Source organism: Maniola hyperantus, chromosome 18, assembly GCF_902806685.2.
Source record: "Maniola hyperantus chromosome 18, iAphHyp1.2, whole genome shotgun sequence".
Lineage (NCBI taxonomy): Eukaryota > Metazoa > Arthropoda > Insecta > Lepidoptera > Nymphalidae > Maniola > Maniola hyperantus.
This window is the reverse complement of record NC_048553.1, coordinates 3,576,454-4,729,886: the sequence shown is the minus strand read 5'-3', so window position 1 is coordinate 4,729,886 and position 1,153,433 is coordinate 3,576,454. Positions and strand designations below refer to the sequence as shown.

The 1,153,433-nt window shown below is 37.8% G+C and overlaps 41 protein-coding genes, 7 long non-coding RNA genes and 1 pseudogene across 61 annotated transcripts in view; 25 read left to right on the top strand and 24 right to left on the bottom strand.

Moving 5' to 3' along the window:
* Positions 1-120,253, top strand: part of LOC117990752 (zinc finger protein 541) — a 305,819-nt gene extending 185,566 nt beyond the window's left edge. The window contains exons 4-20 of one of the 2 annotated variants that reach the window (XM_069504433.1): positions 11,011-11,115; positions 54,163-54,302; positions 74,551-74,669; positions 79,548-79,681; positions 81,030-81,127; positions 83,191-83,328; positions 105,308-105,499; positions 106,460-106,598; positions 106,670-106,905; positions 106,985-107,560; positions 107,652-107,879; positions 107,995-108,199; positions 108,275-108,457; positions 108,569-108,807; positions 108,890-109,003; positions 109,104-109,201; positions 110,167-120,253. In XM_069504433.1, the coding sequence (XP_069360534.1) occupies positions 11,011-11,115; positions 54,163-54,302; positions 74,551-74,669; positions 79,548-79,681; positions 81,030-81,127; positions 83,191-83,328; positions 105,308-105,499; positions 106,460-106,598; positions 106,670-106,905; positions 106,985-107,560; positions 107,652-107,879; positions 107,995-108,199; positions 108,275-108,457; positions 108,569-108,807; positions 108,890-109,003; positions 109,104-109,201; positions 110,167-110,332 (3,110 nt within the window). In that variant the 3' untranslated portion in view covers positions 110,333-120,253. The remainder of the gene's footprint in view (positions 1-11,010; positions 11,116-54,162; positions 54,303-74,550; positions 74,670-79,547; positions 79,682-81,029; positions 81,128-83,190; positions 83,329-105,307; positions 105,500-106,459; positions 106,599-106,669; positions 106,906-106,984; positions 107,561-107,651; positions 107,880-107,994; positions 108,200-108,274; positions 108,458-108,568; positions 108,808-108,889; positions 109,004-109,103; positions 109,202-110,166) is intronic. The other variant, XM_034978242.2, reaches the window with a different exon arrangement.
* On the top strand, positions 39,901-42,314 carry LOC138403526 (uncharacterized). Its single transcript, XR_011237781.1, has 3 exons — positions 39,901-39,966; positions 40,937-41,073; positions 41,163-42,314. It is a non-coding gene; the product is annotated as an uncharacterized lncRNA (long non-coding RNA).
* A 634-nt stretch (positions 120,254-120,887) lies between the features above and the next one.
* On the bottom strand, positions 120,888-142,253 carry Stt3B (catalytic subunit 3B of the oligosaccharyltransferase complex). Of its 3 annotated transcripts, none has more exons than XM_034978246.2 (15): positions 141,951-142,253; positions 141,647-141,865; positions 140,944-141,187; positions 140,414-140,612; positions 138,466-138,637; positions 136,839-137,017; positions 136,004-136,188; positions 134,912-135,102; positions 134,041-134,143; positions 133,168-133,410; positions 132,835-132,932; positions 131,085-131,213; positions 130,266-130,350; positions 129,133-129,168; positions 120,888-126,924 (listed from the first exon to the last, which is right to left on the bottom strand). In XM_034978246.2, the coding sequence occupies exons 1-14, from the start codon at positions 142,130-142,132 to the stop codon at positions 129,139-129,141; spliced, it is 2,259 nt and encodes a 752-aa protein (XP_034834137.1). In that variant the 5' UTR covers positions 142,133-142,253; the 3' UTR covers positions 120,888-126,924; positions 129,133-129,138. The 3 variants fall into 3 exon arrangements, with proteins under 3 accessions (XP_034834137.1, XP_034834134.1, XP_034834135.1); XM_034978243.2 differs by having other exon boundaries at positions 129,145-129,168; XM_034978244.2 differs by lacking the exon at positions 129,133-129,168.
* A 2,694-nt stretch (positions 142,254-144,947) lies between these two features.
* Positions 144,948-150,146, top strand: LOC138403570 (uncharacterized). The gene is made up of 2 exons (XR_011237830.1): positions 144,948-145,073; positions 149,547-150,146. It is a non-coding gene; the product is annotated as an uncharacterized lncRNA (long non-coding RNA).
* Positions 150,147-150,413: 267 nt separating this feature from the next.
* Positions 150,414-162,011, top strand: LOC117990694 (BTB/POZ domain-containing protein KCTD3). Its single transcript, XM_034978169.2, has 13 exons — positions 150,414-150,594; positions 150,747-151,060; positions 151,313-151,469; positions 151,981-152,057; positions 153,421-153,514; positions 154,119-154,336; positions 154,732-154,944; positions 155,430-155,546; positions 156,114-156,253; positions 156,947-157,121; positions 157,694-157,790; positions 158,089-158,297; positions 158,588-162,011. Exons 1-13 carry the CDS (start codon positions 150,548-150,550, stop codon positions 158,725-158,727), a joined length of 1,998 nt encoding a protein of 665 aa, XP_034834060.1. The 5' UTR covers positions 150,414-150,547; the 3' UTR covers positions 158,728-162,011.
* Positions 162,012-165,326: 3,315 nt separating this feature from the next.
* Positions 165,327-169,406, bottom strand: Sras (Ras converting CAAX endopeptidase Sras). The gene is made up of 6 exons (XM_034978170.2): positions 169,148-169,406; positions 168,303-168,547; positions 167,457-167,624; positions 166,989-167,057; positions 166,508-166,570; positions 165,327-165,578 (listed from the first exon to the last, which is right to left on the bottom strand). Exons 1-6 carry the CDS (start codon positions 169,261-169,263, stop codon positions 165,376-165,378), a joined length of 864 nt encoding a protein of 287 aa, XP_034834061.1. The 5' UTR covers positions 169,264-169,406; the 3' UTR covers positions 165,327-165,375.
* Positions 169,407-171,454: 2,048 nt separating this feature from the next.
* Positions 171,455-189,940, top strand: FBXO11 (F-box protein 11). The gene is made up of 14 exons (XM_034978171.2): positions 171,455-171,870; positions 175,454-175,694; positions 176,015-176,182; positions 177,155-177,359; positions 177,615-177,792; positions 178,666-178,890; positions 179,105-179,349; positions 180,475-180,801; positions 181,411-181,605; positions 182,390-182,695; positions 182,947-183,127; positions 183,805-183,952; positions 184,955-185,053; positions 185,479-189,940. The coding sequence occupies exons 1-14, from the start codon at positions 171,774-171,776 to the stop codon at positions 185,606-185,608; spliced, it is 2,745 nt and encodes a 914-aa protein (XP_034834062.1). The 5' UTR covers positions 171,455-171,773; the 3' UTR covers positions 185,609-189,940.
* Positions 189,941-190,876: 936 nt separating this feature from the next.
* On the bottom strand, positions 190,877-197,533 carry LOC117990693 (uncharacterized). Its single transcript, XM_034978168.2, has 8 exons — positions 197,391-197,533; positions 197,128-197,310; positions 195,630-195,860; positions 194,882-195,022; positions 194,125-194,245; positions 193,411-193,555; positions 193,072-193,128; positions 190,877-192,622 (listed from the first exon to the last, which is right to left on the bottom strand). The coding sequence occupies exons 1-8, from the start codon at positions 197,502-197,504 to the stop codon at positions 191,086-191,088; spliced, it is 2,529 nt and encodes an 842-aa protein (XP_034834059.1). The 5' UTR covers positions 197,505-197,533; the 3' UTR covers positions 190,877-191,085.
* LOC117990399 (RRP15-like protein) lies at positions 197,410-205,892 on the bottom strand. 2 transcript variants are annotated; one of them, XM_069504475.1, is made up of 4 exons: positions 205,753-205,892; positions 205,298-205,680; positions 204,443-204,756; positions 197,410-198,432 (listed from the first exon to the last, which is right to left on the bottom strand). In XM_069504475.1, the coding sequence occupies exons 1-4, from the start codon at positions 205,796-205,798 to the stop codon at positions 198,255-198,257; spliced, it is 921 nt and encodes a 306-aa protein (XP_069360576.1). In that variant the 5' UTR covers positions 205,799-205,892; the 3' UTR covers positions 197,410-198,254. The 2 variants fall into 2 exon arrangements, with proteins under 2 accessions (XP_069360576.1, XP_034833723.1); XM_034977832.2 differs by lacking the exon at positions 197,410-198,432 and adding an exon at positions 203,654-203,737.
* On the top strand, positions 198,131-203,644 carry LOC117990398 (RAB6A-GEF complex partner protein 2). The gene is made up of 6 exons (XM_034977831.2): positions 198,131-198,266; positions 198,504-198,709; positions 200,178-200,458; positions 201,103-201,255; positions 201,901-202,087; positions 202,911-203,644. Exons 1-6 carry the CDS (start codon positions 198,145-198,147, stop codon positions 203,117-203,119), a joined length of 1,158 nt encoding a protein of 385 aa, XP_034833722.1. The 5' UTR covers positions 198,131-198,144; the 3' UTR covers positions 203,120-203,644.
* Positions 205,893-206,159: 267 nt separating the features above from the next.
* On the top strand, positions 206,160-221,172 carry LOC117990397 (DDB1- and CUL4-associated factor 5). Its single transcript, XM_034977830.2, has 13 exons — positions 206,160-206,428; positions 207,609-207,766; positions 208,807-208,966; positions 210,540-210,669; positions 211,319-211,605; positions 212,979-213,097; positions 213,519-213,644; positions 214,215-214,428; positions 215,504-215,606; positions 216,251-216,473; positions 216,868-216,967; positions 217,179-217,271; positions 218,104-221,172. The coding sequence occupies exons 1-13, from the start codon at positions 206,239-206,241 to the stop codon at positions 218,757-218,759; spliced, it is 2,559 nt and encodes an 852-aa protein (XP_034833721.1). The 5' UTR covers positions 206,160-206,238; the 3' UTR covers positions 218,760-221,172.
* Positions 221,173-222,565: 1,393 nt separating this feature from the next.
* Positions 222,566-225,171, top strand: TTLL12 (Tubulin tyrosine ligase-like 12). Its single transcript, XM_034978189.2, has one exon. The coding sequence runs from the start codon at positions 222,659-222,661 to the stop codon at positions 224,495-224,497; it is 1,839 nt and encodes a 612-aa protein (XP_034834080.1). The 5' UTR covers positions 222,566-222,658; the 3' UTR covers positions 224,498-225,171.
* LOC117990710 (zinc finger protein-like 1 homolog) lies at positions 224,725-227,330 on the bottom strand. Its single transcript, XM_034978192.2, has 6 exons — positions 227,096-227,330; positions 226,906-227,017; positions 226,525-226,718; positions 226,042-226,276; positions 225,126-225,246; positions 224,725-224,908 (listed from the first exon to the last, which is right to left on the bottom strand). The coding sequence occupies exons 1-6, from the start codon at positions 227,195-227,197 to the stop codon at positions 224,725-224,727; spliced, it is 948 nt and encodes a 315-aa protein (XP_034834083.1). The 5' UTR covers positions 227,198-227,330.
* A 112-nt stretch (positions 227,331-227,442) lies between these two features.
* Positions 227,443-231,850, top strand: mRpS5 (mitochondrial ribosomal protein S5). Its single transcript, XM_034978190.2, has 7 exons — positions 227,443-227,681; positions 227,754-227,973; positions 228,481-228,614; positions 228,777-228,871; positions 229,422-229,557; positions 230,375-230,574; positions 231,422-231,850. Exons 1-7 carry the CDS (start codon positions 227,534-227,536, stop codon positions 231,779-231,781), a joined length of 1,293 nt encoding a protein of 430 aa, XP_034834081.1. The 5' UTR covers positions 227,443-227,533; the 3' UTR covers positions 231,782-231,850.
* Positions 231,851-232,277: 427 nt separating this feature from the next.
* Positions 232,278-261,776, bottom strand: Atg2 (Autophagy-related 2). The gene is made up of 38 exons (XM_034978188.2): positions 261,502-261,776; positions 260,194-260,362; positions 259,537-259,677; positions 257,993-258,095; positions 256,401-256,988; positions 255,935-256,086; positions 255,395-255,553; positions 254,890-254,975; positions 253,939-254,120; positions 253,492-253,667; positions 252,781-252,901; positions 251,738-251,905; positions 250,899-251,073; positions 250,060-250,163; positions 249,569-249,774; positions 248,922-249,045; positions 248,239-248,387; positions 247,682-247,866; positions 247,164-247,314; positions 246,520-246,704; positions 245,997-246,181; positions 245,014-245,278; positions 244,330-244,519; positions 243,752-243,859; positions 243,064-243,326; positions 242,442-242,650; positions 241,551-241,688; positions 240,818-241,007; positions 240,083-240,250; positions 239,004-239,163; positions 238,120-238,287; positions 236,712-236,892; positions 235,965-236,111; positions 235,349-235,476; positions 234,551-234,705; positions 234,112-234,270; positions 233,747-233,948; positions 232,278-233,497 (listed from the first exon to the last, which is right to left on the bottom strand). The coding sequence occupies exons 1-38, from the start codon at positions 261,667-261,669 to the stop codon at positions 233,484-233,486; spliced, it is 6,522 nt and encodes a 2,173-aa protein (XP_034834079.1). The 5' UTR covers positions 261,670-261,776; the 3' UTR covers positions 232,278-233,483.
* Positions 261,777-262,315: 539 nt separating this feature from the next.
* LOC117990816 (uncharacterized) lies at positions 262,316-263,774 on the bottom strand. The gene is made up of 3 exons (XR_011237836.1): positions 263,655-263,774; positions 262,809-262,892; positions 262,316-262,439 (listed from the first exon to the last, which is right to left on the bottom strand). It is a non-coding gene; the product is annotated as an uncharacterized lncRNA (long non-coding RNA).
* A 1,144-nt stretch (positions 263,775-264,918) lies between these two features.
* Positions 264,919-271,229, bottom strand: LOC117990500 (uncharacterized). The gene is made up of 10 exons (XM_034977947.2): positions 270,643-271,229; positions 269,387-269,521; positions 268,510-268,659; positions 267,712-268,421; positions 266,706-266,836; positions 266,330-266,539; positions 266,155-266,251; positions 265,761-266,069; positions 265,397-265,667; positions 264,919-265,223 (listed from the first exon to the last, which is right to left on the bottom strand). Exons 1-10 carry the CDS (start codon positions 270,848-270,850, stop codon positions 264,919-264,921), a joined length of 2,526 nt encoding a protein of 841 aa, XP_034833838.2. The 5' UTR covers positions 270,851-271,229.
* A 2,227-nt stretch (positions 271,230-273,456) lies between these two features.
* mRpL40 (mitochondrial ribosomal protein L40) lies at positions 273,457-276,618 on the top strand. The gene is made up of 5 exons (XM_034977948.2): positions 273,457-273,650; positions 273,718-273,810; positions 274,947-275,117; positions 275,570-275,768; positions 276,426-276,618. The coding sequence occupies exons 1-5, from the start codon at positions 273,616-273,618 to the stop codon at positions 276,543-276,545; spliced, it is 618 nt and encodes a 205-aa protein (XP_034833839.1). The 5' UTR covers positions 273,457-273,615; the 3' UTR covers positions 276,546-276,618.
* A 725-nt stretch (positions 276,619-277,343) lies between these two features.
* Positions 277,344-279,344, top strand: LOC117990498 (DNA-directed RNA polymerase subunit beta''-like). The gene is made up of 2 exons (XM_069504766.1): positions 277,344-277,396; positions 278,654-279,344. The coding sequence occupies exons 1-2, from the start codon at positions 277,344-277,346 to the stop codon at positions 279,342-279,344; spliced, it is 744 nt and encodes a 247-aa protein (XP_069360867.1).
* Positions 279,345-291,137: 11,793 nt separating this feature from the next.
* LOC138403568 (uncharacterized) lies at positions 291,138-291,745 on the top strand. Its single transcript, XR_011237828.1, has 2 exons — positions 291,138-291,378; positions 291,619-291,745. It is a non-coding gene; the product is annotated as an uncharacterized lncRNA (long non-coding RNA).
* An 8,344-nt stretch (positions 291,746-300,089) lies between these two features.
* On the top strand, positions 300,090-730,866 carry LOC117990776 (uncharacterized). Its single transcript, XM_069504461.1, has 26 exons — positions 300,090-300,367; positions 345,679-345,812; positions 548,233-548,593; positions 688,894-689,093; positions 691,592-691,696; positions 696,736-696,818; positions 707,490-707,567; positions 708,148-708,224; positions 708,452-708,516; positions 708,704-708,881; positions 712,027-712,163; positions 712,614-712,818; positions 713,336-713,500; positions 713,685-713,878; positions 714,689-714,785; positions 715,191-715,439; positions 719,774-720,048; positions 720,505-720,647; positions 721,629-721,783; positions 722,124-722,324; positions 722,997-723,141; positions 723,371-723,572; positions 724,408-724,543; positions 724,897-725,023; positions 725,857-725,995; positions 726,429-730,866. Exons 2-26 carry the CDS (start codon positions 345,805-345,807, stop codon positions 727,039-727,041), a joined length of 4,338 nt encoding a protein of 1,445 aa, XP_069360562.1. The 5' UTR covers positions 300,090-300,367; positions 345,679-345,804; the 3' UTR covers positions 727,042-730,866.
* On the top strand, positions 332,524-335,968 carry LOC138403529 (uncharacterized). The gene is made up of 3 exons (XR_011237782.1): positions 332,524-333,786; positions 334,712-334,848; positions 334,938-335,968. It is a non-coding gene; the product is annotated as an uncharacterized lncRNA (long non-coding RNA).
* On the bottom strand, positions 539,750-540,715 carry LOC138403579 (uncharacterized). The gene has a single exon (XM_069504749.1). It carries the CDS (start codon positions 540,713-540,715, stop codon positions 539,816-539,818), a length of 900 nt encoding a protein of 299 aa, XP_069360850.1. The 3' UTR covers positions 539,750-539,815.
* Positions 730,867-731,659: 793 nt separating the features above from the next.
* Positions 731,660-757,444, bottom strand: LOC117990777 (lysM and putative peptidoglycan-binding domain-containing protein 2-like). The gene is made up of 4 exons (XM_034978276.2): positions 757,235-757,444; positions 756,853-757,139; positions 739,190-739,414; positions 731,660-738,576 (listed from the first exon to the last, which is right to left on the bottom strand). Exons 1-3 carry the CDS (start codon positions 757,442-757,444, stop codon positions 739,207-739,209), a joined length of 705 nt encoding a protein of 234 aa, XP_034834167.1. The 3' UTR covers positions 731,660-738,576; positions 739,190-739,206.
* Positions 757,445-757,810: 366 nt separating this feature from the next.
* Positions 757,811-860,166, top strand: Myo81F (Myosin 81F). The gene is made up of 39 exons (XM_034977823.2): positions 757,811-758,040; positions 795,959-796,018; positions 825,163-825,287; positions 826,885-826,947; positions 831,183-831,272; positions 831,758-831,917; positions 832,946-833,136; positions 833,723-833,944; positions 834,184-834,348; positions 834,744-834,986; positions 835,519-835,644; positions 836,440-836,700; positions 837,301-837,434; positions 837,872-838,078; positions 838,573-838,714; positions 838,810-839,042; positions 839,382-839,613; positions 839,868-840,249; positions 840,655-840,817; positions 842,384-842,534; positions 843,123-843,279; positions 843,995-844,149; positions 844,761-844,889; positions 845,030-845,308; positions 845,393-845,628; positions 846,215-846,353; positions 846,742-846,918; positions 847,403-847,550; positions 848,221-848,392; positions 848,878-849,114; positions 849,558-849,726; positions 850,217-850,402; positions 850,695-850,880; positions 851,268-851,475; positions 851,994-852,126; positions 852,349-852,484; positions 853,028-853,270; positions 853,452-853,655; positions 854,106-860,166. The coding sequence occupies exons 3-39, from the start codon at positions 825,168-825,170 to the stop codon at positions 854,196-854,198; spliced, it is 6,672 nt and encodes a 2,223-aa protein (XP_034833714.1). The 5' UTR covers positions 757,811-758,040; positions 795,959-796,018; positions 825,163-825,167; the 3' UTR covers positions 854,199-860,166.
* LOC138403524 (uncharacterized) lies at positions 786,116-789,114 on the bottom strand. The gene is made up of 3 exons (XM_069504431.1): positions 789,085-789,114; positions 788,337-788,422; positions 786,116-787,082 (listed from the first exon to the last, which is right to left on the bottom strand). Exon 3 carries the CDS (start codon positions 786,954-786,956, stop codon positions 786,534-786,536), a length of 423 nt encoding a protein of 140 aa, XP_069360532.1. The 5' UTR covers positions 786,957-787,082; positions 788,337-788,422; positions 789,085-789,114; the 3' UTR covers positions 786,116-786,533.
* Positions 786,299-789,089, top strand: LOC117990390 (uncharacterized). Its single transcript, XR_011237780.1, has 2 exons — positions 786,299-786,422; positions 787,324-789,089. It is a non-coding gene; the product is annotated as an uncharacterized lncRNA (long non-coding RNA).
* A 5-nt stretch (positions 860,167-860,171) lies between the features above and the next one.
* Positions 860,172-863,461, bottom strand: Polr2G (DNA-directed RNA polymerase II subunit Rpb7). The gene is made up of 6 exons (XM_034977834.2): positions 863,325-863,461; positions 863,135-863,244; positions 862,169-862,328; positions 861,471-861,521; positions 860,930-861,067; positions 860,172-860,285 (listed from the first exon to the last, which is right to left on the bottom strand). The coding sequence occupies exons 1-6, from the start codon at positions 863,334-863,336 to the stop codon at positions 860,235-860,237; spliced, it is 522 nt and encodes a 173-aa protein (XP_034833725.1). The 5' UTR covers positions 863,337-863,461; the 3' UTR covers positions 860,172-860,234.
* A 305-nt stretch (positions 863,462-863,766) lies between these two features.
* On the top strand, positions 863,767-869,483 carry Rab8 (RAS oncogene family member Rab8). The gene is made up of 5 exons (XM_034977998.2): positions 863,767-863,967; positions 864,221-864,281; positions 864,372-864,576; positions 864,989-865,129; positions 868,028-869,483. Exons 1-5 carry the CDS (start codon positions 863,844-863,846, stop codon positions 868,130-868,132), a joined length of 636 nt encoding a protein of 211 aa, XP_034833889.1. The 5' UTR covers positions 863,767-863,843; the 3' UTR covers positions 868,133-869,483.
* A 33-nt stretch (positions 869,484-869,516) lies between these two features.
* On the bottom strand, positions 869,517-871,229 carry LOC117990673 (protein C3orf33 homolog). Its single transcript, XM_034978142.2, has 5 exons — positions 871,041-871,229; positions 870,912-870,971; positions 870,660-870,833; positions 870,261-870,404; positions 869,517-870,043 (listed from the first exon to the last, which is right to left on the bottom strand). Exons 1-5 carry the CDS (start codon positions 871,107-871,109, stop codon positions 869,681-869,683), a joined length of 810 nt encoding a protein of 269 aa, XP_034834033.1. The 5' UTR covers positions 871,110-871,229; the 3' UTR covers positions 869,517-869,680.
* A 670-nt stretch (positions 871,230-871,899) lies between these two features.
* Positions 871,900-874,250, top strand: Sec13 (secretory 13). Its single transcript, XM_034978141.2, has 3 exons — positions 871,900-872,558; positions 872,949-873,198; positions 874,035-874,250. Exons 1-3 carry the CDS (start codon positions 871,989-871,991, stop codon positions 874,154-874,156), a joined length of 942 nt encoding a protein of 313 aa, XP_034834032.1. The 5' UTR covers positions 871,900-871,988; the 3' UTR covers positions 874,157-874,250.
* A 964-nt stretch (positions 874,251-875,214) lies between these two features.
* Positions 875,215-910,230, bottom strand: PolE1 (DNA polymerase epsilon catalytic subunit 1). 2 transcript variants are annotated; one of them, XM_034978135.2, is made up of 41 exons: positions 910,073-910,230; positions 909,837-909,960; positions 908,837-909,055; positions 907,632-907,861; positions 906,743-907,063; positions 906,391-906,491; positions 905,896-906,037; positions 901,516-901,648; positions 900,781-900,894; positions 899,983-900,157; positions 899,102-899,369; positions 897,965-898,074; positions 897,480-897,598; positions 896,926-897,065; positions 896,520-896,702; positions 895,982-896,100; positions 895,398-895,516; positions 894,639-894,840; positions 893,910-894,231; positions 892,781-893,012; positions 892,283-892,456; positions 891,447-891,611; positions 890,095-890,301; positions 889,352-889,584; positions 888,666-888,791; positions 888,092-888,185; positions 887,542-887,723; positions 886,830-887,026; positions 886,160-886,310; positions 884,646-884,801; positions 883,966-884,098; positions 883,428-883,500; positions 882,599-882,743; positions 881,334-881,518; positions 880,558-880,682; positions 880,388-880,462; positions 879,827-879,984; positions 878,472-878,634; positions 877,625-877,800; positions 876,204-876,336; positions 875,215-875,433 (listed from the first exon to the last, which is right to left on the bottom strand). In XM_034978135.2, the coding sequence occupies exons 1-41, from the start codon at positions 910,153-910,155 to the stop codon at positions 875,266-875,268; spliced, it is 6,675 nt and encodes a 2,224-aa protein (XP_034834026.1). In that variant the 5' UTR covers positions 910,156-910,230; the 3' UTR covers positions 875,215-875,265. The 2 variants fall into 2 exon arrangements, with proteins under 2 accessions (XP_034834026.1, XP_069360518.1); XM_069504417.1 differs by lacking the exons at positions 875,215-875,433; positions 876,204-876,336; positions 877,625-877,800 and adding an exon at positions 877,186-877,383.
* A 5,571-nt stretch (positions 910,231-915,801) lies between these two features.
* Gle1 (nucleoporin GLE1) lies at positions 915,802-918,351 on the top strand. Its single transcript, XM_034978140.2, has one exon. The coding sequence runs from the start codon at positions 915,982-915,984 to the stop codon at positions 917,902-917,904; it is 1,923 nt and encodes a 640-aa protein (XP_034834031.1). The 5' UTR covers positions 915,802-915,981; the 3' UTR covers positions 917,905-918,351.
* Positions 918,352-918,938: 587 nt separating this feature from the next.
* Positions 918,939-932,887, top strand: LOC117990669 (DDB1- and CUL4-associated factor 10 homolog). Of its 3 annotated transcripts, XR_011237808.1 has the most exons (12): positions 918,940-919,382; positions 921,014-921,127; positions 921,680-922,049; positions 922,555-922,710; positions 923,449-923,508; positions 924,312-924,490; positions 925,548-925,665; positions 926,296-926,378; positions 927,309-927,518; positions 928,311-928,485; positions 928,937-931,758; positions 931,834-932,887. XR_011237808.1 is itself a non-coding variant. In XM_034978138.2 (11 exons), exons 1-11 carry the CDS (start codon positions 919,120-919,122, stop codon positions 929,210-929,212), a joined length of 2,004 nt encoding a protein of 667 aa, XP_034834029.1. In that variant the 5' UTR covers positions 918,940-919,119; the 3' UTR covers positions 929,213-932,887. The 3 variants fall into 3 exon arrangements, 2 of the variants coding, with proteins under 2 accessions (XP_069360737.1, XP_034834029.1); XM_034978138.2 differs by having other exon boundaries at positions 928,937-932,887; XM_069504636.1 differs by lacking the exons at positions 925,548-925,665; positions 926,296-926,378 and having other exon boundaries at positions 918,939-919,382; positions 928,937-932,887.
* Positions 932,888-933,578: 691 nt separating this feature from the next.
* Positions 933,579-938,631, bottom strand: Etfb (Electron transfer flavoprotein beta subunit). The gene is made up of 6 exons (XM_034978143.2): positions 938,471-938,631; positions 937,654-937,812; positions 936,815-936,973; positions 936,055-936,135; positions 935,381-935,521; positions 933,579-934,563 (listed from the first exon to the last, which is right to left on the bottom strand). The coding sequence occupies exons 1-6, from the start codon at positions 938,519-938,521 to the stop codon at positions 934,393-934,395; spliced, it is 762 nt and encodes a 253-aa protein (XP_034834034.1). The 5' UTR covers positions 938,522-938,631; the 3' UTR covers positions 933,579-934,392.
* Positions 938,632-939,053: 422 nt separating this feature from the next.
* Sf3b2 (splicing factor 3b subunit 2) lies at positions 939,054-952,796 on the bottom strand. 2 transcript variants are annotated; one of them, XM_034978136.2, is made up of 13 exons: positions 951,907-952,796; positions 950,984-951,114; positions 949,884-950,050; positions 948,149-948,344; positions 944,284-944,493; positions 943,930-944,132; positions 941,655-941,805; positions 941,043-941,246; positions 940,611-940,686; positions 940,318-940,492; positions 940,120-940,226; positions 939,434-939,630; positions 939,054-939,261 (listed from the first exon to the last, which is right to left on the bottom strand). In XM_034978136.2, the coding sequence occupies exons 1-13, from the start codon at positions 952,655-952,657 to the stop codon at positions 939,193-939,195; spliced, it is 2,637 nt and encodes an 878-aa protein (XP_034834027.1). In that variant the 5' UTR covers positions 952,658-952,796; the 3' UTR covers positions 939,054-939,192. The 2 variants fall into 2 exon arrangements, with proteins under 2 accessions (XP_034834027.1, XP_034834028.1); XM_034978137.2 differs by having other exon boundaries at positions 950,984-951,111.
* A 4,320-nt stretch (positions 952,797-957,116) lies between these two features.
* Positions 957,117-959,026, top strand: LOC117990540 (ubiquitin-conjugating enzyme E2 J1-like). Its single transcript, XM_034977988.2, has one exon. The coding sequence runs from the start codon at positions 957,297-957,299 to the stop codon at positions 958,050-958,052; it is 756 nt and encodes a 251-aa protein (XP_034833879.1). The 5' UTR covers positions 957,117-957,296; the 3' UTR covers positions 958,053-959,026.
* LOC117990537 (eukaryotic initiation factor 4A-III-like) lies at positions 958,199-963,958 on the bottom strand. The gene is given in 6 exon segments (XM_034977984.2): positions 958,199-959,852; positions 960,270-960,524; positions 960,980-961,202; positions 963,125-963,460; positions 963,537-963,657; positions 963,659-963,958. Coding segments are annotated over 6 exon segments (1,218 nt in total). The 5' UTR covers positions 963,689-963,958; the 3' UTR covers positions 958,199-959,599.
* A 2,393-nt stretch (positions 963,959-966,351) lies between these two features.
* LOC117990814 (zinc finger protein ZFP2-like) lies at positions 966,352-972,623 on the bottom strand. Of its 3 annotated transcripts, none has more exons than XM_069504491.1 (7): positions 972,498-972,623; positions 971,350-971,524; positions 970,896-970,988; positions 970,661-970,795; positions 969,588-969,950; positions 968,540-968,631; positions 966,352-967,983 (listed from the first exon to the last, which is right to left on the bottom strand). In XM_069504491.1, exons 3-7 carry the CDS (start codon positions 970,944-970,946, stop codon positions 966,684-966,686), a joined length of 1,941 nt encoding a protein of 646 aa, XP_069360592.1. In that variant the 5' UTR covers positions 970,947-970,988; positions 971,350-971,524; positions 972,498-972,623; the 3' UTR covers positions 966,352-966,683. The 3 variants fall into 3 exon arrangements, with proteins under 3 accessions (XP_069360592.1, XP_069360593.1, XP_069360591.1); XM_069504492.1 differs by lacking the exon at positions 972,498-972,623 and adding an exon at positions 972,249-972,490 and having other exon boundaries at positions 970,896-970,999; XM_069504490.1 differs by lacking the exon at positions 972,498-972,623 and adding an exon at positions 972,249-972,490.
* A 405-nt stretch (positions 972,624-973,028) lies between these two features.
* H (transcriptional corepressor hairless) lies at positions 973,029-989,342 on the top strand. The gene is made up of 3 exons (XM_034977982.2): positions 973,029-973,718; positions 983,535-984,920; positions 986,055-989,342. Exons 1-3 carry the CDS (start codon positions 973,544-973,546, stop codon positions 986,081-986,083), a joined length of 1,590 nt encoding a protein of 529 aa, XP_034833873.1. The 5' UTR covers positions 973,029-973,543; the 3' UTR covers positions 986,084-989,342.
* On the bottom strand, positions 973,993-976,754 carry LOC117990539 (uncharacterized). Its single transcript, XM_034977987.2, has 2 exons — positions 976,506-976,754; positions 973,993-975,440 (listed from the first exon to the last, which is right to left on the bottom strand). Exons 1-2 carry the CDS (start codon positions 976,678-976,680, stop codon positions 974,770-974,772), a joined length of 846 nt encoding a protein of 281 aa, XP_034833878.1. The 5' UTR covers positions 976,681-976,754; the 3' UTR covers positions 973,993-974,769.
* On the bottom strand, positions 973,993-977,017 carry LOC138403559 (uncharacterized). The gene is made up of 2 exons (XR_011237809.1): positions 976,750-977,017; positions 973,993-974,446 (listed from the first exon to the last, which is right to left on the bottom strand). It is a non-coding gene; the product is annotated as an uncharacterized lncRNA (long non-coding RNA).
* LOC117990538 (uncharacterized) lies at positions 974,084-976,135 on the top strand (annotated as a pseudogene).
* Positions 989,343-989,850: 508 nt separating the features above from the next.
* Positions 989,851-1,082,976, bottom strand: MTA1-like (metastasis associated 1-like). 3 transcript variants are annotated; one of them, XM_034978305.2, is made up of 18 exons: positions 1,082,582-1,082,975; positions 1,058,526-1,058,687; positions 1,023,696-1,023,803; positions 1,015,498-1,015,533; positions 1,003,104-1,003,297; positions 999,947-1,000,064; positions 998,485-998,687; positions 997,808-997,996; positions 997,107-997,240; positions 996,444-996,565; positions 995,995-996,095; positions 995,754-995,876; positions 994,845-995,064; positions 994,312-994,530; positions 993,921-994,067; positions 991,509-991,651; positions 990,737-990,843; positions 989,851-990,313 (listed from the first exon to the last, which is right to left on the bottom strand). In XM_034978305.2, exons 1-18 carry the CDS (start codon positions 1,082,607-1,082,609, stop codon positions 990,175-990,177), a joined length of 2,493 nt encoding a protein of 830 aa, XP_034834196.2. In that variant the 5' UTR covers positions 1,082,610-1,082,975; the 3' UTR covers positions 989,851-990,174. The 3 variants fall into 3 exon arrangements, with proteins under 3 accessions (XP_034834196.2, XP_069360520.1, XP_069360521.1); XM_069504419.1 differs by lacking the exon at positions 1,015,498-1,015,533 and having other exon boundaries at positions 1,082,582-1,082,976; XM_069504420.1 differs by lacking the exons at positions 1,003,104-1,003,297; positions 1,015,498-1,015,533; positions 1,023,696-1,023,803; positions 1,058,526-1,058,687; positions 1,082,582-1,082,975 and adding an exon at positions 1,002,836-1,002,882.
* Positions 1,082,977-1,083,430: 454 nt separating this feature from the next.
* On the top strand, positions 1,083,431-1,095,873 carry Sec23 (transport protein Sec23). 2 transcript variants are annotated; one of them, XM_034977978.2, is made up of 14 exons: positions 1,083,431-1,083,591; positions 1,083,672-1,083,959; positions 1,084,502-1,084,757; positions 1,085,509-1,086,082; positions 1,086,438-1,086,580; positions 1,087,117-1,087,256; positions 1,087,671-1,087,789; positions 1,088,312-1,088,465; positions 1,088,905-1,089,056; positions 1,089,598-1,089,772; positions 1,090,115-1,090,270; positions 1,093,991-1,094,056; positions 1,094,317-1,094,337; positions 1,095,237-1,095,873. In XM_034977978.2, exons 2-14 carry the CDS (start codon positions 1,083,681-1,083,683, stop codon positions 1,095,324-1,095,326), a joined length of 2,325 nt encoding a protein of 774 aa, XP_034833869.1. In that variant the 5' UTR covers positions 1,083,431-1,083,591; positions 1,083,672-1,083,680; the 3' UTR covers positions 1,095,327-1,095,873. The 2 variants fall into 2 exon arrangements, with proteins under 2 accessions (XP_034833869.1, XP_034833870.1); XM_034977979.2 differs by lacking the exon at positions 1,094,317-1,094,337.
* LOC138403554 (uncharacterized) lies at positions 1,090,560-1,093,394 on the bottom strand. Its single transcript, XM_069504574.1, has 5 exons — positions 1,093,301-1,093,394; positions 1,093,030-1,093,138; positions 1,092,841-1,092,923; positions 1,091,812-1,092,762; positions 1,090,560-1,091,736 (listed from the first exon to the last, which is right to left on the bottom strand). The coding sequence occupies exons 1-5, from the start codon at positions 1,093,392-1,093,394 to the stop codon at positions 1,090,619-1,090,621; spliced, it is 2,355 nt and encodes a 784-aa protein (XP_069360675.1). The 3' UTR covers positions 1,090,560-1,090,618.
* Positions 1,095,874-1,097,926: 2,053 nt separating the features above from the next.
* Positions 1,097,927-1,103,424, bottom strand: elm (calcineurin like EF-hand protein 1 elm). The gene is made up of 4 exons (XM_069504459.1): positions 1,103,021-1,103,424; positions 1,101,857-1,102,120; positions 1,100,813-1,100,910; positions 1,097,927-1,100,004 (listed from the first exon to the last, which is right to left on the bottom strand). Exons 1-4 carry the CDS (start codon positions 1,103,085-1,103,087, stop codon positions 1,099,864-1,099,866), a joined length of 570 nt encoding a protein of 189 aa, XP_069360560.1. The 5' UTR covers positions 1,103,088-1,103,424; the 3' UTR covers positions 1,097,927-1,099,863.
* Positions 1,103,425-1,105,077: 1,653 nt separating this feature from the next.
* The window catches only part of lobo (lost boys), a 219,845-nt gene continuing 171,489 nt past the window's right edge, over positions 1,105,078-1,153,433 (top strand). Inside the window, exons 1-2 of the mRNA XM_034977977.2 lie at positions 1,105,078-1,105,610; positions 1,107,304-1,107,429. Of these exons, the coding sequence (XP_034833868.1) occupies positions 1,105,185-1,105,610; positions 1,107,304-1,107,429 (552 nt within the window). The 5' untranslated portion in view covers positions 1,105,078-1,105,184. The remainder of the gene's footprint in view (positions 1,105,611-1,107,303; positions 1,107,430-1,153,433) is intronic.
* On the bottom strand, positions 1,107,745-1,112,910 carry dan (protein distal antenna). The gene is made up of 2 exons (XM_034977983.2): positions 1,112,437-1,112,910; positions 1,107,745-1,110,366 (listed from the first exon to the last, which is right to left on the bottom strand). Exon 2 carries the CDS (start codon positions 1,110,348-1,110,350, stop codon positions 1,108,821-1,108,823), a length of 1,530 nt encoding a protein of 509 aa, XP_034833874.1. The 5' UTR covers positions 1,110,351-1,110,366; positions 1,112,437-1,112,910; the 3' UTR covers positions 1,107,745-1,108,820.

Sequence of the window (1,153,433 nt, the reverse complement as noted above, 5' to 3'; positions counted from 1 at the left end):
GTTTTACTGCTGCCTTTTCCTAAGTTTAAATTATGTGTTCAAAACCACCCAAGTAAGAGCGAATCTACTACCTATACCTACTGACAATTAATGTAATTTGACTATAAGAGCTACTTACTTAATCAATCTGTCTATCTATGAATAGGAACTCTTTTTGAAAGAAAATTAACTTTCGCGTTCAAAATATTTTTATAATAAAATATTTTATTTTCAGTCGCCGTATTCTAAAAATCATCATCAACATCACCATCTGCCGCGATTATGAAGCAAAGAGCCGTGATAGCCTAGTGGTTAGGATGTCCGACTCCTGTTCGGGAGGTCGAGGGTTCTATCACGAGCACGCACCTCTAATCCACGCTTGGCCAGTGAGGTGGCCTATGGCCAAACCCTTCTCATACTGAGAGGAGACCCGTGCTCAGTAGTGAGCCAGCGATAGATTATGATGATTACTATCTGAACCCTTCGCCGACCGTCAGCACGAGTAACCCTTCACATTCTAAAATTAATGATCATTAATTTACTTGTTATCTAAAATTATAATATTCTACTAATAACTCACTGGAGCGTCACATTCTCGCTCTAGCACGAACCTGTAGTCCGCGACAGGTCGAGATGGCAATTGGGGTATGAGGCGGAGGGGCACCCCACACACTTGCAGATCACCCGCGCTCGCCTGCACTGCGTTAGCGCGGGGCCTGTGCGGGTGTGCGTGGCGTTTCTTGCCCGATTGCGCTCTCGACCTGTCGCGTACCTACTATACTTAGACTCACACAGACGAGAGTGCATGCCTCTATTCAATTACTGTGGAAATCAGAATTCGAGGCGACGACGACGACGACGTCTTGAGAATTATTAGATGGAAATTCGATTAATCGGATTATGTATAAATTTTAATTAGACGCGAGTTATACATAGTTCTCTTAGATCCCAAGTGTAATGTGGTTTACTGCCGACAATGACTGCTTCTTATCAGAACATGTACTATATACAGCCTGTAATTTGCAGCTTTACCGTAAACTTGTCCAATTAAATCAAGGCAATTGGCCATCAAACAGTTCTTTGTATAGTTATCTAAGATTTAATAGTTACTTTTAAGTACTTAGCAATTTGTTGAATTTTGATACTGTGAGGCTGTGCAGCTTGGCTGCATTACCACGATGGACACATCGTGTTAAAACAGCCAGAATTTTTGGCACCATGCCACGTGCCACGCGGGCATGATCGTACAGTAAGTAGATGGCTAGCTTTAAGTTTTACTTTAAATTTTTCGATAAAAAAAGTACACTATTTGGTACAAAAATGATAAAAATAAATAAATATACTAATATAAACATTCTTCATCTGGTGCAGTCGAGTAAAAACACCCATTCCCAGGGACATATTTTATTAGCGCAGCCGTAAAAAAATATAGTTTTACATGGCCAGTTAAAGTAAATAGCCAATAAGATTAGCGTACGTCGTAATTGGACCCGCATAAATTCGCGAGAGGTTGCTTGTATTAAATTTTACGACAAACACGGACCCTCATATAACTTTGTTATTACGGTTGCGAAATATTGCAACCAGATGCCAGAAACTTCCTATTTTGGGTAAAAGATGATACTGTTGTTCTGTGCTGTTATCTATTCATTCCAAAATCACAGCTTCTCCGTCACAGTTCTGAATTGGTTAGCGAAAAATCCACATAATGGTCTAAGTGAGAGGCTGCAGCTTTTTTTATTGCATGATAAGCCTGCGTTATAGCGCCAATAGAAATACACACTCTGTGACAATTTAAACTCTCTACCTATAACAGTTCATGAGATACATTTAACATATTATAGACGGACGGACAGCGGAGGTTGACAACAGGGTTCTGTTGGCAACCTTCGGGTATGGAACCCTAAAAAGCACTCTGCTATGGCTGCAGATGGAATACCAATTCGGTATTTCTAGCGGGAAATTCTTCCTAACTAGAGCTTCTAAATAAATTAATTTCTAATAAATTAAGTATATTCAAGCTCCAACTTATTTTTTATTTCATGAGAATTAGGTATATTTTGATGAGAATTTGTTTTGATTGTAATCTTAAAGTGACAATCTAGCGACTGTTTAGACCAAAGTATAAAGTCTTTTTTACTGTCGGTTAGTATGACAACTTGTTTGTTAGTTTAAACTAGGATTAAGGCAGTGATTAAGGTATTCATTTTAGTCGTATTGGAAGAGTTAACCACTTGGCCATACGATTACGATAGTATCAAAAGATGACGGTGTAAACATCCTACCAGACTAGAGCAAAGCTAATTTATAAATGATAAATAGACCCAGCCTGGGGAACCTACAGAACTACGTGGAATTCGCTTTGCCAGTGAAGCAAAGGCAAATTAAAAAAGCGGCCAAGTGCGAGTCAGACTCGCGCATCAAAGGTTCCGTACCCGGGTATTATTTTAGATATTTGGCACGATAAATTAAAAACTATCATGCATAAAAATAAATAAAAATCTGTTTTAGATTATACAGGTAAATCCCTATCATATAATACTTCATTTGGTATTATCTTACGTTGAAAATTGAAAATACTAATAACTGGTTCATTAACACATTTTTTGTGATGTAACCACAAATCCATGGTTTTCAGATTTATTCCTTGTGCTATAAGACCTAAATACCTGCCGTTTACCTGTTTTCGTGACAGACACGACAGACTGACAGACAGACGGACAAACGGACAGACAGCCAGACAACAAAGTGATCCTATAAGGGTTCCTTTTTTCCTTTTGAGGTAAGGAACCCTAAAAAATGCAAATACAAAATCTCCGTACTTATTATCTCTTTTCCTAGCGAATTTTAATGAGAGAGATGGAGAAAAAGGATTAAAACTTACTCATTGCTGTGTGAAACAAAATGTTGACGCAACTAAATTAAAAGGCTTTCCCGGTTTCTTTTGCACCATTTCTAGTTTTATTCTCTTATCTTATCTCATGTAGCTTTTCAAATCGTTTGCGTAATTTTCTGTGGGTAATTACAGTAAACATACTCGTAATGAACATTGCCTTTTATGCAAATATTAAATTTTATACTGAGTTAAAAATTTCTTATCCCGGAAGAGCAAAGAGTACCCGTGGGAATTTTTTAAAAACCTATAAATCCACACGGACGGAGTCGTGGGTATCATCTAGTATATAATATATAAGAGAAGTGAATAATTTAATATTCATCATCATCATCATTATCAGCAACCTATAGACGTCCACTGCTGGACATAGGTCTCTTGTAGGGACTTCCACACGCCACGATCTAGGAATCCAGCGGCTCCCTGCGACAAGAGACCTGTGTCCACCAGTCTATCGGTTAAGGATGATGATGATGAACCATTAATTCACGGTTTTCGGATTTTAATCAATAGGAAGTATACCCTATAGGTATAGGTAGGTTTTGAATCCCTAAACGGGTCTTGACAGACACAAAGACAAACAACGAAGTGATCCTACAATGGTTCCTTTTTTTCTCTGCGGAGATACGGAACCTCAATAGATCAATCTAAACAATTATACCCAGGTCATTGACACAAATGTATAACTTTAAACTGACCGCTTTAGCCAAGTATGAGGTGAACATTAATTACAAAGTGAACTCAGCGGTCCAGTTTCGCCAATTCTCTTTGTCGGTTTATTCAGCTTAATTAAATGACACTAAGTAAATAGCGGCCACGAATTCCGAGCACAATTGCACGAGCACTTTCCAAGTTTCAGCATAAGTCGAGTGGGGAGCAATATAACGTCATTTGCAATTTTATCACAGAACATTTTCTGCAGGCTCTTTGACTTTATTGGCCTTTTTAGGGTTCCATAGTAAACCCAAAGATATTACAAAACTTCAGATAGGCATAGCTCATACAATTGTATTTTAAAAATAGAAGACAAATTCGTACATTACGCGGCTGAAAGTAATCTACATCGGCCTTTAGAATGATGTTTCGGCTTTGTAGAGCGTTGTCTCTGTCACTCATACTTATGTGACGTTATCGGTCTCAACGACAGAGGCAGTGCTCTACAAATTTGTCTCCAAAATGTCAAAATCTCCTTCGAAAGGTCGATGTACATTACTTTCGGCCGCGTACTGTACGCTTGTGTGTGTGAACTAACGCGTAACGACATAGGCTACATAGCTATTACCTGGCTTGTGACATCTTTTGACACCTAGGACACCTAGGAGCGTGCTTCAGAAATAGCGACCCATTACCAAAAACTATAAATCCCGTATAGTTTCGTTCAGTCAGTCAGTCTGTCGTTTCGTTTCATTTATTTATATCTTTTGACTGTTCCATATGAAAGATCTCAGATCGTCTCTTCGTTTGTTCATCTATCCATTTATCTAAAAACATGAAAAGCGGGAGTTGGAAAATCAAACTACGGAACCTTAACTTACGCGCGTTCTGACTCGCACTTGGCTAGTTTTTATGAAATATAGTGAATCTACTTGGAATCTACATATTCCTGGAGATAGAGCAGCTAGAATATTCACGCCTCTCGTACACAGGTGCGATATTTTGGCTCACATTTTCGTAATGCGCCATTGCAATATCTTTTCTTGATACTTTTTACAATAAGTACTTATTCCTATTTTCCTATCTTACAAGTGTATAAATAGTCCATTAAAATAGTACAATTTTAATTTTCTGGATCCCTAAGCTAGTAGTAAATGTTGTAGTAACAATCGATCATAGAATTATCAATCAAAAACATAGCTTGACATTTAACATGATTCCCCTTTCCCACGTACCTACTGGCGATATGCTATACGGGTCCAGATTTCTGATTTAAATTTAGCTACCTAATCCATACTAATCAATACTTAATATTATAAATGTGTGTCTGTCATAGGCTACTTTTTATCCCAGAAAATCAAATTGGTATTTCCCACGGGATTTCTAAAAACATAAATCCACGCGGACGAAGTCGCGGGCATCCTCTAGAAATTCATAAAACTCCGGGATGCAAGCTATCGCTGCACCAAATTTCATTAAAATCTGCTAAACTGATAAACCGTGAAATGGTAAAAGACAGACAAACATACTTTCGCATTTTATAATACATATTAGTACTTATGGATTAACAATACGGCCAAATAAATGGCAAAAGGACAGTCGAAACTAATAACATGGTGAGGTCTGCATTCCAAAGCCAACTTTGTACGCTTTACGTATCAGCAGAAATCGAATCGACTGCGAGATTGCCTCATTTGCAATTTTATGACTGAACATTAGCCTCGAATAGTATGTCGCTGGTCTCCAACGAAGCTTTCAATCCTTTCTCCGTTATTATTGATGGTTACAAAGATTATTACGGCTATATATTATATAGACTAGATACCTATACAGTAGACGATATATAGACTAGCAGTGATAGTGTGTTTAGGACGTCGCGGTGGGCCTCTTAAATACAGAGCATCCGGGGTTCGATCCAGGGCACGCACCTCTTTTCGGAGTAATGTGCGTTTAAGGGTCGATTTTTAAATTGACCTTATCGATTTATACGTATATCTCGCCGAAACATAAAAGTCTGTGCTCCTCGAAAAAAGTGCTTTATTACTTCATTTATAACTTTGTTGCCTTTTCATAAGATGATTGAGTTTTAAATTGTAGCTTCGATATTACAATGCAGTATTAGGAATAGCATCCACTGACCACTAGGTTGGAAAACATTGCTACATAAAAATCCGCCTGCTATACATTTTGCGTTTTGAAAATGCGTCGACTAGAGCCGCGCCCAGCGGACGAAGTAGGTACTGAGTATGCAAAAATGCTCGCCGCACCATTCCGGTCCGACCCGTCTCTAATGGACGCGTTCCTTTAGGCTACAGTTCTGACTTTTTTGCTTAGTTTATTATCAGAACTCTGAAGCCACTAAAGGTTGACTTTCGCGGAGTCAATATGTGCATACCTAAGTACACAAGAGATAGCCAAACAAACAGAACGCTGAGAGCTGATAGAAGAATTACTATACTATACTATACTTTTCACATTGACAAAGGCGCTTATTTATCTTCTAACTAGCTGCCCCGGCGAACTTCGTACCGCCTAACAGTCGATTAATTTTTTTTTAATTTTTCTCTCCGTAAGAATCATCCCCGTACTTCAAGGAATATTATGAAAAAAGAATTAGCGAAATCGGTTCAGCTGCTTTCGAGATTTGCGATCAGCAACACATTTCGCGATTCATTTTTAGGGTTCCGTTTTTCAAAAGAAAAAACGGAACCCTTATAGGATCACTTTGTTGTCTGTCTGTCTGTCTGTCTGTCTGTCAAGAAACCTACAGGGTACTTACCGTTGACCTAGAATCATGAAATTTAGCAGGTAGGTAGGTATTATAGCAGACATTTGGGGAAAAATCTGAAAACCGTGAATTTAGGGTTAGATCACACAAAAAAAATTAAATTGTGGTCATGAACTAATAATAGTATTTTTAACTTTCGATGTGAGTGACTATATCAAGTGGGGTATCATATGAAAGGTCTTCACCTGTACATTCTAAAACAGATTTTTATTTATTTGTATGCATCATAGTTTTTGAATTATCATGGAAAATGTCGAAAAAATACGACTGTAGTACGGAACCCTCATTGCGCGAGCCTGACTCGCACTTGGCCGGTTTTTTTATATATAGAGAAGATTACAAATACCATGTATAGAAATAAGTTAGGATCGCACCATCCGAGAGGTGTGTCAACATTTCTAAGTGGACTCTGCGATCCAGCGCCGCCAATTCACTTTGTAGGTTTATTCAGTTTAATTAAATGACTTTAAGCAAATGACGGCCACAAATTCCAAGTAGCTACGAGCACGTAGTCATAGAGGCACTTTCGCAGTTTCTGCGAGCCGAGTGAAGTGCAAATATTAGGGTTCCCACTACACCAACAGATGCCCGCGAGTTTAGTACTAGAAAGTAGTTCACCACACTGATTATATTATAACTACTTATCAAACATACCCGGTGCCCACAATTTCGCCCGTGTGGATTTAGGTCCCGGGAAAAATCATGAGAACTATTTGAGTTTCCGAGATAAAAAGGAGTCTATGTCCGTTTTCAGGATGCAGGCTATATCTGTACATACATGTACAGATATACCGCTACTTCATCCATTTGGAATTAGGTTTTTAATATCCCGTAGAATCTCTTTGATATTTCGGAATCAAAATAGGCCTGCCTTCCGCGGATGTCTCTGTACCTTTCGTTAAAATCTGCTTAACGAACGGGCCGTGAAAAGCTAGCTGACAGACAGACTGACACTCTTGTGTGTTCATGATATTAGTATGGACGACTCGGACTCAGAGATAATGTAGCTGTTTAAATGAAATCACTTTTAGAAGTGGATTATTAGTTCCGGACCCCTGCATATACCTACAGGTGCACTGCATACTACTTAAATTAAAAAGTAACAAATACTTACTATTACTTCTTTATAATATTAGTATAGATTTCTATTGATATGGATAGGAGAGCCTATCCATATCAAAAAAATCTATGATAGAGATCATAGATTTTTTTCTGATTTAGGTCGTCTGTTCACTCATCCGTATTCGGTTCGTATCCGTGATTCTTCGAAGTGGCCATTATACAAATAGCTACGTACATTCGATTCGTATTTTTTGACGGATCTGTGAAATCACGGATGAGTGCGTTAATATTATTAGAGGTTATTAGAGTGCGTTATTATTAGAGGTTGCTATGCTACAGGGAAATAGGAACACCAAAATTATCCAGTTATACGAACTTTTCGTTGAAATAACTGACATAAAATATGCACGTAAATTCAGAAACATTATCCAAGGCGTTTATTCAAGCAGCTTACGTAGGCTATACATTTGAGATGCACTCGAATTAGATCGTATCAGCAGATTTGCTCGCTTATCCGCTTATTTTCCGCATGCATTTATTCGATAAAGTTTGCCAAATAATAGGGTTGCTACACACTATTTTGTAAGCCGATTTACTAGCGTAAACTGACTAATTGTATAAGATTCGCTCATTAGTAAAGGTAGGTAACAATAATTTATCTTTTGATGTTATACTAACAACATACCTACACATTATATTGAGAGATGCCAAAAATACGCGAATACACTCCATCCACGGAATCAAGTTAATATAGCGCTCTCTCTGTTTGGTTCTATCATTTGTATGAGTAAAAGAGAGAGAGCGCTATATTTACTTGATTCCGTGGATGGAGTATACATAAAAATAAATAAAAATCTGTTTTAGAATGCACAAGTGAAGCCCTTTCATATGATACCCCACTTGATATATTTATCTTACTTCGAAAAATGAAAATGCTAATTTTTAGTTCATGACCACAATTTAATTTTTTTGTTTGATATAACCACAAATTCACGGTTTTCAGATTTTTACCCTAATGTCTGCTATAAGACCTACCTACCTGCCAAATTTCATAATTCTAGGTCAACGGGAAGTACCCTGTAGGTTTCTTGACAGACCGACAGACAGACAGACAGACAAACAGACAGACAGACAGACAACAAAGTGATCCTATAAGGGTTCCATTTTTCCTTTTGAGGTATGGAACCCTAAAAATTAACACAAAAATTTAACAATGGCTATAATATCCGCACTCAATTTAATAAAACTGTCCCTTATTTCACTTAAAACGCCATAACATTACCTACCGTTAAAGTGGCGTTTTTGGTCAAAAGGTGCAAAAATGGGAAATTGTGATACCTCGGAGTCGGACCTAATTTCCTTTGCACGAAAACGTTAGCAGAATGATATTAAAATATTTTTATTCTATATACAAACAACTTATTTATTTTAGGCTCATTTATAAAACGTGCTTATTATCCATACGTGAAAAGATAGCGAAGATTTCAATTAAAAAATCTAGTATTAAAAAAATATAACTATACTAGCTGATGCCCGCGACTTCGTCCGCGTGGATTTTCATTTTTCAAAATCCTACGGGAACTCTTTGATTTTCCGGTATAAAAGTAGCCTATATCTTAATCCAGGGTATAATCTATCTCCATTCCAAATTTCATCCAAATCCGTTCAGCCGTTTTTGCGTGATTGAGTAACAAACATCCAAACATCCAAACATCCACACTTTCACATTTATAATAATTATTATTAGGATTAGGATTAGAATCTTCTTGATAGGAACCGTATTTTGAACATTTTGTATTAAATATTGTTAGTAGTTTACTTACTATTTTTAATTTTAGTTGCTGACAGTAAATTATTACTATTAGATATTTCCTTCCGAAACAGTAGAAAATGTAGGTAGTTATCAAAAGAACCCGTGAAAGCCCAAAAATATGATATTAATAGCTCACTTTTTGTGGAGCGTTAACAAATGAATTAATTATAACATGAAAGCTCCCGTAAAGATCAACAGACTAGGCTATTTGAGTCTTACTTAATTATAAAATGGCCGCCGGCGAGACTAAGAAAATATCTCAAATACCATAAATAATTTATAGGAATTTGAAGCTGCTGAAGTTTTGAGAGCCTTGTGATATTTCTAAGAGAATTTGCTCACTTTCTTTCTTTAAACAGACGGTTACCTTTTTTAAAAGAAATATTATGCTGTTAATTGGAATATTCGTAGTAGAAATAATTAAATTAAATGACGTTCCAATGCAATATTACATCTAGCTACCTAGTTTTTAGGATTCCGTATTTAATAAATTATGTAGCCATTGTATGGTTCAAAACTTAATAATTTTTAGTATGTTATAAAAGAAAAAAGTCGTGATAGCCTAGTGGTTACGACATCCGCCTCCTATTCGCGAGGTCGTGGGTTCGATCACGAGAACGCACCTCTAACTTTTCGGAATTACTAAGTATAGGTATGTGCGTTTTAAGAAATTTAATATTATTTTCACGCTTTAACTCCGAATAGTTAGAGGTGCGTGCCCGGGATCGAACTCCCGACCTCCCGATTAAGAGGCGAATGTCTTAATCTATAGGCTAAGCCAGGATTATAATTATACACTACTATAATAATAATAATCTGCTTACGTGATTATTGTGAGCCGCAAAATCTACTTATTACCAAAAAAAGAATAAGTAGTTAGATATGCGCTTCCACAAAACCTCGAACGGAAAATCTTTTTTATTTCCATGCTCATTAAAATGCCATGTATTTGGAAGGCGAGCATTCCCCGAGTGATAATTTTCCGCACTAATGCTAATTTCTGTGTAGACAGCTAAACAAGGGCAATTTCGTTTTTTATATTATTACTAAAAAGCTTCGGAACTTCGAAGCAACGTAGAGTTCTAAATACTTATTCTGTTTTATTTTCCAAAAATATATAAATATAACTTTTGCTTTGACTAATTGAATATTAAAAAAACTATTTGAATAGTAAAAAAAGCTATCTCAGAAAGAGTCACACTTGTCACATTATCTATAGTTCGCAACAGATCGATGGCAATCAGTGGCCCTACCGCGGTTGTTTGACAGCTACAATGTCACAATCGCAATCATCTCTGATTGGTTAATGCTCGCTCACTATTGGCCACAATGCATTGTTGCAACAAGAATCGCACAAATTCAGCCAATCAGAACAATTGAGATTGTAATAATGATTGATGCAGGTTTTAGACAATCGCCCTACGGGTTGGAGAGTGGAGACGCCGCGCACTCCCGCACAGTCTCCGCGCTAACCCGGTGCGGGATAGCACGGGTGGCGTGCAGATGTGCAGGGCGTCCCCCCGCCTCATACCTCATTTGCCATCTCGACCTGTTGCGTACATGTTTACCTATAGTTAAGTAGTATTTTCGAGAAAGTTCGAGGCAGATCTAGGTCGGCTACTTATTACTCGCATTAGAATTTTTCTGACAGAAAACTTTCTGTCGCTGTCGGTCTAAACCTTTTGTCTTACATCCATTTGTCTAGGATTCAACCCCGGACTCCCGAATAAGAGGCTGAAATCTTGATCACTGGGATATCAATAATAAGTAGATTTTACGGTAGCTACTGTAGTCTATTTATTGGTCGTATTTTGTTAACAGACGGTGAGCACCATGGTCTAACAGCATTGCTGGGGTCGTCCTCCCCTGATCTAGCACTCACGTCAGATGCCTCGGACAGCCTGCCACTGCCAGATCTTGACTACGGTAAGGTATCTGTAGTTTGAATTCTGCCCCGTGTGAAGATGGCATCGAGAGTAACACCAGTAAGCCAATACAGGACATTGGAGAATCTAACAATGTATTTTACTTGAACTAAGGTAGCTCAACTTTCGCTTTCACTGGAATGCGCACGTCCTTGCCTGTCTCTACATATTCTCAACGATCCATGTTCTGCAAAGTACCTGCAAGAACATTTAATTTCTTTGGCTCATCAAGCAGCGTTCAGCGTTCTTCAAATAGAAAGAAAAGACGTTTATTTATACAACTGTGCCACACATCACAGCTTAAAGCTAAGAGCTGGTTATTCCAGCGCTTCTTCCACCTGAGAACAATCAAAAGAAGCGCCGGAACAAACTGTCATGTGTGGCACAACCCGAAAAAAGGGTCCCAGCTCAGCATTATGCTGTATGCCTTGTTGCACAAGAACATACAGCGCTGATTTTCAGCTGGTACAAATGCAGATATCCTTGCCTACGTCCCGTTGCACAACTGTCGTACCTACTCCTAGCACAAGCTTTACGCTTAGTTGGAGGGGAAAGGGAATATTAGTCATGATAAACTTGACTAATATTCTTTAAAAAAAGTTTGTAACATTTTTAAATGATCAAAATAATAACTATTACATGTAATATAGCTGAAAACTAAGCGTTCATACTTCATAGGCATCAATACCAGAGTGAATTAGAGTGCGGAACTCTCGGTTTGATCTGATAAAATTCAAAGTCCTGACTGACTGACTGACTGACATATATATCAACGCACAGCCTAAACCGCTCGTCCTAAAGACATGAAATTTGGAGGGTCTATTTTTTGTAAAGAGTAGGTATCCACTAAGAAAGGATTTTTCGAAATTCCACCCCTAAGTGGCTTAAATGGGGGATGGAAGTTTGTATGAAAGTCCGTCATTTTTCAAGTTATTTGCATGAAAATTGGCATTTGGGTTTTCGGTCACTTCGGTCGGTTAGGTGGCAGCTAAGAAACGGCTATGAGAAAATCCCCCCCTAAAGGGATGAAACAGGGGTTGGAAGGTTATATGTGTTATTCGGTGCTGTTCAGGGTGCGCGTCCTGATGTTATAATGTTTGTTTCTGAAAAAAAATGCCATTTGTTTCCTGTAGGCCACGCGGGCGAAGCCGCGAGCAGAAGCTAGTGTCAAATATTAGGCTATGGTGACGTGAAATCAAAGAAAAATAGAGTGAAGTCGAAGCCTCGACGTTTCATTAAAAGTTCCCTAACGGTCGTGAACTGTGCTAACCTAACATGCAGTGTAGCGGAGTGAAATTTACTTCCTACCTCATACCTCTCAGAGAGTTGTTAGGATCAGCTTTGTAACTGTATATGCAAGTGACAAATACACAGTGCCACTCGGGTCTCGAGTCTTGCTGAAGAAGGCTCACGTGTCACTAGTATGTACAGTAACAAACGATTTACTTGGCTTGCAAGTAGAAAATTCTTGGCAACGATATTTTTAAAGCTTGAAATTTATTTAAAGTAATTATTGTGGATATTTTGGAAAGTATGAAGCATGGATCTTAGTTAACATATACTTCCTGATTTATTGAGGATATTTTATGAATGGAGCCACAATAAACCCTGTTGACCAGAGAGACTTCTTCCATGTGCGAGAACTAGAAGAAAGCGAAGGAAAGTCCACATAAACACAAAGTAAATTCATTTAGTATGAACAGACACGTCGTCATTTGACATCTACATACGAAGGCGGATTTACGTCTCGCCAGTGTCACATTTTGTAACATGATTTGCACTGAAGGCACTAGTGTAATATGCCTACCAAAAGCCTACGTTGTTAATGTTTTTTTTGCGTGATAGGCTTGCGCTTGGCGATAATCATGACGTTTAATAACAAGCAATGATGAGGTCCAGGTTAGAGCGCGCTTGCCTAGAAGATGCCTACTCATTTTTGTCTTGAAGGTAGTTTAGATTGTACTAAACTACTACATGGCATGAAACACCGCCGCGCCGGAAGGGCATTTCTACGTATCAGAAAAGTTGAGTTAAAAGGTTTCGTAGAGTAGATTGAATTAAGGGTATCAACGTTCAGAGTTTCTCGCAGTAACATAAAAAGAAGAATAAAATATACAAATAAAACATGCTTTTACTTGCGAATTGCCTGAAATATCTCTATTTACGTTTGAGCATATCTCACGCAATTTCAGTTACAAACTCAAAAGTTCTTCTCCGAAACTGAAGCGACAAACATGGGCGTCGCTGCGTGAAACTCATCAATCTCAAACTTGTGTATGGGTTCAAGGGGAGACAGGGATCCTACAGAGAACCCGACAAATCGTTCCATTTGTCACAACAACTATGACTGTATACAATCCATTACAATAAGGCTGTGGTTCTTCTTTACCCTTATTGTGGACTTATTTCGTAAGTACGATTCGTCGTACGTTGTAATTAGCCTTCAATGTATACAAATTTTGTCGTTTTATGTTCTCATATAGGCATATACAGTCTTTATATAAATTAGAGCTTTTGAATCGTCAAAAGGAATATTTGTAGCTTTAATAGCTATTTTTAGGTATTTAGTTTAGAGATTGTGTACATCAGAATTAGCCACATTATCAGTTGTGCAGAATGTTCCTCCTCCTAAGAAGAACTAGCAAGAAACTCATTATAGAGTTGTATTACTAGAGGTTACAGTCTAGAGTATAACTTTTAAAGTAAAGTATACGTGACACCTACGGGATACGTTACGTTGTTGTTTAAACTAAATAATAATCGCTCATGGAACAGGATATCAAAACATGCCACTAAATAAACGGCTTTGTTTTAGCGTTCATATAATATTGACTGTGCTTCCTTTAACTTATTTTATTAAGAGAAGTTTCCCTAGCGCACTCCCAAACGCTCTCCATACATACATAGTTTGACTCTCATTTGAATATTAATCAATCCGACTTATAGACATGTTCTAGAAACTAATATTTATCTGTGTTTGTGGTTTAAAGATTTGTATATAAGTCCTTGAGCCCATATAACTGAAATTAAGTATTTTAACGGAAATCTGGTAAACCGGTATAGGTATATCAGTTCCTAGAACGTATCAACAAAATTTCATTGAGTTTGATTGGTTACGACCTCCCAGGCGCAGTGGTAAGCGCTGTGGTCCTATTAGTGGGAGGTCCCGGGTTCGAATCCAGGCAGGCGTTTGGCATTTTATAATTTCTAAATTTCTGGTCTGGTCTAATGGGAGGCTTCGGCCGTGGCTCGTTACCACCCTACCGGCAAAGCCGTGCCGCCAAGCGATTTAGCGTCCCGGTACGATGCCGTGTAGAAACCAAAGGAGTATGGGTTTAATAAAAACCGCCATACCCCTTCCAGGTTAGCTCACTACAATCTTAGACTGCATCATCACTTACCACCAGGTGATATTGCAGTCAAGGGGTAACTTGTATCTGAATAAACCATTTAAATAGGAACCATTTATTAATGGTTCGTATTTAAATGAGAGCCAAACTACGATATTTGGAGTGCTCTACGAATAAACTCCTCTTAATTATCGGAAATTAATCATGATCTAATTAATATCTGTTGCTCCAAACTTAATTATTTGCAAATAATTATGACTTTGATTTCAGTCTTTCATGCAGAAAAAATTTAAATTAAAACTTTGTAAAAGTGGAGCCCAGTGCTTTGCATTGGAACTCTGTAATTACTGAATTAAATAAAGTGAAAATTAATATTATAATTCCATATGTACGATGTTATGTATTACAAAAAGAAAGTAAAAGTTTCCATTCAGAAACAAAATGCTTTGCTTTGTCAGGATTCCTTTGCAATAAATTAATGTATAACGTAAACAAATAAAGCAGGGCGATTAACCCCAGCACGCTTTATGGCATTGGTCTCTTAGAAGTGTATGTTTCTTCAGTACTATTTGAGATATTTCCGAGTAGGTACTATTTAAGATATTTGACATAGTTTGCATTTGCTTGCACTAAATCATCTGCAAAAAGGTCCTCTAAATAGTTGAATGGTGTGCTATAGCACACCATTCAACTATTTAGAGGATAGATAGTGTGACAATCGCAATCCTTTTGATTACCCGACACTCTCTCGTTATTGGCTGAAATGCTTTGTTGTATCAAAGTACCATAAATTGAGCCAATCACAACAATTGAGACCGTAGAAATGATTGCTGCAGCTTTTCCGTAATCCACCAGCTGTTTATTTGTCGAGTTAATAAATAAATTTTAAAGTTTATTTTATGGTTTAACGAGTAACGACATAATATAACTTTAATTGTGCGTAGATATATCTTAAAAGTGTGTCATTTACTTCAATAAACTTTCATGAAAATGTCATTTTAACCACTCCATACAAAATGACAGATTTCGCACAGTTAGCTTAATCTTTAAAAAAACGACCAAATGCGAGTCGAACTAGCTCACGAAGGGTTCTGTGCCCTTACAAGAAATAACATTTTTTATTTTTTTTTGTTTTTTACTTTATTTTATTTACTTTTGTTTTTCAAGGTGGCCATTTTGAAATTTTTATTATTTGTTGTCATAGCGGCAACAGAAATACCTACACATTCTGTAAAAAATTTCAACCCTCTACTTTTTACGGTTCACGAGATACAGCTACCTGACAGACATACAGACGGATGGACAGCGGAGGCTTAGTAAAAGGGTCCCGTTGGAACCCTTCGGGCACTGAACCCTAAGAATTACAGTTAACTTTCACATTTCATGTTTCTTTTAGAAATATCAAAAAGTATAAAATGTCGACACATTCCACAAAACCGCGTACAATTGTCTAAAACACTGAAATGTTCGGGTATGAAAAGTGTGCCAACCGTTCTGTCATCCAGGCCGCTGAGCTTTATTCATGTGAGCGGACCGCGCGCCGCAGTTAAGTTGCCAAAAATGAAAGGTTGCCATTAAAAATGTAAGCCCCTAACACCCGAGCGAACGTAACGGTGCATTTTCTGCCTTTACGTGTACTTTTCTGTTTTAGGAAACTATATTTTTACTGTTAGGTATACCTAATATACTAAAACTATTAGCTAACTGTTTCGGTTTATATATACCTACTTACCAATTTCGTATGGAACCTCTAGTGTAAGTTTTCAAGTTGACAAAGGTGATAAATTCACTACGTTATCTTTTCGCATTCACAGAGGTCAAAGCAGACATACGGTTGTTAAGAGGCAAGATGGCTCACTTTTAAGCTATAAAGCTTTAGAAAAATTTAGACAAGATAAAAAATTGTGATTTTTTTGTACCAAAAACGGATTGAACTTTCACTAACTTAGCCTCAGACAGACTGAAAGCAAAAAGCGCTGCAAAAGGTTTGCAAACAACAACAAGAAGTTTTTTTTAATAATTTGGACTATTCTTTAACAAAAGTAATAATTCCTAAAAATAGTTTTAAATTATAATCAAGTTTTTCCCATTTACAGTAAGTCAAAGTGCTCACAGTGATGTATTAATCTGCCCCATCGGTGGGGCAGAATGATACAAATCCTTTTTTTTACTTAAAATTTTATAACTATTTACCTACCTCCTTATTTAACAAAAAAAAAATATTGTAATTACTAGCTGACCCTGCGAACTTCGTTCCGCCTAACAGTCGATTCAAATTTTTTAATTTTTTTTAAAATATCAATTCACTATCAGAAATTCTAAAATCCCCATGATTTAGGACTTAAGTACTTTGCAGCATCAGGATTGAGGAGTTAGGATCCGAAGTTCAATGATGTAGCCTATGCTTGGTACCTAAAATAATTTTGCATCATCCGCAGTTCCTGAAACATTATAGTTTAGGAGTGCTGTACCCTACATCATCAGGGTTGAGGAGTTGAGACTTGAAGTCTGAGAATAAAGTCGTTGCTTGGTACCTACAATATGAATTCACTATGAAAACTTCCTGAATCTTGATAACTCAGGCGGGCAGTAACCCTGCAGCATCAGGATTAAGGAGTTGAATCCAGAATTTTTTATGTGACCACCACGAAAACTTTTTTTGTTGATTTAAAAAAAATATTTGCAAATCGGTCCAGAAACCTCGAAAAAATCGATGTAGAAAAAAGAACCACCTCATTTTTGACAGTCGGTTAAAAACCGATTACCTTGAAATATTTACGGAACAATTTTTAAAATATCCCCTTTCTAACAAAAAAAGAATGAATGAAATCGGACTACGTGTTAATGAATTACAACTCAGTATACATTTTAACTTTCATCCCCTCTCCTACGGGAACCATGCTGAATTTCGGGATAAAAAGTATCCTATATTCTTCCTCATAGTATGACCTCAAATCGTACCAAGTTTCATTGGAATCCATTCAGTAGTTTCAGCGTGATGCGCGGCCGTGATACAGACAGACAGACAGACAGACAGACAGACAGATAGACAGACAGACAGACAAAAATGAAAAAAATTACAGTTTTGTGTTCAGTATCGATTATAGAGTGCCCTCGAAAAAAAATTTTCAAAATATCTTCAATGTACAGAATTTGACCTGTTACAGTTTTATTATAAGTATATATATATATATATATATATATATATATATATGTACAGAATTTGACCTGTTACAGTTTTATTATAAGTATATATATATATATTGATAATATATATAAAATTTGCTTTGCATAGAATAAAACAAAAAACATATAAAATTATATTTAAGCAGAGAAATGTAATTTTTATTTTTTTCTATATTAATCTGCCCCACTTCCCCCATAGATTTATTCGCCTAGATGTTGACTATGTGACACAAGGTACGCTTGCTTGGAAGATTTTAAGCTTATTTTATTTGAAAAAAAAAACACAGCCTACACGCCAACCTATTTTTCATTCGTATCCTATTCGTACCAAACGACCCTTAAACAATATTTATAACCTAGAAATGAAACATGCATGAGTTCGCCGCGGCACCTGTGAGATTTTAAAAGAACTATATGAACACAATCTATGTACAACCTTTGTAGTATAACTGGCACGGCAACTGCATGTCAGGATGTCATATTATTAAATGCAAACGTACACGGGTACGAATTATAATATAAGGAATCCTGTAAAGCACGCTGCAAAGCGAGGCGGAGTAACTGCGTGGCTCACCTGCATTTAATGTGTAAATACCTTTAAGCTTTTTAAATAACGACTTCTAAGAGTCGGGTTAAACGAGCTATCGCCGCGTGCCGCGCTTTTTTAAGATAGACTTTGAGTTACGCGACATGCGACTCTTGGAAAGCGACACTCGTTCTCTGTACAGAAATAAAAGGCAGATGAGTGCCAGCGGCAAGCGACAATTAGCCACAATATTAGTCTGACGCGCTATTCTAATTAGTGTCGCGTGTCGCTGTCGCAACTGGTATGTGGCGGTCGCGTAGTGCAAAGTCTACCTTCACCGTCTTCATTGTGTTTTTTGTGTGTGTTGTGGCTTTTATGAGTCTTAAAATGTAAAAAAACTGAATATTCAAATCGTTTGTAAGTCTCGTGTGTGTTTACACTAAACAAGCCCAAGTCAAGTTACTTGATTTCACATACGCCAAGCAATCTGGTAACATTGTTCCAAACTTCAATCATGACAACTTTTGTGAGTTAACATTTTGCACAGACCCATTACACGGAACTTTGCCGGCGGCAATTTTGGGAACTAGTGTGACAAGCTAGGAAATAAAGTCTAAAATGGCGGCGAAATTGTTAAGCAGAAACAGAGAGATGTTATATTCTAGAGCCTGTGATGTTCCCTAAAACCTCCTGCATGCTATTCCTGACTATAGGTTCAATCGCTTGTTTTTTATCTTTCAGTGAATTAGCTGACCCTCCTTAACTTATAATAAAAACTTACACACAAAACTTCTTTGAAGACCCAGCAGTTTTAACTGTTTACTGATAGGTATGCTCCTTTAATATGTATAGATTTGCTAGTGGGTTTAGTATTTCTTTGGCGCACTTTTTTGATAGCTAATGTATGTGGTTTGCATCTCTATGGTCTATGCTGTATGAACATTGAACAGATGGCAACAAACAAAGCTACCCTTGCCAGCAAAGTTACCCACGCATACGGAACTGATTTAAAGCGTTAGCTACGCTTACAATATTGTGGCGAACGTCTGCTATAAAATTATTCTGCTTTCGATTTTATAATATCGTTGTTGTTTACCATCCCTGAAAGTTATTGTAACAAAGTTGAAACATTATTCTAAATCAGCGTGTTGGGCGGAATATAAAGTTTATATAAACTAAAGTTTACTCAAACTATAGACTTAGGTGCGTGGTTGTATCAAAATAAAATTTGATGTCACAATTTACACAATAATATCATATTACTGGGTCAGTTAATACATCACGGTAGCAGGTCACGATACCTACAGTTAAAAAGCTTGTAGAGAAGATCAAATGCTAGCAAAGGTTTAAGGTTTTTCGAAAAATTGCAGTTTTGTAACTTAAATATTAATAAAAAAATACGCTGAATTAAGGGCAATTTCTTTTTAGAAGTTGGTTAACAAAATCACTAATGCATACTACGAACGCTGGCGCTGTTTCAATTTCTAGGTAGAAAATGGACATCCTAATACAGATATACTAGAAGAAAGAAATAACCATTTAGGATTTATAGTTAAGGCGTCGAAAGTACCAATTACAGAATTTCTATTTCGTTAAATCAAAAAACCGGTCAAGTGCGAGTCAAGCTCGCGCATCTAGGGTATCGTTCCGTAGTCGTATTTTTTTGACATTTTGCACGATAAATCATCATGCACAAATTTATCATGCATAAAAATAAATAAAAATCGGTTTTCGAATGTGCAGGTAAAGCCACGTCATATAATGCCTCACTTGGTACCTATAGTTATCTTACTTTAAAAATTGAAAAAACTAATTATTTGTTCATGTACACAATGTGTTTGTTCATTTTATTTTTTATTTTTTGTGATGTAACCACAAATTTACGGGTTTCCGATTTATTCCTTTACTTGTGCTATAAGACCTACCTACCTACCAAATTGCATGATTCTAGGTCAACAGGAAGTACCCTATAGGTTTTCTTGACAGACAACAAAGTGATACTATTAGGTTTCCTTTTTTCCTTTTGAAGTACAGAACCGTATAGATCACAAGTTGTTGCCATTGACGTGAGCCACACATTTTATAGCGCACACGGTTCTGGGATTATTATTTAATTGTATAGATTATTATTATCTAAGTGCAACTTTGAGCTTCCTGTGAGTCTAATTGCGACCGTGAGCAATCGCCTTATCGCACAAGCATTTTATAATTTATATTTGTCACAGCCTGAACTGTCTCTTGCGTGAGAGACGCTGATAAATGGCACAACAAGAGGCGCTATGACAATCCATTACTTCCATTAGCCTAATGGGGCTTTTTAATACAATGTACCTAAGTGAAAGGCTTAGAGCTTAACCCTCCACCTGCCTCAGGTAGGTATAGAATATTATCCTGAAATAAACTCACAAAGAAAGACTGTTTTTCTTTCACACGTATCTCTTTTGGTTGAGCGGATTATAGCAAAACAAGCTTGTTGTTCCTTGAGTGTCATGGACCTCTAAAAAGTATAAAGCTTATGTCACACTACGGGATATAAATTATATTACAGTCCGTTCTATAGACATTCAAGGTTACAATAATTCGCATAGGGCTACAAATTGGTACGAATGTTGGGAGCACCAGCATATAAATGAATAATTGTGAAAAGTCCCCATCGATTTATATTGATGTTCCCAACATTCATACAATTTTTTAATTTTTATTAATTTGTATCAATCGCGAATTATTGTAAACTTGAATGTCTATTTTTACCAGATTATAATATAGTTGATATCCCGTAGTGTCTACAAAAAAATATTCTGAATCAATGGTGCCATTTGGCAACGACTCTATCACGTGTTTATGCAGATAAAAGTAAATTAAAATGAACTTAAAAGAAAACTAGGCTTTTTATAGTCGCAATATATTCCTACCTACGCGACGGGGTGGAGTGGACCTGAGTAACAGAGTCTTTTTTATTAACTCAGCTTTGATGAAAACAAAACACGAAGGAGATTCAAAGCGCGGCAAAGTGAGGCGCGCCATGCACCCTTTTTTTCTCCTCCAAGTACTATGTGGATATAATTAAAAGTCCTTTTGCTTTATGGATTTTGGTAGTGCATCTTCAGGCTTGAGCCACCGAGTTTTTCAACGATATACCTCTGTATATAAACCGGCTGCTTAGATTGGTGGCTCAAGTCACGGGTAGATATTGTTATTATCATAATATCTATAGGGTTCTATTTAGTGTATGAGCAGAGTATTGAAATTGCAACTATACCTACAATAAACTACTACATTTACAATCGAAGTAAAATTAAAGTTGCTCTATGACTGAAGGAATTGAAATTTTCCTTCCTATTTGGTATAAGTTATATTATATAACTTCCGCTAACTTGTGTTTAGAGAAGTCATCAGGGCATCAATGTGAACATATACTTAATATTGTTTGATGAAACACTGAGACATCAAAGCGAAATATGAACCTAATTAATTATTAAGTACATCCGGAGTTCATGGAAAGGAAGTAGCAAACAAGTAACGTCCCTACAAAGTTAAAGCTGAAATACACATGAAAAGAGCCAGTCTCCTCCATTAGCAAATAAGGCCAACTTAGAAAAGTCCGTGTTACAAAATAGAATCATTTGAACACGTAGACCGTGAATATATGCAAATGTCAGCAGATAAAGTAACTTTTACGGAATTCTCTGTTATTCCAGTAACGATAGACTCTAGGGAATAAACTTGTTCTTTCCATTCAATAGCGATATATTAATTTTACTATATTTTTGTCCAACGCCAACCTCTATGAAAGCAAACAATACCTTTGTAGAACCCCTTTCAGTTCGTGATGACACCACGTAGAGGTTTTGGTCGAAGTGAATTATAATATTTTTTTAAATTTGATTTGAGTCAACCACGGATGCTGCTAATGTTATGTGTTTCTTTCATACTAATATATGAGATCTATCAAAAATAAAAGGAATTTAATAGTAATAACAACAACCTGCGACTTCATCCGCGTGGACTACACATATTCAATCCCCTATTTTACCCCCTTTGAGGCTGAATTATCAAAAATCCTTTCTTAGCAGATGTCTACATCATAATAGCTATCTGCTTGCCAAATTTCAAACCGATCGGTATAGTAGTTTTAGCTGTGCGTTGATAGATCAGTCAGTCAGTCAGTCACCTTTTCATTTTATATATTTATATGAGAAAGTATGTCTGTTTGTCTGTTACTTTTTCACGGCGTATCCGTAACGTTTAACGTTGAAAATTTTGAGGCAGCTTGTATCCCAGCTATTATTTGACCCGGAAAATCAAAAAGTTCCCACAGGTAATTTTTTTAAAACACTTCACGCAGACGAAGTCGCGGGTATGATCTAGTTTTACATACATAAACAAGCTGAAATGATAACATAAAAGGCTGTCCAAGAGTTTAAAAAGTAACGAATCCTTTCCTATGCATGACATAATTCCTCGACTGAGAACTGTACAAAATAGCTAAAAGAACATGCAACTGTTCCTGCATTCATAAATGAAAAAAAACCGGCCAAGTGCGAGTCAGACTCGCGCACCGACGGTTCCATATTTTTCGACATTTTACACGATACTTAAATCAGAAACTATTATGCACAAAAATTAAATAAAAATCTGTTTTAGAATGAACAGTTAAAGTACTGTTATAATAATATGATACCCCATTTGGTATAGTAATCTTACTTTGAATGTTGAAAATACTAATTATTTGTTCATGAACACATTTTAATTTTTTTTGTGTGTAAATTCACGGTTTTCGGATGTTTCCCTTAATGTGTGCTATATCAATAAGACCTACCTTCCTGCCAAATTTCATGATTCTAGGTCAACGGGAAGTACCTTATAGGTTTCTTAACAGACAGACAGACAACGAAGTGATCCTATAAGGGTTCCTTTTTTCCATTTAAGGTACGGAACCCTAAAAATGTTACTTGCAACACGCAATTTATGTGATGCATGCTCGCTCTCAAGAGAAATAAGTCGAATTCCCTTAAGCTTTATACACAAACATAAAGAACTTTCTGAAGGATTCACTAAGCATTTCCATTGCATTCAAATACCAATTCATTGCTTTAATCCTTCAGCTTCTTGAACCGCTTTTCGTGGACGATTAAGCCCGCTTAAGGAGTGTTTAACTTGAGTGTTTATTCGCTCAATTCATTACCATTTTATAATAGGGATTAAGATTAATGTTTAGATATGTTTGTCAAAATAATCTCACTGATCTTGTTAATTCATCAAATATATACAAAACCGATTTATTTCTATCATAAATTTATGGGCGTGTATATTTGAACTGAAATACGGCTGAGGACTTGGTGTGGTGATGCTCTTTGGGAAAGGCATAATAATATGTTTAGTAAGGGACGTCCGCAAGCTAAAAAGATGATGATATTTGAACTAATTCGAAAGGCAGTACACAACGGCAACACGTTGGGCAAATGTCAATCGATGTGCAAGCGCTTTTTTCGAATTGGGCCAAGATCCTTTGATATTTGAATATGTAAATCCACGAAAATCGGAAAGCGGGCCAGCGCTGTTCACTCGTGATAAATTAACATTAAGTGGCCCAGAACACATTCGCCAAGTGCATTAGCCGACGTTGAGCCCATGCGTAAACCGTGAAAAAACTTCTAGTACCTACTCAAAGGACCCATGTGGTACATGTGGACCATGAAGATACATAAGGTAAGTGACATGAAAATAATACTCATGAAACAAGGTTATCAGATTTCTCGTCCAATATAAAGCAGATAACGAAATTTGGTTTAACATGAAACTCAATTAAATTAAATGTACAAACGATTTAGATTCAATTATTCGAGATTTGTACTTAACAAGTAACAACAATTTGTAATCGTTCCAAAAGTTGTTATAAATCTCACGGCAATGGAATACTCCATCCATATTTCATTTCTATATTAATTTTGTGTGTGGGACTTGTTTAGAGAACATTTTACAGCGTCGTATTTTACTTTAAAGACTGTTTTACGCCTATTCTATTTTATGATATGAACCTACCACTTAGAAATTAGAATTAATGTTTATGTACTTACTAGATGATGCCCGCGACTTTGTCCGCGTGGATTTAGGTTTTTAAAAATCCCGTGGGAACTCTTTTATTTTCCGGGATAAAAAGTAGCCTATGTCCTTCCCCGGGATGCAAGCTATATCTGTACCAAATTTCGTCAAAATCGGCTGAGCGGATGAGCCGTGAAAGGCTAGCAGACAGACAGATAGACAGACAGACAGACACACTTTCGCCTTATAATATTAGTATCGATTATTCATAATAACAAGTTTTTATTTAATTTGCCGTGTTAGTAGGTATGTGATCAAATCTTGCAACAGAATTTTACTTACTACCCAATAGACTGGAGGACATTTTGAAAATCGTTTATGACATCTCTCATATTGTATCCTGAATTCCTGTTTATTGCACTTTACGCGAATGTTCAGTGTTTTATCTCTTCAAAGGGAGTATATCGTCATTCAAAATGTCCCTTCAGGCAAGTATAAAGAGCCTGTGTGACGATTTCGCACATATTGTACCTACTAATGGAGAGTCAGACCAACTTTTGCTTATGCTCCCTTCAGTACTGACTACTGTAAAAGTGTAGAGAATATGTCTGACCATATTCCACCCAATTTGAACATACTAACATTCATTTCCTCGGCTCCTTTCTGACATCAATTAGTCCGCGACAGGTTGAGATGGCAATCGGGGTATAAGGCAGAGGGCGGGTGTGCTAGGCGTTTCCTCCCCGATCGCCATTTTAACCTGTCGCCTACTATATACTATACCTATACCTATATATAGGTCTAGTGTCTTTGCATCTAGTTTCAGCTATTTTAGTTTTAATCAAACTTATATAAAGAAAAGTCCTGACTGCACTGACAGACTCATCAACGCCCAGCCCTTGAACCTAGAAAGCTGAAATGTATAATGTAGACATGGAATAAAGTCTAAGTTTTCGAAAAAAAAAAATATAGGAAATATAGAGATTTATATTTACGCCAAGCCTAGCCGCAGGCGGTTGCTAGTGTAATATTAACCTATTGCATCGTAATTGGTACTTAGTATAGTAATTTTTCATATTTTAGAAAATGGAGCTTTGAAGATTTCACTTTATTGCGTCCTCAGTCATTCACAATTTAAAATTTCTTCCGTAATAAAATTTGGAACATTTAAACAGAAATCTTTACCTATTTGAAAAGCGAAATAAACATCGTACAACTTTGTTATGATATTTGATATTACTGTATATGTACTACTACCTAGTATACATCAGTAAATACGAACTACGTCAAAGACCCTTGAGATGTGCTCTAAAACATGATTAAGTAAGCTGAAGGAACGTACACTTTCAAAGGACCAATGACATAAAGTCAGTTCATAAAGTGTACTTGCATAAATATTAGGTATGCATTTCAGTTTGTCTTGCTTAGATATTATTATATCAAAGGAATTCTTGTAAATAAGTTTAGTCAACGTTTGCTTCCTCTACATTAATGGGGAAAACGTTTTACCATGATATGAAAATTCTCTATGAAAATAAAGATGTTTTTTACAGGACTGTACGGACTCATTTTTAGCACAACTGTAGGCCTTTTTTTTGAATTTGCTATTTCAAGTTGCTAAAGAAAAGAAATCATTTTACTCGTAGATTGAAGTCGCTATAAATTTTATGAACCAAGTCGGAACACTAAAGGCGTGCGGTTCCGTGGTTCGCAAACAAAGGACGCTGCGATCTATCAGAGCTGCCAACGTGAGACGGTATCCGCATCATTATCTTTAATGGGTAAATAATGATCACCATTTCGTGTAGGTAGTTTTTTCAGATACAAAGATCCCAAAAAATTTAGAATAAAAAAATAAAAAAAGTTAGCCCTTGACTGCAATATCACCTGGTAGTAAGTAATGATGCAGTCTAAGATGGAAGCGGGCTAGCCTGGAAGAGGTATGGCAGTTTGGTTTATACACGGCATCGTACCGGAACGCTAAATCGCTTGGCAGCACGGCTTTAGTAGGATGGTAACTAGCTACGGCCGAAGCCACATCAGACCAGAAATTTAGAAATTATAAAATTCCAAACCCTTGCCAGGTATGCACTGGGCCTCCCACTAATAAGACCATAATGCTTACCACTGGGCCAGGGAGGTCGTCAATCATTTACCTTACTTACCTATATAATTGTGAGTTCTTGAATCTTAATCTATTTTCCGAACCGATTAGTAGTTATAGTAAGCTCATCATTTCAACCCAATACTTCATCATCATGATCAACCCATCACCGGCTCACTACAGAGCACGGGTCTCCTCTCAGAGTGGGAAGGGTTTTGGCCATAGTCTACCACGCTGCCCATGTGTGGATTGGTAGACTTCACACACCTTTGAGAACATTGAAAAACTCTCAGGCATGCAGGTTTCCTCATGATGTTTTCCTTCACCGTTAAAGCAACTGATATTTAATTAATTAAAACGCACAAAACTCCGAAAAGTTAGAAGTGCGTCCTCGGGGTCGAATCCCCGACCTCCGATTAGAAGGCGGACGTCCTAACCACTAGGCTATCACAGCTTTACCCAATACTTATACTTATATGAATCCTGAAAACGTTATACCTTTTTTTTAGGCAGTGGTTTAAAAAGATTACATGTTATTTTTGTTATAAGGTGTAAACCAGTGGACGTAAGTTGAAAAATGTTCTTTCAACCAGAACATGGCGTCGTTGGAATGAATAATGAAGCGAGTTGTAAAGTTCTTGCCCTTCCTGCGGCCTGCGGTCAAAGGCAGCTAACAAAGGATGCTGTGATCTATTAACCTCGTCCACATTTGTAGGACGACACGGGGCAAGAGTAAACAATGTAACTTAATGCCTAAAACTAACACACAAATACAAAAACGGCTTTGACATCTGACATCAATTTAGATGAAAAGTCTACGCCTCAGGTGTTACATGTAGGTACTTTTAATGTAATGATAAGTCACAGCAGAGATAATAGGTGTTTTTTTTCTACTGATTGGCTCCGACTTTGCACTCAGAGCCCTAAATAACCTTCTCAATAAATTATTATCTACCTCTGTTTAATAGATTTTTGTTTATTCAAAAAAACATACCTACTTAGTGCGCCGGCTGAAGTAACACTAAATGAGCGCAAGAGTCCATTTTGGAAATTATGTCGGTAAAAGGTAAAGGTAAAACTAGTGCAACTTGGTACCTTAACGATGCCTTGGTACCTTAAAAGCTGGCGGCCACAAAATAGATATCCTGTTTGGCAGCCATTTTCGGCAGATAACTTACATCTGTCCGACAAAATCTGAGCTCCTCTCAAGTACAAAAATTTTACTTACAAAATGTTTTCATTTTCTATCTACATCTATTTCAAGGTAACGTTGCATTTAATTAATGAAATCAGAACTATCTGCATTGCTCGTGTCACTTGTACGGAATAACGGGCTAGGGGGTTATTTATCAGTCACGTCACGTGTGCTGCTAAATTTATCGCGTTTTAGTAGAATTTCACCCGCGTCGGGGCTTGACTGTTACACGACGTGAAATGTAGATTATAAAGTACCCAGAAAGTCCGCCAGATTAAATGGGTGACATTTTGTATAATACTTTGTCAGGTATCAAATCTCAGTTTTATTTGAAGCGAAACATTTTACTTTATAAGTGCCACCAAAATAAATAATTATCTAATTCTCATTTTCGAAAACCACTAATATCTTACCTACGAAACGTCGAAAATATGTATTGTATGTATGACTATACCAAGGCAGATTAATGTAACTCTGGTAGGAATCACGATTAGATGGTACTAGTAACTAGTAACTAGGTGGTAGATAAGGTTTTGATGAAACACTCAGGGCCAAGTCCATTACTATAGGACTAGTTTACATAAGAAGAAGCATAAATGTAAATTTGTATTTTTGTATGTTTCACGGAGAAGGAGGATATCAAACATCCCACAAAATGGATTTTTACAAAGTGAACATTGGTTTTATCTTTTACGCCGGAATATAGATATTGGACCTAATCTCTAATTACTTAGTCTACCGTGTATAGTTAGTACCGTGTCATTATACTGATCATAAAAAACAACGAAGATTGCTAGCATCCTGGCGACTTTACGTGATAATTTTTATTTCGAACACACCAAGACATCTCACGGGATTTGTAAAAAACCTAAATCCACGCGTAAGAAGGTAAACAAAAAGCTAGCGTAAAGTAAAAAGTACGTAAGTTAAATATGTTTCAAATTAAAATTTCTCATTTCGATCTATATTATCTTTACACAATTTCAATTTCACTTCAATTTGATTCAAATATCTACACAAACGCATATAAATATTGTTAGAAATGATATAAAAATAAAATAAATCTAACTAAGTAGGTATAAGGTCACTTTGTAGAACAAATTAGTAACTAAATAGCATAGACCTATAATAAATAGGTGGAACAATCTATTCCACCTATTTACTAAGGAGTGGGATAGTTTAAGTTGAAATATCCAAACTTAATTTCCAATTTATCTAACCATCAAATAGTTGTTTAACTAAAATGTTTGAACATCTGAGACCGACTCTAGAAGTTGTTGTAATTATACTTGTGGATTATATAGGTCACTTAGTACAACTAATTAGGACATTAATTTAAGCGTTATCTAAGACATTACCTAGATTGACTATAACTTCATTCAAAGGTGATAAGATCATTAGTATCTTATATAAATATATAATTTTTATTAAGTTCATTACATTAAGTAAGTGGGTATGTCAAAGTTATTAATTTCTTAGTTGGCTCAATAATCCCAAAAGGATCTCTCCTCCGACATTAAACTAGTCTGAGGATAGTGCGTGACAGGTTGAAATGGCAATCGGGGAGGGAACGCCCCGCACACTCGCACAGCCCCAGCGCTAATACCCCGCTTAAGACCCCGATTGCCATCTCAACCTGTCACGGACTATACGTTTTGACCATCCAGTGAAGCGTTGGGCGTTGGGGTCGTTTGGGCCGACCTAGGTATAAGTCCCGCAAATTGCTATTGCGCTGGAACCATGTCAGCCGAAATAAAAATATACTAATATATTTATACCATCAGCTCGAAACTTCAGTCTAGTGCTGACGTCACTAAAATAGCGGCCACGCGCATTAGCAATTTGCGGGACTTATGCGTATGGTCTTCTCAAAGCACCATTCCTTTCCAACACCTCTATAGTTCAAACTAGTGCAGTCGCAACTAAGTATTTAATCTTCTTAAATAGACTAATTAGATTCAAACCAGTCGTCACATTTTCACTACAATGCACAAAACAGTCACTGAAAAGTTTCAAAAGTAAATTGACGTGATACACTCCGCATATCAATTACGGGGTCCAAATGTACAGCCCAAACCCACCCAGTATAATGTAATGTGACAGTATAGAATTGTAATTCTAAACACTTGCAGGAATATCCATTGGTTACGAAATAGATATAAGTTCCCAAGTGCCTTAGGGCGGGAGCGACCCGTATGACGGGACCCGAATATGAATAATTCGCGACCCAAGTTTTAGGTTTCATACACATCGGCAACTTTGTAATATTCTTGAATAGTTTTAATAGTTTCGTAGGTGTCTACCAACGCGAACGATCGACATGTAGGTTTGTTTCTACTCTTGAGGTCGAAATTAATAAATTAATCTATCTGTCGCTTAAGTTACCTACTTACCAACATTGTTATTTATCAAAAACGACAATACAATTTTTGATAAATAATAAAGTTTCTTACTTGTCGATAAATTTCAATTCTATCTGTAATTTTTTATATTTTAAATCATAATGTAAAATAAATCCAAAAAACGCACAACAGACGGAAACGTTTAAGTGCGGAAACCAGCCCAGAACGAAGAAGAAGAAGAAGAAGAAATCCAAGAAAATAACAATAATTTTTGATGCGACAGTTTGTTGTTGGCTTCTTCACAGACCAGGGTGCGTTTGGAACCTTCATGACTATAGTTTAGCTGTTATAAGATATAACCATCGTCTCTCGAGGCACAATATAGAACAGTTTTTTTTGCAATCTACTGACACAATATATGAAAGATCCAAGAGAAATTGTTTAATTTGTTTTTTATTATTATTAGTAAAATAAAGCAAGTGTGTATAAGCTCTAAGCTACAATTGTTTCGTCTGCTCTTTGTTCAGAGACAATTTTATAGGCACAATAAAAAGCCTATTTTTATGCAGCGTTTTGGCCCTCAACCAATAGCCGATTTTGGATTTGAACTTGTGACGTGTGAAATTGAGTTTATATGGTAATTTCCTACTAGATAGTGGAGATTTATTCGCGTTGTGTTTACGGATTTCCAGCGATAGATATCCTTATTTATTTGTATTATTTTATAGCGGTTGTCGTTTGAAAAAAAACATCGAACCAATGTTAGTTCTTATAACCAATATATAAACTATGTATTTTAGTAAAAGAAAAGGAACGACACACCGACATAATTCCTGTTACATGTTAATCAAGGCCTCCAGAAGTCCCCGAGGAGCGTTTTCATTAAGTCATACAAGTTTCGCAGCTCCCTCGTTATATAAATGGAAGGCGAACTGTGGTGTTAGACCGTTATCTACGTCACAATTACTAACGTTGACTCTGGCCTCTAACAATGGTTAATAATTGACAGACAGTATTCCCAACCCTTTTTAGTTCTATGGAAAAAAGTTTGTGAAATATCCATTTTTTATTACGGAAGCTTTGGCATTTGATCGCTGGTTAAGGTTTCGTACCCGAGGGGTGCTAACAGGACTCAGGAAGCTATAACTAAGCCCGTCCGCCTGTCTGTCTGTCTAACAGCGGGCTGTATCTCATGAACCGTAATAGGTAGAGAGTTGAAATTTTCACAGAGTGTGTAGGTATATTTATTGTCGTTATAGCTACAAATTATAAAAAAACAAAATGGCTGACATGCAAATTATAATAAAATTAAGAACTACATAGGGTATATCATGTCCGATCGTACGGAACCCTTTGTGTGTGAGTCCAACTGGCACTTGACCGGTGTTGCTCCAATTTACCGCGTCAACTGTCTACTTGTTTTCGACGACAACTTTACTTTAGTTAACTTTACTTAGTATCTACGATCACACCTGATGGTAAGTGATGGCAGTCGTATAGAAGCGCTGCACTACTGATTTATCTCAACCTTTTAATAATCAATTACCGTGCGATAATATTGTAGTAATCCTTTCATCAGTAAAAAACAACCAGCTACTATCTCCAAGTTACTTACTAATACGGTAATAATGACTTTTGAAGTCCTCACAAACTGTTTTCATTAACTGATAAGTCCCTCATAGCTCCCTCGTTGGTAGTAAAATAAAATTAACGTCCGAATAAACTCAAATAGTCTCTGACAAAGCGTTTTTAATGAAACTATTTTTTAATGAAATTATTTTGTAAGGATAAAATAAGTCTATTCCTCGTCTATGGCTGCTCAGCATATTCAAGTTCATTCGGGCAAATTTGAATTGTGTTTACACGTCGACTATTGCTCTACAATCTACATCACATACCATCTTTTACGGTTGACTACAGCCACGTGGATTTAGAATTAAAAAAAAATGGAAACCTTTTGTTTTCCACATTAAATTTCGTGGCAGCAAATTATAATTACATATCACTTTGATTATTCTACTCTATTCTATAAAATACGATTTTCTACCATAAGTACCTACGTATAAAATATAGTGCGTTTCTTCTTTATTTTTCCTTCTTTACGTCATGCCAAAATAAACTATTACGGCCGACTCCTAACAATATGAGGTTGAATATTGTTTGGCTTTAGCTTTATTTTTGAGTCCCACTAAGAAAGGATATAATACAATACATAGAATAGGATTAGGTACGTATAATTATTATAGATTTTACTTTACAGCTCATTATACAAGACATGATAAGGCAAACGTAGACCATGGCGTAGACGAACATCCTGGCTTAAGAACCTTCGTTAGTCATTCAACATGATTAGGTAAAAGGTCACAACTACAGTTTAGGGCAACGGTGAATAAAATCCAGTTAGCCTTAATGATTGCCAACCTCTGGATGGTACTAGGAGAAGAAGTTAGCTTTTACTAGCTGATCCCCGCGACTTTAAAATCTTTTTGATTTTCCTCGATAAAAAGTAGCCTATGTCACTCTTCAGGTCTTTAACTATAACTCTAATAACTTATACTCGTACAAAAAATTACGTCGATCCGTTGCTCCATTGTGACATGATTGAAAAGCAAACCAACACACAAACACACTTCCTGTGATTAGATTTCTGTGGATAGTGATTATATTCCATTAATAACAAGATAGTATTCATATAATTCAGTCTACCAATCCGCACATTGCCAGCGTGGTAGACTATAGCCAAACCCTTCTCACTCTGAGAGGAGACCCGTGCCCTGCAGTTAGCCGGCGATGGGTTGATCTTGATTATGATGATGATTCATATAATTTGGTCGTAGTTTCACAAAAATGTACCTACTCTACAAAACAATTGAAAAAACATTTGTTATCTTTAATGTACTTGTAGATAAGTAGCTGTAGCAGCAGTCGTCTCAATCCTCGTCACTCGCTAATCCGGGCTTCCTGAAGTCCCTGAGGAGCGTTCTCATTAACTGGTACAAGCTTCGGATCTCCCTCGTTATACGACCTAGAATTTTACCAATACTTTCCGAATATAAGTAGTTTCTGCTTCTCATTCGAAACAATTTTTCATTTTCATCAGAATTTTTTGATTTCGACCCTTGATTTTAACCCATTTAGCACCTATCTGAAGTTCATTCAAACTTTCTTTGCACTGCGCTGGCTCGTGTGCAAATAATTAAGAATGCATTTACGTTTTGCTCCAAATTGCTCATCTGGATAAAAGTTCAAATATTTTCTATTTCCACATGGTTAAAACGTCATTTAATTTTAATTTTCGGTTTATCGTTAGTAAAAATTAGTTCGGTTGGGTACATAAACTTTAGTAAAATATTATTGCCCCTTTGGCTCAGATTTAATCATCCCGTGGAATGCGGAGTGATTGTATTTTATTTTATTACTATAGTCTTAGACTATAGTAATAGTTAATACTATATTACTTTTTATTACTATAGTCTTAGACTATAGTAATAAAATGATGTGATGCTTTGTACAGTGGTAGTTTATAGGGCTACAATTAATTATTATTATGAGAATACCTACTTAATTTTTTAAAAAATATTTTTCGTTATTTTTCACATAGTTAATTATTCACATCACGCTGTACGGAAGGTGCTTAATTACGTCACAAGGCATAAACTACAAATATTTTTCAATTTGTTAACATAAAAAAATATTTTCCCGCAGAAATTACTCTATTTTTATGTTAAAAATTGAAAAAATATTTATCGTTTATGCTGTGTGACATTATTAATCACTTTCCGTACAGCGTGACCTTAATAAATAATTATGTTAAAAATAACGAAAACTCTTTTTTTTAATAATTGTTCTCTTTACAAATGAATTCTAGCCCCATAAACTACCGCCATACAAAACATCACATCATTTTATTACTAAAGTCCAAGACCCTATTGCTTTGCTCTTACTATATTAAATTCTATGCTATTAAGTATTAAGTATACCATCGAAACCGTAGCGGCAAGTCACATAAAAAGATTTCGGTATTCCCTTATTCAGTATTCTCCTAGTCCCTTTTCTATCCTAAGCGTAAAGCTCGACTTCACTAAGTAAAAGTTCAACAATATTTTAGTCCGTCCTTTTACATCGGTCGCTATTGAGGTTTTCTGTACTATGGCTTTATTATGATCTAAAAATATTATTTTGGTTTCGCGTAAACAGGTTTTGATCCCACTTCTATAATTAAAACATATTAAAACTCCATATTAAATGCAATTTTCAGGGAAAATATTAATGAATATGTTGAACCTCTTTGTATTCGAATTCTACCAACTTTAAATTAATATCCAACGTTGAAAATTAAAAGCAGCGTAATAAATTATATTCACGGGTGGTTATCAAATTTGCCCTCAATATCGAAAATATAGTAATCAAATTGCTTTATTTAAATCCAGGCTTAGTTTGGTACAGTCAGCTAAAGAAATAAGTGAACTACAAGAAAGTATAATTGACCTTAAATTATTTATGTATTTAATATTCTTCAGGTATGATATTTTAAATACAGATAAATGACGTTAACTAATCGACACATGTCAAAATTGCATTAGCAGCTTAAGGCAGCTCAGTTCGGTGCTTTCTTCATACAAACGTAGGAGGGAAAATACAACAATATTCGATATTGTACGCACAAAACTAAGAATTATATCGATTTATCTCGTCATTATCTAGGTTCAATGATATCTAAAACATTGAAAAAAATATTGATTTAAAAGTTACGAGCCTCAAAAGATTCCTATTTTAACACTAAATCGATGACAACTTTGGGCGTAAATAAATAAGATTAGGGATATGAAAATTCTAAAACAATTTATCATTACACGTAGTTTATTTATTCATTAGTTGAAATAACTTTACTTTGCAAACCTAAATTCAGTAGTTTTTTCTCAAAAATACTTTTCCCAAACTACTGTTCAACCCTTTTCAAGCGCTAGATTTCGGCTAAAATCATCATGCTTCTCACCCCAAAACATTAGACACCGCGCGGGTGGCGGAGGGAAGGGCCAGCCCAGCGGCGCGCGGCTGCGCGTGTAATATTGTGGTTTCTATGACGACAACTGTTGTTATGTTTTCGAAAACAAAAGTCGTAATGATTTTATAAAATTAATTTTTATTCGATTATTCTTCTTATAAATCAGTGGCTATGCAAATGTGTAGAAGATTGAGCAGAGCAGAGTCAATAAGTCCTTCAATACTTATTGCATTTTGTACATTGACCTCTGGAATTTGAAATTTGGACACCAATTTTATTCATTGGTTTATTGACCTGACTTTGTTGTTGAGGTCCTAGTAGGGATATCTACTCGTGTGGTCCTAGTACAATAGGTAAGTAACTTTGTTTAGTTATTTATTTTATCTAATTTTAAAAAACCGGCCAAGTGCGAGTTGCTCGCGCACCAAGGGTTCCGTACTCAGGTATTTTTTTGACATTTTGCTCCATAAATCAAAAACTATTATGCATAAAAATAAATAAAAATGTGTTTTAGAATACACAAGTAAAGCCCTTTCATATAATACCCCACTTGGTATACTTATTATACATTGAAAATTGAAAATACTAAATATTTTTTCATTAACACACTTTAATTTTTTTTTGTAAGTTGTAATCACAAATCTATGGTTTTCGGATTTATTCCTTTACTTGTGCTCTAAGACCTACGTACCTACTAAATTTCATGATTCTGGGTCAACGGGAAGTATCCTATAGGTTTGTGTGACAGATACGACACAGACGGGAGAGACGGACAGACAGACAGACAACGAAGTGATCCTAAGGGTCCCTTTTTTCCTTATAAAGTACGGAACCCTAAAAAGGTACCTGTATATGTATAATAATATAGGTAGGTAGGTACCTACCTGGTGGTATTTCTTTGTATTTTTAGGGTTCCGTACCTCAGAAGGGAAAAAACGGAACCCTCTGTCGTCCTGTCTGTCGGTCCGTCTGTCCGTCGTCCTTCTGTCCGTCCGTCCGTCCGTCCGTCCGTCCGTCCGTCCGTCCGTCCATCGGTCCGTCTGCCCGTCCGTCTGTCCGTCTGTTCGTCTGTCCGTCTGTCTGTCTGTCCGTCTATCTGTCTGTCTGTCTGTCTGTCCGTCTTACAAATAAAGTACGCAACGCTTCGTACAAATAGTACTTTTTTATTTATTTATTCAGATACAAGTTAGCCCTTGACTGCAATCTCACCTGGTGGTAAGTGACGATACAGTCTTAGTACGGCTATTTCGGATCGGGAATTCTTGGATTCAGATTAAATGCAGTGCAAAAAGAGAGATCATTAGGATTCCGTACCTCAAAAGGAAAAGGGAACCCTTATAGGATCAGTTTGTTGTCTGTCTGTCTGTCTATCTGTCAGTCTGTCAGTGTGTCTGTCAAGAAACCTGTAGGGTACTTCCCACTGACCTAGAATGATAAAATTTGGCAGGTAGGTAGATCTTATAACACACGTAAGGGGAAAAATCTGAAAACAATGAATTTGTGGTTACATCACAAAAAATAAATAAAAATGTGTTCATTAACGAATAGTTAGTATTTTCAACTTTCAAGTAAGATTAGTAAACCAAGTGTGATATCATATAAAAGGACCTTACTTGTACATCAAAAACCGATTTTATTTATTTTTATCCATACTAATATTATAAATGCGAAAGTGTATCTGTCTATCTGTCCGTCTGTCTGTCTGCTAGCTTTTCACAGCTCATCCATTTAACCAATTTTGATGAAATTTGGTACAAAAATAGCTTGCATCCCGGGGAAGGACATAGGCTACTTTTATGATAAATAAGATTTAGTGGATACCGCTATTTTTCTGGAAATAACGTTAGATGCGAAACTTCAATGGGGCTCTCATATAAATAACTTATCGAACAGACAGTTCTGCTGCATATGCGGTAAAAAAGATTCGCCAGTTGACAGACATAGAAACGGCGAGACTAGTATATTTTAGTTACTTTCACAGCATTATGTCATATGGCATATTATTAGAAAAGAAAAAGAAAGAAAAGAAAAAACGTTTATTTTTTAAAGCTGTACCACACATTACCAGTTACCAACTGGTTAGGTTATCCCAGCGCCTTTTATACTTGAGTAATAAAGTCAAAAAACCTCAAGTAGAAGAAGCGCCGGAATAAAGTATGTCATGTGTGGCACAACCCAAAAAAAAAAGGTCCCTACTCAGCATAAATGCATATTGTCTTGCACAAGTACAAAAACATACAGCGCTGGTTTTCAGTAGAAACCCTGATTCAGGTGGCACCACGGAATTATTATGGGGTAATGCTGGCTGCTGATATAAATTCTATTTTTGTGCTGCAGAAAAGGGCTATTCGAGCCATATATAGTATGGGACCACGAGAGTCACTGAGAACTAAATTTAGAGAAGTTAAAATTATGACAGTGCATAATCAATATATTTTTGAAAATTTATTGTACGTATATAAAAATAAATAAATTAAAAAAAAAGTGACTGTCATAAGTTCAAAGTGACTGTCATAAGTTCAAAGTTTTCATAAAACGTAAACTAATTAAAAAATCCTATTACATTGTAAAGGATTATTTAAATGATAAGTAAGCTTGGGAATGAGTTGCTCGGCTTTGTGATAGTTCTAATAAGTTTAATTTATGATTTTGTAAAGTGGTGATAATAAAAAGAATACCCGGCTGAGTTAGCTGTGGGCTCTTCTCAGTCTTGGGCACGTTTGGAACCCTCGTAGCGATTGCGAAATAATTATCAACACTATATTTTACAAATCCAACAACTGACAATCGAAAAGAGTAATTTATTACCTATTTTGAACAAATCATTTGACTTTGACTTTTGATCCCGGAAAATCAAAGTTCCCACGGGATTTTTAAAAAACCTAAATCCACGTGGACGAAGTTGCGGGCATCATCTAGTGCATACTAAATAGTTTTTGATTTATCATGCAAAATGTCAAAAAATACTATTTACCTATTTATTTATTTTTATTTTTCACTAGCTGCCCCGGCGAACTTCGTACCGCCTAACAGTCGATTCTTTTTCAGGAATTTTTTAAAAATTTTCTCTCCGTAAGAACCATATTCGTACTTCAAGGAATATTATAAAAAAAGAATTAGCGAAATCGGTCAGCTGTTCTCGAGATTTGCGATCAGCAACACATTTAGCGATTCATTTTTATATGTACCGAAATTCTAGTTACATAGTAGTAATAAATTAAGTTACATTGTAAATGCTTATCTCTAAACAGAGATTTAGAGATAAACATTTTACTATTGTAGTACGGAAACCTCGGGGCGCGAGTCTGACTCGTACTTGGCCGGTCGGTCTGTCGGTCGGTCGGTCGATTTATTTTAGAATGCATCGTATCGACAGCTGGTGGTAGTAGTTTACATATATCCTACTAATATTATAAACTAGGTGAAGCTATGATAGCCTAGTGGTTAGGACGTCCGCCTTCTAAACGGAGGTCGGGGGGTTCGATCCCGGGCACGCACCTCTAACTTTTCGGAGTTATACGCGTTTTAATTAATTAAATATCACTTGCTTTAACGGTAAAGGAAAACATCGTGAGGAAACCTGCATGCCGAGTTCTCCATAATGTTCTCAAAGGTGTGTGAATTCTACCAATCCGCACATGGCCAGCGTGGTAGACTATGGCTAAAACCCTTCTCACTCTGAGAGGAGACCCCTGCTCTGTAGTGAGCCGGCGATGGGTTGATCATGATGATGATGAGGTGATGCCCGCGACTTCGTACGCGTGGAATTAGATTTTTAAAAATCCCGTGGAAACTCTTTGATTTTCCGGGATAAAAAGTAGCCTATGTCACTCTCCAGGTCAACCATACCCATGCAAAAAATCACTTCGATCCGTTGCTCTGTTGCGACGTGATTGAAGGACAAACCAACGAACCAACAAACAAACACACTTTCACATTTATAATAGGTGTAGTGATGTGTGTGTGTGGATGTTTGGATGTTTGTTACTCAATCACACAAAAACGGCTGAACGGTTTTGGATGAAATTGGGAATGGAGATAGATAAAAGTGTTAATTTAGGGTATACCCTAAATTAACACATAGGCTACTTTTTATCCCGGAAAATCAAAGAGTTCCCACGGGATTTTTAAAAACCTAATTCCACGCGGACGAAGTTGCGGGCATCAACTAGTAATAAAATATAATTTGGACTTATCCGAATTCCGAAAGTCAGGGTTGTCAAATCACACTTATATTATAAAGGCGAAATTTTGTATCTGCGTGTGTGTGTGTATAGGTTTGTTACCCTTTCACGCAAAAAGTACAAGACGGATTTGGCTGAAATTTGAAATAGTGATCGCTTTTGAAAGAGTTCTCGTGGGATTAAAAAACCACTATATCCTCGCGGACGAAGTCGCGTGTATCATCTAGTTACAAATATACGTATGTAGGTCATATTGTGTGCTTAGACAATTTAATTATATACTTGAGTTTTCATGTAACAGAAACAAAAATGGATTGGCGGAAGAGGAAAAAGAAACGGTTTAGACTCGCAAAAGCAAATCCCTTGCAAAGAGGAGATCTATTAAAATTCATCAGAATCTTTCCAAACCATAATATTATCTTGTGATGATAATGCCATTACTTTTTCGGGGTTATTCCCGTGAGTCACACCCGACGTGAGTAACAATGTGACTCGACGGGAATTTTATTTGACTGAATATGTACTTTTCCGGGATGCTGAATTTGATAATGACATTTATTTTCAAATCCAAAATAGCAGACATGCACTTTTCACAAAAAATAGAAATGGGTGTCGTTTTCAGGGTTTCCAGGATGCTGGTTTTGATAATGACATTAATTTTTTAATCTAAGATGGCGGGCCAGCACTTTTTATAAAAAATAGACGCGAGTGTCGTTTTCAAGGTTCTCCAGGATGGTGAATTTGATGATGACATTTATTTATTTTAATAAATACTTATATATTATACTTCTATTTTAGTGGATCACAGGATTTTCTTTGACAAGGAAACGACAAAGCAAAAAATCTAATTGAATTAGATTATGATGCTATCACACCGTACCATTTAGAGCCAGCTTCTGAAAATTTGACACTGTGTTTGTAAGTTGATATTATTTAGATACTAGCTAATGCCCGCGACTTCGTCCGCGTGGATTTCACATTTTTCAAAATCCCGCGGGAACTCTTTGATTTTCCGGGATAAAAAGTAGCCTATGTGTTAATCCAGTTAAGAATTCTAAATTTCATTCAAATCCGTTCAGCCTTTTTTGCGTGATTGAGTAACAAACATCCAAACATCTACACTTTCACATTTATAATTCCACTAGCTGCCCTGGCGAACTTCGTTCCGCCTACGGCCTAACAGTCGATTCAAATTTTTTAAATTTTTCTCTCGGTAAGAACCATCCTCGTACCTACTTCAAGGAATACCTAATTTAAAAAAAGAATTAGCGAAATCGGTTCAGCTGTTCTCGAGATTTGCGATGACATTTAGTGATTCATTTTTATATTATAGACTAGCTTATGCTCGCGACTTCGTCCGCGTGGGCTACACAAAATTTCGAACCCCTATTTCACCCCCTCCAGAGTTGAATTTTCAAAAATCCCTTCTTAGTGGATGCCTGCGTCATAATAGCTATCTGCATGCCAAATTTCAGCACGATCCGTCCGAGTATTTTGAGCTGTGCGTTGATAGATCAGTCAGTCAGTCAGTCAGTCAGTCAGTCAGTCAGTCAGTCAGTCAGTCAGTCAGTCAGTCAGTCAGTCAGTCACCTTTTTCTTTTATATATTTAGATTAGGATTAGGATAATATAATTATTATGTTACTAGCTGCCCCGACGAACTTCGCACCGCCTACAGTCGATTCTTTTTCAGGACATTTTTTAAATTTTTCTCTCCATAAGAACCATCCCCGTACTTCAAGGAATATTATCAAAAAGAATTAGCGAAATCGGTGCAGCTGTTCTCGAGATTTGCGATCAGCAACACATTCAGCGATTCATTTTTATATAATATAGAGATTTACTATTTGTTGTCAGATTTGTCAATGCTGAATTATGTTGTATTTTAGTGACTCAAGACATTCCTTTTAGAAGAAAACAAGGAAAATAAAATGAATGTGCCCAATATACGTACCACTGAAATCCAACATGATGCTGCAACATTCAATTCTGTACTAAATATTGAAAGGTCTACCATACCATACTTGTAAGTTGTTATGCTATGTTTTTTGCATACATTCTATATAGATAATACTCACAATATAATTATGTTGATTGTATGTTTATTAATTCCAGAAATGAAATGGAGAGCTTCAATAGTTCTGCGTCGAATGATACATCTAATGTGACTGTTGAAACAGAAAATGATACATATTGTGTTTATGTGTGTAGTGGGCTTTTAGAGGGAAATTGAATTGTACCTACTTCCTACTTATAAAAATAAAATTTTCATTTTTGAGATCAAAGTGGAATTTATTTTGACTTTTGTATACACAAGTAGATAGTATATATAGTTTTTAGTCGCTACTAATAGATAAGTGTAGGCAACAAAAGTTATTTTCACAGACAAACGAATGTGTAATCATGTGTTCCTAATAGGTAATCCGCCAGCACAGAGAATTCAACTCCTAGAGTACGCATATACAAGGTTTTACATGAAAACAAAATCGTAAAATGTTGGCGGGGGACAGGGGAGAATGCTTTGTTGTGATTGGTGGACTGACTAATCAAAACAATGTGCGGAATGAGGGTACCGAACGGGCGTGGGCGATGATTCATTTAAAATTCCGTGGGATCACCACGATTTAGCAATGCAATTCCTTAGGTACAGCATCAGGGTCGAGAAGTGGGTCTTCGAGTTCAATGATAAAGTCTTTACTTGGTAGATATAGGTACCTACCTCCAATATCAATTTATAACCGACAGTTTCAAAATCCCATAAGTTTTGGTGGTCATGTCCCCTGCAGCATCAGGATTGAGGAGTTGAAATCCTGTGTGTCCTATATAAAATGACATTTTATATAGGACAATGTTGCAAAGTTTCTTTATCAATTAAAAAAAATACGCAAATCGGTTCAGAAATCTCGGAGATTTCTGTGTACATAGGTAGAAAAACACAACTCCTTTTTTAAAAGTCGGTTAAAAAAGTATCCTTTGTTAATCCTCTACTTGTCTGTAAAAGTCCCGTCAAAATAGGTTCTGCCGTTCCGAAGATTACCCCGTTCAAACAGACAGACAGACAGACAGTTTTTAAAAACGTTTGATTCAGCTGTTATGGTACAGTTCAAATAACAATATTATGAGCTTGCGGTAGTTATTTCGAAATTACAGACAGACACTTCATAGAAGTATGGATTTCTATAATATATACGAGTTGTTTATACACGCTGAGGCAGTAGTTACCTAATAGGTATGTATGTAAGTGAGATTTTATAGTATTCATCAAAAGATAAGTAGGTAATCATTATCATTCAAAACAAAATTAAAAAATATTTATTTCAGTAGGTAAAACAATTTCACATAGTGCGTAGTAATTGGGACCATCCCAGTAACTGTTTTAGTATTGCTACGAGTACTCGTGGCAGGCGACCCCGCTCTTCCATAAAATCTTATACAATAATAATTGAAATAAGTAGTTCCTTCATAAATCATATATTTACAAAAATTCATCGGTGACATCTGTCCAACTATCTGTGTGCCATCATCAATATATCCGGACGCTAGTGTGAGCGCATGCACTCGCTACACTGCTCATCACTGAGTCTATCTCTTTCTATCACAATGTTAGGTGAAATAGCATACAGGTTACCCACGTGGGCCGAGCAGTTCGGACGTGCATCCAGCGTCACCTTAATACAATAAAAGGGAGTGAAAAAAATGACATGGGAAGATGATGCTTGAATATACCTACAAACTATGTACTATAAGTTTATAACAAAATTTAATAGAATAAATTTTCAGGATTTTACTTAGTAAATACAACGTAATCAGTCGTTAAAAGTGATTTAAGTATTATTATTATTGACTCAAAAGTCAAAAACAATATCTATTCTAACAACTTCAATAAAGATAATAAGAAAGATTTTGACTTTAAGAGGTAGGTACCTAACAAAATACCTGCATTACCTTATTATCTGCTTTCAGGTTACCATTGGTAAAATCTTTCTATTATACACCTGTAAAGTGAGGCCCACTTTACTTTATACACAATTTATTATAAAAATATTTTGATTTCACATTTTTAATTTCAGAAAAAAACTTCCGCTATTGACGAGGTATTTGCTGCTGCCTGTACATCGTTATGTAATGTTCCATTGTTTCCATTGGAGTCATAGTGGTAATCTCTCTATTTACGGATTTTCGATTTGTTAGCGAATTAACTGTTATTGTCCATGTTCCCATTATCCAATTTGGTATTAACTATGAATTATTCAAATCTATAATTGTAACACTTTCCACTTTGACACGCACGTGATAAACGATAATTACGAATACTTTCTAACAGCACATATTGTCACATGAAAATATACGTTAATTAAAATATATATATAAGTAGATGTATAGTAGATACGCGACAGGTAACGAGATGGCAATCGGGGTGGGGACGCCCGGCACATTCGCGCGTCATCCGCGTTCCCGCACCGGGTTAGCGCGGGGGCTGTGCGGATGTGCGGGGGGGCGTCCCCACCCTGATTGCCATCCTGACCTGTCACAAACTATACTTTATGACAAAACTTATAGCTTACTTGCTTAAAATTCAATTTGTATTAAGTAATTATACTACAATCTGATCGTGTGGATGTTCCCATAACTTTCAAATAAACCGGCATCAACTTCTTTACCTAGGTACTTATTTACTAATATACTCCACTCTGAAACAAAATAAACCGCATTTCCCAATTTCCCAGCGTTAATAGGTGTTGTCATAGGTCACTTTAATTTTTGATTGCCAACGTTGACCAAAAATTCCGTGGGAACTCTTTGATTTTCCGGGATAAAAAGTAGCCTATATCCTTCCCCGGGTTGCAAGCTACATATATCTATACCAAATTTCATCAAAATCGGTTGAACGGATGGGCCGTGAAAGGCTAGCAGACAGACAGACAGACAGACAGACCGACAGATAGACAGATACACTTTCGCATTTATAGTATGGATTTGCACGCAACTTATTACAAAATTTTATAAAATGTTATCTAACAAAAAGTATTGTAACCAAAAAATTTTTACCAGGAACTCAGTAATTCATAGGTACATACATAATAACTTTGCCGAGCATACACCATCGACGGCGTATACAAACTCATATCTCATGAGTTTGTGTGCGATTAATCAGAAATAATTATGGCGGGCGAATATACATGCAAATCTGATAGATAGCGTTCAAGCAGCTCTGAAAGCGATATGCCTGAACGCACAGAGACTGGCTCTGAGCCTCAAAGATATTAGACGGCTTAGAAAGTCATACATAGGCTATGGTATAATAATTTGAGACTAACAGCTTTTGTCATCGCCTTTGGTCGACTTTTATTAAACTCAAAGCAGTTTGAAAAAACTAAATCCATCCGAAAGTGGATCTGTCTGTCTACTAGCTTTACACGACCCATCTGTTTAATCGATTTTGACGAAAGGTACAAAGATAGTTATGCATCCCGGAGATGGACATATGCTACTTTTATCCCGGAAAATCGAAAAGTTCACACAGGATTTTTTAAAAGAGGATGAAGTTAAAAATTATTAGTTATCCTGAAAATCTGTAAACAAAGTAGTAGTTTCTTTACAAATCTTATAAAATTGAAATACCTACATGGTTATGTATTCTGTATTGTTTTCCTGTAATATGTGTATGCAATAAGGATTTCTAAATAAATAATTTAGTTCTTACTTTCCCATCCACACAACCCGATGCGAAACCGTCTCAGTTCACAACTAGCTTTTAAATAATGATAGAAAAGATACATTGAAATCTTCAGTTCCTTATTATCCATTCCATACGTGTATTTACGAAAGCCATTAACTGTAGTATATTTACGGCCGGCACATCATTCCCGTCCGTCCGAAACCAATGACTACTAATGGAATGGACGAAAAATGACATACTATCACATTGGTAGGACCCAGGCAAGCGTTACAGAGTGCCTTTCACTGCCACCGTGATAGATGTGGCCGCGTTGGATCCTTGGAGCCACAAAGAAAAGCAATGCTTTTGATTATTACGAGGAAACTTTTAAGGAAATTGGGGAATGAATTTTTGGGGTAATTTATTTGGTAATACCTAATTGTGAAAAGCTCTTTCATGAGATAAAGAAAAACTAAGCTTTGATCTCACAGTCAGACTCTAACAGTCTTACAAATAAAAAATGTTTAAACCACGTTTATTCAGAGCATAATATACTAGATATTGTTATGCATAGAATATCCTAGTAATAAGCAGGTAATATTTTCTTACAAATAAACTCGGTATAGCTTCGTACTATCTATTCACTGGTTATGCCGTACAAGATGTATACAAACCTATAAAAAAGTAAAATTTTGTCTACGGAATAGGCTAGTTGACACTTTTTTTAAGTAGGTCTTAAATGGTTAATATTTGTCCTATAAGATCAAAAAAATTAACACTATATTTTTTTGCGCCCTAAAAACCGTAAAACTTTAATTTAAAAATATATTTTTCTTAGACTGGTGAAAACACTGTCGGCCATGTTTGGCCGATAGATTATCTGTGCTCTGACGTCATGCATTTGTAAACAACAGCATAACCTCCCAAAGTTTAATAAACATGACTTCTATTATATATATATAAACACATGAAAAATATAGTAATTATCGTTATTGTATCATCCGAGAATGTAAAAAACGCATCGATAAAGACCATAGGAAAGTTGTGGATTAGAGTGCCCAGTGAAATAAATATACGTAACACGCGAAGAGTTGCTTAAAGGGATCTTATATGACTAACAACTTCAACCCAAATTTATTTTTGCAAAGATCACTTTGTTGTAAGTCTTACTTAATAACTTATTCAATTTATAAAGAGAAAACGATAATTTTTTATGTTTACTATGAGTTTTTAGAAATATATAAAAACTAGCTTATGCTCGTGACTTCGCCCGCGTGGACTTCATAAATTTCAAACCCCCATTTAACCCACTCAGGGGTGGAATTTCAAAAAATCCTTTCCTAGTGGATACCTTCTCTTTACCTACAAAGAACACACCCACCAAATTTCATGTATCTAGGACCAGCTGTTTAGATGTTTAGGCTGTGCGTTGATATATAAGTTAGTCAGGACTTTAAATTTTATATACAGGGTTACAGGAAAATAGGACACGATCCCGTTTAGGGGTTATAGTACAGGACATTAGCTATCAAACGACCCCTAAAGTGCTTATGCGAAAGTGTATCGTTTTCGAGTTATTCATTTTATTATTTTTTTCTTGGTAAAAGGGTGTTTGCCACTTTAAAAATTAATAAAAAAAAGGAACAATGTATTTCAGCAGATTTTTTTTTATTTCTTGCTTAATAAACAGTTATAAAACTAAAAAAAACTTCAAGCATTTTAAAATTACAGCCCAAAAACTGTACAAGTTTTCGATTTTTAAATTTAATTCTTTGAATAATTTGCAAATTTTCTGTAAAAATTATTATGGCACTTATCCTGCGGATTATTTTAAAAACATTTACGTTTCGTTAGGTATCCATTGGTACAAAAAAATTACAAAAAAATCATAAAATCAAGAAAACATTACACAACAAAGAGACCAGGTAGAAAATTCTAACCAATGCTATTGCCAAAGAATTAAATCAGAATCAATGTAAAAACGAGTTTAATGCAAAATAGTTAAAGATTATTTTTAATAAGGTCAAAAGGTAACATAAAATCAGTCAAGTGCGAGTCGGGCTCGCACACGAAGGGTTCCGTACCATCGTACAAAAAAGTCTCTACGTATTAGGGTTCACGAGATACAGTCCACTGACAGACAAACGGACGGCCGGACAGACGGACGGACGGACGAACGAAGATGAAATTTTCACAAAATGTGTATTTTTATGGCCGCTATAACAACAAATACTAAAAATTTCAAAATGGCTGCCATAAAAATTAAAAAAACATTAAAAATTGTTATTTCTTGTACGAAGGTACGGAACCCTTTGTGTGCGAGCCCGACTCGCACTTGACTGATTTTATATTACCTTTTTACCTCATTAAAAATAATCTTTAACGATTTTGCATTAAACTCGTTTTTACATAGATTCTGATTTAATTCTTTGGCAATAGCATTTGTTAGAATTTTCTACCTTGTCTCTTTGTTGTGTAATTTTTTCTTGATTTTATGATTTTTTTTTGTAATTTTTTTGTACCAATGGATACCTAACGAAACGTAAATGTTTTTAAAATAATCCGCAGGATAAGTGCCATAGTAATTTTTACAGAAAATTTGCAAGTTATTCAAAGAATTAAATTTAAACATCGAAAACTTGTACAGTTTTTGGGCTGTAATTTTAAAATGCTTGAAGTTTTTTTTAGTTTTATAACTGTTTATTATTAACAAGGATATGTACTAGCAAGAAATAAAAAAAAATCTGCTGAAATACATTGTTCCTTTTTTTATTAATTTTTAAAGTGGCAAACACCCTTTTACCAAGAAAAAAATAAAAAAATGAATAACTCGAAAACGATACACTTTCGCATAAGCACTTGAGGGGTCGTTTGATAGCTAATGTCCTGTACTATAACCCCTTAACGGGATCGTGTCCTCTTTTCCTGTAGCCCTGTATATGGATACTACGTTAGTCCCCGCGTGACATAGGGATGACATTTCTTTGTTTACATATTTAATGACGTCACATCATGGCTGACAGCGTTTTCTGCGTTTCAAATAAAAATAAAAACTGTATTTTTTTAAATTGGATTTATATATCCATCCTGCGTTTTTAATAATTGTTATTGATATATTTCGTTGTCTTAAGCAAAATACTATAATAAATAATTATTTATTGGACGAAATTAGATATGAGTCAAGTAGCCTATTAGTGTTTCTGCCAACAAGCCGTCACTTTGACGCGTAGACTGATGTCTTTGACGTTTATTATTCGTACTTAATTTGATTTTTAACCGACTTCCAATTATTGAGGAGATGGATCTCAATTCGGCCCGTTTATTTATGTACCTATGTACATCGATTTTTTCGAGGTTTCTGGGCCGATTTGCAAAATTTTTTTTAATCAACAGGGGATTTTTTCGTATGGTCCCATAACAATTTCTGGATCAAACTTCTTAATCATGATGCTGCAGGGTTACTGCCTGCTTATGTTATCAAGATTCAGGAAGAGTTCATAGTGAATTAATGTTGTAGGTACCAAGCAACGACTTAATGCTTGCACTCCAAATCCCATCTCCTCAACCCTGATGATGTACATCACTCCTAAACTATAATGATTCAGGAACTGCGGATGATGCAATATTATTTTTTGTGCCAAGCATAGACTACATCATTGAACTTCGGATCCCAACTCCTCAATCCTGATGCTGCAAGGTATTGAACTCCTAAGCCGTGGGGATTCGGGAACTTTTGATGGTAAATTGATATTTTAGGTATGAAGTAACGGCTTCATGATTACACTCCAAGTTTGAATTCCTCAAACCTGATGATGCATGATACAGCACTCCTAAACTATAGAGATTCAGGAGCTGTTCCTGGTGAAATAATATTGTTAATGCCAAGCATAGACTTTATTATTGAATTCCAAGTCCCAACTCTTCAATCCTGATGCTGCAAGGTTCTGAACTCCTAAGCCGTGTGGATTTGGAAAGTTGCTGGTGAATTGATATTTTAGGTACCAAGCAATGACCACTAAAAATCTTAAAATAAAAATTAAAAATTAAAAAACCGACTTCCTAAACCACTACAAAGACTCCGTTGTCCACTGGCGAAAACATTAATGAATTGTAAGGAAAAACACGCAAAAATGGCTAAAAAGGAGCGCTCTATGACCTGGGAAAACTTAAACTTATTAACTTGCTCTATAATTGCTTTTAACGCCATCGTAAATATAAGATTTCAAAACTACAATACAATGCTGGGCCGTAACCAGAGGTAGGTATTTCTAGGTGCTAGTGAATTATTCTATTATTATAGATTTACCTTTTACTATAATAATAAAATATGAAACTAAAAAAACCGTCATAAAATGTTCATATATCATTTACAACTGCAGTAGATACTTTTTAAACCGGGATGCGGAATTCTGAAATGAAGTTAATAACGAATTTTCCGGAGTTTTGCTTAAATATTCCGTTTTATTATGATGAAATTTATGACGAACATTCCATTTGCCGAACTGCATATTTACCAAACAAAATAATGAACGGTATAGGTAAATAATGCATTAATTACTTGCAATTTAATTAGAATACTAATTAAGTCGTAGTGGTCCGATTTGTTTGTTTGAACAGTGAATCGTATCAAATTGTTTTTGTATTTAAAATATTTTGGAAGCGAGCTTTTCATAAATAATTTCCAATAAGATATTTTTATGCAAACAGCTATAAATTTAAATATCAATAACTTGCAAAAGTTCGTTAAGAAACATTGAATCTTTTAAATAAGGCATCCTTCAGATTAGGCACATGATCCTCAAAGAAACTAGTTCTGAAAATTGATAATAGTAATTATTAGTTCATGACCACAATAATTTTTTGTGATGTGACCACAAATTCATGGTTTTCAGATTTTTCCCCTAATGTCTGCTACAAGACCTACCTACCTGCCAAATTTCATGGTTCTAGGTCAACGGGTAGTACCCTGTAGGTTTCTTGACAGACAGACAACAAAGTGATCCTATAAGGGTTCCGTTTTTCCTTTTGAGGTACGGAACCTGTAATAAAACGAGGCTGGTTGACCAACAACTGAATTTATTTTGAGAATACCCTCATGTTCTATAATATAATTACACTACATCTTTCTTTTTCTATACTGAAAAACAATTGATGTTTGTGACATGCATTACAATTCTAATACATTAAATTTCTATTCATCTCCTCATATTACAAAATCCATACCATATAACACATTCCATTAATAATCCGATATAAAATAACAATGCACAATACAAAATAACATTACTAGTAGTACCCACTTAAAATAATTATCATTGCTAAAATTCATCAATAGATAAAATAAAGTAAAAATTATGTACAAGTTACACTACCAATCTACACAACAACAGTACTATTCTGAATTATTTTTATTGTTTAAACGGCAAGCCCTTCTCGTGCGACGAGGCAAGGCACAATCCTGCAGCAAAACAGCGTCTTTCGACGTCATTTTGGCTGGTCCCGTACCCATGAGATTAGTATCTGCAACCGTACCGGACTCACCTGTACTCGCACTAGTTTCAGTTGAACGTGTCTCGCAATCATTGTGCCTTCCCTCGGACGTCTGTTCGCCCTTTCTATTTACCAGATGTCGCCTATTGCGCCTATATATACGCCTGGTTTGGTCTTCTACAAAATAAGACCTAGGTTCCGCAGTCTGCTGAACCACTTTCGCAAGCTTGCGTTCCTTGCCGTCTACTATCACAACCTTATCATTCGTGTGAAGCGGTGGAAGGGGTTTCGCAGACCTATCATAATTTAGTTTTTGTTTTTGTTGATGCTTCAATATAGCACTATAATTTCTTTTACGATCGACTGTTTCATCCAAGAGTTTGTGATATGTAGGCAACCGCGTGTTTAGTCTCCTACCCATAAGAATTTGCGCGGGCGAATCGATATTTTCTCGTGGCGTAGTTCTCAAATTTAACAGCCCTATGTAATAATCTTCGCCCGAGTCGCAACATTTCTTTAGTAAGTTTTTAACAGTACGGACACTCCGTTCACTTTTACCATTACTCTGTGCATATAAGGGAGAAGATGTGACGTGTTTGATATCCCATGCACTAAGGAAGGCCCGAAATTCACTAGATACATACGCAGAAAAATTGTCAGTCACTAATTCGTTTGGTATTCCATGTCTTGCGAATTGTTCTTTCATAGCCTTTATTATAGACTTACTATTTATAAGATTTAATTCTGTAACTTCAACAAAGTTAGAGAAATAATCTACTAAAATGAGATAATACTTCTTCCTATACTCGAATATATCCGAGCCCACTTTGAGCCAGGGTACATCAGGAATAGAGTGCGGCAACATCGGCTCCCGGCCCGGCGCCGGCGCATACCGCTCGCACGTCGCGCACTCGCGCACCGCGCGCTCGATGTCGCGCGACATGCCTACCCAGAACATCACTTGTCGCGCGCGCCGCTTGCACCGGTCCATACCGAGATGCCCCTCGTGAATTCTCTGTAACATATCTCCTCGTAAGGCTCTTGGGATATACAACAAATAATCCTTTAATATTAAACCATCCACATATTGAAAACTTTCACGATAAGACCAAAAAACTCTAAGATTAACTTTTACGTCGTATTTATTTCTAGGCCATCCTTCTATTATATACTTCAGTATTTCTTGGCATTCTTCATCTTTTTCTATATGTTCTTTTATCAGCCTTAGCTTTTGATTGCTGAACTGTAAATTATTAATCATAAAACAAGTCTGAGCCTCCAAACTTTCATTAAATTTTTCATACATATAATCTGATAACGGCGCACGAGATAACGTGTCCGCTATATACATATACTTTCCCGGAGTATAAGTGACCTTAAAATCATATCTTTGAATCCTTAACAACATGCGCTGTAGCCTCGCGGGAACCGAGGAAAGCGATTTTGTAAAAATAGCTTCGAGCGGTTTATGATCACTCTGTACCGTGATGTCACATCTCCCAAATATATACTGGTGAAAACGTTCACACGCAAAGACGATGGCTAACATCTCTTTTTCTATTTGTGCGTACCGTCGCTGCGTGTCGGTGAGCGTGAGCGAGGCGAACTCGACCGGGCGGCCCCCCTGCAGCAGCACCGCGCCCAGCGCCTCCGAGCTCGCGTCCACCGACAGCACCACGGGCAGCTCGCTGGAATACAACGCTAGTACCGGAGCCGTTGCAATTTTATTTTTTAATAAATTCACTGCTTCCGAGTGCACCGAATCCCAGACCCATTCAGAATTTTTCTTTAATAGATATCTAAGGACTGCTACCGACTGTGAATAATTGGGAACAAACTTCGATAAGTAATTAATCATACCTAGAAACCGCTCCAACGATTTTCTATCCCTAGGCTCAGGCATTTCTAAGATAGCTTTCACTTTATTTACGTCCGGTCTCATACCGCGTTCATCGAAAATATGCCCCAAGTACGTTATTTCTTTAACTCCGAATTTACACTTATCCTTATTAAATCTCATGTCTATTTCCCGTGCCCTCTCTAGTAATCGTTTTAGACGTAAATCATGCTCTTCGCGAGTTCTACCCCAAACTACTATATCATCGATAAAGGAATCGACCCCTTCCAAGTCTTCCAGATGTTGTCGCACCCTCGAATGAAATAATTCTGGCGCACAGCTTATTCCATACGGTAACCGCAAGAACTGGTATCTGCCGAAAGGTGTGCTGAAGGTACACAGGTCGGCGCTGGCATCGTCCAGCTGCAGCATCCAAAACCCACAGCGAGCGTCGAGCACGCTAAAGAAACTCGCCCCGCGAAGTCGCGACGCGAGATCGGTCACCGTCGGCAGAGTGAAATGCGCCACCCACCCACCGCTGCCACCATGTAATAAAACGAGGCTGGTTGACCAACAACTGAATTTATTTTGAGAATACCCTCATGTTCTATAATATAATTACACTACAGAACCCTAAAAAGTTTTTGCCTTCTTCTGAACCGGTTGGCGCGGGGGTAGAGTCTTGACGTATCATAAGAGTCATAAGCAGACTACGTGCTACGAATTACGATACTATATTTTAATTTATTGAATAAAGTAAATGGTTTTTCAGACGACATTAATAAGATAAATAATATAAATATGAAATAATATTTTCATCGTTAAAGTTCAAGGCTTACCTACCATTTGTATTTGACAAATAACCTACGTGTTACCTGTTTGCCAGTGCGAAATATTTCGCGTTGATAAATGTTGATGATTTGTTTAAGCTGCCAGTTTAGAGTTCCCTACGTGGGCGGGAGGGCAAAGGACGCTTAATATCGAGGTCGCTTTGGCTTTTATAAAATACGAAAGGTAATTTTCTACTTACAGAATTTAAACATTAATTACTCTTAGAGTGAAGCCACATGATGAGTTGCGTGGCCGTGCGGTGCCTGAACGGTGCCGCTGGTCATCTTACGTAGAAATCACTTTACCATGCCACATGATGCGTACGAGTTACGACGCGTGCGGAGCCGCAACGCACGTGTAATGGACTTCAAACAAGGCGGGGAGAGGTGGTGCATTGCCATACTTTTTGCTGGAGCGGAACTCAGTGCCCGTGTGGCACCCAATACTCAAATTCACAGCTGTGCGGCACCGCAACGCACCAGAAACGGAATGTGTGGCCTCAGTCCTACTAACAAATACTTTTATTATGATTTTAATTTTTTGTCTGTTTTTGGTGATTGTTTAGCATGAACGAAACAGTTGGAACAAATCAAGCCTGTCGAAACCGACCAAAAAAGATAAATTCGTCAAATATCTTGTTGCTGATTTGATTGTCGCGGCCAACTACTTTAGTCTAGTCTAGTCTGTACAGAATGACTCCTCACTTTTAACTCTATGGGTCAACTGTCATGTCAAAAGTACGGTTCACCTTCCAAATTCAAATTTACTTTCCTGTAGTAATACCTACTGTCCAGAAATGAAATTCCATACTTACTTTTCTGGACAGTAGTAATACTGTCCGGGAAGTTTAACTTTCAAACCAATCTACAGGGTATGAATTGTGCACATTTCATATCATTTTTAGGGTTCCATACCTCAAAAGGAAAAACGGAACCCTTATAGGATCACTTTGTTGTCTGTCTGTCTGTCTGTCTGTCTGTCAAGAAACCTACAGGGTACTTCCCGTTGACCTATAGAATCATGAAATTTGGCAGGTAGGTAGATAGCTGACATTTGGGGAAAAATCTGAAATCCGTGAATTTAGGGTTAGATCACACAAAAAAAATTAAATTGTGGTCGTGAACTAATAATTAGTATTTTCAACTTTCGAAGTTAGTGACTATATCAAGTGGGGTATCATATGAAAGGTCTTCATCTGTACATTCTAATACAGATTTTTATTTATTTTTATGCATCATATTTTTTGAATTATCGTGCAAATTGCCGGTTTTATTTAGAAAAGGTTAATTTGTCCACAGATTGCACAACATCATCATCGTCCAGCCTGAGCGGCATCACCAGGGTATCGGTGGCGGTAACGGGCATAGAACGGCCATTGGCAAAGAAGGTTCGACCAAAGCCAGCTTCGCCTAACCGGCAGGGACCTCAGCAATGTCAAGTAAGATGCTTTTTACGAGACCAAACCCCTAAAATTAAAACGCTTCTTAAAATTTACGTAGGCCCCCAATTTCATGGATACGGTCGGCCTCAGAATTCGAGTAGCAATTCCGCAAAACTATTGCATGAAAAAGCAGTCACACTTATGACCTTTTTCTATAAACATGCCACACAGATGTGCGCAGAACCGTGCCGTGCAGTGCAAGACTTTAAGGTGCTAAACGAGTTTAGGCCTTTTACTGTACCCATTTGTTTTTTACAAATTAAGCTAAGTACTTTTAGTCGATAGCCAGTCGCTTCCTCGTCGGCGGTAGGACAACTGCCGGCGGTGAAAGTGGTGTCCGATTTTACTCTATCTAGCAATTTATTACAAGCAGTAAAATATCAATTCCAATATCACTGACGTTTTTCGGACCGACTATAAAACTATCGTTCATCTGCGATAGGCGTCAAACAAACCTAAAATATCCCTCATTTTATTGAGATATAAATAATAGCATAGCTCATGAAAATTAAGAATTCTTCTTCAGAAATACGCCTGGAAAGCAGGATTTTGATATGAACCTAGATATGATTGTTCTAAATAAAATGTCAAAAGTCCCCATCGATCCACATGCCGCTTAAAATTTTATACGGAGGCAGAAGTCACCCAAACGTTCCTTCGTGAATATCTCAGTATTTTTTCCGAAGTTGAGACTGAAAATTGATTTAATTCCTTGGGCTATACAGAATTTGGCCGTAGCTTAGGTAAATAATAGTAATCGATGCTCTTTATACTGACGTCGACTATACATCAAAAATATGCATAGTTACAAGCAAAAAAAACGAGTTAAACGATAATGTTGACGAAGACGAGAAACTATATCAAAAGAAAACATACGATCAGCGAAAGCACGTAATTTATACCTTATTTTAGAGGCTTTAAGATCTTTATTTGTTCGACAACAATAACGGAGAAGCATTATAGGAAAGAAAGTCATAGACATAGTATAGATGTTCCGGTTAGTTTCCGTCCCGTTACGACCGATAGACCATGGCGATTGCTTCTATTTGTCTTGTGACGTTTTGAGCAATACGCACACATGCGTGAAAACCCTTACTCACACAAATACATGTAATAGTTATAGATAATACCCTGAGCATCTATGGGTATCGAGTATCGACCAACCCAAGGGTGGTATTAGACACACTTGTATTAATACCTAGCGACACGCATCAGCTTCACACGGGACATTTTGAACAATTATCGTGGTATTCAAAACAATTAAACTATACGTACAAACCTTCCTCTTGAATCACTTTGTCTATTGCTGAAAAGCGCATTTAAATTAGTTGCGTAGTTCAAAAGATCTGTTGCAAAACAAAATATGGTCTTAGTTATGTACCAAACACATCCGAGGGCGTATACAAAGGACAAATATCTCTACTGAGGATATTCCTTCTAGCAATATAACAGCTTCCAATCAGCTTCAGAAAACTAATCTGAACTACTGACAGCTCCTCCATTTGCAAGTTTACAAGTAGGTAAATATATTAATCGAGTAGCTATTCGGGTTGGAGCCGTCCGAACGAACGTAACCATTATCCATTCTGACGGTACAACGGTAATTACGCGCGAAGATACGGCTGGAAGTGCTTGCTTTTATAGCTATTGATATTACGCTATCAGGTTTAAATTAATTAGTTAGCAGCTATTAACTATATAGGTAGGTATTTGGCAAAATGTGCGTATCGTTCTTATGGTTCCGGTACACTTCACAGGAAAAATACGAAACTTTTTTGTAATTAATATCATGGACTTGGAGCAGCTAGATATGCCGCAAGCACAGATCTCCTGAGGCCGCAACCCATTCCGTCCAGCGTATCCGAAAGAGCCAAACGCCTATTTTATTTTCATTCATCTGTGAATACTACTTATTTTACTCTTTCCTGTCAAGTCTGTTGGCTTTCTGATGCGTGGCGATTGAAACTTGCGGTTGCGCGTTGTGATCATCACTAAATAACTCGTTTGACGTTATCGTAGGTAGGAAAAAATAGGAACAAAGTCAATACGTCTAAGAATGTACAAGAGTCATGGTAGCTCTGTAAAAAGGAAACTGGCTACCTAGAATAAGAAATAAGAATTAATTTAAGAATTCCTGTAGGTGCATACCTATGCACCTACAGGAATTCTTAAAGCTTGTCTGGGAAGGAACGCAGTTTTAGCAATAAGGCTTTCTGCTCCATTACTTTATACGAAAACAGCTGTAGGATCCCGATTCGCATTGGTAGCTTTTTGGAAACTTGTCCGAGAGTCACTTCACGTCTATCCTCGTGTGTACTGTAGGTATCGTCTGTCTTACCCATCACCGTCTCATATAGTCATTGATCTAGTCATTGATGACAACACACTCGACAGAAAAATAACAGAAAGTTGCAGAAAGTAAAATAAAATTATCATAAATTATTTCTAGGGGAAGGAAACTTGCAAATGGGGAAATCGGAAAGTGAGGGCAGATTCGTACACGAGCACAGACAGAAATGGATTAACGCCGGATAGGTACATACTTACTTTTAACATTTCACTCACGCGTACCCCAAGACTTGCGATACGTGTACAGACAAATCGATACATAACATTATTCATATGATATGAAACACTACAAACATCTGGCAGCTAGCACAATAATTGATTTTCACAGTGTTTAACTCTAGTTTCCTAAATAACAACAAAATAAATCGTCGTTATCAACCTATAGACTTCTAAGTAGAAACTGCTGGACATAGGTCAAGATTCTTTTTGGGTCAAGAGGTCAAGTGTGAATAGGCAACTTCTAAGCAAGCGTTCATCTTAGGCTGCATCATTACTAGCCAGCAGGTCAGATTGCAGCCAAGCTTTAGTCTATAAAAAAGGTCTCTTTCAGGACTTCCAAGGTTGCCATTCCAGCATCTTGGAACCCAAACGTCTAGAACGTTTAGAACTTTGTGCCCCGGCCATTACCACATTAGCTTTAGGCGCATAGTTAGCGACCATGTCATGAGTTGTCAAATAATTCGGTATAATTTAGCCGTGCATGATCATTGACAGATTTACAACAACTTCAATGACATGTTTATTGACTACTAACTTACACACCGTATTACATAGCAAAAACTTCGCCATGATTTGACTCAAAAGGTTTATCAAGTGTGTTCAGTCCCTGAAGAAGTAACTGAGAAACTGTGTTTATAGGTCAGTCGAATGCGATCAAAATCTGCTAGGGGGTGCCAAGGGTGACGTCACCCCTTTCGAATCACAGAAATATATCCCGTTACGATTTCCCCCTTATTTTACAGTAATGAGATTGTTTGGAAGGACACGAAATTTGATAGCATTTCAAGGTCCGTAATTCTGTTTGTTAAAAGCAATCAAAGCGAGACGGATAAACAAAACAATCATTTTAACAAAGGTAATCTTGATCTGAGTACTGAGTTTATAATATCTAATTAAGTATTATTTTGTCTTATCACAATTTATGACTACCATTTCTTTCTCTTACATTTGCCAATCCTATGTAGACCTAGTCATTGTTAGTCATAGTTCAAAATATGTTAAAATGCGGCGGCGCCAATCTAATTGATTTTATCATTCAGTGAGACCAGAGTGAAGAGCAAACCCTGTAAACAATAGAATATATAAACTAGTGCAATAAATATCGTCTTTAATCCTATACATATAGGTACTTATCCCAATAGTTCGCGATCCTCATGTTTTATAAGCTCTCATCGTTAAAACCCAAAAGTTGAAATCCAAAGTATTAGCAAACTCCTTAAATCATTAACAAGCAATTCAATACCCCTTTTGTATCCCAAACGTCAATTTTCATTTCATAACTCCAAGCCAAACCAAACTTACAAAGGCCCGTAATATAATTAGATACCAAACTGGCTTTTCTTAGTGATGAACCATACCGATTTTATGCTCGATACATTTCCATTCGATTGTTCAGTTTTATCTCGATTCTCTGGAATGATTTATTGGGAAAGTATCGCGATTTTTGTCACAATTTAAATGATGAGCAAGCTTAGGAATGAGTTGCTTAACGGATTGTGATAGTTCTAATAAGTTTCAATAATTTTGTAAAGTGGTGATAGTAAAAAGAATACCCGGCTGAGTTTGTTGTGGGCTCTTCTCAGACCTGGGCGCGTTTGGAACCCTCGTAGCTTTAGTTTTAAGTTTGCGTAATAATTATCACCACTATATCTTAGAAATCCAACATCTGACCTTCAAAAAGAGTTATTAATTACCTATTTTGAATAAATCATTTGACTTTGACTTTGAAATCAACTACAACTATTACAACATTATTTTAGTAGGCTTAATTACTTACACGGTACACCGTACTTAATTTGACTTTACAGGAACTTTGTTGTTGAGACTAGACTAGAGGACTAGAGTTTAGTTTGAAATAAAAATATAAACCACCACAGATAACAATACCTTGTTTTGATCGAGCTATTTATAAGTACATATCGGAATCGTCCTTTTTATCCCACTAAATAAAAACGTTATTTGTTTTTTTTTTTTGTATTTCTAATATTTCATGTTCTAGTCAAATCGATTAATTTGCAAAACAATTCTGCGAAGTGACTCACTACCACTGTGACAGACACTACCCATCACTAGTTTTTATCGTCGGAGATTCGAACTGATACTGCTAATTGGTGGGCTAATAGCCTTGATGGTCGTTGGCAATTAAAGTTTATTGATGTCGCCGTGGATCTCCGACCCTCGTCTTGTTTGAACCCCATCTTGCTTTCCTAATAATTAATCAGGCAATTATCTGCCGATCGAAAATATTTCTCTTAAATAATACGAAATTAGCATACCTTAGCTCAACGGGTTGCGAAGTTGAAGTGGCAGTGGGTAGTGCACATGGTTCGTAAAACTGATAGACGTTGAGGTCTCAAGATGCTGGAACGGCGACCTCACACCGGAAGACGCAGCGTTGGAAGACCCGCCCCCGCCCCTGCCCCCCGCCCCCCGAGATACTAGATTAATATCCAATTATGTACCTACCTGTAAGGGTATGTGTCTTTTATTAAGGAAAATTATCTTACATAGATTCTTCCTAATATCCCATATAATCAATCGAATTTGCGGATTTCATTTTTTATTCGAGCAAATTATGACTGATTTTTATTTCATTTAACAGTCCGTGAGTTGGTCGCTGAAAGCCTCGGACGCAGATCGAATATCTAATGCAATATTTAACTTTACTTAAAAGGTTTTGCATATTTTTGCGCATCGAAGACTCGACAACTAATAATAAATATATTGAAATAAAGATAATAAAAAACCACAGATAATATTGTTTTTAAAACGTACTTATCTAAAAAATATCATTGAGCTTGATTGGTTAGTATTTCAATGAGGGCCAAACAACAGCACACTCGAAAGTGTGCTGTTGTGTTACTTAAGTTACCTCTGTAGCCTACAAGAAACCTGAAACTAGTTATAAAATAAAAAGTTCTTAAATCACACTTTTTCTAACCTACTTCTTAAATCCTACGTGATTGGCACTACCACTGACACAATTCCCAAAGTTTCTAAGACAGTTAATCTAATGTTGGACAAGTCTTATCGGTTGGCGTACACCCAAGCCTGCGCTCATGCCTGGCTTTGCGTCAGACCACGGCTCAAGGCGGGTAACTTAATACAACCACATATACTACATTACATAGAAAAGTAAGTTTAATGCAGATGCGGTTTTCTACGACGCAAGCATATAGACAACTACATAGTATAGACAATAGGTATTTAGATTGGTAAAGTTTTAGAATACAAGTTTCTCAAGATAAATTAAAACTAGGTAGGTACAAGTAGGTACTACTTATTTGTTAGTTTGTAAACAAATTCTAATACATCCCTATGTCAAGTGAGAATTCAATGATAAAAAGAGTTTGCTCTATCTATCTACCCATTGATAATAAATATTAGGTATATATGATGATATGAATAGCGATATGTATATGTTTTAGAAGCAGTTTAGTAATTATACCATTTAAGTAATTATATTTTATCGTCATCACCCAGTGAAAAATTCCGTAACGATTTGTATCATTATTTTATTTCTACTGCCATTATTTTCTACTTGATTGAAGAGTTAAACATATATTTGTCAAGTTTAATGTACCTATATCAAGTTACCAAATAGTAACAATCAAACTTATTTCCAACTTCTGTAGCAAAAAAAACTAATTTTTATGCCATAAAAGCCTAAAAAATATATTTTATTTTAAAAAGACCATACTTTAAATATTTAAATTTATTTATTTTTATTTTATCCTTTAACTACACGGCGACTTCTCTCGGGTGGAATTTCTAAAAATCGTTATATATAAAACCATGCAACATCTCAAAATTCTACACCTCTCTATTGTGATTGGTCTGATCACTGTTTATTCTATTATGTATTGTGTAGATACTTAGGACGTGCGGCATAACAAATACAAGAACCATTAAAATTGTCATAATAACCTCAGCATTTCAAACTAAATATCAAGCTCCAAAGTTGGGATATAGGCCCACTTCTGTTCGTCGGTAATTACATGGAATGGTTTTGGCTTGCTGCCGACGTCGTTTATTGGACCGTTTTAATATCAACCGAGTAGCATTGGTCACCGCTATGTTAACAGACTTCATGAAACACTTAACCCGATTGGAACGATTTTTCCAATAACCTATTTAACTAGCTTCACGAGTAAGTCCCTTTGGCTATAGTAAGTATTTGCTTTTTCCTTCAACCCTGTGTTAAGCTTATATCAGGTAAATCTAGATACCTACAACAATCCTATCCTCGGACTATTGTCCGAGGATAGGATTTCAGCTTATAACCTTCCGGATTTCAGTTTGCCAGCGTAGACCAGACCTCAGTTTGTTCTTAACTAACATCAACCTAAGTTCTATGGGCTAGGTGATTAAACTACTGGACGGATCGGACTGAAATTTGGCATGCAGATAGCTATTATGACGTAGGCATCCGCTAAGAAGGATTTTCGAAAATTCAACCACTAAGAGGGGTGAAATAGGGGTTTGAAATTTGTGTAGTCCACGTGGACGAAGTCGCGAGTATGAGTAAGTCTTTAATAAAAGCAATGATAAAGTGTAGGTAAAGCGTGCTTGCACTTATTCACTCTTTCTTTGAAGGTTCTATTAATTGCTTCTATAAATAATTTGACACCAGGAGGCTATTCTATATTCTTCTCTCTTATGGTGGAAGAAGCGGAATGGTAATAGTATGGTATTTTCGTAGAATTAGGTGTCTTCTGCATGGCATCAGATTAAAAAATGTTATAAAACAGCAGTCGCCAGTAAGGTAATCAAAATATTTTAAAAATCTGCTTTCTTAATACGACCACGGCCGTTCTCTAGCAATTACCGGAACTGGTGTTGGCTAGCTGCCGACACTATTTATTTGAACGCTTTAATATAAGCTGAGCTACGTTCCATCCCTTTGTTTAAGCTTTGAAGGGAGGTATAGCGTGCAAGTTATTAAAAATGGTGTTTATTTGTATATTAAAACAGTTTCCTTATAAAAAAAATAAGCAATAACATTTATCATCCCATACCTACGTACTACATTTTTTAATTTAAATAAACTAGTGGAGAAAATAACCAAGCTATATATTAAGCACATGACCTTCTCATGTTACTCCCATCTCTAGCGTGAAATGAGCTTGCACCACACGTAAATCGACACTAATCCAGGCCCAGAATTAGGCATCAAATATGTAGAAATATGCCACGTCACACTCAATCCGTTACTGCCTGAAAGAGATGAAATCACCTGTTAACGCGTCAAAGCCTACGCGTGATTGATGAAGGTAAGCTGGAATACATTCTGATAGCAAAGGTATAATAGAACCTTTCTCTTTGAGGTGTTTTATTGTTAAGCTTTACACGAATGGAATTTATCCTCGCAACTCGAACGCACGCACGTGGCGCCGCAGGTCTTAAGCCCCCAATAATCTCGGCCTACCCCCGAGACGCTCCCGTATTCCTAAAAAGGTAAACTTACTCCAATCTACGATGCTTTGGATTATCTTGAAAAACTCGTGTTATATTCTCTCAATTGTCCATGCGACCGTAAAAGAAAAAGGTCAGTTTTTATGACAGGGGAAATGTGTTACGGTTAGTTAAACAACGAGAATGGACGTTTGTTAGAAAAATAATGATACATTTGATGGCACTTCGTGTAAGTGAATTTGACGGACATATTGCTTTGGAATAATAAAATGGATGAGTAGAAATTAAATTACCGAAACTTGTTGTTTTTGAAGCAATATTGATCGTCTAATTTTTATAACAGAGCAGGGAGTGAATATTCGTTTTAAACTTTTTTTAAACTATGGAACAGTGTAAAGTTTGTTATTAGAAGAAGAATAGATCAAAGCACAGGAAGCGACAGGCATAAGCTGTGAATAAAAGGATTGATTAACTCACTCTGCTGCAGTACCGACTACCGAGTTAAAAGACGCCAGAAATATGAAATATTATGAAGCAGATTTCTTTCTTTTGCGACGAATTTAACTATAACGATCAAAAATTTAAGCGCGATAGCCTGGAAGAGATACAATAGTTTTTCCACGTGATATCATTTATAGCATTTTACTCGCAGCTGTATCTATCAATGCGGTGACAGTCTAGTGGTAAAGACGTTGGCCTTCTATTCGGAAGATCAGGGGTGTGATCCCGGGCACGCACTTCTAACTTTTCAGAGTTAGGTGTGTTTTAAACAATTAAATATCAGTTGCTTTAACGGTAAAGGAAAACATCGTGAGGAAACCTGCCGGTCTGAGAATTCTTTGTAGTGTTCTCAAAGGTGTGTGAAATCTCACACGTGTATTAATCTTATACATAGTTTGAGTTTCCCACATTTAAATGTAGCTATTTAAGCCAGCAGCGCGGCGCTGCCACAAAAATGACATAAAAAGATTTTTTAGCCCTGTAATATTCCCGAGCTGTTTTTGTTAGAGGCTTTTGAGCGGCAGCCATTTGTCAGGGCGGGCGCTTTTGTGTCCATTGTCTAGATTTTATCTTTACGATGTGAAGCCTAATTAGTTTTTGATGGTATTTTCTTAAGCTCAAAATACATTTTGAATGTGTAAAGGTAAATGAAAACTTTTTCGTCTATAACATAAAGAATTTACTTCTCGATAAAGATTTGCCATATCGTTTGTGTAATTAACTTTCTGAAACGGTTCTTAAAGAAATAGGGAATATTATCATCGTGACAAAAATGAAAAACATTTAAATTTAAATTTTAAATAGAAGAATTGTAAAAGTTTAAAAGATAAGTTTATTGTTTCTTATTTCCGCAATACAGAAAATAGTAAGCTAACAGCGTCGGCCATAATTTGATAATAAGGTAAAACTCGCGCGACGCGACATTGGTATTTTCTTGGTAGCACAGAAGCGACCACGGCTGAGACCATAGTCGCGGTCCTGGCCCCCCAGTGGGTCTCCACTCTCCAGGCATTAGGTTAAACAAGAAGAATTAATTATCATTTACTTTGCTACACAAAAATCTACGCAGTAAAAAGACAATGGCCGCGACGGGATTGATAAATAGCAGCGCGCCGGTCATGCCGGTGAATAGAAAAGAAAGTTGAAGCAAAACATCTGAGAAAAAATGTGCAACTGAATGTATCTGCATTTTATGCTCGTTTTATATTTTACTAGATGATGCCCGCGACTTCGTCCGCGTGGATTTCGGTTTTCAAAAATCCCGTGGGAACTCTTTGATTTTCCGGGATAAAAAGTTTTGGCTATAAATCGTAAACGGTAAGTTTTACAAAAAAGTTTATAGGAAACAAAAGATGCAAAATTTTATTCTCTACAATAACAGTTTATAATTTTTACCCTAAAGTGGATAGTTTTTGAGATATCGGCCAAAAACTTTCCTTCAAGATTGCGATCGAAGATCCTGGATCTGTCAGCATTTTGTGATTTTATGGTCAGTAAGTGACCCTTGACCTAAAAAAAAAAAGAAATTGGATCGGAAATTTAGTGAAAGGTTGACCAAAAAAAAACGGCTTTATTTACTGTACTATTATATAACTCATGCTAACAAGTGACACAACAAACACAACGATACTTCAATTTCATTGTCAGAAATAAACTTTAAATCAAGTTTAAAATAAAACAAATAAAGTTTAGAAGTAAATTAGAAACTTTTACAAAAACTCATCGATGTAATGTTGAAAAGAATTAAAATAGAATTCACTAAACAAATTGGAATATTACTTCAGTTACAATAGTTTTATCACTAAAACAGAGCCACGGGGGCAAAGGAAAATAATTAACATTAACTTTGAACAACAAAATCCTCGGAGTAAGAAGACAAAGGCCGTGACAGAGGTGACAAATGGCGGGCGTTTAGGAAACAAAAAGGGAGGTGAAATCAGAGCGTAGCAAACTGTCAAGAAATGTGCAACTAAAACAATTGCATTGTTGGGTCTTATTTGTTTTTTTGTTTAAAGTAAGTAATTAATAACGAAACGGGTAAGATACTCATTGTACGTGTCACATAAAATTTTCATAGCATTAATTAACAATGAAAGCATTGGTACATCAAACCCTTAAAACGTTTAAAATGTCATGTAAAACGCGTCGCATTTTTCTGAAAAGTTTCCTTCGGCGTAGCTGTCGCTTACGTCACGCGTATGTGCTACGCTGTACGCAAGTGCTACGCCCGATGGCTACAATAAAGACTACGGAGTTCTTTTTGATTTCGTGATGCAAAAAAAATTGTAATGTGTTTGTCGGTACCATATTACCACATAAAGGTAACGCATAAATGAAAGCGCTCAGAGACATACTGCAATAGCTAATTTTAAAGGATCTTGCATTCATCATTCTTGCATTACACCCATCGCCGGCTCACTATAAGAGCACAAGTCTCCTTGGCCATAGTCTACCACGCTTCGGCCAACTTCGGATTGGCAGACTTCACACACCTTTGAGAACATTAACGGAGAACTCTCAGGCATGCAGATTTCCTCACAATGTTTTTCTTCGCCATTAAAGCAAGTGATATTTTAATTACTTAAAAACGCACTTAACTCAGAAAAGTTATAGGTGCGTGCCCGGGATTGAACCTCCGAATAGGTCCGACCCCCAATAGTGAAAACTAATATTAGAGTAGTTTTCCCTAAAGATTTTTTTCAAAATTGTAGTTAGCAGTTAATTTTTGAATTAACCTTGTCTTTAGTAAACGACAGATAGTTCAATTTAATTTAGACTACTTATGTAGTACAGGTAAATTAATACATTTATTTCTTTTTAATATATGCATAAAAGGAAAGTTCTGACTCATCGATGCCCAGCCCTTGCTTATTGAACCTAGAAATCTGAAATTTCGCACAGAGGTGCATTTATGTATACAAGAAATAAGGCTGATTTTTCGGAATTCCCATGAGATAATAAATATAACAGTATTAAAATTATTGGCTAGCAAAGCCGCGGGCGGTCATTAGTTAAATTTATAAACCTAAAATCACTGATTTGAAATATTCATTTGAGGAAACACAATGGTTCGGTACAATGGACTATTAACACAAAAAGTGGAGCAAAACAATCCTATTCATGATCCCCTACCAAGAGATATCAATAGCTTTTAATTTAACTCGAGGCAACAGAAGGACGGACGCTCGCGTCATCCAATTAACATCGAGCAGAGCCTTAGGTCAGAGCTATGAAACGTGAGCAAAATAAGACGTGCCGAATCAATAACTTTGCTATATGCTCTCTGCAAAGAGCCGGAATATATAACTGAGAATTTGATCAGAAATAGTACACCAAGAAATAAATACTCTTGTAGTTTTTTAAGTAAAACCACCAAAAAAGGCAAACAGTCGTGTCGTTTAACTAACACTAGTCTGAGGAGGCGTTATAGGCATTTATAAGGACTAGGTAGGTATAACATGAATGTAATTTTTCAAAATAACGTTAACTGTGCATTAATCTGCCGAAATATAATATTGAGATGTTACACGACGTTTTCGTCCGTTTCCTGTACATACTGGAGAGACACATAAAGTGACGCCGGATTACGCGTCTTTATGTGGAATTGTCAAATCACGTTTACCTGTCCATACTTATTGACTAGGCTTTAGGGGCTACTAAAATTTGAAAACTTAAACAATGTGACTTCTGTGCTTATGAACGTGAGTCACTAGGTATCCATACAAGCCTGGCTGCAACAATTTTTAGGGTTTCGTACCTCAAAAGGAAAAAGGAACCCTTGTTGGATCACATTGTTGTCTGTCTGTCCGTCGTGTCTATCAAGAAAACCTACGAAATTTGGCAGGTAGGTAGGTAGGTGTATATTGATTACAGGAGGAGAATAGACATACATATTTCATTTATCAACGTACAACTTAAACCGCTAGATCTAGAAACTTGAGATTTTGCACCATCAAGTTACATCCAAGAAAGTATTTGAGAAATTCCAACGGGATCTTTAATAAACTTAAATCACACGCGGAAAAATTTGCCGGCATCTACTAGTTTAGAAAAAATGTTTAATATTGTTTATCAAGTTATCGAATTTGATGAGCTAGACAGATGAGTAATGAAACATTTTTCCCGTCAAAACAGAATCCGTAAACAAAGGCCACTCATCCCATTTTCGATTCAATCCACGAAAGCAGAGACGATGCCGCCGCTATCGGAAAAAACGAAAAGGGAAACTTTTGGTTGCTAGGCTTACGTACTTGGATATTATTTTATTACCAGACTACAAAAGGGTTATGAGCTTAGTAGGCTGTTGGGCGAGTTGTTAGTACCAGACTACAAAAGAGTAACAAGCTTAGTAGGCTATATAAGTGTGTATTTAAATGTTCTTTGCTCCAGCGCATCTTCCAAAGCACTTCTAAAAAAATTAAAGTTTGGTTTCATTTCAAGAAAGGTTTTAAAAGGTAGACTCTGTAAATATATGGACTTTAATATTTTGCATTTGACTAAGATTTTGACATTTTTATACAGCTACTAGCTGATGCCCGCAACTTCGTATGCGTGGATTTAGGTTTTTAAAAATCCCGTGGGAACTCTTTGGATTTTGAGAGATAAAAAGTAGCCTATCTCACTCTCCAGGTCTTGAACTATATCCATGCAAAAATTACTTCGATCTGTTGCCCCATTGCGATACGATAGACGGCCAAACCAATAAACAATCATATATTTTCGCATTTATAATATGGGTAGCGATTGCACAATAAAATAGATATAGAAATTAATAGTAAGTAGAAGTTTAAGCTAAAGTGATATTACTTATCAGCCTACAGGCTAGATGGAACTTAGGTAGAAATAAAGCTGATTGATTGATGAATTGTGTAAGAAAAAAAATTAAAAAGATTTACAATTAAATACATGCTGTAACGTTCGTCGGCAGTATTAGATTCACTCGACGATTCGAAACACTTGTAAACTTGTAAAAGTTTATTGCAATAATAAAAACATTCTATTTCTAGTTTCTACCTCTATTTCGAGAAGTTTTGACTATCAAACTTGAATTTTTTCCAATCTCCCTTGTATGAAGTATAAAACTATTGTGATTTTTATAAACATTTAAGTAGGTAGGTATAACCTTCAAGTATTTTACAAACTATTTATTTAACTTTACTGAAGATATAAAACGCGTTGATTCATTTATGAAATCAGTCATATTGTGAGTGACACATCATTCTCAAAACAGAGGAAATACAGATTTACTACGAAAGATCTACTCTAGGTACATACTTCAATTTGTTGTAATTGAAGCTTTTTGTCAATTATTATTTCTCTTTTTGTTAGTTAAATGCTTATCTATAATATTTATTAAATTAAATAACCCATCCCATACGAGGCGGCGTGAGTAATTCACACTAACCAAAGTGACCATCAAAGCAAAAGCAAAGGCTCTAGGTATGATAAAATATTTTTATTCATCAAAACGGAATCCATAAACAAAAGGCACTCATCCCATTTTCAATTCAATCCACGAAACCACAGCCGCAATCGGAAAAACGAATAGGGAAAATATTGAGAGATTAGGATAAGGACTAGTAATTGGGTTTATCTATTTGGTTAGACATTATTTCGTTTATGACAGTTGCTATCGGGAAATAAGATTGCTGTTCTGTTTTTCCCAGAATGACAAGAATCAGCCAGTCAATAAATATGACGCTATTCGTATTCCCACCAATTTAACTACTAAGTACTGACCTCGTGTGAACGAGTAAATAGAGAAAATGTAATCATATGGTGCCTGCTCTGGTTTTGGATCTGTGATTCGTAGGCTGGTTGCGCATCCGTTTTTATCGATTTTACATGTTTCGCCGTAACAGTGTCTAAACAAAAACTTTAAGCTTCATTAGGGCAACTATGAAATGCTCAAGACGTCATGCTTAGTACCTAGTCAGCCGACTTCTAGCGGTGCCTAATTTTTATATGAATTTTGTAGAGCCACACTAAAGCACGCCATTTAGCAAAGTCAGCTTTTATTAAATTTGTTTCTAGCGGTTAATGTTCAGCCATTTTGTTTCATAAGCTCGACCTAATTCCCGACTCGTGACCCACATTCAAAATGCATGTAAAAATCGCGCCTGTGTTGTGAGTCTTCACGATAATTTTTCACTTGACATTGTTTTCAAATAATGCTTTTCATTTAGAATTTTTTCCATGTCTCGACGCTTCTAATTTGCATTGTACCTACGTGATTTTATAAATTGTTTGCTTCACAATTTCAAAATATATGCAAACTAATAAACGAGCATATAGTTAGCAAGCAAGATAATCATTTAAAATTAGTTCATTTATCAGCTCGGTGAATCAACGCAGAAGTACAGTTTCCTTGGTAGGTAAGATTCTACGCGTAAATATACTTAATTTAGGATTCCCAAAAGAATATTATAAGGAAATAGCAATTCAACGTAAGGTATTTACTACTTTTCGTACTTTTTGATAGAAATTAGCGCTTACGAACAGAGAGTCCCAGCAATTTCTTCTTTATACTATGTAAGTAATAAAGTTACATTTATTATCGCGAGCGTGAGGAGCAGGTGCAAAAGCCATACTATGCGTCACTACAAATAAAGTGCCAGTTTCCATCCCAAGATCCATTTTGACGGGACACAATTTCCGCGGTAACGCGAGTCGGTGAGGGATCATCGTAGCATTCAGGCTAAGGCGGCGAATCGAACAACACTCACGTATAGAGTGTTTTGATGCTTCATGTTGGTCGCACATCACGAATAATCCGCATGCACTGCCCGTGCCGCAAAATCCCTACATATCTGACCTCTTTAAACACTAATAGAGTGGCTCAACCTGTAGAACGATCGCATCAGTTTAGAATCGTAAGCAATTATTTTCAATATTGAAACTTCAACTGACGTCAGTTGCATAATTATGATGTGACATGTGATGAGACATTACATTTGACATATGTAGATAGCCCTTGGAGAATGTGACAATTTCTATATTAAAAATACATTATAGTCCATACAAAATGAGAACTTACTAGCCATTTTAGCTCTATGTGTCAAAAGTACGATTCACCTTTACCGTATTCACTAAAATCGTACTTTTAATATGACAGTTGACACATAAAGTGGCGCATGAGAATTTAAAATGAAATTTAAATTTAGAGTTCATTATACATGCGGTGTATAATGCGGCATTTGCGGCTCGATCTACATGTGCGATCAGTATTTATCTTTGGATTATCTTCTTTTGACTTCATAATCATTGATCAATATTTTGACAATATAGAGGTTCTTTGACGATTTGAGTATGACTTAACAGGGAGTGAAATGATAAACAAATATTGTCTTGCATTTCAGTTGACTGAGCTTGTTTGCATTCTAGTATACAGAAAGCTACAGCGCCTACAGCCACCCACAACTATATCGGCAAAACAAGTAGGTTCCTCGTCTAAGTTATGCCGTAGAAGCCACTAGAACAACTACCTAAGTTATCTAAGTACATATTGCGAGATATCGCTTCCTTATTCGCGGAATTACCTATAGACAAGACTTAGCAGATCATTTTACTCTTCTCTACCACTGAAAAGTATAATAAAATTTGCTATTATTGTTCGTCTATCCATACTAATATTATAAATGCGAAAGTGTGTCTGTCTGTCTGTCTAACTGCTAGCCTTTCACGGTCTATTTGTTTAACCGATTTTGACGAAATTTGGTACAGATATAGCTTGCATCCCGGGGAAGGAAATAGGCTACTTTTTATCCTGGAAAATCAAAGAGTTCCCACGGGATTTTTAAAAACCTAAATCCACGCGGACGAAGTCGCGGGCATCATCTAGTTCATTTATAATTATTTAAAAGTATTTGATCGCAAAATCTATTTCCCCGTACAGAATTTCCTTAGTTATAGGAAGCGGTACGCTATCAGCCAAACATCAGGACTAAGACGGGAAATAGGGCAGCACTTACGCATCGATTTTCGATACTAGGTATCTCTTTGAACTATATTTTAGTTGAACCTATAATATAAAATGTCACATGAACATGTAAATTCACATGTATAATAAATATGGTGATACCCATGATCTCGTCCACGTGGATTTAGGTGTTTGAAAATCTTGAGAAAAATCTTTAATTTTCTGAGATAAAAAGTAGTCCCATACAATCTATCTCTGTACCAATATTCATCAACAACGATGGAGCGAATGGACCTTTAAAATCCTGCGGGTACTCTTTGATTTTTGGAGACAGAAATTAGGCTATGTCCGTTCCCGGGCTGCAAGCTATCTTTATACGAAATGTCGTCAAAATTGGTTAAGTATATGGGCAATGAAAAACTATACACTAAAGATAGACACATCTTCACAAGTCAGGCAAATTTTAAGATGCGTTACAATTTTTTTTTATTTAGTCCACATACCTGGCTAATAATAGGAAATAGGTAGTAAGAATAGGAAGTACTTATTTTACTAGGGGATTTTCTTAGTAACATAGGTTGGTACCTAATGTGCTTAAAAATCTTAAAGTTTTCTACACTTGTCATCAAAGCCTATAAATTTTCACTTTTTCCACAAAAAATACATAGACATAGAAAATCGTATATTATACCTATCTTTCTCCGATTTCTGTCAATCCCAATCTCATCAAAACTGACATTCGTAGTAACAAGTTCCCGTTCCACTTACCTACTTTATTCCCCAATAAAAACATTCTACGATAAACGTAGATTCATCCGTGTGATACGTTAACGGTCCCTGCAATGTTGGGGTGACATCCTTGCATTTGTTATGCAGGACAGCTACTTAAGCGTCCTTTGACTAAATGAAGTCATTATTTTAATAAGTGCTTCCTGGTAGACACGGTAAAATAAAGCGGTAAAGTAAAGTGGGACCTTAGGTTAAGATGTCAGCTTCTTAGTCTGGGGTCCAGGGTTCGATCTAACTTTTTTGAGCTAGACCGTTTTGCATAATTAAATATCCCTTGCTTTAATGCTCTAAGAAAACATTGTGAGGAAATCTGCATGCCTGAGAGTTGCCCTTAGTGTTCTCAAAAACGCATGAAGCCTGCCAATCTGCACTAGACCATCGTGTGGACTGTGGCCAAACCCGTCCTCATTCTGAGAGAAGACTCGCGCTAGGCGTTGCTATGCGGGCCGGTTTGAGTTGATGATGCTAATGACGACTTGTCAAACTCAGTAGTCATTACATGATGAGTTTTCCATGTGATCCTGAAACTTGTTAAAGAGTGACTCGGGCGATAAGAAACACTACAATTATTTTATTTATCTATTACTACAATTATATTAATTTTTAGGCAATAATTTATTAATTTATTATTCGGCAAAAAATAGATTCATAAAAAAACAGATAGTCAAATCGATACATTAAGTGGGTAAATGAAAACGAATCCTATCTGATGGAGCAGACAGGATATTTTGTATGGTTACCGTACTGCGGCGGGAAGCCATTACATATTTTTATATCTCTTTTGTATGGTATGGATATCCATTGAGGATATATTTTAGGGCTAACGCTCGTCCCATTGGAAATATCTATTGTAGTGAAGGACATTATTTTGTTCGGTCGAGATACGGTATAGCAAACCTCGTACTTATACATTTTTCTTATATATGAGTATGACGTAAATGATGTTGTTATTTATAGCTCGTACCTACTTGAAATAGTTAGTTTAAGCTCAATGTCTTCTAAATTACAAGGCCAGGAATTGATTTTAAGAGGATTTTCATCAGGGCAATTTTTTTGTCGCCTTTTCATGAGAAACGTAATTTTTTATACGACCTGACGGACTTCTGGTTGGTTCCTGTCACTAAAGTTAATGGCTTTCAATTTGACAGTAATATAAAAGAATAGTACTAAACAGAGTACAAGCGAGTACGAATTTTTTTGTTTTAGTGCAGAGAAATAATTTTTAAAGCAAAAACGGATACACAGCTTTTGCTAAATTTTGTATAGTAGTAGTAGTCACCCACGCTCGCCCGTACTGGACAGCGCGAAGCCGTGCGGGTGTGCGGGGCGTACCCTTCCCGATTAAAAACGCAACCATAAAAAACGAAGTTTTCTGATGTTTTTTTTTCAATCAAATTTTACTGCTATTTAAGCGAAATGTCGCTTCATGTTTGAGATTTCACGTGGATCTGAATCCAAAAAACATCTTCTTGTCTACGCTACGGTCATGCCCTATCATACCGCACTACCCTCATAAATTATGATAAAGGAATGTAAATAATAAAAACCTTTTCGTAAATATAGCATTAGCGACTAAAAATGCTGCAAAAAAAAAGGGTAACGTGAAAAGATTTATATTTACAATAATAACGTTCTAATACGACGTTTCCGAAAGTCTTATAAATTGATCGCACACTGCCGTAGAGGCATTTTTAGGACTAAAATTAGAACAACTTCAGTAGCACATGTTGAACGCATCAGATAGCGAAATATATTATGTTTTAACTATGTAAAGTGGAAGTTGGATTGGCTGACTTTTACTATGGAATAATTTAGAAAAGCAGTGATATACTTGAAAATATACTTAGTCAAAATCAGTACCCTTATTATAAATGCGAAAGTGTGTTTGTTTGTTGGTTTGTTGGTTTGTTGATTTGTTGATTTGTTGGTTTGTTGGTTTGTCCTTCAATGACGTCGCAACGGTGCAACGGATTGACGTGATTTTTTGCATGGGTATAGATAAAGACCTGGAGAGTGACATAGGCTCCTTTTTATCCCGGAAAATCAAAGAGTTCCCACGGGATTTTAGAAAACCTAGTTCCACGCAGATGAAGTCGCAGGTATCAGCTAGTTGTACATAAATTCGAGATTCGTTTATACCTCGTTCGTACCTACTTACTTTGTACCTAATTCTAAAATTTTTACATGTTCTGTTTAAAATAAAACTGTAATAAAATATTATATCAAGCAAAGGTATTGCTGCTAGCTGTAACAAGCACAATATGACTTACTGTTGCTTGATCTTCGTATTTGATGCTGATTTGATACTTGGCAGAGCTGTCTCCTACATTTTCAACGCGTCCCACAAGGTGATGTTGCACGCAGCATTTCAAGTTCTAAAAGAAACTTACGGCTCTTGCGCTTCTTACGGCCCTTACGTCGTTATATGCGATAAGCTTTATGGTGTAAAATATTCCAATGTCCCCGATAATAATATTGAAGACAAAGGCATCGAGGTCGGAATATCGCGCAATGCTTTGACTCGCATAGACATTTCTATTGTGTTTTTATTCAATCCTCGAATATCATTGTGCTATTCATATAGGCTTTCAGGTTTCTTTTTTTGTGAAATCGTGTTCGATATAACATGCTGTGGAAAATAAAAATCTCTCTGTAAAGAAGAAAAGAAGAAAAAAAAGATCGACTTTGATTTACGTTTGCCTTAAACTACTCTTATGCAACATTTATGCAACGCATTAAGGTTTAGTATGACACAATATGTCGTCTGAATAGTCCCCTAAATAAGCCTCTATCTTGACTATGAATTCCAGTGTTCGTTTACATTATGCTAATATCTTGGAAAAAACAATTTTAATCAGATCAGGTGGTCCAAAAAATTTCATACTTAGGATTACACGTACTTTTTTATATTTAGTCACATATTATTATTTAAGTAGCTAGGACTATAAAAATTCGTTTAAAGATTATGGAACCTTTTATTTAATATAACTAAGGTCTAAAAGTGATTCCAGTAAAGAAAAAAAATGCTAAAAAAGATTATTTTTTTGTTAACAGGTATGCAACAAGGTGTTCGGGAACGCATCCGCACTCGCGAAGCACAAACTGACGCACAGCGACGAGCGGAAATACGTGTGCATCACTTGTGCAAAAGCATTCAAGAGGCAGGACCATCTGTGAGTATAATATACCTACTATTTTATCATTCGGTTTCATAATAAACTAGCTTATTCCCGCGACTTCATCCGCGTGGAATTTCAAATTCCCAACAATCCTTTTTAGCGGTTGTCTACATCATAATAGCTATCTGCATGCATTGAGCTACGCGTTGGTAGCTCAGTCATTCAGTCAGTCAGCCAGTATTATAAATGCAAATATATGTCTTTTTGTCTGTCTCTTACTATTTGGTTCAGAGATAGCTTGCATCTCAAAGACATATGCTACTTTTTATATCGAATAGGATCAAAGAGTTCCCATGGGATATTAAAAAATCTAAATCCACGCGGACGAAGTCGCAGGCATCGTCAGTTTGTTACAAAGTTTAAAATTAAACTTCTTCTTCTTCTTCTTTTCAATCGTTCACTCTTGACAGAGTGGTCGTGGCTATGAATAATTCTTCACTGCTGCTCGTGCGATCTCCCTCCAGCGACTTCTATTGGTGGCATTATGTGCACACACGGAGACAGGTGTAAAATTAAACACGTGGCCCCATATTTTAACCACAACTTAGCTGATTGTACCCGCGACAAAAGCCAATAATACATACCTACCTAGCAACAGAAATACCGAATTCCATGAATGTTACTCATGCAAAACATTGAAGCTGGGGTTTAAATCCAGTGTCACAATGAATTAATAATCGTATGGTTAAGCACATTAAGAGAGTTCCATGAATATGTAATATGTATCCCCCACAATACGACCATGTACGTAAATTCCCGACAACTGCTATTGAGCGTAAAGGCGTATCCACAGTCTGAATGAATGAATGAATGAATATTCTTTTATTGTACGCCACAAAATTAGTACAGAAAAGAAAAACACGTACAAAGCATAACAAAAATATACGCAGGTATAGTCCTGCAGATTGCTAATGCGCGTGGCCGCCTTTTTAGTGACGTCAGCACTAGACTGAAGTTAGGAGCTGATGGTATATTATTACTTGAACCTACGTCAAATGATGTCAAAAGGACGTCATTTCGATTTTAATGAGACATGGTTCCAGCGCAATAGCAATTTGCGGGACTTATACTTTTGTGAAATTTATAATTTTGCTTTTTAAAATTTATAATTTTATCAATTTTTGTAAGTATGTTTATGTTAGTTTGTACTCGTAGTATAGTTAGTGTAATTGGCTTTATGGCCGTTCTAATTAAATAATAAATAAATAAATAAATACTATGCAATGCTGTGATAGCCTAATGGTTAGGACGTCCGCCTCCTAATCGGAGGTCGAAGAATCGATCGCGGGCATGCACCTCTAACGTTATTAAAATATCTCTTGTTTTAACGGTGAAGGAAAACATCTTGAGGAAACCTGCATACCTGAGAGTTCCTAAAATGTTTTCAAATGTCTGTGAAGTCTACCGATCCGCACTTGGCCTTGAAAATATTGAAAAATCATTAAAAAACTCATATCTTCTAAACTACTAAAATTCGCTGAACATACATAGGGGTGATTTATATACCCCTTAATATAAGGTATTTATTTTATTTTATTTATTTAATTAATTTTTCTTTTAGCCGTCACATATCCCACCATCCTGTATAAGTTGCTTAATTCAAAGATATAATTTTTTTACCAAGTAGGTACTTAGTCACTTTAACCACAAGCAACGACTCACGTTTTAGAGATTTAAGTATTTATTTCTAGTATGGCAATAGAAAGTACCACTACTAAACCATACCTATGGCCTACTATCAGTATAGAAATTATCGTCAAAAAACTGTTTTGGGCGTCATTTTTCCAATATGGCGGCGCAAGCTGCAACTATACGAGGTGGCAAAATGGAAATTTGACAAGAGCATTTTCAAAACTTCCAGAAAGCTTTCCTGGTAACCCCCCATTTTGAGCACCAAATGACTGTACTAGAGATATTTACACCTCGGGCATTTCATATTGCAACGGCAGAGAGGTCTTGAAATCAGTTAATAGGTATTAGGTATACGGACTTCATACGGCTCACGAGTCACGTCCATCCTGAAGCTAAGCATAAGTTGCCCCTTAAATGGTGGCAGTTAAAACGCTGTATGAATATTAATGTGATTATGAGACCGACACATTCATATCGCGTGTGTGGACTTGATGTAGAGTGACCGAATTTTACACAGCTTTCCAAATAGACAATTTGTAAAATCTCAGCACGTGCTGTCCGTTTATAAGATAAAAGAAATATATTACATGCATTTTGTGCATGCTTTAATGGAACACTGGATAGAGAGTCGCTTTTTAGCTTAACTACAAAAAAACTTGCTTTAACGGTGAAGGAAAACATCGTGAGGAAACCTACATACCTGAGAGTTCTTCATAATGTTCTCAAAGGTGTGTGAAGTCTACCAATCCGTACTTGGCCAGCGTGGTAGATGGCCAAATTACTAGAAGAAATCTTAGTTTTATGCCTTCTAGTGCTTAAAACAGGACGAATTCAAAAGTATTTCCGTTCGATTAAAGACCTAATTTTTTACGTGCGTCGTAAACTTTGTTTTACGACACTTTTGGTCCTAAAATACGGACCGGGACTTTGCTAGTTTATTGAGCAGAGTTTAAGTTTTTTTTTCTAATATTAGATAGGTACTAGGTAGCTAGATTCCTACTTAAGTATGAAAGATATTTTTTTTAAATAGCTTCAATAACTGGGTACCTGAATTTTAAGTTGTTAGTGAGGAAGCGCTTACGTAAAGTAGAATAAGTAGCCATGGTTTACAAAATGGAAAAATCTATTCAAAAAAAACGGGCCGAATTGAGCACCACCTCCTTTTTGGAAGTCGGTTAAAAACTGACTTCAAATGCAACTAAAAAGTAGGTATAAAATATTTCTTTTTGTAGGTATGCTGAAGTTGATGGTCTGATTCGTATTCTTTTTATTAAATACTAGATGATGCCCGCGACTTCGTCCTCGTGGATTTAGGTTTTTTTAAATCCCATGTGAACTCTTTAATTTTCCGGGATAAAAAGGAGCCTATGTCCTTCCCCGGGATATTAGATAACTCTCTACCAAATTTCATCAAAATCGTTTGTACGGTTGGGCCGTGAAAAGCTAGCAGACAGACAGACAGACACTCTTTCGCATTTATAATATTAAGTATGGACTAGCTTATGCTCGCGACCTCGTCCACGTGGACTACATATTGAAACCCCTATTTCACCCCTTTGGGTATTGAGTTTTAAAAATCCTTTCTTAGCGGATGCCTGCGTCATAATAGCTATCTGCATGCCAAATTTCAGCCAGATCCGTCCAGTAGTTTGAGCTGTGCGTTGATAGATCTGTCAGTCAGTCACCTTTTCCTTTTATATATTTAGAAAAACTTAAAGAGAAATACAAATCACCGCAACGTACGATGCATAAATACAAGGCGCACTAAAATGTCGCCGCGCTTTCTCTCTTATTTCATAAAGTCCACTGCAAAAAGTCCGAAGCTCTCTCCAGGGACGAAAGTTACGAGCGTAAAATTCGAAACAGCCATTAATAAGTTGAATGTACGAGCCTGAATACATTCGCGCTGGTTTTATAGGGTTCTGTGACACAATAATAGAAATACGGAACCCTTATAGTTATACAGTCGTCTTATTGTAAGGCTGGTCCGCGTATCAAACGTTAATGCCCTCTTTCTGAGAACTGTTTGAGGAATAATTAATACTTATCGATTTTTTTTATCCCAAGTTTAATGGAATAAGATCTCGTTCATTCAACGTGACACTGACGATGTGCTTAGTGCTAATTTGACACTACTCAAAGCCAACAAGTAAAGAATAAAATGAAAAAAAATTGAAAAAAAAAGATATGGCTTAAAAATGTACCTACCCGGTCCTGTAAAGGTTTTTTATTTATTTATTTATTCTTTATTGCACACAACACAAAGTAAACATATCAAAAAAACATACTTATGGATCTTAAGCTAATAGCTGTAGCATGCAAAGGCGGCCTTATCGCTAAGGTTGTACACTACAGTCTCAGTGCGCAAGTGCTGCTCGCACTTGGCCGTCCTTTTTTAGCATTCTGTACCCAAAGGGTAAAACGGGACCCTATTGCTAAGACTCCGCTGTCCGTCCGTCTGTCTGTCCGTCTGTCACCAGGCTGTATCTCACGAACCGTGATAGTTAGACAGTTGAAATTTTCACAGATGAAGTATTTCTGTTGCTGCTATAGCAACAAATACTAAAACACAGTAAAATGAATATTTGAGGGGGCTCCCACACAACAAGCTTGACTTTTTTGCCGTTTTTATAGATATTGGTACGGAAATGGAACCCTAATGAAACCCTTCATGCGCGAGTCCGACTCGCACTTGGCCGGGTTTTTTTACTTTGGATAAAACAGACACGTTGAAAGTTCGCTGAGACTTTGTGAGGACGTGCTTGTTAATGAGTGTATGGATCGTTAACAAGTTGGCGGGTTTTGTCGCTTTTTTGTGAATGTCTATGAAATATGTTGAAAAATTCCTTGTTTCACTGTCACTTCATGTACTCTATGTAGCATAATTTTACTAATCATAACAGTATCAAAATAGTCCTATCGAATACTTGTACAAATGCAACATTATTTTATTTTCAACATCATGTTGAAAACTGCATTGAATTAAAAGTATCTATAGTACGCGACAGGTCGAGATGACAATCGGGGATGGAACGCTCCGCCCACCTGTACTCACCCCGCCTCATACTCCGATTGCCATCTCGACCTGTCGAGAACTATCAAGTGGAGTGAATAGGCATCTAGGCAAGCGTGCTCCACTTTCGGCTGCTATATCACTTGCCGGCAGGTCTGATTGCAGCCAAACGCTAGTCTATAAATTTAAAAAAATGTGTGACTTATATTAAAAAATATGTTTTACAGGAATGGGCACATGCTCACGCATCGCAACAAGAAACCGTACGAGTGCAAAGCTGACGGATGCGGAAAGTCGTACTGCGACGCGAGGTCTTTGCGACGGCATACTGAAAACCATCATCAACCCCCGCCTGAAACAAGTACTTATAAGATTCATTCAGCCTCGCATTCACTAGGGGACAAATGTCCTGCCCTAGCGACGTCGCCAGACGTCTTGTCTCGCAACCTTTTTCATCTACATTATTTAATCAATTATTATTTTTACTTGTCGTGCGATGTCGGATAAATTGAGTGACGTAGCTCAACATCTCATTTGTCCACTAGTGAATATGAGGCTTCTAGTATAGATAAAGGTACATATTGTAAGTATGATGTCGAAAAACATTATGCCTTAGTAGCAGAATGTCCTGCGACAATATTATGTCGCTACTGATTCGGGCAACGTTGGGCGATGTAGACTGATGACGCCAGTCATTTTTATGTCTTAACCTGTTTCGTCCACATTAATATTTTTTTTTACTTGTTGAACGATTTCGGGCATAATCGAGTGACGTCACACGATATCTCTAGCGACACGTGTCGCGGGTCATTTGCCCCCTAGTGAAAAAGAGGCTTCCAAATAAACTAAAGTAGATATAGCTAAAGCTATTCTAAGTATGACGTGATGAAACCCTTAATATGACGGACATGAAAATCAAGAATGCAAAAAAAGTGAGACTAGGTTTAGTGTATCAAGTTACAGGACTCATTTTATAGATTTAAAAAATGGCTCTTTTAAGGTAGTGATATTTTTAGTAATATCTAGTCTGGTTTTATAGTTTCTAGTTAAGTTATAATCCCGTATACGTATGTCGTATCACACAAAGTTACAAGTATTGGTTGGTATAAAATAATTGAGTGAATCAACTTTAGAAATATGATTTCAGTTATATGATGGTCGCAACGTGAATGAACTGTTAGTCATAGAGAGTCGATTTAAATTGAAACAGGGAAACAGGCGAACAACTCTGAAACTAACTTTTTATTGAATTTTCTTGTTATGAATACGAAACTACTCAGAAATGGCAATCGATTCTAGTGTTCTGAGTTTGTTAGGAAAAGTTTTACATTCATTACCGAATTCAAAGCTAGTTTAATGAAGCGTAATTGTGCTTTTGAAACGGAATATTGTCTCCGCTTAGCATTTTGCTTTGAGTGTCATTTTATAGAGTTCATTATTTTACGACTATATAGTTCACATTATAATTATGCGACAGTTTGTCCTGAAATCTTTATGACTACCTTATGACGGCGTAACTCTTGAACCGATCTTGGTGAATATTCCTTAAAGGTTGGTAGATTTTTATAGTCATAGCCACTATGTATGATAATAATTATTATTATAACAACGTCGTTGATTTATGGAGGAGACATGTTTCTGCGTCATCTCCGCCACTCGCCACGAATCCTTACTGCTCCTACTCAAATATTTATTATGTTTAACTTCAGAAGCTGCAAGCACAACCGATTCAGCCGACCGAGACACAAGTTCCTCGCGACTCTCTTCACCCACATCACCGTCACGCACCAGTTCCACTAATTCTGATGTAAGTGCACCTTCATACCTACTTTTATTCTAAATAGTTACAACGCTTTATAAAACATTATTAAGTATTAGTATTTTGGCTTCCGGGTAAAAATGAAGAAACATAATTTATGTTTGACGGTTTTTGAAAACACCACTACCTAGGGGTCAAATAAGGGGTCAATATTTCATACGAAACTCCTTTATTTTTCAAATTACAGTTAGTTATATGAAAATTGGTTTTGAATCATGATTAAAAATAAAATAATAAGTAAATAGTACATGTTAGAGGAATTTTGGAATATTTTTACCCCTTGCCAATTTTTATAATTCTAATCAAGTAAACTGGGATGGGTCAGCTAGTACCTGTATAAAATAGTGAAGTAATCTTAATTTTCTTGTTAAAAAAATCTGTATAAAATAGTGTAGGTGATTTTTGCACATAATTAGGTGTTCAATCTCCCATTTTTAATACTGGCAACGCTCCAACTGACCGCATCGCCTGTAAAACTCAGCCCCAGTCGGCCCTATTAATTAACCAATTAGCCCAAATCCGCGTTGTTCTCTTTTAATTTCACACAAACATTACAAGGCTGGGGCGGCGGAAAAAATTTAGAAATAATGACGGTCGTGTTACCCAACAATTAATTTCACAGCGAACAAAGTATATCGGCCAGGCAAATCAACGGGAGATGTTTTGTACCATAGAGATGTTATATTACTAGAGGCAGAGAAGAAATCATTCAAAATGGCCTCAAGTTAACTGTTGTACAAGGGTTGTATGATAAAATCGTGCTTAGACTAGTACAGTATTTGGAACTGAGCTCACATTTACTCGGCTTTTTTTCAATAGTCATCGTCGTCATCATTAACCGATTGACATCCACTGCTGAGCATAAGTCTCCTGTAGCCTGTAGTTTATAGAGACACACGGCAGGGTCTTGAGTCGCCAGTTTTTCAATACTAATGCTATCTAGAGTATAAGACTTTTCCTTGGTCTTTGTATGCTTTGGTGGATTTGGACGCCTGGTGTGATTGTTTCTCCAAGTGTATTTAAACCAGTGGCCACGCAAATCAACGGGGGATGTTTTCTCCCCGAGTTTTAATAAGGGAAAACGATTTAAGTTTTATATTGCTTTGAGTGAAAACGCTCCTTTTGTCGGGCTGAGTACCTTTGGTGATTCGAGCATCTCTCAGCGGTTTCGTTTCGCTAGCTAAGTTACTTCACTTTTAATGAACCGATTTAATGATTTTTCCTTTTGTACATTTTTCTGCTTCTCGTAATCTGAAACGGTATTCGATATTTTGGTATGGTTCATATTATATGCCGCTATGAATTTGCTTGTCTATTATACACTTTGTGTACGTTTTTATACTTCTTCTCTAAGAATAATTGTCTCAATATTGAAAATTACAGCTGTGTTTTTAATTTCTTTACAGAAATAGTTAAACAATTTAAGGTTCACGGTCATTATTGGTTCCAAGTAACAGATATCTATACCGGTTACCGATTCTATTCTATTGAATATTAGCTTTCTTTTATGTAATGATTTATTATAAAATCAATACATTTTTCACATCCTTTTTACTCGTGGAACATGCGTGGGACCTGTTTTTTTAAACTCCTCTCTACAATAGATAAGCGTCAAACATATGTAGATGAAGTCCAAAAGCCAACATCTCGTGCACAATCACTGCAACACATCACACATGTCTGTTGCTACTTTTGCCACGCTTTGACGAAGAAAAAACTGCAAGGATAGCGTTGTCGCTCTGATTGCGCTTGGGCAGCTCATGTGTACGGGCCATGCTGAATTGTGCTCGTGCATTTGTCATTTTAAATGAATGAATGAATAAAATAAGCTTTAATTTATCATTATAAAATAGATAGCATAAGAAAGACATTTAAAAGCAAAAGAACAAAAATAAAAGCACAATGATTGTCATTTGCGTCTATTTTAAATATATAAACAAGATAATCTTCGAAATTACCACGGGATAAAGAACAAAGAGGATGTTCATTTTTGCCGTGCAAAAAATTGCTTGTTTCGTATAATAGTTTTAACCAATAAATTGTTTTTATAGTCGAGCAATGGTTCCGACAAGAGCGGCTCACATTCGGGGGACAACAGCCCGCCCCGTACGCCACCCGCACCGCCCACGCCGCCCGCCCGCCCTAAGCCTAGCAAAGCAAGCAGTAGCAAACCCAAGTCCAACTCTACTGTAAGTGCATTTATATAATACTAGACTAGGTGATGCCCGCAACTTCGTCGGCGTGGATATAGGTTTTTTAAAAATCCCGTAGGAACTCTTTACTTTTCCGGGATAAAAAGTAGCATATGTCCTTCCCCGGGATTTGAGGTAACTCTTTACCAAATTTCATCAAAATCAATTATACTGTTGAGCCATGAAAAGCTAGTAGACAGACAGACAGACAGACTTTCGCATTTTGAATATTAGTATGGATTTTTTCTTAATTCAGCATTGCGACTATGGTTTAATTAATTCTATTTAAATAATCTAATTAACTTTGGGGAGCGAAAGTCTTATTTAATCAATTTTTAAAAATCTGATTAAATTTGGTTTAGACACTAGAGAATCAAGAGAAGTATGAACTAATTTATTTCATTTCTCAATTTTAAATGTACAGATAATAATAACTAAGTTCTACCCATAATTATATTGTTCCTATATTTTAACATGCAACCAGTTAACATACGTCGTTGGTACATAGATGGTAGTTGCATCAACTACCATCTAGTTCCAATGAATTGCTTTTGCAATAGTATAAAATGTGATTAGTAGCATATTACTTATACCTATATATTGTATAAATATAGATTTTATTATGTCAATGTTGTGAAAATATTTATTTACTCATTATGTAGTCATAGTTACTAATTACTATTTCGTAAAAAAGATCTTCATGTTTGAATTACGGTGTTTAAAGAAAATAATGTAAATACGTTTGAGTTTAGATTCCATTATCTGGTCGGAATCAAAACGCTTTCGTATTTAGAAACTACACACAAACAAGCGGCCTTGAGTGTCCACGTTAATCTAGTATTTATACTGCATTAACCACGTTATTTAATGTTACTATACTAAAGACACCACAAAACCTTTGTCGTCTAACCTCATTCCTACATAACATACTGTATGGAATCTTTACTTAAATTGTTATCCCCTTTGTAACTCTGATATCTGTACGGAATTTGCATGCAGTGTTAACTTTTAAATGATTAAACATAGTTGGGCATGATAGAAAAATCTATGTATTTATTATAGTTAGTAAGTTTTATGTTAAAATCGCTAGTAAACCATTCAATAAAAATAAAAAATAAAAATAATAAAATAACATAAAGTGAAATCAGCCAGCCGCATCGGATTGTTTGAATAGGGTAATCACTACTACTTATTTTGTTCAAGTTATCATCAAATATTTCAATATCGCCCGAAAAACATATTATGTTCTTGTATTAATTCCTAAGTCCATACAAATGAAGGGCGAGTCAGATAGTAATGACCACAAAACAGTTCATCTTGGAGTTCCTTTTATAACAAAGATACTTACATAGAAAAATTTAGTGGCTGCATATCCAATCAGAATCTTTGACGAGATGCAAGACATTAATACGTTATTATGAGTAGAAAACAACATAGTAAGCGTAGATCCAATGCTACGTAAGCGCTACGCAAATTGCTACATAGTTTCGTAGCAAATATAACTTGGATGTAACTATAATTCTACGAATTGGGAATACATCGTATTTGCCAGAACTTGCTAAATCGGATAACTACTAAGCTATAACCACGTTTAAGTACAACAAATACCAGACTAAGCAAGACTTTTCCGAAAACTAAACATTCAGAATATACTTACTCATATCTGTAGATCATACTATTTGGGCTACCTATAATATGATACGAGCTCATACGTCGTATTAACCATGGTATTAACCTTCCTTGTGAAATTTTCATAAAGGACACAGACAAAAACGATTTTTTTATTCCATTACAAGTCAGCCCTTGACTGCAACCTTACCTGGTGGTAAGGAATAATGCAGTCTAAGATGGAAGCGACCTAACTTGGAAGGGGTATGGCAGTTTCATAAAAATCCATAACCCTTACTCGATTCGATCCCGAGCACGCATCTTTGACTTTTCGGAGTTATGTGCTTTTGAAGCATTTAAGTATCACTTGCTTTAACAATAAAGGAGAATATTTTACACACAACTAAATAAAAGTAAAAGAGCCTAAATGCAGCAGGTAGATACTTGCATTAACATTTTCAAAAAATCGACTTTGTGAAATTTCAAAGTAGTATTGGTCCCGTTCCAATACTAGAAACCTACGTGCTTTGGACTAAAGCGGGACAGTTAAATTTTATTATTTCTTTTATAAGGCAGCCATTTTCAATCGCAAAGTCCCCACTGCATTGTTTTCACCGGGATAACCGTATTAATAGTGCTATGTTTTGTTAATCGAACTCTGTGCGGTAATAAGCGAGTTATTTCCAATACTGTAAACAAAACTAACACAGCAAACATATCACGTTTTTGGCGTTGTTTTAAAACAAAAACATTTTGTTTTTGTGTTGGACAACGTTTCATTCAAATCAGTTTACAGTGAAATCAAAACATTGATGCTATAAACTTAGCTCAAATAATTATCCTTTGTGGCTTGAAATAAACCTTTATTTATTTATATAACTGCGTATTTGTTTAAAAACGCATATAACTTCGAAAATTTTGATTTACTGTCCCGGAATCAAACCCGAACCCCATGCATTTCAAAAAATGAGACTACTACTAAACTACTACTACTACTACTACATACTACTACTAATAAATAATTTCTTTGCTTCAGAGGCCCTAAATATAATTTTTTTAAACGTGAGACCGCAATCTGCTTTTGTATAGAGATGTCAAATCACGACGTTTACACAGCTTTACGTCCAAGCAGAAGGTAAAATATGCAGGGACTTTTGAATTAATAATTTTTTTAAGGACCCATGTAGAGCAAATACGAGTAAATAAAAACACTTCATTTCAGTAGTCAATTGAGATCAAAGTTAAACATTTTATTTATTCAACAACATATTTTGTTAAATAAAAAAAATAGTGCCAAATTAATAAAAGCAAACACAACGAACTCAATTCTCATTCCCACAGAAGCTAGACCTTATATAAATAGAGTATCAATGGGACAAACCTCTAAGCGGAACACAAAACAAAATCTGATTCATGGGAAAGAGATTCTTATGTAAATTCTGATACATCGAGGCCGCGAGTGCGAATGTCCATTGAATTAGGTCGCTCATAAATCAGTAGGGATTCCCGTAACTCACCTGAGCACCCTAGCTTCGTATCGAGAATGACAGCATACTCTAGCGCCGACTGCAGTTTTAAATTAATGAATCAGATTGATTTGTCCACGCACGTTACTTAATATTCTTGTCGTTTGATAGCTAATGTCCTGTACTATAACCCCTTAACGGAATCGTGTCCTATTTTCCTGTAACCCTGTATATAGGCACTTAATGATTCCCGTAACTTCTTCCGCGTGGTTTTAGTTTTTTAATGCTATGGGATTATTTAATTTTCCTCAAGTAACATATTCAACCCCGGGGTAAAATAGGGGTGTGAAATTTGTCTAGTCCACGCAGACGCAGTCGCGGGAATACGCTAGTACCTATTGGTATAATTGAACAATAATAATTATATTCTGAAGCCGACTGTTGTCACGAAATAGCCCTAAAAATTCGTTAAATTTTTTAAATCTTTTTCAACTGGGTTTACGCAAAACCAGACTGCGTAATATGGGAGCCGTCACCTGTTCGCTGATCACCGCATGTTCGCGTCCCCGACACAACATCGAGGGCCCCTTTGATTGAACTAGCAATAAAAAGACTCTTTAATGAGATATACTCGTAATATTATGCATAGGGACAGATTTGCGCTGATCTATTTCGCGTGAGAAATCTCAGAACCGCACCTGGTGATTATTATGTAAGCTATGTTATAGGTATGTATGACGACCTCTTTGGTGGTGTTTGTTCTTGCTTCATAAATAGAAGAATTCGGGTTCGGTTCCGAATAGATTAACTAAATATTTTAAATTGGTTCAATAACCATCCTACCAGTAAAGTCGTACCGCCAAGTTTACGTTCCAATACCTACGATATCGCGTGAAAATTGATAAAAGGTATCTGGCATACCTACCCTTTCTAAGTTTGTGAGTTTCCTTGGACTGCATCGTTACTTACTATACTATACTATATACTACTACAAGCGAGAGTGATTTTGTAAAAAAGCACAAGTACACTGACTTCAATATTTTTCATAATAATTAGATATTGTAATGCATTACTTACTTAATTTTACCTGCAATACTTTTAATATGCAATCATTATAATTTATGGCATATTTTACATGATACTATCTCGAAGTTTTGAAAAGAACAATCGCCAAGTTTCTTGTCGGTTCTTCTCGGTAGGAAGGGCATTCCGAAACCAGTGTAGTGGTAGAATTCACTAAACGATTTGACAGAACTGTAAAAGTTTATTTGGATATAAAAATTAATTTATAGGTAGTGATTAGTTAGCAAGCATTGGACAGTAACTATTTATATTAAATTAATATTATAGTCAGCGAGCGCACGACAATAACTTATGCACTACACAGGTTTGCACTAGACACAATCTCAACTAAATGATGATGCAGCTTAAATTGAAATTCGATAAATACGAAGAGCTTGCATTCTCTTTAGCTGTGACCTATAGAGAAACGAAGCTCTATTTACCATATATACCTAGTGTTGTTATTGGCTGACATTCTCTCACTATTGGCTGAAATGCATTATTGCAGAAAGAATACCTATTTTCAACCAGCCAACCAGTGGTGAGCGCTGTGGTCTTATTAGTGGGAGGTCCCGGGTTCGATTCCTGGCAGGGGTTTGGAATTTTATAATTTCTAAATTTCTGGTCTGGTCTGGTGGAAGGCTTCGGCCGTGGCTATTTACCACCCTACCGGCAAAGCCGTGCCGCCAAGCGATTTAGCGTTCCGGTACGATGCCGTGTAGAAACCAAAGGGGTATGGGTTTAATAAAAACTGCCATACCCCTTCCAGGTTAGCCCGCTATCATCTTAGACTGCATCTTCACTTACCACCAGGTGAGATTGCAGTCAAGGGCTAACTTGTACCAGAATAAAAAAAAAAAAAAAACCAATCACAACTATTCAGATTTCAGACATGTTTGATCTTGATGATGATGATAGAGGTCATTCGCTTTGATATCTGTCTACCAGCAACCTAGTGGACACAACTCCTATACTCATATTATACTCGTAGTGAAGTTTTGATACTAACCCAGGATTTCAAACTTTTCTTTACATAGAAAATGATCCATTAAATAACTTCTAATTATTCGTCACACTTAGCTCCACGTCACTCCGCTAAAAGATGAAGTCGCATAAGTAACGCATCCTTAATTATGTATTGGAGCGTTCACAGTGAAACTACGCACCTGCGGCCTTGTCGCCCTACATTATAAATGACAGGATCAACCGTGTGCGACCAAAGAATCATGATCTTTATTGAGAGAGCTATAAGAGCTACAAAGTTCTTCAAAATTTGCTGTTTAGTTTGGCGAAAGGAAATTGGGTCGCTTGACGTCACTTGCCACAATCGCCTTACGACTGGTTGAGCTTAATAAAGTGAAAATATAAACATCTACACAAAAAAGTCAAGAAGAAACCTTTTAACACAACCTAAAAACGAAGCAATTTAAGAGTCTAGTCTAGAACATAATGTTTTTGCAGCTTTTGGGTTTTGAAAGTTTCGTATCCTTACAATTTATTTCTGTTTTCACAACGATAGTATTTTTTACGTTAAATATTTTATGTATTTGATTTTCTGGATTAACCTGGCTAACTTTTTATATAGGTATTGACAAGTTTACTTCCACGACTTCGTCTGCGTGGAGTACACAAATTGCAAAGCCTTATTTACCCCTAAGGGTTTCAAAAGTAACTAGCTTTTCAAAAATCCTTTATTAGCGGATGTTTATGTCATAATAGGTATATCTGCATGCCAAATTTTAGCCCGATCCGTCCAGTAGTTTGAGCTGTTGTTGATAGATTAGCCAGTCAGTCAGTCAATCAGTCAGCTTTTCCTTTTAGATATTATAGACTAATTAATGTGAACACATTAATATGTAAACCACATTGAAATCCACTTAAAAGTTATAATGGGGACACAGACAAAGGCAGATTGCAACTTTGTTTCATACTATTTAGGGATAGAGAAAAGATCCTACTATAGTATAAAGTTTAGTGGTTTACACTATAAACCACTAAACTGGTTGGGATGTTATATTCTCAGTTCAAAAGTAAAAGTAGAGTTAAAATACTGCTCTGAATAAAATCCAAATCGTGGTTTTATGAATTTAAATCACCTTGAATTTTACTCGGGTATACCTACTGAAATATAACATCTGCACCTAACTGTATTAAAATAAATAGAATTTTCGAAAGCAATACAATTTAGTGTCTTTGATCATATTTAAGTCTATTCATTGCGCCAGAAATTCATCAAATGCTTTATTTTATTACTTTTACTTGTAACGAAGATTTTCTGGATGATCTTTAATCCCGAACCTTACCGATAAGCTTCTATAAATGTTCCAAGATTTATCTCCAGCTATCAATTTGATCGGAAAAAGTTTAACATATTATCTCTCTGCGGGCAGAAAGTATGACCCCGATAAATATTCAAGCGTTGCTGACAGTTGGAGAATTTGGACGTCAAATAAGTTTTTACCGACGCGACGTCTTCGTATTTGGAAACTTCGTGAGACTCCAATTTTATATACTTGCCTCTACTTTTTGCCCACATTGATTTATTAACTTTGTTTTATTTTTGCTATGATATTATACTAGATGATTCTTTTTTTAAATCCCACGGAAACTTTTTGATTTTCCGGAATAAAAAGTAGTCTATGTCTATCTCCAGGATGCAAGCTATATACCAAATATAATATAAGTAATGCTCGTGACGTTGTGCATGTGGATTTAAAGTCTTTTAAGAATCCCTCGGAAACTTTTTGGTTTTACCACAGGACAAAAAGTATGTCTGTAGTATATATGTATGTATAGCCTATGGCCTATAGAAGGCCTATGCTCTTCCTTGGAGGGCCGTACCCGGCTTGTACAAAGGACAAAAAAGGAAAAACACAGAGATAGCTTGTCAAAAACAGTTAAAGAGATGAACAATGGAAACTAGCAGACAGACAGACACACTTTCTCATTTATAACAATTTTAGTATGGATATTTACACTTATACTATAAAGAGGTAAAGTTAAGTTTGAATGAAGGAGGTAATCTCCAGAGATTAGAGAGAACTAATGATCCGATTCTGAAAATTATTACATTAATAGAAAGCTACAAATACAAAGGCCATAAATTATATCTACTATTTTCTGTCAGCATGGATAACGGCTGAGTCAAGAAACTTGAATTTTTTCATAAATATATGAGTAGAGGTGTACTACGCAGTAGTACATACAATTTGTTTGAGGTAGGTACACTGTAGAAAAACACCATTGTGTTATTTTAGACGAATAGTATTAAAATAATAGGTACTATACGTACCTATTATTTTAATACTATTCGTTCTATTTAATACGTATAACTAAAAGTTTCTATTCAAAACATTGAAAATTGTTCACCTAGAGAAGATTGTATGAGCAAGCTACACTTGATATTATGGCCCCGGCAAGTATCCACAAATTGACTTTTCACCTTTTCACGTGAGGAAACTTTACGATTTTAATACTGTCAGTGAAATTTATAGGCGCTGCAGCGTGCGGAACGTTACCGCCGCAAATAAATTCTAATATTTAAGATGGCGGCAAATGCAATTTGCGGGCGGGAAACAGAAATTGCAATACGGAATACCACATCGTGTTTTTTTGGGTGTGTTTGAGCATTAATTGTATTATGAAGTGAAAGCAGTGCCGTGAAGAGCCATGATAGCCTAGTGGTTAAGATGCCCTCCTTCTATTAGGGAGATAGGATGTTCGATTCCTGGCCCGCGCCTTCAACTTTTCAGATTTATGTGCCTTTTAAGAAATTAAATATTATATGACACTTTCTTTTAAATAATTCTTTAACAGTGAAGGAAAACAAGTAAACCGTAGGTTAACACTGCAAATATGTTCTAATATTTTTCCATTCGAGTCGATTTTGATTTTTGAGACGGCAAATGCAGCTATAGTGCGCGACAAGGCGGGATGGCAATCGGGGTGGGCACGCCCCGCACACCCACACAGCCCTCGCGTTAACCCGGTGCGGGATAGCGCGGGTGACGTGCGGGTGTGCGGGGCATTCCCTTCCCGATTGCCGTCTCGACCTGTCGCGTACCTACTATACCTACCTCATGAATTTGCAATATCACGATATCTACTTATCTAAATAATGCATTATCCTTGACTGACGCGTACCTAAGTGCTATGCGCATCATTATTACATGAGATCAAAGCTAGAATTCAGATGCAGAATATTGTACCTACCGTATAACAATATCTCATGACAAAGCCTTCGGGCGAAACGTCTTGATGTTATTGAAATGGTATTGTATTGATTGTCTTAATTATTACCTAATAACTGATAGCTGATGAAACTCGAGATTCATCAAATTTGATGAGAATTAATTTAATTTGCTTTGTGATAGCTTTGCGAAAGCTGTCTGTAGAAGATAAACTTTTTAAAACAATACTTTACTGAAAATTCTAATGGGTTCTTATTATCTTCTTCATACTTATATTTTTCATTCTGAGGGCCGTGACCTCTTCCCATTGACACAGAAGATATAAAAGTCAGTTACAGAGTTGGGTCAACGATGCTTAACAATCGTAATCGATTGTTGAACATCGTTGATCGAAAAATTTATCGAAAGACGCTATATCACAACTAGGTTACACGTCCCGCAGGGTAGCCTTGTAATAATATAAGCGAAAATATACTTAGAAGAATTTTCACACTATTAAAATCTAAATATATGTATATATATAAAAGGAAAAGGTGACTTACTGACTAGACAACCGCTAAAAAGGATTTTTGAAAATTCAACCCCTAAGGGGGTAAAATAGGGGTTTGAAACTTATATAGTCCATGCGGACGAAGTCGCGAGCTTAAGCTAGTTACGAAAGAAATGTTAAACCATATTCCCAGTAGCTACTTATAAGATTATAATTTAAACGGAGGCGGGCGTTTACTGACACCGTTGCTTGACTTTCTAAGTAGTTGACCTGTGACCTCTGTCTACTGCCACGTGTATCACCCCTTTAAATATTAGATGCGTGGCCCTTGTTCCTCAGTTATGCATTTTTCTCGGTACAATGATTCATATTGTATTTAACATGCTACACTAATTTTAGAGTTATTTTGGGGCCGATTCTCTAGTACACAATCTCTAAACTAAACTAAATTAACAGGTCTAAATCTAGTGCTTTCCTTTTCCGCAAGCAACATTATGAAAGGGATAGCAATAGATTTAGACGTGATATTTTAGTTTAGTTTAGAGATTATGTACAAAGGAATTAGCCACATTATAAACATAATCTGTCACATTGGAGCATAAGGATGATAATAATATAACCCCATTTAAAATAATGTCTGATGCTTACAAAATATATAAAATTGCAAGCGCAAACACAGTAGGTAGAACCACAGATTATAATGGAATAGTACTAACGGCTATCGACTTCGCGCAATTTAGTGATTTTCCATAGAGTAGACATTTTTTCAAGTCAAACGATATTTTTTAATTTGACTTATAAGTATTTAAAAAAGCCCTTCGGTTTCAACATAGGCTACATTTAGAGTTTGCGCACGCGATTTAGAGTCTGTAAAAATCCCGTGAGGAGTCTTTAATTTTCCCAACTAAAAGACTTTGTCCGTCTCCAAGAATAAACCAAGAAAAAAATCTCTATACAAAATTTGCCGATATGCCGTGAAAAGATGGCGGGCAAATAGCTTTCGCTTTAGTATGTGGATAAGGAGAGTTCGCAATCAAGTAAAATACTTATAATAATCATTAAAAAAAGATAATTATTTTTTTTTAAATTCCGTTAGCAAAATACATTATATTTTTTAAATGTTCTACGATTACCTAACAAACAATTTTGTTCGCGTGCAATGGAGACCCGCGACCCCTTTACCACACTCAAGGGGTGCTTCTACGCTTTGATTAAACTCGAAATAATATTACAAAATAGCCTGTTTATTAAGATTTATGCGTAGGGTCAGATTTGCGCTGATCTATTTCGCGTGAGAAATTTTGGACGCCAATACGTGTACCTACGCACCTGCTAATTGTTTGCTGAGCTGTTAAAAAATAGCTTTTGCCCTCGGATTAGCGTGATGAATCAAGCTGTATCTCGAAATTTAATCGCCCCTAATGTATGGTCCCTAAAGGTTTTGTAGTGTTTGTAGGGCAGAAACTTTAAGAACTATTATGATTCTTAAAAGAACCATAATAATTCTTAAGACTTAACTTTGAGAACCATAGTAGTTCTTAAAGTTTTTTCTTTAATAAAAAAATAAACGCGTAGGTGAATGAAACCCTTTATATAGGATTCCAAACCAAAATGATAAGAAAGAATCATTAGGGTAGGTTTCTTTCCAAAGTGTGCAACTCTCGATGAAGTAGTCTGATTTGCATTTAAACGGTTTTAAAGAAATGTCTTCAAAATTTTAGACAATTTTACTGCGCACCTTTTGTTTAGCAAGGTTTAGCAATAAAACTACTGAACTTAATTTATTATAAAGTTTACACTTGAAATATGGCAGACCATAGATGGTACGACGGCGACAGCTTTATTAAAAGCACTCACTTTGATCGCACTGATTCGCTGTCACCTGCAGGAAGTAATAAAGGCCGACACAAACGCTGTTTCATAATAATTACGAACGGGACGGTGTGGTTGGGGTTACCAGACAGCCGAGATATTCCGGACCTGTAGAAGTATGGATTTTGTCAATTTGTCCGGATTTTTTAAAACTACAATGTTAATCGAGAAACTTTTCTATATGATTAACGAAAAAGTTGTACATTACACATTGTAGTTACACATTGTATCACAGTTATATAATATTGATATAATATTTTGAACGAACTTCAAAAAATAAGAAAGACTTACAATTCGATGCGTATTTTTTTTAGGTGCTTGGGTGGTTTTTGCGTGTAGATATTATTTCGTTCTACATGATACGTGACCTACATGCGAAAAAGGTAAGACTTCTTTGGTTTATATTCATATAAGGCTCAGTACCTACCTATTCGGAGAGTATTTTTAAATATTTGCCAGCAGTTTCCTACTTTCTAATAACAAAGGACCCTGGATATCGATTTTGAAAAAATTCAGTGCAATAATATAATAATAGCAGAGTTTCAAGATCACGTTCACTTTTTAAAATTATCAATTTTAAACATACTTACCAACTATATCGATTTCAAAAAAAACCTGAAAGATACTAATAATAATAATACCTCAAGATAAAATTCAACGCGAAATATTGAATGCGGCGCACAGCGGAGTTACCATAACTTCACGTAAGATAATTTTCTTGGAATCATCTCCATGCGGTTATAGTCTTACCTACGCAGATAAAGAAGTTCCCCTTCAAAATTTTAATCTTGGTAACTACGTGTTCACTGAAATATATAACACAGAAAGTTCCCTTCACAAATATATCGATAATAAATGATTTTCACAAGCTGTGATAGCCTAGAGGTTAGGACGTCCACCTTCTAATCGGAGGTCGGGGGTTCGATCCCGGGCACGCACCTCTAACTTTTCGGAGTTATGTGCGTTTTAATTAATTAAATATCACTTGCTTTAACGGTGAAGAAAAACATCGTGAGGAAACCTGCATGCCTGAGAGTTCTCCATAATGTTCTCAAAGGTGTGTGAAGTCTACCAATCCGCACATGGCCATTGTGGTAGACTATGGCCAAAACCCTTCTCACTCCGAGAGGAGACCCGAGCTCTGTAGTGAGCCGGTGATGGGTTGATCATGATGATGATGATGAAATGATTTTCTCAAAAGTTTGGAAATTTTCCAAGTAATCAGACATTTTGTCCGAAATTCTCATATTTGAATTTAGTACCTCTAGGTGCGGCGCAGTTTTGTTCACAACATATTGACAGCGGAATGCCTTTGTACGAAATAAATCCACTTTGAGCCACTTCATTATGGGCCGGGATTGCTGAATTTGCGTACATAATTATGGAATAATTAAATCTTAGCATCAGACATTATTTGATAAAGCTCTCGGGCTTGGGTTTTCCATAAAATCTAATCTTTAAGCTAAAAAATATCTATATATCTATATATGTATGCTTACAATTTGTCGCTTAAATAGTAGAGGTCGTATTTGTATTCATTCGGGATTTTCATTTGAATTCTTCATTTAAAATATTCTACTATTTTTCACTGTACCTATACTTAATATTACGTAGACCTATATTATTCCTTTTTTTTAAAAACTAAGTACCTACAATTAAAAACAGATAACTCCCTTAAGTAAGTAGGTAATAATTTATTATAACAATATTGTGTAGATACAATAAATATTGTAGGTAGGTACTTAGATTAATTATATTTATAGTCCGCGACAGGTCGAGGTGTCAATTGGGGTGGGGACTCCCCGCACACCCTCAAAACCCTCGCACAAACCTGGTGCGCGGGTAGGTACCGTGCCGGTGTGCAGTCCGTCCCCTCGCCTCATACCCCGATTGCCATCTCGACCTGTTGGGTACTATACTTGCATAACAGGGCTTGAATAAAATGATTATTAAAATCAATTTAGTTTCAATAATCTGCCACTATGTGAGTGAATTTACCTACTTACTTACTCCAAAAATAATTTTAGCATAGGGAGGAACGCTCACAGCAACTTGCGCATTAGATACAAATAGTTTCTAATAATAACCCCTAATATAATTAATCTACATAATATACACAATTTAGTAATTTACATAAGTAATTTGACAATTTATCGATACCTAACTCAATATTCCTAAGTCTATAATTCAGTCATAATCACTTGCAAACACAAAGCCTGAGCTTAAATTAGGTAATCACTATCACCAAAGAATTATATTATGGTAAGTAATAGAAATGTCTTTAACAGCATTTTCGCCGATTTTAAGCATAGGTAGCTCTATCTCTCATAGATGATAGATATGTAGACGACAATAAATGAGTATCTCTCATAAATTTTCATACAAAAATAAGTCAAAAGAACATTTTAACTCAAGCATCCAAAGCAACTGTAACGTTACCTATGCAAATAGATACGTTTGTTTTTTTACAATAACGTGTACCTACTGATGTTCCACTACATTTCTCCGCATCAACACTTCGATGTAATATCTATTCTGAATTCCGTGGTAGGTACTAATATATTTCGGATTTCAGCAAATATCCGATACCTAATTGAGATAGCGGATTCATCAGGCTCAATAACACATAATATTCAGTCAAACATTTTCATAACTAAGGCCCACTTGCACTAAACTGTTTAATCTCGTATAGTTCAATACGTAAAATGTACATAACTCGGAAAAGTTAGAAGTGCGTGTCCGGGATAGAACCCCGACTCCCAAATAGGAAGCAGACTTCTTAACTACTAGACTACCACCGCTTTTTCAAAAAGTAATAGAAAAATGGTCGCAATTCAGCTTGTAAAGAAGGTATTATATTCAATAAGAGCAGATTGGCCAGAATCGTGCTGCGGCAGTTCAATTTCAGCTTCACACTCCGCAAATTGCATTGGCCGCCATCTTAAGGTTGTGGCGCGTCGAAAATATTACAATTTATCAATAGTTGTAAATTGTGAAGTTTGCCTTTACGCAGTGGACCTTAAATTTCATAAAGAGTTCCTACATCTCTTCATTCCAAAATCATAAAACTTCATCACTGACAAAAGTGGTTAAAAAGCCTAGTTTAAATTATAATGTGGCGTAGGGACATCAATTTTTTTATAGAAAATAAGTATGTATGTAGTAGATACTAGATAATTATATACCTAGTTACTTTACAAAAAGAGAGAGAGCCCGGGAGGGCCAGACGTTCGTTATTTTATAAAAGTTGAAAGTTTCTCTGCGTATTTCTGTTCCCCAGCACTACACTACACCAAATGTTGAAAAACAGTCACTTAGCATTTGAGACGCTCTTATCTCTTATGAGACGCTAATTATCTTATATTTATATTTAAATTACGATGCAGTATTTTAACATAGTTGAGCATGGTTGGTTGGTATTCATAATACCTCTTGACTAACACATCGTCTTTACTCCTGCACTATTGATGTACCTAGGTATATCCTGCACGCAAAAAGCTCGCTTGAGACCTCACTATTATAATTTTAACATGGTTGAGCTATCAAAATATCCTAATGATTTAACACAAAGACTTGGTCCCTTGACATTCCTGACGTAGGTACTTCGAGTTCGTTTACAGTGTCCACGTTTATCTCTAAATCGCCCGCGGCAGAGCTCTGAGGGACAGATTCGGAATGCGAATCAAAGAAACATTATATAAAACGAAAATGTTAGATTTGAGGCTTCTCTTTGATTGTACGAAATATATTTTAGTATATTTTTATTGTGTGGTAGAGTTTATTTAGTAAATCAATGGGATAAAGCCTCCTACAAATCTTTCCAGAAAGTCTATGACAATAATAGCTTGTAGGTAGATCTTTCCATTGTCTGTCCTTGCTCCGATTTAATGTAGTAATTGTCAACTGTCCATGTTACGAAAAAAAAAACATATTAAGTGCTTAAGAAAAAGGTAAAGGTAGATAAGACAAGCAACACCAACACGCAAATATACCAACTATAATACAATACGCCAATACACACATCAAAAGGAATGGCTGGGTCACTTTACCAATTAATGAACTTGTAGTAGAGTGAACTACTTACTTGTAGTACGGGTAAGTAATCAACTGAATGTCCCATAAACCACACTATCTCGTGAGAATTACTGATCTACCACTAAGCTACCATAAAATCGTGGGTGAAAACCTAAAATTCAATTCGCTGCAGCTGCTAGCCTCGACTGAATATTTCATTGAGGCCTAACTACCTACTTGTCCACGAGCAGAAAATATGTGGAACTTTTTGTGACCAAATCGAAATTCGAAAGATTGAAGGAAATCACGAACCACTTTTAAGGAAAGGTTGTATTTGAAATGAAAAAATAACAAATCAAATGGTTTGAGGGTGGAATAGATATTCAGGGACTGAATAAATAAAAATTGCGTAATTTTTCGGTTTTCGTTCCTGGAAAAAAATAGATACCCTTTAGGAATGTACGATCAAAACTAGATCAAGACTTTTCAGCATGAATAATTTATATGGTAAACGGAAAAAGCTCTACAAAATATAGGCAATATTGACGACTGGCCAGCACAAGCGTAGGTAAATGATATCCACTGTCCAAAATTTTAACCTCAATATACTTACATAATATTGAACCATTGATACAATCGAAAAATGTTTATTCATGACGAACAAAATTTTAAGGTGGCCTTTTCCATCGATGCGGCATCTATTGCCCTTTAAACACGAGTTATTTCATATGGTTGATCCCATCATCAATAATAATATGGGGTGACAAGGCCGCAGGTGCGCGGGGTCTCCGTAAACACCACGTTGCATAATTTAAGACGCGTCGCATGTCTTCGCCTCTAAGGAGTCACGAGGCACTAAGTGAGATGGATGATAAGGAACTGCTACAAGAATAAGATGAAATGGAATTGAGAGTCACCTACTTATTACTACAAAGTTTGTACTGTATTAGCATATTTCTTTCCAGGCTAGTATGTATGTTTTTAACCGCCTTCAATAGAAATAGAAGGGTTTTTAGGGTTCCGTACCTCAAAAGGAAAAACGGAACCCTTATAGGATCACTTTGTTGTCTGTCTGTCTGTCTGTCTGTCTGTCTGTCCGTCTGTCTGTCAAGAAACCTACAGGGTACTTCCCGTTGACCTAGAATCATGAAATTTGGCAGGTAGGTAGATCTTATAGCTGACGTTTGGGCAAAAAATCTGAAAACCGTGAATTTGTGGTTACATCACACAAAAAAAATTAAATAGGCTACTTGACTCATATCTAATTTCGTCCAATAAATGATTATTTATTATAGTATTTTGCTTAAGACAACGAAATATATCAATAACAATTATTAAAAACGCAGGATGGATATATAAATCCAATTTAAAAAAATACAGTTTTTATTTTTATTTGAAACGCAGAAAACGCTGTCAGCCATGATGTGACATTAAATATGTAAACAAAGAAATGTCATCCTATGTCACGCGGGGACTAACGTAGTATCCATATATATAAAATATAGAGTCCTGACTAACTTATATATCAACGCACAGCCTAAACAGCTGGTCCTAGATACATGAAATTTGGTGGGTGTGTTCTTTGTAGGTAAAGAGAAGGTATCCACTAGGAAAGGATTTTTTGAAATTCCACCCCTGAGTGGGTTAAATGGAGGTTTGAAATTTATGAAGTCCACGCGGGCGAAGTCACGTGCATAAGCTAGTTTTTATATATTTCTAAAAACTCATAGTAAACGTAAAAAAATATCGTTTTCTCGTTATAAATTGAATAAGTTATTAAGTAAGACTTACAACAAAGTGATCTTTGCAAAAATAAATTTGGGTTGAAGTCGTTAGTCATATAGGATCCCTTTAAGCAAGTCTTTGCGTGTTACGTATATTTATTTCACTGGGCACTCTAATCCACAACTTTCCTGTGGTCTTTATCGATGCGTTTTTTACTTTCTCGGATGATACAATAACGATAATTACTATATTTTTCATGTAAACTAGTATAGAAGTCATGTTTATTAAACTTTGGGAGGTTATGCTGTTGTTTACAAATGCATGACGTCAGAGCACAGATAATCTATCGGCCAAACATGGCCGACCAGTGTTTTCACCTGTCTAAGAAAAATATATTTTTTAATTAAAGTTTTACGGTTATTAGGGCGCAAAAAAATATAGTGTTAATTTTTTTGATATAATAGGACAAATATTAACCATTTAAGACCAACTTAAAAAAAGTGTCAAGTAGCCTATTGTGGTCATGAACTAATAATTAGTATTTTCAATTTTCTAAGTAAGATAGAGAAGTATAGGGCCGTAGCCGTAATGGCGACCTCAAAGGTCTTGTTGATATCAAGTGGGGTATCATATGAAAGGTCTTCACCTGTGCATTCTAAAACAGATTTTTATTTATTTTTATGTATCATAGTTTTTGAATTATCCTGCAAAATGTCGAAAAAATACGACTGTAGTACGGAACCCTCATTGCGCGAGCCTGACTCGCACTTAGCCGGTTTTTTATTCAAATTAAACTTTTACAGGCGCTTTTGCATCGTCATAAGAATCTACCAGAGCACTGGTTTGGAATGCCTTAGGTACTTACCAAGAAGAACAATAATAAAACTCGGTGAAGGTTTTTTTTTCAAATATGCAATTTACAATAATATTGTAGGTACCTACCAAATTGTTTAAATAATTTGCATGACGGCCATGTTGAAAGTTTTTATATTTTTTGTTAAAATTTGTGAAAAATGTAATGTTATGTGTTAAAATTTCAACCCTCTATTTGTTACGGTTTATGAGATAGCCCGCTGACAGACAAAAGGATGGGCAGACGGACGGACAGTGGAGGTTTAGTAATAGAGCACGGCACAAATTGGCACCCTTCGGGTACGGGACCTTAAAAAGTACGTAGTAATGTAATTAATTTACTATACATAGATAGATAGGTGTAATCAATAATACCTACATCCATCTTTTATTCATATTTTGTCACAGAATCAAAATAAACCTTGCTCCGAAGATTTACATAAAGAGATCAACTTTGACCTTTCACAAGAAATAAAGATGATATTATTTTACTCTAAGAACACGTAAAAATGTATGGTGTCGTATGTATAAATAAAATAAAATAAAATAAAATATGACACCGTACCTACTTACTTGCGCGAGTCGTTTGCCCTTCTGCGCGGTTGACCTGTGACCTCTGACTGCGGTGCTATGGGGTCGATCCAAGGTCAATTTAGTGTCACGAAGTATAAAAGTCAGTGTAATTCTTTGAAAGAAATCTTTTTCAAGCTTATTATGTGATTAGTTATAAAGTTACTCTTGATATATTATTTTGACCTTAACCAATAACTCGTCGCGTCGTGAGGAAACCTGCATGCCTGAGAGTTCTCTACAATGTTCTCAAAGGTGTGTGAAGTCCGCCAATCCGCACTTGGTCAGCGTGGTGAACTATAGCCAAACCATACTGAAAGGAGACCCGTGCTCTGTAGTGAGCCGGCTATGGGTTGATCATGATAATGATGAACCAATAACTACTTAGTACTTACACAACTAATTATTTCGGGTTGGGGCAGCTGACCTGAAAATCGACGATCCAATTATGTGAGTCTGAAATATAGCGCTAATTACATGAAATCTGTGGCTAATTAGTCCCTAGGTATGCCCTATAATGGTACCGAACGAAAGTTGCATGGCGGAGATTGCCAGGATAGAAACTCTGTTACTGAACTCCGAGGATGTACAACCCGTTTACTAAAAGATTGGACCTGGTGTCGATTAAAAATTATAAAAAAACAAAAATTCGTAGTACGTATATGTACTACGAATTTTTGTCTGCCACTTGTTGAGTTTTTAATTTTTATTAATTTTTAATCGACGCCAGGTCCAATCTTTTAGTAAACGGGTTATACCTCCCAGCTACCTATTTTGTATTTTTCAGATTTCAGAAAAAAATTCAGATTTATTGCAGTCCCTGTCTGTCCGTATCTGACTTCAGCCAGTGGCAAAGTGGTCACTGGCTGAAGTGTATAGCTAGAATAGCTATCAAAAAATAGTTCTGCTTTGCTAGGTTTGTTTCAACGTGGGCAACATCTCTTAGGCACAAAATTTTTATTAACGTATTTGTTGCAATGAAATTAATATTCCCTATCTATTCGCATTGTATACACATATGCAAATCAGTCTCACAAGCTGACCATGCATTGTCGTTCGACTGGTCATTTCATCTTACGATTCGCGAGTTCCAAACATCGCAACCGAGGGGTCATCTCTTCGATACCTTTCCCATACATTGTGCTATCATTCTTATTTCGTGGACCGTGAGATAAACACCACATTGCAGAATCGGGCCTGACATTGGCGCCATTTTAATCTTATTGTTTTCTTGCGTGTGTTTAAAAAGTGTTGTGTTAATGGATAACTGGATCACGCAATTGTTTCAAGCACCGAGTTTTCCCAAGCCTAGGGTAAGAATTTTTATAACTTAGCTTAGCACACAGACTAAAGATCTTTTTATATTAATTGCCCCGTGTTAGATTCTTGGGTTTTTCTAAACGCTTAAATTTTACAGACAGTAGCTTTTGTTCCAAAGGTTACCCTCTACGTATAAAAACTCACAAACTAACAAATTTTACCTATTTATAATATTATATTAGTAAAGTTAGAAAATCACAACAAAATTCTTGTAATACTTATCTATATTACTTACTAACTGATGCCCGCGACTTCGTACGCGTGGATTTAGGTTTTTAAAAATCCTGTGGGAACTCTTACATTTTCCGGGACAAAAAGTAGCCTATGTCCTTTCCCGGGTTGCAAGCTACCTCTGTACCAAATGTCGTCAAAATCGGTTGAATTGATACATTACTATAGCGACTTCCCCAAAGGGAAACTCTTGGTACCGGACGTGCATGTTACATACTCTTTACATAAAGTGTGACTGTAGTCTGTACCTGAGCGAGAAGCAAGAATGTACAAGAATGATACATGGCTGAAATAGCAGTGAGCACCGAACATCTGCTCGTGCCGCATTAACCTAACGAGCTGCCCTAATGGCGCAGTTAGGGTTGGGAAAAACCTTTTATAAATTGCTACACTTTCAAACCTTTACGCATTAATCATTCAGAAAATACCGATTTTGTGATCCGCTCTGTGAAGATTTCAAAATTTCTAAGATTTAAAATAGCTACAGAATATTTAAAAAAACATGAATATTTTACTGGATAACACCTGCCTCGCTAGCCACTTACAGAGTTGACAAGAAATACGCTCACTACACTCGCAATAAGTAAATTTTTCTTTTATTATTTTATTCACAACGGTTGCCACTGCAAACATATTTAGAAAAATAATAAATGAAAATAGCTTCAAAAACTTCAAATTATCTTGATGTTTTAGGTTTGAGTAGATCACACCAATTCTGAAACCTCCTCTTCAAACAGCAGGTGACATTGCAGTCAAGATCGATTAGAGAATTAAGATAGGTGTAAAAAGCTCCACCATCCAATATTAAAAGCCCCTTGTAACTCTTTGCAAAAAACATTTAAATTCTAAAAAACATACCCACAACTTTCTGATTGGCAGCATTAACTTAACGAGTCGTCCTAATGACGTGAGTATACACCGCAGTGTTGCCTCGCAAAAAAACTTAAATAAATGACTACCCCACTTTTATGAGTCCCGTACATATTAGTCACCAGTCTTATCTGAGGTTCGGTACATTTAAATGATGTATACCATCACTTATTATGTCAAGCTGTGTATCAGATCAGTTTTACCTAAACGATAATTTTACTCGTATAAATATTATAATCATATAATGTACCGACTTAATCATCAATGTAAATATTTTATTTTGTTCTATGTATTGTTAAATTTGTATGATACATAAATTGTATATTTCGTAGTGATTCATTAATTACTATTAGGTACCAAACTAAAGCCTTATAAAAGATTTCATTCATATCCACCGTTCATATCCTTGACAACAGCCCTACCGAATACTACGGTAGGTTCCCGATATTAATTTTCCACAGGAAAATGTATTTGGAAATGTTATCATATTACGTACGAGTACCTATAAGGTACTGTGAGTTATTAAGAAAGTTGAATATTTTTAGAAAACTATATTATGAGACCACATACATACCTACATGTGCCAAATCTTCGCATTTTACAGAAAAGGGTTCCTGTGAATGTATATTAAACTGCACGATTACCTGTGTGAGTAGGATAGATAGATAAATAGACCTCAGCATCGTTTGGTGGACTGAAAACTTACCCACATAGTAAAATATAAAATAGTAGGTAACTAAATGAGGGAAACACGCTATGATCGTTCTTGAAGTGAAAATAATTAAAACGTAATTATAATTGAAAAATCAAACTTAACCGTGAGTTTGCACTAAAAAATAAAATTATACATACTTAATAATATTATGAATGTTTAAGAGATCATCGCATGTGACGAATCTCATACTTGTTTTGTTGAATTTACTTTCGCACTGTACCTGCGATAAATTGGGTACCTAGGTAAATTATTTGACAGATTTCAAGGTTTCTATGACTTCTATGAATGTTATAAAATGTCAAACAAGTTCTTCAATAAATTATATGACAATTTCTCAAACAGAGTTCTCAACACGTATGTACTTAAGTATTGTTGTAAGTTTCACGTCAGTGCAAACTCCGGTTAGAAGTTAGGACACTAGGACGTCTAAAGTTTAGTGTTTCACATTTGGAAGGGCACTTCATTGACGCATTTTTTCAAAAAAAAATCTGTTATTTATTTATCTTGTAAGTCGGCTAAGGAAAAATAGATTACAGTGCATCAAACACACTATTGTTTAAATATTTTGTTAACTCAAATGCAACTGTAAAGGAAGCGTTCGCGCGGTGACACCGCAGCGATTCCCCCGACCCCGGATGTCCGCAACTAATTAAAATTCTACGTGAATGAATAACTGCACTGCGCTGCCGCTTTGTGGCAAATTATTTGAATAAATATTGTAGAATTTTACTCATTTCCATACAAACTCGATTGAAGTCTCCTTACGAAATTGCCCTCATTCCTCCAACTGTTTTCTGTACGAGATTGACCTATAATTTTACAAGTTCCCTCTTAAACCAACGGAGATTATGGCGAGTCTATCAAAATCCATTAATTAACTTGGAATATTAACGAGCTACTCCAAATCGAAAGTTTATACCTTGAAATTACAAAGTACGTAATAGGTTCAAAAGTCTTTTGAAGTTGTATAAAGCTATCGTGAAACTCACAGACGCAGCAGAGCAGCCCAAAATGTGGGACCGGTGGCAGTGCGAGCGGGTCGAGCAACTCCGCCGCGGCCGGAACGGGGCCGACTCGCGGAAATGACGCGAAGCAAGTTGAGTGCAACTTGTGCCATCGCAAGTTCAAAAACATTCCTGCACTCAACGGTCACATGCGATTACACGGTGGATATTTTAAAAAGGTTAGTGTTTTAGACAACCTCTATATTTATAATGAAACTGTATAGTGCGCGCAAAACAAGTACCTATAGTCCAAACTGAAGTTGTAACATGGCGATTTGCGCCGGTTATAAGTCTAAGGATTAAATACACAAGCCCGGCTGAGATTTCTGTTTTTGTACAATGCGCCTCGTGTTCAGATTTGACTGCTTGTTTTTTGTACACTATAAGTGAACAATTGTTGTATGGTAAATATATTTTGAAAATTTTAATCGGAACAAGCTTTATTATCGATATAGAGGACAAAATAATCTGTATATTTTTAATTTTTGTTTCGCATCTGTTTCGTGCCTATTCGCGCATCACGCCAAAACTACTGAACGAATTTAAATGCCCTTTATATATGCGATATTTTTTATATCGAAAAAAATAACTTCGTCAAATCTAAAGCGATATCAATACTTCTTTTTATTGGAAAGGTTATACATTGGGTTAGTTTTATCCAAGATTGGTGATAATTTGATGAATATTAATGAAGATGGAGGACGAAACTCCTCAACGGATAACAGCAAATCACTCGCATAAGACTTAACTATGCTTAATAAATGCATACATACCACGTGTATGACGGTATTTGGACCACTAGCCTTTATTCATATAATGGGTCCTTAGGTTCTCCTCGGGAAACCCCTATCATTATATGAATGCAGTGGGCATCCATACCCTCCTGCATACGACTCAACTAAGAGTACTATTGCAACTCTTAGGTTTAACGATTTAGTGACGGACACCAAATTCTCCTCCAAACCTCCAAAGTCAGTCACCCATCCGTTTACCGACTTGGGTCAAAATTGTTATAACAAATAAAGATAAGAAAGGATTATTATAAATATAACCCGAGCGAAGTTCAGGCGTGTCAGCTAGTATAAAACAAACTAATAAGAAAAACTTCTTCCTCAAATTAATACGTGTCCACTCATCAGGATTCGGACAGCAAGAAATTAGATAAAAAAGAGTCGACGGGGCCACCATTACAAACAGCGTCCGTATCCGTAAGAGCGTTGATTGAGGAAAAAATTATAAGTCGCCGAGGTGCCACCGTGACTTCATCACCGTCCATAGGTATTTCAGTATTCCTTTTTGTAAAATTTACCTTTAACAGTTTAGAAAATAAATCAAATTTGATTTTTCAGGTACAAATACAGATATTACCGTCACGTCTCGTTCGGGATTTGTTGCACCAGCTCCACCGCCTTTGTCAACTATTAAGAATTCTGGTACAACAGCGACAATAATTTCTCCATCTACCCAATTCGTTTCACCACGAGTACCACCAGTAGTTCCAAACGTTACCGTGACTACATCTGGAGGTGTTGGTGGGCCCAAGGATTCCACGCTAATAGAGTTATTAAAAAAAGGTAGTTCAAAGGTACGTATTTAAAATTTATCTTAAGCATGTTATTTTTTAATATTATTACATATTTAGCTGAATTCTATTTTCATTCAAGGTTGTAAAGCGGTCAGCATCAGACCCAGGTCAAGCTTCACCTCCCCAAGATTTTACATTTAGACCGGAATTATTTGGAGTATCGTTTAATTCTGACGATGGATATTTTTCTCCTGCCTTAAACGAAGAAACGTTCCAATTCACCACAACATCTGACCAACTAGATGAACTAGCATCCTTAGAAGATTATGCAACTGTAGCCGCATCGATACGAGAAAGGTCACCTGTTACATACCCGTCCAGTAGAAGACTCGCTGCCGTATTGAACTCGCCACTTCCGGAGTCTTTGGCTGATTTTGGTGCCTGTCATGGTGGTTCTCCCGTACCATCACCAGGTATCGGATATAGTGAAAGCTCTCCAGGACTTTCCTATACAACAGGGGATTCACCCGGTTTGACATATGCGGCATCGTCACCTAGTGGAAGTTATTCAACACAACCAGTACCATCACCGGGCCTGACTTACCCAACACCACCGGCGTCTCACGATGCCCACTCACCTGCACACACGGTACCGCGTGCATCTTCACCGTTATCAGCTGCCTTTTTTACGGCTACTATGTCAAGTCAAGAAGAGGTACGTACTCTATACTTACTTTTAGTATTTTCAAATAATATATTCTTGAAATAAGTAATATCACTTCATTGATCTATTGTTCAAATAACAGGTTGAAGAGGCATTGGAAGAAGTTCTGCCAGAAGAATGTAGATCACTTGACGCATACATATTAGAACCATCTACTACTACACGAAGAATAATGCTTAATTCGGAAGATCCGTTATTATCAAGCAGTCCTAGAGATTTCCCACATCAGCGTTCAGTCCGTCGACAGCATCGACTATTAGCTCCTATAACAACACCTTTACAACAATGGACTCACGATAACACACTTCAGGTGAATATTTTGTTATACTTATATAATATTGCAGTAGATTACTTACTAGACTTATATCTACTGCAATATTTTACTTTTGGATCATTTATTAATCACAAAATTTCTATTTCATCAGGTTTGTGTAGAAGGTCGTGACACATTGCCAGCAGTATTTCTAAGCCCAAGTAGTGTGCCTGCGTCACCACAACGACGTAAGAGGCGTGCATCTCCAGCGGGTCCTTACCGTTCACGGATGCGTCGAATGGTTAGCCATTATACACCTCAACCAATCCTCCCACCTGATAGAGAAGGCCCCGGTTTAATTATGGAACTGTTAAACGGTATGTTCTAAAGAATAAACTTTAACAGCAATTTCATAAGATTTGTAAAAAATATAACAACCGTGTCAATTTTAGATCTACAAACAGAGGCAGATGTGCTGTCACAATTGGAAGAGCCCCGTCTACCCCAAATTAATATTGGATCAGATCATCAAGCAGATTTACCAGAGCTATGTAATGATCGTATCGATCTTCATCGAGCACCCGAACAGCTTCTTTGGGACCCTGGCATCAACGATGCACTTGATGATAACGAAGGTAATAATAAAATTGTAATCGTAAACTACTAGTTCATTATTGTTCATATCTTATTTCTCATAAATTACAAATCCTTACCGATTCTAATGATGAAAAACTAATTTTCTGCAGTTCGCATGTTCATGGAGCTAGCCATGTGTGCCGCAATGCCAGTCGGAGGGCACACAAGAGAGTTCGCCTTGCAAACTTTGGGCGAATGCGGGGGCGATATTCGAGCTGCCACTTTACGCCTTATGTCCCGTCCTGCTGCGCCTTCACAACATGAGTCTCGTTGGACACCAGACGAAGTAGAAGCCTTCTTGGCAGGCCTCAGTCAGTACGATAAGGACTTCTTTAGAATCTCTCAACTGGTAAATCAAAAAACTGAAATTATATCATGAATAAAAATAGACCTAAGTATTGAATATATATATATTGAATATTGTTCTACAGGTAAGAACAAAGGACTCCAAGCAATGCGTGCAGTTCTATTACTTCTGGAAGAAAGTTACCAAAGACTACAAAACTTTGTACTTACGAAGTTGGCACGACTCACAAGCAAACCAAGTAAGCACGGCTACGAACACTGGCCTACATTTTGTGTTCAGGTTCACAGAATAGTGATAATAAAATAGGTTGTTAACGCGATCGAATTGTTTACACCCAGGGCTCGGTAGGGCAGTACTCATCAACCGTCTCGACAACCTGCTCGTCACCACCGACCCCATACGAAGGAGAAGAGTTTCCCTGCAAGATCTGCGGGAAGTAAGTGCCAAGATCCGGAATACGCAGCATAGCGCTTCCATTTTTCGGCCTCAACAGAAATTATCCGCAAACGCAATTTAACTTGAATAGTTTAAAGTTTACATAATTTTTGTACATCGTTTTATAAAACTATCTAATGTTAATAAAAATATCTTTGACTTAAATTGCGTATGTATAGAAATGATAAGAAAAAATTTAAGTCTATATATTAATTCAGCTTGATAAACTAACGAAAACTTTGCAAACATACCTAATATTATGTTATTTATTAAGTTAACATTGCAGTGGTTTAGGGAGTGTTTGTGCTGTATGCTGTTTATTTTTAATGCCATATTATTATTATTGAATGAATTAAATGTATTTGGTATAATATTATTATTGACAAGGGGTTCTCTGTTCTTAAAGTCGATTGCAAGTGAAGCTAATGTTTTGGTATTCCAACTGGAAATAATAATAACCAGTTATTGGAATACATTGTAAATTATTTAATTAGACATAGAAAGTTTCCTGTGACAATATTTAGTTTGTTATTGAATGCGCAAACGTGACTCAGTTTGATGTAGACGTTTTGTAATGAATACTTAAGGAAGCTCCGTTAAATTTGATTTGCGGTTGTGCGTTCATAAAATTTTCATAAAACTGATATATTTCTACTGTCTCAGGGACCATGCTATGTCAAATATTTTTGTAAATATAAAAGAGAAATAGTTTGAAGTGAATACCTATTATGTCCATTGCAAATGACATTGATGTTATAAGTAAATTTTATTTACTGCACTTGAGGGTTATGAAAATAAATGTGTATTGATGTTGTATGTAAATATTATAGTTTTACAAATCACTAACTATAAATTATAAATGCCTCGCTTAGCTTTTCAGCTTTTTTCATGGTTTAACATTTTGTTTCGCTTTCATTATTTTATCTTCCGTTGCTGTTTCTTAATGTGTACCCTATTATGTTTCAGAGTATTTAACAAAGTAAAAAGTCGTAGCGCGCACATGAAGTCGCACCGGCCACTCGACGCCGAGCCGAAAAGGCCTAAACTCGAAAAGCCTTATGAAAAGGTCGAGAGATCTGACGACAGATCACAAACGACTGCCGAATTCCAATGCAAACCGCCCGCACAGTAACTACTTCTAGCTCACTTATTCCGCTCGCGCGTCGTGCTGTGCTCCTTCCGACTAATCATCGTAATCTGTTAAATGTTGAATCATATTGGCCTAACAATATTTACGAGACAAACGTGTCCGTTCCATCGCAATCGCTTATGGCGTGCGCCGTACTCGCCCGCCTTCACTTGCAATACGCCCAACTTTTTGTAATTAATAACGAATGTCTAGATACAAATTCAAACAAATGCTAACCGTATGAGCATTTATTATGGTTACAAAATAGTTTTATAGAATAAAATGAAAGTGACTTAGAAGAAGCTAACTAGTAAATAGTAGCTAGAGAGATTAGAACTTGGGTAAATAAACGAAATTTTACTAAATAAATAGGTATTTCGAAAATCTCATATAAGGCTAAGCTACATGAGATCGCATAAAAATATTTTGTATAACGATTGATAAATAAATAATAATTAATTGTAGGTAGGTAAGGCCTTCGTAAAGTTTTTATATGACAGACTTCTCAATGTGACTTTGCAAGTGTGATGTTGTAAATAAATCAATAGTTCTTGAAGCTACGGTTCAGATCGGCGGGCAGCTTTTCGAGATAATATTAATCTATATTTCTATTACAACTAGGTACGTGTGATACATTAAACGTAGATCGTGTAGCAACTACACTACCTCTATTGAATTGTTTGTTTTTATTGCGAGCCCAGCTCACTTTATTACATATTAGCTTGTCTGCTCATTCTCTTGTTGTTATTTTGTAGTCAATGTTTTTTGTTTATTTTTATTTTTCTAGTCATACTAGATAAATATATGAGGGGCGTACTTGAAATGCGTGAATGTTTTTTAGATAAATATAATTTAAGAGAACAGAATTCAATTCGTTATCCGTACCGTAAATTAGTCACATATCGACGCAATTTTACAAAAATATTGACAAAAAATATAATATCGATTGCCGCGCGTCTGTGAATGTTTCGTCAAATTTATTTTAGACCTAAGTCATACCTAAGTCTAAAAAACTATTAATTGGGTGCTTAATTACCCATTTAATATTTTTTTATATGCTTCGTTTAACAAGAATGAACAAAGTGCCACATAAAAATAGATTGTTTTTTTTGCAATTTATTTTACCTAAGTAGGTATGCTAACAGAAAGTGCAAATCTCTTAAATGGGGTTTTTTGCTATTAATATTATCATTTGTAAAAAAAATATTTGATCAACATTCACAGAAGCAGACGTATTAAATAAAGGATAATATAACAGTATTTTTTTACACAAATATTCTCAAAATGCTCAAAGTACTTAAATAACTATATTTTATGTTGGTAATTTTATTATATTTTGTAAGTAGTTTCTTGTTGTTGATTGCTCTGCGGTACTTATCTTGTTTATTAATTGATACTTGATGTGTAGTACTGTAGTAAGATGTACTTAGTTAATTTTCCAAAGTACTTACATTACTTATTTTAAATGAATGTAAATTGCTGAATGAATGTAATTGTTGGATGTACTTAACTAATTGTATGCAAAGATTTAAATCCGTGATGCCTTGACACGAATGACTGTTCTGGCAACGCTCGCGCTACTGAAAGATGACTGACATCTTTTTTTCTTCTGTTAAATCTTCATTCTAATAAAATAATCTGATAATTGTGAATAGGTTAATTTTGCACACTTGCAAAGGTGTATTTACGCATTCGCAAAAGAAGAGGCACCGAGTGGCGAACCGGGATACGAGCTATAGTGCGCACAAATCTAAATATATAAAAGGAAAACTGTCTGACTGATCTATGAACGCACAGCTCAAACGTAGGACGGATACGGACGGAAATTTGACATGCAGATAGCTATTGTGACGTAGACATCCGGTAAGAAAGGATTTTTGAAAATTCAATTCCTGAAGAGTTAAGACAGGGGTATGAAATTTGTTTAATCCACGCGGACGAAGTCCTGGGTAAAAGTTAGTTACCTAATAAGTTTCCCAGTCTGAAGTTGCGATTTCACGTTGGACTACAGATTGCGGAGTTCATATATTAAGTATTAAATACACAAGCCAGGCTCAAATCTGTTTGTGTACAATGCGCAATCATAAGCCTCATGCTCAGATTAAACTATTTGTTTTGCGCGCACTATACATATTCACACATTCGTCTCCGGGATCGTCTTATAACCGCGTATTGACAAGATTATGCGCGACCTTGCGCGACACAGCGAGCGTCGAGCGGCGTGAAGCGTTCTGTTGCGAATAAATGTAAATGTAGGGTAATAATAGGCGATAGCGAATCTAACGATTTAAATCTTTGATTGTATGTACGTGTACCTTATACGTGTTGTGATAATATGTACTTAATGTTTATTGTTTTAAATGAATCGGTGTATTATTTAAATGGAATGTACAAATCGGGCAATAAACTGTTGCTCAATTATATACCTAACGAATATTGTGAATCTGCCAGTTATTGGAAATTTCTGCTGCCAATATCGGAACCCATTAAACTTAATAAACGTATTTTGCGGTTGTGAAGTTTCTTAATCAGTAGTTATGTATTAAGAACGCATTAAATGCCAAAAATTGGTAGAAATAGGTTTGTACACCGCCATACTGCCGTGCCAAATGGTGGAATTACACTTGTTCGTTAGCCCGTATGTGGGTTCCCGGATGTCTTCACCCGAATTCGGGCACCCGATACTTTCTTTAGGTACACCGTTAACCCGCTGTATTAAATTATTTTTAGAACTTGTACGACGGTTGGTATAGGTAAGGTAGGTACTTCGATATTGTTAATTTATCCTAAATCGTTACCCCCAATTCAAAAAGGCCGAATGTAATTCCACCAAAATATTATTAAAAAATATTAGTGCCAAATAAAAATCTGTTTACGCGTGCCATAAATGACTAATACGTAATTCCGTGAATATATACCTAGATTATAGACTAGCACCGATTAACCGTTTAAAGTGTGGTTTAAAGTAGGCACCGAACATAGTGCCGTACCAAACTTCTTTGTCTAACCATTGAATAAGAGAAATAACTAATAAGTTCTTTTCAATGCGTAAATAATATTATAACCATTTAAAATTTTCGGGTTAGTAAGTGATTACAAAAGATGCATTTAATTAAACGACTCTTTCATTTGCCTGCCGCGGAATTTTTACTGTAATAATTAATGTTTTTCTTAAAATTCTTAAGAGACCTACCTATGTTTTGCAATAGATACCTAAATGGTTTGGCGCTTAATCCGTTTATACTTACATAACTCTTCAAATTGACTTTCGTCTTCCGATATTATTGCTAACAACTAGATATTTATTTGGACAGTATTCCTAGAAAAAGACATGTTTATAATTTAAATATATATTTAAAATTTTACTGTTTTAAGTTAACCCTTAGGTTAATTGCTTGACTCTAAACAAACGCGTGTGGCACTAAGTAGGTCTAAGAGACGGGACAGAGATTTTTTTAAAAGCACGCAATGATACATATAAGCTGGAGGTATACGTATCTAATAATGTATTTGTTTCCTTCCATCCGTACCTGAATGAAAATCTGCCAAAACGTAATGACACTAAAAATAAAAATGAAATTAATGCTATGGCGATAGTTAGATGATATTGAGGAAAGCTGACTGCTACGTAAGCGGTTGGGATAGGGTGCCTTTCAAGTAAAGCGCAGCGGAGATGTGAATAGTCGAGCAACCAGATTTTTCAGAGATGACGTGATCATCTCATTTCAATCTATTCTGATTGGTCTACTGAAGACAACTCCGTTCCGCTTCGCTTTAGTTGACAAGTACTCTAAGATTAGAGATATTTCTCTTAAGATTAGAGACTCGTCGTGAGTTTTTAATTTTGTCTTGTGTAGGGAACTAACCACCTAGTTATGTAGTCAACCAATTTATAAAACAGCTTACCTCAGTAATACCTAATCTGTGCTTAAGTCCAGTGGTGTCAAATCAACCAAGGTGGCGTCGTGGTACGCTCTAGAATTCTAGTTATATTAGATATATTTTAAGATAAAATCGAAATCTAAATGCTCTATGTATTTGTAAATCACTTGTGTGATTATTTGGTTGTGTTCTATTTTAACATAGACGAGGTTTTATGGTAAACTGTTAATTATTATTAATTTCTCAATCAATGTGCCAAATAATTGCCAAATAAAAAATAAAATAAGAAAGCCATGTTTAGAAAACTACGGAATTAATAAAATAGAATTGATTACGTTAGAGAAACATAGATTAAGATGAGGCATTACCTAAAACTCTTAATGGTTTAGTGAAGTTATACCTACTTAATTAATTAGTGCTTTGAATCTGTTTATATGCCATTCGTTTTAATTATTGTAGAAAAAAAAATCGATTTTAAATTTCATTTTAAGTAAGAAATTATTACTTATAAAGTAAAATGACCATGGTAAATAAACTGTTTATGAACGGTAATATAAAGTGCATAAAGTGTATTAAACTGATATTAGCTGTTATGATTTAATTATTTACAATATTGTCTGAAAATTTGCATAACATTATACTTACTTGTTAATCGTTCAATTATGTAGGTAATTGCTGTTAAATTTTATTTTTGCCATGGTCAATATAATATTGTAGGTATTCTTTTTTGTCGACGTTCAGATCGGAATTATTTTCATATAATAAATAAGTACTTAAATCTTGTTACGTAAATACTAAATATATTTTCAAATTTCGGTACCGGAAATAGGTCTACGTCAATGACATACGATTTATTGAAGACAAGTCCCTCCAGAGATATTTTTAAACAATACCCTTAGCTACTAAGACTGAAAGATACACAAAATTTATTCTGCGAGAAAATAATAATTTTATCTTTTTGAAGTAAGAAAATACGTTACCGTTCTCCCATTCCACGTGCCAAAGCGACGCTAGTCAGGGTGTAACTTTACACATACCCTCATTATCTAACATCCGTTTTATTCTGACGATTCCCTATTGAATGAAGCGCAGTGCCACACAGATATAATACACGAACTTTTATCACATCATATTAATTTCCGAAAATTTGACCACGAGCAACTTGTAACTCTATTGTCTTCAGTGTCTTGGGATGGTCTTTTGGGCTCAACTGATGTACAGTCAGCGACAACTTGTTTCTATAACATCATGTATGATGTTTTTGATTCGTGCATCTCTAAAAAGAGTAGAAAAAAAAGTACTATTAAACGCTATCCAGTTTGGTTTACAAGTAGTATTATACGCGATACAAAATTGAAATTAAAATTGCATACAAGATGGATTAAAACCAAATGTGTTGAAACTTACTCCAGGTTTTCAGAAATTAGGTCAAATTTGAAGGCTTGTATCACAGAAGCATATGATGATTATATAAGGCGTGCTGAAAGAAGCATTAAAACCAATCCTCTATGTTTCTGGGACTATATCAGTAGCTTGCGGTCTAAAGGTGGATTTGAACCTAACGTTACATTTAATGGTTCTATGCATAACGGGGTAGATGCGGCCGAAGCTTTTGCGAATTTCTTTGCAAACGTATTTCTTCCTGATGTACCAAAGTTACGTGTAGTTGAGGCATGTCTAAATGATGGCAAGCTAAATAGTACTATATGCCCCGCCCTAAGTTTACAGTGACGGACATAAAATATGGCATTGATAAACTGAAGGTAAATTGCGCTACTGGACCAGATAACTTACCAGCTGATGTTTTGAAAATGTGTAGTAAATATCTTAGTCTCCCTCTTTGTCATGTACTTAATTTAATCTTAAAGACTGGACAATATCCTTCTCAATGGAAGCTGACCCGAGTTACACCAATACCTAAAAAAACCGGTACGACGTCCGTAGAGGAATTTCGGCCCATAGCTATTCTCTCAACGCCTGCCAAGGTATTTGAAAGAATTGTGCATAGAGAGATAAGCCGGCAAATCAGTAACTTACTATGTGACGAACAGCATGGCTTTAGGATTAAGAAGTCTGTCAACTCCAACTTATTAACAGCTACTGAATACATATCGTCCTGCCTAGATAGAGGCCATCAAGCAGATGCGCTTTATTTTGATTACCGCAAAGCTTTTGATAGAGTTAATAACGATATTCTTCTAAAAAAACTCAGTGCTATTGGTCTTTCTCCTCAGCTCCTACATGTATTATCAGACTACCTCCGTGACCGTCAGCAATTCGTTCGATATGGCATATATGAGTCTAAACCATATCATACGCGATCCGGTGTAAGTCAGGGCTCTATCTTAGGACCTCTATTCTTCCTAATCATGATAAACGATCTTCCGGAATCTATAAAATATGCAAAATGCTTGCTATATGCAGATGACCTAAAACTTATATTCGAAATTACTTCTATCGAAGATTGTCTCAAGTTGCAATGCGATCTTACAGCTGTATATCACTGGAGTAAAGCGAACAAAATGGAGTTCAATCGTGACAAATGTTCAGTTATGACCTTTGGTAAAGTTCGGTATCCTTTGATACATGAATATAAAATGGATGGAATCCCTATTCCCAGAGTACAGAACGTGAAAGACCTAGGTGTAATTTTTGATAAAAAATTGACCTTCCATGACCATATTAACACCGTAGCAGCTGACTCATTTCGAAGATTAGGATTTGTACTACGCAAGTCTCGGGAGTTCCATAGTCCTTTGGTAATACGATTACTATATTACGCCTTAGTCCGAAGCAAGCTCGAAACAAGCACCTGTGTCTGGCATCCGTACGAGGCAAAGTACGGGCTTATATTAGAAAAAGTACAAAAGGCCTTCCTAAGATACCTGTATAAACGTTGCTATGGATATTACCACGATATTACCCTTTCCTATACCCAACCAAATTTTTGTTAGGTTGCTTAGGTTTCAACTCCCTGGAGGTCAGACGCATTTGCGACCAACTGAAAATTATGTGTCAAATTTTGCGAGATGTTAATGCTCCAGAACTTCATGACCAACTGTGTCGCATACGTGTCCCTGAATCCAACAGTAATCTTCGTCCACGAATAAATAAACTTTTCGTGGTCCCACATCATCGCACTGTTGCTAGATCTATGTCACCTATACCCCGTTCATTAGCATCATTCAACGCGCTTTTGGACAATAATGCTCAATGGGACCCATTTAATGATGGGTCTATAATACTGGTTCGGGAGTTACTGAAGTACGCTGAGAGCATTGCATGAATATGTCATTCAATGTTCTCAGCGTACATATTCAAAATTCTTTGATCTTTTATCGTTTTGTATTTTATGTCTTTTTTCTTGTACCTTTATTTGTATTTAAATTTATTATTAATCATCTAGTTAGTGTAAGTGGCACTGCCGTCTAATTAGATATAAAAAAAAAATAAAAAAAATAAAAAAAAAATAACGTCGGTCCTTAACAGCTGAAACTTTAATATCTTCAGTTATGAAAGTGGAGGCCATAATATGTATCTACCTAGTACATACATAATTTATTATATCCAATCTGGCACGTGATCGGAGTAATGTAACGAATGCCTAGTAAATAATATGCAATTAGCTTTGCATTTCACATTACTTATGGCCTGCAATTTGGCGCTGCGCTCCGATTCATTTTCATCATCATCATCATCATTGTCAATCGAAAGACGTTCACTCCTGGACATAGGTCTCTTGTTGGGACTTCCACACGCCACGTTCTTACGCCGCCTGACCTCAGCGGCTCCCTGCGACTCATTTGATGTCGTCTTCCACCACTTCCAGTTCGATTTGCTAGAGCGCGCTTTGATTAGTTTTACCTACCTATTATAACTAAACCGGGCGCTCAGAAGTCTCTCAAAACGTGTCCTCTAGATTTAGTCTATTGTAGTAAAGCTCGAATAATTACTTACGGACTCTAATTAATAAATGAGTGTTAAATGATGAGATCGATCATTGGACATTCTTATTTCAATATAAATATAGAAGTGCCTTACGATTTTATTTTTATACTGTTGTTGTTTTATTATTCGTTTTATTTTTAAATCAGATTCGATGAAGCGCTGGAAATTGCATTTATTTGTGGTTCGCTACGTCCACTCTGAGTGAACAGAGTAGCCGTGCAGTGAATCAGTATTAGTTCAATCGTTGCTAGTAAATTAATTATTTTACGTTATTTTTTAATATAGAGACAGTACGGGCTAACTAACTACAAACAAACTAACAATATTATTGTCGCTTCAACGGATAGGTAAATCAATTACCTACTCTTTTAAAAGAACAATGAAAAAAAACTGTAAAAGAGATTCACACATTAGTATGAAATTAGCCAAATACGTTATTTTAAAACGAGACTAAATTACGTAAAGAGTTTTAAGCGATGATAAATAAATTCTTTTATAAGCCATGCCTACATAGAGTTAAATCGTCATTGATGATTTTACAAAAATGTGCCGGCATAAAATAATACAATAACTACAAGTCAATTTAACGAATGATGTGAAATCTACGAAAGTGTAATACAACTTATGCTGTAGCATACGTTACGCGAAAGCAAAAAGGATTGTAAAGCAACTAAAATAAGCCGTACCTATAATAAATGTTTTGTAAACGTACTTACCCCTATCGTGATGTCACCTGTGGATTTTTTCTCTTTCTATTTTCTTCCGATTATGTGTTACATCCATACAATTGAAATTGTATATATCCTTATTGTATTTGCGTGAAGACAATGTTATATATTATAGTATTATTAATATTATGTAAGACTAAGTGGATAATATATTCTTCTAATTTTGTATGGAATAAAGTGTGTAAGAAGTGGTAGGCGGGAAATCCGACTCTGTCACCTTGACCTGAGGTACTACCACGACATCACTAAGATTTTTAATCCTATTTATATCATTTTGTACGTCACAATTGGATAACATATTAAATACAAACAGTACAACAGTAATAAGTATAGTGCACGCAAAATAAGTAGGCCACTCTGAACTTCTGAAGTTGCAACTAACAGATGTCAGACTAAGGATTAAATGCACAAGCCCGGCAAAGATCTGTTTTTGTAAAATGCAGCAGCCATACGCATCGTGTTCAAATTGGACTACTTGTCTTGCGCGCTTTATACACCGTCAATCGTGCTAATTAGGTTGTATCTAAGTATATCAATGTCTAAACTAAATTGTCTACTAACTAAAATCTAAAAGTACCTAGTGATATCCTTTTCAAGGCGTAACATGGTAAAAGGTAAAAAGAGCCATACCTACCATTTAATTGAAATTTTAGACATCCCATGAATGTGTGACCTACCTTTATTTGCTATCTACTTAATGAGGAAAGTTGATTAATGTTACGATTAATAAATTCTGAGGTAAATAAAATGGATTGGATTGGATTGGAATATAGTGTATTTTTTTAAATTGTAGGTAGGTACCTACCTACTATTAAATTTTGAATTTTTCTATGGATACCGATGAACGTGGTAGTACAAGACGGAAGGTCAAACGTACTTTACTATAATGTAACCGTAGAAGTAATCTGACGCGTGCCAAATGCACGATAATTTGATATTACACTCTGTGTTGTGATTTTGAACGTTCTGTAAATTACAAAAGTCTTTAAATACTTACTATAAAAAAATGTAGACACCTCTTTAGATTAGCACAATTCTTCGCGTAGTCACGTTAGTTCATTAATGGTTGTAAGCATTTAGATTAAACAGTGGATTAGATAATCATTGGAAGATGTAAATGTGTTACTTATAAATTTTAGATTCATTGTTATATTCAATGTGATGATTCGTAAGAACAACGACTATTCTCGAGTCCTGTCCCCGACTCTTCACAACTTCGCATATCCTTGAAACAATAAGTAATAAAATAAAACTATATGTATATTGATAAATTTATTAGGGTAAATAATTTTTTAAGACAATGACTATTACGTGATCTTTTAGATTGTCTTTATTAATAATAAATATATGGTGAAGTTTTTGTCAATTTGTTTTTTCTTTTGTCCCAACGATTGTTTACTTTCAAGTTGTTTTTGATTTAAACACATATTCAGGCCGCGCTCACTTTACATGCGGTTTCGACTTTTGGTACGTGTTCGCACGAAATTTTGTACGAAAGTCGAAACCGCATGATTGAGCGCGGCCTTTGCCTGAACAACCTAAAATTCACGCCTATACCCAAGTGCTACACTTTCAAGTTATTGCTCAGAGATACAAATCTAAGACAAATCTATCGCTACAAGAATCATTAAAATCGGCTTAAGTATTTCGTCTCCAAAACGCCACAATGGAACAAACATATATTTAAATGGATTGACTGTTGATTTTTTTTAGTGACGCGCAGTCGGGAATTTTTTTTTTCAACCATACTTATCTATTTTAAGATGGCATTTGCCATATACCTACTACCTACTGCTAAAATAAATTGCAGTACGCAGCAGAAAGTAATGTACATCGAATGACATTTCGGCTCTGTCACTTATACCTATATAACGTTTTGTCGGTCTCAACGACAGAGGCAATGCTCTACAAATCTGCTATCTCCTTCTAAAGGTCGATGTACATTACTTTCTGCCGTTTACTGTAAATAGATTATTACCTATCAAAATAAAACCACAGAGATCATTTTAGAAGTTTATTTTAAGAACATTGTATACTACAATGAGACCTTACATTTCGATAAAACTCTGTTAGAAAATATGTGAAACAAAATAGTGCTGTGCAACAATAAAATTAAAACACATAACATCTTCACCCATGGGACACTGAACAAAAGACTCAAAAAGACATTGAGAAAACAATTCGCTAACTAATGCACGAGGACGTAGTCTAGATGACACCTACAACTACATGTATATTATACTGCTGGTCAACGCTTGGTGTTATACAAGTCCCATAAATTGGTAATGCGCGTGGCTGCCATTTTAGTGACGTCAGCACTAGACTGAAGTTTCGAACTGATGGTATATTTTTACTTAAATATACGTCAAAATGACGTTATTTCGATGTTAATGAGACATGGTTCCAGCGCAACAGAAATTTTCGGGACTTATAGATAAAATGATTCCATCTTTTTTGTGACTCACATAAGAGCAAAGGCAGCATGGAATATAGAACATCAAGAAGCTACAGTGAACTATAGAAAAACGAAAACATTGTGGTCCAAGATCCCAGGACAGTTATTTATTTTAACAAATGTGTGGGATTGAGTAGTATTAGTGTCATACTTTTAACCTATTTTAGTAACTTTTGTTTCTCAGAAAATATAAATAGCTAAGGTCTGGCGGTCCCGGTATCTTGTTATACAGTAATTGGACCAAATTGGACATAAAATTGAATTACACTTAGAATCGGGACAATTGTGGATTTTGTCTACTCTGCTCGTCAACGAGCTCCGTTGACGTATTTAGAAAGTTCCTAGTTATAATCCATACTAATATTATAAATGCGAAAGTTTCTGTCTGTCTGTCTGCTAGTTTTTCACGGCCCGACCGTTCAACCGATTTTGATGAAATTTGGTACAGAGATAGCTTGCATCCCGGGGAAGGACATATGTTACTTTTTATCCCGGAAAATTAAAGAGTTCCCACGGGATTTTAAAAACTTAAATCCACGCGGACGAAGTTTAGGGCATCATCTAGTTCAATATAATGTCGAATGAAAACATTGATTGTGTTTCTAGAATTACCCAGTTTCGGTGTAAAATTATCTATTTAACTCTGATGCAAATCAATGTGGCATTTAGTTTTTTGTACTATGAATTATAAAGTTCTTGGTGCATGCCATCCAACCACGAATGCCTAAACTGATGCTAATCTGGAACGCTATATTACTATACACTATGTCCTCTACTAATACCCGTACGCTGGTAGCTAACGTACAGAAGTATAAATTGACCAGCACATATTCAAACTTTGGTGTTCACTTTAAAAATTAGTTCAACAATAATATAGTCCCAAAAATATTATTGCATTCTTTGATATAATTAAGCTATGCACTAAACAGTAGTTATACAAATCTTCACGAAAGTCGTAATCTGATAAAAATAATTGTGATAAGTACTGTTGACGTAAGGCGAGTTCTATTATACCAACGGTATTGCCAGATAAACTCCACATGATACTACTTGGTCGAAAATTAAACATTTTTAGTGTTAAACTAGTAATATTAGTGCCTAAGAAGTTCTTAGGTTCTGGTTCTTAGTAAGAACCAGCGCGTGCCAGACTTTCGATAGATCGAAGGCTAAAAGCGATTTATAAAAGCTGTGTTTGGATGTTTGTTTGGATCATGGTGGCTTTGGGAGATAACAGGTAATAAAGGTGTAAAAAATCTTACGTCAAAATACTTTATACTTCGACGTAAATTTTTACACCGTTATTACCTGTTATATCCTAAAGCTACCATGATCCACACAAACGCTTCTCATCATCGAAACATTCAGCTTTTATAAAATAACGCAGGTCTGGCATGCGCTGGCTCTCTCTCTATAACGAAACATTTTTTTTATCATTTAGGTAATTGGCAAAAATGTCTTTACTCTGTCCAATTGTAGAAATGTATTAATATTTATTTCGATTTACCATAACAAACACGGCGCTTTAAAAAGGACAAAATATAATCATTTCTAGTACATTAATCTATTTAAATATACAAATGGACGTAGTAATTACAAACACGATACCCTCTTCGAACAATAGTTTTTAAAAACACCCTTACATGGACAGGAGGCTTCATCTAGAAAATGAGAGCCAATTTCATTAAAAGGTAGTGCAATTTTTATGACCCCTCTGAACATAGCCGCATTTTGATGCGTAGGACGTGAGGCTAAGTAAGTACTACAGTTCTTGCAATTCACGAAGGCTAGTGAACTTTACTTGTGGTAACGTCATGTTGGTCATTGCGTTAGCGTGCGTGCATGTCGGACCAATCAGTCGCGAGCAAGCGCTGTCAAACGCACACATTTTGTGTACCTTACGTATACCAATACGACTTAAACACAAGCATGAGCCAGTTGCCTTCGTGAAATGCAAGAACTATAACTGATTTTAATGTTCGGTTTAACTCGATGCATTGTTTTTTATTTATTCAGATACAAGTTAGCCCTTGACTGCAATCTCACCTGGTGGAAAATTATGGAGCAGTCTAAGACGGAAGCGGGCTAACCTGGAACGGGCATGGAAGTTTTTATTAAAGCCACATCACTTTGAACAGTGCGTGTTGCCAGACATATGGATCTGAGACATGGTCGCTAACTATGGGCCTCATAAGAAAGCTCAGAGTCACTCAGCGGGCGATGAAGAGAGCTATGCTTGGAGTTTCTTTACGTGATCAAATCAGAAATGAGGAGATCCGTAGGAGAACTAGAGTAACCGACATAGCTCAACGGGTTGCGAAGCTAAAGTGGCAATGGGCAGGGCACATAGTTCGTACAACCGATAGACGTTGGGGTGAACGAAGGTGCTAGAATGGCGACCTCGCACCGGAAGACGCAGTGTTGGAAGACCCACCACTAGGTGGACGGACGACATCAGGCGGGTCGCGGGGAGCCGCTGGATCCAGGCGGCACAAGACCGTGGCGTGTGGAAATCCCTACAAGAGGCCTATGTCCGGCAGTGGACGTCTATTGGTTGATGATGATGATGACATCACTTTGGTTCCTACACGGCATCGTACCGGAGCACTAAATCGCTTGGCGGCACGGCTTTGCCGGTACGGTGGTAACTAGCCACGGCCGAAGCCTCCCACCAGACAAAATGTTCAGAGCAATTATAAGGATTGCCGATTACTACACAAGATTAAGATAAGTGTATTTGCTTTATTGCAGTTTGAAAATCCATTAATAACCTACTTAGGGAACAACTTTTAGTGCCTGGATTTCAGGAAGAATGACATGCACATGAGAGGGCCTATGACCAATAAAGAAGAAAGAAGAAATGCCTTCTGTGGTAGTTGACCACCACAGTCCACACAGACACACCACAGGTTGAGAGTCAAAAGAGAGATATTCTTCATATCTTAGCTCATCATAGCTCTGGTGGGAAAAGGTTCTTCAATGAGCTAAACTAGAAAAGCATTAATGAGCTAAGAATTAAGGCAGAGCTAAGGCAGCTTAAAGCTAAGATTTCCTAGCCACGTCGATGAAGCGTATTGTGTAAATGCGTTGTTATTTTGTGGATTATGCCAGTGTCCATGCAAGCATGTGTAAAATAATTTAAATATAACCTTCTAAAATCCAAGAAACACTTCTAACAGACTAAATACATAAAGGATTGGTGTCAGTCATAGATCAAATACTCCGTATCAGTGGTAAGTATGCAGCAGTGTTCCGAATCACTTGGTACGAGTTATCACGATATTTCATATATTGTACAGCGTATATAAGAACATAGTACATAATATTCGGGTATAAATAATTGTACGTAACTTTTCGATTCGATTGACTATTTAGATAAATAATGCCGGTAAATGAACATAATCGTAATAAGTCATAATTATTTGTAACCTAACTTAAGATATATTCATCACTTGAATTTAATGTTTACCAACCGGCATTATTTGCGGTGTATTTTATATTGATACCATTCAGCTGCATATAAGTAACTTCTGCTGCATAGGTTTTATTTTCACAAGGAATTCATTAATTCAAAACTTCAGAAAAGATTAAAAAACGCCTTAAAATATTTCTTCAGATACTCAATTTTTCAAAAAGTTATTATGCATACTATGATATTATAGTTTGAATCAAAATAATGAAACAAATAATAGGAATATTTACTTAAATATACAAATAACATTTATTAAACTAAAATATTAAATTGAATATCTTATTGTATATTTTGTATAATCGGCTTGAAATAAAGACCTAAGTTCAGCCTAACTTGGCGGTTTTATTTCGAACAATAAAAACGTAACAGACAAATCTAATCGTAATAAAGCAATGAAATTAAGCACAACATTCTCACTTGTATTATTATTTTCGTCGGAATTATACTAAACAAAAACCATTGTTATCTATGGTATAGGTTACGCAGAACTTCTATTAGGTCTAACTACACTGGTGCGCTTTCTACTTGCGTTGGGCGGATGGTCTAACTACGTACGCCTGTGCGCATGTCTCATATTCGCGCATGCATCAAACGCTGTGGTGCACGCAATAATGCACGTACACTCTTGCATCCTCTCTTTCGTTTGTGACGCACACGCATCACGCTCAACTTTAATATAAACTAGCTGATGCCCGCGACTTCGTCCGCGTGGATTTACGTTTTTCAAAATCCCGCGGGAACTCTTTGATTTTCCGGGATAAAAAGTAGCCTATGTGTTAATCCAAGGTATAATATCTATCTTCATTCCAAATTTCAGCCCAATCCGTCCAGTAGTTTTGCGTGAAGGAGTAACAAACATACACACACACATACATACACACACACGCGCACACACACACACACACAGACACATACACACACACACATACAAACTTTCGCCTTTATAATATTAGTCGGGATTAATACTATGCGTAGACGCATGCGTTATGACACACGTTGCTTCGGCAATTTACATGACGCATACTATTCAAGTTGAAACAGAAGGGCTGGCTCATTTTTTGCGCAACGGATCAGCCTGGCTGTCCAGCGCGGAAATGCAGCCAGTATTCTTGGCACCATTCCACGCGGGCATGATTTATATAGTAATTAGATAAGGCTAGCTTTAAGTTTTACTGTAATATTTTCATTAAAAAAAAGTTGAAAGCGCACATTTGTAGTTAGAACAATTACTGTCTGAAAACGGGGTAAGTGGCGTGTTATTAGAAAAATTAAAGAATTTTTTGCTTGTATAGCAACAACAATCATTCCATCAACGGTCTATTAATTATTGAGAAACAGGAATGTATGAGATAGTTAATACGACAATTTATTGACCAATAAAAATCCCCACTGGTGTTTTTGTACTCTCATTTGAGAATTTTTGCACGTACTAGTAATACATTACTCTAGGACACAATTAAAAGCCTCGTGGTAGGGGTCGAGAGAGGACAATGTAGTACAAGACGAGACTTTCCATAAGTGAGCCTTTGAAAGTAGTTTCGATAACTGCAAAGTGTCGCTACTAGATGGCATTAACAGTCGCTTCAGTAATGAGTGAACATACATTTCACAAATTTCGTCACTGACAGCAAGCGAACCGTGGCCTAGCGGTCAAGGCGTCGGGCGCGAACCCAGAAGACGTAGGTTCGAATCTTGCCAGCTCGCAATTTTTGATATGTAATTAAAATTATTTAGAAATTTCCATAAGTGTTTGCAGACTGCAACTCGTTTTTACTTACAATTTACTGTCCTGTGTCATACTAATTTAGAGCTTCATAGAACATGATTTTTGATTGAAATAGCTGTTATAGAAGTAAATCAGTACCTATAGCGCTACTAATTTCCTTCAATGTCTAAACGAGTAAACTAAACACCTCAATCATTTGGGATAACAAGATTTTTGGCGCAACCCTATACCATAGACTATAACTAGATAGAAGAAAACTGCATAGTTACCACAGATATGACATATCACTAGGCCGCGCGCTCAACTGCATCACTACAACTTCGTTACTTTCTTCCCCTTCACTAGCGTCGGCTTGTTCTTCAGTACGCCTTTTCTCCTTTTTGACGTCTGTTGAGAAAAAAAAATTATACTATGGGCCGTAGATGGAGTAATAAAGGTAGATGCAGGAACGTTTGCTTTCTCATTCGCACTAAAAAGAGAGCACAGATAAAGTTACTAATGTGATAAACAGAGACGCAGCTATATACCTATTTTTTGTCCCTTATCGTGTAACTGGTTTTTTTCAAGAATACATACAAGAAGTTGCAAAACAAACTTTGAGAATTCGTGGCGTAATTGTATTTCTCATTAGTTATTTACTTGTTTTCATATAAAAAACGTTTAATACAAATATTGACTACTAAACAATGGTAATAATTGTTGTGTTATTCATCGTTACGTCGTGCTATCGCTATCTCATACGCGGTTACACAGTACTTACATCTACCTATTATTCTATCTACGGGCCAATAGAATCAAACAAACGAACTTGCTGTTAACTAGACTCCAGAACATACCTATTCATACTTATAATATTTTAAACGCGAAAATGTGTCTGACTATCTGTCAGTATGTTTGTCTGTAGACCTTTCATAGCCTTATGCCAGCACCGATCTTAACAAAATTAGGCAGGATAGCTCCCGGAGAAAGATAAAAGTAGGCTACTTTTGTCCCGGAGAAAATTTTAGTCCCACGAAAAAACAGGAAAATTTTAAAACCTTCACGCAGAAACGGTTCTCAAAATCAGTGTTTAGAATACTGAAATTTTGATTGTTTAAAGCATGTTCTTTTTTTCTAAATAAAACACTATAATTAAATCAGGATATTTTTTCCCCAGCATCCTAGCACGTTGTCGGCACAAAAGAGCAGGACAAATAAAGCAAATTCTTGAAACAATCGCTTCTGAGGAACTTAAAATACTTCTAACTACTTATATGCATTAAAAACCAGGAACTTAGCAAACTCACACAGTGAATGATTAAACAAGATACATGCACAGATTATGCTTTCAATGTGTCGATTCAAAGTTAGCTGTATTTTATATTACTTAATACTTCTAAGTGGGTTATATAAGGTTAGAAATTGAGTTATAGAGCATGCGCATACGCTAAAATTCTCAATCATTTTAGTATGTCGTCGCTTGACATTTTATATAAAAGTTCTGTATATATATGTATTTTTAATAGGGATAATAGTTGTGTAAATTAATTCGCACTTTACACATTTGTTTTAGACTTAAACTCCAACATCGTAAGACCACGTCAGTCATTTTCTGTTTTGACATTTTGATGCAATTCGCTAGAGAATCGAGAGATGCGTCGCTTCCGCCAATTAGAAACAAGACTTAGAACGAGAAGTAAAAGGCATGTGCTTAAACTGCGGCACCCTCCTAGTAGAACCGCTCATTTCTCCAAAAGTTTTTTTTCCACTGGGCCACTCTTGTATAATCACTTGCCCAAATATATAATTGAGACGCGAGAACTTCCTTTATTTAAGATTAAATTGAAAAAACTATTGTTAGAAAAGACATATTACTCGATTAATGATTACCTTGTAGAGAAATTTTAGTTTTATTTTAATTTTTGACATTTGTAAACATTATCATTTAAATTTGTATTTTTTTGTGACTAAGTATTTAATGTGTTTAATTTTATCAAAACTATGTACACGTTGTTAGGTATATCATAAGTCATAACATATTTCATGCTAATAGGCAGAATTTGGCTGTACCATTTTGTTTTGTAATATCTGCACTGTTTACCCATATTCGCAATAAAGAAATTTGAATTTGAATTTGAATTTGACGAAAATGTCCAATAGTACCTCTTCAAGGACGGTATCTATCAAACACAGAGAATTCAACCTCAAGAGTACGCATATACAGATACGTATATATATAAGGTCTTACATGAAAACAAATTCGTAAATAGTTGGCGGGCGACAGGGCAGAATGCTTTGTTGTTAGCTAGCTAGTTGTTTCGCTCGAGCGAAACAACTAGCTAGCGAACTTCACAGGAGATCTCCTGTAAAGTTGATAATTTTGACTTACGTGGTGTTAGAACTTAAGCGACGATGTATAGAGAGACGAGCAACGACATCATTTTTAATACATAATAAGAATAACTAAGAAATTTTACAATTGTAAGTGTACACAATCAGTTAATTTAAAAAACGTTAATTTAATAAACTAAAGAATAATTAATCTGGTTAACTAAAGGTTAATGAGGACTACGCTATTGAATCACGACATCAATAGTCAATAAAAGTAATATATACTTTGTACTATACCATCGATCCTACACCGTAAGCAAGCTGCAATCAAAACAATGTCTCAGTTCCCTGTATTAATCCAGATATACATGATACACCAGAAAAGATAAATAATTATAGAAAATGAACTCTTAAATCAATTATGTAGAAGAAAAGCGTGGAGATAATAAACTGAAAAAACTTTTCTAGACGCGTCTTTCCCCAAAATCTTACAAAATATACTTAACTTTATTTCAGCTATGTTGATCAAGCGTACGACGTGTCTTTCGTTCTCTCTACACAGTTTTGAGCATTAAGTGGTTGTTATAAGGTTCAGTATACTTTGTAATAATTTATTTAGAATAGATGCGTCACTTTGCTTCGAATTTGCACCAATGTAGCCTTAAGCCTTTTAGATTCCACTTTGTTTTTGCTATGTACCTACCTATTTTCAATGTTCGCTATGTGCCCTTCTCATACAGAGAGGAGATCCGCGGGGTGATTACGTACCTCGCGACAGGCTTGCGACAGGCGTAAATCTCTCGATCGTTGCTGTCAAACGTCCGGCTAGAGAGAGACAACAATAGTCACAAAGCAAAATAAGAAGAAAAAGAGAGACAGCAAATGAACTATCGCATTGCTATTACTGTCGCGTTGCTGTCGCTACTGCAACGTTTTACGTAATCACCCCGCGCTGTAGAGAACAAGCAATAGGTTGATCATGATGATGATATTGTAAGTTAATATAAATAAAAAATAGTACAGTGCAAACTCGATTAACCGTACTATTTGTTGTCGTTAGGTATTCGGATAATCGAAAATCCGGATAATCGAATGTATGAAGAAAAGTGGGTTTTGTGCATATTGTGTAGTTCACTATAATAGTAATTTCAATTTTCAAAGTAAGATAACTATACCAAGTGGGATATTATATGAAAGGGCTTTGCCTGTGCATTCTAAAATTTTATTTATATTTATTTATTTTTATGCATAGCAGTTATCGTCTAAAATGACGGAAAAAATACCCGAGTATGGAACCCTCGGTGTGCAAGTCTGACTCGCACTTGACCGATCAATTTTTGGTGGGTAGTCCGGATAATCGCGAATCCGTATAACTGAGGGCCGGATAATCGAGTTTCTACTATAATATAATTGCATACCTTTTTTGACATACTATTGGTGGTTTGTATCGTCCTTTTCGCCAGCGGCAGACGGGGCCGGTTGAATTCTTCTGGCTTTTTCACTCTGGAAAAAATATTATACTATATTAAGGGTTATGTTTTTTTTGAAAATATGCTGATAAAGTTGCGGAGCTGACGTGTCAGGTCAGTCACGTGTATTTAAAAAAACTAAGTTAAAATAAAAAAATAGGTAGTGATTAAAAGTTCGTAAGTTTCATACGTGCGAAATAATATAGTTTCATAAAAAATTGCAGTTTCATAGATAATTATGTAGTAGTTTCAAGTTTGCTAGTATAAAGTCTCTTAAGAGTTCTAAGAATTCCTATCTCTTTCACTAAGTTCCCTGCGGAAAAGGATACCACTAGATTTGGACCTGTCAATTAGACTATAGTACAACATAATTAGCCACAATGAGAAACCTAATTATTGCTACCCGGTTAACATAACATTTTTTTTTTTTTTTTTTTAACATATATATCTTTATTTGCAAAAAAGGTTTGAGACATAAGACTTTGACCACTGGCTCCCAAAGAAGTATAAACTGTGTCATGGGAGCCAGTGCCTTCCCTGTTACATAAGCTTTTTTTAATTTACAATACAATTATTGAGTATCTAACTATTACTTAATAATAACATCTAAATTAAACAATAAAATAAGATAAATAAGTAAAATAAAATAGAATAAAATAAAACACTAAGACACTATTTTTTAAAAACGTTTTGCCGAGTGAGCCTTCTGTACCTGTGAGGAAGTATTCAAGCAAAATCTGTCGTCTGGACGCCTTTAGTGGTAAATACCTGTATATTCTGACGAGCCAATGCTCGGTGGTGTAAGCCTCCTCAAGGTAAGTAAGCTTGAAGCCGCGGTTGCCGGGCAGAGCGCCGCGCGTGCGGTCGTAGCCTGGCGGACTCCCGCCGCTGTCATATCTGCAAATATAAAACGCATAAAGGGCTTTGAAGATTTTGGCCTACCTTCCAATCCAATCCAATCCATCAGCCTGTTTGCGTCCACTGCTGGACATAGGCCTTTCCAAGAGTAATGGCCTACCTTATTAGGTACTAACTAGCGGACTACTGTCCGCCATTTTACTTTTTTTCAAAATAGCGGCCCCAAATAAAACCTGTATTAATCAATAGCTGGCATCAATACAAACAACTATTGTATGAGACAAAATCTTCCAAAGTGTCAAGTTTCCGAGATAAAGCTATCAAAGTTGTTCTGGTGGAGTCATCAGTACAACAGTCTAGCCACCAGTACAACAAAGCTATTTTGGAAAAAAATAGCAGACATTTAGGCTAGGCTCTTAAATATTCAAAACCCTTTCTGACATACTAATTTTTCAAATGATATCAGATGTTATGATATGACAGAAATATTATAAAGTAACTAACAAAAAAATATTTTTCGACTTTATAACCTACTAATTATACTCTATCCATGGAGAGCAGACAGTATAGGGATCTTCTTCTTCTTCTTAATTTGCTTTAAGGCTTTCAGTAGTGCATCTCTCTGTTACATAATCCCATACAAATGACAAGGACAGAAACGTCAGTGGGCGTTAACCATTTAGAATTACCAACCAAACACAAACGAACCTATGTTTTCCGTAGGTAGGTACTATTCTATTAGAAAATTTATGTTTTCAAAAAAAACATTAGAAATTTAATCTGAAAACATAGTTTCTTTTGTGTAACGGGGTATAGTCGCTAACTTCAGCCTAAAATATAATGTCACAACCATTGACTTATTATTTATAGTAGTATATCATATCACTGGTCACAACAACAAGAGGAAGGAGTTACTCTGATGTTAAGAAATCTAAACTGCTAATAAAGTAGTAACTAGTAGTCATATGTTTTCTGAAATAAATGTTAAAATTGAGATAGTGTTGAGATAGAATCATGATGTATGACTGTAAGACTTGATTTATCAAAAAAAACATTGATTTCTAATACGTTTTTAGTAGGCACTTGCAATAGGCTACTTGACAATTTTTTTAAGTTGGTCTTAAATGGTTAATATTTGTCCTATTATATCAAAAAAATTAACACTATATTTTTTTGCGCCCTAAAAACCGTAAAACTTTAATTTAAAAAAATATTTTTCTTAGACAGGTGAAAACACTGTCGGCCATGTTTGGCCGATAGATTATCTGTGCTCTGACGTCATGCATTTGTAAACAACAGTATAACCCTGTGGTTATACTGTTGTTTACAAATGCATGACGTCAGAGCACAGATAATCTATCGGCCAAACAACAGTATAACCCTGTGGTTATACTGTTGTTTACAAATGCATGACGTCAGAGCACAGATAATCTATCGGCCAAACATGGCCGACAGTGTTTTCACCTGTCTAAGAAAAATATTTTTTTAAATTAAAGTTTTACGGTTTTTAGGGCGCAAAAAAATATAGTGTTAATTTTTTTGATATAATAGGACAAATATTAACCATTTAAGACCAACTTAAAAAAATTGTCAAGTAGCCTATTGTAGGAACCGGTGACCTGTAATTTTGGGTTAGTATTAATGCGGTAGATAGACTCACCTATAGTAGGATAATTTGTACATTAGACAGTTTAACATAGTTTTAGACGCTTCTGAATCTACTCTGTACTCTCCTTTTTCTGTGAAGTAGTCCGCTTCCTGTTTCGAAAAAAAGCAAATATAAAATATAATGAACATTAGGAAGAATATACTAGTTTTTTTGACGCGACCTGTCATGTCATGCAAAACATCGACAATCACTGACCTCTAGAAGTTTTTGATAAGCCTTAGTAAGATGCAAACAAATTTTCTCTATGGTCATAAATTCATAGCTCAAAATCGGCAAAAACTGAAATACAATCTTCTTCCTTACAGATGTGATATGATGACTTACATGAATATCTTTAGGATGCTCTCCCTCAGCGATCCGCACCATCCATATAAACTTGTTGATATCGTCTCCAGAGTAGCCGATAGCACCTCCGAATATAACAAGCACATAATCGACGTCCAACATGGTCATTATATCGTATGCCGCCGTCTCATTACTGGCCATAGCTTTGCCGACCAGGGCTATGTGAGAGTTGTTCCAAGTGTTGTTATCTACTAGAGTCGTTCTGTTGCCCATTCCCGCAATCTAGGAAATGGAATGAAGAATAGTTTAATTCTTCTTCCCGTAAACAATAAGTCCAATAATAGTGAATGTTTTTTTTTTTTTTTTTTGATATTTCAAAGCCATCTGCAATCAGTCATTGGATGGACTTTTATCAGATTTTTATGAGTGCATTCAAGGTGCAATAGTGAATGTGATTATTAAAACTAATATGGTTTTATGGAACTGACACAAAACAAGGATATCAAAATATGATTACCGCCATATTGTTTTTAAAATTTCAAAATCAATCCAAAGCTAAACGACGATAATGCAATCCAATGCTAAATGCGTTACGTTTAACTAAATCTTTAGACTGATGTATAACTAAGTTAAGTGATGTTTTATGTCAATATGCAAAGATGCACACGACTTGTCATCCACGTGGATTTAGGTTTTTGAACTCTTTGATTTTCCGGGCTAAAAAGCCTATGTACGTTTCCAGAATGCAAGCTATTTCTGTACCTAATTTCGTCAAAATCGGTTAAGCGAATAGACCGTGAAGAGGTGGTAGAAAAACATACTTTCGCTTAGGCAGGTAAAAAAGGGGGTGAAATAAATTCTACAATCCTTCTAAATCCTTTAAACAGAGATTTGATAAGTAGTGGATCTTACCTGATAACCATAATCCCACCAAGACATAATTCTGGCATCGTCAGCTGTATTTTGTGACAACCAGCCATAGGCCTCTCTAAAGTCATCCAATATTTTACGCGATCTGAAACAAACAATTGCGTTACTAGAATCAAATAAATCAAGACACAATTTGCCACATGTTGATAAGCAAAATCTTATTACCAGATAGAACAGTCCAGTCTAAATATATAAAATGCAAAGGTGACTGCCTGACTGACTGACTGATCTATCAACGCACAGCTCAAACTACTGGACCGATCGGGCTATTTGGCATGCAGATAGCTATTATGATGTAGACATGAAAGGATTTTTGAAAATTCAACCCCTAAAGGGGTAAAATAGGGGTTTGAAATTTGTGTAGTCCACGCGGACGAAGTCGCGGGCATAGGCTTGTAATATATAGATCTCAGGTTCATTTCTGATAGATATGAATCTGGTAGAGGATAAGTTACTAGTAAGAGGGCTATCAAGCTGTGATAGCCTAGTGGTTAGGACGTCTGCCTTCTAATTGGAGGTTCGATCCCGGGAATGCACCTCTAACTTTTCGGAGTTATGTGCGTTTTAATTAATTAAACATCACTTGCTTTACCGGTGAAGGAAATCATCTTGAGGAAACCTACATGCCTGAGAGTTCTCCATAATGTTCTCAAAGGTGTGTGAAGTCTACCAATCCGCACATGGCCAGCGTGGTAGACTATGGCCAAAACCCTTCTCAGTCCGAGACGAAACCCGTGCTCTGTAGTGAGCCGGCGATGGGTTGATCATGATGATGATAAGGGAGAAGTTCTCATAAAGTTACTGCAGATTTCTGGAAATATGAAAGTGCAAGTGTAAGACGTGTTTAACTCACCCATCATTACCATAACTGGCCAGCACGATACTAGGGCTGGAGTATGCGTTGGAAGTAGCCCAGGTGCAGTGCACAGAGAACAGCATCAGCAAGATCATGAAGGCAATGAGGACGCCCGATCGCACGTTCATTCCGAGACCTGAATCCGCTTGGGTTGTCGGTTCTGGGGCGCGCTTCTTTACTTTACCAGCCTGCGGGAATTGTAGCTTTGAAAACAATGTACGCATTTGCAGCCGTATCTTTGTTGTACTCTGATCGTCGTATTTAGTCTGTTGTCTCATGTCTTGTCATACTGGAATCTCATCTGTCTTGTTGAATATCACCCTCGTCATATATCCATTACAGTATTTACATCACCATTTTGCTTATATAATGTCTGTCACATCGGACAGATCGGGCTGAAACTTGGCATGCAGATTGCTATGGTGAGGTAAACATCCGCTAAGAAAGGATTTTTGTAAATTCAACCCCTAAGGGGGGTAAAATAGGGGTTTCAAATTTGTGGAGTCCACGCGGACGAAGTCCCGGGAATAATCTAGTTTACAAATAAAAACACTTGAAAAGCTTTTCGCCGGCACATATTGCGCACTACATTTTACACTGAGTGAAAACTCGTCACCAATTTACGGGAACATCGATTGGTATAGCTAGTTTGATGTGATCAGAATAAACATGACATAACACAGTGATTGTGTGGAAGAATAGGCTGTTCTGTTCAAACAAGTTAGCAACTTGACTGTAATCTCACCTGGCGGTAAGTGATGTTGCAGTGTAAGATGGAAGCGGGCTAGCCTGGAAGGGGTATGAAAGTTTTTATTAAAACCATGCCCTTTTGGTTTCTACACGGCATCGTACCGGAACACTAAATCGCTTGGCGGCACGGCTTTGCCGGTAGGGTGGTAACTCCCACCAGACCAGACATTAAGAAATTATAAAATTCCAAACCCCCTGCCAGGAATCGAATCCGGAACACCCCACTAATAAGACCACAGCGCTTATCACTGCGCCAGGGACGTCGTCAAAAGGGAGCCTGCTTACAGCTTATGACAATCTCGTTGTTTTCTAAATCTAATTTCTTGTAAGTAATCATACCTTGTCATAGAGATTCTTGTCATTAGGCTCCACAGGCGTGGTGGGCATTTCATCCTCCCGCAGTACGAGATCGAGCAGAATGGAGAAGGCTATGCCGGACAGCACGCACACCACGGGCGTCAGTGTGAGCATGAGACGCACCATCACGCCCGCAAAGTATACTGCACTTAACGCGTATAAGGCCACTGGAAGTAAACCGTGTCGTTATTTTGTGAAAGTTAAATCTAAATTCATACTAATATTATAAATGCGAAAGTGTCTGTCTGTCTGTCTGTCTGTCTGTCAGTCTGTCTGTCTGCTAGCTTTTCACGTCTCAACCGTTCAACAGATTTTGACGAAATTTGGTACAGAGATAGCTTGCATCCCGGGGAAGGACATAGGCTACTTTTTATCCCGGAAAAACAAAGAGTTCCCACGGGATTTTTAAAAATTAAATCCACGCGGACGAAGTCGCGGGCATCCTCTAGTAATATATAAAAGGAAAAGCTGACTGACTGATCTGTAAACGCACAGCTCTAACTACTGGACTGGATAGGGCTGAATTTTAGCGCACCTATTATGACGCGGCAGACATCCGCTAGGAAAGGATACAAATTTCAAATCCCTATTTTACCCCCTTAGAGGTTGATTTTCAAAATTGACCCCAGTTTTGCACGCTATACATTGCGGGCTTGGAAAATACTAAATCACTAAAACTACAAAATGAGGTAAATGGTTATTGGTATTGGATTGTGTTTAGATAGTATAACAATAACGCTAAGTTTTTGCTAGCGGTCTGGTTACACCCTGTATACCGAATTCCAACCATAAATACATAAGGAGTAGGGACACTTACCAAAAACTCTCTCATCGTTAATATTCTTTATGCAGTACCACAGCCCAACAGGGAATGTACACACGAGCACGTGGAGATCAAAGAAGAACGACGACCACGTTGTAGGCTGGTGCTCTGATACTGAGGCGATGATGGGGATATGGATCTTCGCGTATGCTGTGTCCCATAGAGAGTAGAATCTGTGGGTATCAATCTAGATTTTACTTTCCAAACTATTATGAGTGGTTTCAGATTACTATGAGTGGTTGTCATAATTCTCATATTTGAAAACAAAAATTGCATTATCAAAAAATTGGCAGTTCTGAGCTGTAATTCTGCTGAAAAATCAAGTTTAGTAAATTAGAAAAAAAAATCGAGCTAAGTACTAATTAGGTAAGTACTACATACTTATCTATAATTTACATACTACAAAAATCGGTCAAGTCTCTAGCCATACTAAATGTATGAAACCGATATGCTTCTGGCGCGTCACGACACGCCACGACACGTAAATATGTTTCTGCCTTTATTTGTTGTTATAGCGGCAATAGAAATACACATTCTGCGAAAATTTCGACTCTCTTACTGTTTCGATTCACGAGACAGACAGACGGACGGACAGACAGTGAAGGCTTAGTAATATGGTCCCATTGGCACCCTTCAGGTAAGGAACCCTAAAAAGTAAGTATTTAAGAAATAAAAAACATATTAAAAACATATTATCTACAGATAGATCTACTATAATAGACTATACTGTGCTAGTTCTAGCCTCTACAACAAAGTAATTATCATTTCCATAGTAAAATATCAGTGTATCTAATAATATGTAGCACCTATTGAAATGGTTTGCACAGGTGAGGTGTTTTGCAAGTATAATTTTGTAATAATTCAAGGCTTTCATGATAACAAGAAAAAAAAAAAGAATTTCTCTGTTAGTTTTTTCAACTAAATTTTATGTAAATAAGAAAAAACAACTATGATTTCAATAAATCGCAATTAGTCGTAGGTACCGGTCGAATTAATTTTTAGTTATTATCATTAGTTATTATAGTTTATTATTATATATAGTTATTTTTTATTTTATATTAAGAACCTTTTTTTTTAAAGAATATTAACCTTTTATTTAAGAATAGTTAATTATGGTACTAGCGCTCCAAATTTTTCGTAAGTCCGTTTAGTCGCACGGTAGCGCGCTCCAGGTCACCCATACCGCGCACTTTGGCTGCGCTCAAAGCGCTGCTGAAGGAGTCCCCTCGCTGTGACATATTTGCTGACAAATGGGCTGACCTCATGGGTCAGATCTTGCACTTTTGTGAAAATTTATAATTTTGCTTTTTAAAATTTATAATTTTAACAATTTTTGTAAGTATGTTTATGTTAGTTTGTACTCGTAGTTTAATTAGTGTAATTGGCTTTATGGCCGTTCTAATTAAATAATAAATAAATAAATAATAATAATACTAATGATGATTATTATACCCCTTTTCCCACCAAATTAGCGTAAAGATTGTGCTAGGAGTAGGTACGACAATAGTGCAATGGATATGGTTTGGTTGGACCGCCGAGGAACAGTTGAGCTATTGAGGCTGGAGTTGAAGCGGTTCAAATATTCAATCCTATGTCTTGATAAAACTATCGAATAGCTTACCTGCCACTCCATGGAGCAATCACACCCATATACGTAAGCAACACAACCATGAGGAATACTAGCGCTGCAGCTATCAATCCACCAACTATGAGCAGCTGCTTCCATTGTCCTTTTGGATTCAGACTGTGTAAGTACTTCAGAGCACCGACTGCCATCAATAGTGCAAACACCCCTGAAACAAACAAGATGGTGATCTTCTTCTTCTTATACTTTGGGGCTATGTAGGTTCTTCAATACCCTGTATCACGTCAATCTATTTTTGCCTCCACTTCACATTTCCTTGTCAAATCCTGTGGCAGCCAGATACAGCAGCACTTTTTTGACTGGAATTGAGGTAACATCCTCAGGGTATACGAAGTGTTTCCCTATGTGGATACTACGTTTGTGCATTAAAGCAGGGATGGTGATAGATTTTCACAACTTTACTAAATAGGAAAAGAACCAGTTTGTAATAATCCATATTCATACTTATATAATACTAATTAATATAAATACCATAATGTGTCTATTTGTCTATAGTTTCTTCTGATCTTTATGGCTTTCTTATCAAGATGATAACTAACCATGGCCAAAGCTTCCCAAACCTGAGCCAAGTTAGGAATTACAATATAAATTCCCAAATTGACAGAGCTGAGAATCGAACTCATGAAATCCCAATAATTATGATGGTGACGACGCGCACTATTGCACCAGTGAGGTCGTCAAATACGTACAGTATGCGGCAGAAAATAATGAACATCGACCTTTAGAAAGAAAAAGCAGTTTTGTAGAGCGTTGTCTCTATCGTTGAGACAGACAAAACGTCACATAGGTATGAGTAACAAAGCCGAAATTTTAAAGATCGATGTACATTATGTTCTGCCGCATACTGTAATTATATTGTGACGTCATTCATATTCAGTCAAGTCAGGTTAAAATAATACCTTCATAATCAGGTAGAGAAGTACAATAACTATATTTCTATTTGGAATTTTTCTTATTGGAATTCGAAACCTTCCTGTAGTATAAATGTTTACAAACACTCATTGTTTATGTGAAAGATATGCATATGAACAGATATCAGTCCTACATTGTTCAAATTGATAAGGTTAATAAATTAAACCTTATCACCCAATACTCTATCAAAATATTACTGCAAGCCAATTAATACATTGCTAGGTGTATACATAACTATTTCAACTATTATGTAAATATTACATAGCTCTTAAAATGATATAATTACAGTTTAGTTTATTGAATATTGTTAAATATAGAACTAGCAGTTAAGTGAATAAAACCATAAATACTACCTACTAAAAAATATGAAAACAAACACTGTATTTTAATTCTTTCATTTACTATTATAATATTATTATCATTAATATTTCAAAGTTAATAAACACTACTATTATTTAAAAAAAAAACTTTATAACATGAAGCTGGGATGCAACATAATTTACTTATTTGGCCTATTTATTCTTGGGACAGTTGGGTGATTGGAAAGCAGCTCTATAATATGAAAGCTTGGCTTGTATAGTCCGGTATAATAACATTGTAAATTGAAAAATTAAAAAGAGCAACCGCCGAACCAGTGGTAAATTAAAACTACCTGACTATTCATAAGCACTTGTAAAAAGTTTACATGAATAAAAAAACATTCTATTCTATTCTATTCTAAAAGAATATGTAATTTATAAATACTTATTTAATCCATACTTCCATACTAATATTATAAATGCGAAAGTGTCTGTCTGTCTGTCTGCTAGCTTTTCATGGCCGTTCATCCGTACAACTAATTTTAATGAAATTTAATACAGAGGTAGCTTGCATCCTGGAGAGTGACATAGGCTACTTTTTATCCTGGAAAATCAAAGAGTTCCCACAAGATTTCTAAAAACCTAAATCCACACGGACGAAGTTGCAGGCATCATAATATAGTTCTTATTAAAAATCATAAATGTAATATTACCTGATGCAGCCATATGTTCACTGGTGCGGATTGGCTGGAATCCAACAAATGGGATTTGCATGGACAACAGCAGCCCCACAATGTAGAACACACTGTAGCTGACAAACAGCCTCTGAGAGAATCTGCCCATGATCAGCAGCACAAACACATGCAGAGGGATCAAGTTGATGATGAATACATACCCACCCCATGCTGATACCTAAAAAAATGGAAATTTGAAGAGAATAAGACATCCCCCCCACCTCATACCCCGATTGCTATCTCAACCTGTCACTGAGTATAGGTCCCAACTGTTAAAACCAATTTTATACAACATTTTAGATACTTTTAAGAAGTTTTCTATTCCATAAATAGTCGTAAATAAAATATAGGCTTGCAACATATTACTATTTGATAATCTATCGGCGGATCAGCTAGTTATTAATATAAGTAATTTTTTTTACGTTACCTCTATTTTTAAGGAAAATTTAGTTTAATAATAAACAATATGGCTGTGTTACATACAAAAGATTTTCATTATTCTTACTTACCATATAAAAATATGAGAGTGCTGTACATATGGACCAGAAAACTGAACCACTCTTCAAACTCTTCAGCCACAAGAAGTATGTGAATTGTAGAGCAAATATAGCAATTCCCTCATTGTCGTAGCTGCCTGCTACAGACCTGCTGCTGTAGCCGGGCACAATGGCTATGAAACACGCAGCAAACAGGCCAGCTCCACGCGACCATAGCTCAGAGGTCAACAAATATGTAGCTATTGCTGTTAGACCACTAAAAATATACATTAAATTAATGCATTTAGAAACCATGGAGCCAATTTCATTGAACGTTGTGGCTAATTTTATTGTACGCTATCTCTAAACAACTCTACCAAAACTAATCTAACTAAAATGACAGGTCTTAACATAATATTGCTATTGGTATGGTAATTAGTAATTTGATGTGATTCTTTTCCATAAAGATATGTAAGTAAATTTAATTTAGACATTAACCTAGTTTGAATTCAATTACACAGAACTATATTCAATTTCCTGCACATAATTGAATCATGTGCAGGAAAATACATAGGAATATAATTAGAAAAATTCACACATAAAACACTTTACATAAATAATAAATAATAATCAAAGGGATTTTTCTCATACCTACATATCTTTAGAAGATTTGATAAACACACAATCAAGATAAAAGTTACACTATGCTATATCCAATATAAAATATAATAAATACCTGAACACTGGTGCAAGGAACACACAAATATCTCTTATGTGTATTGGTATATTCAGGGCATGAAGTAACCAATGTATTGACCCTGATGTGATCATAAGACCAGGGTAAACAGTACCCCCCACTATGCGTCCAAGGGGGTACCACGCTCGCTCATCGAACCAATTTAGAAAATTATAAAACCCATGCTGCACCATGTACGCTGTAGATCTGTAGTTGAACCTGAAACACGTTTAGAAAAATTATAAAAGAAACGCACAGGGAAGGCATATCGTGACGGTGTCATGGTGAGTGAAAGGTAACTTACCAAGGATCGAACTCGTGAATAATACTTTCGAAACGAATAACAGCGAAAAGCCGGGATGCGAAACCGGCCAACCAAGCCAGAGTCAAAACTGTAACCGTGATCAAAGTACTGAAGCCGGTCATGTTGTTGAATATCCCTTTGTTGCGGCCATTGCCCACTGTCGGCTCCACCGACGTCGTCATCTTGGATAGGGATTCAATTTTCGCCTATTCTAAATAATTAATAATTGAATTCTCATACATAAATCTTAACCATTACGATTTCTATTGAAATTGATTGACTTCTGGCTGACTGACACGTCTCTCTTTCAAAATTGGAGTTGCCAGTTATAAATATATAAAATAATGTGTTCAAGATTTTTAGTTTATTTCAGGATTTAAGCTACTAAGAAATGTACCGTCCACCACTCGAGTCTTTCGTGATGATGTAAATAAAAGAAGTAAAATTCACCTTTATGAACAAATCCTTTTAAAAACCATTTCCCGAGAATGTCTTCTCGGGAAATGATTTATTTCTTCCTACGTTTATTTCGGAAAACTACTCGACCGTGTGCGTGTGCACGACCCTTGGACGATCTAACCTATGGAGTATGGACTTGTAACGCGCCTAATATTACGAATAAAAATTTCTGTCACTTTTGGTGCGGGACGAGGAAACACTACATAGACAACTTGACACCCTCACTTAACAAAGTTTTGTGTCATTATTAACACACACATATCTAAATCTTCAACACTACTACATTTCACGCACACTAATAAGTTATATACATCAACATACAAAGACATTACGAGTGTAAGACAGTCAAATTGATTTGCGATGCTACCGTATCGATATTTTAAAATATATCGATAGTTTTTCAGAAACAAAAGTAGAAGTAAGAATTTATTACTCGTATTTAATTACTTAAAACCAGTGTTTGGTCAGCGTAGCGTATTCTTGCATACATTCACCTCACTTAATAGGTAATTATCCCAAAAACTAATAATGCAACGTAAAAATAAGAAAAATATATATTTAAAAAATATGCACATACTTTTTTACTTATTTTATATCATTTTTAATCTTTTGTATTTTTTTGTGTGATAGTGAAAATGTGCTTATTAATGACCTTGGACGTTCTAATCTAGGTTAGATCGTCCAAGTTAATGACTTATATTATTATATAATACAAAATAAACCTGACCGCGCAAAAGCCTACCAAACATAATTAGTAGGTATATCAATCAATAAAATGTTTTTTTCTTTCCAATCAATCATTTATTTATTGCGCATTGGGTTTACATGGTAATTCCAATATGGTGTACTCTTTGTCCAAAAAAATTTAATGTAAGTTATTAAATATTACACGTATTGCCCTTACAAATTAGCAATGCAAAAATTTTCTCAATAAGCGGCAGGCGCTTTTACCCCACAGCAAAATTCCATAAGACAGATATGATACTATGAAAATAAATTAGTAAACACACACGGTGGCCTCTTCTATTTTTAACACGTCATTATTTACCATTATGTTAATGTTATGTATATTCTTGGCGATTCTCTCTGTAAAAATATCGAAATCTGTAAAAATAAAACGATTATGATAAATTATTACCTAATCCTCATCCTTGAGAAAGGTACACCTTTTAGCTACATATTACCCAGTTCAGAGACACCCTACCCCGTTTCGCGCCTATCACTAAAATTGCGTTGCTTTAATATTTTTTTTAATGTATTAAGTACGTGAAATCACAGAAATCGACTAGTTTTATTACAAGTATAGGTAGCGAAAAAATTGTGGTAATTAATAATAACTATTCTTTACTTGACTTGAAGACGGTAATTTAGTCGTTAATAATAAAGAAAATGTTTTCATCGATATCGATAATCGAACCGCAATCACTATCACATGATTCTTAAAAATCGAACCTTATGTCCTATGCAATTAAATCTAATACTGAAAAATTTTGTAAAAATAACACTATAGTCTCGTGGGGAGTGCGGTATACTATAGACGGAGAGCCAGGACCCAAAATACTGTTTGAATTTACTAAGGCTAATTTTTATATAGTTCATTAGAATGGTTGCGTACACAAACATACTGCGGTCAGTCAAGTGAACCTGAGAACAGTGACTCAGGTGCGCTATCAAAGGTGTCGTACCTGCGAGGTAATAAAATTAATTTACTAAGGCTGAAAATTGTTATATAACTTGTATATTGCATATAAATAAAAGTTGTAATGGTTAGTCAGCAGAATATGGGGACAGAGCTGGTCAGTATGCGCAAAAAATTAGCCTTAGTAAATTCAAACAGTTTTTTGAGCGCTGGCTCTCCGTCTATAGTATACCGCACTTCCCACGAGACTAGTGTTATTTTTACTACTACGTAATTTCATGCTGTTCACGCGTATTCAAATTTTAACCTAATTTGTATAAATCGAGGGTTGCAATTGTTTAGAAAAAACAAAATATAGTCTCGTGAGGAGTGTGACTCGTTTCTACCGAATTATTACGTACTCAATTACTGAATCGGTAAAGTTCTCGATTGTTATTTTATTATAATAATTTATGTAATTTAATTTATAGAAAGCGTTTATTACACCAAAAATACTTACTTATGAAATGAAATTCCATCTTTTTGTAAATTTGATGTGTTTGATTTGTTCTTGCACTCACTAACGGCACAAACAGGCATTTTTCACCCAGCGTGTAAGACGTCGTCACACATCGAAAACGATTCTGACAATGACAAAATCGATTCCGCAAACAGTGTTTATAAACGCAGTGGATTAAAAATCCATTACTATTGACAGAGGGGAATAATCATGCGAGGCGCGTCCTTAGGTTAGATCGTCCAAGGCACGACCGTGTGTAATGTAACCATAGACAATTCCTACGAAAGGAACATAGGAAAGGAACACGGAACAGAGAAAGGAAGCTGTCGACTGACAATTTTGACATTGAAATTGACACATTGGTCTGTGATTGACACTTTCAAAAACAATGCGAATCCAAGGAGCGTTCTTTGGTTGACGCACGTATTAGAGTGATTTCGGTGTTTTTTGGCGTTTTTACTGTGAATTTCACACTATAAATAGTTGTTATTTGGTATTTATGTGAATACTAACCGTATTGGTGCTGGTAAGTAGGAAGATATGTGCTAACTAGCCTGCGAAATGAACATACATCCACCCAGTGAACCTCCCGATCCGGGAGTTTCAAATCCTACATCCCGCAAACGTCAAGGAGAGGATGGACCTGTTCCTTCCGCCTCTAAAAAAACCATAACGGACCCTACACAGACGAACCCTTCTGTCCAAAATTTCTATGTTCACCCCTCCTTCTCCGAAGGCCCCAAGTCGTACTCCATTGATGACAAGGGACCGTTTATCGTCCAAGTCGCGCGTGAAGTTGAAGACCCATCCTCAGGTGCCTCATTGAGGGCCATTACTTTTGGCCAATTCCTACACAAACACAAAATTGGCTCAATAATCCATGATGGCGTTAAAAATATCGGCCGCAATAAGGTTACAGTGGAGTTTTCGACCGCTGCTGCAGCCAATAACTTCTTGACCAATCCCATTCTATCCATGTGCAAATTCAAAGCCCACATACCATCATACAATGTAACCAGAATGGGTTTGGTCAAGGGAGTCCCTGTGGACTGGTCGATGGGCGAGCTCGTTGACTCAATGGAGCTACCCCCAGGCTGTGGGGAAGTAGTAAAAGCCAGACGATTAAATCGAAAAGTACTAACCGATAACACTACGACATGGGTGCCTACTCAATCCGTGGTGTTAACCTTTAGGGGGCAAATGCTGCCCTCTAAAGTTTACTCTTACCACACGTCCCTGCCCGTTGATACTTATAAACTGCCGACGATACAGTGCCTGAACTGCTGTCGGTTTGGGCACACCAAAACTATCTGCAGGTCAAAGCCCAGGTGCTACAAATGCACTCAACCCCACACTGGTGACTCCTGTGAAGCTGACAAAGAGTCAGCCACTTGCCTCTACTGCTCTGGTAAACATTTTTCCACTGATAAAGCCTGCCCGGAATTTTCCAGACAGCAGTCAATAAAAACCGTCATGTCCCAAGACAACATCTCATACATGGAAGCGGCATCCCAGTTCCCTCCTGTCAGACGCTCTTATGCAGAGATGACAAAGGAGATGCTTTCCCCTCCCGCTTTCTCACCCCTCAAGACCCCCTCCCGTCCCTCGCATCAGACTTCAAACAAGTCATACAGGCAAACCATTATCCGCCCCCCTCGTCCCCGAGCTCCTCTAGCAAGGGGATATGACAAACGAGCTCACCAAAATATTGTTGCTGACCCTTCTTCATCCCTTCCTAATGGCAGCGTTATAAACAATACCAACTCTCCTTCTGGAAATCTCCCAATGTTGGAGCAAATCACCTCCCTTCTCTTGACCCTTCTTTCGCCATGTAGTGAAATACCCCTACCGCCCAACGTTGCCAACAACTTATCCCAACTGTTTAAGATCCTCCAAAACGGCCCCAATAATCCTATTGCAATGGAACAGTAAGAGCTTACGTCCCAAAAAACATGAATTATTATCTCTTATCAACCTGCATAATCCTGCCATCGTTGCCATCTCGGAGACATGGTTGTTGCCTGGTTCTCGGTTCCGGGTGCCCGGCTTCACCTGTTTAAGGGATGACAGGAATGATGGGTATGCAGGCAGTGCCGTCTTTGTCCGGCACTCCATCTCCTATTCCCAAATCCCTCTTCCCGCCCACAGCGATCAGATTAATGCTGTCGCTGTCCGTGCACTAAACATCTCTTTTGTATCTCTGTATATTCCTCATCCTTCCCCCTCCATTCTCCCTGAGTTACAGTCTATTCTTTCTTCTGTTCCTAGTCCTATCATTGCCATGGGTGACCTTAACACTCACCACACCATGTGGGGGTGCTACGGCTGTGATGGGTTTGCCTCGCTATTGATTGACATTCTTGATGATGTAGGTCTCTGCATCCTCAATGATGGCTCTCCAACCCGCAGGGTATTCCCTAATCAGAATCCAAAAACTGCCGTGGATCTTTCTCTCTGTTCGCCTAACCTTGCCTCTCAAATTTCTTGGAAAATCCTCCCGTCGACACACGGCAGCGACCACTTTCCCATTGTCCTTTCACTAAACAATAGATCCCTCCCCCAACCTAACCATGACCCTCTTCTAAAATATAACCTTAAAAAAAAGCTAAACTGGGCAGCTTATGCTCAATCCGTGGATTGCATGATAGACTCTCTCCCAGGGTTGGAAGGTGATGAAAGTGCTTTGACTTGCTACAACCTATTTGTAACATCTCTCAAATCTTCGGCCGATTCCCATATTCCTAAAAAACATCCACCCAAAAATCATCTGCTTTCCTCTCCCTGGTGGGATGAGGAATGCAGAGATTTATTTGGACAAAGAACTGCTGCTGAGGAATTATACTCAAACTGCATGACCCAAGACAACTTTTGTAAGTACCAAAGACTTGATGCCAAAGTTAAAAGATTAGTTATTAAAAAGAAAAAATCAAGCTGGATCCGTTTTTGTGAAAATCTTAGCCCTCGTTCCCCTTCCACAATTGTCTGGACAAATGTTAGAAGATTCCGTCGCTCCCTAAACCATTCTGATCCAACTTCTAACAATCCTTCTGATTGGCTCAACAACTTTGCTGACAAACTGGCTCCACCTTATGTTCCCTATGTGGATTCATTTCCAAATTCAGCGCCAGCTCCAATTACAGATGAAATGGATGCCCCCTTTTCTTTTTCTGAGCTTCAAACAGCTCTTAACGGCCTCAGAGATTCAACTCCAGGGGAAGATGGCGTTCCATATTCCTTTTTGACCAACCTAGATGACAAAGCTAAATATTATTTCCTTAACATAATAAATAAATGTTTTGAAATCGGTATTATCCCGGACTCTTGGAAATCCCAAATAGTTATCCCCATCCTAAAACCCGGAAAAAATCCTTTAGATCCAAATTCTTACAGACCCATAGCTTTGTCATCTACTTTGGCAAAAATAGTAGAACATCTCCTTAAAAACCGATTGGAATGGCTAATAGAAAGCAGAAATATTCTTCCCTCCTCCCAATTTGGGTTTCGGAAGGGCTTGAGTACTACAGACAGTCTCAGCATACTGACAACAGACATTCGGTTAGCCTTTACAAAGGGAGAGTACCTCGTGGGTATATTTCTAGATATTGCTTCTGCATATGACAATGTTTTACTTCCGGTGCTCAGGCAAAAATTGCAAAATCTGAGTATCCCTCCGAGGTTAATCCATCTCATATGTAATCTGCTGTTCTGCAGATCCATTCTGGTCAAGCATCAGTCTACCTACCTTCCCCCCAGACTTGTCTGGAAAGGCCTCCCACAAGGCTCAGTCCTCAGCCCTCTGCTATACAGCATATATACCCATGATCTCGAATTGTCGGTCAACAGTTTTTGTAACATCTTACAATATGCTGATGATATTGTCCTCTATCACAGCTCAGGCAGTGTAGAGGAAATATCCTGTCGTATCAACTCTGCTTTGTTTTACCTAGGCCAATGGCTGTCTGGCCATGGCTTGTCTCTGTCTGTGGGCAAATGCCAGGCAGTAGTGTTTTCAAGGAAAAGGTCCCTTCCCACCTTCCACTTTTCATTTGAGGATCAACCAATCTATCTTGCAGACAAATCTAAATTTTTGGGTATTTATCTAGACAACAGACTGACTGGACTTGCCCACTCTGAACACGTGTTGAAAAAATGCGAAAAGGGTATTAACGTTATACGCGCAGTAGCGGGAGTATGGTGGGGTGCCCACCCTTATTCTTTAAAATTATTGTATAACGCTCTAGTACGAAGCCACATGGACTATTGTATGTTTGTTTTAGATCCCTTCAATAAATCAGCTGTGGATAAACTTAATAAAGTCCAATATAAGTGCCTTAGAATTATTCTAGGTGCTATGAAAACTTCCCCTACCAATGCCCTGCAAGTGGAATGTGTTGATCCTCCTCTAACCATTCGTCGCCAATACCTCTGTGACCGCTTTGTCAGCAAGATGTTACAGCTGTCATCTCACCCCCTTTGGCCTCGACTAACCAAACTATCCAAATTTCCTCAATCCCGCAACACTTCTTCATATTTGTTGGACAGCTTTTTAAAATATACCAGCCTTCCCCATCCCATATCAACTTTTCCTATAAATCCATTATTTTCTACCCCCTACAAAGCTCTGGTATTCAACCCTCCCATCATTACAGATATTGGTTTGACTAAAGGGTCTCCAGATACTAATGCCAAACTTCAAACCATTATTCATCAAAATTGGCCAAATCACCTTCTCATCTATACTGATGCATCAAAGCTGTCTCCTAGCGGATGTGTCGGTGCGGCTTGCTGGATCCCTAGATACAAAATAATTTTGAAATTCAAATGTCCCCCCGAAACTTCGGTGTTCACAGGAGAGGCCACTGCTTTATTGGAAGCAATCCTGTATGCACTATCCCATAACATACAACAAACAGTTATTTTGACTGACTCTTTAAGTTGCCTAATGTCTATTAAGGAAAATCCTTTCCGTAGTAAATCAAGATCTTCCATCGTTTTACAGATCAGGGAAGCTCTGTTTTCATGTAATCAAAAAGGATTATCTATCTTGCTGGTCTGGATCCCGGGTCATTCAGGTATCCCTGGAAATGAGACTGCTGACTCTTGTGCAAAAACAGCTATAGAATCTGGTTCTCTGGAACACTTCAAAAATTCGCCACAAGATTTAAGTGCCCTAGCAAAATCCTACATGGATAAATCCTGGAATATGTGTTGGAATAAATCAAAATTAATCAAGGGTAAATTTTATGCATCCATCCAGCCAAACATCCCAAGACGACCGTGGTTTTTTCGCCATAGATATGCGAATCGTTGGATCTCCTCTACTATCTCCCGCTTACGTCTCGGTCACTCTTGTACACCTGTCCACCTGGCTAAACTTCGGATAAGGGATAACTCACTCTGCGAGTGTGGCTTACATGAAGGCACTGTTTCTCACATCCTCTTCAACTGTCCCAAACTCCTCCATCCTCTCTATGATGTCCTCCCTCACAAAGTCCCTCGTCCTATAAATGTTGAATGTTTATTAATGTTTGTGTTTAGTCCATATTGTAGATTTTTATGTAAATATATAGAATATAATAAAATTAAATTGTAAATATTATTGTGTTTGTCTCCAACTAATGTTTTAAATCTAATAGACAACTAATCATTTGTGTTTTTTTTTCTAGGTTAAGGACTAACAAACTAACAAACTACCAAAAAAAAAAAAAATTTTAACTATTTTGTAGATATTCAAAATTTAACTGTACAACAGCTCTCACCGAACAATCTCCTTCGTGCCTTCTCCATAAACGTGACACTGGCGAAACACTCTGTGCCCAGCTGGCACACCTAAAAGCCAATAATTGGGAATTGAATTGAATTGAAAAACAATGCTCCGTGAAGTGTCTTGCGAATTGCGATGAAATCATTGAAATATTTTCGAAAGTCTAAATAAGTTCTCAGTTTATCATTTAACTCGCTTACAAAATCATTATCCAAAAGATCTGGTTTATATTTTAAATGTCTAACTATCAAGAAATTGTAAATTTGAACATAGGTGGTACAAGGTATGCTTAATAAATTCGTATAATTTCCTTTCCTTACGTATTGTTTACCTTTTACTTGCTTTTACTTTGTCTTCAAGGGACTTTCAATTTAACTTTTGTCGATATTAAATTGATCATTCTTCAGACTGGTATAATAGCGTGGTTTTCTGTAGATTTTCGACGTCGTGGCACACTTTAACATGGGTTCCGGACACATTTTTCACGGCCCTTCTGAGCGGTCGCATACCCACGGTGCGGGATGAAACTGGAGCCATATTTATAGACAGGGATCCAAATTTGTTTGGTCTTATACTGAACTTCCTGAGGACAAGGGACATAGACCTTACTAATGTGAATATAAGGGCGCTTAGACATGAATGTGACTATTTTGGCATCACTCCACTGAGCAGGAGACTTGCATTGTGCGATGAAATGAACCATTCATCTTGTGGAGATGTATTGTTCTATGGTTATCTTCCACCACCACGTAAGTAGTTAATTTTAACCTTTATGTTTAATATTTGAATAGATTAATTGAATTAAGTAAATTCAATTAAACTATTAATATATTCTAAGTCGCTCGACTGTTGCATTTATTATTCAGTATGTGCAGCAAGCACAGTAAACAGTTTATTTATACCCTGGTATTCCTTTTGTAAGGTATAAGAATTGATGATAAGTACTTACAATTTTCATAGTATAAAATGAAAATGTAATTGATATTTAAATTGTGTTTCAGTTAATGTAGCAAATACTACTGGAAGAAATGGCAGTAATGTATCAAGGAAAAATTCAACATCCTCAAACACAGATGTGGCAGCTAACAGGACACATTCTAGGAACTCCTCTCTCGACCTACGCACAGTGGGCAGAATACCTTCACAAGACCAATTGAGGTTAGAGTTTCTTTTAATACAAAGATATATTATACTAGCTGATGCCCGCGACTTCGTCTACGTGGAATTAGGTTTTTAAAAATCTCGTGGGAACTCTTTGATTTTCCAGGATAAAAAGTAGCCTATGTCACTCCAGGTCGTTATCTATACCTATGCAAATCATGTCAATCTGTTGCACTGTTACGACGTGATTGAAGGACAAACTGATAAACCAACAAACAAACACACTTTCGCATTTATAATAAGGGTACTGAGCTACTGATAGATAGATTAAAATAGAAACTTAATTCTAGTCAACTCCTTTGCACTTTACTTTCCTTTACACACTCTTGAATAGTTAAATAAAACTGCTACCGGTTAAAAATGTCCTTGGTAATAAGAAGTTTACTATTTTTTATTTAAAGTGAAGGTACCTGAAAAAACTAAAGTAATGATTCCATTACAGGTAGTTTAACCAGTGTTCAAGCTTTTAATTTGTATGTGGTGTGTTTTATATGTGGTGTTGTTTTAGCCGATGTGGACGAGGTCATTCAAGGGCAGCTTCTCTGGGCAATACAGAGAGTCACAAAGGATTGCGTCCACCAGAAAGTATGTTGAGATTGTATAGTCTATGGGCCGGTTGTTTCAAACCATTGGTCTTCGTAAGATACGTTCGTTAAAATTTAACAGACGTAGACGAATTTTAACATCTGTTAATTTAAGAGCGTTGCTTCATTATACAAAAAACTGTTCGTCATTGTTATTCTGGTAACGAAACTAACCCTAAAAATTAACATACTTTTCCGTTTCCTTTTTTATTTCATTTTATATTAAATTATATAGTTATTGACATTGCTACTTCGCATTTTAAACACTTTTTCTTTTTTTAAATTCTCTTTCATCTTCAAAAAAACTACCATTAAAAGCATTGAATTCAATTGATTCCATTATAATTTGTAAATAAAATATTCCGTTTGTAAGAAGTATGAAGTTACGAACTGATTTGACGATCACCAATGGCGCCAGCACTGGTTAACCTAAACGTAACTTTTTAACGAACGTTAGCGCTAATAGATGCTGAATCAACGCTTTTTCTTTTCTTACGTTCGTTAGCGCCATATTTAAAGGTTACGTGTCCGTCAAAATTTGTTGAAACAACCGGCCCTAAATCTTATCATAAAAAATGTGTTTAAAAACAATTTTGAATTTGATTTTAACTATAGTATGCGATAGTTCCAGATAGCAATCAGGGTACGAGGTGGGGAAACGCCCGCACACCTGCGCTCGCCTGCACCGGGCTAGCGCGGGAAATGTGCGGGTGTGCGGGGCGTTCTCACCCTGATTGTCAACTCGACCTGTCGATTATTATACAAGAGTGGCACCTCCTGCTCCCTGATATAGATTTGTATAAGAATTATGGAACAATTGTAAACAATTGAGTTTATGATTTTCTAATTTGCAATTGATCATCACTACAACAAGGGAATCTCTAGTGTCGTCCAACCCATCTGTCTGTGTCAAAGCCATTTTAAAAATAAGCTGTTAGGTTGAGATTTAGTACAATAGAAACATTACCACTACAGAGCTAAAAAAAGTGTAATTCGAAAAAAAAAATTGGTTTACCATACCATATTGGTTTGGTAAATTACTGTGATACCTTGTAAATTAAATAAGTATTTTACAAGTGAAATGTGATTTCCTTGACAGCTTTTGAAGAAACTACTGTTTAAGAAATAACGTTTGCTTGACAATTGATGAACGATTCTAAGGTTTTTATCAACTAACATGGCTACGGTACATACGGTACCTTATACATGTTCAATTACTCACTTGTGCAGTTATCATATACATTTTGTGATTTTAATATTGTTCATAGATTGTACAATGTTATTCTACTGACTATTTCAAAGATTCAACAATGACATTTGCAGAATTATCTTGCAGCTTTTTTCATAGGCCTTTCTTTTTTCAGCCACCACCTGGCAGGAAAATATGAAAGTACAAATAATAAAAGCACATCATAACTGGGTTGCTGTAGCATACACACACTTTGTGACAGGTTACAGGTAAATCAAGTATTTTTATTATTTTTACACAGCTCTAGCTATTATGCTTCAATAAAGGACACATAGAATAAAACCTTTTTCAACTTTTGGTGTCTATGTCAGCCTCATCTCATCAGATGACTTCTGCACATATGACATAATCAACATTCATGGTACATGTAGTATGACCATATTCACTGGTAAAAGGTTATGTAATGTACAAGTAAACAAGTATAATATACACCTTGCTAGTCATTTATCATTTGTAATTGTAGTAAATACTTATACTTGTACCAATACTTTTTGAATAATAAACGATATTATTCATATTATATGTATAGAATTTTATATACCCAGTATATAATTTTCTGATAATGAATAACTTGACTATAGGTACCATACTGCTTGACTGAGTTGGCTTGTGACGTGCGGGAGAATGAAAGTGACGTTAAATTCCTTGATTTTAACTGATTTCAAAAAGGAAGGTTGTAGATTCGACTTATATGTATGTATGTTCGGGATTATCGCGAAAACTAATGAATCATTTTTTTTACGTCATCTGTTTCACTCCCTTAACGAGCGATATCAGTGAAATGGTATACCTATAATGTTTAATTTTTTCCAGATTAACAGACTCATGTGGTTGGTACGTAGTTTTTCAATCGCCAGTCCAAGACTCGGTTATAGAAAGGATAGCTTTAAACGCCAAAACTGGCGGCTCAGCGGCATCTAACGGCAACAACTCTACAGGCACTGACGTCATGCTTGGCATAGCTAGTGGCCCTCTTGTTAGGTTATGGGCCTTCTCTACACATACAGAACCGGTTCGACGAACGTTAATAGGCAAGTTGTTTCTAATATAAATTATTCTCCATAATGATGAAATTTGGTACAGTGTTAGCTTATATCCCTGGGAAGGAAATAATTTTATCCGAAAAAATCGAAGTTACCGCGGGATTTTTAAAAATCTTAATCCACGCAAACAAAGTCACATCATCTAGTAATAATATATTGGTAGACGCATTTGTTGAAACAAAAGTACTTGTAAAAGTTCACTTTATTCAAAAGATGGTTAAAGATTGATAATAAACTATGAGTGCAGTGAATAAACTATGCAATGGTACGAATTTTATTGCAAATCTCTCTCCCCTATCTCCTCCGTTATATATATCTAAGTTTTAATTCTGTCCTTACTAATTAATTTACCACTCTATTATTTCAATTATTTTCTCTTGCAGGCACTTTCAATTTAGGCGTTCGTGTAGAACATCTACTATTCGTAGGTCCACAGTTAGTAGCGCTGAGCGGTGCCGGCAGTCGAAGTAAAGCCGGAGTATGGCACACAAGTACCCAGCACTGGCAAACCCAAGATGTGGCTCATCTCACTACATACGATACAGCAGGCTCATTCCTCTTGCTTGGCACTGCCACAGGCGCTATTAACTATATCGGTAAGTAGTGCTTGGTAGTGCTTTAACCTACCAGTTGAAGCAAAGGCGGAGTATGGCATGCAAGAACCCAGCACTGGCAAACGAAAGATGTGACTCATCTCACCACATACGATACAGCAGGCTCATTCCTCTTGCTTAGGACTGCCACAGGCGCTATATTAACTATATCGGTAAGTAGTGCTTGGTTGTACTTGAACCTATCAGTTCAAGTAAAGCCTGATTATGGCACACAAGTACACAGCACTGGCAAACGCAAGATGTGGCTTATCTCACCACATACGATACAGCGGGCTCATTCCTCTTGCTTGGGAATGCCACGGGCGCTATTAACTATATCGGTAAGTAGTGCTTGGTTGTGATTTAACCTACCGGTTGAAGCAAGGCTGGAGTATGGCACATGAGAACCCAGCACTGGCAAACTTCTCATAATCATTCTAAGTGTTTATTTCGATTATATTGTAAAAGTCATGGTATATTTTTTTTAGATATGCAAAAGTTCCCTCTAAGAATGAAAGACAATGATCTCCTGGTAACGCAGCTATATAAAGATCCTAATCAAGAACCAATCACAGCCATTTCTGTATACCTCACACCAAAAACAAGTAAGTAATGTATATATTTTGTGTTATTTATTTGGCTTCTTATTTTAGAAATCCATACTAATATTATAAATGCGAAAGTGTGTCTGTCTGTCTGCTAGCCTTTCACGGCTCATCCGTTCTACCGATTTTGATGAAATTTGGAACAGAGATAGCTTGCATCCCGGGGAAGGACATAGGCTACTTATTATCCCGGAAAATCAAAGAGTTCCCACAGGAATTTTTAAATCTTAATCCACGCGGACGAAGTAGCGGGCATCATCTAGTAAAAAATGTAAAGAATGTAAAGAGAAAAATAAAGATTTATTAATTTTAAGTAAGCACGCTCCAACCTTGACATTGCTAAGAGTCCCGAAAATTGCTAATGCGCGTGCCCGCCATTTTAATGACGTCAGCACTATAGACTGAAGTTTCGAGCTGATGGTGTATTTTTATTTCGGCTGACGGCAAAATGACGTCATTTCGATGTTAATAAGACATGGTTCCAGCGCTATAGCAATTTGCGGAACTTATAAGCAATGATGTGTTTTTCTTACCTTGCAATATTAAAAAAAAAAAATCTTCCAATAGATCTATGCGGCAACTGGATAGAAATAGCGTACGGCACTAGATATGGCTCGGTACGCGTTATCGTGCAGCATCCAGAAACCGTGGGTCACGGTCCGCAGTTGTTCCAAACGTTCACCGTGCATCAAAGCCCAGTTACTAAGGTGAGATTGATGAAAACGAGCTTTAACAACAAACTACTCGTACATACTAATAAATATCAATCAATCAATCAATCAGCCTGTTTGCGTCCACTGCTGGACATAGGCCTTCCCAAGAGCGCGCCACCGCACACGATCCTCTGCCTTCCTCATCCACCCACTTCCCGCTACCTTCTTAAAGTCGTTAGTCCAGCGGGTTGGAGGTCGTCCCACACTGCGCTTGCCGATACTAATAAATATATAAATTAAAACATTAATTAAAAACCCTTTCAGGGTTCCATATCCGAAAGGCGCCGTCTGTCTGTCGGTCTTTCAGAGGGCTTGTATCTCATGAACCTTCCATCTCCCATGGCGCCACCAACCTCTTAGATATATGGGCAGAATTGCGGGAGGGCGCCCGTTCGGTACTTGCTCTTGGTGTTTCCCAGGGCGCCTTCTTGACTCCCTAGTCCCTAAAAATCATTAATTATGTATTTGTATCTGATGACCCGTAATAGGTAGAGAGATGAAATTTTCACACTGTATATTTCTATTGCCGCTATAAGATCAAATGTTAAGAATTCAAAATTGCGAACATGTAAATAAAAAAATCATATTTATGGGTGACGGCACCAACAAACCTAACCTAACCTTGTTATATTAAAAAAAAACTAGTAAATAAATTATTTTTGACATAGGCAACATCCCTATCCACAGGTATCTCTATCAGAGAACTACCTTATATCAGTGTGCAGTGAGTACAATCACGTGCGATCTTGGCGTGTCACTCGCTTCAGAGGAATGATCTCCACTCAGCCGGGGACCACGCCCAAGGCAGCTTTCAAGGTCCTAGCTTTAGAAGCTCCCACGGCGCAGCCGCATAACGACTGTGGTAAGAAAACCTTTTTAAAATTCATAACCATCCGTATCAACTGACAGATATCCACTGCCAGACATGATCTACACTTCAACTGCCCTTATTTTTCGAAGGGTGCCACATGTCATGTACCTACTACAAGAATGTGATCCTGTGCCTATTACATGTATATGTGTCGCAAGTAGCCTTTAGCGAGTGCCGTCAACGCACATACGCGTTGTCGAAAAAATTTTGTAAAAATAAGCCGAGACTCGGGTTTTTATGACAGGTCATAAAAGTTGTTGGTTCTCAAAGTGTGAAGGGTCCTCAAATAAACCAACTCAGGAATTTATATTCACTGTACCTACACATGACGTGAATCGTGATCGCATCAAGTGTCAAAGATCTCGCCCATAGTTACATTATTAAAAATCATTTACCTGAAAAATAAGTTAGTAATCTAAATATATAAAAGGCGGCGCGGGCTCCCTGCGACTCGTTTGATGTCATCTGTCCACCTAGTGGAAAGTCTACCAACGCTGCGCCTTTCGGTGCGAAGAGACCCCAACTATCTACATTTAGTAATTTCAGTACATTTTAATTTCTAGGTCCGTATGGAGAGCAGGATGAAGAGCAAATATTTATCCAAAAAGTTGTGCCCGATACCGACACGCTGTATGTTCGACTCGCTTCCAACGGCAAAAGGTATCCTCTTTGCGATCTTACTTGAATTGATAAAAGATCAACTCAATATGGAATATGCAAGTGGTTTCAATTTACTTGGTTTTTTGTTCTCTGAATCTTCATTGATCTGATATTATATCGCAACCATAATTTTTTTATTTAGTTCGTTTTTAATTGCATAAATTATTATTAATTAAAATGTGCAAAATAAGTAAGCGAAATATAAATCTGCGAAAAGTATTACGGTGACGAGCATCATCTAGTATTTTAATAAATCTTATAGTATATCTCTATTTTCATTATTATTCTTGTTTATCAGAGTATGCACGATCCGTTCAGTAGACGGCTCAGCGGTGTCTTGCTTCGTAGTCGCAGAGTGTGAAGGCGCACTGCGGCCCCGCAGACTGTTGCTGTGCGGCCACAGGTCCGGCGCGACGCAGATGTGGGACCTCACAGGGCCCATCGACAAGGCGGCCAAGACGCTGCAGGCCGTCGCTAGCGCTACCACTAGCAGTGGAAATGGCGGTGGTACGTATATCTCTTATAGCGCGGAGACTGTTGCTGTGCGGCCACAGGTCCGGCGCGACGCAGATGTGGGTCCTGGAGAGTGACCTAGCCTACTTTTTAGTATGGAAAACCATTTCTGATGAGATTTTTCAAAACTTAAATCCACGCGAACGAAGTCGCGGGCACCAGCTAGTCTTATAAATGGAAGGTAAACAATCACTCTCTACAAAAATTAACCTCATCAAATGGAGCAGATCACAAGCTTATTCACGAATGATTCCTTGATCAGCATAATTACTTTTTTCACACAGGTGAAGGTGAAGAATCTCCCGTACCGGACGGCGGTCCGACGCCCGACGAACTGGTACGATTATTATCCGCATGCGACCTAGACGCGACGCCCGCGCCCGTCGTCGTACCGCAGTCGCCCAACCGTCCCATACAGCCGTGAAGCTCGGCCCTATGCGACGTGATACTCCGGGTGTACTCACTAGTTGTAGATTAAACGAATTTATTGCAAAATCAACTTTATCACTACGTTGTTTATGACTTTTTTGCATTGTATTGAAATGAAAGAAACAACCTTCCATTTGTTTAAACAACCTTAGTACATTAACCTGTAGATTATTCCAAAATCAACTTTAACTGCAGGGTATAAAGACTATTTTTCATTGTATGTATTTACTGGTCGGTTCATATTTTATTGTCTCTAGATCCAGTTTATTCTAGTGCTGGCATTTAAGCCATTTTCAGACGATTGAATTTCCAAAACTGAATTGAGTGTTTATACAATTCCAGTCAAGCTTGACTAAAAATTATGACTGCAAAGTCATTCACTGGACTGAATACAGTGAAATAGGTAAGTACTGGAATGAAATCTGTATTCACTTTTATAATTCTTGTGATAGTACACCACTAGCAGGTCTGGAATAGTACTAAAACATTATAAACCAGCCTTTATCTTCAGCGATATATTATATTTTCTACTCGTATGTATAATGCGGAAAAAATTATTTCTCACGCGCCATTTTAACTTTGTGTCAAATTTCATGTCAAAAGTACGATTTAGTCCTTGTTTTAAAGGAATTATATGTAGCTGGTTCATAATTACACCAACCCTCCAGCTACAGTGGTTCGTACTTTCAAATTTTGACATGACAGTTGACCCGTAGAGTTTAAATGGTGCGGGAGAAGTCATTTTATATGGACTATATAAAATTTGATAGTTTGAAGTTGGAAATTGTAGATAAAATTTTACGATTGTCTGAGGGAACTTTATAAATGTTTATATAAAAAGAAATTTTTGATCTAAATGTTATTATTAATTCGTTTGTAATAATAATTATTATTATTGTCCTGTTGTGTCCCTGGTAGTTTTGAGCTCAATATATTCTGTATAAAATAATAGACTATTTGACAACTATGGAAAAACCAATGATTTTTGTCTTCCTAAACTCTAAACAATACTGTTTAGATTACTTTATGATATCTATATGGTTAAGAAAATCTATTATACTCTATCCGCAGAAAGAAGTTAGTATTGCACTCTCTCTATTACGTAATCCCACACAAATGATAGAGACAAAAATCTCAGTGGGCGTTAACAATTTTGAGTACCAACCAATCACAAACATGATTTCAAAAACATTCGAAATTCAATTGAAAAACATCAGTTTCGTTTGTGAATTTTGTGATTGGTCGGTGACTCAAAATGGTTAACGCCCACTGAGATTTTTGTCTCTATGTAACAGAGAGCGCTATAGTAACTTCTTTCCGCGGATAGAGTATATTAATAAGCTTAGGGACAATGATACTTATAGCAAAAGTTCACTTCAGGGCTGATTATAATCGCCAGTTAATATTATAATTTAACTACGGGATAACCCCGTATTTAACCCCGACAGTTTTTGTACTGAAAATCTGTCAAATGTCTCATTTCTCAGTTAAAATCTATCTGGCGATCAGCCCTGATATCAAATTGATTCACATCTTTGAATAATTTTCATCATAATTGTGGTGTCAAATAGCCTGTTCATTTTATTAAAGTTTATTAATAATTTATCTCTGTTAATCTTGCCCAGGCGGTGGGATTAATATGTATGAAACGTATGTCAAAATCTCTTCCCCAACCATTATTCATTGTTTGATATTATGAAAAATTAAGCTAGGGGGGAGCAATTTTAACATAAAACATTTCTGCTGTAAAATAAGCATTTACTAATATGTTATATATCTGTAGAAATGACTGAATTGACTATTAGATTTAAATTGTATAATGTAATATAAAGAATTATTTTTGTTATGTCGATGTTGCGTAGATATAAATAATTTAAAATACATATAGATATTTGGCTCACTAGTATGTTGTATGTAGTTGTCTAAATATTTTAATGATACTGTTATTAAAATAAATATCAAAAATGATCCGACGGGATTCAAAACGTTTGAACTCTAGCCTCACTAGCTCAACAAAACTAGCTTAAAAAGCGGACTAAAATTCAAAAGTCCGCGTGTTCGAATCTCATATGTTAGACTATTTCCGTTAGGTACTCACTCGTAGCTAAAAAAAATATTATATAATAATTTAAAATTTTTCGATTCACGCGTTTGGAGCTTATTAACCGACTTCAAAAAAAGGAGGAGGTTATCAATTCGTCGGAATCTTTTTTTTTTTTTTTTATGTATGTTCCCCGATTACTCGATGACGCCTGGACCGATTTTGAATATTCTTCTTTTGTTTGAAAGGGTATACTTCAAAGTTGGTCCCATTTAAATTTGGTGAAGATCTGATGAACATCTTCGAAGATAGATACTGGAACTCCTCAACGGATAAGAGTAAATTGCTCGCGATCAGTGTAATAGCTTAGTAAACAGTAGATTTTTAACCAGTCATAGCATAATTCCATGGGGCCACTAAAAATTGTGAAATAAAATTTTTTTACAAAAAAAATAAAAACCGACTTCGATACACAAACACTAAAAATTGAAAAATAATTTAATTTATTACCGAATATATTATGTATACAAGAGTTAATATAGTTCCATAATAATATTTTTTGGGGATCGCAGCAGTCATAAATTTTAGCCCGTACGTTGCGATTGGAGCGCTTATTAAAATGGTATCAACGACGGCAGCTCTCGATGTAATCCGTTCCATAGAATTTCATACCATAATGATAAGCGCCCGAAACGCAGCGTACTGAGCGTGCGCTTCGTGCGCCTTTTATTTAGTCCCCCATACATGAAGATTGCACTCAAGCTTCTTGTTACTACACGATGGTCAGTGACACATTATTTTATTTACCAAAAAAAAGTATACTTACTTAATTTGAGCCCCGATGCGTCATATACCTAAATCCTAATTCTGGACATTATGTAGGTACTCGTGTCGTCCATTTTACTGATCCCATGGGATTTGACTTGACGAGATTTACATAAACCTCCACTAAGAAATGATTTTCAGAAATCCCCTAGTTGCTATACCTATTGTGAGACGATCGATCGCTAATCATGAATCTTTAGATAAACCATCTAGAAATATTACGGCCGTTTGTATTGGTGTTAAATGTTCCAAATTTTCACTTTTTGCGTATTTTATTTTGAATCTAATCTGTTATTTATGGTTATCTGGTGTATAGAATTATAGTGTAAATTAATTATATTATTATTACTATCCCAATTATGAGATGAATTCTATAGAATAAAAATAAATATATATTTCTGAATGAATTTATACCTAATCTTTTTTATTTGAATTCCTTTAAAAACTTATTTGAAGTGCGCTACTAAAGCACAATATTTTAAGATCAACCACTTTATTAAAATCCTATAAATCAAACAATTATTAAAACAAAATAGATTGAACAAGAAAGGTAGGTAATATAGATACAAAAAAAATACATGTAAAATAAAATACTATAGTTTAATGACTTGTAAATTGACACTTATAGTAAATTAGCACAATTTTAGTATGGTAACCATAATACATTATCAATATCTTAAATAATTAATTGTGATCCAAGCTATGATAATAACTTGCAGATTTTACAATAAATACCTACCTGATACAATTTAAGTAAATACGTTTAATACAAAGTTACATCAATTGACTAGGTAGTTACACAAAATGTTGAAATAACGTAAGCTTCTTGGAAGTTACGTTTTACTCTAAACTAATTCTATTTCGTACGTACAGTATCCGGCAGGAAAGATTACATATCAAACTTTAGAAAGAGATACCTAATCGGCAGCTTTGATTTCGGATTTCGTCATCGATATAAATGACAAGATATGCCCAAGCAAACAAAATTTCCACGGTTTTGGAACCAAATAAATAAGCGCCACCTCTTAGATACTAATAAACGACCTGTATGAAATCTAGACGTCACTGAGGCTGCATGGATGAGTCGGTGCCATTTTGTTTGTTCAATGGCCCTGTCCATACGAAGTAATATATAAGTCAATGGATTTCGTGTTGTCTCTGTAGGAGACTGACAAGTGGGCGATAATAGGTCACAGGTATGGGTATGGGTATTACAACTGTACTCTTTATAGCACTCTCTCTGTTACGTAATCCCATACAAATGAAAAAGTCATTAGGCGTTAACCATTTTTTTAAGTGACCAACCAATCACAAACCTATGTTTTTCGTGGTTACCGTGTTACGTGGTGGTGGCTCTTTTGTGATTGGTTGGTCACTCAAAATGGTTGTCGCCCACTGATTTTTGTCTTTGTCATTTGTATGAGATTACGTAACAGAGAGACCGATATTTTAACTTATGTACGTGGATAGAGTATAGTTTTACAAAATATCCATCTCTGTCACACGAGTGCAAACGATAGAGACATACTATTTGTGTGTATTTAGTGACGCCATTGTCATTGTGATGTTTGTGCAATGTAGGTGAACTCATTCAATCATAGACGATAAAATTCGTCCTAACCAAGTCCTTTTAAGGACTTTCAACGGAATGCAGAAAAATAATAAACCCTTTTTGAAGACTAAAATGCATTAAAAATCGTCCCTTAAACTCAAAATGAAGAGGTAAAGCTAGAATTTGGAGCACGCACACCAACGCTAGATATTCGGTTCGCACCATTGCGCATTGTTGCATAGAGGTCTGACGTATGGAATTTATGGAAGAAAAGCTGATGACTTCGTAGCGGGCTAGCTTAACAAGGGTGTGACAATTTTAATTGAACCCCTAATTGATTTCCAGGCGTTTCTAGCTACGGCCGAAGCCGCCTTGGATGTGAAGCCAAAGATTGGTTAAATTGGCTGTTCACAGCCAAACCAAAGGGGCAGAATTTGCTACCGATTACGATGAATAGGTTTTTCGAGCTAAAAATTATAAATGCCTAAATTGTCCCTGTCGGGAATGGAACCTAAGAGCTTACATACTTACATATAAGTATAAATAAGGTCCACCCCAAGTTATATACTTGATATTTATAGTGATTGGTGCATGAGGTCCTCTCCAAGTTAAATACTTATATTATACAGCTCTCAAAGAAAGCAGTAGTTTCGCCTCTCTCGCAATATATGGTATCTTATTCCAATGTCTAGCTTTACGGTAATATGCTATTTTATGGCACAAACACATGAGGCATATAAAATTATACGAATAGGTAAAATTAAACTTAATTTACATAAAACCTGTACAGACATTGAGCAATGACTACTGAATAAACAATAAGTATAGTTAAAGTTAAAAAATACCTAAGTTCAAATATAAAATAGGTACATCAATTTTATGAACCTATCGAGATAAGTTTTCGCAGCGGCACTATTTGAGAAGGGACAAATAGTGTCGACACCAATATAGTATTTTTGAAATTATTTTTTTCAGCTATTACTTACAGTTGAAAGTTTAAAACATGATTTCATACGTACGTACTATTTTACTACGGGTAAGCTGGTAAAATTAAAGCAGGGTTTTGCTACATTTATCGCAAAACAAGTGTCTAAAGTTGTAACATGGCGGTTTGCGCAGGTCATAGACTAAGGTAAATACACAAGCCCGGCGATGTGTTTTTTTTGTACAATGCGTAGTCATATGCCTCGTGTGGTGTTCAGGTTGGACTATTTGTTTCACGCGCACTAAAAAAGCCTTGTGTCGATTTACGATTCACAATAGCAGTGAATTGAAGCAAAATTCTAACATTTTATATAGCATATTGACTTATATAATTATATTTTTACCACGCATGTATACGCGTGATTGTTCTGCCAAAAGTGTACCTATCACTTATGACTATATATTAGGGGTATGGACATTGAGTTACAAATAAGTTTCATTTTTTACGTATATTATACATGTTAAACAGCCTAGAGAATGCCACATAATAACATAATCAGCACACCCTGCATATTTACCGGGAAAATAGAAATTAATAAGAGCGAAAACATACTTATGACGCGACTGCGATTGTCTTGTATTATACGCAAACTTGTTGGAAAAAATCTTTTTAAAATGTGAAGGAATACTCGATGAAAAAGCGTGATAGTGAATCGCTCTTACTAGTTCTAAATCACGTTCTAACATGTGATTTTGCTATAAATTATAAGTATGTTTCTGCCTTAATACTTGCGTAAAAATAACTCGTACAACACTGGTCATAAATCGTCGCTTAAGGTCTAACACCACGTAAGTCATTTTGTGGCGATTTTAACCTTTCGAGACCATTCGCTAGAGAATCAAGAACGACGTCTTTCGGCCAGTCAGAAACAAGAAAATGTCCAACAGAAACTCAAAAAAGCAACTGCATGGTATCCATAACAACCCAAACCTCTGGAAGTTTTTTGCTCTCCTGTAAAGTTGCTAATTTTGACTAAAAACGTATTGTCATAAGTCCCGCAAATTGCTATTGCGCTGGAACCATGTTCATTACCATCGGCATGACGTCATTTTGACGTCAATCGAAATAAAAATATACCATCAGCTCGAAACTTCAGTCTAGTGCTGACGTCACTAAAATGGCGGCCACGCGCATTAGCAATTTGCGAGACTTATAAAACTTAAACGACGAAACGTAAACGAAATAGTCTCGTTTGCATTTTCGTAAAAAAAATATGCAACCGGTAGACAAACTAATAGAGTCAAGTTAACAATTCCAGTCTATTATCATAGATGTAGGGGCTGGTTAGAGGCACAAGCAAGTAAATCCAAAGGAAAAGGCCTAGGAAATAGTTGAATATAATAAGAATTCTCTGTAACATCGGAAAGTGAAATACTTCGAAGAAATTCGGAAATCCTAGATGATTGCAAAATACGTGGGCGACTAGCGGCGCGAAGAAGTGACCTGAAAAGAAACAATTCGTATTACAAAGTCATACCAGAGTGAACTAGGGTGAGGGAAATCTCGGTTTTATCCTGAATCGACGACGTCAAACATTAGGCTATGGGTGACGTGAAATTAAAGAAAAATAGGCGATTCATAGGCTACTTAGCGTCAACATGTAGGAACATTTGACGCCTGCAAGTGACGTCCAAGCCTCGACGTAAACTGTGGTCATACTGCAACTGTTTAGTACTCTATGGAATTAGGGATATAAGGGCAACGGACAACCTTTTCACAGCTCAAACTCTGAACCAAAGTCAAATTATCAAGCAAGGTGTTCTTAAATATTAATGTTATTAAATATTAAGGATATTTTAGATATTTTTAAGGGCCTGTATGTTAAGTTTTTAATATCATAGCGATTTGGTATTTAACGTATATATACGCTTTGGCGTTATGCGATTCGACATTTCGCGTATATATATGGCACTATACAAAGGCATTCTTTGTACCGTTTTGCGTTGGTATTTTGCGTTGTCCGTCAAAAGGAAATAGACTGCATTTTAGACAGTTTTTATTCCAAAAGAATATACCTGTTATTACCAATGCAATAAATGAAAAAATTACACCAAGATTTAAATTTATAAAAAAACTAGCTTATTCCCCGCTTCATCCGCGTGGACTACACAAATTTCAAACCCCTAGGTACACCCTTAGGGGTTGTATTTTCAAAAATCCTTTCTTAGCGGATGTCTACGTCATAATAGCTATCTGCATGCCAAATTTCAGCTTGATCCGCCCAGTAGTTTGAGTTGTACGTTGATAAATCAGTCAGTCAGTCAATCACCTTTTCCTTTTATATATTTAGATTTACTTAAAATACCATTACTTATTTAAAAAATATGTTTTTGAATAGGAAACCTAAACACTAAAACAATTTATTCACTTACCAGTTCGTAAAAATAAGTATGCTGAATAAGCACCAAATACAGTTGTAAATGAGAATTGAAACACTGAAAAAGAAAAAAACTAGAGTTATTTACTTATTTTTCATGTACTAATATTGTAGTTACAAAGTACAGTACGCGGCCGAAAGTGATGAACCTTACCAGCTTAGTGAGTTAGTGGTGACGGCCTTTAGAATGACATTTCATCTTTGTAGAGTGTTGTCTCTGTCACTCATACCCATATGACGCTTTGTGGTCTCAACGACCGAGACATGAGTGCTCTAAAAATCTGCTGTCTCCTTCTAAAGATCGATGTTCATCACATTTGGCCTCGTACTGTACTTAATATATACTAATAGATAAAATTGAAGTTTTAACTGTTTGAACAGGCTAATCTTCTGAACGGCTGAACCTATTTCCATGGGATTTTCACAGATTGAATAATCTACTATTATTTTTACTTATAGACGTTGAGTATACTTACAGGAGATAAATAATGCAGATTTGATTGAATGTCCCCCAGACAATAGTTCGTGCAAGTGATGGAAATGGGCTGAAATAAATATTATATTATTTTAGCATGAAACTAAATATATTTCAATTTTGAAGAAAAAGGCATCTCTGACTTAAAAAGTATCACACTTTATGATGAAGCAAAATATTACGAAGATCTACAATACATCTTAGAAGAAATGCTGAGTAGTGAAAAACTCGTCTACAAATATTTAAACACAGTTGAACATATTTTTGAAAAATATTCCAACCAGGTTTTTTATTTGGACTTTCATTATTCAAGTCAATATTAATATGAATAAACTAATTATTAAAATAAAAACAACTAAGTATGGTAAAATTACATGTTGCATCACAAAAAGATGGTCTTGGATATTTCTTTTGTGATGCAATATTTAATTTTACCACAATTGCCCAAATACTTCCAATTAAAACTAACCAATACCAAACAGGAATGGCCCAGTGAACACAGCAGTGAGTGGCTCTAAACACTGAAGCAACAATGGCATCATACAAGACCGGAACACCCACTCCTCGCTTATAGGAGCCATCACATGGTTACGCAACCACACTAGATCCTGAAAACTTGATATCCAATACACAGGATCTGAAATATAAACTCATAGTTATTACAATACTACCATTTTTATAAGTAACGATGCTGCACCTGCACAGAAATCTTATTTTGAATGGTGCCAACAAGAGTACCATAAATTCAGCCCATCACAAGACTAGGGTCTTGAACGTACTAATAAAATGATGTGATTTTTTGTATAGCAGCAGTATATGGGGCTAGAATTCATTATTAAAGAGAATGATTTAAAAAATCATGATTTTTATTTATTATTAAAATAATAAATATACCAAAAGCTATTAACAACGTCATAAAGCGTAAACGACAAAATATATATTTAAATTTTTTAACATAAAAAATATTTTCCCACAGAAATTACTGTATTTTTGTTGAAAAATTGAAAAAAATTGTTGTAATTGTGACATCATTGACTTTCGTACAGTGTGCCGTTCATGTTAAAAATAAATAAAAATGAAGTTTTTTTAAATTATTCTCTTGAATAGTGAATTTTAGCCCCATAAACTACCGCTATACAAAAAACCACATTATTTTATCGCTATTGAGATTGTAATAATGATTAATGCAGATTTTTGGAATTGACCTGTTGTAATTGAGTGTGTATGCTGCACAACTGCAATTCTTCAAAGGCACTAAGTACTAATTGTACTAATGTACAATATCAGAGGCTGCGTAAATGTAATATGATCATACCTGCATACAATCTCCATGTTCCAGCTATAAAATGCATAGTCAATGGACCCAAAAATAAAGTGGCAGTTAAAAGTAAGGGGACAATTAATGCTGCAATCATTCCAGACATTCTGAAACCCATATACTCATAGAGGCTCCCTCTTTCCAAGGTTTCTTCTTTCAGAAGTGTGTATGTAAAGACTGGTGCCAGCAGCATCATACAAAACACACTGAAAAATCTTCTTTTGATAGTTGTTGGGTGATCTCTGTAACACATTTTATCTATTCTAATCCATACTAATATAACAAATGCAAAAATATATCTGTGAGCTAGCTTTTCATGGCCCATCCGTTCAACTGATTTTGTACAGAGTTAACTTATATCCCAGAACGAACATAGGCTACGTTTTGTTCCGAAAAATCGAAGAGCACACCATTATCAAGAAACCTGAATTCACACAAGTTGCAGCCCGCAGGCATCATATATTTGGTACAGAAATAACTTGCATCCCGGATGTGAATATAGACTATTTTTTTATCCCGAAAACTCAGAATTCCCACAGGATTTTTAAAAATTTTAATCAAGGTGTGAACGAAATCACAGGCATCATTTAGATGCAAAAACTTATCTTTTTGTCTGCTACTTTTTTACAGCTCATCTGTTTAACCAATTATGATAAAATTTGGCTCTGAGAAGCTTGTCACAAGGACAGAGTAGGATACTTTTACTTATGTACTTTCCTCAAATTCCTTTATCCTAAAAATCAAAGACTTTTAAGGATTTAAATGATTTACAAAAATAAACCTGCACACTAATAAAAACTGCACAAATTTAGGGCAAAGGCAAGTTATAAATAAATAGGTACCTGTTTAATTTAGATCTCCAAATGTATAAACTGCCAACGTAAGAAAATGTTAAAAATACACACGCCAGTCCCGAATATAGGCAGGTATTTGGATCAGTTACATCAAAAAGAGACATTTTATCGTTTTAATATAATTTTACAGACTTCAAGAAATTATACCAAATACCAATTTCTGATTTCTGTATTCCTGTCTTCTGCTTTGTTCTGCTGTCTTCTGAATTCTGGGATTCTGTTAATCTGTTCTGGGATCAAAAAAGTACTCTGCGAAGAGATTGTACTCTGTGTCTGCAGGTATACATATTAATCTATGGTGTCTGGGGTGGTCTGGGACTGTGGTCTGGGATCAACTCAAACTGGGATTTCTGATCAAAGAGTATGTAATCCTAGTCACTAGTCTAGCCTCTATGGTCTAGTGTCTAGCCACAGATGTATACCCATAGAGATAGTATTGTATACCTACCAAAGGATTTGTATGGGGTATGTGCTCAGGTATTTTGGTGCTGTTTTGGCCATCTTTTAGCACTTGAATGACATTGACAGGGGGGCGTAGTTGTAGAACAAAGGCTGCCAGCACGTAGATAAAATAATAGGTAGATTTAAGTCCTGTGTAACCGCGTATGTAATAGCGATAGCTCGACGTAACGATGAATAACACGACAATTATTACCATTGTTTAGTAGTCAATGGGGCCGATTCTCTTGTACATAATCTCTAAACTAAACTGAATTAACAGGTCTAAATCTAGTGCTATACTTTTCCGCAAGCAACATTATGAAAGGGATAGCAATAGATTTAGACGTCCCATTTTAGTTTAGTTTGGAGATTGTGTACAACGGAATTAGCCACAATATTTGTATTAACCGATCAACAATATTTGTATTAAACGTTTTTTTATGTGAAAACAAGTAATAACTCATGAGAAATACAATTACGCCACGAATTATCAAAGTTTGTTTTGCAACTTCTTCTATATATTCTTGAAAAAAACTGTTACAGGATAAGGGACAAAAAATAGGTTAGCTGCGTCTCTGTTTATCACATTAGTAACCAACTTTATCTGTGCTCTCTTTTTAGTGCGAATGAGAAAGCAAACGTTCCTGCATCTACCTTTATTACTCTATCTACGTGCCAGCACATAAAACGTCCTTTTTACTGAATATAATGAAAACTAGCCGATGCCCGCGACTTCGTCGCGTGGATTAAGGTTTTTAAAAAATTCTGTGGAAACTCTCTGATTTCCGGGATAAAAAGTAGCCTATTTTGCTACTACTAATCTAACTAGCAAAAAATCACGTCTATCTGTTGCTCGTGACTGAAAGGCAAACTAACAAACAAACACACTTTCGCATTTTTAATACGGGTAGTAGTTATTATGAGTTATACCTGTTAGAATCTACCTACTTAATAAACATTCCTCGTGAAATGTTCTGAAATCTGAATACAGTGATTTTTTTTCCTGAAATCAAACCTGTGACTAGGGAAGAAATGAAAATGTACTGTATGCTAACTATATGTTATGTATTCTGGATAAAGGAGAAAAATCGATCAAGTCAAAAATGCGAGTCAGCTTCGCACACGAAGGGTTTTGTACCATGTAACTACCTACCTTTTTATTTTCATAGCGGCCATTTCGAATTTTTATAATTAATTATTTGAAGCATATTTTGTGTTTTAATTATAAGTTATTGTATTAAACGAGTACATACTACGATTAATTTGGCGATTTTTATCTAACTACCAGTGTCTATTTTTGTCTCTGTCGGTTGCACTAGTCGTGGTCACGACTCACGAAGGGACTGCAGTGCTATAGTTTTTTAGTAGGTATTTGTTGCATCGACGTAATATACCTAATTCATGAGCGAGACCAATAACTAATCTATGACCTAATCATTTATTGATATAACGGCAACAGAAATACACAGTCTGTGAAAATTTCAGGTTACACCTAATAGTAGATAATCTATGGGTTACACCTATGACCTATGTATATATGTAGGTATATGGTTCATGAGGTACATCCCGCTCACAGACAGACGCATGGACAGACTGACGGCGGAGGCTTCTGGGTCCCGTTGACAACCTTCGGGACTCGGGTGCCGAACCCTACAAACAGAACCCTATACTTAACATGACGGGAATATTTTACTAACCATTCATAGTTAGATCGATTGTTTGTTAATTTTCATTGATTAATAATCGATTTGTCAAAAGAACAATAATTTATTTTGAATGCATTGCTAAATACAATAAAGCTTGATCTCTATGAAAGCTACCGATCTGTTTTTTTGCTAGATGGCACTAGTATCGCCCCCGCCATGTTAATTAGAAATCCGCCATATTTTTCTTACAGGAGAGTCGCCCTTTGCTTTTAGGGTAGTGTGAATTTTTATCGTAATTTGTTAAATAATGATTTTATGAGTTAATGATCATTATATTTAGTATTAGTGGTTAGTGCAATATTTGTGAAATAGTAAAATTGTCGCTTAGCGGTGACTGATGTGGTACAATTTTGATTTCCTGTTTCGGTTCCCCAATCTATTCTAAACAGAAAATGGCCGACGGTATTGGTGCGGGTGTCTCCTTTGTTTAGACTGAATTCTAGTGAAAATAAGAAATATAAGAAATAATGCCTAGTGCCTCGTTTTCTTCTTCGCGTTCTTACGTCCGTAGATCGCGAAGAAAAGGTGGACATCGGATACCATTGCCATCCAGGACCCAATCGAGTAAGTTATCCGGGTCGTCTGCTGTTGCTCCAAGTCCCAAGTATTACAAACGGCTCATTATCGACATTTTCATTGATGTGCAACTTTATTTAGATGTGCAATTATATTTGCCTTTACTCAACGTCTGAGAGGAAATGGCAAAGTGTATGAACATTTTGTAATATTTGAATTAATTTCGTTACATATGTCGAAGCTTGATATCAAAATCATCATTCATTGAAACCGCTGAAACTTTGAACGCTAAGCGTATGCTTCGTAAAATTTTAATTTTCTAGTTGTCAATAATATTGTATAGCGCATTTCAGTGACATTTTGCGCAATATGAGTATTGATTTGGTAGATGAAGACTAATTTTATACAGCATGACGAAACAGCTGTTCGGAAACGATGGAGGAATATCTGAATGCATTCAATTTCAAACATCAATATTTTTACTTTAATATTTTGTTGTACTTCATAAATGGTTGACATGACTCATTGTGGTGGGCTTTATCAGATATTATACTGATATTGTGTAAACAAAACATTTTTCATGAATTTTCTATCATAATTTTGGAGTTAAAATTTTATTGTAGTGAATAGTGAGTAAAAGCTGTGATAGCCTAGTGGTTAGGTGATTAGGTCTATGTTGTATTACCATATACTTACTGTGTAGTCTATAGTGATAATATTAACCCTTATTAATCACTATAGCCTATAAGCTGTGATAGCCTAGTGGTTAGGACGTCCACCTTCTAATCGGAGGTCGGGGGTTCGATCCCGGGCACGCACCTCTAACTTTTCATCATCATGATAAACGCGTCGCCAGCTCACTACTGAGCAGCAGCCTTCTCTCAGAATGAGAAGGGTTTGGCCATAGTCTACCATGCTGGCCAAGTGCGGATTGGCAAACTTCACACACCTGTAAGAACATCATAGAGAACTCTCAGGCATGCAGGATTCCTTACGATGTTTTCTTTCAGGGTTAAAGCATGTGATATTTAATTTCTTAAAACGCACATAACTCCGAAAAGTTAGAAGTGACCTCCTGAAAAGAAGGAGTCTTAACCATTAGGCTATCACGGCTTTCATCTCACCGCTTTAAATAAATTAACTTGAATGAAAATCTAGAATAATTTTATTAATACAAATTGACAGAAAGGTGTCTGTAATAGTATTCCATATGAAAATTAAGCTGTTAAAATCCTCTTCTCTTGCTTCAAGCAACCTGAACTGACTGACTTACTGACTGATCTATCAACACAGCTCAAACTACTGGACAGACCGGGCTGAAATTTGGCATGCAGATAGCTATTATGACGTAGGCAACCGCTAAGAAAAGATTTTTGAAAATTCGATCCCTAAGGGGGTGAAATATGGGTTTGAAATTTGTGTAGTCCACACAGAAAAAGTCACGAGCATAAGCTAGTTTTTTGATAAAGTTAATGTACAGTATAGTTAACCTAATTATAACAGAGTTTAGTACTATAAAATATAATTCACTAGCAGACTTGTCCTTAAAAGGTAAGTTAACAGACAAACACAATTTTGCATTTACAATATTAGTATAGATGAAGTACTGTCTGAAGTTGCATCATAGCGGTTTATACTAAAGCAAGGATTAAATTCACAAACCCAGTTGAAATCTGTTTTTCTACAATAATGCAGTCATGCCTCATGTTCCTATTGAACTACTTTTTAGGGTTCCGTACCTCAAAAGGAGAAACGGAACCCTTATAGGATCACTTTGTTGTCTGTCTGTCTGTCAAGAAAACTACAGGGTACTTCCCGTTGACCTAGAATCATGAAATTTGGCAGGAAGGTGGGTCTTATAGCCGGCATTTGTGGTTACATCATACAAAAAAAATATATTTGTGGTCATAAACTAACAATTAGTATTTTCAATTTTCGAAGTAAGATAACTATATCAAGTGAGGTATCATATGAAAGGGCTTCACCTGTGCATTCTAAAACAGATTTTTATTTATTTTTATGTATCATAGTTTTTGAATTATCGTGCAAAATGTTGAAAAAATATGACTGTAGTATGGAACCTCGATGCGCGAGCCTGACTCGCACTTGGCCAGTATTTTTAAATTCAGATACAAGTTAGGCCTCGACAGCAATCTCACCTGGTGGTAAGTGATAATGCAGTCTAAGATGGAAGCGGGCTAACCTGGATGGCAGTTTTTATTAAACCCATACCCCTTTGGTTTCTCCACAGCATTGTACCGGAATGTCAAATCACTTGGTGGCACGGCTTTGCCGGTAGGGTGGTAACTAGCCACGGCTGAAGCCTCCCACCAGACCAGACCAGAAATTTAGATATTATAAAATTCCAACCCCCTGCTGGGAATTGAACCTGGGACCTCCCACTAATAAGACAACAGCGCTCACCACTGCGCCAGGGAGGTTGTCAAACTTGTTTTGCACATGCTATTTATCACTGTAAAAACTAGTTTTGATGGAATGTATGATTTTATCTCTTATCTAAGCAAATATTACATTACAATTTTGACAATAATCGGGTTAGTAGGTTAAGAACTGTTATAACAATAATTTTGCTTTGGCTACGTATAGTGCAATGATACAACCCTGACATATCTGAAATTGTTTAAATTGTAGTTTGCATCTACTATATCACCTCAATTTTTTCATAACTACTGTACCTACTAAACAGTAATTTCAATAGGCATACAAATGCATCTCAAACAACTGCAAATCTATAATATAGTATTGAAAAAACTTAGATGTAATCTTTATCCTATTTGTAGTAGTATTTGCAAAGTTCAATCAATCCTTAAAAGCCAAATAAGTGTAATTAAATTAAATTGGCTATTCTTGCTAATCATATCATGTGAATGATGTTTTCTTACCTTTTTGTATGAGTAAATTATCTCTTAAATAGGTCAAGTGTTTGGCAGCAAGTCAAGATTTAGTCTAATATAAGATTTAGTTGAACAATTAGATAAAAAATGTAAAACTTGTGTCAAAAGTACTTAAAATATTATTTTAACAAAACAACAGAAAATACTAACTAAACAGATGTTGAATAATAAAATAGCCAAAAACAATTTGCAATAATAAAAGAAAAAGATGTAAGTAATTGTTGATATTTTTACCCTCTAGCATCAAACTTGATACATTCAATGTCAATGTTATCCTCTGACTGAGACCCTTCCACTGTTGTAGCAAGTACTAAAAATTTAGACAATCTTTCTATATATAAAAATGAATCGCTAAATGTGTTGCTGATCTCGAGAACAGCTGAACCGATTTCGATGGTTGGATGGTTCGGTTCTTACGGAGAGAAAAATTTAAAAAATTTGAATTGACTGTTAGGTTGCAGCTGGTAAATAATAATTGCAATTTTAACTACAATACAATAATTAAATTAAGTCCTTGAAAAGCTGCTCTTTCTGGTGTGAGGTCTTCATTCTAGCACCTAGGAACCCCAATGTCTATTGGTTTGTCAAACGTTGCGTCCTGACCATTGTCACTTCAGCTTCACAATCCATTAAGCGATGTTGTTTACCCTGGTTCCCTACGGAGAAACCTCTAGTTCCCGTATGAAAGGATGTATAGAAAGTATTTTCATTTATAGGTGAGCCATGTGAATCAGTGCCGTGTCCTAATAACGTGACAGGGAGCGCAATGGCGGCCACTGCCTGTGCGGGGCCGAGCGGCAGCGGCGGCGGTGGCTCCCCTCCGGTGCCGGCCGCGGCCGCCGCCACTACTGCGGGCCACCACAGCCCGTACGACCTGCGCCGCAAGTCGCCGCCCGCCTACCACGAGCCCGGGCCCTCGGGCGCCTGCTCGCTGCCGGCCAGGAAGAGGCCCAGGACGTGAGTAACTTACTTTTTCTCACTTGCACGGGAATTAATTCATTATTTAAAAAAAATACGTCAATCGGCTCTTTTCGCAAACTTTATAATATTACTAGCTGTTGCCCGCGAATTCGTCCACGTCCTGCGGGCACTGTCTTTTCCCATGGATTTTCTAAAAAAAATCTTTCATACATACCTTGTTCTGACAACCAAAAATAAATTAACCAATTTGATGCAGTAGTTCGGAAGTTATGCGCGTACATACATTTCCATCCCTAAAACACCGATAAGCCGGCCACCTTATGGCGACATTACTATAACTTATCGTTTTTTCGTAGATCTCTGTCCCAGGGCGTGGACGTGTGCAATGTGTCGCAGTACTTGCAATATGAGCTGCCTGATGAGGTGCTGCTGTGCATCCTGTCGCACCTCACCGAGCGCGACCTGTGCCGCGTCGCGCAGGTGTGCAAGCGGTTCAACACTATTGCCAATGACACTGAGTTGTGGTAAGTTTTTGTCCACGATAAACAAAGCTAGCTGTTTTAGCGTTTAACGCGCGGACAGGTTCGGAACTGGTCGGGCACTCTCCGACTAATCACGTGAGTCTAGTCTAGTTATTTATATTTATAGCTGTAATTCAAATAGACTAGACCTGAGGCCTGAGCTGATTGCAGAAGTTGTAAAACTTTTATGTGAGTAAGAAAAATTGTTTTTGGTTCTACTGAGCAGAGATACAGTTGTTACAATCACTATACAATATTTAGTGTGTGAAAGATGATTTTATTTAGTAGGGGTCAGATATTTGCAAAATATACCAGCAAAAGTTTAAATGCATTATTCACATTTAGTCTATTCTAGTCTTGGTAAAACTCAGGATAAATAAAGCCATTTGCAATTTTTACATGGTAATAAAAGTAAATAACAACACATTTTATTGTTAGATGATCTTCATTTGTGTTTAGATTTTTAAAAATCCTGTGTGAAACCAGGTTGATATTCCAGGATAAAACTGGGTCAGCATGGGGCTCTTCTCAGATTAGCAGACTTCACTCACACCCCTTTGAGAACATTATGGAGAACTCAGGCATGCATTTGATAAGCTAACGACAGAGGAATGTGCAGTGCTCAGACAAGCCGCCAAGCGCTTACGAGCACGAAGAAATCACCATTGTACCTAATTTTTTGTTTTTGTGGAAATAAATTATAAATCCATACTAATATTATAAATGCGAAAGTGTGTCTGTCTGTCTGTCTGCCTGCTAGCTTTTCACGGCCCAACCGTTCAACCGATTTTGATGAAATTTAGTACAGAGTTAACTTATATCCTGGGGAAGGATATAGGCTACTTTTTATCCCCGAAAATCAATGAGTTCCCATGGGATTTTTAAAAACCTAAACCCACGCGGACGAAGTCGCGGGCATCATCTAGTTTATAATATTAGTATTGATAACTACGCTATTAATTTTTAATTGTACAGGAAAAGCCTGTACCAATCGGTGTTTGAATACGACACTCCACTGATGCACCCCGCGCCGTGCCAGTTCGAGTTCGTGGCGGCGGACGAGTGCGACGCCGACAACCCGTGGAAGGAGAGCTTCCGCCAGCTCTACTACGGCATCCACGTGCGCCCCAACTTCCGCCCCAAGAAGGACTCGCGCATCAAGCACTTCAACACTATTAGGGTTAGAATTGAATAGAAATATTTTTTTTAGAAAAGAGTAGAAATATTTTTATCAAATGCACTTTTACAAGTACTTTAGAATCGTCAAATGCATCTACCACTGGTTCAGTATGCCTTTCCTACTGAGGAAGGAACCAGCAAGAAACTCGTAGGTTTGTTATTTAGAATCTTTGTTTGTTTGTAGATTCATCAATCATATAAAATCTTCTCTTATTAGTACTCTTAAGTCTTAATATCATGTTTTTATTATAAGCAGGCGTCTCTGGAGTACGTAGAGGAGCGGAGCGGCGGCGGCGGCGCGGCGTGCGCGTGTGGCGCGGGCGCGTGCACTTGCCGGCGCGCGGCCGCCGCGCCGCAGCCCGCTCTCGTGTTCGTGCACGCCGGCCTCTACCAGGAGGAGTGCCTCGCCATCGACACCGACGTGCAGCTCATTGGTGAGACCCAACTATTACTATTACAATTTAAAAAAAAAACTGGCCACTTTTTTTGTGATGTACCACAAATTCACAACTTTCAGATTTTTCTATTTACTTGTGCTGTAAGATATTGCTACCTGCCTTTCATGATTCTAGGTCAATGAGCCCTATAGGTTTTGATTTCCTTCATGGGTCTTGATAGAGAGATCAACAATGAAGTGATCCTACAAGGTTCTGGAGATACAGAGTCCTAAAAAATCTTTATATGCAAGAAAGGTTTAAAAGGTTTATAACAAGTAAGGTTTCCTGGTGGTCCACACTAGGTAAATCTGTATTGTGGACTTCTTAGTAATCTTATTTTAACAGAGGACTGGGAGTCTGACTGGCGTCAAACAAAGTCGTGTGAACGTGTATCCGTGAAATTGTAATTGACGAACAAGGCTTATGTACGCTAATTTTGTGCTTGGATCTAAACAAAGAATCAATTCAGAGCATAACTTGTAAACACTTTTATCAAAATCAATTTTTTCAATAAAAAACGTTTTTGATTTGAATGTAGAAATGCAAAGAATCAACTGAATCATTTCTCATCAAATCAATTCAATCAAGCATGTTCTATGATAATTAATTGAACTGGCATAGTGAGGCATTGGCAAGCAGCTTGCAGCCATTAGACCCTTATGAGCTTGAGTTACTGAAACATCAGTTTTTTGCCCTAATCACAGCTATTGAAAAAATAGGTCCTACTTAAATGAAAAAGAAAAACATTTAAAGTTTTTAGCTTCCATGTGTATTGAATGATATTGTGGTGTGTGCACAACTGTGGATTGTCCCGCAATAACTTTGTTCTCAGTATATTTAAAGGCCAGTATTAACACTACATTTTTCCAGGTTGTGCCCCAGGCAACGTCGCGGAGTCCGTTGTCCTGGAACGTGAAGCGGAGTCGACTCTCACGTTCGCGGAGGGCGCCAACCGTGCCTACGCGGGCCACATGACCCTCAAGTTCTCGCCAGACGCCACCAGCACCATGCAGCACCACAAGCACTACTGCCTGGAGGTCTCCGACAACTGCTCTCCCACCGTCGACCATTGTATTATACGGAGCGCCAGTGTTGGTAAGCCATTTCTTTGTTAACCCAGTAACAAAAAAAAATTCATAAAAAAATGTTATGCGTAAACATAGCATTTATTTAGGTAACGTACACAGATCAAACAGTCTTGTGATATCAATTACAATATCGATAATGATGACGTGGTTCGAAGACCGTAAGACTTGCATCAGAAAGAGAACTAAAATGATTTTAAACAAGAATTATTTATCGTAAACAGTGGGTGCAGCTGTATGCGTTAGCGGCGCGGGCGCCAACCCAGTGATCAAGCACTGCGACATCAGCGACTGCGAGAACGTAGGGCTGTACGTTACGGACTACGCCCAGGGCGCCTACCAGGACAATGAGATATCCCGCAACGCGCTCGCTGGCATCTGGGTCAAGAACTTCGCCAACCCTATCATGCGCCGCAACCACATACACCACGGACGAGACGTCGGCATTTTCACCTTCGAGAATGGCTTGGTGAGTTTTTAGTGCACAACAGCTAGTTAGAATGTAGGGCTGTGCTGTACGTTACGGACTACGCCCAGGGAAGCTAACAGGACAATGAGATATCCCGCAACGCGCTCGCCGGCATCCGGGGTCAAGAACTTCGCCAACCCTATAATGCGCCGCAACCACATACACCACGGACGAGACGTCAGCATTTTCACCTTCGAGAATGGCTTGGTGAGTTTTTAGTGTACAACAGCTAGTTAGAATGTAGGGCTGTGCTGTACGTTACGGACTACGCCCAGGGAAGCTAACAGGACAATGAGATATCCCGCAACGCGCTCGCCGGCATCCGGGGTCAAGAACTTCGCCAACCCTATCATGCGCCGCAACCACATACACCACGGACGAGACGTCGGCATTTTCACCTTCGAGAATGGCTTGGTGAGTTTTTAGTGCACAACAGCTAGTTAGAATGTAGGGCTGTGCTGTACGTTACGGACTACGCCCAGGGAAGCTAACAGGACAATGAGATATCCCGCAACGCGCTCGCCGGCATCCGGGGTCAAGAACTTCGCCAACCCTATCATGCGCCGCAACCACATACACCACGGACGAGACGTCGGCATTTTCACCTTCGAGAATGGCTTGGTGAGTTTTTAGTGCACAACAGCTAGTTAGAATATAGGGCTGTACCAGGATAATGAAATCCGAAACCGAAACTTATGCGGACGAAATCGCGGGCATCATCTATTTAGTGTAGAGATAACTTGCATCCTTGATATATGTATTGGCTACTTTTTATTCCAGAAAATATGGGATAAAAGTGGCCTATATTTGAAAAACCTCCCCAGCTGGCACACCTAAAAGCCAATAATTGGGAATTGAATTGAATTGAAAAGCCTAAATTATCATCATCTACAGTCTATACTATCTATACTAATATTATAAAGAGGTAATGTCGTTAAGTTTGTTTGTAGGGGGTAATCTCTGGAACTACTGGACTGATTTTGAAAATTCTTTCACCAATAGAAAGCTACAATATTCCTGAGTGACATATGCTATATTATATACACGCGGGCGAAGCCGCGGGGATCAGCCAGTCTAGTATAAAAATAAAATACTTAGTGATTTAGTCCAAAATAATATTTTCAGGGCTATTTCGAAGCAAATGACATCCACAACAACAGAATCGCCGGTTTCGAAGTGAAGGCCGGCGCGAATCCCACCGTAGTACATTGCGAGATCCACCACGGACAGACCGGGGGCATATACGTCCACGAGTCTGGCCTCGGCCAGTTCATAGATAATAAGATACACTCCAACAACTTCGCGGGCGTCTGGATCACGTCCAACAGCAATCCCACCATACGGCGCAATGAGATCTACAATGGACACCAGGGAGGCGTGTACATATTCGGGGAGGGCCGTGGACTTATTGAGCACAACAACATCTATGGGAACGCTTTAGCAGGCATACAGGTTAGTGATATAATATACTGTAAGAGACTGTCCAACGCCGAAAATATTACGTCAACTCATGTTGCCGAAGATTTTATAAATAATCACTTGTAACTTTCATTTACTTGCTTATAAATTGGAGTTACTGAGAAATATGTGCTCTTGATTAATTTTTTGTGAAAATAGTCGCAAAACATGAAAAAACATGTTCGAAAAACACACTTTTTTAACTGACTGCTAGCAATAAGTCAATTGCTTGTCTAACAGCCGCACTCAAAGTCGCTTAATCGTTACTTAAGATTGAGTTAAAACGAGACAGCTATATCTCTATCATAAATCTGTCTCAGATTGTGTCACAGATTTATGATAGAGATATAGCTGTCTCGTTTTAACTCAATCTTAAGTAACGATTAAGCGACTCTGAGCGCGGCTGAAAGTATATTTTTTGCTCGATCGCCGCTAAAATTTTATGATTAACACAATCATACTACTGAGTAAACACCAGACTACTGAGAAAAACTAACCAGTGTCCATAACGTCATGTTGGTAAATAACAGTTATCATTTTCGTATAACAATAATAATAATTATTGTTTTAATCATTTCATCTCATAGGAGAAATGATTTTCAGATACGCACAAATAGTGACCCCATAGTGAGGCACAATAAGATCCACCATGGCCAACATGGGGGCATTTACGTACATGAGAAGGGGCAGGGGCTCATTGAGGAGAATGAGGTCTACGCTAACACACTGGCCGGCGTCTGGATCACTACTGGGTCCACGCCTGTGTTGCGACGTAATCGAATTCACTCAGGGAAACAGGTCAGTGTAAAACTCTAAACTAACTAAAAATTGGCCTTATTTCTTAGAAATATAAACATGAGAAGGAATAGGGACTTGGGCAGTACTTGCATCTCCATACAAGAGAAGGGGCAGGAGCGTATTGAAGAAAATGAGTGTATGCTAATACATTGGATGGAGTCTGGATTACCACTGAATCCACGCTTGTGTTGTGACGTAATCGAATTCAGTCAGGGTCAGGGAAACAGGTCAATATTTACTCAAAACATGGCCATATTTATCACAAATGTAAACATGACAAGGATGCCTCATTATGGGTCTTAAGATCCACCATGGCAACATGGGGGCATCTATAACATATACAAGAAGGGGCAGGGGTGTATTGAGGAGAATTTGGTTTGTGATAAAACATTGGCCAAAGTCTGGATTACCACTGGCTTAACCCTGTGTTACAACAGGTTCACTCAATTTTGTAAATTCAGCAACTGACCATCAAAAAGTGTACTTATTTTTGGGTACAATTAGTACCCAATTTGAATAAATGATTGATTTTGGCTTTGAATAAATATATTATATAATTATATGCTATTCATGCTATCAATCTAAATATATAAAAGGAAATGGTGACTGACTGACTGACTGATCTATCAACGCAACGCAATTTTTGAAAATTCAACCCCTAAGGTGGTGAAATAGGGGTTTGAAATTTGTGTAGTTCACGCGGACGAAGTCGCGAGCATAAGCTAGTTATAATATAATTATGTTTTAATCTGTACACTAAACACAGTTATTCCTACATTCTCAGGTTGGCGTGTATTTTTACGACAACGGCCACGGTAAACTAGAAGATAATGATATATTTAACCACCTATACTCAGGAGTACAAATAAGGACAGGGAGTAACCCTGTCATCCGTGGCAACAAGATATGGGGCGGGCAGAATGGTGGCGTTCTAGTCTACAACGGGGGTCTAGGGTTGTTGGAGCAGAATGAGATCTTCGATAACGCCATGGCCGGTGTATGGATAAAGACTGACTCAAATCCCACGCTCAAGAGGAACAAGATTTTTGATGGGCGTGATGGTGGCATCTGTATTTTTAATGGTGGCAAGGTGAATTTCTTTTTGAAAGCTATATTATTTATAATTCTATAATATAATTATAATTCACCGCATTCCCGTCGTGACCACGACCCGTGCAATTGGGTTGAAATAACGACAAATAAAAACATCAAATTAATCGTGGTATGTACCCATTATCTACATTAAAAGCATTTATAAAAAAATCAGTACAAAATTATGGTGTTAGGCAGTGACTTTTTGACTGGATTAGTATAACACTAAAGAGATTTTTCATTTTCCAGGGTGTATTGGAGGAGAACGATATATTTCGCAACGCACAAGCGGGTGTTTTAATCTCAACGCAGAGCCACCCCGTGTTGCGACGTAACCGCATCTTCGACGGCCTCGCCGCGGGCGTCGAGATCACCAATAATGCGACAGCTACCCTAGAACACAATCAGATATTCAACAATAGGTTTGGAGGTAAGGGGACCGAAAAATTAATATCAGCCGATAGAAGTCCACTGCGGGACATAGGTAAGGGTAAGGACATCCACACGGCAGTCTTGCTCCATCTGAGTGCAGCGGCTCCCTGTGACTCGTTTGACGTATGTCCACCTAGTGGGTATATACATTACATTTACATATTTATTTTTCTTAATATAATTCATTCATTAATAAGTTGCGCATATCCTAAATTAAGAATTATAATTTTATTTCAGTCAAAAATTTTGTATAATAATATGTTGTATGCAACAAATTATAGAATGGCGCTTCTGAACAAAAGTTGTGTTAGATGAAAATTAGTATGACACTGGACATGAGTCCTTGGTTTTATGTAATGTACATCATACATGTTTCTTTATACTTATCTTTTTAATATTGAGAGTTTTGGTATGTAATTCCATTTAGAGAAATGTTTGAAATTCTGTACATGTAATGTGAAGAAACATAATTACATGCATGATCTTTTTGGTAATTTAATCCGTACGTGATATATTACAATGTAGATGGGTACATGCCACGATTAATTTGATGATTTCGACCCAGTTTCATGGGTTGTGGTCACGACGGGACTCAATATGTATTCGTTATCTACATTATAATATGTCGTTAAAACATAAAATAAGCTTAAAATCATCCGTACGTGATGTTTGCAGGTCTGTGCCTGGCGTCGGGCGTGTCGCCGCTGGTGCGCGGCAACAAGATCTTCAGCAACCAGGACGCGGTGGAGAAGGCGGTGGGCGGCGGACAGTGCCTCTACAAGATCTCCTCCTACACCTCCTTCCCTATGCACGACTTCTACAGGTACATACAATATTATGTTTCCTACTAGCTGATGCCCGCGACTTCGTCTGCATGGAATGAGGTTTTTAAAAATTCCGTGGGAACTCTTTGATTTTCCGGGATAAACAGTAGCCTATGTCACTCCAGGTCTTTATCTATACCCAGACAAAAAATCACGTCAATCCGTTGCAACGTGATTGAAGGACAAACCAACAAACAAACACACTTTCGCATTTATAATAATGGTACTGATACTGGGTGTAACCAGAATGCTAGCAAAAACTTAGCGTTATTGTTTTCTAAACACAATCCAATACCAATAACTATTTGCCTCATTTTGTAGTTTTAGTGAGTTTGTATTTTTCAAACCCGCAATGTATAGCGTGCAAAACTCGGAGTCAATGCCCCGTGTACGACGCGGCATTGACTCCAAGTATCCTACTAACGCAACTTACTTCTAGCGTCAGTCAGATGTTTTATTTGCAATATATCGTAAACTGTTACAAAATTATAAGATTTTTTAATATTTTTTTTCGCGTTTTTTTGTGCTTATCATATCAGTAATCATCTATCACCTGTCCTCGTTTTTGCCAGCGTTCTGGTAACACCCTGTACAAATATAACAATAGAATTTTGTAAGTTGTGGAAACAAATCAGAAAGGAAATTAATCAGCTTTTTCTCTGCGATTATGATAAAGCGCACTAAATTAATTGATAATCACTAAAATCGATTGACATCGCACTAGCGAACAAACTCTCAAAAGACTGTTCTTCTCAAAGGCGACTCTGCGAAGAGTTGTGTCAGTCAGTGCGTAGTCATCAGTCAGTTTCAGTGTGACGTTAAAAGTACGCGACGTTATAATGGACGAGGTGCTAGGTAGATATAGATTTGTATGTAACTATTATGAATAATAGATTCTTGGATTATTAACGCCCTGAGCAGTTACCCAGGACCTGCCAGGGTCCGCGTGGAAGACGAGACATTGCATTCTGGTATTCTAATGTTAATCATATGTGTTCTAGGTGCCAGACGTGTAACACGACAGATCGTAACGCTATATGTGTCAATTGTATCAAAACCTGCCACTCGGGACACGATGTGGAATTTATTCGTCATGACAGGTTAGAAACTTTATTAAATTTTTCTGTGTAAGCAATATCTATCAAGTGATTAATTTAGTTTTATTGCTTTAGGTCGTGTGTTGTCTGTCAGTTAGTCACGGTACTTTTTTATTTAAATAGTAAAATCGTAGCGAGGTTCTTCGATGAAATGGCATGCCATTTAATTACGTTTATTTCTCGGCCTGAGGACTGAGATAATATTATTGGTTCAAGTCGGGGCAAGACGGACAATACCGCCAAAAGTTATTATTTATAGATGTTAAAATTTTAGTATCATGATTCATGGCTTGTTTAACAAAATATTTCTACATTTGTGCCAAACCAAGATTTTGTATCCTTTAAATTTTAGTCAATACAGCTTCAAATATTAATTTATGAAAATAAAAATTTAACAATATGTATTGATTCTATGTATATTGTTCCAGATTTTTCTGTGACTGCGGCGCAGGCACGCTGTCCAACCAGTGCCAGCTGCAGGGTGAGCCCACGCAGGACACGGACACGCTGTACGACTCGGCCGCGCCCATGGAGTCGCACACGCTCATGGTCAACTGAACAGTGCCGCATCCGAGCACTGCCCTCCATGTGACCAGTCCACAGTGTAACTAATGCAGCGTGCAAAGCCTGATGAATAATATCTGTAATCTGTCGATAAGCTACTTTACGGCCGGATATTGAATCTATGCTCTCACTGCGCGTATATTAAAGATAGGGAGCTGTAGAGCGCACTTTGACTTTGCTCTAGCTTATGAAACTGTTAAAACGAGACAAATGAGTGTCAGACATAAATCTGTCTCGTTTTAACTCATTTAAACAAAGTCAAATTACGATCTATGGACTTGGGTGGGTGAGCCCAAGCAGGACACGGACACGCTGTACGACTCAGCCGGACCCATGGAGTCGCACACGCTCATGGCCAGCTGAACAGTGCCACATCCAAGCACTGCCCTTCATGTGGTCAGCCGACAGTGTAACTAAAGCAGCGTGCAAAGCCTGATGAATAATCTGTTGATAAGCTACTTACGGCCGGATATTGAATCTATGCTCCCACTGCGCGTATATTAAGGACGGGGAGCTGTAGAGCATACTTTGACTTTGCTCAGGCTTAAACCACTGTTAAAACGAGACAAATGAGTGTCAGACATAAATCTGTCTCGTTTTAACTCATTCAAAAGTACAGTCAAAGTACAATCAGCTATTGGCTTGACATTTCGTCCATACAAGTGTCGAAAAGGGGCCACCTGTAGGGCGATTGTCTAAAACCTGCATCAATCATTATTACAATCTCAATTGTTCTGATTGGCTGAATTTGTGCGATTCTTGTTACAACAATGCATTGTGGCCAATAATGAGCGAGCATTAACCAATCAGAGATGATTGCGATCGTGACATTGTAGAGAGTAGGCCGCGGTAGAGCCACAGCCCATGCAGGACACTGACAGACTACAACTCTGACACGGTAATGTTATCTATGCAGTATTCCAACTACATACAAACAGGCGAAACGCGAGCTATAGCAATATATCATCGCGACTGTGCCGCAATGACGAACGGACGGTGTTTTGTTTTTTTATTAACCGCGCGATTTTTTTACTAAAAATAAGTTCAAGTACATATTTAAACACAAAGTAAGCAAATGTAATTAAAATGCCGGAGGCGGGCAGCCCTATCGCATGTTTACGTACCGCGTTGCTGTAGGTATTTATTTAAAAGATACGGCCGAGTTACAATACTGTATAGATAACATTACCGTGAATCTGCCGCGCCCGTGGAGTTCGAATGTTTAAGGGTCGGACCGCATTACAGCGGTACTACATAGAGCGGCACAAAGCGTCAAAATATCATATCGTATGGTGCAATGTCGCGCTAGAGCGGCGCTGCTCAGCGACAACAACCCTATTTTGACGCGTTGCTCGGCGCCGCTGTAATGCTGTCCGGCCTTCAAGCTCAATTGCTAATTGGATATTTTCCTACTTTTGAATTTGATAAATATTACTTTATTATAAACTAGGATAAAGATAGTCAGTACGCTGAAAAAAATATTAAAATGCAACAAATATTTACATAGTTACAGGCATTTTAATTTTGGAGTGAGAGGGTCCTCTATCCCTTTCTCGCAAAACGAAAATTTATATGAAACCGCACGAACCTACTATGGCATCAGTAAGGTGTGACGTCAAAATTCTATATCGCTATCTCTGTCTAATCAGAAATATTTAAATGCTTATAACTTTTTGTTATTTGATCGTTTTAATTAGTTTTTTTAGTTTACGTCATTATTTTTATCCTAGTTTATAATAAAGTAATAAAAAAATCGGAGTCTAATACCCAATTGCAAATCTATAAATGGTCTTATTGAAAAACCGATATTTTGGATGGGTTTCAGTTTTGTTTTCAATCTGCCATTTATGAAAGAAGTTAGGAGTCAAGCTGTTACCATTTCAAAAGTGTTACAATGCCATAATGCATACTCCAATTTCTTTTAAACTTGCTTTGTCCCTATCCCAGTTACAGGCAAACTTACCGGGCGCGATCGCGACAATATTACAGTGATCGCAAAACCCGTAGTTCGATCTGAACACGAGGCGTTTGGCTGCACAGTATAGACAAACAAAAATGCGTTACTTGTCCTTAGCTGAACCTGCTCAGACTGCTGCTAGGCTGCTATTGCAACTTCAGATTAGACTACTTGTTTTGCGATCACTGTATAAATCATGCAGCCGTGTTTAATACAAACCGCAGATTTATTTAAACGTGAGTTTATAATATGAGAATAAGCATTTAAGGCATCATTCATGCAGAACGGTTTTTCAACCGGTGAATGCATATATTCATTAATCCACACTCAGAAAATAGCGGCCCTAGTCCTAGCCTAGACTTGGGCGTCTCTCGTCACTCGTATGGCTGCTAGATTGCAGTACTAGGTATTTCTAGTGAAGAATGTCCCTTGATATGGTTAAAGGCTTACATTTTCGGTAGTTTCACTACCGACCGCGGCCATCTGTGTGAATTGGTCCTAAGGCTTCGTTCATACTACGTTTTCTCACCCGCCAAATGTGAGCGATTGTCATGTCATGCAGCTTGCCAATTTTATACCCATAATCTAATATTTAAAAAATTGGATTTGTATATATTTTCTCTAAGTAAAAAGGATTATCGTATCCAGTATTTGACTCCCTATATTAAATTATGTTTATTTTTAAGTTCTCACTAGGCTATTTGGTGAAACCAAATTTCGTTGGCATTTTTCATAATTATGTTTAAGACCAAAACAGGTAGGCACTAGAAAAACGCTGAGGTAGCGTCCAAACTAAAGTCTAGCATTCTAACTGTTTTTCTGTCTTGGTTTTCTATTAGTTTGTACGCAGCCTTACTACCAGCGTTTGTATGTAAGGTAGTGAAAAAAATTAATATACCTATATTTTTTTAAATAGTACGGGCATTGCACGTAGTTGCATTAGCTACCTGCCGGTTCGCACTGGCCGGGAGCCCAACAGTCTCTACTCTAGCAACTATTTTTATTACCTAAAACTTCGCATTGTACATTCACGTAAGTCGCTGATATATGTTCGTCGTATGGTAACATTTAATCGGTTCAATTATGTATTTATCGATGTACGTTATATAGGATGACGAAACACATACGCTATTTGTATATGTAGGGGGCGTTTTTATCATCGGTACTTAAATAATGTATTTCGTTGTGTAGAATCATGCATTCCCAAATTGTAATCACCCCACTTTCGGTGTCACATTTATATATTTAGAGCGTAATATTTGTTTTATAAGGTAATACCGAATAGCGACTATATCGTAACGTTCTACTATAGCTATCGTAATCATGGAGATGTCGTTTTTATTTATCTTGGAAGGATGAAAGTCATAATTAAGTAACGTGATCGATTCGAGCCAGCGGCTGTCACAGTCAGGTTAGCTAATTGTATTATAAATAACCATAAGTATTTTTTAACTATTTGACTTTAATTTTGTTTTTATAAGAGCACTTATTATTTAGCTCTCCTGATGGGGTTGATCGTTCGCGTTTTCGTTTTAGTTAATAAAGATATTTGACCAGTTCGTTTCGCGTTGGGGTGGAACAGTGATTAGGAGGCCGACTCGCCTAACTACACCTAATGCGCTTTGTAAATATTTATGTCTCACAATAATCGAAAAAAATTAGTAATTAATGTAATTTGTATCATTATATTTTTATTATTGATCACAACATGTATGTTTAATTAATTATTACGATGAAGTACGTACGTTATGTTCAGAAGGAATCGTCGCGCGTCGCCGATGGGGCCGGACTCCGGAGAGTTCCGGCGCCCTTGTGTATATTAAATGCAAAAGAAGAACGAATGTGCATATTTAACTGGAAAAGATCTTAGGTACAATTGATATTTTATTATATTGTTAATTTAAATGTGGTATTGATATCGACGACAAGCAATGTTGAGCCGGGGGCCGCGCTCGCGGCCGGATCGCGGATAGTCGTAAGTTAGCCGATAAGCTATAATGAAAATCTAAATTACTCAGTAATCACGATTAAATTTACGAATTGTCAAATTCTCCATAGCACGGTATGTTCTGTGTCTGCTTTTTTATATCCTCAAACTGTGATCATCGCTAATTACATAAATATGTAAGAGAAGTATTTTCGTTTCCGCGTACAGAATAATGAAACTTTATTATTGTAACAGCAAAATTGCCGTGGCGCCGATGCTTTATTTAACTGAATTAAAATGTGAAATTGTTATTTATTGAATTGTCAGTTTGTTTAATTTATTGATTATAAAATATCTGGATAATATTTTCTTGATACCTGAGAATACCACTGTAAAAGCCGTGATATACATCATATAATATTATAAAATTGAATTTTATTTACTTACTTCCCCTTTTTAGGGTTCCGTACCTCAAAAGGAAATCCGGAACTCTTATAGGATCACTTTGTTGTCTGTATGTCTGTCTGTCAAGAAACCTACAGGGTACTTCCCGTTGACCTAGAATCATGAAATTTGACAGGTAGTTAGGTAGGTCTTATAGCAGACATATGGGGAAAAATTTGAAAACCGTGAATTTGATCACACAAAAGAAATTAAAACTAATAATTAGTGTTTTCAATTTTCAAAGTAAGATAACTATATCAAGTGGGGTATGTATATATCATATGAAAGTGCTTCACTTGTCTTGCTTTGATTTATCGTGCGAAATGTCGAAAAAATACGACTAGTATGGAACCCTCGGTGCGCGAGCCTGACTCGCACTTGGCCGGTTTTTGTTTAATAAATGAGTGTAAAATTATCATTTACCACCAAGCAGTACACCAAAAACTAATGCTGGCCAGATTTGAACCATAATAAGTATAGAATTATGAGAACAAAATAAATATCAACGTTACTTATTTCAGTGTGTCTACTGGAACCACCCAATTTTAAATGTCGGCTGTTAAAAGTGCCTAAAAACCTTACAGTACGCGGCAGAAGATAATATACATCGACCCTTTAGAATGAGATTTCGGCTTTGTAGAGCGTTGTCTCAGTCAGTCATACCTGTGTGACGTTTTGTCGGTCTCAACGATAGAGACAATGCTCTACAAAACAGCATCTCTTTCTAAAGGTCGATGTACATTATTTTCTGCCGCGTACTGTACTTACTTTTCTAAAGTCGTGAGTGCTGATTTTGGTGGGGTCGCAGTTTCATATAAAACTATACCAGGCCCATTCCAGGATTACCAGGATATTTTCTTTCTGGCGGTCCTGGAATCTTGCTCTAAAAGAATTTATTGGATTAAAAAACAAAATAAGTAATCAATATTTTTCAACAGATTTTTATTTATTTACAAAATTTGATTTAATCACGAATATTTAATTGGTTATTCTATCATACAAAGTTTAAGTACGTCAAGCCTTAACATAGGCAACTACTTTAGGGCCAAAGCAGATTATACATAGGATGTTTCATGTTACGAATGTTCGCATTCGCATAATATACGAGCGAAATTTTAGTATTAATTTATTATAATGCAAAATTCAGTTATATGTGCGTTGTATCTTTTGCCGCGGCGATCTTCTCGGTGAAATGTGAACGGCTCTCATTGGAGTATTTGTTCTTTTGAGGTCATTACCAGAGGCGGGCGTTCGTAAGCTTCTGGGTGTGCATAAAGGTTTCTTCAAGGCTGGTGGTTGAGGAGTCTTCAGTAAAACGTTCGATTGTGGGGAAACTACCTTTTTGACTGGAGTAACTTTCCCGTTTACCCTTAGATTAATCCCTTCTTTACTGTGACGAACCGGGCCTTTATACCTCGTCACATTAGGACCCAAATTTTTCGTATTTACATTCGCTTTTAAAGGCCCATCATTGTTTACGTACGCTTGAAGCCTGGATTTAGGATGAAATGACATTTTCTGTGACTGTGATTTAATTTGATTTTGGTTGATAACTCTTGGTTTCCTAGCGAAACCGGTAAGCGCGGACTTCTCGTTCGCTTCGGACGACTTGTCGGAGCTGGTTTCGAAGAGTTTGGCTTTAGCGAGCACTGCTCCAGCGTTTTGTCGGCGTAGTTTGTTCACCGAAGGTCTTCCATTTTGACCGTTAGATTCGAGTTCGCCCGTTTTGTTCATAAAGAACGCTGCAGCATTCCTCCATTTATGTTGACAGTTTACGGGACTATCTTTTCCTACTTGGTACTTGCGTATATTTTGGTAGCACTTTGACTGTGCGGATTTCCTTATCTTTTCGTTGGAGTTGAGGGTATTATTGGCCGAATTTTCAGATCCCGTCTCATCCCAGTTGTGTGTCGTTATATTGAGCGATCGACGCGGCTGGACTTTGCCGATAGTTTTGTTTAAACCGAAATCTGGTGCGAGACTGATTCTTTTGCGTTGATGATATTTTTGACTAGAGTCAGAAACATTGATGGATTGTTCTGAAATTGAAACATCCCAGTCAGCTGTGCTATCTCTATCACCTCTGTTCGGTTTAGCGACGCTCGTTCTCTCTTTGCGAGTGAGTCCGACGTAAGGGTAGAACATATCCATGGCATTCCAAGATTTGTGCCTGACTATTTTGGTCAAATTTTCTTTCGAACGTCTTCTTATGGACCCTATTTTTCTTGCACTCGGTGATCGTATGATTTTAGCTTCTTCCTTTGGTCTAATCTTCAGTTCTTTGCTAAGACGTCGCGCTAAATGCTCGGAACCTTGACAGTTTAACATGGCCACCTCTTCTAACGTTTGCTCGTAAACATTCTGGACTTGCTGTAAAGGCTGAACTCGAGGTATGGCATCAGTAAACTCTCGGGATAGTCTGTTCTCTATAGCAGATACCCTGCTTTTTATTTCTTCATATTCCTGTTTAGAAATTCGAACGTAATCCTTTTCTACTTCTTTCATGTCTGAGGATAAGTCGATGGTGTCGTGTGCACTGAACAAGTTTTCAGAGGAGGTTAACAGGTCACTACTAATACTGGTTTCGGAGTTTTTATGCGAGTTAAAGTCTGAGTTCGTGACTGGTGTACTTCGGGCATCTACGAAACTAAGTCGTAATCGCTTCCGATCAGTAGCACCCCTGCAAAATTAATACTAATTAATTTCATCTATTTGCGGCAAGGCAATCCATTTTTTGGAGAAGAAATAAAATAGTGCACGTCTGCGCGTCTGTGTAGTTGAATAAAAAGTGCACGCGCGCAGGATTGCATTTTTGATAATTAGTCGGCAAAAGGTATATAGCACTATGGATTCTGATGGATTCTCAATTAAAAAACAGATGTCAAATAGCAGTGACACAGAAAGGATCTTTGAAAGTACCTATGTCATGTCATACACACCTCGATAAAATATGACTACTTAAAAATAGCTATTCTGTTTGGCGACCATTTTTAGCGGTAGTGAAGTTTTAACGTTGCTCTCGTCCAAAAAAGATCCAAGTTACCTACTCACAAGTGATAGTGATATAGAAATTTTACTTCATAAAAACAATGACGCACAGTAATAAAGAGTTTGAAAGTGAGAACTTACATTTTCATAGGTGTAAACGACAGTTCTTTCTGAGGAAGACCTTTTGTGATTTCTTTCCTGAAAACAAAAATTTGTAAATACAATAGATTCCAAATGAGTTCTTAGAAGAAAAACTAGCTTACTTATGCTCGCGACTTCGTCCGCGCGGACTTCACAAATCTTAAACCCCTATTTCACCCCCTTAGGGGTTGAATTTTCAAAAATCCTTAGTAGACGTCATAATAGCTATCTGCATGCCAAATTTCAGCCTGATCCGTCTAGTAGTTTGAGCTGTGCGTTGATAGATCAGTCAGTCACCTTGTCCTTTTATACCTATATTTAGATTCAAATTCAACTCACTTTGTTTTCGCAGAAAGTCCTTCGTAAGAGTTAAACTTCCGTTTGGCAGCAGACTTGCTGAGCACTGGTGTTTTGCCGTTATCTCGAACGGGGGCGGGTGTGGTTGGATTCCCTGATACCATTTTGCGTAATCCATTTAACATTCCTAATAATTAAAACAATCAATATAGCGTATGTTTGAATTACGAAATACATAAATCTACAACACAATTGAATTAATAATGAAAGGGAAAGATATAGTCCATGCAAAACAAAATATTATAGTCGTCCCTGAGCTTAGAGGAGTTCGCGCCAGTACAGGCGAATCGCGCACGTATATTGTATACGCATGTAGCACTCACTAATGCAAATCTGTTATAATGTCTGTTGTGCTCCGCGCTCTCGTTCGTTTAGCCCCACTGACGTCAAAAAAATTATATTGCGGCGCGTCTTGCGGTAAAGTTCAGGGGTGATTATTTGTTTGGCAAGGACTGCACAATACAACATCTATTTTACTTTAAAAAAAGTCAAAGTTAAATCGCACGAACAAGCGACACAATTAAAATGCTCTGAAAAAAGACCGATTGCGCGAACATCAATTGAGTACTCAATAGAAATAAGTAGATACATTTATTTTTGATCGCGAGTTCATACGATCAATGCGATGCGATGCTGAAGTTCTTCGTAGATATTCTGGCACAAAAGGGACAAAACCTATAATCAGTTAAAACTTACTATTAAGAGACCCACTTCGTCTCTTCTTCCGTCTCGAGCGGCTGACATCAGAATCATCGTCTAGTTTCGTCATGAGATCTTCTGTTAAAAGTCCTATATACTTTGAGTTTTCTATAAATATCTGAAACAAATAGGAAGGTACATAAAACTCAACTAAATTTGTTGTGGTTTCTTTTACAACTTCAACTCTTTATTTTTTGTTTGATATCTGTCTGTCATCTTTTTTTCTTCATCATCAACTGACAGATGCCCACTGCTCAACCTAGGTCTCTTGTAGCAGCTTCCCCATGCCACAGTCTTGGGCTGCCTGACTCCAGCGGCTCCCTATGATTTGTTTAATGTTGTCTGTCCTCCTAGTGAGGGGTCATCCAACGCTGTACTTTCTAATGCAAGGTCGCCATTCAAGCACCTTGGGACCCCAATGTGTGTCGATTTTTCGGACTATGTGCCCTACTCATTTCCACTTCAGCTTCGCAAACTCGCTGAGCTATGTCTGTTACTCTGGTTCTCTTATATGGATCTTCTCATTGCTGATTTGATCATGTAGAGAAACTTCAAGCATACCTAGATCTCTGTTGATGAGTGACTCTGAGTTTTCTTATGAGGCCCATAGTCAGCAACTAGCAGTACACACTGGCAAAAGAGACTTTTTTATGAGCTACTCATTTGAAATAGGATCTAGCCTAAAGAGTATGAGTGATACAAAAACATCGACGATGGTCTATTATGTAGACTTAACACTAGAGAGACTAGTTACCTTAACTAAGGCGACATGGTGCTCTAGTCTCTGTGCGGAGGCGGCGGCCGGGAGCGGCATGACGCTGGGAGCCAGCACTATGGCGAGGTTGGACGAGTCCATCAAATTGTCTTTGTGTTTCGATGCCATGAAATGTAGTAACTGGAATTTTCAAAAACCATTTCAGAGACAACAGAGTTGAGTTTTTCTACCTACTAGCTTATGCTCGCGACTTCGTCTGCGTGGACTACACAAATTTCAAACCCCTATTTCACCCCCTTAGAGGTTGAATTTTCAAAAATCCTTTCTTAGCGGATGCCTACATCATAATAGCTATCTGCATGCCAAATTTCAGCCCGATACATCCAGTAATTTAATCTTTGACAGGAGTGGAGAAGGCGGATGCCTTGTCCACTCCTGTCCCGCAAAGAGCCACTAGGGGTGCAAAGGATCGGCGAGATTTTTGCATGGATATAGTTATAGACCTGGAGAATGACATAGTCCCACCGACGCGGACGAAGTCGCGGGCATCAGCTAGTTAAAAATAAACCACAGAAAAATTTCTTTTCTATCTGGGAAATGGTATCTAATCATGTTTTTATTTCACAAGAATTTAGTTCACACATTACAATTATTGAATTTATAGTTTTTAAATCCGCTTTTGATCTGCCATGTACAATAAAAAATCACTATCTGTATTTCATTTCAGGCAGGGTTCGCAGGGGCAGGGCAATTATTTTTATATAATATTATGTTACAAAAGTAATACCTCCATGATATAATGCAGAAGGTGCACATGTAATACTGGTAACAACAACAAAGTGTTAAATATAGCCTTCAGTCCGTCTTCACCACCCGTCACTCTACACCTGAGTAACAAGTCCTGCACTTCCGCACTAATCAGTGGCTCGGGCAAACAACGGAGGTAGAGCTTCAAAACACTGGCTACATCTATGGGATGGTGACCTTCTGATACACATCCACCGGCATCTAGTAAACGCTGAAAATCATAAGCTTTTGTTTATTCGATTACAAGTTAGCCCTTGACTTGACTCCCATCTTAGGCCGCATCATCACTTTCCATCAGGTGTGATTGTGGTCAAGCGTTTGCCTATAATGATTTTTTTTTAAAATACTACAATTTCAGCTGGTGGTAAGTGTGGTGATGCAGTCTAGGCAGAGGGCTAACTTGGAAGCGATATGGCAGTTTTATTAAACCCATACCCCTTATCCATTTCTACACAGCATTTTACCAAAATGCTGAATCACTTGGAGGCATGACTTCGCCGGTAGGGTGGTAACTTGCCATAGTCTTAGCATCCCACCAGACCAGACCAGACCAGTAACAATTTAGAGATTATTTAACTACTTTTGTATACTTGTTAATATACAGGGTTACAGGAAACTGTTTATTATTATCAAGGATATGCACTAGAAAGAAATTTAAAAAAATCTGATGAAATACATTGTTTCTTTTTTTACTAATTTTTAAAGTGGCAAACACCCCTTTACTTAGAAAAAAATAAAAAAAATGAATAACTTGAAAATGATGCACTTTTGCATAAGCACTTTAGGGGTCGTTTGATCGTGTCCTATTTTCCTGTAACCCTGTATAATGTCCTACTAAAAAAAAATTCGATCACAATGGGCAATCTAGATTAGCTATCTACAGGAAACATTATAGCTCATAAGTGTATGCACAAATACAGGTGCACAATAGTGAGGGAATCAATAGATTCCCTCACTTTTATTCCCTCTCTCACCCAATGAGACAGAAATCTGTGACAACAGAGAATTTTCAAAACTTGATATTAGGATTTCATCTTGACATTGATTGCTGTATCCACTGAAAAGTCGTAGATTCAGCCAAGCCAGAATCAGAGAGGAAAGAGAAACTTTAGTCATAAAAATCATGAGTAACACATTCGAATATTATACAATTTGAAAGTCTGCTTGATATCTTTTCAGAGCTCATCAGTTTGACCAATTTTGATGAAATTTAGTACAGAGCTAGCTTACATCCCGGGGTTGGACATAAGCTAGTTTTATCCTGAAAATCAAAGAATTTCTACAGAATTTTTAAAAACCTAAATTGATGATGATGTTGCGGGTATCATCTAATATTAGATAAGAAAATGGAGCTACTGGCTGAAATCTGTAAGATAGCTAGTTCATATCTTAGCTGTACTTTACGATATTTTAAGTTATTTGAACACAGTTGGAGTGAAATGGAAATTAGTATAGTTACAACGAAAATATTTGTATACCTTAATATCTTTTTGTCGTGTTTGCGATCCCGCCTTCCTGAACAGACCTTCGACATGAGCATTGGCTCTCAACACAGACGACATCTCAGTCACAACTATTGGAATACTCAGGCTGCTTCCACAACATATCACACTGCACGATGGGACTTTTACTAGAGGCGCTCCGAACACTGTTTTATGATCCTTTGGAGAAAAATAAACTCTTATTTATAAAATCCGTCGAATCTAAATCTTAAAAACACTTTGATATCACTACAACTTACTTTGACATTTTTCAAAATAATCTTTTTCAGGCGATGCTTTAAGCCTGCTTTTTTCAACTCTCCGACTATTATAGACTGTAATTTCCCATGGTTGATGCCGTCCGATATCAACATTTCGTTTACTTCACCTTTTCATGAATTTCATAAAAATAATATTCGACCCTCCTACTTCTTCCTCTACTTTTCAAATCGAAATTTTTCGTTAATTTACGTTCCATTTCCCAGTTGCAAGAATGACAGCAGGTCATTAATTTTATCAAATTGAAAAATAATTCAAGATTTCCCTACTATTTTTTGAATGGTAAAGGAAAATATTTTTTAATTTTAATTTGTAGAATTTGAATACCAATATTTGTAAATTTAATTCCCAAAATAATTAGGTATTTTAGAATGATTCAAACTTAGTGTACCGTAAATCGAAACAGTTTCCACGGACGAAAAACCTAAAATACGACAATAACCAATCCAAAGAACGTACAGTTAAAAGTCAACAAGGCTCAAAGGGGCAAAAGGGGCTATAACCCACAGCCGTAAAACCAATTAAAAAAAAATTAAATGTCAACCATCAAATCACGTCTGCTGCCTATTTATTTTAGAATTATTATGATTTTTCATACGTGTTTGTAAAAAAAGTACTAGAGAGCTAAAACACTTCACTTTTAATGAACTTTCCTTTGATTTCATGACTTAAATTAATAATGTGGTGAAGGGTTTCTATTGGAACTTTTCTACGTTACCTGCTCCTAGTACAAACATGATCGAATTATCAGCAAAACTCACAACTGGCTCAGTTTACTTAGCTGGAGAGGCTTTGGAATGTTGTATTACTTTTAACCATACACCTCAGCCAGAGCATAGGAACTCTCAAAGCCACAAGTAACTTCTGATTAACTTTTTCATCTTTATGGGTGGGTTTATTTTAGACCACATTTTTGTGCTCTGACAGCATCTAGCATGATTTTCTTCATGTAATGGTTTGGCAATGTATAACAATTTTTGTTTTTGTTGGCTTGTCCCATTCAGCAATGACCAGATGCACAGTCTGAAAAAAATCCATTCATAAGTATAAAACTTGCATTTTGAAATTTTTCTTATATTATACTTTTTTTTTAGTGATATCTTAGAAAACTTAGCTTGGGCTTCAGCACAAATCCACTGCTTTTTCTCAACTTCAAAAAGTACAGGTGAAAAAGCCAATGTATTTGAAAAAACAACAGCTTTAGAAGTGACCTCATGTGATATTGGAGATGTTGTGTTTCATACAAAACCCAAAATACTGTTCTGTGATCTGACCATACCCCTAGGGGAAACAAAGACATGTAAGTAATCAAATTCTTCCTTAAACAAATCAGTTTAGAATTTTACTACAGCCAATTGGCTAAGTATAGTGTACAGCCAATTGGCTTAGTATAGTTTACTACAAAAACATTAAAAAATATTTGCTAGCTAGTCTGTCTGTAGGTCGATACTGCAAAACCGGCATCAATCATTATAACAATTGCTGAGATTGGCTGAATTTATTGCAACAATTTGCAGCCAATAGTGAGCAAGTGTTAACTAGTCAGAGGTGATTGCGATCGCATTTTCATTGTAGCTGTCATTCTACCACAATCAAGCGATGGTTAAAGATATAGAAATGTTGACAGGTACTTAGTCTATGCCTTAAATTCAATAACAATAACTATAAATTAACTAACACCACTAAAATATTACAAAGGATTTTCCTTATTTACTTCCTTTATCATTTTACATTTTTATTCCTTACTAGCTGACCCGCCCCGGCTTCGCTTGGGTGGAGTATTTCGGACTGGGAGTGTCATCGTGAAGCCGTTGCTTGATACCTAAAATATCAATTCACTATCAGAAATTCTAAAATCCCCACGATTTAGGACTTTAGTACTTTGCAGCATCAGGATTGAGGAGTTAGGATCCGAAGTTCAATGATGTAGCCTATGCTTGGTACCTAAATTAACTTTGCATCATCCGCAGTTACTGAAACATTATAGTTTAGGAGTGCTGTACCCTACATCATCAAGGTTGAGGAGTTGGGACTTGAAGTCTGAGAATAAAGTTGTTGCTTGGTACCTACAATATGAATTCACTATGAACAGTTCCTGAATCTTGATAACTCAGGCGGGCAGTAACCCTGCAGCATCAGGATTAAGGAGTTGAATCCAGAAATTTTTATGTGACCACCACGAAAACTTTTTTGTTGGTTTTTTAAAAAATTTTGCAAATCTGTCCAGAATCCACGAAAAATCGATGTAGAAAAACGAACCACTTCCGATCCTTTTTGACAGTCGGTTAAAAACCGATGACCTTGAAACATTTACGGAATAATCTTTAAAATATCCCCTTTCTAACAAAAAAAGAATGAATGAAATCGGACTACGCATTAATGAATTACAACTCAGTATACATTTTAACTTTCATCCCCTCTCCTACGGGAACCATGCTGAATTTCGGGATAAAAAGTATCCTATATTCTTCCTCATAGTATGAACTCAAATTGTACCAAGTTTCATTGGAATCCATTCAGTAGTTTCAGCGTGATGCGCGGCCGTGATACAGACAGACAGACAGACAGACAGACAGACAGATAGACAGATAGACAGATAGACAGACAGACAGACAGACAGACAAAAATGAAAAAACCTACAGTTTTGGGTTCAGTATCGATTATAGAGTGCCCTCGAAAAAAAAACTTCAAAATTACTTCAATGTACAGAATTTGAGCTGTTACAGTTTTATTATAAGTATTGATGATTATGGTGTTATTTTTTTCAGTCTGGTACAGAGAATCTCTGCCCATAGAAGCCCCACCATCGTACAGAGGCACCGCTGTTAAATACTCTTATAAGATAACTATAGCAACACAGAAGGTAGGGTCCCATATAAAGATGGTGCGAATACCATTCAGGGTCCTCCCCATCAGTCCAATCATGAACATGCAAGATTTAGCTGCATTATGTGGAAATGAAACTACGGAAGACCTCCAGCCAACTAATCCTTTTTCAGAGGAAAGGAAGGTCGAAACTCCTTTGACAATGGCTTTACAAGTGTTACAGGTAAATAAATTCAATCCCTAAGGGGGTGAAATAAGGGTTTGAAATTTGTATAGTCTTCACGGACGAAGTCGCGAGCATAAGCTAGTTTTAGTTTACATTTGCTTGTATATTTCCATCTGTTCTGTAACCCCCAAACTTTTATCTTGTAGAAAATATTGTTGTGATGTTGGATTTTATATATTTTTAACACTAAGATATAACTAATGTTTTGAAAGTTTTAACCTCTTCAAGTTTATCTAATAAACTACTAATAATTAAATCACCTAAACTACTAATGTATGTTTAGCTAGTCCACAGACCACCACCTATAGGTGCCTAATAGCTGGACACCCCCCTATCGCCAAGCTTAGGCAGTTGCTTAGCAGAAAAGTCGGCGCACGCCCGTTCCGTACCCTCATTCTGCGCATTGTCTTGAATATGTGACTTTTGAGTCCACCAATCACAACAAAACATTCTCCTCTGTCCACTGCTAACATTTTACGATTTTGTTTTCATGCAAAACCCTGTATATGTATACTCTTGGGGTTGAATCCTCTGTGCTTTAATAGTCATTCTAACAAATGTGTGTATGAGTACAATTGTATTACAAACAGGCTTAAATGAATTGCAAATTATAATAGTAAAGAAATATTTCTCCTCTATAGAATCTCACTGCAAGAAGAAGTCCAAACTCATACATGATTACAAATGCAAGGGGCAAAGTTGGCAGATTCTGCCTGTTCAAATCAGCATACAAATTGGGTGAAGATATTGTTGGCACCTTTGATTTCTCAGTTGGCACTGTCACTTGTATGCAGGTAAGCTGATCTTGCTTAAATATTATTATAAATCTAAATATATAAAAGGAAGGAGACTGACTGATCTATCAACACACAGCTCAAACTACTGGACGGATCTGGCTGAAATTTGGCATGCAGATAGCTATTATGACGTAGGCATCAGCTAAGAAAGGGGGTGAAATAGGGGTTTGAAATTTGTGTAGTCCACGCGGACGAACGTTGCGAGATATTCTGGTTGATAATAAAATTCATAGTGAGACAGTTTACATTTTAAACTGCAATATAATTTTATAATCTACATAAAAATAAAAATAATATGAAGTACTTTGCCTCCTCATATCTAATACTCACTGACAAGATTTTGAATTCCCTTTCTAACCTCTATCTAGGCAAGCTAAAGATGATGAAATCTTTCTATTTCTATCTTTTAGACTTAAAAAATTAACCCAAGAAATTATTTTTACATTTAAATACATAGTAAACATTTACTCGGACCCTATGTCACAGGTCATATCCTAGTGTAGGGTCCACTGGTAAAAGTTTATGTAATGTACAAGTAAGCAAGTATAATATAACACCTAGCTAGTCACTTATCACCATGATTTGTACCAATACTTTTTTGTAACAATTTGTACCAATACTTTTTTGAATTAAACGATCTAGGTTTCAGTATCTTTACAACCTGAAGAAGTAACTAAAACTAAAACACCTATGAAGAGTGCAAACAAAGAAAACAGCAGCAGGTCCATGACAGTGGCCAGGTACCATGAGGTCACACTGGGGCTCACACATTCACAGCTCATTTTGCCAATACCTTTGCATATTACACCTGCATTTGAGGGTGAAGAAGGTATTTTTTTTTTAAATAAATAAACCATCAATCACTATAACTACCCTTTAAATCCGAAAGTGTGTTTGTTTGTTGGTGTATTGGTTTGTCCATCAATCACGTCACAACGATGCAACAGATTGACGTGATTTTTTGTATGGGTATAGATGTGAAGAAGAAGACCTGGAGAGTGACATAGCCTACTTTTATCCCGGAAAATCAAAGAGTTCCCACAGGGGTTTTAAAAACCTAATTCCACGCAGACGACACAGGCATCAGCTAGTTTTTTTTATAAATAAAACATCAATCACTATCCATGTAAATGTGAAAGTGCTTGTTTGTTGGTTTGCCATTTAAGTATGCCTTAATGGAGCAATGGACCACCAATGTGATTGTTTTGCATGGATATAATTAAAGACCTGAGATATGTGGTACAGATTCTGATCGCAACTTAATTTTAGAGTATTCACATCTTTTTTACTAATGTAAAGAAAAGGACACACAAACTTAATTTAATTTACAAATGTCCAACCTGACTAGATCTTGAGCATAGTTTTTAAACTTGTAGAGTAGTACTAAGTCTATAATTTAAAATTCATTTTCCATCCTTTTTTAACAATATTAAAAAGATAAAGATGCATTACTTTAAATTTAGTTTAGAGAAAAATATCAGAATCGATACATTTGTCTTTCTAGAAATTTCATAACAAAATCTCACACAATATTTTGTAGTATTTCAATTTTAATTTAATCCAATTCCATAAACTATGTACAAGGTAGGATTATGGATACCCAGTTGGGTGTATTTTTCTTATAAGCACTAAGCAGGTATTTTAATTTTCAGTTTCATTAAGCTGGAGGCTTCACTTTGAGTTTGTGACAAGCAATGAAAGATTACAGCCAGGTCCAGACGATAGGGACTGGAATGCCCCCCTCAATGTGCCAATAGAAACTATGGTGTGGAACCTACCTGTGAAGATCTACTCTACGTTACCCAAACAGATTAGTCAGCAAACTGTGGGCAATGATGCATATACTTTATACATTAAGTAAATAAATAAAATTCTTATTGTGTTGTGCACAACACTTTAACTGTGAAAGTCGTTGGGTAGCAAACAATGGTACTGGTTCTGGGCACAACTAAATTTTTGAGTGTTCACATCCTGTTCTTACTAATGTAATATGAAAAGGACAGATACAGTTTGACAGTTTTAAATTTAAGTTAGAGACTTCAAACCCCGTGACTTTAGCTGCCAGTTGCGGGCCTACTGTTTGTAGCGTGCACTAAAATTTAGTCTTTAAATGTAAAATTCATGTTCCATCCTTTTTTAGCAATATTAAAAAGAAAAAGATGCAGATACTCTAAATTTAGTTTAGAGAAAGACAACAGAATCGGCGCCAATATTGCTCAAGTTAAAGACAGTTCCAACATTTAGTAGTGACTTAATATTCTCTGCAGTAAAGTACTTTTAGAACTCAATTCAGATTTGTCTTATGTAAAATAGAATAATTGTTGTTAATATTAATTTTAAGAATCATAAATGTACATTTATAAGAAAATGGAAATCATAAAATGATACTAAAGCATTCCTAATAATAATTTATTAATCACTCTCTTCTGCCGATTCTTTGTCCCAATCCTTCATTTTAGCCCCCATCATGAAGTCATCTCTGCAAAACAAAATATGATAGGTATAAATCAAACCGTCAACAAAGTAAAGAAACCGATCTACAATTTTTCTAAAGAACAAACTGGTCATTTGCAAAATAATAGTCCATTTTCGCCCCAAAAGTAATAAGGGTTGTTTGGTGGTATTTGACTACCCTACTACAAACCATATAAGGGATTTCATTCATTCTGTATATGGGGTATAAGTAGCTGATGCCTGAGACTTTGTTTGTGTGGATATAGGTTTGTTAAAAATCTGATAGGAACTCTTTGATTTTCCAGGATAAAAAGTAGCCTATGTGTTAATCCAGGGTATAATCTATCTCCATTCTAAATTTCAGCCAAATCTGTCCAGTAGTACAATATGCGGCAGAAATTAATGTACATCAACATTTAGGAGATAGCAGATTTGTAGTGTTGTCCCTGTTATTGAGACCGAAAAAACTTCATATAGGTATGAGTGACAGGGACAACACTCTACAAAGCCTAAATGTAATTCTAAAGGCATTCAAAGGCAAGCAATTCTGGTGTACATTACTTTCTGTCACAAACTGTTTTCACGTGAAAGAGTAACAAATGTAAACACAAACTTTCGCCTTTATATGTAATATAAGTTACATAATAAGTACAATATTATAAAGTATGTAGGATAAAAAACTATGTAACATGGTTTTTGTGTTTTTTTTTATTGCATACTTCCAACATACCTTAATGCATTCCATCTAGGTTTCTCAGATTCTGTTTTAACTTCATCTTTTAATGGTTTTGTTTGTTCCTCAACATTTACTGACTTTGATTGCCCCATTAGAGTATCTAAAAATGTTCTTTTATCAAACTTCTTTAATACCTTTTCCTTCTTTCCCTCAGGTATATCTTTGATCTCTTTTTCAATGGTCTTCTGTTGATTTCTTACAGCATTGAATAATTGAACTACACCTTTAGTTGCTATTTTCGTTAGTAACTTTTCTCTATCCTTTTCTAAGATGTTGGGTTTTATTCTTATTGATAATCGTTCAACCTTCTAAAAAATAAGTAAACTATTTTTTTACATACCTGCTTAGATGAAAATATTCCTAACTGCGACTTTGTATGCGTGGATTGAGATTTTTAAAAATCTCGTGGGAACTGATTTTCCGGGATAAAAAGTAGCCTATGTCACTCCAGGTCTTTTACTATACCTTCTCCAGCTCTGTTGTGACGTGATTGAAGGACAAACCAACAAACAAACATTCACATTTATAATATTATTGAGCCTCAATAGCTCAACCAGTAAAGGAGTGGACTGAAAACCGAAAGGTCGACGGTTCAAACCCCGCCCGTTACACTATTGTCGTACCTACTCCTAGCACAAGCCTGACGCTTAGTTGGAGAGGAAAGAAGAATATTAGTCATTTAACATGGCTAATATTCTTTTTAAAAAAAATGTACTACTGGTACTGGGTACTGATTAATTAAACCTACAGTTCTGAGTCAGAATGCTCTTCTAGTTTAAATAATAATAACTTTTTGCAGTATGTACATCTCAATAACTTCAAACTAAAGATAATAAAATAGGTTTTTACCTTTTTCTTTACTGGCGGTTCTGACACAGTTAAAGTCTCTTTCTTAACTTCTATTTTCACTTCTTTAGCTGCATCACCAACAATTTCAAAACTGGGTTTCTCTTCTTTTTCTTTCTTTACTGTGTCTGCAAGTTTCTTTGCTCGAGATAAAACCAATGTTTTCTTATTCTTAGGTTTTTTGGAACTGAGGATTTTGGCTACAGAATCTGCCCAGCCTTCATTTTTTATTATGACGTCATCATCACTTTCCTTATTACTTCCACTTTCATCACCATTATCACTCATTTCACTTTCAGGTTTTGTTTTATGATAACCTTTGTCTGAGACTTCTGATTCATATTCAGATTCATCACCTTCTTCACTAGATGATTCAGAGTTTGAAACTAAAATAAATAAACCGTTTATTTATTTATTTAATAACCTACAAAAATCTTTAAATGTGTGGAAATTCTTACCTGATACTTTAACTGATGGTTTACTCATTTCTTTGACTATAACCATAATGTATTACATAAATTCTACACTCTGTACGTTTATGAATATGTCCTTGCTTCTTAGCTATAATTTTCTTACAATAAACATTTGATTTGTCTTAATCACGGACCAATAACATATAGGTCTTAATTTGCTGGTTTTTAAATATGTGCACCACCAACCAGAAATAAAAGATGTGCACAGAGTACATTATAATATGTGCACGCACGTGCCAAATATACATATTAATCTATGATCTATGCAAAGCTAAAAGCTTGCCGCTTGGTTGGTTTTTGTCGTTTTCTGAAATAACCATAGACTTTTATCACTGGAAATAACGGAACGTAACTTGTTTTTAAAAATAAAATACAGCTGATTGTCAATTTGTCAAGTGAAGTTTCTTCTTTGGTTTCTTTTTCGTTCATTGTAATTAAAAATAAAATGGTGGTTTTGCTCTTGCTATAAATATGGCGAATATTTCGAATCCTTTACCATATATTATAAAGAGAGAATGCGGAATTTTAAGTAATCTGAAAGCGGAGATATTCAATAAACGTCTTTTTGCGGCTAAAAATCTGTATCGGCGTGATTTGGTGTGCCATTTCGGATGCGTCAATGCTATCGAGTTTTCGAGTAATGGCGAATTCCTTATATCAGGTAGGTCTATGTAAAATTTATATTACTCTTTTATTGATAGGTATGATAAATGTAACAAAGCGCACAGGTTAAAGGTACGGCCAAAACGATATTAGATAGTGGACCTGTATTATTTTTAATCATTATCAATAACAATAAACAATATTATTGATAACAACTATGGGCGTGTGAAGAAAACACTAACCAGCTAAAAGGAAAATGATGGTTTATTCTATTTGATACAGTATTACAAATGTCATATAAAGTAGAAATATATTTCATTTACTATTAGGTTGGTTGAACCTAAGTATTAGTTGTGTAGTCAAGAATGCTAATATACAGCTTTAGGTAGGTAACTTTTTTATTTATTGGTACTTAAATAGTAATAATTAAATGTTATATGATATATATGAAGTACTTATTGCTAAATCTAATAAGTCGTTAATAATGAGGACACAGGCTTACAATTTGTTCTCTTGATTATCCGTAGCCATAATACCTATTATAAATGCGAAAGTGTGTTTGTTTGTTGTTGTATAGAAGCAGGCATTATTTTGCGGAAATCCATCCAATGAGCCAACAGCTTAATTTGCTACAATCCGCTGAAACAGATCAATTGATCAAACAGCGGATTGTAGCAATTAAGTGTTCGTAGCAAGTCTGTTGTGTTGGTTTATTGGTTTGTCCTTCAATCACGTCGCAACGGAGCAACGGATTGATGTGATTTTTTGCATGGGTATAGTTAAAGATCTGGAGAGTGACAGGATACTTTTTATCCCAAAATCGAAAAATCAAAGAGTTTCTACTGGATTTTTAAAACCTAAATCCACGCGGACGAAGTCGCGAGTAGAGCAGACGAAGTCGCGGGCATCAGCCAGTGCTGATATAATCTTAAAAAAATCTTGTACTACTGTATTCTACATAGGTGTAATGTTTTTGTACTAACTATGCTAACAGACATACCTATTATTTATCCTCTGCATTACAGGTGCTCCTAGTGGATAGGGTAGGGACTCTTAGGGCCCTATCCCACTGGCGTTATACGAGCATTAGCGTTTCTTCAATGTCTGCAATGTCTGCGCAGAATGACAACGCTGTGCAGATGTTGGAGAAACGCAAACGCTCGCATAACGCCAGTGGGATAGGGGCCATAAGAAGCATGTCCTTGTACATGTAAATAAGTTTTTTTTTATTACTTTAGGTGGAGATGACAGGAGGGTGATGTTTTGGGAGTTCGGGCAAGCCCTTATTGACAGGGGCAATCCTGTACCAATGAAAGCTCTTCATTCATCCAACATATTCTGTTTGGGTATCACTACAGACAGTCAGAAGATATATTCTGGTGGGAATGATGACGTTGTAAGTTACTTTTTGCTTCCAGTTTTGACATAGTGTATTTCAGGATACTAAGTTAAATACAAAGAACAATAGGCAAAATTGTCCTCATTGATAACAACTCAACAATCTTTATTTTTGACTATATGATGCCTGCGCCTCCGTCCGCGTGTATTTCGGTTTTTGAAAATCCCGTGGGAACTCTTTGATTTTCCGGAATAAAAAGTAGCCTATGCCCTTTCCCAGGATGCGAGCTATGCCTGTACCAAATTTCATTAAAATCGGTTGAACGGAAGGGCCGTGAAAATCTAGCAGACAGACATACAGACGCAGACAGACACACTTTCGCATTTGTAATATTAGAATGGATCATAATAGGTCGGCAACGGTGAATGTGATACAGGGTCTGGATAGCCCTGCACAGTCGCTAAACACCATGAAGAAGAAGAAGCTTTATTTCCTCTGGCATAACAGTGGCGACGCATGGCAGGCCCAAACGTGGCGCGTATAATTCGCCTTTCGTTATCAGTATACCAATTTAGCTGTGATAGCCTAGTGGTTAGGACGTCCGCCTTCTAATCCGTGGTCGGGGGTTCGATCCCAGGCACGCACCTCTAACTTTTCGGAGTTATGTGCATTTTAATTAATTAAATATCGCTTTCTTTACCGGTGAAGGAAAACATCGTGAGGAAACCTGCATGTCTGAGAGTTCTCCATAATGTTCTCAAAGGTGTGTGAAGTCTACCAATCCTCACAAATGGCCAGCATGGTAGACTATGGCCAAAACCCTTTTTTTTTAAATAGAGATAGCGAGCAAACGAGCAGGCGGGTCACCTGATGTTAAGTGATTACCGTCGCCCATGAACATTTGCAGCACCAGAGGAACCACAGATGCGTTGCCGGCCTTTTAGGAATTTGTTGGTCCGACCCTTGAATAACCCCATGTTGTAATCTAAAGGGAACACCGCCAAAGGGAGTTGATTCCACAGCACGGCCGAAGACTCCCACCAGACAAGTAGTGGACCGGCAATGGGTTTGGTTGATGATCATGATGATGTATCCAGGTTATAGTACATGACGTCACAAGCTCAAGGCCTCTGGAGGTGCTGCAACACCAGCGCGCGGTGTGCTGTCTCAGCATTGACCCGTACAACGATCGCGTTGTCACGACTGCGGGCAACGATGGGCGATTGCTGCTCTTTGATACAAGACAGTCTGTTCATGGTAATAAAGATAAAACACTTTTATATACTTTGACTAGCTTATGCTCGCGACTTCGTCCGCGTGGACTACACAAATTTCAAACCTGTATTTCACCCTCTTAGGTGTTGAATTTTCAATAATCCTTTCTTAGCGGATGCCTACGTCATAATGGCTATCTGTGTGCCAAATTTCAGCCCGATCCGTCCAGAAGTTTGAGCTGTGCGTTGATAGATCAGTCAGTCAGTCAGTCAGTCACGTTTTTCTTTTATATATTTAGATAGATAGACTTTTTTTAATCACTAAGTATTTGTTTATTAAATTAATTTACGAGCAAGTACAATGAACTCATGCGATGGACCGACCAAATTAAGTCTGCTGTGGGTGGTCCTTTGCACGAGTGTACCAGGCTGTCAGCCAGCAGGGAGAAATGGCGAATGCTCGTGAGGCATATAACATCTGCCCTCAAAGACGTTGCTTCGTGATGACCACGACCGCTCTGCCAAGAGTGATACGACAAAGAAGAAGACAAATGAACTCTCGTCATTCTACGCACACATATGTAAAGTCCTTTTCATGAAAGAAGTCCCGCGGTGATTTTTGGAACTATGATGTCGGCGGAATATGTTGGCGGTGATTGTCGGCCATGTTGTCGTTCGTCGATGTCAGTCGATGTTATCAAGTTCGTTTGTTGTGGTAGATTTTTGTGAGTTTTTAACTAGCTTAGTGCATTTTAAAGATTGTTTACAATGCCATTATGTCACGCGATTACAGCGCTGCGTCTGGGGGACTTCTTTCATGAAAAGGACTTTACATAGCCTCGGCAGAGTCATGCCACAGAGTAGAACAAACGACAAGTTTCTCCCATCTAACAATAATTACTTTTATTTAAGGTTTGTATTATAGTCTTTAGTTCGTTAAAAATATTGATTGGTTAGCAAAAATTTGACGTTGATTCTTTAAACATTCATTTTGACGACCTCCCTGGCGCAGCGGTGAGCTCTGTGGTCTTACAAGTGTATGCATTATGTGAATTCATTTTCAAGCAAAACTGTTCTGAAATTGAGCCTAAAGTTTGTGATAAAAACGGTATAATTGCAATAAGGTCAGCAGATTTTATTCATGATTTCACTCCTATAATTTAATTTTCTTGCAATTTCTCTGTTTTGTTCGCCTCATTATTAGGCCCGGTCTCCACCTAAGCGGAGCGGAGAGGAAATGTTTGCGGTTGGCCAATCAGATTAAAAAAAAACACGTGATAATATTTTCATGTCATTTATTATGAACTAGATGATGCCCGCGACTTCGTCCGCGTGGATTTAGGTTTTTAAAAATCCCGTGGGAACTCTTTAATTTTCCGGGATAAAAAGTAGCCTATGTCCTTCCCCGGGATGCAAGCTATCTCTGTACCAAATTTCGTCAAAATCGGTTGGACGGTCGAGCCGTGAAAAGCTAGCAGACAGACAGACAGACACACTTTCGCATTTATAATATTAGTATGGATCTGATTGGTTAAGAAGAGATGTGTTCAGTCGAACACATCTCCTCTCCTCTCCGCTTAGGTGGAGACCGAGCCTTATACTTACTCATTTTCCAGAGTCGCTAGTAATATCGCGCAGCAGGAAAGCGTTCCACGGCGTGATGTTCCACCCGCAGCAAACTGGCGTGGTGGTGTCTGCTAACTCAAGGGACGGCGTCGCTCTGTGGGATCTACGCTCGCCAAAGCAGTGAGTTAACAATATTACCTACTGGATTTGAAAGGGCCTCAATTACGGTAGAATGACAACTACAATGTCACGATCGCAATCACCTTTGATTGTTTGACGCTCGCTCACTATTGGCTACAATGCATTGTTGCAACAAGAATCGCACAAATTCAGCCAATCACAACAATTGAGATTGTTATAATGAGTGATGGTATTACGAAATTGCCCTACTGATTTTTGATGGTTTAAATGTCTGAAAATGTGTAATGTTTGGAGGTAAATTCAATCTATATCAATACTTAATATTATAAATGCGAAAGTCTGTCTGTTTGTCTGTCTGTCTGTTTTCCTAGCTTTTCACGGCCCAACAATTTAACCGATTTTGATGAAATTTGGTACAGACCTAGCACATAGGACATAGGCTACTTTTTATCCCTGAAAATCAAAGAGTTCAAAAAAAAACAAAAGTGTTATTTCTTGTAAGATGGCACGGAACCCTGCGTGTGCAAGGTCCGACTTGCACTTGACTGATTTTTCTTTTGACTGAATTGACAAGGTCTAAATCTAGTGCTATTTTTTCCATGGAAAGTAATAAGAAATGGGATAGACATACAAGAAAAACTCTTTCGGAATAATGTTTCATGGGTTCTTTTATAATATTGTCCCATAGTCCGATTCTCCGATACTTGGGCAATAGCGGCTCCTGCCAAAACAGTATGAGCGTACGCTTCAACCAGTCCGGCACACATGTGCTGGCTTTACGCCGCCGCCTGGCTCCCGTGCTGTACTCTGTGCACTCCCCGGAGCCGGTCACGGAGTTCTACCACCAGGATTACTATAACTCCTGCACTATGAAGAGTTGTTGCTTCGCTGGTACGAACGATCAGTATGTGCTCTCGGGATCGGACGATTTCAATCTTTACATGTGGAAGATACCAGACATTGGAGGAGATATTGGTAAGTTAGTTATTTTATGACAGTGGGGCCGATTCTCTTGTACACAATCTCTAAACTAAACTAAATTAACAGTGCTATCCTTTTCCACAAGCAATATCATGAAAGAGATAGCAATAGATTTTGACGTGCCATTTTAGTTTAGTTTAGAGATTGTGTACGACGGAATTAGCCACAGTGTTTGAAGTGATAAATATATCTTTGATATTTATTAAGATAAATATAATTGTTGAAAATTATCTTTGATGAGTATAATCTATCTACACTTCTATATACAGTTCTTGCAATTCACGAAGGCTAGTGAAATTTACTTGTGGTAACGTCGTTTACATGGTTATTGCGTAGGTGTGCGTGCAGGTCGGACAAATCAGTCGCGAGCAAGCGCTGTCAAACGGACACATTTATTGTACCTTACGTATACCGATACGGCTTAAACACAAACATGAGTCAGTGGCCTTCGTGAAATGCAAGAACTATACTAAAAAATAAAATTGAAGTGTCTGTCTCTAATTTCAAAATAACTACCACAAATTAAGCTCATATGGTTATTTAAACTGTAAGTAACTGAATCACGTTTTTAAAATGTTTGTCTGTCTGCAGGTCTGTTTAAACGGGCTAATCTTCGGAACTGCTGAACCTATTTTGACGGGACTTTCACAGACAAGTAGAGGATTAACCAACGAGTAACATAGGCTACTTTTAAAAAGGGAGGAGTTGTGTCTTCTACATAATGTACACCGAGATTTCTGAGCCTATTTGCGTATTTTTTTTTAATCGATAGAGAAACTTTGACTTTATCCTATAAAAAAAATTGGATTTCAACTCTTTTTTTAGCGTTTAAACTACCGTGAGTGATTTCCATTCTAAATAATATCTGTCCCGGCTGTACTCACGTGTTTCGTCGACGCTAGCCCGACTAGTTTCGAACCCATCCGGGGTCCTTTTTCAAGGGATTCCGTTCGCATGCGCGAACGGACTAGTCGGGCTAACGTCGACTAAACACGAGTACAGCCGGGACAGATATTATTTAGAATGGATTTCAACTTCTCAATCCTGATGCTGCAGGGGACATTACCAAGTAAAGACTATCGTTGAACTCGAAGACCCAACTCCTCAACCCTGATGCTGTAAAAAATTGCATTCCTAAATTGTGGTGCTCCCACAGGATTTTTAAAGAAACATTTTTTATGAAATTTGGTACAGAGATACCTGGATCCCAGATTTACGCGGGTTTGCGCGGGGCCTGTGCGGGTGTGCGGGGCGTTCACTCCCCGATTACCATCTCGTCCTGTCGCGTACTATACTTTGATCTAATTTTCACTCGAGCAAAAAACCAAAGGAAAAGAAAGTTCATAGATTTTTTTTATTATTTTCAGATATGGTTGTGGAACCACCGCACCTAGTGCTGTACGGTCATAGATCTATCGTGAATCAAGTGCGGTTCAATTCTCATTATTGCTTAATCGCATCGTCTGGAGTTGAGAAGATTATTAAGGTATGTTTCTATCACTGCAAATTATCTATTATTTAGAGACTAGCCTATTCCCGCGACTTCGTCATTTCACCCCCTTGGGAATTTTCAAAAAACCTTTCTTAGCGGATGCCTATGTCATGATAGCTACCTGCATGCCAAATTTCAGCCCGATCTGTCCAGTAGTTTGTGCGTTGATAGATCAGTCAGTCAGTCAGTCAGTCAGTCAGCTTTTCCTTTTATGTATTTAGTTTATTAATAATTAATAATAGTCAAAATGTATCTGTAATCTAAGTTGTATGTACATCGTTAATGTACATCGACCTTTAGAAGGAGATATCGGATTTGTAGAGCATTGTCTCTGTCGTGGAGACCGACAAAACGTCATATAGATAAGAGTGATAATAATATTGATCATATTAATATGGAATTATATTTTTCGCAGGTGTGGTCTGCAATGGAATACCCACAAATGCGTGGAGCGTTGTTAGAAGAGGCGCAGGGCTCCGACAACCCTCGGGAGATATTCAGCCACGAAGACTATGTCTCGCTCGTCCATCATAGCGGACAGGTCAGTGCCTACTGCTATCCATTTTGAGTCAGCAACCAATCACAAACCCCCGTACAGCCTCTGTACAATCTCAAGGGCGCTAACCATTTTGAGTCATAAACGAAACTATGTTTTTCAATTGAATCCGGTATTTGACACCTAGTGAAATCAGTATCTTTTTATCAAACGTCAAAACTCGCGCTTAGCTTAAAATGGTTAACCCATACTGAGATTTTAGCCTCTATTATTTGTATGGGATTATGTAACGGAGAGAGCGCTATACTAACTTCTTTCCGCGGATATGGTATCATCGCTTTTTTCATAAAATTATTATACACTAGCTGATGCCCGCGACTTCGTCCGCGTGGAATTAGGTTTTTTAAAAATCCTGTGGGAACTCTTTGATTTTCCGGGATAAAAAGTGGCCTATGTCACTCTCCAGGCCTTTATTTATACCCATGCAAAAAATCACGTCAATCCGTTGCATCGGCATCGTGATTGAAGGACAAACCAACAAACAAACACACTTTCGCATTTATAATAAGGGTACTGATAAAAGTTTGTGTATTACAACGAAAGATTTTTTTCCAGTATCTAACCCACAACTACACGGAACAGTCAACTAGTGAAGACCCCCGAATGATGGCGTTCTTTGACTCACTCGTTCAAAGAGAACTGGAATGCCTCGCTGAAGAGACCGATTCGTTAGATGGATTTAGCTCGGGATCGGTTCATGGAAATGTTTCCGACTCCAGTGACAGCGACCAGATTGTTGTGGACTTTCTTACTTTGGCACCTAAACGAGGTACGACAAGTCGACAACTGCCTTTTGTTGCTTATTATTTATGGGACTGTTGTCCGACACGGACACGTCAGCCCCATTGTAGTGCTAGTCCCTAATCTTAATATATAAAAGGAAAAGGTGACTGACTGTCTGACTGATCTATCAATGCACAGCTTAAACTACTGGACGGATCGGGCTGAAATTTGGCATGCAGATAGCTATTATGACGTAAACATCCGCTAAGAATGGATTTTTGAAAATTCAACCCCTAAGGGGGTGAAATAGGGGTTTGAAATTTGTGTAGTCCACGCGGATGAAGTTGCGAGCATAAGCTAGTCTAAATATATAAAAGGAAAAGGTAAATGACTGACTCACTGACTGACTTGATCTATCAACGCACAGCTTAAACTACTGGACAGATCGGGCTGAAATTTGGCATGCAGATAGCTATTATGACGTAAACATCCGCTAAGAAAGGATTTTTGAAAATGTAACCCCTAAGGGGGTGAAATGAGGTTTGAAATTTGTGTAGTCCACGCGGACGAAGTCGCGAGCATAAGCTAGTAATATTATAAATGTGAAAGTGTGTCTGTCTGTCTGCTAGCCTTTCACGGCCCGTTCTACCGATTTTGACGAGATAGCTTGCATCACGGGGAATGACATGGGCTACTTTTGATCCCGGTAAATCAAAGAGTTCCCAGGGGATTTCTAAAAATCTAAATCCACGCGGACGAAGTCGCGGGCATCATTTAGTTTTTTTATAATAAAAGAAAAACGTGACTCACGGACTGATCTATCAACGCACAGATAACAGTACATTTAGAACTGTTGTTAGTTTAGTTTAGAGATTGTGTGAAACAGAATAGGACTGTAGTAATAAAATGAAGTGATTTTTTGTATAGCGGTAGTTTATGGGGTTTATGATTTTTATTTATTTTCAACATGAACGTCATTTTGTACGGAAAGTGAATAATGACGTCACAATCCGAATAGCATTCGGACAGCCCCATAAACTACCGCTATACAAAAAATCACATCATTATATTACTACAGTCCAAGCTTAGACCCTATAAGCCAGAATGTAATCGTTCTATAGCACAGAATGGCAGTCGTAGTCAACGCTGTCCAAACAGACTGGCGCGCCTCGTCGCGCCGCGGTACCCCAAAAGTGTGCGCTCTCAGAAACGGGGCTCTCTCAGGTAACGTTTTTTTGTACTCCAATATGCATTGTATTTCTCAAAACATAAGCTCCGTATTCAGAAAGCATCTGCTCATCAATCTTGTTTTACTTTGGTTGTAGTTGATGACCTCCCTGGCGCAGTGGTGAGCGCTGTGGTCTTAATAGTGGGAGGTCCCGGGTTCGATTCCTGGCAGGGGTTTGGAATTTTATAATTTCTAAATTTCTGGTCTGGTCTGGTGGGAGGCTTCGGCCGTGGCTAGTTACCACCCTACCGGCAAAGCCGTACCGCCAAGCGATTAAGCGTTCCGGTACGATGCCGTGTAGAAACCAAAGGGGTATGGGTTTAATAAAAACTGCCATACCCCTTCCAGGTTAGCCCGCTATCATCTTAGACTGCATCATCACTTACCACCAGGTAAGATTGCAGTCAAGGGCTAACTTGTATCTGAATAAATAAATAAAAATAAATAAAAGTATTGCGTACTGCTTCGCTCCACAGTTGCGCTTTTTTCGGTGCGCTGCGTGCTGGAACTTTTTAGCTAAATATCATTTTGCGGTATAAACGTATACATTTAACGTTTCACAACATGAAGTCATTTCAATTAAACTTTCTGTAGTTTTTACTACTAATTTTACTAATTTAGGGTCTATTATTCTCTACAGACGCAACAAACAATCGCGGACGAGCGTAAGCAAATCCAGTAAATGCTCGGCCGGCACCAGTACGAAGGGCAAGAGGACGCCGCTGCGGCGCGCCAGGGGGCCGCGTAGGCCGGCCTCGCGCACTATCTCGCTACCCAACACTCGATCGAGGGTGTCAGCGCCCTCTAGCGAACGGACCGACTCTGATGAACCCACGCATTGCTTGTTTAGGAATTCTGAAAGGGTGAGTTTTCGTCATCAAGCAATCGCAAATAACATCGCACCGCGTTTTTCAGCACTGCTGCAAATGACGTCGCATTTAACTGAACGCGCCAAATGAATAACGTCATCGGCGGGTGATTACGTATCTCCCGATCATTGCTGTCAAACGTCCGGCTAGAGAGAGACAGCACTAGCCACAAAGCAAAATAAAGAGAAGAAGAAGAGAAACAGCAAATGAACTTTTACATTGCTACTCCTGCCGCGTTGCTTTCATTACTGCAACGTTTTACGTAATCACCCCACCGGATTCCTTAGTCGTGTCTTTTGCGATTTTAAAAGAGCTAAAATCCTGAGCCGTTAAGCCAGGGTGTTTGTATATCTATAATCTATATGTCATTTTAATTAATTTCTTCCAGATTATCCGTCCACTGAGGAGACGAATGAACTTCACCAGAAGCACTAAAAGAAAGAATAAAACCAATACTTATAGAAAAGTAATGAATCTAAGGAGTAATGGTATGTCCTTCTTTCTTTTGAGAATCAAGTTAGTCCTTGACTGCAATCTCTGTGGTACTTAGTTATGATGCAGTCTAAGATGGAAGCAAACTAACTTGGAATCAGTAATTATAGTTAGTATCTCACAAGGATAGTCGTCGAAGGGAGGATTACTTGTGTCCTGAACTATCAAGTTTGTTAGCAGGAAATGAAAAAGTTTTCATTGTTTCAGGTAACGTGATGGCTCAAGACAGTAGTGATAATAATAATTTTACAAATCTTGACAATTTCGAAGACAATTTAGCTTTACCTAGCACAAGTACAGGTAATATATTAAATTACACATTTATGTTAAAATTCATTATCAAATTTATTTATACCTTACTAGTGACCCGTCCCAGCTTCGCACGGATGGCCTATTACAATTTTCGTAGGGATCTCTAATTTAAAAAAAAAAAATTAAATCCTATATCACTCAGGAGTAATGTAGCTTCCTACTGGTGAAAGAATTTTTAAAATTGGTTTAGTAGTTCCAGAGATTATTTCCTACAAACAAACTTACACACTTTACCTCTTTATAATATTAGTATAGATTATAGATTTCTTTACGAAAGTTGACAATACCCAATGGTACATTTTTAAGCACATTCTACATAGTCCAAACTTGTACTGTAACCACCCACTTTCAACTTTCCCTGCTCTTTTGAAGAGCTTTTTACCAACATATACAGTGTACACCTACAGAAATATAGTAGTTTTATATCCATTAGAAGCAGCTGAAGTCTAGATGCTGCCTAAATCGGACTCATGTTACGCCGTGAGGCAAGTTTGGTCGCACTCAAAGAAACTCGTTTTGGAGATGAACAAATAAACGTTACTATTTTGAGCAAGTTCTTGGCATTAACGAGGCTGTTCAAAATAATCGTACTGTGAAATCCAGGTAGGACTTAGACTACCACTGTCGTATCCACTAGCCCAAAGCTTAAACTTACGCTGGCCATACTGATAGCCATACACCGTCAAGTTTACTGGACGCCGCTTCAAGTCCGCTGCAAACTTAACGATAAGCTTGATCGTGTGTGACCAGCATTAGATAGAGAGATAGGGGAATATTTGTAATGTTGAACATTCCTAAAACTCTTTTTAATTTATAACAGGGTACCGTGGGCAAAGCAATTCAGCACTATTTCGGATAGCAGAGGTCGATTCAGATGACGACCAATCTGTTGGCAGTCGACCGATATCGCCTAGGAACCAAAATGGCAACCAAAGCATTCCTACTAACCTAATTAACATTGTTCCCACACCCATCAATGGATCAAGGGATTCTTTAGGCGATTCTTTAACGGTCGAACCACCCGATTCCGAGAGTAACAACTCGTCCTCTCCCCCAGAACATAGATTGAGAATGAATTTAAGAAGAGTAAGAAGAAATGGTAGGTTTAGTATACAACGATCAGATTCCAGCGAATCTCCACCTCCAAAGGACGTATCAGAAAGAGTCAATACAGTTATATTAGACAGGCTTTCCCCTAAAGTAGGCTACAATAGGACAGTAGCGAGACTAATGAATGAAACAAATGAAAGCGAACTAGAGAGCAGTTGTAGTACAGAAGGAAGTTTATGGCAAACTCCAAATACAATAAGAACCCCTGATAGTGGAGTTGGAACGGTCGCAGGAAGCTCCACGAGGAACCAACAGCCCGTAGACGATGTATCGGACGACCCGGAGTACCAGGCCTTCAAGTTCAGGCAACGCGTAAAAAAGGCTCGTCGTAATTACAGAACTCATATGGACTCAGATTCCAATTGAAGTAGCTATAAATAGATATGAAATTGTGTTCCAATTTATTGTCTAACCGAATGTTGATCTCTCGTTTCCCAAAGTGGAGAACCCAAGAGTCGAAAAATCAGTTGTAAAGCTGCATTTACATATTCGCACGCGGCACGATAGGCCGCGACTAGTGGCGAGTCATGACGTGAACAAATTGTCTGTTCAGCACAAATATACCTCCAGATAAGCAACTCGCGTGGAGAGGTACTTGTGAAATTTTATTTTACGTTCGCTTCGGCTGTTGCAGCCTAGTATACTGCAACCCACCACTGCACAACAAATTCAAAAAGAAATAATATTGTGTTCAATTTTCAACACATCAATTATTGTCTGTAAAATACTTGAGTCAACATAACCTCACCTCACATTGTTTGTCACTATCTCACGTACAAAATGCATTTTGCCAAACAAAAAAATTAGCCACGGTGACAAGGACAAAAAATCATTCGTCACGTTCTGATAAGGGCTTACATGCATAAAGCCATCTCGCTTTAACAGTATCAGTCACAATAGGGCGCCTACTACTGGTACTTGTTCTGAGGTTCATACTTCATAGTTTCGTCCCCGGCTTAGTCTCGCATTCGTGACATATGGCTAGCGTGACATGCCGATAAAATCGGCAAGTGGCACGATATTGTGCTGCGACCGCGAAATTTTGTAAATACACAGCTGCCTGCAATATTTTATCAAAATGTGCGAAAGAGACAACATATTGCACGCTCATTTGTACAAAGAGGATTGTGCGCACTTTACAACCATGTGTGACGTCATGAGTTCTGGGTGGCGAGATTTTAACATTAGTTGTTCTACTTTTAGTGGTTACTAAAATGACTGCAACTTGTATTGTTTTAATAAATAATTATTAAGCAAGGTTTAGACTAGCAAGAACTTCTTGCAAGTTATTCCGCAAGTACTTGCTACTTGACTCATATCTAATTTCGTCCAATAAATGATTATTTATTATAGTATTTTGCTTAAGACAACGAAATATATCAATAACAATTATTAAAAACGCAGGATGGATATATAAATCCAATTTTAAAAAATACAGTTTTTATTTTTATTTGAAATGCAGAAAACGCTGTCAGCCATGATGTGACGTCATTAAATATGTAAACAAAGAAATGTCATCTCTATGTCACGCGGGGACTAACGTAGTATCCATATATATAAAATTTAAAGTCCTGACTAACTTATATATCAACGCACAGCCTAAACATCTAACCAGCTGGTCCTAGATACATGAAATTTGGTGGGTGTGTTCTTTGTAGGTAAAGAGAAGGTATCCACTAGGAAAGGATTTTTTGAAATTCCACCCCTGAGTGGGTTAAATGGGGGTTTGAAATTTATGAAGTCCACGCGGGCGAAGTCACGAGCATAAGCTAGTTTTTGTAATATATTTCTAAAAACTCATAGTAAACGTAAAAATTATCGTTTTCTCTTTATAAATTGAATATGTTATTAAGTAAGACTTACAACAAAGTGATCTTTGCAAAATAAATTTGGGTTGCAGTCGTTAGTCATATAGGATCCCTTTAAGCAAGTCTTCGCGTGTTACGTATATTTATTTCACTGGGCACTCTAATCCACAACTTTCCTGTGGTCTTTATCGATGCGTTTTTACGTTCTCGGATGATACAATAACGATAATTACTATATTTTTCATGTAAACTAGTATAGAAGTAATGTTTATTAAACTTTGGGAGGTTATGCTGTTGTTTACAAATGCATGACGTCAGAGCACAGATAATCTATCGGCCAAACATGGCCGACAGTGTTTTCACCTGTCTAAGAAAAATATATTTTTAAATTAAAGTTTTACGGTTTTTAGGGCGCAAAAAAATATAGTGTTAATTTTTTTGATCTAATAGGACAAATATTAACCATTTAAGACCTACTTAAAAAAAGTGTCAAGTAGCCTATTGTTTATACTACGAGCAATATTGTACATGTACATACATTTATGACTTGCGGCAAGTCCAGCAAGTTACAAAACTTGCGGAAGTCAACTTCTGCAACTTTTGTTGCTAATCTTAACCTTGCTATTACCAATTTTCTATATTTGAACGTGTAGGTATACTATATTGCTAAAGGCTGTTGCAAAATTGTGTTACTAACCAGGTATACTCCTATCGGACCAAGGTAGGATTTTCGAAAAAAAAACCGTTCCAAATCTGTGACTAATAATAATTTATTATCATGGGACTGGGAGGTCATAAATTGCTTTTGTATAGAATATTCTTATTTAAACATAAATGTGATCTATTAATTATTATTAAATAAATAAATTAGTTTGTAAGATACTTTAATGTTCCCAGAAATGAATGGTTAAAGCATAAAATAATATACATATGCTTATAAATAAATGTCAGAAATAAATCAATAAATAATAGATTTTGTTTTAATTTACTCCGCCATATTATGTTGCCCTATTGTTATCATTTAACCCTAATCTAATTAATGGCAAGGATAAGTTATTATGAGCGAGTCTGGCTACAGTGATCGCAAAACAAGTACTTATTATGGCGGATTAAATAGGCACTGAGATCTACTTTGCACAGTCACACGGCACACCTGACGCCACACTCCTCAGCTACAGCTCTGCAACCTCCGAACTTGTGTCCTTACCTACCCGCGCAGACAGTCGTGTTGTAACTTCATAATGGACTATAGACTTGTTTTCGGATTACTGTAAACTGTAATTGAGTTTATAATTGATTTTTTTATAGATGCATAGCCGATATTAATAAGCGATACCTATGTTACATTTAATAAGCAACATCGGCATTTGATTATTCAGTTATGGCTAAAAACCGCAATTCGGTTACAATACGTCTTGAAACGCAACTACGTGGCCGAGTGGAGTGAACGTGAGAGATTACGAGCGAAGCGAGCCGCTGACACGTGATGCTGAATGAAGGGAAGACGAAACGAGGCTTCTGGCGTAGGACATTTTAGTCAAATGCGATCGATGCACCTAAGTTTAACCAACTGCCGGCCACATCTGTAGCCGGCTTTAAGCAATCACAATTTGACTTCAGCTTTCAAGTGGCTGGCACATGGCTGGCATGTGCCCTGCTTTTGAAAACAGTTCAATTAAAAAATAACAACATCATGTTTGTGCCCGGTGGGCTTCTTTGTAGGCCTTGCTAGCCATGTAGGGCGTGTTTGGAACCCTCAAGTTTATGCAATTTCTATTAGTTAATAATAATAATTATAATCAAAAAGTACAATGTTACCCATTTTCAATAAATGTTTTGAGTTGAACAGATTTGTTGAACAACTATTTAGCCTTTTTAATCTGTCTGACGCGTAGATAGAGTACTGGTAGATTGAAGTACTGTGTAACCGCGTATGAGATAGCGATAGCTCGACGTAACGATGAATAACACGACGATTTTTACCATTGTTAAGTAGTCAACATTTATATTAACCTATCAAAAATATTTGTATTAAACGTTTTTTATGTGAAAACAAGTAAATAACTAATGAGAAATACAATTACGCCACGAATTCTCAAAGTTTGTTTTGCAACTAAAGTTGCATTCCTTGTATGTATTCTTGAAACCAGTTAGACGATAAGGGACAATAAATAGGTTAGCTGCGTCTCTGTTTATCACATTAGTAACTTAATATGTGCTCTCTTTTTAGTGTGAATGAGAAAGCAAACGTTCTTGTATCTACCTTTATTACTCCATCTGTGGTCTGACGATGTTATTGCATTGTTATTGGCTAGGCTTTGTCTAACTCTAGAGTCTAAACTACACTGGCTGTACTAGTCTGCTGTGGTCTAAATTGTATTATAATTTTTTGCAAAAGTTATCACAGAATTCACAGACCAAATTTATTTTCACATTTCTCTTGGGTAATAAATTAAAATGGATGGAATATCTAGCTACAGCGTATTTTTGGCAGCTCACAAACCACAACTAGTGCTTTCTGGCGTCCCAGAGCATTTTTGGCCAACTTTATGTAAGAAACTTAAAGATCAAATATTCGACTCTGGTGTATCGTTTCAATTGGTAAAAATTGACTACGAAGATGTTGAGAAAGAGCCTTTCGATCCTCTATGGAGCGTTATTTCTATTAGAGACATTGATAGAACAGATTCCAGTAATATTTATCTCATCGATCACGCGTGGACTTTCAAGGCGAACAGCATTCGAAATAACCTAAGAAACGTACCGGCTCTGCTAGAAAGAATGTGTAATTTAATGCAGATTACTTCAGAAACAACGGAAGAACAGATAGACGAGGTGTCAAGGAATGTTTGGAAATATGCCAACACATATGCTGTTGAAAGTGAGCAGCTGTCAGTAGAAGACAGAGTGCCAGTGTGGTATGTTATGGACGAACTAGGTTCGGGCATCACTCATTCGGATAGTCCAAATTTTCGCATGGTGCCTTTCATACATGTCCCAGAGCAACTTACTTATACTTTACTTTTTCCAATAGAGAATGTTGATGAAGGGGATATTGTCACAAGGAATTTTGTTGAGGGCCAATATTCGGACCCACTACAAAGAGAAGCAATGCTTATTCCATGGAGATATTATGAGCACTTTGATGAAAGCTTCAGTCAAGAGGAGCCTGATGTAAATTATTTTTTATCGGGTCACATTGTGGAAACTCTTCCAGAATTAGAACTGTTGACAGACAGAAAGCCACTAAGCAAACTCAAAGTGTATTCAGCGTATGAATACATTAACCAGTATTTGACTACCCCTGAATTTGAAATAGTTGACAATGAAAATGATGCAGATATTCTATGGTTTGTAAATCATTTTAAGACTTACAAGGAATTAAGTATTAATTCTCCACAAAAGTTTATAAATCAATTTCCATTTGAATATGTTATTACCATCAAGGATCTATTAGCAATTGTAGCAAGGCGAGTTCCAGAAACCAATATTGAAATGAATGAACTTGAAACCTTGCCAGTTTGGTTGCCAACTACATTCAATATGAAAACAGAACTGCCTAAACTGGTAGCATATTATATGCAAAGGAAAACACAAGGTTTGGACAATCATTGGATATGTAAACCATACAATCTTGCTAGAGGTCTAGACACTTACATTACTGATACCTTAGATTTCCTGTGCCGGCTACCTCTATCTGGACCTAAAATAGCTCAAAAATATATAGAAAACCCTGTGCTTTTTGATAGACCTGATGTAGGAAAAGTAAAGTTTGACATTCGTTATGTGATCCTATTAAAATCAGTGAACCCCACAGAAGTTTATGTTTATAATAACTTTTTCTTAAGATTTTCCAATAACGCTTTTGCTATGGAAAACTTTGAAGATTATGAAAAACATTTCACTGTGATGAATTACACTCAAGGTGCACCTCTGTTTAGGTTACTGTGTAAAGACTTTAAAGATGCTTGGTCTTATCAGTATGAGAACTATGACTGGGCTGAAGTAGAAAAATCTATTTTCAATATGATCTCAGAATTATTTATTGGAGCTACTTCAAAAGAGGCTCCATGTGGTATTGCAAAGAGTCCACAATCAAGAGCAGTGTATGCTGCAGATATCATGCTCAGCTGGCAGAAGTGTAATAAAGATGAACTTATGCAACCTAAGTTATTAGAAGTAAACTGGATGCCAGATTGCCGTAGAGCCTGTGAATATTATCCTGATTTCTATAATGACATATTTTCAGTATTATTTTTAGATAAAGATGTAAGCACATGTACTAAGATTTTGTAAATATGTAATGTAAAAAGTTTGTTTATCATCATCCCATTGTGAACCCTACTTAATCAATTAATTAAATTCTTCTAGTGTTCTTATAAAATGATACACAAAGATTTGTTAATTATTTTATTTATAACTAAACAGAAGACATCAATTATAATTATATCACTAAAGATTGCTTGATTTAATGAAGTAATATATTACTAGCATAAATATTATATAAATAATGTTGTGTTTCATCAATTTTTCTGTAATATCCTTCTATCATCATCTTGTATAGAGCCAAATGGATTATCATCGTCAACATCTCTATGACTCAATAGAAATAATACTACGAGAATGGCAATAAGCACAAAGAGCATGATCCAGTATCGTCTATAAATGCCACCGGCTCCTCTGACACGGGATGAAGGCAGGGTATTTCTGAAAAGTATATTAATATTGGTGCTTATTTGGTTATACACAAAATCTAAAATTGATAGATAGAACTTTTAGACCTGTTCATTTTATTTGGGGATCGTGTACAAAATATGAATTAGCATCATTGCCAAATTATGTTAGAAATAGCTTAGTTTAAAATTTACATCTATTTTCTAATCTTTTTATAATATTAAATGTTCAAAATATATGTGTTACTCACTTCCACCATCTGCTGATCCATGCAAAGGTTGATTTCTGTTTATATTTATTCTCATCATGGTCATAGTTTGTTAGTGGTTTTTGATCCAATGACTTAAATCCTTTTCTCGGTGCTTGAACACCTAAATCAAAGAAAAGCAATTCACTAATTATTATTATTCAATTATTAATAAAAAAATAGTGTTCACTGAGGCTAGATGTGATTGTTTTGCGATAAGCCAAAGCCCTTTTCATTAATGATAGGGGTTTCTCAACATGCTACTACTAAGAGTATGTTTTTACATTTACATCAATTCATATAAGAGAACATTGAGAAATAATAATTACTAATGTAGGGGCGGTAGAAGTAAAACTCGAGGATGAGTAGTAAATCTATATTCTTCCCTTACATAATATTAACAAATAAACGTACACAACAAAATCGGATCCTAAGCTAGAATGGACTGCTAGGCTATAGCGTTCGTAACCTCGACTGGTTGTCAGAGTGGGCTGCAGGTAGCTACCTCACTCCTTAACCCTACTGGTCTTAGAGGACTGCTAGGCTATCACTCTAAGGCCAGCTGCTAGGCTGTGAATCGATGTTGTACTCGCGGGCGTGCTCTTATATACACACAGATCCCTGCGCCTGCGTAGGTGGTGACTCAATGACGTATTGTAGAACGGTGCAGTTAGTAGTGTGCGGGTGAGAAAGTATCTGGCGGGCGCGCGGACGGATAGTTTGTTACACTAATAAAATGGAAGAAATGTAAGGCCAAAGTTGGTTAACCCACCCAGTTTCACTTGGATCAAAGTAGATTAACCATTAAGATTGATAAGTACTGACCTGTCACAATTAGACCACACCAATCGTAAAAGACAACTTCAAATTGACTCAAAAACAAATCTGATCAGAATTTTTTTATTATTGTGTAAAGTACCTTGCAAAGCATCACTCCTTTTGACAGAAGTGCCATCATAAATATTGACAGGTTCATCTGGAATTTGTACAATGGAATGTGGAGTGCTACTTGTAGACTGGTTGGTAGACTCATCATCACTCGCTCCGACCGGAGTGCCTCTCTGCTGATCAATTGAGTTTGCAAAGAACTGTGATTGGTTTGGTGATTGGCTGCGTCTGCCCGCTGCACCTTTCAAGTCTTGGTCCTCTGAAAGCTATTATTAAATCATGTAGTACATAAAACACGGTAGTAAGAATAAAAAAATTGTACCATTTATGGCTGAAATAATCTATCTATAAACAATTAATATTGCACCATCCATCCATCACCATTTGTCCTCCAAACACGAAAGGATTCTAAGTAATCAATATCAAATCAATCAATATTTAAGATACCGTGAATAGTTATTAAACCTTCCAGTATTTAAACAAGTGTAATATTCAAATTAAACTAAATACTAACCAAAGGCAGACCAAGACCCGCTCTGGCCCAGTTGACACCAGCCAGCTTTTCCCTAAGCACATCAGCCACAGGGGACACAAGGTTCTGTGGTGGGAACACAGGAGTTGCGCAGGAGGGGCACTGGTAACCTGCAGGCGCAGTAGTGCGAGGCAAGGCTCGATATCTTTGCTCGGCACATTCCCAATGAAATACATCTAAAATTAAACGGTTAAGTAATACTTACAGTTATGGTAATATGGTACCAGAGCAAAAAGTAGCTCTTTTAAATCATATACCTAGCAGTAGGTATATGATTTACAAGTACATAAACAGAGAATACACAAAAGTTTACATGTATTCCTATATAATCACTAAAGTAACATTAAAATTGCAAATACTTACGATAACAAGTGAGTCGAATACATTCCCCTTCTGATAGAGTTTTTGTACATATTTCACAAATGGGATTATAATCACTGTCTTGCAACCATTGAAGGTATGACTGTATGATGCACTAGAATCAATAAAGCACACTTGTTATAGGTGGTCACTAGTCACAGACATTAACACAATTAAATCCAGTGATAATTACCTTTGGATGGTTTGTGACCATACAATATTCACAAACATTTACACGGTGTTCGAAACAAAATTGATTCGTCACCCTTCGTTTTGGACATTTGCAGAGACCCATTATACCTCCGGACTTTAAAATTACATGAGTTAATATAAATTTCAGTAGTAATTAATTATTTAAAATAAGATTCAATATTTTCAAAGGTTTTGGTATTCGGCCCTTGTTGTCAATCTGTCAGCCACGTAAATGGAGATGTCATTTCATTGACATTCTTACAATCCGTTCGTAAACGTAATTTCAACCACTCATTCATTCATTTGTCTATGGTAACAAGAGTTATAATCTGAGTTCTGTCAAATTTACACTTCACAGTTGTCAAAATTAACAAAATATTTCCAATGGAAGTCCATTTATTTATATTTTCTAATAAATAATCAATTTTTTACTATTAAAATGGCTTCCAAATTACTAGCACTTAGAAGTGTTTTAATTAAGCCCCTAAGTTTGGTTGTAAATACAAACCCGCTACATCAAAATACTGTGTATAACCTCAAAAAGTTTAGTACTAGCTCAGTAGTTTCAATTAATTTCTTCAATAAATGTAAGTATTCTTCCTTATATTTTTGTACTTATTTAGTATGGTTATATACTTATCTATTTCGTTTAATTCTAGTACCCGCGGAAAAATTATGGAAGTCAGTTACTTCAGTAAGCAATGCAGGAGCGAAGAAAGGTCGTGGTAAAGGTGCCGGGCGGATTCGGATTCGAGATTTGAATCGCGGACAGATGATTGGTGTGGGCAAGATTAACATGCTGTGGCCTGGCTTGTCTGCACCAGTCATAAGGGGGAGAGAATTGCTTAAGCAGCAACGCCTTCCCGATGACCCAGAAAGGTAGATATTCTAAATGTTTTAAGGGTTATTTATTTCAAAAACCTGTTTTATTTCAAATAGCCCTACCTCTAGTCTAAACCATCGTTCCCACTTGTCATTTGTCCAGATCCTCCAGCTGACAACAAATTTTTATGAAGCTATTTACACTTGTCAGAAACCAATTTTGTGTCAAACTGTACTGCCACTAAAATATCAAGCAACAAATAACAAGTGGGAAGGGGGGATAAGGCTTTAAATTAATTGGTAATTTCAATTATTTTTAACCAACTGCCAAAGAAGAGGTTCTTAATTTTCTACATTTATCAATATAAAAACAACACACAATGTACCTATATCAATCAAAGTCGAAGTTAAAACTGCAATTTAAATACCTATAAAAGTTGGGACACCAAAGCAAGAGGACTTAAAAGTTTTAAATTGCATTCTTAATAAAAAAGAAAAATTTCTTTATAACAAAACAAATTAAATATTGTGCTAATTTCTATTATTTATAAAAATATATTACAGAATGGAAAAGCTGATTAAGCTCAGAGATTCAATGACGAAATTCCGAAGATTAAAACTTAGCCCCATTGAAAGAGGTTGGTCAGGCTCAAGCATGCCTGGCCGCAGTATTGGACCCCCAGATCCAGTTGGAGATGGTAATTATTCAATGTTTTTGTGAATATCTTTGGACTGTGAAAAGATTAGAGCAGACAGATAGACAAACAGACACACTTTCACATTTAAATTAATATTTGTATGGATTAAGTGTTTTGTTTGCTTGACAATAATTTAACCTGAGTAATTTTCTTTTCATGAAGAGGAGTTCACTGGTTTTGACACTAAAGTCCTTCAACTCAGATCTTTGCTCATCATGAAAGGAAGTCTTGGGCGCACCAGAAATTTTCAAGCTATGGTAAATTTTAAAATTATTTAATAATACTATTTCTTAGAAGCAAAACTTAAAAAAAGAAGCAAACTGACAAATTACAGAGGATTTTTTATAACAACGACTTTATATAAACAACAATACTTTTATTTTAAGAGATTTGTAGTACAAAATAAGAACTATATATACAATATAAAGTCTAAATATATAAAAGGAAAAGGTGACTGACTGACTGATCTATTAATGCACAGCTCAAACTACTGGACGGATCAGGCTGAAATTTGGCATGCAGATAGCTATTATGACGTAGGCATTCGCTAAGAAATAATTTTTGAAAATTCAACCCCTAAAGGGGTGAAATAGGGGTTTGAAATTTGTGTAGTCCACACGGACGAAGTCGCGAGCATAAGCTAGTACTTACATAACTTTTTTGCATTGATTGTATTTTTGGCACCATTGGCATGTCATGGCACAAAGGCAAAATTTGTACAGTAAGTAGATTAGGCAAGCTATCTATATATAGTTTGGTAACATAGTAAGAATTAACAGTACCTAAAAAAAACTGTTCTTGTTTAAGGTTGTCACAGGCAATGGTCAAGGTTTGGCAGGATTTGGTCTTGGAAAATCCAAAGAAGTACCAGCTGCTTTAAGAAAAGCTAAGAACAGGGCTGGAAAGAAACTCATGCATTTTGAAATATGTGATGGACATACAGGTGAAGTATTTAGTTTAGTTAGTTTAGTTTTAGTTTTAGTGCATTGTTTTACTAATTATAATATAGGGAGAGTAAGTTATGATGGCTTTTTGGTTGCGTGCAAATCTCTATACTAAAAGATGGGTCTGGATAATATAGAGTAGTGTTAATAGAATAGTTTCTTCCAACATTGTGAAAGGATTAGGTATTTGCTCAATTTTAGTTAGTTTTTCACAGAACCTAATATTCCTAGTTGTAATGATCGTTTTTAGGGTTCCGTACCTCAAAAGGAAAAACAGAACCCTTATAGGATCACTTTGTTGTCTGTCTGTCTGTCAAGAAACCTACAGGGTACTTAGCGTTGACCTAGAATCGTGAAATTTGGCAGGTAGGTAGGTCTTTGTAGCTGACATTCGAGGAAAAATCTGAAAACCGTGAATTTGTGGTTCTTCTTCTTCTTCTTTGGGGCTATACAGGTCCTTGCTATCCTTGAATCACTACGACCGTCTCCGATCTATTGTGTTTGCCTCAACTTCACACTTCCTTGTCAAATCCTGTGGCCGCCAGATACAGCAGCACCTTGAATTTGTGGTTACATCACACAAAAAAATTAGATTGTGGTCACAAACTTAATAATTAGTATTTTCAACTTTCGAAGTGAGATAACTATATCAAGTGGGGTATCATATGAAAGGTCTTCACCTGTATATTCTAAAATAGATTTTTATTTATTTTTATGCATCATAGTTTTTGTAGTACGGAACCTCGTTGCGCGAGCCTAACTCGCACTTGGCCGGTTTTTAATTTATTTCCAACTTATTGAAAACTTTATTTCCAGTATTCCATGACTTCTTCACTGCATTTGGAAAAACTAAAATCTATGTTCAGAAAAAGAATAAGGGATATGGATTGAGCTGTCATAGAGCGATCAAGGAGATCTGTCAAGCGATAGGCATCAAAGATCTCAGAGCCAAACTTGAGGGCTCAAACAACTTGCAGCATATTGTTAAAGCTTTCTTCATTGGATTGTTACAACAGGTACATCCATACTAATATTATAAATGCGAGTGTGCCTGTCCGTTACCTTTTCACAGCCTGTTCTTTACTTTTTTTTAATTTTTATTCGTTATAGGCGCACGCTTGACAACGATCACACCTGATGGGAAGTGATGATGTGGCCTAAGATGGGACGCGTTTGCCTAGAAGGTGCCTATTCACTTTTGTTTTAAAGATACCCGGATTATAATTGACAGGAAACACTGATCTAGGAAGAGTATTCCAGACCCTAGCCATGCGTATAAGGAATGAAGACGCAAAGCGTTTTGTACGCGAAGATGGAATGTTGACGACATAGGGGTGGAAACACGCCCGGTGTCTTGCGGTACGGTGGTAGAAATGTGAGGGAGGGACAAGATCGAACAGCTCCTGAGCACACTCTCCAAAATATATCCTGTAAAATACTGATAGGCCGGCAACTTTTCGGCGGTGATCAAGACTCTGAAGCTTCCCCAAAAGTGGCGAATCTTTGCCTATAAGTCTCCTTACTACATAAATTATAGTGTTTTTAAATCCACATTGACAACAAATATGTTATAATTGAAAATAAATATTGGTTGTAGTTCTTGAAAAATGTTCGCATATTATCAAAAACTTCAATAAACCAGTTACTTGACGTTTATTAATAATTGGCAAGAAAAAAATATGCATCTCCTAATAACTATCATTTTAATAAGATTTTTTTAAATGTATATACCTAATGTGTATAGAATATAGATGACCCATTCAGTGTTGTTTTTATTATTTTTTAAATAATGAATCACTCAGTTGAGTCTGGAACATTATAAATTGTATTTGCTTAAAAGTTCATTTCAATACTTTATTTCAGAGAACACATCAACAACTAGCCGAAGAGAAGAAACTTCACTTGGTCGAATATAAAACAGAAAACGAAGAATACCCCACCGTAGTGGCCACTCCTAGTTACGTCAGAACCAAAGAGGAAATCCCCAAAGACGAGACATTAGATTTCATTCAATATGTTATGAACGATAGAGTCATACTCAAAAGAAAGAAGTTCCCCCGTTTCTATGAGACGATGCCCCACTATCAGATTTATCTCAAGAAATACGAGAAGTACAGGAACCATGAAAAAATTCGATTGAATTTAAAAACTGAGTATGGTGAAGTTAAAAGCTTTTTAAACGATAAGTATCCTGAGCCAAAGGAGAAGAATAAGGAAGCATAGATAATTAAATAATAGGCAATAGTTTAGATTAAATATTTGTATTATATTTAAATAAATAATTAAAATAACCCTATTATTCTTTTTATCATATTAAAAAAGCTGTGATAGCCTAGTGGTTAGGACGTCCGCCTTCTTATCGGAGGTCTTGGGTTCGATCCCGGGCACGCACCTCTAACTTTTCGGAGTTGTGTGCGTTTTAAGTAATTAAATATCACTTGATTTAACGGTGAAGGAAAACATCGTGAGGAAACCTGCATGCCTAAGAGTTCTCCATAATGTTCTCAAAAGTGTGTGAAGTCTACTAATCCTCAAATGGCCAGCGTGGTAGACTATGGCCAAAACCCTTCTCACCCGTGCTCTGTAGTGAGCCGGCGATGGGTTGATCATGATGATGATTATTTTATCGTGTGTACGTCGAAGCTCAAAGCATATCTGTGTTGTCATCAAAGGCAACTTTGTCCCCAGTAAAGCGTCCTTTAAAAATAAAAGCAACACAGTCAGATAACTTATTTATTTACTAGCATCTATTTTGTTACAAAAAGAGATACAATTTTTATTGATAGTAATTTTTCTAACATTACAGTTTTACTTCACTAGCCTATAAAATATCACTCGTGAAATATTATTATCGCTAGCTTGATATACCTAAATAAAAAAAAATATACATAGGAATTCTAATCAAAACGCCAAAAATAGAGAATTCAGTTATATGCAATTAAAAAAATAAAATTTTAATATTATTGTTACTACTGTTTTTTTCATGGCACCCGACGATCTTTCAGTTATGAAATAAAATTATAAAAAATATTTACACCTATTTGGGTACCGCAGACAGATGGCCTGTATGGACCCTTATTAATCCTAATAATAAGCAACTAAATGCTTCAAAATGCTAATCCCAGTCATTGGAACATCAAGCACCAATATTTAGGCTGAGACAAACAGAACGCGAGACGACTACGTCGTGCGACTTTAGATAAAGTATGTCTGAAGTTGAGAAACTGCTTAAATACTCGTAAGGGACAAATTATAAATTAGCGTTTTTATGGAAATTTTGGTTTGATGGCGCAACTTGCTTTTTTCAATTATATATGTATGAATGTAGTTCTATCCATATAAAATCCAGACTATACTTCATCCAAGGGCACGAAGGTAGGTAACCTGTTTCATATAAGTTGTAAAACATAATGCACGTAAACAAGTAGTCCTATCTGAACAAGAAGCGTACTGCACATTGTACAAAAACAGATTTTAGCCGGGCTTGTGCATTTAATCCTTTGTATGTGACCTGCGCAACCATGTTGCAAATTCAGCTTGCACTAGTTGTTTTGCGCGCATTATGTAAACAGTCAAATGCATGAAGGAATTTAAATTTTCCGTCGCGCGTTGTGTGTGCTACATACTTTAGTATCAACAAACACGAGCGAAATTGAAGCAACGCTTGCTTATTTGATATGACAAGTTCTAAAAATTAAAATTAAGTATTATACATCATCATATTTATCGGATTTGTATAAAAATATATCACATCTTAAAAAACCTTGCTCTCTGCTATAACATAAGTAGGTACTTTATTATCTTAAATAAAGTCAGTGACTTCATTTTAACGACATGTACTACATACTCGCAATTTTTTTTTTACATTTTTTAATGAAATACTACATTTTCCTCAACTTATTCTTGTGTGTTCTTTTTCTGAAGATCAATCAGTAGAATCTGAAATGAATTAAAAACAAAAAAGTTATTTATTCTGCTGAAGCCTAGAATTTTAATCATCATCATCATAAGATATGGTGAAATTAAAAATAGGTAATATACCAATAACTAAAAACTAGTGGTTCGCCGTGCCCGCACATGCCCCCCAGCACGTCCGGGGTGGCCAGCGGCGTCACAGTAGGGCCCGGAAAGTGCAGCTGCAGGCCCGCGCCGCGCCGCCATGTCGCGGCCTCGGTTAGCAGATCTCACCTGTGGGGCGGCGCCACTTGTCGGCGTGGTCTCTGTGCAGATGCGGCGCCAGGTGCGCGCGTACGCCGCCCAGCACGTCCGCGGCACCCGCGGCGGCCAGCGCCAGCGGCGTCACGGCCGCGCCGGGCAGGTGCCGCAGCACGCCCGCGCCGTGCCCGCGCCGCGCCGCCACCGCCATCGTGGCTGCCTGCTCCGCAAAACCCTGCGATACAATAGGTCTTACACTAGTACGCTTAAACATTATTAGAAGTATGCGCTAACTACCCAGACCTACCCTGTCCTTCCTAACCTTTGGTTACCGTAAATGTAAATACATCTACATCTCGACAACGTTGATAGATTTTGAGTATCGAATCACCTCTTACCTCTTTAACAGTGTTGTAGGCACTGGCGACCCCCTCTCGTATATCGGCTGGTTGTCGCGAGGGGTCGCGGCGACGTCGACGGGACCTTCTCTCGTGCGCCTCGGTGAGGGGTAGCGATGGACTTGGGGTCAACATGTCAAACGCTGTTTCTGCTGTAGCCTGAAATTAAAGTGAATTTATTTTACACCGAGCAAAAGGGGCACCGCACCATTCAAGCAAAATTGAAAAAAAATCTAATCAAGTCAAACTAGTGACAGTGATATCATATAAGGGATTCCTTTTTTCCTTTTGAGGTACGGAATCCTAACTAGACCATGTATAGCTCTGATCGCGCTTTCTATGGCATCGCATACACATCAAATATGGTTGAGTGTTCAGAGAAAAGAGCGACAGTAATATTAATTATTCGATCTCATAGTGTCCATCTATGTGTCCTTACCTGTATGAGATGCAGTAGCCGCGCAGTGATGTCCAGCGCGGCGACGGCTGTGCGCGCTGTGAAGGAGGCGGCGCCGCGCCGCAGCCCGTGCACCAGCCTGCCGTCGCGCCGCCACTGCTCCACCGGCAGCCACACCAGATCCCGAATGCCGGTTACTACGACACAATACGGTATTTTACACCAAGCGAGAAAAAGTCTCAAATGTATAATCAAGATAGTATTAGCTATTACATATATATACAATTACATAATGAATTTTATAATCCATTTTAAAGGTTTTAAAGCTGATGACGCCATGACGAATTCCGACCGTGACGTCACATGGATTGAAGTTGTAATATATTTCATAAGAAAACACCGTGGTTTATCAATCCGTGTGACGTCATGACAGCTCATGAACCTAAAAAGATGGCGGGTAGCGTTTTCGCGGCAATAGAAATGCAAAATTTAAATGCATTTTTATTGCACTAATCGAACGAATATTTTTGTAAATTTTTATTGGTAGTTTATTAACACTTTAGGATCAAATTAAGACACTTTTCACGAATGTCGCGAACATCAGCTAGTTGTCCATAAAAATCAATTAAATTGACTAAATTTTTTTTTGATGCGGATCAACTCAGTTTCATGTAAAGATCATTGTATTGAACTAAAAAAATCAGGACGTGAAGTTGGCCATTCCTGTCATGCCATGCTTGCATTAACTATGCCAAAACTAGGTTCTCTGTATGTCCTATGGTTTTGGATTTCCCCATATTCCCCATACCTAGTTTAAAAAACAGTGTATATTGGACTTACTTATTTGTAAGAGTGAGTGCATAGGACCAATTCCACTCAGCAATCCAGGCAGCTGGTGTCGCTTGATGTCCGAGAGCCACTCGTGTAGCGCCCACTGCACTAACTTTTCCAGACCCAGTAAACCTAATCTAAAACAAAAAAATATATAAATAGTTAACAAGACAGAATTTTATCTCAGAAAATCAAGTTTCCACAGGATTTTAAAAACCTAAATCCACGCGGATGAAGTCGCATGCACAATCTATCATGGTATATAGCTATCAGAAATGTATCATCATCATCATCATCATCAACCAATAGACGTCCACTGCTGGGCATAATTATGTCTCTTGAAGGGACTTCCTCACACCACGGTCTTGCGTCGCCTGGATCCAGCAGCTCCCTGCGACTCGCTTGATGTAGTCTGTCTACCTAGGTTGCCATTCTAGCACTATGACCCCAACGTCTATCGGTTTTCGAACTATGCCCATTGCCACTTCAGCTTCGCAAGCCGTTACGGATCTTCTCATTTCATTGATGATCGCGTATAGAAACTCCAAGCATAGCTCCCTTCATCGCCCGCTGAGTGACTCTGAGCTTTCATGTAAATGCATTATCATTATAAATGTATACTTACTTGTAATCTAGCCTCTTGAGTGTTAGTTCAGAGCAGTTGAGTTGTCCTAATCCCATGAGTAGTCCCGCTACGGGTCCCGCAGACAGGTCTACCCGTTTGCCTACATAGTCCAACCGGATTGGCACTTCGGGTGAAAACACTACGCGCCTGAAATAATTTTTGTTTTTTATTCGTTGATTTGCACTTGAACATGATGAAAATTAAATGAAAATGTACTTTTTGTACACCAAACACACTTGTAGATAGATGCTGAAAATCTCTAAACACAACTGCGTCCGACAACAAGTAATCATATTATTTGAAAGAATTTCAATGAAGATACGAAGTACCTTGTTCGTAACCTATTTATACTAGAAGCAACAAAAATGTTTGCTAGATCTATTTCATTTTCTCAATATATTTAAAGAAAGCAAAAGTTTAAAAAATTAACAGACCAAAAAAATCTCGAATTTAAGTTTGATATTTCTTTTTCAAATATGGCGATGCTCTCCATGTTGAAACGCATATTATACTATAAGTTACAATTAAGAAGATTTTCCATTTTGGACTATAGTCCAAGATGGAAACGCATTAACATTGAAGCCTTAGAGAAGGTAGTGGAGATATTGGATCGGTTTCCGCGCGATTTTACATAAATTACTTGATTTTTAAAGTGACATTTTACGTGCGTTAACAGAGCAAAAAGCACAACACGTTATAATAAAATATTAAATAAGTAGGTAAGTTAAACAGAATCAAAAATCTTACCTGAAATATATTGGAGAGTCATCCACGGGTTCAGAATCTGGCACTTTAGTGGTGGGTTTCTCTTGGTTAATGCCCAAACGTTGGAAGTCTTCCTCTAATGTTTGCTCCAGTTGTATCAGATTTTCTGACACTAGACGTTCCGCTTCATACGTCTCCATTAGCGGTTCATCATCCCGCATTACTGGTAAAAGGTAATGCATATAACGAAAACGGTAAGTAGCATTTCGTTAATAATCTTCCCAAATATTTAGGTTGCATAAGGCCCGCAAATTGCTACTGCGCGTGGCCGCTATTTTAGTAGACTGAAGTTTCGAGCTGATGGTACTTATATTTTTATTTCGGCCGACGTCAAAATGACGTTATTTCGATGTTAATGAGACACGGTTCCAGCGCAATAGCAATTTGCGGGACTTATACCCAAAACACACTAAAAGGAACTAGAGTTTACTTTGCTCAGAGCCAGGCTTTGCCTTACAGCCTTTGCTTCAAGCCAGGGTTAAAACAAATGTTTTAAATGCAAAAATGTGCGTCTATCCGTCTGCTAGCTTTTCACGGCCCGATTAATATGTTACGTTTAATCAATTTTGTCAATTTGGTACAGAGATACCTTGCGACCCGAGGATGAACCTCTACGTACTACTTTTTATCACGGAAATCAAAGAGTTCCCATGGGATTTTTTAGGCTCATCTGTTTAACCGATTTTAAGAAAAGGTACAGAGATAGCTTGAGATAGATCAAGGAGACCAACATAGGCTACGCTTTATCCCAAAAATCAAAGTTCCCCAAGTTTTTTAAAACCTAAATCCACGCGGACGAAGTCTCGGACATCATCTAGTCTCTTAATAAATCTGACTCATTTTAACTATTCAGCCTAAAATAGCAAATCTTTTCAACAATGTTCCCTGCAGATAGAGCCGGAATGTGACAGATAGATTTAAGCCCATTTGAACCTATCATTCTGTATACAAAATGCCTTATAAAGCCAGCAATGAAAATTTTCTTGAACTTTCCATTGTCCAAGAAATTTTGTTAATTTTCGTTGCGTAGAAAAAGTGTAAGTAAGTAAGTAAATGATTTCCTAAACGACGAACATAAAAATAAATAATAATATCGGTCTCCCTACTAAGGTCTAAGGACCAAATTGCGACACCCAAACTGGGTATCCATAATACTTTGTACATACTTAATATGATGTAATTATTTATGGAAATGCAATAAATGAAAATTGAAATTGAAATTATTTTGACTCTCAACAATCGTTTTAAATTCTTGATTGATAACTACGTGTGTGCGAATATGTGTGTGTGTGTGTAGGTGTAAAAAACAGCATGTACGAAATGCTCCAGGGCTTTACAAGTGTTTTGAATATTATGTGCATATGTATGTAAATTGATGTGTTCTGTTTACCTGTATCATTGAGTGACAGACAGTCCCCATCCCCGAGTGACGTGGGCGTGGGCGGCGGATCACGCAAATGGCTGCCGATGCTCATGACGGGCGGTCTATGCGTGGGCGTTGTTTGGCGAGACCCACTCGATTCTGTTGACAGCCCGCTTATGCTCTTCGCGTCTTCTTCTGTTTAAAATGGGAGATTTCTATTTTTAGTTTAATGAAACCGGTCGAGTGCGAGTCGACTCGCATCCATCGTATAAGATAGTGTGTAATTTTATGACCATTTTGAATTTTTTTATTATTTGTTCTTATAGCGGCAATAAAAATACACATGCTGTGAAAATTTTAACTCTTAACTATTACGGTTCATGAGATACAGCCCGCTGACAGACAGACGGACGGACAGTGGAGGCTTAGTAATAGGGTCCTGTTAGCACACTTCGGGTAAGGAACCCTGAAAATCGTTTCACTTTTGCATTGAAGGTATAATTGTGACTGTTTGTAGTTTTTGAAGTTTCTAGAACAAATGAGGCGCGATTTACACAGACGTAGAACCAATAACGCAGGCGGCGAAGCGACATACCTGCGCCGTGCCGTTTTGGTATAATTCACGACGCGTCGCTTTCATAAGTTTTGAAGCGGCACCATATCTGCGCTACTTCTGCGCCGCGCGTAAGGTAAACTTTTACGCCTCTTTTGTGTAAAGGTCGGGTTATACGTAACGTGCACGGAACGGGACGGGAGAATTTCTTGAACTACTATTGGATAAGTAAAACGTCCCGTCCCGTCCGTTTTCAAGTTGTCCAATAGTAGTTCAAGTAATCTTCCCGTCCCGTCTCGTGCACGTCACGTATAACTCGACCTTTGATGGCGCTTAAGGTATTTTTAAGCCAACTTACCACTAGCCTCATCAGTTCCGAGTTTGGAAAAGAATCCAACGAGGAATGCAAGAGTATCCTGGTCCAAATTGAACCTCAATGGGAGCAGGGAGACCTTCAAACAGCATTCTTGAGCAGGCAACGCCGCATCAGCTCGCAGGTGGACTGCTTTCACAATTAGCTAAAAAAGTTAATCTTGATGTTGTTTTATTTAAATACCAGATGACGCCTTCGTTCGCGTCAATATAGATTTTTCAAAAATCCCGTGGAAAGTCTTTGATTTTCCGGGATAAAAGTATTCTATGATCCAGGACGTAATCTCATCCTCAATCCATCCCAAATTTCAGTCAAATCCGTCCAGTAGTTTTTACGTGAAAGAGTAACAAACACACATACAAACTCTCGCTTTTATAATATTAATGTGAACTGTGATGTAATTACTAGATGATGCTAGCGACTTCATCCAAGTGGATTATGTTTTTTAACCCTGTGGGAATTGTCATCCGAGTTCTTTCCGTCATCCGTGAGAATACCTCGGATGTGCCTCGGATTCAAATCGGACATAACATCCGCGCAGCTTGACAGCGGGGCGGGGCGGGGCGGGGCGTGGGGTGCAGAGAGTACTGACGTAAGCTGCCAGTTTACTTTTTAATAAGACTATGGTTTACTTCCATGGACCTCTAAATACTGTTTACTTCATGGTCCTATGGTACTAACTGCGTAGGAATAACGGACGTCAATATGCCAGTCACTTGAATAGCTTAGATTTGGATTCGAGATCGGCGGGGTGATTACGTATCTCGCGACGGGCTTGCGACAGGCGTAAATCTCGCGATCATTGCTGTCAAACGTCCGGCTAGAGAGAGACAGCAATAACCACAAAGCAAAATAAGCAGAAGAAGAAAAGAGACATCAAATGAACTGGCGCATTGCTATACTGCTGTCGCGTTGCTGCCGCTACTGCAACGTTTTACGTCATAACCCCGCCGATTAGTGCGTAAGCAATATTCGAGTTCGGTCCGAGTTTTTTATATCCGTATTTTCACGGACTCGGATCGGTGATCGCTCTTACTCTGTGCCTATAGTATTAGGATTCTTACCATATGAGCATTTTTCCTTTCCGGTTCATCCTTGAGCTTGTATTGGCTGAGCAACTTATTGATATCGCTGCAGACTAGTTTGTCTAGGACTTCAACTTTGGTAATGGCGAGAGTTTGTCGGGACGCCTGCGTGCCTCCTGGCGGGTACACTTCGTGTTGAAATTTTACCTAAGGACAAATTGTAGCTTTCTATAATAGTGCCATCCTTATCATCACCATCCGTGTGGACAAGACGGAATGATTTTAAGTTCTGTCTATGTAATTTTATGTGTTTTACTTATAAAAGTGGTAGTAGATACTGTGAATTAACGTTCTTACATTATATCATCGGGTAAAGCTAGAAAGTTAATTAACATAGTTCTAGATTAAAACAAAGGGCATAGAACCTAGTAAGCAAATCTACAAGTCCACTATGAAAAAAAACATCGATTCAGCGGGCAATGATAAAACATTATCAATCGATAGACTAAGTCATTATGTACAATTAAAAAGTGTTCACCGTTCGAGTAATAAAATCTTGTAACTTATACTGGACACTTACAAATAGTTAGTGATATACTTTCTGAGATATTCGAGTTCAAAATTATGAATGCTTTATTTTTTACCGTTTTAAACTCAAATATCTCAGAAAGTATATCACTTAGGACATTTCATCACTGAATGCTTGCAATGGTTTTTTTAAAATAGCTGACTGGTATAGATATACCAGGTTCAATACAAACCCTTTTATCATACCTTAGTAAGGCACAACTTGACGCAAGTATGATGATCGCGGTATTTCCCTCCCCGCAATCGCAGTTCCCACTTGTGCGTTTTCTGCTTAGGTCTGACGCGTTCAGCGCCCGTCGACCAACTAACGCCCCCGCGTCGGTACGCCTCCGTTATAGCCCTGCTCGCTTCGTACGGCTCGTAGTCTTTACTACGCCTAGAGAGCAACATAGAAATCAGTCAAGGTTTATGGCATACAAGCAGTGGCGTGCACAGAGTTCGAAGCCAGGGTAAGCATTAGTAAGATAGGCCTAAGATACACCTTATATAGACCTACTGAATGGCAGGTCATAAAGAAAAATGGGCACTGGTCATTTCAACTAGGGTAAGCAGCACTTTTATGCTTCTATGAATTGCACGCCACTGCATACAAGGCACGCAACATAACAGAATTTGTCATTCAGAAAAATCTGACGCGCACCAAAAAGCATTCTGCTTATATACTAGACCTTGTAGATTATTTTTTATAATTTTTAGCTAATAGTAGTTTAGTTTTTTTTTAATTTTTAGCTGCTAGCTTTTCACGGCCCAACCATTCAAACGATGTTGATGAAATTTGGTACAGAGTTAGCTTATACCCCGGGGAAGGACATAGGCTACTTTTTATCCCGGAAAGTTGAAGAGTTCCCACGGGATTTCAAAAAATCTAAATCCACGCGGACTAAGTCGCGGGAAGTTTTAAAATAAAGATTAAACTCACTTTGAAGCTGTTGGCGAATCTTGCTTACGAGAGTCGTCAATGGTAACTGTCTTTTTGTTGGACGACGACTCACTGCTTGGCCGGAAATCGGTGCCTCCATACATGTTCCAAGTTAGACTCATCTCGCATAGAGTATACCTACAACCAAATCAGTACCCTAATATAAATGCGAAAGTGTGTTTGATGTTGGTTTGTTTTTCAATCACGTCGCAATGTATTGACGTGATTTTTTGCATGGGTCAAAGACCTGGAGAGTGACATAAGCTACTTTTTATCCCGGAAAATCAACAAGTTCACAGTTCACACGGGATTTTTAAACACCTAAATCCACGAGATCGAAGTCGTGGGCATCAGCTAGAATGTCATAATCCATATCCATACTTAATATTACAAATTGAAGTGTGTCTGTCTGTCTGTTAATTTTTCAAGGCTCGTCCGTTAAACCGATTTTGACGAAATTTAGTACAGAGTTAGCTTACATCCTAGGGACGGACAAGGACTACTTTTAAAACCTAAATCCACATGGACAAAGTCGCGGTCATCATTTATTTGATAGCTTGCTTCCTGAAGACGGACATGAGCTGCTACTTTCTATAGCGCGGCTAGTATAGTCAGCGGCCGTTTCTCCACTATGGAGTATTTCGAGCCGGTAAAGTAACTTTTATGAAAAAAACTTACCTAAACACAGGCAGTGGCCGGAAGCTTTTGGGCGCTTTTAGTATATCTGAGCGGGCAGCCGGCACAGTGAAATGATTATCCACTATGAAAGTGGGCCCATTGCTCAGCCAGGTAACTGTGGGCTCGTCCATTTTCGTTATCCTGTCCGTAGTCTGTTTCTCCACTGTGCTGTATTCCGAGCCGGTAAATTAAATTTTATGAAAAAAAACTTACCTAAACACAGGCAGTGGAAAGCTTTTGGGCGCTTTCAATACATCTGAGCGGGCGGCCGGTACAGTGAAATGGTTATCTACCATAAACGTGGGCCCATTGCCCAGCCAAGTCACTGTGGGCTCGTCCATTTCGTTGTCCTGTCCGTACGGCTGTTCCTCCACTATGCAGTATTCATCATCCGTGTTGCTACCTTCTCCAGATGATTTCATCTGTTTATGGAGCAGTTACGAGGTTTTTAAAATATAAATAGCTAGAAAGCGCAAACTTGCAAATTGTGTAACAAGCAAGGCTACTTTTTATCTCGAAAAACCGAAGTTCCCTTAGGATTCCCTTAAAACCTATTAATATTATAATATTAACTAGCTTATGCTCGCGACTTCGCCCGCGTGGACTACACAAATTTCAAACCCCTATTTCACCCCCTTAGGGGTTAAATTTTCCAAAATCCTGTCTTAGCGGATGCCTACGTCATAGTAGCTATCTGCATGCCAAATTACAGCCCGATCCGTCCAGTAGTTTTAGCTGTTTTATATATTTAGATGTATGGGTGGTTAGAACTTAGAAACAAGTCCTAAAATAACATATTTAAAAATCAAGCTACAATACTTCGTAAACATCTTACTTTTTTCCGTTTAGCCTTCCTCGGCGTAGTTTTAGGCGTAGAAGTAGGATCACCGAGATCCCTAGCTACTTGTATGTTTGTAGGCTTTGATTCGAGCGTCTCTTCTGCTTTAGGCAAATCTTCGTACTCTATGGACTTAGGCTCAGATTCTGTGTCAATGGCTTCTGAAGAAAGTTGCTTTTGTTTCATGTTAGATTCGTCTGGGAAGAAGAAAACTTCAACACCTTCTTTTTCAGTTGAGCTATTTAGTTCATCTTCTTCCGCTGAAATAAAATCAAATATTCATTAATTTTGTGAACTATCTTCTGGAAGTTGGCCGTTATCTCGTCATATAATTTCCTGTCTTTTGCCAAACGGAAAAGTTGTGCTACGTTGGCTATCCTAGTCCATTCTGAGGATGTTTCTAAGTCACGTCTTTTTTCTACTACTGAAGCTTCTCTTTCCCTCTGTTTTTCCGATCATGATGATTGTGAACTATAAAGCGTGTAAACTTATAGTACACGACAGGTCAAGATGGCAATTGGGGTATGCGGCGAGGGAACGCCCCGCACATCTGGACGTCACCCGCACTATCTCGCACCATGCTAGCGCGGGGACTGTACGGGTGTGCGGGGCGTCCCCACCCTGATTGCTATATCGACCTGTCGCGTACCATACTTGGGTATAAAACTCAAGTGAGTAAACTTACTTGTGTTATTAGGACTCTCTTTCATTGCTTCAGCCATCAAATCGTTAACTTGTTGAATTTCGCTCGGCGATAATTCTCTGATTTCTTCTATTGGCCGATCTTCTAAGCCTATGAATGATTGTAATAAGAGGTCGAAATAATTAAGATATTGATCTAAGAAAATTATCAAATTGTCCAAAATTCAATTGAAATTGTTCAAAATACGTTTTAGTTAAAGACTACTGAGTCAGATGATATTATCTTATAAATAAATTTATTTCGAGTATTACGTAAATAAAATGGTTTCCGGCAGAAGACATTATGTCTACGATGAGATTAGTTTAAGCTCGTCAGTTGAACTTTTTTTGCACGCAACGGAATGAGGACATGCTATTCGCAGATACTCTCGACATCTTATTTAGGCACATAGTTCGGTATTAAAAATGCGAATTACGTCATGATTACACGCCGAAGGTAGCAATGACTGCAATCTCACCTGGTTGTAAGTGATGATGCAATCTAAGATGGAAGCGGGCTAACCTGGAAGGGGTATGGCAGTTTTCATTAGTTTAACATACATTTAAGTTACTAAAACTTACCTACTAAAGGCTCCAAAGGCTGATCAGAACAAATACTGGTATGCCGAGATCTGTCGAATGGCGGTTGAGAATCTCCATCAGAGGCCACGTACGTGACCAGTCTACAAAGAGCCGAAGCGGAGTCCCAACACGTATACATATTCACCATGTTGTTTGACGCTGTGAGGTCCACTTGTGGCTGGTCGTTTGACTGTGCACAAAATACAACGCTAAGTTTAGGATGTAGAACTTTACCGCAACCATAAAATATGTACAAAACGGTCAAGTCAGCCTTAAATAAATTTTTAAATACATATCTAAAATTATTATATATTTTTATAATATTTTTATATAAGTACAAGTTAAATCTCGACTGCGATCTCATCTGGTGGTAAGTGATGATGCAGTCTAAGATGGTAGCGGGCTAACCTGGAAGCGGTATAGCAGTTTTTTTTATTAAACCCTTTTGGTTTCTACACGGCATGGTATCGCTATATCACTTGGCGTCCAGTAGTTTGAACTTTGCGTTGATAGATCAGTCAGTCAGTCGGTCAGTCAACTTTTCCTGTTATATTATATTTAAGACTATATGTACGCTTTGTAAATTAGTAATTAAAGACTGCATTATTCTCCGGCTATCAAGTGTACATACGCAAATTACCTGGTAATAATCGTTTGACACAAAGAACATATTAAAACACTCACGCTATTACTTTTGTCTTCCATCCGCAAAGACAGTTCAAACAATCCAACATCAAGAACACAAACATAGTCTTTACTTATATCCGGATATTTGTCATCGTCCTGGGGTACCGGCATATTTGCTTTGGCCCCGATTAGGTATGACAAGAACAGGGTACATTCTTGTGCTAAGAAACGTAGGTATGATGTGTTCGTCTCTGGTATCAAGTTGCTGGAGACGCTGAAGTTGCCCAGAGTTAGTACTGTTCGTATTGGGAGGTATAATGGCCTGAGAAACAAAATTGTATGGATGATAAAAGTATCATATCCAGAGACATACAAAACTGCAAAGGTTGTTTTTAACTCGAAAATATGATAATAGATTCTTTGACCAGTTTATAATATTATAGCTTGTACTTTACAGGCTTACACCTATTTGTAGAAAAACAGTTAATGCGACAGCTTACCATAAAACTTTCATAAAATTACCAACGGCGCTAATTTGGGTGAACATAAATAAAAAAAAAAGATTTTACGAGGAACATAAAAGTATATAGTTTTAGTGTTGTCTATCTCGAGTTTTTAGATTACCGAATCAGTGTCTTATTGTAAACGGCCAGCGCAAACAGACAAAGTGAAGTCGAGTAGTAGTGAAGAGAGTACTACCTAAATTCAGCTTTATGTGCATTAAAATTGGTACATTGAAAACAAAATACAGAGAACGCGCGCTGCATTGAGCGCGACTATAAAGCTTAGTTTAAGTTGTTATCAAGAAAACTCCGCGTCTCGGCTCTAGCAGTGTGCCTTGTGCTTTAGTCTAAATATTGCCAAATCAGAAACATACAAGGAAGTGGCTATGTCAAGTTCTGTTAACCAGTTCAAGAATAGATTGGACAAACATTTGGAAAACTCGAAGCACTTCTGATATAGACGCATCAGCGAAAGCTGCTTAGTCTATTAAAAAATAATAATAATACAGAATTAATTAATTTGCGCCTATTTATTACCTGTAATCGACAGCGCAGTCCCATACATGCACATGTAATTCAGAGAGCACAGTAGAAGGCGAGTAACCGGGTACAGGATAGTCCAGAACATCTAAGACGTCCATCAACTGGCTGAGCCAAGCTATTCCTTTGTCACCTCTGTGGCGGAGAGTCGCTTGCTCTATGCCAAGAGCTATGCAGATCGTCTGCAAAAATATTTTTATTTTTTACAATGGCTAAGTTTTCTATCTTTATCCAGCCTCTATCCCACCTTATGAACAACATTTTTTATCGGCGTGGTGTATTTAAAACTATGCCACAAAACGCATAATTAAGCAGTTTTTTTCATGGGGAAATTTGGCACAGCTAAAGACCAGGGTTAGAGATAGGATAAAGGATAGAAAGATAAACTATCGACCCAACCCTATGGTTGGGTCAATAAAAGTTTTGTGTAATTGTGTCAATGAAATGTCAATTGAAATTTTGTCCTAGATGGTGCTAAAATTGCTAGCAATAAAACAGTGTTTCTCATACGTTGGCTTACCTTTAAATTGGGCGTTTCAACATCGGGTTCCGTTTTCAGAGCCATAGTAAACATGTCTTTAGTTTGCAACCTTTCTTTTATAGCAACCCCTTTGTTTGAAGGATAAATTGTACTCTTAAGGTGGCATGGCAATGATGTACCATACAGTCTAAGTGGGGGTTTGTCTGATGGTATTGTTAGGAGCGCTGCAAACAAACGCAAATGATCGATCACGCAGAATTATCTTAGGATTTAATCCCATAGACAGTCAACAAATCGACATTGATTAAAATTGACTATACCTACAGTTAAATATCTAATTTTTATAATCCACATGCAGTGAAGAGGAAATAAATTGTGGTAAAACTCGACAAAAATCTTTGATCCTGAAATTTGTCAGCATTATTTTGAAAAGAATGCTATGCCTTTATTCAAAAGCACTTTTAAGTCCTACAATTTTATTCTCTAATGCAGATATGGTAAAAAATAATGGTTTGTGCGTTTTGTCACCCTACAAATTGTCTAACGACTTCAAAATTCACTGTTCAAAATTACTATGAGCATAAAGCAGGCGAATCCGGCAAAGCTATAAATACATACTTCTGATTAGTAAATTCCGGCAATAAACAGTAAGTTGTAAGAAGATTTCGGACAAAAATACTTACGTTCATGGTACAGGGTCGTTTTGCTTCCTCTCAAACACAGTTGAGCTGTTTTTGCTCGACCGTTTAGCCCACTCACTTGGCACATCGACAGTTTATATGCTTCTAGTACTAGTTCCCCCATTTGTCCTGGAACTACACGCTTGTTGCTATCCTGAAAATTCTTCATTGCTTGAATTCTTTTTAGTTATCTAAAATCTTCACCTCTAAAGGCCTCGATATAAAAACATTTTCAGCAAGCGTCAACGTACAAATAGTAAATTATATTATGTGATTTGGCTCGAGAAAAATTTGTGTGAGTGCAAATTTCTTTTCATATAATATGATTGCTCTGGCTTACATAATATCTTGTCCACAGTTAATGTTTTTATGGTTTTTGGCTTTGAAGTGGTATACTGGATCGTTAGATCTCTCTTTAGCACGAAAGTTATGATGCGAAATTCAACTTTCCATTTTAGCTAGGTACGTTATACTAAATTTCGGTAGATTAAAAATGTGTTTTAAGAAAAAAAATCACTTACCCTAACTGGAGCATAAATAGTCAAGAGTCCTTTACCGACTTTAAGCGTGAGACAGAAGTTGTGCGTCTCGCTCTCTTTGTTTTCCGGAAGCGGTTTAGTGTTGCCGATACCTTTCTTTAGTTTATTGTCATAGGTTGAGTAGTAAAGGTTTTCTTCCTCAGATGATGAGCTTTCGGAATCAGAATCTATAAGAGAGTGTTTCTAAAGCTCATAAAGAAAACTTATGCAGAATTGTTTGACGTAATGAATGAGTGATTTTTCATGTTGAAATAATGTCATCTATGATAAGTTAAATGGGCGTTTAAAACCATAAATGTCTTAGTCAAGGGTGAAAGTGAAGTTTTATGTGAGCGAATTTGTGCGTACATTCTTCTGAGCAAGCATTGTGGTGCAAGTGTGTGTATTTCAGTACGTGCGTGTGTGTGTGTGTGTGTGAGAGAGAGAGAGAGAGAGAGAGAGTCTCAGTGTGTTTGTGTTAGAGAGTGTCTGTCTGTGTGTCTCTCTCTCTATGTGTGTGTGTACACGTAAGTGTACACGAAAAAACCAAAACTAGTTACCATATCCCATGCCTTTGCAGAGACCGAAGGCGGGGTAAATGGGTGCACACATGTGCGGGCTGATATCGAACGGCTCTATGACTTGCGGTTCCCACAGCAGCAAATCAGAATTAATACGGTTGTAGATGATCTCATATAGCTGTTTTGATCTGTATAGTAAAAACAATGTAAATGTTTTCACAAGTTTTAGTAGACTACATTTTGTGCAATCGAAGTACAGTGCGACAAGGATCTTTTGGCGCGTGGCGAAAATCGGAACTAACGTTGCCGTCAAGTGTCGCTTTTGTTCTTGTTTGAATAGTCTAAAGGTATGATTCCGAACCACGCTGCACGCAGCAGTGCTGCATGTAGCGTGGTTCGGAATCATACCTTAAGTTTTTGTTCTCCAATAGCACCCCCCTGTCAATGTCATTCAAGTGCCAAAAGAGCCTTGTCGCACTGTATGTAATACTGAACAGAATTAATGGAATTGTGACATTACTAAGTAACAAAATGACAGTAGCATTTGAGTTTTGAGCATCTCATATCTCAATCCTAGTAGAGTATTAATTAAACTGAATTTAAATTTCAAAATGTACACTATTTTTCAATTCAAGATTTTGTGTTCGATCGGTGAAAATTTTCCAAATTTTAATGTTTTCTGCTGCAGAAAATGAAACAAGATATAAGTTGGGTATACTTACTCGAGTTGTAGGCTTAAAATAGGCAGGTTGAAATCGAGATGAATGGCTGAATGTTCCACAGAACTGTTCATAAATTCCGCCATCTCCTCATCTGTTCCGGGTATTATTATATCTTCTTCTTGACCTTTAAAAAAATAAACAGTTTTGCAAAAAAATGAGTACAAATTTAATCAATAACTCAATGACATTTATATCGGGAATTAAAATCGAGATTTCAGGGCTAATTAATTCTGACTTACAGCGATCACGCACTCATCCGATCCGAATCCGTGAAAATATATATATAAAAAATATCTACGACATTTATGGCACAAGCTACCATACAAAACAAAAAGGAACGTATTTTCACGGACTCGGATCGGATGAGTGCGTAACCGCTGAGGTACATTGACCGAACTAAAAATTCCGTACAGCGTGACGTTAATAATTAAATAATTTAAAAATAAATAAAAATCATGATTTTTTAAAATTAATCTCTTTAATAATGAATTCTAGCCGCATACACTACCGCTACACAACAATTCACATCATTTTATTACTACAGTCCAAGGCCCTACTCAAGCGGGTTCCACATACCATGTGATCAAATTTTGCTTACGAGTGTGGTGCCGGTATTACAGGTATTCCTATAAAAATTGCTTACATACCTTGCTGATTATTTTCATGCTTGCTAATACTTTGGTGTGCCATCTTTTTCCCGCTAAAAGGACTGGGCAGGTTGCTGCGTAAATTGTTCATGATGTACATTGATGTTGTCATGGGATTCATCGCTTTGGGCTCGAAACTTAAGTCGTCGTGTAATGAATCAAACGGACCTTTGGTAGAGTCTCGGGGTTGGAATGTAATTGATATCCTGTGTAGTAGAAACATTGATATTTGAGTAGGATTTCTTGGGAAAGTGTTTGATTTTTAAATGGCTTATGTTAAATAGATCCTGAATTCACACGCACACGTACGCACGCTCACATACACACCCAAACACTCATTACTGATTAACACAAGTACTAACAAATACAACAGAATGGAAACTGTAAATACTATTCATTGATAAGGAAAAAAAGGGCTTAAATAATATAAAATAGATAAAAGTTTAAGTTAATTAAATTTTTGCAGGAATCATTTAGATTTGAATTCTTACATGGGTAAAGGTGTGGTGACATTGCCTCTCAAGACGTTGCCTTCAAACGATGTGTCGTCCATACTTGTCTGCGCGACGTGTGTAGCCGCTAGGTACTCGTTTTCCTGCATTTGCGTTATACTACAATTTTATACAGCTAGCTACAATTTTTTTGCATCGAAACTATTGTCGTGTACATTTTTATAGCAATAGTCAAAAGACAAAAAAATTATTCAATATAGGGAATAAATTACACTTTTTGATCGTCGATTGTTGGGATTGTAAGATGATATAGTGGTGATAATTTTTTTACGCGAACTTAACACTAAAGCTACCAGGGTTCCAAACGCACCCAGATCTGAGAAGAGCCCACAACAAACTCAGCTAGCTGGGTACTTTTATTTACTACTAGCTTATCTTTTTACTTTTACTATTTACTTCGTCCGCGTGGACTACACAAATTTCAAACCCCTATTACACCCCCTTAAGGGTTGAATTTTTAAAAATCCTTTATTAGCTGATGCCAGCATCATAATAGCTATCTGCATGCCAAATTTTAGCCCGATCCGTCCAGTAGTTTGAGTTGTGCGTTGATAGATCAGTCAGTCAGACACCTTTTCCTTTTAGAAATTTAGATCACTAGTAGTACAGTTAGTTAGTCTGGTAAGTAGAATAAGTAACAAAAGTTTGATTCGTGAATGTGGGCCTCAAGTCTGGATCTGAAACTATATGGAAGCACGCCATCCTCCTTTACTATTATAATAAAAGTGTTTAGATTAGTAAATTTGTCGTAAGTTAGTCAAGTAGGCGACTTACGTGAGTAAAATTTACAGGTGTACCCGCGGCCTAAATAAACTTACGTGGTAATATAGGTCCAGCGTAGTAGCCTTGACCGTGACGGTGGTAGGCAAAGGCCGGACGCTTTGAACCTGCTGCATGGCCGCTGTGGCGTTGTGGCACTTCACCACGAGGTAGTCCGGCCTCACTCGACGGACCTCATGGTTGATGCCCGGACGGAGGTCTGCTATTGGGAATCTGTGATGGACAAGGTTTTTCTCAATGATATTAACCTTAGATGTGTTATGTGCATATGGCATATAATATACACTAATGAGTAAGGCAGAAGATACAAAACGCACGAAAGTAGAAAAAATATCTATCTACAAATGTGACCCATATGTGGTAGTTTTAAGTCAGAACTTTAGATATATATAATGGTAGTGATTCTGAGCACAACTAAATTTTAGAGTATTCACATCCGCTTCTTACTAATGTAATATGAAAAGGACAGACACAGTTTGACAGTCTTAAATTTAATTCAGAGCTGCCAAACCTCGTGACTTTAGCTGCCATTCGCGAGCCTATTGTTTAAATTTGTAGCGTGCACTAAAGTTTAGAGTCCATAAATGTAAAATTCATGTTCTGTCCTTTTTAGTAATATTAAAAAGAAAAAGATGCAGATACTCAAAATTTAGTTTAGAGAAAGACAGCAGAATCGGCGCCAATATGTAATGTATCTATTTTTTTCATCTAAATATATAAAGCCCTGATTCACTCACTGACAGATTCATCAATGCCCAGCCCAAACACTGGACCTAAAAATCTGAACGAAGTTCTCTTTATAAAGTAGTCAAGGAATAAAGCCGGATTTTACAAAATTACCACGGGCGGTGGTAGCTAGTTATACAAAGACCTTTACCTGAGTATAACATTGAGGTTAGGGCACTGCAGAGACAAGTTCATTTGGTTCTGCGGCGGCGGCGGCGGAGTGGGCGTGTTGGCGGGCTTCACTCCTCCGAAGAACGTGGCGGACATGCGCTCTATTAACGTAAGGTCCACGTCTATGTAGAATGGCGTGCACTTTAACCTATTCCAAAAGAATCTTCTTTAAACAAGCTGTGAGGTGTCGTGAGGCAGCTGACAAAAACGAAAGTTCTTTGGGCGTTGCATACGAAATCTTGTACTCTAAGTACTATAAAGAGGTCGGGGGGCAACGTACTACTAAGGGCTGTCGCCCTGTGAGGCTCGGACCACGGCTTAGGATGACGTTGTGATGGGTGGATTTGTTGGAGTATCGGTTAGTCCGCACGCCCCCGAAGCCGTGGCGTGAGTCCCCGTCCGAGTGACCTTAAAAATCGGGGAGGTATACGCAAAGTGGCATGGCTTTTAAATAAAGTTTTCTTGCACGCTACCCAGCCGTATTACACCGCGTTCGATTACTTTTTGCGAATTAGGTTCCCATCCCAAACGCTCGCTAAGAAGCTTTGCTGCAAATGTATTTCGAAGCGAAGTTTTTATGCAATGACAGTATTGTCCGTTCATCGTAACTTGACGCGTGGAGTAATGTTGGCAGCATTGCTTTGTTTCTTTATTCCTTAGGACTAAGGTTTCTTATTGTGTGATTTGCAATGGTGCCAACATAATATTACTCACGCCGCATGTGTCAAGTTACGATGAACGGACAATAAATTGAATAATTGATTTTCACACACTTTTACGACGGTTAAGCACTCATCCGATCCGATTCCGAGAAAATACGTTCATTTTTGTTTTGTATGGTAGCTTATGACATTTGTCGTAGATAATTAATCGCTGGTATTCTCACGGATGTCGGATAGAACTCGGATGACGGAATTGCAGTGCGTAATCGCCGTTATGGTTTAAATTAATGTGTATCATACACAAATACAGTTGTTCACGATTCATATAAACAAAAATGACAACAGAATACTTAGAACTCACACAATATCTGTAGTGGGATGTACCAATTTCTTTTCTCCAGACATTCGCATGTATTTTGAAGTCTGTTTGAAATTAAGTCTTAAATTTGATTTTGGAGGCACAGTGGCGTTTTCTTCATCTTCTGAAATAAATAATTATAAGCCTTATGAAATTCATAGCAAGACTATAACGATATTAAAGTATGCAACATGCCATTTTCTTTTGAGAATAATAACATGGGATTTATGCGACTTTTATATAATCAACCATTCCTTCCAACGTCTATTAGGTATACAGTGATCTGCGGGTCGATTAAGGAAAATTAAAACTACAGTTTGACGATTGCAGTCACCTCTGATTGGCTGACACTTTCTCGCTATTCACTAATAAGCATTGTTATAGCAAAAATACCATAAATTCATCCAATCACAACAATTGGAAATTGTAGCAATGATTGATGCAACTTTCCTGAAATCGACGAGCAGTATATATGTGACCAAAACACTGAAATACTCCATACTAATATTATAAATGCGAAAGTGTGTCTGTCTGTCTGCTAGCCTTTCACAGCCCATCCATCCAACCAATTTTGAAAATTAAAGAAATTTTCCCGGAAAATTAAAGAACTCCCGCGGATTTTTTTAAAAACCTAAATCCATGCGGACGAAGTCGCAGGCATCATCTAGTCGGTTAATAAATAGTTAATAAGTAGTCCAGTAAAATATGCAATACCTTTTTTCTCAAAGCGTATCAAATCAAAACTCTGGGGCTTTATTTCATCTGGGTCTTCTTGGTAGTACAAGGTCTCCCGGACTAGGAGGGTTTTTACAGCGGCTTCACACATAGTTTGACTGCCTTGTGACGTCACTTTCTCACTGCCGTCTAGGCTTATTTCTGAAGTTAGTAATCTGCAAAAGAAACAAAAAGCTTAAATATTTCTTCCAAAAAGCTTCTACAAAAATAAAATTATAGATGAATCAGGTCAAGCGACATAAAATCCGTAACCTCTTTCTTAAGAAACGAATATTTACGCCATACCTATCGGTAATATGTGCTCTTATTAGTGGGAGGTCCCGGGTTTGATTCCCGGCAGGGGTAATTTGGAATTTTATAAGATTGCAGTCAAGGGCTAACTTGTATCTGAATAAAAAAAAGTTGCTAAACATCTTTGCTAAATACCTCAAATGATTTCTTTCCGTAGCTTTATTTAAAATCTCATTAGTTCCCCTCAGATCCCTCTTGTCCTCCAATTTGCTAAATATTTCAATATGGTTGAAAAATTCCGTGGATATCTGCTGCATTTTGTTCACAGACGATGGCGATATGCAGTCGGTAGCCATTGGTGTAGCTATTAAAATATCCTGAAAGAAAAATTTCTTGGTATCTAATTTTGATTTTAGTATTTTTATAGTAGTTAAGTAGTAAGCGCTGTGGTCTTATTAGTGGGAGGTCCCGAGTTGATTCTCGGCAGGGGTTTGGAATTATATAATTTCTAAATGTCTGATCTGGGAGGCTTGGCTGTGGCTAGTTACCACCCTACCGGCAAAGCCGTGCCGCCAAGCGATTTAGCGTTGCAGTACGATACCGCGTAGAAACCAAAGGGGTGTGGGTTTCATAAAAAATACTGCCATACTCCTTCCAGGTCAGCGCGCTTCGATCCTTAAGTATTCCGAGCTAGGCAGCAATTGCGGCAGCACTGCTGCGTGCAGCGTGGTTCGGAATCATACCTTAAGACTGCATCATCATCACTTATCACCACATGAGATTGCAGTCAAGAGTTAACTTGTATCTGGATTTAAACAAGAATTCTTGCTAGTTTTTGACGTCGTTTGTTAAATCGCGCTTAATTTTTTTGTGTTAAAACAGTTTTTTTAAGAGTTACTATTATACCATTTGAGATAATCAGTGGCGTGCAGCTCATAGAGGCATAAACGCACTGCTTACCCGCGTTATAAAAAATCAATGCTTATTTTTCATTAAAACCTGCCGGAAAATAAGTTCATACCTAAATGCATACCCTGGCTTGAAATCCTGTGCACGCCACTGGAGATAATATAAGGAATTAATTATAAAAATCAATACAGTAAAGCTAATGTAATAAAAAAGTTATAGAGAAATAGTTCGCCTTACCTTGTGGAGTAAAACGCATGAAAATGAAACAACACGTAAGCTTATGTGCGATACTTCAGCTGTGGGGTCCCCGTCGATGTGTGGAACTACGGAACAATTTATACAACAATAATATTATTAGGCTCTTCTTTATTTTCACAAAATCTAACGTCAAAACGCAATTTAGTATGGGAGCTTGTATGAAATATATAGATATGACGTCATAAGCATTTGACTACTTTGACGACCTTTTTAGTTAGATCGATATTTTAAAAATTTTAGCAGACTTAAAACTACTAGCGGCCGGATTTTACGAGTTTTGAAAACCCTTTATTTAACATCATCCAAAATACCACCTAACGGCTGTTACGCACTCATCCGATCCGAGTCCGTGAAAATACGTTATTTTTGTTTTGTATGGGAGCTTATGACATTTGTCGTAGATAATTAATCGCTGGTATTCTTACGGATGACGGATAGAACTCGGATGACGGAAGTGCAGTGCGTAATCGCCATAAAACTTTACCTTTCTTATTTCTCTTAATCCTCGGCTGCGCTGTGGGTATATTCATGCTGGATGTAATGCTAGTGTTCATAGAGCTTACAGACGAGCTGAAACTGTCCGCCATCGGATTGCTTTGTGACGTCATAGGCAGAAACTCGTCGTTTTCTACGTCACTGTCCTCTGCAACAAGTGCTTGAGATGTATTTTAATAATTACATCCTCTGTAAATCTGTCATTTTTGATTCTAATATTTTTTCTTATAGACAAAATTATTTCGCTGTGGGAAACAACCATTAAAATATCACGCTGTATTACTTATGAGATTGGTTTGCTTAGCAAATTATAATACGACGAGACTTAGTCCGCATGTATTTAAGTTTTAAAAATCCTGTGAGAACTTTTGGATTTTCCGGGATAAAAAGCCTATGTCCATCTCCAGGATAAGCCAAACTTCATTAAAATCGGTTAAGCAGATGGGCCGTGAAAAGGTAACAGATAAACTGACAGACATACTTTGTATTTATGATATTAATTCGGTATGAATGACTTCCCATCTCTTACCAAAGCTAGGCCCAGACCAGCCGTATTTTGCAGCAGGCTTGGCATGTTGTTTCTCCAGATTGCCAAGTAGCTGTGCTTCGATAAGCTGAAAGTCTGCCTGTTTCATTGGCTTGCATTGCAAGTTAGGTCCACTTGGCCGTACTGGTATATTGCTGAAAAAGGGATAAAGATAGCCTGCTTTCAAATATCGTGCCAAATTCTGTTGTACACAAACTCTAGACTAAATAGACAGGTCTAAATTTATTACCATCTTTTTTATTATTATTCAGATACAAGTTAGCCCTTGACTGCAATCGCTGTCATACTCCTTCTAGGTTAGCCCGCTCCCACCTTAGACTGCATCATCACTACCACCAGGTGAGATTGCAGTCAAGGGCTAACTAGTATCTGAATTAAAAAAAAAATGGAAATAAATGAATACATAAGCAATAGATATATTTTTTTAATTTGGATTCTAAATACATACCTAGTATCTTCTAAATGCGGTTGATTTAACGCATCAACGATTTCCAGCAGTGTATGTAACTGTCTTGGTGTAATGAACAGCAAAAATGAGCCCAACAATACACTGATTTCAACCTTTGGCCCTTCAACTTCTTCCGAATGTTTCAATTTCAAAGCAAACTCCTGTTGGCCGGTCAACTTTGCAAACAATATAGGATCCGGCTGACTCACTTTCTCATCTGGCGTTGCTTCTCTAATACTTTCACTTTGTACTCGTTCCTCAATAATTTCTTTTATAGGATCCGAATCTAACGTTGATATAACACTTCTAGTTTCGTAAAAAACATCTGATAAAGTACTTTGATAATTCGAGTCGGGTGTTTCAACTGATATCTCAGATTTTTCAGCTTGGGATGAAGCTTGTGATTTCTCCATTATCAAACTAGGTGCCATAGTGCGTAATTTTGAAGGGAATTCGTCAATGTACAATGTTACGCCGTTGAATTTGAGTTTTTTGTTCGTGTAAGTTGCTACTATGTATGTTTTTGTTTTTTCTGGGTCAGTTGTGTCAGGTAGGGGTTCGGAACCAGCTTCGTCGAAGTAATCAATGCTAAAAGTGTCATTGTAATATTAATTGTTGAAGTTGCATTATTAAATTAATCGTTTGTTTTTCAATCATCAATTGAATGCTAATCTAGTACATTAGATACACTAATTAAAGACTTCCATTTAGGCTGGCACATTTATTAGTATTACTTGAGTTACTATCCATTGCTGGAGCAACGAAACTCAAGTGATTTTAGTTTTATTAGCAATTCAACCCAGCTATAGTTCATTTGAGCACTTATTTTAGACAGGTAAAAATTGAGTACAGTACATCGACCTTTAGAAGGAGGTAGCAGATTTGTAGTGTTGTCCCTGTCGTTGAGACCGACAAAACGCCATATAGGTATGAGTGATAGAGACAACGCTCTATAAAGCCGAAATGTCATTCTAAAGGCATATGTACAGTGCGACAAGGCTACCTTGGCGCGTCGCGGAATTCGGAACTAAAGTCAAGTGTAACCTTTGTTCTTATTTGAATGTTCTAAGCCTTTGTTCCCCAACAGCGCCCCCTGTCAATGTCATTCAAGTGCCAAGAGAGCCTTGCCAGCCTTTCTGCCGCGTACTGTAAGTACAACTATAGTTCGTTCGGGTTAGGGCAATAGTGAGTCATTGCTGTTTTCCGGCCTAGTCACCCTCTCCAAACAAACATTTTCTTTTAAATTTTAAAATATAAATTGTTAGCTTTTTACTCCATCACATATACATATAGAACTAGCTGCCATTGCGAATTTCGTACCGCCTAACAGTCGATTTTTTTTGAAGGAATTTTTTTAAATTTTTCTCTCCGTAAGACCCATCCCCGTACTTTAAGGAATATTATGAAAAAAGAATTAGCGAAATCGGTTCAGCTGTTCTCGAGATTTGCGATCAGCAACACATTCAGCGATTCATTTTTTTATATATAGAATACACCTTTACCCTGTAGTCACACTGATATTATCTCACTATTTTCTTAACGCGAATGAACAATAGGGGCTCTGGCGATACTATCAATTATAATATACATACTTTTTAATATGAATTTCCAAGGCGATACCTCTGTCTCCATTCTTAGGAACGTGTTCTATTCTTATTTTTGTATTGACGAATTTCACTTTTACTCTGCTCAGAACTGAAAAATAAATTATATAAATTAGTTTATGTAACGCGCCTCGAAAGTTGGGAATTTCGATGTAATTTTAATGCATATATAAGCCACGCGAATTGCTAATGCGCGTGGCCTTATACGTCAAATGACGTCATTTCAATGTAATGAGACATGGTTCCAGCGCAATAGCAATACTACTCACTTGTTTATACTTATACTTATACTTATACTTGTTTTATTTTCCTTTTTTTGACATTTAGCGATTCTCGAGCAATAGTTACAACTCACACCAGACAACTTTGCATGACAATTTTGCAGTTTTGTATGGGGCTGTCATGTCGCGACTCTTGGATCAGAATCGCTAGGAGATTTTTTTTAAATTGGTGAGAACGTTTAGGATGAGGCGGTGGACAAAACGCATTTATGGCCAATCATACTACACCTCATCATCATCAACCCATAGCCGGCTTACTACAGAGCATGGGTCTCCTCTCAGTATGAGAAGGGTTTGGCCATAGTCCACCACGCTGGGCAAGTGCGGATTGGCAGACTTCACACACCTTTGAGAACATTATGAACTCTCAGGCATGAAGGTTTCCTTACCATGTTTGATTTCACTATTAAAAGCGAGTGATATTTAATTTCTTAAAACTTCGAAAAGTTAGAAGTGTGTGCCCAGGATCGAACCCCCAACCTCCCGAATAGGAGGCGGACGTCGACACCACTAGGTTATCACTGTACCTCAGATTAATCGAATAAATCGACTATGGGACACGTTTAACTTCCGAGACGCGAGCGTTACTATTTTACTAGATGATGCCCGCGACTTCGTGGATTTAGGATTTTTAAAAATACCAAGGCAACTATTCGATTTTCCGGGATAAAAAGTAGCCTATGGATGCAAGTCTCTGTATGAAATAGATGACGTCTATAATAGCTTTGTCCACCTGGTTTAGGTTTCAAAATTGCCATGGCAACTCTTTGATTTTCAAGAGTCAAAAAGTAGACGGTCCATCACTGGATACAAGCTTACTCTGTATCACATTTCGTAAAAATCGGTTAAAGGATGATTTATGCTAGACCGTGCCGGGCCCGAGCCGTTTCGCGTCCGAGGCATGGCACCCGCACAGTCTAGCATAAATCATCCCTAAACATGGGCCTGAAAATTTAGCAGACAGACAGACATACTTTCGCATAAATGATATTAGTAACACTGCCAATAATGTTAAGTGTTAAGTTAACCTTCATGACAGGAAATGTAAACAATCAATACAACCATGTATTAACAGTCAAGAAATAAATTCCGCTCAGTTGAAGTAGCTCACTCATACTACACTAACACTGCAATAATGTTACGTGCTAACCTTCATGACAGGAAATGTTAACAATCAATACAACTATTTAAATTCAAGAAATAAATTCCGCTCAGTTGAAGTAGCTAGCTCATTCATAATGTATGACTCACTTGAGTCAATAGCATGTGCGAACATTTCAATGCCTTCTACAGGGTTGGACTCTTGGGGGCCAGCTTCTTCTTGTAGACATTCTGCTGCCAGCTGCATGGACGATGACATAGATGACCACATCGATTCCAGCATTGATGACACTGAAAATTTAAGATTACATAATTACTCAATTCAAGCTGTGATAGCCTAGGGCCTAGTGGTTAGGACGTCCACCTTCTAATCGGAGGTCGGGGGTTCGATCCCGGGCATGCACCTCTAACTATTTGGAGTTATGTGCATTTTAATTAATTAAATATCACTTGCTTTACCGGTGAAGGAAAACATCGTGAGGTAACCTGCATGCCTGAGAGTTCTCCATAATGTTCTCAAAGGTGTATGAAGTCTACCAATCCGCACATGGCCAGCATGGTAGACTACAGCCAAAAACCCTTCTCACTCTGAGAGGAGACCCGTGCTCTGTAGTGAGCCTGTGATGGGTTGATCATGATGATGATGAATTACTCAATTCAGTATTTGACTATTATGTTACAACTAGATGATGTCCATATATATATTTTTTAATTTATTATCAACTATGTAATTTTATTTAGTAACAATGTAAACTACCCACTGATACTGAAATAAAAACTACTTATTACATATTGTATTTTTTTTACCTGGTTCGGCATGCACTTTGGGCTGCACAGTGAGGGACAGGCCATTGATCTCCACAATGGAATCATCTTTGAGTATGGTTGACCATGGGACTGTCACTGTAATTTCTCTCATATGCCCATCCACTATCTCGAGTGGCCAATTCTGGCTGTCACCAAGTTCATTGAGTGCCTTTAATTAAAATTCAAATGATTAACTATGTGTTTGATGTAAATTGAACTTTATTTATTATTTTATTTATTCAGGCTCAAACAGTTAACATAACACTAAAACTTAAAAATATATAAGAATAGATACACCACCGCTAGAAAAAGTAAATGAATTATATAAACTGAAATGAACTTTAAATAAGTATTAATGTAATTATTTAACCCTTTTGGTTGCAACTACAGTGTACATTTTTTTGTAATAGTAACAAGTATCGGGTTAAAATTAAGGGAACTCATTAACTTATGTAAATCTACCTTTTATTTTTACCTTTCAAAAATGTTTGTGATAGAGTTTGGCTAATTCTGTTATACACAATGTCTGATTTCTAAACTAAACTAAATTTACAGGTCAAAATCTAGTGCCCTTGCACAGGAAGCATTATGAAAGGTAAGTACAACAATACAGTTAGAACTGTCATTTAAGTTTAGGGATTGTGTACATTAGAATTAGCCACACTGCAGCACAATAGAAGACATAAAGTGTTTTAGTTACCATATTAATATGACACTACTAGAAGCTGTAAAGATGAAGAATTTACATTGCACATACTAAAATAAAATAAAAACCATATATGAGATAATCTGTAGTTTATTGGCAGAGATTTTACAAAATATTATGGTAGCATGGAAAATTATTTTTTTAGAATTAAGATTATAGAACGAGATGCTTTTAATGTTAAACGTTAAAATTAGCAATTGTATACATAAATATCTGCAAATGTTTAACAGAAGTTATTACAGTATATTCATTATTCACCAATGGTTATTTTCTCAGCTGGTTTTAAATATAAGATGTGGCATACAATTTTTTTTCAATTCCAATCAATCAATTTTTTTGTCTAAGAGAACAAAATTAGATGTTGGAAAATTATTAACCTTGTAGGTAATAAGGTTTTCAAATCATAATACATTGAATCAGAAAACGGAGTTCGATAGTTTCCTTTGTTACACCAATAGGAAACACGTGCTGCGATGTATTTAATTCAAGCGCACTTTGTATTGGCAACAATGTGTCTTGTTTTAATATAGAACTACAGCGTATGTTAATCTTTTGTAGCTGATAAGTTATGGTCTAATTTATAATGTATAAAAAATGATTACCTCGCAGTCAAGGCTAACATCTGAAACGGTACCAGTCCCATTGTAAAGATCGACACTCAGCTGGGCTAAAGTGAGCTTTTCTTCAAGAAAATTCCCCAGGTAGCGTTGTAGTAAATATCTGCAGGCTCTCTTCTTAATGCTTTCGGACCATGGCAGATACCACAACATCTTCAAAATTTTGCGATCATTACACTTTAAATTTATTACTTTTGTGCGTAATGACTATTGTGATTTGCGTGTGATTGACTTGAGCACGTAAATAAACATTGCGTTCCTTTTCATGTATGTTATGTTTACAGAGATGTCAAAAAATTGACACTTGATTTTTATATGAATGCAAGTCTATGGCTCGGCACTATAAGTCGTTGACTCTGGGGTTGACAAATCATGAGTTAGAGCCAGGTGGGTAACATTGGTATAGCAGCGTTGATGATTTTTTAGTAAGTTAGAGGATTATTTAAAAAAAACAACGATGTAATTGTTTTTTTTTTCACTATAAATATGTAATTTTCTCCCTATCAGAGAGTTTATACACATATAGTTAACACAAAAACATCTAAATGCAGTTCTAACTTCTATTCTCATTCCTCGGATGAAATCATAACAATAAACAAGTCATCAGCCCATCGATCAACCCATCGCCGGCTCACTACAGAGAACATCAGATAGGTAGGTGCAGTACTTGGATTAATCTTCGTCTTCATTTTCCTCTCCAGGTGTTAAGGGTAAATTAAGGTGCTCATCTTCAACAACCAAATCTATCTCAAAAGTTCGGCTGCAAGTATAAATCCTAAGAGAATAAAAAATAGCCGCCATATTTGTTGAAAGAAATATAGTAGCGGAAAATTCTTGAAAACCGACGCCACGCTTCGAAGTACCAACACAATCTGTGTTGTTTATAACTAGTTTAATTTCCACACTTGATACAGTTAACTCACCTGCAAAACACAATATTACCAATTATAATATTACTTAGGGCCTCTTTCACAATCTTCAAGTAAAGAAAGTCAGAAATACTAACTTCCCTTGACGTGAAAGAGGCCCTTACTCTACGAAACTAACAATACGAAATTGGGATGACGTCATTGCAAATTAAATATAATTCAATTTCTATTAGTGAAAAATTTCATTTATAAACATCACGAAATGAAAATAAAACATTAAGATTTGCCGATCAATAAGTAAGGTAAGTTTAATACTTAATATACTTACTTAGGTAACTACCCACTTATAATGGACATTAACTATTGGGCTAGCTTTATTTTGGTAGGTCCCTACTCCCTACTGGATAAATACAAAACACTCACTTATTTCGCTTTTGTAATAAATATCCAATATTCTGTTCATTCGAGCGATAGGCCACGCTTTGTGTTCGGAGAACAGGAGATTTTCTATAAAAACGATAGGTAATCTAAATAAGTACCTATACAAAAGGAAAAACTGACTGACAGACTGATGTATCAAAGCACAGCCCAAACTACTGGACATATCGGGCTGACATCCGCTTAGAAAGGGTTTTGAAAATTCAATGGGTTTAACCCCTTGCCTTAGGGGTTTGAAATTTGTGTAGCCCACGCGGACGAAATCGCAAGCATAAGCTAGTTATTAATAAAATTATTTGATAAGGGCCAGTTATAAATGCATATAAATTCAATATATATATGTAAATGCAGCTAAATTCTAAGTAGGTAGGTACAGACTTCTAATGTGCTTCTCCCAGAGATGTGATGTGCGGGTTTGCGGGGCAATCCCTCCCCGATTGCTATCTCGACCTGTCGCATACTATACCTACACCGTAAAACAAAATTACAAACAAAATAATAATAATCAGAACTGGGTGATGCCCGCGACTTCGTCCGCGTGAGTTTCGGTTTTTAAAAATCCCGTAGGAACTCTTGGATTTTCCGGGATAAGTAGCCTATGCCCTTCCCCAGGATGCAAGCTATCTCTGCACTAAATTTCGTCAAAATCGGTTAAACGGATGGGCCGTGAAAAGCTATCAGCTATTCGCATTTATAATATTAAGTATGGATTACGAATGGCATGGCAGGAGCAAAGTAGCAGGAAGGTAAGAGTAGGTAAGTATTTAGTATTTACCTACTACCTATTTACTATGTTCCTAAAATGTTAAGTAAGTAGGTAAGTATATTTACCTTGACAAGTTCCTAATCTAAATGAAATCTTATAATATGAAATTCCTATTGCTTCGATAGATCTTACAAAATATATGACTTCATTAGAATTTTGAATTAAACTGCACAAACACAGCATTAAATAATTACTGAAATTCATATTTAATAACTTTATGCGTTGATCAGATTGAATTCACTCAGTATGAAACAGTGTCGCAACTCGCAAGACTAGAGGAGAATAACAGTAGGTAAGCAGCAGCTTAGACAATAGGTACCTACTTACAATGTTGTTAGTAATTCTAAACTCTATCCAAACTATCGGCTACCTAGGTATCTATAAATTTATAGGACAAGTGGCTTTGTACCGATATTTTGTAAATTCTAAATTCTGAACTCTATCCAAACTACCGGCTACTTCGGTTAAAATTTATAGGACTAAGTAGGGGCTTTGTACCTACCGATATTTTGTAAATTGAATATATGTATAAGTACCTAAACCAAACTCTCATGTACCTACCTAAGTAAACCATCTTTTAAAATTGTCTAGTTAAGTACCTAAGCACTTTTGCGAAAACAAACTCCGTGAGCAAAGAATTCGGATTGATTATTGAAATCAATGCTTTCGAGACCGAATTAGAAACTTTGCCTGTAATTATTTCAACTCAAAGCATAGCTCTTCCATCGCCGACTCTGAGCTTTCTCATGAGGGCTGAGCCCCATAGTTAGTGATCATGTCTCGGATCCATAATAAGTTCTAAGTATTATCACTGGCAACGCTCACTGTTCAAAGACTTCGATCTTCAAGTAGTACACGGTACAATAGTGTTATTACAATTTTCAATAGCAAGTACTTAAACAGAACGTTACTAAATAGTAAATAGGTATACTTAAATGTACTCTACCAACTAACGACAAGTCGGAGTTGCTCATAATGTTTATTTTCTAGGAACAACGCATGCCATCATTATATTGTGGTACCTACCTACCTAGGAAAATAGTAGGTATAGATAGTTCAATCCATGATGACGCGTGTCCCGATCGGTTACAATGCAAAATGTACTATGTACCTACCTATACTGTTAGAGTGTGGGTTCTATCGTAAATCGTAACACACAAGAAGATAAATTAGGTAAAGATCACTCTCCGCACCAGTGGTTTCCCCGCACGAAATAGTGGGCCACATCTTCGTGGATTGAACTATCTATATTAAATGTGGTTAAAATAGCTATATGAAAAAGAAATACGGTTTAAAAGATTTATTTATTACTTTTTATTCCAATCAAAATTAACGGGAAGACAAGACCGATCGGGCGCCCGCAACGAATCCAGCCCAAGATTCGGTGACAATCTGTTTTATATATTTTGGTGGGACCAGGAACCCGTAGTCATAACCGGGTAGTTCCATGGTGTAAGTGAGAGGGATTCCAATAGCACGAGTCCAGTCGCGTGAGGTGCCAGATGTGAAGTACAATACGTTGGCAGCGTTGCCAACGATGTAGTTTGGTGCTTTGTCCAGCTTCAGATTGTCAATTGCTGTAGCCATTTGAATACCAACGAGGTGGAGATATAGGCCGTTTGACGGAAGTGTTCCTGTAAGTTGAACATAGTAAGCGCTTAAAAGTGAGCATCTTTGATTGACCAAACGGATTAACCATGCGATCTCGTCATAGTCATCGAGACGAACAAAAATTAAATAAGGTGACAGAAAGATTTTATGTTCAACCATGACGTACCTAGGTACTTAGTAAATAAAAAATACAAACCATTATTTCCCCAAGCATACAGGAACATGTTACCATGGCTGTGGAGGGAGATGGAGAGTGCGGTACGTTGCAAATTTGACAATACAGCATCCCTTATTACACGAATCTCTGGTTCAGAGAAGGGTGAAGGTCCTTCGTAGATGAGTGAACAGGGATCTGCGGAGCTAGGCCTCGTACCCCAATGGTGGTCAAAGTTACGATTGCCATCGACACCGGGACAGTTATCAGCACCCTCGTGAGACCTGGAGCGTGTTTTGCGCCACATGCGATCCTATTGAAAAATATTTATTAGATAATGAAGGATGATAAGAAACATTTATTTTTATCTTGGAGCCAAAAAAGTTATAGTTTTAATAGAGTTCACCTCATTAATGGAGTACTCGTAACCATCTGGATTAGCCATGGGTATAATGACCCAGTCGATGCGATCAGCCAATTCCTTTTCAACACCTTCGACTAGCTGCTGCATCATGTATAAGGCAACCGGTGCAGTGACCCATTCTCTGGCGTGTACAGCAGAGTCAATAATGATCACAGGTTTGCGTAGGTCTTCAAAGCGAGTTGTAGAGATCCTCACGTATTTGATTTGACGACCTTCGTAGCTCAGACCAGCGTTGATAACCGTTACTAGATCAGGGTACTTTGCGCCAATTTCATCGATGTATTTGTTAATCTAAAAAAGTTTTGGTACTAAGTCAATGTTTACTTTCAAGTTGTAGGTATACCGTAGCGATGAAAACTAAAGTTGTTCAACAAACCGCTTCTGTATTATAATACGCATCCCAGGTAATTGTGCTATTAGGATTAGTTAGATTTTTTGCTCTTCCGACTTCAGATTCTTCAGCCCGAAGGATCCTGTCAAGAAAGATGTATCAGATGCCATCAGGAATTCAATGCACAGTGCATACCTGCATTAAAACCGAATAAACTTACTGTGCTAGGTTATCGGAGACTATTCTATAGCCCATTTGGTTTTTGTTGAAGTATGGTAGCCATTCCACTCGTTCCTCTGGCGACAGTCTAACCAAGGCTTCAAGTTTCCTGGATTCCGAGCGTTGAGCCGGCGTCACTGATAGAAGGTCCAAGTATCCTTCCAAGTACCCAATCTGCTCTGTTTGGCCCCATATGCGGTACAAGTGATGACTTTAAAATCAAAATCAATTTTTTTATTAATAAACTTTCAAGTGCCGACTTTTAAATCGTCAAATGCATCTACCATCTCTAAAATAGGAGTACATAGTTAAATCAATCTTAACCATGCTATAAATTTTTAATTTTTAGCAGATAACTTGGTGTGTACTCAACTTACCCTTCATATTTTTCATGGCGAGCCTCAATGGCTACCGCGAGCAGAAAAACGAAGGCAAGCAGCCGGATCATTTTACTAAAGTGACCTATCTTCGACTGGGTACCTCTTTCTGCTATCGACTTAGTTTTTATCTTTGCTAATCAATCGCCACCTTATGAAGAGGATTAACCTAATCTATTTTTTTTATTATTAAATTTTCATTTTTTATATTCTATATTATTCTTAATGATGTTGTAATCTACTCATATTATGTTTAATTCTTTGACTGCAGATATGTACCTACCTATTTTTGAGATGCTGTCAAGGAAGATGAATCTAACCACTCTAACGAAGGGAGCTTTTATCTGTAGATATAACTAGTTTGATAGCAGCTTCTTTTTTCAATTAAGTTATAGTTTAGATAAAGGCACTTTTATTACCTTCACTTAATCTAAATCACCGGTGTATCTTCTTATTTTATAACTGTAATTTGAGTTTATATTAGCTCACTATTGCTTTTTATCATAGCTATCTATTATTATAAATTGGTACCGGTTTATATTTTTTCGGTAGCATAACAATTATACAATTGTGTAGGTATTAGAAGATGTTTCAGGAGAATCATCAAACAACAAATCAATCAACAATCAACATTTATTTATACATACTACAAACAATTGAACACATAAATTAGACGTAGGTAAAAATAATACTTGTGTGTTTATAACAAAGCATGAGAGCCGTGAGAGCAGATCTAATTATTATCATGTCATGGATGTCGATGCATGGATGTCATGCATAATATAATGATTTATCGAAGACCATCTTTTTGAAAAAACTTTAACAAATATCTTCGAAAGTAAGATCTTATACTTCTCTGAAAGCCTTTGTGCCACCAAGCATAAATTAATGGATTAAGAATACTGTTCAGAAAAGCTAACGTCGCAATCGGTCCACTCAACATAATTCGAAGGTGCATACACTGTGGATTTGTTAGTTTTTCTTGGCAAAATACAAAAAAGATCACAGTGATGAAGAATGGCATCCAAGTAAATATAAAACTGCCTGAAGTTAACATCACTACCGTTATCGCTCGCCACTTGTTAGGCTCTTTGATCTTCGATTTATTTTTATGGTCTCCATTTTCGATATTTCTCGTCTCTATCTTCTTTGGCTCTTTTTTCTTGAATCCATTATCCTTATTGTCTGGTAAGCTTGAATTAATAGTACAGATACTAAAATTAGACTCACTGTTCGGGATACTGTTTCGAGATTTTTCATTTTCTAAATTACGAGAATCTTCTTTGTTATCATTTAATTCATCAATGCTTTTAGACTTATGACTAAAATGGTTATTTTCAGAATTATCTTTGCTATTTATGCAACTGCCACTAAATGACACACTTCTTTTAAGTTTACCATTGTTGGTTTTAGTGGAAAATTTAGCTGACTGTATATTCTTCTTCACATTAGTATTACCCCTGTATATTCTTAGCTCAGGTTTTGAGTTTGCGTTTACTTCCACAGTTTTTACAGCAGCATTGATTTGTTTCACGTTTTTCAAGGCTCGAACTAGTATTATAGAGTACAATACACCAACAAGTATAATAGGGATTATACTGAGCAGTGAATTGAGAAGGATCAATGTTCCAGGAAAAAGAGAGACGTAAAAGCATCGTGAATGTCCCAATTCCCTGTTGACCCATCCGCTAGCGGGCAAGAATCCAAGTGTTATACCTGTAACCAAAAAAGTGTTATAATTGTTACCCCATTAGAAAATAGCCAATATCAGTATCAAGAGGTTACCTACTGAAAATCAACCCACCGATTAACCATATGCAAACAATACCAATTCTGACTTTGGCAGTGTTGAACCATCTCTGGTAGTAGAGTCCGTGTAAAATGTAAATGTAGCGATCGACGGCGATGAGACCCACGCTGAATATTGACACCATGGCTGGGCAGACTAGCATACCTGTCAAAGTTTATAGAATAATTAATAACATAAATTGTTTTTACCTACACTTCGAGAAAACTTCTAAATAATTTTAAATACCTACATATCAAAAATTGCGGAGCGGCATTCGAATCTGCGTCTCCTGGAATTGCGCCTGACGCTGACCGCTAAGCCATGGTTCTCTTGCTGCCAGTGACGAAATTTGTGATATTTATGTTAACTCAGTACTGAGTGATGAGTGAGACGTAGGTACAAATCCTGCCGGTCCGCAATTTTTGATATGAATTTAAAATTATTTAGATAACATTAAGTATATCAAATTCATCACCAAGTGCTCCAAGTCGTACTTGACGACGTGTTTCAATACCTACAGGTACTGAAGTATATATTAAGTAGATAGGTATATAAAAACCAAACTAAAACGTTGTCTTATAAATATTACTACTGCTTCATGCTTCATGAGGTTCATAAACGTATAAGTACCTAGATAATATAAATTTAACAATACATAGAAAACAATAGGTACCTACCTACTTAGTGGGAATTACGCCATGTGATTTGATTTTATTGGTTGCGTTTGATGCATTCGCGTTTTTTTTTGTGCTCATAAATATTTGTTCATGTTTATTATTAATTGTTGCGTGAATAATATTATTTTTTAAGTTAGTAAGTACCTATGTAGCTATATTTTTTTTTAATAAGTAATATTAAGACTGTGCCGCCATGTAAAAATACAATAACTCACCAATTTGGAATACGCACAGTCGACTGTTGCTCATCAGATCGTCTATGCTAACTCCAAATATGATTGAGATTCCAATTATAGTATCAGCCAGAGACACGTTACCAAGCAGCAAATAGGTACTCTTCAGCTTTTGACCTGCAAAGATATCCTGATTAAGAATATGTATTATTCAATAGTTTAGTTATGCGAATGCAACTCCCGGCACCATAAGTAGAAGCGAAAGTTACCGACCAGTGGAAGTGAAACCAATAAGACTATGTTCACTGAAAGTGAAAACTGACTAGACCTATAATATGCGACCCCCGCGCTAGCCCGGTGCGGGGCGTTCCCCGCCTCATACCCCCTATGCGATCTTATAACCTGTCGCGTACTGTAGGTCTAGTTAGTTTTCACTTTCATAGAACATAGTCTTATTGGTTTCATTTTCACTGGTCGGTAACTTTCGTTTCCACTTCTCTATCAGAATTTACCAAAACTATTCGATGAAACTTATTTCAATGCTATCAAAATATAACATAAGTATATCTATTATAAGGTTTCGTAAGTTTCTTGTGAGAGTTGTGCGAAACATTTAATTCTTATTTTTGTTCTCGTTCGTTATAAAGCGTTTCATGTAATATTGTGGTTGATGTGGATTGTGGATGTAGAGACTGTGGATCTCTCGGATTTATTTACATAAGTAAGATAAACAGGTGCATAATTATAGAGTCCGCCTTGTCATCAATTTGGTCGTAGTATTAGCGCGTACAAACATTAAGTACAAATTACCATGTTAGCAGTTAGGAAAAGCCTTCATGGGTACCTACTTCATAGAAAATTATAATATGTTTGGCGTTAATTATTGTCTATCTTTAGTTCGAATTCGGATTTTTTGTAATTATATCTCCAGTTTCTCATGTAAGCTTTGAATTATTATACCATTATTTTTGATTTAAGGATGTAAATAATATGATGATGACAGTCTTTTGTTTAGATTCTATGACGATTACAACAATTTTAACTCTACAAATGTGCTCCAATTAGCTACATATTAGAAGTAATAATATCATGATATACCAAAATTTCCTCCGCGTGGTATATTTTTATAATATTGCCAGCGATGTAAACGTTACACTTTTGATTGTAGCTATCAGCTATAAATGAAACAATTTCAGAACTGAACCTTTAGTTCCAAAGATTATCCCCTATACCTACATTCAAACTTACTTAGTATAATATTAAGTGTAAGTAAATTAGCTTCTAAGTTCTAGACCTACCTTTCTTCAAGATAAGTCCACTGGATATAACTACGGTTAAGTTGCTCAGAAATATAATTGAACCGAATATGTACGCCACCACTGTGTAAACAACGACTTGCTTATTCTCATGGATCTTGAAATCTATTACATCAGTAATCACTTCACTTTGATTAAACACAGTTACGTTATTATCACTTACGTTACTTGTAAAGTTTAATGAACCCATTTTGTTATTAAGTTTTTTAAATAGACAAACACACTTTGCCTCTGAAGATAGTAGGTACCTATTGGGAAAATATTCTGATGTTTGATTTTAAACGGTTTGTTCTGTTGGCACATTTCAATGCCGCCGTTTCTTGGTAAAGAATGAGATGATCACAAATATTGCTCACTACGAGGATGGGGTAAACCTCAGTTTTGTTTATAATGAGAGAATTTGCATTTTATAGTTCCTCGGGTAGTTTTGTAATCCATGATTACTAGATTGTGTTGCTATGGTTTCGTATGCTTAAATTATGTTATACTTATTGCTATCACAAGTCACTAAAATACCTAGGATCATGTGGTAAGGCATCCTATTGCCTGGAAACAATCCATGGTTCCTTTTTATCAGCTTTATTTAGGTAGGTACGCTTTCTCTGTACAGTACACGGCGTAAAGTAATGTAAGTATGTACATCGGCCATTAGAATGGCATTTCGGCTTTGTAGAGCTTTGTCTCTACCTATATGTCGTTTTGTCGGTCTTTACGACAGAGACAATGCTCTACAAATCAGCTATCTCCTTCTAAAGATCGATGAACATTACTTTCTGCCGCGTACTGTAGTTACGCTGTAGGTTTGGTAGGTATACCTACCTTAAAAGTGCAATACCTAAGTACCTACCTAGTTACTTACCTACTTCTGTCTTACGTAAATAAATTATTTAAAATAAGAATACCTGACCATGGTTAGAGATAAGATATAATTTTATCTAATTAAGTACCTACTTTATTGGCTTTTTTATTGGGCTTAGTTTGATTACTTAATATTTTATTCCGATATAAAAAATCATAATATAAGAGGCTCTAAAATTGTGCCGGGCACGCTTCTGAGTTATGACTGAGTTCAGAGTCTGTTGTTGTTGTTGTTGATGATGATGATGATGATAGGTATAAGATACTACCTGAAATTTACAAACATAGGTACCTACTTAAATCATCAAGCCAAGTAAGTACATTTTCGCCTACACCTTGACCTGCCTAGTAGGTATAACAATAATATTATTCAAATTAAGTATTTTTATAAGAACCTGATGATGTGGATAGTGTTCTACTATGAATACAAATAGGTATCACTTAGTCCACATAAATGGGTCGTATTACTATAATAACGATGGAGGAAAATCTATGGTATCTTACATAGGGATCGTCCTACGGATGATTACCTACATAATATAGGTTAAAAGTTTTGCATGTAAGATGCATTATGTAAGGCTCATTAACCTAGAATTTTTAATAACCTAAGTTTTGTTTGTAAATAAATAAATGTTGATGAAAGGCCAACGGGTAGGTAGGTAATAGATAAGTATGCGCTGGCGTGGTATAGATCGTCTACCTACTTATTACTTAAACTGAAAACTCACACAGAGTGATTAGTTACCTTAGCCATCTAATCGTAATTACGTAATCATTGATCAAACACAAAATTAATCTAATCTAATTATACTAGTGGTTCGCCCCGAAATAAGACCTCGCGGTATCCTATAATTCCCACAAAAAGGGCTAAAGAGTTATTGGAGAGTGGAGATGGACGTACGCCAGTTTAAATGCTGAGAGCAACAACGCAAGAAGTTGGCTTCCCTATTATTTATTGTGAAGATATGAAAAATACTGATGGCCATTAAAATGAAATAATTTCGTTTCTTTATAAAATTCCTACCTGTCTTGTACTGTACTTTAGTACAGGATATAACTGAAGTTATACCTACACAAGTTTTAGTTTCTAGTGTCGCATTCAATTAGCCACCCATTTGAATGGGAATAAATACGTTATTTTGTTTTTTACGCAATATTCGGCTGAAGGCCATCGGTTTACATATTTTGTTTAAATTTGAAGTAATTACCTACGTTCAATAATTCAGAAGTTATAAGGCGACAAACTGATAAGTGCAATTTCACTCAAGCAGATTCAATAAAAGGAAAAGCTGACTTACTGACTGACTCATGAGCCAGGACTGATCTATCAAGGCACAGCTCAAACTACTGGACGGATCGGACTGTTTGGCATACAGATAGCTGTTATGACGTAGATATCCGCTAAGAAAGGATTTTTGAAAATTCAACTCCTAAGGGGGTAGGGGTAAAATTAGGATTTGGTCCACGCGGACGAATTAGTCGTAAGTAAGTTCAGTCATCCACCAACGTCTACCAATCCGCACATGGCCAGCGTGGTAGACTATGGCCAAAAACCCTTCTCACTCTGAGAGGAGACCTGTGCTCTGTAGTGAGTCGGCGATGGGTTGATCATGATGATGATTATGATTATCGCCGGCCCAATACTCAGCACAGGTCTCCTCTTAGTATGAGAAGAGTTTATTTAGGCTATAATTATATAGTCCACCACGCTGGCGTAGCGGGGTAGTCGTTTGCAATTCGCAACGCAAGCCGGACATTAGGTAATCAATACAATAATCATTATTTAGTTTAAAAAAATCTACTCAGCGAATCTGAGTGTAAAGGAACGTTGTGGGCTTGGTATTTGCTCTGTGTCTTATAATGTCTATGGTTTCACACTGTCACTGCTTTGTCACTGTCACTGTTGAGTTTGACATTGACATCACATTGACATTTGATACAAATTTGAATTTTTAGTGTTTTCGTTTTATTTTAATCATAGGTTAATATCTGGTTTTAATATTTAAAACTAATAATAAAGACCCAAGTGGGGACTGGGGACCCCACTGAGGAGGATCCAACTTAAAAAACTTGAGCTTAAAATCATTTGATCACAAAATGTTTAACTTACATATATTGAGACAATTTTCGAGGTAAACTAACCTACGATTCATGCAAAAGTAAATTTACCGAGTAAAACATAATTTAAGTCCTTTTCAGATTGACGATAAGTTCAGCTTCGAAAGTTCCATTGAATACAAGGCATATCAGCAGTTCTGCTGTTGTACAGTTTAGGATCACAGATCAATTATGGTAAGGTTATATTATTTTCACTTAAGTAGTAGGTACCTATGTAACAATGAATTAGTGGGCTTTATACTATTTATATTATTAGTGGGCTTGATACGCCTGCTGCCTGCAATAAAAGTTTTATTTTAATCCAGCTGGAGTTAATTCAATTCATTTATTTAATCGGACAACAATAGATCCATTATGTGTTAGTAACAATAAATACTTAATAACTATGTTAATACTTAAACACTAAGGAGTTAGTAACAAAATACTTAATCACTATATTAGTACTTAATAACTAAAAGGGATTTAGTCCTCTGCACAAGTTTCCCCATCAGAGGACTATCCATTTTGTCCGCTATCATGCGCAGGATTCTGTTTCTGGTGTTAAGCAAAATCATAATTTTATAGCATAAAAAGTCTAGTCTTATGGAGGATATAGGTTATACTTGCACTAGGCAGCTACTGTGTAGGTAGCTAGGACACTATTTGATTAATTTATAGTATTCTCCTTCCCTCTAACTATTTATGATTTTTGAAGTTGGGTTTGGGTCCAACAAAAATTTTCTCATGGGGTATTGTTGGCCATGGCTAATTGACCTGGCAGGGAGGGGGGTGTTATCTGTGTGTCCCTCTGAGTGTCCCGAGCAGAGGACACAGTAGACTCACCCATGGAGCATAGCCTCAGATGGTGGGGGCTCATCCCCCCTCCTCAAATGCAAATCAGTCTGCACCTGTCATGTCAGAGTGGGCCAGTTTGTGACCGGATGAAGGTCTGTGGTGGGTGGTTGCTGATGAGTAGACATCGGAATATAGGTATGCGTTTGCATGCGTTTTAAAACGCTATTTAATAGTGTTAATGCATGTTTTAGTACTTTTTCATTGATAGTGCATATTCCAGTAGTTAAAGTAACTCTAGAACCTAGAAACCTAGATCTCTGGAAACATTGGAAAATATGACGGAACAGAACAACAACCTTCGGAGTTCACTATGGGAAAAAATCCATGGCAAATTAAATTCTGTTCTATAGGTCTTGAAGGTCTTGAAGGGATAAAAAAAGTTAACACATTTATCAACTGCACTGGGCAAACTCTGCCTTTAGAGGTTTCTGTACATGTTATATAGTCTTCTATTACATTTTTTTTTTTTATTACAGTGCAGAACCCCTTAAAAAGAAGAAGAAAGTAGATCCAGCTATTATAAAGGCTAGGGAAGACAGGAGGCGGAAGAAATTAGAAAAGCAAATTCGAAAATTGCAGAAAAATGCTAGACAATTGAAACCAATTGAAGAGGTTGAACCACCATTGCATCTTATGGACCAAATGGGGTAACAGTTTTTTATTACATACCTTCCATTACTGCTGTAATGGTAGGTATGTAATAATAAAATAAGGACTGCTTGTAATAAATAAAAAAGCTGCGCGTGCAAAAACTAATGAAACTAATAAGCTTGCTGCTTGTAACATACTAAGCTACTTTTTATTATGGAAAATTAAGAGTCCCCCACAGGAACTTTTCAAATACTAAATCAAAAGTCATGGATATCATGAATCATCTATTTGGTACAGAGATCCACGATTTGGCATCCATATGGGATGGGATGGATATAGGAGGTTATGGACATTCATTTCATCCCAGAAAATCAAAAAATACCCATGGGGATTTAAAAACCAAAATCCATATAGAAGAAAGTCATGGACACACAGCGTCACAGCGGACAGTTTTAAATAAATAACAAAATGTTTGTGATTTAATATTTGTTTTGTTTGTTTGTTATAGAAAGCGTAAAAGGCCTGCAATAACATTGTCCGCAGAAGAAACAGAGGCCCGAGCGTTACTCCAGAAAGACTGGACCCGGTACAAGAAGCAGGAGTATATGGCCAATGTGGCTCAGATAGATAGAATAATGTCAGCGCAGAGGAGAGCACTGGATATGTTGTATGAAGAATCTGAGGAACTTTATAATGAAGCTATCATGGTTTGTATCATATCCATTTTTTATTTCAACAAAAATGTACAAAGTCAAAGTCAAATGATTTATTCAAAATAGGTAATAAATTACTCTTTTCGATTGTCAGTTGTTGAATTTGTAAGATATAGTGGTGATAATTATTTCGCAAACTTAAAACTAAAGCTACGACTTAAAATTCCTTATAAATAAGACAAAATTGTGATTCTTTAAATGCGAACAAAGGAGTGCTTAGACACTCGTACCAAATCATGTTCAGTGTCATCCCCTTCAGCCAAACCATTATGGATAGTAGCCATTTTGTAATCCATACTAGTATTATAAATGCGTAAGTGTGTCTGTCTGTCTGTTCGTCTGTCTGTCTATGCTAGCTTAGGGTAGAAGGGTTTGGTCATACTCCATCACGCTAGCCACGTGCGGATTGGCGGACTTCACACACCTTTGAAAACATTATGGAGAACTCTCAGGCATGCAGGTTTCCTCACGATGTTTTTCTTCACCATTAAAGCGAATGATATTTAATTTCTTAAAAGGCACATAATTCCGAAAAGTTAGAGGTGCGTGCCCGGGATCGAACCCCCGACCTCTCGAATAGAAGGCGGATGTCGTAACCACTAGGCTATTACGGCTTTATTGTGATAAATAAAGTTATTATTATTGTTTCAGCCTGATTTACAGCTGGTCCCATCTTCATTCATCGGTACGTTCGCTACACCGCCGATCAAGAACTACGACTCCCCTGATGGAGAATACATAGACGTTTCCAAGAAATGGGGAAATAAATAGATTAATAATATTATAATAGATACAATTTGTTACTTTTACTTTGTTAGATTTAATAAAAAAATAATAAATTATCTCTGAGATTTTAATTTGAAAATTCTCTCAATATTATGCCGGCGTTATTATGTGGCGTGTGGAAGTCCCTACAAGAGACCTATGTCCAGCAGTGGACGTCTATTGGTTGATGATGATGATGAATATTATGCCCTACCATTCAAAAAGCGTAAACCATATCCACACCAATAATAAAAAAAATTAGCTTAAACGCAGATATTGCATTGAATCTTTTTCCACGTAAGACTTAAACTGACAAGATAATAGAAATAGTCAATACTAACTACAGTACCCGATAGGAAATATTGTACGTACACCAACGTTTAGAAAGAGCGATTTTGTAGAGCATTGTCTCTGTCGTTGAGACCGGCAAAACGTCTCATAGGTATGAGTGACAGAGACAACGCTCTAAAAAGCCCAACTCGCTTTATAAAGGTCGATGTACAATATTTCCTGCTGGCTACTGTAATAATATCCAACGTTTTATCTATTGGAGTCATCTTCGTAGCCTGAAAAATTTAGTTTGATGACGGAACATAATATTATTACAATAAAACTTATCATATCGTCTCGTATAGTCATAAAGCCATTCAAGTATAAAAGCAATTTTACGCATGAACTATTTTACCTGAAAGTACTTAATAGAACTTACGCGCTTTTGATTTATAATACCAATATAAATGGTATTATCGGATATAAATCATCTTTCATAAATCGTACAGAATAAAAGAAAACACAAATTGCAATATGTTTAAAAATGTTTTAACGAAAAATAAATATGATCACACTTTTACAAGCATGTAAGTAAGTATTCAATGTCTATTTGTGTTGATTGCTTTTGTTAATGTACCTACACAGTTTTAGTTTTTTAATCCTCTACGAAATTTTTGTTTTCCTTGGATAAACAGTAACCTAAAATACCATAGTTCGCGACAGGTCAAGATCACCGGGGAGCCCTAGTCCAAGTCTTATGTTATTTGTCTGCAAAATTTTTCGTTAAAATGATTTCAACCGTTTTGAGACGTCGTGGATCCGGACGTCGGAACAGACATACAGACAATTTTAAAAACGGTTGTTTGTGTTTTAATATCATGTCAATAACCAAATGCAAAATATAACCTACCTACAATTATTTCGAAATCATAGACACATCAGTTTCCTTTATTTGTATAGATTTAAAAGCTAAAGCTAAAATATTTTCATTACAGTGCGTCTAATTTTACTAACGAGCATAGCTTGTGCAATGTCAGTCTGTAAGTGTACCACAAAATGGCCTGATCCGATCAACAGATTGGCTTACGTCGATAATCCGGTAGAATCCGGTTTCCCCAGCCATTGGCTGCCGATAAACTTAATCAAACGAATCATGGAAACACGGGTACGCACTTTAGTACCACAGTTCGATAAGTACACCAAATCATCTCGTAAAGATCAAACGAAAAAACCGCTTTCCTTGTCTATTAAAATAAATAAGAAGAAGATAAAAGAAAATGTAAATAAAATTAAAGCGACGAATGTTAAAGTGAAAAAAACCTCCACTGCTACTACAATTTTAAAGAGCTCAAACACTGGAATAAAATCTAAAATGGCAGTAATTACACCTAAGGTACTTTTTGTAGAAACATCTTCAATCACTAAAGTAACATCTAAAAATAAACTCCTAATAGGAAAAGTGGAAATTAATACTGAAGCACCAAGTAGAGTTACACAAATCTCACCAGATTTTGACACCAAATTGTCTTCAACGAACGATGTGAATATCGTTGAATCATCTACAGTAGCTGATGATACTTTGACTAAATCTACAAAATCACACAATGTTAAAAAACTAGCAGTGTCTGTTACGCAAGATTTGACAACTGAACCAGTCACTGAAACGCCTATTATTTCGTCATCTACATTATCCACGGCTATGGAAACGATTTTAGAAGCTACAATACAATCTAGAATAACGTCACCAGAATCTGTTCCATCTACTACAACAGAATCTACAATTATGGCAAAATATTCTACTAGTATGACAGAATCTACTTTTGAACCTACTACTAATACTACAGAAGTTACAACGAGTGCAACAGAATCTGGTGCTACTATGAGTACTACAGAATCTACTACGAGTGCTACAAAATCTACTACGAGTTCGAAAGAATCTACAACCAGTACAACGAAATCTACAACCATTACTACAGAATCTACTACAAGTACTGCAGAACCCACTACGAGTACAACAAAACCTACAACCAGTACAACGGAATCTACAACCATTACTACAGAATCTACTACAAGTACTACAGAACCCACTACGAGTACAACAGAACCGACAACCAGTACAACGGAATCTACAACCATCACTACAGAATCTACTACAAGTACTACAGAACCCACTACGAGTACAACAGAACCGACAACCAGTACAACGGAATCTACAACCATTACTACAGAATCTACTACAAGTACTACAGAACCCACTACGAGTACAACAAAACCTACAACCAGTACAACGGAATCTACAACCATTACTACAGAATCTACTTCAAGTACTACAGAACCCACTACGAGTACAACAGAACCGACAACCAGTACAACGGAATCTACAACCATTACTACAGAATCTACTACAAGTACTACAGAACCCACTACGAGTACAACAGAAGCCACTACGACCTCTACAAAAGTACTAACTACTTTAACTACCCCTACAATAACTACTACAGAAACTGGGGACCCGTTCTACTAAAAATTTACTAAATCAGTAGGTAGAAGATTTTCAACAAATTCTTACAACTACTTTTACATAAAAGGCAATTATTTCGCAAAATTTTGATAAATATACCGACTTACCTTAGATATGTATTTATTTTTATAACTATCTATATTCGATCTCGACCTGTCGCGTACTATAGGTACTTATTTTTTTAGATCTTAGGGCTTAACACTCATTATGAATTATGGGGTAGCAAAATGTCTAGGTACAGTAATGAGACGATAACAAAACAACGCACACTTAGGTAGGTAGGTAATAGGGTATAACCCCATTATAATCCCCTTCTAAGTGACATAAGGAGTTAGTAAGTATGCATAGTTTCTTGTAGTTCACTAAGGTTGCTTGTTTTGTTGATGATGTTTGAGTTGTACGAATGTGGGTAGTAATAATTATATTGTAACATGGTTCTTAATAATATAAACTATCTTTCTTCCGCGTGGGTTTAGGTTACTTGTAGTTTTTTCAATTCTTCTCTGGCTCTGTGAAAGAAAGACAAACCAAACAAACGCCTGCTCCAAAATTACTACAGGCTCTCGTACTGTAACGTTATGATTGGTCAATGAAGAATATCTAAATATATAAAAGGATTGACTGACTGACTGATCTATTAACGCACAGCTCAAACTACTGGACGGGTCGGGCTGTTTGGCATGCAGATAGCTATTATAACGTAGGCATCCGCTAAGAAAGGATTTTTCAAAATTCAAGGGGGTGTAATAAAGGTTTTAAATTTGTGTAGTCCACGCGGACGAAGTCGTGAGCATAAGCTAGTTACTGTATATGGAGTATATCACAGAGGAGAATATAACCTCATGAGTTCACTGCCTCCTCCTCCATTCGCTACGTTCTATGTAAACCATGCCCTAAACATAAAGCTGACATAATAGAGTTTTGTAAGACCAAAGCTTTATGCGGTACCTAATTCGTAAAAGATTCACCTCTAGATAATTTTTTTCTTCCCAAGAAAATACTGACACATCTTCGGGATTTAGCGTCTTTCTATATCTAATTTAAACCTTAAGTCTAAGACTATACGACTACATTTTAGATTGATTGAGTTACTGTTTTCAGTGGATTCAGTAATCAGTTGTCCGCATGCGAATCGCCCTAATTGCCAACTCCAAACTGTCCTAGGCTCGCTGCAGTTTTGTGGAGTTAGCACTTTGCGTTATCGCGGCTTACAAAAAGCTAATTAATTAGCTCGCTCTGGCTAAGTAGGATTTTGCCGTTTGTTTCTCCGTTCCCTCTGTTTTGCAACTCGACGGTGAACGAAGTTGCGAAGTAGTGGAATAAAAAGTAAATTAATTAGACATTAACATTAGCAGCACGACGTTTTTACTATATTCGAGACGCATAAAATGAAAGATTTATTTGCCACTGCAAAGCTCACAGGTGAATTACTTGAATTAGCTTTGCCGGGTGAAACGTTTTGGATTTGTATTTTATGTACCTACTCTGAAAATATGTAAATAGGTTTTTTTTGATGATCGCATCGCATTGCATCGTATCGTAACGCAACGCAAAGCAACGTACCTATACCTACACGTTTTGAGAAATGCAAAAGGGATTTTTAACAAAACCTAAATCCACGTGGACGTACGTAGTCGCTAAAAAAAACATATATTACGTATTTATGTAATATCGTGAAAACAGTAAGCAATTCGGCCGTGACATCGTTTGACTCTACTTGATTCTAATGCATACGTATTACGTATGACTAACGGTCTCATCAATTTGTGACGCAGTTTTATTGTGCGCTCTAATAATGCAAACGCATCTATGTAAATCAGAATAGGAGAGAGCTCATGGTATAAAGCTTGGATATAAAGGGTCATAGGTTTTCAAATTGAATAGGTTTTTTTTTTCAAACCATGTTCATCACCTAGATTATAAACCAAGTTGCTGGAATGGCGACCGCGCCCCGGTAGTTTTGGCAGAATAGCATTATCAGACCCACGAACAGAGGAACCAAATTACGAGTCGTATGGCAAAAGGAGCCGCTGATTTAGGCGGCATAATTCTAATATGCCCTAATCTAATTTTCATTATGGTTTCTATTATGCTTGAATTCGGGTAAAACACTTAGGTACCTATCTATAAATGGTTACTATAATGTGTGTGTGCAATAAATATTTCTAAATAAATAAATAAATCATTAAATATGCAACTGTGAATATACTTAGTAGACATTTTAATATTCTCTTACTCTTATTGACTTTTTTTCTTAAAAATCAGGTCAGTTTAAATATCTAATGCATTTTGTTCTGGCACCATATTATAACTTGTATAAAGATGTCCACGGAATGAATTTTTCAAAAAGCCGTGAAGTTTTTAAATAAAAGAGTTGAAGTGAATATTCCTGAAGAGTGCTCCAGTAAATGAAACACCGTTATAATTAAATTTGAATGTTAAATCCTTTCGTCGTTGGATGCTGGAGATCCTTCCTATCCGCAATTATAGCTCTGGAATGATTGCATCATGATTTTCTTCAAAAGAGCTGCGAATGTCCGCTCGCTCCCATTCCGGCGGTAGCGTTTCCAGCCAGCATATTATTACAGAGCTATATGAGTTTTAGGGTTCAGACATACGAGCCACTATCCACATCTTTCAAATTACCTGATAAGCTATACTCAAAAGTATTAAGGCGTTCTTTTTTCTTCTCTCTGGGCTGGTTCTCTGTTGTGAGTATCTAAAGGGGTTATCTATACCTACTATTTTAATAAATAAAATTGAAGTGTCTGTCTGTAATTTTTAAATAACTACCTCATATTAAAGTTCATATTATGGTTATTTAAACTGTACCATAACTAAATCACAAGTTTTCAAAATTTTTGTCTGTCTGTCCGTCTGTCTGTTTGAACGGGCTAATCTTCGGAACGGCTGATCCTACTTTACTACTACTTTTTACGGGATTTTCAGAGACATAAGTAGAGGATTAAACAGGAAGTAGGTAACATAGGCTACTTATTAACAGACTTTCATAAAAGGAGGCGTTGCGTTTTTCTACCTTTGTAGGTACACCGAAATCTCCGAGATTTCTGAACCGATTTGCGTAAATTTTTTAATCGAACTTTGTGTTACTGTCCTATAAAAAATTTGAATTCCAACTCCTCATTTCTGATGCTGCAGGGGACCTACCACCAAAACTGATGGATTTAGAAACTGTCGGTTATAAATTGATATTGGAGGTTGGAGGTACCTACCAAGTAAAGACTCATCATCAGAAGTAGAAGACATTGAAAACTCGAGGACCGAAGTCCTCAACCCTGAAGCTGTAAAGAATTGCATAGGTACCTAAATCGTGGTGATCCCATGGGATTTTACAGAATCATCCGTTTAAATATTTTACGAAATTTGGTACAGAGATACCTTGTATCCCGGGGACGGGCTACTACGGATAGGCTACTTCTTTTCCTGGAAAATCAACAATTCCCATGAACATCATCTAGTGAGTGTTAACTGTTTATTTTGTTTTCATATGGTAAATATTTATGATTCATCATCATCAACATCATCAATATCATCGACCCATCGCCAGCTGAGCACGGGTCTCCTCTCAAAAAGAGAAGGGTTTAGGCCATAGTCCACCACGCTGGCCAAGTGCGGATTGGCAGACTTCACACACCTCTGAGAACTCACTTTCCTCACGATGTCCTTCACCGTTAAAAGGAAGTGATATTTAATTGCTTAAAACACACAGTTGGAGAGGCATGAAACCCCGGACTCCCTGAACAGGAGGGAACACTTTAACGTCATTAGTAACACGTAAAGACGTAAAGACTATTCAATTTCCTTTTTCAAATCACATACTTAGTGGTGTCGGCGTCTCTTCTAGTCCCTTCTGTCCTATTACAAGTATAGTTCACTGCAAGAGAGAGTTAATAAAAGACTTCTAATCATCGTTCTCTTCTCGCCACGTTTTTATTTTCAATCAATTGGTAGCCTGGATAAATCATTAGGTAGTTGATTCATCAAAGGGTACTTGCCATTAGATAATGGCTATCGCGTGTGGCTCATGTGTGAGATTCCTTAAGTTTCTACCATTATTATGATATTATGTGCTCTATCTTTAACCATTAAAGTCTAACTTTGAGTGTCTTTGGTTTATATCTGTAGTGTGCTGGAAATGGCAGGGCCGGCAGCGTTGCGGTGATTTCAAAAAGATGTAGCAAAGTCTACGAGGGCGGCATGAAATTTTTATCGCGTATGCTTTTGAGATTGCAGCTGGTACAAACGAGGAATGATGTTGGTGGTTTACTGGGTCGAGTGAGGGCATTGATGGCTGTGGAGACGAAAATGTGGCTGCCTTTAAGGCTGATGTCTTATGAAATCTAGGGTACCGTGTCTTCGAGGTAAATGGAACACGTAGGTAACAGCCGGTAAAAGGAGCATAACACCGAATATGTTTCAAACGTTTTCACAGTTTTAGTGGAATATTTGTCAGTTTTGTGACTTCCTGCTAGGGAGGTTATTAAGATTTTTGATACTTTTGGTTACCTACTTAGCTTGTAATTAATTAAAGGCTGTAGAGGTGATGTTGGTAAGTTAGACAACGCCATAATAATTATATTATTATTATATCAAGTAAAAGAACAAATAAGTCTCTAATGAAATAAGTGTGTTACAAATAATTAACAAAAAAAAATTGAGTAGATATGTTCGTAATTCTCTTTGCAGCAGTACAAAAAAATGCTGCATCAGTAGGTATATTGATACAGCAAACAACAAAACAGCTAAACAAGTATGCTTCTTCGTAATTTGTCTCTTTTTATATATTTAGTATTTTTTAAACTACACAATGATTTTTCATACTTATTTGTATTTTTAGCTTTAAGTCAACTGGTGATCCCGCACTTGCACACATTTAAAAATGCATGCCGGTTTGCCAGTTATTGGGTGTACACTCTATATTTTACCTCTGTGCATTTTGTAATTTTTCACTCACCAAAAACATTTCATGTAAATGTGGTTGCCAAGACTCACGAGTTCATAATGCTTTCACTGTTAAAAAGTTATGAGATCTCTAGTAGACCCAAGCCCCTAGCTGAGCTTCGATTTGTGCTGCCCATGGGGCTTGTCTCAAGTCCAAAGTATGAGTGAGAACGTGAGTGAGAATAAGAAGTTTTTGTCTGTTATTTCTTAAAAGTTTTTTACATGATTAACGAATCGCATACTTATAATAATTATTAATGAGTATGCAAAATAACGTCTTTCTTTTTAAAAAATACAATTTTAATCATTTTTAGGGTGCCTTACCCGAAGGATGCCAACGGGACCCTACGCCTCCGCTGTCCGTACGTCTGTCTGTCCGCGGGCTTAGAGAGTTGAATTTTTAACAGAATTAGTATTTCTATTGCCGCTATAACAAAAATTAATAAAAAATTCAAAATGGCTACCATGGAAACTGTAAAAAACTTAAAACTGTTATTTCTTGGTACGACTTTATGGTACAGAACTCTTCGTGTGCCAGTCCGACTCACACTTGACCGATTTTTTAACCGACTTCAAAAAAAGGAGGAGGTTCTCAATTCGTCGGATTTTTTTTTTCAATTATGATCAACGAAACCCATATAGCGTAAATATAATGAGTGTGCAAAATAACGTCTTTATTTTTTTTAACAATACCACCTTAATCGTTTTTACTTGAATTACTTTCGACAGAGTGTAAGATTAATTACACTTGATGTGAGTGCGTTCTGCTACGTCATAGGTACTCTTTTATGGTTATCTAATATCTTCAGAAAATATAAAAGTAGCTAGCGGAAGGGTGCTAAATAATTACTTTTTTCATTTTTCTTATCAATAGAAGATAATCATAGCATGATTAAGATTTTTTGCACCACGATTAGTTTCGCTATAGAATGTCGGATGACTTGTATCTAGTAATAATTTGAGAATCATCATAGTAGGTAGTAGGTAGACTATAATAATACTCGTAGATACACAAAGCGCTGGTAATTAGGGGGAAAAGCAGTTTTGTACCTACGTCTAATCTTGAAAGAGGAACCTTGATCAATACACGCTTGTCAGGAGGCTGCACATGGTCTGCCTTATCTCTCAGATCGTCCTCAAAAAAGTAGGTAGGTACTGGTAACTGGTACCTAGTCATCCAAAAAATAGGTGAAAATAAAAATAGTTGTAGTGAATCAGTAAGGATTTCATTAAAATCTTTTCATTAAAATTAGATTTGATTAATAGATAGAATAAAAGGAAAAACTGACTGACTAACTGATCTATCAACGCACAACTCAAACAATTGGATGGATCGGGCTGAAATTTGGCATGCAGAATGCAGATAGCTTAGTAGCTAATTAACACACTTGCATACCTTCTGTATCCTTCAGTTAGAATTGCAGCCTAATTCTTATAGCTAAGTTCATAGAGACAGCTCAGCTAGTCTTTTTGTAACTTATTGTGAACTAGCGACCCGCTCCGGCTTTGCAGAGATAGCTTATTACAATTTTGTAGCTCTCTACTGTTGAAAGAATTTTCAGAATCGGTTCAGTATTTCCAGAGATTACTTCCTACATACAAAATTAGGTACAAAATCTTCTTAAAATAAATAATATTACTTAGTATAATATGATATACAGGGTCAAAAAAGAGGAAAAGAAAAACCAATTTCTCTTTTTGGTGCGCTATTTATAAAAGAAAAGTTTTTAGTTTATAAAAAAAACCGCCACAGCTTTATAAAACTAAACATTTAGAATCGAGACATGTCTGGCAACTACAAAAAGCCTGGCTATCCCATAATGCATCTATCCAATTTGCTTTTACTTGGCTTTTACTTAAAAGCTGCTAAGGTGGAACCCAGAGGGATAGCGTAATACGTGTCAAGTAAATATTTTAATTAGAATGTAAAAGCAAAGAGAATTGCAGAGGAAGACGTAAATTATTTAGAGAAGAGTCCATAGGTTCTCAAAGTAGACGGTGAGAGCCAACTAGTGGTGTTGAATTTAAATGCGCGAAAGTATCCCGTCCCGTCCTAATCTAAAAAGCCGTTATCTGCAAAAAATAGCTTTTGAATTATCGCAAAAAACGATGGGAATTTCAAAAATGAATTTTTCTATAAAGTAATGCTACGTAGAGCCAAGGGTTTTAGTTAGTTTTTGGTTTGGTCACATAACCAATTAAATATCCTATTGAACCCCCGACCTCCCGAATAGGAGGCGCCAGGTGGACGTCTTAACCACTAGGCTTCACGGCTCTTCAAATTAAGATGTTGTAATTCTGGGCAAGTTTATTTTTGGTCTTGATCATAAGCCCATATTTGCATGGTGTTCTTACATTTTAATGGCAGAAAAGTTTGGAAGCCTAATGCCTATGTCGAGGAAAGTATTTTTAAAACCTTTCTTGTTAAAAATGTTTATTAGAACTACTCTAATTAGGTGACATATAGGTACGTATTGATATCTAATATCAGACGCTTAATATTTAATCGATGATAATGTTAACTCTATACCCAGTTGGTAAACACAACGCTCTTAAAGCGGATATTTTTAACTTAAGATTCCTTTAGCTTTCTGCATCAACGTTCAGGATCCGGAGTAATTGAATTACAATAGAAGAACCTCACAGCGGGTATTGTTCGCTATTTCACCATTAGCGTGCACAATTCCCCATTAGATATTTCCCCACTGTTAAGAGTGGGTGCGGTGGGTTGAAAAATACTTTTTATCACGTGCCTAGCCTTCATAAGTGCACTACGATTCCTTTGGTTTTTTGTATTCACCCCTTTATATTACCCTCTCCCTAAACTGCGTAAAATTTTATATCCACTGATTGAACCCGGTACGGTATAATGGTCAAATGACGTAGCATACGTCAACAAGACACTAAAATTGGGTCGGAAAACCATTGGAGCTCTACCAGGTTTTGAGTGTAAAGGACTTTAGGACAATTTTTTAACATGTCTAGTCCAAGCGCCTTGGCCAAATATAGGGGCAACTTCATAAGCTAACGAATCTCTGCTATATATCTAGCTATACTTAGCTTCCGCCCATCCATTCATCTATCAGCCTGTGACTTCTGGACATAAAACTTTTCAAGTGCGCGCTACCAAACATGGTAAGTAGGTACTTCACTTTCCTACCCATCTGCTTGGTGATGGACGTTATCAAGGTCGTCAGACGACTGAAGGTTGCTCCAAATATACTGCACGTAGATAGCCTTGCGACATTGAAATAAGTTTTTTTTAAAACTTATAAATAGAGCCTCAATAGCTCAACCGGTGTAGGAGTGGACTGAAAACCGAAAGGTCGACGGTTCAAACCCCGCCCGTTGCACTATTGTCGTACCTACTCCTAGCACAAGCTTGACGCTTAATTGGAGAGGAAAGGGGAGTATTAGTCATTTAACATGGCTAATATTCTTTTTAGAAAAAAAAATTTACAATAAAACTTAAAGCTAGCCTTATCTAATTACGAAACAAATTATGCCCGCGTGGAATGGTGCCAAGAATACTGGCTACATTTCCGCGCTGGACAGCCAGGCTGATCCGTTGCACAAAAGTCAGCCAGCCTTCTGTCACCAGATGAGGCGGATTAATTGCGGTGAAATGTCTCGTAATTTTTTTTAGCACTAAGACTCCATGAACCTAGGGTCTCCACGGCAAACGGAACCAAAATATAACTCTCGATAAGAGAGGCATACTTGCACAGCTTGCTATTTTCAGCCATTTCTGCTCTGACTGCCGGTCTTGATGCTGTCTCCCTAATATGACACGGGGCCAATGTGTCAACGCACGTTACGTCTCACATTAGCACCCGTCCCCGTTTCCAGGGAACCAGCGTCAATCCATCAGGCCTCTGTCCACCATCCCAACTAATCCCTGCCGGCTCAATGAGCGCAGGAATGTCTATGGTGGCAAGAACCCTTTTGATCGTATCGTTAAGAGAGCCATCTCTAAATAGCCTATAAGTTTTGACCTCTTTGTTTAATCAGATCTGACTATATTTTATAGCCTTTTGTTAGAAGAAATTAAGGTATTAATTTCCATTAGGTCCCATTTTCGATTCAATTGTTAGCTAAATATCTTAAAGCGTCAAGACGGAGCAGATTGCGAACCAAAGGACTTGGGCGGCACCATCTATAAAGGATCTACATACCTACTACACACGGGACCAACTCGCAACGCCAACTTACGTTCAAACCTGCGTCTCTTTTCTTTCTTGTGTTATAATATATCTAGATATATTCCCGTCGGGGCAAAGGGTGAGTATGTGTCAGTAGAAGTGCATTTTATCCCGCTCCAATATATTAAAGCTTTCGTCTTGACAGTGCAGTAGTCACTCGCGAGGTTTGTTTTGGCCTCTTGTGTTTTCCGTGAGAATTGCAGGCATCAAACTTAATTAAGTTCGATGTTGAAACTAATCCCGATATAAGCAGTGGCTTTTCGCATCTTGGATCAATTTCGTCACCTAGCATTTTGAAAATGCCTTTAAGTTGGCCCGCTTTACTTTTGAATACTTAGCTGATAACTTTGTGAGTATTAACTAACCAAACTAACTTTCCAAACTAGGTTGGAACATTGTTTGGTTGGAAATTAGTCTTTTATGTAGAGGCTTTATAGTCTTGAGGAATATTTATCGGCACCCAATAATTACATCACATTATCTCCCACGACCTCGCTGAACGTGACGGGAAATCTGATAATTTTCCAATTTGTGTTTTTGTTGATACTCCTACTAAACTGTTGGTTATTTATATTCGACAAAGAGAGATTGATGGATGGCAGACAGGAGTAAATTCTTGGAGTAGTAACACGAAATATGTCAGCATACTGTGTATAACATGACAGAGTTTAACAATTTACTTAGGGGCTTTTATAACTAATAGATAATCAGCTAAGGTGAAAAGGTGGATGGATTGTGTGAAAGAGGGTATGTGTGTAAAAGGGGTGGATAATATGTTGACGTATGACAAAAGTGAGTGGAAGAAAAATACATGTTGTGCCGACCCCACATGGCGTGGGATAAAGGACAAGAAGAAGAGAATAATCAGCTAAGGTAAAATATTTTAATCATAACTATTGGCTGAATTTGTCGAAGATATTATACTTAATAGCCCGATGCCGCGTCATCTTGTGTTAGCTTTGCTATGCTGCAATATCAAATAACTAAACACACCCTAGTTCAACAAATACTTATAAATATACATTCGACAAGATAACGAATCTATGATCCGGCCAAAGCACTAAGGAATATTCATTCGCATCTGGGAATTACATCGCGTTTAATCTCTTCCAACTCCGATAGGGCGTGACCGGAAACTTGATCATTTTGTGACTATTTCCCCAATGATATCGTCATGAAACGGCTGTTTATCTAGGCGTTAATAGAACTTGTAGACGTGTGTTGCATCAACTTGGTATAACATAGAGAAATCAGTTTTCCTCATGGTCCAGTTTGGATTGCTGTCCGTTAATGTTTAGGAAATCCTGCGGCGGATCGGAAACCTATCGGGTATGCATCAACGAGAGAGTGAAGACTGAAAACCGCGGTTCAGCGGTTTTTATGTTAAAGGGGAAATGTTCAGTATACAATGAGGGGAAACTTTTAGAAGTTTTCCCTCATTGTGTACTCTGGCGCAGTCTGTGAATACTGACTTACTTGTAAAGTGTACATACACTCACTGGTAACAGAATACATATTCTATTGACATTATGAGCTCAATTATCCGTTGAATAGTCAAGGATTTGAGGTCGACTTGTTAATCGGACAAAGGGCTCGGGATGTAAGTACTCTCGTAAAATATTTATCGAGAGGCGGTAATTACACATTGTCTTGATCCTGGGCGTAACGTGACGGGGAATCTGATAAATTTCTAATTTGGACAACTGCTGATGATGCTATAAAAGGAGTGGTTCGGTCCAATTTATTAAATGAAGTAGGTATATACTCTGAGTGTAAAAACTTTGCAAGTTAATGTTAACTGTGTGCAAATCGGCTAAAATTGTACCTACGGAGTGCTACGAAGTTATAAAATTAGATACAGATTCCCGCACAATTAACATTGACTTGAAAAGTCACACTGTCAGTCACATTCTCAAGTCTAGGGTACTTTTTATACTTAACTTATTGGAAAACAAAAGTCTCACACGAGACCTATCACCTACCCCATGTAGGCTGTAGACCTTTAGTTTTTACTTATGATGAAAAATATCCTTTCTTATCTCCGAAGCGAAAAATCTGCTTGATGATTCTTCTCGGTAGGTACCTAGTAGATTCACTTCATAAAGCACTAAGTACTTGGAAATACTGTAAAATGGTTCTGTATAAGGTCTATGTTTATTTGAATTAAAACTTTTCTAATTCTTTTTCTAGTAGCCGCCGCAAAATTGCCTCAACTGGAATTTCATGTAAAAATCGTTAGCAAACCTGCTAATTAAGCTGGATAGCAAACTTCATTGACTATCACATCACTGGACTATCCAGTATAACTTGAACTAGGACTAATGAATTAAATCGAATAAGTAAATAAAGTGGAAAAGTTTAAAGCAGCGCAATTTCAGAGGTCAGTTAACCGGTAAATGCGTTAGTAATGACTATTAATTATTTACGAGTCTAAACGGACCTTCAACAAAGGATATTGTTCATGAATATTTGAACAGTTTTTGTTATTCATTTATTTATTAAACCTAAATGAAGCAATTTATTTCTGTTTATTAGTTAGTTTTGGCAAATTTAATGTTCAGTTTCGAAATAGAATAAGTACACTTAGGCACGGTTTATACAGAAGTGAGAAATCGCGAGTGACGTTACGTGTTGCGACCAATGATATTAGAAGAAAATAGGTAGATACGTTATACGCGGACCGCAAGTGGCACGTTAAAACTAAGCTAATTAGCAAACCTGAGCTCAGTCGCCCGCTGTCGTCGCGCTATCGATGACGTCGTTGATAGTAATGTGTATTTTGTTTTCGTCTCCCAAAACAACCGAAAATGCCGTCGTGTGTGATGAGATTCTGCACAAACTACACAAGCAAGGTTTCCAAAAGTCAAGGAATCACATTTCATTCGTAAGTAAAACTATTTCTTTTATATAATTCGTATTTTTCACTTATTTAACAATAACAAACTCGTGCACGTTCGTGTAAAATGCAACTCATTGCAATTTGTACCTTATGTCACATGCCATAAGTACGTATCAAGTTATCGTTGTACGTATTTTAAAGTTTCCGATCAAAGAATATAAAATAAACAGATAGGTCTCTTCTGAGTATTGTCAATTCAAATAGTGTGCATATTTCCTGTTTTAGGGAAGGATAAATTAACTATGGTCTAACATCTTTTTACGGTCCACTGCTGGGTCTCTTCATACAATGAGGGAATTTTGGCTATGGGTATGTAGATTGTGTAATAGTAAATATTTTCAAAAATAAAAAATATTTTCATTTCACATTTTATTCCTTTACCTACCTTCCCGCGGCTTCGTCCGCCTAAAATTTAGTAATTTTATTTCGACTTCTTTTCCATGTATGGGAGCCCCCTTTATTTAATTTAATTTAATTTTTATTATTTTTATTATAGCGGCAATAGAAATACATTCTGTGAAAATTTCAACTGTCTACCTATTACGGCTTACGAGATACAGCCCGCTGACAGATGGACGTACAGACAGCGGAGGCTTAGTAATAGGGTCCCGTTGGCACCCCTTGGGCACGGAACCCTAAAAACGAGCGGAACCGCGGGAAAAAGCTAGTTCGTAATATATTAAATACCACAGTATAAGGTTTTTATTTTACTATACAACTACAGTGTAGGCATAAATCGGCATTAGCCGAAAAGACTTTACTGTTTTTTTTTTCTTTGGAGTTTCACACAAAATATCTTCACAATTTTTTTAAGTACACTAGCTTATACTCGCGACTTCGTCCGCGTTGACTACACAAATTTCAAACCTCAATTTTACCCTCTAGGGGTCGAATTTAAAAAAATCCTTTCTTAGTGGATGTCAATGTCGTGATGTCTTTAATATCCACGTCAGCGTGAAGAAATAATTCGAAAACTCACCTCTAGCATCCAATAGATACAAAAGTATTTGTTTATTGAAAGGTGACAGTGAAAAATGGCGGAAAATCTAAATATAAACTTTTATTTTAATATTTGATACTTTATTTTTATTTCAGTGCATCAAGCGGGATAAGAACCTTTGTATCGATATCGCCCTAAAATTGGCTCCAAACTAGAAATTGACTATAATTCTATGCTACTATACTATGTATATAGTATACTATACTATATACCAGGGATGGCGAACCAATGGCACGCGTGCCATTGCTGGCACGCGACGAAATAATTTCGGCACGTCACTGATTACGAGTTTAAAGAAAAAAGTATAAATTATGATTATGATGTAGCATAATACCTATGAATCTTTGAAAAGCAAACGCGCGCGAGCGTTCGGGTCCGGTGCGCGGGGTGGAGGCGGGGCGTAGTTGCTATGCTAGCGCGGGGAATGCGGCGGTGGCGCGGGGCGCGGGAACGCAGCGCGGGGGCTTGACTTGAGTAAATAATAACAAACGAGGCGCAGTGCCCGCGCAAATTGTTTGTTTACGCAAAAAATAGTTGAATTTCATTGTGAAAGTGAACTTTAAAGTTTATTTAAGTTATTATTTGCTGTAATTTAATATGGCTAGTTCAGCAAAGAAACTAAAAGTGCAAAATAGCAAGGATACTAGAGAATTTCAGACTTGGTGGACTGATAAATTCGGCGTGATTAATAAAGGTGACAAAGCAGTGTGTGTTTTATGTTCTGGCACCATGGTATGTAGAACATCTTCCGTTAAACGGCATTTTGAAACAAATCACAAATCCATTTGTCAAAAAAGCGAAGCAGAGCAAAAGGAATTAATTGCGAGTGCTTTGAAAGACAGAAACAAACAGTCAACATCAATAAATAAATTTGTTGGCAAAAATTGTCATACAAGTGCGGCAAGTTACACGGCTGCAAATGTCATTGCTCGGCATAGTAAACCCTTTCAAGAAGGCGAGTTTTTAAAGGAAGCCTGGTTAGCATGCGCGCCTTCTCTTTTTGCTGATTTCGAGAATAAAAATAAGATAATTCAGCGCATCAAAGATACTCCTTTGTCCAGAAACACAATAAAGGAAAGAATCTTAAAATTGGCTGAAAATGTTACAGAGCAACAAAAGCTTGACATTCACTCTGCTTCATTTATATCGCTATGCCTCGACGAAAGCACTGACGTCACAAAATCTGCACGTTTAGCTGTTTTTGCTCGATACTGCGTAGGAAACGTCATTAAGGAGGAATTAATTGCGATAAAATCGTTACCAACAACTACAAAGGGCGCAGATATTTGTACGGCAGTTAAAAATTCGATAGTTGAAAAAGAAATTGATATAAAAAAAGTTGTTTCTGTAACAACTGATGGTGCTCCGAGTATGGTGGGTAAAAAAATTGGTTTCATAAGTTTATTTCAAACTGAAGTAGGACATTCGATTCTTGAATTCCACTGCATCATTCACCAACAAGCCTTATGCGCTAAGAGCGGTTTAACATCTCTTGATAATGTTATGGCAGTAGTTACGAAAATAGTCAACCTCATCTCTGCTCAGGCTTTAAACAAGCGAAAGTTCGACGCTTTGTTGGATGAAGTCAACTCCGTGTATAATGGCTTACTCATGTATAATAATGTTCGGTGGCTGAGTCGTGGGTCTGTACTTGAAAGATTTGTTGAATGCTTGGAAGAAATCAGACTGTTTCTGCAAAATGAGGGAAAAATTGAACAATACCCACAGCTTTTGGACGTCATGTGGCTTTCAAAATTGATGTTTTTTACAGACATATGCCAACACTTAAATACGTTAAATGTGAAGCTTCAAGGCACAAACAAAACAATAATCGTCATGATCGATCTCATTCGCGCCTTTGAGGCTAAACTGCAAGTTTTCAGAAACGATATTATCGCAAAAAACTACAAGTATTTTCCATACTTGAAAAAATATATCAATGAATCTGATATACATGAGACAACAAATGCAGAAAATATTACTGAGGAATTTATCTCTGTGATTGATTCTTCAATTAAGGAATTTTCAACAAGATTTTCTCAGTTCAAAGAATTATCAGAAACGGTCAAGTTTATTATGTACCCAGATGTAACGACCTTTCATACACTGAACTTCTCCCAGTTCGATTGGTTGGAAATTGAAGATTTTGAAATGCAGCTGATTGATTTCCAATCTAGTTCAATTTGGATACAAAAATTCATAGACATGAGAAAAGAATTAGAGTTAATTGAAACAGAAAGATTGACCAGTAATATAAGTAAAGATGCCAATAATAAAATTTTAGAAACCTGGAATGCGTTGCCAGAAACATTTAATTGTTTAAAGAAGCTGGCTCACGCTATTCTAACTGTATTTTCATCAACATATGCCTGCGAGTCATTGTTTTCAGAGATGAATAACATCAAAGACTCTGTTAGAAATAGACTGACTGATGAATCAAGTTCAGCATGCATTCTGCTAAAAGTAACATCGTACAACCCTAATATAAGTCAATTATCGTCCAATCTGCAACAACAGAAGTCGCACTAATTTTTAATTGCTCTTGTAATTGTATTTTTGGTAAATATAGAGCTTTGAGTTGATATTGTTTTTTTACATTATTTTTCCACTGATCACAAAGTCAAGAATATTTGATGGCACGGCTGCGACGTCATTAAATATTATTCCAGAAAATTGGCACGTATACGCATAAAGGTTCGCCATCCCTGCTATATACTATTAATCAATACACTATAATTATTATACTAGTGCAGTATATACTAGTGCAGTATATACTAGGTATAATAATAGAAGGGTGTGGAGCTCTGGCAGTTAAAAGCTCCTTTTTCTCTGGTGCCGTATTTTGGTCGAAATAGTGCAATAAATAGAAATCAATCTCATTAATGGATGAAAACAGTGCACTGCGGTTTACCTGTTACCTACAATTTGAAGCGAAAAGCCTATTTCCCCCGTTAGCAAGTGAGCTTTTAGGTTTTAGATACCTATCCAATATTTAGGCGAACATTTTCCAGGAGCAGAGGTTCTACTTATTGCGTAAAATACTCCCGACTCTTGAGTCGCGACGAGTTGAGGATGATGATGATAAGCAGGTGCTCCTCTATTTTGTGGTAAGGTTTCCAGGACAAGGCGCATCTTCCAATTTACCCGTTCGTAGTTTCACACAGTTTGTAGTTTGTACCTGTAAGTACAAATTGGTTGGTCTTGCACACAACGGTAGGTATTATAGCTCACAGGGTGATCCTTGTATTATAATTTATATCAAAAGAATTGCTACACTTAATAACATTGATTGTTTATTGTAGCCTAAATATTACAACTTTTGTAACTTAATTAATACGAAATAAAGCCTGACCAGAAAATAAAACACCTCGCCATATTGCGGAAAACCCGTGGAACTAATTTATACAAGACCATAATATACTTATTGACCATAAACAATATACGCGCCCCCAGAACAAGTTTTTTTATGTTATTGGTCAGGCTTTACATGGTATTGATCTCTGTTGCCTTTATCCTGTATTATAGGCACCAGCAGATTGATTCTTAAACTTTAATTTTATAGGTGGAGCTCAGTATTTAGTTAGTGTGTTAGTCGTAGAATGCCAGAAAACATTAAATGCTAAGATGATTGCAAGTGTGACTCATAAATGCAAAAAGAAAATGGTAGGTACCTAATCGCGCTGTTTTTGTAAAAACCGTTTGTCACACACCATACCTAGTAATGTTTCATTAAAAAGCGCCCGTGCCAGCTAGCACAGATTGTTATCATTCCATTTTACAATTTCGCACATTCCTAAATGTAGCCATATTTCCAAACAGTAGGCACCAGTAGGTATTCAAAGTTTTGCTTTAATTAAATGGCACCCGAATTATGTCATGAAAACAATTTTGGCGAAGTCAATTTTTTGGTCAAGCATGATTTGTTGATAAAATATACCTGAATGAAATTGACTAAAAGTTATTTATCGCCAATCGACTCACTTTCTTGTAAGGATCATATTATTCTCGTTATACTTATCGAAAGAAAAAATCGGGACAGTAGAAGATGGTCAAATAGATTATTGCCGATCGAATATCGTGGATTTACGTTGTTTAAAGATTCTGTTGGAATTTCCCAAAATCCTTCCTTAGTGTACTTACTCCCTGGGAACTCAAGGAATATTTTCTCCTTTCAAAACTCTAGGTTTACGGTTTGGGCTGGGCGTTGTCCGTCAGTCAGACAGTCATTTACGATACGATTTTGTATATGTGCAGATGCCAGAGCAATCCTAATAATATAATACTTATTATAAATGTGAATATCCCGGAAAATCAAAGAGTTCCCGCGGGATTTCGAAAAACGTAAATCCACGCGGACGAAGTCGCAGGCATCAGCTAGTCATGAATAATTATTATTGAAATGTTTTCTTCACGATATGAGAGTTAATTATTTATTAATATAGGCTTAAAATGGTGATTAGCCAGAATTTTATTCGGGTAGATAGGTACTATATTATGGTGAACAAATTATTTCAGTATTAATTGAAACCCATACCTCTATCTGTTTCTGTATCTGTTGTGTATGTATCTGTTTACAGAGTTCTCGAGAAAGGCGCTTTAAACATGTTTTTAGAAAACGTAAGTAAGTGACTTTGAGTAATCGTTGGCTGAAGCATCAATTACCCAAGAGCAGATTAATGGATTTGCAAGGCTTAAATAAAAATCGACTTGCGTCTCCTAGGGGACCCACCCGTCTGGTTCGACGATCGCTTGAACGTAAGGTCAACAGAAATAATAGTGAAGTCTGTTCTGAAGATGTTTTTAAAAGCATGTAACGCTAGGAAAATATTATTTATTTATTTATTTATTTTACACTTTATTGCACACAACACAAAGTAAACATTGAAAAAACACAATACAGGATCTTAATCTAATAGCTGTAGCATGCAAAGGCGGCCTTATCGCTAAAGCGATCTCTTCCAGGCAACCTTTGACGAAAGGAATCACGAAAGCACGGGTTGGTGCGGCAGCCGAAAATGGTCCTAGGTATATTATATTATTATAAATTAGACTACATACACAGTACATTCTAATAATACACAAATATATATAAATATATATACCTATATACATATCTCTATAATATACTACATAATTCTGTTTACATAGATAAATAATAGTTCTTCAAACGATTACTTATTACTTATTATAATATACAAACAAACAAATCTTTCCTATTTTTTGCGAAGAGAGGTGGGAAATCTGAAGCTCATTACGGAAGGCGTAACTATGTTCTGTGAAAGGCTATTATGATATTGATATGTTATATATCTATCCACAAGTAGGTCTAGGTACCTACTTAATACAAAAATGTTAGTAATTGTACCACAAACAAAAAGTTTCTTAACTAGGACTAGGTAAATTTTCGAAAATACGGCTTGAAAATATAAGTTAAAAAATTTAACGTCAATTAAAGCACGCAGAAGTTATTTTTCTAAGAATCTGATCAATTTATTCTAAAAGCTTTTTAATTACGATTTACATAGTAGAAAGAATTAAGTAAGTATTTAATATTATTAGGAGGAGTTGGAAAGGCGTATAAAAAGTTCATTTAATATATTTATTTTAATTTTGTGTCTCTACCTTAGGCAATAGAATTTGAATAGCGTTCAAGAAGTTTATTTAAGTAAGTACATACTTATGTACTTATATATTTTATTATTTTGCGTCTTATGGGCCATGGATAGCAAACCTTTTTTCACACTTACTATTTTTTTTGCAAAAAATGTCAAACCACATTTCGTAGAAAATTACAAAGTTTTTTAAAATTTTATTGTTTGCTACGTCATAATGTCTGACCCGACATAATTTGGACATTATTTTACTCATATTTACTATGGTCCATTTGCATGACAGACGGTTAAAGTTACGTGACGGCAACCTTTAAATTTTGACAGTCAATATGAGCAAAATAGTTGCACAAGTCAGTTTGTTAACTTTAGACAAAAAAAATCGGTATTTGACAACTAGTAAAATCAAGTAAGTAACTTTTTATCAAACTTCAAAACGCGCACTTAGTATGCCATATTCTTTGAAATTCTGAAATGTGACGTCACATCATAATGACGTACTTTTTTAGTTTAATCGATAAATTAAAATGGTTATTACACTTAAAACTAACAAAGGACGTGAATTTTACGTATTTTGGAAGACTCTCTATTCAATAATCACTGAGAAATAATTTATTTTTATGTAGTCAAATACCCAATTAGGTTTGAGCTTAATAATTATCACAGTATGAATAGTGAATAGGTACTGACTGCATTGTACAATCTACTAACTCTATGGTGTTCATAGTTCAATGGTAGCTTTAACCACCTTTCATGTATCTGGACTTCACATGAAATTGTATGCGATATAATGCGTGTTAAATAATCTAATAGCCCAATCAAAACGCGATGGTGTATGACTACGCTTTGCACGAAAACAGATCTCAGCTGGACTTGTAAATTTAATACTTAGTTTAACTACTAACTTAGACTTGCAAAAACTATCATGTTGTAACTTCAGATTGGAATACTTTCTTGTTTTGCGCGCATTGTACAGTACGTGGCAGAAAATAATGTACATCGACCTTTAGAAGGAGAAAGCGGATTTGTAGAGCATTGCCTCTATCGTTGAGACCGACAAAACGTCATATACGTATGAGTGATAGAGACAACGCTCTGCAAAGCTGAAATGTCATTCTAAAGGCCGATGTACATTATTTTCTGCCGCGTACTGTACCATTTTATTATGACGGAGCATCAAAGAAGTCACCAAAACAAAAGTTCTCGAACATAACTAGGTAAAATACAATTTTTGTAGGCTGTGTATTTCGTAAAGCCTTGATTTACATTATTCAGATTCTTGTTGAATAATTTTGTCATTAACGCCTGAATAGCTTGACGGTAAATTACAAGGACAAAATAAAAGTAGGTATTATCAACTGCAATAATAATATTTCATTTGCACCTTATCTTAGATTTTTCCTCAGTTGGTAATTTGTTATTATTTTACAAGCAGGCCATAGTTTGTTGCTTGTAGGTGTTACAAACGTATGATATTTTTACCTCCTTTAGTACTCCTTTAGTACAACAAAAAGTACCTATTATTATAAATGTGAGAGTGTATTTGTTTGTTGGTTTGTTGGTTTGTCTTTCAATCACTTCGCAACGGAGCAACGGATCGGCGTGATTTTTTGCATGGGCATATGGAGTTAAAGACCTGGAAAGTGACATTGGCTACTCTTTGTCCCGGAAAATCAAAGAGTTCCTACGGGATGTTTAAAATACTAAATCCAGATGAAATCGCGGGCATCAGCTAGTACGTATATAAAAAGTAAAGTTCTGACTCCCTCACTGACTGACTTATCTGTGAGATCAGTCATTGTGACGCGATGTGCAGCTTATAACTTCGAATGCTACTAGAACTTAGAGCTTCATAGGTAGAACCAGAGGAGAGCAGTGCAGATTTTCTTTTAATATCCATATTTTTACTGAATAGTCAAACAATAATACCTAAGTAGTGAAATTTATGAGATGATTCATCATTACCATCGATCTTACACGATATATCTACGAGTAGGTGGATACGTATAATATTGTATAGGAGTCATGCGTCGCAGAAATGGATATCAGAAATATTTGAAATATCTACGCAACCAAAGGTTCTTTGTTTGACGTTTTAAGCTTCACTTAGAGCTGTGGAAACTTCGGAAAAGCTCAAAAGGGTAAAAACAGTTCGTCCTTTACCCTTAGATTACAGCTTCATGGATTATGGAATTCAGCTTCAGTGCCCCGGCATTCGCCGACGTGTTTGGACGTGTGGTCTGTGCTTCTCAGTTGTGTACGCGAGTGCAATTATTACGATGTGTGCAGTTATCGAGTGTGAGTTGTGAGTGAATCTGTGTCTTGTTTTTGGATCCGGAGTTGCATCTAACATCATCAGCAAAATGTAAGCTTTGTAATTAAAAATATTATTTGTCGGTATAGTTTTTTTTGCTGCATATAAATAACTGTTCAAGTGCTGCAATTAGGGTAAACTTTTAGTGCATTGATTGCTCATTGAAATTACAAATGAAGTTGTTTTAGTAGCGAATATCAGTTTGATTTTCGGATTTAAATAGTGTAATAATGTAGACAGAAAGTTTCGTGCGCCTGGTTTTGTATTTTATTTATTAACAAAATGACTTTTGTCGAAAAAGATTAAAATAATATAAAAGAATTTACCTAAAGTTAGGAGAAATAAACTTTGAAAAGTTAATTATCAGAGTAATCTGTGTTACTTACTAGAGTTTAAGTTAAAATTAATTAAAGTTTTAGTTACGTTAGATTTAAGTAGGTAGGTAGGTACCTACTTACTTAATTTTTTCTAACTATGTAGATAAAAGTAGATAAATATGTTAGCAGGTACCTTGTAATTGATTTGAAAATTGATACCTATTTTAAATAACAAAATCAACTAGTGCTTGTAAGAGGAGTGCATTCGGAGCGCTCTCAATACAAATGGTCGGACAAGAGTGTTTTCACCTGTGTAAAAAACCTTTGACGCTATGTTTAACTCAGGCGAACTCACAAAAAGATCGTGCTCGTCTTCTCGCTGCCTCTACAAAAGAGCCTGGCTACAGGCTTGTATAGTGGTGATAGTCTAGTGGTAAGGACTAATGGGCAGATTACACCTACCGAGTAGTGAAGCGAGACAGTAAAATGTCACTCGGCCGAGACAGTGCTGTGGCTGAGAAATTGCGGCGAAATTGCACTCGTTAAGTGTTTATACCAACCGAGTACTCGGCCGAGGACACTGACTCTCCACAATGATATGGTTACAATGCTTTGTTGCAATAACCTTAACCTAACCTTAACTTTATCTCGGAGCTTTAGTTTTAAATAAATTATCACCACTAAGTAACTTGGTATATCATCTTACAAATCCAAGAACCGACCATCAAAAAGTGTAATTTATTACCTATTTTGAATAAAATATTTGACTTTGACTTGGAATAAGTAGGTACCAAAATAAGTACTTACATAATTAGAAAACACGACTGCTCTGCCAAAAACGCACTAAAATGTTAAAAAACCATACCTATTTGTAAAAAACTATACCTACTTAGGTATTGTTTTTTTTTAAATTTATAGTCAGTGTCACTCGGGATGATGTAAGGATCCTAATGATATCCAATAAATACATTCAAATCTGTTTAGGTGTTTAGAAATCATGGTGGAATAAAGAAACTCACATAGATACATGAAAACACAGTCTTTGTTTGAGGAGTCGTGTAAAAATTGTATTTCTTAACTTAAATGAAGGAAAACATTACCGTTAAAAATAAATAACGTTAAGTAAAATCTAAGGGCCAGTTGCATAATATCATGGGCTACCAGGCAATTAAAGTTACGTTACTGTTACCTACCGTTAAACTTTCCATTGAAAGAATTTAAAAAAAAAATTGTTTGCAAAAGCGCTGGGTTAAATGACGAGAATGTTTAAAGTTTGAACAATGAAATTTTTTGAAAATTTAAATCATCACCTAAGTTTCCTGTAAACAATAGGTATGCACATTTTCATATACAGTGCAAGTACTAGAGACCTACGTCCTACGTCCTACATTGTAGTAGGTTACCTACTGAGGTATAAACATAGGCTGTTACACTGCAACTAACAATGATCTCTAATTAAATATTCACCACTTCATTAGTCTGTATCAACGGCAACCCATACCTACCATATTCATATATGTACTATCTGGATCTAGCAGAACGTCACCGGTACGTAACACAATATAATTTGCAGTAGATTGCATAGCCAGTTTAACAGTCGCAGTATTTCTTGAAATAAAATCAGCGTTGTACAATGTTACAGTATTTGCTAATTTACTAGTCGGTGATCATTGTTTGCAATGCAATTTCAAGGTTACTGTACTTTACTGTGATTTCTAGCTTAAAACCACACTATCGATCTTGTTTTGTTTTGTTTCGGTTTATTTATCGACAACATGTGGTGAAGTAGGTATACTTATCTATTTGATTAAATATCAAGATAAGTAAATGCAACTTGTTGCAAATGTTCAAATGAAATTAACTATTACCAAGGCGGAGCAGATTAGACGCCTCAAATGGTTTGGATTAGCCATACTCTACGTAGGGAATTCTACAGCTTCCAACTGGAACCCTCACGGCAGGAGAAACCAAACAAACCTGGAGGCGTACGCTGCTGGCAGAAGTCGAGAGGATAAAGGTTCGTACGCACCTGAGCGGCGCGGCGCGGCGCTTCAGCGAGCTGCACGTCGCGGCACAGAGCGTCAAAATATCATTTCTATCATTTTGTATGGCGCATATCGCACTAGAGCGGCGCTGCACAGCGCTTCACCACGCTTCACCGCGCGTTGCCGCGCGTCACATCTGGAGAGAATATTTTGAAGCGCAGCGAAGCGACGCGCAGTGCAGTGACGCTAGTGCGACATACCCAGCGGCGCGGCGCGGCGCTTCGCGCTCGTACGCGAACGGGTATAAAAGTGACGCGCAAGTGGCGCGAGGTGCCGCGTACTGAAGTTGTAGTGCGGTAGGCACCGTCGAGCGGCCTGAGGTGACGCGTTCTGCAGTCGGACTGAAGCGCCGCGCCGCGCCGCTCAGGTGCGTACGAACCTTAAGGATGACGTTGGATGAAGTAAATAAGCCTCACTGGGAGGACATAGAACCTAAAAACAGGACCAACCATTTTCGTTACACAGAAGCCTAGTTCTAAAAAGTTCCTACTTATTAAGTACTTTCATACATACATAGTTTTTTCTAGCAAAACCAGGCTGTCTGGTACGTTGAACGACTAGAATCCCTAATCATTTAGGTATCTACCTATGCAATCGGTGACTCTAGGCATAAGTTACTTTGGCAAGGAATTTTCTACTCAACAATCATAGTTTTAGTCAACAGGGTCCGATTAAAAGAAACCGCATTCAAATCGGTCTATCAATTTGAGTGATACGATGCCACAGACAGGCACACAAGTAGGTACACAAATACACGGATACACATGTTAAACTAACACCTCTTTGTCTCTGTTTGTGTCGGGGGTAAAAAATGACAATAAATTAACGATGTGAAGAAAAAACTAGTTAATTAGCGATTTCTATATTATGTAGCGTTGGCGTTCACAAATTTTTTACCGGATGTTATTAATGAGGAAACGGAAGGTTACATGGATTATTAAAAAAAGGTCTGGTGAGTGGGTACTGGGTGCGGCGCTGTACCTTCTCAAGGAACCGGTCTGTCTAAGTTCCAACTATGCGCTGCAGAATTTCTATAACATAATATTATATCTAAGTTAAAATATAGTAACTAGGTAGGTATATTATGTTGTTATTGACTATTATACTGTTATGTGTTCATACTTATAATAATTATAAAGTACGGCTGGCAGGTAGTACCTAGGGACCTACTAATAATGTGGCAAATACAGAAAACAACTTGTGATAACTTTGACATAAACAATCAAAAATTTGTGTAGTCCACGCGGACGAAGTCGCGAGCATAACCTAGTTAGATAATAAGTAATTTAACTGAGTAACATTTTGTAAAATTTAATAATTTTTGTAAGTACATTTTTATGGAAAAGCGTCAAAACATCATTTAAAGCTTATTTGATGGTTGAACAATCAGCCCTAAGTAGTTATCTAACCTATTTTTATGAAGATGGAGAATTCTGATTCTGTGATACAAATAGGTAAATCAAACTAATTAATTAAGGACGCGTTTTAGCCTAGGGGTACGTAAAACTTACCTAACATTTTTTCCTGTCCAATTAGACAATTACTAACCTACTTTTAATTTTCAGTCGTTAAAATGAAATCATTTGATTCCTAATGTATGGAACACAGGTACCTACTTACTTAATCAATTTTATATATTTGTTATCATACAGAAACTAATAATTAATCTATGTTTGCTATTGAATACCTACTTATTTAAAAAAACGGGCCTAATTGAGCACAACCTCCTTTTTGGAAGTCGGTTAAAAAGCCATGTTTAAAATTCGAACTTAATATTAAAGCGATGACAGCCTAGCGGTTAAGACCATCGGCCTTCTTTTTAGGACCTCTAACTTTTCAGAGTTATGTGCATTTTAAGCAATTAATCACTTGCTTTAATGGTGAAGGCAAATATCGTGAAGAAACCTGTATGCTGAGAGTTGTCCAAAATGTTCTCAAACGTGTGTGAAGGCTGCTAATCCGCACTCACACACATTCTGAGAGGAGACCCATGCTCAGTAGTGGGGCGGCAACGGGTGGATCGTGATGAATATTATTCTGATTCCGATAACATTGTATGGAAGCTATGGGAACCGGTTTACGGCCTTCTTGTTCAAGCGCCTACTTCGTGACTCGATGTCCGCGGGGGCGGTATCAAACGAGTTTGCAGAAATGCATTCTACTATTAAAATGCAGGGATCGCTTGTCGGCTGGGCTAGTGTTAGGTACACTGGCCTGTCTTCGGACCATCCCTTTATTCAAAAAATCTTTGCTCATAAAACAATCCATACTTCGATTGTAATATTTTAAAATGCGAAAGTGTGTCTGTCTGCTAGCTTTTCACGGTCTTTTCGTTTAGCTGATTTTACGTAAAGACACGGGGATAATTTGCAACCCGGGAATTTCTGGGGAAGGACATAGGCTACCTTTGGTACCAGAAATTGAAACATTTCCTACGAGATGTAAAGAAAAACCTAAATCCACGTGGATGAAGTTGCGGGCATCATCTACTCGGTACAGAAATAGTTTGTCACCTGGAGAAGGAGAAGATTAGGAACCCGGAAAATCAAACTTTTTTTTCATTTACCATGCTCGTAAAGTTCTACTTTATGCTGGCTGTAAGCGGACTAAAACTGTTTTTCATGCTCTTGTGCATTTTTTATAAGTGAACAACAATCTGTCTGTATGGCATATGTATACCCAAAAAAATAATGTAAATATGTAATTTTATGTCAAAATTATGAAGAGTTTACGACCTATACAACCTCATTACAGCGCTCTCATTTAATTACTACTCTTTTCGGTTGATCTATATACATGAACTGTAATAATATTATTGTTTCATTTCCTCGGCATCGAAGTGAAAAGGAGAGTGTATAACTCTCATTAAATATCTGCTCTCGCCTTCGGCTCGGGTAGATGAACGCGTCGGATAATGCTTGTTTTATGCCCTCGTTATACAATCTATTATTTTAAACGGGGTTTTAAAAACCTAAATCCACGCAGATGAGGTCACAGGCATCATCTAATCTCTACATAGTAAAAAATAAAGTCGCTTCCCGCTGTCTGTATGTATGTATGTATGAACGCGTATGGCGGATCGCTAATATGGTAATAAAATAGCGTGATAATAATATTAAGTAGACCGTATGTGTGTTGCGTAGGATACCTATAACGTAAATCAGTAATTTAGTATGGACGAGCTAATGCGATCGTCGTGATTTTACATCTCCATAAGACAGGCCATAACTTCGATAGGTTAACGTAGGCCAGGTGTCACGTTTTTGAACATGGAGAACAAAGGTACACTCAGGGTCCAGAATAGGTACTTAAAGTCCCTCTTTCAAAGACATTTCCCTCTTCATACGAGATATCATTAGGATCACAAAAGAGACTCGCAGAATAAGAGACACTCCAGTCCCCTTAATTTACCAATGAGTATTACAAAATATAAGCTTATTATCCTATTGTCGTTACATCTACAAAACCTATATTAGATAAGTCACGTTCACAGAATTGATTGAATTTGACCTGAAATAGTACTAAATTACCTACCTACTATGCCCAGCAGGCGTCCCTTTTGAAGTAGATAATAATATTATGTAGGTAGGTAGGTATAAAAAAAATAAGTAATAGGAAAAGAAGCTTGAACGATACTCCAAGCTAGTTTATTGTAATAAATAAGCTAAATATATTGAGTAAGCATATCGTAATGAGATGATGACTGACAAAAACAAATTATTTCTCAGGAACTATTAAATACAAAGTCTTCCATAATTTGTTAAATCCAGGTCCGCTGTTAGTTTTAAGTTTGCTAACCATTCATACAAGCTCCCTAATTAAGCAATAGTTTTGATGTAGATATCATAAAAAGTCACTGGTTTGACTAGTCATCATACCTATTCTGCTTTCTTTTTGTCTTGAGACAATTTTTCTTCTTCTTGTGTATGATTTGCGGTCAGTCGATAGACTGTAAGCAGATTTGTTCTAGGACTTTATGACATTTTCTGAGTCTTAGGACAAGTGTCCTTGTAGATCTTCACAATATCAAGCACATTAGCCCGTTTCGAACACTTTATTCTTTGACGAAAATTGCTACCGAGATAGCTTGAATCCTGAGAAAACCTGGGCTTTGCAAAAACAAAGTGTTCCGCGGTAATTCCAAATCTAATAATAAATATCTATTTTGTACAGAGACAGTTTCCATCGGAGACGGACATGACTGCGTTTCATCTCCGCAAACTACGATGGGATTTCTAATGATACCGAAATCCACGCGGACGAAGACGCGGGCATCATTTAGTTTCTACAAGTGCCATAAGTGAATTGACAAAAAACAGCGCTATTACTTAAATTAAAAATGATAATTATGCAGTGTTAAACCACTTTGCAAAGTTGAGAGTGCACTAAGTACACGAGTGTACATTTAGAAAATACACGAGCTTATTAAATTAAAGCATTGCTGTGTTTTAATTTAATAAAAAAATAATTTATTAATACAATTAAAACACTGATCTGTTCTAATTTAATAAGCGAAATAATTTGTGAGATATTTATGTAGGTACAATATTATTGCGCTGCATGCTGTAATCACTAACCATCACCCAATATTATAAATGCGAAAGTGTGTTTGTTTGTTAGATCATTGGTTTGTTCTTCAATCACGTCACACAATCATCATGATTTTTGCATGGGTATAGTTAAACACTTCGAGAGTGACATAGTTAATTTTATCCCGAAAAATCACTTCACGGGATTTTCAAAAATCGAAATCCGCGTGGATGAAGTCGCGGACATCAGCTAGTAGCTTAATATCTTTAGCTGCCATTCTACCAGAGACACCTATATAATACTCGTGTGCCAGAGATGTGCAAGGATATATTATAATAACTACTGACTCTAATGAGTAATGCATGTGAAACATAATAATGGAGATGTCTCTCAACAAGTTCAAAGTTTTCATAAAACGTAAACTAATTGAAAAATCCTATTACAATGTAAAGGATTATTTAAATGATAAGCAAGCTTGGAAATGAGTTGCTTAACGACTTTGTGATAGTTCTAATAAGTTTCAATAATTTTGTAAAGTGGTGATAATAAAAAGAATACCCGGCTGAGTTTGTTGTGGGCTCTTCTCAGACCTGGGCGCGTTTGGAACCCTCGTAGCTTTAGTTTTAAGTTTGCGTAATAATTATCACCACTATATCTTACAAATGTAACACCATACCAGACTATCAATACGAGTAATTTATTACCTATTTTGAATAAATCTTGAATAAATTTGACTTTGACTTTGACTTTGAAATAATATATCAGCCAACAGATCTGTCACGACTCGGTAAGTACAAAGACATTTTACTTATGTCTTTGGGTTAGTCAGTGAAGTCATTAGGGTTAGTACTTATATCTTAGAGAGAGAGCAAATTCACGGTTTTCGGATTTTTTCCTTTACTTGTGCTATGAGATCTGCCAAGTTTCGTGATTCTAGGTCAACGGGAAGTACCCTACCCTATAGATTTTCTTGACAGATACGACAGACGGACAGACAGCCAAAAAGACAACGAGGTGATCCTATAAGGGCCTTTTTTCCTTTTGAGGTACGGAACCCGAAAAATTAAAAGATGAAACGAACCTCTTACACCAGTTACACGGAGCCACGTTGCGGGTCGCGAGTGCACTCAGGTCTCAGACCCAGAGTGCGCACTTAGACAACACCGAGATAATTAAAACGCGCCCTAATGCAAGACGCGTGTTTTTGTCGCCAGACTAATAATATCATGCTGGGTGTCTGGCGGGAGCGCAGAGAAATTCCTGTGACATTATCTTTTGTTCCAAAACACGTCAAGTCACCCAAAAGATGCTACGTCCACTTGTCGTTTGAAAATTAACCAGGTTAATCCCAGAGATCATATAACGTTCGCGAATCGATTCCGCTCCGAGAGAGCGTTTACGAAGAACCTGGTTAGGATCGCCTTCTAAATGTCGATGTACATTAGTTTCTGCCGCGTACTGTACCATAAGAAGAGATCGCAGTCAAGGGCTAACTTGTATCAGTTACAAAAAAATAATCAGCAAAAAGTAAAAGATCGAACGACCCCTTTACCTACACCAATAACACGGACAAAGTGCAAACAGACAACACCGAGATAATTAAAACGCGTTGTAATGCAAGTCGCGTGTTTTTGTTGCCAAATAAATATCATGCTGGATGGTAGTATTTATACGTCCATGGCTGGATATTATCTTGTGGGAGCGCGGCCGAGAAATTCCAGAGACATTCTCTTCACACAAAAAGTGCGAGATGGACTCGCGCATTGAGGGATCTGTACCTTGGAAGTGGAAGAATACCTGACTGCAAATCATCATCATCATGATCAATCCATCGTCAGCCTACTACAAAGCACGGGTCTTCTCTCGGTGAAACAACACTGAGATAATTAAAACACACTGTAATGCAAAATGCGTGTTTTTGATGGCGCCAGATTAATGTCATGCTGGATCGGATGCAGTGCGTAACCGCTCTTAGAGTATCATTCTACATCTCTAAAAGTCGCCTCTTACTGAAACGACTTTTAGTTCAGACCTAAGATTCGTAAACAGACCTTTTATAATGGGAGCCTAAAACTTATAGATACTCTCTAACGGAAACTTGGTAATTTTTCATACGAAGGGGATCGCTTGTGCTGCTCCCGAGTTCGCCAACTTAGTAGGGTTGCCAACTGTCTACCACACAACGTGTGTGATTTATTTTCATTATTTATGTACTAAGAATTATGTAATTACGTACTCGTAAGTTATAAAATAATGGGCACAAAGGGAAACTTGTCTTTATGAGAGTACTAGCTGATGCTCGCGACTTCGTACGCGTGGATTTAGGTTTTTAAAATCCCGTCGGAACCTTTGAACCGTTGATCCGTTGCTCCGTTGCGACGTGATTGAAGGACAAACCCACAAACCAACAAACCAACAAACAAACACACTTTCACATTTATAATAGGGGTAGTGATTTGTTTCCGAGAGAATTTGTAAGTGAAATTGTATGTTCAAAGAGACTGTCCTGCCTGTAAATAATGTGTAATTATTATCTTTGACCTACACCAGTTTTCCTACATCATAGGAACTAATCACGGAGTAGAAAATCTGTGGAACTAATTAAACATCTTGCTTTCCTTCGTCACAAAACGTAGGTACGGCCACGACTGTGTCGCTTGTGTTGGAAGTTCTCCGCAAGAGCAACTCTCTACCCGTTTGATGTCGTCTATCCAGTGTACACTTACAGTAGGGGTCTACTCCCAAGCCAGCTTTTCAGGTCCCGAGTCGCCATTCCAGCACACTGAGCCACCATTAAATAACGTCATTCGACACTTCTGGACCTAAATATATTGCTATGTCAAACGCAACAATTGCCACAGCTGATTTGTTAGTATTTAAAATTTTTAGTACTTAAGTAGGTATAGGAACTTAAATTGATTAATGGATTTTTAGTGACGCAAGTAATAGAGGTAAATAAATATAAATATACCTATCTTCGGTTGGGTAAATAGTGTAAGTTAATTATTATGTAATTTTCTACGTAAAGTTTATTAAATTACAATATATTACACAACTTACTTTAAATAACTATATAGATATTACAGCTATTTTCTACTACCTCGTAATTTAGAAACCAAGGTTTAAATTATACTATTTACCTAATGATCGAACTGCGGAGCCCTTTACAGGTAGGTACCATGTAGGTACTTTATTTTTTATTATAACTGAGTCTGATTAAAAAGGTTTGTCTTTTACGTATACACAGAACCGGTCTAAGTATAAGATTAATTGGATACAATATGGAATGGTAGATATACCTACATATACACATCAAAATGATACCTAAGTTGGGAAGGGGGTTTTGTGCTATATTCATCAATGTGACAAAAGCAAGAGTTATTTTAAAATTTCTTCATTTCAAATGTCATTTTAAAATAATGAGTAGGTACCTACTATAACCAGCATACGTCCTGTTGCGCTATCTATTGCTGTTAGCCCACTTCTACCTAAGTCTTCCATCATCACGACCAGGTGAGATCGCGTACGGTCCAGTAGATCAGGAGCAAATTGGCTGTAATAGACGGACAGACCAATGGACAGACAGACAGACAGACACACTAATGATACTAGTTTTCCTTCCCGAACCCGAAAAATAGAAAAATCCGCTTGAATATACCTAGATGACGTACCAACTTTGAGAAGATTGACTTATGACACCCCTAGAAACTTTCCCAAGTTATTTGTAGGGTCATGAATCTTAAGACTAGGGTTTACCTTCGGTAATGGCCGGACGGAGAATGAATATAAATAACATTCGTTTACAGGCTTTTATCTTTCGTTTTAGAGATATGTCCGTCAATTGGAAACTTCTGTAAGCGTCCAAATACACAGAGAGCCTTCTGATTTTCTCTTTACTCGTAATCTTTCATGGAGACCTTTTACTTTACTGCTTTCCTACCGAATCGTTTTTTTTTAAAAGAATATTAGCCAAGTTAATTGCTGACTAATATTCCCCTTTCCCCTCCAATTAAGCGTAAAGCTTGTGCTAGGAGTAGGTACTACAATAGTGCAACGGGTAGGATTTGAACCGGCGACCTTTCGGTTTTCAGTCCGCTCCTTTAACCGTTGAGCTATCGAGGTAATTGCGAAGTTATATATAGGAAATCTGCAAAGCAGAAGTTCTCCTTTTTAAGCTTGTTTTTTGGAGTCGCTCGCTGCCTGTCTGTCTATCTGTCTGTCTGTCTGTCTGCTAGCTTTTCACTCTGTCTGTCTGTCTGCTAGCTTTTCACGGCTCATCCGTTCAACCGATTTTAACGAAATTTAATATAGAGATAGCTTGCATCCCGGGGAAGGACAAAGGTTACTTTTTATCCCGGAAAATCAAAGAGCTCCCACGGGATTTTTAAAAACCGAAATCCACGCGGACGGAGTCGCGGGCATCATCTAGTGTTTTATAATAAATAGGGTGGTCCACCGTTTTTATTTAGATTCTTGGGATAAAATTGCGGTGGCCGCCCAAATCGATTATGATACGGTTCCACTATCGGCATTCAGCAAATTATTCGTTATATCGAATCGAATTGTGTGGCCGGCTGCAATCGTACCGTCCTGCACTTCCTGCTCACCTGAAAGGTTGGCGCGAATATAGGTCATTTTTAAAAATCCCGCATGAGATCTTTGTTTTTCCGAGATAATGTACGTAGCGTATCTAATACACCGTAGGGAGGACAAAATTCGCTGTCACAGAATGTCGCGTCACATAAAAATTCGCCATATACCCCGAATAGTGTGACCAGTTGATTTGCCGAATACCGAATTTTCGTGCTCGAACTCGAATCATTTGCCGAATCTCGATCAATTATTATTTATCAAAAATTTTAGTGGAAATAGCCGACAGAGCACGGACGACAGTTATCCAGCTTGGAACAAAAAATTCAAAAGCAACGCACACAAAAGAGGCTTTTCCAACACTGGCAGGCGTCAAAACATAAAAGGAAACTAAAAGGTCAATCAACACACAGAAATAGAAGGTAGGTATATATAATGGACCTACATACTACCACAAAGTAGCCTCAATGCGTGGATGGGCTTGTCTAGGCCCGGTTTCCATTCAAGCGGAGCGGAGAGATATTATGTTCAATAGCAATCAAGTTTTTTAAAAGATGTGTTTTTTTTTTTACTTCATCTATTAATAATCTGATTGGTCGACTAAACACATTTCCTCCCCGCTCCGTTTAAGTAGAAATCGGGCCTTAAGGGGCCCGCGCGCCGTTGTTTTTAAGCTAAAGTAAATGAAGGTTAGCTAGGTCCGTGATAAAAGATATCACGCCCCAGCTCTAGTCCACTTTGTCGGTGTGCGTTGCGCCTAATACACAAAAAGACTAGCTTTCTTTACAAGCCTCTAGTTGCATAAAAGTATAAGAAAACAACTTCATTTCTCGACTAGGGTAGGTAGTAGCTCTCACGAAGTAGGTAGGTACATAATTAAAGGCAGGAAAATACATCTCGAATAAAAGGCTTTCTTGTCGCCAAAGGGAAATTTTCTCCACGCAAACTTTTAAGTGTTCTCTCAAAGTAGAGCTACTAGGTAGTAGCTACGACTCGCTGGCGTTATTTACGAATTCACGTGGAATATTGTTTACTTAAACTCCTTTTTAGACCGAACTTGAAGTCTAATAGCTTAACACCGGGTTTGGTCGTTACTATTATATTTTTTTATTTTAACAGTGTTTTCAAACATTGATGCCAGCTCCAAAATTCGTTCGATAAACAATTTTCACTAAGTAAGTATATAAAATTCCTAGATGGTCATGTTTAAAAACAAATATAATATATAACCTTGTTATTTAAATGTCATCAAAGTAAGCAGTGAGCGTAGGATTAAAACTTATTGTCGTGAACCAAAGGACACAGCTGAGGCCAGTCGGAGTAAACGAATAATAAAACAATTTGTTTCGATGGCTATCGGCTATAAACTAATTTTTTATTAATACCTACTAGATGATTTGATGGTGATTTTTATTATTACCGGCAACATCGTCCGTGTGGACCATCAGCTCGAAACTTCAGTCTAGTGCTGACGTCAACAAATGGCGGCCACGCGAATTAGCAATTTGCAGGACTTATACCAAGTAGATGATTCCCACTATTTCGTCGTCTTTAAAATCCCGTAGGAACTCTTTTATTTTCTGAGATAAAAAGAAGTCTACCTCCATCTCCAGGATGCAAACTCTGTAGATAATACCGGCAACTTCATCCATGTTTGTTTATTAAAACCGTGGGAGCTATTTGATGTTCCGGGGTAAATAGTAGCCTGTCACTCTCTAGGTCCTCAACTATACCCATGCAAAAAATCACCTCAATTCGTAGCTCTATTGCCGCGTGATTGAAGGAAAAACCAACAAATAAATTAACACACTTTCCCATTGGATAGTCATACTCATGTATTTCTTTAAATTTACATACAATGTTCACCCGAATTATAGTGAACAGGTTACCTAGTTCGTCACACTAATTTTATTGTTCACAGTACGTATATTTAAATATTAATAGATGTTTATTTATTTAATGGCTTACTAATGTTAGCTTATAGCTTATTGTATAGTTTTATAGTTTTAAGGCTAAAATTTGTACGCCTCACATAGGCATGAAATAGCCTTACATATACCTATTTCAACAAATAAATAGATTTTGATTTTGATTTTTTTTTTAATCAAGGGTTTATTGAAAATTGCCGACATGAAAATTAAAAAAAAATCAAAGTGTTATTTTTATATATAAAAGGAAAAGCTGAATGACTAACTGACTGACTGGCTGGGCTGAGTGATCTATCAAAATACAGCGCAAACTACTGGATGGGTCGAGCTGAAAGGCATGCAGATAGCTATTATGAGGTAGACATCCACTAAGAAAGGATTTTTGAAAATCCAACCCCTAAAGGGGTAAAATAGGGGTCTGAAGTTTAATAGGGGGTAGAAGTGTTGTCCACGCGGACGAAGAATAAGTTAGTTTCTTATACGAGGTTTGTGATCTTGATCAGTTTTTTCTAATTTCCAAAGATGGTGTTAAAGAATTTAGAAAAAAAACTTTTTCACCACAACCTACAACCCCATTTAATCAATTCTAAAAATCGTTTTAACATATCTTATCAGATTACTTACTTAATACCAGTAGGAATACAATATAGCGGACAATAGGGTCTTCTAAGTCGTTAGAGTGATCGAGATAAGTGCAGAATTAGTGAGACAGAAATGAGTCGAAACACCTCCAACACAGTTTTCGTTATATTCATTCAATGGCCGTCACCTCTTCCAACTTCATTCATCTTTTATTAAATTTGTTAAGTGTTGCTTTGAGTGTGTATTTACTCGTAGGTTTAAATTTTATTTTTAAATTGTGGTTCTTTTATGCCACAATTAAACGGAGGTTTTTGATTTTACAATTTCCAAATTGTCCCTGGTTTGGTTTGTTGGGAGGCTTCATCCGTGGCTATCACCCTACTTTACAGTACGCGGCATAAAATATTGTAGGTACCTTTAGAAAAAGATAGCGGTTTTGTAGAGCGTTGTCTCTGTCGTTGAGACCGACAAATAGTCACAGAGGTATGAGTGACAGAGACAACGCTCTACAAAGCCGAAATCTCATTCTAGAGGTCGATGTACAATATTTCTTGCGGGCTACCATGCCATTTATTATAACGATTTCGCTCTACTTTCTCAATGTCTAGAAGAAGAAACTCTTTGTAAGAAAATATGAAGCATATTTTCTTTCTGCAGACTTGTAAGGGGGTGCGCTAACATCTTAGCACCCCAAATGTCAACCGCACCTGCACGTGGTGCCCCCTGCGAATCAGCAGACGAGGTTATGACGACCGAAGAATGGCGGGATAACCATTCCATATGGCTTGGCTTTAAATAATACAGACCAGAGACGGGCAGCAGCGTCCCTGGTGCGAAATAGCCTACAGCCCTGCGCTGACCAACCCGCCTGCCCAGCGTGGTCAGTATGGGCACTACTTCTAATGAGCAGCGCCAATTTGGCGCGCTCTTGGAAAGGCCTATGTCCAGCAGTGGACGCAAACAGGCTGATGGATTGGAGACTTGGAAGAAGAAAACTTCACTGACTGAGTCTAACAATAATAAAATAGGTAGGTACCTACTTAACAACAACAAAGTTTTGTTACTTATAAAGAGACTGTAGACATAGTCCGTACAAAACGACTCCTCACGTGCCATTTTAACTCTATGGGTCAACTTTGACGATCTCCCTGGCGCAGTTGTAAGCGCTGTGGTCTTATTAGTGGGAGGTCCCGGGCTCGATTCCTAGAAGGGATTTGGAATTTTATAATTTCTAAATTTCTGGTCTGGTCTGGTGGGAGGCTTCGGCCGTGGCTAGATACCACCCTACCGGCAAAGCCGTGCCGCCAAGCGATTTAGCGTTCCGGTACGATGCCGTGTAGAAACCAAAGGGGCATGGATTTAATAAAAACCGCCATACTCCTTCCAGGTTAGCCCGCTTTCAACTTAGACTGCAATATCACTTACCACCAGGTGAAATTGCAGTCAAGGGCTAACTTGTATCTGAATAATAATAAAATAATAACTGTCATGTGAAAAGTACCTTCGGTTCACCTCTAAAATCGTAGTTTTAACATGAAAGGCACAAAAAGGTAAAATAGCGGCTGAGGAATTAAATTTTACGCGTTATAGAACAAAATACCAACTAAGATAAAGTTACACAGTAGAAATATTTGTGAAAATACCTACCTCTTTTTAAGTCCTTTACATTGGTTAGGACTGTGCATTACACATTCGCGACGAGAATGGCATAACTTAAAAAAAAAACGGGCAAGTGCGTGTCGACTCGCAGTTTTTTTTTGACATTTCGCACGATAAATAAAAAACTATTATACACAAAAATAAATAAAAATCTGCTTTAAAATGTACAGGTAAAGCCCTTTCATATGATACCGCTCTTGGTATAGTAATCTTACTTAAAAGTTGAAAATACTAATTTGTCATAAACACACTTTAATTTTTTTAGTGATGTAACCACAAATTCGCGGTTGCTACAAAACTTGCTTACTTGCCAAATTTCATAATTCTAGATCAACGGTAAGTACCCTATAGGTTTCTTGACAGGCAGACAGACAGACAGACAAGAAAGTGAGTCCTATAAGGGTTCCTTTTTTTCCTTTTGACGTACGGAACCCTAAAAATGAACGTTTTTACGATTATGTAAGTTCAGTAAAAATATTATTATTTTTTGGAGAAAATGTCATGAAAACGGAGAGATTGTAAAAAGTAATCAAATTCAGATAAATGCAAACACTTCCCTCAGCACAGAATAACAAGAGTTCCCTTTTATATTGTTATTTCCCTCTCCGCAGGCCCTTCTAATCTTTTTTCGGCAAACCGTATTTGGTCAAACTTTTTCGTACAACTCTTAAGTCAAAAAAGTTTGCTAATGTGTTTTTTATAAAGCGAATTGTTGTGAAATTGCTTTTGGATATTATTGGCCGCATTCGGTAAATTATTGTTTCTCAAAATACCGTAAAACAAAATTTTTAGTTGTTTCTGTAACGTATTTTTATGCGAGTATTATGATGAAAAATATCGATTTTTATTTTTACGCTGACAACTTTTTAAATTTTATGTCCTACCTAACTAATTATTGGTTTGATGAAATAAAACATCACATTCATTAAACCATTAGCTATACATAAAAATTAAAAATAAAATCGGTACCCTTTTATATCAGTAGGTACTCTTATTATAAATTCGAAAGTGTGTTTGTTGGTTTGTCCTTTAATCACGTTGCAACGGAGCGACGGATTGACCTGTTTTTTTGCATAGATATAGTTAAAGATTTATTATAAGTATTGATGTAGAGTGACATTGGCTACTTTTTATCCCGGAAAATCAAAGATTCCTCACTGGATTTAAAAAAAACTACATAGTTCCACGCGTCCGAAGTCGCTGGCATCAGCTAGTAAATAATAAAGTTATCTCTCTCTCATAGATACCTAATCGATAGTTAGAGGAGTGGGATTACTAACGAAGGATGGATAAAAGATTTTTCAAAGCAATCAATCGTATATGAAACCTTTCGCAACCGAATTCCACGTTTCCGGCAACGAATTGTGTGTACTGTGTAGCGTGACGCGCTGAAAATATGCGGCGCTCGTTCCGCGGACAAACCTGCAACTGCAACACTATTTGGTATACAAGTGACAGTTAACAGATATCGGGATTGTTTGTTTACGTATTGGAAACAGAAAACCGGAAATTTTCAGCTTGAATTTGCGCGTAACTACGTAACAGAACGACATGTAGATACAAATCTTCACAGCTACATCTAATAGCTATAAAACTCACGCAATCCTTACTTTGCATCCCCAGCTCGCATGCTTTAGCTCGCATCCCTCGCTTCAACTACTTGTATATGAATGTTAAAGTAGATACAAAAAATAAGGAATATAATATTTCTACTACTAAAATAATGCGAATGATCTATCTTTCATAGATACCTAATCGTTAGTGAGAGGACTGGGATTAGTAACGAAGGATGGATAAAGGATTGTTCAAAGCAATCAATTGTATATGAAACCTTTCGAACACGGCACAAAAGCGTTTAAAATTTAAATAAGTACATAATAATATTAATTCAATCGTTTTGTATCTGTTCCCTTATTTATTAGCGCGTTACAATACAAATAACATTGCGGCTTACATTAGTTGATTAATTTAACCTTGTATCAATGACGACTCAACCCGCCTAGGTCACGGCAGTCTAGGACTATAATAATAAATAGGTATTAGAACTGTTCATTTTTAACCGACTTTAAAAAAAGGAGGAGGTTCTCAATTCGTCGGAATCTTTTTTTCTATTATTTATTTAAGTATACTTTTCTGTTAGTTATAATTTGAATTATATTGATTATAAATATAAATTGTACTAATTGATCAATGGCATTGCGAAGCCATTTAATGATAATTGATAAAGGTACCACACTTCTAAAAGTTAAAATTAGGTCAGTGAAATAATATATTTCAATGTTCAAACTAATTACTGCGTAGGATACAAATGCTACGCCATGTAAATTTTAACAATACATTTAATGAATATACCTAGGTACTATTGGTTTCTTTATGCGCATTATGATTTTATACCTAACAATTACTTAATAAAAAAGGGCAGCAAATATAGATGCATTAGATAATACCCTAAATATATTTCAAATTTGTGCAAATATATTGTTGCATCCATAACAGTATAAGGACCAGAACACTCATTCGACCTTTAGAAAGAGATTTAGGCTTCGTAGAGCGTTGTCTCTGTCACTCATACCATGTAACGTTTTGTCGGTCTCAACGACAAGAGACAACGCTCTACGAAACTGCTATATTTTTCTAAAGGTGGATGAATTTCCTGCCGGGTACTGTTCAGCATTTGTCATTCAATATGACTATGCGTGAATCATTCGACAAAGTACTATCTAAATAGAACTGCGACGCAAATAGATAGACGGTGCGAGTTTAGTTGATGAATGTGTTCGTTGGATTTATGATCAGATAAAATAGTTTACTATACTCTGATTTTTAATTCGGTGGAATTCTGACGTTGTCATTTTTATACATCAGGGGAGTTATTTGTATGAAAATCAGTGTGACCACCACCTGAAGTTCGATTTCATCCCAAATCCCTATCAATATAAAAAGCCCTAAAACATAAATAACTTCGCTACTAAAATAGGGTGCAATCTTTAACAGTGGAAAGTGGAAACTGGCAGCAATGGGATCGGTTGATTTGAGGATGTAATCTTGACTTATATGTTGAACATTTCTAAGTATATTTTTAGTTCCTTTTTATTTTAAATCATCTTCATGTGCCTAAAAGTACACGCTTAGATTATGATTCAGGATTTTTAAAGAAATTCTTTCACAAAAACTTTGTTCTTTACGAAAACAACAAAAAATCGGCCAAATCGGTTGATTTGTTCTCAATAATCTTACATACATGCGGCAATTGATTTATGTACTTAAATTTACCTATGTACAATATTTAAAGTTTTCTTCTTTGTGGGAATTGTTTTATCTCTGGTAACATCAGGAAACGTCAGAATTCCACGGAATTAAAAATCAGACTACAGCTAATTCACGTTAATCGTTTTAATTCTTTTTTTAATTAATTTAAATTATTAATAAGCGTCTCACTCACTTCTGCCATTCGTCAACGTATTATCCACACCTTTTTTACGCATATCCTCTTTTACGCAATCCATTCTTTTCTTTGGTCGTTCTCTCCTCTTTTTCCTTCCACATGCATACTTAACATTCTTCTAGTGACACAGTAGTAGTGACGAAGTAAGTATTCTTTTTAATCCATTTAAAATAATTATTTGCTACCCTTGAATTTTTATTTTTACAGCTTTATTTACGCCCTCTTCACACCTTTACTTTTATTCATTAAAAGTTCCGAAGTTCTTTATTATAATACCCGCCCCGGCTTCGCTCGGGTGGAATTCAGAAAATAGAGGTGGGGGTTGAATTTCCGAAAATCCTGGAACACGTATTTCTTCATTTGTGACCGAAAACCCAAATACCAATTTTCATGCAAATAACTTGAAAAATGACGTACTTTCGTACAAACTTTCATACCCTATTTAACCCACTTAGAATAGAATATAATAGAATAGAATAGAATAGAATAGAATAGAATAGAATAGAATAGAATAGAATAGAATAGAATAGAATAGAATAGAATAGAATAGAATAGAATAGAATAGAATAGAATAGAATAGAATAGAATAGAATAGAATAGAATAGAATAGAATAGAATAGAATAGAATAGAATAGAATAGAATAGAATAGAATAGAATAGAATAGAATAGAATAGAATAGAATAGAATAGAATAGAATAGAATAGAATAGAATAGAATAGAATAGAATAGAATAGAATAGAATAGAATAGAATAGAATAGAATAGAATAGAATAGAATAGAATAGAATAGAATAGAATAGAATAGAATAGAATAGAATAGAATAGAATAGAATAGAATAGAATAGAATAGAATAGAATAGAATAGAATAGAATAGAATAGAATAGAATAGAATAGAATAGAATAGAATAGAATAGAATAGAATAGAATAGAATAGAATAGAATAGAATAGAATAGAATAGAATAGAATAGAATAGAATAGAATAGAATAGAATAGAATAGAATAGAATAGAATAGAATAGAATAGAATAGAATAGAATAGAATGGAATAGAATGGAATAGAATGGAATAGAATGGAATGGAATGGAATAGAATGGAATGGAATGGAATGGAATGGAATGGAATGGAATGGAATGGAATGGAATGGAATGGAATGGAATGGAATGGAATGGAATGGAATGGAATGGAATGGAATGGAGTGGAGTGGAGTGGAGTGGAGTGGAGTGGAGTGGAGTGGAGTGGAGTGGAGTGGAGTGGAGTGGAGTGGAGTGGAGTGGAGTGGAGTGGAGTGGAGTGGAGTGGAGTGGAGTGGAGTGGAGTGGAGTGGAGTGGAGTGGAGTGGAGTGGAATGGAATGGAATTGACTGGAATGGTATGGAATGGAATGGAATGGAATGGAATGGAATGGAATGGAATAGAATAGAATAATGTTTATTCGAGGTATATAGGTGGTACATGGTGTAGGCAATATCGTACTTAGAGGTAGAATTTCGAAAAATCCTTTCTTAGTGGATACCTACTCTTTACAAAGAACACAGCCTCTAAATTTCATGTCTCTAAGACCAGCGGTTTAGGCTGTGCGTTGATATATATGTCAGTCAGTCAGTCAGGACTTTGAATTTTATATAATACAAGATTAGTACTTAACTACCTATCGTTCAATTCTAAGAAATCTTTCATTGACAATATCTTGTTTTGTTTGGCTTTTATTTAGCACTCGTGATGCACGATAAAACGATTATCATTGGTGCAAGAATGGCATTTTGAGTGGAATCTCCAAGTGGTCGTAAATAGAACTATAGCAAGTTGCAACGCAAATTGTAATGCAACTAATAATATTATTATAGATGGTAGGCATAAATCCCGCAAATTTTTAATGCGCGTGGCCGCTATTTTAGTGACATCAGCGCTAGACTGAAGCTTCGAGCTGATGGTATATATTTTTTATTTCAGCTGACGTCAAAATGACGTCATTTCGATGTTAATGAGACATGGTTCCAGAGCAAAAGCAATTTGCTGGACTTATACTTAGAGTGACCATTGACATTTGCAAATCTATTTTTATTATTTAGATTTATCTGATCGCAACTGACTTTATTAAATGTCAAAAGATATTGAATACCTAACCAACGATCTCGGAAGCAACCTTGATCACAGAATATGTACCTTGATGCTGTTAACTGTAAGTAATGCCAAACTATAAAAGGCCCAACGCAATATCTACTAATAAACCTTATAAAAACTCATGTCAAATGTAAACAATATAAACATTAATTTTGAAACTTCTAGTCATAAAAAAGGCCCAGAAGGTAAATAGAGAAACTTACGATTCTAATTTTATTAGTCGTAGGTTCTTACATTTTTCAATGATTTTATGATTATTTAATTAATAGTAAATTGGTACTTATAATATTACTAGCTGATGCCCGCGACTTCGTCCGCGTGGAATTTGATTTTTTAAAAATCCCATGGGAACTCTTTAATTTTCCGGGATAAAAAGTAGCCTATGTCACTCTCCAGGTCTTTATCTACACCCATGCAAAAAATCAAGTCAATCCGTTACACCGTTGCGACGTGATTGAAGGACAAACCAACAAACCAATAAACCAACAAACAAACACACTTTCGCATTTATAATATGGGTACTGATGTTGGCCGCGGAGTAAGACCGAAGTTCATTGACTCGACACGTTGTCCCAAAGAGTTCAAGGGCATTTAGATCTTACGTTGTTCTCGGGCAAAACATAAAAGCTGGTATCAGTATGAGGTCACTGAGCAACTAGGTAACAAGGTAATAACTGATCTTACCACTTGACGAACAAAACGCAGTCTTTTTGTTCATCATTCCCAACGGGGTTCGATGTGAATACGAGATCAATGATGTCACACTCACGACTCTCAATACCTAGTGTGAATTTCGAACTAATCTGAATAAAAAGTGTTCCATTTTTAAAATCAGGAATTCCAATTTAAAATGGAAAACTTTTTCGGTGAACTGTTCTATTTTTGAAATTTCAGAATATAGGTATTCTGCCTATTTTGTCGATTTTGCATAGGTATCATTGACCTTCCATGAGTTACATGGAAATAAAATCTGTGTGTGACATTTATCACGCTACCACGTAATGTTGGCTGCAATGGTTGCAATTGAGGGGTGTTTTAGTATTTTAGTGCTTGATTTTAGTTTAGGAGGTTTAACCCTTAAAAAGGTGTAAAAATATTGCAAAGATTGAATAAAAAAATGTACTCATTAGAGATTTATTTTACTATATAAGTAGGTACCTAATAGGTAGCCTGTACCTACATTTTTACATTGACAGTCAATAAGTGTACAATGGCCTACCCATTTAGAATAAAATGCTTTAATTTTGACCTTAAAATTAATATGTATTGTTTAAATACAATTTAAACTTTAATAGCTCAAGGGTCAACGAGTGGATTAAAGTCCGAAAGGTCAATGGCTTAAAATTCACACCAGCTAAAAAATAAATGATAATAAGTATACATATTATTAAATATTGTTCTAATAAATAAATCCTTTACTGTTCAAAACACATAGGTAAAAGTAACTTCTGCATATTATTATAATGTATATTCTTTTATCAAACTATAAATTAGTCTGATAATTGAAAATAATAAAATAATAAAATTCTGATAAATTATAAATTAATTAGAAACCAACTAACTAAGCTAGAAAATATAGTTACGCATAAAATTTATTGGGCCCTCAAGTCGTACCGGTTTAGGCTGTGAGAAATGCGAGCTTAGTTTCCACCAGGGATAAGCTGTACATGTCTTACATCTAAAGATGGCATAATAAACGGCTTATGACAAACGATAGCCCTGTATCACAGAATTTACAAATACAAGCTGTATCTGCAGTTGATATGCGACTTAACTGAAATATAGATAGAATCGTATTTAACATGTTAGCCGCTCGGATAAACAATTCGCATCATCAGTTCCCAAGAATAATAAATAATTCAAGACCCATAGACTTGTAGCAAAAGATGGACGTTGCATGGTGCATCGGCCCGTCCATATACCGAACTCACTGGGCTAGAGCCTAGGAGGCACAACGAGAACAATTTGTGTAGATCCTTCGCCGCATAAAACCAATGTCATAATCAAAGTTTATTCGTGTTCTCAATAATAATTTTATGAAACTGCAAATTACATAAAAAAACATATGAAAAATTAACGCAATCACATTACATACCTTTATTAATATCTTACTTATGAACTGTTGTGTGAGTTTTGTCAATGGCAGCTGAGCTACTACACTCATTTATACTGTTATTATTCGTTTTAACTATTTCACATTTCTCATAGCTGCTAGCTACTTAATAATTCTTTCACACCCTAGAGTACGCCTATTAAACGTAGGTATGTAAAATTTTATATCAATGCTCTTATACGATCTAGGGTTTACACTATTTAGGTATAATATTTTAAAATATAGTTATTTATTTTTAGTATGTGACATAAGGCTGGTATTATTAATTAGCGATCTCTACCAGGCAATCTTAAGAATAGGAAACCTTTCTTCTGTCTATCCATTATCTTAGTCTGTGACATTGCCGGATACTGCATGTAACGTGCTATATTTATTCGTCCTATTTGTTGATGCACATACATCCTTGCGTGCTGTGATGCTGGGTGCAAGTCTGTCTGTATACCTAGATGGTCTATCTATAGTCTAACTATAACGAATGTTTTGCAGACACCCAATTTAGCATAGCCTAAGGTGAATTCATACAATATTTTCTTAGGATCTTTTTTAGGGTTACGTACCCTGAGGGTAAAACGGAGCGCTTGCTGTCTGTCTGTCTGTCTGTCCATGTATAACAGGTCTCAGCTTTTAGACGAAATGAGTTACTAACTTTTGGTATTTGGTGTAAAACTTTAATCCAAAACCGAATATTATTTTTAAATTTTATTTTAGAATATTATATTTAGGGGGACTCCCATTACATAAAAAACCAGCCAAGTGCGAGTCAGGCTCGCGCACCGAGGGTTCCGTAGTACAGTCGTACTTTTTCGACATTTTGCACGATAAATCAAAAACTATGATGCATAAAAACAAATAAAATCTGTTTTAGAATCCACAGGTGAAGCCCTTTCATATGATACCCCACTTGATATAGTTATCTTACTTTGATAATTGAAAATACTAATTATTAGTTCAGGACCACAATTTAATTTCTTTTGTGTGATGTGTCCACAAATTCACGGTTTTCAGATTTTTCCCCTAAAGCCAGCTGTAAGACCCACCTACCTGGCAAATTTCATGATTCTAGATCAACGGGAAGTACCCTGTAGGTTTCTTGACAGACAGACAGATAGACAATAAAGTGATCCTATAAGGGTTCCGTTTTGAGGTACGGAACCCTAAAAAGGAGCCGGATTTTTTTTCTTATCTTAACACGTGTGGGTATCATTGTCTACAACTCATTAATCACACCAAAACCACAGTACCTATTCGTTATTCGTAAACAGCTTGCTCATTGTAAGTTTTGACTTAAAGCCTCGCATTTTATGCATTGTAATAGGAAATACAGAAATGGAAAGACGAAAGCTGACTCCGCATAACAGATTTTAAAGGAAATAAATATGTTTAATCCGTTTAAAAAGATTGCGCAGAACGTTAGCGGGATTTTAAGATAAAATGCTTATTGTATTTTAAAACAACGTTTTATAGGATTTGTAGAACACCAAGAATTATTATGGATATTCATTCTTATTGTAAGTGTTTTATTAATCTTAAGTTCGCTCGCATATCATTATTTAACATTAATTATTCCTGTCTAATGCTAGTCTACCAATCCGCACTTGGCCAGCAAGCGTGGTAGACTATGACCAAAACCCCTCTCACTCTGAGAGGAGACCCGTGCTCTGTAGTGAGCCGGTAATGGGTTGATCATGATGATGATGATGAATGCTAGTGACCTCGACTAATACATTGTACCTACGCTGGTCTTACAATTGTCGACATTGACTTAATTTTCGCCATTTTGGAGCTTCTAGTTCAAAAACCGATAGTCGCGTTGGGGTTCCAATAGGCGACCTTGCACCGGAAAGCGTAGCGTTGGAAGACCCGCCACTAGGTGCACAGACAAAATCAAACAAGTCGCAGGGAGCCGCTTGATTCGCGCGGCGCAAGACCTTGGTATGTGGAAGTCCCTAAAAGAGACCTATGTCCAGCAGTGGATGTCTATCGGTTGATGATGAGGGGTCTTTCCAATATGAGCTAAGATCTAAAAGTTTTACAGATGAAATAATATATAATGGGGAGTGCTCTGAAGAGCTTTTTGACCTCATTCCACCCTCTTTTTTCTACAACCGCACCGCGCGCCACCGTAAGGAATTTCACCCTCACCATCTGGGTGTCTGGTGCACTTCGACCGTCCGCTGCGCCAGATCCTTCTTTCCACGCACGTGCAAACTGTGGAACCAACTCCCATCGGCGGTGCTCCCACTAGATTATAACATGGGGTTATTCAAGGGGCGGACCAACAAATTCCTAAAAGGCCGGCAACGCATCGGCGGCTCCTCTGGTGCTGCAAATGTTCATGGGCGGCGGTAATCACTTAACATCAGGTGACCCGCCTGCTCGCTTGCTCGCTATATCTATTAAAAAAAAAAAAAAAAATATTTCAACCTATTTACGAGCAAGCCAAAAAATAACACCTAAGGAATTTATTTACGACAAGACCTAGACCTTCAGGACTAAATGAATGTTACGAAAATAATAAATGTATTAAAATAGAGTATTTTCTTTCTCAAACAAACGTTATTTCTGACGTGGAAACGAGGAAATGAAATATAAATAAAACAGCTCTGGAAATTACTAAGGAAAAATTGTCTGCAAATTGAAGATAATTTTGACGTACAAACACCTGGCTATTTCTGGTGATGCTAGTGGTGGCGGTGCAGTGGTGGTGATGGCGGTGGTGGTGAATTGACGCATGACAGTAACACATGACACTAAACAGTCGATATTAGCCATTGGCGTTCACTTTCAAACTAAGGCACCATCTCCACCGGTGAGGGAATTGCAACGAGTCCGACCTACTACATATCGTCGGCAATTCTATTAGTGTCATGATTATAGGTCAAGTACCCTAGTAGTAGTAGGTTTTCTTGACGGATGGACGGACAGACAGACAGACATACAAACAGGCAGACAGACAGACTTTTGAGGTACGTAACCCTTAAAACACGGAATACGCCCACTGCTGTGCTTACGAACATGTACGAAAGCTATTGTAGATAAAAATCGGTCCCCGACAAAAATCGGTCGTCTGAATGAGGTGTTACACAAATGGGTGCCTTAAATACACGTTACCAGGTTAACCAACATCCGGGGTAAGGGGTTAACACAAATATTAGTATTAAATTAGTTTCCACTTTGGTGCGGATCGCTGCCCAATTAGCGAGTCTATTTGCTTTGCATATTAAACACCCTAAATGACTGTACTAATGCTCTGTTGCTTTACCCTTGAACATTAAAAATAGGGTTGATATCCTTAGTAGGTATTTATAAAGTATCCACTAGACTATAGGTCTTGCAGCAGCATATATCATCAAATTTATGATGGAGCCGAAAATCCTGAATCCTGACTGTCCAGCGCGGAAACTCAGCCAGTATTCTGGGCACCATTCCACGCGGGCATGATTTGTACAGTAATTACATAAGGCTAGCTTTAAGTTTTATTGTAATATTAGATGATTCCCGCGACTTCGCCCGCGTGGATTTAGGTTTTTTAAAAATCCCGTAGGCACTTTTTAATTTTCCTGGATAAAAATTAACCTTCCCCGGGATGTAAGCTAACTCTGTACCAAATTTCATCAAAATTGGTTAAAGTGTTGGGCAGTGAAAAGCTAGCAGACAGACAGACACACTTTCGCATTTATAATAATAGTATGGATTTTCAAATAAAAAAATAAAATAAAGAGTAGAGTGCAAAATAATTAAAAAGTTTTAATTTTTCTCTTAGTTACATAACTAGGTGCCTTAAAACTAAGGAACAGTAACATTCAGATATATTTTGCCATGCAAACTGATATTATTTTATGAAATGAACATACACAAGTGCCTACTTACCTAGGCAAGTATGTTGGAAGACGTTTGCCATACAAAATTACAGTTACTTTTTGTGCCGATTCGAAGTGTCCCACCGAGCGTACTGGTAATTAAAATTGTCACTTCAAATTATGTTCGTGTTGACACTATTTTGACAGATCTTTTCACTAATATTTAGTTTCGAGTACGCTCACAGCTTAAGGCAGCTCAGTTCGGTGCTTTCTTCATACAAACGAAGGAGGGAAAATACAACAATATTCGATATTGAACGCACAAAACTAAGAATTATATCGATTTATCTCGTCATTATCTAGGTTCAATGATATCTAAAACATTGAAAAAAATATTGATTTAAAAGTTACGAGCCTCAAAAGATTCCTATTTTAACACTAAATTTATGTCAACTTTGGGCGTAAATAAATAAGATAAGGGATATGAAAATTCTAAAACAATTTATCATTACACGTAGTTTATTTATTCGTTAGTTGAAATAACTTTACTTTGCAAACATAAATTCAGTAGTTTTTTCTCAAAAATACTTTTCCCAAACTACTGTTCAAGCCTTTTCAAGCGCTAGATTTCGGCTAAAATAATCATGCCTCTCACCCCAAAACATTAGACACCATGCGGGTGGCGGAGGGAAGGGCCAGCCCAGCGGCGCGCGGCTGCGCGTGTAATATTGTGGTTTCTATGACGACGAGTGTTGTTTTCAAAAATAAAAGTCGTAATTATTTCATAAAAGTACTTGATTATTTATTAATAAGTTAATTAGCTTCTTATAATCCAGTGGCTATGCAAATGTGTAGAAAATTGAGCAGAGTCAATAAGTGTTATCCTTCAAATACTTATTGCATTTTGTACATTGACCTCTGGAATTTGAACTTTGGACACCAATTTTATTCATTGGTTTATTGACCTGACTTTGTTGTTGAGGTCCTAGTAGGGATATCTACTCGTGTGGTCCTAGTACAATAGGTAAGTAACTTTGTTTAGTTATTTATTTTATCTAATTTTAAACCGGCCAAGTGCGAGTCGCTCGCGCACCAAGGGTTCCATACACAGGTATTTTTTGACATTTTGCTCCATAAATCAAAAACTATTATGCATAAAAATAAATAAAAAATGTGTTTTAGAATACACAAGTAAAGCCCTTTCATATAATACCCCACTTGGTATACTTATCATACATTGAAAATTGAAAATACTAATTATTTTTTCATTAACACACTTTAATTTTTTTTTGTATGTTGTAATCACAAATCTACGGTTTTCGGATTTATTCCTTTACTTGTGCTCTAAGACCTACGTACCTACTAAATTTCATGATTCTGGGTCAACGGGAAGTACCCTATAGGTTTGTGTGACAGATACGACACAGACGGAGAGACGGACAGACAGACAGACAACGAAGTGATACTAAGGGTCCCTTTTTTCCTTATAAAGTACGGAACCCTAAAAAGGTACCTGTATATGTATAATAATATAGGTAGGTAGGTACCTACCTGGTGGTATTTCTTTGTATTTTTAGGGTTCCGTACCTCAGAAGGAAAAAACGGAACCCTCTGTCTGTCTGTCTGTCCGTCCGTCTGTCCGTCCGTCCGTCAGTCTGTCCATCCGTCGGTCCGTCTGTCGGTACGTCTGTCCGTCTGTTCGTCTGTCCGTCTGTCCATCTGTCCATCTGTCCGTCTGTCTGTCTGTCGGTAGGTAGGTAGGTACCTACCTGGTGGTATTTCTTTGTACTTTTAGGGTTCCGTACCTCACAGCTGGTAATCACAAATCTACGGTTTTCGGATTTATTCCTTTACTTGTGCTCTAAGACCTACGTACCTACTAAATTTCATGATTCTGGGTCAACGGGAAGTACCCTATAGGTTTGTGTGACAGATACGACACAGACGGAGAGACGGACAGACAGACAGACAACGAAGTGATACTAAGGGTCCCTTTTTTCCTTATAAAGTACGGAACCCTAAAAAGGTACCTGTATATGTATAATAATATAGGTAGGTAGGTACCTACCTGGTGGTATTTCTTTGTATTTTTAGGGTTCCGTACCTCAGAAGGAAAAAATGGAACCCTATGTCTGTCTGTCTGTCTGTCCGTCCATCCGTCCGTCCCTCGGTGCGTCTGTCGGTCCGTCTGTCCGTCTGTCCGTCCGTCCGTCCGTCCGTCTGTCCGTCCGTCCGTCCGTCCGTCTGTCCGTCCGTGCGTCTGTCGGTCCGTTCGTCGGTCCGTCTGCCCGTCCGTCTGTCCGTCTGTCCGTCTGTCTGTCTGTCCGTCTATCTGTCTGTCTGTCTGTCTGTCCATCTTACAAATAAAGTACGCAACGCTTCGTACAAATAGTACTTTTATTTATTTATTCAGCTACAAGTTAGCCCTTGACTGCAATCTCACCTGGTGGTAAGTGACGATACAGTCTTGCTTACGGCTATTTCGGATCGGAAATTCTTGGATTCAGATTAAATGCAGTGCAAAAAGAGAGATCATTAGGATTCCGTACCTCAAAAGGAAAAAGGAACCCTTATAGGATCAGTTTGTTGTCTGTCTGTCTGTCTATCTGCCAGTCTGTCAGTGTGTCTGTCAAGAAACCTGTAGGGTACTTCCCATTGACCTAGAATGATAAAATTTGGCAGGTAGGTAGATCTTATAACACACGTAAGGGGAAAAATCTGAAAACAATGAATTTGTGGTTACATCACAAAAAATAAATATAAATGTGTTCATTAACAAATAGTTAGTATTTTCAACTTTCAAGTAAGATTAGTAAACCAAGTGGGGTATCATATGAAAGGACCTTATTTGTACCTACATCAAAAACAGATTTTATTTATTTTTATCCATACTAATATTATAAATGCGAAAGTGTATCTGTCTATCTGTCCGTCTGTCTGTCTGCTAGCTTTTCACAGCTCATCCATTTAACCAATTTTGATGAAATTTGGTACAAAAATAGCTTGCATCCCGGGGAAGGACATAGGCTACTTTTATGATAAATTAGATTTAGTGGATACCGCTATTTTTCTGGAAATAACGTTAGATGCGAAACTTCAATGGGGCTCTCATATAAATAACTTATCGAACAGACAGTTCTGCTGCATATGCGGTAGAAAAGATTCGCCAGTTGACAGACATAGAAACGGCGAGACTAGTATATTTTAGTTACTTTCACAGCATTATGTCATATGGCATATTATTAGAAAAGAAAAAGAAAGAAAAGAAAAAACGTTTATTTTTTAAAGCTGTACCACACATAACCAGTTACCAACTGGTTAGGTTATCCCAGCGCCTCTTATACTTGAGTAATAAAGTCAAAAAACCTCAAGTAGAAGAAGCGCCGGAATAAAATATGTCATGTGTGGCACAACCCAAAAAAAAAGGTCCCTACTCAGCATAAATGCATATTGTCTTGCACAAGTACAAAAACATACAGCGCTGGTTTTCAGTAGAAACCCTGATTCAGGTGGCACCACGGAGTTATTATGGGGTAATGCTGCTGATATAAATTCTATTTTTGTGCTGCAGAAAAGGGCTATTCGAGCCATATATAGTATGGGACCACGAGAGTCGCTGAGAACTAAATTTAGAGAAGTTAAAATTATGACAGTGCATAATCAATATATTTTTGAAAATTTATTGTACGTATATAAAAACATAAATAAATTTAAAAAAAAAGTGACTGTCATAAGTTCAAAGTGACTGTCATAGGTTCAAAGTTTTCATAAAACGTAAACTAATTAAAAAATCCTATTACATTGTAAAGGATTATTTAAATGATAAGCAAGCTTGGGAATGAGTTGCTCGGCTTTGTGATAGTTCTAATAAGTTTAATTTATGATTTTGTAAAGTGGTGATAATAAAAAGAATACCCGGCTGAGTTAGCTGTGGGCTCTTCTCAGTCTTGGGCACGTTTGGAACCCTCGTAGCGTTTGCGAAATAATTATCAACACTATATTTTACAAATCCAACAACTGACAATCGAAAAGAGTAATTTATTACCTATTTTGAACAAATCATTTGACTTTGACTTTTGATCCCGGAAAATCAAAGTTCCCACGGGATTTTTAAAAAACCTAAATCCACGCGGACGAAGTTGCGGGCATCATCTAGTGCATACTAAATAGTTTTGATTTATCATGCAAAATGTCAAAAAATACTATTTACCTATTTATTTATTTTTATTTTTCACTAGCTGCCCCGGCGAACTTCGTACCGCCTAACAGTCGATTCTTTTTCAGGAATTTTTTAAAAATTTTCTCTCCGTAAGAACCATATTCGTACTTCAAGGAATATTATAAAAAAAGAATTAGCGAAATCGGTTCAGCTATTCTCGAGATTTGCGATCAGCAACACATTTAGCGATTCATTTTTATATGTACCGAAATTCTAGTTACATAGTAGTAATAAATTAAGTTACATTGTAAATGCTTATCTCTAAACAGAGATTTAGAGATAAACATTTTACTATTGTAGTACGGAAACCTCGGGGCGCGAGTCTGACTCGTACTTGGCCGGTCGGTCTGTCGGTCGGTCGGTCGATTTATTTTAGAATGCATCGTATCGACAGCTGGTGGTAGTAGTTTACATATATCCTACTAATATTATAAACTAGGTGAAGCTATGATAGCCTAGTGGTTAGGACGTCCGCCTTCTAAACGGAGGTCGGGGGGTTCGATCCCGGGCACGCACCTCTAACTTTTCGGAGTGATACGCGTTTTAATTAATTAAATATCACTTGCTTTAACGGTAAAGGAAAACATCGTGAGGAAACCTGCATGCCGAGTTCTCCATAATGTTCTCAAAGGTGTGTGAATTCTACCAATCCGCACATGGCCAGCGTGGTAGACTATGGCCAAAACCCTTCTCACTCTGAGAGGAGACCCCTGCTCTGTAGTGAGCCGGCGATGGGTTGATCATGATGATGATGAGGTGATGCCCGCGACTTCGTACGCGTGGAATTAGATTTTTAAAAATCCCGTGGAAACTCTTTGATTTTCCGGGATAAAAAGTAGCCTATTTCACTCTCCAGGTCAACCATACCCATGCAAAAAATCACTTCGATCCGTTGCTCTGTTGCGACGTGATTGAAGGACAAACCAACGAACCAACAAACAAACACACTTTCACATTTATAATAGGTGTAGTGATGTGTGTGTGTGGATGTTTGGATGTTTGTTACTCAATCACACAAAAACGGCTGAACGGTTTTGGATGAAATTGGGAATGGAGATAGATAAAAGTGTTAATTTAGGGTATACCCTAAATTAACACATAGGCTACTTTTTATCCCGGAAAATCAAAGAGTTCCCACGGGATTTTTAAAAACCTAATTCCACGCGGACGAAGTTGCGGGCATCAACTAGTAATAAAATATAATTTGGACTTATCCGAATTCCGAAAGTCAGGGTTGTCAAATCACACTTATATTATAAAGGCGAAATTTTGTATCTGCGTGTGTGTGTGTATAGGTTTGTTACCCTTTCACGCAAAAAGTACAAGACGGATTTGGCTGAAATTTGAAATAGTGATCGCTTTTGAAAGAGTTCTCGTGGGATTAAAAAACCACTATATCCTCGCGGACGAAGTCGCGTGTATCATCTAGTTACAAATATACGTATGTAGGTCATATTGTGTGCTTAGACAATTTAATTATATACTTGAGTTTTCATGTAACAGAAACAAAAATGGATTGGCGGAAGAGGAAAAAGAAACGGTTTAGACTCGCAAAAGCAAATCCCTTGCAAAGAGGAGATCTATTAAAATTCATCAGAATCTTTCCAAACCATAATATTATCTTGTGATGATAATGCCATTACTTTTTCGGGGTTATTCCCGTGAGTCACACCCGACGTGAGTAACAATGTGACTCGACGGGAATTTTATTTGACTGAATATGTACTTTTCCGGGATGCTGAATTTGATAATGACATTTATTTTCAAATCCAAAATAGCAGACATGCACTTTTCACAAAAAATAGAAATGGGTGTCGTTTTCAGGGTTTCCAGGATGCTGGTTTTGACAATGACATTAATTTTTTAATCTAAGATGGCGGGCCAGCACTTTTTATAAAAAATAGACGCGAGTGTCGTTTTCAAGGTTCTCCAGGATGGTAAATTTGATGATGACATTTATTTATTTTTAATAAATACTTATATATTATACTTCTATTTTAGTGGATCACAGGATTTTCTTTGACAAGGAAACGACAAAGCAAAAAATCTAATTGAGTTAGATTATGATGCTATCACACCGTACCATTTAGAGCCAGCTTCTGAAAATTTGACACTGTGTTTGTAAGTTGATATTATTTAGATATTAGCTAATGCCCGCGACTTCGTCCGCGTGGATTTCACATTTTTCAAAATCCCGCGGGAACTCTTTGATTTTCCGGGATAAAAAGTAGCCTATGTGTTAATCCAGTTAAGAATTCTAAATTTCATTCAAATCCGTTCAGCCTTTTTTGCGTGATTGAGTAACAAACATCCAAACATCTACACTTTCACATTTATAATTCCACTAGCTGCCCTGGCGAACTTCGTTCCGCCTACGGCCTAACAGTCGATTCAAATTTTTTAAATTTTTCTCTCGGTAAGAACCATCCTCGTACCTACTTCAAGGAATACCTAATTTAAAAAAAGAATTAGCGAAATCGGTTCAGCTGTTCTCGAGATTTGCGATGACATTTAGTGATTCATTTTTATATTATAGACTAGCTTATGCTCGCGACTTCGTCCGCGTGGGCTACACAAAATTTCGAACCCCTATTTCACCCCCTCCAGAGTTGAATTTTCAAAAATTCCTTCTTAGTGGATGCCTGCGTCATAATAGCTATCTGCATGCCAAATTTCAGCACGATCCGTCCAGTATTTTGAGCTGTGCGTTGATAGATCAGTCAGTCAGTCAGTCAGTCAGTCAGTCACCTTTTTCTTTTATATATTTAGATTAGGATTAGGATAATATAATTATTATGTTACTAGCTGCCCCGACGAACTTCGCACCGCCTACAGTCGATTCTTTTTCAGGACATTTTTTAAATTTTTCTCTCCATAAGAACCATCCCCGTACTTCAAGGAATATTATCAAAAAGAATTAGCGAAATCGGTGCAGCTGTTCTCGAGATTTGCGATCAGCAACACATTCAGCGATTCATTTTTATATAATATAGAGATTTACTATTTGTTGTCAGATTTGTCAATGCTGAATTATGTTGTATTTTAGTGACTCAAGACATTCCTTTTAGAAGAAAACAAGGAAAATAAAATGAATGTGCCCAATATACGTACCACTGAAATCCAACATGATGCTGCAACATTCAATTCTGTACTAAATATTGAAAGGTCTACCATACCATACTTGTAAGTTGTTATGCTATGTTTTTTGCATACATTCTATATAGATAATACTCACAATATAATTATGTTGATTGTATGTTTATTAATTCCAGAAATGAAATGGAGAGCTTCAATAGTTCTGCGTCGAATGATACATCTAATGTGACTGTTGAAACAGAAAATGATACATATTGTGTTTATGTGTGTAGTGGGCTTTTAGAGGGAAATTGAATTGTACCTACTTCCTACTTATAAAAATAAAATTTTCATTTTTGAGATCAAATTGGAATTCATTTTGACTTTTGTATACACAAGTAGATAGTATATATAGTTTTTAGTCGCTACTAATAGATAAGTGTAGGCAACAAAAGTTATTTTCACAGACAAACGAATGTGTAATCATGTGTTCCTAATAGGTAATCCGCCAGCACAGAGAATTCAACTCCTAGAGTACGCATATACAAGGTTTTACATGAAAACAAAATCGTAAAATGTTGGCGGGGGACAGGGGAGAATGCTTTGTTGTGATTGGTGGACTGACTAATCAAAACAATGTGCGGAATGAGGGTACCGAACGGGCGTGGGCGATGATTCATTTAAAATTCCGTGGGATCACCACGATTTAGCAATGCAATTCCTTAGGTACAGCATCAGGGTCGAGAAGTGGGTCTTCGAGTTCAATGATAAAGTCTTTACTTGGTAGATATAGGTACCTACCTCCAATATCAATTTATAACCGACAGTTTCAAAATCCCATAAGTTTTGGTGGTCATGTCCCCTGCAGCATCAGGATTGAGGAGTTGAAATCCTGTGTGTCCTATATAAAATGACATTTTATATAGGACAATGTTGCAAAGTTTCTTTATCAATTAAAAAAAATACGCAAATCGGTTCAGAAATCTCGGAGATTTCTGTGTACATAGGTAGAAAAACACAACTCCTTTTTTAAAAGTCGGTTAAAAAAGTATCCTTTGTTAATCCTCTACTTGTCTGTAAAAGTCCCGTCAAAATAGGTTCTGCCGTTCCGAAGATTACCCCGTTCAAACAGACAGACAGACAGACAGTTTTTAAAAACGTTTGATTCAGCTGTTATGGTACAGTTCAAATAACAATATTATGAGCTTGCGGTAGTTATTTCGAAATTACAGACAGACAATTCATAAAAGTATGGATTTCTATAATATATACGAGTTGTTTATACACGCTGAGGCAGTAGTTACCTAATAGGTATGTATGTAAGTGAGATTTTATAGTATTCATCAAAAGATAAGTAGGTAATCATTATCATTCAAAAATAAATTAAAACATATTTATTTCAGTAGGTAAAACAATTTCACATAGTGCGTAGTAATTGGGACCATCCCAGTAACTGTTTTAGTATTGCTACGAGTACTCGTGGCAGGCGACCCCGCTCTTCCATAAAATCTTATACAATAATAATTGAAATAAGTAGTTCCTTCATAAATCATATATTTACAAAAATTCATCGGTGACATCTGTCCAACTATCTGTGTGCCATCATCAATATATCCGGACGCTAGTGTGAGCGCATGCACTCGCTACACTGCTCATCACTGAGTCTATCTCTTTCTATCACAATGTTAGGTGAAATAGCATACAGGTTACCCACGTGGGCCGAGCAGTTCGGACGTGCATCCAGCGTCACCTTAAACGTCTTTGTATTTATAGAGGTCAATGTACAACCAGCATCAAAAAAATTTGTTTGAAATGGCCAATTAATGCGTAGTAGGTATCTGTTTAGTTTAAAAAACCAAAATTCCAAAATTAACTACACATAGGTATAGAGATTGTGACGTTGCGTTGGTTAGTAGGAAAGACAGACGAACCCAAACACCGATGTAACTATCACAAATATTAGTTTTTGGATAGCTGACCACTTAATTACTTAGGTACTCTATTTTAATAGTCTCTATTTGTTTGCATATTAATCAAGGTAAAGCCCAAACTGTACTTATGTCAAAGTTAACACCCTGCATATTTAATTATTTAACCCGTTTTAAAGGATTAAATAGTTAACTCGGTAAGTATCTACCTTGTTTTAGGATTTGTAAGCTTAAATGGGAAAACTCACAGAACTCGGAATAGCTAGGTATAGAAATGGCGAAGCAGCGTTTAGCTTTTTGCCGACCAAAACCAGACCAGTAAGCTATATAGTTACTCTATAAGAAGCACTTTCGTTTAAACTACCCTTTATTATGCTCATCCATTCTCAAAGAACTGAAAATAAGTCACAAGTTTTCGTCGCTTACTTGCACAATTGCGAATCTCAACTTCTTTGGTCACATTACGAGGAAGAGTGGTACCATCGAACACCTCGTGGTACAAGGTCGAGGCACATATCCATGTGGCAACGAACACGTCTCCGTGTGTGTACGTAATGCCACCCACGGAAGTCGCTGGAGGGAGATCGCACGAGCAGCAGAGAGAGATTCATAGCCACGACCACTCTGTCAAGAGTGAACGATTGAGAAGCAGAGCCTCTATTATGCATCCATAATAATATTATAAATGCGAAAGTGTTTCTATCTGTCTGTCTGCTAGCTTTTCACGGTCCAACCGTTCAACCGATTTTGATGAAATTTTGTACAGAGTTAGCTTATATCCCGGGGAAGGACATAGGCTACTTTAAATCCCGGAAAATTAGAGAGTTAGATAGGGTTTAAAAATTCTAAATCCACGCGGACGAAGTCGCGGGCATCATCTAGTTTGTAGAAAAATGCAAAACATGGGAAACAACTATAATTCAAAGTAAAGGTAAAAGTAAACAAACCCGTATTCTATAGAAATCTTTGTTAATGTTTGTTGCGTTACATGATACATTGCTTGGTTGGTTCTAGTTAATGAAAGCTCAGTGAAAATCTCTTGGGAAACAATGCGAATAGAATTACCAGGTGAATTTGCATACAGGACTTTGCTCCATTGCGTGTGATAATCTTAGACTGTTTTTAAATAACAAACCTGTTGAATGTTTCTGTTATTAATTTTTGTCATTTCTATTATTTTATTTTTTGTTCTTTCTGTTCTTTTATGTTTTGTTCTCTCTGTTATTTTTTGTTCTTCTGTAATTTTTTGTTGTCGTTTCTGTTTTCTTATTTTTTGTTGTTTCTGTTATTTTATTTATGTAAACGTTTTTTAATATGATTGTGACGATGTTGTAAACAAATCATAAAAACCCTAATAAATAATTGTATTATAAAAAATACATAATATACAAAGTCCACTCTCAATTCTGTGGTAAGTATCTAGATTATAAATGCACCTAAAATAATCATCAAATATCCTCCTCATACAAAGCTATATTTCACCTTTTGTATATTTTTTTCAATGGTTTATTAGGTTAATTAATTAAAACGACATAACTAGCACACACAAGGGAGGAATGCCCTGTATTCACCTGGCAATTCACATTGTTTGCAGTTTGCACAGTGGTATTCACTGAGCACTTTCATTAGAACCAACCAGGCACTACGGCGTGTAACGCAACAGTATAATATAAGCTATTTAGAATATAACAATAGGATTTCTAGACAATACTATATTATTTACATTTACTTTGAATTATACTTTAATTACGGATACATTTAATTATGGATATCATCGCAAAAAAAAGCTACAGTTACCTCTTATATAAAAGTTACAGCTTACTCTCAATCCCTTTTACCTATAATAGTAGTGATGTAGGTTACAAATGCACCCAAAATAAATGTAAAAAACATACCTACTTATGTTTTTTTAATAAAAGTTCCGTAGATACTCTGCTCTTTGATGAATAAAATTAAATAGAAGATAAATATAAACAAATCTATATTGGGGCCGATTCTCATGTACACAATCTCTAAACTAAACTAAATCAACAGGTCTAAGTCTAGTACTTTCCTTTTCCGCAAGCAACATTATGAAAAGGATAGCAATAGATTTAGACGTATCATTTTAATTAAGCTTAGAGATTGTGTACAACGGAATTAGCCACAATGGCTAGAAACCCTATTGTTAATATTCTAAATAGCTTATACTATTACGTTACACGATGTAGTACCTGGTTGGTTCTAATGAAAGCGCTCAGCGAACGCCACTGAGCAAACAAACAATGCAAACAATGCGAATTGCCAGGTGAATACAGAGCATTCCTCTCTTGCGTGTGCTAATAATTATAAAAAGATAATAAAGAAAAACAAAAGGCGAAATCTCTCAATGACTTTTACCTGTAGGTACTTAATACCCGGTGACGCTGTAGCGGCTAGTAGGGCCTACGCAGCATACCGAAAAATCAATCCGAAAAAAAGAGGATAAATACAAACAAATCCATATCATCTAGAAACTCTAACATATATTTTGATAACATTGTAAAATGCTTATTATTATGGTGCGATGATGTAGTGATGGTTGTCTCAAGAAAGTGCTCAGTGAAAATCATTGTGCAAACTGCAAACAATGCGAATTAGCAGATGAATACGGCATCCGTTGCGTGTGCTAATAACAAAAATAAAGTCTAATTAATGTCAACACAAAAGGTAAAAAACACTGTTACCATCTGTTAAATTATTTATTTGAATAATGGAAAACTACAACGTGACATAATAGCTTTTTTCCCCGCAGAAATATTATTGTCTTGGTAATACAATCGATTTATGATTGTATTACCAGATAAATAAAATTCGAAAGCGACCTCGAGCCAATAGTAATACCACAATAGTGGCTGCAGCCTGCAGGCCAGAATGTGACGTATTAGGTACTACGCATGAGAAATATGTAATTTCTCTTTATCGATTCGAGTAGTAGGTACCTAAGATATTATGTCTATTGAATTACTATTGTTTCTCATGCTTTCAAGTCGATGAACATTTTATAATTAACTAGCTGATGCCCGCGACTTCGTCCGCGTGGATTTAGGTTTTTGAAAATCCCATGGGAACTCTTTGACTTTTCGGGATAAACAGTAGCCTATGTCCTTCCCCGGGATGCAAGCTATCGCAGTACCAAATTTCGTCAAAATCGGTTGAACGGATGAGCCTTGAAAGGCTAGCAGACAGACAGACAGACACAGACACACTTTCGCATTTATAATATTAGTATGGATTCGAAACAAAAACATTCTTAATCATCATCATCATGATCAATCCATCGACGACTCACTACAGAGCACGGGTCTCATTTCAGAGTGCGAAGGGTTTTGGCCATAGTCTACTACGCTGGCTAAGTGCGGATTGGCAGACTTTACAAACTTGTGAAGAACTCTCAGGCATGCCGGTTTCCTCATGATATTTTCTTTCACCGTTAAAGCAAGTGAAATTTAATTATTTAAAACGCACATAACTCCGAAAAGTTAAAGGTGCGTGCCCGGGATCGAACCCCTGACATCCGATTAGGAGGTGGACGTCCTTACCACTAGGCTATCACAGCTTTCCATTTTACTATTTAGGTACTGTACTGAGAGCAAAACATCTGCCGTGGGAAAACAACCATTATTCTGCATAAAAAAATCAGTGCGCCGCCGCCGTGCGCGAACTACGTGCGATGTAGAGGTTATTCACGTAAGTTTTGTAGAGCTAGAAAAAAATAATAAATAATTTTAATATAATAATAAATTAATTTAAAATAATAATTTTTACCTCTTTGTTAATCAACTATTAACACAGTATTATTTACTTTATTGTTTGAGTAGCAAGTCGTTCATAAAAGCAGCGCATGATGGCAATGTTGCGCGACTGTAGTTGTACGGTCCCTACACAAACTTCCTAACAAACAGTATGGACATCTTCACCTTATAACCCCTGTCGCACTGCCGTTGTCACACAAACGGACAGACAGACAGACGGACTGGACGAAATAACATTGTTTAACTATGGATCTCTAAAAATGGTTGCTAGAAAAATTGTTAATTAGGGTGGTCTTTAGACAAACTTTGTGAATAAACCATAGTTTTCTCCGTATTCCGAGTTCAGAACAAGCCCCAAGGCTTCGTTTTAACTTAATTTTCCTTTATGGACTTTAAAAAAACTAGAGCAAGTTTTTCACGCAACTTTGTCATTAAAGGAATTTATAAAATTGTACTATAGCCTCGACTTAATAGGTAAGTTTATTTTTACTCACTGTTTAAATTAGTATGGATGTGGATTAACTGTAAGTAGGCTTTAAGTAGCTACATGGGTTAGGTATTGTATATCGCTAATTAACAAACACTTCCTGTAATCTGGGTACTAGTACATACCAGTATGTTAATTATAGTTCGATTCAATATGATTATGGTTTACGATGTGATGATTATTCACACAATTATTATTAATGGCGCATATGTCCAGTTATTGTAATAAGCTAATGAAGCGTGTACGAAGGTTAGACGTATCAATTAATTTATTGCTCGGCGAAACTGTCGGTGACTTTTGAAACTAATTATCATAAGTTGTTGTCGTAAATAAGTTCGTTCGCATTTTTGTTGCCTATATTTTTTTTCTATGAACCTACCTATATTTTATTTTTATTATAATTAAGTTATTCCAAAGCTTGTCTAACCCTCTTTAAAATTTCAAAGATTAGGTATAGGTATCCCATGAAAACTCTAAAATAGCTTCTTTCATCTTCAAGAGTACGATCAATCAATAGCCTTCGTTTTCACCTTCAGTATCAGAAAAGCAGGAACTCTCTTAGAACATTGAACGTTAGGTACACGTTCGCGCAGTTTTATCGTAACAAAATATAGTTCGCGGCAGGTTGAGACGGCAATCGGGATGAGGCGGGGGGACCCGCACTCGCCAGCACCGGGTTAGCGCGGGGGCTGTGCTGGTGTCCGGGGCTTTCCTTCCCTGACATATCGACCTGTCGCGAACTATATTTTTTTGCGATAAACTGCGCGTCTTTACACTTAGGTTGGTGGTACATTGGTAGGTTGGTGGTTCATTCGCTAAGTCTGCCCAGAACCTCCCTTAATTAGCAAGCGGCTTCTAGTGACCCTGTGTTGCAGAGAGTTACAATATTCATATAGAGGCTTGACGCACAAAATGGCCTCAACCTGGTGTAACCAATCATTCTTTCATTATTTTTTATCATGTGATATTCATATGGATACCAAGATTAAAAGACACAAGTTAAACAAGTAAATAAGAATTTCTAACGATAATCCGAAATTTCTCCAATTCGTCCAAATCAGTTCAGGCATTTAGAAGCTATGGTGGAATAGAGAAACTCACATACGAGTAGGTACATACATACATGAACCCTGAAAACATTACACTCTTTTTTATGGGTATTCATATAAAAATACAACATTATTTTTTCTATTATCCTACATATCTCAATTCTCACACCCGACTATACTCACGTGTTTAGTCGACGTTAGCCCGACTAGTTTCGAACTGACTTCGAAGTTATGTGCTAATTTTACAAGATCGTAATCGAATAAAAAAACGTTAAAAATGCGTCGGATGTAATATGAGTATTGAGCCTCTAGTATTATCACAACTCACTGCTGTTTCGTGTTTACCTAGTGGAGAGGCGTAAATATTTACACTGTCATAAAGACCTCGTGATATTAGTGAGGGTGCATTTATGGGACAGTTTAATTTAAATTTTAATTAAGCGTTTTCAACAGTTACCTTGGCTTATGTTACCTACTTAGGATATTGTACAAAAGATACAGATCTAGAGATATTTAGCAGTTTTTGAGATAAGATTTTTGATGTGTAAATAACGACATTGAAAGCTGGTCTATAAGTAAACCTATCTTCGTAAAACCCAGCAGCGATCAAATCATTTTTATCGAAAAACAGCCAATACATGTTGAATATAAAATGCCGTGTAGGCAGAGGAACCTCTACATCGAACAAAATACAACAGGTTCCTATTTCGTAGAACCTATATCAATCCAATAAATAGCGCTATAAAGAGCTGTTCTGAGAAATGAAAACTTTTACGTGGGTGGAAATAAGAGCTTTTATGTAGTTATACTCACGTAAATAACCTTTCATAAAAATCTTCATAATTGGCTTTGTCTAGTTGAATGATTAGATGTTGGAATGGAACCATGGAAGTAGGCAGTATTAATAATTCTTTTGGTTTGAAGTTGGTTCAAAGTTTGAACCAGGGTTGTTGCGGATGCCAATATTTTGACGTCCGCGAATGTTCCGCATTTGCGAATGTTGATGCGCATATCCATAACACCTTGTTGTGTAACATTGTACACTTTGTGATTGGTCAGTTAGCGAACGAAGATATCAACTAGCAAACATGCACCAGGCACGCGCCACTTTGGCCCCGCCCACTTTCTTTGCAGGTCGTTACTTGTTGCAAATATGAATGCACATCCGTAAAAGCTCCGCATTAATTGGTGCGTATGCGGATATCGGTAACAACCCTGGTTTAAACAAGCTATCTTCTTAAATTCAATTTCCTAGGTCTATTTTACTTTTGAAATACATGATGTTTTTAAAAGAGAATAAAAGTTGCATTATTTTTCAAACCTAATATTGGCTACCCCTGAAAATTTCCTAAGAAAGAGAGCACCTCTATTCTAACAACAGTAACAAATAAGAATAAAAATAAAATAACACGATTGCCCTGTCATATTTATTTTTTAATACATACACAAACATGAACCCTGAAAACATTATACCTACTCCCTTTTATAGACAGTCGTGTAAAAATTCTGCAGCCCACAATATAAACGGCCAAACGATCTCGTAAAATCTAACCGATTAGTGAACTTGCCCGAAAGTTATATAGAAGTCACATAAGTGTACAAAAAAGCTCACACAACACCCATAAAAGAAAACTATTTCCTAATCTTTACTACGTCAGAGACGGTCAAATAAACGGTTTCTTGTGTTTACGGGCTTTTATAGAGTGTTTCCAGACAACTGTATTATGTGACATCTTTTATTTTTTTCAGGAAATTCATAATTTTTTTTAAATTTAAGTATTTACAGTAGACTTATAGGAACGTAGGTTTTGGGATTAAATACAACTAAGTTATGTCGACTACACACAGACGAGTTGTAACGTAACTGTAACATTTGCAATACCGGTTTGAGCTTTTAATGTATGCGAAGTTCACAACCAAGGTATTCGAACGGCAAACCTGTCTACCGACAGTGCGAGCGCCCTTTGATACGCGGTAGAAAACTAATAAATCCGAATAGTCTTCAGCTTGCTGCATAATACAGTGAGTAGGCTTTGCAGCATTTCGACAATGCTGATATATTTTGAGTATCGAACGTCAGAGTAAAAAGGACCTTAATTCTCTTGTTTTAAGTTACTGCCAGAGCACTGAACTGAAAAAAAACGGGGATACTGAAGGAATTAATTTAAAACAATCATCTATTTCACAGAATTTTCCCTGGTTTATTCTGAGATTTTTGAGATGTGTTAAATAGTACTAAGTATATTGTGCCTTGCTTTAATATTATTCTGTGATGACCATGCAGCATTGTACCTAACAATATCGTGCAAAGACTACAATTACATTACATTTCGCTGGTGAGTGCCCAACCTTATTTTTGTAGGCCTGTGAGAATTCGCGCAGTTGTGAAACGTAAGTTGCTACGTATTTTACACAAAGGTTGGTTGCAGGATTAAGCTCTTACACGTTTACTTACAGGATTATACCCTTAAACCTTTGTAAGGTGTTAATCCAATGTGAAATGACCCTATGTTCGCATTCACGGAAATGGCTGTAATCCGTCAACCACATTGCCGGATGGAGCGAAATGGTCGAGAAACCAACAAAGATATCTGCTCCTTTCATATACTATGTGTGCAATGAATTGAGTGATTTGTGAACGCTCTCTGATAGATAACTCTTCTGGGATCGATTATATTGTGGCATGTCCTCGTTGGGGCCTTTCAATGTTACAGAGATTTATGGAATCTGGTAAAGGACTTGCAAATTGTAGGTTAACCCTGGGGCTAGCTAAATCTATTTTTTGGGTTCCGTACCTCAAAAAAGGAATCCTTATAGGATCACTTCGTTGTCTGTCTGTCCGTCTATTTTTAAAGTTATTTTAAGTTTTTTCCATTTTCAAATTGAATTCGCACACCCGCACGGCACACAACCCTCGCGCTAACCCGGTGCGGGCGGGCGCGGGTGACGTGCGGGTTATACCTAGTATTTTTATAACTATACTTATGCTCGCGACTACGTCCGCGTGGACATTACAAATTTCAAACCCCTATATCAGCCCCTTAGGGGTCGAATTTTCAAAAATCCTTTCTTAGCGGATGCCTACGTCATAATAGCTATCTGCATGCCAAATTTCAGCCAGTAGTTTGAGCTGTGCGTTGATAGATAGTCAGTCAGTCATTCAATCAGTCACCTTTTCCTTTTATATATTTAGATGCAGAAATCTGTGGTAGCAACACTCTCCAAGAAAACAAATTTTTGCCAGGTTAACGTAGCATAAAGTCATAACTGATTTTTTCCTTTCAAATTCAAGGTTTAGTTGAAAATGTTTCAGAAGTAAGCGTACACTCCCACATCCCGAGAACTAAGTAAAATATAATGATAAGTGATATTTTACGTACCTGCGATACTAAAACCCATTACGGACGGCTGTGCTCATATACTTGCGCAAATATTATCACGAACCTTATTTAAATTCTATTGAATAACACAATAATTGTTATGCCCGCATGAAACGTATTTATTTAGGCCTAGGGCAAACGATGTGGGTTCGGCACAACATGCATTCTTCTTCCACTTGCTTCTGTCATCCGTCAATGCATTATCCACCCATTACGCTCAGAACCTCTTTCACGCAATTCATTCATCTTTTCTTAAGTCTTCCTCTTCTCTTTTTTCCTTCTACTTGCATCTCTCCTAGTGATATGATTTTCTTCCCTCAGCATTACCTTACGCACATCAGACGGAAACGTTATGCGGTAACCAGTCCAGTGAGAAGAAGAGAAGATATCATACCATACGTACTGAATCATCAATGCCCAGTCCAAATCCTTGGACTTAAGAAAGCAATGCACAAGTAAACTAAAGTTAAGTCAAATAATTTATTCAAAGTAGGTAATGCATACTAATATTATAAATGCGAAAGTGTGTCTGGCTGTCTGTCTGTCTGTCTGTCTGCTAGCTTTTCACGGCTCAACCGTTCAACCGATTTTGACGAAATATTTGGTACATAGGTAGCTGGCAACCCGGGGAAGGACATAGGCTACTTTTTATGCCGGAAAATTTAAGAGTTCCCACAGGATTTAAAAAACCTAAATCCACGCGGACGAAGTCGCGGAGATCAGCTAGTAATCTAAATATATAAAATCTACATATAAAAAAGGAAAAGGTGGCTGACTGACTGATCTATCAACGTACAACTCAAACTACTGGGCGGATCGGGCTGAAATTTGGCATGCAGATAGCTATTATGACGTAGGTATCCGCTAAGAAAGAATTTTTGAAAATTCAACCCCTAAGGGGGTGAAAATATAGGGGTTTGAAATTTGTATAGTCCACGCGGACGAAGTCGCGGGAATAAGCTAGTAACTTATAAGACATTGTTTCTTGCCAAATTTCATGACTCTAGGTCAACGGGAAGTACACATAGGTTTTGATTCCCTTGACGGTTCTTGACAGACATTGTATTATACGATGAATTGAATAAAAATACGTACTTGCAGTCTGTTTTCACGTTTCACTGTTTAGGTTCACTACCCCTGCTCACGGTACAATACAAAGCTTGACAGCTTTAGTACTTGACAGAACAAAGCTCTGCGGTTAGATAAACGCGATTCCTGTCGAGACCACCTTTGTGTAGCTCGCGAGAACCGCACACGATCAGCGGGATAGATTTCACATAGGTACAGTGAAAAAAAAAAACCATGTAGGTTTTGGAGAAGTAGGTGCCTTCCTACTAAGACAAAACAATGGAAAAACCGGCTAAGTGCGAGTCGGACTCGCAACGAAGGATTCCGTACGTCGTACAAGAAATAAAACTTTTTTATGTTTTTCCACAATTTCACGGTTATCAGATTTTTCAACAGATACGACAAACAAACAGACAACGAAGTGATCCTAGGGTTCCTTTTTCCTTTTGAGGTACGGAACCATAAAAAACAACACAAAGGTTGCCTCTATAATGTAGACAAGGATTAACGCTGGATTTTTTGATAACTCCACATTCCACATTCCGCACGCGGATCCAGCAGAACCGCGTGCGGTCGCTAGTGATAAAATTATGTGCGAAGTTAAAAGTTCATTCACAGGTCCTAGTTTCCAAGAGTGATCAAATTGTCAATATTAATAACGCTGGCCGCACACGAACCACTTGCGACAGCCAGACGCCGCCACTTGTAGCTAGAAGCGCCTACAAAGGTGACTGACGCGCGATACTGCCACTTGTGGTCGGTGGCCGCTACTTTTTTTAACCCATGCTTGCAATATCATAATGGACTGACGATGTAATTGCGCTGCTGCTGATAATAAAGTCGTCGTAAGAGAGGAAAATACCGCCGAAAATACGACTGACGCGACGGGAGAGAGGGGCGTTTTATGTCGGCGTATAGCGGTCGGTGCCGGCCACAAGAAGCAAGCAGCGACGTTCGTGGCGTGTGGCAACCGCCAGCGTCAGGCGTGAGGCGAGTCCGTATAAAATGTATGAAAACTGCAGGAAATAGGTCGGAGGCGGCGTTTTGTGGTTGTCGGCTGTGGCTCGTGTGCGGAATTAACATGTTGATTCATCTCACAAACCTAAACCCAATACCTAAATAAAACATTACGTCCATACTTAACCAAAGTGTGGCTCGTGTACGGGGAGACTTAAAATGTGTATACTTTGGCCCTTAGGCTTAACGTGTCTTAAAATAAACGTATTCTTAATACGTTTGTGACACTTAAGCTTATTTACGAAGCTGGGAAAATAAAGGCAAATAACATTCGCTTTAATTAAAATGATACCAGGGGCAAGTGAAGTGCCAGAGTGTGAGGCGGGAATTCCTGGCACCCAGGGGTAACGGAGACACGTCCTGTGTTCGCATTATTATATTATTTGCATTGTTTGTTGCCTAAATATTTATGTACGGTCTTTAATACCTTTAATATGGACAATAAAGTCTCACTTGAATGCCACCATCTACTGGTTGACATTGTACTCTTCAAAATGTACGTATAGATACAATTATGTAAGGTCCGCTTGCATGACAAACGTAGTGATTATACTCTTTGGCATGACAGGCGGCTATAAAGTGATAGCCATGGATTTTCCTTTCATTATAATTGCTGTCCTATTTTACCATACAATTATGGGCATGAACGTAAGTAAGTAACTAAAGGTCATACAATTATTGTTAATCCAGAGAATTTGATCAAGTAGGCATCACATATCCAGTAACACGAGCTTATCCTTTGGAAACTTGATAAGATCCATGGGGGCTTGATTAATGAACATCCGGTACGTGGTAAGAGGTAAACTATTTAGGGCACCTCTGACCTATGACCTCTGACGTCATCGGCTGCTAAACATGGCGGGCTCGTCGTGACTCGTGAACGGAATAACGGATGTAACATTTGTTTTCAGGATATGACTTATTAAGGAAACAGTATTTTTAGAAAAATACTGTTCTGTAACATGAATAACAACGACGAAAGATGACATGCGACAGACGTAAAAAGAAACAATACCTAATTAAGTTAGATTATGTTTTCTTCTATATGTAAGTGAACTTTTGTTCTTTTTTGAGAAAATAGAGTCTTTAAACCTAAGTAATGATTGTTTTTGAGGTTCCGTATCTCCAGAGAAAAAGTAACCCTTATAATATGATCACTTCGTTGTCTGTCTGTCTGTCGTGTCTATCAAGACCCGTTAACATGATGAATAAGAACACAACACACCAAAATTACGGTCTATCACCAAAAACACCCTTACGACCAAAATTATATGTTTACTAAATCACATCATAAATGGCGCTGCCCGTCATTAATTTGCAGTCTTGTTCAGCTGTTGGAGTGAATATATTATACTAATTTGAGAATCTCGCTGAGCTCTCCAATTAAGTGATTTCTTCGATCCCTAGGGCCTGCGAAGCTTCACACTCGCCGCCCCACCCGGCATCCGGTGACGCTGTAGCGGCCAGTAGAGCAGCATAATATTATTATACTCAATAAAAAAAAACAAAGTACCTAGTACCTACGTCTTAATCACTAGGCTAGCACCGATTTTTCACATCATCATCATCATCATCATCATCATCAGCCTGTGGATGTCCACTGTAAGGCATATGCCATCCCTAAAGAGCGCCCGGTCCTCAGCCATCCTCATCCAGCCGCTTCCCGCCAGCCTATTTATATCCCCCTGACCACGCTTGCTTAAACGCGGTGTCCACTCAAAGACTTTCCGGCCACCGCCTCTACGACAGGCATGACCTGCCCACTGCCACTTCAGCTTGCTAATAGGTTGGGCTATGTCAGTGATCTCCTCATTTTTCACATCTACCTATAAAATGGTAAATCTCTAGTTGTAAATCGCAATAGACAAGAAATGCTATTATGAGCAACGTGCACTCTGAATCGAATCGTAAATATGAAGCGAACGCACTATCACGACATGATAAATCATTTCTGCGTAATTTAAACGGAATCAACGCAAAGATAATGCACGGGACATTAACTGCAGTGGTATTCATGCAATTTATTAAAAGTTTTATGAAGTTTTTTCCATTTTAAATTATACCCACCCCTTTCGCTTCGTTTGAATGTTATTTTTAGGGTTCCGTACCCGAAGGTTGCCAAAGGAACTCTATTACTAAGCCTCCGCCGTACGTCCGTCTGTCCGTTCGTCTGTCTCTCAGCGGGCTGTATGATTTATCTCATAAACCGTAATAGGTAGAGGTGTGTATTTCTATTGCCGCTATAAACAACAAATATTAAAAATCGAGATGGCGAATTTCAAAATGGCCGCCAAGCAAATCAAAAATATATAAAAAGTACATAATGCACGATGGTACGTAACCCTTCGTGTGCAAGCCTGAGTCGCACTTGACGCGTTTTTTTTTTAAAATGAATTTTCATTAGAATAAAAGTTCGAGATTGAAGAGTAAATTTTTAATTTATTTTTGACGATCACTTTAAGTTTTTTGCAAGGCATTTTTATTTAGCTGAAACTATTTTTTTTTTCGTTTTTTGATCGAGGGAAAAGGTTTTAATAAAGAGAGATATTATAGAAGACGTATTTCCCCAGAAGAGGGGCACTCTTTTGGGGAAATATTTCTTTGTCCCACTGGCATTGGAGACGATGGGCTTTTGGGGCGAGAAAGCGAAGGATTTCGTCCGTTGCGACGTCATTGAAGGACAAAGCAACAAAAAACACAATTTCGCATTTGTAATATAGGTAGTGCCTTTTCCAGCCCATACAGACGAAGTTTACTAGTCTAGTAAAATTATCTTCCTGCTACAAGATAATGATCAAAGTTGTAAAGCAATAGTAAAGCAATAAACAAATATCTGTAGCTGCTCCAAATGGTTTCCACGTGTAAGATTGTTTTGCAAGATAGCATCTCAAGAATTAAACATAAGCATTCTTACCTGTACGATACGTTTTCAATGCAATAAAATTTTAAGAGTCGGCTCAATTCACTCGGCAAATGTAAGGGACCACCTGTTTATGGTTCGATGCAATCCTTTGGAGGCCGAGAACAACATATTAGACAAAAAAGACAAGACAGGTTGTCGTGTCGCAAAGCCATCGATGTAGGAAAGATTAATCTTTGGCAAAAATATTTTTTGGGACACTTATAATATTTTCCGTTACTTTTTTAACTTAAGTACTGTATTTGCACAAATCCACTTTAGCGGCTAACTTTTTCAGCCGTTAAAATGATTGAAATCGAACTATACTTACCTTCTTACATAACCCACATGCAGCCAACACTGGCTGAATTGCCAACTTTTGTGGGTTTTCATACGAAAATCAAAGGCGAGCCAACGCAGACATGGCGTCTGTGAAATTTTCATGGGACAATTTTCCTGAGATATTATTTCCCTGACTTTTACCAGTTGTCTATAGTTATTTTGTGAAGTCGACTATAAATTAACTACCGTGTTGGCTGCAAACAAAAGCAATAGGTAAAATTCTTGATTGAAAAAACAATCAAACTAAGGTATATTAGTATTATATAGGTATATAGGTATTACCTATCTAATATTTACCTAAACGACGTTATTTGATAAAAGTTTGAGTCCTCTTAATTGATCACGATTCCAAAATTGGTTATATTTCATTCAGACTCCCTTCACACTATTAATATTACATCAACCAAACCAGCGATCCATTAAGGCGCACTCTCTGCCAAGTTTTAAATTAGAATTATGGTAAAACATTTTGGGGCAGCTTAATTATGTATGGTGAAGACCCATGTTTGCCCTCGGGGGCCATTTCGCTTCAGCGTCGGATTGCTGAACTATTTCATTCAATATTTAAGCGGGCTTACACTTAACATGACCTTTAAGTGTGTTTTTCCATTGTTTTGGGAATGGGTCTTTTACCGTCTTTAGATGCCACTGTTTCAGTAATAGAAATCGCCCTCGTATACTAGAGCTCTAAGCTTCTGTTTAATTCAGAAGTGTAACATTGTGAATAAGATAGCACTATTTCTAAAGTCAATAGTTTAGATGTGCAGCCAAATAAAATAAATGAAGGTTAATTCAGTATCAAACAGAAAAATAAAGGAAAAAATATAAGTACAAAAAATGGCTTAAAACTACAAAATTAAAAGTTTGTCTTATAATAGGTACCTACAACTTACAAGTGAGAGAAAATGTAGCGCTTACCCCGCAACTTGGTGCCATTAGGATCTAAATCCTACCAGATACGTCCATGGTTTATTAACAAAATTTTCCTTTACCGCGAAAGCATCTTATAAATTACAAATAAGTACCTACCTACGCGTTGAATTAAAAATCTCTTTAATAATAATTTGAAGTTGTATAAAAAGCCTTTGTTCATCTTTCTCTAATTCAAATTTTTGTTATCAACAATATAAATGACCGTTAAAACTTCTTCCCTTTTTGAAGGGAATGTGTTACATTTAACAGTGATTTCGTCGGATTTTTCAACCCGTCCTCTTATTTTCTCAGTCAGTGGAGCGAATGACTGCGAAAGCTCAACGACATGCGAGTCCGAATGTACAAAGGCTTGGTTATATCGCATCCCTCAACCCGGTTCTACTCGTGCAAGTCGTAACTAATGTATGGTGAATTTAAGCATATTTATTTACTTCCTCTATTTTGTCGTTTTATATCTGCACAAAAAATTCGCTATAATGTTGTATTCATGTCACATTATGCTAAGGTCGACATTTTAAAGTTTTTTTTTTCAATCAGGGTACATATAAACGAACATGCCACGAAATTTAGTTGTTACCTAAAGTTGCCTAAGGATTTGCTCGATTTTTGATGACAGAGACATGTGATCAAACAGAATCGATTAAATGCGTAAGCAACAGACGATCGACATGGTATTTTTTGTCGATCGATAAATCCACAAGTGATGCTACCGTTGCTCAATTTAACCTTGATATTTAACCGATCGATAACGTGCGTCAGTAACGATCAACACAATCGAATAAATATTTAAGAAGTTATCTTATTGATCGTCAAAACCCTTGTAGGCACGTTAATGAAATCAGATCAAAGCTGTTCTTAATTTAAGTAAGTACAAAAAAATAATATCACTAACCATTATACCAATCGAAAGCAGAATACATAAATAACAAGAAATTAACATCGAAAGTAATATATTAGGCTATGGAAATTAATCGGGATATTTAATCGGTGGTTGATAACTTCAAGAGCATTTCCATCAAAATATGCATCTGATATTTCCTAGGTAGTATTTATATTAAATTCTTGTGGGCATTTCAATATTCCAATTGTATTCTAGTGTCAGCATATCGCCCAATAATTAACATTGAACGTTTCTATTCAGCGCCTGTACACAGAAATTGCATTGCAGTCTCTGGCAGACTCTCAAAGCGAAATTGACTATGCCAAAACTTTGCTTCAATTTTGGTAACAGACAGATTTTCGTGACAATGCTTAATCTTAAGGTAAATTAAGCAATACTTGTTACATACTCACATTCTTGTGGAACATACCTACTGTTTAGTTGTTAGCGTCGTGCTAATAACGCGAAGGTCGAGGGTTCAATCCCCTCATGGGCCAGATCCTATTTTTTATTACAAAAATATATAATTTATTTTTGAGTTTTTGAAAATGTCGAAAAAATACGACTGTAGTACGGAACCCTCGTTGCGCGAGCCTGACTCGCACCTAGTCGGTTTTTTTTGTTAGAACATCCTCTACACTTCATTCATAATTGTTAGGATAATTAGGAACATAGATTTAGGTTTCAAAAAATCCCTTAACAACTTTTTGATTTTAAGGCGGGAGTCTCCAGGATAGCTGGGTCTTGCTAGTTATCTCTGTTTCTCGCGCTTTAACTTAAAAAGATAACACACAGACATATGATTTGGTATTTATGATACTGGATTATTTCAAGATTTTCTGATATAAGTACCTACTTTTTTCGGGTTAGTGAGTTTGTTTACGACTATCCATATTATTTTCCCATTGTATCATTTCATTTCTTCCGCGTTTCAACGTCCACGCCTGAATAAAAGTTTCTTCAATTTTCAGAATCACTCTTGTATCCGGCGAATTTCTTGATCGTCTGGACTCCTAGTGAAACTTGTCTACAATCAGGTGAAACTGACATCGCGTCAGGCTCAAGCGTGTTTTCAGTTAAAGAGAACATAGAGAAGAAGTTAAGATAATATCTAATACGTTACAGAGAAATCCAGACGTCCACTTTCCTCGACATTAATATCCTGTAACTCCGTGCGGCTCGAATCCATTTTTTTTATTTTATATTTTTTTATATTTTTTATTATGGAACACAAACAGCTTTTACATTTTTACTTAGCTACTTATTTCTAGTTTGTACATATGCCTATTAAGTGTTCACTCATTTACATTATATCTAAGTATTGAATTTTGTTCTTTCTTATATTATTCTGACCATAAATCAATAGAGCTAAAGAAACAATTAGATCACGTTAAAATATTTGATTACAACATTTCAGATTTGTTTTGCTGACCTCTTTAAAGAGTTGAGTGTAAACTTAAAAAACTTAAGTATACTGACTTAACAAAAATTGAAGTATCACACTGTATATCACATACTTACTCTATACATTTCCTATTCTTGTGTATATTTACTCTTCAGCTAAACTGTGACCTGGCTAGCTGCCGAATCCGCTGAGAAGGCCGGGGTCAGACCGATAAATAAAAGTACTTAAATCAGAAACATAAATGTGCAGCGCTAACATATGATAATACTTTGTGAAATTGTTGCGTATGGCTTATTATTCTTGACCCAGTTCAGCAAATTGGAATATGTATCTACCTGTACTATAAAGCTGTTGCAAAAACAACAAATTGCCTACGGTCTGAAAAAGTTATTTCAATATATTATGGTATGGTATAATAAATACTATATCAATCAATCAGCCTGTTTGCGTCCACTGCTGGACATAGGCCTTTCCACGAGCGCGCCACCACACACGATCCTCTGCCTTCCTCATCCACCCACTTCCCGCTACCTTTTTGAGGTAGGTATAGACTATAAACAGATATAAAAAAAATACCTTGATTTTATTGTAAATTTTTGCTTGTGCCTTTGAGTCCTAATGGTAGAAAAAGAAAAAGGTCAGAAAAAGGGGAGGTCTTAAATGAAGCGGACCTACAAACTTATTCTCCGCGGGGCCGTATACTAGGTTTGTCGTAACACCAAACACTCAATAGGTACAAGTAATAATCAGTCTAAGTACAAGTATAAGGTTTTGCATTCGATCCTAAAGCCCGCGGACATGACGTGAGGACGAAAAAGCTTTTCTACAGAGCCTGACCTATAGTATAGTAGTATAGTTATATATAGTATAGTTTGGACTATATTTGCAACCATTGGTTCGTATTTGGATTTATAAAAAAACACACGTACGCTAAATAAATAAATTATTTGTACGATCAACAGAATAAAGCAGAGTTTCGTATTTCTGTAACATTTCTGAAGCTTTCTATTCATAATATTATAAACAGCTAAAGAACGAGCAGCCACGATTAGAGACAAACCATAAATTAGAATTTGGTTAAATATAAATAGCAAACAAACGAGCAGGCGAGGCGGGTTACCTGATGTAAAGGGATTATACAGCTGCCCGTTATCATTGAACCGCTAATGTGTTACTGGGTTTTCAGGAATTTGTTGATCCGAACCTTGTTGAAATCCAATGCAAACACAGCCGAAGGAATTTGGTTCTACAATTTGCATGTGCGTGGAAAAAGGACTTAACTTACTTGCACTTAAGTTCCTTTCAGGGATACCGAAACTATAAAATTCGTGAGACATGGCGTAGCGGGCTGAAGCAACGTCTCCACTAAAGCTACCACGTTTTGAGGTGCTGCCTCTAGTAGATACGAAATTTTAAACGAGTAGCTTACGCAGTAGCATATACTATCAAGTAAAGTTACTAGTGTAAATGACTCAAAAACAGATGTTTCATTTCACACGATACAGAAGAATTACATTGTGGACATTTGTAAATCACTACATTAATCCCTACGGCCATCTACGCGTACTTAAGCTATGAATCAAATTAATGGCTCAACTTATCTCATTATCTTGCAATAAACTGTTAACCGAGAACACATTAATTTAAACTAAGCTAAAGACAGCTTGGCGTGGAACTATGAGGCATAATGGCCGACGATTAAGAATTATTGTCGTAAATTTTATAATTTTTGTAGTGTTTTTACCTACACTTCACCACCGGTCCACAATTTTTGATATGTATTCAAAATTATTTAATTGTCGTAAACTTGTACCTCGAATTCAATGTGCAATGAAAGATAGAGAACAACAACACTAGGTATACTAAGCTGCTACTTGTTGTGACACAAGTACTCCTACAAAATGGCATACACAAAACTGTTTCCTTTAATTAAAATTTAATCACCAACTCGAATCCTCCTGTGACAGAAATTCATTCCGCAGCATCAAAGATAAGTCAATTATGCAACCTCCTGTTGAAGCCCGCGCTTCCGCTAGCAAGTGACTCCTAAGGACATTAGCATCACGGCACTTCAATTACGTCATTAATGATTCACTGTGGCTTAGATCACAGGACGGAACGTTTGTGCGATGGAAATTTGCGCCACAAGACATCTAAGACCAAAGGTTTGCGTCAACTAAATTATGCATTGACCATTAAGCCTGTGAATGGAACGGGGCTGCAATCTGAATTTTGTCGTCTAAAGTTGTCTTTATGCCGTACAGCGGGGGCTTGAAATTCTGTGTAGGTCTTGGAATTTAATTAGGACGGTATCAATGCTCAAATCTGTCTTTCATGTGTGTTACATGAACTCGAGTTTTTAATGGAAGGCACCTAGATATCAGATTAAAGTGGAAACACATTACTGTGTCGTGACTCATGACTCGACAGAAGGCGATCGGAATCATACATTTTATACTAAGATCACAGCCTTTCGTTAAACTGTGCTAAGATGTACAATAATGTTATGACACTGGCGCGCTGCTGGTCAATACTTCGATTTTTTTTGGTCATCGCTGCAGATTGAGTTGCATCTTGCAAAATGCCACAGCACAATAATCCGTCTGCACCTTTATAACCGCAAATAGTTAAAAAAATATAAAAACAAAAAGTCAAATTGTTTACAACCAAGGATTTGCATCAACTATTATTATGCAATATTATAAGGGCTAATAACGAGAACAGTCCGAGTGGGGTAGAGTTTCCAAGATCAACCGTATGTCGACGTAGGTAGGTATAGTCCCCGACAGGTTGAGATGGCAATCGGCGTATCAGGATCAGGCGTCACCTGCTGTGCGGGTGTGCGAGGCGTTCCCTCCCCGATTGCCTTCTCGACCGTCGCGTCGCGTAGGTACTATACATAACATTGACAGACGGTTGAACTTGGTATACCAAAAACAAAACAAGAAGGAAACTCAAAAGACGTTTGGTGTGCTTGGCTATATAAGACGTGCCTTAAGTTAAAGTAGTTACCTACTTAATAGGTACGTAAAGGGTACTTTGTTATCATAAAAATTCCATTCCCCTCTGTCAGTGTGCATTGTATCTAAGTCTTTCAATAGAGCAGTTGTAGCGATCAATACTGGCTTAAAATTCTGTTTAGGTCTTCGAATTTGATTACAGCAGACTTTGATCGAAAAAGTTACCTGTTGCGCACCGCTTTTTTGGCTGATACTTGGTTTTCAACCGCATAAAGTTCACAAAAATATGTTGAAAATTCTTTCTGCAAAAGCGTATTTTAGCAAGTCATAAGATGTCTCAGGCAAAAGGTTTTACGGCAACTAAATTAAGCTTTTGAACTGAATGAGGTTGCTATTTGAATACCGCCGTCTAAAGTAGTCAGTAAGAAGAGACTGGCTTGAAAGCCTTGGAATACTCCTAAGGTCTTGGGATTAAATTAGAACGGCAATTTAGGTAAAAGGATTCTATTACGTACGGACACCTTAGAGCTTTTGCATAGGAGGACTTTTTAGTAGAAGCGCAGACGCAATCACAAGTTAAACGAGTGACAGCTTCTTTGCATTTGCGTACCTAACTAAGTATGTTTAGAATATTTCCTACGCTTCCGTTTATAGAAATTTATGATTTGGCTGATATTGATCTGTTAGTTTTTTTCGGGTTTTTAAAATCCTGTGGAAACTCTACGATTTTTCAGGACAAAAACAGCTTTCCCGGCTCCCTGTTACTCCCTGGTTAATCCTCTAGGTAGGTACTTGTCTGTGAAAGTCCTGTCAAAATAGGTTCAGCCGTTTTGAAAATTAGCTCATTCAAACAGACAGACAGACAGACAACATTTTTAAAAATGTTTGATTCAGTTATGGTACACTTCAAATAACCATATAAGCTTAATATGAGATAGTTATTTCGAAAAAACAGACAGACAATTCAATTTTATTTATTAGTATAGAAGATATTATAGAAAAACAAGTTGATTTATTCCGACATCTTGAATCGCCAGCGTGAGCGTCACTATTGGGTTTTATAGTACCACAGAAAAGTCAACCTCAAGAAGACCTCATTCTCTAATCTGAGGTTTTGCATGAAAACAAAATCATAAAATGTCGGCGAGGGACAGGGGAGAATGCTTTGTTGTTGGTCGACTCAAAAGTCATGTAATCAAGACAATGCGCGTAATGAGAGTACCGAACAGGCGTGGGCTGATTTTTATGCTAAGCAACTGCCTAAGCTTGGCAATCGGGGGTGTCCGGCAATGCCGGCAATTAGGTGGTCTGTGTATAGTACGCACAAAATTATGTTTTTGTATACGCGACCAACCGATATCATCGTAGGTGACAGAAATCGAATGAGCAGCTCTTTCCGACGCGAGTCGAGTGCACGTGATATCGTCATGTGAAAACACTTGTGATTCCGACCTTGTGAGTAGTAGATTGTAGTAGAGTAATTGTAAACATTGTACATAGGTACCTACTTACCTTGTTTGTGCATCAACCTTATTATGCTGAATAGAATTGCAATCAGAGAGTTGTAATATGAATAGAGCAGCAATGTCAATTTTCATTTAAAATCATTTACTTCCATAAACGTTGTTCTATTGTGGTTGGTTAAATGTAACAATTTTTTTAAATTTTAAATTGGCATTTACTTAGTATCATATTTGATTTCATAAGTGATTGCCCTTGCTAGATTTTAATTTTAACGATACCTGATGCATACATTTTAAGTTCTCAAGCGCCATTTTAACTTTGTTTCAACTATCCAAAATTGCAATTTCCCTTATTATAAAGGTGAATCGTACTTTTGACATGATAGTTGACACATAGACCTAAAATGTCGCGTGTGTTCTCATTTGTACGGATTACATGTAATATTATATTAGTGCGACCGCCTAAAAGACTTAAGTCGACTTAACTTGTCGCGTTATACACAAAATCCGGATAAAACTGACTGGTGTACATTTTGTGATACCAGTCATGATGCAGCAAATTGACACTTCTTTTAATGCGTCTGTCAATTGTCGTCAACTGATGCCCACTGCTAGATATTAGGTATCTTAAAGGGCTTAACACATTCCGCAGTTTTGCGTCAATTTTATCCAGCGGCTCCATGAGACTCGTTCGATGTTCTGTCTACCAAGTGAAGGATCTGCCAACATTGAATTTTCTAGCATGAGGTCACCATTCCAGCACTTTGGGACTAAATGTTTATTAGGTCCAAGCTTGACTTTGATTAGGTTAGGGCACTTTTTGACGGCTGTTGTAAGTTTGTTGCTCTATGATCCAACTCAAAGGCTGCAATTTGAATTGCGTCGATTAAAGTAATCTTAAGGTGACGCAGGACGCTCGACCAAACCTATTTGCTTTTCACTTGACATTGTATGAGAAAGGTGAGAGGCACGATGATTTTCACCGAAATCAAGGGTTTAGGAAAAGTATTTTTGAGAAAAAACTACTGAGTTTATGTTTGCAAAGTATAGTTATTTCAACTAATGAATAAATAAACTATGTCTAATGTTAAATTTCTTTAGAATTTTCATACTCCTAATCTTACTTATTTACGTCCAAAGTTGTCATAAGTTTAGTGTTAAAATATGAATCTCTTGAGGCTCGTAACTTTAAAATCAATATTATTTTCAATGTTTCATATATCAATAAACCTAGATAATGACGAGATAAATCGATATAATACTTAGTTTTGAGCGTACAGTATCAAATAATGTAGTAATTACCCTCCTACGTTTGTATGAAGAAAGCTCCGTCCTGAGCCCTCTTAATGCCACGATACTGTCTTGAAATATTGGGTCTTGGAATTTAGTACCTAATGGTAGTAATTTTGATAAAAGTGGCCTATTACGTAGATAGAGATATAACGATACCGACTGTAAAGATTGGAAAAGACGACTTCTAGTTTATAAAATGCCTGCTTTTTATGTATAATTTACTATCATAATACTAATTGTCTCTTATTATTTGTTTCAGGTAAGGATTGTATTGCATGTCCTGCAGGTATTGAACAGAAGTACCTCTGCCATAAGATCGGTGTAGTAATTATCATTACGCTAATAAAAATGCAAAACAGTCTGTCTGTCGTTTGTACGTCCGTGCCACATTTGCATAGGTCACAGTCGACTGACTGCCTTGCTGACCCTTTATTTCACTACTGAATAGAACGCATGTGACCCACATAATGCAATCTAACCTAGTCTCTTTATGTATGACATAGCTGTAAAAATCGGATTTTTTCACTGTACGTTTTAAATCTGGCTAAAATTGCATATTGGAAAGGTTTAATGTTGGTACCACAGCACGTGACAGGTTGAGATGGCAGTCTGGGTGGGGACACACCCGCACAGCCCCTGCGCAATCTAAAGGCCTTTATTATTTTAAGGCACATTATTTTCTGCCGCGTACTGTAGTAAGTAACCAATAAGTTTTTTTAGTGTACAATAATAATTATTAATTATTAACAAAACTACCGACCCGCCTCGGCTTCGCATGGGTGCAATGTAGATAAATAAAATAAATAAAATTTATTTTATTTTTATTTATATCTTTTACCAAACTGGTCGACCAGTTTGTTGACGAGCTGGTGCTCATAATAACTAATCTTAACTTAACCTAAACAATAACTTATCCTAACCTATTGAGTAACTAAGCAACTACCTAGGTACCTAATCTAATAGTCAGTAGGTCCGCCCAACCTAGTGTATTCACACGATTAAACGTCATAAAGCGTGTGGAATGGCTTATCAAGCGATTGTGGAGCGTTATTTATAGATAGTCGTGCAGTTTGCTTTACACCCTGGCCAGTGTAATTATATGGGCTGGCTATCTTGTATGCATCGGGCGTTCACCTCGTGCAAACCGCAAGCGTCTGCAAATATCTGTTAACCGAACATCCAGATTTATTTGATACTTTGCGTTGGTACCATGAACACTTCGTTGGTTACCTATTAATTATTATAGACTATCCTTGAATCTAAATCTGACTGATCTATCAACGCACAACTCAAACTACTGGACGTATCGGGCTGAAATTTGGCATGCAGATAGCTATTAAGACATAGGCTAACATAGAGTTTTGAAAATTCAACCCCTAAGGGGGTGAAATATGGGTTTGAAATTTGTGAAGTCCACGCGAACGAAACCGCGAGTATAAGCTAGTTATAGACTATCCAAGAATCAGTTGAATCTTTCTATGCGTCGAATTCAGGTTGATTGCTGATGGTTGTGACCCTTACCTATTAATTATAATATAATGGCAGGGGTTTTCTTGGGATGATAATGCGATGAGTTCCCAGGTCCTTCCGCGCACGATTCGATTAAGAAGAGTATAGGTAGGTAGTTAGGTACCTACATTTTAAGAAGATTTATTGATTATTAACAGAAGTTGTGATAAAGAATATGCAAATAAAGAATTTTTATTTCTATTTCTATAATAACCGGGACCGACAACTTAGCGTGCTCTCCGAGTCACAGATGGAAATACCAAAGTCAGACCTCCAAATTCGTTCTCCCATCCCTAACAAAGTCTTTCATAAAATAATGGACCATATCAAATAAAATTATTAATATTTCGTATCGAATATAAGTAAAAAAGTGTTATTTCTTGGTGCACACACACACAAGTATTATTTTTTCAATTACAAGGAATAACTTACTTTTATCGGTACTTACTTAAATATATTGAGAAATTACCTAATATAATTTTATTGCATACCTAACTCATTCATACCTGTAATAAAATGTAGAATCTGATCTGATATAAAATTCACTCAAATTACTCGTTACAAGAATAATTCATAAAAAGACTACTACCGCAAAACTTGAACTTTCTACGCCTTGAGCTTTTACTCTTTTTTCATTTCGTGTAAGAATATTCTACGTAGTTACCTACTGTCGGATATTTTTTCGCTGAATTGGCTAGTTATACTTTTAAAGTTCAATAATTAAGTTACCTATGTAATGAACGGTTTGTTTAATCAGTGTTCATTTTATTATTCAGGTTAGGTAGGTATAATAAAATCCCGCAAACTATGTTGGACTTACCTTTACACAAGTTTAAAAAATCTATTAAAAGTATGCTCCTGAAAAAAGCATATTACGCAATTGAAGATTATCTAAATGATAAAAGAGCGTGGATTTGACCTGCAGCTCGTTCCAGCAACGCACAGGACTGCAAATACTTTTTTATACATGGCATAATATTGTATATCAAATATTTGAAAAGAGCAACAGCCGAATTTCTTGCTGGTTCTTCTCTGTAGGAAAGGCATTCGGCTCCACTATAGAAAGGTTCACCACTATTTATTCACGAATATTATACTATATAGGTATAGCGGTAATATTCAGTATAAAGAGGTTCATTTGCACTTTACATATCTGTAATTTCAAGTTTCGGAGACACGTATTTATAGACATTTATACAATTTTAAAATGATTAACATTATAAATAGAAAACACGATTACTACATAGATTTCGTTAATATTCACTGGAAAGATATTAATTTGCACTGATCTTTACGTAATTTCTTAATTTCAAGACACGTAATCGCGTATTTTATACAGATTTATGTAAATAAAATGAAATTAATTAGGTCCCTAGCATTTTTAGAAACACAAAACCGCAAAGTATGAACTACGAACACATATAAAGATTACCATAACATAAACCTATAATACTTTTTTTTTAACTGGTTTTACGGCTCTGGGATCTATAATAATCTTGCTGGGAACCAAAGACCAATAAAGTAAACTTAGCAAGATACTTTCTTTTTTAACTGGTTTTACGGCTCTGGGTTCTAATCTATACCTCCCCCCCGCTCCCACCATCAAGAGCGAGCGAAGCGAGCTCGGGACTTGGGGCACTCCGACTCGGAAGGGTTAGGTTAGAAGGGGATGGCGGGGCTCCGTCGACGGGCCCCGGTCGACGAGAAGAGACCACCACTATGGTGGGGGGTTTCTTTCCTCTCCCCCGCTCCCACCATCAAGAGCGAGCGAAGCGAGCTCGGGACTTGGGGCACTCCGACTCGGAACGGTTAGGTTAGAAGGGGATGGCGGGGTCTGTAAGACCCCGCCATCCCCTTCGTGGGTTATTTCTTTTTTTACCACCCAGAAAAAAGGAGCCCCGCGAAGCGGGGCTCCGTCGACGGGCCCCGGTCGACGAGAAGAGACCACCACTATGGTGGGGGGTCTCTTTCCTCCCCCCCGCTCAACCATCAAGAGCGAGCGAAGCGAGATCGGGACTTGGGGCACTCCGACTCGGAACGGTTAGGTTAGAAGGGGATGGCGGGGTCTGTAAGACCCCGCCATCCCCTTCGTGGGTTATTTCTTTTTTTACCACCCAGAAAAAAGGAGCCCCGCGAAGCGGGGCTCCGTCGACGGGCCCCGGTCGACGAGAAGAGACCACCACTATGGTGGGGGGTCTCTTTCCTCCCCCCCGCTCCCACCATCAAGAGCGAGCGAAGCGAGCTCGGGACTTGGGGCACTCCGACTCGGAATGGTTAGGTTAGAAGGGGATAAACCCCCCCCCCCCCCCCCCCCTAACCTACCCAATCCTTAAGTTTTTTAAAACAGGCTACGCCAGAAGACTCGCTTTAAAGCCGTTTAGAAAAAAAAAGTTTACTTTACTGGTCTGTAGTCTGTACAGCAGCAGCAAAAGTATTATAGATTAGAACCCAGAGCCGTAAAATCAGTAAAAAAAAAGTATTACAGGTGTTAACGGTGGTAACCTATGACAGTATCTATTGTATTTTGCGATTTTGTATTGTGTTTGTTTAGTTTATTCTAAAAATGCTAATTGTGATTAAAGTGATTAATTTTATTTAAAAAAATGATTTTCGAGCTCTGAAATTTTAACTTAGAGTTTCAGGAGCACCCCCTTTACTGCCCCCTATCCCAATGGATGGTATTGTACTCTATAGCAACCCCCAAGTATTTACATACAAAAGGATTTATCACTAAAGGACACATAGCATAAACATTAACAACTGGCTAGTACCAAAGATTTAGGTACAATGATGTTATAAGACTTTAAAAGGCAGTAAAGTAAAGCAAAATGTAAAAAGAAAAAGCACGTTAAATCGATTAAGTCTCATTACAGCTGATTATTTAGCTCCCTTTCGTACGGAGACAATGACGTTACGACGAAAGCAGGTTGTCGTAGAATTAAAAATATTTAGCTGTCGATCTTTCTGATGAAGCGTATTAAATTGATGACAAATGCGATTGAGGAAAGAGTGCGTCGCAAAAACAGTGCGGCAGGGCTTAGTTGGAAATACGTTGTAAGTGCGAGTTGTTCGTTTGAAGAAAGAGGAGAGAAGAAAATATGAGGAAATCCGTAGGAGAACTAGAGTAACCGACATAGCTCAACGGGTTGCGAAGCTGAAGTGGCAATGGGCACGGCTCATAGTTCGTAAAACCGATAGACGTTGGGGTCTCAAAGTGCTGGAATGGCGACCTCGCACCGGAAGACGCAGCGTTGGAAGACCCCCCCCCCCACTAGGTGGACGGATGACATCAGACGAGTCGCAGGGGCCGCTGGATTGAGGCGGCGCAAGACCATGGCGTGTTGAAGTCACTACAAGAGACCTATGTCCAGCAGTGGACGTCTATCGGTTGATGATGATGATGACATGAAAGGGATTATGGTCCTCAAAAATTAGGATTGGTACGCAGAGAGAAAAAGGTATTTATAGGCTAGCAATTAGCATGACTTTCACATTTACCTACTTATTTTCTTATTTAACTAACAAATTACGTTCATAATTCGTGAAAGGGTGATTATGTTACGATTCAAGCCTATCTGTGGTTTTATTACGGGGCTGAAAGTGATTGTTTACGGCACTCGAGGGGGTGTACCTATCTACAGTAGATAGGCATATAAAACGAGGCTCATTATAATGCGTGGTGCGATGTGTCGTATAACACGCTCATTATGTCCACGCACAGACACACATTTCACAATATTTTTCCAAACAATTGCTTTGATTTTGTTTAATTCATGTAAGCTAATATTATTCGCACTATGCAAAAAAAGTCAGATCCGATATTATACATTAGATCCGATATAAGGTACAGCGGGCGATGGAGAGAGCCATGTTTGGAGTTTCGTAAGAGAATCAGAGTAACCGAAATAGCTAAACGGGTTACAAAGCTGAAGTGACAAACGGCAGGGCACATATTTCGAAAAAAACGATAGACATTGGGGTCCCAAGGTGCTGGAATGGCGACCTCGCATCCGAAAGCGCACCGTCGCGTTGGAAGACCACCATCGTTGAATTCAGACGGTGCAAGACCGTGGTGTGTGAAAGTTGGAAGTCCCTACAAGAGATCTATGTCCAACAGTGGGCGTTTATCAGTTGACAATGATGATGACGATGATTTTAGTACGCATGTGCCCAAAACAATGGGTCAGGTTGGGCTAGTCGACCGCTGAGTGTGTTATCAAAATTGATACGAAGGATTCTGTACTGTGGCTCAGACAGACGGATGGACGGCCGGACAGCGGAGAATTAGTAATAGGATTCCGTTTGTACCCTTCGGGTACGAAACCCTAAGGACGTTGTTGCAAGAAGATAGAAAATAATCACGAGTAGGTACTGTTAGATGGATTGCTGGTAGTGTAGACACGTCCTTACCCCTTTTTGACAGTTCTCTAGTTGTCTATGCTTTGGGCGGACCCTTGGATGAATCTCTATGGGCGGACCTATCATCTATGGAATCTCTGGTGACACGCAGAATGGCGGCAGTTCATTGTACTTACTTACTTGTAAATTAATTTAATACGCAAAAACAGTGATCAAAAGTATGATTTTTCATTTAATAATACTAATACAATCAATGAATGTCATTGAATACAATAAACAATAATAAAACATATATATTTTTAAGTCACAGAAACTGTAAAATGTTTCTGACAGCGGTTCTACAATACTGTTAATATTTATGACCTGTTTTATGAAACTGCTGCGTTTATTTTGTGGGAATTTGCATTTTTAAACCGTTATGGCTCTAAATGGCGTGGTGTTGAATCCATTGCGCATTTTAGGTATTTTTTGTGAATTGTCTATTTGGATAAATCTATTTTATCTTTTTCTCCCTCCGTTCCTATTTAAATAAAAGGAAAAGCTGACTGACTGACTGACTGATCTATCAACAAACAGCTCAAACTACTGGACGGATCGGGCTGAAATTGGCATGCTGATAGCTATTATGATATCCGCTAGAAATTCTATCCCTTAGAGGGTAAAATAGGGGCTAGGAATGTGTGTAGTCCCACACGGATGAAGTCGCGGGAATAAGCTAGTACTAAAATAACATGGTAGGGACTAGGGACCAAAGGGCAAGGTGGTGGAGTACCTACATAATTATACTTAAATCAGTAGGTACCTTTATCCCCTAAAGGGAAAAATCCCTTATTATAAATGCGAAAGTGTGTTTGTTTGTTGGTTTATTGGTTTGTTGGTTTGTCCTTCAATCACGTCGCATTGTTGCAACGGATTATCGTGATTTTTTGCATGGGTATAGATAAAAACCTGGAGAGTGACATATGCTACTTTATATCCCGCAAAAGCAAAGAGCTCCCACGTGATTTTTAAAACCTTTAACCTTTTTTAACCTAATTCCACGCGGACTAAGTCGCGGGCATCAGCTAATATTTATATAAGTTAAAAAGTATCTTCAGATAAAAGATGAACTAGTTATTCTATGTTTTTAAACATAAAGCTTTGATTACTACGTAGTAGTAGGTAAAAGTAGAAAATCCTTAAAGTTATTGGTACTTTAACTAAACTCGGTTCAATAATATAGCTTTATTTCCTCTATGACCTTCATTACCGCCTTCACTCCACGATCCATGTGCAAATAATATACAACTTTGTTTACGTTAAAAATAAACTACTTAGCTCTATAATGATTCATTAGTCAGCGTAACCATTAAAACAGACAAGTAAGCACCTATAAATTATGTGGGTTAGTAAAGTAGTTCGAAATCGTGCGGAAAACCTGCCTTTATCAACAAGCCAAGTTTAATGCCAACAGTGCGCGAGCGTGTTTTATGTTTATCGGTTCATTCACCGACGATGCAGTTGATGCCCGTTGAATGTTTTATTTTAAAGAATATTAGCCTTGTTAATAATATTCCCCTTTCCCCTCCAACTAAGCGAGAAGCTTGTGCCAGGAGTAGGTACGATAATATAATAGTGCAACGAGTGAGGTTTGAACCGGGAACCTTTCGGAATTCAGTCCGCTCCTCAACCGTTAAGCTGTTGAGGCAAAGTTGTCAGTAAACTTATTATTAATGCGAACAATGAATTGATGTGATTTTTTGCATGGATAATATAGATAAAGACCTGGAGAGTGACATAGGCTACTTTTGATCCCGGAAAATCAAAGAGTTCCCACGGGATTTTTAAAAAACCTTACTCCACTATCAGATCAGCTAGTTTACAATACAATTAAGTGGTATTTCTGCAAATATCATTATTAAACAATTAGGTAACTCCTACAAAGATAAAATTGACATAAGAGCGCGGATTTGGATCGCGTCCAACCGAGTAGGTATATCATGCGACAGGTCGACATGGCAACAACGAGACGCCCCACGGGGTTTGGGATATTCCCCCCGCCTCATACCCCGATTGGCCATCTCGACCTGTCGCGAACTATAATATGTATACTAATTCAGTGGCGTGCACAATTTTCACAGCTAAGGTAGGTAAGCATTCGCACCATCGGAGGTTCGACTAAGTCGTTTAGACAGAGCAAACGTGCGGTAAGTGTGGGACGAAGGACTCAAATTGGCCTGTGTAGCTAGGCGCCCTAAGTTGAAGAAGAACCAACAGGAAACTCGGCGGTAATAATAATTAATTATGCCATTATATATTACTAGCTGATGCCCGCGACTTCGTCCACATGTAATTAGTTTTTTTTTTAATCCTATGGGAACTCTTTAATTTTCCGGGATAAAAAGTAGCCCATGTCCCTCTCCAGGTCTTTATCTATACCCATGCAAAAAATCACGTCAATCCGTTGCACCGTTGCGACGTGATTGAAGGACAAACCAACAAACCAGCAAACAAACTCACTTTCGCATTTATAATAAGGGTACTGATAATATCTGTCCCGGCTTTACTCACGTGTTTAGTCGACGTTAGCCCGACTAGTTTCGAACCCATCCGGGGTCCTCTTTCAAGGGAGTCAGTTTGCGCACGCGTCGCGGATGTTACTGCTTATCTATAAAAGTAATAATTATTGCAGTGCCGCGTATTGTTGAACGCAGTGAAAGCAGTGGTTTAATGCATTTATGTGATAGGAAAATTATTTTAATAACAATAAACTTCATTGATATAATCAAAAGTTTATTATTTACACCTACGCCAGAGTGAACTACCCAGGGTACAAAGGGAATGAAATAAAATAACCCAATTCATTTACTCGTTCTTTATCATCAATGTGTTTGTCCCAAACCCAAACGCTCAGGCCAGAGGGTTCGCAAATTTACGATACGGGGCTGGTAAAAATACGTACGGTTACACTGTTATCTGGGACAACGAATCGCGATGCGAATTTTAATGAGTGCCGCAAAGCCGACCGTAAACAATCCCATACTCGGGCCTACAATGTAAAAAACTAGTCAAGTTCTAGTCAGAATACGAATAAAGTAGGGTAGAGTTCCGTACCTCAAAAGGAAAAGGAACCCTTATAGGATCCCTTCGTTGTCTGTCTGTCGTGTTTGTCAGGTACTTTCTGTCGATGCAGAATCTTGAAATTTTGCATATAGCAATACCTTATAGTTACTTGTGTAAATTGGAAATTGAGACTCGCGCACCGAGGGTTTCGTACTACTGTAGGTACTACAATCGTATTTTTTCGACATTTTGCACTATAAATTCAAAACTATTGTGCATAAAAAAAATATACAACTGTTTTAGAATGTACAGGTTAATCGCTTTCATATAATACCCTACTTGGTATAGTGATCTTGCTTTGAAAGTTGAAAATATACTTACTATTTGTTATTGAACATTTTTTTTGTAATGTAGCCACAAATTCACGGTTTTCGGGTTATTTCTCTAACGTGTGCTACAAGACTTACTATTACCTACTATCTACCTGCCGAGTTTCATGATTCTAGGTCATCGGGTACCCTTTAGGTTTCTTGACAAACAAACAGACAGACAGACCACGAAGTAATCCTATAAGGGTTCCTTTTTCCTTTTGAGGTACGGAACTCTAAAAAATAGAACGTGTTATTATTTGTACGATGCCGATGGTACGGAACCCTTCGTTGCGAGTCGATGACGATTGTTCAACGATCCATTACCTAGTATCGAAAAAAGATTTTTTTTTGAGTAAGTTAAGATCTTGTTAAGATCTATTTACGTTGACGACCTTTTTTAACCGACTTCAAAAAAAGGAGGAGGTTCTCAATTCGTCGGAATCTTTTTTTTTTTTTTTTTTTTTTATGTATGTTCCCCGATTACTCAACCCCTGGACCGATTTTGAAAATTCTTTTTTTGTTTGAAAGGGTATACTTCAAAGTTGGTCCCATTTCAATTTGGTGAAGATCTGATGAACATCTTCGAAGATAGATACTGGAACTCCTCAACGGATAAGATTAAATTGCTCGCGATCAGTGTAATAGCTTAGTAAACAGTAGATTTTTAACCAGTCATAGCATAATTTCATGGGGCCACTAAAAATTGTGAAATAAAAAATTTTTACAAAAAAAATAAAAACCGACTTCGTTACATAAACACTAAAAATTGAAAAATAATTTAATTTATTACCGAATATATTATGTATACAAGAGTTAATATAGTTCCATAATAATATTTTTTGGGGTCGGTGCCAATGAGGTGCCATTGTGGAGTCCCATAAAAATATGAAGTCTAGACGATTCGCGCAGCTAAAGCTAATTGGCACCGGCACCAAAAAGTATTATTAGGGAACTATATTAACTCTTGTATACATAATATATTCGGTAATAAATTAAATTATTTTTCAATTTTTAGTGTTTATGTAACGAAGTCGGTTTTTATTTTTTTTGTAATTTTTTTTTTTTTATAACAGCGATGTCAATAACCACATTCTTTTCCGGCTTCGATTACTTACCGGTTATTTATTTGATCTAAGCGACAAATCTGTACCGATAATATTATGTAGGCTACAGTGATTAATAAATTGTTAACGTTTAAAAGGGTGTCTGGTTCATTCATTTACACTTACTAGTATCTAACCCACGTAAAACTCATATTACAACGATAATACATCTTCTGTTTTTCTTGGCGTTCATTATACCACAACTTTAAATAAATTCTTCTTATATCTACTCATAAAAAATATTAATGTTTGGTGTTACCTATGCGTTCACGCATCGTTTATCCGAGTGGGTTAGCTAGTTTTACAATAAATCCTGTGATTACTTACTAAATGATGCCCACGATGTCATACGCGTGGATTTAGGTTTTAAAAAACCTCATGGGAACTCGTTGAATTTTTGGGTTTAAACGTAGCACTCTCCAGGTCTTTAACAATTAAAGGCATCCAAAAATTTCGGCATAATTGAAGGACAAACCAACAAACAAACATTTATAATATGGGTCGAGATAAACAATATTCCCCTAATTGAATGAATTGGTTTCAAGCATAATATCAAAGCGATATTATTCTAAGTAGGTATAATTAAGTTCAAATTATATTGTGGGGACATCGGGGCGTGAGCTTACGCGTTTGAATGACTGAATATTGAAACTATAAATTAGTTTGCAGGGTAAGATAATTTATAATTTAACGCCAAGCTTATCGCAGTAAATATATAAAAATAGGGATATTTTAAGCACCAAATATAGGATAGGTCCCTTAATTTAACTAAAGAAACTAAATTGGTCCACTGAGGCCCGTGCACCGTCCCACGTTAGTAAAATACATTTTTTTTTAAATAAAATAAGATGCTTACACTCTCAAGTTTTACAATATTATTATTTTACTGTGGCAATTTTAAAAGGATTTGTCTGTTTAAAACAAGCGTCTCGTATGACAAAAATAATAACTAACAAAATAAATACTACAGAATAAATATTTCAAACGTCCGAGTTAAACAGCAAGACAAATAGGTATTTATCTTGGAAGACTGTCGAGTGCACCACTCAAAAAGTCAAAAATAAAAGCGGGCTATTTGAATAACTGGCCGCGGATGATAAAAAAGTGTCAGTTTTGCTTTTGTGGGCTTTTTTGATTTTTCTATTGCATTTTATTATATGCCTGCAGCCGACAGTGGGCTGTTCTGCCTTGTGCAAATACCACGTTGCAGATTTTTGAGTTTATGTCGTATATCTACACTATACACTATACAACGTGTTTGACAAATGAGGTAGGTATGTATACTACGCGACAAGTCAAGAATCGATCATCGAAAACGTAAACAGACAGTTCTTTAACAAAGTGAAGTAAAATCTACTTAATAGAAAAAGCTTTCAAACTATTTCATTTCAAAATATTGAATTGATTCAATCCAAGCAAAAGTACCTAGAAACTAAACAACACTCGAGCTTTCAACACTTTTTTACTAACATAATAAGTGCAGTTTAAATTCAAGAGGCGAAACGATCAATAATGAAAAGGCTCGTCCTTTCTCCTATTGAATGTTGCTGAAAGGTTTCCAATAATTGGAAATGTTACTTAATTAAAGTAAACAAGCTAAAAAGGAAACGAGCTCAGAAGATCCAAGGACACAATAGGATTCACGAGCTTTTACATCTTTTTACTGGAGTCGAATGTTCCAATCGTGTTTAAAAGTTTAGCCTATTACAGATTAAAGTACCTTCTACCTACCTACCTACCGTAGAGCTTTAAAGAGGTAAATAGAAAAGTGGATAAATAGAATATACTTTTTCGGATTAGATGTGCAAATTATATACCAAACAAGGAGACCTTTGTTTGAATGGGGTGCGAATGAACATAACAAACAACCCTTTCACAAAAGTGGGTCTGGTACACTTTGTTGTGTATTTTATTGAGTAATACTTTTTGTACATCTCTATATATAAAAATGAATCGCTGAATGTGTTGCTGATCGCAAATCTCGAGAACAGCTGAACCGATTTCGCTAATCCTTTTTTATAATATTCCTTGAAGTAGGAGGATGGTTCTTACGGAGAATTTAAATCGACTGTTAGGCGGTACGAAGTTCGCCGGGGCAGCTAGTAATCAATAAATATTGTATAGAAAGACTCACTAAAGACAACGGTAGGTACATTGTTTTTTAGTTCCAAGCTACTAAGCATAAAAAAATCATGTATTACGCTTATTTTTGCTCTAGGAGTCTAAAGATTAAAAATGCACTGTTGCAGTAAAAAATGGACATGAACAACGTTTAAATTTTTTTTTAGGTTTTGTAAGTACCGTCCTCCGTCAGATTTGACGCGATAAACTTACTAACAGCCGTACTCAGAGTCACTAATTGTTACTTAAGATTGAGTTAAAACGAGACAGATTTATGTGAGAAATATAGCTATGTCTCGTTTTAACTAAACTTAAGTAACGATTAAGCGACTCTGAGTGCGACAGTAAGTAAGGAATGTAATATTACAACTAACCATAATATCCTAGTGTTCTTCATTACTCTAAAGGTAATAATGTAGTTGTGTGATGAGACAAGAGAGTATTTCATTATGTTCCGCCATTTGAATATGTACTTGAAATACTTAACATTCCTGATCCTGATCCTTATCAATAACTCGTAACATCTAATGTAAGTCATTAACCCTAGATGGTTAGATAGTTCTGACCTAATGCGCCAGTAGTTCACCCATTAGGGGCATTAAGGCTGGATAATAAACTTTTAGTCAGCAGACAGTAAGACCCAAATAAAAATAGTTGACAACGCCCATTATGTATATTTGAAAATAAAATAGAGAAATAGTTTGACAATATAAAACGTAAATACTATGTTGAAGAAAGCATAACACTGGATTGATTATGTACTGATTCGCTGGCGATTCTACGCCGGTCCTTCAAAAATTTACCTAAATGTGACTTTTCGTCTGATCGACTTCGTTTTTTACAGATAGAATAAGCCCGATAAGTGCTTACTGCTGATAATTATGTTTCCACAAATTAAAATTTTAAAAATAAATATAGGTACTACCTATATGTATTTGATATACAGAAATCGTGCAGTTTCAGTTATTTTACAAGTGTATCGATTATTATTTTTAAAACATCTTATTTTTCTTTAGTCCTTAAATTAATAAAAGAAAATTCAATGACGCTTTTTCTCATAAAGTAGGTAGGTAATTAATTAATACTTATATCAAAGATATGACTGTACGCTAATTAGCAAGCCAATAAAATTCGCGATCAAAAAATAATAAACTATGCAAAAAGGCTCTGACAAAATTTTGTATTTTAATTTCACAAAAATATTTTTATTTTTATAAAGGTGATCGTAGAAGCAAAAGAGGAAGGAGCTTTTGAAGCAAGAGGCGTAGTATGCAACGACTTGTTGCAACTTTGCAAAATGTGTGATTTGTAGGCCCAATTTATTTTATAATTACTATCAAATTTTTACAAATGCAAAAGTGTATTTGTTAATTGGTTTATTGGATTGTTGGTTTGTTTTTGCATAATGTAGCCCTGGAGAATAAAATAGACTACTTTGTATCCCGAAAAACAAAGAGTTCTAACGGGATTTGTAAAAATCTAAATCCAATCGGAGTAAGTCGCGGGCATCATATTATTATAGTGGTAAATAAAGTTCCAACGTTCCAACCTTGTAGCAAATAAATCGCCATGATTTAGGTACTGAATAGAGTTCTACTGGTCCTTGTTTTCCCAAATAGGTTATGACGAGTCAAAACCTTTTTTTAAAAGCACCCCCTTTAGGACGTGTATATTGCACTTCTTTGACCTAGTTAACGTTAAATGAGTAGTTTTAGTGCGATAAAATATAAGTAGGTATTAACAGAAATAATTAAATAATTATCTGCTTGAGGGATTGATATTGCTACAAAATATTTTTGATGGATAAAATGGATCTGTTTGTTTTAAAGGCTTTTATAATGAAGCGAATATCACCGCATTATTGGCTGACTGAGTCGTTACAGTGAATAACGACCGTGAACGGTAATTGATCGCGGTGGGCCTTTGTTGCATTTTGAATATATACATGAATTATGTTACATCAATAAAATAATTGAACTGGAAAAATAAAACATCCTTTGCGAAATATAAACTAAGGCAAAGTCTCTACATGAGCTCTACACAATAATCCACATACAGGGTGTAACCAGAACACTGGCAAAAACAAAGACAGGTGATAATACTGATGATCAGTGAAATGATACCACAAAAAACTTTTTTTTAAATCCTATAAACAACAAAACATCTGACTGACGCTAGAGGTCAACGAAAGTTCTGTAAGTTGGTCACTCGGAGTCAATGCCGCGTCATAGGTGGGGCATTGACCCGAGTTTAGCACTGCGGGTTTGAAAAATAATAAATCACTCTACAAAATGAGGCAAATGATTATTGGTATTAGATTGGTTTTAGGTAGTATAACAATAATGCTAAGTTTATGCTTGCGTTCTGCCTGTATTTTGATGGACACGTATGAAGCGATTTGATTCCTCGTATGACATTCGGCTCTTTAATTTAATCCCTATTAATATGCGAAAGTAAATTTGTTTGTTGGTTTGTTGCTAATAGTTGGTATGCCCGTCAATCGTGATTGATACGTGAAAAATCACGTAGATTCCTTCTACGTGATTTTTGCATGGATATAGTGTAGTATAATAGTACACTGTACAAAAATAAAATGTAGTAAGAATCGTCGCCAGACTGTTGCGCCATACTATTCCAAATCTACAGAACGATGTTGTCTTGGAATAAAATACGCTGCGGCTGCTAACTAAGGCCGCAATGTTTTAATCATTATTAACTAGCTGATGTCTGCGACTTCGTCCGCGTGGAATTAGGTTTTTAAAAATTCCGTGGGAACTCTTTGATTTTCTGAGATAAAAAGTAGCCTATGTTACTCTCCAGGTCTTTAACTATACCCAAACAAAAATCACGTCGATCCGTTGCTCTGTTGCGACGTGATTGAAGGACAAACCAACAAACTAACAAACCAACAAACAAAGACACTTTCACATTATGGGCACTGATGTTCCCGTTTGTAGCATGCCATATTGTCGCACGGTGTTGCTCTGACGTAAAACAGCCTTAACACTTATGACGAGTTTTCACGCAAAAAGTTTACTCAAGGGTCTGTTTTAGTTTATGGTCGAAAAAACCTCTTCTGAGATTGTTCAAAGTTGTTAGCAAGTACGTAATTTAATAAAAACAAAAAGTCTATAAAACCTTTTATCTAATAAATTCATTAGTTTCCCTTGCAAGCATCACAAACTGAAAATAATTTTTGGCTTGTACTCAGTAACTTTTATCATAAAGTTTTAAAACAATTTCACCTCTGAACTCAAAAAGGCTTTTCTAATAACGTTCGGTTTCCTTTATGGGCGAACTTTTTTAATTCAATTTCGGGAGTATATTTTATTGATTAGATATTTTTAACAAGATGGCTTTCGGGTGCTTTCAGTGTGAGAGCTAGTTATTAAAGTGTTTAAAGTTTTTGTACCGGTCCCAATGTTAAATAATTATAATGCTGATAGGATTTGTTTAGATCGTAAGCCTTTAATGCGGTCTAGCAGGTGGTAATGCACACCAAAAAAAAAATGCAACCATGTATATCAATCAACTGTGTTGGGTAAGCAACGTTGATTGAAATTGGTAACTGGATGGATGACCAACTCCGTGCTTCCGGAGAGCGCGATAAGTCTTTGGCGTCTATTGTTAAAATTATTATCAACGACATTCTGGTATTAAGTATATTGTTTAATTTTAGATTCAAAATCGTATGTCGCGTCATATGTGGATTGTGAAAGGATCTGGGAGCAAACCGCATTATTATTCCAAAATAACCTCTGCCATTACGGTAAATGAAAAGAGTCACGACTTTCAGCCACCTCAGGCAAACAGAATTAGGTTGTCCTTAATTAAAAAGTCTACTTTTTTATTTAAAAGGTCCGTTTTTTTTGTGTATTCGCACATAAAAATCACCAGACCGATTGACACTAAACTTCCGCAGTTCAAAACTTCGATACTTTCAACAAAATGTCGTACATGTCGAAACTTTGTCAAAATGTTTAAACCGGTATCAAAGCTTTGAACAAATTGTCCTCTTGCTTTTAGTCTATTTTTAACCGACTTCAAAAAAAGGAGGAGGTTCTCAATTCGTCGGAATCTTTTTATTTTTTTATTTTTATTTTTTATTTTTTATGTATGTTCCCCGATTACTCAAAAACGCCTGTACCGATTTTGAAAATTCTTTTTTTGTTTGAAAGGGTATACTTCAAAGTTGGTCCCATTTCAATTTGGTGAAGATCTGATGAACATCTTCGAAGATAGCTACTGGAACTCCTCAACGGATAAGAGTAAATTGCTCGCGATCAGTGTAATAGCTTAGTAAACAGTAGATTTTTAACCAGTCATAGCATAATTCCATGGGGCCACTAAAAATTGTGAAATATTTTTTTTTTACAAAAAAAATAAAAACCGACTTCGTTACACAAACACTAAAAATTGAAAAATAATTTAATTTATTACCGAATATATTATGTACCTATACAAGAGTTAATATAGTTCCATAATAATATTTTTTGGGGTCGGTGCCATTGTGGAGTCCCATAAAAATATGAAGTCTAGACGATTCGCGCAGCTAAAGCTAATTGGCACCGGCACCAAAAAGTATTATTATGGAACTATATTAACTCTTGTATACATAATATATTCGGTAATAAATTAAATTATTTTTCAATTTTTAGTGTTTGTGTAACGAAGTCGGTTTTTTTTGTACAATACCATTCATTGTAACAGTAACTGGAAAAGAGTCTAGTTGGAGTTTTGCCAACCAGGAGAATAGCGATGTTTCTCGTAATTCCCGTACCCACGCTAGTAACTGAGCTTACTTTAGATTATTTTTTCATTATCAAAAAAAAATTATGGGTTTACCACCGAAACTTCCTCTGTTGATTAAAACAAATGCGAATCGGTCCAGAAGCCTCGAAAAAATAAAAAAACGGTCCGAATTGAGAACCACCTCCTTTTTGAAAATCGGTTAAAAACAGTAGTTGTTAATTAGCACAAAATGTCGTTGTCTTTTATTAGGGAAAAATTCTCCACAAAACACTTATAATTTAATTTAAGAAAAAATCTACCTTTTCATGAGTTACTCGGTTTATTTACAAGTTATCAAAACTTAAAAATATTTCGTCTTTCTGTCTGTTTGTCCGGGCGAAAACTACATTAAGTAGTTTTTAGGTAAATTAAATTATATTAATCGAGATTAGCAAAGGTTACGAACAACCATACATCCACTAGATTACTATACCTAACAAAAAGAACATAAGTTGTACTTAATTGAACTAAAACAACTTAATTACTTATTTGTTACTTTTCAGCAGCTTTCCAGATGAGTTCACTCACCTCTTCAAGGTCAGTATTCAGTAGTCCGTACTTAGGCCAGTCTGTTTACGCTTATCAGCAGTCTACCACAGTATTAACTCCAATTAAGTCTAATGAATAATGAATAATGAATAGGCTAAGCCTGTGTACTATCTGTTTTGCGGCGCCTTACCATCGAATAGGTAAATACGTTAACATACTGGTTAAGTTTATGTTCGTGAGATTAATAAGGACTAGTTGCATATCAGCCGGTTAGTGTTGTACAGGGTGTAACCAGAACGCTAGCAAAAACTTAGTGTTATTGTTATACTACCTAAACACAATCCAATACCAATTACCATTTGCCTAACTTTGTAGTTTTAGTGATTTAGTATTTTTCAAACCGGCAATGTATAACGTGCAAAACTCGGGTCAATGCCCCACCTACGACGCGGCATTGACTCCAAGTAGCCTACTTACTTAACGTTCGTTTACCTCTAGCGTCAGTCAGATGTTTTATTTGCTATATTTGAATAAGATTTGTTGAATATTTGAATATTCAATCCCTAAAAAAGTAAAACAGGGTTTGCGTAGTGTTATTTGTGTAGTCACGCGGAAGAAGTCGCGGACATAAGCTAGTACATAATACAATAATTTCTGATTTTAATTTATTTTTAGCATAAAGTTCAAACGACTGAGGCGAAGAAGGTTTCTAATAAGATTTCCGATATGACGGAACTTTTCTCATTTAATTCCGAGATCATTTATTGACCAAAAGATTCTACGAGATAACATTCTCACATTTCAGTAGAACAATAAGGGTTGGACACGCGTCTTGAATTTGGTATTTTGCCAAATAAGAAAATTGTGACGCCCACGTGTATTTTATACCACGAGTTTCTTCTCTCTATAAATATTAAATATTAATATTTAGTATAAAAATAGTTGCAATACGCGTTTGTATATCCTAATAATATTGTAAAAGTGGCAGTTTGGATGTTTGTTAGGTACCTTTTCACGTCAATGACTGAAGCCATTTGGTTGATGGAGATAGCTTATACTTGTGCTTATACCTTGAGTTAGTACATAGACTAATTTTTACCCCGGAAAATCAAAGAGTTCCCGTGGAATTTTTAGAAAACCTATATCCACGCGGACGAAGTTGCGAGCATCTTCTAGTTCATTTATAATCTAAGCCGATAAGATAAAAATGTTTGTCTCAAAAAGTCGCCAGTGTGAGCTTAGGCTTCCTCATCGATATTCTGAAAACGAAAATTATTAGGCTGGTAGGTATTTGAGGAAAACCAAATTTGGGCAATTTATCAAAATTCTTTTCATAATTCCCCCTTTTGTGGGCAACTTTGCATTTTTTTCACTTGCTTGAAACGAGGGCCCCAAATTGGGCAATCATTTTCTTATGATGCTAATGCGTACCCCCGATACATAACGAATCGTAATTTAACTGTACTACTTGATTCAGTAGGTGTATATTTTAATTCAAAAATTATTTATTCAAATTGAGTACCTACTATAATTGTACTCTCCTACTAATGGAATTCGTATTTTATTTAATGCAATTCGTACTTAATAAGCCCTCTAGTGTCTAGACTACCTAAATAGAGCAATCGTGCGGTGCGAGTTGGACGAAAGAGCGACCCGAACTGGCCTACGTAATAGGGCCCTATATGTTAAAAGGTCGTCGTAGTCGTCGTTTACCACAAGATCAAAGGCGTCGAACTATATTTAATATTTCTCTTATACTGTGATACTCGTATGTATCGGTGAGCAGTCTCCTTTAGCATCTACGTTCTAGTAACATTCAAAAGCCTCAATAGCTCAACCGGTATAGGAGTGGACTGAAAACCGAAAGGTCGACGGTTCAAACCCCGCCCGTTGCACTATTGTCGTACCTACTCCTAGCACAAGCCTGACGCTTAATTGGAGAGGAAAGGGGAATATTAGTCATTTAATATGGCTAATAATCCCCTATAAAATTAATTATTCCCCTATAAATTTTAAAAAAAAAAAGATCCGACAGAGACCAGAGTGCAGTAATTAATTTAAATTATTATGACAGTTGAGCAGAGTTCGGTTAAGTGATAAATGTATGCTTGAAGTAGCAAATGCGAATTGCACGCAAAAATAGAATTGGCACGAATCGAATACCCATTGTTGCGTGCATTCACACTTGGCAAACTGACACGGATTTGCTTCGTAAATGCGTATACTAAGAAATAAAAAATTTGACTGACTTCAGTGACTAGAAAAAGAAGTTTGTGCGCTATGTAGATGGTTCATTATTATATTTCTGAGTTTTACATTGTTACACATAAATAATATCTCTCAACGAACTCTGTGTACTACGGTACTAGCTAGATGCGTCATTCTGAACAGAAATATGTGACTTTTGAGACAACTTTTAGAACGCCAAAATGAAGGTAAGGTAACTTATGTACCTAAAATTCAGCTTATTCCCTCTCATTCCGAGGTTGATCGCTAATTTGACTGGACTATCTCGGTTCGATCTTGAATCGACATGGGTGACGTCAAATCATCGAAACATAGGGCTACTTTAGGGCTAGGGCTACTGGCGTCAAATGTACCTACTAACATTTGACGCCAGCCAGTGACGTCCAAGCTTACGTCAAAGGCTCGACGTTTTGTAAAAAAATCCCTAACTGGTGACATTACTTAGGACCTCTTATATATTATGCATCAATATAAATGACAAGATATAGTCAAGCGAACAAAATTTTTTACGGTTTAGAAACCAAATAAATCAGCGCCACCTCTCAGATACTAATGAACGACCCGTTTGAAATCCTGACGTCGCTGAGGTTGCATTTTGTTTGTTCAATAACCCTGTCCGTACGAAGTAATATATAAGTCACTGGTATTATGTTGCTTAATTGACAAAGTAATAATGACTAGTTGACAGTTGGGAAGTTCTTAACATGAGTTCAACATGAGTTCAACAAACAAGTTAGCGGAAATGCCAACTGGCACATTTAGAAACAACTGTGCTCCCTAATGTTAGTTCAACACCACAAATATCGTAGCAGCCTACATTAGCTGTAATTTAGAGAGGCCATCTTAACTGTTGCCACAATAGCAAAAGGACGAAGAAAATGGACAATGAAATAAAGAGTACATAGCGGCCATGATTATACTTAATTATGGATGACTAGCTGATGCCCGCGACTTCGTCAGCTTGAATTTAGGTTTTTTTAAATTGCGTGGGAACTCTTTGGTTTTCCGGGATAAAAAGTAACCTATGTCACTCTCCAAGTCTTTGACTATACCCATGCAAAATATCACGCCAATCGGTTGCTCTGTTACGACGTGATGGAAGGAGGAGCCAATAAACCAACAAACCAGCAAACAAACACGTTTTCGCTTTTGTAAATGTAATATGGGTAGTGATGTTCCGACTGGATATACAGGATGTAACCAGAACGCTGGCAAAAACGAAGACAGGTAATAAATAATACTGATGATCACTGATATGATACCACAAAAAATACGCGAAAAGAATATTTAAAAAAATCCTGCCGCATCGTAGGTGGGGCATTAGACCGAGTTTTGCACTCTCAATATTGCGGGTTTGAAAAATACTAAATCAGTAAAACTACAAAATGAGACAAATGGTTATTGGTATTGGATTGTATTTAGGTAGTACATATAACAATAACGCTAAGTTTTTGCTAGCATTCTGGTTACACCCTGTATATCCGCGTCGATTTACATTTTAAAAAATCCAGTAGGAACTGTGTTTTTCTGTAATAAAAAGTCCAAGTTATAACTTACAAGCTACCACCTCTGGGCTCTGTACTATGTCAAAAACGGTTACACGGATGGGCCGTGAAAAGGTAACAGACAGACAGACACCCTTTGGCATTTATAATATTAGTATGGATTATTTTAATGTATAAAACGGGTACATACCACGATTAATTTTTTTATTTGTCGATATAAAATCATTAGTATGGATTAGGTAGATACATTATGTTTAATATGCTTCTACATTTCCTACTAAATCAAGTGGGATCTAGCTCATAACATTCTATTGCTTGCCATAAGCCTGCTTATGTTGCGTACAGTCTACAAAATAAATCTATAGATACTAATATTATAGAGAGGTAAAGTTCGTAAGTTTGTTTGTAGGAAGTAATCTCTGGAACTACTGAACCGATTTTGAAAATTCTTTCATCAGTAGAAATCTACATTTTTCCTGAGTGATATTTTTTTTAAATTAGAGATCCCTACGAAAATTGTAAGAAGCTACCCGTGCGTAGGCGGGGTGGGTCCCCAGCCCAGTACCTAATATATTTAATGATTCCTACGAGCACTAACTCTTGTATCATAAATGCTTATAATAGCCTCAATAGCTCAACCGGTAAAGGAGTGGACTGAAAACCGAAAGGTCGACGGTTCAAACCCCGCCCGTTGCACTATTGTCGTACCTACTCCTAGCACAAGCCTGACGCTTAGTTGGAGAGGAAAAGGGAATATTAGTCATTTAACATGGCTAATATTGTTTAAAAAAAAATATGCTGAAGTATTATATTATTTCCTTAGAACGGAAAAGATTTAAGTAGTTTTAAGTGGTTTAATAAGAACGGTTATATTTAGGTAGGAACATTAAGTTTTATTTCAGGTTTAAACATTAGCTAATCCGCCCCAACTTCACTCATAGCTATGTAATTTCCAAAAACCGTTTCGTAATGTCCGTGATAAAAAGATTAATCCAACGGCAGGCGGTTCGGTACGTTGAATATCATCAACGTAACGGTCAGCCAGTCAGTTTTTCTTTCACAGATACGTAGACTTTCACTACGAAATGTTTTTGTTATTGTTTGTTTGTTTGTCTTTCAATCACACTGCAACAGAGTACCTAACAGATCGTTGAGATCTTTTGCATAGATAAAGTTAAAGATTTGGAGAGTGACATAGGCTACTTTTTAGCTGAGTTTATTAAAGATTTTTAAAAATATTAAGACTCTGAAGGTGCTGGAATGGCAACCTCGCACCGGAAGACGCAGCGTTGGAAGACCCCCCACTAGGTGGATGGACGACATCAGACGAGTCGCAAGGAGCCGCTGGATTCAGGCTACGCAAGACCGAGGCGTGTAGAAGTCCCTACAAAAGACCTATGTCCAGCTGTGGACTTCTATCGGTTGATGATGATGATGATGATGAAAAACATAAATCCACGCGGCTTAATGCGAAAGTGTGTGTCTGTCTGTCCCGGCCCATCTTACCCTATGTATAATTTTATGTTGTCTTCAGTCTCTGTGGTCAAAATGCACTCAGCACAAAGCATAATATTCACCTATTCACAACATTTTTCAAATTTATTCAACATTCACAAATTTATGTCCTGATCATAAAGTAAAACAATCACAATGATTCATTTCATACAATGTAACCTTACTTGCACTGAGATGAAATCCACGTGTAACTAAAGGTCATTGCATAGGTACAGTTGCATATGCAAATTCCACTAATTTGAGAATGATGACATGTAATTTTTTATTATTATTTTGATACAAGTTAGCCTTTTGACTGCGATCTCACCTGGTGGTAATGCAGTTTACTGATAGTTTTGGAGCGAGTTTCAATAATAAGTTTGGATTCAGTAACCTATGAGGCTATGGCGAGTGAGAGGGACGTCGAAGCGAGACATCAGTAGCAGTTTGAACTAAAAACTGCTTGTAAGGAACAGAATTTGCTTCGGGTGCGGGATGTTTTAAATTCTAATCACAAAGGGATTTCAGTACAACATTTCAACCCGATTAAGTCATAGAAATGTTATAACAGCCCCCCAATTGTGTAAGAATAACCATTTCATGGCTATCGCAATCGTCAAGAAATTCTGCCCTTTGATTGGTTCATTCGCTGTTTACATTTTTTCACACCCAATCAAAGGGCAGAATTCTTGACGATTACGATAGCCATGAAATGGTTATTCTTACACAATTGGGGGGCAGGTCTGTAATAAGGCATTCTAGAGCGAGTGGTGTTAGAAAGCATTTACCTATCTCTTCTTAGCATTTTCTAATTCATCTTTATCTTGTTTTTTGCTAGGTAGTAAAGGTACACTACAAGTGCAAGCTAAATCAAATGGAATATAGTAGGTTGTTTAAGAAAACTGCAGGATAAAAGCTGCATTAAAGATACTGCTTACTAGTATAATATATTTTCTTAAAACCACCCCAGGGCATCTCTTAATCCCGCCAAACACAAAATACGAGCATGATAAGCTAAATGTACCTACTTACCTATACTTGAATTTCGCACGGAGTGCATTTTGGAGTCTAAATAAATGGCTAAATAAAATATATTACGTAAAATACTTACATAGGTACCTACTTAGTATGCTTACTATTTTGTTTTTAAATAGTGTAAAATGTACCACCATCATCATCATCATCATCATCATGATCGGCTCACTAGTCACTACTAAAAACGGGTGTCTTCTCAGAATGAGAATGGTTTAAGCCTTAGTCTACCATGCTGGCCAAGTGCAGCAGGTTAGGTAGTGGCAGACTATAATTGGTTGGGTTAGGTTAGTGTCCCAAGGGATTTAAATTACAAATTAGGATGAAAAGTTGTAGCATGAAACCTTATTACGAAGTTCCTAGCTATCTTATCTCTACATAGTATAAAATAAAGTCGCTTCCCGCGTCTGTATGTATGTATGTATGAACGCGTAGATCTTTTGAACTACGCAACGGATTTTAATGCGGTTTTGACCAATAGATAGAATAATTCAAGAGGAAGGTTTATAGGTATAGTTTAATTCTCAAAAAATTAGAGATCCCTAGGGAAATTGAAATAATATGAATTAGGTCGGAAAAAGTCCTTTCATTTGAGAGTTTCCGAGGCAATGACACCTCAATGACACCACATTAGTATCTACATTACACCGATGCGAAGCCGGGGCGGGTCGCTAGTTATAAATAATTAGATAGCCTCCTATATAAAGCCTATAAATAATAATATTTTCACCCAATCGAAACACAATCTCGGGATTTTCGCACCTAAATGGAGAGATCGTCAAATTCCAAACTAAACAAATGTGGTTGCAGCAGTGATAAGTTTATGGGTTGTAGTCAATATGTGAAGTACTCGTATCGAGCTAGGATTGAGTATTGAGTACCTACAATCTACATTGTGTGCACGTGTCAACTCTAGATATCATGGTAGTTTGGGAGTTGACGGCGGAAAAATAATAATAATTAGCTCCTCAGAAAAGATACCTGTAGAAGTAGCCCTAATGTGACTCTTACTGTTAAAGCGAGATAGCTAAATACATTTAAGCTCTTAGTAGAACGTGACAAAATGATGATTTTTGGTCCTTATCACCGTGGCCACTTTTTGTTTGTCAAGATGTATACGTGAGATCTTGACAAACAACGTGAAGTGAGGTTATGTTGACTCAAGTATTTTAAAGATATAATTGATTTGTTTTGTTGTTTTTGAAGTTATTGTGCAATGGTGGATGGGTGGCTACTGGCTATAATAGCCGAAGCGAACGTAAAATAGAAGGAATAACATTTCACAAGTAGGTACTTGAGCGAGAAGGACTGAGGGGCCACGCTAGTTGCATATCGATATATTATATCTGTGATTAACTCAGAGGTTACAATAAGTGAAGCTGACAGATAAGTGAAGAAATGTCGTTTACGTATTGTGACGTCATTATTCACCTTCCGTACAGCATGGACGTTCATGTTAAAAATAACTAAAAATCATGTTTTTTTTAAATTATTCTCTTTAAAAATGAATTCTAGTCCCATAAAATACCGATGTACAAAAAATCACTTCATTTTAAAACTGCAGTCCAAGACCCTATTGCCCCTATTGTTACATATACACATATTGCCACCAACTCTCTAGCTATAACATGTCACTGAGAGATGAACTGATGATTCTGTTGCTTGTAGTGTGATAGCGTGATTGTGTTAGCAACGGTTGTACTCGGATTGACACATCCATTTACACTTGGTACCTACTGGTAGGTAGTATACAAGTTTGGAAGTCTAACTTGTCTGTAGGTGATGAATGACGATGTTATCATAGGTGGAATGGTTTTTTTAGGGTTCCGTACCTCAAAAGGAGTAATGGAACCCTTATATCACTTTGTTGTCTGTCTGTCTGTCTGTCTGTCCGTCCGTCCGTTTAGGATCCAGTCTTTCTTAGAAGATCTTAAATGCAAAATATGATCTATGATAGGTATTATTTAGTTAAATTTGTGCTGAAATAAACCGTAAATTTCCAAGTTGTTCTACTCGCGTAATAAACTATAAGCCATAAACGTACACGCGCTGGTCATAAAAACAGTAAATAGGAAATAAAATATGCGGCGTGTGCGCAATTTTGTTTACGTTTTGTTACAAACGAGTACCTATAAACGTCGCCGTGGCTACAATTACGTGTATAAATACTCAAAGTCCGTACAAAATGACTCCTATGGGTCAACTGTCATGTCAAAAAAACCGGCCAAGTGCGAGTCAAAGTCAGGTTCCGTACCTACTACAATCGTATTTTATCGACATTTTACATCAATTTAAATCTGTTTTAGAATGTACAGGTAAAGCCCTTTCATATGATACCCCACTTGGTATAGCAATCTTACTTCGAAAGTTGAAAATAGAAATATTTGTTCATGCGCACATTTTACTTTTTTTCTTGTGATGTAACCAGAAACTCACGGTTTTCAGATTTTCCCCTTAATGTCTGCTATAAGACCTACCTACCTGCCAAATTTCATGATTCTAGGTCAACGGGAAGTACCCTGTAGGTTTCTTGACAGACAGACAGACAACAAAGTGATCCTATAAGTGTTCCGTTTTTCCTTTTTAGGTACGGAACCCTAAAAAATGTACAATCGAATTGAGAACCTCCTCCTTTTTATGAAGTCGGTTAAAAAGTACGATTCACCTTTAAAATAAGTAGCCATGTTTAGATAAAAAAATAGTAAATGATTCTAGCACATTAAAATAAATAAATAAAATTGTGATACCAGTCAACAGTCATATATTTTAATGTATTTACTGACACCATTTAAAACCCGAGCCACAATAATTTCAACTACATATACTTCCGATTTAAATTGCAACGTTGCGTTATATTATGTAAACTCTCAGCCAGCAACGTTGAGCGTCACGCGCAAAATTGCGCTTCATTCGAGATTTTGCAGTGCTATTTAAATATAAACCGGTTTATATAATATTATATATAAACCGGTTGCTCGTGCGCAGCCGTTGACCCCTTTCTGCATCTAGTTTTTTCTATTATACACTAGCTTACGCTCGTGACTTCGCGTGGACTACACAAATTTCAAACCCCTATTTCACCCTCTTAGGGGTTGAATTTTCAAAAATCTTTTCTTAGCAGACGGCTACGTCATAACAGCTATCTGTTTAATGTTCTTCTAAATTAATTCTCTCTTAATGAGAAGGCGTTAGGCCATCGCGGAGGCTAAGTGCAGGTTGGCAGACATTACAAATATTTAAGAACATTATGAGGAACTCTGAAGAATGCAGGTTTCCGCGGTTCCTATATTGGTTAAAATGGTTCTAAAAAAGACTGATATTTAATCTAATTATAGCAAAAAAAAATAGCAAGCAACATTTAAAAGTTACAGAAAAGGCGGCAGGTTGCTCTTCAAAATAGTATTTCCGTTTTAAGCCATTTAAAAAGCGCATAAAGTCACAGCACAATAGAGGTGGAAAATTTGCAAGCTTCTCTCCAAACGAGACGAGTTCATTTGTACAAAGCCTCTCGAAAATGAGCCAAAACAACGCTTTTGAACTCGAAAGCGGCATGTAAAGACTCACTGGGCACTAATTGTTATGCCTTGCAAAGTTTTCTTTTTGCTGGAAACCTAACTAAATTACGTTACTGTTCACTCCATTTTCACGGTTGCTAACTCAAAGTGATGTATGAGGTACATAAATGTTTAAAAAAAATATTAAGTAACTAGCTGATGTTCGCGACTTCTCCTTAATTTCCCAGGATAAAAAGTACCCTATGTCACTTTCCAGGTCTTTAACTATAACCATACAAAAAATCACCTCGATCCGTTGCTCCGTTGCGACGTGATTGAAGGACAAACAAACAAACAATTTCGCATTTATAATATGGGTAGGTACTGATTACACTAATACCTGCGTCTAGGTGTGTTTTTATACACACAACGTGTTTTTTGTTAAGTGAAATAATATTACCCACTTATCAATTTACAAATTAAAATTCACATTTTTTTTAAAGATAATATAAAACTTTAAGAAATTGAAATCCATGCATTCATGAAACAGACACAGGATAAAATTGTGAAAAATCAACAAGTTGCTGTTTTAAAGATTTAAACATTTACGTCAACTAGGCAGTAGGTGTAAAAAAATCACAAGCACGGGCTTTCTAAAACTTTTAAATCTGAAACAGTGCTCTACAATTAACAATTTGAGTATTCCTGTGCATCTTGTTAATAAATAAAATAAAACACGTACGAATCTGTTGGTAAAACCTGATATATTACTCATCGCTTTCACTCATGTGTTTTTCACGATACGGCAAAGTTTGGCAAAGTGGGAAACTCGATATCTCGACACCGACTCGCTCCCGTCTCGGTTCCTGAAATTATATCGACATAGAGTTAGATCATGGAGCAACAAACACATACATCTGCGGTCCTAGAGGTTTCAAGGTAACGTGAAGTGCGTAAATCTGTCATTTAGCATAGATGGAAAAGAGACGGCAAAGTTTTCTGTCCCTTTCCCATCCATACTAAATATTAGAGACCGTCAAATTGTGTAGATATGTCAAATCACATTTTCCTGAATGTTTAACTCAATATAAAATTACAGATTTGCTAATAGGTTACGTTAATTTGAAAAATTATAGGTACGAGAGCCAAAGTTGTTAAAGATCCCCTATCTAATGATTTTAAAGATGGAAGCTTGGACATTATAATGAAAGAATGAATTAATTTATTTCATGTAAGACAGCTTGTGCCACTTATGATATACCAAGACTCTGTCACTGATTCGTAAAGCAGATTCTACTGAGAAGTGCCGGCAAAAAACTGACTAGTTGCTCTTTATATTGTTCCGCTATTTTTTTTTATTGAAAATATTTCTATCACTTTTGTAACATTACCGGAAGCGTTGTATCTTTTATGATAAAGATAACGATATTATACTTCATGCTTCGTACTCGAGATTATATGAACTAGGTAGTATACGCATAGATAGTAGATACCGTCCACTTAATTGAGATTTTTATAAAATATATTTTTGAAAAAAGATTTGATTGATATAATGTCATCCTGACGCCCGTACGCCTTACTCATTCGCTTTTTAGTGCGCTACCGTTCCACTACGCCTTCGCCTATTTTATCTTAAAAAGGGATATTTAAAGTGATATTTAAACTGTAAAAAAGGTAAACAAATAACGTTTTTACAATGCCTAAACGAAAGGGTGATAAATGTGAATATATTAAGAAGAAAATTAAAGTATTAGAAACGAAATTACGACGAAAACAGCGCCGACCCTACAAACGTATTTATAAATACTCGGATGATTCTGACTCGTCATCGATTTCACATGCATCCATCATACATCCCAAAATGCACCGATGGATTATCAAGGTAAGGTTGGATATTACGACTGTGTTTATTAGTGCTCGAGAAATGTGTCGTGGTCAGATTATTGACAGACGCGGCTCGGATGTTTTCCGATAGTCTTCACACTGACTCTGTCACAAGGAGAAAATATTATGTATTATACTAAGAAGGAACAGATTTTAGACCCAAGATATTTCAAAATAAGAAGCTGTCGCAAAACACATCTTATCTTTAATATTTATACGAGATACATGATATAATTAACCCTTGAGCAGGGACACAGTATTGTGGACAGTTCGTGCTTTTGTATTGGGGCTGTTTCTTACTGTTTATTGTACTCGTGATAGCTAATAAACCTGACCTGAGTGAAAGTGTTTTCTTACGAAACACACAGTATTGTGGGCAGTACTTGCTTTTGCATTGGGACTGTTTCTTACTGTTTATCAGTATTGTGGGCAGTACTTGCTTTTGCATTGGGACTGTTTCTTACTGTTTATTTTACTCGTGATAGCTAATAAACCTGAACAAATGAGTTTTCTTACGAAACACACAGTATTGTGGACAGTACTTGCTTTTGCATTGGGACTGTTTCTTACTGTTTATTTGTCAGTTTGTGGGCAGTTCTTGCTTTTGCATTGGGACTGCTTCTTACTGCATATGATTAACTTAAGGAGGAGTCTATTTCAACTATTAGAAATAGTATGCGGACAGTACGAGAAGAAATAGCTGTGTATCAAAATCAGCACATCATTTTTTGTTTACTGAACGTTTTTATACGTCGTTTAATTACATGTATTCTACATGTTGATTTTAGACATCATGGAGGTTGCTGACAATGATTACGTCACGCCAATCTTAGATGGAGTTTCAGAACAGGAGCCGGAACTAACCCCGGTACTTCGAGTGCGGTTCTATCCAATCAGGGAGCTGCGCCGAAACTTCCTCCGGAGCCTGGTTCTTCGGGAGATCTATTGGAAATACCCATGGCTGAAAACTCTGGACTTAATAGTGAGTTAATGGATATTCTGGGTATAGAACCAACTACAGATAAAAACATGGTAAGGAAATACAAAAAGAAAGAGAAAATTAGCTCTTAGATTGCAATATTGGACCACTGTGGGTCTAACAAGGGAACAGCGTAAGGAGCTAAATGAAAGATATTTAACTCCTGAAAATTCCAAGCTGATAGATCCACCAATATTAAACGAAGAGCTTAAAGCAGCTCTTTCATATACTTGCTATAGCAAAATGCAATAAAGCAATAGGAAACAAACAAGCTAATACGTGTCTTCGGCTATTAGTTGTTTAGGAGAAGCCATCACGCTGTTATTATCCTCAAAAGAGAGAAATACTACTTTGCTCAAATGCTGCAAGAAGTTTAAACTGGAAGGGTCAGGGTCCGGCTCGCAGGCCGACGGAACCTCGACACGCAGTCGGCAAGACTACTGCTCGAAGCAGTCACAGAATCACAGCAGCGAACGAGCTACAAACATCGTTCAATATGGTAAAACCTGCTGGTAGCTAGGCTATCTTTATTCTATAAGGAATGCTCTATGATAACTAACGGCCCTATGGTGGTTCTTTTATACATCAAGGGTTACAAAATTCATTTTTCACGAACACCAATCTAAACAGTACCTCCTAGTAACCGTCTATATTCTAGCAAAGAAAGAGTACATTTTATGGATGCTATTAGTAATTTAATAGCTTTGGGCGGTATTTCAAAATGTGAAGCTAGATCGGACCAATAGTTGTCTAGCATTTTTTTTTAATACCTAAGCCAAATGGGAAGATGCGCTTTATTTTAAATTTAAAGACGTTAAATAAATTTATAGATACGAGTCATTTCAAGAAGACTTAAGAACTTTACTAAAATTAATATCAAAAGATAGTTTTATGTGCACAATAGAGTTAAAGGATGCATACTTTTTAATAAAGATACATGAGGATGATCGAAAGTATCTCAGGTTCCAGTTTAATGACTCTATTTATGAATTTAGGCTTAAAGCTTAAATACTGCTCCTTTTGTCTTCACTAAAGTTATGAAACCCGTAATAAAATTATTGAGCACATGCGGACACTTGTCCACTATATACTTAGATGATATTTGTCTTATTGGCAACGACTATGTAACTTGTTCTCAAAACTGACAACAAATTAGCAACTTGCTTACGAATCTGGGTTTCATTATAAATATTGAGAAAAGTAATTTAAATACATCTAAAACTTGCAAGTTTTTAGGATATAGTTGACACAGAGAATTTTCAGGTCACATTACTGAAAGAAAAAGTTAATATAATCAAAGTAGAAATCATAAAATGTCTAAGATAAAACGATGTAAAATTAGAATGTTTGCTAGTTTTGCTGGTTTATTGATTTCTGCCTGCCCTGCTGTTCAGTACGATTGGCTTTACACCAAAACTTTTTGAAAGATCTAAGTACCTTAGTTTAAATAAATAAAAATAAAAATTGTAATGATTATGAAAATTTCATGAATATACCAAATACCTACATTAAGACATGAGTTTGAATGGTGGGATCGTACTATTGACCACCCGGTATGTAAAATTACAATAGATATATAAAAAGAAATAGAATAGATAACTATGACCTGGAAATTTTCTCTGATGCCTCAACGACTGGGAGGGGTATTGCCTGTGGAGATCAGGGAGCTAGTGGCTTATGGAGTGAAGATTAACGTAATCGTCATATTAATTACATATTTGGAAATTTTAGCTGTTTTTATTGGTCTAAAAATATTTGCCAGAGAACTGTTTGACACACAGATCCTCCTTCGTATTGATAATACCACGGCAATTTCATACGTTAATCGAATGGGAGGTATTCAATTTCTACATTTGATAAAGGTTACTAAACAGCTTTGGCAATGGTGTGAAAGCAGAAAATTGTAGGTTTTCGCTTCATATATTAATTAGCTCGTCGAAGAACTTTGAAGCAGACCAAGAATCTAGGCGTACGCATCCGGATATTGAATGGCAACTTGCAGATTACTCTTATAGACAAATTATATTCAAGTTTGGTTCACCAAACACAGATTTATTTGCAAGTCGATTAAATAATAAATGTCAGAGATACGTCTCATGGCACAGAGAGCCAGATGCGTACGCAGTAAATGCTTTTACTATCTCATGGACTAACCTTTATTTTTATGCATTTCCTCCATTTACTATGATTTTGAAATAGTTGCGTAAAACTATTTCTGATAATGCCAAGGGTATAATGATTGTTCCATACTGGCCTACCCAGCTATGGTATCTACTGTTTAAAAACCTTTGTGTCAGAAATGTTAATGTTTTAAGCTGACGATGGATTAATCTTATTAAATGATTGCAGTCGCCCCCACATACGCGACTCAATTTCCCTGGTGGCAGGAATCTTATCCGCGAGGCGAGGATTCGAAGAACTGTTCCAGATTCATCTTTGGGTATCGTTATGAGCTCCTTGTCAGAGAACACTTACTTATAAACAGTATGAAGGGTGCTACAAAAAGTGGTTCATTTATTGTAATCAAAATAATTTGAATATGTATGAAGTATCAATCCCTGATGTTATTGCTTTTTCAACTACGATATATAATCAGGGTGCTCCATATGGGATATTAAATTCATATCGGTCAGCGTTGATTAATTGTGAAAGATTTTCTGAGAACGAGGATATCAAAAGGTTTTTTAATCGTTTCGTATCGTTCTAGACCGCCGTGAGCAAAGTATGATGATACTTGGGATACGTCGTTGGTCTTAAATTACCACAACTTATATTCCAATCAAATCCTAAATCTTTAAACAATTTCTAAAAAATGAGTTATGCGTTTAGCACTCGTAACTGCACAAAGAATGCAAACATTATCAAAAATAAAAGTTTGTAACATCAGTATATCTCCATCAGATATCAAAATAAAAATCCCGGATTTTATTAAAACATTTAGGGTTGGAACAAACTAACCCTTATTAGTCATTCCATTTTTTGAAGAAAAACCGCAGATTAGTCCGGGAAGGACAATGATTGTATACCTTGAAATTACTAAATCACTTCGGGAAAATGCAGATCCCTAATTATTTATTAGTTTTAAAAAATCCTCTTAAGTCGGTTGGTTCACGAACTTTATCACGTTGGATAAGAATACCCTGAACCAAAGCGGAATTGATACTTCTACGTTTACTGCTCATAGCACCCGGCATGCTGCCACATCTGCTGCGTAAAGGTCAGGTGTTTCAGTGGATCAAATAATGAAAACTGCAGGCTGGAGCTCAAGTTCCCAAACGTTTGCTAACTTTCATAATGATTGTTTTAGCAGAGCTATTATGAATGATTCAATAGAAACAAAAATTGTTACAAATGATTCATATTACTCAATAACATTGTTTATAATTAGAGGAATATTTATGGTTTGGTAAATTATAATAAAAAAATTATAACATTTTCTTGTAACCATACGCTTCCTCATATTTTACGAGTCTTATCTCTAAAAGTCTACCTAGTTCATATAATCTCGAGTACGAAGCATGAAGTATAATTACTGATTAAACGAACTTACCTGTAAGTGAAGTTCTATCATAATTATACGAAGGCTTCGTACGAAGAGATTATAACCCTCCCACCCTCACGCTACGCGTTTACCCTGAATCGTAAAATATGAGGCGAATTGTTGGCTAAACTCTAAACTAAATGAGTAAGGCGTACGGGCGTCAGGATGACATTATATCAATCAAATCTTTTTTCAAAAATATATTTTATAAAAATCTCAATTAAGTGGACGGTATCTACTATCTATGCGTATACTACCTAGTTCATATAATCTCTTCGTACGAAGCCTTCGTATAATTATGATAGAACTTCACTTACAGGTAAGTTCGTTTAATCAGTAATTATTAAGAAAATATAATTAAAGTGGATTTATCTATTGAATAACAAAATAATCTGGTTTTGTAAATAGCCCTTTTTTACATGGAGCTGCAGATATTTATATTTCTGGACCCTGAATGTTCGATGTACTAGTAAACAGTCAAACTAAATCCATTTTGCGTGCCATTGCTGGGTCTAATAATATAACAACTTGCTCAGGCAGGCGCCGCTGACGCGCGCACTCCGCACCCTTAACTTAATAGCCGAAAGAATAGATATTTTTTGTTGCTCTCTGACTGAGCTCACAAGGATAGCAATGTGGATTATTAGTTATTCATAAGATAGCCGTTAAGTAGTAGATTAATAATTTTATTATCGTTGTAAATAATTTATTTTTAATTTTAAGTATAATTGTTAATAGGTATAATATAGATTAGAGTGCACTGTCGCATTAGGACTACCCTGTAAGGACAGTGCACATTATGGTATAGTAATAAATAATAAATAATAAATAATAAACAACTCCCTGTCCATCGATACTAAGTTAGAGCAAAGGGTGACACATTGCAAACAACTTTGTTTCTTGTGGGAGAATGAATAAAGTTTTATTGTATTTCCGGATATCACGCACACCTACTTACAGGCAAAAGCTACTGCCACACTTCAAACCGTATGCTAAATCATTATTTTTTCTGTGGCAAGTAAATAATTATATCATCCATACTCCACACTAATATTATAAAATGCAAAAGTGTGTCTGTCTGTCTGTATGTCTGCTAGCTTTTCAATGCCCAACCGATTTTAATGAAATTTGGTACAGAGCTTACATCCCGGGGAAGGATATAGGCTTTTTATCCCGGAAATATGATGACGCAAAAAGTTTCGTATGTATTATGTAACCCCATCTTCCGGGATTAATGTCATACTTACAGTAGAATTGACTAGACTTGCTACTAGATTGAAGACAGATTACAAATGAAGGGTATAATTCGCACGGATTTGCATTTAGATGATGTACGAGTGGTGTCTAACAAGAAAACTTGACAATGTAGGTACGTTGTAGTTCTGTGAGTTAGTAGGTATAATATAAATTAACCCTATAATCATCATCATAATCATGATCAAGCCATTGTCGGTCCACCACTGAGCACGGGTCTCATCTCCAAGCTATTCACGATATTTGAAACTGTGCTAGTAAAACATCTTAAAATGCCTACTGTGTACGAAACCCTAAAAATATGTCGATTATGTTAGCAGAAACGTCGACTGTTCGGTTTGTACAGTATTTATATTCTGTTGAATATGGTAATTTGCGTGGTAGTTATACTGGAGTGTTGTCTTCGCAAACAAGCACTCTGTTTGTCTTTGTGGAGCATTCCACTTCCCGTGATAAAAATGAAGCATCTCCCTTCGTTTGTCTAGGTACTGTAAAATGGCAACATTCTTGAGAAAGAGTCAATTCCGTCTACATTTTTTTGCACCTAACATCTATACCTACTTACTTTTGTTAGGAACAAAATAATGTTGTTGAATCATATTTCTAGCTATGATAAGAATGTTTGCAGTATTTTACAAGTTTTGCTTTATAAAATAATATTATGTTAAATTAATTTGAATAATCCAGTCTGATACAAAATTGGCTTAAGTTAATCCTGTATGCTTCATAAACAACCTTAGCGGGAAAATACATAATTTAACGGAGCAAAAAGAAATGTTTAGTACATTTCTCTCAAACAAAAAGTTTAAAAAGACAACTTACCATAGAAATTACCCGGTAAAAGCTGAAATTAATTCCGAGGAAGGCGTTACATTATAAATTTATGTATTCACTGTTTACATTAGTATATTACACGTCTGCTTAAATAGATAACAAGGAGCCGTTTCTCTTGATAACCTGCATTTACATACTCGTGCTCGTCACTCGAGTCGCCACTTGCCACAAATATCGAAAAGATGCTTCACTATATTATCATCTACTTGAGTTCATTTACACGCGTCCATTAGTATTCTACGACGGATTAAGTAGATAGTACAATCTAGATTTACAGGGAATACAGACCACTTCTAGGTTCTACTCGGTTTGGAACATTAGTGTCAATTTTTGCAGATTCAGTTTATATGATGTGTGTGTGCGGTAATGATTTCTAAATAAATAAACATACTTATTATAGAATAACATAATAATCGCGCTTGCTTTGCTACTCGCGCCATATATTGCCAGTCTCTTACTACACCGGCACGAGTATCACGAGTTACGAGACAAGAAGCGAAGCGAGTGGCGATTTTCTTTTCGGTTTGTGTATACCTACAGCTTGGAAACAATGGTTTGTTACAGCGTCCTCAGGCGAGATAGGCGAGCGCGAAAGTTTTGCCAGGTTTTCAGCCGTAGGGCTTGAAGAATAAAAAAGGTTTGTTGCCAAGTTTGCTGTGGGTTTCTTCTTAGACTAAATCGCGTTTGGAGCCCCCATACTTTAGTTTTAAGCTTACGTAATTGTAAATGAGAGCCGCTGGATTCGGGCGGCGCAAGACCGAGGCGTGTGGAAGTCCTTACAAGATACCTATATCCAGCAGTGGAAGTCTAACGGTTGATGATGATGATGATAATGATGATGATGAATTGTAAATATCACCATCACATCATATATATCTTACAAAGTCAACAAATGAAAATCAAAAAGTGTAGGTACAATGTACCTCTTTTAAATAAATAGCATTTGACTTTGGACTTGACAAACCTTCATGACTGCAATATTTTATTGATATGTCTCGCGTCTCGTCTCAGCACTCGTGGTGTGTAAATGCGGCTATACAGTGTGTTGAGTAAAGTATGTACAAACAAGTCAAACCGACGTGATACTTACTGGTGATTACTCTTGATTAAATTCTACATTTGAAGAGAGTCAGATCTGCAGAAATTACGACTATTCATAAAGTCAAAATTAGTGTCTTTAAGAACCACCGTCGGAAGGCAAGAAAGCAGTTGTTCGTTCAAAAAGCAAAATTTACCGTTAAAGAATATACCTACAGTATCCCAGCAATAACATTGCACATCGAACTTTAAGAAAGAGATTTCCGCTTCGTAGAGCGTCGTGTCTGTCACTCATAGCTATTGACGTTTTGTAAATATAATATTATAAAAATTTGTTTGTAAAATTTATGTAATCGTTCGATTGTTACTTTTGCGTTTGAGCATCGTTTTTCTGATTAAGTTGAAACTTTGTACAGTTACTGTCGACACTTGCGTGAAGATTTCTGAAGTACCATTCAAGTGCTTACGAATGGTCAGATGCATCTACCACTGGTTCGGAATGCCTTTGCGCGTATTGCCCTTTTTTGTAATACAAAAATTCTCCCAATATCTGCCGCTTTACCCCATATTAAGATTCCATAAGACATAATACTATGGAATTAAGCAAAATATACTATCTTTGCGGTTTCCACGTCAGTTAACTGCCGAATCTTTCTAACAGCGTAAGCGGCAGAGCTTAATGAGGCATTGATGAGGTAACGCGGGAGACGAATTGCAACGCATGCTGAGCAAATACCTATTTAGTAAATGTACTATTATGTATGCTGTGGAGTTTAACATCATTTCAGTATATTTTACTTTTTGATATTTTTTAAAGCAGTTTCGTTTTGCACGCGAATAATAAAATAAATTATTCCAAAAAAGTTCATGCTGTTTCAAACTCGTTATCGATAGCAGAATATTAAACCCTCTGGAGTCGTTTGCAGCAATAATTGGAATGGCCTAAGAGCCAGCTCATGCCAGACCTTCCTTATTTTATAAAGGCTAAAAGTTTCTCTGCGTATTGTCCACAACACTGGGAGGAGCGTTTGCTTGGATGTTTGTTTGGATCATGGTGGCTTTGGGAGATAACAGATGATAAAGGTGTTAAAAAATCTTACGTCAAAGAATAAAGTCTATTTTTTTTCTATTTTCTTTAGAATAGTATAAGAAATCACGTCATGCATTGCCAGACACTTATTATGGTGGCAACGCACTACCAGACCTTTAGAGTTTAATGAATCATTAACGTTTAAGGGTGTCTGGCCGGGGTTCCCACGACACTAAGTGTCTGGCAAATTGGCAATGCATGATGTGAATTCTAATACTACTCCGAAGAAAATATAAAAAATTGACTTTACACTTTTTACTTAAGGTTTTTTTACACCTTTATCTGTTATCTCCCAAAGCCACCATGGTCCAAACAAACCTTAAAACAAACGTTCCTCCCAGTGTTGGGGACAATACGCAGATAAATTTTCACATTTCTTGAAATAAAGGTCTGGCACGCGCTGGCTCTCTTTCTGGAGTGAAAAATTGACAACCATGACTTTGCTAGGTAATTCAGAAATTGAATGGATTTTACATGTGAACTTTAGTATAAATTCTCTGCTACGAAATAGTAATATGGAATTTATTGGAACCTTCAAAGTTTGCAGTAATATCTAAAGAGGATTAATTAAAGAATTTTTCTTGAATATAGTCGAATTATCTGATCAGAGCGATAGTTTTGTTACTTGTCAAAAGAGGAGGTGATTCTCAATTCGTCAGAATCTTTGTTTTAGTGTTAGCAAGTAGGTCCAAATAAGCAGTGATAGCCTAGTGGTTAAGACGTCAGCTTCGTATTCGGGGTCCGGGGCTTGATACCGGACACCTCTAACTTTTCGAAGCTATGTGCCTTTTAAGCAATTCAATTTCACTTGCTATATGAACTTGCTAAACTATGAACGAATTGCTATTACTTTATTTTTCTAGGTCACAAGAACATAGTGAACTGTAAGTACGTGTTAGAATAAACTAAGGACAGTTATTGGACTGTAAATTAGATTTAAAAATTAATCATAAGTAGAAGTTTAAGCTAGAATAATATTACTTATTAGCCCATAGGCTAGATGGTAGTAGCAATAAAGCTACCATTTTATAATGGTGCTTTATGGTAGGAAAAAAAAACTATGAACGAAACAATCGTGAGGAAACCTGCATGCCTTTTTTTCGCTGGTAAAAATGCAATTATGCATCCGGCACAAGAGCGGGTATGTGGAAACTGTGATACCCAGCTAGTACCCAGCGGTAGCGTCCGTGTCAAGACGTGTAAGACGTCTCAGGATCCCGGATATCAGATGCGACTGAGATGTCCGTCCCGACGTTGAACCGGCACAGGTTTACACCTAAAGAATACCTAAAGAGTTATCCATAATGTTCTCAAAAGTCTGTCAAGTCTGCCAATTCGGATTTGGCCAACGTGTTAGACAATGGCCAAATTCTTTTCATTCTGAGAGGAGACCCGTGCTCAGTAGTGAGTCGGCAATGCCTTGATCATGATGATGATGATTATAGAGTTAATTTTAGATTAGAGAGGTTTGTAAGTACAAACTTACAGAACTACATCGTACGATGTCAAGTGATGATGATGGTGATGAGGTACAAATACAAGCATAATATAAATTCACTTCAATTTTATCTTTACTTCAAATGAAAACCTAACCGTGACAGGTGTCTATTTTTCAATAATTCATTATTTTGTAAAAATAATAACATTACCTATACCGTGGGTAAAAAAAGGAAAAAAACAACTCGCAAACTTTGTTAAAATTATATTAGCTGCAGCTTAATTACCCGTCATATTCTTCACAAATCCCTCCACGCCTCAAGAATTTTAATTAGGGTAGCATTTCCTTTCCACCGGAATAATTCTGAGCCCAAGAGAGATATGATATGCGGAGTTTCTAAAAAAAGTTTTAATACAAATACGGCTACGCTCGTGCAGTTTTAAATATTACGATAATTCTAGGGTTAAAATATTAATTTGACGACCTCCCTGGCGTAGTAGTGAGAGCTATGGTTGTATAAGTGCGAGGTTTCGGGTTCGATTCGGACTGACGACATAGAACAACTGAATTGTGTTAATGTAATGACAACAACAAGCCGTTATGAAATAACTGACTGACAAGCTCATTAAATGACAGGATTAAGTACACTTGGTATTAGCTTTTATTTTGATACATTATGACTTTACTTACGTAGTTTAATTTTATTTTTTTATTTTATTCAGATACACAACATGTCTACTAATCCGCACATGGCCAGCGTGGTAGACTATCGTTAAACCTCTTTTCACTCTGAGAGGAGATCCGTGCTCTGTAGTGAGCCGGCGATGGGTTGATCATAATGATTCAGATGCAAGTTAGCCCTTGACTGCAATCTCACCTGGTGGTAAGTGATGATGCAGTCTAAGATGGAAGCGGGCTAACCTGGAACGGGTACGACAGTTTTTATTAAACCCACACCCCTTTAGTTTCTACACGGCATTTGTACCGGAACGCTAAATCGAACGGCGAACGATGGTAATTAGCCACGGCCGAAGCCTCCCACCAGACCAGACCAGAAATTTAGAAATTATAAAATTCCAAACCCCTGCCGAGAATCGAACCCGGGACCTCCAACTAATAAGACAACGGCGCTTACCACTGCGCCAGGAATGTCGTAAATTCAGGATGCTGCTCGTTGCAATGACAAGTAATCCGCTATTAGTGTGGTTTATTTGAGTGGATTGAACTATATAGAGCCGACTGAAGAAGCCTGTATTCGACATCGTTAATTTACCCGGGGGCGAGCCCGGCAGCTGTAATTATCAATTTGCGATGATAATAATCAAAATTCTTGTATTATGCGTACAAAATTACTTCTCACGCGCCATTTTAAATTTATGCGTCAAAATGTCAGTCAATCAAGGGTGATTGTAACTGTCACATTGTCTGTAGCTGTCGAAGTTTGGCCTGAATTCTGCATCAGACAGCCGCGAGATGGCCGCGAGTAACACTCCACCCGAAAAAAATATAAGGCTCGAGGATTTTGTTTTCGACACACAATTCGTTCAAAGGATGAAATATCGGCGCCGCTGTAATAATCCGATGAAGAATTATTATCCCAGGATCCCTTGTTTTTAAATGGATTGAGATCGTGCCTGAAATAGAAAAATGCTACTTATTTCTTCGATCTTGCATTTCAAAGATTTGGCAGGACACCAATTTTTATACGGAGTGCATACTGTAACGTCCGCAACTAGTTAACGTATCTGCGGTATTCTCTGATACTAATTGAACTTTTGTATTCTACCTACACGAGGATATCTACTCTTTTTTAGGGTTCCGTACCACAAAAGGAAAAACGGAACCCTTATAGGATCACTTTGTTGTCTATCTGTCTGTCGGTCTGTCAAGAAACCTACAGGGTACTTCCCGTTGACCTGGAATCATGTAATTTGGCAGGTAGGTAGGTCTTATAGCTGACATTTGGGGAAAAATCTGAAAACCATGAATTTGTGGTTACATCACACAAAAAAAAATTAATTGTGGTCATGAACTAATAATTACTATTTTCAATTATAAGAGTAAGATAACTATATCAAGTGGGGTATCATATGAAAGGTCTTTACCAGTGCATTCTAAAAAAGATTATTATTTATTTTTATGCATCATAGTTTTTGAATTATCGTGCAAATTGTCGAAAAAATACGACTGTAGGACGGAACCCTCGTTGGGCGAGCCTGACTCGCACTTGGCCGGTTTTTTTTTGATTCAGACACAAGTTAGCCCTTGACTGCAATCTCACCTGGTAGTAAGTGACGATGCAGTCTAAGATGGAAGCGGCTTATCTGGTTTAAAATTTTTAGCAGCACAACAATATCAAATTTCCATATCAAAATTAGGCTTTTCGGGAATTTTTCCATAGGAAAGCGTTTCTTTTGTCTAAATTCCCTGGACTATTGAGATGAAGAGTCCAGTGCAAATTTCCTCTTCTTCGCGAAGTGATGTTTTTGGGGGCATAAGTTATGCGTCTCACGAGCATTTGCCACTTCTCCTTCAATTGGCGGTGCCAATTTATTGAGTGCCAAAATCAAAAGCGTGATCATTTTGCGGGGCACTGCTGCTCTAGGAATATTTCAACTCTCTCCTCTTTAGCAGTGCAGTCACGAATTGACCTTCGATACTACCCAAACTAACAAGTACAACAATCCAATAACATTTGTAGTAATAGGGTGGGAACATTGAATCGGACCGCTGAACAAATAGCTGACTAATGAGAGAGGTAGGGATCTGAAATCAAAACACGAGCGTGTGTACATAGGCACTAGGTACTTACTTACATTTACAGCAAATAGTTTTCATTTCGTACAGTGAAATGGCTGTGGATCGAAAGAGAAAACCATCCATATCGGAGTTCATGCAAAACCGGTATAAATCTCCTCGCGATAAAATTCAAGTAGAAGCAACTTAGAGTTAACGAGAAAATGTTTTCCCCACAAACAATGCATATTCATAACGATTGCGTTGAAAAAACCTCTAGAGGACGAGTTTTCCGCTTAGTTTTATGTTTGAAATCGTTGGTCTATGAAAATTATGTCGGAGTGTTGCTCTCTTGTCTGTGGTGCTCGTTCAGGAATGAGATGAACTGAACCACAAATAGTCTGAGAGATGGCGAGTGATTTTGTTCTTCTTAATGTTTCATCATCATCATCTACCTCTACCTCTCAGAATTTGGTCATAGTCCTTCAAGTTAGCCAAGTACGGATTGGCAGACTTCACATACTTTTAAGAACATTATGGAGAACTCTCAGGCATGCAGGTTTCTATATGATTTTTTACCGTTAAAACAAATGATTGCTCAAAATGCACATAACTCCGAAAAGTTAAAAATACATGCCCGGGATCAAACTCTTGACTCTCTGAGTAGGTTTAACCACTGGCTATCACCGTTATCTTATTGTTTCCATTTATCGTCTCAAATCTAAAGACATAAGGATAAACTTACTGATTGAGAGGAATTGCAGAGCCTCAATAGCTCAACTGGTAAAGGAGTGGACTGAAACCGAAAGGTCGACGGTTCAAATCCCGCCCGTTGCACTATTGTCGTACCTACTCCTAGCACAAGCTTCACGCTTAGTTGGAGAGGAAAGGGGAATATTAGTCATTTAACATGGCTAATATTCTTTAAAAAAAAAAAAAAAAAATTAACATGCAGCTCAATTAGTTGGGTTTAGTGACTTGAAAATTATAATACGTATCTACTATGCTTTCTTTAGAACGTAAACCCCTAAGAAAGGGTTTTCAAAAATTCCTTAATTACGCAATACGTTGATATCTACATAGTAGCAACCAAGGATTGTAACTTGGGACCTAAAAATAAACAAAACCCCATGTATAAAATATTGTTAGCACATTTAAAGTTATTTTTATGTACTAAGTAATAATAAAATTAGGTGCATGCGCTAAATAAAGATTTTTTTCTGTAGACTGAAACACACAATAGAAATGATACAAGACTATAAACAATGGCGTGTTCTAGGTTAATAAAATAAAAAAAAATAAAAATCCTTTAATTCGACCATAAAACACGATCATAATTTGTTAGTAATAACACACGCCTTAAAAACTAATGTTAGTAATCTTATAACTAATTACCTAATCCTAATACTATATCTAAGACAGGCTTGATTAGTCAGCACGTGCACCATATGACAATGGTTCAGGTACTGACAATCAAACCTGTCATCAAATGCCCTCAGGATGACATTGGGGCTAGCCCGTACCCTGCGCACCAGGGATGTGCACCGTTTACGCATGGTAGTGTAAAAACAATCCACATGCGCATCCGCAAACATACCCGACGCGCTGCAGTAACGAGGCAGACCCATTAGCATCCTGAATGCATTATTGTACTGAACACGCAGGGCATTGTACTGTTTCTGCGTGTAGTCCACCCACAGGCCAGCTAATCACCAGCTCTGAGTCTATTACATTGCCTATGCTTAGTCAATTTAAAAAATCTGTGTCGGTGATTCGAACGTTTTCATAAAGTTGGAGATCCGGTGCATTACATACAATGTTGCAAAAAGCAAAAAAAAAAGAAATGATCTATATTTTTTTAATGAGCGGCCTTGCGTGTTTTCTCTGTTTTATTTAATATTTTCGTTGCTGCGGAGAAATTCTATGCTCGAGAGTTTCAATGGGAACGAAGCGACATTTAATGACTGAAATTTCAATGGCACCAGCGCCAGCGTATTCCTACATTTAGGAAAAATCACACTCAAAAAATATTGTTAGAAACGTAGAAATAAAGCAGCAATGTCTTACAAAATCAATCCAAATGAAACAAAAGTAAAAGAGATAATATACCTAATAACCTATCGCGTACTATAAAATATGTAGTTAACATTAACTTAGGGATGCAAAACTTTCCTTCTCTCTTCCGTTCGTACTACGTAATGAAGCTTACTTAAATCTATTAAGCATACTTTACATTAACATGAAAAAAGACCCCTGTGTGGAAAACTTAAAGGACATTAGGCTCAAGGCATATTGCGGAATATGCGTCGTTTCAGCTCTACTGCGACAAAAACGCGCGTAGCATGGTGAGCGCTTTGCATAGATTTAATATGTGTTTGCTTTTGAGTTATATCAAAAGTTCGAATTATCGAATACGCAAGTAAAAGCACGCGTGCGGATTGGTGCGATAACAATAGTTGTTGGTTTGCGATCAGTTTTATGAAATTTCTCAAGAATAATTAGGTACCTAGTCCTTACGTTGGCTGCACACATCACATAAACTTTGATATCGCATTTTAAATGAGCTGACTCACTCTCACGCTCACTTCCTGGCTAAATAGCAAGGGTTTGCATTGCATTGTTGAAACGTAGAGACGGTATGCGGTCATTGAATCATAATACTAACGTATGCGGTACACATTTTGTGTACTGTAACTTAATAAGTAAGTAATAACAGCTATTTGGATTGATTTATCAATAACAATTTATGCCTGGTGTAAAACAATGATTAATTTAAGGCTGGAGTTCACTTGAGGTGCTTATTCTTGCCTTGAAGGTACTCAAGTTATCCTCGGCCGAAAACATCTAATTTGGACGGCCATTTCATACCAAAGCTGTTCGTGTCAGAAAACTTTTCGAGCTAAGTCATGCAAAATCGTCTCTTCTACTTAAACATCTTTTCTATGCATGCTCGGTCTATACATCTAACCTTGTGCACAAAGTTACATGAGTTTCATATTATCGGAAGCTTTATACATATATTTTCACTAAAGCTCAAGTGCTTGAGTGATTTTGAAATCCACTCACGGATTTACAAACGGGCGAGTGGTGAGAGCATAATATTGAAACTGGTGATTTATATGCGAAAGGTGTAGTGCTGTGAATTCGAACGGGATCTTACTATGAAGTACGTATAGCACTACTATAGCTTAGCGAAGTTCTGAAATGATTTACTCCCCAATATCTGCACCTAGCCGTGCCTAGGCATACTTATACTATTTATTGCTCAGTGGTTACTCGTAAGGCAGATAATAGTGCTGATTTTAAGGCCCCATAGAATATTATCTTTTTCTTACTAAAGTAGTAAGAAAAGGATGAGTAGACTTTTATTTTAACTTTTAACAGTTTGGGGAAGATGTTGTTACCATAAGAAAACTGAATTTGTTGGTTGGAAGAAGAGGTTCACACTGCAACTTGCAACGATCTACGCCATATTCCTAATCCTCAGCGAAGCTTTATTTTATTTTATTTTATTTTATTTTATTTTATTTTATTTAATAGGAAGCCAACGGTATACAAAGAAAACTAATTATGACGACTTATATAAACTTAGGACTATCAATGTATACTCACTTACAGGCTAACTCAACATGCTTAACTAGAACTTCTAAATAGTAAAACTTAAACTAAGACATTCTTTACGTACCTAAAATCTATAACAATTAAATTAATTACTAAATAAGCTAAATAAGCTTTTTCTAAATACGTTTTGTCGAAGTATTATTTCCATTCTATAGAAAGTTTATGCTAGTTTATGCTCGTGGACTACATAAATTTCAAACCCTCATTTAACCCACTGTTGGGTGGAATTTCGAAAAATCCTTTCTTAGGGGATACAATACTCTTTACAAAGAAAAGAAAACATACCTACCCTCCAAATTTCATGTCTCTAGGACCAGCGGTTTAGGCTTTGCGTTGATATAATATACGTCAGTCTGTCAGTCAGGACTTTAAATTTTAAATATACAGATACATCATCATATGAGCAGTGGTAGCGTAGTGGGTAGAACGTCCGCCTTCTAATCGGAGGTCGGGGGTTCGATCCCGGGCACGCACCTCTAACTTTTCGGAGTTAAATGTGCGTTTTAATTAGCTTTAACGGTGAAGGAAATCATCGTGAGGAAACCTGCATGCCTGAGAGTTCTCCATAATGTTCTCAAAGGTGTGTGAAGTCTACCAATCCGCACATGGCCAGCGTGGTAGACTATGGCCAAAACCCTTCTCATTCTGAGAGGAGACCCGTTCTCTGTAGTGAGCCGGTGATGGGTTGACCGATTTCGCTAATTCTTTTTTTATAATATTCCTAATTAATGAAGTACGAGGATGGTTCTTACGGAGAGAAAAATTAAAAAATTGTAAGTATTAAAAAAAATAAAAAATTAAAGAGTCGACTGTTAGGCGGTACGAAGTTCGCCGGGTCAGCTAGTATTATTATAAATGCGAAAGTTTATATGTCTACCTTTTCACGGCCTAGGCCTATCTGCTTTACTGGCTTGACGAAAGATACAGAGATAGCTTGCATCCAGGAGACGAACATATTTTTTATTCCAGAATATCAAAGAGATACCACAGGATTTTTAAAAACCTAAATCCATATGTATGAATTCGCGGGCATCATCTACTTAGTTGCCCATATTTTGGCAATGATTCAGAATAGTTGATCTTAAATTTAACACTGTTACCTTCTTTACATCCATATTTTGTCAACTTTGTAAAATAAAGTACGTAAAAGGAAAGGGCAGGTTTACAAAATTATCTACTGTTTTCCCCGCACCTTCTCTTGTTGAATAATTGGCTCCTGAAAAGACAAAGACGTTAGTTAGGCTGAATATAAGTCGAGGGCTAGCTTAATCTTAAAATCCTTCTGACTCCTTGGTCTTACGGCGTAGTTTTACACCGGAAAAAAGGTCTTGATGCTTTCATTTTGTTTTCGTATCATTAGCAGTTTTTGTTTCCAATCCCTAGGGTTCCGTTGAGTTGAATGAGCTTGAGAAATACCTCTCATTAATTATGGAGAGTTTTGTGAGATTATTATAGCGTCATTAAGCCATACAGGGTTAATACGTAAGTGTACCTATTATATGAAAGTGTGCCTGTCTTTCTGTTTGTTGCCTTTTAAGCCTTCCGAGTTCTGGACACTCAATTCTTTTGAGGAAAAATATCTTAGCTCCTTAGAAAAATAGTTTTTTTTAAAGACTAGGTCTGTCGCGGAGTTCACAGGGACACGTCATTCACAGATTCACCTCTGTCCTTTGTTTTATCACAGGTTTGAAAAATTCATTTTTAATTAAAAGTGAAACATCAGCTCTGCTTATTTATTCAGTCATTTGCTCTCAAACTCTGATGGAGGTAAATAAATTAATTAACTAAGCAGGTGGTACTAAGTACCAAAACTATTAAGCCGCAGTACCTACCCGTTAAAGAATTTACTCGAAACAAAATTACAGTAGGTACCTTACCTTACCTTTGTATTTTCTTGAACAAACCTAAAGAGACGAATTACCATCTAAATAAACCAACGTACCTACCTACTTTTAGACCAAGTTATACAATATCCTCTTGGAAATGTAAATGATGTTTACTCATCAAAGAACCAAAGGTAAGTACTTATTTCGTAAAATAATATTAGGCAATGCCGACAAAAATCAGGTAAAATAACTATCTCCAATTTTTGTGTACCCGGTATATCTAATTTTCGGATATTTGCCAAAGTTACCAATTTAAGGATGATTTATGCTATAAATAGCTTACAACAACTTACGTGGGAGGTGTCGATATATTCGGTAATAAATTAAATTGTTTTAATTTTAAGTGTACAAACACGGTTAGGTATAATTGAAGTCAGTTTTTATTTTTTTTGTTTTATTAGCGACCCGCCCTGGCTTCGCACGGGTAACTTATAACAATTTTCGTATGGATCTCTATTTTTTAAAATAAAACTAAGTCACTCAGGAATAATTTAGCTTTCTACTGGTAAAAGTATTTTCAAAATCGGTTTAGAGATTACTTCCTACAAACAAACTTACAAACTTTGCCTATATAGGTATAATATAAGTATATATAGATAGTATAGAAGAATAAACATAGGAAATTGGCGTGAAGTGAGTGCAGACTATGATGATTAATGGTAAAAAGAAACCATCCGTACAAGTATTTCAAGGGAGTCTCCCATATACAACAAAAAAGGCTCGTAAGGATGCGCGATAACTCCTTTTCACTCTGTGACAGCGCTGTTCCATATTTTATCGCTGAATCGATGACGTCTCGAACGTATATTATAAGACAAATGTTTGAAGTGTGTGGACGAGCAAAATATGGGCTTTCATTACTAACGGGTTTGTCTTAGGCCGCGGAAACACGTCCTGTAAGTTTTACTCACGTCACGTAAGTAGCTTACATGTTTAACTTAAAACAAATTTAGTACGCGACAGGTTGAGATAGCAATTGGGGTATGAGGCGGGGAGACACCCCGCACACCCGCTCGCCCGCACTGGATTAGTGCGGGGGCTGTGCGGGTGTGCGGAGCGTTCCCTTCTCAATTGCCATTTCGACCTGTCGCGGACTACACATTTACCTTAGTTATGCTGTCAACAGTTGTACAGACTACGGAACCCTACACTGCGCGTGGCCGTTTTCCACCGGCACGTGGCCGGTTTTTATCCTGGGAATTCAAAAAGTTCCCACGGATTTTTTAAAATGTCTAACGCGGCATCATGTAATAAAAAAATATACAAACTGACATAGGCTAATTTAATTAGGGACATATGAACTAATGTTTAAATTTAAATAAGTATATTTAAAAATTCATGTGAATTACCAATTGAATGATGCTAAATAATATCATAAATGCTGGAGCATAAAATATTTAACGGAATTAAAATCTACGAAGAAAATTTGTTAGGTATAATATTTTAAAGCTTATACTTTCCTACTTAAATACTTTTAAAATTTTATTCTGCGTGCTGAAAATGTTTAAATAAGTAGGTAGTTTTGGTTTTTTACCTAAAAAGAGGCCGGGACGAAAAACCTCACTTGACCGAGAGTGCAATCAAAAAGTGAGACGCAAACGCCCGCGAGGCACATCCGAAATAAAATAACATTTTGTAAAAATTCTCGTTAAAATTTTATAACGTGAAGATTATATTTTACTAGCTGATGCCTGCGACTTCATCTGCGTGGAGTTACGTTTTAAAAATCCCGCGGGAATTCGGATTTCTGGGATAAAAAGTAACCTATGTATGTCACTCTCCAGGTCTTCAGCCATATCCATGCAAAAAATCACGTCGATCCGTTGCTATGTTGTCGCGTGATTGAAGGACAAACCAGTAAACAATTACAATTGTGCATTTATAATAATATGGGTAGTGGTTGGTAATGGTGCTTCTTGGAAAATTACCGAATTTACTACTTATTATTATTATGTACTTATTTTTCTTTTTTAATTTATAGCGTAGCATTTATCACTCGGGATGTTATGGTGGAACGAAGAAATTCACATACATACATACATTAAAATATTAAACTCCTTTTTTTCGGTAATTATGTAAAGATCGCCGAGTATTTGGTCAATTTAAAACATCTTAGCCCTTGAATCTTTGCAGCGTAACCTACTTTGGCTGCGTTCGACTCGCAAGTCTCTTTTAATAGAGTCTCTTTCTCTCTCGTTTCATAGAGTTCATGCGTAGATCGAATATTTCAAAAACTTTTATGTAACTATAAGTTCTGAATGTGTATTGAAAGTGTGGCCACGTTCAACATATTCAAAGAAATATCGCCTCAGGAAGCCGTTATGAATTCTTAAAGCTATAGAACTACTTACTGAATATGGACAAAAAGTTTTGCAAATAAGAAAGTATTGTTGTGTAGAAGTTTGTTGTTGCGAATTTTATTCAAAGTTATTATAATAGGTTTTACAAAAAGATTTGCGATACAAGAGGCTTCATAATATTACAGAAAATGCACAATATGAACGTAAATTATAATTTTATACAAAGCCAAGATTGTGCATGATAATATGAACATAAACCGGACTCCAGGCTATACCATAATAAAGACCGGGAATAGTGTTTATGTATTGTTAAAACAGCAGATTTTTGAATGAATCATCCACTGCTGGACATACTATAGGTCTCTTGTAGGGCCTGAATCCAGCGGCTCCCTGCGACTCGTCTGATTTCATCCGTCCACCTAGTGGGGGGTCTTCCAACACTGCGTCTTCCGGTGCGAGGTCGCCATTCTAGCACCTTGGGACCCCAACGTCTATCGGTTTTACGAACTATGTGTCCTGCTCATTGCCACTTCTGCTTTGCAACCCGTTAAGCTATGTCGGTTACTCTAGTTCTCCTACGGATCTCCTCATTTCTGATTGATCACGTAGAGAAACTCCAAGCGTAGCTCTCTCCATCGCCCGCTGAGTGACTTTGAGCTTTCTTAAGAGGCCCATAGTTAGCGACCATGCATTTGAATGAATAGCCATAATAATGAAGTACCTATGTATAGGAAACCTTTTTCAGGAGATACTCTACGACTATCTATTGATGAAAATATTTTGAGATAAAGAGACAGCGCGTGGCTGATTTTAGTTTATGTAATTATGGGTGGTTTTAGAGATTTTCTGAGCGTTTTAGACTCGTTTTGTTGCATTTCAATAAACCAAACGCGCGTGCGCACGCTCAATTCCAGTATATTTGCTCAAATACGAATCATCCTAGAAGATATAAGAAGGTATATTAGTTCTAGAGTCTGAAGTATGTGTATAGACACAAGAAGTGCCTCTTAAAAAGTGCCTCTAAAAGAAGTCTTAAAAACAAACCTTTCAGCCTGATTGGACGTGAGAAATATATAAGGATAATATAGTAATACCATCTCGTCGACAGTTAGTACAGCTTGCAACGACAGACATAAATCGCTTCGCGGGGCTCATTTTTTCATACGAAGCCCTCTAAGGAGTCATTTACAATGTTCTTTTTATTATCTAAAGCGGGGAGCGGCCATTAATAACGGAAAGGCCCGGACTTTGCCTGGAGTGACAAATTTTTCCGACTGTAATCACTTCATTATTTCCCGGCGATGACACGAATCCGAGTTCGCCAACATTTTCATTTCCAATTCATTTGTATACTTGGTACTTAGCTGCTTTCTGTTTGGTGAATGGTCGCAATAACGCGCCGGAGGCGTTATAATTTATTACACTGTCCATGGATTTGCTTTCATAAATTGTTTAATATCATATTTTTTATTAGGTAGGCTTTTCAAACAGGTGGTAGATATGGCATTAGAGAGACTAGTTATTCTACATGAAAAAATAAATTTAGATTTTTTTATTTTGAATATATAGGTAGAGGTAGGTACATGCTGATTGTTTTGCAGGGAGTCACTGGATCAAGATAGTACTAGACCGTGGTCTGTAGAAGTTACTACAAGAGACCTATATCCAGCAGTGGACATAATCGGTTGATGACGACGGCGACGATTGATTAGTGGTGATTCTACTTTTGAAATGGAATCGTAAGAATGGGAAAAACCTGTAGCGAAGCGGCATCTGTACACAGTGGTTTTTATTTAAAACTAGCTGCCCCGGCGAACTTCGTACCGTCTAACAGTCGATTCTTTTTCAGCATTTTTTTTAAATTTTTCTCTCCGTAAGAACCATCTCCGTACTTCAAGTAATATTATGAAAAAAGAATTAGCGAAATCGGTTCGGCTGTTCTCGAGATTTGCGATCAGCAACACATTCAGCTATTCATTTTTATGTATACAGATACCTAAAAATCAATCACACATCAAACCACTTTGTGAATGAAATATATCTCCTTATATTATCTGCCCTTGAGGCTTTTAATTGTTCATGCAGTACACAAACACGGACGGTACCTTTTGCCCGAGCCGATACGGTTATCGGCAATGGGCGCAATTCGAAAACACGTTTCGGCGTTTATTGCAAGTGCAGCATCGGGGCGGTTAGGCTTGAAATCCTCTCGTTAGCATAGAGGCTTTGTGTGTAGCTCATTATCTCTTTACCTTTGACTATAAAGAGGCCTGAGAATTAAGAGGATAGTGTTTTTATGACCTAACATCAAAGTAAAGTGGCTAATTACTACGCTTCGTGTTAGGGACATAGATCTTTATCGAAGAAGAGCGAATTCTTATACGAAAAAGTGATATTATGGAGATTACGCTATCTAATTAAAGCTTTGGGTGAAAAAAGTGCGGTCATGGGAATCAGTTAATCTTGAAATCCTATTTTTGGCATATATACTTTAATTATAGACATAAACAGTCTACCTATGACGATAACAAGGCCCGATGGTTTTATAGGGGTCGGCTCTAGCCTATGTAGAACCCCGTGCAATCAACACCATGGCGCCCTCTCAAAATTAGGGGTGCGATTAAAATGGACTATAAACAGATATAGGTACCTATTTTCAAGAGTGATCGGAAATTCGGATGCAAATGGTGCAGTTATAAAATATGATGTTGAGAATCTAATACTTTGCTTGCGATACGAGACGAGTAAAAGTATATTTTAAGAAGGAAGGACTTCAAGAATAAAAACACAACTTCGTCGTTAACTTAAAAATATTTACTTTAAAGAAAGATTGCCACGAGCGACACAAGCTCTTTGGAAGCGCTTCGCACCCCCTAAACCCCTGCGCCCGTGTGCTTTGCACACCCTGCACCATAGATAATGTCGGCACTAGGTTTTATGGCCTAACAAAGTGAAGTGGCGGCTCGGGACAAAGATTAAACACTTATTGAAAATGTGATATTAGAGGTCAGGCCTTCCACGCAACTTAATTAAAGCTTTGGAAAGTCCAATGGAAACTGTTACTGTCGTGGTGCAACATCGTTGCGTGTTCCATTTGTTTCAGCCTTGTATTTGTAACAACGCTTTCTCGCAAGTTTTTCTTTGAAAAATCATCGTAAAAGCCGTGAGAGAGATAATATGTCACACTGATTGTGCTCGGGCTGCAGCTAAAGCCTACATATTAAGTTATTTGTCACTGACGGCTCCAATTACTCGTTCATTCTATACTAATTCAATATACAAACACGTAATACGTACGAGTAATTAATAAAACGCGGCTCAACGCTCAACCCCTCGCGTCATCCCTTTCATTACACTTATTAGGGACCTTTCAGATTAACCTATAAATAAATATATTACAGTTCAAATAAAATATTTTAATACAGTTAAATAGTACTCTGTTATTAATATTCCTTTCAGGCTTTCAGCTACTTCAAAAAGATAAATTGTTGTGGAATTTTCATTTACTTATCCTGTCGTGGGTTATTTACAGTTAAAGGATATCGCACACGGCCCTAAAAAAAAGTTGAGACAGATATTAATTAATTTACTTATTATTTAAATATTATTAAGCTACAATCTCGCTATTTTCCATTCACCTATTCATTTTCGCCTCCTATCGATTCATCATCATCATGATCATCATCAATAGCCTATAACAGTCCACTGCTGGAGTAATGGCCTCTCCCAATGGGAGGGTTTGTCCGCAATCACCATGCTGGGCTGACGAGATGGTGATCGCAGTAGATGGTAGTAGTTATAGTAGTAGCACAGTTCTCTGTTATATACATTTTTTTAAGAATATTAGCCAATTTTAAAAAGCTTCATGAAATCGGCCATAAATCGTAAACGGTAAGTTTTACAAAAAAGTTTACAGTAAACAAAAGATGCGAAATTTTATTTTCTACAATAATGGTCTATATAATGTTTGCCCTAAAGTCGATAGTTTTCGAGATATCGGCCTTTCCTTAACTTTCCTTCAAGATTGCGATCGAAGCTCCACCTGGATCTGTCAGCATTTTGTGATTTTATGGTCAGTAAGTGACCCTTAACCTAATAATAAAATAAAATTGGATCGGTTTAGTGCGAGGTTAAATGCTCTATTTACTGGACTGGCCTCACTGGCCTATTATGTAAAATAAGTACGTAACTTATTGGTATAAAGAATTTGAACAGTAGATTGGTACAAACAAGAAAGTGCGAGTTCTGAAGAGAAAGGAATTTAATTTACTTCGAAGTATAGGAACTTGAGGAAGTAAGAAGGTACCAACATAATTACCTATTGTTTCATCTGAGAATACCTTTATACCAATAACCTTCATTCTGCCAATAAAAACCTCGATTTTTGCACGCTTTACTTATTACGTCGCTTAATTAATACTCAAGGGTGCTTTATTGTGAAGTTATAGCAGTGAAGTTTGCATAGCATATGGGTATTATGTTGACCTGCATAAATATTGAGGTAATAGGTACCTATGTGTTGAATAGGTTTTAAAATCATAATTAGGTTACAGACAGTTTTTTATCCAAAACCCATCGTTTAAGAAGCAGTGCACGCCAAAGTTTTTAGCAACTAGCATGTCTAATGGACAGTCAGCGCGTGCTAGACCTTCGTTATTTTGTGATAGCTGAAAGTTTACCTTTAAAATTTAAGGATGTCTAGCAGGGGGTTGCCGCGACACTGTTTGGCTATGCATGACGTGATTTCCACAGTGATTAAAAATAAGAAAAATTAAAAAATTAGACTTCACACTTCGACGTAAGATTTTTTACACCTTTATAACCTGTTATCTCCCAAAGCTACCATGATCCAAACTTCATAGTCACTGATCGTTCCTCCCAGTGTTTGGGGATAATACGTAGAGAAACTTTCAGCTTTTATAAAATAATGTCTGGCACACGCTAGCTCTCTCTCTATAAGGAATCGTTACCTTATGCGTTTTCTGACATGACAAATTCTCTCAAAAACTGGTCAAATAGATCAATTCATCACTAAGGACAAGGGCTTATATGCTCCCTTTGGATCGCTACACTTGCCCGTGTGCTTATAAATTTTAAATCTCTTAGAAAATTCCGGTATAATATTATCGGGAAAATATAATATCGCCGATAAATCGGTATTAGTATCGATATCGGTAGGTATCGTAGGTATGACAAAAGCACGTATTTTTACAACCATACCCCTGCCAGTGTATGCCTGATTCCATTTACGCTTAAATTAATAGGGTCATCAGGTCAAACGTCGTTTAAAAATACATCAAAGAAAAAAATTCCATGCAAGATTTTCAGTCCACAATGGAAATTGAGTCAATTATGAGTGACAGATAAAAGAGGCAGAAATAAAGAGCACTTTGTTTGAGGATTGACGGCCAGTGCAGATAGATTTGCAAAAATGGGTCGCGCCATTCGAATATCGACTTCATCCAAATCGAATAGAGTTGTAATTAGTATAAACTTATAATAATATGCAACGGTAGCATTCTTCTATTGCTCTTGCGTCAGCTGGCAGCTGTTGTTATAAACTCTATTCGAATTGGATAAGGTCGATGTTTAAATATCCATAGAGAGACACTCGCGGCATTTGCAGTTCTGTCTACGCCTTGGACGATCTTAGATCGTCCAAGGTCTACGCCGGCCCTAAAACGGCCTTTTAGATAATAATATGATTCTCGCGGGCATGACAAGACACGTATCTTTAGGACATTTAAAATTATCTTTGTTGTCTTGTTACTACACGCCAACAAGCTTAGCTTTCTAAAATAAGGAATGAGGTATTATGTTGTTGTGTTACAACCACGTTAGAATTTATACTTCCATTCTAGACGCTATCAAGAATTATTACTTCCTACATCCATAATCGTTCTATATTTTGAGTTCTGCATACCTATACCTATAACTATAACGGTACAACTGATCAATCAACTATTCTGTAGTTATCCATTGCATTCTGTAGTCATCGCTTAGGTAGTTTACAGTGAACAGCACAACATTAAGCTGTGATAGCGTTGCCTTCTATTCGGGAGAGGTCGGAGGTTCGATCCCGGGCACGCATTTTAACTTTTCGGAATTAGATATATGCTAGGAAACCTGCATGCTTGAAAGTTTCTCATAATATTCTCAAAGTGTGTAAACTCTGCCAATCCAAGAGCTTAGGTAATAGTCTACCACGCTGGCCCAGTGCGGATTGGCAGACTTCACTCTCCTGTCGCGCACTATAGGTATACTTACTACTACAATTCTTTGACTGCACCCAGTTGTCAATACCTTTTTTTTTAATAGAGATAGCGAGCAAACGAGCAGGCGGGTCACGTGATGTTAAGTGATTACCGCCGCCCATGAACATTTGCAGCACCAGAGGAACCGCCGATGCGTTGCAGGCCTTTTGGGTGTTTTTGTTTTTTCGTTAATTTGTTGGTCCGCCCCTTGAATAACCCCATGTTGTAATCTAGTGGGAACACCGCCGATGGGAGTTGGTTCCATACTTTGCATGTGCGTGGAAAGAAGGATCTGGCACAGCGGACGGTCGAAGTGCACCAGACACCCAGGTGGTGAGGGTGAAATTCCTTACGGTGGCGCGCGGTGCGGTTGTAGAAAAGGGACAGTGAAATGAGGTCATAAAGCTCTTCAGAGCACTCCCCATTATACAGGCGATAGAACACACATAGAGAGCTAACGTCTTTGCGGTGCTCCAGGCTTTCCTACGAGCCGGTTAGTTTGGGATCGTCCACAAGTCGAACAGCCCAACCTACAATTAATCACAAATTTCAATTAATTTGTACTAAGTTAGAAAATGAACCATTCAACAAATCAGCTTACAGACATTGCTTACAGAATGTTTTATACCCATAATAGACCCTTTAATCGTAGCAAACGAAGCGGCGGACCGCAATCCAGCGATCTGTCGCGATAGCAATTAATTGCGATCACGATTCAATTCAACATTCAGAGGCTCTATAAGTGTAACCAGTGGCGTGCAAGCCATAGAGGCATATAGGCACTGCTTACCCTACCATTTGGGATCTTCAAAATCATATTATAAAAGCCTTTAAAATTTAAAAAAAAAAAACATTTTTTTGATATCTAATTGGTATTATCATAATTAGTAAAGAATTATTAAAAAAACTATAACAGAATTAGTATAAAATAATTATGTTAATATTGGGTAAGTACACTTCTTTAAAAACTCGCCGCCCGGCCTATCGATCGCGATCGCATAACGATCGCGATCGGGATCACGCAGTCGACATCGGACGAAAAGCTGCGTCTCGAAATGCTTACGGTTTAGTATAATTACACAAGACAACGTCTTTGTGTGTCTCACATTTCTCCTCGAAATCTGTCAATGTGTGCGTCAAATTGCGGACCTAATAAGCAGAGCTTCTGTCCAATCACAAGAGAGTAATTTATATCAGACCTGTTTTGAAAACCGCGCGCGATTTAAATTCGTAAAAACATATGAATGTTTTATCTGTTGCAATCAAAATAAGATTATGATTCTGTACTTTTTCAATTTAATTAATTTATTGATATTATTTTCCGTAAACTTAAGTACGTTTTAGATTCTAAAAACATGACATAATGATAAAATTTGAAATTTGTTTATTTTGTATAGTTAGCGCCCTCTATTGAGGAGCGGACCCACGCAGCGGACAAAAGCTTTTCAGTTATCTCAAGTATTAACTAGATGGCAGCTGTTTAGCTGTGGCGTGCAGGTCATAGAGGCATACATGCACTGCGTTCCCCAGTTGTAATAGCTCGGCATATTTTTCATGATGACCTGCCAGTAAACAGGTTCCTACCTAACCCTACCTTACCTAACCTGCCCTACCCTGCCTACCCTGGCTTAAAAGTCTGTGGACGCCCCTGAGTGTAACGTTAACTTTTCATGTTAACGTTAACTGTGCGTAAATCTGACATTAACACTGAAATTCATAGTCAAGGTTTAATCGACTTCAAAAAAGGAGGCGGTTCTCAATTCATCGGAATATTTTTTTTATTGTTTTTTTTCTTCGATTACTCGAAGACGCCTAGACCGATTTTGAAAATTCTTTTTTTATTCGAAAGGGTATACTTCCAAGGTGGTCCCATATAAATATGACGAACGAACGAAACGACGAACTTTTTGAACTTTTTGACGACGAAAAGACAACAATGCAATAGGCAGAATATACGTAAAAAAAGTGTAGCTTCTGTAATTATTGTAGCATCTAAGTCTCAAGTCATTAGCCCCCTTCCGCACGTCCTGCACTGTATCACGTGACTCACAGATGTTGTTCACGTTGACTATTCTATACGTTAGTATTAGGGTGCCTGTCCACTAAAGCAGAGCGGAGCGGAGATGTGTATAGTTGGCCATTCAGAGTTTTGTCAGATGACGGAATAAAATTATCACGTTATTTACCGACAATCTGATTGGTCTGCGTAACACATTTCCGCTCCGCTTCAGTGAACAGCACCCTTTTAATTTAATGCGTATACTAAGTAGCAAGTGTAGTTTTTAGTAAGTACTACGAACTGCATGAAAATGCGCGTGGTAGCGACACGACGCGACGGCGCGGGACAGTAATTAAGCGAGCTTCTACTTTTTTTTTTAAATTTTATAATAATTTATTTATTTTTAAATTTACATAGGGCCATAAACACTAGGGAAACGGTAATAGCTGTGTTAGTTAAAAAACTGTGTTACAGCTATTAACGCACACCTCCGGATTTAGATATTTATTACAGTAATATAGAAAACTTGTATGCTTTATACTTGGTTATCTTCACATAGTTCCTTGTATTATAACTTCGATTCGCTGTCGGGCCACCTTCTGTTTGTTTCAGCCTTTAATCAAACAAACAAACGAAGCAATCGAAAGCAGTGGACCGCAGACCAGATATCTGTCGCTATAGCAATTAATTGCAACCATGGCTCGGTACAACGTTCGAATTGCGGCATAAATCAGCCAATTACAGCAGTTAATACCGTTGTTTAGATGATACCATCAGTTTGGTAAATAAATTAACTAATTAATCCATTATTGGCTAATAAGATATACTTACCTATATATTGCTATCCTACCGGCAAAGCTTGCGTCAAGTGATTTGCGTTTCGAAATTATCCATACTAATATTATAAATGCGAAAGTGTGTCTGTCTGTCTGCTAGCTTTTCACGGCCCAACAGTTTAACCGATTTGGATGAAATTTGGTACCAATAGTAAGCGAGCATCAACCAACCAGAGATGATTGCGATTGTGATATTGCAGCTGTCATTCTACCGCAATCGAGCCGCTGGAGGCTATAAAGTGACATCAGGCTATTATTATCCGGGATGATCAAAGAGCAGGTACCCATAGCCTAGTTTTACTGAAATTCAGTTTACTTTGCAACATCTGAAAAATAATAATAAAAATGTATTAAAAGACGCGTCGTGTCTCTTCGCCTTTAAAGCAATACGCCTTGAACCTAAGTTGATCCGAATTAAAAACAAATACTACGAACATTTTTTTTTAATAAAAAACAACATCAATCCTTTTACATTTACGATTTTATTAAAATTGGTGAGTTTTATTTTACGTCGAGTCAAACGAAATCAAGCCCGTACCTACGCGGTCCATTGTTTGTTTATTGCGAGTGGTGTGGAATTACTGAATCTGATTCTGCTCAAATCAGAAATAACGATACACATTTTTATTTATCTTCCAATACAAAATAAATAAAATTAGAGTTACTGTCTGCGTTGCTGAAATGCCTACTTAGTTTTATAGGGCTCTATACCTTATAGTTTCACCCAGCCCCGCTGTACGTCTGTACCACCTGACTGTGTTTTCCGAATTATGTACCCTGCCCGTTGCCACATCAGCTTCGCAACCCATTGAGCTATAAATAAATAAATAAAAATAAATAAAATGTCGGTTACTCTAGTTCTCCCACGGATCTCCTGATTTCTGATTTAATCACGTAGGGAAACTCCAAGCATAATATTTCAATAGAAAAAAAGTCCGGCCAAGTGCGAGTCAGGCCCGCGCAACGAGGGTTCCGCACTATTCTTATTTTTTCGATATTTTGCACGAGAATTCAAAAATTATAAGGCATAAAAATAAACAAAAATCTATTTTAGAATGCACAGGTGAAGACCTTTCATATGATTCCCCACTTGATATAAGTAGTTATCTTACTTCGAAAATTGAAAATACTAATTATTAGTTCATGACCACAATTTAATTTTTTTTTGTGTAGTGCAACCACAAATTCACGGTTTTCAGATTTTTCCCCGAATGTCTGCTATAAGACCTACCCTACCTGCCAAATTTCATGATTCTAGGTCAACGGGAAGTACCCTGTAGGTTTCTTGACAGACCGACAGACAGACAGACAGATAACAAAGTGATCCTATAAGGGTTCCGTTTTTCCTTTTGAGGTACGGAACCCTAAAAATGGTAACATTAATTATTAACAGCCAAACATTTTTAATAACATAATACGTTATTATTAGCAAGCAATGTCAGCCACTTTCAGAAATCGTCGTTCCACCTTGAGGCACCCTACACTGCGATTGCCAAGACGCCGCGCCGTCTCCACTCGAGGACTTTTCGACTCCAACGTCCATCGGTCTTCCAACACGTGGCTGGCCAACTGCCAGTTTAACGTGCTACGTCGGCCACTTAGTTGTTTGGCGAATCACTTCGTTTCATACTCTGATTTTAAGCAAAAATGCGAAAGATATACAGTACGCGACAGTTCGAATTCGCAATCGGGGATGGAACGCCCCGTACACCTGCACAGCCCCCGCGTGCGGGCGAGCGCGGGTCACGTTCGGGCACACGAGTGGATCTATACTCATGTGGTGCGGGTGTACGCCCCCCCCCCCCCCCCTTATACTCCGATTGCCATCTCGATCTGTCGCGGACTATATTTTAATCTGGATATTTGGAGCTATGTTTAAATTTTCTTAATCAAGGAAATTGTTTCAATTATTCTTGTATTTCATATTTAAATTAAGATTAAAAACAAAACCACAGATAATAAAATATCGAAGTTTTTGTGCTTGTAATTGTGTATTCAAATAAATAACATCTTTTATAAAAATTAATTTCAAAAGAGGATTAACTTCTTCAATCTTATATTTCAACTGGTGCAAGTAAAATTTCTCTGAGACATTATTATTTCAATAATTTTCTAAAAAAATAAAAGTGACGATATGAATTTTTATTTACCACGTAAAATAAGCTCCAGGAAAATGATAAGCAAGCCCAGAGAGAACTATTTAGCTCTCTCAAATTAAATGAAAATTCAAGTTTGTGTAAAAAGCTCTTGAATTCATCGAGCTTTGATTGCGTTGATTTAAGCGAGAAAAATATATTTCCTTCATTTAGTTAATGAGCCACCGAAGGCCACCGTAAATAAATGGAGTGTATACTCCGGCGGTTAAGAAGTGCAAGTAGGTATCTTAATAATTTACCTCAGGAAAGTCCAAAAGTTGTACTTTGTGGCAATGAGTATAAATAACCTTTTATAACAAAATTCCGCAGCCTATTTTAGACTAGACTAAGACTTCTAGACTAGATTTTTAAAAGGTCTAAATCCACCTAGGCATGGCATCATCTATTTAGTACAGAGGTGGGTTGCATCCTAGAGACAGGCATAGGCAGTGGCGTGCAGATCATAGAGGCATAAATGCACTGCTTACCCCAGTTGTAATAGCTCAATGCATATTTTTCATTATGACCTGCATGTAAACAGGTTCCTACTTAATTAATGCCTACCCTGGCTTCAAACACTGTGCACGCCACTGGGCATAGGCTACTTTTTATCCCGGAAGATCAAAAAGTTCTCACATATTAAAAAAAACTGAAATCAACGCGGCCAAAGTCGCGGGTATCATTTAGTAGTCATATAATATCACTAACTTTAAACTTATGCTCGCGACTTCATCCGCGTGGACTACACAAAATTGTCAGTCAGTTGCCTTTATATTTAGATAACCTTGTCCTACCCCATTTTGGGTAATGACTTATCAGTTTAGCAGTCCATGTTTGTAGATATGATAAGTTTCAACACTGTAAGTAGTTGGCATTTCTCTTTGGCCGGTCTCCAATACAATTTTGGGTTACGTAACTTATTCCTTCAAGTGTCTGATAAATTCCTTGACTGATTACGTCTTTACATCACTACAGTAACTTTCTCCTAATTCTATTGGGCACAACGATAACGGAACACTTTTTCTAGTTCCCAAGGTCTCACGTATTGAATTTATTACTCTTAACATAACATAGAGCATGAAATTTAAAACTAAGATGTATAAGGACTTGATTAATATTTTTAGGTTTGGGATAAATTCTGCTAAAATCTGTCGTAGGTATCTAGGTAAGGTTGCCAGGCGTCTCATAAACCAATGGGACTAAAACCTGACACAACCACTACGGTTCCCACTAGGTTATAACATGGGCTTACTTAAGGGGCGGACTAACCAATTCCTGAAAGGCCGGCAACGCATTGGTTGTCGTGCTGCAAATGTTCATGGGCGGTGGTATTAGGCGACTCGCATGTTCGTTTGCTCGCTATTTTATTTGAAAAAAAAAAACAACTGGGGGAGATCAGGTGCAGGATCGACGCAGCTGTAGCTATAGTACGCGACAGGTCGAGATGGCAATCGGAGTGGAGACGCTCCGCACACCCGCACAGCTCCAATGCTAATCTAGTGCGGGCGAGATCGGGTGACATGCGGGTATGCGGGGCGTCCCCCGCGATTGCCATCGCTACCTGTCGCGTACTATACGTGCTTTCCGAGACACGCGGGTTGAAATACCGCCAACTTCGTCACTTCAGGCTAGTATAACTGAGAATTACTCCACATAGAAACGAATACTTAAATATTTTTGGCCCGACTTGAGAATTAAGCCCAGGACCTCTAGAGCAACGAGGCAATTATTATATAGTTAAGTCATGGCAATAACTGTCATGGCAAGCTATGATAGCCTAGTGCCCAGTGGTTAGGACGTCCGCTTCCTAATCGGAGAAATCCGCATGCCTGGGAGTTCTCCATAATGTTCTCAAAGTGTGAAGTCTGCCAAGCCGGACTTAGCCAGCAGGGTGGTAGACTATAGTCAAAACCCTTTCCACGCTGATAGGAGATCCGTGCTCTGTAGTGAGCCGGCGATGGGCACGAAAACAGTTAGTTATTCATCATGATGATGAATAACTGTTTTCGTGAACTACTACACTAAAGCTACGGGAATTCCAAATCCGCCGAATTTCTAATTTATTTGAGAGATCCCGTGAGAGTTAATATAAATGACTTGTTGTTACACTAAAAACGTTTACTGAGCTACTCGTAAGAACAATTTTCACTTTATATATCGCTAGGGGAAAACTTATATTATGATGCTAGTTACGGATCGCATCCCATCAAAAGCATTTTCCTGTACGAGCTTAAATATGATCAATGGAGCGCGAAAGGAGCAAACACTTTATTTGCTACCTGTTTTAATAACGGGTAAGATTTTTGGTATATTAAAAAAATTACTGAGAGGAGGTAAGGACAAAAAAGCGCATGAATAAAAACGTGTTAAAATGGATGAGACTAAAAGGACGTTGGTGCACGGTTTTGATTCGCATTTCTATAACAAAATAAATAAATCTGAATTTTAAGGGGAAAGGAAGTGTCAAATCGCGAAAATGCTGTAAATTTGAAGAAAAAGATTTTCTTTCCTAAAGCATTAATAGCTATTAAATACATGTAATAAAAAACTTCAATTTGTGAAGATCATAATGACCTATATCACATTTGTTCAAATTATCCCGTTTTTTGAAGAATTGATGTTGAAAACATTGCTATGATCTACTTGTTTTGTTGTTTTTTTCTTTAACGGCTAAACGTGTTAAATTCAAACCATCACAAAACAATATGTTTAGGTTATCTTATCATTTTAAATTATTGGTTTTAAACTAAATGTATTTCATTTCTTAAATAATCTAAAACGAACGGAAATTATTCATTTTCTTGCAGGCGCTAAATCCTGTCAGTAGCCTTTTGGCTTTCATGGCGGGCGGAGCTGTGCGCATCCATTTCTTCGTAAAATTACGCTATAAACTTATTATTTTTGAATGAAAGTTGTGTTTATATGTACTGGTAATGGTTGAATAATAAAATAGGGATTTATTTATCTCAAAATGAAGCCTGCTCACTACTCAAATTTATTTTAAAATTATCGTAGTATTACGTACTAGTTGTGAGGTTGTCATAGATTATGTTGACAGACAGTAATATTTTCTAAGTAAGTATTATACCTATGTGTCAGATCCATATTTGAATTTCATTTCATTTAATTTCATTTCATTTCAAGTGGCAATGAGCGCTCGTAATTCGAAAAGCCAAATATATATTTACAAATACGATCCCAATTCCCAAGGTACTGGAATGGCGACCTCGCACCTGAAAGCGCAGCGTTAGAAGACCCCCTCTAGGTGGACAGACGAATCAAACGAGTCACAGGGAGCCGCTCGATTCAGGCGGTGAAAGACTGTGCCATGAGGAAGACCTTATTAGAGACCTATGTCCAACAGTGGACGTCTGTCGGTTGATGATGATGATGATGGTGATGATTATGCCTTTCTTCTTCTTCTTCAATTTTGAAAAAAAAAAAATTGAAAGCATCTGGCATAACCTGTTAACTTGAAGCCTTAATAATAATTATTAAGGCTATTTCAAATTAAATTGATATTTAAAACTAGATGATGCCCGCGACTTCGTCCGCGTGGATTTGGGTTTTTTAAAATCCCCTGGGAACTCTTGCGAGATAAAAAGTAGCCTAAGTAGCCTTCTCTGGGATATAAGCTGACTCTGTACTAAATTTCATCAAAATCGGTTAAACTGTTGGGCCGTGAAAAGCTAGCAGACAGACAGACAGACACACTTTCGCATTTATACTATTAGTATGGATTATAAGAAAAACATTTATTGCCTCTCAGCCCTCTGAGAGACGTTAGGTTAAGTGAACACGAATTATGACAGTTCTGTGTTCTAGCGTAAGCTTTAGGTCTTCTGATAGCGTCAACAGTGACATTTCGGCTGCCTAAAATCCAAACCCTGTAAATGACATCAGACGAGATCGCAGGGAGATAATTTAATTTATTTTATTTTAAGACTAAGTATTTTCAGTAGATTTTCTAGTAGTTAGACTTTGTTAAATAATGCAGAAAAAACATTATTGTATGCAAAGTATTTTCCTTGCAAACATTTAACATGTACCTATAGTACGTGACAGGTCGAGATGGCAATCGGGGTGGGGACGTCACCCGCGCTATCACGCACCGGGTTAGCGTGGGGGCTGTGCGGGTGTGCGGGCCTTATACCCCGATTTCCATCTGTCATTTTCTCATCATTCATCTCGCGTACTATAGAGCTTATTGCCTTTCCTATTCTTACTTTTAATGCATTATTAAACGTCTTTACTGTTTTGATTTGGATTTTAGATCATGGGTTATGTTTTTAAAATGGTCACAGCGACTTACTAGGCTTTGAATTGGTTTGCTTTGAAAAAGTGCACTTACTATATATAGCCTGCGACAGGTTGAGAGGGTAATCGGGATATAAGGCAAGGGGACGCGCCGTACACCCGCACGTCATAAGGCGCACGACTGCACCTGGTTAGCGCAGGAGCTGTGCGGGTATACGAGGCGTTCCCTCCCCGATTACCATTTTTTCAACCTGTCGCGTACTGTAGGTTTAGACTTTAGAGGTATCATAATTTCTGTTATATGGAAAACCAGAGGATGCCCGCGACTTCGTCTGCGTGGATTTAGGTTTTTAAAATCCTGTGGGAACTCTTTGATTTTCCGAAATAAAAAGTAGCCTATGTCCTTCCCCGGGATGCAAGCTATCGCTGTACCAAATTTCGTCAAAATTGGTTGAACGGATGGGCCTTAAAAGGCTAGCAGACAGACAGACAGACCGACGGACGGACAGACAGACAGACCGACGGACGGACAGACAGACACACTTTCGCATTTATAATATTAAGTAGGTATGGAGTATAGATATGAATGTGGAAGTATAGATTTTAATGCTGTTTTCCTTACAATAATGGGAGATACTATTGAAGTAAAAATTATGACATAAGATTTTTCAAAAAATGACATTTACTGGGTTTCGATATGGGGCGGTCGGTTTAATCAGATTCTAGGGTAAAAGACTCAAGTGAATGAACAAATCACAGGTTTTTACCATAAATAAAAACTACCAGGAATTAAACCAGCTGATACAAATTTTTATGAATAAGAGTTTTTAAGGGTTTCCGTACCATAATCGTAAAAACCAGCCAAGTGCGAATCAGACTCGCGCACTAAGGGTTCCGTACTTCAATCGTATTTTATCGACATTTTGCATGATAAATCAAAAACTACTTACTAGATCTCGTTCAAACCAATTTTCGGTGAAAGCAAACTTTCATGGTAATATCATCATATTTTTTTTTTGTTTCATCATTCTAGTATTTTAGAAGTAACAGGGGGACACACACACACACACACATTTTACCACTTTGGAAGTGTCACGCAAACTATTCAGTTTGGAAAAAAATTATATTAGAAACTTCAATTTCATTTTTAAAGACCTATCCATAGATAACCCACACGTATGGGTTTGATGAAAAAAAATTATTCAGTTTCAGTTCTAAGCATGGGGAACCCCCAAAATTTACTGTTTTTTTCTATTTTTGTGTGAAAATCTTAGTGCGGTTCACAGCATACGTCTACTTACCAAGTTTCAACAGTATAGCTCCTATAGTTTCGTAAAAAAGTGGCTGTGACATACGGATGGATAGACAGACAGACATGACGAATCTATAAGGGTTCCGTTTTTTGCCATTTGGCTACGGAACCCTAAAAATGGAACCCTTATGGTTCGATTTGCTCCGTCCTTCCGTCTGTTTGTCTATCGCAGTCGATTATTTCCGTAAGAGTCGGTTCCCACTTGTCGGTTGTCGGGCCCGGATTTTAATCGGATGTTCCAGTGGCAGAACATTTTATATGATGCACGCTTGACTAAAACCGATTTTGTGTTGGCGCCGACAAGAAATGTCGGGTGTTTTGCCAGCCCTCTACGTTCGGAATAAAATCGTGTCGGATTTTGCTCGCCTATGAGTAAGTATGACGCTGTTTACAAAGGTCCTAAGTGACTTATAAACTACTAGGTGATGCCTGCGACTTCGTCCGCGTAGAATTAGGTTTTTTAAAAATCAATCGTCAACTGTATGTGTTACAATTGACGGTATACGACAAACATTTACTACTTTTGCCTCTATTCTCTCTCTCCCTCAGTCGAGTTTTTTTTTGTTTTTTGATCTTTAATATAGAAGGAAAACGTGACTGACTGACTGACTGACTGACTGATCTATCAATGCACAGCTCAAACTAATGGACGGATCGGGCTGAAATTTGGCATGCTGATAGCTATTACGACTACGACGACGATAGGTATATACCTATCGTCGTCGTAGTCGAGTAATATATATATATATATATTGGAGGGTCGATATTGAAAGAGTTCTTACTGTCTGTAGACACCGTGAAAAGAAACGTATGAGAGGGTCGATATTGAAAGAGTTCTTACTGTCTGTAGACACCGTGAAAAGAAACGTATGAGCTTTACTCTACGGAAGGTAGCCATCTTTATTTTAGTTGTCAGAGTTGGACTTTGACACGCACGAATTTTGTTCACAATTTTCTCTCGCGTTAAATTAATTAAGTATCAGATTATAGCTTAGCTAATTATTATTCTTTGAGATAGGTAGGTAGTTTCTTAATCGTGATATTTAATTCGGTGATTGTGATATAGTTAGAACAGTAATTGTTCGATGCTAATGTACATTGTGTTAAATCGTAACATCTAGTGCCATCCGGTGACGTTGTCTGCAAAGCACTATTAATAATGTTCGCGTAGTTGTTCGACGAATATGGAATACTAATTATTATTGGTGAATATTAGAGTAATTCGTGAGTTAACGTTTGGCTCAGTGGATAGATTATTATAAGGACATCCGTTAAGGTTATTTCTGCAGACGCTAGTGATTTAGAGTGTAATTGGAGATATACCGGCAGTTGAGATAATGATTAGTTTGAAGTGATAGTTTAGTGCGATAGTAACTTGAAGTTAACTTTGATAGTAGGTACCCGCTTTAGAATCGTATAACCCGGTTGGTAAAGAATCATTGATGACTCTCGTGTAATGTTGAAATGGAATAGACAATGAGTTGCCCATGAGATCGAATAGCTTACATTCTACCTGGTTTCTGTTGTGATCGCTTATTTGGGTGGATAGTAGTCGTGGCGCGTGTGGCGCACGATGCTATGGTGTTCTGTATGCAGATGTGCACAGAGTGGAGAAGGTAGAGCTATTGCGATATTCTGAATTGGTAATGAGAAGTCAATTATAAGATCTGGTTTAGATCGTAAGAGAGTCGATGCAATGATCCTTTTAAGAGCGTTCATGAACTTGTGATTGATTACCTTGAGATGATTAGATAACGGAGTAGGTCGTGACTTGATTGAGAGGTTGCAATAGCAATTGCGCCCTAATCACACGATGTAGTGTTTAGCTTAGGTTAGCTAGTTTAGAGTGAGGTGAGGGGTCGCTGTGAGGGGTGGTTGGAGGCGACCATAGGTAGGGTTAGGTTAGGGTGATCTGGTTGTGTTACGTTGATGGTTTCCATGTGCGATACGTTACTGAGAACTATTTGTAAAGAACATGGATTAAAGTACCTACTTATTAATTACTACCTTCTGATGTCGGCTAAAGATGAATAATAATTGTCAGCCATCCTCCTGTTCTCCGACATCAGAAGTGGGATACACGATTTATGCCCACATTTTCGAAAATCATTGCAACACTAGCTTTGCTTAAAAAAAAAAAAAAGTTACAAGATTTTTTTTTTTTTTTTTTATTTATTTGTGCAAGACATGTTTTCAATTTTAATACCCACACGTGGTCTTTCTTGAAAAGCTTGATTTACTTTTGTGTGTTTTGAATAAAAAGAGAAAGAAAAAAGGATTATTTTGTGTAGAGATGCGCTAAGGAATGGTGAAACGTCTCAAAAAAAATTTAATGCCAATGGTGTGCTCGTGGATGAACGATTTGGTTTTTGCAATGACAGCTCCACTGTCGAGGATTGTTTCTGTTTAAGTGGAATAGATAATGATAGCCTGAATGACAGGGTACCTATTGCTATTATTTTTCTGGATGTGACTAAGGCTTTTGTTTTTGTGAATCATAAAATATTATTGGATAAATTAGATGGATATGGTGTTGCAAGAAGAGCTTATGAATGGATAGAGTCGTATTTGAATGGACTGAAAATGTGCGCTGGGATTGCTAGAATGAAAAATAATACCAAAGGGTGTACGAATCTCCACTGGAATGTGATAAGCGGGGGGTACCTCAGAGTGTATGGTATGTGTGGTGTATTAGAATCCTTCCGTTTGAACTGACTTCAAAAACGGAGGAGGTTTTTAAATTCGCCGGAATATTTGTTTTCTTTTTGTAACTTGTATTGGTGACATTACGATAGCGACCATTGTTCGTTGTGTATTGTTTGCAGATGATAGAATAATGTTGAAGGAACGTAGGAATGGGAATTGAATGGCACTTTGGAGGATAATTAATTGAATTAGTAATAATGACTTGCAAGTGCGCTTAAATAAAACTAAAATGATGCAGTTCATGATCATGCGACGATGGAGAGGGTTGATGAGTTAAAGTTTTTGGGAATAATTTGCGACAAGAACTCTAATTTGAGGGTGCACATTAGGTGTGTGTGCTGAATTGGACGAATTTGTGTATGCGTGGGGGTCCTTCCACTGTGATGTATGAGCATAGAGGATATGGGCGTATTTATTAGGAGATGTCAAAATATTTCCAACGAGATTATGAGGTAAGGATGAGTGGGTCGGTTGGATGCACGCACGAGCTATGCATTTCAGAATGTCACAGTGGTACATGCATTAAAAGCGTTTGCGCTATGGCTGTAAAAAAAAAATGAACAATAAGCTGCCGATTGACCTCAAAAGGATGAGTTTGGATGTGTATAAGGAAAAGCTTAGTGAATTGCTTTTGGAAAAGTGCTATTGCGACGTTAAAGAATATTTGATTTATAAAAATGGGTTGTCTAAACGGCGAGGTGGCCATTTAGATGATAAACGGCGAGGTGGCTGTTTTGAAAAAAAAGGGGGTTGTCTAAAAGGCGAGGTGGCCATTTAGATGATAAACGGCGAGGTGGCTGTTTTGAAAAAAAAAGGGGGTTATCTAAAAGGCGAGGTGGCCATTTAGATGATAAACGGCGAGGTGGCTGTTTTGAAAAAAAGGGAGTTGTCTAAAAGGCGAGGTGGCCATTTAGATGATAAACGGCGAGGTGGCTGTTCCGATAATGGATGGACGGCGGCGTGGCCGTTTCAGCTGAGGGGAGTTAGCTTGGTGTATAGTGTGGTGGGTATTTGGAACAGGTGATAGGATCAGTAGCGGGGTACTGCTGGAGTTCGGGTTTTATGAGACATAATTATGAGCGGTGAGTCTATTATGGCAAATGGTGCAGTGTGTTTTAGAAGTTGCTACTATGGATAAAGTTGGGCTATGCTTTGGTTGTGTCATGCTTGTTTTATTTGTAATGGTTGTGATATGCATGCTTTAGAATATGTGGTTTGTGTGCTTGTGCTGATTGTCAGGATGAACGAGCGGATGTTCTGACGTTTATAAAATGTTTGTGCTTGATACATACTAGCGCCCGAGGACGGTCGCATGTCAGAATGGCCGTATTGGAGGGTCGATATTGAAAGAGTTCTTACTGTCTGTAGACACCGTGAAAAGAAACGTATGAGCTTTACTCTACGGAAGGTAGCCATCTTTATTTTAGTTGTCAGAGTTGGACTTTGACACGCACGAATTTTGTTCACAATTTTCTCTCGCGTTAAATTAATTAAGTATCAGATTATAGCTTAGCTAATTATTATTCTTTGAGATAGGTAGGTAGTTTCTTAATCGTGATATTTAATTCGGTGATTGTGATATAGTTAGAACAGTAATTGTTCGATGCTAATGTACATTGTGTTAAATCGTAACATCTAGTGCCATCCGGTGACGTTGTCTGCAAAGCACTATTAATAATGTTCGCGTAGTTGTTCGACGAATATGGAATACTAATTATTATTGGTGAATATTAGAGTAATTCGTGAGTTAACGTTTGGCTCAGTGGATAGATTATTATAAGGACATCCGTTAAGGTTATTTCTGCAGACGCTAGTGATTTAGAGTGTAATTGGAGATATACCGGCAGTTGAGATAATGATTAGTTTGAAGTGATAGTTTAGTGCGATAGTAACTTGAAGTTAACTTTGATAGTAGGTACCCGCTTTAGAATCGTATAACCCGGTTGGTAAAGAATCATTGATGACTCTCGTGTAATGTTGAAATGGAATAGACAATGAGTTGCCCATGAGATCGAATAGCTTACATTCTACCTGGTTTCTGTTGTGATCGCTTATTTGGGTGGATAGTAGTCGTGGCGCGTGTGGCGCACGATGCTATGGTGTTCTGTATGCAGATGTGCACAGAGTGGAGAAGGTAGAGCTATTGCGATATTCTGAATTGGTAATGAGAAGTCAATTATAAGATTTGGTTTAGATCGTAAGAGAGTCGATGCAATGATCCTTTTAAGAGCGTTCATGAACTTGTGATTGATTACCTTGAGATGATTAGATAACGGAGTAGGTCGTGACTTGATTGAGAGGTTGCAATAGCAATTGCGCCCTAATCACACGATGTAGTGTTTAGCTTAGGTTAGCTAGTTTAGAGTGAGGTGAGGGGTCGCTGTGAGGGGTGGTTGGAGGCGACCATAGGTAGGGTTAGGTTAGGGTGATCTGGTTGTGTTACGTTGATGGTTTCCATGTGCGATACGTTACTGAGAACTATTTGTAAAGAACATGGATTAAAGTACCTACTTATTAATTACTACCTTCTGATGTCGGCTAAAGATGAATAATAATTGTCAGCCATCCTCCTGTTCTCCGACATATATATATATATATTACTATTATGGATTGTATATATATATTGATATTTATAATAGATATGTATATGTATGATAGTTATGTATGTATTACTGAAATAGTTAGGTACTTATTAATTAATTATATTATATTGTTTTATACTACTTCATTTTTCTGTATTGCGTGTAAGTACTATCCAACACACCTAGTTTCTCCTTTCACCAAAGGTTGCCTGGTAGATTGCTGTGAGCAATAAGGCCGCCTTTGCATACAATCTTTTTTTCGTTTTAGTTTCTTTGTCATGTTATGTAATATTTTTTATGTGCAATAAAGTATTTCTATCTATCTACGACGTAGGCATCCGCTAAGAAAGGATTTTTTGAAAATTCAACTCCTAAGGGGGTGAAATAGGTGTTTGAAATTCATGTAGTCTACGCGGACGTAGTCGCGAGCATAAGCTAGTCTTATATAAATTCTATTTGTGAAACTTGTCATCAGCTTCAATTTTCTTCTGTTCTTATCAATTTACTTTTCCAATTAGCTGTAAGTTTTCCTGTTAAATAAAAAAATATAAGTATAACAATAATTAATACCGCGCATTATTTTTGCTCTTTTTGATTATTAAATAATTTATGACTATAATATAGATACACAAAATAATAAAAAAATACTAAATGATGCCCGCGATTTCGTGGGCGTGGATCTAGGCTTTTTGAAAATCCCGTGGGAACTCTCTAATTTTACGGGTTAAAAATTAGCCTTAGCAGACAGACAGATACACTTTCGCATTTAGTAACCAACTTCCAAAAAGGAGATGGTTCTCAATTCGGCCCGTTTTTTTAAATGTATGTACACCGATTTTTTCGAGGTTTCGTATTCGTTCATTTACTGGAGTCCTTTACCCTAGTACGTTAAAGTACTAAAAGTGCGTGTTAGTAATTAGTATCAGCTGATCAAATGTCAATAAATTGCGCCAAAACCAAACGCCAAAACAAAAATTGCTAGTTTCAAGGTGAAACGGCAACTGTCATTAGCGAATGCAATTGCCTTAACTGTTATCCAAAAGCAACCAAGCATAAAATCATTCTCTTATCTATGTAGATTTCCTATTTGGCAAAATCAACAAAAAATATGTAACTCGTTAATAAACAACAAAAAAGACATTTCAAAATAACTCCTCGATGATGAAGCATCATGCAAACACTAAAAAAATGGATAGACAAAAATAATATTTTTAATTTAGTGTAGTTCAGCCAGAATAAAAATTCATCATTTTACTTCGACAGTTTTATCTTTTAATATCACAAATTGTTTCCATTGGCCCCACGTAATGGAATTGAACCTGTGAACCGAATATTTTATTTTCAAAGGCCGAGCATCAGAAAAATATAAACCAATCATTTTCGGCGCAATGTTGTCGTTCCGCTCGGCTTTCGAATTTTAATTTGATTAAGAGACAGAGAATTACAATTTCTAAACTAACCTGTAAGGAAAACATAATAACAAGTCAGCAAAAAAATACTTTTATTGGTTTAAACCAAGGTGTAGAAAGATTTATACACCTTTGTTACCATCTGCCAAAGCCCCGATGATCCAAACTTCATAGTCGCTAATCGTTCCTCCTTGTATTGGGGACAATGCGCAGCTAAACTTTCAGCTTTCATACGAAGGTCTGGCCCTCAAAGGCTCTTAGGTCCTTACCTACCTTGAAATCCTAGAAATTATTTTGAAAATGATTGCGTTAATGCTTAGATAATGACTGCGTCGGTCAGTTAGTTGTGTTATTTTTTGATCGCGTTTTTTTTGTTGTTGTTTATTAAGTAGGTATGTAACTCTCGCAGCAGCTAAGTACCTAATTGTTTCTAATTTTGCAAGATGAAAGGCATCAATTTTCTAGCGTTAAAAATTGCTTTCCTAAGTGTACCAAAAGCAGCTTAACCGCCGCGCTGGCGTGTTCACTTAAGTATGAAAAGGTCAGACTTTTATTGGATTTTCACAATTAACAAAAGGATGCTTCCAGCAAATACATTCCACCTCGTTAATCAAACGTCGGCCGTAAAAACAAACCGGCGCGCTAATTAACTCAGAAAAACAGAAACATAATCTGTTTTTGTACACTTGTGTTGCTAGGGAATGATAAACTTAGTTGATTAATACTGAGCTACTATAACCCACACTATATTTGTCTCTGTTATGGAAATCGCATACCACACGATGAATCCATATCCATCCTACTTCCATAATAATATTATAAATGCGAAAGTGTGTCTGTTTGTCTGTCTGCTGGCTTTTCACGGCCCCAACAGTTTAACCGATTCTGGTGTAATTTGGTATAGAGTTAGCTTACATTCCGGGGAAGGACATGACTACTTTTTATCCCGAAAAATCAAAGAGTTCCCACGGGATTCTTAAAGGTCCGTCCGTTTAAGCGATTTGTATGAAATTTGGCACAGAGGTAGCCTTGTATCCCGGAAATTAATATAGGCAACTTTTATCCCGGAAAATCAAAGAGTTCCCACGGGCGCGATAGTACGATGTCGCGGGCGTCATCTAGTATTAAATAAAAATTAATTTAAGTCTGTCCCCCGGTTTGTTCGTTATTTATGCGTGCGCGCATCGTTCATCTGAATGAGAATCTGTTGACAAACTTCGTACAGTTATTGTTGGAACTTGTGGAAAGGTGTCTGATCCATCGATGTTTATTAAGTGGCATGCGAGGCGATGTAGTATATAGTAGGTACTTACTGTATACACAGGTAGTACTTATTAATTAACTAGCTGAGTTTATTAGTTTTAGTTTTCAACTAGCTTATATGCTCGCGACTTCGTCCGCGTGGACTACACAAATTGCAATCCCCTATATTAACCCCTCAGGGGTTGAATTTTTGAAAATCCTTTCTTAGCGGATGTCTACGTCATAATAGCTATCTGCATGCCTTTCAGCTCGATCCGTCCACTACTTTGAGCTGTCCGTTGATAGATCAGTCAGTCAGTCACCTTTTCCTTTTAGATAATATAGAGAAGAGAAGAGATTAACGAAACTAAATTGTTATCACCATCCCTTCACTTCCATATTTTTTTTGATGTTTGATAATTAAAAAACTTTACCGTGTTAAACTTGTTTCGTTCAAATAAGTCTTACACAAAATCCTTCGAGACAAAATAAAGTAATGTGGCTTGATAAATTCCTGCCAAACAAACATTTCCAAGATTCTTGAGGCCTTGGAACAAAAACATTCGATAATATTCGTTCAGCTCTTAAGTTAGATCAAGTAAACTTGATTACGACTTTCCCGAGCCAAAGCGAACCGATTGCCCTCAATCGCGACTGATATTTTGACGATTTCCCTAATGTACTTTATCTTCTTCAATAAAAACCGCATTTTACCGCGTTAAGTAAGGCTCTATGTACAAAAGGTTACAAACATTGGACCAAATTAGTACTTATAAATAAGGGCTATTTCAAACAAAAATTATATGCTATGAAGTTGTTAAAATTAGTATAACATTGGACATTAAATTGTAAGCAAAAACGAGTTGCAGAACACAAATATTTTTTGTTCAGAATGGCCGGTCTAGTGCATCTACATAGAGGTCATTGGTTATAACCCTGTTTTGATTCGTATAGAAGAGTGTACACACACACACACACACACACACACACACACACACACACACACACACACACACACACACACACACACACACACTGATACGAAATAACGTCCTACCTACGTTAAAATGGACCTAAAAGTCTTTGATTCCAAGAGGCATTTTAAGATCAATGGAGCTACAAAATATTATTGGTTAAGCATTAATATCAAAGGAATACAGAATTTCATAGCGTATTATCTTTTTTACGCAGTATTACAAGTATTTTATTACAAAAAATCATACAAGTTATGAGCAGATTTAATAAATAAGATAATGTCTTATGTGCGATGATCGTAAAAGATTCCCTGCCCTCCAAAGAATTTTTGTTTCTCTACTTAAGGTAGGCCTGATCAGTGAACGAAAATCCAATAAGCTGCTTACGTGGCACGTTTTATTTATTTTGAGTACCGGATGAATTGGTTCTAATATTATGAGGCCTTTGAAGCACGATCAAACAAAATGACGAGCTTTTGAACAATAGTTCAAAAGCTCGTCATATACTTACAGGATGGTTTTTATTTTTGTAGGCACTAAATATGTAAGACTATTTAGTATAAACGCGAAAAATTCGATTCATAGTTAAGAGAGGTTATTATTTGTAGTGCGCTCGACCTGTCGTGTATTATACACGACAGGTTGAGATGGCAATCAGGGTAGGGACGCCCCGCACACCCACACAGTCTTCGCACTAACCCGGTGCGGGATAGTAGGTACGGGTGACGTGCCGGTATGCGGGGCGCCCCGCCCCATACCACGATTGCCATTTCGACCTATAGTATGAATTTCATTTGAATACTTACAAATAAACTCTTTGTTTGTTGATATCTTCTATCCTATCCAGATTTCCGTTTAAATATTCAGTTTGAAAGTTACACATTCACACACTCACTCATACAGCGACAAAACTATCCCATCTACACACTCGCTTCTTGTTGATCACCAACTAGTTTCTACTTTTTAGCTCAAACCGTTTCTCGCTAATTGTTGGTAATTGAACAAGTTTCTAACGGAGGTCAGCTGGAATCGCCGTAGACCTTGCAGCTGCTGCGTAGCCTCGCTTATGATTTGCCGATGACGTAGCACTCGCACGTATGTACAATGTAGGCTGCCGCTACGCATTTTATTCTCATTGTATGCTTCTATTCTTTCAGTATTATAATATGCTATTTGACATAACGATAGAATTTCTAGTTTCTAAAAAGAATCAAAGAACTTTATATTTCGCATTATAAAAATGTTAAGAGAAGTATAGTCCGCGATAGGTTGAGATGGCAATCAGGGTATGAGGCGGGGGAAGCGCCGCACACCCGCACGTCACCGCACCGCACGGGTTGGTGCGGGTTCTATGCGGGCGAGTGGGGCTTTCCTTCCCCGATTGTCATCCCGACCTGTCGATACTATTTATTACCTAACCCTAGCTTGCTCCCCAGCGTTTTCTATACAAACGTTTTGTGGTTTTCATTTGAATATTAATAATTGATCAATCAAACTCAATGCTTAGACACGTTCTAGAAACAATTGTCTGTGTTTACAGTTTTTCAGATTTTTGCAAAAATGTGTACCTAATTATAAAGTAAAACGGGCTCAAAGATTCACGTACAAATGAACCATACTACGTTTGAATGGAAAGCGATGGGGAGAACTAGGGTTACTTTTCTTAACGTAGGTTCGCACTATAAATCTCTGTGGTATTATAAAAAAAAAACCCCTGAGCATAGTTATCTACATTCGTAAGCGTACAATTCAATAAGAGCCCCAATGGTTCTATTCGACAGCTCTAAATTACCGTGACATAGTGCTGGGACATTATTTCACAACCCCCCCGTTTGCTCGCGCCCCACACTACTTTGCGTCTTCATAAAAAGAAAATATGGCGAACTAAGGTGTTTACCGGGAATGAGGTAGGGTACTTATATAGGTATTTTAAATCTTATCTCGCTCAAGGATTTATTACGTTATCATTTCTTTATGAATATTAAATATAAGGGAAAAGAAACAAAGTTGCATAAAGGATTTATGCCTATTTTACAAAAGAGACACGTAGAAGGGTATCAAAGTAGTAGAAAAACAGTGTGAATCATCATCATGATCGTCATCATGATCAACCTATCGTTGGGTTACTACTGAGCATAGGTCTCCTGTAAGCTGTGATAGCCTAGTGGGTAGGTCGGGTGTTCGATCCCGGGCACGCACCTCTAACTTTTCGGAGTTATGTGCGTTTTAATTAATTAAAATATCACTTGCTCTAACGGTGAAGGAAAACATCGTGAGGTAACCTGCATGCCTGAGAGTTCCTCATAATGTTCTCAAAGGTGTGTGAAGTCTACCAATCCGCACATGGCCAGCGTGGTAGACTATGGCCAAAACCCTTCTCACTCTGAGAGAAGACCCGTGCTCTGTAGTGAGCCGGTGATGGGTTGATCATGATGATAATGATAGGTCTCCTCTCAGAATGTCAAAGATCCGCCCCGCTGACCAAACGCGGATTGGCAGACTTCATACACATTTGAGAACATTATGGACAACTCTCAGGGCAGGGTTCCTCCTTCAATGTTAAAGTGAGTGATACTTAAACGCACATGCCTTCGAAAAGTTAAAGGTGCGTGCCCGGAATTGAATCTTTTACGTCCCCAGTATGAGACGGACATCTTTAACTATTAGGCTATCACTAAAATTTTAATAAGTAGATATTTTATTTTTAATTATTATTTTAGAGTAAATACAGTAATAAGTACAAAATAGTTAGGTACTGCGGCCAACTATGTAATCTCTAATTTAAACTAAAATGACAGGTCTATTTATATTGCTATCCTGCGAAAAAGCATAGCACTAGATTTAGAGCTGTCAATAGAGTCTAAATATGGAGCTATCCTTTTCTAAACGAAGCATTATAAAAGAGAAGCAATACAAGTAGACATGTCAACGAGTTCGTGTAGAGAACTAGCCACATTGTAGGTATTTTGTATCTAGCTTTTAAGCAGTTTTCAACGAAATATACGAAGGAAAAACGAGTCTTCCAGTTTATCCTTCTACTTCCGTCGATACAAATTATATTGCCGATTAATGCTAATCCATTGCTACATGAATTTTCTCATAGAGCCAAACTTAACGATATTTCTGAGCTTAGAACGGCATTTATTAGGAGTTAGTTTAACTAAAACGCTCTAAAATGGCTGTGGAATACGTTATGAGACAAACATTAAACAGTTGCAAAACTCGTTAGTGAGGGTCTAACGCGGTAATGCTTTACGAGGATATTATGTATTAATAACCACGCAGATACACACTGAAGTCGCGTGAAATATGGTTTGAATACATACTTGATATTATTTACACATTAAGGTCGTAGGTACGAATCCTAACCTTAGACTAATTACTCGTAAGTACAGTAGCCGGCAAGAAATATTGTACATCGACCTTTAGAAAGAGGTTTCGGCTTCGTAGAGTGTTGTCTCTGTTACTCATACCTATGAGACAATGCTCTACGAAACCGCTATCCCTTTCCAAAGATCGATGTACTTACAATATTTCTTGCCGGGTAACCTTCTTGTAGCTGGACTGAACGAAACAAGAAAGGCTGTTTTACGTCAGATAAACAACATTCACGAGACGATTAATTGTAACATGCGACAATGCAGCATGCAACATATCGTCAACTTACTTCAAGGACTCATTAATTGCAAAAAATCATCTCAAAAGATGATAATTAATATAGGTACCTACTCCTCAAGACATTGTGTTCTATAACATCACAGAGAATTCAATATAACATAGAAACGAGTCATTATTTTGTTTGAGATTATTACTTTGCCAATATTTTGATATCCGCTAACTTAGAAGCCAGGAACTAACTAGTCACTAGCCATAATTATAAAGGCGAAAGTGTGTTTGTTTGTTGGTTTGTTAGTTTTGTCCTTCAATCACGTCACAATGGAGCACGCATCGATGTGATATTTTGCATGGGTATAGTCAAAGATCTGGAGAGTGATATAGGTTACATTTTATTTCGAGAAATCAAACTGTTTCCATGGATTTTTACACCTAAATCCACGCGGATGAAGTCGCGGGCAACAGATATAATAACAATTTTTACTTAATACTTATATTATCTTGAGACTTACAGGCCAAATGCAATAAAATAGGGCAGAACGGCCGTTCTTCTGGTTTAGCGTCACTTCAGGCAATTTTACGATAACATCGCCCATGGAATGGGTTCGGACATCGATGGTAATGGTAACTAGATATATTTTCTCGGTACTTTCATAAACTTTAGTATGTACTTTACGGTCAGAGAAAACTATTTTTTACTTATTAGATTTGTCTCTAAAATATTATCGTATATTCATATTATTATCCGTGCGTCCATACAATCCATCCATACCTACTTATTATAAATGCGAAAGTATGTCTGTCTGTCCGTCTGTCTGTCTGCCTGCGTGTACAACTTTAATCCCATTTCACCTTAGAGTCTCTATAGCAGAATGAACTAACTATAGTGAAGTGTAAAAATGTGGTTAAATTTTGTTCTTCCGTTCACCTATTCAGGAAATAATAAGCATTAACATTTCCCTGTGAAAACTCGCTGCTTCATCCTGAATAATTAATCAATCCAGGCAGTAAACCTCGTTTAGCAAGTGTTTGAAACCTTCAAGTTTTTCCATCGACTCTATTGATATTAATGATGGTGAACCAGAGTCTTTGATATAATATTACAACAGAATTCATAATAGATGATCTATTATGAATTATGTTGTATCGTTATATTATATCGTTCTGTTTCATATATCATTCTACAATTCTGTTGTATAATTCTATTGTATCATAAATAGAATTCATAATACATAAGTACTTATCTATTATGAATTGTGTTGTAATGCATCAGACACTCTAATAGAAGATTGAAATAGAGATATTTTGTAATGAAACATTAGCGAGCGTTTTTTAAATCAAATTCAGACAGTTAAATAATTTTCGTTGCTAAGCCATTTTGGACTCCTGACACTACCGGCTTGCACCCCTGGTAGCGTAAAAGGTAGGTTTTAATACCCATTGCTCTACCAACAAGTAATAGTGCTAGAGATAATTAAGTGTGTTATTTCGAGTTATTGCGATTTGTACATCCATAATATTATAAATACAAAAAGTGTGTCTGTCTGTCTGCTAGCTTTTCACGGTCCATCCATCATAACCGATTTTGTTGAAATTTGGTACAGAGATAGATTGTACTAATACAATAAATTCAACAAACTCTTTTAAATAAGATATTTTTTTTTTCATTTTCTCCCAATAAATTAAAGAGATATTTAAAATCTAGATTTAGTATCAGAGTTAAACAGTTTTATTGTAATATATTCTGAAAATCATCCGACCATCAAGAAGTTTCACTCCTGTTAATGGCAAAACTTCAGCCATATTCGGTGATGTAATTAAATTTAGCCTTGTAATCTTCTAATCCTTAGTCTATGCAAAGATTTGAATAGTAATTCCCAGGTCGCACTTGTAAGTCGTAATAGGAACATTTAATGTTTCAAGTTTTACGCAAATATGACTGAGAGACATCGCTGAGAAAACGAGTGAGAAAGTAAGTAATTTATAATTAGGGTTCCGTACTTCAAAAGGAAAAAGGGGTCCTTATAGGATCACTTTGTTGTCTGTCTGTCTGTCTGCCCATCGTGTCTATCAAGAAAACCTATAGGGTACTTACGGTGACCTAGAATCATGAAATTTGGTAAGTGGGTAGGTCTTATAGCACAAGTAAAAGAATAAATCCGAAAACCCTGAATTGTTGGTTACATCACAGAAACAAAATTAAAATGTATTCATGAACAAAATATTAGTAAATATATTCAATTTTCAAAGTTAGATAACTATACCAAGTGGGGTATGATGTGAAAGGGCATTACTTGTACATTCTAAAACAGATTTTAATTTATTTTTATGCATTATATATATTATATTTAGAGCCTCAATAGCTCAACTGGTAAAGGAGTGGACTGAACACAGAAAGGTCGACGTTCAAAGTTCAAACCCCGCCCGTTGCACTATTGTCGTACCTACTCCTAGCACAAGCTTGACGCTTACTTGGAGAGGAAAGGGGAATATTAGTCATTTAACATGGCTAATATTCTTAATAAAAAAAAAAATTGTTTTTATCGTGCAAAATGTCGAAAAAATACGACTGTAATACGGAACCCTCGGTGCGCGAGTCTAACACGCACTTGGCCGGTTACATTGGCCGATTGCCATTTCAACCTATCGCGTATTATGTCCATACCTTTACCTATTAATATTTTCAAAACAAACCAACTTTAGTAGCTAACTTTATTAAATTAAAGTAAATAATACGCTCATCTATAAATGATTTATAAAAAATAATAGTTGATTCAAAAGAGTCCCTCAATACTACCAATGGTTACCTTTCAACTTTTCTTTAATGTACCTATTCATGAAACAGCAGAATGGAAAACTATTATCGAATGCAGCTCATTTGATGCAAATTGAAATAAATCCTTTGCCCCTCGTATTAAAGTCGACAACAGATTATGGATTTAATTAACTTTCAGCTACATTGTGAGGTTTCCTCCCGATTATTTACGGCACATTCAAAAGACCATTCCAGGTTTTTGCCTTTGATTTCATTTCGCATTCGTTTTTCTATTGATTTGTGATCGTTTTAAAAAGTATATTTTTTTAATAGCTGGTAAACGACTTGTTCAAAGCTGTTTTTAAACCTGTTATATTTATCCTCAGTATTCAAATTTTTTTGCAGTTTTGGGCGCTTTTGGAACCCTCGTAGCTTTAGTTTTAAGTTCGCGTAAAAATTATCACCACTATATCATCATCTTCCAAATGCAACCGACTATCAAGAAGCGTAATTTTTTTACCTACTTTGAATAAACGTTTTGACTTTTTGACTTTAGGGCGGACAATCAGGAATAGAACCAGGGATCATTTATTTTCGAGGAGAGTTATCATACCGCTGAGCTTCAGAGGTATTCAATAACAATCAAAAAACAAGAAATAAGTAGGGAAGTAATTTGGGTATAGCGTGAGTTGGATACGTAATGAGGTTTTCGTGCCGTTTTTATGAACATCATTAGCCTTTTGGGAGCATTCACTATCACCTTCGTAAATTCGTATTTTTTGAAGATAAAGGCCTGGAGATACTAGCCTGTTGCCAGTGACTACGTTTAAAATCAGAATGTAAGAATGTTAGGTCCAATGTTAGGTGGAGGTGTCCGGTGCTCATAGAAACAACCACCAAGTTTGATAGACACCCCTTTTATTATCCACACTTCACATTGTTACAGCGTTAATAATTATAGATACTTGAGCTTGTTATTTCGAGCCGGAGTTACTCTCCCCCAGTTTTTATGTTAAAGCCTAGCCGGCGGGCAGAACCCAGGTCCGTACCTAGGGGAAGATGAGACCGAAGAATTGATAACTATCTAGAAAATTGATTGTCTATCAATATTATTTATAAGTCTACTACTGCCCGCCGCGCCGTGACGTTACGATCCCTTTCCGATCCCATATGTGTGCTGACACCTTAAATCCTCTTTCCGGCAGCACTGTTGGTGTACCGTGTACCTATACGTGCCACTGCTCTGCCTCAACCGAGAGATTCGATTTTGCTTCAATAAAGGCGTATCGCATATCAATTTATTATCTAGACCTTGGAAAAATTCAAACCCAGGCCCTACAAGTACTAAGTAAGTATAGGTAACTTTAAAACTGCTTAGCCATATTATGAACGGAAAAGATTTCTGTTCCTTACTAAGTTACATCTGGTACAAACCACGATTAATTTGATGTTTGTATTTGTCGATATTTCAATCCGCACTGGTCGTGGTCGCGACGGGACTGCGGTGCTACTAGAGCTTGAGCTCTCATGGGCAGTAGCGAACTACCCTCTTTCTTGTTCTTTTCGCTGGAACTTCACGAGCTGTCCGGCAAAATAAACTCACAACGTCACTATTAACTTTCGATGTCGTACGATGCTGTCTTGGTTTGCATAATTCTACCACTGGTTTCCACATACTTGCTAGTTTAAAGCCATTAATAATTCAATGTTCCGCCATCCGCACCACTGAAATTCTGGTGTTTGCGAATTTCAATCGCTTCGCGCACTAGTCTAGGTATATAGTCGTCTCTAGTTACATCGGGGCCTCCAGTTTATAATAAGTATACTTTTCACTTTTCATCTCATGCAACGTTCTGCGTTTCCTTTTCAGAAAGGAAATTGTGCTGCAAAACAATTTCTCTTGTGCAATTCAATTTCTACAGCAATTTTTCTTTAGCACAAATTGCATACTTACAGGTACGTGCAACTACTATTCACGCTTTAATCAAAATAAAACAAGAGTTATTTTGCAATTTTATTGCGCTTACATAATATTCTGCATATAAAGTATCCACTTACGTGGAGAAATTGTACCTAATTGCAACCAGTGATGTAGGTATATATAGGTATTGTAAACACAATTTTTCGGAGTTATGTGCGTTCTTAAGCAATTAAATATCAATATGTATATAGTTATACATACAACACAATATATAATACTGAGTTTCTTCATAATGTTCTCATAGATATGTGACATCTGCCAATCTTCACTTGGCCAGAGCGTAGAAGACTATGGCCAAAACCTCATCTCAATTCTCTTCTCATCCTGTGAGGAGATTCGTGCTCAGTAGTGAGTCAGCAATTAATCATGATGATGACCATGATGATCACAAGAAGCCGTGGAAAAAAGCTAGTTTACAATACAGATCATATTGGTAGGAGTTTGTTTTACTGATAATCCCATTGGATTGGCCTAAGTAGCTTATCTTAATCAACGTAATTAATTAAATGCCTCTGAAGGTAAATAATGGAAAACTTAATTAAAGCAAAGAGTCGTGTCATGCCATTTAAATTGACATTGACATAGGTTTGCGCTTAGCTGCGATAAGATGGTACGTAGGGATATCTACAGCCGTAGAGTTGTGCTATTACTAGAGGCGGTGATATTCTGCATAATGAACTCAAGCTAACAAGAGAGACCACTCGTGTAATTAATAAATTGGCAAGTTTCTTTTGCTCTGTCTGTCAGTATTGCTATTTTTATAATACAACACAACTTTATGAACTCAGAAAGTTATTCAGTATAAATTTAAGTCAGTGAGGACCAGTGAGGACTGCAAACTTTAAGTGAATGACTGAAACTTAAACGTCGTACCTACTCCTAGCACAAGCTTTGCGCTTACTTGAAGGAGAAAGGGGAATGTTAGTCATGATTAACATGGCAAATAATATTCTTTAAAAAAATACCTTGTTCGGATAAATTGCCTCAATGACTAATAATTGTGGTTGAACGGATATATTTTTCACAGACAATTTTCGACGTCCGTAAGCTCATCTGAGGTTTTTCATCAAAGATCTGTATCTTTCAACGAGATTTAGTTAATTAAGAGTTTGACTGTTATTGGATACTTTTCGTAGTGTCCAACCAAATATATCATTACCACTGAGATAAGGAATGAAGTCCAATCTCTCGACCTCTGCGGCCTTAATCCATGCTCATACCTATTATAAATGCGAAAGCGTCTGCCTGTCTATCTGATAGCTTTTCTCGGCCCGGATTTTGATGAAATTGGGTACAAAGTTAGTTTACATCCCGGGGCGGACATAGGCAACTTTTTATTCCGGAAAATCAAATAGTTCTCAGGGGATTTGTAAAAAACCTCTAATTCACGCGGACGAAGTTGCGGGTATCATTTAGGAGGTATATAATATCAAAAAAAATTCAAATGGAAATTATAAGAAAATACTGACTTGTAAATATTCATATCGTAACAGAAATATCAATATTTTTCACATCCAAATGGTACGTTACGTCCAATAAAGTATTGATATGCATACGCCGGATCTGCCCGCTATGGTAACGTTCTGACCCGGAAATCAAAGTGCTTTTTTTATTTTCGCTGTCTAATGGTTAGACTGTTATTATTTAACCGACTTCAAAAAAAGGAGGAGGTTCTCAATTCGTCGGAATCTTTTTTTTTTTTTTTTTTTTTTTTTTGTTTTTGTTTGAAAGGGTATACTTCAAAGTTGGTCCCATTTCAATTTGGTGAACATCTGATGAACATCTTCGAAGATAGATACTGGAACTCCTCAACCGATAAGAGTAAATTGCTCGCGATCAGTGTAATAACTTAGTAAACAGTAGATTTTTTACCCGTCATAGCATAATTCCATGGGGCCACTAAAAATTGTGAAATAAAAAATTTTTACAAAAAAAATAAAAACCGACTTCGTTACATAAACACTAAAAATTTAAAAATAATTTAATTTATTACCGAATATATTATGTATACAAGAGTTAATATAGTTCCATAATAATATTTTTTGGGGTCGGTGCCAATGAGGTGCCATTGTGGAGTCCCATAAAAATATGAAGTCCAGACGATTCGCGCAGCTAAAGCTAATTGGCACCGGCACCAAAAAGTATTATTATGGAACTATATTAACTCTTGTATACATAATATATTCGGTAATAAATTAAATTATTTTTAAATTTTTAGTGTTTATGTAACGAAGTCGGTTTTTATTTATATCAAAGCTCTAATAAGAATCGAAAGAAAGAAATATTTACTATAACATCATTGTGCCAAACAATGCAATACTTTGAAGTTTGCGTTACCACCGTTCCAGCATTTTACTTCTTTGCTCAATATAACAGAAGCGCCATAGAATAACAATAATTGTCGTGAATGACAAAACCTGGAAAAACTGGTCAAGTGCGAGTCGGACTCGCACACGAAGGGTTCCGTACCATCGTACAAGATAATGTAACATTGTTCTTTTTATTTATTTTTAACTAGATGATGCCCGCGACTTCGTCCGCGTGGATTTAGCTTTTTAAAAATCCTGTGGGAACTCTTCAACTTCCCGGGATAAAAAGTACCCTATGTCCTTTTCTGGGATGTAAGCTATCTCTGTACCAAATTTCGTCACAATCGGTTGAACGGTTTAGCCGTGACAAGCTAGCAGACAGACAGACAGACAGACACACATTCGCATTTATAATATTAGTATGGATTAGCATAGCAGCCATTTCGAAATCGCCATCGCCAATCGCCAAATTGGTTTTTTATTATTTCTTGTTAAAGCGGCAACGTAAGCTGATAAAGTCCACTGATAGACTGACGGATGGACGGCGGAGGTTTAGTAATAGGGTACCCGTTGGCACCCTTCAGGCGTGGAAACCTGTAAAAGCTATAAATTTAAAAATCTTTTAAATTGCATAATTGAAACGTGGTAATGCGCAGTAATGTGGAAATAATGATAGTAATACAACCTATCCTAATATTAGAATTTAGCCTCTAATTTAGCTTTTAGAAAGCTTAATTACCACCCAAATGCAGGACCGCAGATGTAATATTTAGTATTTCAATTTCAGCGAATCTATATATATAAAAGGAAAAGGTGACTGACTGACTGACTGACTGACTGACTGATCTATCAACGCACAGCTCAAACTACTGGACGGATCGGGCTGAAATTTGGCATGCAGATAGCTATTATGACGTAGGCATCCGCTAAGAAAGGATTTTTGATAATTCAACTCCTAAGGGGGTGAAATAGGGATTTGAAATTTTGTAGGCCACGCGGACGAAGTCGCGAGCATAAGCTAGTATAATATAATAATACATTGATGATGATCACGCGTACATTCGTTGAGCTTGTATCAGTAATTCGATAGTTCAATATTCAAATTTATACCAATTAACACGTCGTATGTTATGCTGTATTACTGTCGATGAAATAATGTGTATTATTTCTCTTTTAAGCCTGAAATAATCCTGAAACATACCTACAAAGTGCGATATTGGTCGCCCAGTACGAAGTTACACTAAATGCGCTCTGGCTACTATACGCACGTTTGATTGGTCATTCAATGAACTGTATGAAGCACCCAAGTGGCTGTGCTTTGGTGCATCAGATACTTCCTTGAAGTACCGCCACACCGACTCTTCTCTTGTTCTTCTTTAAATCTTTGATTTTTTTGAAGAATGTTATCCATATTAATCATGATATATATTCCCCTTTCCCCTTCAACTAAACGTAAAGCTTGTGCTAGGAGTAGGTACAACAATAGTGCAACGAGTGGTGTTTGAACCCTCGCCGAAAAAATCAGAATTCAGTTCCCTCCGTTAACCGTTGAGCTACTGAGGCTCTGATTGACTGACACTCTCACTATTAGCACAGAAAATAGAAGTGACACTCACTCCCCCCGCCAATTTATCGTCGCCTGCAACGTAATGGCACGGCTACTAGTACCTACTGCCATGCTGGCGTTTCTCGGTTTTCACCTTGTCGTCAGGCGAGCGAGGAGCACTGTCCTTGTCCCGCTCGATTGACTTTGCTCAAATTTCAGTCCTACCGATACACCCCCATCGCATTTCGTGGGCGGCAGGTCGATGTTCAGGTAGTAGTAACAGGTAATCAAATCATTTCAGGGCTGTGTTATATTAGATGAAATACCCTGATGCAACAATAATATCATAAGTAGCAGTTTTCGTCTTAAGGGGGATCATTCACCACTGACTTCTCAATACCTTTGTGTCTGTGAAAATACACAAAATCGGTTGAGTTGAGTTTAATCTTGGAAATGTGCCAAAAATGGGCGTATAGGTATAATTCATTTGGGACGTGAAGATACCATTGAATCATACGGCGCGTAGATTTGTGCTCATATCCCAGAGTTTTTCCTGGAATCTTGGCTACCCTATATTCAGGTCAAAGCATTGGAAATGCCGGGTCCTTTGGGACACATCTGCATAGCAATACTCTATTGAAGGAACGTGTAGTTTTTATGCGGAAAATATCTTAAAAAATCTGAGCCAGATGATATTGATTGCTTACGAGTATAATTAATAAGTCAGTGTTTTTTGAATAGCTTTTATTCTTATTAACAAACGAAACAAATTATTTAAGTTATACAAAATCCGTACGAGCCACAAAAACCTCAAAAACGCATGTGGTACATTTTAGATTTATTTATTATTTTTTGTACACAATATAATTTGTTACAAGATAAGTACCAGGCTGACTGACATACATAAATGTAAAAGCCTGTTAATTAAAGAATAAAAAAAAATTAAGTAATATAATAAAATTGGACAAAATAGTATTATTTTGCCCAATTTTGAAGCTTTTTAATTCTGAAAGTACAAAGTACGCATTTTATATTCTGACATACCTAGCTACTCACTGATTGTGGACAAGTTGTTCCAGTGGTGAGGTGCATTTCATCACCAGGTTTCCCTTTTTGCGAGCTAGGTTTCTTCTAAATATTCGTTGAGAGTCTTGTGTACAAAAAAATATTTAAGACAACGGATTCGACAAAAAATATACCTTAAGTGGGTCTTAATTAAATTTTTAAATTAATATTTAGCAGTCGGTTCAACAGAAGTAAAATTAAAAACGAAACGCGGACACGGAATGAATTTCAAATTTTTCTTCCCAGAATGAAACTCAATAAGGCACCATTTGTTAGGAAAAAGCTCTCTATTTTACCAAACAAAATAATGAATTTTCTCTACTACTGAGGAACGTTTGCTTCGCATCTCAGCTATTAGCGACGGTAAAGTGGGAGCTTTTTTCAATAAAGATAATCGCAGACGGCCGATATCCATAGTCGATTCTAGAAAAGTTAGTGAAAATATATTATTAAACATAGAACATTTTGACAGCTGCTCTAAGCGAAACTTGTATCGGTTTCGCTACTTATATTTATTTTAAAACTAGCTGCCCCGGCGAACTTCGTACCGCCTAACAGTCGATTCAATTTTTTTAAATTTTTCTCTCCGTAAGAACCATCCTCGTACGTTTATAGTATGAAACGTAAATATTATGCAAAGAGAATTAGCGTCAGTAGTTGCCCCACACGAAATAAATAGGTAAGTTTTTAAGTTTTGTGTTTTTAACTATTTAGAAAGACAGCAGTTATCAAAATATAAGAATCAATTTTAAGAAAAAAATCGGTCGTCTGCGTTACCGCTAACCCTTGATTTTGTTTGCCGCGGCGCGCTAACGAGGTGTCCTAAAGCTTTGTTCGCGCCGCACTACGGAACCATTGTACCTGTGCCGCTTGGACGACTTGGCCTAGTTACAGTTAGAAAATATCAAAATATCATTTCGCAAGGCCGAATAACCTTGGCAAATACTTTTGCAACATTTTTCCTTGCAGATCGCTATTAGGAATATGTAGAGTTTAGGGGTGGCAAAAATATTTGTATTATTTTAACTACTTACGAAATATTTATTTGCAGAATCAAGGTAGCAACGATGCATGTGCTTGGAATGTACCTACTCATACATGTACGTTGTAGTCAATGAAATATTTTATAATAGATACAATATTTACGTCTTCAAAGTTAGTTACTGACAATAGGCCAAAAAGTTATTGATTTGTTTTTGTGGTATCAGGCACTTTATTAGCTAAGGCCCGCGACTTCGCCTGCGTGGAATTAGGTTTTATAAATCCCGTGAAAACTCTGATTTTCCAAGATAAAAAGTAGCCGTGTAGCTTGCGTCCCGTAGTCGGCTACGGGACGCAAGGTATCTCTGTACCAAACGTTTGATTTTATTACATTATTTTCACGGCCCATTCGTTAGACGGGTGGATCGAAAAGGTAAGTAACAGACAAACAGACACTCTTTCGAATAATATTTCTATAGGTAAACTGCATTATAATAATATTATGTATATACAAACCGTATGACAAACTGGCTTATTCACGTATTTAATCGATGTTAGCCCGACTAGTTTCGAACCCATCCGGGGTCATTTTTCACAGCGACTTATAGGAGTAAAACTGGTTTGTCATACATGTATAATATTATGTTGTCTTATACGCTTCATTCATTAATTATGACTTGATTAAACAAGTACACATAATATTATAACAAAACAGAGAACTAAGTCCCTTTCTGTGGTACTATTAATATCGCAGTGGATTCCCTAAGAAGCTTACTTACCTTAATTTATGAACTCCTCATGGAGCCTTATTAATGAGGCGAATACGATCTTACATCCTTATTTATTAGAAATTCATGGAATAATTTATTCTAATAGCAAACTCTCTCTCTCTGTATGTCGTGTTTCTAACTAGATGACACCCGCGACTTCGTCCGCGTGTTTCCGCGGGAACTCTTTGATTTTCCGGGATAAAAAGTAGCCTTTGTATAAAGTCAGGGTATAAGCTATCTACTTTACAAACTTCAGCCAGATCCGTCCAATAGTTTTTGCGTGAAAGAGTTACAAACACACACAACACACACACACACACACACAACTTTCGTGTTAATAATATTAGTGTGATAATATGATTACTGAGGATCAAGAGCATTATATGGTAGCAAACTTAGACCTAAATTTAAAAAAGTTGTTCAAAAAAGTAATAGAAAAAGCAGTTTTGGACAGCCCTAGATTTAAATTTCCAATGAATTTAAATCCTTCACTTAACCTTAGTTCAAGAAGCTCTTTGATAACATTCTAGTAGCATTATCCGTTTTCAATAAAAAGTTTTAAGAGAATTTCTTAAGAACTACTAAAAGTTCTCAAAGGTTTTCTAGAGATAGCGAATTGAATTAGTCTAGTCAGTTTTCAGAGTTTAATCAAGATAATTAATTTAAGCTAAGTGATAGCCTAGTGGGTAAGACATAGGTATGCCTCCTTTCCGAGGGACCCGGGCTTCGATACCGGGCATGCCCCACTATTTTTTTAAAATTATTAGGTATACCGCATCGCCGCGGCGATGGGTTGATCATGATGATGATAATATTATAAATCGGCGTAAGGTATCACTACCCATATTGTAAATGCGAAAGTGTGTTTGTTTAATAGTTGTGTCCTTTAATTACCTACTCAGCAACGGAGCAAAGGATTGATCTGATTTTTACATGGACATAGTTACCGGAAAATCAAAGAGTTCCCGCGGGATTTTCGAAAATACAAATCCACGCAGACCCTGATGCACACCGAGACGGGCGTGCATCAGCTACATCAGCTAGTATTTTCAGATAGTAGCTTAATTATTATATTTAAATAATGAAGTCAGTAATAATTTGTCCGTATCTAAATCTTTACACTCATAAGTATAAATAAATTGACCGCTAGTTTGAAGATAAATTTCGACAGCGAAAAACATCCTTAAAATGTAGGTAATGTAATTTAATTTAATCAGCGTCTTTTTGCGCTTAGTAGGTAAATACAAGGAGGTATTTAGAAATGTTTTCCAATTATAAGGAAGTATGCTAGCTGTGAAATGTTTCACAGTTGTAAATAAGCGTTAAAGTTGCAATGCGATTTTCACTACTTTTGCTTGAAAGCTGTTACCGAAGTTTTCGAGTTGTGCTTGCTTACGCTTACCAAATCAAATAAATAAAACCATTTTAAAGATATTCCTATGTGACTCCGTTTGTTTGAAGCGCATTACGAATAAACTCTTCTAAAAGTTTTAACCTAATACACTACCTCTCGCAGCCATCAGATTGTAAATAATATTTGGTAATAACTAAGGGCATTGAGTTTTGAGATTCGCCGTCAGTGAAACCATGTCGTCAGCCAGTCTGGAATATTTATGACTCGCTTTCAATTTTATGGTATTTGTCCAAATTCCCCTGTTGTTTACCAACGACCACCCAGCTTACGTGGCGTGACGTTATCCGTTTTATTTCCTAAACTCGTTGGTTTAAGTAGGTAGGTATATACGTTAGAATATAAGTTTAGTAATGTAGGAATATATAATGTAGGAATCAGTTATTACTTAAGTAGATACTAATTATTTTAAGGAGCGCCAGCTCACCAACAAGCTGGCTCACCAGTTTGGCGAGAGTCAAACAATGTAAATATATCTTGTATATCCTATTTGATCTCTATCCCAGTACGTGGATAGATTACATCAAGTGAGTCGCATTGAGGTGCAAGATCGGTGCAAGACCGTGGCATGTCGCAATATCTAAGTACAAGAGACCTATGTAAGAGCCGTCTATCGCTTATAGCTACGGCAACGAATGTGTAGACTGTAGTACAGAAATAGTATTAATTGCGTATTTTATTCATCTATAGATAGACCGGAATTCCAATTTCCTCGTGTACCGAATATGAGTACATATTTGATATTCGTTACGAGGTCCAATTAAGGCGCCGATATAATTTGTAATACCACACGTCGTCGGGGCGATAGTTCATTAACACTCCACACGGGTTCCGACGTTGTTCTCAAAGTAATTCTTATTTATCGCTTAGCGGAAACACATTTTGAATATTTACTGCAAGTCTTCAATATTATACAAAGGCATCTTAAATTAGTTTTCTGGAATGTATATAGAACTCATTTGATGCTGTTCCCTGGTTAGTTATATGTTTACAAGCATACAAAACCTGTGGCCCTACCGCGGTTGTTTGACAGCTACAATGTCACGATCGCAATCATCTCTGATTGGTTAATGCTCGCTCACTATTGGCCACAATGCATTGTTGCAACAAGAATCGCACAAATTCAGCCAATAAGAACAATTGAGATTGTAATAATGATTGATGCAGGTTTTATACAATCACCATACTGGTAATAGTACGGTAAGTTCAATGACCTTTGAAGTAGCTTGTTGATTCTTTGTTGATATGACGTAAGGCGCTGCTGCAGCGATGAAGTCGCCGTTTTTGTAAAAATAACGGATATGCTTATAAATTATAGGTATGTCATTGGGGCCCCAAAAAGTTGGAATGGAGACCTTGCACTGGAAAGCATACAGCGAGTTGCAGGAAGTCGCAAGATACAGTCGGTGCAAGACCGTCGCATGTCGAAATATCTACAAAAGACCTATGTAGAGCCGTCTATCGTTTAGCTACGGCAACGAATGTATAGAACAGGAATAGTATTAATTGCGTATTTTATTCACCTCTAGATAGACCGGGATTCCAATTCCCTCGTGTACCGAATATGAGTACACATTCGTTACGAGGTCGCCGCGGGAGATCCAATTAAGGCGCCGATATAATTTGTAATACCACACGTCGGGGCGATAGTTCATTAACACTCCACACGGGTTTCGACGTTGTTCGCAAAATATTCCTTATATTTTATCGCTTCACGGAACACATTTTCACTATGCGCCGTATATAATACTAGCTTATATCCTCAACTCGTCCGCGAGCACTATACAAAATTCAAACCACTATTTAACCCCTTTAGGAGTTGAATTTTCAATTTTTTTTTCTTAACGAATGTCTAGTCATAATAGCTATTTTCATGCTTAATTTCAGCCCAATCTGTTCAGTAGTTTGAGCTGTGCGTCATTCAATCACCTTTTCCTTTTATACAGGTATAGGTATATTTAGATACACCGCGTTAGTTTTATTTCAACTAACGTTAAAAAATTTTTTGTCTATAAATTGCATAAGAAGCAATCTGTAGAGTTAGCAGTTTTAACATATTACCAACGTTAATAGAATTAGAGCATCGAAACACACAGCTCAAGTTTGTTGTCCATTACATCTATACGTATCCAGCGTTCCAAGTGGAAACGTTATGTATTAGAAGTACTTTATTAAGTACTACGGTATCCTAAAAAGGGGGAGGTTCTCAGTCAGACGGGGTTTTTTGAAGAATAGACAAGTCTACGTGGCTGCCAGTAAAGCGTTGAACATTGTCACTTTATATCGCCTTTATCTGCCTTTATGCCTTTCCGATAACGTAGCGGCGTCGGTCTAGTAATAATCCGGAGCATTTATTGCTTTCAGTTAACTTTCAGTTGGTTTTTAGTCTTTATGGGGTTGCATGTATGTTTATTGTGTTGTGTTGTTTTATTGGATGATCTGAATACATTGTAAATATAGGTGGTTGGACGTCCGCTTCCCCCCTATCGCGGGCACGCACCTCAAACTTTTCGGAGTTATGTGCGATTTATGAAATTAAATATCACTTGCTTTAACTGTGAAGGAAAACTTCGCGAGGAAACCTGCATGTTTGAGAGTTCTTCATAATGTTTTCAAAGGTGTCTCAAAGTCTGCCAATGCTTCTCACTCTGATAGGAGACCCTTGCGCTGTCACTACAGATACAGGCTCACTAGCCGGCGATGGGTTGATCATGATAATGATGATAGATGCTCCCGGCTGTACTCACGTGCTTAGTCGACGTAAGCACCCTCCTCCCCCCGAACCCCGGATGGGTCTAATACTAGTCGGGCTTACGTCGACTAAACACGTGGGTACAGCCGGGAGCTATATTTACAATGGAAATCACTCACGATTGTCTAAAATAATAAAATTTAGTGTACAAAGTTATGTATAAAGAATTTCCTCAACTACTCCATCCACAGAGACAAGTTAGTACGGGAAACATAGGCTCGTTTGTGATTGGTTGGTCACCCCAAATAGTTTACGCCCACTGACTTTCTTGTCTTTGTCATTTGTTTGGAATTACGTAACAGAGAGAGCCCTATGTTAACTTCTCTCTGTTATGTGGATAAATCATAGTTTGTATAATATAAAACGTGTTGAATACCAGTGATGACGAATGACATGGCAATCATAATAAAATGTTCAGACGCTAAAAGGGCCCCTAATCACCCTTGTCGAGAATCGCGGATTCTGTGGTGACACCTCATTATTCAGTCGGGAATGCAATAATATGCAAATTGGTGTGCCGAGCCATTGAGTTGAGTTAGAACATGGGGGAGCAATCTTTATCACCAGCCTACAAAACAGCGTCTCACAATGAGTATATTAGAATTAAGGATAAGTACAGTACGCGGCCGAAAGTAATGTACATCGTCCTTTAGAAAGAGAAAGCAGATTTGTAGAGCATTGTCTCTGTCGTTGAGACCGACAAAACGTCATATAGGTATGAGTGACAGAGACAACGCTCTACAAAGCCGAAACCTCATTCTAAAGGCCGATGTACATTACTTTCTGCTGCGTATCGGGCCGCCATTTTTTGAAGCACTCTCTTGTAAGTTACTACTGTAATATATGACAATGTAGTGGATCTTGAGGTTCTGCCTTCGCATCTCGGGTTGGACTAAAAGGTTATTATTGGATTTTTGTTCTCGGAGTTGGGATATTGTCAGTGTTGTTGAAAGTACGTAAAGCCGAAGATCGTCCCTTTAACTGTCTCCGGTCGTATCGGATTGCCGTCCCATTGGATTATGACAGCGAAAAAATACATGAGTTACCTGTGTCCGAACACATTTGCATCATAAAATTGACAGGTAGATCATAGACCCATTAAGCACGGTCGACTAGTGGCCCGGCAACTCAGTTGACGGCAACCGTTAGAATCTGTAATTTGTATGAATGTCGCCACCGTGTGTATGCGCACGAAGTTGCCGCGACTCCGTGCGTATAGGCACGGTAATGTTATCTATAACATTACCGTGGTATAGGCAAGCCGACGTCCATCTAAATTACAGCCGTTTTACAAAACGATCTCAACTGCTAAACTTTTACACGAGTCAGGCTTAGTCCGTTTAGTGGGAGATTGCTGCTCTAGTAACATGACAACTCTTTGTTCCTACGTCGAGTCGATCTCTCGACAATTTTATGGGACATGCCACTCATTCCACAACGAAGATCTTAATTTTTTATGCATAGCTGTATGTTCGGCACGAGTGGAATTCTCCACAAAAATATTAGAAAAAATGGTTGTTAAGGTGAACTTTACGTATGCAGGATTGCGATTACAATAAAATTGCAATTGGGTATTTTCCTACTTTTGAATTTGATAAATATTATTACTTTAATATAAACTAGGATAAAAATAATGACGTACGCTGAAAAAAATATTAAAATCCAACAAAGATTTACAAAGTTACGGGCATTTTTATTTTGGAGTGGGAGGGTCTTCTATCCCTTTCTCGCAAAACTAAAATTTGTATGAAACCGCACGAAGCTACTATGGCATTAGTAAGGTGTGACGTCAAACTGCTATATCGCTATCTCTGTCTAATTACAAATATTTAAATACTTATAACTTTTTTGTTATTTGATCGATTTAATTAGTTTTTTCAGTTTACGTCCTTTTTTTTATCCTAGTTAAAATTGGAGTCAAATACCCAATTGTGCAGTCTATATCTCCTGAGGATGCTCCGATGTTGGAGTGAAACTTATGTTGAGTGTGTTCATGAAGATTAGTGTGGTGTTGTCAGTTTTGGTGGTGTGTATTCTACCTATACCTACCTATACCCAGTAGCGTGCACAGGATTTCAAGCCAGGGTATGCAATTAGGTATGAACTTGTTTTACGGCAGGTTATAATGAAAAAGTAAGCATTGATTTCTTACAATGAGGGTAAGCAGTGCGTTTATGCTTCTATGAGCTGCACGCCACTGCCTATACCTATTACTTTTCCTGCTTCTTTAGTAGTGAGAGGCCGGGTGGTGCATATGACATGTTACACGTTGTAATCATACAGATTTATCTGTTTTAGCGGATTATAGCAAATTTGCTTCTGCCCGCGACTTTGTCCGCGTAGATTACACTCAAATCCCTATTTTAAATTGAATTTTCAAAAATCTTTTTTTATCGGATTCATCATAATGCCTATCTGCATGTCACAGTACTTTGAGCTGTGCGTGAAGATCAGTCAGTCACCTTTTTTTTCCTTTTGGGTACTTATATAATATTTAAATTAAGCTTTTTTATTGAAAATATTCAAATAAAACTAAAGCAAGCCTTAAGTATTACTAGCCTTATTAAGCCTGTAGATTCCTTGTATAGAAAAAAAAGAGTTATTTAGAACCAATAACATGAATCTCAGTGGCGAGACGAGACAACACTTTATTGTACATGAAATTCTTCAGTTTTGTGTAAACTTGCCGCAGAGATCCCGTCAGTCCTTTGTCCTGCAATAGTTCCTGTAGTTTACTGCCCACAGCGGTACGACAATTAAACGAACCGGAAACTGGACAAAGACTTACCCACTTAGAGGTCCACTTTATTATTATAGGATCGGAATTTATGAGAAAAAAGTCTTTCAAAACAAACTTCCTTTTGGTATTATAGAGATGGTAAGATTTTTCCGTGAGATAGTTTTTCTTGCTAGGAAATGTAGATACATATTTGCAAAAGAAATTGAATATTTAATAAAATTTGCCTTGGCTTCACCCGCGTAATTTTCTGAACTATAACTACCTTACATACCTGACTTTTAGGTCTTTTGGTCCCTATAGTCGTTCTAGTGTACCGATAGCTGTTATAAAAGTTAGAGCAGCATTGAATTTAGGTCTAAATGAAGTTATTATACAATGATGAAAGTGGTGAAACACTTCGACCTCCTATTCGCATGAAGTATCGTGAGAAAACCTGTCTAAGAGACATCCACAGCGTTTTCAAAGGCGTGTGAAGCCTGCCAATCTGCACTTGGCCTACTGGTTAATACGTCGGTCTCCTATTCAGGGATCGGAGGTTCGATTCCGGGCACGCCCGACTAACATTTCTAAATTGGCAATTAAAATATCACTCCCTTATAACGGTAAGTGATTTTTCTTGAAACAACTTGCCTGAGAGTTCTCCATAACGTACTCAAAGGTGTGTAAAGCCTGCCGACCCGCACTTGGCCGGTGCGGTAGACTAAGGCCTAAATCTTTCTCATTCTGAAAAGAGACTGCTCAGTGGTGGGTGATATGATGATGATAACGATGATGATGATAATTTATTATTATTAAGTTACTAAGTATATTATCTTTCAAATTGCAAGAGTTTCTGTAGTTGAAGACTGTTCAAAATTGCATGAAAGTTTTTAGTTTAAAAGTGAATGTAAGGAACGAAAACGGCACAGTTTAACAAATAGGTACGTACTGAAAATCTCATTGCAACTTTGGCTCTTACTTGCAGCTGAAAAGTATTTCGACGATAAGTATTTTCAATTATTTAAAAGCGAAAAATTAATTTTGCTCTCTACTAAGTGAGAATTTTTCATTAATTTTTTTTTCTTTTGAAGTATTTCGCTTTTGTTCTAGGCAAATCAAGCAAACGAATAATATAAAGTACGTGACAGAAAATAATGTACATCGGCCTTTAGAATGACGTTTCGGCTTTGTAGAACGTTGTCTCTGTCACTCATACCTATGTGACGTTTTGTCGGACTCAATGACAGAGACAGTGCTCTACAAAACACCTTTTTCTATAGGTCGATGTACATTATTTTCTTCCGCGTATACTGTATTATTGCCTCGAGTACATAAAAAAATTCAATCTTACAAATTGGACATATAAGAAAACTAGATGATGCCCGCGACTTCGTCCACATGGATTTAGGTTTTTGAAAATCCCGTGGGAACTCTTTAATTTTCCGGGATAAAAGTAGCCAATGACCTTCCCCGGGATTCAAACTATCTCTGTACCAAATTTCGTCAAAATCGGTTGAACAGTTGAGCCGTGAAAAACTAGCAGACAGACAGGCAAACACACTTTAGCATTTATAATATTAGTATGGATGAGACATACAGGCAGTGGCGTGCAGGGCATAGAGGCATAAATGCACTGCTTACCCCAGTTGTAATGGCTCAATGCATATTTTTCATTATGACCTGCCAGTAAATAGGTTCCTACCTAACTAATGCTTACCCTGGCTTCAAACACTGTGCACGCCACTGCATACAGGTACCCAAAGAACTACTTGATACGCACTACTTCATTCGGGTGGATTGAGGGCTCTTTCCTGGAGACGCGGCGCGTTGCGCGTCGCAAGGTGCGTTGCGACGCGCGTCGAACTACGCTATATAACTTGAGCAAACGCTTGTGCATGAACTCTCTCATATAATATCTACTTGGCCATAATGTTTGAGTTAACAGCGGGACGCGACGCACCACGCTGTTAACTCAAACGTGGTGCGTTGCGCGTTGCGTTTCCAGAAAAGAGCCCAATAGGCTTTGAATGATCCCGCGGGAACTTATTGGTTATCCGGGATAAAAAGTAGCCTGTCACTTCAACACTATACCCATGCAAAAATCACGTCAATTGCGTTGCGATGTAATTGAAGGAGAAACCAACAAATCAATAAACAAAACATTGGTTTCTACACAGCATCGCACCGAAACGCAAAATCGCTTGGAGGTAGGTACGACTTTGCCGTGGGTGGTAACTAGCCACAGCCGTAGCCTCCCACCAGACCAGACCTTCACCCCAGCACCTTCCACAGTGCTCACCACTGCGCCAGGGAGGTCGTCAAAAATATATTTCCAGGACTAAAAGATCACAATTCGAATGAACACGCGCGACCACTAATGGTGACGATTGTTCACTGATGCCCACCGGGATGAAAACCAATAGCATTACTTCCACGCAAATGGATTTTCCATTGAAATTGTACCAGTATTAATACTGTTATGTCCCTTGTATAAGTTGGCCCATCGCGCTCGGCGAATGCACTCAGCACTCGACGAAACGAATGTGTATATATAGCAGCGGGATATGAGAAATTTACATCTCGCCAAGCAATGTTGACAAACCTCAGCATCGAAACACTTTAGAGCGGTAACGCATTCATGTGATCGAATCCGTGAAAATACGGATATAAAAAACTCGGACAAAATTCGGATATTGCTTACGCACTGATCCGATCTCTGATCTAATTCCAAGCTATTGAGTGGACATCTTTGACATCTACGTCCAAGGCACATCCGAGATATTCTCACGAATCTAGCACGTAAGCTACCATACAAATAGTTCTATGACAACTTCGGAACGTATTTTCTCATATTCGGATCCGATGAGTGAGTAACAGCTCTAAGCGTTTTAAAGTAAACCTCATCACTTTTTTCTTTCCGATACAAGTTACTATTACAAGTTACAGGTTACTAGTTGCGATCTGACTGTGGTAAGTGATGATGTAGCTCGCCGGATCGCTGGATCGCTTGGCGGCACGGCTTTGCCGGTAGGTAGGCTCGGCCACGGCCGAAACCTCCCACCAGGCAACATTTACAGCCAGTGGTCCAAGCGGAAACATTGCAAAATAAAATCGTGCTACTGAACGCATGACTTTAAAGCCTGTTAGATCTTTTTTAACTGTGGCGTTATTGTGTGGTTTCGACCATTGATATAGAATAGTAGATATAGATGACAGATCGAAACAAAATGACATATTCCAAGTGTCCAGGTTTTTAAATGAGAACAAAAATATTGATTCTATAATTAAACTTAACACTAATTTGACTAATTTGAAATAACTAAGGTGAAACTATTATTTTTGAGCTGCTTTTGAATCACTTATTACAAATTCTGGTTTCGACGCTCGAATTTTGTCAACGTTGGCGTGATGTACAATCTCATACTAATCCTACAGTTCCATGCTGAGTACCAACAAACGAATGAGCACCTCAGTGTTCTACTAAACACTTCACAGAATGTGTATGTGTATCGTCCTACAAGCCGCGAGGGGTTGGCGCCCGCATCCCAATTGATGTGGCCTGTGGGTTTCATGCACACATCAAAGCGTGAGCCATATCAACCATGTAGGTAGGTAGGATCTGCAAATCCGCAACATACTATAATAACAAAAATGTTTTTGGGTGGGGTAAGATTATAAAAATAAATAAATAAGTAATACTTTATTTGGGGTAAAAGCGATACAGTAGAATCACACAGTCGCTTTTTTAATCGATTTTTAGGGTTCCGTACCTCAAAAGGAAAAACGGAACCCTTATAGGATCACTTTGTTGTCTGTCTGTCTGTCTGTTTGTCTGTCTGTCTGTCTGTCTGTCTGTCTGTCTGTCTGTCTGTCAAGAAACCTACAGGGTACTTCCCGTTGACCTAGAATCATGAAATTTGGCAGGTAGGTAGATCTTATAGCTGACATTTGGGGAAAAATCTGAAAACCGTGAATTTAGGGTTAGATCACACAAAAAAAATTAAATTGTGGTCATGAACTAATAATTAGTATTTTCAACTTTCGAAGAAAGTGACTATATCAAGTGGAGTATCATATGAAAGGTCTTTACCAGTGCATTCTAAAACAGATTTTTATTTATTTTTATGCATCATAGTTTTTGAATTATCGTGCAAAATGTTGAAAAAATACGACTGTAGTACGGAACCCTCATTGTGCGAGCCTGACTCGCACTTGGCCGGTTTTTAATGTTAAAGATCCTCTTTAGTGTAGATAGAGTAATTTTATAATAGTGTTAAGCAACAAAGATGTTTAAATAAATAAAGTGAGGTACATGTAATATAGGTACAATGAATATCTTTCTAAAAGTTTCCACGGGTGATCCTTGAAGGCAAGATAGCCGTACTATAACTGGACGACAAAGGAAGAATTGGTTCGATTATAAGGGAGTGGACCCGATATAATCGCAAAAGATTTCTCCGGCTTATCGTTATAGTTTCAGTTTGAAGATGCCACCGAATGATGATGATGAATGATGATAGATCGCCCGGAAAATTGTAGTTGTGTAGCCATAACCAGGGTTATTATTAACTAGACGACGTCCGTAGCTTTGTCCGCGTCGATTTAGGTTAGGCTTTCAAAATACCCATTTGAACTTTTTGATTTTCCGAAATAAATAGTAGCCTATGGCAGCTCCCGATCCCCTTCAATCTCATAAGAAATAAGTAAGAATTTTTGTGGTAGAAAGAGAGACGTTTGTTAAACTTTAGTACTGTGCGAGCGTAACAAGAGTCAATATTCATTTAAACGTCTTTGCTGAGTGAGTCTTCTGTGCCTCGAAGGTTATGCTAACGATAGGTCTGTCTAAGCCCGGATAAAAATCTGGATAATATGTCGCGGGGTAAACGAAGCTTGTTAACGAAAAGTTATCCTACTTACGTCAATGCGGTCTTGTCCCGAATCATCCCGTAATTGAAATTATTCAAATGAGACCCCTCATGTTTAGGGGCACTTTGTTTAAATATGAACAAATTACTTGCGGGCAACCGGCGATTACTGAACATGCGACCCTTATAAATATTAGAACAAAATGACCCCGTGCCCCAATCAATTTGTTCTAAAAGCCTGAATTAACTCTATTAATAATACCCATGTTTAACAGCGTAGTGGTTAAGACTTTGGCCTCCTGTTCGTAATGTCCGGGGTTCGAATCTCAAAATAAATGCGAAAGTGTGTCTGTCTGTCTGCTAGCCTTTCACGGTCTATCTATTCAACCGATTTTGACAAAATTTGGTACAGAGATAGCTTGCATCCCGGAATGGCATCCTGGATGGCTGGAGTGAAGACTTCGGCGGGGAGGGGTGATGCACGCACAACAGACGAAAACGTTTAAGTGCGGAAACCAGCCCAGAATGAAGAAGAAGAAGAAGCTTGTATCCCGGGGAAGGACATAGGCTTTTTTCATCCCGGAAAATCAAAGAGGTTGCACGGGATTCTTCAAACTAAATCCACGCGGATAAAGTCGCGGGAATCATCTAGTATATAATAATACTAACGTATCGTAGTGTGATATAGTTTTTGCATTTCACGAAGACGAGTGGCTCATGCACAGAGGTTCATATTTGTGTTTAAGTCGTATCGGTATAATAAGTAAGGTACACTAAATGATTGCGTTTGCGAGCGCTTGCTTGCGACTGATTGGTTCGACATGCACGCACACTTACGCAATGCCCACGTAAACACCAGTAAAGTTCACTCGTCCTCGTGAATTGCATGAACTGTACCCGTAGAAGATCCAATGTAACGAAATTGCAAGAAGCTGATCGCGAAAATGAAGTCGTAAAAAACGTCTGTGAACTCCAAGATCCGTTTGAACGTTTGTCAAGTAGCAGAGACAACGAAAGAATCCATGGAACTAACTATTTAGGTACCTACTATACATGTTACATAATATGTAACTCATTTCCAACGCTGCGCCATCTGGGGCGATTTTGTCATTCCAGCACCTTAGGACCCCAACGTTAATCGGTTTTTCGAACTATATGCCTTGCCCATTACCACTTCAGCTTCGCAACCCTTTGAGCTATGTCGGTTACTCTAGATGGACTACACTAGGTGGACTGATAACATTAGAGGAGTCACAAGGAACCGCTAGACTCAGGCGGCGCAAGACCTTGGCGTGTGGAAGTCCCTACAAGAGACCTATGTCCAGCAATGGACGTCTATCGGTGGATGATGGTTATGATGATACCTCATTTGTCATGTTACATGATTTATCAAACACGCTGTAGGTATGTATTAATTTAGTTCAATGATTTTTTTTTTTCGCCATTCGACTTTTGAGAAATAAATTGGGTTAGGCCAGTTTAAGATCAGCATGATATATCTCTTACAAGAATAAATTATTCCTACCCCTCAAAGGTTCAAAAGCGAAGGCGGCGAGGTGTACCGAGGCATTCATGAACGGGAAAATTGAAAGCACACTTTGATACGGGTGTGAAATGTTTATAGCCGGCCTTCTTTACGCAAAAAGAGTAAAATTTCTCAGTAATCAAAGTGTTACCTTACCTAGTACAAGTCATCCAATCCAATCCAATCCATCAGCCTGTTTGCGTCCACTGCTGGACATAGGCCTTTCCAAGAGCACGCCACCAAACAAGGTCCTCAGCCTTCCTCATCCACCCGCTCCCCACCACCTTCTTCAGGTCATCGGTCCAGCGGGCTGGAGGTCGTCCCACACTGCGCTTACCGGTACGCGGTCTCCACTCCAGAACACGTCTGCCCCATCGGCCGTCGGTTCTGCGACAGACATGACCTGCCCATTGCCACTTCAGCTTGCTAATCTTTTGAGCTATGTCGGTCACTTTTGTTCTTCTGCGAATTTCCTCGTTCCGGATTTTATCCCTGAGAGTGATACCCAACATAGCTCGCTCCATACAAGTACAAGTCATACGTAGGTATTTCATTTGGAATCCAATCAGAGATTTGATTGATTTTCCGTAACGTATATTAATTACTTCTTGCCTTCCTGCTCCAGAATCCGTTTTGCAGTGTTTGATTTAATTCATTTTAAATGCCAGCCATTAGGTGTTTAGGTTTCTGCGTCGTCTTTCTCACTGCTGTGGGCCATTACCCGTTTGCAATCACATAGGTAATAGTTTTATTAAGATAATAATGTGGTAGCCACTCAGATCATTCCCCAAACCTTCCTCAACCAAGCAGACGACTTTTCCGGAAGATTCAAGCGACAATGTCGCAACTAGGTAACAATTCCTTAAAAAAATGCCAAAATCTTTACTTTATCGAGAGTTAGGTACATTTTTATTCCGTTAACTGTAGAGACCCTAGAGTTTTAGTGATTAAATTGGTAATTAATGGCCTCATCTGGTGACAGAAGGGCTGGCTCATTTTTTGCGCAAAGTTCAGCCTGGCTGTCTAGCGCGGAAATGCAGCCAGTATTCTTGGCACCATTCCCGCGGGCATGATTTGTATAGTAAGTAATTAGAAAAGGCTATTCCAATCCACACCGATGATTCAGTATTATCATGAAAGACGTATTCACACGTTTACATCAATCATACATTATTCAATACACAATCCTAATCCTAATTCTTATTCCTAATCTATATATATAAAAGGAAAAGGTGACTGACTGACTGACTGACTGATCTATCAACGCACAGCTCAAACTACTGGACGGATCACGTTGAAATTTGGCATGCAGATAGCTATTATGACGTAGGCATCCGCTAAGAATTTTTCAAAATGCAACCCTTTAAGGGGTAAAATAGGGGTTTAAAATGTGTGTAGTTTACGCGGACGAAGTCGCGGGCATATAAGCTAGTAATATTATAAATGTGAAATTGTGGATGCTTGGATCTTTGATGATGACATTTCTGTACTTACGAAACGAAAGCAGTAAAAACACTTTAAAAGATCAAAAGAAACAAAAAGTTGGAATAAAATGAAACGACGAGATACGGTTAAACGTTTCGTTACAAAATATATTGTATTGCACTACCAGTTTGCATCAAAAAGTAAAATTGAAAAACCAATTAAGCTCGCGTATGGAAAAGGCTGTGAGATCCGTTTTAAAATTCATACAAGTCAGGGCAGTACGTGACGAGTCTGGATTAAATAGTTCAGTATTATTTTAGGTATTTTTTTTAACTGTCATTGTATGTAATTAAAATATGTCGGCATGCATTGTCTATAGCTGGGAACTTTATTGTGATAGTTTAGTTACAAAGTTGACTGTTAGTTCGCTCGATGACAAAATCGGCCGTCATGTGTTTTGTGAATGAATGATAATGATATTATTTAAAAAAAAACCAAATAATGGTATGACAGAAAGACGCTAATTTCACGTGGGCCTTGAGTCAGAGTGTAAGTTTTGGGGCCAGGGGTACAAATCCCAGTCACACGTCAGGCACCGTAAACACGATTCGACAAAATAGACTAGAAAATTCTTGAGGAATTTTTTGTGTGTTTGTGTGTGTGCTTGCGTGCGTGTGCGTGTGTTTGTGTGTGCGTGTGTGTGCGAGCGTTTTTGTGTGTGTGTCTTTGACACTTGGATGTAGATATAATGCCGCACTCTCACTATCAGCGCGCGGAACTTGATCATGCTAACAGTGTTGCTGTACTAACAAAGCCTTCTCAGGTAGAGATACAAGGCGAGAACAGCCGCAATTTACGAGTATACAACAAAAACACATACAACTCGTGAAAACACCAACTCTACATTCCCACAGCTGTCCCATAAGCGCCATCAAAATTCCTCATCGAAACCGTAATCTTCCCTACAGTTTATGACATCACAGAACTTGCGAGCTGCGAATTCTTGACCGTTTCACATCGCAGTTTATTACAGAACCAAGAGACAGACATCGTGACGTGAAGCGCGGATCCACCGTTGTGGGCATGATTGGCATGCCCACAACCCTAATAGACTTGTGACGTCATACATTCAAATAAATTATTGTAAAAGTTATGAAATAAAAGGTTTAAAAGTTAGAGTTTAGATAATTTGATGTCCTTTAAAGTTGCAAAAAATTTATCAAAAATGTGACATTGTGATGTGCAAACGAACACATTTACTTTTGTAATTTTTGTGAGCGAATAAACATATTTTACATGTTTTTACTAGCCTTAGCCCATGGCTTTGTCCACGTGGAACTTTAGTCAGGCCGTCATATTATATTTTGTAAACATCTTTGTAGGAATGCTGTCGCTCATGAGCGAGTTCATACTCCGACTCGCACTTGGCAGATTTTCGGGTGACTGTGCCCAAAACCTTTTTTGAGGGCTTGATCCACGCCTGCGTGCTATCTTCTCCAGGCCATTCTTAGTTCTATATTATATTCATCTGTATAAATTAGTGACGTAAATAAACAATGTTTTGTGTAAACAGTGTTTCTCGGCTTGACACTTTACGCCCTTATCCCTTATGTCCTTTATTATCCCTCAATCCCGATGGCGCGGTTTATGAGCGCCGCAACTTCACGACAATTAAGCGGGCCGGAAATTAAACAAAGACTTGACCGCCTTCGGGCACCAGTTTATTATCACGGAGCCCCGGATAAAAGGAAAAGGCGACAATTTAATTAAACGTATGCTCGATCTGTATGTGGTATGAAGATCTCGAACTTTAGGGCCAGCGCAGATCGAGGGCGCTGAATGATAGCAAATGAAGTCGTGGGCGTGGGTCGTAGTGACTGACTGACTAATCTATCAACGCACAGCTCAAACTACTGGACGGATCGGGTTGAAATTTGGCATGCAGATAGCTACTATGACGTAGGCATCCGCTAAGATAGAATTTTTGAAAATTCATCCCTTAAGGGGGTGAAATAGGGGTTTGAAATTTGTGTAGTCCACGCGGACGAAGTCGCGGGCATAAGCTAGTCTTACGAATAAAAAAATATCTAAGGCTCATACACGTCAAATGCATTGCAGTACGCGGCTGAAAGTGATGAATATCGGCCTTTAGAATGACATTTCATCTTTGTAGAGCGTTGTCTCTGTCACTTATACCCATATGACGCTTTGTCAGTGACAGTGACAGAGACAGTGCTTTACAAATCTGCTGTCTCCTTCTAAAGATCGATGTTCATCACTTTTGGCCGCATACTGTACAAAAAATGTCTAGTCATGAAGATGTAAAGATGATATTTTTGTCATTTATTGTTATACTTTAAATCCATTTTTTGTATTGGTGTAATAAAACATTTTGTGTTTCATATATTCATTGATAACTTTAAAAAAACTATGCAGTTTACCAGTTTACTAAATCATTTTAAATATATTATATCGAAATTGACCTTGACCGCTAGGCCACGGTTCGCTTGCTGCCAGTGATGAAATTTGTAATATGTTTGTTCAGCAATTTTTTGATATGTATTTAAAATTATTTAGAAAATTCCTTGATGTGTACGTAAAAACACCATCATAAAAATTATAAAATATACAGTTTACAATTTTCTTTCTGGCTGTTCTAAATTATGTAGCACATTCAAAGTAGGTATAAAGTATTATCTGATTTGTATCTATAAATTTTCGTTACGTCTGTTTCAGTAAAATTTACCTTATTTACCTACATTTAACATATTTTTTTATTTCCAGGTAAACAACATGAATCATGCTATCTGTAACTGGAGTTGGTAATTTAATAGATAGGTATATAAACGCCAAAGCAATCACCGCATTACTAAATTGTAAAAGTAGTAGGTAGTAAGTACACCTAAAAAAGAGTATATTAGTACTCCAATTACCTACGCAAATAAGAAATGTCGCAAAACCTTTTTTTGCAAATTATTACTCAATATACGCAAAGTATCAAAGTCAAAGCCAAAGTCAAATGATTTATTCAAAATAGGTAATAAATTACTCTTATTGACATATTGGTCTGGTATGGTGTTAGATTTGTAAGATATATATAGTAGTGATAATTATTACGCATACTTAAAACTAAAGCTAAGAGCTATCTATAATATTAGGTGTTAATAAAAATAAGCAATTTTTCTAATTTGCTTATTTTTATTAACAATCGTATTATATAATATTTAATTATCAAATCTTTGTATTTTTTGCAAAGGATTTGAGTAGGTACTCCTCTTTGTAATTTTTGTTGGAAACATTCGCTTTGAACTACAAAGTTACCATTATAACAATTATGTTCCATGAAGTTGATACGCAAATTCATAATGTTGTTTTTAAAACAAATAGAATAAATTCAACAGTTTCATTATTATTATGTTAACCTTTTCATTGAAAGAGCGTTTACAAGAGAGTATTTCGCAGTTTTATTAAAAGGCTCAAAAGCGAAAGCAGCGACGTGTACCGAGGCATAAGCAAACAGAAAGGTAAATATCACTTTGATACGGGCGTGAAATATTTTTGAATTGGATCCTTTATGTAAATAAAATAAATAAAAACCGGCCAAGTGCGAGTCAGGCTCGCACACTGAGGGTTCCGTACTACAGTCGTATTTTTCGACATTTTGCACAATAATTCAAAAACTATGATGCATAAAAATAAATAAAAATCTGTTTTAGAATGCACAAGTAAAGCCCTTTCATAAGATGTAACCCTAAATTCACGGTTTTAGTATATTCACATATTCAGTACATATGGATCCGAGACATGCTTGATAAATATGGGCCTCATAACAAAGCTCAGAGTCACTCAACTGGCGATGGAGAGAGCTATGCTTCGAGTTTCTCTTCGTGATCAAATCAGAAATGAGAAGATCCGTAGGAGAACTACAGTAACCGACATAGCTCAACGGGTTGCAAAGCTGAAGTGGCAATGGGCAGGGCACATAGTTCAGAAAACCGATAGACGATGGGCTTTCAAGGTGCTGGAATGGCGACCTTGCACCTGAAGACGCAGCGTTGAAAGACCCCTTACAATGTGGACGGACGATATCAGACGAGCCCCAGGGAGTCGCTGGATTTAGGCGGCGCAAGACCGTAGCGTGTGGAAATCCCTACAAGAGACCTATATCCAGCAGTGGACGTCTATCGGTTGATGATTATGATGATGACATTAAAGTTTGCAAGGCACCTTATACTCTGCCTCATACTTTATTAACCCTTGGAGAGTTGTTTTGAAGGCAAGTTCAGATTGATAGAAGACGTGTGTGTATGTTAGAGCAGGGGTTCATCCCGTGGGAACTATTTGATTTTCTAGCATAAAAACCGGCCAAGTGCGAGTCAGGCTCACGCACCGAGGGTTCCGTACTACAGGCGTATTTTATCGTCATTTTGCACGATAAATCAAAAACTATTACTATTACTTATAAAAATAAATAAAAATCTGTTTTAGAATATACAGTGAAGGCCCTTTCATATATGTCGGAGAACAGGAGGATGGCTGATAATTATTATTCATCTTTAGCCGACATCAGAAGGTAGTAATTAATAAGTAGGTACTTTAATCCATGTTCTTTACAAATAGTTCTCAGTAACGTATCGCACATGGAAACCATCAACGTAACACAACCAGATCACCCTAACCTAACCCTACCTATGGTCGCCTCCAACCACCCCTCACAGCGACCCCTCACCTCACTCTAAACTAGCTAACCTAAGCTAAACACTACATCGTGTGATTAGGGCGCAATTGCTATTGCAACCTCTCAATCAAGTCACGCCCTACTCCGTTATCTAATCATCTCAAGGTAATCAATCACAACTTCATGAACGCTCTTAAAAGGATCATTGCATCAACTCTCTTACGATCTAAACCAGATCTTATAATTGATTTCTCATTACTAATTCAGAATATCGCAATAGCTCTACCTTCTCCACTCTGTGCACATCTGCATACAGAACACCATAGCATCGTGCGCCACACGCGCCACGACTACTATCCACCCAAATAAGCGATCACAACAGAAACCAGGTAGAATGTAAGCTATTCGATCTCATGGGCAACTCATTGTCTAATCCATTTCAACATTACACGAGAGTCATCAATGATTCTTTACCAACCGGGTTATACGATTCTAAAGCGAGTACCTACTATCAAAGTTAACTTCAAGTTACTATCGCACTAAACTATCACTTCAAACTAATCATTATCTCAACTGCCGGTATATCTCCAATTACACTCTAAATCACTAGCGTCTGCAGAAATAACCTTAACGGATGTCCTTATAATAATCTATCCACTGAGCCAAACGTTAACTCACGAACTACTCTAATATTCACCAATAATTAGTATTCCATATTCGTCAAACAACTACGCGAACATTATTAATAGTGCTTTGCAGACAAAGTCACCGGATGGCACTAGATGTTACGATTTAACACAATGTACATTAGCATCGAACAATTACTGTTCTAACTATATCACAATCACCGAATTAAATATCACGATTAAGAAACTACCTACCTATCTCAAAGAATAATAATTAGCTAAGCTATAATCTGATACTTAATTAATTTAATGCGAGAGAAAATTGTGAACCACAACAAATGCGTGCGTGTCAAAGTCCAACTCTGACAACTAAAATAAAGATGGCTACCTTCCGTAGAGTAAAGCTCATACGTTTCTTTTCACGGTGTCTACAGACAGTAAGAACTCTTTCAATATCGACCCTCCAATACGGCCATTCTGACATGCGACCGTCCTCGGGCGCTAGTATGTATCAAGCACAAACATTTTATAAACGTCAGAACATCCGCTCGTTCATCCTGACAATCAGCACAAGCACACAAACCACATATTCTAAAGCATGCATATCACAACCATTACAAATAAAACAAGCAATAACACAACCAAAGCATAGCCCAACTTTATCCATAGTAGCAACTTCTAAAACACACTGCACCATTTGCCATAATAGACTCACCGCTCATAATTATGTCTCATAAAACCCGAACTCCAGCAGTACCCCGCTACTGATCCTATCACCTGTTCCAAATACCCACCACACTATACACCAAGCTAACTCCCCTCAGCTGAAACGGCCACGCCGCCGTCCATCCATTATCGGAACAGCCACCTCGCCGTTTATCATCTAAATGGCCACCTCGCCTTTTAGACAACTCCCTTTTTTTTCAAAACAGCCACCTCGCCGTTTATCATCTAAATGGCCACCTCGCCTTTTAGATAACCCCCTTTTTTTTCAAAACAGCCACCTCGCCGTTTATCATCTAAATGGCCACCTCGCCTTTTAGACAACCCCCTTTTTTTTTCAAAACAGCCACCTCGCCGTTTATCATCTAAATGGCCACCTCGCCGTTTAGACAACCCATTTTTATAAATCAAATATTCTTTAACGTCGCAATAGCACTTTTCCAAAAGCAATTCACTAAGCTCTTCCTTATACACATCCAAACTCATCCTTTTGAGGTCAATCGGCAGCTTATTGTTCATTTTTTTTTTTACAGCCATAGCGCAAACGCTTTTAATGCATGTACCACTGTGACATTCTGAAATGCATAGCTCGTGCGTGCATCCAACCGACCCACTCATCCTTACCTCATAATCTCGTTGGAAATATTTTTGACATCTCCTAATAAATACGCCCATATCCTCTATGCTCATACATCACAGTGGAAGGACCCCCACGCATACACAAATTCGTCTAATTCAGCACACACACCAAATGTGCACCCTCAAATTAGAGTTCTTGTCGCAAATTATTCCCAAAAACTTTAACTCATCAACCCTCTCCATCGTCGCATGATCATGAACTGCATCATTTTAGTTTTATTTAAGCGCACTTCCAAGTCATTATTACTAATTCAATTAATTATCCTCCAAAGCGCCGTTCAATTCCCATTCCTACGTTCCTTCAACATTAATCTATCATCTGCAAACAATACACAACGAACAATGGTCGCTATCGTAATGTCACCAATACAAGTTACAAAAAGAAAACAAATATTCCGGCGAATTTAAAAACCTCCTCCGTTTTTGAAGTCAGTTCAAACGGAAGGATTCTAATACACCACACATACCATACACTCTGAGGTACCCCCCCGCTTATCACATTCCAGTGGAGATTCGTACACCCTTTGGTATTATTTTTCATTCTAGCAATCCCAGCGCACATTTTCAGTCCATTCAAATACGACTCTATCCATTCATAAGCTCTTCTTGCAACACCATATCCATCTAATTTATCCAATAATATTTTATGATTCACAAAGTCAAAAGCCTTAGTTACATCCAGAAAAATAATAGCAATAGGTACCCTGTCATTCAGGCTATCATTATCTATTCCACTTAAACAGAAACAATCCTCGACAGTGGAGCTGTCATTGCAAAAACCAAATCGTTCATCCACGAGCACACCATTGGCATTGAATTTTTTTGAGACGTTTCACCATTACCTTTCCAATCATTCCCGCTAATATTGGCACCAATGTTATAGGACGGTGCCACATCAATCGCCTTTTTTTTGAACACGGGCTACAGGAATGGTAACTATAGAAATTTTTAAGTTGCTAGGGAAAACCCCTTATTCAAACGACTGATTCACTATGTCTGCAAATACACTGCATAGGCGAATAGCACACTCCTCTACAGAGCCAGTCCTCATCTCATCTTAGCCCAGCTTCAGTGTCACTCCGTGACTCTATTATACCAAAAATCCCTTCAGTCAACCATACCGTTTTATTATTACAATTATCCATTTTCACCTTCTTAGAGGGTAAACACAGCACATAGAAAAGTTATACAACATCATGAAAGGAATCAAATGCCTCGCCGACGCTTTCCGAATATTCGAAAATGTAAGGGACAAGATAAATTTCATGAATAAAATTATTTCGTATTATCCCCGTTGTAGTCCCTCCCACATTAAGACCATGCAGACCTATATCGCACTTTTTTTTCAACCCTTACTGCCAATGCCCAAGTAGCATCATGATCTGAGAGTGCTAGATAGTCAATCTCAGCAGCTGAAAACATCAGACCACTAGCTATTAAATTAGATGACAACCGTGCTGGGACATCACACTCCCAATGCTATAACCATTTAGTAAGGAAACCAAGTAGTTTGGAACCCTCGTAGCCTTAGCTCCAAGCTTACGCAATTCACCATCACCACCATACCACATAACTCCTACAACTGACAGTCAAAATTGTAAATTAACTAAACTTAACTATTTTGAATAAATGATTCGAGTTTGAGTTTAACTCCATTAAATCACTGCCACTTTCACCACTCCTTAGCGCATCTCTACACCAAATAATCCTTTTTTCTTTCTCTTTTTATTCAAAACACACAAAAGTAAATCAAGCTTTTCAAGAAAGACCACGTGTGGGTATTAAAATTGAAAACATGTCTTGCACAAAAAAAAAAAAAAAAATCTTGTAACTTTTTTTTTTTTTTTTAAACAAAGCTAGTGTTGCAATGATTTTCGAAAATGTGGGCATAAATCGTGTATCCCACTTCTGATGTCGGAGAACAGGAGGATGGCTGATAATTATTATTCATCTAATCATAGCCGACATCAGAAGGTAGTAATTAATAAGTAGGTACTTTAATCCATGTTCTTTACAAATAGTTCTCAGTAACGTATCGCACATGGAAACCATCAACGTAACACAACCAGATCACCCTAACCTAACCCTACCTATGGTCGCCTCCAACCACCCCTCACAGCGACCCCTCACCTCACTCTAAACTAGCTAACCTAAGCTAAACACTACATCGTGTGATTAGGGCGCAATTGCTATTGCAACCTCTCAATCAAGTCACGCCCTACTCCGTTATCTAATCATCTCAAGGTAATCAATCACAACTTCATGAACGCTCTTAAAAGGATCATTGCATCAACTCTCTTACGATCTAAACCAGATCTTATAATTGATTTCTCATTACTAATTCAGAATATCGCAATAGCTCTACCTTCTCCACTCTGTGCACATCTGCATACAGAACACCATAGCATCGTGCGCCACACGCGCCACGACTACTATCCACCCAAATAAGCGATCACAACAGAAACCAGGTAGAATGTAAGCTATTCGATCTCATGGGCAACTCATTGTCTAATCCATTTCAACATTACACGAGAGTCATCAATGATTCTTTACCAACCGGGTTATACGATTCTAAAGCGGGTACCTACTATCAATGTTAACTTCAAGTTACTATCGCACTAAACTATCACTTCAAACTAATCATTATCTCAACTGCCGGTATATCTCCAATTACACTCTAAATCACTAGCGTCTGCAGAAATAACCTTAACGGATGTCCTTATAATAATCTATCCACTGAGCCAAACGTTAACTCACGAACTACTCTAATATTCACCAATAATTAGTATTCCATATTCGTCAAACAACTACGCGAACATTATTAATAGTGCTTTGCAGACAAAGTCACCGGATGGCACTAGATGTTACGATTTAACACAATGTACATTAGCATCGAACAATTACTGTTCTAACTATATCACAATCACCGAATTAAATATCACGATTAAGAAACTACCTACCTATCTCAAAGAATAATAATTAGCTAAGCTATAATCTGATACTTAATTAATTTAATGCGAGAGAAAATTGTGAACCACAACAAATGCGTGCGTGTCAAAGTCCAACTCTGACAACTAAAATAAAGATGGCTACCTTCCGTAGAGTAAAGCTCATACGTTTCTTTTCACGGTGTCTACAGACAGTAAGAACTCTTTCAATATCGACCCTCCAATATATATATACCCTACTTGGCATAGTAATCTTACTTTATAAGTTGAAAATAATAATTATTTGTTCAAAACACTTGTGGCGGTTGCCACAATAGAAACTAGATGGTGCTGTTCAATCGATGACGTAGTCCCGAACAAATGTACCGCCGACAGTACTCGCACTAAAAGAGTTTTCTGCAATCTGGACTATAATATATAGAAGTTTCAAGATACAACCGTCGGCCCAGCTGGCGCTACCGAGCACAACCAACCGCTCGGTGGGAGATCTCCCTTTAGTACGGTCGAGTCTACACATCGCTCCCGTACACACTTCTTGATTTTTTTTGGTGATGTTAAAAAAAACACGGTTTTCAGATTTTTCTCCTAATGTCTGCTATAAGACCTAACTAGCTGCCAAATTTCATTACTCTAGGTCAACGGGAAGTATACCCTGGTGTTAGGTTTCTTGACAGATAGACAGACAGACAACAAAGTGATCCTACAAGGGTTCCGTTTTTACTTTTGAGGTACGGAACCCTAAAAACAGCCTATATCCGTCTCCGGAACGTAGGCCATCTCTAACAAATATCGTCAAAACAGACAGACAGACAGAAAGGTAGACACACTTTTGCATTTATAATATTAGTATGAATATGGATAGACGCTGAAAATATTAATTTCTATACATACAATGTTCCTCATCAAAAAGTTTTACTCAAAGCTTGCGAACTCCTCCAATCTATACTTTACCTAAGTGATAGTATTTATGACTAGGGTATAGGGTTGGTACTGTGACCTTTGATCCCTGTTTGTTATTGTCGTCTGTTCCGAACTTAGGGTAATTATTTCATGCAAAGTGAAATCATAGCGAAAGTTTTCTCATGAATATAAAATTGTTTGATGTTGGGGAAAAATATAATATTGCTTTATGTAGGGTAGAATAATAGCGAAAGTGTGATTGCCCTCATACTAGTGTTACAGTGTTACATTACGCTGCAGAAAGTAATGTACATCGGCCTTTAGAATGACATTTTGGCTTTGTAGAGCGTTGTCTCTGTCACTCATACCTATTTGACGTTTTGTCAGTCTCATCGACAGGGACAACGCTCTACAATTAATCTGCTATCTCCTTTTAAAGGTCGATGTACATTACTTTCGGCCGTATACTGTACGTGTGTAGGTCTTATCTACGCTTGTTTAACAATTCATTGGTTTCCTTTTAGATGATTGCCAAAATATTTATTAGACGAAAATAAATGAGATATCATTGGGTTGACTAACTTTAAAGTTCCACGTGTCATTTATACTTATAATTATAATTAAATGCGAAAGTGTGTCTGCCTGTTTGCTAGCTTTTCAAGCCCATCGATTTAACCGATTTTGACAGGTACAGAGATCTATAGCTTTAATCGCGGGAATAAACGTAGGAAGTTTTGACCCGGAAAATCAAAGAGTTTCCACGGGATTTAAAAAAATATAAATTCACGGGGACAAAGTCATCATCTACTTCATACAGAGTTAGTTTACATCCCGTGTACGGATATAGGTCACTTTTTATCCCGAAAAGTTAAACAGTTCCGTCGGGATTTTTAAAAACCTAATTCACGCGGAAAGTAAGATAAAATAATAACAAATGTACAATTGCCCTCAAGGTTGTGTTAGACTGATATGTGTATGTTATTTGTTTATCAGCTGATTGGTTTACTCCATAGGTAATTGCCAAAACACTTATGATGTAAATAAATGAGGCGTCATTGGGTTGGCTACATCTAACTTTCCACGTTTCATCCATTCTATACTAATATTATTATTAATGTAAAAGTGTGTCTGTCGGTCTGTTTGCTAGCTTTGCACGGCCTATTCCTTCAAGCGGGTACAGATAAAGTCTCTGTGGATAGCTTGCATCGCCGGGATATGCATAGGCTACTTTTTGTCCGGGAAAATCAAAGAATTCCCATGGGTAGAGAGTTTTAAGAAAAACGAAGAATTTCCCCAAGAATTTTATGACATACCGTACAGCACTAAAGCAATATATTTTCATAATTAATATTTCTTCCTCGTAGCTCAAGGAAAGACGCGACGTAGAAACAAAGGAGTTAGTTATACCTACTTGTTTCCACTAAAGCTCTCAGAAAATATTTTGAAACGGGGAAAATACAATGTTAATTGTTAGAACATTTTTATGTTTTTACTAGCTTATGCTCGTGACTTCGTCCGAGTGGAGTACACAAATTTCATATGCCTATTTCACACCCGTTTTGAATTTTCCCGGGTTGAATTTTCAAAAATTCTTGCTTAGCGGATGCCTACGTCATAATAGCTATCTGCATGCCAAATTTCAGCCCGATCCGTCCAGTAGTTTCAGCTGTGCGTTGATAGATCAGTCAGTCACCTTTTCCTTTTATATACTTAGATTTTCGATATAAATTTTTAAAAGTAAATAAGTCTTACCTAATTCTTCATGCTCTCGTGATGTAACCAGGATTGGTCCCTTATTTAAACTATGTCTTCTAATGTTGCTAATTCTGTTGAACCTACACAACCTCTAAACTAAAATGACCGGTCTTACATCCAGTGCTATTCTTTTCCACATGAAGCATTATAATCAGTATATAATATGTATATACGAAGAAACGCGTAAGGAGAACCTTAAACATCCAGTTTCTCGTAAGCACTTATAAATCTTCTTCCAACACTTGTAAGTATTTGACCCAAGACATTTTGGGATCACTTGAAACGGAAACTTGAGCCTCTGTTTAATACCGCTCACCTGATCCTTGTTAGGATAAACGAGCTATGTTATGAAGGTCGGATTAATTTAATAAACGCACATACACATGCTTAGCAGTGCTGGTAGAGTCAAAATCTGATTGGTCATTGTAGCAGGTAACTGCTCCCATTTACGTAGCTAAACTCCAATTTTTGTAAAACGGTTTTATTTGAGGAACGGTTATAGTAATAAAAATAATCACGATCAACCCATTGCCGGACCACTAGTGAGTATGGGTCTCCTTTCAGAATTTAGAAATAGTTTAGGCCATAGTCTGCCACGCTGGTCCAGTTCGGATTGGACTATTTTCGACGATTTTTCGTGAGCTGATTTGTTAGTAGTCTATATAAGCTTGCCAAATTTCAGCCCGATCCGTCCAGTAGTTTGAGCTGTGCGTTGATAAATCAGTCAGTCAGTCAGTCACTTTTTCCTTTTATATATTACTAGCTGATCCCCGCGGCTTCGCCCGCGTAGATTTAGGTTTTTAAAGATCCCGTATAGACTATGTCACTCAGGAATAATGTAGCTTTCTACTGAAGAAAGAATTTTTAAAATCGGTTCAATAGTTCCAAAGATTACCCCCTACAAACAAACTTAACGACATTACCTCTTTATATAATAGTATAGAATAGAAGATGATTCGTTAGTCTTGCTTGAGCAATTTTTCGCTAACTAGAAGTCATGGGTATCATCAGAGGAGAAAAAGTTACCAGCGACAAAATTCCCGCGCGCGGGCTCTTAAAATTCCTCTAGAGTTCTCACTTATAATACCACAAAAGCTTCAAAATTATCGGGTATTTCCCGATAGGTTCGTTGCAAACAAATGAAGGAGTCAAGTTTTTCAGGTTAAAAAATCACGAGCGCGAAGCGCGAGTGATTTTTCCTGAAAAACTTGACGACTTTATTTGTTTGCAGGGAACCTTGAGGGAAATGCCAGATAATTTTGAAGCTCGTGTGGTATTCGGGGGATTATTTTTCCGTCCCAAATGTCGGCCAAAATCTCCAATTTTCACAATTGAATTCAACCTGTCAGTTTGACGTGTGGTTAATTTGACTGGATCATGTTTGTTTTTTATATATAGCAACTACCAGAGAAAATTTTCAAAAAATTATCAGTATAATACCATGTAGGTTGTACCACGTGACGTCGAATGGTGCAATTCTATTGGTCGACATTTGGGTCGGAAAAATAATCAAAATTATTTTTTACGACTGGATATTATAAAGAAAATCTGCATGTAAAATGTCAAGATTCTGGACCCAGTGTTTTGAGCTGTAGGTTGATATGTTTGCCAGATGTACCTACCTATTATTAATATGTAAACACGCGTAGTAGATTAGGTACGTGGAATTAATTACGCGTTCTGTGCTTGTCGAATTCAATTTCGATGCCGATATTTCCGAAGTTGTTGAGAGTTTGATAAATTACTGATGTTATTTGATTATACTCGTACGCAACTGTAAACATTCCACATGGTAAGAGTTTCAAACATACCTACTATAATTATTATATACTAAACTAGCGACCCGCCCCGGCTTCGCATGGGTGCAATGTAGATACTAATGTGGTGTCATTGAGGTGTAATTGCCTCGGAAACTCTCGAATGAGAGGATCTTTTTCCGACCTAAATCACATTTTAGCGTTTAAACTAGTGATTTCCAGAGAAACTAGTCGGGCTAACGTCGACTACACACGTGAGTAAGCCGGGACAGATAGTATTTATAATCTAAATCACATTATTTCAGTTTCTCTAGGGATCTCTAATTTTTTTAGAATTAAACTCACCTCTTGAATCACTCTTTCTGTTGGTGAAAACCGCATTAAAATCCGTTGCGTAGTTTAAAAGATCTACGCGTTCATATATTTATATTTTATACTTTTTAGGGATATATGCCCGCGACTTCGTTTCTCTTTAATTTTCTGGTATAAAAAGTAGCCTATGTCCGTCTCCAGGGTGCGAGTTATCTCTGTGTCTTTATCAAACTTGGATAAAAGGAAATGCTGTAAAAAGGCAACTGACATACAGACACACTTTCGCATTTATAATATTAGTATGGATTCTGTGTTTCCTAACTAAAATTGTAATTAGTTGTCAGTATGAAACTTACTGCCTCATTGGTCGAACCAAAAAACATGAAGTCAGATCACCACTTTGTATGTTTAATTGTCATAATATTTGTAGGTATAATGAGACAACGAATTTCCACAAAGTTGGCCTAATATATTATGATGATTTTTTTTTCCAGCATTCAAAATCAAATTTAAAGTAGGTACTATTGATGGTCAGTTGTTGGATCTGTAGGATGATATAGTGGTGACAATTAATTACGTAAACGTAAAACTAAAGCTAAACGAGGGTTCCAAACGCGCCCAGGTCTGAAAACACATGACCTCTCGGTATACGTGGTATTAACACAGAAGTCAGATATTTGTTAACCCGCATCGCACTCTGGTCGGGATTGTGACCCTCATCAGTTTATTTGTTGTTGCGGCCGAACCCAGTGGACGGTTAATTGTCATTGAGTAATAGTTCTACTATTCGGGAGAAACTTAGAGATTATTTACATGCCTTTTTCCTCGTATTCGGAATCCTGAGCCTTCTCCATTATGTAGGTTTGTACGGTAACCTGAGCATAATAATTATAGGATCGGAAAACTTTCTTCATTAGGCCTACGTAGGTATAAATCTAAATATATAAAACGAAAAGGTGACTGATTGACTGACTGATTGATCTATCAACGCACAGCTCAAACTACTGGACAGATCGGGCTGAAATTTGGCATGCAGATAGCTATCATGACATAGGCATCCGCTAAGAAAGGATTTTTGAAACTTCAATCCCTAAGGGGGTGAAATAGGGGTTTGAAATTTGTGTAGTCCATGCGGACGAAGTCGCGAGCATAAGCTAGTTTAAATAATAAAAGGAAAAGGTCTGATCTATCAACGCACAGCTCAAACTACTGGACGGGTCAGGCTAAAATTCGGCATTGGAAATATGGGTCTTCTTCTTCTTCCTTACCTTATCCCACGCTACGTGGGGGCGGCACAACATGTCTTCTTCTTCCACTCACTTCTGTCATTCGTCAGCGTAGTATCCACCTCTTTTTTCCTGCCACATGCATACTTAACATTCTTCTAGTGACATGGCTTTCTTCCCTCCGCATTATATGCCCATACCATGCCAGCCTATTACCCCTCAGATACCTTTAAGTCATGGGTGAATAAGCAAATCTTCTAGGCATCATTACTTGTCAGCAGGTCTGATTGCAGGCTGCAGCCAAGCGCTAGTCTCAAAATTATTAAATAAATGCAGATAGCTCTAGTACGTCGTAGACATCCGCTAAGAAAAGATTTAAATTCAATTCAATACAAGATAATTCAACCCCTAAGGGTTTGAAAGTGGTCCACGTGGACAAAGTCGATTGCATAAGTTAGTTAGAAATAATCCAATTTGTAAATATTCGATAGGTACTTAGGTTAATTCTATTTGAATACTAAAACAAGGCTCAACTCACCTAATTGCTTCTTAGCACGCTAGACTTATAAAGTTGTACTTACACATTCGCGAAAGTGGTGAGCAGAATGCAATCTATAGGCTGCTCAGGAATTTCATATTTCAAACTTTAATCCTTAATGTTGATCCTTAAGGTATTTTACATTTTTTAAAGATGAGTAAATGGTAATCCGCAATGTGAAACTAGCTTTATGCAATTTAATCCGTAGGCATAGATGATTAATGTTTGCATTATAAGTGAGAAAATGCGCTGTGAGCAAAACTCTTTCGTAGATTATTTAATGTTCAGACCTTAAAAAACGCTTTCACAAACACTGGGTAGGTACTAAAATATATTTTATCACTTAAAACTTTGCCCACAGAAAGAAAGATAAAACAGTTTTTTCTCGTAGTTTCTGAGCGTGAAAGTTTTTATGTTTAATTCAACTTTGTGTACTAGACTTTATGTTTCGACTAGCAATTGTATTGTACCTACACTGTTTACAAAAACCATTAAAAATAATTCTTTTAAGAGCCAATATGCAGACGATTGCTTTTTGTCGAACCCCATTTTTATTTTTTATCGGACAGCGGATGACAAGGAGTATAGATTTTGTATCGATTCAAATTTTTTTGAATCCTACATTCTGACAAAAAAACCGGCCAAGTGCGAGTCAGGCTCGCGCACCAAGTTCCGTATTACAGTCGTATTTTTTCGACATTTTGCGCGATAATTCAAAAACTATGATGCACAAAAATAAATAAGAATCTGTTTTAGAATGCACAGATGAAGTCACAGCCCTTTCATATACCCCACTTGGTATAGTTATCTTACTTCGAAAATTGAAAATACTAATTATTAGTTCATAACCACAATTTATTTATTTTTGTGTGATTATACCCTAAATTCACGGTTTTCAGATTTTTCCCCTTATGTCTGCTATAAGACCTACCTACCTACCAAATTTCATGATTATAAGTCAATGGGAAGTAACTTGTAGGTTTCTTGACAGACCGACGGACAGACAGACAGACAACAAAGTGATCCTATAAGGGTTCCGTTTTTCCTTTTGAGGTACGGAATCTTAAAAATAACTTATGCTCCTTTAATAACTATTTATTCCGCAACTAAATCTTCTAGGAGTCGCTAGTATTTGTATAAGATATTTGAATTATTTCCTTACTTTATTTGTGCCCAAAAACACTTAATCACAAGCCAAGCTTACAAAAGCCTGATCATTATTTATCCTTTACAAGAACTCAAACATAAAGTCAATTTAAACTGTGCCCACAAAAGACAAAGCTTTAGGTTAAAACTGAATTTAAGACAATTAATTTCATTAATTAATAGAAGTGACTTGTTGACATAGCAGTCCCGAACTTTTTATCGTTACGACTCGGATTCTCACTTTGCAAGTTTTTACTTGCGAAATGAGAATTCGAGTCGTCGCGTTGGTTGGTTTCAATTTCTGGTAAGTTTAAACCAAAGATATTAATTATATTATACCTAAGATGTACAGTTTATTAAACCTTTTATTTATTTTGGTGGTTTGCTACAACAGTTACCACTTTAAAGACAATGCTAAAGGTTGATTTATATGCCGAACCAACAATATGCGACAATGCGGTATGCTACAAATTGAAGCATTAAGTTTAGCTTCTTATTACCTTACCTTATCCCACGCTACTTTGGTCGGCACAACATGTCTTCTTCTTCCACTCACTTCTGTCATTCGTTAACGTATTCTTCACCCCCTTTTTTTGAAGCATTAGTTTAGCGCAGACACTATATTTTAATAGCTTATTTAAGAGGAATGCGGCAGTTTATGGCCGTAGAGTTGGAACTGGGAATATTATGGTATAACAATCTGTCCATGATTTTTGTAATATTTTGAATTTCATAATATAATACGCGATTCTGTGGCACGCCACAATGTCGTATTACGTTGCTTTGATGTAAATGGAGCTTAATTCAGTAAGAAGCGATGTCTTCTAAGCCTTCCTTACCATATCAGCTGGTGCCCATGACTTCGTGTTCTTTGATTTTTCGGCGATAAAAGTCTCGTAAAGGCATCCATTATAGTTAGACGTTAGGACTTCCTGTAAGTTAATATAGTCAGTCTCTCCTCTGAGTGATGTAACTAACGGATAATCTAACCTCTATTGCGATGACTTGATGGTAGCATAAAAAAGGTCTGGATAATTCCCTGCTCTATTAATCATTAATCACTCTTGATTTACAGAAATGACTGCAGAACCTACTACGTATTTTATTCTTGTAGTAGTGTGTTGTACTTTAATGTCCAATTGTCTCTGAGAGACCAATTACTCGCACCCGTTCTCGAGCAACCATTTTTACTCGACGATTCGTATGCAAATCTTACTGTCGTTTTGTTTATTCTTTTTCTGTATACCAACTGGGCTATATTATATTTAATATAAGTTTTCTTAAAAAATTACATAGTGTTACATTTTAGCATACCACCAGCAAAGTCTGTTCTAGTGTTCCCTGATATTATTAGCGTGCGATTTGAGGTCCAAACGCATTTGCTATGCGCTGCGCAACGTGACGCGACCAGCTGCAGCGCCTTGCTCCATATTGGTATAGTCCGTTCATCGTAAATTGACGCCTGAGAATTGGCGCTATTGTTGCTTTGTTTGCTTTATTCCTTAGAAATTAGGGCTTATTATTGTGTGATTTGCAATGGTGCCAACATACTCTTACGCGTCAAGTTACGATGAACGAACAATATTAACGTTCTGGTGTCGGGCCCATGGTCCCACCGCTTTGACCCACTGGTGTTTCTACGGTATATACCATTATTTTCAACGTTCTTGCTCACCTTGGCCAGAGATTATATATTAATTGGCCAAAATTCGGTCTCGAGTAGATTATTATGTGGACACAAATCATCGAGCTATTTTCATCATATTTTTTACATTTAGCATTTTTATTTTGCGACCCTGAGTGGCACACGCCCTAGCGCTTACATGATTCTCGTTGTTGGAGTGCCATGTAATATTAAACCTTGCAAACGTTTTTATTTGTCGACAAATGAAAACTGGGTTAAAACTCGGTGTGGTTTCCGTGCTGTTGAATGAATTAAACGTGTTTCATGAGTTTACATGATGGTTACAGAATTACGTTACATTTATGGTTTTATTATTAAAATAAAAGCTGGTCAAAGCATAATCGTTTCCACGAGCACAATGCTATCGCATTTAATTATGGATTATGGTTGGTCTCACAGACAAACATTAAGTAGGAAAATAAGTATCATAAGAAAGCTGAGAATTACTTAGCGGGCAATTGAGAAAGATGCTTGGAGCTATGCTTGGAGTTTATTTACGTGATCAAATCTGAAATGAGGAGATCCGTAGGATTATAATTATATTAATATAATTATATATTATATATTTATATATTAATATTATTATAGATTAATCGACATAGCTTGGCGGGTTGTGAAGCTGAAGTGGCAATGGATGGGGTAGTACAAAAAATCTATTTTTCGTTGACGACATTGGGGTCCCAAAGTGCTAAATGGCGACCTCGCACGGGAAACCGCATCCGCCATTAGGTGGACAGACGAGTCGCAGGGTGCCATTGGATCACAGATTCAGGCAGGAGCATAAGATCTATGTCCAGTAGTGGACATATTCTATCGGTTGACCATATTATAAGTTTGTTTGAGACATGACTGAGGAACTAAATACTTTTCTCTTCTTTTCTTTTCTCTTTTTATGAAGTATGTAAACTCTTTAAAATATAAGGCGGTTTGATAGAAGGTTTAGTAAATCTGTTTTTAATTGATAAACATGTTTTTAAACTTATCTATAAACACGGCATCCTAGCGAAACTTCTTATTAGACTTTTGCATATGAAGTATATTCCTATGCATAAGTAGGTACCTTTGACTTGGTAAAATATGAATTTCAGATACTAACTCTGTTTCTTTTTAACAGTGTCTTAAATCTAGCAAAGTCAAAGTAAGCTTCTCAGGTCTCCGCCTTAACGTAGCGTCTTTCAGTCCTACTGTGTGTTACGCTGAGCTCTAATATCTATACCTTGAGAACTCTCAGGGTGAGATCTATTTCTATAGAGAGCACTTTCACTTTGCTCAGATTTAAGATTGCGTTGAAACGAGACAGAGCTATGTGAGCGATATACGGTCTGTCTCGTTTTAACTCTATCTTAAGTCTAAGCAAAGTCAGAGTGCGTTCTATAGATTTCACCCTGAGAGTTATCTAGGCATCAGACTCAGAGTTAAAACGAGTTAACAAACATAGATCATAAAAAAATTACGTAACCAGAAATCAAACAAAATTTTTTTGCATTACAACGTTTTAAATTAAATTTTGTGTGATAATGTAATAATTTATACCCGCTGATTGATAATAATTATTATAAAGGCCGTAAAATTTATAAAATAATAATGTTAATGAAAGCTGAATACGTCTGGTTAGGTACCTGTAATATTTACCGCATGTTATAATCCTATTTGTTCGAATTAAAGTACCAATAAATACTCGTAATCGAAAGCTGTGTCCATTAATATTTCCAAAAATTAATTAACTTTATTTTATTAAATTACATTTAAAGTTATTACTTTAGCAAAAATTTTATACCTTTTAGTTTTTATTTTTATTCAGGCACAAGTTAGCCCTTGACTGCAATCTGATCTGGTGGTAAGTGATGATGCCATCAAAGATGGAAGCGGGCTAACCTGGATGGCAGCTTGTATTAAATCCAAACTTTCAAATTATTTTGACTGAATTAATTTGATTGACTGTAGTACGGAACCCTCGGTGCGCGAGTCTGACTCGCACTTGGCCGGTTTTTTTGTCCTTATCACCGTAGTCACTTTTTTGTTTGTCAAGATATAGTTTGTACGTGAGATCTTATAAGGTGAAGTGAGGTTATGTTGACTCAAGTATTTTTAAGTAAGAAATAATTGATTTGTTTTGAAAATTAAAAAAAAAATCTTTTTGAAGTTATTGTGCAGTGGTGGGTTGCAGAATACTAGGCTACAATAGCCGTAACAAACATGAAATAGAAGGAATAACATTTCATAAGTACCTCTGTTTGAGCGAGAGGCCACGGTAGATAAGGACCACGGTAGTTGCATAATATCTGTATCAATCAATCTGTGATTGTGAGATAGCGTCACATATAAACCTCCACACCAGATGAAATAAATTAAACCGCAACAAAAATAGAAAAAGAAATACAGAACCCTGAAACGGCCACAGCTTCCTATCACCTGGAGCGTAAATTGTTCAGGGAACGGTATAATTCATTTAACAGCACGGAAACCAACTAACGGCCTTTTAAACTTGTTAAAATCCTTTAAAGGTTATTTTCATTACGTTTTTAGGGTTTGTCCAGTCCGTTTTCAGCCTGTCTGTGTTTCACAGCCATTCTAAACTAAGAGTTATAAAGATGTTTACTTAGTACCTACCTAGTTATAGAAATCTGTCACCAACTGCATAGGTACTTATTAAATAATCAAAAAAATATTTTCCAAAAAAATCATATAATTTATTCAATCACTTGGAATCTTAACGATACCGTGTATCAGGCATTTAAGCTCATTTCACACTACGGGATATAAATTATATTAGTATAGTCCGGTCAATATTAGTGTTCCCAACATTCGTACCAATTTTTAGTTCTATTTCTAGTCTATTTTGTCCAGACTATAATAAATATTAAAATATCCCGTAGTGTAAAATGAGTGAGTAAAGCCGGTTTTCTTCTACATTTATAATGAAAATCACTCACGACAGTTTTAAGTCTTTTTTATCATTTTCATTTTTTTTAAGAGGAGCGAAAGAAACATCTGACCAATCAAGATAAATATTTTAACTATATGAGCAAGATTATGAGTTTCGCAAATAATCATGATTTGATATTTTGACCCACACGGATATCAAACCTAGGATATCATTGCGAGCGGAAACTAATTAAGCACTTAGATAGCTTGTAGCTAACTGCCTAAGGCCACACGAGTAGAACTCATGTGCTAAGGCTGCTTTTCCATCAGAAATGTACTACGTTACTAAGCTACGGATGTGTGTCAAACATACCAATATTATCGCTTGATTTTCGTAGTACAGCTTAGCTTAGCTCAGCTAGAAAGGGGTTTAACGAAGCCATGTTTCTTACATACTAGTTGAAGCAAGGGATGCGAGCTATGGACACCAGCTATGGGAAGTATGAAGCGTGCTCAATAACGTATACTTTAACTGCCATCGTGCAGCTTTCTCGCACAGTTACTTCACAGGCTTCACACAAACAAAGCGCATTTTGATAGCACATCTTACCCGCTCTGCTACATCATTTAGCTTTGGTAGAAATAGACACATCGTATTCGTATAGCTCACCGCTTAGCTACACTACCCGCATATCTTTGGTAGAAAGACAGCCTAAAGGCAGTTTGTTAGGAGCTCAAATTATTCCTTAATGTCGATTTTCAACAAAATAATTAGACCCCACCGGAAATTAAAAACGGACGTTGGTAGCCTTGAGAGAATTTGTCAAACGGCAGCGCCGAAAAATCTCTCATTTTAACTCGAATAAGATTTTATAAACCCCTTTTTGCATGGAAATATTTAAGCTGAGGCCAAGTTCTACAAGCCATAGTCATTAATTACCCTTAACAGGAACTTAAACACAAAACTCAATTTGAATTGTGGTGGCACTTGAAACAAGTTCCCGAAATTAACTCGAGGTTTAAGAAAATTGCCCCTCATTTTTCATCCTCATTACATTTATCCTTCATTATAATTTGATATAATAACTTAGGAGAAAGACCTCAAAGATTTTTTATGATTTTTTTCAAACGACGCTCTACCAACTCTTTTGGATCGTTAATGAAAGTCAAGTATCTTTTGTTTGTCTTCCAAATTGAAAAGGTTGGATTGTTCTGTAAATAAGGAATTGCAAGCAATTCGTAAAGTATATAGACTTTCTACTACGGACTAATGCAGAGCTTTTTCATCAGTACCCTTATTATAAATGCGAAAGTGTGTTTCTTTGTTGGTTTGTTGGTTTGTCCTTCAATCACGTCGCAACGGTGCAACGGATTGACGTGGTTTTTTGCATGGGTATAGATAAAGACCTGGAGAGTGACATAGGCTACTTTTTATCCCGGAAAATCAAAGAGTTCTCATGGGATTTTAAAAAACCTTATTCCACGCGGACGAAGTCGCGGGCATCAGCTAGTAAATAGATAAAAGTTCATTTCAAATTCGGTACAGACATATCTTGCATCCCGGGGACGCGCATAGTTTATACTTATTGTTCCGGAAAATCAAAGACTTTCCACAGGATTTTTAAGAACCCTACATCCAAACCAAACATCTACATGGACAAAGTCGTAGGCCTCATCTGTTTGGTACAGACATAAATTTCATCCCGGACTCAGACATAGGCTACTAAAAAGTTAAAAACATAGCCAATCATAAAATTTCCACGCTATTCAAAAAAAATGTAAATCCATGCAGACGTATTCGCGGGCATCATCTTCTGGTAAATAATTTCTACGCCATTCATTTATTTTCATTTACCCACAATTTCAGTAAGCGTTCACCGCTTTCACGTCAAAACCGTGGCCGACTCTCAGCGGTGGGCAGTTTCTCTTGAAATATTAACCAAAGTATAAACATTTCCGTTTTTCGAGGGATTGAAACAGGTTTAAAAATCCGAGCTTGCGGTTTACGTGCTTTTGAATGAATCAAGTTGTTGACCCTGAGCACTTTGCGCTTCAGGTAATACAAATAGGCATTAAGCATCCGCTTTACTTTTGTTGCAAAATGTCGAGTGCCGAAATTTTTTGTTGTTATAAAAAGCGTTTCCGTCAATCTGAAATAATATCATATTTTACCAGCCTGGCCTTAACTTAAAATACTCTAAGTTCACACGATTTTCATAAAAATAAGGGTCATCTAAATCTAAATATATAAAACGAAAAGGTGACTGACTGACTGACTGACTGACTGACTGATCTATCAACGCACAGCTCAAACTACTGGACGAATCGGGCTGAAATTTGGCATGCAGATAGATATTATTTTGTAGGCATCCGCTAAGAAAGGATTTTTGAAAATTCAACCCCTAAGGTGATGAAATAGGGGTTTGAAAATTTGTGTAGTCCACGCTGACGAAGTCGCGAGCATTAGCTAGTATATTATAAAAGGAAAAGGTGACTGACTGATTGACTGACTGATCTATCAACGCACAGCTCAAACTACTGGACGGATCGGGCTGAAATTTGGCATGCAGATAGCTGTTATGACGTAGGTAGGAATTTAATTCTTAGTGAGAATAAAGTTCTTTAACCGTATAGTCCACGCGGACGAAGTCGCGATCATAAGCAAGTTTTCTTATAGATATCCAGTCTATGACCAGTATGATATTTTCTATCTCACATAGTTGATAGAATTCGAACGTCAAAGCACAATGACGTCAAAGTAAAATAGAGATAAATTGCCTTGATTTAAAGTCAAAAATTCAGTAGGACCGACTATACCGTTTCCGCTTGGAGCCCTGTACCCGTAGTACAAGATTTTACGTCTCACCAAACCAAACCAAATTCGAGAGTCGAAATACTTCCGTCCGCGTTACAGTAAAATGGACCTAAACAGCCTTGAATTGAAGTCAAATATTCAATGCCACTGATTTTAATTTCGCAATGTTTCCGCTTGGAGCGCTGGCTGTAGAAGTGTAGACAAACTTGAGCTTTAAAACAAGGCACTTAAGATCCAGTTTACTGTAACGCGGAAGTATTTCGACTCTCGAATTTGGTTTGGTTTGGTGAGACGTAAAATGTTGTACTACTGGCTGTGAGTTTTTTGGACGAACATGAGCGTTAAAACAAGGCAGTTCATGTTTATTAGTCCGCGATTACACCTGTAAGTATAGCTTACGTAATTAATTGAGAACAAAATTAAGGTACATGAAAAATTATAAGAAGTGTTTACATAATGGGTATAAGTTACTTAGCTATATTATCTTCTGTGGCTATACCTACTCACGTATTTAGTCGTGAGATATAAAATCTCATACTAAGCACACGGAAATCGTAAACGCGAAAATTGACTGAGATATACCAAATTGCCTGTACTTACAGCGTTGGTGTGAATTAAATTACGACTTTCTGTCGTCGCTTTCCACTGTAACCACCTGAATAGACGTTAACTGCTCCTGTTTCGTCACATCTAAAAGGTATTCAAGTTGATGACTGCGAAAATTGCCTTTTAAGATAGGTACCTATTTCATTTTGATTGTCCACTCTTTAGTGAAATGAAATGAAAATTTTATTGTACACCAAATTATAAACAACGATCAAAGAATCAAAGTACTGATTTTATTTAGATAAGAGGTAGATAAAGCTTTAAATAAGTACTTCAATTTCATAAGGAAACTAGCTTATGCTTGCGACTTAGTCCGCGTGGACTACACAAATTTCAAACCCCTATTTCACCTCTTTAGATGCCTACGTCACAATAGCTATCTGCGTGCCAAATTTCAGCCCGATCCGTCCAGTAGTTTGAGCTGTGCGTTGATAGATCAGTCAGTCAGACAGTCAGTCACCTTTTCCTCTTATATATTAGGTAATAATTTTCTTTTTGAGGGACGTGTGGCCTAGTTGTGACAACGCATATCAATGCTGAGTGTTTTCAAGTTAATAAAAATGTGACACAAGAGTAATTGACACAAGCGACAGGTCGAGATGGCAATCGGGGTATGAGGTGGGGGGACTCCCCGCACACCCGCACGTCACCCAAGCTCGCCCGCACTGGGTTAGCACAGGAGCTGTGTGGGTGGCGTCTCCACCTCCATTGCCAGATCCACCTGTCGCGTACTACAGGTATCTACGTTAATCTGCCAAAATCGTTTTGCCTGACCAATGACAGATTTATGCCAAAGTTACACTCTGGATCGATTTTAGAAGTGCATGTGCAATGAGATATTGAAGTTCAAAGCGGACATAATTTCGAGTTAAACCTAGCATGATATACTCTGATCCATGCAATCACGATAATACCACCATGGCTTTCGGTTTGAACGGCGGCCAATGCGATGTGCACGGTTCAAATTTGAACGCCGTGAAATGAATTTTGCATTCAATTATTATGTGGTTTCCACCGGCATTGCGAAGCTTTGTCGAGTGTCATGCGAGCATTTCAAATAGGGTTGAACGCGCTGATACGAGTATTTCATTAATCACTTCTCATGCGAAAGTATGTTTGTTTGTTGGTTTGTTTTTCAAAAAAAAACGCAAATCGGTTCAGAAATCTCGGGGATTTCGGTGTATATAGTTAAAAAAACACAACACCTCTTTTTATGAAAGTCGATTAAAAGTAGCCTGTGTTACTCCTTAGTCAATCCTCTACTTTTTTGTGAAAGTCCCGTCAAAATAGGTACAGCCGTTCCAGAGATTAGCCCGTTCAAGCATACAGACAGGCAGACAAAATTTGTAAAGACGTGTGATTCGGTTATGATACAGTTTAGATAACCATTTGAGCCTTATATGAGATAGTTATTTCGAAATTACAGACAGACACTTCAATTTTAATTCTTGGTATAGATAGGTGTTTTTCCTAACCTGAATTAATAACGATCAAAGTTCACTCCAACAAATATGTTTGATATGTCACTGTACTCGTATGTTGAAGCCAATTCAATATTTATGACAGCTTTGTCCGATAAATACAAATTGGAATTTAAATACGGCACAAATTTTGTATTCAATCAGAATGCGGTTTTCATCATATGGCCCCGCTGGTGCACTGCCGTCATGTCAATGATAAATTTTAAACAGGGTTGTACACACAAACATTATAATATCACCCATCATCATAATATTGTCAGTCGGTAGATGCCCAATGTTGAATATAGGCTACAATATAATATAGTACAGTATAATAAAATAGGAATGGTGGGTTGGTTTGTAACTACAATTTTGGTACATAAAAATAAATAGATAAATAAAATAGCCCTTCCTGTTATCTGAGTTGAAATCTAGCTATAACGTGGCGGAAATATCTACGCACCTTGCTGGAATGAGCTTCCCCTCGCGCTTCCCCGCAGCTCGCCCGTTTGCGCCTATCCAGTACCGGTGCCAACGCGAGCGCGTTGTATGATGACACTAAGCTAGGTTCTCAGATATTTCCGCCCGCTTATACTTCCCGGTCTTAAGGTTGTCTTTCCTTTGGATCGGAGGTAGTGCCAAGCTGCCATCGCAGATAATGTTGATTCTAGTGTGAGTAAATCAGTTTAAAAATGTATCCAAAACATAAATTCCGACTTAATACTTCTCACTCGAAAATAAAAAATAATATGTTTCAGCCCTACGCAAATGCATACACTTGTACGCTTCATTAGGGTGAACCAAGTGCGAAAATCTGCGATTTTATTCCGAACTGCGGCCTTCCGTAGAGATAAGTAACATGGCCGTAAAATACCCACGTGTTTTTTATTTAAAATGCGGTAACATTATGTTAATTAATCTAGGTCGCGAGGAATTACGTACTGTACAAGTTTGTTTTATTAGGAGTGAACTAGGACAACAATTTTGTTCCTTCCCAAACATAGTAGTTGGGTTGTGTGTGTGTGAGTGAGTGTGTATGTGTGTGTGTGCTATTGTGCGTGCACATGTTTAATAATCCTAATTAATATTATAAATGTGAAAGTGTGGATTTTTGGATGTTTGGATGTTTGAACGTTACTCAATCACGCAAAAACGGCTGAACGGATTTGGATGAAATTTGGAATGGAGATAAATTATACCCTGGATTAACACATATGCTACGTTTTATCTCGGAAAATCAAAGAGTTCCCACGGGATATCGAAAAATCACGCGGTATCCACGCGGACAAAGTTGCGGGCATCAGCTAGTAATTAATTAAAATAAAATCGCAGTCAAGGGCTAACTTGTCATAATAGAGTTAAAAAAAACAAGGTTGTCATTTTTCCCTGCTGCAAACATAAAAATGTCAGAAATTTCGTAAATTTAAATTAGCTCACTCCATCTCAGATGGCATTCATTTCGTTCTCACTTTCACTGTTGTCTTACGTTTCGAGTGAAATGAAAAATTTCTTCCGCTGTGACCCCGCCGTTACTGAAATACGGAAGTTAATGACATTCATTTCCCACCTTTATAGCAAGCCAGGCGCACTTCGCATTTTAGGTACCTATAAAGCTACAAGCACCCGGCGGGACGCGTCTGGGCGGGCCAATTCCGAGGGCTGCCGCGTGTCGATGGGCGCGCGTTCGCACGCATTATCCAATCTAAATATACCTATAAAAGGAAAAGGCGACTGACTGACTGACTGACTGACTGACTGACTGACTGATTGACTGACTGACTGACTTAGTGACTGAGTGACTGATCTATCAACGCTCAGCTCAAACTACTGAACGGATCGCGCTGAAAGTTGGCATTCAGATAGCTATTATGACGTAGGCATCCGCTAAGAAAGAATTTTTGAAAATTCAACCCCTAAAGAGGTAAAATAGGGGTTTGAAGTTTGTATGAAACTCTGTCAGTTTTGAAGTTAGAAGCGCGAAATTTTGCAATTTACACTAATTTTAATATATAAAAGGAAAAGGTGACTGACTGACTGACTAACTGATCTATCAACGCACAGCTCAAACTACTGGACGGATCGTGCTGAAATTTTACATGCAGCTGTTATGCCGCAGGCATCCGCTAAGAAAGGATTTTTGAAAATTCAACCCCTAAGGGGGTCAAGTTAGGGTTTGAAATTTGTGAAGTCCACGCGGACGTAGTCGCGAGCATAAGCTAGTAAGGACTAAAATCGTACTTTTAACATGAAATTTTTCACAAAAACTAAAAATGGCGCGTGAGGAGTTAAATTTTACACATTATACCTACATTATTATATCCGTGTATGGATGGCGTGACAATAATTCTGAGTCTCATTGAGGCGTGAATGCTTTGATTTTGTACACAGCGCCTGCCTACTCGTTACGTAGCAATTACTTCCAGCCATTCTCTCCGTATGAAGCATTTCGATTGTATCGTGTATCGAAACGGCCGCCATATTTTACATTCCCTTTTTTATGGTCCAAAATCCATATTAACAACAAATAAACGGCAGTCGACCGTAAAAACGGATGTTTATTATTTTATTTTTTTACAAAAAAATGCTAATACTTCCCTATTCACATCCGCGGAGAGAAATTAGTTAGCCGGCGGAAATATCTACGAACCTGGCGTAGTGGCACCGGTACTGGATAGACGAAAACAGGAGAGTTGCGGGGAAGCGCGAGGGGAATTCCAGCGAGGTTCGTAGATATTTCCGCCAGGTAGTAAGTATACTTAGCGCTCTCTCTGTTACGTAATCCTATACAAATTATAGAACCAAAAATCTCAGTGGACACTGCCCACTTTGAGGCAACAACCAATCACAAACGAAACTATGTTTTTTTTAAATGAATTTCGAATGTTTTTTTGAATACATTTCTGAATTGAATTTCGAATGTTGTTTGAAAACATGTATTTAAGATAAAATTTGGGACTCTATCACTCGTATTTATAAACAAGTAATCACTTTTGCTCAAGTAATTTCTTAATTAAGCCATTACTTCAAGTTAGAATTCTTAAAATCGAAATTCTATTCTATAAACAAGTAAAGTCCTTTACTCAGCTAAGTAAAGCATTAAGCATTACTTGCTGCTTGAGCATTCATTCCAACTGGCAATACTAATTAGTTGCGTTTTGTTCTAATGCAAATGAAATAAAAGAACGTCATATTTTTGTAATTTACAAAGTTTTAAGTGTTTTGTTATGTTTTTATTCTAAAACTTATAAATATATATCATATTTTCTTTATATTAAATTTAAAAGTCACCCAAAGTAATACTTTTTATGTATAAATTTTGGCCAACATTTAGCAGAAATTAAACGTCATGTCACTAACACTAGGATAGTCTGTATTGTTTACAAAATTGTTGTTCCTGGTCTGCGATTCTATAATATACGGAAAATAAATTATTGCTTTATTTAAATTTGTGTAATAAGTTGAAAAATGAGTTTTCATACGGAATCTGAGCGGAAAAAACCTTTTTCGTCATTGGAGAAAGACCTTTTCCTTAATATAATCCAAAAATATGAATGGAAAATAGGAATGGGTTCACATCACGAAAGTATATTTTAGGAACTCTAATGCTATTTTCAACTTCCCGCAATACATCGTTATCAACACTATCTAACAGAGAAAATAAATTGTCTATATCTTCCATTATTATATGTAACAAAGTTCGTAAGTAACTTGTAACAATACCACACACAACTCAGACAGATCACAAAATTAGGAATAATTTTTAGGTACCTACGTCAAAATCAATACATTAACCTCAAAATTGACAAGAAACGTATAGAAAATAACCCATAGACGCTTCTTAAGTAAAGGAAACGGTGACTATTACTTGGCTAAGAATTCTAACATAAAGCATTGCTTACTAATAGCGTTTACTTAACTATCAAATAAAAATCATTGCTTAAGTAATTACTTTTACTCAAGCAAAGGCTTTTACTTGTTTATAAATACGAGTGTATCACTTGTATGGGATTACGTATCAGACAGATCGCTATAAGTAACCTACCTTCTTTCTTCAGATATGGTATAGTTCAATTAATAAACTCAACATATTTTACATTTCCGCTCGCAGCTAAAAAGCGTGAAGGCGAAAATCAGCAGCTGAGATATTATAGCAAATTGTCTGTACCTACTTGAGCCGTCGAGTGAATTAAATTACGATCCTTAGGCGGCGCTTTGCGAGCGTTATCTCTCTGAACACGTTGCAGATCTGACGCGTTCTAACAAACTCGCAAATCGCAATTTAGGAATAAGGGTGTTTTGTTTTTCATGAAATAGAAGGTGAACTCTTACAAGGCAAAACCACTGTGTGAGAATTTTTATTTGTTCCACGTTAATATATTATGAATCTTTACTCAGGTCTTCTGTAATTATTGTTTCACGGACAATTTTTTTATCTTATTTTTTTTAATTTAAAGACTAGCGCTTGGCTGCAATCTTGACTAGTAAGACCTACTGGCAAGTTATGATGCAGGCTAAAATTTAGCGCACTTGCCTAGATGATGTCTATTCATTCTTGACTTGAAGGTATACCTGTATTAAAAACAACTAGCTTAAGCTCGCGACTTCGTCCGCGTGGACTAAAGAAATTTTAAACCCCTATTTTACGCCCTTAGGGGTTGAATTTTCAAAAATCCTTTCTTTAAGGATGTCTATGTCATAACAGTTATCTGCGTACCAAATTTCAGCCCGACCCGTCTATTAGCTTGAGCTGTGCATTGATAGATCTGTCCGTCAGTCCGATTTCCTTTATATTGTATACCTATAGATGAAGAGGAAAACTGATGCCGGAAGAGGGTTCAATATCCTAGCAGTTCGATATAAAAACGAGGAGGCAAATCGCTTCGTATCATTGTTATTAGGCCCCTGATTGATTTATAGGACATCTCCACCAAGTACCTAAATTAAAATTAGTTAGACAGTTTTATTTTAAAACCCGAAGACAAGTCTTAATCAATAAACGCGACGTTCTATCTTTGAGCAACCAGATTGTTTCTCAAGTTAGTTATTGGACGTCGAGAGCCGAGTGCTCTGTAATAAATGAGAAAGTGCTGAGGTTTTGCTCTGCTTTAGCTGGAGGCTTATTATTAGTTATTCTACTGCACACTCCCTATCTACTGGTATCCGAACTTCAATGATTTAAATCGAGCGGTATTTTCGGATAGCCATTTTTAGGGTTCCGTTCCTCAAAACGAAAAACGGAACCCTTATAGGATCACTGTGTTGTCTGTCTGTCTGTCGGTCTGTCAAGAAACTTACAGGGTACTTCCCGTTGAGCTAGAATCATGGGCAGGTAGGTAGGCCTTATAGCTGACATTCGGGGGAAAATCTGAAAACCGTGAATTTGTGGTTACATCACACAAAAAAAATTAAATTCGGGTCATGAACTAATAATATTAGTATTTTCAATTTCCAAAGTAAGATAACTATATCAAGTGGGGTATCATATGAATGGTACCGAAAGCAAAAATATTATTATAGAACTATATTAACTCTTACATACGTAATATATTCGGTATTATGTATAATGATAACTAAGTTGCAAAATTCAGTTTGTGATGGTTAAATAAAAAATAAATGATGCCTGAAATTCTTTAGTTTATTCAAGTGGGCGTGCGGTTATTGTATGAAACTACTCGCAGCGGTAATTATGGTTCGCTAATTAGGGTATGTTCTTTGATATAACACAGCAGAGCTCGTTTTGTTTTATTTATGGAATTAACTGTCTGACATAGTTTTGAAACAAAATATAGAATATATATTTCATAATACCACAGTAGTACACAAAAGCCTTTTATTTCAATTACAAATTGCACTTTACTCGTTGATGCGAGTAAAAGCGTAAACATACTACTGGAATTTGCGCTCGTTACTCTCTACATACTATTATAACGTACAGGATGTAACCAGAACGCTAGCAAAAACTTAGCGTTATTGTTATACTACCTAAACACAATCCAATACCAATAACCTTTTGCCTCATTTTGTAGTTTTAGTGATTTTGTAATTTTTCAAACCCGCAATGTATAGCGTGCAAAACTCGGGTCAATGTCCCGCCTACGACGCGGCATTTACTCCGAGTGACCTACTAACGTAACGTTCGTTGACCTCTGGCGTCATTCAGATGTTTTATTCGCAATATATCGTAAACTTTTACAAAGTAATAGATTTTGTTTTATATTTTTGCGGTTTTTTTAATGGTATCTTTCAGTAATCATCAGTACTATCACCTGTCTTCGTTTTTGCCAGCGGTACCGCTGCGTCTTCCTATATAAAAATCGCTGTAATACTACCATGCCACACGGTGCGTTACGACGTGGTGCAGCACCGCACCGCACGTGTAGTGCATGTGTGGCGCTCAATACTTAAATCCACAGCGGTGCGGCGCCGCAACGCACCAGAAACGCATCGTGTGGCCTCAGTTTACAATTAATGAGATACAATTAATAAAATAATGAGTTTACAGTTAATGAGTTTTGTAAAAGTTGTTAAAGCCTGCTTTTACAACTTTTACAAGACTCATTTCGAAATCGTGTCATGCTCAATACTAGAACGTCTTTATAAAAATAAATAAATAGGACGCAGACAGAGAATTTTTTCAAATTAATTTGATACCAACAAAATGTTACTTCTAAATTAAGCGAGTGTAAGCGACGTAGAACGGGAAACTTCCTAATTGCTACTGATTCAGTACGCAGAGATAAGATGGTAATTGTTCGTGACAGGTTTGTTTACAATTCTAAATTGATACGGTAACTACGGTACATTTTATATTGAACTAGCTTATGCTCGCGACTTTGTCCGCGTGGACTACACACAATTCAAACCCCTATTTCACCCCCTTAGGGGTTGAATTTTCAAAAATCCTTTCTTAGCGGATGCCTACGTCATAATAGCTATCTGCATGCCAAATTTCAGCCCGATCCGTCCAGTAGTTTGAGCTGTGCGTTGATAGATCAGTCAGTCAGTCACCTTTTTTTTATATACTAGCGTATGCTCGCGATTTCAACCGCGTGGACTACACCCATTTCAAACCCCTATTTCACCCCCTTAGGGGTTGAATTTTCAAAAATCCTTTCTAAGCGGATGCCTACCTGCATGCTGCATAATAGCTATCTGCATGCCAAATTTCAGCCCGATCTGTCCAGTAGTTTGACCTGTGCGTTGATAGATCAGTCAGTCAGTCAGTCAATCACCTTTTTTATATATATTTAGACTAGCTTATTCCTGCAACTTTGTTCACGTGGACTAAACAAGTTTCAAACCTCTATGTTACACCCTTAGGGGTTGTATTTTTAAAAATTCTTTCTTAGCGGAATTCTACGTCATAATAGCTACCTAAAAACTTAAATTCACGCGAAAGTTGTCGCAGGCATCATCAACAATACAAATGTATACTTAATATAATGTTTAAAAGTAGTGTACCTATCAAGTGTCGATATTTCGAGCTAGTGACATGAATCGTGTTCACGACTGACTGAAAAACTGCCTTGCTGCAAGTTGAATCTATCATAGGCAGAATAGATCATTAATCTACAAATTTATCTATCCACCTTCTAATTCTTTCCGTATCAACTATCAATACGATAGATAGATAGAAATACTTTATTGCATACAAAATATTAGATAAACATGACAAAAAAACCAAGAAACAAAAAACTAAAAACAATTGTATGCGAAGGCGGCTTTATTGCTCAGAGCAATCTCTACCAAGCAACCATTGGTGAAAGGAGACTCTAGGTGTGTTAGATAGTACGAGTTCAGAATCAAAGAGTATTTAAGTTTTATCAGAGCATCAGTACCCTTATTATAAATGAGAAAGTGTGTTTGTTTGTTGGTTTGTCCTTCAATCACGTCGCAACGGTGCAACGGATTGACGTGATTTTTTGTATGGATATAAATGTAAAGACCTCATAGGCTACTTTTTATGCCGGAAAATCAAAGAGTTCCCACGGGATTTTTAAATAACCTAATTCCACGCGGACAAAGTCGCGGGCATCAGCTAGTATAATGTAAAATATAAGACCTAATAATTTTATTTTTTTTAAAGAATATTAGCCATGTTAAATGACTAATATTCCCTTTCCTCTCCAACTAAGCGTCAGGCTTGTGCTAGGAGTAGGTACGACAGTAGTGCAACGGGCGGGGTTTGAACCGTCGACCTTTCGGCTTTCAGTCCACTCCTTTACCGGTTGAGCTATTGAGGCTCTAACTAGCTACTCTAATATTATATACATTAGGTGTTTTATGTTGTTGAACCACGAAATAAATTCAATTACCTTTAACCTTTTACGTTTTATCTATCTAATTAATAATAATTTGAACGGAAACTGCCGCGAGCAGTAATTAATTTCATTAATTTCCTATATCATTCTGTTCAATCGGCGAGTAATTAAGAAGTTTCCCGTTTGCCGTCGCCTACGGTTTTCTCGAAACAGTAGTATATGAATGTTACGGTCTATATTCACAGTTTGAGCAAAGTCTAAACTGTCTAACTGAACGAAGTCGCCAGAAAAAACTAGTTTTATTGCAGTGAGCGGGTGACTCACTAGTTGCAAAGTGTCGCTACTAGATGGCATTAACAGTCGCTTCAGTATTGAGTGAACATACATATATCACAAATTTCGTCACTGGCAGCAAGCGAACCGTAGCTTAGTGGTCAGAGCGTCGGGTGTGATCCCAGGAGACGCGGGTTCAATTCCTGCCAGCCCGCAATTTTTGATATGTATGTAAAATTATTTTGATAGTTAGAATTGCTTAATTATATTACTTACGTTGATCCATGGCAACACCAAAAATGATCTTGTGTAAATATGCTTATTTGTATAGGTATGAGTAGTGTTGATCTTTTGGGCCAAAATCTCTGTATACTTGCTGCCCGGGAACTGACAATTTTCTTGGACCCATGTTGGACAAGGAAACAGTTTATCAAAATGTCGACACAGCTGTGGTCGGTGAAGGATTATTTTTTATTAAAAACAAATAATAAAGGGTCAGCCTAACTCCACGCTATCTTTGCCAAAAGTGAACTCTGCATGGAAAGTTTCGAGTTTGCACAGCCTGCGGACTTCGCCAGTGACATATTAATTTAACTTAAGAAAATATCAAACAAACTTGGGCCTCTGTAACTGAAGTTTTCAAAGAACAATTAAAAAGGAAAGAACATTTATATCTCTCAATGTTGATAGGTATGTCTCTATCAATAACAGTTGTTATATTTTATTGATAACTTTAAATACTTTATCTTACAGGATCTAAATCTCTTTTATCCGTCCACCCTTAGTTAGTAATCTGTTTGGATATCGTAGACTACGGGATTGCGTGTCGCCTCATGTTTTAAATCCGTCCCTATGGAAGACAAGTGACGACATACAGTGCTGTAATAATAACAATAAACATGTGTATTTATAAAATAAATCTTCTTATTGTGTCTCCTACACAACACATAACTGCACTGCAAAAGTAACACACGCATTAATATCCATCAGTTGTTCATACCATAAAGTCTGCATAAAGCCTGAAGTACGACTGCAATTGCTGTGCAAAGTATGTGGCGTTGTTGAGAAAATCCTTGTAGTTTCCACAATGTTACGTTAGCGCCGCAATATTACACTGTTGAGGGTTGAAGATGATTGCGCACTTTACGGAGACCTTTCTGAAAACTAGCACAGATATGTAAGTATCCATGATTATATAGGCAGTGGCGTGCACAGGGTTTCAAGTCAGGGTAGGCACTAGTTAAGTAGGAACCTGTTCACTGGCAGGTCATAATGAAAAATAAGCATTGAGCTATTACAACTGGGGTAAGCAGTGCATTTATGCCTCTATGACCTGCACGCCACTGTATATAGGTCATGGATAACTGCGTTTCTTTTATCACATAACACGTGAGTAGATTCTACTCGTGTGGCTATAGAATATGAGTCGATTGATCAGCTTGCAAGTGTATCTATTCTAATCCTAATATCACACATATCAATTATCATAAAAAGCTGAAAGTTCGTATGAGTGTGTTATGAGTGTATATTTTTTTTAACATATACCCTGACTTAATACACAGACTACGTTACTTTTATCTCGGAAAAGAGTTCCAACGGGATTTTCAAGAACCTCTGTATCGTATTATTGTACAGTGTGCTATGATTTAGAACGTTTGAGCAAAAATAATCATATTATATTTGGTGAGATAGAAAAACTATATTTACTTTGTTTCGTGATAGCTTGCTAGGATTTCTAGGTATTTGAACAAATTAGTTTAAATACGTAGTTACCTACCTGTTATTACTCACTAAACATACCTTTCCCAAAGGTTACAAACTTCGGCTTACTTCAACGTATCTGTATCAAAACTTAAGCAAACTTCCAGCTCCAACCCACAAAAGGATACTGTTTCAACTAAGAGGTTATCTCATCATTTAAGTATTCGCTCGATGAATAATTCAGACAATACTTGTAACTTTAACTACCTACTTGCAGAAGTTTGTCAGAGTTACAATTATTGATCACTAGCTGACCCGGCGAAGTTCGTACCGCGTAACAGTCGATTCTTTATTTTTTTTAGCTTTTTAATACTTACAATTTTTTAAATTTTTCTCTACGTAAGTTCTTACGTACCCTCGTACTTCAAGGAATATTATTAAAAAAAAATAGCGAAATCGGTTCAGCTGTTCTCGAGATTTGCGATCAGCAACACATTTAGCGATTCATTTTTATATATAGAGACTAGATGATGCCCGCGACTTTGTCCGCATGGATTTAGGTTTTTAAAAGACTTGTGTTTAAACGCCTACCAGTAAAGCAACTATTTTACTACCAAAAAATTCGAAATACGTGCCAAAATGAATAAATGCTCAATTTTTGTAGGCAAAAAGAATATGAATACAACACGTACAATTATTCTAATAAGTATATAACTGTGAGTATATAATTATTTTGGAACTTAAAGCGTCGATCTTTAGGCACTTCGGTGCCTAAAGTGTGGGTTTATTTTTTTTGAAGTTAACATATTTTACTTTGTACTTAGTCGTAGAGTCTAATAATTATTGGTGAGCATTTAATTTTTTTTTAATTCTATTAAATCTAAAAAAACCGGCCAAGTGCGAGTCACGCTCGCGCATTGAGGGTTCCGTACTACAGTCGTATTTTTTCGACATTTTCTACGATAATTCTAAAACTATGATGCATAAAAATAAATAAAAATCTGTTTTAGAATGCACAGGTGAAGACCTTTCAAATGATACTTACTTGATACGATGATGTAGTTACTTACTTCGAAAATTAAAAATACTAATTATTAGTTCATGACCACAATTTAATTTTTTTTAGTGTGATCTAACCCTAAATTCACGGTTTTCAGATTTTTCCCCAAATGTCATCTATAAGATCTACCTACCTGCCAAATTTCATGATTCTAGGTCAACGGGAAGTACCGTGTAGGTTTCTTGACAGACAGACAGACAGACAGACAGACAGACAGACAGACAGACAACGATGTGATCCTATAAGGGTTCCGTTTTTCCTTTTGAGGTACCTACGGAACCCTAAAAAAACAAAATTAAATTAAAACTAAAATAAATTAAATTGTACCTACCCTTTTCCAAATTTGCGATTTTACAAAGCGAGAATTTCAAGTGAGGGAAGGGAAGAGACCCTCCACTATGCAACGGAGGCCAGGAGGAGGGCCGCTTCACGGGGCTACTTTTTCTGGGTTCTTTAAAAAAAAAAAAGATTCCGATGAATTGAGAACCTCCTCCTTTTTTTGAAGTCGGTTAAAAAGAAATAACCACGAAGGGGATGGCGGGGTTCCCTTACCTACCTACAGAGTTTACCTACAGACTGCATAAACAAACCCATTAAGGCAGGTAGGTAGGTACACGTTTACGTGTGTCTATATCTTCCTTATTTCCTACACATCCCTAAAGACTCCCTTCACGTATCTCTACGGACTACATACAAAGATCATTTGTTAAAAAGGAACAGCCTGTATTAACCTAATTAGCCTACATTAATAATAAATGTTTCCATTTCATACCGTCCATAATTGGACGGTTCTAAAACGACGCGAATAAAGTTTTATTTGCTTGGGACGAACGGCTCATTTGGAAGGGAAATTCTCTTGTGTCTTGCTCATTCTCCTTTTATGACTGCTGAAATGGTCTGAGAGATCGTGGAATTTTCTAAGGAGGCGCTTAACAAAAGCTAAGCGTCGAGGTTTTTTTACTGACACTGAGTAGGTATATTGAAATACTAAAGCACAAACCAGCGTTGGATCATGTACCTACTTTGTTCAAATGTAGGTTCTGTTTATATATGCAAAATCTCAAATACGTTAACAACTAACGTAGACCTCACTAAGAAACGTGCTCTTTGAAAACCTAAATCTACGTGGAATAAGTCATATGAGCATCAGGTCATTTATTTATGGGGAAAATATTTTCAAATCTTTATATTTGGAGTTTTTATGTCTTGGAAATTGAATACAAATACTAGTATGTAATTAGTAGGTATTGTACAACGGATTTAAAGTTGATTTCTAATACTTAAGTCATGAATCCGCCACAGAATATTAGTTTACAGGTCTAGTTTGACATACTTACAATTATTTATTATTAGTCACAATTTTTTTACTTTGATCAAGCACCTCCTCGGAATTTCCCTTGGGCTCTTAGAATAAAATGACAATGTTAACAGGGCGCATGGTTTGCTTTTATCATTAGAACGACGGAAAATATGTATTATTCCACAAAGCTCTTTGTATAACACTAATTTGCCCAATTTTTTTCGTTTCCATATTAGTCTTTTGTAGAGACTCATTAAGTAAGAACTTGTTTTCGTATTTTTACTCACGTAGAGTTATTTCCGCACGGGATCGGAAAATATTAAGATGCTGTCATTTTAGAATAGGACTAATTTGCCCAATTTTTTCGTTTCTATCTTAGTCTTATTAGTAGTCTCATTATGTGCGAACTTATTATCGTATTTTACCCACGTAGAGCTATTTCCGCGCAGGATTGGAAAATACGCCGTTTTAGAATCATCATCATGATCAACCCATCACCGGCTCACTACAGAGCACGGGTTTCCTCTCAGAGTGAGAAGGGTTTTTGGCCATAGTCTACCACGCTGACCATGTGCGGAATGGTAGACTTCACACACCTTTGAGTAGTTACATTATGGAGAACTCTTAGGCATGCAGGTTTCCTCACGATGTTATCCTTCACCGTTAAAGCATGTGATATTTAATTACTTAAAACGTACATAACTCCGAAAAGTTAAGGTGCGTGCCCGGGATCGAACCCCCGACCTCCGATTAGAAGGCAGACGTCTTAACCACTAGGCTATCACAGCTCGTCGTTTTAGAATACGATAAATATTTTAACTATTTGAAATTGAACTATTCAGACTTTGTTAGGCTCTGTTGAGATTGCTTTCAGTCGCGAACATTACTTCAAGAATACCCTACTAATCTGTGATTACCTAGTTACTTATTATCGAAGAGAAAAGTGCTATTTTATTAAATTTCAGGGAAGCCCAATTTGTTTGAAGCAAACAACGGTACAAGAGGGACTTTTTTCCACGATTCCTATAACATGCTCCCTTTACCAAAAATAAAATCCAACGATCATTGTTATTACAGAAAATATTACTTTGCTACAGTATTGGTATTTATTTTGTATACTTGACTATAAATGTAATGCTTCCCAATAAATGCTGCCTATATTTGTAAGACAGGACGTCTGTTTTGTTACGTGTGAGGACTTGAGGGCTGGATGTCAGCTGTCTAAAATGAAAAGTAAGTATAAGTTTATGTGAATTTCGTGTTTTATTTTTAGTAACTTCTATCAAAATACACTCATTTTCGGTCCCGCTCGTCGCGATATACTAAGCTTTTCTGATGCCCACGACTTTGCCTGCACGGATCCAGGTTTTTTGAAGTCTTTGAATATCCGGGATAAATCGACCTACAGACGACAACCAAAATATCACATTTTTTCTCTAAATCCTTTGTAGAGTAGGTATGTCATTCCTGCAGTAACAAAGAGAATCAGACCTATAAAAAGACCTAGAAGAACTTCACTTGACTATCCATAACACATAATCGTCGATCATTCGGAAGTCGATGATGGAATCAAGATAGTGATTGATGCTCGATTGTTCCAGCGTCGCTTATAAACGACCTTGTTGTCGGCGCTCGAGGAAGCTTTGTTATATCTCGCGCTGAAAGGATAACGTCTATCGCAGACTATCGATAAGGGTTGGTCCGTAAAAGGCTAGCGAAAATAGAACTTTAGAAAGACTCATTGTAAAGTATAACCAGCTGGCTGTGCCGGCGTGGAACGCAGCCTATAGTTGTGACTTTAACAGAAAAATGGAGTAAATTAACCCATAAATACAATTGTTGATATCATATTTTATTAGGTAACCTCAATTTTCTGATACTTAGTAGCTAGGTAACCTAAGCTATAATTTATATAGTTCAAGAAGATTTTAACGCAGACGTCCCATAAATTAAAACGGTCACACAAAACTCATAGTATGACCAATTCTCATCGCCTCGATCCGAATTTTCGCCAAAACTTACCTACGATTAAGCATGCACTAACGCAGACCGCCACACTGCGTTAAGTTGACGTAAAATTGGACACCGCTTCTAAATTAATATGGCCGTTGTCGGTCAAAAATCGGTCTCAAACAAAAAGTGGTCGTCTGCGTTAGCAGCTGACTACCAATAAATTTTCCTTCTCGTTTGATTAAAAGCATTTCCCTAGAAAGGTTTTTTTTCGTGGGATCAGCTCTCGAAATGTTAGCGGTGTACGATTCATTATTTTGATTTATTCCTATTTCTTGGCTAGGATTAGTTTTTTGAATTAGAATTAGGACCGCTAATATTAGATTTCTTACTAGGTAATGAGTAAAAAGTTTAAAAATGCAATCGATTCTAAATTCTTAATCCGGAGTGCAATAAGTTCAATCAATGTCAAAAGTTTGTAAAAAAAGGGAACACAGGCATGGTAGGAAATAAAAACCGCCCAAGTGTGAATTTGACTCGTGCACCGAGCGTTCCGTACTACAGTCGTATTTTATCAATACGTACATACTCCTAGCACAAGCCTGACGCTTAGTTGGAGAGGACAGGGGAATATTAGTCATTTAACAAGGCTAATATTCTTTTAAAAAAAAAAGTGATTTACCTGTGCATTCTAAAACAGATACCCCACTTGGTATAGCAATCTTACTTTGAAAGTCAAAAATAGCAATATTTGTTCATGAACACATTTTAATTTTTTTTCTTGTGATGTAACAACAAATTCACGGTTTCCTGCCAAATTTCATGATTCTATAGGTCAACGGGAAGTATCCTGTAGGTTTCTTGACAGACAGACAGACAACAAAGTGATCCTATAAGGGTTCCGTTTTTCCTTTTGAGGTACGGAACCCTAAAAATGAATGCAATCAGTTCAGTCAATGTTAAAAGTATGTTAAAAAGGCAAGGCATGGGAGGAGATAAAAAATGCTAAATCCTTAACAGTTATTTTGGGTAAATTCCCTTTCTAGCGCTGCATTAATATTAGCAATAACTTTATCTTTTATGAGATGATGTCATCACCACATCCTTCCGTTTTCCAAATGGAAAAGCGCCTTTCAACTGCCACCAAATCAAAACTCCTCAACAAAAGGAAGCCAATTGGATAACTTAATTAATTTTCAATTAATAACACCCTTAGCACAGCAGCGTAGAGTTCAAAATAGTTCGAAGTGGATCTAAGTAATTATACCATAAATCATGCATAAAATATCAGGGAAGATTAAATAAGTGGCTGGCGTAGACAGATACGTCACATCACGACCATGACTGAGTTGAAATTAAGCTAATATTTGACGAATTACTCGGCAATATTGAAAGGTTTTTAATGACGCTAATTTGTCGTTTGACGTTTTCTGATACACTTTTCAGAATAAATTGGGTGCTTCCAGGTTACGAACAATATTAAAATGACGAAAGGGGTTTGAATATTTTAGTATGGAGCCTGGCCTACCTACATGTCTGCCATTTCATGGCCATTTCCTTTTTTTAAAAAAAGAGCGGCCCCGCATAAAACCTGTATTAATCAATAGCTGGCATCAATATCTGGTAAATTAAAACTATCCGACTATTCGAAAGCGCTTGTAAAAAGTCTACTTGAATAAAAACATATTCTATTCTATTAAATAAATAAATAAATAAATAATCATTTATTTGCAAGAATGTTTGTACAAGAAAGATGGAAATTACACTATAATCAGAGGCCATAACATTCTACTAAATTAATAGTGTGCAAATATTTTTGAGTACCAATTTTTAAAATAATAACTTAATAGTCAATGAAACAAAAAAAAATTAAATTAATAGTCAAAACACAATTACAAGCAAAATACATAATAATGATTAGGTACAATTTTATAATGTCACAAAGTCAGAAATTATACCATGGTAATAATATTATCCTCGAAGAACTCATTCACCGCATAATAGCACCTATTTAACAATAGTTGAAACAGTTCATTCTATTCTAATACAACCCAGTACCTCATACAATATGAGACAAAATCTTCCAAAGTGTCACGTTTTCTATTATTTCTATGTCACTATTATGAAGGTCAGGGGTTCGATCCCAGGCACGCACATCTAACTTTTCGGAGCTAGGAATATGCGTTTAAACAAATGAAATAGGTATCAATTGCTTTAACGGTGAAGGAAAACGTCGTGAGGAAACTTGCATGCCTGAGAGTTCTCCATATTGTTCTCAAAGGTGTGTGAAGTGTGGCAATTCGCACTTGGCCAGCATGGTGGACTATAGCCAAACCCTTCTTTTACTGAGAGGAGACCCGTAGTCAGTAGTGACCCGGCGATGGGCTGATCATGTTACTAAGTTTTGTTTTGATATTTGTTACAGGTAAGTAAATTCCGGGCCCGAGACATCGACGCGTTCTTATCACCTACTAAGAGAAGCAAGAAAAGAGATAATGTACGTTGGATATGAAAACTCCTAGAATGGAGACATCATACAAGTGAGTGGATTGTGAAGCGCCCTCCAGCAAGAAAGTGACGGCAAGTGACTTGATGAGGTGAACAACTGAAGAAGAAGAACTGAGAAGAGCACTATACACCTTACCTTGTTACGACGTTGTTATCGCAAACTAACAATAAAATTAAATCTTGATAAGAGTAAAAAAGCGTATTTAAGCGTAAAAGCGCGTATAAGTAAGCGTAGTGTGGGACGCCTTCCAGCACGATGAACCGAGCGACGATATAAAGAGCCTGGCGGGAAGTGACTGGATGAAGATTGCTGAGGACCGGGTGTGGTGGCGTTCTCTAGGAAAAGCATATATGTCCAACTGTGGACGTCCACATGCTAGAAGGTATAAAGTGCCAGACTTTCCGACGTTCTCCGACTCACGATTTGTGTTTGTGACTCACGTTTTATGTTTTAAACAAACACAGACCACCACCTATAGACGCCTATAGTAGCCGGACACCCCCGTTCGCCAAGCTTAGGCAGTTGCTTAGCATAAAAGTCGGCCCACGCCCGTTCGGTACCCTCACTCCACACATTGTCTTGATTACGTGACTTTTGAGTCCACCAATCACAACCACGCATTCTCCCCTGTTCCCCGCCAATATTTTACGATTTTGTTTTCATGCAAAAACTTGTATATGCGTACTCTTTAGGTTGAATGTTCTCTATGTGTGTTCTCTAAGGAAAACTAACTGCAGTTCTAGATAAAAATAAACCGTAATTTTCTCTTACGAGTAACTCTGCGAAGAAGAGTGGCTTCACTCTACTTTGTAACCGTTTATGACGTCATTGGACTTAGAGCAATGGCTGCTAATTTATTGTAAGAAGAGACAAGCTTAAGTAATTAAACAATTACGATGCCGGAGCCAGCGGGCACTTATAGTGGATTAGAAATTATATTCTTCATAAATCACCCCCTAAGCTAAATCGCTGCTCTTACCAAAGGGTTATTTTTAAACCCCGACGCAATAAGATGGATGACTTTAGTCTTACACTTTGCCTGCAGGTTGGTAACTAGCAATGGCCGAAGTCGCCATCCGCCATCGAATTTCTCCATAAGATTCACTCATTTTGGTGGACAGAAAAACAACACAAAAATACGATGCTAGTATTGCTGTCTCTCCATACTAATATTATAAATGCGACAGTGAGTCTGTCCGTCTGTCTGTCTGCTAGCTTTTCACGGTCCAACCGTTCAACCGATTTTGATGAAATTTGGTACAGAGTTAGCTTATATCTCGGGGAACGACAACTTTTGGCATTTATTAAAAAGTAAGTACATAATTTTAGTGTTCTAGAATATCTTTTGATTATTATATTACATTACAATCTTTTATACAACTCCTTTTAATTTTACTCTAATAAACTATGTGTGTATAATAGAAAAAAGAAAAAAAAAATTAAAAAGTTACATCATCTTTTATAATGTCTGTGAAAGCGTGTTAAAAAGGTTTATCTTCTCTGACTTAAACTGTCCAGATTCTAGCAACCTTAGGATTTATTAGCCTCAACGTAGATTGAGGATGAAATATGGACATTTTCCGCCAACATACCTACCTGCTCCAATTTTAAGATGCAGGGTTAAAACAAGGACATTCTAAATTCATGATCGTACGTGACGCTTGTCTCCAGTTACACCATAACGCGAAACATGAATAATGAAGCAAATCTAAATATCTATGTATATATTATAGCTTTACTAATACTTTATGCCACTGCGACTTCAACCTTTATGTTGAGTGGTGTAGAGGCTATAATTCTTTAAATTTATGCGTTGGGTAGGAATGTGGCAAGTAATAAAGCTCGCAAATGTGTCAGGAAACTCGTCGTGTCGTTGTGTCGTATCTGCAAACTGCCGTGTCACACTTGCTCTGCTCAACGAAAATTATATTAGGAATACAAACAATAATTCCTTGAGCCATGTTGTAATTTGACTTGTTTTCTCAAATCTACGTGACATTTGTAGCCTTTAAGCCAATGAAGAAAGAAAAAAAAAACCATAAAATAGAGTGTCTCAGTGTTTTTTAAGTGACTACGGCGAAGCCCCAAGTTATGTGTTTGACCTGTATGTTTGCAAGTCCGTTCCTATGTCCGTTTGTAACTACTGAACGGCTCAACCGATTTTGATAAATGATACGTCATTAGATTTGTCTTTATAGCACGAGTGTCACTATAAAGCTAAAATTCTTAAAAATTCAAAATGGCGGATTTTATGCGCTTTAATTTGCAGGCTGAATTTTTTTTCGAGACCCTTGAATGGGTATCAAAATAAAGGGCTTTAAAAGGCAAGTACGAAAATATATACAATTTTTATGTTTGAAAACAGTTTTGAGTTGAAACAGCGTTGGAACCGGTGGAAAATGCCTGTTCCTATGTCCGTTTATACCACTTATACCCACTCAAAGGTTTAAAAATAAAAATAAATAAAATTAATTAAAAATAAATTATACGTCATTAGATTCGTCTTAACGGCGCGAGTGTCACTGGGTACATAAAATTCTCAAAAATCAAAATGGCGGATTTAACGTGTGGACTGGCCATGAAAAAGTAATTAGCAGACAGACAGACATACCTACTTCCGAATTTCTAATATTGGTGTGGAATAAATATGTATCTATATTGAATCATATTTTTATCCAAACGCAAGTATAGCGTACAGAGGCACATATTTTAAATTTACGATCGTATGCGGCTATCCATTCAGTTCACCATAACCCGGGATACATGAAAAATTAAGCAAATATCTACATTTGGTATCGGATTTACTGAGCTCTTTTATACAATTTTCGACTTTATGAATATGGATTTTAAGACTATAATTGTTTGTTGGTGGGATGTGTAGGATCGAAGAGTGCCAAGTCAAAGCTCGCAAATGTATCAAAGAACTCGTTGCGTTGAATCTGCAAACTGTCGTCGTGTCACGCTCGTTTTGCTCAGCAAAGCATTCCCGGAATACAAATGACCGTCAGATAGATTTTTTTATAAATTTGACTTGGACGTCGCGGTCGTCGTCGGTAGGGTTAACATGATGTTTTACATCTCGCGAACGTTGATAGATTTCGAGCATCGAATACAATAGAGTAAAGCACAAGGCAGATAAGGTTGTAAGGTAAGGCTGCCAACGGTACCTGCCTACTCTATTATTGAGTGTTTCGCTCTATGGCAGTCGATTTACCTATTTTATAATCTACTGGCTGATCCGCCCAGCTTCGCTTGGCAGTTTGGTGCACCTATACAGGGTGCAACCAAAACTCTGCCAAAAATGAAGACAGGTGATAACACTGATGATTACTGATATGATACCACAAAAAAAAACACAAAAAAATTATAAAATCCTATAATTTTGTTGAAAGTTTACGATATATTGCAAATAAACCATCTCAACAACGCTAGAGGTCAACGAATGTTGCGTAAGTAGGCCACTCGGAGTCAATGCCGCGTTGTAGGTTAGGAATTGACCCGAGTTTTGCACGCTATACAATGCGGGTTTGAAAAATGCTAAATCACTAAAACTACCAAATGAGGCAAATTGGTATAGGTATTGGATTGTTTTTAGCTAGTATGACAATAATAACGCTAAGTTTTTGCTAGCGTAGTTATACTCTGTATAAATACCTGCATGCCTGAGAATTCTCTATAATGTCCTCAATGGTGCGTGAAGTCTGCCAATCTTTACTTGGCCAGCGTGGTACTATGGCTAAACCCTTCTCATTCTGAGAAGAAACCTGTGCTCAGTAGTGATTAATGAGCTAGCGATGGTTGATGATGATGACGATGCTGATATTATAGTCTATGTTACTTTTGGATAAAGTAGCTTTCTAATGGTGAAACTCAATTCAGTAGTTTCAGAGGTTATCGATTACAAACAAACAAATCTCTCCTCTTTAAAATACTGTTAGTATTTGTATTAGCATTGTACGTATAGATTGCATTATAACAATACTAGATTATGGCCGTCTCTATCCGCGTGGATTTAAGTTTTTATAAACTTTAATTTTCTCTATAATTTTACGGGATCAAAATTAGCCTGTGTCTTCCTCGGGATGAAAGCTATCTCTATACCAAATTTGGTTAAACGGAAGGGCCGTGGAAAGCTAGCAGACAGACAGCCAAACGGACGGACAGACAGACACACTTTTGAAATTTATAATATTAGTATGGAAGTATGAATTCACTATACCCAACTTAATCCAACCGTCATTTAAATCCACAGAAACCCTATCACAAATTCCGTTAAAACAATTTGTTGTGCAGATAACTTATATTTTATTAATATTTCAATGTAACAGATATTTGTTGTTTTCAATTAAGGAAACGGGTATGCTACGTGTTCTAGCGGAGTGCCTACGTGACTTGTCGGACTTGTTATCAAAATGTCGAGAGGGTAGGTGTAATCAGTTCTCACCCTCTTCAAAACATAATTCGATATGACTATAACTGGGTAACTGGGTGAGAAAAAGCAGGCCTGCAAAACACGCACATGACGTGTGCGTGGTGGGACTCTCTCTCTGTCCAGGGTTTCTTTTCCAAACTTAAGAAGACGCGTGTTGGAGCCAAGCACCGTTTTAAAAAAAAGAATATTAGCCATTTGGCACACCGTTGACGTCAGGCGTTGCAGTTTCACATTTTTCATTAAAGCTTAATTTCAAACTATGGATATAAATTATACTAGCTTATGCCCGCGATTTCGTCCGCATAGACTAAACAAATTTCAAACCCATATTTCAGAAAATCCTTTCTTAGCGGATGCCTACGTCATAATAGCTATCAGTATACCATAATAGCGATCTGTCCAGTAGTCCAGTAGTATGTGCGTTGATAATCAGTCAGTTAGTCAGTTTGTGAGTCAGTCAGTCAGTCTGTAACATTTTCCTTTTATATATTTAGATTATAGTCGGATCAATATTGGCGTTGCCAGTATTCATACCAATTTTAGAGTAGAAATTGGGACGAATGTTGGGAACGCCAATATTGACCGGACTATAATTTAATTTATATCCCGTAGTTTGTAATAAGCTTTAGGTAAAGTGGCTTTCGTGTGTTGTTTCCATAAACTTAGTTACTGTATTATTTAGTAATTGATGTCACTACGACCACAAAACTTGTACGAAATCTCTAAAACTTCTCTTTTCAAAACGATAATAATAATTAAGCAAAACTAAACTCGAACAAAAATGGACGCTATAAAAACTTTTTCTGTCCATCGCATCGACGACCGACCTGACTAAGACAAAGTTTTTATTACTGATACAGGATTACCAATAAACCACAGATGTAAGAACAAAAGATAGATGGAATCTTGGAGCAAATGTGTTCATAAAATTCAAAGCGGTTAGTTTTATATACCTAGGTGCGTGTCGACTGTCGTAGAACTGTTTCATATTTCTAATACTAAACTTTTGATTATAGCATTTCATCATTATCATTCTGATCTAAGTATTTTATGGTTGTCTTGCTTTAAACCAGTACGCTTAGTACGAGATTTTATGTCTCACCAACGTTGATAGTATTCGAGTGTCGAAACCTTCCGCATTACAGTAAACTTGATCTTAACTGCCTTGTTTTAAACCTCAAGTTTGTCTACACATCTACAGCCAGCGCTCCAAGCGGAAACGTTGCGAAATCAAAACCAGTGGCATTGAATTTTTGACTTCAATTCAAGGCTCTTTAGGTCCATTTTACTTTGACGGTATTATGTTTCGACTCTCGAATTCTAGCAACGTTTGGTGCATCAAGTAGTAGGAAAAGTTTCATTCTATTCGGGGGAAAGAAAAAAAATAAGTACCTTATTGGTCAATGCACATACACACAATAAAAGTGAAGAGATACAATATGAGTACTGAGCAAATACGATTTTATTGCTACTAACAGTTTTTAAAGGAAATCTTGAAAATTACATGATGATTGGGAACGACTGTATCAGTTCTTGAGGCTGGAGAGGCATGTTTTCCTAAATTTCCTAATTTGACAACCTCCCTGGCGCAGTGGTAAGCGCTGTAGTCTTATTACAGGGAGGTCCCGGGTTCGATTCCTGGCAGGGATTTGGAATTTTATAATTTCTAAATTTCTGGTCTGGTCTGGTGGGAGGCCTCGGCCGTGACTAGTTACCACCCTACCAGCAAAGCCGTGACCACCGTACCAGCAAAAGCGATGACGTGTAGAAACCAAAAGGTGTATGGGTTTAATAAAAACTGCCATACTCCTTCCAGGTTAGCCTGCTCCCACCTTAGACTGCATCGTCACTTACCATCAGGTGAGATTGCAGTCAAGGGCTAACTTGTATCTAAAAAAATAAAAATAAATTGGCATTTTCTGATTTGTGTTATTTATTAAAGCCACGTGTACAGTCTATCTTTTTGCTTGAGTCTATGACGTTACAAACATGAAATAAATTGGACGAATCAAGCATTTTGCTGCTACAATAAAATGTCTGCTTTTATTACTTTCGTAAATATCAACAAGGTTAATAAGACGTGAAACCCGCTTAGCGTTTTAATGTTTTTTTTTGTGATTTTTTTTGACACAGAATTGTGACTCGGATTGATAAATTGTGGTAACTGTTTTACTGTACCATTTGAAATTAAAAAACCCGGCCAAGTGTGAGTCAGGCTCGCGCAACGAAGGTTCCGTTCTACAGTCATATTTTTTCGACATTTTGCACGATAATTCAAAAACTATGATGCATAAAAATAAATCAAAATCTGTTTTAGAATGCACAGGTGAAGACCTTTCATATGACAACCCTTTTGATATAGTTATCTTACTTAGAAAATTGAAAATGCTAATTATTAGTTCATGACCACAATTTAATTTTTTTGTGTTGTGTAACCACAAATTCACGTTTTTCTGATTTTTCCCCGAATGTCAGCTACAAAACCTACCTACTTACCTGCCAAATTTCATAATTCTAAGTCAATGGGAAATACCCTGTAGGTTTCTTGACAGACAGACAGACAGACAGACAGACAACAAAGTGATCCTATAAGGGTTCCGTTTTTCCTTTTGAGGTACGGAACCCTAAAAACCTAAAGCAAAATCAGTTTTGATCGACAGTTTTGGGGTGCTCCGGTCCAAAGTTGACGTACTTTATACCTATAACTTAAGATATTATTACGTAATACATAGTATTTCCTATACCTACTGGGTACTTGTAAATATATTAGTACACTCGAAAAAGGCATCTAGTTTCAACGGTAGAGCTCACTTTGTGCATAGTAAACTAGGAAGGCTTGACGTTTTGAAACAGGTTAGGTACCCTATATTATTTACATTGTACCTAATATCCATTTCCTGTAGAGAAATAGAAAATTATAAATTACTAGCTGATGCCCGCGACTTTGTACGCAAGGATTTAGGTTTTTAAAAATCCCGTGGGAACTCTTTGATTTCCCGGGATGTAAAGTAGCCTATGTCACTCTCCAGGTCTTTAACTATACCCATGTAAAAAATCACGTCGATCCGTTGCTCCGTTGCGACGTGATTGAAGGACAAACAAACAAACAAACACACTTTAAAACTAATAATAAGGGTAGTGATAAGTAAAGGAAGAAAAACTTCACATCAGAATAACAACTGAAATCGTAACCAGGCATAAAATGTTTTGAAAAACTCTCGAAGAAAAATCTCTAACTAAACGCAAACGTAAGAAGGATGGAATAAAAACATTTTATGCCTGGCGTTACACCGCCTAGCTCAAACTGGGTAAGACAAAAGTTTTTACGACATTACAGGGATTTCTCGTTTACTTACAAAACATAAAATTAAAGGATTTGGACTTTAGGCTCAGAATACGTTATTTTAGGTCACAAATAAGAAAGATTACATGGCATGTAATCTTTCTCATTTCTACAATATCATGGAAACCCCTGCCTGAAACCCTTAAAGTTTAAAAGTTTGAGGGTGTTTGGCAGAGACATGCCACAACAAATTGTCGGGCAATGTATGACGTGATTTCTAATACTATTCTGAAGACAATATAAAAAAATTGACTTTACATTTTGACGTAAGATTTTTTACACCTTTATAACGCACAGCTCAAACTACTGGACGGATCGGGCTGAAATTTGGCATGCAGATAGCTATTATGACGTAGGCATCCGTTGAGAAGGGATTTTTGAAAATTCCTTCCCTACATGGGTAAAATAGGGGTTTGAAATTTGTGTAGACCACGCGGACGAAGTCGTGAGCATAAGCTAGTGAAGAAATACGTGTTTCAGGATTTTGGAAATTCAACCCCCACCTCGATTTTCTAAGTTCCACCCGAGCGAAGCCGGGGCGGGTCGGCTAGTGATATTAAATTTCTTAAAATGCCCTTAACTCCGGAAAGTTAGATGATCGAACCTCTGACCTCCCGAGTAGGAGGCGGACGTCGCAACCACTAGGCTATCAAGGATGCTTCTGAGTAACTTAACTCTAAAATCTCGTTAGTTCAGTTACTTGCATTTCCGTACTCATGAAAACTATAGTACAAGAAAGCTCCGGAACCACTAATTGACGTCCAAGAACGTTATCGGGATGGTCGCTTAATTATTCAAGCACTTAAATGGTTCGACGACGCTGGGAGCAAATGTGATTATTGCTTCTGAATACATTTAAATCTTAAGTGAGGAGAGAGAGAGAGTGGGCGGCTAAGGGACTCTCTCTGACTAAGGGACTCTGTATACCTCATTCTTGATAGTCGTAACCCCTTCTAATAATCACCATCATCATCAATTGATCATGATCAAACCATAGCTGGCTCACTACAGAGCATGGGTCTCCTCTCAGAGTGAGAAGGGTTTTGGCCATGGTCTACGATGCTAGCCACGTGCGGATTGGTAGACTTCACACACCATTCAGAACATTATGGAGAAGAAGAAGAGCACCAAAAAGTAGGAGGTTATCAATTTGGTGCGTTTATTTTTTACTATATTCAGATTATTGGTTTCACCTAGTTTATTCTTTCACCAGAGGTTGCCTGGTAGAGATTGGTCAGAGCAATAAGGCTGCCTATGCATACAATTGTTTTTAGTTAGTAGTTAGTAGTAGTTCTACACGGCATCATACGCTGGAACGTTCAATCGTTTAGCGGCACAGGTTTGCCGGTAGTTTGGTAACTAGCCATGGCCGTAGACTCCCACCAGACCAGACCAGAAATTTAGAAATTATGAAATTCCAGACCCCTGCCGGCAATCGAACCCGGGGCCTCTCACTAATAAGACCACAGCGCTTACCACTGCGCCAGGGAGGTCGTCAGAAACCTCTCGGGGATAATGTAGCTTTACTATCAGTGAAAGAATTTTTAAAATCGGATGAGTAGTTTCGGAGATTACCCCCTACATCCAAACTTACAAACTTTACATCTGCATAATAATTGTGTAGAAGCTGGATCCGTAAAAGCTATCACAGAATAACAGAGCAGTTGAAATTGCCGTGGCTCTGTTCATTGCAAATTGTATTACAAGAAAGTCAAGAGTCACTAATTGACGTCCCCCGGTGTTATCGGAATGCTCCTTTAGTCCTTTATTATTCAGACTCTTGGTTCGAAGACGATTGAAGCAAATGCAATTACAGCTATTGAATAAATTTCCTTCCTTAATAAGTGTAAATAAGCGTAGAACGTTCAGACCTGTATATAATTACAGGTCTGAAACGGTTTGGTCCTCCATATATTAACAAGTTTTGATAAAATAAATTGCTTTGGTCACCATTTAACCAGAATCCATCAATCTAGTTTAGGCTAGGTATTTAGGCTAGGTATTTAGGCTAGGTATTTAGGCTAGGTATTTAGGCTAGGTATTTAGGCTAGGTATTTAGGCTAGGTATTTGATCTAGGTATTCACTCTAGAATCCATTAGTCTAGAAATATTAAGGCTAGGAAAATGACTTTTCTCTAGAATCCATCAGTCTAGAAAATGCTAAGGCTGGGAATGACCAGTTAGCACTTACTTCACTAACAAAACATAGGACTGGCAAGCAACCAGCAAAGACAGCCTCCAGATCAAAACTTGTGCCAATATTTGTGAATTGTAAATTCTTAAATACTTCGGCACTTATGAAGTTGTAGCATAAACCACTCCACCAATAACGCACACCAATTAAGCACAAGCCTGACGCTTAGTTGGATAGGAAAGGGGAGTATTAGTCATTTAAAACGGCTAATATTCTTTCAAAAAAAAAAAAAGTAAGTAGATAGATAATTTATCCTATAACAGACACTGTTCTTTGAAAACTCACGGAACTATGGAAACATCAAAAACCAACATTACGAAAGTCTCACAAAACGGACATGATCCTAATCGCAACGCTAAAACCTAAAGAACGAATGATTTATCATCCCCGGCATTACAGAAGAAAGAATATTAATTTCGTCGTAAAAGAAATCGGTTATATTTTTTCGTCGCAAATAAAACCATTTTACGTCGTCGGTTGTTCCACATATTTCAAATTTTATTCAGCGTTTTATTTTTAGCACAAAAAGGAATTTAATGGCCGATTCACATTGTCATAGCAGTAATCGTTGTTACAATCGACAGATGTCTAATCTTTTACTCCTAAACTATGCCAAATATCTCTAGGACTTATAGTACCATAGTTGGTTTTATGCATATAAGTAGTTTTATGTAGACTGTGCTTATAGTCCTGTGCCACTTGTGTCCAGTTTCCTCCAAAGAGTCGTTTGACCACCTCCCAAAGTTGCTCCCATAGTTACTATTCCAGCACTTGCGAATTCAATGCATTTTAATTCGTCGAGCTATAATGTAGGTCCATTAGCACTTCACCTTCGTGACTTGTAGAGCTTTGTATGGTACTATGGTTGTTTGACGATACAATTTTAATACCTAGATATGCTGTTGCTATTTTGAAATCTAATTCAGCAGTTTAATTATCATCATCTACGAATAAAATACAATGGCAGTCCATTATACCATCCAGCAGTACTGTAAATATTTGGACGTTCAAACCAGTGTCATTCCAGAGCATTTTCTAGTCTAGTCATAGTGTTTGCAACTCGGTGACCTATACATTACTGAATATAAATTATAAGGTATTTTATCCATTGAGCTCTAGCACTAGAAATAGCTTACTGGATCTAGGGACTGGAAGAATATAAACCGACCATAAAAATACGTGAGAACACGAGCCAAATTGTATATAGCTATTCGCTTCTTTATTCATGTCCTGAATTATGACGGAACCACAGATATACCGTCACGTACGATCATGAATTTAGAATGCATTCTGTGGAAGCTTCTTAATACTGATATAGGGAGAAAAGTACAACATAAATTTATAACTAGACAAGTCGACTGTGTCAGCGATTGTAAAATAAGTATCTAGTTAACTACTTCTGTTTCAGTACATAGTGGTCAACCATGTTTAGTCGTTACCTTAAAATTTTGTGTTTAAACTAGAATGTGACAGGAACGTGTGGTCTAGTTGGGACAAGGCATATAATTAATTGATTGCAATTGTAAACAACGTTGACCCAAGTCGAAATAAATAGTTAACTACCTACATGGGTGACTGATTTTGGAGGTCCGAACTTGCCCTTTTCGCTTCCTCCGTGTCTTAGAGAGCACGCTAAGCCGTCGCGCGTCGCATGGGTCCCGGTTATTAACTCTATCATCTGACTAGCTTATGCTTGCAACTTCGTCCGCGTGGACTCTTTCAAACCGCTATTTTACCAAGTTTGAGGTTGATTTTACAAAATCCTTTCTTAGCGAATGTCTTCGTCATAGCTATCTGCATCTCAAACCTCAGCCCGATCTGTCCAGTAATTTGAAGATTGCGTTGATAAATCAGTCGGTCAGCTTTGCGTTTTATATATTTAGAAGATAGACAATAACTGTAAAAAACCTAAGAGTCGTAAGTTCTCTTAGTCGAGTTTTATGCGGAGGTATTTGAGAACCCGCTGCATTATTGTCCCAAGAAAACAAAACTTCGAGCGCGTATATCGCATACGAGAAAAGATGACGATTATCCGACACGTCTGAAGAGAGATCAAATGCAAGACAAAATATAGTTTAGTGGTCCTCTAAGGCAGCGGAAGTGTACAATACATCAGCGCAACAAAACCAACTTTCTGGTACTGATAATTTCTTAGCAGAAAAACCTAAAACCTTTTTTTTGTGGCCCGACCCTGAACTCAAGCCTGGAACTTCATGATCAGCAGCCGAATGAGGTAACCACTAAACTAGCAAGGCATTCAAAGTAATAAACAAGTTATCGATAACAATAAACTGGAAAAAGCGATACACTTTGTTGTATATTCCATGATGATTGATCTCTTCTCTTGTGGAGCGTAAAGGATTTTAACTTGAAAGAACTCGATCTATATTGTTGAGAGTGAAGTTAGGAAAAGTGCCACTTTGTTTTTCTTTGCTATTAAAGTGGTAATTTGTCTTTTGCTTGTGAAAATACCGCTTTTCAATTGTGATACAAAAATACGCTTTAATACTAGGATTGACTAGCTGACGCCCGCGACTTCGTACGCGTGGACTTAGGATTTTAACATTCCCGTGGAAACTCTTTGATTTTCCGGGATAAAAAGTAGCCTATGTCACTCTCCAGGTCTTTAACTATACCCATGCAAATCACGTCAATCTGTTGCTCCGTTGCGACGTGATTAAAGGACAAACCAATAAACCAACAAACAAACTCACTTTCGCATTTATAATAAGGGTACTGATTACATGAATATACCTAGTTCAAGAGCTGGAGACAGGCTACTTTTTATAACGGAAAATCAAAGAGGTCCCACGGGATTTTTTAAAATCTAAATCCACGCGGACGAAGTCGCGGACATCAGCTAGTTTTAAAATAATCCATCATTATCATCATGATCAACCTATCGCCGGCTCACTACAGAGAACGGGTCTCCTCTCAGAATGAGAAGGATTTGACCATAGTCTACCACACTGGCCATTGGTATTGGTAGGCTGGATTGGTAGACTTCACAAACCTTTGAGAACATTATGTAGAACTCTCAGGCATGCAGGTTTCCTCACAATGTTTTCCTTCATCATTAAAGCAAGAGATATTTAATAAGATACTTAAAAAGCACATAACTCCGAAAAGTTAGAGGTGCGTGCCCGGGATCGAACTCCCGACCTTAAATTAGAAGGCGGACGTCCTAACCACTAGTCTATCACAGCTTTTTTAAATAATATTACTATACTTACATGCTTTATTTTAGTGGTTCCTAAGTATGAAAATTGTCTTCAAAATTAAATAGTGTTAGGTACTATACAAAATTTATTAACTGTCCACACGCTACCTATAGACCGTATACCTACCTTATCCCTTTTAATATCAGGTACAGATGGCTCTATACATATCTATAAGATGATCCATTTACTTGATTAATCAAACAACAAACAACACGTAGGTACAGCCAAGTTTCCGATGATGGTTGAACTATCAGGCGCGCCTGTTGTTGTTTACGTTATCTACTTAATAACTTCTTGATTGATCTACCGCCGGGTTTTGAGCTTAAAGGACTTTAACTTCAGGTCATGGCTCCATTTATATCCTAACATGAAAGACGTATGACTGTACAGGATGTAACCAGAACGCTAGCAAAAACTTAGCGTTATTGTTATACTACTTAAACACAATCCAATACCAATAACCATTTGCCTCATTTTGTAGTTTTAGTGACTTAGTATTTCAAACTTGCAATGTATAGCGTGCAAAACTCGTGTCAATGCCCCACCTACGATGCAACATTGACTCCGAGTGACCTACTTAGTCAACGTTCGTTGACCTTTAGCGTCAGTCAGATATTTTATTTGTAACTAGATGTTGCCGCGACTTCGTCCGCGTGGATTTAGGTTTTTAAAAATCCCGTCGGAAATCTTTAATTTTCCGGGATAAAACGTAGCATATGTCCTTCCCCGGGATGTAAGCTAACTCTAGGTATACCAAATTTTATCGAAATTGGTTAACCTGTCGGGCAGTGAAAAGTTCGCAGACAGACAGACAAACACATTTTCCGATTTTTAATATTAGTATGGATATATCGTAAACTTTTACAAAAGTTGGGATTTTTATATATATTTTCAAGATATTTTTATGGTATCATAATATCAGTAATCATCAGTGCTATCACCTGTTTTCGTTTTTGCTAGCGTTCTGGATACACTATGTATAGATAGACTGATTTTGTGAGACGGCTAAATCTTCTGTATATTCTATATTCGTATACAATTTACAAAGGTTCACTGTAAAGTCGAACTATGATGATAATAATTAACAATACGCATATGCGTACAAAAAAAATCAAGGACAGTGCGCCCCTTCCACCGCGTGCTGTTATAAGAGAGAGATAAAACATAAGAGTGTACACGATAGAAAGAGAGGTGATTATAAAATTTAAAGGTGCATCCACACATGCCGCTACACATGTAGGTTTGCCCGGCCGACCCGTCGGCATTGGTGCCGTGTGAGGCTTGGACGAGGTTAAATCGTCCAAGGTGTGAGGGTGCACCATTAGACCGCAGCGCTGTGCGAGCTGAAAAGCAGAGTCGCTATTTATTCGAACATTATTACGGACTACGAAGTAATCTTTTTACCTAGAAGTATCTAGCTATTATTAAGTATTCTGTGCTTAAACTAAACACTCGTTTTAAAGCACTGCGGACTCTACTTGTGTGGACGGCCTGCAAGCAGACTACGTTCCAACCATACACATTGATCTGAAACCAGCCTTAATGAAGTTGAAATTCGTTACCCCTGGAATTGTTTTCGTTAAGCCCACCAGTACCCGTAGTATAAGATTTTACATCTCACCAAACGTTGTTAGAATTCGAGAATCGAAACAAAATAACATCAAAGTAAAATGGACCTAAAGAGCCTTGAATTGAAGTCCAAATTCAATGCCACTGATTTTAATTTCGCAACGTTTCCGCTTGGAGCGCTGGCTGTAGATGTGTAGACAAACTTGAGCTTTAAAACAAGGCGCTTAAGATCCAGTTTACTATAACGCGGAAGTGTTTCGACTTTCGAATTCTAGCAACGTTTGGTGAGACGTAAAATATTATACTACGGGTACAGTACGCTTATTACGAGATTTTATGTCTCACCAACGTTGATAGTATTCGAGTGTACACGTCCGCGTTATAGTAAACTGGATCTTAACAGCTTTGTTTTAAAGCTCAAGTTTGTCTATACATCTACAGCCAGCGCCCTAAGCGGAAACATTGTGAAATTTAAATCAGTGGCATTGAATTTTTGACTTTAATTATAAGGCTCTTTAGGTAGATTTTTCTTTGAAGTTATTGTTTTCGAATTTCGAATTCTAGCAACGTTGGTGAGACGAAAAATTTTATACTCAGCATACAGTTCACAAAACGGCCTACAGTTACTAAACAAAGGGGCGAAATAAATTAAGCAGGTAATACTTTAGGCGCGGTAATAATGGTAATAACGTTTAACTTGCAGATTACTTGCCAGTTGCCAGACTACAATTTAATTAAGAAAGCACGTTCTGTTGTAATAATTGACTGTAATTCCGTGAATATTTTGGTAGAGATGTTAGAGGAAGAAGCACCTTATAGGTATATCGCCACAATTTATTTAAACAACATTGACGACCTCCCTGGCGCAGTGGTGCGCGCTGTGGTCTTAATAGTGGGAGGTCCCGGGTTCGATTCCTGGCAGGGGTTTGGAATTTTATAATTTCTAAATTTCTGGTCTGGTCTGGTGGGAGGCTTCGGCCGTGGCTAGTTACCACCCTACTGGCCAAGCCGTGCCGCCAAGCGATTTAGCATTCCGGTACGATGCCGTGTAGAAACCAAAGGGGTATGGGTTTAATAAAAACTGCCACACCCCTTCCAGGTTAGCCCACTATTATCTTAGACTGCATCATCACTTACCACCAGGTGAGATTGCAGTCAAGGGCTAACTTGTATATGAATTAAAAAAATGTTATATTTTGGTAGAGACGGTAGACAGTTACTGTAGAGTGTAGACGCATTATCTTTCCTCACGAAGTTTTCCTTCACCGTTAAAGCAAGTGATATTCAATTGCTTGAAACACACATAACTCCGATTAGTTAGAGGTGCGTGCCCGGGATCGGACTCCCGACCTCCGATTAAAAGGCGGACGTGCTAACCTATCGTGCTAGGCTATCACAGCTTATTAGCTACTTCATCATCATTATCATCATGATCAACCCATCGCCAGCTCACTACAGAGCACGGGTCTCCTCTCAGAATGAGAAGGGTTTTGGCCATAGTCTGCCGCGCTGACCATGTGCGAATTGGTAGACTTTACACACCTTTGAGAACATTATGGAGAACTCTCAGGCATGCAGGTTTCTTCACGATGTTTTCCTCACCGTTAAAGCAAGTGATATTTAATTAATTAAAACGCACATAACTCCGAAAAGTTAGAGGTGCGTGCCCGGGATCGAACCCCCGACCTCCGATTAGAAGGCGAACGTCCTAACCACTAGGCTATCACAACTATTAGCTACTTAGGCAGTCGAAACTATTGACATGATACCCAGCGTACGTGGTTTCCTAGACCAAGTGATCAAGGCTTGACAGCCGCAAATTAGTAAACGCAATCTACCTGTGGTCACGGTTGGCCGTCGTTGCTTCATCTAACATTCGTGGTATGTTTTAGTATGTCGTTAAGTGGCACTGAGACCGATTTACCAATGACTTACACCAGTTACAGTGGTAAAATGTATAAAGCTCATCAGGCATTATTTCAACATAATTGAACCTGCATTTTAATGAAAAATACAACATTCATTTCTTCAGTCGGTAATTTTATTAAACAGGTACAGTCAGCAACAAAGCTAGGTTTGCACCCGCCAGTACAAGCGACTATGGACGGGTGCAAACCTAACTTTGTTGTTGACCCTACCTAGGTATCGTTAGGTATAAGCAGTGTACGGTACGCACTTTTCGGACAATCGTGCTTTTTAAGTGATTTAAGTTTTTCCTCTTAAAATATTATTACATTTTTTATTAATAGAGATAGCGAGCAAACGAGCACCTGATATTAAGTGATTACCGCCGCCCATAAACATTTGCAGCACCGATGCGTTGCCGGCCTTTTACATAAACTTACATCGTAATTATTCAGCAGCAAAATAATCCAATAGTGAATTCAGTACCTACTCGCAACAGCTTACCCCACGGGGGTTGAAAGTGATCCATCCTGAAGTATTCCTTCGGGTAGGAACATAGGATCCGATATCCCCTTTGTATACCTTGTTTACCTGTAAGGCTGTATAAAAGCGCTTTGTCGGCGTCTAAATATACAACAGATAAACATTTTACATTAGACTAGCTGACTCGCCTCAGCTTCGCACGAATACTTGGCTTTACATAGTAGGTATAAGTAAAACAAAGTCGTTTCCCGATCCAAGATAGTTTAACGGTAGGCAATAGAATATTTAACCCTTTTTGAAAAGTAACTTAATTTGATCCCAAGGCTGTAGTAAACTACCAAAAATTCATAAAAATTCTATTCGATCGATATGTGCAACAAAAATGCATTTAAATTTTGTATTACACCCGAAAAAGTTAGTCGCGATTGTGTTTATGTTCATAAGGCGATAAGGCGTCATGACGTCACACGGTTTGAGAAACAACATGAGACTTATTTTGGTTAATTTGATAGAAAAGTGCTTACATTACAACCGCAATCAATGTGACGTCACAGTCGGATCCATCATGGTGGCTGCAAGTTCGTACGTTTCGGATACTGGTAGAAGTTAGATAAAAAAAGTGAAATATTTAAAATGAATTATAAAATTCATTATAATATAATTTTATAAACTGAAATTTTTCGATTGCTTATTGATACTGAATACTTTGTTTATACATTTTTTTATTTTTTCCGCTTAGTGTGAAATACACTATTGATTTTAATGCGGTCTTCATCAGTAGATAGATTAGTTCAAGATAAAGGTTTATAAACAGTTTCACGGTTTATACGTATGTTTTAATATTGTTTTGTGTTAATTTGTTGAAAAAGTTCTATAAAATTAGTTAGCCCACCCGTTCAAAGATGGCCTGGTTTTGCGATAATTTGCTGTTGAATTTTGCAGAAATCAACTATAAGCAGTTTCGTATTATTACTTTATCAATACATTGTTCAAATTAACATAAAGATCCTATTGTTAAAATTAACAGAGAGAGTTTATAATAAAACAGGTGAATTACTTACAAAGTGAATAGTATCCGATTTCCATGTATGCTCTCAAAGGCATATCATCGAAAATGGATCGCTTTGACGACTATCCCGCGGGCATTGCTGTACCATATCGTCGAACATTACCTATACATATCCATATTACTAATATTATAAATGCGAAAGTGTGTCTGTCTCTGTCCTAGCTTTTCACGTTTAACCGATTTTGATAAAATTTGGTAGGTACAGAGTTAGCTTATTTCCCGGGGAAGGGCATAGGCTACTTTTTGTCCCGGAAAATCAAAGAGTTCCCACGGGATTCTTGAAGGCCCATCGGTTTAACGGATTTCGTAAAATTATGTACAGAGGTAGCTTCCATCCCGAACATGGGCAACATAGGTAACTTTTTATCCCGGAAAAGCAAAGAGTTCCCACGGGATAATTGAAAATCCTAAATCCACGTGGATGAAGTCGCGGTTATCATCTTTTTTTTTTTTTTAATTACCAGCATAAACAATGTTTAACAAATCCAATTTAGACACAGCAAAAAACCACGAAGGTTTAAAAAGTGTGTCATTCCGTCTACTTCTTAATACATAATAATAATAATAGTGTTTCTATAAACAATTTACTTTGTTTATAGAAACACTTATTACATTACATTTTATACAAAAATGGCTAGATATAAAATATTTAGTATTATAAATACTGCTTTATGTCTTTCATTAATTATTTATTACTTGAGTTAGAAAAATAACCGCTTTTTAATCGTTTTTTTACCGCTTAAAGGTCCAAACGCATTTGCGCTGCGCGACCCGACTCAACGCGATAGCGCCTTGCTCCATACAAACTAATATAAACTATATTTACGCCACGTCACTCAAGTGTGCTTTGCTCCATACAAACTCATAAATAAAACATAATAGCCGCGCAGCGCAACTCAAGTGCGTTGGGACCATTAAAAAGGAGAATGTACTTATACCGATACGTCAGGTATCCCGTCACTTTTTTCAAAGTTTGCGAGAAAAAAGTTTGTCTTGAAAATGTTTGATTTCATCTCCTCAATCATGATGCTGTAAGGAAATTGCCGAATCAGTATAATCATATACTTACGCGTGCATAAACAAAGAAACGGATATCCATAATGACGAACTCGCTTGTATCATCTAGTAGGTATTTTAACAAAACATAACAAGTAAGCCCCTTCCGTGCGATAACCCCCTACCATTAGGTATATTATGATGAGTGGGAGTAATGGGGAGTACGATTTGAGAGTTAGGTATACAAGAAAATATTCCAATTGAGTAGAAACTGAAGTAACAACCAATCAAGTTATGTACGCTTAGTATAAGATTTAACGTCTCACCAACGTTACTAGAATTTGAGAGTCGAAACACAATAACGTCGAAATAAAATGGACCTAAAGAGCCTCGAATTAAAGTCAAAAATTCAATGCCACTTTACGCAACGTTTTCGCTTGGAGCGCTGGCTGTAGATTTGTAGACAAACTTGAGCTTTAAAACAAGACAGTTAAGATCCAGTTTACTATAACGCGGAAGTGTTTCAACACTCGAAAATTATCAACGTTGGTGAGACATAAAATCTCGTACTAAGCGTACAGTTTCAACCAGACGAGGCATTTTCATCGTTCGGGTAATTTACGTGTAGGATATAACCGATACCGTTTGCTCTCAGAGGAATACCATGAGGAATGGATCACTCTCGACCTCCTCGCGGGACGTACGGGCGCAAGTTACACTGTAAGCGTTGAATATGCCAAAAGTAGGTATATAAAGTAACATAAGTTTTTCAAAATAAAAATCTTTTTTATTTGTATAAACTTTTACAAGTACTTACGAATAGTCGGATGCATCTACCACTGGTTCGGAATGCCTTTCCTACTGAGAAGAACCAGCAAGAAACTCGGCGGTTGCTCTTTTCAAATATTTGATATAGGTACAAGATGAAAATATTACAATAAAACTTAAAGCTAGTCTCATCTAATTACTATACAAATCATGCCCGCGTGGAATGGTGCCAAGAATACTGGCTGCATTTCCGCGCTATCCGCGTAGATTTAGATTTCCAAAAGTCCCGTGGGAACTCTTTGATTTTCCGAGATAAAAGTAGTCTGTCACTCTGCAGGTCATCAACTATATCCATGCATCCATGTTAATCCGTTGCTCCGCTGCGGCGTGATTGAAGGACATATCAATAAACTAACAAACGAGCACACTTTCGCATTTATAATATGGGGATTGATACGTTTTTAAAATCTACCCAACAAAACTTTGAAAGAGGAAACTAAACACATAAACCTCTCTTTGCTTCCCGTATAGTTCCCGTTGGTAACATTAAGCAAAAATTATTTAAATTCACCTTTCTTTTAGGCCGGCCATACACGGACTGCTTGAGCGGTTAGCCAGTGATCGACATACACGGACCGCTCTTGCAGTCAGAGTCAACAGCTTGAAGCTGCCATCGAGCAGTTAGCGCGAGCGGAGGTAACTGCGCGAGAGCGGTCGGACAGCTCGAGCAGTCAGTGTATATGCCAGGCGACTACTTGACCGCCCGACCGCCCGAAGCAGTTGCAACTGCTTGAGCGGTTTGTATGTACGTACGTAGAAGTCTGTAGTTCAATATTCAGTCGCAGCTTGAAGCAGTCCATCCTGACTGCTTCAAGCTGTCCGTGTATGACTGGTCTTACAGTCAAAAATGTACGCACATGTCAATCCCACTTCCACAATATTTCTTTTCCTGACCCATTGGTCTAATTGTTATGTGGCAGTGATTTTAAACTTATAGCAGTCTTCGCTTCGACGGAGATGTTAGCTTTTTGTCCGCAAACGACTAAATTATCCCACCCCGGGAACGTTTATCGCCAATAATATTGCTATTGGTTTGTTTATTATTCTCCGTCTCCGGGTGACAGTTAAGCGTATTTTACGACTATAGTTTGTCTGGCATAAAACAAATTGAGCCACTGATCCACTCAATGGCTGGAAGTTTAGACGTTATCCATGATTTATCGTTCCCTGTACTGTAGTGGGGAGGTAGTACGCTGGCGACTGTTGTTAGTGAGGAATGTGGTAAATATAACTCGCGACTTCGTCTGCATGGATTTAGGTTTTTGAAAATCCTGTGTGAACTCTTCAATTTTTCGGGATAAAAAGTAGCCTATGTCCTTCCGCGGGATGCAAACTATCTCTGTACCAAATTTCGTTAAAATCAGTTAAACGGTCGAGCCGTGAAAAGCTAGCAGACAGACAGACAGACACACTTTCGCATTTATAATATTAAGTATAAAAGTATGGATGAAGCTGTGATAGCCTAGTGGTTAGGACGTCCGCTTTCGCAAGTGATTTGAACTATATTGTCGTCGTTGGAATATGTAACACGTCATGTGTAAACAAAGGTGTTGTTTTGGCGTAAAACTGCCTTTACCTATAGCCAACTAATTAATATATATTCTTTAACTATTTGATTTTCAGATTAAATTTTATGGAAAGTTCCATTAGTTACCTATTTGAGTCAATTGCTTAAGTACCAAGAGAACAACTTGAATTTACTTCCAGACTATAGTGGAGTTAGTTCTATCAAACGACGACACAGTAACGAGTAAATAATGCACTCTCACAAAGGCAAAAGTTAGTATAGCTACAACAATGCTACATTTTAGAAACTTATACTTAAACTTAAAGTTTCGACGTTTAATTTTAAGTTAGTAAGGTTTATTTTAGTTTGTATGTTTTAATATAATATTTTTAAAGTACTTTTAATTTAGATTTAAGTGTATTTAGAAACTAAAGTATAATAATTTATAACTAAAAATAATAATATTAGAAGCTTCACTACAATAATATTCGCAAGTAGCTTTTTCCTGCAAATTTCCTGGGCTCAGGTTCTTTAAAAATACCGACGACTTTGAAAAAACCGGCCAAGTGCGAGTTAGCCTCGCGCACCGAAGGGTATTTTTTTCGACATTCTTCAAGATATATCAAAAACTATAATGTATAAAAATAAATAAAAATCTGTTTTAGGATATGCAAGTACAGCCCTTTCATATGATACCCCACTGAAAATTGAAAATACTTATTATTTGTTCAATTTAATAATTACCACATTTTAATTTTTAGTGTGTGACGTAAGCCTAAATTCACGGTTTTCAGATTTTTCCCCAAATGTCAGCTATAAGATCTACTTACCTGTCAAATTTCATGATTCTAGGTCAACGGGAAGTACCCTGTAGGTTTCTTGACAGACAGACAGACAGACAGCCAGACAGACAGACAGACAGACAACAAAGTGATCCTGAGTGGGTACCTGAGCATTCTAAAACAGATTTTTATTTATTTTTATGTATCATAGTTTTTTAATTATCCTGCAAAATGTCGAAAAAATAGGACTGTACCCTCTTTCTTCTGCTTCTTTTCGCCGCCCCAGAATCATCAACGCCAGCGTGGTCGGCCGAGGCGACGTTGGCGTGATGATTTAGATAACTTTACAGTTACGTGGCCTGAAGAGGCACGAAATAGAAAATTGTGGAAGGATCGGAGGGAGGTCTTTGCCCAGACGTGGGACAGCACAGGCTGAATTAGATTAGATTTAGATTAGATTAGTACGGAACCCTCATTGCGCGAGCCTGACTCGCACTTGGCCGGTTTTTTTAACTTTCTGCCTATTAGAGTTCCTGAGATATGGCTCGCTGACGGACAGATGGACGGACAGCGGAGGGTTAGTAGGTCATAGGGCCCTTTGGGTACGAAATCTTAAAAATTAGAATACCTAGGTATATAGGTTTCTGCTTACCTAACTTTAAATTCAACGGCACGCACCAATTTTTTTCGGAGAGGAGAAAAGCCTATTATTCTAAACTTGGAAATTGATATTTATTTCAAGGATTTTTGTAAAACTTGAGTCCCCTTTCCGCTTGTAATAACAGATCCAGTTACAAGCAATTTATATTCCAGTCCCGATCAAAAATAACTAAATCAATTTCGGAGAAAAACTTCAATTAAAAATACAATCAGTCTTTCTTTTTACTTTTATTTCTAGTGCTCTCTTGAGAAATATCAAAGTGCGAATGAATAAATTTGACTTGATTTTTATTTGATGCGATCCCAGAATCTAAATATATACAGTATACACTGCAAAAGTCCTCACAGTAAAAGGAAGAAGTTTCCCATGTTCCATAGAACACGACAATGTCTTAGTCAGTGGATATTGCTGCCTTAAGAACGTAATTAGTGCCATTCCAGAATATTACGGTACTTGCGATATTAAGGGGCTTCTTGGCTTCATTGTAACGTGGCGTTTCGCGAGATGTTAAAAGTTTTCTGTAATTTATATTTAACTAAAATATATCAGCTTATTTTCTCACTTTTTTTGCATTAAAAATGCTCGCCAAAGGCTCGTAGCATTACGAATTGTTATTAGTCAATGGTATTACATGAATACAAAGTAAAAGAAAAATATTAAAAAAACCAACTTCCAAAACTATAAATCTTCTGATAAATATTTTTAACGAGAAGTCAGTTCCTGTTAGTTCTCTTTTTCGAAAGAATACACTTTATTCAAATTGTTAATAATTTATGCAAGCATATAATATTTATACTCCACAAACGTGTTTGACAAATTAGTTAAATATACTTTAAATACATATGAATGATTGATTCAAGATATATAAAGATCTGGCATTATTTATTTAACGCTGAGCAAGGGAAAGCCAGTGCCCCGTCTGGGCAGAAATGTGCCCTGTTCAGGTGCAAGTGCCTACCCAAAAATGCCCGGTCAAGGCAAAGTCCTCCGGGTGCACATCGTAATATAAATCCAGTTATTCGGATTTCAATCTGTCTTTCCATTCCCACGGTTTTAGCAGATACGAATAATAACATGTTAGAACCTCATGTGATTCGAAGAACCTCAATTAAATTTATGTTTATTGTTTGTAGTTACAAATGAGTGGCTTTACAAAGCCTCGGGTGTAAAATATTCGCTTCATTTTAGACAGTACGCTTGGAGGGAATTATTTTAAATACTCACGAGTTATAATAAGCCTAGAATACATCAAAAGCAGTGCCTAAAATAATAAATGTGGGTGGGTAGACCATGCCAACCTTTTCCAGCTAAGCGCTTTTAACTTATATCTTACTACAGAATGCCCGCGACTTCGCCCGCGTGGTTTTATGTCCTTCCCCGGGATGTAAGCTAACTCTGTACCAATTTTCATCAAAATCGGTTAAACGGTTGGGTCGTGAAAACAGACAGACAGACAAACAGATACATGTCGCATGTATAATATTAGTGTGGATTACACCCCGTTCCCACGGGGTAGAACAATTAGGGGTAACAACAACAAAAACGGGTAGAACAATTAGGTACGTTATTCTATGCGCAAACTCAGCCTCAGCTGGACATTATCCGTACCTACCTATATTATAAATGCGAAAGTGTGTCTGTCTGTTATATTTTCACCGTCTATCCGTTTAACCGATTTTGAGGTTTGATATAAATATATCTGTACCACGTCAAAATCGGCTTGCATCCAGGAGAAAGACATACGGTTACTTTTTATCCCGGAAATTCAGAGAGTTCCCGCGCGGTTTTTATAAAACCTAAATCCACGCCGACGAAGCAAGCACATCATCTATAGTACGCGACAGTTCGAGATGGCAATCGGGGAGGGAACACCCCGCACAGCCGCACAGCCTCCGCACTAGCTCAGTGCGGGGTGTGCTGACGCTATTTATTTGAACGTCTTTCCGGAATGAGCCTTCTGTACCTTAGTAGGTACCTACTAACAAATACTCAGTGAGTCTAGTCTGGTCTAGTCAAAGAATAGTAATTGTACAATTTTTTACTACAATAGTAGAATATTAGTAAAACAATTTGCCATTTGCACTACTGTTTTAAATAGAGTTGCAGAGTAGCTTTGTTTATAATGCATAGCGCGTTTCGTACCAAAGGCAATGCAAGGCCGCTCAGTCGTAACGGCACTGAGCAAACAATATGCAGAATATTGCTATGATACTCTGAGGGCATTTTCAGGCAACTTACTAGGATCTCTATTGGAGTCGAGATTCTGTATATTTATTGAATGTTTCAACTAAACTTACTTCTCTGCTTTTTGAAGCAAAATTTCTTGCGCGCATTTGGAATAGTTACTGACCTCATTGAAAAATGTAACGTCATGAACGAGGCAATGAAAAGCATCTTTTTGGCTGGTCTGCGTGTCCATAATACAGGGTGTAACCAAAACGCTGGCAAAAACGAAGACAGATGATAGTAATGATGATTACTGATATGATATCACAAAAAAAATGCGAAAAAAATATAAAAATATCCTATAATTTTGTAAAAGTTTACGATATCTAATTTATAAAAGGAAAAGGTGACTGACTGACTGACTGACTGAGTGACTGATCTATCATCGCCCAGCTCAAACCACTGGACGGATCGGGCTGAAATTTGGCATGCAGATAGCTATTATGTCGTAGGCATCCGCTAAGAAAGGATTTTTAAAAATTCAACCTCTAAGGGGGTGAAATAGGGGTTTGAAATTTTGTGTAGTCCACGCGGACGAAGTCGCGAGCATAAGTTATTATTGCAAATAAAACAGCTGACTGACGCTAGAGGTCAACGAACGTTGCATAAGTAGGCTACTCGGAGTCAATGCCGCATCGCAGGCGGGGTATTGACCCGAGTTTTGCACGCATTACGGGTTGTAAAAATACTAAATCACTAAAACTACAAAATGAGGCAAATGGTTATTGGCATTGGATTGTGTTTAGGTAGTATAAAAATAACGCTAAGTTTTTGCTAGTGTTCTGGTTACACCCTTTATGAGTAATCATAACAAATACAAAAGAAGTACACAACAAACACAAGTTTTTATTCTTATGAATACCAATTTCCTTCGATCAAATGTAATACCGACTTCCTACGGTGCGTGATATTGAAGATGGACGCGGATCAGCCCGCACCGACGCACCGTGAAAGGAGTATCCATCCGTGGTAGCTCAGACACGTCTTCGTCTTCGTCTGAGCCTTTTGCGCGGTGCGTGGCTCTCCGTGGTCGCCAGCCGTGCGTGATAACCGCAATCACGCACTGTAGCGTGGGAATCAGTCATAAGAGATTGCTTGTAGCAATTCGTTCTTTGCCATCTTCGTACGAGTAATTTTTATTGCTCATCTATAGTTATAAATAGTTAATTAATAACTGTTTATTATTTAGATACGCAATAAAGCTATTTTCTGCTTCTAGCCATACTAATATTATTTAAATCAAATTAAATCAAATCATAAATTTTATGATCAAATGCGAAAGTGTGTCTGTCTGTCTGCTAGCTTTTCACGGTCCATCCGTTCAACCGATTTTGACGAAATTTGGTACAAAGATAGCTTGCATCCCAGGGACGGACAAAGGCTACTTTTTATCCCGGAAATTTGAAGAGTTCCCATAGGATATTAAAAAAAACTAAATCCACTCGGGCGAAGCCACCGCCTATTTTCTTGAATAAAACTTGCTCTGAAGAGCTTTTTGACCTCATTCCACCCTCTTTTTTCTACAACCGCACCGCGCGCCACCGTAAGGAATTTCACACTCACCACCTGGGTGTCTGGTGCACTTCGACCGTCCGCTGCGCCAGATCCTTCTTTCCACGCACGTGCAAACTGTGGAACCAACTCCCATCGGCGGTGTTCCCACTAGATTATAACATGGGGTTATTGAAGGGGCGGACCAACAAATTCCTAAAAGGCCGGCAACGCATCGGCGGTTCCTCTGGTGCTGCAAATGTTCATGGGCGGCGGAAATCACCCAACATCAGGTGACCCGCCTGCTCGTTTGCTCGCTATATCTATTTAAAAAAAAACACATATGCAACTATTAGCATCGATGTAAAATATCACCCAATTCTCAATGTATGGAAGCAAAGTAACTATATAGCGTACCAGAGCACCTTCTCACTCTGCATTCTGCAACTCCTAAATGGCTAAGGTTTAGAGAATATTCTTCCAATTTCAACCCGGGTATCTTTAAAACAAGAGTAAATAGGCATCTTCTAGGTAAACGCGTCCCATCTTAGGCCGCATCATCACTTTCCATCAGGTGTGATTATGGTCAAGCATTTGCCTATAATGAATTTAAAAAAATATGAAAAGCAAGGAGTCCTTTAGGAATCAATTGGCGTAATAGGTCTGTGAACTAAATGGGAACTGGTCAAATTCGGTAGTTCAGTCAAATCACAAAAAATCTAGGTTAGGATGAGCATACCGAAAAATGCCAAACTTGAATTCAAAAAGAATAGTGAAGTTCGGTAAAAAATCAATGCCCCAGCCATTTGAAAATCTTTTCACTATCAACGCTTTCACAGTGAATTGGGCGAGACTTTGACTTTGGCAGCGAAATTAAGCGTTGAGAGGATATTATTCGTAGCGCCAGTTTTATTACTGCAAAAAAGTTTAGAAAGAAGGGAGGTTTATACTACCTACGAGACACAAGTTTATGTTAAAGGCAACCCACAAACTGAACTGACACAAATTGAATTAAATTAAATGGACAAATAAATAAACTAACCTAGAAAAGAAAAGAGCTATGATGTGTTAACTTTTATCCCGGAAAATTTTGATTTCCAAAGAGTTCCTACAGGAATTTGAGAAACCTAAATCCAAGGGGACGAAGTCGCGGGCATCATCTAGTATCATATAGAAAGAAAAGTTCACTGATTAACTTATCAACGTTCAGTCCAAATCCTTATTGCCTAGAAAGCTGAACTTTTCCACACAGGTTTCATTCATAATGTAGACAAGGAATAAAGCAGGATTTTTCGAAACTCTCACAAGGATGAAACCACAGATGGTCATATATTACATACGAGTATATTATAAAATGAGCTCGTAGTCAGAAATTAATATTAACATTTTAAAGAAGTTAACGTTTTCAAAACGAAGTATTATAATGAAGCCGTAAAGGTGAGTGAGTTGTCTCGTCTCATACTCGTCGCAAATGTAACTGGAATAAACATGAGTAGGGCATCTCTGAGACATCTGAATATTATATACAGGCTGTAACCAGAACGCCAGCAAAACTTGCCTTATTGTACCAACTACCAAACAATAACCCAATACCGCCACTACCCATTTGCCTCATTTTGTAGTTTTAGTGATTTAGTATTTTTCAAACCCGCAATGTATGACGTGCAAAACTCGGGTCAATGACCCACTTACGACGCGGCATTAACTCCGAGTGACCTACTAATGTAACGTTCGTTGACCTCTGGCGTCAGTCAGATGTTTTATTTGCAATATATCGTAAAGTTTTACAATAATAGAATTTTTATTTATTTTTTCGTGGTTTTTTTATGGTATCATATCAGTAATTATCAGTACTTATCACCTGTGTTCGTTTTTGCCAGCGTTCGGGTTACACCCTATATTTCATGTAGATGTCTAGCACGAATATTATTGAAGAAATGCTAATTTCAGTACGTCTGAATACTCAATGGTTATAACCTGCTTTGCTGTAATGTTACTTGTGAGAAAGTGTGTATGTGTGTGTGTACGTACGTGTGTTATTATTTCACGCGAAAACTACAGAACTACAGAATGGAGTTGGATTATACCTCGGATTAATACATATGCTACTTTTTAATCCGTAAAACCCATGATTTCCACGGGATTTTGTATACATAGCCAGCCAAGTGCAGATTGGTAGACCGCCGGCCAAGTGCACCTTTGAGAAATTATGAAAAACTCTCAGGCATGCCTGTTTCCTCATGATATTTTCCGTCACCGTAAAAAGCAAGTGGTATTTAATTGTTTGAGACAGTATGTGCGTCTCAAAAGTTAGAAATACGTGCCCAGGATCGGACCCCGGGAACCCTCCACTAGGAGGCCCATGTCTTAACCACTAGGATATGACCGATTTTCCCCAATATACTTACCTACATTTGAATATTATTTTGTTAACCATGATTAAACATTACTACCTTGTTTCAAAAGTTTGTTAGCAAATTAAAGCAAATTGATGATAATATGACCAAATAAAATTCTCTTTGAAGTTTATTTGGTTAGAATAAATTTGCTACGCCTTTTTGCAGAGAATAATTATTATTAGGTTTCCTCATAGTAACGAGGACAAACATTTTGTTTAACGCACGGGTAAGTATTGTTCGTTAATTGTACAAGGGAACACGAAACGAAATCATTAGGATAATAATAAAAAATCGGTCAAATGCGAGCCACACTCGCGCACGAAAGGCCGGCAATACATTGGCGGTTCTTCTGGTGCTGCAAATGTTCATGGGGGGCGGTAATAACTTAACATGTGACTCGCCTGCTGCTTTGCTCGCTAATTTTACAAAAAAAAATAGCATGTCATATACATAACGTGATTGAAGGGCAGACCAACAAACAACACACACTTTTAAAGTGTCTATTTATTTGAAAAAAATATAGTAGCGAGAGAAGCGTCGTTAGAAGAAGAACGTTGCGTTTAGCTTAAGACAGCAATTATTCGAGATGACAGCCAACCTCCATTTATCTTGACTGGAGAAGTATGAGAAAAAAAATTAAGTACAAACTAAATTATGCTCGCGACTTCGTCCACGTGGACTACACAAATTTCAAACCCCCTTTTCACCCCCTTAAGGGTTGAATTTTCAAAAACCCTTTCTTATCGGCTGCCTACGGCATAATAGCTATCTGCATGCCAAATTTCAGGCCGAACCGTCCAATAATTTGAGCTGTGCGTTGATAGATCAGTCAGTCAGTTAGTCAGTCACCTTTTCCTTTTATATATTTAGATTGAGCTTAAACATTTTTATCGCCGCTACATTTGTATTGCGTACCTATACCAGATCTGGTACCAAACGGATTTACTAAACGCTAAACAGTAGCTTTTAGAATCGTCATTTATCAGTCAGAACCAAACATTAGTTACAGTTCACTGAACTTTGGCGATCGGCCATTTGCACACTTCAAAATCGTGTAACATTTCCACTTTACCCATAGTTACGGCCATTATCGCTTTTACAGTAAATTGAACAAACGTCTCTTCCATCGGGCGGTTTTGTTTGAAATACTAACTTTTAAGTTTGGCACGAGATTTGGTGTTTCAAGGATTTTATGACGGTTGGATAGCTTTAGGCGTGGACACACCCTTGTGGCAGCAGCCTGGCGTATGTCGGACGCATGGTATTATGTATGGTAGCATGTTGGACGTGGTTACTAGAAGTAATGCACTGTATGAAAGCTCCTACGCGCTCCTACAGTACCCGGCAGGAAATGTATCGACTTTCGGAACAAGAATGCGGTTTTGTAGAGCGTTGTCTCTGTCGTTGTGACCGACACAACGTCAAATAGGTAAGAGTGATAGAGACAACGCTCTACGAAGCCGAATTATCTTTCTAAGGGTCGATGTCCATATTTCCTGCCGGCTACTGTATGTGGCGTCTGCACACTCCTACGCCGCGCCGCTTCTACGCATTACTAGGCAGCTGCTACATCCTCCTACGAACTCCTACGTGGCTGCTACGCGTTCCTACATTGCTGCATTTCGCGCTTATGACGCTTACGCTTAAATAAATAAATAATAAATAATCTTTATTTCACAGACATCAAAGGCCCACAATAGTATGTTAGTAACCATCTTAATCTATGTTAGTAACTATATTATAATATAATGTATGTTAGTAAGAAACTTATTCTATGTTAGTTAATATAATTAATATACTTATTAACTAATGCAGACATCCAGTGCGCCTTGAGAGCGCTGTCCTGTCTGTCTGCTATCACCTTCAGGATAATGTTAGGACTTCTCTCCAACCTACTTTTCATTGAGGCGATCCTTTTCCGTATGATTGCGAAGAAGCCGTCTACACAGTTATCCGCAAACATACCGGACGCGCTACAGTACCGAGGCAGTCCCAACATTATTCTGAAGATGTTATTATACTGGACTCGGAGGGCGTTTATAGATTTTTGGGTATAGTCAACCCACAGACTGCACGTGTAGAAGCTCTGACAAAAGGACTTGAACAAAGTGACCTTAACTTCTTTTGTGCAACGAGCAAATCTGCGAGCTATCATATTCCCTCTAACCGCCAACGCCCTCCGTTCCCTATCAATGTCACAATTATCTTTCATGTCTGCTGTAACCACATGACCCAGGTATGTGCACTTGGGCACCCTAACCAGCTCTGCACCGTACAGTCTCACTGGAGGTACATAGCTGGGAGAAATGCTACCCGCCGCAAAGACCATGAGCATGCTTTTTTTTACATTATATTTAAGTCCATGCTTTTCAGCATAGTCTTCGCACACCCGCAGCAAATCTCTCAGCGCGCAGACCGATGGGCTCAGCAGCACCATATCATCCGCGTAACTGATGTTATTAACCATCTGATTATCAATCGAACATCCCGCATGCATGCTGCTGAGCCCCTCGATCAGCTCGTTCACGTACAGGCTGAAAAGCTTCGGTGAGCTCCGCCCACCTTGCCTGACTCCGCATTCCAGCCTATACGTGTCCGAGTATATCCCCGCCCACCTTACCTGGTTATCCTGCCTTGCATACCAGTGCCTAAAGACGCTGATGAGTTCCTGAGGCATGCCAGTGCGTCTGAGCTTGTCCCAGAGTATCGGGTAAGAAACCAGATCAAACGCTTTTGAGAGATCCAAGAAGCAGGCGTACACTATGGTGTTTTCCTGCTCGTATAATACTTGACGGTCTCCTTTAGGGTCAACACGGCACTCTCCGTGGAAAGCCCTGCCCTGAACCCAAACTGTGCATCATGTAGGTCTAGGTATTGATCCAGTTTTCTATCCAGGAGTCCGTCAAGTACCTTGGCTGTTATGGTAGCTAATGAATTGCTTAGTGACGTACTTCATAGTTAACGATCACGGTGATGTTTTTTCTAGCTCCGCGTAAGGAAAACCACAACAACTGCAACTCCGCTCGGCATTACTTTCTCGCTCCAGTGGACAGGCAGCCTTACTTCTCGGCGGCCGAGAGCGTAATGACGTAGAAGTAGTTGTAGCGGCCAGAGATGTTATCGTGAGGCGATCCTCACTTCCGCGTATTCTCTTTGTTCCTTGCTCAAACGATAATACCTATAAGCCAATGTGTGACCAACTTTCCCTTAAGTCACAGAATATGCAATAGTATCTACCAAGGTACAGTTCATTTGAAAAATACTCTCCCCAGTGGTTTGCAGTCTAATTACCATCGAGAGGTATATACAAGAGGTAAGAGTAAAACATTTTCACGGGAAATTAGGTTTTAGTCCGGAATTTCTCATTTACTGGCGTACATGAAACTTTTTTTTTTTGTGTTACAACTGAAGCCTTACCACACGAGTAGAAGTCCTACTCTGTGGCCTTACTTAGTATAACTTATGAAGTTAACTCGATAGTTAACTACGCAACGATGCTACGATGTACAATGTGCGTTGGCGTCATTGGCGTTAAACTGTTATTGAGTATGGGAACCTAAATACGCCATGATATCTCGATATAATTTTAGCAGATTACAGGCCGAAATTAATCAGTACCCTTATTATAAACGCGAAAGTGTGTTTGTTTGCTGGTTTGTTGGTTTGTTGGTTTATTGGTTTGTTGGTTTGTTGGTTTGTCCTTCAATCACGTCACAACAGTGCAACGGATTGACGTGATTTTTTGCATGGGTATAGATAAAGACCTGGAGAGTGACATAGGCTACTTTTTATCCCGGAAAATGAAAGAGTTCCCACGGGATTTTTAAAAAACTTAATTCCACGCGGACGAAGTCGCGGGCATTAGCTAGTAATTAATATAAATTCTAAAGTTATCATCATGATCAACCCATCACCAGCTCACTACTGAGAACGGGTCTCTTTTTTAAATATAACAGTAGCGAGCAAATGAGCAGGCGGGTTACCTGATGTTAAGTGATTACCACCGCCCATGAACATTTGCAGTACCAGAGGAACCACCAATGCGTTGCCGGCCTTTCAGGAATTTGCCTTCCTTACAGAATGCTAAGGGTGAATTCTAAAGTGGCTGTGAGGATCGAGATACATCAGACTTAAGGGAATCTTTCAGCTAATGAAGTGCGTTTCTTCGCCACGCTCGTTCGTGCGTTTGTTTCACCTTTTTGACATTTTAAGGTTCCCCATAACAACCCATAATTTTGTCAAAGAAGTTTCGCTTCACCAAATATTGAATACTCCAAAAAGTTAAATAAGTAGAGCGTGTATGTGCTCGTATTTGTTACACAAGTATTTGCAATATTTTTTCCTGCCAATAACGAGCCTTGAAACATTAGTATTCCCCTCGTATAAAGCCGGTTGTTCCCAAAGTTTCGTTTATTGCTATTCCTAGGTTTTGTTGTTGTGAACGAAATTATTTGCGCGTAATAAAAAGCTCTGGGATAGCAACTTTATTCGTTTACTCGCTTTTTTCTTATGGTATGATGTAACACGGCCGTGGGTCTATTTATGCCAACACGTGGCGGGCACGAGCCGTGCCACGTACGAAGCGCTGGGGAGGCACGGACTCAAAACATCACGAACATTTTATATGAAGCAGTTTATGCTTCACCGTCCCGTGCACGGGCCCCACACATTAAAGCACGTGTTGGCATAAATCATCCCTTATTTGGCTACCCGAACAATTTCAACCGAAAGGTACTCAATATATTGTTTTCACACTAGTACCCATCCCCGGCTATCGAATTTGATTTATTTCATTTCTACTAATACCCCGGGCTAATACCCCGATTGCCATCTCGACTTGTCGCGTATATAGGTTTTGATTTGTTAGTGAGTGTCAAAATGTTTGGCATAAATGCCCATATTTTTGATAGCGTATTTTGAGGTACTGAACCTTAAAAAAGAAGACAAAATGCGGACTTAATGTTGGGAGCATTTTACACTAGTAAATCTTGTGAGTGCCCAAAACACAAAGTTTGTATGAAAAGGAACTGTATAAAGCACACACTACATTATCAAAGGTGCAAACTGTAGACAAAACCTGAAGTCATAATAGGGAAAAATATAAAAACTTTGTTTGGTACACATATTACAATCTCTGCCTTACCTTACAGCGCCAGCCGCAACAGACTTTGTTCATTTTAAACTTTAAAACTTCTTTTAAAAATTCGCAAAATTCGTTATTTTAAAAAGCTGTACATAATCTCTAAACTAAACTAAATTAACAGGTCTAAATCTAGTGCTATTCGATACCAATAGATTTAGACGTGCCATTTTAGTTTAGTTTAGAGACTGTGTACAACGGAATTAGCCACAATCTATATTTATACTTATTATTATAAATGCGAAAGTGTGTTTGTTTGTTTGTTTGTCCTTCCTTCCTTCCTGCTTTAACTAAGCAACCACTCGACTTGTTTTTTGGCATACAGATAGTTGAAAGGACGGAGAGTAACATTGACTACTTTTTATTTTTAGGAAAATGAAAGAGTTCTCACGGGATTTTTAAAAACCTAAGTACATCCTCGCGGACGAAGTCACGGGCATCATTTAGTAATATTTAGGGACTTATATAATTATTCGTTTTTTTCTTGAATCTCGATCTTGAAAAGGTTGAGACGGACAGACACACTTTCACATTTCTAATATTATTATACGGATAAATAAAATGTGTCACTCGAAAAGAAACAAAAATACAATCGAATGGTTACTTTTCCATTAATAGAAAGTATAAGTAGTATGAGTAGAAAGGTTTAGTGGTTCAAACAAGATTTATCACACGATTGTTATTCATTCTTTTACGCGTTCAAGACGGTTAAAAAAAGGAGATAATTTATGGTTATTTGAAGGAATGAAACAGGCAAGTTGTTTTATTGTACAAATTCGTGAGTGTGTCGACCGTGAAAATGAATTTTTCAAGTTTCTTTTGTAACATACTACCTTTTAAGTAAATGTATCCTGTATTTTTATTCTTTGCAATATTGTAGGTAGCCATAAAGATGTTTAAATAAATAAAACGCCATCTAGCTATAAGCCATGCAAATTGCTAATACGCGTGGCCGCCATTTTAGTGACGTCAGCACTAGACGAAAGTTTCGAGCTGATGGTATATTTTTATTTCGGCTGACGTCAAAATGACGTCGTTAATGAGACATGGTTCTCACGCAATAGGAATTTGCGGGACTTATAATGCTTGCGAATTTGTCCAAGTTGATTGTGTTTTATGAATAATTCTTTGATTTTCCCGGATGAAAAACATCCGATTTTCCGTCTCCACGATGCAGCTATTCCTGATCCAAATTTAGTCAAGGTCAGTTCTGTGGTAGAGCCGTAAAAAGGTAACAGATAAGCAGATACTCAGATACGCTTTTGCGTTTATAGTATTAGTATGGAAACTGTAGATTAAATTATCTATAACAAAACTCGGAGAAGATGTAACATTTTAACTCAGAGGAAGATCCTAAAAAAATCCGAGTAAGTATAACTAACTCTCATCTCAATCCAATTTTGGTCAGAGATAAGGAAAGTGCACGCGTGCTAACGTAGACGACCGATTTGCCTTCATTCGGCGTAAAATCGGACGTCGGTTTTAAGAAGAGGGTTTTCAGATAAAAATCGTCTGAGGCCATAGACCCGTATTTTCTACATGGCAAGTTTTTACAAGCCTCTCTTTATTACTAGAAAAACTAATTTTGAGGGTGAGTGACGTTCAATCTTTTTTATAGAAATTGCGAACAAATAGGTCACATTGTGTGAAGTGATTGCAATCGCGGTAGCAAGCTAGCACCATTCAAAAGCAAACAATTTTTCATCCTCTAATCAAAAAATAATTTCTTCCATTTTAGAAGTTCACGACGAATTAGTTCTACTCGTATATTGACATCAGACGTCAATTCATACATCTAAATTCGATATAAAGTTGCGTAGGCCTGGTCGTACGGCCGTGCCTCCTCGTCGAAAATATTGAAAACATCTCAAAGGGATAAAGTTCAACACACACCTAGAAGCACTTTCGTTCCATCAACTACTAACTCCCCTGATGGGCGAACAATAATGTGATTACCTTTCCAACTTTCGCTCGGCTTATACTAATCCGATTAATTAAGCGCTTCCAACGGATCGAAGATAAAACCGCATCGGTCGGAACAAAACTACTTAATTAAGTTACGTTCTTACAAAGGGAAATCTTAGAGTACCTACCTATGTATATTATGCTTATGCCTTCTTTAATGAATAGAAGCCTTTTACTTAAATTCAATGAGGTACAGTATTATTTAGAATTCAAATAAATTTCATTTAATTTCTATAGTTTTAGGTGATATTCGATTGTGAGACTAGTTACCTAGTAAGCTAAATTTATCATATCACAGCATAACTAATATATACAGTAAGACGATGTCTTTGATATATTTTGCAGACCAGACAGCTGCGGTCGTAGCACTTAGGTAGGTACCTATATATAACCTACATAATACAGGAAGGACGATGCTATTTAGCAAAATAATTAAAGTTTGTTCTGGACAACTTCTGCCGTCTCGACTGTATGGCTTCGCTAGACTGCTGTCTAGACGGTTATCTAGGCGTGACAATAGTTGGGCACCCGGTTTGAACAGAAACTTAAGTTAGGAACCCTAGGAAAATACGCTACGATCTACGAAATAGCTCGCAGCGTATTGGATACCTTACTAATGGATCATTTTTTCATAAAAGTTAGAACTATAATATTATGATTAACTAGCTGACCTGCCCCGGCTTCGCTCGGGTGGAGTTTAGAAAATTGAGGGGGAGGTTGAATTAAATTTTCTCTCCGTAAGAACCATCCTTGTACTTCAAGGAATATTATAAAAAAGAATTAGCGAAATCGGTTCAGCTGTTCTCGAGATTTGCGATGAGCAACACATTTAGTGATTCATTTTTATATTATAGAGAAGATTGATTGTTAGCAGTCACCATAGCAATGCTATGTGCAGAAATGCAGTCAGTTCATGGTACACTAGATAAAAAGAGTACACGACGACAGTAAAGGGAATGAATCTGAGCATATTTACTGTACTTTCCTACGGCTGTAAAACAGTTTTGTAAAGTTTCATAAAACATTTTCAGTGAAATAAATCACTGCCTCGCACAGGTAAAAAGAGCATGCTGTTATTTTAGAATTTCACTAAAATTTTCATTTACTTGCAAACAAAGACAAATAAAAACCTTTTACATTTATATGGAGATAACATAAAAGCGTAGTTTCATAGTTCATACTACTTACATTTTGCGATTTTTGCTCCAGAGCATCGCCCTGGGGTTTTAAACTATATTTACTTTAAACTTGCTTTATTTCTCTAAGAGTCTCGTAGTTTGGAAGAGCTTTACTAAAATTTGAAAATGTAACGAAAATTTCGCTAAAATAATACTAGCTGAGGCCGCGAATTATTAGTCCGCGTCATCGATGGTCCGCGTGGATTTAGATTAGTAAATATCCTGTGGGAACTCTTTCATTTTCCGAGATAAAGGTAGCCTATGCCACTCTCCAGGATACCTATTGACTGTTGTTTAAAAAAACCGGCCAAGTGCGGGTCAGACTCGTGCACCGAGGGTTCCGTACTACAGCAGTATTATTTTGACATTTCGCACGATAACTCAAAAACTATTATGTGTAAAAATAAATAAAAATCTGTTTTAGAATGTACAGGTAAAGTCCTTTCATAATATTATAACACTCCACATTGTATAGTTCAAACTAAGTAAGACACTTCAAAGAGTGAAAACTAACTACTTATTCTCATTTAAAACTATATTAATTGAAAAAAATTCAAGCAGATTTTTTTTTCAAAAGAACACAAAATGTCAGCGAAATGAGCATTCTCAGAAATTATACCTTGTAATTTTAATATTTATTACAAGCGCTCTACTTCACTTAAAAATAGGTAATAAATACTCTTTTACATGCCACCTTTATGCGTTGGCTTATCGCTCAGTGCATTTAGAACGGACATGTATCTACTAACCAGCTCTTGGACAGGATGTGGGTTGCCATCAAAACGTGCAAACCGTAAATGCTGTTGGCGCAATTTGAAAGCTTTTTCACACGTTGACTTGCATGAATCGGTGAGCGTTTGCCCAGCGTGAACTGGAGACTGTGAGCTGGCTGCACATTTTAAGTAAACTTGGGCTAGGGTGTATTTTAAACAATTAGGTAGAGCCCATAAACACAAAAAATTGCCTTTTTTAATTCACCGATATAGTTATCAAAATTTCTAAATGTTTCCAACTGGTTTTCCTACTTTTTGAAAAAGTGGAAAAGCCAAGCTCTTTTTTACCGAAAAGAGTTAATTGCAAACGCACGGAAGTTTCAGGGCGTTATGTTCCCAAAGGACGTAAATTTCGTTAGAAATTTAATTAGCAGGAAATGACTTCGTCAGGTCACCTTTATAAAACAGTTTTTTAATTTTTTTGGAAAGATTAATATAGAAAAAACTACCGGCTATAATAAGAATTTAGGTAGTGAGCATTGGAACTTAAGTATAAGATAATAATCACAAATAATTTAATTTAATTTAGGGCTAGCTCATTTTTTGCGCAACGGATCAGCCTGGCTGTCCAGCGCGGAAATGCAGCCAGTATTCTTGGCACCATTCCACGCGGGCATGATTTGTATAGTAATTAGATAAGGCTAGTTTTAAGTTTTATTGTAATATTTTCTTTAAAAATTTAACTTAATAGGTAAGTACGAAATTAAAGTCATTATCGCCTTCTTTGCAAAGCCTACGTCATAAGTGTCTGCTTGTTGGTACCTACTATTACATTTGCATTTTATAAAATTACTAGATGATGCCCGCGACTTCGTCCGCGTGGATTTAGGTTTTTAAAATCCCGCGGGAACTCTTTATTTTTCCGGAATCAAAAGTAGCCTATGTCCTTCCCCGGGATGCAAGCTATCTCTATACCAAATTTCATCAAAATCGGTTAAACGGATGGGCCGTGAAAAGCTGGCAGACAGACAGACATACAGACACACTTTCGCATTTATAATATTAGTATGGATTGTGGTAGAGTTTTGATTTATGACTATGACTTCATGAGCCACAAGTTGCATTAATATTTTTTTTAAATAAAGTCAGCAATAATAATCATTCAAAATATCATAACAAAATGTTTCCTTTGTTCCAGGCTGACGGTGCAACAGTTCATCACCATCACACTAATCACCATCACAGCGGACATCGTTTCATCAGACGGGGATATCAGAGAACACCAGGGCCCCCAAACATGTGGGGGCCGGCTGAAAGGCCCCGTCGGTGTCATCCAGACCCCAAACTTCCCCAACCCGTTCCCCGTTCCTATCAAGTGCAAATGGATTATCGAGCATGACATCGTGAACGGGACTATATCGATATATTTCACGCAGCAGTACACCACTAGTGGGCTGACGTTCACGGAGTACATGTATTATGATGAAACGTACAAGCTTGGGGAAAGGCAAGCTCTGAGCGTTACGGAGGAAAACATCACTAGGATCAAATGGTTACAGGTAAGACTTAGTTTAAGCATTTAGTTCGTAATTCGAATAAACTTTCATAACACTAAGTATTCGACTACTTAGTGTTATGAAAGTTTAAACGACATGTATTTTGTTTAACTCCCTCTTTGGTAAACGGTAGTCTTTGGTTAGTTTTTGTCCTTGATTACATAAATCAAGTTACAATTTTTTTAATGGTTGAAACAAGAAGAGTTAAGTAAAAGCATGAAAAAACAAATAAAAACTGTTACATTTTAGTTAAAGTAGGTACAATTTAAACAGTACAAAACATCGTGAGATTTAGAAATTGAGCCAATCCAAATCGTTATTGAAAACAAACGCGAACCAAGTTTGTCGAGTCACGTCGTTAACAATACAACTTTTTAGTTCAAGTGACTGAGTAAGTTTCTTGGAAAATGTTTTTCTTACAAATGATTTCCCTATACCGTGAAAAGCGATGAAAGAACGAACTACGACGATAACTCTTTTGAATATTCACATTATCTACGATCGGGTTGTGCTTCTAACGAGCAAAATTGGCAAATACGAGTAAATCGCTCTCCAACTTTTTAGAATTGCAGGAAAGCATAATATAGCTAGTATAGAAGCAGTGATAGCCTAGTGGTTAGGACGTCCGCCTTCTAATCGGAGGTCGGAGGTTCGATCCCGGGCACAAACCTCTAACTTTTCGGAATTATGTGCGTTTTAATTAATTAAATATCACTTGCTTTAACGGTGAAGGAAAACATCGTGAGGAAACCTGAATGCCTGAGAGTTCTCCATAATGTTCTCAAAGGTGTGTGAAGTCTACCAATCCGCACATGGCCAGCTTGGTAGACTATGGCCAAAACCCTTCTCACTCTGAGAGGAGACCCGCGCTCTGTAGTGAGCCGGATGATGGGTTGATCATGATGATGATGATGATAATATAGCTATAGTACGCGACAGGTCAAGATGGCAATCGGGGCTAATACCCCGCCTTATGGTGGGAGGACACCCCGCTCACCCGCACGTCACATGCGCTCGCCTGCACCGGGTTAGCGCGGGGGCTGTGCGGGTGAATGGGATGTTTCCTCTCAGATTACCATCTCGACCTGTCGCGGACTATACCTATTATATAGGTACTTGATAACCAGCATCATGCATAATATATCCAAATCACTATTCATATTATAAATGCGAAAGAGTGTTTGTTTGTTAGTTCATTGGTTTGTTGGTTTGTCCTTTAATCAAGTTGCAAGGAAGCATTAATAGACGTGATTTTTAGACCTGGAGAGTGATATATGCTACTTTTTATCCCGGAAAATCAAAGGATTTTAAGAAACCTAAGTCCACGCGGACAAAGTCGCGGTCAACAGCTAGTCCTCTATAGAGTCTACAATGGTAGTCATCAACCGATAAACGTCAATTGCTGGACATAGATCTCTTATAGGGACTTTCACACGCCATAGTCTTTTCGACCACCGCATCGAACGCCACCGAAAGCAATTTTAGCTTCAACATCTGGGTACCTGTTGTACTTCGACAACCCATTTTGCTAGATTTTTTCCACGCACATATAAATTGTAAAATCAAATCCGTTCAGCAATCTTTAAAACACAGCTGAGAACACATTAGCAGTTCGTCTGGCACTGGGAATATTTATCTATTGCTGGCTGTATTCACTTAACATCAGGTGAGCCGTCGGTTTGTTTGGTCGCTATTTATAAAAAAACCGGCCAAGTGCGAGTCAGGCTCGCGCAACGAGGCTTCCGTGCTACAGTCGTATTTTTTCGACATTTTGCACGATAATTCAAAAACTATGATGCATAAAAATAAATAAAAATCTGTTTTAAAATGCACAGGTGGAATGCACCTTTCATAATAATATGATACCCCACTTGATATAGTTATCTAACTTCGAAAATTGAAAATACTAATTATTAGTTCATGACCACAATTTAATTTTTTTGTGTGATGTAACCACAAATTCACGGTTTTGCTATAAAACCTACCTACTTGCCGAATTTCGTGATTCTAGAACAACGGGAAGTACTCTGTAGGTTTCTTGACAGACAGACGGACAACAAAGTGATCCTATAAGGGTTCCGTTTTTTCTTTTGAGGTACGGAACCCTAAAAAGGCGTACTCGCGAGAGTGTGGATTCGGGGGATTCGGGGTTAAATATTTACACTTTATACAAAAATTCCGCAAAGTATTGCCCGCTTCTATCCATCTTCATTTTCAAGTGGGCAGGCAACTATTGGATTACAAATATCTCGAAGCGAGGGTTTCTAAAAATTTTGCATGTCTTTCTCTACAGCTTTTGAAAATCTTCTTCTAAATATATAAAAGGTGACTGACTGACTGACTGATTTATCAACGCACAGATCAAACTACTGGACGGATTGGGCTGAAATTTGGCATGCAGATAGTTATTATGACGTAGGCATCCGCTAAGAAAGAAGTTTTGAAAATTCAACCCTGAAAGGGTTGAAATAGGGGTTTGAAATTTGTGAAATTTGTGTAGTCAACGCGGACGAAGTCGCGAGCAAAAGCTAGAAAGTATTATTTTCTAGACTCAAGAAAACGAAGGATTTACAAGAACAATTGAAAAATGCCGAGTGAAATGGTAATTTCCTGAAAGCCGTCGAATGGACATCCGGAAGGCTGCGTCCGGCCAAAGGCTTTGTGTTGGCGCAATCGTTTACAACGATTTTAAAATCCCTATTTAGCTATGCATCTCATTTGAATGAATATTCAAGAAAATCTAGAGTATCTTCGAGTGAATATAAATTTTTCAAGCAGATGAATCAGTGTTGTCCACAATGGTTGTCAGTAAAACCGCTTCCATCTTAGACTGGATCATCCCACCACCAGGTGGGATTGCAGTCAAGGGCTAACTTGTATCTGAATAAAAAATTGAAAAAAACCAGCGGCTAACTTCTACCACAACTGGTTAATGTTGTTGCTTAAATTAAGGACTATGTTCAGCAGTCGAAGTGTTTTATAAAGTTTAAGTAATTGACAAGTCCGCAAAACCGATTTTAATTTGGTTATTAGAGTAAGTACAACAGTGTACATAATCGCATTTTTGCAATCATCAACTGAGATTCTTTCTACAAAACTGAATAACCTACTACTGATAGCTAGTCGCGCCGTTTTAACTTTTTGTGTCAAATTTCATGTCAAAAGTACGATTTTAGTCCTTATTTTAAGGGTGAACCGTACTTTTGACATACCTAACAATCTAACAATTGACCCATAGAGTTAAAATGGTGCGTGAGGAGTCATTTTGTACGGACTATAACCCCATTTATTCAATCATCAACTGATATTCTTTCTACAACACTGAAATATACTTGTATGCTTGTGTGACTGAGTAACGTCTTTGTAAATATTGACATGCATTGTGCCGCGGCAACATTTGGTAAGCTGCCAACTGAGAATGACATTAGGCCGCATAATATCTGTATCCACACGAGTAACCAAGTTATATGGGCATGAGTAGTGATGTGGTAATATGAGTCGTATTTTTTTTTATACTAGCTTATGCTTGCGACTTCGTCCGCGTGGACTACACAAATTTCAAACCCCTATATTCCCCCTCAGTGGTTGAATTTTCAAAAATCCTTTCTTAGCGAATGTCTATATCATAATAGCTATCTGCATGCCAAATTTCAGCCCGATCCATCCAGTAGTTTGAGCTGTGCGTTGATGGATCAGTCAGTGCCTACCTATACCTACAGGAAACTGGAAAGAAGATGGTCCTAACTACGTCCACGTGGATTTAGGTTTTTAAAATCCCGGGAACTGTAACTCATCTCTAAGGCGCCATCTCCACGAGCGAGGGAATCGCAACGAGTCTATCCTCCTCAATCGCCCTGTGGAGATTGGTCTATTTATAGACCAGAGAGACCTCTTATAAGAGTTGTATAGAATTTGGTGGCATGGCGAGACCTGTGGCGAGACTATCGCCGCGCTACAATTCTCTGGTCTGGCCTTATACTTACTTTATTTTCCGGAACTTAGTTGTAAGCAAGAACATTTTAATTTTTTATTTGTGAAGTAACCATAAATCGCGGTTTTAGGATTGTTCCTTTACTTGTGCTATAAGGCAGATAGATGGACTTTTCTTTTTAAGGTACGGAACCCCAAAAATAACTTTTTGATTCTCTTCGACAGTGAAAAGTGAATCAAAAACCGTTTACACTTGATATTTTTGCAACGGAGATGCATTCAGCAGTCGGAGTGCACAGTTAAATCCTTTACAAAAGCGATTTAAAAACACCTGCTGACTGTTCCGTCGTGTTAAAACTTTAACGGGGCGACATCTAAGCGCCGAAGCGGTGCAACTAATCCTTTTACAATCAGAGCAAAGCACGTGTTGCGAAATTGAAAACCTATAAGAGTGAAATCTATAGAGCGCACTCTGCTTAGAGTTAAAACGAGACAGGTGTATATCACTCACATAAATCTGTCTCGTTTTAACCCAATCTTAAGTTTGAGCAAAGTCCAAGTGCGCTCTATAGATCAGCTCAGCCTAAGTGATGGTTACACTGAACGATCTTGCCTAGCCATAGAATCACTACTCTTATCTACTATTAAATGCGAAAGTGTGATTGTTTGATGGTTTGTTGCTTTACTGGTTTGTCCTTCAGATACGATATAAAAGTGACTTCGTGCATGGCGTCTATCCCACCGAGGCATCTATCCTCACTTTACCCTATAGCAAATATACAGATGGACAGTTTCGTAAGTGTAGATAACCCATGTCGAATGCCGTTGGCACTTTGAACTTTAAAAAACAAACAATGGGGCCGATTCTCTTGTACACAATCTCTAAACTAAACTAAATTAACAGGTCTAAATCTAGTGCTATCCTTTTCCGCAAGTAACATTATGAAAGGAATAGCAATAGATTTAGACGTGCCATTTTCGTTTAGTTTAGAGATTGTGTACAAGAGAATTAGCCACAGTGGCTGACAGAACTAAGAACTTTGCCAATATCTGAATCCTTTCCGATAATAGGTACTTTCAATCAAACAATGGGGCCGATTCTCTTGTACACAATCTCTAAGCTAAACTAAATTAGCAGGTCTAAATTTAGTGCCATCCTTTTCCGCAAGCAACATTATGAAAGGGATAGCAATAGATTTAGACGTGCCATTTTAGTTTTGTTTAGAGATTGTGTACAATGGAATTAGATACATTGGCACTGATTCTGAGCACAACCTAATTTTAGAGTGTTCGCATGCTCTTCTTACTAATGTAATATGAAAAGGACAGACACAGCTTGACAGTTCTAAATTGAATTTTTAGATGGTAAAACCCGTGATGTTAGCGTGCAGTCGCGAACCTACTTTTTAAATTTCTATTGTGCACTAAAATTTAGAGTCTTTAAATGTGAAAGTCATGTTCCGTTCCTTTTTTAGCATTAGTAAAAAGAAAAGGATGCAGGTACTCTAAATTTAGTTTAGAGAGAGACTAGAGAATCAGTGCATCTTATAATTTTAAAATGAATATTCTACCGAATCTAACTTGTACCCTTGTATTTTGTCACGTATCTATACAATGTAATCCTCTTACACTACCTACTTCTGTTCGTCGCTAATTGCAAACTGTGTCCGACTAGCGCGCAAAGCTTTAATTAATTGTTTTTCGCTTTGGACAGAATTACGTGTAAATCCAAATAAAAACAAGTGAGAACAAAAATGACTTGTGAAATCGATGGTTTTTCTTAGCTTGCGTACCAGGTCCCATGAATACCTCCAACCGGAGGTGGACCGAAGTGGAGCCGAAGTGCAGCGCCTTTTTGATAACAACTTAAACTCACCTTTATTCATTTCGAAATACGGTTGAAATTACTACAATAAAGTATAATGAAAATCAAACAAATAAATAAAATAAAAATATAAACAAATAGCACGCGGAGCACCATCGCCGTTATGACAAAGGAAAGAAAGTTTAGCAAAAACTCGATTGCTATCTAAAATATGCCACACCTCAGCTCCACTTCACTTTACAGGTGTGCGTTGCGCTTTAGGACCATGTAATTGCAAACCCTCTCCTTTTGAAAAACAGTTTTGTTAAACATCACGCATGGACAGCTTAAATAATTCCAAGCAATAGAACGTAAGTAGATTTCAACGAACCAACTCGGTAATAACGTCAATTGAAACTTTTCTTGTTTTGCGCAGTTACAAAACAGGCCCTCTATTCAAACCCTACCACAAATTAGTTTGAACAAGTTACTAATGTAAATACAATGTATCGCCAAACTTCTAACGTCTCTGCATTGAGAAGTGTCGAAGCAAATTACAACTTCTAGAGCTTTTTCGCACTGGTTTTGCTTATGTTGAAAGCAAAACCAGTGCGAAAAAGCTTTCTTGCAGCTATTTCATCGAGAAAACATTCCAAAAGCTGTAAGAGAGATTCGTTGCACTGATATTGCTCGGTCCGTAGCAATGAGAATACTCTGTAGAAATTCATCGTCAATCAATCAACTATAAAGTCCCGCAAATTGCTAATGCGCGTGGCCGCCATTTTAATGACGTCAGCACTAGACTGAAGTTTCGAGCTGGTGATATATTTTTATTTCGGCTGACGTCAAAATGACGACATTTCGATGTTAATGAGACATGGTTCCAGCGTAATAGCAATTTGCGGTACTTATACCAATTTCGACTCCATATGCATAGACATTGTAATCTTATGCAATGTTCAAGGTCACCCTTGTCATGGGACACCGCCCTCCGGAAGAGGTAGAAAGATTACTTGCCGAGCAGAGTTATACTCAAATCTTATTTGTTAAGTGAGTAGAAAAGAGAGTGTAAAAGTTATCCGTAAGTACAAAATTATACGCATAATCTTATTAAAAGAAGGGGGTCACAACCTTCATCAATAAGAAATGCGAAACAGAGAGGGAATGCATCGTTCATTCCGGATGTGGCCGGAAATCGGAATTGTTTGGTTAAACGTTTTGCCCGTATCGCCCGTATTGAACTTTACCGACTTTATAAACAAGCTTGTTTACTGTTCGAGGAAACAGTTTTCAATTGAAATTTTTGTTTTACTCTTGGTAAATGACCGCTTGTGATTCATTGAAGTCGTATCGATGCGGAAAATGCATTTTCAATATTTTTAACATCTCCTCAAGTTAAATTTTATCAGCATTAAAACTCCCGACCTCTGGGTGGGGGGGGACTTGGAGAAGCATAGCCTTATGTACAGTGCGACAAGGCTCTCTTGGCACTTAAATGACATTGACATGGGGGCGCTGTTGGAGAACAAAGGCTTAGAGAAAGACAAAGGCAAAGGGGACACTTGACGGCAATGTTAGTTCCGATTTTCGCCACGCGCCAAGATAGCCTTATCCCACGCTACGTGAGGCGGCACAACATGTCTTTTTCTTCTACTCACTTCTTCTGTCATTCGTTAACGCATTATCTTTCCCTTTTACACGCATATCCTTTATCACGCAATCTGTCCACCTTTTCTGTGGTCATCCTCTCCTCTTTTTTCCTTCCACATGCATATTTAATATTCTTCTAGTGACATGGCTTTCTTCCCTCCGCATTTTATGCCCATGCCATGCCAGCCTATAATTACCCCTCACCTTGTGCTCTGTATACTCTGCATTACAAATTCTTTGATACTTACTCTGCTAATAATTGACATAGCAAATAACCAAATTTTTTAATTTATAAGGCTATACAGCTCGGGGTTGTAGCCTTTTCGAGGCAATGTGCATTGCAATCAACCGACATTGTTGTTGTTTTTTTTTTTTATAGAGATAGCGAGCAAACGAGCAGGCGGGTCACCTGATGTTAAGTGATTACCGCCGCCCATGAACATTTGCAGCACCAGAGGAACCGCTGATGAGTTGCCGGCATTTTAGGAATCTGTTGGTCCGCCCCTTGAATAACCCCATGTTGTAATCTAGTGGGAACACCGCCGATGGGAGTTGGTTCCACAGTAGTTGTAGCTTTTGTCACTTTAGAGAAAATTTTACGATTTCATAGAGCTCTATTTCCACCCAAAAACAAAAATTCTAATTAGCATTTTCAATAATCTTACATGTGTAATCTTGTTAGCTTTTTATTAAAAAACTTCACTCAACTAAATGCAAGAAGTAATACCAAGAGTTCATAAAAGGCACGATGAGGATATATTGCCTATGAAGCCACATGGTGCTTTTATTGCCGTATGCCTTTACGAGCAAAACAAGTGCAGTCCCCATCCCCGTTCACACATTAGCCAGGAAGCTATTAAAGTTAATAGCTATGCAAGCACCGGTAGAATGGTCCTCAAGTCTTAAGGGTGACTCTCTATTAAGTACCTACCTACTAGAAATACTATACAAGAAACGGTTGGAAAAAATATAAATTACTAAATGATGCCCGTGACGTCGTCCGCGTGGACTTAGGTTTTTAAAATCTCGTGGGAACTCTTTGATTTTCCGGGATAAAAAGTAGCATATGTCCTTCCCCGGGATACAAGCTATCTCTGTACCAAATTTCGTCAACATTTTGCATTGATATTATTCGTTTGGAAGTATGGGTAGACAAGATTTACCAATTAGAATGGCAGACCTTATGTTGATCGAATTTTCGAATACTCTATTTTTTTTTAAATATTAATGAAAATATTACAATAAAACCTAAAGCTTCTCATTACTATACAAATCATGCCCACGTGGAATGGTGCCAAGAATAATGGCTGCATTTCTGCGATGGACAGCCAGGCTGATCCGTTGCGCAAAAAATGAGCAAGCCCTTTTGTCACCAGATGAGGCTATTAATCGCTATTAATCTACTTGATTTATGTCTGATCAACAAATTACAAATCAGTCAATCTGAAAAAACCAATCACAACTTCAGTATGAACTTGGGTCGCAAAAATCCTTTTGAATTCTTCTTTCTTTTTCAACTTTGTACTTGGCACAACTTGTTTCGAGAATTTCAGAATGCTTTTAACGGTTTTAGCAAACAGTAAACATGTCTTGTTTATTTTTTAAGTTCAATTTTGGTTGGACCGCTTTTAGAATCTATTTGGATGTTTACACCTCCATTACTACCTCTTACCTATACTCCCTTAGGAGTTGAATTTTCAAAAATCCTTTCCTAGTAGATTTCTATGTCATAATAGCTACTTATTGCATGTCAAATTTCAGCCCGATCCGCCCAGTAGTTTGAGCTGTGCGTTGATAGATCAGCCAGTCAGCAAATCATTCAGCTTTTCCTTTTATACATACCTAATCAAAGAATGACGCGGTAACTTGACTCTAGGTAGATACTCCATCCTGGTACTCTAGGTAGGTACGATCCGCCGACTCTGTTTATGATAATTTAAAGTAAGTAGTCGTCTGCAAATATAAGTGAACAATACCTAAATATGAATAAGTAAAGAGTAGCTCATGTATGCTTAAGGCTGACAATTTGCTTTTCCGTGAATAAGTAACAAAAAGCTCTCTATGTTACCTGTTTGCGTATGCGTTACCGAAGAGCGGCATTCTTATGTCGTCTTTTGTTTTTGATATTATAAAAATATGACATATTTGATGTTAGTTTAAATAATACCTATGTTTTGTCCATGGATGTATATCTAAATACTGCGTTTCATCCACAGAATTCTAAATAAAATAAGATGTAATGAAATATATAAAAATTAACTATCTGCAGTCTCCACTGAGGATGTTAAAATATGCGCTAAGGCTGTCTCTATTACCTGGAAAGCGTATATTTTGCCGATTTTTAGCAACTTCCTCGAATAGAGAAATAATTTGAAAGTTGAATAAAGAATGAAATAGTTTTTTTTTGTATTTACTTACTCTATGAAAAATAAAACGTGAATGTATTTGATATTTGATTTAATGACTCGTACAGTCCATAATATAAAATACAATATAAAAATATGTACCTACTGAAACAGTTTAAATTATGCGAACATTTTTGGCCAAAAAAAGACAAATTTATTCCAACAGAATTACGGCGTGACTAAGCAAAGCATCACCCTGTCACTGTCAGTGTCAGTGTCATAGGAAATGTATGGTAAAATCATGGTAAAATAAACTCTCATTTTCATAATCCCTCTGGGGAAGAAATGTGGGGTGCGACCTTGACATTTGAAATGTTTGATGCTACAAATTACCTACCTAGTTTGAGTCTTTTCTTCTCTTATTATCGTTATTCATCGTCCTTTTTTTGAGGAACCAAAAGAAGTCCAATCCAGTTACACGTCCATCCAGGACAAACCTTCCACATCCACAATTCTACAGCATATTGTCTTGTGCTGCTTGTTTGTTTGTTGGTTTGTCCTTCAATCACGTCGCAACGGAGCAACGGATCGACGTGATTTTTGCATGAGTACCTATAGTTAAAGACCTAAAGAGTGGCATAGGCCTATTCCGGAAAATGAAAGGGTTCCCACGGGAATTCGAAACACCTTAGTCCACGTGAACGAAGTCACGGGCATCAGCTAGTGAATAAATAAACGAATGAAATATACTTTATTGTACAAAAGATATATGCAAATATGCAAATTATAAACCTAAAAAAAATTGCTTGTGTGATGTGATAGTGACTCTTAGATATAGATTGTCCCTCTTAATATCTATATATCTATCTATCTATCTATATATCTATCTATCTATCGAAAATCTTCTCAATAAATCTGTACGTGTCGAGATCTTTACGTGTCCCCACGCAAGTGTAATTTGAGAGGAAATCTCACTTAGTACCTATTCATTAAAATAGCATATACCTAACATTAAATTCAGCAAATTGCTATTGCTCTGGAACCATATCTCATTAACATCTAAATGACGTCATTTTGACGTCAGCTGAAATCAAAATATACCATCAGCTCGAAACTTCAGTCTAGTGCTGACGTCACTCAAATGGCGGCCACGCGCATTAGCAATTTGCGGGACTTATGTGTACTTGTTTTTCTAAGTGATGATTGTCACTTGTTTATCATAGACTTTCGCAAAGTAACGCGACGCCTAATTTCTATCTGCAACTGAACCAAATTATATTGTGATTTTTTTCTGTAATATTTTGAAGCGAGCCACTACCACAACAACGTCATATTTTCACTTTTATCATATTCGTCTATATGACAAATAAAAAACGCTGGTAAACAACATAAAAAAAGCGAAAAGTCGCACATGTATGCATGAGGCGGGCAATCTGCTTTCGCATGAATAAATAAATAATACAAAGCGCTCTTTTGTGTTACCTGCTGGTGTAAGCGTTACCGACGTATACCATTCTTTTGTTCACAATTTAAGTTAAAAATTCGCGAATTTTTTCAAATTATAATAAGTTATGTTACTATTATATTTTGTGGTGCAAGCTTTGTACGGTTAAAATTTAAAAACACATTAATTAGTTATTACATGATAACACAATATTTTTATTTAGCAATTTATTTTTTGAAATAATAATATTCCATTCTATACTGTCGGTGACTGAGCTTAAAAGCTTTTCTTAGAATTAGTGATAAACATGTGGGTGTGACCTTACGACCTTTACCTTATATTAAAGTTGAGAATAACAAACTAAAAAATATAATCTGTTGCTTGTTTTTGATTTAGATTTAGCTAAAGAAATTTGAAGTACTAATTCTTAATTAGGTACTTCATATTCATGGATTTATTAACATAATCATAATAAAAGTTATTACTAATGGCACAAAAATTCTAAGAAATCATTAGAGAGTTGAATTAAAAAATGTAAGACTGAGAACATAAATAGCTAATTAGCTATTTATATTTGAACTAAGTATTTCTACTTTTCCTAAAAGATTTCCTAATTAGAATTTCTGGTACAGAAAATATAAGAATAAGAATAAGAATAATTTATTTTGAATTTAGAATTTAGACACAAGAAACGAGTTTCCTATTGATATATGAATTAAGTAAATATAATAAACTATAACATTTTACTTTCACAGAAATTCGTATAATACAAACACAAAGATGATGACAAATAACATAATAATTTGTTAACAAATAACTTTATCTGTGACGTTATTTACATTATGAAAAAATATTATTTTGAATTGACATTTTAATTTTCTGTTTGGTTTAGTAAATTAATGATCAAGTTAATTTTATAGACATAGCAAACTACTCTTTTGATGTTTTAAATTATTTATTTTTAGGGTTCCGTACCTCTAAAGGAAAAACTGTCAAGAAACCTACAGGGTACTTCCCGTTGACCTAGAATCATGAAATTTGGCAGGTAGGTAGATCTTATAGCTGACATTTGGGGAAAAATCTGAAAACCGTGAATTTAGGGTTAGATCACACAAAAAAAATTAAATTGTGGTCATGAACTAATAATTAGTATTTTCAACTTTCGAAGTGAGTGACTATATCAAGTGGGGTATCATATGAAAGGTCTTCACCTGTACATTCTAAAACAGATTTTTTTTTAATGCATCATAGTTTTTAATTATCGTGCAAAATGTCGAAAAAATACGACTGTAGTACGGAACCCTCATTGCGCGAGCCTGACTCGCACTTGTTTATCAATATACCTTCTTTACCATTTGTGATAAAGCTGATAAGTTAACTGTAATTTTCTATTCACTTATTTGTAACTAATAGCTTATGCTCGCGACTTCGTCCGCGTGGACCACACAAATTTCAAACTCCCATTTCACCCCCTTAGGGGTTTAATTTTCAAAAATTCTTTCTTAGCGGATGCCTACGTCATAATAGCTATCTGCATGCCAAATTTCAGCCCGATCCGTCCAGTGGTTTGAGCTGTGCGTTGATAGATTAATCAGTCAGTCACCTTTTATATATACTAGCTTATGCTCGCGACTTCGTCCGTGTGCACTTCACAAATTTCAAACCCCTATTTCACCCCCTTAGGGGTTGAATTTTCAAAAATCCTTTCTTAGCGGATGCCTACGTCATAATAGCTATCTGCATGCCAAATTTCAGCCCGATCCGTCCAGTAGTTTGAGCTGTGCGTTGATAGATCAGTCAGTCAGTCAGTCAGTCAGTCAGTCAGTCAGTCAGTCAGTCAGTCAGTCAGTCAGTCAGTCACCTTTTCCTTTTATATATTTAGATATATTTAGAAGAAGAAGATAATCAGTCAGTCACCTTTTATATATACTAGCTTATGCTCGCGACTTCGTCCGTGTGCACTTCACAAATTTCAAACCCCTATTTCACCCTCTTAGGGGTTGAATTTTCAAAAATCCTTTCTTAGCGGATGCCTACGTCATAATAGCTATCTGCATGCCAAATTTCAGCCCGATCCGTCCAGTAGTTTGAGCTGTGCGTTGATAGATCAGTCAGTCAGTCAGTCAGTCAGTCAGTCAGTCACCTTTTCCTTTTATATATTTAGATTTTAGATTTTAAGTTCGATTCCCGGCAGAAGCAATTTAGGAATTACTAATTTCCGAGATGTCTGATGGTCTGGTCTGGTAGGTGAGAACCGAATGACGCACGATAAATTATTGGCATCGGGAAGTGAGTACGCAACTGGTCGAGATGGCAATCGGGGAGGCGTTCCCTCCCCGATTGCCATCTCGGCCACCTGCCCCCGCGCCAACCCGATGCGGGCGATCGCAGGTGACGTGACGTGCGGATGTGCGGAGCGTCCCCCGCCTCATACCCCGATTGCTATCTGAACCTGTCGCGGACTATAGCATTTTGTGACTTTATATTAAAATCTTCTAGGCCGGCGTATGTTTGACTATTAGCTATATCAGCGCATTTAATCGTTCAAAGTTTAAACCAATGATCAAGCGTATGGACCCTTTAAAAGTTATTTTCAGCTAAACGTTACTTTTATCTTTTGCAATGGTCTAAAAATGGTATAAATCCCATAGCATTCGATTCAATCGTTCCACCATTTAGCTGCACTGAACGTTAGAGGCCACGAATGGACTATTTGTGCGGACGTAAAATTTTATATCCGCACTTGTCGACACTTTTACAAAGAAAGATTTTATTTTCATCGCAATCGCTGGCTTTTATCTGCTCTTAAAAACAATATGGCGAGAATGAAATTCAATTAATGTTTAATCGAGAAATAATTAAAAAATTAAATCGCCAGGCAAAATATAAGCTCTCTGACTGTTATGAATTTATGGAGGAGGTCGATTGAATATTTTATAAAGTACTAAGTACGGCCCACGGCTTCGCTCGGCGAAAAATCTCTTATTATCTATCACATGGGAATTTCACAATCAATGGAAATAATATGGCTTTATACCCTGTCTACATACTCGTAGTAAGAGGAACATCAGTGCTTTCAAACTTTCTAGGTTCAAGGATTAGGGCTGAGTTACGATGAGTCAGTCAGTGAGGGTAAGAACTTTTCTATTATGTATTACTAGATTATGCTCGCGACTTCGTCCGCGTGGACTTCGAAAATTTCAACCCCCTATTTTACTCCCTTAGGGGTAGAATTTTCAAAATCCCTTCTTAGCGGATGCCAACGTCAGAATAGTTATCTGCATGCCAAATTTCAGCCCAATCCGTCCAATAGTTTCAGCTGTGCATTGATAGATCAGTCAGTCAGTCACGTTTTCCTTTTATATATGTATTTGGATTGATTTATCAAAATTGATAACTGAATGAGTTGAGGTTATTAACATACTAAGACAAATTCCAACAAAAAATCGGTGAACGGAATAAATAATAAGACTGAAAATCGTTATTTTATTTGGGGTTATTCAAGGGGCGGATTAATAATAAAATTTAATTTGCTTAAAAATTGGCAACGCATTTCGACCTCTTTTGTAACTTTTACGATGCTTCAGCTAAAAGTAAGGTATGATTTAGCCCTAACATCAAGTAAGTAGCACTGAACTGTTTGTAAGCTCGCTTTTAAAATAAGTTTCATAAAGATATCCAATTCCATTTTAATTAAACAAAACTTTTTTGTTTCAGGTAATTCGAAATTCCGGTAAGCTTCCCAAATTCCAGAAACCAATTAACATATGGATTGAATTCTCGCTCTTGACAAAGTTTCCTCTGCAATGCAGGCTTAAAGCCCGGCAGCTTTGAGTACTGTTATTCAAACTTCCTGGGATTATAGACATACGGTTAAACGTTTTAAATGGAAAGCTGAGGCAATCCCGTGAGCTAATTAACGTTAATGCCTTTGAAACTTTCAGCCACTGAGGCTGCGAACTGAACATCCATCTAGAGTTCTTCGCTGTCTTTAAACGTGGTGTTAATGAAATCTATGTAAGGGCTAGCCTGCAATGCGAACATGAGCCGTGCGATATTTTAATCCCAATAATATAATAATAGGTAGGTACAGTACGCGGCAAAAAATAACATGTACTTAGTATATTATGTTAAAAATTCAAAATGACGCATAAAGATTTTTTATTCTAACTTAAGCCAATTCAAATATGTATAATATTATTTGTATTACATAGAGTAATTAAGTAATAGCTCAACCGGTAAAGGAGTGGACTGAAAACCGAAAGCTCGACGGTTCAAACCACGCCCGTTGCACTATTGTCGTACGTACTCCTAGCACAAGCCTGACGCTTAGTTGGAGAGGAAAGGGGAATATAAGTCATTTAACATGGCTAATATTCTTTTATTAAAATTAAAAAAAACTGTTATTTTGTCTACCATTATTTCAGTCCGTCATTTTCTTCGCATTATTTATTGTATTGTTGTTTTTCTTGACTTAATAAAATGGGTACAAAACGACGAGGCAGAGTTGCCTCGGGCGTCGTACAGTCGCGCACACAATAGGAATGTCAGGGTTCTTTGTTGTTCACTCTCTGTGGAGAAAACGCAAGAATGTGTCAATGTACATCTTTGATACCGGTATCAAAAAGCTAAATACCTTAATAATATCGCGACATTAGGTATTGTAGGAGGATATGCATGGACACAGAATGCAGCCGTTGCACTAGATTATTTTGTCTATGGAAAATCTGCTCTGACGTTTGATGTTTTTTCATTACTTACAATCCGCTGACAGACAATGGGATGGACAACGCAGGCTTAGTAATCTTGTTAGTAATAGTCCTGTTGGCAACCTTCGGGTGACTGAAGAAATCACAACCTTGAACTGGAATTCCCTGTTATGTGGTAAACGTTCAAGACCAAAATTCGCCGATTTTTGCATCGGTGTCATAAGGGCAGTGGCAAGAATAAATAAATACTTTTAATTATAATTTAATTAAATAAACTTTTAAAGATGAAAATTTAATATTAAATTTACCGACACTCAAAAGTCCTGAAATAGAAATATAAAGTTTTTTAATAAAAAATTCGGAGTTAGCCGAAAAAAAAACCCTTCGGGTACGGAACCCTGAAAACGATAATATTATGTAATACGAAGCGATAGACGCTCGTTTAAGTATTATTTTCGTAGCGTTCTGTCGCCACTCCGCCGATATGACGGTCGCGACGAGTAGATAGAGTCGTATCAGCACACCTACCCGAGGGTAATAAAGATAGACGTTTATATTCGTGACTATAATATCGTTGCGAAAAATCTTAGTTTGTGAGCAAACTTAACAAAATAATCATCATCATCACCATCATCGGCGGCCCAGCATCGAAGGATTTAGGCCATAGGCCACCACGCTGGCCCTTTTAGTGAAGTGGTTGGCCGACAAAACGCTATATAGGTATGAGTGACAGAGAAAACGCTCTAAAAAGTCGAAATGACATTCTAAAGGCTGATGTACAGTGTACACATCACTTTCTGCCGTGTACTGTATTTTAGTGAATAGGCTACCCTTCCCGAGTCCCGCCTCGACTTTTGCGTGTCCAATGTTTTATTTTTGCGTGAAAATGATAGCAATCGCGTGATCCTCAAAGTGGTATCGTGTTGCTTTTTCATATCTCCAAGGTTTGAGAATAAATAATAAGATAAAATATATTATCGTGGTATTTTGTATAGTATATTGTTCCATAAACTGTGTAGATCGACGCTGAGAAACAATGTAACTCGTTACGATAGCTGCTTATTTATTTATTTTTCTTGATCCTATCTACCAAATTATTTTTAGATCATAAAATATACATAATATACATTACCAAACTTCTTAGTTTTTTTTTATAATTCTGGTACCTATCACCCGTGGAACTGACTGACTAACATAAGTTAAATTACGGTGCAGTTCAGACCGCTACTGAGTCAAAAACTTGCGATTTCGTATATCGGTTCTCTCTATAACGTACCACCTACTTATACTTACTGCTGCTAAGAAAGGGTGGTCAGAAATTTCACACAAGCGAAGCCGGGGCGAGTCAGCTAGCAACAAAATAAGACACCTAGCAAAGAAGATTTCATCTGACTAAAGTCAGTGATTGCGCGCCACGCTCCGCTTTAGTAGATATTCCTACAGACTCAAATTTTCAAAATAAGCTCTGATTTCGCTATTCTAAGTTTTCAACCGAGTTTCGGACTTTTGGACGAATTATCTCTAATTTAGTTCCTAAACTTGCATTGCATCTCAGAATAAGATAACTTAGTGAACGATAAAGCATAGAACTATTCCGTATTTTGCGTTATTGCGACAAATTGAGACAAAAATCTCTATCATCACGGTCAACCCATCCCCGGCTCACTACAGAGCATGAGTCTCCTCTCAGAGTGAGACGGGTTTTGGCCATAGTCTACCACGCTGGCTAAGTGCGGATTGGCAGACTTCACACACCTTTGAGAACATTATGGAGAATACTCAGGCATGCAGGTTTCCTCACGATGTTATCCTTCGCCGTTAAAGCAAATGATATTTTAATTACTTAAAAACGCACATAACTCCGAAAAGTTAGAGGTGCGTGCCCGGGACCGAACCCCCGACCTCCGATTGAAAGGCGGACGTCCTATAACCCCTAGGCTACCAAAGCTTAGTAATATAATGAATTATTATAATAGATGGATGCACGGGGCATCACTAGTAACTAGAAATAAAATATCATATTCAGAACAAAACCGAAACCGCATAATTTCAGTTATTGGGTAAAACAATATTAATTAATAATTAAAGATAATTAAAATGAAAATTTTAATATTGTGGTCATTCGCAAATCGTAATGTTAATCAAAAACATATTCCCCGATGTCGAAAGCAATAAATCATTCCAAACACAGATTCCAAATTGTGAAATGATTTTAACGTAACAGGTGCGATATGAAAACTGGAACCTTTAATAAAATAAGCAGAGCATAGAATCTAATTAATTAATTTTCTTTGGGTCTCTAATTAACAATTATCAATTTATTATGTTTGATAAACACGTGCCTCTGTAACATTTGGTATATTTCGGTCTTTAATGAATAAAAACGGGCCGAATTGAGAACCACCTCCTTTTTGGAAGTCATTTAAAAATGCAGCTCTTTTGATAAAGATGATTTTCGATCAATTTCTTCGCCAATTTGTTATCAAAGGCGTGTGAAGTCTGCCAATCCGCACTAGGCCCACGTGGTTAACTACGACCAAACCCTTCTGATTCTGAGAAAAGACCCGTCCTCAGTAGTGAGCCGGCGATGGATTGAACATGGTGACTATGATGATGATAGTATGTCCTAATGAATCTTATCCGTAGAGATTACAAAATAAAAATAATAATAAGAAAGTTAAAAAATAGCTACGAAAAAGTTAGGTTTCTCATCATTTGTTCATCCATAAATAAAGAAAACGGCCTGAAAATTTTAAAAGTGAAAGAAATATTCAGAACTTAACCTTGGTAGAAATTCGTGCAAAAAGATTTGCGGGATCGCGGATCGCGGATCGTGGTTCCTCGGTCGGAAGTGAAAGGTATAATTTACGAGTATCCTGCGAAACATTAATACTCGTATTTCCAGATGAGTAAAAAGGATTTTACTTTCTTTATATCTTATGGCAATAAATATAATTTCTGTTATCGCCAGGTGGAGATAAATATGTTTCGATATTAGGTATATAAATAGCACTGATATAGAATAGTAGGTAGAATAGCTTATGCTCATGACTTCGTCCGCGTGGACTACACATATTTAAATCCCTATTTCACCCCCTTAAGGGTTGAATTTTCAAAAATCCTTTCTTAGCTGATGCCTACGTCATAATAGCATGCCAAACAGCCCGGTTCGTCCAGTAGTTTGAGCTGTGCGTTGATAGATCAGTCAGTCAGTCACCTTTTCCTTTTATATATTTAGAAGATAATCTTCAGAACATGATGTTATGAAAACTTCGCTCCAAAAGGGCACAAAAAAATTGTCAGTCAAAATTTTGCTATGTGCATTGCTGAGTAGTTAGTTACTTACATTTCCTGGGAAGATTAGGGAGTGAAACGTCCATTGAATACCTAAGTAATATGTTTTATTTAAACAATTTGTGTGTAACGGTTGGCCGTTTTTTCTGCATCGCCCAGAGGGCCGACGGGGCATGCATATTGCACGTTGTACCATACAGATTTCTTGTTGTTAAATAATTAGCGAATCAGGCTTGTTTTTTCTTGTACATTAAAGACTCTAATTGTTAGTCATATATGATATATTATCTTCTATCTTCTGTAATATAAAAATGAATCACTAAATGTGTTGCCCATCGCAAATCTCGAGAACAGCTGAACCGATTTCGCTAATTCTTTTTTTATAATATTCCCTGTAGTACCTACGGATATGGTTCTTACGGAGAGAAAAATTTAAAATTTTCCTACTGTTAGGCGGTACGAAGTTCGCCGGGGCAGCTAGTTAAATATAGAATCCAACATTTTAATTAATTGTTTTTGACGAAACAAGCTTTTCTCTTCAGGCTGATGTTGGTATTAAAGTCCTACACTGAACCTATTCCAATTGCTAAGACTCTTGGCATATTTCCAAAAGGGGCAACGTTTAACAAAAGAGCACTTTCAAGAGAGAAAAATATACTACTTTTGAACCTTTGACCCTTGTCTTGTCAATAATACAATGGATGGCAAAGAGGACTCAATCTGAGCAGCTGTCGTACGCAAAAAAATGACTCAAGACCTTTTATTGTAAAGTTAAACAAAAAGAAAACAGAAAAATGGTCTATAACTACGAATAACAAATGAATGATTTGTAATTATGAAGTAGAGCAATATTATTATCGACATCGATTTCAAGAGTAAAAACTTATCTATTCTAATATATTGTAAATGCTTATCATAAGGTTGACAGTGCGTTCGCGGCCTATTGCGACTTTAATGTAGATCGTTCCTAAAGTTAGTCTATGATTTTTTTTTTTTTTAAATTAAAATCATCGGAAATCCTCCGATTTGTGTCAGAGTTCTTTTTTGGGTATTACATTTTGTTATTCTCTTACATTATTTATTTACAGTTTGTTTTTCTATATTAACTATATTATACCTATAAATTTTTATCAAAGTATATACATTTATTCTTATAATAAGCATACAACTATAGATCTATATTTACAAGTATAATATAATATATTAAAATATTTACAGTTTTACTTAGTTTTATTTTTCTTTATAGTACATTTCGCTATTTTGGTGCAGTACTCTAAAAATGCTTTTTGGCACTTTTTGTCTCTTAGCAGTACTTCCAGCGTTTCTTTCCTTATTTGCACTTCTGTCTTTTGTTCCAGTTCAAAACGTTCCTTCCCATATATGGGACAGTCTAAGAGTAAGTGTAACACCGATTCCTCGTTTGCTGGGTCGCAGTCGCAAGCTGAATCATCCTTGCACTTGAATCTTTTTAAATACTGCCCAAAGCCTCCATGTCCCGTCAGCACTTGAACGTGAATCGGTGTTAACTTAGTCTTTCTGACAACTTTGAATGCGCCATAAACGTCCGGGAAGAACAGCCTAGTCAAGGCCGCCGTTTCACCATTTTGGTATCTTTTGTTCCAAGTCTCTATAGTTATTTGTCTGATGGACTGTTTTATGAATGACAAGGGACACTGGTCGTAGTTGGGGGCAGTTTTCTTTTTTCTGGCTGCCTCCTTAGCGAGGGCGTCAGCTCTTTCATTGCCCTCAACTCCGACATGTGCCCTTATCCAAAAGAGCCTAATCGTGTTTCCCTTTTCTCTTAATAAAGTAAATTTTTTTCTAATTTTGAATGCCAAAGGGTGAAACGTGCCCGGATTCTTAATGCACTCTAAGGCTGACCTTGAGTCACTGAGTATGTTCACGGATGGTTTGTTGCTTTTTAGGACGTACTCGGTAGCTTTGTACAGTGCGTAGAGTTCGGCTTGAAATACGGAGCAGTAGCGTTCCAAGAGAAATTTACTACTCCGTATCTCATTACCATCTTCCCAGCATGATAGCGCTGCACCAACTTTTCCATCTATTTTGCTTCCATCCGTGAATATACTCAGTCCATTTATGCTGTTCTCCCGATAGTTTCGGCACTCAAGTCCTCGAGGCAGACGAAATCCTCGATTGCCTCTCTGGCTGGATGTACTGCTTCCAAGAAACACACTTTGGTTTCCACCTCTCTGTCTCCGATAATACTTTGCGGCTTTCCTCTTTTAGCTTCGTACAGCTCTTTCGTCTCTAGAGCTCTCAAGTCGAGTGGTATAGTCCCGGTTAAGACTATCGCCGCGTTAAGGGACACCGTACGGTAGGCCTTGCACATTTTTTGTGCAAAGCCTCGCTGTACGGTGTTCAGATATTTTTGAACCGTTATTTTATTGGCAGCAGGAGCCCAGACATTAGCCGCGTAAAGTATTATAGGCTCTATTACAGCGACGTACATCGTCCTAATGACCTCCGCGGACAGTCCCCAGTTAATTTTAGCTGATCGTGCGAGTGGTTTATAAATATTCAATGCTTTTTTACAAATGTATTTTATGTGATTGTTAAAAGTTAATTTACTATCAAGTATTAGGCCTAAAATCTTAATTTCTTCGACTAGCTGAACCAGGGTGCCACCCATGTGTATGCGTGGGGTGTCGTATTTGAGTTTTTTGTTCCTTCTCCCGTACCTGAAATTAGAAAATCTGCCAAACAGCTTTTCGGTGTTAGTTAAAATAGCTATCATACTAAATTAATATATCATCAGAATAAACTCCAAATGGAACAGAAGTAGGTACAGAACATGTGATAAAGTTGGACGCGTAGTAAATCAAAAACATTCCGACTTGTAGTTCGCAAGGCTGCACCAGATGTAGGTGTCAGGTGAATAATGCATAGAGAATGCATATTGCATCGACATCGACTGCATTTGGACAGGAACAAGATTTCTGTAAGCTCTCAGGTCACGGGGAATTCTAACTTGAATTTTTACACGGAGCAATAGATAAAAGAATAGGGAGAGAATATCTTATACAACATACGAAGCAATTTGCTTCCACGTTCCTTGCAATGCTAGAATATGGAATACCCTTCCGACATCAATTTTTTCCGCTAGCTATAATATTGGTACCTTAAAAGGAAAAAAATGAAGCACCATCTAGGCAGGTACGCTCCACCTTAGCCTGCATCTCATCATCTCATACTGTTTGATGTGATTGCAATAAAGCGTAAGCCTGTAAAAGTATAGTTAATTTTTTTTATTATAATATTATACAGTACTGCTATTCTCATGAACTGTCTTCACCATTAAACGTGACAGCCGCACAAGCTTTTTCTTCATTCGGTAAGGTGGTCGGTGTAGACGGGGAGCCTCACTTCGGTAAAAAAATCGTATCCAATACCTATTACATGATACCTATTTCAGTTTACAGTATGCAACTCCCAAGGAATTCCCTCGGTTGCCTGAAATAAACTTCAGCATAATTTACTTCAAAGAACTTAGGTCTGGCGCTCAATTCAATTGTCTGAAGACCACTCGATTGCATCGACAAGTTGACCCAAACTCTATTATTATTCACTTTGACCCGGTTGATCGAGAACTCCCTCGTGCCGAGTTGATTTTCATTGCTAATAATCGATTCGAGGAATCGAGTGATGCTACGGGAATTTCTATTGGCCTTTGAGTACTTCTATTGTAATTAAGAAGGCTTATGGTAATTGAGTTTCTCGGTTCATCTTGAATTCTACTCCGAGAGAATTTAGTTAAAAAGTAAGTATTTGGGTAATAATTTTGCATATATAAATCCATATGCCATATTAAAGTGCAAAATGTCCTGACTGCCTGATTATCCATCTCCTCAGAAGGTTGGCAGCCACAACATAATATAGGTAGGTACTATATGTCGAAAGTTCCATCTTATATTTAGCAGTAGAATTGGTGCCGGGACATACGAACGAAAGTGTGCTAACTTACATAAGAGTTCTATAAATAGAAGTCAGTAAAATCTAATTTGAATCAAATATATGAAATTCAAGCCAAGTAGGTACTTAAATAAAGCTGTTTAAAAGTTACGAGTTTTCCGTAGAACCGCTTTACGATCTAGAGTAAAGAAAACTTTTGTCATCAGCAAACCAGGAACTTAGGTACTTGTTCTATGGGTGATTTAGTATTCACCAACTGTCGTCATTAAAGACGCATAAAAGTTACCAAATAACTTAAATCTAAAAGTTAAACCAACTGACGACCATCATGTAAGTTGTAACAGCCATTTAAAATATTTTTTTTGACTTTCAAATCGGCCCATTTCTATTAAACAAGTATCAAGTTACAATAATAAGGTTACATTCCATAAGTTTAATAAATAAATTGATTGATTTTACAATCTATTTTTCTCTTTTTTTTTTTTTGAAGCTGTTAAGAAAAAATAGATTTTAAAATTAAGAATTACTGACGTAAAAAGTTAATATTACTTATATCAAAGCAGATTAATTATAGTTGTAGTCTTTATGAAACAATGGCCTTATTGCCAATTATTTATTCAAAAGATACTAGTCTAAACATAAAAGTGGTGTTGCTCTTAAATATCAAAGAGGGTTCGTTAAACGTTCAATAATATTAACGGTGCTATAATACTTCGTAAAGAGCGATTTAAAAAGCTATTACTGATGGAAACGATCGGTTTAATCTCTGAGGATCCTTGGGCGTTGACGTCGTAACTCCTAGACTTTAACGATTGTATTTGATGAAGTTAAATTTGAAATTGAGGACATATTATATTGTGGTGGTTGCCACAGTACAAACTAGATGGCGCTGTTCAATCGATGACGTAGTCCCGAACAAATGTACCGCCGACAGTACTCGCACTAACAGAGTGTTCGGCAATCTGGACTATATATAGAAGTTTCAAGATACAACCGTCGGCCCAGCTGGCGCTACCGAGCACAACCAACCGCTCGGTAGGAGATCTCCCCTTTGGTACGGTCGAGCCTGCACACCGCTCCCGTACAATATCCTCAATCCTATCTGGCTAGAGAAGTTGGCGAACAGAACCCGACTTATCCTCTTTTCACCCATCATCATCATCATCTCCTTTATCAACCGATAGACGTCTACTGCTGGACTTAGGTCTCTTGTAGGGACTTCCACACACCACAGTCTTGCGCCGTTTGAATCCAGCGGCTCCCTGCGACTCGTGTGATGTTGTCTGTCCACCTAGTGTGGGATCTTCTAACGCTACATTTTCCGATCACGAACTTATAGAAATTAGTTTTAGGTCAGACAGACAGACAACAAAGTGACCCTATAAGGTTGCGTTTTTCCTTTTGAAGTACTGAACCCTAAAAATGACAAAAGTTTTTTAATTCACGTTTTACAGTTTAATTTACGTTGTTCTGAGTGTTCGAGACATGGTATTTTAAATTAATCTTGTATGTACCTACACACAGTAGGTGTGCCTACCCCTAGCTAATATCATTTTTACTACCTTATTCAAAATTCTGTGGAGGTCGCCAAATGTCATCAATACGGACTCACGAAGACTAACGACGTCACGCCCAGATCCTTAGAGATTAGGCCGGAGATTCTTATCAGTAATGGCCTTTTGAAAACTCTCTTTTGGTTTATTTCCACACCATCAATCGTTAAAATGTGAACTAATACATGATATAAGCTAACTCTGTACAAAATTTAATCAAAATTGGTTGAGCGGATAGGCCGTGAAAGACTAGCAGCCAGACAGACAGATAGACAGACAGACACACTTTCGCATTTATAATATTAGTATGGATATGGATTGAAAGGTCCTGTTGAGAGGGGAATCTTAGCAGCTTCCAAACGTTTAAAATTTTACGAGTGCAAGTTTTATAATATTCAAGCTCAAATGAACACGACGCGATCTTGAAGTCATATCCCCGATGGCTTTACGGTTGAGGTCCTATGGAGAAACTTCGCACATAAAACTTCATATTCCTCTTTATCTATACTTAATATTGTGAAACTGTTCAAATACAAGTTTTTGGCTGTGACAACGTTAAACTAAATTTAAACCCGGCATGTATGATTGCAAAGTAAATTGTATGAACGACTCCAAGTCCTGTGCTACTAATAGGTAGGTATGCGTACGGTACATCAATGGGCACTTTTCCGCAAGTTCCAATAACAAGTGTAGGTACCTACAAAGTTTTCATTCAGTCTAGTGAACCGTATAGGTAGGTATAGAAACCCATACTCAACAAACCGAGACAATCAAGGAACCCACATTTCTATAGGTGGATGGTAGGTACCATATTATGTGAGAAATAATGGGTTGTTCCGTATTCATCCTATGACATCTCATCCCAAACATTTTTTTTTCTTACCTCAACCGATTTGTATTCCTTACTCATTCATCCGACAGCAATTAATTGTTATTAATCTTCACGAATCACGCAAGTATCAACAACAACTGTACAGAGTTTCAACTCAATTGGATGAATGGAAACGCATACCAGATAAACTGGGACCAACAAAATTAGAGCCTCAATAGCTCAACCGGTAAAGGAGTGGACTGAAAACCGAAAGGTCGACCGTTCAAACCCCGCCCGTTGCACTATTGTCGTACCTACTCCTAGCACAAGCCTGGACGCTTAGTTGGAGAGGAAAGGGGAATATTAGTCATTTAACATGGCTAATATTCTTTTTAAAAAAACTATTTTGTGTAAGTTCTAAGTAGGTGACATTAGCTGCGGGACTCTACGATAGCCTAGACCGCATGGCGTGCGGCATTCTTTAATGAATGTCACACTAAGTATAAAACACACACATAAAGCTTTATGGACCAATTTCACAAGCGCTTTAACTTGAACTCGGAAGCATTCGAAATTAATATAATGTGCAAAACTTGACGAAATGCAAAGTTGCAAATTTAATACAGGAAAGACGAAGTATAAAAATTTTACCAGCGAGAGCTCTGCAACGCTTTAACTTTCTAAATTAAGTGGTTCAAAACTTTGTTAAACTCAAGGTTCCTCAATATGGCGTACATATACAAAAAAGTTTAATTAAAAAAGAGCTTAGGTACATGTTTTTGTAACAAAAATTCCGTAATAGATCAATTATTATTTATTGGTTAGCTGCCAATTCTATTAAATAAACTTAAATCTAAATAAAATAAACTTAAATCTTAAATTAAATTAAAAATTAAATTAATTAAATTAATTCTAAAACCTCATCGAGACTACCGCAGCGAGGCATTGTATCCAGGATGCTGGCAGCATTACCCCTTTGGATCGCCAAACTAGTTATTTGTCCAAGGTAGCTGCCAACTCTCGGGTCGCCAGGTGACTCGATAAACCCTTTTCGAAATTCCCTCAAAAAGAGCTCGAGGCCCCGGGCCTCACGGCCCCAAGGTCTGCACACCAAAAGGCACGAATATGAAGCTCCCATCCCATCCCATAAGCTCATACCATACTTATACATACGTATAAAAAAGATAAAAATAACTACAATCAAAAATCTTAAAACCCTCAGCATAATTATTATCCCAAGAAATAAATCACGAGTCTCAGTAATGGGGATTGAGGAATCACCATCATCATCATCATCGCCGACCTACTGCTAAGCACAGGTGAGTTCTAGTGAGCTCCTCTCAGAATAAGAAGGGTTTGGCCATAGTCCACAACGTCACCCAAGTGCGGATTGGCAGACTTCACACACCTTTGAGAAAGTTATGGAGAACGTTATGTCTTAGGCGTGCTTACTTTGACAAGATTTTTTACACCTTTATTACCTGTATCTCCCAAAGCCACCATGATCCAAACAAACGTACCAGAGTTGGGGACAATACACAGATATACTTTCAGCTTTTATAAAACAACGAAGGTCTGGCATGCGCTGGCTCTTAGTCCATTAAGTCATAGAATAAAAGTGGCATTATGTATGCGATACCCAAAACTGGATAGAAGTTTTTGTCATTTACTAGTTTCGGGATTAGGGCGCAACAAAAAGATGCTTTTCACCGCACATGGGCCTCGTAAAAACGCCTCCTATGTAAGTTATGATAATTTATTACACTGCGGGACAAACAGGAAAATACATAGCCTGGCAAAAGCATGGGATACATTAACTAAAGTGTGTACACTTCTTTGTGTACACTGTTAATGAGTTTTAACATTTTAGTTTTTTTTAATAGAGATAGCGAGCAAATGAGCAGTCGGGTCACCTGATGTTAAGTGATTACCGCCGCCCATGAACATTTGCAGCACCAGAGGAACCGCCGATGCGTTGCCGGCCTTTTAGGAATTTGTTGGTCCGCCCCTTGCATAACCCCATGTTGTAATCTAGTGGGAACACCGCCGATGGGAGTAGGTTCCACAGTTAAATATTTTCACGTAAGCCTTTATTAATATCTAAATGTATAAAAGGAAAAGTGACTCCCTAACTGCGATTGACTGACTGACTGGCTGACTGACTGATCTATCAACGCACAACTCAAACTACTGGACGGATCGGAATGAAATTTGGCATGCAGATAGCTATTCCGACGTAGACATCCGCTAAGAAAGGATTATTGAAAATTCAACTCCTAAGGGGGTAAAATATAAGAAATACTATTGGGTGCAGAATATTATGATGAATTTTCTAGTCTCGTCTGGTCATGGCTGGCCAAGCGATGCGAAAATCGATTAATGGTATGGGTTTGATAAAAACTACCATAATATTATAATCGCTTTGATCTTAAACTGCATCATTTACCATCAAGTGAAATCGCGTGTCTAACTTGTCAACAAATAAAAGCAAGTTTTCTATTACGATTCCGTAGCGTAGCTAGTATAAAATTTCTAAGAAACCATCTTGTCTGACAATGGCCTTATACAGTCTGAAAAGGATTTGCAAAGTCAGATGCTCTACTCCAGACTATTTCAAGTCTTAGAGTTAACTCAAACGACCGATTTTTTCCTGAGGCCGATTTTTATCTGACAACAGCCTACTGATAACGATGAGAACCGTTCTCGGATTCTACGACAACGCAACGCACACAGCTGACTGCTTAAGTCTTTTATATATAATATGTATGTACAGTACGCGGCTGAAATAAATGTACATCGGTCTTTAGAATGACAATTCGGCTTTGTAGAGCGTTGTCTCTGTCACTCATTCCTATGTTATGATGTTTTGTTGGTCTCAACGACAGAGACAATGCTCTACAAATCCGCTATCTCCTTATAAAGGTCGATGTACTTTCTGCCGCGTACATTCTTTCTCTCTGCACCGTCGTATATGAGATCCTCGTTATGAGAGTCGTGACACTTTACTACGAAATAGCGCGCCATGAGCTTAGGTTCTCTACTACATGCATCTTAGACCTTAAGATTAAGATGTAGATTGAAATATAAAGAAACGCCATATCTACGAAGGCAAGACGCTGAGTAAAATTTCCGCACGCGTTCCTCGTCTCACGGAATTCAGCTAGATTTTTTTCCCAGCCTTAAAATATGTTCACTCGTAAGATCTGTCCTTTTCTACGTCAAAAATCGGATCAAGATACTTATTTGTTACTCTGATTTTTAGGGCCGTTTTTTTATAAATACGTACCAATTTGATATGTAATTACCTACATAAAATAAATGAACGACTTTTATTGACTACACACAAAACACAGAAATAAAAGTAATGAATTTATAACAAACAGAAATAACAATAATTTACTAAAATGAATATAGAAAAACTTCCTTATTTTATGGAACCTAAGCATTGTAGTAGTAACTATTATTAGGAAAGGCATTCCGAACCAGTGGTAGATGCATCTTACGATTCGAAAGCACTTGTGAAAGTTTACTTGAATAAAAAAGATTTTATTTTTTATTTTAATTTTATTTTATTAGTCAGACCGATTATTTTCAGATGTCTGCGAGAGGTATTACAGAACGGACAGAATGCATTGCAATCGATAACGTTCTTATCAGTAATACCAGCTTCAATAGTACTGGCTATTGCATGGCATACTATAGAGAAAATTGAATGACGTATACTATTCTGAGAACTCTAGTTTCCATATTATTGAGTTCTGTGAATCAAAATAGTGCGAGTGCCACCGAATCTAACTACGGAAGGACTTATGAGCTTTTATCAAAGAGTCAAATGAACGCCAAAACTTCGTGCACAAAATGGAGATGTGAAATTTTAGCTGGCACATCGCGCGGGATGCTAAATTAGAACAGGGTTGGATTTGCCTGAAATTTGGAATGGAAATAGCTTATAATAAATAAATAAATAAATAAAAATAAAAATAAAAAAGCCTTTTATTCCTTACATTTTTACAATAGTTTAAATTATCTATGTTTTGTTAGTTGGTTAGTTGAACTTATAATTTAGTTGTTAGTATTGTTAGGATTATTATTACTATTCATGTAAGGACCCCAGGTTGGGTAAAGGCCTCCTCCAAAGATGTCCATTTATCTCGGTCCTGCGCTATACCCATCCCATTTTAGGCCAGCTGTTCTTAAGATCTCATCTTCCCATCTTGTCAGTGGTCTCCCCCTGCTCCTTTTGCCAAGGAAATAGCTTATACCCCGACTTAATTATATGCTACTTTTTATCCCGAAAAAACAAAGGGTACTAGCGGGTTACAAAAACTTATATCCACGCGGACAAAGTCGCGGGTATCATCTAGTTAGTACATATACAAGAGCTATTTCAAACAAAAATCGTGTTCTATGAAGCTGTCAAAATTAGTATAACCTGCACTCAGAACAAATACCTGTAGAAGTAGCCACACTGTGACTCTTACTGTTAGAGCGAGATAGCTAAACCTACATTTAACAAAAAAAATAACATAAATTTTAAAATAAATTGAATAGGGACGCTAAACTGTCTTAATTAAGTTATATTGATATTATAATATAATATGTATAAAAAATATACCCTACTTTACAGAAATACAATCAAAGTTGTTTCTTAATTTTTCGATTCGAAAAAACCAACAGAGATTCAATCAAATACAATACAACAATAAATGCATTTTCATTTCTTTCAATGAGAATAAAATTTCATTACACGAAATTGGAACATAATATATTGCGATTGAATCCAAATTCATTTAGCTGTTAAATAATTTGATGGAAGTGTTATTACTTCTGATTCCAAAGAGTCACATCATTACCGAAGGCCTGACGTAACAAAGCATGAAATCGAGTTATTTCCGACGTTACATTGATCAGGGAATTGGATAAAAGAAAAAATGTTGCCTCGATAGCCTGCCTCTATCGTTCTCGTATGAGTTGGCAAAGCGGGATGAATATTCGTTTTGATTTGTACCTATTATCCTGCACCCACTCTCCACGGACCACGAGGCGACACGAGGCGATGTAAGTGCCAGAATATTTTCAGCGCCATCGCGTCTTGTCGATTATTAGGTATATAAATAGCACTGATATAGAATAGTAGGTAGACTAGCTTATGCCCGCGATTTCGTCCGCGTGGACTACACAAATCTTAACCCCCTATTATACCCCCTTAGAGATTGAATTTTCAAAAATCCTTTCTTAGCAGATGTTTACGTCGTAATAGCTATCTGCGTGACAAATTTTAGCCTGATCCGTCTAGCAGTTTGAGCTGCGCGTTAATAGATCAGTCAGTCAGTCAGCTTTTTTTTAATATACAGACAGATGACAAATCACGAACAAAATGACATCGCTCAAGTGGCCAGGTTTTTTTTTAAAATGAGAACAAAAATATTTATTGTAAAATAAAACTTGTGGGATATCTTACCGCATACCCACGTTATCAGTATTCTCCAGTATAGAGGCATCCTGTTCAGCGGCAGCTCCAATCAGGGATCTCCTCGGCAGCCGGCACTAGCACGATTATAGATTTTATAGGTAAGGAAGGCAGAATAATAGCAAGCAGTATCTACAAAGCAAAAGTTTTAATGCAGCTCAGTATTTACATTTACATACAACTATTAATATTAACGAAATATTTAACAAGTATAGGTACTCGTAAGTATGAGTAACGACAAGCATCGCGTTTTCCAGACGAAAGCAGTGAAGGCACACGTCTAAGCAATAAGTCTAAAGACTAATTTGAAATAAGATCAAACTATTTTTCTTGCCGCTTTTGATGCACTTATTACAAATCCTGAATATACTCATATCGCTGATACATTTAGGTACTTATTGGCGCCTTTTTGAAGTATTTCTTGCGCGTCTAGGCAGTAGCTTAATTTTTTTCGGAGGGATGTAACATTCGTGCTACTTTTGTCAACACTTATTTCAAATTGCCGCCAAATAGAACGGCTGGTTTGAGGCAGCACTTAGCACCCTTACGGAAGCATAGTAAACAACACGTCGCGTCGCGTCCGAAGTATTTCTGATTTTAGAAAATACCTACTACGATATTTTCAACTTAACAAGCGCAGTGCAATGAGGTGAAGAGATAAAAGTGTGTAGTATGTATTTTAGAAAGAGTTTACTGAAAAACTATAGTTACCTAAGATTTTAGATTCTAGATTTAAATTTTTCTCACAACTCGAGGTAACGTCTGCTCGTAGCCGTTTCATGGAATCCTATTGGGAGTTAGAATTGCGTACTATTTTCCAAAATTGGCTTGAAAAGGAATTTTCAATGTACAAATAAGATTTGGGCATCTCTCCGATAAAGGTAGAATTTAATAAAATCGAGTATTTTACCTAGACAATATTAAGAGACGGACAAAATAATTGGGCACTCGGTAATTTTACTGGCAGATTTATACATTTTATATATCCGAGGGCAACACAATTCAATCTACCGCAAAGTGGTCTAATTTACCTTAGCAAATTGTATTTGCGAAGGAAAAAGGTTATCCTATTATTTTGACTGACAAACATTTTAAAAGTGGATTGAAGAAATTCGTATTGTTTCTTTAGGTCTTCTGGCCAAAAGCTCAAATCAGTACTTAGCATTTGAGTGCCTGCTCTACCTAGCTGACTAACGATTCAAACCAGTAATTTTAAAGGTTTTCAAAAACCTAACTGCGAAAAGAGGTCCCACTTCTTAAACGGAGCTAATGGTTGTAAAATAGTCTAACCTCTTGATTTTGAAAAACCTGTGCGATATGCCACTCAATATGCTAAGCAATTTTTTTTTGGTTGGATATTTTTTTTTATTTTTTTTTTATTCAGATACAAGGAAGCCCTTGACTGCAATCTCACCTGGTGGTAAGTGATGATGCAGTCTAAGATGATAGCGGGCTAACCTGGAAGGGGTATGGCAGTTTTTATTAAACCCATACCCCTTTGGTTTCTACACGGCATCGTACCGGAACGCTAAATCGCTTGGCGGCACGGCTTTGCCGGTAGGGTGGTAACTAGCCACGGCCGAAGCCTCCCACCAGACCAGACCAGAAATTTAGAAATTTTAAAATTCCAAACCCCTGCCAGGAATCGAACCCGGGACCTCCCACTATTAAGACCACAGCGCTCACCACTGCGCCAGGGAGGTCGTCAAAACAAAAGCTAGCCTATAATATTATTATCGCACGGCTTAGATGAATCGATAGACATCTCATTGATTAAAATACATCCAGCCGTCGAGATGCTTCAAAGATAAATAGAATCCGACATACATACCCAGAGAGCCGTGGAAAACGTAACCCTGTCTTTGTTGTCGCGCAGTGGGGTAATTTGTAAGCGTAGATAGATAAAGGTCCATAGATACAATAGGATACAAGTCCGGTTGTAGTAGGTACCGGTACAAGAAACAGCTGTATCTAGTTACGGCACTGATGGACATAGGTTTGTTGAATTGCTTTCTTGGTTTGTGCCACTTTTGTCCAGCCGTATTCTACAAGTCGTTTGATCCACGATCCCTCCTGCGATTTGTCTTTCTGTTTAGCAGGTAGTGAACCAATATTGCGCAAGAAACCTAAGTATATCCAGTTATGGTACTGGACATAGGTTTGTTGCATTATTTTCTTGGTTTATGCCACTTTTGTCCAGCCGTTCTCCACAACTCGTTTGATCCACGATCCCTCGTGCGATTTATCTTTCTATTTAGCAAGGAGTCAACCAATATTGCGGTTTCCAGTGCGAGGTCGCCACTCTTAGTACCTTGAGACCTAACGTCTGCCGGTTCAGCCTGTAAAGTTTATTTAATTTTGTTTAAACGACAGACTACCAGCTGTACCTAAAGGTAGGTTATACCAGTGGTTGGTTTGTTTGTTTGTTGGCTTGTCCTTCAATCACGTCCCAACGGTGCAACGAATTGACGTGATCATTTGCATGGGTACAGATAAAGACCTGGATAGTGTTATAGGCTACTTTGTATCCCGGAAAATGAAAGAGTCCCCACGGGATTTTTAAAAACCTAATTCCACGCCGATGAAGTCGCGGGCATCAGCTAGTACATAATAATATGATATTACTACCACGAACTAGTGTGATATCGATGCTGTGAATCGATTCCACACATCACTAATTTCAATTCAACGATTTCAAGTTATCGCCGGGACAGTTCTCCCGAACTTAGGCAATAGTTACCTACTATTCCTATTCCACATCGAACTGGTTAAACTTTCTCGTATCTTAGCTCACGTACATTCAAGATGTACTTAAGTTTTGATTAAAGTGAACCGTACCGTGTTCGCCAATCTTAATCAAACTCCGTGTTGACTTGGAGACATAGTACATTACATAATAGTAGGGTATCTATCACACCCTACGTATTGTCTGGTATATTATGGTATGCGGCAGAAGTAATCAGTTGAGAATATGACTTAATTTTGTACTAGCGCATATTCGTGACTTGGCAACGTTTGCCTAGACGGGAGAAGTTTTAGAATATTAAGTTTTTCGTTGAGTTGTGATTTCTTGGTAAAGGGAATTTTGTTTTAGTGAAAAATATTGCTCGTTATACATAACTTCTTTGCAGACGTTTGGGATAGGTGTCCAATGCCCATACAAAATCCATTACGTGTCAGTACACGAAAAAGGTAGGGTTCTGTAGCTAGTTGCTAAAACTTCCCGCGGTCATAACTTATTTAGAGACGATCTATTCCCAAAAAATAAGCAAGGTTTCGCGGTCCTGGGATCTTGCTCTAGGACCATAAACATCTATTGTCATCTAAACCACACATGTGTCTGCAGTTATACTCAAATAATAACTCGTACAATTTATTATAAACAACAAATACAGACTCAAAAATAAATAAAAACACAATCATCATCATCATTCATTCGTTCATTCAATCATTCAATCATCACTAATAACACATTTTACAAGAACTTCAGAACGCTACAATAATATTATTGATGTTGAATAGATGATTTTGCAAGATCCAAAAAATTATTACTCAAAAATTTTAATAGCAAAGAAAAGCTTTTTTCAGAGGGCTTTCCATACTGCGACTACACTTTTACATGGTTTCTTAATCGAGAAAGCGTTGTAAAAGCTTTGACATGTATCGTACCTATTGTGCTTGTACTGCCGGCTTAAGTTCAGGTTCTATGAAACCGCTTTCTCTTTCTAAAGGTCGATGTACAATATTTCCTGCCGGGTACTTTACCAATTTCGACGGAATCATAACATACTACAACAAGACAACCTAATAAAATACTTTAAAAAAGATTGTAAGATGATAAAATAAATAAAGTTGGCAATAATATTACTTTATTCATTAGAATTTCTCACACTGTAATTATTATATTCTTGGTGTGCAGCCCTCAATTCCTAATTAATGAAGTCTGAAAAATTGCGTTTCCCTCTTTACCGGCACTGATGGATTGTGGCACTCGAGTTAGGGTCTAACATGTTGATTTGGATTTATTACAACTCTTTATTATGCCTTTCTCATAAGTAACAACATCTATACTTACTCTATCCACGTAGAGAATTTAATATACGGCTTTCTCTTTTACGTAATCCCATACAAATAACAAAGACAAAAATGTCAGTGAGCGTTAACCATTTTGAGTGACCTATACCAATAACAAACGAGCCTATGTTTTCCATACCGCTCTTTCCCCTGAAAAAGGGCTATCTACGTCCAACAGTGGACATCCACTTGTTGACGATGATGATGATGATTGTAAATTAGAATCGTTTAAAGAAGGGTCATAGAAATTAACAATCACTAACCGGAAGACCCCCAGTTTGCAAATAGAGCAAAATGGATTCAGTTGTATTCCATGGGGGTTCATTTAAGAGGGGGAAAGGGGTTCCTTTTGATCCTTATATTAGATGAAATCAGTGGTCTATTTTGTCCCTTCAAACGGTTAGAAGAGCCGCGGAAGCGTGTCTTCCTTATTTCACCCTCAATAACATTTTATGTATCACTGCTCTTTGATTGCTACATATATTTTCCCACTGGACAAACAGAAGTGGCCTTCATTCTTAGGTATCGGCAAATAAAGGTAGAAAGGAAAATATTTTTTTCATTGACAGATTTACGCTAGGCCGCGTGCTCCTCTTTTGTATAGTCAATTGAGTAAAGGTATCTTATCTCTTATTTTAGAAGATAAAATATGCTTGTGATAATAATGTAAAGGCTTGGGCATATGAAAGGCGAGGTGGTAGTGACGTGCCACGGCGTGCAATTCATGGAATGGTATGAAGACTAGCACTGCAGAGACCATTGATGTCAGAGGAATCTGCGGAGACGTTCCTTAAGAATCTTACCTACGTTCTAAAAATAACAGAAATGCTTTGAATTTCGTCTGCAATTTTGATTAGCCATTAATATAAACAACGGTTTTATATAATATCTAAGTCCAGTTTTGAGAATGTATAAAAATATTTACTTAGATTTAAAATTCTTGAATTTCTCTGAAATGCTGATACTCGAAAATTAAAACCAACAATCGAAACGAGAAGCAACCCCAGTAAAAGAATAAAATATGATATTGCATTGAAGTGTTGCCAACTGGAGTAAACTTGCGAACGCTGGAACCATAAGATAGTGTGCATAACTTTTTGCGTACTGGGTTTATTTAAACGCCTCTTGTACAAGTAAGCTAGTAAAATCACTACCCTTAATATAACTGTGAAAGTTTGTTGTTGGTTTGTTAGTTTGTCCTTCAATACGGCGCAAAGGAACAAAATATCCGCATGATATTTTGCATGAATATACTAGTTAAAGACCTGGAGCACATTGTATGCCTGGAGACAAGGGTGTCTATTTATTCCGGAAATTCAAAGAGTTCGCGCGAAGTTCGAGACGGAGTTGTGGGCATCAGCTAGTTTAAAGTTAAAGATATGTAGTATTATGACGATTCACAGTGATAACCCCAGTACACATGGACCCAATATGTTCGGCGATTGCCGGGCAATGTGTACTTATACGCTTGCAAATACCTTTGTTGTTTGTGTGAAAACCAATTAACCAACCAAATTAAAGTCGGCATTTTTGCAGATTGCATTGAGATAATATTATGTACATTTTTCCATAAGTAGTATTTAAAGTAAAACCGTAAAAAGTTATGTTCGCAACAGCGTAGCGTAGCTCTCCGTTTGGAAGAAATACCTACATAATTTAAAAAAAAAATACGCTATTGAAAATTTCGCCAATATTACTCAAAGAAGGTTCGTATAAGTAATATTTACACGTATTAATATTTATGGCCACTTGAGCCAAACTAGGGCGAGTCAGCCAATACCTCTTTTATTCCTGTCTTCAAATTATAATAACAGACTCGCACAAGTTCTATTTCTCTTAAGTCTCTCTTAAGTATGTTATTATGATTTATGAATATTGTAAATATTAAATATCTAAGTGAATTATCTATAATGCATATATATTTTAAATTATGAACAATTATAATGTATATTTTGCTATACCCTTACAGGGTCTCATATGTACCTCATGTTATTCTTTTACCTAAGTGGATACGTCATGTGAAACGTAAAAATAAAGAATAAAGAATACCTACCTAATAATACACACTTTCGATAGTCAAAGATATTTAAATAACTTCTAAATATATTTCGGGTATCTAAAAATTAACGTCAGAGGAAAATATAACTAAACAACCTTGTTTTTAGGCCTAAGTTTGCATTCACATCTAGTGTAGTGTAATATGTAATTTTCCAGACACTAATTAGTAGATTACTGATTACCGTGACCTTGTCTGGAAGAACCATCTACCTTTATCTTACATTATTTTATCTACTTTCTACGTTATTTCTTAATAAAAACCTTTCTTATAATCTCAAGTAGACTACTTAATTAATATTAGGTAAGTGGAAATTTGAGGTATTTGATATAATTTGAGGCATTTAATATAATTAGTTTGTAGAGCTTTACGTAATATTTGAACGCTATTTTTGGATATTGTACCAAATCCAATTTTCTTCTAATTGATGTACTTAAATTGAATTGAAAATTATGCCTTATGAAATTAAAAATATAACAGTTATTTTCATTCAAATAAACGTTTACAAGTGTCACTGTACTGGTTCGGAATACCTTTCCGAAACCTCTTTTCAAAGATTCGATTTTCAATAATATTATACCTACCAATATAAAATGGGATGCAGTCCCGCGCATTGCTGGAGCAAGCTGCGAGTCTTGGTCGTCGATTCCTTGGTCTTCTATCGTTTACAAACCTTCAATTGTGTAATATGCTTTTTTCAGAAGCATACTTTTAATAGATTTTTTAACTTGTGTACCTACCTAACGGCAAGTTTAAAATCGATAACATTTTGTTTTCAAGGATAACGTTCATTCACACAAACAACTTTCGGACTTGCTAAGGCGGAGCGCAGAAATCTCAAAATTAATATTATTTTACGGCACATCTTTGCTAGGAAATTGGCCGAATACATTGGGCTGATGTGTGGAAGGCTCTTTACACTGAATTAATTCAACTGTTGCTATATAGAGTAAAATTACTAGGTATCTAATAGTGTAGCCATTAACAAAAATTTACTTTTTTTTTTATAGATATAGCGAGCAAACGAGCAGGCGGGTCACCTGTACCCGTAGTACAAGATTTTACGTCTCACCAAACCGAACCAAATTCGAGAGTCGAAATACTTCCGCGTTACAGTAAACTTCTACAGCCAGCGCTCCAAGCGGAAACATTGCGAAATAAAAATCAGTGGCATTGAATATTTGACTTCAATTCAAGGTTGTTTAGGTCCATTTTACTGTAACGCGGAAGTATTTCGACTCTCGAATTTGGTTTCGTTTGGTGAGACGTAAAATCTTGTACTACGGGTACTGATGTTAAGTGATTACCGCCGCCCATGAACATTTGCAGCACCAGAGGAGCCGCCGATGCGTTGCCGGCCTTTTAGGAATTTATGTTTACATACATAAATTCTATAGCCATTTATTTCTCAGTCCTCGAAACCACAAGCACATAAAAAACCCTCGTTTATCCCGCTATTGTAACCGAAATAAGTCACATAAATTCCACACCAACCAGTTAGTCCACGTACTTAGCGTAAGTAGGCTTTTATTTCCCGTTTCAGCTAATGCTGCTTTTTGGCAAGCGCACGGGTTTTACATCGTTACACATAGCCAGCTTTGTTTTATGTATTACACAGTTTATGTGAAATATTGATATTAATTTTACATGTGATTTAGTGTCCCGTTGCTTAACATTTAAAGTAATGCTACCGCCAGTTTCTTAACTGTTAAAGGACACACACACACAGTATTCTGTATTACACCACAGTTTATGTGATATTAATCCATACTAATATCATAAATGCGAAAGTGTATCTGTCTGTCTGCTAGCAGTTCATGGCCCATCTGTTCAACCGATTTTGACGAAATTTGGTAAAGAGATAGCTTGCATCCCGGGGAAGGACACCTAGTTTTTACCCAAGAAAATCAAAGAGTTCCCACGGAATTTTTGAAAACCTAAACCCACGCGGACGAAGTCGCGGGCATCATACAGTTATTCGTTTTACATATATTGTGATTAACTCCGGAATGCATAGTCCAGATAGGGGTTTCTTTAGAGAACAATTCAAACGACATGTGTCATAAACAACCTTCATGCATTGCCACATGTCGTTTGAATCTTTCTCTAAAGAAGCCCCTATCTTGACTATGAATTCCAGTGTTAGTATTCAAATAACTCAACAGTTAAAATCGGGTAAGAAATGATAATAGACAAATAGAGACACTTTCGCAAAATAATAATAATATGGATAAGTAGCAGAGTAGCCGGTTTGAATTCTGAAAAAAAGGATTTTCGTCAGCGTGGCGACACTTACAATCTTTTCTCTCTTAGCAAGTTTCATAGCCATAAAACATTTCCTAGTGTCCAAGAATGCCGCGCTGTCACGGATATCGAATCTCAAACGAATGAAAACAAAATATGAAGATTTTATATTATTAGTGAAGGTGAGTATTGAGTGGATGATGTACCTAACTGACGAGCATTCATTAGCACACATTCAATTAATCAATCAATCAATCAGCCTATTTGCGTCTCCTGCTGGACATAGGCCTTCCCAAGAGCGCACCACCACACACGATCTTCTGCCTTCCTCATCCACCCACTTTCGGCTACCTTCTAGGTCGTCAGTCCAGCGGATTGGAGGTCGTCTTACACTGCGCTTGCTGATACGCGGTCTCCTCTCCAGAACGCGTCTACCCCAGCGGCCATCGGTTCTGCGGTAGACGTGGCCTGGCCACTGCCACTTCAGCTGACTAATTCATTGAGCTATGTCAGTCACTTTGGTTCTCCGACGGATTCCCTCGTTACGGATTTTGTCCCTAAAAGAGACACCCAACATAGCACGCTGAGCGACTTTGAACTTGTGGACAAGGCACAGCATAGAACACATTGACACAGCAAAATTAATTATTATGTATCCACCTACGACCGTTGCCATAATAAGTGTAATCAGCAGTTTAGTACGGCCATAAATTTAATTACATAACGGTTAATTCGTGCCGGGCGCGCCCTCGTTTTACATACAACGGATATATGGAGAATTTATTCAAGAGGTGGTGCTACAAACTTTGGTAATTTATTATTACGAGTGCGAGCGTGTTGTGGTTGGTCCTCTATTATCTACGGGATTCGGAAAAAAACTGTATTGCGTAGATAAGTTATTTATGTTGCAAATATGCAAAGTAGAAAATTATAGTCGAGCCGCAGGTGAGGGTATTCAAATAAATGCTACCTCTATAAAATATGGCGACGTTATAATAACCGTTCTGTTTGGTGACCGTATTGGACACATCTTTACATTAATATACTCTAATACTGAATGACAGACAACGTACAGCCTAAACCGTTGGAGCGTTGGATTCTAGAAGCGTAAAATTTTGCACAGGAGTTCATTATAATGTATCTACACGTGTTTACGTGTACATTTTATAGAACTCCTGCGCAAAAAAAATATTCGGCTGTACATAATCAGCTTCGTAATAAGTATAATTTTATTGAGATTTTCGTGTCCTTCTCGTGATGGCCACAGCTTTGGCGATGGCTTACATTAAATCATTAAAATGTAATCATTAAGATTGCGGTGACTGCGTTGACGCCTTCGGCCACCATGGGCTCTCCTGTTCGAGAAGCGCTGGACACTTCTCCCGCCATAGTACCCTTAACGACATCATCTGGAGGTCCCTTGCCACCGCCCATGTGCCAGCTGTACTAGAACCTATTGGTTTGGCACGTAGCGATGGCAAGAGACCTGATGGTATGACGCTCGTACCGTGGAAGATGGGCAGGTCGCTTGTTTGGGATGCAACTTGTGTAGACACTTTAGCTGCATCCCACATTCAGGCGACCTCCTCTATGGCGGGTGCAGCGGCCATCAGCGCCGAACAGGCCAAGAGGCGCAAATATGAAAACCTCGATGGGAGCTTCGTATTCGTGCCTTTTGGTGTGGAGACCTTGGGGCCGTGGGGCCCGGGGGCTCGAGCTCTTTTTGAAGAAATTGCGAAAAGAGTTATCGAGTCAACCGGGGACCCGAGAGCTGGCAGCTATCTTGGTCAAAGAATTAGTTTGGCCATCCAAAGGGGTAATGCTGCCAGCATCTTGGGTACAATGCCTCGCTGCGGTGGTCTCGACGAGGTTTTAGATTTAATTTAATTTATTTTAGTTTTAATTTAATGTTGTTTTTTTTTTTTAGATTTAAGTTTATTAATAGTTTATTTGTTAACAATTTTTCTTTCTTTAAATAAGTGAAAATAAAATCATTAAGATCAAATAAATAATTTAATCATTAAAATCAGTGAACGTATGGGTGTTACATTGCTTCCAACGTAAAGTTAATCTCTGACTAAAAGTTTGATAAAGTTACCTTTAAGTGACATAATATTTGGTATTTTTGCAGAAATTTCATTATGTCAAAGCCAAAAATTTTCAGCTATGGAAACGAAACGAAAATAAAATTAGCACCCAAATGCAAATAACTCTACCGGTATTAGCATTTTTATTCGCCCCTTTATTTACACAATGGTCATCTGGTAGATTTCGCTCTCGTTTCACAAACGACGAATAAATGAGGAATTTATTCAAGTGGAGGTGCAACAAACTTCACCAAGTCTAGTGGTTTGATTCGTCCTTTATAACACGGGCAAAAGAATTACTTATTCTGTGCTGAAATTATTTATTCATTTCATTTACTTATTATTTTTATGTAGTAAGTACTTAAGCTCCGACTTCGTCCGCGTGAACTACACCCGTATTCTATTATCTCTGCGTATTATCCCCAACACTGGGAGGAACGTTTGTTTGGATGTTTGTTAGGAATTAGGATCATGGTGGCTTTGGGAGATAACAGGTAATAAAGATGTAAAAAAATTTACGTCTCAAAGTATAAAGTCTAATTTTTAGGGTTCCGTACCTCAAAAGAAAAAAACGGAACCCATATAGGAGCACTTTGTTGTCTGTCTGTCTGTCTGTCAAGAAATCTACAGGGTACTTCCGGTTAACCTAGAATCATGAAATTTGGCAGGTAGGTAGGTCTTATAGCAAACATTAGGGGAAAAATCTGAAAACCTTGAATTTGTGGTTACATCACACAAAACAAAATATGTTCATGAACTAATAATTAGTATTTTCAATTATGAAAGTAAGATAACTTTATCAAGTGGGGTATCATATGAAAGGGCTTCACATCTGGGAATTGTAAAATAGTTTTTTATTGATTTTTATGAATCATAGTTTTTGATGTATCATGCAAAATATCGAAAAAATACGACTGTACTACGGAACCCTCGGTGCGCGAGCCTGCCTCGCACTTGGCTAGTTTTATATTTGCTAAATTTAGTTGAAGTAAATTTATTTAGTAATACAATTTTATACATTTCACTCTTGTTTTCAACATTAGCGTCGCCAGGCGAATAAATGGGGAATTTATTTAAGTGAAGTGCATCTAACTTTAGCAATTTATATTATTCTGTCCGATGTTACGGTAGAGGTTTACCTATTTATCCAGAACAAATTATTGTGACTATCTCTTCCGACTTTCAAAACGTGAGGTTGTGCATACCTATATATTTTTAAAGGTTCGTACAGACCTCAAAAATAAAAGTAATAGGAACTTTTATGGATTCCTTTATGTACACCGATTCCTGTGAAGTTTTTTAACATAATCTGTGAAAGCGTCTACAACAAAAACATTGCAAATTGATTATTTTTAGGGTTCTGTACCCGAAGAGTGCCAAAAGAACCCTATCACTAAGCCTCCGTTGTCCGTCCGTCCGTTCGTGCTACGGTCTATCAGAGGACTGTATCTCGTGAACCGTAATAGGTAGAGAGTTGAAGTTTTCACAGAATGTGTATTTCTAAAACAAAAAATAACAAAAATTTCATACTGCCAAGAAATTAAAAAAATTAAATTGTTGATTAAAATTAAAATAGTAAATACTCTACTTTTCGTACCATTTGCAAAAAAATAACACAATAATAATATGAGATAAGCATTTATTAAACGTATTTTTAGAACATTAACTTATTTATAAAAATAAATTAAAATAAACTTAACGTTTATGTATTTGAAGAAAACAAAAACGCGGCAAATTCCTAGACTAATATTTTTTGTCGGAAAAGCAAAGGCAATCAATCTCATACGGCCTTGTCGGTTTTCGTAATTTTATTTAATAATCATAACTGCATAATAAATGCGTATTCCTTTTTCAAAAAGATGTATAATGCTTTATATACAAACTCAATGGTGTAAACCTTCGTGGTTTTTGCTGTGTCTAAATTGGATTTGTTAAACATTCTTTATGTTGGTAATTTTTAAAAAAAACACAGATGTAGTCTGTCTGTCTGGTGGGAGGCCTCGGCCGTGGCTAGTTACCACCCTACCGGCAAAGCCGTACCGCCAAGCAATTTAACGTTCCGGTATGATGCCGTGTAGAAACCAAAGGTGTATGGGTTTAATAAAAATTGCCATACTCCTTCCAGGTTAGCCCGCTCCCACCTTAGACTGCATGCAGTCAAGGGCTATCTTGTATCTGAATAAATAAAAAAAATAAAAAAAAGTTCAGTATAAATTTCGGTACCTAAGTATTCCAAATTTAAATACATTCTCTCCCTAGGGGATGAATGAAATTCAGTACAACTTTCTTTCCCTGTTTTTAACAGATTAAAAATGACTATTGTTACATACATATAACAAACTTTAGTAATTTATATTCTCGAGTGTTTCTGCGTTGTGGTTTGTCTTTCATTAAAAGCGAAGTGAGATTAATATGTGCTTATATACTTTATTTAATGACGCTATATAAACTAATAAAATAAATATTTAAATTAAAAAATCACAAAGTGAGGTATTTCATTTTCAAATGCCTTTTAATTTTGGTCAAATTAGTCAAAGTCAAAGTCAAATGATTTATTCAAAATTACCCTTTTTGATGGTCAGATGTTGGATTTGTAAGATATAGTGGTGATAATTATTACGCAAACTTAAAACTAAAGCTACGAGGGTTCCAAACGCGCCCAGGTCTGAGAAGATTAAAATTAAATGAATATCAAAAAGCCAAAGTTTTCTAAAAATACATAATAATTATTTCTTTTTCCTCAGCTGACTTAAAATAAAACGTAAACATATCATAAAGGCAGGTAGTAGGCATTCTTCTCGGAGATACGCTTATATCGTTATACGCTTAGCTTAGATATGTCCACAGTAAAAACTTCTTCCACTCGTTTATTATTACGTCGCTTATGAGTTTCTGCCAAAAACCTACTTGTTTACCTTTTAAGTCAGTTAAAAAAATTCTTAACTTGGTCAAAGAATTAATTTGGCCATCCAAATGGGTAATGCTGCCATTGGGTACAATGCCTCGCGGCGGTGGCGTTTAATTTAGATTTAAAAAATATTTCTTTGTATACCGTTGGTTTCCTGTTAAAAAAATAGATTGTACATAATAGGTAATGTACTGGCGTCGTCAAATGATGTACGTAGACATAAGTCTCATGTATGGACTTTTACACACCTGTATGCCAAAGCGTAGTTTGAATCCAGCGGTTCCCTTTTACTCGTTTGATTTTTTCTCTCCACCTAAAGGCCTTGCCGACGCTGCGCTTTTCGATGCGAGGTCACCATCCCAGACTGTCTTGGGACCTCAATGTCTGTCGGTTCTTCGAGCTATGTGCCCCGCCTATTACCACTTCAGCTTCGCAACTCGTTGGGCTATATCGTACATAATGTGTGGAAAATACTTATGTGGATGTGTTGGTTTGGGAAAAGCGAAAGACGTGGCGTGAATAAATCCGTAATTTATTCAAGTAGCTACAAACTTTCGTCATTTATTTTTTCGAGTAGTAGACTAGATTTGTTTCTTACATTAGGAATTCATGAAACTAGTTTATGTTTATCTTCTTTTTATAAGGTACCTACTTGGAATATTAAGTAGCTCTATCTGTCTGTATCGTATTCCTCATTGCTGAAGGTAGTAACCCCTTTCCATTATTCATGCCGTAGAAGTTTATTTTGGGATAATAATGTAGGTTCCTAATTTCTTTCACATAATATGACTCGACTGGTGAGCGGGACTTCGACTCTTAGGTTTAGTGGTTATTAACATAATGTTATGGTTATAACATATTTAGGAAATACCGATATGATGGTTATGGTGGTGTAGAAATAATAGTGATATAGTTTTAGGTTTAATTATGTAGTGTGATTTTAATTTAGTATGTAACGATGCGGCTGGCATATATATGATCTGTAAAAGCCCCTTACAAAATATCAGATTTTAAAAAAAAACATATCTATGTTTTGATGTATTTTAACATAATAAGTAGGTATAGTACGAGACAGGTCGAGGTGGCAATCGGGGAATGAGGCGGGAGAAGTCACGTCACCCGTGCTATACCGCACCGGTTTAGCGCGGGGGCTGTGCGATTGTGCGGGTGTGCGGGGCGTCCCCGCCCTGGTTGCTATCACTACCTGTCACGTACTATAGGTACCTACGCACTACAAAAATTAATAGGTATTTACAAACAAAAAAATCTATTTTGTATACTAATGATCTTATTTTAAATAAAATAAATAATAAATTTATTCATAATAATGCAGGTGACATAACATGGTTATAAAATTAGTTGGCGAGCCTTATGCATTCTACCTTAGAATATTGGTGTATGAATATTTAAATATTACATTACAGTTAAACAATTAAATTAAATAGGCTTTAACCGAAACTACTACTTCAACAAAAATTACAAACTTTTATAAAGCTCGCAAGAAAACGCAAGGAAAACGGACGAACCGAATGCAAATAACTCAGCTAATTAGCAATTTTGCTCGCCATGAATTTCATTAAACAATGGTTTATTCGAGTTTGCATTTCGCTCTCGTTTTATAAATAACGAAGTTCGCAGCGTTGGGAAACGCAGAAAATTCTAGACTTTCTTCTTGAATAATAATTTATTCATGGAGACAAACAATAATTTAAATTTCATTATTGAAATTCACATAATTAAAGAGACCTACTAGAGAAAGTACCCGCGAGTATACCTATGTTAGCTGTTATCTCCCAAAACCACCATGATCCAAACTTTATGGTTACTGATCGTTCTTCCCTGTGTTGGGGACAATACGCAGGGAAACTTTCAGCTTTTATTAAATAACGAAGATCTAGCCTTCGTGGGCTCTTAGTCCATATTATGTTATCCCATCGCCATCCCACTACTGAGTACCGATTTCGTCTCAGAATGAACAGAGCTTAGGCCATAATCCACCACGCTGGCCCAGTGCGGTTTGGCAGACTTCACACACCTTTTAGAACATAATAGAGACCTCTCAGTCATGCAGGTTTCCTTGGGATGTTTTCCTTCACCGTTAAACTAACCTTTAAGTGATATGTAATTATCACATTTCGGCATCATATATATGACATATCGGCTTTGTAGAGCGTTGTCACTGTCACTCTTTCCATATGTGACGTTTGTCGGTCTCAACGACAGAGACAATACTCTACAAATCCGTTATCTCCTTCTAAAGGTCGATGTACATTATTTTCTGCCGCGTACTGTAATTGCTTTAAACGCACATTCTTGATACTATTAATCTTCGGGGCTGCAATTGCTTGTACAGTATGGTATAATAACATTGTAAATTATTGAAAACTTAAAAAGAGCAACCGCCGAGTTTCTTGCTGATTCTTCTCGGTAGGAACGTCATTTCGAACCACTACCCGGTGATTCAAAAGCACTTGTAAAAGTTTACTTGAATAAAAATATATTCTATTATATTCGAAAAGAGATCCGTGCTCTTGGGAGAACTGAGAAGATACCTATCATTTTAAACTAATACCGCCAATAATTAAATTGAGTGGTAGTACTTTAGGTGTAAGCAGCCTCTTAAAGCCCAGTGACCCTTTGTGTACCTTGGACTTAATAGTTAATTGAAAACTTTCATTAATTTCCCTTAGCAGAAATACTACCTACTTAATGGCTTTGATGGTAGCCATCATAGCAAGAGTCGTGATAACCTAGTGGTTAAGACGTTCCCCTCCTATACGGCAGGTCGGGGGATGAATCCCGGGTACGCACCTGTAACATTTCTGAGTCATGTGCGTTTTAAGTATTAAATATCACCTGCTTTAACGATACCGACACATCGCGGTCAGCCTAGGCAATCCTCAGGAATGCCGAAGACCAAAACTTCAACTTCTGTCTAAAAAGTTTTCAAGCCAATGTAGAACTCCTTATATTCCTAGTCCAAAGCTGAAATTCCATTTTGCGAATTCGAGTTTGGACTAGGCAATCATGAATTATTTATTTGAGTTTGCTTAGACCTTGAACAAAACAATAGTTTCGAGATTTTTGTGTTAGTTGTTGAGTTCAATTCAATTCAAATTTATTTATTGCGAATATTCGCAATAAAGAATTTGAATTGAATTGAATTGAACTCAACAACTAACACAAAAATCTCGAAACTATTGCATGCTATTAAGCAAAATTTGGCTGTACCTTTTCGTTTTTGTAACATTTTTACTGTTTACCCTTTATGGGTACAGCCAAATTTTGCCTATTAGCATGCAATATGTTATATACCTAACAACGTGTACATATAGTTTCAACTCAACTCTACTTCGACTCTATTTGAAACCTATTTCTACTCTTATAGCACATGTTCAGCTCGAAGTACCTATACTGTAACTCAACTCTCAAAAATTTCAAACCCTTATTTTACCTCTATAGGAGTTGAATTTTCAAAAACCCCTTTCTTTGCGGATGTCTAAATCATAATAGTTATCTGCATGCCAAATTTCAGCCCGATCCGTCCAGTAGTGAGCTGTGCGTTGATAGATCAGTCAGTCAGCTTTACCTTTTATATATTTAGAAGAAGAAGATAATATAGAGGGCGTCTAAATGTAAGCTAGTATCTCTCGCATCCGATATATTCAGTGCGCAGCCGGCATTGTGACGTCACCGCTGAAATACGACGCATATTGTTCAGGGCGCCATTCACTACATAAAAAGATCCGGTCACCGCTCTGAATTTATGCAATGCACCGAACGTACGTTGCGCAGTTTTCAATTGGATTCGCTTTGTAAGTTTTCACGGCTCTTAAAAGTAGTGTAATATTGGAAAATGATATATAGTTCGCGACAGGTTGAGATACCTGCATGCCATCGGCAAGGCACCCAGCGACAACTGTCCCTACTGCGGTGAGGAGGACACACCGCACCACGCAATTTTTGAGTGCAGTATGTTCGCAGATATAAGGAACGAAGCACGTGGAAACGGAGAACCTCTCACCAAGGACAGTTTGGTGCCACAGATGCTAAACGATGAAGAGGGGTGGAATAAGGGTGCAAAAATGCTCCAGGAAATAATGAGGAAGCGTGTGAACGACGAATGGTCCAGGCAAAGGGCAAACGAGGCCTGACCGGACAGCCCCTTTCCTGAAGATTTGCGTATTGCAGTACCGGGGAAGGACGGCCAGCGAAGGGAGGAGGTTTTAGTCCGTAGGTCGCTGAGGAAGCCTCAGCGAAGTCGGGCATGCCAATTGGTATCCATGAGGATTTCCTCCTACCCAATAAAAAAAAAAAAAAAAAAAAAAAAAAAAAAAAAAAAAAAAAAAAAAAAGGTTGAGATAGCAATCGGGGTATGAGGTGGGGGGACGTCCCCCACACACAAAGAATTTTAATTTGAAGGAGCTGTATATAGGCGTTAAAACTTCGGAGCGTGCGTAAAAGCAGCCATCGTGCGAAGTTTTTGTCGTGCTCGGTAAAATGAAATGCTTCGTACACTTCCTTATTTCAAAAACACCAGTTATTTTATAAATGTAGGGTCCCAATACAAACTAGTATCTCTAGCTTCCGATATATTCGCAGACGGTGTTGTGACGTCACCGCTGAAATACCGCGCATATTGTTCAGCGCGCCGTTCACAATGCTCTCCACATATAAAGATCCGGTCACAGCTCTGAATTTATGCACCGAATGTACGTTGCGCAGTTTTCAATTGAATTCCCTTTGTAAGTTTTATATTTCACGAGTACCTTTGTGTAGTTTGGAGTGCTTTAAAATTATAAAAGATAGAATATGTTTCACACACTGTCACTGTTTTTTGTACTGTTTACATTTATATACTGAGAATACATAGCCTCGACAAGCTCGGCAAGCCCCGGCTTTGACATGATGGAAAATCTGAAAAACCTTTCTGAGAGTGAAGCCACACGATGCGTTGTTTTGGTGGTGCCACTGCGTCATCCTAAATAGAAATCGCTGTACAGTACGCGGCAGAAAGTAATGTACATCAACATTCAGAAGGAGATAGCAGATTTGTAGAGCATTGTCTTAGTAGTTGAGACGGACAAAACGTCATATAGATATGAGTGACAGAGACAACGCTCTACAAAACCGAAATGTCTAAAGGCCGATGTACATTATTTTCTACTGCGTACTGTACATAACAGTAATTATGTCACACGATGCTTTACAACGTCGTGCGGCGCCGTACCGCACGCGCAACGAACTTGGGACCAGAGAGACGAGGCTGGGAGAGGTGGTGCGTTGCAACGCCATACTTTTGCCCGGAGCGGCAACGCAGTGTCTGTATGGCACCCAGTACTCAAATCTACAGTGGTGCGGTGCCGTAACGCACCGAAAACGCATCGCGTGGCCTCAGTCTAGTGGATGGCCTATTTATTTATAGTGTCCGGCCGAAGGTTGATTTCTGGTCGAATCGACTATTGCCTTCTGCCGGAGCCGAAGCCGAAGAGTCGATAACAGTTCAGTTCAGAAATGGAAATTCTCTATCTTGGCATTAGACTGCTCTACAGGAGGGCTCATCCATCCATCAATGACAGAGTACTGAAATGGTTTCTAAACTTTCATTTAATTAAGCTTTTACACTTAAACGTCGAACTTCTTGCAATGCAAAGCAACAAACATTTTCTCTAGTCTAAAAATATCCATTTAGATGCTCTTTACTTTATTAACGTGCCTATTTCTATTTGGCCTTTTGTTAGATTAAAGCGCCTGAGAATGTTTGATTGCAACACCGTATATCTCGATTGCGTAAGCTAGCTAAATAGCATTGACCTAAGGCAGTAAGTGGATGGGTGATCGACTTTGGAGATCAAATTTCGACGATTTTTATTACCACTAACATTTGAGTCGAGATCGCATTCTTAGTTGAGTCGTATTATTCCATGGACCACACAAATTTCAAACCCCTATTTTACCCCCTTAAGGGTTGAGTTTTCGAAAATCCTTTCTTAGCGGATGTCTACGTCATAATAGCTATCTACATACCAAATTTCAGCCCGCTCCGTCCAGTAGTTTGAGCTGTGCGTTGATAGATCAGTCAGCCAGTCAGTCAGTCCACCTTTTTCCTTTTATATATTTAGATATATTTAGATTATTCGGATTATCCGTATTATTATATCAAGAAAACCCTTACCATTATGGATTAATGTATAGAGGATTGTGGATGGACTTCGCACCGGAAGACGCAGAATTGAAAGAACCCCCACTAGGTGGACGGACGATATCAGAAGAGTCGCAGGGAGCTGCTGGATCCCCTGAAGCTGAAGCCCCTACAAGAGACCTATGTCCAGCAGTGGACGTCTATTGGTTGATGATGATGATGATGGATAGAGGTCACAGCCCTCAGCGAAGAAAAAAATGACATAGCGTAGAGTGATAAAGAGAGTTAGAGGCTGCCTTTAGTTGTGGACTGTGGTCGGTATATGTTTTGATATAAAACGAGATCACAGCAATGTTTATTACGAAAAGTTAGTTATAGTGGCTCCACCGCAGCCAGCGAAGAACTTTAATTTATTTACTTCCGCGACTTGAATAAACTGTGAACACCGGATATTAAATAATATTATTATGGAACTCGGTTATATCGAAAATGCATTAAAGTAGTTTTCAACTTTAATTTAAGTAGAACTAGATAATCCCAGCGACTTCGACAGCGTACTTATTTACTAAGTTTCGGTTTTTAGGGTTCCGTACCTCAAAAGGAAAAACGGAACCCTTATAGGATAGGATCACTTTGTTGTCTGTCTGTCAAGAAACCTACAGGGTACTTTCCGTTGACCTAGAATCATGAAATTTGGTAGGTAGGTGGGTCTTATAGGTGGTATTTGGGGAAAAATCTGAAAACCGGGAATTTGTGGTTACATCACACAAAAGAAATTAAATTGTGGTCATAAACTAATAATAATTAGTATTTTCAATTATCAAAGTAACATAACTATATCAAGTGGGGTATCATATGAAAGGGCTTCACCTGTGCATTCTAAAACAGATTTTTATTTATTTTTATGCATCATACTTTTTGATATATCGTGCAAAATGTCTAAAAAATAAGACTGCAGTACGGAATCCTCATTCCGCGAGCCTGACTCGCACTTGGCTGGTTTTTTTTTAATCACGTGGGAACTCTCTGATTTTCTGGGATGTAAAGTTAAAGGATGCAAGCTGTATATCTGTACCAAATAGATGATGCCCGCAACTTCTTCCTAAAATTAAGGAATTTTTGAAAATCCCGAGGGAAATTTCCAGGAACAAATAGTGGCATAAGTTTTCTCTCGGAGTACAAGCTATCTCAGTGCAATTTTATCAATACCAGTTAAACGGATGGGCAACGAAAAGCTAGCTTTAATAAAAGCCGATAGTCAATATGTACCTAGAGGAACTTTTATGAGAGAGAAAGAGTTTTTATATCTCATGTATGTGGTTTGCTACTCTGTACTGTAATGTACATCTCAATGCCTTTGCTTTGGGCATTGTTGACCGGAAGTACAGTCAATGCCCTTTAGTATGTCCTACTTGGCAAGTTGGGCATTAGGTAATTCAGAATTTCAGACCAATGGGTCTGGGATATTACCATATCGGAAACATGGCTTGGTAATCAAAATCAATAGAATAATATTCTAATACCTACTGTGACGTTTCTAAGTTTCTTTTTAACTTTTTCTTAACTTAACTTTTAAGTGGTAGGGCATTTTTTTTATAGACTAACGCTTGGTTGCAATCAGACCTGGTGGCAAAGTGATGATGCGGCCTAAGATGGAGCGCGCTTGCCTAGAAGATGCTTCTATACCCATGCAAAAAATCACGTCAATCCGTTGCACCATTGCGACGTGATTGAAGGACAAACCAACAAACCAACAAACAAACACACTTTCGCATTTATAATAAGGGTTACTGATAGTTATTCGAAATATTATGTTTCCCAAATCTGAATCAAACTCAGAAGCTATACGGTTGTTAGAGACGCTGAAAGTACCCTATAGGGACACTGACAAGGGACTAATTTACGATGTCATAACTTCCTAAGCGATACAATACTACTGAGTCTGTCTAAGATCTGCGTGCTCGTTCTCCACACCTTTAGAAACATAAATCACGAGCCTACGAACCCAAACTTTGAATTATTATACATAGTTAGCATTACAGCCGTATTCGTTAAATTTATGATCCTAATCCTGTAATCAGAAATGAGAAAATCCGTCGGAGAACCAGTGTAACCGATATATAGCTCAACGGGTTGCGAAGCTGATGTGGTAATGGGCAGGGTGTATAGTTCAAAAAATCGATAGATGTTGGGAATTGGGATCCGGATAGCGCAGCTTTAGCATACTCCCCACTGGTGGACAGACGACATCAAATGAGTCGCAGGGAGCTGCTAGATTCAGGGGGTGCAAGACTGTGGCATGTGGAAGTCCCTACAAGAGACCTATGTCCAGCAGTAGAGATAGACTACTCTCTCGGTAGACGATGATGAAAAAATTAGTAGGTGCTTTATAAAAGCTGTAAGTTTGTAAGGTGTTTCTTCTTAATATCAAGTAAACTGAGCTGCATCCCAAATTCCCAAAGTTCCCAAATTAAATGTAATTTATAACCTACCTCCTTCCTCTCTCTATCTATTGTATTTATGAAGAGAGACATTATATCTATTCTAATAGGTACTCTTTGTATTTATTGTAGTAGCACAACATAAACTTATAAACAGTGAAACAACAACCTTGATGTTTATAGAGGAGCCGGCTTAACGGTCGTAGCACCTACATAACATATTGTACATAACCAAACGTCTTATCCATTAGTAAGCAAAATAATTAAAGTTTGTTCTGCCAACATCTGTTGGTCGGTATATTTTCTCGCCCATCTTGCCACTATGTTCCAGTTGGAACTCTCTGCTTAGAGTAGCGATGTAAAATTTAGGTAGGTATACAATGAACCAATGAATGAATTTGGTTCATTGGATATCATGGATTTCCGCAAAGTAACGCCTGCTTCTATACAACATTTAGGTAGGTATGTCATTTTACCGAAAAGATGACCACCGAGTCACGGTACGGTAATATTATATTACCGTGGCGGAGGGATTACCGACGAACATTAGCGACATTGAGCGGTATTTCTATTGCTTACTCTCCTTGTCTGATCTACCGACTATTACGAAGTATCTTTTTAGGCTGTTTTAACACTTTTTCTTTTTATTATTTTGTTACTATTAACAGTAGTCTGGTTAAGACCTTAGAGTTTGAGAGCATATTATTATAGTGTGAGCCTTAAAAGTAAACTTAAGTTTACTCCAACTTTAATTATTACAGTTGACCCTTTAAAACCAAATATATGGGAGTAGTATATGACCAAAATTTGACATTTGTCCCACATATTGAATATATTACTAAGCGAGCGTCGAGGATGCTTGGTTTTGTTATTAGAAATGCTATAGTATTTATTATAATATCCGCACAAAAAAGCTTCTCTACAATAACTTAGTCAGGAGTATCGTGGAATATGGTTCAGTGGTCTGGAGACCTCACTATGCAACACATATTTTGAGACTTGAACGCATCCAAAAAAGATTCCTTTGGCACCTAGCTACTAGTGTTGGAAAAGCTAGTAGAAATTTTGCATATAAAGAAAGATTGTCTTATTTCCAAATGTATTCGTTAGAAAAACGTAGGGAACTTTTAGATCTGCAATTCTTGTATAAAATTTTTAATGCTAAGATCGGCTGTCCTCAACTATATAACAACATTATCCACGTAAACCCATTACACCACTTTGTGCACCGTTGCGTAGAACTGTCCTTGGCGCCAATTCTCCTGTCTCTAGATTATGTAAAACTCTTAACCACCACAAGTCTGTCATTGACATTAATTCTGACTCTTTGTATAAGTTTCGGGAAAAGATCTTTGCATATTGGAAGTCTTGAGTAGGAAGTATTATCTGTAATATTATTGATGTTTGTTTTTTTTATTTTGTCACATATGTTTGTAAATGTTGTATTAACTTATAATTGGCGACTGCACTTAGTAAGTAATATTTTCAGAATTAAGTTTTTTTTTTAATGTATTAGTGTAAGTAGCCGTTAGTTAATTTTATAAATAAAAAAAAAAAAAAAAAAAAATATATAACCCAAGATACTTACATTACAACTTGAAATTACACGTGGATGAATACATGACTAGTTACTAATCATCCTAAATCCTAATACCCCAGTGACACATAACATAAACTATATGCGGAAGCTATCTAATCGCTCACTATCTATATGAATAAATAGCATAATATTAATATAACGGAAAGGTAATTAAGATAAAATATCGTCCGATTTATCCATCCATTACTCGGTCTTTGATACCCGAAAATCTCTGCGGTATTCATTAACAGGAGCTTTGATTAATCCGACCAAATGTTGCTGATCCGTCCAGACTCTAGAGAGGTGTTATAATATTACTGGATGAGCGAACCGAGTAAATTAGCCGTTGAAAAGCGCTCCACATACAGCCGCAGTCAGAGTCGCTTAATCGTTACTTAAGGCATTCCTTATCTATACTAATTCATGCGATAAGTAAGCTAGCTAATTAAGCTACTCTGAGTGTGGCCGTTAATGTTGAAACTATTAAGATTTCATTATCATGATCAACCCATAGCTGGCTCATAGTCACCATAGTCCACCACGCTGGCCAAGTGCGGATTGTCAGACTTCACAGACCTTTGAGAACTCTCATGCATGCAGGTTTCAACGCGATGTTTTCCTTCAGTGTTCAAGCGAGTGATATTTAATTTCTTAAAGCGCACAAAACACCGAAAAGTTAGCGGTGTGTGCCCGGGATCGAACCTCCGACCCCCCCCCCCCATTTTTATTTACTTATAAATTAAATTTTTAAGTAAATAAAAAGAAAGAAGAAGAAGAAACAAACTCTACTTATATACTCGAATATGTCTTAACGGAGTATTAATCTCTGGCCTTGTGGTCCGCGGGAGGTATTTTATTTACCTCCCTCGCCCTCCATATGGAGTTTTGCCTTCTATCGAGTATCCACATGGGGACGCGTCCTCTAGGGAACCAGGCTACTCCAAGGATGCCAAACGGCATACCGTTATGCCAATGTAAATAAGAAAGAAAGGTGGCAATGGTGTTTATATTGATAACAACTCAGAACACTGCCGTTGTTCATAGCCATCCCAACAATACCGTAAAATGTTAAAAGCAAAGCAAACCGATACAATTGTATACTTACTAAGCCCGTCCCATATTTCTGAACGAAGGTACTCGTAAGTTATTCCGTTACGAGCGCTTTTCTGCTCCCAGCAAATTGTGCTATAGCATACTATTCCATATAACTATGTGTATAAGAACCATTTTCGAATGCATGGAATAGAGTTGTATGATGTACGTCATCTAACTTGTATCGGACCGTGGTCGTTTCACGGCATTCTTTTCGATCGGAACGACATTAGTTTCCATTCTCAAAGGCGTGCACGTAAATCTGCAATTTTTATTGGAAACGAGGCACGTCTTGTTAGACGTTTCACGTATTTCCTTTTATTATATAAAGACTATAATATATTTCAGGGAAACGTGTAGGTACCTAATACAAAAAGTAGTTATTTTTATTTTTTTTATGTATGTTTCGCTGGCAATCCTCCGACATGGTTATCGGAGACTTTGTATAGCTTAACACGGCATTTTTTTTTTACCTTTTTCTTTTTAGATTGCCATGAAACAGGTTCTTTTTTTTGTACTGTGATCATGGTTTTGAAGCTAATAGCCTTACGTTTTTTAACTTATTCAGTATTCTATTCAGACTTATATTTATATAGAACTAAGATTTCGAATTTTGTGAATTAGAACTGGTTTCGTGCCGGAATGTCTAAAATGTCAGGATGTAAGTCATGTCAGGATGTAAGTTTGCATGACAAGCATATTATATTATATCTGGTAGGAGGCTTCGGCCGTGGCTAGTTACCACCCTACCAGCAAAGCCGTGCCACCAAGCATTTAGCGTTCCGGTACGATGCCGTGTAGAAACCAAAGGGGCATGGGTTTAATTAAAAAACCAGCCAAGTGCGAGTTAGGCTCGCACACTGAGGGATCCGTACTACAGTCGTATTTTTTCGACATTTTGCACGATAATTCAAAAACTATGATGTATAAAAATAAATAAAAATTTGTTTTAGAATGCACAGGTAAAGCCCTTTCATATGATACCCCACTTGATATAGTTATCTTACTTCGAATATTGAAAATACTAATTATTAGTTCATGATCACAATTTTTTATTTTTTGTGTGATCTAACCCTAAATTCACGGTTTTCAGATTTTTCCCCTTAAGCCAGCTGTAAGACCCACCTACCTGCCAAATTTCATGATTCTAGATCAACGGGAAGTACCGTGTAGGTTTCTTGACAGACAGACAGACAGACAACAAAGTGATCCTATAAGGGTTCCGTTTTTCCTTTTGAGGTACGGAACCCTAAAAAACTGCCATACCCCTTCCAGGTTAGCCAGCTTCTATCTTAGACTGCATCATCACTTACCTACCACCAGGTGAGATTGCAGTCTAAGGAAGTATGGACCTGTGCAGTCATATCATGGCGAGATGTTATGAAACACCGTAATCTGTTCTTAATAGGAACTTGATAACTTGAAAATGGAATTTCTACGCTGCATTCGGATGTGTTGGGAACTGGGAAGTTCAGCATTCTTGAGTTTATTACAAAGTACCTATATAGTTACATTTTCACTTTGAGATACCCAGTTTTCTCGAAATCATCGCAATGCTAAGCCATTGGTATCATTAATTTCTGCGTACCAACAATACTTAGTTGGTATCAAGTAAGTAATAGCTTCCGAGGTGAACTAACAACTTGTTTCGAACTGTGAGCAATGTGGAGAGTTGTAAAGTTTACAATATTGGATGGGGAGCGCTCAGAACATTTTCAATCTAAAGCTTCAAGTCTGCACGCCGGTAAATGCGCGTCGAGCATTCTTACACCTGTACAGAACTCGAACAATCGAATTTGTTGGAATGGACTTAACAGTTCATCCGCGTTATTGCAGTCCGCAAAAGTTAACATATCCGCACGAAATGCAAGACACGCAAAAGCCGGACCACGAAGTGCAAGAGCCGCAAAAGCTGTCAGACGAGCCGCAAGAGTCACAAGTAATGGTTATCTAAATATACTTATAAAAGGAAAAGGTGACTGATAAACAGTAGAGTATGTCCGTCCCCAGGATAAGAATAACTCTGTACCAAATTTCATCAAAATCGGTTAAACTGTTGGGCCGTGAAAGGCTAGCAGACGGACAGACAGACAGACAGACAGAAGGACGGATGGACGGAAGGACGGATGGACGGAAGGACGGATGGACGGACAGACAGACAGACAGACAGACAGACAGACAGACAGAGACACACTTTCACAATTATCAGATATAAAAGATAAAAAATACTATTTGCTGAAGAATAGGCAAAATCTATCTCGTTAACGTTGCGTATTGGATGTGTTTGGAGTTAAAAACTTCTTCGGTTGTTTCATTGGAGGTGGAGGTGGAGGGTGGGAACCGTAGTTAGGTAATACTAAAACACAAACAAATAATATCTGGGGAGCGTGATAAAACAAAAACACTGCCCAAATGAAAATTTGCAATTCAAAGAGCAATTTTGCGTTTGTGCCAAATATATTCAGCTAATGAATGACATCCAATTTTGTTTTACAAGTTTATAAAAATCGTGTTTGTTTTGATTTTTATACGAAAACATTTTTGTGTATTTTTAAGTGCTGTACGCGTACGTACTGAAATTCATATTATAAGCTTCTCGTATTATGTAAAAACATCCCTAAGCGCGTACAAATATTTTTCGTTTCAAATTGAGAAGTAGTAACATTTAATTAGTGAGAGTCATCAGTCAATATGACATTACATTCCGAGCTAGGCAGCAACGTTCCGCTACATTGCTGCCGCGACATTGCTGCCTAGCTCGGAATGTAATGTCATATAAGCTTATAGAGATTGTATGGGGACCAGTAGTGCCGCGACAGGACTGTGACAGATGGTGACAGCACTGTTGCGGCAGCGCTGCTGCGTGCAGCGTGGTTCGGAATCATACCTTAAGTATCATCATCTGATACTTCATGAAAAACCCAGTTTATTAGAAAATGAAGTTTCTCATGTCTAACAAATAACAACAAACAAAAGTTGTAAACGAAAGCTCATTTGCATACAAATAAGGCAGTAAAACTTCCCCTATTATGTTTAAGTCTATAATTAAGAAAAACTAACTTTCATTAATGACTTGCCTTTGGATTTTCTAGACCATCAACAGAGCAGCTACAAAATAAGTACACTAATAAAATTAATGAAAATTCTAACAATATAATATAAAGAACTAGTAGATGATGCCCGCGACTTCTTCCGTGTGGATTTAGGTTTTTTTAAAATCCCGTTGGAACTCTTTAATTTTCCGGGATAAAAGTAACCTATGTCCTTCCCCGGTTAAACTGTTGGGCCGCGAAAAGCTAGCAGACAGACACGTACACTTTCGCATTTATAATACAATTAGTTAAATTGAGTAATTTTAAAATAATCTATACTAATAAATAAAATTGTGTAAAAGTGTCTATAACATCTATATAACTAAGTACTTGAATTGTATCATAACGAAACCACAGATTTTTAAAATTTTTGTCGGTCTGTCTGTCGGTTTGAACGTTCTAATCTCCGATCGCCAACCGACAGACCTGCTGGACATAGATCTCTCGTATGGACTTCCATACGCCATGTCATTGCGCCGCCTGAATTCAGCGGCTCCCTGCGACTCGTTTGATGTCGTCGTTCCACCTAGTAGAGGATTTTGCAATGCTCTCCTTTCCTCACAAGGAATGGCGACCTTGTCCGGTACGAGGTCGCCATTCCTTGTGAGTACATTGGGACTCCAACGTCTATCAGTTCTGCCCATTGTCACTTCAGCTTCAGAACATAATCCAATCAAATGCGCGCATTGCGGCTATTGTGGATCTTGCGGCTCTTGCGGCTCTTGCGACTCTTGCGGCTCTTGCGGCTCTTGTTAGGCACAAGGCATATAGTCAAAGTTATTCCATATTATTTGCGCTGGCCCTTAGACCATTATACTCGCACTGATCAAACATCTTATCCCAGCTTATTACTCTAATCCTCTGTAGTCGATACAATAACGATAGTATTTCAAATACAATCGGATTGCATTAAGATAATCGCACAAAGACGATTGTCAATATTGGTTCACCGCGGAAGATGATTTATGGTGCGCACTAATGGCTTTTTGATTAGCATCCGAGTATAATTTAATTAAGACCCCTATCTAAGGTTTACAGCTGGGTAATATAACTAATAATTACTTATACTAAAGCTTTCATGGAAACTTGCTAAAGCTAGGCTAGGCTAAGCTAAGTTAGCTTAGCTTGCGGTGTGGCTTGCGCTTAAGGTACGACAATTTAATCTGCGATGCAATTCGATGAACTGCAATTAAAACGTTTCTATCAGCCTTTTGACAAGTCCTACAAAAGGATAAATGATGACTGAGCACTCAAAGTATCCTGAAGATAAACTTTAATGAGAGCACGTCACAAGATTTTAATTTTACCCTGTGGCAGAGCTAATTGGACGCCTGGATGTCCCTTTATTACTTTTAGGGCATTTCTTCACTGGGCATCATACGACACGACTATTAATATCGGTCACGATACACGGCCTGTCGTTTATGCTTATTTTATGTTTATTTTCATTATAAGACGTGTCGATTCTAGCAAAGATACCAACGATTGTCTTTGGCTGAACGAAAAATAGTGTTGAGACGTGATTCTAGTTGTGCATCCTAAAGCAAGTTTATATTTGTTTCGCACAATAACTGCTATACTTATAATTATCATCACTACAAAAAACTCTTAATCATCCGTAAAACGAGCTATGTACTGTATGGTGCCGTTAATAAGTCATTGTTGTACAGCCTAATATTTTAAAACAAAAAGTGTGTTTACCTCGCCTCAATGGAGCAAAGGACTGACGTGATTTTTAAATGCACGCGACGAAGTTATTGGTTACATCTGGTAAAGATACGTAGCGGGAATATAAGGAAATACAGGTGTTCCACACCTTGGGATTCGTATCAGAAACGTTGACCAACGTATGCACTAACTATTTTAGGTATATTTTAAGTAGGTATACTTACATACCTAACATAGTGGTATACTGTGACTATATCTCTCAGTCAAAGAAAGACTACAATCGGACTTTTCAATAGACGCTGCAAAATAATCAGTCCTTTCAGTCAGAACAGGAAAAAAAATCTGGGCTACTTTCACTACTACGTATTCCACCAATTATTATTTTTATAATGGCGAGCAAATGAGCAGGTGGGTCACCTGATGTTAAGTGATTACCGCCGCCCATGAACATTTGAAGTACCAGAGAAACCACCAATGCGTTGCCGGCCTTTCAGGAATTAGTTGGTCCGACCCTTGAATAACCCCATGTTGTAATCTAATGGAAACACGGCCGAAGGGAGTTGATTTCATCTTACAAGTCCCCATTATGATTTTTCATCCCATTTTCACCACCCATTCGCGTATTCCTATTACCATATTACGCGCAGCTAAAGGTAATATTTTAAAAGAAAAACCATAAAGGCGGAAATTCACCCTTTTTAGGGATATTATGAAAAAACCTTCTAAGTGCGAGTCAGATGCGCCGACTGAGGTTTCCTTACCTTGGAAAGAAACATTATCCATACTTCCATACTAATATTATACCTAAATACGAAAGTGTATCTGTCTGTCTGCTAGCTTTTCATGGCTCGACCATTCAACCGATTTTGACGAAATTTGGTACAAAGATAGCTTGCATCCCGGGGAAGGACATAGGCTACTTTTACCCCGGAAAATTGAAGAGATTTTAAAAAACCTAAATCCACGTGGACGAAGTTGCGGACTTCATCTAGTTTATTTGTCAAGGTCAATTGCTGTTTTTTAAAATTTATTTGTTCATTTTTATTTTATTTTATTTTTATTTAAAAGATCGATCTAGGGATCGATCTTTTATTTTTAAATAAAAGATCGATCCCATTGCATTGGCATTGGTTTTAACTGAAATAAGCAATCTGTGATGGTTGAATAAATACATCTATACTTAAGGGGTTGCTTTTTATCATTTTGGTACGGAACCCTAAAAAGGGCAAGCGCAAGCGTAATGGGATCCGTACTGTACACCCTACGTGCTTCGTAAATATTTACGAATCGGATTTTGGCAAAAAGAATTAAAATTTTGCGTGAAATGAAATCCTGACTCAGGTGGCTTGCTCTGGATTAAATGGGATTATGAAACAATAGATGTCTACTTTGGGGGTTTTATTTATTAATTGTCTCGTAATATCCTTAGTAATTGTTTATTTCTGAACATTATTTACAAAAAATGTTTAATTCAACAAAATGCAGATCCAAACCTCTCTACGATCATGACGACAGCCATGGACGGCTTTTGCCAGCGCATGTCCTCTCTCACGGCCCTTTGATCTAGTTTTTTCAAATACAACGGCTATTTCATACCGCGAGGAAACCCAGCTAAAATAAGGTATTAAAATATATAAAATATATATAAAATAATTTATTGCACTGAACGGTATAAAATGCCGCAAACGGACAAACGGATGTCATTCGCCAATATCCTAATAATATTATATAATATTATAAATGTGAAAGTGTGGATGTTTGGATGTTTGTTACTCAATCACGCAAAAACGGCTGAACGGATTTGGATGAAATTTGGAATGGAGATAGATTATACGTGGATTAACACAAAGGCTACTTTTTATTCCGGAGTTCCCGCGGGATTTTGAAAAACGTTAATCCACGCGTACGAAGTCGCGGGCATCAGCTAGTGATACCATAAGTATTTGAAATCGAATCACTAAATTTCAGTTGTTCCTATTTTCGAAGGAGTTACGTAAATCGGCCATTTTATTCGAAACAAGCGAAAACTGTTACATGTCTTTGGAAGCTTTTGGAGCGATATACGCGAGTTTGGACGAAACAAGGCTTCGGGATTTGATTTTATTTATAAAAGCTGTGATAAAACAATATACACAAGGTCGGGGGTTCGATATCCGGTCACGCACCTCTAATTTTTGGAGTTATGTGCGTTTTAAGTAATTAAATATCACTTGCACGAATATGTCGTGAGGAAATCTGCATAGGTACCTGAGAGTTCTCCATAATGTTTTCAAAGGTAAGCGTCAGTTCGCAGCGTCGTAGACTATGGCTAAAACCTTTCTCACTCTGCTCTGTAGTGAACTGGCTATCATAGTCAGCCCTTAACTCCCATAACACATGACTACTATAACACCATGCCATGATGATGCAGTCAAAAATAGACTAAAAACTATCCCAGAAGGGATATGATTAGATTTTGTACACGGTATTTCGTAACGTTAAATCACTTAGCGACACGTCTTTGCCGGTGAGGTGGTAGCTAGCCACGTCTGAAGCATCCCAGTAGGTCAGACCAGTTTGTAACCCGAAATAGAATTAGCGCGTACCTTCCATGCGTCAGGAAAGTCGTCAAACATCAAATAATTAATACAAAATATCGACAATTTCAATAATCGACATTTTATAAACCTTTTTTTTATTTTTTATTCAGATACAAGTTAGCCCTTGACTGCAATCTCACCTGGTGGTAAGTGATGATGCAGTCTAAGATGATAGCGGGCTAACCTGGAAGGGGTATGGCAGTTTTTATTAAACCCATACCCCTTTGGTTTCTACACAGCATCGTACCGGAACGCTAAATCGCTTGGCGGCACGGCTTTGCCGGTAGGGTGGTAACTAGCCACGGCCGAAGCCTCCCACCAGACCAGACCAGTATTTTGGAAATTATAAAATTCCAAACCCCTGCCAGGAATCGAACCCGGGACCTCCCACTATTAAGACCACAGCGCTCACCACTGCGCCAGGGAGGTCGTCAAAGAGAATCTGAGTATGTACTTATTTGTGTGTAATCGAAATTAGTTATTTATCACTATTAATCATTAAACCACGAACATTTCATTTTAAATTCGTAAATATTCAATGATTAAACAGTTTAACATTTACAATACAAAAACGAAAGCAAACATATTTCCAATCGTAACGAATTTACAGTATACGGATATATACCCGAAATTGCACTGTTTATTTACAATTCAAATATTAATGTTTTGGTTTATTTATAAATTGAGAAGCAAACGGTGTGAATGCACGAAAATTTTACAAGAGCAGCAAGAATTGAATAAATGCTTCTGAAACTTTAGTATAAGTAGGTACTTACTGTAACTATACCGTTTTGATCGAAATCACAACTTTTGACTTAATTTTAATGCAGTTTAGGCATTTTTGACTGAACATGAGTTATACTTGAGTTTATGTTCAGTGAAATTTGACCTTTGAAATCAATTTTGGTACAGTTTTACGCCGTTTGCTTGGAAATTAGTTCAGATTTGTACCTATTCAGTGGGCCAGGACATCCGGATATAATGTTTAGTATTATTACCGTGCGTTTAGTCGCACGGTAGCGCGCTCCAGGTAGGTCATACATACCGCGCACTTTGGCTGCGCTTAACGCGCTGCTGAAGGAGTCCCCTCGCTGTGACATATTTGCTGACAAATGGGCTGACCTCATAGGTCAGATCTTGCACTTTCGTGAAAATTTATAATTTAGCTTTTTAAAATTTATAATTTTAACAATTTTTGTAAGTATGTTTAGGTTAGTTTGTACTCGTAGTTTAATTAGTGTAATTGGCTTTATGGCCGTTCTAATTAAATAATAAATAAATAAATAATAATAATAATAAATAATTATTATTATTATCAACCCATCTCCGGCTAACTATAGATGCACAGGTCTCCTCTGAGAGTGAGAAGAGTTTTGGCCATAGTTTACCACGCTGGCCAAGTACGGATTGGCAGACTTCACACACCTTTGAGAACATTATGGAGCTCTTTATGGCCTGATCCTGATCTGCCACATTACCGTTTCACAAAGTACTTATGGATTATGGTATAAATAGAATCATTGCGCTTGAGAGATATTATATATATATTCAATTTCTTTCTCTATTTTGAACCACTGCAAAGCACAAAGACACTAAAAGTTTTAATTTTATGGCCGCCGATTGTAAAATCGGTAACTGGGGAGCCCATAAAGTATGACTTACAATTTTTCGTGACCTCTTCCGAAAAATGAAACTGCTTGGAGTACCGTAGTCTTTTATTATGAAAATCGTTGGATTAAAATCGAAATTAAATTTAAATTCCCGGATATTGTTGAATAGTTTTTTTATTTGTTTAATAGTTGTAAATTATAATTTACTTATTATTTTCTTAAATAAGTGTGAGATCCACACAAAAAGTCGTCAAAGTAAAGTAAATAAAAATAGACATTGTTATGTAAAAAACAGAAAACTCTAATTTTGTGGCTTACAACGACTTACATGGGAGGTGTCGATATGAATAAATTGTTTGCATAGTTACTACCAATATTATTATAAACTAGATTATTCCCGCGACTTCATCCGCGTGGACTACACAAATTTCAAACCCCTATTTTACCCCCTTAGGGGTTGAATTTTCAAAAACCCTTTCTTAGCGGATGCCTACGCCATAATAGCTATCTGCATGCCAAATTTCATCCCGATCCGTCTAGTGGTTTGAGCTGTGCGTTGATTGATCAGTCAGTCAGTCAGTCGGTCAGTCACCTTTTCCTTTTATATATTTAGATTTATATAACATAGACAGACTACTTTTTATTCTGCAAATCAAAGAAGTTGCGGGCGTCATCTAGTCAAATGATATTTAAACAATATTTACAAGAAATTGGTAGAAAGACACTCGAACGTGCCCTAATCGAGAGCGGGTGCCGAGTGGCATGGAGAGTATATAGCATCGCGTCCGCTGCCCGCCCGTGGACGCACCCGCTCCTACCTGGGTCGCAGGCTTAAGGGTCAAGAGCGTCTAGTCCAGTCCAATTTATTACCCATACAAGAATATTTGAATAAAATATGTTTGCAAAATGAAATCATATTTAAACAAATTGGACCGTTTCTACAAAGTGTTTCAACAATACCGACATTCCCTGGAGGAGAATGGTTTTATGAGGACCGTTTTTACGGACCACAAAGACCTTTTGAAGAGTCCATTTCTTTAGAAAAGAGGTAATATGCGGTTAGCACATTTCCCTAAAGATATGACCGCCACGAGATTTATGATTTTTCTTAGGGATTCTTACGTAATGTAGAGCACGCCTCATGAATTTTGAATTATAATAATATACTTTCGAGCAATTTACTTTTAAATTTTGTTTACCATACCATTAGAACTGACTTACAAAAAGGAACGATCAATTTGTAAATAAATTAGTATTTAGGTATGTTTCATCGATGTTCGTAACGCATAATTTTTCATTGTCATTGTCATTTTTCAAGTCGATTTGAATAATCCTTTTTTATTTAATATGCTGTTTTCGGGATGGTCCCATATTTTGGACTGAGGATCTGATGAATATTTTCATATGCTAATTACTAAATAATTAAATGAAATTTTAAACCATAACCGTACCTTTTACGATTTGAAAATCGAACAAATTGACGACAAATTACTGTACGCGTATCATAAATTACTTATTTGTATAAAACCCTCGCATTCTGTTCAAACACTTCATGGGAGTTTCCCAAAGTCGTTCGAGTTTCCACGTTTCGAATTTCACCATCAACGAGAATAAAATAAACGTAAAATAAAGGGTGTTACTGTCACGACGTCTCCTTACGACACGAAGAACTCGATTTAGGAATCGCACACTCTGGATTTTACGCACGTAAACTGTTAGCTTTCATGCTTCTTTGGTGACGTTGACACGAATGTTATGGTACGAACAAACATTGATATGAGATATGAATGAATTGTCTTACTTTGTGTTCTCCACGTCTATAAAATTATAATTCAATTGAAGTCTCTAATTGAAACTGTCAGCACATTATCTGGTGTCTATTGACTGTATGAATGAATTAAATGAATCTGATAATTTTAAGGGCGGTGTCGTTTAGTAACGAACACACACATCAAACTGAATAAGTGGCCGACATTTAAAGTCTTAAATTGGCCCCGTGCCTTGGATAGTACCTTACTCTTGCGTTTCCGGTTATATATGCGTTAGGTATACCCAGTAGCGTGCACAGGGTTTGAAGCCAGGGTAGGCATTAGTTAGGTTAAAACCTGTTTACTGGCAGGTCATAATGAAAAATATGCATTGAGCCATTACAACTGGGGTAAGCACTGCATTTATGCCTTTATGACCTGCCCGCCACTGGGTATACCTAACCGTTAAAACCTAGTCGAAATGATTAGTGGCAAACGTCAAGATCCTTAGCGATCAGCATGGTGATTCTCAACACTAAATTTAAAAAAACTAAACTAAATGGTCAAGCTTATTTAAAACTAGCTTTGCACGGGTAGCTTATTACAATTTTCGTAGGGATCTCTAATTTTTTTGACATGAAATATTTCCTATGTTACTTAGAAATAATGTAGCTTTCTACTGGTGAAACAATTTTCAAGGACGGTTCCGTACTTCCAGAGATTACTCTCTACAAACAAACTTTACCTCTTTTTTATAATATTAGTATAGATTGGTTGGTTCTATAATGCTGCTTCACTCAGTGAGAATAAAATATTTTTTCATAGAAAATCTTCAATGGAATGAATTTTCTTTTAAAACAATATTAGTCATGTTAAATGACTAATATTCCCCTTTCCTCTCCAACTAAGCGTCAAGCTTGTGCTAGGAGTAGGTACGACAATAGTGCAAGGGGCGGGGTTTGAACCGTCGACCTTTCGGTTTTCAGTCCACTCCTTTACCGGTTGAGCTATTGAGGCTCTAAAATAAATGTCAAATAAGCTCGGTGGCTACCATTCAGTGTAGATCACTGAGTAAGCAAATCACCCTACAAGAAAATGTAGGTACAACCCAAAAGAGATTTATTTAAATGGAGATAGCGAGCAAACGTGCAGGCGGGTCACCTGATGTTAAGTCATTACCGCCGCCCATGAACATTTGCAGCACCAGAGGAACAGCCGAAGCGTTGTTGGCGTTTCAGGAATTTTTGGTCCGCCCCTTGAATAACCCCATTCGATCAATTTTTCAATCAGTCAATAGCCACTCCCCCCACTAGGTGGACGGATGACATCAGACAAGTCGCAGGGAGCCGCTGGATTCAGGTGCAAGACCGTGGCTTGTGCAAGTCCCTACAAGAGACCTATGTCCAGCAGTAGACGTCTATCGGGTGATGATGATGATAAAAATAAAATAAAAATAAAAATCTTTTTTATTCGAATAAACTTTTACAAATACTTACGAATAGTCGGATGCATCTACCACTGGTTCATGATGATGAATAGTCACTCGCTAACTTAAAGATCAAGTTAAGTATCAACAAATTTATCTTTATCGATATCTGACTTAAGACATCCTTCAGATACAAAAGGAAATCCATTTCCTTTCCAAATCACTGATTTTTCTTTTCAATTACGTTTCTACATTCTCCCTTTTTTAATATCAGCCACCAAGCACCTGTGCCTAGAGAATATTATTCGTTGGAATTAATTTGTAGAAGATTTACTTTCAATTTTGCCCCCGAGAGTAATATTGTCTTATTTTAGAGAATGATTTCCAAATTCCAGCATTAAATTTCTAATTACTTGGTGTATAATTTTCATGACAAAATTCTGTTCAAATCCATATTTTCGTACTAATAATAATATAATAAAAGCTATATAGAAAGTGTGTAAGTCTTTGTTACTTTTTCACGGCTCTGCAGTTTTATCCTATTGTGATGTTCGTCACAGAGTGTACCTACTGTGTACATTGACTATATATGTATTATATTACTTCGTAAGGACAGGGCCATTGAACAAGCAAAATGGCACCGACTCATTGGTCCTAAAATGTTATTTAGCACCAATGCAACCTCAGTGACCTCTGGATTTCAAACAGCTCAGCCAAATCCGTTCTGTAGTTTTTGCGTGAAAGAGTAAAAAACTTACACACACACACACACATACCTACAAACCTTTCGAATATTTGTGTGACTCTTCAATACTATTTTATTAATAACATAGTGGATAGGTGTAATTTAACTAAATTAGTTTAGGATAGTCAAATATCGTTATCTCCAACAAATGCCCCAATCCTCGTTAGATTCCTTCGACATCAAAGGTCATAAATCACGGGCGCTAGTTTCAATATTGACAGTCATCGGCGCGATAATACGCTCGTTTGTCAGTGACATTTGACTTGACAAGGGTAAAGTTCTGCATCCACACTCCACAAAGTGAAACTGTCCGTACAATCTCTTGACTTTAACGACACTTCAGTTCGTCTACTTGACATACTGTTATAGCAAGGGTTTGGTGAACGAGCTACTGTGATTTTCCGCAAAAATAATATGGACTCCAGTGTACCTTTTGAACTGAGGTACAGAGGTACCTTTGTTACTTTGTATACCGTTATTAACTGGATGTTTTGTTTGCGTTACTATTAATCAACTCTATCCCATTGTGGCACCGAAAAAGAAAAAGTGACACCGAAGGCACATTAATTACTTTCGGTGTCACTTCTTGACTCGAACAAAGCGATAATATGTCGAAACTTTTGTGTTTCTGGTCATCTAAACTACATTTTTAAAAACCTAAATCCACGCGAACGAAGTCGCGGGCATCATATAGTATGAAATAAATGTCGCGAGGCGGGTTATCCCTTAGAACGATCCTGTCCTGTCAACCTTGTTTAAAGAGATAATTTAAAATTGACCTTTGGAGTAGGTAAGTAGAGCACGCTAGCTTGATGTTTATCTAGGTTACCTTTATAAAATAAGAGAAGAGGAACGCAAAGGTCAAACGGATTCACCGTCTAAGCATTATGCGCTTTAGAAACGACGCGACGTATAATCTAAATCTAAATCTAAATCAGCCTGTGCTGTCCCACGTCTGGGCAAAGGCCTCCCTCAAAAAAAGCATCCTATGTCCTACGGCAAAAGTATCCTATGTCCCGAAACCTTTTAATCCTCAATCACAACTCCTACCTCTATTTCCCTACTTACCATTATTTCCTTTACTCCTATGCCACTTAGGGCTTAAAGAAGCGACGTATAGTCTGACCTTAAATTCGGTAAAATTCTCACAGTTGTCATATTTTTATACATCGGGTGGGTTGTATGAAAAAACAGAGTTTGGTAACTTTCATGGTCCTTTAAAATCCCGTGGGAACTCTTTGGTTTTCTGGGGTAAAAGGTAGCCTATTTCCTTCCCCGGTATGCAAGCTATCTCTGTACCAAATTTCGTCAAAATCGGTTGAATGGATGAGCCGTGAAAGGCTAGCAGATAGACAGATAGAAATACATACAACAGACACACTTTCGCATTTATAATATTAGTATGGATAGGTATGAATTCGTACGTATAAGATTAACGCTCCATTAACCGGTTTCACGATTCAATAAGTTATCGCACTGTGTGTTGTGTGTACAGTCAACATATTTGTATAGGCAAATCTGAGTAAATACGCCTTGGCTTATGAGCTTTTGACTATTACATCACAAGTTGCCACGATAGAGCTAAAAGGTTTAGGTATAGAGCCTGAAATAGGCATAGGTTTAAATTGCACGCGTTGGACTAGCAACTTTCGTACCTATAGAACTCAAAAAAGCTTGTTAGATAATATCGACCATGTTTATTCCCACATAAACATGCCATACATTTTTTATTTATTTTTTACTAGCTGACGCCCGCGTTGTCGTCCGCGTGGATTTAGGTTTTTAAAAATTCCGTGGGAACTCTTTGATTTTCCGGGATAAAAAGTAGCCTATGTCACTCTCCATGTCTTTATCTATACCCATGCAAAAAACCACGTCAATCCGTTGCAACGTTGCGACCTGATTGAAGGACAAACAAACACACTTTCGCATTTGTAATATGGGTAGTGATTTGTACCAGAAAGTTGTAACAACAAAAAATAAAAAAACTTTTACAAGTTAACAGGGACTTATCTCAATAAGAGATCTCTATTTACCAGTGACCCTTGGCAGTGCGAGAGGTTGTAAAGGGAGTAAAATAGGCACAAAGGCACAAGAAAGATAGAAAAAATATTTTGTAGATAACTAAAGGGCAACGTCATCATTATCATCATTAGCATCATCTCAACCCTTCACTGACCTTCACTGTCCACCACGCGAATCAAGTACGGTTTAACATACACCTTTGAATAGAAAGAACATAACTTAGGCATGCCGGTTTCCTCACAATGTTTCCTTTCACAATTAAAGTACCTATGTGATATTTGATTGAGCTTAAACCCATGTATATTATAGTGTGATAGTACTTAGAATGTTGTTTATTTTATAAGAAATAAAATATTACACGATAAAACCTCCAGGATGGAGCAAAATGTATTATGCTCATTTTCCTAGTTCAGAGCATATATGATTTTTCCTAAGAGCCCATGCTCTTAGGAAAAATCATAAATCGCTTTGCGGTCATTTCCTTAGGGAAATTCCTTAACCGCGAAGTCCTTTACGGAAAAGGTTTCGTGATTTGAAAAAAATAAACCACTCGAATCGTCTTGCTTATCTTTCTGAGTAATGTAACAGTTGAAAATTAAATTTTATTCTCTCGATTTTAAGACGTCATCAGCAAGATTCGGTCGCATCAGATACATTGAAAAAATTCTGATGGGAAGAAAGAATTCTTACGGCATTTTTTATATTATAAATCTAAGTTTACGCAAATGAACTTGTAGGCACAATCTAGTACATAATATATTATTAAGTACATATTTATCATGGTGGCAATTGGAGAAGGCCTTTGCCAAAAAGTGACAAACAGACGAATTGTAGATTATCGAGGCAGTACAAGACTTAATAAATAAGTAATATAATGTATATTAAGTGTTAGAAGTAAATTACTTTAGAAATATGTAAAATCTTGTAGTTTAATTTGTAATCATGTACCTACTATTAGCGGCAAAACAGATTATTGTAAAAACGAAATATATGTCTGAATAAAGGCTTGTTTACATGTTTATCAAACAAAATAATTATAGTTATACGCATGATGAATACATCTCGGGAGAATACTTAGCTGTTGTTTATAAGTTGTAACGCGTGTATTGATGCCAACAAATACATACATATAAAGTAAATATATGAAGCCCTGGTTAGATACAACACATCGCGGCAACATCATTTCACATTAAACACGAGAGTGTAGACTTGAGAGAAATTGTGATATTATGAGTTACATATTTTAATATTTTTATAAATTTTAAAGTGTTTTTACGTAGGTAAACTTCAAGGAAATTTCTTAATAATTTATAAGTAGTAAATAAGTACATATCAAAAATTGCGGACCGGCAGGATTCAAACGTACGTCTTTTGGGTTTGCGCCCAACGCCTTGACTGTTAGGCCACGGTTCACTTACACCCAGTGACAAAACTTGTGATATGTTTGGTTGATTAGGTTCGAATCCTGCCGGTCCGCAATTTTTGATATGTATTTAAAATTATTTAGATGTTCTTAATGCCTACTAGCGAAGCCGAGCTGGGTCAGCACCGGACGGCTATAACTTCTACAAGTCTTTCTTAGTGGAAATGTTTGTTACTAGCTGTTGCCCGCGACTTCACCCGCGTGGATTTAAATTTTTTAAAATCCCGCGGGAACTCTTTGATTTTCCGGGATAAAAAGTAGCCTATGTGTTAATACAGGGTATAATCTATTTTTATTCCAAATTTCATTCAAATCCATTCAGCCGTTTTTGCGTGATTGAGTAATAAACACCCAAACATCCACACTTTCACATTTATAATATTAGTAGAATTAGGATGCGGATATTAGGATTAGGATAAAAAAATTACGTGCAAAATTTCAAGTTCCTAGATCCAGCAGTTTGAGTTGTTCGTTGGTATGTTAGTCAGTCAGTTTCTCCTATGTATTGATTCAGCATCACAATACGACACTGACGATGCTTAATTACTGCAGTATAAATCATAATAGATACGTACAACTGACATCAGCGTAAGAGAAGTATACGTACTTCACTATTCTGTATATGAAAAGACTTGAGTGCTCGCTTTAGCCAAGCTTTGGGCGGAACGAGGCGAGCAGAATTTGTCTCAATCACATGCTCATATGCAAAAGCGTACTGAGTAGGAATGGCTTTCTAACTGGTGTGACAGCATTCTGTATACCCCGCAGAATGTACTCACGCCTTAGCTTAATAGGTTCTAGTAGCTGCGTCGTCGTAGGCGTATACTGTGTAGCCTCATGCTGATGTAACGACGCTTCGCGTTGTGTCTGACCAGGTCCCTAATGTATTTCAATACCTATGCAAATTAGACTGTACAATGTGTTCAATCTGCCATGAAGCCAATAGGTATTTGTTTCATATAATATATCGGTAAGTAATTTGGCTCATTGGACAAAATAGAATTTTAGTATTATATCCAAATTCTGGGAGCCCGTGGAGTATTATATTTTTTTTTATCCAAATTCTATATAAGCTTTGTTCGTGTACAGTACGCGACAGTTCGAGATAGCAATCGGGGAGGGAACGCCCCGCACACCCACACAACCACCGCGCTAACCTGGTGCGGGTGAGCGCGGGTGACGTGCGGGTATGCGGGGTGTCCCTCCGCCTCATACCCTGTTTGCCATTTCAACCTGTCTCGCTTTTACGAGTTATTTTGAAATGCTCAATGTCTATATACATAATATATCCATAATTCGAATTTTTGAATTTCAATTTTCGATACATAAGCATATTTTGGTGGACACATACCTATTATATTATGTACTAGATGATGCCCGCGACTTAATCCGCGTAGATTTGGGTTTTTAAAAATCCCGTGAGAACTCTTTGATTTTCCGTGATAAACGTAGCCTATTTTCTTTCCCGGGATGTAAGTTAATTCTGTACAAAATTTCAACAAAATCGGCCAAAGCTTTGCGCCGTGAAAAGATAGCAGACAGAGAGACAGACTTACATACTTTCGCATTTATAATATTAGTACGGATAGTATTAGAAATGACGTCATGCATTGCCAAACACGTATCATGGCAACTCCCTACCAGACGACCTTAAAGTTTAAAAGTTTAAGGGTGTCTGGCAGGGGGTTGCAGCGACACTAAGTGTCTGGTGGTGGTGTCTAAGTGCATGACGTGATTTGTTACACTTACACCATTCCGAAGAAAATATAAAAAAGTTTGACTTTATACTTGGACGTAAGATTTTTACACATTTATTAGGTATAGATACCTGTTATCTCCCAAAGCCATCATGATCCAAACAAACATCCAAACAAACGTTCCTCCCAGTGTTGGGGACAATACGCAGAGAAACTTTCAGCTTTTATCAAATAAGGAAGTTCTGCCACACGCTGGCTCTCTCTCTATAATTATTATGCGGTAACTAGTGGCGTGTTTCCCTTCTGGCTTCTATGATTAGAATGTATTCATGTACCTATTCCCATTGATTCGAGCGAACAAACACAGTACATTAATTAAGCTACCTCAATAGGTATGTAAACAGTTTCGTAGATGATTACATTGAATAATACAATGAGAGGCAGATGTAAAGAAACTCCAGTCATAGGGTCAGAATTGAAAAAAATTGCAGTTTTGTTCAAATTTAATCTCTAAATTAAATTAAATTTATATATATAATATATATTATATAAATATAATATATATATAAATAAAATTCAACTTGATATTTTTATATTATATATATATAATATATATATATAATATAAAAATATCAAGTTGAATTTTTGAAATAAAAACTATTTTACTTTTTTCGATTTGTGTATTTTTTGTATTGAAGCAGCATGATAGTAAAACATACCATATCGTTGTTTGGTAAATATATTATATACGCATCTAAAAATGTTTCTTTATTGTGTTTATGTTTCACATACCCAGGTATATTTTATATCAAAGTCTATGAACAAAAAGGAAAAAACAACAGAATTCGTACTCACAGGAAATTTACTATTCAAATACGCGATTTCCCGACGGCGTATAAATATTTTGTTAAGAAATGATGTTTTCCGTCAATTTTTTTGTTACTTATTTCCTATTCAAAGAGTTTTCTATTTTCCTGGATGTTCTTTCACGGTTTCCTGCTAAAATAGGCCATGACACGCGACTATAATAGGCATCGCATGTAAAGAGATTGACTGATTAATTATTATGTTACACACAATGATCATGAAAGCAATAAAGGTATGATTCCGAACCACGCTGCACGCAGCAGCGCTGCCGCAACAGTCCTGTCGTGGCACCAACCAATTTTGATGAAATTTGGTACCGAAATAGCTTGCATCCCGGGGAAGGACATAGGCTTTTAACCCGGAAAATTGAAGAGTTCCCACGATTTTTAAAAAACCTAAATCCACGCGGACGAAGTCGCAGGCATCATCTAGTAAATTAAATAAAAGTGGTTTTTGACTAGGCATTTCACGTCAAGATCTTCTCACCGAAATTCCAAAACGTGCCGCCTTGAGAAATTGTTTTCTAAACTACGAAGCAATAGGTACAAATGTCTGGAACAGGATGAGGCTCGTTTCGATAACAAATTGCCGTTTCACGCGAACACCCATCGAACAAATGGAAACAAATGGTTTATCCTATAAGAATCCTACTCAATAACAACATTACGAAGTGGTGTCAAATGTCTATTTTTGGAATTCGAAATGAGTTTTTCTTTTCAACAAACACCTAAGTGATAAACGATGGCTTTCGATTTTTTTTTCTCAATTAATGAAGTGCCATTAGTAACTTAATTTATTACTACTATGTAGGCAACTACAATTTTAGGAAAAATAAAAAATAAGTGCTAATCAATCATTGCCAAACACATAATTTTTAAATAACTAATAGTTTTAGTTATTCTTGTAGAGATGTAGTTGCGTAGGACTGTAGGAACCTAACTACTGGTCTGGTCTGAAGTTGGGTACATTGCATTGTTTCTACGTATCTTGCTAATAAAATAAACTCAGTCTAAACTTGTTGATTTTCTAAATCCTTGAGTTAAAATCAAGATTCTTAATTTAAAGTCAATCCAAGTTAATAAATGTAACACACACTTATTTACAGATCTGTAGAGCTATTTATTCGACTTAAAATTAATATATTGTTAGTTTATACGTAGATACCTATTTTTAAATCGAATATATTATTTATTGCGTTAGTACATCAGTTTAACAGGCATTATCAGTCGTAATCGGCTATAAACTCTGTTTATATCCCATCGGGGACTCAAAAGTCTGCAATGGAGTGAAAATTAGTTTCAACGCCAACAAGTTAATGAATTATGTTAATCAGCACGAAAGTTATTATTATATAATGTTAGTACTTAATCTCAAAAGGTGTTAGTAACAATAATTTAATATCTATGTTCGGGCTATAGTCCTCTGCATGAGGAGCCCATTAGAGGACAAGAAAAAGAGGATCTTACAAGCTATTATCAAACCGATTTTCATCAATAATCTTCATAAACTTGAAAGCTTATTTTACTTATTATTACTACGAATGCGCTTCCCAATTAATCCTCTAGTCGGCCACCAGAGAGCAGACGGAACCAAGAAAACATTTTCAAATAAACCTCAAAGCAAAATCTGGCTTATATTCCCGAAACTAATAATATGCATTTACGAAACTAAGCTAACTCACTCGTAAGCAAAGCGCTCATGTTTTTCCCGTGTAAACTTTTATAAAGCGTCGTCAGTACGCTATGCCCAAAGCGACCACTAAAACAACGGTTTAACTAAGAGCGGGTGCGAGTAGCGGGGCGGCGAGCGGGGCGTAGAGTGGAGCGGGGTGCGGGCGAATTCTCTTGCTCATTTTTGCCATTTGGCTCTCGTTCTTGATTAAGAAAACATCCCTTACATAGTAGCGAACGCTGTAGTCTTATTAAATGAAAAATCATAGATTCATTTCCCGGTAAGGTCAATCGGAATTTATAATTTCTGAAATTGCCAGATCAGCTTTGGCAAGAGGTTTTGGTCGTGGCTAATTACTGCTCTACAGGCAAAACTTTGCCACGAAGCGATTTTGCGTTTCGCTACGATGCCAAGTAGAAACCGATACAAAAATCAGTGTCGGTACTTGGTACCTACCGTCAAGCCTTGTATACGATGCCGCCGCGAGTATTTTCTGACCAGAGCTTTAAACAATTTGAAGCTAATAAGCAGCAAATTGCAAAACGAAATCTGCACCGTGGCATTCTTTATTGAGTTATGACATCGTAGATTGGTCGCTTGTCGACAGAGTGTACGGAGTGTACCGTTGCTTGGCGTAATATAACTAGATCAACAATAAACCTACTAATATAAGTCTAAAATCGGTGGGTAGATATTAATTTGGCTGCCGAGTGATTTTTAAGTATTTTGTACGTAGGTAAGTAAGTGTTCACTAAATTCACAGGCATCAGATAGTATTAATATAGACAAATAATATTCTATGGATATGCCTACAATATAGCCGTTGCTTCGGAAAAGAATAGCAGAAAAGAGATCAAGTTCTTTTGCGCCAATATTACTTAAGTATATACGGCTCTATTAGCCTCTATAATGTAAACACGGGACGGACATTGATTCAGTGGTCTGAGATAAATTCCTAGAATCCACATCGAATACATTCAGCTGTCGAGCTGTACCGATTGAGCAAATAGCTCTTCAAACATTACTCTCAGATATAGCCCGCGACAGGTCGAGATGGCAATCGGGGTATGAGGCGGGGGGACGCCCCGCACAGGAACACCTGCACGTCACCCGCGCTCGGCCGCACTGGGGTAGGGCGGGGCTGTGCGGGTGTGTGCGGTGTTCACACCCCGATTTGAGTTTTTGTGGGCTCTTCTCAGACCTGGGCGCGTTTGGAACCCTCGTAGCTTTAGTTTTAGGTAGGTACGTATTAATTATGACCACTATATCATCATACAAATTAACAATTTTGACAATCAGTAAGCGCTAAAATGTTAATTTTACCTATTCTGGATAAATAATTTGAGTTTGAGTTTGAGTTTGATTGCCATCTCAACCTGTCGCGTACTATACTTACTCACTTGGTGTGAAGTGTGAACTCATGCATGGGTGCCTCGCTCTTCCGTATTGTGTTATACCACTAAAATATGATACATATTGTTCAGTGCACCATTCATATTGTACACGTAAAAGTTCCGGTCATATCTCCGAATTTACTGCAGTTTTGTGTACTGTTTCCTTTGTGAAAGTTTCAATTTTGTTTATACCTTGCATGTTTATACTTACAAATAAGTATGCAGTATTTCATTGAAAAGTTGCAGTAAGTTGCACTGCACTGTGTAAATAAGGTCCTCACGGTTACTATGTACCTACTTCCGAATGGGTGTGTATCTAGGCCTTGATTCTCTATGTAATTGCCCCTTATTGAAAAGTGTGTTTGTTTGTTAGTTTGTTGGTTTGTTGGTTTGTTGGTTTGTCCTTCGATCACGTCGCAACGGTGCAACAGATTGACGTGATTTTTTGCATGGGTCTATACCCATGCAAAAAATCACGTCAATCTGTTGCACCGTTTATCTATATAAAGATCTGGAACGTTTTATCCCGCAAAATCAATGAGCTCAATGACTATCGTTCAGTGATAGACACCGAGTTAGCGAATCGCCCCGCAGGACTATACAGTACAAAACGTTTAGTGCGACGCGTCACTGTGCGAGGGGAGGGACGCTTTGTCTTGTCACCCTAGGGCCTAGTGTGAACTTTTTGTCAGCCAAACAAAAAATCTGTCTATACAGGGTGTAACCAGAACGCTAGCAAAAACTCAGCGCTATTATTATACTACCTAAGCACAATCCAATACCTAACCATTTGCCTTATTTTCTAGTTTTAGTGATTTAGTATTTTTCAAACCCGCAATGTATACTCGTAGCGTGCAAAACTCGGGTCAATACCCCGCATACGACGCAGCATTGACTCTGAGTGGCCTACTTACGGAACGTTTGTTGACCGCTAGCGTCAGTCAGATGTTTTATTTGCAATATATCGTGAAATTTTACAAAATACAGGATTTTTAATTATTGTTTTCGCGTTTTTTTTTGTGGTATCATAGCACTGATCAAGTGATCAATTGATCACTTGATCAGTGCTATGATACCACAAAAAAAAACGCGAAAACAATAATTAAAATCCTGTATTTTGTAAAATTTCACGATATATTGCAAATAAAACATCTGACTGACGCTAGCGGTCAACAAACGTTCCGTAAGTAGGCCACTCAGAGTCAATGCTGCGTCGTATGCGGGGTATTGACCCGAGTTTTGCACGCTACGAGTATACATTGCGGGTTTGAAAAATACTAAATCACTAAAACTAGAAAATAAGGCAAATGGTTAGGTATTGGATTGTGCTTAGGTAGTATAATAATAGCGCTGAGTTTTTGCTAGCGTTCTGGTTACACCCTGTATAGACAGATTTTTTGTTTGGCTGACAAAAAGTTCACACTAGGCCCTAGGGTGACAAGACAAAGCGTCCCTCCCCTCGCACAGTGACGCGTCGCACTAAACGTTTTGTACTGTATAGTCCTGCGGGGCGATTCGCTAACTCGGTGTCTATCACTGAACGATAGTCATTGAGCTCATTGATTTTGCGGGATAAAACGTTCCAGATCTTTATATAGATAAACGGTGCAACAGATTGACGTGATTTTTTGCATGGGTATAGACCCATGCAAAAAATCACGTCAATCTGTTGCACCGTTGCGACGTGATCGAAGGACAAACCAACAAACCAACAAACCAACAAACTAACAAACAAACACACTTTTCAATAAGGGGCAATTACATAGAGAATCAAGGCCTAGATACACACCCATTCGGAAGTAGGTACATAGTAACCGTGAGGACCTTATTTACACAGTGCAGTGCAACTTACTGCAACTTTTCAATGAAATACTGCATACTTATTTGTAAGTATAAACATGCAAGGTATAAACAAAATTGAAACTTTCACAAAGGAAACAGTACACAAAACTGCAGTAAATTCGGAGATATGACCGGAACTTTTACGTGTACAATATGAATGGTGCACTGAACAATATGTATCATATTTTAGTGGTATAACACAATACGGAAGAGCGAGGCACCCATGCATGAGTTCACACTTCACACCAAGTGAGTAAGTATAGTACGCGACAGGTTGAGATGGCAATCAAACTCAAACTCAAACTCAAATTATTTATCCAGAATAGGTAAAATTAACATTTTAGCGCTTACTGATTGTCAAAATTGTTAATTTGTATGATGATATAGTGGTCATAATTAATACGTACCTACCTAAAACTAAAGCTACGAGGGTTCCAAACGCGCCCAGGTCTGAGAAGAGCCCACAAAAACTCAAATCGGGGTGTGAACACCGCACACACCCGCACAGCCCCCGCCCTACCCCAGTGCGGCCGAGCGCGGGTGACGTGCAGGTGTTCCTGTGCGGGGCGTCCCCCCGCCTCATACCCCGATTGCCATCTCGACCTGTCGCGGGCTATATCTGAGAGTAATGTTTGAAGAGCTATTTGCTCAATCGGTACAGCTCGACAGCTGAATGTATTCGATGTGGATTCTAGGAATTTATCTCAGACCACTGAATCAATGTCCGTCCCGTGTTTACATTATAGAGGCTAATAGAGCCGTATATACTTAAGTAATATTGGCGCAAAAGAACTTGATCTCTTTTCTGCTATTCTTTTCCGAAGCAACGGCTATATTGTAGGCATATCCATAGAATATTATTTGTCTATATTAATACTATCTGATGCCTGTGAATTTAGTGAACACTTACTTACCTACGTACAAAATACTTAAAAATCACTCGGCAGCCAAATTAATATCTACCCACCGATTTTAGACTTATATTAGTAGGTTTATTGTTGATCTAGTTATATTACGCCAAGCAACGGTACACTCCGTACACTCTGTCGACAAGCGACCAATCTACGATGTCATAACTCAATAAAGAATGCCACGGTGCAGATTTCGTTTTGCAATTTGCTGCTTATTAGCTTCAAATTGTTTAAAGCTCTGGTCAGAAAATACTCGCGGCGGCATCGTATACAAGGCTTGACGGTAGGTACCAAGTACCGACACTGATTTTTGTATCGGTTTCTACTTGGCATCGTAGCGAAACGCAAAATCGCTTCGTGGCAAAGTTTTGCCTGTAGAGCAGTAATTAGCCACGACCAAAACCTCTTGCCAAAGCTGATCTGGAAATTTCAGAAATTATAAATTCCGATTGACCTTACCGGGAAATGAATCTATGATTTTTCATTTAATAAGACTACAGCGTTCGCTACTATGTAAGGGATGTTTTCTTAATCAAGAACGAGAGCCAAATGGCAAAAATGAGCAAGAGAATTCGCCCGCACCCCGCTCCACTCTACGCCCCGCTCGCCGCCCCGCTACTCGCACCCGCTCTTAGTTAAACCGTTGTTTTAGTGGTCGCTTTGGGCATAGCGTACTGACGACGCTTTATAAAAGTTTACACGGGAAAAACATGAGCGCTTTGCTTACGAGTGAGTTAGCTTAGTTTCGTAAATGCATATTATTAGTTTCGGGAATATAAGCCAGATTTTGCTTTGAGGTTTATTTGAAAATGTTTTCTTGGTTCCGTCTGCTCTCTGGTGGCCGACTAGAGGATTAATTGGGAAGCGCATTCGTAGTAATAATAAGTAAAATAAGCTTTCAAGTTTATGAAGATTATTGATGAAAATCGGTTTGATAATAGCTTGTAAGATCCTCTTTTTCTTGTCCTCTAATGGGCTCCTCATGCAGAGGACTATAGCCCGAACATAGATATTAAATTATTGTTACTAACACCTTTTGAGATTAAGTACTAACATTATATAATAATAACTTTCGTGCTGATTAACATAATTCATTAACTTGTTGGCGTTGAAACTAATTTTCACTCCATTGCAGACTTTTGAGTCCCCGATGGGATATAAACAGAGTTTATAGCCGATTACGACTGATAATGCCTGTTAAACTGATGTACTAACGCAATAAATAATATATTCGATTTAAAAATAGGTATCTACGTATAAACTAACAATATATTAATTTTAAGTCGAATAAATAGCTCTACAGATCTGTAAATAAGTGTGTGTTACATTTATTAACTTGGATTGACTTTAAATTAAGAATCTTGATTTTAACTCAAGGATTTAGAAAATCAACAAGTTTAGACTGAGTTTATTTTATTAGCAAGATACGTAGAAACAATGCAATGTACCCAACTTCAGACCAGACCAGTAGTTAGGTTCCTACAGTCCTACGCAACTACATCTCTACAAGAATAACTAAAACTATTAGTTATTTAAAAATTATGTGTTTGGCAATGATTGATTAGCACTTATTTTTTATTTTTCCTAAAATTGTAGTTGCCTACATAGTAGTAATAAATTAAGTTACTAATGGCACTTCATTAATTGAGAAAAAAAAATCGAAAGCCATCGTTTATCACTTAGGTGTTTGTTGAAAAGAAAAACTCATTTCGAATTCCAAAAATAGACATTTGACACCACTTCGTAATGTTGTTATTGAGTAGGATTCTTATAGGATAAACCATTTGTTTCCATTTGTTCGATGGGTGTTCGCGTGAAACGGCAATTTGTTATCGAAACGAGCCTCATCCTGTTCCAGACATTTGTACCTATTGCTTCGTAGTTTAGAAAACAATTTCTCAAACCCGCAATGTATACTCGTAGCGTGCAAAACTCGGGTCAATACCCCGCATACGACGCAGCATTGACTCTGAGTGGCCTACTTACGGAACGTTTGTTGACCGCTAGCGTCAGTCAGATGTTTTATTTGCAATATATCGTGAAATTTTACAAAATACAGGATTTTTAATTATTGTTTTCGCGTTTTTTTTTGTGGTATCATATCACTGATCAAGTGATCATCACTTGATCACTTGATCAGTGCTACCACCTGTCTTCGTTTTTGAGAGCGTTGTTTCAGCTCTATATAGAGCCTGACACGCTAGTCCGACAAGACAGAATGTTTCAGTAACGCGCCCTAAGATTTTTGTCCAAAATAAAAGTAATTAATCTTCCTTATAAGAAAGTTAAGTAGTTAATTGAGATTTAAAGCGTAAAAGTTGTTTTTCAAGTAAGTAAGCTACCACTTTTCCTAAGTTGCTACAAAATTAGCTAATTAGCAACTCAATTAGACGGGATATAGCGATTAAGCCTACTCAGACTTTTATTGCTATATGCCTTCAACTTTGCTTGTCTTCCATCTTCCTTCGGGGAAAAAAACTTGATAATTCTTGTTATATATGCAGAATAAAATCGCCTGTTGTGCCAGATCCTTTTTTCCACGCACATGCAAACTATGGACCCCAAACCTTCGGCGGTGTTCCCATTAGATTACAACATGGGGTCATTCAAGGAGTGGACCAACAAATTCCTGAAAGGCCGGCAACGCATTGGTGGTTCCTCTGGTACTGCAAATGTTCGTTTGCCTGCTCGTTTTAAAAAAAATGAGCTCCGAAGAATATTCAAAACTTAGACCTATTACGTAGACTGGATAAAAACATTTGTTGAATAGGTACTTACATACGCTACATCCATAATTGCGAAAGTGTGTGTTTGTCTGCTTATATGTTACCTTATGACGACTTAACCCACCGACATGATTAATCACTAAACTGATCTTGACTGACACAGATATATTTTTGAAACGGAGTCAGATTGTTTTTACACTCGGTATACCCACCTACCAAATCAAAGAAGGATTCCCCACGGGATTTTAGAAAACTAAATCCACTCAGACAATGTCATGTCCATCAAGCTAGTGACATAAAGGTAGGTGAGTGATACTATACTTACATAATAACATTTTTATTTTATTATTATACTTATTTATATTAACAAAAAAAATACCGGGCTGAGTTTGTTGTGGGCTTTTCTCAGACCGGCGCGTTTGGAACTCTCGTAGCTTTAGTTTTAAGTACGCGTAAAAATTATCACCACATCTTACAAATCCAACAAGCATAAAATTACCTATTTTGAAAAAAAAAAAAGACTTTGACTTTAATAATAACCCGTGGACCTCCACTACGGCTTCGCAAGTGCGCCTTAATTTTAAAAAATATTCTCAGAAAATTTTTTTTTTTTTTTTTTTTTTTTTTCCTACCATAAAGCACCATTATAAAATGGCAGCTTTATTACTACTACCATCTAGCCTATGGGCTAATAAGTAATATTATTCTAGCTTAAACTTCTACTTATGATTAATTTTTAAATCTAATTTACAGTCCAATAACTGTCCTTAGTTTATTCTAACACGTACTTACAGTTCACTATGTTCTTGTGACCTAGAAAAATAAAGTAGCACAAGCACTATTACACAAACGCTGCACTTATGTACTTTTTAACACTAATTCGAACGGCTTGGTTCTTTTGAGCCTCCTTTTGATATCCATGTTATCTAGAAGCTTCACAGCCTCCAAATTAACATGATGGCGAAGTCGATGTTGGTGAGCTTCTGCGTACTTTTGGATGATTTTGTTTACGAACTCTATCTTAAGGTCCCTGTGGAGATCGTGATTTCTTACATACCAGGGTGCATTTGTTATTTCCCTGAGTACTTTGTTCTGGAATCTCTGTATTACTTGAACATTGGTCGGTTTAGTACACCCCCAGAGTTGTATACCATACGTCCATACAGGCATCAGAACTTGCTTGTATAGCATAAGTTTATTATGTAATGAGAGCGTGGAATGCCTTCCAAGCAGCCAATACATTTTTTTGTAGCGTAATTCTAACTCCTCACGTTTCTTTTTAACATGAGCTTTCCACCGAAGCTTTGCGTCAAGCGTCATACCCAAGTACTTCGCTGTATTTACGTAGGGAATAAGTTGCCGATTTAGATAAATTGGGTGATATTTTGGTAACTTATTGGTAAAATCTATATGCATAGATTTCGACTCGTTTAGCTTAATTCGCCACTTTATAGTCCAATCGTTGACTTTATTTATGGCAGCTTGAACTTTTTCTACTGCTTCTTCGTGACTTTCTCCAGTTGCTATTATGGCAGTATCATCAGCGAATGTTGCAATAGTGTTATTTTCTAGTGCTGGAATATCACAGGTGTATAATAAGTACAGGACCGGACCTAAGACACTTCCTTGTGGTACCCCAGCTTTAATTTCCTTGAGTTCAGAATACGCATCTTCTTGACGAACTCTAAACCATCTATTTGAGATGTATGATTCAAGAATATCTGCAAATGACTTTGGTAGCATATTTCTGAGTTTATAGATAAGCCCTTCGTGCCACACTTTATCGAAAGCTTGCGCTACGTCTAAAAAGACTGTAGAACACACTTTCTTATTTTCTAATGATTTCTCTATTATGTCAGTAATTCTGTGGACTTGATCTATCGTTGAGTGTTTTTCACGGAATCCAAATTGGTGATCTGGTATTAATTTTCTCTCCTCTAGTATAGGTTTTATTCTTTTGAGTAACAGTTTTTCAAATAATTTTGAAATAACTGGTAATAAAGAGATTGGTCTGTATGATGTTGTTTCATGGGGTGGTTTCCCCGGTTTAGCGATCATAATAACTTCAGCAACTTTCCATAACTCAGGTACATGTCTTAGTCTAAATGATGCATTTATGAGATTGGTAAGTTTCACTAAAGCTTTCCGAGGTAGGTTTTTTAAAATTTCTCCGGTAATGAGATCATATCCTGGAGATTTTTTTTTGCTTAAATTGTACTTTATTTCTTCAGATACTTCCTTTGGTGTCACAAGTCTGATATTTTGCAGGTCATCTTGTCTTTCTTCATTCTCACTGAAAACAATTGTATGGCCCTCATTTGGTTGGAATATATCTTCCAGATGCTGAGCGAATCTATTAGCTTTTTGAATGTTATTGATAGCCCATTTTCCATTTGATTCTTTAATAGGTGGTATATGTGTGATAGGTCTTTTTAGATTACCTGTTACTTTCCAAAGAGAATAGTCAGTTTCTCGGTCATTGGTCAAGCTTCGTAGGTAATCATTTAACTTAGTGTCATTATGACTTTTGATTGCTTTCTTGATTGTTTTCGCGAGTTTGTTCAGTATTCTTTTGTCTTGTGGCGATCTCGAGGCATGCCATTTTTTTCTCTGCTTTCTCTTTGTTCTAATGAGCTGTATAATTTCCTTAGGATAGGTGGTACCCTTACTCCTTTTTTTTATCGATGGCGTATTATTCCAGGCTGATTTTTGTATGTCTGTTATAAATTTAGCTACTTCCATATTGAGCTGGTCTTGGCATTTTAAGGGGACCTTTAGGTTTATAGTACTGTCTAACTCTATTTTAAAGCTTTCCCAGTCTGTATTGTTATTCACTAGAGTTATCTTGGTTTCTTTGAATGCAATGTTATGTTTATTCAATATTAACAATATTGGTGAATGGTCCGAATTCATGTCATATTTTCCTTCAATATTTAGGTACCTTGGTGAGATGTTCTTAGTTATAAAGAAGTCTATCAGGTCTGGGGTTTTTTGAGGATCAGTAGGCCAATAGGTCGGCATACCTGTACTGATCGCGTCGCATCCCAAGTCTTTGATCGCACTCAGCAATTCTTTACCTTTTGTTGTTGTTAGTCTGGAGCCCCAGAAAATATTTTTGGCGTTAAAATCTCCACCAATTATAAATCTGTGTCCATATTGTCTCAAGAAACGCACGTATTCATATTTTTTTAGAGAATGCCTTGGTGGGCAGTATATGGCTACAATTGTAATTGGGTATCGTTCTGTTTTAATATTTACTGCCACTGCTTGGATTTCAGACTCTTCGTATTTACTTTCTTCGTAGTGACAAATACTCTCTTTTATTATAACAGCACTACCTCCTCTGGCTGAATTATTAGGATGTAGGGCGTGATATACTTTATATCCATTAAATTTGATGTAGGATTCTTTTGTGAAATGTGTTTCGGAGATCAAACATATGTCGATATTTTCAGTATCTAGGACTACTTGTAGCTCATGTTGATGTTGGAATAGTCCATTAGAATTCCATGCCAATAGTTTTAGTTCTTTTTCCATTATTTGGTTTCAAAAGGGGCTTTGTTAGTGCCATTTTCAAGTTTTCGCAGGCGATCATCGAATGATGACATAAATTTCAAGATCTCGTCTAGTTTATTTAAGGTAGGATCGCTCGTGTTATTACTGTTGGACATTTTGTTTGAGGCTACTTGTGCATATGTTACCTTTTTACTAGGATTTTCTTTGTTAATTTCGGGAAGTCGCACATTTTTAGCAACTGGAGTTTGTTTTGTAATACCACTTGTTGCTTGAGTGTTTTGAGAAGATGGTTTTTTGTATTTCCTGTTCCTGATGGATTGCATTTCCTTGGCTACTATGCAGCCTCTATAGTTAGCTGGATGAGCTTCCCCACAGTGTACACATTTAGGTTTCTGCTCAGCTGGTTTTTTGCATTCAACACTTAGATGTTTTCCAGTGCATTTGACACATCTTGGCTCTCTGGAGCAATACTTCTGGGTGTGCCCATACGTTTGACATTTTTTACACTGTGGTATGAGCTTCGATGATCTCAGTGGATGTATTTCCACTTTGCATCCAAGAATCGAGGTGATTCCATAAATTTTGTCGATGTCTTCCCCATTCGTAAAACTTAGCAGGAACATGTTTAGTGGTTCCTTGTTTTTCCACCTTAGCTTATTGACGGCATTTTCAACCTTAAACCCTTTATTCTGAAGGTCTTCGATTATTCTTTCTGGCTTACAGGTAAAATGCAGCTTTTTGGCCATGACTTTAATGGGCCTATCTTGCTTGTTTTCAAAAGAATGCCACAGGAATTTCCCTGCAGTCAATGTTTTAGTGATTGACCGATATGTATCTTCATTGTTAGCATTTATTTTAACATTGTTGCCATTTAACATTTTAATTCGAAAAGAATCTCCAGAAGGACCTTCTGTTAATAAGTCATAGAATGACTGATAATTTGTTACGTCATCTACTATTATTGGCGGGGGTGGTGGAATTTTCTTTTTCCTTTCCTTACTAAGACTGGTCGAGGAATCATCATGCTGATTGGTGGATGTGGACTGCTCGGGGGAGGTGTTCAATTTTCTTTTCTTCCTGCTTTTAGCTCTAATCCATTCTGTCTCTCTGGCTAATTCTTCTTCATCCGTTTGATATTCCGCTGGTTGCGGTGAAGTTTCCTTGGTGGTATTATTCTGGCTAGTATCCATTGTATTTTCTTTCGACAGAAATTTTATTTTATTTTTTAGCTCCAATATTTGCTTCTCCATAGATGTAATTATGAGCTGAAGCTTCTCGTTTTCCGCCTTTTTCTCAGAGAATGCTTTAAAAAGCATATGCTCTGTTTCGGTGATTAATTTTATTTCTGAACCCATAGTTGCAGTATAATAGTAGTATAGCTGCGATTTATTATTTTACAATTTATTCTGACACGACAAAACGCAAAACTAGGTCATTATGTCGAACGCGGTCGACCATCGGCGGCCGAGACGCGGCGTCAGCAGATTACGCTGCGATGCGCGTATTGCGATTAAGACACGGTTGTTTTCGACGAAAACCAAACACGGACTCAGAAAATTTAAAAAATATTTTCTAACAAGATTCTATTTCGATTTTAAAATAAACTGTTAATCAGATAAACTCTTCGTAAACTACAATGAACGAAACGAACTCTCCGGAAATCGTATTAGAGGGGCTCTAAATGGAGTTTATAGCAGATTGGGCGTCTTCCGTGTAGAGTTAGTTCACTATATCATTTAGTATTAGTGCAGCTTAAGAAACCTTATTTATGTATACTTGTAACAATTTTAAGTACACACTGTGGCTAATTCTGTTGTACACAATCTCTAAACTAAACTAAAATGGCACGTCTAAATCTATTGCTATCCCTTTCATAATGTTGCTTGCGGAAAAGGACAGCACTACATTTAGACCTGGTAATTTGGTTTAGTTTAGAAATTGTGTACCAGAGAATTGGCCCCAATCTCTAAACTAAACTAAATTAGAAGGTCTAAATCTAGTGCTATCCTTTTCCGCAAGCAACATTATGATAGGGATAGCAATAGGTTTAGACGTGCCATTTTAGTTTAGTTTAGAGATTGTGTACAACGGAATTAGCCACAATATACCTACTGGTGAAAATATTACAATAAACCTTATCTATTTACTATACAAATCATGCCCGCGTGGAATGGTGCCAAGAATACTGGCTGCATTACCGCTCTTGACAGCCAGGCTGATCCGTTGCGCAAAAAATGAGCCAGCCCTTCTGTCACCAGATGAGGCTATTAATCGCGGTGAAATGTCTCCTAAATTTTTTTAGCACTAAGACTCCATGGTCCCAGTGTATCCACGGCAAACGGAAGAAAAATGTAATTCTCGATAAGAGAGGCATACTTGCGCCGCTTGCCGTTTTCAGGTGTTTCTGCTGCGGCTCCTGGTCTTGATGCTGTCTCCCTGATATGACACGGGGCCAATTTTTAAAATGATTAAATTATTTGGTTTGGTTGGAGGACCAAAGGGCATTCTCCAAGATGTTTTAATAGAGAATCCACGCCAGAAGATGCATTGGGAGACCCTTCAGTAGATTGAAAGTCAACATATTATGCAATGCGGGTTTGAAAAACTCTAAAACTACAAAACAAGGCAAATGGTTAATGGTATTGGATTGTGTTTAGATAGTATAACAATAACGCTAAGTTTTTGCTAGCGTTCTGGTTACACCCTGTATATTATAAAAGATCTCACTAGTGGTAAGTGTTGAGGATGATAATTGATAATATAAGATTTAACATAATCAGATACGTATATACCTATATTTTTCAAAAAATTGTCTTAAGAAAACTTTCTTAACATAATTTGAACTTAATTCATTCTTTTTATGACTGTAAATAAATAATTAATGTTTTCTAACAAGAATTTTCGTGAAAATGAATCGGTTTAAACTTGAAAAACTTCTTTTAAACAAGTTGGAAACTTTTCGTTTCCCCCACAATTAATTGCTTAATTAAGAGCAGAATGAGGCTATTCTGGGTTAAAAGGAATAATTATCTTCTATCTTTGTTAATTTCTTGGGGTCAATAAAAGGGCAGGGAAATTTTAAACTGTATCTCTAAATAGTATTTTAAAACAAATTTGCAATCTAGGCTTAAAATTATTTTAACTAGAAGATGCCCGCGACTTCGTCCGCTTGGATTTAGATTTTTTAAAATCCCATGGGAACTCTTTAATTTTCGGGGATAAAAAATAGCCTATGTCCAAGGCCCCGGGATGTAAGCTAGTTCTGTACCAAATTTCACCAAAATCGTTTTAACCTTGAAAAGCTAGCAGCCAGACAGACAGTGGCGTGCACAGTGTTTGAAGCCAGGGTAGGCATTAGTTAGGTAGGAACCTGTTTACTGGCAGGTAATAATGAAAAATATGCATTGAACTATTACAACTGGGGTAAGCAGTGCATTTATGCCTCTATGACCTGCACGCCACTGCAGACAGACTGTATAATATATTTACACTAACTATCCTACATGCAAAAAGCGGTGCTAGCCTAGTGGACAAAACGTTTGATCCCGGGCCCGCACCTCTAACTTTTCGGAGTTATGTGTGTTTTAAGCAATTGAATAAGTATCACTTGCGTTAACTTCTATATTATTATTAGATAGGTAAAACTTCTAAATTGTCTCTAGCCTAGTCTGATGGGAGGCTTCGGCCGTGGCTAGACTACCTACCCTACCGACAAATACGTACCCCTAATCGAGTTAGCGTTCCGGTACAATACCGTGTAGCTCTGGAAACCGATTGGTTTGTAACCAATAATAATTATTAAAACTGTCATAGCTAGGTATATTGTGATCAACTAATCGACCATTACGATGCAGCTAGATTTAGCCTATATTGCTGTTTTTTATTGTAGGTAAGTAATGGGCCTCGTACACACGTTTTCGCCTTTGATTTGAGAACGATTTACTATACGACATCGAATTATCGAATCGAGAATGTATACGAAACGAATGACAACATGTTAAACTATTCACATGAATATTTCATAAGGACAAAGTTCAATAAGCAGTACGATCTGTCTTTTATATGAAGGTTTATATTTGCAAATTGCTTTCATAAAAATATATCGGATTTCTATTTACATTTCAAAACACAGAATTGCTCTCGTGAACTTCATTCGATGTTCGATTTTCTCGATTTACTCGATTTCGACGAATATGTTTACGGTTCTAGACGATGATATCGGTTTATACCAATTTTCAGTTAAGTCGCAATTGAGGTCAAAATAAATTGCTCCCTGTTTATTGAAATCTGAATGACTATTGACGTTGTGTACGGTGGAAATATTATAATAGTACACTATTCTTCTACGATCTCTTAAAGGGTTCTGTAATTTTATACTTAGTGAGGTACTTACTGGGCATTCCTTTTCTGTTCTAATAAAAGAGCTACTAATTTCAGGCCACCACGCTGGCTAAGTGCTGATTGGCAAACTTCACACACCTTTGAGAACAATATGGAAAACTCTCAGCCAGGCAAATTTGCTCACGATGTTTTCCTTTACTGTTAAAGCAAATAATATTTTTGTACAATAAATACAATACACATAATGCGATCAAAACATTAATCCACCATCGCGGCTAAAGTAGCTTCAGATGTATCTCTCCCAGATACCTTCCGCTTCCGTTCACGAGCTGAAATGGTATAAATGTAATTTTCTGTCAAAGGTAGAAAGAGATCCGTCTCAGTGCCGGCGAATAGAAACAAATTGAAATTGTATTGTGGAAGGAATGCAGCGAGTGCGAGTGAAAGACTAGTCGCAAAAGTAAAGTAATATAAGCAAATGTCTTCCTTATTTGATGTTTTATAACTTAAGAAAATCCACAAAAATTATGCGAATTGTACAAAGAAAGAAGTAGGGATACGAAAATGACAAAATATTTACTTTATTTACTAAATATTTTTGATTTTCCAGGATAAAAAGTAGCCTATGTCATTCCCCGGGATTATATCATTGTACCAAATTTCGTAAAAATCGATTGAACGGATGGGCCATGAAATTTATGATATTAGTATGGGCCTTTCGCATTTATAATATTAGTATGGATTAAGATAATTGCTGTAAGAAAACAATTTGCACTCGTAAAATTGATACCTCGTTCTGTCTGACTGCATAAACTGGAGTCCAGTTTTAATGAACTTCTCTTCCTGGGCTCAGAACTTGATTGAAACATTCTGAGGTTTCAAACAGTGTCGTATCGCGCTACATTTTGAGTGATTAATCGTTACGAGCATGTTTCGTCAGGCCGCCTATAACTGTCCGCCTGCACTGAAATATTGCCGGTCATGCTTATCTGTGGTAGCAGTACACGGACGAATATTTCACTCTTGATTTAGCACCAGTGCAATTCGTGTTACACTGTAAATACTAATTTGACATAGCCTATAGAAAAAAAAGCTGTGATAGCCTAGTGGTTAGGACGTCCACCTTCTAATCGGAGGTCGGGGGTTTGATCCCGGGCACTCACCTCTAACTTATCGGAGTTATGTGCGTTTTAAGTAATTAAATACCACTTGCTTTAACGGTGAAGGAAAACTTCGTGAGGAAACCTGTATGTCTGAGAGTTCTCCATAATGTTCTCAAAGATGTGTGAATTCTACCAATCCGCACATGGCCAGCGTGGTAGACTATAGCCAAACCCCTTTTCACTCTGAGAGGAGACCCGTGCTATGTAGTGAGCTGACTGGGTTAATCATGATGATGATGATGAATTGAAATTGTAGCTGATGTGATTTACAGCTAGTATCAAAAAATAAACATTTCTATTTTAATGTATTTTTTTTACTCCTTAATTATCAGGGTTCAGCAATATCTAGTTAAAGGTCAATTTAAAATAATATACCTAACTGTTATTATATTAATTGAGCTGCTTTTTCAAATTCAATTCTGGTAGGTACTTTAAACCCACAGACCACCTCCTATAGACGCCTTAATAGCCGGACACCCCGATCGCCAAGCTTAGGAAGTTGCTTAGCATAAAAGTAGGCCCACGCCCGTTCGGTACCCTTTTTTCTTAATATCTTTATTTTTAAAGGGCTTTTATACACTATGTACATGACAACCCTATCGTACTTTATAACTTTAACTTAACTAACAATTATAACTAAAATCAAATTTTATATGCCTAATATTATACCTAACTTGTCTTGATTCCGTAACTTTTGAGTCCAATCACAACAAAGCATTCTCCCCTGTCCCCTGCCAACATTTAACGATTATGTTTTCATGCAAAACATTGTATATGCGTATTCTTAAGGTTGAATTCTCTGTGTTTAAACCTGTTTCTATTTAGGGGTTTGTCGTATTGGGCTTCACTTTGAGTGATCAATCGTTACGGACATGTTTCGACAGACCGCCTGTCCACCAGCACTGAAATATTGCCGGTGGGCTGATTACACCTACCGAGTAGTGAAGCGAGACAGTAAAATGTCACTCGGCCGAGACAGTGCTGTGGTGGCCGTTTATACGTATTTCGAAATTGCGCCTAGCACTCGTAAGTGTTTATATACCAACCGAGTACTCGGCCGGGGACACTGACTCGCCACTGTACTCGTTAGGTGTAATCGTACCATAATACGCTTTTGTATTGCGATAGTAGGTAGATAAATCATTCACTTTTGATTTAGCACCATTGATTGATTCGTGGTGTCACACTACTTGTACATGATAATTTTAAATTGTCATAGCCAATGATTTTTCACTTTTTTTATTCTTTTAAGTTTTAATGAAACTCGTTAAAATTTTAATTTAATTAAATATATTTTTTTAAACGCTGGCACATAAGAATTTTTTGTCTTTACCTACTAATTAATCTAAAAGTCAGTAACAAGTTAGGAGTATAATTACCCCTTTAGTAAGGTTTAAATTTCCAAAAACCACAGCATTTTTAGTAAGTACCTACCTACAAAACATAGTGTCACCGATTTTTAATAACTTACTTATTCAGAAATAACCCCAAGCACTTCTCCATGCCAATCTATTTACTTTTTCTAACAATGCACTTTTCTAACAATATTTCATTGTACATTGGCAAAAAGGTTAAACGCTCTTTTACCAGTTCTATACTTATTTCACATTCAATGCCAAAACGACGCATATAAACTCAACCTACATATAAAGCTATATAAACTAACCATCAACAGCACTGTTATGAACTCAGTACTTCTACATATTGTTTAGACAGTCTCACGGACATGAAACGCATCCGCAAGTTATCGTAAACTTTGATTAAGACCTCCGACTTCCGTTCCAGTTTACTACACAGCAAACTAAGTAAGATCTATCTCTACACATATACACACAAGATGCGAAAGTTAAGATCAGATAGGTAGGTACAGTGCTAATTTTCTCTATATATAAAAATGAATCACTGAATGATTTGCTGATCACAAATCTCGAGAACAGCTGAACCGATTTCGCTAATACTTTTTTCATAATTTTCAAGGAATATTATGAAAAAAATACTCGGAACTCCCTAAGATTATTCCTTAGTGAGCTCCTACGATGCCCTAAAAACGACCTATTGTCAAAATTTCACGTGTTTGACCCCAGCCTAGCAGTTGACAGACCATTCAGTCAGTCAGGACAAGTTTTTTTAATATTTTGTAAGTATAGATTGTGTGGTCAGGTCCTATTACTTTGTCAGCTACAAACATTATTATAAATATGTGACCTAAAACGTTAGCCACTATGTAGGTCTGCACTATGTCAGGTCCTATATTTGCTTGGCCAACATCATTACAAACAATTACGAACTAAGCAGGATGCATCTTAGTTTGCGTTGGCGGTTAAGTGGTTGCGGGCCGTATATAGACTTAACTAAGTTTGGTTAAAGCTCACCCTCCACTGCGATTGTTATACACTTGATGTATATAATATGCCCTGAATAATCTAAATCTTTAAATATATAAAAGGAAAAGGTGACCGACTGACTGACTGACTGACTGATCTATCAACGCACAGCTCAAGCTACTGGACGGATTGGGCTGAAATTTGGCATGCAGATAACTATTATGACGTAGGCATCCGCTTTGAAAGGATTTTTGGAAATTCAACCCCTATAACGGGTTGAAGTAGCGGTTTGAAATTTGTGTAGGCCACGCGGACGAAGTCGTGAGCTTAACCTAATATTAGCATAAAGTAAAAACTAGTTCAAGACCCTGCAACCTCTCAACTAATAATTTACCTTCATCTGACATTAAAAATACGGGAAACATCCCCCGAGTTCCGCCAGTCGTCATTACCATAAGCACCTCGTAAAAAGATCTAAGCATTGTTTTCAGAGATCAACGACAGACTTTAAATAAACAGTGTATAAAATCATTGAAAAACTACGGCTTTGACAAATAAAGGATGATTTATGCTAACACGTGGCGGACACGAGCCATGCCAACACGTGGCGGACACGAGCCTTGCCAGCCCGCCACGTGTTGGCATAAATCATCCCTAAAATTCAACCTAAATCTCTCCTTACAAGGTTATCTACTACGGACATCTCATCAATACCGGTACAGCCCTTTCAAATATTAGACGAACAAACAGATACAAATATTTGAATATCACAGGCAGACATTCTCGCTCAATTTGGGACACTTTTTTTATTTGGATAGATCTTATCAAGGCAATTATAGAGAATATAAAATAATTTGGAAAATCAAAAGGCAGCGATCTTATAAAATGAAAATACTTAATATTTATTTAGTTTGCCATTTTTCCACAAAAATTTAATGAAACATTTTTACTTTTATCTCACGTTATTTTTATTTCCCAAAAGTCAGAACGTCTGGCTTTCATTCGATAACCTTTGTAAAGGACATGCTTTTGGAAGGTTATTGAATAAATACGCTTACTTTATAATTGCCAAGGCTTACCTTAGTAAGTAATAATTTTACTAAAAGACGAAATATTAAGTACTTAGTACCTACCTACCTCACAGCATAGACCGAAGCGATCGTTCAATAGGGACCAGCCTTACTGCAAGAGCCGATTTGTGCTGGGCAAAACGATCAAATGATCAATTTGTATATGCGAAAATATAATATCAATAATTACGTAAATTGTTGTTGCGCTGTCATATTTTGCTATACAATACCTCTATGTAATACTAAAACTAAAATTTGCAAAAAATGTGCGGAATAACTCGTCTATACCGGATGTAACCAGAACGCTAGCAAAAACTTAGCGTTATTGTTATACTATCCAAATACAATCCAATACTATTTGCCTCATTTTGTAGTGTTAGTGATTTAGTATTAATTTTTTCAAACCCGCAATATATAGCGCGCAAAACTGGAGTCAATGTCTGTGGCAGTGGCTTACTTACGCAACGTTCGTTGACCTCTAGCGTCAGCCAGATGTTTCATGAACTTTTACAAAATATAGGTTTTTTCTTTTTTTTTTTTATGGTATCATATCAGTAATCATCAGTACTATCATCTGTCTTCGTTTTTGCTAGCGTTCTGGTTACATCCTGTATAGACGAGTTATTCCGCACATTTTTTGCAAATTTTAGTTTAAAATAGCCTTTATATTGCGTCGTATCCACGTATATTTTTATTTGTATTTAACAAACACAATATACTTACTTTCATTATATTTTCTGTCATGTGGGCTAGTGGGAGACCTTTAATTTTACCGATATTTTTCTGTTTTTAACCGACTTCAATAAAAGGAGGAGGTTCTCAATTCGTCGGAATCTTTTTTTTTTTTTTATGTATGTTCCCCGATTACTCGAAAACGCCTGGACCGATTTTGAAAATTCTTTTTTTGTTTTAAAGAGTATACTTCAAAGTTGGTCCCATTTCAATTTGATGAAGATCTGATGAACATCTTCGAAGATAGATACTGGAACTCCTCAACGGATAAGAGTAAATTGCTCGCGATCAGTATAATAGTTCTACTAATAATCTACTGTTTACTAAGAAACAGTAGATTTTTAACCAGTCATAGCATAATTCCATGGGGCCACTAAAAATTGTCAAATAAAAAAAATTTACAAAAAAAAAACCGACTTCGTTACACAAACACTAAAATTTGAAAAATAATTTAATTTATTACCGAATATATTATGTATACAAGAGTTCATATAGTTCCATAATAATATTTTTTGGGGTCGGTGCCAATGAGGTGCCATTGTGGAGTCCCATAAAAATATGAAGTCTAGACGACTCGCGCAGCTAAAGCTAATTATTCTGTGTCACAAGTGCACAGATCTGTTCTGAGCACAAGTGCGTAATGTCGTCACTGGGCGGGTTTAGTTGCCATATTATTCCTTCAAGTAAAGGTTTGCTTTAAAAAAAAAATCTTACGATTGTTACGTCAATTCTGCTTCAAATACAATTCCTCCAACATTAATATTCGATACTAGCTGACCCGCCCCGGCTTCGCTCGGGTGGAGTATTTCGGACTGGGAGTGTCATCGTGAAGCCGTTGCTTGATACCTAAAATATCAATTCACTATCAGAAATTCTAAAATCCCCACGATTTAGGACTCTAGTACTTTACAGCATCAGGATTGAGGAGTTAGGATCCGAAGTTCAATGATGTAGCCTATGCTTGGTACCTAAATTAATTTTGCATCATCCGCAGTTACTGAAACACTATAGTTTAGGAGTGCTGTACCCTACATCATCAGGGTTAAGGAGTTGGGTCTTGAAGTCTGAGAATAAAGTCGTTGCTTGGTACCTACAATATGAATTCACTATGAACACTTCCTGAATCTTGATAACTCAGGCGGGCAGTAACCCTGCAGCATCAGGATTAAGGAGTTGAATCCAGAATTTTTTATGTGACCACCACGAAAGCTTTTTTTGTTGATTTTAACAAAAATTTTGCAAATCGGTCCAGAAACCTCGAAAAAATCGATGTAGAAAAAAGAACCGCCTCCTTTTTGACAGTCGGTTAAAAACCGATGACCTTGAAATATTTACGGAACAATCTTTAAAATATCCCCTTTCTAACAAAAAAAGAATGAATGAAATCGGACTACGCGTTAATGAATTACAACTCAGTGTACATTTTAACTTTCATTCCCTCTCCTACGGGAACCATGCTGAATTTCGGGATAAAAAGTATCCTATATTCTTCCTCATAGTATGACCTCAAATTCTACCAAGTTTCATTGGAATCCATTCAGTAGTTTCAGCGTGATGCGCGGCCGTGATACAGACAGACAGACAGACAGACAGACAGACAGACAGACAGATAGACAGACAGACAGACAAAAATGAAAAACATTACAGTTTTGGGTTCAGTATCGATTATAGAGTGCCCTCGAAAAAAAATTTTCAAAATATCTTCAATGTACAGAATTTGACCTGTTACAGTTTTATTATAAGTATCGGTCCAGAAACCTCGAAAAAATCGATGTAGAAAAAAGAACCGCCTTCTTTTTGACAGTCGGTTAAAAACCGATGACCTTGAAATATTTACGGAACAATCTTTAAAATATCCCCTTTCTAACAAAAAAAGAATGAATGAAATCGGACTACGCGTTAATGAATTACAACTCAGTGTACATTTTAACTTTCATTCCCTCTCCTACGGGAACCATGCTGAATTTCGGGATAAAAAGTATCCTATATTCTTCCTCATAGTATGACCTCAAATTCTACCAAGTTTCATTGGAATCCATTCAGTAGTTTCAGCGTGATGCGCGGCCGTGATACAGACAGACAGACAGACAGATAGACAGACAGACAGACAAAAATGAAAAACATTACAGTTTTGGGTTCATTATCGATTATAGAGTGCCCTCGAAAAAAAATTTTCAAAATATCTTCAATGTACAGAATTTGACCTGTTACAGTTTTATTATAAGTATATGACCTCAAATTCTACCAAGTTTCATTGGAATCCATTCAGTAGTTTCAGCGTGATGCGCGGCCGTGATACAGACAGACAGACAGACAGATAGACAGACAGACAGACAAAAATGAAAAACATTACAGTTTTGGGTTCATTATCGATTATAGAGTGCCCTCGAAAAAAAATTTTCAAAATATCTTCAATGTACAGAATTTGACCTGTTACAGTTTTATTATAAGTATATTGATAGAGCGTACAAGACATTATTTTTCTTTCTGTATCGCATTATTGTGCCGTATTTTTCTAGTTCACCCATTTTACCGCTACGAACCAAAGCAAAGATTTTATTTGTATCTTTGAAAAATTTATTTATCTCGACGCTTTATCATTCAATCACTATTCTTATCCCACAAAGGTGAGGGATGTTACTACGGTACGACCAAGGAGGAAAACGAGACCATTGCACGAATCGTTTGAAAAGATATTATTCCCAACCCGATACTTATAGGTTCCTTTGTGGCTCTACCCCGCTAAAATATACCCAATTTCAAGAGCAGTACAAAACAAAATTGAATGATAGATATCTCAAATGAGATCGACAACCTATTTTGTGGGCACAACACGAGAAAGGTTGTTTGATATCAGAATACTAAGAATTTTTCTCCCAATTCCTCGTTCTTTTGTAAGGCACGTATTTGGATTTTGCTCAGGCACCGCAAATGCCTTTTGTGGTTTATCAAAGAGAAACGATTTCAGGAGGTTACAGTCAAAAAGATATGGATTTCATGCCAAATGTAAGAATGAATAAAATTAGTTTGAATACCTACCAACGGTCAAAGAATGTAAAGTAAACTAGAAAATTTCTGTGCTTTTCAGCTAAAATATTATACACAGTAGGTCACATACGTTATTAACCCAGCAAAGCGAGGTCTCTGAAGTCTATTTGTCTGTCACAGCCCTATAGCTTCTGAATTATATCCTGTATTTGAACAACAAATACTAAAATGGTTAAATATTATAAAGAAACCAAATTTAATTTTAATTTGTCTCCCCGTATTAAAACTTCTAGAACCCTCTTTGAAGCAGCTGCATGCGTGTCACAATACCGCGTTTTGGGCGACCAGGTTTTTATTAAATCTGTATATATAAAATTCGAAGTCCTGACTGACTGACTGACTTATATATCAACGCACAGCCTAAATCGCTGGTCATAGAGACATGAAAGTTGCAGGGTGTGTTTTATTGTAGAGAGTAGGTATCCACTAAGGAAGGATTATAAATAATATCTGTCCCGGCTGTACTCACGTGTCTAGTCGACGTTAGCCCGACTAGTTTCGAACCCATCCGGGGTCCTTATAAGGAAGGATTTTTCGAAATTCCACCCCTAAATGGGTTATATGGGGGTTTGAAATTTATGTAGGCCACGCGGACGAAGTCGCGAGCATAAACTATTTATGAATAATAAAATAAATGAAATTCTTTCAATTGGCTACTTGACTCATATCTAATTTCGTCCAATAAATGATTATTTATTATAGTATTTTGCTTAAGACAACGAAATATATCAATAACAATTTTTAAAAACGCAGGATGGATATATAAAACCAATTTAAAAAAATACAGTTTTTATTTTTATTTGAAACGCAGAAAACGCTGTCAGCCATGATGTGACGTCATTAAATATGTAAACAAAGAAATGTCATCCCTATGTCACGCGGGGACTAACGTAGTATCGATATATATATAAAATTTAAAGTCCTGATGACTAACTTATATATCAACGCACAGCCTAAACATCTAAACAGCTGGTCCTAGATACATGAAATTTGGTGGATGTGTTATTTGTAGGTAAAGAGAAGGTATCCACTAGGAAAGGATTTTTTGAAATTCCACCCCTGAGTGGGTTAAATGGGGGTTTGAAATTTATGAAGTCCACGCGGGCGAAGTCACGAGCATAAGCTAGTTTTTATATATTTCTAAAAACTCATAGTAAACGTAAAAAAATATCGTTTTCTCTTTATAAATTGAATAAGTTATTAAGTAAGACTTACAACAAACTGATCTTTGCAAAAATAAATTTGGGTTGAAGTCTTTGTCATATAGGATCCCTTTAAGCAAGTCTTCGCGTGTTACGTATATTTATTTCACTGGGCACTCTAATCCACAACTTTCCTGTGGTCTTTATCGATGCGTTTTTTACATTCTCGGATGATACAATAACGATAATTACTATATTTTTCATGTAAACTAGTATAGAAGTCATGTTTATTAAACTTTGGGAGGTTATGCTGTTGTTTACAAATGCATGACGTCAGAGCACAGATAATCTATGGGCCAAACATGGCCGACAGTGTTTTCACCTGTCTAAGAAAAATATATTTTTAAATTAAAGTTTTACGGTTTTTAGGGCGCAAAAAAATATAGTGTGTAAAAGATTCCAGCTGGGCTGCTGGATCTCGCCCCACGTTGGGCGCCACTGTAAGAGATTCCAGCTGGGATATGCTGGATCTTGCCCCACGTTGGAGAGCTGGACTGCCCCACGTTGGTTGACGGGGTTCGGACGGCACAAGAGAAACACCGTTGCGTAACAGCACCATGTATATTTTCGAGTTAAAAGTTACGAGTCGTGTCCCAGCGTCGTCCCACGCAGTGGAAGCGAGAGGTCGGAAGCGCGACTGTACTGTACGACGCGACAGCCGTGTCCCGTGCACACGTCCCACGCGGTGGAAGCGAATGCCGGAAGCGCGACTGTGCTGTACGAGTAGCCGATAGCCATGTCCCGAACAAACGTCCCACGCAGTGGAAGCGCAGTCGGAAGCACGACACAGCGTACTCGTACGTTGGTACGTTGGTGAATCCGAAGCCTGGCGAACTCTAGGATTGAGTCGGACCGAGTCGGATTGACGACCGTTGGCTGTGGCGGGATCCTATACTAAGGCCGGTCAATCTCACTAGCGCAATGCGCTTTTGGCCAACCCACAGCCAACGCCATCTAGTAGCAACATGGCAAGATCGAGGGAGTTAGCGCGATCCACACCTTGGCTAGCGCCATCTGGTTATCGCTTGTGTTACAAGTGTTATTTTTTTTGATCTAATAGGACAAATATTAACCATTTAAGACCAACTTAAAAAAAGTGTCAACTAGCCTATTTTCTTTTACTTTTAATTATTTATTGTAAATTCTAAAATACTTAAATCATGTTAAATCATTAATCATAATATCAGCATGTTGTAAGCAGTGGCGTGCAGCTCATAGAGGCATAAACGCACCTTACCCTCATTATAATAAGTGTATGCTTATTTTTCATTTTAACCTGCCGTAAAATAAGTTCATACCTAAATGCATACCCTGGCTTGAACTCCTGTGCACGCCACTGACTTATAAGTATGTCAAAACCCTAGAATATTAGGGCTGCCTCTTCCAACATCAATGGTCAAAACCTATATATTGCACCTATCCTGCTTAATTTGTGTGACATTCTACATTCTTGGAAAATTGTTTCGACAAGTTAATTAATAGATAATGATTAAATAATTTAATAACTTACGCATTATATTATGAGAACTTACGTCGCAAAATTTCACAATATAGGTAGGTATAAGTGTGTATAAATTATAATATCGTCTTGTTAAATCAAAATGTAATTATACTTAGATATAATAAGGAATTTAATAAGAGACGAGTAAGGACTTCTGCCGTAATAAAGTACCTAATTTAAGGAATATAGCCAAATAAAATTCGAAGATACTATATAAAAAAGAGGACTAATATGTACCTACTACTAATGAATACGGCCCAAAAATTAAATAATAAGTTATATTAAAAGGGGAGTTTATCCAAAGCATGCTCCATACAAACGCAGCTATTTTGTTGATTTGGTTTGGGTTTGATTTTTGGGACAAAAATTAGCCTATGTCACTCTCCAGGTCTTTAATATATAATAATAATACCTATGCAAAAAATCACGTCGATCCGTTGCTCCGTGGGAAATACATTTTAAAATTATTAATATGGGTAGTGAATAAATACCAATTGTCAAAATATCCATGCTTTTACTTTGGACATTTGAAATCCAATTTCCAATTTGAACGCAAATTACAGTACAAATGGATGGATGCAATTAGCATTATCGTGAATGCCGCTCAAATTTTATAACGGTAGGCCGTACTGACTCCTATCTTTAGGGTGTGCTCGCGTAACAGCTCTGAAGTCAATCAACTCAGAGGGTAACTTAAGCCAATGCTTACATTTATGGCTTTGTGCGCAAACATTAGTGTATATTTTGAATTATTTAAGTAATTAGGCCAGGAGTAAAGCAGAGATTTTTGACAAAACTCTAGCAGAGCAGAGTGAACTTAGAGCACATATCTCGGTTTTTTAACTAATTGCTATCATAAATTCTTATTTTGTTCAGTATTCTCTCCCAAATAATGAGAACACGATAAAACACTGAGTGATTCCGAGGTAGCTAGCTTTAAATCAACGATTGTTTCTTTATGAGAACTATCTCTCGTAATGAAAACTGCGCTTAAGCACAGTTTTTTAAATAAATGCTATCATAAATTCTTATTTTGTTCAGTATTCATCTCCCAAATAATGAACACGATAAAACACTGAGTGATTTAGCGGTCGCTAGCCGATTCCGTGTTGTTCAGCAATTTACTGAACTGTTGCCTCATAAACTTTCATATAGCCTTTGGCCGTTTCAAGCGAACGTATTTTACGGTTTTTTTGCACTAAATATTTTACAATATATTCTCAAATAATATGGACTAAATGCGAAATCTATATACGAGTATATGGTTATAAATGTTTGAAAATTGTACCTTTGAAACACCAAGAATAAAATTAAAGCACCGTTTTGAAAAATCGTCTTGTTTCAGGCCTTATGGCCTCAATTCTGTTAGTAGCAGGCACAGTTGGGCACAGTTGTGATCTGTGCCCAATAAACCTCTGGCTGTTATTGAGTTTTTATTCAATTTTTTGGTTTTAAATTTAGTGTTGAAGGTGTGTAGAGAGCTATTTATGGTGCATTGCTGTGTGAACAGTCGTAGCGAGCGCAAATTAAGAAACATAATCATTCATTCGTAACCATGATTTGCTTTGTTGTTTTGTTCCTTTCAGGTATATGCGTCTAACAAATCCATCTTGATTCTTTGTCTGAGGTAAAGACGCATTCTCAACAGTAGATAGTAGACGATGATGATAATTTAACAAAACCTGTCACTAAGGTTATAGTGCATTATTCTAGCGCTAACAAATGGAAAATACGTTAGTTAAATGTCTTGCGGGTTCCCGTGAGCATGTGCCCGAAGCCCGTAACGACTACGGAACGAACGGGTTAAACTAGCGCTGAGAAATTGCCAACTATAATTCAATATGGCCGCTTGGATACGACAGCTCGACTACAAGAGTTAAGCCTTTATCGCGCTATGCGGTTCTTTGTCAGTTGTAAGTTCAGACAGATGAATAGGTGTACTTTGCCAATGCTTGTTTAAAATTTCATCTACCTGTCAAGGACCAGTTGCATCAGAGTAAAATTTGTCCACCGAAATACAAAGTGGGTTATAGGTCAGTATTCTTGCCTCCATGATTAAGTTTATGTTAAGTATGTCTTTTGATAAGCGGCGATAGCCTAGAGGCAAAAACTATGCTAGTGGTTAAGACCTCCGCCTTCTTTTCGGGACGTCGGGTTCGATGTCCCGGGCACGCACCTCTGACTTTTCGGTGTTATAACGGTGAAGGAAAACATCGTGAGGAAACCTGCATGTCTGAGAGTTCTTCATATTTTCAAAGGTGTGTGAAGTTTGCCAATCCGCATTGGGCCAGCGTTGCAAACTGTGGCCTAAACACCTCACGTTAAATTACGTCAAACGTTTATAACGTCACATCTATGTATTTCATACAAGCTCCCACTAAGCAAGTCTTATGACGTGTGATAAAAAATCAATATCAATAAAATCAATCAGTGTACAGTACAATTTTATTCTGCCTTCGAGTCGACGATTAAATTTCACTTTTCGAAGATTAAACTTCAAATCTGTAAAACTTGCAAACTAGAAAGTATAATTAATTCGCGACAGGTCAAGATCGCAATCTGGGAGGGAACCCCCGAACACTCGCACAGCCGTGACGTGCGGGAGTGCGGGGCGCGTCATACCCAGATTGCCATCTTGACCTGTCGCGGTCTATAGATAGACGGCATCTAGATTCTGGACACAGTATAACAAGTTCCGTAACGACGCTATATTTTATGTTCACGCTAAGCTCTGGAGCTCCACGGTTAGCCAAATGGACATTTTGTATACAAGACTTTGTATGTGACGGATATTTTGTAATAACTACGAATTTTAGAATTTTTGTATCTAGCCGAATTCTTTTGAAAAAGCAATATTTTGTGTGGTTTAATATTATGATAAAACTATCTCCATCTATGTTGATATTATAAAGAAAGATATGCTTGGAGTTTCTGTACGTGATCAAATCAGAAATGAGGAGGAATGAATGAATGAATATTTATTTATTACTAAATTTTGTACATTTGACTTAAATGGAGTCCTGGCTCCTAAACTAGGCTAAACTAGCAATCCGTTAAGCTATGTCGCTTACTCTAGTTCTCCAGGATGGATCAATTTGATTTAGTTTTTAACTATATCCACGAAAAATCAAGTTGATCCGTTGCTCCGTTATGGCGTAATTGAAGAACAAATCAACAAACAAACCACTTACACAATATGGGTACAGAGATATTACAAAGCTAGAAAGTTGTGCTAGCCCACTGAAAACCGTTGTTAGTTCAACAGGTGAGCTACCCATGTGCAAGTTTATTAAATAAAAAACAGGTGACAATTTCTCAGGTCTCTTGCGAAGCTACATAAAGTATGCTTATGTAACGTGACATTTAATTAATGAATTTTCAGTCAGTTGGCACAGTGTAACCTAGATCAAATTTACCGCACCGCGTAATTGTATAACACGCTAAACTTAGCATAAATTAACTACAATAATTGAAATCATATTTGCTAAGGGTCCTATGAAAATACTTGCTTGAGGGCAATCTTTAGAGTGGTTTCAGACTAGCGGGTTTTCTGCGTCTATAGGCTCGTTTTTGTACGAGCGTTTTTTGTCACACGCATATTTCGTATGAATGTACATACGCTCATACGAAACTCACTACTCACGATAGTTTAAACGCTAAAACGTAGATACATTTATTCTAATCCTAATCTAAATATATAAAAGGAAAAGCTGACTGACTGACTGACTGATCTATCAACGCACAGCTCAAACTACTGGACGGATCGGGTAGCTATTATGACGTAGACATCCGCTAAGACAGGATTTTTAAAAATTCAAAACGGGTAAAACAGGAGATTGAATATTGTGTAGTCCACGCGGACAAAGTCGCAGGTATAAGCTTGTAATATTATAAATACAAAAGAGTGTCTATCTGTCTGCTAGCTTTTCACGGCCCATTTGTTTAACTGATTTTGACAAAAAGTACAGAGATAGCTTACATCCCAGGGACGGATAAAGGCTGTTTTTTTATCCCGGGTAATTTTGTACGGGATGTTGATGTTTTACCCATAAAAAAGAAAAAAGTCATACTATTGGGGTTTGACGAGCACAAAATAGCAAATATAGGTTCATGTTTTTATGACGTCAAATATGAGGTAACATTTGTCGAAATCTTTGTTTGGTCTGATTTATTCATCTGTCTGCCCCACTCCCCTGTCTCTCATAAAATGTTTATTCTTTGCTTCGACCCTTCACGCCGCTATAAAATATTACAAGGCTCTCGTAAAAGATGTCCCGCTGAATATGTACAGGACATTAGGACGGTTGAAACGCGGTCTTTTGAGACCTATCTCTCACATTTTTGAATGTTGTTTTGATATTCGACGACCTCCCTGGAGCAGTGATACAGTACGCAGCCGAAAGTAATTAACATCGGCCTTTAGAATGACACTTCGGCTTTGTAGGGCGTTGTCTTTGTCACTCATATCTATATGACGTTTTGTCGGTCTTAACGACAGAGACAGTGCTTTACAAATTTGCTATCGCCTTCTAAAGGTCGATGTACATTACTTTCGGCCGCGTACAATAAGCGCTGTGGTCTTGTTAATGGGAGGTCCCGGGTACAATCCCAGGCAGGGGTTTGGAATTTCATAATGTCAAAATTTCTGGTCTGGTCTGGTGGGAGACTTCAGTCGTGGCTAGTTACCACCCTACCGACAAAGCCGTGCCGCCAGGCGATTTAGCTTTCCGGTACGATGCCGTGTAGAAACCAAAGGGGTATTGGGTTTAATAAAAAAGTCTGTCATACCCCTTCTAGGTTAGCCCGCATCCGTCTTAAATTGCATCATCACTTACCACCAGGTGAGATTGCAGTCAAGGGCTAACTTGTATGATGTATCTGAATTTAAAGAAATTATGTACCTAATGTTTATGTTCATCACGGTCAAAAGAAATTCTTGAGAAATTCCAATGATTTTTAAAAACATTGTGAATCACGAAAAAGTTTGGTGACTATGCTAGTTTTATGAGATGTACCATCCATCAGCCTACATGCTGGACATAATAATTATGTCTTGTGAAGAGCACGCCACCCTATACTTTCCTTTACCTATCCGCCTGCACCTTCCTTTAGGTTGTCATTCAAGTGGGCTAGGCTAGAGGTCTTTTTACACTGCGCTTGCCGCTACGCAGTCTCCATTCCTAGAATAGTCTGTTCCACTGGCTATGGGTTCTGCAACGGACATGACCTGCCCACTGCCATGTCAGCTTGCTTAAGCCTCTAGGCGAGCGATTTTATTACGGTTATTAATTTTCCACCTAATATAATCCGACCCTTTTATTCGTGTAATCCTTTCATCCTATAAATTATGACAGCAAAAACTAGGTATCACGAAAATTTTGTTTTAACAAGCCCCGTTTTTTGCTGTAATAACGAATAGGGATGTCACTTTGTGGGTAAGTAAATTTCAAAAATATTTCAATTAGAATAAAAAATACTATTTCCAGCATAATAATTATTTTTATGTTAATTGGTGCTTTATTAGGGCTCCCACTTATGGGAAATTGCACAAAAAAAAACAATGAATGTTCACTAACATACAATCTACTCCGATCCATCATCCAAGTAATAGATCAAGTGTTTCAATATTCAATTTTATTTGACTGACCTCTAATGAATAATAAATTAATCGTAGCTTTAGTTTTAAATTTGCGTTATAATTATCACCACTATATCTTACAAATCTAACACCATACCAGACCATCAATAAGAGTAATTTATTACCTATTTTGAATAAATCATTTGACTTTGACTTTGACTTTGACTAATTACTATAGGACGAGCTTATAGGCGTCGAAAAGTGTCTGTATAAAAATAAGCTCAACCACGATTGGGAGTGTATTTGTAATTTAGGCGATTCATACTTGAAGATTATCTGAATGAGGTAAGTTTTACAACGCAAGGTAAATGACTAAGAAAGTTATATACCTAAGTAGTTATTTTTATTTTTTTGTTTCTGCTGAAAACCAAATAAAGTCAAAGCGACGTACCTTTTCACGAGGTATACTTCTTTATCGAATGTTCTGACACACATACACAAAACTGCAGCCTCGCAGAGATAAACTCCTCAGAATTCATATGAGCACTTGCCTCGTCTGAACACCCCCAAGACAATGACAAAGAATGAGGCAGAAACGCAACGCAACGCCTGGGAGCTTGTTTGGAGACTGAACAGTGAAGACAGTTGCCATTAGTGATTGTAATATAAATTCAGAAATTATTAAATTATAGTCTATTTGCCAACCCTAGTTCCACAGAGTTTTAGCTGAAGATGATACGGCGTGCGTTAGTTAGTAATGTTAGTCAAGTTTTGGATGAGTTATTACTGCTATAACGAAGAGCGTTGTTCATTATGTAACGTAACATCCTCTTACTCTATCCAGATAAATTACGACAGATGGTTTGCTATGTGAAACTTTCTGGCATAAGTGCACCCATGCAGACGTGCATGCTTGCATGCATACGTGCATGTGGGCTCGCACACAGGAGTGGTGCGACTTTTCAGAGAAAATCATCAAAAAACTTCAAAAGAATGTCTTTACCAGGTACAAACAGAATCCAGTCAAGCGATAACGCATAAATCACATTATTTTTGAATTTATTAATTATACTGATTATTGTATATACTATTACTAGCTATTGCCCGCGACATTCGGCCACGTGTATTAAGCTTTTTATAAAATTGTCTGAGAACGCTTCCTGGAATAAAGTATCTTTCCCCATGTTGTTTTAAGGATTTGTGCAGAACTTTGAAATGGGGAACCTTTTTTTTCGCTGGCAAATGCTGATTCTGCGGTGCTTCATGGGATGCGTAAAAGAGGTTGAACATAGTTGAAGCAGAAAAAATGACCATCAGAATATATGCACAGTGACCTATTTATAATACCATCAGTTTAGATAAATCCATACTAATATACTAATAATATAATAAATGCGAAAGTGTGTCTGTCTGTCTGTCTGCTAGGCTTTCACGGCCCATCCATTCAACCAATTTTGACGAAATTTGGTACAGATACAGCTTGCATCCCGGGGAAGGACATAGGCTATCGCGGAAATTCAAAGAGTTCCCACGGGATTTTTAAAAACCTAATACCACGCGGACGAAGTCGCGGGCATCGTCTAGTATTAAATATATTCTTATTTTAACTTAATTAAAATAAAAATTTACTTAAATTATAGTGTGTGTTTTATTTAATTTAACTCCGAAATAAAATTATTAGCAAACACAAAACAAAATCAGAGCAGAGTAAAATTAGCTTCGTATAACAAAGCTCTCTTTGCCCTCTTTCATAACCGAACTCATAACTAGAACATTAGCAAACTTTCTCATACTCCGCCAATGCGAAAAACATGACAATTTGGCTTCCCCGGGGCCTATAAATTATTTTTAGGAAAGAATAAATTACAACGTTTACAATCCGAATTTTCTGCCCGAGAGCACATTTTGCAAATATAGAACTTGGTCTGCATTTTTTCGTAGACTTTTCTAGGCGCAATAACTGCAATTAGATCTAGACTAGTTTTCAGGGTTCCGTACGTTACGTATTCCGTACAAGGTGCCAATAGCGCCCTACTACTAAGACTCCGCTGTCTGTCCGTCCGTCTATCCGTCAGTCCGTCCGTCCTTCCGTCTGTCTGTCAGCGGGCTGTATCTCATGAACCATAACTTGAAATTTTTACAGCAATTATGTATCCCTTAAAACCCTTCCTGTGAAAGTCTGACTTGCACTTGACTGATTTTTACTTATACAAAAAGAAACGGATTCCTCTGCGCCAATTTTTATTCCAAACCAACTTCTACTCGCGTAGGTATTCCTCCGCGTGGATTGCTAACCAACCTATCGACAGATTACAGATAGGATTGGTTATTAGTTTCGGCACTGAGAGATTTTGGCTTTTTGGTTATTAAGTATCAAATTAGTTAGTGATAATAATCTCTTGATGATAGAATTTTAAAAAAATACGAATAGCATTGTTTTAAAGCAGTTATAATGTAATGTATAAACTACTAGCTGCCCCGGCGAACTTCGTACCGCCTAGCAGTCGATTCAATTTTTTTTAATTTTTCTCTCCGTAAGTACCATACTCGTACTTCAAGAAGTACCTATTATAAAAAAAGAATAGCAAAATCGGTTCAGCTGTTCTCGAGATTTGCGATCAGCAACACATTCAGCGATTCATTTTTATATATAGAGGTTTCGCATAAATTACAACTATTTGGCAATTGTGTAATGTGTAAAATAAGTACCTACCTATTAAATGATGACATGATTGGGGTTGTTCTGTATTCATATTTCATCCTATGACGTCTCATCCCAAACATTTTCTTTCTTAACTCAACCGATTTGTCTTCCTTACTCATCCGACAACAATTATTTGTTATTAATTGTTCCATGACTATTCCTCACTCAACCGATTGATGTATTTATAATGATTGTGCTTTATAATAAATTCTAGTCAACATTCTCATAATATAATAATATATAAGCATGCAAATGAATAATATTTAATATCTAGTAATGATAATTTTAATAATTTTAATCCTATTCTTATTGTATCTTTAATATATACCATTTTATTGTACCTTAAATTGTATTTGCAATACCCTGACAGGGTCTCATGTATTTAGCTTTTAGCTTTAAGCACCCACCATCAATTAATGTAAATGTACATGAAAGCAAATAAATAAATTTGAATCTGAATCTGTCTTTTTCCAGTGAATAATTTGTTGAAATTGGTTAGTCAGTTGTGACATAAAGTACTAACAAAGACAAACGTTTGTGTGAAGAGTCATATTAACCATGTTTCAAGTTAATAAACAAATGTAAACACGTTCAAACGCTTTATTATTCGTCCCGTTTGGGCGATGAAACCCTTCCTTGAAGTAATATTCGAAGTTTCTATCGTCAGTGGTTTTAGGCTGTGTTGTACTGGGGCTATTTCTGTATCAAGTTTTGTAAACATCTAAACTTGTGTCTGTAAACACTGTAAACTAAGGTCCAGTTGCATGAGAAACAATAAAAGTTACGGTACGGTTTTGACTACCTATACTAAGACGAACACATAAAAAGCGGTGACGACCAGGTGGTTAAGACATTGGCCTCCTAGTCGGGTTTTCAATCCTGGGCATGCACACTTTGAGAGTTGTGTGCGTTTTAAGCAATTAAAATATCACTGGCTTTACCGATAAAGGAAAACATCGCTAGGATACCCACACAGCATGACAGGTTCTCCATAATGTTCTCAAAAGTGTGTGATTTCTGCCAATCCGGACTTGGCCAGTGTGGTACACTATGGCCAACCTGTTCTCATTCTGAGAGGAAACGCATGCTGAATAGTGAGCCAGCGATGGGTTGATGATGATGATGATGATGATTGTAGTCTTTGTAAATCGTTGCTTCTTAATAAATAAAATACTAAATAAGCAAGTTATTTTGGTCCAAAGTTAACAAGCCCGGCCTTATACACCCCAGTTTTCCTTTATCAACCGTTAAAGTTCAACGGTAACCCTAACTTAGCTTTAACAGCCTATCATACAGCTGGGCCTTAGTTATGGAAAGTCTAATTTTCCGTATCTCATCGCTTTTGTTGTAGACTTGATGTATTCTGCCTTGTGTTTAGTGTTAGCATGTTAGTATGCGAACTTTGTGTACAACTTAGTTAGGTATATGATAATACCAAGATTGTTTACGTACTAACGTACTGTTAGGTACTAACTTACGTACCTACTGTTTGGGAAACAATGTAGTTTGGAAACAAACAGAGCTTCTCTTCGTTTCCTTTATCTAAATACTTACATAAGCATAAAAAGAAAAGTCCTGACTCAATGACTGACTCATCAATGTCCAGCCTAAACTCTTGGACCTAGAAAGATAAAATTTTGCTCAAAGATTCTTTATAATATATAATGTTTACAAGAAATAAGACTGGATTTTTTGAAATTCCTACAGGAGCGAAGTAAAACAAAAAGACAGTAGTCAAAAAGTAGCTTTTGTCACTTTCCAGGTCTTAACTTAACATGGAAAAAATCACTTCGATCCGTTGTAGCATTGCAACGTTGATGAAGGGCAAACCAACAAACCAATAAACCATCAAACAACACTTTCGCATTTATAATATTACTAGCTGATGATCGAATTAGTTTTTTTTTAATTCCGCGGGAACTCTTTGATTTTCCGGGATCAAAGTCCTTCCCCGGGATGCAAGCTAGCACTGAACCAAATTTTATCAAAATTGGTTAAACGGATGGGCTGTGAAAAACTAGCAGACAGAAAGACCGACAGACACACTTTCGTATTTATAATATTGTTATTGGCACAGCTTTAGGTACTCAATGTACCTAAAGCTGTGCCAATAGCTGCCTCAATAGCTCAATCGGTAAAGGAGTGGACTGAAAACCGAAAGGTCGACGGTTCAAACCCTGCCCGTTGCACTATTGTTGTACCTACTCCTAGCACAAGCCTGACGCTTAGTTGGAGAGGAAAGGGGAATATTAGTCATGTTAAATGACTTTAATAAAAAAATAAAATAAAAAATCAAGTAGTATGAGCTATAGGTATGGATATAGATGGGTACCTAGTGCTATTTTGTTGTACTGCAAAAAATTCTTATCAATTACGCCATATTTAGTACTAGCGACCCGCTCCGGCTTCGCACGGGTAGCTAATTACAATTTTCGTAGGGATTTCTTATTTTTCTTGAATAAAATATAGCCTATGTCACTCAGGACTAATGTTGCTATTGGTGAAAGAATTTTCAAAATCGGTTCAGTAGTTCCAGAGATTACCCCCTACAAACAAACTTACAAACTTAACCTCTTTATACACAAACAAATTAACAGACAAACATATTATTACCTTCTAAAGTAGAGACAGAGTCGTGAGAGATGTGAAGGTTAGTAATCGGGGCTTAAACTCATAAATTTTACACTAGTTCTAATTTATTACGCCATTTGTTTTACATAAGTAGGCTTTAAGGCACCGCTCTATTGCCTCTTTTGGCTAACTTACATGTCATTTACCTCCCACTGTACCACACAGCATTGTAGAGTACGAAATAAACAAACGGTCAAGAACGAATAGTTATCGCGCTCTAAGCGGGTTCCGTATCAAACGGACCGCTAAGTATCCTGAGATTTTGATGACTGAGTGGAACTAGTATACGTCCGTCGTCCATTTTTACATTTTGCACGATAATTTAAAAACTATGATACATAAAAATAAATAAAAATCTGTTTTAGAACATATGACCTTTCATATGATATCCCACTTGATATAGTTATCTCACTTTGAAAATTGAAAATACTAATTATTAGTTCATGACCACAATTTTTTTTTTGTGTGTGATGTCACCACAAATTCACGGTTTTCAGATTTTTCCCCGAATGTATTAGGGGAAAAATCTGAAAACCCTGAATTTGGGGTTACATCACACAAAAAAAAATTGTGGTCATGAACAAATATTGCTATTTTTAACTTTCAAAGTAAGAATACTATACCAAATAGGGTATCATATGAAAGGGCTTTACTTGTACATTCTAAAACAGGTTTTTGTTTATTTTAGGCATAATAGTTTTTGATTTATTGTGCAAAATGACGCTAAACACGATTGTAGTACGGAACCCTCAGTGCGCGAGTCTGACTCGCACTTGGCCGGTTTTTTTTGTTGTTTAAAAACTCACAAAACATACCTGAAGATAAGTTCTTTGACACTACTTTATAAACAAAATCTTTCTTCAACATACGTTTGAAAATGCAATACAATAGAATTCATATAACTTTGTGACGCAAACGAAATGCATACAGCTGTACTGTACAACAGAAATAAATCCTGCGAGCACCTATTCGTCACCCCTTTCGGCAGCCTTTGACACTGAATCTACATCATTGCTAGGTATTCAATAGCTGTAGGTACGTGTTCGAGAATAGACGGAGTTGCTACGTGTATTATTTACCTGGTACTGTCAGTTACTGTAGAAACTCAGTCTACAAACGTATTTTTTTAATTTTATTCAGATACAAGGTTGCCCTTGACTGCAATCACACTTGGTGTGATGCAATCTAAGATAGATGCGGGCTAACCTAGAAGGGCTGTGGCAGTTTTTATTAAACCCATACACGTGCTCAAGATTGATTAATATTTTAACATGGCTTGGTTTACTTCTCTGGCCTCTACTAATGAAAGTACGCTGGATCTACGATTGCGTAAATATATTTGAAGCAACTCGACTTTCGCAATTTTGGCGTTGATAGCAGCAGTGAACGTCATGTGAGCGTACTCGGAACTAAGTGTTAATGATGTGATGAGACATCTTACGCGTTTGCGATCTGATGGGAGGTGGGATGGTTGCAGTATGATGACATCATCATTATCATCAACCCATCGCTTTTTTTTTTTTTTTTTTAAAGAATATTAGCCATATTAAATGACTAATATTTCCCTTCCCTCTCCAATTAAGCGTCAGGCTTGTGCTAGGAGTAGGTACGACAATAGTGCAACGGGCGGGGTTTGAACCGTCGACCTTTCGGTTTTCAGTCCACTCCTATACCGGTTGAGCTATTGAGGCTCTATCGCTATATTAGCGCTATATCTATCACTGGCTCACTACTGAGCATAGGTCTTAATCAACTAGGCTATCACTGCTCGCGTACCTTACAATACAGAAGAGGATTTATCTACAATGGGCAAGATATTTTTCTACAACCGCACGCCACCCTAAACCACCATCACCACCTGGGTGCCTGGTGCACTTCAACCGCCCGTTGTGCCAGATCCTTTTTTCCACGCACATGCAAACTGTGGAATCAACTCCCTTTGGCGGTGTTTCCATTAGATTACAACATGGGGTTATTCAAGGGGCTGACCAACAAACTCCTGAAAGGCAGACAACGCATTGGTGGTGCCTCTGGTACCAAACATCAAGTGACCCGCCTGCTCGTTTGCTCGCCATTTTTATTTTAAAAAAAAGATAGTTTTTGTTCTCTATAAATGTAGATACAAGTGCAGGCAGCAGTAACCGCAGGGTATAAAGATCCTTAATGCTAGTTATTGTTTCTCGTAACCTCTTACTTGCTTACTCTTGGAATGCAGCCAAAATACACGTACTGAACCTAAAGCTGAAACAAACAGAAAACGCAAAGGCAGCGTGACGCGAAGGAAACTGCAGGGTAGGATGTCACACTAAATGCGCACGTACAAGTGTAAGATTTATAAACAAGGAACTCACAGGAAGCAAGTCACACTGCAGATGGAGAGTCAACTGCAGCGCCATGACGGTGTTTTGAGTGTGATTTTTTTAAACTACTCGTTTATTTACGGAAATCTGACAAACCACATACACAGATATTTGTTTCTAGAGTGTAGTTATGCAACGTCTTCAAAAAATTACATTAAAATTCAAATAAGACACTTCGTTTGTATGCAGCTCCGCAAGCACTCCTCTTCATAAAGTTCCATATGTTTATATTAGGTACAACTTCCTAGTTCCTTGGATCCTTGTTGGACCTCTTTCCGCCACGCCTTGTGTGTGTATCAGACTTTAAATGCAATCCACTTCACTGGGTACCTGTATAAAGCATTTTTACCTCTTTGTCGCAAAATACTTGCTGACTGTGTTGAGATAGTAAAACTTTAGTGCCCACTGTGTTTCTGTTAAACTTTGAACAAAAATCGGAGTTTCTACGAATATATCTCTGCGAGACTGTGTGAGTCTAACGTCTAATATTTTTAATATTGGGGGTGTAAAAAAATCTTATTTATATAGGTATCCATTTTTTTTTAATAAGAATATTAGCCAAGTTAATTGCTGCCTAATATTCCCCTTTCCCCTCCAATTAAGCGTAAAGCTTGTGCTAGGAGTAGGTACGACAATAGTGCAACGGGTGGGATTTGAACCGGCGACCTTTCAGTTTTCAGTCCGCTCCTTTAACCGTTGAGCTATCGAGGCTAAATTGAAGTATCCATATCCATACTAATATTATAAATGCGAAAGTGTGTCTGTTTGTCGGACTGTCTGTCTACTAGCCTTTCACCACAACTTCTTCGGTGTGTATTAGGTTTTTTAAATCCCATGGGAAACTTTGATTATTATCTGAGACTAAAAGTAGCCTATGTCCATCCCCGGGATGCAAGCTCTGTACATTTCGTCAAAATCTGTTGAACGGATGACCTATGAAAAGCTAGCAGACAGACAGACTTTCGCATTTTATAACGCATTACTTAGTATTTTGCCGATCCGTCGGAGAACCAAAGTGACTGACATAGCTCAACGAATTAGCCAGCTGAAGTGGCAGTGGGCAGGCCACGTCTGCCGCAGAACCGATGGCCGTTGGGGCTGGCGTGTTCTGGAGTGGAGACCGCGTATCGGCAAGCGCAGTGTGGAACGACCTCCAACCCGCTGGACTGACGACCTTAAGAAGGTAGCGGGAAGTGGGTGGATGAGGAAGGCGGAGGATCGTGTGTGGTGGCGCGCTCTAGGGAAGGCCTATGTCCAGCAAACAGGCTGATTGATTGATTGGATGCCGATTAAGCCTGATGCAAATCGTCTTACAAACGAATACCTAATATCGTAACTATATATTTAGAAGTATCGCAGTGCGTCGAAGCATTTAAATTGATATCAATTACTATTACGGTACGGCCGCTTATGATAACGGTAAGCCGCTTAGCCTGTTACATTTGCACACCATCAGAGGGATTATTGCGCTATGGCACTATATGCACTCACGATCACCTTTGACTTTAACAAGCCTATCGTGTGCAGAGTAGTTACAATCGAAATTGCTTTATTTTCTAATCGACTGTGGATTTTAAAGGAAATCAAAGTTATAATAATAAAATTAACTGTGATAGCCTATAGTGGTTAGGACGTCCGCCTCCTCATCGGAGGTCGGAAGTTCGATCCCAGGCGCGCACATTTAACTTTTCAGAGTTATGTGCGTTTTTCGCACAAGAAATGAAATCTCACTTGCTTTAAACGGTGAACCTGCATGCCTGAGAGTTCTCCATAATGTTCTCAAAGGCGTGAGAAGTCTGCTAATCCGCACTTGGCCAACGTGGTAGACTATGACCAAAACGCTTCTCACCCTGAGAGGAGACCCGTGCTCTGTAGTGAGCCGGCGATGGATTGATCATGATAATGATGATGATAATGGTATTAAAAGTAGTCTTTTTTTATTATTAAATTTTAAAATGAATTCTCTTATTTTTAGAGACGGTTCTCCAAAATAATCCTCATAATGTATGGGTTTTATGGGTTTCGTAGGCGGTCGAGACAAAAAATTGTCATGTCCCTAGAACCGGCGAAGTGTGGGAAACTTTCATAATGGTTTAAGTTTTGTTAGGAAAGAAGTGTGTAAGTGGATAACTTAATTTCTGTACTTCCATAACTTTATATGAAGTTTTTGTAGGAACAATGAGTAATGAGAGTTATTAAAAGAGATAGAAAAGCAAAGAAGTAAAAGTTTTTGAAATAATAATATACCTTATATTAGGAAATTTTATTACACGGGAATCTGAGTCTACTTGAGTGAAATTGCTCTTGTCCGTCCGTCGGTCTGTTACAGCCTTATAACTTCTGAATTACTGAACGTAATTACTTCACACATAATATTATGTAAACTGATGGGCCTTCAGCCGAATATTGCATAAAAAATATAAAAAGCTTTATTTCAGGGGGCTCTCATATGAAATGGGGTGCTAAGTGAAGACTGAATTCGACGCTATAATATGTAAAAACAGCTACATATTAGAAACTGAAACTTGTTTATAATTTCAGTTATATGTACAACAGTATTTGAACAACAGATACCTACTAAAATTAGATAAATAAAAGCAACGAAATTATTTCATTTTAATCGGTAGGTATCGGTAGGTTCTTTTAACATAACTTTACAATAATGTTAATAGATGGCGCATTATAAAACTATCGGGAATTATGGGATACCAGTTTGGGGCGAATTGCGGTAGAATAACAGCTACAATGTCACTATCGCAATCACCTCTGATTGGTTGATGCTTGCTCACTATTGGCTAGAATATATTGTTACAACAAGAATACCATCAATTCAGCCAAACGCAACGATAGTTACATTAGGGCGGCTGCCCAGAGCTGGTATAAGTCAGAACACCTTTTTGGTTGGTACATGGTTTAATTGGGTTACAACGGAATTACAAAAATGGTATATATTATAATTAAAGATAATGTAGTGTACGTCCGTTCGCGTCGATGATCGTACACGAAGGCGCCAATGTGTGCTTCTTCGGCAGGTGGCTCACGTTGCGCTGATGTAGCAGTCAGCCAGCGTAACACCTCCCCCATTGGATGCGCAATTATTCGGGGATGTTGAAAATGGAACCGAATATTGCGAAAGTTCTCTAAAGATAGATGGTTTTATTTAGGATGGTCAGTTGCACGTGTTGCTCAGCTCAGTTAGAGCCTCCTTGGACAGAGAGATAGGCGTGGTTTTGCACGTTTCATCTATCCCCTGTAACAGTATCGAATAGTAGTATAGGATAATCCAGATGTTCTTGGTGATGAGTTGATGACTGATGATTGATTGGTCAGCTACTCGAAGAGGTCTACTGCTCGCTGGAGTGTCTAATTTTTCCTTCGGGCATTCAGCCTCTATGTACATAATCCCAGAAATCGGTTGCGATATAAGGTGCATATGGTACTATAACTATTACGATAGGTATATTAAAAACAAAGTATTCTAAATGACAGAATGTAAAATTCAAGCTAAATTGATAAAAATCTGAACTAAATGTAAAAAGAAACCTAAGGACTACAACTGCATGACTTCTGTAAGATAAGCTAAATGTCTACTCGTTATAACTAGGTAGGTGGTACCTATCTATGACTTATTGTATACTTACTTTTAGAATGAACTTTTAATATTATATATATTATTTTAAATAAGGTGTAGGTAAATTAAGTTATCAATGATCCATTTCTGCTAACTTTTGATCTGGAAATGATGCAGGTTTTGCTCAAGAATTCTTGCATATTTTCGGTTTAAGGCACGAAAATTTACAGAAAGTGAGCACTTTATACTAAATGTGCTCATTATTCTTTAGTCACAATGTGACATAAGTAAGAGCATTCTTAACTTTTTCCAATTAGTGGAATACGTAGGTACACCTAGTTTTTTTATAATTTAAAAGAAATAATAAATGCTAAAATGTAAAATGTGTATAGTAAAAAATGTATAATAATGTGTTATAATAATTACCTAATTGCAAAAAAAACTAATTGTTACAAAGGTATAGTGTTATAGTTCTTGGTAAAACATAGGAATAGAGTAGTCCTATCAGTTGGCTGAAACTTGATCGTGTGAAAAGACAAATTCTATGTCTTTGTAATTCAGTGTCTGGAAAGAAATTGCACATACCTATCTAATTAATTTACTTTATTAAGTGTCTTTTAAAACGTGATTTTGCAAAGGGGCCACGAATTTTCTTTGATGTATATAAATGTATGGTATACTTTTGGGAATTTGGGAATCGGTTAGGAATTCTGGAAGAAGATTGACGTAAACTCGACTTTTCCTGTGACTTTGTCTGTAATTTTGACTTTTTCAAATGATTAAGAGGCCTAGACTCATTTAATGGGGTATTCACGTTCGTTTCTGAAACCTTTTTATCAATAATTGTATAATCGTATTCACTTAACTTTAAATTCCATCGCGTAATACGTGGACCTAATTCTTTGAACTTGGGTAAATTTTGAAAATTGGAAATCAAATTAAACTTTTTACCAAAAAGATATGGCCGAAAGTATTTTGTGGCCCAGGCTATAGAAAGAAGTTCTTTTTCATTAGTAGGATATTTAGTTTCACCATCATTTAAGGTTCTGGAAGAGTAGGCAATAGGCTTATCGGCGCCAAGAGGGCCTTGCGTAAGCGTTGCACTTAAAGTGGTTTCTGATGCGTAGGTGGTTAAATTTAATTCTTGTTCAGAATTGGCATATGATAGGGTAGGCATATTTTTAACAAGAATTTGACACTGTCTGAAACAATTGACGAATTCCGAATCAAAATTATATTTCGCTCCTTTCTTCAAGCACGATGTTAAAGGCTTGGTTACACATGCGAAGTCGGGTATGAATTTTCTGTAAAAGCCAAGGATGCCTAAAAATTCTTTAACCTGCTGGCGATTATTAGGTAATGGGTAATTTAAAATATGTAAAACATAATGTGGGTTTGGTTTCATACCATCGGGAGAATTCATATGACAGAATGGCGTTTCGCGTTTGAAAAATTCAGATTTGTCTAACTGAATTTTCAAATTAAAGTTTCTAAGTCTTTCGAACAAAACTCGCAAATTGAATATGTGTTCCTGCAAGGATGTTGAAAAAATTAAAATTTTGTCACAAACGGTTGTACAATTTGGTAGGCCTTGAAGGACACTGTCCATAAGACTTTCGGAAATTATATATGAATTTTGTAGATCTAAAGTCGTAAAGTACAAAGACCTCCCGATTTTATCTAGAAAGTTCGTAAAATCATTCTGAATCTTATTATCTATTTTATTAAGTTGTCGAAAATCGAGAATTAAATTACCTATATTTGAATGAACTACTTCTGGGAATTCTTTACAAAGGTTAATTAAGTTCATTGTCTCTTCTGCATTTAATTGTTCTATGGGCAAACGTGATATTACCTCATGGTTCCACTTATCGTCGGCGGTGTCAATTACATACTTTGTCGCCATGCATTGTTCGTCGAAAACATGTGCAATTATGGGGTTCACTAAAGAAATTGTAATATCGTTATATGTAGGATTATAAATTTGAACCAAAGCTTCACCATTTTCGGCAGATGAAATGCATTCATATATGTAGCAACCGGCACTATACTGATTCTCAATGAAAATGTCTCCGTGGGAAAATGTAGTAGGGACTTTTATTAATTGGATGCTTTTTGCAGGTATAGTTATAAGATTTTGGGGAATATGAGTTTTTGGGGGTTTCAATGTGCTATGTAGGTTTAAATCTACCTGTGAGCAATTTTGAGTAGCAGAGTCAGATTGGTATGGAATATAACCAGTTGAATATTCAGGTTCTGAGGGAAAATGAGGAATGTGCTTTTGGGATCTTTGTGACCTTGACGGTAACTGTACGTTTCTGTAGTAATGTCGGTGTGATTGGTAAGAACAAGGTCTATGCGTATGAGGATTTTGGTTTTTTTTCTTAAATCGGAAATTTTGATTTATTTTCTGTAGATAAATAACGTTTAATTCCTCTTTTGCAAACTCAAGAGCTTTTTCTAAACTTGGCGGTCGCATGCACCTTATTCTTGAGCCTAGTGGTTCTCTTAACCCTCTCAAAAAAGTTTTAAGAGCTATTTCTTTGTAGAGCGTTCTTTTTGCGTCTACAGTAGTTTTCACGGTGTCATGTAACTCTACATATGTGATGAGTGAGCACAGTAAATTTTGAACTTTTTCATAAAAAATTGATATTGTGTCATGACCTTGAATTAAAAGCGATAGGTCGGTAAGTAATGCTATTTCATTTCTATGGTCGGCGAAACTATTTATTAAGCTGGATTTAATACTATCCCAGTCATTGGAAATGCCATTGGTTGATAAGGTTCTGGCGGCAGATCCTGTAATTTTGTTCAAAATTCCACTAATCAAAGAAAGATTTGAAAGTTTAAACTCTTGATCGGGATTTAAAAATGACTGCACTAATTGATCGGCCAAATTAATAAATCTAGTTAGTGTGTGAGAATTTCCGTCAAAATTCGGTAAAAACTTGAGCGACTTATTTATCCTGTCTAACAAGTCAATTTGGCTAAGTTCCGGCATTTTCCCTAGTTATCTAAACTATCTACTTATATCAAATAATTAAATTAACAAAAGTTCAATAAAATGAAAGTACCTATATTAATTAAAATACGCAGGTGAGGGAAAAAATCGTAATATATTATAGTACCCTGCGCTAAAGTTAATATAACAACCAATAAAAAGGATTTCATGTACTCACAAAACCAAAGTCGCTGGCGAGCTTCGATCCATCGATTATCAGTATGACTCGAAGTCTTCAGCGGCAGCTCCTATAACAGCAGCTCCTGGTAGGTTCCCTAGTCCTGTCAAGGAAGTTGATGGCCTTGACCAGATTTTTAGGGTATGCACCACGACGACCTTGAAGATCCAGGACTATCCTTTAAGACTGCGCCAGTTACATTAGGGCGGCTGCCCAGAGCTGGTATAAGTCAGAACACCTTTTTGGTTGGTACATGGTTTAATTGGGTTACAACGGAATTACAAAAATGGTATATATTATAATTAAAGATAATGTAGTGTACGTCCGTTCGCGTCGATGATCGTACACGAAGGCGCCAATGTGTGCTTCTTCGGCAGGTGGCTCACGTTGCGCTGATGTAGCAGTCAGCCAGCGTAACACGATTGCGATTGTTGTTGTTGTTGTTGTTGTGACTGTGTTGATGCAGGTTTTGCAGAATCGAGCAGCAGGTTCTACCTAACTCATTTCAGCCAAACTGTGTGTAAGTCTAATTTTTAATGTGAAATTTAAAATGAATGAAATCAATTGGTCACAATCGATCTAGAGAAAAAATAATAAAGGAAGAAGAAAAAGTATCTACTACCTAACAAAAGATTTCACATTTAAGTAAATTCTATCATACCTATGTAGGTACACCTACTAATGTAAATTTTTTGGATGATTTTAATTCCTTATTAATTAATTTAAATTAATTTACTTGAATTGCAAATTACTGAAACAAGCTTTCTGTCTTTTGTTCTTATCATGTTACAAATAACATTAGGAGAATCCTACTATCTATTATTATAAATGCGAAAGTGTGTTTGTTTGTTCTTCAATCATAATAGATTGATTTGATGATTTTTTGCATGGATACCTGGAGAGTGGCATAGGTTTTACTTTTTATTCCAAGAAATCAAACAGTTTTAAAACCCTAAATCTACATGGACGAAGTCGCAGGCACCATCCAGTTTTATACAATAAACTAGCTTATGCTCACGACTTCGTCCACGTCGACTACACAAATTTCAAACCCATATTTCACCCCCTTAGGGGTTGAATTTTCAAAAATCCTTTCTTATCGGATGCCTACGTCATAATAGCTATCTGCATGCCAAATTTCAGCCCGTTCCATCCAGTAGTTTGAGCTGTGCGTTGATAAATTAGTCAGTCAGTCAGTCACATTTTCCTTTTATATATTTAGAAGATGAAATTTCACGAGAATTTATTTTGTAGTAGGTACACAAAAGGTTTGTAGAATTTCTCAAATATTCCCCTGAGCATAGAAGCGTGAACAATAATTTAAAAGGTTTTTCCTTTATGTTGGGAGGTCCGAATATTATAAAGAATAAATTATTTATTTAAGTAATACGAAATCTATTTTAAGGGTAGTCGAAAATAAAAACTACTATATAAAAACAATTTAATTTTCACTGCTGAATTTATGAGCCCTTTTTTTGGTGACACAAGAAAACCAGGTACCCATACTCTTTTAAGCTCCCCCGATATTTTCCAAATAGTACTGTAGTAGGTATCTAAGGCGTTGTCGTTACCGATAGAGATGGTACCTAGAGTTCCTTAATCTAAGGTACCTATACAGTCGCAATCAAAGCCTTGTACCAGAATTGGATGATCTGTCAATAGGATGAGAGCCCGACAAGATAGATCTTTGGTTCCTCTCGGCTTTAGCAATGCTTTGTCGATGCAAAAGCAGTGGGAGAGATGTGTTTCATTGATTGTGCTCTGGCTGCTGTATACCTACGCATAGTTGAGCAGTTCTTGCAATTCACGAAGGCGAGTGACTCATGCTTGTGACTAAGTCGTATCGGTATAAGTAACGTACACTGAATGTGTGCGTTTGCGAGCGCTTGCTCGCGAATGATTGGTCCGACATACACGCACACTTACGCAATGCCCGTGTATCCGACGTAGCCAGTAAAATCCACTCGCCTTCGTGAATTGCAAGAACTTTACCTGTAGAAAATTGATGTCGAAACAATCATTTATGATAACATACGCTTGCCCCCCTTATAAAATAACATATTATTTGTATAACTTGAGAAGTGAATAATGTTTTTTATTTCTCCGCCGACCTTTCCCGCTGCTGTTGACTTTTTCATCGCAATTTCACCGTGACACGCTGTAACAAATTGTCTTTCCTGGAGAAAAATGTCCGGTTTGTTTATTTTTTAGTAACTGCCCGGCTGAGTTGACTTGCATATGTCTACTTGTATGTTTATTTTCTTGACCATTTTTTGTCCAACGTTATTCCATACATCCAAACTAATCTATACTAATATTATAAATGCAAAAGCGTGCCTGTCTGTCTGCTAGCTTTTCACGCTCCAACAGTTTAACAGATTTTGATGAAATTTCGTACAGAGCTAACTTTCACCCTGGCTTTTATCCCGGAAAATCAAAGAGTTCCCACGGGATTCTTAAAGGCCGTCCCTTTAACCGATTTATATGAAAATTCGTACAGAGGTAGCTTACATCCCGGTAATTGACATAGGCACAAACCTAAATCCACGCGGACGAAATCGCGGGCATCATCTAGTTTTCATATTATAAAGTGAAGTTAAGTTACCGTGCGTAGCCTGACCATGAGCCGCAATAAGACAGTGTCATCGTCATCATCATCATAATCAACCGATAGACGTCCACTGCTGGACGTAGGTCTCTTGTAGGGACTTCCACACGCCACGGTCTTGCGCCGCCTGAGTCCAGAGACTCCCTGCGACTCGTCTGTCCACCTAGTAGGGGGTCCTCCAACTCTGCGTCTTTATAATAGGACAGTGCCATAGCGTAATAATAATATGTAGTAAAGTGCGCAAAAATTAAATTATCCATTCAACTGCCATTATCGACGTAGCTTACCCAGAACAATGTAGGTATTTACATACGATGCATGTCCTAACTAAGGAACACAACCTTAAGGAAAGAAAGAAAGAAGGTACTTACTAAGTATAAAAGTAAAAAGGTTAAAAAGGGTAGCGCTATGGTAGCGCTATTAAAGAATATGGGTGTATGCAAAGGCTTGCTATAGAAATTCAAATTTTCTGTTAACTAGAATATTCTTTTTCTTGGCAATTTAGCAGTTTTCGCAAGCTTATAAGCAGTATTTTACAAAACATTGCTAGATAAAGGTCTGGCTTTGTTTGTTTATTTATCATGCGGCCGTATATAAAATGTGGCCAAGTTGTGTCTAGTGGTGTTCGAAACAGCTATATGCTGAGAGTGCCTTTCGGGTACAGATTACTTCTTCCACGATTGCCAAAAAAGGAGTGTACAGACTACAGTACGCAGCAGATAATAATGGACTGCTAATAATAATTTTCTGCTGCGTACTTGTAGGTAAAGTTTTCAGGGTTCATAGTTGTATCTAACTACCCTACAGTAGGCAGTGTACAAAAATAAAATAAGTGTGATAGAATAAAATTGAATAATTATTACAGTGTGTTTAATTATCAGTATTTGGAGTTTTATTTTAGGTGTCGCTTATATTATGCTAAACAATCCATCTTCTCTCCGTTCCGCTTCAATTGCCAGGCCTCTTTAGGTCTGGTATTAAAGCGGAGATAGCTGGAGATGTGTATAACAGACCAATCAGATTATATTAATAGATGACGTTATAATTTGTTGACGTCATCTGGAAAGCGTGAAACAAACTATGGGACGCGTCCATAAGACGCGATTAATAGGTGTGCACAGTCGTACGGAACGTAGTTTGCGACTTGCGACTTGCGAGATATCTCTCGGACGTCCGCGCGCTCAAGGTTACGTCCGCGACTTACGTCTGCTAGTTTGCTTGCACAGTTCAATATACCTACTATGCCTGCATACCTGCATGCCTGAGAATTCTTCATTATGTTCTCAAAGGCGTGTGAAGTCTACCGACCCGCACATGGCCAGCGTGATAGACTATGGCCAAAACCCTTCTCACTCTGAGAGGAGACCCGGGCTCTGTAGTGACGCATGATGATAATGAGCCGCGTCCGATATCCGCGCCCGAAGTCCAACATCTGACCATCAAAAAGAGTTATTTATTACATATTTTGAATAAATCATTTGACTTTGACTTTGATATAGGTAGTTTGTTTCCACCACACAGAGGCATCTGTGTTTAACTGGATAAAGGCATTACGCTGTGTTATAAAACCCCGTTGTGCCATGCAGTTATAAATTATTTACTACCAGTAGGCACTAGTTGTTACTGCGTTTGCTTATTCCAAACGAGTGCGGCCATTTTGAAATCCGGATAAAGTTGAGCCTCGGGGCATGTAGAATTTCTAACCTACTGTGCTAAAACCTGAAGTCAAGGATTTGTTTCAAACTTTGATATTATTTTGACCCCTTTACGAAACAGTATTTGTTTTCATATTTGAAATTCATTAAATCAATGCCGTTCAACATTATTTTATTATATATTTTGATGCTAATCCTGATTTTTGGGAGTTTTGTCGAAATTGGCAGTAGTGTTCCCGTAAACCTACGGGCCTTGATAAGAGCAGTAATTGTGTTTAATATCGTATCGGAAAGCGCAGCATTTATTTTTGTTTTTTTTTTTTCATTTATTTGGATCACTAACAGCTAATCATATACATCAAATAGAAATTTAACAATACAAAAGTTTTAAGATAATATGACGAGCTAATTAAAAGTAATCACCGCATGCGAATGTGTCAGGTAATTTTACAACTAAAAAAAAGTTACTTAATTAAAAAATAATAATAATATAAATAATATAAATATAAGCATTGGTAGACCTTCCACTAGGTAGTGGTGGTGGATAACATACCAGTCGCAGGGAGCCGCTGGATTAAGGCGATGGCTCTGCCAAGTACCAGCGTGATATGAAGAACAGTAGGTCGATTTCGTAAAACCTGCATCAATCATTATTACCTACTATCTCAATTATTGTGATTAGCTGAATTTACGCGATTCTTGTTGACACAATGCATTGCCAATAGTGAGAAAGCGCCAAGCAATCAGAGGTGATTGCGATCGTGACATTGTAGCTGTCATTCTACCGCAATCGAGCAGCAGCACCTCGATTGCGGGAAACCTGCATCAATCATTATTACTATCTCAATTATTGTGATTAGCTGAATTTACGCGATTCTTGTTGCACCAATGCATTGCCAATTAGCAAGCGCCAACCAATCAGAGGTGATTGCGATAGTGACATTGTAGCTGTCATTCTACTGCAATCGAGCAGCAGGTCAATTCTAAGCTTCCAAGTTTGGAACATCGGCGCAATTTTGCCTGTCTATCGGTATTTTACAGGATATATGTATTTCGGAGAGTGAGCCCAATAAGTTTTTGACCTCGTTCCTCCTGCACCATCTCTACATACTCTCGGATCGATTATTCCGATATATTACTTACACCGTTTTACTTCTCCGTAATGTAACTCCGTTCCTAAATCTCTGGATGCATTTATGCCAGTAGCTTTAAAATGAGTTGAAATGTTGCTGAATCGTGAAGCACAATAAAAGGAATGAGTGTACAAACATTGTTTAATTCAACGTATAAAAGGCGGAATTCTAGTTTATAAATGTTCGCTTTTATGTGGAGCGCCATGAAACATGCTATGTTTGCTGCGTACGCCACAAATCTGTGTGTAAAGTGTGAGTTTGGTAGAATTTGCGCCTTGCATGCAAACCTATTTAATATAAGAGAGATACCTGCCCAATGACCTCTGTGACGCACTAGACGGGAATTTACTTACTACCCATATAGGTACATATATTATATACACAGTGACATTTTGTAGTTAAAAAAATATCTAATGGGAAGTTTCAGCTATTTGTAAATAGCGTTGTTGGCGTTAGAGAAATATGTGCGGAAAAGCCATTTTGATGATGCCACGTACAGACCAATGAGGGTTGGTAACTCCTACCAAGTGAGTTCACCTCTATTTTACGACTCCCGGTCAATTTGCAGGCTTAGGTTCTTTGCGCACTGCATGCGATCTGAATCTGGATGTCGATTTTTTTTTTAAATGTCATAAAAAAAGCCGCATCGTGACGTGGTTATGCCAAAAAGCTTAAATAATCGTACGAGTACATCTAAGTAGCGACACGACCATAATAACCATTTTAATAACCAACTGTTGCCATGCTGTGTCAAAATAATAAAACTTTAATGTACCGCAATTTTGTATAAGGCTTTTAATATAATCCGCTGAGCGCCCGTCGAAGTTAATCTTTACAGAAATGTAATATTTCACACGGTTTGCGAACAAAATGAAATTTCATATTTAAAAGCTTTGTGTATATCTTTTTCTGGAATTGAAATAGAGTGTCGTTTAATAGACCAAAAGCCCTTAGAAGATTTTAATGAGGTGCTTTAGTAATTTTTTTTCTGTAATGATTCTTATTTTTAGTCTGCAATCTCACTTGGTGGCACGTGAATGACTGTAATAATTATAGAAGTTTTTACTAAACTCATATCTGCCCATAGTAAAATTGGTTTTTACCCAGCATCGTACCGTAACGCTAATACTTGGTAGTGTGGCTTTGCCAAAGAGTGTTAATTAGCCATGGTTGAAGTCTGCTGCTCAGACTAGAGCCAGTTTAGATAATATTATAAATTTCCAAATTGCTCCTGCTGGTAGTCTTACCCGAGACCACGCGCTTATAACACCACAGCGCTTACCGATGGTAAGCCGTCAAAGCGCTTAATAAAAAAAATATTTCATAAGATGTTTCTTTTACAACTGTGTACTTATCCGCCGCGGTGGTTTTACAAGGCTGTTGATATATTTTAGAAATATTAATTTTACTCATTTGGCACCTGCCAAATGAGTAAAATCAGGTGTATTAGGCACCTGCTCGAATTAGTCTACGGGCTCTCGGGACATTTTATATTTGAAAAATATTTCGCTTTACCTAAATCATATTTGACGGGGCTTTTATTGTTTGCTTGATTTTGGGAGTCACGTATTATATTTTATTTATTTGATCTTAATATCCACGGATACTTTAAAAGCTTTTTATCGATCGTGTGATATCAAGACAAAGTGGATAGATATTATATTTCAATGAAATCGCGAAATAATCTCTACCTTTTAGGGTTTCGTACATCAAAAGTAAAATTGGAATATAGGAAATCCCTTATAGGATCACTTCGTTGTCTGTCTGTCTGTCCCTCTGTCGTGTCTATCAAGAAAACCTATAGGGTACTTCCCGTTGACCTAGAAATATAAAATTTGACTGGTAGGTAGGTCTTGTAGCACGAGTAAAGGAAAAAATCCGCATCCACCTTGACCAGTTTTTTGATCATCGTCGTCATTCATCACAATCAATCGGGCCCAATACTAAGAACGGGTCTCCTCTCAGAATACCGACTTGCCCACAAGGTGTAGTTGTATTGGTAGAGATTGTTACATATTGTGACGTTTTATGATTTGAAATTTTCAAAATTTTCTTTTTCAAATCATGTAACCGATCAGTAATCAGTAACTGCTGAGTTTCTTGCCAGCTCTACTCGGTAGAATCCCCATTCCGAACCGACACTAGTTGTTTTTTTTTTTAATAAGAAAGCTAAACCTTTCTAAACTTTAAGCCGTAGTCCAGCACGTCAAGTGCGGATTGGCAGACTTCACTTTATTATAGACTCTCTCGGGTATGCAGGTTTCCTCACGATATTTTCCTTCACCGTCAAAGCATCTGATGTAAGTGTATCAATCGCTTGAAAACGCTTAACTCCGAAAATGTGCATGCCTGGTATACCGCGATCCCCGGACAAAAGAATAGCAGTCCGAAATCTTCAACTAAGTACTAAACTATCACCACTACTTTTTGAATACTATGGGTAGAATGACTATCCTATATCGAAAATTGTACTCAGAGGCCCGGTTTCTACCTGAGCGAAGCGGAAATGTTCAATCAGGTTCTTAATGGGGCAACAGATAGGCGTATTTTTTCCTGGAGAGTGACATAGGGTACTTTTTATATAAGAAAATCAAAGAGCTCCCACAGGTTAGTAAAAATAAATCCATGAAAAAATTATCACGTCATTTTTTCAAAATTTGATTGGCTGACTGAACACATTTCTCCGCACCGCTTAGGTGGAAACTGGGCATTTTACTCCTCAGGTTGACGAATTCAAGCGAGTTGCAGGAAGCTGGAGAGAAATGGCACAAGACCGTAACTTGTAGTGACAGTGACCTATATAGTTATGTTTAGTAGTGGGCATCCATCGATTAAGACGAGAACCACAATTCTAGTACACTCCCGTTGCCTTCTCTGCCTTGTAACAACACAATAGATTTTTTTATTCAAATAAACTTTTAGGTACCTAAATTTTTTCGAATTTACTACTGATTCGGAATGCCCTTATTTTAAAAGCCATAATCGCTAATAGAACCAGTTTTTGAAGGAGTATAATTTGCACCACGTCGTCGGCATTACGATCTGAGCGTTTAATGGGTTATATAATTTTATTGTATCACTGCAATAATGAAAAATTATTAGATACTTTGGAAGCCCACCGAAGAGAGACCCCGAAAAAGGGTAATTAAATGTAATGGGCACTAAATAACGGAATTTTCATATTCTTTTCTTGGAATTTGGCAGAAAATCCGCAAGAGGCCGTAAATTATTGCTCACACTGCCGTTCCCTAGAGATTGTCCTCGGAGCTTTTTACACGTCGAATAATTAATTTTTCAAGGAAATCCAATTCGTTGTAGGTAATTGCAGGATGGGATTTTCTCTTCTGCTATATTTTCTTGTCAATGTTTTTTGAGTTTAGAGAATTAATAATTTGAAAACCTTACGGAATCGCTAGTAGCGTTTTAAACTTTTATGGTAATTATAGTAATCCATAAAAGTAAAAGGTTCTTATTACTAAATACTATAAAAAATAAAAAACATAGATAAACTACAAGTTTATATATGCCCGTTAGGCTTAGTAAACTTCACAATTCATTTATTGGCAATTTTGTACGTTTTTTACAATAAGTTCTCAAAAGACATATTGGAGATGTATTTCAACAAGTTCAGTAATGAGTTCTCATAATATTAAGTGGTATTGTGAAAATATTATGTTAACAATAAAAAGAATCGGTACGCAGCTGAGTTATTAGTGAGCCTCAGACGAGAGCGATTTTGGAACCCTCGTAGCTTTATTTACCTTCCCGGCGTATATTTAGCATTTCTACCGAAAATCCGGTGAAATATACATAAGAAAGCTCGATGGGATGGGGTTGTTAAAAAAACTTAAACTAATAAAAATATTATACAACTGCAGTTTGAAGTGCAGAGATAAACCTATTTGGTCGAAATAAATTTTTAATGTATTTGTAAAATTTAGAATGCACGCGCTGTTTGCACAAGTTTTAGATTCCGTTCAATGGCTTCGATAGATTTATTTACATATTCGACTAGTTTACCTTTAGCTTTATAAACGGAAGTTTTGTTAAAAGCTTTGGTCCAAATTGTTTTGTGTAGCCTGGCTAAGTAAAGTTCAATGAATACCAAATAGAAATTATCATTTTTAGTAGTAAAAGTATTTATTTACTAGCTTATGTCCGTGACTTCGCCCGCATGGATTTATTTTTACTAACCTGTGGGAGCTCTTTGATTTTCTTATATAAAAAGTACCCTATGTCACTCTCCAGGAAAAAAATACGCCTATCTGTTGCCCCATTGTATGCGCGATTGACGGACAAACCAAGTATTGCTATGCTCAGTTGCTGTTATAAAGCGTGCTAGTAGAAGTATTTGGACACGTTTAAATGTGAGGACCCAACTATGTGCTGGATGGAATTTAACAGAAACAAGAAATTTTTTAAGAATTTCCACAGATTCTTTTAGCGATCCCTGTATGAAACTATTTCTATTAAGTTCGTATAATACTATTCTGGGGCGAGCCTGCACTGTAATGCCGACCACGGAGCTGCACGATTTCCAATTTTCCTTAAATCTTCCCCGGAACACTAAGTTGACATCGTCTCTACTAGAATCCTATATCTAATGGCTGTTGCAGAGACACTCATTTCTGGAGTACATTTCTTTACAATACAAAAATTTGTCGAGTAAAAATGTGTTTGTATCTGAAAGTGATGATGTGGCCTAAGATGGGACGTGTTTACCTAGAAGATGCCTATTCACTTATGTTTTAAAGATACCTTGCTGCTGAATAGCTTGTATTCTGGAGGCTTACCACCGTAAATCGACGGTTACAATTGTTACGGTTGCGATCTTTTTTTAACTGAATAGCTACTATTGGCTAATCCACAGTTACAGCAAATCAAAGAAACTTTAATTCACGCGGATGTAGTCTCGGGCATGAGTAAAGAAGACGAATCAATTGCGTTCCAGTTGTTGACCAGTGGACGTTAGATTTAATATCTCAACAAATCCTTAGCAAAATAAATAACTATTATTTCTAAGGAATTGAGAATTTTCGGTAGTTTTTTCCACAACACGCGTAAAGAAACATCAAACAACCCCTTTGTCAAAGGTTCTAACAAAAGCAAAAACTCCCTTCGCTGTTAAATGAAACGTAAGCTCCCTGATCTTGACGTTCTTTATGGTGTGAACGTCTGCTTCTGATGTCTTCAAGACAAGCATAAACACCAGGGGGCGGCCCCCATAGAAAATTTTCACGTCAAAATTTTCCATAGGTTTCCATTTTGTTTAAGGGAATTAATTTTTTTAATATTTTACAAGTACTAAGGGGGATTTGGCCAATTTTAGATTATTATATAAGTTATTTTGAGAAAGTTTACTTTACATAGCCATTTTATTCTTTTTCGAGTACCTACATATATTGTTACTTTCCTATACAAAGAGGTAAAAACCGGACAAGTGAGAGTCAGGCTCACGCACCGAGGGTTTCGTATCTTGGAATGGTTAGAGTATATCGGTATAGGTATATGCACCAACCCCCGCAGTACGGATTTCGTTACGCTATAATAGAATAATTTTCTATTTAAAAAAATCTATGCTTTGTTGTTCACTGCTTTTCTCGAGGATAACGTAAAAAGTAGACATGTTCTTCCTTGTTTCACTTGTTTAAACTTCGTACAATCTTTATTCAAGGATAAACATAATGCAAAAGGTCCCCAGCGAGGTGAGAAACTGAATATCACGAAAATGTAAGGCTAATTCAGAGAACACGGCACTCGCGATGTTGACTCGTTAGATAGGATTGGAGATAGAAACGTAGCGGGGTGAAATAATTTACTTTGGCCCGAGATGAAATCTAGAAATGTTCGCGCTAAAACGTTACGTGACGACGGAAGAGGATTTTTCCTTTCAAGGTTGGGAGCATTTGTGAAACTTTCTCGCGTTCGAACAGAAGATTATCGTTTGTGTTCGTAGAAAACTGGGTTTTTTAGGGTTCCGTAGCCAAATGGCAAAAAACGGAACCCTTATAGATTCGTCATGTCTGTCTGTCTGTCCGTCCGTATGTCACAGCCACTTTTTTCCGAAACTATAAGAGCTATACTGTTGAAACTTAATAAGTAGATGTATTCTGTGAGCCGCATTAAGATTTTCACACAAAAATAGAAAAAAAAAAACAATAAATTTTGGGGGTTCCCCATACTTAAAACTGAAACTCAAAAAAAAATTTTTATCAAACCCATGCGTGTAATGTATAGGTCTTCAAAAATGATATTGAGGTTTCTAATATCATTTTTTTCTAAACTGAATAGTTTGTGCGAGAGACACTTCCAAAGTGGTAAAATGTGTGTATGTGTCCCCCTGTAACTTCTAAAATAAAAGAATGATAAAACTAAAAGAAAATATGATGTATCTTAACATGCAAACTTCCACCGAAAATTCGTTTGAACGAGATCTAGTAAGTAGTTTTTGATTTATCGTGCAAAATGTTGATAAAATACGATTGTAGTACGGAACCCTCAGTGCGCGAGTCTGATTCGCACTTGGCCGGTTTTTTATTGTTGACAGGTTTACACGAAAAAGAAACTTCAGCATTTATTTAGTTTTGAAACCTCTCTTAGCGGTACCTACAAAGTCTAATGGATCCAGTGTTCGAACAGAAGGTTATCGTTTTTTTCGTAGAAAACTGGGTTTTTTATTGTTGACAGGTTTACACGAAAAAGAAACTTCAGCATTTATTTAGTTTTGAAACCTCTCTTAGCGGTACCTACAAAGTCTAATGGATCCAGTGTTCGAACAGAAGGTTATCGATTTGTTCGTAGAAAACTGGGTTTTTTATTGTTGACAGGTTTACACGAAAAAGAAAATTCAGCGTTTATTTTGAAACCTCTCTAGTATTGCCGTACCTACGAAGTCTAATCATTGGCTCCAGTGTTCGAACAGAAGGTTATCGATTTGTTCGTAGAAAACTGGGTTTTTTATTGTTGACAGGTTTACACGAAAAAGAAAATTCAGCGTTTATTTTGAAACCTCTCTAGTATTGCCGTACCTACGAAGTCTAATCATTGGCTCCAGTGTTCGAACAGAAGGTTATCGATTTGTTCGTAGAAAACTGGGTTTTTTATTGTTGACAGGTTTACACGAAAAAGAAAATTCAGCGTTTATTTTGAAACCTCTCTAGTATAGCCGTACCTACGAAGTCTAATGGCTCCAGTACGTTTGTGACATGACTTTTCTAAATTGGCCTATATTTGGGAGGTTAACTTGGAAATTGTGAGCATCTGTATGCATAAATTTGAAATGAAATGAAATGAAATAATCCGGTCAAACAAATACCTGCTTAATTTACCGAGTTTCTGCTTAATATTGCAAACAACGCGCAATGTTTCCACGTTCCAGCAATCGATCCTTTATTAAACGGATCGTGTTTACGCGTAATTTGGCTTTCAATAAAACAGTAATTGAAGCTTTATTTACATTTCATAATATTGTGGTAGTCACATTTAATTTAACATGCAATGCAAACATGTTTTAAACTAGTTTTTGTCCCCATACTCAACTCTACTCCACTTCTCTTTGAACAGAATTAGTATAGGTATAAGGTATCTATCTATAGAAGGCAGATTTCAAACAAAAATCATTCTGTGTATGACCCAGGACATGACATTGTAAGCACAACTGAGTAGCAGCCCGCAAAAATGTTTGCTTCGCCCGCTTTGCTTGGAAATGAGTTCAGCCCCACGATTGTGTAAGAAAAACATACTCATCGTTATCGTGACGCGCAGCGCAGCTTAGATGCGTACAGACCAACCTCACAAAATTCTCCCCTTTGATTGGTTGATTCGCTGTTTACGCTGTTTACATTTTTTCACAGCCAATCAAAGGGCAGAATTTGTTGACGATTATGATAACGATGAATACGTTTTTCTTACACAATTTGGGGGCTGATTTGTATTCAGTGGGCCAAAAACGTCCGCGATTAAAGAAAAAAAGTATTTTGGTCAGTATTTGGTCAGATATAAAAGGATAGATCTTTAAATGCACGTTGCCTGGTTCGCTACTACCCACTAATGTTAAAATCAAAAATAAGTGACCAAAATACGCAACATGCTGGTCTTTCTGTAAAAGACAGCTTTTGCAAAAAATTCCACGACACGACATTCTTTGTATAGAGCTGCATCCAATCGGCTTTCAGTTAACCGGGCCCAATTGCGGCAAAGGCGCTTTTAGGCGTAGGTATGCAGTAAATGCAGTAAAATTAAGGAAAAAAGTATTTTGTACCTAACTACACCATTTTCTTTGCCATTGATATCGGAACCACCGTTTGAGCTCCTCAATTTTATATTAGAGGTAAAAGCATCGAAATATACCTATAGTACACGACAGGTCGAGATGGCAATCGGGGAGGGCCCCCGAATCGCGGACGGTACTTCAATGGATAAAAGCGACACATAAATAGGTACAACAAGAAATAAGTGACCAAAATACGCAACATTCTGTAAAAGACAAAGCTTTTGCCAAAATTCCTTGAAGCCACGACATTCTTTGTGTAGCTGCATTCGTTTGGTGTTCAGTTAACCAGACCCCATTGCGGCAAAGGCGCTTTTAGGCGTATGCAGTAAATTAAAGAACACCTAAATACCTTAAAACACCATTTTATGAGCCGAGAGCTAGTAAAAAAGATTGAGGAGGTTCTCGATGAAAGCTGAAAGATTATTATATTAGCACTAGCTGATGCCCGCGACTTCGTCCGCGTGGAATTAGGTTTTTTTAAAAATCCTGCGGGAACTCTTTAATTTTCCGGGATAAAAAGTAGTCAATGTTACTCTCCAGGTCATCTATGCAAAAACCATGCAAAAAATCACGTCACAGTCCATTTCACCGTTGCGACGTGATTGAAGGACAAACCAACAAACAAACACACTTTCGCATTTATAATAAGGGTACTGATACGGGCCATAAGCTACTGTTTATCCCGAAAAATTAAAGAGATCCCACGGGGTTTTTAAAAACCTAAATCCACGCGGAAAAATCACGGACATCGTTGCAGCGGAGACTAAGTGAGACGGAGATTGTCGTTCAACCAAAAGAATAAATAAAAGACATAAAACATGAGCAACACTGACGATAAAATAATCTCATTGTTCTGATGCTGAAAATATTTCTGCTAAAAGTCCCGCAAATTGCTAATGCGCGTGGCCGCCATTTTAGTGACGTCAGCACTAGACTGAAGTTTCGAGCTGAAGGTATATTTTTATTTGGACTGACGTCAAAATGACGTCATTTCGATGTTAATGAGACATGGTTCCAGCGCAATAGCAATTTGCGGGGCTTGTACGTTTTAGTGGACACGCAGCCTAGTAGGTAGCGCGCGGGTTGATTTAAAAAATGCGAGAAAAACTAACATTATAAAAATAACTTGGTATCTGTAGACTCACCATACCAACTTTTAGTTTTTATCAATTACCTCCTCAAAATTTGTTACTAGCTCTGAGACCATTACCGAAATGGTGAAATTTTCAAAGCATTTACGCCTCTGACGCAAATTACATTCGAAAGCAAATGAAGCGCTTGGCGATAATGGCCGAAAGCGCTATAGCGCTGGATTGCGACGCCCCTTTGCATTTATAGCACCGAAAATGAAAAGGTTGCGGGAGAAAAATGGAATGAAAGGTGGAATCGTAAATGTATGAAGTAGCGCGCTTCTTGGTACTTGGCTTTTACAAAGAATATTAAGCTTATTAATGCATGTGTTATATACACACATACCAGTTCAACTTTTCAAGTGTATCTACTTAGTTACCTAAAATTTTTTTTTTTCTGTAGCACCAGTTGCATCTGCAAGAAACTATAATTATATGTTTACTTGCATGCCAGTTAAGTACAAGCACGCGAAACATGTCGTCAGGTGTTTGCTAGTAGATCGCACTCTCAACCTCTGCCAAAACCTTTAGAATTTTTTGTGCTGGTTTTTGTTTTGTATTTTTGACGTCTTTTGCGTCTATTCCTAGGTATAAAAAGTTTCTTCACTAACATAATAGCCAGTTCTGACTTCTGCTAGTACCTACCTGGCGTGCCAGCTTACCAGCACCTCGCATACCATTCACTGGCATGTATATCACGGGCTTTATTCTGTGCCACGTTACCATCACTAACTTGTCACTTCTAGTGTCTGTCTATCTGTTACCTTTTCTCGGCCCATTCGTTTGACCGATTTTAACAAAATATTAAAAAAAAATAGCTTGCATCACGAAGACGAACCTACGTTTTATCATGGAAAATGAAAGTGTTTAAATTAATATAAATCAACGAAGACCTCGCTCGCAGGCGTCCTGCAGTATTATTATAAATCGTAATTATTATGAAAAAGTATTACACTATATTTATTCCGATCCAACAAATCATAAAAATAGGTAGGCCTTTCTTATATAATTTCTTAAAACCTATGGGTCTATTACATTAGGTACCTATTACAATAAGTATCTAAGTGCCCTCTATTTCCCTTAACTCGTGTAGAAAGGGACAACCGAAGCGTTTATTCGTGGGCCCTGTGTCCGAAACATCTGATGGTCCCTTTGAATTAGGGACAACACTCTCATATTATTAGATCGCCCACATTTTTCTGTGAATGTGACTAGCTGTCTCGGCATAGCTTAGGGGATTACCAACCCAAAAGGAGGTCACAGATACTCATCGTTTTACTAAGTAACCAACCCTTGAATAGTTAAAAACATTCAGCTGTTCCATATAAAAATGTTCATTTCACTCGACAAATTGTGTATAATATAGAGCCTGCTTCTCAAGCATTATTTTAATAATGGATTAATAAGATAATTTGGATGGAAAACTTGAATTTAGTCCATTTAAATCGGACAAACAAGAATTAACAATAGCTACTTACGAGTACATTGAAAATAACTTCGATAACTCAACGTTTCTTCATTATCACAGTTTAGGTGATCTTGGTTCTAGTATTAGGTGTAAAGTGACATATAATAATATCTGTCGTACTTTTATATTTTATTTTTATTTAGTTGGAAAACCTCAATTGAACTAAATAATCTTAAAATTAAGTAACTTCTAATAATGGGTTTTCTTATACAAAAACAACCAGATGCAATGAGTATCTGGTCTATGTTAATGTTTGCTAAGGCAACTATCAACGAAACTCAATCGTGTGTAAAAGTGGCCCAACCACTGATAAAACAAATTATATTTCTGTTCTTCCATTAGAGCGCACCCGGGTCAAATTGAACCCTTTCTAAAGCTTCATTTACACCAGACTGCGACAATGCGGCATGCCACAGGGCTGCTTGGTACAATAATGTAAAATGTAGCAAGAGGCAGACTGGCGTACCGGAAAATTCCAATTTACAGCATGATAGTAATTGTCTCGGCATAAAAATAGACTAATGTTATGATGAAGAGCGCAGCATTGTCGCATGCTCCGCCGTAAAACATCCTTATGCCGATCGCAAAGCCGCAAAAACCTAATTTTTGTGCCACATGCGAGTGATACTATGAGCAGTATCAGACGCACCTTAAAAATACAAGAGTTCAGTACCGACTCCTGCTAACGTCCGCGTCAGCAGCATTTTTACGGTCCGCTCAAAGCTGAGAATCTGTTACACGCATTTTCAGTATTAAAAAATGCGTTGCGTTTACACCTTACTGTCTAAATGCTCTTGTGCCTCCTTAAGATCTTGTCGTTCAGTAAACTCCTTCATTGAAATGGAAACAAACAGATGCAATGACTTTTCGTTTATGTTTAGCAAGGCGGGTTGGGTTGCCTTGCTAAACATTAACAAACTCGACTGTGCGGAAAAGTGGCCCATCCTCTGATAAAACAAATTATATTTCTGTTCTTCCATTAGAGAGCACCCGGGTCCAACTGAGCTTACAGTGCAATATTAAACAACGACAATATTGCTTATATCCACAGAATTTCACCGTGGGGAAATCTAAGCACCGAAATGGATACAGTTAAAAAGAAGCTTGTAAGATAATTAAGAACATAAAACACAGTCTTAAATGTAGTGAACTGGCATACTAGTGTCTAGATAATGTGGATTTGTCTTAGTTTCAAATATAAGGTACAAATATTGACTAGCGAATCGAATTTCATCGGTAAGCAGATCAGCAGTCAGTTTTCTAAACTTCTCCTTGTCCATAGCTAGGCGGAATTGTTTTCCGACTGTTTTTATTCCAGCCCACTCCCATATGTTTAGTTGCCATGACTTCTTCCTTATTCCCACTCCTCTTATCACAGCTTCCTGTAAGAATAACAAAGCTCAAAGAAAAACAACGTAGGAAATCAGTAGTATCATTAGGGGAAAAATCCGAAAACCGTGAATTTTTTTTTTACATCACACAAAAAAAATTAAATTGTGGTCATGAACTAATAGGTAGTATTTTCAATTATGAAAGTAAGATAACTATATCAAGTAGGGTATCATATGAAAGGGCTTCACCTGTGTGTTCTAAAACAGATTTTTATTTATTTTTATGAATCCATAGTTTTTAATTTCGCACTTGGCCGGTTTTTTAAATCATGACTTGTTTAAAGTACCTTAAGCATGTTTGGTCAAATAAACACGCAAAGTGACGTATAAACTAAAATAAAACTAAAACTAAAACGTAAAACCACTAAATAAATAATTTTTAAATTATTAGTTTATAAAGAACCATTTTCTCCAAGCTCTCATTATTTAAATCAACTTGTAATAGCGGCACTTTTAGTAAGAAGTAAGCAAGGGAATTAGCATAATAAAAGCTTTAGTGCTTGCCTAATCGCTGTAAGGAAAGGAGCAAACCCCAGCGGCTTTGCGAAGCTTTGTAATTGTGTTTTATGGTATGACTCGGGAACTTTACAGTCGTAGACTAAATAAATAAAATGTCTAGAATAAGTCGAAGACTAGCTATAAACAGTAGAGTTCCTGTGACAAATTGGTTATTTTTTAGGATTCTGTAACAAATAGGTACTCCGTACTCCTATGACTATATTAAAGTATTCTTTCGCAGGTCCAAAGTCCAGTCCTAGTGGTGGAACTGAACCTCGACAGGCTGGAAGGGACGCAGCTTCGTGCCCTGGGCTTGTTGTCAGTATTTGGCTTCAACATGACCTACGTAGTGAAGGGGCCTACCGACCTGCCTGGTCCCTCATCGTGCAGTGCCATCGAGTGTCGACTACTGGGGCACTGTTACGCTAAGCATGATTACGAGTAAGTGGAGTTTGCTTATAATACCTAAATAACCACTAGGTAATGGCACAGATTCCGTTTCTTTCTCTAAACTAAATTTAGAGTATCGTATAGTAGTATATATTAACAATGCTAAAAAGGGACAGAACATGAACTTTACATTTAAAGACAAAATTTTAGTGCACGGTACAAAAAACAGTAGGCTCGCGACTGTGCGCTAAAATCACGGGTTTTAACATCTAAAAATTAAATTTAAAACTGTAAAACTGCGTCTGTCCTTTTCATATTACATTAGTAAGAAGAGGATGCGAATACTCTAAAATTTGGTTGTGCGCAGAATCAGTACCACTGACCGCGAGCTCGTCCACGTGGATTTAGATTTTTAAATATCCCGTGGGAACTCTTTGATTTTCTGGGATAAAAAGTGACCTATGTCACTCTCATACTTTTTTTTTAGTTTTTTTATATATTCAGATACAAGTTAGCCCTTGACTGCAATCTCACCTGGTGGTAAGTGACGATGCAGTATATGGCTGAGATCTATAGAGCGCACTTTGACTTTGCTCAGACTTAAGATTGAGTCAAAACGAGCCAGATTTATGTGACACATATAGCTCTGTCCCGTATTAACTCTGTCTTAAGTCTAAGTAAAGTCAGAGTGCGCTCTATAGATGCACCCTAAGATGGAAGTGGGCTAACCTGGAAGAGGTCATGGCAGTTTTTCCAGCTGAGGTAAACGGCACGCATGGTGTAAAATAAAATCATACCCTAGCGTTATATAAAAGAGCAATTATTTACAATATCCATTAGATAATCTTCTTGCCCGGTTTCTGAGTACTTTTATTGACGGTTTATCTATTCAATGTCCGATATTTCGAGGAAGTGCGTTTCTGAACAACGCAATGCAAGATAAACTCCGTTCAAACTTAACTGGCCAATGTGCGCCGTTTATCTATTCCATAAAGTTAACTTGACGTTTCATTTGTCAGTAGGTAGTTCATGTTTTGCGTATTTTTAGATTAAAAAGTATTTTAATAATATAATAGTTGTTCGTCACTTTACAAAAACAGTGTTTAGCCACTTATTTGGCATAGAAAAAAATACTATAATTAATAAAACTAGTGTTGGTGGCGAAATAATATAATAACATGCATTTCAAACTCGTTTCCTGTAACAGACCCATCTAGTGACAGAATATTTTTTCATAGTTTTTGTTGTATTCAGAAACGCATGGACAGTTAAACGACGTTTAACTTTATCGAATTAACAGCTAATGAGAACATAACTGACGAGTTCAGAAACCAGGCATAGTTAAGCAATACAGGATAACGATATTTGAATATCAAATTGATTATTAATAATGGATAACAATATTGGCTGAAGGCAATTTAAATATTTTAAAGCTTAAATAAACTGTAACCATTATCACTAATGGAATCAATAGGCCCGAAACCTCATTTAAATGAAGATTAATTCTTAAAATATTCATGATTTTCCCCAGCTCCATCGAAATCCAATTTGTGATTTCGTCGAAAATTACTATTGAGTTTGTACAATTAGTATGATCCGCTATTGATTCTGACTGGTGATTAAACAGACTGCCTGTCTTTTGGTTGACTGAACATTATTGTTACACTAGTCATCATCATCATCATCATCATGATCAACCCATCACCGGCTCACTACAGAGCACAGGTCTCCTCTCAGAGTGAGAAGGGTTTTGGCCATAGTCTACCACTAGACTACACTAGTTACACTAGTACTTACTTTGAAAATCACGAGTACCTAATTCGCAAAATTATGATTCGAGAAACTAATAATTCATTTTAATTTCATACATTGAAGTCTCGTCTGTACCAAAAAAATACCGCTAAATGAAAGGAATTTTAAAAACCTCAAACCACGTCGATGAAGTTGCGGCCATCACCTAGTTATAAGCTATCATCATCATAATCAACCCATGGCTCACTAATAAGCACGGGTCTCCTCTCATAATGAGAAGGGTTTGGCCATAATCCGCCACGCGGACCAAGTGCGGATTGGCAAACGCAAATACAAATTTAAATTCAAATGATTTATTTAAAATAGGTAATGAATTACTCTTTTTGATGGTCAGATGTTGGATTTGTAAGATATAGTGGTGATAATTACTACGCAAACTTAAAACTAAAGCTACGAGGGTTCCAAATGCGCCCAGGTCCGAGAAGAGCCCACAACAAACTCCGCCGGGCAGCGCACCTCTAACTTTTCGGAGTTATGTGGTTTTAAGTAATTAAATATCACTTGCTTTAACGGTGAAGGAAACATTGTGACGAAACCTGCATGCTTGAGAATTCTCTATAATGTTCTCAAAGTGAAGTCTACCAATCCGCACAAGGCCAGCGTGGTAGAGTATGGCCAAAACCCTTCTCACTCTGAGAGGAGACCCGGGCTCTGTAGTGAGCCGGCGATGGGTTGATCATGATGATGATGATGATGATGATGATGATGATGAACTAAACTAAACCATTCTTTTGCAGGGATTTCTACTGCGCGTGTTTTGAAGGCTACTCTGGGACCGACTGTGGAGTGGGTCCCCTGTGCCCCAAGAACCCCAACATGTGCAAAAACGGCGGTACCTGCAGGTAAGTGACCCGTGTCAACCCTTCACATTCATGTGCTTTGATGAAAGATCGAAATATTGCCTTCCTAGATGATTTACTTTGGGATATCTCAGATGTATTGGATTGGCTTTTTGCAATGTTATGCCTACTAGTACGCGACAGGTCGAGATTGCAATCGGGAAGGGGACGCCCCGCATAACCCCACAGCCCCCGCGCTAACCCGGAGCGGGCGAGCGCGGGTGACGTGCGCGTGTGCGGGGCGTCCCCCCGCCTCATATCCCGATTGCCACCTCAAGCTGTCGCGGACTGTACCTCCTTCATCCCGGCAATTTTAACCACGTCTAGTTATTACTGTTTTTATGCTCTATTTATACTAATATAACGAGGTATTTGTGAATTGTCTAAAAAGTAATTAGGTATTTTTAGAAATTTATAATAATACCTAAGCAGCTGATGTTCGTTCACGTGGAATTAGGGGTTATAAAAATTCCGTGGGAAATCTTTGATTTTCCGGGATATAAAGTAGCTTATATCACTCTCCAGGTCTGATCAGCCCCCCAATTGTGTAAGAATAACCATTTCATGGCTATCGCAATCGTCAAGAAATTCTGCCCTTTGATTGGTTGATTCGCTGTTTACATTTTTTCACAGCTAATCAAAGGGCAGAATAATTCTTGACGATTGCGATAGCCATGAAATGGTTATTCTTACACAATTTGGGGGGCAGGTCACGTCAATCCGTTGCACCGTTGCGACGTGATTGAAGGACACACCAACAAACCAACAAACAAACACACTTTCGCATTTATAATAAGGGTAAGTACTGCTCATTAATGAATTAATGAACGCTACAGAATATTTATAGGCCCATGACGTTACATCAATTTTTAATTAACTGCGGTCAGATCATTAGACAATAACATAAGTCTTAATAAGTATTCTAAAATATACGAACCCAAAGATGCTGGTATAAAATCGTCGTTGAAAATTCGTGGAGATTCAGTAAGTAGAAACACTTGAAATGAAGCCGCAATACAGTTCCATTGTATCCCCTAATCAAAATTCATGACTTTTGGGATTAAAATTCATGACAGTTATTAGAAATTTCATTTCGTTTCGGTTCGCCAGCTGATGCGGTTGATATTTATGATTGCTCGGATTGTCCCTTTTATTGCCTTATGATCGTGAAAATTTGTATGCAAATTTTTATTTCGTATGTTTTTTATTTCATCCCATTTTTATGATTTCCGCAATTATCTATATCAATTATATAAAGCTGACTGACTGACTGACTGATTCATCTATCAACGCACAGCTCAAACTACTGGACGGATCGGGCTGAAAGGCATGCAGATAGTTGTTATAACATAGACATCCGGTAGGAAAGGATTTTTGAAAGTTCAACCCCTAAGGGGGTAAGGGTTTGAAATTTGTGTAGTCCACGTAGCCGAAGTCACGGGCATAAGCTTTAATATAATATTAAATGTATTATTAATAATAATATTTAAAAGATAGTAATTACTGCAGCACGCTCGTAGATTAACAGTATAACCTTTGCTCTGGCATAAACTTTATATTTTCAGGTAAGATTTTTTACACCTTTATTACCTCTTATCTCCCAAAACCACCATGATCCAAACAAACATCAATCGTTCCTCCCAGTGTTGGGGACAATACGCAGATAAACTTTCAGCTTTTATAAAATAACGAAGCTCTCTTTATTACAGTTTATACTGCACTAGCTTTTTCGTTCATTTATTTCAGAGCTAGAATATTATAGTTTTGATATTCGAAATGAGGTCACATCCTCAAGTCGTCGCAATTTCCTCAAAATAACGAGTTCCATGCCGCGTCGGGATTTTCTTTTGATCGATGGAACGACAATATAAAACGACAATACATTCTTTCAGTTTTACGATGTTGACCTACAGTCACACACTATAGTCCCTACTCCCTACACTTATCTAAAGGACAAACGTTGAAATTTTTCCAGAAAAGATTACCGCTGATTGTTAATTTAGAACCTCGATAGCTCAACGGTTAAAGGAGCGGACTCAAAACCGAAAGGTCGCCGGTTCAAATCCCACCCGTTGCACTATTGTCGTACCTACTCCTAGCACAAAGCTTTACGCTTGATTGGAGGGGAAAGGGGAATATTAGTCAGCAATTAACTTGGCTAATATGCTTTAAAAAAAATCGACAACGTGACCAAACCATCAATGAATGTCATCATCATCATCAACAATCCAGCGCCGGCTCACTACTGAGACTGGTTTTCTCTTAGAATGAGAAGGGTTTCAAATCACAATATTTTTATTAAATGAAACTTTTTAAGTACTTTTGAATGGTCAACTGCATCTTCCATTTAGCCATAGTCTACCACGCTTGCCAAGGACGGATTGGCAGACTTCACACACCTTAAGTTTTTGAAAATCCCATGCGAATTCTTTCATTTTTCCGGGATAAAATGTAGACGATGTGTTAATTTGACGACGATGTGTGATTTTCGGAATGGAAATAGCTTATATGGTATAAGCTATTTCTATTCCAAAATTCAACCAAATTATGTGGTTTAGTAATTATTGTGGCGTGAACGAGTAACAAACTTTCAAACATCCGACCATTCATATTTAAATATTAAGTAAGATGAAGAGAAACAAACAACAATAACACAATCTTGATTTGATGAGAGATTTCCATGTATCTAGGTAAGTCCAAAGGGGCTTTCTGAAATTTCACTAAAGTGAACGCGCGGCGTATCAAAGCTTGTATCAAATAACAGCTTTAAAATGTATTGTAGTTAAAGGAACTCGTGAATACACATATTATACGAAAATTATACAAGTCTATAAGTTGTAAGGTAAGCGAAAGTTTCTTGTTCGGAAGGATGCCATTGTGGACGCGAAACTCGTTATACCGGGGAAATTGCAAGACAAGGGATGTGACCGCTCTTGATGAAATATGCAAACTATACCTACGAATAGACGTTGCGTCGGTGTTAAAAACAATGGACAACCCAAAAGGTTATGTGACGTTAAAAAGATTTTTTTAATCCACACTTATAATATTATAAATGCGAAATTGTGTCTTTCTGTCTGTCTGCTAGCCTTTCACAGCCCATCCGTTAAACCGATTTTAACGAAATTTGGTAAAGCGATAGCTTGTATCCGTGGGAATTTCAGAAAATCCGGTCCTGTTACTTGTCTGCAATAGAAAGGGAACCTCTGTTCAAAATTTCAGCTTTCTAGGACCAAGGATTTGGACTGGGCGTTGATGAGTCAGTCAGTGATTCAAGACTTTTAATTTTAGGTACTATAATATGAATGAAATATTTAATAGAAACGTTAGATAGCTAAGGAATTCCAAAAAAGTGATTAATGGAATTCCTTTGGAATAACCAATAAAAAACCAATAGGAATTCCCGTGTACGCCCCCATGCATAAAATGTATGCAGAGCACGCCGAGTGGGTCGCATAATGTGAACCGCTTTCAAGCTATTTGCTCGATATAATGCATATAGCTGGAGTGCTCTTAGCTCGATAATAGCGTCACTGTTTATATAATAATGATGTTGCTACAATTTCTGCACTGTGGTAAATCGATTTCCGTCCATTTGGTCATTTCTGCTTGGTGAAATTAAATTCTAGCTACGATTTTTGGTTAAGTCCGAATTATAAAGAGGGCTGGCTACCCGGACTTTTTGAGACACTGCACAATTATTTATATATGTAATTAAATGAAGTGATTCGGGCTACGCCGTAGACTAGCCCCTCAATGAGGTTAATTTTATAGTCTAAACTAAACTAAATTAGGAGATCTAAATTTATAGCTATGTAGGGAAGTCAAGCTTCTCTTTTCCACAGGAAGTATTATGAAAGAAACAGCTACACACTTGACTTGTCATTTTAGTTCACTGAAAATAATATAGTAAGCAATAGGTCGAGATGGCAATCGGGGAGAGAACGCCCCGTACACCGCACAGTCCCCCGCGCTAACCCGGTGCGTGCAAGCGCGGGTGACGTGCGGGTGTGCCATCTCAAACTGTCGCGGACTATACCTACAACATAATTAGCCAATGAACTGCCGTTTCCTTTAGTGCATTTCCATGGACATCGGTATCTGATCACAAGCCACCTGCTAGTTTGCTCACTATTTATATCTATATACAAAAATTCCAGTGGATATATTTTTTATGGTATAAATCAAGATTCCGCTGTAATATTTACCTACATATTTGCCTGTAGGTAAGTTCAAGTAGCTGCACTTTATTTTTCTTATTTCCAGAAAAAGTAATTTTATCTTCTTAACTTGACGACCTCCCTGGCGCAGTGGTAAGCGCTGTGGTCTTATTAGTGGGAGGTCCCGGGTTCGATTCCTGGCAGGGATTTGGAATTTTATAATTTCTAAATTTCTGGTCTGGCCTGGTGGAAGGCTTCGGCCGCGGCTAGTTACCACCCTACCGGCAAAGCCGTACCGCCAAGCGATTTAGCGTTCCGGTACGATGCCGTGTAGAAACCAAAGGGGCATGGGCTTATTAAAAACTGCCATACCCGTTCCAGGTTAGCCCGCTACCATATTAGACTGCATCGTCACTTACCACCAGGTGAGATTGCAGTCAAGGGCTAACCTGTATCTGAAATAAAAAATAAAAAAAACTTCCTTTTACTTACTTTCTTTTCCTTTTACCTACTCCTTTTTCAACCTCATAAAGTGATCAAATAGCGTTCCAATAAAAGCAATGATTAAAACATTATACCTCGAAATGCAATGCCGAGCGGTTCGCATAATGTGAAACACTTTCAAACTGTTTGCTTGGTGGAATGCATCCGCTGCGTAGACCTCTCTTAACGCCGCTATAATAGCATCAATTTGCATGCAACCCACGAGATCGGTGTGCAGTGTAAAGCGTAAAGGTAAAACAGGTGAAACAGCTTTCCACATTAAATAATGTAGCTTTTTGTGTATTATTAGGCTGTCAGATACAAAAGTTACAAACATGTTTTATATTATCGGCCAAAAACCGACTTGCAGCAATTATTCTAGTATTACGTCTCTTTCAGGCAAATGGGCCCCGCGGCGGTGAGCTGCATCTGCGCGCCGGGCTACACTGGGGACCTCTGCGAGTCGCAAATTGCTGCTCCGGGTAAGTGCTTTTGGTATTGCGTTTTAATATCACACTAACTACTATTACGCTGCCTTTCCACTAGGGATGTGCGAGGTAGTCCTACATAGCACAAGAGACCGAAGTTTTGAATTTGAATGCGAACGCGTCCCGAGACAATGTTATAACATTGACTCGTTGCATCACATCCACAGTTCACGACAGTTATGAAATTTCTAAAATTCTAACAAAACGCCATGCTTCACCTAGATGATCTAGACTTACCTACATTTGACGCTATAGGTATCTTTGATTCACGTCAACCCTAGCCTAATATTTGACGGATGTCGAACCAGAACCAAACCGAGAGTTTCCTCACTCTAGTTCACTCGGTGGCCTCCATCATCATCGTCATCTATATCAGCAGTGATATTCACAACTTTCGTGCTAAGGTTAGGCGAAAGTTTTGGTTATCATTTTACTGAAATCGCATTTTTTGAGTTACGTAACAATGCAACGTGTATCCTAGTCCATAGTGAAAGTTTCAGGTAGTCAGCGATGTAGCTATTAAACTACTGCGGGATTTACCTAATGTTGATCTGTGATGATCGCAATTCCATCTGATCGGCCACTCTGACACTCTCTCACGATTGGCTGAAATGCATTGTCACAGCAAGAATATAACAAATTCACCCAATCATAGCAATTGAGATTGTACCATGATTGATAAAGCTTTTTCGCAATTGACTGCCCGATTGTTCGAATATGTAACTGGAGAGAGCGGTCGCTTGCAAAGTATCGCGGTTGTATAGACCAAATCAGCTTTTATTGTGAATGATTCTGAGTAGGCATACGTGTTATTTTTGGTCACTTTAAGCTTAAAATCGTAAGAGGAACGCAGGATGCGATCACGTTCAAAGGAGCACAGTCATAGCTGCCTGCCATAGTCATAACTTAAACTGCCCCCCAATTGTGTAAGAATAACCATTTCATGGCTATCGCAATCGTCAAGAAATTCTGCCATTTGATTGGTTGATTCGCTGTTTACATTTTTTCACAGCCAATCAAAGGGCAGAATTCTTGACGATTGCGATAGCCATGAAATGGTTATTCTTACACAATTGGGGGGCTGATCTCTAAGGTAGGGATGGAAAAGTCTGGCAAACATGATAGAAAGAACATGTAGATTAAGTCGATGCCTAAGATGCCTAGATGGTTGGATCATATAGCCTACGATTCTATATGATCCAACCATGCTCTCCATCTCTTCCCATTGCCGCACATCCCTAATGAAAATATCACCTTACTCTTGTTCATTCCATTCGTAGTTTTATGTTGATTATTATCGGTCGCTCGTAAATTCGATGTCCAATTTTCTCGAATAATTATTGTTTTATCTTCTGTTTTTGGTCAAAATAACTTTTATAAATGTAAGTATATGCTTCAAATCAAAATTTAAATTTCGCTTCAATCATAACTTATACTTACAAATCAAAATATCAAATACTAGCGACCGCCCGCAGCTTCGCTCCCGTGGGAAATTCGAATAATCCAGCCATACTTATTCTTTACTAGCTGATGCCCGCAACTTCGTCCGCGTTGATTTACATTTTGCAAATCCCACTTTGGAATGGAGATAGATTATACCCTGGATGAACATAAGAGTTCCCACTTGTGTTCATCCAGGGTTCTGCCGTTTTTGCGTGATTGAATAACAAACATCCAAACATCCACACTTTTACATTTATAATATTAAATAATATAAGGTTCTACATTATGAACGGAACTTCTGTACAAATTTTAAGCTAAGTAAGTTCCCAAACACCCAAACCCAATCCCAAACCCAATCCCAACACCCAAATGTTGGTGAGTCAGTCAGCGAGCGACGGACTTAGCCATATATTTATATAATAGGCTACTTGACTCATATCTAATTTCGTCCAATAAATGATTATTTATTATAGTATTTTGCTTAAGACAACGAAATATATCAATAACAATTATTAAAAACGCAGGATGGATATATAAATCCAATTTAAAAAAATACAGTTTTTATTTTTATTTGAAACGCAGAAAACGCTGTCAGCCATAATGTGACGTCATTAAATATGTAAACAAAGAAATGTCATCCCTATGTCACGCGGGGACTAACGTAGTATCCATATATATAAAATTTAAAGTCCTGACTAACTTATATATCAACGCACAGCCTAAACATCTAACCAGCTGGTCCTAGATACATGAAATTTGGTGGGTGTGTTCTTTGTAGGTAAAGAGAAGGTATCCACTAGGAAAGGATTTTTTGAAATTCCACCCCTGAGTGGGTTAAACGGGGGTTTGAAATTTATGAAGTCCACGCGGGCGAAGTCACGAGCATAAGCTAGTTTTTATATATTTCTAAAAACTCATAGTAAACGTAAAAAATTATCGTTTTCTCTTTATAAATTGAATAAGTTATTAAGTAAGACTTACAACGAAGTGATCTTTGCAAAAATAAATTTGGGTTGAAGTCGTTAGTCATATAGGATCGTGTTACGTATATTTATTTCACTGGGCACTCTAATCCACAACTTTCCTGTGGTCTTTATCGATGCGTTTTTACATTCTCGGATGATACAATAACGATAATTACTATATTTTCCATGTAAACTAGTATAGAAGTCATGTTTATTAAACTTTGGGAAGTTATGCTGTTGTTTACAAATGCATGACGTCAGAGCACAGATAATCTATCGGCCAAACATGGCCGACAGTGTTTTCACCTGTCTAAGAAAAATATATTTTTAAATTAAAGTTTTACGGTTTTTAGGGCGCAAAAAAATATAGTGTTAATTTTTTTGATCTAATAGGACAAATGTCAACCATTTAAGACCAACTTAAAAAAAGTGTCAACTAGCCTATTTTTTTTTTAAAGTTTAAATATTGTGAAATTTTATTTCACTTTTTTTTTTAGCTAGTCTTATCTAATTACAATATAAATCATGACCGCGTGGAATGGTGCCAAGAATACTAGCTGCATTTCCGCGCTGGACAGTCTCGTAAATTTTTTTTAGCACTAAGACACTATGGCCCCAGGGTCTCCACGGCAAACGGCACAAAAATGTAACTCTCTATAAGAGTGGCATAATTGCGCCGCTTGCCGTTTTCAGCTGTTTCTTCTGCGGCTTCCGGTCTTGACGCTGTCTTCCTGATATGACACGGGGCCAATGTGTCAACGCAAGTTGCGTCCCACATTTGCGCCCGTCCCCGTTCCCAGGGAACCAGCGTCAATCCATCAGGTCTCTTGCCATCATCCCGACTAATCCCTGCCGGCTCAATGAGCGCAGGAATATTTATGGTGGCAAGAGCTCTTTTAATCGTATCGTTAAGAGAGCCATGCCTAAATAGCCTACCAGAGCTCCTTTGGCAAGAGAGTCCGTGGATTCCAAATTTATCAACCTCTTTTATATATTCGCTATAATTATATTCGCTTTTTTTATGTTTACCATAATTATTCAGTTTTTCTTATTTAGATCTTTAAATTTTCTTGAATCCTATTTTAAAGAACTTTCCATTTAACTTCCATCCTGCGGCGTAAGCATGTTAATTTAATTAAGTTTTTCTCCATCACGTAAAATTTTGCAGTTTGAACACCAAAGTTGTGCTAGGTATTTTTACTGAACAAGAAAGCTATGAAAAAGTTTCGCTTAGTTTTACATGAATAGGGAACTAAATAGGTCCCTTGGCAGTTTCTGAAATTCGGTTTTCGATTGGCTAGATTTAGTTAAGTTAGTTTGCGGTTAGTAACCACTCTAAGTACTACCTAACAGATCCGTAATGTTAGTGGATTAGCATTCTGGTTCGATTGCCTTGTTAAGATTAGGCTAGTCAATCTTAGGTACGGTTGATACAGACGTAGTGAGATGAAGGAGTCTTGCCGCGAACTGATATCAGGGAATACTTAGTACCTATCTATCTATATCTCTATCTACTCTATCTACAGATATAAGCTCACTTCGCAAAGACGTCCAAATAAATAGCGACTCTTGCAACGCAATAAAGTGCAATTTAGCTAGCACAGCGCTGCGGCCTTAAGTCTCTCCCTCCCTCTCTCTCTCTCCTTCTTCCTCTCTATCCTTCTCTCTCCCCCCTTCTCTCTCCATCCTTCTATTTCTCCGTCTCTCTCTCTCTCTTTTTCCCACTGCCACTTACCACTTCTATATAATATAAAACGAGCATTACTTTACTTAAGGGAAGTGTAACCAGTTACGACAGCCTAATCTGTTAGGTAATCGCGCTGTGTAGGCAAACCTGACCCAAGTTTTTAACTGCATGGATGACCTATTTAGGCCTTTTCGTTTGGGGGAAAAATGGGTTATAGGGGCACGTTAATCCGTCGTCCCCGGTAATTAGTATTTATTACCTATCACTAATATCAGGAAACCGCAATGTCGAGTCAGGGCACTCACCGCATTATTATCTCAAGAAAACGCTTACCGTTATGTGATTAATGTAAAGGGGTACCTTTTTAGGCATACGATGATTTTGATTTTATTGTCTTGCGAGGTGTGAAAAGTAAAGTATTGAACTTCGGGGTAATACTGTCTAAACCCCGCGCTTCACTCAGGATTCTAGATGCAACACCCTACACTACGCTCGGGAGTTACTCTAAACTAACACATGGGAGTAACACTACCCCCATGTTGAATAATCTACTATTACAGTAAGGTAAACGATGCAAAAAGAGCCTAAAAGAGAACAATATGAGATTTAAAAAATCTTAGTCAAGCGCAAAGTAAGCCATCAATGAAAAACTCTTCAAATATCAAACTCATATTATAGTAATTGAATGTCGATTCGAGAACAATCAATTCCTCAAAGCGCTATTGAACTGAAAACTACTGAGATGGATTGACATCGAGTTCAATAACAACGCCGACTGCTAACGGAACAGATTTCTAAAGCTCCGTGTCTACACTTGACGAGCCGAGCTCACGACCTGTGTACAACGAGCTTGCAACAAACACTATCTTCGAAATTCGAACCTCCGTGGAACCAGGTCGGGCTCACTTGGTCATAAGAACCATCCAGCCATCGCAAAATTTTGTGGTACATGCTAGTACCTTTTTTTTATACATTATAGGCAAACGTTTGACCACAATCACACCTGATATAAAGTGCCTAAAATGGGATGCGTTTACCTAGAAATTCCCTATTCATTCTTGTTTTAAAGATTTGTAATGGTTTGTAATTGGTAGGATACACAATTTGCGGAATATAACAAATTGAAAAAACTAAAGGAAGAGCAAACGTAAAATATAAAAGCGCGAGCGTTACGAGCGCGAATTATTTTGATACTAGATAATGCCCGCGACTTCGTCCGCGTGGATTTAGATTTGTTTAAATCTTTAATTTCCGGGATAAAAAGTAGCCTATGTCCGTCTCCGGGATGTATTGTACTGTAACTTCATCAAAATCGGTAAAACTGTTGGTCCGTGAAAAACTAGCAGACAGATAGACAGACAGACACAGTTTCGCATTCATAATATTAGTAAGGATTTTTACATTAAAAGCCTATTTTAAAATATGTTTCGCTTCATGTCTTGGATTTGAGGGGAGTTCGAACCTTCAAACTTCCAACCCTCAAACAGCCATGAGGGGTAATCAAAAGCCTGCCAACCTGTGTATTCCAAGTTCAAATAGTGTGAGTTATATATGGTTCAAAGCCACTTCATAACTTAAAGTGACAGATTGACATCAAATTTAATATCACCACCAACTGCGCCGCTAGCGGACGAGATTTCTAATATTTCCGCTACAAAGTGCTCCGGAGAGCGGACGTCATATTTCAAGCTTCCGAAAAGTTAGGAGTCTGTTAGTAGTACCAAGTTTCATTGGCAACAGGTGTTTGATAGGACTTGTAGATCCATCGATCGGTTTGAGATAAATGATACTGATAAAGTAGTTTTTACTTTGGTATATGCGGATATGCCCACAGAACTCACTACCCATATTATAAATGTGAACGTGGGTTTATTGGTTTGTTGGTTTGCCCTTCAATCACGTCGTTACGGAGCAATGGATCGGCGTGTTTTTTGCATGAGTATAGTTGAAGACTTACAGAGTAATATAGGCTACTTCATAACCCGGAAAATCAAAGAGAATTTTCTGAGCAAAAACGAGAAAAAATAGAAAAAGAACCCAAATAAATCTGATAATTCAAATTTCAATCCAACACTTAAGAAAAACTTAGATAGATTGGGACGAACTCTAATATCAATTTACCAAATGCACCTTTAAATGAATCAGATTTCCAATATCCGCTGCAAATTGATGCTGCCTTGCCTTGACTTGCATGATTTAGTTTAGAGAGTAAGGGACTTTCTCTAATTTATAGTTATAATATAAAGTTACAGTTAGAGTTTACTCAAAATTGATACACAGGATTTTGAGGTACTAGGTAGTGTAGGTACCTACCTGAATAAAATGTATGCTAGAAAGGATCTGAGAGTTCAGATCTCAAAAAACTACTATTATTTAGCTAAGATAGAATGCTGAAAAATAATTCTATGATAAAAAAACCGGCCAAGTGCGAGTCAGGCTCGCGCAATGAGAGTTCCGTACTACAGTCGTATTTTTTCCACATTTTGCACGATAATTCAAAAACTATGATGCATAAAAATAAATAAAAATCTGTTTTAGAATGTACAGGTGAAGACCTTTCATATGATACCCCACTTGATATAGTCACTCACTTCGAAAGTTTAAAATACTAATTATTAGTTCAACCCCAAAATATTTTTTTTTTTGTGTGATCTAACCCTAAATTCACGGTTTTCAGATTTTTCCCCAAATGTCAGCTATAAGATCTACCTACCTGCCAAATTTCATGATTCTAGGTCAACGGGAAGTACCCTGTAGGTTTCTTGACAAACAGACAGACAGACAGACAGACAGACAGACAGACAACAAAGTGATCCTATAAGTGTTCCGTTTTTCCTTTTGAGGTACGGAACCCTAAAAAACGTAGAAATCAATTCGGGTGATGATCGAGTCCTTTTGGCAACAACCAGAAACCCTATCTCGTAACGTCCCCCGGTTGACCATGGTGATGATGTGAAAGGATCTGGTAGCCCATCGCATTGCTATCCCAAGAAACCTCTTACCAATAAGTGATTAACGGAAACTAGTCACAAGTCACAACCCTTACCAACGAAAAATACATAAACCTTTATAATATTAAAATCCCTAATCAATGTTGGAAAATGACAGGTCGAAATAAAAAAACGAACACAAGCAACGAACAACTCAGTTTAATTAATTACCCGATTTTATCACTAACAGTATTCAAACAAAATCTAAAAGTTTGATAAACAATCAATCATGTTAACAAGCGCTGAAACAGGTAACAAATTGACTGAATACCAATTTACTAAATTAAGTTAATAAAAGCCTGCTGAGTACGAGAATTTCATCACTATTTTGGAATAAAAGCACTTGAGCTTAGAGATTACGATACGATATCGACAATCCGATCCGATCTCGTACCGGAAAGCGCAGCGTTGGCAAACCCCCCTAAAGGTGGAGCTGCTAGAAGTCCCTACTAGTATTTAAAATGGTCTCTCACCCTCAATAGGTAAGACATACGGTTATCCAAGAGACAGATAAAGGAATTCCTTAAAATTCGTCAATTGAGCATTAGAACCTCCTTTGACACCGCAAAGTGCAAATATTTCAACTCCCTGTTTAGTAAAACACCCCTTAAGGGTTGAATCTTTCAAAATCCTTTCTTGGCGGACGTCTACGTATAGCTATCTGCATGCCAAGTTTCAGCCCGATCCGTCCAGTATTTTGAGCTATGCGTTGATATCAGTCAGTCACCTTTTCATTTTATATATTTAGAAGACTAGATGATACCCGCGACTTCATTAGCTTAGATTTTTTCGGTTTTTCCGGGATAAAAATATAAGCTACCTTCATTCCAAATTACAGCCAAATCCGTTCAATCGTTTTTGCACGAAAGAGTAACAAACAAACATACACACATACACACACGTATACAAACTTTCGCCTTTGTAATATTAGTGTGATGTAAGTATAGCAGTACTATTATATCTTCTGTGGTATAGCGGAGAAATAGCAGGCAAAAGGTAGGTTCAAAATAAAAAGTGCAGGCGATATCGTATGTACTAAATACGGTCAATCACGTATATGGATTGCTTTATCAATTCAAATGAAATCCATCCATTTTATTAGCCTCGATGCGAATGTAATTGAATTCCGAAAAGTTCCAGCTAGGGTTTATGGAGTAGGTGTTTGGTGTTAATAAAATGAAAAAGCTACCTACTTTTACAAACAGCCAAAATAATTTGCTATGCTTTAACATTATCTATTATATTATCTAGTCAATAAATATTGCAATGCATTGTATACCACTATACCATGCGTAGCACCGTAGGTTGGCAGCTACAGAGTACAATGTGACGTTGTGATAAGGAAACATCGGTAAAGTTACCCTGCTGATTGTCATCTATATCTATATATACAAAAGGAAAAGCTGACTGACTGACTGATATATCAACGCATATCGGGCTGAAACTTGGCATGCAGATAGCTGATATGGCGTAGACATCCGCTAAGGAAGGATTTTTGAAAATTCAATTTCTAAATGGTTTTGAAAATTTTGTAGTCTACGCAGACGAAGTTGCGGGCACAAGCTAGTTGTAAATATTTAAGCATTTCAAATCACAACTTTGAGACAGATGCATCAATCCATACTCTTTATTTAACGAGCGAAGCGAGGTCTCTGAGTCTACTTGACTGCAATTGCACTTGTCCGTCTGTCCGTCTGCCAGAGCCTTATAACTTCTGAATGACTGAACGTGATTATTTCAATTTTAAAAATATAATAGGTAAATGTAAACTGATGGCCATCAGCCGAATATTGCATGAAAAAAATTAAAAAGCTAATTGCGGGAGGCTCTCATAGAAAATGGGGGTTTTAAAGTGGAGATTGAGTTCAACGTTCGACTTCAAAAACGACTACATATTATAAACTGAAATTTGTGTATAATTTCAGTTATATCCCGTACTTAAAACAACAAATACTAAAATTAGATAAATAGGTATATGTTTTAAGAATGGATAATTTCACACATAGCAATCATCGATATTGTGATATTAACGAAGCATCATTATTAATAATTATTATCTTTCCCAAAAATGACGGCTTTTATACAAAAGCTTTTATTTTAAAGAAGCCAATGGAGTGACCCTTATAAATTGAATCGAAGCACCATAACCTCCCCAAATGCCATTACTGCTAACATTTTGTAATGCAAGGAACTTCCGCTCATAACATTTGGAAATGAAAATGGGTTTGTTTTGCTCGTTCTCATTTCAAAGAACATTTGAATGTATTTTTCACTTTATTGTTTGACTTTATGACCTTTTCGGATAATACTCTTTTATCCTGATCAGCTCCTTTTTAACGATTGTTATAATTAGATTATTATCTAGCAATCATTGCTCGTTTTAATTTACAAGTACCTACCTACTCGTAAAGATTAATATTAAATTATTGTTAAGTAAAACCACATTGTCTCAATATTATAGCTTTCCAGTGAAATTAGTTTGTATATAAAATAGTTAATTTTCACTAATATTTCCATTACCTTCCCCTTCAGTAATTCCATCAGCCACATGATGAATATTTTCGTAAATAGCATCAGTAATTCTAGGTGGTATTGTATCGCAAAAACTATTTTTGCCTTTTTTCTTCTTCTTTCTTTATTGGGGCGGCGGTGCAAGTCCTTAAATCCCTGTATTAGTATGGAAGTATGGATATGGATAAATAACACGTTTTTAGTTGAAGATTTTCTGACAATATTATATTAACTTTAGAAATATCAGGCTACCTACTTAATTATATATTTTCTTTAAATGTAGTAGCTAAAGCTGGGTTCATTCTTTTTTTTGTACAATGCAAAAGCGTTTGGTACGAGAATGAGAAATCAGATAATTTGAGCGAAAAATAATTTGTTGCAGCGCTAAAAAAATTCAAATATATATTTTTCTAGGGCCACGCATCTAATTTGGATGTACATGCATTGTAGTAAGGAATGTTCATCTGCCTATGATTCGCTATCAATAAAGGTACCTAACCCTGATTAAGAAACATCGAGAATTAAAAGATATTTCGTACCTACCTCTACGTTACAAACAATCAGTTTAACGTTCCTACGATTGTTTTGTTTACGCGCGCCCTGCGTCTGTGTTATTTGTTATTTACGTACAAATATTGTCCCTTCGCACCATCAATTCAAGCGCTTAAGGTGATATAGGGTAACCCTCGTATCCTCAATAGCTCTTCAGTTTATTGGCTCTGTGAGATACGTGTAGAGCCATCGTTTTCTCCGCCATTTCCTTATTCTATCGTCTCTGCTAGAATTTGTCAGCTAATGAAGGTTCCGGTAAAAAAGGGCAGAAAATATCGTACGGAAGTAACTCGACAACTACGGTTACTTGAACACAATTATCCAATTTTCTTTGCCTCCTTAGAAATGACTGAGTATTACCAGAATACCTACAAAAATTAGTTATATACGTACGTAAATTGTTACGTCAGTTAATTAAACAGCGCAGCCATTTCCGTATGAAAGTAATTTTAGTCAGTAAATTGTTAGGGCCCTGAGCCACGTTAAATATCGTTTCATAAAATATTTTTTGTTGCAGAATGCGGTATAGAGGAATGTGCCGAAGGTTGTAAAAGAGGAACTTCTTGTGACTGTAATCCAAAAGACACTGATGTTTGTAAGTGCATATCTTGAAAATATTAGAAACTGTATGTTGCAAATATTAAAAGCCGATGCCCGCGACTTCATCCGCGTTGGAATGGGTTTTTAAAAATCATGTAGCTAAACTCTTCGATTTTCCAAGATAAAAAGCAGCCTATGCCCATGGACCTATACTATGTCACGTCAATCCATTGCTCTGTTGCGGCGTGATTGAAAAACAAGTAAACCAACAAACGAACACACTTTCGCATTAATATGGGTAGTGATTTTGACTAATTAAAAAATTGGCAGTTCCTGAGAACTGCCGACAGGAGTGAAAACGTAAAAGTACGGAATAATATTATCGAACGTCCATATCATACGCGCAACACGTCCTACAGATTTACCATCAACATTAGCATGTCGGTGATGCGGTCTTGAAGTTGAAGAACCTATTTCAAAATCACCTAACATGCCTAAAGAAGTCTTAACTTCAATAATAGATGAAAATAAAAATAATAAAATCTTGTATACTTTCCGTACATTTTTTATTTATTTTTATTTATTTATTATTTACCTCCTTATTTATGGTGATTATACCTACTGTCGAATTTTAGCGTCCGCCCGCTTCGAAACAAGACTGCAAATAATGGACCAAGCAAATGTAAACATATCTGAAGAAATCATTAAGCAGGTAAAAAAGTGAAATAAATATTAAATTAAAAACTTATACATATGTTTAAGTCAGCGTAGTAGACTATGGCCAAAACCCTTCTCACTCTGAGAGGAGACCCGTGCTCTGTAGTGAGCCGGCGACGGGTTGATCATGATGATGATGATGAGTGATGACATATGTTTCATAAGTTCTATACCGAATAATAATTCTTAAAAAGTGCTTAAAATTATGTATTTTGATTCCAGATAACAAATTATTTAATGGCATCGAATATTACTTTACATGATGAGATAGAAATTTTAAATATAAGGTGAGTTAGTTAATTTATGTTTTAAGTTGCGACCAGGACAATGAGAGCAGTTAGTTCTACGATTCCCTTTAAACTATTTACGTATATGAAACTTTAAAGCTAACCAAAACTAGTACCATTAGATCATTTATTATGTTTTTCGGATAGTAATTTAAATATTACAGTAACAATTCAACTTAATTTCCAGTTCACCAGACATAAATAACGCACGTACAGTCTGGCTACGTGTTTGGGGCGCACGTAGAGAAGCGGGCGCACTGCGGACCGCACTTGCTCGCCTCGCCGCTACACGTACACGTACCGATCGCCTGCGTCTACTGCCCGCTACGTTGCACTTCGACATGCAACCTGCGCTGAGTTTACATGTAACTATCTTTTAATCTGGCTACGTGTAGGACACGTAGAGAAGCGGGCGCACTGCGGACCGCACTTGCTCGCCTCGCCGCTACACGTACACGTACCGACCGCCTGCGTCTACTGCCCGCTACGCTGCACTTCGACATGCAACCTGCGCTGAGTTTACATGTAACTATCTTTTAATCTGGCTACGTGTAGGACACGTAGAGAAGCGGGCGCACTGCGGACCGCACTTGCTCGCCTCGCCGCTACACGTACACGTACCGACCGCCTGCGTCTACTGCCCGCTACGCTGCACTTCGACATGCAACCTGCACTGAGTTTACATGTAACTATCTTTTAATCTGGCTACGTGTAGGACACGTAGAGAAGCGGACGCACTGCGGACCGCACTTGCTCCCCTCGCCGCCGCTACGGCACGCGTACATGTACCGACCGCCTGCGTCTACTGCCCGCTACGCTGCACTTCGACATGCAACCTGCGCTGAGTTTACCTTTTAAACTGGCTACGTGTATCGCACGTAAAGAAGCGGACGCACTGTGGACCGCACTTGTTCGCCGGCTACGTCTTGGGTAGGTGCATCGCACGTAGAGAAGCGGTCGCACTGCAGGCCGTATTTGTACCGCACAATAGACATAAAATGTAAAAAAGTGTGATCAAGAATATCGCTGCCTGTGTAAATATAAGACGCAAACTTTAAGTTGCAAGTGTTTTTCCTGTAGATAAATTAATTGATTTAAGCAGTAGATAAACTAAAGCGAATATCGTAAAATCATCTCCTCGATTTTATCTTGCACAGAGAGTTTTGCAGTAAAGAAAAGAAGTAAAAAGTTGGAGAGTTAGATTTAATATTTATTGCAGCACGCGTCCCGCAGGCACCTGCGCACTGCACTTTAATATACAATGCGAACTCCTTTTAAACGATGAGCTTATTCCCGCGACTTCGTCCGCGTGGAATACATAAATTTCGACCCCTATTTTACCTCTTTAGGGATTGAATTTTCACACATCCTTTCTTAGCGGATAATAGCTATCTGCATGTCAAATTTCAGCCTGACCCGTCCAAAACTTTGAGCTGTGTGTTGATAGATCAGTCAGTCAGTAGTCAGCTTTTTCTTTTAAATATATCTTTTTCTTTTGAATGTATCTTGTTTCTTGGTCCACAGAATTAATAAAGTAGGTAGGTATAGGAAGGTATATATAGGAGGAGGAGATGTATGACCTAATAATTGCGATTGTTAAGCAACATTCACCCGAGTCGGTAACTGGATGGTTGATCGACTTTAGAGATGTTAAATTGACCTTTTCGTTTCTTCCGTGTTTCGGAGGGCACGGTAAAGCTGTCAGTCTCGGTTATTATCACTAACATGTGATTTAAAAAAAAACTAAAAAGAATGTTTAAAGATAATGTGATTACGAGACCTGATTTTTATCAAATTTTCTTACATTCACGCTTCTTTCTTGGCAAAGTTCCATAACTTCATGTCTTTTCGCCTTTAAAACCGTCTCTTTGCTCAAAGTTTGGGTAGGTACTTTTAATTAAGTTGATACTTTCTTGATGCAATTTATATGCAGAAGTGATGTGCAGGGCCCTCTTTCCCACTGGGCACTCTGGGTACGTGCCCACGGCCCAGGGCCCACGATCGATAGGGGCCTACTAATCCCTGCCAGACCACCATACTATAACAAACCGGCCGATATTTTATTAGGTACTGAAAAACCAATTTATTTCGATAAAATCAAAGGTCAAAAAGGTCCTCTCAAACAAACGACGATATCCGACACTCGGCGGCTGCTGGACTATTATCTACTTTCTTTGCATATTCTAAGAAAATAGCACCTACTCTCTCAAGATCATAGGGGCCCCATTATTCTAATGTGCCCAGGGCCTCCAATAGGTTAAAGATGGCCTTGGTGATTCACAATATTAAAACTAAGTAGATAGGTACACGACTCTTTTGAGTTCTTTGGTTCGGCTCCTTTTTCTGATGATTTTTTTAAAAAATTATTTGTCTCGGTTGTAATTCGCATCATTTCAAAGCGTGTGGAATTTAATCTGAACAATTGCCAGCTTTATTAAACGCCGCTTCGCCTTAAGCTTAAAGTAAGGCGTTTATTGTAACAGGAAGTAATTGGATAAAACGGGAAAGAATCTAATGTCTCTAATTAAAGCACGCCGTTTTCTTAAGTGAATTCTCAATTTAATTCGTTTCAAATTGCAACGTTAAGATATGCGGTACTTACACCTACAGGTACAAAGTTAATTTTATTGGTAGGTAAAGGTTTTCCGTAGGTGGATTTGTAACAGGTACCAACCTCTTACAAACCCACCTACTTAAATTACCAAATTTACCTACTTTCGGAAATCCTAATTCCTAGCGTCATTTTCAAAAGTTAACCCAACCTGGATTGAACTTGTGACACCAACATGTTTCCTGAATTCGGTAGGTAGGTACTAAATGAAACCCGTGACTTCGCGTGAGTTTCGGTTTTTTAAAAAGCTCCTGGGAACTTTTATTTTCGGTGATAATCCGTGGCATAATATCTCTGAAGTTCTAAACTAAATAGATAACTAATGCCTGCAATTTCGTCGATATTGTGGATTTAGGTTTTTTAAAAATCCCGTGAGCTCTTTGATTTTTCTGGAACAAAAAGTACCTACCTAGCCTATGTCCTCCGGGCTGAAAGCTATATCTTTGCCTTTCGGGCCGGTGGGCCGAGAAAAGCTAGCAACAGACAGTCAGACACACTTCCACATAATATATTATAACATTAAATATGTAGCTATGGATTAGATCGTAAATAATCTTAAAATATTTTTAGAAAAAATGACAATATTTTGCTTTACCTGAAAAATTAAAAGATGAACCTAAAAACTTCATGTAGGTATCAGGCGTTTAAGTGCTAAATACCAATGTTGGTTTAAACCGATCTACGGAGCAAGCAATTCAATTTCAACATTCCGTTTTCTAAATGTGCTCGTAGACAAACTTTGAAAACAACTGACTTCATAATAAGATAGAACTCGTAAAATTCCCCCTACAAGGGTATAACATGAATTAGGGCATAAAAGTTTCATTACGCTGTAAAAATGTTTCTCTAGTTTCGAGCGTTTCCCTACAATTCGTATGCAAATCAGAATTTTATTGCAGGCATTGATCGTGAACCAGCGCCCCGAAGTTTGGGAGGGGTCCGAGTTCATACTGAGCTGCATGGCGTACGGATCTCCCGATATCGAGTTTACTTGGTACAAGGACGGTATCAAGGTCAATTTTAATGGTACTACAAGGTATGCCAGCCCATTGCCCATACCCATATACCTACTGTAAAAACCGTAATTTTATTTTGTTTAGGCCTAATCGGTGTAAGAATAGAAGTCTTTTTTCCCTACACTCTATATCTAGTGTATTTCACAGGGGTCTGCTTATTGTAAACCAATTTGTTCCTCATCTGAAAGCCGACCAACCTAAAGTTTAGAAATAACTTCCACTTTTTAACTAGTAAATTAATCTTAGCATCTATTAACTCCCGTGTTCCCGACAGTAAAAAGAAGTCGACTGACCAAAGTCAAGCGTATAAAATTGGATTAACTATCTTTAATTATCCACCCTGTATCAAAATCGCAAGCTATCAATTGCACACACGCTCTGCATCATAGCGTTTTTACGCTATAGTACACTCAAGGGTACAATGGTTTGTTTTCTTTTTAGAGACCAAATCCTATATCTTTTAATTCCAGAGACATCTGGACTCGCACTGTAGCAGAAGATGCACTAGGGCGGCGCATGTCAGTTCTAGGAGTTTCGGAAGCCAAGAGACCTGACAGCGGAAGGTGGTCCTGTTCAGCCGACGATGCGGGAAGGAGACGATGTAGTGCTCTTAGACTGACCATTTTACGACCCCCGGATATAAGACTTGTGCCATCCAGTCTTACGGTAAACAAGGTAAGTTGAATATTCTTTATTATTTTTTTGGTAACTCACCTCGTGGTCATGGAGTCGTTTCTATATATTCTATAGCAGTATTCCAAACATTTGGAACAACTCTAGCCGCCTGACAAAACCGGGATGCTTATGTCACATTGCATACATACATTGCGCACTATCCAATACCTACTGCTATTCTTGCTATTAAAGGAAACCAGAGCTGACGGCAAAACCAGACCAGATCTAATTCAAATACTTAAATAATTTTGTAGATTGGCCTAACCATGGTTAAGGCCTGACTTCCACCTAACCAGAGCGTAGAGAAGATATTGGTTAGTCGAAAAATTAAAGTTTTAAAAGATGACCTGATAATAATTTTTCCATATCATCTTTATGAGTCTGATTGGTCGACTTGTCATCTCCTCCACTCCGCTTAGGTGGAAACCGGGCGTAATTCAGAAACTTGCAAGCTTAATTTTGATATAAGTAGTATCTACAACCACATTCAAGTTTTGAGCTGTCCATATTTTTTCAGGGCGATAATGTGAGCATCACATGCTTGGCGGGCGCTGGTCGCGTGCACGGGACCCTCGGGTTCAGTTGGGCGCGAGAAAGGACGTTGCTACGCTTGGATCCTGGACGAGAGGTCTGGGAGGATCTGTATCCCGCTGGAAGTGTGCTCAAACTATATAATATACAAGTATGTCCTAACACATATATTTGGTCACAATTTTACCAGGTAGTTTGATACTGGATTTCGGTACAAATGCCGTAAAGGCCGGTAGCTAATGATAATTTTGATGTTGTACAGTAACCTAGGTTAGGTTAGCCAGAATAAATTAAGTCACATGAATAATGAATATTAAATAAAATGCTGTTTACAGAAATCAAGCGAGTACCGGTGTCAAGTATCTTCAGTGGCCGGCAAAAATGCGAAGGGAGTAACTATGTGGGCCCTCGGTGCCAAAGATGAGGCATGTGACAGTGAGGCGTCACATGGCCTGCGATGGCCGAAGACTGCACCGGGAGCTCATGCGACATCCACTTGTCCACCTGGACATACTGGCGAATCTACCAGGTATTCACAAAACCCTAAATTGTCCCTTTTTCCAAGTCAGACGTAATACCGAAACTGTATTTGTCCCCAATGATGGGATAAATACAATTTCGGTATTACGTCTGGCTTGCGATCATGGCAATCGTTGTTATTGGCGGAATTTGCGGTGCTCTTGCTATAACTGACCAAGTGGAGGAGTATCACTAATCGTTAGTGATTGCAATAAAACTTCGATGCTAAGATTCCAGAAGTATTAACGGGACAAATATGCAATACCCAATGCTCTACAATATAAGATAGGTCATAGGATATGCTATGACCTATCTTATATTGCTCTACGCATTGGGTCTACAAATAATATTCTTAAAGTTTTATTCAATCATATTAGTCACATTTTGTTACCTAACGGGCGTTTTTAGATTCATCATCATCATTATCGACCGATAATCGGCCGCTGCTGGACATAGGTCTCTTGTAGGAACTTCCATACGCCACGGTCTTGCGCCGCTAATGTATTCAGAGGCTCCCTGCGACTTGTTTGATGTCGTTTAACCACCCAGAGGGGGGTCTTCGAACACTGCGTTTTCCGGTGCGAGGTCGCCATTCTAGCATATTATAGTTTTTAGATTATTGGCAAAGTGGAGTAAAAGTACAATAACATTTTCTAAAACGTTAGCTTAACTTTCAAAACTGCTTTTAAGTTCTTAATGATTTTTCGCTTTGAAGTTTCCACTAACTTATATCCTGACAACGTAAACTGGACAGCAAATTCAATAACTTTCGGAAAGCTTAAGTTGCTTTCAAAAAGCTTTAACAAGATTTATTTATCAGGTTTTGCGAACCGAAGACAACTCAACACGGAGTGAAGTGGATGCTTCCAGATTTTTCTAGCTGCGTTGCTGATTCTTTACGGGATATCTATGAACAGGTTAAATACTAATATATAATACAGCTTAAAGCGTGGTATAGCCTAGTTGATTTAGTGCATATAAGTCGGTTACATTGGGTAATCTACATTGACAGTCGGTAACTGAAGGATCTACTTTGGCTTTTAGATTTCCTCCGTGCCTCGAAGATCACATCATTGAGCCATCAGCTTCTTTTAATTACAATAGCACCTAATACTTATTATTCATAATACCGAAAAATAAATCGTAAGCCTGAGCATTCTGAATTGGTTGTGGAGGTCAGGCGGTAGAAGACAATGGCTAAAATATCGGAAACATTTCGGTTAAAGATAAACGGGTTCGAAAAAACGAGACCTTTGTCACACAAAATTCTTTGTCCAGCTATATGCTTTTATTTATAGGCTTACATCCTTTACTTTTTACAGTTTACCCGGATATCCTACGGCTACTCTTGGGGTAACGTCTCCAACGTAGCCCATCAATACGGCGCAGTACTACGTTCTCTACCAGCTCACCCCGGTGAAGGGACCCGGCCTCTTCAACACGCGAGGGAGATGATGCACTACCTTCTCTCTTCCGCTGGAAAACAGAGAGACAGACAAGAGAGTGTAGAACATCTTCTCATCATATACGATACTTTGCTCAAACACCCTGACACGTTCTTAGATGAAGAGGTTAGTTGACAGGAGAAAAGCCTGGTTTAAAGTATAAAGTAAATGTTGCGGACGGGAGCTTCGAGCCACGCGCAGCGCCGGCGATGACTGACGCTGATTGGTCTACTGCCAACACCCCCGCTCCCCGCTATGCCTTCACCACCCGCGATCGCCTTGTCTCCCGCTCGGTATGACCGTATGCGCTTGCCGAGTGGGAGAATTAAATATAAGATCGATTTTATTGTATAGAATCACTTCGCCTCTAACTTTTGAACTAAGAAGACCTGTAAGAACCTAGAAGTACTGAACCTAAAGAACATTGTGAACCTGAAAATAGTGAATAATTATTGTGATCAAGAAAATATACAGTCCACTGAACCCTCCGAGGAATTAATTTGAATCCCTCCCCAACATCTTTGGTCCATCGTGCCGGATCAAGAACCAGAAGAACCGAAGCCTCAAGATCCGAAGTCTTAAGAACCGAAGCCTCAAGAACCGAAGCCTCAAGAACTGAAGGCTCAAGAACCGAAGGCTCAAGATCCGAAGATCAAGATGGTTCGAACTAGGAGTCAGACCTCACAACATGAAGATGAACACGACGAGCACGTTGCGCCGCAAGAACCGATCCCTCGCGCGACGGACGCAGCTCGCCCTGTTCAGATCCGCTTCATGGAGTCGTCTCCGTCAACTAGTACCGGCCCACGGCAAGAACCCATTGTTGAGACACGAAGCACCTTGTTAGAACAGACCCATCGTGTTCGGCTTCCTTCACCGACGCGATCAACCCGATCTCAGCGCTCCACAACAAGCACAGCTGCCCGTATCAAGCAGGCAGAGTACGAAGCGGCAGAACGACTAGCTGCTATTAAAATGCGCCAAATGCAAGTTGAAGCTGAACTGGTGCAGAAAAAGTTAGAGGCTGACTTAGCTGCTATACAGGACGATGACCAAGGGAGCACACGAGGGCCTGAAGAAGCAATCAACATGAACTTACGCACGGAAGATTGGTTGCGTCACGCCGATATTACACGAGGGGAGCCACCCACCGACCGGCTACCTGCGCGAGAGACCCGAACCCCTCCCGCCACTGCACCCCCTGTAAGACCCGGCACGAACATCACCGAACCCCGATCTGAACGTTGTTACGAAGATCACCGAACCCGCTCGCCAACGCCAAATCGCTCACGAAATCAAAGCATAGAAGCCCTGGTGGAATGCTTCAACCGAATGAGCCAATACCGACCACCACCACGATCATCTACGGAGCTACCTACATTCAGCGGGTCTGAGAACGAATGGCTGCCGTTTAAAGCATCGATGCGAGATTCGACGCGGCTTCACAAGTTCTCACCGATCGAGAACATGCAACGCCTGCGCAACGCATTGAAAGGAGAAGCCCGAGATGCCGTTGCTTCGCTTCTGTACACGGCTTGTGACCCGACTGAAGTTATGGAAGCTCTAGAACAGAGCTTTGGCCGACCAGAAGCCTTGATCGATAAGGCGTTAGACGAGATCAAGCTACTACCACCCTTGGGACCGACTACAACCGAACTGAACGTCTTCGCTGTCAAAGTGAGAAACATCGTGGCTACGATCACCAATGTTGAAGGCCTCGACGGATGTCTCCAGAACAGAATGCTCACCAGAGACATCGTAGACAAACTACCACCTGACCTAAGAAGAAGCTTCGCCAGATATGCTTCTGAGAACCGTCGCCCAAGAGAACCGCACATAGTGACTTTGTCTCGCTTTCTGAACAACGAGGCAGCTATAGGTTTAGAGTTCACCTACTCTAAACCATCAGCTTCAGCGATGTTGAAGCACAAAGAACCACATCCGAGATCCGCAAGAACCGTATCCACCACATGGAAGAACCACGACGTCAACGTGTTCAGTGCCAATGAGGAGGAGCAGTGTCAGTGCTGTGGTGGCGACCATGTACCACCACAGTGCAAGAAGATGCATGACATGACCGTCACAGCACGTTGGGATTGGGCCAAAGCAAACAAAGTTTGTTTCAAGTGCCTAACAAAGAACCACCTACGAACCGAGTGCAAGGCGAAGCAATGCGGTGTCGACGGCTGCATTCACTCGCATCACCCGCTATTGCACGAACGAAGCCCTGCAAGCGAGGCATCACATACGAACCACGATGCCTCACAAGAACAAGTGGAGGAAATAGTAGCTTCGACGTCTACCAAAACGAAGACTGGACGCAATGTTATGCTCAAGGTGTGCCCGGTCGTCATTAAGAACTCCGACGGCATCGAAATAAGCACCTACGCTTTGTTAGATGAAGGCTCTACGATTTCCCTCATCGAAGAAGATCTAGCGGACCAACTGAACCTGAAAGGGCCCGCTAATGCTATTAACATCCGAGGTATTAACTCCACCGAGACCGAAATAAGCAGCAGAACCGTCCAGTTCCAGTTACGAGGCAAGAACAGAAGAGCGTCGCACGTCATACGAGCCAGAACTGTGCGACGTTTCCACTTGCTGCACCAGACCATACCACTAGAACTCCTGCGGTACGAACACCTCCAAGCACTGGATCCAAGTGAAGTGTGCTACGAACGAGCCCGACCACGCTTGCTTATTGGCTCCGACAACTGGGAGCTAATCGTGACGAAGCAACTTCTGACCGGAGAGCGCCACGAACCTGCAGCTTCACGTACCGAGCTTGGCTGGGTCATACATGGGACGGCACCTCGAGCCACGATCAGCAACGGAGAGGAACACGTGCTCCACCTAAGCACCTATGACTCAACAGAACCAGTCAGATATGAATATGTCGCCGCTCTAGTTGATTCATCAAAATCAACTTACGATCCGATCCAGAAAGAAGACGAGAGAACAACGAACTTAGTGGAAGAAACGGCAGGACTACAGCTCCCTCGGTATTGCAATACGAGGGGAGCACGATCCCATGAGCATCCTGTCTACAAAGTCAGTGCTCTACCATACGCTACAATAGCATCCCTGCGAACAAGTACGGCGATGGAAGAACAAGACGCGATCCGAAAACTCAAACAATTGAACTGCACGAGCCATCGACATAACACTAACGAACTTGTCGCTCACTCCATCGAGACCCATCGAATATCGCCAAGCTCAAAGATGCGTCAACCTGAGCAAACCATGAAGTTGTGGCGCACCGCAGAGGAAGAAGAGGGCGGTGCTACTGAACCAACCATACTGCATGTCGGCCACGTCATCCAGACAGCAAAATGTCCGATTAAAGCTGAGCCGACGAACGGGCTTGACGACACACCTGTGAACTCACCTGCGGAGCTACTGCTCGCCAATGAACCCGACACAGCAAGTCACGCCAGTACCAAACGAGTTGAGAACATTGTGCAACAGCATTACTGGATGACAAATTATACCGTGCTAAACGAACCGCATGGTGAACGGTAGACTACTGCGAACCAGCCATGCATCACATTGATCAAGTCACCCAAGAACTTGATACCCGCATCAATCAAGCGCCTACTCCACAAGCTTTACCGAGAAGGCTTACCACAGAAGAAACAAAGTAAAGAAACTCGACGCGACAGGTTTCATCGATCCAAGAGGAAGCTCACCGTCCTGACGAAGAAAAGGAAGCAATGCAGGAGCTATGCTGAGGGGAGAAATGTTGCGGACGGGAGCTTCGAGCCACGCGCAGCGCCGGCGATGACTGACGCTGATTGGTCTACTGCCAACACCCCCGCTCCCCGCTATGCCTTCACCACCCGCGATCGCCTTGTCTCCCGCTCGGTATGACCGTATGCGCTTGCCGAGTGGGAGAATTAAATATAAGATCGATTTTATTGTATAGAATCACTTCGCCTCTAACTTTTGAACTAAGAAGACCTGTAAGAACCTAGAAGTACTGAACCTAAAGAACATTGTGAACCTGAAAATAGTGAATAATTATTGTGATCAAGAAAATATACAGTCCACTGAACCCTCCGAGGAATTAATTTGAATCCCTCCCCAACAGTAAAGTTATAAGGTTTAGGAAAGTGTGAGAGGCGATTTACTAAAGAATTAAAAAATCTTCTTTTTCCTCCAAAGTTTTTCCAGCAAACAACATTCAAATAAAATTTGCTTGTTAAAAAGTTTTTGGAATAAGGAACTAACTAAATATAGCGCTGTATCATAAAATTCAGAAAACGTACGCGAAAATCTTCAATTGGAACGAACTTCTTTCTCAAACTCAATTAGAGATAAGAATAATTTTATTGTTATTTCAAATCAACTTTTCCACTCATTCGCTCTCATAATTATTAACTTCATAAGTAGGTACCTAGTTATAAAATAAATTACACTGACATCATCAAAAGAAAAAAAAACTGTACCTTTTTTTTCAGAAAATCTACGACCTCCAAAACGCAGTAGTAGCCACAGCAGCTATGAGAGACAACGTCGATCTTCACTACCAAGAGTTCTCAGTAAAGACCAAGCAAGTGCGAGATGACGGTGCTGCCCATTTCAGCTTCATCCCGCTAGCCGGTACTGACGAGTGGTTGCTCACATCCGCTGGAGTGGAGTTGGTGGCGAGGAATGGGAATTCTTCAGTAGTCGCTGTTAAGTATCATAACTTGGCTGCCCGACTACCCTCCTTAAGACGATCCGTAGAATTCAAGTAAGTTACACCTTGTTCACTAAATCGAGTCAACATAGGGCTCTCTCTCTCTATCTCTGCACAATTGTACCTACCTATATAGAAGTGAAAATAATTTTTCGTATATTGCATTGGACCGGGGATTTGATTGAAGTAATGTAATCTCATTATGACTCATCCTGACTGACTGATGGAAGGCTATTCACCAATTAACAAAACTAAACTAAGTATATTAGTATACAAATTTAAAAAACTCGTGATTCTAATCTAAATGATGTATAATACCTATCCCAGTATTAGTGATAATAATTTTATTATTAAATACTTTGTGTCATTTTACTAGATTCTACCAAATTTTTAGTTACCTACTTTAAACTCCTTTTCATCAACTTTAACTTCAATTCTACATACTTTAGTTATTATTATTTTATTTTATTTTTGGTTTACTTACTTTCTTCCTGTATTGCGTGTGTGTAGCACATCGTCTTCTAGGGGTGGGCGTGAAATGGAGTACCGACTGGCGTCCGCGCAGGTCCAACTGACCGCCAGCCAAGTGGACACAACCCTGCAGCATACCGTCACACTGCTGTTCGTACATTCCAGAAACTATACTGCTATAGGTGAGAAACTGAACATTTAAAAAATAATATTTACCTGGCCAATAGATATGGCCCAAAATTGCCCCAAAGAAGTTTGTATAGTGAACTAACTATATTAATCTCATAAAATTACTATACAAATAGTATTTTGAAAGACATAAATAGAAAACTAGGAACCAGCGGGGTGTTAAAATCATTCTAAAAGAAGTATTTTCAGGTACTTAGTTAGTATTTTCAGGAAGTGTTAGGGTACTCAATACGCAATAACCCCACTATCTAGGGTCAAAAATACTATTAATTATTAATTTACACAGGAAAACCAACCCAAAGGTAAAAGTTTCATCGTGACAAATAAACTTTTTTTTCTGGGGCAAACAATGTATTGGGAGTGACCATCTCCTTTCGGCCACAGCAGCCAATCTAAATAAAGACTAGCCAATCATCTAGAAAATAATATAGAGCATAAGTCTGAGAGAAAACACCTTTGCACTTCCCTCGGCCTCACTCTCAAAGTCCAATGGGACGGCAATCGGACATGACCACAATAATTTATCCATAGTGGTCAATCAGATACTAAGACTGTAAGCCCTGCTATACGCTATAGCTAATTTTGCACGCCTTGAGCTCCTTGAGGCAGATTGATCTCATTACCATTATGCAATAAAAGCTATTAAATTCTTTGTTACAAGAACTGACAAACAGACTAGCAGATGCGGTAATAAATTCTGAGGAAATATTAAACTATGTAATAATGTGGTGATTAAAGCCTAAGATAATTGGGTTCAGATAAATTGAATTTTAAGTAGATGAATTCTCTGAATTCATTACTTATACAAAGCGTCTGTCGAGTTTATTAGACTAGACATAGGCTGGAATAGTTTTCTCAAAATTATTTTTTCTTGGAAATCCTAACTAAACATTACTTAGGTATTTCGCGAATAATGAACTTGCATAAATCTCATAGATTAGAATCTTGCCTCATTTGTGTGTTGTTTTTTACAGGTTCCAAGCTAGCATGTGGACTGAGAACATCTTCTGAACCCCGAACTTGGTTCATTAAGTCTTGCGAGGTGCGGATACCCGAGCCAACGTACGTGGCTTGTCGATGCCGTGGACTGGGCACCTATGCGCTCTTTACTATCGCCAGGTCCACCCTTGTAAGTAATGTGATTTTGTTGATAACTTTAGTGTTCCTTAACCGCTCACCGCTCAAAATTCTTATCTCAGCAGTTTAAAAATTAAATAGTCAAATTATTCAGACAAAAAAAGACACGAAAGCTTTTATAAACGTCGTGTCCCAAAAGCTGATCCACGGACCCAAGAGCTGGTGCTTATTTCGCTCAACGGTTAAGCCTTGCGAGGTAATAGCGACAGTGTACTGGGCACAATGCCCATAAATAACCATTTGGACGGCGTATATTTTTTGTAAATATAAATTTTTTAGTGATAAGTTTTTCTACATGTATGTACTACATATAGTTTTCTTTTGTATTTCAGACAGATGCAGAGAAGGATTTGCGCGGCGTGGTCAAGATAACAGTGGGTTTGGGGGGAGCGTTGTGCCTGGCGGCAGCCGCGTTGCAGTTGTTGTGCTTGGTGCCGGGGAGGAAGGCGAGGTTGCCAGTTTTTCTGAAGGCAGCGACTGCCGGCACGCATTCTGCTGCTATGCTGACTCTTTTGGAATGTGATACGAGACAGGTTATTATTGTTTCGAGTGTATTTGCAGAATTCTTTACTTTTATCTTACTTTTTTTATCTAATTTAGTATATATATTTTTATTTCTCGTTCTAGATAGTTAACCTAATTGGGATGAATTTAGCCTTAAAGTATACTTTAATTTAGTCTGTAATTTAATTGTGAATGTGGTACGAGACAGGTTATTATTGTTTTGAGTAGGTATGTTTGAGCTGGATTATTTAGTGAATTTAGTCGGTAATTTAATTATAAGTTTTAACTAGTTTATGTTTTCACCCACAAATAACAATATCCTATGGTTTTCGATACCTTCTTACTGTTATTTATTAGATTTGTGCTTTTATAAAAATTATATGGGCAGAAATGCAAAATTTCAACCGGGATATGGTCCAGACTCCCGGGTTAAGATCTAACACCCGTGTTTGGGACAATAATTGTCCCAAACATGAGTGTTGGAGCCATTAATAGTTCAGAATTATTCTAGACAATTCTGGCTTTTGTAAGTATTGGAAAAGCGTTGCAAAAGCCGCGAGCGTAAAAATACAATTACTTAGTGCGAACGTTGTCGCACTACGTAGGTTTTTTTATTTGGGGTTGATGTTGTGTCAAAAGGACGGGGATTTTGTGCTTATTTGATATTAGCACTTAGCAGCAATCTTATTATTACGTTATAGGAAGAAGCATGTCCCGGCGCATTAGGCTGGGTTTGTGCGGCGTGTTGGTGCGCGGGGTGCGCGGCTTTGTGTGCCCAACCATTGCTGCTCCAGGCTGAACTAGCGGGACGAGCGCAACGGGCGCCCTCTGTTGGTCTACTTGCAGGTAAGCCGTGCTAGATAAAAAAGTAGAAGACCAGTCAAAATTCGTATTTTTCCGCTCAGTTTTAAGATAACATCATGATCAAATTACATGGAAATTATTGGAGACTGGAGAGGGTACCTATTACGTCACTATAAAATACTTCTATATCTACTATTAATTGATCTTGGCGCTTGCTAAGCCTAAAGGGACGAAAGGTTTTGTTTACAGACTTGGATCAATTTCTTTTCAGGAGTGTGTACACTGTCGTGGTTAACCGCGCGACTTTGGGGCGGCGCGCCGCTACAGCTAGGCGCGGCGGCGCAGGCGGTGTGCGCCGCCGGCTGTGCCATGCTCACCGTGCTGTGCCTTGCTCTGGCAGTGTGCGCCACTCTGAGGCTTAGGACCATCACGCATAAAGTTCCTGTCGAGAGGCGGACGTATTTGAAGGAAAGGTAAGATAAGATCATCGCAGAACTCTTCTTCTGTTTGTGGGTCTGTGTTACACATTCGGCCGGATGTTGTGAGTAAGACTATATAGCTCCCTGTCTGGTCTTTCAGCCGCTCGCATTCCAAGTCTACTGGTGTCTCGTTGTCCTCCATATACCTACGTTCTGCGCAGAGGTAGGTACATATGCTTCGTAACTTCCTAAGCATTGATCGCAGCAAAAAGCTCGTGTTTGAGGTAGCACCATCTTACATAAGCTCGGCAGCGCAGGCAATGTGCACCTCAATGTTTGTGATTATACCTACTTAATATTTTCTGTCTAAAAAAACAAAAATGATTCAAATTAGTCTGTTCTGCTGTGCGGTTTCATAATTTTATCTACTTCCAATCCAATCCATCAGCCTGTTTGCGTCCACTGCTGGACATAGGCCTTTCCAAGAGCGCGCCAAATTGGCGCTGCTCATTTGAAGTAGTGCCCATACTGACCACGCTGGGCAGGCGGGTTGGTCAGCGCAGGGCTGTAGGCTATTTCGCACCAGTGACGCTGCTGCCCGTCTCTGGTCTGTATTATTTAAAGCCAAGCCATATGGAATGGTCATCCCGCCATTCTTCGGTCGTCATATCCTCGTCCGCTGATTCGCAGGGGGCACCACGTGCAGGTGAGGTTGACATTTGGGGTGCTAAGATGTTAGCGCACCCCCTTACCCCCTATCTACTTACGCCTGTAAAACACTTGAACATTTTGCAGAACTGATAATTTAGGAGACCGAACCTCGATCACTGATGCTACACTAGATATAGATAATCATTAAATCTAATAGTCACAGCAATCTATGTTACAGGCGACGCGTGGTGCGGCATACACTGTTGGTGTTGGGCACCACAACCGCAGCACAAGCGGCCGGAGTGTGGTGGGCGCAACCTGGCTTGCGGACGCTGCCGCAAGTTATCATGCTGTCCGCTGCTGCACTTGCTAATGTAAGAAGAATGCTTTAAGTTATGCTATTTTCTTTAGATTGTTTTCGGTTCATCTTCTATACCAGTGGACGCCAGTGCCTAAATTATTGTATAGGCGGCCCGTGGTATCTTTAAATGTTCTGATGTTCTTTTTCCATTGGTACATTAAACACAAAACTCTTTACCCGCCCCGCAACGGATAACTTTATGTCATTCATAAGATAAAAAGCGTGAGTAACTGGGTGACGTCATGACTCATACCACAATAGACGGAAACGTTTAAGTGCGGAAACCAGCCCAGAGTGAAGAAGAAGAAGACTCATACCACATTTGGACTTTCCCTGTTGCATCATAATCAAGTCTCGCCATTTCAGGGTTTGGCAATGCTGATATGCTACGTCATCCGCGATGAAGAATGCTTACAGTCAGCTCGCAGAGTGTTGTCCCTACCTTCACATCGGGACTGGCAGGACTCCCCAGCAGGAGACACATCACTAAGTTGTTAGTATCTTTCATACCTCAGCATCCAGTGAACGTGGTCGACAATTGATTAGTGACCGAACTTATAACAACTTGTATTCTGCTGATCGAATTTCGGTTACGGCAGTCAGTCTCGACGGATGGAGTAGCCTATTACGCAAAAGACATATAATTTCAATCAGAGATCAGGTGCAGAACCAACGGTTTTACTTTCTCTACGATGCATGGAGTTGTTACGCCGGCAACTTTTCAACTCCGGGCTGCTACTAATTATTTATTGTTAGAAAACTCAATAACGATTTCTCTCGAACCAGGATCTCATGAGCTACTGCTGAATAAACTAAGATACAGACAGACAAACAAGTCAGTCTTAAGAGCCGCTATTGGAGGAGAGTCAACCAATTTTTTTTATGTTGCAGATTAGTCTTCCTCCCATGACCAGCCCCACCAATCTTTCTGTTATATGGGCAGAATCGCGGGAAGGCCCCCCGGTACTGCTTTTGGCGTGCTTACCAGGGGCACCTTCTTGACTACCTACAAATTCTTCATCTCTGCCCTTGCCCTCCGTGTCGTTATCCCCTTTCTGGGGCAGACATTCACACACACGCAGATTCTCTCGTGCCTTACGGTACGGATCTCCTCTCACACACCTACACACGCAACCACGATACCAAGCTGTTTCACCTCTTGTGCCATTGATGCACGAACTCCCGTAGCTTCTCAACGTTTTCCTACGAAGCGACGAGATCCTGGTTATAGACTGGAAACTCCTCCTTGTAAACAACCCCGTTCAGCAGAAGACACCTTCCCACAAGACATGTGTACAGTGATAATGAGTCCCTTTATAATTTCAGTGTACATCAAGCAAGGCGGAGAAGTGGAGAGCCGTGGCGGTGCTGGCGTGATGGAGACCACCTCCTCGCCGTCTCCCATCTCACCCGTCACGTCTTACTGGCGCGCACCTCGCCTAGAGAGCCCCGCTAAGATGCATAGGTAGGTAATTAAAAACCCCCTTTCTTTTACTGTCGAGTAGGTATCATGTTAGCATGGCCCCTAAGAAATGTTTCGAACTAAAATTATTCAACCGGCTGATTATAGGTAAAATCTGCACATACTTAGTTCAAAGAACCGATACTCATTGGGGTCCCAAGGAGCTGAAATGGCGACCTCACACTGGAAAACACAGCGTTGGCAGACCCTCCCACTAGGTAATCAGACGACATCAATCGAGTCTCAGGGAGCCGCTTGAATCAGGCCGCGCAAGATCGTGGCGCGTGGAAGTCGTTACAAGAGTCCTAAGTCCAGCTGTGGACGTCTATCTGTGGATGACGACGACGACGAAAACCTTAATTTCGCACATCGAAAGTCATTTTCTGAAGAAGAATAAAATACATACGGCTGCAAATAAAATTTTAATGTTTTACAGGAGGCAATCGACTCCAGACAGCCGGGCCGACATAGTCCGGTGCGTCGAATACAGAGACTCTTTGTTGAGTCCGCATCGATACGACCCCCACCGCATAACCACCACACATGCGGTCTGCGACCTTATCCCCCACGCAGACCTCCATACCTCACCCCTTCTACCCCAGCCTGAATACATGGCCAGAGTCTGCCTAGAACTAGGCGTGCTTAAATCTCCACCCACAGAAACACCCCACCCAAACGCCCCCCTCCTAACCTGCTCCGTAGACTTTGAACCCTACACAGGCAAACACTTCGACACCTCCAAAGAAGCTTGCAGTATATGCGTGCAATCAAACCCAGACGTCTCCAAAATCACATCCCCTCCAATAAAAAGTTGCTTGAAAAAATCTAAAACAGACTTCAGTTCGAGCATATCGCTCCCGTCCATGGAAGTAAAGGAAGACGCCAAATCAAAATCCGACATAGAACAAGTGAACAGGCAGTGGAACAAAGCATACGATTCGCCCGAAACGGATCGTATGCTCAACAAAATCTCCAATGATCTGGACTTCTTACTAAACAGGACCCAAGAAAAAAGTATTCACGACCAAATAGAAGAGGCCCCTACTTAGACATTTGTAACGAATCTAGCTTAAAAATCATATGGAAACAGGGGTGCAATAATGCCGCATAGCATAATAAATGTAAATAATAATATTATATCTAATTTCTATAAAACTATTGTAATAAAAACATGCCATACCTACCATGTGTAAATTTTTTCTCATTGTCCATTATGTAAAAAATAAGACATTTTATTAACTGGACCTCATACAAATCTTTATAAAGTTTTATATATCGTAAAAATGTAATAGAATAAGTTTGAATAAAAGAAAGAGAATACTTGAATTGTAATGAAATCGCAAACTAATTCCTAAAGAATTTCTTGCGTACCTATCTTGACATGCATAATATATTGTACTTTAATATTATTATTATAAGACTAATGTTTATTTACACAAGTAAACTAAAAAAAGCTCACCTAACGTAAACGTAACATCATTCATAATAACTTTAAGATTGTAAATAAAGCTAGTCAAATTGTATTTTTAGCCTATCGTGATTCGTGAAACACTTATTTACACGGAGTGTCATAATATCATTTTTGTTTGTTCCTTCGTGGCCCTCTAGAGACTAAACGCGTATTTAGAGCGAATTTTTAAATCTTGGGTTTTAAATTAGTACCTACGTAATTTGTTTCGCAGAATTTTAGTATTGGCATTGAGACCCCCATTAATTTCAACATTATACTTAATTGTTATCACATTCACTCATACACGGGTGATCGTAGGTTAGGCCCCTTTAGGGTCAGTGGCCAAAATTGTGTAGAAATGAAAAAAAATATCCACCACCACAAAATTTCCACCACACCACAAAAACTATAAAACCACAAAATTTGGTCGAACACATCAGTCAGTGGTCGAACACAATAATTATTATCTTATCTTCTATTTATCTTAACATACATGTCATGTTACCTAGTTTAATTGAAAACTCACACAAAGGTCCTTTTTACACACCTTTTTACAATAAAAAACCAGCCAAGTGCGAGTCAGTTTAACGCTACGTTCCATAAGCCCAATGAGTGGGAGCGAGATAGACTGATCAGCTGTTAACGCGCGAACAGTCGACTAGTCGCACGGCGACTAAGTGGTGGTTCGGAATGACGGTTCTAGGTAGGTAGGTACCTACTAAAAAGAGCCGGCAAGAAACTCAGGAGTTGCTGTTGCTAGCATTGAAAACTAATTTAAAACTTAAATTTAAAACTTAAATTCAGGGCACGGGCGCTGCAATTTTAGAAATATAATATTATTAATTTAAGAAATAATAATATTATTTCCTTATGATCGTGCATTAGCATCAATTTCACCAATTATACGTAAACCATCACATGACATTTAGCTCAAATATTTTACAAGCTTACATTTTTACACAATTTTTTTATTTAGGTTTTGTTTTATTATTATTTTAGAACAATAACTTTGGATTCCGTTCTTCATTCTATCCTGTAACCCTTTTAAAGAACTGATTAAAATAAATGGTACACTTATTAATAATTCTTATTTCATGTTTATAATCTATCTACTTACCTGTACCTACTTAATATTTTACTGAGAATGAAAAAGGCTTAGCGCAGACGGGCCATTCGCCTCAGCCACTGACATTAGTTGGCGGTGTTCACTTGCATCTACCGGATATCCTAGTGAGAGATGGAGTGCCAGCTGCTAGCACATCCAGCGCCTCGGCTCGGTTGGTTGCCGGTTTGCGCAGACCCATCTTTTTCTTTCTTTCTTCACTCTGGGCTGGTTTCCGCACTTAAACGTTTCCTCTGTTGTGCGTACATTGCCCCTCCCCGCCGAAGTCTTCACTCCAACCATCCAAGCTCGCTCGAGTGAGCTTGGGGAACCCAAACGACGTCCGCGTTGTTCTGCAACGCCCGTGCACGCTAGGAGCACGTGCGTCGGTGTTTCATCGACCTCCATGCAAGCCCTGCACAGAGGACTGTCGGTGACACCTATAAATGTGCGCAGACCCTTACAATTAAATGTACTTAATTTTTGTAAGTTAATTCTATGATTTACTTAGTTAGTCATTACAATCAGATTAAAATATACCTAGTAGTAATTTTATAACACTCCAAATGGAATATTAGGACCGATATCCACCAAAGCGGAGATGGGCGGAGATGTCTGTAACAGACTGATCTATCAGATTATTATTATAGACTAGCTGACCCGCCCCGGCTTCGCTCGGGTGGAGTATTTCGGACTGGGAGTGTCATCGTGAAGCCGTTGATTGATACCTAAAATATCAATTCACTATCAGAAATTCTAAAATCCCCACGATTTAGGACTTTAGTACTTTGCAGCATCAGGATTGAGGAGTTAGGATCCGAAATTCAATGATGTAGCCTATGCTTGGTACCTAAATTAATTTTGCATCATCCGCAGTTACTGAAACATTATAGTTTAGGAGTGCTGTACCCTACATCATCAGGGTTGAGGAGTTGGGACTTGAAGTCTGAGAATAAAGTCGTTGCTTGGTACCTACAATATGAATTCACTATGAACACTTCCTGAATCTTGATAACTCAGGCGGGCAGTAACCCTGCAGCATCAGGATTAAGGAGTTGAATCCAGAATTTTTTATGTGACCACCACGAAAACTTTTTTTGTTGATTTAAAAAAAAAATTGCAAATCGGTCCAGAAACCTCGAAAAAATCGATGTAGAAAAAAGAACCACCTCCTTTTTGACATTCTGTTAAAAACCGATGACCTTGAAATATTTACGGAACAATCTTTAAAATATCTCCTTTCTAACAAAAAAAGAATGAATGAAATCGGACAACGCGTTAATGAATTACAACTCAGTATACATTTTAACTTTCATCCCCTCTCCTACGGGAACCATGCTGAATTTCGGGATAAAAAGTATCCTATATTCTTCCTCATAGTATGACCTCAAATCGTACCAAGTTTCATTGGAATCCATTCAGTAGTTTCAGCGTGATGCGCGGCCGTGATACAGACAGACAGACAGACAAAAATGAAAAAATTACAGTTTTGGGTTCAGTATCGATTATAGAGTGCCCTCGAAAAAAAAATTCAAAATATCTTCAATGTACAGAATTTGACCTGTTACAGTTTTATTATAAGTATATATATATTGATAGACGACATGAAAAAATATGATCACGTAATTTGATTGGTATATTGAACACATCCGAGCCTTAGAGGCTTACATACTGTAGGTTACTACTAAACCCACCTAATAAGTGCATAATCATGGGTAACCTTAGTTTTCGATTCTTAGCACTCTTCTTGTTGCCAAACAGATAAACGTTTCGATCGATAACATAAAATAGCAATGTAGTAATAAGTATATTACGCGTGCGGGATATAGCGGGTGTGCGGGGGCGTTCCCCCAGCTCATACCCAAACTGCCATCTTGACCTGTCGCGCACTATACCTAAAACAATATCGATTTTTAAATATTTTACGGGTTTTTTTCTGCACGAAGTTTACCACGCAAATCGCAATGTATAGGTAGTAAGGAGTAGGTATATTCTACCCTCCCTAGTATTATTATTTTAATGTTTGTTTTAATTTTAATATGATCAGTATACGAAATACCTACCTACTTATAATCATGTAGGTACCTACCTATTGAAATAATAATAAATTAATCGGTTTCTGTAACTTAAAAGTTAAGTTAAATATTGTCCAAAAAGACGCCATATTTTAAGTGAACTGTAAATATTATACATAATTACTATTCTTACTGTTTGTACATACGTTTGAAACGAATCTAAACGAATTATAATAATAAGTATAACATTTTACGTTAAAACGAGTACAATATATTTTTTATTTACAATAAAGTTTTTTACTATTTACTTTGTTGTTTTATTGTGATATCCAATAGGTGTACCTACCTAATCATCTATTTTGTAATACGTAGTAGTACATGGAAGTTCTTTGGTAATAACTTTTAGCTTGTCAAATGAATAACTACGTTTAACCTATATTTCGTAAATTTTATAGTTCGTTCATCGTAACTTGACGCGTAAGAATATGTTGGCACCATTACAAATCCCACAATAATGAGCCCTAATTCCTAAGGAATAAAGCAAACAAAGCAATGGTGCCAATATATTCACACGCGTCAAGTTACGATGAACGGAACATATCTGGATTTTAATATTATGCCAATTGCCAGGAGCCGAGCACAATCAATCTGAAAGCGCTTCAGCAAAAGCGTGGCCAAAAGCCACGAAAGAGTCTTTCTGCACTTGTTGTGCTTGGAGTACTGACTGATTCATTAGAATATTAAATCACTCATCGTATGTGGCACGCCATAGTTATGCTTTATAATGAGGACTATGGCTGAGATCCATACAGCGTACTTTGACTTTGCTCAGACCACTCAGAATTGTTTCAATTAAAACGAGACAGAGAGATCTCTATCATGGTGAGCGGTGTCGCAATGGCACACTACGAACTAATCAGAGCCGGTTGCGATTTCAACAGAGGCCCCGATTTTCGAACAATCATTAGAAATGCGCGCCTTCCATGCTTTGTCGTTCACTTGTCTCATGTATGACAATGAAAGGAAAAAGATCTCTTAGAAAGAGATTTCGGCTTCGTAGAGCGCTAAAATTTGGGTATTTAGTTGATTAAAAAGATAGATTTCAAGTAAAATATTTATTAAAGATCAACATCAATGACTCGATCGACAATTCCTTATATCTAAAGTGTGATTAGTCTGATAATTGTTTATTCTTATTTTACCATAGACTATCAAGCTCAACATTCATTAAATTTTAAAACTCTTATGTAAAGTGTCCACTAGCACTAAGGAAAACTATAGAGCGCACTCTGACTTTGCTTAGACTTAAGTCAGAGTAAAACCGAGACAGATGTATATCTCTCACATAAATCTGTCTCGTTTTAACTCAATCTTAAGTCTGAGCAAAGTCAAAGAGCGCTCTATAGATCTCATCCTAAGGCTGAGATATATAGAGCGTACTTTAACTTTGCTCAGACTTTACTTAGAATTAAAACGGAACAGATTTATATCAGCCACATAACTGTCTCGTTTCAATTCTAAGTAATGTCTGAGCAAAGTCAAAGTGCGCTCTAAAGATCTCAGCCTAAAACTGGCACAAGGTTTTATGCAAGAAATAGCGGAAATTACTTTCCTTCCGATACTTGCAGAAATTAACTTGTTGCAAGTGCTTGCACAATGCAAGTGTAGCTTGCTGACTTGCCAGACTTTACTTCTGCAAATTTTATTGCTAGTGGACACTTGGTATTTTAATATAATAGTTATTTAGTGCCGAATCACGATTATAATACACTAAAAAAGCTACATAACATTATTTAACAAAAAGATAATTTGGTTTGGTTATTTAATAGGTTTTATACATAGTATATTATGTATTACAGGTACCTATTACATTATACATCAGTCAGATTTAAATATTTTGACTGTCAACAGTAATTATTTAAAGTCTACTATTTTTCTTTTAAAGTTAGTACAATAGGTATTGCAGCACTAATGTTCAACATTACAGTAGCTTTAAAGCCATGGAGAAATCTAGCCATAATTCAGCGCGCGGAAAGCCTCACGAGGTCTGCTTCATCGACTGCTCGGCAAATCTGAACGGAAAATCCACTTCGTGCCGCTGTTGCACTAAGTAAAAATTACAAAAAAATCGCGTCAAACGCGCGGATGACTTGTCCGCACAAATATGGCATTTTTCTGATATTTCTAAGACAAGAAAGAAAAATTTGGCAAATGTCTGGCTAACGAAAGAAGAGACTGGAAAAGCGCGGCAAATTCAAAAAATATCAGTATGGCAGCCCCAAAATTAGTATGACAGACCTGGAAAAACCTATTTTTATACCTACTTTAAAATTCCTTATTTTTATTTTTGTTCTATTAAATTAGGTTATTCCAGGCCTGTCATACTAATTTTGATACTGATATTTTTTGAATTTGCCGCGCTTTTTCAGTCTCTTTTTTTTGTTAGCCAGCTGTCAGACTCTACGCATTGTTCCGCTCGCGGAATTCTATCTAGATTTTTTGCCATCTTAATTTTAGAAGCGCATCGTAACTCTCACATCATAAACCTTGCCTAAAAAGGCCGCCTTATATTGCGGTATTGTTTTGTCTGTATAATTGTCTGTATAGTAGTAGTTTAAATTTTTATAAATTACATTTAAACAACTAGTTTTATTTAATTCGGACAAGTGGTACAAATTGCAGACTTGAAAGGTTAAAATAAACCCACAGATCAGGTCAATGGCTCCCTCCTTTTCACCATGTGTCCAGCGGAAAAGGGCAGTATGATTTTCAGACCTGTCACGAAATAAATAAGACAGACAGTTCAGGGATGATTTAGAGATATATTAGTTCAGTGTATCAGAGATCATACTAGTATAAATAAAGCCACAAACACATTGCTCTGTTGTGTTGCAAAGTATTCCAGGCGCGACGAAAAGCGCGCCGTACTGCGCGTGTCTAAAGGCTAAATCAGACTACATATTGTTTTATAGTGTGCACGCCTACATAACTACCCCTATTATCACTACCCTATAATGCGAAAGTGTGTTTGTTTGATAGTTTGTTAGTTTGTCCTTCAAACACGTCGCAATGGAGCAACGGAACGAAAAAATCACGGGATAAAAAGTAGCCTATGGCACTCTCCAGCTCTTTACCTGCGCTAAGAAAGGATTTTTGAAAATTCAACCCCTAAGGGGGTGAAATAGGGGCACGCGGACGAAGTCGCGAGCGTAAGCTAGTTATATATAATGGAAATCACTCACTATAGTTTAAACGCTAAAACAGACACAGTAATGTGTTTGCGCCACAACAGATTATCACATGTAACAAGGGATACAAAAAGATTTCTATCTACTTTTATATACTTTCATATAAACTTATGGACGACCGGAGAAGACACCTCAGTACGCTAATTACGTCGTATTTATACACTTTAACTACAATATACATTCTGTACAATGTACAGAGATATTTTTTTAATAGAGATAGCGAGCAAACGAGCAGGCGGGTCACCTGATGTTAAGTGATTACCGCCGCCCATGAATATTTGCAGTACCAGAGGAACCGCCGATGCGTTGCCGCCCTTCGATTCAATAAATTCGATTTCATATTATTATGTGTATAGCAACTAATTTAATAATGCTGATCGCATCGCGTATTGCGATCGCGAACATAAGTGGGTAGGGCAGGTGTCTCACATCTTTGTAGTAAGTATATCTCAATATATCGGTACAACGCAGCAGTCTAAGCTATAAAAACGTAGTTTAACTTTAATCAGACTTAAGATACAGTTAAAATGAGACAGATTTATTTCTCTACACTAGCTGACCCGGCGAACTTCGTACCGCCTAACAGTCGATTCTTTAAGTTTTTTTAAAACTTTAAATTTTTCTCTCCGTAAGAACCATCCTCGTACTTCAAGGAATATTATAAAAAAAGAATTAGCGAAATCGGGTCAGCTGTTCTCGAGATTTGCGATCAGCAACACATTCAGCGATTAAATTTTATATATAGAGATAAATCTATCTCGTTTTAACTGTCTTGTCTGAAAATAGAACTAAACGCTTTATAGATCTCAGCCTAAGACGAATGGGGGCTAGACTCTGTAGAAGGAGTATTGAAGTTTTATACCTACATGCTGCTATGCGGCATCGTACCAGAACGCTAAATCACCACGGTCGCAGTCTCCCACCAGACCAAATCTTAAAGCTGATTCAGTACCCAACCGGAATCGAACCCGGTACCTCCCATACGACCACAGCACTCAACGTAAACGTATTTGTATACAGAAATATGATTATGTGATGATGTATGGTTAGATAAGATTACTAATATAAAATTATTATTTGTAAAATACAAAAACAGCATTAGATATAATTTGGTTTAAAATAAGTCATTATTTCTATAACAAGATCATTTTTAAAATAACATACACGACATACATAACATTACCTAAATACAATTTTTCGTTTTGTTAGTTATTTTGATGATTATATTAGGAAATAATTTAAAAGTTTAATAGTTTTTACAATTTTAACAGCTCAGAAAACCACTTTAAGTGGCATCTATTGTTAAAATATATAGTTCTTGCATTTCACGAGGTCGAGTGGCTTATGTTTGTGTTTAAATAGAGTTTTAGAGCCTCAATAGCTCAACTGGTAAAAGAGGAGACTGAAAACCGAAAGGTCGACGGTTCAAACCCCGCCCGTTGCACTATTGTCGTACCTACTCCTAGCACAAGCTTAGTTGGAGAGGAAAGGGGAATATCATTTAACATGGCTAATATTCTTAAAAAAAAATTTGTATCGGTATATATAAGTAAGCTACAGTAAATGTGCGTATACGAGCGCTTGCTCGCGACTGATTGGTCAGCATGCACGCACACTTCCGCAATGCCTATGTATACGACGTAACCACAAGTAAAGTTCACTTGCCTTCGTGAATTGCGAGAACTGTAACAACAGACTGATTTTGATAAATAAATGCCCGATACCGATCGATGCCGAAGCGTCACACACAAAAACGAAGTTTTCGCAAATGCTAAAAAAATCATATAAAAAGCACATATTGAAAACACGTGCAAATATTTATAAATAAATTGCATAATATAACGTATAGCTCTTATCATTATAAAAAGCTAACTATATGTAAGATTTCATTTGTGACTAATGCGAACAAACAAAATCAACACGCGTTCATAAGTTTGCATCATCATCATAAATAAGGTTTTTAAACATTCGCCAAAGACAAGTAAAATTCTCATGTTTATAAAGTTGATCACACATATCAATAAGCGCCGTACGAGCCGACATAGATACAAAAAATATTCAAACATTGAATTAAATGTATTGTTAGATGGTATTCTTGATTAATGATGGCCTAACGCTCTCTGATGTTTTCTAGGAGTCAATGATTTGTCATTTGGTGGACTCTTGGCTGACGCCTGTTAGTGGTGATATTTATAGTACGCGACATGTCAAGATGGCAATAGGGGTATGATGCGGGCGGACGCCCCACACACCCGCGCTATCCCACACAGGGGTAGCGCGGAGGCTGTGCGGGTGTGCTGGGCGTCTTTACCCCGATTACCATTTCGACCTGTCGCGTACTTTACTTGAAAAAATATGTGAGAATTTAAATAAAAATATGGTTTGATCTTTAACAGTATAAAACAGTAAAAATATATTCCTAAAGATATACAAAACCAAACTGTCTCAACTAGCCATTAAGTTATAAGCAAAGGCTACACACATCAAAAAATTATAAATGTAGAATGACCAACCTAATTGGTAGTACATAGAGATTGTTGTATTCGAAGATTAAACGACGTCATTGGAAGGAATGCGGCAAGTACGGCGCGTGAATAGATATGCGAGTAGCTTAAGAAGGGTAGGGTATTAAGTCCACCATATGCGAATTTAAAATGCGTTCTAATTCTCCTATTACTTTTGGAATATTTTTTTAATAGTCTCTAAAATAAACTACACACTAAAACTCTAACGATATTCACATAATTTTATTGCTTATCGATATAATCATTTTTTGTTTATAATAATTTAACAAAGCGATAAATTTTGGAATGTTTCAACGCAATGCTGCACTTACTACCCAACCACAGACACCAAGTAAGAAATGTGTTAATACAATATACTACAATATAAGATCTGTATCGAGCATAATATATTAATAACTCTTAGAGCAGTGTTAGCCATTAAAAAATTGTGTCAACTGACTATCTTTCTTGGAGCCCAAAGCGCTGCAAAATAAATTGATAAACTTTCTCATCATGTGTACATAACTATTTTTTATTTTTTGACAGATTTTATACCTCTAATAAGTGAAGATTAGGATCTTCTAATAATTGAAAATTTATTAAACCATTTTTTACAATAATTGTAGATTGGTATATTTTGGTTCAACTGTCTCCAATTGCCTGAACCAACAAAACACTATACGCGTACGGCTGCTCTAATGGTTATATTATGCTCGATGGGCCCGAAGGCCCAAAGGTCACAGTTTTTTTTAATATTACTAGTGTTTATCTACACTGGAGGCAAAAGGAACCTTAAATATACGTAACTGGTGAGAAATCGTGTCTCTTATTATCTTAGCCAAAATGGTCCACACTCCCACAGTTCCCAAATATTGATTTGTATTTGATAGGACCATAGATAATATAAACAAAGCCACATTTGTACTAACAGATGGTTAGCTTAGCGGATACCTATTATATATTATAAATATTATTGTCACGTGAAAAAAATCAATTCATGCCTGGAGTACTACTCCTTTCGGACTTTAGAATCTTAATATAATATAGGTTTCCAGATTATTTCTATTTTTCAGAAAAAATGCTGAATCCCAAGTTTGTGTTAGCAGTAAAGTTTTCGAGATATAGACATTTTGGGCCGTTTTAAATTCGATTGTATGATACCAGTTGTTTTTTTTTTTATTCAGATACAAGTTAGCCCTTGACTGCAATCTCACCTGGTGGTAAGTGCAATCTAAGATGGATGCGGGCTAACCTGGAAGGGGTATGGCAGTTTTTATTAAACCCATACCTCTTTGGTTTCTACACGGTATCGTATCGGAACGCTAAATTGCTTGGTGGTACGACTATGCCTGTAGGCTCCCGCCAGATAAAAAATCGATGAGATCGAAGATCGATGAGGATCGGTGACGGTGTCGGAAATCGCCATGAATCGACAAATATCGAACAATCGAGGTAATCGATTCTATGTAGTAGGAACAGTCGATCGGCGTGGACTGCTTACATTCTACTATTAATCGATTATGGTAGGTTTGGTAACAACCTAAGGGTGCATGTTAACTGAAGCGGAGGGGGTGTATATCTGGTCACTGTCCAGTCACTGGTCACAGTCCATCACGTGGTTTATTATAAATCAGATTGGTCTGATGCTAAACCTAATATCCCCGCTTGAATCGGCTCCACTCCTCTTCAGTGACCAGACACCCTAAAGGCTAGTTCGGACTACTTTAGTATTTTAGTCGAGTAGCGAGTAATTTACTAGCTAAAATACTCGCTACTCGACTAAAATCGTTGGCACTTTGTTCGAGTAGATTAGTTCAGTAGTTTTCGCGCAGAACTCGCTACTCGATTAAAACGAAAAGTTTAGACTTGTTTAACCGGTGAACCAGTGAGAAGTGACGCGTGGCGGGGGGCGATACTCGCCCGAAAAAATAGAATAAACTGGATCGACTCGACTAAATTTTTGGTATTCAGGCACATTTAGTTACTAAATTACTCGCTACTCGACTAAAATACTAATGTAGTCCGAACTATGTTTTAGGCTCTAAGCTAGCCCCCTGTCAGTACTAACGCGGCCCAATCAACAAAGCAGATCATTACAGTACAATTTACTACCTAATATCACTTGCCGTGAAAGATAACACCAAGCATGTACTTTCAGTTCATACGATCGTTTCGTATACCACACTAGGGTGCCGTGATGAGAGATCCTTCGGGCGCTGTGCCGTCACAGCGGAGAAGCATCCCGCTCATTCTAACCGCGCATACCTGAAAAGAAAACCGTTATATTTTACTTTACGAAGAAATTACAATTTATGGGTTCGAAGCTACGCAGGCACTTTTTCTTAATAATGTAAAGTAATGTACATCGAACTTTAGAAGGAGATTGCAGATTTGTAGAGCGTTGTCCCTGTCGTTGAGACCGACAAAACGTCATATAGGAATGAGTGACAATGACAACGCTCTACAAAGCCGAAATGTCATTCTAAAGGCCGATGTACATTACAAGTCTTTGTAACACGTAACAGAGCGGTCGTGGTCATCACCAACTATCAAGTGACGTCTTTAAGGATAACCACCACTTTTCCCTGCTGGCTGACAGCTTGGAACAGTAATCACAAAACAAGCAGTCCTATCTGAAGTTGCAACATGGCGGTTTGTGCAGGTCATAGACTAAGGAGAAATAGGTGCAGTATGTAGATAGATACCTGCGCTGTCTCGGCCGCTACAACTGAAACAAGTCGTGGGCTCAAAGCCATGGACGGAAGAGACAGGGACGACGGGGATGACCTCGTTGTATGATGTCACATTGTGATTGCCTTAGCCGAGCCGTTGGCCGATATCGCACGTCACGAACATAAAAGATGAAGAAGAAAGGTACCTGCGCTGTCTCGGCCGCTACAACTGGAACAAGTCGTCGTGGGCTCTCTCGAGTCGTTTGAGCGAGCTGTCGACCCTGCGGCCCTGGGTCAACGCCGAGGGCGGGGGAGGCAAGGGCGGGGGGATGACCTCGTTGTATGACGTCGACGCACCCATTGACTGTGACTGCCTCAGCCGAGCCGTCGGCCGGTGCCTCACGAAACTGTCTTCTAGGTCTTTGACGAACCTGAAATTGAGGGAAAAAAATTACTGACTCACTGTGTTTCACTTCACACTTTGCGGAATTCCAAGAAACCACAACCCTAATTCGCTATAACGACAAATCTGTAGGGTACAACGCGCAGCATGTGACATATCACACCTCCCTTCTCCTATTTCCTACCTCCTTCTCCCTCCATCCTCTTACTGTGACGTAATTGAAGGACAAATCAACAAACCGACAGACCAAAAAACCAACAAACCAACAATCAAACACACTTTCGCATTTATAATATAAAGTAAGTGATGATGTAAGCTTTAATAAATAAATAAATAATCTTTTATTTCAGACCAGTTCTAGTCCATAATTAAAATTTACAACTATATATTTACTAAAGTTAGTATGTTAGTAACAATATTTCCTTATAGTTATGTTAGTAATGTTAGTGCTTACTGATTAAATAAAGTGGCCTAACGTGGCAGCTCTAGGCGCCCGGTGGCCACAGCCACCCAATGCTTAATTATTGGGCAGCCTATCCTCTCTTTAATTGCACCCAGAATGCTGTTGGAACTGCTACGAAGACGCTGTAGGAGGGAGGCCATCTTTTTACGGATGATGGCATGAAAGCCATCAGTCCTGGCCTCCGTGAACATTCCACTAGCGCTACAGCCCCTCGGCAGCCCCAGCAGCATTCTGAATGCATTATTGTATTGTACTCTCAGTGAGTTCAGCGCTTTTTTGGAGTATCTGACCCACAGACCGCTTTATTTTGCTTCCAAATAAAATTTATTGTAAATTGTTCACAATATGAAAATGCAACGGACGTAAGTAGATTAAAATCGCGTGGGATGCGTACCACTGGATTTTTTAATTGATAAATTGTATCTCAAGGTTCCTCAAGTGTAAATATTGCTCACTCCCATTTGAATGTACCCACTACTTATTTCCCACATCAAATAGTTCTTTTCGAACTACTAGTCAGCATAAAATTATAAGGCCACATAAGCGACTTTTTGTTTTAAGACACCACTATATATATCAACACTTTCTTTGTCTGTCACTATACCACGACTAGATGATCAAAGATGATAAAAAAACTTTGGAAGACAAATTTTTCAAGCTGGATATTCATTACCAGACTAGGTATTTTTCTACGTCCCGTTATTCCAGATAATCTCTACATGCAAATTGTAGAACCAGCTTTCATCTGCGGCGAATAAAAATCGATATGAGGCAGATAAACGAAAGCAATAATTAGAAGTTTCTTTGGAGCAGCATTTGTCACAGCATCGGTGATCCCACGTCCGTTTGTTTGCTGACAAAGCAAGTTTATAAAACAACTGTTAACTGTTACTACTCATTTCGTAGTAGCGGATACTCAGCGTGTGCTACTACGCTAAAAATTTGCCTAATGCATTTTATATTCGTGTACAACCATTTTAGTATTATTGATGGCTTTCTAATAAAACCGGTCTGAGGCACATCGGTTGGATGGTTTCAAAGTCTATAACGGACATAGGTAGAAACATTTTTGTGTTTTATATGTTAGGAGGATTATTTGTGTAACATATAAAATGTAAGGACGATATTTTGTCGTACGACGTGTCAACAGTGTGAGCTTACGCTTACGATTCACATCAAATTATTCATTCGAGATCTCCTAGCCGTCATAAGACTGTTACAATAAACATACATATATGAATAAAATAGTTCGTGGTTGCGGATGTAACTAAATATATGATGGAAATTTCCAATTTCAATTTTAGTACCACCAGTAAGATTTAAACGAAAATAAAGTTTAAGAGTTATGCGCCCGCGGAGTTTTAATGATTGGCTATTTTGAATAATTCTAATGCCATCATTCTTTTATCGTATACTATTGGAATTTTTCGAATACTATAGGAATTATACACCCATACCACAGAGTAAGGATGTGATATTACTTACAGAGGTTCGACGAAGCCGTCTAGACAGAACCATCGTGCGATAAGCGCGAGAGAAAGGAGTGACAGGAACTGGCTTACGTAATTAGTTATAGGGCCCTATGTTTTAGGGTCGTCATTTACCATGAGTAAAAAGTTAAATTTTTATTCTTTACTAGATGATGCCCGCGACTTCGTCCGCGTGGATTTAGCTTGTTAAAAATCCTGTGGGAACTCTTCAATTTTCCGGGATAAAAAGAAAGTCTATGTCCTTCCCCGGGATATAAGCTATCTCTGTACCAAATTTCGTCAAAATCGGTTGAATGGTTGAGCCGTGAAAAGCTAGCAGACAGACAGACAGACACACTTTCGCATTTATAATATTGTAAGTAAATGAGTAAAATTCCATTTCTGATGATCTAAGGGGACCGTGTCCGCGTCGTATGACATTGTGTTGAAATCTTACTAAGGCTTAAGGGTCAGCGCAAACAGACGGAGTAGAGCAGAGTCTTTTTGATAACAACTTTTCGTTTTAAGTTGTTATTTACATACAGTTGAAATTAATAGTTACACTGAAAATATAACATGGAGGAATTGAAGGATACCGCGTCGATGTTTTGCCAAAGTAAATAAAGCACCTCAGCTTTGTCGGTGTGCGTTGCGCCTAAAGCCAGAAGTACACATGCGCAGTGCGCACGCGCACGTACCGTGCACATAACGCGCATAATAAGAACATAATGTGGCCATTTCGATGAGTGGTTTGCGAGCGCCATCTTGTACAAGTCACAGCGTGCACATGTTCGTGAAACGTGAGTTTTTGGGAGTGAGTAGGTACATAAACATAATATACGCGTTCGACATGCACGTGTGCACAGAGACAGTGACGCGTATGATGCACGTTATGAGCACGGTTCGTGCGCGTGCGCATGTGTGGATCCACCTTAAGAGACGAAGTGGGTAGTAGTTGGAAGATAATAACAAACACTGATAAAAGTGTAGGTAGATATAAACAGAACTCGCTTAATAAAAACAACCACAAACGGTCAAACTGAGATAAACCGAAGTTTTTTAGAACTTTTATTCATACAGCAAAATGTTACTATTAAGTAAATAACAGCCACAGGCTGTGATAGCCTAGCAAGCTGTGCTAGCCTAGTGGTTAGGACGTGCGCCTTCTAATCGAAGGTCGGGGGTTCGATTGGAACCATTGGAAACATCGTGAGGAAACCTGCAAACCTGAGAGTTCTCCATAACGTTTTCAAAGGTGTGTGAAGTCTACCAATCCGCACATGGCCAGCGTTGAAGGGTCAAAACCCCTGAGCCGTGCTCTGTAGTGAGCCGGCGATGCGATGTTCATGATGATAAACAGCCACAGGGCACAGAGCAGTAAAACATCAGAAAATCGATACGTAGAAAAACAAATCAATCCTCACATATCTATGTGCCTCTATGTATGAGATAAGAATGGAATTGCGCATAATTATACTGTTAGCACTAATCTTATTAATTAACATTGTCAGGTGATTTTTTTTATTTAGCTATCTAGTTGAGTGTTTATGTGTTATTAGTCATTGTTCAATACAAGAACTTGTTGGGAGCTATATTCGGCTTGAGGATCCTATTTTCTCCAATAAAAGGCTTTCACTCGTGTTATAGGTTGTAATGAAAAGTAAGGTTATAATAATTGTCAATTTTGACATTTCACTTAGAAAACTAAAATCACTCCGATTTTGTGTTGCCACCACTAAAACGATAAGGTGCACCAAGCGGCGCGTACAGACTCCCCCCCTGGAATACCTCCTGGTATTGCAGAACATCCGGGGCCGCAGGTTTCACCCTCACTCCATAAAGGACAAAGCCTTGTGAGCGCTCTTCGGACGTCGCCTCTTTGCGTCGTGACCTCAGCTACTCTAGCGATTCCATCTATGCCCGGAAACAGCTGCTTCACGCGACCCAAACGCCAGTGAAGTGGTGGGCAGGCTTCTTCTTGCAAGAGGACCAGGTCACCCACGCGTAGGCTGCCCCCTTTGCTAGTGCGCCACTTCAGGCGCTGCTGCAGCTCGCTTATATACTCGTTTTGCCAGCGTCTCCAAAAATGCTGGCGTGCTTGTTCCACCCGTTCATAGCGTTGCAAATTAGACGTTTTTTCTGCTTCCAGGGCCGGGTCTGGCAGCGATGTCAGGGGCCGGCCAATCAGAAAGTGCCCTGGGGTGAGGGATTGAAGGTCTGTCGGAGAGGACGAGATAGGACCTAGGGGACGGCTATTCAGAATAGCTTCCGCCTGTGCGAACAAAGTGGACAACTCCTCATAGGTCAAATTGGAACTACCAATAACGCGTCTTAAATGCTGCTTGGCTGACTTGATACCTGCCTCCCAATAACCTCCAAAATGAGGGGCGTAAGCTGGGATAAAATGAAATTTGATTTGCTCAGTTGCAGAAAAGTCAGATACAAGATTTGGACCATCCTTTAAGAAATTACCTAGCTCTGTAGCGGCGGAAACAAAGTTTCTCCCATTGTCGCTGAAGATTTCCCGCGGTTTTCCACGGCGACCGATAAATCTACGTAGCGTTAGGATATAGGCCTCTTTGGAAAGTTCGGTCACTGCTTCTAGGTGTACACACTTATATCTAAAGCAAATAAAGAGACACAAGTAGCATTTGAAGGTCTTTGAACCGCGGCCTTTCTTATTTAAGATAGTAAATGGGCCCGCAAAATCAACGCCTGTGGTTTCGAAAGGAAATGCTGGTGTAGTACGCTGTGATGGAAGATGACCCATTAAAGGCGTAACCGTTTTTCCTTGAAAACGTCTGCACCGTACACAATCGCGTACCGTGCGGCGTGCTAGTTGTCTTCCACCTAATGGCCAGACATAGTTTCGCACCGTGTATAACAATAGCTGAGGGCCGGCATGCATTTGCTGAATATGCTCGTATCGAAAAATTAAATAAGACAAATGGTGCTTTGAATGCAATAATATAGGATGCTTCTTGTTGTAATCGTAGTTTGAATGTTCTAGCCTACCACCTACGCGCATAACGCCTCGCTCATCTACAAAAGGACTGAGCGATTTAAGGTTACTTTGAGCTGAAACATCGCGCCTTTTAATCAAAGCTTGGTATTCATTCGAGAATGATTGGAGCTGAGCGAATTTACAAATACAGATAAACGATTGGCTTAATTCATCGACCGTTAAAGGTCCAACTCGTTTGGCTTTAGGATTTTTAGCGTTATGTATGAACCGCAAAGTGTAAGCGAATGCTCGTTTCAATCTCATTAAGTTGGAAAACCTTTCAAAAGGAATGAGGTTCTCAGAGACTTGAATCGAGTGAATTTTTATTTCAGGTAGATCACCTTCGATCTGTTCTCCTAAAACCGGCCACTCCGACTCCGATTCTGTTAAAAATTTCGGACCTGACCACCATAATTGTGAGTTTAGGAGGCTGCCAGCCTTGGTGCCTCGAGAAATCAAATCCGCAGGGTTATAATTCGTTGGCACGTGACGCCAGTTTGTTGGTGTAGTAGTCTCGCAGATTTCCACGACTCGATTAGCAACGAATGTTTTTAATTTGCTAGGGTTGGTGTGCAGCCAGCCTAACACGACACTGGAGTCACTCCAATGCACGCTACGTGAAATCGTGCAGCGTAGTGACTCGAGAGCTGCCTTGCACAACCGAGCAGCTAGTAGGGCACCCAACAATTCTAACCGAGGAGTCGTAGTCGGCTTGCTAGGATTCACTCTTGATTTGGCGCAGAGCAGTCTGACTACCACTTGTCCGTCGCTGTCGACGGACCTTAGATAGAGGCAACAACCGTGCGCTAAAGCCGACGCGTCGCAAAAAGAGTGAAGCTCCAGGGTAACAGGTAAGCAGCAAAGAGCTAATCTGGGAATTTCAATAAGTTCTAACTTGTTCAGATCCTGTTTTAAATCATCCCAAGTTTCCTGCAAATCACAAGGGACTGGTTCGTCCCAATCAATGTTACGACGCCATAACTCCTGCATAAGTATCTTGGATCTGATCGTACAAGGGCTTATAAGGCCTAAGGGATCGAATATTTTGAATGAATGCGACAATATTAATCGTTTTGTTATATAATCATCGGCGTGGTCTGGAATGCTCACTACGATGTTCAAGGTGTCAGTGGATGGTTTCCATTGCAATCCTAAAGTGCTGGTGGACTCGCTTAGCGTTAAATTTTCTAATGGGTCTATGACAGCGCTTTCGAAAATTGAAGGCACGTTAGATTTAAACTTTCGCAGCGGAAAACAACCTGAGCGTAAAACCGAAACAACTGTGGCCAAGATATGATGTAGATCTGATATCGTATCGGCTCCAGTTAGCAAATCGTCCATATAGAAGTCCCGCTGAATGATTGTCTTTATCAAGTCGTCTTCACACTCCTCGCCTAAACGCCATAAACACTTAGTGCTCAGATAGCTAGCGCTCGCAAAACCGTACGTTATTGTATTGAGTCTCAGAGTTTGCAGAGGACTATGCTCATTGTCTCTCCATAGAATTAGTTGCAAGTTACGATCATCTTCGTGCACAATGACTTGACGAAACATCTTTTCGATGTCACCCGTCAGCACGTAGCGGTGTTGACGAAAACGTAATAGGATGGAGAAGAGCGTGTCTTGTACTGTAGGGCCTACGTACTGCAAGTCGTTAACCGAAAAACCCGATGATGTAGGGCACGAAGCGTCAAAAACGACCCTCAGCTTTGTCGATTCACTCTGTTGCTTAAAGACAGCGTGGTGGCATAAAAAATAGGACGGTTCTAGTCTTGCCACATTTAAAATAGAGCAATGGCCTAAATTGAGATATTCATTGATGAATTCAGTGTATTGAGACTTAAGTTCAGGCTGTGCCTTAAAACGCTTCTCTAAATTGAAAAACCTTTTCTTAGCAGTTATGTATGAATTTCCTAAGCAGTCAGGAATGTCCTTGAGGGGTAACCTCACACAAAATCTACCTGAGGAGTCTCGAGTTGTATGAGCCTGGAAGTGTTCCTCACATATCTTCTCATCCTCACTCAATAGTTTCTTGGGTGAGGGTTCTTCCAGCTCCCAAAATCGATTCAGCAACTTGTCGAGATTATCTGATTGGGGACTTGAAACTTGAAAATTGCATCTTATGTTAGAAGGGCGAGTTCCCGAATTAATAGGACCAGATAAAATCCAGCCGAACTCTGAATTTATTAAATAAGGTTTGTTTGTGCCTAATGATTGACGCTCGCATCCTACTATGTGCCAAAATAGGTCAGCGCCGACCAGCACGTCAATTGGTGACGGCTCGTAAAAACTCGGATCGGCTAGCTGAACATCCGTAGGGAATTTGAGATTGTTTGTGTTGATTGATAACCTCGGGATATCACCTGTGAGCTCAGGTAGTACTGGGCAAGTCAACTCCGCTACATAGTCACTGTGCAGAGATTTCAATTGAAACGAGCAAAGTTCGTTCGTACAGTGAGAAGTTAAATTGCCTATCCCTATTAAATTGACAGGTTCCATGGGGGACGATTGTAACTCTAGTCTATCTTGTAGTCCTTTGGAAATGAGACTGGACTCCGCACCACAGTCGAGTAAAATGCGAACAACTTCAGTTCTTTTGTTGACTGGGTTGACCGCCTCGACCAAGGCTGTGGACAGAAGTGTAATCCTTTTAACATTATCTCTAGCTAAGTTAACTGTGAGGTCTACTGCAGGTGGGGACGCGGTTCTAGTTGCAGTGGCAGCGCTGTCCTGAGGAGATAGTTGTTGGCTATTACTGCAAATCAAAGAATTATGGCGCTTTCTGCATGTGCGACAAGATCCAGCGCGACAAAAATATGCACTGTGGCCCCCCCGGAGGCAGTTCCGGCAAAGTTTTAAACTATTAACTAGCGCCAGCCGCTGCTCGACAGTTTTATTTTTAAAATCCTCACAGTCATAGATTCTGTGTACGCCATTGCAGACCTCGCATAGTGGAGCATGAGCCTTAACAGTCTCGGGATGCTGTGATAGTCGCGTCGCAAAAACATTGGTTTGGGGCCGCTTCTTCCTACTGTTATTGCCTGATTCACTGTTAGAATTGCTGGTTGACCTTGGGTGATTGTAAGTTTCTAGTATGTCGGCCCGGTCCTTAAGAAACTTGTTAAACTGCTCGAGAGTAGGAGTGTCCTTAATAGAATTCCTATACTCTTCCCACTTCATACTGGTTTGACTTGCAAGCTTAGAAGAAACTATATGGATGATCAAAGTGTCCCAATGTGAAGTTGCTTCGCCTAAGCTTGAAAGTGCTCGCAAGTTCTTATTAATGTTGTCCACAATAGACCTGAGAACTTTATCGGTGTCGCTTGGTTTTATATCAAAACTTAACAAAGAGTTTAAGTGGCCTTTGATTAACAGACGCTTATTGTCGTACCTCTCACACAGCAAGTCCCACGCTTTGTCGTAATTGGCATCTGTGACTTCAAGATTACTTATTACCCGTGAGGCCTCACCTTCCAAATAGGAGTTAAGATAGCAAAACTTGATCGGAGTAGGTATTCGCTTGTTGTTGTGGACAAGAGAGCAATATAGGTCGCGAAACTCAAGCCACTTACTATAGCTCCCATCAAATTTTCCTATCTGTAAGGTAGGAGGCCTGAAGCCTATACCCGGTTGCTCGTGGCAACAATGAGAGGAACCGTCTAGCTGTACATTAGGATTGCTAGCCTGATTGTACTTGTTTTGAAATTGTTGGGCTGTAGCAATCAAGCTAGCAAATTCGAGCTCAATGGAGTCACGCTCCTCAAGTTCCTGATCTATTTCTGCCGAGTTCAAAACTTCTATCTGACTTTGTATTTCTTCGAATGTGGTAGATAAGCTATCAATTTTTCCTAGCTGGATATTTAATCTAGTTTGTTCTATCTCGTCTACTGACTTTAAGGACTCATGATGAGTTAGAAAATTCTTAAATTTAGTTAAGCGTCCCTTTATCGAGCTACGTTTTACCATAAGTTCTCTTAACTTAGCATCAGACATGATTCTATGATTGTAAATTGATCAACAGCAATGCAACTTGTAATTAACAACTAAAATTCAATTAAATCTCAACTCTATGTAGTTGATATTCCTATATATTATATATTCCTATTATGCTATATTCTTATTCCTTTAAAACAGGAATATCAACTCTAATTTATCACAAATAGAACAAATAACTATTTCTTACCCCACTCCATGTATAAACCTGGTCTGTTTATCACTTCAGCTGGCGTTACCAGAGCCAACAATGGTGCCTAACAGCAACTATCAAGTCAGCCTTACAACACCCAATAATTGTTTAGTGTAGGTAGGTAGGTACCTATCCACCTAATTAGAGTTGGCACTGACACATAAATGAAAGCTAGGCTACTAGTCACTTGGGATAAATAGGGATTAGAGTTAATATAGCGGGAAAGGCATGGACACTTAGCTGAATTGGTGGTGCTGCGTTGATTGCTGAGTGCCGTGGCCCGTAGAATCCACGTCCACGTTCTTGCTGCTTGCCCGTAGCTATATTATAGTAGTGGTTGTAGGATGTAGATAGCTCCTTGAGCCCCGCAGCTGCGATCGTCAATGGCACATCGATGTCAATGGCCAATCACACTTATGATCGGCGCGTATTTTGCCCAAAATTTGTGTTGATTCACGTAGGTCCGTGTCTTAAGGTCGCCATTTGTTCAATACAAGAACTTGTTGGGAGCTATATTCGGCTTGAGGATCCTATTTTCTCCAATAAAAGGCTTTCACTCGTGTTATAGGTTGTAATGAAAAGTAAGGTTATAATAATTGACAATTTTGACATTTCACTTAGAAAACTAAAATCACTCCGATTTTGTGTTGCCACCACTAAAACGATAAGGTGCACCAAGCGGCGCGTACAGTCATGAAGAGCCTATGTATGTCCCAATGATAAGCAACCCTCATTTCTTTATTTATTAGGATTTAAAAAAAAATCGTAGATACTCTACTCAATGAGCTCTAGAGCTAGACTTAGGCTACGGTAAGAAAAAATAGAAACCTCCTGAAAAATAATTTCATTAAATTTCAAAATTTTGGGTCAACGTTCCACAACCAAATACCAAATTTCAGGTTTGTAACTCATTTCGACTAGGTACTTCTCCAGTTCTGTGACAAGTTTTCTTTCCTATGACGTGACTTTTGCCATATTTATTTGATTTCTTGTCCGTTGACAATAGAAGACGGGAAAACCTAATACATAAACAAAGTTATCTGTGTTTGGGGAACCACATGTTAAAAATACCTATCCCAATAATTAATCCTTCCTCCCTGTAAAAATTTAAAACCGCAGTGCTGCCTAATGGTACAAGCATTCACAGTGAGCACACAAAGGCATTATTTATAGACGTGCAGTGCTGAATTAAGATCACACTGACAATTGACCACTCACGACTTCCTCGGTCAAGTCAAACGGGCATCTTGAACTTTATTGTTATGGAATAAGATTCAGTTTAGTGCTATATTCAACAGGTTTATAAAATATGACGAATGTTTGTAACCGGCGTCGTAAAACAGCCAAAATTCAGAACGATGTTATGAAAGCACATTTATAGTGTTTCATGATTTATTCAATAGCCCTCTCGCTCAGTTAACTCTGAAGATATCCTGCTTTTTGTTTAGAATTCAATAAACTTAATTATTAACATGAGTTAATCTGGAATGATCCAGAAATAATTTCTCATATCAAAACTGTATATTATTCGAAGACTGTTTTTTTGAAGACGTACAAAATAAGGATTTGTACGAAATCGCTTTGTTTCGTACAAATCCTGCAAGTTTTCGTGCTAAATATATTATTTTTAATGTTATATTATACATTTCAGAGATAAGCTTTTGCTCAATCCAGGGACAATTCAAACTAAGGTAAGGTTTGGTCAGATAAAATTTGGTTAAAAAAGGGTTAAATAATATTTTTTTAAAGTTTCATACTCCATTGCTTTTTAGTCTTGACCATTGCTCTTTACCAAGGTTCGTGATCGCAATTACGAACAAAAATGCAAAAAATTTCGCTTTGCTTGAATCGTTAGGTGTTTTTCTCATGCTTACGTCCATGGTCAACATTAGTTCTTCTCGGTGCATTAAAGAGAATAAATTCGTACGCGAATTTTCTCAGTCAAAAATCACAAGACTCTTTCAATATCATAAACACGACTGACCCCACCCTGCTTGGCTGGGGTGGAATTTCTGAAAATCCTTTCTTAGGATCTACGTTATAAAAAGAACTGATACAAAATTTGAAGTTTCTAGACCTAGCTATTATTCTGTACGTTGATATGTCAGTCAGCTATTTCTCCATTATTTTATACATATCCTCATCATTGAGATTTTTCTTGCCAATAAGCCTACTCACAGCTCGGAATTGTACTAGTAAGATTTGGTAAATCTTGGGTTTTGCTGGAAAATATTGAGATTTACCGTAGTTCGAATCACAATAACATAGAGTTGTACTTTCCAGATGTTAAACCATTTTTTGTTGCCAGTAACCAAAACTCCTAACCTCTAAAGAAACAGAAGACATGATTAACGAGCTTTACGGTTGTAATAAAATCAAATAAGTAAAGCATGTTGAAATATTACACAGCTCTTGAATCGCAGCCAAGAATGATCGTTTAGAAACTTTTAAGTGGTATCGAAAGTTTGGAACTACTGCAGTACGAAAGCATTACAAATAAAATCAATAGACACATTGCTCTAAGACTAGGACAGAGTTACGAAAAAAGAAGTTTTATTATCATGCCATATTATATGCTACATCGTAATCGGTCGGAACTAAATAATAGACACAGAGAAATACTAGGAAAGAGTCATCAAAACGACTTCAAAGTTACAGATTTATTAAGCAACATTTTACGATAAGCAAGGGTGCAGACCTTGTAGTAGAAAGGTGAAGGAGGAACCAGGTTGAAAAGTTCTTCGGCACACTCTCCGAAATATATCCTGTAAAATGCTAATAGACAGGCAACTTTGCGCCGATCTTTCAATCTTTGAAGTTTAGAATTGACCAGCGCTTCGTCACCAATGAGTCTTCTAGTGCGACAGTCCACCGAATCCAATGCATCAAGCTGATACTTGGCAGAGCCATCCCATAAATGGCTGCAGTACTCCATGCAAGGTCGAACTTGTTCTTGGTACAGGGTAAGAAGCTGTTCCGACGTGAAGTACCTACCGTTTGACTTTGTTGAGGAAGCCAAGTTTCTTGCCAGCAGTTTTTGCTTTGGATTCGATGCACTGTCTAAAGTTGAGATTGGACGATATGTTGATTCCTAGAAGCTCGACACTATCGGTTATTGGAACGGGTATATTTCGGAAAGTCGGAGTGAGGTGGAATGAGCTCCGTTTCGCGGTGAATAAACACGTTTGCGTTTTCATGATGATGCGTTGCCGTTTCCTCTCCAACTAAGCGTCAAGCTTGTACTAGGACTTAGGAGTAGGTACGACAATTGTAGTGCAACGGGCGGGGTTTGAACCGTTGACCTTTTGGTTTTCAGTCCTTTTGGTTACTAGATCCGACGAGGAGCCGTCCATGACTACTCGAAATAAGGTACTGATAGAATAGAGGTGCCTTCGTTTCCGTTAACATCAAAACCAGACAATGAACTTCAAAAGACTAAAGATGTCAAGTTCGTCAGACAGTAGACACTTCGATTGAGTGGATCTACCAGACGACAAGGGTAAAGTGATTTGGTTCACAATTTTAGTGAGGCAGAAGTACAAACTTCTGGAAGGTAATTTGATTACTTAAAATACTTAAGTACCTAAAACTACAAAGTCCAAAGAATGTAATGATTGTGAGAACAAATACAGGTTTTAATTCTCATGCGAATTTTATCATATTGTGTTATCTTGTCTCGTATTTATGTAAAGACGGTAAAATTATTTATAGATTTAGGTTAATCCATAATTACATTAGTAATTAAGTAATTAAGTAAGTATCTATAGTAATTAAGTAGTAATTCTATCGGCACACTATCTAACATAATAATAATCTGATAACTTAGAATCTAGTTAGCTCTATATTTTAAGTTCTTTCAGCTTTTACTTCGTTGTCTGTCTATCTGTGTGTCGTGTCTGCCAATTTTCGTTGACTTAGACTCGTGTAATTTGGCAAAAAAATTAAGATTTGTGTTCCTGACCAAATTAGTTAACTAAATCGAAGCAAGATAGCGCTGTCCGTCATTAACTTGCAAATTTTTACTATAGGTACAGGTTTGAGATTTCTTGTACGATGCGCAGGTGCGGAACACTTCGTGTTCGAGTCTGACTCACACTTGACCGGTTTTTTTCGTACGATTCTCCTCATAATAACTATTATCTGATATCTTATTGTAGTTTTTAATTTCTAAGTCTCAATAAAATTATTCACTTATTTAGCGACCTTGAACGCTCTTAGTCATAATGCCACTTATGTTGTACGCAAACGCATAAAAATGTGATCTAATGACTAGTGCGGAAAATGAGAAAGGCAATAGCCGTTCACCGTCATGTGACCGGCGCGGACGCATAGAAAGTGTTGTTCGCGTCAAACATGCGCGTGGAGCCATGTTTTACGATTCGAAGATTTCCGCGACATCGTTCTTTTTTTTGTTTTATTCAGATACAAGTTAGCCCTTGACTGCAATCTCACCTGGTGGTAAGTGATGATGCAACCTAAGATGGATGCGGGCTAACCTGAAAGGGGTATGGCAGTTTTATTAAACCCATACCCCTTTGGTTACACGGCATCGTACCGGGACGCTAAATCGCTTGGCGGCACTGCTTTAGGGTGGTAACTAGCTACGGCCGAAGCCCCCCACGAGATAAATTGTTAAATTAGACCGTAGTTTATATACGGAGCCCTGAATGAATCTTTTCAGTCCTGATTCCTGAGTTTGCCGTCTATTTCTGATCCATATTAAATGACAGATTTGCTTGAAAAGTTATCTAGTTCCCATAGTGATCATCTCAATGAAATGAAATGAAATGATTTGAAATGATTTGCATGTAAGGTTGCATGTAAGAATGAATACACATTTGGGGCCGATTCTCTTGAACACAATCTATAAACTAAACTAAATTAACAGGTCTAAATTTAGTGCTATCCTTTTCCGGCAACAGTTATATTAATAAAATTTCGCATCTTTTGTTTCCTGTAAACTTTTTTGTAAAACTTACCGTTTACGATTTATGACCCATAACCTAAAAAAAAATTAAAATTGGATCGGAAATTTAGTGCGAGGTTAAATTCTTTATTTACTGGCCTAATATATCCACGTCGTTATTTAAAAATAAATAAGTAGGTATGTAATAAGTTCCAAGGAGCTAGTATGGCGACCTCGCATCGGAAAGCGCAGTGTTAACAGACCCCCCCATCAAACGAGTTATAGGGAGCTGCTGAATTCAGGTGGCGCAAGAGCATGGCATGTGGAAGTCCCTACAAGGAACTTGTGTCCAGCAGTGGACGGCTATCGGTTGACGATGATGATGATTAAATTAGTATTTTCTTGTTTATTATCAACATAAAGAATGTTTAACAAGTCCTTTAGAGCAAAAAACCCACGAAGGTTTAGAATAGATGAAGCGTGTCATTCCGTCTACTTATCAATAAGTACATACAAGTGTTTCTATAAACAATTTACATTGTTACATTACATTGGAGGCACTTATTACGATATTAAATTTAATTTAATTCAAAAATGGGGAAATATTTTGTTAATAGAACAGGATTTTAACTTATATTTTAAATTATCTCTAGTTAGTTCGGTTAAGTATTAGGTTCGCAAGTATCTGGTAAGACCTTCGTCGATTGTTACTTGAGTTGCTACAAGTACAATACAATAAAAAAAACACTAAAAAGATTCTTTGTTAACTTGACACAGCCAAACGGCGATCATAATTACGGTTCTTTGTAACGGTACATGCTTGCTCTGAATGTTCTAGAATCTAGACTTTACTGTCTCCACTCAGACTTAGGGCATCCGCAAACGAGGGACTATTGTCCGCGGAGAACAATCTCCCTCATCTTTTACTACGGTATTCCGCCGTACTATTACTCCATCATGTGCGTATGGGCGTTTGTGCACACATTCGTATGCGATTCGTATTCGTTGCGCGAGCCTGACTCGCACTTGGCCGGTTTTTTCAATGCTAGAAGACTGTATCCTCTAACCATTTATATTCAAACATCACCATTTGAAGATATCTACCAACTTAACTGAACTCTTATCAGTCTATTGTAAACATATTTTATCAAAACTAACTTACGAGTGCTGGTATATTTGTTCAATATATACCCAGTAATTAAGTTTTATCTTTGTAGTGAATTTAATAAATATAATTACGCAATGATATCTTCATGAGTTTAATAATAACCTTGGTATCTTGCTTTTTGAATAATTAGTTATAGAATTAAATAATCTGTATATATAAAATTCAAAGTCCTGGCAAAGACTTATATATATCAACGCACAGCCTTAACTGCTGGTCCTAGAGACATGAAATTTGGAGGATGTGTTCTTTGTAAAGAGTCAGTATCGCTAAGACAGGATTTATCGAAATTTCACCCCTAAATGGTTTAAATGGGGGTTTGATTCATGTAGTCTACGCGGACGAATTCGCGAGCATAAGCTAGTTAGTTATAGAAATTAGTTAAATGAATTTAGTTTAGGAAAATTAAAAACTGATTACTATGACATTATATCAACTGCTCCCTTTCAGACCTTAATCTCGCATTATCATTATCATAATCAACCCATTGCTGGTCCACTACTGAACATGGATGGAGAAGGGTTTGGCTTGGCCACTGTCTACTACACTGGCTAATGTGGATTGGCAGACCTCGCAAACCACCCAGTGCATATCAGAGAACATTATGGGGAACTCTCAGGCATGCAGGTTTCCTCATGATGTTTTCCTTCATCCTAAAAGAAAGTGATATTTAATTTCTTAAAACACATGTAACTCTAAAACGTTAAAGGTTCATACCCGGGACCAAACCCCCAACCTCCCATCCTGCATAGTAATTAGTATAGTATGCGGCAGAAAATATTGTACATCACACACCTTTAGACAGAGATGGTGGTTTCATAGAGTGTTGTCTCTGTCGTTGAGGCCAACAAAAACCGAAATTTCATTCTAAAGGTTGATGTACAATATTTCTTGCCTAAAATCATACTTTTGACATGAAATTTGACACATAAAGTTAAAATGGCATGTCAGAAGTATTTTGTATTATAATATTGTTTGTTAAATTCTCTATACAGTACAAGAAAATGTTAAACTTAGGGAAGGACATAATTTGCTTATGATGTAGTTTCAAGTATTTATATTTGTAGTAAATATGTAATTTATGTGGCAATTGAAGAGCATACATCAAATAACTCAACACATATCAGTTCAATGTCCTTTATGTAGAACATTCTGATACTGTATTTGACTTTAAAGCATAATAATTTATGTTCTATTGTACCTATAATTATTAATTATTGTTAGTTCTGAGCTATTAACTTACAAATTTTATACTTACTTAAGTAAAGTTTTTGGAAAACACAAAATATGAGATATACCTACTTACTTAAATAGTCGGCAAATATTTTTTAATAAATATACCTATTTCAGAATAAATAATTATTATAAATCATAAGAGACTTAATTGATAGAAATACATTGTTTACTAATAAATGGTTAAGGGTTGCATTTAGTTGTTTACCCGCATGTTACATATCCTAACGATAACCTAGTTCAAATCACTTACGCAGCAAACCATCTTTGAAGGCTAACTCACTAGGTCATGAGTCCAGCGCTCCGTCAGCAAGAAACTACCTCATTGCCATACGTGACTCCGCAATTAATTGGGATTTAGCTATATTTTAACATTAAGGTATTTAAACCAAGTGAGAGATGTGAAGAGGGGCAGTCTGTCGTCACACCTCGACGCAGTCTCTTAGTTAGGTTAGATTAGATTAGATTTAGGTCGTCACTATGTGAAACTCTGCATCTAACCTCGGTGCAGAGCGCAGACGTTAGGTTAAGTTAAAATGTAAAGATTTAAGAATATAAATTTAGTAAAAGCCTATCTTCGTTTCCTTCAAAAATCCTTCTGGTTGCCGCTTACGTAACTCGCATGTACATGCTCATGTATCAATTTATTAAATAATTAATCAGGTAAGACCATAATATGGGCAAAAGCGAGGTTTAGACTAGCAAGAACTTCTTGAAAGTTATTCTTATACTTGCAGAACTGAACACTTCAAGCAATATTGTACATCTACATACATTTGTGACTTGCGGCAAGTCCAGCAAGTTACAAAACTTGCAGAAGTGAGCTTGACATTGTTTACATGGTAGAAATAGCTTGCGGAAGTCAAGTTCTGCAAGTTTTGTTGCTAATCGAAACCTCGCTTTAGGATCAAATGACATGACACCTGTTATGACTATCTAACTTAAACAGCTCCTATGTTGCATTTATTTTAATTTTATTCACAACTAATAGTTTTCTGTGCAACATTAAAACAAAAATAGAAAGCGTAGGGAATACTTACTCGCTATTCTCCTTGGATTTTTCTACATGTTTCTTGATGTTAGCAATGGAAGAGTCCAGTCTATTGAGAAAGTTGTCAAATGACTCTTTCTCATCAGGACTTCCGGGTGAGAAATCCCTGGTTGGCATCCCTGCGATCGACGCGCGGTGGCTGGGTGGCGCAGGTTCTGTTACCCTCTCTCCATTCTCATAGAATGGAGACTCCTTGGTTACAGGAATCAACAAATACTCTCTCAAAAACAAACTATCCGACGCAAATAGACGATTAGCCCGCCTTATCTTCTCCATCTACAACCAAACAACACGTTCACTTTAATACCATTCCACCAGGCTTAACACCACCACTATTATTTAAATATTGTGTCTATTATGATCACACTCACTGTGACACCATATTTTAATGCAATCCCTTGCAACGTATCGTCTTTTGCCATTACATGTTTGATGTACTCCTCGTTCCTTTTCATGTGGTTGCATGTGCTCCCGTATTTCTTGAGCGGACGGGCAGATTCCCGGATTGAAATTCTTTCATCGAAAAGACGATCCTCCTCCATATTTGACGTACCACAAAATGACAAAAATGACAAGTTCATTTATTCATTTATGTTTGACTTTGACAAAGTCAAAGCAATGAAGAGAAGTAAGAAACAGTCGACATGCGTGAAGTTAGCTAAAGAAGAATTTAACAATCCGTTTTCTTAGTTGTCTTGTTTCAGTTAATAACTTCTAATTATGTATGATAAATCTATTGTATATAATTTTTCGTTGGAGAAATTGAGATACAATGCAATTTTATTTGTAATACATGAATACACCTAAATATATTCAATGCACTCTGTGACACTAATAGATGGCGTTGACGAATGACTAGTCAATTTCCAATCACTCAAAACTCATTCATTCAATACACGTACCAAAATTCATTCGTTCAATCAATCAGTCTTTCGTTGTTTCGTGAGGGGTTGTGTAGTGTTGTGACGATAAAAAATTAGTTGTTATGAACTAATGATTAGTGGTATTCTGAATATAGTGTAATAATTTTTGTTTGAAACTCGATTATTTTTAGAAAATTAAGGATTAACTTAGTGTTTTTATCCCCAACGGATTGTTGTTTTTTATAAATTTTTGTCTACACATGTGATCAATACAACAATTATTTTTATTGAGCACGATTTCTTCACTAATGAGGGTAAATATGAATGAAATTCGTATTATTTTCTAATTATCGTAATTGTATTTTTGATAAAGTGATTTACGGTAAGTATGTAATAAATTATTGAATGAATATGGTCGTCTTTCCCCGTGTCCCGCACACGGCACAACACCAGCTGCCTTGCCCGGGCTGCGCTGGCGAAAAATATAGCGCGAGGGTTGAAGTTACAGGGTAGAACGCAGACGAGCCAAATTTTATGTGAAGCCATAATTTAGGGGTTTGCATGGGCATGGTAGCGTGTGTGACCCTAATGAATTGTTTGATATAACTACTTAGGTAGGTTGGTTAGGTAAGGTACCTACCTAAGTATATCAAACAATACATTTTTACTAATGTTGTTTTGTGCAAAATCATTTAAATAAGTATTCTCTTGTCATTCAAAAATTATTATTCGGGTCTGTTGCTAGTTTTTGTAGAATTCCATAGTTAATGTGCCCTAGTGGCTAGTACAAAAACCAGGATTGGCATTATTATAAACACTTCAAAACAAAATTACCCAAAACAGTTTTACTATTAAACATGTTTTGTTCTTTAAAAAAAGTTTTATGTCCAACCCTTATTAAAACTGATTCAGAGCCCTATGTAGATACATTTACCTTACTTTACCTTAGATAGGCACCTATTAAATTTAACTAGGTACCTACATAATATTTCTTATCGATTTTTTTATTTATTCACAACACTAGTATTTACCATAAACAAACACATAAATAGCTGTAGGTAGGTACCTATTTCAATATTTTAAAAATGGAACAGGTTCGGAATCCCGAGATCCGAATCATATACCTACCTACCTACCTACAATATTATGTTTACCGATTCGTTGAATTTCCACCTGGATTTTTCCAATACACCTGCATATTTTATCTACTTTATTATACATATATTAGGTATGAGTAAAATGTACTGATACATTTTATTTCATCAGCCAATCTTCTAGTTCTGTAGGTAAACAGGCACATCTCCGCTACTGTCGTGCAGCAGAAGTATTTTTACGTGACGCCAAATGTAATAGCAATTATTATAATCTAGTGAATAGACATCTTCCAGGCAAAAGCGAGTTCCTTAAGAACACTAGTGTATAGGCATCTTCCATCTTCTTAACAAGCCCACTCCATCTTAGATCTTGTCAGCGCTTTCAGTCAGGCGTTACTCGGTAACACCTAGTTACCGAGTACCGACCTAGTCAAGTGCAAGTCTATCATTAGAAAAAAAACCTCATGATTAGAACATGCACCGATCTACCTCCCTATCGATTCACATTAGATGCAGTTCGCTGAGAATCTATCGGTTTTTATAGTGCGTCATTAAAATGTAGGATGTGTTACTGTAAAAGCACGAACTCTCACGAACCAAGTACGAAACATAGAATTTACCAAACCTTAATGGTAAAATTCTGAACTGGGCAGAGATAATCGTTAATTTCGGACTTTTACCAGCAATCCGCTCGGTAAATCCTAGGTTTTACCTCAGAGACATGTAAAATTATCCGAATAATAACTAGGAAATTTTTAGTGACGTGTTTTTTATAAACAGGCTACGCCAGAGAGCTCAGCTTGATCTACTCGCTTCATTTATGACCTCCTTCGTGAGTTTCTGGCTTCACACTTCAAAGAAACACTATGGGTACAGATACCATTACCTTACGATTGTTGTGTACAAGAACTTAACCATAACGAAATAAGTAGGTGAGTAAACGGAAAAAAAAACGAAAAAAGTTTTTGAAAATGAAATGTTTTCTTTTTGTTAAGAAGTGTTTGTATTAAGAAGATAAAATATGTATTATAGCACCTACCTACCTAGGCAAAATATTTATTGCAAGCAATACCTCGAAATTTATCGTGATTCATAGAGAAACCTATATTTAAACTCAATTTAACTTATTTCTTACAAGCAAGCAGCAAAAAGCTCGCCTATCATTGGAGCTTAAAATAATTTCCGGTCAATCCAAAAAGCTTTCTATTGCCCTCTTGATAAAATCCACATTCAAGTAACAAGTTGTCAGGAACTTCAGGAAGTCAGGACATGAACCGTACTCATTGATAGAGGTAGGCAGTAGGCACTTTTTATTTTAATCGGCGCAATCACGGTTGACTGCACATTCGATGCAGATTGCCGCATCGATGCAAAAAAGTATCCAATAATGTTTTGTGAGTGCATTTGCAGCGTTTTGCGAAGAAAGAACATTTATTTCCCATGTGGGGAAGATATAAAAGCATTGCGCGCATTTCAGTTTGTTTACGATCAATCCAGGCATGTTTTCTTTTTTTTTGAATTCCTTAACCAGCGGCATAAATTAAAGGAACTTTTGCATAAAGTGAATCCTCTTCAATTAGAATTTAAAAAATTGCTTATAGAGCTAGATCCCTTATTTTGTAAGAAACAAAATGTGTGGGATACAGTTAGATATAGTGTACGTACTATTTATCACCAGATAACGCTATTAATCGCGGTGCAATGTCTGGTGAAAATTTAATGGTCTTGTAATAAATTCGGAACCTACCCAATATCTAAACTTCAGCTTTATTATCCTCCAGTAAATTTTTCAGCTCCCGTATTTAACTAAATGAATCATTCAAATCACGCTTCAGCTCCCGTATTTAACTAAATGAATCATTCAAATCCGTCTCATTATAGTTAGAATACCCCTTTACTAATATAATAACAACAAACCCAATATCTAAACTTCAGCTTTATCATCCTCCAGTAAATTTTTCAGCTCCCGTATTTATTAACTAAATGAATCATTCAAATCCGTCTCATTATAGTTAGAATACCACTTTACTAATATAATAACAACAAAACCCAATATCTAAACTTCAGCTTTATTGTCCTCCAGTAAATTTTTCAGCTCCCGTATTTAACTAAATGAGTCATTCAAACCCGTATCATTATAGTAAGAATACTGACATCCCTTTACTAATATAATAATAACAAAGCTCAATATCTAAACTTCAGCTTTATTATCCTCCAGTAAATTTTTCAGCTCCCGTATTTAACTAAATGAGTCATTCAAATCCGTATCAGTATAGTTAGAATACTGACACCCCTTAACTAATAATATAATAACAACAAAAAAATAACTGGAAGAATGAAATGCGCGTGAGTCACAATCTCGTAGAAAACACGAGACAAGGTTAGCGACATGTTATCATAGTGACTCACGATCTGAACCCGACCTCCGTGGAATCCTCTCTCTTATCTTGAGATTTATCTTATCTTGGGATTGATATGCATGATTATCGAATTAGATTTGTCTTTTACAACGATTAAACTTTTACAAGTTGAAAGGTCTTTAGTATGTTTTACAGTTATTGATCACTTGACAAAATAATAATAATCAAAATGAGCAAGTAGGTAACTAGTTAAGTAACTATAGATAAGTACTATCTGATCCACACTTCTGTACTTCTACACATAGTAATCGCATAATAATTTATAAAGAGGTAAAGTTTGTAAGTTTGTTTGTAGCAAGTAATCTCTGGAAAGGAACGGATTTTGAAAATTGTTTCACCAGTAGAAACTAGAAAGCTGGCATTATTCCTGAGTGACACAGGCTATATTTTATTTTCAAAAAAATTAGAGATCCCTTGCGAAAATTTGTAATAAGCTACCCGTACGAAGTCGTGGCAGGTCGCTAGTAAATAATAATTAGGATTGATTTATTAATAGTATAAGTACCTGTATAAAAACCACAGGTATAAGGGTTTTTTAAAGTGTAAACGTAAATGCTTCTGAAATGGTATACATTCAAAATTAGTGAAGTGAGAATTTAGGACACCGGATTTTTTTTTGACGATGATCTTCAAGTTCCTTCCTAGATTCGTTTCCTCATAGCTATTTATTGTTAGTCTTTACAATAATAAATACTCACTCACATAGTTGCTTTACTTCACTGACTTTAAAACTCAAAGCAGAATTTCATCGTGTGGTGTTCCCACCGCTTGCTTTTTATGGGCATGGGAGGGCATTCCGTTGCATCGTACATTTCTATAAAAGGTCAGTCCATTAGCTTTTTAGTTGTACATTGCAGAAAGGTTTTACTGAATTAACTTTGGGCAATTTTATTGTGACCTCTCTGCGTCGAGTTTCTCTGTAGATGGAACCTAATAATTCTTAGGTTAATTAATAGTGGAGCCTAATAATTCGTGGGCAATCCCGAGGCCGCCCAAGAAAGCGCTGGCTGGATGCCGTAAGCGCAGACCTCGGAAATCGGATGCTCAGGACCGACCAAATGGGCGGCAAAATGTAGGAAAGCGGACCCCACCGAGGTGGGACAACGCTAAGTCGAAGAAGAAGCGTGGGCTCTCAGATCTACATAAAAGACTACCTATATCATGAAGTACGATGACACCATATTAGATTATACCCACGACTTGTCCGCGTGAATTTAGGATTTTAAAAATCCAATATGAACTCTTTTTATGAGATTTCTCAGGATGAAAAATAGTCTATGCCCTTCTCCATTGATGCCCACAACTTTATCTATGTGAATTTACGTTTTTGAAAATCTCGAGGGAACTCTTTGAGTTTCCAGGACCAAAATTAGCCTACGTCTTTCCCCAGTATGCAAATCTCTGTACCAAATTTTGTCAAAATCGGTTAAACGGATGGGCCGTGACAAGCTAGCAGACAGATGGATACACAATCACATGTATTTTATAATATCAGTATTATACCTAGATACCCAATTAAATATTGTTATCATCAAAAACGCCCTTTGTGCGAATTCCAAACAAATTCTGCACACATTGCGTTTCAAGGAATTGCAATCCGGTCCCAATGTAGCCATTGTAGCCAAAACATTTAAAACACCTTACTTGGCCAATCTTTTAATTCCAAATAGAATGAATAACGTCATCAAACCAATACTAATCCATCAGGTGAATGGTGAGTTGTGACGTTTTGTTCCACAACGGATTCCGAGAAGGATCTGAGTAATAACCGCGATTGTGTAAGCGGTGTTAAGAAAGTAGGTAATACGGAATACCCACATGAACGGCCGTATACTCATAACCCTGACCTGAGTATGACGATTTTTTTTGCTATAACTGTTTCGTGTTTTGCATTCTTCGAATTAATAAGCAGATTCCCAGAATTTGATTCTGATATAAATCAGAATCAAACATTGAACATTGAAGATGTGTTCAATCTTCAATTCGGGAAATGTATGCCAGGCCCATTCATTTTACCTCTATCGCTAACATTCAAGCAGAATAAAAAAGAAAACTTATTAAGAAGGTGATAGTTAGGGTCGAGAAAATATTAGCCATTTTTTAAATGACTAATATTCCCCTTTCCTCTCCAATTAAGCGTCAAGCTTGTGCTAGGAGTAGGTACGACAATAGTGCAACGGGCGGGGTTTGAACCGTCGACCTTTCGGTTTTCAGTCCACTCCTATACCGGTTGAGCTATTGAGGCTCTAAGTTTGTTGTCGAAATTTTCTAACTCGTATCAAAAAAGGAATTATGCTTAATACCTTGTTATTTAGGACAAAACAGAGTCTACGACGACAGAACTGCACAAAGAAAACAGTTATTTAAAACTCTAAAGAAACGCCAGATAAAGAAAGTACAGAATGGGAAAAAAAATCAAGTGTGAGTTAGGCTCGCACATGAAGGGTTCCTTACCATCGTACAAGAAAGAACAATTTTTAAATTTTTTTGGCGGTCATTTTGAAATTTTTACTAAACTGTATATGTTGTATTAGTGGATATAGAAATACTATACATTCTGTGAAAATTTCAACTCTCTACCTATTACGGTTCACAAGATACAGCCCGCTGACAGACAGACGGACGGACGGACAGCGGAGGCTTAGTAATAGGGTCCGGTACCCTTCTTGTAGGGAACCTTACAAATTATGATTTGATAAGAAGTCTAATTTGTGCTTGTGACACAATCAATCTGTTTGTAAGCAGTGAAAGGAAATTATTCTCACAATCCTCTTGTTACCGCGACATTTCCAATTTACTCGTATATCCATAAACAACCACCATCATCGAATTTTTATCTGAAACAACACGAAAATGTCTAACTTCATTAGCGTCTAAGTTATTTTTTCATGTGCTTCAATATTTTCTGCCGTCCTTTTTTATTCTTTTTTGATTGAGTACTTCGTCGTCATCTGAACTGATAGAATTCTATTGCTGAACATAAGTTCGTTTTCTGTAGCGTTCTTCACAATCCATGTCTTTCATGAAAAGTTTTCGGTAAAGAGACGTTGGTCGCAGAAAAAGTTCTGGCTGCCCAGTATCCGACTGCTGCCGACTTTGTTTCACCTCGTGAGGAGTAGACAGGAGACTGCCAACCTTCGCTGGTTGGTGAGGCACCCAAAGATTATGAGTTATTATTTATACTCTTACCACTCCCTTAATAATTCGTCTAGAAAAGTAGATTGCTGTTAGCGTGACTCAATTAACGTGACTACATATTTCAAGATTTAACAGATACTTTGTATAGCTTTACATTTTTTTTAATCTAGACAGTTTATCATAACCACTGTATCAAATTGAAATTCTCAGTTGTTTGATAGGTCACGGCAGACGGTCAAAAATCTCCGTTTCCAATAACTATCTTCTCAGCAACAATTCAAATACTTTTAAGTTAATAACTAATGTAATAAGACTTGCTCTTGCCCTAAAAAGTTAACGATCCAAGATACGATAACTGCGTATACTTAAACCAAATATTTCCATATTGAGAACCGAATAATGGGACAGATGTTCAACCTTCTTACGCAGCAGGTGTGCACACTGCACGTGCCTGTTCTTATTAGGGATCCGTACCTCAGAATGGGAAAACAGAATCCATTTAGGATCACTTTGTTGTCCGTCTGCCTGCCCGTGTCACTGCCTTTTTTCTCGAAAAGGATTTGAGGTGACAAGCTTGCTGATATTAATTAATATGGGAATAAAAAAGTTACAATGATAGTTACGGCTTTTCAAGTCGTATTTGCATAAATACTAAAACTGATAAGAAATATTATCAAAATGTATAAAGGTGTAGTATAGTAGACCGTTTCCGGTGACCTACAATCGGCAATCGGGTGGGACTTGTGGCACAAATTAAAGACACGTTGACACATTGGCCCCGTGTCATATTAGGGAGACAGCATCAAGACCGGGAGCCGCAGCAGAAATGGCTGAAAACGGCAAGCGGCGCAAGTATGCCTCTCGATAAGAGAGGCATACTTGCATTTTTGTTCCGTTTGCCGTGGAGACCCTGAAGGCTATGAAGTCTTTGTGCTAAAAAAATTACGAGACATTTCACCGCGATTATATCTTTACCTGGTGACAGAAGGCTGGCTCATTTTTTGCTCAACGGATCAGCCTAGCTGTCCAGCGCCGAAATGCAGCCAGTATATTTTTGGCGCCATTCCACACGGGCATGATTTGTATAGTAAATAAATAAGGCTAGCTTAAGTTTTGTTGTATTAAATCCGAAAATCATTAACTTCAAATCCTATATGTACATACTTTCTGATAACATAGATAACATGACGGGACCCTCTCAGATCGTGAGTCCTGCTCGCACTTGACCGTCTTGTTTAAAAATATAAATGCACCTTGTCCGATATCTGGTTCCAAAGATTAATAACTTGTTACATTATGTTTCCGTAACTCGAACCTCGACAAAGGGAACGAATTGGTTGCTGGGCCGAACTTTTGTAGAACAAGGTACAATGTACAATGTAGGTACTTATTTGTTCTATTGTAACTATATTTGTATAGGTACTTTTTCTTAGTTAACTATGTGCTACAAAATTCTAAAATGTAAAAATCATATTTTGTTATTTTAGCATTTAAACTACCGTGAGTGATTTCCATTCTAAATAATATCTGTCCCGGCTTTACTCACGTGTGTAGTCGACGTTAGCCCGACTAGTTTCTAACCCATACGGGGCACGTGCGTTCCGCAGTCAAAACCGCGGCGCGTGCGCGAACGGACTCCCTTGAAAAAGGACCCCGTATGGGTTCGAAACTAGTCGGGCTAACGTCGACTACACACGTGAGTAAAGCCGGGACAGATATTATATTTTGTTATGTTTAAGCATTAACACAGTTCTCGCGCCTTAGGAATTGGGTGTAAACCTATGTCGGTTCAACGTCAGGACGTCTCAGTCGCATCCGATATCCGGGATCCTGAGACGCCTTAGACTTGACGCAGACGGTACCGCTGGGTTTTTAGCGGGTATGCTGATGGCTGTAAAAATTGCCAGTGAGTCCCACATACCTGCCCTTGTGCGGGATGCGTAATTGCATTTTTACCAGAGGCGGAAAATAGCTTATAATATACGATCAGTTGATATCGCAGTCAAGCAACCGTTAGATATGTATACCCAATGATTTCTATGTATACCTACTATCATAGAAGTCATTGGGTATATCTAATAGGTAGCAAAAAATATCGCCAGTGAAATATAAAAATAACTTATCATGATCTTTTGTTTTTTATAACTAAAAAGTTTATTAAACCAGTTTTAAATGTACAAAAACTTTATACCTCAATATTCACACAAAAAATTCCAACTTTCGACTCCGCTGGTCACGCTTTTATTGAAAGATACGCATAACTAATTATGTGTTTATGATGCGGTTAAATCTTGTCCAAGGGTTAAATAATTGATTACTTTGTCAACTTCCGTTACTCGAGAGAAAAATAAACTTTTGCTATGCTCTATCGAAGACGACCGACGATAATCGGTGAGAGCTTGAAGATTTTCATCGATCGTTAAGGCTGGATGCCCATTGGTTAATGTCGCCTACGGTGCTTTTTTTGCAAGATGTAGCGCAGCATCTTAGCTATGCTGTTGCTTTCATAGGAGACGCTTGGGTATCTACATTCTACATAGCTGCTTTTGAGAAGCTTGGGGATATGTAGATGCTATTTCATTGGTGATAGAAGCCAATCAAACGTTATACAAGAACTAACAGAACTATAGTTAATTATCATTATCTCCCATCGCCGGCCCATTACTAAACACAGGACTCCTCTCAGAACGATAAGGGTTTAGACTTTAGTCCACCACGCCAGCCAAGTACGTACTGGCAGCCTACTACTTACTTACATATTATAGTTACTTACATTATAGTTAGTTACAAAAAGTTTTAATGCTATTGAACCCAGATTCAAGATGGCAGAATGTCACGAACGAAACCTAATTATCTACTTATTGTAAAATACGTTCTTAAAAGTATTTTTCTTCGATGTTATCGCAATTTATCGAACATAAACTACCCACATTTTTATCACGTCCACATTTCGACTCGCAGCTGGGACGGATATCTTATTTTTTGCCCGAACAGCGCAGACATCGATTTGCAATTTGCAACAAACCGACCTTTAATGCGACTACCTGCTGCGGTTTTATTGCCTGAATGCATTCCCAATAATATACCCGATGTTTGTTGTGTTATTAAAAATTATACCTAGTACTTAATCTGTCTGTATTAAGTTGTCAACTTACGTTTAGAGATGTTTCAAAAAGATTACGTTATTATAAGCCAAATCACAAGATTCCTTTTTGATTGGACTGGTTTCACTTTAAGTTCCAATGACACACGTCGAGCGTCTTCAGTTTCTGAATTATGCATTGTATATTTTTTTTTCTTCGAGATTTTCATTTTTATTGCTGCCGTGTGTTCCTCAGTTCAGTGGCACTTCCTTCTTGCCTATGATCCAGCCTATCATGCAGAGAAAATGGTTTATACGTTTTGCATTGAAACGGCTCTTTGCCTAAACTGTATCTAAATGGGTATCTTACAACAGGTTATTTATTCCGTTTCATTTTACACTGTATCAATCAGATAAAATCTTGAGGTAGCCATGTGCAAACCTGTCCATCAAAAAAAAAGCAAACAAAGTCCTCTACACCTGCTAACAAAAAATACAGTCCACGAAAGTTTTTCGCAACTGCTTATAGAGTAAAAAAAAAATCGGCCAAGAGCGAGTCAGGCTCGCGCAACGAGGGTTCCGTACTACAGTCGTATTTTTTCGACATTTTGCACGATAATTCAAAAACTATGATGCATAAAAATAAATAAAAATCTATTTTAGAATGCACAGGTGAAGACCTTTCATATGATACCCCACTTGATATAGCAATCTTACTTTGAATGTCGAAAATAGCAATATTTGTTCGAAACACATTTTAATGTTTTTCTTGTGATGTAACCACAAATTCATAATTTTCAGATTTTTCCCCGAATGTCAGCTATAAGACCTACCTACCTGCCAAATTTCATGATTATAGGTCAACGGGAAGTACCCTGTAGGTTTCTTGACAGACCGACAGACAGACAGACAACAAAGTGTTCCTATAAGGGTTCCGTTATTCCTTTTGAGGTACGGAACCCTAAAAATGGGGATTCCGGCATCAATCATTGTAAGCATCGCTACAAAAGGCTATCATAATTATAGAGCAGTGAAGGTTAAGGGCAGGTGTCAAAGAATGTTAAATATTACAGCTTTTGTAAGCACAGGTACCTAGTTGGTTGGGAAACGGGTTTGATTTATCACCTGCCGTATAATTTGCACCTTGAAATCAGAAGTGTCACTAAGCAGTTAACATAATATTATTGAGTTACATAAGTAGGTTTATATTAAGAGTCGTTAAAGATTTTGATTGCTCTTCACGTGTTAATTTATTATGAATAATTATATACCTACTTTAGTTAACCAAGTGTACTAAATTCTATGTTTATCAATTTGGATATTGTATCGTTAATTAAATATAATTAATAAGCTAAAGGATACTAATCTAAAAGTGAACATCTTAAAAATTTAAACTAAAACTAAAACCTTAAAAAATATAATATTATAACTAAAATATATTATTAAAAGGAGTCAGGGTTAGGCAAGGTTCCGAAGATACTGGCAGCATTCCCCCTTTGAATAGCTAGGCTAATTCTTTGTCCGAGGTAGCTGCCAGCTCTAATTATCTCTAATATCGTTAATTAAATACGTGACTATTATGGTAGGTACTAGTTAGGTAAGTATATTAATACACGAATATTATAAATGCGAAAGTGTTACGATCTATCATTGTTAGGATTTCTTCTTTGATGTTTTAGTCATATAAAAAATCAAAGAAGACAAAGACTTCCCACGTGATTTCAAAAACCTAAAACCACGTGGACGAAGCCGTGCCACATCATCTAGTAGGTATGGATACATACTATGTACAATAGCTTATGAAATGAGATAGATGGTTTTGAAGGATTGGCGTTCTTTTCAAAAAGCGTTTAGGGTGGTTTAGGTAACTGCAAAAAAGTAGTTTATGATTATCGCCACTACTATTAATCAAACTAAAAACCTTGGTCCTTCATAAATATTTAATATCATTCTTTATTCAAAAACTGATGTTTTTGAAAATTCCCACTTTTTGGCGATAACTCGCTTTTTAGAGATAGGGCGGCAAAGAAGGAAATTAGTCATTTCAAATTGGATAATAACTGAATTATTTTTAGGTAGTATCTAACTAAATTCTCATAGCTTCATTGTACACTTCCATAATATGACAATATCCACCGGACATGGGATATCGTTATCACTGCGACCGCAGTATCATTCGCGTGAACATCAGTGCCACAAGGAAAATTTTAATTGTGCCCTCCGGAATTTATGCCTTGGAATTAATTAATTAATTAATTAGAGGTATTAAGGACGAAAACATTATATTGTAAGGTATAATTACTTACGTACTCAAAATTAAAATATGGCAGAGTAATTTCGAGAAGTTATACATTTTATTGTTTTCAACCACTGTATTAGAACACTGTATTAGAGTTAGTAGTTAAATGCAAAATCTCGAGTTTCTAGATCCAACTGTTTTAAAGTTTTAGGACGTACCTAACCTACGTTGATAGTCAGTAAGTCAGTTTCCCCACACATTCATGATAAATGAGGGAAACATATTTTAATGTAGATTCAAGACAATATAAAACTACAAACATGGTCGTCATAGAACAACATAGTTCAAATTTTATTATCCCTAAAGGCGATTAAACCTTGTACGGCTCTACAAATAAGCTCGTGCCGGGCTGTCGACTTCCTAGGAACCTGTTTTATGGTGATAAACAGGTGGCCACTGGCTACGTAATTAGTAATTACCCGATTACAGATACAACGTAAAAAATAAATACTTAATTAACGAATACGTACAGGAAATGACTTAAATGTACCTATAGTATCGCGTTCATGACCATTGTCCAATAAGGGATGATCGGCACAATTTGTGGTTTTTGTACAACGCACTATGGCGAATTGTGGGTACTCCATAATATTTAAAAAAAAAAATAGTTAAACAACGGTTAAAACTTACCTACTTTTAATTCTGTGTAAGATAGTTTCGAACCCGTTCGGAGTTTATACATACTATACATATAACCTGTAAGCTTTGGTAGCCTAGGTTAGGACGTCAGCCTTCTAATCGGAGGTCGGGGTTCGATCCCGAACACGCACCTCTTACTTTTCGGAGTTATGTGCGTTTTAATTAATTAAATATCACTTTTTTTAACGGTGAAGGAAAACATCGTGAGGAAACCTACATGTCTGAGAGTTCTCCATAATGTTCTCAAAGGTAATCCGCACATGGCCAGCGTGGTGGATTATGATGAAAGAGACGTCTATAAGATGAAACAAATCGTGCGAAATGTTCGCAACATCCATGTGTGACGAATCAAGATAATTACATGATGGCCGAATTATGACCAATAAAAATCGGTCAAGTGCGAGTCGGGCTCGCACCCGTAGGGTTCCGTACCATCGTACAAGAAATAGCACTTTTTAATTTTCATGGTTGCCATTTTGAAATATTTCTTATTTGTTGTTAAATAGCGGACATAGAAATACATATTCTGTGAAAATCTACCTAATACGGTTCACATACAGCCCGCTGACAGACAGACGGACAAACGGACAGCGGAGCCTTAGTAATAGGATCCCGTTGGCACCCTTCGGGTACGGAACCCTAAAAAAGGTTAACACGTGGTGGGGGTGTTGACCCGGGCCTCCAGCACGTGTTGATGTTTGTGTCAAGTGGCCGTTTTGGTGTTATGATGGCCCAAATCTGGAGGCTCGTAAAGATAGGGCACGTAAATGTTATGCGGCAGTCGGGACGCGATCTTTGCCAGTTTTTTCTAACAAGATATTTTTTTCTCAACCTAAATGTCTACTCTCTCTACAGTACGCGGCAGAAAATAAGTACCTCGACCTTTAGAATGAGATTTCGGCTTTGTAAAGCGTTGTCTCTGTCACTCATACCTATGTGACGTTTTGTCGGTCTCGTGTACTCTCCTCTAACTGCAACTGTAGTCCTCTATAAAAAGGTTTGTTATTTTTGAGGTAAGAACCTTCAATAAACGCCTCTTTCCGTTGTGTTGCGATTATGTATCACTGTATCTCTAATGTTACTACGATTTGACATTTCCAGCGACTATTAAATAGCAATTTATATAGAAACACAGATTCTGAGAATAATATGATCTTAATTTAATGATTCGAATATGAGTATAATGACCTTTTTAGGGTTCCGTACCTCAAGAGGAAAAACGGAACTCTTATAGGATCACTTTGTTGTCTGTCTGTCTGTCTGTCTGTCTGTCCGTTTGTCTGTCAAGAAACCTAGAGGGTACTTCCCGTTGACCTAGAATCATGAAATTTGGAAGGTAGGTAGATCTTATAGCTGATATTTGGGGAAAAATCTGAAAACCGTGAATTTAGGGTTAGATCATACAAAAAAAATTAAATTGTGGTCATGAACTAATAATTGATATTTTCAACTTTCGAAGTGAGATAACTATATCAAGTGGGGTATCGTGTGAAAGGTCTTCACTTGTACATTCTAAAACAGATTTTTATTTATTTTTATGCATCATAGTTTTTGAATTATCGTGCAAAATGTCGAAAAAATACGACTGTAGCACGGAACCCTCATTTATTTTTTACCTTAGAATCTAAAATTTAATTTAATTTAATTTTATTTAATTTTATTTTATATTTGAACTCTGTAATAATATGGGTACAATTTGCCTGAAATAAATAACATTATTATCATTATTATTATTATTATTATTGCGCGAGCCTGACTCGCACTTGGCCGGTTTTTTTTAAACAGATGTACCTACTTAGTACAGTTAGTAAAACTAGTTATAAAGCATGTCCACACACAAGTAACTACACTTCTGACGTGACCATATAAATCTTATTAACTATACGTGACCAAGCAAGTTTATGGGTTATCATTGAAGACATCAGACTCGGTAATATATTATATTTATTAAAAATCATTGAAAGATAACAGCGTAGACTTCAAGGAAATGCAGGTAAAATTATGGCACTAGAATTTTACCTACATTTTTGTGCAGAACTATTGTGCCAATATTTAAGTATGTAATTTGATATACGATTTAGTAAAATAGCGTCTTTTTCATAATATAGTTACCTACTTACTTTACTTGTTTCCAAAAGGCTTTGAATGTATGAAAATATGACGTAAGTTTTTTTTCACAATCCTTTTCTTTAAAATTGGAAATGTATTAAAAAAAATTAATTTCAACAGTCTTAATTAAGAGCTTTCGTACAGTATAGTATATCCAAAAGTAGGTTAAAACACTTGAATCCATTTTACCATATGCGTACAGAATTATAAAAAAAATCGAAATATTCAGAGAGGTAGACTCCACACTTATAGCTCGACGCATCATATCCTGTAACCTCTAGTATGTGCCGTTATAGTTTCTAAATTGAAATTCGATGTCGAGTTCCTTCGTACATTTTCGCTTACACCCACGAAATAGGTTAAGTTGTTAAAAAATTCAAACCCCTATTTTACCTTCTTAGGGGTTGAATTTTCAAAAATTCTTAGCGGATGTCTACGTCATGATTATCAATCTCCATGTCAAATTTCAGCCCGGTCCGTCCAGTAGTTTGAGCTGTGCGTTCATAGGTCAGGTCAGTCAGCTTTTCCTTTTATATATACATAGACTAGCTTGTGTCCGCGACTTCGTCCGCGTGGTCTAAACAAATTTGAAACCCCTATTTTACACCCTTAGGGTTGATCTTTAATAATGAGATTTTAACATAATTAATATGAGCTTAATAAAATATGTCATATGCTAATTGCAAAAATATTAACTACAAAACTTCTTTATAGACACTTCAAAACTGACAGACTTTCATACAAACTTCAAACCCCTACCCCTTTTACCCCTTTAGGGGTTGAATTTTGAAAAATCCTCTCTTAGCGGATGCCTACGTCATAATAGTTATCTGCATGCCGAATTTCAGCGCGATCCGTTTAGTAGTTTGCGCTGTGCGTTGATAGTCAGTCAGTCAGTCAGTCACCTTTTCCTTTTATATATATAGATAGAAGAAGATAAATCGAATTCGATGTCGAGTTCCTTCATACATCTTCACTTACAACCACGAAAAATAGATATCAATGTTACTAGCTAGCTACGACTGGCGTATTATTGTCACCATATTCGCTAATCTTTGAAACGAGAAGCTTTTTACTGACTGAGTGCTTCTATACACTTCACGTTATAATATCGAAATGGTACACGAAAACCATTAAAGTTATCGAACTGTGCGTGCCCGTACTAGAAGTATTGATGTTAGACTCTGCAGCCTGCAGGTATCTACGCCTAGATATGGTGCGGAGTGCTCGTTAGCTTGATGAAAATCCCGTGCGAACTGTGTCGAGTGTTTGTGTGCGTCTGAGTTCTGTGTGTGTGTGTGAGTGTGTGTTGATGCTCTTTTGTTTTGCCCTTTGTTGACAGGGATTGAGTTGTATGTGACCATTAGATACCTCTTGATTAGTGATTGTGATTAAAGGTCCTGGAGTTTTTTTTTCCATCCTGGTGAATTCAGTTTGTACTAATCATTTACAGCAGTGAAACCGCTGGTTCTCCAGTCATATGACCTTTCTGGCGTTTTACGGCCGAAATTAATAACAAATTATAATATGTACCTAATCTGTCGATATGTTACACGGCAACCTTGTTATTTTCAGAACAAATACGTGTAGGTAGACGTAGCCCTATTACTGTTAAAGCGAGATAGCTAAATCATAAATGCATTTAAGCTCTTATTAGAACGTGACAAAATGATTACTTTTTGTCTTATTTATGTATTTATTTATTATGTTATGTTTTGTTGACAAGTGTAATGTAAGCCCAGAGCTTCTCAAACATTTTCTTTTTACTTAATTCATTAATTCTAGTCTAGTAAGTAACAAATCTATGGAGAAGTATAAATAGATAATGAAATCTCTAGCTAGGTACGCCGTACGAGTATATTCAAAAACCAAAGAGAGATATATCCAGCTCTACCAGTATCCACACGATATAACATTATCATATTATGGATGTTGTTGGATATATAATTATTAAGTGGAAAGGTTTGTCGCGTTCTGTCTTAGACCATCACTCATTAGCACTTTACATTGCTGGTACTGGCGAACAGTAGATTTAAGTGAATTATCGCGTGTCAGTTTGTTGTACTGCTTCGCTTGCTGTCCTAAATTCCGTTTGTTTATATTTACTTTTGTTGTATCGTGTCAGGAGATTGTTTACTTTGCGTCCGCTTCGAGCAAACTATATTCTGGAGAGTTTATTAATCATATTCTAAGCTTTGTTTGGAACATACAGTCGTGCGGAAGACGAATCCCAGAACCACACGAACCTTTGGTTGAAATAGGTAGAGCTGAACGTAAAGTTGATGGATTGCTAATTAGGTCAGAGGTGAACGAACGGAAGCTTCGTTCAATTTCAAAATTTGCTTATTGCGTCTAATGTTTTTGTTGAAAAATAAATTCTGCGGTTAGATTTATTCAATTTACAGTGGAATTATTTGCAGGTCTGCAGTGTAGTAGCTAAAGGAATGTTTCTTAAGAAACGGGTTTGGGTCAATTTCTGGATTAATTCTGAAGGACATCCTTCCTAAGTAATTCTTTAAATAAACTACTTAAAAAAAAAATTTCAACTTATTATACAGTAAAAATTTGTACCTACTAAATAAATGTACTACAGATATCTTAGCTTTAAAGTTGAAATTGCCTCTATGGTTGCCAACATTTGTAAAGACTAATGACATGGCACAGACTAATAATAAGAGTGATTTTAGGGTCTAAAATAGCGCTTTAATAAACTAGGAACTTTGTGACTAGTAAAAAACGGTATTTTTATATTCTACTCTATATAATAGTCAAAACAAAGACCCACAAAAGCCAAACACCATATCGTTGTTAGAACAGGTGAAGTTGAACATTCACTTAATGGGTCATAAGGTGAACGAACACGCACAATGCAGGCTCCATTCAGTTTCCAAAATAGGCCCTTGCGTCGAGTGTTTTTGGCAGAACATTATAAGTATACGTGCTTCTTTCTACCTATTGTTCTTTGATGGGACGCTGTGTTTACAATATAGCCACTAGGCACGTTACTTTTAATATACATGTTTAGATTAAGGTTGAAACAACAGACTGAGTGAGCAAAGAGCGATAGTCAAAGAGCCCCATATTTTAAAGACCTTTTCTAGGAACATACGAACAAATTAAAAGTTCATTTATTAATTACTCTTTTAATTACGTCATGTTGTTGACAAGAAATACGAAATTAAAGAAACATTTTTAAAACGAAATTAAAGTTTTTTGTTGTCGACATTAAAATTTTAAGCGTTTTTACGGCACAGTAGTTTTACGACGCGAAAATTGCGAATTCAACCACATCATGCGATTTCAATTAAATCTTTTAGTGCTTAATTGCTTACACACAATTATTTAATATCAATTAAGTAGGTATAACATAAAAGCAAGAGTTTTTATACTTTTTATAACACTTTACTTTCTTTTTTAAAATTAATAAGTAAATTGCAATACTCATTACATGAGACCGATATATATGTATCTGTAATAATACCTTTTACGATATATATTATAGTTAATTATATTTACATATGTAACTGCCAGAAAAATATAACTTCTAATTTTACCATGTAAGATCATTCTTTGTTTGAACCAAAGCACAATAATCTCATATTATCACTGCATATTATAAATGCGAAAGTGTGTCTACTTACTTTGTCCCGGTTTATCCGTATAACCGATTTTGACGTTTGGTACAGCGCTGATACTTTGTATGACTGGAGACGGACACAGGCTACTTTTTATTCTGGAAATGCAAAAAAATCCCAGTTCCCGCGGGAATTTTTAAAGACCTTAAATTCAAGAAAACCACGGGCATCGTCTAGTATTATTACAGTTTTATTGTGAGACACAAAAAAAGTCAAAAATCTCTAGAATGTGTATCTAGTTAAGTTAGACTATTTAAGTAATTTAGTTAGTATAATCTCAGTAATAAATACAAAGTTGTTAAAAGTGAAGTAAGTACTAACGAAGAAAAATTAATGAAATTTAACATTTTAATAACTATGCAGACAAGATATGAATAGGTAATAGGACACTTAACAAGTGAGCGTACACTCGCTGCAACGTTAACACGGATTGATTGCCACAGTGTCTTAATTAGACCCGGCCCTTGCGGTCGTATGCAGTGGCTGTTAAGAAGTAGATTATTACGGAGATTACCTCTAGAAGATCCGATTACCCTCCACAGGCTTGAGATTACAGTCATACACGTCATATTATAGAGAAGAAAATATCGTTTCATTGAGGCTCTTTGCGCTTTCTTCCATAAAATAAATGTTACCTACATTATTTTTCTGTTTCGGTGCGGTGCCGTGCAATAACCAAAGGGATATGGGTGTAGGTAAAAACTGCCATACCCCTTCCAGGTTACCCCGCTTCCATCTTATATTGTATCATCACTTACCACCAGGTGAGATTGCGGTCAAGGGCTTAACTTGTATCTGAATAAAAAAGTTTAATTTCTTGGTTGCTGGTTTATCTCTAGCTGCAACTCTCACAGCTTTGTACAACTTTACTAAATACATTGTAAGTTGTGATTTGTTCGTTGCAGGCAGTTGCGTTTCTAAACGAGAATCTACAACAATAGAAAGTGCGAACAGAGAACAAGGATTCAAGCGCTGCTCGCGAATGTACGGCTTTCCAGATGAAAACGCCTGAAACGAAACCGTTTCAGCTGTAAAATCAACAATGTAATGTAGTAAGACGCGACTCGGTGACAACTACAATAGGTACCTACCTATGCCACAACATGGCCACAACTATCAAAATTAAATACAATTTCGCTACGCTTTAATATAGTACCTCTACCTACTAGACATGTGTCCGCTATAGCTTAACTTAACTGAAAACCGCTGCCGTGCCTATAGCGTACCGTAGCGTTATTGTCGTAGCTAACAACGGTTATCAGCTAACATCTATGACGAACCACCTGACAACGCAACGCTGCCAACTGGCAACTGACAATGCATTGTTTGGTTTTTTGGTAACTAGAAACGCAATAATTATGCCTTCTCTTTCTTTTTTTCTCTGAAAGCTGAGAAGGAGCGGTTATTGGCTACCGGCTTAGTAACTAAGAACTTGATAAACCAAAGCCGACCTTATCTCTATTAAGCTAAGGCTTAACTGTACAAGTACTTGTCCATCACACTTTGATCTATCAATTTTAATACAGTTAGCCTTAGAGTAATAGAGATAAGGTCCTCTTTGGTTTATCAATCTTCGTGAAATGTTTTGTGTTAACTGGATTGTGTCAAACTATTCGTGCAGGCGTCCACTATTGTTTGACCTATGTCAATGATCATTATAATTAAACTTTGCTGCTATGAACTTAAGGTTGTGATTACTTCACGATATTCATGAAAGTAAAATTGGTTTTATTTTAGTGAATATGCGCGCGCTAGCTATACAGACGGTATTGATACGGCAGCTAGCTTAGTTACTACTACGGAAACCGCTGCGCGTTGCGCATATTAAATTAGTTGAAACACAACTCTGATACCGATATTCGGCAACGGTTATCAATATTGGTATTGAAACTAAATAACTGTTGATTAACCGTTGCCAGAAATGGCCAATAACGCCCATCTTTACTACCTACCTACCTACTACCGTTTAACTAATGTCGAGTGTTTTCGTAGCTGTGTCGAATCTATACAAGGGCGTCAGTTAAAATGACGAACTGCACAGTAACTAGGATACCCTATCCTTAGGATACTATACTTCTACTATCAGAAGCGGGTGTAAAATAAGTTGTTGATCAACAATATATGATGGGTATCCACGTGAATTTAAGATTTTTTAAATCCCTTGGGAACTCCTAGATTTTGATTAGATACTAAAATACATGTGGACCGACAAAAGGTAATCGACAGATTGTCATACACTATAGACACTTCCGCGTTTGTAATATTAGTATGGATTACTGACGAAACGTGTAAAAATTACCAATCTAATAATAATCAGTTTGCTTGCTAACTATTATAAATGAGTTAGATTATCTAGATAAATGGTAAACGGAAGGAAACTATAATATCATGCATTGGAGACAAAAACAATTTAATAAGCATCATTCCAAGGCTTCCCAGGTGCAGCACACATGCACACGTGGCTACACATCCTTTTTTACGTCATTGTTATTCATATCGAATCGCTTACATTAAAAGTAACCGTTTTTATACTATTTAATAGCTCAGTAAGAGAGAATTTATCTAAGTAGGTACTGGATAGGTTTTTATCATGTTACTTGAAAAAAAAAACCATTATTTATAGATTCCAGTCATGTAACGACGAATGTTATTATTGGAAACTTGATAATAGTTTCGGCAGAGACCCTCCGTAGTCCGAACTCAACAGATACAGTCCCTGCGCGACACAAAAGTAAAGAACCGGTCAAGTGCGAGTCGGAATCGCACACGAAAGGTTCCGCACTATCGTACAAGAAATCTCAAACCAGTATAACAAAACTTTGCTAGTAAATGATTGACAGCGCCATTTTGATATGATTTAGTAAACTAATTATTTGGCGGTCGGGAACACAAATCTTTTTATAATTTTTTTGTGGTGTAATGTAACCACAAATTCATGCTTTCAACTCGTTCATCTGTAGGTACTAAACTAAGATTTTAGCTTTGGTAAATTCAAACCAAAAAATAAGGTCCGAATCTGAACATACGGTTTCTTTTTTTTTTTTTTTGGATACGTAGTGGATACGTTATTAAACCCAATCACTCTTATCTATTCTTCTTTTGAGTTTTATAATAAATCTGGAATGTTTTTTATCGTACAGGTTAAGCAAATTAAGGCAAAGTTTACGTAGCTAAGAAAACGTGAATTGCATTTGCATAGCGTGGCGTCACGCGATGTCCGCTTTCCTGCAGATAGAATTACTATTTATTGGTCACACCTAACTGACCAACCTAATGTACCAGATTAAAGTGTCAGTCTTCGGAAGTATTGCATAAATTGCGGTGGCTATGGCATAATGTACCTACTTCCCATCAAAAAAATCGAAACAACTCACAACACCTTTTATTTTGGAAGTGTTTCCATTTTTTTTATGCGAAGTAGATATATTTAGGCCGTGACAGGTCTAGTCGTTAAGACGTCCGCCTCCTATTTGGAAGATCGGGGGTTCGCTCCTGGGCACGTACCTATTACTTTTCGTTATGTGCATTTTAAGCAATTAAATATCACTTTCTTTAAGGATGAAGGAAAACATCGTGAGCAAACCGGCATGCCTGATAAATCTCCATAATGTTCTCATGAAAGGTGTTTTGAAGTTTGCCAAACCGCATTTGGTCCGCCTGGCGGATTTTGAGAGATCAGTTTTCAGTAGCTAGCTGGCGATAATATGATCATGATGGTGATGGTGGTGGCATAATATGCATGTAAATCAGTCATACGATTGAACTTTTGTACCTACTGTGATATTGTCTTTTCGGCTTTGCCAGGGGGACTATATCTGCATGGTTGAAAACTGCTCCTAAATAACAATTGCATACATGGTGGCTAAATAGAAATAAGAAAATATTTTTGATTTTTCTTCAAATCAAATACCAGTAGGTACTTAGGTACTGCAAGAATATGGAATATTACCCTTCCAGCTTTCATTTTTCCAGCCAATAACAATGTTGTGACCTTCAAAAGATTCACTATGAATATGCATTTTCTATCCAGGCGTGCTCCACCTTAGGCTCCATCATCAGCTACTATTTGATGTGATTGCATTCAAGCGCATGCCTATAATAATAGTTTAAAAATCTCGACCAGACCACAGTAATTATAAACTAATATATCAGAGTATCGATGTTGTTAAGTGGTTGTGAGTAATTATGAAAGTATTTAGTTTAACAGATAAGTTGAGCTAATTGGATCGGACGTGCATACCTACAATACAAAACATACAATATATATACATACAAACGTTCGCGTGTCTGCTCGAGTCATGCACCACCCAACACGCGATGGGGTTGACTGATCCCTAACCACATTGCGAATTACCTACTTCATGTAAGTACATCCATAGATTCAGTATTTACACTTAGACGGGACGCGCACTGCAGTGCGGCGAGTTGCGGTGCGTTTTAAAATCCGTAAATTTGAATTAAAATCAAGTCAAATCCGGTGCGGAATTAATTCCGCAGTGCGCACGCTATAATTCTATAGTTCACAGATTTTCGGGGAAAAAACGTACGGCGTGGTGCGCGCTAGCTCTTAGGATACAAAATTATCTGGCTGGACCTAGTCAATGGGGTGTACTAAAATTATGAAGTAGATGGACATTAGGGCAGATTCACTTGTATAGAATCTCTAAATTAAACTAAATTAACATGTCTAAATCTAGTGCTATCCTTTTCCGCAAGCAATATTATGAAAGGGATAGCAATAGATTTAGACGTGCCATTTTAGTTTAGTTTAGAGATTGTGTACAACGGAATTAGCCACATTGTACGTGTACATTATTAGGTAGTAGTGACAGTGTTAATATAGTCCTATCGAAAATAGCCGTCAGCTGCCGCTCGTCGCATATTAAATGCAAATAAACAAACACTCCGTCTACACTCAACACTATACACAGTACAGATTATAAACTCCTTGTCACTGGATTTAGTTCAGATACCTACTCGAATGGTTGAGAATATAGTTGAATGTAAACAGTTCTAAGTATCAGGCATATATTTGACGCAATAAAAATCTTGGAAATCCGAGGTGAATTATCTATTTGTTTAGAAAATTCTGGGATTTCAACGAGTTCAAATATTTCACCCTAATATTTCGGCGTTTGAACTTTAATTTATCGTGAGAGGGTGTCGCTACCTAGATTATTAGTTCGTTGGTTGCTTAGTTTGTCCTTCATTCACCCCGCAACGGAGCAACAGATTTGTTAAAGACCTGAAGAGTGACATAGGGTACTTTTTATCCCGGAAAATCAACGAGTACCCACAAGATAGTTAAAAACTTAGGTAGGCACATCTAGTGTTGAAATAAAGACTCAAAAAGAAAGAATCTCGGAGACGAACATATACCTAGACTCTAGAGGCAATCTCTATGAACCAAATTTCGTCAGTAAACGGATTAGCCATGAAAGGACAGACAGACAGAAACACTTGCATTAACAATATTATACAATTTGCTATGTAGCACAAAGATTCAGCCAAGTTAAAATAATGCTTAAGATACTTCATATTTATTGATGTAGAAATCACAATAAGCAATACTATTCGAAAATGATAAAACTTTCGATGTCAAAATAGTAATTTTATACGATTTACGAGCAACTGTCATAAAAAAGTAAAAGCTAGAAATTACTAGAGAGTGACAATAACACTATTAAGTAAGTTCTTACTTATAATGAAATAAGTAATTATTTATTATTTTAAGTGTAGTGTAGTAGTTTATTTTAAGTTTAGTTCTTTTTTATGTTTGTATGTTCATATATAAACGAAACTAAAAACTATAATAGCTGTATTCTTTTTTATTAGGTATCGGTCTCGATCTATTAAAGATGTAAATACTTTTTGTGGTGTACAATAAATAATAATTCTAGCATTAATTTATTTATTGCGCAGCGGATCAGCCTAGCTGTCCAGCGCGGAAATGCAGCCAGTATTCTTGGCACCATTCCACGCGGTCATGATTTATATAGTAATTAGATAAGGCTAGCTTTAAGTTTTATTGTATTAAAAAAAAAAAAAACATAACTAATAAAAAAAAAAAAATTTATTTACTATATTATGATTTTGGATTATTCTTGATGCGGATCAATAGCTTTGCAATTAACTCTTCAACTTTCTTCTCTTCAGAAAATATGACGGTAGGTATGATAATTAGATTTTTTAGTATCACATGGCTCATCACATAGCTATCGTGATATATTTTATATTTGGCAGGTAGGTATAAGAAGACGCAGCGTCCAAAATGAAGTAACGAAATCCATGCAATTAAAAAACAAAGAATCTCCGCCAGCCTGAAAAAATTTCCGGTCTGTCGTCGTCGTCCTTAATTTTTTTTTAAATTACTTAATTAAAAATCGCAAACCTAATTAAAGCGGGCATCCAGGTAACACGTATTTACAAACTAGGTAAGTATTTATACCGAACTGAATTTTTTAATGAAACGTAGTTATGTGTATTTTGAGACTCGGAGGCAGGCGGGCAACAAAGGAGCGTCGAGCTGGTGAAAATTTCGCCAATTTAATTATAAATTGGCTGTGTCGGGGCGTCGCTCGTCGTCGGCGCCCGTATAACGTAAACTGAGCAGATGTCAGCGGAGAGCTTTATTTTGCTGTTTTTATCTTACTTAAACTGTATGCTTTACCAAAGAGTATAGGTATATAGGTACAAATACTGCTTACTACTAGATGCAGCGTCCCATCGAAGTTATGCTCAAAAAGTTTATGAGACACCTGGCAGTAAGAAACGTACCTATGCTAATTTTGTCAATAAGCAATAATAAAATAATTTAAAAAAAAAGCGCTTTAAAGTTTCATAATAATTATTCGGGTAGAAATAGAGAGAGAGTTTGCATTTGAATGTATCTATTCAAAAGGTAATTTCCTCGCGCAAATTATCAAATTAAAAACGCCTTGTAGGAAAAATACTTCAAGTACACAAAAGACATTGAGATTTCCACAAAAGCAAATAAGTTTAATTTGATTTTAAAGGCACTTTTAAATTACATTTTTTTTAAATGTGCTGATAGCCTGGTTAGCTACACGTATATTTACGGCTCAAAGGCAATACGAACGAGCGCAGAGGTGGAATGGAAACTTAATTTGCATTTTGCAACTTAATTCTAAATTGGCACGGCAAACATCAAGTAGCGTGGAGCTGGTGGAAAACTTAAACTTCTTTTACGAGTAGGTCCTAGGCACAGACAGCACAGTTGAAAACTCGGATGGTTATCATACGAGAGCAAAGTTTACTAGGTACGCATACAACGACCGTATAACTCCGTACCCACCTATCTCTACTTCACAGATTAATTAAGTAGACCTGCTTAAAGAGCCGATAAACTGGAGCATTCTATATTAGGTATAAATATTCCTTTGAATGTAATTTAACATAGAATATATTGTTAAATTCCTCTGAAATCCACATATTATATGTCACATTACTGGTTAGGGAAGGAGCGTGAGCATTTTGCTATACTACTGAAACATTATCATGATCAACCTATCGCCAGCCCACTACTGAGTACGGGTCCGCCACGTTGACCCAGTGTGAATTGGCAGACATTACACACCTTTGAGAACATTATGGATAACTCTCAGGTATGCAGGTTTACTCACGATGTTTTCCTTCACCTGTTGAGCAAGTGGTATTTAATTGCTTAAAACGCACATATCTCAGAAAAGTTAATCATTTGAAGAGCATTCTAGCCAACGAATGAAAAATTTCTTGCCGCGCCGAGCAATTTTCATTGTCCTGCCACGGCTGGCCTGCATCTTTCGGAAGAATAGATTTTTGATGAGCTAGACTTGCTGGTTGCATAGTAGAGGAAGCCTGATCAGTATTTTACTAGAATTTTGAACATATCCACAGATAGAGACAGATATTCTTCAACCCTCTTTCTAAAAGTACAATTAGGTACTTAATTATATTATACAGGATGTAACCAGAACGCTAGCAAAAACTTAGCGTTATTGTTATAGTACCTAAACACAATCCAATACCAATAACCATTTGCGTCATTTTGTAGTTTTAGTGATTTAGTATTTTTCAAGCCCGCAATGTATAGCGTGCAAAACTCGGGTCAATGCCCCGCCTTCGACACGGCATTGACTCCCAGTGACCAGTACGTAACGTTCGTTGACCTCTGGCGTCAGTCAGATACTTTTGCAATATATCGTAAACTTTTACAAAATTATAGGATTTTTTATTTTTTCGCGTTTTTTTTGTGGTATCATATCAGTAATCATCAGTACTATCACCTGTCTTCATTTTAGCCAGCGTTCTGGTTACACCCAATTCATAAAACTTTGAGGAAATAAGGAACTAAGTAGTAGTATATATAGGTATGTACATAATAACTCAATGCCATAAAAACGAAAGCTATGCGACGCACCCAATCTCCACGCTCAAAGTAACCAACGGAAATTACTCGTTGCACACTTTTTAATCACTTACTTCCCTGATTAAAGCTTAATGAGTCAGTACATGGACTATGAATACGAAAATGTAAAGCTGATAAAGATCTTTCCCTTTACCATGACAGTATGATTAAGTATTGTACATTGGTCCTGCATTGCTAGCTCGTAAAGAGGAGCAGCTTTTACAAAACAATGACCTTCAACTGATTTGCTTAAAGTCCTCGGACTGATCGCAAATCACACTGTAAAAAAACCGGCCAAGTGCGAGTCAGGCTCGCGCAATCAGGGTTCCGTACTACAGTCGTATTTTTTCGACATTTTGCACGATAATTCAAAAACTATGATGCATTTAAAAATAAATAAAAATCTGTTTTAGAATGTACAGGTGAAGACCTTTCATATTATGATACCCCACTTGATATAGTCACTTACTTCGAAAGTTGAAAATACTAATTATTAGTTCATGACCACAATTTAAATTTTTTTGTGTGATCTAACCCTAAATTCACGGTTTTCAGATTTTTCCCCAAATGTCAGCTATAAGATCTACCTACCTGCCAAATTTCATGATTCTAGGTCAACGGGAAGTACCCTGTAGGTTTCTTGACAGACAGACAGACAACAAAGTGATCCTATAAGGGTTCCGTTTTTCCTTTTGAGGTACGGAACCCTAAAAAAGTATCACACTCGCAATTGCTGCGATTGGAATTTGAGGTGTTTGCTGCAAATGTGTATTTAAACCAATAATTGCCAATAAGCAGAGAGTATCAGCCAATCAGAGGCGATTGTGATCGTCACACAGATAGCTTTTACTAGTATGTTGGATGCGCAGCATTTGCAACATAGCTTTTTTAATTATGCATCGTTGACTCATGACTGTAATATCTGATGTCAAATAACTTGGAAACTGACTAACCTGGAAGCGGAATAAAGAGAGTAAAAGAGAGAGTAGCTAGATAAGGAATGCTAAGGACTGGGTGGCACTCTGTAGGGAAAACCTATGTTGAACAGTGAACTTCCACGGGCTGATGATGATGAAAGGAAAATGTACCCAAAATTTTAAAACGTTTGAAAATAATATGACAGTTCAAAAACCTCAGTTACAAAAATAAACCATGATATCAGCATACGGTAGTCGGTTATTTTCCGGTGCACCCGAAAGGAACTGTGATGTCCTCGTCTAAATTATAATATTTTTGCTTAATAACTGTGTAACGCATTTTTAATGGACTCGCGATTCGCTCTCTTGCATTCTAAAGGCGTGTCCAAACATAGCGCTGCGAGTGCGCGGCAGCAACACGCGGCAATCGCGAGACACAGCTCTGATGCGCGACTAGTGTAGACATCCCAGAAATGTGTGCGCGGCAATACTGCGCGGCATGTCCTAGACACGCTGTGCTCTCAGTTTGCATTCGATCCAAAATGAAAGCGGCCGCGTGTGTTGTAGCTCTACTTATTATTCGAAAATTACGCAGAAGGAAGAGACTGAAAAAAACAAGGCAATGCTGGATACGACCACTTTTCCAACAGAGGGTAAAGAATTTGAAAGTGATTAATTATGAAATCCACTATCGAACAACACAGTTTTTAAGATTGACCTTGGAAGAATTTGAACATATACATACACTGGTGGAACCATTTATTAAAAAAACTGATACACACTGGCGTGTAGCAATAACGACGAAAGAGAGACTCGCAATAACTTTGCGATATTTGGCCACAGGAGACTCATATACTAGTCTACAATATATATTTCACGTGTCAAAGCAAACAATCTCAAAAATAGTCCCAGAGGTGTGCGATGCCCTAGTGAAAGCTCTGAAGGATGTGATAAAGGTAAAAAAGAACAACTTTATTACTTACATTATTTTTATTAAGTTTTTAATCAATCATAAATATGTGCATGTTTAATGTGCAGACAATAAAAATGAAACAATCACTATTTAATTATAAACTATTCTCAGTATTCAAATCGTTAATCAATTGTGTAAGTCCGGATCCCATACTAGAGTCACTAGAGGATGCCGTATTGGAGATATCGGTATAACGTGTAGTAAAATAACCTGGTCTTCTTTCATCGTTTTCTTGAATTGTAGACTGATTGAGTTGGTTTATACATGCCATATCAGCGTCAAATATTATAGTATTTATGGAATGTTTTACTCTTGCTAAGGTTATGGGATCGTATTTTCTCAACTCTGCCGCTACGTGCATGCCAAAAGCAACGTATAAATCGTTGCTGTTATCGCTTTGTTTTCGCATTTCTTCCAATGCATCTTCTAACATTTTATTCTCGGCATCATACTCCGGATCTTCGTGTGTTCTCTTTGTTGGCTTCCTTTTAGTTGGAATCGTAGATGCAGTATTCATGTTAGTCGTATTTAGTTCTGAAGTGCCTTGTTCTGTAGCGCTTTGTTCTGTAGCGCCTTGTTCTGTAGCGCCTTGTTCTGTAGCTCCTTGTTCTGTATTATGTGACTGCGACGATGAGCCACAATCCTGTAATCAAAACAACGATTTTTAGTTGTGTTTGTAGAATATAGGTATAGTCTTTGGGATTTAAGAAGTGTCTCCGTTTCAGCTAGGACTAAAATGCTTTCGTATGATGTCCGACTGTTTTCAATTATATCTGTCGTAGAATGTCGTAGTTAGATTTCCACGCGATTCTTTGAGGTTACCCACCCCCACCCGTGTTAAGATAAATTTCGCATTTTTTTAATGTGAACTTTATATTTTTCAGTTACCAGTATCGGAACAAGATTGGAAGATAGTCTCTAAAGAATTCGAGGAAAAATGGAATTTCCCACATGTCATCGGTGCTTTGGACGGAAAACATATAACTATTCAGGCTCCTTTTAGAAGCGGCACCGAGTATTACAATTATAAAAAACATTTTAGTATTGTACTTTTAGCATTAGTAGACTCAAATTACAATTTTATGTACGTTAACGTTGGAAGTCAAGGTCGAATATCAGATGGAGGCGTTTTTAAACATTGTGAATTGTACCGAAAGTTAGAAAATAATCAACTTAATGTACCAGCACCAGAAATTTTAAATATACCCTACACAACAAAAGTACCCTATGTCATATTAGGAGATCAAGCTTTTGCTTTAACTAAATATATGTTGACACCTTTTGCAGGAATTCATTCAAAAGGGTCTAAAGAACGGATTTTTAACTACAGACTATCGAGAGCACGTAGAGTAGTTGAAAATGCTTTTGGTATTTTGGCGTCTAAATTTAGAGTACTGAGAAATGCAATTATGTTAAACCCAACATCAGCTAAAAAGGTAGTTCTAGCTGCTGTTCACTTGCATAATTTTCTTCGAAACAGCTCTTCAATAACAACCTCTAATAACTCAATGAATGAATCAGTTACTTTAACACCGAACGAATGTATAGGTGGCACTCCAACCGATATTCGTAATTTTTTGGCAGAACATTTTATGGCAAACGGGTCGATTATTTGGCAAGATAGATATTAAATAATTACGTTATGAGAAACTAGATGACGCCCGCGACTTCGTCCGCGTGAATTTATTTTTTAAAATCCCTCGGGAACTCTTTGATTTTCCGGGATAAAAAGTAGCCTATGTCACTCTCCAGGTCCTCAGCTATACCTATGCAAAAAATCACGTCGATCCGTAACTCTGTTGCGGCGTGATTGAAGGACAAACCAACAAACACACTTTCGCATTTATAATATTAGTATGGTTATACATGAATGTATGTATGAAATTAGCGTACTTACCACTGTGTCAATAGGATTACCCCTATCATGCAAAAAGTGGAAAGATTCGTAGGCAAACCATTTAGACTTGTAGGCCTTGTTTCTATCTGTAACAATAAAAGTGTCAATTCTGTTATATCCATCTGCTTGTGAGAAATACTTTCCTAAACATGTGTGTATAAACTCACGACCATCAGTCTAGTTTACCAGCTGATCAGACCGTTAAACATATTTTACAACGGTCACATATTTTAACCAAAATATTTCGATGATGATTATACGTATTTCGAAAATTATTCAATCTACGTAATTGCATTAATTCATTGATTTATTAAAAACATTCATTCAATGATTTTGCGCTCTAAGAAATGTCAAACTCAATCGGTTTGCCATATTTATTTATATTTTGGGTCGTGCATGAAAAAACGTACTATACTTAGTTGAGCATTACAAACGTGCGAACTGCGTACGAACCATATTACTATCATTATGTGAGCGAGCGCAATGCATGCGCCTGACCGCTCTCACCTAGGCTCCGACAGGCACGCACACTTACACAATTATACATGTACACGACGTAACCACAAATAAAGCTCACTCGGTTACGTAAATTCCAAGAACTACATATACCACAGTATACATTTAACTTAGATACCTATATGTAAGTAGAATAGAATCTTTTGTTACAAGTACTTCATTTTGTTATTGTTTGCTGTAGGAGTACTTATTGTCATTTCATCAATATCATTAAATAAAAGATTAAACTTACCCGAACCAGTAATGTTACTCGTTTTTTCTCTGTTTCTTTCACTTCTGTATGAGCTTAAAAGACTTTTCATTTTGGTTTTTAGAAATGCTTTCGGTTGCTCGAAATTTTTTGCGATTTCATCCCACATGTCTTCTCTTAAATTATTGTTATGATATTCTTTGCGCCTGGTGTCCCATAATGCATTAAATGAACCATATATTTCAATAAGTCGAATTGCCGTTTCGTTATCCATCGTTTACGTCCACACACCTTCACTGACGAACGAACACTACGCGCGCGGCAACCTCGTTCGCGCGTATAAGATAAATGGTTAGAGTTGCTATTTATTTCTTGAAATTGCTACTAAACTCTTTAGATTTTGCTTAAGAATTAATTCTAAACCATTGACATTTTATTTGTAAACAGAGGCACGTCAAAATGATAGACAAAATACTACAGACGTAACAGATAATATATAGCAGCTAATCCAAAGGTCTTACATGGTGAAATTGATTTTATTATATTTTAGAAGTAAAGTAATTGTAGATTTAAATAGAGTATAATGTGGAATTTTGAAGTGTATAAATTTAAAACTAAAGTTTAATCTCTATTGTCGACTCTATTGAATTTGAGTTTTATATGGTATCATTATACTTATGGAAAGGGTAGCCAAAGGGCTATAAATGGCTCTGCTTTGACGGTAGACATCATTAATTTTCCTATTTTTAATAAGAAGCTGTGACATACCTACAGGTACGAATATTGTTGATTTTATATTTCTATTGTTATACTATGTATGTTGTTTAATGTGTAATTTGTTATTCAACTGGTATTCCTTTGTAATAGTTTATGCTTATACCCGATGTGGGTTGGATATGTTATGGTAATACCATAGTTGTATCTATTTTTCAATAATTGTGGATAGACACCGCCGAGTTTTTTCTTGCCAGTTCTTTCTCTCGGTAGATATGCTTTTTCGAACTGGCGGTAGATTTTTCTTAAAGGAAATAATAAATTATTTAATGATAAAGCAATAAGTAATGGTAAAGATAAACTTTGATATGGAGGGATTTTTCCCTGAATAAAACAGTTTATTTCCTTATACAATCTTTTATTTTGTTTTCTACCTTCAACCACGCCCTAGCTTATTGATAACGAATTAAGGTTTAGGCTCTCAGTAGGTGATTCCTGACTCTATTGTCTCTATACTTCTGAGGCTAATCTAGCATCAGAAGTGGGATACGATATGGCTGAATTGTGCCTTTTCTAATACAGTTGTACAAGTTTCAGAAATACCGGCCAATTCGGATGGCTTTGTGAAAAGCCATCAAAGATGTTACAACAGGCGTTGTGATGACTGACGTCCACGAGAGGTACCACAATGGACATTGGATATCCTTAATCTGGATACCCTAAATCGGTATGGAAGCTTATTTTGTTCAAAGTGTTGTGAAAGTGAAAAAAAAAGTGTTTTTGTGAGACTATTTTTTCAGGCAGGTAGGCCTTAAAAAGTTTTATTGCGTAATCATGGACCTATTAATACTCTGCGTAATGTAGTAACACAAACTAATTGTATTATAGAAAAGATGTGGGTACTAAATAAATAAAATTTTTGCGGGTAATTTTGTATTCAGTATAGGTATTCTGTTTCAATGACTCAGATTAATGTTTGAAGGTGTTTAATCGCATGATGTCTCGGCTAATAACACAAATCGGTATTACGAAAATTAATGTTGAAAATTTGCAGGTAGTTAGCTGGTATGAAATTTTTATTAAGTAAATGATCATACGATTACAATAGGTTAGACTTGACACAGGTTATGTCTTTTTTTTTTGTATACGGTTCATTAGTAACATTATCTAATCGCACCTAGGTTTGTAGTTTGAAAATGATAAAATGTGGTTAAATGTCGGACTGACCGAGCGGTGAAAAACTAAAGCAAGTTTGTCAGTAAATATTTACTGATGATTAATTTGTGTTCTATTTTAATTTACGTCTGACGTCTAGCCGTATATTCGTAATTTATATGATAGTGATGTTGACATTGAATCATTGAATATTGTTTTACGAGTGATGAGTCATCTTACTTTTTTTTAGTTATGTTCTTGAGGCATTTCCTATGTAAGTACTTCGAGAACGAAGTACTTTTCAGGTTGGCCGAATAGATGTATATAATTTATTTATGTGTTACATAATGACAGAGAGAAAAGAAGGAAAAAAAGAACCAAAAAAAAAAAGAAAAAAAAAATTTTTTTTTGTTGTAATTTTGTTTCAAATTAAGAACAATACAGAAATACATATTGCATCATTCGTTAAATATTGATGATTCATTGATCAGAAACGCGATTAGCGTGGCCATTTTTGTAAATTTGCTATTGACTTTGCATCGGAGTTCTCACTCGCGAAACGTAGAGATGAAAGATTTGTGATACCTACCTACAATAATTAAGAAATTTTGTTGGAGTTTATTTTTGTAGTTTTTATATAAGGATAGGTTAGGCTGCTGATGTCTTATCCTGTTGCTATGCCGCTAAGTCTAGTAGCTACTGATTGTTTGATGTCATTGTTTTTTTATATATACCCACCGTTATGTAATGTGATGTAATGGAGCTGCCAATCCACACTTGGCCAGCGTGGTGGACTATGGTTAAACCTGAAACTTAAATTTAGAATATTGGAATTTAGAGATTATTGACTACCCACTTGTGTTTAATATTTTTTAATGCCGTATTTTGTTGTTTTGTTTGAATAATACTTTTGATTTTTTGACGTTTTTGATGTTTGAAGTGTTTAACTATTTTTGATATTGATTACTTCTTTGACGATCTTTTTAATGTAAATTATTTTTGTGGTATTTTTTGACATTTTAGTTTTTGATACCTACCTTTATGTTTTTATTTACGATCTTTTGGATTTTTATATTTTATTGTGGAAAAATGTTTTGGTATTTATTTAAAAAGGAAGGTTGTTGGCACATCATTGGATGTGGGAAGCAACAAATGTTTTTGTATAGTCCAAGGACTGATTGCAGATAGACAAAAAGAGATTGAATAGAAAATATTTTTGAAAGTAAATAACGATAATTAGATAAGTTTACTCTTTGATTATTTTTACTTCTTCTAACATAGTAGTTAGTTTTGTTTTGATATATCTTACATATAATTACTTTTTATATACCTACCCTTTGTTTTTGACTTTGGTACTTTAGGAGTAAGAGTCGATGGTATTTTATTATTTTTGCAAAATTATTAACTTGAAATTGAAAAAAAGTTCTTATGATTTAACTTATTTTGAAATATTAATATTTTTGTAACTTTTCATTTTGATGGTTCTTTTTTATGAAACATATTATTTTAAATTCTGATAATTTACAATTTGTTCAGTTGCAATTTTTCTTTGTTTAATATTCATCTCTATATTTTATTGGAATTTATTTAAAACTTTGATCAAATGTTCGATCAATGGAAAAATTGTATAGTGATATATGGATCAAAACCAATGGTGTTAAGGGACAATTTTATGATGGTTTACGATGTTGCCTTAAAACCAATGGTGTTGAAGGATATTTTGTAGATGATACTTTAAAACGTTGGAACCAACGGTGTTGAAAAGTATTTTTATAATATCGCTTTAATACCAGTGGTGTTAAAAATATTTTTTGATATTGGTTTAAAACCAATGGGGTTAAAGGATATCTTGTTTGGAAACATTTATGTGCTGTGGCGAGAAAAATATTTCTTGTATTTTTGAGAGTAAACTGTGTGGTAATTTTGTATGTCACACACATGTTTAAAATGTTTTTTTAAATTTTGTTGGAAGCCACAGACATGTTGTTTGAAAAAAAAAAAAATGTTTTGATGTTGTTAAAAATTTACTTTACGAATTGTTTGTTTTTATTTTGTTGCTTCGAGAACGAAGCAATTGTCAGTTTGGCCGTATAAGATAAATGGTTAGAGTTGCTATTTATTTCTTGAAATTGCTACTAAACTCTTTAGATTTTGCTTAAGAATTAATTCTAAACCATTGACATTTTATTTGTAAACAGAGGCACGTCAAAATGATAGACAAAATACTACAGACGTAACAGATAATATATAGCAGCTAATCCAAAGGTCTTACATGGTGAAATTGATTTTATTATATTTTAGAAGTAAAGTAATTGTAGATTTAAATAGAGTATAATGTGGAATTTTGAAGTGTATAAATTTAAAACTAAAGTTTAATCTCTATTGTCGACTCTATTGAATTTGAGTTTTATATGGTATCATTATACTTATGGAAAGGGTAGCCAAAGGGCTATAAATGGCTCTGCTTTGACGGTAGACATCATTAATTTTCCTATTTTTAATAAGAAGCTGTGACATACCTACAGGTACGAATATTGTTGATTTTATATTTCTATTGTTATACTATGTATGTTGTTTAATGTGTAATTTGTTATTCAACTGGTATTCCTTTGTAATAGTTTATGCTTATACCCGATGTGGGTTGGATATGTTATGGTAATACCATAGTTGTATCTATTTTTCAATAATTGTGGATAGACACCGCCGAGTTTTTTCTTGCCAGTTCTTTCTCTCGGTAGATATGCTTTTTCGAACTGGCGGTAGATTTTTCTTAAAGGAAATAATAAATTATTTAATGATAAAGCAATAAGTAATGGTAAAGATAAACTTTGATATGGAGGGATTTTTCCCTGAATAAAACAGTTTATTTCCTTATACAATCTTTTATTTTGTTTTCTACCTTCAACCACGCCCTAGCTTATTGATAACGAATTAAGGTTTAGGCTCTCAGTAGGTGATTCCTGACTCTATTGTCTCTATACTTCTGAGGCTAATCTAGCACGCGCGGCAGCAACACGCGGCATTCGTGCGCGGCGGCCGTCCAAACACAGCGCGGAAATCGCGCGCGGCATGCCGCTCACGATTGCCGCGCTATGTTTGGACACGCCTTAATATATTCGTCAGGTCTTTGAAGCGAGTAATGCTACATATGTTTTCTTAGAGAAATGATATCTAGTTAGTTTTCACTCACTTCCACTCCCAGTCACTTGGTAGTTTTGCCTGTCGAAATCAAAATCATAACGTCGAAATCTACAAAATCACCGATTTTCAAAAGTCCCGGAAAACTTTTCAGGTAACCCTCTTTTTGACCAGCAGATGACTGTACTATTACTCTTTTCCATTTTTATTAGTTAAGTAATAAGCGGGATGTTCACTGTGTAAATAAAACTGGTACATATAAAGACTGCCTTCACCAATCTTGGTAGATAAGTATCGTATAAGGCTACCGCTTAATACAATTCATTCAATAATTCAATAAATAATAATAAATAAATCCAATTCAATTCAAATTTCTTTATTGCGAATATGGGTAAACAGTGGAAAACAAAAACAAAAAGGTACAGCCAAATTCTGCCTATAGCATGCAATATGTTATGATATACCTAACTACGTGTACATAGTTTTGATAAAATTAGTCACATTAAATCTGCATTAGTCAAAAATATATGTCACCAATTTTTTTTTTTTGAAAATGAACGAAATGTTTGTGTTCTCGTATTGTCTACATTTAAATGCATTTGAACAAATTGAATGTTTGGTCTCCTATGTGCCTATGTAGCAGGTTTTCCTGTTACTTATTCTGATTTAATTAATAATAATTAGGAAAATGATACAATTTACCCACAGTCCCAAAACAAAAACAACCAGGAAAATAGAAATTAGGTGGTAATAACCTCCTAATTTGCAATGCAATTTACTGCTATATATAGCAGGTTTTCCTGTTGCTTATTTTGATTTAATTAATTAGGAAAAATGGTACATTTTACCCACAGTCCCAAAACAAAGACAACCAAGAAAATAGAAATTATGTGGTAAAAACCGCCTAATTTGCAATGCAATTTATGGCCAATTTAAAAAGAAATTTTGTTATATGTAGCAGATTTTCCTGTTGCTTATTTTGATTGAATCCATAAGGAAAAATGTTACATTTTATCCACAGTCCCAAAATAAAGACAACCAGGAAAATATAAATTAGGTGGTAATAACCCTCTAATTTGCAATGCAATTTAAAGCCAATTCAAAAAGAAATTCTTTTACTCTATTAGCAAACTCCCATTCGTCTGCTAGTTTAATATAAATAAATATACGCGATTGAATGTAGAATAGAGTTTCTCACGTGCTACATGATACTACGTGTTCGTATGCGACGTTACCATCAGCGCCGCAACGCGAGAGGAAATTACATTGGAGTTCATGTCTGCTTGAAAATTGAATATTCCGACATGACTCGATAACCTATCTTACAAATACATGTCCGCTCTGGTAGGTGGTATTAAGGCTTAGGTATTTAAGTCAGTATTCACCCTGGCTCATTTAAAGTCACAGGAACCAGTCAAAGGAAAACCAAAGGTAGTCAAAGTATATTTTTTTTCAAGTTCATCATGATGACTAGTATTCCCCTTTTCCAACTAAGCGTCAAGCTTGTGCTAGGTGGGAGTTTGAACCGGCGACCTTTCGGATTTCAGTCCGCTCCTTTAACCGTTGAGCTATTGAGGCTCTTTTATTCTATAGTGTTATGGCACAGTGTAAAGGGAGAGACAGTAGTCCGATGCCTTTGACTTCGTGGTTAAGAGTATGACGACCACGTCGACCTTTCAACATGCCGCCCTAAATACGTAGGCCAGTTTGGGTCGCTCCTGCGTCCCGCACTGGCCGCACGATTGTTTTGTCTAGTTGGCTTCGTCGAACCTCTGTAAATATAATATCATATTCTTACTCTGTGGTATCGGTCGACTGGTTGACATCGTTTTCTACTACTGATACCTATCTCCAAAGACCTAAGTGAAATAAATTATAGGTGGCTAACGTATTTTTTGTTTGTTCACAGATTTCACGTAAAATGAAGCGTCCGTAAAGGAAAACTACATTCCAAAGCCACAAATAACAGGTAAATTGTCATTATACTTTTTAGTACCTATCAGACTTTCAGATTCCATCTCTGAAGGTAGTACTATTGTAACAGAACCATGAACTAAACTACTTTGGTGGGCATTTCAACCAGTACTACCATACGTTACCTACACTGCATCGCAGTTTGCATAAAGAACTACAAACTCTAAAACCTTGATTAACACAAAGGACTTTCGATAGGGACGCGCCGCAGGAATATTAGGGAATTTATTTGAGTTTGTTGTTTTAGCCCTGGCTCAAGGAAAAGAAACAACGCTCTCCGTCACCAATGAAATGATAATTAACTATGATATTATGGGCAAAAAGCTTTGAACATATCGACACAAGAATATCTAAAGATATTCTATTGATTTTTTGCATTGAGGAGACAAGAATATTATCTACAAACAATATTATTCGAAATCTTTTCATTCTCTGGCATTCGTCACCTCGCGAGGCATTCATTGGAGGCCTAGTGACAATAGACAATAGCCCGATTGTCATTCAGTACATTGCCGGCGGATATGTACGCGTGTACCTCGCCTTATACGACAACGACACTATAGCCAAGAGTTGGCACATGCCGCGCTATAGGAACCGTTTCCGCTATTTACTTTGACGATTGCATTCTTGTTCGTATAAAGCTGATCGCAATAGGAAAGCGTTCTGTTGGATTGATTCAGACCTTGCAACCTTTAGGATTTAATCCGCCCCTTTTTAGGGTTCCATACCCAGAGGGTAAAACGGGAACCTATTACTAAGACTCCGCTGTCCGTCCGTCTGTCTGTCCATCTGTTACCAGGCTGTATCACATGAACCGTGATAGTTAGACAGTTGAAATTTTCACAGATGTATTTCTGATGCCGCTATAACAACAAATACTAAAAAAAAAATTAAGGGGGCTCCCATAAAACAAACGTGTTTTTTTTGCTCGTTTTTATAGATAATAGTACGGAACCCTTCGTGCGCGAGTCCGACTCGCACTTGGTCAGTTTTTTTTAATTGAGACTTAGGTGCAACGCACACCCACAGAGTGGAGTGGAGCCGAGGCGCTACGGCTGCAACGTCTTTCTTGATAATAAATTTCAAGCCATAAGGCTGCCTGTCGACTGATGCGGAGCGGAGCGGAGATGTGTATAGTTGACCAATCAGAGTTTTGTCAGACGGCGGAATAAAATCATCACGTTATTTACCGACAATCTGATTGGTTTGCTCAACACATCTCCGCTCCGCTCCGCACCAGTGGACAGGCAGCCTTACGTGGTGGTCGCGGGCCACTCCGTCTGTAACCCTTTAAGTATTGGGCTTACGTTTTAAAATAAGGATAAAGGGTGGAGCTGTTAGGTATACTACTAAAATATTTAGTATTCTGTGCTACTAATATCTACATTTAGGTCAATGAATAATGATAACACTAACGAATATTTAAATTCTCCTTAAAAATTCTTCTTTATCAGGAGAGTTCACTAAACCTGTAATTACTAGGTGGGGGTAAAGAAGACCGCAAACATATCACTAGCCGTCGTGTCCTACTTACAGTGCAAATGCATCGCTGTTCTTCGTTTGAATTTCAAATTATCGCTCGAAAGCCTCCAGGCGAACGTCCTGATTTTTAATTTTTGCCGAGACAGGTATTTGCTGAGGCAAGCAAATCTGATTACAAGTATTTTCTGCGGAATTTGAATTCTTATTAATGAAATCGAAGGAAAATCATGGCTCATCATCATCATTGTCAACCGATAAACGTCCACTGCTAAACATAGGTCTCTTGTAGAGACTTCCACGGCCAGGGCCTAGCGCCACCTGAATCCAGCGGCTCTCTGTGACTCATTTGTCTGTCCACTTAGCAGGGGTCTTCGAACACTGCGCTTTTCGATGCCAGATCGCCATTCTTGAACCTGGTGACACCAACGTCTATCATTTTTAGGGTTCCGTACCTCACAAGGAAAAACGGAACCCTTATAGGATCACTCTGTTGTCTGTCTGTCTGTCTGTCGGTCTGTCAAGAAACCTACAGGGTACTTCCCGTTGACCTAGAATCATAAAATTTGGCAAACAGGTAGGTCTTATAGCTGACATTCGGGGAAAAATCTGAAAACCGTGAATTTATGGTTACATCACACAAAAAAAATTAAATTGTGGTCATGAACTAATAATTAGTATTTTAAATTTTCGAAGTAAGACAACTATATCAAGTGGGGTATCTTATGAAACGTCTTTACCTGTACATTCTGAAACAGATTTTTATTTATTTTTATGCATCATAATTTTTTGAATTATCGTGCAAAATGTCGAAAAAATACGACTGTATTACGGAACCCTCGTTGCGCGAGCCTGACTCGCACTTGGCCAGTTTTTTTCGGACTATGTGCCCTGCCCATTGTCACTTCAGCCATAGTCAGCGACCGTTGTTTCATGTCCATATTATACCATCAGTGGCAACAGGCACTGTTCGAAAACTAGAGACTACAGTGAAATATTTTGAAATCGATGCTCGTGTTATCATTGTACAAACTTTTGTTAAATAAATAAGTTTTTTTTAGTTTAATATACTTTATTGTACACCAAAAAGAAAAGACACAAAAAAGAAACATGTAAAAGAAGAACATACAATTAGCGGCCTTATCGCTGTGAAGCGATCTCTACCAGGCAACTAGGTTCTAAGTTTAAGTTTTTAGGGTTTAAGTTTTGATGCAATATTTTTCATATCATCTCTCCTTTATTTATGCACAAAACCGAATACAATTACAATTAATTAATGTGCACCTGCTCCTTCAACGATAAGAGCTATCGGAATACTTATTTAAAGTGTCCCGGATATCGAATCGAACGCGATACTGAAATTGGTTCGTAATTATAATGTAGAAACGTTGTAAGAATACTTGTAATTATTTAAATTAGCGTTGAATTTTAATTAAAACCACTATAAAACACAAAAATTTACTTAAGAACCCTTCTTTTTCACGGGAGTTCACTAACCCTAAAATGACTGAGCGCGGGTACAAAGGACCGGTAGGTAACATCTCGCATCCCGGCTTGTCCTAGTTTACTTCACTTGCACAGGAGTCGCCGGCCGTCGTTTGAATTTTAAATTCTTGCTCTTGAGCCTGCAGGCGAACGTCCTGATTTTGAATTTTTTCCTTCCACTATTTAGTATTTTTACTAACGGACGCACTCAGAGTCGCTTAATCGTTACGTATGTTTAGTTAAAACGAGACAGAGCTATATCTCTCACATAAATATGTCTCGTTTTAACTCAATCTAAAGTAACGATTAGTGACTCGTGAGATATGGCTGTAAGAGCTCCAAGGCTCATAGTTACAAGTCAAAGTTTTCCTTAGTTTAATTTCTATTTTATTTAAGTACCTACTTATTATTATTTTTAGGGTCCCGTACCTCAAAAGGAAAAACGGAAACCTTATAGGATCACTTTGTTGTCTGTCTGTCTGTCGCTCTGTCGAGAAACCTACAGGGTACTTCCCGTTGACCTAGAATCATGAAATTTGGCAGGAAGGTAGGCCTTATTGCAGATATGGGGGGAAAAATCTAAAAACCGTGTATTTGTGGTAACATGACAAGAAAAAAATTAAAATATGTTCATGAAAAATGTTGCTATTTTCAACTTTCAACGTAAGATTACTATACCAAGTGGGGTATAGTGTGAAAGGGTTTTATTTTTAAATTCTAAAACAGATTTCTATTTATTTTTAGGTATAATAGTTTTTGATTTAACGTGCAAAATGTCGATAAAATACGACTGTAGTACGGAACCCTCTGTGCGCGAGTCTGGCTCGCACTTGGCCAGTTTTTTTCTGTCATTGCTTTTGAGCACACCCTCAATATGCCTATCACACCTTCCTAAAGTTGATTGGAAAATAAGGTTCTGGGTTCTGGAGTCTTAAGTGGGCTCAGTTCGATACTTTCTTTATACAAACGTAGGAGGATAATTACTACATTATTTGATATTGTATGCTCAAAACTAAGTATTGATATTTTAAACATTGAAAAAAAAATTGATTTTAAAGTTACGAGGCTCAAAAGATTCCTATTTTAACACTAAATTTATGACAACTTTGGGCGTAAATAAATAAATTTATTCATTAGTTGAAATATCTTTATTTTACAAACATACATTTAGTGTTTTTTTCTCAAAAATACTTTTCCTAAAGCCTTGATTTCAGTGAAAATCATCGTGCCTCTCACCTTTCTCATACAATGTCAAGTGAAAAGCAAACAGGTTAGGTCGAGCGTACTGCGTCACCTTGTCCGCTTTTTGTGAAACCCTTTTGATTGTGCATTAAAGTGAAAAGTAGTAACAGCTTTCCTAAAACAATCCTTACACAATATAGCCGTAAGTATTCTTGTATTGCAACAAATTTCACACAATCTTTAATCAAAATCATCTTCACGCATAAATTATACCACATTATCTTATAAATTATACCCCCAAATCACAACACCGCAACGAGCAAGCTTTTTAACGACCCCACCTGTTGCTCACTATTGATTATTTAATTAAGTATTAAAAATATCTAACTGTACTGGTAAAATATTATAATTGTTGCAACGTTGCAAGCTATATTGCGCAAATGCGGTAAGAGCTATTACATTTTCCGGTCTATGACTTTAACCCTAATTAATCTTGCTGTAGCTTCGTGTAACGTAGCTAAAGCATTCACAAATTAGAATAGCTCAAAGCACTTATAAATGGGCTAAATATTTTGCCAAATTTTTATCCAAATTTTTATTTCTGGGCAGTATTTTAATGCCATGGACGAAATTGAGTTATAGTCAGAGACAGATTATCCCTAAGGCAAACTAGACACGTGCCTAGGGGCGCGAGGTTATGAAGACTTCCTTTCATGAACCGTACTTTTGACATGACAGTAACCCATAGAGTTAAAATGGCGAGTGAGAAGTAATTTTGTACGGACTATTATATACGTCTAACATAATGTACACATACATGTATGACGTCCAAAACCATATCTGTTGGGCTAACCTGGGAAATTAAATAGTTGCATCTAAAATATTCAAGAATAAAGAGATGCATACGAATAGGTACTTACTATTGAGCTATAGAAATTCTTTCAGCTTATCAGCAGGGGCGCTATCTACAAAGCTTTAGCGGGGTTAAAATCCACTTCAGCGGTAATTGCCCCTTTGTAGATGAAATAGTGAAGCTGTGTGACGTCACAATCAGGACTTTCACGCTGTCAGCAATACGCAAAAGCCTTTCTAAGAGCCTTGTCACTCGCGCCGCGTGCATTACTGTTTCATGAGAGAAACGTGGAAAAATGACATTGCCGGCTGCAACTGCTATGCTCCAATTACTTCTTAAAGGATCCTGCGGATTTTGGATAGGGCGCGTAATTGGTTTAAAAACTTTTATTTAAACAGTTAGTAAGTAGTATGTTTCAAATTCTGAATCAAATGACTGTGATGATGATGAATCTGACTGACTGACTAACTGACTGACTGAATGTGTAAAAAATAATAACTTAATCTAAATATATAAAAGGGTTGACTGACTGACTGCTCAATCAACGCGTAGCTCAAAGTACTGGACAGATCCGGCTGAAATTTGGCATGCAGATAACTAATAATACGTAGACATTACGGGGTAATATAGGGGTTTGAAATTTGTATAGTTCACGCGGACGAAGTCACGGGACTAAGCTAGTCATAAAAGGAAAAAATAAGAAGATACAATGGATTTAGTGATTTTAGCTCTATGCGAACATCAGATACGATAAAATTAGATCCAAGCATTCGAAATGTTGCAATATGACGCTGGAATTCGGAAACAACTGTCTCATGAGGGAAATGTGGGATGAAACTACCGAGATACTGCAAAGCTGCAATTGTTCTTTAAAGGATGCAGTGGAATTTGCGATTTCAACTCTTTGAGTATGGATTTCATCAGATATGGTAATTAGATTCAAGAATTTTCATTGTAGCGATGGGACATGAAGCGGAATCATATCAGCAGACTGTCTGCGATATGCAAAGGCTTTCCTGAGAACGTGCTTGTAGAACGCTCTCCATACATTGTCTCGTGGGAAATGCGACGGTCGCTGCAACGATATTGCATAAATTGTTCGTTAGAGGGCACGGTGGTTTGTTCCGAGGTATTTCATCAAGTATAATTTGTCACGTTTGCATAGGATTCCTGAGGCATGGGGAACCAACCCTCGTTGGTGAGTCACCGCTTAAATTTATAATTTTTAACCGACCTCAAAAAAAGGAGGAGGTTCTCAATTCGTCGGAATCTTTTTTTATTTTTTTTATTTTTATGTATGTTACCGGATTACTCGAAGACGCCTGGACCGATTTTGAAAACTCTTTTTTATTTGAAAGGGTATACTTCAAAGTTGGTCCCATTTAAATTTGGTGAAGATCTGATGAACATCTTCGAAGATAGATAATGGAACTCCTCAACGGATAAGAGTAAATTGCTCGCGATCAGTGTAATAGCTTAGTAAACAGTAGATTTTTAACCAGGCATAGCATATTTTAATACCATGGGGCCACTAAAATTTTTGAAATAATTTTTTTTACAAAAAAATAAAAACCGACTTCGCAAGATGTTCGCATAACATTGCTGAAATTTTCAGGTATTGCTGGGTGTTGCTTCATGATGTTATAAATGGGTATTTGACTACATCAAAAATAAATTATTTCTCAGTGATTATTAAATAGAGGGTCTTCCAAAATACGTAAAATCCATGTCCTTTGTTGGTTTTAAGTGTAATAACGATTTTAAATTATTTATCGATTAAACTAAAAAAGCACGTCAAATGATTGTGACGTCACACACCGGTATTTCCGGTATTTCATAGAATCTCGCATACTGAGCGCGCGTTTTGACGTTTGATAAAAAGTTACTGATTTGACTAGTTGTCAAATACCGTATTGACTAAATTGCCTGGAATTGCGGAATTTCCATTGCCCGTGTAAGCGTACCTTTACGAGTGTTAAATTACCTAATAAACTCTTACGCTTTAACAATGTGGTGTTAAATTCAATAGGCCTTCAAAGACGCCGAGTTCCCAGAGGTTTAGTATTTATCACTGCTGGCATTAACATCTAAACGGATGCCGCGAACGCGATACCAGCTTGTGGAGTCTGATATCAAAGTTGCAACACCTACTTAGTAAGCAGATACGGGAATTAGTGATGCGCGCTACTGTTTAAAGAAATATCAGTACTCTTATTATAAATGCGAAAGTGTGTTTGTTTGTTGGTTTATTGGTTTGTTGGTTTGTCCTTGAATCACGTCGCAACGGTGCAATTTAAAATTAAACTAAAATAAAAAGGTTTTGCCACATCACTTAAACAATTTTTTGAATTACATAATATTGTGCTTTTACTAAAAAAATATAATAAGGAACATTTTTTCTGAGACTCTGATGGGGAGTGCTCTGAAGAGTTTTTTGACCTCATCCCACCCTCCTTTTTCTACAACCGCACCGCGCGCCACCGTAAGCAATTTCACCCTCACCACCTGGGTGTCTGGTGCACTTCGACCGTCCGTTGTGTCAGATCCTTCTTTCCACGCACATGCAAACTGTGGAACCAACTCCCATCGGCGGTGTTCCCATTAGATTACAACGTGGGGTTATTCAAGGGGCGGACCAACAAATTCCTAAAAGACCGGCGCAACGCATCGGCAGTTCCTCTGGTGGTGCAAATGTTCATCGGCGGTAATCACTTAACATCAGGTGACCCGCCTGCTCGTTTGCTCGCTAAGACTTAAAAGCACTCGGACTGATTAGTTTTTTCGGTAGTCGTAAATTAACCCAAATTAATTATATTCTAGGAAATGGTGTCACGCATTGAAGGGTTAAGGCCTAGTTAAGTGGAGTGAGTGATGGGTCAGAAAAAATAAATAGAACGTGTGGGTTGGTTGTTTGAAGTGGCATTACGACGGGACATGCCCACCATAATGTGCGTGTTTGTTTAGTAATAACAAAAAATAGGCGCATTTCTCAAGTTTCAATGTCAAGGATATTATGTTTGTCGTCTAACTGCTTTGCTTAACAAAGTTAGGTAAGCTGTGGTAGCCTAGTGGTTAGGACGTCCGCCTTCCAATCGGAGGTCGGGGGTTCGATCCCGCGCACGCACCTCTAACTTTTCGGAGTTGTGCGTTTTAATTAATTAATCAAATGTATCACTTGCTTTAAGGGTGAAGGAAAACATCGTGAGGAAACACCTGCATGCCTGAGAGTTTTCCATAATGTTCTAAAAGGTGTGTAAAGTCTACCAATCCGCACATGGCCAGCGTGGTAGACTATGGCCAAAACCCTTCTCACTCTGAGAGGAGACCCGTGCTCTGTGGTGAGCTGGCGATGGATTGATCATGATGATGATCTATCTGCTAAAATGGGGTTACTGTTGTTCCTCTATTACTTACAGTAAAAAGCTAAACTTGACCGCCATTGCGCGCTGCCTTTTTATGCAACTAGTCCTATCTAGAGAGTTCTCGGAGTTCGGAATACCAAAGTCTAAAGTAAAAATAAAATGGTGCTTTTTATTAGTCTTTAACTTGTTCTACGACCGCTAGGTTATTTTATTTTAAAGAGTTTCAAAAAGTTATTTAATTGATTTCTAAAGTATTTTTCCACCGAAGCACGATTTCATCCTCGACTTCCGAGCTAGTCTCTCCCACAACTTAGAATTCAGAAGTCGAAACAGATTTTCGAGCTTTAGTTATAACATTTATTTGGACATTTATTTATAACTAGATGATGCCCGCGACTTCGTCCGCGTGGATTTAGATTTTCAAAAATCCCGTGGGAACTCTTTGATTTCCCGGGATAAAAAGTAAGCCTATATCCTTCCCCGGGATGCAAGCTATTTCTGTACCAAATTTCAGACAGACACACTTTCGCATTTATAATATTAGTATGGATATTTATTTATTTATAGCTTATGCTCGCGCCTTCGTCCGCGTGGACTACACAAATTTCAAACGCCTATTTCAACCCCTTAGGGCTTGAATTTTCAAAAATCCTTTCTTAGCGGATGCCTACGTCATAATAGCTATCTGCATGCCAAATTTCAGCCCGATCCGTCCAGTAGTTTCGTCCAGAGCTGTGCGTTGATAGATCAGTCAGTCACCTTTTCCTTTTATATAATATTTAGAGTTATGTACCTACTCCTGCCTAATTATTTTTTTAATATACAAATTAGTCCTTGACTGTTATCTCAAGTGGTGGTAAGTGATTTTGCAGTCTAAGATGGAAGCGGGCTAATCTGAAAGGGGTATGGCAGGGCACAGTTTTGCCGGTATAGGGTGGTAACTAGCCAAGGCCGAAGCCTCCCATCAGACCAGAGCAGAGAAAATTTAAAAATTACTTTTTAAATTCCAAACTTTTCTCGCCGGGAAACGAACCTGGGACCTCCCACTAATACATAAGACAACTGAGCCAGGGTTTTGAAATAATCTAAATACCATATGAGTGTGACACTCCGTGTTTGTTTATCGCCGCGCCGACATTAATATTATTTCCGTCGTCGTCCTACTGATTATAGAATCCTTTACCCGTTTGTCTAGCATCCATTAAGAAGTGTTACATGGATATATTGAGATATTTCTTAAGACATGTGGAACAGAAATAGGCATATTTCGGTGCGTTTTATATCTTATGTTGACTGTTATTTAGATAAAGAGCATCTATAAATGTATTTCTACGCTCTCCTCCCAGAAGTATGGATTTAGTTCCTGAAATATAAATATACTTTTTAAATTCAGATACAAGTTAGCCCTTGACTGCAATCTCACCTGTGGTAAGTGAGGATGAGTCTAAGATGGAAGCGGGCTAACCTGGAAGGGGTATGGCAGTTTTCATAATCCCATGCCCCTTTGGTTTCTACACGGCATCTTACCGGAACGCTTTATCACGGATGAAATGTCAGAACGGACAGCAAATTTGTAGAGTACTGTCTCGGTCGTTGAAACCGACAAAGCTTCATATGGGTATGAGTGACAGAGACAACGCTCTACAAAGATGAAATGTCATTCTAAAAGCCGATGTCCATCACTTTCGGCTGCGTACTGTACTTAATGTACTGCCGAGTTCCAAGTTCGTCTATTAACTTAAGGGTTATCCTCCACTTTGGCAAGTTTTCTACAAAACACTTTTTAGTAGGGCCGATGTAACGTCGAGGTTAGCGAATAAAATGGTTGATTAAAGATCAGGAAAACATCGAAATATAAAGCAGTAACGAATAAAATTGAAAATCTCTTCCGCTTTTTATCGACACGAATCGATGAAAATCGAGTATAAAGCAATCATCTCAAATCTCAATCCAGGCGCGTCATTTATTCCGCTTAAGTAAAAACTGGCGCAGTGCAATTTCCCGCCACTTCAGTGGACGTGGCGTCAAATGAGCGTTACTTCCACATGCTCGGGCTATGTTCTGATTACCTGGTACCTATATGGGTCGTGAGGATAAGGGACGTGTATCCTAGTTACGACAGCGCATTTCAATCGATTGCGATTTTTAAGCAACGTTGACCCAGTCAGTAACTGGATGGGTGACCGACTTTGGAGATTTTTTAAAAATACAACGACAGTAACTAGATAAAAATAAGAAGAAAAAAGTTTTTCCAAGGATTAAACCAGGTCAAACAACAAGCAATAGAAGTCTTAGAAATGTCTGTAGGACTCAGGACTTCTTTAAAATCTTTCCATGTTCGACTTTAGACACGATATCTACTCGATTCTATAAATCAAGATAATATATTCAGTGCCCGACATAAGATTATTAAGTTTGTATTTAAAGCATCGAAGGATGTAGAAAAAAGCTAACCAATTAAGTAGTTTTTTGGCCATCAATATTAATTTCCTGATAATGCACACGGTGGGTGCGCGTGCGCTCGTAAATCTTCCGATATAAGCGTGGCCGTACACGCGCCGATCATTTCAACTTTGTATAATCTTAGTGGTTTCTGTACGCAGCATCGTACCTTAGCGATAATAATCGGTTAGAGATGCGGCTTTGCCGGAAGCTGGTAACTTTAGCCACGGCTGAAGTCTCCCACTGGACCAAATCTTTGGAAAATATATTATTAACTTCCAAATTGATCTGGAGATCAAAAGGACCCCATGACCAGGTCTACGTGATTTGGTAACGTGTCCTGTGACACTAGCTAATATACTGTAACCAATCGCAATTACCTTTGATCGGCTGAATTTTACTTTTTGATAAACAAATTTTTGAAAAAATAATTGGCATTAGGTTAGAATGTATTTTCGCCTGTGCAGGGCTCTGTATTTTTTTTTTGTAAAGAATATTAGCCAAGTTAATTGCTGACTAATATCCCCTTTCCCTCCAATTAAGTGTAAAGCTCGTGCTAAGAGTAGGTATACGACAATAGTGCAACGGGTGGGATTTGAACCGGCAACCTTTCAGTTTTCGGTCCGCTCCTTCAACCGTTGAGCTATCAAGGCTCTAGATGATTGATGATAAAGTTTTAGAAATATTCTACACACCCAATGTTCTTGTGCATCTGCCGCTTACGATTACCGACCGGAATGTTTGTGGCCACTCTTATAGACACATAAGACGCGTGCCGGTACGGAAATAGATCTGATAGAAAATGGTTATGCATAATTAAATACGCATTTTGAATATCCGTTACGATCCTAAAGTGCAGTGGTGGTGTAAGATAGTAAAAGTGATAAACAATAATGATGATGATACAAAAAACAGTCAAGTGCAAGTAGTCCGGCGCGATCCCAGGAGACTCGGGTTCGATTCCTGCCGGTTCGCAATTTGTGATATGTGTTTAAAATTATATTTTAGAAATTTCCTTGAAGTGTAGGTAAAAAACTATAAAAATTACAAAATAGAGTATGTTTTATTTTTGTTGTTATAGCGGCAATGGAAATGCACATTTGGTGATAATTTTCAACTCTCTACCTATTACGCTTCACGAGATACAGCCCGCTGATAGACAGAGGTAGACATAAAATTGCGAACATTTTACTCCCACATCCTCATATTCTAGCAAGTTTTAGTTAGGCCAAAATCTTTATTATAGCCTCTATTGCTAAGAAATACGGTTGTTTTTGCCTGAAGTAGGTATGCAGGAATTAATAAGCGAATAGGAGCAATACGTTTGGCGTCCGCCGATTGAATAATAGCGTTAAACCCTTGACTTGTGTTCTATTGATGATGGACAGAATCTTAGCAAGTGTCTTTTTGAAACCGATACAACAATTCATCATCATGTTCAACCCATCGCCGACTCACTACGAGCACGGGTCTCCTCTCAGAAAAACCGGTTTTGGGCATGCCTAACGCAAGTGACCTGACTTAAAATGCACATAACTCCGTCAAGTTAGACACGCGTGGCCAGGATCGAACCTCCAACCTCCGATTATGAGGCGGACGTCCTAATCACTAGGCTATCACAGCAGAAACAACAGCACAGAAACCGATCTACACACCGGTTAAAATTAGTGGGAAACAAATCTAGAGCTCGAACATAAACGTACTAAAGCTTTAGTTAAAGATCTTATAATTTCGTCAGTCCCGCTAAAGTCGAATCCTTTTACCCGAATTCAGATACTAACACATAAAGCTCAAATATGTTTTAATAAACATATTATCAATCCTGGGTACAACGACCGCGTTCATTTATAACGGGTTAATAGAGATTGTAGAGAACCAGAGACCGCTAACCTAATTTCGGCAGCGTCTACCGTCGAGCCCGAGCACATTGTCTTATCCTAGACAGCCTTGAGTAACAAGACTGTCTAGAATAAGAAAAGGAACATGGCATGATGAGCTGCGACTTGCCATGTTGCCACCAAAGGGCCCCGCCGTCTGTTGGAAATATTACTTGAATACTTGGTGAGAGCGGGAGGGATGGGTGTAATGGACCCTAATCAGGATGTATATAAGGGATAGCGAATTGGCGAATTCTATATCCTTGTTCTATACGAGTACATAGCTTGATCAAAGTGAAGGGACGGGAACTCTTTTAGTCTATTCTTTTTGCAATGTCTGGAACATCTTATACACAAGAGTAGAAGTCCCTACAAGAGACATAGGTCCTCTTGTAGGGACTTCCGCATGCCACGGTCTTGCGCCGCCTGAAGTCCAGCGGCTCGTCTGATGTCGTCCGCGTCCATCTAGTGGGGGATCTTCTAAACGCTCGCTCCGGTGCGTGATCGCCATTCCAGCACTTGGGACCCCAACGTCTATTGGTTTTACGGACTAAGTCAAGTGCTTATGCCTTGTTTATTCATCATGACGTGAGCTCGTGGAAGTCCAACGTTGCTCATAGGCCTTTTTAGTTAACACCATTAAATCCGTTCTTTAGCCTTCCTTATCTAGCCATTTCCCATCTTTAAATCGTTTTTTGGTCATCGATTCATACTGCTCTACACTTCGCTTTATACGCGATCTCTATTTTAGGGTTTTTCGGCTATAATAGTAATTACCTACCTAAGTGGTACCTACATATATTTTTTTATTCAGTTATAAGTTAGCCTTTGACTGCAATCTCACCTGGTGGTAAGTGATAATGCAGTCTTAATTGGAAGCGGGCTAACTAGGAAGGAGTATGGCAGATTTTATTAAACCCACACCCCTTTGGTTGCTACAACGGTATTATACCGGAACGCTAAATCGCTGGCGCACGGCTTTGCAGTAGGGTGGTAATAGCCCGCCTGAAGCCTCTCACCAGCCGTGAATCGAACTCGGGAGCCGGATTTTTGGATGCGCAACTAAGCCTAAAAGTTCAGTCGTCAAAAATCATTCAAAACTATATAACTCATTTCCATTTTATTTAGGAAAGGGAGCTGATGTAACAATAGTCAAAAACTTGAAGACGAGCATTTGTATAGGTCGCAAAAGAGGTGGAGGGGGGTTTTTTGAGCCTCCATAGGCCATTGCTGTGTGTTGAAGACAATAGAGTCTGTTAGGTAGTATCTTATAAGAGGACTTTCTCGCATAAAGTTAGCGTTAGCATTACGGTAGTTAATTAAAATCTTATTAAAACCTAGACGGTCATTTGCCTAATTATAGTAGTTTAATGTTAATATATTTATATGTCAAATTAAATTAAAAGATTAAGAAAATCATTACTTTTATTTTTATTGGTATGAAAATAAAAGTAGAGGATATACAGGCCCGGATTATAAGACGTCTCCGTCATAATAGCTATATGGATCAGCCCGATCCGTCCAGTAGTTTGAGCTGTACGTTGATAGATCAGTCAGTCAGCCAGCTTTTCCTTTTATATATTTCCGAGATTCATTTGGATTAAATTACACGTGGTAGTTGTTGATGTCCGCCATGTTGTTTTCTTATCAATCAAAGTGCACATGTGGCACAGACGGCCTCTCGGACAAATCTCGAACAAGAATTTAAATTAATCAACTTAAAAATCATTTTGTTTTTATCGTAAAAATAAAATAAAATTAAATGCTTAATTTACCATGAAACGCCTTACGTGATACGTCTATGCTACTATGGAGTACACTTTCGATAACATGATTAAGGGCGCCCTAAGCACTTGTTCAAGCAGCTTACACGGCGTTGTTCAAGCTTAAAGCTGATTATGCAGACTTATGGGAGTTAAACTTTTCGAGAAAACTTAGTGAGGTCTTAGGTGGTCTTAGTAATTGGTGTCAATAATAGTATACTTACTATACTATGTTGCGTTCATATTACATGGCGTATAAAATCCGATCTCTCTGGTAATAGAAATAATTTTGCGCTTGTGTACCTACCTAGCTATTAAATTTTCATAAATTGCAATTTTAGCAAAATTATTTATGCAAAAGTGAACATACTTACGCTTAACTTACTGGAGATTAAAATCATTATTCTCTATAAACAGTTTAAATACGATAGAAGTAGGTAAAACACCCACGCGTGATGAGACTACTAAGAATGCCTTTATACAGTAAATTATACTTTAGGAGCCCCATTGGGCCATCAATTATATGAGTTTGACACGTTGCCATAAAGAATTGGGATGTCCAAGTCGGTCACTCTGAAAAAACACTGTTAAAAATCCCTTTAATAAGAGTGTTAATGTGAGAGAAAATCTTCAGCTAAAACGCTTTAAAAATTCATTCAACATGAGACTCTTACGCTTAAAATAGTTTCCGAGATGTTCTTGGAATTGGGTCACAGCTGAGCTGCAGGCTCTGACCCACTTCCTCGTCACCCATGACCTATCACTGCAATGTGAAAATTCATTATTATTGAGAGGGTGTAAATTGCGCTCGCAAGGGGATCGCTGGTTTCGAAACTAATAAAAGGGGTGGCGAGCTGTGAGGAGATTATTATTGCTCATCGAACTAAGAAAATAGTGGTAGGTACATACATAGTTACTATATATGTAGGTTTATTATGGCACAGTTTACTGTTTGCATAAAAATACGACGCGATGTTATTGGTACACTTGCTTTTATACATGTCGTAGGTATATTATACATGCTGAAAAGCTGCGAGGTTGACATTTTTTTAAACATTTTACACAATGAAAAACCCTAAATACCATATTTTTAAACATTTTTTCAAACAGGATGTTTAGTTTCCTTAAAAAAAACAAGTTCCAGACATATCCAAAAGTATCTTTCCATAAAAAATGATTTAAATAGAGCATAAAATAACGAAAAAAATCTGTCTAATAAGTTATGTTTTGATGCAGTTTCAGAACGCAGAAAACTGGTTGAGGTGAGAGCTTAGTTGACAAGCTTTGTTTACAGAGCTTTTACTATAAAGTATTTGTTTTGGTATTTATTCAATCATTAAAAGGGGGGGACGAAGTCTCTATAACCAGCAAATATTTATTAATAAATCAAGATTCAAGACCAGCTCAATTGTCCTGCAAATACGAAACTCGCGCAAAAAAAATCTAAATTCTTGCGGCAGCATTTAGGTCGGGCAAAGCGAGCCCGACAAAATGCTGCTCCCGAAATAGTTTTCATATCTGCGAGTCCAGCATTGTTCTCCACATTAGGTAATGGAATGTCTCCAGTCTTCAACCACTGCTTAGCAATCATATAGAACGGAAACAATTGACTCGCGCCAGAGTGAACCTAGAGTGATGGAACTCTCGGTTTGATCCTGAATCGACGATAATATGTCAAATATTAGACTATGGTGACGTGAAATCCAAGAAAAATAGGGCTACCTTGAGGCTACCTAGTGTCAAATGTACTAAACATTTGACGACTGCCAATGACGTCGAAGCCTAGACATTTTGTTGGAAATTCCCAAACTGTCGTGAACAATGCTTCCGCCGCGCCGCCATCCACTATGCTTTTAATCCGCCACCACGACTACATCTGGTCGATTCCTAAAAAGCTGCATCAATCATTACAACCTCAATTGTTATGATTGGCTGAAATGTATAGTATTTCTGTTGCAAAAATGCTATAATAGTTAGCGGAGTGTGTGCTAATCAGGATAAAGCCATACTGATAAGCATTCAAGCAATGCCTAGCGCTCTTGAAGGATGCTGCATATGAATGAATACTGTGAAAACAAAATAAATAGGTTATTTCATAACTAGCTTATGCTCGCAACTTCGTCCGCGTTGACTACACAAATTTCAAAGCCCTATTTCACCCCCCTTAGGGTTGAGTTTTCGAAAATCCTTTCTTAGCGGATGTCTACGCCATAATAGCTAGCTGCATGCCAAATTTCAGCCCGATCAGTCCAGTAGTTTGAGCTGTGCGTTGATAGATCGCCAGTCAGTCACCTTTTCCTTTTATACATTTAGATTTAGTAATTGGATGGTATAAGAAAAGGGACCTGTGTTTCTTTAAGCCTTTGCCGTCATGATATGATTTTGGCCCTAGATACCTACGTTTAGTTTCCGAACTGTATAATTTCTAAGCTATGCTCAAAGGACTACGGATCGCATCTTGCGGACTCACGCGTCTCGTTTGTTTAATGCATGGGAATACTTCAAAACCCTTGTATTATTCAACAGAGTCACTGTGCTTGCTTGCTTGCTTCACTTGTTAGGGAATTAGTAGGTATGTGCACTTGTTACAAGTCTAAAACTCCAAAGCTAATTATGAATCTAGCTGACCCCTTCGGGCTTCGCTCGGGTCGCTTTCACACCTTTAGTAAGGGTCTATACTTTATAAGAAAACCTACAGTCGAAATCTCAGTTTCTAGCCAACACTTTGAGCTTTTCCTTAGTTGTTGAGGATGCCAATGACTATTCATTGTATTACGATCAAGCCTAATAATTGAGCTAATTTGATCCACCGGTCCACTGATCGCAATAAGCATAGGCGTTAGTTCACACCAGTTTCGTATAGCTTTAGCCACTTTTTCATCTTCTGTGACACTTAAGTGCTATGAATTATTCCCAGTCCTGGGCAGAGGTCCTCCCTCCAATCCTCCACCATACCCTAATCCGCGCCTCTTCAGGCCACGTGACCGTAAACTAGTCTTATTTATCACGCCCAACGTCGCCTCGGCCTACCACGCTGGCGTTGATGATTCTGGGGAGTCCAGAAAGAAGCAGATTTTGTCCATAAGTTATCTGCCATACGTGCCATGGTGTGTACTGCATACAGGATGTGTGCCGTACACCACCAGACCTGCCCAGTCCCCATTTGAGTAAAGCGACTGCAAGGCCAACGTCAGCGACTCGTAAGTTATTGGTAAGTGTGTAGTTAATTTATGTATAGCAGGCGAAATCACGGTTCCACGGTAACATTGTTAATTATATGATGTTATTTAATCCTACGTAAGAACAAAGAGCTATTACCGTCGAGGAAGTTCTTATAAGAGGGTGAAATAATTTACTAGCCAGTAGCTACAGTGTTCTCACGGTCGGCAATGAGCGTATCCAAGCGTCAAGGCTCAAGAGTTTGGAAGTGGGGTGTCTTGAGAACTTTCAATTGTTTACTAGCTACCTTTGGTAATAAAGCTATCAAAAGTCGTAGTCTATATACATTGTACATAGTTTCAATTAAACGCCACGAACTAGCTAATGCCCGCAACTTCGTGTGTGCGGATTTAGTGCTTTTAAAAAATCCCTTGGGACTCTTTGAAGTTCCGGATAAAAAGTAGCCTAATTCACTCTTCAGGTCTTTACAATATCCATGCAAAAATACGTCGATCCGATGCGGCGTTATTGAGACGTGCAAACACATTATCTACTTTTGCATTTATAATTTGGGTAGTGATACTTGAAAATTCTGAGAAAATATACGTGGTATCATGTAAATCTGCTCTCCCTTGCGCTTATATCCAGGTAGAAAGCTAGCCTTAGGCCCATACCTTGGTCTGGCCTAGGCCAAAACAGAAGTTTGCTCTGGCTCTACAAATTTTAACGCAGACACCGTTTGAAAACGATAGTCCATACAATTAACATACTAATATGGACTAACAAAATCGATTAGAGGCCATACCTTCGCACTTTACACATATCATTGATATAATATCATAGTATTTGCATTTGTAATGGATTTCACATCTTATGACTTCTTAGTTATCGTACTTGTGTTAAATGAAAATTGCATGCAATCATGGTGCAATGGAATGGAAATGAAACCTTAGAATCAATACTGTAAGGTATTTCCTTTCGATATTCTGATCTACCTATTTATTATACTAGTGAAAGAGTATAAAAAAAACTCTTAAAGACTACAATACGAAACCTTCATTAATTTTATCCTCGGGATAAACTCTATGAAGAGTTATCGGAATACCTTCAAAGATAAATCCTGTTTCCCTTGCAAAATAAAATCCTTATCTTACATCGAAGTACCGGGGTTTACGCTGGCATTACAGCTCGTATAGTGTACAAAGAAAAGTACTGCGAAACAACCCGGTAGAAAATATTGAGTCGCGTTCACAATACCTATCCAGAGATTTATTACCACAAAGGTTTTTTGTCGCTTTCTGTAGTAGCTCTTAGGTCCGATACACTAGATACATAAATTCTAAAAATATATTTTATTTAAAAACTAGCTTATGCCCGCGACTTCATCCGCGTGTACTACACAAATTTAAACCCCTATTTTCACCCCCATAGGGGTTAGAATTTTCAAAATCCTTTTGATCCCACCGCAGCCAGCGGATGCATCCAGAGGATGCCTACGTCAAATAGATATCTGCCAAATTTCAGGCCGGATCCGTCCAGTAGTTTGAGCTGTTGCGTTGATAGATCAGTTAGTCATCCATCTTTCAGTTTATATATTTAGGTAAACGCGTCCTAAAGAAATCGGTTTCCACTCCGCGGTAACAAAGTACAGTAATCCCGGATTTTATCAAATGTTCTCTTCGGTCTAGACGCTTAACTTATACTCTTATCCGCTCTTAACCTAATATTCGTTTAGCTTTGTAAGGGTTCTAAAAGAGCTGCGATGCGAACAATGGGCTTCCTTTGACACTAATTAACTACTTGTACGCGATCAAGTTACTTGTCTTAACCGCATGTGTATAGTCCGCGAATGGTTGAGATGGCAATCGGGGTATGAGGCTGTGTGTGTCCACACAGGCGCACGTCACGCGCACGTTAGCGCGGGGGCTTTGCGGATGTGCGGGGCGTTCCCTTCCCGACTGCCATCTCGACCTGTCGCGTAATCTCTACATACTATAAAATAAAGTCGCTTCCCGCACATATTAATCTATGCTTCCCGCTGTCTGTATGTATGTATGTATGAACGCGTAGATCTTTTAAACTACGCAACGGATTTTAATGCGGTTTTCACCAACAGAACAATTAGAATTAGAATTAGAATTTGTTTATTTATCACTTGGTACACAATCAATTAATTTACAAAACCACTATAATAATTAATAATCAGAAAAATAATATGTGTAAACAAAAACAACACAATCGATACAACTGCATTAGTGAAACACTGCGTCGCAATTCTATCGCCCATCCCTGGAGTAATGAAACTTGACACATAATTGAATTGTATTTTATAGTATTCTGAATAAAGTACCTTTCTAATGGTGAAAGAATAATTAAAATCGGTTCATACACTAGTGGTTTCAAAGTTTAGCGATTACAAACAAACCTATTCACTTTATAATATTAGTAAGTATATTAGTAAAGGTAAATAAGTTACTTAAAAGGCGATGTTAGTTAAATTTGGCGAAAAGTAGAACTAGCAAACTGTTTCTGGTAAGTATACCGATGATTTTATCTTCCCAAGAGAAGTTTGCCTATAAGTTCTGCCGTACGCCAGAAAGCATAGCATTCGTATTTTATTACACTTCTTATAGTTCTTATAGCTCTAAGTTAGGCACATGTTAGGCATAATAAAAACAATAGTTCTTGCTAGAGCTCATTATATATAAGTGTCACCCTCAGCTATGCAAGCAAAGACTGCTTTCTCTTAGGTACTATACGAAAATAAAGAACTTCAGCAAACGTAATAAACCCGCCCGCCTTCACAGCATGAAAGTTTTTTTATTTCTTCTGGTAATACTACTCGTACTATGTAACGACTAACGAAATTATAGGCTATAAATAATTTTGTTTAAAATAAATAGGCCCCGGGCGAACCTCTAAATTTTCGGTGTTATGTGCGTATTAAGCATTTAAATATCACTTGCTGTAACGCCTAAAGGAAAAACTTACATGCCTTAGAGTTCACCACAATGTTCTGAAAGCTGTGTAATGTGTGAAGTCCACCGATCCGAACTTGACTAACACGGTAGACTAATTATGGCCAAAGCACTGAGAGTAGGCCTGTTCTCAGTACTGAGCCGACGATGGGTATTATGATGATAGATATTATAATTTATACGTAAATTTGGTTCCTGAATAAAGACACTAGGTACGTATTTGTAAGGGAGCGCGAGGGCACAGCAACCTAGCAACAAATCATGGTGAAGATAGAAGCCGCATCGCCTCACTCTATCTTAACAAGGTACTTATAAAATAAAGCAAGACGACAAAAATAAATTGCTCCTCCCTTCTGAAATTATTCTTGGAAACCCACGCGCTAGGCTGTTCGAGACAGGTTCAAGGAATTTCTCGTGGCACTAGAACAGGGTTGTCATAGAACTTATAAATACTGCAATGCAGATAAAACTTTGATACAGTTTGTATTTGAAAAAAAAAACTAGGTTAGCAGTCAGCTACGTGTACCTATGTAATCTAAAATAGAATAATTTTTGTTTGTTTTACCTGTAAAGGCAACGGCATCTTAGAGTACAAGGATCCTGTCTCTTGAACTTTCAGTGTGAGTTTTCAAGTTAACTATGCGTAATATGCCATATTTTGATCTGATTATGTCTGTTTGCCTTACAGGACAATGCTAAGTATCCTGGATATCTTGTCATAATATGTAGTATCGAATTAAAGTAGGGTAAAATATAATTTAGACAATGTTAAGTCGATCAGCCCTTGTAACTGTCTCATAGACTTCTTAGAACCATCGGAGGGCTGTCCGCCCACATCTATATATTTCTAAAGACCGTAACTACATACATAATTTGGTAGATAAAGGTAAGAATATAATTTTTCAACGCATCTGTTAAGTATATTATATTACATGGGGTTTGTTGAACTCTTATTTAATCATGTCGCGAATCGGCCTTAAAAATGTAAACATGGGTTGGTTCCAAAAGGGCCATTCACTCATATTAAGCATTACTATATTATTTAAGTACGTAATTAATTCAATGTCAAACTGTATGCGCAATAGTTACTCAAAAGTAGGTTCAGAAACTTGTAATTTTTCACGTAATGTAGAATCTGCGAAAGTAGGCCACTGTAAAAAAAATCAGCTAGAGCTTTGCATTAAAAATTCGCACAAATGTCTTTTTAAAAAAGTAATTAATATTCATAAATCTAAGACGCTTTCCCACAGGAATGTATGAAAAATTCTCGTTGATGAGTTAGTTGGTTTTTGGTTTTACTAAATAGTAGAATTTTTTTCTTATGAAATAGTACTAGACAATCGTCTAGTATTAAGAGTTTAGTTAAATATATCTAAACAGCACCATTAATTATAATTTAAATTTAATTCGTTCATATCCTCTATGTTCCATGTAATTATGGGACAGTTTTGCATCATATTTCATCTCTAGTTTATTTTCTCTTTTAAAGCAGAATACCAACATATTATCATCTATAAGATCTATCACTACCCAGTTGGAAAATATAAAATAAAACCGGTACGCCACTCTTCGTACGGGATTTTAAAGACCTAAATCCCGCGATGAAAGGACGTGACGGGGCGTCATCTAGAAAGATTATAACAATAATCGACGTAACAGTAGCCGGCAGGAAATATTGTACATCGTACTTTAGAAAGAGATTTCGGCCTTGTAAAGCGTTGTCTCTGTCTCTCATACCTATGTGATGTTTTGTCGGTCCCGCCCGACCTTACATCGATGGTCCCAACGACAGAGACAACGCTTTTAACCGCGATCTCTTTCTAAGGTCGAAGTATATTCCTGCCGGGTACTGTACGTCCACATCATTACATCAAAGAATGATCTTAAAATGTGGATTATGATGATTGATGACTTACCATTATGAACCATATGGCAATGATAAGTGATAACGCGTCAGTTAAAATCTTGTTTGTTTTGTAATCAAATTACATCACGTTTCACGGAAGGGCAACACTTGTATCGCACGTGTATCTTCTATCGCCGATGTTTGTTTACACTACCTTGATCGGCCGTAGGGGGGGCGCCGTGTTAGCCGGTTGCAGACCATTACAGCCAAGCTATGTTTAGCTAAGCTAGATAACTAAGTTAAGCTAAATATAAGTAAACTAGAAATCATTATAATGTAGATAAACGGGTATACCACGATTAATTTGATGATTTTGATTTGTCGATATTCGACTCAGTTGCATACGTTGTGCATTTCTCATGCAGCTGAGTCGAATATCGGACAATCAAAATCGTCAAAGTAATCGTGGTAAGTATGTCCCGTTATATTTATATAATATATATTACTAGCTTATGCTCGCGAGTCGCGACTTTCGTTCGCGTGGACTAACACATTTCAAACCCCTAATTTCACCCTTTACGAGTTGAATTTTCGAAAATCCTTTCTTAGCGGATGCCTACGTCATAATAGCTATCTGCATGCCCAGCCCGATCTGTCCAGTAGTTTGAGCAGTGCGTTGATAGATCAGTCAGTCAGTCACCTTTCCTTTATCTAGAGATTATTTACGTGCACATCAACAACTGTGATTGGAGTGCAAAGGAATGTCAGAAGGTCGGGAAAAGGGGCTTAACTTGCGTAGCTTCGAATCGGCAGACACAACTGACTTAGCTCAAAATATTTCAGTTAGTTTATATGCCTAGTTTGCGGTCTGCACACAAGTAAGTATGAAGCTAGGCAACTAGCTTAGCGTAGTTCTTGGTCTGAAACCGGCTTTAGGCCCGTTCAATTCATTGCTAGAGCTATTCAACAAAGTAACGCATCTTAATTGATTTATGATCCTGTTACGCCGCGGTTGTATTATGGGATTGATCTATCTGTTTACTGTGGTTAAAAGGTTTTGTTGCATCTAATCTATGTTATAAATGCTATTGATTTTTATTACGGGTATAGACATTGAAATCCAGACGCCATCAAAAAAAATTAAATAATATAGCGTTCATCAATACATTAAAAATTCTTATCGAAGAAGCCTATTACAAGATTAATGACTATCTACTTGACGATTAATAAGCGCCGTCTCCCTACTAAAATTGCTGTGCTCCAACGGGCTTCAATATTGTAATAATATAATTGTTTAATAATTTATCAATATAGGAATGCATGAATGAATAATAATAAATAAATAAATGTTTGGTACATTCCTTTCTTTCAGACTTCAGTTCATCAATATTGATAAAATATCTAGATGATGCCCGTGATTAGTCTGCGTGGATATAGGGTTTTTATAAAATCCCGCGAGATAAAATTATATCAAGCGCTTCTCCACAACCAAATTGATTCAGTCGTGTTGTGGTGGGAAGGCATTGATTTATTAATCTGTGAAGGAGTAACATAGATCCAACTTTCACATCAGTACCCTTATTATAAATGCGAAAGTGTGTTTTGTTGGTTTGTCCTTCAATCACGTCACAACGGATTGCGTGACTTTTTGCATGGGTATAGTTTAAGACCATGGAGAGTGACATAGGCTACTTTTTGGGTCCCGGAAAATGAAAGAGTTTACCCATGGGATTTTTAAAACCTAAATCTACGCGTACAAAGTCGCAGGCATCAGCTAGTTTCTAATATTATTAAAATTATAGAAACAAAGATCTACAATACCTTATCGCATAAAAAAAGTCAATGAGATATCAGTCTATAGCTTCTTATAAAGAATGAGCTGGTCGTAGAAACTCTTGAAACCGTATACACGTAGATACATTCCACAGTAGCAGTGGGCACTGGGGCCATCAGTTAAATTCCTAGTCAAGCACAAAACTGTCACTTGTGTTTTTCAGTAGTATGCGTTCAGATGGACGTGTTTGAAGATTTCTTTGACCGGAGTTTTTACCTTGACCCACAAAAGGGGCGACGAACGCCACAGATTGGGTTCAACGTCAGACCTATTCAGTGATGTAACTTAATTGAATTATGATTGCATCGATTCGTTAACTAACCTTCTCTTATTAGAATTTTTAGAAGACGTGCGTTAAATATTTGTATAGGCAAAATAGGAAAGGCATTCCGAACCAGTGGTAGATGCATCCGACTATTCGTAAGTGCTTGTAAAAGTTTGTACGAATAAAAAAGATTTTTATTTATTTTATTGTATTTTACATTTTATATGTATGTATGGATATATACTTTATTGCACCACAAAAACACAAATGACAAGTTACAAAAAGAAATCTTAAAAAGTACCTACTTTTATAACATAGGTAAGTACACATTTTTTAGGATTTGATTGAGAATGAGATGATTTTCTAATATTACCATATTATTTAGCACTACAATATAAACTAATACTTACTTTGTTAATATAAAGTACCCAAAGCATTCTTAGATTCTGGACTTTATTGCCTGACTAATCACGTCTTACCTACTTCAACAAAACGTTCTTGACAGCTCTTCTACCAAAAATACTACGAACACCGAACACTGTGCCCACTGCCCACGAATTACAATGTTATTCGTAGCTAGAAACAGACCAGTGAGCGGGCAGTCATACAAAAAAATAATTTAAAAAAATCTAAATATTCTGATTATTCTGATATTAATATGATACAATATTCTGATAAGAATATCAGAATATAGTACCACTTTATGAATCCAAAGTAGAATAATATCATCATTCATCAAGATGTAATATTGCATCGCCCAGCTCTCCCTACAATATTCTGTCCCTAACTCTACAACGAACGTACGAATAAATAACTAATATCCCTTTGTCCCTTCCTACTAGGAATAAAGCATATCGTAGATATAAAGTTTCGCATAATATCGATATAGTCTGAGAGGGTGCGAACATAAGTGATTTATCTGAGTGATATTTCCGTTCGATAACTCGACCGTCTTGCCTTTATGAGCAAAAACAAATGGCCCTACCTCAAGGGCAATTACTTTGTCCATATCTTCATGTAGACATAATATTATCTTTAGGTACATAGCGCATACTGCGCATACTATAACTAATATGGCATCGATCAGTACCCTTATTATAAATGCGAAAGTGTGTTTGTTTGTTGGTTTATTGGTTTGTTTGTTTTATAGTTTGTCCTTCAATCACGTCGCAACGGAGCAACGGATCGACGTGATTTTTTGCATGGGTAGTTAAAGACCTGGAGAAAGACATAGGCTACTTTTTTTTTGCGGAAACCCAAAGATTTCCTACGCGATTTTTGAAACCTAAATCCACGCAGACGAAGTCGCGGGCATCAGCTAGTAAATAATAAATCATGCAATTATCAACAATCGGTTGTTTTTTGCTTCTTATTAAAAAAATTAGGGTTGAGAAAAGTAGCTATTAAGTAGTATCGATAAACTAATTAAGAATATAAAAAAATTGTGTAACGTACCGATTTAAAATCGATATTAAATTATCATCAGTAGCTTTCAAAAAGTGTACATTTGAAATTGATTATTTGGCTTTGAATCAAGAATCGCCAGAAGTTCGTACTTAATGTGATTTTAGCTTAATCGAGAATCGATACTAGAGATTCCTGTGTCACAGATGCCATTCATGCATTTTAGAGAGGAGAAATTTAATTCTGTCCATAATAATATCGATAACCGAGTATTAAGATGACGTATCTGAGTGACACTTCCGTTCGATATCTCGAATGCCCAAGGGCTATATACGGTCCATCTCGAGACGGTTTGTGTCCTCCAGATGTCAGTATCCCTATGACGCAACTTAATCGATAACTCGGGTGTCGATGTCGGGTGTAATGAACTGCACTTTACTTGGTATGTGTACTGTACACTATGCAGTTGGTTGTAATTATTATTTTCCTTGTTTGGGTAGATTACTTACCTAGTTACTTCACTTCATATTCATTTAATTGGCTCGTTAGATATGGTATACGGAAAACCTAATAAACTCTTCCATAAAACATTGTTGTATTATGTAAGTGCCTAGGTTTGTTTTATTAATATGTATTTATATAGGACTTGATTGTAATTTTTATTTTAAGTTTCCGCATTCGTGTAGACATTCGTGCAACAATATTAAAAAGAAGAGGATGCAGATACTCTAAATTTAGTTTAGCGAAAAACAACAGAATCAGCGTCACTGTTATTATAATAGATCAGTCTCAACTCTCAAATGCCGATTATTATTATCGATAAACAAATATTTTCCAAGTTCTTGGATAAGTACGTGCAAGAATGCTCAACTCAACACTTTGACTCTATAAAAGTAAAGCCTACGCATAGCTCGATAATTTCCATAAAAATAACCATTCAGACGATCACGACAAGATAAAATTATGTTTATAAGGACCCCTCGCAGCGAGGAATCAAGATACAAGTAAATCAACACTCAACAATCTTCGGATCTTATCCTAGAAGCGTTCGATATTGTTTCACCCGGTATCATTTTAATAAATTAATTTAGTGAGTAACACTGAGTTACGTTATAACAGGTAGATATTCTGTATACGGTATATATATATTTAATTGGAGTTAGGAGCTAGCGCGCGCCACGGTAATTTTCCGTACGTTTTTTTACATAGCAGTGCGCGCACTGCGGAATTATTTACGCACCGGATTTTGGTAGATTAAAATTCGCGGATTATAAAACGCACCGCAACTCATCGCACCGTGATGCGCGCTTGCTCTTATTTTCACCATTTGAAGCTTCTTATGGAGCTATTTTAGAATAAATTATTTTGTAAAGGATATACGGACAGCGGACTGAACCGAACTACCTTTATATTTCTTATTTGACTGTGGAACCTTAACAACTCAATTTCATCCCGTTCAAGCATGTTCAAATATCAAGTAGAGGTACCTAGATCAATACTCAATTTATACCCGTCCTACGCAAAAATGGTACGGACTTGAGTGGCTGGGGGTAGAAGAACTTGGACATAAGTTATTATGGACCTACTTGGATGTCAAAAGCGAATAAAGTATTTTTGTCTGAATTACTTAGCTGCCAGACTTGATTACTCAAACCAAAGTTCTGAATAAGCTACTGTTTCTTTGCAAACTCAACATTTTGTCAAAATGTTGGTCTTTTACGTACTTAACGAAATTTCTTTACATTATAAACCCTAGGATTAGGGTAATATCCTAGGGTTTATAATATCCTACTAATAATATTATAAATGTGAAAGTGTAGATGTTTGGATGTTTGTTACTTAATCACGCAAAAAGGCTAAACGGATTTGGATGAAATTTGGCATGGAGATAGATTATACCCTCGATTAACACATAGGCTACTTTTTATCCCGGAAAATCAAAGAGTTCCCGCGTGATTTTAGAAAACCAAACTCCACGCGGACGAAGTCGCGGCTATCAGCTAGTTTCTTAATAAAATTAAATTTATCATAATAAGTCTTATAGTGCTACTAAATCTATTGAAAACATTTGAACGTCATAAAATGGCGGAAAATAATTCCTATTCTTAGTTTAAACGCATTATACGATAAATAATTCATACAACAACTTCAGATTTTTAGAGAATAGGAAATATTACCAACTGATTTCTACTAAGGGGACAACAACAGATTTCTCCATAAGGCTCTAATATGTATTCATGTAACCTATAGAAAGTTTGAGACGATGCCAATTTCTAGAGGACATAATATTATTATAGTAAGGAGGTAGGTATATATCTAGTAACTTTAGACCTTCAGCTTCACTAAATACCTATTGTGTGTAAATAACTGAATAATTTGTACAAGTAAGCTAGCCCTAATCTAGGCATCCGGCTGAGCCAAGATATGTCCAGATTTGCAACTAGCGTGGCCCCCTCAGTCCCTCTCGCTCAAGCAGATTTTCTTACTTGTCAAATGTCATTCCTTCTACACTTCACGTTGTTTGTCAAATACTCACGTACAAATACATTTTGACAAACAAAAAAAGTGACCACGGTGATAAGGCATTTAGCTATCTCGCTCTAACAGTAAGTGTCACAATAGGGCTACTTCTAACAGTCCTTATTCTGAGGTAATAGGCATGGCATATTTAGCTAATTTGAGTGCCCTAGGTACGTGGACTGGATAACACCAACTCCTATCATGATCCTACCGATCCTACCTGACGTAGTAGGTGATTTAGCAGATATGCATTACCCCGAATAAGTATCTTTTAAGTAATAAAAAAGTGTAAAAATAAAATGAATTGAATGGTTGAATCATAAACCTATATAAACTAGGTTAAATTTATGTTTTCTTACACTTAATTTTTTTTTCTTTTTTCTTACCCTTGTGTTTCTTTCATAAGCTGCATGTCTTCATGCTGTAGCCGCCTATAAAATGAATTATATAATAACTTATCATATTTGAATCAACAAAAAATAAAAATAAATAAATAAAACTTAAAATACCACCCAGAGTGATAGTGTGATCGTGAACACGCTTAGAAATACACCGACACGTGTGAAACACGATTTTTAGTTGAAATAGCATATACCTATACGTTTAATTTAATCTTCCGTGGAGTTCACTATCTACCCTCCCATAGGCAGGTAATGATAACTTAGCTAACAAAACTCTCATTTGTTACAGACAAGATGGAGGAGCGGGACAAGGACGAAGGGCCCGGCGTGCCCGACATGACCATGATGCCGCAGATCACCGAGCAGGCCATCAACGACAACCTCAAGCGGCGCTACATCCACGATCTCATATACGTATCCTTTGTATCATAAACATGGGTCATACACTGACTTTGCACTGCACTAGTCTGTCTTGAGAAATCTCAGAGCCTCCCAATATGCGTTGAGGGTGGCTACCAAGGGGGTAAGAAAATCCCACATTAACCTCACTCCAAGCATAGCAAGACTACATTTAGCTTGTAGGGGAAACCAAAATATTAGTGCCTGTCTATAAAAAAATCTAGAGATTAGTACGGGACTGCAGTAAATGTACACTATGTTCAGATAGTTAATTATCAATATAACTCAATCAGACCAATGTAAAATAGGTTTCCACTTCGAATTATAGTGCAATATAATAAGATGTAGTGTAGTGAAACTACGGGCGTTTGATATAATAACCTATACCTACATTAACTTCTGGATAAAGTAGCTTTCTAATGGTGAAAGAATTATTAAAATCGGTTCAGTAGTTTCAGAGTTTATCGGCTACGAACAAACGAACAAATTTTTCATCTTTATAAAATAAGTTTATATTGAATATACATATTATAATCTTAAAGAAAATTATCTATATTCTAAATGCCTCTAGCCCTCTACAATAGAAGCACTTGACCCATCTTGGCATAATACAATTTAGCTAGGGCACAGTCTAAGTAATTTGTGTACCTATTCAAATTACGATTCAATTCGAAAACAATTGTAATACTTAACGATGGTCCCTCTTTAATTGACTTATCTTGGATCAAGATTAAAGATGCCCAGCAAATCCTCCCCTCATTAGTTATTAAAAGCAATTTCATTTGTCGCAGCAGTTTGAAAGGCGAAGTTTACCTTAGGTACGAGTATGAATGCTCTATTCAATTGCCATTTGCTTTTAAATAGTTCTTAGCATGCTAACAAAATACATACCTACTGAAGAATAGTTCAATAGTGAAGAAAAGACCAACTTCTAATATTGTGACGTTTTGACTTTTGATTCTTCTTCTTCTCGAGTCGACGGTCACCTCAAACACGGGCCCAAAAAGCCCCACGTCCGATGCTGCTGACTTCTTGCGTTTTCTGTACTGAAAATGCACCTTTTACCGTAAGACTCGTAAGATGTGCATGAAAACGCAAGTGGTGTCAACAACAACATTTGGCAGTAAGTTTTGGTCTAGATGTAAGACGCTGACAGAACCTTTAGTCACACATTTATTCACCACGTCCGATGCTGCTAACTTCTCGCGTTTTCTTTTCTGAAAATGCATCTTTTACCGTGACTCGTAAGATGTGCATGAAAATGCATATGGCGTCAGCATCAAAATTTGGGCTCATCGCAGTAACTTGTCTAAGGGTGGACGCTGACGGAACCTGTACTACATTTTTACGCCATGTCCGATGCTGCTGACGTCTTACGTATTCAGTACTGAAAAATGCACATTTTGCGGGATTTTCAGCTCTTGGAGCACTTGCAGGTTTTGAAATGGCCTTTAGCTCCAGATGTTTTTATAGTCAATAAATATTATTAACTTTATTAAATACGGAATGCATCGGCTTCTGACAGCTCTAGACCTCATTTGATTACACTGGTGTATTTAACAAATTAAGTATCGATTTATTGCTAACAGTATTTTTCCTATACAACAAACAGACATACACAGGATCAATTTTAGTGGCAGTGAACCCATACAAGGAATTAGGATGTTACAATATGGTAAGTGCTGATTGCTTAAATATTTTTTCTTAAACGTGCATGGAAATATTGTCATTATTTTCGAAAAAAGAACACGCGAAGTATCGAATGGGCTACTTGACTCATATCTAATTTCGTCCAATAAATCATTATTTATTATAGTATTTTGCTTAAGACAACGAAATATATCAATAACAATTATTAAAAACGCAGGATGGATATATAAATCCAATTTTAAAAAATACAGTTTTTATTTTTATTTGAAATGCAGAAAACGCTGTCAGCCATGATGTGACGTCATTAAATATGTAAACAAAGAAATGTCATCCCTATGTCACGCGGGGACTAACGTAGTATCCATATATATAAAATTTAGAGTCCTTACTAACTTATATATCAACGCACAGCCTAAACATCTAAACAGCTGGTCCTAGATACATGAAATTTGGTGGGTATGTTCTTTGTAGGTAAAGAGAAGGTATCCACTAGGAAAGAATTTTTTGAAATTCCACCCCTGAGTGGGTTAAATGGAGGTTTGAAATTTATGAAGTCCACGCGGGCGAAGTCACGAGCATAAGCTAGTTTTTATATATTTCTAAAAACTCATAGTAAACGTAAAAATATATCGTTTTCTCTTTATAAATTGAATAAGTTATTACAACAAAGTGATCTTTGCAAAAATAAATTTGGGTTGAAGTCGTTAGTCATATAGGATCCCTTTAAGCAAGTCTTCGCGTGTTACGTATATTTATTTCACTGGGCACTCTAATCCACAACTTTCCTGTGGTCTTTATCGATGCGTTTTTTACATTCTCGGATGATACAATAACGAAAATTACTATATTTTTCATATACACTAGTATAGAAGTCATGTTTATTAAACTTTGGGAGGTTATGCTGTTGTTTACAAATGCATGACGTCAGAGCACAGATAATCTATGGGCCAAACATGGCCGACAGTGTTTTCACCTGTCTAAGAAAAATATATTTTTAAATGAAAGTTTTACGGTTTTTAGGGCGCAAAAAAATATAGTGTTAATTTTTTTGATATAATAGCACAAATATTAACCATTTAAGACCAACTTTAAAAAAGTGTCAAGTAGCCTATTTTCGGACAAAAGAAATCAAATCCATCGCAGGAGCGTTTTTTGAATTTGGAACATTACAACGCTCGTGCAATGTTGTATGGAACGGCGTGCTGGGGTTATTAAATACTCTTTGATCGGATCTCTTTTGTCATTCTTGGCATACCAAATATCATACTCAATAATGTATTATATTAATATGTAGATGTCCATCCAACGGGCTAGAACACTAGAGTTCAGAGTTCCGCGCTCTGTCTTAAAAACGGACTAATCAAAGATACCTCATCATCATCATCATGATCAACCCATCGCCGGCTCACTACAGAGCACGGGTCTCCTCTCAGAGTGAGAAGGGCTTTGGCCATAGTCTACCATTCTGGCCAAGAGCGGATTGTCACACACCTTTGAGAACATTAAGGAGAACTCAGACATACAGGTTTCCTCACGACGTTTTCCTTCACCGTTAAAGCGAGTTATATTTAATTACTTAAAACGCACATAACTCTGAAAAGTTTGAAGTGCGTGCCCGGGATCTAAACCCTGAACTAATAACTATAGTAGATATCAAATAGGTACCTACTATAGTTGCTTATTCAAAAGTCTATACCTGTAGCAGTGGGATAGGTGATCGGCACAGCCGTCTTTTGTTTCCTAGATCAGTTACATGTGAAACCAAAATTCCTCTTAAACAGATGTCGGTGCTGCGTACGAAATATGAATAGGTACACAGTACACTCTGTGCATGTAGCTTAGGGGGAATTCAGGCCTAAATGCATGGGTATAGTCCGTGACAGGTTGAGAGGGCCATCGGGGTATGGGGCGGGAAGACGCCCCGCACACCCGCACGTCTCCCGCGCTCGCCCGCGCTGAGTTAGCGCGGCGGTTGTGCGGGTGTGCGGGGTGTTTCCTCCCGGATTGCCATCTCGACCTGTAGGCTACTATAGGACTATAGATACCTCTTCAGAATAGCTAGGGAATCTATTAGGTGCTCACCCGTTTAATAAGATCAATAGCGCACAGTCAACCCCACTTCAACCCTCTGTATACCAGACAAATCGCGTATTCGCGTAATCGCGCTACCTACATTGTGATTTGTAATACAAACGAGTCAAACGAATAAGTACTTGAAGGGTCGTAAATCAAAAAGGCAATAAGGCAGAGCTTCACTTACGTATGTACAAATTAACTTACGCTACTTTATTATCTAGACATAAATACGTGTATAGTATGTCATAAATCAATCAGATTTCATTTCCCTATCGCATAGAAAGTTCCAAGAAAATAGCCTATATTTTGCTTTTGTCATTTTATATCACGTAGAGTTACTATATTTCTAGAGGAGCTATATCCCGCAAGATGAACTTTCCGGTGCAAGGTTGCCATTCCAGCACCTTGGGACCGCAAAGTCTAGTCTATCAGTTTTTCGGACTATGTCGCCCATTGCCACTTCATCTTTGCCACCCGCTGAGCTATGTCAGTTACTCTGGTTCTCCTACGGATCTCCTCATTTCTGATTTTCACACACGTTGATCCTTTGTCATTCTTATTTATTTGCTGTATGTGGCAAAGCGTCAGTAGCTCAACGGTTAAAGGTGCGGACTGAAATCTGAAAGGTCGGCGGATCAAATCCCAGCCGTTGCACTATTGTCGTACCTACTCCTAGCACAAGCTATTATGCTTAGTTGGAAGAGAAAGGGGAATGTTATTCATGATTAACATGGCTAATATTTTTATAAAAAAAACACAAAACTTCAACTTTACAACCCATTGAGCTATGTTGTTTTTTGTTATTCACCTACAGATCTCCTAATTTCCGAAAGTTTAATAGTTTAATTCATTTTAATCATTAGTAGGGATTGTTTTTTAAGACTTGTATTAAGTTTGCTGCTCCATGTTCTAACTCAATGACGTCACGCATTTCCTTCAAACTTAATATCACTTTCATCTGTAAAGTAACACTTTTCTTACAACTACATACTATTAACTATTCCGTGGGAAATCGCTTATCTTTGATGAGAAAACACGGCCATTGTGTATGACTAATTGACTATAACAGGAAGATCAATAGATAAACGGAAAGTAAAACAACATTCATTACCATAAGGTAACATTATTGTCAAAGGACGTCACTCGTCGCCCCTTTTTAATAAAGGGCTTTGGAGGGGTGGGTGCAAATGCGGAAAGAGAAAAGCAAACGTTTGTAGCCACGCTTCCAAGGCAAGATAAAAATTATCTAGAACTAGCTGGGTTTGCTAAAGTGGATAAGGGTAGTTTTAGATGTATTTAGTACTAGATGATGCCCAGGACTTCATCCGCGTGGATTAAGGGTTGCGAAAATCCCGTGGGAACGCTTTGATTTTCCGGGATAAAAAGTAGCCTATGTCCTTCCCCGGGATGTAAGCTAACTCTGTACCTGTAAGTTTCATTAAAATCTGTTAAACTGTTGGGCCGAAAAGCTAGCAAACGAGAGACACACTTTCGCATTTATAATATTAGTATGGATAGTTAGACATATGCTACTTTTTATCCAGGAATAAAAGAGTTCCCGCGGGATTTAAAAAAAACCTAAATCCACGCAAACGAAGTCGCGGGCGTCATCTAGTGATTCATAAATACTTAACGTGTAAAGCTACTGTAGCTTTGCTTTCAGTGGAAGTCTGGCTCAAACGCGATTAGTGATCTGCGCAAATGTTCCTACGGGGTACGCCTGACAATTAGACTTTTAATTAAAACTTTTTGTCTACACTCTTCACCCACCAGAAGCTTGAAGTCGTTCTACCTATTATATTCTAAGAATTTCATAAGTTACGACGTAAGGGTTTGCCCCGCACACGCGCGCGTCACCCACGATATCCCGCACCCCGATCGCCATGTTGACTTGTCGCAAACTATACACTGATAAGAAAAGGCGAAACCTATTTTTTAAAACTATATACCTAGGCAGGCGCTTGGTTGCGATCACACCAAATAATAAAATAGGTGATGATGCAGGTGAAGCGCGCCTACATAAAAGATGGCTACTCACTCTTCTTTTGAAGTATAAGCAGTAGGTACGTATTAGACATGCAACGAAATATCTATCAGAATTTTATTGTAAAGGTATTTGCGATAATCTGTAAACATCAAACAAGTATATTTATGAGATTTACAAGCGGCGCTTGTGTATTCCAGGAGGATATGCAAAACTATCGCGGCAGAGCCTTCGGGAGCCTGCCGCCGCATGTTTTCGCGCTAGCCGAGTCGGCGTACAGCTCCCTGCAGGTGAATATTTATGCTTCCGTCAAATTAGCACTCATTTGTCTGTCTGTGTCTATTTTGCATGCTTAATTTTTTGAATTAGGCTTTTCTGAAAAGGCGTTTTACTCAATTGCAGCGTTTCCATGGTATCCAGCCTGAAATCAATTATTTTTAACTTCTATTGAGATTCCTAACACAATTCATAATTTGCCAACTAAAGGATATTTACTTAAGCGACCAACATAATAATCCTTACAGTCATAATATAAATCTACAATTATAATGACTATATGTAAATATGCAACCAGTTCTTATGCCCGTAACAGTCTACTACATCATCCCTTTGATTCAGAAGCCGTTATGGCTACGTCTGTTCTTCCAAAACAATGTCGCCATTTCGATCTGGATTACAATAACATCGAAACGCTGTATTACTTCTGTTGAACAATTAGATACCTGTGTGTCGTTTTTCCACATCCTCCTGACAAAGAAAATTTTTATTTCAACAGAACGGCGAAAGGAATCAATCAGTTGTAATATCGGGCGAGAGTGGTGCAGGGAAGACAGAGACCACAAAGCTTATCCTGCAATATCTTTGTGCTGCTGGTGGCCAAGCTTCTTGGGCTGAACAGCAGATCCTTGAGGCTAACACTGTTTTAGAAGCTTTTGGTAAGGAATCACTACCTACCCATATTATAAATGCGAAAGTGTTTGTTTGTTGGTTTATTGATTTATTGTATTCTCCTTCATTCAGTCCCTCAAACTAGGATTTCCCTATTATATTTTATTAATCCCAAAAACGATCCTTTGTTTTAACAATTTAATTATTTAGGTACGAGGCTAGTTTTACGTTGTTCATTAAAAAATACTACGTCTGTTTTAGGAACGCTACTGAATCAATCTCTCAGTCTTTACTTATTTTAGGTACTTTTGTTGTTACTAACGAAAGAGACCGTAAGCGTTGCAATAACCTTTTCTCCCGCAATTCTGCTGAAGTAAATTGAATTATATTCTAGACAATCCTCGGCTACGAGGTAACGCGCTTAAATGAGCTGTGCGGTCTCTGGGGATACAATGCTCTTCCTCTTTTCAAGTTACTTTGCAACCTGCAATTAATTAAGAAGACAAAGGACTGTATTTATGATTCATTAATTTTCCCTACCAAGTTCGAAAGTTATCAATTTCTCATGGCCCTTGAATTAGTATTTAAAAACAAACAACAATTAATCCAGCACTAAGTGCATACTTTCTCTTATTACTTGCGATTTGTTGCAGTGCACAAGATTTTCGGCGCCTAATTTATCGGGACGTTCTTTATGATGATTTGATCGTTTTGTAGAATGTTTTTGCCAAAATGTGTTTTATACTGTCGTTTAAACGTTTCCCTGCGAACTTTAATATCCCATTTCATCATCGCCTTAGCTTTAAAATGACAAATTATTATTCTTTCCTCTTTGGTAGACAAAAGTCGATTCGGTAATATTTAAATTCTGTGTGTCGGAAAAACAGCGAATTTCCAAAACTCCCGTGTTATAAATGCAGTGATTTTAATAGTCATTTTAATTTACGTCTATTAGCTATTAAAAATTTGAAATACGAAATAGTTAACCAAATTGGACAACATAGGGCAGGGCGTTCACGTTTTGATCTGTTACGACTTTCGAGAATCTCATATATTCCTGATGATTCTCTTTCAGGCAATGCCAAGACTGTACGTAATGACAACTCGTCCCGCTTCGGAAAATTCGTGGAAGTGAGATTGGATCATCGGGGAGGGATCCGAGGTGCAGTGTTACGGGACTTTCTGCTGGAGCGAGCAAGGATCACGGGCCCTGCGCCCAAGGAGACCAATTACCATGTGTTCTATCAGCTGGTTGAAGGAGCTAAGGTAACTAGCTGAGTTAAAAAGTGTGTTTTCTTACTATCGACGTAGGCCGAGTCATAAGAAACCTTTAATATTCAAGCTTTCAAGAATTGTAGCAATCACATTAATCACTGACTTCCAAGCATGAAGGAATTATTTTTCATAACTTTAGTTCGCGACTGGAGATACGCACTGGGTTAGCGCGGGGGATGTGCGGGTGTGCAGGACGTCTCCACCCTGATTGCCATCTCGACCTGTCGCGTACTATATGTAGTATTTGTATTTACAGCTATTAAAGAGGTTTTCTATGACCTTTCGTCCAGATAGACTAAATGATTTCTGCCATGGATGTACCAAAGTCGTATGTCCAGTGTCCACTTTGGTACATCCATTTGTTTAAAACAAGTACAATAAGTACTTACCAGAAATTTTGTCATACCTAAGCCAATCATTATTTTTCCAGTTAGATTTTTATCTGTTGGTTATATATTAATACTATCATTTATCTTATAAAAGTGATTCATCGGCTATGACTCCTCGACTCCTCTTTCGTTCATTCATAAAAATGTCTATAGATTTTTATTCGTAATACAAAAATTTCCTCTTACAGCACAATGCCGAACTTCGTAATATATTACGGCTAAGAGATGGCGTACACTTTAAATACCTGAACCCTGAAGATGAGGAAGCCAGAAAGGGTAGAGGGGGTGAACAGGGGAAATTGGAGGCGCTACAACTAGCATTAACAGTATTGCAAGTACCCTTGCATATGTGTGAGGGACTCTTCAAAGTACTGGCTGCGGTTCTGTGGCTGGGGAATATACAGTTTCAGGTGAGAGACCTACAGAAACATATAAAAAGATTAATGGGGTCAGTAAATTTATATATTGAAGAGAACTATGCTTGGAGTTGTCCATCCTTATCCTATATCAATAATGTAAATAGCTTAAAAGTTAAAATTAAATTCTATCTTGCGTATGACTTTATCGAACTATATTTTTTCGTTTCTTATTATATTTTAAAGACAATCGAAAAAGGTAAAACTCATTTAAGTAGTCGAATAATTTCTAGGATATAGATGGTGAGCGGACAACCTTGGCACCAGAAGATGCAGAGGCGGTAGATGCAGTGGCAAATTTGTTAGGTCTAGCACCGCCTACCGCTCAAAGAGTACTGCTTGAGAGACAGATCAATGTGAGGGGAAATGTTACTGACATACCACTGCGATTGCCAGAGGTAAGACTTGAAAGGTATCAGAATTACGAACATAAACTTTAAAAAATTGGTCAATTTTTAATCTGTCGACATTGAATAGGTATATGGTTCCTTGAGAAGTGGTTTAGAATTATGGGTTTCATTTTTATTTAGAATAGGTCCGAGCTTCCTTCGATTGATTTCATCGATCAAAGATACGACCATGATAAATCTGGTGACCATGCTGTTCCTGCGATCTTGGAAATATATTAAAATTTATAATAGGGGTAGTGATTTGTATTTTAGCGACTAACTCTTTCTGTAAAAGTACCTTCGTCCATGTACGAGAACATTTAGATTGCCTGATTTCTTCCTTCAAAAACAGTTTTGAGCAGGATGATTATCTAAAATTAACAGTTTTTTAATCATTTTTTCAGGCCAGAGAAAACCGACATGCTATGGCCCGAGCGTTATATTCTCGCACTTTTGCCTGGCTGGTCCGACACGTCAACAGCTGTTCAGCTCCAGGCAGAGAAGCGAAGCGAGCTCTTGGAGTTCTAGACATCTTCGGCTTTGAGAACTTCGCGGCCAACTCTCTCGAACAACTGTGCATCAACTACGCGAACGAAAAACTTCACATGTTCTTCAACAATTACGTGTTTGCACTTGAACAGGAAATTGTAAGTATGCAATTCTATAAATATGGATTCAATGACTCATTGATGCCGAGAAAATAATGCAAGCTAATAGGTAGATACTATTAATAATGTGAAGTGCGAAAATGGATCTGTTTTTACCTTTCCATTACAAGAGATGGTTTTCATGAATGAACTTTTTTGGCATAGAGGTAACTTGCATCCGGAGACGGGTATGCACATATTATTTTATTCCAATAATACAAAATAAAATGTGACTGTCTATCTGTGTGTCTGTGACCCACGGCTATTGTGACCGCCAAGTTCTAATAGGACAAAAATTCCAATAAGAACGGCGACCGACTTGACGAAAGACATAGATATAGCTTGCATCCTATAAATACATACATTAGACAAAGTAGTGATATGATTGAAGTAAGTGATATGATTATTTTTATAGTGCCAAAACCAATTAGTGTATTTTGTAAAAATATTAGGTTGAAGCTATAAAGTTATTAGGCAGGTTATGTTCTGTACTAAAAAGAAATTTCTTGAGAAATTATTTATCTTCTTTCAGTATCGTCAAGAAGGAATCAAATATCATCAGATACAGTTCACGGATAATGCTGCATGTTTGGAACTTTTGGAGAAACCGCCGAGGAGTTTGCTCAAATTACTTAGTGAACAGTGTCATATGCCGAAAGTAAGAACTGTCATAATCATTGATTTTGCTAGAATATGGTATATGCATACCTATTATTTACACGGGGCTTTAAAATTAGGTAATCACATATCGACCTAATAGATATGATCTGCCCCCCAATTGTGTAAGAAAAACGTATTCATCGTTATCGTAATCGTCAACAAATTCTGCACTTTGATTGGCTGTGAAAAAATGTAAACAGGGAAAAAACCAATCAAATGGCAGAAATTTTTGACGATTACAATAACGATGGATACGTTTTGCTTACACAATGGGGGTCTGAATTAGATAGACCTTAAAATTGCAGAAGATATTGCAATGCAAAGTTCGATCAAGTATTGTTTAAAATTTCGATTGTTTTAGTAATCTATCTATGCATACATTGCTAAAGGCAGCAAATCTTCTGGTGTAGCATAATTTAGAACGCTGACAATTACTTGTGTCTCCCGCTATCTAAGAAAGGAGGAGGAAGGAGGAAATATACCTACCCGACTAATTGTCCGGCATATTTAGAATTGCTTTCTTTTTACGTGGCTACAAAATATACTCGAATATAGGGCTATCCATTGACTTATATATTACTTCGTATGGACAGGGCCATTGAACAAACAAAATGGTACCGACTCATTGCAACCTCAATGCAACCTCAGTGACGTCTGGATTTCAAACGGGTCGTTCATTAGTATCTAAGAGGTGGCGCTGATTTATTTGGTTCCAAAACCGTGAAAAATTTTGTTCGCTTGGGCATATCTTGTCATTTATATCGATGGGGCTATTTTACTTCTTTTGTTGTAGGGTTCTGACAGCGCCTACCTCACAAACATTCAAGGCGAATTCGGCGAACATCAAAGCTTCGTCAAAGGGTCCCGAAGGAAATGGGAGGAAGAGTTCGGGGTCCAACACTACGCGGGAACGGTCACGTACAGCGTGCAGGGCTTCGTTGATAAGAACCGCGATACACAGCAGGACGCGTTCATCGACCACCTCAGCAGATCTGCTAATCCTTTTGTGAGGGAACTAGCGGATTACGTTCAGGATCTGGCGCCACCGGGTCATGTATGATAATTTTTGTGTTACAAAATCTTATAGCCAAGTCTGGTCTAATTAGTAATTAATATTTACTGTACAAATCGTGACTGTATGGTATGACAAGAATACTGGCTGCATTTCCACGCTAAACAGTCAAACTGAGAGGAAAAAAATTGTCATGTTAACTTGCTGTTTAACTGACTTGTTGGACAAGTCCTTAGATGAATGATTACCGAAAAGTCGTTCGCCTTCGCACTATAGGGTAATCATTCATCTAAGCACTATAGTGACTAGCTTATTTGGCTTTGGCACATAAGGTTTCGCACGCTATACGCACAACAGACGGAAACGTTTTAAGTGCAGAAACCAGCCCAGAGTGAAGAAGAGAAGGCTTCCGGATTCGAGTCCTGTCGGGCTAAAAAAGTTATTAGGTTTTCTATCAGGAAATTCTCAGTAGTGTTGGGAAATTGGCGGTGTTACACCCCTGTCCCATTGAACTATGAGGGTGAGGGGTGAGGGACTAGACCTTTTCCTGGGGCTACTCTTTGAATAATTACTTCAAGGAGTATTTATTATTTGGCCTTTTCAGTTTAATTAGAATTAGAATTGGATCATGTTTTATTACAGGACATTTCACTATCAAGCCCCGGTTCAACAAGCACTACTCAAAGAGGAACTTCGAAAGGCAGACCCACAGTTGTCGACACTTTCAGGGCACAATTACAGTCACTAGTTGACATGTTACAAGTTACTGATGTTTGGTATGTATCCTAGATCCTAGCCTTTTAAGGCATAATATATAGAGAAGACATGAAGTCACATAGACTTTGCCACAAGGAGCATAGCTGAAAATATTACCATATGTCAAATCGTAAATATTTTATTGTATTTTATTTGGAAAACCAACTGCTTAAATTGATCTTAATAATCTTAAAATTAAGTAACTAGAAGCTAATAATAGGTTTTCACAGTTAGATACAAAATTGAAAGTAAGATGAACACAGTGACAAGCAAACTATAACTACATATACCTAATTATGTTTTGCTAGCAAACAAATTATTTAAATTTTGGCGTTTGGATTCGTTATAAATTGAATTTAGATTGCGAGAAGCGCGAGCAATGAAGGAGTTTGATCTGTTGTTCGTTCTAGACACCTCAAATCGGGTTTTTAACACTGAAATGTTTTACATTTGACAGGTATGTCCGCTGCATCAAACCAAACGAGAACAAAGAGGCCGGCAAATACAGCGACCAACTAGTTCTAGAACAGCTCCGATACCTGGGCATGAACGAAATAGTTCGCATCAGGCGAGACGGCTTCCCCGTGCACTTGCCAGCGCCAATGTTCCAGACTCGATACAGATGTTTGCTGCCACATCCTCGGCCTACAAACTCCGATATAGCGTGAGTATACGCATGCCAATATTTGATCAAATCTTTTGTTTCTTTCCTTATTTTTTTTTATGGACAATTATTGTCGACAAAATATTTCTCACCTAATTACTGAGCCAGTAACTTAGACGTATTGATCGCTATATGTTTTCTTTTTATCTGAAATTCTTTCAAATTTTTACATAGTTACTGGACCGAAATATGGTCAAGAAAAACACATATTTCTCGCTGGGGAGAACTTTATGCTTTTTGGTTTAAAAGTGTTTTAAAAGATTAAATTGACTACATTAAAAACGCTTCTCATGTGACCCAATAGTTAATGGCTCGTTCACTTTTTTTTCAATAGAATTCCAGTGCCGAATTTCTTTAATTATTTTCTAGAATTATTCTAGTAATAATGGAAACATGGTTTTGTTTTTTGTCAAGTTATGATTCCAGTCAACGTCACTAAGATTACCTACTGGAATATATGGAATCAGGTTACAAGAATTAAATGCCTGTTTCAGATATATAATGGGACTGGTGAACGCGCCAACAAATGATTGGCAAATAGGGCATACGAAGATATTCATGAGGAGTTCAGTGCATGGCCCACTTGAGGCTAGGAGAACAGCTCTGCTGCAATCATCAGCACTGCTAATACAGAAGGTAAGTTTGCTAAATGAAACCCCCAAAAGTTCGTCGAAATTGCTGACGCCGAGTTTTTCAGTGCCGTTTTAAACAACTTTCCTCATTTATTATAGTGGTACAAGGGCTCAACAAAACGTCGCCAATACTTGCAATGGCGTCGTGCAGCAATAGTGCTCCAGGCAGCGTGGCGAGGATGGTTCGACAGAGCCGCCTTCCTGCGGTTACGAAGAGCCGCGTTAACCCTGCAGAGGCACCTACGCGGCGCCTTCGCGAGGGAAGTTGCTGCTGCCTTGAGGGAAATGAAGAGGGTCAACCAGGAGATCAAGTTGAGGGAAGAACGAAACAGGTATGGGATTTGTGGTTACTTGATAACAATTTTGGTTAGAATTTAAGCAGGTATCTGTAATTAAATACAGAGTGTACCAATATTTGGCATTATGGGAGTTGGTGGTCAGAGCAAAACACCTAAAAAACCATTCCGTCAATCATTGTGAAAAGAAATACCGTTGCCAATTACAGTCTTTGTGAGCTTTTTTAAAGCCTTAGAATTACGGTTTAACGAGTTTCTAAAGGTGAACAGGTTCAGAGACATTGCTTCTTTCGACAAGAGTTATTAAGAACTCCATTAACCCATAACTATTCTAATAATCTTCTTACTCCACTAATATAGTTTATCTCATCGCAGCCTCGCAGAAAAAGCTGAGCAAGAACGTGCAGAACTGGAAAGCATGGCAGACCAACTCCGCGGGATCTCGTGTTCCGGCGCCAGAGCAGAGTCCGTCAACCTGGACAATCTGTTCGACTTCCTGGCGGACGTACCCGCGCAGCGCGGTGCGCCCGACGGACAATCGCACCAGCCCACTATCGCGGAGATCGGGGACTCCATGGAACGGCTGGCGGTTGATCTGCATCATGAGGTGAGTGAGAGGGCCGCTGATAAAAGTGTGAAATAAATGATTATGAGTATCCGATAGACGGGAAGTTTCAGGTTAAAAAAGTAAGTCTATTAAGCATCGATCCAGTTCATTACCTATTGTTAAACTTGCTCCCTCTTCCGTTATGCGATTCAAAACCGTAAAGTTGTGGTCATAAAAACAGTGTAGCTTATAAACATATCACCATCTACTTTTACGTCCATCAAATAGAATCTCAAGAATCACTTCACTTTCAGTTGGAAAACGTGCTAGCCGAAGAAATGAGCGACCTGAGCAAAGAGGACACGGAATATCATCGCAAGCCCGACGGCGCTCCGTCCGACGCAATCCCCCCTCCGCCACCAACCTCTCTCGCATTACAGTCCATCCTCCAACCCGCCACTCCTATTGGTTCTATGTCGCTATCAATGACAAACGGCGTAACGTCCAATGGCGTGTCGCCGACGAATGGTATGACGTCATCGCTTACCAATGGCGATGTGATGTCGTCATCATTAGTGATGCCTCCACCTCCGTCTGTAGAGCTGGCTGTGGAGGAATCTCCTAACTACCCACCTCCACCCCCTTGCTCTTTGCCTGAACCGGCCGAGCCACCGCCGCCACCGCCTGCAACCAAAGGTAAGAAAATTCCCAAAAAACCAGCTCAATATAATAATTTGACTGAGCTTGTTTTTGACCACCTTCCTGGCGCTGTAGCTAGTAATAGTGGAGGTCCCGAATTCTATATCTTTTTAGCACAATAGCACCGTATTACTACTAAACTCATAATGCCAAAAATTTTAGTGGTTCGGTCGACTATAAACCGATTTGGGGTCATGGGCTTAATAAAACTGCCACCAGCATCTATCTTAGCTTGGATTATCACTTATACAGCAGCGCCCGCCGCCGGTGAGACCGCAGTCAAGTTAGCTTAATTTGACATTGAATAAAAAATTTAAAAAATCAGTATCAGGCGTCCTCAAATTTTTAATGCTGTCTAAGTTTCTGTCGGTATAAAGTCTGAAAAAATTTCACATCTCACAGATATAACACCACCAGAACTCACAAACGGTATAATACCGAACGGAAAAGTGGCTGTGACAAAGGACAAGGAGCCGATATACGAATCGGTAATTCCTCGACCGAACGCTGAACCGCTACTGACGTCCCCACCGCCGCCACCACCGTACCCACCTGAAAGCAATGGGTGAGTTATTTTATGAACTGTAGGAAAGGTATTTCCACGTAAATAAAAGTAAGTACTTATATTCGGGCGAAAGACTGGCTTCCCATAGCACAGGGAATCCTAGTTTGGGGGCCAGGAACTTTGCAGTGCTACTACCATAGTTAACTTAGTGTCTACCTTGTAAATTTTTATCAAATAAAGATTATTATTATTATTTATTATTATTATTTGGTTTAAGCAAATCGTATGAAGTACTGCCATTATTTTTTCCACCCTGTAGAAGTTTAAAAAGAAAATAGTATTTTAACAAAAATTGTATTTACAATAGCCGACCTTATCGCTAAGAAGCGATCTCTTCCTGGCAACTTGGAGTAAAGAAGGAATAAGAACAAAAATAACGGATTGCAAAAAAGGCTGCTGAGTTTTAATTTCTTTGCTAATATTATTGAAAGTCATGGTCTAAAGTGCGAGGCTTAGGCTGGTTTTGGCTATCTGCCTTATAACGAAGATTTTTCAATAGGGTTTTATAGATCTTTACTCGTAGCAAATAATATCAGCGACATCGTAATAATGTATTCAAAAAAGTCAAAAGTCAAATGATTTATTCAAAATAGGTAATAAATTACGCTTATTGATGGTCTGGTATGGTGTTAGATTTGTATGATATAGTGGTGATAATTATAACGCAAACTTAAAACTAAAGCTACGAGGGTTCCAAACGCGCCCAGGTCTGAGAAGAGCCCACAACAAACTCAGCCGGGTATTCTTTTTATTATCACCACTTTACAAAATTATTGAAACTTATTAGAACTATTACAAAGTCGTTAAGCAACTCATTCCCAAGCTTGCTTATCATTTAAATAATCCTTTACATTGTAATAGGATTTTTCAATTAGTTTACGTTTTATGAACACTTTGAACTTGTTGAGAGACATCTCCAATATGTCTTCTGGAAGCTTATTATAGAAACGTATGGAATTACGAGCAAATGAATTGCTAACTTTACTGAGCCTAGAGGCGGGCATTACAAGTTTATTTTTATTTCTAGTATTTATATTATGACAGTCACTTTTTTTTTAAATTTATTTATGTTTTTATGTATGTACAGTAAATTTTCAAAAATATATTGATTATGCACTGTCATAATTTTAACTTCCCTAAATTTAGTTCTCAGCGACTCTCGTGGCCCCATACTGTATATGGCTCGAACAGCCCTTTTCTGCAGCACAAAAATAGAATTAATATCAGCAGCATTACCCCATAATAATATACCATATGACATAATCCTGTGAAAGTAACTAAAATATACTAGTCTCGCAGTTTCTATGTCTGTCAACTGGCGAATCTTTTTTACCGCATATGCGGCAGAACTAAGTCTGTTCGATAAGTTATTTATATGAGAGCCCCATTGAAGTTTTGCATCTAACGTTATTCCAAGAAAAATAGCGGTATCCACTAAATCTAATTCCTCATTATTAAGTTGCACAGTGGTTTTCACCTGCTGGAAACATTTGGTAAAGTGAATTTAATACACTTTGTCTTTTTCCCGTTGAGAAGCAGGTTATTGATTTTAAATTATTTCCGCAGATATTTATCCAACAAGGAAGAAGTGGAACCTGAAGCACCCCTACCGCCGTTGCCTAGCAACGTGACGTCACCAGAAATGGCCGACACCACGTCCCCGATCGGCACGGATTCTTGTATCAGTCCTCCTCCTACAATGAATGGTGACTCTAATGTGAGCTGATGTTTCCTTGTTTTTGTTTTGAGATGGGGCCTAAATTTCTGTTTAAGCTCTGGTTTCCTAGGATATCGATGCCATTATATAGCGGCCATAACAATGCTGGGAATGACGTCACTAGAACGTTGTCTATTTAAACAAAATGGCGCGGTGTTGTTCGACGTTTGTTTTTAAAAAAAGGTGGCTGATGCGGTATATAACAGCTGTGGAACTTTCCACATGTCGTAAAGACGACCGTTTTTTTGGCGTCCATATTTTAACGTTCGCTATAGGACGGCACCGCTGTCCTAGGAAACCGGAGCTTTAGTGAGTAAAGTGAACCTGAGTGACTTGAGTAAGTTCGAGCGAAGTGAAATGGCATAAAATGAAACCAACGAACGCGGCACCTCATTAGCTGGGTAGCGAGAGTGAGCAAAACAGAGTACAGTTTCACTTCCTTCGGTTGTCCTACCTCACGGCTTTTTAGGGTTCCGTAACTGAAGGGTGGAAACGGAACCCTATTACTTAGCCTTCGCTGACCGCACGTCCGGCTGCCTGTCAGCGGGCAACAAAATTGATGCTTAATTGAGCTGTTTCCCTTCATAGAATGCAGAACGCCACGCACGTCGTAAAGAGCGAGTCGAACGTAGGCTCCATCAGTTGGAAACCCCTGCTCAAAACACTGATGCTCCTCCAGATTCCACCAATGACCTCTCTGAGTTTGCTAAACTGTACTTCAATGACCATCCACGATCGCCCGAAGGTAATGCAATTCCAACCTTACCACTTTGTAAATAGAACTCAGTTTATAATACTCATTTGGGAACATCAGTTGAAAAACCTATATGCCAAATTTAGTTAAATCTAGAACTTTGACTGGAATAGGTACTTTCAGATTCAGAGTTTTGGCATAAAATGCGTAATAATGCCTTCCAGGTAAGTATAGCAGGACCAATCCGCAAGGACGTTTAAATGAATTGGTTACGACGCAATGAAATGCAATTTTGCTTGTAGGTGCAGAGCGCTGCAATTTAAAATTTAATAAACCCCTCTTTTTCACCTAAACTCTTGTCTCTCTTTCTCTAATGAGAGATAGAGTTACGCGAAAGCTGTCTAAGGAACGCACTGCCGTATCTCGGGACACGTGGCTAAGTTTAGTTAGTTAAGGCCCGGCCTAGTTTTAGCTAGGTAATGGGGCCGATTCTCTTGTACACAATCTCTAAACTAAACTAAATTAACAGGTCTAAATTTAGTGCCATCCTTTTCCGCAAGCAACATTATGAAAGGGATAGCAATCGATTTAGACGTGCCATTTTAGTTTAGTTTAAAGATTGTGTACACTGGAATTAGCCACAATATTGGTTACATAGTCTACAAAAACAGTAGTGCCATCTTTTTAGAATACTCCCTGTAGAAAAAGACAGCATAATCTAGTCTGTTTTTATGTAATTATTTATTGAAATTGATCAAAATTCTAGGTACAATAATGGCAACGCTTACTCGTAAGAGCAAGTCAATGGAGCTACTAACGAAGGAGGAAATGATCACATACCACAAAGGAAACAACATTCCCACTTCTCATATACAGTTGCACGATCCCGATAGCGTCACCGCCGCTGTCAATATATTCCGAGTTAGTACTAAAATATAATCATTTACTTTAAGGCAAAACGCACACCTACAGAATGGAGCTACGGCACATAAAATAAAAGTAAAAAATGACAACTTAACTTTATTGAAGTTAAAACTTCTTTAGCCGCGTTGGGCGATTTTGGGATGGATAAAAATTAAAAGGTCGCGTCACAGACTTGCTAATGTTGTAGTGTTCGGAGTGCTAGATACAAACACTAAATAAAATTAAATGTTATTAATGTAATTTACAAATTATGAAATTTTAATTTTTGATGCTACAACTAATTCGAAAATCCAAAAACAACTGTATTTCATAGTTTTTCACTGTTGTCAGCAGTTCCCACTGCCTGCCTATTTTTTAAATTTTCTTTATCATATTGGCAGCAACTCAAAGGCCCTTTCAGTGTCCTACACATTTTGTTTTACCATACCAAATTCAACCGTATGTTAAATTGAATAAAGCTGAGTTTAAGTTATCAAAATGAGCTCGACTCAACTTCACTCCGTAGATGTGCGATGTGCCTATGAGAAAGAATTTATTTCATGAAACCACACTCAATAATTTTTCCCAATGTGTTTTGGTTCTCTCATTTATTGCCTGATTATTTTTAGGATTTGTGTCGATACATGCGAGGCGAACTGACTGCAGAAAAAGAAACGCAAATCATTCAATCTATAATTGGGAAAGGATTGGAAAGGGAAGAGTTACGGGACGAAATATTAGTGCAATGTGTTAGACAGGTGTGTACAATGTTCACATTACTAACCATATCATATCATATTATGCAAAGTTAATTCGATGCGATGTGTCTGTGGATTTTTCTATTAAACTTCCTGGTATTTTGACAAGGCTTCCTAACTTCATGGCTTGTGTCAAACAGATAACAGAATGCCCCGTCGAAGACTGGGCAGAGCGTGTATGGCTGATCCTTTGCCTGTGCGCCGTGGCCTGGCAACCGAGCCGCGGCCTGGCGCGATACTACTGCACCTGGCTGCGCGCTAGAGCCCGCCCCGTGACCTCGCCCGCGTCCACTGGCTCCGTTACCTCCGTGGCCTCGGTCACTAGTACCGCCAGGGCTGCGCATTGTGCTCAATGGTGTTTGGACAACTGTAGAGGCGCTACACCGAGACAGTTGCCACCCAGCACTGTGGAGATAGCGGTAAGAAAATCACTAGAATAGTTCAGTGTGGTCAATATGAAATTTTAGTTCGTCCGTTAATTGCATAAAAATATTCGCTCGCAGGCAATGCGTCGCCTGGGTACAATAGTGTGCCGGTTCTTCTTCCTGGACGGGCGCACGAAGGCCATCGATGTGCATCCCGCGGACACGGCAGCAGCGGCGGCGGCGCGCCTCGCCGACAAGCTGGGGCTGGCGCCGCCCGCGCGTGCCGGCTGGGCCGTGTACCAGCAACGCGCCGGCGCCGAGGAGCACGTGCGCGCCACCATCTACCTCTACGACGTTATCGCTGCGTGGGAGATGTGAGTAGCGCCGACGAGCTGGGGCTGGCGCTGCCCGCGGGCGCCGTCTGGTCCGTGTACCAGCAGTACTATATTTATCATTTTTTACTGGATCTTACTTTACACTGTGTAAAACTACAAGGTTGAATATATATCTGCGGCGGCGGCTCGACATGTTTTAGTACACTCCCTGTTATGATAACCGAAACTATGCAGTTGTCGATTTTAAGGCATTCTCGGCATGCCACCCGCTGCCCGAACATATGCAGTAATCGACCATATTATAATTTTCAAATTTTACAACGCGTACTGCAGCTATTTCAAATTGTTATCTAAATATATATAAAAGGAAAAGGTGACTGACTGACTGACTGACTGAATGACTGACTGACTGACTGACTGATCTATCAACGTATAGCTTATACTACTGGACGGATCGGGCTGAAATTTGGCATGCAGATAGCTATTATGACGTAGGCATCCGCTAAGAAAGGATTTTTGAAAATTCAACCCCTAAGGGGGTGAAATAGGGGTTTGAAATTTGTGTAGTCCACGCGGACGAAGTCGCGGGCATAAGCTAGTTCTCAATAATTCATTTTCTGTACAGGCAACAAGGGCCCGGAGGTGGTTCAGCCGACAACCGTTTCGTATTCAAGCGAAGGCTTTTCCGAGGTGGAAGGGAATTACCTCATGACCCCGTTGAAGTTGCATTGCTCTACGCTCAGGCAGTTCATAGTGTAGTTAAGGTAAGTGCTCTAGTGAAAACCTCCTTTAGTTCATGGTTGACTCTAGTAGTGATATTTCTATGGTTTCATTTATTAGCTCTATGTGTTTTGTATCGTAGTATGTGATTTACGTAACCAAAACACAAATCAACCGATGTCTAAAAAATCTTGGCAGAAACTTAATAAAAAATTAAAACATGTTAATAAAACATTTCATAGTTTTTTATTTCTATTGGATTGAGACTTTTTTGGGAGCATTTTCCTATTTCTTTTTGTGTTTGCTTTTTGTTGTGCGCTCGCAGCACAATTCGCTTCGCCATTGCTGAATAACTTAAATTCTTCTTAAATCTATTTAAACTGAACATTTGGGACTGGGGTAGTTTCAGTTATAGAAACGTGTTTTTCACAGATGGATGAGTTTCCCGTATCGGAAAAAGTGGCGCTTCAACTAGCAGGGCTTCAAGCCCAAGTGTCACTGGGTGAGCCGCCGCCCAGCCCGCCTCCGCCGCACACTCGGGCATACTACTCACACCCAGAACAGTTCCTACCACCTAGAGTTGCCAAACAACGTCCTGCTCACCAGTGGGTAAGAAAAGAATATTAGTGCTGTATGCTCTTGTATATCTTGGCATACAGCATTATGCTGAGCTGGAACCTTTTTTCGAGTTGTGCCACACATGACACAGTTTATTCCGGTGGTTCTTCTGCTCGAGGTATGCTCAAGTGGAGCAAACGCCGGGATAACTAATTCTAAGTCATAACATGTGGTGTGTGGCACAATTTAAGATTTTAACTTTTTTTTTTTTTTAAAGAAAACATACTTAAAAGTAACTACTTTTACTAGTCTAGTACTAGTTTACATTAGCTTACTCATGAGATATTTTTGTGGTTAAATCTATTTGGATTTAATTTGGCTATCTGCTTTGCTTTTGTGATTCAGACAGCATCTAATAAGTACATTATTCGATGGTTGTCCGAAGTAATTTAAATTAACTAATTGACGATTCTTTGCCACATAGCAAATAAATACAAATGACAAGGATTAATGTCAAAATAATATTATTCCTCAGGCCACAATATTAGCACAAGCTCACCGACAATATGGAGCGGGGCGAGCGGAGCTCACGGCCAAGGCGTTGTATCTGTCTTGCGTGATGCAGTACCCTCTCTATGGAGTCACTCTGTTCCCTGTCACTTATAAAGGATATTGGGCTCATGGTAAGGTGTTTCGCGATTTCAACTGCCCCGCTATAAATAAATTGTACCCCAAAAGCTTTCATATGGTTTGAACATTTCGAGAGAAATTGAGGAATAGATCAAAATGACTCAAGGTCCTTTGGATAAAAAAATTTGTTGTATTTTATTAAGATTTATTAATGATACAATTTATTTGGTATCTCTTCATGATCACATATAAAATATTTCGAATTTTGTCAGAAAAAAAGTAAAAAAAATCCGTGTAATTTTTACGGTCTCACAATTGCACTTTCGTTCGCATCCAGAAATACTTTTTAATTTTGGGCATTTTTGACTCACTTGTCGAGATTTCTTTTAACGGATGTTATAGTGCGCACAAAACAAGTAGTCCAATCTGAATACGAGGTGTATGTCTGCCCTTAAAAACAAATCTCGACCGGGCTGTGTATTTAATCCAGGTGTATGACATGCGCAAGTCACCATGTTGAAACTAGGATTGGAGTCAGGATTTGCGCGCACTATAAAAATGAGGTTGGAAGCTCATTCTCTTCAGCAAAGTTCTATCTCCAATCTCAAAAAAATCTCTTTGTCATGGTTTTTCCAGGACACTGTTATGATTTCTTTCGTCAAAACAGATACTTGCTATTTAGGATGTTCGCTATTTTTTTTATAACATAACCTCTTTTCACAGGTCCAAATGTGCTTCTGGGAGTGGGCGCCGAAGGTGTAGTACTCGTTCGACCGGCGGACAAAGTGGTTCTGGCGGAGTACCCCTACACTAACATCGCTGCGATATTGATGGACCCCGTGGACAATGGTCTGACGATTAGTTTGACTCATCACGGACAGCATGATGGCCTCAGGTATTCGCTCTTCAAGAGTTTTATTCATACTTAGTAATGTAGATTGTCGTCATCATCCTCAACCAATAGACGCCCACTACTAGACTCTTGTAGGGACTTCCACACGCCGCGGTCTTGCGCCGCCTGTAGGTACTCAACGGCTCCCTGCGACTCGTCTCCAGCAACTCGGGTCTTCGATGTCTATCGGTTCTTCAAACTATCAGTAATAGTTCATTTAAATTTGAATAGCCTTAATAAATACTATTGATAATCATGATTATTATATTACAAGAATAATTGTCATGCAACTTGTGCAAAACTCTCGTCATAATAGCAATTCATCCATGAAGCCCAAATAGATAAATTGTGATTGGAGTATCACAATCGGCTATTTTGCTGTTAAAAGGAACCTTCATATTATCCACTATCGCAATAAAATGTTTTAAACACAGTTTTGGGATACCACAACAAAACTGTCATTCAAACTGTAACAATATCTTTCGCAGATGCATAGTACTAGAGTGCTCCCAAAAAGCCGAAGCGGCGTGGTTAATGGCGGCATACAGCCCTGCTCTAGGAAGCAGTCTCACCGAGGAGGCGCCTCGCCGCGCCGCGCCCGCAGCGGAGAGGGCTAGACTGGCCAATGCGTTGAAGGCTGCCAGGCGGGCACTTATAGATTCTGCCTTGCTGAGAAGGCCACAGGATCTGTCTGCGGGAGGATTCCTTAGAAACACGCTGAGAAGGTATGTATATACTTAGAACTGAAGATATAACATTCGACCTACATTTTGATGCACAAGTTCCTTTTGAGGACCTAAGACCATGAGTACAATTTCTAGTAACTAGGATCTGTCAATGCGCACTTTCCCAGCATGCTGAATATGGCCTTAGCCTTTCTCATGCACACCTTAACAGATGTCATTGGCTCTCTTTGTATCGAAGGAACATGATCAAGGATTCGCTGAAGAAGAGATTCAGCGGAAAACCGCGAAATTTAGCGGGCAAAAATGATTCTATTTGGCATTCTGTCTGCGCAGGTATGACGCGCACGCCGTTTTCTTACGACACATTCGATCGGAAAGCCGCGTTTTTCACCTCGCGGAACTCCACTACATTTTTGTCTAGATTTATGCTGATAACGCCCCTTTACGTCTTGCCTTGTCCCTTAATTATTTCGTTTTAACAGGCTTAGTAAACACCGCCTGGAGCGAGTGAGGCTGGACATATCGGCGGAGACGCAGGGCGAGTGCTACAAGGGCTTCCCGTCCGCCTACTGGTGCTGGGCGCGCAGCCTGCCGCACAGCCTCACCAAACTGAACGAGGCTGAAGAGGTCGCGGCTATGCAGATATTTAAGGTGAATATGCTAACCTGTCTTTTATACCTTTCTTTTAGCCTTTCAACTACTTAATTATACGTTTGATTAGATTAGCACAGCGTAAATACATAGTACAGTGAAGCGACGCTCTTGATATTTGCGAACGAACCAGCTTTACGGTCATTAGCACCCGTAGCACTAATCCACTACTAAGAAAAATAAAGTCAGTTTTGCCAATTTCTGCCCGTTGCCCTCTCCCGACTAGCCCATGTGACCCCGCATCGATGGAGAAGGCTAGATGGACTGAACAATGTCGGTCCATTTAGACTTCTCCATCTATTGACTGTATAAATCTCTCTTTAGGCTGTGGCTAAAGATATCAAAGACAACAAAACATCCTGTTTTCTGTTCAACGATTAATGTCCTATTCTGATAATCTTCCTTCGAGAAATCTAGATACTTTGCTCACGCTCACGGGACACAGATGTATGGCCGGACTGGTGATAACAATTTACAATTTCATGTACAGGATATAATGAGTCACGCAGGGCTGAGCAGCAACGAAGGCAGCACGACAAACCTGGCCAACAACAACAGCGTCAGCAGCCACGAGAGCGACAGCGACGACCGCGTCGCGCTCGCTCAAGCGCTGCTGCAGCGCTGCTTGCAGAAGGACACGCTACTTTGTGAGCTGTATGCGCAACTTATCAAGCAGGTGAGTTCTATTACTGTAATATACAACAATGAAATCTCATTTGCGTACCGAGGTTCGAGATATTTTAGGAGAATTTAGTCCCCATCGAAATCAGGGATTTTAAGGGAGTCAAGAACTCTCGTTTGTATAAATGTTTGGATTGTCGAAACATGGGAATCATCCCACCATTCATCATCATCACCATCATACATCTTATCAGTGACAGACAAACGGACACGATAGTTTAATTATTTGATAATTCCATTCCATCTGTTTTGGCGTACAAAACCATAACACGTCTGCTTTCTTGTAGACGACAGAACATCCAGACCCCAGTTCCCGGGTATCAGCAAGGCACTGGGCGTTACTATGTGCAGCGGTAGGTGCCGCGTTGCCGCCTGCAAAGCCGCTGCGGCGATTGTTATTGGCACATTTGCGATACCGTGCCGCGGCGCTCCAATCTGCTGAAGAGGGGAAGTTCGCCAGACGAGCGGAACAGGTACGAATGTTTTTATTTCTCGAGTCTTAACTCTTAGGAGTGTTCGACCGAGAGTCGCCCGGCGACTCGCTCAACGGCGACCGTTAGAATCTGTTATTTATATGGAAGTCGTCGTCGTGTATGTATGAGAACTAATTTCAAATAGTAAACATGGAATGAGCCTCAATATCTCAACGATAGGAGCTGATTGAACTCCTAAACATTGACGGTACATTATCAGTGTCTAAATATTACAATTTTTTTACAAAAACACTATTATCATACCCACTTTTAGGGGAATATTAGTTATGATTAACATGACAAGTATTCTTTTTTTTAATCCCAGTAATAACACTTTTTCCGAAACTAATCATTAGACAAATTTAAAATGGTCAAAACTTTTCGTAGGTGGCATTAAGCATAGCTCAAGTACCGCGGCGTCTAGCTGCCCCTTCGAAGGAGGAGCTTCTATGCGCCGCGGCGCGCAGGAACATGCACGTGCGCGTGCTACTGCTGGACGGCAAACAGCACGGGCTGGTGTTCGGGCCGGCCGCCACTGCTGATCACCTGGTCGCCATGTTGCGGGATAAGATCGGCTTGAATGATGCTGCTACTGGTAAGTAGACAAAAAGCTGGTAATAATTGCTTTTTAGACGTATTATGTTTTGCAATTCTTTTTAGTACAAGATTCTTTGTCTCCTTGTTTGGGTAAATTTCTATTAATTTACCTACCATATACTAGGTATATACCATACTAGCTGATGCCCGCGACTTCGTCCGCGTGGATTTAGGTTTTTAAAAATCCCGTGGGAATTCTTTAGTTTTCCGGGATATAAAGTAGCCTATGTCACTCTCCAGGTCTTTGATTATACCCATGCAAAAAATCACGTCAATCCGTTGCTCCGTTGCAACGTGATTGAAGGAGAAACCAATAAACCAACAAACAAACACACTTTCGCATTTATAATAAGGGTATTGATTTGTCTATGTATTTAATGGCCAATCAATTTAGTATATAAGTTACAAATCAATTTCATAGGCAGTGCATCTCAAACCTGCGCAATTGCTGAATTTTATCTTTCGTGACTTGTTATTCATCTTTTCATGATTAGTAAAAACCTTCCTGTTTAACAGGCTACGCACTGTACGAGGTGTGCGCAAACTCAAGCCCGGCAGGTGCGGGCGAAAGAGCACTGGGCGGCTCAGAGCGTGTGGGCGACGTGCTTGCGCGGTGGGAGAAAGCCGGCGCTACCGCTGCTGCGTGCAGGTAATAAACTAGATTACTTATTCAGTTATTTATATGTACTTACCATCCGTACCGGTTTCGCTAGATCCTTATTTCCATGTTCATGCAAATTATGGAATCAACTTCCAATACTATTCAAGGAGTGAATCAAAAAATTCCCAAATCCCAAAATGGAAATAATCACTATTATGATATTTAAACAAAAATGATTCGTTAAGTACATAGTAAAACCTTGTATTTTAGGCTGGTATTCAAGAAGCGGCTGTTCCTGGGCGAGCGGCCGCTGCACACGGCGTGCGTGGCGGAGATGGAGCTGCTGTACTACCAAGTGTTGCACGCCGTGCGACACGACCGCCTGCCCATCGAGACTGACGAGGCGGTGAGAATTTATCAGTTTTACGACACATAACTTACAGACCGTTTTATTTCCCCTGCCGTCATGTTGGCATCATTGCTTTGTTTGCTTTATTCATTAGAACTTATGGTTTATTATTGTGTGATTTGCAATGTTGCCAACATAACATCAAGGGTCAAGTTATAGTAAATGCTCGTAAGACGTATCTCTTATGAGAAATTAATCGGGCGATTGTTGTTTAAAGTTTTTTTACTGTGGTGTCATTTTATACACCGACGGTGGTAGTTTAAATTATAGCGCTTTTTCACACACTTAAGAGTGCTCTTCAATGTTTCAGATCTAGTAACTTATTTTGCGTGCAGATTTTTCTCTATAAACCAAAACCCCCACTAAGAAACGATTTTCAGAAAATTCACCTGAATGGTACTAGGGTGGGTCAACTAGTCTTCTTTAAATTAGTTTTTCTTTAGATTATTTGGATCAGGACCTTATCAATTTGGTTATATAGTTCTTATGTAGATCCTGTCACAAATTTATTTTCATATTCTGCAACCCATCCATCATCAGGTAATGCTGGCAGCGTTACACGCGCAAGTAGTAAAAGGCGACTGCTTGGGCGGGGGTGAAGAGTGCTCCGCAGCGGCGGGCGCAGTGTTGCCCGCGAGACTCGCCAACCCCGCCCTGCCTGCGCCCGCAGTGCGTCTACACCACCTCGCGCTGCGGGGAACAGAACCGCATGCGGCTATGCAACGCGCGCTCACACTTGCGTCGTCATGGCCGCTTACCCGCGCCACTATCTTTGATGTTATGGTGAGTTTGAGTTGATATTGCTAAATAAGCCATCCAAACCTATGGATGGTTATAGAGAATCTCCAACAGCCGCAGGGAAAACACAGGGGCAGGGAATATAATGAAAACCCAAACGCACACCTCCACACAAAATACCCAATACACAAAATACTGAATTTACTTCACGTTTTTCTTCCGGCAGCAATCGTTCACATCTAACTGGCCGCGAGCACTATGGCTGGCGGTAGACGCGCGCGGCCTCACGCTGCTACGTCGCGGCGCGCGAGCTGCCCTGGTGTCCCACGACCATGACCAACTGTTGGCCGTGTCTCCGGCCCCGAGGGCGTTGCTGCTGGTGACGCGAGCTGATCGCAAGCACGCTAAACTTGTGCTCTCTACTGATCAGGTCAGTATCTTACCAGATAAATGTTTTATATTACAGTTTCAATGCTTTCAGTACTCTCATACAAGTACTCCAAAAAAACAGGGACCCTACTACCATCGATTAAAGTAGTAATGTTTTAATATTGTCTTGACAGTATTTAAACATTATCAGGTTATTTCCTGACAACGGGTGGGATTAGAACCGGCGACCTTTCGGTTTTCAGTCCGCTCCTTTAACCGTTGAGCTATCGAAGCTCTTATTACTTTAAGCGGTGGTAGTAGGGCCCCAGGTCTCAGCCGGGCTTACGTGATTAATACTTATAAATAATAAATAAACCACCCTGTTGAAAATTTAGTTTGGGCTACTTGTTTTGCAAACACTACACGCCTCGTATTCAGACTGGACTACTCAGCTAGCATTCCTCTAGCCTCCTCAAGGGTGTACTAAATCAGTGGTTAAAAACATTCGCAGGCGTACCAGATCGCAACGCTGATAAAGGACTATATCGAGGCGGTGCGCGGGCCCGTGTTCCCCGCCGTGGCAGCGCCCGCGCGCGCCTCCTGACACCCGCCCGCCTAGTGCCAATGCTTCCACGTCGCGCACAAGCACTAGCCGCACTGCGCTAGTGCCGAGACAGCACTAGCCGTACTACACTAGTGCGTTGGTGCCGAGCCAGCACTGACCGTATTACACTAGTGCGTTGGTGCACGCAGCCGCACACTGCACCGATGCGGGTATGCGAGTATAGGTGGGAATGCTGAGCGAAATCCTGCGACTAATTTAACGTCGATTGACTTCAAAATTTTGTAAAGTTTTTGTAAAATTATCATGTATTTGTACAATTTTAAGAATTGCGTTTTGGATCTAATAAATAAATAGCTATATAGTTACTAGGCTTTGAAGATTAATTTCTCGAATAAAGCGACGTATTACATACTCATTGTTTAAGTCGCTCGGATTTCGTAATCAGCATTGGGGTAGTCATTGAATATAGAAGTAAATGTTGATATGATAATATTTATTATGACTTCTATGATATTATAGTATATTATTATAAAATGTATAATATAACGAACACGTAAGTTGAGACGGAAAAATAAGTAAGGTTGACGGGACTTAAACTTAGTAAACAAATACATCATACAGACACGAATTTAAGTAATTACACAAGTGGACTTTAGACAATTAGAGATTTTCACGCAAGAGCCGCGACCTGAATCTATCTTCTGAAGTCCTGACTGACTGAGTTATATATCAACGCACAGCTGATCAACGCAAACCACTGGTCGGATCGTGCTGACATTTTGCATGCAGATAGCAATTATGACGTAAAAATCCGCTAAGAAAAGATTTTTAAAAATTGCAACCCTAAATAGGGGTTCGAAATTTGTGTAGTCCACGCGGACGAAGGCGCGGGTATAAGATAGTTTCATATAAACTGGAGACTTCATGTAAGCGATTAGTTGTACAAGAATCGCGAGCTTTCTTATCATTCAAAGTATGTTTTGTATTAGACGAGAGATCCCGACCGAGTTGGTTAATGTCAAGAACCTTACAGAATAAGCGAGCGATAATTGTTGGGGGCCCGTATATAGGGTACACCCTAAATACGGGCCCCCAACAAGTAATACCTTTGTTAGTCTCAACTTATGTACTTGCAACTGTATTATTATAACGGTTCAAAATATATCGATTAAATGTGGCGTTTATGAATTAGTTAGCGAAATCTCGATGTTTATAAAATCAGTCTACATTTACTTCGGAGTACAAAGCGAGCAGATACAAGGTGGTGTTGGTCTCGAGTGTATGGATGGACGATATTCAGTTGCCAAGAGACGGGGAAGCAAAACTAAACAATAGAATATTTTTGGTAGACTCAAATAGCTCAGCGATAATCAATAGTCGTAATTTATATTACAATTTGTATGTCACAGGACCTGGGGCCCTAGTGTAACTATTCAAGTTAATTATAGATGCACCGCTCGACTGAGACGGCTCGTGGGGTAGGGCGCGGGTTGCTGGAGGGGGTGACAGCGTGGTTGAATTCCTTGATTTTTTGTCAACTGTCACCCGCAACCTGCGTTCTACCTCACGAGCCGTGTAGGTATACCTATATTAAAGAGACATGTGCTTTGGTATGGCTAGACAGACTTCGTAATTTAGATTAGTATTCGTTAGTAGACTACTAAAAGTTTTGCAGATTAACGGCGGTTACGCACTGATCCGATCCGAGTTCGTGAAAATACGTTCCTTTTTGTTTTGTATGGGAGCTTATGACATATTATATCGCAGATAATCGCTGGTATTTTCACGGATGACGGATAGAACTCGGATGGCGGAAGTGCAGTGCGTAGTCGCCGTAATAGATAACTCCGTTGTCACGTTTAAGGTCTTCGCATGACCACTTCTTTCAATGAAATATTGAAAAGGATTGTAAGGAGCACGATATAAAGCTCACATTTATATGCTTCACTAGTCGAGTCGGAATGGATTCGGCGTCGAGTCTGTGTAATGTGCAAAGCCTTAACTTGAAAACTTACACTCTGGGCTCATTACCACTTTGTGATTGAGTGAATGTTCAATACATTTATATTTTATTTTTTCAAATATTTTAAAAGAATGTGTATTGCGTTTGTGCTTCCTATATCCTATCTTCCAACTCGATAGCTGACTTATGTTAAGAAAACTTATAGACTAGTTTTTAGAAAATAAGAACTACAAATAAAAAATACTTATTAGTGCAATTGCACCAAACAACATTTTCTTTTCATTCGGGAAAATGTATCAATTAAAATCTTCATTTTAACAGTCATCTACCATCTATCTTTACTTATCACAAAGTGGTGTTAAGGGTCTTCGGTAAAATATGTCAGTATTAATGTAAACTATAATTCGTGTTACGTGAGAAATTCATCAGTATAGTGTTAAAGTGTTAAAATTGTTAAGCTGTTTTCGATGATAGATAGTGATTGTATTTCAATCTTTTTCCCCCTCTTATTCGATGGTTAACTATTAAGGAGTCCCATTCAGGCGGCATTTTAACACACAAATGAAATCATAAATTCGATCTTAAGTACAGGTACTATATGAAAACTGATTTCATAATTTAGGATCGAAATCGTACTACTTTGAGTATTTTAACTAAAGATCAATCTTTCTAGCACTAAACTTTTGATTATCATATTGCGAATGTTGTAATTAGCTGAATTTAGACTCGGTATCTATCAAAGCAGATGGGCGTCGATGTGCTTAGAAAACCAATCAGATTTTTAATAGATGACGAGGATTAAATATTTTAGACTAGATTGATTTACTAAACACATCTCTGCTCTGCAGCACTTAAGTGCTAAGATACCTACAAGTATATTTTAGCTAATAGTGAAAAGTTTCAGCCAATGGAGAGTTACATCGCACTCGTTAAAAATGTTAGAGCCAATCGATTGTGTCTAAAATGCCACTGAAGTAATTTAGCACTAAGCCGACCCACTCTTAATTCTAGACCTTTCCTAGACTATAAATTGTTTAGACATCCCATAGCGAAATAGACTTTATTCCCCGTAACTATAAGATATATTCATATCAGCCTTAAGAATTCCTAATCCGTTATTTCCTTCGCTTCGAATCTTCCTGTACTGTTGAGTACGTAGCAGAGTATATACTTGTTTTGAAATGTTTGCAGTATCGTATGTTTATCCTGAAGTCTTGATTTGTGCCTTGTAAGGCGGCGATCGCGTTGCTGACCACACTGAGTCTGACCATAACGTTTGAAAGAAACTGTGTACTTAATTGAATATGTTCTTTATAGATGGGGAACAAACAATTCAACTTCGAGTTAGGCACACGCATTGACAACAATCTCGTAATTTAAAATGAAAAAAAACAACTGTTACTGAACGTTTATTAATTTGAAGACAGTCTTGTTTTCGATTGTATCTTAATTTTCAAAGCTGCAGATCTGGCACGAATAATATCCTGCATACTGTCATAGGAGCATATAGGAGTGATTATTGTCCTAAGATAGCGGGCGGGAAATTTTTCATACTAGATCTGCTGAGTGCTGGTGTGAGAATTTCGAGATGAAAATCAAATGATCAAATTAGTAATGAAGTGGATGAATTATTAAAATTATAACACGACATTTACTTTGAATTACCGTATTTCAATTCAATACGTAGGTATTTTCCGTCAATTACATAATTTCGTGTAATATTCCAGGCCAGTTAGTCGGCACACGTCATCGCCCGCGTGTATTCAGTGAGCCAATTGTGCAAATTATTGTGACTAAAAAAATTAAATGACTGTTCCAAATATATCTTCTATCATGCATATTATTATGGTTATATTGCACAATGTTATGTCTCAATATTTTATAACAAAAACATATACGATAATTATGTAGATTTTACTGTAGTAAAGCATTTTATGCTTGGAAGTTATGCTAAAGTAAATAATGATTCTATACATAGATATCTTTAAAGTTAAGGCCTATTCGGTGCTTAGATAATAATTAATCATTGCTTAGTTTGTGTTTCTGATCTCATATTGAGTATTATTTATTTAGATGCCATATTTCGTTAAGCACAAGCAATATTTCATTAGGGTTTTTTAATTTATTTTTTTATTTTTGTGTGGTACTTTTTGTATATAATTGACAAACCAAAGAATCATCCCTTTGGATATTTTGACAAATTTCGAATAAGTTTAGTTAATTTTTGTACTATTAGGTACTAAATATTATGTATATATTTTTCTCTTTAGTTTAATTTACCTTAGTCTAATTATGAAAAGAATATAATATAGATTTATTATAAGTATTGATTTGGACAAAATTTAATCTAAATTACTTCAACATACGAGACATTAAAACACAAAATGTGGAGTGAAAATATTTGTATATGTAATATTCTCTTAAATATTTGTAACAACAATATATCGAAATAAAGCTTCTCGAATGTTTTGACGTCATATTATTGTAAAATGGAAGATCTGGATCTTATGACTATGATGAAACCATGAAATAAAATTATTAAAAATATGTTTAGTTAAGCCATTAAATCCATATTGATAGAATTTTATTATTTATGTGTATTTTTAAAGGATTTTCTAGTACTTTTTCGACTTGCATAATGGTTCACGTATTCTCTCATTTTGTACGTCGTGAATGTGTTTGTTGTTCAGACACGGTGTGTATAGGCCGCGACAGGTCGAGATGGCAATCGGAGTATGAAGCGGGGGGACGCCCCGCACGTCACCCGCGCTCGTCCGCACTGGGTTAGCGCGGGAGCTGTGCGGGGCATTCCCTCCCCAATTGCCATTTCGACCTGTCGCGAACTATACAATTACATGTGTGCGTGTTCCGAGTGAGACACACAACTAAGCTGCGTCTTTACGATGTCGCGCACACAATCACATACAAATCAGTAGATGATATTTCTATGCTAAGATAATACAGAGTGCACAATTTGTTTCGATTTGGAAGTTCAATATTATCTGCACCTATAGCAACAAACCTGTGATTAATATTACCGTAGCTGGCAGGAAATATTGTACATCAACCTTTAGAAAGAGATTTCGGCTTTGTAGAGTGTTGTCTCTGTCACTCATACCTAGGTGACATTTTGTGGGTCGCAACGACAGAGACAACGCTCTTCGAAACCGCTATCTCTTTCTAAAGGTTGATATACAATATTTCCTGATGACTACTGTACCATTGGTATTATGGGCAATTCATAGTACTCTAATTATAAAAGTTCTATTCCTTTATTGATTAATAAAATACGCAGTTATTTAATACATACTAAAAATTGCTGAAACAGCAGAGATTGAACCTGCATCCCTCTGGCTATCGCGCGGTTCCTTTAGGGTTCCCTTAGTAATAGCGAATCCCTGCCGATTCCGCAATTTTTAGTATAAGTATTAAAACATACTTCGGAATTTCCTTCAAGTGTGGGTACACAATACTTAAATAAAATTACAAAAATCTTATTAGAACTATATTAGGCAATATTGGCAGAACGTGAGCCAATTGTCACATTGTCATAGTTTGATACTATAAGGTGCAGAATTCATGAAAGGTCACTATATTGTAAGAAATAACAATAAGTTTCACTTTATTTTAGATGTAAGATTGTATCCTAAGGAACAAGACAAACTAGTTCGACGTAATATTATGCAATTGCAATGTATGTACGCATTTAACGTGCGACGTATGTTTTGTAGACCAGATTAATGCTGTGTCGATTTGCAGTGTATAAGAATAGTTTGTTTCTTCACATGTGTTCATATAAAAATGACAAATGTCGATGCATTGCATATTACGTTGTGTATGCCGAACAAGTGTGTCTTTCCCTTTACTGTAACCACCACTGTACAAGTCCAGTACACAGTCAACGGTCACAAGCTAACTGCCCAAATAGACTGAAGTGTCCAAATATTTTGTCCTTTTTTGACAGATTGTTTTTGTTACATACTTACATATGAATTTTTACACTATTATTTGAATGCCAAATAAATATAATATAAATGAAAGATGTGATATGTGTTTCATTTTATAATTAAATCTTATAATAATATACATAAGCAATATTTCAATTATTACAGTTACTGCGTCACTAATCCTAAATAGTCGTCCATTAATGTTCCAATCGCAAACTGGAAAGAAATAAAATGAAACGGTCATTTCATAAACCTCATTGCCAACCAATAGATGTACATTGCTGGACATGGATCTCTTATCATGATCAACCCATCGACGGCTCACTACAGAGCACGGGTCTCCTCTCAGTGAGAAGGGCCATAGTCTACCATGCTGGGCATGTGTGGATTGGTAGACTCTAGGTAGGATCTTCCATATGCCATAGTCCATAAAGATGAAATTGTTGTGAACTTTTGCAAGTAACGAAAAAGTTGCATGCATGTTTGGATGGAAGACTAAAAGTGTTCAGTCTTTTATAAATGTAAAAGTGTGTCTGTCTGTCTGTTTGCTAGTTTTTCACTGCCCAACAGTTAACCGATTTTGGTAGAGAGTTAGCTTACATCCTGGGGAAGGACATAGGCTTTTTATCCTGGAAAATCAAAGAGTTCCCACGGGATTTTAAAAAAAAAATCCACGTGGACGAAGTCGCAGGCGTCATCAGTAGGTAAATTACACTTTTTGATGGTCGGTTGTTGGATTAGTTCAATTTGGTAGTGAGCATAACTATCCATCAGTCAGTAAGACATCCAGTTATAATATGTATAATATTTATTTTACATTATCATGAAAGCATGTTCAAAACAAAATAATAGGTACTTACAATACCAGTAGCATCAACCCTAGTTCCCACTATCTTCAATCGGATGACATCCTCCTCCTGTATGACATTGTCTTCCTGTTTGCTCTTGTAGCACGGGGGATTCACATTGGGGCAGAACTCCATATCTGCCGGAATTGACTGCAATACAACAATGATAAGGTTTAAAATAAGCTGTGATAGCCTAGTTGTTAAGATGTCAGCCTTCTATTTGGGTGGTCTGGGGTTCAATCATGGGCACACACCTCTTAACATTTCAAAATTATGTACATTTTAAGTAATCAATTATCACTTGCTTTAATGGTGATAGAAAACACTGTGAGGAAATCTGCATCACTTGGCCAGAGTAGTAGATATTATTTACATAAACAAACCATTCTCATTCTAAGAGAAGTCCAGTGCTCAGTAGTGAGCCAGCAATAGGTTAATCATTTGGTGATGACAACAATAGCAGGTTAATTAAACAGTAGGTTAATTTTCTAAAAGTAGTTTTAACAACAAACAAACAACATCTTTCTATTATTAATGATTTTTTTATACTTACATGATGTGAAATAAAACAGCTAAGTGGACCTATTTGTGCAAACATTCCAACCTGTAATATAATAAGAATCAATGCTTTTATTTTTGTCATATTATATTGTAATAGAATGTGTAATTTTGTAAAAAAAAAATTTAGGTATGTTTCACTGAGATGACCCATGAAGTAGGCACAAGTTGCAGGACATAGGTGACAATATGAAAATCAATTAATCCAAAGTCAGTGTCACCCTCCTGCAACCCACACCCTACTCCACGAGCAATAGCAGTCAAGCAGTACACCTAACATGAGGACGTAGGCTGATTAAAAAAGCTATACTAAAGTACTGTAATCACGTCTGAGATAGCAATAGGACGACATAACGATGAATAACATGACAATTACCATTGTTTAGTAGTCAATATTTGTATAAACCGCTCAACAATATTTGTATTAAACGTTTGTTATGTGAAAACAAGTAAATAACTAATGAGAAATACAATGATGCCACGAATTCTCAAAGTTTGTCTTGCAACTAAAGTTGTATTTCTTGAAAAAACTCGGCTACACGCTAAGGGACAAAAAAATAGGTTAGCTGCGTCTTTGTTTATCACATTAGTAACTTTATCTGTGCTCTCTTTTTACTGTGAATGAGAAAGCAAATGTTCCTTTGCCTAGATTTTTTACTCCGTCTACGCATGACGAGTTATAAGTTGCCATACCTTATTAACTTGTGTAACTATAGCATCAAGGACTTCTCCTTTGAATGGCCTGAACACTATAGCTTTATATTTGACAGGGTATACCACAAATCCTTGACCAGGCTGGATGAGGCCTGCTCCTATGCTATCTATTGTTGTCACTGCTATAACAAACCCATATCTACAACAAAAGATGTAAGATAAGACCTTTATAATATAGTCCTTCCAACTAAATTTCAGCTGGGCCATCTCCATCTGCGTAGGAGATATTATAGTGCACAGCAGCACAGGTATGTGTGCAAACACAAGTGCACTCTTTAGTTCCTCACTGTCATAGCCGACGTCATGGGATGGAAATCCGACAAGACCAGAGAGATTTAATGCAGGACCAAAGAGCGTCATGTGCTCTCCAAGGCATAGGGGCGAAACACTGCCAGCTTCCTAACTCTGAGCTAGGACTAAGAGATTTCTAACAGAAAACCCAATACCTATTTAAGTTCAACTTGAGAATCGAACCCATTACAACATCATCTGCTGTTGAACCTATCTAACTTCATACAGTATACAAGGCAATACATAGGCTATTACCACTACTAGGTACAATTATATTCTTCATTGCAGTTTATACAGAAAAATCTAGCAATCTCACTGTATTAATATCTTAAGAAAATAGCCATTATGTAGTTAATGGAAGATGTTATGACTCTCAGCAATGAGGAATACCACTCAAGAGAGATCTTCTATCACCATCACGCTGTACAACCTTGTGTGCTTATATTGATAAGTAGAATGTAGTATGATTCATCATAAAATGTTATGGTAAACAAAGTAAGTAAAGATGCATTTTTGGATATGAAATCACAGTGAAACAATTTGGCAGGTTCCTATCCCATATTCTACGAGAGAGGAAGCCTTAAGAACGGCAGACTGAATTAACTGAAACAGTAGGAGCCAGGAGGTCAGTAAACCGAAATATAATACACTTACTTGCCTGTACATGTCCCTTCAACCTCTGTGTATAGCTTCTGTTTTACTGTATCTAGTAACTGGGGCCCAAAGTATCGAGGATGTAATAAGATCTCGTGCTCTAATGATATCTGCAAGTTTCAAGTAAAATAGTAAATTGGCGCTTCTTTTACACGGATTTTCGCTAAAGCCTAAATGAATAAAAACTTACGTGATAAAACATTGTCAATAGAATGTTATATTCATCAATTCACTTTAATACATTATAGTTTCAGAAACAAAAACATTTCATATTTTAGTAAAAAAGATTTATTAAGATTCAAAGTAGCTTGATGCCGCGCTAATCTGTCACTGTCAAACTGACATATATTTTTTTAATAATGATCATCACCACAGAGTACATTGAATTTGAATATATCATCACCGACCAGAAAAAAAATAACTATTTGCATCCCAAATTTTAGCCCAATCCGTCCAGTAGTTTGAGCTGTGCGTTGATAGATCAGTCAGTCAGTCAATCACCTTTTTTGCCTTTTCTTCTCATAAATATTTAGATTTCTTGACGACTCCCAGAAGCAATAATAATTACATACCTACTCTTTGAATCATACTCCGGGGAACAATTATTGATCTGTGGTGGCGGTGGATTACTCATACATTTACTCTGTGGATTACTCAAAAATGCCAAATGAATGGCTGTGTAGTGTGTATTCTTTGATCGAAATAGAAAATGGCAAAAACTTACGATTATTTATTTAAATTACTTTTAATAGGTGATTCTGGAGTGGGAAAAACATCTATACTATTTAGATTTTCCGAAGATGCATTCAATATTTCATTTATATCCACAATCGGTAAGTGGTCCCAGTCTTTGTATCCAAAGGTTATTGTCAGAAAAGTTGTATTTTTTATACGTAATTGTCATCGAACAAGATTTTTTGTTGTATTGTTTGATTTTTTCGTATCAATATGTTCCGAGGAAGGGTGCGGTTCTCTGTTTAACGAAGCCCTTAGTGAGTTAAACGAGTGAACATTTAATGACATCATACCATCATCATACACTAATTTTAATTAATTGAACCTAGTTTACCAGTTAACTTGTTTCAGGTATTGACTTCAAAATTCGGACAATAGACCTCGATGGCAAAAAAGTAAAGTTACAAATATGGTATGTTTTCATTCATCTTTTGTGCCAAAGTGTAAAACAATAGTTTATTGGCTATAATATAATAATTGGCTCATTGTGTATTTGTTTAAGGGATACGGCGGGTCAGGAAAGGTTCCGCACGATAACGACGGCTTACTATCGAGGTTCCATGGGCATTATGTTGGTTTATGATGTCACTAACGAAAAGAGCTTTGAAAATATCAAGAATTGGATCAGAAACATTGAAGAGAATGCCAGTGCTGATGTGGAAAAAATGATACTTGGCAATAAATGTGATTTAGATGCTAAAAGACAGGTAAAGCTAATTACCTATTTAAAAATGTATGTCCAGTTTTTATAAATAGACGGATCATTATAAATAAACTGGATAGGCAGTTTTATGTAACTTAAAGATAAAAGCACTATGGAACAATAGGAGGAAACTGGTTTTCCTCATTTCATTATAACAATGTTTTGTATTGATAAATGAAACTGTGTAAATCAATTGGTTTAGCTTAGTGTATTTGAACTACAGGCCATTTTGTGTAAAATCAGTGATTTATTTATTATTAAAAGTAAAAATGCCATTTGCGCAATGTTCGCTGTGGTTTAGATTTGAATATTTTGTGTGTGTTGTTAATTCCTAGCACAAATTACTATTTACGAAATAAAAATTATTGTTGTATTATCTTCAATGGTTGTACAAAATTTAAATATTTCATTTACAGGTTTCAAAAGAGAGAGGCGAACAATTAGCAATAGAATATCAGATTAAATTTGTAGAAACATCAGCAAAAGACTCATTAAATGTTGAGTATGCATTCTACACGCTAGCAAGAGATATTAAAGCAAAGATGGAGAAAAAACAGGTATGATTGTACAAATAAAAAATTACCTTTTTTCTTATATACAAATTAATATTTGTGTATCTGTTTACTACCTGTGTTTGCACAACATTTACCTGATTTAATTGAAACTTCGTGTAGTTGTTGTTGGGATTTATGGAAAAGTTTTCTGATGTAGTACCATCAATATAAAACAATATATATATATAGGTGGTGTGTGAGTCACATTACATAAAAACAATCTTTTTTAATATAAGATTAAGGCAAGACTATTATTTTAAAAAAAGGCTACAAGACAGAATTATGAGAAAAAGGTATATATGTAATAATATTTAATTGAAAAGAAAATAAAATGTTAGATTTAATGATAGTATATGTTCCTTCTATTTTAAATTGTTGTATTTCTTTTGTTTCATGCCAAACTTGATAACAGAAGGTAAAATACTGTGTTTTGTTGTTGTTTTGCTAAAAGTTGCTGTTGTTGTGATAGAACAAATTAGTTGTTTTTGAGTTAAATAACTTCATCAAGTCATTTGAATAAGCTTGCAACAAAGATTCTTACCGCACTGAGGATTTTTACTGAGCGATTTTATCTGCAGAATTCTGTGACACATTATAGAAATTGTATGGAGTCGGACACACTCAAAATACGCCCGAACGGCTTCATACAGTTCCCAAGTCACAAAATGCTGCCGAAATAAATCACACAGTGAAACACAGTGCGGACTTACCTTTGTTCACCCAAAAGCATAAAAGAATTTGTACATTTGAAATCATCCTGTAAGCATGATAAAAATTAATCAACAGTGTTTTGCATTAAAAGCAAGGATGTGTTGATGACTCAATGCCTTTATCTAATAAAAAACCTAACATTGCTTATTCATATTCTGATTGGAATTAATCATGCACATAAATTCCTGTAAAGAGATTTTTTTAATTCTTTTATTGAGAAACATTTTTTAAATATACTGTACCTATAAAGTTATACACCTACATTTATTTAAAGGTCAAAATAAATCATTAATAATTAATTAATTCTAGCAATAATTAAGTGCATGTAGCAGTGTTAAGTATTATTTAATGCTGAACTTATAACTTCAAAATGTGTTCACACTTACTAATACTCATAAAAATAAAATAATAAATAAAGTATTGGCTAGTGTGAAAATGCTCAGTTTTTTGATTAATCATTGCATGCACAGGTGTTTAATAATGTACCAGAGAAAAGACAAACATTTTTGTTTATTCTTATGATTTATTTATAACAATCGCTCTGTCGAATCAGTATAAACATTTTCTTTCTAGCAAGTTCCAGGTTTTAAGTGCCAGTTGAATTAGTTTTATTATAGAAACTGTTTTTATTTAAAAAGTAATGAAATAATGGTATTAGTTACATTACAACTCTTCATTTGATTAGAACTAAATAAGTATTTTTAAATTAGATGATGCCCACAACTTTTGTGGAGTGGATTTAGGTTTTAAAAATCCAGTGGGACTTCTTTTATTTTCTGGGATACAAAATATTCTATGTCCTTCCACAAGATGCAAGCTGTCTCTGTACTAAACACCAAAATCAATTAAACAGATGAGCGGTGAAAAATTAACAGACTTTTGTAATAATAATTATTATAATATTAAGTATGGATTATTTTTTAACTTATAGGTAGTTGCTTGAACAGGAAGAATATAAAATAGACCTGTTATGATACAAATAAAATTGTAACTTAATTAATTATTTATAAAAACTTATACTATACTTAATTGTAAAAACTATATAACTATATTATACTTAATTGTAAAAACTTATTAGTTTTTACTCAAATAGTCCATGTTGCTCAATGAGATGTGTCCATGAATCTATTTTCATCTTGTTGAACCAACTTTGATGAAAATTAAGAATCTTTTAACTTTTAAATGGATTGAAAAATAAGCAATTCATATCTACAAACACTTTCATTATTACTGAAACATCTAGCATTTGCAATAATTTACTTATCCAAAATTTTACGAAATTAAAGATTAATATAATATAAACTGTACAAGGTTATTTGTTTGATGAAAGACTATTATTAAGTATACCAAGTATTAAATAAGAGAGGTGCTAAAATGTTATTGTCATTAGATATGGTAAAATGTAGGTATTTCACGAGTCTTATCAGAGTTATATCATATTATCAGTGTTTGATGTTATGTTGTTTAGCGCGTACCTTGCCTGGTATCTTTATTGGTAGATCAATTCAATCGATTGATTCATTTAGAGCCCAGCCTTATATGTACATAAAACATTTACACTTCGCTTGGACACCTAGACTATTTTGTAAATCAAATAGATCTATCTATTAGATAAAATTACAGCTAAATAAATCAATGAGCAGATCTGAACTCATAGGTATCTTACATCTGTGGCAGAATGCAGTACATTCACAACAAAGTACATAACCCAATAACTTTAGTGTTACCGGTAATTTTTATAGGCTAAATGTTAAATTCCTAGATATTTCAATGATTAACCTAAGTATCACTGATAATGGTTTGGTGCCAACTGACTAAGGGAATTAAATTAAACCTTTACTTTGTTTGATTCGATGAAGTAGGCGACACTTGCGCACTGCTTTGTACAAAAATGTATGAAGCTGCATCACTCTCCATAAATTTCTATTCAAAGCAGGGTGCACCGACGTCGTGTCGCCGTTGCGTGCCATAAAATAAAGTTGACGTAACACATACAATACAGAATAGAGTGAAACATAGGTGTTGCATCCTTTGTTGATCTAATCTCAGCTTTATTGACTTAAAATACGATCGCTTCTCATGTTCGCAGAGAAGTGCGAGAAGTTTTCTGACAGGCAATTTCTGATAATATGTGGCTGCTCTTAATGTTACGCATTTTCCCTAACTCACATTACCTACCTACGTTTCCAGGAGGCGAGTAACCCGCCTGGCAACAGAAGTGGCGTGCACACTCTGAAGGACAACGACCGGCAACGCAAGCCCACGTCGTGGCTCTCGCGTTGCTCCCTGCTCTGACGCCCGCGCCCATTCCCGCGCCATATACTCACCTACTAAAGCCATGTTGTCACTGGTAAACAATCACAATCACAGTTATTGATACATTGGGTAACTACCTCAAAAAGTTGTTTGATAAAAATGAATTTGTATTCCCTCTATTCATATTTTTATACCCTGTTCATAGAGATGAGCTAATATGAAGCTAAGAAACCGCACGTCATTTGTCGCAGATAACAGACTTAGGGCACGTTTACGTTGCGACCAAAATCGCAGTCTTAACTGTCCCTCTCTGTCCATATATTTTTATGCTCCTTACTTTTATTCTTACATTTTGATTTTATGTCAACTTGGCTTGGTCATTGGACCATGTTCTGTTTATTTCTAACTTGTAGTGTTTCTCATACATTCTTGTTATATTGTTGTTAATTGTTTCCTAACTACTAATGATTTCTTTATTATTACTTATAAAGTTTAAAATATCTCATTAATAATTTTATCTTGATACCGCACCAGCAAAGGCACATGCACAAGTTAAGCAATTTTTATGGTGGTTATTGTGCGCAATATAGAGAAGCAGAGAGGCACAATTAAATTTTTAGGCAATGGTCACAATCATAGTGCATCCTTTTCACTTCTATACAATTGTGCGAGAGAGACCATCCTATGTTAGCTCAATTCAACGAACAAGGCATAATTAATACACAAAAATATATTTGCATGCTTCTTGACTTCATTTATAAGAAAGTTTCAGCTGTTTGAATAACAATTTTAAAATGTTTAAAATAACTTAACAATTATTCATAGTGAAAATGTTTACGGGTGATTACTGGCTGAAGGGAGCGTGGGCTGTCAAGTGTCAACCCACCACTATATTTTTCGACTTACAATTTTAACTGGTGCAACTCCACACGGGGATCAGAATTGCTTTTGTATTTTTATATACGATCCTTTGTTCAAGGTTGTTCAATTACTTAAATACAGATAATTTGTTTGCTTTATGCAAATCCAAAATGTCACGAATTCACTTCAAAATGACTATTTTTTAGGTCCGATAATAATTTGGAAATTGGAATGTTGCGTTTGTTTTGTCAAACATCTAGATCAGTATTTTTTGTCTTTAAATATAATGTTGGGAGTAATTTGTAAATTCAAAAACATTCTGTGACAATTCTTGTTATTTAATTAGGCAATTTTTTTTGGTATTATTGTTGCAATACAAAAAATGGTTTAAAGGATATTATTAATTCAATAGATTATTATTATTAGCTGTATTTTTCTTTTGCTATTTTAATTAAGATTATATTATTATATATTTTAATGTAATATATACCTACTACATATTTAATTTGAATAAACAGTGCTTTTTTAATGTTTTTCTTTGATTTTAAAATAAAACACAAAAAACAGTTAAGATAATTTATTTTCAAATGAACTTTATAAAAAAGGAAATTTTTGCCAACAAGATATAATATCTAGAGAATGACCAAAAAAATTTACAGTTCATTACATTTGGTACATCTCAAACTATAAATATATAATAAATATTTTTCCTTTATTATTGTTAAATCAAGTTGCTTGTATTCCCTTTGGAGTTTTATTAAAAGGTAGAAGAATCAGCTTTTTCCCTCCAACTAAGGCACTTTTAGATAGAAAAGCTAATAGTTGTAACAATTTTTTTGTGGATAAAATTATCAACTCTGTTGCTAGTAGACTTCCTTTCCGCCAATAAGTAACATACCTAGGAATTGGAGGTAGGTTGTCAGACCAGATTCCATTTCTGTACGAGCGTGCATGTTTTTCTGCTGAAAGAATCTTTGGTGCAAGTTGTGACTCTATTGTTTTCTTCTTAATACCTTGGGGCACTGAGGCTTTAGCAAAACCAAGCTCAACTAGTTTCTGTCCAAGATTTAAATTCTCCACTGTTTTGGTCTGCAAGAAATTATTATTTAAAACAGTTATTTAAAAATTCCTATAAGAGCTTATTCATCATAAAACCAACCTGGTAAAACATTGGTTTAAAAAAATTGCTTGATGAAAAAATACCCTGTTTAGTGTGGTGCTGGCTTATTTGGAACTCTCAAACTAAAAATTTAAGAAAATTCGAATAGAACAAATCTTTTGTACCAAGACTGATTAATAATTTTACCTTAGTTTGTGGTAAATGCAAAAGTACAGTGGAGACCAGATCATCTTTATCCCTGCCAATAGGTCTCAGTGTGACTTGCTTTCCTTTGGCAACACAGTCCAGCCAGTTAACAGCATTGCCACTCACTATATCCACTCCCCAAAGCTGAAATAGCAATAGAAATTATTTATAGGGCCATAGCAACATATTATATATAGTATATTTCATATAAACCAGGATTACCAATGAAACAAAAATATACATAAAATATTTTTATAAAAATAAAAATGTTCAATAAACTATTTTTGTTAAAGAAGTTCTAGTTTTTAGCAGTAAAAGATATTATAGATAGTAATTTATATTATTTCATAATAGCCATAGGAAGAAAAGCCAGAAATTTTTAAAAATATGCAAATTTACCTTAACAGGCAGTGGTGGTTTACTAGAATGCCAGAATGGAAGATAAATAGGTGCTTTGTGATTAATGAGAAGACGGACTGGAGAGTGCTGAACACCTACGTATACCCCTTGTAGTGGCGTTTGTTTTTGTATAAAGTGATCTGGAACCTTAGTAGCCTTCGAAAACTTGCTTACCTAAAGAAGTCATAATTAAGAATATTATAAACTATATCAAGTTATATAAAAACATTAACATTTAAACATGATATTTACCGGGCGAATCTTATGGATAGAAATAGCTAAGCCTGCAGTTGCGAGGGCATATACTGCTATCTGAAAATAAACAAAAAGTTATTCCAAAGGTAGTGCTGTTTGAACAAACAACTTTAACCTTTAGCATACGTTAACTCCACGGAAGTCCTGTTGAAGTAGACTTTCTAAATTGTAAAATACTCCTTCTTTGTCACCCATTTTTGTTATCTAATACACAACCAAGTTTTCATATTTTTACAAAATTATCTCATCAATATTTTTGAGTCTCGAAATCTTCGAAATTCTAACTTTTATGACGTTGACATCCGTTTGACAGCACAAGTATCTTAACCACAGTCTAGATGCATATGGCAAAGTGGCACTGAGTGATAGACATCTTTATCGATGGATGATCACGGATCTATTTTAAGTGTGTCGTAAACAGCCAAACAAGCAAGTTAGTTTGTTTGATAAATTCAATAGTAGAATTGTGAAACCGAGCAACCTCCTTCGTGTTTTCTTCAATCTACGCGATATTGGCGAAGTAAATTGTGCCGTGGTGGCACTACCAAAAGCCACTAAGCAAGAAACAACAACAACACGTATTGTTTGACAAACGTATCAAACACGATCGCAAACGTTCAAATATATTTGACAAACATGTTTGACTGTTTACGGGGCATTAAGCATTCGTGCTGAAGGTTGAACCAAACGTACCTTAATGGCGGTATCACATGCTTGCAACAAACAACAAGCGTGCAAGCAAAAAAGCGGGCAAGCGTGTGGACGGGTGTTTGCGTATGCTTGCCAACAACGCTTGGGAGCGCTTTTCGTTTGAAGATCCTTGGCTGCAATCCAAACACTCTGTGTTAAAAGTACTCTGTGATATTTGCCGATGCTCAATGTTGTTTGTGGAGGTGCCATATTATTGGTGGTATTAAACCATAGAGCCATGTATTTAACCCATTAACCCTTATTTCACCGTGGTAACATTTGCCTTCCACGTCAACTTTTTGATTTTTGACATATATAGTAAGTATAGTATTTGAAAAATATAGTGTTTTGTATTTTGTTAATTTTTCAAAGAAATTATTCAAAATGATTAGTGTGTTAAATACTATCGATACAGGACACGAGGATATGATACATGATGCAGAATTAGATTACTACGGATTGAGGTTAGCGACGTGTTCGTCTGATAATTCGGTGAAAATTTACGACATCAAGAGTGGTACACAAACTCTTGCAGCCGACTTGAAAGGGCACTTTGGGCCTGTATGGCAAGTAGCTTGGGCGCATCCTAAATTCGGCAATCTGTTAGCGTCTTGCTCTTATGATAGGAAAGTTATCATATGGAAAGAATCAGGGGAGTGGAGTAAACTTTACGAATACTCTGGGCACGAGAGTTCCGTTAATGCAGTTGCGTGGGCGCCGGCTGAATATGGTTTGATACTCGCCTGTTGCAGCTCCGATGGTTCAATTTCCATAATAAGCTATAACCAAGACAGTGGTACCTGGGATGTGAAGAAAATACTTGGTGCTCATGCTATTGGAGTAAATTCTATCAGTTGGTGCCCAGCAATATCTGCAGATCTAAGCTTAGATCCCTTAACTAATAAAGAAGCACCTAAGAGATTAGTATCTGGTGGATGTGATAATTTAATTAAGGTATGAAACTTTACATTTCTAATTTCAAGCCAAAGTTATTTAAGTTTGAAGTTAACTATTCTTTCTGACTGAAGTAGTAGTGACAAATTCATACACTCTACTATCTGGATTATCCTAATGATAGCAAACTAAATGATGGCTGCAGCATTGTCTGTGTGGATTTAGGTTTATAAAATATCCAGCAGAAACTTTTTGATTTTCCAATAAAAGTAGTCTATTTATTTAGGGTCTTCATTTCAAAGAACCAAATCAGTCATTGTGGCATGAAGGAAGCAAACAACCAATCTTTAACACTTATAATATTATTAAGAATCATGACGAATAAAAATAATTTATAGTATTTAAAATTTTAATTTACAAATAGTTCCTTAATAAAGTTTGATTTTTTAGATATGGAAAGAGCAAGGTGACCAATGGATAGAAGAGAAACGCCTAGATATGCACATGGACTGGATCAGAGATGTAGCCTGGGCTCCTTCACTAGGCTTACAGCGTTCCATGATAGCTAGCTGTTCTCAGGACAAAAGAGTAGTCATCTGGTCTAGCGATGACAATGTATCGTGGTCGCCCACCATATTGAACACATTTGATGATGTTGTGTGGAGTGTCAGCTGGTCGTTGACTGGGAATATCTTAGCAGGTACAGAAAACTTTGGTTTAGGACTTCCACAATAATCTAAATTAAGTAATCTGTAAAAAATTGTAATCCTATTTGGCCTTATTTTCAGTCTGTTATTATGTAAAATTATATTGTATATATCGCTGTTGATTGCAAAAAACAATAAAATAAATAAATAAATAAATAAATATATAAAAGGAAAAAGTGAGCGACTGACTGATCTATCAACTCACAGCTCAAACTACTGGACGGATCGGGCTGAAATTTGGCATGCAGATAGCTATTATGATGTAGGCATCTGCTTAGAAAGGATTTTTGAAAATACAACCCCTAAGGAGGTGAAATAGGGGTTTAAATTTGTGTAATCCACGCGGACGAAGTCGTGAGCATAAGCTAGTCCTACATAATTTTAGGCCTACTTATACACGTTTAAAAAAAAGTATAATAATAAGTTTGGGTTTAAAAGTTATCAAGCTGAAGTTATTCTAAAATTGATGTCTTAAGCCTGGAGACGACCGGAGGTACTCCATATTGAGCCAAAATGTATTGAAATGAGATTTGTATGACAAACAATTCAATTTGGCGCACTGCGGCGCGTCACTGGTCAATGCAGTTTCATAGTAAACAAAGATGGCCTCTTTCTTCTACTAAGACTTCACACACAGTGAAATACAGTACCAGCCTTACTGTATTTAACTGTTTTCTCAAGACTGCAAGGTTTGTAATACCAACCAGGGTAATACAAACTTTGTATTAATAATAATGAAGCATTCCTACATATCTGATAGGTCTACGCTGGATCGCAAGTTCTGATAGCATATGAAAAAACTTGTAATAAATGTTGTTTGTATTTGCAGTGTCTGGTGGAGATAATAAGGTCAGTCTATGGAGAGAAAATGCAGATGGACAATGGTTATGTATAAGCGAGGTTGCCAAGGGGTTGGGACAGACTACCAATGATGAGAGAAGCACTCTTTAACTTCATTTAATTTCCATTCACTATTATAATTATGCTAAATTTTGTTTATGTTCTATTGTAACTATTAATGTAATATAATTATTGATTATACCTATATATTATTTTTATTCACTTCTACCTATCTGCCAATCAATGAGTTGTGTGGTAGGTTTATTATTCTTCTTTTTGAACTGTTTTGTTCTGAGTATAGTAACAGACAACAGTATGGCAAACGTAGACCTGGCCTTAGACGAACATCCTGGCTTAAGAAACTTTTCCAGTGGCCTTGTACTCATGTTAAAACATGAGTACAAGGTTACTCTTTCAGGCAGTGGTGAACAAAATCCAGTTAGCCTTATCAATTGCCAAGAGGTTGAATTCTCTGAGGTTTTAAACAAGTATTACTTAGCTTTAATGTTGAAGTAAAACAGGCTGAGAGTTCTCTATCATGTTCTCTTTCAGGCAGTGGTGAACAAAATCCAGTTAGCCTTATCAATTGCCAAGAGGTTGAATTCTCTGAGGTTTTAAACAAGTATTACTTAGCTTTAATGTTGAAGTAAAACAGTCTGAGAGTTCTCTATCATGTTCTCTTTCAGGCAGTGGTGAACAAAATCCAGTTAGCCTTATCAATTGCCAAGAGGTTGAATTCTCTGAGGTTTTAAACAAGTATTACTTAGCTTTAATGTTGAAGTAAAACAGGCTGAGAGTTCTCTATCATGTTCTCAAGTCTGCCAATCTGCAATTGGCACTGACACTGGTTTAAACCCTCATTCTGAGACCCGTCCTCAGTAGTGGGCCGGTGATGCAATGATGATGATGACTGGCTTCAGTGACTAGCATTACCCAACTAACCAACGCAAAGCAACTCTGGCGTAGCGTATCTTTTTGCACGCCCCAGGAACCTGGGTTGAGGCCCTGTATATTTCACGCAATTTTGTTTCTATTTTGCCCAATAGCACCTTTGTGCCTCTTATGAGTCTGCGCTCCAGGTACCAGGTAACATTGCTGTGTATTTTATTTCACCATTTGTTTCCAGTATTAACGACAATGCTTCAAGTTACAAATAAAATAAATGAGGATATCATTAAAATTGTTTATTTACTAATTAAAATTATAATTTAATCATACTATCACATATTACTTAAATTAAATTCGATGAGTTCTAACAATAACGGCATCTTATAATACTCGGCGATAGTCTTGAACGTCGCCAGCTGCGTTCTGACTTCATCCAGTGGTACTAAAGTAGTGAATTCGCCTGCACAATCGCATACAGCTGATAGGTTTTCTCTTTTCACCTGCAAATTGAGTAAAGTAACATCTTATTTGATGACTATTTTCTTTCTACTTATATCACTACCCCTATTATAAATGTGAAGGTGTGTTTGTTTGTCCTTCAATCATGTCGCAACGGAGCAACAGATCGACGTGATTTTTTGTATGGGTATAGTTTAAGACCTGGAAAGGGACATAGGCTACTTTTTATCCAGGAAAATCAGAGTTCCCACGGGGTTTTTAAAAACCTTAATCCACGCGTACGAAGTCGCGGGCATCAGCTAGTACCTAATAGAAGTGGAATGTCCAAAAATCCTTTTAAAGGGGGATTCAATCCTGGGCACACAGTTTAAACTTTTTGGAATCATGTGAGTTTTAAGCAAGACTATGAAAGTTCTCCATGTTTTTAAAAGTGCACTTAGCCAGCATGGTGAACTACCTAACTTTCCTCATATTTTCCTATTCTTAAAGTTGCCTGGTAGAGATCGCTAATTAGCGATAAGGCCGCCTTTTGTATCCTCCTTCTGTCTGTTTTTTTGTTCTTTTATGGAAATCCTTACAAATAAAGTGTATTATAATAATAATATGGTCAATCCCTTATTCTGAAAGGAGACCCGTTCCCAATAGTGAGCCAGTGATGGGTTGATGTGATGATAATAAAACTTCTTGGTGAATTCTTACATTGGTACGTCACTGGCCTCTAAGATACGGGCATTCCTAGTTCAGGGGCTGGAATACCACCATTGTGTTACTGTTTTTGTTTATGTTAAAAAAATGTAAGAAGTATGTATACCTGCCGACACCTAGTGCACACAAGGTCCTGCAAAGTGTAAGTCATGGCTCGCCTGTTCATGGTTTCTATCAGCCTCCACTCCAACTCTTGGTTCTCGTACGCTGTACCACAAGTAGGGCAGAGGCATACAGGGCTGCAAATTGTAAAATATAAAACTTATTGGGTATTATTTCACCACTATGTTTACTCAATATAGAGCCTTATAAAGATCATAAAAAGTTGATTTCCTTTCATAGAATCCTGACAAAACGAAAATACAAAAATATAAACGAATATACAACAATGCCATTCTGTATAATCTAAATATATAGAAGGAAAAGGTGACTGATTGATTTATAAACGCACAACTCGAACTACTGGATGGATCAGTCTGAAATTTGGCATGCAGATAGCTATTATGATGTAGGCATCCGTTAAGATTTTTTTTTAAATCTAAGGGGGTGAAATAGGGGTTTGTGTAGTCCACGCGGACGAAATCGCGAGCATAAGCTAGTATAGTGTATAGTACGCGAAAGGTCGAGACGGCAATCGGTGTGGGGGCGTCCCACACACCCTCGCTAACCCAGTGCGGGTGACGTGCGGGGCGTCCGCCTCATACCCTCAAGCTGTCGCATACTATAGGATGGAAGCTGCCTACTCACGGGTCACACCTTGCAGATCACTTCCCTCAGCACACAAGAGGCGCAAGGTTCCCGCCACTCCGCCGCGCTACTGAACTCCCCCACTCCTATCAGACGGAGTAGATTGCGACGTAGCAATGTAACCTGCGGAAATAGGATAGAAGCTGCCTACTCACGGGTCGGCGTGCTGGCGATGCGTGTCGCGACACAGGTCGAGGTCGCGGCAGTGGTTGCACACCTTGCAGATCACTTCCCCCAGCACACAAGAGGCGCAAGGTTCCCGCCACTCCGCCGCGCTACTGAACTCCCCCACTCCTATCAGACGGAGTAGATTGCGACGTAGCAACGTAACCTGCGGAAATAGGATAGAAGCTGCCTACTCACGGGTCGGCGTGCTGGCGATGCGTGTCGCGACACAGGTCGAGGTCGCGGCAGTGGTTGCACACCTTGCAGATCACTTCCCCCAGCACACAAGAGGCGCAAGGTTCCCGCCACTCCGCCGCGCTACTGAACTCCCCCACTCCTATCAGACGGAGTAGATTGCGACGTAGCAACGTAACCTGCGGAAATAGGATAGAAGCTGCCTACTCACGGGTCGGCGTGCTGGCGATGCGTGTCGCGACACAGGTCGAGGTCGCGGCAGTGGTTGCACACCTTGCAGATCACTTCCCCCAGCACACAAGAGGCGCAAGGTTCCCGCCACTCTGCCGCGCTACTGAACTCCCCCCACTCCTATCAGACGGAGTAGATTGCGACGTAGCAATGTAACCTGCGGAAATAGGATAGAAGCTGCCTACTCACGGGTCGGCGTGCTGGCGATGCGTGTCGCGACACAGGTCGAGGTCGCGGCAGTGGTTGCACACCTTGCAGATCACTTCCCCCAGCACACAAGAGGCGCAAGGTTCCCGCCACTCTGCCGCGCTACTGAACTCCCCCACTCCTATCAGACGGAGTAGATTGCGACGTAGCAACGTAACCTGCGGAAATAAATTCAATTCACATCTCAATAATTTAACGGGCAGAGAGCGGTTCAAAACCCACCCTTTTCACTATATAGTCTACCCACTTCCTACAAGTGACGCTTAATTTAGAGAAGACAGGGAAAAATATACAAAATTAAAAAGTTTTGCTTTTGACTTGTAGTTGTGTGTTGCACACAAGCGGCTACCTTTAAAGAAAAAACTTAAAAGAAGCTAAACTTCTCATAAAATAATTTGGTTGAGGGGAAGTGAGTACAGTACGCGGCAGAAAATAATGTATATCGGCCTTTAGAATGACAATTCGGCTTTGCAGAGCGTTATCTCTCTGTCATACCTGTATGACGTTTTGTCGGTCTCAACAATAGAGAAAGTGCTCTACAAAACAGCTACCTCTTTCTAAAGGTCGATGTACATTATTTTCTGCCGCGTACTGTATGTGGTTGTAGGATGTAAAATGTGCGTGTATATGACTTGTGTGTTTGTTTGATTTATCGATACCAGTACAGGCAGAACATAACTGCTTATAAATGCAGGAGAAGTTAATAAGTTAGGACTTTTTGAGACATAATGGGTGTGTTTGGCTTGTTAGTTACACATCTATATATCTTTATACATTTACGTTCATAAGTGCGTACGTGTAAAAATAAATCTAGTAACTTTTAGAATACCTCATCCTCCAATTGTTCATCCAATGCCAGTACTTTGCAGAGTGCGTTAACGAATAGCAAGGCAGGCGTGATGCCCTCCAATGCGTCCGCACGCAGGCCGGCTTGCGGGCCGATGTCTTCTAGCTTCAGGGTCGGCATACGACGGTTGATCTTCTCCGTCATCCTGGACAAATATCAGTACCCATATTATAAATGCGAAAGTGTGTTTATTTGTTGGTTTGTCCTTCACAATCACGTCGCAACGGAGCAACGGATCGACGTGATTTTTGCATGGGTATAGATAAAGACCTGGAGAGTGACATAGCCTACTTTTTATCCCGGAAAATCAAAGAGTTCCCACAGGATTTTTGAAAAATCTAATTCCAAGCGGACGAAGTCACGGGCATCAGCTAGTGGCTAATAATTTTTCTTCGGGACGTCGCTGGCTGGGTCGCGGTTGATTGCTTCGGTGTTCCCGTAACCCAGTCGTGAGGCGACACGCAGGGACGCCGCTGGGTTTTAGTGGGTATTCATTCATTTCATTTATAGTAAAAAAAGGCTAGTAAGGATGACAAAGGTTCGGGCCCAGTCTGCGCTGCACTGAGTGATCCCGCAACGTCCGCGACCACGCCTAGCATGAAGTTTGCGATATTTCAGTGTATTGTTACTTGATATACGTAGAACTTACTGGAATAGTTTCTGCGAGATCTCTCCGGCTAGTAAGGCGCGTAGACGATCAGGCTCGGCCTGCGCGGCGCTGAGCAATCCCGCAACCCCCGCGTAGAACGACTCGCGGACCGCGCCCGGCATGAAGTTCGCAATATCCCAGTGCATCGTCACTTGATATACATAGGACTTACTGGAATAGTTTCTGCGAGATCTCTCCGGCTAGTAAGGCGCGTAGACGCTCAGGCTCGGCCTGCGCGGCGCTGAGCAATCCCGCAACCCCCGCGTAGAACGACTCGCGGACCGCGCCCGGCATGAAGTTCGCAATATCCCAGTGCATCGTCACTTGATATACATAGGACTTACTGGAATAGTTTCTGCGAGATCTCTCCGGCTAGTAAGGCGCGTAGACGATCAGGCTCGGCCTGCGCGTCGCTGAGGAATCCCGCAACTCCCGCGTAGAACGACTCGCGGACCGCACCCGGCATGAAGTTCGCAATATTCCAGTGCATCGCCACTTGATATACATAGGACTTACTGGAATAGTTTCTGCGAGATCTCTCGGGCTAGTAAGGCGCGTAGACGCTCAGGCTCGGCCTGCGCGGCGCTGAGGAATCCCGCAACTCCCGCGTAGAACGACTCGCGGACCGCGCCCGGCATGAAGTTCGCAATATTCCAGTGCATCGTCACTTGATATACGTAGGACTTACTGGAATAGTTTCTGCGAGATCTCTCCGGCTAGTAAGGCGCGTAGACGATCAGGCTCGGCCTGCGCGGCGCTGAGGAATCCCGCAACTCCCGCGTAGAACGACTCGCGGACCGCGCCCGGCATGAAGTTCGCAATATTCCAGTGCATCGTCACTTCACCCTGGTCATTTATCATTCATTTATTGGTCATTTTCACTATTGGTCTTATCAATACCTATGAAAATTAGCGAATAATATCTTGATGTGCCAATTGGGCACAGATTAGTTTCGTCAAAGGGCACTTCCACACCTATATTTTGAAATAAGCGCCTTCATTAGGCGCGTTGACCGATTTTGGGATGGGTAAAAAGTTCGAGGTTGAGCCAGCGATATGCTAATGTCACTAATGCTATTAGCTTTTAAAATTAATTCCTTAATGCAAACCAATAAGGTTCAATGTTTAATACATACATGGTGTTGAAATTACTACCGAAATAATAAATGCGAAAGTGTGTTTGTTTGTCCTTCAGTCACGTCGCAACGGAACAACGGATTGGCGTAATTTTAAAATGTAAAAATGTTACCTCCTCCGTTCCCTCTTCAGTAGCACTGGGAACTTGAGATGATCCTACTTCAATCAATCCCGGGGGAAGTTTACCCTGTAAACAATAATATTATGTAGTATGTACCCAAATATTTAAGAGTAGGTATTTGCCTCTTTGTTCACAGCACATTATAAAATAAGTAGTAATACCTCAATCCCTGCATAATTGGCCTCGTCTAGCCACAGTAGATACGACCAGCACTGCTTGTATCTGATGTCTATGCCGTGGAATAACTCTTTATTTCTTATGCTTTGCACTACAAATTCCACATAACCTAAAAAAAAATATTATTAGAATGTTTATAGTTTTGGTATAGATATAGAATACCTTACAGGAACCTTAGGCTCATCCCGCAAAAATGTTCAATTAAGTAGCGACTCTTTATTCGACACAATAAAGTGCAATTCAGCAAAACTTAAAATTTTACGAACGCCCCTCGCGTAAACTCATATCTCTCTCTCCCATAAGGGCCGCCGAAGAAAAGGCAAAAGTATTTTTCTTGGACCAAGTAAGCCCAGCCTTGTTTAGGGCCGAAATATATTATATAATATATATATCCAAAGGAAACATATCCATGTAGGTATACTTTCAACTCTAAAAAACATAGGTTTTCTATGGCATATTAAAAACGTCCAAACCCAAGAGATCGCAAGTATATCATAACGTGTCAAAGATGTACAGTGCGCGGCAGAAAAAAATGTACATTGGCTTTTAGAATGACATTTCGGCATTGTAGAGCGTTATCTCTGTCACTCATACCTACATGACGTTTTGTCAGTCTCAACGACAGAGACAACGCTCTACAAATCTGCTTTCTCCTTCTAATGGTCGATGTACATTACTTTCGGCCGCATACTGTACAAAACACTTTTAAGATTAAATATCTTAGATACATTAGTTTTATATCAACGTTCGTTGCCCTCACCGATGCCATCCATAACAGAGTTCTTCTTAGTGAAAAGTATAATCTTATTGAAGTCCGCGAAAACGATCTGCGAGCCCAGCCTCTTGAACTCCGCTACCAGCATGAGAAACAGTTTCTTCATCAAGTTGTATAAAGTGCGTCGCAACGCAGGATCGTAGAGTAATGACGTTGGTGTTTTAAGCCACCTGCAAAAAATCACTACCCTTATCTAACTAGCTGATGCCCGCGACTTCGTTTGCGTTCAAGTTTTAAAAATCCCGTGGGAACTCTTTAATTTCCCGCGATAAAAAGTTGCCTATGTCACTCTCCACTTTACTTCTGGTCAGGAACCAGTGGTAGATGCAATTCATAAGTACTTGTAAAAGTGTAATTGAATAAATAATTTTATTTATTTTTTATGCAAAAAACATACACACTTTCGCATTTATAATATGAGTCGGAAGGTTGGGATGCGAGAGTGTGTTTGTTTGTTGGTTTGTCCTTCAATCACGCCACAACGAATCAGCGTAATTTTTTGCATGGATATAGTTAAGGACCTGGAGAATGCATATACTCATTTTTATCCCGGAAAATCTAAAAATTCCCACGGTATTTTAAATCTACGCTGGGCATCACCCTTATGAAAGACGCACTTTTAGTACATCTGATAACTAAGTTAGAGTGGATTTAAATAAAGATAATTACTTAATATTTTTTTTTTTTTAATGATTACTATTCATTTTAAAGCGCATCTCTGATGTAAAAAAATTAAAAACAAACTACTCTATTACAAGGAAGGTATCATTTAAATTTTAAACAATCGCAAAACCTTCAATATACTTAACTGAACTGTGTATAATAATAAATTCCAACTCCCTCCTGCGGTGTTCCCACTAGATGTCAACATGATGTTAGCCAAGGGGCGAATCAACGAATTCCGGCAAAACCGGCAAGGTATTGGAGGTTCTTCTTCTGGTGCTGCAAATGTTCATGGGCGGCGGTGATCACTAAACTTCAGGTGACCCGCGGGGTGAAAAACGTTGCAGTAGCGACAGTAGTAGCAATACGATAGTTAATTTGCTGTCTCTCTTCTTCTTCTTCTTATTTTGCTTTGTGGCTATTGCTGTCTCTCTCTAGTCGGACGTTTGACAACAATGATCGCGAGATACGTAAGCAACCCGCCGCCGCCTGCTCGTTTGCTCACTCTTTTTAACCGACTTCAAAAAAAGGAGGAGGTTCTCAATTCGTCGGAATCTTATTTTTTTTATAAAACAAAAAATACTTGCCTGTAAAAATGTGAGATTTGATAATCAGCGAAGACGTTCTTATAAAGTGTGACGTCACGTAACCAAGATGCGATCATTGTACGTAGGATTTTGAACGCAGCGCTGCACTGCGCCGTTTCGTCGTATGTCTCCGTTGCATTAGCACCTAAACCACAAAGTTTTATTTTATGCACACAACTTTTCGAGTTTCGTACCTCAAAAAGAAAAAGGAACCCTAGTAACACTTCTTTGGCCGTCTGTCTGTAAAGAGCCTCTTGTCAGGAATACGTGGTATCTATGTAGTTAAAAAATATCAAATTCTAAATAATTATCTAGATGATGCCCGCGACTTCGTTCGCATGGATTCAAGTTTTTAAAAATCCTGTGGGAACTCTTCAATTTTTCGGGATAAAAAGTAGCCTATGTCCTTCCCCAGGATGTCAGCTATCTGTACCAACTTTCGTCTAAATCGGTTGAACGATTGAGCCGTGAAAAGCTAGCAGACAGACAGACACACTTTCGCATTTATAATATTAGTATGGATACTACACGACAGGTCGAGACGGCAATCGGGGTGGGGACGTCGCCACACTCGCACGTCACCTACACTATCCCGTTAGTGCGGGGTCTGTGCGGCTGTGCAGGACGTCCGCCCGCCTCATACCCCGATTGCGATCTTAGATCTACGATCCTTTTGAGTTGTAAAAATATTAACTTTCCTGCCTATTTTCAACATCAGTAACTGATACCAAAGAGTGACAACAAATTTTTCTTTAGACAACTTTATCGCAACTTAATATGGTCCTTCAAGTCGGATAGCTTAATAGACAACTTTTAATACTATTAATACCTGTTGTAGCCATGACGTCTTGTATGTTGGTTTGCTGAGCACCAAAAGAAGTAGCGACGCTCGTCCCTTCCACCTAAGCACATATTTTTATAAGTATTTTTAAACACTTGCAAAAAATTCAAGATATTTTATAAACAGCTATAAATACCTACCTGGAGGGACGTGTGGCCTAGTTGTGACAACGCATATCAAATATCAATCGATTGCGATTGTAAAGCAACGTTGATGCAAGTTGGTAACTGAATGGGTGACCGACTTTGGTCTTTTCGTTTCCTCTGTGCCTCGGACACCATTATAAACCATCGGCCCCGGTTATAAATTTAAGAGTCGAAATCTCGTTCTTTCAGTCGAGTTGTATGTGGAAGAATCTGGGAAGGGAACCCACCGCATTTATTATCCCAAGAGAACTCTTACCATTATAGGATTAATGGAAAGGGGTCACGACCACCAGCAATGAGGAATACGACTATAAAGAAATAAAATGAACCGAATTGACAACCGCCTCCTTTTTGAAAGTCGGTTAAAAAGAAATAAATACCTGCAATATAAGATGCGCCTGCAGTAAAGCGCACACCGCGAGCGCGTCACAGTCCAGCGAAACACAAACTCCGCCATACGCCCCGCTCCAGCTGTGGCTGCACCCCGACCACTCCTCTGCCTCGCTTACTAGCCTAAACAACCATTTCATAACATAAAATAACTACACCAAAACTTTTTTAAAGAAAAGGTAATATTTATTAAAAGACAGTTGAGATTTTGTATATTTCTGAAGGATGTAGGATTTTGTATCACAAAAAAATCAATATCGAATAATACGGATTTTTAGAAGTTTTACCCGTACCTATCTAATCAAGTCTAAGTTCTCTGTCTTTATAGCAATAGTGTGTCCAAAGCACAAAGCTTCTTAGCTTCAGAGACAATAATAAAGAATAAAGACAGAGAACTTAGGCTTGCTCAGACTAAAAATGGGACAGATTTATGTTTCTGTCATAAAATTTTGCCCTCGAATCTGTTCCTCGTTTTACTCTACACGAAGTTAAGGTACGCTCTATATATCTTAATAATTTCTATATTGAAGATATATTGAAATGAAGGACTGCCTCTGAAGTCTGAACCTATATAGAAGGATATACCTATCACAAAAAGGTCCACTCCACCAAAAATAAGAGAATTTTTTTTTTTAAATAAGAGAAATAAAATCTTTAAAAATGGTATTACCTGTTATCATCAATTTCTCTACCGCCGAGATCCGGTCGCTCTAAGCTTGAGCACCACAGCACAAAGTTGTGTTTGGCGAGGTGCCGCGCGAAGAATAGATCCGCGCCGAACTGGGTCGGATCTGCCGCCGTATTGCCCAGCGGTAAGTGGAAGTATCTGCAAACAATTTTTTTTTTTTTTTTTTTAAATAGATATAGCGAGCAAGCGAGCAGGCGGGTCACCTGATGTTAAGTGATTACCGCCGCCCATGAACATTTGCAGCACCAGAGGAGCCGCCGATGCGTTGCCGGCCTTTTAGGAATTTGTTGGTCCGCCCCTTGAATAACCCCATGTTATAATCTAGTGGGAACACCGCCGATGGGAGTTGGTTCCACAGTTTGCACAAATTGCAAACAAATTATGTTTAACCTTAATCTGCTTGTATATAAATGTTTATTTTATTTAATTTTATTTTTCATGTACCGATTTGTAGTAACATAGTAGTATAAATTAAGTTACATTGGAAATGTCTCTAAACAGAGATTTCTTCCAGCTTCCCATTCTAGGTTGTGAGCAAGGCGTATTAAAAAGTGGAATAGGTTTGTTTGTAATGGGGAAGATGACTATGTGCTCTATAATGGAGAGTGCTCTGAAGAGTTGTTTGAACTCATTCCACCCTCCTTTTTCTACAATCGCACCGCAGGCCACCGCAAACAATTCCACCCTCACCACCTGGGTGGCTGGTGCACTTCGACCACCCGTTGTGCCAGATCCTTTTTTCCACGCACATGCAAACTGTGGGATCAACTCCCTTCGGCGGTGTTCCCATTAGATTACAACATGGGGTTATTCAAGGGGGGCGGACCAACAAATTCCTAAAAGCAGGCAACGCATTGGTGGTTTCACTGGTACTGCAAATGTTCATGGGCGGCGGTAATCAAAAGCTAGCAAACAGACATTCACATTCACATAAAGAATATTAGCAAAGTTCATCATGATGACTAATATTCTCCTTTCCCCTCCAACTAAGCGTAAAGATTGTGCTAGGAGAAGGTACGACAATAGGGCAACGAATGGGATTTGAACGGGCAACCTTTCAGAATTCAGTCCGCTCCTTTAACCGTTGAGCTATTGAGGCTTATCCACCTCTATTATACTATTAGTATGGAAAGCTATGTATGGTATAAGCTGTGATAGCCTAGTGGTTAGGACGTCCGCCTTCTAATCGGAGGTCGTGGGCTCGATCACGGGCACGTACCTCTAACTTTTCATAGTTATGAGCGTTTTAATTAATTGAATATCACTTGCTTTAACGGTGAAGGAAAACATCGTGAGAAAACCTGCATGCCTGAGAGATTTCCATAATGTTCTCAAAGGTGTGTGAAGTCTACCAATCCGCACATGGCCAGCGTGGTAGACTATGGCCAAAACCCTTCTCACTCTGAGAGTAGACCCGTGCTCTGTAGTGAGCCGGTAATGGGTTGATCATGATGATGATGATGGAAAGCTAGCTAGTCCATAAACAATATTTCTACCTGCACTGCTCAATGGTGAGATCTATCACAGAGTCCAGGTTGAGGTAATGCCTCACTATCGCCCGCGCGCCTATGCGCTGCCACTCCAGCGTGCTGTACAGCGACTCTACGTCGCGCACGTGCAACGGGACCAGAGGGAAGTCTGACAGACCTGCGTACAATGGAAAAAACTTTTTATTATAATGCACACTTTTGAGATCTCACTCGCTATTTTACCTCTGTGTGTCAACTACAATGTCAAATGTACGGCCCGACCCGTAAAACCAGTAAAAAAATCAAATATACGATTTTAGCCTTTACAATGTAAAGGTAACCCGTACTTTTGACACGACAGTTAAACATAAAGGTAAAATGGCGAGTGAGATCTCAAATTGTACGCACTATAAATTATTTCAATTTAGTCGAACAAGAACAAAGCCCAAAAAAATCAATCATAGACATGTTACAAATACATTGAGTATTTTGGTCCTCGGTGATGAGTAAGACAGAAGATACAAAACGAGAAATAGTAGAAGAGCATCCTTTTATCGATAACGACTTCTGGGGCATTCTCACAACCCTGTGATCGTATGGATCGTAATGATTTATGACACCGTTCGCACGTTCGTAATGGCCCAACTATAGATGATAATATTTGTAAAAAACTATTTGGGATTTAGTTACAAGGCACCTGGCATTAACGTGATTAGCGCAGCCGGAGACAAGGCAGTCTGCAGCGCCACAGCCGTAGGTCCGCACCTCTCGTCGCGGTACCTCTGCAGCGCTCGCTGCACGCCGCGCCACACTGCGCGCCCTTCTGACTCCGCCGTCACTTCCCAACTCAGATCCTGACCTGGTAGACTATTTTCGTCTGTGCCCAGGTTGATCCTGAAATTAAACAAGGATGCATGTCTTCGGCAGTGCCGGTCCATCTGTTGAGACGACGACATTTCCTACAAATAAAACAAGCGTTTGCGTCATGTTCCTACAGTGCAAATTATTGTACGGACGTCTTTACATTCAAAGAGATCTACCTATTTGTGGGGTAAATATTTAGGCCGAGCAACACTTTTCGTTGATGTGGACGCTGTTTTAGAGTACCGGAAATTAACTGAAAATATTTGAGACTAGATTTAACTTAGATCGGGTAGAAGTCTCGAAGATCACCAAACTTTACCTCTTTATGAGTGTAGATTGAATCTACTGTACTGGATCAAAAAATACTTTTACAATTAGAAAGAACAAGCAGGTCTTAACGGCAATAACGGATAGATGTCTGGTCAGTGTTACTCTAAATTGGAAATGGTGTGGGCATGATAGATCAAATCCAGTAAATGCAAAAGACAACTAAAATATGCTTCGTAAAACTTGAACTAATATAACACTTATATTCAGGCACTCACTTGGCAGTCCGCTCAGCAGAATACAAAGTGTTCATATTGGGCACTTGGTTTGTCTTGACAGTATCCAGTACAAATATGTATGCTCTTTTTACAGGGCCTAGTATTAAGGCCCACATACTTCGACTAGAATTCGGGGCAGAGTGTTGGTATAGGAAAATGTGTTTTATTGGTGACACCCCATCCTACAAAAATAAGAAATATTATTGTACTTTTTATCTGTAACTCTCTATTCAAGAGAAAATAAGCTGAACACAAAGCTTTTATTACGACAAATAGTCTAAGGGGCAGGATTTGAAACTATCTTTGATGAAAAACTACAGATTCGTTTAGAACGTTAAAAAGTTTAAACTATCGTGAGTGATTTCTATGATACATATCTCACACCCGGGTTTACTCACCTGTTTAGTCGACGTTAGCCCAACTAGTTTCGAACCTATCCGGGGACCTTTTTCAATCGAGACAATGGATGGATGAAGATTGGCAGCAATGAAGATCAGCAAGAACTGTCGGGAGACGATCTGCAGTTTCACAGTTAAGTAGTTACACATACCTGCTTCTGCAAATATGGCTGATAAGCCACGCTTTTAAACTGTAATTGACTCAGTGTGTAGGAATCCATGTTGTTTGACCCGAACTGTATTAGTCTAAAACAACAATATTGAAACAATTTTTTTAAAATTACAACAGAAAAAGGGGTGGAAATACAACGTTAGTTTTAGTATACACAAAACCTGAAAGTAGTTTGTTCAGAATCAGCAACGGAATCGATTGCAATAATTTTTTAAATACGGGTTATATTTTTACCAAAAAATACTTTAAAATCCTACAAGTTTGAACACCGAGTTGAATGACCGCATGCACCAGCTGATTCGACTCGTGCGAGCGGGAGCGCGCAAGATCGACGCTAGCCGTCCCGTTCGCTCGCAGCCGCTTGCTTGGGGTAACCATGTTTTTCGAGGACAACGACTCAACACAACAAGCTTATAACTTAAATATTTTTGAAATCTTGTAGGTATATATATTTTTATGTAAAAATATTTGAGACGTGTTTCTGTTTATACATCAACTAAAACTAACGTATATTAGAGGCACGGCACGTGATAAAAAAGATGGAAAGATCTCACCGTCTCGCCTCAGTTGGGTCGACAGCACATATACAACCAAGTTGCATAAGAACTCTGAATTCCAAACTCATTTGTGTCTCGTATATTCCCTCGATTTCTGGCGCTGATAATTCGCTCATGAGCTCCCTGTAAAAATATTTTAAATTATTATGACTACCCACTACTGAAAATAAAAATCTACTGCTGAAATTTTTACGCCAATCTATCCAAGCCAATCCAATATGGGCCACCCTCTCGTAAATGCAAATCGTTGATCACTCTGGTTTAAGCGCCATCTGACTTTGTTTTCAAATATGCTATAACGTACTACGAAAGGGTAATGGTGTCCGCTTTATTGTGACGTCCTAGCTTGAAATATATTTCCAATCGAAAATCCAAATGATATATTATAAATGGTACTATAATCTTTATTTGTATTTAAAAAGGGCTAGACAATTTTATTAAATAAACTTTAATAGTTAAAAAAAACATTAAATTAAAACTAAAATAAATTAAATTAAATCTAAAACCTCATCGAGACCACAGCGAGGCATTGTACCCAAATTCTTTGACCAAGGTAGCTGCCATATATATAAAAACATATTCAATCAAAATATATTTCTAGCTAGCACGTCACAGTATGGCGGACAATGTTTCCGTTTCTTAGTTTGGACGCGTCATAATGTGGCCACTCTGAAAATACGTACTGGCATCTCTCTCTGTACAGCGACTCTGGCACGGTGTACTGGTACAGATGCTGCGCAGGTCTCGCTCGCGGCAGCACTCTGTTGCAGCGGCGCCAGTACGGGCCACTTTCGTCTTCCCGGGCCACTCGCCGATTCACGTAGAAAATCCGGGGCACTGTCAGCTTTATTTGATGTAACTCAGTACCCACTAAAGCCCACAGTCTGAATAGGCCTGGCTCTGCTGTTTCTGCTACCTGTTTAAGAAAATCATGAAATGAAAGTTTATTTTGTCGTTTATCACAGGAACCCTGAAGTAAGTTTGAAAAACTTGAATTTCAGTCTCATGTATTTTTGTGTGATAAATAATCATTATAAGTTGAAAAACATCCCTACTATAGCATTATAAATCTAAAAGTATGTATACTTTAATTTTTTTTTACTTTTTTCACGCTTTACCTACTGCACTGATTCCAACAAAATCTACAAAATTTACCTATAGGTACATATAAAACAGAACCGTTACTGACTAACTGACAACGCGTAGAACGTGGGCCTAGATATTTTTTTGAAGGAAATGTTCCTCCAGTACACAAGTAAATTTCTCTAATTGGTATTTGGGTTTTCGGTCACAAATGAAGAAATACAATATACATGTTTCAGGATTTTTGGAAATTCAACCTCCACCTCGATTTTTTAAATTCCACACGAGCGACGCTGGGGCGGGTCACCTAGTACATAATAAGATTCTACCTGTTGACTTTTACCTGTATAATCTGCCACGGTGTATTCAGCAACGTACGTTGAGCCCTCCTTATGAAGCCTCCCAACGTATTTGTGGGTCCAGTGTTCTTGGCCATCAAGGGCGCACTGTTGTCCACTTTACCTCGTTTATTCTTGTTACGAAGGCCATGTTGCTCCATTTGCCACAGCCACTTCTTCTTTTGAAATACTATCCAAGCTCTTCGTTCTTCCTAAAAAATATTCATCATCATCATCATGATCAACCCATCACCGGCTCACTACAGAGCACGGGTCTCCTCTCAGAGTGAGAAGGGTTTTGGCCATAGTCTACCACGCTGGCCATGTGCGGATTGGTAGACTTCACACACCTTTGAGAACATTATGGAGAACTCTCAGGCATGCAGGTTTCCTCACGATGTTTTCCTTCACCATTAAAGCAAGTGATATTTAATTAATTACAAACGCACATAGCTCCGAAAAGTTAGAGGTGCGTGCCCGGGATCGAACCCCCGACCTCCGATTAGAAGACGTCCTAACCACTAGGCTATCACAGCTTTTTAAAAAATATTCATATCACATTTCAATTCAAACATTTTTATGTATTTTTATTTTTATATTTTTATTGGAGCTTCGTATTCGTGCCTTTTGGTGTGGAGACCTTGGGGCCGTGGGGCCCGGGGGCTCGAGCTCTTTTTGAAGAAATTGCGAAAAGAGTTATCGAGTCAACCGGGGACCCGAGAGCTGGCAGCTACCTTGGTCAAAGAATTAGTTTGGCCATCCAAAGGGGTAATGCTGCCAGCATCTTGGGTACAATGCCTCGCTGCGGTGGTCTCGACGAGGTTTTAGATTTAATTTAATTTATTTTAGTTTTAATTTAATGTTTTTTTTTTGATTTAAGTTTATTAATAGTTTATTCAAACACCAATACAAGATAAAGTGTTTATTTCAAGAGCGAGAAACATTCGCCTGTTTGAGTTCGATTACGATACAGATTATTTTTACTCGACTAAGGTCCCTAAAGTAATAAGGATAATATTATGAGATTTGCAGATGCAGTATTGCCTCTATTCGGCCAAAAGTAAATGGAATAGGTACTATATTATAGGCTTCGTCTTCTCTTATAAATGACGTCATGATAAATCCAATATGGCGGCTATAACATTTAAACTGATTTTGGAATTAGATAATTTTCTTACGAAAATTTGTATGAAATTATGAACTTTTTGTCTATGGTACTTAGTACTTTTAAGAATATAGTAAGATAAGCAGGTTTAGCCCTTTATCTCGTACTTTCGACGCGTTCGGAGCACTGCATACTATAATGTAAACCACGCCAAGTCTACCAAAATTCACTATTTATTCATATTATACATACGTTGGTATTGCCGTAAGGCGGAGGTTGTCCTAACGCCTCTCTCCAAGTAGTGGCCTCTTTTATCGGCGACTCTTCACGTTTGCGCTTAACGCAATGCACTATGGGTCGAATGACGCTGGGCTCAGAAACGTCTTTACCGATGTCTTCTATATCTACTTCTGTATTCTGTAAAAAAATTGTTTATTATTATTATTTATTTATTTATTTATTTATTATTTAATTAGAATGGCCATAAAGCCAATTACACTAATTAAACTACGAGTACAAACTAACATAAACATACTTACAAAAATTGTTAAAATTATAAATTTTAAAAAGCAATATAAATTTTCACAAAAGTGCAAGATCTGACCCATGAGGTCAGCCCATTCGTCAGCAAATATGTCAAGGGGACTCCTTCAGCAGCGCGTTGAGCGCAGCCAAAGTGCGCTTACCCGGATTAAGAAATTTTCAATAAATAGTTTAGACAAACTATTTATTATAACTATAACTGGTTATAGACATAACCAATGACACACACAATTTTGAAGGAAAGCAACCATCGATTTATCCATATTATTTGCTAGATTAAAGATCTGAATTCAAGCAAGAACAATTTAGCTATGTTAAACTTAGCAACTTAGCGTTTTTGTGCTAGGAGTATTCAACCGTCGCGTCGCCGCGTCGACCTTTCGGATTTCACTTCGCTCCTGGACTGTTGGCTTATATTTGGCTAATATATAAAAACGTAGCCTGCTCTATAAGAGCTTCCTCCTTCTAATTCCTGATATTTTAAACAGCGTATTTGACCAGCTACCAGAGATTTTCTGGAAAAATATGAAAGTATCTACCCTTACCACGCAGACATTGCTCCCAGAAGTTTCTCCCTCTTCATCGTTTTCGTTTGGAACATCTTTAGGTTTCGCTGAGAACATATCAGTGATCTTCCTAGTTTTAAACTTGTCGCTTTTTGCTAACATTTTCTTGTGCAGCCAGTCGGGATATTGGACACGTGGCACAGGATTGTCGAGCTAGAAACATTTCAATTTAATTTTATTAGTAGTTTTTTATAAGATGATGGGACCCAAGAAAACTATGGAGAAAGAACAAACAAGACAAGCTATAATAGATAAGGAAGGGATGCTCTAAAATGCTATTAAAGCGAATCGGCATTCTTGAAGAAGACAAACGCTAATTCTCCAGAACACTTTCTACATTGATGCTTCTGTAATAGAAGTCTGAGAATGTGCAAATCTGGTATCAAAAGTTAGGAAAACCCCGAATAAGAAATTTTTTGGTTAAAATTATATACTTCATAAAATCTTTCCCAAATTTTGGAGCAAACACGTACTTACCCCTTGTAATGCGGCAGGTATCGTGATAATCTTCTGTATGGCACCACTGAGCCTTTCGATATAGTACGCCCAATCCAGCACATCTCTAATGTCTATGTCTTCCGTGATAGTGTTATCCTTTAGCCATCTTCTCAAGTGATGTCTCTTAACTGCTGCGGGGGATTGGAAGATCGCTAATGGTATAGCTCGTTCGGTTACGGGTGCACCGTCCGGCTTACGCGATATTATGAACCTGAAATCGATTTTCTCTTAATTTCGCTAGTCGATAAAACCGCTTCAAAATCGATTAGCTTAATGCTGTACGTAGCTGTTTATAGATAATTTACGTTAGCTTTTAAGTAAGCTTTTTTTTAAAAAGAAGTATATCTGGTATACCTACACTTGTATCTAACTGTCACTAATTGTGTGTAATGGCGCTAAATTGCAAGTCTGACCCCTGATTGTGTAAGAAAAACGTATTCATCGTTATCGTAATCGGTAACTGTCAAAAAATTCTGCCCTTTGATTGGTTGATTCGCTGTTTACATTTTTTCGCAGCCAATCAAAGGGCAGAATTTTTTGACGATTTCGATAACGATGAATACGTTTTTCTTACACAATTGGGGGGCTGATTGGATATGCAAGGATTTGAATAAATTCACAAAATTCTAATGTTTTTATTATCTAAACACAATAAAATTGGTTCTGGTTTCAATGTTTCAATATACACAGAACCAATTTTATTTCAGATTTTCATGCTAGGAGGCTTACTTGCAACTGAGCGGACCAGAATGCCACAATTATTATCGGCAAGGTAAATTTGATTATTTTTTCGAAACCATCCTAACAGATTTGCTTATTTCTATGCTCTTTATAAAGATAAAGCATCGTTTCAAGCAATTGAGCAATATCTTTATTTGAAATACTTACTCTAGTCTAGACTACGTAGACTGACTGATCTATCAACGCACAGCTCAAACTTCTGGACGGATCGGGCTGAAATTTAGCATGCAGATAGCTATTACGACGTATGCATCCGCTAAGAAAGGATTTTTGAAAATCCAACCCCTAAGGGTGAAATACGGGTTTGAAATTTGTGTAGTCCACGCGGACGAAGTCGCGAGCATAAGCTAGTACATGATAAACTTACCGGCAAGCTAACCCAGCATCTTTAACCATCTGATCTCCCAAAAACTCCGCCAATCTCTTCGCTGTGGAGATCGACGTGGACTTCTGCCCACCATAATCTTCTAGCTTCTTCGACATAGATCTATTTTCCGATATCAACTCAAACAGTTCCGTATCCGGCATGTTAGACCCCTTGCTGTATAACACATCGAGCCAATAGTCGGCTACTTTAGCGACTGCGCCATAACAAGATTTCAGGTCGTTCCCTTTGAGGAACGCTTCGAAAACAGAAGATTGGAATATCTTTATTAGTTGCAATTCACCGCGGCGTTTTACCTCGAAACCTGTTGAGTTCAAAAGATTACTTGGTTTCATCAGTACCCTTATTATAATCAGTACCTTTATTATAAATGCGAAGGTGTTTGTTTGTTGGTTTGTCCTTCAATCACGTCGCAATGGTGCAACGGATTGACGAGATTTTTTGCATGGGTATAGATAAAGACCTGGAGAGTGACATAAGCTACGTTTTATTCCGGAAAATCAAAGAGTTCTCCATGAACCGTGCTAGGAAAACCATATTTTGACATTGATACCGTCATTAAATGATTGATGCAGGCGATTCGCAATCGAGCCTCTGGTGGGTTGCATGTGAATAACGTTACCAGGAGGCACAAAATCGCACCTTTAGGGTTTCAAATTAAATTGTTAACCAATTTCTTAATAGCTCAATAAATATTAGCAGCTTTCTTACCTTTTAACTCAGCCAAAGAGCCGTCGAAATTGAAAACAGCGTATCGCTTCTTCAACTTTTTCCCTTCTTCCTTCGAGGCAGGGAGCACCATAGCGAGGTAGGGACCATCAACCTCGAAGAAAATTGAGTTTTCTGACCGCTTCTCGTATGTTTTTGTTACTGGGTCTACCAGTTCGTAATACTGATCGTTGGTGAAGTGGTCCTGGATGAATTAACGGATATTAGGCTGTATAAAAGATTAATTAATAACAAGGCAAAAAAAAGATACGAAACAAAACAATTATTTCACGTCATTACTACCCCTATTATAAATACGAAAGTGTGTCTGTTTGTTGGTTTGTCCTTCAATTACGTCGCAACGGAGCAACGGATCGGCGTGATGGTTGCATGGGTATAGTTTAAGACCTGGAGAGTGACATGTGCTACTTTTTGTCCCGGAAAATCAAAGAGTTCCCACGGGATTTTGAAAAACCAAAATTCACGCGTACGAAGTCGCGGGAAAAGACGTGATGACGTGATGTTCTTCACTCGTTCACATAAACAGTATAATCACCAACTACCAGCTATGCAAACAGACGATTCCTCCTTAGTTAGTAAAAATTTTAATATGGCTGTTAGAGGGGCGCCTATGAGGTGCTTGCCTAGGGCACTCTCGACCTTAAAACCGCCTCTGGCAGTAATAAAAGGTATTCAAGAACCTGCATAGCCCCGAAGTATAAGAAGAAGATAGGATTGAAAAATATACCATTTAAAATGTACCTTAACCATAGCATTCAGCACAGCATTAGGAAAGGACACGTTGATTTTCTTCTTCTTTTGATGGGTAGTGTGGATTGTGACGTTTTCGGGAAACGACGATGGTAAAATACACCAAATACCTGTTCAATAATAACAATAACGCTTTACAACTGTGTTCCTACTGAATGTTTCGATTAAAATCGTCTTTTGAATCTTTATATTATAGTTTGACCAGAAATATAAGAAATTTGCTCTGGCGGCGCCACTAGTCACTACCGATATTATAAATGCGAAAGTGTGGTTGTTGTTTTGTGTGTGTGTTGGTTTGTCCTTGTCGCAACGGAGCAACGGATTGACGTGATTTTTTCTACGGGTATAGTTAAAAACCGAAAAACTAGAGAGTGACATAGGCTCCTTTTTATTGCGGAAAATCAAAGAGTTCCCACGGGATTTTAAAAACCTAATTCCACGCGCACGAAGTCGCGAGCATCAGCTAGTATACTATAATATGGTCTATGGTCCCTAAGTGTAGGGTCTTGTATAAATTAGTTCCACGGGTTTTGTGCAATATGGCGAGGTATTTTATTATTCTGATCAGGCTTTACCATCAGTATCCAGTTCTAGCGGACGTCCAACTTGCTCGATGATTTCTCGCGCCTTCATAATAATGTTAGCGCCGGTGTAGCATACGATGCCCGCCATTTCCATACTGTGCCACCGAGCCCTGGCAACAAACACTTTTACAATATCAGCATCATGTTCGACATCAAATATACGTCAAATGACGTCTATTTAATTTTACTATGGAATAACTAAGTTTTTACGAAATAATCGGTCAACGAGTCGAACTCGCTCACGAAGGGTTCCATACCATCGTACAAGAAATAACATTTAAATTTTTTAATTTTCATGGCGGCTACCTTGAATTTTTATTATGTCTGCTGGTATAAGAAATATTCTGTAAAAATGTCAACTATCTACATACCTATTACAAACGGACTAATGGAGACGGACGGACAGCGGACGCTTAGTACTATTACCAAGCCTCCACTGCTCGTCCCGTTGGCAGTTGGCACCCTTCGGGTACAGAAATGTACACTTACACCCAAAACAGACAACTAAGAAATTGTTAGTGAAACTTACCCTCTCCTCATAACGTATCCATAAAACGAGTTGAGGATACACTTGTGGGCCAATTGTAGCGAGTCGTAGAGAACCTCTCGACTTTTGGCACTTTTGATTTCGGCCGCATCTCCACTAGCGACCGCATGCGTCACCATGGCTTTTGCCTGCTTGTTTAACGCCTTGTATTCGTAGCGTCGATCCCTGTTAGAAGAAACCGTCAAGACTTGAAATCTAAATCTAAATATATAAAAGAAAAGGTGACTGACTGACTGATCTATCAACGTACAGCTCAAACTACTGGACGGATCGGGCTGAAATTTGGCATGGAGGTAACTATTATGACATCCGATAAGAAAGGATTTTTGAAATTTAGTCATGATAAACATGACTAATATTCTTTAAACAAAAAAAACATTGCTCTTACCTAAAAGCTCTGACCGTGTCAACATAAAAGGAGTTCTCTTTCTGGCAAATTGTCGTCGTACGCACTTCGGTCCTTGTCACTTTAGTTTTCTTGTACGCCACTCTACAATAGTCCGCCAAGCGTTTCTTTTCATATGCAGCCTGAAACAATTATTATAATTCTGAGCATACAAGACTGAAAAATAGTGAAAACTAAATTTTAAAAAGGTACACTAATAAATATAAAGTCTAATGGCTGATACGTATTATAAACACCGAATTTTCTCCACAACTATCCACTGTCTTCACTTGTGGTTATGGTGATAGATTTTGAGTCATCAACCAATTACAAACGAAATTGATTTCGAATGTTTTTCGAAAACATTTTCGAATTTAATTTTGAATGGATTTTTGAAAACACGTTTGTGATTGGTTGGCCACTCAAAATGATTAACGCCCACCGAGTTTTTAGTCTCTGTCATTTGTACGGGATTACGTAACAGAGAGAGCCTATACTAACTTCTCTGCGTAGATAGAGTACAGTCACTGATATTTCAAAAAGAAGAATTGACTTACCTGGTCCTCTTTGGGTAAAGTGTGAAAAGCTCTCGGTGGTCCGCCGGGATACAAAGGCGGGAATTTTTCCGTTTCCAATTGCTGTTGGATTCTTTGGTATTCACTCCTAGTTGCTGGTACTATAAATAGGTACACCAAAAAATATCAAAATAAAGTAAAAATTAACTTATAATTATTATTCTCCCTTTATCAAGAATCACTTCTGAATCCAAGTAATAAGTCCAAATAGTATTTAAAGTTGGTAACTAAATAGAATAATTATCACACTAATATTATAAAGGTGAAAGTTTATAAGTGTGTGTGTGTGTGTGTGTGTGTGTGTGTGTGTGTATGTGTGTGTGTGTGGATTAACACAAAGGCTACTTTCCATTCCGTAAAAATCCATGGTTCCCGCGGGATTTCAAACATCCCGCGGACGAATAAAATATTATTATTTTACGAATTGAAACCACTGAGTAAGAAAAAAACATTATCAGAAAGCTTACGGAAATCTCCGCGCCACATCCACTCCATATGTCTCTGGCAGTCGGCGCCGGGCCGGTTGAAGTCGCACACTGCGCATATGCTAGCATTCACCATTGCAGATGGCTGTAACCTGCCGATATTTCCAAAAATAATTCAACACTTCATAGGACATGTTTTGCCGAAAATGTGCCAACCCTGAGAGCACACACTTGGCTCAGTGGTCTGATTGCTCAGCACCAACACATCCGTATTCACAATCATTACTATGAAATCTCACAGTGTGCTCGAACGCATAGTGTGGATTCCACCAATCAGATTATCGAAAATTGACGTGACAAAATAATCTGATTGGTGGAACCACACACTGTGCGTTCAAGCGCACTGTGAGACCTTATAGTAATGATTGTGAATACGGGGGTAAGATGTTTTTAATATTAGTATATGTGAATTCAATAAACTATGTATATCTGACTTGGTATGCGTTTTGGCGTTGCCATAAGCATACTGAAGCATACTGAGGATACTGAGGATATTGTTTTTTAAAGCAATCAATCATTCAATAGGACCATACGATTTCAGGCAACTTAAATTGTTTTGAATTCCACGAGATCACGTTAAAATTGTTTTGAAATCCATGAGACCACATAGCGGGAAACCATCCACTATCTAGTGGAACAAAAAAATTAGGGAAATCAAGTGGAGATTATTACCACAATTTACCACTTGATAAATTGTGAGCAAGTACTCCATTTTTGGGTGCAGCGAAAAAATCTTCGAATTTTGGGACAAAATTCAAAAAGGCCGAGGATAGAAAATGTGGGTCTATATCTGTATATGTTACAGATAATGATGATGATAACTTTCAGATTTTCTTTTGATAAAGTAACATTGTCAAAATTTTAGGTAGTATCACAACTTTTCAGCTATCGTTCCTTTTTTTATGCTTTAGGTCTTCTTATATCTAAATAATAAAATGTTTATCATCATCATCATGATCAACCCATAGCCTAGATATTTAATTTTTTGAAACGCACATAACTCCGAAAAGTTAGAGGTGCGTGCCTGGAATCGAACCTCCAACCTCCGATTAGAAGGCGGACGTCCTAACCACTAGGCTATCACAGCTTAACATGTTCATGAAACAGAAAATCTCTTACCTGTTGGTCAAAATAATATTAGGGTACATAGCTCCCACATCCAAATGGTATATCAACGGGTTCTCATCTCTTCTAGGATGATCCTTCATGTGCTGCAATTTGGCTTTTATTTCTGCGCAAACTTCATCAAAATTAGTCACTAGGTCTAGAGGTATGCCTTCTTCGACCTCGATCGCGTGTTTCATGGTTTTCTCTGTGTTCTCCATTAATTTATCTATAGCTGTGGGGACTATTCTGAACTTGCATTTGATGTCAGCGCGGAAAACGCCTGTAAATAAATTTCTACTTAGATACTAAAAAAATTGGTGTCAAAAAGTTAAAAATGTTTTAACAAACAATTTTTTTTAATTTTTAGCAAGGAACCCATTTAAACTTTTGTAACATTTACTAACATGTTGTATAGAAGCAAGCGTTACTTTGCGAAAGTCAATGAGGAACCAAAAGCTTAAAACACTCGACGCACGTTTTTTGGGGACTTTATGTGGTGTTGCGTGGTGGACAGGGCCCTCTTTCCCACTGGGCACAATGGCACTTGCCCAGGGCCCACGATCGATTGGGGCCCACTAGTCCCTGCCAGATCACCAAACTATAACAGACCGACCGATATTTTAATACCCAAAAACATATTTATTTCGATAAAATCAACGGTCAAAAATTTGTTTTTACTGATAACTCAAATGATAGAATATTTCACTCATGAAGGACCACTACTGGTGGTAGTGCCTATCGCTTGCTCGGTGGCTGGCTTTTCCTACATGTTTAGCAGTGGGAGGGCGGGCGGTGCATATTGCATGCTATATGTTGCAACATACAGATTTGTCTGTTTCAGCGGATCATAGCAGGTCAAGCTTTTGGTTCCTTGCTTTGTTTTGCTTACTAACCTGATTCAAGAGCTTCTACATGTCCGCCAACGTACGTCTCAGTTTCTAGCACGTGGCCGTCACTCGTCAGTTTGTTTAGTTCCTCCACTTGCTTGTTGGGGAACACGATGTTCGCATGGAATGCTTCTACCATGAGGAGGGACTCGCACAGTGTGCCCGAACCTTTACGGAGTACCTGTTTAACGGGCGGTCAAGATCCCATATCACAGAATACTTGTTAAAACCAGCTATAGCTCACTTCGCAAAAACGTTTAAATACATAGTGATTCATGTTACATCGTTTGATTCGACTGATAAGTGACATCAGCGCACATGATGTGAAAAAGCACAAAAATGGCAGTTTTTAAATTCAATTGATGGCAATCACACCCGCACAGCCCCCGCGCCAACCCGATGCGGGCAGCACGGCTGACGTACGGGTGTGCGGGGCGTCCCTCCACCTCATACCTCATACCTCCATTCCGACCTGTCGCGGACTATAGGTTAGAGCGCGCTTGCCTAGAAGATACCTATTCATTATTGTTTTGAAGGTACATATTTAGATTGTGCGTGGCATATACCGCGTGGTGTAGCATCTTAACCTGATTGCAGTTTTAATGCATTTTCATTACAGGTACCTTTTTTGATGCTATGACGATATAAATAATGGATTAAAAAAAAAAAAGTGCAGTCGAATTGAGAACCTCCTTTTTTTGAAGTCGGTTAAAAACATAACAAACTGAGGCGAATAGTGCGCTGGATGCGCCCATGTGAGCGTGTCGCGTCGTCTTAGTTTGACCGAAGTTTTAGGGTAGTTACCTCATCTGGTTCCAATGGGATGATGGTGCACAGCGCAAAGATGAATGGATGAACATACTTCATGTACAAATAGTATGTCGCTACGGCGTCGGATACTGAATAGTTCGATAGCACCTGAAACAATTAATGATTAAACGAACTTGTCTGTAAATGAAGTTCTATCATCTATATATACACCAGCTTCTGCTCGCGACTTCGTCCGCGTGGACTACACAAATTTCAAACCCCTATTTCACCCCCTTAGGGGTTGAATTTTCAAAACTCCTTTCTTAGCGGATGCCTACATCATAATAGCTATCTGCACGTTATCTGTACAGTTTGAGATGTACGTTGATAGATCAATCAGTCAGTCAGTCACCTTTCATTTTATATATTTAGATATATTATAAAAGGAATAGTTTTTGATTTATAGTGCAAAATGTCGAAGAAATACGACTGTAGTACGGAATCTTTGGTGCGCGAGTCTGACTCGCACTTGACCGGTTTTTACACTTTATTATAATATCATCGGGGGCTCAATATTGCAGTAGAATGATAGCTATAATGTCACGATCGCAATCACCTCCGATTGATGGGTTATAATGCATTGTTGCAACAAGAATACCATAAATTCAGCCAATCACAACAATTGAGATTGTAATAATGTTTGATGCAGTTTTTCCGCAATCGATCAGCATGTCTGTTCTACACCAAAAACTATTTGAAGACAACTTTATTTTGCTAGGAAAGTTATACCTGAGGTTGTTCAGCCGCCATCCGGCACATGTCTTCGGGGTCTAACTCGACTGGATCGTATCTCAGTTTCGCCTTAGCTACCGCCTTGAGACCTTGAGATCCAACTGGCAGATATGAATCTCTTTTCACCCAACTAAAAAAAATTGTTTTTAGTTCCCTTGGCGCTAATTTTCCCCTTTCCTATCCAACTAAGCGTTAGGCTTGTGCTTGGAGTAAAAAGGAGAGTTTGTAACATAGAGTCTGGTGATGAAGTCTTGGCAAAAATACAGAACACTTATTCCATTTCACCAGCTTTTCGAAATTGAGTCTTGTTTGGTCTGGTGGGAGGTTTCTGCCGTGGCTAGTTCAGAAAATAATGTGCATCGACTTTTAGAAGGCTCGGATTTGTAGAGCTTTGTCTCTGTCGTTGAGGCCGATAAAACGTGATATAGGTATGAGTGACAGAGACAACGCTTTACAAAGCTGAAATATCATTCTAAAGGCCGATGTACATTATTTTCTGCCGTGTATTGTACCACATACAATTCTAAACAACCTATAATATTTTGAAATAATGATTTAAATAAATACAACTGTTGCGTAGATTTAGCTTTAGGCCAGGAAGTAACGAATGTAACCGTCACTTACCGTTGTGCTGATGCGAGGACTGCTTGATATCCTTTGGGGTACCCCGTGCAGGACTCCATAGCGGCGTTTTAAGTACTGGTGGCGATGATTGATGAGTTGATGGCACAACGTTGCCGAAATTGAGGATTCGCACCGCGTCGGATTATGTGCGAATCATATTTGCGATTATTTGCGATGCAGCGGTGCACGCGTTGCAGCGAGGCGTCTGACAACATTAGTTTTTTTTTCTTAACGTAGTTGGCGCTGTAGGCGCACGTTCGGAAATTGTGACATATACATTCGTTTAATTGTTGTAAAAAATGTGAATTTGGAAAGAATGACAATTTTAATTATTTGTGCTTGCAGTTTTAGGAAGTAGAAAGATAAACGCTTGTTCTACGGAACATGCCGCCGACCTTAAAATAATGGGCTTATTTTAAAATGAAAGATACGCTACGTTAAACTACGAAAAAACTTAGAATCTACGATGAATGAGAAAAAACTTAGAATCTACGATAAATGCGAAAAAACTTAGAATCTACGATAAATGAGATAAAACTTAGAATCTACTTATGAAATGAGACTGTTAAATGTACACATAGTCTGTATACATAGAAGATAAAAGACTTGGACTACAAGTCTGGGAGAAAACCTAATACTGAGGAGTACTAGGTTACCTACTTGACGAAAACGCAACCCGTGCGCAGCCAGATACCACTGCAGTAGTAGTGTTAAAAGCAGCGAATCCGTAAAGGCAGTACGTTGATGAATGATGTTATGGTTGAATTTTGCTTGGTAAAATTTGAAATTGTGATTTTGTATGTATTTGTGACGAACTAAGGAGTATAATTTTGTAAAAAAGTAATATTGTGACTTGCCGCCGACCATGCAAAGCCGGGCGGTATCGACGGATAAGCTGAGCTCGTCCTGAATGGATCCTGTTTGTTGTTGGTGTGATTCGAAATGCTGCGATAAATGTATTTGTGAAGGTTTTGGTATGATTTGTGAGGTAATCTGGTAAGTTTTATCATCTGTACTTGTGACAGTTGAATTTGAAGTAGATGTGTGGAATTGTTCAACACCGAGTTGCTGAACGCAAGTCTCGGTGCTGAGGATCGTTTGAGATCCCTTTTCGGTTAAGGAGTGAATGATGTTAGAATCATAAGAATTTGAATTAATTGGCTTAGTATTTACTAGCGCATTAGTAAGATGAGTCGTTGTATTTAAGATAATTTTAAGTTCTGAATGCTGAGAAACTTCTGTAGAAGGTAGTATGACCTCTGACAATGAGGTATCATTATTATCATTGATTTGAATGAAAGATTTGCGTTGCTCTAAATTTAAATTATTAAATGATTTGTACTTATTGAAAGTGTGTGATTGATCGTTACGAAAATCCCCACTGGATTTAGGGTTTAAGTTCGTAATACTATGAGATGTTACGGCGGGCTCGCTACGCATCGGAATCGAAATGTCATGAATGTTAACATCGCACTCTGGGACACGAGATAACGTTGAATATGCTGCAGTAGCAGATCGCGTCGATGAGTCAGCATGGACCGAGCCGCCGACCGTGCAAGTTGCAGCGGTGGGCTGGTGTGAATCACTAGACGCAGTCGCGAAAGATGCGTTGTTAATGTTAAATTCGAGTTCTCGGGCGCGAGATGCCGTAGGACGTTCTGCTATTGTCGGTTGTATCGATGAGTCAGCGCGGACCGAGTCGCCGCCGACCATGCAAGTTGCATCGAGCTGGCGTGAAGCACCGGACGGGGCCGCGAAAGATGCATTGTCTGTACCGGTGGACGTCACTTCTACCGATTGATCCTTACCGTAACGATTTATTAACATATGCAAAGCCTTTTCATAGTTTGAATCGGTTATGGAAAGAGATTTTATGAGGTCAAATGGTTCGTTACGTAATGACGAAAACAAGTACCAAAAACGTTGAATATTCGATAATTCTTTACTTTCGTGCACTAAAGAATAGAATAGATTATAAAATGCGTTCCATTCAGAAACGTTGCCGCTAAACACGGGTAAAGAAATTGTAGGTAAGTTCGATGAATCATTATAACATAAAGGTCGGGCCAGATGAGCCGAACTACCTTTTCTTGAATTATTCTTTAAATTATCTAATGCATTTTGAACAACGAAACATAAGCTATCAAATTGATTTTGAATTTCCAAATGATGTTGAGGGTCAAAAACACCCTTTTTTGTTAAGTGTTTTTCTATTTTACCTTGAATGGTGTGAAATTGTCTTTTTATATTATTTAAGTCTTTAGATCGGACTTTAAACTCTGCTTCGTTAGTATAAATGCAGTCAGCCATGCGTTGAATGCTGTTAAGAGGAACTTCTCGTTCAAACGTTAACAATTGGATCGCTTCCATTTTATAACTATGTTTTGATATTGAATATAAATAATTAAATTGATGTAAATATTAAGCACGAAAATACAAATGTGGAATCCTATTGTGATATTTGTCTGTCGGTTGATGATGCTAATAATGATGATGATGTGTAAAATAATTGTAAATGGCACGTAATGCCTGAGTATGAAAGTGGTATGATGTCTTACGTGTGACAGTACGTAATACTGCTTGCTTGTTCGTAAAACAAAGGCAAGACGTAAGTAAGATAGTGTAATTGGCACGTAATGCCTAGGTATGAGAGAAGTAATATGATTTGTGTATGGAAGTTACGTGTAACAGTACGTAATACTGTTTGCTTTGTTCGTAAAACAAAGGCAAGACGTAAGTTAGGGCAATCGATATGCAGATGAAATTGTCATGTTCGGAAAACAATGACAAATAACAAATACGGAATATAGTGCGAAATACTACTTGCCTTGTTTGAAGAAACAAGACAAACCGTAGATAGACAGTGAGATGTATATTTCGATTTTATGAACGTAATAACCGACTGATGTGGACCTACCTTTATGAACTGCAATGGCGCGAGCGAGCGAACGAGTTGATTTCAACCCGCGTTTTGAAAAATTAAATGAAATTCACGAAATATGATATTATTTGTTGAAATATTGCTTGAAATAGCTAGAATATGATAAATGAACACTGTACGCACTAGTATTATCGAAAAATAATACGTAGTTTAAGAGAAATAACGATTGGATTCCGGTCGGTATGTAGGTAGGTAATTGTCACTTGTGGACAAGGGAATTTTACGATAGATATAATGAATGCCAGCACAAATACTTAAAAGCCATGGTAATTAATTAGTAATCCGGTTCGAATATGTTGCGTAGATTTAGCTTTAGGCCAGGAAGTAACGAATGTAACCGTCACTTACCGTTGTGCTGATGCGAGGACTGCTTGATATCCTTTGGGGTACCCCGTGCAGGACTCCATAGCGGCGTTTTAAGTACTGGTGGCGATGATTGATGAGTTGATGGCACAACGTTGCCGAAATTGAGGATTCGCACCGCGTCGGATTATGTGCGAATCATATTTGCGATTATTTGCGATGCAGCGGTGCACGCGTTGCAGCGAGGCGTCTGACAACATTAGTTTTTTTTTCTTAACGTAGTTGGCGCTGTAGGCGCACGTTCGGAAATTGTGACATATACATTCGTTTAATTGTTGTAAAAAATGTGAATTTGGAAAGAATGACAATTTTAATTATTTGTGCTTGCAGTTTTAGGAAGTAGAAAGATAAACGCTTGTTCTACGGAAATCTGAGATAATAAACGTAACAGAGATACAAGACTAAATAGCTACTTCTCAAAGAGGTGTGATCATGTTGAGAAGGCTTACCACAAACAATCCATATGCATGGCTGGTCGGCAAGCATATGTACCATCCCTAGCGGTCATCTTACTGAAGCCTATCTCTAGCTTCATGTCTAGGCCTAGGATCGCCGCTCGCGCCTCCACGAATGGCCAGTCGAAAAAATCACCTGCAAAGTTTTGTAGATCTTAGAAAACTTTTACTGAACTTTGGCAAGCAAGAACTTTTACTGAACTTTGGGAGTAAGAACTTTTACTGAACTTTGGCGAACAAGAACTTTTACATAACTTTGCCGAGCAAGAACTTTTACTAAACTTTGGCGAGCAAGAACTTTTACGGAACTTTGGCGAGCAAGAATTTTTACTGACCTTTGGCGAGCAAGAACTTTTACTAAACTGACAAAGTTCAGAGCAAGAACTTTTACTAATACTTTTACTACTAACTTTTACTAATTAAGTAATTGATAACAGCGAATTTAATTTTAAAGTAGGGTCATCTTATTATTATGGAATTACAACCTACCATTGTATGTTACAAAGATATGCGGTTTCACATCCATGATATGATCAAAAAACTTTTGAATCAGTGCCAGTTCATTTGGCTCATTGAAAATTATAAACTGCCTGTAAGAAAAACAAATGTAAAAATGATAAATTTACAAAAACAAATAATCAAAAATTATTATTTTTTTAAACTGAAAAATAGTAATCAAAGCAATAGAATATATGAAAATTATTAGAAAAGAGGCTGTGTATACAAAAACATCTCTACAAACTCCATTGTGCCGATTTTGTGCACTTTTTAGTAGAACTTTTTAATTTGATAATTTCTATTTAATTATATAAAATAAAAGGTACTCTGATTATATACTTACCCTTCAAACTCTGGTTTAGGCGTGTACTCAAAATCTTCAACATCAACAGATATAATTTCCCTATTAGTGATCAGATACCCCTGAGCGTCAATCATATATGATATCATCATGATTTGATCAGTCTGCGAGTCTGGGAACTTCAGTGGTAGCTTAGTTGTCTCAATATCAAATGCTAGGACTATGGGGTCAGGTCGCTCTATGATGTCTTCTCGTTTTGTGAAGATAGGTGTTTCTGTACCCCTACTTTTGACTGTATACCATGTACCGCAGAATATTTTCAAGTCAATTGATACGCGGACGTGGTAAGGCACGTCGTGTTCTCTGGAAGAAAACTTAATCAATTAGTGTGGGAACTTAAGTAATTGGTTGGGAAATTCAAGTAATGGGTCTGTAAACTTAAATAATTGGTCTAAAGATATAGGTAGTTACTTTGTCTTTAAATAGAAGTTCTGGAACTTAATTAATTCGGTAATTCGTGTGGGAACTTAAGTCTGAAAAATTAAGTTTTTGGTGTGGAAACCTTGGCAGTTGGTTAAAAAGCTAAAGTAATTGGATTGGATATTTAAGTAATCTGTATGGAAACTTAAGCAGTTGGTCTGAAAACTTAAGTAATTGGTGTGGACACATAATTAGTATGGAAACTTAAGTAATTGTTCTGGAAACCTAAACAATCCATCAGTGAACATATTATGCAGTTCTCTAAAAACTAAAGTAATGGATCTGGAACTGGATTTATCTGTTTTTTTCTTAATTGCTATTATATTACAAACCTAATTGCTATTATTTTAAAACTACAAGTTGTCATTACTGCTTTGCTAATATAGCTTCTCTGTTAAGATGATATTGGTATCATCTTATATTCAAAGTCAGACAAAAATAACATTCTCACCTTATATCTAAAACATTGTCCATATGATCAGTAGTTTTCTTAGCATGTTCTATTGCAGCAGCACTTGTCAGTGCGTTAGTCAACATCTCAGAATATATTGCATCCTTTTTCTCTCTTTCCTTGTTTTTGTTTACAGCTGTTAATATCTCCTTTCGCACTTTCATCATCTCATTCTGTGATATGAACGATAGTTTTATGTAACGCTGCCTCAAGCCTGATAGATGGTTGAGCTGAAAACGTTAAAAATGATGTTTAGCAATGGGATTTCTACTGAGTTACATTATTTTAACACTGCAAATGATCATCTTTTAAATATATAAAAGGAAATGGTATCTGACTGACCGACTGATTTTTTTTTTTAAATTAATCAACGCACATCTCAAACTACTGGACGTATTGGGCTGAAATTTCACATGCAGATATCTATTATGACGTAGGCATTCGCTAAGAAAGGATTTTTGAAAATTCAACCCCTTAGGAGGTGAAATAGAGGTTTGAAATCTGTCCCCGCAGACGAAGTCGCGAACACAAGCTAGTTAAATATAAACAGTATTCAAAATATCTCTTTACAATTTCATTTCAACATTCCATATAATTCAAAGACTTTTTGGGACCAACTGAAGTTAAAATATCCCATACATCTCAATGAAAAAAATAAATAAATATTGCAACAAAACTTAATGCTGGCCTTATCTAATTACTATACAAATCATGCCCGCATGGAAAAAATGAGCCAGCTCTTGTCACCAGATGAGGCAATTAATCGCGGTGAAATGTATAATTAATTTCTATATTCTTTTATTTTTATTAGTATACATTCTATCAGGTAAAAAATAACTGACCATAAATTTGCATAGTGAGGGATTCATGGATCTATTTAGTGGTTTTGAGTCAACTTTTTCGTCCTAGTTTATCTTACTAGTTCCTACCGCACAGTAGGAACTATGAAGGTACAGTACTCATGAGCAGACACCACCTCTTTTCTGTCGTCCAGAACACTTTTTACCAGACCTTAAACCTAAGAATCGAAATATCGTTCTCTTAGTGAGTTGTGTGCAGAAGAATCTGGGAACCCACCACATTATTATCCCAAGAGAACTCCTGCCATTTTGTGATTAATGAAAATAGGAGTTACCACCCTCAGCAATAAGGAATACAACCATAAAGAATCTATACTGTAGTATATTCAATAGATATTAAATTACCAGATCCAAGTCCTCCTTCTCAATAATTTCAATCTTGTTAATGTTGTTCGCAAACTTCTTAGACAAGTACTGAACAACTTCTTGTTCACACTCCTTCCTCGGCAGTACTAGGAAATAGGGGTGAAAGGTCAGTGACACTTTGAACCTTGAGCCATCCATCTCAATGAAATAGTAATCCATAGCTGCAACCAATCTTTTGTCTTCATCTAGCACCTCTGCCTAAAATACAAAGTTTAAATAATGTGTTTTTTTGTACTAGAATTTTGTAGAGTGTGCTCAAAAACTTCACAACCTTGTTCCTCCTTCACCATTCTACCACAGAAGAGCAAGAAATCGTGAACATGGCATGCTTATGTGGTCGACATTAAATCAACTAGCACAAAATTCTTTTGCTTTGAAGGTACTTAAGAATAACTTAAATACCTACCTTCAAAGAGTGAAAAGGCATCTTCTAGGTAAGCACACTCATTCTAGACCTTGCCATTGCATTTTTAATATGATTGTTGTAAAGTGCAAGCCTATCATGCAATAAAAAATTTGATAAAGAATTATAAATTTGAATAAGAAATTATGGAATGGATTTGTCTTATTTATGTTTGTATCCATAACAATATGCAAATTTCTGGAAGGAATTCAGTTTCTTCATTCAATCAAAGCTGTGATAGTCTAGTGGTTAGCATGTCCACCTTCTAATCGGAGGTCAGAGGTTCAATTCCGGTTCAACCTCTAACTTTTCAGGGTTATCTGCATTTTTAGTAATTAAATATCACTTGCTTTAATGGTAAAGGAAACCATTGTGAGGAAACCTGCATGCCTGAGAGTTCTCCATAATTTTCTCAAAGGTGTGTGAAAACTACCAATCTGCACATGGCCAGCGTGGTAGACTATAGCCAAAACCCTTCTCACTCTGAGCACTCAAGTGCTCTGTAGTAAGGCGGCGCTGTGTTGATCATGACGTTGATTCAGTTTCTTAAATTGCTTGGACTTAAATTAAACTTACAGTGTGCATATTAATCAGGTAACCCGTCCGTTCTTTAGCATCTCGGACTCTGTCAAATCCATATTTAGAATCTATTTTATCGTTGTCCAAAGCCACGCGAATCCGTGATTCAGAAGATTCCTCCCTAGAATATTTTTATTAATGGATTTTATTTGTAAATAATTTGTAAGTACTTATAATATGTTTTCGGATGATATTTTATTATTTTCGTTAACTAGAACCAAAATTATACGAACCTTGGTCCAGACGATGTCCCAGCATTCTGTCTGTTTGCATCGTTCTTATTTGCTCTATATTTTCCAGTATTTTGTAGAACCATTTTGTAAGCGTCCAAATGATAATTGCTTTATCACTTATTTTAAAACATTGTTTTTAAAACGTAAATAAACTAATTCCAATGAATTATCAAAGTATAGAGAAGTTTGTCCATGTACAGTTAATTGTCAAAATGTAATATTTTCGCGCCAATTTGCCAGAACGGTCATCATCTAGTAATATAGTAGATAATCTATGGTCATCATTCATCCAAGATCCAAGGAACATAAATATAAGTGTGACCACATGCGACAAGGCTCTCTTGGCGCGTGGCAAAAATCAAAACTAACTGCGATATGTAGGTATCTTTGGATACTCTTTGTTGGCGGGCGGTTTATCGAGATCAAAGAACTGGCGGCATAGATTATCTACTATATTGGTAAAACGTAGTGATTATATACTCTTTGGTTATTGTTGATTGTAGGTCTGTGGCACTTGCGTTTTTGGCGGGAAACGCGAAGTGCGCTTTTTAATTGAAAATTGTTAAAAATATAGTTTTTGAGTGTAAATAGTACATTATTTTGTAAATAGTTTTCGTTAAACTGTGGTACAATGCCGTCAGATAGTGACGGCTGTGATTTGGAACCAGCAGCGGGCAAAAAGAGGAAGAAAATGCAAAAGGAGAAACCCTCTGAAAGTGATGGTGCAAAATACAAACCATTTATAAAACCAGGGTATCGCCGGGCGTACGGCGATACTAGTACCAATTCAGAATTCCCTGTATACGTAGAAAGCACAGAAGATATCAAACTAGGAAACAAAAATCCCCTAGTGGTATCCAAATATTTTAAACAAGTAAAAGGTGTAAGTGAAAGTAGGCGCATAAACGCTACTAAAATTATGCTTGTCTTCAAACAAGCGACAGCGGCTAATGACTTTTTGAAGCACGAGTGCCTTTCAGTTTATAAACTTCGAGCGTTCATCCCGGCGTCCTCTGTGGAAAGGGTAGGGGTGGTTAGGTTTATTCCAAAAGAATCTAGCAATCAGGAACTATTCAATAAACTCTCCTCGGAAAGTGAAGTAATAGGTGTAAAGAGATTTTTGAAAAAAGTGGGAGAGGAGCTAATTCCTCTCTCCACTATCAGTGTAATTTTCAGCGGTACTAGTCTACCGCAGTATATTTATTTGGACAACTGGAGATACAAAGTTTTCACTTATGTTCCTCCTTTGATGCAATGTTTTAAATGTATGAAATTTAACCATTATGGGAAAATTTGTAAAAATCAGCAAATATGCTCACGGTGCGCTGGTGAGCACCATTACAAGGACTGCACGACGGATACACTGAAGTGCAGCAATTGTGGGGGTGCGCATCTTGCAATATCAAAAACGTGTCCTGTAAAGGCAGCGAGAATGGAGAGGAACAAAAAAGAAACCTACTCAAAAGTAGTTCAAATAAGTAGTGCGAGTTTCCCTCCACTCCCAAAGCCTCAGAGCCCTCAGACATATGAAAAAAACCAAACTACATACTCACAGCCTAAGCAAACTACACAGACAAAGACAGAAATTTCACACAATGATATTGTAAATAACTCTAAGCTTTTAGGAGCCATAGTAAACACTTTGGTTACAATAGGGAACTCTAATAATATTAAGACTACTAATCAAATCAAAGAAACATTTTTAGAACATTTAAGTAAAATATAATGGATTCTCACCTAACTATTGTGCAGCATAATATCCAAAGTATTAACAATAAGAAACCCTTGGTTAAAACATTTTTGGAACAACATAATATTGATATTTTGCTATTAAATGAGACCTGGCAAAAAAATACAAGTAATCCTATTAGATTTTCAGGATATAATTTTGTAGGAAAAAATGCAAATAATGAACATGGTGGAGTAGGCATTTTATTAAAAAATACATTAAAATATAAAATATTGCCAACACAATTTTATCAAGATGTCCAGTCCATAGCAATTTCTCTAGAAACTAATATAGGTTCCGTGTCGATTCTATGTGTTTATTGTCCACCTAAAAATAAAAATAACAATTATTGTAGAATTAATAAACTTAAAAATATTATTGCTAGCTTACCAAAACCTTGTATAGTCTCAGGAGATTTTAACGCGCATCATATTGCTTTTGGGTGCAATTGTACAAATTCAAGAGGCAAAACATTGTTTGAAATTTTTGATGAACATGACCTATGCCTGTTAAACACAGGTGTATCTACTACAGTACAAAGACCTAATGCAAATAGCTCTGCTATTGATGTGACAGGGGTGAGTCCCGTACTAGCACCTCTATGTGAATGGTCAGTAGGTGACGATCCTTTGGGTAGTTACCACTATCCAACATTTACAAAATTAAGCCTAGTTCCATCTAAATATTCTGTCAATGACAAAGTAGAGAAATTTCTATTTCATAAAGCAGATTGGACCAAATATTATGCAAAATCAGAGGAGTACTTTAAAGGTATATCTTTTGATGAAAAAGATCCTTCACAGTCGTATGATAAGTTCTGTGAAGTTTTAAATACTCTTAGAAAAGAATTCGTTCCTTATGTAAAAATTGAAGGTCCTAGACTTTTTAAAACTCCTGCTCCTTGGTGGGATGAAAACTGTGAAGTTGCTGTTAAAAATTCGAGAGAAGCTTTACAGTTATATAAAAGAAATGGGTTGATGGAAAATTACATTAATTATAAACAATTGGATGCACAAAAAAAATTAATAATTAAGGATGCTAAGAAAAATAGTTGGTACAAGTTATGTTCAACATTCAATAGATATACTCCTATTACTCGAGTATGGAATTATATGAAAATGTTTAAACGTATTAAAAACCCACCACAGCATAAAAATGATGTATGGATTCCCGATTTTATTTCAAAATTTAAACATGATAACAATAACACAACGTTAAATACCTCTGTTTTCGAATTTAATAATGATTCTGACAAGCATATGTTACTTTTAAAGCCTTTCACTTTTGCAGAATTTAATATAGCACTTAAATCAAGAAAAAACTCTACACCCGGCTTAGATAACATTCCATATATAATGATTAAAAAATTGCATAAATTAGGTCAATTAGCTTTACTTGATATATTTAATAGGCTATGGGATAATCAATGTGTTCCAGAGAGTTGGAAGATCCAATGTATAGTACCGATTTTAAAACCTGATAAATCTTCATCTGATTGTAATTCATACAGACCAATATCTCTAACATCATGCATAGGAAAATTATTTGAACAAATGCTGAAACTGAGATTAGATTATTTTACAGAAAAAAATAAATTATTACCTACATTCCAATACGGTTTCCGAAAAGGAAGAAGTGCTAATGAGAGTTTGACATCATTTGTATCGGATTTAAGAAGCTGTAAGTTATCAAAAGATGCTGCAGTATGTGTATTTTTGGATATAGAAGGTGCTTATGATAATGTTGATTTAAACCAGATTATTACTTCTCTTCATGAAATTGGCATTCCTGGAAAAATGTTAAAATGGCTATCAAATTTTTTAAATAACAGAAAGTTTTATGTTAAGTATAATAATATACTTCATGGACCTAACTCAACAAGTAAAGGCCTTATGCAAGGTGCATCATTATCTCCAATTTTATACAATTTATATACCTCTCAAATTGAGAAATATGTAACAACAAAGGATGTAAAAATTTTACAATTTGCAGATGACTTGTTATTATATAGTGTAAATAAAAATGTAGAAATAGCTGTAAATAATGTTAATTCAGCATTGACTCAGGTGCAAAATTATTACCAAAACACTTTAAAATTAAGTATTAATACCTCTAAAAGTTCATGCATGGTATTTGGTGGACCAGTAGATGTAAACATTAAATATAATAACTTAGATGTTCCAATTGTAAGAAATAAGAAGTTCTTAGGAGTAATTTTTGATACAAAACTAAAATTCGATGCTCACATTAACTACATTTGTAAAAATGCATTAAAAAGCATTAATCTTATTAGATGTTTAGCTGGTACATTTTGGGGTTCAGATCCCAAAGTTTTGACTTTGTTGTACAATAGTATGGTTAGAAGTCATTTTGATTATAGTTGTCTTGCGTATATGCAAACTAATCCATCGTTGTTGAAAAAATTGGATGTCATTCAAAATATAGGTTTGAGAATAATAAGTGGAGCAATGCGGTCTACACCTATTAATTCAATGGAAGTAGAAACATGTATCCCTCCTTTGCCGGTGAGACGTGTTTATTTGGCTGAAAAGTTTTGTTTGAAGCAACTATTCGCTAACTCTAACTTGGTAAACAAATTATTACTTCCACAGGATTTATTAAAAGTTACTGAAGCATCAATTGAAACTCTACAACCTACAGCGGAAGCACTTCTTTCCGGTAAAGGACCTACTATGTCAATGATTATGACTTATATGCATAGTATTGCTAGTAAGATAAATGTGAATGACGTTTGGCCTATGTATGATTGCCACTATGATGTAATAAACCTCGAAAATAGAATACACATCACTGATATTAAATCCAATTTAGACTTCCTATTGTTCATTGAAGAAAATTGTAAAAATCATTATAGGATATATTCGGATGGTTCTAAAAATGAGAACTTTGTAAGTTCTGCTTTTTATGATTCACAGTTAAAAAAATGTAGATCATATAAATTAAACTCTGACTGCAGTGTGTTTACTGCTGAATGCGTGGCCCTGTTCAAGGCATTGGAATATATCAAAGAAGAATTAATGTTTAAAATTAATAACTATGTTTTAATAACAGACTCGAAAAGTGTTCTTTTAGCTATAAATAATTTTAATTTTAGTAATTATAAATTAGTTTATATTATTTTCCAAATTAAAAATGTACTACTTAATTTACAACAAAGGGGAATTAATATAGAATTTGTTTGGGTACCCTCCCACAGAGGCATAACAGGAAATGAAGTCGTTGATTCTGCTACAAGAAAAAGTAATTTTTATGAAGATTGTTCAAGTAGCATCAAGGTGCCATTTACGGATTTATGCAATACAATTAAAATAAGACAAAAGAAATTGTGGAGTGAAGTGTGGGATGTGACTAATAAAAATAAAGGAAAATGGTATGCGGAAATTCAAAAGGAAATACCAATACAACCATGGTATTTCAAAACGAAGTGTGAATCTAGAAAATTTACATCATTAATGAATAGACTGAGATTTGGTCACTGTCTGGTGCCAACACACCTGAATAAAATAAAAATACTAAACAGTAAAAAATGCAACTATTGTGATTATGAGGAGGCTGATGTTAATCATATGATACTCAAATGTCCAGCTTTTGGCATACAAAGACTTATATTAGCCAGTGATCTAAACACTATAAATATGGAACAAAAACAAAAAATTGATTTTCCCCGCCATGTAAAGGACTTGTTGTGTAAAACGTCATATTTTAAGTCTATTTTTAATTATATAAGTAATACTATAAATAAAGTGTAAAAACGTTAGACTAATTAGTTATAAGCAATTTTGTATTTTTAGAATAATATTTAGTTATAAGCAATTTTGTATTTTAGAATTTGTAAATTTTTGAAAGGCCTTAAAGGACTGTTATCCAGGGCCGTAAAATAAATTAAAAAAAAAAAAAAAAAAAAAAGTAGGTCTGTGGGTTGTGTGGTGGGTGGTTTGTTTGGTGTCTCCCTATATACACCAAATTGGTCTGTGACCAATACACTGTAGTCTGTGGTTTGGTGGATTGGTTATGTTTTGGATATTATTGTTTTTTGTAACAAATATTGGTTTTATTGATCCATATTAGAATGAAATCTATTTATTAAAGGATATGTATAATAAGAACTAAGCGTCAAGTATTATTGAAAGTCTAGAAGTAGTAATTTTACAATTCAATTATGGAAGATACAGCTTACTCTAGAAATGATACAAGAAACTTCGACGTGAGTATTTCCGATACACTAGCAGACTTTGAAAGATTACGCATATCAGCACTTACAAATGCAGCCGAAATAAGCCCCTTCGTTAAAGAAGTCACCATTGGACCTAGGAGCACTTCGAAGAAACTAAAGTCGAATGTCAACCGAGCACAGACTCCGAATGCACAAGAGACCATCGAACCTATCGATGATAAAATCAGTGACGATTTACGGTATACTTTAATACTTAAAGATTATGAGTCGAGGCTTCAAGAAAAGTCAGAGGTTTGCTTTAAAAATTTAGTTGAAAAAATGATTACATCTTATGCAGACACTATACATGGGTATTGGAAGAAACATGGTGATGAATATAAACAAAAATCTTTAGAGCTCAAAGCTAGAAAACTACAACTGGTCAAGCAACTAAGAGAGAATGATAATTTAACAGTACTTGAAAAGACGAAGCTAGATGAGCAGAAAAGTCAACTGATTAACCAACAAACAAAAGAAAACATGAACAGAATACTGGAAGAAGAAAACAAGTCAACAGCAAGATTTGCATCCATTGTAGACAGTTATACAAAAATATGCATCTGCTTTAATGAAATAACTAACCTTGAACAATTAAAACCACAAGCGAAAGACATTTTAGATAAATATGTTTCAGCAATAAATACAATTGTGGGAAATATTAAACTAATCATGGACTTTTGTAAAACTGGTTCCATTACTGACAATGAAGTGAAACAGGCTGAATTATTATCAATAAAAATTGAAAACATTAAACAGAGAATTATTGATGATTTAACAGAGGTTAGGCAGCAAGAAGCACTGAAGAAACAGAAGGAAGAAGAAGATGCAAAGCAAAAAGAATTAGATGCTAAACAAGCACAAGAAACAAAAGCTGCTGAAGATGCTCGCATCCAACAAAAGCTTGCTGAGCAAGTCAAAAGGGCCCAATCCATGTTCTACTCTGATAGAAACTATGCTTATTATGAACAACTTAAAAAATTCCTCGACAATTACGAGAGCAGTTATAAAGATCTTTTAGACAATACCAGCTTGAAGAAGTTTAGATTTGACTGCCAGAAAGCTGTAAATACTCCTGTAAATGCCCTATCATCTGTTAGCGGTACACATATGAGGGATAAGTATGACAAATTAGCTCAACTTCTTAGAGGTGAAAGAGTCAAAGTATTAGACACATTTGTTACTGCTACACAGCATCCTCAAGGTCTCAATTACTGTACAGCTCTGTTAGCAAAGAAGATAGTGAGACAAGGAGATCTATTAGTCTCCAGCAACCCTGAAGCTGCATTCCCTCTTGCAGCTGTAGCTGTTGCGCTATGGTCACAGTTCCCAGATTTTGGCAAACTACTAGAAGCCTATTTTCATAAGTTTTGTCCGTATTTAGTGCCAATGCTGCTTCCTCAGAAAGAAGGCCAAACTGACAAAGAGTTTTACATGTCCAGAGGCTACACATACAATGATGAGGGTGCTGTGGAAAAACAAGACAAGTTTTTAAAGCGAATGTCGGGTATATTCAGATTAAATTGCGCCATTTGGATAGCAAAGACGCCTAGATTTATAAACGCCTCAAACCCGCATGGATTGCGTTATGCTTGGCAGTGGTTAGCATCTTTTATAAATCTAAAACCAGAACCAGATATTAGTGCCACTTTGATACATGATTTTTTTACAGTATGTGGTTCAGAATTTTTGAAAAATTATAAGAAGCAGTGCATTAAAATAATTAAATTGCTAAGTACAGAGTATTTAAGAATATTGCAAAACATTGATGAAGGTGGTCCAAAAACAAGATTTGAAGTTTTTTTACAGAATGTCTTGAAAACAGGTCATATTCCTCCACCAAATGGTTTATTGCCACAAAATACTTGGTGATTTGATGTAAACTGTTTGTTTCATTGACATAATAGTAATTCTATTGAGTAATAAAAGCTATAGAGAGAGATCCAGCGCGTGCCACACCTTCATTATTTTATAAAAGATGGTAATTTCTCTACATTTGTCCCCAACAGGGAGGAACAATCAGTGACTATGATTCTGTCAAAGAATGAAGTCTAATATTAACATTATTATCTGTTATCACCCAAAGACAACATGGTCCAAACTTTATAGTTGCTGATCATTCCTCCCCTTAGGACCCAGTGTTGGGGACAATATGCAGAGAAACTTTCAGCTTTTATAGAATAACGAATGTTGGCACGCGCTGGCTCTTAATCCATTAGATCTTTTATCTGAATTTTTTTTATCTGAATAAATTATTAGTGTAAACATGTTTTAAATGTTAAAGGAAATGAAATTAAAAATGCATTATGATGATTGTGATAAGAATATTTGTTTTATTTAAAGGAAGAACAACAGCTATATAAATAAGTTTTTTTTTTTAAAGCCTCTAGAGTGGGAACTCACTAGTGATGTGCCGGATCATTAAAAATATTGATCCGCGGATACGGATACGGATCTTTGGCATCAAGATCCGCGGATACGGATAAGGATCTTAACTTTCTTACTCAGTCGGTGTCGGTGCTCGTGAATTTGAAACGATAGTTCACGCCACTTGACTTGATCCGTTAAAAAATACGAATATGTATGACGGCCACTTCGAAGAATCACGGATGAGTGCACAAACGTCGAAATTAAATATAAACAAACAGCGGGGCGATTGTCTAAAACCTGCATCAATCATTATTAAAATCTCAATTGTTCTGACTGGCTGAATTTGTGCGATTCTTGTTGCAACAATGAGCAACAATGCATTGTGGCCAATAGTGAGCGAGCATTAACCAATCAGAGATGATTGCGATCGTGACATTGTAGCTGTCAAACAACCGCGGTAGGGCCACATGATGACAAAGTCTAACTAATTTCTTACTGGTCTGTGGTCTAGTGCTCCGCCTCCACAGAGTAATATTTGTGCATAATAGTGCTCTATGGATTTTGGAGAGTTTTTGATGTTTTGGGAAGTTGCATTGATTATTATAATAGAATACTTATTATAACATGCATTTCATGGCTTAAATAACTATGTAGGTCTACGTTGCATTTCATTTTCTAATCCTGAAATGTTGTGTACTTAAATATATATTTTGTCGTATGCAATCCGTCTCAAAAGTGTTATCAAATATCATCAACATGGGCACCAAAGGTTTTGATAGCTCTTTCATGGCGCAGTATTCAGCTTACAGCCCCTACAGGTTGATACAGCGAGAGACTGGATTCGAAAACCCAGTGGGAGCGAGCGATGCGATGGCTCGGAGTCTCTACCGTGCTATGAAGCCACTGGCATCCTGGGACTGTGAAATAGGAAACACACCTCCAATCGGTGGCGTTTTCAACCTTGAATTTTCTCCGGAAGGGTAAGTATAACCGTAGATAGCCTTGAAATAAGTTGAATTTGTCATTATAAACTTGAAAATCCCAAATAATGGCAGTAAAATATCTTCTTGCTTGAATAGTAAAAACTATAATCACTACTTGAAAGCTGGGGTACCACAAGGAAGTGTCTTAGGTCCGGTCCTGTACTTATTATACACCTGTGATATTCCAGCACTAGAAAATAACACTATTGCAACATTCGCTGATGATACTGCCATAATAGCAACTGGAGAAAGTCACGAAGAAGCAGTAGAAAAAGTTCAAGCTGCCATAAATAAAGTCAACGATTGGACTATAAAGTGGCGAATTAAGCTAAACGAGTCGAAATCTATGCATATAGATTTTACCAATAAGTTACCAAAATATCACCCAATTTATCTAAATCGGCAACTTATTCCCTACGTAAATACAGCGAAGTACTTGGGTATGACGCTTGACGCAAAGCTTCGATGGAAAGCTCATGTTAAAAAGAAACGTGAGGAGTTAGAATTACGCTACAAAAAAATGTATTGGCTGCTTGGAAGGCATTCCACGCTCTCATTACATAATAAACTTATGCTATACAAGCAAGTTCTGATGCCTGTATGGACGTATGGTATACAACTCTGGGGGTGTACTAAACCGACCAATGTTCAAGTAATACAGAGATTCCAGAACAAAGTACTCAGGGAAATAACAAATGCACCCTGGTATGTAAGAAATCACGATCTCCACAGGGACCTTAAGATAGAGTTCGTAAACAAAATCATCCAAAAGTACGCAGAAGCTCACCAACATCGACTTCGCCATCATGTTAATTTGGAGGCTGTGAAGCTTCTAGATAACATGGATATCAAAAGGAGGCTCAAAAGAACCAAGCCGTTCGAATTAGTGTTAAAAAGTACATAAGTGCAGCGTTTGTGTAATAGTGCTTGTGCTACTTTATTTTTCTAGGTCACAAGAACATAGTGAACTGTAAGTACGTGTTAGAATAAACTAAGGACAGTTATTGGACTGTAAATTAGATTTAAAAATTAATCATAAGTAGAAGTTTAAGCTAGAATAATATTACTTATTAGCCCATAGGCTAGATGGTAGTAGTAATAAAGCTGCCATTTTATAATGGTGCTTTATGGTAGGAAAAAAAAAAAAAAAAAAAAAAAAATAATCACTACCCATGTTATAAATGTGAAATTGATTAGTTTGTTGGTTTGTCCTGCAATCACGCCGCAACGGATCGGTGTGATTTTCGCATGGATATAGTTAAACACCTGTAGGGTGACATAGGATATTTTTTATCCTAGAAAATCCAACAGTTGCCACAGAATATTAAAAACTTAAATACACGCGGTCGATGTCGCGGGCATTTATTGAGTAAATATATACCAGAAATATCAGAATTTAATAATGCAGATAAACAGTGCTTTTTAGGGTTTTGTATACCCAAAGGGTCCCAACTGAACCCTATTACTAAACCTCTGCTGTCCGGCTGTATCTTGTATAAGCTTCTTTTCAGATCTCTCTTAGTTTTAAAACAGAGTGTTAAAATTTTCACAGAATGTGTATTTCTATTGCTGTTATAACAACAAATAATGTACAGAACCCTAAACCCTAATTAAAGCTTCTTTTTTAGATCTCTCTTAGTGGCCGCCTGTGAGAAGAAATCCATACAAATATTTGACCCCCTTACCCATAAAAGGATTCACTCAGTTAGTGATGCACATTCTGACTGTGTTAATTGTGTCAAGTAAGTTCGGATTGTTTTATATTAAATGAGTATTTTACATATGTATACATAATATAGTGTGCACACAAAATATCTCTAAAACTTACAAATTTTAATCTGAAGTTATATGAGAGGTTGAATATGCTGATGCTGCTTAACTTAACTATTACTAAGTAGGTACTGATAAAGATTTTAGATTTGAATGTATTATTCTCAACAATCAGGTAGGTAATTTTATTTTCTTGGACCTGCCCTTAACACATCTCCCTTCTGCCTCAGCCTCTGATTCCGGTTGCGATTCCAATGTATTTATTTATTTTAGATTAAACATATTTTTTTTGTCATTTATAATAATCCAAATATTTATAAATTAATGTTGATGACAAGAGATACTATTAAGGTTTATAATAAACTGAAGTTGTTGATATTATAAAACTTTTTTTTACATTTCGAAATAAGAAACATAGATGTGTATATGCTTACAAACCAGGCCACTTAAGCAATGTCAATTCGTTTGTGTATCTACTATTATAAGTCAATGGATGTAACATTCAGAATTTTTATGTCCTTTAGATTTCTGGACGGAAGAATGTTTGCAACTTGCTCAGATGACACCACGATAGCATTGTGGGATGTTAGAAACTTAAAGAAGAAAATCCGCTCCCTCCTAGGCCATTCCAATTGGGTGAAGAATATTGAATTTTCCGTCAAAGACAAACTTCTAGTCACGTCTGGACTGGACGGCAGCATTTATACCTGGGATATCAATTCCTACACAGAATTCAACCTAGTGTACCAAAGAGTGTTTCATGCGTCTGGGCTTATGCGGTGTAGATTGTCCCCGGATGCCAGGCAGATGGTGATGTGTACCACTGGTGGTTTGCTGGTCATCATACATGACTTGAACTTAACTACGTTGGCAAAGGATTTACATGGATTTAAGGTAAGTAACATTTAAACATATAAAAGGAAAGGTGACTGACTGATCTATCAATGCACAGCTCAAACTACTGGCTAAAATCCAGCGGCTCCCTACGACTCGTTTGATGGCGTCTGTCCACCATGACAATGGCCATGTTGTTGTTGGAAGAGGGTCTTTCAACATGGTCGCCATGCTAGCACCTTGGGACCACAACATCTATCGGTTTTTCGAACTATGTACCCTGCCTATTGCCCCTCCTCATTTCTTATTGTGATTACTGTATATTGGTTTAAATATACAGTATAATAAGTAGTGTGGTTGGTTTGTTGATTTGTCCTTCAATCACGTAGCAACGGATTGACGTGATTTTTTGCATATAGTCAAAGACCTGGAGAGTGACATAGGCTACTTTTTAACCCGGAAAACCAAAGAGTTCCCATGGGATTGTTATAAACCTAAATCCACGCGGACGATCATCTAGCATTTCATAACGTTACTAGCTGTTTAATAGTTCACTTATCCACAGCCAAATCTGTATAGACTGATGCAAATGAGCCAGCAGGTGATTCCGATAGCAGCCATGTACGACCACCTGTTTGACGTCCAGCGTACCGAGAACAGGGTCGAGTTCGTCTCGGACTTTCCTGATGGCAATGACGCCGAGGTCGTCAGCGCCTTACAGGTAAACTAACAAACTATTCTATGAAAATAATCTTTTTAAGGTATAAGTAAAGTCGTGTTTTACAGCATGAACCATTGTCATGTCTGAAGTGCAACTCATGGCAATTTGGCAGTCAAATCATAAACAATTCGTCTCACGAATGAGTCGCGCATGATGATGAATTTATGCATGCTAATTAAAACATCTCCAGACTTCCTCTCTTACCTCTTCATTCTACTTGTAAGTGCTTAAAGGTCATCCGAAATTGCAAATCGTCAACACTGGCTGTTACATACTTATTATCCTACTTTAGTTTTCCTTCATCATCATCATGATCAACCCATCACCGGCTCACTACAGAGCATGGTTCTCCTCTCAGAGTGAGAAGGGTTTTGGCCATAGTCTACCACGCTGGCCATGTGCGGATTGGTACACTTGAAACACCTATCAGAACATTATGGTGAACTCTCAGGCATGCAGGTTCCTCATGATGTTTTCCTTCACGGTTAAAAGCAAATGATATTTAATTAATAAAAACGCACATTACTCTGAAAAGTAAGAGGTGCGTGCCCGGGATCGAACCCCCGACCTCCGATTAGAAGGCGGACGTCCTAACCACTAGGCTATCACAGCTTTTTTTCCTTAGTTTGATTAAAAGGTAAACGCGTAGCTTCTTGCTGAAATACCTAAGAGTACTTAGTTTTAACTTTAAAATAAAACTAAGAAAAGCTAAAGTATACAAATGGCGCACTTTTACAGATCCATCCGCAAGGCTGGTGTGCATTGAGTAGGAACATAAGCCATGATGATCGATCTGAGGTGAGAAAATAGTTTTGAATATTTTAATTGACTTCATAGTGAAAATGCATTTTAAGTAAAGTTGAACTAAAATATGATGAAAATCGTCTGTTTGTGTCTTTAGTTGATTATCAATATTTTTCTATATAAAATGATTCATTACCTATTATTAAAAAGATTTTTAATAGGATGTGATTATTGATAACTCTCAGTACAATTAAAAGTTTTGGTTTGCGATTCTAGTTTCGATATAATCGCCAAACACTCATTTTAGAGGATCTGACTAGCAAAGATATTCAAGAACGAGGGACATGCGTGTTGAGGACTGACACTCTAGTTTTGACTGTTACTACAAACTGATACTTATATTAGATGGGCTGTCCACTGTAGATGACCAAAGTGCAAGAAAGTATGGTCTGTTCTTATGCTGTATGAAGACAGATCTCTGGTGGACACCCATATAGTCATCACCATCATGATCAACCCATCGCCGGCTCACTATAGAGCACGGGTCCCCTCTCAGAGTGAGAAGGGTTTTGGCCATAGTCTACCATGTTGGCCATGTGCTGATTGGTAGACTTCACACACCTTTGAGAACATTATGGAGAACTCTTAGGCATGCAGGTTTCCTCACAATGTTTCCCTTCACCGTTAAAGCAAGTGATATTTAATTAATTAAAACGCACATAACTCCGAAAAGTTAGACGTGCGTGCCCGGGATCGAACCCTCGACCTCCGATTAGAAGGCGGACGTCCTAACGACTAGGCTATCACACCCATATAGTATGATCCCCTATAACTTAATGTCTATTTTTATTTACCAGTGGTCTTGCATACACGACATCCAGCCAAGCGAGATAGTGTCAGAAAAGAGCTGTCGAGACACTTCCTCCCCCCCGCCGCCGCGCGTCCCCGCCCCGCGCAGACCCGCGCGCCGCACTCGTTCGACCCCTTACCGCCGACTCCGTCCCATGGCGTCCGTCACACCCGCGGGCGAACAGTCGTGAGTAGCTTCATACAACGTACATAGATATCCATAGCTTTAGGCAACCACATCCGGCCAGACGACGCAGTGACAGAGAGAGCTGTTGTGACACTTCCTCGCCCGCGCCGCTGTGCGTGCGTCCACGTCCCGCGCACACCTTCATCTGCGCGGCGCACTTCAACACACCGGGGTAACAGTCGTGAGTATTTCTTACACCTTACATAATATCCAAAGCTATAGGTAAGGTGACGCAGCTTCAGAGAAGAGTTGTCAATATACTTCCTTCAACACACTGGGGTAACAGACGTGAGTAGCTCTATACATTGTTCGTAGGTATCCATAGCTGTAGGTAAACACATCGTGCAAGGCGACGCAGTTTCAAGAGCTGTTGATATACTTTTTTCAACACACTGGGGGAACAGGCATGAGTAGCTTCATACGCCTTGATCAGATATCCAAAGCTGTAAGTTACCACATCCACATCCGACGCAGTTTCAGAAATTAGCTGTCGATATACGTCCCTGAACACATGAATAGCTCCATAGTTCATTTATAGTCATTTATATTTCTAGCTACATGCTTTAGGTAGTACATAAACCACATTCAGGCAGGCGACACAGTCAAAAGAGATTTAAATTTATTCTTATAGATGAGGCTGTATTCTGTAGTATGTACCTGCATTATAAAAAACTTAAGTAAATTAAGCTTTAGACTGCATATATCCGAGAGCCACTTCAAACCTTTTGGGCCATGTGATTTCATCCATTCCATGCATGTCTCGTAAAGTTTGGGTGCTCCATCAGAGTGATTTGTGATAACGTTACCAGTTCGTTATTATTACTCGATAAAGAGTTTTAGGTAGAACTTTTTATAGGTAGAATTACGCAAGGCTTGGCCATGATGTGTTCGTTTTAGCGAAGACAGTATGAATCATATGAATGATTGCTTAGAGAAACAAATCATTTTTGAAATTGTTTGTTATGCTTTGAATATTTACACTTTAAAATATGTAGCTGCATTATCAAAAGCAGTTGCTTACTTGGTCAGTAGTAAAGTAGCCAACATTTGCGATTAGGCCTTCGGAAAGCCCGAGTCGATCACGCGAAGAGCCAGAGCCGGAGCCCGAGGCCGGCCCGAGCGCGCCGCGACCCGACGCGCCCCGTGCAGACGCGGCCCCCGCCAGGCTCGTGCCGGTGAGTTGTTGAAGCCTGTTACTGTGAGCATACCTCATGTTTCCACTTTAATCCGGTTCGAAGGACCATAACACCACCACACTTCACCACAACCTTATGCTTTTTGCTATCAAAACTGAATAGGTATAACATTCGAGGCTTGATTTTGATCTTAGATGAGACCATGATTAAGCTTAGGGCAGTATTAGTCTTAAAAAAATCTATTTCTAGCATTCATTTCATTCAATATCATTTTCAATTGATATAAGACTACTGTTTGTCCAAAAACGTATACAGTACGCGGCAGAAAATATTGTACATCGACCTTAAGAAAGACATAGCGGTTTCGTAGAGCGTTGTCTCTGTCGTTGAGACCGACAAGATGTCACATAGGCATGAGTGACAGAGACAACGCTCTACAAAGCCGAAATCTCATTCTAAAGGTTGATGAACAATATTTCTTGCTTCCTACTGTCAGTGATATTTGACATCTACTGCTAAATGGTCTCTCAGTTTATGGTTTTTTAATAAAGTTTGATTTCACTGTTTACTTTGATTAGCCCAAATTCTCATTAACCATTGATATAATATGGTTATTCTTCATAAACACGGGGATATATAAAATTAAGAGGTATAATTATTTCTGTCCAGGGTTTGTCGAGCATACAGAATGATGTATGGGAGGCCTCTATTACGATCAAACAACAGAGAATGCTCCAAGAGATGTACAGCAGGTAACAATATTACAAATTATACAATTATGAAATATTGCTAATATTCACATACAAATACTAACATAATTTATAAGAGCGGCTCACTTTAACAGTCTTCATCAATTCCAAGTTAATTGTTTATTGTTCTTATTCAGAAATCATTTCCGAAATACAAGACAAACCAAATTAAAAGACAAGAGTCACGGCGGTTACGCACTCATTTGATCCGAGTCCGTGAAAATACGTTCCTTTTTGTTTTGTATGGGAGCTTATGACATAATATGTCGTAGATAATCGCTGGTATTGTCACGGATGACGGAAGTGCAGTGCGTAATCGCCGTAACTAAAGTGAAAAAATAGGAACATTTTTAGTTTTTTAAATCATACCTGGTCTAGGTAGGACCTAGGTCATCTTCAGAGAAAAGTTATGAAAATGGCGAACATTCAATTTGACAATATCTTAAGATATAAGAATAGTAACGAAAGTGAATAATAATAATAGGAATATTTTAATTTTTTTAGATCATGCTTAGTTGAATTAGTCTAGGTCATCTGCAGAGAAAAGCTATGAACTGATTAATGATTTTAGTATTTCGTGATTTTCGTATGTATTATAATGTAAAGAACGGGTACATACTACGATTAATATGATGATATCGATATGAATTAATATTTCAGAGGTCAGGGGTTCTAACATTTCTAGTTATGTGTATTTTTAGCAATTAAATATCATCATCATCAATTAATATTGTGAGGAAACCTGCATGCCTTAGAGTTCTCCATAATGTTCTCAATGGTGTATGAAGTTTGCCAATACGCACTTGGCCAGCGTGATGAAATGGCCAAACCCTTCTGCTCTCTAGTGAGCCGGCGATAAATTGGTCATCATGATGACGATGTACCTACTATGATATAAGTGGGATAGACGGTCTGACTGGTTGTGTGGGGCAGGGGGCAGGTGGGGCGCAACTTCAACATGCAGCGCATCATGGGCATCAACACCGGCATCACACCGCCCGGTGTGCTGCGCGCGCGCCACCTGCACGCGGCGCCCGCACGCCTCTTGCCTCGCCTCCACGCCTCGCCCGTGCCTTCCTCCTCCGCGCCCGATGCCGCCGCCTCCTCGTCTAGCTCTGCGAGTTCGTCCTCCTCCAGCGACAGGTATTACATCTTTTGGATCGTCTTGCACGACATTATTCTTCCCGCCATTTAGATTGTGGCATTGTGGCGAGCAATTTGGACAGGACAAAGTCCAACTTTGCCTGTGAGAGTGTATCCGGAATAGTCTCAAGGTATGCGGCAGATGTGGTCAAAACCCTGCTTGTTGTTTAGAGCTCTTTTAAAGGTTACACTAAAGCCCCGCCATCATATCGGATACAACTTGGGACTTCACGCCGCCAGGCGAGATGCGCGCACGCCTCGCTCGCGCCTTTCTCCGCGCCCGATGCCGCCGCCTCCTGGTCTAGCTCGACGAGCTCGTCCTTCAGTTGACAGGTATCCAATGTAACTCCAATGCATAATAGTTTGATGCAATATTAATTGCATTGACTCGAGATGTAGAGACTACCAATCCAATATTCCAAAACCAAATTGAATTTAGAAAAAAATCTTGGATAAATTCAACCTCAATCTTTGAAATCAATGATAATAATGAAACCTTTGACGGTTATCTCACCTGTTTGATTATTCCAGTGCAGTATGGTATATTTTGCTCGGTTTGGTTTCCACATGGCATCGTGCCGGAACGATAAATCGCTTGAAGGCACTGCCATAATATAGTCTCCCAAAAGACTCGACTAGAACCAAATTTCTCTTGCCGGGAATCGCAACCAGGACCTCCCATTTATCCCTCCCACTGTGCTAGGAACAAAAACAAAATCCGCAAATTTTTGTTTATATCTGGTCATTCTAAAAGTTTTCCGTAGAAATTGAATTAAGTATCAATGGTCACAGCATATCGCCATCGACCTCGGGACAGACGCCGCGGATCGCAGTACAGACGCCGCGGCGCGAGAGCACGAGCTCGTGCGACGACGACCCGGCCGAGACCCGCCACTACATACGACAGAACCGCGAGAGGCTGCTCTACTACATAGAGGAGACCAACCTGGGCAAAGGATTCATAAAGGTAGGATAGAAGCAGGTGTTACTTTGTTCATGATACACACGGAACATTATCAACTGGTAGACACCACAGCTGGACATATTAGGTCTCTTGTAGGGATATCCACAGGCCATAGTCTTGCGCTGCCTTAATCCAGCGGCTCCGTGCGACTCGTTTGGTGTCATCTGTACACCTAGGGGTGTTCTTCCAACGCTGCGCTTTCCGTTGCATAGTCGCCATTCTAGCACCTTGTCGTATCTTTTTTTCGAACTATGTGTCCTGTCCAGTGATCCACTTCGCAACCCGTTTAACTATGTCGGCTACTCTGGTTCTCCCATGGACCTCATTTCTAATTTGATAAAATAAATAAATAGGTATAGTACACGACAGGTCGAAATCGCAATCGTGGAGGGAACGCCCCGCACACCCGCACAGCCCCCGCGCTAAACTATTCATCATATTCAATATTCAACAGGAACTATGCTTTTCGGCGGACGGGCGTCTAGTGTGCTCGCCATTCGGACGCGGCATGCGCCTCTTAGCTCTCAATGATAACTGCGCAGAGTTGTCGCACTGCGTACAAGAACTCAACGGACCCACACAGATGGTAGACGTCGGCAAAAGCCTCTTCATCCACCAGGACCTCGTAGTCAGCTCCAAGTTCAGTCCCAGGCATCACCTCCTCGTCACAGGATGCCTTGAAGGCAAAGTGGTCTGGTATGATCCCTACAGTGGACCCTCGGTGTATTAGAACTAGATATAATGCGTAATAAATGACTCCTCACGCGCCATTTTAACTTTATGTGTCAAATTTCATGTCAAAAGTACGATTTCAAAGGTGAACCCACAGAACAAGGACTATTAGAAGTAGCCCTATTGTGATACTTACTGTTAGAGCGAGATAGCTAAATGCATTTAAGCTCTTATTAGAACGTGACAAAATGATTATGTTTTGTCCATATCACCGTGGCCACTTTTTTTTGTTTGCCAAAATTAATTTGTACGTGAGATTTTCGCAAACAACGTGAAGTGTAGAAGGAATGACATTTCACAAGTAAGAAAATTTGCTTGAGCGAGAGGGACTGAGGGGGCCACGCTAGTTGCAAATCTGGACATATCTGTGGGTGAACCATACTTTTGACATGACAGTTGACCCATAGAATTAAAATGACGCGTGAGATGTCATTTTTTACATTTTTTAATAAATTCACTACTCATTATACTCTTTTATTCCTCAATCCCGGATACTGAAACGGCTTTTAAAACTTCAATTGTTATTTTATGAAAATTTGTCATAACTATAACCATTATTATAAAATCCTGAATTTGGCTTTTGGTATATTGGCGCAGTCGAAGCGACGCGACGTCTTTAATAAAATGTTTAAATTGCAACTTTTATAATGTACTTGTGGAGTGGAGAAAATTCTCTGCGTCCATAATGGAGATAGAGTTATTACTCACGCGTCAAGTTACGATGAACGAACAATAAAATAAAATCGTACTTTGGACAGACGTGAGAACTCATTTTGTACGCTGATCACGGGTTCAAACTAGGAGCGTGCTAGAGTCTTAAAGTAACCTCAAAAATTTGTTAATGTTTCAGTATACGGTCGTCATTATATTATTTCATCATAGGTTAGTGTTGCCAATTCCGTATTTTGAAAAACGGGATCATAGTTTTATGTTTCATTCAATAACCTAAGATTGTTAAACGGATATTTAGAATATCAATGTTTTATATTCTTTTAAGTTCCTAGAATGCATAAGAATAATTTGCTATACTTAATTTGCTCAGGATAAAGTGGAAGAAAATTGACAATCTAGTGTTGTGTTCATAGTATATTATTTTGTTGAATGATGTGACTTATATACTAAACTTAGGGTAAGCCTCCACTGCAAAATTTCACCGCGCGATTTTTTGCAGAATTCTGTGACATTGATATTGTATGGAGTTGTTAGTGCGTATTTTTGTCTCAAGTGCGTAGGCGGCTTCACACTTTAGCAATGCGGGCGTACCTACTTATAGACTAGGTACCTACAGACTCCATATAGGTAAATACCGTAACGCATGCTTAATCTAGTGACTGAATTCAAAAAAATAATTTTTGACAATTGACAAAAAACTTTTCAAATCCCTTCGCTGTTTATTTGGACATAAATCATGACTGTCACAAGATGTTAGTTGTATACGAGGCGTATGACTGCGTACGCGACAGGTCGATGCGTGTGAGCGCAGAAGGCGTGCGGGGCGTCCCCCCGCCTCATACCCCGATCGTCATCTCGACCTGTCGCGTACTACAGTACGCGGCAGAAAGCAATGTACATGGACTTTAGAAGGAGATAGCAGATTTATAGAGCGTTGTCTCTGTCATTGAGACCGACAAAACGTCATATAGGTATGAGTGACAGAGACAATGCTCTACAAAGCCGAAATGTCATTCTAAAGGCCGATGTACATTACTTTCTGCTGCGTGCTGTATAGGTATTGTATAAAAAAACAGATCTCATCAAAGTTGTACTTTAAGACTTATTTTGAATTGGGTCACTTTAATATTAAGCGTGCGGTATGTTATCAAAATACTATCAGTGTTGTGCAAGAATGCCATGTCATATGAGTGGTGTATTCGAAATAAAAGATAGCTTCATTTTGTAATGAACAGCTCATATTAGCTCGGTTGTAAAGGCAGCTTTTTCAATGTAAATAATGGATACACACCAACATGACGTTACATATTATAAATGTTATAGATGTATCTCACGAAGAATTTTACCTACATTCAATTATGTATTTTAAAAACCTTTAGTATATTATAGTATACATTCTATAGACTAGAGCATAATGTTTCCAACAGTATCCTTATATTTGACAATTATGTAGGTCTTTAACTAAATTAACAGGTCTAGAATTTGTACTACCACAGCTTAAATACATAGGTACAGTATGACAATGGCCATGATGTTTTTGAAGAGACTGCTTTACAGTCATAGCAGTTAGCATCGACATGTACCCGAACGATTGCTCCACTAAGTAGGTACTAAGATAAATAATAATTAAAGTTTGTTCTCCCGACTTCTGCCGGTCGGAATAATACTTTGACCTTGGTCCCTGTCTCTGCAGGATTCCTCTATCTGAACTTCTCCGTCGACCGACTGTATGAAGTACCTATTTCTTTAGGCTGTGGCACTACTTTTAGACCTTGTCAATTTAGTTTAAAAAACTGTACTACTGAACATCTTTGCTGTGAAAGCCTCTGTAGTATGTGTTAGTAGAATTTAAGGTACAGCACGCGGCAGAAAGTACACATTTCGGCTTTGTAGAGCGTTGTCTCTGTCACTCATACCTATATGACGTTTTGTCGGTCTCAACGACAGAGACAACGCTCTACAAATCTGCTATCACCTTCTAAAGGTCGATATATATTACTTTCTGCCGCGTACTGAACATAGACACTTATCTATTAGCTACGTGTAAAATTTTTAATTGTAGGCTGTATTTTGTAGGCTGATTTTTAATCGCCAAATGAACTTGAGAGACATTGCCCCGGGCGCGGGGACTGGACGCTTTGAAGACAAAATGTATGGCGCTCTATGAAACGAAATACAAGCGCCGCTGTACATACGTTTCGTTCTAGAGAGCGCAAAACATTGTTTATCATACATTTGGCATTAGAGGGGGTTTTATGGGAGTTTGAGCTTTCTCTCTTCTGATTGTAGCATAGTATGTGTTTTGTTTTTTTCTCATACGTAGGTGATGAAAAATAGTCTGTGTCACTCACACTTCGTATATTGAATTCCTCGCTACGCTCTGAATTTAAAATAACGCCGTCAAGGTACAAAATTATCACTTTGGCCTCGTGTAACACAAATAACTATTGTGTTCGTCTCGTCTGCGGGCTCGGGGCGATGCTATATCCCAAAATGACGAATAACTTTGACATTTTGATTTTTCAATACAAAAACCATAGTCGTTATTCCTGTTAAACATTTGGCGACTGAAAAATCAGCTCATAAAAGCAGAATTATAAAATTTTCTTGTCTGTTATCTATTTAGATTCATGTCTAATAGGTGTTCAACCATTTTTTAATAGAATCGATGTCATTTATGGGTCTGCTTGCACTTTTATAGTGCTTTTTCTGTTATAAATAAGTATATTCAACTGATCCGTAGCTATGTGACGCTTTTTCGGTCTCAATGACAAAGACTATACGGTCTAAGAGGCCGAAATCTCTTTCTAAAGTTCGATGTCCAATCTTTCCTGCCGGGTACTGTACTACGCGTCATGAATGTTGAAACTGCAAAGTTATGTGAGGTACAGATGCGAAGGACAAAAGCGCCGAAGTGTCACTTTAAAGACACGCTATTGTGTTATGGCTCACTTTTTTTTATTCAAGTAAGTAAGAAAATAGTTTCATATTTGTGCCTTTTGGGGTGGAGACCATGGGTCCGTGGGGCGAGGATGCTAGATCCTTTTTTAAGGACCTTTCATCCCGTCTCGCGGAATCCACGGGGGACCGGAGGGCTGGCAGTTACCTCGGTCAGCATATTAGTCTGGCCATTCAACGAGGTAACGCTGCCAGCGTTCTGGGCACCCTGCCTCGTTGCGGTGGTTTAGATGATATTTTCGATTTGTAATTTTTATGTTCTAGAATAAGTTTGGTATTTTTGTTTTTTGTATCTTCCTAGTAAAACTACACTTTTTTACACTCAAAACTAACATTAAAATCCATCTTTAAAACATGGGTGAATACGCATCTTCTAAGAGGCGCGCTCTATCTTAGCCTGCATGATCACTTGCCAGCAGGTCTGATTACAGCTAAGTGCTAGTCTATACATTATTAAAGTGTTCTGGCGCGCTTCGATTGGTTGATTTTCGCGCCAAACATTGCAACTATAACACATTAGTAAATATCTAATATTTTATTCAAAGTAGCTACATACATAGTACACTTTTTGAATGTAGTGTTGTTATTCGTTGCAACTTCATCTCATACAGGCCAAAGTTGTTAAGTCTCCTTCTGTTTTAACTTTCATGACGCGTATTGAAACCAAATTTTCGACACAATTTTTATAACCATATTTTATTTAAGTAGGTAGATATAAAATAAAACCACTGTACTAAACACGATAAAATGTATTTAACAGGCATACAATCTACAATGATTCTTAAAAATCCATGTACAAAAACGACTACATATACCTTAACTATTCAAAGAATAAAGTGGTAAACTACAATGCAGCTAGTTTTTGTTTTTCACTTTAAAAAGAATACTAGGCATTTAGAATGACTATAGTCGACGCTTTTTAAACTGAGTCGTCGAGTTATATGTCTGTTTCGCTCGCACTTATCTACGACCTGTAACTGCGAGCGAAACAGACAAGATAACTCGACAACTCAGTTTAAAATATCTAATATTCCTCTTTCGCCTCCGAAGCGCATAATTTTTGCTAGAAATAGGAATGACAATAGATCAACGGGCGGGATTCAAACATATGACCTTTCGGATTTCATTCAACCCCCTGAAGAAGGTCGTTATCACGAGAAGACCCGTAAGAACACATTTTTCAATGCTGAAATTGCATGTGACGTCAGCAACAAGAGTGGGCCGTGTGAAAGATGCTTTTTTACTTGGTATTTAGACACTTTCTGAAAAACATTCCAACCCACAAACAAGTCAAAATTAAGATATGAACAAACTCATTACAGTAAACTGACATGTTACATAGCGAAAGAAATATCTAGGATCAGGATATTTTTGATCCTTAGATTATGAACATATTTGATGAGAGAGTTAGTCCCTCCATCAAGAACAGTTCTTCAATTGTGTTTTTTCATGTATCCTACGGTGAGTCACTGCCAGGCTATTCTAGAAGAAATGAAAGTTCCAGATCTTGCAGTCTCCTTAACCCATTGAGCTATTAAGGCTTCGGGTTTAAACATGGCCGCCTTCCTTCAGCTTAGCCACTAGGGTGTCTACATCTGGGACGATGGAACCAGCTTGCCTCACTGGGGGATCTTCTACGCTGACGATTTTGATTCTAGGTGACAAGTCAACACCAAGGTCCTTTGCGCTGACTTTCTTCATTGGCTTCTTTTTGGCTTTCTGAAAAAGAAAAATTTTATCAGCTCAAGAATCTTGATGTCTGACAGATAATGTTGTGAAATGGGCAGTACTCAGGTTTTTAAGTAGTTTCTATAAAGCTTAAAAATCTGGTGAGTATTCTAATCAAGAAGTAGTTATACTTAGTTCTTAAAATATTGCATGCTTGTAGGTCAAATTGGTAAAAACGCAAGTCAAATTCCTAAAAACGCATCCTAAGAGCTAGCGGGCACCACGGTAAATTTCAAAATCTGAACTATACAACCACATAGAAGCGCCGCACCAGATTTTGATACATTTAAATTATGAATTTAACGATTTTAAAACTTACCGCACCGTGGTGCGCGTGCGCGCTAGCTAATCTGAGTGATCTCTAAGTATCATGATCACACTAGAAACTGATAAACTATAAGACTTCTTGAATTTTTGAAAGATTTTAAAGAATGACTTTGTGACAATGGCGCCGATTCTGTTGTCTTTCTCTAAACTAAATTTAGAGTATCTGCATCCTCTTCTTTTTAATATTGCTAAAACAGGATGGAACATGAATTTTACATTTAAAGACTAAATTTTAGTGCACGGTACAAATTTAAACAATACGCTCGCGACTGGCAGCTAAAGTCTCTATGCTTGATGGCTCGAAATTAAATTTAAAACTGTCAAATTGTGTATGTCCTTTTCATATTATATTAGTAAGAAGAGGATGTGAATGCTCTAAAATTTAGTTGTGCTCAGAATCAGTACCAATGTTAGCTTAACAATATTTGCAGTTGTTCACGGAAACAAGGCTCTAAAAACTAAATAAAGAATTTATACAAACCATAATGTTAGGTAGTGTGGCATATCGGGGCTCGTTCAGCCTAAGATCTGCACTGATCACTGCGGGTAGTTTGGTCTTGATCACCTCCAAACCTCCGTCAATCTCCCTAGTCACTGTCAAACCCTCACCAGTCTTCTCTACCTGAAATATTTTTTTGTAAACTAAGTGTGACGAATCGATACATCCACTTTATTTTCATAATTAAATGTTAGACGGATGCAAGGATCTGTTGTGCACTATAGTAACAAGTGATTTGAAAAGTTTTCGAAAAACCCTGACTGTGGTTTGCACTGCAACTTTTTCAGCCTGCACATTTTATGCACGGGAGATTTATCAAGATTAATCTAATGACGTATCATTTATCAAAATCGGTTGAGCCGTTGAGTAGTTATTAAATTTTTGTGTCAAGTATGCTTTCGGTAGTGGAAGTACCTCCTAACAGCCTCTAATTTTTTCATAGTTTTCAGTTTTCACTTAAAATTAATTAAGACTGACAATTTTTTTACTGAGTATTTAGACATCCATTAATCTTATCATGTTTAAACAAGATAGCTGACAACAATTTTATTTCTTATCTAAGGTTATCTGCCTTAAAAGCAGATCAAATAACATTTGTATATTTAGCACTAATATAGTAAAGTTATATTGTAATACTTATTATTGTTATACCTTACCTTAGAGGCAAAAGTGCCTTGAGGCCAGTCCAGGATGGCAGCAGTCATTTGTGCAGTTTGATTGGAGTCATCATCAATGGCCTATAACAAAGTTGAAATTAAACTAGTTTTTTTTAATTTGTTTTATTTAAAACAAACATACATTTTTAAATACTACATTACATAGTTCATTCCAATTTCCAATGCAGCAAAAACCTGGTCGGGTTTATCCGTGCACCGGCGAAACGAGTTGAAACAAGTTGTGGAATTTTATTATAAGTTTCTCGAGGCGGAGCTTAGGAGTTGCGAGCTTATTATGATTCCTAGTTTGCCTGTTGTTGAACTCACCGATTTTTTTGTAACTGAGAATGTTATATGTCATGCAAAAATTTATTATATTAATTTAAATATATTGAGAAGCTAAAGTAAGAATATCTATTTCCTTAAATTTCTCATAGGGGATTGCGCGGTTTTAAATTATAAATTGCACATATTGCACTTTTTGTAATACGAAAATTTTCCCAATATCTGCCGCTTTACCTAGCAAGATTCCGTAAGACGTAAATGCGAAAGTATGTCTGTCTGATAGCTTTTCACGCACCATTGACTTAACAAACTGACGAAAATCCTGGAGATGGACATGACTTTTTATCACAGAAGATCAAACAGTTCCCAAGGGATTTTTTGAAAAATCCACATGGAAGAAGTTATGACCAATCATCTAATTCAGATATTGAAAGTAATCATCAATTTTTATTTATATGAAATACATACTACCAACCTGCTTCCCAACAATAATAATGTCTGCCTTCTCATCCTGTGAGAGCTTAGCTAGTATTTTGGCTACATGCAGGGGTTGCATGGTGTCATACTCAGCCCCTGCCACCTCCACATGGATAGCTCGGTCTGCTCCCATAGCCAGTGCAGTACGAAGTGTCTCCTAATAAAACAAGATTTATTAATAAATTAAGTCTCAACAACAACACATTGGGGCCGATCTCTCATTGAAACTAAATTAACAGGTCTATCTTTTTCCGCAAGCAACATTATGAAAGGGATAGCGTTTAGACATGTCATTTTAGTTTAGTTTAGAGATTGTGTACAACGGAATTTGCCACATTGAATGATTTATTATGAAAAGGCACTAATAAACACTATCTAGGTATATGTTGCATCAAGCTCAAAGTACTAAATAGTGCTGAGCATTATAAATGGACAGGTTGAGTGGTACATTTGCTGCCATATTATTACCACACTCTTGTTTCTTCACACCTGACTTTCAGAGTGAAGAATAGCAGTCATTGTGGCTAGTTCGTACACAATCTAAAAATTAAATTGACAGGTCTAAATATCTAGTGCTATCCTTTTCTGCAGAGAGCATTATAAAATATATAAATGTTATTTTAGTTTAGAGATTGTGTACAACAGAATTAGCAAAATCAGATTCCTTATTGTATGCTTTATTTATATGGAAAACTTGATCTTATTACAAAAAAAGTTTTACTGATGACTAAATTGACATTTCAACAGTTTTTGCATGGAAAAACTGTCAGGTTTAAAATAAATTTGCATTTAGTGCTTGTTTCAATTTGTTGTAAGAGTGATTGAGTCTTTGCTCACTTGGGCTTGTGCAGGGCCACAAGAAACGGCAATGACTTCACTGGCGAGCTTCTTCTCCTTCATCCTGACAGCCTCTTCCACTGCTATCTCATCAAAAGGGTTCATTGAGTGCTTTACCCCATCAGTCACTACTCCAGTTTTGTCTGGTTTCACACGGATCTGCAAATAATATTGAATTCATTACTGCTTTTACGTACATGTTTAAGATTGATTATCTACATAAGTATTATTTTATAGATCTTTGACGATAGACTTAGACTGTATAGACAATGTGCCAAAAATAACAATAAACAAGGTGAATTAATTTCCAAATAAAATATAAAATCAAATTCCTCATTTTATTTCCAAAAGGTTATAAGGCAATTAAGAGGTGTATGTATTAGTACTTAGCATCGACATAGGAGGTAATAATTCCTACGTAGTAGTACATCCAAATTCTTTGGTACATAGTTAAAATTAACACAATCAAAATAAAATCAAATATAGGGTCAATTCCAATGTCAAATTTAAAAAATGGAATTTCATTAAATAAACTTATCGTTGTAAAATTCGATATATTTCCGCTAAAACTAAAAGTAGAATTTAATTATTTGGAACTAACCAATCTTAGGTGTAGATTCTTCTAAGTTCTAACACTGAATAACTTTGGTTATTTTTCGTGAAAAGTAGTGGTAATTCCTTAAAAGTATTAAACTAAACTAAACTAAAAAAGGAGAAATTGTTATAAATTAAATTGTATCTAAATAAGGTTTCCATAATAAATTATCTCGAACACTAAAAAGTAACCTTTGTACTTTCCTTAATTTAAACGACTTACCTTAACTGCGTAATCAATCACTCTTTTAACACCGACTAACACACGAGACATCTTTAATTTTACTTAAAAATAACTTAAAATTAATAAAAATCTAATAAAAACAAAATTATCTACAACAGCAGTACGAAGTCCAAAAAAAAATGAGCCTAATGAAGTCAGTGTCAGTGCAGTGTTGCCAGTTTTCTCTATGCAATTTCCACTAAAATTGTAATAAAAAACGGAATCTACCCCGATACCTTTGCCCGTACCACGGATCAGAAGTGGCCCGTACTACAAAATAGATTTCTAGCAATAGCAAGCATAAGCTGCTTTTTCCATAAGCTTTTGGCAATCGTATTCATTTTTTATGAACAAAGAAAGTCATTATGTGAAATGTGGGAAAAAAACAAACAAAACGCTATAACATGAAATTAAGTGCCTAATGTAGCCGCCAGCGTGGTACCTATTAGAACTAAAGAGTTCTATAATATGTTACGTGTGACATGGAATCTTCGATCATAAAATAAAAGGTATTGCAGGTGAACTTTTTTAATAGGTCTCGAAGGTTTCGAGAGATAATATGTATTATAAAAAAACTCACAGAAGCTAATACATAAGTGTTTTATTTTCATCAGGTAAAACATATGATACGAACATCCTTAATCACATAATCACTATGCAGTTTACATAAAATATTATACGGTACCTAATTAAAGTTTAAACTTAGACTATTAAACGGACAATTAAAATTTGAATTCCTTGTATTTTTTCGCTTGTTTCGAGTCTGTGTTTTGCTGCCGTTTCCGTTTGTTCTGTAAACAAGGATAATATTTCATTAATATTGTTATTTTTTAGAGAATATTTTTCATATTTTAAAATAAGAGTGGCGGCCGTAAACTAATAAAGATTTATTTTATTTTACCCACATAATTTCCTGATAGATTTTTTTTTAAATGGCAGCCCCAATGTATGTCTATTTTTTACCTTTTGTCTGGCGACGTGGTCAGCAAGCATGTCAGACAGATCTTCCCGTCCTTTAGGCCTCGTCTCTCTTAGATGTCGCTCATACCGCGCCGCTACCGCCTCGGGCTCCAGTTCCAACTCAGATGGATCAAGTGCTACTTCGACGCCGCCCGCTGCCGCTTCGCTCGTAGCCCCGGATGTGCTCACAGCTCTTTTACCTAAACAAAAAAAAAAGGTAGATAGATATAAAAAGATGTTACAGCGTTTATGATGCTGGAATAACGGAACGTACGAGCGTAGCAATAAATGCATTATGCAGCACAAATGAGCAGTTTAGCAATAAATTTTGACGCGTGTGGACTGTGGACGTAACAAGTTCTAATGGCAGTAGTGTGGACTGTGGAGCAACGATAAAATAATGGAGTTCATAAAACTATTTCAGTCCATAATATAATCATTTCTAGAAGATGTTTGAAATCTCTTTTCAACCTTCACCTAAAGTTTCTAGGATTAATCTGTCATTTTAAAATCAATCATTAATTTTCCTTGCAAAAGATTTTTTTTTTCTCCCGGACCCCATCACCTTTTTTCCTTTTCTTGGAGAGAGAGATACCAACAGCATTACCTCCTAGGGTAGTTCCTAGGGCAACATTTCAGCGCAGACTAGCGTGTAGACAAGAAATACTGTTTCATATTTCATCACTTACCAGGATTAGCCGCGTTGATATCGTAGACATGTGTAGATGCCATCATGCCAGCTGTCAGCCCCACGCGCCGCTCCGGCAAAACTTGGTACAACGCAGGAGTGTCACCACTGAAAAAAAAAAAAATCAGAGTTGCCGCATACAGCTTATCTTTGCCAGTCCGAATATGGATAAATAAAAAAAACCATAGATTATACATACCCCTCGGTGTCGGAGTCGAGCTTCTTCTTCCTCAGTTCTATGGTGTCGGGTGTCTCAACACCTGGCGGTACGGAGCTAATGCCGAGCGGTGTGACGAGACCCTCGCCTGGTGTTGCCACTCCGGCCGCCACTTCTCCTTCTCCCGGCTTCTCACCCTCGCCTTCGTCAGATTCCTCTGTTTACAGAAAAATGTATAAATTATAACAATAATACATAACAGTGGAACAATACACAACTTTGTGTACAAAGACTTCACAGAGCTGTTAACTATAATACAATATGGCACCACATACCTTCTTCCGATTCTTCCTCAGATTCAGATTCTAGTTCACCCCACATGGTCCTGTCTATATCCTGATCTTCAGCGTCCTGCAACATCATTTCACTAATTATAGGTTAGCCCTTGTTTAACGTATGTCTATCTATGATATTTATGTCTATCATATTTTATTTTGTATGTCTGTATTCTGCAGGTATTTTTGCATAAGGCAGCCTTAGTTCGTGAGTGTGAATGCGTACATTTGTGCCTAATTGAGTGAGCATGGCGTCAGATGTTTGCTTCCGTACTATTATTCGTACTTATATGTACTAGTTCGTACGCGAGTTCGAGCGCACGATTTCGGTGCGTAAGGGTGCGTGCATTAGTGTGGTGTGTGAGTGAGTTCATGGATGTGATGTATTCAGTATTGTGGATGTGTGTCGAGTGCCTATCCAGACATGCTTACATCCTGCCCCTGGCTCTGGTGGCCGAACACGTCGCCGTAGAGCGGCTTACCAGCCTCGTCGACGGGCGGCTTGCCCCAGCCGCCGGCGTGGTAGCCGAAGGCGCAGCCGTCGGGGATGGGCGCGTTGAGGCCGGGGATTTTGAGGTTGGGGTACGAGGGCGGCGGCCCGTAGCGCTGCTGCGCGATCAGCCACGGCGGCGGGACCTGACAGAACCACAGGGAAGTAAAGTAACACCCATTTAGGGTTGGACAGAGTCCAGAGACGGACATACATACGGCTACTTTTTAGCGGACAAATTCAAAAAGTTCCCGCTGGAATTAAAAAAAAACAAAATTCACGCAGACGAACTAAAAAGTCGCGGGCATCAGCAATTTTTTAAACTATATAGGCTTGCGCTTGACTACAATACAATCACACCAAACAGATGATAAAAAATGATACAGCCTAAGGGATGATTTATGCTAATGCCGTATTGATGAGACACACGACGCCACACGGTGAAGCATAAACTGCTTTATATATAATAATCGTGATGTTTTGAATCCGTGTTAGCATAAATCATCGCTTAGGTGGAGCGCGCCTGCCTAGAAGGTATTTGAAATAAAACCCACCTTATGTGATCCAGGTCCAACTGGCATGCCGAGTGCAGTGCGCAACTCTTCGGAAAGGTCACCTGGCTTCTTCTCACGCAGTCGGGTCTCAAACTCTTTGCCTTCGTAGTACAAATCACCGTGGATTGTCATGCGGGGTTTCGTCTGCCATCTGACCGATTGAATATTGTATAATAACTTTATACTTTATAAAGTGCTTTTAATTATACAACTTTATGAAACATAATATACTAATTGTTAAGTCTTCGAAGACGAAAAAAAGAATAAATAATATGAAAATGAATAAAATAGAAAATGATAGCTCTAATTTCAAGTGTAGCCGTACTTTATGATAATATAGTGGGCTTAAAATAAGTAATCCAATCTGAACACGAGGCGTTTGACTGATACGACCTCCTGGGCGCAGTGGTAAACGCTGTGGTCTTATTAGTGGGAGGTCCCGGGTTCTATTCCCGGCAGGGGTTTGGCTTTGGAATTTTATAATTTCTAAATCTCTGGTCTGGTCTGGTGGCCGTGCCGCCAAGCGATTTAGCGTTCCGGTACGATGCCGTGTAAAAAGCAAAAAATGGGAAGGTTGACACAGAATCTCTGTAAGTTATTTTCCTATAGTTTCAACTCCAGAAAAAGATTGGCGTATAGTTCTTACATTTCACAAGTGCACGTGGCTCATGCTTGTGTTTAAGTTATACCGGGGAAAGTATACAGGTGCGTTTTTTTGCAAGCGATTCCTCGCGGATGATTGGTTCGACAGGCACGCACCTTTACGCAATGTGCTTCAAGTACATGACGTAACCACAAGTAAAGATTTCGGGCGCTCGTGAATTGTAAGAAGTAAGAACCATAACTATTCATTTTATTATAGGTCTTACCTATATTACAAATGTTGTTCCCCAAATGCGACGACCACCTGTAAACCTGAGTAAGGTGAAGAAAACTAACAGGTCCAGTGATTAAACTTGACCAAATGAGATCAAAAAATTACATGAGTGTGTTGAAAACTCTTTTTTTTTATCACATTTTTAGGGTAATAATCATAGGATTAGCAAGCATTCATGAAACAGTGAAAAAGCAGTCTTTTAATAACTTGAAGATGGTATCCCACAGACCAACTTTCGCTTGTTTGGTCTTATTTGCCTCTGCTGAAAATTTATTTTAATTTTAAACTTTTATATAGTCAAAAGCTAGACAAGAACTGTAGACAGTTCACATCACAAAAGTTGAAACTTATTACTTCTCAATTTAAAGGTCACATTTGAAGCGCTTTACAGAACATTGCCACTAGTAGTGTTCGACCGAAGCCGATTGATCGACTATCGCTACAACCTTCGGCCGAAGCCGAAGCTTTAGGTATCACAACCTGAGGGTTTATTAACCCTCAGGTTGTGATCAATAGAACGCACTTTGACTTCGCTCATACAGCTACTTAAGACACTGTTAAAACGAGATAGCGTTATATCGCTGCCATAAATATGTCTTGTTTTAACTGAAACTTTCAGAGTTATCTGAGCAAAGTCAAAGTGCGCTCTGTAGATCTCAACCTAAGAAATTCAGTTCAATATCGGTTAAGAGCGAATAAAATAAGTTTTTTTTAAATTCTTGCGGACGATGTCACGATGTATAGTTGCTCTGGCGTAATATATTTGGAACAACATAATCGCAAAAACAATTTAGCTGGTAGGTAATGATTATTGTTTCCAATTTACGGTTATCTTATAAGTAAGTCAGAAAAGTGCTGCTGTATCTGGCGGCTACGGGATTTGACAAGGAAATGTGAATTGGAGGCAAACACAGTCGATCGGAGACGGTCGAAGTTATACAGGGTATTCAAGAACCTGCCACCTGCAAGAAGAAGCCCAAGAGCGTCTAGTTATAACGTCTCAGTAAAATTGTATCAACGACAGCAGCGCTTGATGTAATTCGTTCCACAGGAACTCATAACATTTTAGTAAGCGCCCGAAGCGCAGTGCACTAAGCGCGCTCCGGGCACCTGTTATAAGCTAGTCCCTGCGATTTGTTTTTTTAAAGAATATTAGCCAATTGCTATGGTATTATTTAATTGCTGACAAATATTCCCCTTTCCTCCAATTATGCGTAAAGCTTGTGCTAGGAGTAGGTACGACAATAGCGCAACGGATGGGATTTGAACCGGCGACCGAAACGGTTTTCAGTCCGCTTTAACCGTTGAGCTATTGAGGCTCTAACCATGAGGATTTGACCAGCCATTTCAGCTTTTGTGATGCAAATTGTACAAACATTTGAGCTAACTAGAACTTACTTGAAGAAAGCATCGTGCAACTTCTGGTAGTCGATATCGATCTTGCCGAGCTTAGGCCGCGAGCGTTCCCGCATCTTGGCCTTGAGCGTCTTGGTCTCCTCCTTGTCTTGCAGGGACGCTCGCATCTCCATGATGCCCGTCTTCTTGATGAAGTCGGGCAGGTCGAACGGCGGCTTCTCTATACCACGCTTGCCTTGCAAATACTGGGTATAAATAAAAATAACATATAGAATATAGGTGACGCTTCGCGCGGCAGTTGCAGTCGTATGTCATGAATGTCATACGAGCTTGGTGGCTATCGTTCAGTGTTAGGCTGGTCTCGGGACCACCTCACCTCACCTCACCTCACCTCACCTTGCGTTTGTAGCACCAGTGTCGCGGCACCTGCACAGTGTTGCGATGCGCCTTCAGCTGCACGAGCAGCTTGGGGTCGCGCGCGGTCACGTCATACATCTCCACTACGTCCGGTCGCGCGACCAGTTGCTTCAACTCGGCGACCGATAGCCGCGACAGCTTTTTCAGCTTGCGCTTAGATAGACGCTCCTTTTCATCCGCTGCGTGTTTCTGCAATCAGTCAATCTTTATTTGACAAAACATAGTAGGTGCAATCAAAGATTTAATAGTTTGAATAACTCATTTATTTCCAACCCAATGGCAGTTCGCACCATCAAATAAGGGCGGCCACGAACAGGGTTTTCGTAGGTAAAAATACTACATAGCCATATGATGTCTTTGGTAGGTACTAAGATATAATGATTACTTATCATAATTATAAAGTACAATGACCTTATTCGCCTAAGAACCAACACACTTAACAATAATTCTTAGCATAATTTATATTCTTTATCCATACTAATATTATAAATGCGAAAGTGTGTCTGTCTGTCTGCTAGCTTTTCACGGCCCATCCGTTCAACCGACTTTGACAAAATTTGGTACAGAGATAGCTTGGATCCCGGGGAAGGACATAGGCTTCATTTTATCCTGGAAGTCCCTACAAGAGACCTATGTCCAGCCCTAGAATAATAAATACTATAGAACGCTGATGAAGTTAGTTTTGTATGAAAACCGCGCGAGCCACTTCGCACACTATCTTAAAGAATCGCGTATTCAGCACACAGCCATCGCGACTCTACTATTGGTCAAAATATTACAAGCAAAAATCGTCTGTATCTTCTTAACGGTAGGGTTGATTTTGAAGTACCATTCAAGTGTTGTATTGCCAGCTATGATAAAAATTTGCACAATAAATATTTTCAGTTCTTAATATCATGTTCCAAGCGTTGATAATTATTGTGCTTATTGTGCAAACATCTGAAAAACATGTTTCACTATATAAAGTACATGTCGCTCGAAGCAATCACTTTAAAAATAATTAATTAAATTATTGTGAAAATTTTTGTACGTCACTGGCAATACACAAGCCACTGACAAATAGTGATGTGTAACAATTGGAAGTCGATATCGATAATAATACTCAATACGTCATAATTATTGGCTATCTTAAAGGGCAGTTAAAGATGGTATGGCATTGTTTAAATTTATTTACATACATGACGATTTCTAACTGACTTTCGAAAAAAAGGTTCTCAACTCGACTTATATGTAGGTATGTTAAATATCAGTCTGTACCTACCTAAGTTACCAATCTTCTCGCTTCAGCCGAGATCCTGTTCTTACAATTTCAAAATCAATAATGGTACCGGAAATGTCTATAATTCAGTTATTCTGTAGAATACCTAGTCAATCCATGATACACCTGTCTTGTTCTGCCAAAGTATAAAATATGCGATCTATTGTTGTCCATCATCATCATGATCAATCCATCGCCGGCTCACTGCAGAGCACGGGTCTCTTCTCAGAGTGAGAAGGGTTTGGTCGTAGTCTATCACGCTGGCCATGTGCGGATTAATAGACTTTATATAAGTATATTGATTGACTAGATAGTTAATAGATCAGTCTGTCAGTCAGGCCGGAGGAAGTCTTATTATATAAATAGATCTACTATTGTTGTATTACTACCTACTATAAATTATGCTATAGTACTTAAACTTTTTTATAACAATAGGTACTACAAGATGTTTAGCCTTTATTAACAAAAATACACTATCGATAAAATTATCGACACACGCAAGCCCAAAATTAAGAGCGTTGACGCGTGGGACCACTTCGCAAGTTCTTTGTTTGTTTAAAAATGAAGGAAATTTTTATATGAATTTGTTTTGTTTGCTGGCCATCTTTTTTTCCCGACCGCAGCGATAATCCTTGAAGATACTTAGTGTATATCCCCTTATAGCAATAGCTTCTAATCTGCCCACAAGAATAGGAACAGAGACGGTATTAAAAGCCTTGGTGAGATCAATAATCACGCCTACTACTTTGTTCTTAGCTTCTATATGATTAACAATTTGATCAGTCAGAAGGTTGATGGCATCTTCTGTAGAGTTTTCCTTCCGGAAACCAAACTGATTCTCAGATAATATTATGTTATGTCTACTCAAGAAGCTGGCTGGCTGGTTGTTCAGAATTTTCTGGATGACATTTGAAAGCATTGTTAGCACTCAGATAGGTCTATAATTTGTAATTAAGGTACTCCGATAAATTTTGTACAATTGTGACTTTTAGGATTTTTTTTCTGAAAGAAAACCTTCAAGCTCTGTGCACATGCAAAGTGTCAAAAAAGAGTTCCATACAAAAATGTTCTAGGGAGCCTTATGAAAATTAAAAATAAATTTTGTATGGATGTGAAGTTTTTTTTCACTGGTTCACAAATCACCAGTGACCCAAGGTGTCGAACATTTTTTGTTTCGTAACCGTCTGTCTGATAGTTTCCAAGAGCCTTAAGGGTATCCTAGTCAGTTTTTCACGTCTGGCTATCTTTATAATCTTGTTGCCCTAGAGTTTTCACTTTTACGCACACGGAAAGTTTGCTCTGCTTGACCACGATACGTGATCATCATTAGCTATGATTGGAAGACTTTTGAAATTGGCACAGCTACGAAAAGTGATTTAGTAGGATTTACTAAAAGACCATGCATAACTGCACAGTTCTTTTTTTTTGTTTTGATATTTCTAGGTCATCTGTAATCAGTCATTGGTATTTTTATGAGTGTGTCAAGAGTTGGGAGAAGGTCATTCCACCGAAAAACTCTTCTCATAAGGCTTTCGGTGGCTTTAGTGCCCACAAGACAGTTCTTATATTCTTCTAAGTGACACTGTCAGACTACTCGTATGGACGTATTCGTATGGATAGCTTGGCCTTATGTTTCTTAGCATTGCTATGTATATTATCTTCTCTTATTGTAGGTATTACGAGATACTCGTGTGTTTCCGATGTTTTAGTAAACCACTAAAACAAACGGGGCTTTGAGTATTTACTGTGTGAAAGACTGAGTTTTGATATCACTGTAGTTTTGTATGTTAGAAATAAATGTCTTTGTTAGAAATAACCAGAGAATGTGTTTATCATATGTGTTTTTCGTGGCTATATGTTAACTAAAGACGCACTGTCGGACTAAAGTCGCACTCAAAATCGTATAATTAGTAAACGTCTTCCGCAAGAATAAGGATTTGATAGGAATATTATTTTTCAATAAAATTAATAATTCATTTGCAATAGATCTTTAAGAAAGGCTTGTTCTTAAATATTTCAATCTTTTTATTCGTTATAACTCCTAATATCTGTAGCACTTCGCACATGAATAATTCCTAAAAAATCGGTAATTGTGTATGAACGCTCTTAACATTGTCAACCGATATAGTTTTTCGAGATTATGCCTCGATCTACAAATATTTTAGTAGATTTTTATCTTATGGACGAAAGAAATTCCTTTATTTACCCGGACTCACATTTTTATTTCGCATACGACTTATAATTACAGTAAAACTCGGCATCTTTTCGAGTTTTGTACGGCAGCTCTAATCACGGTGACAATTGGGCAAAAATGGCCCATAGTAATGTGCTCAAAAGACTTTGATATGAGCGTTTGCTCATATCCGCGGCTCGCCTGCCCCGCCCACATGCTTCATCAAGTAGAGGGGAATTCCAACATCAATGTGTCCAGCAGTGGACATATATCGGTTAATGATGATGACTCAATGTGACTTGTATAAGATTCAATTGCTAAATGTCAAAAATCTCATGTAAGAACTGGGTGTCAGGCCCTGTAAATATTTAGAGAAATAAAATTAAAATGAATTAAACGAAGCAGTAACCAACCTCAACAGCCTCCTCATCAGCTGCAAACTGATCTGTGACCTTCTCTTGGGGCTTGTTCTGCGGTTTAGGCGCATCTTTGCCGGGGTCGTCCTTTGACTCATCCTTCGTCTCTGTGATCTTGAAAGCTTCCAGAATACGATGGAATTGGCGATACATCGGCTCCATCTCGTGAAAATGGATGTTTTCCTGGACATACCTAAATCAATTCATATTATAAGACTATATACTCTGACCAAAATCCACGGAAATAAGTTAGTATAGCGCTCTCTCTTTTTTTTACGTAATCCCATACAAATGACAGAGCCACCAAACTCGGTGGGCGTTAATCATTTTGATACACTAATCAGTAATCGCTCACAAACGAAACTATATGTATTTTCGTATTGAATTTCAAATGTTTTTAATTTAATTTTGAATGTTTTCAAAATATATTTGTGGCCAGATGATGCCCCCGACTTCGTCCGTGTGGAATTAGGTTTTTTAAAAATCCCATGGGAACTCTTCGATTTTCCGGGATAAAAAGTACTAGTCACTCTCCAGGTCCTTATCTATATCTATGGAAAAAATCACGTCAATCCGTTGCACCGTTGCGACGTGATTGAAGGACAAACCAACAAACGAAACACTTTCGCATTTATAATAAGGGTAGGTGATAAGTATAAATATTAGATAACTGCACGCTATCTCTGTGCCAGAGCTGTTGCTCTCTGACAATGTTACATACACAGACACATTCACATCTAATTTATAATAATATAACGTTAGTTTTAGTATACGCAAAACCTGAAAACAGTTTGTTCAGAATCAGTAACAGAATCGATTGCAATCATTTTCACTACAGGTTATATTTTGACCATACAATACTTTAAAATCCTGCAAGTTTGAACACCTAGTTGAATGCACCAGCTGATTCGACTCGTGCGAGCGGGAGCGCGCACAATCGATGCTAGCCGTCCCGTTCCCTCACAGTCACTTGCTTGGGGTATGTTTTTGCGGGACAACGACTCAATACAATTACAAAATGCTTCTTAATTAACTTCGTAAGTTTTCATTACATATTTTAGAAATTTTGTATATTTATTACAAGCGACCCGCCCCAGCTACGCATGGGTGCAACGTAGATACTAATGTGGTTTAATACATTGTTTTCGTGTAACTTTGACCATTTAGGCAGCGCACGCCTCAGCAACTCTCAAATGAGAGGATTTTTTCCGACCTAATTCACATTATTTCAATTTCCCTAGGGATCTCAAATTTTTTGAGAATTAAACTATACCTGTAAACCTTCCTCTTGAATAACTCTATCTATTGGTGAAAACCGCATTAAAATCCGTTTCGTAGTTTAAAAGATCTACGCGTTCATACATACAGACGCGGGAAGCGACTTTATTTTATACTATGTAGAGATTTATGTAAAAATATTCGACACATATTTCGGTTTTTGCGTATACTAAAAAGTTGTATACTTAATCTTATAAAAGTGTGTATCTTTATCTTTTCGTGGGCATCAGCTAGTCTATACTAAATATAGAAAATAAAATATAGCCTAATGTCACTCAGGAATAATGTATGGTGAAAGAATTTTCAAAATCGGTTCAGTAGTTCCAGAGATTACTTCAAACAAACTCACAAACTTTACCTCTTTATGATATTAATAATCTAGAATCTAGATGATAAAGTTAACAATCAAGCATCTACAAAAATATTATGTAGTTTAGTTAAGTAAATAACTAACTCAATTTCAACTTCTTTGTCGTTTTCCTTGTCGCTAGACTTCTTGTCGCTTGATTTCTGATTCTTTGTGTTGACCGTCTCCTGCTTTGCGGTTTCTTTACGCTTCTGTTTGGCGACCTTCTTCTTTTTCTTCTTTCGTTTGTTTTTATTTGCTTTGTTGGCTTGAGCCTGGAGATTCAAAGACAGGTATTTAACATGAGATCTAAACATTTTTTCGAAACTGGAGTATTTTAGTCAACCATGTTGTACTTTAAAATTATACAACGTGTTTGACTAAATGACTAGATTAGATTTATTCATCTATTGCATTGCATGATTGTAGGTACATGTAACAATCTGCCATTGAATGTTTTTGAAAAACTATATGTACTTAATAGATGAAGAAACCAAGGTAGTTTTTATTTTGATTATACAGGGTGTAACAAGAACGCTAGCAAAAACTTAGCGTTATTGTTATACTACCTAAACACAATCCAATTATAAGTCAGCCACGTCTCATCTCACATCGAGATGACGTCACTTGCAGCTCGAAACTTCAGTCTATTGCTGACTTCACTAAATTAGCAATTTGTGGGACTTATACCAATAACAAGTTCACCTCATTTTGTAGTTTTAGTGATTTAGTATTTTTCAAACCCACAATGTATAGCGTGCAAAACTCGGGTCAATGCGCCGCCTGTGACACAGCATTAACTCCGAGTGGCCTACTTCCGGAACTTTCGCTGAACTCTAGCGTCAGTCAGATGATTTATTTGCAATATATGGTGAAATTTTACAAAATCTAGGAATTTTTTTCGCGTTTTTTTTTTGTGGTATCATATCACTGATCATCAGTATCGCTGGCAAAACCTAAGACAGGTTTATCACCTGTCTTTGTTTTTGCCAGCGTTCTGGTTACACCCTGTATTATGCATTGTTTAAATCTATCTCGCACAGCTCAAACTAATAGACAGATCGGGCTGAAATTTGGCATGGGGATATCCGCTAAGAAAGGATTTTTGCAAAATTCATTCCCTTAAAGTAAAATTGAGGTTCGAAATTTGTGTAGTCCAAGCGGACGAAGTCGCGGGCATATGCTACTTGTAAATAGATTAGTTTTACCTCTTGTTTGGAAATAACAGGTGGCATTGGTGCTTCAGGCATGTTGTCGTCGTCCGAGTCCCCTTCCTCCTCTGCATCATACTCTGTGCTGATCACGGGTGCAGGTGGGGCTTGCATTTGCTTGCTGGCTGCTGCAAAAGCTTATTATTATCATATAATACACTTGCACTCATAAAAATAGATAAACTTCCATACATGTTACATAAATACATATTGGGTGGGTGATTACCCCCGGCAGTGGAGACCAAGTCAAATCGGGGGTCAAGTCAAAACTTTCATGGAACCACAGTCACCTCAGATGGTGAGCGAGGCTGACTGGGATCAGCCCATTCGCAGATATGATGATTGGGATGGTTTGAGTGCACTCCACATGCCACATGTCGGAAGCTTCGTGAGCCAGATCAAGATACTTCCGTGTTACAACTTATCATTATTATTAGTAATAGTTATTTCGAAATTACAGATAGACACTTACTATAGATATAGATAGACTAAGCTGCTTTCGCTATTGCTTAATAATATGAAATTATTTTTTTATTTTTTTATAATTTGGGAATTTATAATTTCTAAATTCCAGTATGACGCTTAAAACCGAAAATAGGTATGGATTAGGTAAAACTGCCAAGCTACCCTGCTTCCATCTTAGACTGCATCATCACTTACCACCAGGTGCAATCACAGGCAAGGGCTATAGAGATTCTAAATAAGTCTCTAAACTTGAGTAATTTTCAGCTATGGCTGGTTGTCAATATAGTAGGTATGCCAAATAAGAACCAATATGAATTTAATTCAACTATCACTCTTTCCAAGTTAGCCTGATTTTACTTAAGACACCACCTTCATTTACTGCCAGAGGGGATCACAGAAAAAATATATTAACTATCTGTATAATTATATTGTTTACAGTAAGCCTTAATATTTACCTTTTTCATTGTCATTTCCTAATGCAGCCTGTCTTTGATCCTTGTATGCTAGGGCTTCTTCTAAAGCTTTGGGCAATATCACACCACCTGTACCTGCGGGTGCTTGGGGTTTATTTCTAAACTCTTCAGGTGTATCTATCTTCATGGTCAATAAAGAAGGTAAAGATGAGCCAGGAGGCAGGGCTGAATCATTGTCGTCTTGGTCATCATCATCGTCTCTATCGTCAATGTGGTCATCCCAGCCGGGAGGACCATCTCCTCTTCCCTGATGTCCCCACCCTGGTGGCCCGGACGGTGGTCCTTGTGCTTCCCAAGGCGCCATTCCGGGACCCATATTCGGTGGAGGCCCCATACCAGGTGGGCCCATATCCATTGCTGGATTAAAATTACCCTTCATATTCGGTCCTCCAAGCATCATGCCCGGCGGCATTCGCGGCGGCATCCCCGGTGGTCCCATCGGCCCCATCCCCATTCCTGGAGGAGGCCCCATCCCAGGTGGAGGCGGGGGCCCCATACCGGGTGGACCCATGCCCATCATACCCGGTGGAGGACCCATGTTGGGAGGGGGCATATTTGGGGGGCCACCGGTCGAACTAACCGGGGGCATCACTCCCGGAGGCCCTACAGGTGGTGGAGGCATCCCTCCTGGCACCATAGGTGGCGGTGGCATAGGGGGAAAACTTGACATGCCTGGCGGTCCCATCGGCCCACTGTTGGCGGAACCGGTGCCGGGTGGCCCGTGACCGTCCATACCGTGATTCTTGACACAATAAAGACTATTTATTAAGTAAACTCAATTAAAATAAAGTTTAATCATGGAATATCAATTTATAATAACAATAACAAATAGTGAGAGGTTATAGCGTTGACCAGGGTCATCAATCTTAGAACAAATAGCATGGTACTTCAATTCATTTAGTACCAAAAGGCAATAGCAGACCGCGCTACTGTGACTGGACAAATTCGATATATTATTCTGTGGTCAAGGCATCCCATGTTTAATTTTTCTACCAAATTGGTAGTTTAGTTTACATTAACATATTTGCATTTTAAAGAAAAAAATATTCTCTAACCATTAATTTCTATTTACCAATATTTTATTTGGTTCTACCTTTGGTATGTATCATTGATTTAATAAATATTCTTCAAAATAAAATCAATTCAGACAATTTTTTGCTATTGATATGGTAGAAATTGGGTAAACAACCTGGTCTGTGCTGGCGGACGTAATGTTTTCTGATTTTGCTATTTTCAATACCTTTTGTAACTATTTAAAGCCAGTTTTATTGATTTCACGCTACGTCAGGGTCATCAATCTTAGAACAAATAGCATGGTACTTCAATTCATTTAGTACCAAAAGTCAATAGCAGACCGCGCTACTGTGACTGGACAAATTCGATATATTATTCTGTGGTCAAGGCATCCCATGTTTAATTTTTCTACCAAATTGGTAGTTTAGTTTACATTAACATATTTGTATTTTAAAGAAAAAAATAGTCTCTAACCATTAATTTCTATTTACCAATATTTTATTTGGTTCTACCTTTGGTATGTATCATTGATTTAATAAATATTCTTGAAAATAAAATTGTCAGACAATTTTTTGCTATTGATATGGTAGAAATTGGGCAAACAACCTGGTCTATGCTGGCGGTCGTAATGTTTTCTGATTTTGCTATTTTCAATACCTTTTGTAACTATTTAAAGCCAGTTTTTAGTGATTTCACGCTACGTTTAGCAAACCAGTGAACCTAACCCACGCTAAGTAAGCTGTCAGAGATTCTAGTGTTTTGAGACCAAAGAAATTTTAAGTTTTCCGTACCCATGTTTGAAACAGAGACTTCCAGTGTTTTGAGACAGGACTCCAGTGTTTTGAGACAGAACTCCAGTGTTTATTTACGAGACAGGACTCCAGTATAGTTGTAGTTAGGTGCTAGTTAAGTTTAGTGAACATTTCTTACAAGAGGGGCTGTATTCCAGGCTGTTCAGGTTCACTGCAGGTTTGTAAATGCCATTGTAATACCGTCATAGGTATCTACTTTAATCCTTGAATGCAATTTTTATTAAATTCCTTGAACTTGATGACAATATGGTTCACGCATAGGTTTTTCTTTAAGTATTGGGCGTTCCGATCCAGTGATAGATTCTCTTGACGATTCGAAAGCACCTATTTACAAGTTTATTTGAATAAAGAAGTAGGTATTTCTTTAGTTTTTCTAGACCAAATTCCTATCATGATCAACACATCGCTGGCTCACTACAGAGCACGGGTCACTTCTTAGAGTGAGAAGGGGTTTAGCCATAGTCTACCACACTGGCCATGTGCGCATTGGTAGACTTCACACCCTTTGATAACATTATGGAGAACTTTCAGGCATGCAGGTTTAGTGATATTTAATTAGTTAAAACACACAACTCCGAAAAGTTAGAGGTGCATGCCCTAGATTGAACCCCCGACCTCAGATTAGATGTGATTAGATTAATTGAGTCAGATTTAGTGAACATGTTATGAACTTGTGACCATACTAAGATACTCATATTTTTACTTTTCAGGTTTAGAAAATGTCCTGCATGAATTTCCAAATCGTGCAAAAGATTTGGATCTTTTTATGACCTGGATTCATAATATTGATATCTTGAAACTAAACTACTCGGCACCAGACCCCAGTCCTCAGGCAACTTTATAAACTGTTTTAGGATAAGGAAGAGTGATTAGGATTAATTTTGGTAAAAATAAAGATTAGAATCCAAAAATTTCTATTATTTAAAAATATGTGTTCAGATTAATTATTATTATAGATTTTTTTTAAATTTACATGATATGTTAAATTGTAAGGGAGTCAAATATTAATAAATAATTAATCTGAACACAATCCTACCTTCCATAGCAGTCCTATATGTATGTATTATATGTATAGGTATGAACCTATAAAGCAGTCTATATATATATATATAGGTAGGTATGTACATATTATGAATATTAGTTCCATTCGTCAGATACAGATGGCGCTACTAAGCTGTTGCCACTATTAGCTCGCGAGATAGTACTCTATTTCCATATGTTAAAAGTACTCTGTGCGCTACGTTTAGCAAACCAGTGAACCTAACCCACGCTAAGTAAGCTGTCAGAGATTCTAGTGTTTTGAGACCAAAGAAATTTTAAGTTTTCCGTACCCATGTTTGAAACAGGACTCCAGTGTTTTGAGACAGAACTCCAGTGTTTATTTACGAGACAGGACTCCAGTATAGTTGTAGTTAGGTACTAGTTAAGTTTAGTGAACATTTCTTACAAGAGGGGCTGTATTCCAGGCTGTTCAGGTTCACTGCAGGTTTGTAAATGCCATTGTAATACCGTCATATCTACTTTAATCCTTGAATGCAATTTTTATTAAATTCCTTGAACTTGATGACAATATGGTTCACGCATAGGTTTTTCTTTAAGTATTGGGCGTTCCGATCCAGTGATAGATTCTCTTGACGATTCGAAAGCACCTATTTACAAGTTTATTTGAATAAAGAAGTAGGTATTTCTTTAGTTTTTCTAGACCAAATTCCTATCATGATCAACACATCGCTGGCTCACTACAGAGCACGGGTCACTTCTTAGAGTGAGAAGGGGTTTAGCCATAGTCTACCACACTGGCCATGTGCGGATTGGTAGACTTCACACCCTTTGATAACATTATGGAGAACTTTCAGGCATGCAGGTTTCCTCACGATGTTTTCCTTCACCGTTAAAGCAAGTGATATTTAATTAGTTAAAACACACAACTCCGAAAAGTTAGAGGTGCATGCCCTAGATTGAACCCCCGACCTCAGATTAGATGTGATTAGATTAATTGAGTCAGATTTAGTGAACATGTTATGAACTTGTGACCATACTAAGATACTCATATTTTTACTTTTCAGGTTTAGAAAATGTCCTGCATGAATTTCCAAATCGTGCAAAAGATTTGGATCGTTTTATGACCTGGATTCATAATATTGATATCTTGAAACTAAACTACTCGGCACCAGACCCCAGTCCTCAGGCAACTTTATAAACTGTTTTAGGATAAGGAAGAGTGATTAGGATTAATTTTGGTAAAAATAAAGATTAGAATCAAAAATTTCTATTATTTAAAAATATGTGTTCAGATTAATTATTATAGATTTTTTTTAAATTTACATGATAATATGTTAAATTGTAAGGGAGTCAAATACTAATAAATAATTAATCTGAACACAATCCTACCTTCCATAGCAGTCCTATATGTATGTATTATATGTATAGGTATGAACCTATAAAGCAGTCTATATATAGGTAGGTATGTACATATTATAAATATTAGTTCCATTCGTCAGATACAGATGGCGCTACTAAGCTGTTGCCACTATTAGCTCGCGAGATAGTACTCTATTTCCATATGTTAAAAGTACTCTGTGGCGTTGACAACACTGACAATCTCAGACCAGGGGGGAGACACTTTCATACAGTTGGATAATTTATAAAGATAGTACTGCCATCTGTTCCTTGGGTCCGCAAACTTTTCGACAAACAGACATTTTCCCTATATATTATAATACTCTTTGTCTCAGACTAAAGAATTGCTAAAGAATTCTTAATTACAAAGTACTCTGTGATTCTTAATCTGAGGCACATCTGAGGTTGACAATAGTTGAATCACAGACTAATGAGTTGAATGAATTGATCCATACACAGACGAATAGAATATATAGGATATCCATAGACAATTTGATTCATACAGTGCGACAAGGCTATCTTGGCGCGTGACAAAAAACGGAACTAACGTCCCCTTTGTTCTTGTTTGAATAGGTATTCGTATTCGTAAGCCTATGCTTTGGCTTTGCTATGTTCAGCGCCCGCCCTGTCAATGTCATTCAAGTACCAAGAGAGCCTTGTCCCATTGTATGTGGCAAGTACCTATAGTGGATTGGTATCTATGATTTCAACATTTGTGCGGCATTGATTGGTCAAACCATCAAACCCCTAGATTACACAATACTTTATGGTAGCTAAAAAAAGCGAGAGGTCGGACTACACTGTGGTCCAATCTCTCACTCTCATTCGGCAGTCGAAGTGGGATAGCGATAAGTATTTTCTTCCGAGTAGATATGAGTGGACATCTGTGTACGAGTGACTTATCCATAGTAGGTCTATTTCATAGAGATTCATCCAAGGTCTATTTTATATAGATTCATGGCATGTTTGTCACAGATTGAGATTGTTGTTTCTGTTGTTTTTGATTTTGTCATAGATATTTTGTGAATTCGTCATTATTTTCCATAACACTTAAAATTTTATCAGATTTTTCTGTTTCATGTTCTCTCAAATTAGGAAGTAAATACTTGCTGGTGCAATTTATTCGAAGGAGTAATTGTTTTCAATATGACAGAAAAGTACAACACGAAATGTCCTGGAGTAAAACGCCTTATGCGAGAGGCTATGGAATTAGCAGAGGCCACTGAAGAATATTGTGCAAGACCCCTTGAAGATAATTTATTTGAGTGGCACTTTACTGTACGTGGCCCGAGTGGAACCGATTTCGAGGGTGGCATATACCATGGCAGGATATTGTTGCCGAAAGAGTATCCTATGCATCCTCCTCATATTATACTATTGACTCCAAACGGCAGGTTTGAAATTAATAAGAAAATTTGCTTATCAATTTCTGGTCATCATCCGGAAACCTGGCAGCCATCCTGGTCGATACGAACAGCGTTGTTGGCACTAATTGCTTTTATGCCTACCCCAGCTGAAGGAACTATCGGATCACTAGATTACACTCCAGCTGAAAGAATAGCCCTTGCAAAGAAATCTACTAGTTGGGCATGTCCACAGTGCGGTGATATTACAGTTCTTTTCTCTTCGACTGCTGCACAGCCACCAACAGAAGAGGAGCAGACTGTACTCAACCAGATAGCATTTAAAGGTGAGGAGGAGCAAGCAACAAAGCCTCCAGTGGAGCTTGTTCCTGAACCCCAGAACATACAGTTCACACCACAGGTGCTGGAGTCATCAGATTCGTCTACTAGTTTCTTGGATCAATTAACAGAAATTCTTGTGGCACTTCTAGTAGGTGCAATAGGAATATTTGTATATAGGCGTTGGAACGCTTATGGTGTCACTGACTCTGAATTGTAGATAAATTGTATTAAGATGTGTATTATATTATAGAAGTTAAAATTTATTAGTCATGGGAATTGCAACTAAAATGAAACTATTCTAACATATTTTTTTTTACTTTGTGATAAAACATTTAATAGTTATAACTTTATTTACTTACTATTGCCTGGACTGTAACAGTATACTGATATACAATAAGTAATATTATATATGTCTATTTCAGCATTGTAGTGTTTTAAGGGTTCCATACCTCAATCAAACGTAAGCAAGTCAAACACATGTAAGAGGAAAAATCTGAAAACTGTGAATTTGTGGTAACATTACAAAAAAAAATTAAAATGTGTTCATGAAAAAATAGGGTTTTCAACTTTCAAATTAAGATTAATATACCAAATGGGGTATCAATGCAAGGGCTTTACTTGTACATTCTTTTTAGGCCGGTTTTTTAATTGAATATATTAATTCATTTTGACTTTGTGCCTTATGAGGGTTAGAGGCATATAATTTACCAAATAATTTTAACCTTGTAATCATCACGTTTTGATTTAGTAGATGGAATTATTTATTTTTTTATTTTTGTTGTAGCTTTTAAACATTACATAGGTCCAGAATAGATGATAGAATGATTAAATTGCAATTCTTTAGTTAAGAATAACTTTATGTTACGTTATAAATTGGAATATGCATAAGAGTATATTTCTCATTAATTAGGACAACCAAAAATTTAATAAAAAAACAAAACAAATTCTTATTTTTAGTCTTGTTTTTTATTTTAACTAATATTTCACACTATTGTAAAATAATTACTATAGTAGGTATAATAACATTCCAAGAGCTTAGCTTTGAATATTAAAATTTTTGGTGACCATAAAATGTAATACAATATAATTTATACCTAGGTGTAGATTCAACTATTTTATTCACTTATTTTATAAAAATCGCTGTGCTTGTTGTGTAAAATAAAATTTGTAAATTAAAGAAAAAGATTTTAATACTTGTTTCATTGAGGTAGAGGTTCTGTTACGTTAAAGAAAAAAATTAAAATATTTTTATCCAATTAAACTTTTACTACTTTTGAATCATCAAACGCATCTACTATAATTTATACTATCAATGTTACGACGCGATACGCCGTATCGTATTGAGGAAATACTGATGGTATTGAAAGTAATGTGTATTGCAATGTATCCAGATGTTCTTGAAATCCTGCGATCAAAGAATTCAAAGAATCGCGCGAGACAGTATTGATAGTGAAACACCCATGCAGACGATAATCTATTGTTCTTGGAGGACAATGATTCAAATGATGATGATGGACTTACAGTACTGCAGATAATCATGTAAAAATGATTAACTTATGTCCTCTACGGACAATAGCCCGTCGTTTGCCTAAGCTCTAAAGAAAGTTTAAAAATATTTTTTTTTAAAGTTTATTCAAGAATTGTCATTATTTTCTATGAATATGTAACAGTTTACAGAATAGGTGACTTCCACCACAAGATGTGCTCCAACCTGATTATTGCTTGTTGCATATTTTTATCACAATATAAAGAGCTACTAAATAATTAAATTAAATCTGCTACATTCATAGGCATTTCGTCAATTTGTGTTGAGTAGTACTGTTCAATATCTCTCAGGATCCTGATGTCATCAGACTTGACAAAGTTGATGGCCACACCCTTGCGTCCAAAACGACCCGAGCGACCAATCCTGTGAATATACAATTCACGATTGTTGGGCAAGTCGTAGTTGATAACTAAGGACACTTGCTGTACATCTATTCCCCTGGCCCATACATCTGTTGTGATGAGAACTCGACTGAAAATTAAAAAATTTACATTATTTGTGTTATGGTTGTTTTGCCTAGAAATTAAATATTGTTATTCTTAAACTGACAGCTAGGAGGTACCCCTCCTACCAGATTTTTTTTCTCAGATTATAGAACTTTGTCAACTACTATCAGATGATTACCAACTTATTACCACAATTAATATTCTTTCTGTTAGCAGTACCCTTATTATAAATGCGAAAGTGTGTTTCTTTGTTGGTTTGTCCTTCAATCACGCCGCAACGGATTGGCGTGATTTTTTGCATGGGTATAGATAAAGACTTGGAGTGACATAGGCTACTGTTTATCCCGGAAAATTTAAGAGTTCCCACAGGATTTATGAAAAACCTAATTCCAAGCGGACGAAGTCGCGGGCATCAGCTAGTTAGAAAATATAAGATATTTACCTTTGTCCTGATCGAAACTCTTTCATGATATTATCTCTCTCCTTCTGTGGCATGTCACCGTGCATGGAGCTCACTGTAAAGTTTGCTTCTTGCATCTTCTGGGTGAGCCAGTCTACCTTTCTCTTAGTGTTACAGAAGATCACAGCTTGAGTGATTGTCAGAGTGTCATACAAGTCACAGAGTGTGTCAAATTTCCACTCCTCACGTTCAACAGCAACAAAGAACTGTTTGATACCTTCCAGTGTCAACTCGTCACTGAAAATAATAGTTTATTGCTAAATCAATCTCAGAAATTTTACAGTTAATGGAAATAATATTAACACATTACAACAATAATATCACTACCCATATTATGAATATGTAGGTATTTGTCTGTTGGTTTGTCTTTCAACCATGTTGCAACAGAGCAACAGATTAAATATTTTATCCCAAAAATCAAGTCAGATCAGTGTCCCCTAGATTTTTAAAAACGGAATCCATGCAGACCAAACTGGGCATCAGCTAGTTTATTATGTATTAAGCTGATACATCCAGGCTTTTCTAGGGTGGCCTTTTTTTTTACATAGGAATCTAAAATCTTCATACAATACTCATACTATTTAGTGTTAGGTTTAAAACATCTAACCTCAAGTCAAGGGCTAAATTGCTAAAATAGTGTAAACCTGATTAAGTTCTGGAACCATGCTAGGACAACCTAGATTAATATTTACCGTTTGACAAGAATCCTAATAGGATCAGTCATAAACTTGGATGTCATTTCAAGTATCTCATGGGGCAATGTAGCAGAGATTAGCACAACTTGAGTGGCCGGTGGCAGGTATCTGTAGACATCATAGATCTGCTCCTTGAATCCCTTGTTCAACATCTCGTCTGCCTCATCAAGTACCAACATTTTGATTGATCTGGTACGCAGCACACGCCTCCTTATCATGTCTAAAAAAGGTATTTTTATTGTAATAGATCAAAGAATGTTAGGCATTTGGAAAACACTTATGATGTAGACTCATCAGCAAAAGTGGCCTAGTCTAAATACATAAAAGGAAAAGCTGACTGATTGACTGATCTATCAACGCACAGCTCAAACTACTGGACGGATCGGGCTGAAATTTGGAATGCAGATAGCTATCTATTATGACGTAGGCATCTGCTAAGAAAGGATTTTTGATAATTCAGCCCCTAAGGGGGTGAAATAGGCGTTTGAAATTTATGTAGTCCACACGGACGAAGTTGCGAGCATAAGCTAGTCTATTATAAATAATAGACATGTGTCCGCTATAGCTTAACTTAACTGAAAACCGCTGCCATGCCTTTAGCGTACCATAGCGTTATTGTCGTAGCTAGCAACGGTTAACAGATATCATCTATGACGAACCACCTGACAACGCAACGCTGCCAACTGGCAACTGACAATGCATTGTTTGGTTTTTTGGTAACTAGAAACGCAATAATTATGCCTTCTCTTTCTTTCTTTCACTGAAAGCTGAGAAGGAGCGGTTATTGGCTAATGGCTATTGGCTAATGGCTACCGGCTTAGTAACTTAACTAAGAACATTTTACGAAAATTGATAAACCAAAAACGACCTTATGTCTATTACACTAAGGCGCTAATTTGTTTGGTTAACTGTTCAAGTACTTGTCCATTAAGGTTTGATCTATCAAGCTTATTACAGTTAAGCCTTAGACTAATAAAAATAAGGTCGTTTTTTGTTTATCAATCTTTGTGAAATGTTGTTGGTTAACTTGACTGTGGCAAACTATCCGTGCAAGCGTCCAATATAGTTTGACCTCAATGATCATGATAATTAAACTTTGCTGATATGAACTTAAGGTTGTGATTACTTCACGATTTTCATGAAAGTAAAATTGATTTTATTTTAGTGAAATATGCGCGCGCAGATCAGGTGGTGTTATGGCGCGTTTGTTTGTTTTGACTTTTGATGAAAGTTTTAATACCTAATTAGATAGTTTGAGCGGTGTTTGTATTCAGTAAATACTAAAGTTTTGTCTTGAGATATTGCTTTGTTTTATTTAGGTAGCTTTTGCCTGTAGTGTGGGTGATATTGACGATTGACTATAATTTGTAAATAACTTAGTAGGTGTATAAAATTGTAAAAAGGTGTTAAGATAAAAAATAAAGTTTTAATAGTTTTAGGTACTTAAGTGATATAATTAGTGTTGTACAAAACTTTGATTAAACGTTTTTGAAAATTGTGCTAGTCCTAAGCCTAGAAAAGCATGAAGGGAAATCGTCAATATTATTCTAATGCACTTACACGACTTGAAACTTTAGCCATACCTACAGACGGATTCGATACGGCAGCTAACTAAGTTACTACTTACTACAAACAAAAACGGTGCGCATATTAAATTAGTTGAAACACAGCTTTGATACCGATACTAGGCAACTGTTATCAATAGCGCTATTGTAACTAAATAGCGGTTTAATAACCGTGGCCAGAAATAGCCAATAACGCCCATCTTTAATAAATAATAATGTAATGTACCTACTTGTCAACAGACTGAGGTGAATTAGCAAATCATTCCGCTGGATATAAATTGAGAATAGCAATCGGCTCTACATACTGTAATTTTATTTATATATTTTACATTGTCAAATTTTTAAAAATTGTTTATTTATTTTATTTGCAGCTGCAAAATTGCTAACAAAATTTTGTCAGGCCAGGTATTTTTCGGTTGACCTTAATGCAAATGATTTTATTCTATCCAGCAAATTTTTAATTGAACAAAATATGTATCTGCCAAACTTGAATTAAAATAGATACCTACCTTTTCATTTAAATTAATATGAATGATACAATACTTACTGGGAATATAAAATCATCAAAATTGCTTACCAAAAACACGTCCGGGGGTTCCAGAAACAACATGCTGACCATAATCCAACTTCCTTATATCCTCACCAAGGTTTGTGCCTCCAATACAAGCATGACACTGAACATTCATGAAGTCGCCCAATGCAAGGATGACCTTCTGAATCTGTGTTGCCAACTCCCTGGTCGGTGACAACACTAACACCTGAGTTTCACGGAGAGTTGTGTCCAAGGACTGCAAAATCGATATTGAAAAAGTAGCCGTTTTACCGGTACCGGACTGTGCTTGCGCTATCACGTCTCGACCTTTGACTATAGGTTGAATACTCCTTTGCTGAATTGCTGACGGCTTTTCAAAACCTATAAAAAAATTAATTACTTAGTCTCAGATTTCATGTTGTATGATACGGTTTTTAACAGTGAATTACCTACTTACCGTAAGTGTATATTCCTCTCAATAACTCATCGCGGAGACCCATGGAATCGAATGTTGGGATGACTTCCACATCTTCGCTGGTGTCGAATTCAACGTTCGACAAATCTTCCGATATGATTTTTTCGATTAAATGATACTTCCGATGCCGTCATTTTCCTTCCTTCGTGTAAAGAATTAGGCAGGCAAAACTTTCTAAAACAATGACTTAAAAAAACCGTGTCAAGAAAATATTATTTGCACGCAACGCAATTCAACTCCGGCAAGGTGGCCCAGGAAACTCGACCAATATTCTTTTAACCTAATTGTTAAGTCTACAATCAGCAATAATGTTAAGAGCACTTTTGAAGATTTGAAGCAATTGAAGCTCAGGTCGGTTGGAAAATCATCAGATTCACAGGAAAACGCTGGCGCTGCTTTTGGCGTGTAGGTACCACCGATGTTGGGGAAAACAATATGGCGTCACTCACTCAACCACAGATCACTATACTATAAGTATATACTAGTCTAGGCAGTAGACTAGACTAGAGCACTCACTCAAAGAGTACCTATATAATCACCACTCACTGGCTCAACTCAACTCGTAGACTGAGTAAAAATCTAGACAAAGGAACGTTTGCTTTCTCATTCACACTAAAAAGAGAGCACAGATAAAATTACTAATGTGATATACAAAGACGCAGCTAACCTATTTTTGGTCCCTTATCGTGTAACCGATTTTTTTCAAGGAATACAACTTTAGTTGCAAAACAAACTTTGAGAATTCGTGGCGTCATTGTAGTCATTTCTCATTAGTTATTTATTTGTAATCACATAAAAAACGTTTAATACAAATATTGTTGATCGGTTAATACAAATATTGACGACTAAACAATGGTTATAATTGTAGTGTTATTCATCGTTACGTCGTGCTATCACCATCTCAGACGCGGTTAGACTTTAGTCTACCTTTTTTACTCAGTCTACGACTCAACCCCTTGTTTATGCTCAACCCAAGAGCAACGAGCAAGTGTTAACACAGCAGGAGACAAATGTGTGCTAGGCAGTGATAAATAAACTATTAATAAACTTAAATCCAAAAAAACAACATTAAATTAAAACTAAAATAAATTAAATTAAATTTAAAACCTCATCGAGGCAGTGATAAATTGATATGAAGTCTATGGTGCCAGGTATATACTACGAAGTAGTACTTAGAAATTCTTTGATAAATCATAAATAAATCTATCGGAAGGTAGCGCACTCATTGCTCGTTTGCAACCAAAAATAGATGATCTACTTTTCCCAACGCTAACATGTGAAGCAATGTATTACGTACAATCGATAGCCACATACATGCACATAACAACTACAGACACAGACCGTATTTACCAAGGCGTGTCCAAGGCAGACCTCATCAAATAATTTGACAAACATGTTTGACCGTTTACGGGCACTTTACAGTGCGACTGGCGAAAAGGCTTTTTTTGGCGCGTGGCGAAAATCGGAAACGTGAAGTGTCACGCTGTCTCCTTATATGCGGTGTTGCCCACAGACCAATAACATATGGTGTTGCCATAGATGAGTGTTGCTACTTGCTAAGTAAAAAATCTGAAATTCACTGTTTAAAAAGTTAAATAGAGCGACCCGCCCCGGCTTAGAATGGATCACAGAGTACTTTGTAATGGCATGGGTGCAATGTAGATAGTAATGTGATGTCAGTGAGGAGTGATTAATTATCCATACTTCATTCGTTGCATTAATATTATAAATGTGACGTCTGTCTACTAGATTTTCACGGCCCATTGAGCGGTCATTTTAATTTTACGATATTTCATATTATTTTAATTTTGTGATATCTCCTAAGATATTATTCTAAACTAGCTGATCCCCGCGACTTCGCCCGCGAGGATTAAGAGCGTTAAAAATCCCGTGGTAACTTTTGATTTTCCAGGACAAAAAGTAGCCTATCCATAATACCCCGGAAATGCAAGGATGCAGTACCAAATTAAGTAAAAACCATGTAAACGCATGATTCTTTAAAAATCCCGTGGGATTACCATGAAAATCATAATATAGGTAGAAAAACACAACTCCTTTTTTGAAAGTCGGTTAAAAAAGTAGCTTATGTTACTCCTTGGTTAATCTTCTACTTGTTTGTGAAAGTCCCGTCAAAATAGGTTCAGCCGTTCCGAAGTTCCCGATCGAACCCGTTCAAACATACAGACTGATAGACAAAAAAAAAAAGTGATTCAGTTATGGTACAGTTCAAATAACCATATGAGTTTTAATATGAGGTAGTTATTTCGAAATTACAGACAGACACTTCAATTTTATTTATTAGTAGGTATAGATATAGATAGTAGGTATAGAAGTATAGATATAGATAGTACAGATTATATCTACTAGTAAAAATAAGCACTTCAGGCAACTTCAGCTGGAAAATGCCTACATTGTAGCGAAACCAATAATTATTAACCTATGCCTACAGTGTTTGCTATGCGGATGATACGGCACTGGCCTTTCAAGGTAAACCCTGGGAGGACACTATAAATTACACGCAAAACGGAATGGTAAGGGTTAAACGGTAGCTAGTTATTAGTATATATAGTATAGGCAAAACGAAATTCCTATGTTTTCACAAAACATCGGCATCAGTTCCAAAATTGTCCCCTAAGGCCGCTACGCACAGTGCGTTTGATTTTATTATCCAACGTCGACGGTAGGGAGGATGACGTAATCGATCGATGAACAAAGTCTTGCAACTAAAAGACGGCACTGCGTAATTTTATTAATTATTAGTAATTATTATTAAAAAAATAAAATAAAAATTATAAAAAAAAACCTAAAAAACTATTTATTTTAGTCTACTCCACACCTCGTCAGCACTATGAACAGCAATTTCCATTACAGTCCTCTTGGAAATTGCTGGCGTGCGGCCAGTAAAGACCCAATAACAGTCCCCTGTCTGTCTGTCTGCAATTCCAAGCAAGTGGGAGAAAAAGTACTATACAAGTCTCGGCCGAAATCGCAATTAACGACCTCGTTTAGATTAAGAGGACTCTGCTTCCAATATATGTATATTACTCGGCCGCCGATTGCTTTATTTCCGGCTTAGACTTTAATGTTCTCTTACCATCTTCTCGGACCTGTGCAGTAAGTGCAAGTGCTTTAGTGAGCTCTCATATGCCTCATTAAATTACTCTTTGATACGAACTTACTTTCGCATAATTCGCAAGGATATGGTTTTTCACCAGTGTGAGTAATCATGTGCTTCACTAAATGACGATTTGATATGAACTTACTTTCGCATAATTCGCAAGAATACGGTTTTTCACCGGTGTGAGTTCTCATGTGCACCACTAATCCACTACTACTGGAGCTTTTATATTTGCATAATTTACAACAAAATGGTTTTTCACCAGTGTGAGTTCTCATATGTTTCGCTAAAGCAGTACTTACGGTACATTTATATGTGCATAATTTACAACAAAATGGTTTTTCACCAGTGTGCGTTCTCATGTGCGTCACTAAAGAACTATTATGCGAGCTTTTAAATTCACATAATTCACAACAATATGGTTTTTCACCTGTGTGAGTTCTCATGTGCCTAACTAAATGTCTATTTTCGGAGCCTTTATATTTGCATATCTTGCAAGAATATGGTTTTTCACCAGTGTGAGTTCTCATGTGCACCACTAAAGCACTTTTATCATTGCTTTTATATTTGCATACCTGACAATAATATGGTTTTTCACCAGTGTGAGTTCTCATGTGCCTCACTAAAGCAGTACTTGTGTTACATTTATATTTGCATAATTTACAACAAAATGGTTTTTCACCAGTGTGCGTTCTCATGTGCGTCACTAAAGAACCATTCTGCGAGCTCTTATATTTACATAATTTACAGCAAAATGGTTTTTCACCAGTGTGAGTTCTCACGTGCGCCACTAAATGACTATTATAGGAGCATTTATAATTGCATAATTTACAACAAAATGGTTTTTCACCAGTGTGAGTTCTCATGTGCACCTTTAAATGTTTTTTATCTTTAGGTTGGTATTGGCAAATCTTGCAAGTAAATGTATTGAGTGACATGTGACTCTGAATGTGTTTTGCTAGGAGACTTTTTTGCTTAAACATTCTTGGACAAAAGTCACAAATGTACACAGTTCTTGATACAGTAACTTTCTCTTCACTGTGGACTGCATATTCTGTAGTGGGGCCTCCATTCGGACTTGTCGCCTGATAACTGATATCTTTAAAGGCAATGTCCTGACTCACACAAGATCTAACAGCTTCTTGTGGTGTCGTCAGCGATCCGTCTCGTCTTGGGGAAAATAGTTTGACCAAACAATCTGTTAGTCCTTTGTACCCTGAACTGTGTGTGTGGTGGGTATCAGCTTCTTCAGTTGATGGCTCGCTGATCTCGTCGGTCGCGGCGTGTGTGGAAAGGCCGGGTTTTGCCTGCCTGTGAAATATATCACAATGTATGTAGCTTTTTTTTTTGTTTTTAGGGTTCCATACCTCAAAAGGAAAAACGGAACCCTTATAGGATCACTTTGTTGTCTGTCTGTCTGTCTATCAGTCTGTCAAGAAACCTACAGGGTACTTCCCGTTGACCTAGAATCATGAAATTTGGCAGGTAAGTAGATCTTATAGCAGACATTAGGAGAAACATCTGAAAATCGTGAATTTGTGGTTACATCACACAAAAAAAATTGTGGTCATGAACTAAAAATTAGTATTTTCAATTTTCGAAGTATTATAACTATATCAAGTGGGGTATAATATAAAAGGGCTTCACCTGTGCATTCTAAAACAGATTTTTATTTATTTTTGAGCATAGTTTTTACGAATCATATTTAGCACGATGAATTATCGTGCAAAATGTCGAAAAAATACGACTGTAGTACGGAACCCTCGTTGTGCGAGCCTGACTCGCACTTGGCCGGTTTTTTTGTAGCTGTACTGCATATAGCAGGTCAGAGGAACTAAAAGTAATAGGTACTGGCGCGTATACTGACCTGTTCTCAGCGACAAGTGAAGAGTGTGAGGAGCTCACAGCTGCACGAGGCTCGCACTGTGACGTGTCACATTCACCGTCACCGCCACCGCTCTGCCAAACAAAAAACATATTCATAACACTTCTGTCTTTTGAGTTTGAGACAAAACTTTACACAAAAATATTGTGTAAAACACACTTATTAATACAATTGATGAGTTCCTTAGTGACAAAGTTGCGTAGAAGCAACCGGCCGAGCTTTCAGTTGCCCACAAGAGGGTGTAGTTGTATTGTTACATGGGGTAACTTTTTTGATTTGAAATAAGCAACTGCTGAGTTTCTTGCCTGCTCTTCTCATTAGAATCTCCATTCGGAACAGGTGGTAGAGTCAAACACGTAGCAAAAGAGACGTACCAGTTGTCCTACATGAAATAAATGAATTTCTATTTTGAGAGAACCCTTCCACAACTAAACAAGCTTCATCTTCACTCTTGGCTGGTTTCCACACTTAAAAACTAAACTTTTAGAATGCGTAAATTTTTTAGAAAGGACTGACTATATACTGTCTCTCTGACTCGCTACCGTCATAATGAGCCTCGATAGCTCAACGGTTAAAGGAGCGGACTGAAAACCGAAAGGTCGCCGGTTCAAAACCCACCTGTGGCACTATTAGCATGAATTAGTAAAGTAAAATTCCATATACATAACATATATCCTAATAATATATACACCATAAATGTGTTTGCATCTTATAGTTATATTATGTATATAGCATGAGGTAAATATAGTATTTGGGTAGGTAATTGATTTGGAAATAGCAACAGTTTTCCCAATTTCTCATTCAGTTTAAAGTAGATAAAACTTACTCAATTATCAATGTCGACATTTTCTAAAATTCCCTAAATTAGGCTCCCCTGTCAATGTCATTCAAGTGCCAAAAGAGCCTTGTCGTACTATACTACTACATAACAGTAGACGCATAGATCGAATATGGCGAATCCTATAATATGAAAATATATGAACTTAGTAACAAGTCGATGAAATTGTGTAATAGTGGAAAACTATCTCACCCGGAGATGCATGCGCATATGTTGCATGTACGCATGTTCATGGACAAATTCCTCCAAACAAAGTGTACATTGGAAGAGACAACCTTCATACTTTAACGGATCCTGAACAAAACCATGGATATTAATGTAATCTTCACTCTTCATATCCACGTCTACATCAACCCACATAGTCTCTTCATCATCATCACTTCCTTCAACTTTTACTACAAATCTGTGCCCAGTTTCCTTTAATTCTGTCTGTTTGTCTTCGGAGGGGTGTTCTATGTGTAAGTCGCAGTGGTCAGGTCCTAGCGTTGTCAACACCAAATTACTCTTCAGTTGGAGTTTTGTGTGGTTTATCATTTCTATATGTTGTCTTGTTATCTGTTGAGATACAAGTTAAGTATTCAATGTGTACAGAACAAGGATAACAAATCTATAAAGGGCACAAGAAAAACACTTCCTAATTATTTTGTGATGTAAACAAAAATTCAGTTTTCGAATTTTTCTCTTTATATTGATACCTATAAGCAGTGGCGTGCACAGGGTTTGAAGCCAGGGTAGGCATTAGTTAGGTAGGAACCTGTTTACTAGCAGGTCATAATGAAAAATATGCATTGAGCTTACAACTGGGGTAAGCAGTGCATTTATGCCTCTATGACCTGCATGCTACTGCCTATAAGATATTGCATACCTATAAATATACCTCCCAAATTTCATGATTCTAGCTCAATGGGAAGTACTCTATAGGTTTTGATTGAAATTAACAGACATACAGACAACCAAGTGATCCTTTTTTTCGTTTTGAGGTACAAAAATTAATACCCCACTTGATATAGTTATCTCACTTCGAAAGTTAAAAATATTAATTATTAGTTCATGACCACAATTTAATTTTTTGTGTAATGTAACCACAAATTCAGTTTCTAGATTTTTCCCCGAATGTCAGCTATAAGACCTACCTACCTTTCATGATTATAGGTCAACGGGAAGTAACCTGTAGGTTTCTTAACAGACAGACAGATAGACAGACAACAAGGTGATACTATAAGGATTCCGTTTTAACGATGCAAATTTATGTATGAAGTACTCACTATGTCATGTTTTTCAACTAAGTCCATCATCAGTGCACGGGCTCTCAAACTCTTGTCTTTGAATCTACTGAAGTTTATCAATCTCTGAGCACATTGTATGCAAAGCGTTTGTTTTAGGTTTCCTTGATCACGCAACTGAAACAATAAAGTGTTGTTGTATTTAAATATTTCTTAAATAATCCTTGTTTGTCCCTTGTAAAGACTACAAACTATAGATGATAAATTAACAACTTACAGGATGTCCGGTTAACTTCTCATATGCTCCTTCCAATTTGTGTTTACTCATTAGGAACAGCTTGCTGTCAGTGTCTAGGCATATCAGGCAAACCTGTAAATATACTACTAGTTACTTTTACATCACTGTTTCCATACAATGCTACAACAGGCATGTCAGGATTTAAAAAAATTCAAAAGAAATTTGAATTCTGAATTCAATAACCACAAACACAAAAATTAAAAAAAAAACCGTTCAAGTGCGAGTCGGACTCACATATGATGGGTTCCATATCATTGTACAAGAAATAACAATTTTTAAATTTTAGTCCTCAATCTACCGTTATACCGGGCATACCGTTCTTTTGACATGACAGTTGACACATAGAGCAAATATGGCAAGTGCAATCTCAAAATTTATGCATTATAGTTACTTGTGTTATACTAACTATATAAACCATGAGATTATGAGTTACCTGCACAGTTGAAGGAATAGCACCAGTACTAATTTTCCTTGCACCATTTTCTTTTTCATAAATTTCGTCATTTAGAAAATGCTGCGAGCAAACCACAGCAGAGTCAGGTAGGTGACTGTCTTGTTTGCCGAGGGCTCTGAGCCAAGCAGCTCGGAGATGCACTTCACTGGGAAAACTGAAAATTACCACATATGTTACATAAACAAACAAACATACCAAATCCACCAATCAGATTAACCACCAATGAGATTAGAGGAGTATTTCAAGTTTACACTGACCCTTGAACTTTTAATCTATAGAGGTACCACCTATTATTTAGATTTTTAAACAAAAATAGATTGCCATGGGATGTGATGGCATAACTGTCCCATAAGTAAGAATTTTCAGCTCTTCAAAATGTGGTTTTCAGCTATCTGTTTAGAGTAAGTTTTTGATTGCTCTAATGCACCTTTTTTGAACCTTGAATACCTACCTTTTTCGCAGTCTACCAAGTTAGCCCAAAATATCGTAATTATTTTGATATGTTCAATCAACGCTCAGGTATGCTGTCATTACAACATACCTGACCGATGATTTGATGCATTCCAAATACGAGTATTATTTGCATATTGGCTATCTTTCTTATTTGGCTTATTCTTAGTAATTCTTAGTACACACACTTTTTATATCTTCTAAACTAACTAACTTTCTAAAGTTCTTGCTTTGCTGCAAGCGGGCTGCGGGCCTTCCATGTCAATGACCATCAGCGTGACTAATGGTGACTAACTGATTACTGCTCAAACCAGCAGTCAGGACAGAAATTGATAAACACAAAAAACTTTAACATGCTGAAATTTGAAAAGTGAGAACTTGAAATTTGACTACGACTACGACTTGCGAGTCAACTCAAATATGCTCACCCATGAAAACTAATCGCCTTCCCCTCCCAGTGTGATGTGGAGCACAGAGTACTTTTTACATAAGGAAGTGATGCGGAGTCTGAAGTAGGTATTTTTGCACAAAGGCACACAACACTGCATTTTCTGCTTCAATTAGGTTTAACAAATCTTCTGTGGGCTTGTGAGACTATGTAGTGTAGTGTAGTAACTACAAAACGAACGTGTTTCTGTGTTCATTAATTTTATAAAAAGCAAAAATAAAATAACTACCTTTAATTAAATCCAGCTGTAGCGACCAAAGAGTAAATAATCAATATCACAGAGTACTTTTTACATAAGGAAAATCAATATCTACTAAATAGTAAAGGCCTGTCACATACAGACGCGGCCTGCGGTGGCGGGCGGTAGGTAGCGGCTTTACTCTATGCACAGACCAATAACATTGTTTGTACCTATTGTAGTATTGAAGTCTTTTTTTTTTTTTAATTTATTTTACGGCCCTGGATAACAGTCCTTTAAGGTCTTTCAAAAATGTATTGAAGTCTGCGATTCATAATTCATAGACAAGATTTTTTTTAACTGTCTTAATGGCTCTGAATTCTGACCTTTATTTGGCCACTACACTCTCGTTTATTTAGTTGTGCCTTACCAAACATGTGAAGAGTCCAATTCTCTTTTATTATTTATTTAATTTATCTATTTAACAGTTATTAAAAAAAAAAAAACTAATAAAAAATTCGATTGAATCAAATGAATAATATTAATTAACTAGTTATTTAATCCACGTTTGTCAACGTGCATAATTTTATTATCCACTAAAATTCCAATATTACAGCAATAACAAAACGCAATTAAGAACGCATTCGCATTTCAAGATTATTTGTGGCCAAAATGAACGATTTTATTTGGATTTTGAACGAATCAAAATGGATGCTGGGTGTGAATGAACTATGTACTGAAAAACGAACAGCTTTTTATCGAGTTGTGTCGTGGGCCCGATTATAATCGGGAATCCGGCATCACGGTTTTGTTTTGTAGTAAATCGGGCAGTGCTGATCTCGTGAATCCTAGCAGCGGGGATTAATCGCAGTGGAGGCTGAATTCGGTAGTCCCCGTGTCGGTAATGTGTTTACGAGAGTACCAGGCGAGCTTCCCGCAGGTGTCCTTAATAGGATGAGGACTCTGACGGAAATATTGAATGTCGATGCGAGTCAGCGAGTGGTCTGTGTCGGGCAGCGGTAGGATCTCGGTGCAAAATGGCGAGAATATACGGACTACAGTGTCGCTCGTGTGCTCAGTGAGCGGGCAGAAATGAGATGCATATACAGGAAGGAACACACACAACTCTGACAACATGTACCAAAATGACAGAAGAAGTAGACAGAAGACATGGTGTGAATGGTAACAGCAGCGGCAAGGGTGCCGACGACGAGCCCCCAGGGCAAAGCTCCGCTCAGGCTGCCACGGGTGGAAGGCTCAAGTTTTTTAAAGGTCAGTCTATCCTATAACAATCTTATACAACATCAAATAACTACAATAGAAGTTTAATTCAAAAGCTCTTACAAGTTCTTTTATCAAATGTCAGTCAGTGGGTTATAATATCAGCAGCTGACTCTGTAGTCTGTAAGAACATTGCCTTGAAACGATAAAAGCAGAGATCAAATAGGTAATTTATTGTTTACGGCTGTGTCCCCAGTATGCAAACTGTTAGCGGCCGACTGAGTGAGCCGCAAATTTGTGGCGAACTGAAATTCGAGTGAGCTGCAAACTTTTATGAGTTAGCCGCTTATTTAGGTCGACCGACTGAATTTTCACTTTACTATTGTTATACGAAGGGAGTGGTTGTGTTGGTGACGATGGATATTTTTGAAGTAATTGGTATCTTAGAGGCACTGAAAGAGGATAAAGAGAAGCACTGGGTTCACCCTTTAAACAAGAAAAGATTGAGCATTGGACAATTTCATGTTCTTTACCCAGAACTAAGGAAATATCCAGAAAAATTTTACCAGTATTTCAATATGACTTCTCATACATTTGACGAATTGCTGAACTCTATAACCCAGTACATTGCTAAAAATAATATCACAAGAGATACAATAAGTCCCGAAGAACGGCTTACTATAACTTTGAGGTAAGTAAATAATTGACGCTTTTGAATTTTAAAAATTTTAATATTAAAAATCAGCAACGAATGTAATGACAACTTAATATTTTAATTACTAGTGGGGTGGCCGGCGGCTCCGCTCGCGTATAAAATTTTAAGTCCCGCTGCTCCCGATCCTGTAGAAAATATCGGGATAAAAAGTAGCCTACAATATCAATCACTCATGTTCTATTTTACATATCTATGCTATTTTAGGACAATTGGCTGCGTTGTTGGCTCGCTATAGAGGTACAAACAAACAAACCCACAAACATACAGTCACTTTCGCATTTATAATATAAGTATTATTCTAGTTTTTAATTTAACAATCACTTTTCAAATTACAGTCTTATTAAATTGGATTAGGAACTAGCATGGTAACATTGAGTAGGTAACCAGTCATTCGTCATCCTCAATGTGGTCTGAACCACCTCGCAATATTGCTTCTATGTCTTCTACTTCCACTGAAGAACCTGTAGAGCTATGTGATGGACTGTTTCGAGGACTTCGAATGCTGCTACTTCCAACTGGGTTGTAGTTGTTTGAGGTTGAAGGATAGTTTTGCACATTTGGCGTACTGCTTCCACTCGTGTAGCCGTACTGATCTGGGTAGTTATTGGCATTCGTCCACCCAGTTTGCATCAAAGCACCGTCATAATTATTGTGTACATTATATTTAATATTTTTAATAAGTTTCATCACTTCAAACCGAAATTCAAAGTTCTGGGTTGGGGACATTGTCTTCATTTCCGGTAAAATATTTAGTAGAAAGTTCATATCTGGGTCGGATTCTCTATTTTTATCCATCGATTTAAGTAGTGCCTCCTGAAACACAGTCATCTTTTTCTTTTTTTCATCATACATAGTGCTACTGTTGCTAGACGTCTCGGCGCTAATGTTGCTAGATGTCTGGTTGCTAGCTCTAGAAACATTCAAAAACTGCAACATATCCAAGTATGGCGTCTTACGTTTTTTTGGTGCCCCACTTCCGCTTTTGAGTGAGGAATCCTTATTTTTTTCTCTGGTGTAATAGTCGCGCAACCCCTTCCATTTTTTTTGTAGGTCTTTTACTGAAACAAAATTAACCGGTACTTCATATTCTTTCTAGATTCCTGTCAACTGGATTAAGTTACAGAAAAATTGCCCAAGAGTTTCTTGTTGGAAAATCGACAGTATCGAAAATAATAAATGAAACTGCATGCATTATATGGGATCTTTTACAGCCACAGGAAATGCCGGAACCTTCTGAAGAACTGTGGCTAGAAATAGCAAAACGATATTATAAAAAAACAAACTATCCTAATTGTATAGGATCTATCGATGGCAAGCATATCCGTATTCGAAAACCACCAAAAAGTGGATCTAACTATTTTAATTATAAGAAGTTCTTCTCAATTGTTCTGTTAGCCGTAGCAGATGCAAACTGTTCTTTTATAGCTATTGATGTTGGTGCTTGTGGACGAAATGCTGACAGTAATATATTTAAAGAAAGTGCTTTCGGCAAAAAATTGGCTCGTGGGTCTCTGAATATTCCTAACTCTATTAAATTGCCTAATTCAAATGGATTGCCCCAGCCTTTCGTGTTTCTTGGAGATGAGGCATTTGGATTGCAAAAGCATATCTTGAGGCCTTTTCCTAATAAAAGTTTAAATAAGGAAGAGCGAATTTATAATTATCGCCATAGTCGGGCTAGGAGATGCGTGGAATGTGCATTCGGCATTCTAACAAACAAATGGAGAGTTCTGCATACACCGATTGCTACTAATGTGAATACAACCATCGCTATCGTAAAAGCTGTTTGTATTTTACATAATTTTGTCATAGCAAGGGAACAAGTACAATATACACATCTTTCGCGACGTACCTCAACAACTCTTACAAGCACAAGAAGCCAAATGATTACTGTATCAAATTCTGGAAAGACAACAAGAGATAACTTTAAAAACTATTTTCTTTACGAAGGAAAACTACCCTGGCAAGAGAAGTATTTTTAAGGTGTAGCTACAGGACGAAATGGTGTAACGGAGTTTGTAAAGCCGTAAATACTACGTAGTGATTATGATACTTTATTTTATGTAGTGAGTGATGCAAGTATATTGTTGAATAAATAATAATTTTATTAGAATGGAACTTACTTTTTTTTACTTTAGTGCTTTCTTCTAAGTTTTGCCAATCATCGTATAGAATAACAGCGATTTCATTCCAACCGCTCTGCTTTAATACTCTGTTGCTGTATTCTTCACTCGACAAGTTCCATATGCATGGTCTATTTTGTATTTCCGTAATGAACCTTTCCGTATCAAAAGGCATCTTGGATTTTCTGTGGTGTGTGTGCGTAGAGATTAGTTAGATAAGCGATGCAAAAAAACACGTCCGAACACGTCGATAGCTTCTTTCCAACTGTCCGCATGAACAGTTTGAGGCAAACGGACTCACTACGCCCGGCGAACAAGCATATCGCCGTCGCCGACTGCAACCGGTTTTGCTGTGAGTCGGCCACTACGGCGCACGTAACGCTGCAAACTGCGTAAAGTGAGCGCAAAACTAGCAATCTGTGGACACTCCATTTCAAATATATGGAAGGGCGTACTAAACCGGTACGCCGCAAACTCAGTCGGCCGCTAACAGTTTGCCTACTGGGGACACAGCCTAAAAATGTCTTTACCTGTTTTGATATCCATTTAAAAAGTTATTTGAATTGTTAATTGCAGTAAGGTGATGGTAATCTATATTTTCATAAACTGCACAAACTTTATTTTAAGCAGTATAGTTTTTATAAAATTACTTGATTGCTGTTTTTAGTTCCTAGTTTTACTAATTTCAAAATTACTAAGTTTATCACATAAAGTACTTAATTTGATGACAATGAAGCCTAAACTTATCTCTACCTGATCTATGCAAACTCTGTGCTTGCAGGGAAGTTTATAAAATAATCTTTCATTTCAATGCCAAAATGTTTGAGACCAAAATAGAATAATTTAATCTATATTTTTTACTATTCACCAGCTATTCACCTTTGAATGGATTATTTATATTTGCAAATAAAATCAGGTATCCTTTTCTTTTATATATACCTACCTAAGTAAATAAATGATTACACTTTCTTTACTCAAAATAATCTGCATATAGTTTATTTGTAAGTATTTTTATGACTTCTGTATATAATAAGTTTCATGGTTGGTACTGTAACCTGTTTATACTAACCCTAAAATACTTAAATATGAGTAAAAATATGTTCCATCTATTATGGAATATATATAATATATATTAATAGATATAGCGAGCAGGCGGGTCACCTGATGTTAAGTGATTACCGCCGCCCATGAACATTTGCAGCACCAGAGGAACCGCCGATAACCCCATGTTGTAATCTGGTGGGAACACCGCTGATAGGAGTTGGTTCCACAGTTTGCACGTGCGTGGAAAGAAGGATCTGGTGCAGATATTGTTTATATATACAATATGTATAGAATATATTATACAATAGTGTAATAGCAAATGGTATTATAGCAGTATAATATGAGTATATTTACTGGAGTAAGAAAAACTAGAAAGTCATTCATGCTCTGATAAGCGCACAGCCACATTTAAGTGAGCAGTTGGTAATTGTCTGCAAACCTCTACCATTGTTGTGTTTTGCAAGGAGCTGAGGCCATCCTTGCGGAAACATCACTGTGCTCTATACTCTGCCTAATTAGATACAAGCATTAGTATAAAAATAATTTGATATCTTGATTATTTTAGTACTAACTATTACATTTTATAACTCGAACTAACTTAGGTGCAATGAAAAATGTAGTCCAAGTATTACAATTGGTTTCTATTAGCATTAACTAAGTCAATTATTATTAGTTCATTGAATTTTTCCTGTAACTAGTTACAGCACAATAATTAATAATGATACTTAATTAATTTTGCAAATTTTAGCTAAGAGTAGATTATCTTGTTCTACAGGTTACAAAAATATATATAAATATTCATAAATGGCATTACTTTTACTGAAATTCAGTAAAAAGCTTTTACAAATCACATATTAAACATGATAATTATTTTGTAGCTTAATAAAATCTTTAATATTAACAGAGAATAACAGGTAAGTGTAGTCATTGAAATGGCAATCATGGTATGAGGCAGAGGGACGCGCCGCACACCTGCACGTCTGCAATCTGGTTAGCGCGGGAGCTGTGTGAGTGTATGAGATGTTCCTTCCTCGATTGCCATTTCAACCTGTCGCATACTATAGTTAGTTGCTCCAGTCCAAAGGATCTATGTTCAATAGTCTCACAGATTTATCTGTTATGTTGGTAGGTACTATGTAGATTTTCTTGAGTAGACAAATTGTATGCTTTTGAATACATTTATTGCTTACATTCAATTGGGTGAGGCAATCGTATATTAGGTATTACAGAGTGCATGGTGACTTATGACATTTAGTTTGAATTTATTTCTGTCTATTATGGAATTTGCAAATGTTGTTAGTGACTTGACTATTCTTAACTATAGTGGGTACACAACTCAATAATATTTTCATTCACTTTTATTACACTATCTGAATAGTTTAAACTAATAAGAAGAAAACTTACTTATTTAGCATAAAAACTTTATGCACGGTTTAAACAGGTGTTAAACATGTTTCACATACTTCATGTATGAACATACATACATGCACCTACAGTTTTTGTGGTAACTCTGTAAAGGTTTTAGATCCAGCACTTACTACTAAGATTCATGATCAACCCATCGCCGGCCGACTACTTAGCACAGAATGAGAAGGATTTTGGCCATAGTCCGCCACGCTGGCCAAGTGCATATTGGTAGACTCCACACTTATTTGAGAACATTATGGAGAACTCTCAGGCATGTTGGTTTCCTCACGATGTTTTTCTTTACTGTTCAAGATTAACTGTTACTTACTACTACTAATCTTTTGAATAATCCAGACTAGAGACTCTACTACTGGTTTGGAATACCTTTTTCTAACTGAATTATGATTAAATTCAGTTTGAGTTACACTTTTTGATTGTATATAATGTACCTTCCTCGCTTATTTTTATTCCTGATGATTTGGTTGAGGTACCCTTAGAAAAGAAGGTACATAATATATCATACATTTAATAACTTCTCTGGTGTAGTGGTCTTCAAGTGGGAGGTCTCAGATTCACTTCCCAGTTGGGACAATTTGGAAATAAATAATTTCTCAGAAAGGAAGGGAAAGTTTTAACCATAGTCTACCATGCTGGCCAAGGGTAGGGGTATATCAGTACTCTTATTATAAATGCGAAAATGTGTTTGTGTGTTGGTTTGTTGGTTTGTCCTTCAATCACGTCGCAACAGTGTAATGGATTGACGGGATTTTTGCATGGGTATAGATAAAGACCTGGAGAGTGACATAGCCTACTTTTTATCCCGGAAAATCAAAGTTTCCACGGGATTTTTAACAAACCTAAATCCACGCGTACGAAGTCGCCGGCATCAGCTAGTGTTTAATAAAAAACTGCCATACCTCTTCCAGGCTAGCTCCCTTCCATCTTAGATTGTATCATTATTTACCACCATGTGAGATTGCAATCAAGAGCGTAATTGTATCTGAATAAAAAAAATCGGCCAAGTGCGAGTCAGGCTTTTTGCACGATAATTCAAAAACTAAGATGCATAAAAATAAATAAAAATTGCTATAGAATGCACAGGTGAAGCCTTTTCATATGATACACCACTTGATATAGTTTATCTTACTTCGAAAATGAAAATACTAATTTTTAGTTCATGACCACAATTTAATTTTTTTTTGTGTGATGTAATCACAAATTCGCGGTTTTCAGATTTTGCCCCTAATGTCTGCTATAAGACCTACCTACCTGCCAAAATACATGATTCTAGGTCAACGGGAAGTACCCTGTAGGTTTCTTGACAGACAGACAGACAACAAAGTGATCCTATTATATGGGTTCCGTTTTTCCTTTTGAGGTACGGAACCCTAAAAAACACATCAGCTATGTATTTAAAATCGTTTAATATTACTGAATAGATAAACATTAGGCATTTACAAAACAGGCCCCAGAAACTTTGTACGTTAGCCATTTAGATCACTTCCTGACTCTGTGAATAATATTAACTATATAAATTAAGTAGGTATATTATACACACTTGAGCACTTGTTTTTAAAAGCGTATTGGTGTAAGAAGATGTGCATAAATAAATAGCTGTGATAATTAAATTTACATAGTATATAATATACACTTACATAGACACAGCAAGCAAGATCCTGTTCCAATAAAAACATTATGTAATTAATAGTTTTTCTAATATTTTTATATCAAAATACTATTAATAACTAGATAATGCCTGCGACTTCGTCCGCGTGTATTTAGGTTTTTTAAAAATCCTGTGGGAACTCTTTACTTTTCCGGGATAAAGTAAGTAAAAGTAGCCTATGTCCTTCCGTGAAATGCAAGCTACCTCCTCTGTGTTGTAAATGTTAAAATAGGTTAAATAGTAGGTATGGATTTTATAACTCTAGTCTTGTTTAGAAAGCATGGTTGTAACTTAAATAGAATAATTCTGTTAGGGTTCCGTACCTCAAAAGGAAAAAAGAAATCCTCATAGGACTTTGTTGCCCGTCTGTCTGTCTTTCGTATCTGTCACGAAAACTTATACGGTACTTTCCGTTAACCTAGAATCATGAAATTTGGCAGGTAGTTAGGTCTTATAGCACGAGTAAAGCAACAAATCTGAAAAACCGTGCATTAGTGGTTACACCACACAAAAAACTAAATTTTTGTTTAAAGATTTATTTTAATTATTGATTAACAAATAATTAGTATTTTCGATTTTCAAAGTAAGATAGCTTTACCAAGTAGGGTATCATATGAAAGGGCTGTATATTCTAAAAGAGATCTTTATAGTAGTTAATAATAGTTTTTGATTTATCGTGCAAAATGTCAAAAAAAAATACCCGCGAGTATGAAACCCTCGGTGCGCGAGTCTGACTCGCACTTGGCCGGTTTTTAATTTCAGAATTGAAATAGTGGTATATATTACATTTATAATTTTCATATGCCTACTTAATATCAGTACTTTTCCAATTCTAGAATAATGTTAACTTATCAAGGCCTCTTAGGGCATCATCACAACATTAGGTAATGATGATACAAAGTAACTAGCAGCTTTACAAAAGGAAAGTTACATGTACACAATTACACATACAAAACATTACATAAACTATGAAGTGATAGCCCCTGAGTAAACATTATTGTTAACTATTAACTATAATGAGAATGTACAGCTTGACCTGTGTAAGCACATTCTACTATTTTATAAACAAACATTAGGGGCAAGTGTAAGTTTAATAGCTGTACATTAAATGTAGGAGCTGGTGTAATTACTCCTCTGATCAAAATATTTTTTTCTTTTCTTTTTTCATCCAGACTTTTTGCTGACTGAATTGCTTTGTAAAACTGTACTAAAATTGAGCCCAAAGTTCATAATTTCGATCACTGAATTCAAATTTGAATTAATTTCTAAGCAAAACGGCGCGCCGTGGCGTAAAGCGAAGCCACATTGGGAGCGAAGCCAAACGAAACTAAGGGGTCTTACTGGAGACGCGGCGCATTCGCGTCGCGTGGTGCATCCCGTCGCGCTGTTTACGCTCTTGGTCATATGTTTGGCCATGGCCAAGTATGAGAGCGTTTATGCAGAAGCGTTTGCTTGTTAACTTTCGTAGCACGCGGCGAAGCACACGGCGTCGCGCACGCGCAGAACACGCGACGATGCACGCGACGTTATTCGTAAACGTGACCATAATATAATATGCCATATTATGATTTATGATTAAACTGCTAAAATTTAGTCCAAAGTTCGTCGAAACAGTACAATTACGATAAAATTTCGTCGAAACAGTTTTCATTCAATTTTTTGTTCCAATAAAATTTTACTTGAGAGCCATTTTGTTCCACCAGCTCTTCAAATATAATGTTGATGAGGTAGGTACTAGGTAGTATGTATGAAGACCTATATACAATACATAGGTTAGTTGCTGACCGCTGCATCCTAAACAGATTAAAAAGACGTGATGAAGCTCATTGGTCAGATTATTAAATGTCTTATGCAGCATGTGTTAGCTATCTTCAGTTGGTGTATACTAGTATATACCTACTTACATTATTGTACAGTACCTAGAATATTCAAGTTATCAACAGAGAAAATCTTTATATATAAAATTCAAAGTTCTGACTGACTGAATGAATTATATCTATCAACCTAAACCACTGGTCCTAGAGACATGAATCGTAAAGAGTAGGTATCCACTAAGAAAGGATTTTTCGAAATTGCACCCCTAAATGGGTTAAAAAGGGGTTGGAAGTTTATATCAAAGTCCTATGTTTTTGAAGTTAGAGATATGAAAAACCACCTAGTGGGAGGTCATCCAACGCTGTAATCTTGTGTGAGGTCGCCATTCCAGCACCTTGGGACCCCAACGCCTATCGGTTTTACAAAACTACGTGCCCTGTCCATTGCCACAAGGTGCAGAGGAAGTCCCTTCACTAGGTGGGCGGACGACATCAGACGAGTTGCAGGGAGCCGCTGGATTCAGGCGGCGCAAGACCGTGGCATGCGGCAGTCCCTACAAGAGACCTATGTCCAGCTGTGGACGTCTATCGGTTGATGATGATGATGATGATGATGATGATGATGATGATGATGAGAAAACAAATTTTCGCGGACGAAGTCGCGTGCAACTGCTAGCAATACAAATTATTGTATATTATAAATGCGACAGTGTGTCTATGTGTCTGTCTGCTAGCTTTTCATGGCCCATCCGTTCAACCGAACGACGAAATTTGGTACCTACAGAATCATCGCATCCCGGGACGTTCCCCGGTAGAAAAAAGTGTCCTATGCCATTACACAGGCTACTTTTCTCCTATAAAAGTCAAAGTTCCGCGGGATGTTTAAAAAGCCGAAACATACGAGGATGAAGTCGCGGACATTAGCTACTATTGATATAAGTGTGTACAGTGATTCTTGAGTAAATAAATAAGGTGTTGGATAATAATGTTAGTTATTATCATATGGACGACAATTTATTAATCTTAAGAAAATTGAAATTACAAAGTAAGTTTAAGTGTGTTAAAATTTTATAACAAGGAGATTTAAATATTTTCCAGATGGAAAGTTCATATTGGAGTTGGTGCGAGGCAGCGCGCGCGAGGGCGAGCGCGCGGGCTGGGTGTCAGTGCCGCGCAAGACGTTCTGGCCGCCCGCCGCCGCGCCTCCTACGCCGCCGCACGCCGCGCCGCCCTGCGCCTCGCTGTCGCTGTCCGACGACAACTCGTCGCTGCACTCGTCGCCCAGCGCCTCGCACCGCGACCACGCGTGGAAGCAGCCCGCGCCGCGCCGCAACATCGCCGCGCAGCTGCAGCTTTACTACTGCCGCCCCAGCGCGCTCACCGCTGCGCACATCCGCCAGGCCACGCGGCGCAAGCGGCGGCGCCCCTTCGACTCTGCGCCGCACCCGCTGCCCGGCCTGCTCAACGGCGCCTTTCGCAAGCCCAACGGCTTGTGCGAGCGCCGCAACGGCGACGCCGCGCCCGGCGAGGACGTCGTTGACGCGCCGCCGACCGCCGACGACGAGCGGTGGATGGACTACGATCGCGAGAAATATTATCATATGAAACTCAAGAAACCATATCAGTATCATAAGTTAAGGGTGTACAAGAAAACGAAACCGCCGGTCGGGCGGAAAGAATTGAACCGGACGATAGACAGGCTGCGCGAGAAGATCGCGACGCTGCCCGTGCTCGTGAACGCGAAGCTCGCCAGCTGCCGCCAGGAGCACGCCATGGTGTCGCCGCGCAAGCGCATCCTGCGCGAGATGGAGCGCGTCAGCCTCGAGGACCAGGCCAGCAAGCGGCGCGCCAAGACCGTGCCCGCGCTCAGCACGGCCTCCTACCCGCCGTCGCCCGGGCCCAGCCACTCGGCGCGCGCGCCCAACGGCGCCGCGCCTCGCAGGGACGCGCCCGCCAAGCACGTGAGCAGCTACAGCATCCACTCGCTGCTCAGCATGCCCGACGACGCGCGCCGCTCGCCCGAGCCCAAGCGCTCGCCGCACTCTCAGCCGCCCTCGCTCAAGACGGAGTCGCCGGCCAGCCTCGCGTCGCCCGACCTCAGCCCCAGCCCCGACGGCTACCGCTACCGCTACTCGGCGCTGGCGCTGGGCTCGCCGGGGCGCGGCGCGGCGCGCGACTCGCCCACGCCGCCGCAGCCCGGCGCCGCGCCCGCGTTCCGCGCGTACGCGTCGCCCGCGTCGCCGTACGGCGCGCGCGCCTGGCCCGCGCCCGCGCCGGCCTACGCGCGGCGCGACGAGTGGGCGGCGGGCGGCGCGCAGTACGTGTACGGCTACGGCTACGTGCCGCACGTGTACCGCGCCGCGCCGCCGCTGTGGATGCACTACGCGCTGGCGCCCGGCGCGCCGCCCGGGCCCTGGGCGCCGCTGCCGCACCCGCCGCACCCGCTGCTCACCGACCACATACCCAAGGACGAACCCACTTCAGGTACATTCAACACTATCATGTTATACACTAGCACAAGTCTGACAAAGTATTGAAAGTCCTGTGCATGGGCGCTCCAAGTCAACGTCTACGGGCGGAATATAAACCAACTCAAGAGATGCGTGATGTGTGAACAACGCGAATCAACATATGGTATTAATTTTTGCAAATCTCTATACCTATATAAAAATGAATCGTTAAATGTGTTGCTGATTGCAAATCTCCAGAACAGCTGAACCGATTCCGCTAATTCTTTTTAGGGTTCCGTAGCCGAAAACGGAACCCTTATAGATTCGTCATGTCTGTCTGTCCGTCCGTATGTCACAGCCACTTTTTTCCGAAACTATAAGAGCTATACTGTTGAAACTTGGTAAGTAGATGTATTCTGTGAACCGCATTAAGATTTTTACACAAAAATAGAAAAAAAAACAATAAATTTTGGGGTTCCCCATACTTAGAACTGAAACTCAAAATATTTTTTTCATCAAACCCATATGTGTGGGTGGGGTGGGGTATCTATGGATAGGTCTTCAAGAATGATATTGAGGTTTCTAATATCATTTTTTTCTAAACTGATTAGTTTGCGCGAGAGACACTTCCAAAGTGGTAAAATATGTGTGTGTGTGGTCCCCTGTAACTTCTAAATTTAAGAAAATGATAAAACTAAAAAAATATATGATGTACATTACCATACAAACTTGCTCCGAAAATTGGTTTAAACGAGATCTAGTAAGTAGTTTTTGATTTATCGTGCAAAATGTCGATAAAATACGATTGTACTACGGAACCCTCTGTGCGAGTGTGATTCGCACTTGGCCGGTTTTTTTTAAATAATATTCCTTGAAGTACGAGGATGGTTCTTACGGAGAGAGAAATTTAAAAAATTAGGCGGTACGAAGTTCGTCGGATCAGCTAGTTAATTAAATTTTTTTAACATATTAAAGACATTTGAAATTATTATCTAGTAAAATTTTATAGTTTCTTACGTGGTTTATTTACATAGGAAGTTGCCTCAAAATTTGGCTTAAAATAGAGATGTTTCAGGGATCATAACTATAAAAATAAATACAATTCTGGTTTTATAGCTATATGCAATATTTATTGTACTTTTATTACAACTGCTTTGTATCGTTCCAGATTTGCCATTGAATTTATCGAAACACTGAAGTGATCGAAGCCGGCGCTGGCGCGGGGCGTCCTTCCCGTTTCGTGAGACTGAGTACTGAGCACGCTGACCGATGACACGCGCGTCGAACGTGCCGTGTGGAGAGTCGTGTCGATTTGTTACATAAACTTATGCGTAAAGGTATTTTTACAAAAGTAAATAAAGACTTAGATTAATTAATTAAAGTATAAATGAAATTGCAATATCGATTTTTATATTTTTATACAAACTGTGTGCTGCAAACATTCCACTGTCGTCGATCGATTGGCACATTGAGTCCAAAAATCGCATCCCACCTGCCGCTAACGGTTATAGCTATAAAGAACGATATTTTTGTATGAATCGTGATTTTCCGGCGTATCTGATTGTCAGAAAATCTATTTACAAAGTTTTTGTATAATATACTGAAATATTATTTTCGTATAGAGTGTATGTATGTAGAGCCATGCGTGTATTTTCATACGAGCTGTTTGAGCTGCAAATTAAATATTTTAATATTGGCTATTATTTTAGAGTAAGCTTGCTAAGATCTAATGGAAACAAAAACACAGTTATCGATTGTTAACGAACAGTGCCTTGAAATAAATGAAGATATGAACATATTTATGAATGAAAAGTATTACCTGATAAAAATTTCCTGGTTTTTTATAATAAAAAGTAACTATAATAGGATACTGCCATTTCAACGATTTCACGATTGTTCGTACCCAGTTTTGATATATTCATAAATTAGGTGGAGAAAATATTTGGGTCCATATCCAGCAAAATTCAATAATGATGTTATATCTCGATCTCATTATTTAATTTAGAAAATAAACGAGGTAAAGACTACAGTTTTTGGGATCAAATTTGTATGTGTGTTTATGTAACATGTATATTAAAAGACATTGTATATAATTTGTGAATGGTGTGTTGTCGAGGAGAGCGGGCCCGCGTCCGCGGCGTACGATTCACTTCGGCGAGAGTTTATTACCTTCGAATAATGAATAGTTATTGTAATTGTACAGTATTTTTGTATCGAGTATTTACGGCGAGCAGGGCGACTCGGAGTCTCGCGGTAGGTTACGTGGAGCCCGACACCGCGGCCTCGCGCGGGGCCGCGCGATCGAAAGGCTTTGAGATTATAACGTAGAGCTAGTGCAACTGCAATTATAGTATGGGGTTATGTAATATAAGGACAGTTAAACGAATGGTAAGGGACTGAATTCTGAACTAATTTTTAATCGTTTATGGAATTGTGTAAAAAAATAAGTGTTGTAATCGGAGAGGCCTATTGTATCGAGCGTTGTCCGCCAACAAAGTTGACTTAGTGTAAATGTAGCTGTAACAGAACCTGCTCAATTAAACTCTTGAGTAAAGTAAGGGAACAACTTATATCAATGTTATCACTGGGATGGAACTGACATTTTTAATTTGTCAACATTTAACCTGTACCTATAGTCCGTGTCAGGTTGGGATGACAATCGGGGTATGAGTTGGGGGGATACTCGGCACACCCGCGCTCGCCCGCACTAGGTTAGCGCGACGGCTGTGCGGATGTGCGAGGCGTTACCTCCCCAATTGGCATGTCGACCTGTCGCGTACTATATGTCTCGGCTGCGCTTCTTTTTATTGTTGGAGTTAGTAGCGTTGCATAGACATGGTTATTTAATATATTGTATTAGATTAAATCTATAATAGATTTGATAAAATTCAAATCCTCGTGAATCTAATAGAATTACATTAGGTTAATTAAAATAAGTTTTTAACCTATTATATTAATTTATAAGAAATATAGTCACTGAAATAGATGATGGTATATATTATGTACCTTCTGCAAATTATATACTACATATTTATAAATTAAATTGTCCAAACCACAATATTTATGCGTTTGCCTGCTATATCGTACTTGGTGACGAATCGTAGTGAGTTATGGACCATAATAAGAGAACAAGAATTGAGTTGTATTTTTGTCTAATACATTTTTGCTGTATTTTTTATATCGACCAAACGTGATACAGCCAAGGTTTGAATAAATCATTGAGTTTTGCAATTAAGTTGTTTCAAATAATTTGTAACATTTGTAATCTATTTAGATTTAATCTATTTATTTAAGTCTCCTTGTATAATTTATAAAGTCCTATATAATATGTACATGAGACACTTATAAAACTAATTACGATAATGCACTAAGCATATAAATGGTGTAACCAGAACGCTGGCAAAAACGAAGACAGGTGATATTACTGATGATCAGTGATATGAAACCGCGAAAAAATAAAATTCCACGATATATTGCAAATAAAACATCTGACTGACGCTAGAGGTCAACGAACGTTTCGGAAGTAGGCCACTCGGAGTCAATGCCGCGTCGTAGACGGGGTTTTAGACCCGAGTTTTGCACGCTATACATTGTGGGTTTGAAAAATACTAAATCACTAAAACTACAAAATGAGACAAAAGGTTATTGGTATTGGATTGTGTTTAGGTAGTATAACAATGTGGCTAATTCTTTTGTACACAATCTCTAAACTAAACTAAAATATCACGTCTAAATCTATTGCTATCCCTTTCATAATGCTGCTTGCGGAAAAGGAAAGCACTAGATTTAGACCTGTTAAATTAGTTTAGTTTAGAGAGATGTTGAAACGCCGCGCCGCGAGTGTTGAGGCAAATCAAATGGTCGTATCTTGTTGTGTCGTGCTCAGAAAGACTACCTTCATCTGACAACATATCACGTCAGGTATAGTATGCACCCAAACAAGTAGTCCAATCTGAAGTTGCAACCTGAACCAAGATCTGTTTATGTACAATGTGCAGTCATACGCCTCGTGTTCAGAGTGGGCTACTTGTTTTGCGCGCACTATATTGGTATTAGGTAGTATATTGTTGTGTAGGTGGTCACACGTTATGAGTTATGACTTTATGAGTGTCTCCAGTGTAATGCATCTGAGAGATATTATAAAAACTACAACAAAAAGTACACACATGTGCCATTGAAAATATATTTTTATTGTATTTATGTAGGAGTTCTTGGAAAATTAATTATCTCAGTTTCGTCCCGCGAGTGTGCCGCTGTTGTTGCAAATATAAATATTTTTCTATGCAATCATTTATTTTGTAATCATCATTGTGATAGCGCTTTTCGTATAAAGTGTTATGTGACGACGCAGGTGTCTTAAAATCAACTTAAAACATATTTATCTTGCGGAATAATAGTTATTATCCATTTATATTAAGATGTAGTTATGTACTCGAATAAATATAACTTTTTAAAATACGTCGTTTTATTTTAATGGTCCAATCGCACTTACGCTGCACTGCCCGGCGGGACGCGACTCGACAGAGCCTTGCTCCATATAAACTATATTTGACATGCCGCGTCGCGTTGCGCAGCGCAGCATAAGTCCGTTTGCACTTTATTGCTAACAAAGTTTGGTTATATAAAAATCTCTGAAGTAAATAACACAGATCTAAAAATCTAGCTAGGATAGCCAGTTCTTGATCTTGTAACATTCTTAATATTAAGCACACAAATTGTTCAAGATCAAACCCATGTATGTGTGTAACTAGATGATTGAAAAATAAACGTTTTATTTATTTATTTATAAATAGACAGGGCTTTGAAAATAATAGTTATTTTCTGCAAGGAATATTATAGAAAGCATAGCGACGCACCGAATCGAGTGTCATTTCAATCAACGCGTTTTGGTTCGATTCGGCGCGCCTCAAGTCGATTCCAGGCTTTAGTAAGAAAGGTGGATGAATAAAAGACATACACAGAAATAAAATACGCAGTATTCCAATTTGTGCTTTATTTATGAAAAAAATTGTAAATTATCCTACAATGAATCTCCGAATGAAATAGACTTACATATCGTTTTATGTATCAAATACATTATTCGCTCATCGCCAGATCAAACCACATAAGAACAATATAGTTTAAAATATTATCTACAGAATCCGTCGTCGGCGATTCGATTACCAAAAATACAATCTCGCGTTCGGGGCGGGGCCTCGGGCTCTGTACACGGCAATATACAGCGGCGCAGCTCAGCCGAGCAGCGCCTCCATGGTGTAGGGGTGCGGCGGCGGCGGGCGCGGCTCCTGTCAGTCCAGGATCACCAGCTGCAGCGGCGCCGCGCCCGCCGCCACCTTGGCGCCCGCGCCCGCCGCGCCGCGCAGCGCCCGCCACGGCGCGCGCGCGCCGCGCCGCAGCTCGCCGCCGCTCAGCGTCCGCCGCGCGGCCCTGCAACACAACTCCAACTGAAACTTCTGTTTACAGTGCGCGGCAGAAAATAATGTACATCGACCTATACAATGTTAGCGAAACATAGTTTATTTACACACAAAGGAGCCTCAAAGTTTGGCCTAAAGTAAACATGTTTCAAGAGCCATAAAGTCATGCCATAACTTTCAAAATGAATATAATTTTAACTATTATTTTCAGACATAGATAATGGAAACATAAATCGATATCTGGCTTTTTATTTTAGATCTAGAACAACAGATAAAAGAACAATCGGTGTTTGTATAGAGAAGCGCGTAACAAGTCTAACTTTCAAGGGTTGATTGAAACTAACTAATCAAAATAATACATTAATTGTATAGGTAGTTGATTAAAAAGTATAATTATTGTCGATTAATATATAGCCCAAAGTCAAAAACCTACTTGGCAGCCTCTGTGGCTCTGAAGTAGAGGTCGTCGGGAGCGTCCATCCATGAAATGACGTGGCGCCGACCGCCGCGCCCGGTCAAGTTTGTCGGTTTGCCGTTTACCTGCTCCAACAAAAATAAACATTTGGATTAAGTAGGTACAAAAAATTAAAACATTTGTATTATCTTCTAAGTAATCAGGTTTCAAACTAAACTTCAATATTATTTACCATTAATTACCATGAATAATTGTTAATGTTTCATTTGATGAAATAAAAACTACTGGGATAGCTAATCTGGCAATCTGACAAGATCCATCCGAGTGAATCCTGGCGAATAAACTAGTTTTGCAATATAAAATAAAACCAGTCAAGTGCGAGTCGGATTCGCACACAAAGGGTTCCGTACCATCATACAAGAAATAACACTTTATTTTTTTTAATTTTCATGGCGTCTATTTTGAAAATTTTATCATTTGTTGTTGGAACAGCATTAGAAAGTATTGTACATCGACCATTAGAAGGAGATAGCAGGTTTGCAGAGCGTTTACCCTGTTGTTGAGACCGACAAAACGTCATATAGGTATGAGTGCCAGAGACAACGCTCTACAAAGCCGAGACGTTATTCTAAAGGCCGTTGTACATCACTTTTGGCCGCGTACTGTACACATTCTGTGAAAATTTCTACTCTCTACCTATAACGGTTTACGAGATACAGCCCACTGACAGACAGACGGACGGACGGACCGACAGCGCAGGCTTAGTAATAGAATCTCTAAAAAGACTTACATGTGCGAAAACGTGTGCGGGCAGCGGTTGGCCGGTGGCCTGCGCGCGCGCGCACATGGCGGCGTACTGCTCGCGCGACGGCCGCTGCATGGGCGCCGGGTGCTTGTTGGGCCGCTTAGCAGGGGGCGCCGCCGTCGCGCCTCCTGCACAACACACGCGCTTACTACAGTGCCTCACGCGCCGAAACTGTACACTTCCGTCACAGAGTAAGGACATCATATTAGTTATTACATACAGAGGTTCGACGAAGCCGTCTAGACAAGCCTAGACAACAGCAACATGGCCCTATGTTGAAGGGACATTTACCACGAGAGCAAAAGCGTCGGACCTCTGTATCTCTGTACCTACACCAGAATTAGCCTCAATGCATGTTATAGTCCGCGCCAATTAAATAGTCGTTCTTGAAGTTAGCCGCAAGGCGCGTCGCAATAGTGTTTTTTAGACACCAACCCGTGCGCCGCGCCGCCCTCCGCGTTCGCCATCAGCATTGGTGTGAGTGCTACATTCGTACACAGTACACGAGCGCGTGGAGCAATACCTGCGCAAGCTCACACTTGCATCGTAGATCAGACGCGACTATTTAACTGTCGGGAAATATACTAGCCTCTCGTGCCCTTGCGAGAACTATAATGATAGAAGCCGTATTTTCTATCACTAACAGTCAACAGAGCCTTGAAGAGATACTTTATACAGTCGATCGCCAGAGATGACTTCTAGACAGCAATCCTTCGAAATCACAGGGCGAGACGAAGGACTGCCGAAGTCAGCAGAACTTTTTTGTCTACGAGCTCAATAAAAAATCGTAGTAGATGCAAGGGTCTACGCGCACTACTCAAGCGATCGACTCGAATCGCCAGTCAATGTGTAAGGGTGAAATAAAACATTCATTAGTGTATTCACAACATCGATTTACCTACCGAGCTGGGTTTTTACCTCACGCCGGTGGTTTTGTAACAAAGCAAAATATTTTAGTTAATCAGTCCATATAGAGAAAATTAAAGTTAGTCTGTTCAATTACTTTATTTGCAGGGTTGGGAAATGAATAGACTTGCATAGAAATGTTTTATTTGAAATAATAGAGATGTGGCTTCAAACCTGTTGCTACTCCGGCAAGAGAAAGCAGCACAAACAGACAAATATTGTTTCATTGAAATTTTAATTCTTCAAACAGAATTATTTCTAAGTAGGTTTCTTTTTCATATCAATTATCACTAAGTTCTTACAAATTCAATATACAGTGTGAACCCTTAGAGTTAGTACCAGAACCATTAGATCTAAAATTAAGTTAGTATGAACTCAAAGTATTTATTCTGGACACTTTTTAATTGTCAATTATACAGGGTGTAACCAGAACCCTGGCAAATAGGATGACAGGTGATAGTACTGATATTATAACACAAAAAACGCAAAACAAAATTCCTATAATTTTGTAAAAGTTTACGGTATATTGCAAAATAAAACAGTCGCTAGAGGTCAACGAACGTAGGCTACTCGGAAACAATGCCGCGTCGTAGGCGGGGTATTGACCCGAGTTTTGCACGCTATACATTGCGGGTTTGAAAAATAATAAATCACTAAAACTACTGAATGAGGCAAATGGTTATTGGTATTGGATTGTGTTTTGGTAGTACAATAACGCTAAGTTTGTTCTAGCGATCTGGTAGATCGCTATAGAATAAATCTATATACACCCTGTATATAGATTTATTTTTACTATTGATGATTGATAAGCATTTCCAATGTAACTTAATTTATTATTACTTTGTAACTACAATTTTGGTACATGAAAAATAAAAATAAAATAAATAAAATTGTTCATTACCTTATTCAATTGCTAACAGGCGTAACTTCGCTTGCAAATGTAACAATATTGGCAACATAACAAAGTTGAGTAAAGTTAGCCAAGCAGCCAAGCAGGCGCCAAACCTCGTCTGATAGCATTTGGATTGGGTAATAGAAAATTAGTGTGTGATGTGTGGGTGGGATAGAGTTTGATGATGTTACAAGCATTGATGGTGGTGTGGTTAGTGTGTGGTACGTGTGTTGAGCGGTGTTAGTATTGTGTTGTTGGTGTTGGTGATGTGAGGTGTTGGTGCTGATGTTGTGCGGTGTCTTAGGACAGTGTTTTGCATGGTGGGACGTGGGGTGATTACTAACTGTTGAGTCTGATGATGTTACAAGTATTGCTGGTGGTGTGGTTAGTTGTATTGTTGGTGTTGAGTGGTGTTGGTATTGTGCGGTGTTGGTGTTGTGTGGTGTTAGTGTTGTACAATGTAAGTGTTGTGTGGTGTCGGTGTCGTGCTGTATCAGCGCTGTGTGTGGTGGCGCATGCGCCGCGGGATGGATACTGACTGAATGTCAAGTTTTGATGATAGTGCTGTCAGTGTAGGGGGGCGCGGGGTGGATACTGACTGTCGAGTCCGTTGATGTCGTCGTAGGCGCGGCGCTTGAGCGCGGGCGCGGCGTGCGGTGCGAGCGGCGCGGGCGGCGCGGCCGCCTCCGCGCGGCGCGCCTCCTGCTCCGCGCGCGACAGCACGCGCTCGTAGATCAAGCTGCCGTCTGTTACAATATTCAAACTAGTTATTGGAGTAAAAAATAAGTAATTGAAAATAATTGAATCCAAATTCCTTTATTTTTGTTACAAATTATAAATGCGAAATAGGCATAACTAAACTTCTTCAACAACTTCAACTTCGTTAAAGTGTCTGTTAACCCGAATGCAGGTGTCGCATACGGTCCGAGCAGTCTGGATGATAAAGTATAGTGCAAATTATATATTAGTAAGTATAGTAGCGGCGCTCACCTGGCGCCTTGGGCGGCTTAGGGAAGGCGACGTGGTTGGGCGTGGGCATGCGGTCGCGCGGCGTGAGCGTGAGCCACTCCTGCGCGCGCGGCGCCACCGTGCCCAGCGAGGCCGCTAGGCGCGTGGCCACGGCGCCCACGGGCCCGCGCACGCGCGCCACGCCCGCCGCGCCCGCGCCGCGCAGCTCCGCGCCGCCCAGACCCGCCATCGCTATCGTGCCTGCGGAACATTCATCACACTAATATTACAAAGGCGAAAGTATCCGGAAATCAAGATTCCCACTGGATTTAAAAAATCTATAACCACGCGAACGAAGTCGCGAGCAACAGTTAGTAAATAATAATTGTCTTTAATACATTCCGGTTTTATGTATGCCGGTTTGTCAGTAATTGGGTGTACACTCTAATTTTTTCTCTGTGCATTGTAATTGTGAGTGCTCCTGCATCGGATTTATTTGTGACAGCCTTGGATGGAAACGAGTTATTATTGCTCGTTACTCACTGCACATGGCGTGCGCGCGTCGGGGTACTCACACTCGTGCTTCACTTGGTGCAGGTTGATGGGCGAGAACGGCGAGCGCGCGAAGTGCCTTGGGCGGCGCAGCGCGCGCGCCAGCCTGCGTGCGAGGCGCGTGAAGGGCGAGGCGCGCAGGTAGAAGGCGGCTCGCGTCTTCATGACGGGGCGCGCGCCCTCGCCCACGCCGCCGTGTGCCGTCGCCACGTGCCGCGCGAGGTGCGCACGCAGTTTGAACTCCTGCCGACCAACAACACTGACTTTCGTATGTGTTTGTGTACAGATCGCGCCATATGTCTACATTTGCTCTAAGCCCTAAGTATAGCTTTAAAAAATAACGTCAAATATGCACAAACCAATAAAAATGTATTCATTTTCAAATTGGGTGCCTGGTACACTTCGACTGTCCCCGTTGTGCCAGATCTTTTTCCACGCACATGCATACTGTGGGACAAACTCCCTTCGACTGTGTTCCTACTAGATTTCAATATAGGGTATATTTGAGGGGGCGGAGTAATTAATTCCGACAATGCATTGACGGTTCCTCTGGTGTTGCAAATGTGCATGGGCAGCGGTAGTCACTTAACATCAGGTGACCCGCCGAAAAAGTCAAAGTCAAAATATTATTAGTCAAATATTCAGAATAGGTAACATGTTACCCTTACTAGTGGTCAAAATTTTTCATTTGTAAGATGATATAGTCATGATAGTTAGTGATGTACTTAATACTAAAAAACTTTGATCCAAGTGAGCCTCATATTTTAGCTGATAAATAAAGAAGAGCAGCATTCAAAATAGAGATAGCCGCCTGAAACTGAGGTACATAGGCATATTTTGCAGAGCCATATTTTGCGACGCCCAAAGGAACGATTAGGGAGCCTCAGTTTGGCTCAAGTGGGGGATGTACAAGGCCGCGCAGTTGGGCTCACCTTGCCGCAGTTTATAACAGTACAGCGGTGCGGACGGTGCGACACCGACAGCGCGGTCTCCTCGCCCTCGGCGCGCGCGCTCCGCACCACCTCCGCTTCACTCTCGCCGAACACGTCTGCCGTCTGGAAACAAATAGCGTCCCTATAACAAACTACAATAGCACTGATGCTGAGCGTAACTAAATATGAAGAGTCTGAGTAGAATTTGCGTTAAAATCTAAATTGAAAAAGTTGGTCTTACCTTTAATCCCCCATATTTTTTCCAATATTGCCAACATGTGCCACACAATCTGTATTGTAAATGCTGCGGACCCCATGAATACCACTGGTTTGAGTTCGTCACTGAAATAAAAAAAGTTCTTTTATCACTATTGAGACATCATAATCAAGTAACTAATAATTATTTAAATTCAAAAGTTCTAACACTATATAAGTTTATTTGGCGGTTTTTACATTTTGATGCCACTCAGCTGCGCGATTGCGGGAGAATGACAGCTACAATGTCACGATCGCAATCACCTCTGATTGGTTGACTCTCGCTCACTATTGTCTACATTGCATTGTTGCAACAAGAATCCCACAAATTCAACCAATCACAACAATTGAGATTGTAATAATGATTGATGCAGGTTTCGCGCAATCGAGGTGCAGTTCTCAGTAGTGCGCGGGCGATCGGTTGACATATCGTACCTTGGCATGAAGCGCAGAGACTGGGTGAGACGGCCGCCGTGCCGTTGGTGCCGCCGTTGAGCACGGCGCCTTTGTTCGCCGCGTTGGGCGTGCTGTTTATCAGAGCCGGGTTGGGCTTATTGCTGCAAACACAACCATCAGTGAGACCATTTAATCACAAGATATCGAAACGGTTCTAATAAAAAGCGTTCGCCTTTTTCTGTGCTAACTGCTAACTTCAATTTCGGTACATGAAAAATAAAAATCAAAAAATAAATTAAATCTTTTGTGGCTCAAACAGCCAATTTTTTTTGCTATTCTCGGTTTACAAGCAACAAAAGAGGTTAGAATTTCTGTCAAGCTGTCAATAATTTTGGAGGCTAAACATTAAAATTGCCAGCAACCTTTTGTGGCTTAAATGGTGCAATTTTTTTTCAAAGTTATTGCAGCGACACCAACGTTTTTAGAACACATACGATTCACACCATTATGCCTATGACATATATACGTGTGCCGGTGTGTTGGTGAGCTAAAGGCGTTCGACTTCAAGCGAATTTCGGTACTTGACAAGTTATCGTAACTTGTATGTTGTATCATGAACTTACGCTGTAGCAATGAGCAGTAAAACAAAATGGCAAAGTAAGAGTGACATAGATAGATATGTGTGGTGGTACAAACACTCACTAGTTGGGAATGTACACTTGCTTCAGCTTGGACTCGGCCTCTACCGCCTTCACGCGCTTCTGCTGTACGTAGCGGTCCGTCGTCTTCCACATGTAGTAGTACTCCACTAGATTCTTTAGCGTCTTCCATGGCAACTGCAATGCGACAACCAAACGTTATGCTAGATCATTCGGGTGCGTTTCCATTGAAGCGGAGGCGTGTCTATCAGAACAATCAGATTAAGGACAGGTGATGTGATAAAATATAAAATATAAATAATAATTATCACCACTATATCTTACAAATCCAATCCAACAACTGACAATGGAATGGACTGGAAACAAAGGATGTGTTCGTAAGCCGCGGCTGGCAGCTGCGACAGGTAGGTGTGCACAGTCGTTTGCTCATACGAGCGTGCTCGGCTGACAAAAACATCCTGCAGACCAGAATTCTATCGGACGCCCGAGCTCTAAAGGACGGCCCAGTTTGTACAGTTCAGTGTACAATTTATTTTTTTAATTCAAAAAACAAACAGCTAAACACATACACAATTTTGACCTTAATCTAGAAATTTCAGATGCATGGGGTATCGTTAGAATCCTTATATCATCTCAATTCTCAAGTGACACTGGATATTTTTTGAAAAAAAAAAATGTGCCGGCTGTATAGCGCCATTTTCAAATGTGAAAAAGGATAGTTATGGTTGGTTCAGGAATACTTACAAAGTCCTTTCTAATGTCGGCGAAGTCCTTGCCGTATTTGTCGAGCGACTCCTCGAAGAGGTTGGCCTCGGAGGCGGACCACTCCTCCATCTCGTCGCGGCACAGCACGGGCCCCGACGCGGGCACCAGCGACGACAGCGCCGCCTCTATGCTGTAGCCCGACTTGTGCAGCGTGTCCATCGCGTGGAACTGCAACACGTAAGGGTATATTTACTACTAGATGACTCTAGGTACAGGGAGGACGTCTAGCCAACGTAAAATGGACCTTAACTGCCTTGTTTGAAAGCTCACGTTCGTCATCTACAACTAGCGCTCAAATGCATGACTTATATCAAGAAACTTTTGACTGTCAAATTCTAATTACATTGAGATGTAAAGTAACGGTGTGACGGTTTAGCTTGCTCCCTGCAGGTTCCCTAGGGTCATCGCCAACTTCCCAGCCTCAGGTTGCTACTGAAAATTTCTTGAAACTAAATCTGATACCTTTTTGATCCAATCAAAGACTCAAACTTGGGATTAGATAAACAAGATTGGTGTGAGTTTTTATACGGATATAGTAAAAGACCTGGAGAGTGACATAGGCTACTTTTATCATTTCTGCGGAATTTCAAAACACTAGATCCACGCGAACAAAGTCGCGGGCATCAGCTAGTTAATATATAAGAAAATGTTCGTACAAGTGTGATGTCCCTGCTGGCGGCGGCGGCCGACATGTGCAGGCTGGGTTGCTTGACGCTGGAGGAGCAGTCGAGCGCGCGCGCGAACGTGCCCACCGACCGCGCCACTACCAGGAACTGGTCGATCTGCCGGTCCGACAGCCCGTGCGCCGGAGTCCATACTAGCGTTTCCAGCTCGGAGCTCTTGCGCGTGTCCTCCTCGCCTGCAAATGTTACGTCACTGGTCAGAAGTCTCGAGTGCAAATAGGCAAAAGCAGCGTGGATATAGACAAACTGAAAGAGAACTATTACACTAAAATTCATGGTCAAGATGGGGGCTTCTTTAGGGGACCATTCAGACAACATGTGTCATATTAAACTTTACAGTGCGACAAGGCTCTCTTGGCACTTCAATGACATTGACAGGGGGCGCTGTTGGAGAACAAAGGCTTAGAATATTCAAACAAGAACAAAGGGGACACTTGACGGCAACGTTAGGTCCGATTTTCGCCGCGCGCCAAGATAGCCTTGTCGCACTGTAATGCAATGCATCTGAATGCCGTCGTCTGAATGGTAACCTAAACCTTTCAAGAATAGCTTACTTAGTTTAGCATAAAAGTAGAGGGTCCTTGGTGTGTACATCACTAATATGCAATGCATATACGCTACGTACGCTATACGCAGCGTAATATAACGTTGCACAGTGCCTTTTCATGTCAAAGAACCAGGCACACTAAGGGTGAAATCTATAGAGTGCACTCTGACTTTGCTTAAACTTCAGACAGAGGTAAAACGAGACAGATGTATATCTCTCACATAAATCTGTCTCGTTTTAACTCAATCTTAAGCCTGGGCAAAGTCAAAGTGCGCTCTATAGATCTCAGCCTTAGTATGTTTCAATAGTATTCGAGTTATGCGCTTGTAAGTTGTATGTATACCCTGTGTATAAGCACCAAGTAACCCTTATCATTATATGGACATTCTCAAAGAACAGCCCGCGACAGTAGGTATGGCCCAGTCAGGACAAGTCTAAGCTGATTTACTAACCAACGACTTTACTGAATGGAATGTTTGATATTATGTAAATTAAACTCCTGTTACTATAAAACGTTAGCCTAAGTAAGACCTTGTCCAGAACAGGAAGGTTCTCCGCCAATCGTTCCGCGCGTATACGCGGATACGTTGCATCCAGAAGGAGTGAGCAACGCGCGAGCTTTCGTGCCGCTGAATTTCCATGGATACGTGAATTCGCTCTGAAGTACGCGCGTAAACTGCATGCAACTTTACGTGATGCTTGTGGTGTGGATGCGATGACTTGACAGCGCCCAGTATCTCGCCAACGCCGAATGAATTCGCGCGAAACGATTCGCAGCGAATTCGCCACTTCTGGACAAGGTCTTAAAACTCCACCTCAATTACCAAAAAGTTCACTTTTTTTATAAACTACTTTGTGAGAAGGACAGTGTAAGAATAAACTGCTTACCTTCTTTTAATAAATTAGTTACTTCAGTCTGATATCTACTTCCAACTCTGATTTCACCCTTATCTGCTAATAAAGTCTTTTGTGAAGGATCAAATACTAAACAATAAAAAAATGCGTCCTGAAACAAAGAGAAAAACGCTTGTTATTCATTGTCTAACATAGTAGCATAATAATATTAATTAGTCTACATAAAATAGTGAATTAATATATTCTATATGAATCATACCTACATTTTAACATAAAGCAGAATCAGCGATATAAATGTTTCACTAGATGGGGCACTTCATAGTAACAGCATGTTCCAAGGAACATCGTTGGAACATGCTGTTCGACGTACTACTACTACAGCTTTAGTACCTATAGTCTGTTCTTAATTTATCTATGTTTGTAGAAACAGACTGCGTCTACTGTCCGTTCATCGTAACTTGACGCGTGAGTACTATGTTGGCACCATTGCTTTGTCTCTTTATTCCTAAGAACTTAAGGTTTATTATTGTGTGATTTGCAATGGTGCCAACATATTACTCACGCGCCAAGTTACGAGGAACAGACAATAAAGCTGATTACGATTGAAAGGAGTGCGGACACCGATGTTCGTTGGAACATGTTACTATGAAGCGCCCCATCTAGTGAAACATTTATATCGCTGAGCAGTATAGGTACAAAAAACATAACCGAAAGCGTCTCAAACAATGTGTGGATATTTTTTGTAAGAATATTTAAATTAAGTCCACTAAAACATTAAATAGTCAATTTATTGTGGCAATTAAATTTGGCCAACAAGGTAGTTAGACATTTTCGAGGTTTTTTACAAATAAAATGGACACATTTTAAGTTTTGCTTTTAGGTCGTTATATTAAATATTATTGTACACATAATTGTGTAAAAAGCAAAATGAAGTAACTGTAGCTTTAATCTCGTACATAACAATAACTCAATCACTACATATTTCGAAAAAAAAATTGCGGTTGGTAATATCAAGCTACTACAGTACCCGGCAGGAAATATTGTACATCAACCTTTAGAAAGATATAGCGATTTCGTAGAGCGTTGTCTCTGTCGTTGAGCCCGACAAAAGGTCACATAGATATGAGTGACAGAGACAACGTTCTACAAAGCCGTCTCATTCTAAACGTCGATGTATAATATTTCTTGCCGGCTACTGTAGTTGCCTGACGTTGATATCAAAACATTAAATAAAATATGTAATCTATATAATGTTGTCCAATACTATAAAAGGAAATCCTCCCAATTTTGGATTAGTTCTAGATTTAAGAGATTACAGAAACAGTTGGTATAACCAAGGACCTCGATTCCACTGATAACGATGGACTGTACACTTTTGAACCTGAGGCCCTTAGCCTTATGCTTAGTGCATTTGGAGATCATCGTTTTGTCGAGACGGTTAACTAGCTTTGGGTAAATAGTAGTCCAAGTATCTGCAATGGACATAGATAACAGTGAACGTGGAACTCGGAACTCGGAACTCAGGAATTGGCAGTGGGATCGACGACGCCTTAAAATTACAAGTACGCGGCAGAAAGTAATGTACATCAGCCATTAGAATGACATTTTGCCTTTGTCAAGCGTTGTCTCTGTCGCTCATACCCATATGACATTTTGTCGGTCTCAACAACAGAGACTATGCTCTACAAATCTGCTATCTAAAGGTCGATGTACATTACTTTCTGCCGCGTACTGTACCTACTTGAGTCTTGCTACAAAAAGCGGTTAAACAATACGATCACATTCAATATATTAATACCAATCTTTGTATGGCCATGTTAATACAGCAAACAGGAAGCTGTACGGCGATACGAGATAGTCGGCAAGTGCATGCTCATTTCCTTATTAGTTGCGTAGATGGAATATTATTGGAGCCACGGCTCGGGCCGGACGTTGGGACACGTTCAATATACTATGGACTAAACTAATAGCTCAACCTATTTTCACTAAATCATAAAAAAATCATGATATACACGTCATGATATAACAAAACAAGTAAGTGCAAGTATGACTCGCGTCCTGAGAGGGTTCCGTAGTCCGTACCATAATATGTCTAAATATTTAAAACGAAAAGGTGACTGACTGACTGATCTATCAACAAACTGCTTCAAAGTTCAAACTACTGGATGGATCGGGCTGAAATTTGGCATGCAGATAGCTATTATGACGTAGACATCCGCTAACAAAGGATTATTGAAAATTCAACCCCTAGGCGGTAAAATAGGGGTTCGAAATTTGTGAACTCCACGCGGACGAAGTCGCGGGCCTTAGTAAGTTTAATATAATCCATCAATACTTTAACTATTGTAAATGCGAAAGTGTCTGTCTGTCTGTATAATATGGGTAGTGATATAATAGAAAAGCTTTTCATTCAAATAAATATTTACAAAGTGCTTTGGAATCGTCAAGTGAAATCTGCACTGCTGGTTCGGTGAATGTAAACAAAGGAACTGAAATAATGATTTTAGGATTTATTCCACCACTTGCGCAACAAGACCTAGTTACCTATCTTCGTGCTGTGTTTGGCATACGCAAAATAGACTTCGATAAAAAAGCCAAAAAGAAAATTTGTTAAGAAAATTCAGCATGACATGGACAGTGTCGGTAGCAGCTGACACTGTCCATGTCATGCGGTTTCTATGGGGCGGCACATACATAAGTTGAGCAGCGACTCTGTCTTGCTGAGGAGTGTGACGGTTTGCGTGTGATAAAAGTACGTACCTACTTACGCAAAAAATTCCAATAATAATAATGCAATACCAATATGCACCTCTAAACTTCCAGTCAACAAAAAGTTAGAACTAAAGTATGAAGCTTGAAAGAAGCTGATAGTATTGCAAATGGAATGTCTGGTGATCTCTTTGCGGCGCGGTACATACTCACATCCTTATTGAGATAGCTGAGCAGCGACTCGTGTCTTGTTGAGGAGTGTGACGGTACACTTGTGGTGAATGTACGTACGCAAAAACTACAATAGTAAAAAAGCAACGCCAAAAATAATAAAATGTACCTCGAAGCTTACATTTTTAACAAAAAGAACCATGGGGCTGTGAATCAGCTTGGCTAGTGGTTAGAACTAAAATATGAAAGAAGCCGATAGTATTGCAATTGGAATGTCGGGTGATCTCTTTGCGGCGCGGTACATACTCACATCCTTATTGAGATAGCTGAGCAGCGACTCTGTCTCGTTGAGGAGTGTGACGGTGCACTTGCCGCGGATGTGCGTGGCGGGCAGGGTCTCCACGTGCCGCGACAGGAACAGCTCGCGGTGCTTGGCCTGGTGCCGCTGCTTCGGCGCCAAGCCGTCGCCGCCCGGGAGCTCTGAAGATTCCTCCTCCATCGCTACTGTAAATTAGAATAAACCGACTCAGATGACTTGTTATAAGAACGGAAGTGTGTTTATTTATGGATGAGAGCCTGTGGGCTAGCGGAATTTCATATCACTGTTCAACTTAATAAAATAAAGTGTGAAAGAATTTACAAGAGAGTAATTAATAAATAAATAAATAAAAAAGAAGTGATATAGCAGGTTTTATGAAGCCCATTACCTCTTATTGGTTTCTACCAGAACGGTTAATTGCAACGGCTTGGAATTACAACTTTATCGGTGGACTGTTAAATAGCTACGGCCGAAGCCTCAGGTCAGACCAAACCACAGACAATTTAGAAATTATAAATTTACAAATTGCCACTGCCGGCAATCGAACCCGGGACCTCTAACTTATAAGACCACAAGGCTTACCACTGCGGCAGGGAAGTAATCATAGAGTAGGTATTAGTACAATTTGTCCATGACATTATTTTATTGTTACATATTATATAGGTGTCACTAGAATAGATCGCGTTGTACCAGACTACCAGGTACATTTACACATTCATAAGAGGTCAACCACAGGCGGCGTCTATGTGCCTATGACAAAAGCGTGCCCTGCGCGGCGACGCAACGTGGCCGCATCGAACATCAACGCCCGACGCCGTCCTTTATTATATACAAGCATTACTTTATTATATATACAAATGAGATGAATAGCCCTGTTTGATATATTTAACAAGTTACTAGGAAGCCCTCGAATGGATCTATAAATTGTAACTGGAAATACAGTCTGAGATGGAAGCATGCTAATCTGGAAGGGACATGGATCATTACAGTTTTATTACATCCCTAATCGATTTTTACTTTTTATAGCGCATCATACAATTTAATAAATATGTAACATTTATCCCTTCCAGATTAGCTTGCTTCAAACAGACTGCTTATACTAAAATTCTACAATCAATTATAGACTACATACATACATTATATTATTACAATCGAAGATTATGTAAATGATAAAAGAGCATGGAATTGACTAGCAGCTCGCGGGATACCTAACTAATATAAATGGCATAATAATATTGTAAATTGAATATTTTTAAAACAGCAACTGTCGGGTTTTTTTTGCTGGTTCTTTTCGGTAGGAAGGGCATTCTGAACTTGTAAAAGTTTAATTGAATAAAAAATCTTTCTATTTCTAAATTGATATCATAGTCAAGGGCTAGTTTGACATTGAAAAAACGTACCTACTTATTAAAGGTTGAATTGGGTCACATTTATATTTCATTCAATAGGTTTAAATTAAAGTAGGCGATAGCGAGGACCGGTTTGGAGTTAAGATGGCTTTTGTGTGGTGACGTGGCGCGTGCGGCCGCGGGGTGGGGGCCGCCGTGTCGAGGGGTAGTGACTGCTGGCTACTTATTATTATTAGGCCCGCTCCATTATACACCCGTGTCGAAGCTGTGGATCTGGCCCGCGATTCGCGAGTGATCTCTACGCGAAAAATATGTTGCCCTACAAAGTCCCAGGCTGAGGTCTATACAGCATACCTACTTTGACTTTGCTCCTTAAGTTTCAGTTAAAACGACACCGATTTATGTCGGCGATATACCGTTGACTCGTTTTATCAGTGTCTTAAGTCCGGGCAAAGTCAGGAGTTCATTCTATATATTTCACCTTAGGGCGTTTGTGCACTCATCCGTATTCAGTTCGTACCCATGATTCTTCGAAGTCGCCGTCATGCAATTCATACAAATACGTACGGTACGCGGCCGAAAGTAATGTACATCGACCTTTAGAAGGAGATAGCAGATTTTTAGAGTACTGTCTCGGTCGTTGAGACCGACAAAACGTCATATATAGGTATGAGTGACAGAGACAACGCTCTACAAAACCGAAACGTCATTCTAAAGGCCGATGTACATTACCTTCGGCCGCTTTCTGTAGGTACATTCGATTTGTATTTTTATATCACGGATGAGCACAATCGCCCTTAGTTCGTACTTCGTAGTCCTTTTTCAGACATCGCACGGGGAACGCCGCGCGCCGTGAAGTCGCGAAACTATCGTTCGCGGACTGTTGTGGTGCAAGTGTAGAGTTGGCTTTACCGCCAGTCTCACAGACACCTCGAGCCTCACCGGCCACCGCCACCGCACTAATACCACGCGTCATAAAAGCTCACCTTGATAACACGACGATCAGGCTAATGACGAATGTCAATGAAACTTTTACGATGACGTTTAAAATTAAAATCGGAGCAGTTAATTTAGTTCCTTTTTAATTTTATTTATTTATTTTTACAACCAATACCACTTAGTTTGTCTCGCCAAACTGCACAGAAGTGTGTTAGCGAATTCGCGCTCATAAAGAATACACCGTGCAATTAACTAATGCCTACTGGAAGTGCTAAACACATAATACAAAATAACGGGTTATTCCGTATTCATCCTGAGTTATGTGACATCTCATCATATTAGTTAGGTATAATGTTCTTTATCCGTCCCAATCTAATATTCCTACCTCAACTGATTAAAATAATTATACCTATTTAAAAATCAGTACCTACCCTTATAATAAATGTGAAAGTGTGTTCGTTTGTTGGTTTGTTGATTTGTCCTTCAATCACGTCGCAACGGTGCAACGGATTGACGTGATTTTTTGCATGGGTATAGATAAAGACCTGGAGAGTGACATAAGGCTATCCCGGAAAATCAAAGAGTTTTCACGGGATTTTCAAAAAACCTAATTCCACGCGCGACGAAGTCGCGGGCCTCTGCTAGAAACGTAATAAAAATTGCCTGTTTTAATAGCGTTAACATCGTGTCGTCAATTTATTAATTAGAATTCGAAAGCACATAGCTTCTCCAGTATCCTAAGCAACGCAAATTAGGGGTTGGGGTGTATGGTGGCTACTTATTACCACGCAGTCTCACAGACACCTCACTCCTCACCCGCACTAATGCCATGCGTCATAAAAGCTCACCTCGATAACATGGCGGTTGGGCTAACTACGAATGTCAATGAAACTTTTACGATCACTATTAAAATTAAAACCGGAGTAACTAGGTAACTGGACACTGTGGATTGAACTGACAATATGTTCAACCTAAAGCTTCAAGACAGTTGTATGCAGGCTCTGCCACGAAGCTTTGGGGCGCGGCGCCGCAGTATTAGAGCTAGCGCTTACCGGCCGGCCTCGGTGCGGTGAGTTGCGGTGCGTTTTAAATTCCGCAAATTTGAATTTTAATCTATCAAAATCCGGTGTGGAATTAATTCCGCAGTGTGCGCGCCTCTATGTAGTTATATAGCTCACAGATTTTGCGGGAAAAAAACGTACGGAAATTTACCGTGGAGCACGCTAGCTCTATGAGCCTATACGCACGGTCGACTAGTTGCCCGGCAACTTGGTCGACGGAGACCATTAGAATCTGTGATTAGTATGGAAGTTGCCGAGTCTATACGCACCGAGTTTCGACGACTCCGAGCGCATAGACACGGCGACTTCCTTATAAATTACAGATTCTTGAATTGCCCGTCGCGACTAAATAGCTAGGCAACTATCGACCGTGCGTATAGACTTTAAAGAGAGACAGACACAGTACTCCGACGCCTTTGATCTCGTGGTAAATGAAGACTACAACGACTTTGCTATGACTCTGCCATACATGTTCCGGAATTACTGGGGTCGTCTCGGGTCGCTCCCTTGCTGCACGATTGCTTTGTCTAGATGGCTTCGTCGAACCTCTGGTAGGTAATAACATACTATTACTTATTCTGTGCCTGCGCTAATGCATAAACGTAGTTACCCAAGGTGAGCATTGGACGGAGCCGCTGCGCCGTTGCGCGTTGGTGTAATAGATCGACATCGGTTAACTTGATATAGAGTCTGCAAAAGCACTGCACAATCTTTTTCATGGAGTCTTTTTCATTGACAAACTTAAACTCGGCTTTATGTACTTTTACATACAGTTGAAATTGGTTTAATTAAAACAAAACAAGGAGGAGACTAGGTCGCGTCAAACATCTTTTACGTGGAGTCAAGAGTGAACTAGAGGAGTGCAGCGTCTTCTTTGATAAAAAGCAAAACTAAGCTTAATTTACTTTGGCAATAGCATCGTTATATATATCATTTTGTTTTCATATCAATTTCAATCGTAAGTCACCTACATACCTACTTACTGAGTTTAAGAAGTCGGTATAAAGATATCGGAAAAAAATTCTGTGCGGTGTGCCTCAACTCTATATTCCACTAAGTATGCGGCGGACCTAAGGGATATTATATAATTTTGTTCCAATTGGTTATATCAAAGATGTTAAACCAACTATAGTTACATTTGAGTCTAAGCTCGGACTGATATGGATTATGGATACGGATGAATCGGAAAATGAAGTCCAGAACCGGTCGTTAGCTACGCGAGCTACCAGTTAAAATAAACAGAAAAGACATATCGCCAAACATCGTCCATTTAGCTCGAATCCGATACAGTAAGCCCATTATTGGCATTAGTAGAAGGGGAGGGGAACAAAAAAGATTGGATGTTGAGGCAAGCGGCGCATTAATTCCAATCGCAATTTCGTAATACTTGTTGGGAGTAATGGAGAAACTGCAGACATATAAATACAGTAAGCGGCCGAAAGTGATGAACATCGGCGTTTAGAATGACATTTCACCTTTGTAGAGCGTTGTCTCTGTCACTCATACCATATGACGCTTTGTCGTTCTCAACGAACGAGACAGTGCTCTACAAATCTGCTGTCTCCTTCTAAAGATCGATGTTCATCACTTTTAGGCGCGTACTGTACCTACGACGTACCTTACCTACCTAGTTACCTAATACATTTTGTTTTTAAAAAGAAAACTACAAATTTCCCAGCTCACTTTCTTTGCAGGGAAATCCGCATCCGTAAAAGCTCCGCATTAATTGTGTTTGTTTGTTGGTTTGTCCTTATATCACGTCGCAACGGAGCAACCGATTGACGTGATTTTTTGCATGGGTATATAGTTAAAAACCTGGAGAGTGAAATATGCTACTTTTTATCCTTTAAAATGAAAAAGTTCCCACGGGATTTTTAAAAACCTAAATCCACGCGTACGAAGTCGCGGGCATCAGCTAGTATAGGTATACGCGTAAGTATGTGACATGCAATAAGATTTTCTTACTTAATCACTATACTACATCTAGGTAAAACACTAATTAATATAGGTAGGAAAAAGAACATATTTTGTTTAAGTAATTATTAGACCGTAAAACCACACAAAAAGATTTTCTTACTTATTGCACAAAAAGCAAAGACGTCAAGGAAGCTCTACAAAGAAAAGGAAAAGTTGAAATTTGAAGCCAAAAAAAGGTCACCAACATTTGAAAGCGCCTTTTCTCATGTGAAAATTGTTTTAAAACTTCGCACGTGTACCAAGTGTATGATTCAATAAATTAATGCACATGCGATATAAATTTTTTACGACTTTCTCTTCCATATAATAAGTAAAATTCCGCTGAAACATCGTTATATCTTAGGTAAGTAACTAATAGGTTTGGTATTTTATAAATCAATAGTTAATGCTTTCGACTTCGTTCGCGTGGGTTTAGTTTTTTAAATCCCGTAGGAAGTCTTTGATTATCCAGGATAAAAGTAGCCGTTGTTGTCCACTCTCCAGGTCTTTAACTATCACATCGATCTGTTGCTCTGTTGCTACGTGATTGAAGGAAAAACCAACAAATCAATAAACCAACAAACAAACACACTTTCGCATTTATAATATGGGTAGTGATTCATCATCATCATGATCAACCCATCGCCGGCTCACTATAGAGCACGGGTCTCCTCTCAGAGTGAGAAGGGTTGTAGCCATAGTCTACCACGCTGGCCAAGTGCGGATTGGCAGACTTCACACACCTTTGAGAACATTATGGAGAACTCTCAGGCATGCAGGTTTCCTCACGATGTTTTCCTGCACCGTTAAAGCAAGTGATATTTTAATTACTTAAAAATGCACATAACTCTGAAAAGTTAGAGGTGCGTGCCCGGGATCGAACCCCCGACCTCCGATTAGAAGGCGGACGTCCTAACCTCTATGCTATCACAGCTTACTTAGCTTATACAGGTTTCAGTTTAACTAGTTAATATTCAAATGAGAACCAAACTACGTTTGTATGAAGCGCTCTACGAATAAACTCTCCTACGTCGTCGTTGCGAATAAGGGCGTTGTTATGTAATGTGTAATCATTTTCTATGTACCATAAGGATAACGGGACCTGATAAAATGCGGTCTTGATCGTAACATTCTTAGAAGCAAGCAGGCAAACAAGTGGAATGTAGAATCACGACATAGACGTCTCGAGTTACTCATGAATATAAAATATTTATGTCGGCATTTATATAATAAGTAGCTCTTATTATGAGTTATGTCAGTTGTGGCTTGCCATATTTTGTTATTTCAGTCTCCAGTACACATTGGCCCAATCTACTGGAGTCTTACGGCAAGTGCCAACCTACGTATAAACGTTTTAAATGTACTATGTATGATATCATAGAAAACATAATATCTTGAAATCCTACAAAACTTAGTAGTCCGTAAGTCGAATATCGCTGGTCTGGTAAATTGTGGTCATGAACTAAAAATAAGTATTTTCAATTTTCGAAGAACTATATCAAGTGGGTTATCATAATATGAAAGGACTTCACCTGTGCATTCTAAAACAGATTTTTATTTATTTTTATGCATCATAGTTTTGAATTATCGAACAAAATGTCGAAAAAATACGACTAGTACGGAAACCCTCGTTGCGCGAGTCTGACTCGCACTTGGCTGGTTTTTTCACAAATACAAAACGTTAGAACGGAACTTTAAGCACCGTTTTCTGGAAACCGACTTTTCTGACTTACTACTGCCATCTCGATTACCACACAATAGGGCTGCACATAAAATCCCAGGTTATAATATTACGAAATTCGTCATATTGTGGAGCTACAAAACCTATTTTGACTTAGTTATATTTTATAAGTAACTCTTATTATGAGTTATCTTAGTTGCTACTTACTCTGTTTTCTTTGGGCTTTCGAATAATAAGGTTGCCATCAACAAAATCACAAATCAAAGCCAAGGAAATTCGTAAACCCCGGAATTTAGAATTCGAAACCCCACTTCGCAGTTCACTTTGGCTTTTTTTAGGGTAAGCTGTAGGGTGGCCATAAAAACTAAGCACAAATGTAGATTTGTACAAAGAATACAGAGGCCCTAGTGTAACTTTTCAGGGCAACGTAAACTGTGCGTAAATCTATCATTAAGTATAAACGGGAAATGAACAAAGAACCGTCCGACTTGTTTGTGACTTTATGTTAGAATTCGTTTGCAAATTTGTTGTTTGAGTTGAGGTAGTTTACTGTGATTTTTGACCCGCCCACTTTTCCTCATGGCGAATAGGACTAATCCGGAGAAATCGAAAACAATGGCAACCCTAAATGGAAATAATGTTTTTCGTCGTTCAAGTAGAGTAGGTAGGTAGGTACATGGGGTAGTTAAAACACAATTTACATTAATAAGTAATATTCATAACAAGCGTCGCTTGTGTGATCTTATATCTTATTCTTTAAACTCCGTAACTACTTACTACTCATATTAACTCATAGTAGGTAGGTACCTACTTAATTTATGTAAAGAATAATTTCAATCATCATATTTTTAGCTGGGGTTATTATAATCCCTACTTAAGCATTGTGTGCATGAAGGCCAAATAGTGCGTTGCCAGTGATATTATAAATGGTTCCGAGACATAGGTAGTCGTTATGGGCCACATGCCAGCGGGCGATGGAGTGAGATATTCAGAAAGACGGTGGTCTCTTGTAGGGACTTCCACACGCCACGGTCTTGTGCCACTTGCATCCAGCGGCTCCCTGCGACTTGTTTGATGTTGTCTAACAACCTATTACGGGTGCTACCAACGCTGTGCTTTTCGGTGCGAGGTCGCCATTCTAGCACATGGGGACCCCAACATCTATCGTGTATACGGACTATGTGCCCTGCCCATTGCCACTTCAGCTTCGCAATTGTTTAGCTATGTCAGTCATTCTGGTCTCCTGCGGATCTCCTCATTTATTGATTTGATGGAGAAACGCCAAGCATAGCTCTCTCCATCGCCCGCTGAGTGACTCTGAGCTTTCTTATAAGGCCTATGTTAGTGACCATGTCTCGACATCGATTTTATGGCTTACGTTAATTCAGTATTTAGTAATTAGAATACTCTTTAAGTGATTGCGCAAATATTTAAAAGCAAAATGTTCGCATGGCTGGTAACACGGGAAGCTCGGTTGCCTGTTTCAGGTGGGGTGCGGTGTAACACTCCTTATCTAATCTTTAGTATGGTGGCATTGTTAGCGCTGTGGACTCAAGATTAGGATTAGCTGGAGCAGCTTTATTCCGATCGTCGTATATCGTTCGGTTTATGATATTGCTCGTTTTTACTACTATAGCGAGCTTCGGAAGCTTTCACGGAATTACGTATCTAATAAAAAAGTATTATGTTATGAACTTTGTGAATATCAGTTTGTCCATTCTCTTTCTTTATAATTATTATTAGACTTCATATAAATGATTCGGACATTTATTTTATGATCAAGTTTGAATTCTTCTTTGTTCTAGAATATGACTATTTCGGCAATTTAATAAGTTCGGATTATGGATCCACACGCGTCACTACGCAACTAATTAAAGCGTAGGCAAAGAGAAAATGGCAATCTGTGGAGCCCCTCCCCCCGCTAGTGGGGGGTTGGTTACGTGTGCCCCCTTGGGGTGGTCGGGTGTATGGTTTTTCTGCTCGGGCATCCTTTGCTTACTTATTGATCCAGTCAAATGTGTGGAGGTGGCGCGGTGGGTGGCGCGCCCGCCCCCCCACCTCCCAAAGGGGGTACGTCCAAATAAATCTGCCCGCTCGCGAAACACCGCAGTGACAACAACGGCCGATGGTAAGACGCGGCCGCAGTCTCCGGAGCTCATCCCGAGGGTCGTCAGCGAGTCCGGGTCATTTGTCCACATGGTGAAGGCCTATCCCGCGACATAAACCATGAATGGCATTTTAATTGAAATCATTTCCATCGAAAGGCATCGGCGGGCGCGACCTTAGAAACAGGCATGCGCGCGGCCGCCGAAGGTACCTAGTGTTAAACCGCGACGCTTCTGCTATTTTCAAAGGGGTCAACGACATTTGCTATTAAATAAAAGATACGACTATCATTCGTGTCGAGTTGAATCTGTAATTCAAACGAGATATTCAACACGTAAGCTGTTCTCAATAATGAACAGGCATTATGGGTACCTAATTGTTATTCAAATATCTGCATTTATTCGTTTCAACAAACTATACAAACACAAAGGAGTATCTATCTTTCAATGTCACTCGATCATGGAAAAGATAATTTTACCACTACATAGGTAATTATATGCTATGAGTTTAATCTATAATTTGGCGGCGATAAAAAGCAGAGATTCCATCTAAATCTGTTTTAAAAAGAACCCTCAATGAGGCTCCAATAGCTGAATGGTAAAAACATAAGTAAAAGTAAATCAATATTATCAATTTGAATTTTGTTGTTGGATTACCAAATGAGTAGGTATATCTGATATACCTAAGCACTCCTCGTTTCACGATAGCTTTAATGAAATAAGAAATATCAGCCATAACTCATTACCATTAAACATACCTAAATGATATTTCTTCTTTCCACCACTGTAGGAAAAATTTTAATCTCCGAAATATACTTTAAATAAAAACGATTGAAATTAATCCAAAAAGGCCTCAAAAACCTTATTCAGTAATGCATCACCAAAATGCATTCGCAAAAACTTTAATGACCGCGAATTGAAGAATGAAAAGGTTGTTGTCGCTCAAACACAGCCGTGCCAAGCTCCCGAATCTATTCAGGCAATCCTGCTGTAAAAACTGTGTAGCATGCCAACTCATATACAGGCGGATCAATTAAAGGTAGGTTCCTTGTTTATTTGCAGAGATGTAAAGCACGAGATCCTCGTAGTATTGGATAGTACACGCTATTACATAATAACGCTATAAAATAATAGTATATTGGTTGTACTTTCAGAAAATGAGGTAATGACAAGAAAACGCATCCTCAACCTTTCGAATGTATTCCTCAGGCATTACGGCTGATAAAACTGTATTATGGCATTCCAAGACAATACAATCGAATCCGATTAAAATCACGAGATCCTCGTAATATTGGATAGTAGCACGCTATTAAAAATAATGATATCTTGGTTGTACTTTCTACTATCGTACCGCAAGGCATCGCCAAGGTCTATGGTCTAAAATACCCGTACGTAGTCGAAATTTCACGGACCGCTAAGGATATAGAACGCATTCTATATCCGGCATCTGTTTTCCACTCCAATTTTAATATGGGTCCTTCAAGTCAAGAGTAAATAAGCATCTTATAGGCAAGCGCGCTACATCTTAAGCTGCACCATCACTTGCCAGCAAGTCTGATTGTAGCCAAGCGCTACTATGTAAGTAAAAAGTTCAGCTACCGAATCCGGTATCTGAATTCGGTTCATTCCTCAGGCATTCCCGCTGTATACCCTATGGTATGCCAAGTTATATACAGTCAGATCAATTATGGGTACTAAAGGTAAGTTTGTTATTTGCCCAGATTGAAATCTCGAGATGCTCGTGATATTGGATATAATCACGCTATTAAAAGCAAATCATTGCGCACTCTGAAATTTTAGAGAGTAGGATGGACATTTAGGCTCTTTAGGCACTGCATACTGCGTCCTATCCGAATCCGACAATTCTCGACCGTAGCATAGCCGTAGTACTATTTGTACGCGGGGTTACGCACTAGATCCGAATTTTAAGTCTAACTAATAGTCTCTGAGATTAACCGAGGACGGGCGGACGGACAGACGGACGGACATGGCGAGACTAAAAGGGTCCCTTGTTTACTACGGAACCCTAAAAAGGGGGAAAATACCCTGTGGGAGAATTAAATAAAAACTTGAAAATGATATCTATTATGCCTGGATTAAATACCCAAATCTTGCAAAGCAAACTAAACCGTGTCAAACTCGGAAATCTTACACTTACTGCCCTGTAAAAATTGTACGAAATGCCAAGTCGATCTTTGACTGAACTATTGAGGCAGTCTAACGGCGTGGCGTTTTGAGTTTAGATAATTAATTAGTAAGTACCTAAAATATAAGTAATTGACACGATACATTAGGGCATTGACTAAGAAAAACCTGTAGGAATAATGTCCGAATATTAGGGCTGTCACTTATCAAGTTTAACCAAACCTTACCCCTAAAGCCTACAGAGTCGCGAATTACGGTTATGCCACTCACGATGAGTTATTAAAAAATGTTAAAGAATAAAATTGAATAGTCACCATCTCTCTTTTTATTTTAGTTTCTACTTAATTCTATCACTTTTGGTGAAATACAAACATTACGACATTCAGTAATTTATTTGTAATCCAACTTTATAGCGCTTATTAAAACCTGTTCGGAAAGGAGACTCTATTGAGAAGAACCAGCAAGAAAATCAGCAGTTACTTGTTTCAAAACATGAACGCGACAGGTTGAAATGGGAGTCGGGGAAGGAACGGCGCACACCCGCACAGGCTTCGCGCTAACCCGGTGCGAGCGAGCGCGGGTGTGCCCGCCTCATACCCCGACCGCCATCTCGACCTGTCGTGGACTATACAATAGTCGCGTCTTTTTGGGTCCAGCCTTATTCATCAATGTAGATTGTAGGCACGTAAAGCATTTCAGGGTCCGTTAGATTCAGTAATTGCGAGAGTTCAATGTCGATTGTCCCGAGCTGGTAGCCCTAATGGCGATGCATACACTCATGGTACTTATGGTATTGTAATACCAAATGAGCAGTTTAAACAAAAGCATGAATGCCAGTGCAGGCCATTTAGGCTGCATACATATTTATGCTTTTGTGTTTTAAATTTTTTAAATTGTACAAAAAGCATCTCTGCGATGCAGACTTTTTGTTCCCGAAGCCGATGATGTGTTCGTTAATATTGTACGGATTGTACCTACTGTTTTACATATACATATATGCGACTTCGGCTTTTATTTTTTTAAAGATTATTGTGCAATGGCTATTGTGAGTTTTATGTGTATAATATATAATTTCAGAGCCCGTTAGAAATTTGGATAAAGTGCTTGATAAAAGCAGATATTATAGTAAGAAATGTTCTTGTACGTTACCTGTGTGTCGTAAATTAGACCAGCTAGCCGCTGCGTCTGCGAAAAAGAAATTAAAAAACTGTAGGTTAATATGTATGTATCCTACAATATAAAAAGTGGTAAGATATTTGGTCGGAACATAACAGATGTATTTAAAGCTATTTTAAGAATGATCATGTAAAAAAAGTGTACTTAATAAAAACTGAAACATCACAGTACCAGTTTCATACAGAGTTTCAAGCATACATCAGATATTCTTAGAATAGCAAAATGATGGATTCGAAATACCGAGCTGTTTCACCTAAAATTCGAAAATTGTAAATCAACCACAGACCATGGCAGGTCTATAGTTTCTCACAATCAGGTAAAGTATCTAGAAGAAGTACCATACCAACTTCAGGTTTTACCAAACGCATCAAAATCCATACTAACATTATAAATGGGAAAATGCTTCAAGCTTTTCACGGCCAACCGATTTTGGCGAAATTTGGTACACAGACAGCTTGCATACCAGGGAAGGACATAGGTTTCTTTACATCTCGTAAAATCCAAAAACTCCCACGGGATTTTCGAACCTAAATCCACATCGAAGAAGTCGCTGGCTTCACCTAAGTAAGGAAGAGGTGTGTAATGATTAGTTTCATTAAACCCTGATTGGTTTTTACGCGGCATCATACTAGAACGCACTTGGTTGAATGGCTTTGCCGGTTGGGTGGTAACTAGCCATGGTTGAATCCTGACACCAGACCAGACCAGTGACAATTTAGAAATTATTACACTTTTAAGACTACACCGCTTACCAGTCTTACCACTGCGAGGTCGTTAAAAAACAAAAATAAAATACAACGGTTGAGGCAATAATGTCCAATTTCAACTTTGTAAAATTAATGTCAATCAATCCCTTACTAGTGCAATGTTAAGAGCTTTTTGTAACTTTCCTTTTCAGTTTCTCTAAGCTGTCACTTTCCTATCGCTTTAATCCTAGGAGACTTACGCCATTCGTATTTTTATGGAAAAGTATCATAAAGTTGTGAGTAAACTGGTCGGTGGTAAAACTCGGCGCTAGATCAACGACAACCACTGAAGCGTTATCGTGAATAGTGACGATGTTTGATTTTGAGAGATTTATATCGCCATATACAAAGCTGTGTTGAAATACACGTTAGATCACGCTTGCTCTGTGCAAAACAGTTCTTCTTGGTCTTGCTTTTAAATAGATTGGTTTCTGACAAATAACTAAAGAACCTATTTTTTTTTCTAACGAAAAGCGGTCAATGTGTTTCTGCTCTAGCTTAGACTACAAAGACAGTTCCCTATTTTAGTCGTCCGTCGTGAGTGAATTTTTGCATTTCTTTTTTTAAAACTTCCTATTTATTCACTTTCTTTTAATGTAATCACATTCTCCTGTCATGTACGAAAAATGAAAATTTAGGGGTTAATTACTACGAGATTCAATCCCTATACCCTATGCCGATGGACTGTTGTCGTATGACAATTCACACAGTTTATACTTAGTTCGAGGGATAGGGCTATAAAAAAGTTATGTGGCAGGAAACAGGGGAATCGGGGACGCACCACATTTGAAGCGTCTAGCGAGAGTGCAAAGAAAAGTTAATTATTCTAATATTGGTGATATGTAAATCACCTAAGGATAAGGAGGGAGGAAGGACACACAACGCACCCCTTTAGACGCTTTGCGGTTCTGCTGAATATTTTCGACGGGCACTTCGGGTCATAACGCTGGCCATACATGATGAAGTTTACCGTTAAATTTGTAGAGCGGACCTGAAGCGGCGTGGCGGGCGTCCAGTCAACTGATAGCCATACACCGTCAAGTTTACTGGACGTCGCTTCATGTCTGCTGCAAACTTGACCTGTAAACTTGATCGTATATAGCTTAAGGTTGCTTATGGGAACTCTCCTTGAATTCAACTTAAACCTCAACAGGAAGGCGAGAAAATAAAATCTGAGAGTTCCAAACTTCACGCCTTCAGAAGTGGGAACTAGCAGCGGGAACGAAAAAGAATCTTTGGCAACAATCCGATTCCTGTACTAACCTTTTGGATTTAATTGAATTTGATTTGATAGAAAATATTTTCATTACCAACATGCTTATTGGTTACTTTCAGCAACTTTTTTGAAAATTCGATTATGCGCCTTTCTTAAGCATGATATAGAGATCCTTTAATTACAACAATCTCAAGTAGTTAAGTGTTTTGTTTTAATTAGTAACACCAGTAATTTTCATAATGCTTGGCGCAGAGAGATGCCTTGACGACAACGGCAAAACTTAACATTTTTGTTTTCTCTGAAACCAGAAACTATTATGCGCCTGTGAAGTTGATTTAAATTTTTCACGTATTGTTTTTTGCCTACTTAGTACAGAATAGTGATCTTGACTGACGACTAGATGTCTTTCTAACAATAGTTTCACTAACAGATTAGAATAGTACGGGGTTAGCAATGTATTTGATATGATAATATGACGTGTAATAAATCGATGTGCATGGTCAATTTCAATTCGAAACTAATATAACATGCCTTAGAATCTTTAGTATTATAGTTGAATTAGAATATAATATCTATATACATGTATAAAAGGAAAAGCTGACCGACTGACTGACTGATTTATCACCGCACAGCTCAAATCACTGGACGGATCGGGCTGTGTATGCAGATCTATAGCTATGATGACGTAGCCATTCGCTAAGAAAGGATTTTTGAAAATTTAACACCTAAAGGGGTAAAATAGGGATTTGAAATTTGTTAGTCCACTCGGAGGAATAAGCTAATACATAATACAATGAATAGCCCGGATTTGTTGCCAACTGCCAACTAGTCGATCCCCATCATAGCAAATGAGTTTACTCAATAAGGACGTATTGCGCTGACGCTGGTGGTGCAACTTCATCGAGTGAAGGTATATTGCAACGTTATTATTTCTTTGCAATGTGTAACATATTAGTACCATAATTATGTAAATAATGTAATAAAAATGTAAGCTAGAATGTATTTGGTGTTAGGTAGATAAATTCAAATAATGTAGACCTTATTGTTGGGTATGTTGGGTATCACTCTCAGGGATAAAATCCGGAACGAGAAAATTCGCAGAAGAACAAAAGCGACCGACATAGCTCTAAGGATCTGCAAGCTGAAGTGGCAATGGGCAGGTCATGTCTGTCGCAGAACCGACGGCCGATGGGGCAGACGTGTTCTGGCTCTTAGAAAGGCCTATGTCCAGCAGTGGACGCAAACAGACTGATGGATTGGATAGACCTTATTGTCAGAGTAACAAGGACTTCGTTTCAAATGTTCATATTAAGTAAATCATAACTTTTTTATGATTTTTGTAAAAGAGCGAAGATATTCCAATATGCTGCTGTTTCTGTTTACGCTGCGGTTATATTGATGACATTATCATTGGACAGGTAGGTAATGTGACCGGGTCGATCATCGGTGTGCGAGGTGAAACTGTAAATGTGTAATGAGAGGATCAGTGCGGTGATGTGGTCCTGCGAGGCGCCGCGCGGCGCGGGGCGCGGAGGACGGGCGCGCGGAAGGAATGCGTCGTTTTCGCATCGGGAGAAACGAATGCGTTTAAGCGTCGCGGTACACAATGGCGGCGTGACGAGATCCGGTTCGCGGGCGCGGGGCGGCCGGGACGGGGGCTCTAATCGATAGCCGGCGAGCGACGGCCGGGCGACTGCGGCGCATAGGTGACAGCTCGGGCCCAATTAAATTACCGCCGGTGGAGGAGAGCTGCACCGGCACGCACCGAGACACACGCCGACCCCGACCTCGCGGCCGAGGAGCCGCCGTCGAGGCCGCCGCAACACGACCTACGTCACAATTCGATTCCAAAAACAAATAAATATTATGGCCGCGGACGTCGCTCAACTCACCATAAAGATACAAACGACTTTCGATCTTTCAGGTTCTTTCTTTCATAAAAGCGGACGAAGAAGTTAGGTATAATTTTCGAAACGAAACTCGACTCGAAAACTTGTCCTTGGTAACTAGGTTAAAGAATAGAAGATAAGTACCTATTACAATGTGTTTCCTTATTATTAAAAAAATGTTCTTTTCTAATGTAAAACAAGCTTTATTAAAAGGACTTCCTAATTTTTAAAACCACCAAGATCCTAAACAAACCTAGAAGTTGACTTACTAAGCTAAGCTTACTAAGCAATCAGTCAAAACCGGAGTCGAAAGAAACAAAACAAAATTGGAAATAGCTCTCTTTCATGACGTAGCCGTGTAAGAGAAGTGACGTACAGATTCATCAAAGCCTACCCAAACTCTGAAAAAAAAATATACAACACGCTTTCCCAGAGTTTCCGCGCGCCCGTATATAAAAGCATGCACTAAGTAAAAGTGCGAAGTTGTGTATCGGAGGGATCAAATCAGTAAATATACCCTCCTAATGCGATTGTACTATTCGAATCCCGAAATGTATTTTTAAGAGGCCGCCGATTGTCTTGCTTGGTCCAGTGACTGAGGAGGTACGAAGAGCTTACCGAAATACTGGTCAATTAATAAAATTACCAACGAATTAAACAATCTGAATCTCTTAGTCGAGTAGGTAAACATGCTACCGAAACTGCTAATAAGATATAGGTAAGCATCCAAAAGTGTCTGGTGCCTGGAGTTGTACATGCATTACAAACATACTCGTATGTACAATAGTCTAGCAGAAAATGCAGATACGCGTCTATTATCCGATACGCTAAAACGCCTGCTAACCCCGCCCATACAATGCATTAAGGGCAGACCCACTTTAGCCGATGTGAGAGCCTCCAATGGTTATCTAACCAAATTGTAAATACTCGACAAATTAAAGCCAGCATAATTTTTCATGTAATCTTTTCAAATTGTTTTCATAGTTTCAGCCAGTTAGTGCAACAAGATTAATAAAATGAACATTTATAGAATAATATTTACAATTTGTATAAATGTGCCAGGGACTGGACAACATAGACAAAGGGTTAAACAGAAGGTACCTAGTACCCAAAGAACCTAAAGCTTTGCGCAAAATGACAATAAACGTATCATTCACGGGAGACTCGACAAAATAGAGTGCATCACAGAAAAGAACCGTTTTCTCGTTTTAAATGTCGATAAAAATAGTGGTCCTCCTAGGTCTGCAGATTTCCACATTTTACTCTGAGCGATGATAGCACACGATAATGAGAAAGCTTAGTTCGTTAAAATTTAAAGTTCAAGCAGGTTTACTTGGTCACGTGACCTGAGAAGTGAGAACTATATCCGGGCGACGCGCCCCTTGGCGACGTTTGTTTATTGGTTTGTCCTTCAATCATGTCGCAAGGGAGTGATTTTTCGCATTTGTATAGGTAATGGCCTGGAGAGTGACATAGGCTACTTTTTATCCCGGAAACGCAAACGAGGTCACGGACATCAGCTAGTCTAAATATATAAAAAGAAAAGGTGACTGACTGACTGACTGATCTATCAACGCACAGCTCAAACTACTGGACGGATCGGGCTGAAATTTGGCATGCAGATAGCTATTATGACGTAGGCATCCGGTAAGAAAGGATCTTTGAAAATTTAACCACTAAGGGGATGAAATAGAGGTTTGAAATTTGTGTAGTCCACGCAGATGAAGTCGCGAGCATAAGAGCATGAGCTAGTTTATAATATAAGTATGGATTAGAGTATATTGCGATGTGCCACGTAACGAAAGCGTGGAGACTGTTTAACATCAAACATTTATGCGGAACGGAGTGAATGTGTCCAGAGTTCCATAGGCGAGGATTGGTGTACTCGCGTCTAATTATAGGTTATTCCTCTCGCGCACCGCACAGCAGATCTACGTTATACTATTAACGACCCGCTATCGATATGTACCTAGGATTTATACATTAATAGATGGCGTCCGCGACTTCGTCCGCGTGGATTAATTCTTTAAATCCTGTGGGAACTCTTTGATTTTCCGAGAGAGATCAAAAGTAGCGTATGTCATTCCCCGGGATGCAAGCTATCTCTGTACAAAATTTTATCGAAATCGGTTAACGAATCGGTAACACGCAGTATAAACACAACCTAGATCTGCTCTTGCAAATGCAAGATCAAGTCACCAAAAAATCCATTACAAGATAATAATTATCAAATTGAATGAAGTAATTGTATAAAATCCAAAGTCTATCAAACCCGAATTAATTATACAGACACGTCGCGTAATTACATCGAAAGTAATATCGATTACATGACCTTGCGAGTGTTTGACAAGATCTATGGAAGCGCGGTGGAAGCAGCGGAACAGTGTTTTAAAGGTAGTAAGTAATTAAGTGGGCGACCATAATTAAATTGATGACATCATAGCCTCGATGCTGGCTGATGGGAATGGGAAATAAAAGCACAACTCAATCAACCGACTGCGACGCGTCGGACGTGACGTGGCCTATAAATTAATAGCTTAGTCCGCGTGGACTACACAAATTTCAAACTCCTAAATAACCACCTAAGGGGTTGAATTTTCAAAGATCTTTTCTTAGCGGACGTCTACGGCATAATAGCCTGCATGTCAAATTTCAGCCCGATCCGTCCAGTAGGTACCTAGTCTATTTTCTAAGCCCGCTCTACACTCGCGCGCAAATCGCGGCCCTGATTTTTTTTATAAAATTAACAATAGTTTAAAGACAAAAAATTAAAGCAGACAGCGAAGTTTGTATTTCTATAAGAGATCTCTACCAGTAGTTTTTCCCGCGATACGCGTGTGATCTCTTCCCAATATGTCCATCTATACTAGCATAGCTTCAGTACAAAGGCTAGTCGTGCAAGGGAAAATCGAAGGCACTCAGAGCACAAATTATCAAATAAAATCTACAATGGAATCAAAAACATTGCACGAGTGTGCAAGAAAGGCAACCTTGGGAGGAGTAGAGACGGAGACGGGGACGGAGAGTCAATTAGTGAGCCACAACCACACATTTAAAATTACGACCATGACCAGTCTGCCAAGACGGTAGCGCCAGAAGACTCGAATCTTTCCTCAGTTTAGTTCGCAGTCCCTTTAAACCGACCTCGGACGGGGAACGCCGCAATGCGCGAAACCATTCACAATATTGTTACGCGGTGTTCGCGGTGGCGGCGCGAGTGAAGAACGGGTTATATAAAATAATTCACTATTATTATGTATAAAAAAGTCTAATTAGTTACGATGCTACGTGGCCGTTAAAATAACAGGTGGCGAAATACAGATAACGAGTAAACAATAGGTACTCATACGAATACGTATGAATAATTCCGTGGATATAGGTAAGTAATTTTATATGACTCGGGTAGGTATAATTGCTCTGTTTATAACTAGTAAGTACACATATTATTATAGGATTTAAATGTCGGGAAATGTCAGGGTGACAAAAGTAGAGTAGTTTTAAGATTTTTAAGAAATCTCTTAGATGAGTATAGCGTACGTCATAGTGTGAGCTTACTGCAATGTGGCTAACTTTGTGGTACACAATCTATAACTAAAATTGATAGGTCAAAAGACATTGCTATCCCTTTCGCAATGATCCATGTGGATATGGATAGCACTACATTTACAGCCGAAATTAAATAATAATTAATGAATCCTATCTGTCGAAAGTTACTAACGTTATTAATTTTTCAAAAATTGTATAGGATTTTTTGACAATGAACAACTTCGCTATTCGCTAAGTAGGTAACAGTTTTAAAATGTATGTGCGGTCCAAGCGTCTTGGGCGCCGACTTTATCCATTAACTTTTATACGAGTAGCTCTAAACTTATAATACCTTTTTAGCGCTAGCAAAATGTAGAGTGTAAACGATTTTTTATTTTCATACTATCGGTTATATATATTTTTTAATTACCAACATAAAGAATGTTTAACAAATCCAATTTAGACAGCAAAAAACCACGAAGGTTTAAACAGTGTGTCATTCCGTCTACTTCTTAATACATAATAAAAGTGTTTCATAACAATTTACATTGTTTATAGAAACACTTATTACATTACATTTCGAATCTGTTAGCTGGCAAAGAGACTTACCCTCTAACAAATAAACCTGGAATAGCGGTGGAATAGTTATACTCTGTTTTGTCTTTTTCCTTCAAATGTCAAATTACTGATGACAGAGAAAGACAAAACAGAGTATGACTATTCCACCGCTATTCGAGGTTTATTTGTTAGAGGGTTACAGTTTAAGTTAGGTACAAATTTAAATATTATGCTTACCTATCGCAGGGTCTAGAACAGCTTGTGCCGCCTGTTCCTCGCCTATCGGCGTCTTAAGGCAAATTTTCTTGAGTTTCATCGCTACCGGTGAGTCTTCAGACTGCGCCACTGTAACACAAAATACATATTAATAATCTGAACAAGAAAATAGCATAGTGATACGATATTAGCGTAGATTCGTAGAAACCTGGGAGAACTCGCTAAGTCATTGTCAAATTACGACAATAATTTTATTAACCTCAGTTATTGTAATTAACTGCCAAGCAAGAAGGACGATATAAGGAGGGTGGCGGGAAGTGGCTGAATGAGTAAGGCAGAGGATCGAGTGTGGTGGCGCTCTTTAAGAAAGGCCTATGTTCAGTAGTTGACGTCCGCAGGCTGAAATTATGATAATGATACTCGTTTTTTTATTCAGATACAAGTTAGCCCATGACTGCAATTTCACCTGGTGGTGAGTGAGTGACGATGGAAGCGGACCAACCTGGAAGGTGTATGGCAGTTTTTAATAAACCCATGCCCCTTTGGTTTCTACACAGCATCGTACCGGAACGCTAAAGCGCTTGGCGGCACGGCTTTGCCATTAGGGTGGTAACTAGCCACGGCCGAAGCCTCCCTCCCAGCAGACCTGACCGGACTAGAAATTAGAAAATTCCAAATCCCTGCCAGGAATCGAACCCGGAAAACCTCCCTCTAATAAGACCACAGCGCTTACCACTTCGCCAGGGAGGTCGTCAAGTACAAAAATATAGTATTTCAAATTATATTTTTGTACGAGAAAATTGCTAAAAATCGGCGATACGCCACGTTCCCAAGTATTTCATTAGAATGCTATGGGTCAATATTTTAGCCCTTTTCACCACTGCGCCAGTGATATTCAAAAAGGTACCAATGTGAAACTGGTTTCTTAGGTCAAACGTCTCAAATTGGCCAACATTTCGTTGGTGCAATGTTATCAAACGTTCATTTATCATGTTACGTGAGTTTAGAACTTAATCGATCAATTAGAGAACAGTCTACGGAATAGCACTGTAGTGCTCGCGTAATTCTACATTATGTCGATTCTCCATCGCAGGTACTCATACCTATAGTTAGAAATTGCAAAACAATAAATTAAGATATAATTAGCATCAACCTGTATTGCCAAATAAAGCAGATAATAATATTATGAATGTTCGAATAAAGTTTCTCACACTAAGGGACCTCACACACTACGGGGGCACGACTACTACGGCGAGTGGCCGCAGCGACCAGGCAAAGCGTAATCACTATACCCAGTACCTGCCCATATTATAAATGTGACAGTGTGTTTGTTAGCTAAATGAAAAACAAGCACAGTGTGAATAATTTGTACGCAACTTACACCAGTCAGACTGAGTCCATTTTGCAGGACATTAAGGTTGCGATATACCAACGTAGAAATACTGGCTCCCGAGAAAGTTAAGTAGAATCATAGAGATAGGTAGGTACGAGTATCTGATACGTACCTAATTACTAGTTCAGGTATATTCAGTTTTGATATTTCGACTTGACATTTGGTCTACGACCTTGGGGCCTCGGTTCCGAGCGCTCCGCGTCGGACCACCATGAACTGTGAAAATTACGGTGGCAGGTATGAACACAAATGTGGAAAGTAGACCCGCAACTACACCGGACTCAAAACTTTTTTATTTTGAAAATCAAAAAGTTTGTGTGTATGTTTGTTACTCTTTCACGCAAAAGCTACTGGACGGATTTAGCTAAAATTTAGATAGATAACACTCTGTATTAATACATAGGCTACTTTTATACTGTAAAATCAAAGAGTACGTAGGGGGTTTTTGAAAAACCTATATCCACGCGTACGAAGTCGGGCGTCAGTTAGTTACAATAAAATTTAAATAAAATAAAAAATAGTTACACCATAATTTAAATTAATCTTCTTAATATATAAAAGGAAAAACTGACTTAATGACTGATTCATCAACGCACAGGTCAAACTACTGGTTTGATCGGGCTGAAATTTGGTATGCAGATATCTATTATGACGTAGAATATATAGTTATCCGCTAATTAAGATTTTTGAAAATTCAATCCCTAAAGGGGTAAAACGGGTTGGAAATTTGTGTAGTCCACGCGGACGAAGTCGCGGGAATAGGCTAGTGTATGTATGAAATATCTGAGATTATTTTGGCTAAAGATGAACCCTCGGAAGAGAACTCCGAGGGGAGCTTTGTAGCCGTAAGCTAACAAAATGACGTCACAGTTATGAAAATCACGACCATACTCAACTTAGAAATACATGTCAGTTTATATTACTTTGCCGCCAAGGTATTCCGGTCCGAGGTTCGATCCCGGGCCTCCAACTTTTCGGGATTAGGTGCTTTTATAGCAATTAAATATCACTTCTTGTAACTGTGAAAGAAAACATATTGAACAAATCTGCATGCCTGAGAGTTGGGCCTCAAAGGTTGAGCCCTCAAAAGTGTGTGAAGTCTGCCAAACCACACTATGGTGTCGGCGATGAGTTGAGATAAATGAACTAGCTTATTTACGTTCGCTCTCTATGGATTACAGGGAAGACAAAACTTTACATTATTTAGCATACTTAGATCTCTGGCAGTGGCATCGACGCTTTTCCGTACATTCCATAAACTCTTAGCCTGACGTATCCAACGAAAAGCTATAATATTTCTTCGAGTAGCACTCAACGTACGTCAGCGACCTTGGGGGTACGCCGCCGGTCACGAGCCCTCCGCCTCGAGGGGCGTGTAGAGCATTGGGAACTGTGGTACCTCAACATGAAACTGTTACCCTAACCACGACCATAGGGTCGTGGTTAAGGTAACAGTTATTTACAAATGTGTATCAACGTAAGTATGCCTTGCCTGAAAAATAAATGCTAGTGGTCTGGATACAGGACAACTGAGTCTATTCCTAGAAACTGGCTTTTTCATACCCGCGTAACGAAAGACTAAAAGGAAAATTGAACCTGCGCTGAAAAGTGGGTAAATTTCGCGACGTCAACAATAGACTACTGCAAGGGTTGCGTTACGTGATAAAGATAGCGATATTACCAATAAATATTACTTAGAAGAAAAGCAGGTTCAGCGCTATTATAATGAATGACAAAACACGCCTGGTGAACTTTATACCAGTCAAGGTTGGTCCATTTTGCGGGACATTGCTGCTCTATTAATATGACAACCAGCTCTATTGTTGAACGTGCATGAAAATGACTTTGAGGTGTGAAACGGGAATAGTTTCGACTTTGTAACATTGCTTTGAACAAACAAGTGGGGTTATAAATAGGGTTGCAATTCATGGTATATTTATTATATAGGAATTAGAACAAGTTTAAAAGAGGCTGGAGATCTATTTTAGTTTAAAAAGTGTATGTACTGACGGGCACCTGGTAGTAAATAATAAAACTTTTGTAGATACAAGATACATTCCAGCTCGGCCTTGCGCTAATACATTCGAGTGAAGTTGATCGCACACTACCGCAAGATCTACGCTGAAGATATAAGTACGCGTCTCGTTAACACAAGTTTAAAAAAATCTATTAAAAGTATGCTCCTGAAAAAAGCATATTACACAATCGAAGATTATGTAAATGGTAAAAGGGCGTGGATTTGACCTGCAGCTCGCTCCAGCAATGCGCGGGACTGCAATTACTTTTGTACATGGCATAATATTGTATATCAAATCTTTGAAAAGAGCAACCGTTTCTTGCTGGTTCTTCTCGGTAGGAAAGGCATTCCGAACCAGTGGTAGATGCATTTGACGAATCAAAAGTACTTGTAAACGTTTAATTGAATAAAAAATATTTTCATTTATTTGTTATTTAAAAAAGTAACTGCTCCATATTATGACATATTGCTTATCAAGAAATGACTCCCATGAAGCGCATTTTTCAGTAGGTACTGAAAATGCGAAAAACAGATTCGGTCGAACCGATTACATCGCAGAAATGTCGATGACGTAAGCAAAGGTCGACGCTGCAATTTGAGTGTTGAAAAATGAGTTACGTACGCCTCTTGCGTCTCATCTCTAAGTAGGTATACGATCGCCTAAAGTACGGTTGATGTACAATAGCCGGCAAGAAATATTGACCTTTACAATAAGATTTCGGCTTTGTAGAGCGTTGTCTCTGTCACTCATACCTATGTGGCGTTTTTCCGTTCCAAACGACAGAGACAACGCTCTACGAAACCGCTATCTCTTTCTAAAGGTCGATGTACAATATTTCCTGCCCAGTACTGTACGTCACTTGTACATATTTCTTTGACGCAGCCGACTCGTGACGTGGTGACGCAATTCACAATTTCAGTGAGTAAAAATATGCTGCGTGCGGTGCTTGCAGCAGTATGCGACTACTCTATTGAGTGGGTCGCTTTCACGTTCGGAGGGCGGGCGTACGCCAATGACATTTTACAACGAGTGTATATCTGCATAATGGTCTATGGCTCTAGCTTCTAAGCAAAGCTTTTACTTTCTTTGTTTGCTTCAATTCTATACATCGGTTGCGTAATAGAGATGTTGCCTATGTCAAACACTAATTATTTCTCAGTGATTATTAGATAGAGGGTCTTCCAAAATACGTAAAATCCACGTCCTTTGTTAGTTTTAAGTGTAATAACCATTATAAATTATCGATTAAACTAAAACATCACGTCACATTCCAGTATTTCATAGAAGCTCGCATACTGTTTTACAAAGTTACTGATTTGACTAGTTGGACACATCCCTATTGTATACTATATATCTTCCTAAATTAGTATAGATTTAGATTAGTAAATAAGAATCTTCATAATCAATCCATCGTCGGCTTACTACAGAGCACGGGTCTCCTCTCAGAGTGAGAAGGGGATTTTCAGCTAGAAAGGTATAAAAATATAGAATTAATCATGAAGTGCTCGGTCGGCGGCGCTCGTGGGCGGGCGAATGTGAATGACATTTGACTCGTCTGCGAAACGATCTAAGCTTTTATTGATTTTGTTTATTGTTACCTTACGCGAGTACCGTTCACGAGTTGCTATCCTTGGAGTTTCTATACGTGATCAAATCAGAACACATGAGATCTTTAAGAGAACTAGAGTAACCGACATAGCTCATAACAGGTTGCGAAGCTGATGTGGCAATGGGCAGGGCACATAGTTCGAAGAACCGATAGACGTTGAGATCACTAAGTGCTAAGATCGCGCGGAAAGCGCAGCGTTGGAAGGTGGACACACGACATCAAACGAGTCACAATTAGCCGCTGAATTCAGGCGGCTCAAGACCGTGGTGCGTGGAAGTCCCTATAAGAGGACCTATGTCCAGCAGCGGACGTCTATTAGTTGATAATGATGATGATGATGTTTACGCGATTATTCTATTACATTCTTTGGCCCGAGATTTAGTCCACGTTCCAAAACTTTTCGTAGAGAATAGGAAAAATTACGTAGGAACCCCATATATATTTTTCTGGGATATAAACACATGATGGGTTACGTATTCCATATTAACTACCTGTTACGGTTAGCGATTAGTCCCTTTGCCTCACCGTTAACTTTTTCGCGTACTCTACCTACCTATATCATGGAGAGCGCAACACCGCTGGCGGGCGTCTAAGCCGCAGTATTTATTTATGCGACACGATATGCAAATAAAATGCGGAATCGCCGGTAGTCGCGCTAAACCGCGTTTACGAGCGAATGTAAACGAATGACTTTTCACAGCTTCTCTAACTGCGTAAGTAGGTAAGTGTAGACTATAAATCAATATTATCATATTTTAATCACAATTATTACGCTAAACCATACCATATACATTATTGCATTTAACAGATCAAATAAGACCTCAAAGCTGTCTCCAATAAAAATGAAAGAATTTTGTGCCAAAGTGAAAGTGTTATTAAAACCTACTTATTTTCGGACCTTATATGTGTTTTCTCAGTGTATTTTTAATTTCAGTTCAGTTCAGGGTCAGTGGGAATGGAACGAGGCCAAAAGGGACATCGAAGATCCCGCAAGAGGAAAGTCCGCGTACACCGGTGGAACCTTTTGGTCTATATTTTTAGCTACTCTTATTCGTTTGAAAATGGTTTGCAAAGTGAAACATTGCAGTTTTTCTGTTTATTTTATTGTTATACTTCAACTTCGTCTGGTGGGAGGCTTGGGCCGTGGCTAGTTACCTCCCTAGCGGCAAAGACGGGCCGCCAAACGATTTAGCATTCCGATACGATGCCGTGTAGAAACCAAAAGGGTTTGTGTTCCATAAAAACTGCCATACCCCTTCCAGGTTAGCCCGCTACCATCTTAGACTGCATCATCACTTACCACCAGGTGAGATTGCAGTCAGGGACTAAACTTGTACCTGAATAAAAGAAAATAAAAAGACTTTTTCGTGTTCTAAAACATCAGGGAAGGCTTTTCCATCTTGTTACACACCAATAAAGACTATGTACGAGTATTAAACTCTACCTCTTTAAATATCTACAATATTTTTAGTAAAGAACATAATATATGAACTTTTATAACATGTATTATATTTGACTTTATTACTATAACTCTCTCATTTTAAGCCGGTCAGCAGTCATTTTGTTTTCATTATCTCATGACTATCCGTCCGTTAGACGATAGATTTTGTCAGTTTTACCAGTCACTGCTGTGGTTAAGATTACCTACCTTCCCGTCTAATTGCTGACTGGATATTTTTTTTCTGTACCATCAATCATTCATCATTCATGGTAGGTAGAATTGACTGATGCAGAACCTACCATCATTCTAATAGACGTCTTGTAACGTCTAACCATCTGATTATAAAGAAACTATTGCATAGCTTTTTTCGCAGTAAAGTAAGAGGTACGTAGCAGTGTACACGTACTTAAGATATGAATAATGTATAAAGATTTTTTATTCAAATAAACTTTTACAAGTGTTTTGAATCATCAAACGAATAAGACACTGGTTCAGAATGTCTTTCCTAACGAGAAGAGCCAGCAAGAAAATCGGCGGCTGCTCTTTGTAAAAAAGCGGTATGAATAAGGAAAACATGGAGTAGCTTTTTCGCAGTAGGGTAAAAGTGTGTATATTTTAGTTTTCCTTAGCTGACTTAAAAAATAGACAAATCGCAGAAACCTTTCTGAAGAAACGTGTTAGCGACGCATTGCGCGGCGCTTTAGACCTTCTGGAGTCAGGTTTTTCACTCGTATCATGATTTTATTGTCAGTTCGCGGAAATAACGTAATTTGGGGCGTATAGTGCGCCACTTACGGGTTTCAGCGAGAAGGTATCGTCCGCGACAGGCTGAGATGGCAATCGGGGTATGAGGGGGGGGGGGGGGGGGGGGTGTACCCGCACGTCCCCCGCACCGGGTTAGCACGGGGGCTTTGCGGGTGTGCGGGGCGTTCCCTCACCGATTACCATATCTTCTACCCTAAGGTTGCCTGGAAGAGTTCGCTATTTTAGCGATAAGGCCGCCTATTATACTTGCAAACATCTTTGTTATACTTCTTTTGTTTTGGTTTTGGTGTAAAATAAAGAATATTTTACTTTACTTTACTTTACTCGACCTGTCGCGTGCTATACTTTACTTACGATTTAACTCAGTCAAGGAAAAATAGAGTATGGCAGTGTACGCATACGTGAAGATGGCGGTGTGATGTCGCTAGTGTGTCGAGGTGCACGGTGGTTGGGTCGCGATACAGGGCAGGTGCAAGCTGCACGCTGCGCCGGGAGGCTGCTACCCGCGCCTTTGCCCCCCTCCGCCCACCGCACGTCACTCCCCCCCACCCCCGCGTACGCCATCTTAACAAATCGATAGGATATGACTGTTCTCAACTTCGCGGGAACGACATTTGGGCGCGGACCGAATGACCCCCATGATTGCGTAACCCTCAGAGTAAACAAATCAAGGTTTTTTTCTTAAGCTTGTTAGAGATAGATACCTGGTAGAAATTGTTCCATTATTTGTTTACGACAAAGTTGAATCATGAGACTCCTGAAAGCTTTTTGTAGATATATTGGCACATACAATTTGAAAAAGCAGTAAATGCAGATAATACTTAGCACTGGAATCCATCGTCAAGATAGGGACTTCTTTACAGGACGATTCAAATGACATGTGTCAACCTTTATGCAATGCATTAAAGTTGTGTATGATACATATCGTCTGAATCGTCCTCCTATTTTTACCCTCATATTTTTAGGAAGTACCCTGTAGGTTTCTTGACAGACCGATAGACAGACAGACAGACAGACAGACAACAAAGTGATCCTATGAGGGTTCCGTTTTCCTTTTGAGGTACGGAATCCTAAAAATCAAAGCTTTATATTGCCCCCAATTGGTCCACGTTACAAACGCCCGGCCCGTTCCAGAACGTGCGTGCGTACACGCTCATTCAAACGTAAAAAGTGTGGGCGATTATACACCGATGCAGTAGGTATATGGATAGCGGCCATCAAGAGCCTCGTATCTAGTGACCTTCGCCAAAAAAGCACTCGACCGGTCACCGTACGATATTTGAAAGACAAAAACAATAATAGTTATTGTATTGTGTGAATCTGTAGAACATTCGAAACCCCGTGAAGTTGATAGAGCAGATATTATTGGCCTATGTGAAGTGATTAAATCATCATCATCATGATCAATCCATCGCCGGCTCACTACAGAGCACAGGTCTCCTCTAAGAGTGAGAAGGGTTTCGGCCATAGCCTACAACGCTGGCCAAGTGCAGATTGGCAGACTTCAGACACCTTTGAGAACATTATGGAGAACTCTCAGGCATGCAGGTTTCCTCACGATGTTTTCCTTCACTTTTCACCTTAAAGCAAGTGATATTTTAATTACTTAAAAACTAAAAGTTCGAGGCCCGGCAACCCCTGACCTCCGATTGGAAGGCGGACGTCCTAACCACTAGGCTACCACAACTTTTGATTTTTGCTAAGCAAGTGATTGTGTTTCCAATTTTATTTGTTTGGTGCACTCTTACACTGGAATTCAGTCAAGATAGAGGCTTCCTTAGGGGACCATTCAGGCGACGTGATGTCATATACAAACTTAGTGCATTGCATTAAGGTTGAATATGACACATGCCGTCTGAATGGTCCCCTAAAGAAGCCCTTATCTTGACTATAAATAATTCAAGATGTAGATCCAGTTGAATGGCAGGTAATTAAAGTTAGCGTTAAACTTTGATCATCACTAAACACAATAAGATTAGTTTATTTTATTTTATTTATATATTTAGTACTAGCTGATGCCCGCGACTTCTTCCGCGTAGATTTACCCTTTGATTTTTCGGGATAAAAAGTAGCCTATGTTACTCACCGTACTTTCAACTATCTCTATGCCAAAAATCAAGTCGATTAGTTGCTTAGTTAGGGCGTGAAGGAAGGACAAATAAAAAACCGGCCAAGTGCGAGTCAGGCTCGCGCAATGAGGGTTCCGTACTACAGTCGTATTTTTTCGACATTTTGCACAATAATTCAAAAACTATGATGCATAAAAACAAATAAAAATCTGTTTTAGAATGTACAGGTGAAGACTTTTCATATGATACCCCACTTGATATAGTCACTCACTTCGAAAGTTGAAAATACTAATTATTAGTTCATGACCACAATTTAATTTTTTTTGTGTGATTTAAACCTAAATTCACGGTTTTCAGATTTTTCCCCAAATGTCAGCTATAAGATCTACCTACCTATTCTAGGTCAACGGGAAGTACCCTGTAGGTTTCTTGACAGACAGACGGACAGACAGACATACAACAAAGTGATCCTATAAGGGTTCCGTTTTTCCTTTTGAGGTACGGAACCCTAACAAACACACATTATAGATTTAGCGTAACGTCCTACCTAGAAGTCTTTGTGTTTAGACGCCTTTAGGTGAAAACGACACTTAGGCATGCTTCAAAATAATGGTGGCCCGTTACCAGTCTATAGGAATTGTTGCTTGAAATAGACTTTTATTTATTTATTCATAACGGCGAGCAGAATCTTAATACATAATATTAGATCTCAAATTTCGTATGACCTTCAGTAACATAGTACTCTCGATTGGTTAGCGTCCGAACTTCGGTATTCGTAAGACAATTAAATCTTTGTTTAAAATAACGTGACTATGTTGTAGGTAGGTAGGTAAGGTTATAAAATGAAGGCGATCCGTTTTTGCATCTTGGAACCACGAATGCGGTCCGAGACAGTTCGTAGTTATTATGAACTTAATGGATAAGTGCAGAGACCAATCCTTGATCTAAGTTCATAGTTTACTTAAAAAAACTCAAAACTAAAATTATTTATACAGAATAGGTAAAACTTTACGCTTACTGATGGTCAAAATTGTCAATTTGTAAGATGATGCAGTGGTGATAATTAATACGTACTTAAAACTAAAGCTACGAGCTCACTGTTTTAGCAGATGGCGAGGGTAGAACCATAGTGATTCAAGTGCCATTTTTCTCAAAATGAAGATTTTGACACGAAGCTAAGGCGCAAAAAAAAAAGCATTATTTTTCCATACCACCCTGATCCAAGTGCTATTTAATACCTACCATCTTTGGTAGGTACTTGTTATTAATTCCATTATTATTCTATAGTGATAAGTTGTTGTCACTGTAGAATAATAATGGAATTAATAACATGGACAAACGCGTTTATACTTTATACCTTGTTTTCTCAAAAAAATAAAAATGTCGCTTGGATCACAATAGCTCTACCATCGCCATATAATTTAAACAGATTATGTTGAGAGTTCCTCTTTTCGTTTCGACAAGGTGGAGAAAAAGATGGATGTTGTCACGACTTTCACGCAAAAAACGGGGACGTAAGAAGGAACAGTAGAAGTATAAAAGGATACCTTAACTCATGGCACGGGAACCAGTTATCTGGCTAAATGGCAGAGGAATACAAGAAAGATTTTTTTTCCCAATACCAGTAAATCATTTGAAGATATAAACTAGCTTGCTCAGGTTTCTATTAAGGTTTTTTAAAGACGAGACCTTTCTTAGGATTATTTCTCGGTAGTTTATGCCGTGGTAGAAATAGAGTTCAATATGTAGTGTAAAACTTTTGAATTTCGCTACAATTCGCTGCCAATCTGCCCCCCAATTGTGTAAGAATAACCATTTCATGGCTATCGCAATCGTCAAGAAATTCTGCCCTTTGATTGGCTGTGAAAAAATGTAAACAGCGAATCAACCAATCAAAGGGCAGAATTTCTTGATGATTGCGATAGCGATGAAATGGTTATTCTTACACAATCGGGGGGCAGATCCGACCCTAAGGGGATTAAATAAAGGATTATGTGAAATCTCAGCATAATCATCGAGCATACGGCTATTAAGGGAATAAACTAATAACGTACTATTCATCTTCATAAAAATATTAAGTACTAGACAATGGGTTTGTGTTTTTAAAATCTCGAGGGAATCCTTTTATTATCCGGGACAAGAAGAAGCCTATGTCCGTTCCTGGGATGCAAGCTATCTCTGTACCAAATTTCGTCTAATTCGGTTAAACGGATAGGCCGTGAAATACTAGACAGACACACAAAAACACTTTCATGGCAATCATGGCAACACTGGGCTCCGGCCTCTTTTTAAGGGTTCCGTACTGCAAAAGGAAAAAAGGAACCCTTATAGGATCACTTCGTTGTGTGTCTGTCTGTCTATCGTGTCTGTCCAGAAAACTTATAGGGTACTTCCCGTTGACCTAGAAATTTGGCAGGTAGGTAGGTCTTATAGCACACCTAAAGGGGAAAAATTCGAAAAACGTGAATTTGTGGTTACATCACAAAAAAAAATTAAATGTGTTCATGAACCAATAATTAGTTTTTGATTTATCGTGCAAAATGTTGAAAATACGACTGTAGTACGGAACCCTCTGTGCGCGAGTCTGGCTCGCACTTGGCCGGTTTTCTTTGGCTAGCAACGCACATTATTGTATCGATAAGTTTTGTGCTATATCAGTACTTAAGTAATAAGTAAATGACTTCATGATCTAAATCTAAATCATATAATTTTATTTGTACAGTAGGTAGGTATTACACGTATGTAGTGTCATAGTTCCCAGTGATAACTGCACAGGTAGAAACGGATATTCGCTTCAGTGGTCCGCTTCCGCTGGATAATTGCAAGAAACACCTATGAATAGCTTTCTCCGATATTGTCATCGTTCCAACAATGAGCTATAATCATACTTTCCATTTATTTAGTGTCACTACAACCAACTTACCATAACGACGGAATGGAGCGCCGCATCCTGAGATCGATTGGTAAATAATTACACATATGACATAATTAAATATTAGGTACGATCTAGCCTACGGACTATTTAGTGCTTTAAATATTTGAGAAAAACTGAGAAAGAGCGAAAAAGTAGAGTCGACACGAGGATGGGGTAAAACAGGTACAGTAGCCGGTAAGAAATATTGTATTATCAAACCAGGGTTTTGTAGAGCGTTGTCTCTGTCGTTGAGACTGACAGTACATCACATAGGTATGAGTGAGACAACGCTCAACAAAGCCGAAATCTCATTCTAAAGATCGATGTACAATATTTCTTCCCGACTACTGTAGTTTCTGGTGGACGGAAGTTAAGATTCTAAACTTACTGAGCCAGCGAAGTGATATGATAACGCACGTTTGAGGAATAGATTATTGATTATAGAGAGTTGTATGAAGTAGTTAGCTGGATGAGGTACGCTGAGGAAAAGCTTTTTATAAAAGGTCATTTTTAGAAGTAAACCACCATCTCCACCACCGTTTTGACGATGAATTATTTCCAGAAGAAAGAGAAGACTTATAAGTAAAATTGAATTAAAATAAACGTACCCAGCCGACCGTATGACGTCGGACTGACGGACAGGCGTTAGGTCACTACCTGTAGACTGGGTCTCGCGTGTAGTATAGTATTTTTTTAAGTCGCGTATACGCTACAACGATATAATGTATAAGATCACAGCATTTGCACCTAGTTCCCATCCATTTTTGGATGGTCTGTCAGACATTGCAACGGCCGAGTTTTTTTGCCGGCTTTTCTCAGTAAAATCTTCCTTTCGAACCAGGCGCGGTGGTAACGTTACAGACACTGGTTGCTCTACATAAAATAAATAAAATTTTGAGTTTGAATGTTTCTTAGTTTGTCAGTTTTATCTCAAAAAGTACTAAACGGATTATATCCAAGTTTTTAGAAGAGTGTTACTTGGAAAACATTCTTATTACCATTTTACTCCTGAATGCTACCCTGCGAAGCCTAATAAAAGTAGGTAGGTAGGTATGTATATAATGTATGTGGTGCGGATATTGAAACAATAAGACGGTCCATGTACATACAAGTGTAGTGCGGATCGGTTGGATGCGCGAAGTTCGTCGACCCGGCATCTAACCGTGCCCCTCCCCCCGCTCCTCGCGGTCTCACTTTCGATGCGCCCGCGGCTTCTCGGGCCCCACGTGCCGGCAGCGGCGGCTGACGTCATGACGTCACCACAGGACGCAACGGTGCTCGGCGCGGGCAACCGGCGCGCGGCGCTCGCTAGAGCGTGGAGCTGTTTGAGCTCCTCATTAGGACTGCCATGGGTACCGTACTAACGCTTGGCCTTCTCCTTACTGGCATACTTTGGTAGAAGGCTAGCAAACATAAAATGAGTAAAACATAACAACTCCACTGGACCGACTGAACACAACATTTCATGAAATGCCCCAGACTCTGGGGTTGGCAGTTGGCTGTCTTGGTGTCAGTTAGGGCCAAAACGATCAGTCTCAGTTGACTTTATTCCCATAACATTTAATTGGGTGTGTTCCAATTGCAGGACTCTTCATTCTTTAGGTGTGTAAGGGTACTTCTACGTAGGTAAGTGAACAATAGAAATCGTAGATAAATCGGTCACAAGTGACTGCCGATCGATTTGTTAGGCAGTCGTAGTGATACATAATCTTATAGTTATTTTACAAGGTAAGAGCACAAGTTTCATAAAATTGGTATTAGTAAGAAGAACCGATACTCGGCTAGACCTAAGAAAGTGCGAAATACCGCGCTCTAGTGTCAATATGATGCAGACAAATGTCCAGACATCGCTCGTAAAACGATTTCGTAATTCTTCATTCATATCCAAAGATATTTAAACGTACTTTTAGATTCAGATAGGACAAAATCCAGTTATAAGGAACCATTCTGGCTACTATACTATCGCTCTAAGTGGCAAAATTGTAACTAGTAAAAACGAAGTCCAAAATACCAGCTGTAGTGTTAAAAATCGCGGAAGTAAATTACTGTTTAATCAAAGTTACTTGTCAATTCGCTGTTTTTACTCATACTAACGCCAGCTTTACATGCAAGGGTTACCCATACATTCAGGCAGAGTGAACTAGAGTGAGGGATCTCTCGGTTTGATCCTAATGCGACGATATGTCAAATATTAGGGTATGGGTGACGTTAAATCAAAGAAAAAAAATAGTCGTTTCATAGCTTACCTAGCGTCAAATTTTGGTAATATTTGACGCCTTCCAGTCACGTCGAAGTCTCGACGTTTTGTTACAAGTTCATTAACACTGTAATCATAGCCAAGACAAGGGCTTCTTTAGAGGACGATTCGGACAACATTTATTGTGTCATACACAAGTCACAACCTTAATGCATTGCATTAAGGTTGTGTAGGACACGTCTCTAAAGAAGCCCCATCGTTACAAACTAAACCCTCATACCCATGAACATTAGCACACAGGTATAACATTCGCAGCACCAGAGGAACCGCCAATGCGTTGCCGGCTTTCGAAATTTGACTATTGATGCATTAACGGACCCAATGGCTACAGGTGTTTTAAGCTGTTCTACTTATTCAGTTAATATCTTTGACTACCCTACATCGTCGACTATAACAATATGTTCAGTGTTCAAAGAACTTTTTAATATTTCGTGAACTGTTACAGTCGAGCAGTCACTGGTGAATAATATTTGAATAATTTAGGTAAGTAGCTGTACCTAATATTAATTTTGTGAGTGTCTATTGAAGATTTTTTAAATTTTATACAGTCTTTTCCGAGCGGTACTATTTGCTACCTGTGTAAATGCTAAAACGGAACACAAAACAATTAAAATCATACATTCTGCGTACAGCTAAAAGCCTTTAGTTTTCGCAAATAGTTGGAAGTTCTTCATTAGTTTCTTCGATTGACCTTTAGAAAGACATTTCGGCTTTGTAGAGCGTTGTCTCTGTCACTCATACCTATATGACGTTTTGTCGGTCTCAACGACAGAGACAATGCTCTTCAAATACACTATCTCCTTCTAAAGGTCGATGTACATTACTTTCTGTCGCGTACTGTATATAGGTATTGATATAAACAAACTACATGCAACTTTTAACTTTGATCTTGCCGTAAAAATAAAAAAAGTTAGTTCAGAAAAGGTTATTTTTAACAGGATAAACAATGGGAATTTTTCATTGCAACTAAAGTTAGGTATTTATTAATATTATAGTTGTAACTATAAGAAGTAATTAACGCGAAATTAAATAACACGAGAAATGATAAGCGGGCCGGATACAAATGTGAGTGTGTGTGTGTGAACAACCTAGGTAGAGAATTTTTCATTTCAAGTTTGTGTTTTATATTGAGATAATCTACAATATCTATTGTAGAAATTCGCTTCGATTTGCTATCAATGTAAATTAAGCCTAAGGATGTTCTCATTCACCGACATTGATCAACGAATGGCAAACACATAGCTAGTTCAGGCAAGAGTCGATGGATGATACACACACACACACAACGAGACACTGAACACGTATGTCCCAGACGTCCACCATGACGGCAAATAAAAGTAAGTAAGAAATAAAAGTAAGTTATTGTATGCTATATATCTATACATATATAAAAGAAAAAGTGACTGACTGATATATCAACATACAGCTTAAACTACTGGACGGATAGGGCTGAAATTTGGCATGCAGATAGCTATTATGACGTAGATATCCGCTAAGAAAGGATTTTTCGAAATTCAATTCCTAAAGGGATAAAACAGGGGTTTGAAATTTGTGTAGTCCACGCGGACTATTCGTGGGCATAAGCTAGTTTATGTATATATCGTTAAAGAAAAATCAAACTGATTGAAAAGTTTACTTGCTAATTTTATTATATACTTATAAGTTATAACATATTAATATAAGTACGTTCCACAATTAACTGAAGTAAAATTAAAGGCGGGTTTGTTAAATTACATTTAAGACTTTGTTATGTTGCAGGGAAATGCAAACCGGGATTTGGCCATATCTCTTAGGGATATGGCGAAACCTCGGGAGATGTTAAAACGACAACTCAATTAGACCAAAACTAATGAGTTTTACGACTGTATTAATTAATTAATTAATTACTGTCGAGCAAAGAAGAATTTATAAACTGTAACTATTTAGAAAATATAGGCCATTCTATATTATAATTTATAGCACCCGTAACTCTACATTTATATGCTTGTATGGCTAAAGGAAACATGTTGTTTATTATTTTGTGAAATAGTTAAGTATGTCTTGGTATGATTGTGTAAACAGTACCTTAACAATGCTGGATGTTGCAGAAATCGAGTAAACCCGTACAAGCGAGACTTGCACAATAATCGGTTACGCAATGTGTACAGAAAGTTGGTATAAAGTGATCCTTTATCGGCCATGTGATTAAAATGTTTCGGTTAATAGGTATTGCTGATGGTACATTCCGAGCTTTATTGTATAATACTTAATGTTCGTCTGACCGAATTTCACTGGGTGGACAGACAACATCAAACAAGTCGCAAGGAGCAGCTAGATTCAGGCGTTGCAAGACCGTGGTGTGTGGAAGTCCCTCCAGCAGTGGACGTCTATCGGTTGATAATGATGATGACCGAATTTTGGCCAAGGCAGCCAATCGCAACGGAGACTAGCCAACTACGCAAGAAATTAGTGACAAGCGCAGGTGACAAGTGCACTCTCTATTCCCTTACTCTCAAAGCCATACTAATATTATAAATGCGAAAGTGTGTCTGTCTGTCTGCTAGCTTTTCATAGCTCATCCGTTTAACCGTTTGGTAGAGATAGCTTGCATCCCGGGGAAAGACTACGCTACTTTTGATCCCGGAAAATCAAAGAGTTCCCAAGAGATTTTTCAAAACCTAAATCCACGCGGACGAAGTCGCGGATATCATCTAGTCTAGTATAAACTTAATATTCAAAGAGTATGGTAAAAAACGCAAACATCAGTTTTTTATTCAAGGCAAGTCCGAAAGACCTTGCCCGGGTCGAAGGTTGCCGTATCGCGTGGCGACAAGCCGGGATAAGGGCACGAATACAGTATGATGACACCGTCACAGTCGGGTTTATCCGCGAGGCTCTCGAGCACAGAGTCCACGAATTGATTACCGGATTACCGTTCAATGCGGATATCGTATCGGATAATATGAAAACGATTCTATACGTTGGGCCAACATATGCATGAACAGCCAAGTAAACGCCAAGTGGCCTTGTGGATTGTGCCAACACGTTGGCCCACATGTATACAAAGGCCTGTAGTGTGTACACATTGGCAGGCCGTATGGCACGTGTTTTGTCTGCTGTTCGTCTAGGTTGCGGGTTAGACGAGAGATCTGAGGTTCGGGTGTACAATGTTTGCGGGTATAGCGCGGTCCAATGTGAACACAATTTTCGACGACCTCCCAAGCGCAGTGGTAAGCGCTGTAGTTGTATTAGTGGGAAGTCCCGGGTTGGATTCCTGGAATTTTATAATTTGTAAATTTCTGGTTTGGTCTAGTGGGAGGCTCCGACCGTGGCTAGTTACCATCCTACCGGCAAAAGCCGTGCCGCCAAGCGATTTAGCGTTCCGGTACGATGCCGAGTAAAAACCAAAGGGTTTATTAAAAACTGCCATACCCCTTCCAGGTTAGCCCGCTTCCATCTTAGACTGCATCGTCACTTACCACCAGGTCATACTTACCATCTGAATCAAAAAAAAAATGCGCGTGACTGCGCATTGTACAACAACAGATCTCAGCTGGGGTTGTGTATTAACCCTTAGTCTATGACCTGCGCAAACCACCACGTTAGAACTTCAGATTGGACTAAGTACTTGTTTTGCGATCACTATACTTAATTTACTTAAGTTACTATTGCAGATGTAGGTCAGGATCATTTATTTATTGGAAACCATAGTAATTTTTTCTATTATCTCAACGATTTTTTACGAATAAACTCAATACAATCCATTAAACAGAAAGCCTTCGTTGCTGCTAGTAAACCTTCTGCATAAACAACTTTTTAGGTACATACATACATATGTACCTACGTCGTACATGCAACCTATAAATTGTATAGCCAAAAAATCGAGCTTTCTCCATTCGGGTTCGACTTCGATTGCAAACTGTAGGTAGGCAATTTTAATAAGTGTCAAAAACCACATCTCCATGGCTGCCATCATCATGAGGCATCCAGACTTATACAATGGATTGATTGTTATTTATATCTGGCGGGAATGGACTATGAGTCATATTTAATTGTTAACTATTTGAATCAACATATTTTGTGTCATGTTTAACATCTAGCTGATTTAATTGTTACGTTAATTATTTGTGACGTCACAGGAAGTATCATTTAGTTCAATCACTTTGCAATTTGTAAAATACTGGAAGTTAAATAATACCAACCTTTAAAATATGTCAGTTTTGCTGTCCTGTCAAATTAGTATAAAAAGCGTAGGTTAAATAAAAATGGCGGTCAATTGTGAGAATTAAGTCGAAGGCGCAAGCTATGCTTAAAAATACAGTGAAGTGAAATTGGAAACTGACTATTATTGAAGACCATCCCTATACTTCTGCAACATTTCAGAAGTGGGATACTAAGAAGAGAAGAGAGCAGAACATTGAAGAATGTCAAAGATTTTTTTTTCTCTTCTGAAAACACCACGCCTCTGCTTAGAAAATTACGCCGCGGGCCTATATCGACGCAAACTCATCTTCAAGATGCGACCAGAGGACTTTTCTGTGTATTATAACATTAGAGGACTTGAAGTTGAAATATCTACGTGCAAAATTGCGGTCTACAATACCAATACCAGACGCCCTACTTACTTTATTGAGAGTACCTACTTATCGTCATCGGAAAATTGTGGAAGAATCTACTACTTCAGCGCGGGCTTCAAGATGTAGAAAAGGGGATTAAAGTTCAACTACGTCTTTGCCACGCGTGAACAAGAAGCGCTGCTGTAATCTACTGACGATGACGGATCAATCACGAGCCACGGGGTTGCTGATGTCAACAAATCCGGCATCGGGTGATCGGGGCGCAACGAGCCACGCCGCGCCGCGCCGCCGCGGTGCCGGCCGCTACGAGCCACGCCGCGCCGTGCGGGACGCAAGGGCAGCGACTCCTGTGTCGCCATAGCAACAAGTCGAGCATACCTACACTCGGTGAGTCGTATTACATCTAACCAACAAATTTTCTAAGCATAATATGCAAATTACTCTCATAATATTACATTAGTGCAGATAGAATCTTTGCCTACCTACATTGATCCCGGAAGTTATTTTTTGTAAAATGAGTTAAAAATACCATAAGTATCTAAAGATTTCATCATGAGGAGAGGCTTTAGGTGCACTCACATAATATAATCACTTTATGTAATAATTTGTGTAAAATAATGTGCATGTGTGTGTAATTACAAAAAAATTGGTGTATACCTTTTGTGATCTCTCCGATGTAGGTCTGATTATCATTATCACTAGGCAGCCGATAAAATTAAATAACCTTTGTACACGTTACTAAGTACTCCAGTCACCGCAAATCCTGAGGAATAAATCGAATCACAAAATCTGACCACCGCATAGGTCCATGAGTCCCATGACTACCGCCTCATAGGGTTGCTCAGTGTGCTGATTAATACAATATTTAATGTTCTTATTCGTAACTAAAATAACTTATGCTATTCCATCTCTGGAGAGTTTATCTGCATTGAAGTATGTATGCTACTTTATAAACGTAGGTGATGTAGTAAGTAGATTCTGTTCCGGTTTCAAAACTAAAGGCTCATACATATAAATATTAATCTTGGTTTCCAAGTTGTTGGTCTGATTTGTTCGGATCGGCCGCAATCAGTTCACCACGAGACTTTAAATACGAGGACATTTGAATTATTTAATCCTTACCCAACTTTAGTGACTGTGTGACATATTCATGCTTACCTACTGGTAAATTAAAACTACCTGACTATTCATAAGCACTTTTAAAAAGTTTACATGAATAAAAAAACATTCTATTCTATTCTATTCTAATGACTTTCCAATATAATGTCTGTGTGACTTATCCAAGTTAAAAACTGTGTGAGAAACCCAATAAAACTAAGAAAACTACAATACGTCTAGCCAACTAATCTTAATGTAACAAAATTTATAAAATTAATTAAACACCTTGAAGACCAGAAAATAGAGCCAGATTAATGTTGGAAATTTAATTTTTGCTAGGAACTGTGTGTACTGAATTCTTTTTAGATAAGTAGTCATAGATACACTATTTCAAAGTCAAAACATTTATTCAAATTGGGTAACATTGTACACTTTTTGATCGTTAATTGTTGAATTTGTAAAACAATAATGTAATGGTGATCATTAATTACTTAAACTTGAAACTAAAGCTACGACGGTTCTAAACGCGCCCAGACCTGAGAATAGCCGACAAAAACTCAGCAACTATTTTTTTTAATTTATATTTTGTTTATTTGACTAACCCACAACAATGACGACTCGAATTTATTGTTCCTACGTTAAAAATCAATCTTACGAAAAATTTTAAGAAAAATTCTCTACATAAATTACAAACGTAAACTTAAAAAAAAAAGAGCAATCTATATAGTGTGTAATAATTACCTACGGATCACTACTACCGGTTTCACTAACAGCAATACCACGATGTTACAAGTTGAGCTGCACATTTTTCTTACCTACCCACTATCTCAAATATTATGTAGGTTACCAGGTTTTGTGGCATTGAATTTAACAAAAATAATGCCCTGTACAGTGTACATTCTATAACTTTAATAAAAAATAAATAAGTTAAAACAAAATTCATACACAATAAAACTAGGTATTTATATAAAAGAGACTATCGTAACTAAAAGATAGATAGCGTACAGGTTAACCATTGGCTAGTACAGATGAAATTCAGTAGGTAATAGGATTATGCTTACAAGTTAATAAGTAATAGTAAGATAGGTTTACGAATTGCAGGAAGACAATAATGTTACAATGACAGCAGTGGGTCAGTTGCGGATAAACTGTATCAAATATTATTACAATCTCAATTATTGTGATAGGCCGATTTTTAGGTATTCTTGTTGCAACAATGCATGATAGCTGATGAGTGATGGTGAGCATCAACCAAATATAGGTGATTACGATCGTGAACTATTATTTTTCGAGCACGGTCGTTATGACTTCGAAGCATAAAATTACTAAACTGACAACGAAATATGTAGTTGAAAAAAAGACTGATGTGCAAAATTAAGCGGGCAGGGCTTAGTTCAAGACACAATTTAAATGTCATCAATAGATTAAATAAAATTCATTATAATAAAAGTACACAGATGACAAAATATACATCATCGACATCATCATCATCATCATCAATCGATAGACGTTGGGGTGTCCTGGGGTGCTGGAGTGGCGACCTTGCACCGGAGGGAGCCGCACTGGCAACGTTGAAATATACATATTATGAGCTAAATAATATCGATGTACCTACTTAAAACTAACAGTTATTAATTTTGAATCGAAAGGTAATATATCGCTAAATCAGCAGATGCTAATTATCATCAAACATGTAATGTCTGAGTGACTTCCCTAACGGGACGACTGTGTGACTTCCTTAACGATAAATCAGAGTGACTTCCCTATCTGAAAGACTGCGCGACTTTCTTAACGGAACGTCTGTGTGACATCCGTAACGAAACATCTGAGTGACATTCCTAACGGATAATCTGTATGACTTCCGTAACGAAACTTCTGAGTGACTTCCCTATCGAAATGTCTGAGTGACTTTCGAAAGTGACTTCCCCTAAAAATGTCATCGTCAAGAGTGAAATTAGATAAAAAACAATAGTAGGTAGAACTTATAGTTAAACGAAGCTCAACTCTACTTTAATTTAATTATACTACAGTCATTACATTAAGTATTACAGTAAATCTAGTAAGTATGATTAAAATACAGAAATCACGATTAAATTGAAATATTGGTCCATAAGTTCAAAATCCTAATTAATTAGTAATAAACTTTTATTATGAATAACTCATTAATTAAATAATAGTGTTATATAAAATTAGAAACTCCTTTAGTTTGATTTTATTATTTAATATGCAACTGAGACATGCCAGTAACATTACTCCTGTAATTTTATAAATTCAAAAAATCCCGATAAGTGACGAATGACATTCTTGCATTGTCAGAATTACTCCCCTACATGCTTTAGTCTGTATCAGTCCTGTTTCTTGTATCAATAATATTATGATTCTTGTTTGTAAGATGATTCTTATACTTTCTATCCTGACTGTTTTATTCTGTACCCGTGTTCTGTTCCTTATTCCTCATGGAAACTCATCATTGGACTAAAAATGCATTTGAAGTATGATGTCTGTCACATCCCTAGAGCATATCTGTGAGATCTTCCTAAAGAAGGGACTGTAGTAAATCGTAAAGAAGACTGTTTGACCGACGCAAATGGTCTTGGTGACCTGCGAATCGAGTCTGTGTGACCTACCCAACGGGGCTGTGTGACCTGCGCAAATAGTCTGTGTGATATGTGCAACGTGTGACATACATATGTGTCGCCTACCCAAATGGTGTGTGTGCCTCTGTGTGTACGTGTGTGTGTGTGTGAATCACTCCAACATAGTCTCTGTGTGATCTCTATTCTCTCCAACACAATGACTTGGATATGGAATCTATTTGACCTTCCCATGATAAATTGTTCGAGATGAATTAAAAGTACCTACAGTAAACTCTGCTAAAACAAGACCATAAGAATATAAAATTCAATAATCGTCCCCTGCAGATTTAAAAGGGATAGAAATGAAATCTCGTCTAAGTATGCATACTGTTTTTCTTAAGTTTATAGGTGTCATGCCCATGTAAAGTTCTTCCTAATGCAGAACTCTAGGAACGTCGAACGTCAGTTACTTACCCAGTTATTAACTTGATAATAATATAATAACGACCTTGAAAAATAACCCGTGATATGCTACAATGTCAAACCTAGCTTTTCTTGTGCAGTAGATATCTAAACCAATTTTAACTTCTTAAGTGGGCTCAGTTCAGTGCTTTCTTCATACAAACGTAGGAGGGTAATTACTACATTATTTGATATGATATGCTCAAAACTAAGTATTACATCGGTTTGTCTTGCCATTATCTAGGTTTATTGATTTATTAAACATTAAAAAAAATATTGATTCGAAAGTTACGAGCCTCAAAAGATTCCTATTTTAACACTAAATTTATGCCAACTTTGGGCGTAAATAAATAATTAGGGTATGAAAATTCTAAAGCAAATTAACACTAGACATAGTTTATTTATTCATTAGTTGAAATATTCTATTTTGCGAACATACATTTAGTATTTTTGTTTTCTCAAAATACTTTTCCTATACCCTTGATTTCAGTAAAAATCATCGTGCTTCTCACCTTTCTCATACAATGTCAAGTGAAAAGCATACAGGTTAGGTCGAGCGTACTGCGCCACCTTAATAAAATGGTCTCATGAGTCATGACGTCAGCTGTTATAAACTTATCTGGATAGACAAGTACCTACCTACAATTTTGGATTGCAGATACAACGAAATCGTTTACATTTCATCAATTTCAAACACCCACCTACTGGTAATCAAATGTTACCATTATGTATTACCTAAATACTATAGCAAAACATTTAAAGTAATGATTAAAAGAGGAACATTAATAACAATTTTGATTAGAAGTAGTTGATAACTTAATAAATCAACTGAATATTTTATATGGTATATGCTATTAATATGTAGGTACATATTTGTAATAAAATTAAGTATCAATCAAGTGAATACTGTTCGGTATTTCTCTTTTGTCAGGTGACTGATGGTGCGAAAGCGGGGATGTTATCTGAGTGCCGTGAGACACGGCCTTTCCAGGATGGCCGAATGTCAAAAACCACATCTCCATGGCTGCCATCATCATGAGGCATCCAGACTTATACAATGGATTGATTGTTATTTATATCTGGCGGGAATGGACTATGAGTCATATTTAATTGTTAACTATTTGAATCAACATATTTTGTGTCATGTTTAACATCTAGCTGATTTAATTGTTACGTTAATTATTTGTGACGTCACAGGAAGTATCATTTAGTTCAATCACTTTGCAATTTGTAAAATACTGGAAGTTAAATAATACCAACCTTTAAAATATGTCAGTTTTGCTGTCCTGTCAAATTAGTATAAAAAGCGTAGGTTAAATAAAAATGGCGGTCAATTGTGAGAATTAAGTCGAAGGCGCAAGCTATGCTTAAAAATACAGTGAAGTGAAATTGGAAACTGACTATTATTGAAGACCATCCCTATACTTCTGCAACATTAGTGTAACAATACGCGTTGTTCAGGAGCCGGGACAGACGGTGGGTGCGCGGAGGGGGATGAGTGGAGGCACTCTTCATTCCCATTTAGCTAATAAAGGCTTGGACAGACAATGTGCGACGGAAGCGTGACCAACGCGGCTCCTATAGGAGTCGTAGTACAAGGGTGAATATTTCTTCACACTATACAGCGAGACGTGCGTAGAAACCTTGAATGTGACGTGTTTCATTCATATACCCTCACTATGAATTCGAACATCGAAATAGAAAGTCAAATCAAATGGACGTAAAGGAAATTATTTCAAGTCGTTTATTCACCTACCAACTACCGATTTTTGTTTATTAACTGTTTTTTCAACCCTTTTTCTTGACGACCTGGAAGCTTAACACAAGATAGTTTATACGTTAATTTTACATTGACGCTATAGTGTCTCAATGAAGCCGTACCAACCGTACAACCGAAAAAATGTTTTCATACGCACTGAATTTCCATAATGTCACAGAATTCTAAATAAATAAACTTATTGTTTCTATTGTTATTACGGTCATTATGATGTTGCGTTGCCATCGCCCGTTGTCTGTTCAAGCCTTTAGCCGCTAAATTGTAGAGCGGGCGGAGGCCATGATTATGTTTACTAACCCCGGCCGCCCAAGCCGCCGCCCCACGGTCTACGCGGACCGAATTAACACTCGATCTTTGTCCCACGTTTTATCCAAACATGTAAAGCTTGTGGGAAGGGTTTTCGAGATTTTTGGAACGAATTTTCTTTATACGATACAGAAAGTATAAATCTGAATGACTGATCTATTTACGCAGAGTCAAATGGTGGATTATATATGCGTTAAGTTGAACGCATTTCTTCTTTGGTGGCTTTTTGTAGTGCCAGACCAGCACAATGCACTTCGCCAATGTCAAGTTTGAACGCATTTAAACGGAATGGAGAGTCCTACCCCAAGATTATTTTGTGGAGCGCGAAGCCCGAAGCTCGCGAAGGAGGTCCCGACTGAAGCAAGACTACGAGACCGAGTGGAGCGAAAAGGAGAGGTGGCGATTGAAGCGACCCAGTCACCTCCGTAGCAACACAAAGATCGGCTAGGTGAAGCTCAATGAAAGGAAGACGGAGCTAGTCTTCTGGCGTAGCCCATTTATAAAACAGTCTATAAAAATTCATTAAACGCCGAATTTAAACTTTTAAATTATTCGGACTTACATGCCTCTGTGGTAGATGCTGCTATAATAACGATTATCTTAAACCAATTCAGACTTTTACCATTAAGACTTGGCATTTAATCCTAGGATTTACAGTAGTCAGCGGTTTACCGTACCTAATATAATACCGGACTCTAGCTAGTGTTGCGAACTAACAACTTCTTGATATGCCCATGTTACAAAGTTCTGACCTAAACATGCTCTAGTGGGAAATTTTCGAATGTGTATATTTCCAAACGTTTCTACGTACGTGGTTTGTCCACGAGAGAATCGCAAAAACAAAAAGAAAACGGAGCGGCAAGTTAGGAAAAATTCGACCAATAACATCAGTCCATTTTCCTATTCTCGCACAGTGGCACAGCACAGGAAAATGAACCGATAAAAAATATTCGTAGCTCATCGCTCAACTTCTCTCGTACGCGACGTCTCTAGTGGAAACCACTGTAAAAGTCGGATCAAACAGGAGGCGCAAAGTAAGCGGTAATGCCATGTATTTTATGTACAGCAATCTAATATGGACTGTATCTATACAATATAATATAAAAGGAAAAGCAGACTTGACTGATCCATCAACGCACAGCTCAAACCACTGGATCGGCTGAAATTTGGCAAGCAGATAGCTTTTATGACGTAGATATCTGCTAAGAACGGATTTTTAACCCCTAAGGGGGTAAAATAGGGGTTTCAAATTTGTTTAGTACCAACACGCAAAAGCAATTTAAAAAAATCATTTACTACAAATAGAAATTGGCAAAAACGTCTTCATTCATTAGACTTGGTAATTGAAAAATCAGCTCTAACTAAATTAAAACATTGCCGTACATTCGGACAAGCCATTTTAAGCGAAAATCACAATTTATTTAGATACTTAGTTTACAAAATACAACCCCAAGAAAAGGTTTTCCAATTTTTCACAAGGAGTCACTCGACTTGAAGTGGCCGGTCACAATGTCACGAACTCCCCTAACTAGACACACAAACTGTATGCACAACAAACATCTGTTAGTACTGCTACCTCTCCAAATTGAAACTAAACTAATTCAAGCTATGATACTCGCCAGGTGCACAATATTATGCTGCACATGCATTAGTTACTTAGGATAACTAATTGGTGAAACCAGCATAATTTAAAATTCATATTAAGAAGTAGTAAAGCCGTTTGATCTTATCGCCGTTCAGAAAGTAATATCATGTAAAATTAGCAGATAAATAATCAAGAAATTAAAATAATGTAGTAAGGTTTTATCCATGATAGAGTAGATATAGACTAGGTATTATAAATGCGAAAGTGTGTCTGTATAGTCCGCGACAGGTAGAGATGGCAATCGGAGTATGAGGCGGGGGGACACTCCGCACATCCTCACGTCACCCGCGCTCGCCAGCACCGGGTTAGCGCGGAGGCTTTGCGGCTGTGCGAGGCGTTCGTTCCGTCACGTACAAAAACTTTTGTCAATTTTTTTTTATTTTGACAAAAGATACAGGGATATCTTGCGTCCCGGGGACGAACATTTCGACCTGGAAATTCAAAGAGTTCCCCATAGAGTTTTTAAAACCTAAATCGCGAACCAAGTTGCAGGCTTTATCTAGTAGGTACCTAATAAACATTAAATCCGAAAAGTTCCCAATACAGAGTAGGTGTAGAATGTACCTACATGTACATACAATGTACCTACATAAGTGAACAGTCGACACAAAGCGCGAAACTATATGAATGTGATTCATAATGTATAGCGTCTGCGAAGTTGTAAATAACGCTATTCAGGTAGAGGGTCGCCTAATGAAAGTCGATGAGATGGATGTTTCGGTTCTAATTAGAATTGATTAAAATCGCCAACGCGGTTCCCAGTAACTATGTATCGAGATGGCGCGCTGCAAAAATGGAGTTATTCGATCCTTGCGAATTTCGCGAATTCTTCAACATCATTTTTACTTTAAAGATTTTAAACTGAACATCTACGAAATAACAAGTATCAAAGTTGGACTTGATAATGGTTAATAAACGTGTATTAGAACAATAAATCCATCCTGACTGACTGACTGACAGCCAAAAGCACAGCCTTAACCGGTGGACTTTAAAAGGCGGAAAACTTCCTTGAGTACCCTTCTCATTCGGAGAGGAGACATAATATGCTGAGTAGTAGGCCGGCGATGGGTTAGTGAATACTATGAAGACCCTAAGGGCGAAGCACCAAGGAACGAAGAAAGGTTTAGACAAATTCCAACGGAATCGTCAAAAAAAACCGGCTAAGTGCGAGTCAGGCTCGCGCAATGAGGGTTCCGTACTACAGTCGTATTGTTTCGACATTTTGCAGGATAATTCAAGAACTATAATACATAAAAATAAAAAAGTCTGTTTTAGAATGCACAGGTGAACACCTTTCATATGATACCCCACTTGATATAGTTATCTTACTTAGAAAATTGAAAATACTACGTATTAGTACATGACCGCAATTTTTTTTTGGGTGATGTAACCACAAATTCACGGTTTTCAGATTTTTCCCCAAATGTCAGCTATAAGATCTACATACCTGCCGAATTTCATGATTCTAGGTCAACGGGAAGTACCCAGTAGGTTTCTTGACAGAACGACAGACAGACAGACAACAAAGTGATCCTATAAGGGTTCCGTTTTTCCTTTTGAGGTACGGAACCCTAAAAACACCTTCAAACTTTCAGCTTTTATCAAGCAGTTCAAGCACCTCCTTAAATCTTTCCACCAGCTCTCCAGCTGTTACTAGTATTCTGCTTGTATTTATGTTTGCTTTTTAACGTAACTAACTGTATATTCCGGTTAGGAAAATCTCCCTAGCAAGGTGTAAGCACTAAGTAGCCTGTTATAAGTTCACTATCCGTTAGGTGACGAGTAGTGTGCAGTACTCGTACCCGCTTGTTACGTAAATGTATGTACATGTACTTAAAAGGGGCGCCCACCAACGTCAGGGTAAAGCCATAGACACACGTGCGGCGAAGTGACGAACTGCTCGGCAGGACGTCACACTGAATTGTGTCGTAGTGCAATACCGTACGCAATTGCACGTGGACGATTTGTTATCTATACTTCCATTCCATACTAATATCTATTATATTATTATTATGCAAAAGTGTGTCTTGTCTGTCAGCTACCTTTTACGTCCCAAAAATTCAACAGATTTTAAAGAAAATTTGGAAAGAAGAATCAGAATAAGACACTTTCCATGTTTTGTTTACCCGACTGCAGCGAAGCCCAAAGGAGGGTTATGTGTTAGATTAAATAACGTAAATACATGTGGAAAAATCGCGGGCAACATTTATTTAATGTAGAGAGAGCTTGCATCCCGGAGACGGATTTTATAAGCTACCTACTGTTATGCCGGAAAATCAAAAAGTTCCTATGAATTTTTAAAAACCTAAATCCAGACGGACGGAGTCGTGGGCATCATCTAGTACGTACAATAAACTGTACGAAGCACGTAACACAGAAGTTTGCGTCAGGGATGACGCACAATTGCTGCTGCACGTCGCGTACTCGCACTAAAGGTATGATTCCGAACCACGCTGCACGCAGCAACGTTGCCGCAACAGTGCTGTCACCAGCTGTCACAGTACTGTCGCGGCACTACTGGTCCCCATACAATCTCTATAAGCTTATATGACATTACATTCCGAGCTATGCAGCAATGTCGCAGCAGCAATGTAGCGGAACATTGCTGCCTAGCTCGAAATGTAATGTCATATAAGCTTATAGAGATTGTATGGGGACCAGTAGTGCCGCGACAGTACTGTGACAGCTGGTGACAGCACTGTTGCGGCAGCGCTGCTGCGTGCAGCGTGGTTCGGAATCATACCTTAATACACTTCATTTAACAACTTCTAGAAGCTGCGTTGAATATTTTTCCGACGCGCTTGTCTGGCCAAGCCTTTACAGCAGTCAAGAAACCATACCACCATCATACTAGGGTTCCGACTCCGAAAGAACAATGAAAGAGAAGCTACAAAAATGAAGAAATAATGTATTTCACATGTCGGTAAACTTTGAAGTAGGTATGTAACTAGGTAACCTTAGCCTGAACTAGCTTCATTACATTACATTCTGAACTATTCTAATCGATAGATAGCTTGTAGAAAGCTGCCGACGTCAATGTAAAGAAAGCTCAAGGCTTTTCACAATACCCGTGACTACTCGTATCAGATTCGCGATTCGCGTAACACCGCCATAGCCCCCCCTTTCCGATACTACGTCAAAAAGTATAAATTAAAATAGTAATTTACTCTCAAATGCTAGGGGTTTTTTAGGGTTCCGTACCTAAAAAGGAAAAAGGAAGGAAAGGAGGATAGGATCACTTTGTTGTCTGTCCGTCCGTCTGTCGTAGTGTCTGTCAAGAAAACCTATAGGGTACTTCCCGTTGACCTAGAATCATGAAATTTGGTAGGTAGGTAGGTCTTATGGGACAAGTAAAGGAATGAATCCGAATACTGTGAATTTGTGGTTACATCACAGAAAAAATAATTAAAATGTGTTCATGAACAAATATTAGTATTTTCAATTTTCAGAGTTAGATAACTATACCAAGTGGGGTATCATATAGGTAAAAGGGCTTTACTTGTAAAATCTTTACAAGTAAAGATTTTATCTAACAGATTATTTATTCTTTTGCATAATAGTTGTTGCTTTATCGTGCAAAATGTCAAAAAAATACGACTGTAATACGGAACCCTCGGTGCGCGAGTCTGACTCGTACTTGGCCGGTTTATTTTTCACTGTTAAAACACAGTGAAGGAAAACATAGCGTAAGGAAAATCTGCCTTAGAGTTTTACATACCTAATGGTCTCAAGTCTGCCAATCTGCACTTGGCTATGGTTTAATCTCTGTTCATTCTAAGAGGAGACTCGTGCTCTATGTTTGATATACCTGACCAGTGACAGCATTTCACCAGTTACCCACGCGATCAAATGTAGGCATTTGATCGCGTGGGTAACTACTATCATGCATAGTGGGTAGCACTATTCATCGAGAGTCGATACCAATCAATCCAAGGAGTACCTAGGTACAAACAGTGTGGTAAGTTGTGATCATATTTCTGTTCCATCATCAGGACCTGAACCCTGGTGCGTATAAGCAAACTACTCATTGAGAAAATCAATGAGTCCAAACTCGATAGGTACATTAGTCCGCAGACTAAGTAATTATTGCAGATGCATCTATATAATATACTAGCTTATGCTCGCGACTTCGTCCGCGTGGACTACACAAATTTTAAACCCCTATTTAACCCTCTTAGGGGTTGAATTTTCAAAAATCCTTTCTTAGCGGATGCCTACGTCATAATAGCTATCAGCATGCCAAATTTCAGCCCGATCCGTCCAGTAGTTTGATCTGTGCGTTGATAGATCAGTCGGTCAGTCAGTCAGTCACCTTTTCCTTTTATATATTTAGATTAAGGAAAAAGGTGACTGACTGACTGATCTATCAATGCACAGCTCAAATGCATATTATGACGTAGACATCCGCTAAAAAAGGATTTTCGAAAATTCAAACCCTAAAGGGGTAAAATAGGGTTTGGAAATTTGTGTAGTCTACGCGGACGAAGTCGCGGGATTAAGCAAGTTTTTAATAAAGACCGTCTTATTTTCGACTACGAGTATAAATGGATTTGTTAGAAGTTTCTGGACACCCCGCTGCGAATATTAGTTCATGCTAGTTCTATGTAGGTACTTAATATAGGATAGTGGTCTATTTATAGACAATAATCAAGCGCTCTTATAACCACATGGGTTGCGTTGACGTAGCCCATTTGCAAACTAAATGTAGATCCAACCTATTTCTGCCGAAATTACCTAGTCTATTCTGAATGAAAACAATGTTTTAGTCAAATCAAACAAACACTTGGATCCATAGCTCTTTTAAACCAAATTTGTTTCTATCTGAATTATGACTTTTCGACTTCTACAATACCAATCACAGCTAGTTCCATAAAATAACATGTAACTTTTTTGAAAAGTGTTCAGCAAAATTATTAATTATACTGTATTTTCCATGCAATTCGGCTGGGAAGATCGCCGCCTCTATACACGTACAGTCGTACACCATCTATAGGAGCTAAGTAATGGCGGTGGTTTTCTCGGTTGAGATGCACGGAAAGCCGTACTTATTAGTTAGTATTTGTGATCTTTTTGTCTTCATGTTTTGTTCTTTGTTGTGTTTTTTTCAGTTTTTTTTCTGTACGTTTGTTTGGTTTTGTTGTGTTTTGTATAATTGTAAACTGTGCGCTATGGTCCCAAATAAAAGATTATTATTATTATTGAAATATGACTAGTGGCGCGGACACGACGCGGCACCTACATTAAAATCTTAGTAGCTCACCAAAGTTAGCCAATAAAAAACTGGCCAAGTGCGAGTTAGACTCGCGCACTGATGGTTCCGTATTCCAAAATTGTGGTGATTTAAAAACTGGCCTACCAAGTTGGTTATAAAAAGGAACGACTAAACCGACGCGATGCCGCTTGCTTCCAAATCCTACTAACATTCCTATTTGCATTGGGCTTTGAAATCGGTAGGATGTTACTTGCCAGCGGGACAGGAGTGGAGAAGGCAGGTAGACGGATCGACGTAATTATTTTGCATGGATATAGTTATAGACTGGAGACTGACATAGGCTACTTTTATACCCGAGTTTCCGCGGGATTTTAAATCCACGCGGACGAAATCGCGGGCATCAACTAGTCGAATATATAATGAAACTGCCTTAGGTACTTAACAGTTCACGGTCTCTCCTTCACTCGCTCCATACAAACGTAATTTGGTTCTCATTTAAATATTAACTAATCAGACTCGATGTAATTTTGTAACGTTTTAGACACTAAAATCTATGTCTGTGGTTTGCTAGAATTCCGTAAAAATAATTAGTTTTGAAGTTACATGGATTTAAATATATTTAAACTTTTGTGACCGTGTAACTTTGAAACTGAATGTTTTAACAGAAATTTGGAAACTACAGACATAGATGTTCCTAAAAAGTATTCACAAAATTTAATTGAGTTTGATTGGTTAATATTAAAATGAGAGCCAAAGTTTATTTGCAGCGCACTTTGAATATACTACTCCATTATACAAGGTGTAACCAGAAGGGTGGCAAAAACGAAGAAAGGTGATAGTACTGATCTGTTTTTTCTGTTCCGTGGTACTGATGATTAGTGATACGATACCTAAAAAAACGCGATTTTTTTTAATAAAACCTATATTTTGTAAAATTTCACGATGCAAATACAACATCCGACTGACGATAGAGGTCAACGAACGTTCCAAAAGTAGGCCACTCAGAGTCAATGCCGCGTCGTCGGAGGAGCATTGACCCGAGTTTTGCACGCTATACATTGCGGGTTTGAAAAATGATTGAGTTTAGGTAGTATAACTCCTACTAGCGTTCTGGTTACATCCTGTATAGTTGACCTTGCCAAGCAAAATATTAAAAATACGAATTAACTCTCACATAATAATATGACTATGAGTAACATTGATAAGTGATAATGATAGAGATATATACATACAGTATAGAGATAAGGTACACAAATATTTTCAATAAGAAAAGAACTGGAGAATTTTCTTTATCGTGTTTTTCCATTATCAATCAGTTTACATAACATAAAAATTAATTCGTTCTAAATAATCCCAAGTCATTGAGAATTTTCGTAACATTTTATAAGACGCTTAATATGGACAAATAAGGCTGAAAAAATGATATGAAATTGTTAAAAATGCAAATAAGCAGTGTTCAGCTTTTGCTCTTTGATTCTATGATTGGCACATTATTATTTTTAAACAAAGAAATATTGTTTTTATATCTAAATTAAAAGTTAAAAAAACAACATTAAATTAAATTACTTAATTAAATTACAGACATTACCTGTACATCTACATTCAAAGTGTAGATTGCATTAAAAAATATAATACTATAGGTTCAACAGTTTTCTTATTAGTTCTCATAGGCCTAGACAGACTTAAAACTATTGAAAGGTTAATCATGAAATGTAAAAAAAATTCGCAAGCAGAATTAAAAATATATGGTCTTAAAGGTTGATTTGCTCAGTTCTGGTAAATTTCAGAGCAGTAGTCTTTTAGTCTGATATATTTGACGTCAGGTAAAAAAACTCTGATCATGAACTTGCGCAGTGGGTGATAACTGATTTATCGAGCTTTTTGGTGGTAAAAAAGTAAGGCGCGACGGTAGAGATTGTGCCGTGGGCCGTATCGTTTTTGGCACATTGGTTCGTCAGACAATCTTTCATTTCCCACCCTGTAGGAAAGTACAGTTAATATTCTTGGACACAATCACCCCCTCCTGAAGTCCGGCTCCAGACGTCACCTGTGCCAATTGTACAGCCAAGATTATACAAATCCCACAGAAAATCTGCTCAGTCTGTGGAGTGATTGCAATATGCAGATCAATTTGAGAAAAACATCCAAGGGACCAAAAGCTTAATTTGCTACAATCAGCATGCGATATGCACCGCCCGACCTCCCACTGCTAATGATGCAGGAAAAGTCAAGGTCCGGTGTCGGAGCGAAACGTGCGTCGAGTGTGTTTTGGGGGATTTATGTATAGCTTGCTTGGTCACTGGTTGTTCCTGCATGTTATGCAGTGGAAGGGCGGGCGGTGCATATCGCATGTTTTTTTTATACAGATAGCGAGCAAACGAGCAGGCCGGTCACCTGATGTTAAGTGATTACCGCCGCCCATGAACATTTACAGCACCAGAGGAACCGCCGATGCGTTGCCGGCCTAATAACCCCATGTTGTAATCTAAAGGGAACACCGCCGAAGGGAGTTGATTCCACAGTTTGCATGTTCGTGGAAAAAAGGATCTGGCACAACGGGTGGTCGAAGTGCTCCAGGAACCCAGGTGGTGAGGGTGGAATTGATTGCGGTGCTGCATGTTGCACCATAAAGATTTGCCTGTTTCAGCGGGTTATAGCAAGTTCCTTGAATATCATTGCCTTTCGCAAAGTAACGCCTGCTCCTATACAACGAGAAAAATATCATCTCAAGTATTTTAGAGGTATTTACTCACTTTGATGCTTATCTGCTAATTGTATGAGAGGGTTGGGCAGGTCCCGCCGCCTGTAGAAGCACATGACTTTTGCCTCCACGTTGCCGGACGGCGTTTTGTTCAGTTCCTCTATCCGCCGGATTTGGTACGGAGACGTCGACGACGTCTCGAAATAGACGCAGTCTGTGGACAACACAAAATGCAACATGTAATAAAAACTTTCACAGGCTACCGTGGAAAGAAATGACGCAGGTCCTACACGGTGCAGCACACAGGCGCGGGTGCGTCAATTTTTCAACTTTCGACCTGTCACGTACTATACACAAATATTTGGCAAATATTAACTTCATACGTATACGGGGTAGCGTTCCAAGCACATCGTCTATCTTTCTTAGTTTTATAAATCACTAGCTTATACCCGCAACTTCATCCGCGTGTACTACACAAATTTCAAACCCCTATTTACCGCCTTGGGGTTGAATTTTCAAAAAAATCCTTTCTAAGCGTATGTCTACTAGCTATCTGCATGTCAGGCCGATCCATTCAGTAGTTTGAGCTGAGCATTGACAGATCAGTCAGTCAGTCATCTTTTCCTTTAAATATATTTTTAGACTAGCTGATGCCCGCGGCTTCGCCCGCGTAGATTTAGGTTTTTAAAGATCCCGTATAGCCTATGTCACTCAGGAATAATGTAGCTTTCTACTGGTGAAAGAATTTTTAAAATCGGTTCAGTAGTTCTAAAGATTACCCCCTACAAACAAACTTAACGACAAACCTCTTTATATAATAATATACAACGGGCCGTGCAGCAGAAATCGTAATATTTTAATTTCGCCATAACTTCAAAACCAAACGTCCAATTTTAATCATTCAAAGACCAAATATTATCTCCATAAACTGTTCTTAGTGATGAAATCATTTATTTTGATAAGGATTAATAGCATGAGTAAAATAAACGCGTTTAAATGTAGTCCAAAAAAATTCAAGATTTTTAAATAAAAAAATGGTTGCTGTGCCTCACTCGACATAGATGGGTATAGTGTGTCGCGGACTTTTTTGTAGATATTTATAAGATCTACAATTAATTAGAACATTTTATGGTTCTATCTTTTATAGTTTAGGCAGCGTACGCAAAATAAGTAACTTTTCTGGTTGATTTTTTACACCTTGTGTCCGAAAAACCCAAATATCTTACGGAACCCTATTTTTTTCCAAAATAAAATATAGCCTATGTTACTCGTGGATAATGTAGCTTTCGAATGGTGAAAGAATTTTTAAAATCGGTCCAGTAGTTTTTGAGCCTATTCAGTACAAACAAACAAACATACAAACAAAGTTTTCCTCTTTATAATATTAGTGTAGATGTAGATTACCTATTTGGATACTTAGCGCCAAGCAAGCAAGGTGACGAATGACGTCGCAAAGGGTACCTACTCGCAGGGGTATCTTCTACTAAGATTGTCTACTTTAAATTGTAGTTGATGACATATTGAGTGTTATAATACATATTATATTTGACTAGGTTGGTAGTTACGACAATAATAATAATCTACAAACAATTTTCAAACTTTGCGTTATGGATTTAACTTCATGTATATTTACAGATAGTTTTATTGATTAAACCAACATCCTAATAGTATGCCTAAACACTTCTTATAAACGATGTTAGTATCTAACAGTAAAAAAAATATATAAGAAAAAAGTTACAACTCTTTTCCAAACAATATTTGACACGATCAATACGATGACTTTAGAGTAAACCTCTTAAAAGCCTATCAATATCGAGTAGGCACTACAGCTACTCGGCTTTAGGCTGCGCGCCAACCGGTTCCTCTACGCGACGCCGACGACGGACGACGCGAACGGGCAGAACGAAAGCGAAACGCATGGGAACGAGATCTTGAAGTGTGGACCTACGCGCCGTGTGACGACGCAAGATGCGGTGTAAGCCTTAAACCACACTACAGGCTTTTTGTTATACGACTACATATTGTTTTTAATCATACTTTCAAGTAGCGAATACAAAGAGACAAAAGTAGGGATCAGAGTCGTCATTGTCCGGTCGTGAAATGGTTTTAATGAACTTTTCTTCCTTCGACCTCTTTACATTTCTGTGCTGATAAACCTGAGCATTCACTTGTAACAAAACATTGAACATTCACTGTTTTTAAATTTTGAAGAACAAGGAATATATAGAGCATCTTGAGTTCTTGGCAATTACTTTTAAACTTTAAGGGTGTCTGGCAGGGGGTTCCCATGATACTAAGTGTCTGGCAATGCATGGCGTGATTTCTAATATTATTCTGAAGAAAATAAAAAAAAATTGACTTTATGATTTGACGTAAGATTACTTCTTTATCTCCCAAAGCCACCATGATCCAAACAAACGTTCCTCCCAGTGGTAAGGACAATACGCAGAGAAATTTTCAGCTTTCATAAAATAACGAAGGTCTGACACGCTTTGGCTCTTAGTCCATAAGTTGCTACACAAAATAGAGTGTAGTAGTGGTAGTAGGGTGTAGGGTGTAGCAACTTTTTATAAAGCGACTTACTTGTCGCAAGTGTGATTTTACTGTAACTTATCGTCATCGAGATACTCGCGACTCGTAAATAACATGCAGTTCCAAGCTCTGAGTGTATATTGCACATTCGTGTCTACGCAAAATTATCGGACTAATAAATATCAGTGGTGTGCACTCCATAGAGACAAAAAGCCCTCCCAGAATATAATTTTATTTATTTACTACCCTTACTAATGCTATATATTGGTAAGGGTATTAAATAAATAGTAGCTAGCAATTTCTTATAGCACAAAGGGAAAAATCTGAAAACCGTGAATTTGTGGTTGGTTACATCACAAAAAAAAAAAGTGTTAGTTAAGTTATTTCTTGTACGATGGCACGGAACCCTTCGTGTGCGAGTACGACTCACGTTTGACCGGTTTTTTTAAGAAATGCTGCTACACAAAGAAGAAACGCGCGTGCTATCCGCCCGCGTCAGCCGATCAACTCGTGCTGACACGCCTCTCCCATACCCTCGCCACTCGCCATGTCGATCTTCCAGCGCCCTAGGCGGTTGCTTAGTTAGCTCTTATGGACAGGTTTTTTTTTAAAGAATACTAGCTGCCCCGCCTATCAGTCGATTCTTTTTCCGGATTTTTAAAATTTTTCTCTCCGTAAGAACCACCCTCGTACTTCAAGGAATATTATGAAAAAAGAATGAGCGAAATCGGTTCAGCCGTTTTCGAGATTTGCGATCAGCAACACATTTAGCGATTCATGTACACTAATATTATAAAGAGGAAAACTTTGTTTGTTTGTTTGTTTGTTTGTTTGTTTGTACTGAATAGGCTCAAAAACTACTGGACCGATTTTAAAAATTCTTTCACCATTCGAAAGCTACATTATCCACGAGTAACATAGGCTATATTTTATTTTGGAAAAAAATAGGGTTCCGTAAGATATTTGGGTTTTTCGGACACAAGGTGTAAAAAATCAACCAGAAAAGTTACTTATTTTGCGTACGCTGCCTAAACTATAAAAGATAGAACCATAAAATGTTCTAATTAATTGTAGATCTTATAAATATCTACAAAAAAGTCCGCGACACACTATACCCATCTATGTCGAGTGAGGCACAGCAACCATTTTTTTATTTAAAAATCTTGAATTTTTTTTGGACTACATTTAAACGCGTTTATTTTACTCATGCTATTAATCCTTATCAAAATAAATGATTTCATCACTAAGAACAGTTTATGGAGATAATATTTGGTCTTTGAATGATTAAAATTGGACGTTTGATTTTGAAGTTATGGCGAAATTAAAATATTACGATTTCTGCTGCACGGCCCGTTGTATTATATTATATATTATATAAAGAGGTAATGTCGTTAAGTTTGTTTGTAGGGGGTAATCTTTAGAACTACTGAACCGATTTTAAAAATTCTTTCACCAGTAGAAAGCTACATTATTCCTGAGTGACATAGGCTATACGGGATCTTTAAAAACCTAAATCTACGCGGGCGAAGCCGCGGGGATCAGCTAGTTTTTATATATAGAGAAGATTAGCCAAGTTTGTTATGCTGACTAACATTCCCCTTTCCCTTCCAACTAAGCGTAAATCTTGTACTAGGAGTAGGTTCGACGATAGGGGTCAGTCAGTCAGTTATTCAGTCAGTCAGTCAGCTGTTCCTTTTATTATATCCTAATATTATGGTCGTTTGTGCACTCATCCGTGATTTTATGGATCCGTGAAAAAATACGAATAGAATGTATGTACATATTTGTACGACGGCCACTTCGAAGAATCACGGATACGAACCGAATACGGATGAGTGCACAAACGCCTTATGGGTGCACAGATAAAGTCTTGTATGCAACTGTTGATAATTAGGTATTATACAGCAGTTTCATAAATAACTATTATGTTTGTACTTTAATAAGTGAAGGATAAACTCATTATCCAACTCACATAATATAAGTATTTATTTTGGTTCCACTCATTACCACGGATGTCTCTAGTTAGGAAGTAACGCCACACGAGGCGTAGTTGCGATCACATGAATTAACAAATAAAATGGCGGCGATCACCGTTACCGTTTACAATAGAACACGGGACCCGCGCACTGTGACTCGTTTACCATCGCGTTTTATTTTGATCGCTTCATAATTAAATAGTCGAGAATCGAGATGGGTATTCCTTATTATTAACTCTTATAGGGTTCCGTACCTCAAAAGGAAAAACTTTGTTGTCTGTCTGTCATTTCATCATGAAATTTGGCAGGTAAGTAGGTTTTATAGCACACGTAAAGGGAAAAATGCGAAAACTGTGAATGTGTGGTTACATCCCAAAAAAAATTAAAATGTGTTCATGAACAAATAATTAGTATATTTTCAACTTTTAAAGTAATATTAATATACCAAGTGGGGTATCATATGAATGGGGTTTTCCCTGTACATTCTAAAACAGATTTTTATGTATTATAAGTTTTTGATTTATCGTGCAAAATGTCCAAAAAATACGACTGTAGTACGGAACCCTTGGTGCGCGATTCTGACTCGCACTTGGCCTTTTTGGTTTTGTTTTAGGTTAGAGTTTCTTTCCTTAGCATATTGGGGCTGTTGAAAGAAATCTCTAGTAGAGATAAGTTGTCTTACTACATACAGGTTACTTAAGTTTCTACAATAAGTAGATTTGATAGCATTTGACCTCGCTATCACCCATATAGGGATCGAGAGTCGTGACGTTTTACCAGTCAACCTGTATATTCTGTGGTGACGGTATGACACACATAATTCAAAATAGGTATGGAAGTTTGCACAAGCGGTCATAGCCTAGTGGTTAAGACGTTGGCATCCTATTCCGGAGGTTCGATTCCGGGCCCTGGACCTCTAACTTTTCGAAGATACGTGCGTTTTAATTAATTAAATGTCACTTGCTTTAACAGTGAAGGAAAACATCGTGAGGAAAGCTGCATGCCTGAGAATTCTCCATAATGTTCTCAAAGGTGTCTGAAGTCTACCAATCCGCACATGGCCAGCGTTCTCACTCTGAGAGGAGACCCGTGCTCTGTATGTGAGCCAGCGACGATTATGATCATGATATCATTACAAATTGAACTCAAAATCTGTGAATACTTTGACTAACTTACGAAGCCGAAGCGAGTCGCTAGTTTCGAATTGATCGGTATGACCTAACAACAGTTAGACGCTCATCTAGTTCCCTATACGCCCCGTGCCGATCCATCTACATACACGTACTATAAACATACGCGACGCAAGCAGCGTGGCGGCCTATGCCGTACATACCGCTGCTTATGTATTCACGTATGTAGTCAATAGTTATATGTCGGGAGAGGCATTATGCGGCTGATAGCGATGTTAACGCCCGTTCAGTTTTGCCAAGACTTTAGTGTATTTTTGGAACGTGTCAATAAGTAAGTGTGTAGTAAATTTAGCTCTGGTCACGTCATCGTAAGATGTTGGGAATGGAAATCATTGGATTTCCCTCGGATCGAATGTAGATGAACATATTTCATGACTGACTGTCAAATAACTAAAATCGCTGGAGGTCTAGAAACTTACGATTTTGCACGTATACTTTCTCAATATGTAACGCTGAATAAAAAAGGATTTTGAGAAGTTCTTAAGGGATATTCAAAAAAACCTAAATCGACGCGACCAAAATCTTGTGCATTAATAAAGCTAGTCGTATTACCTATTAATCTTGTTCTTGAATCGGGTATAACATAATTTGTTCTGGTCACCGAATATTATAGGAGACTAGCGACTCGCCCCGGCTTCGCACGGGTAGCTTATTACAATTTTCGTAGGGATCTCTAATTTTTTTAAAACAAAATATAGCCTACTAGATGATGCCCGCGAATTCGTCCGCTTAGATTTAGGTTTTTAAGGATCCCGTGGGAACTCTTTGATTTTTCGGGATAAAACCTTCCCTAGGATGCAAGCTTACTCAGTACCAAATTTCGTTAAAATGGTTAAGCGGATGAGCCGTGCAAAGCTGCAGACAGACAGACGGACAGACACACTTTCGCATTTATAATATTATAGTATGGATGTCACTCATTAATAATGTAGGTTTCTACTTGGTGAAAGAGTTTTCAAAATCTGTTCGGTAGTTCCAAAGATTACCCCCTACAAAAAACTTACCTTTACCTCTTCTTACATCTACTTCCAATCTAGGTATACATAGTTGTGTGATTGGTAAAAGCAAAAGGGTGACTGCGAAATTGGATTTACTACTTCCGAATGCGCAATTCAGAGCAACAATAATAATCCGCAAGAATAAGAAAATCTATACATTATATAGAGAAGGGGTGCAACGTGAAGAGAAATGTACCTACTATGCTTCACCCACCCTTACATTTTGCACAACTCACTATGCACTTAAAGCATCTTCAGTAGATATACTTTACAATAGATCTAGACCAAACGATTCATGCATAGCATCACTTTGCGGCTTCAAGTTTCAAGTAAGTCTGTACTTAAATAATTACATTTTAAAGCCTGAAACACACAGCGTCCGACGGAAAGGTGTGGAACGCGGTTGCTAGAAGTTCTTACTAGATCTATTATTCTTGAGATCTACTCTAGCGAAGTGGGGCTTCATCTCTGGACACGAGACAGAGCATTGCGCACTTGAGTGGGTGCCCTGCGTGCCCGACAACCTGCACAAACTTGGAGCTACACGAGGCTACCGGCCGAGCTATTGCGGTTGCGGCTTAATAATTGTGCTCCCAGCATTTGAGGTGACCGTCGAATTGAGAAGAAAAAGATTCTGGAGATGGCGGTTCGCGCCGCGACAGATTGGAGAGTGGAGACAGACACATCACTTGGCTTATGGGTTTCTGTAGTGGTCGGTTGGCAGTGGCGTGCACAGGGTTTGAAGCCAGGGTAGGCATTAGTTAGGTAGGAACTTTCAACCTTTACTGGCAGGTCATAATGTAAAACTTGCATTGAGCTATTACAACTGGGGTAAGCAGTGCATTTATGCCTCTATGTCGGTTGGCAGGAGAGACAGAGACGCGAGACCGAGACCCGCGACACGAGACTGACAGCAAGCGCGCTTCAACTTAGACCTCATCATTGCTTTTTAATAAGCATTGTCAACAAGATCAAGCCTATGCTGTAATACAAATATTCTTCGGTAGACCACATGCGTTTCAGAAAATAAAGACTAAATCTGACAACTACTCATGTATCTCTCGCGACTTGGTCCGGGCAAAGAGTTGACCATCGGAGACCGAGACACGTGTTTCTGTCGCGGTACGAACCACCACCTTAATGTGCTACATGCTTGCTTTATCATCCTCATGTACGCGCGCGTTGTGTGACGTCATAATGTCCCGTAGCGCATTGCATGTTTCAGGCTTTAGTCTTGAACCATTTAATACGCGAACTTGATGGCTTTTTAGTCATGCCAAGTCCTCGGTTCATATCATAATTTTTTTAAAGTTCCCTTTGCGAAAATGTCATTAAATTATCCCGTCGGGATATACAATTACACTGTGGGGGATTTTATGAGTTATTTTGTCAACATAGGAAAGTACCAAATTCACGTTTATGGATTACCCTGTCTGCTTTGTATTTATATCTAACTCGTTTGTGTTTGCGTCTGCTAAGTATCCAAGTCTTAATATTGTTATGTTCAATGTACGGTCTAAATACATAGATAACTACTCGGATATTCAAAATGTTAAAGAACGATCAATGGTAGAGATACTAAGTAGGTACATATAGTACCACTAAAAAGGTTTTTTTTGAATTCCACCCGAACGAAGCCGGGCGGGTCATCTATAAGTCGTCACTATAGCTCTAGTAGGGCGAAGAAGCGAATACTAAAGAGTACCTACTTAACGATATTTTGCTACTTATGAAAGTTGCCCATTTAACCAATTACCAAATTCGGGTTTAAGATTCGAGGTAAAGCCACGTACGTAAGAAACTGCCAGTTATTTTATATTTATAGTGGACATTTGCATAAGCAGTACAAGATGCTTTGCACACACTCGTCGCAAGTGTTTGTTGAATAAATAACAAAAAAAAATTGATACGTGTGCACATTTTTAGATCATTGACCCACTGATTTTAGGTAGCGCACGATGATATTTAAAAAATTATAGTAGCGATAGATAGGATAAAGGGATGACACTCCCATGGGCTCCCGACCTTTTATTATCAAGCTTCCCTTCTGCCATCAACGAATACCTACACCCCCATGTCCTACTATGTATAACTACAAAACAATAAGAAAAACTATAGGATTTATTTTGTAGACAATATCTTTATCAATTATGAGAAGAATGAGATTTTTTGTTTTGTAAAAAACGGACGGTAGTAAAGTGGAATACCGTTAAAAAATAAAAATATCAAAAAAAATGTCTATTTTTATAAGTCGATGTCCACGCCCCCCTTAATCAATTTTCATGAAGCCCCTCGCGGGAAAAACGCTCCACAATTTGACCTTCAATGGTTAAGATCTAGTATGAAGGAATGGGTAATTTTTATGCTTTAAAAACAAAAGCTAGTCGTAGCATGCTAGATTATAATTTTTCCTGGACTGAGAATTCACTACGTATGCCAGTAGCCCTCCGCGCCCATAAATTGCTCTAATGGAGACGTCTGCAAAGACCATCGTTTAGGAGGCGAACTTCTCAGTTCTTGCCTTCGCCTAAGAACCAACACCGTTCAGAACAATTTGAATATGATCCCATTTCTTCGAATAACGGAGTACAGTACCCAGTAGGAAATATTGTACATCGACCTAGAGAAAGAGATAGTGGTTTCGTAGAGCATTGTCTCTGTCGTTGAGACTGACAAAACGTCACATAGGTATAAGTGACAGAGACAACGCTCTACGAAGCCGAAATCTCTTTCTAAAGGTCGATGTACAATATTTCCTGCCGGCTACTGTACTATAAGTTTCGCGAATACAGTAGATACCAAGTTATAGATCAAAGTTTTGATAGAAAAATTATCCCGTTAATTAGCCGCTCTACGCTTAAGGTAAATCTCCTGGATAATTCACGACGGTGACGGATTGTTTCAACAGATTTAGTTCACAAATAACTAGGTAAAATCTTCGATTCTGACCATGCGGAATTTGAAAATAGCCTTGTTTATTATGTGCATTGTTTAACACCTGCGCGGGAGTTGCGAGATGTGAAACCTACTTTATTTTGGTCGACTATAGGTATTTCGGTAAGAAATACCGTCGACCTGCGACGATAGGCTACGAACGAGCTATTGCGTCTTATGTTCTTCTAGAATACATAATAGCGTGAATGTGAAGGTCTTCGTTTTTGTTTTAGGGACGCCACCTCGAAACCCAGACGTGTCGTAGGGAGCCGGGAGATTCAGGCTGCTCAAGACCGTGGCGTGTGGAAGTCGCTACAAGAGCCCTATGTCCAGTAGTGGACGTCTATAGATTGATAATGATGATGATTTACTTTACTTAAGTGGTTACACTTTAAACCAGTGTCGTCAAAGGTTCACGCGACAAGAGCGATGTGCGTCGGAAAAATTGTTAGTAAAATAATAATTTACGGCAACTGGTCGGTCGAGTTTAGCTTGTCAGGCAGGACCAGTTTATTGTTCGGAAACGTACTTAGGTATGCAACTTTCACCGTGGACGCTGGTAATTGCGAGTTCATAGCGTTTAACGGATCATTGTCAGAAGTGTTGAAAAATTAACTTCGAGTATTTTTCGGTCGTATACGTGATCTACACTAGGTAGCAGAAGTACAAGAAGTACAGAATGATCAAGATGTCGCAAGAAATCAAGCCGACTGAGAGCATTTATCAAAAATACTTTTTAATTCTCCCCTCTATTACTTATTACTTTATAATATCTCCCGCGCAAATGGCTAATTTGATATTATGTCTGTGGAGACTGGCCGCCAAGCCCGATATCCAGTCAGGATATTTTTACTTATGCAGTTCCTTGTAGTTACGTTTATGGTTGAAACATAAACGTTGTATACAATTCGCTCGTTTTAAGGTACGGACAGACGTGCTCAAAAAAAGCGTGCTTTTATGCTAGCTTAATGTTAGCATGCTCATGCAACTGTTCACATTTGCCAGCAATAAGCATGCTTAAATAAACTGTAGAGTTATATGTTGTATGTTGTACTGAGTACATGCTAATAAGCAAACCCTGTTCAGACGCGCTCGGAGCACGCCCCCTTCTACCCGCGCCTCAGGTAGCATGCTCGAAAATCAAACGTCGGTTGATTTTTGAGCATGCTCGAAATAAGCATGCTCATTACATGACACACGTGCTACTAATGAGCACTTGCTCAATAAAAGCATGCTTTCGTGCTAGTAATGAGCACGTCTGTCCGTACCTTTAATATGGTAAAGCAAATTAATAGAAACGGTAAACAATGCATCGTTATCGGTAGCCGATGTACAAATACTACTGTTCAAATGGATCACACAACAACACCGCAGTAGCAAAAATGTGGCAAGCAACAGTCAGTCATAATATATTGAGTGAATGGTCTTACAGCAGCTGCCTATAGTTGCACTGTCGCAGCCACAAATGACTAAAAATGGTGGTCGCGATGTAGTCGGCCGCTTGTGTGAGATTGCCGCGAGAGGTTGCTTTTGTGGCCACGATGTACACACGGGATTGTTCGCGACAGCCGCATAACGCGAATGCGAATTTTGATAGGTACGTGTAAATGAAACTATAGGGCACTGAGACAGCTCGTGAGGTAGAGCGCGAGTTGTGGGGCCACGTAAAAAGCAAGGAATTCAACGACGCTGTAACCCCACATCAACCAGAATCCTACCCTAAGGGTGAGATCTATAGAGCGCACTTTGAATTTGCTCAGACTTAAGTTTGAGTTAAACGAGACAGATTTAGATGAGAGATATCATACATTTGTCTCGTTTTAACTCTGTCTTAAGTCTAAGCAAAGTCAGAGTGCGCTCTATAGATTTTACCCTGAGAGTCTCAGTCAAGTGGTAAATCTGTGTAGGTTTGCCCGGCGACATTTTTTATGCCTCTGTGGCGTGGTTGTGGCATCTCTGGCAGAACCCTTATACTATCTTCGGTTGAATCCAAAGCAGGGGTTCGCGGTGTGAATCCGCGACTCTGTCTCAATCACTTCTGAGTATTCACAAAACTTGTAATTGGCACTTACAAAATTATCGCGCGTTTTGCGGTAAAGGAAAAACATGACGAAATGCGTGTCTTGGAAATCCTGGTTTATTTGTAGAGAAGGCGTGCGTAAATTGACCGTTAGGTGCACGTGTACCTAAATACAACAAATAACAATAACCAATAGCGTCCAACGGGGCAGATGTGTGTACACTAAGCTCGACTCAGTTACTTAGGCACCTATGACCCCATTGTGTCGTAAACGCTTCTTAATAATAGGATACAGCTGCCTAATCGAGTGACAGTGGAATGAGAGGCGGACTTTGCAATGTTTTCATAACGTGGGTCGTATAAACAAAACACTAAATATCATCTATAGACTCAGTTAATACTGAGAAATCAAACTAAAACGCATTGTTTCTTTTAGTCTAGTGTAGCGAGAAGGAAAGATACGGGGTTTTTCTCAGTGCGGGCGAGCGCGAGTGACGTGCGGGTGTGCCTGTGCCCCCCCGCCCCCCTGCCCCCCCCCCCCCCCCCCCCGCCTCATAAACCGATTGCCATCTCAACCTGTCGCGGACTATTACATCCGTAACCCTATCGGATGCGGCAAATTTCCGTACGTTTTTCCCGCAAAATCTGTGAAAGTACAGAACTACATAGAAGCGCGCGCACTCCGGAATTAATTTCGCACCGGATTTTAATTCAAGTTTACGGATTTTAAAACACTGCAACTCATCTATTCTACAATCTACAACGCATTAATGGCAATCTAGTATCTAACACTAGATTAGAGCACTCTCTCACACATGGTTGACGCTTGACATCGGAGAGCAATAATTGGGACCGATGACCTTACGGCATTTAGCCGGCTCACCAAAACTAATGCGGAAGTAAAAGGCATCACTGACCAATAACCGTATTATAAATGCGTAAGTGTGTTTGTTTGTTGGTTTATCCTTCAATCACGGACGCATTCGCAACGGAGCAACAGATTTATGTGATTTTTTGCATGGGCATTATTAAAGACCTGGAGAGTGACATAGGCTACTTTTTATCCCGAGAATGAATTGTAAATCCTACGGGATGGTTGTAACTTAAACACACGCGGACGAAGTCGTAGGCATCAGCTAGTAGGTAATAAATTAGATCGAAAAAAAGAATTGTTAACTCATTATCAATTCAGTGAGAATTGAAATAAAATCTTAAACGCTCTTTTAAAGCTTTAACATGGTTTTAGAGCTTAAACGCGGTTTTAGGGCACTCATAAATTTGATAGTCTTATAAATTAGTATGTTGCTGTTCACACCTAAAGACGCTAAAGGATTGCGAAAATGCAACATTTATAAAACCGATGATCGATTCATCAGCAGTCTGATCCGATTACATCGCCAATATGAAGATCGTTTAGTCGGTAGTCTACGTGCGCTATAAGTACTAAGTATCTAACTATTAAAAAAGTTTAGTATTAAGTACAATTACTTAAACTTAAATTAAAGTATCTAAAATTATAACACACCATACGTTATTATTTAACACCACAAAACCGTAAGCGAATTGATAAGTGGCACCAATGGGTGCAGTTTATTTTAGGGGCTGAGTACTCGACGATTTTTTAGGGCGCCTGCTGTTTACAAACACAGCGTACGTTTAACTTTTAGCGGCTAATTAAAGATCGGTACCCGAGAATTGGGTACGATAAAATCACTCACAAAACACGGTTTTATTTTATTGTTTGACAGACATGTGGCGCTTGGCTTGCAAGTGCAATCCCACCTCATGTTTCTGGCAAAGTAGAACCCCCTTGCCTAGATGGTGCATACTGCATCACTAGTTATATTGTTTTAGCTTCAACAATGGGTAATATAGACTTTACTATTGTGAAAAGAAAAAATCGTGTTATGTAAGTCGTGAGTAACGATCGACAGAGACTTTACATTGACTACGTGAATTCAGATATATCGACATCTCGACGAAGGGCTTGTTCAAGTTGGCACATAAATAAAAATTGTTTCTAGTTCTAAGAAGTAAAGGTTGTTTCTAAAGAGCCTCAATAGCTCAACGATTAAGGAGCGGCCTGAATTCCGAAAGGTTCCCGGTTCAAAACCCCATCCGTTGCACTATTATCGTACCCACTCCTTGAACAAGCTTTTCGCTTAGTTGGAGGAGAAAATGGAATATTAGTCAATGAACATGGATAATATTTCAAAAAAAAAGTTAGGCCTGAATCGATGATGTCGGTGGCGTACGTCATCGGTGGTACAGTTCACGACAGAAACGTTCGAGGCTTCGACGTCACTGGTAGGCGTCAAATGTTCCTACATTTACGCACTAGATAACCTATGAATCGCATATTTTTCTTTGCCACCCATAGCCTAATATTAACTTAAGACAGCCGCTAGTTGCGCTACCTTTTGTAGGTATAAAATGGTCAATACAGGTACAATCGGGGTCGGGGATATCTGCTCGGCTTCCGCCCCGTGCGGACGTTCGCTCATGCGCTCTACCTCGCGGTACCGCTCCGACTCTCGCGCGAGTTCGCCCTGTGTTAGTGCAAGTGCCCTGGATTGCCAGTGCTTCGATTGTTCCTGCGTTGTGTATAGTGTAGTGTAGTTCTAGAGCCCAGGTTCCGTGAGTACACTAGTCTAAGTCTAAGCGCAGCATAGGTTCACACCCCCGTCACCCAAGGGCGGGGACTCACATTAGGGCCACACCGTAGGTACCCACCTCCCTGCCTTGGCAGGGAGGACCTTTAGCGCCACCGGGTCCACTATGGGCCCCAACCACCCCGACCAACCCGCTCCTGGGCCCCATCAGGGCCCGGAGTTCCCCCAGACATTTTACAAAGACGTCGACATGAGTGCTCTCATCGCCGACCTCGCGACCCGAGACCCCAACTACCTTAAGAAATTTAAGGTACATGCGAGTCGGACGCCTACGCGCTACGACCGTCCCCCGGCATCTCCTCCCTCGGCCACGGCCATGGAGGACGATACCCCGACCGTGACACCGACCGACACTAAGGAGCCTCACTCCAAAACCCCAGCCGGGCCTTCAGCCCAAAAACCGATCCCGACCAAGGAGCCTCACTCCGAAACGTCCCCAGCCTCCTCTGAAACAGAGGAATTCACGACGGTGCAGACGAAGGCCCAGAAGCGAAAGCTGAAGGCCTCCAAGTCCCACGCAAACCCACCTAAAAAGGTGGGCGTTGCAGCCCCTTCAGGGCCCGGTACTCAACCCACAACCTCCCAGGCAACCCCCGAGGAGGAGTCGGAAGACTCCCCCATGGAGGAACCGCCAAGGGAAAAAGTCCCTCCTCTCTTCATCAGAGAGAAACTCAGCTGGCAGCGTATCCTGCCATTATTAGACCAGCAGGGTATCTCCTTCACGAGTGCCCGCTCGACCGCTGTAGGCATTAAAGTTCAATGCCCAACTTCAGGCGACCATCGCCTTCTTACTAAGACTCTCCGCCAAGAGAATGTAGGGTTCCATACCTACGCTCTTCCCGACGAACGCGTTCTACGCGTAGTCATTCGCGGCCTTCCGAAGGAGCTCGATACAGAGCTCATCAAGACAGACCTCCTTTCCCAGGAGCTGCCAGTCCTGGAGGTTCACAGGATGTATCATCCTAGAACCAAAGTCCCTTACGAGATGGTGCTCGTAACTTTAGAACTTTCCCCCGCGGGTAAAAAAGTTAATAATATAACCTCAGTGTGTCGCCTTACTGGCCTCAAAATAGAGCCCCCCCGTAACCGCGGCAGGATGGGCCAATGCCATCGCTGCCAGATGTACGGCCATTCCGCAAGGAATTGTTTCGCCCACCCTAGGTGCGTAAAGTGCCTAGGGGACCACGGCACCTCCGACTGCCCCAGGAAGCAACCAACCGAGGAGCCCCCGAGCTGTGTTCTTTGCAGGTCTCAAGGGCATACCGCGAACTATCGCGGATGCCCTAAAGCCCCCAAGGAGCAAAAGCGAAGGGTCAAACCGGCCGGCCGCAAACCTACTGCAGCTCCCCAACCCACCCAAAAATTCGTCCCTGCGCCGGCTCCGGCCACCAACGCATGGGACAAACCCCTTCCCAGGACTAACCCTCCTGCGCCCAAGCCCACCCAGGCACCCCCGGCCAAGCCCGCCCAACCAGCCCCGGCCAAGCCCACCCAACCAGCCCCGGCCAAGGCTTCCGCGTCTACGCCTAAGCCCCAGCCCCAGCCAGAGCAACCGCTCCATACATCCGCAGCGGCAAACGCTGCGGATAATCTCAAATTAATAGAAACCGTCCTCGCCTCTATTGACATAGTGGAGATGGAAATTTTCGCCCGGACCTTCAGGGAAGATCCCAAAACAGCCATTACCCAACACTTGGGTCTACTCATCTCCATAAACAACCTTAAAAACCTATAATGGATAGTACAACCAAAGGTAGATTAAAACCTCACTCCTTAGTGGTCGCGTTTTACAACGCGAACGGCCTTATCGACCAAATGGACGAAGTCCGCGAGTTTGTATGTGCACATCAAACTGACATTCTCCTAGTGCAAGAGACCTTCTTGAAACCTAGTAGAAGTAATCCCAGAATTGCTAATTTTAATATAGTCAGAAACGACAGGGCCACTGCTAAGGGTGGCACTGCTATATACTACAGAAGGGCTCTTCACTGCACTCCTCTCGATCCTCCACAACTAACCAATATGGAAGCGTCCATATGTCAGGTGAGTATGACTGGCCATCCGTCGGTCATACTAGCATCCGTCTATCTCTCTCCCTCGAAAGATCTGTTAGAAAGTGACATCCGCGCACTTCTCTCATTAGGAGACTCCGTTATCGTGGCCGGAGACCTTAACGCCAAACATCAAAGTTGGAATTGCCGCTCCCCGAACTCACGAGGACGCCAACTCGAAAGACTGACGCACCGCCCCGATCTTAACTTCATAGTTATAGCCCCTGACACACCGACTCGTTATCCAATGACCGACAATTCAACAGACAGACCGGACATACTCGATATAGCTCTTCTAAAGAACATCGCCCTTCAGGTGAGTCCTTTGGAGGTGCTGTCCGAGCTAAGTTCAGATCACCGTCCCGTCCTAATGCGGCTAGGACCCCTGCCCACCGCGGCCCCCCCGACCAAAACAGTCATTGACTTCAAGAAGCTCTCAGAGCATCTTAAGTCTATAGACTCAGTGCACATCTCTCAAATTCCTGACATTATAGGTAGTCTAGATGAAGCGCATGCAGCCTCACTGCACCTTACTAATCATATCCGCGATGCTCTAAGCGCCTGCTCCCGACAGATGCCGAACGGTTTCACCCGTCGACAGTTGCCGGACGACGCCAGAGAGCTCATCACCATCAAAAACGCTAAACGTAGAGCCCATGACGCATGTCCTAACGCCGACAACCGGAGAGAACTCTGGAGAGCCCAGAGGGAGGTAAAGGCTCGCCTTGCCGAACTCCGCGACGAACAATGGGACAGGAAGCTGAGTGAGCTCAAGCCATCGCATGTAGCCTACTACAGCCTGGCGAGAGCTCTCAAAGCCGACCCTGTCTCGGCCACTCCTCCGCTTTTACGTCCCAATCAACCGCCCGCCTTTGAAGATGTCGATAAGGCCGAATGCTTGGCCGATAGCTTAGAAGCCCAATGCTCCCCGAGCACCATCTCTGTAGACAAGTCCCATATAGAACTAGTCGAAAACAAACTAGCATCTATCTTCTCTTCCGCCCCAGGTGGCGATCCAATCCTCCCGACGAATAGCGGCGAAGTTCGTCAAATTATCAAAGAATTTCACGCCAAAAAAGCCCCAGGCCCCGACTCTATTAATAACAAAACTCTAAAGTTACTCCCCGACGTATTAATCAACCTCCTGGTTGTCATTTTCAACACCCTCATGGCGGGATGCTCCTTCCCCGACAGGTGGAAAGAAGCTACCGTTATAGGCATCCCCAAGCCAGGGAAACCTAGGAACCTCCCTACTAGCTACCGCCCCATTAGTTTGCTCAACACCCTTGGCAAGGTGTATGAGAAAGTCATCCTCAATCGACTTAGGTCCGTCGTAGAGGAGAAAAACCTCCTCAACGACGAGCAATTTGGCTTTCGAACCACACTCATGTGTTCATCAAGTGCACCGCCTCACGGAGCACATCCTTCTCGGTTTCAACCGATTCAAAACGAGAGGTATCCCAACGGGAGCCCTCTTCTTCGATGTAGCCAAAGCCTTCGACAAGGTGTGGCACGCCGGCTTGATCTACAAGCTTTACCATCTAGGCGTGCCCGAAAGACTCGTACGTTTACTACGAGAATTTCTCACCAATCGAACTTTCCGCTACCGTCTGGATGGAACCCTATCCTCCCCAAGACCTCTTCGAGCAGGAGTCCCTCAGGGCTCCCTGCTCTCGCCACTTTTGTACGCGCTGTACACCAGCGACATTCCCAGATCCCCTCATGTTCATATAGCCCAGTTCGCGGATGACACCGCTCTATACAGCTCCGACCTAAACTACCGGAACGTTAAAGCTCGACTCCAAAAGGCAGTCAGTAGCCTAGGCCACTGGTTCCGCCTTTGGAGGATAGAGGTTAACCCGGAGAAAAGCGCAGCAGTGCTCTTTCAAAAGTCCAAAAGGAAATCACAATACAAACTTCGACAGACTGAAATAACTCTTTACGACCGCCCCATTCCCTGGCAAACTAATACCAAGTACTTGGGTGTAACCTTTGATGACAAGATGAGCTTCGCCGCGCACATTCGTAGAGTCCGCAAGAACGCAGCGTATGTGCTCTCCCGTCTTTACCCCATGATTTGCGCAAAGAGCAAAATGTCACTTCGACATAAAGTCACGCTATACAAAACGTGCATCCGCCCAATAATGTCTTATGCCTGTGTTGCATTTGCACACCTGCCGCCCTCCTCTCTCAAACCTCTCCAAGTCCTACAGAATAAGTTTATGCGTACGGCCACTGGCTCCCCGTGGTACATGCGCAACGTGGACCTCCACAGAGACCTCCAACTCCCGACAATAGCTCATTACTTTAAACAGCTTTCCAAAAATTATTTTGAGAAAGCCATTAGACACCCCAACCCCCTAATAGTTGAGGCAGCGACTTATACCCCTGACCGAAACGACCCCCCAGATAAAAGACGCCCTAAGCACGTCCTTAACGACCCCGACGATCAAATCATGACCGACAATGCACCCTATCTCGTAGGGCTACACAATTCAACCTCATCACAGCGTCTTCGCCGGCGAAGACGAGGTCCCCGATTTCTAACGTCACCCGGACGTGGGCTCACGCCACGGCCTCGGGGGCGTACGGACTAACCAACAAAACCGACAACTCCACCCATCCCAACGTCATCCTAAGCCGTGGTCCGAGCCTCACAGGAGGCGCCCTTAGGAGGACGTTGCCCCCCGACCTCTCGAATTATTTCTTCGAGCCCTAGGGCTCACCCCCAGGCGGAGCTTCGCGCTCGCCAACCCCCCCGGTGACGCTGTAGCGGCCAATAGGGCCTACGCAGCATAGTCAATCCGAAACAACACAAAACTACAATCGGGGTCATTCGCTATCTAACCGTTGAAGTGGACACACGAGAAGCTCATTCCCAAGAAAAATACCGCCCAAGTGATTGCACTACTGCAATCAGGCATGCGGCAGTGTGATGTCGCTCGGCAACTCAACTTGAGCCGTTTTTCGGTTCGAAGAGTGTACCAGCGTTTCCTGGAGACCGGTGGCTTCGTCCGAAGACATGGGTCTGGTAGACGTCGCTGCACCTCGGAGAGAGACGACCGATTCATCGTAGTGACGTCTTTGAGAAATCGGTTCTTAAATGCTGTTGAGTTGCGACAGCAGCTCCAGACAACTAACAGAAGAACTGTGAGTGTGTCTACGGTTAGACGAAGACTGAGGGAGAAGAAAATAGCGGCGCGAAAAGCTGCTACGGGTCCCAAATTGACCGCAGAGCATCGGCGAGCCCGCTTGCAATTCGCTCGCGAACACGTCAATTGGACCCTCGAACAATGGAAAGCTGTTCTCTTCTCAGACGAGACGAGAGTGTGCCTTTTCTGCAACGACAGACGCAAAAGAGTGTACAGAAGACAGGGTGAACGATTCGCCCAAGCCTGCATCCAGGAGACGGTGGAATATGGAGGCGGTTCTTGTATGTTCTGGGGCGGCATGTCTGCCGACGGCAAAACCGACCTTGTTTGCGTCTCCCGGGCTCGAGGTGCTCGCGGGCAAGGGTCACTGACTGCTCACCGGTACATCACAGAGATCCTGGAAGAACATGTGGTCCCCTATGCCAGTTTTGTTGGCGAGGGGTTCATGTTGATGCACGACAACGCTCGCGCTCACACTGCAATTATTGTGCGCGAGTACCTTCAAGAGGTTGGGATCTCTGTCATGCACTGGCCAGCAAGAAGTCCAGACCTGAACCCGATTGAGCACCTATGGGACCATTTAAAACGCAAGGTTCGGTCTCGTGATCCCGCTCCTACGACTCTCCAGGAACTCAAAGATACTGTTATTGAGGAATGGAACACTATCCCTCAAGAAGACATTTTAAAATTGATAAGATCCATGAGGGATCGTATGGAAGCCGTCATCAGGGCAAGGGGGGGTAACACTAGATTTTAGATTATTTTTAAGATCATTTTTTGTATTCTTTTTTGTATAATTAATCTGTTTTAAATTAAGGCTTAATTAAGGATTTTTACTGTTTCATAAACTTCTTTTTTTGTGCTGTTCCAATAAAAGAAAAATAATTAATTGAATTGTTTTTGTGCTCTCCATTTCATCCCCTTTCAAATGATACCCAACATGACCCTCATTATTGATGTCAAATAAGGTTTAAAATTGTTTGAAGTAGATTTTTTGAAAGGTGCGATTTTTTTGACGCCGAGTGTAGGTCATTCAAGATAAGCAAAATGATGCAGAGATGAGCAGGTACATGCTTCATGTTAGAATCAATATGGTCATATAATACTGTAATTTGTATCGAAGATTGTTTTATGGTGCCTAAATCTACACTAATATTATAAAGAGGAAAACTTTGTTTGTTTGTTTGTTTGTTTGTTTGTTTGTTTGTTTGTACTGAATAGGCTCAAAAACTACTGGACCGATTTTAAAAATTCTTTCACCATTCGAAAGCTACATTATCCACGAGTAACATAGGCTATATTTTATTTTGGAAAAAAATAGGGTTCCGTAAGATATTTGGGTTTTCGGACACAAGGTGTAAAAAATCAACCAGAAAAGTTACTTATTTTGCGTACACTGCCTAAACTATAAAAGATAGAACCATAAAACGTTCTAATTAATTGTAGATCTTATAAATATCTACAAAAAAGTCCGCGACACACTATACCCATCTATGTCGAGTGAGGCACAGCAACCATTTTTTTATTTAAAAATCTTGAATTTTTTTTGGACTACATTTAAACGCGTTTATTTTACTCATGCTATTAATCCTTATCAAAATAAATGATTTCATCACTAAGAACAGTTTATGGAGATAATATTTGGTCTTTGAATGATTAAAATTGGACGTTTGGTTTTGAAGTTATGGCGAAATTAAAATATTACGATTTCTGCTGCACGGCCCGTTGTATTATATAAAGAGGTAATGTCGTTAAGTTTGTTTGTAGGGGGTAATCTTTAGAACTACTGAACCGATTTTAAAAATTCTTTCACCAGTAGAAAGCTACATTATTCCTGAGTGACATAGGCTATACGGGATCTTTAAAAACCTAAATCTACGCGGGCGAAGCCGCGGGGATCAGCTAGTACTTATATATTTTAAACATGATTACAGACTTGTTATCAAAACCAACTTTTTTATATTATGCTTGGAATTTGAGTGGAAATACATAATAATAAAAATAAGGTTTTGTCTATGAAAGAACCTGTGATGTTTATCTTGTGGTGATAAGATTTTATCATAATTTACAGGCTAGAGATTATTTTATAGACAAACTATGTGAGTCACTCCCACATTTAATTTATTGCATGTTGTAATATTTGAATGTGGCATGATTTTTATGACTTATAATTATTTACAAAACTTATGTGATCCAATTATTAAGTACATATATATTGACTATTTAGGTTAGGCAGATCTTTGCAAATATGCTACCATAATGAGAGAATATGATGAAACAATAAAATGATGACAATAATTTCTTATCTTATGCCAACCCAATATTGCTGATAGGATAACATTTTACAATATGGTTATGGTATGGTATGGCTGCTCTTGATAAAGTGAAAATCACAATTTTTATAAGTAATTTTTTTTTAAAATGAATATTAGCCAAATTAAATGACTAATATTCCCCTTTCCTCTCCAATTAAGCGTCAGGCTTGTGCTAGGAGAAGTTACGACAATAGTGCAACAAGCGCGATTTGAACAGTCAACCTTTCGGTTTTCAGTCCACTCCTATACCGGTTGAGCTATTGAGGCTCAATAATTAGGAATGTTACATGATTAATATTTTCTATAGTTATAGGTACATCATAAAATATTTTTTTGATAACCTCTTTGAACAAATAGTTATTAACTATTTCTAGTTTAAAGTAGTACATAGTAAGTAGTTAAGTTACTTAAGGAGTATAAAATTTAGTGAATGTAGTGCTAAGTGAAATACACAGAGTATTTAAAGAAAGTTTTTTGTATTTTTTTAAAATATTTATTTAACACAAGTAGGTAGGTAGGCACTAGTTAGGAATCAAGTATAATTGATATTTTTATAAGTATAGTTAAATAACATTTGGGTGTTATGAATTTAATACTTTTGATTATTTTCAAATAGTTGTATATATAAGTAGGTACATAAAACTAAATATGTATTATAGTGTTAAATACAAATTATGATGGAATGTATTGTGATATCAAATCAGAAAAAAGTTTTTTATAGTAGAAATATTTGCAGCATTGTTTATTTAGATTTTTACATCATAAGTACTTTTATTTTAAAGGCAAATTGTAACAATACGTGAACAAAGTAAAAGTTGACTGAGTATTATCTAAGAGGTGAATGAACTCATTTGCATAGCCAATTAAGTGTGTGAAATGGAAATGGTTGGTTAAAAAGTTATAATTTCAGGTCATATTTACTGCTTACAATAATTTAATCTAAAAGTATGGTAATTTAAGAGAAAATATTTTTATAACAAAAAGAAATTAACATTAAGTCATAACCAGTATGTAAGGGAGCTAAAAAATGATATAAATTGACAAAAATAATTAAGTGTAGATGATAACAATGAAAAATTCAAGTTTTATATCGCAAAGTATTCATACAGTGTTTATACTCTGCAAACTTTAATACAAAATACCTAACAGGCAATAAAATTATGTACTGTCGGTGATTATAATATTAACAGTTTGAGTTTGAGTGAAAAAGCCTCAAGGTGATGGATGTAGGTCAAGTAATTCTTTGCCAGACACAAGTATATTACTTATGCAGGTATTCAAAGGTCACAACAAATTAAAAGATAACCACTCAAGTACATACAATTAAATATTAATCAATATGTAGGTACCTATTGTTTGTACTTTATGTAATGTCATTTCATCTGAGGACATTTAACTGTGTGAATTTATGAAACTTGTTTAGAATTTGTTACTTTAGCAACTGCTAAAGTTTAGTGTAATTAGTGTTTAATACTTTCTTATGTTACTAAGTACTAAATCTTAATTAGAATTTTAAGAGAGAGACAATGTTTTTTTGATAAAAAATACTTAAGTGAGTGCTACTAGTTTTCAATGACGCGATATTTAGTTATAGGAAGTATTGTAAAGGAAGAGCTAATTAGCATTCGGCGCAGCGACCGCGGAGCGCGCCACACGGCCGCCAGCCCCGCGACAACGCCGCCACTATCAACCACTAGACCGAAGCGCCAATCGCCGAACCGAAGACCCGTCCTAATAAACCACACAATCTCACATTACCATAAATATCTTTAATTACCTTCACACACCTTTACTCCGGTTTTAGATCCCACAGTTCAACCCATCATAATAATATTACTCAGAAATATGCAACAAAATGTTTTGACAACATCAATTATAACCTAAAAACTCGTGACAATATCCAGCAAATCGTCACGAACGAACGAGAAATTGCCCAAATAAATAACTGCAGACGACTCCAATCTCATGTCTACCCATCCGCAAACAGATACGCAAGCCGATACAATGATACCTAGATGCAAATGCTAATGTCCTATTTGAAGAATTTTGGTAAAGTAAAAGTCATTGATAAATACTATCAAACCCGCCTGAACGACACGAAATATTTGTAAATCTACGCTATTTTTCTTGAAATCGCGATATTGAACATTACTAAACTAATTAATGTGAGCAATTAATGAAGGTACGACAATCAAAGCAAAGCACCGCTAGTCGGCTGGCGGTGAACCGGCGAAGCTACAACAAAAATAACCAATTTTTGTTACTTACCGCCGACTCTGTACATATTCGCAGCCATTTTTATACACAATCACTATTCATTAACACTTAATTAATCTACATCTGACACAATTAATAACTATAACACTATGTAATTGAGCTTTTAACAATGTTTTTCATCACGTTAACTCCGGACGCCTTTCGCTGATCGCCATTTTCTTTCACACTACCTACTAATTTGGCCAGTGCGCAGTCGCACTTTTTGGCGTAAACTTCTTGGTCTTGAAACAAAGCAATGACATATCATTAATTTAATATCCACTTATTTTATTCGAAACTAATTCAACTCTAATTATTACTTTATCTTATTTTACAAATCATGTCCCACGATTGAAATTTATTTTACTACATATCAAAAATTAAAAAAAAAATCTTTCATTCAAGCACGTTTCGTTTTCACATTAAAATTTTGTAATTTAAACGATCCATTTGTGGCCGAAATGGAAAATAAATGAAATTAAAAGCACGATTCGTAATATGTTTAGGGTAAATTTAGTAAAAATAATAAATTCGGTAATCATTTCTTTTGTTTTTAATAAATCAATTATATAATTTAGATCTTTTTCGTTAATAGTTTTGCATAAGATGGAACGTAATGTTTTAGAATCATAGACAAGGACGCTCATTTACTCTATGGTATTTCAACCATAGCCAATAATATGATTTATATCTATGGATTTAATTTAAAATATATTAATTTAGTAATGAATTAACATACCACTTGCTTAATTTTTCCTTTCTTAATTTTATATTTTGCTAATTTAATAAATGCTATTTAAGCTTGTTACTTTGATGACTGCGTTTACAAAAATGACGTGGCCAAAGTGACAGTATTGTTGTCTATGGTATTGACAAATTGACGTTTGCCAAATCAGCTCGGAATAGGGAAATGTGGGGAAAATTCATTTAAAACCGATTATCAGTCAATTCTGAATGAATTTACATTGAAACAGTAATATTTTGCTAGACTGTCTAGCTTAAAGTAGGCACATGTATCTTTGGTTTGTATAATTCTTATATTCACAAGTGTTTTATATGTTGAAGTGTATGTGTTCATGTACTATTCGTGTTTCGTTCTTAGATCGGTGATATGGCGACTTACGAGGAGTTTATCCAGCAGAATGAGGACAGGGACGGTATACGGTTTACGTGGAATGTATGGCCTTCAAGTAGAATTGAAGCTACACGACTCGTGGTCCCCTTAGTGTCTTTGTACCAACCTCTGAAGGAACGGCCGGATTTGCCACCGATCCAGTATGAACCTGTGTTGTGTACACGCAATACATGTAGAGCAGTGTTAAATCCTATGTGCCAAGTGGATTACAGAGCCAAATTATGGGTCTGCAACTTCTGCTTCCAGAGAAATCCTGTAAGTATACCTAAACAATGTTTCTATGCACATAAGGTAAGATACGTTATTAAATTGCTAATACACCACAATACACACCACAATATTATTGCTTTGAATATAACACACACACTTTGTGATATGCTATCTTGTGTAATGCCCTCAAATTATAATAATTATTCAAAGTTAAACTAATTAAATTTTATAAATGATACTTGATTTTTTAAAGTTTCTAATCTTGAAAATAAAAGCCTTAAATATAGCTTCTTTTATAGTATAGTAGAAGCGTTCTAATATAAGCTCCTTATGTTGGAACCTTCCGTTATTTGGTTGGTACCAAATAACAGACCCCTATGTCAAATACTAAATGATGCCCGTGACAGTCTGTGTGGATTTAGATTTCTACTGTTTTCCCAGGATACAGTGTATGTGGTAATTCAGGGTAAAAGCTATCTCCATTTCAAATTTCAGCCAAATTAGTTTGCCCTTGTGAAGGGAAGGAGTAACATCCAAACTTAACATTTATTATTTTAAGTAAGATTCAACTTATATTATTGTTACAGTTCCCACCACAATATGCAGCAATATCAGAACAGCACCAACCAGCCGAGCTGATTCCAAACTTCTCTACAATAGAGTACACTATCACAAGGGCCCAGAGTATGCCCCCCATCTTCCTATTAGTTGTGGACACGTGTTTGGATGAGGAAGAACTTGGTGCTTTGAAGGATTCCTTACAAACTTCACTTAGTTTGATGCCACAGAATGCCCTTGTTGGTCTTATTACATTTGGCCGCATGGTGCAAATCCATGAATTAGGTAAGATCAAAAGTTGAGATTTTTTTCTATTACCATACCCACAACATTTCATACAACAAATAGATTTGATTATCTACTGTTGACAAGGACAGCGGTATACGTAAATTGTGCGGGTCAAGGACAACACTACCAGTAATACTACCAGTGTAGCCTTACATTGCAGGTGCGGGTGAAGTGAGTGTTGCTTCTTTATATGTATAGTAACAGTTAGCATTCTTTGCTATTACTGAGTGCCAATGAGGTACTTAATTCAAATATGGTTTAGTTTAGTAATTTTACTTTAACCTAATAATAGAAACATAAGACATGATGTAGCGACAGAAGTTAAAATGATTGATTAAGTTGTAAAACTTTGTTGTGCTAAGGTAAAAAGAATATTGTAATAACATGAAATAATTACTATTGTACATTGCATAATGCTAACAGATTATTATAGAATAAATAGAGAAACTTCATAGAAAGGAAATGCCTATTCTTTTAAGTTTGTAACACTTTAAAAACTGTTATCAAATAGAACAAAATAAAGAAATGAAATTTCTCAATGGTCAATTTAGATTACATTGTACATTTATGTTTCAACATAAACAAAAATAATCTGAAGAACTATTTAGTAAACATTCTAAAAATGTTAATAAAGGTAACTTAAATTCTAAAGATAACAATTTTTCATATGGTGTATTTTTGGTTAACTAATGTAGTTGGGACAAAAAAGTTTCTTTTTTAATTTTTAATAATATTTTTGTTGTTACAGGTACAGAGGGCATATACAAATGTTACGTATTCAAGGGAACAAAAGATCTATCCGCTAAACAGATACAAGAGCAACTAGCCATTGGACGTGTGAATGCACCAAATCCTCAGCAACAAAGACAAGGGGCTCCTACACCTCAGCCACCTGCCCATCGGTTTCTACAACCAGTCAAACAGTGTGACATGGCTCTCACTGACTTACTAAGTGAACTAGGTCGTGACCCCTGGCCTTTAGGTGTCGGCAAACGTCCAGTACGAAGCAGTGGAGTTGCACTGTCCTTAGCCGTTGGTTTACTAGAGGTCACTTACCCTAATACTGGAGCTAGAATTATGATGTTCCTTGGAGGCTCTTGCTCTCAAGGTCCAGGTCAAGTAGTCAACGACGAACTGAAGCAGCCAATCAGGTCGCATCATGATATTGCTAAAGACAATGCCAAGTATATGAAGAAGGCTATTAAGCATTATGAAGCGTTATCATTAAGGGCTGCAACGAATGGGCATGCTATTGATATTTACTCTTGTGCTTTAGATCAGACTGGGCTGTTGGAAATGAAACAGTGTTGCAATTCTACAGGGTTAGTTTTTTTGTGATTTTTTTATAACCAAATGTAAAATCTGCCCCTTTTCTTTTTATATTTTGTTTGTATGGTACAAATTAAAATAAAATAGAACTTGACAAACAAGAGTTTATTCTGTGCAATTATAAAAAAAATTGTAATTATGATTTCAAACTTATTTTATGTAACCAGATAATATAGTAGTGGGTTTATAACCAGATAAATGTGTTGATTGTGTAATGGTTGATATTTCAAGATAGTTACATAATTTTAGTAATTAACTATGGTTTTTCTTTTTTCTTTTCTTCCTTCTGTATGGATAATCAAGTCAGAATATGTAGTAGAATATTGAAATGAAGTGTCAATTTTTCAGAGGTCACATGGTAATGGGTGATTCCTTCAATTCATCACTATTCAAACAAACGTTCCAAAGGGTCTTTGCAAAAGACCAGAAAGGAGATTATAAAATGGCATTCAATGGTACCTTGGAGGTTAAATGTAGTCGTGAACTTAAAAGTAAGTTAATAAGATACACTTTACTTGCTAGCATTTTTATGTGCCCCTATAAGTTTTTTACATTCACCAACTATGAAATACTTTACCTTGTTGTTTGTTACACTCAAATTATGAAATACATAAGATATTTTCATATAGATTGCTATGCAGAGTTAAGACCACCATATTGTATTTTGTATCTTACTATTATGTTAATTTACTAGATGGTACCAGTGACTGTCTGTGTGGATTTAGGTTTTTGAAAATCTTGTAGGAAATCCGTGATTTCTCAGTGTAAAATGTAGCCTAAGTCACTCTTTAGGTGTTTTTTTTTTACTATATTCATGCAAAAAATCACGTTCTATTGCTCCATTGTAGTATGAATGAAGGACAAACACTTTCGCATTTATTGTATTAGAGACAGGTTTTTTTCTAAGATGTACTTGTGTAGCAAAAATTCTCTTAATATTTTTTTTTTACTTTAAAAATATATCAACAAGTTATATTTGTGCATGTTCTTTTACAGATACATATAACTTTGTTTTTTATTCTTACAGTAAGCGGTGCAATTGGTTCATGTGTATCACTCAATGTGAAAGGCCCTTGTGTGTCGGACCAGGAGGTTGGTATGGGCAACACATGTCAATGGAAGATGTGCACTTTTACACCGAGCACCACAATGGCTATATTCTTTGAGGTATGAACTATATACTTCCATTTATACATCATTTTCGTGTAATTTTAACTTTTTACGCAGCGCGCGCCTTAGAAGCTTTCAAATGGACTGATTTTTTCTGACTTAATTCAAACTAATTATGATGATAGCTTATTGTCGCAAAATGTTTATAAATTATATAGTTTTAAAGTTACACAGGTTCAAAGATACAGACAATTAATTTGAACTACCAAAGGGAAAAGTCTCCGCCATGTTGTGATGTCTTAGCTTAGCTAGACAAAATCCATTGAGAATAATATATTGAATTAACAAATATCTCTAGGTAAAACGTCACAACTTAGTGAAAACTTTTTCCTTTGTTAGTTCGGATGCATTATACAAAGCTTTGAAACTCCACATTATGGCCATAACACAAAGCCCGTACTTTTGTTGTAGATAGTGAACCAGCACGCGGCGCCGGTGCCGCAGGGCGGGCGCGGCTGCGTGCAGTTCATCACGCAGTACCAACACTCCAGCGGGCAGCGACGCGTGCGCGTTACTACCGCCGCCAGGAAGTAAGCTCCATACTCGGGTTATCACCCACACCTCGTATCTACTGATTTTTTTTATTTTTATTGCCAGATAGACTTGCGTTTGACGATAATCTTGCTTTAGAAAAAGCAATAGTAGATGAACTGAGGACTCTTGAGTTTAATTATAATTATGGCTTGGCTCAATTGGTCAGCAATCAATGTTAGAGTTGTACATAAAAATAGAGCCTAGGACTAAGTGCTCAGCTTGGTTGTGCAGGCTTATAGTTTGGTTAGATCTGGTTCAATGCTTAGTAAATTTTCAGTGTAAGAGCTGTAGCAGATATTATCATAGAGAGTTAGCTTACTGCTCAATACAGCCCAATTCACAGCTTAGCTCTGCTCAATACTTACGTTTGGATTTGGATACTAGGTTTGCAGAGTTTAAGTAAGAGCAGTAGCTACAACAAAAAAGGCAAAGGCTCGACATAAGGCTAGGCTTGGCTCGATTTGATTAGACTCGGTTCGGCTGTACTTAACACTAAAGTGGTATTTCTACTGTCGCAGTTGGGGCGATGCAGCAGTAAATCTGCAGCACATCTCGGCGGGCTTCGACCAGGAGGCCGCGGCCGTGGTGATGGCGCGCCTCGTGGTGTACCGCGCCGAGCAGGAGGACGGTCCTGACGTGCTGCGCTGGCTCGACCGGATGCTCATCAGACTGGTAACTTGACGTCGCAATTGAGGATGCAGCAATGAACTGCAGCATAGCCCGGCGAGCATCGACTGGTAGCTAAACGAATTTAAAATCTCACTGAAGTAAAATGTGTTCAAATTGCTTTGATTTAAAATTCGAAATAATTCGTGCTAGTGTCCCACTTTGGTATTTATTGGCGGTCAAGAACCGTTACACAATGTTAACCGTCTGCAACTAGACCTTAGTGTATGAAATATTGGTGTATAGTGCGTACATTTTGAGATCTCACTTGCCATTTTAGCTCTGTGTCAACTGTCATATTAAAAGTACGGTTCACCGTTATATTGGACTAAAATCGTGTTTTTGCCATAACAGTTTACACATAGAGCAAAAATGACGAGTAAGATCTCAAAATGTATGCATTATACACGTTATCAATATCTAAAGCATAATCCTTTATTTCCAGTGTCAAAAGTTCGGTGAGTATGCAAAGGACGATCCGAACAGCTTCCGTCTGTCGGAGAACTTCAGTCTGTACCCGCAGTTCATGTACCATCTGCGTCGCTCGCAGTTCCTGCAAGTGTTCAACAACTCGCCTGACGAAACGACCTTCTATAGGTAATTCAATTTAACTTTTACACTTCTTAACGACATAACTTGATTTTATTGAATACTGGCTTATTCTTGCGATTTGGTCCTTATAGATTAACAATTTAAAAATCCCATTGGAATTTCTCAAAATCCCTTCTTAGTGCACCAACCAAACAAATCTCTAACTCCACAATCCTCCAATAATCATGACAAAATTGACATAGAGAACCTGCAAAATCAAACACTCGGACAAAGTCGCGTGGAAATTCAATAATATAAATTCGCCCGATTCATTTTTATTTCGGTCGCTAACAAAGCGGCACTAATAATTCTATCACACTGTCACTGTAAATCATTATGTCTCACTTACACAATATACAAATGTATACAGTGTAAGTGAGTTTGAAGAGATTAGCGTTGCTTTTTTCGATTCGTTTATTTATTGGCACACGTTAAATACCAATAGGTACATTTTAAAGATGTGTATGAAATATGGATGTCCCAGCATTTTAATCACCGACAAAGGTAGTCAGTTCGTGACCAAGTTTTAGCCTCTATATTATTTCAGGCACATGCTGATGCGAGAGGATCTAACGCAGTCGCTAATCATGATCCAACCGATCCTGTATTCATACAGTTTTGGTGGACCGCCAGAACCTGTACTATTGGACACATCGTCGATACAACCCGACCGTATACTGCTCATGGACACATTCTTCCAAATCCTGATTTACCATGGCGAGGTAAGTAGATACGCTATTGAAAAGGAGTATACCTACCATCTTTAAATGCGGATTTTCAGAGTTACGTATCACACATTTTGAGTAAATTAGAAATGTATTTTCATAAATTGAGCCTAACTGATGAACTTACTATTTTTTACCGAATTGAATACAAAACTACTAGTTTTTTTGTTTGCCGTGAAGTTGCCACGAATTGTTAATGCACACGAATCCAGTCCAAATTTTCTTCTAATAAAGACCATCAGTTTTGCGTTACCATGAAATTTTGTAGTACCAGTATTTTAAGAAAGTCCTTTTCTAAAAAAAACATCAAAATGTTTGTCTTTGAACTGTTTTTCTTAGACGATAGCCCAATGGCGCGCGCTTCGCTATCAAGACATGCCCGAGTACGAGAGCTTCGCGCAACTGCTCCGAGCGCCCGTTGACGACGCGCAGGAGATTCTGCAGAGTCGTTTCCCCGTGCCGCGGTATATTGACACCGAACATGGAGGATCACAGGTCTGTATCCTCACTCCGTATCGAGAACCTCAGTTTGAAGGCCGGACAGCATTACACCAGCGCTGCGCGGCGCGTCGCTTCGCATCAAATTTGTCTACGCAGGAATGTGCTGTCCAGCGCCACTCTAGTGCGACATGCACCAAAGGAAATGATTGAAACAATATTTTGACGCTTTTATAAGAATAAGAATCGCCTAAACCTAATTTTGTTTCTGGCGTGAAAGTAAAATGCGGCAACGAAACTATAATTTAAGAAAAACATGTTTTACTAAAAAATTGTCATGTGTGGAGTAAACCGACCAATATTTATGAGTTTTTCAAGTTACATTCAAATATGAAATTGAAAAGTCTAAGCTGTCTCCACACTTTGAATATTTCTCTTGTCCCCAAGAATCTTCTCTAGCATATCTGTCACGATCTGTTGGGACTGGAGAAAGTTCTTAAAATGTCTATCATCGTATGATTTGTTCTTCATACTGTTAAGGGACATTTGTTGTCGAGACGCGATTTTTCTATTGCAGCAATCAACCATTGCTTGTGAATATCTAAATTTCTCATTACAACAATCATTTTTATCTTGGTACATATTTTGTTCAGGATAGTCTAGATATCTCTCTACTTTTTCCAATTTCTCATGAAATCGTGGTATATCATGATATTTGAATTCCTCACTTTCTGGGTGTGGTGTATACTTTCCTATTTTGATTTTCTCATAATAATCTGCATGATAGTTAGTATGGCCATTGTTGTTAAGTGTGAACTTAATTACATTGTTTTTACTATTAGAATGAAATTGGTGTGCAGGAGATTTGTATGATTCTTTTGATGAACGAGGATGTACTTGCTTTGATTGGTATGCGTTAAAAAATCTTCCTTCTGAATGTGGAGTGCCTCTATGTGGATTTTGTTGATTCCTTGTTTTGGTTGAATCACCATTATTAGTAGGAACTATTCTGTATGGTACAGTTGTAGTTATGATTATGTTCTCTCTTATTAGATTTTGTGAGTTATCTAAAGCTATGCCTAAAGGTGGAATTTCTATGTTATTAGTTTGCACAGTTATAGGAAGCAAATCTTTATTTAGTCTGTTGGGTTCTTGTTTTTTAAATGTTATATCTGATCTATATTTATGTACTCGTGGGGCAAAGTTGAAAGTGTTTTGTGAACTTACTATTGAGTGCTGTTCTATTCCGTGAACTTGATTGGCACTAAAAGGAAGTTTAGGTTGTACAATGTTATTTGGTATTCTAGCATGTATTGCGATTTGAGGGGATTCCTTATATTTTTTAATATCACGATTTTGTTTTGTTTCTTTATTATTTATTCCTTCTTCATTTTCATTTGAAATAATGATAGTATTCTGTTTTAAAGTTTTAATCTCTTCGAACAATTCTAAAATTTTTTTCATTATAATATGATCTTGTGCTTTTATGCTTTCTTTGTTAAATATTGTTTTGAGAGTGGAATCTGTAAAGTAAAAAAAAGGAAAGTATTTAGTTATGATATTATTTGAACATTTAAAATATTTTTGTTTACATTTACCTGTTTTTGTTGTTCTTGTAGTGGTAGATATAATAGGCGTAGTAGAAACAAACGTTGCTGTTTCACGTAATTCTTTACGCAAGTCCCTTAAGATAAGTTCTTTAACACTGTCGGCTATCTCTTTAATCATATCGCGAGGAAACTTATGTTGTGGTTCTACATTTGTGTTTGTAGTATCAACCATTTCAAAGTGGTTGAAAAACGGATTTCTAGACAATTTTAAACTTTCCTTCGCCTTTCCGTTGAGCTTGCTAACAGCATCCGAAATGAATGGATTAAAACTTTTATAAGTGTTAGTTAAAGTTAGTGCATTGGTGAGATTTTTGCGATTTGATATGTTCAATTCTTTTCGTTTCGTATCCGATTTATTTTCGATGATTTCTTTTTGCACTGGTGGTGTCTTCCGATCATTTTGCTGGATAAGTAAATGAGCGAAACTCTGTTGAGAGCCAGGATTAACATTGGGATTTTCTTCCATGTTTTGTTTTCGCGAAGAAAGTAATTTTTCATACAGATCCTCGATATTTAAAGTTTTTTGAGTAGTTGTAGGTTTAGTACTTATATTATTTCTCTTTGACAAAAATATTGTCATCAATCTGTTCAGAGTTTCGGCTAAATTTAAATCATTTGTGATACTTCTCTTACTTTCTTGTTCTTTTATAGAAACTGTCTGTGATATTGACGCGTGTTTTGCTGCTTTATTCACTCTCATATCTTGTAATTTTTTTAAAACACTTTCTAACTTTTCTGGACCATCAAGATATTGTGTTACTTCATCAACGTTTGATTTATATTCATCTGCATTGTCCTTCAAAGTCTCCTTTTTATTTTCATGAACATAATGTTTGATTTTATAATCAGTACTCATGTTATAAGAGCCAATTTCTAGATTGTGAGGTCTTTTTATCATTTCCAAATCGGCATTTGTTTTGTAGCCGTCCAAATCAGCATCTGTAAAAAGGGTTCACTTCAGAGTAATTGGTAAGTACTAATATTTCGAACCCATTGTTTATTTTGTTTAACACTTACTTTTGGGTTTACTTATAAATGGTTGAGCTACTTTTTCAATGCTGTTATTATCCCGTGATTTCATGCATGATTGACGTAATTCCCTAAAAAAAAAAAAATGTTTCTCTATTTATTTATTTTAGTTTCTTAAAGGTTGCGAAGAATGCTTCGATTTAACCTTGATTCATTAGAAATGTGTTAAATACTCACTCATTGTTCATATCGTCAATGTTTACGTTGTGGCGTTGCAGTTTTGTCAACATGCTAACGTCCAAGTCTTCCTTTTGCATTCCACTCAACAATAAAACGCACATTAGGTCTGAAAGTTTAACATTAAAATCTGTTACTTTTATTTTCCCGAAAAACGCTAGAGTTCAAAGTTGCACCACGTAGTAGTCAAATTTATTATTAGGTACTAAAAATTTTCACGTTATATAGGTAGTGCTTGCAGTGTTTATGTATTTAAGTATGTTATTGGAACCTTTTATCCGGTCTAAGTGCTGTGTAGCATGACCGCGTGCGTATAATAACGTACATGTAACGGCGACCGCGGCAATCAGAGCTCGGCACAACATTCTAACGTCTTATCGGCTCGCCACTGTGCTGTTTCTTTGTTGCATTTACATTGTGATTGTATGAGACTCGGAACTAAAAAGTGAAGAATCAATTTTTGACGAGTGATCAAAATAATGTAACTAAAAGCGTGTCTTAGCGTCAACGCAACGCGATTATATTAAACTTCCGCGACTTCTTCCGCGTGGATTTTGGTTTTTGAGAATCCTGTGGGAAATTTTCCGGGATAAAAAGCATAAACCCGGTATGTAAGCTAACTCATCATGCAAATTTCATCAAATTCGGTTAAATTGTTGGGCCGTGAAAAGCTAGCAGACAGACAGACAAACTTTCGCATTTATAATATTAGTATGGATAATATTTTGTATATCAATCTTCTTACCCGACTGCGGCGAAGCCCAAAGGAGGGTTATTATTAAATTGATAATTTGAACACTTCTATCAATTACTATTTACAAGACCCCAAACGTCTACATTTTACGAGCTATCTACTTTTAGCCTCAGGACTAGTGGTTCTCGAATGTAATTAGGATCACCAATTTCTATGACTTCTTGTCTATAGAGAAAAGTCATGTTTTAACTTTTTTTTTCATTACAGGCAAGATTCCTGTTATCCAAGGTGAATCCATCGCAGACACACAACAATATGTACGCATACGGCGGGGTGAGTTATTAGTTAAATAATATCTTAATATCCTAACATCCATTTCTTTGATATTGTAAAATTTGCACGATTTTAAATGAAAAAAGTTAAGTTACTATAGATTATTAATATTAGAAATTTGAATATTTCCGTTTTAATTTTATTTTGATGTTGTTGCAATGCAGTTTGCATGTATTTTAATTTTAATGCGCCATGCGAGCATGGTTTTTGAATTGACGTTTTCTTTTTTTTTGTTTCATCATTGTTTTGGCGAAATCCAGGCGATGCCGATACCAACTGCGGTAGAGATTTTTTTCTTTATTCATTCAAAAATGGTTTTGGGGATTTTAATCTATTCGTTTTTTTATGCTTTTTTATGATTGCTAGCGTTAATATTTGTTAACCTATTTGTTTGCATACTAATAATAAAATTCTTATGCGGCTTCAATTGCATAATTTCTTGAAAAAAAATATTAAATTGAATTAGTTTTTATATTAATGGGAACTAAAAAAGCATTGCACCATGCATGTTTTTTGTGGAACTATTTTTAATATACCTATCTACTTAGTTTTTAGGCTTTTTGAGTTTTCTCTGCATGTTTATGTGTGTGGCAATAATGAGATATTATGTTTATTTAATTTTTTTATGGGAATATGATTTTACTAATTAAATATGATATTTCCATTTCCGTAATTTGGTATAAAGGTTTAAAAATACTTTGAGGGTAAATATGTGATCTTCTTGATATAATCAAAAATTAAGTCTAGTCTAGTTTTATTTATACTAGCTAATGACACTTGACCCATAGAGTTAAAATGATGCATGAGAAGTTATTTTGTACGGACTATACAGTGTATAGATTTCAGCTTAAGGGCTTGTGCAGGCGCTCTGTATCTAAACGTGCCAGTACTAGGACGGCATACCAACTGCACACTGACAGCACAGTCGGCTTGCATTTGCAGTTCAAATACAGACCATCTGTTTACAGCCTGTGTAAAGTTTATACTGTATAGTCCGCGAAAGGTCGAGATGGCAATCGGGGTGTGAGACGGGGGGGACGCCCCGCACGTCACCCGCGCTCGGCCGCACTGGGTGTGTGCGGGACGTTCCCTTCCCGATTGCCGTCTCGAACTGTCTCGTACTATATAAAGTTTATATTATATCAATCTTCTTAATTAAAATCATGTGTAATGTTCGTAGGACGGTGGCGCCCCCGTGCTGACCGATGACGTGTCGCTGCAAGTGTTCATGGAGCACTTGAAAAAGTTGGCAGTCTCCTCGACCGCGTAAAGTTTGACAGTTAAACTTCTCTTTCCATGTTTCCTTTAAATCTGTACAATATTTTAGTTTATAATATGTATAATTTTCTATTATTAGAAGCACATTTAACATATATTAATAATCATAATACCTAATATATTTTTTCTATTATCCACTTTATTGTTTTGCGAGACTGCGCAGTATAATTTTTAGGGTTCGTACCTCAAAAGGAAACTTATAGGATCACTTCGTTTTCTGTCTGTATGTCTGTCGTCACTGTCGAGAAACCTACAGGAAACGCTACTACTCTATCATGAAATTTGGCAAGTAGTAGTTCTTATAGCAGACGTAAAGGGAAAAATCCGAAAACCGTGAATTTGTGGTTACCTCACCAAAAAAAATTAAAATGTGTTCAAGTAAGATTACTATACCAAGTGGGGTATCATATGAAAGGGCTTCACCTGGACATTCTAAAACAGATTTGTATTTATTTTTATGCATAAGTTTTTGATTTATCGTTCAAAATGACGACTGTAGTACAGAACCCTCGGAGCGCGAGTCTGACTCGCACTTGGCCGGTTTTTTCAAATATTGTATGGTTAGAAAACAACTTTAGGTATAATATTTAGAGAATGTTTGGCAGAAGGAAATTGAATGTGCTAGATTGAAAAAAAATACATTTTCTACCTTGTATAGTACTCTATAGAAATAAATCTTTATTTAACGGACAAATTATTGTTTCATTTTAGTCATGTTACGATCGATCAAAATAGCCTTATCGAGAATCGAATCTGAGACCCTGTTTACGAAGCCACGTGCTTGCTAATGATTATCAACTTTCCTTTCCACTAAGCGACCATACATGGAATTCGAATACACGATCAGTATGATATGCATACTTTAATTTTCCTTAGTTTGCTTAAAAGATAAACAAATCGCAGAAACCTTCACGGAGAAACGCGTAAGCGACGTGATTTGCCCGGCGCTTTCGAACTTCTGGAGTTCTCACCGGGATAGTGGAGACTTCACTCGTCAGATCACTGATTTCTTTGTCAATTCGCGTTAGGACGTATTTGCCGCGTATCATAGTTACGACTCTTACGCATTTCAGCGAGAAGCTACTTGCTTACCTTTTAAGTAAACTAAGGAAAACTCAGCGGGCGATGGAGAGAGCTATGCTTGGAGTTTCTCTACGTGATCAAATCAGAAATGAGTAGATCCGTAGGAGAACTACAATAACCGACATAGCTCAATGGGCTGCGAGGCTGAAGTGGCAATGGGCAGGGCACATAGGGCAAGACCGTGGCGTGTGGAAGTCCCGACATATTTCCAGCAGTAAAACTAAGTATAGTTAGTTCATTATGGAAACAGACTGTATTCAGGGGCTTATAGTTACTATCTATGGCTAAAGGTAAATTAAATGCATCATGTTTTATGAAAAATATTTATATTGATAATAATATTATAATCATTACAATGTATTATTTAATCATATTATATGAGTACAATAATTATTATTGTATGATTAGTCTACTTTTAGTAGACATCGAAGATGAACGAAGATGAATTTACAATATTTACTTACCTACCTTTTAATTTTTTTTTGATAATATCGTCCACTACAATTTTCGCCGACGATTATTCTAATCTTTGTGTTAAATGCGTTTAGTTTAGGTCAACTTGCACCAAAACGCTAATTAAATCCATTATGGCTCCTGAATAGAGCCCTTAGTCTGAGAGCAGCAGAGGCTCGTGCAAGTGAAGTGGTACCTTAAGGCTTATTCCACCTTCCTAAATGGTACAGTTACCTAACTGTACCATTTAGGACGTTTTATTTAGGAAGGTGGAATAAGCCATTTATAAGTTAAAACGCGTGCCAATAAACGAATCGAATCTCACTTACATAGATAGTGTGGGAATAATACGGAATCATTTTACCGCTGCTTCGCTACAATTCTTTATTGGCAAGCGTATATACACATAATTATATTTTGGGCGAACTAGCTCAGCTCGATATTTTGTAGAATTCTTAAAAGTTAAATGTTCTACCCTCGATTTTTAGACATGAAAATTAGTAAGCTTTAGAAAGAAGTAAAGCAGTTACTTAGTGAAAATCAGTTAGAGCAGTTACATAGTGCTCTAATTAATCATCATCATTATTATCAACCCATCACCGGCTCACTAAAGAGCACGGGTCTCCTCTCAGAGTGAGAAGGGTTTGGCCAGCCTACCACGCTGGCCATGTGCGGATTGGTAACTAATCAGTTGAAATTTATTTGTTTTAATACGGCCATACCGGTTATTAATAGGAAGCCAATGGTATACAAAGTTTTTATTAATCTTTATTATCTAAAAAACAACATTACAGCCCATACCTACCTACTTAGTACTTTAATTATCATGGCTTGTAGCACTCATTATTACATTCTATACAGACATTGATCTTTTAATACACATAAATAATATATATTCCTAATATTAAAAAAAAGCATTTTCTATCTACACACCTATTATTTTTTGTTACACTGCTATCCCTCTTTTAGGTCTAAAACTAAATAAATACCTTACTATATTTTAACTATAGGATTATGTGCCCATATATTTATGAATATTTTTTTCTGATTTTTCAGAAATTGCTAACTATGTAGACTAACTACATACATATTGTAAGCTTTATAGAACTCAAATTAAATCTTTGAAAAAACGTTTTTTTTTTGCAAGATCGGCTAGACTACAATCATGTCTGATGTATAGCTAGGTACAGTGAGATCGAGGCCTTTCCACTCTTGCTGTGTGAGATGAAATAAAGTTCGTATATAGATAGTTCAATCCACGAAGACGCGCCCCACTATTTTTCGTGCGGGGAAACTACGAGTACGGAGAGTGATCTTTACCTAATTTATCTTCTTGTGCGTGTGCCCACATCGCTGATTGGTGCGTTACGATTTACGATAGAACTCGCACTCTAACACAATACATGGATTGAACTATCTATACCTCCGTGCATTAGAGAGCACGTTCAGCCTTCGGTGTCTGTTATTATCATTTACATCTGGTAATAATTCTTAAAACCTATTACCCCAAGATAACCCTTCATCATCATCATCATCATGATCAACCCATCACCGGCTCACTACAGAGCGCGGGTCTCAGAGTGAGAAGGGTTTTGGCCATAGTCTACCACGCTGGCCATGTGCGGATTGGTAGACTTCACACACCTTTGAGAACATTATGGAGAACTATCAGGCATGCAGGTTTCCTCACGATTTTTAACTTCACCGTTAAAGCAAGTGATATTTAATTAATTAAAACGCACATAATTCCGAAAAGTTAGAAGTGCGTGCGAGGGGATCGAACCCCCGAGCTCCGATTAGAAGGCGGACGTCCTAACCACTAGGCTATCACTGCTTAGATAACCCTTACCATTATGTTATTAATGGGAAGGGGTCACAATCCTCAATAATGATGTATACGATGCTGAAAGAGATTAGAAACGTTAATGAAAAAGCTTACGCGTTTCAATCACAACGCTTTGTAATTCTTATGCCTAGATTAAATACCTAGCAAACTTGTACCGCTAGTACCTATTAGCAACACCTTATAGATTACTATTTTATACGCTTAATTTTTAGTTTACTATTTTTAACATTATCTACATCATTGTTAAATATGGCAATACCCTTCTTGATTGAAAAGCTTAATATTTTGAGAATAGCCTTGTTTTAGACATAGTTAGCAATTTCTATAAATTCGAACTACAGAACCTCTACTCATTTATTTATTAGTTAATTTGTGGCACAGACTCCCAGTTTTTTTGTGCCTCTGGGTTAGTTTAGGGGCAAATTTTTTAATCGCCATACAGACCATAGTCGGTACAAAATGAGAACTCACTCGCCATTTTAACTCTGTCAACTTTCACGTCAAATGTACGATTTAAGTCCAAGGTGAATCACACTTTTGGCTAAATTATCCAAATTACATAAAAGATCCCAACTATCACCAACCATTCTTTAACATGTTTCTTCAATTTCACACGACTTGGCGAAGCTGTAGGCCGATTGTCTAAAACCTGCATCAATCATTATTACAATCTCAATTGTTCTGATTGGCTGAATTTGTGCGATTCTTGTTGCAACAATGCACTGTAGCCAATAGTGAGCGAGCGTTAACCAATCAGTGATGATTGCGATCGTGATATTGTAGCTGTCATTCTCCCGCAATCGCGCAGCAGCACTATGACAGTTGACACAGAGAGTTAAAATGGCGAGTGAGATCTCATTTTATAGGGATTAAACTGGAATAAATATGATTTACAAAAACTGTCAAAATTGGACACCAATTTGCCAACAAGAAGTTGGCAGATAAACTCAAACTACATATAAACATTTGATGATTTTTTAAACTGACTACACTCTGAATTCTAGCAGTTTTGAGCCTGTTTTTAGCGATTGATAAATTAACCATAGAGCCTTTAGACAGTTTATTTCTTTGTTAGCAGCCCATAGACAAGGACCACAAGAGCCACAGTCATAGCATATGTGATGTATATAGTTCAGGAGTTTGGAGGTCAATTGAGGAAGCGGATGGACATCTTCTGCTCTACATCAGTCCTCTCGAGGGCCCCGCAGAACTCTTCGAAGGAAATCATCTGATCGTTGTTGGTGTCCGCTTCTAGTATGGTCCTTTCTGCAATACTTGTTAGTTGTTCCTCACTGAAAGATATGAATTAAAATAACATCCATTATCATCATCTCAACCCATTGCTGGTGCACTACCGAGGACGGGTCCGCTTTCAGAATGAGAAGGGCACACTGGCCAAGTATGGTTGGTAAACTTCACACACATCTTTTGAGAACATTATAGAGAAGTTTCAGGCATGCAGCTCAGCTCCTCTCGCTGCTTTCCTTCAATGTTAAATCGAGTAATATTTCATTAAAACTCACGTAACTCCTAGACACCCAGCTGTATCATCAAGCCATTTAGTGCTATGATGCAGTGTAGAAACCAATTAAATGAAATACATATTTTCTTTTTTCAAATAAGCACATGAATTTAATAACAGTCCTCTGGTTCCTCATAGGTTATTTATCAGTTACCACTTTTAAGTTGGTATATTGCAATCAAATATTAAAATGTTCCAAAATGATAATAAACTCAAACTCAAAACATTTATATTTAAAATTGGTACTTTAGTAAAGTCCCGCAAATTGCTAATGCGTTTGGCCGCCATTTTAGTGACGTCAGCACTAGACTGAAGTACAGAACAATATAATAGTACTTGAGGTTTCGAGCTAATGGTATATTTTTATTTAGGCTGACGTCAAAATGACGTCATTTCGATGTTAATGAGACGTGGTTCAAACGCAATAGCAATTTTCCATTGCCAATTATTGATTTGTAAAATATTATTATTTTTTCATTCAACAAAATACTTTGAACATTTTTCTTCATAATGTTTAAGACTTTGGTAAGTATACGAAAACGAGTCAAATTGCAAAATAAGAATGACATTCAACTTGCCTTATATTGACTCCGACCATCATGTGTAGAATGGCCAATAGCTCATCTCTTGAGATCTTGCCATCGCTGTCCAGGTCATACATGGAGAAAGCAACTGCAAACAATCAAAGCATATTATTTTAAAACTAACTAAAAGTCCTGGCGCAACATCCGGGACTAGACGGGAATCGCGAGTGCTGCAGAACAGAGTGGAATACGCTAAGCTGACTGCCAACCTTCGCTAGTCGGAGAGGCATGCAAAGAAGAACAAGAAGAAGAAGAAAATTTTAAAACTAAATTATACATAACCAGATAATGCCAACAGTGTGGGGTCCGTAGGTTCTTAAAAATCCCACGGGAACTCTTTGATTTTCCAGGAAAAGAGTAGCCTATGTTGTGTCAGCCCCCAGGATCCCAGCTACCTCCACACCAAATTGCACATTGAAATGGCACTATCCAAAAATGGATGTATAGAATGGTTAGAATTTTTACATCATCCCGAGTGACACTGGCAATACTGTAGTTTCAAAAGTGAAAGACTTACTTTTTAGTTCGTTTTTGACAGGGCAGCTGTGTTTTTTATATTACAGTTGTTTTTGTCACAAAATGGATAACAAAACTTCAAGATTCACAAAATAGCCTGAGACCACTTTAAATCTAAAAACCCCATTCCAGTTTGAGTTGGATTCGTACATGAAGGGATCCATATCATCATACAAGATAATATAACACTTTTACGTGCAGCATTGCAAGTTAATTTCAGACAGCACCATCTATGTGATTTCTTCTTCTTCTTCTTATACTTTGGGGCTATGCAGGTTCTTGAATCCCTGTATCACTGCAACCGTCTCCGATCTATTGTGTTTGCTGCCACTTCACACTTCCTTGTCAAATCCTGTGGCCGCCAAATACAGCAGCACTTTTTTAACTATCTATCTATGTGATTTAGTAAACTAATTACTTTTTTGTGTACCCTATAGGAATTGACAGACAACAAAGTGATCCTATAAGGGTCTCTTTTTCCTTTTGAGATATGAAACCCTAAAAATGTATGTACTTACATCTTAATTTCTCTTCTCTGCTATTAAGCCTGTTTTCTCTATTCTTCCGTATGGGACGGAAGTGTGCCAGCACCTTCATGAACTGCAAGAAGTTGACTCGGTCATCATGACTGTCAGCAAAGAATGAGTGGACAATCCTCTCACTGAGAGGATTTATGGCTAGCTCTGGGATTCGCAGGAAGTCTTCCCTGGCCAATGTGCCACAGTCGTTCTTGTCTAAGGCAGTGAACCGTGAATATAGCCTTTCTATCTGGTTAGGTGTAACTGTAAAATAAAAAAATGTAAAAGAAAAATATTATACATAAAGAATATGTTATAAGACCTGGTTTGATTTTAGTAAAATAATAATAAGGGACTTATGCTGAGAACTATAGAGCGCACTTTAACTTTGCTCAGACTTAAGATTGGGTTAAAACGAGACAGATTTATGTGAGAGGTATAGCTCTGTCTTAAGTTTGAGCTAAGTCAGAGTGCGCTCTATAGATGTCACTATTAGTCTTAACATGGCATCAGTTCACGTGAGAATTAATCAAAGAAACTACAAGTCATTCAATCAGTGTCTGAATGTAAGGTGTGACATCCTCAAACTCGAGTTTTAGTAAAAACACTCTTCAGTCTAGGGCTGCTTTAAATTTTAACATTCCATTCATACCATTTCTCCTGAAACTTGCAGAATTTGCATTTTTGGAAACCTGGAAATTCCTTTACAAACATCGTGAATCAGTACCCTTATTATAAATGCGAAAGTGTGTTGGTTTGTCATTCAATCACGTCGCAACGGTGCAACGGATTGACGTAATTTTTGGTATGGGTATAGATAAAGACCTGGCTACTTTTTATTCCGGAAAATCAAAGAGTTCCCACGCGATTTTTTAAAAACCTAATTCCACGCGGACGAAGTCGCGGGCATCAGCTAGTAAAGTTATAAAAAACGAGAAGCTCTTGAATTTTTATTTTGTCAGTAGGTATTGTCTTCTTAGTTAGCATAGTCTTCTATGCTAATACAAATGTTTAGTCAATTAACACAAAGTATTTTAAGGTATTTCATCATTCTTAAATGGATTAAATAAAATATGGAAATGATACAAACAAAGGTTATTGTTAAAAGTCCAAATGGAACATGAAACCTTAATCAAAACCAATAGTATAAAAGCTAAAACTTACAGCCAGTTTCGTTTTGAATTTGTGCAATTTCTTCCTCCCTGAGCATCAATGATGACTTGTTGCCCATTTTGCTTCCAGTCCACGACTACGCTTATTAACTTTTGCACTCGGATTAACTGATAAGCTAGTCACAAACAGAAAGGTTGGGAAATAATCGATTCGATTGGCTTTGGAGTACCTACTGCGTAAAAGTTAACAATAAAAGACTAACTTATTAATGTGTTAGGCATTGCTTAAATAGTAAATATGAATAGAAATGTGCATTGACAATAACGAATAGAGAATTACTAATTGAACAAATATATACAACGACCTTTGATTTGGCCAAGGAACATATATTATTTACTCTTCTTTTTGTTTTTGGATTTTGGCCTTCGCATTTCGCAATCCTATTCAAATCCTATTTGTATTTTATTGACATTGACACTTGACAGTGTCGCCAGAAGTGTCGCTATGACTGTAATGTCACACTGACGTTTAAGTTGCGTTTTAAAACCGTAAGTCATTCAATAAAAGAACTTCCATGTACTACTACGTAGTACACCTTCAATTCAAAGTTCGATAAAGATATTAAACTAAATATTTTTTACCAATTTTTAATACTTCTACAATAATTACTGGGTGAAAAATCAAAGCCAGGGCAAAACCAAGAAGTTATATATTTAAGATTTTCAACACCTTTGCTAAAGCAATAAATATTATTAGTGTACCTAAACCTATGAGCCTGCCTGTGCAGGTGCCTGCATGAGACATACACACTATTGAGATCACTATCAAACTCTGTGGTGCATAGGCAATAACGCATGCGCTTTCTAGTCTCTTGCATCTTCGTTCTCGTTTGAGATGCACATTGCACATTGCCACAATATTTTTATGAAATTAATGCGTAGACGCATGTGATATTGCGTGCATTGCTTCAGTGGTTAACGCACACACATAATAAAACTATTCCTGTGCACACGCCTCATGTTCGCTGGCAGTATTAGCGCATGCATCAAACCCTGTGGTGCGTCGGCAATAATAACGCATATTTCTACGCAAGTTGAAAGCCCACCAGTTTAGGCCATTAATGGGGCACCTGCAATCTATATCCTATATCTATATATGTTTATCGTGACTAATGTTCCCCTTTCTCCTCCAACTAAACTTAAAGCTTGGGCACGCTTGGGCCATTATGAATGTGCGAACGGGGTCATAAATTATTTTTAACAAACCTCTCGCTTGCACTTACAGGCCTTATGGAACTGGAACATAATGCTCTGGTGTTGTGTGTAACAGTAAAAAAAAGAATTTGTCAATAGTCGATAAGTTATAAAGAGCATGGAGAAACAATACAAATTAGCTACCAGCTACCTGCGTCCGAACGGCATCCCTTTATCGATAACGACATCTGTGGCATTCTCGCAACCCTATTATGACTCCATTCGCATGTTCATAATGGCCCAACTATAGTGCAACGGGTGGGGTTTGAAGTTTGAACTGCCGACCTTACGGATTTCAGTCCGCTCCTTTAACCGTTGAGCTATTGAGGCATAAGTATATAGAATTACTAACACAATCGAATTATGAATTTTAAAAACATGTTTTATTTTCAAGAGTCTGTACTGCCACTATACTTTGCTTTGAAACGAAAAGAGCAACCGCCGAGTTTCTTTCATATCTACCTAAGTATGTCTAGGTAATAGGTATGTACTGACTGCATTATTGTCTATTTAATTTTTTATCAAGATCAAGACTTTGCTGGGTTCTGAAACCTCAGTCAGAAACTATAGGTCCATGTCTGAAACGTGCTGAAACTAAATATCTCGAGAACAGCTGAACCGATTTCGCTAATTCTTTTTTCATAATATTCCTTGAAGTACGGGAAGTACGGGGCCATCCCCTTCTTACGAAGAGAATTTTTTTTTAAAAATCCTGAAAAAGAGGCGGTACGAAGTTCGCCGGTGCAGCTAGTATCTCTATGAAAACGTGATGAAAACATTACTCTGGTTGCTAAGTAACTGAAATCATGAAGTTTCAGGAATGACGTGGGAATGACCCACTTTTCACATTGTCACAGTTGTCAGCGACATTTTCCTTAAACATGGTTGTTGTTCAAATAAACATCCAAAAGTGTTATCAAATCTTTTAAATAGACTACGCCATAAACTGATAAGCAGTAGAAATGAGTGCCATAAAAGTTGCTTCTGAAACTTACACTACGGAAAGGAAATCTGAAATTGATCAACTCGACCCAGTTCTTGAAGTAAATGAGAATGTAGGCAGTGAACTGTTCGACCGCCCTCAAGAGGAAGGTGAATGGGAAGAAATAGAGCCGAAAATTTTCGCCCAGAAAAATGTCACGGAGGCTTTGACTATAGAAGCATTAGACAATGCGATTTATGAACTCGGGGTTGTCAATCTATGTTGGCCAGAAATAAACGAACCAGTGTTTGAAACTCGCAGTTGCTTTCCTAAGAGTTATTACACGAACACCAATAAGGAGAGGCTGCTGTTGGCGTATGCAGAGAATTTTAGACGACAATTTCACTTTCACTATAAAGTTCGGAAACCGTTGTTTATGCAAGCTCCTAACGAATGTGGGATACAGGTAGAGTCTAATTTAATTCACGAGAAAAGCTATAGCAAAGCTAAAAGCATGGCAAAGCCAAAGGTATTACGTGTCATGTAAAAATGAGCTCTGGAGTTGGACGACAATCATGGAGAAGATGACTTAAGTCAAAAAAGCGGTAATAGCCTAACGGTTAAGACGTCGGCCTTCCAGCCGGGGGAATCCGGGGTTCAATCCCGGGTACGTACCTCTAACTTTTCGGAGTTATGTACGATAAGCGAATAAGTAGTAAGTATAAGTATCACTTGCTTTAACGGTGAAGGAATACATCGTGATTAAACCTGCTTGCCTCAGAGTTCTCCATAATGCGAAGGTGAGTGAATAAAGTTCGCAAGTGTGGTGGACTATGGTCTAAACCCTCTTGTATGTCTCGTCTCAGAATAAGGTCATTTACTTTAACGGTGAAGGGAAACATCGTAAGGAAACCTGCATATCTCAGAGTTCTCCATACTGCAAAGATGAGTAAAGTGTAAATTCGTCAACGCACTTGACCAGCGCGGTGGACTATAGAATAAGACCTTCTGCATGTCTGTCAGAATGAGGAGAGGACCCGAAGCACTCGCAGTAAATCAATTTCTGCAAATTTTTGGCCTTAAAGAAAAGTGAAAACTAGGTATTTAGAAAGCTCTTCACTAGATGGCGCTACAAGTAGCATTTTAAAGCTGCTGTAAAATTTTGAGCGGTGATAGCCTAGTCACTAAGGAGGCTACTACTGGTAAAGTATAACTTTGCAACTTGAGTGGTGGACTGGTAGCCTAGCAGTCCACCACTCAAGTTGCAAAGTTATACCACTAAGGCCCCATGTGGTTTATCTTCGGCCTCCTAATCGGGGTTTGGGGTTCGATCTCGGGCACGCACCTCTAACTTTTCGGTGAACTTGCTTGCTTTAACGGTGAAGGAAAACATCGTGAGAAACCTGCATGCCTGAGAGTTGTCCATAATGCTCTCAAAGGTGTGTCAAGTCTGCCAATCTTCACTTGATCAGTGTGGTAGACTGGCCAAAACCTTTCTCACTCTGAGAGGAGACCCGTACTTTGTAGTGAGCCGGCGATGGGTTGATCATGATGATGATGATGACTTGTATCTACTTGGTCTCTAGCAGAGACAGTGTCACCACGTTTGGTTCAACCTAATGCTGACCATGTAGGTACTCGATGGAACTTACCTTCAAGTTTACAGCGGACTTGAAGCGGCGCGCGTCCAGCAAACTTGACGGTGTAGGTATCAGGTTGTTGCAGATGCCAATATTTTGACATCTGCGGATGCATATATTGATCATATAGAAGTTCACGTCGGATGCGGATGTCTGAATTAATGCGAATATTCCACATTTGCGGATGCGATATTGTACACTTTTCAGTCAGTCAGTTAGCGAACGAAGATATCAACTAGCGCAAACACGCGCCACTCTGTCCACGCCCACTTTCTTTGCGGGTTGTTACTTGTTGCAAATATGAATCCGCATCCGTAAAAGTTCCGCATTAATTGTTGTGGATGTATGAATTAATGCGAATATCCGTAACACCCGTTAGGTATGGCCATGTAAGGCTATCAGTGTGCATGACATCAAGATCGCTGCAAACTTGACGCTAAATGTATGATAGGATGATCGTGTATGGCAAGCGCATAACTGTCTTCGTATTTTTAATTTTGATGTTATCAATCTTTTTAGAAAATGGTGTGCACATCTATTCGGCCTACGAAGCTTTGTTACGCGGATACAAACACTTGGCAAGGTTTAGCTGCTCTGGCTTCAGATTACTTTGACTATGAACCATTACGAAAGCCGATGCTGCATGTGAGTAGGTAGCTATTAAGTTGCAATTTTTAAAAATCAAACTATGTTTGCCTTTGATGATAATAGGGTAAATACGTTCAGTCCCGTACTATCTCATTGAAAATTAAGTCATGGGTGAATAATTAATAGCATTTGTATTTTAACTAAGTTATAAAGTATAAACGGAAAGTAGTTTTCTGTTCATCCTTTATCAATAGATGGCGCTACAAGTCTCGAGTTTTCCGAGGTTTCAATTACATATTATAGTATTTTATTTTGTATTCCTAATATTCGTACATATATTATATTCAGATGTAAAGTAAATGAAAAGTCATATAAAGTTCAATCATATTTAATTCTTCAACATTTTCAAGTTCACAAACTTTTTGTAAGGAGTTTAATTTTAATAATTCCAATTTGAAATTTTGTACAAAATATCATCTCTCAAACAATATGCAGTGGAGCTAATATGGTAATTAACAAGAAATGCAAATTAACTATCCTAAATTCAGTGAAAATGAGATTTGAACTCTGCTAGAAGAATTGTTTGCGCCTTGATCTTGCCGCGCTTAAACCATTTGGACAATATATCTTTAACATTACAATAATACACTCTATTCATTAGGAATGTACTTACAATATTAATAATCTCTCAATAATTTATAATTTTGATCACAGTGTCCTTAACTGTTAACTTTAACATATTATACAATTCCGAGTCGAGACGTAGACATTTGTCCATATAAAATACTGAGCAATAGAAAACAATTATACGAGTGTCTAGCTCTAACACAGTAGTCATAAATTACCTTAACAATATTACCTTGTTCACATGATTGGCACACGAGAACGCAGCGTCCTTTCAATATTTGGTATAGTCGATACGAGCAGCGGCTCGCGGCCGGCCGGGCCCGTCGGTGAGCGGCGAAAGGACGCCCTGACTTAGCATTAGCTATGCTCATGACTTGAGGTAGAACTTAGGGTTCGAACTACTACAGTAGGGTACATCTAGGAATGTAATCGTCGAATGGCAACATGCAGCGGTACTACTTATTCTAACCACATAACAGATTGTGTGCATAGTAAAAGTAACGTGATCGTCGATCAATGACATCCATTTACGAAGTTAGCTATATATCTGTATTACATCTGATATAAACTCGGAAATAGATTAACTATCGTCGCGAACGCGCGACAAAGCATAGAGAACAAACAGCGACGCATTCATAACTTATCTAAAATATAGACTAAAATTAAAGAGATAATAATGCATAGCTTTTCTTTTAGAACAAAGAAATTACGCAAATTTGGCTACACATATCACAAGTGAACGCTTACTGGCGAAGACGTATATACGACTATGTACACGTAATTGAAATATTCCCTGTAGCGAGCGCGCAGCGTCCGGGCGTCTATTTGCGGCGGGCGGCGTCCAGCACACCGGGCACGTGGACGGGCAGCGCCGCGCGCCGCGTGCGCAGGTTGTGCAGCAGCGCGCGCAGCTGGTGCACGTGCATGCGCGTCACGCTCGGGTCGCCACTCGACTCCAGCCACGCCAGGAACTTGTCGCCGTGCTCCAGCGCTGCCGCAGTGCCCGCTTCCCATTCACCGTTCACGTGCCCATTGCTCTTATTCTCTTCGCTAGCCGACTGGTTGCTGCTGAATAGGAGATTATCTAGCACGTTCCGCGCCTTGGTTTGGCTTTTGCCGGTGTCGTTCGACCTCTCCGAAGCCGGCTCCTTGTTTTCGGCTCCGACTTCAGGGCTCGCCGCAGGCTCTGCCGCTCTCGGTTCTTCAGGCACGGTGACCGTTTCGCGAACTTCGACCGTTTGTGTTTGACTGTGTATTGGACTTGTCGTACCCCGATCTTCTTCCGTTTTGCTTTTGGTAAGATGTGAGTACAAGATGTTGTCTGCAGATTTATCCTTCGGAACCTGAGATGCCGATTTAAGTTTGTCTTCGGGGAAGGGCATCGCTCCACCGAATTGTTTGTAATACTGCCAGAGCCATGAATTTCTATTGTAATCGAGATGGGAGGTGACGGGGGGCGCCGGAGCCACCGGTTTATGTGGTAAGGTCGGATCGCTCGGCTTCCCTAATTGAAGTGGGTGAGCAGCCGTCGTCTGAGCTGTCAAGTCGAGCATAGCCTGTTGAGTCTTTAGCCAGTACCATAACGTATCGTCCACCGGCTGAGCGGCGGAAGATTGCGATGTCGCGTGATGACTGGACTTCGATCCACTATGCCGATATGGATCTGAGGAGTGACTGGATTTACTACGATGCTTCGTTTCGTTTAAATTGAGAACTCCGTTGTGGACCGGTTTCGGAGATCGAACAGAGCGTAAAGCTCGACTAGCAGGCTGCGCAGATAATGCGGATAAACCAGGATTAAGCTGTGCCAACAAAGTCAGATTGGTAGCTATTTCATTGAAGCTCAAGCCGAGATGAGAATGGGTGAGGCTAGGTAAATGTGCGAGACCTGACAGAGGACTAATCGCACTCATGGAAACGCTCGCACCTGGATCAGGGCGGCGTTCTCTGGGTGGGTGCACGGGAGGTGATGGTTCACTTCGCTTAGTCGTCAGTTCTACGGGCGCATCGGTCGGTGGCGCCGGCAGAGGCGCGCTGTGCGTCATGGCAGCGGGGCTGGAGAGGTCGAGGCCGGTCGCAATGGGCGATTGCGGAGCGGTCGGCGACTCGGTACGCGCCCGTTTATCGGGAGGCTCCCCATCGTTGCTCTTATCGGTGTCCGGTGAGGACAAGCGAGAGGTCATATAACGCAGTTTGTCCTCGTTCTTGCACCAGCCGCGGAGTGTCGACTCCGGCACGCCGATGTCGCGAGCGACTGATGCTTTGGACTCGCCGTCGTTGACGCGTTGTATTGCCTCTATCTTATCTCCGGGTGTAAGGGCGCGCATGGGGCGCTTGCCCTTCGTTGTCATTTTTGCCCCTCGCTTACTGTAACAAAAGAAATCATACCGTTAGTTAACTCCACTTGCCTGCGTCTCTATGTTGTCGTACCTAATACATGTTATTCATAATCCATGTTTCTAGATTTCTATAGTAAACGCTAAAAAGTTGAGGTGTGTATATTTTGAGCGGATAATTAGCACTTTGACCGCCGACACTCGACAGTTTGCGTGGAAAATTATTGCGAGCGGTCTCTCGAGTAACATAAATTTAAATAAAACAGATAACGTTAGGTATATTGTACGTTTGTGTCTGTTTTGTAAATGTGGTTTAATTTTTTTTAATATGCCCGTTATCAGCCTATTAATAATATTTCATTCTATTGAAATATTTATTACAGGCTCATAATCTAGGAAAAAATCCTACAAATTGCATTATGCAAATCATACAAGTATGTTTAAATTAATGTAAGTAAAATGAATTGTAAATTATGTTGATAATTAATTTTATTTGGCAATTGACTTGTTAAACTATCATTTTATTCAGTACAAAGAATAGAGAAGAAAAAAGGAGTAGCTACTTATACCTAAATATTCAAAAAAATTATTCAATGCAACAGTTCATTGAATTCTCTTATCAATGCACCTGAACCGTTTTATATCATATCAACGACCTGTGTAGATTAAGGTTTTTACGACCGCTAAACGTCATTCAGCGATTTTATAATAGTTATAAACATTCACGCGAGCCTGGAATATTTGGGTAAAAACGATAAACGTGTTTACGCGGGAAGCTATAAAGTTACGAAAAGATAAACAAAAAGAACACATAAAATTATGACCTACGACAACAGTAAGCGGCAAAAGTTGTCGGGTCGTTGACATCGTGACCTTGCAGCGACGCACGCATCTCGCGGCCGCCAACAGATGGCATTGCATGTCGCAATAAACCAATGTTTATACTGCTATAACTTTTATATTATCATAAATAACAAAAACATATAAAGTGTGGAACCGTAGAAACTGTTTTGTTGTATAGATTATCATCATTATTTACACTTTTTTTAAATCTGATTTTAGGTACTACCTATCGCGTGGACCGTTGTTTATTAATGTTTGCACTTATAACTTTTACTATAGTAAACATTGAACCAACATTAAACATGATGGTGAACTTATTTCCTTTAACAATCAAAATATAGTGGTATGCGTATTTTATTTCAAATATTATTAAAATAGTTAATTGTAAGTAGTTAGTCACTTAATAAATGAAAATTCTTATTATTTTATAGCGCATAAGCAGTAAAAAAATGACTTTTTTAATGCAATTTTTATATTATAAGTATATTTTTAAGGACATCAAACTTAAAAAGTTAATTTAATTTTAGCAAGTTGCCGTCGGAAAGTTTAATTATGAACATAGCACCTAGGAACTCTTGATAAAATGATTTACTGTAGCTGATAATACTTATATGTATCATACCCTTACTTACATCAATAACCTTACAATAAAAAAAAAATTTAAGTAGGTAGCTATAATTATGTATTTTACATTTTTTTTAAATAAGTTAAAATAGAGACTCGTGATTTTTAAATTCTTTAGCGTGAAGTTCCTACTATCATAATAATTATTGTGTTGTTTAGAAATGGCTGTATGACACGGGAATGAGTAAGTAAATAATTAACGAATTAGCGTAGATAGTAGATAGGTACATACATATAGTAAGCACAGATTTGTGAACCTCCTTTTTGAATTATCATTTTATTCGATACGAAATTTTTCACTTAGCTAAAAAAACTTTATAAAGATTGCAAAAACAAAAAATCATTTCTCTGAACTGTAAGCGAATGAAGTACCTATTACCTAAGTAATTTTTAATATTAGTTTTAAAATAAAAATTAGGTAAGTGGGTAATTGAAATTAAAATTACTTTTATTTTTATTGTCCTAAATTACAAAATTTTGATTTGACTACAATTGGTCAATTTACCCTACTACGATCAGCGGGAAGTAGGATCGAAAATATCAATGGGTAAACTTGAAAAATTTATTGCAACAACAAAGCAATTCCCATTTCCCTGAACTAAAATGTTAGCTTGACGAAAAGTTGTTAACTTACTTGCGAGTCGGCACGTGTGTTGTGTTTACAATTTTTGACAGTCAGTCGTTGCGCTTCGTACAAACTGCACGGCAACCAATACAAGTAATGCAGATATGCGCAAACGCGACACGTGTTCACAGTTTAGGGTTTCACTCACTATCACGCAACACTAGTGATCAGTTCGGACTCGAGAGTTGTCCTTGGGTCGCACGGGGTCGCGAGACGTGCGTCGCGGGACGCGCGCGGCGACTGTGTGCCGGTGATAAGGCCGCGGTCCGCCGTCCGCCGGCCGCGCCTCTCCTTTGTGTCCGTTCGGCGCCCGCCCGCGCCCGCGCCCCGCCCGCCTCACCCCGTAAACACCGGCGACCGGCCTCCGCACTTTATTAACGCAATTAATTCTCCGCGCATCAACTTTCTACCGAAAAGATCACGGCAAAAGTTTTATCGTTCGCGAAGTTCACTCAACTTTTCCGCACGCTCGCAACTTTTCTAAACTTTATTCTCGGTCGTAATGAAACGACGCGCGGCGTCTCGCGGCCGTCTCGGCGGCTAGTTAGCAGCTAATAGACCCATTACGACTTACGCATTATTTTTCTTTTGTTTGGTTATGTTCATAATATTAGGTATTAACTTCAAGTAGGTAGGTACCTACTTAGATAAGTATTTTATATCAATAGATTTAGTAATAATTAATAAATAAACAAGGTAGAAGTTGATGACAACACGGGTTCTAAAGTTTTCCTTTTCAATTTTTTGTTGGCAAAAACTCAGTTTGATGCCTACCAATCTGTGTGATTGTTTTGTTGCACATACCTATACCTATTATTATTATGTAGATACCTAGGTACTCCTAGATTAGATGATGCCCGCGACTTGGTCGGCGTGGTTTTAGACTCTTTAAAAATCCCGTAGAAACTCTTTGATGTTACGGCATAAAAAGTAGCCTATGTCTATTCCAACTTCCAAGGCATATAGGTACCTACCTACCTAGGTATTATAGGCAACTCTGATCGACCATGTACCGTCTACCGCAGCTTAAATGAAAAACACAACTAGGTAGGTATGGTCAAGGTAGGTATGATCATTGATCATGATCGATGATCTTTTACTAAGTACCTTGAGGTAGTTTGAAGCAGAATTAAACTTTATGTTAAAGCTAATAATTTTATTCAGTAGCTAGGTACATTTTAACTTCCAAAATACCTACTTAACTAATTATATGAATATTTTTTTATTAGGTTTTATGAATACACATTTTAATGGACTAGTTTTCCCAGCGGCTTCGCTCGCGTTGAAATCTATTGCGGGGAACTTTATATCGCGATTCGCGGGAAACTGATAAACTTTTAATATTTTTAACGATAGGTAGGCAAACAATTTTGGCTGTTTATCATATTCTGTGGTTTGATAAGAATGGCTTAGGTACTCGATAGCTCAGCGGCTCGTTGCTCAGTAGTATAGTATATGGTGTGCAGGTCATATAGGTGTAAAAGCACTGCTTACCCTTAGCCATAGCACATAGCTTACTATAAGGTTACTAAAGCACCCGTAAAAGTATCGTGACCTCGATTAGGGGTCTATCTAGGCAACTGTCTCGGAATTACTGAAAGTGAAACTTTTACATTTAATTAACATGTTCAAGTTATTTAATTTTTTTTCCCCACCGGAATATGCTATTTTAACCGACTTCCAAAAAGGAGGTGCTATTTTTTACTTTGTAGTGGTTTTGGAAGTCGGTTTTTTTAATTCAATAGTCATAATATTGTGTAACGCCGTGATAGCTTAGTGGTTACGACGTTCGCTTCTTATTCGGGAGGTCAGGGATTCGATCCCGGGTACGCACACTCGCTTTATCGGTGAAGGAAATAATCGTGAGGAAACCTGCATGCCTGAGTGTTCTCCATAATGTTCTCAAAGGTCTGTGAAGTCGGCCAATTCGCACTTGGCCAGCGTGGTACACTATGGCCAAAACCCTTCTCACTCTGAGAGGAGACCTGTACTCTGTAGTGAGCCGGCTATGGGTTGATCATGATGATGATGAATACTGTGTTAAGTGTTAACTACCTACCTATCTATAAGGTCTATCTATAATGTGCCAAAATTTAAACTAGATAGGTAACTAACTTTGATCTTTTATCGTTTTGTATGTTATGTCTTTTTTCTTGTACCTTTATTTGTATTTAAATTTATTATTAATCATCTAGTTAGTGTAAGTGGCACTGCCGTTCTAATTAGATATAAAATAAATAAAAATAAAATAAATAAAATAAACTACGTGTGCTAAACTATAGTTCAGGGTTTCAGCTTTCAAATTGAAATAAACAGGTAGACAGAATTTTGTTATTAGTTAACCACTTGTTAATTAATCACTTAACAAGTGGTTAACTATTTTCATTACTCATATTATAAATGCGAAAGTGTGTTTGTTTGTCCTTCAATCACGTCGCAACTCGCAACAGAGCTATGGATCGACGTGATTTTTTGTGATATTATACGGGCATGTCAAAGACCTGGAGAATTTTATTATTCAAATTATTCTAAGGACATAATAGGCCAAATTATTCTTAGGCTATTTTTTATCCGGGAAAATCAAAAAGATCCCACGGGATTTTTAAAATCCTTTAACTCACTAGAGGACGACCTATAGGTATAGTACGCGACTGGTGGAAATGGCAATCGGCGTGGGGACGCCCCACACACCCGCACAGTCCCCGCACTAACCCGATGCGGGATAGGGTGGGTGACGTGTGGGTGTGCGGGTCGTCGTCCCCCCGCTTCATATCCCGATTGCCATGTCAAGCTATCGCGGACTATAATCTACTATCCACCTACCTATAGTTTAGATACCCGGGTTAGCGCGGGGGCTGTGCGGGTGTTCGCTTGCGGGCCGCGGGGCATACCCTCCCCGATTGCCATTTCTACCTGTCGCGTGCTATGCATACACTCGTCTACCTCATGGTAGGTAGGTAGGTAGGTATAAGGTAGGTTACGTTTCCTCTGCAGATCTGAGATCCCACCTAAGGCGAGGTTAGCTAACTGTTTTTGCTCTCACATGTTTTGTGCCAGTGTAGGTATAAGGCTAGGTACCTACTATAGGTAGGTAGAGTGGCTAGCGCAGCTTAAGACCGCACTAGATACTTTTTGTTTCAAACTTTTTGTCCTGTCTCCTTCCTCGGTACCCAACACCAATACCCCTTTGATTTCTACATGGCATCGTAGTTCGTACCGAAACCACAGAATAATAGCCGGAACGCTAAATCGCTAGGCAGCACGACTTTGCCGGTAAGGTGGTAACTAGCCACGGCCGAACCCTCCCTCCAAACCAGACCAGAGAAAATTTAGAAATTAAAAATTTCACCCCTGCGGTAATCGAACTCAGGGCCTCCCACTTATAAGACCACAGCACTCACCATTGTGCCAGGGAGGTTGGTAGTGTGTCGTCACGGGTAGAGGTAGGGCTGTAGATAGCCGGCGGGTAGCGAGTCAGGCGGTAGGTATGTTTGTGCCAACTCGATGCCACTATAAGGCCCTCCGAGCGCGCGATTTACGGCGCGTCGCCCGCACTGTATTTTGGTCGCTAGTGTGTCGTCACGGGTAGAGGTAGGGCTGTAGATAGCCGGCGGGTAGCGAGTCAGGCGGTAGGTATGTTTGTGCCAACTCGATGCCACTATAAGGCCCTCCGAGCGCGCGATTTACGGCGCGTCGCCCGCACTGTATTTTGGTCGCTAGTGTGTCGTCACGGGTAGAGGTAGGGCTGTAGATAGCCGGCGGGTAGCGAGTCAGGCGGTAGGTATGTTTGTGCCAACTCGATGCCACTATAAGGCCCTCCGAGCGCGCGATTTACGGCGCGTCGCCCGCACTGTATTTTGGTCGCTAGTGTGTCGTCACGGGTAGAGGTAGGGCTGTAGATAGCCGGCGGGTAGCGAGGCAGGCGGTAGGTATGTTTGTGCCAACTCGAGGCCACTAAGGCCCTCCGAGCGCGCGATTTACGGCGCGTCGCCCGCACTGTATTTTGGGCATTGGCGATGTTTGCAGAGCGTTATTAAATTAGGATGCGGTATATTTTTTACCTAGGCATTACTAATTATTACTGTGTAAAACACTTAAAGGACATAATCAGCCTTGTCATGTAGGTACCAACACTAATGACAGGGCATTTAAATCAGAGTAAGAATATGATATTATGTAAGTATACAATACAGGCAGTGATTCGACGAAGCCTAGATAAAGCTAGCAATCATACGGTAAGGTAACTAGGCAAAATTATTTTTTCTTTTTCATTTAATTTTACAGACTGAATTTCACAGATATGTACCTACGTCTACTTAACTCGTCGCCAACAGAAGCCTATAATCTTCTCAGGAGCAATATTTCTGAGTGCAGTGTATTATTTAAGTTTGAATACGTTACCCCACATGATATTATTAAAGTATTCAAATCTTTACAATCCAAAAAAACAGGAGACTTATGGGGGATATCAGTAAAAATAATCAGCAATATTATTGATATTATTGCTCCGTATCTTGCTCTAATTTTTAATGAGTCTGTAGATTTAGGATGCTTTCCAGATCTTATGAAATGTAGTAAACTAATTCCTCTTTTTAAATCGGGCAGTAAAAATGACCCAAACAATAGGCTACTTGACAATTTTTTTAAGTTGGTCTTAAATGGTTAATATTTGTCCTATTATATCAAAAAAATTAACACTATATTTTTTTGCGCCCTAAAAACCGTAAAACTTTAATTTAAAAAAATATTTTTCTTAGACAGGTGAAAACACTGTCGGCCATGTTTGGCCCATAGATTATCTGTGCTCTGACGTCATGCATTTGTAAACAACAGCATAACCACAGAGTACATTATATATACTGAGCATAACCTACCAAAGTTTAATAAACATGACTTCTATACTAGTTTACATGAAAAATATAGTAATTATCGTTATTGCATCATCCGAGAATGTAAAAAACGCATCGATAAAGACCACAGGAAAGTTGTGGATTAGAGTGCCCAGTGAAATAAATATACGTAACACGCAAAGACTTGCTTAAAGGGATCCTATATGACTAACGACTTCAACCCAAATTTATTTTTGCAAAGATCACTTTGTTGTAAGTCTTACTTAATAACTTATTCAATTTATAAAGAGAAAACGATATTTTTTTACGTTTACTATGAGTTTTTAGAAATATATAAAAACTAGCTTATGCTCGTGACTTCGCCCGCGTGGACTTCATAAATTTCAAACCTCCATTTAACCCACTCAGAGGTGGAATTTCAAAAAATCCTTTCCTAGTGGATACCTTCTCTTTACCTACAAAGAACACACTCACCAAATTTCATGTATCTAGGCCCAGCTGTTTAGATGTTTAGGCTGTGCGTTGATATATAAGTTAGTCAGGACTCTAAATTTTATATATATGGATACTACGTTAGTCCCCGCGTGACATAGGAATGACATTTCTTTGTTTACATATTTAATGACGTCACATCATGGCTGACAGCGTTTTCTGCGTTTCAAATAAAAATAAAAATTGTATTTTTTTAAATTGGATTTATATATCCATCCTGCGTTTTTAATAATTGTTATTGATATATTTCGTTGTTTTAAGCAAAATACTATATAAATAATCATTTATTGGACGAAATTAGATATGAGTCAAGTAGCCTATTACAGGCCAATATCAATTTTGCCGACTTTTAGCAAGATATTTGAAAAAATTATGCTCAACCAACTGCTCCGACACTTCAATCTGAATAAATTACTTCACTCTGAGCCGTACGGTTTTACTAAGGGTCGATCAACAATTGATGCGGGCGCAATGCTTTTAAAGCATATATTCGATGCGTGGGAGAACTCACAGAATGCCATTGGAATTTTCTGTGATTTGTCTAAAGCGTTCGATTGCGTTGAGCACGAGACTCTTCTAACTAAATTGAGCCACTATGGAATTAAAAACACTGCGCTTAGTATACTGTATATTGCGTCTTATCTGAGTGACCGTATACAAACCGTATGTGTAAATGATGTGAAGTCATCCGGATCACCCTCACTAATGGGCGTTCCTCAAGGCTCTATACTAGGTCCCTTCATGTTCTTGGTATATATAAACGATTTACCATATTTCGTTCATGATACTTGCGATATTGTGCTATTTGCAGATGATACATCCCTAATTTTTAAAATCGATAGAAATAAAAACAATTTTGACGATGTAAATAATGCCATATCGCGGGTCACTCATTGGTTTACTGTCAACAATTTACTTTTAAATGCAAAGAAAACCAAGTGTGTTATATTTTCTCTGCCCAATACAAAGGCGACCAAGGACATTAACTTAATGATAAATAATGATATGTTAAAAGTGGAGGAGACCACCGTGTTCCTGGGGATCACGTTAGATGCAAAGCTTCAATGGAACGCCCATATATCAACACTTGCTGGTAAACTCAGCTCTGCTGCTTATGCTGTTAGAAAGATTCGACAGGTAACTGACGTGGAAACTGCAAAAATTGTGTATTTTGCCTATTTCCACAGTATTATGTCTTACGGAGTCTTGCTGTGGGGTAAAGCGGCAGATATTGGGAAAATATTCGTATTACAAAAAAGGGCAATACGTGCAATTTATAATTTAAAACCGCGCGATTCCCTACGAGATATATTTAAGGAAATAGGTATTCTTACAGTAGCTTCCCAATATATTTACAATAATATAATTTTTGTACGACAAAACATTCACAGTTACAAAAAAATCTGTGATCTCCATGATAGGCAAACTAGAAACAAAAATAAGCTAGCTACTCCTGCGCTCCGCCTCTGGAAGGTGCGAAAGTCATTTGTGGGAATGAGTGTAATATTTTATAATAAAATTCCACAAGCAATTTTAGACTTGCCTTTACACAAGTTTAAAAAATGTGTTAAAAGTATGCTCCTAAAAAAAGCATATTATACAGTCGCAGACTATGTACACGATAAAAAAGCTTGGATTTGACTCGCTCCAGCAATGCACGGGGCTGCAATGGCTTGTATAGTACGGTATAATAACATTGTAAATTGAAAAATTAAAAAGAGCAACCGCCGAGTTTCTTGCTGGTTCTTCTCGGTAGGAACGGCATTCCGAACCAGTGGTAAATTAAACCTGACTATTCATAAGCACTTTTAAAAAGTTTACATGAATAAAAAAACATTCTATTCTATTCTATTCTATACGTAACTAATGGATACAAAAACTACATGTCTTGTAAACTCGACTCCCACTATTCCAAACTTGCCTAAACAAACAAATACCTACCTAGTAAGTACCTAACTACCTGCCTCATCCATCTCAAGTGTCCGTCCGACATCTGCGTCCACGTTCTCTAGTGATTTTGTTATCGGCGGCGCGGCGCGGCACCCCCCGGCGACATCCGACGCCGCGCGCCATTACCGCGACCCGCACCCCCCTGACCCACCCGCGTCCCCCGCTCGCTAACCCCCCTCGCCTCACACGACCCCCCACTCATTAGCCCGATGGCGCGAGACCGGCTGCACTCGCTGACGCCGCGACTTGAATTTTTAGACGCCACTCTCCGTATGCCACACACATGTACCTAGGCACCTATAGGTCTTATAGGCATCCATGCAAACTGCAAACGACTTTTATCTCCTACACTACACATACATAGGTAACCAGTAACTACCTACATTAATAACATCCATATTCCATACTATGTATAAAAAAGGACATACATTTTATACATACATCTATGTTATAGGTGCCCTACTAGTTAGGTTAACAGTATGTCCATGTAGAAGGATAAACTACCTAGCCTACACGTCCGTGAATTTGGTTTAGAATCGTCATTGTTTGGTGCATTGTGGGAAATCGTCGAAAGTGGTTACTTACTTTTTCCCAGTAAGAATTTATTTAATTTGGACGAAAACTATCAAGTATCAAAATCCATAAGTCCATCATCATCATCATCATGATCAACCCATCATCGGCTCACTACAGAGCACAGGTCTCCTCTCAGAGTGACAAGGGTTTTGGCCATAGTCTACCACGCTGGCCAAGTGCGGATTGGCAGACTTCACACACCTTAGAGAACATAATATTATGGTGAACTCTCAGGCATGTAGGTTTCCTCACGATGTTTTCCTTCACCGTTAAAGCAAGTGATATTTTAATTACTTAAAATCGCACATAACTCCGAAAAGTTAGAGGTGCGTGCCCGGGATCGAACCCCCGACCTCCGATTGGAAGGCGGACGTCCTAACCACTAGGCTACCACAGCTTATATCCATATCCATAAGTTACGGTCTAGCAATTAGCATGGTGGGTCTAGTACAGGCCTGCTAAGCCCTAAGATCACAGACAAAACAAAATAGCAAGTAAAGTTTGAAAAGTACCTACTACCGAGTAGGTACCGACTATTATAGACTACCGAACCTTGTCTCTTGCAATGGCAATGGTCATAGACTGACCGCGGACAGACCGCAACAGACCGAGTGGTCCAGGTTCAAATCCCACTGGTGCACCGCACTGTACCGTATTGTACCATAGGTACAATAGATGTCGGTGCACTGGTGTCTGGTGCTGTAGGTGTTGATGTCACACTCATACATAAGTATAGTCCGCGACAGGTTGAGATGGCAATCAGGATATAAGGCGGGGGGAAGCCCCGCACACCCGCACGTCACACGCGCTCGCCCGCACCGAGCTATCGCGGGGGCTGTGCAGCTGTGCCGGTGTGCGGGGCGTTCCCTCCCCGATTATCATTTCGACCTGTCGTGTACTATAGTTATTAAAAAAAAAAAGTTAGGTAAGTACTAAGTTACTTTTAGTCCTCATATTTACCCCCAGATTTACGTTGATTGTTTTTGAGTTAATTGAGTAATTAATTGTCTAATGTCTTGCATAGATATGCTCTTTTGTCTCCAGAGTCCCTCCTGATAAGAATGCGTCTCAACAACAAATTAGTAATTACATTCTCTTCAACAACCCGTCATAATAATATGACTCATAGTCATAAATGATCGCAGTAAAACCACTATCAAGATATTCATTTATAAACACAATAGTCGCACGGCTGATTGACGTGACGGCAGAAATCCCGGGTGTTGACAACCCTAATGAAAAACCAACACAAAACCTACTTTAACGCTACTTAATAAGGTTTAAATTTAAATGCGGTTATATGAGCTGCAGGGTTGGGCCGTTATCTATATTGGTCGTATGGCCACACGAGTATGGCCTCGCGACGCGGCCCTGTTGCACTCGCGTCATGATAACAATTACTAAGAACATTTTAGATCTCTTCGCTAATGATTTTGAACCTTATCCGGAAAAGAATAGAGGGTATAAACTTATAAAGTTGTATGTGTATGTATGCGGCGATCAGAGGCGCCGCGCCGAGTCGAATACTAAATACCGAACGGTTTAAAGGTAACATACTAACATAGTACATGTAGCTAGGTCCGCGTTGCGGCGATATCCTAAGCTACGTTCGTATGACCTAATTCCCAGTACCTACTCGACTGCATTGCACAATATCTCAACTCTCAAGGACAGTTTGAGTTTTGCGTTTGACTGAAAACGTTTAGCTAGGTAGGTAGGTACTAGATGTTTTTGATTCGGAATGAAATGTCGCAGTTTGTTTTTTACGTTACAAATGCATATAGAGATAGACTATTTATTATATCAAAATTTCCTACTTACTTCTTTTAAAAAGTTTAAGAGATTACGAACTGCAAATAAAATTCAGAAAGTGAAAAATTGTATCCAGATTCCTGTCAGTCAGTAGGTATCTTTCAATAGGTAGGCACCTTACATAATTATGCAAATATGCACCTTGCCTACATAATAGGCATCTTCTAGGTAAACGTGTCCCATATTAGGCCACATCATCACCAAAGACATATTCACTTACTAGATGATGCTCGCGACTTTGTCCGCGTGGATTTAGGTTTTTAAAAGTCCCGTGGGAACTCTGATTTTCCGGGATAAAAGTAGCCTTCCCCGGGATGCAAGCTATCGCTGTACCAAATTTCATCAAAATCGGTTGAACGGATGGGCTGTGAAAGGCTAGCAGACAGACAGACAGACAGACAGACAGACAGACAGACAGACAGACAGACAGACAGACAGACGTACAGACAGACGGACAGACAGACAGACACACTTTCGCATTTATAATATTAGTATGGATCAGTAGTTAACATTATGTAAGTATCTGGTGTCTACTTCTGCATAATTAGTCATCATAAACAAAGACATCAAAAAGATTGTAAAGTGAACAGTTATGGCCGTCGCGGAGCAAGTATCGCGAGAATGCTCCACGGCTGACGTGTCTGTCCGTCAGCTCATTACTCCGCAAGACCCACCCAACAGGTAGCGGAAATGTAATAATGACTTCACAGAAAACCCGCGGTCCTTGCGATTCTCCGAATGTGGCTATCGTAATGGCTTTTATCACCATTTATGGCCATTTTAAAAAATAACTGTTTAAAAAGTAAGAAGCAAGAACCTTTGAGGTTCACTGCTGGACACTGAAAAATTAAACCTCTGGCCATGAAAGCGAGACCATGGCACTTGGCAGGTAAGGTTATGAATATCATCATTAGGCTGAAATTTGGCATGATTGCTATTATGACGGAGGCATCCGCTAAGAAAGGATTTTTGAAAATTCAACCCCGGGGGTGAAATAGGGTTTCGAAATTCGTGTTTCTCCACGCGGACAAAGTCGCGAGCATGAGCTAGTATTTACATAAAAAAGGGGCCGGATTGAGAACCACCTTCATTTTGGAAGTCGGTTAACAAAGCACAAAGATGTGTGATCCTTGAGACAACGAGTAGACATTAGAATTCCAGAGATCTGATCTCTGTAATGAGATGACTGGGAGACGGGCGTAGCGACGATACGATGCGGGCATCCATCAATCTTGGACGGAAGACGGAAATCAATCATTTTTCTCTCTTTGTTAGGTACTAGCAGTGGCGTGCACAGGGTTTGAAACCAGGGTAGGCATTAGTTAGGTAGGAACCTGACTGGCAGGTCATAATGAAAAATATGCATTGATCTATTACAACTGGGGTAAGCATTGCATTTATGCCTATATGACCTGCGCGCCACTGGGTACTAGGTAGGTACTATTCGGTCTAAACACTGAGGAATCTAAATATTTCCCAGGTCTACGAAAATCGTTAGGGTTCCGTACCTCAAAAGGAACCCTTTGTGTGCGAGTCCGACTTGCACTTGACCGGTTATTTGTCACTTCTACATTGCCTATCATTATACTAGCGACCCGTCTCGGCTTCGCACGGGTAGCTCGTTACAATTTTCACAGGGATCCCTAATTTGTTTGAAAATAAAATATGTCACTCCATGAATCATGTAGCTTTCCACTGGTGAAAGAATTCAAAAATCGGTTCAGTAGTTCCAGAGATTACTTCCTACAAACAAACTTTACCTCTATATAATATTAGTATAGAAGAGAAGTATAGATTAGAGAATTGCAATAACGTACTCATCATCCCTAAATTCGATAAACTCTTGCTGAAAATCTAGCTTTCCTTAGCAATGAACTTAGTACAGTATCAACTTCACCTTGGCTACTTTAACTAATTGCCGATAATATGTGCGATGTGGCCTCCCGAGAGTTGCGACTTCAACCAGTAGAACTAGAATACGAACTGTGACATTGGCTGGGAAGTTGTAAAACCCATAGAAAACTTCGTTTGTCTAGAACTTTAATAGGCACAAGAGTATCCTACGCGTGACGTAATAAACACATCTTCCCGCGTACATTCTATTGAAAGTGCTCGACATAGCCGCACCACGGTCGTATTGTTAAACGCGATTCAGGAAGATATTATTTTTATGGCTCGTTTTTTGCTTTTCTCCAAACAAAGGAGAAGGGTCATTTCAAAGTCTTACTTGTAAACCAATTATTGCAGGGTCCAGATGAGAAATGGTAAAATGTAGAGCAAAAAACTATATTGAAAAATATGTGGGAAACATTTGTTTACAGTAGGTAAGGGATCCTACAATTCAATGGACAAAGACAGAACAGTCACTATATGAGTAGATATTTGAAACTATGTACCTATTACTTGTACGTAGATTGGCGGATGGGTGAAAGAGTTAAGTCCTGGGGATCACAAACCCATTCAAAGTAGGCCACCGGGGAGTAGTGAGGTAGGCACATATAAAAAAAAGAATATTAGCCATGTTAATTGACTAATATTTTCCTTTTCCCTTCAACTAAGCGAAAAGTTTGTGCTAAGAGTGGGTACGACAATAGTGCAACGGTTGGAATTTGAACCGCCGACCTTTCGGAATTCAGTCCGTTTCTTAACCGTTGAGCTATTGAGGCTTCTAATTAATTTGCATTTATTGCATTTAAACTGTGTAGGACGTAGGTACATACAAGAATTATTACTAAATGCTATGATACATAGGTATAAGAGAATTTTGAGAAATTCCAACGAAATCTGTAACAAAGTTGAATCCACGCGGAAGGAGTCGCGGAAGAAACTAGTAGGCATGTTATAGCTATACAGCTGACCTGCCCCGACTTCGCTGGGGTGGCATTTTTGGAAATCTTTTTTTTAGCAGAGGCCTACTTTATGAGAAACCTATTTTTACCTAATTTTTAAACGCAACAGTTTGAGCTGTTCGTTGATATGTAATGCCAGTAAGTTGGTTTCTTAGATATATGTAGAAGTAGATGATGGCCGCGACTCCGTCCGCATGGATTTAGGTAATTAAAAATTCCATGGGAATTCCTTATCGGTAAACGGATGGGTCGTGAAAGGTAGCTAAGGTAGCAGACATTCAGAGACACTTTCGTATTTATAATATTGTTATGGATATGTATATAAATTTTAATGAATGTCGAATAGCAACAGCATATTATATAGTTCATGGTTTTACCCTCCGGGCCTCCTTATCCGCCTTCTGTGGTTGCCTGCTACATAGTCGTAACACTATCATTATTGGAACTTCGCTCAATAACAATGCAGTACACTTTTAATACATTTTCAATACATTTCCTATTAAAGAGACTCTTTTATCACTGCTTTTAGAAGTAGCCTCTATCCCATCGGCGGTGTTCCCACTAGATTATAACATGGGGTTATTCAAGGGGCGGACCAACATATTCCTAAAAGGCCGGCAACGCATCGGCCGTTCCTCTGGTGCTGCAAATGTTCATGGGCGACGGTAATCACTTAACATCAGGTGACCCGCCTGCTTGTTTGCTCGCTATATCTATTAAAAAAAAACCTTGTAGCATATATATAACACACACCGTTTATTTTCCATTAAATACTTATGCTATGTTTTATTTCCCCAAACAGAACAAAAGAAAGAATCATAATATGATAAATAGCTGATGAACCCATAGTACATTATAATTCAATGATGGGAACTTGATTTTCCGGAATGAAAAGTATTCCATCTCCCTGTGATGAAAGCTTTCCTTACCTTATGTCCGAGGCGTGAGCGTGACAAGGTAGCAAATAGGCAGATAAATCTAAATATAGGTATATCTAATATAAATATATATTTAAAAGGAAAAGGTGACTAACTGACTGACTGATCTATCAACAGGAAAGTATTTTTGAAAATTCAAACCCTAAAGGAGTAATAGGGGGTTGAAATTTGTATACCTAGTCCACGGGGGCGACGACGACGGTAAGCTAGTAAAGCTATAAAATAAAACCGGCCAAGTGCGAATTAGACTCGCGCACTGAGGGTTCCGTAGTACAACCGTGTTTTATCGACATTTTGCACGATAAATCAAAAACTACTTACTAGATCTCGTTCAAACCAATTTTCGGTGGAAGTTTGCATGGTAATGTACATCATATTTTTTTTTAGTTTTATCATTCTCTTATTTTAGAAGTTACTGGACCACATTTTACCACTTTGGAAGTGTCTCTCGCGCAAACTATTCAAATTAGAAAAAATATATATTAGAAACCGCAATATTATTTTTGAAGACCTATCCATAGATACCCCTACGTATGGGTTTGATAAAAAAAAATTTTTTTTGAATTTCAGTTCTAAGTATGGGGAACCCCAAAATTTATTGTGTTTTTTTCTATTTTCGTGTAAAAATCTTAATGCGGTTCACAGAATACATCTACTTACAAGTTTCAACAGTATAGCTCTTATAGTTCGGAAAAAAGTGACTGTGACATACGGACGGACAGACAGACAGACAGACATGACGAATCTATAAGGGTTCCCGTTTTTTGCCATTCGGCTACGGAACCCTAAAAAGTTTCGTTGAACACATTCAGTGTCTAAAGTGAACAAACAGATTGGAGAGGACAACAAAAGCCAATAAAACGCTGTAATTAGTTCAAGCGGAGTTCACACAATGGCCATCAACAGGTGCCTCGGATATGAGATTTGTAGGGCTGCTAATATTATATTGTTGACTTTCATGAGAGTATTTTATATTATAAATAATATAATCAAGAGATCCCTATGTTTGGGGATGGATTTCGTTGGTTTTCGTTGGCGTTTGTGCACTCATCCGTATTCGGTTCGTATCTGCGATTCTTCGAAGTGGTTGTCATAAAAATGCGTACATTCGGCACAAGAGTAGACCTATTCGGTTCGTATTTTTAGACGGATCCGTAAAATCACGGATGAGTGCACAAACGCCCTTAAACTTTAACCGCCAATAAAAAGCAGAGTGGGTTGCACAAATCAGTAGGTACCTACTCAGTAGGTACCTATTCATACCCCCATTATTACCTAAGGTAGGTACTTACAACTAAAAGGTAAAATGGTCCAAAGTTAACAAAACTTGACTTGCGTAACTCATTTTGCTTTCATTGACGATCAAAATTTATTTTATCTTATTTTTTGAATAAAATCAAGGAGCTTATTATGCGGGATTCAATATTTGACAGAGGTACTGGTTAACCGTCTATTATGCGTGTCATAGAACTGGGCCTAAGCAGAATGGGACCATCTGCAACTTGCAAGTGTGTTTATTCAATAACCAATCTTTAAAATGTCCAGCTGTGTAAAAAAATGGACCTGTGACTGTGAACATTTGGTTTGGTATTTTACATTTTTATGCAATTGTGGTGACATTTGTGTCCACTTAATTTTTTTTAAAGCGAAGCAACATGGAATAGATACTTTCTAAAATATTATTTACTGCACTAATAAGGCGAGATTAAGAAATAGGTACCTACTGTTAAAAGTGAAAAAGCCCTTTTTGAAATTACCTAGGTATTTAGATTTTGGTGGTTGTATCATATTTAGAAAATGAGTTTTTCCGTCGTTAAAAGGTGTTAAAAGCGCGCACCTACTAGCTAGGTAGGTACTACCTACCTGCGAAACATCCGTAAATATACGAATTTTTAAAATCCAAACAGGTAGGTACCTACTTACTATTCTGAGCCCACTCTATTCTGTTGAAAACATAGGTAATTAGCGATTAGGAGCCGCGGACTTCCCAGTTCTCAGAAACGAAGGTGAAGAGGAAGGCGTTTCGTTATTACAAAAATTTCTCGTGCGTCCGCACTCGCAGGCAAGCACGTCCAAATGCAATATACCACCTTGATAACAAAAGGTTTCTCTTTTCAATTCTTTGGAGATACAAATCAGGTATCTAGATCGACTATCGTTTGTATTTCTACTCGTAATTACCTCTAACATTCGTAATAAACTAAAACTACTCTGTTGAAAACATAATTAGGAATTAGGAGCCGCGGACTCTATACATAAAAATTAAAATTACCGTGACTCCTCAGTTCTCAGAATCGAGCGTGTTTAGGAAGGCGTTATCACAAAAATGCCTCGCGCGTCCGCAGGCAAGCACGTCCAAACGCAATAAAGCACCTTGATAACAAAAAGTGCAGCTCTTTACAAGTTCTTTGGGGATACAAATCAAGTAGGTATCTATATCGTAGGTATTTCTAGTCATAGCTGCCTCCGAAACATTCGTAACGAACCCAAAACTACTCTGTTGAAAACATAATTACCGATTAGGAGCCGCGGACTCCTCAGTTCTCAGAAACGAGCGTGTTTAGGCAGGCGTTATCAACTTATCACAAAAATTTCTTGCGCGTCCGCAGGCAAGCACGTCCAGAGGCAATAAAGCACCTTGATAACAAAAGGTGCAGCTCTTTTCAATTAGTTTTTACGGAGATAATGATTTACAGCGGAGTCGGTGGCGATGGCGCGGGCGGGTGGCGGTAATCGCGTCGCGGCCATCTTTTCCCGGAAAGCGACAATGCCATCCGCGCGTTTCGCCCTTTTGTTTGGGCTTTGGAGCCGTCAGCCGTGGAACGATGGGGCAATAATAATATCTTGCGCGTCCCACGGCATGTGCGCGCTGCGTGCGCGATATTGGGGCTTAATGTATTAACGAGTTTTTGCTGCACTGATTACCTACTTTCTGTGTTGTGTACGTGTATTGTCATGTTCATTTTGGTATTATAGTAGGTACGTGACAGCTCGAGATGACAATCGGGGTGGGGACGCCCCGCACACCCGCCCAGCCACTGCGCTATTCCGGTACGGGCTAGGGCGGGTGATGTGCGGGTGTGCGGGGCGTCCCCCCGTCTCATAACCCGTTTGACATCTCGACCTGTCGTGTACTATAAGTACCTGCCTGTAGTGCATGCTATTAACAGTTGTCATAATACAGATTGGTAGGTAACTCTGCTATTAATGTAGGTAGGTAATATCATCATCATGATCAACCCATCGCCTTCTCACTACAGAGCACGGGTCTCGTCTCAGAATGAGAAGGGTTTTGGCCATAGTCCACCATGCTAGCCAACTGCGGGTTGGCGGACTTTGAGAACATTATGGAGAACTCTCAGGCACGCAGGTTTCCTCACAATGTTTTCCTTTATTTAATTGCTTAAAAAAAACACATAACACAAATACTCCGAAAAGTTGTGTCCGTGATCGAACCCCCGACCTCCCGAATAGGGGGCGGACGTCTTAACCACTAGGCTATCACCGCTTATCCAAACATAATAAATCACATTACAAATCCACCGAACGTCCAAGCCGGCGTAATAGTCATTTGTACGTCGCAGACTCGCAGAGCCCCTAGAAAATAATATGAGCTTTCGCAGGCGTGCGTGAATGTGAGATCCCGCTCGCCCGTCGCGTGCGTGAATAATCTTCCGTCGAGAGACGTGCGTCACCCATTTCGAGATCACGACGCAACAATACAGTAGGAAAACATCTTCACAGAAATATAACCTGTATTTTCACGAGAGTAAGTACCTAAATCGCGTGGATATATTATTGTTTCAAGGACGCCGCCTAATGGAGCGATGCATTTAATTACGCACGGTGATCCAGTCCTCTCTATTGCACATGATTCTATACTGTTTTGCTGCATTATGTGACCGGCTTCCTGTTCTTTGTTTTGTGGAAGTTAACGTTCAATATGTCGCTATTTAATAATTATTCAACATGATAAAAATGTTTTAATAAGTTGAGAGTTAAGAGAAAGTTATTTTTACAATGATGCTTCAGTTTTCCGATGCCTGTTCTAGGCGAAAAATAATAATATTAGGTAGGTATGTAAACGAAAATATGTAGAGCTCCGAAGGCTACCTCATAAAATTAGAGCTCATTATTTAAAAAAAATGGGGGAATCATTGCCTGTTTCGTCTTCGTGGAATCGGACCACTATGTGCGAGTCAGATTTTACGACGAACCGTATATCGATATCGATCGGTTATACGATTCGTGTCTCGATATCGTGTATTTAGGTAGGTACCTACTTATAATATGCAATGTGTTTAACTTTAGTTACCCTAACTTACAAAGCACACTACCTAGAGCAGACAATATGAGGTACTTACTTACGTTTAATGGGGTTGGTGGTCAGCTCAGTCTAAGATTCACTCTGTGCAGTTATTCCATAAGAAAAAAATGTTCTCAAACTGCGTAGTTTTAAAATTGGATCAAACTTCAAAAGACCCGAAGGCTTGAAGCCAAGAATTTGTATGCACGCTTTGAGAATGGCAGTTTCGCGTTTAAGGTGCGAAACGGTAAAATTGGTGTCGCGGAAAAAACCTTGGGCATAATAGTGGCGCTGGCAGGTAGACGGCGAGTAATGAGCACCTTCACGCAGGTACTGCCTGCCTCGCGGGTCGACGACCAACGGGCGCTAGATGTGACTCGTACGAGCTCGGACGACCTACCTACGAAGGTAGGTAGGGTAAGTACGACAAATGGATATCAGCGGGCAATTGGGGCTTCCTAGATTTCTAAAAAAACTATCTCGAGTCGCGAAGTCGGGAGTCGCGAAAACTGAAATGTCCGCTCCGCCCACGCCAGCCACCATTTTTGCGAACGATTCGTCGCTCGGCGTGACAGCTCTTTTTACTTTTGCACTAGTCGAAAAATAAAAACTTGGGACCGCAACGTCTATGCTTCTCTGAATTACCTACGCCACTTCAGCTTCGCAACCCGTTTATCTATGTAGGTTACTCTGGTTCTCCTACGGGTCTCCTCATTTATTATTTGATCACATACAGAAACTCCAAGAATAGCTCTCTCCGTCACCATCTGAAGTACTCTGAGGTTTCTTATAGCTCAAAGTCAGCAACCATGGCTTGGATCCATATGTCACACAGGCAACACGAAATATTCGAAGACTTTGGTCTTCAAGTACTGAGGCATTTTCGAAGAGATGGAGACTCTTCGTCAATAGGTACTAGCCGCCAAAACTACAAATCAGTTACACCGTCATATAGTTACTTAATTCTAGATATTTCGCTGCTTTCTTTCGTTCTATACGAATTCTTTCTTTCTTCCTATACGAATATATTGTTGTCTCTTCACGTATAGATGTGCTTTAGATCAACGTCGCCAGTGGCGGCTGCGAGGCGGTGCTGTTAGCGCGCGTGAATGTAAATGCGCGTTGCGTTGCGGCATCCGCGATATCCTGCCCTCATGGTGATTTTCCATCCATTCCTTATAGGTATAGTGCATTCAATATTAACTGGCATGTTTCCACTTGAGACCGTCATTAGCCATAACAACAGGATTAAGTCGTGGCGGGTGAATACAAAAGTATCAACACTGGTTGGTTTGCAACAAAATATATAAGGTTGAACCGGCTCCCTTAAAATGGCTCTATGAGTGTTTGGTTTACCCCTTACCCCTATTGTTTACGTGGCATGTCGAATGTAATCCTATTGTTATTGCTAATAACGGTCTCAAGTGGAAATACGCCAGTTAATATTGAATGCAATATAAGTACACGTAGTAACTATACCTACCCGTGTTCGACGATTGATTCAGAAATGTTTTATTTTATTACTCGCCAGCCACTCAGAGGTCCTCTGAAGTCAACTTCTAACAACTAACGCACGCAAAAACTTTACTTCCAAATTACTTGTTAATCTCCTAAAAACTTGTTGGTAACTTAAACTGACAGTAAAGCTACACGAAAATTTCGTAAAACTGTGCTCACATTCAAGGTTTATCTATACCTACTAATAAATAAAATTGAAGTTTTAACTATTTGAACTGGCTAATCTTCTGAACGGCTGAACCTATTTCGACGGGATTTTCACAGATAAGTAGAGGAGTAACATAGGCTACTTTTTAACCGACTTTCAAAAAAGGAGGAGTTTTGTATTTCTACCTATGTATACAGAAATCTACGAGATTTTTGAACCGATTTGCGTAATTTTATATTCCTTGCTGGTAAGTTAGAATCTAGCTAGTGCCATACCAGACCAGCCTGCTGATTCGCTAACTCAGTGTCTAACACTGAATGATAGATAGAACCAACCATTGTCAAATGGGCTCAGTGGCTATCATTCAGTAATAGACATTGAGTTATGGATTTTTCAATTGCCCTTTCCAAGGTTTGAACCCGAGGGCCGAGACGGACAAATCCCGGCGGGGCGGGAGGTCGTCAGAAGTTATTTACATAAACCTGAAGAAGTCTACCGAACGTAAAGTATTTGGGTATAGTACATAGAGTCGTACACTTAGCTTATACATTTTTACTCTTCGCAGTCAGTCACTCGACGCTCCGAGATCCCTCTCGAATCTTATCCCTCGCGAGCCTGAGGGAGGGAAATGTCGAGCTTTCAGCTACACGCTTACCTACAATATATTATGCGGGCTTAGCAATCTATAACTATTGCTGAGGTCACAATCTTTCGTGAACTAAAACTTGGACCTAGTTTGGCAAATATTTTTCAAGTGAAAATTTGTTTAGGCGCGTGGGGGATTTTGGGATGGGAGAAAATTTGAGATACCAGGTAATAAAGACAATAAAGATATAAAATCTTACGTCACAATATAAAGTCTTATTTTTTATATTAATTTTCTTCACAATAGTATTAGAAATCACGTCATGTATTGCCAGACACTTAGTGTCGTGGCAACCCCCTATCAGACACCTTTAAAGTTTCTTTAAAGACGATGTAGGATTTTTTACACCTCTATTACCTGTTATCTTCCAAAGTCGCCATGATCAAAACTTCATAGTCGCTGATAGTTCCTCCCTGTGTTGGGGAAAAAAACTTTCAGCTTTTATAAAACAACGAAGCTCTAGCACGCGCTGGTTCTTAGTACATTTATCCTACACCAAATACAAACAAATAAATACATAAAAAATCTGAAAGTGTAATAATAAAACATTTCTTTTTTCGCAAGAATAGTTTTGTAGTGACGTGACCAATAAACGATATTGGTAAGTGATATCGCAAGGCTTCTGAGAGTGATAAGGAGTCACGGACAGCACACAGCTGATAACGACGCCGCGTGTGATAAGCATGTGATAAGGGAACAATGCTTGGTTACATAATCTGCGAGCTTGGCCAACGATGACGTATTTATACTTTTAAAGAAAGAAAGGTTTTAAAAAATAAACTTTTACAAGCCTTCTTTTGAATTTGAATCGTCAAATGCATCTTCGAGTTACCACCGCACCGGTTTGAAATGCCTTTTCTATCGAGAACAATCAGTAACAAAGTCGGCAGTTGCTCTTTTCAAAGATTTCTATTTACAGTAATATTATGTAAGTAATTGCCATATAGGTAAATTGCAGTCCCTACTGGCACGAGCTGCAAGTGAAACTCACGCTCTTTTATAATTATTTACATAGGTAGATAATTTTCGCTTGAGTTTGTTTTTGCCCTTTTCAGCCTACTTTTAATAGATTTTTTAAACGTGTGTAAAGGCAAATATAAAATCAATTGCGTAATTCCGTTGTAAAGCTCCGTTGTTCCGTAAAGCTAATGTTTCGGTTTCCCGTCCCTAACTCATGTGTTCCTCCCTACCATACAATCCTTTCGTCGCGGCTCGCACGCATGCACGCATGCACGCATGCATAACAAGCCGAAATTTCGAAAGAGTCCTGCAATTAACACTGAATTAAATTAATTATCAATATAAAAATCTCTCACGTCAAGTTTATTTAACTCCAGACCCTGAACTGAATATGGAGTCTTTCTTAAATACACAGGTACCTAATAACTTAACTTATATTATTTACATTTAACTTTATGTCACAGTTGTAACTACTGGGGCTGATTCTCTTGAATAAAATAAATATAATGTAATTTTTTTAACGCCAATAGCGTTATAAAAAATTTCAATTTTTTAATTGTTTGCTTAAATTAAAGAAAATATGTACTTATCTCAATCTGTTCAAGTAAATAATTATTTATATATGTAGGAAGGAAATAAGATTCGGGGGAAATTATGAGCAACACAATTCTTACCTACTTACAAGTTACAAATTATTTCATCCATACGTACCACCGTACCCGATTTCTTACCTATTACCTCGGTATGAAAGTTTAATTAAAACATTATTATTACATGAACATTTTTTTAATTACCACCCATGTGAAACCGACTAAACGGGATGTCTCAGTATGTGAATTCGTGACATCCGCAAACTTTCGTTATCGTGGGACCGCGTCCCTTAGTTTTTGCAACTCCGCGATATAACCCTTTCCCAGGAAGCGTTCTCACGAGTATCGCGACCAGCGACTTCGCGGCCGCGACATTTTAATTGTGTCACCTTTTATGTCGCCTTTGTGTCGCTACCGGGTGCATAGAGCACCGCGATCCGTTCCTTTTCGCGCAAAAAATCTGCGAGCTATTGTTAACAGTTGGTCCAATAAGAGACAATGGACGTCTCGACTCTCGGTTGCTGTGAATACGTAGGACGAGATGGGTACCAAGATCAGAAATAATAATTCATTTCAACTATTAACTGTGAATTCGGTATTATTATTAGCCTCTGTAAGCACCTCAAAAGGAAAAAAGGAACCCATAATATCAGGATCACTTCGTTTTCTGTCTGTCTGTCGTGTCTGTCAAGAAAAGGGAATCAAAACCTATAAGGTACCTATGTACTTCCCGTTGACATAGAGTTATGAAATTTGGCAGGTAAGTAGGTCTAAGCTAGCACAAGTAAAGGAAAAAAAAACAATATAGGTAATATACAATTAACAACATAATATCCTCTAGCTTCGTTGTACAATTTGTATACATAATAAAAAACCTTACCCGTAAAGTTCTAAATATATTTCTATTCCTAGGAGCACCGAACACGCTGCTTTACCTATTTTATTTCCATAACGAAACCTCTAAATACCTACACAAATAGCCATCCTCTAGAAACTATAAAAGTTTATACAATAACCTTCGTGTTGCAGTCGAGTAAAAATCAGTCAATAGATAATGTCAAGTACATATTATCGAGTAGGTATTTACGATCGTCTCACAATAGCGCGACTAATGATGTGTAACGATACCTTCGCGTGTGTCACTGAACGGGTTATCGGGCGACGAATTTAGATAAGTGTTTATTTTTAAAGCCTCTTTGCAAACTTACGAGTAGGTACGTATACGGATAATAAACAAACATACAAGTCAATGTATTGACTTACCTTACCTAGTTTCTTTTTACCTTATCCACGTTGTAATGCAACATTGATGGGGTCGCTATCAGAATGTCCACGTTGCAAAATGACGATATCTATCGCGATAACGTCTGGAAATTCGAATGCCATGATTACCAAATACTTAGCTTTACCACATTGATGCACTCTCATGCGGTAGCGAAATGAATAATTATTAATTATTATGCTTTTGACAGCGGCAGATAAGGTGGACCGTGGAGTTCATCAGATGTTACAGTTCGTTGATGCTAGCAATTGTCTGTTGTATTTTTTGTATATGAATTGAGCTTCAGTGGGTTCGATAAATCCCAAGGACAACCAGAGTAACCAACATAGCTCGGCGGGTTGCGCAGCTATAGTGGCAACGGGCTGGGCACATAGTTTGAAAATTCAAGGTGCAGCAATCGCAACCTTGCACCGGAAAGCACTGCTTTGGAAGACCCTCCACTAGGTGGACAGACGACATCAAACGGGTCGCATGGAGCTGCTGGATTCTGGCGGCACAAGACCGTAGCGTGTGAAAGTCCCTATGAGAGACCTATGTCCAGCTATCGACGTATATCGGTTGATAATGATAATAATGATGATTGAATTGATGAAAAAAAAATGGTAAGATTTACTCAAATCCCTGTCCCTCGCCACGCATCCCCGTACATCCCTGGTTGAAAAAAACCTTAGTGTGAATGTGTAGAAGTGAAACCGGCTCCGAACTCCGAGTGTCAGGGATCATTATGTATGCTAATGGCTCTCGTTGGCGTCGAGATGCTATTTCTCGCCGACACAAGACACTCGCTCGAGCGCCGCGCGGTTTTGTCGTGGCTCTGCTCTTACCCGACTTTTCTTAAGCCTAACATTGACCGCTAAGATCTTTTCGTTTTTCTCTTACCTAAGCGTAATAATATTGTAGATATATATCTGAAACAGATAACTAATTGCGTGACGTCAAGTTTTCAATTCGTCAATACCCCAAAGCCTCAAGACGTAAGTCTTCAATGAGTGTGTAGTGTAGTGTGTATGGCGCTAAAACGTGGACACGTTGGTCTTACTCTTGTCCACAAGTTCAAAGTAGCGCAGCGTGCTATGGGGCTGTGTTACTGTTGGGTGTCTATTTGAGGGTCAAAATCCGTAACGAAAAAAAACTTCTTATTTTATAACATAAGTGGATTAATAAAATTTAGCACCACACTCCTAAATTAGCGGTGATAGCCTAGTGGTGAAGACGTCGGCTTCCTATTCAGGGGTCAGGGGTCGGGGCACATGTGTGTGGTCAGGGTTCGATCCCAAGCATTTCGAAGTTCCTCCTTTTCGAAGTTTTGTTGCTTTAACGGTGAATGAAAACGTGCGTAAACCTGCATGCCTGAGAGTTTCCATAATGTTCTCAAAGGTGTGTGAAGTCTGCCATTCCGTACATGGCCAGCGTGCAGCGTGGTAGACTATGGACAAACTCTTCTTATTCTGAGAGGAGACTCGTGCTTAGTAGTGAGCCGGCGATGGGTTAATCATGATGACTCCTTTGCTTTATGCAGTTAGTTAGGTAAAAGGGTATGTACCTACTTAGTATGATGTATCATTTTAGTATTACAGGTAGCTTATTCGTATTTTGTCGTGTTACATGATAACTAAATTAGTAATTTATACGTTCGTATAGGTAAGTAGGGGATGAGTAAGAGTAAAATCTGCAAGCGGGCCTAAGCATCAGGGATCATTAAATATGCTAATGGCTTCGGGTGGCTCGGCGATGCTATTTCTTGTCGACACAGGGAATCTTTCGAGTGCCACGTCGCGCGTCATTTAGGGGTGTCTTTACGCAATACCAACCTACTGTATAACTGGTAACTGATGTAGAAAAAAATCTTATTTTATAACATACTAGATGATACCCGCGACTTCGTCCGCGTGAATATATGTACCTATGTTTAAAAATCCCGCAGGAACCAAAGGTTTTTTAATAAAAGTAAAAACCTATGTGTTAATCCAAGGTATAATCTATCTGCATCGGCCAAATCCATCTAGTAATTTTTGTGTGAAAGATTAATAAACATTTAACATACACACAAAGACTCACACACACTTAACACATACAAACTTACAAACTTTTTAATATAATAGTGTGATGTGACCACAAATTCACGGTTTTCAGATTTTTCCCCTAAAGTGGGCTGTAAGGGTGAACCCACCTACCTGCCAAATTTCATGATTCTAGGTCAACGGGAAGTACCCTGTAGGTTTTTTGATAGACCGACAGACAGAAAGACAGACAGAAAGACAACAAAGTGATCCTATAAGGGTTCCGTTTTTCCTTTTGAGGTATGGAACCCTAAAAAGAGGAGATTATGACCAAAGAAAAGGTGGATGGATTGCGTGAAAAAGGAGTGGATAGTACGTTGACGAATGATAGAAGTGAGTGGAAGAAGAAGACATGTTGTGCCGACCCCACGTAACATGGGATAAGGTAAGGAAGAAGATAAACAGCTGCCATCTCTATGAAGAAACTTCTTTCTTCCATGATTTTTTGAAGAGCTTTGCATGTTCTAGTATGTGTGTTATAGGTGTGAATTAAGTAGTGGCATCCGCAAGTGGGTTTCAGTGTCGAATCATTATGTATGCTGAGGACTCGTTGGCCGTGAGACGCTAGTTCTCGCAGACTCATGAAACGCGCTCGAGTGCGCCGTTTTGTAGCTTTTACCCTACTGCTAATAAAAGTGTATAATGTGTTTTCAGTTCTCATATTATAGTAAATTCATATTTTTGGGGTTCCATACCTCAAGAGGAAAAACGGAACCCCTTAAGGATCACTATGTTGTCTGTCTGTCTGTCAAGAAACCTACAGGGTAGGTACTTACTTCTCGTTGACCTAAAATCATGAAATTTGGCAGGAAGGTAGGTCTTAGAGCAGCCACAAGGAGAAAACCGTGAATTTGTGGTTACATCACACAAAGAAATTAAATTGTGGTAATACACTAACAATTAGTATTTTATATTTTCAAAGTAAGATAACTATATCAAGTGGGGTATCGTATGAAAGGGCTCCACCTGTGCATTCTAAAACAGATTTATTTTGATGCATCACAGTTTTTGATTTATCGAGCAAAATGTCGAAAAAATACGACTAGTACGGAACCCTCGGTGCGCGAGCCTGACTCGCACTTGGTCGGTTTTTTTTGTAGTAGATTTGCACACACATGTGCCAAAAATGAAAACTACGTTTTTTATTTCGAAGTTAATGTCTATTAAGTATTCCCGTTCCTAACACGATGATTCTTTACGTAACACATGGGCTCTCAAAAATAGGTACATTTGACATGACCAAAACGGGATTAGAGCATCGGATTAGAGGGTCTATACCTAAATCTAAAATTAGTAGCGCGCTCAGCCGATCGGCTCGCACTTAACGAGGACATACGCGGACGATGCGAAGCAATTAGCGAAATGGCCACCGGAAAGGCGAGAGGCAAGCTCGGACGCGGGTAGGGGGACCAAGCTACCATTTGAAGAAATTCTTATTATGACATGTCTGCCTGCTGTTGTACAAGATATCTTTCTTTTATAGCCGTAGATCATAATCGTATTAATTGTCTGATGCCCGCGACTTCGTCCGCGTGGAATTAGGTTTTTTGAAAATTCCGTGGGAACTCTTTGATTTTTCTGGATAAAAAGTAGCGTTGCGACGTGATTGAAGGACAAACCACAAACAAAAACACTTTCGCATTTATAATAAGGGTACTGAGGTACTGATTGCTGAGAGTCGTGACCCATTAATCACACAATCTAGTTCCCAGATCCTTCCGCCCTGTATTGTATGTCACGAGCGCCATCAGGGATGAGAAGTTGAGACTTGGAGTTCAGATATGTAGTCGTTGCTTGCTTGGTATAGTCCGCGCTAGTTAAATATATAGTCGTTCTTGAAGTTAACCGCAAGACGCGTCGCAATAGGATTTTTTAGGCATAATGGGGCGCGCGACACGACACAATGGAGCGGAACACACCAGCCCGCGCGCCACGCTGTTCGCCATTTGCATTGGTGTGAGTGCCACATCTGTACACAGTACACAAGCGCATGTAACAATACCTTTACTTGCGCGAGCTCGCACTCGCATCGTAGGTCAGACGCGACTATTAAACTGCCGGGAACTGTACCTAGTTTCACTAAACATAGTACCTACTCGTAACGTAATAGTTCAATGACACCACCAACAGTTCATGTATCAGCATGACTTAGGCGGACAATTAAACCTGCAGCATTAGGATTGAAGAGTTAGATCCAGAAATTTTTATGGGACCATTTTGCAAACTTTCTTTATTACGTAAAAAAGTATACATAAAAAACGACACCTAGGCGTTATATACTCGTATGTATAGTAAAACCTTCCTGAAAGTATGCAGGTAAATTACGTGAGTGAAAAAATCTCAAAATGCGGCCTGTCGCTTTCATACAATGTTAATTGCTGAAACGTCCTGAAATTTGAAAGTACGGCATGTTTACCCGTTCTGCGGGGGACTGGTCTGCTGGCCCTATTAATAGGTCCAGAGGCAATCAATATTCGCTTCAAGTATACGGACCAGAACCGCGCTTCCGGAGATTTCGCCGGATAACGCTTCGCAACTTGCACAGGCAACTTGGTACATAATATAGCCTGTTATTGCTTTGCCCCGAACCAAGAGCTTAGGTCCTATATTTTAAAAAATTAGGTCATTTATTTTATTTCAAATTTTTGGTTGATTAAATTAGTCTGATGCTTGTCTGATGGTTATTTCAAGCAGTTCCTTCGTAAGGAGTATGATATTAATTTTATTAGATACATAATGCGTTTCGTTTAACAATTTTCAAGTATAATTTGTTTTATTTTATACTAGCTGCTTCACCCCTATTTTACTCCCTTAGGGGTTGAATATCCTTTCTTAGCGGATGTCTACGTCATAATAGCTATCTGCATGCCAAATTTCAGTTAAGATTTATAATTGCCTTGCCTAACGCCTGGTAAAGAAGTTTCACTTTAATAACTTCTAGATTTGAATCTAGTGATGAATATTATCTGTTAGCATCACTGAGGAAAATACGGTGAGGTACATATAACCACTCATCTTACGAGTAGGCACGGAGTGGGTAACACTAATATTAGTTCCGCACGTCCGTGTGTCACTGAGATGCTGTAAAGGGAATAAATTATGTACCTACCTATGATAATATTTTAAAAGGAAAACATACCTAACATAATATTGTGTGTTATTGATTTAGATATGCGTAATACTCATTAACGTTACAAAATACGAAGCATAAGACTTCCTTCTAGATCTAGAATTCCCTTCACTTCGATGTTCACATGATGTTAGTATCTGGATTTTTAGAAATTATTTGTTTGTCACGTCCTTGGTAAAGAAAACCCCAAAAGTTGTCTTTCTTTGTCTATAACATCATGATCATGATCTTGATCAACCCATCGCGGCTCACTGCAGTACATGGGTCTCCTCTCAGAGTGAGCCATAGTCTACCACGCTGACCATGAGCGGATTTGGTAGACTTCACACACCTTTGAGAACATTATGGAGTACTCTCAGGCATGCAGGTTTCCTCAAGATGTTTCCTTCACCTTTAAAGCGAATGGTATTTAATTACTTAAAACGCACATAACTCCGAAAAGTTAGAGGTGCGTGCCCGGGATCGAACCCCCGACCTCCGATTAGAAGGCGGACGTCTTAACCACTAGGCTATCACAGCTTCAGTCTATAACATATTACATACCTATTATGTAATTTCGCTATTGTGTGCACTATCGACTTGTCGCGCATAATCTTAATTATCTTGCAACAGCGCGGTTGCGACAAGACTGGAGAGTTGAAGACGAAATTCAATGTAGCTGTGTTGCTTGCGACCCGCTCGCTAGTCTTCGTGTCGTCGAAAATGTGTTATGTGTAGAAAATAATGTACATCGACCTTTAGAAGGAGATAGCGGATTTGTAGAGCATTGTCAACGACAAAACGTCACATAAGTAGGTATGAGTGGCAGAGACAACGCTCTACAAAGCCGAAATGTCATTCTAAAGGCCGATGTACATTATTTTCTGCCTCGTACTGTAAATGCCATCGATGTAGGCACATGTATCGATGATAAATGTAAAGTCCACAGAATATAGAGTACGTAGGTATAGAAGTGGTGTAATAGTAGTGGCGATTATCGCGCAAAGACTATTTTCTAGGTATTTGAAAATTGGTGACCTTACTTGATGCACATAACATGGATTTCACGATTTTCTTCGTTTTTTCTAATCGAAGGGAAATATGGATCCTACTGGAACATTTCTCTTAAAACTCAAAAATAATTCCGAGTTTTTTTTGCTAAGAATGCGTAACTTGCATTTGCACCGTCTATTCATTATGGTCCGGTCTTCATAGCTATCCATATTAGGTACTTAGGTATGCAAGACGCCCACTTCTGTCAATTACTAGCTAATCAAGTCAATCTTGGCTGTAAAAGCGGTACAAATAAAACTAATTGTCAGATGGTTCGTTAGTTAAGCAACACAGACACACACATACAGACACCCATTTCTATCCTTCCGCGTATCGCCACCCACACCACGTTGACGTTGCTGCGCTATGTTACAGCTTAGCCATCATACAGTTGGGAAATGCCATAATTTCACAAGCCGACCCTTACGTTAGTTACGACCCTTGTTTCACGTAATGTTTTCAAAGGTGTGTGAAGTCTGCCAATCCACAGTTGGCTGGCGTGGTAGACTATGGCCAAGACCCTTTTCGCTCTGAGAGGAGACCCCTGCTCTGTAGTGAGCCGGCCATCGGTTGATCATGATGAAGATGATGATGACGACCCTCGTTGCCCGCTTCCCGGAAAATCTCCTGTTATTTACTTACACTATGTAAAAACATTGCTTTTGACGAAAACTATATCTGATTTTCTTATTTAAGACCAGTAACGTCCTGAGCATGCCTAATTATAAAAGCCCAAAGAAGGGTTGTGATTTTGATCTGTAGTACAATGTATGTCCGTTCCTGTGTCCATTTGTATCTGCTCAACGGCCCAACCGTTTTTGAAAAATGATGTGTCCTTATTAGACTCGTCTATTCTTAATAAAACAAAATGGCCGATTTTATGCGCTTTAATGTGAAATTTGAAAAAGTTGCAACGCAAACCGCAGTCGGGATTGCTAAACTGTTTGATCGCTATCCTGCGTTGCAGTCGCGAAGCCTCAGGCGGGCGGCGCGGCGCCGCGCCTCCATCTTCGAAAGGCCAGCCGCTTGTAGCCGTTACTTCCTTTGTGTTTTTCTTTCTTTTTTGCTCGCGATCCCGCAGTGCGACGATGTCCAGATCTTATGTCGGAGCCAATGGCATATTTGCGTTTACATAAGTCGGCATGCCGCATGGGGACGCAACTTGGCGTTTAGATAAGTTGAAACAAAATTGCTTTCCCGAAAGCAATCATCTGTATCGGACAGCCTTTTGAGGGTCAGTTGTTTTTTACGTTCAACTTTTAAGTTCATTCATATCATAAGTCCAATGACAAGTTAAATAGCGCAGATCTTAGAATAACAACCGCGCAGATACTAGGTATTTTGGCGGGTTTGTATTACTTATTTCATTTTTAAAACGGAACCCTTATAGGATCACTTTGTTGTCTGTCTGTCTGTCGGTCAGTCAGTCTGTCGGTTTGTCAAGAAACCTACAGGGTAGGTACTTCCCGTTGACCTAGAATCATGAAATTTGGCAGGTAGGTAGGTCTTATAGCAGACATTTGGGGAAAAATCTGAAAACCGTGAATTTGTGGTTACATCACACAAAAAAAATGTGGTCATAAACTAAAAATTAGTGCTTATTTTCAATTTTCAATAACTATATCAAGTGGGGTATCATATGAAAGGTCTTATCTTGTGCATTCTAAAACAGATTTTTATTTATTTTTATGCATCATAGTTTTTGAATTATCGTGCAAAATGTCGAAAAAATACGACTAGCACGGAACCCTCGTTGCGCGAGCCTGACTCGCACTTGGCTGGTTTTTTTCAATATTAAGAATTCCATGAACAATTCCCGCGAGATTTTCCACCCTATGGATAAGAATCTGAATATTTAATAGGTAGTAAATTAATAAGGTACTAGATAGCAACTATCATGATCAACCCATCGCCAGTTCACTACTGAGAACGGATCTCGTCTCAGAATGAGAAGGATTTGACCATATTGATGCAGTCTACCACGCCGACCAAGTGTAAATTACCAGACTTCACGCACCTTTAGGAACTTTCAGTCATGAAGGTTTCCTTGCGATGTTTCCCTTCATCATTAAAGCAATAAAACGCACACAACTCCGGAAAGTTAAGGGTGCGTGCCTGGGATCGAAACTCGGACACCCCGACTAGAAGACCGACACCTTAACCGCTCTAGGCTATTACCGCTGTGCCAGTATAGATTACCTATTACTTTTGTACGTTCAAATTGACTGTAAAATGAAGTCAACTGTCAAGCATAATATTAAAGTAACAGGTGTTAAGTTAGGTACGTAAGTAGTCTCTTCTTGGAATTGATTTCTACGGCACATAATTATATACCATCGCGTTAAAGCTGATCGTATACGAGACGATGGCAAAAGGCGCAAAGGTTATTAGGCAAATAGCTGATGTCTGCGACTTCGTCCGCGTGAATTTGGGTTTTTAAAAATCTCGTCTCTTTGATTGAAAAACTCTTTAATTTTCGGCTTAAAAAGTAGCTTATGTCACAGCCCAGTTTATAACCATATCCATGCAAAAAATCACGTCAATCCGTTGATCCGTTGCAGCGTGATTGAAGGACAAACTAACAAATAAACACATTTTCGCATTCGCCCGATGTTATAATTTTGTCCTATTCAAAAATGCCTTCCCTTGTTTTTGGAGCCGCTGCAGCTTATACTCAGCAAACGGCAGTAGGATAAATGTTACCATTCTAATGGTAACGAACAATGCCCATTATACCCACTACAGTGCGACAAGGCTATCTTGGCGCGTGGCGAAAATCGGAACTAACGTTGCCGTCACGTGTCCCCTTTGTTCATGTTTAAGAATATTAGAGATCGCTAATTAGCGATAATGCCACGGACTTTTCTGTTCCGTGGATAAGGCCGCCTTTTGTATCTTCCTTCTGTCTGTGTTTTTGTGTTCTTGTATGTAATCCTTTTTATGGTGGTACAATAAAGAGTATAAGAAGAATATTCTAAGCCTTTGTTCTCCAACAGCGCCCCCCTGTCAATGTCATTCAAGTGCCAAAAGAGCCTTGTCGCACTGTAACTTGATGATGCATGCGATTTCATCCACGTGAACGGGAACTCTGATTTTTTAGGATGAAAAGTAGCATGTTATATAAGTATTATGTCCTTCCCTGGGATGCAAGTTATCCCTGTACCAAACGTTAAACAGATGAGTCGTGAAAAACAAGCAGACAGACAGGCAGACAGACTTTCGCATTTATAATATTAGTAAGTAGTATTAAGTATGGGAGTATGGATATGGGTTAAGTACCACAAGACCACGTGAGCGGCGACTGGACTCAGCGGACGGACGCATTTTGAGTACCTACTGAAAAGTGCGTTGTTCTGGCGGGTCTTACGGCAGTATGTGACCAGCGTAATGGTAACGACCATGATATCCACTAATTACCACGGGGCCAAGTGAGCGGCGAGCGGCGGACGGCGGTGACTCAACGGACGCGGACGTTCGCTGATCGAACACGTTTCAAACGAATACATCTGCTGGTCAATAGGCGGGCATGTTGCAGTCAGTAGGAATAATTAAACTCCGATCGGTTTTAGATAAGTCTAGTTTAAGACACACAGCGGAAAGGCCCATGAGCCTAAGATACAGGCTTTCCTACATACTCGTAATTCCATGATCCATCTCTGCCGTCCGTTTTCTGATAAGCGGTTTACTCCAAAAAGTAGTCTGTGAGTTATAGCCAAAAACATGGCAATTTAGAAAAACTAAGGTTTTTTAATATTTGCTACGACACGCAGGACCAAACTAAAATCTTACTAAAAACCTTGGTCCTACGTAGCATTATTTTTTAGAAATAACATTTTTTTTAAATCATCAGTATCTAAGTAGTAGGTATTTGAGTTATCGTCAAAAAACGTGCTTTTGTCGATTACTCAAATACTACTTTTGCAGGTACAGTAAATCAATATAGTATTTTACATGCAACTTGCTTATTGATTTCTTGCAAAAACTTATGCATTCATAAGTACCTATAGTTTTTAGAGACGTCTATCCCCGTTTTAGCAGTCGCTACAATATCGTCTCGCAGGTTGAATGTTAGACAGTAGATTTGGCCTCACAGGAATCACCCGTAAGTTGACGTTCCCTTCTTTTGGCGAGCCCTATGGTTCACTTCAGAAGTCCAGGCAAAGATTCTAATGCAAAGTGCGAAACTTAGACACTCAGTCCAAAAAGATACCCTCCTATATGCAAGTAGTCCATTGGACTGGGCCCAGCCTTTTCCCAATAATACATTAATTCCAATTGAACTGCAACGCGTGCATTTCACGCGCGGCTGGCCGGAGCCAAGTAACTATCTATACCTGGCGTTGACGATCGCGATCTTATTACCGCCGGAGGAAAAAAAAGACAAAGGAAGCGACGCGGCAGCCCGGCCTCGGAGATTTATGCGCGGCGCCGCCGGGGGCCCGCACGCACGCCGCGCCGCCGCCGCCACGCGGAAACCGTACCGTTATGAAATCCTTCGGGAGGCTGCGGGTATATGGAACGAATTCGTAAAGCAAATTAATAAAATAATCCGATTAAAAAATAATACAACGACTTCAATGTGCTATCTGCAACAGCTCTCTCATTGACATATTTTATTCTGAGTGTAGGTACAGGTTTCTTATCTTGGAAGTCTTGAGCCTTCTGCTTAATCCAAGCAATTTAAGAATCACACATTCCTGAACCGCCGCGCCGCCGGCAGCGCTTTGGAGGTTCCTCTGGTCTGGAACTGCAAATGTTCATGGGCGGCGGTAATCACGTCTTAACTTCAGGTGACCCGCCTCGTTTGCTCGTTATTTTTAGTAAAAAAAAAGAATGAATGTAGTAGTGAGTAGTTTTTAGGTAGTCATAGATCTTGATTGGTACCTATCTATCTATACCATCCCTGCATAACCAAACCAAAGTTGGTTGAGAATTAGCCAATTTTTGAGTCGTTCAAAAATAAACCCAAATTTTCACGAAAAAGTGTCAAACAAGCTCTAAAAGTATAACTAAATAATAGGACTGTACTTACTCATTACTCGTACATTTGGACTCTGTGAGCGCTATGCTGCTGTAGACTAGATTAAAGTTCTCTATCATTTGGAGATAATTGGAGTTTTCCCGCGGGAAATTTTTACTTTTACATTCGTGGCGAACTGGGAAGCAATTAGCCACTAGTAATTTTGTATGAATGTAATGTAGAAGTGCAATTTTGCTTTAAATATCAGTTTAGTTCATTCCATTTGTTTATCTAGGCTGCTTTACAGTTGCAATAATAATATAATGATGATAAAACAATTATGTCAAAGCGTGGAAGTTGGCGTGAGCAAGTCAGTCCCGATTTATACTTACTTTACCGATATTATGTGCGTTTTAATTAATTAAATATCACTTGCTTTAACGGTGAAGGAAAACCTGCATGCCCGAGAGTTCTCCATAATGTCCTCAAAGGTGTGTGAAGTCTACCAATCCGCACATGGCCAGCGTGGTAGACTATGGCTAAAACCCTTGTCACTCTGAGAGGAGACCCGTGCTCTGTAGTGCGCCGGCGCGATGGATTGATCATGATGATGATAATGATGAGGCGTTAATATAGATGAGGGGAAAGCCACTGCAGTTTGTGAGCTTTTAGAAAGTTTGGAACACGAAGCGATAATCGTCCAGACAGACGGTGACCTGTTGGTGCCGTTGGTGCCGTCACGCGGGAGACGCGTGCGTGTGCGCACAACGCGGCCGCGGTAGGGATGTGCTTGAGAGCTTTATCGACATCATCATCATCATCATCAACCAATAGACGTCCACTGCTGGACATAAGTCTTTTGTAGGGACTTCCACACGCCGCCTAGTATCCAGCGGCTCCCTGCGACTCGTCTGATGTCGTCCGTCCACCTAGTGGGGGGTCTTCCAACGCTGCGTCTTCCGGTGCGAGGTCGCCATTCCAGCACCTTGGGACCCCAACGTCTATCGGTTGTACGAACTATGTGCCCTGCCCATTGCCACTTCAGCTTCGCAACCCGTTGAGCTATGTCGGTTACTCTAGTTCTCCTAGGGATCTCCTCATGAGGAGGATGTTACTTTAAGTACGATTAACTCGTACCCATGTGCGAGAGCTCACAGTACCTACCTGACAAGTCAGGATCGTGTTACTTAGTACGTGTTCAAACGAGTAAAATTTGGACGAAAACGCATCCAAAGTGCGGCTAGCCGTATGCTTTTCATATGTACCGAGACCTACTTTATCTATAACATATCGACTTGATCACTAGAACCATCCCTATTCGCGGCGCGCTGACCTCGCGGCGTGAACAGAGAGCGCATTCGCTCAATGCTGTTGCAATAATTCCGCGCCAAATATGTCATCTGTATTTCACGCAAATGTTTCTGTTGGCTGATGGCTGCCTTCAGCATCTGTCTTGTGTTTGTTTTCTTTAATTATATTGACTCGTCAGCGTTACTGGTTAGTCACTAACGGCATCATCCGATCCAAGTCCGTGAAGATACGTTTCGAAAATTGTCATAGAACTATTTGAATAGTAGCTCTTATGACATATGACGTAGATATTTTTTATATCCGTATTTTCACGGATTTGGATCGGATAAGTGCGTGATCGCTCTAACGCTTACGTTAGGAATAAGAGCTACATCCTGACTGATCAATTGACCAATCGACTCTATTGGAAGACAGAGATGAGGTTTTTTAAAATTTATAGACTAATGCTTGGCTGCAATCACCTGGTGGCAAGTGATGATGCAGCCTAAGAAGGAGCACGCTTGCCTACAACCGGTATTGGCTAGGACTAATAAATTATAAATAATTGAATATACTTTAAATTGACGTAAAGAAATAGGTCTATCGAGGCTGAAAAGAATAGACTGAACCTAGTACCTACCTAGTAGTACATACTCATAAATTAGAGTTGAAGTTTAGATACTAATAGAAGAGTACTTTAGTTTTTGATAAGGTTAAAAAACGTAGGTATTTATGCTCTTTATGAGGACTTTCCTCATGTTCGAACTAGGTATTATTAGGTAGGTACACCAATCAAGATCGCGAGAAAAATGTTCTTACTAAAAGTAAATCCAGCCAATTAGTAATTAATGTTATATGTATTTTGTTCCTTATTATGCTTTGTTTATCTCTGGTGCGTCAGTTAGGTACCTACCTACTCGTTCTGCAGCAGCGACATTCCGCTGTGACCTCGCGATGTGACGCCGTTGAATGTACAACTCATTCCCTTAACCCCAGTGCAATAATTGAAATGTATGTATGTATGTATTTAATTTCATTTATTTTGCCTACATAATGCACATACCTACTGAATAATAATATCTGATAATAATTTTTGGTACCTTTAAATCACAGGCACATAACATGAAGCCCGTTAGGAGATTGCAATGTTATCGAAATAATTACGCATTGAGGGTCAAACCTCTGTGATTTCTTTGCAATGCGTGCTACCCAATTTTTTTTCTGTATGTTGATAATAAATAAAAACATTGGAAAATACACTAACACAAGACAATGGTCAAAATTACAGCTATTTTAGCCTTAAAATGTCTTGTTAAAATGTCAGGGCAAAAAAGACTTCACCCGTGTGGATTTAGGTTTTTAAAAGTCGCGCAGATCTGTTCGATTTTCCGGGATCAAAAGTAGCCTACGTCCCTTCCCCGGGTTGCAACTTGCACGCTATCTCTGTACCAAATTTCGTCAAAATCGGTTTAACGGATCGGCCGCGAAAAACTGCCAGACAGGTATACAAACAGACAAACACACTTTCGCATTTGTAATATTACTTAGTATAGATTAGAATTAGTAGGATTTTGTAGCAAATATTTTCCTTCATGTTTGAGCGTATAGGGTGTAGTGCGGCGGCGCGGCACGTTTCGTCACCGCATCGAACGGATATAGCCGCGTTCGATCACCATCGATCCATCGATCGTTTCCTTTATTTTCGCTACGATGCCGACGACGCGACGCTCGGTGCCGCGACTCGCGACACGGACGACGAAAAGGTTAATCTGACCACTTTTTTATGCACAATTGTTGCGATAAAATGTCATGGGCAAAATAATTTGTAACCTGAAAAATATAGGTACGATTTTAATTGCTTATGATTAATGTCCATTCATCAAAACCCGGCCAAGTGTGAGTCAGACTTGCGCACAAGTCCTGACTTCTTCCCTGTTTTTTAACAACTCTTGGTGCGCGGTTCTCGCACATATTAAAGTAATATTGGCGGTTTTTAATGACCACGGTCAAACCCCAAGGCCTATCCGGGAACACCGTAATACCTGCCTACCTGCTGTAAGTTAGTTTTGGATAGTTCGTGCGCACTTCACCATCCCGGCGCGTCCCCGGGGCAAGGGGCCAACCCAAAGTGATTCCCAGAATCATGAAAATGAATATTTGAGATGCGGAAATTGTTAGCTAAAACCCTTTTGATATAATGTAGCTACTAGTAATATTATAGGTAAATATTATGTTTGTAAATACTGATTACATTACTAGATGATACCTGCGACTTCGTCGTGGAATTAGGTTGCAGAAATCCCGTGGGAACTTCTTGATTTTTCGGGATAAAAAGTCCCTGGGTCGCAAGCTATCTGTGTATCACACTTCGTCAAAATCGTTTAAACGGGTGGGCTGTAAAAAGCTAGCAGACAGACAGATGTAGAGATAGCTCATCGCAGCGCAGCGCACCGCAGCGTACCGCACTTCACTGCACCGCACCGTACCGCACCGCAGCGTACCGACGTACGCTACGGCGTAGTGTAGCAACGGGTTGCGAAGCTGAAGTGGCAATGGGCAGGGCACATAGTTCGTAAAACCGATAAACTTTGAGGTCCCAAGGTTCTGAAATGGCGACCTCGCACCGGAAGGCGCAGCGTTGGAAGACCCCCACTAGGTGGACGACATCAGACAAGTCGCAGGGCGCGAGCCGTCGGGCGGCGCAAGACCCTGGCGTGTGAAAGTCCCTACGAGAGACCTATGTCCAGCAGTGGACGTCTATCGGTTGATGATGATGATGATGATGATAGTTCCTCAAGTGCTGCAGTTTTCATTGGGGGCGGTAATAATTTGACTCGCCTGTCTTGTAGGTTCACCAGTCAGCTGGTTTCCTCGCTAAGTATTTGTATTAAAACTAGCTGATGCCCGCGACTTCGTCAGCGTGGAATTAGGTTTTGAAAAATCCCGTGGGAACTCTTTGATTTTCCGGATTAAAAAGTAGCCTATGTCACTCTCCATGTCTTTATCTATAGCCATGCAAAAATCAAGTCGATTCATTGCACCGTTGCGATGTGATTGAAGGACAAACCAATAAACCAACAAAGAAATACACTTTCGCATTTATAATAAGGGTACTGATAACGCTTTGCCGTTGCGTGTTGTTTCTCCTAACCTTTATTCGTGCACGTATGGACGGGCTCCGCAGACGCATCACCGCGGCGTGTGAGTCAGCGCTCGCCACGCACTCCCACGCTGGACTGCAGAGGGCGATTGCCCCTCGCACCACTTAATTACATGTCTATTGCCCACTGCTGCTACTGGGTAAGGTATTCCGTGGACGGTAATCAACAGTCATGCATTCGATATAGTGAGCATTTTGTGCACCTAGCGAACAGTGCCGTATTTAGCATGACAGCATAAGTTATTTTATTATTTAAGGACTTGATTTTCGAAACAGATCCGCTGTTTGTAAAGATACAAAATTACTGCAGCGTTTGCTGCATTTGTCACCATTTTATTGTGTGATTTTGTGAAGCATCGAAATGCCTTAGCCTTTATTCTAATTTTTCTGTAAACTATCTCGTTGCGCTTGCGTGTGTGTTCTCCCTTCAGCTCTCTTGTTTTATTATTATTTATTTATTTAATATGGTTAACAAATAAACTATTAATAAACTTAAATCTAAAAAAAAAACCACATTAAATTAAAACTAAAATAAATTAAATTAAATCTAAAACCACATCGAGACCACCGCAGCGAGGCATTGTACCCAAGATGCTGGCAGCATTACCCCTTTGGATGGCCAAACTAATTCTTTGACCAAGGTAGCTGCCAGCTCTCGGGTCCCCGGTTGACTCGATAACTTTTTTCGCAATTTCTTCAAAAAAAGCTCGAGCCGCCGGATCCCACGGCCCCAAGGTCTCCACACCAAAAGGCACGAATACGAAGCTCCCTTTATTTAACTTTTATAGTAAGTAGATAATTATGTAAGTAGTCCGTGCTAGAAAATTAGTAAATTACCCGTACATATGGCTAGTAAAAATTCGCGTTTGCAGCGTTCTTGATAACTTTCTTTCATTCATTCCAAATAAAATGACAATAGCACTGATAAAATAATAAGTAAAGATTTCTGCAAAAATACCCCTAAGACTAAACCTACTACTGTAACAAACCATCCGTCCGCGCGGCCGCCGGATGCTTTCCCACTCGCACACTACTAACTGCACTGTTCTACAAACACGTCATCGAGTAGCCGCCTACGCAAGAAGCGGGGATCCGCGAGTATAAAAGAGCGCGCCCGCCAGTCCGAAAATCCCCCCCCGACCAAAACAGTCATTGACTTCAAGAAGCTCTCAGAGCATCTTAAGTCTATAGACTCAGTGCACATCTCTCAAATTCCTGACATTATAGGTAGTCTAGATGAAGCGCATGCAGCCTCACTGCACCTTACTAATCATATCCGCGATGCTCTAAGCGCCTGCTCCCGACAGATGCCGAACGGTTTCACCCGTCGACAGTTGCCGGACGACGCCAGAGAGCTCATCACAATCAAAAACGCTAAACGTAGAGCCCATGACGCATGTCCTAACGCCGACAACCGGAGAGAACTCTGGAGAGCCCAGAGGGAGGTAAAGGCTCGCCTTGCCGAACTCCGCGACGAACAATGGGACAGGAAGCTGAGTGAGCTCAAGCCATCGCATGTAGCCTACTACAGCCTGGCGAGAGCTCTCAAAGCCGACCCTGTCTCGGCCACTCCTCCGCTTTTACGTCCCAATCAACCGCCCGCCTTTGAAGATGTCGATAAGGCCGAATGCTTGGCCGATAGCTTAGAAGCCCAATGCTCCCCGAGCACCATCTCTGTAGACAAGTCCCATATAGAACTAGTCGAAAACAAACTAGCATCTATCTTCTCTTCCGCCCCAGATGGCGATCCAATCCTCCCGACGAATAGCGGCGAAGTTCGTCAAATTATCAAAGAATTTCACGCCAAAAAAGCCCCAGGCCCCGACTCTATTAATAACAAAACTCTAAAGTTACTCCCCGACGTATTAATCAACCTCCTGGTTGTCATTTTCAACACCCTCATGGCGGGATGCTCCTTCCCCGACAGGTGGAAAGAAGCTACCGTTATAGGCATCCCCAAGCCAGGGAAACCTAGGAACCTCCCTACTAGCTACCGCCCCATTAGTTTGCTCAACACCCTTGGCAAGGTGTATGAGAAAGTCATCCTTAACCGACTTAGGTCCGTCGTAGAGGAGAAAAACCTCCTCAACGACGAGCAATTTGGCTTTCGAACCAGACACTCATGTGTTCATCAAGTGCACCGCCTCACGGAGCACATCCTTCTCGGTTTCAACCGATTCAAAACGAGAGGTATCCCAACGGGAGCCCTCTTCTTCGATGTAGCCAAAGCCTTCGACAAGGTGTGGCACGCCGGCTTGATCTACAAGCTTTACCATCTAGGCGTGCCCGAAAGACTCGTACGTTTACTACGAGAATTTCTCACCAATCGAACTTTCCGCTACCGTCTGGATGGAACCCTATCCTCCCCAAGACCTCTTCGAGCAGGAGTCCCTCAGGGCTCCCTGCTCTCGCCACTTTTGTACGCGCTGTACACCAGCGACATTCCCAGATCCCCTC

Coding starts and splice junctions, on each gene's coding strand:
- Sec13 (XM_034978141.2), top strand. CDS start 871,989: ATGATTAGTGTGTTAAATACTATCGATACAGGACACGAGGATATGATA. Junction 872,559..872,948: donor GATGTGATAATTTAATTAAG/GTATGAAACTTT, acceptor TTGATTTTTTAG/ATATGGAAAGAGCAAGGTGA. Junction 873,199..874,034: donor GACTGGGAATATCTTAGCAG/GTACAGAAAACT, acceptor TTGTATTTGCAG/TGTCTGGTGGAGATAATAAG.
- dan (XM_034977983.2), bottom strand. CDS start 1,110,350: ATGACAACGAAGGGCAAGCGCCCCATGCGCGCCCTTACACCCGGAGAT.
- LOC117990398 (XM_034977831.2), top strand. CDS start 198,145: ATGATCGAATTATCAGCAAAACTCACAACTGGCTCAGTTTACTTAGCT. Junction 198,267..198,503: donor AGGAACTCTCAAAGCCACAA/GTAACTTCTGAT, acceptor CTTTTTTTTTAG/TGATATCTTAGAAAACTTAG. Junction 200,459..201,102: donor TGGCTTTACAAGTGTTACAG/GTAAATAAATTC, acceptor TCTCCTCTATAG/AATCTCACTGCAAGAAGAAG.
- PolE1 (XM_034978135.2), bottom strand. CDS start 910,155: ATGGTTCTACAAAATACTGGAAAATATAGAGCAAATAAGAACGATGCA. Junction 895,517..895,981: donor GCTAGAACTGGATACTGATG/GTAAAGCCTGAT, acceptor ATTATTGAACAG/GTATTTGGTGTATTTTACCA. Junction 892,457..892,780: donor TACCTGCCGCATTACAAGGG/GTAAGTACGTGT, acceptor AAATGTTTCTAG/CTCGACAATCCTGTGCCACG.
- Stt3B (XM_034978243.2), bottom strand. CDS start 142,132: ATGACGACGTCGGTGGAGCCGACAGTGGGCAATGGCCGCAACAAAGGG. Junction 133,411..134,040: donor GGTGGGATTATGGTTATCAG/GTAAGATCCACT, acceptor TCCATTTCCTAG/ATTGCGGGAATGGGCAACAG. Junction 130,351..131,084: donor TGGCTCGTCAGAATATACAG/GTATTTACCACT, acceptor TATTTTTTCCAG/AGTGAAAAAGCCAGAAGAAT.
- Myo81F (XM_034977823.2), top strand. CDS start 825,168: ATGGAGGAGCGGGACAAGGACGAAGGGCCCGGCGTGCCCGACATGACC. Junction 831,273..831,757: donor CGGCGTACAGCTCCCTGCAG/GTGAATATTTAT, acceptor TTATTTCAACAG/AACGGCGAAAGGAATCAATC. Junction 849,727..850,216: donor CGGCTATGCAGATATTTAAG/GTGAATATGCTA, acceptor TTTCATGTACAG/GATATAATGAGTCACGCAGG.
- LOC117990693 (XM_034978168.2), bottom strand. CDS start 197,504: ATGTTGATATCGGACGGCATCAACCATGGGAAATTACAGTCTATAATA. Junction 197,311..197,390: donor TTATTTTGAAAAATGTCAAA/GTAAGTTGTAGT, acceptor TTTTCTCCAAAG/GATCATAAAACAGTGTTCGG. Junction 193,129..193,410: donor GGACTTTCTGCGAAAACAAA/GTGAGTTGAATT, acceptor TTTTGTTTTCAG/GAAAGAAATCACAAAAGGTC.
- Rab8 (XM_034977998.2), top strand. CDS start 863,844: ATGGCAAAAACTTACGATTATTTATTTAAATTACTTTTAATAGGTGAT. Junction 863,968..864,220: donor TTCATTTATATCCACAATCG/GTAAGTGGTCCC, acceptor AACTTGTTTCAG/GTATTGACTTCAAAATTCGG. Junction 864,577..864,988: donor ATTTAGATGCTAAAAGACAG/GTAAAGCTAATT, acceptor TTTCATTTACAG/GTTTCAAAAGAGAGAGGCGA.
- Polr2G (XM_034977834.2), bottom strand. Junction 862,329..863,134: donor GAAGGGACATGTACAGGCAA/GTAAGTGTATTA, acceptor CTTTTGTTGTAG/ATATGGGTTTGTTATAGCAG. Junction 861,068..861,470: donor GCTGTTTTATTTCACATCAT/GTAAGTATAAAA, acceptor GTTGTATTGCAG/TCAATTCCGGCAGATATGGA.
- LOC138403524 (XM_069504431.1), bottom strand. CDS start 786,956: ATGAATACTGCATCTACGATTCCAACTAAAAGGAAGCCAACAAAGAGA.
- LOC117990540 (XM_034977988.2), top strand. CDS start 957,297: ATGACAGAAAAGTACAACACGAAATGTCCTGGAGTAAAACGCCTTATG.
- LOC117990539 (XM_034977987.2), bottom strand. CDS start 976,680: ATGCCTTTTGATACGGAAAGGTTCATTACGGAAATACAAAATAGACCA. Junction 975,441..976,505: donor AAGCACTAAAGTAAAAAAAA/GTAAGTTCCATT, acceptor ATTTTGTTTCAG/TAAAAGACCTACAAAAAAAA.
- Etfb (XM_034978143.2), bottom strand. CDS start 938,521: ATGTCTCGTGTGTTAGTCGGTGTTAAAAGAGTGATTGATTACGCAGTT. Junction 937,813..938,470: donor TGATTGATTACGCAGTTAAG/GTAAGTCGTTTA, acceptor TATTATTTGCAG/ATCCGTGTGAAACCAGACAA. Junction 936,136..936,814: donor TTATTATTGTTGGGAAGCAG/GTTGGTAGTATG, acceptor ACTTTGTTATAG/GCCATTGATGATGACTCCAA.
- LOC117990814 (XM_069504491.1), bottom strand. CDS start 970,946: ATGAGTAAACACAAATTGGAAGGAGCATATGAGAAGTTAACCGGACAT. Junction 970,796..970,895: donor AGAAGTTAACCGGACATCCT/GTAAGTTGTTAA, acceptor TTATTGTTTCAG/TTGCGTGATCAAGGAAACCT. Junction 967,984..968,539: donor TCACTTGTCGCTGAGAACAG/GTCAGTATACGC, acceptor TATATTTCACAG/GCAGGCAAAACCCGGCCTTT.
- LOC117990694 (XM_034978169.2), top strand. CDS start 150,548: ATGTCTAACTATCAAGAAATTGTAAATTTGAACATAGGTGGTACAAG. Junction 154,337..154,731: donor GGTTCGACGAACGTTAATAG/GCAAGTTGTTTC, acceptor TTTCTCTTGCAG/GCACTTTCAATTTAGGCGTT. Junction 155,547..156,113: donor ATACCTCACACCAAAAACAA/GTAAGTAATGTA, acceptor ATCTTCCAATAG/ATCTATGCGGCAACTGGATA.
- mRpL40 (XM_034977948.2), top strand. CDS start 273,616: ATGTTTAACTTACATATATTGAGACAATTTTCGAG. Junction 273,811..274,946: donor AGGATCACAGATCAATTATG/GTAAGGTTATAT, acceptor TTTTTATTACAG/TGCAGAACCCCTTAAAAAGA. Junction 275,769..276,425: donor TTTATAATGAAGCTATCATG/GTTTGTATCATA, acceptor TTATTGTTTCAG/CCTGATTTACAGCTGGTCCC.
- elm (XM_069504459.1), bottom strand. CDS start 1,103,087: ATGGGCAACAAGTCATCATTGATGCTCAGGGAGGAAGAAATTGCACAA. Junction 1,102,121..1,103,020: donor AATTCAAAACGAAACTGGCT/GTAAGTTTTAGC, acceptor TTTATTTTACAG/TTACACCTAACCAGATAGAA. Junction 1,100,005..1,100,812: donor TCGGAGTCAATATAAGGCAA/GTTGAATGTCAT, acceptor TCTTTCAGTGAG/GAACAACTAACAAGTATTGC.
- LOC138403579 (XM_069504749.1), bottom strand. CDS start 540,715: ATGCCTCAGGAACTCATCAGCGTCTTTAGGCACTGGTATGCAAGGCAG.
- LOC117990397 (XM_034977830.2), top strand. CDS start 206,239: ATGGCGAATATTTCGAATCCTTTACCATATATTATAAAGAGAGAATGC. Junction 208,967..210,539: donor TACAAGACAGTCTGTTCATG/GTAATAAAGATA, acceptor CTCATTTTCCAG/AGTCGCTAGTAATATCGCGC. Junction 216,474..216,867: donor TGTTTAGGAATTCTGAAAGG/GTGAGTTTTCGT, acceptor AATTTCTTCCAG/ATTATCCGTCCACTGAGGAG.
- mRpS5 (XM_034978190.2), top strand. CDS start 227,534: ATGGCTTCCAAATTACTAGCACTTAGAAGTGTTTTAATTAAGCCCCTA. Junction 227,682..227,753: donor AATTAATTTCTTCAATAAAT/GTAAGTATTCTT, acceptor GTTTAATTCTAG/TACCCGCGGAAAAATTATGG. Junction 230,575..231,421: donor TCATTGGATTGTTACAACAG/GTACATCCATAC, acceptor ACTTTATTTCAG/AGAACACATCAACAACTAGC.
- LOC117990710 (XM_034978192.2), bottom strand. CDS start 227,197: ATGGGTCTCTGCAAATGTCCAAAACGAAGGGTGACGAATCAATTTTGT. Junction 226,719..226,905: donor TATTCGACTCACTTGTTATC/GTAAGTATTTGC, acceptor GTTTAATTTTAG/ATGTATTTCATTGGGAATGT. Junction 225,247..226,041: donor AAGGAGTGATGCTTTGCAAG/GTACTTTACACA, acceptor TCTTTGATTTAG/GTGTTCAAGCACCGAGAAAA.
- LOC117990500 (XM_034977947.2), bottom strand. CDS start 270,850: ATGGGTTCATTAAACTTTACAAGTAACGTAAGTGATAATAACGTAACT. Junction 268,422..268,509: donor TGTTTGCATATGGTTAATCG/GTGGGTTGATTT, acceptor TTTTGGTTACAG/GTATAACACTTGGATTCTTG. Junction 265,668..265,760: donor ACGAGTACTCCATTAATGAG/GTGAACTCTATT, acceptor ATTTTTCAATAG/GATCGCATGTGGCGCAAAAC.
- Sras (XM_034978170.2), bottom strand. CDS start 169,263: ATGTCTCTTTTTGATGTAACTGATCCAAATACCTGCCTATATTCGGGA. Junction 167,058..167,456: donor GCCATTCCTGTTTGGTATTG/GTTAGTTTTAAT, acceptor TATTTATTTCAG/CCCATTTCCATCACTTGCAC. Junction 166,571..166,988: donor ATCTGCATTATTTATCTCCT/GTAAGTATACTC, acceptor TTTCTTTTTCAG/TGTTTCAATTCTCATTTACA.
- FBXO11 (XM_034978171.2), top strand. CDS start 171,774: ATGCCTAGTGCCTCGTTTTCTTCTTCGCGTTCTTACGTCCGTAGATCG. Junction 171,871..175,453: donor GCCATCCAGGACCCAATCGA/GTAAGTTATCCG, acceptor TTTCATTTATAG/GTGAGCCATGTGAATCAGTG. Junction 175,695..176,014: donor GCCAGGAAGAGGCCCAGGAC/GTGAGTAACTTA, acceptor GTTTTTTCGTAG/ATCTCTGTCCCAGGGCGTGG.
- TTLL12 (XM_034978189.2), top strand. CDS start 222,659: ATGGATGGAATATCTAGCTACAGCGTATTTTTGGCAGCTCACAAACCA.
- LOC138403554 (XM_069504574.1), bottom strand. CDS start 1,093,394: ATGTTGTGCCGAGCTCTGATTGCCGCGGTCGCCGTTACATGTACGTTA. Junction 1,092,924..1,093,029: donor ATTGACGATATGAACAATGA/GTGAGTATTTAA, acceptor TTTTTTTTTTAG/GGAATTACGTCAATCATGCA. Junction 1,092,763..1,092,840: donor ATTTATAAGTAAACCCAAAA/GTAAGTGTTAAA, acceptor CCCTTTTTACAG/ATGCTGATTTGGACGGCTAC.
- LOC117990399 (XM_069504475.1), bottom strand. CDS start 205,798: ATGGTTATAGTCAAAGAAATGAGTAAACCATCAGTTAAAGTATCAG. Junction 205,681..205,752: donor ACCATCAGTTAAAGTATCAG/GTAAGAATTTCC, acceptor TATTTATTTTAG/TTTCAAACTCTGAATCATCT. Junction 204,757..205,297: donor AACCGCCAGTAAAGAAAAAG/GTAAAAACCTAT, acceptor CTTATTTTTTAG/AAGGTTGAACGATTATCAAT.
- Sf3b2 (XM_034978136.2), bottom strand. CDS start 952,657: ATGGACGGTCACGGGCCACCCGGCACCGGTTCCGCCAACAGTGGGCCG. Junction 944,133..944,283: donor ACTGGTGCTACAAACGCAAG/GTGAGGTGAGGT, acceptor ATTTATACCCAG/TATTTGCAAGGCAAGCGTGG. Junction 940,687..941,042: donor ACCAGAGCCAGGGGCAGGAT/GTAAGCATGTCT, acceptor ATGATGTTGCAG/GACGCTGAAGATCAGGATAT.
- LOC117990669 (XM_034978138.2), top strand. CDS start 919,120: ATGCAATCCGTCTCAAAAGTGTTATCAAATATCATCAACATGGGCACC. Junction 919,383..921,013: donor CTTGAATTTTCTCCGGAAGG/GTAAGTATAACC, acceptor CTTCTTTTTTAG/ATCTCTCTTAGTGGCCGCCT. Junction 928,486..928,936: donor TGGGCAAAGGATTCATAAAG/GTAGGATAGAAG, acceptor AATATTCAACAG/GAACTATGCTTTTCGGCGGA.
- Gle1 (XM_034978140.2), top strand. CDS start 915,982: ATGGAAGATACAGCTTACTCTAGAAATGATACAAGAAACTTCGACGTG.
- MTA1-like (XM_034978305.2), bottom strand. CDS start 1,082,609: ATGGCTGCGAATATGTACAGAGTCGGCG. Junction 1,003,298..1,015,497: donor GTCTAATTTACGACACACAG/GTAACGTACAAG, acceptor TCTAATTTACAG/TAGCGATGGAGGAGGAATCT. Junction 990,314..990,736: donor AGAGCCACAGAGGCTGCCAA/GTAGGTTTTTGA, acceptor GTTGTGTTGCAG/GGCCGCGCGGCGGACGCTGA.
- H (XM_034977982.2), top strand. CDS start 973,544: ATGCATATACAGGAAGGAACACACACAACTCTGACAACATGTACCAAA. Junction 973,719..983,534: donor AAGGCTCAAGTTTTTTAAAG/GTCAGTCTATCC, acceptor AATATTTTCCAG/ATGGAAAGTTCATATTGGAG. Junction 984,921..986,054: donor CAAGGACGAACCCACTTCAG/GTACATTCAACA, acceptor GTATCGTTCCAG/ATTTGCCATTGAATTTATCG.
- Atg2 (XM_034978188.2), bottom strand. CDS start 261,669: ATGTTGTGGTATCTGCCATGGTCCGAAAGCATTAAGAAGAGAGCCTGC. Junction 251,906..252,780: donor CATCCCACTACAGATATTGT/GTGAGTTCTAAG, acceptor CTTTTGGAATAG/GTTAAAGTGCACGCCATTCT. Junction 245,279..245,996: donor GACTGCGCTGTCGATTACAG/GTAATAAATAGG, acceptor TTTGTTTCTCAG/GCCATTATACCTCCCAATAC.
- LOC117990776 (XM_069504461.1), top strand. Junction 723,573..724,407: donor CGGACGTATTTGAAGGAAAG/GTAAGATAAGAT, acceptor TCTATGTTACAG/GCGACGCGTGGTGCGGCATA. Junction 724,544..724,896: donor CCGCTGCTGCACTTGCTAAT/GTAAGAAGAATG, acceptor TCGCCATTTCAG/GGTTTGGCAATGCTGATATG.
- LOC117990673 (XM_034978142.2), bottom strand. CDS start 871,109: ATGGGTGACAAAGAAGGAGTATTTTACAATTTAGAAAGTCTACTTCAA. Junction 870,405..870,659: donor AACCACCACTGCCTGTTAAG/GTAAATTTGCAT, acceptor TTGCTATTTCAG/CTTTGGGGAGTGGATATAGT. Junction 870,044..870,260: donor TGCATTTACCACAAACTAAG/GTAAAATTATTA, acceptor AATTTCTTGCAG/ACCAAAACAGTGGAGAATTT.
- LOC117990777 (XM_034978276.2), bottom strand. CDS start 757,444: ATGAACTTGTCATTTTTGTCATTTTGTGGTACGTCAAATATGGAGGAG. Junction 757,140..757,234: donor CATTAAAATATGGTGTCACA/GTGAGTGTGATC, acceptor GTTTGGTTGTAG/ATGGAGAAGATAAGGCGGGC. Junction 739,415..756,852: donor AAATCCAAGGAGAATAGCGA/GTAAGTATTCCC, acceptor CCTCAATTTCAG/GTTCGTCAAAGACCTAGAAG.
- Sec23 (XM_034977978.2), top strand. CDS start 1,083,681: ATGGCGACTTACGAGGAGTTTATCCAGCAGAATGAGGACAGGGACGGT. Junction 1,094,057..1,094,316: donor ATATGTACGCATACGGCGGG/GTGAGTTATTAG, acceptor GGCGAAATCCAG/GCGATGCCGATACCAACTGC. Junction 1,094,338..1,095,236: donor CGATGCCGATACCAACTGCG/GTAGAGATTTTT, acceptor TAATGTTCGTAG/GACGGTGGCGCCCCCGTGCT.
- LOC117990498 (XM_069504766.1), top strand. CDS start 277,344: ATGTTTAAAAATGTTTTAACGAAAAATAAATATGATCACACTTTTACA. Junction 277,397..278,653: donor GATCACACTTTTACAAGCAT/GTAAGTAAGTAT, acceptor CTAATACTACAG/AAGTTACAACGAGTGCAACA.